The 1,079,753-nt window shown below is 39.2% G+C and overlaps 61 protein-coding genes, 6 long non-coding RNA genes and 3 pseudogenes across 86 annotated transcripts; 28 read left to right on the plus strand and 42 right to left on the minus strand.

Annotated features, from left to right (window-relative positions):
- The first annotated feature begins 416 nt into the window (after positions 1-416).
- On the plus strand, positions 417-7,355 carry tmed1b (transmembrane p24 trafficking protein 1b). The gene is made up of 5 exons (XM_085410412.1): positions 417-706; positions 2,044-2,141; positions 2,237-2,426; positions 6,033-6,200; positions 6,306-7,355. The coding sequence occupies exons 1-5, from the start codon at positions 509-511 to the stop codon at positions 6,354-6,356; spliced, it is 705 nt and encodes a 234-aa protein (XP_085266538.1). The 5' UTR covers positions 417-508; the 3' UTR covers positions 6,357-7,355.
- On the minus strand, positions 6,962-26,062 carry dnm2b (dynamin 2b). 5 transcript variants are annotated; one of them, XM_085410409.1, is made up of 20 exons: positions 25,627-26,062; positions 23,029-23,102; positions 22,614-22,763; positions 22,318-22,521; positions 22,001-22,099; positions 20,011-20,171; positions 19,761-19,903; positions 19,535-19,670; positions 19,271-19,338; positions 18,822-18,960; positions 16,912-16,998; positions 16,752-16,822; positions 14,209-14,263; positions 12,326-12,436; positions 12,002-12,111; positions 11,791-11,902; positions 10,824-10,991; positions 10,278-10,504; positions 9,396-9,611; positions 6,962-7,903 (listed from the first exon to the last, which is right to left on the minus strand). In XM_085410409.1, the coding sequence occupies exons 1-20, from the start codon at positions 25,785-25,787 to the stop codon at positions 7,864-7,866; spliced, it is 2,532 nt and encodes an 843-aa protein (XP_085266535.1). In that variant the 5' UTR covers positions 25,788-26,062; the 3' UTR covers positions 6,962-7,863. The 5 variants fall into 5 exon arrangements, with proteins under 5 accessions (XP_085266535.1, XP_085266537.1, XP_085266536.1 ...); XM_085410411.1 differs by lacking the exons at positions 6,962-7,903; positions 18,822-18,960 and adding exons at positions 8,270-9,164; positions 17,807-17,945; XM_085410410.1 differs by lacking the exons at positions 6,962-7,903; positions 18,822-18,960 and adding exons at positions 8,270-9,167; positions 17,807-17,945.
- A 1,329-nt stretch (positions 26,063-27,391) lies between these two features.
- On the minus strand, positions 27,392-31,814 carry LOC146668485 (uncharacterized). The gene is made up of 8 exons (XM_085408845.1): positions 31,778-31,814; positions 31,625-31,681; positions 29,826-30,143; positions 29,384-29,707; positions 28,801-28,866; positions 28,558-28,659; positions 28,154-28,215; positions 27,392-27,849 (listed from the first exon to the last, which is right to left on the minus strand). The coding sequence occupies exons 1-8, from the start codon at positions 31,812-31,814 to the stop codon at positions 27,424-27,426; spliced, it is 1,392 nt and encodes a 463-aa protein (XP_085264971.1). The 3' UTR covers positions 27,392-27,423.
- Positions 31,815-39,489: 7,675 nt separating this feature from the next.
- Positions 39,490-45,197, minus strand: LOC146668486 (uncharacterized). The gene is made up of 5 exons (XM_085408690.1): positions 45,075-45,197; positions 41,022-41,321; positions 40,798-40,839; positions 40,512-40,619; positions 39,490-40,298 (listed from the first exon to the last, which is right to left on the minus strand). Exons 1-5 carry the CDS (start codon positions 45,112-45,114, stop codon positions 39,997-39,999), a joined length of 792 nt encoding a protein of 263 aa, XP_085264816.1. The 5' UTR covers positions 45,115-45,197; the 3' UTR covers positions 39,490-39,996.
- Positions 45,198-45,761: 564 nt separating this feature from the next.
- Positions 45,762-49,889, minus strand: LOC146668487 (uncharacterized). The gene is made up of 4 exons (XM_085408691.1): positions 49,791-49,889; positions 49,372-49,692; positions 47,678-47,823; positions 45,762-46,097 (listed from the first exon to the last, which is right to left on the minus strand). The coding sequence occupies exons 1-4, from the start codon at positions 49,855-49,857 to the stop codon at positions 45,762-45,764; spliced, it is 870 nt and encodes a 289-aa protein (XP_085264817.1). The 5' UTR covers positions 49,858-49,889.
- A 457-nt stretch (positions 49,890-50,346) lies between these two features.
- Positions 50,347-58,596, minus strand: LOC146668488 (uncharacterized). Of its 2 annotated transcripts, XM_085408693.1 has the most exons (7): positions 58,080-58,596; positions 57,810-57,935; positions 57,379-57,708; positions 56,544-56,654; positions 56,403-56,441; positions 56,176-56,324; positions 50,347-51,716 (listed from the first exon to the last, which is right to left on the minus strand). In XM_085408693.1, the coding sequence occupies exons 2-7, from the start codon at positions 57,841-57,843 to the stop codon at positions 51,300-51,302; spliced, it is 1,080 nt and encodes a 359-aa protein (XP_085264819.1). In that variant the 5' UTR covers positions 57,844-57,935; positions 58,080-58,596; the 3' UTR covers positions 50,347-51,299. The 2 variants fall into 2 exon arrangements, with proteins under 2 accessions (XP_085264819.1, XP_085264818.1); XM_085408692.1 differs by having other exon boundaries at positions 57,810-58,596.
- A 48,003-nt stretch (positions 58,597-106,599) lies between these two features.
- LOC146668489 (uncharacterized) lies at positions 106,600-107,146 on the minus strand. Its single transcript, XR_014911994.1, has 3 exons — positions 107,025-107,146; positions 106,904-106,945; positions 106,600-106,811 (listed from the first exon to the last, which is right to left on the minus strand). It is a non-coding gene; the product is annotated as an uncharacterized LOC146668489 (long non-coding RNA).
- Positions 107,147-129,913: 22,767 nt separating this feature from the next.
- Positions 129,914-134,491, minus strand: LOC146668490 (uncharacterized). Its single transcript, XM_085408695.1, has 6 exons — positions 134,452-134,491; positions 132,549-132,893; positions 132,120-132,278; positions 130,317-130,412; positions 130,191-130,222; positions 129,914-130,075 (listed from the first exon to the last, which is right to left on the minus strand). The coding sequence occupies exons 1-6, from the start codon at positions 134,489-134,491 to the stop codon at positions 129,920-129,922; spliced, it is 828 nt and encodes a 275-aa protein (XP_085264821.1). The 3' UTR covers positions 129,914-129,919.
- A 9,270-nt stretch (positions 134,492-143,761) lies between these two features.
- dnajb1b (DnaJ heat shock protein family (Hsp40) member B1b) lies at positions 143,762-147,212 on the minus strand. The gene is made up of 3 exons (XM_085410413.1): positions 146,815-147,212; positions 144,758-145,359; positions 143,762-144,605 (listed from the first exon to the last, which is right to left on the minus strand). The coding sequence occupies exons 1-3, from the start codon at positions 147,023-147,025 to the stop codon at positions 144,372-144,374; spliced, it is 1,047 nt and encodes a 348-aa protein (XP_085266539.1). The 5' UTR covers positions 147,026-147,212; the 3' UTR covers positions 143,762-144,371.
- A 3,084-nt stretch (positions 147,213-150,296) lies between these two features.
- On the plus strand, positions 150,297-166,631 carry tecrb (trans-2,3-enoyl-CoA reductase b). Of its 2 annotated transcripts, XM_085410416.1 has the most exons (12): positions 150,297-150,402; positions 154,712-154,762; positions 159,923-159,974; positions 160,093-160,137; positions 160,249-160,352; positions 163,241-163,356; positions 164,006-164,111; positions 164,273-164,345; positions 164,458-164,501; positions 164,595-164,652; positions 165,092-165,180; positions 166,002-166,631. In XM_085410416.1, exons 1-12 carry the CDS (start codon positions 150,388-150,390, stop codon positions 166,173-166,175), a joined length of 927 nt encoding a protein of 308 aa, XP_085266542.1. In that variant the 5' UTR covers positions 150,297-150,387; the 3' UTR covers positions 166,176-166,631. The 2 variants fall into 2 exon arrangements, with proteins under 2 accessions (XP_085266542.1, XP_085266540.1); XM_085410414.1 differs by lacking the exon at positions 150,297-150,402 and having other exon boundaries at positions 154,424-154,762.
- A 176-nt stretch (positions 166,632-166,807) lies between these two features.
- On the minus strand, positions 166,808-169,200 carry ndufb7 (NADH:ubiquinone oxidoreductase subunit B7). The gene is made up of 3 exons (XM_085410417.1): positions 168,943-169,200; positions 167,440-167,608; positions 166,808-166,970 (listed from the first exon to the last, which is right to left on the minus strand). Exons 1-3 carry the CDS (start codon positions 169,052-169,054, stop codon positions 166,883-166,885), a joined length of 369 nt encoding a protein of 122 aa, XP_085266543.1. The 5' UTR covers positions 169,055-169,200; the 3' UTR covers positions 166,808-166,882.
- A 1,051-nt stretch (positions 169,201-170,251) lies between these two features.
- Positions 170,252-174,172, plus strand: LOC146668494 (uncharacterized). Its single transcript, XR_014912158.1, has 3 exons — positions 170,252-170,743; positions 170,822-170,996; positions 173,579-174,172. It is a non-coding gene; the product is annotated as an uncharacterized LOC146668494 (long non-coding RNA).
- LOC146668495 (transitional endoplasmic reticulum ATPase) lies at positions 173,578-184,495 on the minus strand. 3 transcript variants are annotated; one of them, XM_085410419.1, is made up of 18 exons: positions 183,131-184,495; positions 182,229-182,340; positions 181,961-182,133; positions 181,723-181,865; positions 181,462-181,592; positions 180,517-180,648; positions 180,284-180,386; positions 179,520-179,653; positions 178,777-178,912; positions 178,552-178,664; positions 177,227-177,391; positions 176,935-177,057; positions 176,630-176,842; positions 176,331-176,509; positions 176,102-176,231; positions 174,237-174,395; positions 173,795-173,946; positions 173,578-173,712 (listed from the first exon to the last, which is right to left on the minus strand). In XM_085410419.1, the coding sequence occupies exons 3-18, from the start codon at positions 182,011-182,013 to the stop codon at positions 173,613-173,615; spliced, it is 2,166 nt and encodes a 721-aa protein (XP_085266545.1). In that variant the 5' UTR covers positions 182,014-182,133; positions 182,229-182,340; positions 183,131-184,495; the 3' UTR covers positions 173,578-173,612. The 3 variants fall into 3 exon arrangements, with proteins under 3 accessions (XP_085266545.1, XP_085266544.1, XP_085266546.1); XM_085410418.1 differs by lacking the exon at positions 183,131-184,495 and adding an exon at positions 182,715-183,119; XM_085410420.1 differs by lacking the exon at positions 182,229-182,340.
- A 5,563-nt stretch (positions 184,496-190,058) lies between these two features.
- samd1b (sterile alpha motif domain containing 1b) lies at positions 190,059-204,515 on the minus strand. 2 transcript variants are annotated; one of them, XM_085410421.1, is made up of 7 exons: positions 202,837-204,515; positions 201,556-201,799; positions 200,213-200,340; positions 196,350-196,398; positions 196,156-196,267; positions 191,944-192,058; positions 190,059-191,818 (listed from the first exon to the last, which is right to left on the minus strand). In XM_085410421.1, the coding sequence occupies exons 1-7, from the start codon at positions 204,013-204,015 to the stop codon at positions 191,675-191,677; spliced, it is 1,971 nt and encodes a 656-aa protein (XP_085266547.1). In that variant the 5' UTR covers positions 204,016-204,515; the 3' UTR covers positions 190,059-191,674. The 2 variants fall into 2 exon arrangements, with proteins under 2 accessions (XP_085266547.1, XP_085266548.1); XM_085410422.1 differs by lacking the exons at positions 190,059-191,818; positions 191,944-192,058 and adding an exon at positions 192,089-195,758.
- Positions 204,516-204,622: 107 nt separating this feature from the next.
- prkacab (protein kinase, cAMP-dependent, catalytic, alpha, genome duplicate b) lies at positions 204,623-225,147 on the minus strand. Its single transcript, XM_085410424.1, has 11 exons — positions 224,471-225,147; positions 222,979-223,040; positions 221,123-221,251; positions 217,223-217,321; positions 215,875-215,957; positions 215,250-215,376; positions 214,647-214,742; positions 212,183-212,305; positions 208,431-208,490; positions 208,232-208,336; positions 204,623-208,144 (listed from the first exon to the last, which is right to left on the minus strand). The coding sequence occupies exons 1-11, from the start codon at positions 224,514-224,516 to the stop codon at positions 208,019-208,021; spliced, it is 1,056 nt and encodes a 351-aa protein (XP_085266550.1). The 5' UTR covers positions 224,517-225,147; the 3' UTR covers positions 204,623-208,018.
- A 1,330-nt stretch (positions 225,148-226,477) lies between these two features.
- LOC146668498 (histone chaperone asf1b-B-like) lies at positions 226,478-233,729 on the minus strand. The gene is made up of 4 exons (XM_085410425.1): positions 233,411-233,729; positions 231,820-231,935; positions 228,229-228,405; positions 226,478-227,627 (listed from the first exon to the last, which is right to left on the minus strand). Exons 1-4 carry the CDS (start codon positions 233,517-233,519, stop codon positions 227,430-227,432), a joined length of 600 nt encoding a protein of 199 aa, XP_085266551.1. The 5' UTR covers positions 233,520-233,729; the 3' UTR covers positions 226,478-227,429.
- Positions 233,730-234,397: 668 nt separating this feature from the next.
- Positions 234,398-264,373, minus strand: LOC146668499 (complement C3-like). Its single transcript, XM_085410426.1, has 43 exons — positions 264,107-264,373; positions 263,098-263,296; positions 261,635-261,797; positions 259,385-259,479; positions 258,805-258,893; positions 255,404-255,486; positions 254,519-254,606; positions 254,295-254,397; positions 253,966-254,086; positions 252,253-252,368; positions 248,685-248,831; positions 248,296-248,395; positions 248,117-248,211; positions 247,834-248,025; positions 247,541-247,696; positions 247,173-247,302; positions 247,020-247,088; positions 246,227-246,421; positions 246,014-246,134; positions 245,850-245,938; positions 245,589-245,728; positions 245,175-245,393; positions 243,723-243,786; positions 243,499-243,588; positions 242,199-242,402; positions 241,917-241,992; positions 241,650-241,809; positions 241,368-241,463; positions 240,967-241,117; positions 238,797-238,882; positions 238,482-238,559; positions 238,227-238,382; positions 238,076-238,138; positions 237,901-237,982; positions 237,687-237,735; positions 237,175-237,265; positions 236,982-237,068; positions 236,773-236,887; positions 236,539-236,628; positions 235,923-236,015; positions 235,754-235,837; positions 235,184-235,328; positions 234,398-235,098 (listed from the first exon to the last, which is right to left on the minus strand). Exons 1-43 carry the CDS (start codon positions 264,229-264,231, stop codon positions 234,957-234,959), a joined length of 5,037 nt encoding a protein of 1,678 aa, XP_085266552.1. The 5' UTR covers positions 264,232-264,373; the 3' UTR covers positions 234,398-234,956.
- Positions 264,374-279,820: 15,447 nt separating this feature from the next.
- Positions 279,821-316,182, minus strand: LOC146668500 (complement C3-like). Its single transcript, XM_085410427.1, has 43 exons — positions 316,064-316,182; positions 311,202-311,400; positions 310,035-310,197; positions 309,266-309,360; positions 308,873-308,961; positions 308,670-308,752; positions 308,506-308,593; positions 308,302-308,404; positions 307,837-307,957; positions 307,337-307,452; positions 304,134-304,280; positions 303,734-303,827; positions 303,523-303,611; positions 303,216-303,404; positions 302,951-303,103; positions 301,737-301,866; positions 300,887-300,955; positions 299,083-299,280; positions 298,821-298,938; positions 298,635-298,723; positions 298,085-298,224; positions 297,517-297,726; positions 296,998-297,061; positions 296,765-296,854; positions 296,130-296,336; positions 295,938-296,013; positions 295,679-295,838; positions 295,494-295,589; positions 295,094-295,244; positions 294,161-294,246; positions 293,138-293,215; positions 292,863-293,018; positions 290,080-290,142; positions 287,599-287,680; positions 287,458-287,506; positions 287,273-287,360; positions 287,089-287,178; positions 286,658-286,760; positions 286,199-286,291; positions 284,726-284,818; positions 284,567-284,650; positions 282,504-282,648; positions 279,821-280,295 (listed from the first exon to the last, which is right to left on the minus strand). Exons 1-43 carry the CDS (start codon positions 316,180-316,182, stop codon positions 280,151-280,153), a joined length of 5,001 nt encoding a protein of 1,666 aa, XP_085266553.1. The 3' UTR covers positions 279,821-280,150.
- Positions 313,172-315,029, plus strand: LOC146668501 (uncharacterized; annotated as a pseudogene).
- Positions 316,183-320,035: 3,853 nt separating the features above from the next.
- On the plus strand, positions 320,036-323,015 carry LOC146668502 (uncharacterized). 2 transcript variants are annotated; one of them, XR_014911996.1, is made up of 4 exons: positions 320,036-320,200; positions 320,308-320,420; positions 322,071-322,165; positions 322,276-323,015. It is a non-coding gene; the product is annotated as an uncharacterized LOC146668502 (long non-coding RNA). The 2 variants fall into 2 exon arrangements; XR_014911995.1 differs by having other exon boundaries at positions 320,036-320,420.
- A 6,803-nt stretch (positions 323,016-329,818) lies between these two features.
- LOC146668503 (complement C3-like) lies at positions 329,819-352,531 on the minus strand. Its single transcript, XM_085410429.1, has 43 exons — positions 352,418-352,531; positions 350,856-351,051; positions 350,483-350,645; positions 349,818-349,912; positions 349,579-349,667; positions 349,245-349,327; positions 349,046-349,133; positions 348,828-348,933; positions 348,555-348,675; positions 348,190-348,305; positions 347,901-348,047; positions 346,844-346,943; positions 346,610-346,704; positions 346,295-346,486; positions 346,017-346,172; positions 344,725-344,854; positions 344,414-344,482; positions 342,315-342,512; positions 342,104-342,221; positions 341,931-342,019; positions 341,700-341,839; positions 340,518-340,730; positions 339,199-339,262; positions 339,022-339,111; positions 338,669-338,875; positions 338,444-338,519; positions 338,144-338,303; positions 337,882-337,977; positions 337,499-337,649; positions 335,220-335,305; positions 334,718-334,795; positions 334,451-334,606; positions 334,103-334,165; positions 333,898-333,979; positions 333,731-333,779; positions 333,527-333,617; positions 333,345-333,434; positions 333,146-333,248; positions 331,986-332,075; positions 331,016-331,108; positions 330,843-330,926; positions 330,282-330,426; positions 329,819-330,086 (listed from the first exon to the last, which is right to left on the minus strand). The coding sequence occupies exons 1-43, from the start codon at positions 352,489-352,491 to the stop codon at positions 329,945-329,947; spliced, it is 4,974 nt and encodes a 1,657-aa protein (XP_085266555.1). The 5' UTR covers positions 352,492-352,531; the 3' UTR covers positions 329,819-329,944.
- Positions 352,532-358,673: 6,142 nt separating this feature from the next.
- LOC146668504 (complement C3-like) lies at positions 358,674-370,870 on the minus strand. The gene is made up of 5 exons (XM_085410435.1): positions 370,758-370,870; positions 359,989-360,184; positions 359,707-359,869; positions 359,013-359,107; positions 358,674-358,781 (listed from the first exon to the last, which is right to left on the minus strand). The coding sequence occupies exons 1-5, from the start codon at positions 370,829-370,831 to the stop codon at positions 358,689-358,691; spliced, it is 621 nt and encodes a 206-aa protein (XP_085266561.1). The 5' UTR covers positions 370,832-370,870; the 3' UTR covers positions 358,674-358,688.
- LOC146668505 (uncharacterized) lies at positions 362,435-364,271 on the plus strand. The gene is made up of 2 exons (XM_085408349.1): positions 362,435-363,181; positions 363,936-364,271. The coding sequence occupies exons 1-2, from the start codon at positions 362,435-362,437 to the stop codon at positions 364,269-364,271; spliced, it is 1,083 nt and encodes a 360-aa protein (XP_085264475.1).
- Positions 365,784-367,374, minus strand: LOC146668506 (uncharacterized). The gene has a single exon (XM_085408350.1). The coding sequence runs from the start codon at positions 367,372-367,374 to the stop codon at positions 365,887-365,889; it is 1,488 nt and encodes a 495-aa protein (XP_085264476.1). The 3' UTR covers positions 365,784-365,886.
- An 11,064-nt stretch (positions 370,871-381,934) lies between the features above and the next one.
- LOC146668507 (complement C3-like) lies at positions 381,935-415,433 on the minus strand. 2 transcript variants are annotated; one of them, XM_085410430.1, is made up of 43 exons: positions 415,317-415,433; positions 414,310-414,505; positions 414,028-414,190; positions 413,333-413,427; positions 413,097-413,185; positions 412,341-412,423; positions 410,710-410,797; positions 410,492-410,597; positions 410,231-410,351; positions 410,022-410,137; positions 409,091-409,237; positions 408,603-408,702; positions 408,369-408,463; positions 408,051-408,242; positions 407,773-407,928; positions 393,837-393,966; positions 393,547-393,615; positions 393,107-393,289; positions 392,893-393,013; positions 392,214-392,302; positions 391,979-392,118; positions 391,396-391,596; positions 390,167-390,230; positions 389,990-390,079; positions 389,637-389,843; positions 389,412-389,487; positions 389,112-389,271; positions 388,851-388,946; positions 388,255-388,405; positions 387,206-387,291; positions 386,605-386,682; positions 386,338-386,493; positions 385,988-386,050; positions 385,783-385,864; positions 385,622-385,664; positions 385,418-385,508; positions 385,233-385,322; positions 385,027-385,129; positions 384,068-384,157; positions 383,127-383,219; positions 382,954-383,037; positions 382,381-382,525; positions 381,935-382,185 (listed from the first exon to the last, which is right to left on the minus strand). In XM_085410430.1, exons 1-43 carry the CDS (start codon positions 415,388-415,390, stop codon positions 382,044-382,046), a joined length of 4,944 nt encoding a protein of 1,647 aa, XP_085266556.1. In that variant the 5' UTR covers positions 415,391-415,433; the 3' UTR covers positions 381,935-382,043. The 2 variants fall into 2 exon arrangements, with proteins under 2 accessions (XP_085266556.1, XP_085266558.1); XM_085410432.1 differs by having other exon boundaries at positions 382,381-382,521; positions 382,950-383,037.
- A 16,801-nt stretch (positions 415,434-432,234) lies between these two features.
- LOC146668508 (complement C3-like) lies at positions 432,235-455,873 on the minus strand. The gene is made up of 43 exons (XM_085410428.1): positions 455,758-455,873; positions 453,633-453,828; positions 453,351-453,513; positions 452,657-452,751; positions 452,337-452,425; positions 451,559-451,641; positions 451,360-451,447; positions 451,142-451,247; positions 450,869-450,989; positions 450,660-450,775; positions 449,729-449,875; positions 449,241-449,340; positions 449,007-449,101; positions 448,694-448,885; positions 448,416-448,571; positions 445,907-446,036; positions 445,617-445,685; positions 445,171-445,368; positions 444,957-445,077; positions 444,784-444,872; positions 444,550-444,689; positions 442,572-442,784; positions 441,338-441,401; positions 441,161-441,250; positions 440,808-441,014; positions 440,583-440,658; positions 440,283-440,442; positions 440,022-440,117; positions 439,425-439,575; positions 438,694-438,779; positions 438,074-438,151; positions 437,807-437,962; positions 437,519-437,581; positions 437,314-437,395; positions 437,147-437,195; positions 436,943-437,033; positions 436,756-436,845; positions 436,549-436,651; positions 434,342-434,431; positions 433,411-433,503; positions 433,238-433,321; positions 432,675-432,819; positions 432,235-432,479 (listed from the first exon to the last, which is right to left on the minus strand). Exons 1-43 carry the CDS (start codon positions 455,829-455,831, stop codon positions 432,338-432,340), a joined length of 4,977 nt encoding a protein of 1,658 aa, XP_085266554.1. The 5' UTR covers positions 455,832-455,873; the 3' UTR covers positions 432,235-432,337.
- Positions 455,874-461,429: 5,556 nt separating this feature from the next.
- Positions 461,430-476,978, minus strand: dennd1c (DENN domain containing 1C). Of its 2 annotated transcripts, XM_085410433.1 has the most exons (23): positions 476,812-476,978; positions 476,324-476,388; positions 475,681-475,724; positions 475,117-475,166; positions 474,904-475,023; positions 474,714-474,783; positions 474,214-474,294; positions 474,054-474,119; positions 472,338-472,391; positions 472,100-472,210; positions 470,327-470,427; positions 470,177-470,222; positions 469,961-470,062; positions 468,435-468,560; positions 468,127-468,228; positions 467,736-467,826; positions 467,607-467,647; positions 467,474-467,524; positions 467,309-467,356; positions 467,114-467,221; positions 465,949-466,031; positions 463,213-463,438; positions 461,430-463,138 (listed from the first exon to the last, which is right to left on the minus strand). In XM_085410433.1, the coding sequence occupies exons 1-23, from the start codon at positions 476,826-476,828 to the stop codon at positions 462,134-462,136; spliced, it is 2,808 nt and encodes a 935-aa protein (XP_085266559.1). In that variant the 5' UTR covers positions 476,829-476,978; the 3' UTR covers positions 461,430-462,133. The 2 variants fall into 2 exon arrangements, with proteins under 2 accessions (XP_085266559.1, XP_085266560.1); XM_085410434.1 differs by lacking the exon at positions 474,054-474,119.
- On the plus strand, positions 463,304-466,938 carry LOC146668510 (uncharacterized). The gene is made up of 3 exons (XR_014912159.1): positions 463,304-463,464; positions 465,995-466,058; positions 466,820-466,938. It is a non-coding gene; the product is annotated as an uncharacterized LOC146668510 (long non-coding RNA).
- An 848-nt stretch (positions 476,979-477,826) lies between the features above and the next one.
- On the minus strand, positions 477,827-481,129 carry LOC146668511 (tubulin beta-4B chain-like). The gene is made up of 5 exons (XM_085410436.1): positions 480,932-481,129; positions 479,820-479,928; positions 479,610-479,720; positions 479,163-479,407; positions 477,827-479,079 (listed from the first exon to the last, which is right to left on the minus strand). Exons 1-5 carry the CDS (start codon positions 480,986-480,988, stop codon positions 478,267-478,269), a joined length of 1,335 nt encoding a protein of 444 aa, XP_085266562.1. The 5' UTR covers positions 480,989-481,129; the 3' UTR covers positions 477,827-478,266.
- A 3-nt stretch (positions 481,130-481,132) lies between these two features.
- On the minus strand, positions 481,133-507,854 carry LOC146668512 (uncharacterized). The gene is made up of 3 exons (XR_014912160.1): positions 507,489-507,854; positions 507,239-507,410; positions 481,133-481,272 (listed from the first exon to the last, which is right to left on the minus strand). It is a non-coding gene; the product is annotated as an uncharacterized LOC146668512 (long non-coding RNA).
- An 11,736-nt stretch (positions 507,855-519,590) lies between these two features.
- On the minus strand, positions 519,591-571,184 carry gcgrb (glucagon receptor b). The gene is made up of 14 exons (XM_085410437.1): positions 570,911-571,184; positions 530,692-530,835; positions 530,478-530,574; positions 530,289-530,396; positions 527,781-527,869; positions 527,393-527,499; positions 527,126-527,282; positions 525,017-525,176; positions 523,155-523,215; positions 522,894-522,963; positions 521,741-521,829; positions 521,392-521,536; positions 520,291-520,332; positions 519,591-519,992 (listed from the first exon to the last, which is right to left on the minus strand). Exons 2-14 carry the CDS (start codon positions 530,743-530,745, stop codon positions 519,591-519,593), a joined length of 1,581 nt encoding a protein of 526 aa, XP_085266563.1. The 5' UTR covers positions 530,746-530,835; positions 570,911-571,184.
- Positions 571,185-586,064: 14,880 nt separating this feature from the next.
- On the minus strand, positions 586,065-599,120 carry slc25a10b (solute carrier family 25 member 10b). Its single transcript, XM_085410438.1, has 11 exons — positions 598,580-599,120; positions 594,093-594,212; positions 592,287-592,401; positions 592,005-592,053; positions 591,878-591,919; positions 591,749-591,792; positions 591,591-591,661; positions 590,294-590,386; positions 589,928-590,005; positions 589,770-589,826; positions 586,065-588,974 (listed from the first exon to the last, which is right to left on the minus strand). The coding sequence occupies exons 1-11, from the start codon at positions 598,667-598,669 to the stop codon at positions 588,873-588,875; spliced, it is 861 nt and encodes a 286-aa protein (XP_085266564.1). The 5' UTR covers positions 598,670-599,120; the 3' UTR covers positions 586,065-588,872.
- Positions 599,121-602,522: 3,402 nt separating this feature from the next.
- LOC146668515 (claudin-4-like) lies at positions 602,523-604,114 on the minus strand. The gene has a single exon (XM_085410439.1). The coding sequence runs from the start codon at positions 603,543-603,545 to the stop codon at positions 602,877-602,879; it is 669 nt and encodes a 222-aa protein (XP_085266565.1). The 5' UTR covers positions 603,546-604,114; the 3' UTR covers positions 602,523-602,876.
- Positions 604,115-609,770: 5,656 nt separating this feature from the next.
- LOC146668516 (GTPase IMAP family member 9-like) lies at positions 609,771-611,634 on the plus strand. Its single transcript, XM_085410442.1, has 2 exons — positions 609,771-609,990; positions 610,094-611,634. The coding sequence occupies exons 1-2, from the start codon at positions 609,879-609,881 to the stop codon at positions 610,945-610,947; spliced, it is 966 nt and encodes a 321-aa protein (XP_085266568.1). The 5' UTR covers positions 609,771-609,878; the 3' UTR covers positions 610,948-611,634.
- A 299-nt stretch (positions 611,635-611,933) lies between these two features.
- On the minus strand, positions 611,934-614,510 carry LOC146668517 (GTPase IMAP family member 9-like). Its single transcript, XM_085410440.1, has 3 exons — positions 614,382-614,510; positions 614,134-614,205; positions 611,934-613,739 (listed from the first exon to the last, which is right to left on the minus strand). The coding sequence occupies exons 1-3, from the start codon at positions 614,389-614,391 to the stop codon at positions 612,808-612,810; spliced, it is 1,014 nt and encodes a 337-aa protein (XP_085266566.1). The 5' UTR covers positions 614,392-614,510; the 3' UTR covers positions 611,934-612,807.
- Positions 614,511-618,142: 3,632 nt separating this feature from the next.
- Positions 618,143-620,240, minus strand: LOC146668518 (GTPase IMAP family member 9-like). Its single transcript, XM_085410443.1, has 3 exons — positions 620,186-620,240; positions 619,874-619,987; positions 618,143-619,420 (listed from the first exon to the last, which is right to left on the minus strand). The coding sequence occupies exons 2-3, from the start codon at positions 619,965-619,967 to the stop codon at positions 618,582-618,584; spliced, it is 933 nt and encodes a 310-aa protein (XP_085266569.1). The 5' UTR covers positions 619,968-619,987; positions 620,186-620,240; the 3' UTR covers positions 618,143-618,581.
- A 6,504-nt stretch (positions 620,241-626,744) lies between these two features.
- LOC146668519 (GTPase IMAP family member 9-like) lies at positions 626,745-628,846 on the minus strand. The gene is made up of 3 exons (XM_085408696.1): positions 628,792-628,846; positions 628,467-628,579; positions 626,745-628,014 (listed from the first exon to the last, which is right to left on the minus strand). The coding sequence occupies exons 2-3, from the start codon at positions 628,558-628,560 to the stop codon at positions 627,152-627,154; spliced, it is 957 nt and encodes a 318-aa protein (XP_085264822.1). The 5' UTR covers positions 628,561-628,579; positions 628,792-628,846; the 3' UTR covers positions 626,745-627,151.
- Positions 628,847-639,260: 10,414 nt separating this feature from the next.
- On the minus strand, positions 639,261-641,203 carry rasd2b (RASD family member 2b). Its single transcript, XM_085408697.1, has 2 exons — positions 640,022-641,203; positions 639,261-639,853 (listed from the first exon to the last, which is right to left on the minus strand). The coding sequence occupies exons 1-2, from the start codon at positions 640,647-640,649 to the stop codon at positions 639,309-639,311; spliced, it is 1,173 nt and encodes a 390-aa protein (XP_085264823.1). The 5' UTR covers positions 640,650-641,203; the 3' UTR covers positions 639,261-639,308.
- Positions 641,204-641,394: 191 nt separating this feature from the next.
- Positions 641,395-656,030, plus strand: mycbpap (mycbp associated protein). The gene is made up of 18 exons (XM_085410444.1): positions 641,395-641,470; positions 642,574-642,627; positions 642,759-642,882; positions 643,007-643,113; positions 643,208-643,385; positions 643,537-643,652; positions 643,797-643,947; positions 644,269-644,387; positions 646,672-646,766; positions 648,340-648,439; positions 648,927-649,119; positions 649,242-649,429; positions 649,556-649,702; positions 652,516-652,614; positions 652,772-652,911; positions 653,050-653,212; positions 655,362-655,544; positions 655,901-656,030. The coding sequence occupies exons 2-18, from the start codon at positions 642,604-642,606 to the stop codon at positions 655,988-655,990; spliced, it is 2,217 nt and encodes a 738-aa protein (XP_085266570.1). The 5' UTR covers positions 641,395-641,470; positions 642,574-642,603; the 3' UTR covers positions 655,991-656,030.
- A 272-nt stretch (positions 656,031-656,302) lies between these two features.
- epn3b (epsin 3b) lies at positions 656,303-671,051 on the plus strand. Of its 2 annotated transcripts, none has more exons than XM_085410446.1 (12): positions 656,303-656,627; positions 661,922-662,156; positions 662,328-662,486; positions 662,712-662,795; positions 662,935-663,232; positions 663,563-663,681; positions 664,948-665,034; positions 667,520-667,643; positions 667,743-667,913; positions 668,324-668,419; positions 668,842-669,135; positions 669,225-671,051. In XM_085410446.1, the coding sequence occupies exons 2-12, from the start codon at positions 662,088-662,090 to the stop codon at positions 669,515-669,517; spliced, it is 1,794 nt and encodes a 597-aa protein (XP_085266572.1). In that variant the 5' UTR covers positions 656,303-656,627; positions 661,922-662,087; the 3' UTR covers positions 669,518-671,051. The 2 variants fall into 2 exon arrangements, with proteins under 2 accessions (XP_085266572.1, XP_085266571.1); XM_085410445.1 differs by having other exon boundaries at positions 662,101-662,156.
- A 6,758-nt stretch (positions 671,052-677,809) lies between these two features.
- Positions 677,810-695,907, plus strand: qtgal (queuosine-tRNA galactosyltransferase). The gene is made up of 12 exons (XM_085410447.1): positions 677,810-678,230; positions 679,268-679,384; positions 679,479-679,578; positions 680,774-680,838; positions 681,641-681,706; positions 682,539-682,634; positions 686,002-686,097; positions 687,174-687,298; positions 689,502-689,637; positions 689,761-689,829; positions 689,928-690,002; positions 691,509-695,907. Exons 1-12 carry the CDS (start codon positions 678,096-678,098, stop codon positions 691,587-691,589), a joined length of 1,161 nt encoding a protein of 386 aa, XP_085266573.1. The 5' UTR covers positions 677,810-678,095; the 3' UTR covers positions 691,590-695,907.
- Positions 695,908-697,692: 1,785 nt separating this feature from the next.
- On the plus strand, positions 697,693-703,709 carry metrnlb (meteorin like, glial cell differentiation regulator b). 2 transcript variants are annotated; one of them, XM_085410450.1, is made up of 5 exons: positions 697,693-697,810; positions 700,184-700,367; positions 700,453-700,678; positions 701,998-702,057; positions 702,868-703,709. In XM_085410450.1, exons 1-5 carry the CDS (start codon positions 697,791-697,793, stop codon positions 703,182-703,184), a joined length of 807 nt encoding a protein of 268 aa, XP_085266576.1. In that variant the 5' UTR covers positions 697,693-697,790; the 3' UTR covers positions 703,185-703,709. The 2 variants fall into 2 exon arrangements, with proteins under 2 accessions (XP_085266576.1, XP_085266574.1); XM_085410448.1 differs by lacking the exon at positions 697,693-697,810 and adding an exon at positions 698,610-698,927.
- A 3,696-nt stretch (positions 703,710-707,405) lies between these two features.
- LOC146668525 (polymeric immunoglobulin receptor-like) lies at positions 707,406-713,095 on the plus strand. Its single transcript, XM_085410455.1, has 8 exons — positions 707,406-707,443; positions 707,651-707,977; positions 708,571-708,891; positions 709,019-709,318; positions 709,872-709,931; positions 710,187-710,288; positions 710,377-710,453; positions 712,322-713,095. Exons 1-8 carry the CDS (start codon positions 707,407-707,409, stop codon positions 712,484-712,486), a joined length of 1,389 nt encoding a protein of 462 aa, XP_085266581.1. The 5' UTR covers position 707,406; the 3' UTR covers positions 712,487-713,095.
- Positions 713,096-714,814: 1,719 nt separating this feature from the next.
- LOC146668526 (polymeric immunoglobulin receptor-like) lies at positions 714,815-719,400 on the plus strand. The gene is made up of 6 exons (XM_085410453.1): positions 714,815-714,851; positions 714,973-715,299; positions 715,589-715,909; positions 718,019-718,114; positions 718,209-718,276; positions 719,214-719,400. The coding sequence occupies exons 1-6, from the start codon at positions 714,815-714,817 to the stop codon at positions 719,364-719,366; spliced, it is 1,002 nt and encodes a 333-aa protein (XP_085266579.1). The 3' UTR covers positions 719,367-719,400.
- A 6,553-nt stretch (positions 719,401-725,953) lies between these two features.
- LOC146668527 (uncharacterized) lies at positions 725,954-742,582 on the plus strand. Its single transcript, XM_085408847.1, has 14 exons — positions 725,954-725,990; positions 726,180-726,499; positions 726,543-727,008; positions 727,130-727,660; positions 733,762-733,863; positions 733,952-734,028; positions 734,251-734,383; positions 737,528-737,854; positions 738,157-738,477; positions 738,582-738,878; positions 739,811-739,897; positions 740,156-740,257; positions 740,346-740,422; positions 742,213-742,582. The coding sequence occupies exons 1-14, from the start codon at positions 725,954-725,956 to the stop codon at positions 742,270-742,272; spliced, it is 2,937 nt and encodes a 978-aa protein (XP_085264973.1). The 3' UTR covers positions 742,273-742,582.
- Positions 742,583-745,240: 2,658 nt separating this feature from the next.
- On the plus strand, positions 745,241-753,120 carry LOC146668528 (polymeric immunoglobulin receptor-like). The gene is made up of 8 exons (XM_085408848.1): positions 745,241-745,304; positions 745,495-745,821; positions 746,969-747,289; positions 747,395-747,694; positions 748,365-748,463; positions 748,788-748,889; positions 748,966-749,042; positions 752,816-753,120. The coding sequence occupies exons 1-8, from the start codon at positions 745,268-745,270 to the stop codon at positions 752,957-752,959; spliced, it is 1,407 nt and encodes a 468-aa protein (XP_085264974.1). The 5' UTR covers positions 745,241-745,267; the 3' UTR covers positions 752,960-753,120.
- Positions 753,121-755,354: 2,234 nt separating this feature from the next.
- On the plus strand, positions 755,355-761,399 carry LOC146668529 (polymeric immunoglobulin receptor-like). The gene is made up of 6 exons (XM_085410454.1): positions 755,355-755,391; positions 755,527-755,853; positions 757,065-757,385; positions 760,258-760,353; positions 760,448-760,515; positions 761,245-761,399. The coding sequence occupies exons 1-6, from the start codon at positions 755,355-755,357 to the stop codon at positions 761,395-761,397; spliced, it is 1,002 nt and encodes a 333-aa protein (XP_085266580.1). The 3' UTR covers positions 761,398-761,399.
- A 4,674-nt stretch (positions 761,400-766,073) lies between these two features.
- Positions 766,074-782,822, plus strand: LOC146668530 (polymeric immunoglobulin receptor-like). Its single transcript, XM_085410451.1, has 16 exons — positions 766,074-766,110; positions 766,301-766,630; positions 767,038-767,358; positions 767,444-767,764; positions 767,886-768,185; positions 770,290-770,442; positions 770,742-770,843; positions 770,936-771,012; positions 775,158-775,275; positions 775,480-775,806; positions 776,088-776,408; positions 776,495-776,788; positions 779,383-779,427; positions 779,793-779,882; positions 779,978-780,054; positions 781,701-782,822. The coding sequence occupies exons 1-15, from the start codon at positions 766,074-766,076 to the stop codon at positions 780,016-780,018; spliced, it is 2,877 nt and encodes a 958-aa protein (XP_085266577.1). The 3' UTR covers positions 780,019-780,054; positions 781,701-782,822.
- Positions 782,823-785,616: 2,794 nt separating this feature from the next.
- Positions 785,617-800,707, plus strand: LOC146668531 (polymeric immunoglobulin receptor-like). The gene is made up of 7 exons (XM_085410456.1): positions 785,617-785,660; positions 785,883-786,209; positions 786,463-786,783; positions 786,870-787,163; positions 791,783-791,863; positions 791,956-792,032; positions 799,478-800,707. Exons 1-7 carry the CDS (start codon positions 785,624-785,626, stop codon positions 799,583-799,585), a joined length of 1,245 nt encoding a protein of 414 aa, XP_085266582.1. The 5' UTR covers positions 785,617-785,623; the 3' UTR covers positions 799,586-800,707.
- On the minus strand, positions 796,580-798,055 carry LOC146668532 (uncharacterized). The gene is made up of 2 exons (XR_014912161.1): positions 796,921-798,055; positions 796,580-796,880 (listed from the first exon to the last, which is right to left on the minus strand). It is a non-coding gene; the product is annotated as an uncharacterized LOC146668532 (long non-coding RNA).
- A 4,166-nt stretch (positions 800,708-804,873) lies between the features above and the next one.
- LOC146668533 (CMRF35-like molecule 3) lies at positions 804,874-806,172 on the plus strand (annotated as a pseudogene).
- Positions 806,173-813,503: 7,331 nt separating this feature from the next.
- LOC146668534 (polymeric immunoglobulin receptor-like) lies at positions 813,504-826,232 on the plus strand. The gene is made up of 10 exons (XM_085410452.1): positions 813,504-813,695; positions 813,893-814,222; positions 814,529-814,849; positions 814,945-815,265; positions 815,395-815,694; positions 817,688-817,981; positions 822,536-822,571; positions 822,665-822,745; positions 822,838-822,914; positions 825,554-826,232. The coding sequence occupies exons 1-10, from the start codon at positions 813,659-813,661 to the stop codon at positions 825,659-825,661; spliced, it is 1,905 nt and encodes a 634-aa protein (XP_085266578.1). The 5' UTR covers positions 813,504-813,658; the 3' UTR covers positions 825,662-826,232.
- A 3,290-nt stretch (positions 826,233-829,522) lies between these two features.
- Positions 829,523-852,967, plus strand: LOC146668535 (polymeric immunoglobulin receptor-like; annotated as a pseudogene).
- Positions 852,968-853,426: 459 nt separating this feature from the next.
- tekt4 (tektin 4) lies at positions 853,427-856,847 on the plus strand. The gene is made up of 7 exons (XM_085410457.1): positions 853,427-854,073; positions 854,522-854,592; positions 854,702-854,845; positions 854,926-855,012; positions 855,114-855,249; positions 855,321-855,475; positions 855,545-856,847. Exons 1-7 carry the CDS (start codon positions 853,552-853,554, stop codon positions 855,756-855,758), a joined length of 1,329 nt encoding a protein of 442 aa, XP_085266583.1. The 5' UTR covers positions 853,427-853,551; the 3' UTR covers positions 855,759-856,847.
- LOC146668537 (polymeric immunoglobulin receptor-like) lies at positions 856,224-861,264 on the minus strand. Its single transcript, XM_085408849.1, has 6 exons — positions 861,228-861,264; positions 858,159-858,485; positions 857,380-857,700; positions 856,893-856,991; positions 856,737-856,807; positions 856,224-856,373 (listed from the first exon to the last, which is right to left on the minus strand). Exons 1-6 carry the CDS (start codon positions 861,262-861,264, stop codon positions 856,224-856,226), a joined length of 1,005 nt encoding a protein of 334 aa, XP_085264975.1.
- A 2,403-nt stretch (positions 861,265-863,667) lies between these two features.
- LOC146668538 (lysyl oxidase homolog 4-like) lies at positions 863,668-882,706 on the plus strand. The gene is made up of 15 exons (XM_085408698.1): positions 863,668-863,708; positions 864,526-864,794; positions 864,886-865,559; positions 866,167-866,378; positions 872,126-872,164; positions 872,261-872,468; positions 874,099-874,279; positions 875,675-875,829; positions 875,915-876,082; positions 876,578-876,740; positions 876,857-877,100; positions 877,953-878,068; positions 878,431-878,567; positions 881,195-881,306; positions 881,399-882,706. The coding sequence occupies exons 2-15, from the start codon at positions 864,527-864,529 to the stop codon at positions 881,467-881,469; spliced, it is 2,748 nt and encodes a 915-aa protein (XP_085264824.1). The 5' UTR covers positions 863,668-863,708; position 864,526; the 3' UTR covers positions 881,470-882,706.
- Positions 882,707-887,136: 4,430 nt separating this feature from the next.
- r3hcc1l (R3H domain and coiled-coil containing 1-like) lies at positions 887,137-891,928 on the minus strand. Its single transcript, XM_085410460.1, has 7 exons — positions 891,782-891,928; positions 890,989-891,462; positions 890,265-890,470; positions 889,629-889,699; positions 889,244-889,339; positions 888,498-888,638; positions 887,137-887,887 (listed from the first exon to the last, which is right to left on the minus strand). Exons 2-7 carry the CDS (start codon positions 891,439-891,441, stop codon positions 887,835-887,837), a joined length of 1,020 nt encoding a protein of 339 aa, XP_085266586.1. The 5' UTR covers positions 891,442-891,462; positions 891,782-891,928; the 3' UTR covers positions 887,137-887,834.
- Positions 891,929-892,078: 150 nt separating this feature from the next.
- On the plus strand, positions 892,079-898,545 carry crtac1a (cartilage acidic protein 1a). Of its 2 annotated transcripts, none has more exons than XM_085410458.1 (14): positions 892,079-892,285; positions 892,788-892,993; positions 893,086-893,282; positions 893,371-893,507; positions 893,591-893,747; positions 893,855-893,989; positions 895,324-895,460; positions 895,542-895,678; positions 895,784-895,866; positions 896,309-896,409; positions 896,546-896,714; positions 897,160-897,305; positions 897,542-897,581; positions 898,287-898,545. In XM_085410458.1, the coding sequence occupies exons 1-14, from the start codon at positions 892,181-892,183 to the stop codon at positions 898,403-898,405; spliced, it is 1,869 nt and encodes a 622-aa protein (XP_085266584.1). In that variant the 5' UTR covers positions 892,079-892,180; the 3' UTR covers positions 898,406-898,545. The 2 variants fall into 2 exon arrangements, with proteins under 2 accessions (XP_085266584.1, XP_085266585.1); XM_085410459.1 differs by lacking the exon at positions 898,287-898,545 and adding an exon at positions 897,663-897,876.
- Positions 898,546-899,690: 1,145 nt separating this feature from the next.
- golga7ba (golgin A7 family, member Ba) lies at positions 899,691-904,896 on the minus strand. 2 transcript variants are annotated; one of them, XM_085410462.1, is made up of 5 exons: positions 904,526-904,886; positions 903,359-903,484; positions 901,005-901,157; positions 900,807-900,908; positions 899,699-900,681 (listed from the first exon to the last, which is right to left on the minus strand). In XM_085410462.1, exons 1-5 carry the CDS (start codon positions 904,535-904,537, stop codon positions 900,598-900,600), a joined length of 477 nt encoding a protein of 158 aa, XP_085266588.1. In that variant the 5' UTR covers positions 904,538-904,886; the 3' UTR covers positions 899,699-900,597. The 2 variants fall into 2 exon arrangements, with proteins under 2 accessions (XP_085266587.1, XP_085266588.1); XM_085410461.1 differs by having other exon boundaries at positions 899,691-900,681; positions 900,807-901,157; positions 904,526-904,896.
- A 3,006-nt stretch (positions 904,897-907,902) lies between these two features.
- On the minus strand, positions 907,903-918,033 carry zfyve27 (zinc finger, FYVE domain containing 27). 3 transcript variants are annotated; one of them, XM_085410463.1, is made up of 13 exons: positions 917,707-918,033; positions 916,069-916,306; positions 915,878-915,948; positions 915,595-915,781; positions 914,465-914,560; positions 914,045-914,157; positions 913,647-913,765; positions 913,175-913,246; positions 911,997-912,017; positions 910,464-910,605; positions 910,305-910,351; positions 910,100-910,181; positions 907,903-909,985 (listed from the first exon to the last, which is right to left on the minus strand). In XM_085410463.1, the coding sequence occupies exons 2-13, from the start codon at positions 916,302-916,304 to the stop codon at positions 909,915-909,917; spliced, it is 1,257 nt and encodes a 418-aa protein (XP_085266589.1). In that variant the 5' UTR covers positions 916,305-916,306; positions 917,707-918,033; the 3' UTR covers positions 907,903-909,914. The 3 variants fall into 3 exon arrangements, 2 of the variants coding, with proteins under 2 accessions (XP_085266589.1, XP_085266590.1); XR_014912162.1 differs by lacking the exon at positions 910,305-910,351; XM_085410464.1 differs by lacking the exon at positions 911,997-912,017.
- Positions 918,034-919,468: 1,435 nt separating this feature from the next.
- LOC146668543 (uncharacterized) lies at positions 919,469-926,168 on the minus strand. 2 transcript variants are annotated; one of them, XM_085410466.1, is made up of 3 exons: positions 925,350-926,168; positions 923,710-924,048; positions 919,469-920,902 (listed from the first exon to the last, which is right to left on the minus strand). In XM_085410466.1, exons 1-3 carry the CDS (start codon positions 925,909-925,911, stop codon positions 920,313-920,315), a joined length of 1,491 nt encoding a protein of 496 aa, XP_085266592.1. In that variant the 5' UTR covers positions 925,912-926,168; the 3' UTR covers positions 919,469-920,312. The 2 variants fall into 2 exon arrangements, with proteins under 2 accessions (XP_085266592.1, XP_085266591.1); XM_085410465.1 differs by having other exon boundaries at positions 919,469-920,905; positions 925,350-926,166.
- A 382-nt stretch (positions 926,169-926,550) lies between these two features.
- Positions 926,551-930,598, plus strand: avpi1 (arginine vasopressin induced 1). The gene is made up of 3 exons (XM_085410467.1): positions 926,551-927,909; positions 928,763-929,209; positions 930,094-930,598. The coding sequence occupies exons 2-3, from the start codon at positions 928,848-928,850 to the stop codon at positions 930,293-930,295; spliced, it is 564 nt and encodes a 187-aa protein (XP_085266593.1). The 5' UTR covers positions 926,551-927,909; positions 928,763-928,847; the 3' UTR covers positions 930,296-930,598.
- A 2,122-nt stretch (positions 930,599-932,720) lies between these two features.
- On the minus strand, positions 932,721-939,424 carry pi4k2a (phosphatidylinositol 4-kinase type 2 alpha). Its single transcript, XM_085410468.1, has 9 exons — positions 938,945-939,424; positions 936,944-937,144; positions 936,725-936,856; positions 936,186-936,339; positions 935,979-936,040; positions 934,643-934,742; positions 934,271-934,404; positions 934,095-934,154; positions 932,721-933,966 (listed from the first exon to the last, which is right to left on the minus strand). The coding sequence occupies exons 1-9, from the start codon at positions 939,281-939,283 to the stop codon at positions 933,805-933,807; spliced, it is 1,344 nt and encodes a 447-aa protein (XP_085266594.1). The 5' UTR covers positions 939,284-939,424; the 3' UTR covers positions 932,721-933,804.
- A 3,298-nt stretch (positions 939,425-942,722) lies between these two features.
- pgam1b (phosphoglycerate mutase 1b) lies at positions 942,723-945,887 on the plus strand. Its single transcript, XM_085410469.1, has 4 exons — positions 942,723-943,104; positions 943,915-944,189; positions 944,301-944,481; positions 945,230-945,887. Exons 1-4 carry the CDS (start codon positions 942,966-942,968, stop codon positions 945,397-945,399), a joined length of 765 nt encoding a protein of 254 aa, XP_085266595.1. The 5' UTR covers positions 942,723-942,965; the 3' UTR covers positions 945,400-945,887.
- Positions 945,888-946,643: 756 nt separating this feature from the next.
- exosc1 (exosome component 1) lies at positions 946,644-952,013 on the plus strand. The gene is made up of 8 exons (XM_085410471.1): positions 946,644-946,780; positions 947,961-948,076; positions 948,262-948,336; positions 948,435-948,523; positions 950,214-950,247; positions 950,365-950,415; positions 950,864-950,948; positions 951,305-952,013. The coding sequence occupies exons 1-8, from the start codon at positions 946,753-946,755 to the stop codon at positions 951,409-951,411; spliced, it is 585 nt and encodes a 194-aa protein (XP_085266597.1). The 5' UTR covers positions 946,644-946,752; the 3' UTR covers positions 951,412-952,013.
- Positions 952,014-953,544: 1,531 nt separating this feature from the next.
- knop1 (lysine-rich nucleolar protein 1) lies at positions 953,545-958,736 on the minus strand. The gene is made up of 7 exons (XM_085410470.1): positions 958,661-958,736; positions 958,199-958,273; positions 957,966-958,034; positions 956,477-957,883; positions 956,311-956,388; positions 955,173-955,241; positions 953,545-954,037 (listed from the first exon to the last, which is right to left on the minus strand). Exons 4-7 carry the CDS (start codon positions 957,839-957,841, stop codon positions 953,732-953,734), a joined length of 1,818 nt encoding a protein of 605 aa, XP_085266596.1. The 5' UTR covers positions 957,842-957,883; positions 957,966-958,034; positions 958,199-958,273; positions 958,661-958,736; the 3' UTR covers positions 953,545-953,731.
- A 4,927-nt stretch (positions 958,737-963,663) lies between these two features.
- gprc5bb (G protein-coupled receptor, class C, group 5, member Bb) lies at positions 963,664-971,454 on the minus strand. The gene is made up of 4 exons (XM_085408699.1): positions 971,398-971,454; positions 969,561-970,671; positions 963,832-963,944; positions 963,664-963,708 (listed from the first exon to the last, which is right to left on the minus strand). Exons 2-4 carry the CDS (start codon positions 970,669-970,671, stop codon positions 963,664-963,666), a joined length of 1,269 nt encoding a protein of 422 aa, XP_085264825.1. The 5' UTR covers positions 971,398-971,454.
- Positions 971,455-985,353: 13,899 nt separating this feature from the next.
- LOC146668550 (uncharacterized) lies at positions 985,354-991,066 on the minus strand. Its single transcript, XM_085410472.1, has 5 exons — positions 990,888-991,066; positions 989,203-989,269; positions 988,177-988,432; positions 987,821-987,968; positions 985,354-986,245 (listed from the first exon to the last, which is right to left on the minus strand). The coding sequence occupies exons 1-5, from the start codon at positions 990,983-990,985 to the stop codon at positions 986,140-986,142; spliced, it is 675 nt and encodes a 224-aa protein (XP_085266598.1). The 5' UTR covers positions 990,986-991,066; the 3' UTR covers positions 985,354-986,139.
- A 25,780-nt stretch (positions 991,067-1,016,846) lies between these two features.
- On the minus strand, positions 1,016,847-1,018,663 carry LOC146668551 (lipopolysaccharide-induced tumor necrosis factor-alpha factor homolog). The gene is made up of 4 exons (XM_085410473.1): positions 1,018,516-1,018,663; positions 1,018,313-1,018,366; positions 1,018,017-1,018,167; positions 1,016,847-1,017,227 (listed from the first exon to the last, which is right to left on the minus strand). Exons 1-4 carry the CDS (start codon positions 1,018,661-1,018,663, stop codon positions 1,017,122-1,017,124), a joined length of 459 nt encoding a protein of 152 aa, XP_085266599.1. The 3' UTR covers positions 1,016,847-1,017,121.
- A 31,353-nt stretch (positions 1,018,664-1,050,016) lies between these two features.
- Positions 1,050,017-1,057,525, minus strand: sstr5 (somatostatin receptor 5). Its single transcript, XM_085408700.1, has 5 exons — positions 1,056,953-1,057,525; positions 1,054,978-1,055,118; positions 1,054,580-1,054,852; positions 1,052,483-1,052,629; positions 1,050,017-1,050,245 (listed from the first exon to the last, which is right to left on the minus strand). The coding sequence occupies exons 1-5, from the start codon at positions 1,057,523-1,057,525 to the stop codon at positions 1,050,045-1,050,047; spliced, it is 1,335 nt and encodes a 444-aa protein (XP_085264826.1). The 3' UTR covers positions 1,050,017-1,050,044.
- Between the last annotated feature and the right edge of the window lie 22,228 nt (positions 1,057,526-1,079,753).

Consider the following 1,079,753-nt stretch of genomic DNA (forward strand, 5'->3'; position numbering starts at 1 on the left):
AGATATAGGCTTATAACTTTTGTTTTGTATGGTAGCATGTGTCAGTACAAATGTCTACTCAACTGAGCTGAGCTAAATGTCTCCTTGTCAAAGTTGGTTGGTTGGTTGTCCCACTTCACATGCTCTGGTGCCGACTGCATGAGCCCTAAAATCATACACAGTGTTTTTTATGGCAATGTTTAGAGTTCATTTATCTGGATTTAACATAGACTCCCATACTGCGTTGTTCTCCCCCATCTCCGGGAGCGCGCCTACTGACTAGGTCGCATTTGTCACTGCATCCGGAGTCCTGTGAGTAGAGCATGTACAAGCTGACTCAGCGAAGACCTCAGCCCTCACTGATTGGAGGAAGACTGCTACTCTTCTTTCTCTGATTGGCCCGTAGCAGTACCATCTATTGCGGGCCTCCACCCAATCCCGGCATCGTAAAGTTCTGCTGCGGAAGAGGGGATGCTAAGGAGATGGCTCAACTTAGATAGCCCTGTGTTTTTCCAATAATATTTTCGCCATGGATGCACTTTGGAGGAAATCTAGAAACAGAGGACGGCTGCTTGTGTTTGCAGCAGTCTTTGTGTGGTATGCAGGGTCTGTGAGCTGTTTCGGTCAGAGCCAAGACAGCGAGTTTACGTTTCTGTTGCCAGCAGGAAGATTCGAGTGTTTCTTTCAAAACGCAGTAAAGAACGGTACGATGGAGGTCGAATATCAGGTAACTGTGTATGGGGGGTCCGAAGAAATAACCACTCAATGTCTACACAGTTTATTTCATAATAGCAGCGATAGCGGAACATGTTGTAGATGCCTTGCGTCACTCCTTTCAGCTAACGTTAGCTGGCATGCATGCATGCATTGTGCAGGTATTTTAATAAGCCACCATTAACGTCACATTGAAGAATAATAAGTTATTACCAATGCATCTTTTGTTCCACATTTTCCTGAAACGGTAAGCAAGTCAAACCAAACCAACACGTCAAATCAAATCTAATTTATCTGCCACCGTTTTATAAATAAGGTGCTTCCCGAAAGTCAGATGCTTTCCCTGTACAGATCAATGATAAAAAAAATAGCGTACCGGAAATAACATAAAAGATTTTAATCAGTCACGTGTCTGATGGTTTCAGATCCTGCTGTTCGAGGTAAACCCGTGATGCCAACTCGCTGTAGTTCTTGACCCAGCTGGTACTAGGACTAATACTAGAACTAGTAAAACCATGGTCTAACAACCCCCATGGGAAATGTCTATGCCAGTAAGAAGTGTGTAAAACTGACAGTGACTCAGATCTCAGTTCAGACAGTCTCTTCATACTGATTCATTGTGATTCTGTGTGATGCAAAAAGAAAGAAAGAAGAAACAGTGAAGTTTTCCTTTTTTAAAAAAAAAAAAAGTTTGTGAGTTAAAGTGTTTAAGAATCATGACCAAAATAATTATGAATATGCAGTAGTCTTTGCTCTAAATGAGCAGCTCTATTTTCTTAGGATTCATTGTTTGCTGTGTAAAATCAGACTGCAAAGAATCAGCAACATCACCAATCTCATTAAACGGCAGAAATATTAAACAGTATCTCAACAATAATGCAAACAATAATGTAAAAAAAAGATTATGTAAATATAACAACAGAGACCAGTTGGAAAATCAGCTGAACACAGAAGTAGAAAAGTAACTGTTGGGCATGGTATTAAAAGTTGTATGCTGCAGAAAAATTACAAATTGCGCAATATACAAAAAACAATGTGGGACCCAATGTTGTGAAATTATATTGTTCTAATTAGATGATTTAGTCACTGATCTAACTTGTTGCTGATTCATGGAGGAAGGCATTATATTACCTTTATGACTGTCCAAACAAGGCAGCACCTTGTAAGTATCAGTTTAAACAGGCTTTAAGACAGGAAGTAATACAAGTCAACCTGTTGTTTGTTTAGTGGGAGAGTCCCTCTTGAAAGTGTTAGTATTAGTTTGGCTAGAGACTTTTCTTTTACTGCAAAATGTTTGACATTTGAATTTGAAGGTGCACAATGTGCTTATGTGAATGTCTATTTTTCCAGGTAATAGCAGGTGCTGGTATGGATGTAGACTTCACAGTAGTCTCCCCTCAGGGCATCCGGCTCATATATGAGTCACGACGCTCTGATGGAGTCCACGTGTAAGTGGCCTGAATCTGTGATCATTCTTCATATATACCCTGTGGGTTATTACAACTTAGTTTATATTTGATATTTGCATTCTCTGTTCTTTCAGGGTGGAGCCCACAGAGGAGGGAGACTATGAAATCTGTTTTGACAACAGCTTCAGTCGCTTCTCAGAAAAGATGGTGTTCTTTGAGATCATTATTGAGGGCCAAGGAGGAGATGTGGGAGGAGATGATGAGTGGGCGGGCTTAGAGGAGCCTGAGGGAAGCCTTCTTGAATACAAACTGGAAGACATCAGGGTGAGTTTTAGCTTTTTGAATTCAAGCAGAAAAAGGGCAAGTTACATCATTTGTTCCACTGATAAAAATCCTTTTACTGTCATTGATACCTTATTGCGTAATTAACGTCACCACTAGGAATTTAAAAACGCCGCAGCTTTTTTTGTCATCAGTTCCACACACCTCGTCTGGTTTTACAGAAACTTTCTTCAGAGTGTGTCGTTTGTTGTTATAAAAATAGTTCCCAAGCGAGGAAGTTTGGACATCCTCACTCAGTCCACTTGAAAATGAGTCATCATTAAAAAAATAAATTCAAGTGAATCATAAAACACACAGTGAATACTCAAAACTGTCATCATGATATTTACAGTGTGTTTACTGATTCACGGCGTAAACTCATGCATGCTGGAAAGCTGCTTTTCATTGACTCAAAAGGATACGGTTTTTGATTCGTTCACATAAATACTGTAATTTTTATAGTAATTTACTGTTATTTAATTTCTTTTTTACCTTAACTGTTTGTATCCTCTTCCCTTTACTTTAATAAGTTATTAGTAAAATTAGTAATTTAGTCCCAGTTTGTGGGTAATGTAGACACTGTGATGTCATCCATCGCAGTGTCTGGGTTTAAAGCTTCAAAGCATTTTGGACACCTGCAAATGTTGTCTGTTTGTTTTTGAGGCTTAAATTCACCATATTGGGGCAGGAGATTGTTAGTGCTCTGTTATAGGCTACCACCAGCAAGCTTGGTTAGCAACTGTGTTAATACGGAGTACGCGTGTGGCACACCAACACACATATGCCTACCAATTATAGCTAATTACAAGCCAAGTGAAATACCGTATTTCCCGGACTACAAAGCGCACCTAAATATTAGCCGCACAAGCTAAAATCAGGGGAAAATCCTGTTTTGTACATACATTAGCCGCACCTGACCAAAAGCCGCAGGTGTTTCAATGTTGACTTATCATATGTAAGAGAATATGCACAAAGGGAATTGTCAGGAAAGAGATGGCTGTTTGGAGACATCACTTTTATTAATATTTTGAAAAACAAGTTATGGGTACATATTTGCACATGTAGTACATGACAGTAGCCTACAGCACACCAGAAAAATAGATTCGGACTACCTTTTAGGCTCAGGTGCAGTGACACAGCTTTAACAAGAAGAAAAGTCAGTCATTCACCACCATCTTTCTCTTCTTCCTGCGCACTAAAACCACCAAAGTCCTCTTCTCCAGTGTCGGATACAAACAGGCTCAGGATGGCTTCGTCATCCACTCTTCTTCTCTCCTTCGTTGTCACTTTCAAAACCAAAGAAATCCTCATTGTCAGTGTCAGAGTCGAACACCCTCAGAAGGGCCGTGGCGGTGTCCTCCTCTCCATCATGCAGCAGTCCAGCCCTTCAAAATCCGTTGGTGATCGTGGATGTTTTCACACTTTTCCACGCTGTCAGAATCCACCGGTGGAGTTGGGCATAACTTGCTTTTTGGGCATAACTTGCAAGTTTATCGCCGCTCATCATCCACGCCTCCCGCTGAACGCGTAGCGCTACTTTGAAGTTTGTTTTTCGCGCTACTTCGTACGGCACTACGTTGCCTGGCGGACGGACATGTGACTAACATACCACTCTTGAACCCCGATCCTTGCGCCAGGCAACGTAGTGCCGTACAACAGCGGAACACACAAAACAAATCGTCTTACGATATGACAAAAATCACGGACAATCCATAGAAAAGCCGCACCTGACTAAAAGCCGCAGGGTTCAAAGCTTGTGCAAAAAGTAGCGGCTTATAGCCCGACATTTACGGTACTTGAAATTCACTCATAAAAACTGGAGAACCAACTTCTTGGATGGTCTCACAGGCAGACATAGTATTTGCCATACAGTCTATTAAAAATTTGCCAAAAATGGCGAAAAAAGCACAAACACAGCGTAGCGGACCAAGTGAAGCACTGGAGCTACAGATTAGCCTGTGTCGGCGTGCCTCTTAGTTCACATGGACACAATCATGAAAGAATATTAAAAAAAAAAAAAAAATCCATGTTAGTTTAGTTGTGACAAATGGGGCAAACTGTTCATAGAGACCAAAGTCACTGTAAACATGCTTTTTAATGGTGTAAACTTGGACATTTTAACATGCGAGTTTTTGTGTTGACTCTCTTTTGGAGCTTCAAGTGGCTTAAAGAGGAATTTGACTATTTTTGGCACTATTTTGCCTTGGCTTCGTTACTTAGCCCTGGTGTTTGCCACTTGGTGTTAGTGTTCTTTGACCGGCGTCCTCTTTTAAAATTACATTACACTGTTTAGGAAAAAAATCATTTCATTAGAAATACTACACTTTGCTTTTAGTGTGTAACATCTGCTTCACACTAAGCATGTTGTAAGAAACTCAAAATGGTATAAATTACATAAATATTTCACAGGCTCCAAAATTATATATGCAAGGGAAATGCACACTATGACAAATGGTTATTTATTTACGTTATTTTATCTCACCGGATATTAAGGGAGGAGAAAATAAAAAGCAACCATCATACAGAGAAACAGTGGGTGAGAAGAGGACGGGAAGATGCGACACTGAGAGATGAATGACTTGATCACATCTTAATAAAGCCTTTCTAACATGTGATCATGTGGTCATTTACAGTTGATTTACAGTTGACTTACGACGCAACTTTCCATGGTGGTTATACAGACTTAGAAATTAGCCACAACTTAACCATGTGTCTGAAGCAGCGTATACTCTGACACTCATCTGTGAAGTGATCAGATCATTAAAGTATTTGAGTAAAAGGGAACTGAATTTCGTTTGGGTTTTGAACACATTTCAAACTATTTTATTTAACCCCACTAGAGATGATGGAGAGTCCCATATATGCAAGTACAGCTTATGAAACTGAAAAGGCCTTTTAGTTGAAAGGTGATTTTTCAAAAACCTGAAAGATGTCCAGCTGCTTTCGACCAACACTTACTACACATACTAGTATGCTTCTGCTACTAGCCTCTACTTGGATAGTGTTTTTAGAAAAGGAAATCATATGTCTTTTACCTGTCATTCTTTGATATTCAGTTCGAACAAATTATGCTTGAGCTGTGAGACACAGACAGGCAGGGGAAGTGGGAAAGTTTTAAAAGACAAACTAATACACTCTTGGTTTTGTTTTGTTTTTGTGGGATTTTGCCGACGATATAGAAAATGTCAAATAACATCTGCTTCAATCTTTACACAGTGTTTGCCAGTTTTGAAGACTTAAATACTGATGCACCTGCTGGAAAATCATTGCCTACTTGGCAAGTCAAACTAGTTAAACTAAACCACACGATTGCTGCATGACGTATTATGGGTTTTCTAGCTGACAAACTTACATTTGACATGAACTGAAACGGCACAGAAAACGCATCTCTAAGTTCTGTTTTGACACCAAAATGGAAGTTTAGAAAAGTCATTAAGCCATTTGCAACTTCTATTTCTTCCACTTTACCAACTACACAATTGAAAGCTCGGTACTTTTGAGACCAAGCATAGCCTGTCATTTTTTCCCCTCTCGTTTCTTTTTCAAATCCCTTAAATCTTTGCTCCCTGTTGCTATCCATGTTTTCATGCCGGGCTTCATTCCCCTCAGGAATCCATGGAATCTCTTTACAAACGCTTGGAGCGCAGCCGACAGATGCAGACGGTGCTGCGCGCTTTCGAGGCACGGGACCGAAACCTTTTGGAAGATAACCTGTGGAGAGTCTCGTTCTGGTCGTGTGCCAGCGTGGTGGTGATGTTGTGCGTGGCTCTTACACAGGTAAATAAACATCTCAGCTTCACAACCTCAATAAGGGAAAATGATTTGTTTTGTACTTTAGGCAGACACTTTTCAAACCTGATATCCTGCCATCTTTGTTCACAGGTCTACACAGTCCGCAAACTGTTTGATGATAAGCGGAGGGTCCGCACATAGAGGGATTGTTTTGAAGTAATACATGACAGACCGGGAAGAAAATCAGCTGAGAACAAGGCATTTGGTTACCCATTCAAATTATTACTATTGTGTATTATTGCTCTTATAATCCACATGGACACAAACAGTCACAATAAATTCTGCTGGAGTTGTATTTAATTTCTGAGACCTTGTTCCACATTTCTTTGTGAGCAATAAGTAACATTGTTACACCCTTAAGGGTAACCAGATGAGTAAAGGGTTTAGGAAGTTTAGGTTAGTTAGTCATTTCTGTCATTTAGTGCCTTTAACGTCAGATCTTACCACAAGCCATCGAGGAAATGTTGTCCTGTTGTACTGTCCCATACTTCTGAAACTGTGTAAAGGTTTTGGGAAATTTTCACCAAAGGTGTCATTACCTTTGAAGGTCAATAGTGTGACAACACTTAACAATTGATCTGTGTAACTTCTTTGACTGCTGGTTTACAGGGGATAACATTGTGCAATAGTGTTGCTGGCTTATTTGTCCTCAACAGATCCTGCCATCGTAACAGCGATTTTAATTGTCATCACTCCAAGTGTTTCCTCGGTTATAGCCTTAGGGATGTTTTTCTTTTTCTTTGAGAGGTTACTGATTTATTGTTATGTGCCATTAAAGGACAGCTGACATACTTACAAATAAAAATGCAGAACAAGAATGAGGGATTATTTTTAGTGATTAATGATGACAAACGCGTGTCAGTTCTCTTTTAGACTTGTATACATGCAGGATGTATGTGAATGTAAGTTCATGTGTATATATCAGGATTGTTACATGCATGTTTGGTTTCTGACATTTTGGCTTCTGGGGAATCAGATCGGCCTTTTTTTTTTCTTCTTCTGATGTTTGTGTGTGAAAAGAATGTAATTTTGATTCTACTCAGCTTTTTATTTTTTACCAGATGCATTGTGTGTGAGATACTTAAAAATCAAGTTTTCATGGGAGTCACTGATCAGAATAAATGCATTTTTACACAGAAATACTTTGATGTGAGGATTTTTTTTCGGGATAAAAAGCAGCTGCAAACAGAACTGATTAAAGAATTGTCTTTATAAATAAGTCACATGATGAATTCCACATCAGTCTTGAATGAATAACATGCAGTAGATCAGCATGCCAAGGTAAACACACCTAGTAGGACAGTTAAGCTAAATGTTATCACAAAGCTTTGCCTTCAATTTACTTTTATTTCCTCAGGTTTGATAAACATTTCTGATAAAGAACAAAACAAATAATTTTTTCATGATTGCTACACAGTAAATTAAATAATAGAAATACTAAGTAAACTTAATAGTCTACTTGAATATACAGAGGATGCCAGCATTTCTCATTCTAGAAGCCAACGCATACAGAGTGTCAACTTTTGTCCAGCCACGACTTCTCTTGTAATGTATAACCATTATTTCTGCATGCACTTGTTATTTAAGTGTCTAGCTTAACAATTATACGTAGGACAATCTTCCTCCTGCTGTAGAGTCTGAGTTTCCCTCACCAGTGGTTGGGACGAGCAGGGACTTGCGGTGGCCGCCTGTATTAAAAGGTCACGAGAAGAAAAAAAGATTTTGGGTAACGGTATCAGTAAAACACAGCGGACAGAAGAAAAGGTGAGGAAGAACAGGATTGCATACCTTTAGTAATTCCTTCCCAGCTACATGAACGGCAAAACACCAAAAGCAACTAGCTTTCATCATGCTTTGCAGAAGATCTTATCATGCCGCATACAGAAAGTGAAATTTTTCTCTTGGTCTCCTAATCTTACAAATCAAAAGTTCTTAACCTCAATTCTGTGTAAATGCTGTCACAAGAAGCATGTTCTGCATGTTTCACTCTTTGTGCAAAAAAAAAAAAAAAACTTGAGAAAAGTGAAGAAGAAGAAGCTGCAGCCACCAAACACTTGTCTTTTTCTATTCATTTATTCACTCCATCACTTCATGAAGAAGAAGAACGTCTTCCTTACATTTTTTTCCATTATGGCTTAGATTTTTTTTTTAAGTAATTATAATTTCTTTCTTTACTGTAGGCACTAATGAGGATGAACAGTTGTGGGAGGTAATTGTCAGACTGGGTGTTTGACTGGGTAAGTTCACTCTTACCTCAACTACTGTATATTTATTGTTGTTAAACCAGAAAAAACCCCACTGCTCCAGCAGCAGTGGGTTTTTCCCCTCTTCTGTCTCTTGTTTACTTGGTCTTTAAAACAGAAATGGTAAAACCTTACCCATAAAAACTTAATTAGTCAAAATTATCAAGCATATAAAATACTGGTCACTCTAATTTGTATAAGCCTGTTTGAAGCTGAGAAAAATTGAGAGAAAAGTGCGGTTTTACTTATTGAGGTGAATAGTGTGTAAAATTGCTGACAAAATATTAGCAAGTACACATAATACAAAAAGTTATAAATTGTATTGTTGTAAGACACATTTCAATTTAAATGCACAATGAAAAATTCAGCCTGACTTGCTGGTTCCACACTTTTGAGCCATTAAAGTCATCAAATTTATCCCCTTTCATAATACTAAATGCAGGAAATGTCATTATGTACTTGTTAAAAAAAATCTCACAATTACATACAATATGCTTCTGAAATGCACAGACTGAAACAGCATCAGATTACTACTTAACAGTAGTCTAAAGTTACAGGAAAAAAATTAGTGACTATTTCTGCTTAAAAGAAATATATAAGTGTAAACAAAGTCTTTAAGACCAGATAAAAAAAAGGTTTCTAATCAAGAAGCGAGGGCTCTGAAGGACGTATGATAGTAGGTCGGTTGGGAGCAGCCGGTGGTCTTCTGCTGCAGGAAAAGAGAGGAGAAGAGGTATTGGGGGAAGGGAAGGGGAGGGAACATGCAAGGAAAAATATTATCAGAAGGTCATGCATCAGTTTTTCCCAAACCACCAACAAAAGCCTGAGTAACACATAGTGCAGCCCTTCACCAAATGTTTCAGTGCAACTTTCCCCAATACCAAAGCCACACAAAAAAAGCTTCAAGGTCTGTATGTGTGTGTGTGTGTAGTTTTACCTAGGAACGCCCGGTGGCAGCGCTGGAGGCACACGGGCCGGCCTTGATGGGACTAGAGGAACAGAGTTGGGATCGCCTGGAGGCCGGGAAGGCACGGGAGGTCCAAATGCTGGTGATGGGTTGACAGCAGATGGAGGACCTGGAGTGGCCCCCCTCACCCCTGGGGGTCGGCTGGGAGGGGCCCCTGATGCGGTGCCAGGACGGGATGCTGGAGGACTGAAAGAAAGATACGGAAAGATATTTAATATCATGTCAAAAACAAATGTCATATATTTAATTTTAGCATAGCATATATTTAAATAGGGTAAACGATACTGTCTTTTTTGATGTTCCAGCCGACAGAACTCATATTATGTGACTTTTATACTTCAATCTGTTTCATTACTGCAAAAAACATGAACATAGTTGGATGCTGGTATAACTGAAAATGCTCTTTTGCATTGGTGGAAAAAACAGTCTTTAGCTGACCTCTGCTGGACATCTGGAGTAATAAAATGAGTCAAGCCTAGTTTGTCTGTTTTGCAGAGAACTAACATTACTTTGGGATATTCAGTGGTTTGGAAACATTGAAACAAATCAACAGTGACTATATGTCTATTAATAGTAACACTGGGTCTCTACCTGGTGACCACAGATGTCAGTAAATTTAGAGTGAACTTGTCTTTGTGTTGCCCAAAACACAGATGTTGTGGGTACTTCCCAAATCACATGAGTTCATTGTTAATACAAGTGTGAAAAGGGTTTTAATTATTATTAATATTGTTTTTTTTATTTCCCTTTATTATTTCCATAGTCTCAGCAGCTTTGTTTTATCTTGTATTTAAGTTTTAATGTAATATTTTATGTAAGTGTTGTGTGAATTTGTCCAAAATTATGTTGTACCTTGGCTCTTTGGCAATCCAGGTATCGTCGACGGGTGGCGGGACTGGAGTAGAAATCGTGGTGGTGCTGATGTCTCCGATGATGACCAGAGCTTCTTTCAGAGCGTGGTACATCCTCAGCATCTCATCTCTTCTCTGAGCCTGCTCTGCTGACTCCTCCATCAAGCTGCCCTGGTCCCCTGCAGAGTACAGGTAGGCAAGCAGCTCTGAGTGGATGAAGTCCTTGGCCTGGAAGTGCGAGTGGGAAAAGGGCAGCAGTTTAGAAAACGAATTCTAATAAGATTTGGTATTCCACATTTGAAAAGCTATAAATAATTTTGAGCAGGACTCTATAAAGTTGCTTTTTAGATAAAGTGCAATGTTTAAATTATTATATAATTATTCCCAGCCCCCCTTTTTAACACTGTTTTAGTCTTTGCCAACTCCTGAGGGGAAATGTATGACTCTTTTATCTGTACCACTACACTCAGCAGCTGTCTGCTTCCTGCCTGCTTTGAGTAAAGTCTCCGACTAATGTTGAGTCACAGCAATAAAGCAGTAGACATACGCTGTTGATCATGAGATGCATGATGGTCTTGGGCATGAGATCTCTGATGGACTTGTTGACAATGCTGATGTATGAGTCCACAAGGTTGCGGATAGTCTCCACCTGTCGCTCCAGCTGCGGGTCCATGGACACGGTGTCGCTAGAATTAATCGCATCTTCATTCTCAGTCTGCAGGACACCAGACAGATGGACAGAGACAGACGAAGCAAAAATGACCATGAATAGCAGGTGTCTTTAGATAAAAAGTTAACACATTTAGAAACACCAATTCTGGACTGTACCAGCAGAAGGGTACGATGCAAAGGTATTTCAACACAGCCAGGCTTTCTTTTGTGAGCTAGCTTTAAATAAATATATGAATAAAACCTCCGTCAGAGATAAACGATAATACAATTCCTTTGTGAATCGAGAGTTTCTTCTTCAGCCTCTGTGTGTGCTCACATAAAATGAGACTTGGTGAAAAAGGCACAATAGTGCTAGGAATAAGTGAAGTCCTTGCAGATGGTGGTTAATTATCATGAATTTATAACATTATATTAATTTTAACGCTGCTGCTTTTCACTTCTAATGTGACAGCTGCACATTAAAGGTGTGAAACTTTATACTTATACGTAAAAGATTAAAAGATGTAGGTCTGACACTTCCCCATAGTCCAATTAAGGAGACATGTAAATGACTTTTGGGCAGATCAAAGCAAAACTGATTTTGCTGCTCAAATATTCCATTTTTAAAATCTGTCTTCTATAGTTGAAGCTGTGTAAAATGGAATTAGCAGCAATTTGTCAAAGATAAAGATATTTGCATGTTGTTCCTGTGACAATGCAACAGTTTGCAATGCACTGTTGTGATTGTTATTGCAGTTTCCTTCAGTGTACTCTGAACATAATGCTTTGTAATACTCACCTCTGAAAGCACTAGAATAAACGGTTCCCCAGTTTTCTAGATTGTAAGTGTAACAATGAAATACCTGGTCCTTTTCTGGGTAAACACCAGCTCTCAGGAAGGAAGCCTTCCAGCTGTCAACATCCTCCTGAGTGTCACATGCCAGTTCAATCTGACGCAGGTCTTTGTACACATTCCTGTAAAAAAGACATGCACAAACTTTGACCAAAGATCATATCTAAAAAAACCAATCCCAGCATCACTGTAATGATTATAGTTGATTAAAGCATCCACACCTCTGTTCAGTATTGAAGATGGCAAAGACGTGCTTGCTGGACATGAAGCCCTTTTCCACATCTCTCAGCTTCAGGTTGTCAAGAGGCAGCATATACTTCTTTTCCTTTTCCTGATAAAAGAAACAGTTATGTATTGACAAGTTGAAAAGTAGACAGACTGAAATGCATAAAGTTATTTCAAAACAAACTCATTCACTGCTCGGAATAACTTTAAGACATTTCTTTAAACGCACACGTAAGATATTGCCATTGTTGGTATGCTGTAACTTCCGCTTTACTCCAGTAAATTATTACTTAACCTTTTGTCTTTGAAAGCAGGCTTACCTCTTCGTCTTTGTACCAGGACAGAGACTCGGCAGTCAGGACAAACCAGTATTCCTTGGATCCCCCTTTCATAATGCTGATGTTGATGGTGAGCCAACCTCTGCGGATGACCTGTACACAGTTAAGTCCAACAGTTGATTAAGCTGTACAGACAGGTGATCAACAGCAAGCGACCAGAATGGTAAAAACAAATGAAACCTAAACATACTCCGAATATATGCCCCAAAAAATGCCACAGCAACATTAAAAACAGCAACATAGCAGCCATGCTGGTGTAACAATGTTCTTAATAAAAAAAAGGAGATCACTAAGCAATCAGATCAGTCCGTACAGCATCAATAAATGCACCACAAAGAGTACAAACAAGTGATAATAGGTTCAAATGGAAAGTCACCTTCTTTGCATCCTTTTTACTGCCAGACTGATGAACAGGAAGACAAATGAACACACAGGGATAATGAGCAGACGTATGCAATACTTGAAATCTGGTTGGCGTAACCATAGATGGATTGCACAGTTGGTGCGTCAGCCTTGCAGACAATTTGTTACAGTGGATAGCTGTGACAAATTGGTTCAAAATGTAACTTTTATAGACCACTAGTGCACGAATTTCCCAGTATAATTAGTCATAATTGCAGATATGTGTCACTGTTAATTACTTAAAGTCTTAATACTGCAATTAAAATGTGATTTTTAAAAGAGCCTGTAGTTCAGCTTGGAAGGGATTACTGATGGCTAAATTTCATTAATCAAATGTGCTGGAGTGGAGCTACAAATTTCTTGTTTGTTTCTGTGGAATGGTCACTGACACAGCAAAAGAACTGAGCATCTGACCTGTGAGCTACAAAATAACAAAGCCACAGCTGTTTATGCTATGGCAGCAGTTTGTATCAGTCTATTCTGTTAAAACACATCCACACGGGCATCCTTTATGATTTGGCCAGTGGTTTTCAATTTCTTTGTGCCTGACACACACGGAGGGAGCTTAGGTACATTTGAGGCACATTAGTGGACCCTGGACCTAGCAGGAAACCTACAATCTCACTCCGTTGGCATTTTCTTCTGGTTTCAATCTTTCTAAGATTTTTAAGATGTCATGATTGATTTCCAAGCGCCTCTTTAGCTAATTTGGCACCATATCAGTAATCAGCTTCTCCTGACAAATGATGCACTGTTGGGCTTCTAACGCCGGTAAATCCTGCTGAAACTGCAAGTTTACAGACAGTTTTTCTACTTTCTTTAGGTAGTGGGTTGTCTTTACTGGTTTGCTGCAATTTACTCCAAACAACAAAGTTTTTCCAGAATTTTTTTTTTAGTACATGTGACTGTGAACTTATCGTAAGTTTAATAAAAATTGTCCCAAATTCCCACACATCAACTTGCCTTGTGTATACAGAACATTACAGTGAATTTTAAAAAAGGAAGCTGTAAGTTTTTTTGTTTGTTTGCTTTTTTTTAATGACAGCTACTCCAGTTCTCATAACACATCCTTGTTAGTGTAACTCTCACTTCCCAATTCCTCTCATCACGGAGTACAAATCTTGCTTCTCGGCATGGTCCGAATGACCATTCACTCTGCACCCAGTGAAGAAGGAAGTGACAAATGGAGACGTGGGGGCTTCATACTTACAAGAATCTCTCCCTGGGCTATTTAAAGGAGAACCACAAGAAGAGGCAGAGGAAAGGGAAATTAAGGGAGAGTACTAGAGGGCCACAGACAAGAGTATGAACGTGTGACGAAACAAGGTAGTAATGGCAGGAGAGATAGGCTGAGACAACATCAAGAAATGAAAACAGAATAACAGCAGATGGAAGCAGGGTCTATGATGACATCACAGAGGCATGTGCACTTTAGATGAGGTGTAGACTGTATCTTTGATCACCTGATTGGGCATGGCTCGCTTCTTGGTGGCATTAGCTGCAGTCCTTTGCTGGGCGCTGTAGGAGGCAGATTTCATAACATCAGATACAGAACTGTTTTCAAACGGGGAACAGATAACGGAGAAAGTCAATAACTGTCACTACTCTTGGAATCTTTCATGCAACATAAAAGAATCTAAGACATCAGTTTCCTTTTGATCAGTTTGCTTTTGATATATTTTTTTTATCTTTAACCTCCTAAGACCCGAACTCTTCCACGGCATGCATTTTTAATTTCTCTTTGATATTTGGGCTGATTGGGGCCGGATGAATGTAAAAACAAAGAATTACCAGATTTTTTTTTACCTTATTTTTGTTTTTATGAAAAATAAGAGCCACATATGAGGATATTAGTTTAAAATTTGGATAGAAGAGTAGCAGTATAATGTCCTCGTAAGTGGATATCAGGCCTTTGTAGAGCAGAATTGAGTATTTTGGTCTAAATAACCCAAAATGTGATGTCCACATATGTGGACACCAGGTCCTAGGAGGTTAAGGCAGAGCAGGATGAACTGTTGAGTAGCCTTTAAATGCATTTGGGTTTAGTAGAATTTCATTTTAAACTAAAAGGCAGAAAGATTAAACGTTAACCAAACCAAAATATATTTACACAAAATGCCCACTTTATTAGCCGTTCAACTGCCCATTAATGCAAATATTTAATCAGTCAGTCACTTTGCAGACAGTCAGTGCATTTAGGCATGTTCGAGCTGACCTGCTAAAGTTCAAACTGAGCATCAAAATTGAGAACAAGGTGGTTTAAGTGGCTTTGAATGTGGCACTATTACAGGTGTGAGGCGAGCTTGTCTGAGTGTTTCAGAAAGTGCTGATCTACACAACCATCTCTAGGGTTTACAACAGATGGTCCTGAAAAAAGATAATATGCAGCTGACGACAGTTCTCTGTGAGAAAATGACTTGTAGATGTCAGAGGTCAGAGTAGAATAGCCAGACTGCTTAAAGCTGATAAAAATAACCACTCGTCACAACCAAGCTATGAAGAAGAGCATCACTGAGCACACAACAGGCAGAAGAACAGAAAACTGAGGCTACACAAAAGGACAGTAAAAGACTGGAGAAATGTTGCCTGGTCCAGTGAGAGTCCGATTTCCACTGCTGCATTTGCATCAGAATTTTGCATAAACAACTTTCTGATGCAAATGCAGCAGTGGAAATCGGACTCTCACTGGACCAGGATGAGTAGGATGAATCCCTCCTTTTATTTTGCATAAACAACTTAAAAGGAGGGATTCATCCTACCATGTGTCAAACATTTAGGCTGGTGATGGTGTAATGGTGTGAGACAGGTTTTCTTGGCACACTTTAGGCCCCTTAATACCAAGTGAGCATACACAGTGAGCATACAGAGGCTCCCTGAGTACCTTTTTATGATTACAATGTACCTGCTTTCTGTTGGATGTTCAACAGGATAGAGTGTCATGTCACAAAGCTCAGATTATCTCGAGCTGGTTTCTTGAAAATGAAAATGAGTTGAATGTTCTTAAAAGGCCTCCACATTTACTATATCTGAATCCAGTGGAGGACCTTTGGGGAGGTGGTGAATAGATGGACGTGCAACTGACAAATCCAACTGTGGTGCTATCACTTCAATATGGACCAAAATCTTTGAAAAATATATTTTCCAGTGCTTTGTTGATTCTCTGCTATGAAAAAAGGCATAAGGTGGAGCTCCCAAGGCAAAAGGAGCTCCACCCTAGGTACTAGGTGTACCTAATACAGTGCCCAGTGACTAATCACCTACAGTCATGGCTAATGATTATGTTTGTTCATTGTTAGAACTGAAATTGATGATTAAACATGTGGTTTACAACAGTGTGACGAAATATCTATCACTAAAACAGCACAAAAAGAAAAACAACTGCAAATTCTCACTTCTACAAATTCTGACACGTTAACTGACAAGTTACAAGAAACTGCTCTAGGGTAATTCCACTGACAGGTGTGAGGTAATCGGTGCCGCCCTTAGGTTGTATTTTAACTGTAAAGGTAAAATAATCCCAATAAATTTAAGTGAATGCTTTTTGTGTTGAGAAAGAATCTTAGCCTGTGTATGCATCAAATTTAGGCTTACTTTTTCCTGATACTACAGAACAGTTTGAAAGTTCCACACGATAAAGCTCAAGATTTGATTGATAAACTCTACACACTGAATTGATCTTAAAGAGAATAAAGCTGTTTACGCAGATGCCCTTTCTCACATGTGGCATATGAGTCTGCTTCAGATGAGTTTTCAGTTATGGGTTCGTGTTTGGAGCACACAGGAGGCAGGTCACATGACAGCCACTTGCTTGCTAAATGATTTAAGACTTAGATGTTTTCTGGCAGCAACTAGTGGTGGAAAAAGGCAGATAATGTTTTAGCCACTACGATTTATCATGGAAATGGAAAGATTTTACTATCATGTATATAATTAAAAAGTGAATATGAACCCCCACATTTACTTATCCTAATTAAACTGAATAATCTATATTTTAAGTTGGTCTTACTTGGCAAATCCAATAAAGTCCTCATGGTTAGTGTTTATGTAGGACAGCTCAATGTCAATCAACAGCAGCACCTGCCAAAGAGGGCAAAACATGACGTGTTGTGTACACAAACAAGGCAAGCTTTATAATTGTTCAGGCAAGCTCCATCTCTAGCACGCACCTGGTCTTTGGTTTTGCTGTCTCTCTCTCTGATATAAGTGGTGACAATCCGCTCGGTCTCCTCTCTCAGTCGGGGGTACGAGGTCAGCTGTAGAAAGCACACATACAGAGACACATGCACTGCTGCAGATTGATGCAGATTACACACGGATACACTGTTACTGCATGCAGGCTCAACACTGTAAAACAATCTGTGTCTCCTTGTCAGCAGCTACACTCAACCAGTGACAGTTAAGTTACACCATGAACACATGTTTGAGGTCAGACAACTAACACACAACACCTTAGGAGGCATGCGTTAACAAGTCCTCTATCAGCTTGAGATTTTTTCTTATCTATGAAAATGTAACCATATTATAAAACAGCACCGGGTTAATTAACCCCTTCCACTGTACTATAATCTCAAGCTCATAGAGAAACCAGGAAATCAGTGAGGTTAAAAGATAGGAAAGAGGGAAAAAACAGTCTGGAAGAGCATTGTGAGTGTCTCATTGTGGATGTGAATAGTGTAGAAAAGGTACACCACTTGAAATATACACAACACCAGCCACAGCTGTGCCGTTTTAAGCAGCCACATGTCTTGTGAGAGGGGAATGGATTTGATATTGGTGAGGTAGTGTTAAATCACTAATCCCAGTGATGATGGGCTGAGTGGATTTCAGGATCAGAGTGGGAAGGGGCTCTTGGATTTGTCATTGGGGGTCCAGGGGAGCAGCAGGATGGATGTTCAGCAAAGCCTTCAAGCAGCGGGACACTGACAGGACGAGTTAGTTTATTGAATTTATCTGCTCTTTATCACTATTTAGTCTTAGCCTGTCTGTTTTTTCTCCTTCACTCTTTTGTCCTTTAGCTCTCTCTCCATAACCTCAACATGCCTCTCTGCTATTCATGTTTACCTTTTCAGTGCACTTCCTGATCAGGGTGACAAGCTCGACGACGACCAGGTCAACACATTTCAGACAGGGATCTTTCAGCTTAATGATCTGCTTTTTCACTATAGCTTCAAACGCCAAGTCTGGGGTGAACAGGCCTGTCCTGTAGTGATGCATCGTGGGAGTTGGAGGTTTAATATCAGGAGAAAGAGGAGGAAGTGTTGTATGTGCCATGGTGGGAGAAAAAAGGGAATGGTGATAAAAAAACCCAAAAAGCCCATGTTGGATGGAATAGTTTGGGAAAACAAAGCATTTAAAGAGGGGATGTAAAGATGAAGGTTGAGGAATATGACAAAAGGGAAAAACAGGTGGTTAGTTAGTTCTACTTCATGTTCAGAACAGAAACAAGCTGCAGGTTGATGGAGGTTTCAGCTTCCTGTACATGTGCAAGTTAGCTGGTCGGCTTATATCTTCTTTGTCGCTGTAGAAACACGACATCAAACTGTGTACAGGCAATCACAATAAAGCCTAACAACTTTGGTTAGTCCCACCTTCATAACACAATTTCAACTTGCCCAAAAAGAGTTCCCCCCAGTGTCAGCTATATGTTGGAGTTTCGCGATTGAACAGAAACAATAGCATGCTGAAATTTAGTTCAAAGCAGGGCTTTGATTAAGTATAATCTCAGGAAGCAGCTGTGGCTGTAGACGCTGTCTCGAGCTATTTCTTCAAACCAGGCCTGCAGCTTGTTTTTTGCAAAGAACCTGTACAGGAATGTGTCACAGCCCGTCTATCTCTTACTACAAACTCCAATGCACTGCAGTACAGCCAGAACACGTAGCTTTATATTGTTTTCTTCATATCAGAAAACCTCAAAGCAGGATTATAAAATAGTTCTTTAAATTCCTGTTTCAGTTGTGCAATCCAAGAAAAAAATGTCCAGATGCACACAAAAATGGCTACTGTTGGGTGAAAAATTACATCTGGCAGTACAAGCTATGCATGAGTAGCAGTCGGGCAGGCGACCATGCAGTGATACCTTATTGGTGCACTGTCTGACTGTGTTGATGAGCTCCTGGATGACCAGGTCGATGCATTTCAGACAGGGCTCTTTCAGCTTAATGATCTGCTTTTTCACTATGGCCTCAAACGCCAAGTCTGGGGTGAACAGGCCTGTCCTGAAGGACATACAGACAAGACAAACATGGAGACATGGAGTAGGAGACACATGGGAACAGTGTGAAACAGGTACATACACACAGGGAAGGCATGAACGGAGAGTGGAGAAAAACAAACGAGGAAGAGCAGAGGAAAGAAAATATACATAAGGCTGACAAGCAGCCGAGAGATTACAGAAAATGGTTACAGAAAAAAAAACACATTATAGCCAGGACACAAAAGAGGGACACATAAAGCGCGGACAGAAAAGAGGTAAGACAGGTGAGCAGACAAATGTGTGGGGTTTTTTCACAGCCTGGCTCAACTTGCCTGACTCCATGGATGTTCTTGATGGCATAGCTGATCTCTTTCCTCAGCTCCTTCTCATCAAACTCCATCTAAGACACAGTGGATTTGATTCATTATGTGTATCATCGGTGATACTTGCAGCCAAATTAACAGTAGCAACAGTCTAAGAGGCGCTTGTGTTCTTTGGGTAATTCAGGGGCAAATAAAAAATATATGACCTAAAAGAACTCAAAAAAACAAAGAAAAATAATTGTTTTTGAGAAAAGGGATGATAACACTTGTCACCTTCACTAGTTCAAAGGGAAACCGCTCATGAAAGATACGGTTAATCTTCGCTCCACCAGACAAGTTGGAAGTATCCACTTGATCTCCAGACCCTTCTATACACTTCTCAAAGTCCACACCAAACTGCTGCACCATCCTGCAGGTTTTACAAAATGAATATTAAATGTAATATCCTGTAGAGTTTTCATGCATCTGTGGATCTGGGTCTGTGGAAGTGGGTACTGACTGAAGTAACGCCTTTGTCTTGCGTGCCGGGTCGTCAGGACGGAAGTTTTTGTATTCCTCCACCTCCTTCTCCAGTGATAGCAGCTGGCTTTGGAGTTTACTGCGTAACCCTGGCAACGTGTCGCGGATGTGGTTGGTGAGTTGCTGTAAAGAAGTTACAAAAAAATTGTACGTTTTTATGAACACTTCTGTGCTATAAGTGACTGTCGTTGCCTGATATATGTGTTTGTATAATCAGGTGTGTGTCTCACTTGATTGAGGGACTTCTGGAGGTGTGGTGTACCCATGCGTTCTGCAATGTGCCTGTATGCAGGATGAGACAGGAAGAACTTCCTTTCAGCGGCTAAAGCGGCACGGATGTCTTTCTTCCCATCAATGTCCTTTTGACTGCGGTTCACCACACCAATATAGCCTAAAAAAAAGTACAAACAAGGCACCCAGGGAGTTTAGAAGACCAGAACCACATCATTTTTTGATTTGTAGTCACACAAGAAATTTAATGGATTTACTAAAGACCAGACAGAATTCACAAAGTGGAACATCCCCCCACACTTTACTAAAACAACAGCACATGTGACTAAAAAGTTCTTTTGGTTGCTAGGCCAAATATGTTAAAAATTACAAAACTAAATATTATACAAAAAGCTACATGCAGTTCCTACAAAGTTAATTTCTTAAACTCTGATTAAAACAGTGTTTGTTTTACATCAATTTAAAAAAGAAAACTCATAAAAATACTCTCAAAGGCTCAACACACACCCAGTAAACCTCTGTTTGAGCTCTTGCCCTTGGGGAGGAAATTCAGAGCTATTAAATCAAGGACAAACCAATTAAAGATCAGTTTCTTTCCTAAAGTAATTATTCCACCTAATGCTGAATAAATGCCCTTTGACTGCTGTTTTCGAAAGCAGTGGGAAGGCAATGTGTAATATGTGAAAAAACAAGAACACGTGACTGTGTTTTATTATGTTGTTTTTCCTTAGTTATTATGAATTTGCTTTCTTTTTATTGCTCTATTCTTCTACTGGATGCATTTCATTTTGTTGCTGTGGAAATGATAATGACAATAAAGTGTCAGAATCTGAAATAACAGGTAAAAATTGAAGCAAACCTTAAGTCAAAAGAGCCTCTTTGAAACATGAGCTGCAATTCCACCAATCCCCACTAGAGGCTATGCAGTAGCTTTTTTTACCCCTGTATTAAAATGTTCAACTTCTTGTTTATCCTCCTGACAACCAGGCTATTCATTTATGACCTCTGTAATGGACATTTGCTTTTTTGACTCATTTGAGCTACCCTACTAAGTCCTGATGTACTAAATAGAGGACATCCTGGACTTTCCATTGATATCTCATGTGTTTGGGTGGCCTCTTTTAGCTCCAAAGAGGCAGGAAATCACAAAAAAGTTCAGTGGGAAGATTCTTTTGTCCTTGGGTCTCAGGAGGTTGGAGTCAGGAACAAAATAGATTTGGTCTTTACAGTTAATCCCCCTGTTTTTATGGCAACCACATTATGCTTTATTATGTTTGTGGCTGTCTGAGTAATAGGTAGGTGTCGTGTTGTCTAGCATTTTACCCGAATGCACTCTAAAGAGCTGATGTTCAGTTATTCCAGTAAGTAAGTATTAAATAGGATGCTAACTAAAATGATGCTAACTGTGGCTGTTAATTGGCAACACAAAACTGTGTAAAACAACATCCTTTTACAAAGGAAAGTAATCAGCCATCTTTAAATGCACACTTAATCGGGCAATTATTTTGTATCATTATTAATATTAACTTCTATTTCATTGGTTAATGCAGCATAAAAACTGTGTATGGAATCATCAGTCAAATCTGACAAATAAAATAAGATAAAATAAAATTTTAAAAAAGCTTAAACATGTGGCTGACTTGCATGCTGCTACCGTGCATCTTATGCACAGGCTAATCCATATTCCAAAGGCCACTGCAGCAACCTAGGTTCAAGTTTATCACAGATTTTTTGCTCCATGTTTGCTAATTTTGCCTAATTCTTTCCCTCCTGGTAGTTCTTTTTCCGCCTCATTCAATTCATCAATTAATTTGGGATTATTTGAGAGACATGCCTCTATCTTAAAATATCTCTGGCTGTTGTCCCAATATAGTCATGCGAGGTTTAAAGAAAACAACAATATAGCAAAACCTGTTGTCCACAAAACAACAGGTGATACTGCTGTGGGTATGGCGTGGGAGTTTTAATGCTTTGGTTTTGTGTCCGTACCTCTGCGGAGCGGCAGAAGTTTGTTTTCCAGGATGTCTCGTGCATCTGTCCCCTCGTCCATCAAGTCCAACTTTGTGATCACACCAATGGTCCGTAGCCCTGAAGAAAAGTCATAATTATGTTTTAGCATTCAGATAGATAATCTCAGAATGATTTCAAATAAAAACTTATTGTCATCAGCATTAATAACTGTTGAGTAACAAATAATTTGCAGTTGCTGTACAATCCCTGAAGTTGCTGCAAAAATTATACCGAAAAAGTTACAAAAAGAAATATGTAGATGTGTGTAGGTCCACATATTCTGAACATTGGCTTACCCTGAGGGTCCACCTCCTTTGCTATCTTGAGGGCATCTGAGTTGGCCAGGTCTGTGTTTGCAGGGGTAACAGCCAGGATCAGACAACTCTCCTTAGTGATGAACTGTAGCAACATGTCTCTGATCTGATGCTCAATGTCCTGGGGTTGGTCACCGACAGGCACTTTAGTCATCCCCGGTAGGTCAATCAGGGTCAGGTTCAGCACTGACAGAGAAAAGAGGGAACGGTGAAAGTGATCAGACGGATGTTGAGCACTGGCACTAAGAAGGCTGAGTTTGTAAACGTGTGTGTGGTACCATTAGGGGAGTAGACACGGAGGTTGATGGGGATAGGGGAGATGCCTTTGTTGGATCCAGTGAGACGGTCTGTTTCCGCTTCGATCTCCTGGCGGACCTCATCAAAGTCCACAAACTTCCTTCCTTTACAGTGCAAGAACTCTGCATACTCTACATGGAGATAAACAAGTTTTAGACGGCAAGGAGAAAACCGAATGGACTGGAAAGAAACGGCACAAAGTAACACAGCTGTAAGATGTAGTGAGTGAAGCTCAATTAGTGGCATAAATGATGCAATTATTAAACCTGTATTGATATGGATTTAGAGTGCAGGATTGTAAACGCAAAACAATCCTGTGTGGTACATTTCTCCAGCTTTCTTCAAGAAAGACCAGATTTTCAAGAACTACTTCCTAACAACTGAGAAACAACTTGCCTGCTTTACTGTTAACCAGCTGGAGGATGAGAGGGCGACGGGTGACGATGCCAGATCCTCTGGGCAAAAAGTCCCTGAAGGAGAGAAGCAGGTAAAGTTTAACACAACAAGTAATGTTTAATGGACAGGCTTTTCTTTTTTCTTTTTTCTTTTTTAGTTTCATACAGCGTTTACAGCACTTATGTTTTTTGCATTTCTTATTCTATTATACTTTATAATTCCTTGTGTTTAGTAATATATTTTACATAGCACTAAATCTACTTTTTTATTTGTTTTGTAACATTTTTCTGTCTTATTATCAGCTTGTACGGCATCTGTGAAATGATCTTAAAACCGGCAAATAAAAGGTGCTTTACAAAAAGGGCTTGACTTATAAGTAAATACAACAACAAAAAACATCAATTTCATTTTTAAACTATATCAAAATCCTACATATTTAGCATCCCCTACCAAAATAAGAGTTCATGGTGTAAAACAGCTTTCATATACCATTAACTGGAAATGCAGGCCTCCATCTGAGGTTTTGCATTATTAATGCAAACCCAAGATTGACTTGCATCCCTGTTCAATATAAATAGATCAAAGACAAATAGATGTCTCCCACTGTTTGCCCTTCTCATTACATACACATTCATCACAATGGAAACTCCTGTCCGATAGAATCGTGATCATTTCCAGGTCACCGACTACACATCTCTCTGGGCCATGAAAATATGTCCTTATCTGTTTTTCTGTTTGCATGCCCAGCCAGCAGCAAGGTCCAAGTTTTATTGTAAGGTAAATAAGCCCCACGCACTAACATATAATGATTTGAAGCTATACACATGTATACAGCCTCTGCTTGTAGTCATTGCTGACAGCGCAGGGAGGAAATTGCACAACTGTGGACCCATCCTGTTTTTTTCTCTCTCTTCCTGTCACTTATGAAACCACAACATGAATCGGTTGAAGCAGCGGGTCATCTAAACTGGAATTGCAAAGGACACTGCTAACTGTTTTTTGTCCTCTAAACCAAGTACAATTTAAAAAAACAACAACTGATGATTTAGTCCACCAACACAAAATTAATCATGAACATTTTGCATTATGATAATCTTTTCTTTCTTTTTTTTTAAACAAACAAAAATTTAATTTTGGGGGATAATTTTACATTATAGCAAAATGTAAAAGGAACTTTTTTTCCCATTTAGTGGAGAACTAAAATAAGGGAAACTTGTCAACATTTTATAAACAATAAAATAAAACAATAAAATAGAAAAAAAAAACCTACATCAATAATCGAAACTGTTAGCCGGATGTGTCTGACAAAAACTAACTTCCACCTTCGTAAAACAAGTAAACCCCCCAATCTCAAAACGCAGTGCTTCATCTCTGAATGTCAGTGGAGCAACTAACAAACATGAAAACAGCTCTGTGCTCTTCTGTGGGTATCTGGTGGTACCCAGTGTGTCATATACACATGACAGTGCAGCTGGTGACATCACTGATGACCCCAGCACAAACACATCAATGCCTCTACTGTCTCCCTCGGCCACTGCTTGGGACTTGGAGACAAAAGGAAACGGGGAAAAAGGAGACATGGCAGCCTAATCCACATTCCCGATCTCTTGAACAACAAATGAAATCATTTGGACATGTAGTCGATTAAAGTGGTCCTGTTACTTTGTTACTAAACTCAAACTGTGGATTAGGCCCCTATAACTGCATTACGGCCATGTCACATTCCCCTTCCGGATTTTGTTTCAAGCTATGTCAATGTGTTTTTAATGTAAAATACTGATTATTTTACACAACGTAATAAAGTGAGCAGAGTGCCTCAAACATATGGCAATAATGTAACAGCTGTTTTACTGCTATTTATCATCAAGAAGAATCATACACTGCTTACTGGAATTCCTTCTAGCTCATTCATCAGCCTCACAAAGAAATTCAACAGTGCTTAGCATGCTGAGAGGGCAGAGTCAAGGCATTTTCATATATATACGATGGGTGTAACTGTCTCATAATAAATGATCAATCCACGATGACTTCATCATAACTGCTAACAACCTTTACATACCTCACCCTTGAAAGTAAAACATTTACCTGACCTGTGTAATTTGACGACTATGAAGCTATCTTTCTTTTCAGAATGAGCAGTCTCAAGGAAAACAGCCTTTGTAAATGTTTGACAGAATGGGCCTAATAGGAAGCAATGACTGGAAAGAACAGTGGACACAGATCTAATGAGAAAGTCACATTCTTGACTGTATAGTTCAAGAACATGGACGCTAAGACGAAAGCTTTTATTTTTTTTATTGCACTTTACTTTAACACTCGTTTTGTACCAGTTCTGCCAGTCACTAAACAAACAGCTGTGTTCTTGCGTAAAATGCGTAATTATCGATCGTGAATAGCACAGCTCCATAATGGAAATAATCTGTTGGAAAACTGGGAGGCTCCGACACACAGACGCGTAACCAAGTGTTTAGCTGGCGACTTTTACGCAAAAGCTCTGTGTTGTTTTTATTAAAAGAACAACGAGAGACTCCTGCCAAAAAAAGAAAGTTAAGCTTCACAGTGTCAGTTTTAGCCAATTCTACATATTAATGGTACAACCTCCCAACGAAATTCTCCAACACGGAGCTCTTCCCTGCACTCTGACCGCCGACGACCGCTATCTGAGGCAGGTCCAAGTTGCAGGTCTGGCCGATAGAGCTGAAGGCGTCTTGGAGCTTGTTGATGAGGGGAATCAAGTCTTCCATTCCCCGGTTTCCCATAGCTGCAGCTCGGTCAGCTCAGTGGGCTTTATTCTGCTCTCCTCCACGGTCAAACAGGAGCCAAGGGGGTCTCTTGTCCAGCAAACCAAAAGTTCCCGAATGGCAGTGCAGTCTGTCACAGGCTCGGGGAGTTTATTTCAGTACGACACGAGAGAGCTAAGAGTCAGAAGTCCCACCAGCCTTTAGTAAACTCGCAAGAGTCTTAAATGTGTGATCGCATGATAAAAGTCGCCACATTAGACTGAAAACTTCTGTCATCATCCGGTCAGGCGACACCCAGCCTCCGCCGGAGATTGTAGCTCCGCCTGGAGCGTCATTTTGGTCAGTTATTGGTCGTTTGGGATGTCTGTCAGTGTACACATACATATGTCATCATTTTTATGACAGAGCACAGTAGTTTTTGAACTTTGACAAATTAGAAAAGAGACTTATCTTATTCATAAAAACACTCGTTTCACCACTGGTACTAAGAAACAACGATTTTGAATTTCAAGTTTAATTCCTAAACAGTATTTTTCTTTGTTTTGTCTGTAATGTTTTTGCTTTATTTAATTTTTTTTACAAGGTTGACTGTACTTTTTGTCTCTTTAATGAAATTATTTTAGGAGCATCTGCAGTGAGGCTCATAACTTTCTTATGTAAACAATAAATTTACTTACATCCCCAGAAGGAATAAACATTTTATTAACAACAACCCTTTTCTTTATATTTCGTTATTTCAAAGAATCTTACACAAACTGCTTTGTTTTATGAAGCACTTTCTCTACTGTATTACCACATTAATTTCCTTTGTCTTTACTTTTCAGCGAATACAAAAGAATAAAACAAAACACTTACTTACTATGACAGACTGTTACAGAGAGGTATTTACAGGCAATGTGATAGTGAATTATGATATGGTTCATACAATGAAGCACACGATAACAAATACAGTTATCTACTTATAAGCAGCTGATCACCAAAGAGTCCACAAGAGGGAGTTGCAGAGCAAAATAAGATACAAACACTGAAATGCTCGGTGGTCAAACGTAAAACAGGAAATCATAACTGCATGCTTGAATTATAAAAACAAATAGGATAAAAATCATAACAAGACACAAGGAAAAGCTCATAGTAGTTTAAATATTAATTTATCTTAAAGAAATGGAAACTAAACATGTTTTACTCCATGTCAAATTGTGTGTGGTTTATTCATCAGCTGCACCTTCAGGTACTGCCAACCTCTGAACTGTATTAAACTGTTTCATTAACTACGACTGAAAAAGAAACAAACCGGGAACTATTTCTTAGGAATATTCATTTTCTTAATCAGTGATCAGATATTTAAGTGACGATACACTTTCTAAATATTGTAAACTACTTTTTGACCAATTACTTGTTTAAAAAACCCAATAATTTATGTTCTCATTTTTGTGACACTGAAGCGTCGACCATAGCAAATCAAATTTTTACTAAAAACCACTAACTGAAATCAGACGTGTATGCGACCTAAATATTTGTAATTGTAATAACTGTAATATTTAAACCACATTTCTATAGTTACACCTGAAGTGCTTCAACCTTTTTCCTATTATTTTAAGATTACAGATAGTATCTATGCATAGAGAATATTCAGCTCCTTCACAGCATCACTATATTATTGCTCCCCTTGTCTTATAACAGTTGAATAGAGAGTTGTCTCAGGTGCTTGATTACTGGTAGCACTATGTCCCCTGCCAGCGGAGCTATTTTTCTTAGTGTCAGGAAGTGTTTTTCCACCAGTGTGGAAACCCACAGTGGTATACTGAAGCATGTCTGCAGAAGGACTGATGACGTCTTGTCCCATGGGGGTAGAGCCATTTTCACTAGTGACAGGAAGCATTCTTTCATCTTTTTGGAAATCCACAGTGGCATAGTGGACTATGTCTGCAGGAAGATTGACATTGGTATCCTTCTGAAAGTCAACATTAGCATGGTAGACCAGGTCTGGAGGAGGGCTGGTAACAGCACAAACAGAGGGCAGTGAGCTCTCTTGCTGCCTCCGTATGTTAATCTCTTCATATTGATGATCTCCAGTATTTCCCTGGGGGAGCAATGAAGAGCAATGGTGGGACAGATGCAAAACTGTGCCCTCAATCAAACTAAACAGCCCCCCCCCCCCCCCCCCCCCCCCCCCCCCCCCCACACACACACACACACACACATTGTGAGCCTCAAAAATGCCTTCAAACTCGTGGGGGCCAGCATTTTATACCCAGATGTGACTGTTATTCCCCACATGCTAATTTTCTGTCCTCACAAAGATGTCTAAACATGTACAAATGCGCACACACACACACACACACACACACACACACACACACACACACACACACACACACACACACACACCTCTGTGTTATATGTCCAGACTTTGTCCTCAGCTCTGATGACCCCTCAGCAGCAGTTTCTAAGATGAGAAGAATTTGAACATAAACAACAAGAGTTTTTTTTGTGTGTTTGTTCTCACTGATGTCTTATCTATCTATCTATCTATCTATCTATCTATCTATCTATCTATCTATCTATCTATCTATCTATCTATCTATCTATCTATCTATCTATCTATCTATCTATCTATCTATCTATCTATCTATCTATCTATCTATCTATCTATATTTAAATGAATTAAATATTTTTGCTTTTGTAGTTAAGGTCAGAAAAACCTTTCATTGAATGTTTTACACCAATCTTGATCTGATAAATTAAACAATTATATGTATTTGTTTATTGTATTTATGTATTTTCCTACCTGACATCCTGAGGACTTTACATCTGTATAGTATTAGCACAACCACAGCAATCACCACTAATGATCCCACACCCACACCCACTCCAATACCAATACGCAGGCCTGCAAAAAGGAGACAGCCATAGAGATATGGCTTAAAAGTTTATAGAATAGAGACTGTGGCTTAGTGTGTTTCTGCAGTAGACATTTGTGTGTATTCGTATACTGAGATATTAACTGCAACTGCTTGGCAGAGACACATACCTTCGATGTTGTCATCTCTCTTCAAACGTAAACTGACTGATTTTTTGGTTTGAGTGTGTCTTTCAGCTGTGTGAGAAAAAAAAGAAAGAAGGTTACACAATTTTTGTTGATGTTGTTAATACTCAGAAAATAATCATTATACAGTACCAAAGGGTGTTTTTTTTCTATTAATTAATTAATTTGATGTAGTATGAATGTAGGAAAAGCTTTAAAATGTATGAAAATACATTTAACAGTCTGAAGTTTATTCCCTTTTCCAAAGCCATCCAGTAGGCTGGAGTCAGCTTAGCCAATTCGAACCCCTGAGCCTTATCTTTGACACCCCTGCTATACATTTTTTTTGTATTTCCTATAAAGTAACTCAATTTATGGCTTCAGTGGTAAAATATGTTTATTGATTGTCAACAAATAAACCAGGACTAAAGTCAGAATAATTATAACCATGTGTCGAACAATAAAATGATACCTTCTACCTCAACCAATTTTATTGCAGATGGTTTTTCTTCTAATAAAAAGGTGTTGTTGTGAAACACCACAGCTATGTATATATATATATATATATATATACAAATTGGGTACTTACTGATAGAAAGGTATATTTTGGTGTATTCAGCATTTGTCATTGTTTTACCAGATCCGCACCAATACGTTCCAGAGTCGGTTCTCCTCAGGTCACTGATGTAGACATAGAAGTAGTTCCTTCTTTTATTATCCCTCATGTAAAATCTGTCTTTAACTACAACTCTGTCTTCTTCTGTTGTCCGTATTAACTCATCACAGCTCAAGGGATTCTTTCCTTTGCAAAGGTATTTTTCAGTGTCCTCTTCACTCTTAGAATAGTTACATGTAATTGTTGCAGTCTCTGAAGTAACACCAATTATTTCATGTGGTTTAACCTCGTCCCAGTCTTAAAAAAGGAAATGCATGTCAGTGCAGCTATTTTCTTTACAAACTGCAACTTATAAATGTGTTTTCATTTACTAAAATTATTATTACGTTAAATCAAAAATCAGATCAATACTCACTCAAAATATAGAGGTGGATCTCAGTTAAACAAGAAGTGGATGTACCAGATTTTATACTACACTGGTATTTTCCAGCATCTTGTTGGGTCAGTGCAGAAATGATCACAGTGTAGACTCTTTGCTGTTTATCATCTCTGAGAGAAAATCTGTCTAGTCTGGTGTAATTTGAGTCATAAGATGATATCAGATTATTGCAATAAGAGCTTGCATCTTCTCTACAAAAGGATTTGATTCCACTTTCTTTTACTCTTGTATAGTTGCAGTTGATGGTAGCCGAGGCGCCAAGAAATGTGGTCTGGTTCACTGGTTTGTTGTAGCCTGTCAGAGAGTTGAAGCGTATGAAGCAAAGATTAATTTCTCACTCAAAGTCAGCAGATGTGTGTATAGTGCAATCAGTGCAACACTTAAAATTACTAATCTGTTTATTAGTAGAGTGTAGATGCTGTTTGACATTTTTTTTAGGCAGCAAGAAGACAACCTGTATTATTAATACATTAATATACAATAAAAAGCATCACTCATGCTGTTCATTCATAAGTTCATTTTAGCACCTATGCAGGTGTATTAGGGCTGCCACGGTTAGTTCACCAGTCACGATTATGTCACCTATCAAAATCGTCGATGACTAATTTAATAGTCAACGCTCATTTGAAGCTTTGTAAGATCCTGAAAGACGCAGGAATGAGCTGTAGGATTTAATAGTGTAATAACGGACTGAAACAGAAGATGGTAGCAATGCTGCTGTTAAACGCCAACGAAGAAAAAGTAGTATGAGTTATTTGTGCCTGAGCGCCCTTAGAAAAATTTTTGCAAGCGAAATGTTGCATTTTGAGGAGAAAATAATTTTGAGTGAAGAAAATTTTAATTTGAGCAAACATTGCTGTGTGCAAGAAATGTATTTCAGTGTTTGCTCTTATCCATATACACACACAATAACAGCCCCTCTCGCTCAGCTGTTGGCATTTGCTCTTGCTCAGTTCTCTGCTCTGTGTGCTGACATCTGCGGATCTGCTCTCTATGGCAAGCCATCAGGGCCAAAAATTACCACTTTTCTAACCCGTCTCTCAGTGTGTCGTTAGCACTCACAACATCTCTGCTCCGTGCACACTTAACTCTTTACAGCATTATAAGTGTGCCATAAAACCAGCCAATCACAGACTTGAATGTAAAAATTCTGATTGGCTGTTTCGGTCTCCAAGCAGCTCGCTAGCTACTGCATTCCGGAAACAGGGTCCAAAATGTAGCTAAATCCATTTTCGGTTAGTATGTTTAATTAATTATTTTAAAATATCTATATATTTTTAAGGTCATTGTTAGTTTAAATCTAGTTTAAACCAAACCACTCCACTGGATTTACTTGTGACTATAGATGTCTGTTAAATCTATGTACAACATTTTCATCAGAACGGAAGACTAAAGGTATAAAAACAGCAATAAAATAAAAAAGAAAGTACTCAAAGAAACTCAGATGCACAGTAATGAGTATCACTCGCGCTGTTTGTTAAAATAAGCTAATTTTAGCTGCTATACAGCGTTATGATTTAACCAATGGCTATCTTTCATGTTTTAAAACTTAATCACAGCAACGTTTGTAACTATAGCTGTCTGATAAATGTCGTAAAAACATTTTTCTCACAACTGAACAGTAGAGGTATAAAAACAATCATAAAATCCAAACACCTGTAACTACCTAATTACCTGAAATTTGTATTCAAGTATAGCAGTAAATAACTCAAATTACTAGCATGCCTCTGTGCAGAAGTATTTTGCTGGTTGGTTTACATCTTTGTTGTACTTACAGTTAATGTTGACACGTCTGTCCTTGTTTCCCATTACAGACAAAAAGCTCACAGCAGCTGTTATAGAAAATTAAATGAATAAAACTATAATTTAATCATAACACTTAAAATGAGTTTCAGCCCCAAGAAAATCAAATAGAAGAATAATCTTACCTGTTATTAAGTGGATGATTTGTAATGATGCTGCCATTGTTTTGGTCAGAAACGTTTTATAGTTTTCCACAGTTTTAAGCTAAAATTATAATATTATGATCCAAAATTTTAAAAAAAGCTAAATAAGCTGCATGCCCCTATGATCAGTCATGACACCTGTACTCTGCTCTCATCAAATTGTTATATTCTCACTTGCTTGTGATGTCTCTGCACAAAAGAGAGAGTGCCAGCTTTGTTTTTCCACCACAGAAGTTCAAATATTTGCATGATGAAGAAACAGGATTTGAATCTCTTTATGCAGAGTGATAGAAACAGAGATAGAAAAGGAGAAGAGAAAGAAACAGATGGAGAGCGAGAGTGTTGACTCATAGTAGCTAATCATCAGCTGCATGTTATGACGTCTTTCGCTGCTTCAAGCAAAATATTCATCATAAAACAATGTCCACAATGTCTCTCTTATCTTTGGATCAAAATAATTATAATACCAGATATTAGTTAGCAGGTGTTCTACGTATCTACCCATTGCATGAAAAAGTATTAATGTAGTCTATCCAGAGGCATGGAATTATGAAAATGTAGTAGAGTTTTATTATAATTAAATTTCCGGATAAAGTAGCTGTGTGCCTGCACTTTGATTCCAAAATAGTAGAGGCTGTCTTTGTCATGGTCCCTTTGTCATCGTCTAACTGACTGTTTTCTGTCTGTCTTATCCCACTCGTGCTTTCTGCCTCTCCTCTCTACTGTCCTCGTTTGTGTGTCTACATGTGTGTTGTGGTGTTCTGGATTTTATGCAGTGGCCTTACTTAAGGGAATGGCTGCGCTTAAGTCTTTGCTGAATTGTTGCGCTACTATGTCAGTGTAAATCCCAGCTCTGGTACTAGTTGGTTTGCTACTTTTGTTTTGTAAAGAAACTTACCTGTGTCCTCTTGTATACAGTAAACCTGCAGAGTTACCTGTTAGAGACCAGTGGTGTACAAACTGTGGAGAGCTGACTTGGAGAGAATCCTTGAGATTTGGGAATCAGGACTAGCATTGTTATGGGATTCATGTTTGGGATTGTTATTGCACATCCTCTTTGTAAATAAATTCACTGGTCTTTTAAGAGTCCTGCATTTGAGATCTGCTCTACCTGGTGGCAAACGTGACACTCTGATTTGCACAACTAACAAATTATGTTTTACTTAATAAAATACAGTGTGTGAATGTCAGATTTGGCACAATTTAATTGATGGGGATGTAGATGAGGAGAGAGAGAGGCAAATAAAGGTTGTGTTGGGAAAAATAAGAAGGCAGAATATGTTAGACAACTCAGATCTTAACTCTTAAGATTTTCATGACATGGTAATATGTAAATTACAGTGAAGAAAATACTACTACTACTACTACTAATGATAATAATACTAATAATACGACTCACAAAATGCATCCAACCAGAAAATAACTGTAGACTGTAGTATGCTCAGAAATGACACTTAGAATATGATGAGACTTATAGATTTTTTTATTACATTTGGCATGTGACCAGTTCATTACTGGCAACCCCAATGACCACTACAGAGTGGCCAATACAGTTATTGACTCAATTATTAATCATTAAAAAAATCCAAAAATGCACATGAGATATTGATTGTAAAAGTAAGGGGAGGCACAGAGACTGCTTATGTATAGGGCAAAGAGTTTTGTGCTGTGCCTCTGGTTGTGTATTCAGAGTTACAGTAAAACTATGCCTCATTTTACATGGTAGTTTGACAATACCTAGTTACAAATTTTGGGTCCAATCCTATTGTGTATTTATTACAGGTAATAACACACAAGACTTCACTATTGTATTTATTTTTGGCTGCTGGCATGACTACATAGTTGCATGTTACGCCATTCACTTATATGCAAATAATGCAGTTTGCGTCTGTGTATATATATATATATATATATATATATATATATATATATATATATATATATATATATATATATATATATATATATATATATAATAACAATAAATTAATAGGTGTTTAATTGTTTTTGTGCATTAGCAGCTTTTTCAATCTTTATTTATCTTACAGCTTCAGTATCATCTTTGCATCAGCTGTGTGCATTTACAGTTTTCATTCCCTTTATCAGGTTTTAGTTCTACAGTTAAGTGGCCTCCAGTTAAGGGTGTGGTGGGTGTTCAGGGAGTTCACTCATTTTTTACGGTGATATGGTTTATTGGCATAGTTTATCAGCGCTGTTAAACAGTGATGGGAATAACGGCGTTACAAATAATGGAGTTACTAACAGCGTTACTTTTTTCAGTAATGAGTAATCTAACGAATTACTATTCCTATCGTTACAACGCCGTTACAGTTACTAACAAGAAAATGCGGTCCCTTACTATTTTTCAACAAACAGACGGTTGAAGCTGTGTTCAGTAGCTGACTACGTAAGTATCAAACAAGCCTTAACTAAAGTATTTGATAAAATTATATGCTAAATTGAAATCCATTCAACATTTCTCCATCTATTTTAGATGTATGAATAATATTTATGCATGGAAAACACATCCCAGCTTGATGATGTTGTTGTTGTTAACCCTATTTTGTGACAGTTGCATAGAGAGTTGGCTCTGCTGCTGGAGGATTGGTGGCACCGCCCTGCACAGGAGAGGAGCTATTTCTGAATATTGACAGATTCATAGTGGACCAACTTTGCATGAGGACTCACAGTAGCATAAACAGTGTGCAATGAGCTCTTTTGCTGTTTCTGTTCATTTATCTTATCATAATGATTAGGATCTCCAGTATTTCCCTAGAAAGAAAATAATAGGATGATAGATACAGGTGTAGTGCTCATATGCAAACTACACAAATACACAAATACACAAATACACACACACACACACACACACACACACACACACACACACACACACACACACACACACACACACACACACACACACACACACGTACCTCTTTGTTATATCCAGACTGTATCCTCTGCTTTGACGATCTCTCGACAACACAACGTGCTAAGATGGAGGAGGGGGAGGATTTGAATAAATGTAAAGGACATCATATTTGTTTTTGTGTCTGTTTATCCTGAGCAAGTAAATCATGTCATTTTAACTGTTAACACTCTGTTATAAAAATTTGAACAGAGCGTTTGTTCAGACGGGCCACAAAGTGAAGCTTTACTGTAATCCTGGCAGATCTGGCTGATCTAATGGCATTTTTGTCAAATTTCTAGTCCTCACCTGACATCCTGAGTAGTTTCTGTCTGTACCGTATTAGTGCAATCACAAAAATCATCAGCAATATTCCCAGACACACCCCAATAACGATAGGCCAACCTGCAAAAAGGTATAAACAACAATGCATACAATTTATTGCCCTCTGGAGTCATGTATAGACTAGAGCAGGAGTCCCCAACTCCAGTCCCCGAGAGCTACTGTCGTGCAGCTTTTAGATGCATTCTTGTTCCAACACACCGGATTCAAATGGATAGCTTGTTACCACGCCTTTGCCAAACTTGATGGCATGCTGAAGAGGTAATTCAACCATTTGATTCAGTTGTGTTGGTAGAGGGATGCATTTAAAAGCTGCAGGAGAGTAGCTCTCGAGAACTGGAGTTGGAAACACCTGGACAAGAGGATCTGTCTCTGTGTCATACCTATGACATCTGGTGCAAGTGTTGCAAAACTGGGACTGGAGGATGCAGAAGTGGAGGGTGCAAGATTGAGTGCTGGATTGGAGGTTTTCACCCTGGAGTTTCAGTGTGTGGAACTGGATTATGTGGAACTGGAGTGTGTGGAACTGGAGTGTGTGGAACTGGAGTGTGTGGAACTGGATTGTGTGGAACTGGAGTGTGCGGAACTGGAGTGTGTAGTACCAGACCTGAGACATTCTTCACAGAGTGACTATATTATTAGTGTTGCCCCTTTGTGACGTCTGAATAGAGAGTTGGTTCTGCTGCTGGAGGACTGGTGGCTTCCTGCTCTTTTTCAGTGAATCAATTTTTATTACTGTCAGGAAGTGTGTTCCCGTTTTTCTGAAACTTGGCAGATTCATAGTGGACCAGGTCTGCAAGAGGACTGACAGTAGCATAAACAGATGGCAGTGAGGTCTTTTGCTGTTACTGTTCCTTTATCTCATCATAACGATGATCTGTTATACTTTCCTGTTAAGAAAAAGGAGACCAGGATGATAGGATGATGATGCAACTGAACACACACATGCATTCACACATACCTCTTTGTTAGCTTGTATCCTCTCCTTTGATGATTTCTCAACAACGACATGCTGAGATGGAGTAGGAGGATTTGAATAAATACAAACGAAAAAATATAAACCATAAATTGTGTGTCTGTTTATCCTGAGCGAGTAAATGTTCTCTTTTCAACTGTTAAATCACACACTCTGTTTCAAAAGTTGAGCTGAATGTTTGTTCAGAGAGGCCACAAATTGAAACTCCAATGTAAATCAAGATGATCTGGCTGATTTGATGGCTCAGCTAAACACCTTTCTATGCAACCAATGAACATCTGCAAGCTGCTTTTCAGTATAGCTTCACCCTAGATCCTCCATTCATGCTATATCAGATTTAATGAGTGTGATATTTATAATCCCCGATGCCCTCTCTGTTCTACAATGCTGCACTCTCTTTTAGCTTTTCATATATGGACATTGAGGGAGGGACAGGTCTCCAAAATGGACTAGTGATCTTCCATTGACAATGGTTGAAATATTTAGGCGTAACTCACATTTAAGAAAGTCTCTGATCTGACAGCTGATACTGTTAAATATAGATGAAACAGAATGTGTATGTATATTTCATGATATTTCCAGCCCTCACTTGGAATGAGTGGATGTGGATGAGTCACTGTCACTGGAGAGAGGGGTGCCGACAAAGCCATCGCCAGAGGCAGCACTGCCACTGGTGCTGGCGTCAGAGAAAGTGCCACCACCAGGTCTACCAACTGAGTCTCAGTGAGTGTAAAAATCAAAGCACAAATTTTTTTTTTTTTCAGGATAAATGTAAAGACTTGAGGATCTTTATTTCTGTGTTTCTTAGTGAGACATACCTGTGAAATGTGGTCTAGTGCTGGAGGCAGAGCTGGCACCAGAGGCAGAGCCAGAGCCGCTGCTGGAGACAGCACCAGGACCACCAACTGCTTCACTGTGGCTACAGTAAAGGCCTTGTATGTCAAAGAAAGAAAACTTAGCATTTGGTGATGTTCATAGGCTCAAGACTTCAGGGAGTCACTGACCTAAACAAATTTTCATCTAAGTGTTAAAATCATTCCTTGAATGTGTAATTATTTTAGTTTGTCCAACAGCTTTAGGCCCGTTAAAAATTGGGGCCTGTGGACAAAAGTGGTTGTAATTCCTAAATGTTAATCCAAGACATTTTTTTAAATAACTTGAATTAAAGGCCTTTGCACCAAGCATGTTGTGACAAAACCATAAAAAATTCAGAATCTTTTGGAAGAAAAACTTATTGTGTAACAGTGAAAGCATCTTTTGCAAAAATATGTCCTCAAAAAATGCATTACAGAAAAGTGGAGTAAATGCTAAGCAATGATGGGCTGTTTGTGACGTTTCTAAACAAGAAAAGATAGAAATACCTAGATCATTGCACATTCAGTGCATTTTGAGACACAGGGGCACTTGTTAACAAATGCAGTGGGCCGATTGGTCAGGTGTATTTAGTCACATGCACAAAGTTGGACAAATTGGGCTTGAGCTGCAAATCTGTCATGTGCAATTAAGCATTTGGTGTGAACGGCTGCATTAAGAATAGGTGAGTCCAAAAACATATTTTTAAGCCAAATATTTCTATGTGTCCAGTATGTGAAGTCCTTTAAGGTGTAAGTCTGTTCTTCAATCTCATCTATTTTTTTTATAAATGTATAGTGGTGGTGTACAGCGGAGAAATTCCAAAATGTTCCACTTTCCAAAATCTGTTTGACCACTTTATTTTATTTTACTGTGCACATGTGATAAGTTTTATTGAGTAAAAAGCACAGCTACAAAATCAGCAAGAAAATTAATACAAGTACCCAAGTAAGTAGAACTACCTGAGAAATTTATTTGTGTTCAAGGATTGTATTTAATTAGTTAACTTACTTATATATCATGCAAAGGCATTTTTTTTATTGTGCTTTCCATTGTTACTGTGCTTACAGTTTATGTTGAAAAGAATGATAATATTAAAAATGATAATGATATTACCAGTCAATATGCAGAGAGTGAATTTTAATAATATCCTCATTTTTTCAGTCAGGATCCTTTTATATATTTAGCTAAATTTTCCCAAGATCAGTCACAAAAAGGAATTATGTAAAAATCTACTGCAGCTACTACTGCTGTAGCTTGAAACCTGTGTGAAACTGTGCATATCTGCAATGCAGTTAGAGCAAATAAAATTCAATTTACTCTCTTAAAAAAAACAAAAGGGTTTCATGATGCAAGATCATCCTGCCAAACAAGAAACATGAGAGACACAGAAGAATGTTGAGCGCACTTTCTTGAAGGAATTTGAGTTAAATTGTGTCATATTAATATAGATTGGTAACATTAATTGATGTAGAGAATAGTGATGGTAAATTTGATTCTTTTTACTGAATCGAGTTTTAATGAGTCACTCACCAAAGTGAATCGGATTTTTTGAGTCATTTGTTTCACTGAGTCAGTCGACCAGAGAGTGAAAAAAATTTACATTTTCACTCAAACTTAATTTGTTTCTCTTTTCATGTATATCCTACTGCTAAGATGAATGATTCTAAAAGAAAACAACTATTTTATAGAGCAAAAAAGAGCAAAACATTTCTAAAAGTAAGCAATTCCCTATCAAAATTGCTTAATAAACATTTATTTTGTTTATTTTATTTTATTAGTATTTTCCTTAAATGTGTTAAATATAAAGAAGAAGCTGTGAGCCGGGAGGGAGGGGGTGAGTGAGTGATTCGTTCGCTCTATGATTCAGCACAGGAAGGGAGGGGGTCAGTAGGTCAAATGTGCTGCTAGCATGTTAGCAGAGCGATGCTACTGTGAACCGAGGAGCTATTTTCTTGATGTGAGCTTCTACTCAGGGTTTTTTCTTCCAGTTCAGAGCAGAATTTTTTTTGTTAAGATACTGGATGTTGTGTTTTTCTCCACAATTTTAATTATAAGCTAGATAAATTGCTGCTAACAGCAACAGGGATGAGTCAGTGAGTCAGTTGGGCTTGTGAATCATGATTCATGAGTCAGTAAAGTGATCCTCGAGTATTGAACAATTCGTTCATGATTCACACATCACTAGTAGAGAACAAGCTTAAATGTTCTAAAATGGTTTGCAGCCTGGAGCCCCTTCCAGCTCTCACAGGGCAAGAGGCAAACTGACAAGGTTCTCAGCAAACTGCAGTCCATTTGTATTTACATACAGAACAACACTAAACACTAAAGAAACAATTGACAAGTAGGTTCTGGGGGCACACATATCATCTGTGTGTTTTGTATTCAGACTCAAAGTATAACTCTGCTTTCCTTCAAACAGTTTCTTACTTACAAAAGACCTTCTGGTGACTGATGGGTCTAGTTGTCTTACCCAATCACAGCTCTGTCAAAAAGGCATGCAAAATTGTTGCTACTGCTCAGTCATCTTCAAAGAGGAAACAAATGTGCAGAATTTGAGTTGTTTATGAAATACTTGAACTGTTTATTTTCAGAGATTTTATTTAAACAAGATTTTAGACACAATAAACCTGTTTTAAATCATTGGAAAAAGAGATGTGTTGTGCTCAGTGCTCAACACTCACTGCACAGTCAAATGGTAAATGGTCTGAGTCTGAATGGTCTTTTTTTTAAACTTTGGTTTCAATCCATCAGGTTTCAGGTCACCAAGTCAAAATTCAAATTAGGGCTTTGATCCTATTCTAGGGACCTTAATCAAAACAAAGCTACGTTAGACACATGCGAATGAACCCACAACCTCTTTCTTTGCTCATATCACTTTCTCAGTTTCAGTCTCATATAAATAAGCATGTATACAAAACACATATACAATAGAAAAACAGAGTCTGAAAAAATCTATGTATTGTTTGCTATGTATATAATTTTCACATTACACATTATGCCTGATATGAAGTTAAATAACAACTTGGAGCTGGATTTTTAAAATATTTAAATCACAAGAAGAAAATACATGTTATAATCAAGAAGTGAAATGTTCCAGTAGAAATACTTTGTCTAACATCAGCATTGAGTTGAGATGTTGCTATAGATTGTAGATTCTTCTGATGATTTTGGCTTAGAGGATGATTTTATAGACGCTACACAGTCGGGTGCAGCCATGCTGGACTCTGTTTGATTTGTGAAGGTAACAGTCGTGTAGATGAGATTGCCTGAGTCCTTCTGAGGCTCTGATGTATCTTGATGCTGATTGGCGCTCTTAGTTCCACCATCTGTTTCTTGATCCTCCTTGGATGGAGAGGCATTCTTGTCATTGCAGGCATCTTGTTTTTGACAGGACCTGAACACCAGGTCATAGTACTGTCCTGTAAAGAGGTAAAGACGAACCAGCAATCAGTCATTCCTCTGATATCAAAACTACCCTCATCCTTACTCGACTTTGACTTCCTGAGAATAGTTAGTTATGTAGTTCCACATTATTGAATTAATCAGCCAGTGACAACAACTGTGGTGTTTGAAACGGCTGTTAAATTAGTATTTTGAAGCTACGCAAATAAAAGTTTGTTAATTTTTTATACCAGATGATGCATTGATGTTGCTGTTTCGATGTCTGAAGAAAATCAGAAGTCCCACGCCCAGCACTAGCACCACCACACCGAGAGTTACTCCAGTATACACCACCGTCTCTGAAAACGTTATAGGTCTTATAAATCAGCAACAATATATCACACTGGACTTTATCAGATATATGTACACACACACACACACACACACACACACACACACACACACACACACACACACACACACACACACACACACACACACACACACACACACACACACACACAGCCATTTCCTTACCAGAAAGAGAAGCATGTGTATCGGCTGCCTTATCTTGGTTAGCTGTGCACAAATAACAGGAAGTGAAGTAAGTTAATTTTGCCTCAGCTCTGCTGAGCTAGTGTTTCAGTTTTTTTTCACAATCTGAGACCCTGTTGTGAAATACTATTGTCAATGACAAGAAATTTGAAAGTCAGAACAGATAACATAATGAAAGCTTTACGTACAGAATATAATCAACTCACCTAAAACTGTAAGGATTACTTGATTATATGTGTCCAAACCAACTCGTTCAATTCCACACCAGTAAGTTCCAGAGTCATCTTCTTTCAGGTCAGAGATAGTGACACTGAATGTATTTCCTTTATCTTCAATTTTGTATTTTTTATTTGAAATGGTAGTGCTGCTTATGAGGATGTCTTGATATGTGCATTGTCCTTTGCAGAAATATTTGACGGTGGAGTAGGCGTTGGAGTGAGAGCAGGTTACTGTGATAGAGCTGCCCTTGTTTCCTGTTACTGACATAGCTGTAGTCTCCCATAATCCTAGAAAAAACACACGCGCACACACACAGAGCACCAACAGTCAGATCATGTTGTGGTTTATAATCAGAAGTATATATTTGAACTATACTCTGTATTATCTGTAGTTCATCCACTATCTGAAGCCATTTTTGCTGTCTTCTCTTTAGGACTACCGCCTTTCAGCCAGCATACGTTGAATTGGCTGTTGCAGAAAAACAAAATAAGAATAGTTGGTAGGCAGCTCTTCTTAGCTAAAAGACAGAGCTTTCTGTTTCTGAGATAACCATATTATGAATATGCCCTCTCTTACGCATCATACAGAACCAAGTGTGGAAAAAAATGATTCATTACATTTGATATAATATATAATCCTTTTTACTTCCCAGCAGCACAGAGTCCATGTCTATAATACCAAATACAGTTAAAAGAAAACTTTCATATTTCATTGCATTAATCATTAGCCTTTTTTAGTATTATGTGCAAATATAGTTTAATATTCAGTATTTTGCTTACGTACAAAAATAAGCAAGGAGCTTATTTTTGGTTTTGGGGTTTGTTTGTTTTTTCAAACATCAACATAGTTTTATTCCAGATGCTATGCTTACATTTTTTTGGTCTTTGCACTCATTAAACAACTTATTTAATCAAACCAAAAACTAACAGTTTTTAATCAAAACTATTAGCCACTATGATGTGAATAGTTGGTGGGAGGATACTCCGGCTTCCTCCCACCGTCCAAAGACATGCAGTTTGTGGGGATAGGTTAATTGGATAATCCAAATTGCCACTAGGTGTGAATGTGCGAGTGAATGTGAGTATGAATGGTTGTCTGTCTTTGTGTGTTAGCCCTGCGACAGACTGGCAACCTGTCCAGGGTGTACCCCGCCTCTCGCCCTATGACAGCTGGGATTGGCTCCAGCACCCCCCGCGACCCTGAAAAGGAGAAGCGGTAGCGAATTGATGGATGGATGGATGTGAATAGTCAGTTGTTTATTTGCTGGATAAAGGCCTGCAGTCTTTTTTTTGTAGTTTTCAATAAGTCTTATGTTGAGCAATTCCAGCTATTTTTCTTTGGGAAATCTCTCAAATTCCTCCAGATTTAACCTCCAGATTTAATATTTCTTATGGACGTTGGTCACCCCCCAGCCTTTCAATGTGATTCAAATCAGGGCTTTGTGCAGGCTAGTCAACAACCTTCAATTTAATCTTCTGGAGGAAGTTCTTCAGCAGAAGTGACATATGATTATTTTTGGTTGTTGATGTGTTTGAACACAAATCAACAGCCAATACCCAGTTTTAATGCTGACTGCTTGAGGTTTTATTTAACAATCTTCAAATCTTCCTTCTTTCCTCATGATTTATTCCACCTTGATGAAATTCCCAATTTAAGAGACACTGAAGCATCCCCACAGCATAATACTCACTGTGAGGATGGCTTTGGATTGTATGCCTCTCCCATTTTCTGCCAAACATAAGCAGCGCGTCTGTGGCCAAAGAACTCCAGTTTTGTCTCATCTGACCAAAGGACACACTTACAGTATGCATAATGGTTTTCCAGGTTATCCGTGGCATACTCCAGTCTTGAAGATGTGTCTTTTGCAGAATTTTAGTATTTCTTTTTCTCCCAAAAAGTTGATTCATCTGGATGTAACATTTTCAGTGGGCGAAAAGTTTCATCTCTAAAAAAAGTAACTTCTTCAGTCTGACTGCAGGTTTCCCCAATCTTTTAAACAGTACATTTGCATAATGACTGAAACTAGTCCACTGAATGAACAAAGGGCTGGGAGGTCAGTTCCTTGATCATTAATATGCAAATTCTCATGACCATTGATCAAAGCCCACTGATCAAAGGCCATGAGGACCATTCACAGAGAGTTGGGGAATGGCTGCAATCACAGCATTGTAAGATGGTGAAAGATGCACCCTTAGGCCACCTCCTCGATTCAGAGATGGTCTTTCCCTTTTCACGTAAATGGCCTCCTTGACTCTGCACTCAAACCAGCGTTCCTCCCTGTCCAGGATGTGTACATCCTCATCCTTGAAAGAGTGTCCACTGGCCTGTAGGTGTAAATAGACTGCAGAGTCCTGGCCTGACAAGGTAGCTATTCTGTGTTGTGCCATCCGCTTCACCAGAGGTTGTTTGGTTTCCCCAATGTATAAATCCTGGGAATACTCCTGGCACTTGACAGCGTACACTATTTTACTCTGTTTCTCCAATTTTTGGTGAAGCGTGTTTTGGGTTTAAAAGGTTTAAAAGCCACAGAGACACGGTGTTTAGAAAAAATGCATCTCAGCTGTTGTCCTTCTCTCTTGGATCGACTTTCTTTAGGTGCCTTCTCAGCTTTTACAAATGTCCAGCTGGGATAACCACATTTACTCAGGGCCTTCTTGATGTGATTCTGCTTCCCTGGCCGCTGTGGTATTCGCTCTATGTTGTAGCGTCCTAATGACACCCAGTTTATGCTCCAGTGGATGATGAGAGTCAAATCTTAAATACTAATCCTTGTGCGTAGGTTTACGGTACACATCAGCTTTTAGATATCCCCCGTTAATGATGGAAATCTCACAGTCTAAGAAGGCTAACCTGCTACTTTTCATGTCCTCCCTGGTCAATTTGATGTGTTGGTCCACCAAGTTAATGTGATCCGTGAATTGTGGAACATCCTGAGATTTGATTTTCACCCAGGTGTCATCCACATACGTGAACCAATGACTTCATGGTATTCCAGGGTAGGATAGCAAAGGGTACATCTTTCGCCATCTTACAATGCTGTGATTGTAGCCATTCCCCAACTCTCTCTGAATGGTACTCATTCAGAGAGAGGGTCTTTGATTAGTGGCCTTTGACCAATGTGCTTTGATCAGTCATCTTTGATCAATGGTCATGAGAATTTCCATATTAAATGGTAAAATGATAAATGGTCTGTATTTGTATAGCACTTTACTTAATCCCTAAGGGCCACAAAGCACTTTACACTACATTCAGTCATTCACACTGGTGATGGCAAGCTACATTGTAGCCACAGCTGCCCTGGGGCGCACTGACAGAGGCGAGGCTGCCGGACACTGGCGCCACCGGGCCCTCTGACCACCACCAGTAGGCAACGGGTGAAGTGTCTTGCCCAAGGACACAACAACTGAGACTGTTGGAGCCAGGGCTCGAACCGGCGACCTTCCGATTAGAAGACAAACTGCCAACTCTAGAGCCAGATCATCCCGAGATCATCAAGGAACTGACCTCCCAGCTCATTGTTCCTTCAGTGGTGTTAGTTTCAGTCATAATGCAAATGTACTGTTTATAAGATTGGGGAAACCTGCAGTCAACTGAGACTGAAGAAGTCAAATGTTTCTCCCATTGAAAACACTACGTCCAGAGGAACAGAATCAACTCTTGGGGATTTACTTACCTGGATGATTGAGCATGCATCAAGATATTTCTTGTTCTGCAACCTTGCAGTGATTGTCTTCTTTGAAACTACAGTTCCCAACTTAGTTATTCACTAATTTCTTGGCAGTTGTTTTCAGGTCTTTAGCCACATCTCTTTTCGTTTTGAAGTCTTTGAAAGATTTCTTTTCTTGTGTCTGCCAGGATTATTCTGTACTGCTTGACTCTCTTTGAATTTCTTGATGATGTTTCTCACTATCGCTCAATCCTACTTTGATAATTATTTTTGTTACGCAAAATTTGTGTTTAAATACGCAAATGAGGCATTTCCCATGAAATGTGCAAAGGTTTTTGTAAAAGGATCAGTTAAAAGAGGACAGTAAACTTACCTTCCAAAAGAAATATCACAAAGATCACAGTCATCTCCATGCTTCACGTAAGGTTTCTTTTTGTTACCGTCCTTGGGCTTTACTTTAACCACCCTGATTCTTTGCCCTTGTGAGTCTTTCTAAATGAATACCAAGTCTGCTTTTCTTCACGGGTTCCTCTTTTTCCTTTCACTTCCTGTCTTTCATCAGTTTCCGCTGTCTGATTCTCTCCCCAAAAACCATGACCATCAGCATGTCCCTCCCATGCGCTTTTCTCACAATGAGTAATCAAGAGGTAACAGGTCAGTAAATAATAACTACAAGAAAAACTTCAGATATAAACCTGTTTGTTTATTTTGGTAAATATTATAAAAATTGTAGAGCACAGTGACACTGCTTAAACCATCCACTCAGATTTTTTTGTTTTTCTTTTTTCTTTTTGCCATTTAAACAAAACAAAAATATACACTTAAAGAAATTGCATAAAGATCCAAAAGTTTTGAGTTACTCAGCTCTTTCTGTCATTCAAACACTGTAAAAGGATAAAACTAATATATTAAATCAGGATCTGGATCAGGATTGGTCATTTGATTTCATTAGTTGAATTATTAATTACAGATTTACCAAGCTACTCTATATCACTAGTACTTTTTGTGAGAGGCTGATTGAAACCACACTACTAAGACTTAAGGTATGATTAGCCCAGAATTATCTTTTGACATTTAAACAGTTCATCTCCTCTTTAATAGGTTCATGTTTAGGACAACTATGTACATGAAGACTGTGATAGACATGCTCTTCTAACTGGCTGAGATCCAGATGTTGGTACTGGCAGATATTTCCTAGTACATCCACATCAACATATTCACCAACGCCGAATGAGAGAGCAGACTCCCGATGCTTTGGTAGGAAGCTGGAGCAGAGGTCAGGTGGTGGTGGTAATGGTAAAGATGAAGGATCACCGCAGTTTGGGGCTGAACAGCTGCAGCAACATTGAGGCTCAGCTTTTAGACCTGGCATCATAGTCTCATAGTCAGACGTTATCTGCAAGATACCAGAAGAACACTTAGAGTGAGATCATGTTTTCTTTGTGCTGAGTAAACAATGTGGCATTTTCTGCAGTCAAATTACACATTACAACACTATTGTGTATCTATAGGCATACATGGAGTATATAGATTTTGATTCATCACCTGTAACTATTTATGATTGTATTTTTGTTAGCTTAGAATGAGCCTTTTCTACAGAGCCTTCTTTAAAAAAAGATTCAGTAGGCCAGAGCAGACAAACCACACATTACATTCAAGTGACAGCTGCCAAAGATTCTCCCACATGTTTTGTAAGGGAAAAGTGAGGACGATAGTCAGTTTGTTGGTCATCAACCTCATCCTCAACTCTGGCCCTTTTCAATTAATTAATTTATTTTAAATACATTATTGAAAAATAAAATAGATAAGTGGTAAAAAAAAAGGTTTTTAATGAACAAGCATCAAAATGGTTTTATACTCTATGGAAAGTCACCACTTCTGTTTATGCCCCAGTGGGGGCACAGCCCACAGTTTGAGAACCTCTGCCTTAGAGGAAGGGTTCATTGGAAATAAATACATCTTCAAAAACTACCAGTTTTTAATCAAAGCAGAGACTTGGAAAATTAAAGAAGTCATCACACGAGTAATTACACACAGATTTCAACTACACTACAGGGCTAACAAGCATATCATTCTCCAGTGTATTTTGTGAACATACCTCCATGTCAATTCCTTCGGCTACCACTAATCTGAAAACATGTCCAAAGAAGTAGTGGAGATGGTGGGACATATTGTAACAAAAAACGAAACTTTTAAAGCTTCCAAACTAAAAATCCAGACCTTTTATCAGGCCAGAGAAGTGGGCATGAGCATTAAGACACAATGCATGTGTGATCGTGACACTCACTCACACTGTTTGTGGGAATCATTTTGCTACTCATAAGATAAACATGATAAGACTTTAAAGCCTGAACCATGAAATAATTCAATCCAATGTAAAACAAATGCATATATGAGTTTTAATTTGTCTTATATTGCAGTTTATTGCTAAAATGTATTTATTCATCTTCAAATCAGACTGATGCTGTATAAGTCTCAACTGTATGTATCAAACTAGATGTTAAGGGGATAAGTGAACTTTAGATTACTGTATACTTTTTGCTATGTTGGTCAAAGTGTTTTTATTTGTGTTATTACAGCAGAGAACTTGTCAGCAATGTTATTGTTTTTGTAGGTATCTCTGCTAACACACAGCTTACATTAGCTTTAGGAAAATAGTTATCAGAAAACATTTGCCAGGTAAAGGTATTTTGTGAGCCTGTCAACTCCATGCAGTGATTTTACTATTATTTCCTTTCTGAAGGTGTGTTTTTCCAGAGTAAGCTTATGACATGTTATGTTCTACCTTTATGACTCATCACTGACATCCTCTTCACATTTTGACCTGTTATTGCGATATAACCTTAGGTTTCATGAATGTTTCACATTTCATAAATGTTACTGACTAATAATGAGAAACTTCAAATGTACAGTGTTGAACCACTTTGCTGTTGCTTATACTGCTAGCATATCTAAAAGTGTCTGTGGTGGACAAACCTCTTTATTCTGCGGTGGGATTGATCTTCTGTGTTTCAGAACCAGTAGAAGACATAATGTGAACAGACACACAAACATGAGTGCTGCCACGCACATAACAGCAGTCAGGACCAGCGGCAGGTGGAACAACAGCTGAGGTTCATATGCTGGAACATTTACACAAATACAAATCTCAGTGCTAATAAAACAGATGAAAATACACGCGCACACAAACACATCAAACACATCACTTACTCTCTATTGTGTCTTCACTATTGGCTGGTATTACTTTTACAGGAAAATGAAAATACAAAAAGAGGAATTTATAAATGAGCAAATAAAATGAAAGTATGCACAGAGGTACCCCGACTTCCTCCCACAGTCCAAAGACATGCAACTAATGAGGTTTGGTTAATTTGTGATTTTAAATTGCCCCATAGTGTGAGTGGTTGTCTCTCTCTATGTGTTAGCCCTGCATACGATTGGCAGCCTGTTCAGGGTGTGCTTAAGGCCACCCTATAGTGGCTGGGATTTAGTCTCTGGCCCTCCAACCCTTGGAAAATGCATTGAAAATTCTAATTGAATTCTTATTCAATTTTTAAAAATGCTTTTCTTTTTCAAATTGCTAAATATGTTACTGCAGCATGACTTTTTCTTTGCAAGCATGTAAACTACTGGGTGGAAAAGTTTTCATGAGACTGAAGTACCACTTCTCCTTGCTAAGAGTGAAATTGATTCTGTGCACGTGTTCAAGCCCAAAATAGCCTCTAACCACCCTGTTTCGCTGTTGGTCTGATATGCTGCTGCATCGCTCTTTTCCTTTTTTATCTTCATAAACGCTTCCATTTATTTTGGCTGTTCAGGCCAGAAGTCTCAAACTTTCAGCAGCAGACATGGCTTCCTTTCCGATCATGTCTGTGAAATACTGGTATGTTACCCAAATGATTTAGTCTTGTTTACTTCCTCAGAAGAAACCTCCAGTCAATTGACGAGAAAGTCCCTTATGTTCTGAGTTTCACTTATGAAACTATGAACATTAAACTACACTAATGCTTAAACGGGGGAAAAAATGTCCTTAAATACACTTGAATATTGCTTGAATGTTGTTTACATGAAAAGGAGATAACTGAATCTGACCTTTTGTAACAAAGCAATAACACAATCAATAACACAAATTTGCTTTTGGTCAGTTAATTATACAAAATTAATTTATAAGTGTGTACTTTAAAGCTTTTCAAGATATTTTCACATTTACATAGAAATATTTTAAAAGATAAAGTTAAAATAAAAAGTAAGTCCAACTTTTCGACTCCACTGTACATCTTTACAGAAACAGAAACCTCATGAAAGCAGAACATGGAATTAGTACGACTGATTTCTCATGAATGTCATTTATGGCCTATTATTTTTGGGGTCACAAACAGAATTCATAAGAGCTATAATATTTTATTCCTGTGAATTCATCACCTTGCTGAACAGCACATATACCTTCTATTTTTTAGCCTTAGTTAACTTATCTAACTTACTTATATCATCTCAGTTGATGTGATGTGACAATAAAAGTGATTTGATTTGATTTGATCAGTTGTGGTTGTCCTATGGGACAATTCCCACTAACCAGAAACCAGTCTGCTCTGAGTAGTTGAAATATGCATAACTGGAGACCATATTTAGCCAGCCAACTGAGAACTGTGGTGTAAATATTTATACTATACCTTGGGAAACATTCAGTTTTATGGCGCTGTGATAATCAGGTTGGAGGCTGATATCCACTCCACACTGATACGTCCCACTGTCATTTAACCTCAGTTTATCCACCTTGACAATGAAGAAGCTTCCAGTGGTGTTGTCGTACATGGAGAAGCGTCCTTTGGTCTCCCACCGGTTATGTTTGTCTGTCATTATCAAGTAACTGGAGCATTCATCAATACGGCACAGGTACTTCAAATTCTCCGTCAGGCCATTTGGATATTCACATCTGAAGACAAAACTCTCACCTTCCACACCAGAAAAAACTGTGGTTTTGGTGCTGATTACTGCTGTCATAAAACATTGGTGTTAGTTACACATTTTAATTATTTTTGTAATAAGCAGTCTAGTACTAGGTTTTAAATCTAAATACTATAAAACTCACCTTGGATGTGTAGTATAGTAATAATGACAGCTGTAGTTATTCTCCATGAGTCTAAGATGGTTCCCATTACTTCTAATTTACCTTCAGGCCAGAGTCAGGTTCTCCCCTCAGCCACTGAAGAAGGTAACAACCTGGACTAATGATTGTCTCCCTGTGTTCAGTCAGGTGCTTTCATGGTTATGGCTTTGAAACTCTTCCTCTTTCATGTAAAAAACTGTACACCCATAACATTCAACCACTGCAGGAAGCGGTTTCATTTTTTATAATAAACCAACTGTGCACCAGTTATTCAGCACGTTTAGTGACTGTCGAACTTTCTTCAGCATTAAGCAGGTAGAGAGATTTTATATTTTTCATAGAGATGGTAAAAGAAACTAATGTTGGACTAAAATTTGGTAGGTTCTTGGAAAAATTTTCCATATAGCCTGTTACTCCCAAGTCAACCCCCCCCCCCAAAAAAAACAAACAAAACAAAACAAACAAACAAACAAACAAACAAACAAAGAAACAACAAACACTCTTGAGGTCTAATATAGCATTTATTAAGTATTCGTATTAATTAGGGGTATTTGCATGTTAACAGGCATGATTAACAAGACTTGGTTGGCCAACTAGGTTTGCCAAGCAGACTTTTAAGTAGAAGATTTAGTTTTTTAATATTAGACAAAATACATGAAACTATTATTTATAGAAAGCATTAAACAAAAAGCTTAGAGGGTTCAACATTTTTGTTTGTTTCTCTCTGCTGCATCTTTTTGAAACTGCTTCATGGCTTATTTCCAGTTGGAAATTATTAATTTTGTCTTTGTTTTTATGTTAGATGTACTGTCAACAAGTCACTGTCTTTTTGACAAATAAATTACGCCATCTTGAAAGAGCTTTTTTTTTTTTGCTGCATTGAAAGCTAGGCATCAGTGTGACATTATATTACAAAAATATGATTTTTTTGTAGTAAGGTACAGGAAGTTCATATTTGGTTATTTATATCAGCCCTCACTGCCAATGTGTCTTTATTCACATGACCACTAGGAGTCATCGGAATACATGCGTTTCCTGTGGTGACCTCTATTTTTTTTTTTTTTTTAAAGGGAGCTACTGAAACTACCCTCCCACAAAATACTTCCAGATAAGCATCAACCTCAAAATACACTACATGTATCACAAATGCAGAACTACATCATTACTACAACTAACTAAGTGAAAAAGTGCAAATCACTTTTACTACAAACTCACACCAAAGGCAAATACGCAGTCTAGCTGCTAAATGTATTCATTCACTAGGGATGTAGTCCAGCACTTCCCCTGAACTTACCTAGAAATATTAACAGTGTCAAATGGTAGTTCACACACATTTTTTTCTCCAGTGTAAGGTAAATTTGATTAAGACACATATTAAACCACATGTGTAATCAAAACACTTAACAGCACCATTTAGTGTAAAAGCTTATAATGATGGAAATAGGTTTTGCTTATAACTGTCAGAAAAATATATACATTCTATCTTTGAGATCAACTCTGATTTACTCCTGATAAATCTAAACCAAACCAAAGTGTTCTGGGCTTCTCTTCGGTGGATTCACAGGGAGCTCTGGAGACACAAGGAGATGCACTATTAGTACCGCTCGTTGTATTTTTGGATGTCAAAGGTTTATCTCTGTGTTTCCTACACTTGCTAACACCTGTTCTTTCAGATATTACATCTGGCAAAGGATTTATGTAGATCCCAGAGTTATTATCGTGGTCATTTTGATGCTCTGCGGGTGGATGTTCTGAAGCTGCAGCAAGTTTGGACACGGATATGTTCTCATAGATATGAAGGTGTAGGCTAGATGTCGTTTCTGTTGGTTCAGTTGCTGGTGGATCCAGTCTTTGATGGTGTGTATGAATAGAGGAACGCCCAGGTAACTTCTGAAGATGCTCTGCTCCCTTGAAAACAGACAAAAATAAAAAAAACAAACATAAATAAATAAATCAGAATTTTCTTATATGTTCAAAATATTTATTTTATTTTATTTTTACTCACATGGCATTGAATAGCATTACTTATTAGCTGAGTAATTACTATGTGAATTAGACAAAAATGTATAAATCTAAATCTTTCTACAGTAAGGATAGAGGCATGCACGGTGCCATCAAAATGTATTTCCCCTATTCCTGATTTCTCAGTTTTTTGCATATTTCTTACACTTAAATGTTTCAGAGCATCAAATACATTTTTGTTTATTATTTAAAGAGAACTGGAGTAAATACAAAATGCATTAAAAATGTTTATTAAGGAAAAATAAGTAATCCAAATCTTTCTGGCCCTTTGTGAAAAAGTAAATGCATCCTCTTGTTAAATCATCAAGTAATTAATTAACCTGTTTTTGAAAAGCTGAGTTCAATTTCACTACACACCTAGAATTGCTAACGTCCAGACCTGTTTGATAAAGAAAACACTTAAATAGAGCCTGTCTGCCAAGGAAAAGTAGGCTAATGGGAAATTCACAGAGAAACTCGTGGATTCTTCAACTGACCGCTGCGGCACACCTGCACCAGGGCAAACCTCCGCCTACCCCACTCCTGCTTTACAGGTGAAAATAGAACAACAGGACCGCTAGTCTTTGATTTTATTTATTTTCTGCTGTGTTTCACTTGCATCTATTTGAAAGAGTGAGTGTAAACACACAATAAAATATTTTATGTGCTGGAATGTGCAGAAAATAGGTTTAAATGTTAAACAAATTTCTTCCAGTCAGAGAATGTTGCATATAATTAAATTTTTGCTTGATGCATAAAGTTAAAAGATTAAAACTAATAAAACAAGTTTTAAAAAGAGACTTTTCCATTTGATTACATTTTGTATGATGGATTATGCAGAAAAATGGCAATATTGTTCTGTTTGTCCTGATTCTCCCTAGTTGGTGTCTGACCTTTTTTCCTGTGCATCTTTGCTGATTTGATGAAAGCCCAGTCTGGTTAACCACATGTTTTGAGAGTTTGTGTTCCAGAGGGTGTTGGGAGTCAAAGACTAGGTCCAATCAAAGACCAGACTTAAAGATGCTTTTGTATGACCTTAAATAGGCGATCAGGCTTAAAAATAGGGCTGAACGATTATGGAAAATAATCTAATTGCGATTTTTTTGCCCCAATATTGCGATTGCGATGCGATTATTTTTAAGGTCTTTGTCTTCTGTATTATTAAACAAAGACAAGCAATACATCATATAGTATGGCCAATACTATATTACATTAATTTTAAACTGTTCTTTCCTGGAAGACAGACCTCTGTTATGATGACATGAGGTGATGCATGAATTGATGACTGACATTTTTATTTAACTTCTTCAATCACAACAGTATATTTGAACATACACAATAGTTTATTTTTAGCTTACAAACATCTGAGCATAAAGTGCTGACAAGGAACCCTGGTGTAAACATTAAAATGAAAGTCAGTACAATGTGCAGATTGCAGAAATATACATAAACAAAATCAGTGGCTTTACCACACTCAGTTTTTCGACATCTGTGAACTACTAGACAGTCATTCAATTAAAAAATAATATTAAATAAATAAAACTAATAAATAAAAAATACACACATCTTACTGATCTCTGCAGTCAGTAACATTACACATAAAGTGCAAACATAATAGCAATTGTATAAACACACACACAAACACGCCTTTAAAATTTAAAGGCGTGAAATTGGACGGTCTAGTTCTGATTAGCGTCACCGCTGTCTCGGTGGAGTTTAATAAACTCGGCCGTCTGCTTCTTGCTATCTAAAATATAACCAGACACTGGTGTAAATTCTCGACTGTCTCATACTTCTGTTTAATAAGTTTTCTGTTTGACGTTTAGTCAGCTGTGTGAAAACCAAGGAGGAACCCACCCGGGGGATTAATAAAGTTTTATTTTATCTAATCTAATAACTTTAATCTCAGCCAAACCGATTTACTCACGAACAAACAAAACACTGAAAAAAGCCCAACAATAACATTTTTAGGTTGTCTAAGTGACTTATATATTACGTTTAACCCGAGCAGCGAAACTCCGCGGTGATCTGAAAATGATGTGCCGGGAGTTGTGCCGTTCTCGGCCGCATCAGTAACCCTCGAGCTCCCGGCTAGCTGTCGAGCTGGTGGGTAGCAGACGCCTCTGAAAACGTCGAAGCACTTTTGCAAATATGGGATATCTTGATAAACCGAGCAGATATTTGATGTTTACACAACTACTTTCTCGCCTGAAAATATGTTAAAAGTTTATTTTGTGACCCAGAAAGATTAGTATGAGTAATTTTAAAACTTAGTAGCGGCCGCCATTGTTGGAAACTGGAGTTTGGCTGGGCCGCGCTATGAATTCTGGGATATGGTAGTAATTTGGACAGCCTTCGGCGCGTCGCTGTGACGTAATCGGTCTACAAATGCGGCCTCAGGAGGATGCAGCCCATGAATTTGGACATGTCCAGAGTATAATCGCAGCCTTTGCGGTTAGAAAATTGCACTTGATCATGTCGCGATATTATCGCAAATGCGATATATCGTTCAGCCCTACTTAAAAAGCTTTCCTAAAGTGACTGAATTTCCTCCACAGTGATGTGAAAGACTCGTTGTTAGTTGTCACAATACTTCTTGGTCAAATAGCCCTTCACAGCCTGGAGGCGTGTTTGGCGTCATTGTCCTGTTGAATTACACATGACAGTCCAACTAAACGCAAACCAGATGGGATAGCATGTTGCTGCACGATGTTGTGGTACTCATATTGGTTCAGTGTGTCTTCAATTTTGAATAAATCCCCAACAGTGTCACCAGCAAAGCACCAGCACACCATCATGCCACCTCCTCTGTGCTTCACGGTGGGAACCATGCATGTAGAGACCATCAGTTCACCTTTTCTGCATGGTGGGTGGAAGCAAAGATCTCACATTTGGACTCATAAGACCAAAATACAGATTTCAACTGGTCCAATGTTTATTCCTTGTGTTTCTTGGCCCAAGCAAGTCTCTTCTGCTTGTTGCTTTTCCTTAGTAGTGGTTTCTTAGAAGCTATTTGACCATAAAGGTCGGATTCGCACAGTCTCCTCTGAACAGTTGATGTAGAGGAATATCTGCTACTGGAACATTGATCTGGGCTCCAATCTGAGGTGTGGTTAAATTGCAATTTTTGAGGCTGGTGACTCAGATCAATTTATCCTAAGCAGCAGATGTGATTCTTTGTCTTTCTTTCCTGGGGCAGTCCTCATTTGAGCCAGTTAGCCCTTTTTTCTTTTTTTTTTTGCAATTTTCTGGACTGACTGACCTTCAGTTCTTAAAATAATGATGGGTTAGGGACTGTCATTTCTCTTTACTTAGCTGATTGATTCTTGCCATAATATGAATTCTAACAGTTTTTAAATAGGGCTGTCAGCTGTGCACCAACCTGACTTCTGCACAACACAATGGTCCCAATGCCATTAAGAAGGAAAAGGTGACTACATCATGAAGCTCACTGAGAGAAAGGTGTGCAGAGCTGTTACAAAGCAAAGGCTGGCTACTTTCAGGAATCTAAAATATAAGACATTTTTTGAGTTATTTATATTTTTTCTTTGCTGCAAATATCCATAAATTCATACATTTGATGTCTTCAGTATGTATCTACAATGTAGAAAGTAGTAAAAATACAGAAAAATCATTAAATGAGAAGGTGTGTCCAAACTTTTGACTGGTAGTGTATGAGTTTTCTACTCAAAAAGGCCTCTGTGTTCTTCTTTAAATGTAATTCACTACAAATTAAACAGAAATGTAAAATGTTAGTCAGTGTACTTCTGAGACACTTGAATGCAGAATTCAGTTTCTCTGTGTACCAGATCACCAGACATAGCCAGACTATCTCTCCCCCTTCTCACTTTCTTAATTGTGCTTAGTTAACCATCATGTTGCTTGAAGGTTAGTATTTTTATCTTGCTACTTTTAACAGGAAGACAGTAGAACTTATCTTTGCATCTAATGGTGTCAGTGAGTGTGTGCTTCTGAAACAGGAGTGACTTCCAGTGCCAGTATCTGTTACTTTGCAAGAATACCTTTTTAGTTGACCCAGATTTATCACCAGAGCTATACACAATATGACTTTTGACTTTTCAATTGTAAGGGGAAGAAGCATTTTACTTAAAATGTCAAACCATTCCTTTAGCACAACACTAATGTAACACTGTGGTTTTAACACATCCCCATTGAAAAATTCCACAATATAAAAAAATGAGAAATGACTTTTGGAAAACCCCTCGTCACATACTTACATTTGATGTATAAAAAAAAAAAACCCAATCATATTCTACTTTATTTAATTTGCTGTCTAAGGCAATCACTGATCTCTAGGAGGGAATGAACCTCCTGATAGTGTGATCTCCAATTTTCCATCTCATACCTCTTGTTGATGCGCACTGCTGACATCTGTGTTGTTGAAGCAAACTTGTAGTTGAGGTTTTGAGGTTTTTCTGTACTTCCTGAAGCATACTGTCAGCATCAGGAGACATGCCATAGCAATGCCCCCGACTGCAGCATACACAATGGTGCCTGATGAAAACAAGATTATAGAATCATCTTATTCATCAGTAACTTATACACCAATCACATCCTCAAGTGGAAACTCACCTGTGCTGATTTTAGGTTGTTCTTTAGTGGAGAATGATTCTGCAAAACAGGACTCAATATTACTTCTTTATGTAAAATGTATCCAGAATTTATATTTGTAAGGACTGTAAATCAATAATTTGTAATACATTGTTTTTATACCCATTGAAGGTTTTGTAGGCTTAATGGTGTCTGTTCCAGTTGTTAACTGTGTTGTGTTGGTATTCTGATATGTCCATGTGGTAGGAACATCAGGTGTCTCAGTTTCAACAGCTGTATAAGAGAAAGGGGCAAATTATGGTACTATTATTAACTAATCAATATACAATATATATATTCTAAAAGTAAAAGTTTTTCATTCAAAATTTAATTCCGCAATAAGATTACTGTTTTTAGATACCTTTATTTTTTATATATATCTAGGGATGTTTTCTGCAAAATAAGTTTTATGTCATGGATATATAAGTGGAATTTTTAATATACTGATGCAAAAAGGAATTGATGCATTTTACAGATGTATTCACTTCAGGTGTCCAGAAGCTAGTTTTAACAACTTTGTATTAATATAGCTTATCGAGAGATGACTTAGAACAAGAAAAACAAAAAGTTCAAATAAACCTATTTGATTGTTTTAATGCTCTGATGTTTCTAATATGTTATGAACTGGATGTTTTTCTTCACTGAGCCTCCAAAAATACAATAAAACCACGTGAGAAGAAAAAAAGGGGAAATAAATCTTTTGAATCTTTTAACAAGAAGATCCAGTCAAGCCACGAGGGGAAATTACTTGGAACCACCAGATTATAAACCGGATTATAAAATGCATTTTAATTCACAAGCTATGCTTTTATATGCAGTAATTTTTTTCTGAAATAAAGAACTATAAGAAACGTGGAGTATTTTTTTTTCCTTATCTTTTGAAGTAAGAATGCAGATGCATAATTCAAATTAAGCGTACTGATAAAATAAACTCAGAAGAAATAAAATGATGACATACCTTTCTTTACTGTGAGCTGTATCTGAGTGTATGTGTCCAAACCAGGCCTGTCCACTCCACACCAATATTTCTGATGTGAGTCTGACAGCTGGAGATGACTCAAGGTCACAGTGAAGGATCCATCTCCAGAATCCACCAGAGTTATCCTCCCGGACTCTGCTCTTCCACCAGATTTTACAGTAGCCAGCCTGTCTTTCTCGCTCCCACATGGATCTTTGCAAAAGTATTTATTATACGTCCATGCAAGTCTGTGTGAGCACTGGAAGGAGACATTTCTGCCCTGAAATCCTTCTATCTTCATCAACTTGTTTCCATCTGCCAACGTAGCTGCTAAAATTGGCAAGATATAGTGCATCCCGGAGTTAAACAAATGTTAGAAAACATTAATACGTTAATTAATTACATTAATATAATTTTTCTAAGCCACTTACTGCAAAAAAGACAGATGATATAGATGGTCTTCATTTTGGCTGATAAACTGCCAGCTCAGTGGTTCTTATCTTGGTGGTCCTTTCAGGTATTTACGACTGGTCAAACTCTTTCAGTTTGCTCCACCACTGTACGAGGTTGTGCACATGAATTGAATTATATTGTAAGTCACGATCGCGATAAAACTGTAAACTAGTCGAAAATATTTACCAAGTAAATGAAATCACTGTCACATACAAATGATTGCGAAAGAATACAAGGTGCGAGCTTACTATAAGCGCACAGAGCAGTCACGGTGTGCAGAGAAGCGTTTGTTTGTGACGAGTGGGGGGCAAACACGCCTCCGCAGATGTGTCACAGCTGCACTCCTCTCGCGTGAATTGACCTGACTTGTGAAAGCAAAGAAAGGAAGGAACTGCTTCAAAGAACTGACACCTACACAAACTTGATGACGGCCTCAGTTAACTGACAGTTACTCGTTGACAGCAGCACAGTTTTATGCCATAGTTGTCTATATTTTTTTCTTTTAGCACGTAGCGTTAGATTTGTGATCAAGTCATCTACATCTGTAGATGAGTTTGATAGTGAATACATTTTAAAGTTCTGAAACCTCCCTGTTTAAAAGCTTAGCTACAGTGTTTTCCTTCTCCAAACAGGATTTTACTCATTTTAATCAAAGACCGTACTTTAATTTTGAAAACTGGTTTACTTCCCGTCGACATCTGTGCAAGTAACAATAGGAATTACACCCGTTCAGTCCAGCTGGTTTTAAAAAGAGGCAGAGGAATCACACAGTGCCAGCCAGTGAGGGGCACAGACACAGCAGGGCGAGGAGGAAGCAGCAAAATGGTCATCAAGGAAATCTGATTTGAAACTAGATCCAGACACAGAGGAGGAGCCGGACTCAGCAGTAACAGCATTTACAATAACATGCAACTGATTAAAGACTGGTTATACTCCCACTACATTGCTGTCTTAACCTCTTGGGTATTTGTGCTATGGTTGTTTTGACCAGAAGAAAATCCAACACTGTTTCAGACTTTGCTTTAATTGGTCTTTAAAAAAAAAATCAAAAGTTTTTCAGTTGAAAACACCTGATTCTATTTCTGCTTTCAAATTAACTGGTAATCCCAGAGGGTCATTTAATTTTGCCACTCATCTTTGTAATATTGGGAGGGAAGAACTTGATTTAAATTTGAATTTTCAGTACAAATGTGGTAACGGCCCTCATATATTTAATAATATTTAATTTCCCCAAACATATTTACTATTGATTTCATTTTCAATAAACTTCTCACATTGTTGCCTGACACCTACAACGTCTCCTTTACAAAAAGCAAAAACAGGAAGACGTGAAATAATGATGACTCCAGTATTTGCCTACATTTAGTTTCAGTTGCATGAGCATCATTCTGGTGACTTGACAAACCAAACAAAAGTAGGAACAGAAATTTAGATTCACCACAAACCTACAACAACATACTGAATACATCTTACTTTATACTTCTTATATCTGCATCTGTTGATGTCGATCAACAACTGTGCAGTAAGCTGCACATGTAAAAAAAATATATAAAATTCACTTTTCATAAGGTATGATTTAAATTTTTTAAATTTTAAAATATAAAATAAAACATAGAAAAGAATTAACAGTTTGCAGACTGTAGAACTAAAATTAAAAGATCTGCTAGAGGTAGATATCTGGAGTTTTTTGTGCATTATTTTTTTTTTCAGCTCTGCAGCTGCCCCACAAGGTGGTGAGGATGTGCGTGGTTTATTTTTTATTTTTTTGTGTGTCTGTATAAACAGACTGCAAATCAATTTCCCACTGGGGACAATAAAGTTACCATTGTTACCCCTGTTCTGTATACAAAAAAAAAAAGAAAAAAGAAAATGTAAAATATGTTTTAATAAGGGTCATTGTGAATATCCAGCCCCCCACAAGATATTCAGGTGTCTTTCTCACAGATACTTTATTCAGCACACCAAAAATGTTTTTTCTTGGTTCAGCACCAACGTTTCTCGAGCTGACTCCCCTCTCACACACACACACACACACACACACACACACACACACACACACACACACACACACACACACACACACACACACACACACACACACACACAAATCACAACAACAGTCACCTGAAGGTACTTTACTTTACATTGTAAGGTAGACTCTACAATAATAAATACAGAGGAAAACCCAACAATCATGATCCCCTATGAGCTAGCACTTTAAGGACAGTAGAAGGAAAAACTCAATTTTAACAGGAAGAAACCTCCGGCAGAACCAGGCTCAGGGATGAGCAGCTATCTGCTGTGACCAGTTGGAGTGAGAGAAGCAAGACAGGATAAAAGACATGCTGTGGAAGAGAGCCAGAGATGAATAACAAGTATGATTCAGTGCAGAGAAGTCACACAGTGAGTGAGAAAGGTGACTGAAAAAGAGATACTCAATGCATCATGGGAATCCCCCGGCAGCCTACAACTTTTGCAGCACAACTAAAGGAGGATTTAGGGTCACCTGATCCAGCCCTAACGATATGCTTTAGCAAAAAGTAAAGTTTTTGGAACTGCCAAACCACCTTTTTTGCATGGTATTCAAGTTGTGCCTGTTTATCTTTTGTATGTTGTTATGAATTGTACTGGCCAAATAAGTAAAAGTGCTTTTAATCTGAATGCACCCAGGCAAAGAAGCTTTGGTACCTTCATCGTCCAAAGGCATCAAGGCAGATTTGTCCAGTTTATTTTGTAGCCCGAGAGAGAACCAAAATTGTAAATTATCTAATCAATGGATGGATGGATGTCTCAAAGTTGTCTAAAAACAAAATAATGTCATCTGCCTAAAGAGATATGATATGATTTTGAGCACCAATTCTAATGTGAGAGACTGTGGACTGTCTAATGACTTGTGCTAAGGGTTCTCGAGAGAGAGAGAGAGAGAGAGAGAGAGAGAGAGAGAGAGAGAGAGAGAGAGGCAGAACAAGAGAGGGGAAAGTGGGCAACCCTGCCTTGTCCCATGGTTGTTACATCTTGTGAGGCTGTGGGAGTGTGTGGGTGTGCTGTTCCTCTCTCTCCGCCTCCTCCTCTCTTGCTCCTCCCCTCTGTCTTTCTTTTACTCTGCCCTAGCTGATGCCCTTTCCCTCGTTTGGCACCTGAACTCAGTCAGCAATTACCTCTCAGAGGTTACTTGGGAAGAATTGTGTGGTGCAGGGTGGTTGTCCTGTGTCTCTACATTGCTTTCTAGGTGATTGAAAGGTCTTATTGTGTGATTGTGCTGCCTGTGGTGTGGAGCGTTGGGAGAAGTGGAGACAGTAACTGCGCCAAGTGAGTAGTGTGGGCCTCAACAGCAGTAGAGCTTGCTGCTGCTAGCGAAGGGTGGGCCTGTGGGCCCTCGGAAGTGCACTTTACTTTGTTGTTTATTAGTTGTTTTCTTGCTGTTGTTATCTTTTTCTTATTTAGTCTTATTGATAAAGTGGTGTTGCTGTCTCTTTGTGTTAAGAGTATTTGTAATAAAACCTTAATATATGCTAAACACCTTTGTTTGGTTTCGTTTTCATTCTTTTCCGGTCCTGTTTGTTACCGCTCCCCACACTTTCCCCTAGATCTCATTTGTGGGGATGTAACAACACTGAATGTAAACAAGGGAGAAATAAGGTCCCCTGTTAGTACACTTGCAAAGGGTGAGTGGTCTGTCTTAATCATTGCAACAAACTTCTGCTTAAACCCAAAGTGTTTTAATACTGTCCATGTATATTCCCACTCTAGCCTGTCAAAGGCTTTCTCCGCATCATGTAAGAATACTGCACATGGATTATGATAGCCATCTGTGGCATCTATGATATGCAACAGCCTTCTTATGTTATCAGATGCGAGCCTCCCTCAGATAAATCCTGTCTGGTCTGCATTAACTAAAACGTGAATAACTCTTTCCAAGCGCAATGCGAGAGACTTGGCACATACTTTGTAGTGATGGGATCTTTTTAGAGAACCGGCTCTTCAGGTTGTTTTGTTGCTTTAATTAATTTATTATTAACAACAATATGAAATTATGCACAAAAGGAATTACTAATGCAAAAAAAGTGGTTTTATTCATATATGTTTATATATAAATATATACGGTGGCCCCTAGAGACAAAACACGTACAAATTCCAAAACACATTTCTAGCATTAACTGAACTTCCCAAACAGAGCTTCCTAGATCACTTAAATTACACAATTGAAAGCATATTGTTTGTATATTTATACACAATCACTCATATATATTCAAATAATAAAAAAAAAAAAGTTCATTTACCTGTTACTACCACACACCAAATCCGGTGGTTGGTACTTCTGTCAGTGCGCCCCAGGGCAGCTGTGGCTACAATGTAGCTTGCTATTGCTAGTGTGTGAATGTGTGTGTGAATGGGTGAATGACTGAATGTAGTGTAAAGCACTCTGGGGTCCTTAAGGACTAGAAAAGCGCTATACAAATGCAGGCCATTTTACTTGCTGGCTTGTGTAGCCACTAGGTAACAAAAGCTCAACACTGCCCCTAGCATCCTGTAGCACTTCTGCTGTGTTTTGTACGTGTTTTGAGTTTTTATGTGCTTCGGAGTTTGTACGTGCTTTGTCTCTAGTGGCCACCGTAAATATACTTTTATTTATTCACTCCACATAAAATGTAATAAATAAATCATATAATACAAAAACCAACTATTCACATTTCAACTTTTAACTATTTCCAGCTTTTTCCTGCAAACTACAACACAATTAAATATAAATTAAAATATGAAAACAAAAAGAAGATGCACATTCTCTGTCATATGGACCTGCATGAATAAACTTTCTGAATCCTTTATCATCTGCAACTGAAAATAGTTGTGGATGACTACTATACCTTTCTAATGTGACGTTGTTGTCCCTGGCTCTCTTTCTCTCTCTCTCTCTGTTCCTGTACTACTGCGAGTGTAACTACTGCCCCTCCCCCTTCTTCCCAGCACAAAGCACAAGGCTGGCGTGCGGAGTGAAGCGGAAAAAAGTGCAAGAGAGAAGGTGAGAGAAAGAAAAAATACCCCACGGCCCGCATTGTTCACGTCAAAGATCCGGCTCTAAGAGCCATTTCGTTCGAGACCGACACATCACTAATACTTTGAGATCAGTTGTGAGTAGGGATATTGGTCTGAAACTAGATCACTCAGAGGATCCTTTACCTTTTTTAAGAGAAGAGTAATAAGTGCTATTCTCTCATCTCTCTGGAAAGAGACATTCTGGATTGCAAAATTAAGAGTCAAGCATAAGTGAGCCGATCATATCCCAAAGCCATCTATTCCAAGATTTAGCCTTTTATTTAGACCTTTCAGCGCTCTATGCAGCTCATCCAGAGTTAATGGGGCATCCAACCCGTCCTGAGCTGCTTGTGAGATTTGGGGTAGTTCCAAACTGTCAAAACTCTTACAAATAGACTCCTTGAAATTGATCTCTGATTTATACAGATTTTCAAAAAGCAATATAAAAAGGCAGTGGTATTGCTTGGGGGTTTGTTGCAATTTTACCATCTGCAGCTTTTATTACTGGGATGGGTGTCCTTGTTTAAGCATAAGTACCAACAGATGACAAGGACACTCTGATTCAAAATAGTACTTCTGTCTGGTTCTATGGAAGATGAACTCTGCTTTAGATAAGGTTACTGCATTGTATTCATCTGTCTGTGATGCTAGGAGTGTAGACTGGTAATCTAACTTTTTTTTTGTAAATTCTGTAATAATTCTATTTGATTTTCTAAAATAGAGACCTGAGCAACTTTTGATTTTGCCTGCACAGAGGAGAATGAGATGCAAACTGGGGTCAGCGGGGGAGCTGGCCCCAGGGAGGGGTCACTTGCCCCTCCCTTCCTTCCCTCCCCATCTCCAGCTGCCTCCCTCTTCCCGCTCCACCACAACCACCCACACATGCAGGGCCTTGGAGTAGGGGTATGTCACCAGGGTGCAGAGGAGGCTACCCCCCCCCCCCCCCCCCGTCCCCTTCGGGCTGCCTCTGCCTCAATTTTATCCCACAACTTAGACATTCACATTACTCACACTCTCATTACACATACATATAGGATCTTGGGGGTGGGCACGATACACGGAGTCCAAAGTACCATCAGGGTGTACACCCCACCCCTGGCATCGTTGCCCACCTCTCAATTTTAAATACACGTAGACATTGAGGGCTAGCAGGAGGGACCATGCGCTTACCTGCTGCTCTCTGGCAGGTAGCTCCAAGCCCTCCTGGGTTTTAAATGCACCTTAGAACACACATGCATCAACACTACAATGAGCGGGTGGAGGGAGGTTTGGAGTCTTCTCTCACCCCCATTCTCTGCGACCTGCTGGAGCAGGGGGGCTAGGACTAGGAGGAGGAGTTGGCCGTCCGACTGCGGTCTGGAGTGTGGAGCCTTCCTGCTGCTGCGGAGTCGGGGCGGTCTGCCTCCCCCCACCGCAGGGAAAAGGGAAACACCACCTGGGTCTGGGTGCAGACCCGGTTTGTAGAGTATGCTTGGGGAGTGTGATCGTGTGTACAACGTCTCTTTATGTCTGTCTCCACGTTGGTTGAGTGTGGAGTAAGTGCATATGAGAGCATGAGGGTGGGAATGGATGTTTGTATCTGTGTGTGCCTGTATGTCTGTGTCTATATGTCAGGTTGGGTGTCAGGCGCCACCTCTCTGGGGACATCTCAGGCCCTCCAAGGTTTGGAGGCCTATCTCCCCCTACCACCACTTCCCCTGCCAGTGGTGGACCCCCTCAGACATCGGTGCGTTGGTGGTTCTTTGTCTGGGGGTGGGCGTCCAGGTACACACCGGCTCACTCCTTGGCGGCCGCTTATCGGGGCCTGGAGCCTGGGGCTCGCTCGGGCCACTTCGGAGGTGGGGTGCCCCCGGCCTCTCGGCCTGGGGCTCGGTCACTCAGGCGCAGCTGGCTGCCGGCGGAGCTCACGGGCGCGTCACTGCAACTCCCCCTGGCTTCTGCTCCGCGGCTGCTGAGTGAGCCCTCATCTGGGACTCTCCTCAGCTCTTTCCGGGACAGTGGCGCAGCTGCCCCTCTGTTGGTCTTCCTTGGTCTCTTGTGTTCTGGGGGCCTCTGGATGTCTGGAGTTTTGATCTCCTCTACACCTGCTTCACGCCCTGGAGGACGGGGCTGTGGCCCCCCCACACCCTCTAGCAGATTATTACATGAAGGAACCTTTTAAAAAACAAAAAACAAGCGCGTCCATGCTCACAGGTGTACACACGGGTGATCACACCCACAAACTTCACCCTTTTTGGCTCCTACCTCAAAGCACACTGTGTTCTGTTGATCTTATGTGCTGCACAATAATGTTTAACATTTAGTATTTACTGTCATATTCCCATATATCATTGTGATGTTGTTTATTCTATTACTCTTGTTCTCTTCTGCTTGCTTTCTTTTTTCTTTCTCAGCAGGTGATCCAGGTGATTGATATATGCATTTTTTTTTCTGCCCGTTCTGTTGGTTTTTGTCTTTTGCCCTTCTCCCCCGTCCCTCTTCTCAGCTGTTTCTCTTTCCCTCTTTCTTTCTCCCCTTCTTTCCCCCAGTCAAGTCTGTCCCGTATTCAGTAAGTGAAAATAAAATAAACAATAAAAGGTGAATCAAATGGACCATTACGGCAAGGCTGGGATGGTCAGTTTGGTAAAGTAAATCCGTTGGGCATCTTTCTTTGCCTTTAGACAACAATTCTGATGGCAAAAGAGCCAAACGGGACAGGCCAAAATAAATAAATAAATAAATAAATAAATAAATTTTTGAGTTACAGAAACACAGGCAGCTACAGTGGTGAATTAGAAATAACCACAGTGAAATTTAGCATACACCCTCAGTGTGACGAAGATTTCAGATGAAGCTTTTAATACCCGGAGTATCCACTTGTCGAGGAATTTCCATAAAATTTACACAAATCTCATATATCTTTGCGATTAGCTCTGATTTATTCCAGACAAATCTAAACCAAGCCATCAAACAGCTGGTTGTCTGACACAACAAAAAATCCATAACATCAACACAGCTGGTACAACTTCTAATGACTTACTCTCACTTTGCTCCAGCAAATTCAACCCCGAATATATTTTATGCTTTATTTTATTCACAGTGATTAGAGATCACCTTGATCACTGCCTTTGATAGCAGTATCTGATTCATACCTCTCTTGTTTGCATTGCTCAGATCTGCCCTGTTGTTGATTATGGCTCACTCAGTCAATGCAGCTGCTAAAGCCATTCATGTTATTAGAAGAAGGCATCTACTTCAACATTTAAATGAATTCATGTATAAATTTAGGATTTCGCTTACCACATAAAAGACAGGAGATGAAAGAAATGCTGGAAAAAGTGCCAGCTCTGTTGTTGCTACAGACTCTGCATTTGGAGTTACAAAGTTAAAGGCTTATAGCACCACTGTACGCATTTGCAAATGAAATATATTTATTAATAAACAAGAGCCGGTCATGAGCCGATCCAATGACCTCTTTCAATACATACACAGCATGCTTCATGACCCTCAGCCTCATTGAACTGCCACACACAGTGTTACTCTGTGGAGGAAGCATGAATGTTACTTTCCTCCACATTTGTTTACACTGAGAAACAGTTTTTCAAAATTAACTATTGAAGTTAATCTTTGCTGCGTGTCACTAGATGCACTGACATTTATCAGTGAATTACTTTGTGACTGGAAACAGTTTTTAAAATGAAAAACGAATGGATGTGAATGTTCTCTATTGGATTGAAATCTGATGACTGCGCAGTCCATTTATCTACAGAGAATTTATTGCCACTTTCAGGAAAACAGTTGAGATGATACGAGCTTCGTGACATCATGCTAGAAGCAGCCATGAGAAAATAAAACATGGTCATTAAAGGATAACCATTCATACAAGGCATGATGGATCCATGCTTTCCCATACTTCCCATACAGAGCACAGCAGACATGGAGTGGAAACAATAACTTTTAATTCAGTGTATAGGCATATTATAATGAAAACAAGTGTTGCTCATAATTGGAAAATGTATTTGTCTCCAAATGTCCATAAAAAGTACAGATTATAACTTAACTTCCTGAGGTTCCTGCAATCACAGGTTCTTTCATATATTAAAGATGGCAAGACATTAATGTAGATGCCAGTTATTATTATTCATTTGAGCCCTCCATGGGCGAATACCCTGAACCTGCCAGAGGGCTGGAGAAATAAATGGCTTTATAGACAGCAGTGAGTGTGCTGCATTTGGTTTATGTGGGTTTAAATGTTTGTAGATCTGATCTTTGTTGATGAGTAGAGACAGAAGAACTTGCAGACAGCTTGCTACAGTTGTTTGTTCTCGTGTCAGTGTCATTGTACCCACAACTGACCTATTAAAAAGTGACAAAAAAGTGTTGAGATATATAGATATATATAAAAATCCAAAGTTTTTAATGATACATATGAAATATGAAAGTTTATGCGCAGCCAGTTGGCTTTGCTCTGCTTAGTTTAACTGAAAGACAGAAAGCATGGGGTATAGGCTATCAAACAAATTTAGTCAAATTTAATCCATTAAAGACAAAAAACAAACAAACAAACACACAAAAACCAGGTGCATTTTTAAGGGAGCCGTCAGCCAGACGATTTCTTTGACATGATTTGTAATTTTGTTTTTAGTTTTGTCGACTGGCCATTTAATGAATACTTGAGGAGTCAAGGAGGCTCTAATAGAAGTAAACTGAGATATAAAAATGTTAGCAAGTGCCCTCCGGGTATGCTTATCTGGTAATAGAGCCAGACAAACCATTTCTCCCATGTCCCAGTGTCTGAAAATCTCAGACAACCACCTCCTGTTTTGCCATTATATTTAAGAGAAGGACATGAAAGTGGTTTTGGTACAGAGTTGGGGTTGTATAACTCTCATGATTTACTTTTCAATATAATTCTGTAATTCCACCCAGAAAGTTTTTTTTATATATAACTTCTTTTATATTCCTTCTTCCTAACAGGTGTCTTCCATTTTCTAACTCATACCTCGCTTTCATTTGAATTTCTGGTGTCTGCTCTGTTGGTGTAAACCTGTAGTTTATTGTTTGATGTTCTTCTGGATTTCTTGAAGCGTACTGCCATCATCAAGACAGAGATCAGAATAACACCCCCAACGGTAGCACAAATGATGTTGCCTGATGTATTAAAAAGAAATCTTGAATCATGTAGCCTTTATACAACTTTTTCTTCTTATAATGCATAATATCAGACAGAACTTATACCTGTTGTGGACTGCTTCAAGGTGGGATTCGGATATGGCAATGTAGAAGAAATATCAGTCTCATTTTCAACAGCTGTGTAAGAAGAAGTGGTAGAAGAGTTATTTAGAGAGATGATAAGTTCTGTAAAAATAATACAAATGAAATCATTAAAATGCTAAAGTTTGTCAAATGTATTATCTGCTTACTATACTTTGATATCGAAGTACGCAAGGAAAAAAATGTGCACAAAAATGTTTTCTCAGTTATTTTTTTTTCTATTTTGATTAGAGTATTGTTGGATACTTTTGTTTGGGGTTTTTTTCTGGTACAACTTGTGATATTTGCTCGCTTCAACATGAAATTCAAAAATAAAGTTCTCTTCTTTTTTCACTAAATTACATTTAAAAAACACTTTACATTTTCATGTCAGTAGTTCTTTTTTTGCAATATAATGTTTTTCTGATTGTTGTCATAGTACTGGGTCATTTTGACCCAGTGTTTTTGAGTTACTGTGTTTTGGTGTTATTTTGTATTGTATGTGGTTTATGTTTTAGGTACCTCCGGTTTTTTAAATATTTTAATTATCCTTTCATATATTAAATACTTGAAAGTATTTAACATGCGGAAAAAAATCACAGCATTTATGTTCAGAGTTTGTAACAATGTTGTTTGTAATATATTTTTGCTAGTAAGAAATGAATATGTAAAACTTTACCAACCTTTAGATACAGCTATAGAATTCACTGCAGTGATGCATTTTTAATCAAGCTAAAAGAAATAGGATTATACACGTACATTTCATTACTGTGAGCTGTACATCAATGTATGAGTCCAAACCAGGCCTGTCTACTCCACACCGGTATTTCTGTGAGTCTGACAGCTGGAGATGACTGAAGGTCACAGAGAAAGATCCATTCCCAGAGTCCACCAGAGTTATCCTCCCGGACTCTGCTCTTCTGCCAGATTCTACAGTAACCAGTATGTCTTCCATGCGTGTGCATGGATCTTTGCAAAAATACTTATGGTTTTTCCATGCAAGTGTGTGCGAGCATTGGAAGGAGACATTTCTCCCCTCGAATCCCTCTACTTTAATTATGACTCCTTCTGTTAGTTCAGCTGCTAAAACAAATTACATTACATTTGACATTATAAGGCATCAAATTGAGCATTTAAATTAATTAATGTATTAATTTTAGGTAGTCACTTACCATATAAAAAACAGGAGAAGAAAAAAATGCACTTCATTATGGCTGATAAAGTGCCAGCTCTGTAGATCCTTCTCATTCTAAGTGGTTGTTACGGGCTCTGCATTTACAGCCTAAAAGTTAAACACTTGTACCACAAATGGAGAACAGACCCAATCCTGCAGGCTAAAATATCAGCTGCATTCTGTTTACGCAAACTGATCTCACTCTTGAAGGTTTGGGGGCAGACATCAAGGGAGGAGCAGGTCCTATAGTCTCTTTCAATCTGACATGTACACAACATCCTTCATGACCCTCCGCCTCCTTTAACTGTTACACAGTTTCTTTGTGGTAGTAGCATGAATGCCATTTCCCTTCACATTTGTTTATACATTAGAAAAAAATAAGGTTTGCGAAAATAACTATCAAAGTTAATTTTTACTCTATGTCATTAGATGTGCTGACAGCTATCAATGGAGGGAATTTTGGCAGATTCTGTGTAATTGCTGGACTGCACGTCTTTCCCTTCTCCAGACTAACATTTCCAAGTAAAGATCAAACTTTGATTCTATAGATCTCTAATTTCACAAATTGGAAAGCACCTGATTTTATAGAGTATAATTTTTGTTATCATTTGTCGATATTTGACCTATTATATAGAAGAATTATAGCTGTACCTCCACATCCCCAATGCGTTCTGTTGAACTGATATCTGGTGACTGTAGTGACCATTCAATAAAGAGAATTTATATTCAAGAAATATTTCTGGTTGACTTCATGTGACCAGAGATGTTATGTCACAAATGTGTTTATACTGCTTTTCTCTGACTTTATCACTGTCCTCAACACATCATGTGTACAGTATACAAATACTATAGATGTAGTCAAAGAGCATAGTGTACTAAAATATTTTTGTTAAAGTCTCAAAGCAGAGCCACTTCAAAAACTGAAAATGTTTTATTGTCACCATGTCAAGTATTCTTACATACTTATATTTGCTTATTATCTGCTTAGGAATAATGCAACAAAACTGACCTAATATCATAGCAATAGCAGTTATATGCAGTTATTGCTATGTCTATGCAAATAAAATACAACTCTATAAAGGTAATTCCACTCTTCTATTTGCTTCCTGTATAATAACCAGAGACAAAGGTGATGCCCAGTTTCTTCCACAGAGCAGGCTGTTACATTCAGTCTTTGACTTTTATACACGCCTGCTGTATGTATAACAACAAGCAACACACAAGTGTGAATTAAATGGGTGAGAAGTCTTTAAAATGGTTCAAATGTGACCTAAAGCCATATTTTTTAAAAGGGATCAGAATAAAGAGTGCAAAGGTGGAACCATAGTACATGTGTGCAGTGCTTACTGGAACACTACTTTGAACTTTGTAATGGCAAAAGTTGTGGCAAATGTTCTCCTTTGCAGGTTTAAAATCAATACTCTGTGTGTGTGTGTGTGTGTGTGTGTGTGTGTGTGTGTGTGTGTGTGTGTGTGTGTGTGTGTGTGTGTGTGTGTGTGTGTGTGTGTGAACACCTTACAAAAAGTAACAGTAACAAGTCCTGTAGTTGCGAAACTAGCCCAAATCATTACCCTCCACCCCTCCCATCACCCATAAGCATGCTATTTTGGTTGTGACAAAGAGACGCTCTAAGCATCACACCTCAGCTTAAGACCAGTAATACAAAGGTGGCTTTAATGTTTGCCCGCGCAACACTAAATTTTATGGGCATGATACAGTTTCTGCATCTGCCTAAGTCCACTTGTGTCAGAGTAATGGGAATTTCATCACCAGACAGTGAACTAAGGCTTTGCACAAACATCTGTGTACCTGTCATTGTTTTGTGACCACGTGGCGTCATCAGTGAAGACACTACTACAATGTGACAACTAGACATGGTTACTTTGCGACTTCAAAGCACTATGACAGGAGTGACACCTCATTTGTCATGTCTGCAGCTGCCTGTGCAGTGTAATCCACACTTAAGTACATCAGTAAACTTTTGTTTATTCTCCAAACCAAAATCATATTTACTGGATTTTGTTTCACTCCAAAATTTTGTTTCACTCCCCACCTGCAGTAGTACCATGTCTCACTAATGGAGTCCTGCCCACAGTTTGAGAACCACTAGCTTACAGGGTGGTCTTGATTGATTGATTGATTGATTGAATCTTTATTTTGAACATGTTGAAAAAGTATAAAAAAAAAAAATAGAATTAAAAGAGACAAATGAACAAAGCAAACAAAAGGAAAATGAGCAACCACAACTCCAAATAACGTCCATGTTCAAAAAGGAGCAGGAAGAAGCATAAGCTTATTTAATCCCACCCCTTTTCCACTATCTAGTATCAATAGACTACAGAAATACCTCCTTGTAATTACATTATATGTTATGTGTAATTTTTTTTTTTTTTTTTTTTTAATATATACACATATATGTTTCTATCTATCCATACCTACGTATATACACACATACACATTTTCAATAACCCCATTAACACCTGAAGGATACACAACCTACAATTTTATATATATTTAATATATATATATATATATATACATACATATATATATATATATATATATACATACATACACACATACACATATATATACATATACATATATATATATATATATATATATATATATATATATATATATATATATATATATATATATATATATATACATACATATACATATACACATATATATATATACATACATACATACATACATATACACATACATATATACCCATACCAACAAACCCGTGCATGCGCACACACATGAAAATATTAGACAAGAACACCCTATCAAATCTCTACCTTTTCCCTGTACCCTGTAAAAACCATATCCTTAAACCGCTTTTTAAACTGCGCCATGCTTGGACATTGCTTCATATCTTTACTTAGTCTGTTCCACAGCTTCACTCCACACACAGAGATGCAAAAACTTTTTAATGTTGTACGGATACGAGGATGTTTTAAATTTAATTCCCCCCTCAAATTGTATCCCCGTTCCCTTTTAGAAAACATTTTTAGAATATTGTCAGGAAGCAGGTTATTTATTGCTTTATATATAATTTGTGCTGTGAGAAAATGAACCAGATCTGTGAATTTTAGAATTTTTGATTTTAAGAATAGTGGATTTGTATGATCTCTGTAACCAGTTTTATGGATTATCCTTATGGCCCTTTTTTGTAATATAAAGATTGATGATAGCGAACATTTGTAAGTATTGCCCCAAACCTCTGCACAGTAATTCAAATACGGTGCAATCAGGGAACAATAGAGAATGTGGAGTGATTTGTGGTCCAGAATGTGTTTTACTTTACTCAAGATTGAGATACTTCTTGAAATTTTGTTATGTATATGATTTATATGAGACTTCCAGTTTAATTTATCATCTATAATCACACCAAGAAACTTATGTTCAAGTACTCTTTCAATTTCCACACCATCTACATGAATCTGCACTTGTGCATTTCTAAGGGAATTCCCAAATAAGATAATTTTAGTTTTACTTAGATTTAGCGATAGTTTGTTCCTGTTAAACCATTTTTTAATTTTGCACATTTCTGAAGTAATTGTATCCAGCAGCTCCTTTAGATTCCCCCCAGAACAAAAAATATTTGTGTCATCTGCAAATAATACTAATTTTAATATATCAGATGCCTTACAAATATCATTTATATAAATAATAAATAATTTTGGACCCAGTACAGAGCCTTGTGGAACACCACAAGCAATGTCCAAGCATGATGAGGAATGGACACCCAGCTTCACAAATTGTTTCCGGTCACTTAAATAATTTTTCACCCATTGCAGTACAACCCCCCTAATCCCATACCGTTCCAGTTTATTAATTAATATGTCATGATTGATTGTGTCGAATGCTTTCTTGAGATCCAGAAATACTCCAGCTGCATACTGTTTCTGATCTATAGCATTCGTAATCTCCTCAATTGATTCGATTAATGCCAGAGATGTTGATCTTTTTGATCTGAATCCATATTGACTGTCAGAGAGTAATTTATATTTATCTAAGAATTTGTCTAATCGTTTATTAAATTGGTTTTCTAGGATTTTGGAGAATTGTGGTAGTAAAGAAACAGGCCTGTAATTTGTGAAGTGGCGTCTATCCCCGGTTTTATACAGCGGCACAACTTTAGCTATTTTCATTTTGTTTGGCACTTTTCCCGTCTGAAATGATAAGTTGCAAATATATGTTAGAGGTCCTACAATTCCTTCAATGACCTTCTTGACGATTTTCATGTCAATATCATTACAATCAGTGGATGTTTTATATTTACACATGTGTACAATGTCAATTATTTCTTTTTCCTCCACTGATGTGAGGAACATTGAGTTAGGGTTCCTATCAATCAGGTTTTCACTACATTCTACTGATGGCAGTGACTCAGGAATTTGTTCTGCCAGTTTTGGTCCAATATTTACAAAATAATGATTAAAGCTGTTGACCTTATCAGCAGTGTTTTCCATAATATTGCCATTATCGATAAAGTATTGTGGATAACTTTGTTGTCCAGAATTATTTTTAATGATACCGTTTAAAACATCCCATATTCCTTTCATATTATGTTTATTGTTGTTCAATATTTTACTATAATACTCCTTTCTACATACACGTATAATATTGGTCAACTTATTTTTGTATTTTTTATATTTATTTTCAGCTTCTTTTGTTCTTTGTTTTAGGTATTCCCTATAGAGTGTATTTTTCTTTTTACATGCATTTTGTAAACCCTTAGTGAGCCATGGTCTATCTGAATATTTGTGCTTTCTGTTGTATTTTATTGTTGGACAGTTTTTATCGTACAACTCCATGAATATTCTTAAAAATATGCCATATGCAATATCAATATCAGCTTCTTTGTACACCTTGTCCCAGTCCTGATTTAATAGATCGTTCTTAAATGCAGTCATAGTTTCTTCTGTCCTTACACGTCTGTATCTCAGTTGTCCTTCATGCTGATTTTTCTTATAATTAGTGTCATAAACTGCAAAAACTGGTAGGTGATCACTGATGTCATTAATTAATATTCCGCTCACAATGTTGTTTTCCATATTGTTAGTGAAAATATTGTCAAGTAAGGTGGCACAATGTGGTGTAATTCTGCTAGGCCTGGTTATTTTAGGATGTAAACTCAAACTGTACATAGTGTTTAGGAAGTCTTAAAGAGAGAAGTGATGTTTCAGATGAACTGGGGGACTGCTCCAAGATCCAGCGGATGCTGTGGGCATCAGATATCAATTCAGGAAAAGTGAGAGGACACTGACATCAGTGTGTATACACACTTAATTTCAGTCAAAGGATGCTATCATTGGGATGAATAAAAAAAAAAAAAACCCAGTATATATATGATATGTATAAGCTACATATCATTTGTTTATTACATGAACACTTGAATAGCATAGAATAGAATAGAATAGAATAGAATAGAATAGAATAGATCTTCAGTGTGAACTACACATCACTGTGATATTATATTATTTAAGAGGTTGATAGTAATTAGTCTAATTTGGGTTACTCATATCAGTGTGCAGTGGTGTCAGCTATGGCGTCAAGGAAGAAGCAAAATCCAAGTCTTTAGCATAATGAATTGTATACACACTTTATAGTAAAGATATAATTCACTCTCATTTTCACAAGTTCTCATTAACTGTGAAGACACAGACTGTTCGGTATTTACATGCTGACATGCAACCACAACAGCACATGCTCATGAACATAGGCACAAAGTGACACAATGCTTACTAACGCTTCCCCTGAACTTAAGCAGAAGTATTAACCTCATGAAGTAACATTTTACACTTTTAACTCTGAGCAGAGAAGCTTTAAAACGTGTACTTAAATGCAACAGAAGTTTAATTTACACAAACACATATAGCCACAGACATGAAATGGAAACATTAACAGTACGACTTACTGTACAAGTTAAATAATGATGACAATGAGGGTTGCTCATTTATTATTTATGGACTTGTCCATGAATGTCCATAAAAACTCATATCTTTAAGGTGAACTCTCCTTTATTTCTGATAAATCTAAACCAAACCAAAGTGATATGGGCTTCTTTTCAGTGGATCCACAAGGGACTCTGGAGACCAGTGTTGGGCAAGTTACTTTGAAAAAGTAATTAATTATAGTTACTAGTTACTTCAAAAAAGTAACTGAGTTAGTTACTGAGTTACCAGATTCTAAAAGTAATTAATTACTTCAAAAGTAACTATTGCGTTACTTTCCTTCGGGATTAATAAAGTATTCTGATTCTGATTCTGATACTTTAAAAAAAATGTTTAACCCTCTGGGGTCCAGGGTATAATTGGCCATTTTAACCACTTTTGATTTTTCCTCGACAGTTCACCTTTAAAAACTATTTACTTTGCCTTGTTTGGTATCATTCTTTTCAGCACAACCTCACGTGTCTGAATTTACAGTTATGTTTTCATTTTGAAATACTGTATTAACACAATTCATCTAAAATAAGACAAAAAACAACAAATCCGAGTAGAAAAAGTGATTTTTTTTCACTGTAACAACCACAAACATGTTCATTGAATCATATTTCATAACCTTAAATGCAAATATAAATTGTGAATTTTTAAATCATATGCACAAGTTTTGCAAATAACAAGTTATTTGCAGCCATTGCGGGGCGATCGTGGCTCAAGAGTTGGGAGTCCGCCTTGTAATCGGAAGGTTGCCGGTTCGAGCCCCGGCTCGGACAGTCTCGGTCGTTGTGTCCTTGGGCAAGACACTTCACCCGTTGCCTACTGGTGGTGGTCAGAGGGCCCGGTGGCGCCAGTGTCTGGCAGCCTCGCCTCTGTCAGTGCGCCCCAGGGTGGCTGTGGCTACAATGTAGCTTGCCATCACCAGTGTGTGGATGACTGGATATGTAAAACGCTTTGGGGTCCTTAGGGACTAGTAAAGCACTATATAAATACAGGCCATTTACCTTTTACTCTTTTTTTTTTTATAACCATTTCAAACTATTTACATAACAATCAGCTGTTCTGCATTCAATAAGATGCCACACAAATTATTTGTGCCACTCCAAAAAAATAATTTCCGTCCACTATAAAGGAGAACATCACAGCCTGATACCTGCAGATCTGACAGCAGCAGGTGTATCACTCCTTTTTCTACCTGGAGACAGCAGTCGCCTCATTGTTTTGACACACAACACAAAACTATCCACAACACTACACACTAACTACACGAGACAACACATTAACTACACCCTCCAAACATGCTAAACATCACAAATCTCTCACATCTCAAAACTTGCTCTCTCTCTCTCTTACTCTGTGTTAGCGGCGCTAACGGCTGCAGACAGGAAGATACTGCCAGCACCGGAAACGTGCTCGTCATCTCCGAGCATGAAGTAAGGAGAGCCTTCAAGAGAGTGAACACCAGGAAAGCAGCAGGACCAGACGGCATCCCAGGTCGTATCCTAAGAGACTGCGCATACCAGCTAGCTCCTGTGTTCACTGAGATATTCAACATCTCTTTATCTCAGTCGGTGATCCCCACATGCTTCAAAGAGTCCATCATTGTTCCTGTCCCGAAGAAACCCCACCCTGCTTCTCTCAATGACTATCGCCCTGTAGCCCTCACCTCAGTAGTGATGAAGTGCTTTGAACGCCTGGTCAGAGACTTCATCATTTCTTCACTACCAGACACACTGGACCCACTACAGTTTGCTTACCGTCCAAATCGTTCCACAGACGATGCAATCTCTCATCTCCTCCACACATCACTCACTCACTTGGACACTAGAAGGGGAATTATGTTAAAATGCTCTTCATAGACTACAGCTCTGCATTTAACACCATAATTCCCTCCACACTCACCACCAAGCTGGAGCATCTGGGACTCAGCTCATCTATGTGTCAGTGGATCTCCAACTTCCTAACTGGCAGACCACAGGCAGTAAGGATGGGCGGACATGTCTCAGCCTCCACCACTCTCAGCACTGGAGACCCCAGGGGTGTGTTCTGAGCCCCCTGCTGTACTCTTTGTACACATATGACTGTGTGGCCACTACCAGCTCCACCACCATCATCAAGTTTGCTGACGACACCGTCGTGGTGGGCCTGATCTCTGATAACAACGAGACGGCCTACCTGAAGGAGATTAGGAATCTGGAGAACTGGTGCCAGAGGAACAACCTTGTTCTAAACGTCAGTAAGACAAAGGAGCTGATAGTGGACTTCAGCACTAAGCAGGAGAGGAACTACCAGACCCCTGTCATCAACGAGTGCCCAGTGGAGAGAGTGGACAGCTTCAAATACCTCGGAGTTCACATCACGCAGGACCTGTCATGGTCCTGTCACATCAACACCGTGGTGAAAAAGGCCCGACAGCGTCTCTACCACCTCAGACGCTTGAGAGACTTCCAACTGCCCTCCAAGGTGCTCAGGAACTTTTACTCGTGCACCATAGAGAGCATCCTGGCGGGAAACATCTTAACCTGGTTCGGGAACAGCACCATGCAGGACAGACGAGCTCTACAGAGGGTTGTGCGGTCAGCTGAGCGCACCATCCGCTCCGAGCTCCCTGACCTGCACTCAATCTACAGCAGGCGGTGCTGGACCAAGGCCAGGAAGATCGTGAAGGACCTCAGCCATCCCAACAACAGACTGTTCTCTCTGTTGAGGTCAGGAAAGCGATTCCGCTCCCTGAAGACCAACACAGAGAGACTGAGGAGGAGCTTCTTCCCGCAGGCGATACGGTCTCTCAATCACACCACCACACAGTACTGACCCACACATATAGTTCTTACACACACACTGGACTTTCTGGACTTTGTTTCACTTCATTACTTAAATCACGCTGCTGTTATTGTGTATATGCTGCTGTTATTGTGTATATATTTATTTATATTTCTTCATACATTCTTATATAGTTCTATATTGTGTATTTTGTTGTACAGTTATTTTATTTTCAACTTTAATTTATATATTTTATCTTATTCTCCCAGTTAAATTTACCCTTCATTCTAATTTGTGTTGTACAGTTATTTCATTTTTAACCTTAATTTATATTTTATTCCTTCCTAGTTAAATTTACCCTTTTTAATTTTTCATATTTATTTCCTATCTTATTCATAGCCTTTTCCTTTTTTGTTTTCTTTAGGTCACGAGCAGTTGTCCAAGCATTTCACTACATATCGTACTGTGTATGACTGTGTACGTGACAAATAAAATTTGAATTTGAATTTTTCTCTCTCTCTCTCTCTCGCCATCACTCCTAAAACTTCCTTTTTGTTCATAAGCAGAGTGCTTGCTCGCGCTGTCCTTAGACAGCATGATGAAAATATTGAGGAAAAAACACGCCGTATATATTGTTTATCATGATTCTGGTTTTACGTGGCCTATCAACACAATTTAAAAACTGGTATATATCACATTGTTGCTTTGTCATCTTGAAGTGGTCGTGTGATTGGCTTACCAAGACTACTTTATTCTTCCTCAGTCAAACAGCAGCACTCATGCGATTGTTTTCCCCCTAGCTCAAGGGGGGCAAAAGTGATTTGTCTACCAGAAAGTGATTGCCGTCCGCGGGAGCGTGTACAGCTTCTTAAAGCTGTAGCGCCCAAATTACTTACAAATACTTCCGTGCAACTGATATAAGGTGCGGTAAGCTGAATACAGCTTCAACTGTCTGTTTGTTGAAAAATAGTAATGCGATTCTTGTCAGTAACAGTAACGGTGTTGTAACGATAGGAATAGTAATTAGTTAGATTACTCTTTATTGAAAAAAGTAACGCCGTTACTTCTAACGCCGTTATTCCCATCACTTCTGGAGACACTGTTTGTGCAACTCTCTATATTTTTGCATGTCTTACGTTTAACTTTGTGTTTTCTTTGAGTACCATGATCTGTTCTTTCATGCATTATGTTTGGCAAAGTATTAATGTGGATTGCAGAGTTATTATCATAGTCCTTTTTGTTCCCCTGTGGGTGAATATTCTGAACATTCAGAAAGATTGGGGGGAAGAGATGTTTTCATAGATGTGAAGGCGTACACTTGCTGGGGAATCAGATGTTGGTATATCCTGTCTTTGTTGGTGAGTAGGTACATAAGAACTCTTAGGTGACTTTTTCCTACACTTTGTCCTCTTCTTATTGTGATCATAACCACAGCTGACCTGTTGGTAAGTGAAAAAGAGACAACAAATTAGCACATTCTTATGGGACTTGCATTTATTGGATGTTTGTACTGCCATTATTGGAAAATCGGGAGAAAATCTGGAGAATGGTGGCTCTGGGAGATTTTCGGGAGGGGCACTGACATTTGGGATTCTCCTAAAAAAATCGGGAGGGTTGGCATGTATGAGTGCATGTACCAGGGCATCCAGGACATCAACTACAGGAAGGCAACACCTGCCTGCGACGGTGACGCCTCTGTACCAGATGCGCTGAACTACTTGTATGCATGGTTTGATGCTCAGAATGAATTGCTTGTGCTGCCTTCTGGCAAGAGGTATGGGAGCATTTGGGCCTCACTGTCAGACTGCAAAACAGTTTCTTCCCAGAAGCCATCAAACTCCTGAACACTCAGTGACTGGGCTGATACACACAGATACGCACACACGCATGCCTTCATACATGTCACTACCAACCACTTATCTGCACGATCTCATACACACACACACGCACACCTTCATATATCAGTTACATTTTGCACATCGCTCAGTCTTTTGCACATTCTATTGCACTGTTGGGTCTGCACCGTCTTGTGTCGGTATCATTCTGTTTTTTTCTGGTGTTGCACTGTTTTTGTTTTGTTTTATTGCAATTTTGCGCATTGCGCTTTATGCAGTCTGGTGATTGACAATAAACCCACTGGATCATGACCTTGAGTAAACTTAGTTCAGCTTAACTCAGTTGCGCCGCGATAGGCTATCAAACAAGCTCTGAATTTGATCCATCCAAAAGACATGTTTTTTGACGAGGGTTTTCAGGCAGAGGAATACTTGAGGAGTTAACAAGATTCTACTACAAATAAAACTGAGATGTAAAATTGTTAAACAATGCCTATCAATGATGCTATTAGACATACTTGGTTTTGCTGCAGGTAGAGCAAGACTTCTACCAGTGAATGCCATGAGAGTGGTAGTGGTAACTTTTTATCTAATGGTATATTAATCATTCTGAATCCAGACAGTGTAATGTCTGTTGATACACACTCACTACATTCCTGTAAATTCAGCTTTTTAGTTATGTACTACAAGCACAGCTTTCAGATTGACGTACATTTTTTGAGTTCATACCTTTCTTTTGTTTGCACTGTTGCAGTACTCATGTTGTTTAAGTTTTGAGGTTTTTCTGGACTTCCTGCAGCATACTGCCAGAAGCAGGATAACGATCAGACCAACACCACCAACAGTAGCACACACGATGGTGCCTGATGAAAACAAGAACATTTCAGGTCTTGTTCATGCAAACACTTTAAATGATATTATCAAAGTAAGCATTACCTGTTTTGATGTTAGGTCCTTCTTCTGCTGTGAAGTTTAGGGCTGTAGGACAGATTGGAATATTGTGTCATATAAAGTTATCTATTATTCATATGAATAAGGATTGATAAATATATTTATACCTGTTGAAAGTTTAGTGGGCTCTGTGGTGTCTATTCCTGTTGTTAAATGTGTTGTGTTGGTATTCTGATATATCCTTGTGGAAGACACATCAGGTATGACCGTTGTCACAATTTTAACAGCTGTATAAAAAGAAATGGTGTAAGAGGCATTTAGACTATTGGTATTTTTATTTTTGTAAGCAATACAGGAAATGTATGGTATGTAATATTTAAATAAATGTAATAATTGTAAACGTAAATAATTGTAAAACGCAAAAAAAAAAATGAATCCAATGATTTTCAAATCTTATGCTTTGCAGATATTTAAGTTAGTTAGCAACGCAGCTGCACCATGACAGTGTATAAAAAGAGTATTTTAGAGAGGCCAGGTAATGGAAGCAGAGGTTAGCCAATCTAAAAAAAATAATGTCCACAAATTGTGGAACACTTTCAAACTAGTTCCTCAAGAATCTAAAAAAGTCTGTGTGGGCAAGAGAGCCTGAAAATCAATGACTGATGTCCCTGATGGCTGGGTGCTCAAATGGCACTGAATTTAAAGTAGAGATGGACCGATCCGATATTACGTATCGGTATCGGTCTGATACTGACGTAAATTACTGGATCGGATATCGGAGAGAAATAAAAAAATGTAATTGATCCATTAAATATCAAAAAAGCATGACATGGCGTAACTCGGCTCATAACCATAGCCATAGCTGGACTGGCCATCGGGCATACCGGGCATTTGCCCGGTGGGCCGCTGGCGATTTTTTGTTTTTATGGGCCGATGGATTTTTATTTTTATTTTTTTTTAAGGAAGGGTATCTATAATGAAAGGTGTTGGATTGGCCAATTGGTCATGATCGACTCTGGGCTGGACCAATTACAGCCGAGGAGGCCGGATGCACCCTCCCCCTTGTTTAGCAATCACGTGATTTTCGCGCATTGCATGCCGGGAACTAGTGGCAAAACAATCCAAGTACCGCATCAAATGCAAGCATTTGCAGCAACGCAAAACGTTCATTCTCCGGTTCCAACACCTTCTTGTTTTTTTCTTTGCCGCACAAAAAAGGAATGTACAAAACAAAAGGAGAACAATGCCGGTCTGTACAAAGACAGACTCGACGAAAAGACAAAGAAAAGATACGAGGAAAAATCAAAGGAGTGAAAGGGTCAGACCCTTACGAGCACACAGAGTGGACAAAAGACGTCAGCGTGCTGCCCAACTTTCACCACGCTCAGATTTATAATTATACGGTTCTTGGAGTGAGTGCATGCACTCATGAAGTTTAGTAACTTCAGGTCACTGCAACAAGCCCAGGTACAGTTTACCGACGGATGGGTACAGGGACCATGAAATGCACCGTGTAGAACGAAAGACCACGGTAGGAACAAAGGTAAGTTTACCAGTCTCACAAATCGTCGTCATAAATACACATTCGTTAACAGTTTATTAATATAACCTTCGAGCTCAACGGTAATTAATTAGTAGTGGAAATAATTTCTGGTAGCATTACAGAAATGTAGCAGTGACAATAATATTGTATGTTGTAATCGCACTGGGCAATTAGTGATACAAAACAACTGTTTTATCCTGTGAATAAAAGTATATGTTTTTGTCAATGTACCATGGTAATAACAGAAGCGAAACGCAATATTGTGTCAGGACAATTCACTATTTATGCACAATAAACAAAGGAGCATAGCGCGACCATTTCTGTTCAGCGCCAGACTTGCTTGTAACCTATATCACCAATTATGTTAAGAAAAATTACGTATTAACTACTACAAAACTCTGACCTTTGTGGGAATGCTTGGAGCAGACTAATATGTGAGCTGGAGTGTTCTGAGACGTTATATTTGGTATATCCAGACCATCCGTCGGCTCTTACTTCGGAAACATGGCTTAAAAAATTTCTCTTCAACGACATAATCCGATAAAAAAAAAAAAACGATCTCTTTACCCGTCAGCTTCCCGTGGCTGTCATGCGACCGGCTATTGCAGTTAATAATACAACAGCTTGTTGCCATTTTCTGTGTTTCTTTTTATCGCTGTGTAACTGAGTTCAATTGAAAGCCTGCGTGCACTAGTACCTCTTGCCACAAGTTCCCAGAATCCTTTGCGGTTTTACCCCTGAATGACGTCACATTTTCAATCTTTATCCTGGTGGGCCGGTCTCTAGTCAAAATGCCCGGGCCGATTTTTTGTCCCAGTCCAGCCTTGACCATAGCACCTCGGAGCAGTGTGCTCACGTGATAGAGTGGCTGTGTGTATTTGTAGCCTCGCTACCAAACCAGCATTTCATCTCGGAGGAAGTTATCCCACAGAGAAGTAAAGCAAGTGTGTAAGTTCATCTCTGAATGTTTGTAAAGCATTCCCACATTAAGCTTAACAACCAATATATGGAGCGACTGCCTCTTCTCCCTCCCTCTCCTGTTGCTACTTCAATCATGAAACTGCTTAATAATCAGCTGATCGGCTTTTCTGTCATGAGTCCGTCTCTCTTCTTTGTTTTTGGCCCACTTCGCGCCAGAAAGAGGAAACCAGCAGCTGAACAACAGCAGCATGTTTAAGCTTGATAATCTGTTGTTAGAATTTATTTAATATTATTTTCTACACCAGGATCGTTTTCTACGTAGCTGACGGCTGGTAACTGTGCAGGGGCGGATTTAGCAAAGTTTAGCCAGGGGGGCCGATAGGGCATTAACAGGGAAAAGGGGGCACAAAGACATACTTTTAGTTCTTATTCTCATTTAAAATGTCTAGCTTTTAATCAATAATTGTCTGAATCTTGCACCCAAAGTTTTAATCTTATGTATAATATATAGAAGTCCATTACTGTATATAGTAACTGTTAAGTCTAATATACCCTAGTAAGCTATACTACTTTTTCCTTTGGGAGGATACCATCTGTGCAGTCTGCAATTCTGTAGAACAGGGGTGTCAAACTCAAATACACGGTGGGCCAAATTTCAAAACTGGAACAAAGTCGCGGGCTAACATTAATATTTATTGAAAAAAAAATCTTCCTCCAGATATAAGAATGAATCTTTTCTTATGGACTCAAACAAGTTTTGCTGAAAAACTGAATATGGAACAAGCAAAGCTTAATACTAAACAATATATATATTAGCTGTATAATACCAGTAGGCCAGCTCTAATAGTAATTTGGTATGGCTTCGCGGGCCAAATTTGGCCCGCGGGCCAGAGTTTGACACCTATGCTGTAGAAGAAACATGTTGCATCTATTTAATTATTCTTGAAAAATAATTTACTTCTGTGCATTTTTTTTTCACACTGTATCAAATTAAAGTTGATTACATCGATTAAGCATCATGAGGTGGAGGGTGGGGGGTGGTTCCCTATTTTTTTTTTCATCAGAGTTTGCAACCCTATTAGTTAGGTTGCTTACTCTTTAAAATACCAGAATAGGAAGGATGGAGTAGGTTTAAGTTTATTAGATTGATCAGTGTTGCTGAACTATGAAATATTTTGGGTGCAGTGTATTTTTTACATACAGGTATAACGGAATAGCCCAACAATGTTCAGAATTTAGTCTTTTTGTCCAGAAAGCCCCACCAAAGTGTGTAATGCCTTTTTCAAGAGATGATTTATGGATTTAAAAAATTATTTTAAATCCACTATAATAAGTTAGAAAAGCTGCATTTTTCAAAATACTCTAATATGTTTTATCTAAAAAGATTTGAGAGAATAATAGAATAAAGAGGAAAATACAAAATAATAGAAATTTCAGAGCTAAAAGAAGTTGTGGGCTCCAGTCAAACCAAAAGACAAAAAAAGTGAACCAAAGGATTATGAAAATTTTAAAATTAATTATTAGTATATTATTTTATACCGTCTATCTGTAACATAACTTCAGCAGTGGTAAGATACTTGTACGGTAAATTTAAATTTAAATTTAAATGTATTCCTCTTCTAGTGAAATATGAATGTGTAAACTTTACAGAACTTAAGGGTATTAATGCATTTTATTTAAAACTGATTGTATAATACACATACCTTTCTTTACTGTTAGTTGTACCTCAACATATGTGTCAAAACCAGTCCGCTCCACAGCACACCGGTATTTCTGTGAGTCTGACAGCTGGAGATTGCTGAAGGTCACAGTGAAGGATCCATCCCCAGAGTCCATCAGAGCAATCCTCCCTGACTCTGCTCTTCTGCCAGGTTCTACAGTAAGTAGTATGTCTCCTGTGCTTATACATGGATCTTTGCAGAAATACTTGTTGTTGCTCCCTGCGAGTCTGTGTGAGCACTGGAAGGAGACACTTCTCCCATCGAATTCCTCTAAATTGATTATGGTTCCATCAGTAAGTGTACCTGCTAAAATTGAAAGCATTGAGTGCAGAATTAAATGCACTGAAATTACCATTTAAATATAGCTTAAAGTGGTAACATTGTAAAGTCACTTACCATATAAAAGGCAACAGAGGAATGAATTGATCTTCATTGTGGCTGAAAAGTAACATCTATGTAGGGTTTTTTCTTATTCTAAGTGGTTTCTTCTTGTCAAATATATCTACATGATCCACTGTTGTCCGAATTTGCCACAATCATGATAAAAGTAAACGTGTTGACAGGTATTTTCACAGTTTGCTATATAATTACATAACAGGGAAACCCCAGTGCAGACGGATGTGATTGGTGAATGGTGGAAGACAGACTTGCTTCTGCAGTCAAATCAGGTTTGCTCTCATTCTAACTTTCAAAGGTGTGTGGGCCTAAAAAGGAGGAAACAGCACCAACACAGCCTCCTTTGTAACAGCCTCTTTTAACTGTGTCACCAACACTGGCTCACAACATAAGTGCTGTTTTATGTCACATCTGTTTATATTTAGACTTAGACTTTATACTTAGATTGCTCTAAAGCAGTCTGCAGTAAAAGAAAGGACAGAAGCTCCACCTACGTGCTACTTAAACGTTGGCAACAGACAAACAAACAAACACATACGATATGATTTAAAAGCTGAACAATTACTAATCATAAAAAAGAACAAAGCTGACTTTTACCATATCAAAGCACCAAATCACAACAACAGTCACATCAAGGCACTTTATATTGTAAGGCAAAGACTCTACAATAATACAGCTCCAACAATCAGATGATCCCCATCAGGAAGTACTTTGGCGATAGGGGGAAGGAAAAGGAAGAAACCTCAGCAGAGCCAGGCTCAGGAGAGGGTGTCTGTGTCTCTACCATTCTTCCCTATTAAAACAGATTTTTTTTTTTTCTTTAATTGCACTGCTCTCACAAACAGCAAATACTGACGTTTTCATTAGTACAGCTGAAGTTTTCAGTAGCACAGCTATATTTTTAATATTTTTAGTTTTTATCTCAAATCGCTGAGACAAAAACTGACTGGTCGAGAGTTGGCAGGTATAGAGAAATCTATGTAGGACATCTTTTTCATGAGAAAGTCATTGTGTTTTAGAGTTGTGGTTTTGAGGCTTAAAAACTGCCTCTGACTTCTATCACTAGGAACATCCTTCCTGTAAAGTAAGTGGCAATGAGTAACTAAGACTTTCCAGCAGACATATATGTGTACATGTATACAAACACATGTCTGACAGATGATGCAGTCATAGAGCATAATAAAATAATTTCCTATATAAAAAAAACAAAAGAAGTCAAAACAAAATTTATTTTAGAAACTGAAAAAATGTTTTCATATCATCATAGCAATTTTCTGTCTCCTTATCAATAATCCAGTTACAAAATGACGTACAACATTCACACATTAGCGCTGTTATTTTTTTTTCTATGCACATAAGTTTGAACACAACTGTGTAAAAATCACTTTAGTCTTCTATTCACTTTCTATTTAATTATATGTTGCTATACTATACAAAATATAACTATACGTTACACAGACATAGCTTGCAACAAATGTCGCACAAGTATAATTTTTGGTGACGGCACTGGCATCTTGCAAAGGTTATGTCATAGGCTCTGTGTAGATTCATTGCGGAAGGATAAATTAAGCTTTATTATAACACTGCTTTGAAATTTATGAAAATAAATGGTGGTGGTCAGAGGGCCCGGTGGCGCCAGTGTCTGGCAGCCTTGCCTCTGTCAGTGCGCCCCAGGGCAGCTGCGGCTACAATGTAGCTTGCCATCACCAGTGTGTGAGTGTGTGTGTGAATGGGTGAATGTCTGAATGTAGTGTAAAGCGCTTTGGGTTCCTTAGGGACTAAGTAAAGTGCTATACAAATACAGGCCATTTACCAATAATCTTAGTAACAAATGTTATTATTTTCATTTTTACAAATAAATCCTGTAAACTGTTTTTTATGCAGTTCTTTCTAATGCCTGTGTCTTTTTTATAATATAAAAAATTATCAAATACAAAAATGTGGAAAAGTATGAATTATATGGAGAATTATATTCAAATAGTTTCATAAAACACAAAGAAGAAAAGAAATTCTCAGGACACGAAGAAACTAAAGTGGGGTTTTTTGTCAAGAATTTGAAGATCCAGTACATGGTAATGGCACCATATTCAGAGATGTTGTTAGCTCCAGAGCAACCTCTGCTTCAAAAGCCTGCAGCCCCACTGCAGCCAGAGCAGATGCAACATCTGCTTTTTGTTCATCCTAGGATAAATAATAAATAATACTAGTTTGACCTCAACCTTAACTCTCAAAACAGACATTGGCAAAACAGACATTAATCATTTTAAATGATTAAACATAAGAATGGGACACTCACATAACCCTTGCTATTTTGAGCTCTTTTTGGACCTTCAGAAACTAGTGATATGATTCGATTGAGTGGTAAAACACTGTGGTGTTAGTGTACATTAATGTCTTTATGTCTATAATAACCAACCTGCATATCTCTGCCAGTTTCCATTGAACGCATTGGAATAAAGTCACAGATTTTTTTCTTTTTTTTCTTTCTTTATTATTAAAAAAACAATGACCCAGACTTCACAGTTTTTATTAATCATTACCCACAAAAAGGGAATAAAGTTTATGGTCATGTTACAGTTTCTCCATCTGCTTGGGTCCGCTTCTGTCTGAGTGTGGTCAATCTTATCATCAGACAGTGTTAGGATGCCTGGGTCGTTGACCCAGAGGTTTGAGTTTATTATATTATTTATCATTTCTAGTCTTTGGTTTCTTTGTCTGTGTTCTGTCTTATGGTTTACGTCTCTGTTCCCTCTGTTGCAGTGCCTGCGTGTGAGTCTGTGTCTTTAGTTCAGTCTGTGTTGTTTCCTGTTTTATTTTGAAGGTCCATGTCTGATGTTAATGTATCTGGTTTTGCTTCCCCTGTTTCGTTAGGCCTGATTTGCCCCAGCTGTGTTTCCCTCCTGTTACCCATTCCCTGATTGCTCCCTCTGTGTATTTAAGCCCTGTGTTTCTCTGTGTCTGTGTTGTGATCTACCCTTATGCTATGCTGTGTGTTTTGTCAGTCTTCCTGCGTAAGTTTATTTTGATATATCTAGTTGTGTTACATTTGAGTTCAAGTTTTACCTCAGAGTGTCTGCACCTTGGGTCCTCCTACTACTAGTGATGGGCAGATGAAGCTTCATGAAGCACTGAAGCTTTTCATCCACTTGGTTCATCCCAGCGCAAACCTTCTTGAAGCTTCATTTGCTCTAGTAGGACACCTACTGGACGTAAAAAATATTAGTTGGCATGAATTTGAAGAGTGTGGCCTTTTGCACACAGCCTGTAAATGTCAACAACAAAAGGAGTGTGTAAAACATGTATATTGTAGTGATGGCAGTATACTGTGTATATTTATACTGGCAGTATGGAAAATGATTATTTGGAAATGCTTAAAATGGAAATGATCATTTACTGTGAGGTGAGGTGTGGTTGGGGTGTAGACAGTGGTTGTGCTTTTGTAACGTTGAGGTATGGACAGTCCTGCCTGTTCACATTTTATTCTGTAAAAACTAAATTTTCACTGCTTTTATGACCTTTTTAGTGGGGAGAACATAGCTAGGATTGAATGATTTAACAAATCTTTTGAATCCTTTGTCCTCCACAATGCTAAATGGCTGGGAGTCCTCAATCACCATGCTAACCAGATCTTCATCTATTTGAGATTGTTCTCCTGAGGAAAGACAATAAAGACAAAGCACAAATATAAATATCACACACGTAACTTATAACGGTTGTATAATATTGTTATATCATTTAGTAACATTACTGCATGCTATATTATCATTGCATTTGATGGCTCACCTGGTCTTGCTCCACAATCGATGTTCCCCTTATTCTCATGCAAAGCTCTGTAGTGCCTAAGCATGGATGAGGTGTCGTTATATCCCAGCTCCCTGGCACATAGCAAACACTTCACCTTGTACAAAAGTCAAGACAGCTTAACATAACTTGTATTGCACCATCAGTATTATGAAAATACATCTTCTGTAGAAATTTACATACCTTGTTGGGAGGAATAAGATCAAAATGTTCCCACACAGGGGAGGACATCCTCCTCTTCTTAGCTGGCTCCATTCTCTCCTGACTTTCTCTCCTCACTCTCATAAACCTCCAACCTGTCTCCAAACTGTCTCCAAACTCTCACTAATTGCAATTCTCCATCAAACACCCACATTTTTGAATGAAGTCTGAGGGGTTTATATCGCTGTCATATCTCGCGGAAAAGTTCGAACCACTTCATGAACCAGTCACGTGGTACAGCCGGGCAACGAGGCTTCGGACGTCATCATTTTCAGCTCCTCCCATAAATGAAGCAAGCCTCAATACGCGCATCGCGGAAACGCTCCCTCAATTACTCGACACAAGCTTCGAAGCCTCGATACAGAACGTCACATCACTATCTGCACCTTGGGTCCTCCTACTACCACTCTTGTCTGCACACAGCCTTCACATAACAGACAGTGAGTTAAAACTGTCTATGTCCAAGTATGCAACAAATACAAAATTATTTTCATTGAACTTTGTTTCACTCTAAATTGTTCTGTAGTCATCCTGGCCACACCGGCAGTAACATCATGTCCCACCAATGCAGCCCTACCCCAAATGAACACTTCTTTCATTTTAACATGTTTAAAAACGACGTATGTAGAATTTAGCTACAGGTGAATTTGTTGTGTAACACAGGCAGGCTCAGTCGTGTCTACGCCCATCTGGACCAGCCAACGAACACTATGAGGGTTATGTTTTTTTGATTTTTTTTCCAGTGCATTCAATAGCATCAGGCCAACCCTTCTGGGTGATAAGCTGACATCGATGCAGGTGGATGCCTCTCTTGTGTCCCTGATTGTTGATTACCTAACAGGAAGACCACTACTGGACTGGGTTATAAACACCACTGCACAATACAGGAAGTGCCAGAGTGGTCTCTATTTTCGGAGGCAGCCGAGGTCTTTCAACATCTGTTGGACAAGAGGATTTTTTTACGAGTCTGTTATAGCCAGTGCTATCCTCGATGCTGTTACATGCTGGGGCAGCAGGTTGAGGGTCGCAGACGCCCACAGACTCAATAAACTGATCCACAATGCCAGTAATGTTGTGGAGCTGGACTGCCTTAGGGTGGTATCTGAGAGGCAAATGTTGCCCAAAATAAGGACAATGCTGGATTATATCTCCTACCCACTCCATGATGTGCTGGCTAGTCACAGGAGCACGTTCAATAAGAGACTGAGATTACCAAAAAGCACCACTGAACAACACAGGAAATCATTCTTGTCTGTAACCATCTCTCTGCCAGTGGCGTGTCCAGTGGGGTGGCCTGGGGGGGCACAGGCCACCCCCCCAACCAGACTGGCCACCCCAGGTGCCACCCCAAAGGTAAAACAATAAAATTCAATCAAATATCAAATGTACGATTATGTTTTCACGGTGAAGCTCAGATATCCGAGTGTAAGTGAATGCAGCATCGGCTTCTGCACTATGTGCATCACGTTAGCAAAGGTAGGAGAGCCAAGCACGAAAGACGGCACTGCAGGAAACAATTTTTCGGTGAAAGAAAATGAGGACAGAATAAATGTCCCGGTAAGTAATATTAAGTTTGTTGAGTTTAGTAAACTTCGGTGAAATTAGAATACCAAGGAAAAAATAACACTTAAAGAATTATTGCAGCCATCGAATATTTCAGACAGTAGGCTACTGAGGGGAGCTAAGATAAGAGTTATGAGTTATAAGCAGTGTTGGGAAGGTTACTTTTAAAATGTATTCCATTACAGAATACAGAATACATGCCCCAAAATTTATTCTGTAACGTATTCCGTTACGTTACTCAATGACAGTAACGTATCCTGAATACTTTGGATTACTTAATATATTATCATGCTTTTTACAACAACGTGAATGTACTATTGCTGTGTGATTTATTACTATTACTGAAGGTCCGCGACTCCGAACTGTAGTAAAGGGACCTCAGACTAATACGGCGGGGTCCCTGTCGGCTCGTAGCCGAAAAATAGCTTTACTTTGTTGTGTGGGTCAACTTTTCTTGCGAGAGACAGAGAGAGGTGTCGAAAGGCTGCTCCAACGGAACTTATTGTTTTCGGAGGAAAACACGAATACGGTGTACAGTCGAGTCTTAATAGCTTACTTACAACTGGGCTCGTCAGGCACTCTTCTTGGCTGAAGTGGTTATTATCATATTTACATGCTTCCAGCTCCCGTTTTTCCTCGATGACAACTCGTACCTTTCCACTCCCCTTTTTCTCCCTCCTCGCGCTCACAGACCCATGACGTGTATGGCAGTCCATTCTTCCTGCAGCACAGACTACACTGCCCATGATGCTATATTCTTTAGAGCTTGTAGCATTCTGCCTGTTAGCTTAGCACAACAACAACAACGAAAAGGTGCTCTCTCACCCAGGAAACACACAGTCGCAGAGAGAGAGAGAGAGAGCGTCACACTGTAACCATGGCAACCGTAGTGCTGCCGCCTGGAACAACAGAACGTAGCTGTCAAACAAAACCCAAACAGTCCTGACCCGCGACAAAATGAAATGGGAAAGTACCGCAGTGTAATCCATTTATTTCAACAAAGTAACTGTGTTCTGAATACCACCTTTTTAAACGGTAACTGTAACGGAATACAGTTACTCATATTTTGTATTTTAAATACGTAACGGCGGTACATGTATTCCGTTACTCCCCAACACTGGTTATAAGATATAATTAAGTCGTAACATTGCTGTATGGAGCTGCAGATTTCGTTGCAGGTTAACATAGCTGGACTGGCCATCGGGCATATGCCTGGTGACTTATTTTTTATTTTTTTTAGTAAAGGCATGAACAATGAGAGGTGGTGGATTGGCCAGATGCAGGTCGACTCAGTTGTTTGGTGGTGGCTATGGCCGGGCTTCCACAGAGGCCAGCAGGTGGATGAGGGAAGGGGAGGCAGGAGGAGAGCCGCCAGTCCGAGTGTCAGGTGAACTGAACTTCAGGTAAGAAGTTATGACCTGCAGTCTATCTGGGTCAGATATAAACCAAGTTTAAGTGGAGTTTATTTTCGTTGTGCTGACTTTTTACAGTCAGTTACAATAACTCGTACTGCTACTAGCTAGCACAACGGAGTTTCTATACAGCTGGGTGGGTGCTATGATGTTACTGATAGTAAGCTTTATTTTATTCATAAGTTTAATTAGTAGAGTTGCCAACGGCTCCTTAAAAAAATGGAATGGTCCCTCATTCAGAGAAAATATTACACGTTTCGTATTGAGCTGAGAAGAGACGCAGTTTGTCCCGTACTTTCACTATAATGAAAAAAAGACACAAAGCTGGAGTTATTCTGTGTCTTTGCTGCACAGCTGCCTCTTCTTCTCTCATTCTCTCCCCCTCCCTCTCCTGTTTCTACTTCAATCATGAAACTGATCAATGATCAGCTGATCGGCTTTTCTCTCTTGTTTGTTTATCGCCCACTTTGCGCCAGAAAGAGGAAACCAGCAGATGTCGCGCTAAACAACAGCAGCACGTTTAAGCTTGATCAGCTGTTGTTAGAATTTATTTAATATTAATTTCTAGTATCAGCTGATGTTTGCTGGAGCCACAGCTGTAAAGCTGCTGGTCATGATATCGGTTTGGATATGTGGTGAGAGGGAAACATGAAGATGAAACCAGGAGATGTCCTTACTGAATCATCAGAGCTGACCCGATGATGGAGAAACAGGTTTACCTTTTAGGTCACATGAATGAGTTGAAGTTATGAACTGTTTCTGAGAGACAAATAACACCAGGATCCTTTTTTTATGTAGCTGACAGCTGGTAACTGTGCAGGGGCGGGTCTAGCAAAGTTTGTTTCCCCACTTTTTTCCTGTTTCAAAATCAAACACCAGTTTGTGAGAAGATGATCTTCTTTTTTTAATCTGCCTTTTTTAAATAGGCAGATAAAGTTAACATAATAATAAACACTGACAGAGCACTGATTGTATCTCTTGTACTTTATCAACGCAGTATCTAAAAACTTTGCACCGTAGTGGTTAAAATCTCATTCTAATAAGAGTTAAAAGCGCATTCAGTTATTAGGTTTACAGGATTATTGAATTATGGTTAACGGTTGGTAGATTTTTTTTTTAACATTATCTGCCAATTACATCTGCCACCCTTCTCCAAATCTGTGCCCCTACCTGGCCCCCCCAACAAAGATTTTCTAGACACGCCACTGCTCTCTGCACAACTCCTCCATCTAATACACTGCACACAGTACACATTGCATTAGTTACACTCGTTGCACATGCTGTACAGTAAAATGACAAAGTTTCACAGGTTAGAGTTAAATATCAATCGTATATATTACACCTTTGTAATATTCTTGACATTTATAATTGAGTGATTTGTATATATTAGTCCTATTTCTTACATGTGTAAACTTTGTAATATATCATATTATTTAATTAGTTTAGTCTGTTACTGTCTTGGAGCAACTGTAAACCACATAATTTCCTAAGTGATTATTAAAGTATTCTGATTGAGATTTCCTTCTCATTTTAAACTATCTCTTGGGTGTCCAAACTTTTTCACTTTCTTTTTCCTTTTCCTACATGGTTGTCTTTTTTTTTTTAACACTTTACATGTAAATAAAAGTCTAAACTGACCTTCTTTCTTTGTTCTTCATCGCATAGTTCACATCAGTGTAATGTTATACAGGGAGTGCAGAATTATTAGGCAAGTTGTGTTTTTGAGGAATAATTTTATTATTGAACAACAACCATGTTCTCAGTGAATCCAAAAAATCATTAATATCAAAGCTATTTAGTTAGTTTTAGCTGTTTTAGGGGGATATCTGTGTGTGCAGGTGACTATTACTGTGCATAATTATTAGGCAACTTAACAAAAAACAAATATATACCCATTTCAATTATTTATTTTTACCAGTGACACCAATATAACACCTCCACATTCACAAATATACATTTCTGACATTCAAAAACAAAACAAAACCAAATCAGCGACCAATATAGCCACCTTTCTTTGCAAGGACACTCAAAAGCCTGCCATCCATGGATTCTGTCAGTGTTTTGATCTGTTCACCATCAACATTGCATGCAGCAGCAACCACAGCCTCCCAGACACTGTTCAGAGAGGTGTACTGTTTTCCCTCCTTGTAAATCTCACATTTGATGATGGACCACAGGTTCTCAATGGGGTTCAGATCAGGTGAACAAGGAGGCCATGTCATTAGTTTTTCTTCTTTTATACCCTTTCTTGCCAGCCATGCTGTGGAGTACTTGGACGCGTGTGATGGAGCATTGTCCTGCATGAAAATCATGTTTTTCTTGAAGGATGCAGACTTCTTCCTGTACCACTGCTTGAAGAAGGTGTCTTCCAGAAACTGGCAGTAGGACTGGGAGTTGAGCTTGACTCCATCCTCAACCCGAAAAGGCCCCACAAGCTCATCTTTGATGATACCAGCCCAAACCAGTACTCCACCTCCACCTTGCTGGCGTCTGAGTCGGACTGGAGCTCTCTGCCCTTTACCAATCCAGCCACAGGCCCATCCATCTGGCCCATCAAGACTCACTCTCATTTCATCAGTCCATAAAACCTTAGAAAAATCAGTCTTGAGATATTTCTTGGCCCAGTCTTGAGATATTTCTTGGCCCAGTCTTGAGATATTTCTTGGCCCAGTCTTGAGATATTTCTTGGCCCAGTCTTGACGTTTCAGCTTGTGTGTCTTGTTCAGTGGTGGTCGTCTTTCAGCCTTTCTTACCTTGGCCATGTCTCTGAGTATTGCACACCTTGTGCTTTTGGGCACTCCAGTGATGTTGCAGCTCTGAAATATGGCCAAACTGGTGGCAAGTGGCATCTTGGCAGCTGCACGCTTGACTTTTCTCAGTTCATGGGCAGTTATTTTGCAACTTGGTTTTTCCACACGCTTCTTGCGACCCTGTTGACTATTTTGAATGAAACGCTTGATTGTTCGATGATCACGCTTCAGAAGCTTTGCAATTTTGAGACTACTGCATCCCTCTGCAAGATATCTCACTATTTTTGACTTTTCTGAGCCTGTCAAGTCCTTCTTTTGACCCATTTTGCCAAAGGAAAGGAAGTTGCCTAATAATTATGCACACCTGATATAGGGTGTTGATGTCATTAGACCACACCCCTTCTCATTACAGAGATGCACATCACCTAATATGCTTAATTGGTAGTAGGCTTTCGAGCCTATACAGCTTGGAGTAAGACAACATGCATGAAGAGGATGATGTGGACAAAATACTCATTTGCCTAATAATTCTGCACTCCCTGTATTGCAATACAGGGCTCTAGAGTGCGACCAACTGTTCGGGTAGCAAAAAAAAAAAAAAAAAAATCTGCAACCTTCCCTGTGGTCAACAACAGACACACATTATGCCCCCATCGTGGACTAAACCAATCAGAGATAGTAAGGGGCGGACCTCTTTGATTGGCCGTGGTCCAGTTGAAAGTGCAGGTGGAAGTGGGAGGTGAGTAGCTTGAATAAAGCGATATCAATTCATTAAATCCTGAATCGACTTTTAAATATACAGTGGGGCAAAAAAGTATTTAGTCAGCCACCGATTGTGCAAGTTCCCCCACTTAAAATGATGACAGAGGTCAGTAATTTGCACCAGAGGTACACTTCAACTGTGAGAGACAGAATGTGAAAAAAAAAATCCATGAATCCACATGGTAGGATTTGTAAAGAATTTATTCGTAAATCAGGGTGGAAAATAAGTATTTGGTCACCTCAAACAAGGAAAATCTCTGGCTCTCACAGACCTGTAACGTCTTCTGTAAGAAGCTTTTCTGTCCCCCACTCGTTACCTGTATGAATGGCACCTGTTTGAACTCATCATCTCTATAAAAGACACCTGTCCACAGCCTCAAACAGTCAGACTCCAAACGCCGCCATGGCCAAGACCAAAGAGCTTTCGAAGGACACCAGGAAAAGTATTGTAGACCTGCACCAGACTGGGAAGAGTGAATCTACAATAGGCAAGCAGCTTGGTGTGAAAAAATCAACTGTGGGAGCAATCATCAGAAAATGGAAGACATACAAGACCACTGATGATCTCCCTCGATCTGGGGCTCCACGCAAGATCTCATCCCGTGGGGTCAAAATGATCATGAGAACGGTGAGCAAAGATCCCAGAACCACACGGGGGGACCTGGTGAATGACCTGCAGAGAGCTGGGACCAAAGTAACAAAGGTCACCATCAGTAACACACTACAACGGCAGGGAATCAAATCCCGCAGTGCCAGACGTGTTCCGCTGCTGAAGCCAGTGCATGTCCAGGCCCGTCTGAAGTTTGCCAGAGAGCACATGGATGATACAGCAGAGGATTGGGAGAATGTCATGTGGTCAGATGAAACCAAAGTAGAACTTTTTGGTATAAACTCAACTCGTCGTGTTTGGAGGAAGAAGAATACTGAGTTGCATCCCAAGAACACCATACCTACTGTGAAGCATGGGGGTGGAAACATCATGCTATGGGGCTGTTTTTCTGCCAAGGGGACAGGACGACTGATCCATGTTAAGGACAGAATGAATGGGGCCGTGTATCGTGAGATTTTGAGCCAAAACCTCCTTCCATCAGTGAGAACTTTGAAGATGAAACGAGGCTGGGTCTTCCAACATGACAATGATCCAAAACACACCGCCCGGGCAACAAAGGAGTGGCTCCGTAAGAAGCATTTGAAAGTCCTGGAGTGGCCTAGCCAGTCTCCAGACCTCAACCCCATAGAAAATCTGTGGCGGGAGTTGAAAGTCCGTGTTGCTCGGCGACAGCCCCAAAACATCACTGCTCTCGAGAAGATCTGCATGGAGGAATGGGCCAAAATACCAGCTACTGTGTGTGCAAACCTGGTAAAGACCTATAGTAAACGTTTGACCTCTGTTATTGCCAACAAAGGTTATGTTACAAAGTATTGAGTTGTATTTTTGTTATTGACCAAATACTTATTTTCCACCCTGATTTACGAATAAACTCTTTACAAATCCTACCATGTGGATTCATGGATTTTATTTATTTATTTATTTATTTATTTTTCACATTCTGTCTCTCACAGTTGAAGTGTACCTCTGGTGCAAATTACTGACCTCTGTCATTGTAGGTGGGGGAACTTGCACAATCGGTGGCTGACTAAATACTTTTTTGCCCCACTGTAACTCTGTTTTGCCAGAAACGCCAGATTCTCAGATTAAAGCTCACAAAACCATTTCAACAACAACCAAACAGCAAATGAGAGCAGGTACACGGATTCCACACAAAGATGTAAACACAGAACGGACCCGACGCATCAGAATCAACTTTGTCTTTCTCGGCTTTCTCACCCGACGGCCCGTAGACGGACACACTGTCGGAGCTTAGCGATTCTGATGCGTCCGGTCCGCGCTGTGATTACGTCTTTTTGCGCTGATTCTGAGCTGCAGGTTTTGTCTCTCTCCAACCAAAATTCATCGAGCCAGCAGCAAAAGAAGCAGCAAACTGCGCTTCACATTTGATCAATGTCGTCATGAATTTTGCTGTTTTGCTTCCACGACTATTAAAATCACACTTCATGCACAGCTAGCTCTCTCTCTATCTCTCTCTGTACTTCAAGAACAGTTTCCCATCTCCAATCTCTGTTTTCTGTATTATTCATTCACTTATTACCCACCAGTCTACCGTTGTTTACAGTGCTGCTGTCTTTTTCTTTTTCTTTTTTTCACTTAAATGACCTCGGACAAGAAAGCCTATTTTTTCTGTTGTTCAATACTGAAGAAATTTAAACTTTATATGCAGAACATTGTAGAATATTTTTAAGGTTATCTGCTATAAAAAGCCAGACCAGGAAAATCTCCTTCATGTTTTTCTGTGTTTTATTCTCAGTTACTTTCACACAAAGGCATCTGCTGTGATGTTCACTATTCTGATGAAGTCAGTACTGATAAATGATCAGAATTATAATATTTCTGACTGTCTGAGGCTAAGTTGAATCGAATCGGGACTTTGAAAACCGGAATCGAATGGATTATAGAAATTAGTGATGATACCCAGCCCTAGTGAGCAGCCTAGGCACGACAGAAGGGGATGTAGCTGTAATAGAAAAAGAACTATTGCTAACTTTTCTGTTAAGTTAAGGCCTGATCCTTCTGAAATTCATAGCCAGTGCTCTGACATGGTGTCATCAATCTTTGAATGCTGAAAAAGCACAGTGTATCCAGAAAAACACATTATATTATATAAATTATTATAAAATTTGTGTGCACCTAACTTTTGTGCCGGTACGCCCATGGCAAAAAGTTAGTCTAGAGCCCTGCAATATGTATGCTTGCAATAGATCTGTGTGCAGTGCTGTCTGTTTGGTGTGTTTATCGAAAACACCACTAGTGGGCATCAAAATTCAAATCTATGTCATAATGAATTGAGACAAGCAAACATTAGCAATTAAATAAAGATCTTAGCCACAATATTCATGCATATGCTCATAAACACAGTCACAAATGTAAAGAATATAACAATGACTAATGTTCACACACTAGAGATGTTGCAAAATCCTTCCCCTTATGTCATCACCCTGCAAAGGAGTATTTCACAATTTGTTAACCAGGTGTTGCACATATTGGAGACATTTAGTTGTCCTTGAATGTCAGTAAAACATTTACAAATGTCCTGATAGCTCTGAATAATTCCTGATGAATACAAACCAAACTAAACTAAACGAGAGACCAGTGACCAGCATCGCGGAGCATGACGTCCGAGCGGCTTTGAGGAGAGTGAACACAAGGAAAGCGGCGGGGCCAGACGACATCACCGGCTGTCTGCTGCGCTGCTGTGCTGACCAGCTAGCAGGTGTGCTCACTTACATCTTCAACGAGTCCCTGGCGAAGTCTGTGGTCCCCACATGCTTCAAAAGATCCACCATCATCCCTGTGCCCAAGAACAGCAAACCCTCATCCCTGAACGATTACCGGCCAGTTGCACTGACCTCGGTAGTAATGAAGGTGTTTGAGAGGCTGCTGAAGAACATCACTCCTCCTCCATCCCAGACACCACAGATCCGCTGCAGTTCGCCTACCGACCCAACAGATCCACAGAGGATGCCATCGCCCACGTCCTACACACCACTCTCAGCCACGTGGACAAGAAACAGGGTAACTATGTGCGAATGCTGTTTGTTGATTACAGTTCAGCGTTTAACACCATAGTGCCCTGCAGACTGTTCACAAAGCTGAGGGATCTGGGACTCAACAGCCGTCTGTGTGCATGGGTGTTGGACTTCCTCACTGGCAGAACTCAGGTGGTGAGGGTGGGCAGGTGCTTCTCCAACAGCATCACCATCAACACAGGAGCACCTCAGGGATGTGTCCTCTCGCCACTGCTCTACTCCCTCTACACTTCAGACTGTGTGGCCACCCATGGCTCCAACACCATTGTGAAGTTTGCTGACGACACAGTGGTGTTGGGTGCCATCTCCAACAGCGATGAGGCGGCCTACATGGACGAAGTGAAGAATCTGGCATCATGGTGCCAGGACAACCACCTCCAGCTGAATGTCGGCAAGACCAAGGAGCTGGTGGTGGACTTCAGCAGGAGTCAGCACAGAGACTACAAGCCCATCATCATCAATGGAGCTCCAGTGGAGAGGGTGCAGTCCTTCAAGTATCTTGGTGTCCACATCTCCTCAGACCTGACATGGTCTGCCCACATTCAGGTCCAGACCAAAAAGGCTAGGCAGCGCCTGTATCACCTACGACAACTGAGATAGTTCAGGGTCTCTCCAAAGATCCTCAGGATTTTCTATACAGGCGCTGTGGAGAGCATCCTCACACAGAACATCACATCGTGGTTTGGGAACAGCTGTGTGAAGGACCAAAAAGCTCTCCAGAGAGTGATCCGTACAGCAGAACGCTGCTGCAGGATTGTTCTCCCCCCGCTTCAGGACACCTACACCAGGAGATGCCGGACTAGAGCAGTGCAGATACTGAAGGACCCGTCCCATCCTGGCAACAAACTGTTCCAACTTCTGCAATCTGGTAGAAGGTTCCGCATCATCTGGGCAAGGACAGAGAGACTCAAGAGGAGCTTCTATCCCCAAGCCATCCGGGCCCTAAACACACACACCCGCCCTCTCACATCATCTATAATTGACTGAGACAGGACTCTTCCAGACACTAAACCATGGCACAATGTACATTTCAATTCCTTTAATTTTAAATATGTTTATATTGTGTTATGGCCAATGATGTGTGTGTTGTGTTATGCCTCCCACTGGGGGATGGCTGTGGGTATCTTTCCCCTTTTCTCTCCTAGGAGGTGGACACCTGGGTGTGGCTGCTAGGTATCTGGGTGGAGTCTCTGCCTATCCTTGGATGTGGATAATTGATGGACCACCTCCAGTACTTAAGGATCGAATGACAGCCACCTGGGAGCTCTCTCCGAACCTCCACCACTCGACCAAGAACCTGTGTGTTGTTTTATTGTAGTGCAGTGAAGAGTTTTCGCGTGTATATTTGGCGTTGGTATGTCCGTTTTGTTGTAAATAGTTGTAAATAGATTGTCAAGTAGTGATCACGTGTTGGTTCACCTGATGTATATCTGTCACTGCCGCAGCCTTGTAGGCGTGAGAAGCCGTTTTTGTTGAACAAGTTTTCTCCTGTTTTTTCATTAGAAAGATAGGTAAGTGACTTGTCTTTTTGTTTGGCTTCTTTTTATTGTGGTGTAGGGACCACTAGGGAGTTTTTGTTTGTTGTTTTGGCATTGCTCACTGCCGACGAAAATAAACGGCTGCTTAAACACTTTGAAAGGTATCGTTGTTGGTGTTCTTACTTGGGTGGGGAGTGGGGGGGGGGGGGGCAAACTTCTTGTTGCGTTTATTTACTCGCCTGGACTAAAAACGTAACAATTGTCTATTCTGTAAAATAGTCAGATGTCTATTCATATTAATGTACAGAATTCACCTGCTTGCTGCTACTACTGCACATTCACCTAATGTATATACTATATATATAATGTTCTTCCTCCACCCCCCCCCCCCCCACCCCCCACCCCCCACCCCCATTTTTGCACATGTCGAGGAGCGTATCAGGTTACATTTCACTGTGTGTTATACTTGTATAACTATGCATGTGACATGACACCACAGACTGGGATGTGCTCCTGAGCCCACATGGTGAGGACATAGAGGGGGCGACACACTGTCTTACAGACTACCTCAACTTTTGTGTGGACACGGTCGCCCCTGCTAAGACGGTACGGTGTTATCCTAATAACAAACCGTGGGTAACACAGGAAGTCAAAGCTGTCCTCAACATGAAGAAGAAGGCTTTCAGGAGCAAAGTGAAGGAGGAGATGAAAGCAGCACAGCGGGAGGTGAAACGCTGCCTGAGGGAAGCAAAGGACACCTACAGGAGGAAGGTGGAGCAGAAGTTGGAGAGGAACAATATGAGGGAGGTCTGGAATGGTGTGAAAACCATCACAGGCCACAACACCAAGAAAAGCACAGTGGGGGGGACTGTGGAGAAGGCAAACGAACTCAACAACTTCTTCAACAGGTTTGACCAGCCCACAACCCCCCCACCCTCACCCTCACCTTTACTACAGAGTCCTCTCCCCACTCTCCTACCTCCCTCGCTTCCCCCCCTTCCTGACACCATGACACCCCCCTCCTCCAATCCCTCTCTCAGCAGCAAGACATCTCCCCCCCTCCCCTCCTCCCAAACATCTCCCAGTGTCACAGTGGATCAGGTCAGGAGACAACTGAGGAAGCTTCGCCCCAGAAAGGCAGCAGGCCCAGACAAGGTGTGTCCTAGGATGCTAAAGGCGTGTGCTGCTGAACTTGGGGAGCCGCTACAACGAGTCTTCAACCTCAGTCTGCGACTGGGGAGAGTGCCCGCCCTATGGAAGACATCCTGCATCGTCCCGGTCCCCAAAAAGAACCGGCCCAATGAGCTGAATGACTTCCGACCGGTGGCACTGACGTCACATCTTATGAAGACTCTAGAGCGGCTCTTCCTCAACCTCCTCCGACCACAGGTACAACATGCCCAGGACCCACTACAGTTTGCATACAAGGCGGGTGTCGGAGTGGAGGATGCCATCCTGTACCTCCTACACAGAGCCCACTCACACCTGGATGGGGGAAAAGGCACGGTCAGGATCCTGTTTCTTGACTTTTCCAGTGCCTTTAATACCATCCGGCCCTGTATGCTTCAGGAAAAACTGAACAGGATGGAGGTGGACCCCTGCCTGGTCGCTTGGATCTCCGACTACCTCACCGACAGACCACAGTACGTCAGGCTGAAGGACATTACGTCTGACACTGTGGTCAGCAGCACAGGAGCACCACAGGGAACTGTGCTGTCCCCTCTTCTCTTCACCCTGTACACCTCTGACTTCTGCTACAACTCTGAATTATGCCATATTCAGAAGTTTGCAGATGACACGGCCATCATGGGGTGTATCTGGGATGATCAGGAAGAGGAGTACAGAAGTCTGGTGAGGAACTTTGTCGCATGGAGTCACACAAACCACCTGCAACTCAACACCTCAAAGACTAAGGAACTGGTTGTGGACTTCGGGAGGTCCAGAGAAGGTCCACTGCCAGTTCAGATAGAGGGGGAGGAGGTGGAGGTGGTCAACAAGTACAAGTACCTCGGGCTGTGGGTGGACAATAAACTGGACTGGTCATGCAACACAGAGCACCTGTATAAAAAAGCACAAAGCCGACTGTACTTCCTCAGGAGGCTGAGGTCTTTTAACATCTGCAGGAAGCTCCTGAGGATGTTTTACCAGTCGGTGGTTGCTGGAGTACTTTTCTATGCTGTGGTGTGCTGGGGGAGCAGCACAGCAAAGAAGGACTCATCCAGGCTGGAGAAACTGATCAGGAAGGCTGGCTCTGTGGTCGGCATGAAGCTGGACACTCTGGTGACAGTGGCAGAGAAAAGGACATTAAAGAAACTGATGGACATTATGGACAATGCCAGGCATCCTCTGCACACGGCCATTAACAACCAGAAGAGTCTGTTCAGTGACAGGTTGCTTCTCCCCAAGACAAGAACTAACAGACTTAAAAACTCCTTTGTCCCACACGCCATCAGACTGTTTAACTCCTCTCTGGAGGGGAGAGGGAGGGGAAACAGGAGGACAAAGGAGGAGGGAACAACTAAGCTGCAGTGCCTCTTCACCTCACTGTGCAATACCTTTTGTGCAATACTTTTGTAAATAGTCAACAGTGCAATAGACTCAATACTTGAAATGTGCAATTCACTTGTATTTTTATTTTTATTTTTTATTCCTATTTATTCTATTTATCCCCTTTGTATATTTTATTTATATTGTCTCTGTATTTATATATATGTGTGTGTGTGTGTGTGTGTGTGTGTGTGTGTGTGTGTGTGTGTGTGTGTGTGTGTGTGTGTGTGTGTGTGTGTGTATATATATATATATATATAATATTCTGTAACTCTGTAACTTCTGTCGGTGCTGTGCTTTTTTGGAAATCGAATTTCCCAGAGGAACCCACCCGAGGGATTAATAAAGTTCTATCTAATCTAATCTAATCTAAAATAAAGAACCTTGAACCCTTGAACCTTGAACCTTGAACTGATCTGAACTCCTTCAGATCAGTTTAGGATTTTTGGATTCACAGGAGGCACAGGGGCTGCACAGCTCTGTTTTTTCTCTGTTTTAGTTTTACTGCTTTCCTCATTTTATGTATTAAAGCAGGAAAAATACTGATATAGATCCCAGAGTTAGAGTGTTTTATAGCTATAGCTAGTGTATGCTACATTTGATTGCTCTGGGTTCAGATGTTTGTGATTTCTGTCGATGAGTATTGGCAAAAGAATTCTAGATAACGTTTTACGGTGGTTTTTTCTCTTGTCAGTGTCACTGTACAAAATCAGCATTACAGTAGTTATCTACTGGTACTGTGCTGATGAGCAGCTCAAATGGAAAAAATAATGATGCAATTCATTTGGCAGCCTTTTACAAGGATTTTGTTTAAACAAAAATTCTATACTGGCTATAAAGTATTTTAAATGATATTGTCTGTGTGAGAATATGCAAATATGCAAAATTTGCTAACACATTTAAATCTAGTCCTTCTACCATCAAGAGGACAAAAAACAAAACAAAAGCTATATTTAAATTGTCATCAGCCACCTGCATCCTAATGAGGGCGTACAACATTTTTCTTTTAGTATTTAGTATAAACACAAAGCCAACAATGCAGTACTTCAACATGATCTTCAAAGTACTTCCACTGAATGTGCCCGCTGAAAGACTGCATAGGCTAAAATGTTGTACAAGCCTGACTGCTCATCAATACTTTTGTTACCTGTTGAAGTTCAGAATCTAGCTGTTACATTTAGCAGTGATGCAATAACGCAATGTGTTTACGGTAATGCGTTTAACCCAGCACTTATCGTCATATATACTGGTACTCAAATTATTCAAACTGGTACCGGCTACCCAAATTAGTCATTTGTAGGCCTACATGTGGAAAAATAATGATATAATACAGTTTGGAAGCCGAATATGATGGATTTTTGAGTTTATTTTCAATTTATCACTGTGTGCAAACAAACAGCCTATAAGGTAACATTAACCACAACAGCAGATGCCAACACACACAAAATACTACACTAACTACCTTTCACCCACTAGAAATGTAGCACATTTCCCCTGACGTGTTAAAAATGTCAGTGTCAATTCACACTTTAGATTTGAGTCAACAAGCTATTAGAGTTGTTCTTAACCCTATAATGCCCTTTGTATCATATTTGCTGCATGAGTTTCTGAGACCTCTATCTCATCTACATGATCAATACTTGCAATAATTTCAAAATGTTATGTACTAAACTCTCTTTTTTTTGTCTAAAATTAACATTGTTGTCAACAAAAAGTTGCCAAAACACCCAATGTATCAAATGTGATACAAAAAAAATATAATAAATATATAATGAAAATATATAATTAACAACATGATGTAGAAAAAAATTTAGATTTTGTTAGTGTTAATACACATATCAGTTCCCAAAAAAATCTGCATTTTTTCACTATTTTGTGATGGGTTGGGTCTTACAGGGTTAAATGAAACCAAAGTATAAACGACAAAAACACAGACAGAGACAGCCATGAAATGGAAACACTGACAGTACAATTAGTGTACATCTTTAATATTGGTGAAGACTGTTGTTTATGATTAGTGAAGAAGTTCACTTTTCCATAAATGTCACAAAATGTTACAAAATCACAAATCAGATGAAACTAATTCTGATTTATTTCTGATAAATCTAAACCGAACCAAAGCGATCTGGGCTTTTCACATGGGACTCTGGAGACACAACGGTTTGCAAAGCTCAGTGTATTTTTGCTTGTATTAGGTTTAGTTATTTCCTTTTTTCTACAAGCACCATCATCTGTTCTTTCAAATATGAAAGCTGGCAAAGTATTGATATAGATTCCAGAGTTATTTTCATAGTCATTTTGGTCGTCTTTGGGTGAATCTCCTGAACCTGCAGGAAGCTTGAATAAAGTGATATTTTCATAGGTATCAGCGAGTACACTACGTTTGGTCGCTGTGGCATCAGATGTTAAAGGATCTGCTCTTTGTTGGTGAGCAGAGACAAATGAACTCTTAGGAGACTTGTTACTACCCTTTTTCGTCTTGTCAGTGTCATCATAACCACAGCTGCCCTGTTGACAAGTGAAAAAGAAAAAAAATCAGCATGCTCTTATATGATCCGCATTTATTGGGTTTGTGTAGAAAATCAATTTTTAAATGATTATTAATTTAAGTACAAAAAAAAGGATTTCTGTGAGTATCCATACATTTACAATTATCTGGATCTGTGTTACAGAGTAACCAGTCTAAGCAAAGCTGATCTACGTACCTCACCCTAATGAGGTACCCAGAGCTGTAACTCTGTCAAACAAGCTCAGTCCCAAAGAAAACAGATTGAAGTGTGTTCAAAGAGTGTTTTAAGCTCGTTTTTAACAATTCATTGGACAGGGTCAGTCATTTCCTAACACTGATTTTTGGCTAATCGGTGCATACTGCAGAAGCTAAAGAAACTCTACCAAAAATAAAACATGAGATCTAAAATATTGAATGATACCCTTCAGTGATGTTGTTGCACAGGTTTATCTGTGGATAGAGGCAGTATAAAGAATATTTTTCTACCATTACATGTAAAAGAAATGCATGAGGGTGGTAAGAGTATTTTTTCATCTAACAGCATGTTAGTTGTGTTTTGATATAACACAGAAGGATTTACTCACATTATACTCCTTTAACTACAAACATGAACATGGTTTTGTGCTTCAGTTTATATTGCCTCTTTATATTTGTGTACTACTTTCATAGTGATCCCCGTTTTCTGATTCATACCTCTCTTTTGTTTGCACTGGTGAGGTCTACACCTTTGGAGCAAATTAATTGTTTATGTTTTGAGGTTTTTCTGGACTTCCGGAAACATACTGCCAGCAGCAAGACGGAGATCAGACCAACACCACCAACGGTAGCAAACACGATGGTACCTGATGAAAACAAGACAATTATCAGATCTTGTTCATGTAAACACTTTAAGCCAATAAGCTATTAGCTAAGCTAATATCAAACAAAACTTTACCTTTGTTGATTTTAGGTTCTTCTTCAGCTGTGAAGTTTAGGGCTGTAGGAAGAATTAAGTATTACTTCATGTAAGTTTATCTGTGAGTCACATTCATAAGGACTGATATGTGTATTTATACCTGTTGAAAGTTCTATAGGCTTCATGGTTCCTGTTCCGGTTGTGAAGTTTGTTGTGTTGGTATTTTGATTTGTCCATGTGGCAACTCCCGGTATGACAGTTGTCTCGGTTGCAACAGCTGTTTAAGAGAGTGGTTATTTACAAGGTATTTATACTATTTGTACTTACCTTTGTCAGAACATATACAACCCCACTTCCAAAAAAGCTGGGATGTTGGGCACTGGTTCACCAATATGGGTGAACCTGTGCCAGTTTCCTCAGTGTGACAATAATCAAGAGATTCAGAGAATATGTAAAACTCTTTATAAGAGATAAGCCTGATACTCAGTACTGGATGTCCATGACGTTTGGGTCCTCAGTTGGCACTAAATTAAAAGCAGCATTGGTTCTGTTGTGGAATTAACTGCATGAGCCTCAAAATCATTGTCTGTGAACAAAGTTAACAATGCAATCCACAAGTGCAGGTTAAAGCTCTGTCCTGTAAAGAAGAAGTCATATGTGAACAAGATCCAGAAATACCACTGTCTTCTGTGAGTAAAAGTTGATTTTAAATGCACTGAGGCAAAGTTTAATGTGTTCAGACAAATCAAATCTGAAATTCTTTTTCACAAAAATAGGTGGTGACCATCATTGTTGAGATCGGGTTGAGAAGCGTTATATAAGAAGTGGTCCATTTACCACAATTATTGTGTACCACAGGATTATAAACATTTATAAATGCAATTCTAAGTATCATATATAATAAAACCTTAGCTGTAATAAATTTATGTTTATTTCTCTGAAATCAAAAAGCCATTTTTTCATAACTGTTGTGTAGAAGAAGTAGTAATAAAAGCAAAACATTGAAATATGATACTGCAGTATGAGTGGGTAAAATTGTACAAAACTTTGTTGTTAAAATTATTTTGTTGCATTAACCCACAAACTGGGAATTGTACCTGCATGAATGTAAATACAAATATAAAATTAAGCGTATTCATGTATACCTACCTTTCTTTACTGTTAGGTGTACCTCAGCATATGTATCGAAACCAGTCCGCTCCACTGCACACCAGTATTTCTGTGAGTCTGACAACTGAAGATTGCTGAAGGTCACAGTGAAGAATCCATCCCCAGAGTCCACCAGAGCAATCCTCCCTGACTCTGCTCTTCGTCCAGATTCTACAGTAACCAGTATGTCTCCTGTGCTTTTACATGGATCTATGCAGAAATACTTGTTGTTGCTCCATGCATATGTGTGTGAGCACTGGAAGGACACACTTCTCCCTTCAAATTCCTCTACATTGATTATGACTCCATCAATCAATGTAACTGTTGAAATTGAAGCAATAATGTAATAAGTCATGTAGTAATAATAATAAGTGATGTGATAAGATACAAGACATCAAAATAAACATTTAAATGACATAAACTACTACACTTGTGTAGTCACTTACCATATAAAAGGCAGTAGAGGAAAGAAGTCTTCTTCATTGTAGCTGAAAAACTGACACTTGTACGTAGTTCTTTAATTTAAGTGATCTCTTAGACTCTACATTTACACATTACAACCCAGACCTGCTTCTGGAGGTCTGCTGTTAATCTGACTTTTGAAGGTTTGTGGGCATAAAGGGAGGAAATGACACCTACACAACCCACAACCTCGTTTATGACAGTTTCTTTTTACCGTTTCACGAACATTGTCAGTAGCTATATATATATATATATATATTTATACTCTATTATACTCTATTCCTTATGCAAATAAAAGCAGTGAAAAATCACTGGCTGAGCAGGAGAGGAGATGAAAATAGTTTTTGATTTCGTTTTTTCCGTTGTTTTTTTTTTTATTACAGACATGTTGGATAATTTCACACAATATCATAAATTTAATTGTAGCAATTGTTTAACATTTTGGAAACTTAATTGAATGCTTTCTTTGAGACAGCAATTTCACAGATATATATTAAACTGTTAACAATCGTCCTGGTTTGAAATTTGAAATGTTTGTCAAAATGTTTTTTTCTTCTTCTGTAATTACACTCCTTTTACAAACAGCCAAATACTGAGGTTTTCATTAGTACAGATATATTTTGAATATTTTTAGGTGCTATCTCAAACCTTTCAGTCAAAGGCTGACAGGTCAACAGTTGGCAGTTTACTCATAAGAGTCATTGTGTTTTAGAGTTATGGTTTTGTGGTTTATAAGCTGTCAGTGTCTACCCCTGACTTCTATCACCAAGAACATCCTTCCTGTAAAACGAGTAATCAAGACTTTCTAGCAGACATACATGTGTGCATGTATATGCAAACACATGTCATACAGACAACACTATACTAAAATCATGTCTCGTATAAAACAAAACAGTTATATTAAAACATTAAAGCAAAGCCACTTTACAAAATGAACATGTGTTTTAATGCCACCAAAGAAAATATTTTTTTGACTCCTTATGAATAATCCAATAACAAAATGATCAACTGGTTAAATGCTGTATGATCTTGCATGCATGTTACACTGAAGCTGGGTTTTTTTTTTTTTATCTCAGTGCAAATAAATCTGCCTACAAAAGTCACTTCACTCTTCTGTGTAGTTTCTTTAGGGTCTAGTAAGTACAATGAGTGACATGAACTGACAGACAAGCAGAAATTAAATGGTTGTTTTAAGGCTACATTTTACAAAGGCTGTCAGAAGAAAGTGGAACGCTTCAATCATAGCAAAGATGTTTAGCACCCTCTTTAGATTATATACAGGGTTCTTCTGCGTCTTTAAATCTGAGACATAGATGCACTGTAATTGGAACCCCTTCTGAAATCCTATGCCATAACGTAACAGCATGTGCACCTAGAAATATAACTCTATGTTACACAGGGTATGGCCTCCAAGAAATAATGTGTAACGCATATGAAACACAGGGCTACTAAACCCATTTACGTCATTTAAAGCTATTGCTTTTTATTGTCACACGGGGGCGCCGTGAGACTGTTTTGCATTACAACAACCTTAGGTCTGTGAGACTGTCATATCTTAGGTCTTGTCCACAGGAAGTTTTTTCTGTCTCTGTCTTTGAGCTTTTTCCCTCTATTGTTTAAAGTGTGTGTTGGAGGAAGATGAAAAATATACTGGGCCCAAACTCTGAGCACAAAGACGCTAACATCTGAGTTATTTGTGTTATAAAATCGTAATTGGTTTTTTTTTTAACTACTAGAAAGGACTCTGGAGAACCCTTTATGACGGGCCCAGCACAAATGGGATTCTGGATGAAATTTCTGAAGAACTGAGTCAAGCCATTTCTTGAATTTTAGCCTTATGCACTATTAGTCCTAACTGGGTAGTAGACAATAGGGTCTGCACACTGACACTTCCTTGCAGTACTGATGTTTGGGTCTCAGTGAGCATTAAAGGACAATTCAGACTGGATTTTTTTCATTTCAAGATAGAAAGAGTTTATTTTGTTTAATTCATTTTGTTCAATAACTGAAGACCAGACACGTCTGATCCCCCAGGTTTTTCCCCAAAGAAACTACAGGGGGCCGAGAAGATAAAGGCTGTGCAGAAGATAATTAACACCATGCAAAAAATCATTGCCAGCCCTGGAGACCATCGCCAGATCCTCCTGTCTCAGGAAAACCAGGGCCATCACAGGGGACTCCTTGCACCCCGCCCACCCCTCAGGTCAGTCAGGTCTCACACCTCCAGACTCACACTGGGCCAATTAGATAGTCAACAAATGTTTTATTTTCTATGCACTAGCTCCAAGCACTTTGCAAATATTCTGATCTCCAGTGTGTGCCTTTCTCTTATATTATATATATTTCTCCTGTTTGCTATGTATTTCTTCTGTCTACTATTTATATTTATTCCGGCACAGTTGGTGTGGAGCACCTACAATTTCGTTGTACATGTACAATGACAACAAAGAGCTAATCTATTCTATTTTATTCTATCCCCAGAAAGGACCAGTCCAATTTAACTATGACTGATAATCTGCCTGAGAGGGCAAATCTGCAGACACTGAGGATAGCTGCAAAAGTTAATAATCATAACTGGAGATTATGGTGCACATAATTGGAGAAATTAACTTGTCCATGAATGTTTATGAATAACATACAAATTTAGATTAAGTCTGATTAATTTCTGATAAATCTAAACCAAACCAAAGAGATTTTGGCTCCTTTGCGGTTGATCCACAGGAGACAGAAGGAGATGCCTTGTAGGTACAGCTCTCTATATTTTTGCACGACTTAGGTTTAGTTGTCTTTTTGACAAGTACCTGTTTGGGTTTTTTTGGCACTAGAGCTGGCAAAGTATTGACATGTATCCCAGAGTTATTATCATAGACATTTTGGTGCTGTGTTGTTGAACATTCTGAATCTGCAGGAAGGCTGGGGAAACAGATGGTTTCATAGATACGGGAGGGTACACTGCATTTGGCTGCTGCAGGTTCAGATTCAGATGGTGGATCTGAATGGCATCTTTGTTGGTGAGTAGAGACAGAAGAACTCTGAGATGACTTTTTACATTGGTTTGTCCTGTCGTCAGTGTCACTGTACTCACAGCTGACCTGTTGAAAAGTGACAAAGAAAAACAAAATAATCACATTCGTGAGTGCTCTATCTATGTATACTCTATGTATGCTCTACATCAACTGAGAAGTTCATCTATATTTCTTTATGGAATCTTTATTTATATATTATGAAACAAATTACTAAATAAATTAAGTATGTTGCATGAATTAGCCAAAAAAAATGGGCTTATATAATTTATTCACACATACGTACATCTTCTAACATTATCTGGTTTTGTGTCCCAGAGCCACGAGTCTAGGCAGAGCAGAGAGAGAACATTTTCAATACAATACAAAAAAATCAAACTAAAATAAGAAAACTCTGGAAACTAACAGAAACTTAACTAATTTAAAACCAAAAGTCAAAATGAAATAAAAAAATAAAAAGTAGTTAGAAAATTCAAAACTATAATTACTCAAACTCGGAAATGAATCCAGCCAAAGATGAGTTTGAAGTGGGTTTATGCTAGACAGTTACTTGGACAGGATGTGGGACTTTTCCTCAATCTGCCTAATGATGGTTAAGGATCTCAGTTTGCAGATCAGTGTCTATTTGCTCTACTGATTTGCAGCACAGCAAATTAAACTGAGATCTAACGTGCTAAACAGTGTTTCAGTGATGCACTTATATTTAGTTTTATCTGTGGAGAGAGCCAGACTGACAGTTTCCTTCAGTTCTAATGCATGCCTTTTAAATGCATGCAATGCTAAAGACAGGAAATGATTACCTGGGCTTGCCAAATAAACTATTTCCATCTAACATCAGTTATTTGCGCTCTCACAAAATACAGACTCTAGGTGCCATAATGTGTCATGATTTACTCTCGTTGTAATTCTATAAATTCAACCCAGAACATTTTTATTATGCATTTGATTTATATCGATTGGCTTCAGAGACTGTTTTCAGGGCTTATCTCCAGTTTCTAACTCATACCTCTCTTTGTTTTTCATTGCTGAAGTCTGTGCTGTTGCAGTAATCTTGTAGTTTATGTTTTGAGGTTTTTCTGGACTTCCTGATGCATACTGCCAGTAGCAAGAGAGCAATCAAAGCTAAACCCACAGCAGTAGTAAACATGATGGTGCCTGAGGAAAACAGGTTGAATTTCAAAATCTTATTCATGCAAAGTCTTTAAGTCATCATGTCAATCAGAACTTTACCTGTGTTGGTTTTAAGTTCTTCTTCAGCTGTGAAGTTTAAGACTGTAGGGCAAAATATAATATTAATTAATGTAAGTTTGTCTTTGATTTATTTTTATGTGGACTGAAATTTAATTATGTCAAATGTTTATTATACCTGTTGAAAGGTTTGTAGGTTTCATGGTTCCTGTTCCAGTTGTAAAATGTGTTATGTTGGTGTTTTGATATGTCCATGTAGAAGAAACATCAGATATGATAGTTGCTGTAACTGTATAAGGAGGAGAATTGAAAGAGTTACTTAGATTGTTGGTTTTTCACTCTTTTCAACATAATATGAATCAAAACAAAACCATAAATGTATTTCATTAAAAATCCCATCATGAGTATCATCAGCATACTGTACTTAAATCTTGTTTTTCATGTTGATACACTGCTCAACAAAATGGCTTTGTAGTAAAACAACTGAACTCAACTGCGTGCAGTCCGGAATTTTCACCAATTGAAAGTATTGTACACATTATCGCGTAACAAATATGACAAACACGACCAAAGACTGTGAAAAGGCTAAAGTCCTGTCTCAGACAAGAATGGGTCAACGGTCTTCTTCTAAACATCCAGCAACTGGTCCTCTCACTTCACAAACATTTGCAGACTGTTGTTCAAAGAGAACTGGCTGCTACACAGTGGTTCTGTGCCAACCTTTTTGAGATGTGTTGGCACCATCAATGTCAAAATAAGCAAAGTTTTTCTTAAGTCACAATTTCTCAGATTAAACGTTTGACATTTTTTCTCTGTCCTATATGACACAAATTTGACTTAATGAGATTTGCAAATAATTCCCCTCAGAGAATGAATGCATAGATGCACTTTATACTACCAACTAGGAGCTGTCCCTCCATTAATTTACAGGTGTAAAATTAAGAGTATTGGTGCATTTTATTTAAAAGTGATAGAACAATATACGTACTTTTCTTTACTGCAAGCTGCACTTCAGTATATGTGTCCAAACCAGGCCTATCCACTGCACACCAGTATTTCTGTGAGTCTGACAGCTGGAGATGACTGAAGGTCACGGTGAAGGATCCATCCCCAGAGTCCATCAGAGCAATCCTCCCTGACTCTGCTCTTCTGCCAGGTTCTACAGTAACCAGTTTTTCTCCTTCGTCTTTACATGGATCTTTGCAAAAATACTTGTTGCTGTTCGATGCAATTTTGTGTTTGCACTGGAAGGAGACATTTCTCCCCTCGAATCCCTCTACATTGATTATGGCTCCATCAGTAAGGGGAACTGCCAAAATTGATCATGTAACAAGATATGAAAGATGAAATTAAATCATTCAATGAAAAAATTTAAGTACTAAATTTGTGAATTCACTTACCAAACAAAAGGAAGTTGAGAAAAGAAATGGTCTTCATTGTTGCTGAAAAAGTAACAGCTATGTACCAGTAGTTCTTTCTTGCTCCCTTCAGGCTCAACATTTACAGCCTTAATTAAACTTATACAGTATACTAATAAATAAGACAACAAGGTGCATGTAGAATTAACTAGCCATAAGTGCACAAAGCACAGTTAGAATTGGTGAGCGGTGGAGGACAGAGTTGCTTCTGCAGGTAACTCAGATCTGCTTGCTTTGGTTTGTGGGCACAAAAGGGCGGAAATGACACCTACACAGCCTCCCTGACGAGAGCCTCTTTTAACTGGGTAGCGAACTGGGGCAGTAATTTAAGTGGCGTTTTATACCACATCTGCTTAAAATTAAAATTTGCTGCATCAACTATAAATTTAATTTTTTTTAATATGTGCCTTTAGATTTACTGACAGTTGAGCACTTCATTCTCGGACTGCAGGCTTACTTGTTGTTCATAGAGTGTTTAAAAGTAGAATGGGAGGGAGAGCCTTCAGCTTTCAGGCCCCTCTCCTGTGGAACCAGCTTCCAGTTTGGATTCGGGAGACAGACACTATCTCTACTTTTAACATTAACCTTAAAACTTTTCTTCTTCTTTAAGCATATAGTTAGGGCTGGATCAGGTGACCCTGAAACATCCCTTAGTTATGTTGCAATAGGCATAGGCTGCCGGGGGATTCCTATGATACATTGAGTATTTCTTCTTCAGTCACCCTCTCACTTATTATGTGTTAATAGACCTCTCTGCATTGAATTGTACTTGTTATTAATGTCTGGCTCTCTTCTGTAGCATGTCTTTTATCCTGTCTTCCCTCTCTCTAGTCCCAGCCAGTCCCAGCAGATGGCTGCTCCTTCCTGAGCCTGGTTCTGCCGGAGGTTTTTTCCTGTTAAAAGGGAGTTTTTTCTTCCACTGTCACCAAAGTGCTTGTTCATAAAGGGTCATAAGATTGTTGGGTTTTTGTCGGTATGTATTATTGTAGGATTTACCTTACAATATAAAGCACCTTGAGGCAACTGTTGTTGTGATTTCAAATCAAATCAAATCACTTTTATTGTCACATCACATGTGCAGGTACATTGGTACAGCACATTTGTACTGTATAAATAAAACTGAATTGAATAAAATCTAATTGAGTTGAATTTTAAAGTCCAAGAGATTCTGGGGTAAGTGCTGAAGCATCCAGGCCTAAATGCCTAATTCTAAAAGACTTGCCAGCATTGCCACCCAGCCTCCCCTGGCATTGCTTCCTGAACTCACTTGCCAGCAGCTGAGTCAAAAACTACACCCAGCCACCACAGTGTGCTACCAGCAAGTTAACTGGTAATAATTTTTGAATAATTTTGCCACTAACAGATATGTAATATATATTAATACTTAACACAGTTCTTCAGAAACTACAGTATTCCGGACGTGCCCACTTCAGAGATTGAAGACAATTCATGGCCCACGCTGCATCATTTTTATTAACTATTACCCACAAAAAGGAACCAAGTTGAGTTTTATGGGCGTGATGCTGTTTCTGCTTGGATCCGCTTGGATCGGTAAATAATATCATGAAATTCGCAAAAGGGCACCAGAAAAAATATGTATTTATTTTAAAAAGAGAATGCAGTCATATTCAGTGAACCTTGTTTGACTTCATTTTTTTCCCCCCAGGTTATCCTCGTCCCACCTTTTGCAACACCCTGCCCCACCAGTGGAGCCCTGTCCCACAGTTTGAGAAGCACTGTCTTACAAAGTGGCCTTAAAGAGAATCGAGATGTTTCAGATGGCCTCAGGGCCTGCGCCAAAATCCCAGCAAATGCCATGGGTGTTAGTTATCAACTCGAGAGAAATGAGAGGACATTGACTTTGTGTGTGTGTGTGTGTATACACTTAGTTTCAGTCAAATGATTCAATCTTCAGCATGAATTAACAAACTAAAACAAAGCAGGAACTGAAATCAAGAAAAGCTACAAATTGACAACAACAAAGCCAATTACACTTCGCTATATACTGCTACATTTTCATCTTCACAGCTTCGCTCATTCATATAGCCAGCTTTTTGCAAAGGATAAAATTTTATTATTTTAAACAATAGCGAGATAAATAATTCACAATATAATCTGTTCTATTGTCAAGAGGACAAAACAAAAAGTAAACACTTTTTAACCATTTTTATTAAAAAGTTGATTTGTTAACACACAATAAAAATAACTGGTGAAGCCATGAACACATATTCAATTTGAAAATGGTTGAAATACATAAAATAAAATATAGGTACATAAGATAATATAATTTCATGGTAATCTTTTGTATTATTTGGATGCAGCTTGTTTTGTTTGACCTCTCAGTCACTGCTTTGTCTTTCTTTTTTCATTTAACTAATCATTTGCTTGTATATAATCCCTAATTTCTCACTTCTTCCTGCTTTGTTTTTAGAAAGTCTTTAGCATACTGAATTGTAGATGCACTGTATTAGTGCAGACACAAGCTCACTCACATTTTTCACAAGCTCTCACTCACTGCAAACACACAGATTGTTATATACACACTAATGTTCACCACAATATTCATGCATATACTCAGAAACACAGGGACAAATGCACAGGATACTACACTATCTAACATTTACCCACCAGAGATATAGCACAACACTTACCCTGACCTTAACCAGAAGTGTTTACCCTATTTCAGATCTGGTTAACCTTGTGTGGACAACTTTGGTGCAACAGAAGTTTGATTTATGTAAATACAGGGAGCCACAAACATGAAGTGGTAACAATGACAGCACAATTTAATGTACATGATTAGTAAGATAAAGACTCATTATTGAAGAGGTTCACTGGTCTTTGAATATCCATAACATTAATAAAAATTGTATCTCTAATATTAACTGATTTATTCCCATAAATCTAAACCGAATCAAAGTTCGCTGGGCTTTTTGAGGGATTCACAGGGGGCTCTGCAGACACAAGGACATTCACTGTTTGTAGAGCTTTCTGTATTTTTTTATTTTTTATTTTTTGCACATTTTCAATTTAAATGTGTAGTTTCTGAGGATACTATCACCTGTTCTTTCACATATACAAAGCTGGCAAAGGACTCACGTAGATCCCAGAGTTATTATCATTGTGATTTTGGTCCTCTGTGAGTGAATATCCTGAACCTGCAGGAAATTTGGAGAAAGAGATGTTTTCATAGATATCGAGGGGTACCCCCACATTTGGTTGGTGTTGGTGGATCTTGTCTGTATTGGTGAGCAGACAAAGAGAACCTCTCGTGTGACTTTTTACTACACTTTGTCTTCTTCTGTGTCATTGTAGCTGGTGATCTGTTGAAATGGACAAAGACAAAAGAAACGAGCATTTTATGTCCCACATTTATCCCATAATGTTTACTTATGTTAGAAAATCCAAATTCTTCCGCTTATCTTGGGCTGGGTTGCGGGGGCAGCAGCCCAAGTAGAGAAGCCCAGACCTCCCTCTCCCCAGCCACCTCCTCCAGCTTATCCAGCCAGCCGAGAGATGTAATCTCTCCAGCGTGTCCTGGGTCTGCCCTGCACCCTCCTCCCGGTGGGACATGCCCGGAACACCTCACCCAGAAGGTGCCCAGGAGGCATCCTTGTCAGATGCCCGAACCACCTCAACTGGCTCCTTTTGATGTGAAGGAGCAGCGACTCTACTCTGAGGGTTAGGGTTAGGGTTACTCCGCGAAAAGCAGAGATGAGATTCTGAGACCACCCAAGTGAAAGCCTTCCATCACTTGGCTACGCCTAGAAATTCTGTCCATAGAAATTACAAACAGAATCGGTGACAAAGGGCAGCCCTGGCGGAGCCCATCACCCACGAGGAAAGAGTCCGATTTATTGCCAGCTATGCGGACCAAGCTCTTGCAGCGGTTGTACAGTATAAGGATTGAATGGCCCGTAGGAATGGGCCAGACAACCCATACTCCCCGAGCACCCGCCACAGGACACCCCGAGGGAAACGGTTGAATGTCTGCAAAACACATGTAGACTGGTTGGGCAAACTCCCATGCACCCTCAAGAATCCTTGAGAGAATAAAGAGCTGATCCAGTGTTCTATGACCAGGACGAAAACCGCATTGTTCCTCCTGTATCCGAGGTTCGACTAGCAGACTAACTCTCCCTTCCAGCACTCTGGCATAGACCTTACCAGGGAGGCTGAGGAGTGTGATTCCCCTATAGTTGGAACACCTACCCGGTCTGCCAATCCAGGGGTACTGCCCCTGGTCTCCATGCAACATTGTAGAGGCATGTCAACCAAGACAGCCCTACAACATCCAGAGCCTTCAGGAACTCGGGGCGGACCTCATCCACCCCAGGGGCTATGCCACCAAGAAGTTGTTTAACTCCCTCAGTGACCTTGCTCCGGGGATTGGCGGGCCATCCCCTTTGTCCCCAGAATCTGCTTTCTCTGCGGAAGACATGCCAGTACGATTAAGGAGGTCCTCAAAGTATTTCTTCCTTTTTTTTTTTTTAGAACACCTTAGAACACACATGCATCAACACTACAATGAGCGGGTGGAGGGAGGTTTGGAGTCTTCTCCCACCCCCATTCTCTGCGGCCTGCTGGAGCGGGAGGGCTAGGTGGAGTTGGCCGTCCGACTGCGGTCTGGAGTGTGGGGCCTCCCTGCTGCTACGGAGTCGGGGTGGTCTGCCTCTCCCCACCGCAGGGAAAAGGGTAACACCACCTGGGTCTGGGTGCAGTTCCCCCCTCCAGGGGCAAGGGTACCTAGACCCGGTTTGTAGAGTACGCTTGGGGAGTGTGATCGTGTGTACAGCGTCTCTTTATGTCTGTCTCCACGTTGGTTGAGTGTGGAGTGAGTGCATATGAGAGCATGAGGGGGGAATGGATGTTTGTGTCTGTGTGTGCCTGTATGTCTGTGTCTATATGTCAGGTTGGGTATGAGGCGCCACCTCTCTGGGGACACCTCAGGCCCTCCAAGGTTTGGAGGCCTATCTCCACCCACCACCACTTCCCCTGCCGGTGGCGGACTCCCTCAGGTGTCGGTGCGTTGGTGGTTCTTTGTGTCTGGGGGTGGGCGTCCAGGTACACACCGGCTCACTCCTTGGCGGCCGCTTATCGGGGCCTGGAGCCTGGGGCTCGGTCACTCAGGCACAGCTGGCGGCCGGCGGAGCTCACGGGCGCGTCACTGCAACTCCCCCTGGCTTCTGCTCCGCGGCTGCTGAGTGAACCCTCATCTGGGACTCTCCTCAGCTCTTACTGGAACAGTGGCGCGGCTGCCCCTCTGTTGGTCTTCCATGGTTTCTTGTGTTCTGGGGGCCTCTGGATGTCTGGAGTTTTGATCTCCTCCATACCTGCTTCACACCCTGGAGGACGGGGCTGTGGCCCCCCCACACTCCCTAGCAGATCGTTACATGGAGAAACCTTTGGAATACAAGCGCGCTGATCCACACAGGTATGCACACGGGTGTTCACTGCTCGTAGACCCAAATTACACCTTTCTTGGCTGCTACCTCGAAGCACATCTGTCCTGCGTGCTGCACAACAACATTGAATATTTAGTATTTACTGCTGTTTACACTTAGCTAGATTAATGCGATGGTGTTGTGTTTAGTATGTTGCTTTGTTTCCTTTTTTTTTGTCTTTTTTTGCTTGTTTTCTATTCTTCTCTCAACAGGTGATCCAGGAGATTTTTATTTTTTTTCTCCCCCCCTTTCTCACTGTCCCTCTCCCCTTCTGTTTTTCCTTTCCTTCCTCTTTCTTTCTCCCTTTCCTATCTCTCACTCATGTCTGTCCCGTCTGTAACATCTGAAAAATAAAATATAATAAATAATAAAAACAAAGATCGACCAAATGGACCAATACGGCAATGCCACGATGATCCATTTGGCAAAGTAAATCCATTGGGTATCCTTGTTGGTCTTCAGACAACAATTCTGATGGCTAAAGAACCAAATGGGACAGGCGAAAAAACAAAAACAAAAAAAAAAACCAAAGTATTTCTTCCACCGCCCGACAACTTTCTTAGTCGAAGTCAGCAGTGGTCCGCCCGCACTATACACAGTGTAGGTAGAACACTGTTTTCCCATCCTGAGTCACCTGACGGTTTGCCAGAATCTTTTCGAGGCAGTCCGAAAGTCTTTTTCCATGGCTTCTCCGAACTCCTCCTACTCCCAAGTTTTTGCTTCAGCCACTACCCCCGCAGCGTTCCGCTTGGTCTGTCAGTACCTATCAGCTGCTCCGAAGTCCCACAGGCTAACTATGCCTGATAGGACTCCTTCTTCAGCGTGGTGGCTCCCCTTGGTGACCCTGAACATGGTCCATTCGGACTCAATGTCCCCAGTCTCCCTCGGGGAGCTAGAAAATCCAATATTTTATTTTTTTTAGACTGCTAAAGTATATTGTGTGAATTAGGAAAAAAAAAAATCAGGACCTTTGTATCCATACATATATCTACTACAATTATCTGCAAGGATGCCCAGATCTGCCTCAGCCTAGTGGAATCCAGCTCTCCTGTCAAAATACCAACATTCTAAAAAGACGATCTAACCACCAAAAGGCTACTTGAAGGAATTTAAGTCACTTCCAACTTGTGATTAAAAAACTGAGGTCAGCCCCTTGAGCTAAAAAAAAATACAGTGCAAAGAAAAAAGAACAGGACATCAGAACCAGTTACCTCACATGAGTGAAAAACTGGGTGGCTTTCTCCTGGCTTTTAGAAACAATTGTCAGGGTGATCTCCAGTTTCTGATTCATACCTCTCTTTTGTTTGCATTGCTGAGGTCTGTTATGTTGCAATAAACTTGTAGGTCATGTTTTGAGGTTTTTTTGTACTTCCTGAAGCATACTGCCAGTAGCAAAATAGAGATCAAAGCAAAACCCCAATGGTGGCGCCTGATAAAAGCAAAAGAATTGTCAAATTTTATTCATTTAGGTTCTTCAGTAATGAAATTCAAGGCTGTATAGGACAGAAAGGAATTTCACTTTGTTTTAATTTATATGTGACTCATATTTATATGGACTGAAATTTGATTATGTTATATATTTATTGTACCTGTTGAAAGGTATGTAGGCTTCATGGTTCCTGTCCAGTAAGTGGGTTCTGTTGGTGCTTTGATATGTCCTTTTGGTACTTTGATATGTCCTGTTGGTTACTCTGAAAGGGTGAATGAGGCAACTTGTATAAAGTTGACTAAAGTTGTATAAAGTGCTTTGATTGGTCAGGTAGAGTACAAAACTGCTATATAAGAACCAATCCATTTACCATTTTACCATTTACGATCTAAAAAGAGCATCTATAGAGAGTTTTTTAGAAGATGGGCGGAGGTACACCAATGTGCAAAAAACTCCTCTCCATAAATAGTAGAACAATTTCACAATTATCCTGAAAGTTTGATGCCCAGATGTACCCTACATTTCATGGTGGTGGGCTGCTCGCTGTAGGCCTTTGGGTCTATCCATATTGGCCCCACATCTGTCCCAAGGGGGCATGTATGGTAGAAAAATGGATTGGTGGATGTTACCTTCTCTTAGTTGAAACACATTTGATATGCTCTCTATGTTCTATTCTCAATAAACTGAGATTTGAATATCACTGTATTCTGTTTTTATTTACTCATCTGTCACAAGGAGTTACAGTCAAATCTTAATGCAAAAATACTGAGAACCACAAAATTATTAACATTTATAAATACACTTTATTTTATAAGCTCTGCCTGTAACATAACTTCAACTGCTGTAAGGTTCTTATGGGGTAAATATATATTTACTTTTCTGTAATCAAAAAGCATGTTTTTCTGTTGATTAGTTGCAGAAACTTAAATTTCCTGACTTACACTACACCATTAATGGGGAACAATACCTTTGTTAATCCAGAAATAGCAATTAAATTAAGCGTAACTATACATTTTATTTAAATCAAATACAAGCACCTTTCTTTACTGTAAGATGAACTTCAGTATATGTGCCGAAACCACACCTGTCCACTCCACACCATTATTTCTGTGAGTCTGACAGCTGGAGATGACTGAAGGTCCCAGTGAAGGATCTATTCCCAGAGTCCACCAGAGTTATCCTCCCTAACCAGTATGTCTCCTGTGCTTGTACATGGATCTTTGCAGAAATACTTGTTGCTGTTCCATGAAAATTTGTGCGAGGACTGGAAAGAGACACTTCTCCCCTCAAATCCCTTCTACATTGATTATGGCTCCATCTGTAAGTGAAGCTGCTATAAAATTTGAGAGATATTAGGCATCAAAACGAATGTTTAATTAACTAAAGTATAAATTTTTGGAAATCACAAGGCAGGATATGAAAGAAATAGTCTTCATTCTCACTGATAAAGTATCATCTTTCTTATTCTAAGTGGTCCCTGCAGGCTCTACATTTACAACCTGAATAGTGAAAAACATAAAAAGGGGTAACATGCATCAACATAATCCACAACCGTGTGAGCTTGCCACAATCACGATAAAATATGTAAATGAATATTTAGCAAGTAAATATATTCACTGACAATTTCAAAGGCTGGACAATCCGGCCCTAAGCTCACACTGCAGTCACTGCACACAGACTTGCCTATTGAGTCGTGGAGGACATATATCTGTAAATGGGTCAGGTCTGCTATTAATCTGACTTTTGAAGGTTTGTCAGTACAAAAGCGAGTAAATGAGAGCTACATTTCCACCATGGTGACAGTGTTTAAACTGTTTTGACATACGTGCTGTTTTATGCCATATTTATTTATATTTTGAAAAGTAAAGTTTTCCACATCAACTATAAAAACTCGGTTTTAGCCATATGCTATTACATGTGCTGACAACTGTCAATAAAAAACATTCTTGCTGTTTGTTCTTTTTTATTCTGATATCAACATCAGAGGTCATTCCACCAATTATGAGAAACACAAGATCTAAGCAAAGGCTTATATTCAGACCACATGAGGGCAAATAAAAAAAATAACCAAGCATGATTTTTTATGTCAGCCCTGCGACAGACTGGTGACCTGTCCAGGGTGTACCCTGCCTCTCGCCCTATGACAGCTGGGATAGGCTCCAGAGCCCCCCGCGACCCTGAAAAGGATAAGCGGAAGCGAATGGATGGATGGGTGGATTTTTTATGTCATTTGTTGTGGGTAATGTAATAAGTTATTATCATACAGCATGTATACTAAGTGCTAAGCTTCACTTACTTTCAAACATCCTGGAAATCTGTTTCAACTGCCTGGTTTTGGGAATTATCTCCTTGCCTCACCTGCCTGCCCTCCTGCCGTCACACTACCACAGAACCTTCAACGCTCAGGACAGCCGACACACACCACCAAACCCACCCGGACCGCACCACCTCTCCTTCAACGCTTCCGTCTCCCACCTGCACAGTAAGACAAAGAAATTCATAGCCTCCAGTCTCTCCAGAACTCCTCACTGGCTACCATTTGTTTTGTGACACACAGAGCTTATTCAAATTATTTTATTTAAAAAAAAAACTAAAGCAGAACTTCTTTTTAGACTAAAAACATATTTTCATATCAAAATTACAAACATTCTACTTTTTATGTTTGCATTTACCTCCCAACCCAGTGTCAGGGAAAAACGTGAAATACAGTGGCTTGCAAAAGTATTCGGCCCCCTTGAACTTTTCCAGCCCTCCTCATCACCCGTGTCCAGAACATACAGCCACAGAGTTGATGATACAATTAAAAAAAACTGAAAGTCAACCTGAGGCCTAGGGTGTGAAACCCTAGGGGGCCATTACACATTACAGCCACAAACATGAATCAATTTTATTGGAATTCCACATGAAAGACCAATACAAAGTGGTGTACACGTGAGAAGTGGAACAAAAATCATACATGATTCCGAACATTTTTTACATATAAATAATTGAAAAGTGGGGTGTGCGAGCAAAGGGTCTTGGTCTGAGTGCAGTCAGTTGCCCATAGACATTGCCTGATGAGTGCTAATGACTAAATAGAGTGCACCTGTGTGTGTAATCTAATGTCAGTACAAATACAGCTGCTCTGTGATGGCGTCAGAGGTTGTCTAAGAGAATATTGGGAGCAACAACACCATGAAGTCCAAAGAACACACCAGACAGGTCAGGGATAAAGTTGTTGAGAAATTTAAAGCAGGATTAGGCTACAAAAAGATTTCCCAAGCCTTGAACATCCCACAGAGCACTGTTCAAGCGATCATTCAGAAATGGAAGGAGTCTGGCACAACTGTAAACCTACCAAGACAAGGCCGTCCACCTAAACTCACAGGCCGAACAAGGAGAGCGCTGATCAGAAATGCAGCCAAGAGGCCCATGGTGACTCTGGACGAGCTGCAGAGATCTACAGCTCAGGTGGGGGAATCTGTCCATAGGACAACTATCAGTCGTGCACTGCACAAAGTTGGCCTTTATGGAAGAGAGGCAAGAAGAAAGCCATTGTTAACAGAAAACCACAAGAAGTCCTGTTTGCAGTTTGCCACAAGCCATGTGGGGGACACAGCAAACATGTGGAAGAAGGTGCTCTGGTCAGATGAGACCAAAATTGAACTTTTTGGCCAATATGCAAAATGCTATGTGTGGCGGAAAACTAACACTGTACATCACTCTGAACACACCATCCCCGCTGTCAGATATGGTGGTGGCAGCATCATGCTCGGGGGGTGCTTCTCTTCAGCAGGGACACGGAAGCTGGTCAGAGTTGATGGGACGATGGATGGAGCCAAATACAGGGCAATCTTGGAAGAAAACCTCTTTTAGTCTGCAAAAGACTTGAGACTGGGGCGGAGGTTCACCTTCCAGCAGGACAACGACCCTAAACATAAAGCCAGGGCAACAATGGAATGGTTTAAAATCAAACATATCCATGTGTTAGAATGGCCCAGTCAAAGTCCTAAATCCAATCAAGAATCTGTGGCAAGATCTGAAAACTGCTGTCCATCTAATCTGACTGAGCTGGAGCTGTTTTGCAAAGAAGAATGGGCAAGGATTTCAGTCTCTAGATGTGCAAAGCTGGTAGAGACATACCCTAAAAGACTGGCAGCTGTAATTGCAGCAAAAGGTGGTTCTACAAAGTATTGACTCAGGGGGCTGAATAATTACACACACCCCACTTTGCTGTTATTTATTTGTAAAAAATGTTTGGAATCATGTATGATTTTCGTTCCACTTCTCACATGTACACCACTTTGTGTTGGTCTTTCACGTGGAATTCCAATAAAATTGATTCATGTTTGTGGCTGTAATGTGACAAAATGTGGAAAAGTTCAAGGGGGCTGAATACTTTTGGATACACAATGCCCTAGGGATCCTTCTCTGCCTGAGGCTCTCAACTGGTTCTATACCCACTTTGAGGACCCTAACCTAACCCCCTCCCCAACAAACAGACTCTCACCACCATCAGATGAAGAAACCCTCAGTGTGACCACAGCTGAAGTGAAGAGGACCCTCAAGAGGATTAAACCCCGCAAAGCTGCCGCCCCAGATAACATCCCCAGGCGGGTTTTGAGGAACTGGGCTGATCAGCTCACTGAGGTCCTGACAGACATCTTTAACTCCTCCCTCATCCAGGCAGCTGTCCCCACCTGTATGAAGACTGCCACCATCATCCCAGTCCCCAAGAGCTCTGCTGTGACAGGTCGAAATGACTATCACCCAGTAACCCTCACGCCGATTGTCACAAAATGCTTTGAGAGGCTGATTATGGCCCATATCAAAGCCACCATCAGTGTCACTTCAGACCCAGACCAGTACGCCTACCGGAAGAATCGATCCACAGAAGATGCCATCTCTTCTGTGGTTCAAACCACCCTCATCCACCTGGAGCAGAAGAATTCATACGTTCGAAAATGAGATTTTTATTCTCAATGAGATTTTTTTACCTGGATGAATAAAGGACTGATAGTATGCTCTTTATGGACTTCTCATCTGCGTTCAACACAATGATCCCGCAGACACTTGTTGATAAGTTACTGACTCTTGGACTGAGTTCCTCTCTTTGTAACTGGGTTCTGGACTTGCTGGCCAACAGACCGCCGTCTGTGAGGATCCACAATGTCTCCTTATCTTCCATAGTCCTCAGCACTGGCTCCCCTCAGGGCTGTGTGCCAAGTCCCCTCCTGTTCATGCTGCTTACATATGACTGCTTACCCAACCATCCAGGCTGTCATATTGTGAAGTTTGCGGACGACACAGCTGTGGTTGGTTGCATCACAAACAATGATGAGACAGGTTGCAGGAAGGAGGTGGAACACTTGGAGGACCGGTGCAGGAAAAACAGTCTCTGAGGAGCATTAAATGCAAAACCACCAGACTGAGAAGCAGCTTCATTTTGAAGCTGTGAGACTTCTCAATGCATAAATGGACAAGAGCTGATATTGTAGCACCTTAATCACTAATGACACTTACTGACACTGTCACTTTATCAATGCTGGTCATCATGCCCTTTTGCTGCTAAAATATTTATACCTATATTTATACCTACATTTTATATCCATGCTCCATACTGGTACTCAGGTTGTTGCACTCTATGTCTATGTGAATGACAATAAAGCTCCTTGAATCCTTAAAAAGTGCTGAGCTGTCAGAGGAAGACTGGGGACATTTAGCCTAAGCAGACCATGTTCAGCACCTCCATTGGTGAAGCGGCTGCACTGAGCTGCAGCTGCAAGGTGGTTGGTGCCTGTCATGGTGCTAAACCTCAAACCAGATGGTGGACACTGGATCTGAAGTAAACCATCATGCTGAAGGAGCCGCATTACCAAAAACCAGGGGATGAAAGAAATGGTCTTCATTGTGGCTGAAAAACTGTTAGTTAAGTAGTTCTTTCTTTTCTAAATAGTCGCCTCAGGCTGTGCCTTTACAAGGCTAATTGTTAAAAACTTAAAACATATTTAAATATGTGCATATGATCCACAACTCTCCATCTTGTCCTATAAACAATTAGTACTTGGTAAATTATATTCAGACATTTTCAGTCTATTAAAAATAATACAACAAGGTGAGTGTAGACCTAACCAGCCATGAGCACACATAAGAAGCCACAATGAAGGACAGACTGGCTTCTGCAGGTTCTGCTTTTGAAAAATCATCTTTATAAAATAATCTGTCGATTTCTGTTGGCTCAGTTTCCTCCTGTTTATCACTTATAAGCTTAGGTAAGCAAGTTGTCTTTTGGTTGGGCTTAGGGCCCTTTAGAGTTTTGTTATTTTGGCATTGCTCACTGCTGACTTAAATAAATGGCTGCATAGTATTTTGAAAAGTATTCTGTTTTTGCTCTTTCTTGGGTGGTGTGTGACTGGGGGGTCACTTTTCTTGTTGCGTTCAGTTCCCTCTTTAGACCAAGAATGTAACAGCATTAAATGACAGAAAAGCTTTTTTTTTAAGAACAAATTAAATGGCCCACACAAAGTAATCTTTACCTTGAGAAAGCTCAGTAATATGAGTCATTGTTTTTTAGAGTAGTCGTTTAATGGTTTAAGAAATGACTGTGCCCCCCAATGACTTTGTCACCAAACACATCCTTCCTAGCAAGTAAGCCACAAAGAAGTCAACATTTTGTAGCAGACGTGCATGTCTGTACCAGTAGATGTCTGACTCATCGTGTGGTCACAGTGCTTGCGAACATTATGTTCTTTAAAGAATACTGAAGCAGAACCACTTTATAAACTAAAAGAATATTTTCATATCAACAAACGTTTTAATAATTTTTGTTTCCTTTTGTCTCCTTATGAATAATCTAACCAAAATAATCTACAGGGAGTGCAGAATTATTAGGCAAGTTGTATTTCTGAGGAATAATTTTATTATTGAACAACAACCATGTTCTCAGTGAATCCAAAAAACTCATTAATATCAAAGCTGAATGTTTTTGGAAGTAGTTTTTAGTTTGTTGTTAGTTTTAGCTATTTTAGGGGGATATCTGTGTGTGCAGGTGACTATTACTGTGCATGATTATTAGGCAACTTAACAAAAAACAAATATATACCCATTTCAATTATTTATTTTTACCAGTGACACCAATATAACATCTCCACATTCACAAATATACATTTCTGATATTCAAAAACAAAACAAAAACAAATCAGTGACCAATATAGCCACCTTTCTTTGCAAGGACACTCAAAAGCCTGCCATCCATGGATTCCGTCAGTGTTTTGATCTGTTCACCATCAACATTGCGTGCAGCAGCAACCACAGCCTCCCAGACACTGTTCAGAGAGGTGTACTGTTTTCCCTCCTTGTAAATCTCACATTTGATGATGGACCACAGGTTCTCAATGGGGTTCAGATCAGGTGAACAAGGTGGCCATGTCATTAGTTTTTCTTCTTTTATACCCTTTCTTGCCAGCCACGCTGTGGAGTACTTGGACGCGTGTGATGGAGCATTGTCCTGCATGAAAATCATGTTTTTCTTGAAGGATGCAGACTTCTTCCTGTACCACCGCTTGAAGAAGGTGTCTTCCAGAAACTGGCAGTAGGACTGGGAGTTGAGCTTGACTCCATCCTCAACCCAAAAAGGCCCCACAAGCTCATCTTTGATGATACCAGCCCAAACCAGTACTCCACCTCCACCTTGCTGGCGTCTGAGTCGGACTGGAGCTCTCTGCCCTTTACCAATCCAGCCACGGGCCCATCCATCTGGCCCATCAAGACTCACTCTCATTTCATCAGTCCATAAAACCTTAGAAAAATCAGTCTTGAGATATTTCTTGGCCCAGTCTTGAGATATTTCTTGGCCCAGTCTTGAGATATTTCTTGGCCCAGTCTTGACGTTTCAGCTTGTGTGTCTTGTTCAGTGGTGGTCGTCTTTCAGCCTTTCTTACCTTGGCCATGTCTCTGAGTATTGCACACCTTGTGCTTTTGGGCACTCCAGTGATGTTGCAGCTCTGAAATATGGCCAAACTGGTGGCAAGTGGCATCTTGGCAGCTGCACGCTTGACTTTTCTCAGTTCATGGGCAGTTATTTTGCGCCTTGGTTTTTCCACACGCTTCTTGCGACCCTGTTGACTATTTTAAATGAAACGCTTGATTGTTCGATGATCACGCTCCAGAAGCTTTGCAATTTTGAGACTGCCGCATCCCTCTGCAAGACATCTCACTATTTTTGACTTTTCTGAGCCCGTCAAGTCCTTCTTTTGACCCATTTTGCCAAAGGAAAGGACGTTGCCTAATAATTATGCACACCTGATATAGGGTGTTGATGTCATTAGACCACACCCCTTCTCATTACAGAGATGCACATCACCTAATATGCTTAATTGGTAGTAGGCTTTAGAGCCTATACAACTTGGAGTAAGACAACATGCATGAAGAGGATGATGTGGACAAAATACTCATTTGCCTAATAATTCTGCACTCCCTGTACACCTATGCTGCATTATACTGCATGTATGATGTCCATCTAAATAATCTGTATACAAACATCCAAAGTCACTCTTCTATTTCCTTTCTGTAGGTTTAAGTAAGCCGTGTGATGTGACAGCAAGTAACAGACAAGCTAAATGAAATAAATGTGACCTAAGGCCACATTCTGTAAAGGCTGCTAGAAAAAAGTGTAAAGGTTGAATATACCGCTTGTGTGTCGGACCATGATTTGGTATGACTATGATACCACTTTGAATTTATGTTTAGAAATACAACCTTTAGTTGTTAATCATAGTTCTTTATGCTGTTGTTCATGTTTCTAATGTCTCAGCTTATTGTTTATGATATAAAACCAACTAAAGGCTCCAAATTCAAATATAGAAATATGAAAAATCTCTCAAAGAATTAGAGTCAAATAGTTTACTTTATTTTTTATGTACAATTCAAAGAAGAAAATAAGCTGTCAGGACAAAAAAGACTTCTCAGTCCATGGTTTGAGGTTCTCGTGCCTCGTAGATGGCAGCATATTCGGAGGTGTAATTATCATCGGTCTCTGGAGCAACATCTGACTCAAAGGCCTGCAGCTCCACTGCAACCTGACCAGATCCAACATCTGTATTTTCCTCCCGATGATCACCCTGTGAATAAATCACCATTGTAGCTATTTTCTGAGCAGTGAACATTAGTGTTTGAAACAGCCTTTAGATATGGAAACTCAGTTTTAAAATAGTTGAATAACAAATGGTCACTCACCTCACCCTTGTTGTCTTCAGCTCTGTTTGGACCTTTTGAGATAAACAAAAAAATTTGTAATGTACCTGAACAATACCCTGCCATGGAATTATTATACTTTACTGTCTCTAAACCTGTGCTACTAGCCTGTGTGACTCCGCCAGTGTCCATAGAAAATAACAGGGATGATGGCACAGACCAGAAGAGCTAAGCTCCCTGAGACAATGATGACCATTGTAGTGTCTGCACAAAACAAAAGACTTTCCTTTAGTTTGGAGAACAGCAGGTTCAAAAAACAAATCAAGACAGTTGTCCTAAACACATTTTAAATCTTCTTATTTTTATGGAAAAAAAGCCCTGATCAATATCTTGTGTCATGTTAAAGTTTAATTCTGTTGATAATATTCCCTGTATTCTAGGAGTAAAGTTACTTTTATGGTGTACCACTTTGCCAAAATTTGTGTGACAAATGTGACAGTATAGTTAAAACTTTAAATTTTCATTTATTACATTTTTTTAATCTATGACAACATTTAAAAATTATCTCAGGTGAACTACAAAACATGACATTGTACACTGTGTCGTTATCTATTTAACAAAACCTAAACCAAAATGGAGAAGCACTGTGTGGAAAAACTAAGCAAACGTTTGATGCTTGCATGGGAATTAAGAAGGAAAGTGAAAGGTTTGTAGCTTGAACCTATTCGCTGGAACGTTGAAGGCAATATAATTACACAGCAAGCAAGACACGAAGTAGGCAAAGTTCTTCTTGTTACTCATGCATGAGGGAGACCTGCCTGGAGCCAAGTGTCGTTCCACCACTTGACCCCCATCAGGCTCTCAGCCAGGTTCCCCATAGCACTCCTTTTATTGTGGTTACATGAATATGCATAGGGTCATTAACATATAGCATCTTACATAGGTATACATGTGAACAAAGAATACTGTGTGTGTGTGTGGGGGGGGGGGGGGGGGGGGGGTCCTCTTGGTCAGGAAGAGGGTAGTCTCCCCCTCACCCTAGATGGTTCACCCTAGATAACACGGTGAGGAAGTCCAGCAGTTCATCTAAACAAAAAGCACTTAGACTAGAACAGACGTAGCTACGTTAATCCTACCGTAAAACAATAAAACAAGGTACGACCTCTCTCATGCTCCTAGAGTGCTCTCTAATGCACACAAAGTTTGCAGACTATTAAGGATCAAACCTCTACCAATCTACAACTAATTATAAAACTCTAAGCATACATAAGTAAATATTTCTAAGCATAAATGACAATCAACAATCCAAATCTAACAGAAAGCAGTAGCCAGGTGCTGCTAGTGTAAGTGGGACTACCTCTTGCACTAGTTGTAGCAGTTTGCAGGTCTGCAGTATTCAGGTATTCACCTGAATGTTCTTAAGACTTCTGGAACTATGTCCCTTAGACAGATGAGACCAAAGTGGAGATGTTTGGCATTTTAACAGTGCCACATTTGGTGAAAGCCAAAAACCCAAACCACTAAAACAATTATTATATTACAAGTAAAAATTTAAGTCCATTTTATCCATTCTCTTCCGCTTATCCTTATCAAGGTCGCAGGGGGCTGGAGCCTATTGCAGCTATCATAGGGCAAAAGTCAGGGTAGAGACCCTGGACAGGTATCCAGCTGTAGCTAGATTGTGAGTACCACAAATACAACTATGACATCTGCACCATGAATACATCAAAACAACGAAATGGAGAATGTGTAAGCAAGACTGTGGAATGTCATTATTTTGTTATTACTGAGCAAGTATCTTCATGCCATCAGTTGGAAGCAATGCTATGCTGTAGCACCCAAAAAATCAACTTTGGTGTAATGTATAAATCTGAGTCTGATTAAACCATTCTTATCCAGAGTTTTTCTATACATACATGCTGTATTTGTTGTTGTTAAGCTTGCTATCAGATCCATTCAGCCTTGAAATACCTGTGAGTCGGGATGCTTCATGTCTGTTTCTCTTTCCATCTGAGGGTGAAGATGGTGCTGGTGATTGCTCGGTGCTGGATGTAAAGCTGTCATGTGACAGAAGTGCTGTTTTGTTCGGAATGATAGTAGTGGAGGAAGGAGATCTGGGAACAGTGGAAGCTTTGAGAGAAGAGGACGCAGGAAGACTGGTGAGAGATAATGCTTGTGTGCTCATGTGACACTGTTATTAACTTTGTTAATAACGAAGTTAATATACATTTCAGTCTTAATTTAGTTAAGTATTGCAAATGCCAGCCACATACTGGTGGGCTCAACATTAGTGCACAAAAATGGTCAAATGATTGCATTATGCTAACCTACAGTTAAAACTTTAACCTTAAAATGGGTCACCTGCACCAATGGAGGAAACCTGCAGGAAACTTAACCTACCTTCTACAACTATGAGATTAATTTCCCGATACAACACATTCAAGGTTTTCTCCACTCCACAGCGATATCTCCCTGTGTCCACTTTCTCCAGCTTCTTTATGGCCACATTGAAGACTCCATCTTCTCTGCCATTGTTAATGCTGTATCTCCCTTGACTTGCGACGGTGGATCGCCTCCTCTCGCTCTGAATGAGAATGCTTTCGCTGGAGCAGACTCCTTTGCAGAAATACATGCTGTTGTGTTTGGCACCGCTGTCTCTGTTCCAGCTACCGGAGCAGAGGATGGAGACCTCACCACCAACACGGCCGCTCACCTCTAGCACTTCTGAGGCCACCATACTCACAGCTGCAGTTTGACACAAAAAGGCCTGGTTACAGCTTAACACTGGCTCTAACCAGCATACAAATGTGGTGAACACAAATTATATTTCTTGCTGTACTGACTTCTTTATCTTCTCATGCATTTGGAAAAAACATTTCATTTCATTCAAATTGAAACTTGATGTCCACATGACATCATGGATCATGCCCTACTAACCTGCTCAGGGTTGATCTTTATGTTTGTTTTCTCTGAATGCTTGTCTTCTATCTTTCCATTTTCTCCTCACCCCAAATGGTTCATGCTTTTTTCCCCCTGAGTCTAACACCGGTGAGTTTCTTTCTTTCCAAGGGAACCATTCTCTTTAGCTTTACCTTATGATATAAAATGCACTGAGGAGAGTGCTGCTCTGCTATAAAAATAAGATCAACTGATATACCATAGTTAACTGTTGGTTTGAGTCAAGGAAATTATAAAATACAGTTTAATGGCATTAAAAGAAAGCACTGTAGACTTCTAATCCTTCAAACATTCTCTGCAAATTAGGAAAAAAATGCATATCCATGCAGAGAAGAGGCTAAACAAAGAAACCTTTTATTTCACAGCCAGAGTTAAGTATCCTCAAGCATTATAAAAACATTGATGAAAAGATAAACAGTTTAACTGATTTCTGCCAGACAAGCTCTCTGATATTTGTTTACTATTTTTGAAAGGGACTATTTTAACCCAAACCATGGTTCTTTCATAAACTTAACCAAAATGTGACTGAAGACTAAATTTAAAATATATATAAAATACAGACTACTTCATAATTTATTATACTTGCAATTCATTGCATTGAAATAACAACATTTCCCCACTCAATTCTATTCTATCATAATATTATGTTGCCATTTCATTATAAATATGTAAGTAATAAAGTTAAAAAAGCAAAAATATTAAGAATTGTATGACTGTAACTTATAATTAATATAACACAAAAATGATCACACCAAACATCTTAACTTACTCTCTTGTTGTACATATCAATTTAAGATGATATTAATGATATTTATATCATTAATTATATTAATGATAATATAATAAGAGTAGTACATTCAACTATACTGAATAAGATCGCTTTTGATGGCTTAACATTATGATTATATTGCATGCATTGCAAACAATTGCAAAAATTAGTTTTTATCTTTTTTTAGAGTTTAATCAAGATTCAAAGTCACTGCACTGCATTACAAATAAAAACCAGTTAAAGTCTATACATCATATTAGAGCAATCTTTGATTGTATTCAGAATAGCCTCATAATTCACATAAATTTAATTAATCAGACATTCATTAAAAGTAAAATATTCTATTTATTTTTGAAATTACTGGAGATGACCTGACAATTTCAAAACTGCTCTAACAGATCAAAAAGATCCATTTTCATTTAAGAAAATGCCATGAAGATAACTCCAAAAAATGATTCACCTACACATATTGCATTTATTTCTTCACTTCAATTCATGTATAAGTACACATTAAAATAGAATATAGCTTTTACTGATTAAAACAAATGCCTCTGGATAGAACTGATCAAAACTCACCTGAGAAGCAAAAAGACACGAGGACATGAAGGGGCTTCATTTTTTTATCCGAGTAGAAAATAAGGTAAGTAAAAAAAATAAATAGCGCAGCAGAAATGTCTAGCAGTCCGCCTCAAATTAGTCATCTGATTCACTGCTCAAAGATTGAGTAAAGCTACAAAGCTGTGATTGTACCAAGAAATGATTGCATCTTGTTTGCCTTCAGCTACTGTCATTATTAAATGGGCATGATGTTGTTTGACCGTCCCTCTTTAGCTAAAAAAAAGAGGGAGAAAGAAACAGGGAACATGCCATATGGAAGCCTTCATCAGTCTTCTAAGAAGAATTAGTTCATGACTCTTTCAGGGTATGAACTCTTCACCACTGGCTCTTCCATTTGTTTTAGTACATACAGTCCATTAAGCTCAAGGGCATCAAACTCAACAAGCAGACTCTGCTGACCATGTCACGGGTATCAGAGGACAGTCTGAGGATTCTTTCATATTGCAAAGTAGCCATTCAAACCACAGCTATATAAGAAAATCATACTTATGTTCATTAAATACTCCCAATGAACTCTAACTAACTGGGATGAGAAGGGGCCAATCCAAGGCATCTTCTTGGCATTGCTATCTCTATTATTAACTAAGAAACTGAAATGCCTTGTCTTCTCAATATCTTAATATTATAACTTTATTAAGAAATTTACTTATTATATTTATGTTTTACAGACATTACCTTGAGTGAACCAGGGCTGCACGGCCCTTTTGATTTAGTCCAAATTAGTCCTGCATGCAGGGTTCATACGCCTTTTTCAGGGCCAAATTCAAGCACTTTTTAAGCACTTTCAACGTCCCTTTTCAAGCTTTTCCACTAGTAGAACTGACACACAAAACAAAACAACGACTACACTACACACTAACTACACAAGACCAGTGTTGGTCAAGTTACTTGAAAAAAGTAATCAGTAACTAATTACTGATTACTTCCCCAAAAAAGTAATCCCGTTACTTTACTGATTACTTATTTTCAAAAGTAATTAATTACTTAGTTACTTAGTTACTTTTTAAAAACACGATTTACAACCTGAAGAGGTGATAAAGCGATAGATCTTTCAGCCCAATTCTACTTTTTCTGCATAATCCATCATACAAAATGTAATCAAATGGAAAAGTCTCTTTTTTTAACTTGTTTTATTAGTTTTAATCTTTTAACTTTATGCATCAAGCAAAAATTTAATTGTATGCAACATTCTCTGACTTGAATAAATTAGTTTAACATTTAAACCTATTTTCTGCACATTCCAGCACATAAAATAAAATATTTTTTGTGTTTACACTCACTCTTTCAAATAGATGCAAGTGAAACACAGCAGAAAATAAATAAAGTCAAAGACTCAGCGGCCCTGTTGCTCTATTTTCACCTGTAAAGCAGGACCGCGGTAGGCGGAGGTTTACCCTGGTGCAGGTGTGCCGCGGTCAGTTGAAGAATCCGCGAGTTTCTCTGTGAATTTCCCATTACGTCGTTGCGCACTCGGTGCTTGCTTGGAAGTTTAGGGTTTTTCGCTGTAAAAAGTTTTCTTCCCACGCACAACGGACACTAATGTTTTTGTCACTTTTTATGGAATCAAACTCAAAATAAGGTCAGTACTTCCACGCTTTAAACACTGCACGCTCATACTCTCTCCCACAATTGATATGTGATCCATTGTTGATCTGCACACAGCTGTTGTCACCAGCGGCTCACTCGCTTATGTCACTGTCATGAGACATTCTCGCAAAAAAATCACGGTTTTAGTAACGCAGCATTCCTACGGGAAAGTAACGGTAATCTAATTACCAATTTTGCAATAGTAATCCCTTACTTTACTCGTTACTTGAAAAAGTAATCAGATTACAGTAACATGTTACTGCCCATCTCTGCACAAGACAACACACTAACTTGAGACTCCAAACATGGTAAACGTCACAAATCTCTCACGTATCAAAACACTCTGGCTGTATCCCAATTCAGGGTCAGCAGCCTTTAAGTACTGAATATTATGTCACTCATTTATGTGAAAATGTTTAATAATGAGGAACATTAAAACATTACTGTTGGCCACATGTCAGCAAAGTTATTTGCCATTAGCGGTGTTTGTACTTTCAGTGTTTACTTGGTTTTAAAGCCTTTAAAATATAATAATACAATAGCTGACCTTAATCTTACAGAGAATGTGATGATTTTATGGATAATTAAAGTCAGTCATATATCCACAAACACAACAAGCTGAAAGTCAGTGATGCTGCTCGGTTTGCAGTCCTGAATATCACGGCACCAGCAGGATTCACTGCACTGTTAATGTTAGCTATGTTATATTGCTGGTGGTGTCGAACTATGAAAGACAGCAACAAGTTTAATATTCAGAAAAAATAAATTATGTATCAGCAGCAGAATGGACCTAAAAATAGATGTCTGTTTCAGTTCTATGAAGCTTTGAGTATTTTGGATTAGTAGTACTGCTGTGTTTGTTGCATCATATTGCTGTAATTGTTTATATGCTTTATATATTCTGAGGTAAGTTGATCTATAGTGTTACATCATATTCTATAAGGATGTTATGTGTTTGTATACTTTCTGCCCAGTTTGACCCATTTAGCAGAAGTCAGCCTGTTTAAGGCTCTGATATCTATTCTGTATGACGTAAAGCAGTTATGACATGGTATGATTTTCTCACCCAATGAAGGAATGTTTTATATATCAGTCTACTCTTCATTCTATCAGAAACAGTTATCACAGCTCGTACATTTGCTTTTTACACATATATGTAAGCATTGAACCACATTTAGTAATGCCAACATATAAAACGAACAATATTTGTCTCTTATGTACAATACACCTATATATACAGTGTCAAAGATACTCGTCTTTGAGTGAAGATTTAAGGTGATAGGAACAATGAATAAATGCAACTTGAATCTTTATTGAAGCTCAGTATTTGACACGGAGTTCAAACTCCCTGCTGTAATGACTAATAATGATTAATATAATAACTATAATATTGGCCATATTATATTTACATTACCATGACTTTAGTCTCATGAACAACATTAGCTAATTGTTATTCACTAGCTAATCTTAAAATGACTGTTCAGTGTCACGGCCCAGCGGCACGAGGGAACAGAGATGGACACAGGTGCAGAAACCAACCCGGAAGCGAGACGATAGGGAATAAATGATTTATTTCCGCCCACAGGCAAACAAAAGCAAAAAACAAAGCGACGCCACCACACTAGTGGCGCGTAGGATTATCTAAGATAATGGAGGGCGACCTAGACACCTCTAGGGAACGGCTGAACAGCAGAGGCAGCGGGGAGGTAGAAACAGGACTAGGTAGGGGCCGGGGCACTGGAATAAGAGGAGATCACGGTCAGTGGGATCCAGCAGACAATCAACGATCCTCCACAGTTGAATTGAGTTGTCTTACTTGGTTTCAGGTGGAGGGGACAGGTGGGGCTGAAGGCCCGGAAACGGTCGAGACGTGGCGAGGCAAGTAAGTGAGTGGTGGGCCGGCAGGCCACGTCGTGTCAGCAGCAGGCGGCCCAGGTCCAGGAAGGCGGGAGTGAGGGAGACAAGATCTCCACTCCAGGTGCTACCTCTGAGAACAAGAAGAACAAGTAAGTCATCACACGGCTTCAGGACAGAGTTATGATGCTCCACTTGACTAACATGGGGATAGCAGATACTCAGGCGATGAATGGTTGAGAGCGCAGGTCTGATATACTGCTGGCATAATTGCTCACAGGTGGACAGCCAGGGAGGAGCAACCGAACTCCGCCTAAAGGAGGAGGGGCCGCTGTCGGAGACCTGCAGGTGCCCACCCAGACCATGACAGTTCAGTACAGAAATGAAACCCAACAATCATGTTTTTACAGTCCCGTGGTCTAAGCCTCAGATACTTATTAAATCACACAGAGCTCATGTAGAAACAAATGAACTAAATGTGTTCTCCTTCATTTCTGTCAAACAAAGCTGTATGACACGTTTCCAGCTGTTAGTATCATGGTTGCTAGGCAACTTGGGTAGCTCGACGGAGGCTAGACCGTCCCATGCAAGCCTCGCACTTCCGGCCTTAGCGGTCTTTGAGTACGCGGCCCTTTAGGACCGTTGAGGCTGTGTACTTTGAGGCTGCAGACTCTGAGTTGGGATACAGCCAGAGGCGCAAGACAGCCCAGGCAGGGAAATTTTGCTTTTACATTTTGCGACTCATTTTATTTTTCCATCTGATAAGAAAACTATTCAATCAGATAGTTATTTGTGGTGAATGAAATACAGTTACACTTTCAAGCACCACATGTGAAATTCAAGCACTTTTCAAACCTTAAAAAATGCAACATTAAATTCAAGCATTTTCAAGATTTCAAGCACCCGTACAAACCCTGTGCATGTTGTGAGCAAAATCTGTGATGTGCAATGTATAAAACTGAAATAAAGATATGACTTTTAGGAAGTTTTTTTTTACCATATGTCTATGCTTTAGCATGTAGTCGGGTAAAAACGACCCACAACACAAAATAAAAAAATTAAATAACCTTCTACTAATACTTTTATTGAATTAGGACAAATGTTAACATCCTGTGCAGAAATACATGGGTTCAATAAATAAAATTAAAATTTCTTTTGTGAAATGGTTATCATGTGCATATATTTTGATAATAAAGAAAGCATTATTCAGAGATGTCAGAACTAGTCCGGATTCTGAATAAAGGCCATAAATGAACAACATTGGGATGAACATCAAATTCGAAATGTAAATGAAAAAGAAGCAAATCTAAGTAATAACCACTGCAGGTGCAGTCAAGCCTGCCTGGTGATGTTGGCTGGTGGTTTGTGTAGAGTGTGCCCTACCCAGCACCATCTTTTCTTCCTGATTTCTTCCTCTATTGGGAGTCGACAGGTTCTTTCCCATAGGTTGATGTTGCTGATGGTGTCTGGCCAACAAATGTGGGGGTTCCTTTTGAGACAGCTATTGAGGAATGTTTATTTTTTTGAGGTCTTTTTTTTCCCAGGTGTCATCCCCGTACAGCAGTACTGACTTCACGTTGGATGCCCAGATGTTCTTGATGTGGATGAAGGTGACTATTGTTTTGCCAATCCTTGCCTTGACATCTGCATCGGTTCCACCTTGTTGGTTGATGATGCTGCCCAAGTAGGGGAAACAGTGTACTTCCTCTAGAGCAGCGGTCCCCAACCCTCGGGCCTCGGACCGGTACCGGTCCGTGAGTCGTTTGGTACCGGGTCGCGAGAGTTGAAGCTCAGGTGTGAAATGTATGGTTTTCAGGGTTTTTATCGGTTTTCAGCGTTATTTTGTTATCGTTTTTATCGTTAACTCGGTTTCCCTGGGTCTTTTCACGTGTGTTATGAATAAATCTTCTTTTTTTTCGGTACCGGTAATAGTTTTATTTTGTTGTATTTATCCACGACACCTTAAAGGCAGGTCCGTGAAAATATTGTGGGCATAAACCGGTCCATGGCGCAAAAAAGGTTGGGGACCGCTGCTCTAGAGGACTTCCATTAAGGATGCTTGGGTTGTTGCTATTGGAGTTGATCTTGAGAATTTGGGTTTTCTTCTTGTTGATGATGAGTCCACCATGTGCTGATATAGCTGCCAGTGCATTGGTCTTTTTTTTGCATCTGCTGCTGGCTGTGAGAAAGAAGTGGCACGTCGTCAGGAATGTCTAAGTCATCAAGCTGACTCCAAAGGGTCCACTAAATTCCATTCCTGCATTCACTGGTGGAAGTCTTCATGATCCAGTTGATGACGACAAACAGACAAGCAGGCATCCTTGTCGGTCTCCGGTCTTCACCTGGAAGCTGTTGGTGAGTTGCCCTTCGTGGATTACTCTTCAGGTCATGACCTAATATGAGCCCTTGATCATGTTGACCATCTTGGCTGGGATGCTGTAGTATGCTGGAGGAAGTTCCAATGGCCCTCTCAGTCCACACCAGGTGCGATTTTAGCCCATTTTTGGGGGCACCCCCAAAGATTTCTTACTTTTTTTGACAATATTTGCTGTTTGTGTGACACACTACTAAAAATATAAAAAGCATACAGTACTGTACTTGTTTGCGACATAACATTGTAACAACAAAAGTATAGATAACCCCCCCTCCCAAAATGGTTTGTTCCAGCTCGCCTCTCCCCTACTCTGGCTTTAGCACTCTTGCTGCCAGAGCGATGGTGGCTGAGACACAGCGGAGCAGAGGTGTAAGTGCCTGTATACATTGTATACATTGTATACATTCTACCACAGGCAAAGTTGCCTCCATTTTTATAGTTTTTATTAATATTTTGTAATAATTTATTTGAAATAATTCTGTTTTGGGAGTGTTTTTTATGTATCTGTATTATATTATACAAACACATTAAAAGTGAATCTCTGTCCAAAAAATGCACTGTTTACTTTTTACTCACTATGAGCATCATTCATAATTCTCCCCCAGTAATTAAGGAACTATATGTATTTTTTTTTTTATTACAATCCATTCTTCTTTTGCAGCATTTAAATAACCTTGATCAGATTTGATGGTTTTGTTACAGACTTTTTAAAAAAGTGTTTTGCTTTTCTTTCACAAATGTGGGGATTAAATTGTGTTAAAATGTACAAAACAGTGATGTCATGTTTTGTGACGAGGACCCAGGCACAGAGAGACTTGATGAATTTAGGAATCTTATATTAATAAAGAAATTTGCAGACTTGCACAGAGATGGTAAAATTATGATGACTGATAACGGAGACGAAGACAACAGGCGATGAGGACAGGGAGGAACAGGGGTTTAAATGCACCAAAGTGACAGTCAGACAGAACTCGGGACAACATTTAAGGATGCAGGGACTGACAGAGACAGGTTTATCTTGCCTGGCTGGGCAGCTCTCCGGGTGCTCAGCACCCCCAAAGCTCTGATCCTAGAATCGTCCCTGGTCCACACTGTCAAATGCCTTCTCCAAAGACTGTTCAATTATGATGCATAATGTTGTGATCTGATCTGTGCATGATCGGTTCTGTTAGAAGCCTGCTTGTTCATCTCGTAGTTGTGAATCAACAATTCCCTTCATCCTCTCTAGGGCTACATCCACATGTACACGGATATTTTTGAAAACACAGCTTTTTCTATGCATTTGGTCCTTTCGTCCACACGTAAACTGCATTTAGTATCACTGAAAACTGATATTTATAAAACCTCCTGCCAGGGTAAAGATTTTCGAAAACTCAGTTTTTGCGTTTATGCGTGGATGAGGAAAATAGAGTCACGAAACGTCAAAGGTGTGCACCTTTTTGACGTCATGCTGTGCGCCACGTTATTGTTTACGAGACAAAATTGCTACAATGGCGGATATAGACAAAATACTGTTGCTGTTAATCTTACTATAATTTTTTACACACTTACATATACACATGCAGTTACTGTCCCTCCATTTAGAAAGACAGAGGCGTCAGTGTGAACTTCATGCCTCTGATTCACCTACAGCAGTGTTACTGTATTATGTGTTTAACCTGCTTACATTTTTATCATGGTGTAGTCTTGTCTTATGAATCCAGATAACAGAATGATATCCTTGTTTAACTTATGTTGGCCTCTGGTAAAGGTAATCTAATGGGATGTATGACTGCCAGTGGAACTAGGTCACTAGTGTTTACTGATGATGTGACTACTGATAGAGGCAGCAGGATGAATCTTGATGTGTACAGAGCTATACTCTACTCAGATTCAGCCAAATGCTGCAAAACTGATCAGGTCGTGAGTCACATTGCAAACTGATAAAAAACATACTGTAAAAGAAACCCAAAAATTTCTTAAAGCAAAGAAATTGTCATGGTCCTGAGTCTGAGGACTCAGTGTTTTGTGTTTCCTTATGCTTTTGTTCATTCCGAGTGTGTATTCTGTTGTGATTTTGCCATTTGTTAGGTTTCTGTTCTTTGCCTGCCTGCTCCCACTTCTCTGTGTTCCCTCTGTCTGTCCATGGTGTTATTGTGTCTGCTCATGAGTCTGCCTGTCATGTTCAGTGTCCTGTCTGATTCTCTGTGTCTGTTAGTTTCCTGTTTTATTCTGAAAGTTCATGTCTCATGTCAGTGTGTTCAGTTTTACCTCTCCCCTGTCTCATTAGCCTTATTGCTCCCAGCTGTGTCTCCCTCCTGTGGCCCATTCCCTGATTACTCCCCGTGTATTTTAGCCCTGTGTTTTCCTGTGCTCTCTGTCGCGTCGTCTGTTTAACGCCGTGTCCGTCTGCATCATTCTGTGTAACCTGGTGTTTAGTCTGCGTCTCTCCGCCATCTTTCATTGTGTATTTTGTTCCTCCCCCTGTGCGTGTTTGGTTTAAGTTGAGTTCTTTAGTTTTCCCCAGTTTAGGTTGGTTTACTCCCCGCTCTGCTCCTCCTGTTTTTGTCCCCTTATCACCTCTGCAAATAAATATTCACTCGCACCCCAGTCAGTGCCTGCATCTTGGATCCTTTACTCAATTCACCACACGACTGCTGTGCAGCCGTGACAGAAATGGTATTCTTCAAAAGCAAGTCAATCACATGAGCCTATCCCAGTTGAGTTGGGAACCACAATGGTGTAAACAAACCTTTGGGTTCTTGACATTGTTTGTGGACTTGATTTCCATCCTAGTATTACAAAAAAAAAAATCATCTTAAAATGATTAAAATGGAAAATGTGCTAGGTTTTCTCTGGATTCAGATTAATAGTGGCTTTCAAAGCTTTTATCAATATTTTTTAGACCTCATATTTAGAGTTCAAGTGAAAGTTATCATATACAAGCTCAAAACCTAGAATTAATTCCAGATCTTTAATCTGCTTAATTTGTCATAAAAGTAACAAGAGAACAGGACTCAGACCATGGAACCTATCAGCCAACAATCCAGTTACTTTTGAACCTCTAAAACTGGGGAAATATTTATTAAAAAAAAAAAAAAGAAAAAAAAAAGTTGCACGCCCATTAATACAATGTTAATACAATGGTTAAACCCCTTGAGATGTATCTTATAGTCGGCACTTTAGTTATATGCTGTTTGATTTAAACTTAACTGTGGTGGTTTACAAAGGCAAAATTTCAAAGAGATTAAATTATAGAATTAAGTACCGGTATGCATATTTATAGCGGCAGCAGACAAGACTTTGAATTTAAACCTTGTTAGTCAAAAGTGACATCGCACTTAGTGAATGTAGGAGACTCGGACAGTTCCCCTCATAGTGTTCCTTTCATCTCTGTAGAATAGCAGACATTATTTTGAAATACTCACAGAGCAATAAAAAAACCAAACAAACAAAAACAGTAAGACTACTCTCTTTAACATTAAACAATTTTAATGTCTTTATTGTCCAAAGATAGCACAAAACTTGTGATTTAAATGTCACTTCTTACAGCATCAACTGCAACACCACTCATTCAAACACACATAAAATCTCTTGATGTCAAGAAGCAAGTCTCTCAGAAAAGGAAACTTTTTATCTATCATTAGAAATGTTATAAGACCTCTATACTAACTATGTAAACATTGCAATGGAAACGTTCCTGTTGCAATTTCTTACAAAAAAATAAAAACTTCTTAATGAGACTTTTAGAATGAACAAGAGCTCCCGCAGAATAGTGCACATGAATTTTATATACACTCAGTGTCATCAAAATATAATATTCAGTAAATCAAACACCACACAGTATCGGTCATATATTTACATTCTAGTATGTGAATTGCTTCACCCATTCAGGTAAGCGTGTTCCAAAAGGTGGTTCTGACACTACAGATGATCAAGTAGACCGAGGATGATCTGACTCATCAGTTTGTCCTATATTGGCTGGAGTGAGTTTAACCGCCACGAGTAACCACGTGATGTTTGAAAACATTTATATTGTTATATTGGCAGCTTTGTTTTCGTTTTGTTGGTATGATTGTCTTTTTTAAGATCGAGGAAGGACCTGAGCAATTGTGTCCCGCGCGCTCTGAGTGAGCCGCTCTGGGAACCTGACCTCATACTCTACTATTAGGTCTCCCCGACGATCAGGTCGTTTGGGATAAGGTAGCCCTTCTCCACTAATTCGTCGCTTCATCCCCGGATGCACAATATCTGTTGATGACACAGTGACTGTTCTGCCATCTACTGTGGGTGCATTGACTGTACAGCCACACAAAGCCTGGAGAATCAGAAGATAAGATAAAGAAGAAAAACATTAGGAATTCCAGTTAACTTCATATGTCATTTAGTTAACATTTAAATTGATTAAAAAAAAAAAAAAAAAAAAAACATTGAAAATGTATTTTTAAAGTTATATGTACTCTTACTTACATCTCTGAGTGAGATCTTAGCGGTGTAAATGATGTCAGAGCCGTCACGTTTGAACACTGGATGTGGCTTGTCTTTCAACACAAATGCAATGTCAGCTGGAATGTTTGTAGGAGTCTCGTCTCCCTCTTTAGGAAACGTAATTTTAGTGCCCTCTTTCCAGCCTTTCTTTATTTGCACCTCTAGGATTTTCTCTTCTTTCCTTAATGTTCGGCCATCAGGGTTCAGCCTTTTCCGTGAGATTTTCATTTTTTTGGTGCAACCTGACAACACTTCCTCCAAGGTCACCCGGAGATCGTGAACTACAGGAGGATCCTGCTGCTTCTTTACCACACTAGTGTGACCGCCCATACCAGAGCTGAAGGAGCGAGGGAACCCACCCATTCCCCCCATTCCGCCGCCACCCATCCCAAAGCGGGCAAATGGCTCATCAGTGTCCATTTCCTCATCCATGCCTCCATTCCGCCCGCCAAAGAACTGTTCAAATGGGTTACGTCCACCGAAGAACTCTGCAAAGATGGCATGGGGGTCACCCTGGAAGGTGTAGCTGAAGGTGCCAGGACCACCACCACCACCACCACCAGTAGGGCCTCCGCCTTTCAGTCCTGGAAGCATAGTAGAAACAATCAGATTAAAAGGATTCAGTTTGGGTTTGGCACACTGCAGTAAGTTTGTTTGTTTGTTTGTTTTATTCTTGTAAGAAACAGTTGTTAGTCATCATTATCTTACTTTTGTGCAACTTATTTAATGCAAATTACTAATTTTAGATTTTTATTAGTAATGATTTTAAAATATCCCATACACTAATGAGGTTCACGTGAATGCTGGTATAAAGAGAATTTTATCATGTTTTTTCATTTAAACAATAGTATGAACAAAGTTATTTTGTGCTTTGATTTTGCAAACACCCTTTAAAGTACAAAAGCAGATGTGAAACTAGCATAACACTAAAATCAGTCAGGAAACAGGGCTAAAAACACATTTGTCATGTTAGAATTAATAGCACCCCCCCCCCCCCCCCAAAAAAAAAGTGGCACAAACCGCTGCTGTATAACCAAAGTTATACAGCAGCTGCTGTTTAACTGTGTGCCAAAATATTACTTGTCAGCATCCTTATTTGGAAATGCTCTCAGTTCAGGAGGTACCAAGAAGAATGTGAAGAAATACAACACGAATGCTTGTGTAATGCTGTGATCACTGGGGATAACTGAGGTTTCCACTGCATGAGTGCACTGGGTAGGTGATTTTTCACAATTTTACCAGGCTTTACTAGGAGTAACTTAAGTATTCCATGAGAGTAGCTGGGATATGTCCAGTTGGGTGCATGGAGTGGCACTGCCCCCCTCTACCAATACCCTTGCGCTAGAGTACTGTTAATCTCACAATGTCCATCATTGTCTAACAGCATGAATAGGAGCAATGGTGGACTGCAGCTTAGTACAACGAGGACAACGCTGAAGCACTTGAAGGTTATGCTTCCACTTCACTATACTTTAGATGTACATTTTTTACATTGATATCCATTTATTTTAAATCTTTACTTTGTTGTTGACTTTGAAGACTTTAAACTATAAGCATTTTATGCTTTATACTTTGGCTTGTTGTAATGTTAAAACCTCTGTGCTAATACTTAAGTAGAAGTTTCCACCATTTCAGGTTTTTGTGAACTAAAAATATCAACACCGAGGTTAGCTAGTCATCGTTAGGGCCTAAAAGCCGAGCCCCCCGCCCCTTTCCTGTCCCGTCAGATGCAGAACCCTCCAGCTTCTCTACGTACTTCATCAAGTTCTTGCAGAAACATGCAATGCGAGTATTGCCGTCAGCAGACCAGCTCTCCTGTCCTGGCTCAGAGACAAGCCACTGACTGAAGGTCGGAGGACAGGAGAGCCAGGACAGCGCCATGACACACAGGATTATCCCAGTTTAGTCTACACATGTTCAGAACTGTTGTTTCCACCCAGCCTTGTTGACAGCTCGTAGCTCCAACTGTGTTAAACGTTATTTTGACGGCGCCTTGACGATTATTGGCCCCGCAATATTGCATGATTTAGAAAACTTACCTTCTTCGCCAAAACGGTCGTATATATCTTTTTTCTTAGGGTCGCTCAAAACGTCGTAAGCTTCAGCAATCTCCTTGAATTTCTCCTCGGCTCCCGGTGACTTGTTTTTGTCAGGATGATAACGAAGAGCCTGCTTACGATAAGCTTTCTTGATGTCGTCCTCCGATGCTCCTTTCTTAATCCCCAAAATCTCATAGTAGTCTTTACCCATTTTGACCAACCAGTGGTCTAACCTGTTGTAGCTGTTGGTAAATTGCTGGTGATGAACTTCTGCCGCACGTCCTCAATCCTGACTCAACTCGATCCGCTCAGCCCCGCATATTTTCTTTATAAACAGTGTGGAAACTTCCAGAGTTTTCCATAACCAGCCTGAACAATCTCCTCGGTGACGCTGCGCCAGGGACACGCCCAGCGGGACGTCACGCCATGATGCCTTCATGTGGTGTCGGACATATTTCTCAACCTACGTTTCATGCCTGATCCAAGAGTGTCAAACATATTTTAGTTTACGGACCACACACAGCCCAATTTGCTTTCAAAAGGGCCAGATCAGTACTCCAGTAAGTACTCCAGAACAACCTACTGAAAACATTTTCTGCTAATTAAGCAGAATTTGTTTTTATTTAAAATTATATTAATGACATATAAAGCCCCATATGGTCAGACTCGTGTATGTATATGTATGTATGTATGTATGCTTTATAACACCAAATGGCCTCTCAGATCATCTGATCAGGGTCTCCTTCAACAATCTTATTTTAAAACCAGAGGTGATCACTCATTTGAGGTTGGAGTGCCTAAACTTTGGAGAAGCCTTTCTCACCCTGTCAGGGCAACTGAATCAGTGGTCTGTTTCAAGGCACTGCTGAAAACCCTTTTTTATAGGTCAGCCTTTTCTGAATCCTTCTCCTATTATTTTTGGCCATAGTTTACATCTGATGTGTGCATTCAAGTGTGTATGTTAGAATTAGAACATAAGAACATCTATTTGACTTTGTGTCTGTATGCTTGAACATACTTACCTTTAATATGGAGTTTTGTTTTTTACAAACTGTGTGTTTCAGAAAGCACCGTACAAATAAATAAATGACGTAAAAGCATAAAATTTTTATATGTAGAGTATTTGTAAGTAAAGAGCATAGTACTTTATGTCCATACATTTTTGTTCTTGTGTAGCAATGCTGGCAATACGTAACTTTACAGAGAATACCATTTCGTTGAAAAACTTTATTTCAGGGCTTTTCTCCAATTTTCACACCCCAGATTCTGCAAAGCCATGACTAAGTTGTTTCTGGTATGTTTGACGGCCCTCGCTGTCTTGATAAACATAACTTTAGGTTTATTTTGATGCAAAACAAGATCACAAGACCACTCTTGATTACTCTAAAATATTTCAAACATTAGAAAAAATCCATTCCTACATGTCCCGTGGGATTATTGGCTTGGCACACCAAATGCAATCTGAAGCTGAGTGAACTGCTGGCAGGAACTTTCACGCTTGGGTGCGGCCCAGATTTAAGATAAATAAATCCACTGCTTACTGACTGGTGGTGAACAGGAAGATGTAACAATAACACTGTGCCATCAGGAGGGATCAGCCTTTTTTAGACCTGTTACCTCAATCAGAGGAAAGCAGACAAGAAACATGTGAAAGAGATACAGTAACTGCCATGTTACTGTGACTTGGCTGTATTCTACCATGTAGCCACATCTGGAAGCCCACTTTTTTATCTCTTTAAACTGCATTTTTTTAAATCTCTGTTTTACACAAACTGATTTAAATGTTGAAGCTAGATAATACATAAATGTAATGATTTGCTGCCACTGCTAAGACCACCTTTTCATTATTATTATTATTATTATTATTATTATTATTATTATTATTAATCACTTATTTTAAAAAAGGATCCAAGCTAAATCTGACTTAAGTACAGAACCCACAATAGCATCAACAAACTCAAGTTTTCTTATTTACTCAATAGAAATCTACCATATTGAGTGAACATTTTTGTCTATCAGTGGGTAACCAACCCACAGTTTGAGAACCTCTGCCTGAGGAAAGGTTCACTACAAATTAATACAGACACCATCATCAAAACACCAAATGCTGTGATATTCTTTGGTAAAACGGGCCTCCATCTCTCTTGAGTTTCAGAGACTTTAATAAGTTAAAATAACGATGCACTGGAGCAACAGCGGAGTTTATGGTAACATAGCTCCTCATTACCATACTATATATATAATTCACTATGTTTTATCAAAACGTGACTAAATCTTTTTTTTTTTAATTACAAGTATCACTAGACTCCTGTCTGCACTCTGTGGGTTTCCTCAGTTTCATTTGCTGTTGTGCAAGACAGCACTGGGTTGTATAAAAGTAATATATTCCAATTTGTAAGATAAACTTCTTCGTCATGTGAAGGAAAACCTGTTTTCCAGGCGAGTGCTGCTGCCAGTACAAACTGAAAGGGTGGTAACAGAAAGACTCACCCAAATCACTGTAGCAGTCTCCATTTTTTTTTCTCATAGGACGAGAGGCAGGGTACACCCTGAACAGGTTGCCAGCCTATTGTAAGATTAACAACACACCACACTGAGTAGAGAGAGACAACCATTCACACTCATAGATTTGGCTAGTTTAGAATCACCAGTTAACCTAATCCTAAACCTTTTTGGGGGGGGTTTGCTGTCATTCCCTTTGCTTATTACCAACCCTCAGTATCATCCATGTTGAGCAGCATGCAGAAGAATTTTGGAGGCTTGCACAGAAGCACTTTTACACCTATTGAAAACTAGGTGAATAGGTATAGGTAAACATAAGTTACATAGGTAAATAATGTGTATTTACCTATGCACAGTGGCAAACTGACACAATTGCACTACCATGCGTTAAGCACAAATCCCAACTGCATGTTGCTCGACTTGGAGGATGCTGTCCATTGGTCAAATGTTGAGTGGTTGAAAAGTGATTCTGAAAGAAGAAATGGAGTGACAAAAGAGTCCCCCAGTAATGTGACAAACAAAAACATACAAATGCACTAATGCATTAAATTTGAGACATTGAAGTGACACATGACATGTAATTTAAAAAAATCAAACTTTATTAATACAACACTTAATTTACAGGGATAAGATGACCCATTAGCTAGATTAGATGACCCAAAGACTAAGCAAACGTTTAAAGTTTAAATGATGTAGTTCCAGTCAAAAAATATCCAAAGTAAAAGCAATTAAACATAAAAAGTACTAGATAATTGAAAACGGGTGACTGCAGGGAAAAACCGTTTTCTACAATCTCTTGTTCACTTGAGAGAGCTGCCCTTTAGACTACAAAAAAATCCAACAATATCGGCGTAGACGCGACCGCTCCCAATGCTCAAGTCCCATTGGCTACATCCTTGATAAGCCGGGCGTGTACGCGCAATTGATGCGGGAGCTGATTGGCTGCGGCGCGATCGCAGTGCTGACCTATGGTACACGGCTCTGTGCCTCAGCAGTTGTGTATTACTACGCTGATTGGACGGTCTCCTGTCACTCATCTGGGATACTAAGGAAGGGGTGCAAACTGCCAAGATGAAGCACTACGAGGTAAGTAGTATCTATGAAACTTTACCCGTCAGTGTGGCTACAAATGAATTAATTAAATAATCCCACAAGTTCTCAGACAATTCTCCAAATCAGCGAAAAGAGGTTCAAATTAAAAGCTTTAAACGTGAGCAGTGAAAATAGCACGCTGCTGCATCGCCGCCTCTCATATACTGTGCCCTATATGAACGAGGTGCTGTGGCCTGTTGTCGTTAAAGTCGCGGTTTAATTGGCAAATCCTGTATCCGAAACACAAACAACACCCGCTGATATGATTAATTATACTTACGCTGAGCGTTTGATAAGTTCTCATTGTAAAGTGTAGGCTACTTCTCTGTTAGCTGAAGACTGATAACTGGGTGTAGGTAGGATAATGCTCGGCATCATCGCCATCTCTGGCCGGAGTGACTCATGGCGCTTCTTATCTTATTCTTACCCAATGCAGGTGAACGGTCAAGTGCGCAATCTCAGCACTTCTAAATTAACCCCTGTAGTATAACTGTGGGTTTAAAAAATAATAATAAAAATACATTTTAAATGAGGTGGAATGAGTGAAATTAATTAGATATTTGTATATTAAGAAGGAAAAATGTGCATAAGGGCCTCTTTACTGCTTTATCGCAAACGTGAAAAGCTTCCTGTTTCAAACAGCCGTTTTACTTGTGCAAGCACCTTACGTTTCTCCAGATGTTAACCGTTTCATGAGCACAAAAAAAACCCATCAGACAGGATCTGAAGCAGTCTGACAGAAACCAATCCACCCAGTAACTGCTCTGGCTGCCCCTTTCTCCGTTGACAGGTGTCGCTTTTGAGACCTGTTGGCAGGATTAGAATTTAAATGAGGAAAAAAAAGACCGAAAAAGATTTTTAAAAATATCTAAGAACAAACTCCATTAGATTATGTCTGAAGTAAAATGCATACTTGTATGCTTTTAAATTGTATAAAACTAAATCATTTATTAAACATTGGTTTAATTGAACAATTTCGTCTTCTTCACACTGCATCAACTTTATTTGCACTGTAAGGGCTTTTTTCCATGCTTACAATCTGTCTACACCACACTAGGGCATGCAGCCCTTATGTTGAGTTAATTTAAAGAAATATATACATTTCATTGATTTATGACTACTTATTGTACTTCATTACATTTCTGGTGATTTCTTCTAACTCTGGCTAAAACCAGTATGGGACGGTGCCAAACATTCCTCAGTACAGGATAAAAACTTGACTGGGCAATGGGGCATAACTGTCTCTTAGGTCTCTGATCAAGCTGCCTGACTCAGCTTATCTCGTCAGTTATCACCTCCTGAACTTGTGTACAAGCCCTTTAGTTGGATTTGAAAATTCTAAACATTTTAGATGTGTACATGGAGTTACTGTGTAATAACCAGATGTATGACGGCGCCACATGGAATCAAATACACCAGGTGTTTATACTACCATTTACGACTCAGATTTTTTGGCAAAAATACCTATTAAATTGTTCAGTATTCATAAATATTAAGCATGGTTGTTCACTGACATTTGAAGCAAAATGCATATGTTAAACTTTAATTAACATCATATCTGTGGTTCTTTCTCTTTTGGAAACCAAACAGCTAAACTGGATTCAGAGCGCTCTGTCATCTTGACTAACTTGACTTGAGCTAAAATCAGTCCACCACATCCTGGGTTCTGTACGATGAAGTGAATTCAACATACCCAGGCTATCTTTCTGTTATCTAGATTCACTTAGTCAGGATAAGCAGTCACATGAAGCAGATTATTAACTAGCTAATACTCAGGTTCCCCCTGCGCGTTCACACAAAAGTGGTAGCATTGGCAGATAAATTACAAACATTCACAAGTGTACGGCCATCAGAAAGGCTGCTTTTTACAGATAGAACTGTAATATAAAAATATGACTCAGAATACTTTATTAATCCTTAAGGAAATTATGTGGTTCCAGTTGCTCCAAGACAATAAGAACAGTGACAGACTGAACTAAATGAAATAATACAATATATTACAAAATATAAGACATGAGTCTAACATATATATGAATAGCTCAATTACAAATATCCAGAATATTACAGAGATTAAATATATATGATTGACATTTTACTCTAGAGATCAACCAGTATAAAATAAAATATTCTGGCACATGGCCTTCTCTGTAGCAGGTTAGATTCATAGCATAAGTTACTATGGCGATGTAGCCCAGTAAGAAATGAACCACCTTTGTAGTCCTAAAAATCAGGTTTAGTCTGAAGTTAACTGGATAACACGAAATCCTAAATTCAGTCTGTTCTGATGTTATTGTCCTACTTTTATATATATGTATATATTTTAGTTAACTGCCTCCTCAGAGAGTTACCTATGAAGATAAAAATAAATTAGGCTGCAGGTGTTATAGCTCATGATTCTTCCAAAACATTAGTGTGACTTTTTGGTTTTAACTGTTTAATCTCTGTTTTAATGCATTTACACAAGATAGCACCAGAGAGCAACTTCACAGTCATCAACATGTAATGAGTATCTAGAAATGCATACAAAGCCAAAATGTTTCTACTTTGATTGGTGAAAAATATTTCAAAATGATCTCTTACCTTGAATAAATAGGTTCTGTGTAGTCATTATGAAAGTCCACTTAAGCTTGGTGCTCCCTGTTTCCCACTCTCACCCCAGAGTGTATTAGCAGCACAGTCACTGCCAGAGCTTTTATATAGATAGATGAGACAGGGGGAGGTGCTCAGGCGGAGGGTATGCCTGACACAGAAACTGAGATAGGATTATTTTTCCCAAAGTCTCGGCAGCATTGTCATGTGTCTGCCTCGTTTTTTTTCCCCTTCCCAATCTATGTGACTACCTTTTTCAGGACAATAATAAACTAATTAAATCACTTCATTTAATCAGACAGGCTGCCTTGCAAAAATGACAAACAATGGTCAATGCGTCATCTGAGTCTTGTACATTTAATCAAAGCAGTGTGAAGGTGAACAAGTGTTCACAATTCTGACATTTAAAACTTGAATAGTAAATTATGAGCGACACGAAGTTATTTTTTATTTATTCCCCCCCCCCCCCCCTTTTTTTTTTTTTTTTTTTTTTTTAACCAGAATAACATTCAAATTTAGCCCCTGTTTAAATCTGATGTTTGGATACATGTAGTGGACATACGGGTAATTAGCTACATAAGATGGTCTGCATTTACACATCCAAATCCAAGTTCGGATCTGATCCTGCTGCCACTTGTGACTGCATGTCTTTCATTCATTTTTTGAAATTGTATCCCAAGTCTTCGTTCTTAGGTAGTGGAATGGCGAAGTTTGCCAAGGGGAATACCCTGACTAAGCCCTCAGACTTTGGGGGGGGGGAATTATCACCCTGAGGTGGCAGAAATAGGCGACTGTAGTCGTATGTGACTGAGACGTTTGGCTGTTCAGTTTGGTTTCATACTGTAAAACTCCTGTAGGCTGTGATAGTGAAACCTTAAACTGGTGTCACAGTGATGGACATGGGGGTTGAAGTTAGGAGCTGATTGAATGTCAGCATAGTATGGTTAACAGTAAGAGCGTGACATCACAAAATAGACACAGATGGCTGTGGGGTCTGTAGGGAGAGGTCAGGTTATGTGGACTTAGCAGGAGGTGTTTTATATTTAGCTGGGTAGATGAAGACTGGGGGGTCTAACTAGAAAGGGGTGTTGTCACTCTACCTCTTCTTCATCATCCTACTTAGCTGGGAGTTGAGAAGTGTCAGTGGTCATCAGGCGTCTGTTTTTAGAAACGAGTTATATTTCAAATGCAAGTCACTGCAGCTCTGAAAGGAAGCTGTTGCTCTCAGCTCCTGAAGTTTCTTTAATGATAAACACAGGTGACAGCTGGGGAATACTGGGCATTCCTACATATGCGCACACACACACAGGCGGCATATGTTTGTGCTGCAGGGGTCGCCTGGGAGTTAAAGTGGCACAACAGAAGTGAAGGAATGAGTGGGGTGCAGACAGGGAGGGAGGGAGAGTAAAAGAATGGCAGAGGTAGAGGGAGAGACAGATTTATTTCCACAGCTGAGAGCCTCCTCTCTCTTCTCCAGCTTAGCCCGCATCTGAGATAAACATTTGAGAGGTGGAGAGTGACGAGAGAACTGAGGGGAAGACGGGAATAAACCGAGAGCAGGAGAAGAACTGTGGACATGGATGCCCTAGCATTAGAGGCCACAGGCAACAAAAGGGTGGCTAACGGGGCAGTAGTGCCGGCCCCGCTGCCGGTCCAAGCCCAGAGTAAACGCAAACCTGCCAAAAAAACTAAAAAGGCTGTTGTTTTCTTTGAGGTGGAGATTCTGGACGCCAAGACCAAGGACAAGCTCTGCTTCCTGGACAAGGTAAGACGTCAGTCCTCTTTTTTTACACATTTGTGGAACCTTTTTTTTCTTAAATATTTATGCAACTTTAATTTTACTTTCACACCTAACTTACTTTGATACCTGATCTTTTTAAAAACTGCTTGTGCACATGTAATCATTGCTTCTCTGCTCAGTCCAACAGACCCAATATTTCTCTCCTTATACTTCAGTAGAATGGTCTTTTTATGTAAGTCAGGTGTTTTCTAGAACATGGAAAAGCTGCTATAGCTGTAGTCCCCACTGTCTGTCAGTGGGTGTGCACAGCCTTTGAGTGCTGCTGTCTGTAAATGGTGCACACACAGAAGTGCCTTTCATACATACAGCACAGCACTACTGGTTTTATTTATCTGGATATGGTAGAGGTTATTGACGCACATACAAGAAGACATGTACAAAATAAGAGTAACAACTGCAGCCTAATGCAGTCTTGTGTTACATCTGTAGCCTGTATTTATCCCACACTTATTATTTTGGAGTGGTCGGACAGATGGTTCACTTAAAGCACTGGGCATTACAATATAAATGCAATCACAGTTGTGCATGGCCTCAGACATGCATGCGCTTATGTGCAGTGAAATATGTTGATAATGTATGATTAAATATTGCTAGACACTTTCAAGGCATTCCCATGTTGCACTATGACACTTTATAAAATATGACCAGAACCACACTTGAGTGGTTGCCTGGTGATTGTGAACAATCACAAGTAGGTGTGACGAACAGCTGGTTGCTCAGAAGTTCAACATGCAACACCCTCAACATTTGGGCACTTTTGAGGTTACAGGACACCTGGTAGGAGGCATCCTGTCTCCAAACAGTCACAGCCCAACTCAGACTAACAGCTGTTTGTTTTGCATATTGGCAATGGTTTGCAAGTAGCCGTGTAATTTCTAGACACAGAGAGTCTTTCAGCATGTTACAATCATTCGGAATCAGTCTGAGCCGATGACCGTAACTCAACTGCAACTCACCACTTTGCAGTGAGAGACTTGATTCAACTGGTTGCCAACTGGTTGTATTCTGGTTATTCTGGGTCCTGCAGCAACAATTTCACTATCTGTTGAGGAATTTCTGTTTCAAATCTATGTGCTTCTGGCTGAAGGTAGCTAATATGATTATCAATGTATGCAGACAGCAACACATTGCAATCTTTGCTACTTTATAACGAACAGATTGTGTATAATTGACAACACAAGTCCTTTCAATAGCAAACTAAATCGATCTTATTGCTATTTTTTTGCTGTCTTTGCACACCAAAGAAACTTTAAAGAATGCTACAAACTGTGGGTGTTCACAGACCTGGAGTCAGTTTTGCACACGTTGCAGTAATTTTGGTGGAGCTGTTGTCTCTAACCACTGTTTTCCACAGTGTGACTGCAGCATAAGAGCAAAAGAATGATTTCTACTATAGAAATGCACCTTAAATTGAGCAGCTACTACAGTATTGCAGCACATATGTAGTTTTTCAGATTTACTTCTTGTTTGTCACTGTCTGGTCAGTGGTATTAATCATGACAATTATATTGATCATATATATAAAGTGTGCGTATATGTATGAGATTCAGGTTTGGCCCTATTTAACCACTCCTACAGTCTTTGAAAAATGCAAATATTTCTGCGTTTGTGCTGTTTATTCCAAAATGTGATTGAACCTGTTTGAAGATACATAAGATATTAAGACAAAAAATATGAACAATAGTCTGTTGATTGCATCAGTTTAACTCTAACAGCTTTAGTAGCTATAAAATCTATCACAACAGAAGCAGAATTAGTACAAGATTGCTTTAGACTTTACATTCATTGACATTTAACATCAGTTTTAAATTTCTTTTTAATTTTGAAATGTGTGCCCTTTTTCTGCAATACAACAAACCATTTGCACCGCTGTTACATTTGACCAATGTGTTGACTGATGGACTTCAGTTGTGTTTACAGTTGGGACTAAGTGGGTATCAGCACTGCATTAGCCATATTTACTTTGAAAGGATGTTTAAGCCAACTTTATCAGGCATATTTACAGTTATTTCTACTCCCCCTGTGCTTATGTTATTGTAATGTTTGACAGATTTAAATTGTTAGTGCTCAGCCTGCAGGTTATTGCTCTTGCATTAGAACTGTTTAGTGTATTGCTGTTGTGAGTCCGGTGAGTGTAGAGTTGCATTAGTCAAATTCACGGTGTGATCAGCCACGGCAGACTCTGCTTATTGAAGGCTACTCCTCAGGACCGCAGAGTATAAGGTTGTATCCTTATGGGATTATACTCTGTTGTCAGCTTAGCAGAGTTTCTATGGTGATAACATCATCAATCTTATCACCTCTTTGGAGGCAGCTTGACAGATGTGACAGATATAGATTTGGAATCTGGACAGAAGGCCCTTTGGGAGAGAGGCTTGGTCCTCCAAAGTAGGCTAACGGAGCTAAACTGACAAGCTGTGTGACACATTTAAAAAAATAAATAAATAAAAATCAAGTTCTGTATTATGTCTGGCTCAGTGTGTGTATATGACTGACTGACTTCATACTAAATGAGGCCTGCAGAAAGAGTGGGAGTCCAGAGAGGTGGTTGGTCCATCTAATTCAACCATAGTGATGTCATCCTGCTGAAAATGGCATGTAGTCTTCGGGGGGACATGAACAGAAGCCAAGTCAATTACAGCAGCAGACCTGCTCAGTCTACTACTGATTTGTCACACGATCTTTGAAAGCCAAGACGAGGGAGCGACACTTCAACAGGCAGATGATGACAGAATGTAAAGCAGTATCTCCTTACACTCCTTGTGAGCACTGAAATAAGCAATCAGCAAGACAATGCAAGTTTGATTTAAAGCTTAAAAAATAGTTCCCATCCTTTTTTAAAGACAATTGCAGAGATGGCTTACCATTGCTAAACTGTCTACACTGAAAAGTGCTGGCCTGGCTAAGAAACTGTAATGGCATTTTAGTCTTAACTTAGTGTAGTGGTTCTCACAATCACCCAATGTGCAAAAAAGGTCCCTGGTTCCCAGATGGAAAGAAACGCAGGTTCATCGAGGGTTGTGTTATTGATACTCACAGCTTGCAAACAGCAGCATTTTAGCAAGTTAAAGTAAATGAAAGACATTTTCCTTTTTTTATGAGCTACTGCTGTTTATGAGACCGTACCTAATTCAAAGAGCGACTACTGAAAAAGGTGCCCGCAGCAGCGTTATAGTACAATAGTAGTGACCCAGCAGTATATCCAGTGACATATTATAAACCAAATGTAAGCACAAATTTAGCTTAGGTAGTGTTTTCCCTGGAAATTTTAAGTTGAAGTATAAAACAACTGTCTTTAAATTAACCTTATTGTGGTTAAAATATTGTCAAATAGTAAAACACAAAAAAATATTTTGTACCAAGAAGTTGAAGCTTGGGTTGAGTTTTTTAACAAGATGCTTAAAACCTTCATTTTCAATCTGCTTGCTCTTCCTGTCATATTCAGCGCAGTTAGCGAGTGCTCCAGCAATTCTTTGGGTCATTTGTTTACATTAAGATCACTGACCACCAGTTGCTGCCATCTCCTCCTCCATAGCCTGGTTGTACTTGATGGTGTTTTCACCTTAACTGGTGAGAGAAGTTTGTTGTTTCCATTTTCAGCAGAAACAGTTTTCTTGTATGTTTTGTTTGTTAGAGGAGGTTGAAGTACCTCCCTTTTAAGGTAAATAAATCAGGCTGACGCACAGCTCTCGCGGTCAGACTTGCCCCGGCTTGTCTCAGTTTTATGGGCACTAGTAAGTGGAACAGGATCAGAATCAAATACTTAATTCCCAAGGAAAATATGTTGTTACAGTTGCTCTAAGACCATAAGAACAGTAACAGACTGAACTAAATTAAATAAGACAATATATTATAAAGTTAAAAAATGTCAAAATAGCTCTAATATTTACAAATGGCTCAATTATAGATATCCAGAATATCAAATGTATGGCGTTGTTGGAATAACAATATGACACTTTTGTCATGTAGAAATGTATACAGTGGCCCCTCGTTTATCACGGGAGATAAGTGAAATCCGCGAAGTAGCCAACTTTATTTATTACAGTTATTATAGATGTTTTAAGGCTGTAAAACCCCTCAGTATACACTTTTCTCAGACAGGCATGAATATTGTCACACTTTTCTCTCTTGTTTAAACACTCTCAAAGTTCAAACCTTTGTATTATAGAACGAAACCAAAGGCACCTGACGGTGCAAAACGTTTCGTGGACATTGTTGTTTGTTAGGGAGAAAACTTACATACAGTACAGCACAGCAGAGTCACACTGCTCGCGATTGAAGATTTATGTAAATTTGACAAGCTGAATGCAATCTATACTGTGCAGGAGACACAGCACGAGATTGATTGACAATGGTTTACAGCCAATCAGGGCGGAGAACACAATGCACAAAAAAAGAAAGAAAGAAAAACAGGCATAATTGCACCAAAAAAGTCCACGAGGCCGCAAAAGGTGAACCGCGAGGGACCACTGTATCTGTGCCAGATTTTATAATGGCAGTATGCTTGGAGTCAGATGACACAAAGATGTTAAATTCATTTCTGCCTAATTGTACATTGCTCCAAATAAATCATATCACAGATAACATTAGAAGTTAGTATGTGCCCTAAGATTAGCAGAACTCACCACACTGTCAACCTGCTAAAAGCAGACTGTAGTTTTGTTTTGGTTGTTCGTTTTGTTTGAATGCATGCCTCCTTAGCTTAAACAGATAAAACCCCTTGTTCAAATAATTGTGACAGTGATTATTACTTTAAACAACAAGATTCAAGCTAATTCCCCAGGGTTTCACTGTTTGTTGTCCTGTAACAACTGTTCATGTCCATATTTACCTTTGTGCGCTCTTCGTGTTTCTGTTTCGTCGTCATTCCTTTTTTATATTGGGGGGTTGTTGAGCCATTGCTGGCAGCCTGGCATGAGGTTGTGTACTTTGGCTGTGTGTCTCTGTGCCAAGTTTCTTTGAAACCCTAATACCAGCTGTTAAATAGCTCACATCCATGGGGTGTGCGCACACAGTCAAAGCTAAATTTACCCCTAATCACCATCATGAATGGAAAACAGGGTTATTATCTGTTCCTTTGTATGTACACGTCCCTGCACTTATTTATTGTGATGTTATTTGTAGGTTGAGCCAAATGCCACCATCGGGGAGATCAAGTCTATGTTCCACAAAAGCCGTGAGTGCCATCTGTCTGCAGCCTCATAAATCTAAGTCAAGATCAAGGAAATCTTCTAACGTAGCCTAGATAAATACATCAAAACAGTCTTAAGAAGATCTGGTTTTGTTTGTTTCAGATCCTCAGTGGTACCCAGCCCGACAGTCCATTCGCCTTGACCCAAGTAGGTCCACTTAAATCAATGTTTTCCTTCTGACTTTAAATCATTTATTTTTGTAATTTATTTATTTTAAATACATTTTAAATCTCATATTAAGTAACGTGTGTTTTTCAGAGGGGAAGTCTCTGAAGGACGAGGACGTTCTGCAGCATCTTCCTGTAGGGACTACAGCCACCTTCTATTTCAGAGACCTGGGAGCTCAGATCAGCTGGGTCACAGTGAGTACAACACAAAGACAGCTCCAAAGACAGGAACATATTGTGCTGCCATGAATGGGTCCAACAGCCCTGTCAAGCCCAGATACATCAGTGCAAGTGGGATCAAGCAGAGCTATATAGAGTTTTCCCTGTGTGTAGAAATTGAGTGTGTGTTTGTGGGTCAGACGTTTAGACCTAACTTTGAGGTTAATTTGCTACACAGAAGTCGACTTTGACAGTGAAGGTTGTTTTGACTCTGCAGGGAGATGCAGGACAAGCAGATGGAAAATAATTTACAGTGGGGCAAAAAAGTATTTAGTCAGCCACCGATTGTGCAAGTTCCCCCACCTAAAATGATGACAGAGGTCAGTAATTTGCACCAGAGGTACACTTCAACTGTGAGAGACAGAATGTGGAAAAAAAAATCCATGAATCCACATGGTAGGATTTGTAAAGAATTTATTCGTAAATTAGGGTGGAAAATAAGTATTTGGTCACCTCAAACAAGGAAAATCTCTGGCTCTCACAGACCTGTAACGTCTTCTGTAAGAAGCTTTTCTGTCCCCCACTCGTTACCTGTATGAATGGCACCTGTTTGAACCCATCATCTGTATAAAAGACACCTGTCCACAGCCTCAAACAGTCAGACTCCAAACTCCGCCATGGCCAAGACCAAAGAGCTTTCGAAGGACACCAGGAAAAGTATTGTAGACCTGCACCAGACTGGGAAGAGTGAATCTACAATAGGCAAGCAGCTTGGTGTGAAAAAATCAACTGTGGGAGCAATCATCAGAAAATGGAAGACATACAAGACCACTGATAATCTCCCTCGATCTGGGGCTCCACGCAAGATCTCATCCCGTGGGGTCAAAATCAGAATCAGAATCAGAATCAGAATACTTTATTGATCCCTGGGGGAAATTATTTTTTGTTACAGTGCTCCATTTTAAACCAACATTAAGACAAGACAGACAATACGCTAACTAAGAATAGTACAATATATACATATATATACATACATACATACATAAGTCACTTATAAATAAATATTTGGAAAAGAAACATGTGTAGTTGTAGCAGCAAACAGTGTGTTAAGTGGATGCGTTGTACAGGGAGATGGCCACAGGCAGGAATGATTTCCTGTGTCGTTCAGTGGTGCTTTTCGGTAATCTCAGTCTCTCACTGAACGAGCTCCTGTGACTGACCAACATGTCATGGAGTGGGTGGGAGGTGTTATCCAACATTGTCTTTATCTTGGACAGCATCCGCCTCTCCGACACCACCTTGAGGGAGTCCAGCTCCATCCCCACAACATTGCTGGCCTTACGGATCAGTTTATTAAGTCTGTTGGCATCTGCGACCCTCAGCCTGCTCCCCCAGCATGCAACAGCATAGAGGATCGCACTGGCCACCACAGACTCATAGAAAATCCTCAGCATTTTCTGGCAGATGTTGAAGGACCTCAGTCGCCTCAAAAAATAGAGACGACTCTGGCCCTTCCTGTAAAGTGCTGTGGTGTTTTTAGCCCAGTCCAGTTTATTGTCAATGTGTACTCCAAGGTATTTATAGTCCTCCACAATGTCAACACTGACCCCCTGGATTGAAACAGGGGTCAAGTGTTTCCTGGTCTTCCTGAAGTCCACGATCAGTTCCTTGGTCTTTGCCACGTTGAGCTGCAGATGATTCTGCTCACACCACGTGACAAAGGAGTCGACCACAGCCCGGTACTCTGTCTCATCATCCCTGCTGATGCATCCAACCACCAACCAACCAAAATGATCATGAGAACGGTGAGCAAAGATCCCAGAACCACACGGGGGGACCTGGTGAATGACCTGCAGAGAGCTGGGACCAAAGTAACAAAGGTCACCATCAGTAACACACTACAACGGCAGGGAATCAAATCCCGCAGTGCCAGACGTGTTCCGCTGCTGAAGCCAGTGCATGTCCAGGCCCGTCTGAAGTTTGCCAGAGAGCACATGGATGATACAGCAGAGGATTGGGAGAATGTCATGTGGTCAGATGAAACCAAAGTAGAACTTTTTGGTATAAACTCAACTCGTCGTGTTTGGAGGAAGAAGAATACTGAGTTGCATCCCAAGAACACCATACCTACTGTGAAGCATGGGGGTGGAAACATCATGCTATGGGGCTGTTTTTCTGCCAAGGGGACAGGACGACTGATCCGTGTTAAGGACAGAATGAATGGGGCCATGTATCGTGAGATTTTGAGCCAAAACCTCCTTCCATCAGTGAGAACTTTGAAGATGAAACGAGGCTGGGTCTTCCAACATGACAATGATCCAAAACACACCGCCCGGGCAACAAAGGAGTGGCTCCGTAAGAAGCATTTGAAAGTCCTGGAGTGGCCTAGCCAGTCTCCAGACCTCAACCCCATAGAAAATCTGTGGCGGGAGTTGAAAGTCCGTGTTGCTCGGCGACAGCCCCAAAACATCACTGCTCTCGAGAAGATCTGCATGGAGGAATGGGCCAAAATACCAGCTACTGTGTGTGCAAACCTGGTAGAGACCTATAGTAAACGTTTGACCTCTGTTATTGCCAACAAAGGTTATGTTACAAAGTATTGAGTTGTATTTTTGTTATTGACCAAATACTTATTTTCCACCCTGGTTTACAAATAAATTCTTTACAAATCCTACCATGTGGATTCATGGATTTTTTTTTTTCACATTCTGTCTCTCACAGTTGAAGTGTACCTCTGGTGCAAATTACTGACCTCTGTCATCATTTTAGGTGGGGGAACTTGCACAATCGGTGGCTGACTAAATACTTTTTTGCCCCACTGTATGACCAAGGTTAAAATAACTGAGAGTGTATGTTCATTGTTTGAGTCTCCAAAGTTCTGACTAATCTTTCTTGTTCCTTTGTTTTTTTTTTTTTTTTTCCAGGTTTTCCTAACAGAGTACACCGGTCCACTGGTCATCTATCTGTTGTTCTACTTCAGGGTTCCCTTCATCTACCCACCCAAATATGACTTTACCACCAGTAAACACTGGGTTGTACAGTGAGTGTCTCAAACACACTTTCAGAACACTTAGGTAGTCAAACAGAGCCTGCTTGTCCTCTTTTGTGACCATCTCAACAGCTCAAATAGAAGATAACACTCTTGTGCCTGTCACCTAAATATAAAGCTTTAGCTGTAGTAAACAACATTGTAAGCTTAGTGTTGATGAGTTTTATCCCTAATTGTATATCAAATACTTTAATGTCTGCTTATCAGTGTTTGTATTTGCCTTATTTTAGCTCAGTGGTGTCAAATGTGGTCGTATAGTGTGAACATTGCACATTTAGGATCAAACTAATGACCTGCCAGAATTTTAGATGTAGACTACAAACTGTGTTCATCGGTTTATAAATGGATTTTATTAAATGTGAACTAGTCTGTAGTCTGACAGAACCCCAGAAACTTGCTGTAAGCAGTCAAAAGAAAGTTGCATTAAATAATCTAAACTAAAAGAAGCATTGCTTTGTTTGCAACTTAATGAAGGACACCTATTTTATTTTTTTATTTATTTTAAAAAGGCTGATGGGTTATTGTTGTCACCCTGCCGGGGAGGCAGCAAGGCTTAAAAAATACTAGCAGCCGCCAATATTTTTTAAGTTATTTAAAAAAAAAATTTAATAAGGCTAATCAAGTGCCTATATTTTTCCAGTCTTGCCTGTATGTGTCACTCTTTCCACTACGTTAAGAGACTCCTGGAGACGCTGTTTGTCCATCGCTTCTCTCATGGAACAATGCCGTTACGCAACATCTTCAAGGTGATTTAGAAATTCATATCATTTACATTCATCCATGTTACCTTACCGCATACAAATATGTGTTTTGAAGATCTGGTTTAAGTACGGTACAAGATGAAAAGTGTTTCATTTTCTGACTGAAAATGTTGGGCTGACAATGCTTCTGTCACATTCTGTTTTAGAACTGTACCTACTACTGGGGCTTTGCAGCATGGATGGCTTATTACATCAACCACCCGCTATATACGCCACCCAGTGAGTATGCATGCAGCTACAATTTCTTACAATCAACGCTCACACGTGCCAGTGTGTCATTGTAACTCTTTTTTTCCCCCTTTGCTGATTACATTGATTGCCTCTCTTGCAGTTTATGGGGAGCAACAGATAAGAATTGCCCTCATCATATTCTTGGTAAGAACATTTCTACGATTAGATTTTTTTAAAACACTTTTTTTGTTTTGTTTTGATTTAACACGTTAGGAGTGACATGGTTTCTTTTTCCAGTTCTGTCAGATCGGCAACTTCTCCATCCACATTGCTCTTCGGAACCTTCGTCCACCAGGTAAACACACCTGTCAAATCTGTACATCAATATCTCCATACCTTTTCTTCTCTTTCTAGAAATAATATTTGAAGAGTATTATGATTTTAATATTTCCTAATAGAAAATGACAAAAACTCAAACTACACCTATGACTATGAACAAAAAGTGACTTCCTCAAGATGTTGATAAGTTATAATGAAGTATAATATGTGACATTAGACATTTTCAATGTAAAATAAAAACTTCATATAGAAACTTCATATAGAACCCTGGTTTCGTGTGTGTGTGCGCGCGTGCTATTTTCATAGTCCAAATCTGACTGAAAAATAAAATTGTGGTCTCTCTGCAGTCTCAGTAGTTTTAAACAAAACATTATTCTGTCAGCAAATAATAAAACTAAAGATGACTGCATGGATTGAAAATATTTTGAATTTTCATTCACCCACCCTAAATCCAGGCTCTAAGACCAGGAAGATTCCCTATCCAACCAAGAACCCCTTCACCTGGATCTTTCTGCTGGTCTCCTGTCCCAACTACACCTATGAGGTAACAGGTTTAATGACTTTGGTGGCTAAAAGTTTTCTGTCCACTGTAGTAACAAATCAGTTTTAAGAGGGTCATTGATGCTTTAACCATGCAGCTGAATGTTCTCTCACTTGAATATATAAATTGTAGTGTCTCACTTGTATTGAAGTATGTTCAGTTTGTTAAACTATGGGGTGAGCCAGTATAGGTCTGGGGGAAAATATGGATTGAAACTGCAGATTTAATCTTTCCCCCCCTTTGCTTTCCTTGTGCTTTAATTCAACTCCGGACCCTTTTGTTGTTAACAGCCTTTTTTCCTTCTTCTCAAGGGGGGGAGCAAGTCTGAAGGGTTCAGAACTGCTGCATTAATCAAAGAGTTTGCTGCCCTCTGGTGGCATTAGTACATCTTTATCGCATAACTGGCTTTTCTCCTTGAGAGAACTATACGTTGTTCATCGGTCAGGTTATGGACCCAGGACCTTTGATGTCTTACAGCAGAATTTTTGGACTTGTAGTTGGATTGTTGGAGCTCTGTTTGACAATCTAGTGATTGGATTCTGAAGTCTGGAAGTTAGGTCAATGATTGGTGGTGGGGGGGAAAAAATCTGTTCATCCCACCAGATTTTAATCTGACTGTAAAGTAAATCCATTGTGTAGTTACCTCATTAATCTTTAGTGGAAAAAAAGTCATTTCCATCACATGTATATGGATTCATAAAAATCTGAAAACTCAGTGTACAGCTCACTGTTGACAACCGTCTCTGTAGGAGTGTAGTGACAAAGGAACCAGATAAGGGGAAAAGGAAAGTTTATGTCTCACATCCTTCTCCTTCCTCCTGCAGTTGGGCTCCTGGCTTGGTTTCACCCTCATGACCCAGTGTCTGCCAGTGGCCTTCTTTACTTTGGTGGGCTTCATCCAGATGACCGTTTGGGCAAAGGGGAAGCACCGCAGCTACCTGAAGGAGTTCCGAGACTACCCTCCTCTCCGCTCGCCCATCCTGCCTTTCATCCTGTAGAGGACTAGTCAGCACTGCCTGTTTGTAGGAATCAAACCCTCCCCTTTTCCTTGCTTTAAAACCTACACTGGGAAAAAGGAGCCTGTTTTTTTCCCCCCCATGATGTTCAACCTTTGTTTTCCCTTCCTGTAATCTGTCCCCTTTTGTTTTGTGTGAGAATGTAAAACACTAGTATTGCTCTAAAAAATTTTATTGAAGACAGACAAACCCTGATTGGTAAATTGAGTTTTGATGTATGTTTGCTTTCCCAGAGCAGTTTTCACCCTTAAACTAACCAGTGTATATATGACACCAGTTCCTTTTTTTTCATCCAGTACTGTTGTTTAGGGGTTGAATTTGCACCTGGTGATATTCAGCATAGAGTTCTCAGTTTTTATTTCCATAAATCTAAATCTGAAACCGTGACAGAACTTAATTTGTTAATGTCTGATGTAATTTATTAAAAAAGTAAACCAACATGTGGTTGTGTCATTTCAGGTTAATTCATGACATCTACACTACTTGAAAATTACCTTTTAAAACAGTAATGATCAAATAAATCAAAATCATTTTATGGTGAAATGGTTCATCTGAATAGGCTGAGTTGTCTTTTATAACATCAGTTTGTATTTTCGGTAATAAGATGCTGGATGTAGAGCTTAAACAATATTGTTTAATGTGAACAGTAGCAGGTATATACAAAGAAGTAGAATCAGAGGATGAACTGATTATGCCGCCTGAGCCTGAGCCTCAATTCTCTTCTTCCTCAGCTGGAGCCTCCTCTCCCTCTCGTACTCTTTCATACGCATCACATAGCTGCAGGCAGAAACACACAAGCATCAGGGTGAAGTTTATTGATGAAATCTGGGGTTTTGTGTTGCTTTGATACTCGAAGAAGAAAACTAGTTGCTCTACTCAGCCCAAATAGTAAAAAGAGAAATTAAAAATGCATGCCATGAAAGAGTTCGGCTCTTAGGAGGTTAAAGGAAAGCTAAATGGACCTTGTTTTTTAGACTCCGCATGACCAGATTGTTTTCATAGACTTCATAAGTATTTTAGATATGAATCATGTGTGGCTAAGATTTATTTACATCTGACAGTAATACATGCTTCCTCAATATCAATAGTTTTAAAAAAGTGAATCTACCATATATAAAGATCTACTCATAGGAGCAGACCTCAGTTTTCACTTTATATATATATGGTTTTTTTTTAAGTTTTATTATTATTTATCGTTTTAAATTGCAGCACTAACAACAATGTCTATACAACTGTAAGCACTTACTCCTGGTGCTCGCAGTAGTCCCAGTCGTGTCTCTCATGCTTGCAGGCTAAGAAGTTGGGCCAGTTGTCCCTCTTGCACTTCATGAGTTTCAGGAGGTAATGGGCACAGTAGTCCCTCTGCTCCACAGGCAACTGGGCCAAGTTCATCTGCTCCTGTGTCGCAATCATCTCTGACAAAGGGACACAAATTTTGAATTATTACCAAGTAAAACACCCTGATGTGCTAAATAGAATATGATATAGAAGCTTGCAATAAAAAGTAATTGGTCTGACCTTATTCTTAGTCACAATTATGGATAAACACAATATGGCTAAACTAATATCACCAAACATTTTCATGTCTTGATTGAAGATATTGAGAAAGCAGTAAAAGTTAATCACAAAAGTAGTTGCTTCTGACACTTTTCAAACCATTGCTTGCACAAAATGGTTTGATTTTATCAAAGTTTCTGGGGTGATTTAACTTTACAGCCCTTTCAATATCACACAAAAACGTGCCAGCTGGGTCGAGGTCAGAACTGTTTTTCAAACAGGAAATTCATTCTTATTCTCTACCCTTTCCCCTCACCCCCCATGTGGCGATTGGAGACAGAAGTTCTTCCAAGGACCTGGTTCTACTGGAAGTCTCTTCCTAGTAAAAATGAGTTATTTTTCCCACCGTCGCTAAGTGTTTGCCAAAAGTGGCCTGCTGGATAATTGGGGTTCTCTGTACAGATTCTTTACACTGCATTAAAACGTTCTTTAAAATGATTGTTGTTGCTATATGAATATGTACCTCTGCTAAATATAGTATCCTGGGAAAAAAATCATTTTTTGCGACCAAGGATCTCTCTGTGTATTTTAGATAGCTTTGCCTCATCTCCCCAAAGTAGTATTGAGGAGCTTCCTAGAGGACTTCTGCCACTTTTATTACAGTGGATACATAAATATAGGTTAAGCAAGTCAGAGGTAGGCATTTTGAAGTTGCTTTTGTGACGCCCATTCATCATGAGAATCGAGAATTTCCTCCATTTCTAGACAGGATGTCTAATTGTAGTTTGATGAACACTCAGGTCTTATGTAAACTGTTGCGAAAGAGAATGCTCAAACTAAACTCTTGAGAAGAGTAAACTTTGTCAGTATAGACTTTGTTTGTATACTTTTGTACATCTGACTCCAAGTATCTTGGCACAGAGGTCCATAGAAAGTTTCTAGCCTAATCTGAACTGTGAGTGATTAAACCAGTTGTGCAATGCAACCATGAAAATACAACTTTCTTGTGACAGAAACGGAGATAAGAATCCCCTTCATGAGTAATCTGTGCCGAAATCCTGGTACAGCTCATGACAAACTAACAAAACCAGTTAGCTGGTAAGCTAACCAACACATTACCGCAAAGCTAACGTAAGCTAACACTTGACAGGCCAAACTAGCTGCTAATAAATCAATTCCAGTCTCAATTAATAAAAAAAATAAATAAATAATGCAGCTGTAAAAGACGCCGAGCTGCTAGCTGCAGACCAACCTCTCTCCTTCCTTTCTGCAAAGCCGAACTGCGGGTCGAACTCGAATTTCTTCGCCGGGTCGGGTTCGGTGTCCGTCTCGGTGACATATCTTCTGACCAGGTGGGCTCCCATGACACCGAGTAAACGTACACTGTTGAAATCAACAAATTCTGGTCGCTTTTGTTTGGCGCTAACGAAATCTTTACAGAATTATTCTGCTATCAGCCATTCGGTCACCTCCACAAGCCTCCTGCTACCACTTCCGGCTGTCACCGGAAAAAAACAGCCGAGCCAGTCGGGAAACAAGACAAATGAGAAAGGTTCCGCTTGTTACCCCGTCACTGCACTCCAATTCACCTTTCTCGTTGTATTTTTGTAAACTGTTGTTTCTACATATAATTCACTACTACTGATGAGTTTCTCATTTGAATCTCACAACTCATCAAAACAGTTTGTGCTTTTGTCAATCAGAACTGCAGAGTTGTCACTTACCTAAATGCTGTCCAGCATTGCACTGGTGCCTTCAATGAAATCTTTTTGTTTTGTTTTTTAGATATGGATTTCTCTTCGCTTTGGAGACGGTGGCAATGACAATAAGATAAGACGCAGAGCTAAAGATGTTAGATTGTCACTGGGAGTGACCAGGAGGGATAGCTCAGCTTTAGAGACAAAGCTGAAATTGTTTGGACATGTGGAGTTCAGGGTTAGTCTACATTGAACAAAGGATGTTGAAGATGGAGCTGGCAGGCAGAAAAGAAAAGGGGAAGACGCCAGAATTTTTTTCATAGATGTAGTCAAGGAGGAAAACGTTGCATCGAGAAAAACAGAGTCAACTTTTTGGGACTTCCTTTCATGGATAGCTGAGCATACATTAAGACAAAGTTAATTTTTCCAGAGCTGAAACCTCATCAACTAGCTTATATTTTCATTATTATTAATGATTAATATAAGTAATATTATTAATGTTTAAACTCTAATTAATTCATTATTATTTTTATGGTCATGTTAGTTAACTAAATAGCTTTGAGTGATGGTGTATGAAACAAAGACCCTGAAAATGTATCTAAATTGGGGCTTTTCCTGGCTAAGAATGGGGCTCTGGAAGTGACTATGTACTACAGTCACTCTGTATGCAGTAAAGATTTGTTTTTGCAGATCATTTTCCCGGGCTTTCTGATCATTTGATAAATAAATTAACAACAACTGTACAAATGAACCAGTGTTGATGTGAAGCAACAGTGCTTGTGTGTTTGCACACATGTTTTGTTTTTACTTAAGAGCACAAGAAAATTCCTTCGGGCAAGTAAAATTTATGTAAACTGTTAAGGTTCAAAATATTGGGGATGGACACCAGAGGAAAAACCCACAATAACAACACTGGTCCGGTCGGGTTGAGTCAAACGATGATTTAATGATCACACACGTGTAGGGATGGGTATCGAAAACCGGTTCTTGTTGAGAACCGGTTCCCACTGTTTCAATTCCTTGGAATCGTTTGCCATTTTTGCAAACGATTCCCTTATCGATTCCAGTCGCCCCGAATGACGTCACCACGTTGCGGAGCGTCATTTACCTGGCAGGAAACATGGCGCCTAAGCGGCTCAAACGCTCAAAAGTTTGATTATACTTTATGAGAACCGATGACAACAGGGCAACTTGCAAAGTAGATATTTCATTTAAGGGAGGAAACACTACGAATATGCAAAAGCATTTGCTCACAAAACACGCGACGACACGCGTTTTTAATTCCGCTCCGGACTCGTGACTCTCAACCCAGCAGCAGCGGTAACGTTTGCACGTGCTCTCCCGTTAATGCGGCAGGTAAATAATCAACTAACAGTGCATATTATGTTAGCGCAATCTGCCTTATTACAAGACCTGCCATTACTGTACATGTAGGTGACCATGATGAGAGAGACAGACAGAGTCTGGCTGGCGCTCGCTGGCAGTTCTCGCTGCAGTCTACCGGTAGCGTCTCCTTTCAGGCCAGGATAGACTAATGTCACCGAGCAGTGTCTAAGTTTGTGGTCAAAGGCTTGCACCCATTTGCCACAGCAGATGCCCCCGATTTTTGGTAAGTGAATGTGTTTAATTGTAGGCAGGGACATTACTGGATATTCTTGTGTAATTGCCACAGAACAATTTATGTTATACTTTGTTATTGCTACAGAAGAATGTTGCAGCTTTAAGGCAGGGATGACTCCTGGAGTTGCTTTCTCACTGCATATGCTTTATTTCACAATCAGATCGATTCGATAACAAAAACATACAGCAGCTCCTCTCCTACTCCTAGCCCTTCGCTGCGGTGGAAAAAAGAACGACTTCAATCCCCTTCAAGGAACATACGTACAAAATAGTTTTCCTGATACACCAATGGGGCGTTCAATGCCATCTTGTAAATATGATTACTCTGGCAGAGTAACAGTTCAAATGAAAAATACACCAGAACAAACAAGCAAACAAAAAAAGAAGTGTGGGGTACCTTTGAACCAATGAACAAAGTATAACAATTTATACTTTTTAACATAACCCGACCCCGTCAATATGTGATATGTCTCACAAGAATATTTATTTTATTATTTTACATTTACAATTTTTTTTTCCTGGGGACCCTGTGACACCCCATTGAAGAGCCGTAGGCTGGATCTCTCAAGATCTCACTGTTGGGTTTGTAAGGCCATGTTACTCCTAAATTTCTATCTTGTTCAAAGAGAAGATATAAAACAAAGCTCTGAGCTAATGACCTTAGTGTTCTCCTTTTTTAAAAAAAAAAAAAGAATCGATAAGAGAATCGATAAAGAATCGAATCGTTAAACAGAATCGAAAATGGAATCGGAATCGTTAAAATCTTATCAATACCCATCCCTACACGTGGGAGATGGACACTGTATGCAGACAGTCTCAGATCTCATCTCAAAAAACACATCACCATAGTTTTATGAAATCAGGGTATTAGAACGCCCCCTCCTGCGTAGTGACAGGTGTAATACAATCAATGTTGACAATTTTATTTAACACAAAGAATAACATTGTCTCCTTCCCGAGGGCAGACGCTGACTGCCCCCGTCTCCTGGAACCGTCTGTACCCTGCTAAGACACAACATGGCAGCTACAAGGACTCTTTCATTTGTTAAGACCATCAGTGTGTATTGCTCTAAATCAAGTATATAATATTAAATGAATATTGCTGGATCAGCTACTTCTACTTAAAACATATTAAAACATGACTAAGCACAAAATCACCAAGAATAACATCTTATAAGTGCTGTGTAAGCGCGTGCGGCCTTCCAAGCTCAAAGCCTTTGCCCTCCATAGATCAGTCAGACTCGCGCTGGCTGTAGCTTTTAACCTTTAATTAACTTGAGCACAACTCTAAAATAAGCAACAAACTGCAAGGTGTATGGAATGATCAGGGTTACATCTGCAATGGAAAATCATGTTATTATTCTGGTACCTGCAAGGAAAGATCAAACTAAAGTTATCACCATCACTGTAATGCAAAGAATAATGTAAGGTCAAAAACTTCAATTTATGCTTAATGCAAAGCTGGTTATATACTTCTGATGAACTAATAATGCCATATTAAAATATTAAATGATAATGAGAAAAACATCCCCTCCTTATTTTACAAAACCCACATTTCAACTTATTCATTTTATTATTTAAAGAAAAATGCAAGTCATTTAAATTGTAACATGGCAAAATCACTTGTGCGAAAAAGCTCTTGTATGATAGTATTTGGTACACAGTACAAATCACGTTCCCAGTGAGCGTGAAAGGAATTTAAAATAAGCCTGTATTTAGCTTGTAGCTTGATCCAAGACCTTCTGCTGGCTGAGTCAAGCTTTGTTATATAGAGACTCACTGCTGCTAACGCTACTCATAAAATACAAATTTTCAAGAAGAAGAAGTTTTTATTCATTTCTTAACTGTTAAACAGAAAAGTGCAAACTGATCACAGTGACAACCAAAGCATGTTGTTAGGGTAACAAGATTTTAGACTTGTTTTATAAATTGACTGCGTGGGGACAGTAAAACAAATATTATTCTGCTGATCTGGAGCATTCAGGTGACACCAGTCACCCAAAAAAATTCACCCCAAGGTCAGACCGTGCAATGCTCAGACAAACTATAAAATCCTAAGAGCTACATCTCTGACTCTACAGTGACCTCAGCTATTATGTTAAATGTTAATGTTTATGAGTTGCATCCAAACAATCAATAAGACTTCTAGAACAATATCCTTAGACAGATTTTACAGGAGATATTTAGCCATACTGCACAAACACAGTAAATCAAATACAAATACATCATATCAACTGACAGACACAGTGGTGGAGGGGTCATGATTTGGGTTTGTTTTATAGACACAGGACCTGGACACCTAATTTAGTCACCCATCAAGTTTGCTGTGTATCAAAGTATTCAAAAGTAAGGCCCTCTGTGCACAGCTGAAACAATGTTGTAAAGAGGAGTGGGCCAAAATTCCCAGTGATGTGAGAGACTGATAAAGTCATATAGAAAATGATTTATTATTCACCCTCTTGTTTTATGATTTTATTAAAATTTAGAAAAAGTTTTTCTTTCTTTTTTTCTTTTCTTTTTTTTTTGTTTAAAATTTTTTACTTCCTTTAATCATCTGTCTCATTCCTCCAGAGAAGCAGTACACAGTAGCTGACTGCAGTTTTTGTCACTGGTAGAGATCATCGTCGCCTTCATCTCTGTACAGACTCGGCCTCCCAGATCCAGAACCTTGACTTCCAGACTGGGAACCAGTAGCAGAAGGAAACCTGGGTGGGGAGAAAAGAGTTTCAAGTACAACTAAAACAAGACTGGCTTGTCCACAACTACACGTTTGATAAGCATGTGCACCTGAAGTTTCCAAAACCTCGGCTCTGTTGCAGAGTTTGAGCAAACATCTCATATTTGCGTATGTCATTGTCACTAACAGAGCGACGGGCAAATCGCATCGCCTCTTCAAAGTGGTCCTTCCTGATCTCTGGGACTGGATCAAAGTCCTCATCCTGCAGTCAGAAAAAAAGAAAACAGATAAGGATTTCATGCAAAAATAATACACTGTGTGTGTGCGTGTGTGTGTGTGTTCCCAGTCCAAAGGCTGAAAGTTACAAAACACACAGCCGCCCTTTAGGGAACGTTTTATCTCCCACAGTCTCTGTCTGTACCATGCACACACAGCCTGGTACAACTTTGAGATGTGATTTGTAGAGATAATAAAAGAAAGCCAGAGAAGCCCAATTAGCATTTTCTTCTATAATACATTATATTTTGGTGTAAACAAGCTTGAGCAGCTGACCATAGGGACGCCTGGTCTGTTCTGCCTCTGACGCTCAGCCTTGATCTCGGCCTCTATTGCCTCACGGATGGCCAGCTTACAGGCCCGCTGACAGATCTCTGTCAGATCAGCTCCAGAAAATCCATCTGTGATGCCAGAAAGGTATTCAAGATCCACATCCTGAAGACAAGAGGAAGAGTAAACGACAGAAACTAAGACACTGTAAAAAATAACTTCTGTTTCTGTACACTCCCACAGTGGGTTTTAAATCAAACAGTGAAGATGTGATTGAAGTCAAGGGATTCAACAAAAGTTGAAGCTGTTTAGGAATTTCAGTCATTTTTATCCACAGTCTGCTCATTTTCAGAGGCTCAAATTCATTTGACAAACTAACATAATTGTAAATACAGGGATTTTTCAGAATAATGAGGAAAAATTCCAAACGCTTGCACCAATGGGAATCAAATGCTGTGTTTCCTCTCTAGAGAGGCTGTGACAGGCCTTTACTGAAGCCACATTCAGTTGCTATTTTTGTGCCTTTAGTTTTGTCTTCAGTAACTGAAAAGCGTGTTTTCAGGTTCACAGCATTTAGTTGAATCTGAGGAGACACTTGAGATTTCATCCTGGTTTGATCAGCAGTCACATCATCTATAAACACTACAGTCGCAGTTGTGCTGGCAGCCGTACATGCCGATGCCATGATGGTGTCTCCACCATGTTTTACAGATGACGTGTTACGCTTTGGATTAGGAGCTGTTTCTTTCCTTCTCTACACATCATTTTGGTACAACTCAAGCTTGGCTTTACCTGTCACAAGATATTTTTTTCCAGAAGTGGATTTTATATGTCTTGTGGCAAAATCTAATCTGACCTTATTCTGGATTGTAATACGTGGTTTGTACCTGGTTGTAAACTCACTTGATTTCCATTCATGAAGGCATCTCTTGATTGCAGACTTGCAATAATATGCTTACCTCTTCTAAAGTATTCTTGATTTGGCTAGATGTTGTGAAATTGTTTTTCCTCTCTCCAAAAGTTGATTCTGTTCGTCTGGACGTAGCGTTTTGTGGGAGACTCACACAAAAATTTACTTTCCTGGATGATTGAGAATGCATCAAGATGTTTTTCCTCTCAAACAAGGAAATCATTCTGATCATCCACTTTATTTGTCTTCTCTGGTTTTTCAGGGAATTTGTTGTTGACCAGCACATTCAATTTTTTGAAAAATGCTTCAGATGGTTGGTTTAGCTGCTCCTAATCTTTGGTTTATTTTGTTTTTCAGTCTGATTATAGCTGCCCTCACTTGCCTCAATGTCTCATTTTGTATCTCATATTGATGGCTCTAGTGAACAAATTGCAGCGTCACCACTTGGAATCACCTACAGGTCTTTTATCTGGTTAATTTGTCATGGAATACTCAGGGAGCAGGACTCATCTGGCCACATAACTGCTTCTGAATTAATTGTCCAATTACTTTTTAGCCTGCAGTAAAGGCCTGGCAAAGCGTATCAGGGGAAAAAACACATCATTAGGCGAGGTCCGTGGACTTTAGACTTAAGGCAGTCATTGAAAGCAACGCATTTTCATCCAAGTATTAATAGCAGTTCCTATATTTAAAATTATTTTAGTTTGTCTGATTACTTTTGAGCCTCTGAAAATGGGGGTCTATGCATAAAAACCACTGCAGTTTTGAAACTGTTAATGCAATCTGTTGGTTAAACACCCTAAATTAAAGCTGAAAGTCTGCGCTTCAATCACACCTCGATTGAGTTTAATATCCACTGTGGTGGTGTACATGGGTAAAATTAAAAAAAATGTGTAATTTTACAAAACTTATGAATCTAACTGTATAGAGCAATTGGTTTTTGTATGTGTGTATCACCAACTCTTGCAACAGGAGATTTGCGTAGATTGGCTTTAAGAATTGCTGTGCGAGATGGCTTATCAGGCAACGGGATGTAGATGAGCTGATCCAGACGACCTGGCCGCAGAATGGCTGGGTCTATGATGTCTGGCCTGGGATGATGAGAGGAAGGATGAAAGTGAGAAGAAAAGTCCGTAAAGAGTTTCATTTATTAACATCTGTACGATACAGACACGCAAAAATGTGTGCACCTGTTTGTGGCACCGATGATGAAGACGTTCTTTTTGTCCGACATGCCGTCCATCTCTGTGAGTATCTGGTTGATGACTCTGTCAGCTGCACCACCTGCATCACCTGCACCGCCTCCTCTAGATTTGGCGATGGAGTCCAGCTCATCAAAAAACAAGATGCAGGGGGCTGCCTGTCTGGCCTGGAGGCAGAAGGAAAAGGTCAAGAGGTCAAGAAAGGTTAAAGTGTAAAGCCAGAACTACAGATTTGATAGAGTACTTTAGTCTGTATTGAGCTCACACTTTCCTCTCTCCACTCTTACCTTATCAAACACATCCCTAACATTTGCCTCTGATTCTCCAAACCACATGGTGAGCATCTCAGGTCCTTTGATTGAGACAAAGTTAGCTTGGCATTCATTGGCGATGGCCTTAGCCAGTAGGGTTTTCCCGCAGCCTGGAGGGCCGTAAAACAAAACTCCACGAGATGGGGTCATTCCAAACTTCAGGAATTTGTCAGGATACTCAACAGGGTACTATGGTGAAGCAAGATGAAGATTCACAGATTATGGATTGAGCTTGTGTTTGTAGTATTGTGGCAAAATTAATGCATGAGTGTTTCTTCCACCTGAACAAGCTCTTGGAGTTCTCGCTTGACCTCGTCCAGTCCGCCGATGTCCTCCCAGTTGACCTGAGGCACCTCTGCAACCGTCTCTCTCAGAGCTGATGGGTTGCTCTGACTTAAAGCCCACTAAAGTGAGGCGATGTTTGGTAAAGAGATGCATATCTATTCATTTATTAATTCCTCAAGAAATATTGATATGCATCTCACATTCATGTTATATGTTGTTCTTTCACTCAATTCTTATAGTTCTACCAACACAAAGAGCTAAATTCATGTGCATTCATGTCTTTTGTACCTGGAAGTCATCCATAGTGACAGCCATTGAGTTGAGCAGGTCAGCGTCGATGGTCTCATCCTCCAGATCTATGAGGGTCATTTTCTTCCGGATGGCTTGCAGAGCAGCTTCTGAGCACAAAGCAGCCAGGTCAGCACCCACATGGCCATGGGTCTCTGTGGCAATCTGGAGTATTTTAAATAAATCACATTAATATTAACATACTAAGTATCAATCAAGCAAATAATATTTATTCATATAATTTTTTTACTGACAAGAATCAAAAAGGGATTTATAGAAGAAGAAAATAGCACATAAAAGTATTAAATCAGTTAAAAGGAAAACAAAATTTAAGGTTCAGAAGTTTAAGTATTTGGTGAGTTTGCTTATATCACCCTAACGTTCAACTATATTAAATTTAACTGACCCTATATTGATAAAAAAAATAATAATAATAATGATAATTTAAAAGAAATAATTTGAATAAATATCATTAGTTTGTTGCATAGATTCCTATATCGCCCCTTCTCAGAGAAGGTTATGTTTACAATTGATATTATAATGCATACGGTCTAATAAAAATTGCAACACTTACAGCAACAAAAGGAGGCATTGTCAAAATGTTTGATTTCATATTTAATTACAAATTCCATTTAAAATTTCAGTTTTATTTCAGTAAAAACTGTTATAAGGAATCATCAGAGTCTTTACATTTATGGGGAATACTCTAATTAAATGATACTCTCTTGCCATAAGTTCAAGCTGTATTACAAGAATATCAAAAAGACCTACAACACCTAAGGATCCTTAATCATCTGCCAGGGCAGGAGGGCCAAGGTGGATCCTTGGTAGAGAAATGCATGTTTTCATCCTGATTAGTTTATTTATAATTGCAAAATAGGACACTGGCCTTGGTACAGGATGTGCTTCTTGTTGCTCTACTTGCAAAAAATGCTCACCTTAACATTCTAGTGGTAATTTTTAGACTTGTTACCAGTACAGTGCTATAAGATATAAATTTTGTTATCAGATCAGCTACTTTCAGCTGTTCCCTTAGTCAGGAGGCTTCATCACGGCAGAGAGCTCCACATATGTAATTTAGCAGATTTTTACACCCTTCAGGGATATTTCATCTGATTGGTAACTGTGTGTAAACTACTACACTATGAAGCCACTAGCTTTGGTATAATGTTCACAAACTCCACAATTTAAAAAGTTGTTGGCTTTTTTTGCTTGAGCCTTTAAGGTGATTGATGAAAAAATAGCAGATTTATTTATTATTATTTAACTCACCATTTCAGTTTTAATTTTATATTAAAGCATTCATTCATTTTCCACTGGCTCACCCTCTCCAGATCGACATCTTGAGCCAGTTTCATGTTTTTGGTGTGGATCTGCAGGATCTCCAATCTACCAGTCGAATCTGGGATTCCAATATCAATCTCACGGTCAAACCTGCCTGGAAAGAAATTGCAATATTTGTAAATGTGTGTGTGTGTGTGTGTGTGTGTGTGTGTGTGTGTGTGTGTGTGTGTGTGTGTGTGTGTGTGTGTGCGTGCGTTTCTCCTAACCAAAGCGTCTCAGAGCCGGGTCCACACTGTTCGGTCGGTTTGTTGCAGCCATGACAATCACATGAGCTCTTTGCTTCAAGCCATCCATCAGGGTCAGGAGCTGGGACACTATACGCCTCTCCACCTCGCCATGAGTCTGTACATACACACAGACTCACACGTGGTCAAAAACATTTAACTGTTATTTACATGGACACAGGAGAACAACGGGGGGTTAGGTCACTCCCGTCTTAAATCAGCACATTTTTAGAACATTTTCTGCTTGACCAACTCGGATTTGCCTAAAATTGTAATGGTCCAAAAAAGGTCCACTGACCCACCTTCAGGCCCTTTCCACGCCCATTGAAACTAACTAATTTTTCTTTGCAATGTGAAGAGTTTTTATTAGTTTGTGCTGAAACATGAGACTAGACTTTTTTCATATTTTAACTAGCCAGTATTCAGAAATCCAAACAGTGCTTTAGATTTCAATGTGCAAAAAAATGCCTGAAAGTTGGTCAACAGACCATTTATACACACACACACACACACACACACACACACACACACACACACACACACACACACACACACACACACACACACACACACACACACACACACATATATATATATAAACACACATACAGGTCCATGCTGATTTGTGATGGAATGATAGTAAAGACTTGCTGAAAGCCAGTTTTCTGCAGACACTGATCTGACCAAGCAGAAACAGGTTTCTTGAATTGTCCCCTCATGTTTACCTTCTCTCTCTTGGGAGCAATGGCATCCAGCTCATCGATGAAGATGATGGCAGGGGCGTTATTCTCTGCCTCCTCAAATGCTTTTCTTAGGTTGCTTTCTGACTCTCCGGCCAGCTTACTCATGATCTCGGGACCTGGTCACAGAATGATACTTTACAAACATCTCCTGCACAGGACTAAGAATAAGAGAACCACTATTTACCACTATAACCTCCATCAGGTTCTTGTTATTCAGCTGACTACATTTTAAAAGTTTTTCTTGAAAGGTCACTAGTATTCTTTGTTGCAGTTATTGGTGTGTTGTTAGTTTGTTGCAGATCTTGCACTTTATGTTGTATTTAATGGATTTTCAATATATGACCGCTACCTTGGCAAGAGATGTGATCTCAGTGGAACTTCCAGGTTGAATAAAGGTAAATAAATAAATAAATTCCCCTCTTAATTTTTCTCTCTGTTTATTTTTTTAAAACGTTTGTTGTTTTTCCTTTTTCTATTTACTGTGCATTTCTGTTTTACCTTTCAAAGAGGGTTCAATCCATCTCTTGGTTAACTGACACAAGACACTCAACAGAAAACGAACTGGAGCACAGTTTTTACAAAAGTAAAGAATTGCAAAACCATATTAACTCAAAGTTTTAATTAATTTATTACTAGTATTTTTTGTTTGTTTGCTGCATTTATTTGCATAATATTCTGCTTTGCAGAGAGTCATTTATTTCCTTCTGTGCTTTAGATTTTCAGGCCTCAGTAGACAAAAGTCTCACCATTGATGAGGAAAAAGAAGGCACCAGTTTCATTTGCTACAGCTCGGGCCACCAGGGTCTTTCCTGTTCCTGCAGGGCCGTACAGCAGGATACCTCTGGGGGGCTGAGAGAGAAGGGAAGAACATACCAAGTAATGCAAAAAGATGCCATGTTAAAATGGAAACAATCACTATTATTGGTGGCTGGGATGATAATTTGTTTTTGAACTGCATGTGTGTGTGTGTGCATGATACCTTAACTCCGATAGCCTTAAACAGTCCTGGGTGTCTAAGAGGAAGCTCCACCATTTCTTTGATCTGGGCCAGCTGCTTCCGACAACCTCCAATGTCATCGTAGCCAATGTCATTGAGACTCTCCTCTTCATCCTGTCATGCACCAGAAAGCCAGACAGTTTATTACTGTATGTACTGATTAAAAGATGAGGCGATGAGATTTCTTTGTGTATATCTTTGAATCGTCAAAGGTCCCTTTTACCCATTTTTATAAATTTGATAGTATCCTGAAACAAGAAAGTCATTTGTCCTGAGTCAGACATTCGGTTCTACAAAAGAGATTTCTTTTTACTGGAACAGGAAGAAATCGGATGGGATGAAAGAAGAATGAATGTCACACTAAAAAAAAAACTGCAGAAACCTAAATAAACCCCATGTAGTCACAATCTTCATCTAATGTTTAATCTAAAAAGTATTTGGAGATTGTTAGTTCAAAATACCTAAAACTGGGGTCAATACAAGCAAACAGAGAGATTCATGGAGTTGCTCTGTAATATAATTTAATATAGATGTGAGAGAAGTGAGTCGTAGCTGGAAATAAGTGAAAGTATATGTCTATTTTTGATGCAACAAATGAAGCAACAGTTTATACAATGAACTAACAAAAAATTAACAAATCTGTGAGAAGAATATTTACTAGTTTAATTTTAAATGAGCCAAAATGCAGTCTGATTAATGTTATTTATTTATTGTACAACAACACATTGCCAATATGATACATGCAATTTGCAGTTTCATAAAGGACTTTACAGTATAAGCGCTACAATCTGGAACAAACTGGTGCAATACTTCTTGCAGTAATTCTCCAGATAGGAGAATTTTGATATAAAAGGGTTTTCTTACAGTTCTTTAAATGTTAACACACACTAACATCACACAAAGCAGACTCTTTAATCTCTCACAGACCTCTCTCTTAATTGGCTCTCCCTCACAGTAGATGACTGTGTCAGGGGCAACGATGCAGTGAGGGCTGGGGTCCGTCTCCACCACCTTGAACTCCACAGCTCGCATGCTTCCCCTCACCAAGAAGATGTCACCTAACAATGAAAAGGAGAAGCCACTACATTCACAGCAGCTTCTTGTGCTCTTTGAGTTTCTGTTTTATGTTATAATGTGACCTCAGCTGATTTTATTGCGCTATAACTAGCAGCTGAGGTGTTGCTGTACCTTTGTGCACAGGCCGGTAAGCCTCCAGAAAGTACGGTTTGAGGAAAACATCAAAGAGGTTCCCTGATAGGCCTTCAATGGTGTCATCTATGGGGAGCACGTGGATCTTTTTCCCATACTTGATATCAGGACAGGCATGGATACTGTAATGACATGCACATCAGCAGACACCTGTGGATTATGGTAAATTCATAGCTCCACACTACACTCAAAGCCACAGGCATGAGGTCCACTGCACCTGATGACGTCACCAAGCCGGACACGCAGGTTGTTGCGCGTCACACGGTTCATCCGAATTCGTTCATCTCCACAGGTGTCATCCGTCAGGACGATGCACACTGTTTGCCGTCGTTTCCGCCCTCTCAGCACCACGGTGTCTCCTCGGAAAAGCTGGAGCTCCTCTGTCTTTCGCTAATGCAAACACACACACTCACACACATAAGCCTAACAGTCTAACAAGAAGACAAACAGGACTCTGTGTGGCTATATTTACACCTTACACACACCTGTGATAGGCTGACAATGCTGCTGTCTTCACTGACAGCCTCATCTACAATGAGCCTGTTTGGTCTATGCTTCTGCTTCAGGATGGCAGTGGAGTAATCTTCTCCCTTTGGGCTTCCAAACAAGAGACGCATTATGGCACTCTCACATGTACGTGAAGCTCTAATTTCCTCATGTGACTCTGTGCTGTATTTAGAATCTGTGTGGCTCTGCACATAGCAACTATTTGATTTCATAAACATGAAAATATTATTTGATTATCAATAATTAACTGTACAGGAGTTTTAACATTTTTATGATCTTGAACAGCTGCACTGTGATTTCTCATTATTCAAAGTTTCATGACACAAAAATCCATATTGGATAAAATGTCTTTACTCCTTAAAATATTTTACTGCATATTGAAACATGCATGACTAAGCACACACACACACACACACGCATGCATACACAAAGTTACTGTGTGCATACGCAGCTGTTTCACTCACTCTGCTCCTCCTGAGCCTGGCATGACTGCTCCTCTTTGTCCTGTCACACTTTAGATTTCCTTCAATTTTTCACCCTCAGAGTTCACTCCCTCACTGTCTTCTGTAGGTGTTTGCCCTCGTAGATTCAAAAGTTGATCTTGTGTAGTTCTAATCAGCACCGAAGAGCTCAGATTTCCCTCTGATCTGACCAGCGCTGTTCAGGTTTTAGTCTTTCTGAAGCTCTGATATTTTCCCAGCAGTCAGAGTCCTTTTTCTTTTCCTCTGTTTTCTTAAAGCAGCATGTTTACAGGAGGTGCTGCCTGCCTGTTTATCAGCGGAGGTATAAATATGTCCATCTACTTCTCTGTCTTATTATAACCCCAACATGGGTGGACCCATACACACACTTTCACACACACACTCCCTTGCACACTTACCTTGGAGAGTGTCCCAGAACAGATACAGTGTGATATTTCCTCCTCCTCCTGCTACTAACCAACAAATGCAAGAAGAGCTGAGCGAGCCTCAAATGCTGTGAAATATTTATGGGTCACAATAAGTTCTGCTTTCAAAAGAACTGACATATCGTTCGTTTTATCTCCTGGACGAGTCCTCTCTTTTCTAAAACCATTGTCCTTCGACTCCTTGTCACCGTGACCGAAGTGAACTGCTGTTGTGCTCCGGCTGCTCTCGGCCGTTGGTGTATTTATGTTTAGTACACACATACATAGACACACCCTCTCAAGGACACTCACAAAAACACCACCACAGCTTGCAAACAACTGAGCATTCACTCACTGTGGATTCTTTTTATTTTTTATGTTTTATTACTAAATTGTTTAAACAAATGAAAGGAAACAAGCTACAAGGGCTTAAACATACTGTACATTCCCCCTGTGAGAATCAGGACTCGAGCTGTTCCCTCCAACAGATTTAACGAACAAGAAGGAAATGATGTTAACAACACATCGAACACTTTCTTCTTTCTAATGGTAATAATCTTTCAAACACAGTTATTGGAAAGACAGTGAGAGGTAGAGGAGGTTTAAATGCACAAAGAAACATTGAATCTGATTTACGCATCAGTGTACGTTGAAATGCATTGGATATGCTGAAAAAAAAAAAAAAAAAAGACAAAGAAACAAAATTACAGTTTTTTGTATCATAAACATGGAATGCATGCTGTTACAATACAGATGGAAATAAATTATGTGACAACTGGACACATTTGGTCGCCTTTTGTCGTTATCAGTCAATAAAAGCCATTAAAAAATGCTGGTGGCATGAGATCACTTGATTGATCGACTCAACTTTACCCACAACATCTCTCAGTAAATAATGTAATCTTAGTAATTAACAATCAGCCAAATGGGTTTTAATATATATGTGTGTGTGTGTGTGTGTGTGTGTGTGTGTTAGTTCAGAGGTGATTTATCGGCTGATTTCAGTTCAATTAGCCAAACTTTACTCTGCAGCTGGTTTCACAGAGATATTTAGATGCTTCATAGGTGTTTTCTACATTAAATAGGCCACAGAAGCAGTATTTTCTTCTTTAATGTTGACTATCAGTAATATCTATAGGAACAAAAGAAGTAAGCATGTCTATAAGACTTGAGCCTTTGTTATGTAAGTAAAGCGCTTTTTGTGTTTCTTGCTCAAATTTGGGATTTTTTATCATATGTTTTTTTACATTGTCCATCAAAATGCACTGTCCCTGTTAAAAGTAACAGTCAGGTGTTTTCATAGACCCAGGAAGGCAAAAGATTGAACCAGCTGCCTGTCCCTTCAAGCTTTTCCTAGTTATGTATGACAGTCAGGTGTTTTCATAGACCCAGGAAGGCAAAAGATTGAACCAGCTGCCTGTCCCTTCAAGCTTTTCCTAGTTATGTATGACAAAATTAAAATCTATTTACTAAATATTAAAAAGTAACTGCCAAGTGTAACTAGCTAACAGAAGCAACTAACAAAGTTAATATTACCTTAAGTATGTGTCTGGAACTGACATATAATACACAAATAAATAACCTACATTAAATAAAGACATATTTAGGACCAATAAAGTGTGTGTGTGTGTGTGTGTGTGTAAGGCATGCTACCTTTTGCTGCTACATCCTGTTTTACTTTTATCTTACATTGGTGTTGATTGAACAGCACTAAAGTGTTTTCAAGACATCGAGCGAAATCATTCTCAACGATTAAGCTAGTACGCTAAAAATACCATACAAAAGACTTGATGATCTGACATATGCTGTCATATTAAAGAGGAAGTTCATACAGAAATCGAATTGAAATATTTTTTTCTCTGGTGTCTAAAGCCATAAATATTTGGATGAATATTGGGAACAGTTAGAGAGCTGCACACCACCACAGAAGATTTTAAATCAAGCATTGAAGATGTGACTCAAGTGCAGACTTCCATTTGAGGGGTTTTAACAAAAGTATTGTATTAACTGTTTCGCACACATTGTTATACAAAGCCCCTGATTTTAGAGGCTCAAAAGTAACTGAATAAGAAAAATTTAAAAATAAGGATTAATTAAACTACTTTTGCTGGAAACCTTGAAGTCTAGAACCATTGGACATTACCAAATGCCTACTGCAGGCTAAAAAGTATGATTGTGATCAGATGAGGTCTGTTCCCTTATTATTCCATGATAAATACAGCTGATAAAAGCCCCTGAAAGGATTGCATTTAATTCTCAATGAGGTCCAAAGCGGTGTTGATGCAAGTGAAGGAAGCTATCATTAGCCCGAAAAAGCAAAATAAATCGAAGAGTGTTTTAATATTTGGATGAAAACTGACATCATCAAATGCTGCATTTACTTTACTGTTGCTCCTTCAGTTGCTCTTTGTGGGTCTTTCTGCCACCATTTTTATATTTAATAACTAAAAACATGTCAGGTGACTGTCTTAGCCATTGAGGAATCTCACATTTCTTTACCTTGAGAAACTCTTGGGCAGCTTTTGCCCTGCACTTTGACTCACTATCCACTATCCATCAAATTGAATGGTTCTTGGATCAGTTTCGAACTTTTGGCTGAACCTGAACCTCAATGCCTCGCACACTTTAGAACTAATTCTGCCACTTCTATCAGCAATCACAATATTAATAAACACTAGAGGTCCAGTTGTGTTGGCAGCCACACATGTCCGTACCATTACATGCCTTCACCATGTTTGACGGATGATATGGTATGGTATGTTTCTGTCTCCATCATTCTGGTTTTTCTTTGCAATATTTCTTCAGAACTGTGCAGGCTCCTTTAGATACTTTCTGTCTTTTACAAGATACTTTTACTCTGTCATGAAATAACGAAGATAACAGCATCACCATAGAGGTGCCTGTCAGTCAGTTGTCCAATTACTTTTTAGCCTCTGGAAACTGAGGACTATGTACAAAAATAGCTGTTATTCCAATTTGTTTGTTAAAGCTGAAGGCCTGCACTTCAATCATGTCTTGATTTCTTGATCTAAAATCAGTGAGGAGGCGTCCAGAGTCCAAATTTCATTCATTTGGAATAATTCAGCAGTGACTCAGTGAAAATAACAAAAAAAAAAAAATCCAATCACTTTGCTTTTGGGTGAGCAGTTTCTGTTAGGAACAAGTTTCTTTCTACTGAGCTACATCCATCAATCTTTTCAATGTGACTACAAAAAGAGCAACTATTATCCCCCTCAGCTGAGCTGCAATATCTCTTTTAGTAATAAAGTACTAAATAGTTCCCTTAAATTGGATTTGAGGATGAACTGTCTTCAAGAAATCACAACATCTTAACTCTGGTCCAAGATGTCATGATAACTAAAGATACACTTAAACACTTTTAAATACACTTAAAAATTACACTCTTTGTGTAAATCATCACTGATGAGCGGATCGATCCATTTAGTTTGTTTAGGAAAAAAGCTCTCAGCTTACTCATAATTTCTATAAAACTGGACCTACATAAGACAGTTAAACAGTTCTGTGTGACATGTGATTTTAGGTGTCTATTAAAGAAGTAAAGTCTGATGTAAAGCAAATATCAAAGTGTATCTCTGTAAAACCAGCATATAAGGTGGTGATGCATAGCCCTAAGCAGATTTAAAAAATACTTTTTCCATATGAGATATTAAGTTACACAAAATCAACCAGCTGATAAGCTGACATGGTCCAAAAGCCTCTCAAACATCTTAGTCAGTTTATTGCTTTGACCAGCAACCATTTCCAAAATTTCCATAACCCTGCACAGGTTTTGTTTTAAACATAGAGAACAATATACAGTGGGGCAAAAAAGTATTTAGTCAGCCACCGATTGTGCAAGTTCCCCCACCTAAAATGATGACAGAGGTCAGTAATTTGCACCAGAGGTACACTTCAACTGTGAGAGACAGAATGTGAAAAAAAAAAATCCATGAATCCACATGGTAGGATTTGTAAAGAATTTATTCGTAAATCAGGGTGGAAAATAAGTATTTGGTCAATAACAAAAATACAACTCAATACTTTGTAACATAACCTTTGTTGGCAATAACAGAGGTCAAACGTTTACTATAGGTCTTTACCAGGTTTGCACACACAGTAGCTGGTATTTTGGCCCATTCCTCCATGCAGATCTTCTCGAGAGCAGTGATGTTTTGGGGCTGTCGCCGAGCAACACAGACTTTCAACTCCCGCCACAGATTTTCTATGGGGTTGAGGTCTGGAGACTGGCTAGGCCACTCCAGGACTTTCAAATGCTTCTTACGGAGCCACTCCTTTGTTGCCCGGGCGGTGTGTTTTGGATCATTGTCATGTTGGAAGACCCAGCCTCGTTTCATCTTCAAAGTTCTCACTGATGGAAGGAGGTTTTGGCTCAAAATCTCACGATACATGGCCCCATTCATTCTGTCCTTAACACGGATCAGTCGTCCTGTCCCCTTGGCAGAAAAACAGCCCCATAGCATGATGTTTCCACCCCCATGCTTCACAGTAGGTATGGTGTTCTTGGGATGCAACTCAGTATTCTTCTTCCTCCAAATACGACGAGTTGAGTTTATACCAAAAAGTTCTACTTTGGTTTCATCTGACCACATGACATTCTCCCAATCCTCTGCTGTATCATCCATGTGCTCTCTGGCAAACTTCAGACGGGCCTGGACATGCACTGGCTTCAGCAGCGGAACACGTCTGGCACTGCGGGATTTGATTCCCTGCCGTTGTAGTGTGTTACTGATGTTGACCTTTGTTACTTTGGTCCCAGCTCTCTGCAGGTCATTCACCAGGTCCCCCCGTGTGGTTCTGGGATCTTTGCTCACCGTTCTCATGATCATTTGACCCCACGGGATGAGATCTTGCGTGGAGCCCCAGATCGAGGGAGATTATCAGTGGTCTTGTATGTCTTCCATTCAGTGGCGTGTCTAGAAAATTTTTGTTGGGGGGGCCAGGTAGGGGCACAGATTTGGAGAAGGGTGGCAGATGTAATTGGCAGATAATGTTTAAAAAAAAAAATTCTACCAACCCTTAACCATAATTCAATAACCCTGTAAACCTAATAACCAAATGCGTTTAACTCTTATTAGAATGAGATTTTAACCACTACGGTGCAAAGTTTTTAGATACTGCGTTGATAAAGTACAAGAGATACAATCAGTGCTTTGTCAGTGTTTACTCAGCATTCAAGGACATCAATATTTACATAGTATTTTTACTGACATATAGTGCACATATGTTTTGGGCAAAAACATTTTTGAATATTAAAATACGAACATTTGTAACAAACAATTGACAAATTAGCCAGTTCCAATGTAAAACTTTATCTGCCTGTTAAAAAAAAGAAGATAATCTTCTCACAAACTGGTGTTTGATTTTGAAACAGGAAAAAAGTGGAGAAACAACTGAAAAGACTAACATTTGAATAAAACCTGAAAGCAAGTAAATACTTTCTATGCTGCCTTATGGTAAACTTTGGTAATATTGATAAAGAACAGCACTGGCTGATGATAAAATACAGTCAGCTGGCATGGTGACACTGCCAGTATTAACCTGCAGGGCTGGACTGGGACAAAAAAATTGGGCATTTTCACTACAGGCCGACCCACCAGGTAGTAAAGCCATAAAGACTTTGACTGAAAACAAACCCTGTTGTGACAGTGATGTACAGTCTTGTTGGTATATGTATGATTTCTATACATTTTACGTCAGATAAAAACTTTGGTTGTAAGATTTAGATAATTATTTAATAAAAGCTAGGTATTTTAAATGAGAATAAGAAAGAAAAGTATTTCTTTGTGCCTTTCCCTGTTAATGCCCTACCTGGCCCCCTGGCAAAACTTTGCTAGACCCGCCCCTGCACAGTTACCAGCTGTCAGCTACATAAAAAAGGATCCTGGGGTTATCTGTCTCTCAGAAACAGTTCAAAACTTCCCTTCAACTCATTCATGTCACCTAAAAGGTAAACCTGTTTCTCCATCACCTGTTCAGCTCTGATGATTCAGTAAGGACATCTCCTGGTTTCATGTTTCCCTCTCACCACATATCCAAACCGACATCATGACCAGCAGCTTTACAGCTGTGGCTCCAGCAAACATCAGCTGATACTAGAAATTAATATTAAATACATTCTAACAACAGCTGATCAAGCTTAAACGTGCTGCTGTTGTTTAGCGCAACATCTGCTGGTTTCCTGTTTCTGGTGCAAAGTGGGTGATAAATAAACAAGAGAGACGATCAGCTGATCATTGATCAGTTTCATGACTGAAGTAGCAACAGGAGAGGCAGGGGAGAGAATGAGAGAAGAGGCAGCTGTGCAGCGTAAACACAGAATAACTCCAGCTTTGTGTCTTTTTCCATTCTAGCTAAAGTTCGGGACAAACTGCGTCTCTTCTCAGCTCAATACGAAACGTGTAATATTTTCTCTGAATGAGGGACCATTCCATTTTTAAGGAGCCGTTGGCAACTCTACTAACTAACCTTATGAATAAAATAAAGTTCACTATCAGTAACATCATAGCACCACCCAGCTGTATAAAAACTCCGTCAAGCTGGCTAGAACGCAGTATGAGTTATTGCAACTGACAGTAAAAAGTCAGCACAATGAAAATAAACTCCACCTAAACTTAGTTTATATCTGACCCAGATAGACTGCAGGTCATAACTTCTTACCTGAAGTTCAGTTCACCTGACTATCGGACTGGCGGCTGCCTCGGGGCTCTCCTCCTGCCTCCCCTTCCCTCATCCACCTGCTGGCCTCTGTGGAAGCCCCGCCATAGCCACCACCAAACAACGGAGTTATTTCTACACATCGACCTGCATCTGGCCAATCCACCACCTCTCATTGTTCATGCCATTACAAACAAAAATAAAAAAATAAGTCACTGGGGATATGCCCGGTATGCCCGATGGCCAGTCCAGCTATGTTAACCTGCAACCAAATCTGCAGCTCCATACAGCAATGTTACGACTTAGATTATATCTTATAACTCATAACTCTTATGTTAGCTGCCCTCAGTAGCATACTGTCTGAAATATTCCACGGCTGCAATAATTCTTTAAGTGTTATTTTTTCCTTGGTATTCTAATTTTACCGAAGTTTACTAAACTCAACAAACTTAATATTACTTACCGGGACATTTATTCTGTCCTCATTTTCTTTCACCGAAAAATTGTTTCCTGCGGTGCCATCTTTCGTGCTTGGCTCTCCTACCTTTGCTAACATGATGCACATAGCGCAGAAGCCGATGCTGCATTCACTTACACTCGGATATCTGAGCATCACCGTGAAAACATAATCGGACATTTGATATTTGATTGAATTTTATTGTTTTGCCTTTGGGGTGGCACCTGGGGTGGCCAGTCTGGTTGGGGGGGTGGCCTGTGCCCCCCCAGGCCACCCCGCTGGACACGCCATTGCTTCCATTTTCTGATGATTGCTCCCACAGTTGATTTTTTTCACACCAAGCTGCTTGCCTATTGTAGATTCACTCTTCCCAGTCTGGTGCAGGTCTACAATACTTTTCCTGGTGTCCTTCGAAAGCTCTTTGGTCTTGGCCATGGCGGAGTTTGAAGTCTGACTGTTTGAGGCTGTGGACAGGTGTCTTTTATACAGATGATGAGTTCAAACAGGTGCCATTCATACAGGTAACGAGTGGGGGACAGAAAAGCTTCTTACAGAAGACGTTACAGGTCTGTGAGAGCCAGAGATTTTCCTTGTTTGAGGTGACCAAATACTTATTTTCCACCCTAATTTACGAATAAATTCTTTACAAATCCTACCATGTGAATTCATGGATTTTTTTTTCACATTCTGTCTCTCACAGTTGAAGTGTACCTCTGGTGCAAATTACTGACCTCTGTCATCATTTTAAGTGGGGGAACTTGCACAATCGGTGGCTGACTAAATACTTTTTTGCCCCACTGTAAAGGTTCATCATGCCAGCCATCATCGGCCTACTTCAGCTTTGGGAATGTCTCAAATCCGGTCAACCTCTAAATTCTTTGCTGTCCTTTTCAACATGTTCTGTCTATTTGTAGAAGGAAAGGTACACACCAACAAGAACATTCTCAGATCATAGCCCAAAAATGCAAATGACCCCTTCCCCAAGTCCCAGAAAAAAAACATACCGCTTTCAAAATGTGCATAAAAAGCAGCATGAAGTGACAGCTTAAACCAAAACATTTTGCACAGTTTAATCAGTACAATTGCAAAGTGCTTAATTGTTGTTTGTCTTAAAGGAGAAATTGCATGGTTGTTTGAAAATCTCTGCTCTACTTTCTCCCTCCGACACTTGTGCTCTGATAGAAAATCCTTGTTGTCTAGAAAATCCAGTCTCATTTCTGATGTCAAGAGGCAGGAGGATAAGAAACAACAGTGTGTGTGTACCTGTGTTTTTGTGTTTGCATGTGTTGTGTGACATGAGATGAAAAGTGAAGTGTATTGTACTGTATATCATGCATGCATTTTTATACTACGTTAGCTATATGTAGATACAAACACAACAGTCTGCTTGTATTTGATTCATGCTGTTAGCAGTCGTCATCCTCAAAGTGTGTTTTCTGCAGAACCTTTACATGACGTTCATAGATCTTGAGGGCGGGGCCAAGTCTGATTGACAGGCCAGTCAAAACATCATTACGCTGCATGAGGAGAAGTGACTTTCCATCGATTTCCTAATGAAGAGAGCAAAACAGCGCATGCAGGTGCATGTTGATTACAAGTGTTTAAAGTGAAGCGCAAGCCATTGAGCTTCTGTATGGTGCACTCTAGTGGCAACTAAGGAAGATCACAGCCTTACCTGGGTCCTGAACGCAGCAGCCTGCTCAGGGAAACCCGCTGCTGTGAAATAACTGACAACATCTGACACTGTCCAGTTTACTGGGCTCCCATTGACGCCCTCAGACTTCATGAGCCTGCAAAAATAACACAGTTGGTCAAACAGAAAACATGCAGGACGCGACGTTGAAACAGTCAATTTTAACAGTTATAGTGCTGCCAGATTTATTTTTCCTCTCTTTTGTAAATTCTATAGTGCATAGCATGACTGCAGAAAAACTATCAATGCTTTTTCATTTCATAAAACTGGTAGAGAGCTGGGGCCAGAGATCTGGATCACTTTGTCTAACCTCGCAGAAGTCATTCACCTCTAGTATGCTATGCATTGACTTCCTGTGTTTCAGTGATTACTTTTGTGTCACAGTTGGTATAATCATATGTCTCACTTTATTTTAAGTGTATAATGTAATCAGGGAAGTGCTTATATTGCACTACACAATATCCTGTGATTAAGTGCTTGGTGGTGATTAGTTGGATATTAAGGTTGAAATTAAACTCACACAACTGTTAAAATATTATAACTTTTTTGTGTCCTGTCTGCAGATTGAAGCTAAGATCTCACAGGTTAAGTACAATTGTTTAGTTTTAATTTATGGGTGGTCACATCCATATTGGCTGAAAAGAGTCCATCAAATATGGGCAAATATCAAATATGACACTAAACAAATGTAGGATGTTCTTCACATGAAAAATAATGTGAAAATGAAAGTACACCATCCTTGAGTTTCAGGGTTTTTATATATTATAATAAATGTCACCTTGTAGAACCACCTCTGCCACATCACTGTCAAACAATTTTAGCCAGCTCTTCTTTACAACGTTGCTTCAGTTCAATGAGGGGAGTTGTTTATGCACAGCTCTCTTAAGGTCCCACCACAGCATTTCAATCAGGTTGAGGTCTAAACTTTCAGTGGGCAATTGGAGCACCTTCCTTTTCTGTTTTTAGCCATTTTTTGTAGATTTGCTGCTGTTCTCATTGATCATTGTCCTGTTGCAAGATCCAATTTGGGACAAGCTTTGTCTGTCAAACAGAAAGTCTCCTTTTAGGAGAGCATCCTAACGTACGGGATAACATCATGGTATGCAGGGTGCTCAGCTGCAGACAGGAAAGTACTGCAGAGGGTCATCAACACAGCCCAGAAGATCACTGGCTGCTCTCTGCCCAGCCTGGAGGTCACAGCAAACTCTCGGTACCTCAGCAGAGCTGGCAATATCATCAAGGACCACTCTCACCCCAGCAATCAACTGTTTGAACTATTACCGTCAGGCCGACGGTACAGGTCACATAAAACCAGGACAAACAGATTCAGGGATAGCTTCTTTCCCAGAGCTATCACTGTAGTCAATAAGCACAAAAACAATTGAACCTATTCCATACCGTCACTGTCATTATATTATGCTGCTATTCATACTGTCATTATATTAATGCTGCTATCCTGTATATATTGTACATACTATTGTTTGAGTACTTACGATTGTTTTTTTTGTACTTTTTATATTTTACATTTATATTTATTATTGAAACTTGCACCAAGGGAGTGGCACTCCAATTTTGTTGTACTCTGTACAATGACAATAAAGGCTATTCTATTCTATTCTATTCTATTCTATTCTATTCTCATGTTTCACTCAAGAATACTTTGGTATACAGAGGAGTTCGTGCTCAACTCAATGACTGACAGATATCCAGGTCCTGTGGCTGCAAACCAAGCCCAATTCATCACCCCTCTACCACCGTACTGACAGCTGGTCTGAGGTGTCTGTGTTCATACGCTGTTTGGTTTTTTCTAAATGTGACACTGAACATTACGGCAAAACATCTCCAGTTTAGATTCGTCATTTTTCCAGATGCAACTTTGCAAACCTAAGCTGCGCTGCCATGTTCTCTTTTAGCAAGAAGAGGCTTTCTCCTGACAACCCTTCCAAACAATCCACGCATGTCAGTCTTGTTCTAATTGACTTGTAATGAATTTAACATTAAACATGCTGACTGAGGCTGTAAAATGTGAGACGGAGTTCTTGGGTTTTTTGCAATTTCTCTAAGCATTGAAGGGTCTAAGCATGGAAGGAATTTACTGGTACATCTACACAGACAGACAAATAGATATTTTATGATCCTGCAAAGGAAACTGCTGTGTTACAGCAGCAAGAAAAAGAAAAAAAACATAGTATATTATACAATAAAAACAACATTTTCAAAGGAAAAGTACCAGAGGCCCATAGTGAAGGTCTTATAATGAGAGGTAGTGCAAAAAAAGCAAAAAAAAAAAAAATCCTAAAAATATAAAACTAAGATTGTACTAAAGTTGACTGCAAATAGCATTAATAAATAATATGTACACAACAAGAAAAAGCAGAAACAAGCTGGGAAGATGGACGGCTGTCTTGAATGTTTTCCACTTGTGAATAATCCTTCTCAGTGCAGAATGATGGACTTTAAAATGTTTGGAAATGGTCTTATAACCCTTTCTGTATTGATGGGCAGGAGCAATTGCTTCACCAAGATCATTGCTGCTGTGTTTCTTCTTTTGCACTGTGTTAACACACACCTGAATGCTCCAGACCAGCAAACTGCTAAAAATCTGCTTTTATAGAGGAAGTCACGCCTTCTGATGATTAGTTAATCGAGTGCATTTGGCTGCCTCTTACCCTGTTAATTCCTATCAAGGTTTACTTAGTTTTTTTTTTTTTTTTTTTTTTTCTTAAATGACATCAGAAACAGCAGTATGCGACATTGCGTGATGGCAGAGCTTCAGTTCATCCTTTGTCATTTTTTTTTTTTTTTTTTTTTTTTTAATAAATAGGACAGGGGGAATGAATGAGAGAAAGAGGGGGAGAGAAAGAAAGAAAACCAAAGGGGAGAAGAGACGGTGAGAAGGGGGGGGAAGAGAGAGAAAAAAAAAAAAAAAAAAAAAAGAACTCCTGGGTCACCTGTATGGAGAAAAAAAAAAAACAAACAAAAAAAACAAACAGAGGAGACAGCAAACAACAAAGAGCAACATAATAATAGAGAAAACAAAGCACCATCACAATAAACTAGCTAGCCATAGATATCAATATTTACTAAATAATAAACAATATTGTGCAGCACGCAAGATAGACAGCGCACAGTGTGCTTTGAGGTAGCAGCCAAGAAAGCTTTAGTCCGCGTCTGTGAATACCCATGTGTGCATACCTAAGGTTTACTTAGTTTTCTACACACTGCTTCTGTATTTAGTTATAAATTGTATAAATAACAACACAGTATAATATGTCATGTTTTGTAGCTCATCTGACGTTCTAATTTTAGAACCTGCTAAAGACCAGGTGTCTTTTTAAAGTATCCTGATATTTTAAACCTTGCAATAGAATCAGGGCATACTTTCTTCATCACATGACCTTATCTGAAAAAAAAAAAAAAGCCTTCAAAACAAACAAGAAGTAAATCATCCGGCAGAATTGGCTCAGCAGAGCATCACCAAGAAAACAATATGTGTTAATGTCTATCTAAAATTGATCAAAATATGAAATAAACTCAATTTTATTTATTTAATTTTAATCAGTCAAATGTTACAATGCAAACTGGTCTGTGCAGGACTGCAGTGAGAAATCTGTTGCAGAGTTATTAAAGTTTTGTAATTCATCTTTTTTATTTTATCTAAACAGTTTTTAGTTTTAGGAATAGTTTTCTTGTTTGAGTTTGATTGTTTTTTATTGTTTTGAAGAAAATGACAGCATACAGAGAAGGACAACACATCACTCCAAAGTATTTCAAGAAACTGCAAGACAAGACAGAGCCTGTAAAGAGAATAATGGGAGGTGTAAATGTGAGTGTGTGGGTTTTAGTTTCAGTCTGTTTTCTTTCTTTTTTTTTACTTGGCAGGACAGTGAGGAGAGTGGGCAGGAAAACTCAGAAAAGAGAGAAAATGTTTGCATTGAAAGACAGTTTGATGAACATTTGAATTCTGAATTCTTTGTTTTGCTAGCATAAAAGCAATTTTTTTAAAAGGGAGCAAATGCCCAAAAAGCAAAGCAGAAATAAAATCTGTATCAGCACCAAATTGATATTTTTAACATATATATTGCTATGTATCGTCAGAATTTCACACAAAGAAGCTGTTGACTTTTGTTCATAGTTTTCTAACGCTTGTGTGCATGCATGCATCAGCATCTGCAACATCTCTACTGTACTCACACTCCACTGCTAATGGTTATCCCTCGTTCTTCAGATCGGCTGGAGTCTCTCGGGGAGGCTGTGGGTGTTAGCAGGCAGGACGACACACCGACCTCTGTCTTGCACTCCAAATCTACGAAGGAGGCAAGTATGATTCCTTGTCGTGAAACCCGAACATGCACTCAGTTTGAGATTATCAATGAAACGAAACTCACTGTTAAAGTCTGAGGAGCTGTGGTTTATTTCATCATGCTGTGTCTGATTCTGTGCATGGACAGGAAAGAAAGACAGGGGTTAAATTAAATGCAAAGAGGGAGTGTCAGAGCAATACAGAGAGAGTCATATGACCTCCGCCTAAAATGAAGGACAAGAGGAGCTAGCAGCATGAAGATGCATCATGACAAAACCACAGTGGGACATTGAGACCATCTGCTGTGGGAGTAAAAATGATGATGTGCAAAGGTATGAAGTGGACTGGGGGGGGGGGGGGGGGGGGGGGGGTTTGACAAAGCTGATGAGTCACCCTGGTGGAGAACTGAAGTCTGCCTTAGACACCTTTTGTAATAGGATTTTTCTGCCCGACTTTTGAAAGCATAGAAAAGCCTCCTGGAGATAAATGGATGCTTCCACATACTGAATCTCTCATTACTTTAACCAACAAAACTCTGTAATTGCATTTGAAATCACTCCTCTGTTGACATTGTCATTACACAATACATATACACAATACATAAGAAGTGCTTGGATAATAAGTGCTATGTTGAGCATTGCATGGTATATGTTCAAAAAAAGGTATATGCACACATTATGCAAACCACATTTGTGCTGCCATGCTGGAATTGATTAAAAAAAATTTGTTCAGGAATGCAAGTGAATAGCTGTATTTTGGCATCTTTAATTTAAAAAATTATAATTTAATTTAGTGTTTTTTCTGCTTTTTGTAAAACAGTCAATTTTAAAATTTGTGGATAACAACAATAATTAAAAATTCAGTTAAAGAGCATGCACGCAGTGGTGATTAACCAGTTATAGAAACATAAAAAAACATTTTGATAGTTACAAATACCTTTAATAAACCTTACACTGGGTGGTGGTCTAACACATTTTGAAGCAGTGTATATCAACATTCATATACCATATATACCACTGATACCTAATAAAGTCCTTGTCGGGTACTAATTATTTATTTTAATCATTTTCATATAAAATGCCCAGCATGCACACGGCTTCAGTGTTTGGGTATGCTGTTGGAGAGATGTTAAGAGTGTGTGATAAACTGCTGTTTACTCTGATTACATTTTCTAGATCAGTGTGGATCATAGTTAACAAATAATTACGAAACAAGAGTAATCTGTCTGCTACATTTTCTTATAATTATAATAATATTTGCTTTTCCAATGAAAGGGAGAACTCGCACTTTTGAGATTTTACTGTTGCAGAGAGCAAAACACTGACTTCTGTGTCAAAAATTGACACAGCCTTCATTTCAAGGATAATCACTCCCATTCAGAGCTGGTTCTCTGATTGTAACCCAGTGACCAAACAGCCTCTTTAGTTAAAGAGGCCACAGTTTGCAACCATAAAGTGACTCATCAGATCAGGAACCCAACTAGAAGCAGGTTTGTTGCTTTTTCAACACTAAGAGCAACAATTTGTCCTCTAGGTTCAGTTAACACAGACTATAATGCGCTGACATGTTTGATGGAGAACAGTAATGGAAAACAAGATGATTCTTGGAATATGCCATTGTGTACCTGAGATTTATTTTTAAAACAACTCATCAGATTTGGCTCAGTGGAATTTTGTTTTTGGAAATCCAGCATGTGTCGCTGACACAAGTATTAAAGGTAGGGCTGTGCGATATGACCAAAATCTCATATCCCGATATAAGAATTCTATCGTCCGATAATGATATAAATCACAAAAATGTAACATTTTCTGTAAATTCTGTGAATCTCGGGCAGCTTGACTTGCGGGAAGTGTTTCCAGCTGCGCGTCGTGTAGCTGGAGTCGAGTGTTTTAACCGATGCATGAAACTATACATTTTTAAACATAAGTTGTAACAGCCGCCGTTTTCTTTGTGAGTATTTATTACACGGCGTGCTGCGGGGAAAGCCTGTTCTAACGTTTGAGTCTAAGGTTGATTTTTTTTAGCACCTGGGGGCTCTTTTTTACTTCTCATCCGTAAATAATCTGCTCTTTCACGTGATTCAGTTTATTTTGAAAAGTCTCAACAGGATCTTGAGCTTTATTGTGAAAGGTTTATGTGGAACATAAACAAGCGGACACGCGATGCTGTTACCGTCGTTGTTGCTAACCACAATGCATAAAAACAGGTAAACAGTTTATTTTGCGACACCACGAAACAAAGGATAGCGTAAAATGAAACATAGACATTTTTATATCGTCATCCGATATATATCGTTATATCGAACAGCCCTAATTAAAGGTAACAAAACTTTCTTGGAATGATCTACAAGAATGTTGGAAGTGGTGCAGGACTGCCCAAGGAGGTTATCTTAAAATCAGGTTTAATTTTTTACATTTTTATATACTTTTATATACAAGTTTTGTAACTTCACAATCATGAGTTGTAGTTACATTGTGACAGTTAGACCAATAATACCTAGAAAACCATTTAAATAATAACTTCTACATGCAGTGCAGAAAAAATATAATGTGAAATCTTTAATATTTTTAATTATTATTTTTTATAGTTATTAGTGTCCTTGAATTAAATAAGCAGATGGATGGATGGATGGATGGATGGATATTTATTTGAGAAAGTTCTTTGATGAGTTAAGATAAATTAAATGAAAACAATTAGTGCATATTATTGAGTTTTCTTAAAGTTTGCTCTCAGATTTGTTGCTTGAACTGATCTAACTGTGTGCTAAACTTGGTTTAATAGGTTAAACTGGGGAAAAGCATGAGATGGATTTTCTGTAATTGGTTGCAGGATTTTGAGTTTTGGGGTTTAAATGTTTGTTTCCATTCTCGTACTCTAAGATTTTGATTATTTGTTAAGCTGACTTTGGGATTTCCTGTTTTGATTTATTTATTATTAAAAGTATATTGTGAGTGTTTTTTATTTCAAGGTTTCTACTGATATTTGTAGTAGGAGTAGTAGTAGTTTTCCTTACTCTGATAAAAAATAATTGGCTTGTATATTTAAACAGACTAATAACATACAGAAATTTCCTTAACAACCTAAGATCAGCCACGTAAGTACAGAACTCTGATTCCGCCTTCAGATGATTCCTCCTTCCTTCTTATGAGATGCTAAAAAAACGCTTTTAAGGGAATTGAGAAAAAATCAAATATACGAAAGATGTCGATGAATTAAGGTATTCAAATTGAGTGAAGTCATTGTCATGTTGAAAATACCCCCCAGTTTTGGATGATTTGAGCTTTGTGATATGGCACGTAATCCTCAGAAGGTGGGTATGCCCTTATCATAAAGGGATAGCATTTTCTATGGTTATGTAGGAAAGTTGCAGCAGATCAGCAGTTTCTGAAATACTCAGACCTGTCTGGTACCAACAACCAGGTTCAAAGTCACTTAAATCAACTTTCTTCCTCATTCTGAAGCTCAGCTTGAACTTCAGCTGGTTGTCTTGATTATGTCCACAGGCCGATATGCACTGAGCTGCTGCCATGTGATTGGCTGATTAGATATTTATGTTAGTTGGCAGTTAGACACTTCTAAAATAATAATCGGAAAAATGAGTTCCTGACTAGGAAAACTGAAAAGTCTGAGAAAGTTTTGGCAGATACAAACACTGAGTTGTTGACATCATATAGGCAGCATCATGGAGGATAAAAGTTGATGTCAATTCATGGTTAAAATAGTCCAAATTCACATTTTTTGTTTTTTTGCAAACATTTAGCTTGTAATTTAGGATTTTCACTAATGACCACTCCTCTAGGAAAAGAGCATTACTACACAAAGAATACTTTCACATTTAATGCTCCAGTATATTTGACTTATAATACTTGTGTACTATCAGTCAAACCATTTTGAATGATTGAAAAAACAGAACAAAACAAAAACAAAGTGGACGACACATGTACTTACGCTCACTTGCACCTCCATTGGTATCTGATCAGGGGAACCAGCTCTCTCTTCCATGACTGGACCATTACTCTGTGACTGCGAGGCTCCCTGAACTGGTGTGTCGGGGATGAAATCAAGCACCGGCAAACCTGAAAAAAAAAGTCAAAGCAAGGTAAAAAGACTGAAGAAAGGAAATTCTATATCTGAAAATAGTTTAATGGTAGCATAGGAGCAACTATTTATGTAATTTACTGTGTACAGTACTGTTAAAAAGTCTTGAGCTACTCCTCATTTCTATATTTTTTACTTCCAAGGAGCCAGACTTCCTTCTGATTTATTAAAGTGCTCTTGAGTCCAGGAAGGTATTTTGAAGGTTCTTTTGGACATTGGTTGCTTTTTCATTCATTTTCTGTCCAGTCCTGGTAACTGGCTATTCACAGCGGACTAGTGTTTTGTTTTTTACGTTCCCTAACACTGACCTAAGTGTAAAAAAAAAGTATAAATTGTATGTGTAGGCACTTTATTACCAGCACCCAGTTGCAAAAATGCATAATGCGTTCCCAATCCTTTAGCTGAATTCGCAAAATATGTCAAAGATAACACAATTTCTTTGTGTTATTAAAGAAAATGTGTATGGAGTGACCCAGTGAAACCTCATAAGAAATGGTCTCAGTGGAAGGGTGGTTATCAAGAAGCTATTCTTAAGAAAGAAAAACAGGGAAAGGGCTGATGCATGGCAAATTACATAAGAACTGAACTGAAAATTAGTAGCAACAGGTTCAAATACAGACATCAACATTACTGAGGCACTGTGAGATCATCTTGCCAGAGACCTGAGCAAAAGGGAGCCAACATCCAAAGAAGAGCTTTGAAATGTCCTTCAGGAAGCCTGGAGAACAATTCCTGAAGACTACTTAAAAAAATAACAGGAATGCTTACCTAAGCAAGTGCAGTCTGTGCTGCAGAACAAAGGTGGTCAAGCCAAATATTTACTTTGAAACGCCTCAGAATTGTACAAACTCTATTTCTATATATGTCTGCAAAGTTCAATAAGTTGCTGCCCACATTCCCATTTTCATAGCAAAACATAAAGAAAGAAAAAATTATTCAAGTATTAAATAATTACTAGTATTAGTTATTAGTATTAGTCTGTTTGAAATTGTTGTTGAAGAAAAATTAAAAACTTAAAAAAGTCCAATTTAAAGTTGGAAATCAGTTTGAAAAGAAAAAAACAAATAACCACTTGAAGGTTTTAAGAAGCAGCAGCCGTGGTCAGTAAAGAGCTATTTAATATAACCGTGAGAATATTACTAGTTCTTTAATGAGGCTGCCTCTGAGTACACACAGCCATTCAGTGCACACACCTTTGCCTCCCTCCTGCTGCTCCTGCTGGGGGCTCTCCTGCTTTGATGCTTTCTGGATCTCAGCATCTTCTCTGATTTTCTCAATGAGCACTGGTTCGGTTGTCATGGCTACCGGGGATAGTCCTCCCTCCTCCTCAGAACTCCGAGTATCCTCCTCCTCCTCTTCTTCCTCGTTGTCTTCCCGTTCCTCTTCTTCACTGGCTGTTTCCATCGGCTCATTCTCCTGGAGAGAGGGTGACGGCGGCTGCAAGCACACATAAAGTTGTATCAGAAGAAACGCAATTAAAAAAAAGGGGTGGGGGTGCACTGCTTTTCGAGATGAGTTTAAAGCTAAGTTAATCGCTCCCTAAGTTTTGAGGGGTTTAAGAGCATATCAGGTCTGCTGAGCTTCTCCGGGGCAGACAGTGCTGCTCATAAACACCCCCCACTTGGAGAAAGACATCAGAAATAACGATAGCCGCCTACTATAGCTAAGTTTGCACGCACACACAGGGTGGAGAGGGAGAGCGCGAGGGAGGAGAGTGCGCTGTCAGAAATGACACAAAGGACTTAATGAAGCAAGAAACGGGAGGGGTAGTGGGACATAAACGGGAAGGCTATAATAAAAACGTTAGAATGGCGCTTTTATTATATGAGTAAACACGATGTCCGGCTGATGGGGCTGAGTCCTCCGTCGGCCTGCGCGACAGAGCAGCGCTCACAGGAGCGCGGCAGCGGCACGTCTCAAGTTTAGACAGACACCGCCTACTGCGCGGCAGGCCCAGACACTCTGCGCTCCGGTGTGCACGGCTAAAGTTTATAGGAACGAAATCAGATGTTATTGACCCGAAAACAGCGAAGTGGAAACGAAATCTGTAGGTGCTCGTGCTCGCGCCGCGCACAGACGCTCTTTGGTGCGCGCTCTCGCCCTGGGAGCCGGGGAAAGCCGCTCCGGAGCTGTCTGCTCCTCTCTGTAACCCGCACCTTTTGTGCAGGAATCCGAGCTATACATACACACACAGACAGAGACACGCATTTGGCGAGGCTACAGAGGACAAACGCAACACGGGCACGGTCGCATCCCACTGACAAGCATTCGAGACAATAACGCATTTCCTCAAATGCCCTCAAACACTTTTTGAAACATTGAGGTTTGACGAGAAGAAGAAAAAACGAAGCACACGCTGTGCGTGCGGTTTCAACCCGCGATCATTAATTTATCGGCAATCCATCGAGCCAAAGCTGCTCGCTGAGCCCCGCACAGTCCAGACGTGTCGAAAATATTAAGTTAGCGTTGCCCACCTTTTTCACAGCGTGTTTGTCCTGCAGTGCGCTCTTTGCAAGTCTGTCAGCGGACGCATTCTTCGGCATCGGTTCCTCTACCACCACCCCCCTCAGAGGGAGAGTAATGTTCCCGCAGCGGGTCCTGCGCAGCCTGCCCCTCGCCACCTCTCTCTCCATGACCACTTTGACTTTGCCTCGGGTCAGCTTTTCCTCCGACAGCCGTTCCTGGCTGCTCAGATAGCCCAGGATCTCCTTCAGCCCAAGCGGCTTCATGTGGCCTCTGGTCACAGTGGCTGAGCCCCCTCGGAGGCTCTTCTCGGACAGGCTGCGAACAGAAGCGACTAATCTGTCGCCCAGGTCCGAGTTAGCGTGGTTCCCCGTTGTTTTGGTGCTCCCTCCTCCGACTCGAAGTTTGGGCTTGAGGGGAACAGACTGCTTCTGCCTTTGATTCTGATGAACACTGCTGACACTCCCAGGGCAAGTTTTGCTCTGCGTGTCAGCCCGGGACACAGCACACTCCTTTTCTGCGCTAACTGCACCGGCTTTGCTCTGAGCCGTCCTGCCGCCGTCAGCCCCGCTGTGTGCGCCTGTCCTGTGGCCGAAACCGGGCGACGGGCAGTCCCCCGCCGCCTGCTGTCCTAATCCCTTGTCTCTCGGTGCACTCGCTTTCTCCTCTTTACAGCCGCTCCCGACAGCACAGCCCGTTGTTGCGCCACAACTGAGGCACCCGTTTCCGCTACTCGGGCTGGAGGCAGGCTTGAGCTTTTTGCCGGTGGTGCTGCCTGATGTTTGAGTGTGTGGATCTGGGCTGGGCTCCGAGTCCTCCTCTGCCTCCTCCTGGTCCGTGAAGCTGTGCGCACTGTCGCCGTTGTTGTTCAGATGATCGTGTTTGGTCCGCTCCCTCGCTGCCTCCGCGCTGCTGCTGCTGCTGCCAGCGGCCGTAAACTCACTCTTCTTTCTGCTTTTCCTCTGCACCTTCGCCGCGTTTCGGTATGATATGGACCCCTTGTAGCTAACTTTGAGCACCGTCTGCTCTTGAATCAGTTTTTCCAGTTCTGTCCTGGTTCGGTCCGGGTCTGACCCGTGTCGTCTCCGGACCATTCGACAGATCCTCTCCAGATCCGGACGGGCTTTTCTCGAGCGGAGAGAGTCGATTGTTTCCAGGATCCACTCTCGGTACTTGTTTGGCTCGGACATCTTCTCCTGCTGGTGCGGATGGGGTTTGGCCCGAGTGCGTCTCTTTTTCCTTCTCTGTTGTTTCACAAGTGACGCTGTGTCAAAGCTGGGAAGCCAAAGTGCGATCCCCGGCTGGAGAATGAGGACGGAAGCCTGGCTGGTACGCTTGCGTTCGTTTGCCACATTGTGCGCTTAAGGTGGACCGAAGATGGCGCCTATGGTCTCTGCCGCCAGAGACGCAAATTGCATTTAAGGTGGAATTGACTCGCATTCGCGTGGCTCAGAGCCACGTTCTTTGTTCGCAGTCTTATTCTGATCAGCCTGCGGTTTACAGCAGCACAGTGGATTTCAGCACAAAGAAACACGCACGCAGCCTCCGTCGAGGACACCCCGGGTATTTGCGTGTTATATTTTTGAGCGTTATGGCGAATGAGTGAGCCGCGCGGTCAACAGATGGGTGGATGACGGCTTCACCCCGCATCAGGCGGGAGTGATGGATGTCACCTCAAGACTACGCCAACCTCCCACCGAGAACACTTTAAATACCTCAGCATCCGCTCACTTTTCGGCAAACGTGGAACTTTCACGTTTCAGCTCCACACCCAAATGAGGACGCGGGAGTTCAGGAGAATTTTACAAGTAAAACTTTATTGGAATGATACTCATGTTGCAAAATATTACACTTCGTATTTTTATGTCACCGTTTCCGTGACTTTAGACGCTTCTCTTTGCAGTGTGTGTATGTGTGTGTGTATAGTATGTCTGTGGCGGGGGTTAATATGGTTTATATTGGGGTCTCATTTCCCTAAAAAGTGCGACAGTATGTACCAGCATTGTGCCTGCATGGAGAGGAAGTTGTATCACTGCAAAAACATCGAGGAGACACATAATAATATTGTATTATAACTTCAAACATTTTGTCCATGATGATATATTCAACATTAAACCTGACATGGAGGAAATACAGCGAATGTGAAACCTCAACAAGTGATGTAAACAGTTTATTAATAATAATAATAATAATGGTTTTTAAATTAACCAGTAAGCCAGCTGATGACTACAACTAGGCTTACAGCTTGCAGCTCTTTCCACCATTTATCTGCCACTATGATTTTGGCGTCAGATTCATTGATAAAATCTGGAGTTTTTCAGCTGGTTAATCTGCCTCAGTGAAAAAGAAGGGGAAACATTAATACAGGAGAGACATGTCGGATCCATGTTAGTTGCCTTGTAAGTGACTCATTTCTCTGTGAAGCCCCAGGTTTACTGTGGCAGTTGGTTTGTGGTCATTTAACTTTACTTTTGGGACTATGCCACACACAAGCACAATATCCAGTAGCCTTAAAAGTGACCCAGCATTATTGTCCTAGTCCATTTATTCTTGAAATGCTGTCTCCTGTTTCAGTTGATATCTCTTTCTCTCTGTTAAATAAACTAATAAAAGGAAATTAAATACACCACATCACCCGTGTAATTCTGACAGGCCTTGCAGAGTCCCAAACAGCCTGCGTTACAAACTGTACATTTATGCAGAATTTAAAGGATGTGGGAGATGTAGGACTTTGTTTTTTGGAGCTTGACCCATGCAAGGCACTAATAAGATAACGCAGCCTCTGATGCAAGTTTACTAAACAGTAAAGCTGAATCACCGGAGTGGTCCTTTAAGACCTTCAGCTGACACTGTGCTTCTGTGATGCACATTCTCAAATTGATCTTTTTTTTAAACAAATTACCACACTGTAAATCTGGGGTCACGCACAGAGTGGGAAAAGAGTGTTGATCGAATAAATAAGTAAATATGGCAAGTGGACAATTAGCTATTGTTCCATATTACAAATGATAGACACAAACCATTACACATAACAAATGTGTATCCTGGAGAAAATGCTTGAGATATATATATATATATATATATATATATATATATATATATATATATATATATATATATATATATATATATATATATATATATATATATATATATATATATATATATATTTGCTATCTGAACTGTTTCAGACTCGAGGGAAGTATGTGAATTTATATTATCCAGTTTATAACGATGGGAGAAAAACCAAAGCGCCTGTATAAATCAAATTAGGAAACCATCATTATTGTGGCACATTAAATTACAGCAATAAAGAAGGCATTTTGATGTCTGAAACGAACATCAGTGTCACTTTGTTTTATCTCATAAATTGTGAATGAACAAATCCTACAGTAACGACCCTCTCTGGCCATTGCTGAAATATTCTGTGACCATAGCTCAGGAGCCAAGGAGACACTGAATACCAAAAGTGCTATTTGTTGTATTCTTCAAATCAGCAGGTTGTATACCATGCGCTATGATTATTTTTCTCTCTTCTCGGTATTAGCTCGATTCACCGCCAGAAGCTCTAGCTTTCACTAACTTGTTAAATGGAGTGCCAGTCATCTTTACATCATCACCAACACACAAAAAACAAAACGAAACAAAAACTGTGCATGTTTAAAACACATAAACAGTAACAGAGCTGCTGTCACATATAAGACTGTCACATAGAGTGTGGTCCTACTTTACAAGTGATAAGAAGAAAGGGATGGGTAATAAGATGAGGTGAACATGAATACATATTTCCATTGAAGACCATAAAAGCGCACTATCCAAACTGCCATCAGTGACTGGTCAAAATGCTCTGAAGGCCACCAGCCGGAAGCAGTTCAAGGTAGTTTGCCTCAAGCGGTCTCTTTCAGTTGGAGTAATCAAGGGCCAAAGGCTTGATTCAGTAAGCAGAATCACTGTGGCCATTACGTAAACTCTGAGCCGAGACAGGAAGTGCTTTCATGAAAACAAAGTTGTCGAGTCAGTTAGCAAAATCAAATCTTCTGGAAGGGCAAACTGTGGAAGACGCTAACCAAAAGTCTGAATATTCCCTTTTGTTTCTCTTAATTTGAACCAGAACTTTAAATTCCCAAATCCATATCACAGATTTACCTGCTGATCCTAACACTGTATGTTAATAAAATGTCTATTAAGTGATATGTTCAAACCTGAGATACCATTACGTTACAGTGTTTCTTTAAAACACCCTTAAAAACCGAGTTAATTCCATCCCCTTACTCGTATTTCCTTGTTTGTTAGCGTGACATGATATCATTGGAGCCACTAGTATCTAATAACATTTAGAATGGAGTACCGTAGATATGCACTAATTCTAACAATGATAAGAACGGTAGATGGATAGTTACACAGTAAACGTAACTGACTTTTTTTCCCCTTAAAACATCATCTGTCTCTCGATGAAATTTATTTTGCACACACAATGCATTCATTTTTTTTGTTTTTTTTTGTTGGCCCATCAAGCCTTAAGTTATGTCGTGTGTCTATGATATGAAAGGGTAAAAGTTTAAATTCTGAAGGAAAAATTGAGATAAAACTGCAAAATGTAAAGTCATCCAAGCTGAAAGTACGTGTGCAAGACCTATTAAACCTGCTACTTACATGCCCTTCCTGCTTAAAAAAAAACAAAGAGCATGTTAGCCAGTTGTCGGTTAAAATTTAAGAAACTTTTGTCCAGACTGAGACCTAAACTTGCACAAAACTCATTAGTCTTCATGTAATGACTAAGAGGCTGGACTAGATCAGCACAGACAGGCTGATTTCTCTTTGCTGCGGTGTGAATATGACTAAAAGATGGATTTAAAAAAAGGAAAAGGAAAAGGGAAGATCTCGGGTGAAAATGTGTAGAGGCAACTCCAAATTAGTTGGATTCTCAACACCCATGAAGCACACCTTCATTATAAAGGGATCCATAAATAAGACAGAATAATAAATAAAACACAACAAAAACACAACAGAAAAGGCAACACTGCTGGTTATCAGTCTCCTTGCTCTTTTTTCCTTCTCTATCCGATTTTTCCTCTTTGTAGCTGGTGCTTGTGATTGGACAGGAGACAGTACTTTCTCCTTATGTCTCCCACTTGACCAGCCTACCTTTGACTCTCCCTATTTCCTTCTTTCTTCCTCTCTTGCTCTCTAACTCTAGAACTCAGCAAACTCCTTGGCACATTTCTCAGTGAAGGAGACGCGAATCTCCTCCTCCTCGTAGTCGTCGAAGTTGCTGGTGTCGCCTGGTCCTTTGAACTTGGGGATGAAGGGAGCTTCCACCTAAAGTCACATAAAGGAAACTATTATAAAACAAACTGAAGGGAAGAAAAGTCTCACATGCCACACAGTACACTCACCAAAACATACCTTTTTCTGGTAAATGGCAATCCAGTCAGTTGTTGCAAACCACTTGTGTCCCTTGATATCATTGACCCCATTTTTGAGGTTTCCATAACGTTTTGTGAGATCCACCTTAAAATAACACAAACATATTTTTCTCACGGTCACGTTAAAGAAAAAATAAATGTAACCTAAACGTCTGAATGCCTGCGGTATTTGCTCTCACCTGTAACAGGTTCCTTAGGAGGTCTTTCAGGTCTGAACTGAAGTGAGACGGGAAACGAACCTAAGGGCAGAGCACAAAATGAGGATTGAACCAGTGATAACTTCATGTAGTGATGAGATTCAGGCTCTCGGGTTCGTTATCTTCTGTAGTGAAGCACTGGTAGATTCTTATAATACAATGACATGGCTCTATGTAGTTCTGGGAAAAACTAAGTACATCATATGAATCAGTAGCTTGTAGAAGAACCTTTTCCAGCAATAACTTCCAGTAATTGTCTTGAGAGACTTCCCAGACTTCTCACATTGTTGTGGAGGATTTTTAGCCCACTCTTCTTTACAATGGTTGCTTCGGTTCATTGAAGCTTGCTGGCGTGCATTTGTGCACAGCTCTCGAGTTCCAGCTACAGTAATTCAATCAGGTTTAAGTATGGACTTTGACTAGGCCGTTGAACCTTCTGTTTTAGATTTGCTCGTGTGTGTGAGATGACTTTCTCGTTGGTCAACCAAGCTTCCTTTGTCGGAAAAATGGTGTCACATTTGACTCTACAGGGAGTGCAAAATTATTAGGCAAATGAGTTTTTTGTCCACATCATCCTCTTCATGCATGTTGTCCTACTCCAAGCTGTATAGGCTCGAAAGCCTACTACCAATTAAGCATATTAGGTGATGTGCATCTCTGTAATGAGAAGGGGTGTGGTCTAATGACATCAACACCCTATATCAGGTGTGCATAATTATTAGGCAACGTCCTTTCCTTTGGCAAAATGGGTCAAAAGAAGGACTTGACAGGCTCAGAAAAGTCAAAAATAGTGAGATATCTTGCAGAGGGATGCAGCAGTCTCAAAATTGCAAAGCTTCTGAAGCGTGATCATCGAACAATCAAGTGTTTCATTCAAAATAGTCAACAGGGTCGCAAGAAGCGTGTGGAAAAACCAAGGCGCAAAATAACTGCCCATGAACTGAGAAAAGTCAAGCGTGCAGCTGCCAAGATGCCACTTGCCACCAGTTTGGCCATATTTCAGAGCTGCAACATCACTGGAGTGCCCAAAAGCACAAGGTGTGCAATACTCAGAGACATGGCCAAGGTAAGAAAGGCTGAAAGACGACCACCACTGAACAAGACACACAAGCTGAAACGTCAAGACTGGGCCAACAAATATCTCAAGACTGATTTTTCTAAGGTTTTATGGACTGATGAAATGAGAGTGAGTCTTGATGGGCCAGATGGATGGGCCCGTGGCTGGATTGGTAAAGGGCAGAGAGCTCCAGTCCGACTCAGACGCCAGCAAGGTGGAGGTGGAGTACTGGTTTGGGCTGGTATCATCAAAGATGAGCTTGTGGGGCCTTTTCGGGTTGAGGATGGAGTCAAGCTCAACTCCCAGTCCTACTGCCAGTTCCTGGAAGACACCTTCTTCAAGCAGTGGTACAGGAAGAAGTCTGCATCCTTCAAGAAAAACATGATTTTCATGCAGGACAATGCTCCATCACACGCGTCCAAGTACTTCACAGCGTGGCTGGCAAGAAAGGGTATAAAAGAAGAAAAACTAATGACATGGCCTCCTTGTTCACCTGATCTGAACCCCATTGAGAACCTGTGGTCCATCATCAAATGTGAGATTTACAAGGAGGGAAAACAGTACACCTCTCTGAACAGTGTCTGGGAGGCTGTGGTTGCTGCTGCACGCAATGTTGATGGTGAACAGATCAAAACACTGACAGAATCCATGGATGGCAGGCTTTTGAGTGTCCTTGCAAAGAAAGGAGGCTATATTGGTCGCTGATTTGTTTTTGTTTTGTTTTTGAATGTCAGAAATGTATATTTGTGAATGTGGAGATGTTATATTGGTTTCACTGGTAAAAATAAATAATTGAAATGGGTATATATTTGTTTTTTGTTAAGTTGCCTAAAATAGCTAAAACTAAAAACAAACTAAAAACTACTTCCAAAAACATTCAGCTTTGATATTAATGAGTTTTTTGGGTTCATTGAGAACATGGATGTTGTTCAATAATAAAATTATTCCTCAAAAATACAACTTGCCTAATAATTCTGCACTCCCTGTAGAATAAGCACACAATAACAGAAAAATAAAACACATCACCCCTCCACAGAGTTGATTAATGGTTTGAGGTGTACGTGCTATTATGCTGTGTCTGGTTTTCTCCAAACGTGTAGCTGTGCATGTATGGCCAAACTTGTCCGCTTTGTTCTTATGTGTCTAAAAGTCTGTACTCACAACAACATTTCACGCACAGATTTATCAATGTTTTCGTAGGTTTGTATTTTACATAATTAGAAGTCCTTCAGACTGTGTGCATGAACAAATGAGGGCATGACATAGGTCTTTAAAATGAGTATTACTACTTCTACTATACCACTGCTACTTATTATTATTTTTATTTTTTTTTCAGTCATCATTTACAGTTGACCGTAAGGCCCCATATACTCAGAATTACAATTAAATAAATAAATAAAAACCCCTCAAAATAAAACATGTGTAAACATAACTTCAATCATTGTCTGATGTCATAACTTATCTTCTAATATTCTCTTTTTTGACACTATAACACAGATGATGGAGAATTTTGAGGCGTATTTTTGTTTTCTTTGTTTTTATTGCCATGCGTTTCTTATCTGGGTTTGACAGATCATGTGGTCCATGTCCTCCACCTAATTTCTTCTTTTTCCTGTAGTTTGTCTTTTTCATATCAACTGATCCACAGTGACTAGCTCAGGGGAGATAAAGGTGGACAGCTTTCATGTTGCGAGAGAAAAACCTAAATGTTCCTTGTCCACACATAAATGCAGATATATAGATTTAAAAAATTTTCACCCTCAAAGGTATTTTTCAAAAGCTGTTTTCAGTGGTTCAAACTACCACACAGTTAAGTTAAGTTAAGTTAAGTTTACTAAAATACTCATATACAAGCGAACATAACTTTGGATCTGCATGATGTCAAAAGATAGCAGATAGTCTCAGTATGGTTACCTCAGGTACAGTGAACATGATGCTATTCAAATTCTTTGTGTGAGGTGGACAGCCAGTCAGAGGAAAGATGAATTAAAGAGAGGGTGGCTTCAAAGGAGGCAGAGCCAAAATAGCTTAGTTCAGACAGTGGATGAACTGAGGTGCTGTATCAATGGTTGTTATAAAATACATAAGGATTATTTTGGAATCTGAATCATGCAACACAACTCTATTAAAGTCCAAATATAAAATTATGGAACTGGAAACGATCACAATACTCCCCTTATAAATATACAAGAAATAAATAAAGGAAATATGCTCCTCTTACATCCTCCCTGATCAGATTTATTATGCTGGATCAAGGCTCTAACTGCCAGGTTCTCTAATATGATGGCGTAAAAAATTGCTGCTTTTTACACATCTGGAAACAACAATGTGGGTGGAACAAATACAATGCAAACCACAGAGTATTTTCAGAGACCAACAAAGGAAAAACATGGCTGAACAGATCAAAACAGATGCTTCTACTTGGTCCGTGTTTCTATGGTAAAAACACATTTTTTGAAACTACACCATACCCACTCTACCACAAAAAAAAAGAAAAAAGAAAAAAACATTGCCCAAAACTCTTTCAGGATTAACCTAAAACTGAAATTTAAATACAAAGTAAACTAAAATACATTTTTACAACAAAAAAACAACCTAATATCACATCATGAGTCATGTTCTCTTGTGTAAAGCATTAAATATTAGCACAAAATGCTAATCAGACAGTCAAACTCACCTTCCCTGAAACAATCTTTTCATAGATCTGAATGGGCTGATCAGCAAAGAAAGGCGGGTACCCTGCTGCCATCTCGTAGACGAGTACACCCAATGCCCACCAGTCTACTGCTTTGTTATACCCCTGGTGGATGTAGCGGGGGGCATGACAAGGATGGAGTAACGGAAGAAGAAAGAAAAAACATTAAGTTAATTTAAGATAAAATATAAAATGATGCAGTAAATGTATATTTCATCATATGTCTGTAATGAATTGTGTACACGGGTAATATCAACAAATGCACCAATTCCCCAGACAAAAAAAAAAAACCCACAGAAAATAAATGATGAACTATCTCGATAGTCTGTTATTTACAGTAAAATTACAAATCAATAAAGTGGCTTGTTTTATTCCACATAATTAATTGTCAACTCAGTATCTCCAGATTATAAAGTGTTATATAAAGCTGCACACAGTAAGGATGCATTCACAGCCTGTTAGCCTTAGTTACTGTCAGTTACTGGACAGCTTGTGTCTACACGTGTCTGTATCATAGTTAGTACACATGGTTGGAGTACTTGGACCAAACCTTTAAAAGGTCCACTCACACTACACTCGAGGTCCCAAATGAATTCCTATATACATGGTCTCAGAGACTCAATTTTATTCAATCCTTATTCCAATCTAACTACATATTAGCTTTCCAAGATATCTTACACTCAATATGTTTTCCTAATGCAAAGTGCAGATATGTACTGCTACAATGTTCGACGTTCACATTAAGCATAGCCAAACTTTTAAAATAATAAGGCTTCAGACAGCTTTCAACACCCAGTTTCTGGCACTCTGTTTAAGCTTGTGGATCTGCATGATGACAAAGACACCAAGAGTGGTCATCTCAGATACTCAGCTTTTGCCTGAGCACATAAGCCCCACCCACCTGCTATTCAAATCATTCATTTGTGAGTTGACTTAAAGCGAGGGTGGCCTCAAAGGGAGAGGAGTGAAAACTTGTTTCAGTCACAGTGGAGGAACTGAGGGGCTGCACCAAGTCCCAGAATAAGACAAATGATTACCTCGAACTGTGAATCATGCAAAACTACAATAATAAAATCCCCAAAAAATAAAAATACAGAGCATGAAATAAAGAGAATAGCTCCATTTTAATAATGATATGTCAGTTTTCGATAATGATATGTTCACTTCTTGTTGTGAGGAGTATCTTGGGATGCCTTTGAGACAAAAAGCTTGTCTGTTAAGACTAAATTTGGTGACTTGTGGTACATTTTATTATATACACTGGATTTAATAATTGCTTTAATGACTTTTCCTGTCTGATTGTAAACATTTATTTGTAAGTCATTCAGTCATTTAGCGGAAACCTCACTTACATTATAGTTTGGATTTATTGGAATTAAAAGTTTAGCCACATTATTTAGTATTGTTTATAATATTGGGCACTACCATTCAACACCATTTGGATGAACTACTTTATATAATTATTTGTGTAACATTTAAAAGTTGCTTATTTAAAGCCTCCACCCATCTCTGACAGCAATTTTTGATCCTACCTTCAACTGTTGGGAAAAAAAATGAGGAATGTGAATGTGGCAGTCTTCCAGTGACCTGAGCTACAGAGAGCACAGTGAAAATACTCTCCCATCATTTTGGTGTTTAAGAAAGAGAAACTTGAACCTGCTTGTCACTCACAGAGTCTATAGATCACAACCCACCAGGGTTACAAAGCCCATAAATGTCTATATATATACAAACTGCAGCACTTCAAATGTTCTTTTAATACTTATTGCACAATTTTAAAGTTGCTGGCACGTAAGCTTCCCAAAGCCTGGCACCTAATGAGGATGCTGCCAGTCTGTGCAAACAACAATATTCTTAATGAGTTTTGTCATCAGTGTTTTGCTAACATATGTCAAACACTGAAGAGACCTGTGTGTTCTCTACTCAGGTGTACACAACTTCTCATCTGTGTGCACACACATTCATAGAGCATCTGGGGTGGGACTGATACAGACAGATGGGCATGTTTTTGTGTCACAATGCTCCCAGTATCTTAAAGCGTATATGCACATGTAGAGTGAACCGCAATTTGCTTGTCAAAAGTACTGCTAAAACATGTCCTGCTAGGATTATTTATATGACTGTATATTACTGCAGATTATTCGTGTGATCAGCTTTAAATTCACAGGGGTTTAACGTTGGTATTATAGTTTGCAAGTAAGCAAAGTAAGCTATTGGACCTTCACATATTATCACATGATTTTTAGGACTTGTCCTGAAAGAAAAACCAACAGTTATGCATTTGTCTTCCAGTTGGACTCCAAGCAAACTGTAAAAATGTATAATAGAAACAATCTTTCCTATGAGGTACCTACAGCTATCCACAAGTGAATATAATCCTAGCCTTAAAAAACGAAGAAGCCTCTACCCCAAGCTTAAAGTTAGTTCAGCTGGCTGCCAAGCGCACCTTGCTGAGAATGATCTCTGGAGCCAGATATTCTGGGGTGCCACACAGTGTCCAGGTCCGGCCCTTCACACGTTTGGCAAAGCCAAAATCTGTAACCTAAGAGGGGACAAAGAACAATGACAACGACAGTGAGTAAAAAAAAAAGAATAAAAAAAAAAAAGAAAAAAAAAATTCAAATAGGCTAAGTAACACCACATGAAAGGCAGCAAGAAAGAGAGGCACTAAAAACAGCCGCATCAAGGGAAATTGTCACCAGCTGTTATGCAACAGTTCGCCACTAGAGGGTGGTACACCAGCACACAGAGACGATTCCAGAGTGAAGAACACCTTTGTAAGGTTAACGAATCTCACACTGAAAATAAATGTCCTCATATCTGTTGAGCTGTACGTGGCATAAAATATTCTAATTTTGAGCTCTAGAAAACTCTTACTGTGATGATAGTTTTAAAATATTTAAGTAAAAAGATGTTAGATAAATGGAATAAAACAGATGGATTAATGTGTGCTAAAAAAATTACTGTCAGTTGCAGACATAATAAATATGGAACACAAATTCATCAGCACGGTCTGTGAAGGATAAATAATTAACAGTAAGTTTGTTACCTGTATGTAGCCCTGTTGGTCTATGAGCAGGTTTTCAGGTTTCAGGTCTCTGTAGATCAGGTCCAAAGCATGGAGATACTCAAAGGTCAGAACGATTTGAGCAGCGTAAAACCGAGCGTGAGGCTCACTGCACATAAACACAACGAGACAAAAGGGGATCTGTTTGGTGATCGAATAGCAGAGATGACTTGAGTCTAGCATAGAGATGAGAAGAGCTGAAAATACTGCCGTAGGTTAGGAGACATGATGGAAGAAAGAATACTGAATGGGAATTAATACATGGAAAAGATGTAGGCAAGCAATACTCTACATTATACTATAATCTGAAATAGCATGACATTTGTTTGCTGCTTTGGGATAAGCCAGATCATCTTGCAACTTTGGATTAAGCTGTTAATTAAGTTATAATGTCATGTAACTCTAGACATGGATAGTATAATAATTCTTCTGGGGAAAAAAGGTTTTTAAATCTTATATTGCGACACAGTATCCAAACTTTTCTAGAGTTGTTGTGCTTTGTGCCTATGTAGAATACAAGATAACAGAAATGCTTTCAAAGTCCACTGTTTACTCTTGTAGCAATCCACAAAATGCTTCTGGATATAAACTTTATTCAAACACTGACCTAAATCTGCCAATTCTCCGTAGATGGGAAAACATCTCGCCACCTGGCACATACTCCATCACCATGTAGAGGTTAGTGTTGTCCTGCAGAAAGGAGGACGAAGGTTAGTGGCACTCACACAAACACACAAAAGCATGCCCATGTATGGATGCACTTCAGGTACACACATATACAGGAGTTAAAACTCAATTACGTGAGCTAAAAAAGAGAAGAGCAATTTCACCAGTTACCAAATTGTTTAATCTAGCTGGTATTTTGCTAGTTAGCATTAACTGACTATTATTTATAGTATTGCCATATAAATAATAAAGTACTTTAACCCAGGAACATTACTGAAGGCCTGGTTTGTATATTGTGTGTTGTTTATATCACAGTTTTGCAAGATATAAGTAGTGTAACCGACTAACACAAATCACACTGCGTATGTTTTGTTCTTGTTGACTCTTCCTCCTGTGTGTAGGACAACACACGTGGACTGGAATATTCTGTTAATAGGTTTATTTAAGGTGTCTAGGATAGTCAATCCCTGGCTTTCCAGGTGCATCTAAACAGCTTAACCTGAATAAGGCATTAATTGGAGTATAGCCATCAGCAGGATTAGTCTGTGCACGTCCATGTCACACGCTCATGTGACATCTAAAGCCAACTTCACCATGTACTTACATACAACTCAACAGGACTGACAGTGGTGATGGAAGGGGTAGTAGACTGAAAGATTAATGCACTATAAATTATTTAATTTTAATCATTAAAACAATCAGAGTTGGTGCTCAATTTTCAAAAATATTACAAATAGGCTTCTCATCTGCTGGCCAAAGATACTTGTAAACACTTCCAAGAGGTCTTTAAAAACATGCAGACTTAATGTGACCACTTAGTTCATAGTTTGAATAAATAAAGCAAATTATTTTTTGAATTAACTAATTTGTGTGTGAGTAACCAAACCATCATCGGATCTGTAACAAATTTTAGCCATTTTCTGCTTATTATTGTTTCAGAATCATTTTAAGTACAGGTATGCATAACACATGTTAAATAAAGCACTGACCATTGCCAGCAGTGACCAAAGTAACAACTAGCAGTTGAAAATAGTATTTAGTGGCAAGTTAGTAACTTCAGGAGTTGGTTGAGACCAGCACAAAGATGGATATATATTAATCAGGCAGCTAAGAAACAGCTTCGAATGGATCATAACATTTGTCTGTGGCTTTTTAATGAATTAATATGCGAAACTTTGCTAAAGAGTTCTTTTATTGTTATTTTAATTGTGTGAGAAATTAAGCAGTCACTCGCTGTCATCAAACAACCACAGGCATGTGTGCTCTCACACACCTAAAATAATCCATACCTTGAATGAGTACTCTAACCGCACCAGAAAAGGGAAGCTGACAGCCTGAAGAATCCTCTTCTCATTTAGAGTGTGCTCTATCTGCTTGAGCTTGACCACCTGAAAGGCAGAGAGAGACAGAAAGAAGAAGGAGAGAGAGAGTGAGAGAGAGACATTTTACCCAGTAAGACAAGAGTGTGAAATTTAAGGCAAATATGAAACTAGCAATTTTCATTTAAATACATATCTGTTAAGACATCTCTCACAGGTTGAAGTAATATGCTGCCTATGGCCCAATCATCACAATATTTGAGTGTTTTTGCAATTGGAGGATTATAACATGGGTGTCTGTGGCACCATTACTGGAAAAAATGCTGTATTAAGTTACTGATAATGAAAACCGAACATTTCCTACTGCTGCATCTTCCCATTAAAACCATTTAACTTTTGAAAAATGAGCTTGCTTTTATTATGAAGTATCAGCTGGAAATGCATTGTGTTTGTTACTGTTATCATTCATTAAAAATGGATCAACAAAACAATATAACTGACATATTTCTTTGACAGCAGATCAGTTTGAGATACTGCAGAAAGTAATGGAACAAGAAGCAACAGCCAGAGTGAGCTGTAAGATGAAGCGCTGCAGGCAAAAGACTGCACACCTCCAACAAACTTCTTTCACTGTACCCTTCTGCTGACATTCAAAATCATATCTCAGCTGCTCACCAAATGATAAAAAGACTCTTACTTATTACATTACTTCTTTATGAAAAGACAGTAGTATTACTGTCTCCAAAATTGTGTAACTTTAACAAACAGACACTCCAGGTACAGCAAGACATCTGTGGCATTTACGAAAACAACCTGAAGTCCGTATTCTCAAGATTTTCCTCCATAATTAAGACTATAGGCCAGTGTGCTATTGTGCCATGTCTTTGAACTTTAAAATAACTATGAAACGTGTTGGGGTTTCATGGGAAATCAGCTTAGAGTTAGAAGTAGTTTAGATGAAAGGAGGTTGCAAGGCGGATAGTGCAAAATTTAACAGGAAACAAGAGTTTGTGGCAGATTTTTGGCTGGGAAGACTTATGAACATATTCTACATCACCAGTTACAACAAGGCTGCATCGGTAGGGTGGCAGCACCTGGTTAAAATAGTATTCTCTTTTAAACCTCACTTGGTATGCCACTTGGGCCTCTCTGGCGAGACCAATCACAGATACTCCACTTCCACCACTTCCATCTGTAACAGACCAATCACTTCAAGGACACAGGCTCGCCCGACCCCCTTTATAATAGGTCCTGGCCCCACACCAGGCATTCTTGCCTTCTTCCCTGTGAAGATCATTAGAGCTTAACCAGTGATCCTGGACCAAGGTTATCCACTTAACAGTTTACAGATCCAGTTGTGAAAGGTATTCCCTGAACGTTTCTGGTTTCAGGATTACTAACATAAATATTTTATTTAATTATATTTTAATTATGTCAGTATATTTTTCTAGTAAGCAGTCGTCGTGTTGTTGCAATTCTGCACCTTATCAAGTCAGCACATCAAGTGAGCTTGTGCTTGTATAGCTATTTGCTAGCTGTCCAAGCTGAAAATTGGTGCCTATGGGTGCCACTGCATTCTCTGGTAGTGGTAAATGGTAGTGGTAGCAAGGTTAGGGACGTTGCTTTTGCTGGTTGAATATCTGAGGGAACCCCCCCCAACCCCTCTGAATCACTTATGTGGGTGTCAAACATGCAAAGGCGTCACATGGGCAGACAGAATCCTGGAGTCGCATTTGCAAGTGCCCAGGGCCGCAAAAGCCGATCCCTGTCTTTCTGACACTGCAGCAAAGCTGAGCAACATACCCAGCTCAGGTTGCACTTGCTGGGGGGATATGATCAAAGACCCCAAGGCTGAACTTACTCCTTTTTTAATCAGCTCCTCAACTCCAAGGAGGAAGAAGATGAGGATGAGTTAAAAAGTATCTTCTGATGATAATGATGACGATGAGGAGGATGTCATTTTCCCTCCTATCCAGGCATTGTGGCCATTTTCCATCTTCCCCATAAGGTCACGCTTATATATATATATGATATGCAAGCATGTAATAGCCAGTGTCCCAGGAGGTGTCCTCTCTGCAGATGGATATGAGATGTCATCTGAGTCCCAGTCACAATTTCTCTAAATATCTGGTAGCTATGTCTCACTGGAGTGACCCAAAATTGTTCATAACCAGTGTCCTCTTATGTATGGTGGTTATGAGGAAACAGATGCTTGATTGAAAGGTTAGAAGGCTGTTTTTGAGGGGAGGGCTGTCAGAGGTACCTGGCCCCAGAGACTCATATAAATTAGCAAGAGCTGATGGCAATTTTCTAAACTGAGGCACAAAGGCAAGTTTAGGCCTTCAGGGATTTTTTGGTATCTTGCCATAGTTCCTGTTTGCAGTCCCTTCCCTTGCCTTTGTGCCGAGGTTTAGGGAATCTAGCTTAGCTTTTCATTAGGGCTGTGACACTACATGGTGGAGGCTATAGTGATGGCATGATTACCAGTGCAACCAGCATTCACCAGCATCCACATTCTACCAGAGAAATGGCTTCCTTGTGGGGCCTTGTTAAGGGTGTTTCTGTGGATTACATCTTTGTTATTGCTAGTTGGGCTTCCACACATTTTTTAATTTGTACTGTTCTGATGTAACTGCGTCCTCACTTGCATGCTCAGGCCTTAATGAGGCCTGCTAGCTGAACGTTGGGGTTGGTGTGAGGTGTCGGCCTTCGAGGTGCTATTGGCAGGAGAGCATGCAATTTGGGAGTGAGCTACATTTCCAATAGTGCGATACCAAGTAAAGCTTAAAAGGCAATGTTTGTTTACCAGGGTAACCCCAGTTCTCTGAAAACTGAGGGAGTTATTTCATCGCATTGCCCTATTTGCATGTGCAAAAATGGCTTGTGTGGGGCCAGAGGCTATTTTTAAAATGGTTTGGGGACCCTATGTCCTTGAAGTGATTTGGTCTGTCTTAGATAGATGCGATGGTAGTTTAGCTTCTGTGAAAGTATTGGGTTTACCCTGGGAGATGACCCTGTGGACCAAAAACTCCATCTAAATTGTTTACTAAAGTTAATTTTCAGTACAACAATATGGTGCTATGTATGCAGAGGCAATAAATAAATAAAAGTATAATGCCCACCTCCCTGAAACAAGTGCAACATAGACTTTTTTGTGAAAACAGCCATAGCAAAACAACACCATCGTGTTCATGTACATTCATTCTCTCACTCTCTCAGGCATGTGTTCTGTCAGTAGTACTTGCAGAAGACTGTAAATTCATGGATTACCTTCATGTCCCTACTGATGTAAAAATTATTTTGCCAGTACTTTAGTACAGCATGACAGATAGATAGATATAGATATTCATTCTGATTTTGATCTTGCTAAAATCCCAATCTCAGTGTTTTATCAATAAGATGATAATTAAATGGTAAATGGTCTGTATTTGTATAGCACTTTACTTGGTCCTAAGGACCCCAAAGCGCTTTACACTATACACAATCATCCACCCATTCACACACACATTCACACACTTTAAGCCATAATATAATTATATTGTGGAGTAATTATCATCTTATTCACAGATTAAGTCAAAGATTTATTTTAACTGAATATTAAAATTACTCTGGTGTTATCCACGTAAAGACAACCTCTGCTCTGTGACTGTAACTAATCCCTGCTTTCAGCACAAGTGGGTTCAGATAATAATTTCACCTGTATTTGAAGGGCCTTTAACAAAATGCATAAAAGAATAAAATCTTCCGAGTGCAGTATTCACATCAATTACATTTCTGTTTTCTGTGGGAAGACTAACTAAAAAATGGATGGGAGCGCATTTAAACACCCCAATCCCTCTGTGATTCTGGTGACCCCTGACCCAGACTGACCTTCTGCTTGTTGAGGATCTTCATCGCATAATGTTGTCCCGTTTCTCTGTGCTTCACCAGCATAACACGACCAAATGAGCCCGTGCCCAGGGTTTTCAACCTCTCAAACTGCTCCAGGCAAGCAGTGTTCTGAACAGACAAAACAAAAACGGTTAGCTGATTTTTGTGAAAATGGGATATTTAGGGTCATGTTGCTGGTAGCGAGTTTTTATTTTCAGCTACTCGTGTGCTCACATTTATCACTAATTCTTGTATTTTCATGGTATATATTCTTTGCACATGTCATAAACAAATATGCAATAGATAATATATATAAATTAATATATTTGGTATGTATGGTTTATAATTTCTTAATAGAAAGTAATACACATGTGCATACAGGATACAGTGTAAATTTGAAGAACAATAAAGAAAAAACTTTTACTCATGTTTGTGGTACCTGAACTGTTTCTCAGGCTCAGATGGTCCCAGAAACTTATTTATCATAAATAATTGATGTTTTCCTACATAGAATCAAATCATGCTTAACACTCATATATTTTTAGATACTGTCATAGACGGTTTTGCATACATATGTGATAAATATTGGTTTAGGCTTAGATATTCAGCTTTATCTCAAAAGTCAAAACAAAAATATTGCCTTCACTGCAATTTTTATACCCAGTGCCATAGTTTGAGCTGCTCAAGTGTAATTGGATCATTGCTACATAACCCGTTTCACTGACAGCTGTGGGTTGTTTCTTCATTACTTCTTCCGAAGTAGAATAAAAAATAAAAACGTTTTGAAGATGATTTCAAGTGTGGTACATGCATTTGGGAGCTGTGAACCCACAACATGTGTTTGAAAGAGCTCTCATTTCAAGTGAAACAAGCTATCCTTGAGATCCATTTAAAAAAAATGCAGTACTGGTGAGCTTTGCTCAGTATTACAGTATTGCAATGGGCCCTTTTATCATTGTGTTAATTTGTTCATTTGACAATCTGAAAATAATAAATAAAACTGAATAAAAATTCAGTATATTTTTTAACCCCAAATTCATCATTTAGCTTCAATAAGCTTAAATAAATACAAAAAAAAAATAAGCCAGTGTCCCAAAACATACGGAGAAAATTATATACAGTATAAATTAAAACAATGTTGATACAGATTTATGTATATTTAATGGTTTAATTAATGTCTATGAAGAATATTAGGTGATCTAAAACAAGTGAATTAAAAAAAACAACAACACACACACACACACACACACACACACACACACACACACACACACACACACACACACACACACACACACAGCTTTAGGGTTGATACAGTTGACATTGCCCTGGGGATATTTTCTAACTTTCTTACTCATACTGCATACAATATGAAATATGTATACTGAATATAAATTTGCAGCATTAAATATTACAAAACATATGGAGTTGTTTTATGTCACAGTTTACTTGAAACAGTAACTTGCATTTTAAAAACAGTCAGACAGTAGCATCATCACTAACCAATAGCCAATAAATAATAAAACTGATGCTATTTACAAACAAATGTATTTATACCGCCATCTGTATATATTAAAATTATAATTTTCAGTGATTTGCATAAAGTGATAGCTGGTAATACTGAACAAATAAACAATAAAGACATGAAACAAGTGAAATTTCAGTAGCTATGATTGGCATTTTCAAAAACAGCAGCCCACACAGAAGTAATGTATATATTTCTTTGGCCATACAGAATTGGGAGTGAAAATTCTGTTTTTCTAACATGCAAACAAAGTTAGGATTAAAGTACAAACAATAAATCCTGTGTATCATACTTCTGAAGCTTAGTGGGCAGACTTAGTACACACACTAACCTGTGCAGGATTCTCCCACTTTTTGAGGAAGTCCTCTTTGGCTTTAGCAAGGAATTCCTTGACTGTGGAAAAAATACACACCAGTGTTTACATAAGAAAGGCTTTAGTGGGGCATCTGTGTGTATACAGAAAGTGAAAAAACATCAAAATAAAGAAACAGAACACCTACTTTATTGTCTGAAGTCAACAGCACAGAGTCTGACTAAAAATTGTTAATTAAATCAAATTTTATTCATATCCATCGTAAAACCACCTGCTCATAACTATTACTCACAAAGACCCAGTGGCTACATGGATGATTTGTCAGTGTGTAGAAAGTTTTGAGACGTAAACTGATCGTCTTATCTGTCTGTAAGGTAATTCAGGCTGTTGGGATTTTTCTAAATGTACAGCAATTAGTCCAGATGGCTGATAGTCTGAAAACTACATGCAGAATATTCTCAAGTGCAAAAAAAATACCTGAACTTGAAATCTCATGAACAAGTATACTCATTTAAAAGCTTAAATCCCAGGACACATTTCAAAACACTTGTTGACCTACCGGTATTAACTATCAACACTTTCCCTTCTCACCTTCACTAAAAGTGTCAGCTGCTCAGTGACCGGTATGCATTTATACCAAGTAGCTATGTCATATACTTAGATGTCTTGATTTAAATGTCAAGCATTTAAGCCTTTTGGAATAACTGTTTCTTTGATTTTCTTAAAAAGAAATCCATCACAGTATTCAGATTTACTCCAGTTTGTGACACATACATAACTAAATAAACCTTTACATATCATTTCCTAGTAAATTGCTATTTCAAAAATGATGAATTTAAAAACAAACACAAAAGTATAACCCCAGACATGAGCACACTCATCCTTCTATATTTGGACTTAAAGTACAGCAGACAATCAGACTAACTCAGTGTCAATCTGCAAACCTTAAGGGGGTTCACCAAACAAAATAGCCCCCACACTTTCAGCAGCATCTCTTTCCAGAGACAACAGGCACTGTGCGTTTGGGAAATATCTGACACATAGCTTGTTGTGATCTCGCCAAGATTTGAGTACAAGAGGATGTGAAGTTGCCAAGATTCTTGCAGCTTACAATAGCTGTTGGTTGTTTTGCACCTCGTGAAGTGATTTGGCTATGGAAACGGCACTACCACCTGCTTTATTATAAAGCAGCATCAACTGAATCCAAAGAAAAAGCTCTGTTCAAAGCGGAATACTACTACCGAGCACCTATTCATCTGTCTCTATATTATGAGGTTAGTTAATTGAAATGTAGCTGCCTAATTTGGGTTCTTGAAAGCTATCCTGACACAGGCTTATTTAAGGACTGAGCAGGATGAGTGGATCTTTTTAAATCAGACAGCAGAAATAGGCCGCTGCATGGAATGTTAACTGAAGCTAACATAGCCGCTGTGTCACACCGTCTCTGGTGATTTCGTGAGTCTGGAACAGAGCAATGTGTTATGTGTAGCGTACAGGCGACGGTACCCACCGCTTTCCATCTCGCTGCCCTTCCTGGCCGTGGGCGCGTTGCCCATGATGACAACCTGTCAACGGGCGATCCGTGGCTTTTTGGCCGCCCTGCAGCCTTCTCAAGCCGATCTAATCTCGATTAGGTCTGTTCGGTATTTTCTAAATCCAAAAGCACCAAGCGTTAACTCCGAGGTCTTGGTCTTTAATAGCCTGGCAGCTGCTGATGCGGTGCCAGGGCGAGACGAGATGGTAAAGCGGGCTCACTCACTCCTCAGTCATCAGCAACCGGCAATTGATATATAGTTCAAATCCACGGGGAGGATACCTTTGAGGTATCTCGGTCGTTGGGGCTTCACTGGACCGTAAGGCCGAGCTCGGCGCAGATGGCCTGAACACGGAGGATCCAGTCTTCGCCTGTCCCTCCTTGCAGCCCCCGCCGAACGAGCCCCCCCGGCTCCCCACCTCTCCCCAGCCTAAAGAAAAACGACACCAGAGGCGGGGACGCGATATTCTCAGCCCAAGAGCCGCCACTTTTTGTTACCAAACCCAGCTTTTAAAAATTAAACCTCGGCGGGGTCCGACGACGACGGGAATTCACCCAAATCAACATTGGCCCCCCGTAGCCTCGGAGACGAGCGAGATGACGGAACTACAGTCGACTGAACGTCCCGCCTACTAGCCAGAACCGGTTTTTGATTGACAGCTGCAACCAGCCCGCGGATTGGCAACCTATGTATGCCGGTATCCCACGGAAGGCACTGATTGGCTCTTCGCAATCCATCAAGAGCAGCACCATCCTACCGCCCTACACAAAGCGAGTGAGGGGAACGTCACCGATTATTTTCCTCCCGACGACATACCCGCCCACTTTTCCTGGTTTCCGTCCTCCATTGGCTAGATGAGGGCGAACCGTGGGAATCTCGGCGAATGTGAAGATGTCCATTGGCTCTGAGTAACGATTGGCAGGTAGAAAAAAAAACCCTCTTCAGCCCCCCACTCCCACCGCCACCAAGCGACTGATACACGTTTGGCCAAGTGACGTCAACCGCGAGCTATTTTTAGAAATGTTGGTCAGAATTTAACGCACGCGCGGCGCGGTCGGGCTGGCAGGACTTCTAAACATTTCGCAGACCGTCGTGCGTTAAATGATGTGTATTTAGTGAGAAATAATATTAGGAAACAAGACGGTCTTTCTAAACACTCAGAGAGATACCGTCTCTCTGAATATTTTACAGTCACCGAAACCCTCCAACAGCCTCCTTCAACACAGCACATCCACCCCAGCACCTAGAACACCTGCAGGCTTAGCTTAGCATATGACCGAGAGTCCTTTTATGAACGGGACCTTCAAAAGGCTCGGTTTCACATGGATTTGCATCTGAATATCTAATTTCAATAACAAATTTCACCTTATGCTGGTAATTTAAAAAAAAAAAACAAAAAAACTTATGGTATGAAAAAAAAACATCCATTCTATGAATACGAGATCTCTCAGCTGTTGCAGGGTTTGACACCATTTGGTCTCACAGGACACCACCACGGTTATGTAAAACGGACTCAAAAACCAAATCACTAATTCTGCTAATACTTGGTTGTAACTTACATATCACAGTCCCCCCACACCGTACAGAGTGCTGTTAAAGGACAATTGAAGCTGCATATGGGTTTTACTGCTAAATATGAATATATGAAAAGAAAAACCGGTCAACTGTGCAGACATGTGAGAAGTAGACAGATGGATGGATGGGGGAGTTGGTCCCTTCAACTAAGATAAAATGTGCAAGAGAGCACAGACAGGCCCCCCTTCCTTTTGTGCAGCAGTTGCCTAGCAACATGAGGCTGGAGTGAAAATGGTGGTGCTGCATTTTATGAATGAAATCGGAAAACAGAAAGGAGCCAGAGATGGGAGGGCGAGGAGCGAGCCAACGTGCTGAGTCTCTCTACTGTTGCAGTGCTTCCTTCCACACAAGTCAAGGTGGAAAGCAGCCGTATGGAACATGTTCTGATTAACAGGAAACACAACAAGGTCAACAAAAAAAAAAACTTTATTAACCCCATCACTGTTGTTACAAATACTGAAGCTGAGAATATATAGTAAGTACAAAATGAAAACCTGCCTTCTTGTTTTGAAGACAAAATAAGAACAAGGAAAACATTATTTACAGTAAGCCTAAATCATCCACACACACACACACACACACACACACACACACACACACACACACACACAAAATGCAATTTGGCATCCATCATTACCTACATGTTTTGCTCATATAGGCGTTTTATGTAACAGTAGGTGAACTGTTGCCTATTCACAGAAGCAGGTTTACCGAGTGATCTAGATAACCCTGGGGCAAAACATGTTAATGCGAATAAAGCCACTTGATGCCACAATATCATAAACATGGCCCATAATTCAAACCCAATTCCCTCCCCCCAGTAGGTGTCACAAGAGACAAATCTTACAAAGAATGAAGTGCTCTACTACAAGCAGCTAGGTGCTATATCCTTCCCATCGCATAGCACTAGTTGATCTGTGCAGAAAAGGACAAAATGAACAGCATGGGTATCAGAATCTCGAGTTTTTCCCACACGTTTCAGGTCTGTTGAAGTGACCTGGCCCAGCACTGATGATCTGCACTTCTTTCAGCCAGGCATAAAATATAATCTTATACAGAAATACAATAAATTAAGGCAAATCTGACTGTGCACACCTGTGTGTGTGTGTGTGTGTGTGTGTGTGTGTTGAAAGGAAGTGCGTAAAGAGGAGGAACCAGAGGTGGTAACCATGCCAGACCAATCCCATTTTTGAGTGCTTCATAAAAAGATAATGTCTATGCTGTGGTGTCCTGTGCTTTCTGTTAAAGTCCACATGTTATACAGAAACATCCATGGCCTCCTTGTATAAATGTGTGTTTGCAATGTGGGTGTGTATAGATAAGAAGGGCTCCTTATCCATTGCATTAATCTGATGCCTCTTACATGCAGTCCATGGAGTTATCTGGCATCACTCCTAGATGTGGCATCTTTCCTGGTATACAGGATGGAGGGAGCATGCCACTGATGTTGGGGGACGGGTCAACATTCTCACTGTCTTCCATCTTGTCTGCCAAACCCTCCCAGTTGATATGAAAACGGGTGACACGAGGATTTGAGGCCAAAATATTCCTCTGGAGCTGCAATGATGAGAACTTGTTAGAAATAGGGGTGGACTGCTAATGTTTTTACATGAGGACATAATTAGATTACTAATTAGGAGCCCAAAAGTTAGTTATGACAGCCATCCTTAGGAGTGCACATTTCCCCTCAGAACTTGGGATAGCTTTGAATTAAATACAATGAATAGTTGGTTTTATGTTGGATTTGTAGAAGGAAAAGACCAGTGTAAAGAGAATGAAGCACAAGATAATAATTTTAATGCTAATGTTAAAGTAGATACTGGTACAAGAAAGCATAAAATTCCACCTGAACTAATGCATTCTTTTAAAACAATGCAAGACCAAATAAAACAAAAACACAGTGCTAAACAATCTCCAGATAATTCTACACACACATACACGTACATAATGCTACAGTTATCTGTAATTGTACATTTCTGGGCACAAGAGGGCAGCAGAGAGACATTTATAGTACCTTTCCACAAATATGGCCCATATTCTACACTTAATATCACCCAATGCTGATGTAATCTGGTCACATTACAGTAAATGCAGACAGCTGGAAACAGCTTTCCTCAGTATTATTCATGATGGTCATTTGTGTACTTGTGTATGTTACCTGAGAGTAATCTGGTTTGAGAGGTGGGTTTTCTCGCAGTTCAGGGTCCGTGTATTCATTGTTGACATAGTAACCGATGCGGATGAACTCCTGTCCACGGTAGGTGCAGGTTATAAGGACTACGGTCACTCCTACAGCATCGCTTTCTGGAATCAGCCCTGTGTTAGGAGCGTCAGCCTGATAGGGTAAATGAGCACAGAGAAGAAATCAGATGAAATCTAATTATGCTATAAATGAAACAGTAACTGGTTAACCAAACCAGGGATATCAAATACATATATGATATTGTGCAAAAGGAGTATGTGAAAAATCCCGTTTATAACAATTTTCAAGACATGGAACACTCAAAGAGCTTTATAGAGGTTAAAAAGACAAAATTGATACAAATGAACTGAGAAAAAACACAAACATAACCCAAATGCCTGTCTGAACAGATGCATTTTAAGCTGCTGTTTAAAGGATGTCACTGAGTGGGAAGTGCAAAGAATGAGTGGGAAGCTGTTCCAAAGTTTTGGAGCTAAGGTTTGGAAGCCACAGTCCCCTCTTAGTTTTCAAAAGGATATACAGTGGGGCAAAAAAGTATTTAGTCAGCCACCGATTGTGCAAGTTCCCCCACCTAAAATGATGACAGAGGTCAGTAATTTGCACCAGAGGTACACTTCAACTGTGAGAGACAGAATGTGAAAAAAAAAAAAATCCATGAATCCACATGGTAGGATTTGTAAAGAATTTATTCGTAAATCAGGGTGGAAAATAAGTATTTGGTCAATAACAAAAATACAACTCAATACTTTGTAACATAACCTTTGTTGGCAATAACAGAGGTCAAACGTTTACTATAGGTCTTTACCAGGTTTGCACACACAGTAGCTGGTATTTTGGCCCATTCCTCCATGCAGATCTTCTCGAGAGCAGTGATGTTTTGGGGCTGTCGCCGAGCAACACGGACTTTCAACTCCCGCCACAGATTTTCTATGGGGTTGAGGTCTGGAGACTGGCTAGGCCACTCCAGAACTTTCAAATGCTTCTTACGGAGCCACTCCTTTGTTGCCCGGGCGGTGTGTTTTGGATCATTGTCATGTTGGAAGACCCAGCCTCGTTTCATCTTCAAAGTTCTCACTGATGGAAGGAGGTTTTGGCTCAAAATCTCACGATACATGGCCCCATTCATTCTGTCCTTAACACGGATCAGTCGTCCTGTCCCCTTGGCAGAAAAACAGCCCCATAGCATGATGTTTCCACCCCCATGCTTCACAGTAGGTATGGTGTTCTTGGGATGCAACTCAGTATTCTTCTTCCTCCAAACACGACGAGTTGAGTTTATACCAAAAAGTTCTACTTTGGTTTCATCTGACCACATGACATTCTCCCAATCCTCTGCTGTATCATCCATGTGCTCTCTGGCAAACTTCAGACGGGCCTGGACATGCACTGGCTTCAGCAGCGGAACACGTCTGGCACTGCGGGATTTGATTCCCTGCCGTTGTAGTGTGTTACTGATGGTGACCTTTGTTACTTTGGTCCCAGCTCTCTGCAGGTCATTCACCAGGTCCCCCCGTGTGGTTCTGGGATCTTTGCTCACCGTTCTCATGATCATTTTGACCCCACGGGATGAGATCTTGCGTGGAGCCCCAGATCGAGGGAGATTATCAGTGGTCTTGTATGTCTTCCATTTTCTGATGATTGCTCCCACAGTTGATTTTTTCACACCAAGCTGCTTGCCTATTGTAGATTCACTCTTCCCAGTCTGGTGCAGGTCTACAATACTTTTCCTGGTGTCCTTCGAAAGCTCTTTGGTCTTGGCCATGGCGGAGTTTGGAGTCTGACTGTTTGAGGCTGTGGACAGGTGTCTTTTATACAGATGATGAGTTCAAACAGGTGCCATTCATACAGGTAACGAGTGGGGGACAGGAAAGCTTCTTACAGAAGACGTTACAGGTCTGTGAGAGCCAGAGATTTTCCTTGTTTGAGGTGACCAAATACTTATTTTCCACCCTGATTTACGAATAAATTCTTTACAAATCCTACCATGTGAATTCATGGATTTTTTTTTCACATTCTGTCTCTCACAGTTGAAGTGTACCTCTGGTGCAAATTACTGACTTCTGTCATCATTTTAAGTGGGGGAACTTGCACAATCGGTGGCTGACTAAATACTTTTTTGCCCCACTATATGAAATCACAAGAAGGCCTCTGAGGACCTACGAACCCAGCCTAGAGAATAGGGGTGGAGCACTTTGATAATGTAGATGAAAAACCAAAATTTTAAACTACTCTAAACCTGACAGAAAGCCAGTGCAAAAATGTTAAAAGTGGACTGATGTATGAAGACTTTTGAGAGTCAGTTAAGAGTCTCACAGGAGCATTTTGGACAGACTGAAGGGAATTAATAGATGCTTCAGTCAGAACAGAAAACTCCATTCAATAACCTAAGCAAGAGGAGAAGGAGGCTTGGACAAGAACCTCCAATTCACTTCTTGAGAAAACAAGCTGAGGTGCTTGTCCATGCCTTCTTGTCCTCTTAAAAGCAGTCATACATCAGATGAAAAATCTGACGGTACTTTTCTGCACTTAAAGTTCACACCACTTTCTGAAATTTCTCACCATTAGGTGCCTTTTTTCTTTTACACTTGAATGGTTCATAGGTCATTGTTAAGTGACTGTAAGAAAAAAAAAATCCTTTGAAAATATCCAGGTACAAGGACTACATTGAAAATTTGTGAGGAAAAAAGTAGTCAATGTCCAAAGAAATACTGAAAGGTCAGAAGACTTTGGAAAACTATTGTTCAAGACCACAAAAATGATAAGTCTTGACTCCTTGATAGCAAAATATAATAAGAAATTAGGCTTGACTTAGTATAGGCTTGCACTGTACTGTATAACTCATTGAGAAGTTGAGTGCAGAGAGACTTTGTTGACAATTAGCATCACAAAGTTCAAGCTTAGTCAGAAAAGGGGATACGATGCTGCCTCACATGGAGAAGCTCATCTGTCTTGGGATCTTGTTTAGAGACAAGGGTAAAGTGGAGCAGGAGAATGACAGATCTATATGATCTATTGCGTTCAATTGACATTTCTACCTTCACCTTTTTTTTTTTTTTGCATATACTATTATATATTGTACATATATTTATTAGTTTCAGATTTAGCCATTTTTATATTTTGCCTGTTTATGTTATTGTATTTTGCACAACTCCTTGTGAAGCTCGCACACAAGAATTTCACTCGCATGTGCTGTACCAATGTACCTGCACATGTGATGTGACAATAAAAAGTGATTTGATTTGACCTACGGACAAAAATACAAGGTAGAGACTGACAGAAGTAGACCACAAATACTAGCGGAGACAATCCTCCACTACATCTCTGCATCAGGTGTGGTAGCAACATGTACTGATCCCAGTGAGAACCCAGCCATGATGTCTCTTGGCCGGTCTGGGAACCTCTCAGTTTCCTCTCAGAAAAGCTGGGAAAAAGATGCTGGGACAGTGCGATCTGGTATGTCTGCTTTGAATACTACTCAACAGGGTTTGTTTTAAATAAAACTGGATGTTAAGTATTACATGATAAAAGCTCACTGAGAGGACTCACCTGAAACACAAACATGTGTCTGCCAGCTGGTACAGGGCCCACTAAAACAGAGTCCAAAACCTGGTCGTACTCCTCGCTCTCAGCTGAACCCACATAAATGATCTTCCATTCCAGGTCTGCCAGTACACAGAGGACAAATAGGGAGGTTTGTTTTTAAATTATTATTATGATCACCATCATCATTATTACTACTACTACTACAAGGTAGGCTTAATTTTACTTTTTTAAATGAATAATTATAGTTAAACATGCACAAACTACTTTTTTTCCTTTCTCTCTCACACACACACACACACACACACACACACACACACACACACACACACACCTGTAAAACAGGGTATTGTGAATGATACCTTCACCAGAAGGGTCACTTTATCCAATTTACATAGAAAATGTTTCATGGTTGTCCCTTTTTGTTATAGTTCACCTTGTATTAATTAGTATTAGTAATGCAAATAAAATTTACCTGTAGCACTGGCCAGATATAACCGAAACGGCATCAGTCTCCATAAAAACCTCAAGTTTCCACAATTTATTGATTTGAATATAAGGGAGAAAAACGATGTTTAATGGTGCAAATGTTGTTTTGGGATATTAATAACTGGATTTGGTAATGAAAGAAAAAACAAAAAACAAAACAAGATTTGTGACTCAGTCCAACTAGCACCACAATACGAAAGAGACAAAAAGCAATTCAGTTTGTTTGAGGTGCTGACAAAATTTGAAACTCTACTTGCTCCTAATGTGTATTTGGTAATATTATTTGGGCTCACTTTTAAATGAACGGCAGAAAACAGGAGACTAAACTTGGAAGTTGTAGCATGATGCTATTGGTAGGCTTGATTTTAAGACAGTTCAGTACATTCTATATTTAATATCTGCTTATCCATTAATTTTAAAATCAAATAAATGTTAAGGGTGCTGTGTCGAGAACTAGTAAAAAATGGGCCAAGATAGAATACGTACAAATAAATTCAGACTGAAGCTTATACTTAAATTTTGTTGACAGGAAAATAGTTTTTTTTTTTAAATCGGAAAGGTAATGAAACTTAAGTTTCGGTATTATAGATACCAAATGTTCACAGCAAAGCAGCAAATAATATAATGCCACTTAGGGCTCACAAGTCCATTGTGCTATAATTAGTAGAAGAAAATGCGGGCTACTTTTATATCCTTAAAGAAAAATATATTTCCCCGCTATCCCGTCGCGCGGTTCGCGGCAAATTACGAGCTTGTTTATTGCTACAGTAACATGTGACCGACCAATCAGCTTCTTGAGAAATACTTACGAGGAAGGTCCTTTAACCAATAGCGGTGGGCAGGAGGCGGGGCGCTCTGCACAAACGCGCCAGCGCCAATTTTCAACAACTTTACAAATGAAATATAACTTTACAGCCCAAACGACAGCTAATACTGAATAACCATCGAGCAAAATAACGTGCTTATCGTTCACTTATGATGCAACAAATACATCCAGCGGTGAAATTAACACTTAAAGCAGACTGCGCCCACACGACGCTGCTATTCTACAGCTAACATATAACAAAAGAGTAATTCAACTAGAATGACACGCTAGCTAAATACCCACCTTCCGGCAAGTCCTCCATGCATTCAAACGTTATTTCGAACTGAAACGGGTTTCCAAACGGGCTGGGGTTATCCAACACAGCAACATTTAACACTTGTACCTTGGCCATATCTTCAGACGCACCTTAACCTGAGAAACTCTTACGCCTTTTTTTCTCTTGAACCAGATTTAGTGAGTCACTTCGCACTTTACTATCGCCGAGCTCACACGCTGTCAAAGTTGCCTGGCTTCAAAGACGCAAGTTACAGTTAGCCTCTTTTATTCTCCAAGTACACCAACAGAAGGAGCCGCTGCTTGGCTGAAGGAAGTACGTCACTTTCGTCTTCTTCGACGTCTTTATTTTACATTGTCCATAGAAGGGTGGTGCTGCCCTCCAATGGTAATTTGTTGTATTGCAGCTAGATTAAACTAAATACATAAATATCCTCGAGAAATATCAAGAAAAATATTTTAAAAATAGTGTGTATATATGCATATAGTAGAGAAATGCCAAGAGCTGACATATAAATGCCTTTCTGTTGTTTACTTGTTCAAAAGAAACAAAAAAATAATTACAATGCCACAGTTATTTAGACCTGTATATGTCTCTTCACTGACTGATCAAGTTTTCTACACAGAGGAAAAGTTTCAGACCATGAAATAAATACTTTATTGCAAAGAAATCCAAGGCGCCTCCAAAAATGACCTTTACTTCGTTTTTGTTCTAACTTTCATTTGACTTGTGTGAGAAAACCAGTAGCTGCATTGGGAGTATTTCTACAGAGCATTAATCAGTGCTGAAAACCAGTGCGTTACAGTGTGATTCTCAACATTTTCCACTGTGACTATGTTAGCTTATCAAACACAATTGCAGCCACTAAGATCAAATATGACGGCAATCTGTTCTCGCACAGTTCACAGTGCATACATTGCCATTGTAACCTAAGTTTTGAGGAAGGAAAAAAAGCTCGATATAAAATAATTTTTTTTTAAAAGGACAAGTAGTGCAGATATAACTCAGGTTATATAATTTTATTTGTTGTTACATGGGTAAACATGCTGACATTTTATTTTTGTTATTATTAACTATCTATTAACCACCTTCGTACACATGATGTTACATGATGTTTTACAAACGATTCTTACATGTTTGTCCAAATATAGGTACCATTTACACTGTATTTTTTCAAAATGTAATGTAAATGTGGAGTAACTGATTATTTTTCTGTATACTACTTGAAAAATTCACCTATTATCTCCTTGCAGTCGACCAGTTCTATTCTTGCCTGTCTTCCTCTTCCTGTCTCTGTCTCAGTCCATCAGGGGACATTTGGGATGTGGTGGAAGAATGCACGTTTAAGACACTTCCTCACTGGCCTCACTACAGACCTGGAAGTCTGTCTTTAATATACAGTTTATGATTTTTTTCTTTATTTTCTCCTTCGGAAAGCTAGTCTAATTCTCTGTGTTGCTAAGGCAGGTTTTTGTTTGCCTTTTTTTAAGAAGTGTCTTACTCAACCTTTAAAAAATATTTATAGATTATTATTTTTTATTCTCTTCAGTTTCACTAATTTCGACATCCTCGGATCATGTATTCATTGACCATCTCGTTAATGGCTAAACAGGTAGAATTATGTTCCTCACTTGTACATTCTGTTACTGTAGGCCAGTACTCAATCCAGGTTCTCTCACCAAGGACATACTGATACCTAATTTGAAAGTGAAAAACAGAAAAAAATCTTACAAATCTATGAATACTCCCAATATCACAAGAAGAAAAAAACAACAACTTACGATTGACTCTTTTCATCTTTGAAAATATCTCCAGATGTTCCCATCATAAGGAAGGTTTTGCCCACTCCCAGATCTAAAGCCATTCTGCAGTGTGGATAACCTAGGAACGTGCGCTGTCTACCCTGAGCACCCACATCATAACTTCCTGTAATCAATACATAGAAGAACAAATGCAAATAACACATAAAGGAATTTTTTACATTTTCTTTGTATTATTTGTAGCTCTAATCATCACTTCTGAAAGATTGCAAACTACCTGAAAACAAACAAACACATAAGTAGGCAGTTTGGGAAGAATTATTGGTCAGAGCCCAGAAAATGAATCTAAATCATACTTAATTGTGATTCCTTTAAAATTCACATATTAAGAAGAAGCTCAGCTATGAAAAATTAGGTGGCATTTTAATTCTGAGAAATTCTCAGCCAAATATTTGAAAATAATGATGGCTGAAAATGTCTTAAATTCAGACAAAGAAGATATCTGGTATCACCATAGGGGATCAGATAGGGAAACAATACAAATCGCAAACACTTTTGGTTCTGTCACAGGTTTAAATAAAATCAACCTACCTTCTTTGATGACTTCCAGCACCTGCACTGTGTAAATGTCTGTGGACAAACCATCTTTAAACTGTTCCACGCTCACTTTGTATGCTGAGGACAGACAGTTTGTAGACTGTTAGCTCAACTGCTCTGTTCCTTAGAGTATTTATTCCATATTTATTAAAAACAAACTTACCAAAATCTATTTTGCTCCTCACTGTAGTCTCACAAATCTTATCTTTGCGTTCATCATTGTTGATTTTTCCCTTCTTCTGCATACTACAATTCTCTGGAAATATACAACAGGCACAAAGGGATAAAGGAACTAAATGAGATTATGTGGAATTTTGTGGACTGGTGATGGCTGCATGGATCTAAGCCACATTTTAAATATGTTAGAGCTGTGTTTGTGTTATCTGCATTTGACTGACAGATGAGCTCCTATTAAACAATAGAATCATACATCTCATGGGTCAAATACATTACCAAAAACTAACTAGCAACTGCAATATACACCCAGCAGCCGAGTCATTACATCTTGGTAGTATCAGGTTGCCTCCGCAACTCGTCACAAAACATATTCAAAGAGTTGCTGGAAACATTCCTCAAAGATTTTGGCCACATTGATGCGATTGAATCACACGGGTGTATTTGTCACGGAGTGTCTAAAGTACTTTTATAGTAAAAAAAAAGAAAAAAAAACTTCCAAGTATTGTGTACAATCTACCTGTTCTAACCTTTGTATACCAAAAATGTTTAATAAAGAATTTCAGAGGTTAAAAAAAATGTATGTAGCGTCATCTCCTGCTTACCTTCAGCACATATGCATTCATCATTTCTACAGAGGCGCAGCAGCTCTCCAGTTTTCCTTTCTGGATGATAGAATCTCACACATTTTGTGTCTGCATTGACAAATAAAGATGTTTTTGCACCATTGTAGTACATTTAAAAATGTAATATTGCACCCAACCACATGAAGTGAAATCTACTGGAAGCAAAGATGAATCCTTTACGCTCAAAAAACGATTCAAAGATGCCAAACTCACGATCACTTTGTAGCTGGTCGCTGAATTCGTAGACATATACAGAAGCTGGTTGTAAGATGCCCACTCTCAGTTTCTGATGGATCCTAAAGGCAATCTCCAGCTCCGTGTAAGGAACCTAGAGGAGAGAAGTTATGAAAAGGAATTAAAAAATGATGTGAGCACAGGTCAAAAGAGAAAAAGTAGAGAGAGGGGGAACACTGATCGCTTACTTTGTTCAGGTAAATGGTGAGCAATCTTCTCTCTGACTCAGTGCTCAGCCTGTATTTTGAAATAGTGCGGGCATGCCCTTTGGCTTGCTACAATGAAACACACACATCCACGGTTCAAAATTTAAAGATGCCTCCTTAATTAAAAATACTGAATTCTGAACAATTTGAGCCCATTTGTGTTTATTTTTCTTACTAAATCCAGATCTTTTGTGCTAACAGTGAAGCCAGTTAGCAAGCCTATATCCAAGACTGGTGTGGTTGCATTACGCTCCTTGTTCTTATAGCTGTAAACAGAACAGGGAGAATAAGTAATCAAAGAATGAAAAGGCAAGAACAATTTCTTTATCAGCAGTAAAAGACACAAAAGTTACAAATCTGTATAGCTCTAAACAAGAGCTGTGAGAAAAATGTTTTAAATAAAATTGTTAGTGCTGTCAGCGCTAATCTTGTTAAAATGACGTTAACGGCATAACCGCATCAACAGGGCAAATCTCCATTAGCGGGTTAGTGCAGATCGCCCCGTGCGCGGTCGCAACAGGTGTTTTTCTGCCTGGTGACTTAATTTCACAAATTTTCCAAGTGTGAGCTCAAGGTTGTTCATTTGTTGGTGGGAATAATATATAATATTGTTAAAACCTTTAACGGAAATCAAATCATTTGAAAAGTTCAATGAAATATACATATATTTATTTTTTGTCTACTTACAAAACCTTAATTTTTAGGTTGTAGATGTTTTCATCATCACCCAGCGACTCTGCAGAGGCAAAGCAATGGAAGACTTTAAATCTGATTTACAGTATTTATTTTTAAAAAGCTCGGAAAAAATCAAATTAAAATAAGAAAATTACCTCACATAGATAGTCAAAAAATGTGTACAGTTATCTTAAGATGGATAAACCGACAGAGGGCAGCAAATTACCTGGAAGGAGCTGCACTGACAGGTTAAATTTCTGACAGTTGTCTTCTTTTTCTTTCGGCAGTTCATAATACAGCGACGTTATCTGTGATACAGACAACAGGAGCTTACAGCAAATTCAAACACAAGGAAACAAATAAACAACAAATAAACAACCAAAACATTGCATTTTACTTACCGTCAGTGTTGCTTCTCCTGGTCCTGTGGCTGACACTTTCACGTCTTGGTTTATGACGTTGATCTGTTAAGGATGCAGAAATCAACACATAGCAAGCAGAAGGAACAGAGATGCTGTGTATTTACTTATGTGAAAAAGAACACTTTCTCACTTTAGATGTTCTTGTAGCAAAGTGGTTTTCCCAGTTAAAGTTGTATTTATCAGGCTTTGACCTCCCCGGCAACAAGATGTCCACATTCAGATCGTAATCTGGCTCTTTTTCACTGGTCCAGTACTCTGCTATTGCCTGGTACACTGTCATTGTGGCCTGGGGAGAAAAATGATCAGTGATCAATAATTTGTGGCCAGAGCAAGATTAACTTCATCAGTGGATCAGTACATGAGGATATTAAGATGTCTTCTTTACCTGAGCTGACCCATAGCCTCCATTCTCTCTGATCTGTTTGTTGAACCATCGGACAATTGGTCTTGCTTCATCAAAGGCCTTTAATGGAAGAAAAGGGTTGAAATACAGTGTATTTGTCTTATTTTAGTTAAATATAGAAAATCTTATCAAAGCTGTTATATAATAAGCACGATTTCCACAGACCTCTGCATATCCTCCTACACTACATCTATTATCTTCTCTGTGGTCTTCCTCATTTCCTCCTGCCTGGCAGCTCAATCTTCTATTACATGTACACTTTAGCTACATGTACTGCTCTGTGACACAGATACTTACCTTGGCCCTAACAAGAGCCAATAGAGCGTAAGCCGTGGCCTCCACTGTGAAAACTCGTCCTGCAGGTGAAGGCCAATAGGACGAATCTAAGCAAAACACAGAGACAGTTTTGCATCAAGTAATGTGGTGCTCTGTCTAATCTTTAATTTAAATAATTTTTATAATAAACTTGATAATAGGTGGGTAAGGTTATATAAATATATACACAAGTTCATACACAAGAAAAATGCATTCCATTTTTTCAAAAAGAAAGCTGCTATTTGATAGGTGCTGGCTGGGTGGAGGATTGAAGAAAAAAGGAGGAGTGAAATGCAGAAATGCAATGCTTGTTGTTACTTCAGTAATAGTTACCAGATACAACTCAGTAGATAATTGTTGGTCCTATGGAAAGAGAAGGAACCCAAAGAAGATTGCTAGGAATAAATGCACACTGGATAAGCAGAAGAAGATGGATGGATGGATGGAGGGAAAAACACAGAGGCGCAAACATCAGTGTCTTACTTTCTTTTTCTTACGATGTGGCAGGTGAACGTGCATATAAAGATGGAATCACAAACACTCATGTCATATATTTTAGAATCACGCTTAAAGAAATATACCCCCCAAAAAAGGTTACACATTCATCCAGCAGGATGTTGATCCAAAATGTTCGAGTCACTCATTTAGTAAAACCTCCTACACTACATAAATGATCCAAACTAAACTTCTCCACTTACCGTGGCTGCTAAAAAATAGATTAAAAAAATGTCATGGAGAACAAAAATCTGTTAATAGCTGTCGCCAAAACTGTCACAGAGACTGGTTGGGTCCACACTCAAATGTTGTCAAGCTGCTCTACAAGCTAACCGACAGAAAGCAATAAAACCAATCTCTGATCTTTAGTAAAGTCATTATTGGGTGTCAGAATACGCATCTATTTGTACTGATTTTGAGTTGTATATAACTTCAAAACTAACAAACTCATTTGTGTGGAACTTTCTGCTTGTCAGAATCAGAATCAGAAACTTTATTGTCATTGTCATGAGAACAACGAAATTAAGAATGGTCCCCGATCATTGCATCATCCCTAGCAATATCAAAATATAAATAAAACAATAAAATTCAATAAATAAAATAGATAGAATACTTAAAATACTAACAATTGTGCTTTCCAGTTGACAGATGTGTATTAAAAAAAAATCATTTTCTTTCACATTTTTTCTCCTTCATTTATGTCAAACAAAGCTGTATGTAACGTTTCTCGCGGTTAGTATCATGGTTGCTAGGCAACCTGAACAGCGCGACGAAGGCTAGACCGTCCCATTTCACAAGCCTCTCACTTCCGCACTTCTCGTACTTATAGTACGCACAGTGCGCGTACTTCAAGCGTGCAGACCCTGAATTGGGACACAGCCATCGTGAACGCTTCCTGGCCATCCAGCGAAACTCTTGGGAAGACAACGTGAACATTTTATTTGTACTGTATAATCTGCAGATTCTGACAGAAATCTGCAACTATCCTTTGAAGCACCGCTCCTCTAAAACAGCAATAAGGATAATTATTAGGTTATCTACATTATTATGTAAATAACAAAATAACTTAAAGCAAAAATTGGGAAACATAAAGTCCGAACTCTTTATATTAAGGGCCATCAGTCAAACAATACTGTTTGCTCTGGGTCTAAACAGAGCGCGTTGTGTGTGACGTCTTCTTTTGCGCATGCGGGCCGCTTTGAGCGTTCACACTAGAGCACGTTTGCTGTCGCATTTTAGTTGTAGTGTGAACAAGCAGACAAAAAAATCGGATTTGATCAAAAAATCGGAATTGAGCATTAAGACCTGCAGTGTGAACGTAGCCATAATGTCAAAATACATTTTTAGGCCACTTTATCTTGCGTTTATAGAAAGCTAGGATATGCACTGAACTACAGAACAATTCCTGGAATGCTAAATAGCACGCATATATTTATAGCATTTTTGAGCTTTTCTTTCTTGCAGGTAACTACACAACCACACTGATGCTTTACATGAATCTCTAATAAGCTAACATGTACGTGAATGTTAGACATGAGAGTCAATCCGTTTGACCCAAGTTTTTGTGATGCGGTTGTTGATGTAGTTTTGCACAAGCTATTTATTATTCCACTTTAGTACTACTATCTTTATATTTTGGATTGTTGTGTTACAGCACCTGGGGAAGAAAACTTAAAGAAGATCTCTCGGTTTAGTTTGTTTTCATTGGCCATGGCGTATGATGTTATGGCAACAGCATAAGGGTTGACTAAGCTTGGCAGACGCCTCTCCAGGTAGCCCACTGCTTTGTCTATGCTCGCTTGCAGATTCTGGATAGAAAGAAACAATGAAGGAAAGAAAAGTAGAAGAAATGTAAGATCACGTCGACGGGTAAGATTTAAGTTGCAGCTGCACAGATGTTTAAAGATCTGCAATATGGGAACAAAATGTACAGACTGCCAGTCTTTCGATAGATCAGTAAACACACTATCCTTCATTTTTTATATTTGACTACTGGGTTTCACATTCTGTGCGTAAAAGTTTTAAAAAAAGAGAGATAACGAACAAAAAGGCACTCACTTGAACAGTTGGAGCACATATTGTGTGTGACTCTTGCATAGAAATGACGCAGAAAGCTGTAAAGGAGGCATCTGAGTCTGTGTCAAGCACATCACCCTGTACACGCAAATACACACAAGCATGTCAAAACTACTGATATATATACTACTTCTTAATATATTTAATAATAAAAGTTTGCTGATTCATCCAAAATGACATTTGGTATACTATTCTGCAGGTTTGTATTTTATGCAGGCTTTTGTTAAAATGAAGAGTTAATGTTAATGAAATCAGTGCACGCACAAGAATCTCTTTGAGGGACACACTTCCAACTTCCATAAACATGCCGTTACGTTGCTGTGTGTTCACGATCAGAAACCTGACAGCGTTACAGATCACTTCACTTTGCACTGCTATCAGATTGTTGGCCAGGGCGAACACCTTGACAACATATGCTGTCAACCTAGTAGAAGAAAGAAGGTGTATATGTAAAATCAACACATAGTCATAATCCGAGTGAGAAAATATGCAAACATTTACATATTAAAAACCAACAACTGTAGGCCTCACCAGGTGCTGCTGGGTTCATCCTGAGTCCTAGCAAAAGATCCATCTTTTTTACTGTATTCAAGTTGGTTGTGGTATCCTAAACAAACCAAAGAAAGTAAACTCAAGTTATTCACTATTGTTCAAACTCTGTACTAAAAGTTACTGAAAACCTATTTGAATAGTATTTTTAAATTAGGTGGTTTTGTATTGCTGGTTACTGCCAAGTGTGACCTTTGGTTTTTACACACAGGGCTTTAAAAAAGAAATCTCTCATACCTGTGCTAACAGTTTGTGTTAACTTACCAGTTGTGATGTGCTGGAGGGCCTGATGACGCTGGTCAATGTTCGCAATCTCCCAGAGATCGGCTCTGTCTAAATATGTGATTGCGATAACTGGTAGGGTCATGTGAATCATGTTCTCCTCTCCACATCCTGAAGGCTGATAGATCAGACCACCCATTGACTCCCCACTAATTGTGTTCTTGAGCACGTTTCTCTGTTGTTTCCCTGAAATTAATACACAACCAGTCTCATCATTTGCTACTGAGAAAAAGGTGGAACACAGGGGCGTAATTTCCAGGGGGGTAAGGGGGGTTATGACCCCTCCAATAATCAGACCCAACCAATATAACCCCTACAATAAAATTATGAATTAGAATAGAATAATCCTTTAATTGTCCCACAAGGGGAAATTTGGTTGTATCAGCAGCAAAGAAAAGCACATATACAAAAAGAACAGGACACAGAACAGAAAACAAAATTATTATTATTTTTTTTACATATTTACATCAAAGACAATAGTTACCAGAGCAGAGTACAGTACAGCTGTTGAAATTAGCGTACAGATAGTGTGCAAACAGAGCAGGATACTGAAAGATGTTTAAATAGTTAAGAATATTTAGAATAATTAGATAAGTGCAGATTGTGTATTGTACCTGTGCATTAAAAAGTAGACATGTAACTTCCAATAAGTTCGTGTATATATAAGCTGAGAAAAGTAATGTGCAGTTATAACAGTACAAGTTGTTACAGCACTGATGTAAACATCTGTGTTTCTTGGGAGCAGTTCTGCATAAATAGGCTGTTGATTTTATTTACTCATTTCAGTTAATACCAGCAAAATAGTTGTACATTTAATCATCTGGGAATTTACCCAGATTTATTTATTTATTTAGACAGAGATCTTGACCCCCCCAATGTTCAGCACAAAGTTACACCGATGGTGGAACACGTAGCTCTTACCAAATAAATACAGTAATCCCATATGCATTTTACATATAATTTTAATAATATGAATGATTTTAATTAATTAATATGCTTGAAATGTTTGGGGTTTTTTTTGGCAGATATGATGTAAGCATTTGAAGGCTGATCATTAGTGTGATCATCACTGACGATATGTCACTGCATGTTGAATATTGCTAATGCTTTTCCCAAGCAGACAAGACTGTGCTGAAAATCTGCAGAAACTATTACTGTGAGTAATCTGACATGACACTGGAACTGCCATGTGAATGAAATTTAGTCCTGTTGGCACCACTGCCTCTTATCTCTCCAGTAATACCGAGGTGACACTGCAGGCACTCTGATGTGTATATCTTACCTGTTAGTGAGATTTGTGTGCTGGTAGGTGAGTTGGGAACAAAATCTATCACAGGAATCTTGCTATTGAGGATTTCCACTTGTCTGCCATCTATAAAGTTGAAAAAGTTTCATTAATACTTACAAAAAATAACCAGAGATGATAGCTGTTCATTATCAGGCTATAAGCAAATGAATAAGTTACTAAGTTTTCTTTAACTGGAGCTACTTAACATTGATACTCACCTGTACCTCTTTGTTTAGGGTCCAAAGTTAGAGTATGAGTAGATTTGATCAATATGCCTTCAGGCTGAAAAAACAAGCAACTTTTTAACTTGCTGTACAACAAATTTAGATGAGAATTGTTTGTCCTAGGTGGATTTGATTATAAGAAGTATCTCAGTTTAGTTCAGCCAGATCCACTAATAAAAAGAACAACTTTAAGTCAGCAGTAATTTATATTTCCTACACTTACAAGCACACATCGAGGAAGGATGGTATGGGAAGAGCAGCGAGTGTGCCAACCTGGCTCGAAAAGCCATGGCAAAAAGGATGGATACTGTGTTTTGGCAGTCTAACAAAGTAATATAAACTCAAACAAGCAAACAAAAAATGAAATCTTAAACCTCCCCAGAAAACTACTATATGCTGAGGGAGAGTTGAGTGTAAAACGTGTGGATTGTCGCATCAGACACAGGACACTTGCTTGGTCTCTTGTGTTCTGGGGGCCTCTGGATGTCTGGAGTTTTGATCTCCTCCATATCTGCTTCATACCCTGGAGGACGGGGCTGTGGCCCCCCCACACTCCCTAGCAGATCGTTACATGGAGAAACCTTTGGAATGCAAGCATGCTGATCCGCACAGGTATGCACACAGGTGTACACACGGGTATTCACAGACGCGGACTACAGCTTTCTTGGCTGCTGCCTCAAAGCACATTGTGCGCTGTCTATCTTGCGTGCTGCACAATATCGTTTATTATTTAGTATCTACTGATATCTACTGCTAGCTAGTTTATTGTGATGGTGCCGTTTTTTTTATTATGTTGCTCTTTGTTGTTTGCTTTCTCTTCTGTTTTTCTCCATACAGATGACCCAGGTGTTTTTTTTTCTTTCTTCCCCCCCTTCTCACCGTCTCTTCTCCCCTTTGGTTTTCTTTCTCTCCCTCTCTTTCTTTCATTCTTTCTCCCTGTCCTATCCCCCAGTCATGTCTGTCCCGTTTGTAGCAACTGAAAATAAAATAAATTCATAATTATAATAAAGGTCAATCAAATGGACCAATATGGCAAGGCCATGATGATCCACTTAGTAAAATAAATCCGCTTGGCATCTTTCTTGGCCTTAAGACAACAATTCTGATGGCTAAAGATCCAAACGGGACACAAAAAAAAAAAAAAAGACACAGGATAAAAAGGAGGATGGAGGTAGGTTCCAAAGCATTTTTTAGATTAACCGAAGGTTTGGCAGGCTTCAGGGACTAAAAGGGGCACTCTATATGTGACCCTTAGAATGATCATAGGTGATAGCTCAACTGGAATGTGTGCTGAGCTTGACTTTGGTGCCTGCCTGTACCAATGCTATGCTTGATTTCTAAATGTATTTAATTGTACCCTGCATATCTGGCTGCATTCAATGACTTCATGTGTTTCTTAAAGGTAGGGAGCTATGTGAGTTGGTAGAATATGTCTTTCTTTCTTACCACTACTTGTAGCATTTTCACAATTCCATCACTGATACCCAATTCTGAGTCTTTGACAGCTGCTTTGATCTCAATGCGGTGCTGTCCCTCTTTTGTAGGAATGATGGTGAATGGTACAGATCGTATACTTTTGGCCCCGACTTTAATCTCCTGACGAAATTGCCCACGTTTAGATGCTGCACTGCACACATGTTCCGCCTCAGTCAGATCAATGCGCACCTTGAAAATAAATTCATTCAAGGATTTCAAACACTTTTTGTGATAATCTACAGAATATAAAAAATCGCTACAGTCTCTGATCAAGTTCCACTGAAGAACAGTTAACTGAATAATAATAATATTAATGATGATGATAAAATGTCATTGAATGGAACATTATGGTGGTGTTGACGTGCTTGGGTGAACCAGGCTTACTGTGTAAAGATTGGGACCATAGTTGTGGATGACTGCCTTAATTTCTAGCTGCTCCCCACGAACAGCAGAGTCCGGTAGCTTCAGATCAACAAAGAAATCTTTACGGACAACTATCTCTAATGGATCACCCACACAGATACCTTCAAAAAAGAGAAAAAAAGAAAAACGGACAAAGACACAAACACAGCAAAAGAAAGACCAGTTGATGAGCTATAGGTTGGCTCCTTGATCTAGAGACAAATTATATCAGTTCATCCTCACCGTGAGTTTTTGATAGACTAATACCAGTGAGCTGCCAGGTTGTAATTGAGTCTTGCAAAGGAACATTTTTCAAAACTGATGTTGTTTCACTGAAAAACGAAATATTAACACTTTGAGAAGTGAAGGTACTAATATATTTCAATTCTGTATTTCAGCTCACTAACCATTTAGCTCTGTTCGCAGGGCAAGCAGGCAATTTGATATCAGACCACAGCCAACTTTCAGGGAAATTGGTGCGGGAAACAATTTCATTGCTGTCCATGAAACTGCTGTCATCATCCTCACCTGAAGTTTTAAAACGTTCACATTTTTATTCCTTTATAGTGACCAGTAGGACCATTTATAACCACCTTCCATCCATTGTTCGTGATTCTTACTGCGAGCCAGTTTGAGGCCATCCTCCTTCCTCTCAGCTCTCTCTTTTTCTATTTCCTTGCAGCAGTGCAGGAAAGCCTCAAAACAGGCTGTATCAGCGATAAACTCACTGCGCTTCTCACAGTTAGATGAAGTTGGGGTTTCCCGGATTCCATCTAAGCAACAGTCACGTTCCAGTTTGTCTTTATATTGACTCACTGTAGAGAAAATAGCATTTAACAGAAAGATAAAAGGTGAGACTCCTTCTGACCCTTTTTTTTTTTTTTTTTACACAGAGGTATAAAAGACTAATAATTAGTTTATTTATTAGAAATAAAAAAAAGTTTCTAAATCTAATTGAATTTGACAATCATTGTCACATTTTTTTTACTGGTCATTTATGTTACTTTAGCTCAAAATAGAAAAAAAAAACTTAAAAATGTTTACTTTGGTACAACAACAGAGCAAAGTGGAAAGTCTCAAATAGTGATAAAACTAGTACTTTAAATCAAAACAACCTATAAATGTTCTCCATATAATTAAACTATAATTTGAATAAGAAAACACAAACGCAGAATGTGGAAAATGAATTGGAGTATAAAAATTGTTGTAGCTGTAGATGAGACAGACTGAACTATTGTACATAATAAATAAATCTTGTAGTATTGTAGGAAAAAAAAGACATTTTACTTATTTTTTCTTGTACAATCATATAGCATGGAAAAGTTAAGCTTTAGAAATGTTAGCAACAAAAGGAGTTGTTTGTAAAGCCTGAAGTGTATGACAGAAGATCATGTAAGTGTTTGTTGATCTTACATAAGGTAGTTGTGACATTCATCATATCAACGGCCCTTTTTCTTCTGTTGGGGTTCAGACATTTCAGCTCTGGAAATAAACACAGACTAGACTTTACTATTTTGGTTTTAGAAGAAAGAAGTAATACAAGTGTGAGAGTAAAAAAGAGGTTACCTTGTCTGTAAGGAGTTCCAGAAGCTGTATTTGACTCAAACAGCAGCCCAGCATCATAAAATACACTCATGCTATCCTTCCCTCCACCTGGTGTGCACCCTGTGTCATAGTTCTCCACAGTGTCCCAAATCTACAGTATGGATGTTATACACACAGAGAAGCAGATAGTTTAAGTTTGGGGTTCAGCTATGAGTGTGCTGGCAGTTATTTCTATAGTTTTTGGTTTAGTCTTCCTCCATACCTTTACATATTAAAATGTTCTTGAGCAAAAAATGCAACAACTTGTATCTTTAGTCCACTGCCGTTAAAGTGTGAGCCTTAAACTCCTTAAAGTCATTTTGAAGGGGAATAAATGAAAAATAAATTACCTTTTTTTGGGTTAGACGGTGCTTACTGTTTAGGACGTATACACCTTTGTCAACTGCGACCAGTCCAACTGTGGCTTCTGGATCACCTGTGATTTTCAGGCTAAATATTTTGCGAGGCTCATAGAATTTAGAACCAGCTTCTGATTGAAGCTGCAGCTGGAGAAGGAAGGAAAAGTAGATTTGTATTCGTTAAAGCAACCAGACTGTAAATGGGAAATATACTAACTTTAACTGTGGTGCGCAGGTGTGTAATTTTCCCACTTAAATTGCTACATCATTATTATGCGTCTCACCGAACCCATGCAGGAGTCTTCTACATCCACCCAGACAGAGTCTGACACAACTTCGTTATCATTTGGATGATAATAGGCGATGATGCGGAAAGATGGCAGCAAGTCTTTGGTAACAGTGATGATTAAGGATATCATTATTTGACCACTTGTTCTGTAACGGCCATATTTCACGAGCTGACCTCTGCTAAGTATCTAGAGATAAGAAACTGAACATCAACACTTATCTCGTATGTATGTACAGTCTACTATGTACGTTTGTTGTGTAAGTAAATATGTATCTCACCAAGTACGTTATGTCATTTTGAACATTTTGCTGCCCACTGAGGTGAATGTTGATCTTCATGTTTTGCCTGTTTTTTACTTCAGCTGTATCCACCCCTTTAAAAACATTAAAAAAATTTGACTTAAGAATTTATTTATTTTTGGATGTCACTACCTCTCTAATGTTATTTCAGTACATACCTATGTGAATGTAACAGTTGCTCTGAGAGGCATATGGGAGAGCAGTCATGGTGGCTGACGCTTGCCTTTCAGGTGAAATTTTAACATCGTTGGTCTTTGCCTACAATAAAGCACACATAAGCTAATAAAGTAATTGACTTCGCTCTCACTTTCATTCAGCCTGCATATAGAGGTGACCCATGTACAGTACAACATTGCTTTATGTGCAAAGTTGAATTTAATTATATCAAAGCCAGTATTCAGTAACAACTAAATATATACAGAATAATAATTATGAGACAATTAACCTAATAGTATCTTTAAAAATTTCTCCCACTGGGGATTTGAAGATTCTTGCATATCAGATAAGCTTATCTAACAACTGAAAACTATTAGGTTTTATGACTTACTATGATTTTCATTGGTTGAGGATTATTGACTGTATTGATAGTAAGCCTCGCCATGCCATTAGCTGCGGTAAAGCCTTGGACATCACCTGGGTCAATCATCACTGCAACACCTTGTGCAGGAGAGCCATCAGGATTCAAAACCTCAATCTGCAAAACAAAGCAAAACAACAATGATTTTTATCATTTTATCTACTCCTTTTGACCATCTTTATACTTCTCCGTCAACGCTGTCAAAGCAAATATTCACATTTTTCACAATGCCTGTCACAATCTTGGTAGTGGCGATTTTACGATTTTCTTTCATGTTTATTTTCTTGTTCTTTCTCTTTTCAGTAGTTGTCAAACAGCTAACAGATCATCTGCAGAGGAATGGTTTATTTGAAGAGTTTCAGTCAGGTTTCAGAGCTCAGCACAGCACAGAAACAGCTTTAGTGAAGGTTACAAATGATCTTCTTATGGCCTCTGACAGTGGACTCATCTCTGTGCTTGTCCTGCTAGACCTCAGTGCAGCGTTCGATACTGTTGATCATAATATCCTATTAGAGCGATTAGAACATGCTGTAGGTATTACAAGTACTGCGCTGCAGTGGTTTGTATCATATCTATCCAATAGACTCCAATTCGTGCATGTAAATGGAGAGTCCTCTTCACACACTGAGGTTAATTATGGAGTTCCACAGGGTTCAGTGCTAGGACCAATTCTGTTTACATTATACATGCTTCCCTTAGGCAGTATCATTAGAAGACATAGCATACATTTTCACTGCTATGCAGATGACACCCAGCTCTATCTGTCCATGAAGCCAGATAACACACACCAATTAGTTAAACTGCAGGAATGTCTTAAAGACATAAAGACCTGGATGGCCGCTAACTTTCTGCTTCTTAATTCAGATAAAACTGAGGTTATTGTACTCGGCCCTGAAAATCTTAGAAATATGGTATCTAATCAGATTCTTACTCTGGATGGCATTACCTTGGCCTCCAGTAACGTGGTGAGGAACCTTGGAGTCATTTTTGACCAGGACATGTCCTTCAACGCACATATTAAACAAATATGTAAGACTGCTTTCTTCCATTTGCGCAACATCTCTAAAATTAGAAATATCCTGTCTCAGAGTGACGCTGAAAAACTAGTTCATGCATTTATTACTTCCAGGCTGGACTACTGTAATTCATTATTATCAGGATGTCCAAAAAACTCACTGAAAAGCCTTCAACTAATCCAAAATGCTGCAGCAAGAGTCCTGACAGGGACTAGAAAGAGAGAGCATATTTCTCCTGTTTTGGCTTCCCTTCATTGGCTTCCTGTTAAATCCAGAATTGAATTCAAAATCCTGCTCCTCACATACAAGGTCTTAAATAATCAGGCCCCATCTTATCTTAATGACCTTGTAGTACCATATCACCCTATTAGAGCGCTCCGCTCTCGCTCTGCAGGCCTACTTGTTGTTCCTAGAGTATTTAAAAGTAGAATGGGAGGGAGAGCCTTCAGTTTTCAGGCCCCTCTTCTGTGGAACCAGCTTCCAGTTTGGATTCGGGAGACAGACACTATCTCTACTTTTAAGATTAGGCTTAAAACTTTCCTTTTTTCTAAAGCATATAGTTAGGGCTGGACCAGGTGACCCTGAATCCTCCCTTAGTTATGCTGCAATAGATGTAGGCTGCCGGGGGATTCCCATGATGCATTGAGTTTTTCCTTTCCAGTCACCTTTCTCACTCACTATGTATTAATAGACCTCTCTGCATTGAATCATATCTGTTATTAACCTCTGTCTCTCTTCCACAGCATGTCTTTATCCTGTCTTCCTTCTCTCACCCCAACCGGTCGCAGCAGATGGCCGCCCCTCCCTGAGCCTGGTTCTGCCGGAGGTTTCTTCCTGTTAAAAGGGAGTTTTTCCTTCCCACTGTCGCCAAAGTGCTTGCTCATAGGGGGTCATATGATTGTTGGGTTTTTCTCTGTATCTATGAAGCGCCTTGAGGCGACTTTTGTTGTGATTTGGCGCTATATAAATAAAATTGAATTGAATTGAATTTTCATGGTTTAGGGTAGGGATGCACCGATACCGATACCGGTATCGGGTATCGGCCTCGATACCACATTTTCTAAAGTACTCGTTAAAAGTCCCCCAATACCACGGTCTGAGAGCTGTCTATGTTTGAGCGGCATGTAAGGGGTTAATCACAGGCGCCGAGTGCCCGCCCCCAGGCCCCGAGTGCCCGCCCCCAGGCCCCGGCTGCAGCTCAGAGCGGGGAGAAAGCGAGGCGAGACATATCAGCTGTGTGGAACTATTTCAAAGTGAACGAAGACGCGAAAACAAAGGCGGACTGCAAATTGTGCTCAGCGAAATTGTCCAGAGGAGGCTCTAAAGGTAGCGCATTTAACACAAGCAATTTAATCAAGCACCTAAAATCCCAACACAACAACGAGTACAAAGAGTTTACCCACGCTTATTAGCACAGAGGAGCATAGCTGATGCTATAGCAGTGGGACGGAAAATAGTTGGGCATTTTAAACATTCCGCCTTAGCCTACTCCCGCCTCGAGGACATTCAGGCTCAACCAGCCAATAAAGAGACTGCAGCAGGACGTACAGACGCGCTGGAACAGCACGTATTACATGCTCCAGTCCCTCATTGAGCAAAAGCGAGTGCACGAACTCCCTGACTATCTCACCGCTCACCAATGGGCTCTTATGGAGACGACTGTTGCCATCCTCGCCCCCTTTGAGGAACTTTTCATTTTAAATAAATGTTCTTAATTCCAAACTAGTCCCTTGTTTGTTTGTTTTTTGTTAAATTATAGGACTAAAGCTGTTACCTGCAAATTTAAATCATGTTTTTATTAAGTACTCGGTATCTGTATCGGCGAGTACTGAAATGCAAGTACTTGTACTCATTTCCAAAAAAGTGGTATCGGTGCATCCCTAGTTTAGGGTGTCTGGAATCCGCCCTTGAAGGGGGGGCTCTGTCACGATCCTGGTAGTGGCAATTTTACGATGTTGTTTCATGTTTATTTTTTGTTGTTTTCTTTTCATGGGGAGAACAACAAAAAAATAAAATAAAAATTATTTTGAAGGTCCATGTCCTACGTCAGTGTAGTCAGCTTTTTCCCCATGAGTTTCCACTTCCCCTAATCACCCTTGTGTGTATTTAGCCTGTGTGTTTCTGCTCATTCTTTGTCAGGTTGTCTGTTGTTCACGTCATGTTTCCATGTTTCATGTATTGTTCCATCCAGGCCAAGTTTCATGTTGAGGGTTTTTTCATGTTTGTTTTTAGTTCACCCAGTTTACGTTAATGTTAGTTTTGCTTCAGTTTTCTTTGCCCTTTGTTTGTACCTTTTTTGCCTGCCCCATTAAACGGCTCGCTTTTTGTTAATATTTAAGTTTTGTTCCCTGTTCCGTGGAGTCTGCGTTATGGGTCCTTTTCGTCAATCCATACCGTCTCCCTCTGCCAGACTGTGACAATGCCATCCAGTGGTCATTTCTAAAGTGACTATTTATGTATCTCAGATCATCTAACCATAGTTTTATTTTTACAAACATGCAAATAAAGGTAATTCACATTACCGCAACATCGAAGGACATTCCTGGTTTGAAATATCTGGACGTTTTCTTGAAGTGGATGGTGTAAGGTGATGTAACAATCTGAATACCTGTCAGCTCTGCCTCTGCCATTTCACTTCCTGTACAAACAATTACATTAAATATATGAATTAAAAAGGATTATTAGCACTTTAAAACACAATAAAAACAGACAAGCAAAGATTTCAGGGAAACGGTAATATAGAAAGTTAAATGTACATGTTTTTGGTGCAGTATTTCAAAAGCAACTTAGATGCATTTTAAGTTGTTGGCTCTCAGTATATTAATAGCACAACATAAATACAATATAAGGACTACATTTAATATTGCGCCATGAATGCTATGATCCCAATTAATCCCAATAAAATGGAAGCGAAATTTCACACACAGGACAAGTCTCCGTCTGTCCTCTGTTGTGTTTTCCACATGGTTGTCTCTCTCCCTGTTCTGTGTTTTTCTATGTGTGTGTGTGTGTGTGTGTGTGTGTGTGTGTGTGTGTGTGTGTGTGTGTGTGTGTGTGAGAGAGAGAGAGAGTGGAGAACTGAGAACTGATTGTACAGGCATTATTAAATATTTACCAAAACCGTGTTTAAATTTATAAAGATAATAATATCAAGAGTTAATTTGGCTGAACAGGGGACTTTAATAATCTAACAATGTAATTACTTAATATAATTAATAATTAGTAACTTTTTAAAATTTACATGTAGGATTTGTTTTACAATACACAGATCAAAAATGTTAAGGGAACATAAGACAAGGCCAGTTAAACTTCAGGCATATAAGTCTATCAAGTTAGAAAGCATAAATCATTGTATATGAATCTTATCTTTTTTGATCCAAATGAAAGCAACAACAGGAACACTGAAAAGGCAACAAGAAGACACTGCCCAAAAGACAATATCGGACTATAGACATATAGACACAGACACAGATGGTTGCTTTTTGCTAGTGTGCTTGTCACTACTGGCATTAGACTGTTACTGAAATGTATTCAGGTTGCACAGGAAGTTAGGTAAGGTTTGCGGTGTCTCCCAACATAGTCTTAATATTACAGAGGATATATCAAGAAATGAGGTGGAAAAGAAGACACAACGAGAGCTGGACAGGACTAGGAAGGGCATTAACTGAACAGCCGGGCTGATATCTGCTCCTCTGTGCAGAGAGAAACACTGCCAGAGCCCTTCAAAAAGACCTTGAGATGGCTCACATACATTATTCTGAGATAATTGCCAGAGAACACCAGAACTCCAAACACAGTTACATAGTTATATAGTTTACTGTGTAGCTTTTTGCACAGAGAATGACTGCTCACGGGATATTTCCTATTTTTTGGTTATGTGTGAAAATATCAGCAGTTTATGCAATCCTCAGACCAGTTTGTCAATCAAAACATCCATCTCTCTCATTCTGATGCTTGGTTTGAATTTCAGAAGGTCATCTTGATCATGTCTATAGACCAATATTGAGTAACTGGCATGTTGTTGGCTGATTGGGGATTGACATTAACAAGCAGTCAAACAGTTGTACCCAACAAGGTGGCTGGTGGGTGTATTTCATCTTATTGAGAGTATTTCAGTAACACAGCTATTTACACACCCATTAATGCTTGTGTTAGCTATAGGTGTACTACTATAATTAACATTCACCTTTGATATTTTTAATTACACTCACATGCTCTCTTTTACCATTTCTTACCGCTGTCTGTCAGCACATTGACAGCTGCAAATATGGAGCTCCCCACCAGGCTGGAGATGTTTTCAAAGGTCTGTTTGATGTGCTCTTTCTTCAGCGTGACTGTTCCTACACCATTCTCAATCTACAACACATAACACACATAATGTTAGTGCTTTATTTCATCTGGATGAAAATATTGCAGCTTAGACCCAAACAGAAAACATTTGTTCCATTCTTTGCATGTGTTTTAATACATGTGCGTAAAAGAAAAATGTGTGCGACAGAAAGACACAATAATAAAGATGAAGTGATGGCACACAAAAGTGATGAACAAATGTGTGAGCATGTACCGACACTTTCTGAAGCGAGGCCTGAAAATTTGTCTTTTGGTCCTGATGCAAAACTCCAAATACCCCAAAAGCTGACCCATCCACCTCTTCACCAAACAGATAGCTAAAGCCACAAGAAAGTAATTAATAAGCTCACGAGGCCAACAAATGGGTATGATTAAAATAAAAACATAAAAAAAACATAAAAAAACAACAATCTAAAATCTAAAAAACATTTTACATACGTAGCTTTGATGTTGATGGTGAGCTCATCACTGTCCACATAGAAGAAAGGATTTTCACGCGTCAGCTTGACCTCGAAATTGGGCAGCACTGAAATGACATTTTACTGTATGGTGAAGATAAAGTAAAGAGGGTAAAAGTATTGTTGTACAGGTTATATCTAAAGTGGATTTAACCCCTGGGCCTGAAAAGTGAGTCCAGAAAATGGGGAGAAGCCTTAAACCTGCATTCTTTGTAGCAAGTAAGAAAAAAAAAATCTGTTTTGTTTGTTTATGTTTCGGTGGGTATGGTATTATTTTCTTGTGCTTCTAATTTTTTTTGTTTGTTAGGTGAGTTAATTCCCTTTTCTGATCCATTCTGTCCTAGTTTCATTTATGTGTTTTGGTCCTTCAGCCTAGTCTCTGTATTTCTGTATTTTTTGTTCCACTGTTTAGTTGTGTCAAGTTGATGTTCTCTAATTTTAGTTAACCTCACTTGTGTTCCCACTGGTTTCCTCTCCCATCCTCATCTCCCATTGTCCTTTGTTGTGTCCTTCCTCATGTCTTCCAGCTCTGTTTCCACATTTTTAGTTTCTTTGCTCCCACTACTGCTACTGTGTTGGACTTTTTCATTCCGTTTAAAGTAAAGCATTAAAGGTAATTTTGAATTTGTTTCCTGCCTTTTTGGGTCCCAAATCCTGCTTGGCACACAGCGATTTCATGACAACGTAATCGTTACATTGCAAATGATGCTCCATATTAGTTAATAAGCAAGAGTGTGCTACTAATATGGTGACAGCCAAAAATGCTTAGAGACTTCAGAAACAGAGCTTCACAAGGCGGTGGCACGATACCTACATCCATCTTTTAAATGCAGTCTATGATGAAAATGCCCATGAGATAGCTCACCATAGTCCTTGACCTCAAATTCTGCAGAATAGCTCAACTGTGGTTTACTCTGGAAACTCGCCATCACTTTCCACAGTCCAGTGCTTTCAAAAGACAAACACATGTACATAGAGTCAGACTGACATGTGAAGGATGTCTTTCAGGACAATGGCATGTTTCAGTGGCTAATTCTGTTGCTGTTTTGGTTTTCTCAATTCCCTAAAGACTCATCCAATTTAAATGTGCAGAGCTGAATCCCCAATTTTATACACTCATAGTGCTTAAATATCCAGAATGATGTGTGTGTAGTTTGGCATATTTTTGTTTTTAACTGAGACATGGTGATGCTTTTAGATGAGTAACATAAATGCTAACATGCATATGTTGAAATGTCTGTGAAGGTTCTCAGTCATCGTAGTCAAAGGAGCTTGCAAAGAAAAGCGTCTGGACTTCTTTAAGTTGCTTGAAGACTTTTCACCTCTCATCCGAGAAGCTTCTTCAGTTCTAAGGTCAAATGGTGGAGAGTCCCAGATATAAACCTAGTGGGAGTAACCCCCCACAGAGGGACAAAAGGACCCCCTGATGATCCTCTAATCGCCTGAGCCAAGGTGTGAAACTGGGCGTGGGTCCCAATCAGCCAGAGTTTCGGGTGTGTTCATTGTGAAACCTGGCCCCACCTTATCATGCGAATTCCTGAGGTCAGATGGCCCAGGATGTGAGTGGGCATTAAGGCGTCTGGGAAGGGATCTCAAAACTGGATTATAGATGGCAGAGAGTTGGTGTCGTAAACCCCCGCCTCTGTTCAAAGATGGTCGCTCACAGTGGACATAGATGGCTTCTTTCACTCCTCTTTCGAACCATCTGTCCTCTCTGTCCAAAATGTGAACATTGGCATCCTCGAAAGAGTGTCCTTTATCCTTAAGATGCAGATGGACTGCTGAGTCTTGTCCTGTGGAGGTGGCTCTTCTGTGTTGTGCCATGCGCTTGTGGAGTGGCTGTTTGGTCTCTCCAATGTAGAGGTCTGAGCATTCAATGTAGAGGTCTGAGCATTCAATGTAGAGGTCTGAGCATTCCTCGCTGCACTGTACAGCATACACCACATTGTTAAGTTTGTGTTTTGGCGTTTTGTCTTTCGGGTGAACCAGTTTCTGTCTGAGCGTGTTGCTGGGTCTGAAATACACTGGGATGTCATGCTTGGAGAAAACTCTCCTGAGTTTCTCTGATACACCGGCTACATAGGGGATAACAATGTTGTTGCGTCTGTCCTTCTTATCCTCCCTCGCTGGTGTCTGGTCTTCTTTTCTGTGCCTCTTTGCTGACTTTAAGAACGCCCATTTAGGATAGCCGCACGTTTTGAGTGCTTCCTTTACATGTGTGTGTTACTTCTTTTTTCCTTCAGGCTTAGAGGGAACATGTTCTGCCCGGTGGTGTAGGGTCCTAATTACTCCAAGTTTGTGTTCCAAAGGGTGATGGGAGTCAAAGAGGAGGTACTGGTCCGTGTGTGTGGGCTTCCGGTAAACTTCGATGTTGAGTTTGCCGTTCTCTTCAATGTGCACGGCGCAGTCCAGGAAAGGCAAACAGTTGTCCTTTGTGTCTTCCCTGGTGAACTTGATGTTTTTATCCACAGCGTTAATGTGCGCAGTGAAGGATTCCACTTCATGTGTCTTGATTTTGACCCAGGTGTCGTCCACATATCTGTACCAGTGGCTGGGTACTCTTCCTTTGAAAGAGCCAAGAGCCTTCCTTTCCACTTCCTCCATGTAAAGGTTGGCTACAATAGGTGACACGGGGGAGCCCATGGCACAGCCATGTTTTTGTCTGTAAAAGCCTTCGTTGTACTTGAAATATGTAGTGGTGAGGCAGAGGTCTAACAGTGTGCAGATCTGATCGGGTGTGAAGTTGGTCCTGTCCTCCAAGGAGCTGTCTTCTTGTAGTCGTTTTCTGACAGTCTCCACGGCCTCCGTGGTGGGTATGCAAGTGAAAAGAGAGACTACATCAAAGGACACCATGGTTTCATCTGGATCCAGGGTAAGTTTCTGGACCTTCTGGACCTGGTCAAAACACAAACTTAACAATGTGGTGTATGCTGTACAGTGCAGCGAGGAATGCTCAGACCTCTACATTGGAGAGACCAAACAGCCACTTCACAAGCGCATGGCACAACACAGAAGAGCCACCTCCACAGGACAAGACTCAGCAGTCCATCTGCATCTTAAGGATAAAGGACACTCTTTCGAGGATGCCAATGTTCACATTTTGGACAGAGAGGACAGATGGTTTGAAAGAGGAGTGAAAGAAGCCATCTATGTCCACTGTGAGCGACCATCTTTGAACAGAGGTGGGGGTTTACGACACCAACTCTCTGCCATCTATAATCCAGTTTTGAGATCCCATCCCAGACGCCTTAATGCCCACTCACATCCTGGGCCATCTGACCTCAGGAATTCGCATGATAAGGTGGGGCCAGGTTTCACAATGAACACACCCGAAACTCTGGCTGATTGGGACCCACGCCCAGTTTCACACCTTGGCTCAGGCGATTAGAGGATCATCAGGGGGTCCTTTTGTCCCTCTGTGGGGGGTTACTCCCACTAGGTTTATATCTGGGACTCTCCACCATTTGACCTTAGAACTGAAGAAGCTTCTCGGATGAGAGGTGAAACGTCTTCAAGCAACTTAAAGAAGTCCAGACGCTTTTCTTTGCAAGCTCCTTTGACCCATATGTTGAAATGCTGATGTTTATGAATAATTGTAAGTGTGTTTGCCAGGTTTTGTGTGTTAAGCAGATTCCACATTTACTGTATTTGCTGAAAGTTTCCTTTGTTTATCTTTTAATGTCTACTTTAATGTCTGCTTTAGTGACATCACAACAAGCTTGGATAAAATCCTATGCACACCTTTTTCAGCAAAATAGGGCACATCTTACTGCCAGACACGAACACCTTTTTGTGATGAAAACGCAAGACAAAAATGTTTTAAGGGGCATTAAATGCATGGCATACTGCCAATAAAATTACTCTGTGATGTTTAGTTAATTCTTTATAAAATCATTCACATATAATGTGAAACTACTACTGCTCTGTCCACTTCTTTGATGCAGAATACCCCTTTCTCACATCAAGTATCTAGGAAATGTAAATGGATCAGCTGCCTGCAAAACCGCGCACATTCTCAATAATAAATTCCGTTGTAATAAACACAGAGACGATGGTACAGGTGCTTAACATGTGCAACTTGCAAATATTAGCATTCTAATAAGTACTAAATATAAGCATGTTAAAACTCTACTTATCACTGTGTCTCAGTTATTCCATATATGTAAAAGTAACATACAAGAAACCCAACCCCCCCCACCCCCCACCCCCACCCCTCCAAAAAAAACAAAAACAAAACAACAAAGCATGGAATTAAAAAATATATACCTGACAATTTCATTAAGTTGAAAATGTCCAGAGTGGATTCCTGATTTCACAGAAACTGTATCGAGTGGGGAAATGATGCCTTCAGGGTTCTAAAAAAGAAAACAAAATAAAAACCAAAAAAAAAAAAAGTTTTATACTTTGATTTACAAAAAAAAAAAATCTAGCTCCTTCATCTCTTCTGTCATACTGTTGTTGTATTATTTATTCTATACACTTAATGTTTTCATGGCATATTAAGTTATATTAAGAGTCTATTAAGACTCCATAAGCTCAAGCCATCAATCTCAGTCATACTGCCTTCATACTACCTAAATATGAAAAGCAACAGAACATGTAATATGACAATGAATTCTTCAACCAAATGACCTCAAAATTCAATCAAATAACACATTTTAATACCCATCCCAAATTAATCCATATAGTCAAATTCTAGTCTGTCTGCTAGTTAGTTTATTGCTTGGTGCAGACTGATGGTAGTGGTTTATCCTCTATAAAACAATGACAACTTGCCTTCATCTAAAAATAAAGTTCTACAATATCACATTCATTATTAAATAAAAGAATAAAACAAAAGCAATACCACAAACTGAATGGCAACAGAGGTATCACTTATGGTGGAATTGTCCCGCTCCACTGGTTCCATGTTAGGGGTCAGTGCAAATAACCTGTAATGAACTGAGAGAAAGGTTATTCATGTTATTCTACATTTAGCTCTGTGACTGTTTGGCTTTTTCAGCTGCTTGTAACAGTAGTGTATGTAACGTGTTACAAAGTAACAAAGAATTGTATGTTTACGTCCTCATCAGGATAGAGCTTTGTGTCAGTGTGTGCATATGTGACAATGCATCTATAACCATGTTATGTAGTATTGTAAAGTGAAGTAAAAATTAAAGGTGGGCAGATCATTTTAAATATCAATTGAATATCACTGGTATTGGCATTGGATTGATACTAGCATGATAGGATCAACACTTTGTTTCTATCTTCTAAGTTCTATATGTAGCTCACTGAATCTTGTTAGATTAAATATTTTTTGAAAATGAAAAAATATGCCTCAAATATGTGTGTTCTGACTCTTCAATGTCTTTTATTTATAGCCTATAGCACATTTCAGCACCTGAAGTTGACCTAAAAAGTCCTTTAGAGACAAGCGCAGTTACAATAGAGGTCTCCAAAAAAACATGACAAGTGGAAGTGTGTGTGTGTGTGTGTGTGTGTGTGTGTGTGTGTGTGTGTGTACTGCTGATCAAATGGTCATAAAAGCACACAAGCAAACATCCTTGGTCAGGAAGAGGGTAGACCCCCCCTCATCCTAGATAACACCGTGAGGAAGTCCAGCAGTTCATTTATACACAAAAAGCACTTAGACTAGAACAGACGTAACTACGTTAATCCTACCATAAAACAATTAAACAAGGTACGAACTTTCCCATGCTCCCAGGATGTAGGTGTGCATTCTAGTGTGGAATACACACCAAGCCTCTGTAGCCTGTTAAAGATCACCCAACTTATCACTACACAATTAATTATACACCTCTAAGCATCCATGGTTAAATATTTGTAAGCATAAATGACAATCAACAATACAAACTCTAACATAATCTCTCTGTGTGTGTGTGTGTGTGTGTGTGTGTGTGTGTGTTAAAAATCACAGTGATTTAGTGGTCATTAAAATGTGTTAAGAATTTGTAAACTGACGATGATTCATCTCATGCAAAATGACACACTGCCCTTCCCTACATAAATTGCCTTTATATTAAAAGTATTGGTTATCAGTATTGGCAATACAGGCCCTGTATTTATTTTATCAGACCACTAACAAAATCTGCAGTATTACACAGCACTAGTAACAAGTAGAGCAAGTAATTTAATATTGCAATAAAGTAAAAAAAAAATGCTTTTAGAAATCCCCAACACTACAAAGGGGGTTGATTGTACACATTGTAGTTTGCCATGTGAGCCACAGGGAGGCGCCAGATTTTCAGGTTTAGTTGTAACTCTAAGTAAAACATAAAGGTGAGCTCTTTCATTCCGCATTTAAACAGAGTAATGCTGTGCTTCCAAGGGTATCAGTAACCCTGCATTTAACTTCACTTCCAGCGGAACGTCTTTTTTTCACCACTAGAACTATAAGTCAAAGCAACAGCGCAGCATTGGCAGGAACAACAGCTATATCAACATAACATATACATATATTTTAAAACACAATTTCCTTAAACTCAAAATGAAACACAAAGCTTCAGAGACATGATATGAGGTTTTTTTCCTACACTAGAATGATTGTATGATGCTCTTTGGTCTGATTTTAAACTTTGCTGTAGGTTTTGTGTTAATACTTAAGAATGAAAGAAAGACTTTGTTTATGTCCTCATTAGGATAGAGATTTGTGTTGTTGTGTGCCTCATATGTGACAACGCATGTTGGGCCATGTTATGTAGCATTGTAATATGCCACATTTCCCAACATGCCACAGTGTTTTTCAGCACAGTTACATTAAAACCATCGGTATCTGTAGACTTCCGCTATTTTCAACAGACCTTCATTTATCTATTGAGCTCTACTTAGACCTCTTTATATACTTTTCTTGTTTCTGTATCCAGGATACAAGCATGCAGAGCAGGATTTAAGATTTCCTTTTTTAAGATATAAAGGAGAAGCTGAACAATGACCTCTTTCTTTTATCATAAATTACTGTTTGAACAAAACAATAACAAGACAATCCAACATAAAGAGCTAAGACTAAACAACTTTCTTTCTATTATGAAATTCCTCTTTAAATTCAGAATGTCTAAAAATACAGAAGCATTTTATCATTGTGTATTGAACTTACCTTTGCTGTTGGGTGTGTAGAGAGTCTTGTCCGTCTGGATGAAGATGTATCCAGAGTGGAAGGACACTAGGACAATTTTCTCCAGTTTCACATCAGGGAACTGAGCTTGCAGGTAAACATACTGCTTCCTTTGTGGATCCCTACTGAAGCCTTGATTGGGGATCTTGGACCAGTGTGAAGAAACAGTACAATGCAGGGTACATGAGATAATTAAGTTAAGGTGGTAGTGCAGTGCCACTTCAGAAACTATTCGGACACTTCTACTTTTTGCACACTTTACAGTTTTGCAAATGTAATTTTTCAATGAAAAATTAAAAGTTTCCCAACAATGTATAAACTTATAATAAAAAATATTAAAAAGTGTTTTTCTATTTATTCTCTTTCCTAATTTGTAACAATCTGATATGTCATTTTTAAAAGTATTCAGGCTCTTAAGTCTTTAAGTCTTTTGAAGCCTGGATAAGAAGATTTGTCTGTAAAGTGCTGTCTTCAGGCTCCTTCACAGATTGTATGTGCTTTAAATGGAGGCTTTAGCTGGACCACTCATTAACAGTTAGTATTTTTTTGGCTGTATGGTTATCATCAGACCAATTTCAGTTGGCATGTACTTTTAATAAGGTTTTCTTCAAGTATCTGCATTTGGCAGTGTTTATCCTTCCTTTACTATTTCAGATCTCCACCAAAACAAATTGCAAATACCATCATGCTTCACTGTCTGGACTGTATTGGCCACATGATAATCATTGCCGGGTGTAAATGGATCATAGCTCTTGATGTTTTGCTCAAATAGTTCTGTTTTTGAGTCATTACATCTTTGTTCGTGTGTGCTGTGACCTGAAAATGTATCTGGAAAACTTGGATTTTCTTCTCTAAAAGTTGCTTCCTGAAAACTGAAAGGGTTTTCCATTGGGCACATTCTCCCATTTTTGCAGAGGAATTTCTAAACCTCTTTGTGTGATCACTGGGTCCATGTTTACCTCCCTGACCAACTTTCCTTTCTAATCTGTCTGGCTAAAACACTATAAAAAGTATGTGTAGTTTTATACATGTTACTTTCAATTATAGAGCCAACTGCTCCTGGACAATGGAAGATTTGCTAATGGTTATATAAACTTGCTTTAATCTTTTCTTCACCACTGGCTTTGTTTTTTTAATACAATTTTTAACATTTCTAAAAACATTTTTTTTGTTTTATCAATGATTATTGAATGTAGACTAATATGAAAAAGTCAGTTTGATTAATTCAAAACAAATTTATAACAAATCTTACAACACAAGAAACATTTAAAAAACGTAAGGTGTCTAACTTAATGGTGTACATATGCTAACCTTTAACTTAAACTCTTGTTCTGTATCACTTTGCTTATTATTATGCAAAAACTGAGGGCTGACAAATCCAAACAAGACTTACCTACCAACGAAACCAGTTAACAGTAACATAGATTTTCATATTTCTGCATTACCTTAATTTGTCCAAAGGCCTGAAATTTATTTGCACTGTTGAGGTTCACAGATGTTGATATCAGCGTTTTGGATTTGGTCGGATAGCTCATTACACTAATTTCAACCATTAAATCGCTTTCATCAGTGCAGTCTTGACACTCCACAAAGATGTTTTGTGCTGTTCCTACCCCCAACAAGTTGGGGGCAGACATCACCTTCCTATGGAGCAGTGGTGAGACAGAGAGGAAAAAATTAAACATTGCTTCTAAGAACAGGCAAACACACTGTTGTTTACCACTGACAAATACAAAGATTTACTTTTATTTGTTTTTTCCCAAAAGCTGACGGGAAGTTCTGGTTTAAACAATATGTTTGACTCTCTTCTGCTTCGAACTGGACTTTACACATAATAAGTGATCCATTGATTATCTTGACCAAGGTACTAAGTACTAAGTCAATATAATATTTCATCACTGTTGTTATTGTTTATTATGGTTGGGACGGGAAAAATAAAAAACATCTAAAAAGTAATAAAAAGTCTAGTTACTTGCAACAGAATGTTAATTTATACAACAGAAACTGCTAAAAGACTAATCATTATGGAAGTAACAGATGAAATGCAATTATTGAAAATCTTTGCTCGTATAGGTTCAATTGGAAAACCAGTAAATCAGTAAGAGTAGGGACAGAGTTCCCAGACAAAGACAGCTTTTATTTGAGCTTTAAAAATAGACTGGAACTGAAGCAGCATATTAAAATGAATTAAATAATACATTATTTCATCACTACCAAATTTAAATTTAATTTTCTCATCAAAGATTTAGTGTATGATATAACACTCTGACATGTCTGAGGGGTGCAGAGCCTACATTTGATATTGTGTTGTACATATAAACATTACAGAAAATATTTAATAGCACCAGTAATATAAAAAAAAACCCAATAAATTCATGCTGTTATTTTACAGACAAACATTTTCAAATCACAAACTCTTGTAAACTTAGAGTTTGGATCTTGAGCTCTACTTACATGGGTGATCCATCAGTCAGAAAAATTAAGGACAAAAAGGCCAGTGAGGCTAATAGCCAAAGCCAAGTCCTGTATGTCCCCCTGCCTGATCTCATATCTGCCCTTACCATACAACTCTGGAGCATTTTTATCCACGTAATGCCCTCCTTCTGCACTTTGACTTTGACCCAGTGCAGTTTTGCCCAATTAATCTACTAGATCAGGTAAAAAATCATTGAAAATGTTAAAAGTATGCACATTTGCATACTAGAGCAGAGTTCTCTATGGTTTGATTTTAAAAAATCAGGACACACACTATCAGACTTAAACAGCAACCACCATCTTTTTTTCCAAAGCTAACACTGTTTGATAAGCTGCTGTATCTCCAGAAATTGGTGAACAGTATTTTTTAAAAAAGTAATATCTAATGCAGCATCATTCATATAAAAGATATGATTCTATTGCAACAGCAAGTATCATTTGTTCATGTTAAACTAAGAAAGGTAAAATTAAAATGCAAAATCTTTCTCAGCAATGGAAATAAAATCAAATGAGATAATGTGTAACTGGAATAACACTTTAAGATTGACACTTGGCCCAGAGGTTACTTGAAATTAGATTACTTGTGTGTGTGTGTGAGAATAATCTTCTAACAGGTGTACTTAAAATTACTTATGTAGTACTTAAAGTATAATCTGTATCTCCTTTCCTGTAAGATATCCATAATTTCCAAATAAAGTACCTTACATTTACTTGCAGAGTAATTAAATGTGGGGTACCTGCAGAAAGCTGATTCTGTTCTGGACCTAGACATTCCCAAAGTCTTGAGTTAGTGAATGGCTACGTCCAGATGAACAGAATCAACTTTCTGGGCTTTTCTTACCTGGATGATTGTAAATGAAGCGATATATTTCTATAGTCTATATAATGCATCATCAAATTGCTGTATTAAAACAACATAAAATGCTGTCTACATGATAAATGTTGTCATGTCATTTTTTTGTTTTTGTTTTTTAAATCTTCCTTCCTATGGGTTTTACCTATATTCAGTTAAACAATTTTTTCTAGGTGGTTTATACTGTAAGACAAAGAAAGGTAAAGAAAAGCTCAACAAATCAGATTATCCTTTATGAGAAAGCACTGGGGGATGCTGGAAAAGAAAAAAAGAAAAAGAAAAAAAAACAACTTTTCTAACATGGAGAAACCTCTGGCAGAAACAGGACCTGGAAGTGGCAACCATCTGTTGCAACCAGGTCCTTTTGGGGGTGAGGCCATGCTTCTCAGCTGGAAAAGGGTGGCATACCCAACCCTCCCATGGTTGTTGACCATGTGGGCATTAACGTCCCTGAGCAGAGGTTGGATCATTCTTCAGCACTCCTCCCAATGACTACAAAAAGCTGGGAACAGCTGGCCACAAATGACAGTCAGGACCTAATTCCTGACACAATTCTTTCATTCACCTGGGAAAATGCCAATGTACAAGCAACTCACATGGTTCATTTTTAAATTGCATTTTAAATCTTATCATTTGCATAATGGAATTTCAGGAAAATAGGGATTGCTAACAATAGCACACTTCACTGGAGCAATTTGTTTCCTTTTTATTGTTTTTTGAATAATGCAACTGAAAGGTTCCACATAATCCCAAACAAATTGACAAGTTACATGGAATCATAAATAGTGATAAATAGGGTAGCTTTTTGCTAATGTTAGCTGTAATGATATATTCTGATTTGTTTTGGCACCAGAGGATGGGTGTAAGAATGACTCATGCAGAAGACTGGTCACTCATGTCCCCTGTGTTTTACGGGCAAGACATTTCCTGTTTTCCTGCCCTTCAGTTATGTGATGAGTAATAATGAGCTAATACTAATGAATTAGTAATGAGCTTAGCTGTTTGCAAGCTTGTCTTCTCTAGCTACTACTGCAGTGGATTGTATTCAGTCGTGCTGGATTGTTGAACTGACAACAGTTAGTGAGGCTGGCTCCTTTGTTTGTTTTGATTCTGCCTTCATCCTGTGACTTAGTTACCTGTTGTGCAGAAAAAGCCTGGAGACTGGAGAGAGAGAGAGAGACAGAGATCATGCTTTCTGTGAAAGACTCAATGAAGGTGAGAAACTGTGGAATTTCCTGTCTGTTCAGAGTCTGGACTTCACTGATGGGAAACCTTTGTCTTAGCCCTTGTGAACTTTGTTCTGTAAATTAACTTGCCAGAGTCCTGTGTTTGAGTCCTACCCGTTATGATGGCCGTAACAGTTCACCTGTTTCTTCAGGGAAGAGATCATTATCAGGGCCAAACTGTTTCTCAACTGCCCCTGGGAAATCCTGTTTGCGTGTATGTTTGAGAAGATGATGGATAAAAGTGTGTAAAAGTGCAGGAGGACGGATGTTAGTGGATTAGAGGAGACTGCTGCAGGGCCACAGTTTACTTTAGTAGCAGAAAAGGATCAGGATAATGAGGAGGACTCTGCTGCTACTGGCCTTTGCTTCTCTGACTTCTGTGGCTGATGGAGCTCCGTTGTAAGTAGACTTGCTGTACTTTTACACATTTCCAGTGATGTTGAATTAATTCACGAAAAATAAAGCTGTTTTAGTCAGTGTGATTATTGTGGATCCATGCAAAATGTTGGATTATATTTTCTTTTTGCATTTATATATTATTGCATGTATAGATTCACATTATTTAAGGGCTCATAGTTGGTATTTGAAGGTTTGTGAATGAAGAAAAAATTGGACATATTAATGAAACCTTGGTCAATCTACCTTTATTGCTAACTATATTTTATTTTTATCTTGTGTAATGAGAAGCTGCAGCCAATGTAACATAAGTCAATGTAATCTGGTATTTAAAATGATGCCAAGAAGTTTACTAAACTTTGTTCAGTTTGCACAACTGCACATTACCTCAGAGAAGACAAACAAACTCCAGAGGCATAGTGAAAAGATTAACAGACCCAGTTCTGGGTCTTAATCAAGACAATCAATTCATCACTCATTGTGTTTGAAGTACAGCACAAAGCTCGCAACCAGTCTGAATTCACCAGTAAAATGACAGGACAGATTTTTAATTTAAATACACAGCAAAATCTCCAGTGTTAATTTAACACTGGAGAGTGTCTATATGGGTCCACACCTCTGAGTGTTAAATACAACACTGTTGAGTGTTAAATTAACACTTTTGACAGTGTTATATGTTTAAAAGTAACCTAGTCAGTTTTGAAGATTAACAATGGCTAACACTGAGCAGTGCTGATTTTCTAACACTGGAAAATAACTCAAAATGTTAGAAATATTCCAGTGTTAGAAAATCAGCACTGCTCAGTGTTAGCCATTGTTAATCTTCAAGTTGAGGAGTAAAGTAACTGAACCCATGAAATGAAGTTAGGTCCAAATCCAAATTTATTTAGAGAATAAAACAGGTAATCCCACTCCACCCGGTCAAATGCCTTCTCAGCATCGAGTAATAAGGCAATTACAGGACCTGTAGTTGACTCTATGTGTAATGTGTTTTAAAACCTGCGCAGGTTGAAAAAACCATGCCTGCCCTTCATGAAACCTGTCTGATCTGGAGAGATTAACAACGGTAGATATTGCTCTAACCTGACAGCAAGTGTTTTTGACAGTATTTTTAAATCTACATTTAAAAGTGATATAGGACAATATGATGAACACTCTAGTGGATCCTTATGTGACTTCAGTAAGAGTGAAATGGTCGCTTGTCAAAGCATTAGGGGAAGACATTTTGAAATGACTCAATGAACATGTCTCGTAATAATGGTGATAAACTGTCCTTAAAGGTCTTGAAGTATTCAACCGGATAACCATCCAGACCCGGGGATTTGCCACTCTGCATTGAACTAATTGCCAATTTAATTTCTTTCACTGTAATTTTCTCCTCCAATTGGTCTCTGTATGCTGAGTTCAAAGTTGGGACTGCCATCCATCAAAAAAAGCCTCAAACAGTTCAGGTGTGTTTAAAGATTCTGTCATGAAATGGCTGTGGCAGGCAGGATGTAGGACCCAAAATGCAGGACACTCAGATGGAGGAGTAAAAACAAAGAGGTTGCTTTATTGCTGTTATAGGACAAAACGGACTTTTCTGTAAATGATAAAATGGAAAATTCTGTAGATTTACAGTATACTCTCTGTACTATTTACGGACATTTGCTTCAGCTATAAAACCGAAAATCCAGTTTATTCACAGTATATTTTCTGTATCGTTAACTGATATTTTCCGTTAATAGAAAAATTTAAATTTCTGTTTATATTACTATTTCCAAGCACTTCTTTTCACTGTAACTCATTAAATATAGTTCTTTATATCCTTAAACGTACATTTGTATGCAATCACAACCTAGTACACCATGTATTCAAAAATTCATAAATTAAAACTTAAATTAATTTGTGCTTCCTACACAACAACATTGGTACAATTAATGTTAAATATTCTTTTATTCTCCTTAACTCAAACACTATACTAAAATATAATGACAGCATCCATCTTGTCATAAAACGACTAAACAGCTGATACATGAACAAAATAACTCACAAGCTTTCAAATTTGAGCATTTTTATTTCCTTGAAATCAGGTTGCCCTCATGTAAATGTGTTTATTTACATTCATTCAAGTGGCTACCAAGTGTTTTCTTCAAACAGGACACTTGACAAACAAAAAATGTCATATTTAATGATATGTTAGCAATTAATGGCAGTTTTGAGATTGGCCTGCAACTGCTAGTAAGAGAAGGGTCCAACTTGGTTTTTTTTTTTTTTAAAGGGGGTGTTAACTATTAATTATTAATTTATTTGTTAATTATGGTGAGCACACAGGGCCCAATAGACTGGAAGACATTTTTGAGTAATGATGCAGATAAAATGTCAGTTTTCCCATGTTGCTTGTCTGTGTTTTATTGTGTAATGGTGTGTTGATATCTGTGCATTCCTGGATTATCCTTTTGTGTTACACATTTAGATGTTTTTTTCCCCCCTTGCTACCTAGCCTGTCTCCCCAATGTGATGTTTTTGTATTGTATGTACGGTCAGCAAGGTCTGTCATCTCGGTTGTGGGCAACTGCAACTGACAAATAAAGGCTATCTCATCTCATCATGCTGTGGCACAATTTTTAACTGGCAGAAGGAAATTTGACCACATCACTCCGATTTTGGCCTCTCTACATTGGCTTCCAATTGAATTTAGGATCCGTTTTAAAGTCCTTTTATTGGTTTTTAAATCTCTAAATGGTCTGGCACCTGTTTATTTGTCTGACTTGTTGAAGCCCCATGTCCCCATTCGTTCCCTTCGGTCAGCTGAGCAGTTGTTGATTTTGGTCCCAAAGTTACGGCTGAAACTTAGAGGAGACCAAGTGTTCTCTGTTTCAGCGCCGATGCTTTGGAATAAACTTCCTCTCCATATTAGACAGGCTACATCAGTGCCAGTTTTTAAGTCCTTATTAAAAACCTATTTTTATTCCCTGGCTTTTAACTCTATGGGTAACTGACATTTTTATTAATTTTATTGCTATGTCTGGTTTCTGCTATCTTATTACTATATTTATATTTGTATTGTACAGCACTTTGGTTTACCAGGTGTGTTTTCAATGTGCTTTATAAATAAATGATGATGAGGATGATGATCTCATCTCATCATCAATTGAACAGAAGGATGCTTTCATTGAATTAACAAATTTTACCAGCTCGGGTAGTGAAACGGGTAAAAAAAAAAAAACTATTTAAAATAATAGGCTGAGCTGGAGTAGGAACTGACAATGCAGATGCTGATGGGGAGATTTTTTTTCTTACATTATTAATTTTTTCACGAAACAAAGAACATTTTCACAGTCTTCATTGAAGAAATAGAGGCAGCAGGTGGAGCAGGAGTAAATTAAAAGCATCGGAGAAATTCTCAGCTGTGGAGGAATTTAAAATATGACAACTAACCCTGAGGGGAACGGGAGACAGAGGCTCGTGAAAAGACAAGTTAAAAGAATACAGTGATGATAAGTACGGTGGCCCCTAGAGACAAAGCACGTACAAACTCCAAAACACGTACAAACTCCAAAACACGTGCAAACTCCAAAACACTTACAAACTCCAAAACACTTACAAACTCCAAAACACATGCAAATTCCAAAACACAACGGAAGTGCTCCAGGACGCTAGGGGCAGTGTTGAGCTTTTGTTACCTAGTAACTACACAAGCCAGGAATTACCAATGACCGGATTTGGGCTGTATCCACTGACTCAGGTGACTCAGCTGTGCTTCTGCTTTTAGATCTGACCGCTGCCTTCGATACTGTTGACCACAGCATTTTAATTTCACGGTTGGAGCATTGTGGCGTAAAGGGCACCCCATTAGAGTGGTTCAGGTCATACCTGTCTGACAGGACCTTCTCTGTGAGCTTTGGCGATTTTATCTCTTCCTCAGCTCGCCTTATTTGTGGTGTTCCCCAGGGATCTATACTGGGGCCAATATTGTTCTCCATTTATATGCTGCCTTAGGTCAAATTTTTAGAAAATACAACATTTGTTTTCATTCATATGCCGATGATACTCAGATCTATCTTCAATTGAAGGGAAACAGTCCTGCCTCACTAGAACCCTTACTTCAGTGTCTCGGTGAAGTTAAATCCTGGATGGCCTCTAATTTCCTTAACTTTAATGAGAACAAAACCGAAGTGATAATTTTTGGACCAAGCGGTAATCCCAACACTTCTAATTTTAACCTGCACAGTTTTGAGCCTTTTGTCAAATCACATGCCAAAAATTTGGGGGTTATACTTGACAGCAATTTCACCTTTGAAAAACAAATTAGCTCAGTTGTACAGCGGTCTTTCTTCAAACTGAGGCTTTTATCTAAGGTGAGATCATTTTTATCTTTTAAAAACTTTGAACGAGCGATTCATGCTTTTATTATATCCCAGCTGGACTATTGTAACTCCTTATATGCTGGAGTCAGCCAGACCTGCCTGGCAAGGCTGCAGTTGGTCCAGAATGCTGCAGCTCGTCTTCTGACACGTACTAAAAGATGTGAACACATTTCCCCGGTACTTGCCTCCCTTCATTGGCTCCCTGTCCGCTTCAGAATTAATTTTAAAATTTTATTGTTGACTTACAAAGCCCTGAATGGACAGGCTCCCGGGTATTTGTCTGACCTCTTGCAGACTTATACCCCCCTTAGATCTCTTAGATCAAGTGATCTTTTGCTTTTAGCTGTACCAAGGTCGAGGCTGGTTCATAGAGGTGATTGAGAATTTGCAGTCGTAGCGCCTAAGCTGTGGAATAATTTACCCCTACACATCAGACAGGCTCCTACTGTCAATCTTTTTAAATCTTATCTTAAAACGCATTTTTATTTACTGGCTTTTAATACAGCATGAGAGTTATTTGTTATTTGTTAATTCATATTTGGTGTTTGCTTTTAATACTCTAAGTTGTTTTATTATGTATGTTGTATTCTTGTACAGCACTTTGGTCAACGCTCCTGTTGTAATTAAATGTGCTATATAAATAATTAAACTAAACTATTAACTATCCCAATTCAGGGTCTGCAGCCTTAAAGGCCACATTTTAAGGCCGATTACGTCACAGCGACACGACGAATGCTGTCCCAATTTAAAGGCTGCTCGAAATGCGGCCCTCAAATGCATCCTTAATTTCCCTGAATTTTAAGGATGGGTCGGTGTAGCCTTCATGGCCCAACATATCCCAGACTTCATACCGCGGCGGTGGTGTGGATAATTTTGCGGAAAAAAATTGCGGAAGCGGAGCGGCCGAAGAGTAAACTTTCAGAAGTAAGTTTACTCTAATATGTCATAAATAAGTGACATATTATGTCACTTATTTATGCGCGAATGTTTTTATAATGAAGAACATTAAAACATTACTGTTGGCCACATGTTGGTAAAGTTACGTGACATTAGCGATGTTTGTACTTACTTGGTTTTAAAGCCTTTACTTCAAAATATACGCCGTTCAATAGTTGACTTTAATCTTACAGAGAATGTGATGATTTTATGGATAATTAAAGTCAGTCATATATCCACAAACACAACAAGCTGAAAGTCAGTGATGCTGCTCGGTTTGCAGTCTTGAATATCACAGCACAAGCAGGATCCACTGCACTGTTAATGTTAGCTATGTTATATTACTGCCTCTGTTCGGTGGTGTTGAGCCAAACGGACTTTAACGTGTGTTTGAACGAGCTGACGGTTCACTTGTTAAGCTGAAAGAAAGATGCTTTAATCACAGGAGTCACACATGTGTCCACTGTACCATCTGGAAACTCTTCTTGTTTAGCACTCGTAATAACACAAACACTAAATCCTCCTTCTCTTGTGCTGTTTTGTAGCAGTGTATACACCTGAGACTGTCACCTGTCTGTCTGTCCTGCACTCTCTCTCTTTTTCTTTCTCTCTGATTGTGGAATAAAAGTATGAACATGTATTTATAAGTTACACTTGTGTTTGAATCCTGCAGCTTATCACACATTTGATTTCCATGTGTGACAACTGCAAGTATCCAGAGTGAGGACAGACTGAGGGACCCACTGCTGCACATCATCTGTGAGGCTTTGCACCCCTGATGATCCACCAGGACAAACTCAGCAGTGTGTGAGGAAGAGGAGGAGGTAGAGCCAGCAGCAGCTGACAGATGGAGAGAATAGACAGACTGTTCCCTGTTTGTGAAGGACTGCTAGAGAAGCTTAACATAACTAATTGTCTGTCCTGAATCAGTCTTATTGGGTAATGTTCAAATAATTGTATCATTCCAGTGTTTTCAGTGTGGGAGAAAGTACTCAGGGCCTTCAAGTTACACACTATGAAAGGCAGCAACAAGTTTAATATTCAGAAACCTAAAGTATGTATCAGCAGCAGAATGGACCTAAAAATAAATGTTTGTTCCAGTTCTATGAAGCTTTGAGTATTTTGGATCAGTAGCACTGCTGTGTTTGTTGCATCATATTGCTGTAATTGTTTATATGCTTTATATATTCTGAGGTAAGTTGATCTATAGTGTTACATCATATTCTATAAGGATGTTATGTGTTTGTATACTTTCTACCCAGTTTGACCCATTTAGCAGAAGTCAGCCTGTTTAAGGCTCTGATATCTATTCTGTATGACGTAAAGCAGTTATGACATGGTAGGATTTTCTCACCCAATAAAGGAATATTCAATATATCAGTCTACTCTTCATTTTATCAGAAGCAGTAATCACAGCTTGTACATTTTCTTTTTATAAATATATGTAAGCAATGAGCCAAATTTAGTAATGCCAACATACTGAAGGAACAACATTTGTTTCTTATATATGATACACCTATATATACACTGTCAAACCACCCCATTTGATTTCTTCGCCACCCTCATGCCACCCTAAGAAAGTTTCTCTAGATCCGCCCCTGCTTGAAAGACTATTTTTATGGTTATTTTAAAAACCTAGTTACTCATCATCAGGTAATAAATCCAACAGTTTCTCATTTATCTGCTATAACTGACATCATAAATTTCTTATTGGTTGAGGCTAAGTTAGGCTAGGCTGCATTACCCAGAACCCTTACTTCCCTACTTGCCTGGAATAGTATGGAGCAGGAATGATTTTGGCATTGGAAAAAATGACACTGAAAGATAAAAACTGAAACTGAAAAATGAAACTTGGATACAGGAAGTAACAAACGTTTTTGGATACTATCCCCCACCCCCCACAAGATAACATACAGAAATTAAAAATTATAGCTTCAAGCAAAGATGTTTGTTTTTTCTAACACAATCTTCTTTTTTTTTTTTACACACCGTTTTTGTGTGTGTGTGTTTTTTGGTGGGTGTAATAGAAGGACAGCAAATCCTATGTAATTTTCCATATAATTTGAATTCAGCATGATTTGTCAGCTCCATCTCAAGCTTCTGTTAGCTAAATCTATGCAATACTGTCTCGAATTCAGGTGGAACTGTTAAATTGCACGTACGTCTTTTCCAGTGACTCTGCATGACTCTTGCATGCCAGTTTTAAAAAGGACTGTAAGTTATTGTAGGCCAGTTTGTATGAGCCAGCCCTCTCTCTTGTGATGCTTCCCCCTCCCTAACACCACCACCTCTCAAAACTTTGTGTGATCAGTGTGAAGGCTACTGCTCAAGATCTGATAAATGTCCTAAAACAAAGTATTCAACAGTCAAACAAGTCTAACAAACGTCAGTTCCCATTAATGAACACAGAAATGTACAAGCACAGATATTAAATCATCAGTTCAAGATTAGGCGTTACAGCTTGGTATTTATTGTTACATATTAATTACCTGTTTTATGGAATAGTATGCTATAATGTCCATACATGATGTTTACCTATCACATGCAGGTCATTTTCAGGTTTCTTTGCCAAACAAAAAGGAAAAACAAAGCTTTTACCCCCTTACAACTGTAACCAGGAAAGGCTAGAACCTGTAAGCCCATTTATTGTGTATGTATATTTAGTGAACAACCAGCACTCTCTGTACTACTGAAGAGCTTGAGCTGAGTCATGCAGGTTTGAGAAAGAGGTCCCTCACCTTGACAGATATGAATCATATAATGGTAAGAAAGTAATAATTTATCAGATAATTATAGTATAAATGCATTAAATTATGGTCATTAATATTAAAATAATGTAGTACTTTAATGTGATTTAAATACTCTGTTTAAACACTGTTTTCCCTTACATTTGATTATTTTAGGTAAATAAAATTATCATTGTAGAATATCCAAAAGTGGAAGGGGTGGACGTGGCTTTTCTCCAAGCTACAGGTCCATATCATACCATTTTAAATACATAACTTCTGTTTTGATGGTGCTGAAACATGAAAAATAACTCTTGTCTATTGCTCTCTCTATATAGTAGGTAGTCAATATAAAAGAAAAGTGGTTGTGATTTTACCTGTTGATGGTTATACAGGCAGATTCATTTGTAGTGTCTGATGTGCTGGGAAGACCCTCTTTTACATTGTTCCACTGCATCATGGCACTCCACTGCCATTTGATACAACTGATTAAAAAATGACAAAGGCAGCATGACAGCTGTGCAAAAATGCACACTTCGGTCAGACAGCGGCTAAATCTACACCTAACAATGATAAGGTAACTTTCTCCATGAGTGAATATATTGTTAAACAAAACAGTACAAATCATTACACAGTTGGAAAGTTAGTGTAAAAGTCTGCTAAACTGCTTTGTAGGTGTTAACACATAGTCTATTAAATTATGTTAAGACTAACATATACTTTAGAGACAAAAATCTACCTTTAAAGCTACTATTTAATTGAAATTTGTTCAATTTATTAGTGTATTATTGAACTGCAGCACAGCGGCATAGCACTTAGCACTGTTGCCTTGCAACAAGAAAGTTCAGAGTTTGACTCCACCATCTGGCCTGGCCCTTTCCCTGGGGAATTTTCATGTTGGCCCCTTGTTTGCGTGCCCTAGCACGGAACCCTGTGGAACCCCATATTTAACCTTAGTGTGTGAAGAGGACTCTCCATTTGTCTAAACAAATTAGAGTCGATTAGATAGGGATGATTCAAACCACTGCAGTGCTTTACCTTTAATACAGCATGTTCTAATCACTGTAATAAAATGGAATGGTCAGCAGTACCAAACAGTTACAGTATCAAACAGTTACAGTTGCTCGAACACAATAAGAACATTAAGCTAAATTAAATACTACAATATATTACAAAGTTGTTTTTTTTTTTAAAGAAATAGCCCTAACCTATAATAGCTCAATTATAAATATCTAGAATATTACAGAGATTAAATATAGATGACTGACATTTTACTCTAAACTGTAAAATGTTTGCCAGCAACCAACCTGCTCTCAGCATCAAAAGACTCCGACCTAAACAAACATCTGGAAGTAAGTTCTTTTTTAAAAACTAATGTTAGCCTACTGCAACTACCTCGTTTCAGTTGTGGTAGCTACCTGGGCTATGTGCCACTTCAGTATCTGCATGGACCACACTTCTGGGTACTGTAATGTAGAAGTACATGATGAAGACAAGTACACAGCTTTCACATCCCCATTCAGATTATATAAACATAATCGGATGCCTCGACGATTGTGCAATAGCCCTGCCACATTCATGAGAATGATGCTCAGGTATGCTATCTGGATTATGTCCTGGTGTTTGCCCCGACAGAAGATCTGGCATTACAAAGGTTGGAGATGGTCTTTCAGTGACTTAACCCTCCTGCCATCCTTTAAAAAACTCACACCCATTACCCTAGGGACCATTCTCAGCCACGCCCAAAAACGCCATAAAAAGACCATATATCCATATTTTATTCCACTTTAAATTAGCCAACCTTGTAAAACTACTTCTCCCTGAAATATTCATGTAAAGTTTTAATTATATTGTCGTTGTTTTAACCCTTCAAATCCCAGTGTTATTACATGAGCGCCCTGTGTTATAAGCCCCAAAAAACAAAAAACAAAACTAAATATTTCCACAAAAAACCAGTTGAAGTAATATGTGATTGTCATTATAAGTAGGCCTTTAGATGGACCAAAGATTGGCACCAACATACATTTTGACCTGCCATTATTTTTTTGCATTTTTTTTGCAATTTAAAAATTAAAACTTCAAGGCCCTGAGTCTTCATTGACATCCAAGAAAAGAAGAAAAAATAAAATCATATAATGATAATTTGGGGATGAAAAATAGCGTTTATAATGGAAGTCAATGGGCAGAAAATGGTCCCCAGGGTGATGGGTGTGGGGATTTCTGCTGCTCAGCCATTTTAGGCTGATTTAAGGAATTCACACTGGAATATTAACATTGACAGGTAAAAACTATCCTGTGGCAAGTTTGGTTATATTCCACTGAACACAGTGGAAATGGCAGCCATTTAACACATAGCAGTGGCACAAAAAGGTCCCAAGAAGGCAGGAAGGTTAAGCCCACAACCGCAAGCTTTCTCCAAAGAAACATGATTTCCTGCAAAGATCAGTGAGGTTTCTGGGATGTGTCATGAGTGCTGGGGATATAAGGTCAGGCCCTGACAAGGTTAAAGCCATTGCATCTGACCTTATGGAACAAGACACTAGTATTCCCTTTAATGAAAATTCCTTTTTCATTTATGCATTGATCACGTGTTCTGACAATACTATGTATGAGGTATTAGTTATATATAAAGGATAGCACAATATATGTGTTTTATACTTTATTCCACACAGTTAAGTATTGTAGAGTAGTTAGGGGTAGACTGGCACACCCAGACACCATTAGACGGTAGAGACGTTAGACGGATAGTGAGATCCCTCTCTAACCCTTAAGCAGGAGGGGGCCCCCTCGGAGAAGGATTCAGGAGATACATCTTCATGTGACTGTTAAGAGAGGTTTTAACTCTCTCTCTCTGGGGGAAAGGTGCTGAGCTGTAAGAGTGGGGAAATGTTCTTTGTTTCGTACTTTGTATATAAGGAGCGAATGCCACTTCTATTTTCAGCATCTGACCTGACTGTTTTCTCTCCTGCTGCAGTGTGATATAAATTTCACTTCAAAGATGCTCATAAAGTGTTTGCATTTTATTTAAAAAGTTCCACGACATCCCTCACAGAGAAAAATCTGCTCTTCGCTTGCTATGGACTGTGTTGTACCAACAGTTCAATGAGAACTGTTTAGACTGACAGTGGGTGACAAGAGCCCCCATGGGGAGGGGCACAAACACCATCAGGTTCACAGGAAGCTGAACACTGATGATTAGACAGATGAATGCAGGCAGACCTTCTTTTTGCTGAAGCAAGCCTTGCTGGAACAGGTCATTTTTGCCCATCCAAACTTCAGCGAGTCCTTTCTACTCTCAGTAGATGGATCAAGTAATGGTCTTGGTGCTGTGCTATCACAAGTCCACGTTGGTTGATCTAATGTAAGACCAATTGGATTTGTGAGCAAGTACCTCACCAATGTAGAGTTCAAGTACCCAGCACACCGGTTGGAATTTTCTACTTTGAAGTGGGCTGTTTGATAAGTTTCACTACTGGCTAAGAGGCCACCAGTTCACTTTTGTGGACACACAAAAATCCTTTGGATCCACATGTTCAGATTGATTCTAGGATGTGTCCCCATGGCTCATTTGCTGCCCCAGTTTTCTCACACTGTGCTGGTACCTGGGTGCAATGGTTTCGAGGTGCTTCCTCATGATTTGCTGGTGGAGAGTGAGAAAAACTGTAGTGCAGTGGTGTCAAACTCAAATACACAGTGGGCCAAAATTCAAAACTGGAACAAAGTCGCGGGCTAACATTAATATTTATTGAAAAAAAATCTTCCTCTAGATATAAGAATTAATCTTTTGTTATGGACTCAAACAAGTTTTGCTGAAAAACTGAATATGGAACAAGCAAAGCTTAATACTAAACAATATTAGCTGTATAATACCAGTAGGCCAGCTCTAATAGTAATTTGGTATGGCTTCGCGGGCCAAATGTAATTAGGCTGCGGGCCAAATTTGGCCCACGGGCCAGAGTTTGACACCTATGCTGTAGTGTTTTTAGTCGGGTGATCTTTTTTTTGCATAGAAACTGTCAACCATCAAGGAGATAACATCTTAAGGACCCAGTTGAAATACTCAAGCTGCTTAGGTGTTCAATTAAGTTTCAAACAAGTTCCTGATTGCTGAGTTGTTGATCATGGCAGGTGTCCATAAATCCTTTACCATTTTATAGGCAATAGCTCTTGTGAAAGAATGAACTGGACATTAGGGAACATAATTCGTGCTCTGCCTCCTAGGGTGAAGCACTAATGACCTGAGGCAACCTGATCATGCCAGTGATTTTTTTCAACTTTGCTTTACACTGCCACCCAGAGGGAGTCTAGTGTATCCTTGCTGTTCAGCTCGATCGGACCTGACGGGAGAGACTTTGTTGCCAATGTCTCTGTTGCGTCTGTGGAGTACAGGAATAAAGTTTGGGTGTCTGCCCTGCTGTCCACAACCTCGACACCCTCAAGTCATACTAGCTTTCAGAATCCTCTAAGCTCTGGCTGAAAAGGAGGTGTTGCAGCAGTCTTCGACTCTGGCTTATTAATTAACCAAAGACCCAAACAGAGTTTGAATTAATTTGAAAGCCTGTACCTTAGCCTTGTACACCCTAACTGGAAAATTCAAAAACCAGCTTTATTTGTTGTTACATATTGTCCACCTGGTCCTTACTCAGATTTTCTATCTGATTTCTTAGAAAGTTTATTGCTGAACTCAGATAAAATAATTATTGTTGATGATTTTCACATCCATGTAGATACTGAGAATGACAGCCTTAGCACAGCATTTAATTTGCTCTTGGACTCAACTGACTTTTATCAAAATGTTTAAAATCAAGTTTGAAAAGCTCAAATATCTTGCTTTTCACCACTCATTGAACAAAATAGGAACAACCCTAATTTTCTCTTAGTCAAATTGCTGTTGAGCAAAGTATTCCTTTAACCTTAAGTATTAATGACTTCACAAATGTCTTCAAAAATAAAATTTCAATCATTACAGAAAAAAATATTAATAACCATTTCAAAGACATATCATTATAATGTGATGATCCTATTCCTGATGTAATAAAAACAGACAATGTTTTGAATGTGTTATTTTGTAAGGGTAGGTGCACAACTCATTGCAAGAATGCAAGATCTGCATGAATATGGACTGTGTAAAATCAATAGGTAGCACATTGTTAACTCAAACAACGAACATCATTTCATATCAAGCTTATGTTTATTAACTGCTTGAGAGAAAATAAAGAAGCAAAATTCAGTATTGTTAACAAAGGTAGCATGTGCTAGTAGAACTACTTATTACGCTAGCATCTAAAGAGCTGAAGATGATATTATTAGGTAAGGTTTGTCTTTTCAGTTTATCGTGTTTATTGCATTGCTTTATCCCATGAAAGACTTTAATCCATACTGACCTGTATTTAACTTGAATTCTACTTTCAATTAGCACACATATGGATATTTTAATTAACAGTTCTGTTGCAATATTACGACTTTTGCATCCCATATCAGAATTGTAAATTTTGTAAATTCAAAACAAAAAGTAGAATTCTATGTAGTTCTCAGGTTCACTTCCTTGGACATCCATGGAGTTTGTATACCTGGACCAGGTCCTGTATTCCCACACAGGTAGAATGATATTCCCTAGTCTGGCACTCGGCAGTTGTGGGCCAGTACTCAATCCAGGTTCTCTCACCAAGCACATACTGGTATCTGAGCAAAGAAAAGTGAGAGGAAAAAACCAAAAACATTGGGTCTTCACACAGGCAAGTTTAAAAAGTCAGAAATATCATATGTATTGTAACACTATGAGCAGCAACATGATAACATTTGATTGAACCTTAAATCTACCTTGCTTGTTTGTTTGGGATTTATTTCATAAAATTGGTGCAAATTGGCTTTAGTTTAATTCAGTTTGGTGGGCAAAGAACCAGGGAGCGGCGTGGCGAACAAGAAGCGGGACCCTGGTTACAAAGAAAAACTCAGAGCCTTCAGGAGGAGAGCGCCTTCATCCTCAGGAAATTGAGGTCTACCCACTCTGTTTTCAATACTTGAGACTATTATATTCGGTTTATGGTGCAAAATAAATAAATAAGTAGGTTTTCTCAGAGGTAGTTTCTATGGTGAGACCTTAGCCATCAAGGACCTCCTTCACAGACTGATGAAGATGCTGCCTTTGGAGGTGAAGCAGGGTCCATCTCAGAGACCTTTACCTTGGAAGTTAGGACCTCAGTTTGATTTTTGGTCCTCTTTGATGTTATCTTTTTTATGTGTTCTATGCTCAGTGTTTACAAGGGTGAGCGGGGAGCCCATCAAAATGTGTATAATAACTACAGGGGCTGCAACTTAAATGAGTAGCAGGTTAACGAAACTGGTGTCAATCAACATCAGTGGTGATGTGAAATAGGTCCCTGTACCATTTCAGATCATAATTCTATTTATGATGACATCTGCCTGAACAGGAAAAATAGATCTACCTTATGGAGGTTGAACACAAACATTCTAAATTACCCATATGCTAAAGAGAGTTTGAAAAAAGAAATAGAGATTTAATTAGATTATAACGAGAATGAGGAGGTGTCACAGGGAATATTATGTTGCACACTGAAGGCACTGATTAGAGGCGAAATAAACAGTATATCCTCCTACCTGAAAAAATCAAGTAGGGAAAATTTTCACTTGGAAGAGAAATTGTTAGATCTGCAACATCTACATTCTGTGATGCTGAATGCTGATATTAAACCTGATATAATAAGATTTAAAAATGAAACAGATGACATATATGCAATGGACATAAGAAAAAAAATCTTTCTATAATACCCTTTTGTATCATATTTGATACAAGAGTTTTGGAGACCTCGATCTCATAAACATGATTAATACTTGCCATAATTTCAAAATGTTACGGACCAAACTCTCTCTCTCTCTCTCTTTTTTTTAATCTAAAATTAACATTGTTGTTAACAAAAAGTTGCCCCAAACACCCAAATGTATCAAATGCAATACATAAAAATATAATAATAAAAATAATATATACTTTATTGATCCACATGGGGAAATTCCCCTCTGCATTTAACCCATTCACTCAGTGAAGGAGTGGGCAGCCATTTGGCACCCAGGGACCAGTGTGTAGGGATGGTACCGGGCTCAGGGGTACCTCAAGGTAGCCGTTCAGTTTTCCTTTAACCTTTGAAACCATATTTCTGGGCAACATACCAGTGAATAAACTGAATTCTAATGATAGAAACCTTTGTATATGCATAAGTATAAAAGAGACCTATACAACTGTCTTTCTTTCTCATAGTGCAGAGGGATACCTTCTACAGAATATGGTCTAAGTCAGGGGTGTCTAACTCCAGCCCTCAATGGCTGGTGTCCTGCAGGTTTTAGATATAACCCTGGGTCAACACACCTGAATAAAGTGAAAAGTTCATTGCCAGGCATCCGAAGAATTTCAAGACATGTTGAGGAGATAATTTAGCCATTTAAGTCAGCTGTGTTGGATCAAGGACACATTTAAAACCTGCAGGACACCAGCCCTTGAGGCCTGGAGTTGGACACCCCTGGTCTAAGTGGACAGAATATGTTGAGCCTGTGAGGTGTGATTTTCTATGAACCGTGCCACTTTTAATGCTCCTGGGCTGATTCAAATACTCATGCTAATATTGTGATGGTAACTTGGCTACCTGCTACCCCTCACCCAAGCTCCAACAGGTTTTTGTTTGTTTTGTTTTTTATTTGTTTTTTTTCTCTGTTCTTAAAACTAAAAGTTAAAAAATGTGAAAGCAAAAGCAATATAGAAAGTCATACTACTGCTATTGTCTAATGTGCTTTCTCAATAAAAGAGTTTTCTTTTTTTTTTTTTTAAAAAAAAGAAGAAATGCACAAGATCCACACACATGCACATATATAAAAACTCACATTCTTTTTTCATCATCTTTGTAAATGTCTTTGGATGTGCCCATGATAAGGTAGGTTTTACTTGCTGTTAGACCCTGAGCCTCTCTGCAGTGCTGAGAGCTAATGAATATGCGTGGTTGACCTTCTGGACCAACATCGGTATTTCCTGCAGTTAGAAGACAAAGTAGAAGAAATTTCTTTTACTGAATATATATATACACATATACACACACATACATATATATATATATACACATATACACACACATACATATATATATATATATATATATATATTAGGGGTGCAACGATATTCGTATCGATATTGAACCGTTCGATACAGTGCTTTCGGTTCGGTACGCATATGTATCGAACAATACAACATTTGTAATTTCTTTTATCAATTTTCCTTCTGACGATGCTGTCTGTGTTGAGCGCTCAGTGAATCTGTGTTCGACTACTCCGCCTAGGCTGCACTGTCGCAGATCCACTGAGCGCTCAACACAGACAGCATAGTCAGAAGGAAGAGCGCAGGGCAAGCTAGCGAGACAGAAGTTAAGCTCTACTTGCAACAGGCAAATTGAACCTCATTCAGATCTGGCGTTTGGAATTATTTTGGTTTTCATGTGACGTATGACCCTGAAGGTAAGCGAGTCATGGACTAAAGTAAAACAGTATGTTGGATGTGCCATGCAATGCTCAATTACATTGGTGTGAACTAGTGTGTTAGCGCAGTTAGCTCGTTAACGTGTTGGCCGTCTAGCCCCATGCACGGAGCGATCGGCGGTAGCTCGTTAACGGAGATTTGCCGTGTTGTGGCGTTAAGGTCATTTCAACGAGATTAACCTGAAAGCACTAGTGGGAACACAACGAATATGACTGCACATTTACGCCGACATCATCCTAGTGCAAAGACAAGTGGAAGCAGACAAAAAAAAGCAAGCATGCTACTAACTTTAGCCGAGTCATTTAGACAGCTGTTAGCACATGATTCTCCTTATGCTGCTGAGAATATAGCCCAGAAGAAGCGGATAGTATAGCTTTTATTTTGGAAAGAGCCATTTCTCTGTAATAAACTCTCTTTTCCAAAGATGAGTGATTCCTCAATCAGATACAGGGCTCGCAATATCGCTAGCCCGACGTCCTGGAGCTAGCGATTTTTTTCAGTCGGGCTACCAAAATCTTTCTCTTCCCTGCCCGTCGGGCTATTGTAGGAAAAATATATGTCAATGCTTTTGCATTCTTTCAGAAATGTAGCTGGGTAATTATGTCATTGGCATCGGTGAGCCACTGTCAATATGTGACATATTGAAGTCGTGTTTGAATTTGCGCTTGTTTTTTTGCTTTCACTTTGCAATCGTGCGAACTGTGTATAGAGAGCGACAGCACTGATCTGTGAGTGATGATAATTTGTGCACCAATTCCTCTGACATCGTCTTATTAATCGTTAGCTTACTATGCAAACATGACAAGTGAAATCTCCCGCAGCTTACACATGTGAGAGGTTGATCGCGCAGAGAATCGCTGAGCTTATGTGAGTGAGCGTGTAAAAGCATTTCAGTTCTGCTGAGCCAAATAAGACAGGTCAGGGTGAAGAAGTGACAGCCAAAGAAAAGCTTACCACAAAACGGAGAAGTTATGACAAATCAGACTATAAGGCAAAAAGAAAGTGCAGCTTTATGGTTTCATGGACAAAAGAATTTCTGTGGCTGCGATATGATGAGCTAAATAACCAGGGCTGCACATAAGTGGTCCGCAGGTGCGCATTCGCTGTCAAAATAAAAAACACGCACAAGGGTTAGGGTTAAATTTAAAAACTGTACTTTTGAGTTAAAATATATATTTATAATTTTAATAAATGACAAATTAAAAATGCATGAACATTTTTTTGTATCGAAAAAATATCGAACCGTGACACCAAAGTATCGAACCGAACCGAACCGTGAATTTTGTGTATCGTTGCACCCCTAATATATATATATATATATATATATACATACATATGTATAAATAAACTTTATGTCTACCTATGAACCGCAGAGCTTAATAGAAAGTCATTAAAGAAAAAGGAAATTAACACCCACCTTCCTTGATGACTTCAAGAATTTGTACTCTGTAAAAGTCAGTGGACCAATAGGGTTCCAACTCTTCCACTCTCACTTTGTAAACTGAGAAGAAGCAAGTTGTAGATCGTTAAACCATTTGCTTGTTTTCTCACTTTTTCATTAACAAATATCTCTTACCAAAATCTATACTGCCATCCTTTGCAACTTCACAGGCCTTTTCAATGCGATCTTCATTGCCGACTTCATTCTTTCTCTGAAAACTGCAATTCTCTGGAAATACAGCATTGGTCCAAAGTAAATTCACAAGCGATGACTCGAATGACTGAGCAGATGTGAATGCGTTCAGCTGTTCATATTATTCCTAGATGTTGATTTTCTTTCAACACTGTGTAAGATGAGTGTTGTAAAAGGCACCAACAAATTGTATCATTAATATTATCATTATCATTAATATCATTATTGTTGTTATTAATATCATTATTATTGTTTTTGTTGTCGTTAAAAGTTATAAAATATAAAAGTTATATTTTCAAGACATGTTATCCGCTATAAAAAGCCAGGCCAGGCAAAACGCCTTTCATGTGTTTCTGTGCTTTATCCTCAGTTACTTTGACATAAAGGCATCTGCTGTGATGCTTACACCTCTGTTGAAGTCCCACAAGTGTCAACTTTGTTTTTATACATTGATATAAAAATATGGATATGTACTGATAAATGATTAGAAGTATAATATTTCTGACTGAAAGAGTCACAATGGAATGGAATCAAATCGAATCAGGGATCAAACCAAATTGGGACCTAGTGAATCTGAATCGAATCAGTTATAAAAATTAGTGAGGATACCCAGCCCCACTGAAAGAATTTTGCTGAATTAGAACAGATAGTGCAGCCTCGCACAATTCGGAATTCATCCTAATAGTTATATAATCACGTATCAATAAATATTAGTGACCATAATCCACTGCCAGCCATACATGCTAATGCCATAACATTGGGTTAATGATTGAGAGATGATCTGGAATGCTTCTAATTATGAGCTTGGTTTCATCTTTCCAATGTTTTTTTTTTTTCAGAACTGTCCAGGCTGTTTTAGAGCTTTTCTGTCAAAGTCTAATTTGAGTGTAACCAGAGGTTTTCATACGTTTTTACTCAGAGGGATCTCTTGATAGTAGACTAGACAATGATATGAGTGCCATAATGTGAAGAAGTTTTTCTTAACCGTGGAAAGAATCCACTTGTCTAATTACTTTTGAGCCTCTTAAAATGGGGATAAGATATACAAATGTCTTTAATTCTTAAACACTGCAAAAGTTGTTATGCAAGCATGCTACTTTCTAAATATATGAGTATTCAAAGCTCTGATTACGATAAAATATTGTATAGTTTATAAGCAAAGGAGGATGTGAGACTGTATGGTTGTCCACATGCCCTCCAATTTGTTGTGATTGACAAAAGATTAAAAGAAATTAGTAGCTACTATTCTGTTGTCTGCAGCATGTGATGCTCTGCTACACACAAACCATCAATAAAGGTCGCATCTTTCAAGGTAAGTGTTAATGTCTTTTGTCACTGACTGTTTCTTTAAGTTCCAAATAGAATAAATTCAAACGGAATAAATATATAAGTAGATAGTGTGGTAATGTTCTTTACCTTCTGCACATACACATTCCTTTCTTCCACTACACAGACTTAATAGTTCTGCATTTTTCCTTTCAGGGTGATAGAATTTCACACAAGGTTTCTCTGCAAGAAAAGAAGATGTTGAAAAATACTTTGTTTTCACTCATGGGATGTCACACCAGCCAATATATATATCTATATATCTATATATATGTGTGTGTGTGTGTGTACATATATATAACCATATAATATAACCATATATATGTACACACACACACACACACACACACACACACACACACACACACACACACACACACACACACACACACACATATATATATATATATATATATATATATATATATATATATATATATATATATATATATATATTACAGTCTTTGTTGACCAAGAAAACCATAAAATTCTCATCATGTTTTTGGAAACTGACATTTGTTATATTGATATCTGATTTTAGAGACTCACTGTTGTTGTATTCATAGACGGACACTGCAGTTGGTTGCAAGAAGCTTGCTTCCATAGTTGAATGGATCCTGAAAGTGATTATCTCTGGCTGTACGCTACTAATCTGCGGAGAGGTGTCCCACAAAGGTAAAATATGTGTAGGTAGTGCAAAACACAACTGAAACACACATGCTGAACAGCAGACTTTGTAATTAGGCAGGGATGACCCTTTAACACTGGCATACTTGAGAAAATGGGATTAAAATTACCTAAATTTGAGGAGAAATCAACACAATAGCTCTTTGAAGTATATCAAGTAGCTATTATATTGAACATATTTAGTAGTGAAGTATGTCTATGATTATATAAATAAAAGGCAACTTATCAGTCACAAAAGAAACACAAACATAAGTCGTCTGAATTTCAGAAAGAAGCCATACAGACGATCTTACCTTATTCAGGTAAATGATGAGTGAGCCCCTTTCTGAAAGATCCGTATTGCTTTCATATCTTGAAATGATCCTGGAGTGGCTTTTAGACAACTGCACACACAGAATTTAAAAGTAACTGGTTAGTACAAATAATAAGTTATTGTGCATTCTTGCTTTGGATACTTGTGTCCTTTTAAGCTCTTACAGCATCCAAGTCATTTTTGTTAAATGTGAATCCAGTTGGCAAACCAACATCTATAATTGACATGGATGCATTGCGCTCCTCTTTAAACCTGCATAGGCAAAAAATAGATTGGTTAAAACAAAAACACAAGCACAGAAATTTATTTGAATGTGCTGTTCAGAACAGTCCAATTTGGAAGTACTTACAAAACCTCTATTGTCAGCTTGTATATCTTCTCATCTTCATCTAGTTTCTCTGCAAAAGCAATGCATTTGATGAGCAAAATACAAAAAAGACAGACACCCATATATACCAAAAACAACAGGGAGATGGACATTGAAATTTACCTGGGACAATCTGCACAGACAAGTTGAACAACTCACAGTCCTTCTCTAATACCTTAGGCAGAGCGTAATACAGCGACATGATCTGAAAATGGCAGAAAGATCTTACTTGTATTGGACTGAGGTGGTAATGTGCTTTGAGGAACAAGTTATTAAACTGAGCTCACTTGAGTGTAGAAATAGATTTCGAATGAAAGCTTCATCCTTTAACACTTTAAGGAGCAAGTGTTTCGCTGATCTTCATCTCTTTTGATGGCAAATGAACTGAATCATTTCTTCAACAGATTTGATTCATCCATGAGGCAGTCTTCAACATCGGCTGCAGACTCACCCACCCCCACTGCTGCTGTTCCACCTCTGACACCTCAGACACTTCACACCTCCTCTATTCACCCTGCTCACTCCTCCCCACCCCCAACAACAGCATCCAATACACACTCAACACAAGGATCCAGCCTGTCTTTCTCAACCACCCAGGTTAGGAGGGAACTGAGGAGGATTAAAGCCAAGAAGGCAGTGGGCCCAGATGGCATCAGCTCAAGGGTCGTCAGGTCCTGCGCAGACCAACTGTGTGGGGTGATGGAGCACCTCTTCAACCTGAGCCTGAGGCTGGGGAGAGTCCCACAGCTCTGGAAAACCTCCTGTGTTGTACCAGTGCCAAAGACTTCACGCCCCAAGGACCTCAACAGCTACAGGCCGGTGGCTCTGACATCCCACCTGATGAAGACCCTGGAGTGGCTGGTCCTGGCTCAGCTTCGGCACTTGGTGAGCTAATCATTGGACCCACTTCAGTTTGCCTACCAGCCTGGCACTGGAGCGGATGATGCCGTCATTCACCTCCTACATCGTTCCCTTGCTCACCTGGAGACCGCTGGGAGCACTGTGAGAATCGTGTTCTTTGATTTCTCCAGTGCCTTCAACACCATTCTTCCCACGGTCCTGAAGGACAAGCTGGAGAACTAAGGAGTGGACCATCACCTCACTACCTGGATTTTGGACTACCTCACCGACTGACCACAGTATGTGAGGACTCAGAGCTGTGTGTCGGACAGGGTCGTCTGCAGTACAGGGGGCCGCACAGGGAACGGTTCTGGCTCCGTTCCTCTTCACCATCTACAATGCAGACTTCTCCCACAACTCCACCCAGTGCTTCCGCAGAAGTTCTCTGATGACTCTGCAATAGTCGGCCTCATCACTGATGGGGACGGCAAGGAGTACAGAGGACTGACCCAGGACTTTGTGGACTGGTGCCAGCTGAACTACCTCCAGATCAACACTAGTAAAACCAAGGAACTGGTGGTAGACTTCCGCAGGCACAAGCATTCTCCACTGCAACCACTGAACATCCAAGGTATGGACATTGAGGCTGTGGACAGCTACAGGTACCTTGGTGTTCATCTGAACAACAAACTGGACTGGACTCATAATTCAGACGCCCTCTACAGGAAAGGGCAGAGCAGGCTGTACCTGCTGCGGAGACTCAGGTTGTTTGGAGTGAAGGGCCCACTCCTGAAGACCTATGACTCTGTGGTGGCCTCAGCCATCTTTTACGGTGTGGTCTGCTGGGGTGGCAGCATGTCTACCGGGGACAGAAAGAGACTGAACAGGCTGATCAGAAGGGCCAGCTCTGTTCTAGGATGCCCTCTGGACCCAGTGGAGGTGGTGAGTGACAGGAGAATGTCGACCAAGCTGTCATTCCTGTTGGACAACATCTCCCACCCCATGCAGGAGACTTTGACAGCACTGAGCAGCTCCTTCAGTGGCTGCGGCACCCACAGTGTGGGATGGAGAGATTTCGCAGGTCTTTCCTCCCCACTGCTGTCAGACTTCACAACAAAGACTTTAACTGATCAAACACACACATCGACACATGTGCAATAACACTAAGTGCAATACTCTTTTCTGGCATCGTTGTATTTTTACTCAGTTGTATATAGCATTTGTATTCTATTTTTATCCTATTGTATGTTTTATTCTATTTTATTCTACTGTATATAGTATTTTATTTAATTTTATTCTATTCTGCACAGTTGTGTACTGTATTTATTCTTATTGTATTCTAATTTTTGCTTCATAACTTTTGCACTGTCCACTTCCTGCTGTGACAAAACAAATTTCCCACGTGTGGGACTAATAAAGGTTATCTTATCTTATCTTATAATATTTCAAGTGTTCAGCATTTTTCTCATTCAAAGATACATTTTTAGCAAACTGTAGTTGGTAATAAGTAGAGTCAATAAAGAGCAAGAGCTAATGTTTACTAATGAACCTTACCTACCCAACAACCCTGAATTCTTAATTTTAAACTAAAAATGAGTTTACCTTTCTTTAGATGTGCATTTATTAAAAAACAAACAAACTAAACATTTCTTTTAACAAGGACCCCTTTTTAAATTGTAAATCGTAATACTAAAGCTAAACGTCTACAAAGCTGTTACAAATGTATGCAGCACATGTAATTACATGACTGAGTGCCATATTTACCTTTAAAACTGCTTCTCCATTTCCTGTGGCATTCACTTGTATATCCTTGTTTATAGCAGGGAACTATTGAGATTCAAAATATAAAAAATGATTAGAAATATTGAGAAAAAAATTTATATATATATATATATATATATATATATATATATATATATATATATGCAGCACATATATATATATATATATATATATATATATATATATATATTAGGGGTGCAACGATATTCGTATCGATATTGAACCGTTCGATACAGTGCTTTCGGTTCGGTACGCATATGTATCGAACAATACAACATTTGTAATTTCTTTTATCAATTTTCCTTCTGACAATGCTGTCTGTGTTGAGCGCTCAGTGAATCTGTGTTTGACTACTCCGCCTAGGCTGCACTGTCGAGCGCAGATCCACTGAGCGCTCAACACAGACAGCATAGTCAGAAGGAAGAGCGCAGGGCAAGCTAGCGAGACAGAAGTTAAGCTCTACTTGCAACAGGCAAATTGAACCTCATTCAGATCTGGCGTTTGGAATTATTTTGGTTTTCATGTGACGTATGACCCTGAAGGTAAGCGAGTCATGGACTAAAGTAAAACAGTATGTTGGATGTGCCATGCAATGCTCAATTACATTGGTGTGAACTAGTGTGTTAGCGCAGTTAGCTCGTTAACGTGTTGGCCGTCTAGCCCCATGCACTGAGTGATCAGCGGTAGCTCGTTAACGGAGATTTGCCGTGTTGTGGCGTTAAGGTCATTTCAACGAGATTAACCTGAAAGCACTAGTGGGAACACAACGAATATGACTGCACATTTACACCGACATCATCCTAGTGCAAAGACAAGTGGAAGCAGACAAAAAAAAGCAAGCATGCTACTAACTTTAGCCGAGTCATTTAGACAGCTGTTAGCACATGATTCTCCTTATGCTGCTGAGAATATAGCCCAGAAGAAGCGGATAGTATAGCTTTTATTTTGGAAAGAGCCATTTCTCTGTAATAAACTCTCTTTTCCAAAGATGAGTGATTCCTCAATCAGATACAGGGCTCGCAATATTGCTAGCCCGACGTCCTGGAGCTAGCGATTTTTTTCAGTCGGGCTACCAAAATCTTCCTCTTCCCTGCCCGTCGGGCTATTGTAGGAAAAATATATGTCAATGCTTTTGCATTCTTTCAGAAATGTAGCTGGGTAATTATGTCATTGGCATCGGTGAGCCACTGTCAATATGTGACATATTGAAGTCGCGTTTGAATTTGCGCTTGTTTTGTTGCTTTCACTTTGCAATCGTGCGAACTGTGTATAGAGAGCGACAGCACTGATCTGTGAGTGATGATAATTTGTGCACCAATTCCTCTGACATCGTCTTATTAATCGTTAGCTTACTATGCAAACATGACAAGTGAAATCTCCCGCAGCTTACACATGTGAGAGGTTGATCGCGCAGAGAATCGCTGAGCTTATGTGAGTGAGCGTGTAAAAGCATTTCAGTTCTGCTGAGCCAAATAAGACAGGTCAGGGTGAAGAAGTGACAGCCAAAGAAAAGCTTACCACAAAACGGAGAAGTTATGACAAATCAGACTATAAGGCAAAAAGAAAGTGCAGCTTTATGGTTTCATGGACAAAAGAATTTCTGTGGCTGCGATATGATGAGCTAAATAACCAGGGCTGCACATAAGTGGTCCGCAGGTGCGCATTCGCTGTCACAATAAAAAACACGCACAAGGGTTAGGGTTAAATTTAAAAACTGTACTTTTGAGTTAAAATATATATTTATAATTTTAATAAATGACAAATTAAAAATGCATGAACATTTTTTTATATCGAAAAAATATCGAACCGTGACACCAAAGTATCGAACCGAACCGTGAATTTTGTGTATCGTTGCACCCCTAATATATATATAAACATAATCATGTTATGCCACGTTATCCTTTCTTCTTTTTAATCTTTTTTAAATTAATTTTTCAATGAAAATCACAATTTTATAAATGTTTGTATTTTATTTGTATTTTATTTTATTTATGAAAATTCTTGTTCCCAACGATCCTCCTAGCAGGTTGATTTGATAAACATTGCACACTAAAAGCTAACTGCCCACTAAAAACTTTGGCTTTCCACTGGCAGAGGGACTTCAGTGTGTGGGATACAGAGTGGGATGGGTTGTGGAAAAACACCAATAACATCTAAAACTTACAGCTAAACACTCAGGTTGATAGGTCTGTAAAAGTAAATAAATAAATGTATAAGTAAATGATTATGAATTAAAGATAAGCCTGAAGTTTAGCTATACATTTGGTTTCATTGATGCAAAAACGGCTCAACATGAGTGATAGGGACACTAAGCTCAGCTCCAACTAACAGATATTAAACTAACTGAAGTTACTGCAGCAAACTGGCTAAGATTAGTAACATTGTCTTTGTAGGCTGTACTGTCATGATCTGTGCAGTCTGGATTTTCCTTCTTTCTCTGTTTTCTAAGCTGGAAATATGAGTCAAGTGTTCTTACTGGACCCACCTTCCAGTGGCACTTTGGATTTTTCTGGGCTTCAGCTCTCAACCCTGGTTCCAGTATCAACATGCAGGGCTTGTACCTTCACTCGCTGCCAAATTGTTGTTACCTCTAACTGGCTCATGCAAGTTCAGGACTAGTTTTTGCTTCATGTCCCATTTAACCTCAATTTCATTTTTCTCCAATAATTCTTTTGGTGAAACGAGAGCTGAAGTTTTCTCTTCCCCATTCCCAAATCCCAAACTCACCACCACACTTACTTGTTTGAACAAGATGCTCGGCTCACCTTTGATGTTCTTGTGGTAAAACGATTTGCCTTGCTGAAGCTGTACTTGTCAGTCATTGTTCTGCCGGGTAGCAGGATGTCTACATCCACATTATACTCTGGTTCTTTAGCATTGATCCAGTACTCTGAACTTGCCTGGTACACCATTATGGTAGCCTGAAGAAGAATATACGCATTAGACTGAGTCTTTCTATACTGACAAAAAAAAAAAAAAAAATCGGTAAGGTTTTGCTACACAGACACATAATAAACTGTCAGAGGGACTTTTGTTTTACCTGAGTTGACCCATAACCTCCATCTCCCTGTTGGTACTTGCCAAGCCATCTCACAATAGGTGTGGCTTCCTCATAGGCCTTTAATAAAGGAACATAAGCAACTAAGTCAGAAGACATATCCCGCAGTCATGGAAAAAATGTTTGTCTGAATCATTAAATAAACAAACAGTAGAATTCATGGCCATGTTTAATAATAGAAGAGCAGTTGTACATGCAGAATGCAAGGAGAACTGAAGGCATTGGGACTAAAACCACATATACATGAGGCTGATGTCATCAACACACTATGATAGAAGAGGCTTCAATTTTCTGGGAACATAAATAAATCGATAGCACATAAATAGATAGACCTGGTGACCAGTGATGGACATTAAGAACAACTGTGAAATTGGTGCAGTTGTCCGCACTAACCCAAACAATCATCCCTCACTCATGCGGCTCCGGAACAACAAATTCTAGTCCCTGATAAAAGGACTATATTTAGTCTCTCTGCTGACTTTTCATCTTGTGCCATTGTTAGTCAGAAAATTTAACCCCCCCCCCCCCAATAAAAACTCAATCAATGAAGAAATCCCAAATATTGAAGAAATTTCAGTTTGCATCAGATGGGCCCCACTTTTGTAGCCAACAGTAACAGCCAATTTTATCTTTATTTATTTATTTTTTATCATTTTATTATTTATTTATTTATTTTTAGCTAACGCATGTAGCATTGTTACTATGAGTCTATTACATGCTGATTATTAACCTAGGTGAATAAAAAAGCTAAACTAAATTTAAAAAAAACAATTTTGATAGACCTTCAGAAAAACTAAGCCAACTATTGTTTAAGACAACGTAAAAAAACAAATAAATCACAAAGTCATTTAAGCCTTTCAAGACTGAAAAGTGTTACATGTTAGCTAAAATTAGTATTGGCTTTTATCAACTTTACTTGTTTATGTAATTTTCCCAGTTTGTTTTGAGGGGTTTGAGTTGAATTACACCTCTGTTGTATTTTCAGTGTAAGTGGGATTTGCTCACCTCAGCCTTGATAAGTGCGAGCAGAGCATAAGCTGTGGCCTCCAGTGTGTAATAACGTTCACCACGTACGTTCCAGTGGGTTCTGTCTGTGGAGGATCCATACATACAATTACAAAAAAGTTTTACAAATACATATATTTCGTTTTATTATTACTATTATTATTGTTAGTTGTTGTTGTGTTAACAAAATCTTTAAGCACACAAAGGCACTAAGTAGAAGGATTCCACATTTCTCTCATTTTTGAGAGCTGTATCTGCTGTATCTATTTTTCTGTCTCCCAAGAGCGTCTGTTTTCAGTTGTTTGATTTTAACTAGTAGATGGAATTGACCACGAGGCATTTTCATTTAACAAATAGGCAAGTGAGAGCTGAGAATTCCCTTTGATATGAGTATGAATCAACTGTTCTGTCGCTACATAATGCCATATATATATATATATATATAATAAGAATAAATAAAATAAAAATTGATAATCTTTGTAAACCAAAGATTGCTTGCACTTGCAATTTTTACACAGACCTCAAACTTAAACAGAGAGTAAATATCAGCTCTATCTCAAACTTATTCAAGAGTCATACTCATCCCTCATCTGAGGGATGATCTCATAGTTGACACCTCAGATGAGCTCAGTCATAATTAGCATTTTTTGCCCACATTCACAGGTTTTTATACTGTGAATATGGTCACTATCTGTTAAAATAGAGCCATGTTCAGGGCAGTGCAGAAGTACCCGTGTACTTCTAAATATCTTTGGTAAGGATATTTTTTTTAATTAAAATCAAGGTTTTTGATTTTTATCTGCGGAATTTGGAACTTTTTGATCAAAGTGGTATACCTTGTTTGGGATGAAAGTCGTCCTCAAACATATCTGGATCACTAAAACATAAATACACTAATTTAATCTTATGTTTAGGACAACTGTGTGAAACCACCTGAACTGATGAACTTGAAGAGGATCTCCTTGTTCAGTTTGTTTTCATTAGCCAGGGCATATGATGTCATTGCAACAGAATAAGGGTTAATGAGGCTGGGTAGACGCTTCTCCAGGTAGGCCACTGCTTTATTAATACTGTTTTGTAAACTCTGCACATGAAGCACAGACACCAAATGAAATATATAAGATAAATGCAGAAGATAAGATAAATCAATGAGACATAGATGCAAATATAACATCCAGATATAGTATATGGTCTTTGATGTAACTTTCCTAATGCCAGTGGGCTGCTGTTCTCCAATTTATTTGTAAATTATATAGAACAGTCAAATTTTTTATCTACACTATGTATTTCTTTTTATCTAGTGGATGTACAGTGCATGTAGGTATATACTCACATTAACAGAGGACCTGCAAATTTCTCGAGACTCCTGCATAGCAATCAGGCAGAAGGCTGTCATGGAGGCATCTGAATCTGTTCCTAACAGATCGCTCTACACATACACATATACAAAGGTAAACATTTCATTTTTGTATACAACCTAATTTAATAAATTATTTTTATTAAAATTAGGAAACTCACACGCATCGATTGACTGTACACATATCCAACTTCTTTAAACATGCCATCAGGTTGCTGCGTGTTCAGGATGAGAAACTTGATGGCATCACAGATCACATCTTTATCCACTCTGATCAGGTAATAAGCCATTGCAAAAACCTTGGCAACGTAGGCAGTCAACCTTACAGAAGAGAGAACATGAGCACCTCTGGATTATTTATTTTTCCCTAAAACAATACATCCATTATCTAACAATCATTTTGGAGTTTTGCTGACTCACCAGGTGCTGCCATCTTCGTTGGGGAAGACTGCAAAAGAGCCATCTTGCTTTCGATAAGTAAGTTCAGTTGTATAACCTGGACAAAACCAAAGGCAAAACATTTCATTAATTACCAGTCAACACTTGACTGAAATTTGCTGATTTGATACCATTTTGGAGAGCTTGTCTGCATGCCTCTGTGTGTTAAGCTACCTGTTGTTATGTGTTGAAGAGCTTCGTTACGCTTTTCAAAGCCCACAAACTCCCACTGATTTGTTTTGTCCAAATACATGGTTGCAATAACAGGCAAGGTCATGCGAGCCATGTTCTGTTCTCCGCAGCCACCGGGCTGTTTGATTAGAGTTCCCATAGATTTACCACTAATGGCGTTCTCCAATAGTGTGCTCATTTGCTCTCTTCCTGTATAGACATAAGAAAACCCACAGTTACTGAGTTGGAAATGGGGCTAATCTATTGATTACAAAGGTCAACAAAAAAAAATCTTTTTGTAATCATCAGAAACCACAACACACTTTTCTAAACCAGTTTTTGAGGATGATTCCAAATCTGCTTTCAGGTTTTTTGGTTTTTTTTACAGTCACAACAACTTTTTGAATTATGAGTAATATTAGTTTGCAATGGACTTGCATGTGTTTTTTAATAAACCAATCTTTAACTGTTTCAATATTTTCAGTGCGAACTCAGATAGGCGCACACTGTGGCATAGATGTAATGGTCATTGTCGGGTAGCTAGCACTGTTTATTCAAAATCTTTTGGCATATGATTTTCTTGTGTATACTTTATGGAAGAAGTGTTAGCTTTGGGAAAATAAGGTTCTTGGTCTTACCACTTAGAAAGATTTGTGTTCTTGCAGCTGTATCTGGAACCATATCTGTTTCAGGAATGGCACTCTTGATGATTTCCACTTGTTTGCCATCTAATCGAAGAGACAGATAAGAAGTTAGTGGATTCTGAAATGATTGTATATAAAATAAACAAATAAATAATGAATAAATATATTTTGTTAAATATAAGTTATATATATTTCGCACATTGCAACTATTTAAACAGTAAAGTTACCTCTTCCTTTCCTAGCAGGGTCTAATAGTAGAGTTTTTGTATTATACGTCAGTACACCTGGAGGCTGAAAAAACAGTAGTTTTAAGATAAGGAGTAAACACTGTCTGAGTAAATTGCTAATACAGATAATTGCCTGTTAAAATCACAAAGAATTGATTCTGTTCATCTTGATCTTGCGTTTTCAGTGGGAGAAATGTTTCGTCACTCTTCCAAGTAATTTCTTCAGTCTCAGCTGATTGCAGGTTTCCCCAACCTTATAAACAGTATATATTTACGTCCAGATAAAAAGAATCAATTTGGGTGGCTTTCCTTACCTGGATGTTTGAGCAGGCATCAATGCATGTTGAAATGTTTTTAAATATTTTCTTGGTTATGTTACTCATACTAATTTAATTTGTTGTAACTGCCCTTGAGTGTCAACAGAAGGTGTATTGGAGACAATTAGTGGTCTGAGACAGAAATGAGAGGTTCAAACCATTCTCATATGATATATCGAGTGCTGCAACAAATCTTTCTTACCACTACCCGCAGCATCTTCCTGATACCATCACTGCCACCATCTCTAACAGCTGCTTTAATCTCAATAGGAAAAAGTCCTTCCTTCATGGGGATAATGGTAAATGCTACAGCCCGTGTTGTTCCACTCCCAACAGTGACCTCCTGACGATACTTCCCGCGCTTATGAGCTGCACTGCACAAGTTGGTTTCTTCTTTCAGATCCACACGCACCTTGAAATGGGTAAAGATGGACAGTAGATTTTTTTTAAAAGCCACGACAATGCAGATACTTTGCATTGAATATGGGATCACTGAATAATTCCATGACTGCGAAAGTCCCATATGATAACATATAGTTGGCCCACCACCATCATTCAAATTTTAAGTGTAGAGATTAAAAGATGCTGGTTGACATGTTTTAATAATCTTCATTCCATTAGGAGAGATTTTGCAGAAACCTACCTGTTACCCTTGACACTAAATCATATTTTTTAAACATCAGTTTCATCAGTCCTCTTGGCATCTTGGCATGGTATTTCCAGCAGTTCTAACTAATTCTGCACATTGGGGTTTAATAGCACAGACTCACTCTGATAAGCTCTTCTTCATAGTTGTGGAGAATTGCTTTAATTTCCAGCTGCTCTCCACGGACTGCAGAGTATGGCAGTCTGAGATCAATGAAGAATGTCTTCTGTACTAAGATCTCTAAATCATCATTCACACAGATACCTTCAAATGAGAGACAAATAAACATAAAACAAAAGCAAAAGAAAGCGCGAGACATTTGTGAGTGGAAATATAAAATACAATTTATGCTAAATCTAAAAAAAATAACACGAGTTGTACTTCTTCACTTTAGGCAGCAACTGTAACAACTTCAGCCAACTGAATACTTTAACTCTTCAGTTTTATGTTGTGAGTTGTGAGCTGTGCGTGATACGCTTGACACCAAACCAAATTTTTTCATCTTTCTTTGGCCAAATGTACATATTGTATAAAAATGTTTACATATAGTTTCAGCTTTCTGTTGAACTGATAGATCAATATTTTTTTTTTAAAAGCTAAGGTTGGTGTAACAATTTCGAAACAGGAATTGTACATATAAAAAAGAAAAATTTGTGCACAGAAACAATTCTCACCATGAGTCCTTGACATACTAATGCCAGTAAAGTGCCAGGCTGTAATTGAGTCAGGTAAAGGTATATCATTTTTCTCATATGTTGTACGGCTGAAATAGAAAAGTCCCATCAGTTTCAGTGGCAAAAAAATTCCTTAGAGAAGTGGAACGAGTTTTTGTGCATTGCTTTTTTATTGGCTGTACTTACCAGTTTTTGATGTTTTGAGTGCAATTTGGTAGTGTGAAGTTAATCCAAAGCCAGCTTTCGGGGAAGCTCGTCCGAACAGAGATGTCATAGCTGTCTATGTAATCATCATCAAGCTCATCTAAAAGATGTGATCAAAAAGTACTCTTATACTTTTTATATGATGAGAATGAGTTTTTAAAAACTAGCATACAACTAAATATATAAACTAATATACGTGATCTACCCAAAAAGAGTTTTCCCATCCCCAGTCCCCATCTCTTACTGCGAGCCAGTTTGAGGGCTTCCACTTTCCTGTCAACATGCACTTTTTCCATCTCCTTGCAGCAGTGAAGGAAAGCCTCTGCACAGCCTGGACCACCCACAATATAGTCGCGTCGCCTCTCACAAATGTATGGAACAGGAACATCCTTCATGCCATCTAAACAGCACTCAATTTGTTCTTTGTCCTGATATTTAGATACTGAAAAAAAGGAAACCACAGAGAAAAACCTTTAGATTACAGAGTTTAAAGTTCATTAAGAATGATCATGTACAAAGGGACGCTGACATTTATGTCTGTAAATATTTTAACATGACAATTTAACAAATAAAGTGACTGTAACAGTGGTCTGTGGTTTTATTTTCCAGTTCACAAAAGGAGACTTTGAGTAATGGTGAAAAGCTTGAATGTGCTTTGCTTGATGGAAAAGTGTGGTGGAGTGCACAGTGCTAAGTTTATGTAGAGTGTGTGCAAATGGGTGAATATAGTCTGATTATTTATTTTCTGTCTGATATTTCATTTTTGTTATAATCACTGGTCACAGTTATCATGAGACTCTTACTGGAAATGAGTTAAACCAGTATAAACTTGTTTAAAGAATTTTTTTCACAAGACAAATATTTGATGTAGATATGCAGGAGTGAACCAGAGCAAAGTCAAGAAACAATAGCTCTCATAGATAGATGATGCCACAAATGCATGAAGTCTAGTCAAGTCAAGTCAAGTCAAATTTATTTATAAAGCACATTTAAGAAAACAACTGTTGACCAAGATAAAAACATAGGAAGACATGACAAAAGTTAAGAAAATAAGAAGATTTGAGTAGGAAGTAAGATAAATAAAAGTCATACAAACTCATTCTGATATAAAAGCTTAGGAATAAAATTGGGTTTTCAGACAGGCTTTGAAAGTGTCCAATGTTGGGGGGGGGGGGGGGTCCTGATGTGAAGGGGCAGTTTGTTCCACAATTTAGGAGCAGTTACAGCAAAGGCCCCATCTTCTGTGTGCTTTAATCTGGACCTCGTGACAGCTAGGAGCATTTGACCCACAGACCTCAGTGATCTTGCAGGAGTGTACCAATTTGAAAGATCAGAAAGCTATGAGGGTGCTAACCCATGCAACGCCTTAAATACAAATAATAAAATCTTAAAATCAATGTGAACTGGCAGGCAGGGCTGGCTTACATGTGCCAGTTAATAACCGTGCTGCAGCATTTTGGACCAGCTGCAGTAGGCTAACTGATGACACACTGACCAGAGTAATGACTATTACAAAAGTCAAGGCGAGATGAAATGAAGGCAATAGCCCTCTCAAAGTCTCTAAAACAGAGACATGGCTTCACTTTTGCAAGTAGCCGAAGATGAAAGAAACTGGTCCTGATTGTAGCATTAATCTGTTTATCAAACATTAGATTACTGTCAAAAATCACTCCTAGGTTCCCCGCAAATAGTTTTTTTATACATTTCTAAGGGGCCAAAGTAGTAATCGTCACAGGAACAAAACACAATGACCTCTGTTTTCTGAAACTGTGCAACTTTTTCCTTGTTTTTCTTCTAATAACTGTGCACTTTGTTTTTACCTGCCAACTGTCTGTGAACTTTGCATTCAAATATAAACCACCATGACACTTTCCTGCATGCGGTCAATCAGCACAAAGGTTCTCATCACAACAACATGCTTCTAGGAAGTGGTTTCAGCAAAGCAGCAAGCTTAAAGAAACTAGTAAAGTAAGTGGGATAGACAGTTCATTCTGTCAAAGACAGAATAGAAATAGCAATGTCTATCTTTGGCAGTTTAGGATACTCACTCAAGCTGGTTCTGAGGTCAATCAAAGTGGTAGATCGTTTCCTTCTGCTGGTGGCAGGACACTTCAAATCTGAGTTTTGAAAACAGAAAAAAGCACTCCCTTTTGCAATCCTAAGACATCAGTTACAGTTTAAAACACATTCAAAACATAGTCGCTCGAAATAGCTTATTTTCACTTTCATATAACACTACTTGCAGCTGATTATGGGATATCTATTAAGGAAGAAATTTAACAAACTGACTTGTTACAGCAGTGGCAAATTCAGTGAGCTCTTTAGATGCACCTGTTCTTTCATAAATGTTTGATAAGGCAGACTGCATGGCTAGAGACTGAAAACACCCAAATTCCAAAAATAAGAGATTATATCATATTCTTTATTTTCTCCTAATAGTTTATGTTAGAAGCCACTAAAACACAGAAATAGGAACTTAAAGGTTATAGTTAACGCTTTAAGGCAATCAAATTATTCTTTCTAAGTCGATTTTGAAAGTAAGCCTTCACTTTTTGGGAGATGCTTCTTCTAATGCTTTGAGAAGAAGGTATATTTCTACAGTAGTAAATGAACAAATTTTGACAAGGCAGGGAGCACCAACAGAAGCTAACTATGTCCCTTCATTGTACTGTTTCTATATAGTCATTTTTTTTAGTATGAGCTACAAGCAAGAGAAAATAAAGAGGTAGTGGACTAGCATGGCCAGCAGCAACCTAAAAAGGACCATTATTGGTTTCCTTGTTTTATACAAGGACATTTACCATTTGTAGGAGAAAATGAAATCAGTTTGTGTGGCTCTCAGTTAGTCACTGTTACACTACTTTGACAAAGTCAGTGTGATGAGTAAAGTAGGGTAACCTGTTCTATGTGGTGTTCCAGAAGTAGTGCTGGCCACAAACAACAGTCCAGCATCATAGAAAACATTCATGCTGTCCTTTCCTCCACCTGGTGTGCAGCCTGTGTCATACGCCGCTATTATTTCCCAAATCTGCGCAGAGTGGAAGCAAATCAAATGAACCATGCGAGTCTTTTAGATAGTAAAAGTAGACGTTATAAGTTAGGGTTAGGAATTTATTTTATGAGACTACCATTTCCATAGACAACATCGGTAACATAAAAAAATGCATGTCTCTAAACTTTGAACCAATAAAACATTTCATAAAAAACTCAGAAAAGTTGATTCTGTTTATCTCGACCTCGCATTTTCAGTAGGAGAAATGTTTTGTCACTCATCCAAGTGACTTTTCCAGTATCAGCTGACTGCAGCTTTCCCCAACCTTATACAGAGTACATTTGTATAATGACTGAAACTAGCACCATGGGTTGTGAGGTCAGGTTTGTGTTATTATTTGATATGCAAATTGTTGCGACCATTATCAACAACCACTGATCAAAGACCATTGATCAATGACCATGAGTACCATTCACAGAGAGTTGGAGAATGTCTGGAATCACAACAAAGATTAACCCTTAGGCCCCCTCCTCGATTCAGAGATGGCCTTCTCTTTTTCACGTACTATGGCCTCCTTGATTTCCTGTTCAAGCCAGTGTTCCTCCCTGTCCAGGATGTGTACATCCTCATCACTGAAAGACTGGTCACGGGCCCGTAGGTGTGAACACAGAAGTACTTACTCGGCTACGCACTCTATTTACATCTGCTGTAAAGTGGCCACTCTTTCAGTGATTAAGATGTACACATCCTGGATTAAGCAGGGACTCAAGGTGGCTATTTACATGAAAAGGGAAAGACCATCTCTGAATTGAAGAAGGGTACATCTTTCACCATCTTACAATGCTGTGATTGCAGCTATTCCCCAACTCTCTGTGAATGGCACTTGAATGGCCATTGATCAGTGGTTTTTGACCAATGGCTGTGAGAATTTTCTTATTAATAATCAAGAAATTGACCTCAAAACCCATTGTTCGCCAGTGGTGCTAGTTTCAGTCATTATGCAAATATGCTCTTTATAAGGTTGGGGAAACCTGGAGTCAGCTAAGACTGGAAAAGTCACTTGGATAAACGCAATGTTCAGATGAACAGTCAGCTTTTTGGAGTTGTTAAAAGACATTGCCTTTTTCTGGGTGAGGCGGTGTTTGTTGTTTATGACGTAGACGCCTTTGTCAACTGCCACTAATCCCACTGTGGCTCCTGGATCTCCTGTGACCTTCAGTTCAAACTTCCCGCGAGGCTTATAGTTATTATGTTTCTTTTCTTCCAGCTTCAGCTAAAGGAAAAGAAAATAGGAAGAGTAGATGTTTTGCCTGGGTGTCTTTTTTAACTTAGTTATTGTTATAATACAATGAATAGCTTAACTGTGTGTCAGTGTTGTGTCTCACATCTCCTACGCAGGAGTGCTGTATATCCACCTGAACGGAGTCTGATACCACTTCAGTATTTACATGGTAGTACGCTATGATGCGGAATGATGGCAACATCTCTTTGGTAATTAGAACATTGTGAGAAATCAGAATTTGACGTTCTGCCCGGAATCTGTCATGTTTTACCAGCTGACCTCTGCTCAGGATCTGAAGACAAATTTATACAATTTACTTATCCATCCTGTTACATAAGCTGCTGTAAGTAATTACAACCCAGTCATTCATATTTTCAAACACATACAGACAGGTATAAAAGGTCTCTTACCAGATATGTGATATCATATTCTTCGTTTCTGTTAAGGTTTAGGCTGAATTTGAGGTTTTGTCCTAATTTCACCTCAGCTGTTTCCAGTCCTGCAACAACAACTTTTTACAATCAGTACTAGACACTTTGTTGGCTCTCAGAGCTATAGAGAGGATTATCAGCACGATTTCTGCTGTCTTATCTTCTGATGTCATTTTACGAAATTCCTCACCAATATGAATGTAATTTCTGCTTGTGTGAGGGGTAACTATCGTGGTAGCAGATCTTTGCCTTGCTGGTAAAATGTTCTCAACAGCAGTCGTTGCCTGTAATTAAAGGCATACAATAGATTATACACAACTAATATAAAAATAATACAATGATAAACAAACAATACAATGACACTAATTTTGTACTAGATTAAAAGTATTTAGCCTATTTTTAGCTAACCTACAGTTGAGCTGACATACAAACTACTGGCTATTTCCAACCACGTAAGAAAAGTTATATAACATTTTTAAAGCTGTGTTCTTTCTGACATACAGTGAAATAAAAAGACTGATGAGTGCATAGTTGGCAATAACTTGGCAATAAACAACATTGCAAAACATCAAATTGACAATTAAACATACAGTAATAATGATGTTTTCGCTGTTTCCCACTGTATTGATGCTTAGCTTTGCCATGCCGTTGTCTGCAGTGTGCCCTTTCACTTCACCAGGATTCACCACAACAGGAATATCTTTTGCTGGAGTGTTATCAGGGTTCAAAACTTGAATCTGCCATTACAACAAAGAAAAACAAAGATCAGCATAGTTTATTTGATATTAAGCACATTAGTTTCTGAAAACAATATAACAAAAGCATAAAAAATAACAAAAAACCCCCAACAATAACAGAAAAAAATTATTTTCATCTCAACTAAACATGTTCAGTAAAATATTATACATCACATACACATTATGTGTATATTAAATTTTATAAAGTTGTTTTGCTCATGAAACATTGAAATTAACACATTGAACTCATTGAAGCCCAATTGCCAACCCCCCCCCCCCCCCCCCCCCCCCCCCAACCATATTTTGTAAATTGTAAATAAAAACTGTCAAGGACAGTTGTGGCTGAAGAAGGAACCAGTTTCTATGACTATCAAGACAGGGAGTAAATTCAAAAACAATGTCAATGTGGTGTAAAAAAATACAAAACAATCCAGATCAGAAACAAATAATCCAACTCTTCTAGGAAAACACACAACAAGGAGGGACACAGCCATAAGGGAAAATGTAACGCAGGACAACGGGAGACTGATACAATAAATACCCACCAGAAAACAAGGTGAGACAAAACAGGTGTGAGGTGTGAGAAACTAATCCTAGATGAGATAAGGTATCTAGAAATAGCAACTATTGTTTATTTTTCGAGTTTGATGTTTCCGATGTTTCAGATGTGTTATAATAATAATAATGGATACTTTATTGATCCCCATGGGGAAATTACTTGTTTTTCTCTGCATTTGACCCATTCACTCAGTGAAGCAGTGGGCAGCCCACTAAGCAGGCGCCCGGGGAGCAGTGTGTAGGGACGGTACCTTGCTCAGGGGTACCTCAGGGTAGCCGTTAAGTGGATTCGAACCACCGACCTTCCGATCATGGGGTGACCACTTTACCTACTGAGCTATCCCTGCTTATAGCTATGTGCTTATAGCTATCCCTGAGCTATAAGCACATCTGCCTAGTCACAGCTAGTGGTGACAAACTCAAAGCCTTCATTACACATTTGATTGTTGTTGTGTCACAGAACAGTCTCGGTTTCTTTTTTGGTTTAGTAAAATCAGGACCAGCTCATCATCACTTGATGTCAGCTTTTTTTCACAGTGTGCACAGATTGCATATTTTCACTGTACGTATTTGTGGCATTTATTTTTTGGAACCAACCCTAATTTTTCGTATCCAATTAAATAGATCTGACTAATGAGATCACTGCATTTGGCAACAAGCATGCTCATAGCTTAAATCGCAGTACTTAATATACAGTGAAATTGGGGATTGTTTTGTTTTTTTGCAATTTATTATTAAAGTTATTAGAATTTCAAATTAATATGGCACCACGGACCTCGTTCTCTCTTGCTCAGAGACAGGCCACTCCTAGGTAGTATACACTTTTATTGCATGTGGTAAAAACAGAATGTTAATGTGATTGGTCAAGAAGTTGGAGGAAAGCCTTTAGACCCCATGGCCACCTCACATTTCATCTCCCGGACATCTCCCTATAAGGAGATTACCCTTTTGCAGGTAAGGAGATTACCCTTTTGCAGGCAACACTCCCATTACTGTGGCAACTATCTCTTGTCCTCTGGTCAGGCCTGCAGAGTTAGAGAAGGGGGAGGAGTGCATTCCATTTCCTAACACCCGATTTATGTTAGGATTTATGTTTTCAGTTGGTGCAAAGTCTAGACTGCAGATAGGCACCTGAGCACTTGGACTTTTCTACCTCAAAGCCATAATGTTGTAGTAGTTGTAATATATAGTTTACTATTTGTTTGCTTAAATATCGAAGGCCTTCACTGAAAAAGACATCACCTGGAGGGGAACATATTGCTCTAAAACCTTTCTAGACCTTCCCACACTGATGATGCTTTTCCAGTTGTGCTAACTGCAAATTCCAAAAGCAGTAATGCACCCACATACCATCAGAAATGCAGATGCTTCTGAATGAATAATAAGGCAAAAGGTCACTCTTCTCTTTAGTCTGGAGATCTTAAAATTAGATTAGATTAATTTAGATTAATTAAAAACTTGAAACAAATGTTTTTCACTTTGCATCAATCCAGTTTAACTGAGCTTCGGCCTGGAGAAGACAAGGTTGTTTCTGGATCATTTTCAAATGTCTTCTTCTTTACATGATAGAGCTTTAACTTGCATTTGAGGAATTTTACATTGAAAAATTATTCTGACACAGTCCCACAATTTTGAACCTCTGCCCATCTTCTGAGGAAATGTTTCTTTTTAATACCACTTACTCTTCCAGCCTTTTTTGTCCCTGTCCTAACTTTTTTGAGACATTATCAAGAATCGCTGTGTGGCAGGCAGGAGATTGGACCCAAAATGCAGGACTCACAACACACGGAATGAACTCAAAATGCAGCTTTATTTGCTGACTCAAGGAAATGATACAAAACTAAACTAGATTGGGAAAATCTAAACTAATCTTCACAGAAAGGGACACAAGGGAACACACAGCATGAGGGAGGATGTGACACAAGACTGAGGTAGATGCTGACCTAAATACACAGAGGGATAACAAGGAAGTGAGAACACACGAGGAACACAGCTGACACGAATAACCATAATGACACAGCGGAGGCTGGACTGAACAGAATGAACATGCGAATGCGGGACCTTCACAATAAAACAGGAAACATGATGTGGGACTGAAGGAGAGGCAGACGAGGGCAGACATGATGCGCTGGGGAAACATGGAAAACATAACAGAATAAAACATGAAGGGAAACATGGCACAAGAACTCACACCACAATATAAACACAGACACATAGGGAAACACAGAGGGCAGAAACACAAAGGGGAATCCAATAAACTAAACTGAACAACCTAGGAACCTAGGAATATATATTGAACTAACAAAATACAAAAACACAAGAAAACTAAGAACGCTTGGTCAAGATGACTCAGGACCATGACAGACATATTGCTGTCATCAAATTCAAGTCATTGAGCTATGTTCAATTTTATTGAGCAGTAATATATTTAAAGATATTGACATTTGTTGTTTTTCAAAATCAATGACTTAAAGAGTAATTATAAATTAGCAGCTTACTGTGACGTCAAACGACATTCCTGGTTTGAAATATTTGGGTGTTTTCTTGAAGTTGATGGTGTAGGGTGATTTGACAATTTGGATGCCTCTCAGCTCTGCTTCCACCATCTCACTACCTGTTTGTGAATATACACATTCATAGATTTTAAATATGAGTTCAAATTTACCATCCTTCTAACCCTTCTGCCACAAAGGACTTTAACTCACTTTGGCCCATTTGGCCCTACGTAAGTCTGGTTAAAGAGCCAGTTGCAATACATGGTTCATGGATATTCAATACAAACAATATTGTTTTTATTCCCCCCCCCACGCCGCCCCCCAAAAAACAAACAAACCAAAAAACAAAACATAAATTAGGCTAATAATAGGCTAATTAGGCTAATTTATCTATACTAGTGAATGCGTCTTGGGGAACACAAAGTTCAAATGATGTGTAAACAAACAAACTAATTCATATTTTAGGCCCCCGACTTATAAGTTAAATAGTGTCTTTTTCTTACCACTCTCTGTCAACACACTGACCGCAGCAAATATAAAGTTTCCTTCCAAATCATTGATGTTTGGAAAAGTCTGTGCAATGTGTTCCCTTTTCAGTTTAACGGTTCCTTCTCCTTCATTGATCTGCCATGGCATAACACAAAAATGGGTCATTCAGTAGGAACCTTTTTTTTATTCTTATTTCACAAAGAGAAAAGCCTTTTATGGAATTATTTTTAAGGATTTCAAAGTTAGGGTCAAATAACAACTGGACAATAATACAATGTGTCAAAATTGTTGGTTTTTTTTGGGGGGGGGGCACTAAATATTTCTCATGCAATTTCTAGTGCAAGTCTTTGTCTTATTTTAGGAAACTGGGCATTGATTGAAATCACAAAAGATAAAAATAAAACACACAGAGACTTGTCAAATAGGCAGTTATTCATTATTGTTATTATTTATTATTAAAAGAATAAATGTTTACTCACCTCCACTCTTTGAAGAGAACTTGGAATGCCGTTTTTTGTATTACCAACTAGAACTCCAAACACCACAAAGGCTGTGCCATCCACCTTTTTACCAAATAGATATCTAAAATCACAAATAAACCATTAACTTGCAATCAAGAAACAACAACTCAAACATGATTTTATAAATTAAACTGTGTCCACAAATCAAAAGCCTTCATATACGTCGCTTTGATGTTGATGGTGAGCTCATCACTGTCCACATAGAAAAAGGGGACCTGGGATGTCAGTTTAACCTCAAAACTGGGAAGCACTGCAAAATAATACTCATTAAGTGTCCAGTGAGGCGAAAGGGGAAATTTTTGTTGGCTATTTTTAAACAAACTCACCATATTCTTTCACTTCAAATTCTGCCTCAAAGGTTTGCTTTAAGTTGGTGTTAAATTTTGACACCACCTTCCACGTTCCTGTACTACATATACAAACAGACACACATAGATGTACATAAAGAACACATAGTTCAGTGTTGATGTGTTTATAAGATACATAAATTTGAGATCCCTCTCAGTGTGGAGCATTAGGGAAAAAGTACCTTACAATTTCAGGGAGGAAATAACTTCCATAGTAGATTCCTGACACTACAAGGACAAGCTTTGATTCTAAAATAATTCCATCAGGGTTCTAGAAATAAGAAAATTAAACCTAAAATTAGGAGAGAGCATCAATAAAACATTCAATATATTGTATAATTTTTAACATTTCTACAGCTTCCTAAAAACAGGTAATTTGTAATTATTAACTATATGGTTTATCTAAAAGTTTCAGTTTCAGTTTTCATGGCAACTTGTATTACAGCATACGTGTTGGAGAAATATTTATGTTTTATATGTTTTAGTGACATTATTGGAGATCATTATTTTGTAAATGTTTTATACTCTCAGTGATAGATTTTGTAATGATGTAGTTAAATGAAAGATAACAATACCACAATATCAACAACAACAGAAGTATCAGTTCCCGGTTGATAGTTCTTGTCTACGGGCTCCATATTTGGCCTCATTGCAAAAATCCTGTAAAAGACTGTGACAGAGAGACAAATAGAGAAACACTTTGTTTAATTACTGTGTTTATTTCAGATTCCCCTGTCAACTAGTTAGCACATGACATCTAACAAGAAGAAACACTAATTCTACAACCATGGAACCATCAATAAATGGATGATAGACATTAAACCGAGAAACTGACAACTCTGCTGCTGCCTGCTGTGATTTTAAAAAATATATAATTATACAATAGCTATTAATGATCTACTTCCAACCCAAGAAATAGAAATGTAAACAACGAATGTCGGACCCGACCACATTTCAACACTCGTTAAGTTTATTTCGGTTGCTGTTCACAACAATACTCAGCTGCAGTTTTGCAGTTGCCAGCCACACACACCAACAACAACAACTCAGTCAGGACCCAGTACATTCTTTAATGCAGGGGAGGCGTGATGAGCCGATCCAGCGATGGTGTGTCAGCCTCCCTGCAGTGGCGCCACATATCACGCCCTGCCACAAGGAAAAGATGTATTCTTGATGTATCTAATGAAAATTAAATCAACTCTCTGACAAGCTTCATCTCCCATGATCTGAACTACATAAACTGCTAAAAGGTTAATGACCAAGTTCTGTCCAGTGATGATGACCATATCATTTTGTGTTGGTGTTGGTTTGTGTATCTCATCAGTAATGGAGTAAATGACTCACCGGTGGTACTGGGAGTATAGATAGTCTTGTCAGTCTGGATGAAGATGTACCCATATTGAAGGGAGATTAACACAATCTTCTCCAGTGTTTGGGTACCAAACTCTCCTTGTAGGTGAACATACTGTTTTATATTGGGATCATTGCTGAAGCGCTCAGCAGGGATCTGGGGAAAGAGAGACAGTGTGAAGGGAAAAGCTAGAGATATAATATTCATTTAAAAAAAGTTATGAATCAAGATATCTGTGTCATACAAAGAGAGAGTGAGAGAGAGAGAGAGAGAGAGAGCGATAGAGAAAGAAAGAAAGAACAAAAAACATCTGTCAGGAAAAATCCAGGTTGAAAAGCACAAAAATTGGAAAAGCTGGGATACAATTTCTGGAAGAGTGAAAACTGTTGCGAAAAAGGTGACAGATGTACACAAAAAAACTGGGGCTGGGCTGAAAATCAAGATATTTGGTGAGCAGAAGAGCTAATGCACAGCTGACAAACATTTCCCAGAGATCTTTCAATGTAATATTTTTGATGCCATAATTATTGCTAAATTGTCAATACTAATAATAATAGATCTAGTGCAGCAGGAATTCGATATCTTAATTTGGGAAACTTCTCTTTTCGTTAAATTTAAATAACACTGTAACAGATTTCACTGTAATATAAACGAGTTCACATTATGCGACTTTATGGGATCCTCTAATAAGTTACTGATTAGTTAGAAATCTCACGTTTTAACTTTCTTGATCATCTTTACATACGCTTATAACTTATAACAAATGAACCAAGGCTCATGGGTCTAAGATTGGCACCAGTGATTAAGACCACAAGCTCATAAGTAAAACATTTACAGAAGTCATGAACCAAGTAACATGTGGAACTAATTTTTTTCATATTGTTTTCTAATTCTATTTACAATAATTTTGTAACCCCAGGAGTTGATCATTGCTGTTCATTAGAAAGAATACAGGTTTTCTCTCTCTTATTTTTTATTTTAGTATTTTAGGCTCCCTGGTTAGTTAAGTACAATATAAAATTATTTTAGAAAACATATTGTATTACATTGTTGTTACACACTAACGCACTTGGGAATTTGGATGTCCCAACTGATAATGTTTATGAAAACCTGCATGGTAATAAGGATGTTTCTGAGATGCGAGACTTAGTAATACTTACCATAATTTTTCCAATACCCTGGAATTTGTTTTCCTTAGTAAGGGTCACAGTTGTTGATGCCAGCATAATGTCTTTTCTTGGAAAGTTCCTCACAATGATATTGACATTAACATTTTCTTCACCAGCATTATCTTGAATTTCAACAAAGATGTTTTCTTCAGTTCCTACTCGCAGGAGATTGGGGGCAGACATCACCTCCCTGAAGACAGAAGACAGCGTTGGATAATGTAGCCCAGCTGATTCTGTATGTAACAAACTTCATGATTTATTCAATTAGTCATTCATTTGGTAAAATAAATCATCAATTTTTATAGAGAAGATAAATTCTACCAAAACTAAGAGTTTTCAGTCATATTGTAGCCCTGTGCAAGAGTACATAAAAACAATGGCTGTTGATGCTAATGTCTAACACCAGCATGCCAACTCTTCTGCTTACTTTTGGAGCTTGACTAAAGGGGTGCGTTTAAAAAATCAATTTGCTTATTCATATCAATTTTACCTTGAATAACGTGATGTCAATTCATTAAATCCTGTTTTTTCCTTTTTAAAATATAAATGTATTTTGCCAGAAACACCAGAATCTCATTTTAAAGCTCACAAAACCCCGCACGGCTATCTCTCAATGTATTTTTAAAGGGGCTACATGCTAAAAAGCCAGGCCAGGAAAGTCTCCTTCGTGTTCTGTATTTTCTTCTCAGTTACTTTGACACAAAGGCATCTGTTGTGATGCGTACAACTCTGATGAAGTCTCACAAATGTCAGATATGTTTTTAATCATAGATATAAAAATACTGATATGTACTGATAAATAAGTACAATATTTCTGATTGTCTGAGTCAAAATTAAATTGAATTGAATCAAATCGAAACGAAACCCTGTGAATCAGAATTGAATCAGTTATAGAAATAACCAAAAAGTGTCAAAATTGTAGAGAAAACATACCACAAAGCAAATTATTATAAATTCAACATCTACTTGGTTGCTTTTCAATTCAATTCAATTCAATTTTATGTGTCCAGTACCGCATTTATAGGTCCTAAGGGCTTCACAGTCACATTTGTTTTTAAATGAAGTCACCATATTTACATATGTGACATCATATAAAAATATATATGTCAAAACTATATGTAAAAAATTACATATATTTACACACAAAAATAACTGCTATACTTTGTTTAGTTCTTTCCAGTTTGTTTGTAAAATGTCCTTGCACTGGATAAACAAAACATTTCATCCTTGTTCTGGGCAGAGATGGGCAGTAATCGGATTACTTTTTTCAAGTAACGAGTAATGTAAGGGATTACTATTGCAAAAACGGTAATTAGATTACCGTTACTTTCCCGTAGGAACGCTGCATTACTGCGTTACTAAAACCGTGATTTTTTTGCGAGAATGTCTCATGACAATGACGTAAGCGAGTGCGACGGCTGTGGTAGCACGTGTGTCAACAATAGAAAACATGGAGCGAGGGATAGAGTACGATCGTGCAGCATTTAATACTTGGAAATACCGACGTTACTTTGAATTTGACTCTTTAAAAAGCGACAAAAACATAAGCGTACGTTGTACACTCTGCATCAGAAGAAAACTTCTTTCTACGTCGAAAAATTCCACTTCCAACCTGAGCAAGCACCTAGCACGCTGCCACAAGAATGTTAAATTGACAGAAAACCCCCAGGATCCCCTCACTGACGTGACCGCTGTGGCTACCACATCTACTTCCACCGGGCAAACCTCAGATGGACCCACTCCTGCTAAACAGGTTAAACTAGACGTAAGAGCGACAGGACTTAGTGCCGCTGAACTGAAGAAGCTCGTCGCTGCCTATATCGTCGAGGACATGTTGCCGATTTCCACTGTTGACTCTGAATCATTCCGACGCATCGTAGAAAAAAATACCAACTAAAAGTGGTGTCAAGCTGCCCCAGAGAAAGTCATTTGTAGGATACCTTGAGAGAGAATATGACAAAATGAACTCTAACTTGAAGGCTACACTCGAAGAGGCAGAGTTTGTTTCCACCACTGCTGACATCTGGACGGTAAATAATAAAAGTTTTATGGGTGTAACAGTTCACTGGATTAATTCCACATTACAACACAACAAGGCCGCTCTAGCATGCAAGAGAATTAGAGGCAGCCATACCTATGATGTAATTGGAGCAGAGATTGAAGAAATCCATTCATCATATGGACTACAAGGCAAAGTTATTGCCACTGTAACGGATAATGCATCCAATTTTGCCAAAGCATTCAGAGTATGTCAGCCCTGTCATTTGGAGTCTGAATCTGAAAATGAAGAAGGTGATGACGAGGAACCGACCTTTACTGATGTCATAGAAGCTCTTTCAACTGCATCTGGTGATGCACAGTTTAGCCTCCCTCCACACTACAGATGTGCATCGCACACAATTAACTTGATTTCAACAAGCGATGTTGACAAACATCTAAATTCCTGTGCAGACACCAAGGCTTTATATAGGAGTAGCATTGCAAAATGTTCTGCTCTTTGGACTAAAGCAAGTCGATCAACATTAGCCTCTGAACAGGTGGAGGAAGTCAATCGGAGGAAACTGATGGTACCGACATCCACAAGGTGGAATTCCCTGTATGAGGCCATTTCTAGAATTCATCACAATTCCCTTGAATGAACTTAATCCCCTGTGTGTAAAACTGGGAATCAAGTGCCTTAATGAAAGGGAGTACCAGTTCTTGAAAGAGTACTGTACTGTGATGAAGCCCCTGACAGTGGCTCTGGACATCTTACAAGGGGATGAGTGCACCTACGGGGCTTTACTGCCAACACTCACAAGCCTGATGTCAAAGACGCTTGCCCTGAAAGATGACCTCTCTAGAATGACAGCCAGCCTTCCAGATGTCATTGTAAAGGTAAGATAATTATTAATTGCTTTGGGTGGATTTGTTAAATTTATTATACCATTCACAGTGGGTGGATGTTATACTTTGTTTTAAGCAGCGGGTACAATTATTAAAATGATAGAATAAAAGACCAAGTATTCACCCCTTGTTAAATATCAGGGACATTGATCATCATTAATCATGAATATTAATCATAATATCAACAAAAGCCTCAGCCAAAATTAAATCTCATACAGTATTGATAATAGAAAATATAGATGGTTTAGAGCTGTAAAGCCCACAAAATAATGACAATAGGTAATTATATAGTAAAATAATTTTATTCTTAGATGCATCATATTGTATGTTACAGGCCATCAAGACTTGTTTTGATGCTGTTCTGGACAGCCAAGAAGGACTTCTCGCAGCGGCTGCTTGTTCCAAGTTTAAACTTCGTTGGCTGAGAGATGAGCGTAGGAGAGAGTATGTGAAGGAGCTCCCGATAACAGAGTGTCGTAAAGCTGCTCCTGCAACTGAGAACACTAATGTGTCCCAAATCCCAGCCAGCCCAGCCGAAATGGACTTTTTTGAATTTCAGAATCAGCCAACAGAAAGCTTCTCAGCAGAAAAAGAAGTAACTGACTTTTTAAGGTCAGGCTATGAGATTGAGATTCTGAATCAGTTCGCAAATCTCAAAAAGATGTACATGAAATACAACAGTCCAACTCCATCCAGTGCACCAGTGGAACGGCTGTTCAGTTTCGGTGGATTGGTGCTTTCCCCAAAAAGGAACAGAATGTCTGATAGAAGGTTTGAGAAGCTTCTGCTGATGCGATATAACCACTGTTTCAGTCCAAAAGAAAACAATAAAACATAGGTCTTTTTCAGGGTTGCCACAAACTGAGACTGGATTAACAGCCTAAATGTAGCATGCAATAGCATTTTCTGTTTTTGTAATCTCAATATTATGCCTCTCTGCACTTTACAAACTGTTAAAAGATGTTATTGTTAATTTTATTTATTTTATTTATTTATTTTTTGCTTTATTTATATGAAAAGATGTGTGTGTGTGTGTGTGTGTGTGTGTGTGTGTGTGTGTGTGTGTGTGTGTGTGTGTGTGTGTGTGTGTGTGTATACACAAAAATAATTTATGCTATATGCTGGAGTATGCAGAAATACAGTTTAAGCCTTTATTTTCTTAAAATATGGTGTAATGTGCAGAAATATGTTCAAATGTTAAACAAATTTATTAAAGTCAAAGACTGTTGAATTTAATTTAATTTTTGTTTGATGCACTGTTTATAAAGTTAAGATTAAAAGTAATAAACAATTTTTTAAAAAGACACTTTTCCATTTGATTCACTTTTATATGATGGATTATGCAGAAAAAATAGAATTGGCCCAAAAGGTCTATTGCTTTATCACGCATTCAGGTAGTGTATCATGTTTTTTAAAAGTAACTAAGTAATTAATTACTTTTGACAATAAGTAATCAGTAAAGTAATGGGATTACTTTTTTGAGAAGTAATCATTAATCAGTAACTAATTACTTTTTTCAAGTAACTTGCCCAACACTGGTTCTGAGCAATGTTTGCTGTGTGTTTTGTAATTCACCTCTGTGCAAACTTAGTGTGTGGTAATTTACCAGCATTTGAAAGACTGTTGTACCTTGACTTGCTTTACACAAATAAACTGGACAAAGCTGGATAAATATTCATTAATCATTATGTATCCTATCCACCACAGAAAATTGCTAGTAGCGAACATTTTAATTTGGTTTCAGAATACAGTTAAAACTGGACATTTGAGACAGTCATCATATGATTTTATTCTATGCTTTAAAATCATTCAGTTTATAACAATAAGGATTTGTAGTTTACACGCAGAATATTAAACTTAAAGCACTGAGAATTATTAACCGAACGTAAAAAGGTGCTAGTGTCATTTTAACAGTGTAGTCAGACTCATAATAATTAATTTTAAACAGGCGTTAAGACACAACTTACATTGGAGATCCACTAGCCAGAGAAATGAAACAGAAAAACCCCACAAAGTCCAGGAGCAACAGCTGGCTCCGATACATCCTCCTGCCTGATCCCATATCTGCTGAGTGCAGCCTCTCCATCTGAGACAAGCTTTTATGGAGTAGCTTGATCCTCCTACACCTTCCGTCTCTTCCAGTGATAGGAGAGCTTAGCAGTGACTTGTGACTGTCTTAAAACTATGCCCATATACACAACTGAAACTGTATTTGAACGTAATTGTTTGACTTATTCATAAATACTAAAAAAAAACCCCAAAAAAACAATTATGAAGAAATATATAATAGTGTATATATTCTCATGGTATCCTTTAACAATTTTAAATAGTTTTTTTATTGATAACATTTTTTAAATATATTAAGATGGGAATATACTAAAGTTCTCAAAAGAATGTAGTCAAGTAAGAATTATAACATTTTATGGTGATTTTCAGTTGAGTAGAGTACTTATTCTATTAAACGTACTCATTATCATCTTTAATATCATCAACAACAGTGGTGATTAACATTTCTTTCCAAAATATTTCAGTAGTATAGTATAGTAAGAATATTTCAGCCATCATGCACACATCAAATTAGTATCTTTCCAAATGTGTAATGAAAAATGACATTATAAATCGTAAATGGACTTGTTCTTATATAGCGCTTTTCTACTCTTCTGAGCACTCAAAACGCTTTACACAACTTGCTCATTCACCTATTCACACCCATTCGCACAAGCACATTTTTCTAGGTGCTTTCTAATTAACATTCACACACACTCATACTCCGATGGATGCATCGGAGAGCAATTTGGGGTTAGTATCTTGCCCAAGGATATTTGACATGCAGACTAGGGGAAGCCAGGAAGCGAACCACCAACCTTCTGATCAGTAGATGACCTGCTCTACCGCCTGAGCTACAGCTAATGAAAAGATGGCTCTCGGAGATGTATTTGACTTACCCTGTTGCATCTTCATATTATATTTATGTTAGATTTTTCTTTTCTTTTTTTTTAAAAAATTGTTTTTCCACAGAATAAATGATGCAGATTTCAATTCTGTTATATTTTTTAATATTTTGGGGATTGTTAAATTCATTACCTGATGACAGTTTGACAGGTCTTTTGGATTGTCCAATAAATATTGCAATTCCTTTTTTAAAGATCTCCTATCTGTTATTGTAACAGACCATTTAAATTATGTCTAAATTATTTACTGCATTTAATAGAAATATTAAACAAAAAATATAATTGAAAAACAAATATCATTATAGCATCATGAAGAAATTTAAAAACAGCAGTAGCCTACCATTTAATTGTTGTAAAACTTGTTCAATTCCTTTAAAAAAAAGGCTTTACTGATAATAGTAGAACAGAATAGCAAACTATTACTGTTGTAAAGCCAGAGAAAAAACAACAACAACAGTTATTTAGAAATAGTATGTCTATTAAAATGAATGTTCAATCCATTCCTTTGTGGTTTTGAATGGGGGATTAAGTCCACTTCCAAAAAAATCAAATCTTTTTAACAGATTACATTGTAAAAAAACAAACAAAAAACCCATGACAATGTTCAAAAGATTATTTCAGGTTTTATATTATAGGTAAATGGCCTGTATTTGTATTGTGCATTACTAGTCCCTAAGGACCCCAAAGTGCTTTACACATTCAGTCATCCACCCATTCACACACGGCAAGCTACATTGTAGCCACAGCCACCCTGGGGCGCACTGACAGAGGCGAGGCTGCCGGACACTGGTACCACCAGACCCTCTGACCACCACCAGTAGGCAACGGGTGAAGTGTCTTGCCCAAGGACACAACGACCGAGACTGTCCAAGCCGGGGCTTGAACTGGCAACCTTCCGATTACAAGGCGAACTCCCAACTCTTGAGCCACGATCGCCCCCGATAGGTGGTATAGTGTGCAATCCAGCAAGAGAAGGAGTGAGGCCCCAGGTGGGGCACAGATGTCCAAAGGGTGAGGGTCCTAGAGTACCAGAGGCAATGTGCAATTCACTTTTGATTACAGACTCTTGGACTTTGAAATGTTTCAGGACTTACTATAGACTCCATCCATCCATTCGCTTCCGCTTATCCTTTTCAGGGTCGCGGGGGGCGCTGGGGCCTTTCCTAGTTGTCATAGGGCGAAAGGCGGGGTACACCCTGGACAGGTCGCCAGTCTGTCGCAGGGCTAACACATAGGGACAGACAACCATTCACACTCACATCTAGTGGCAATTTGGATTATCCAATTAACCTATCCCCACAAGCTGCATGTCTTTGGACGGTAGGAGGAAGTCGGAGTACCCAGAGAGAACCCACGCAAACACGGGGAGAACATGCAAACTCCACATAGAAAGATCCCGGCCTGATGGTGGAATTGAACTCAGGACCTTCTTGCTGTGCGGCAACAGCGCTAACCACCGTGCCGCCCCTACTATAGACTCAATGAGGAGAATTTTAGGTCCCAGTCCGCTCTTGGCTTTGTTTTACTGTGGAAGACAGTACTGGAAAAAACTTGCAATTTTTTAAAGTCTATATCCCTCTGGAGATTGTAATCACTGGCACTAAATCTTTAATTCCCTGTATACAAACAAAAACGTATTTTTTGTTTTACAATTATTAATTATTGTTTTAATTAATAAATTATAAATCACAAGGTTTTTTTCTAAGAGTGCAAAGATTGAAAAGGAATAAAAAAGCATAAAAAAGGAGTGAACTACTGTAACTACTATTCAACAAAATCAACAATTTAGACTTCAATTCCATGAAATTTTATTAAAGAAATTTAGCAGCAGCAAAGCACAGAATCAAGTAATAATATTAATCACGAGGAAATTTCTCGTGTTTCTCTTGCGTTAGGAATAAGGAAGAATTGGCTGGATTTGTACAAAATGAAACTGCTGGCAATAGACACAAGAATACTGATGGTTACACCCTTGTGCAATAAAGAGGATGTATGTTCTATCACAAGACACAATAACACAGCTGTTTGATTTCTTTCACTAGCTCATCCACACACTCAGTAGCGGTTTTTGATACGGACGACACGGGCGGTTGCCCGGGGCAGCGTCGTGGTGGGGGGCGGCATCACGGGCATTGGCAAAAAAAAAATTAAAAAAAAATGCTCGTACTCATGCTGCCCCGACGTCATGCCAGCGCATATGGCATGGCATAGGCGCCGATCGGTTTTCTATCGCCCATTTGGTGGGAGTAAGGGCCCCCTCCGTTTGCGAGGTGCGCCTGCTGCTTGCGGCACAGGGAGGAGAGGGCGGGGCGGCGGGGGATTCTCTGGCTGGCTGCAGCAGTATCTAATAACCAACTCGCCAAATAAAACAAAATACCAACAAACACTAAAACACCAGACATTATGATACAGACTTGTGATTTGCACCCAAGTTTTTTCGATGTATTTTTAAAGGGGCTACATGCTAAAAAGCCAGGCCAGGAAAGTCTCCTTCGTGTTCTGTATTTTCTTCTCAGTTACTTTGACACAAAGACATCTGTTGTGATGCGTACAGCTCTGATGAAGTCTCACAAGTGTCATATATGTTTTTAATCATAGATTAGGGCTGCACGATTTTGCACAAAATGAGAATCACGATTTTTTGCTTAGAATTGAGATCACGATTCTCTCACGATTTTCTTTTCCAGTATAAATATTTATTGCACTTATTAACTGCACATCAACTTCGTAACAGTTGAGACTGAACATAAAAACAATAAATAAACATAAAAACAACAAATGTCTCACGTTTTGTTGTACTGCTTGAAATTCCGTCTCCACCTTTGCTCGACACTGCGTGTATAGAGCAGGTAGTGCAACAATAGAAAAAAATTCACCTGCAAAAAATTCACCTGCAAAAAATTCACCTGCAAAAATTCACCTGAAAAAAATTCACCTGAAAAAAATTCACCTGCAAAAATTCACCTGAAAAAAACTCACCTGCAAAAATTCACCTGCAAAAATTCAACTGCAAAAGTGATGAACTTTAATGACCCAAGCCAGAGCAATCAGCACCAGATCGAGTCGAGTGGCTCTCAGCCAATTAAATTACGCTGTTTGATCACATGACACCGTTAGCCAGCAGTGTGTCTCCTAAAAGAGAGCTGTTTAAAGGTGAGTGATTAAGTTTTTCTCCTAAATAGAGATCATTACAGAACGCCTAGTCCTACTTAAAATCCCATTTATTATTATTATTTTTTTTATCATCTACTCGAACTAAGGAAAACGTTTGACTAACTCAAAGACAATTTCCACGCCTCCCCTGCCTGACTGCAGAGGCAGTTTTGAATTTAGGAGCGCCAAGATGGCAGCGGCAAACCCTGGCGGCTCTCCGGTGAGTATATATATTTTTTTATCTTCAAGTTTGTCTTTTGAAACCTTAATTTTATTTAAATCCGTTGCTCACGTATAAAGTACACAGACGGGGTCTTTGCTCAACTCGTCTGAGGCGTGTCTCACTAAGCGCTACATGCTAGCATCCTGCTAACCGAGCTACCCTTTACATGCTGTGCTTTAGAAAATAGGATACTCGTTAAAAAAATACTCTGCAGATATTGATAGATAGACGAACACTGCAAATATAATGTTGGAAACGAGAACGGCCTTTGGTGAAGGGGTAAAATACACCATGAATAGAGCCATAGAGTGAATGGCTGCCATGGTTGCAGAACAGCCTGATTTAATGACAAGAATGGGGAAGAGTGAGGTGAAGTGAACCACAGCCACAAAACACGGTCAGACAAGGCGGCAAAAGGGCAGTGATCTGTCCGTCAGTATGAAGTTGGTGTGTGCTTTGGTGAACAAAAACTCCAGACTGGTAGCAGGAAGATGGGAGACTCGTGTTTCACTGGAATAGTGGTGAATTAAAACATCCTTTGTTGGGGACATTTCGGTGTAAATGCATCCATACAGGCAAGACAGAGGCAGACTAGACAGTGAAGAAAACAAGGCAAACATTAGAAATATAAAAACGGAAATATAGGATGAGTCGGGGATGAGTTCCTGCCCCAAGTGGAGGAGTTCAAGTATCTCGGGGTCTTGTTCGCGAGTGATGGGAGAAGGGAGCCGGAGATTGACAGACGGATTGGGGCTGCAGCTGCAGTAATGCGGACGCTGCACCGGTCCGTCGTGGTGAAGAGGGAGCTGAGTGTAAAAGCGAAGCTCTCAATTTACCGGTCGATCTACGTCCCTACCCTCACCTATGGCCACGAGCTGTGGGTAGTGACCGAAAGAACGAGATCGCGGATACAAGCGGCAGAAATGAGCTTCCTCCGAAGGGTGGCTGGCCTCTCCCTTAGAGATAGGGTGAGAAGGTCGGCCATCCGGGAGGGGCTCAGAGTAGAGCAGCTGCTGCTCCACATCGAAAGGAGCCAGCTGAGGTGGTTCGGGCATCTGACAAGGATGCCCGCTGGGCGCCTCCTGGGTGAGGTGTTCCAGGCATGTCCCACCGGGAGGAGGCCCCGGGGCAGACCCAGGACACGCTGGAGAGATTATATCTCTCGGCTGGCCTGGGAACGCCTTGGCATTCCCCCGGATAAGCTGGAGGAGGTGGCTGGGGAGAGGGAGGTCTGGGCCTCTTTGCTTAGGCTGCTGCCCCCGCGACCCGGCCTCGGATAAAGCGGATGAAGATGGATGGATGGAAATATAGGATTAATATAACATACAATTAGGGAAAATGTAAGGAACACAATGTAAATGATATTGTAAAGTCATTAAAACAGCATACTCTGATTAAAAGAAACACATAATTGGGTAGGATAATAACAATAATAATGTTAAAAAACATGTACAAGATGGGTATGTATACTTGTAGCCAGAATACTATAAAGTTGTAGCATGCCAGACCATCTTGATTGAATGTAACTTCGCTCCACACAAGTTTTATGGTAGACATATTCATATTGGTATCTAATAAAGACAGAAACAATTTATAAATTAACGTTCGATAAAATCTAAGAATTAATCATTTATGTGTTTGTTTCAGATTATGCAAGATGAAATTATTCAGTCAGCAAGACACTTGCCGCAGTTGCTGACATCATCCAACTGAACTGCTGCTGTGATGAATCAGAATACAAGGTTTACTTTAGCAAGACTTATGAGTTAATGCTACATTTAACTAAATTGTTATATATTTTTTGTGTCCAATATTGTCTCCATATGATTTTGTTTTTTGCAACATCTTGCAGAGAACAGAGTCAAGGTACCAGCTTGGTCAACCCTAAAAGACCATCTGTTCATCAAGAAATGACCAGGTGAAAAAGTCATAAACTAAACACTCTGCATGAGCATGGAATTTAGGATGCAACTTTATATCTTACCTGCTCTACACTCAGGGCTTGAATTACAACAACAGTCAATCACATAAAAAAATATACTTTTGGTAGTTCTGTGTCTCTGTCTCTCTCCTCCAAACCCAGATGGCTGCTGGTACTGAACCGGGTTCTGGTTCTGCTGGAGGTTTCTTCTTGTTAAAGGGGAGTTTTTCCTCTGCACTGTCACTTCATGCTGCTCAGTGTGAGGGATTGTTGAGGTTGAGTCCATATGTCCTGCGAACAACTGCTGGGCAATGACACCATGCAATCTTCTGGGATTCCTTGGATAGAAAACCTGTGAACTGCACTTGTCCTTGGTCTTCGCAGCTCACCTTTTTACTGTTTATTGAATCAAAATGCTCCAGTGACATGGATTCTACATTGTAACTGATGTGATGTTCTATAAAGTGGTTTTAATAAAAAAAAAAGGCAAAAATTAGTTTGTTTCTTTATTCAATTTTTGAACAGTGATACTCATTCAGTAAATGCAAATTATTTACATGGCAGTGCACTATAGGCATAAATCTAGACCCCTAGATAAAACATGATGGCATTATAGCAGTGACAACTCCTCCACAGTAGCAGGTGGGATTTCTTTTTTGAGGACGGCTCCTTTTACCTGTCACTACAGATGGTCTGTTTATGTTTTGATCAAGAGCCTTTTTTGGGCAGCTGAAGAGGAGAAGTCTATCTTATGGCCAACCTCTGACTGTATCTTGGTCACATTACCCAGCAAAACCCAGTATGCAGGTTCACCTGTAACAGTCCTTGTGCCACAGATCAACACTGTTGCTTCTACATTAAACAGAAGAGCAGTGACGTGGGTGCAGGTCTCCGTGACTCCGGCCTTACAGCTGGAGTGGGTGGCTTCAACCTTCCCTGTGATGCTCACAATGACCCATGGCTGCAATGCTGGTTCATTCAGTCTTTGAGAGTGCAGTACCTGAAACACACACACAAAGTTCTTGTCTTTAAATGAACTATGAGCCAAGGCTGACATAAATGTTTTATCTACTTAATCATTAATGTAACAGTGTTTAGAAAGTTAGCACATACATGTAATTTTTCATTTCTTTATGTGTCCATCTATAGAACGCTGCATGTTATATTCTAAATCTGCCTGTTCTGTCAGAAACCTGCCTGCAGAAAATGAACCTAAAGGATGTAATCACTTTCAAGATGGAGAAAGCATAAAGTGACAATTATGAATCACTTAATATGATAAGGAGATTCTGCAGGTCATTAATGTATAAAATTAAAATAAAATGCATTTTTAGTGACACAAGATACAAATATGGAAGCAAGATGTATAATCGCTCAGTTTGGGGAAATTGTGGGTAGCCTGCAAGAGCCTCAACTTCTCCATACCCACAATGTGCAACAAATGGGCACAGCTGATCTTCAACAGTGGAACATCGGCCAGTTACTTCCAACTTTAACGCAGCTTGTAGTCTTGGAGAGCAGCACACCAAAACTGCATGCACAACTACTGCTAACAGTGGAAACGGATTAAGAAATCCATGCAAACAGATTCATAAACCGAAAGAATATTATTTTACAGGATTAATGATCATATCAGCCGCTGGCTGATCACAAACCCTGAGGGTATATACGAGAAGCAGAAGAAGCAGAGGGAATATCCCGTTTAAGTTTAGATAGTATTTGTAAAGATATTGACCATATCCTTTTCTGAAAGTGTGGATATAATGGATGGGGTAAGGTACTGACATGCTACAACTTTATAGTTGTTAAATTCTGGCTACAAGTATACATACCCATCTTGTACATGTTTTTTTTTTGTTTTTTTTAATTATTAATTATTATCCTACCCAATTATGTGTTTCTTTTAATCAGAGTATGCTGTTTTAATGACTTTACAATATCATTTACATTGTGTTCCTTACATTTTCCCTAATTGTATGTTATATTAATCCTATATTTCCATCCATCCATCTTCATCCGCTTTATCCGAGGCCGGGTCGCGGGGGCAGCAGCCTAAGCAAAGAGGCCCAGACCTCCCTCTCCCCAGCCACCTCCTCCAGCTTATCCGGGGGAATGCCAAGGCGTTCCCAGGCCAGCCGAGAGATATAATCTCTCCAGCGTGTCCTGGGTCTGCCCCGGGGCCTCCTCCCGGTGGGACATGCCTGGAACACCTCACCCAGGAGGCGCCCAGGGGGCATCCTTGTCAGATGCCCGAACCACCTCAGCTGGCTCCTTTCGATGTGGAGCAGCAGCTGCTCTACTCTGAGCCCCTCCCGGATGGCCGACCTTCTCACCCTATCTCTAAGGGAGAGGCCAGCCACCCTTCGGAGGAAGCTCATTTCTGCCGCTTGTATCCGCGATCTCGTTCTTTCGGTCACTACCCACAGCTCGTGGCCATAGGTGAGGGTAGGGACGTCGATCGACCGGTAAATTGAGAGCTTCGCTTTTACACTCAGCTCCCTCTTCACCACGACGGACCGGTGCAGCGTCCGCATTACTGGAGGAGGAAATGATGCAAATGAGACTGTTAACTCAAGAGAGTACAGAGAAATAGTGGGCAGTTTGATATATGCCATGACGTGTACGAGACCAGATATAAGCTGGGTTGTTAGCAGACTATCTCAAACACTTGCTCAACCCACGAGAGAGGACTTAGTAACGGCAAAACAAGTCCTCAGATACCTAAAAGGCACAAACGACTTCGAACTGATCTTTAAGAAAAGCAGTGAGGATCTAGATCTAATTGCTTACAGTGACTCTGACTGGGCATCCTCTGTAAAAGACAGACGCAGTACAACAGGCTACTGTTTTGCACTTACTAAAGAGGGACCAGTAATATCTTGGAAAACAAAGAAACAGCCTACAGTGGCACTCTCAACATGTGAAGCTGAATACATTGGTCTTGCAACCACTACTCAGGAAAGCATGTACTTAACCCAACTGTTAAACGGCATGGACAGAAAAAGGTACACATGTACTAAACTGTTTGGGGACAACCAAGGGGCCATTGTGTTGAGTAAAAACCCAGTGAACAGACAGAGGTCAAAGCATATTGATGTGAAATATCACTTCATTCGTGAAGCGGTAAATGAAAGGAAAATCTGCATTGAACACTGTCCATCAGAAGAAATGGCTGCAGACATACAACAAAACCAGTTACAAGAGTGAGACTCAGAAAGTTTCAAAAATGGTTCTTTGGAAATGCATAAGATGCTATGGGTTAACAGCATGAGAACAAGGGGGGGTGTTAGATTTGTGTTCTCAAGAGTAAATATATTTATTTATTTTATGTTGTGAAAGACGTTTTCTGATTGTCATTTTATTTTGAAAAGGATTTTATTTTGGTGATTATAGATTACTTCACTTCCTGTTCCTGTTGTTCCGAAGCGCGAACTGCTGAAGCAATGATGTATTTCATTCCCTTCCTGTGTTGCTAACAATAAAAGAAACGGGCAAAGTAATCAACCAAGTGAGTGTATTATTAAGAGAACATGGCCGAAGAAGAAGAAAACTCTTCAAGCTCAACACCAGCTCACCTCCTGCAACTACTTTTCCGAGAATACGCTTCTTTTGTGGTTCGGACTCCTTCTGACATTTCTTTGGAGGTGGAGAAACATCACAGTAATTGCTTAAAGGAGCTTGCTTCTTCGACATCTTTAAGAGTTCTAAACAAATGTCTGTCCTCCCACTGTCGTTCTCTAAAACCTAAAAGAGAACTATGGATTTGATCAACTGGTCTCTGAATGCTATTGACACCCTTTTCTCAACGAGAAATCTGGGCTCGGGAGAGCCTGAGTGCCCTGGAGGGACTTTCCCTGCCGGATACACGATGGACGGGTGGCAGAACTGGAGGATCATGTGCCTGACGGGACTGTCGATCGAGGACGCTGAAGATATCTATCTATTCGGAACCATGATAACAGGGTTCATGCTGATCGGAGTTGGCTTAGCCCTGGTTTATCGGAGAAATAAGAGAGTGGAACCGGCTGTTCAAACCCCCCCAAGGCTGCCCGCTGGAATCGAAATGGAACGAGGCGCAACCTCTCACAACGAACGTAATATGGTCAACACCTTGGAGACGCTTGCAGCTGCTGTGAAGGCTCAAAACAACACCATTGAGCGTATGAGGGGAAACATCAGAGAGAGGCCTGCTCAAAATGAGACCCTTGAGCGACAGTTGGAAAACATCGCGGAACGGATCACTGCAGTTGTGAGGTCTCAGAATCAAAAGAACGATAACACCATGGAACAGAAGTTTGATACCATCATGGGGAGGCTCGCGACTCTCCAACGGGAGATCGAGAGGCCAGTGTCGGAGTGTTAAAGAGCAGCCTGAAAATTCTCCTGGGCTGCTCGCATGGAAATTAACAAAATCAACATGAACATTGCGGACCCCCATAACGCGCCAGCTGCAGGCCCAAGGCTGGAGCCGAACAATCACTCCCTGATAACGACTGTGTTACGGCTATTCTTCCCATCCCATGCAAGGACACCTGGATTGGCTGGAGGACTGTTTACTTAGCCTGATAGGCCGAAGGACACTGTCTCAGCTGAACTATGGACACGCACACATACACTTACACTGATAGGCACTCACTCATCCCCCTCCCTTTCCAACGCCTTCGATGCTTGTTTCCTGCGAGGGAACACGGCGGGTCTGTGTGCCGCGCTGGAATGGTAGCGCTGTGCAGGGTGGCTGCTGTGTTCGCTTCGGATTACTCCTCACCCCCCACCCACCCCTGTGGCTTGTCATGTCTTCACAATGTTGTGCTGTGGACATTTATGTGCTATTTTGTGCAAAGGAGTTTTTTTTGTTTCCTGTTCTCATGCTGTCCTACCATGGAAGCACAGCATGAGTAGGGGTCTCTTTTTTTCCTCTTGTACTTTCCCCACTGTAGTGTACATTTCAATGTTTTTTTCTCTGATTCTACCAATCTCCGACCTGTATCCCCATGTAATGTTTGTGCTATACAGTGGGGCAAAAAAGTATTTAGTCAGCCACCGATTGTGCAAGTTCCCCCACTTAAAATGATGACAGAGGTCAGTAATTTGCACCAGAGGTACACTTCAACTGTGAGAGACAGAATGTGAAAAAAAAATCCATGAATCCACATGGTAGGATTTGTAAAGAATTTATTCGTAAATCAGGGTGGAAAATAAGTATTTGGTCAATAACAAAAATACAACTCAATACTTTGTAACATAACCTTTGTTGGCAATAACAGAGGTCAAACGTTTACTATAGGTCTTTACCAGGTTTGCACACACAGTAGCTGGTATTTTGGCCCATTCCTCCATGCAGATCTTCTCGAGAGCAGTGATGTTTTGGGGCTGTCGCCGAGCAACACGGACTTTCAACTCCCGCCACAGATTTTCTATGGGGTTGAGGTCTGGAGACTGGCTAGGCCACTCCAGGACTTTCAAATGCTTCTTACAGAGCCACTCCTTTGTTGCCCGGGCGGTGTGTTTTGGATCATTGTCATGTTGGAAGACCCAGCCTCGTTTCATCTTCAAAGTTCTCACTGATGGAAGGAGGTTTTGTCTCAAAATCTCACGATACATGGCCCCATTCATTCTGTCCTTAACACGGATCAGTCGTCCTGTCCCCTTGGCAGAAAAACAGCCCCATAGCATGATGTTTCCACCCCCATGCTTCACAGTAGGTATGGTGTTCTTGGGATGCAACTCAGTATTCTTCTTCCTCCAAACACGACAAGTTGAGTTTATACCAAAAAGTTCTACTTTGGTTTCATCTGACCACATGACATTCTCCCAATCCTCTGCTGTATCATCCATGTGCTCTCTGGCAAACTTCAGACGGGCCTGGACATGCACTGGCTTCAGCAGCGGAACACGTCTGGCACTGCAGGATTTGATTCCCTGCCGTTGTAGTGTGTTACTGATGGTGACCTTTGTTACTTTGGTCCCAGCTCTCTGCAGGTCATTCACCAGGTCCCCCCGTGTGGTTCTGGGATCTTTGCTCACCGTTCTCATGATCATTTTGACCCCACGGGATGAGATCTTGCGTGGAGCCCCAGATCGAGGGAGATTATCAGTGGTCTTGTATGTCTTCCATTTTCTGATGATTGCTCCCACAGTTGATTTTTTTCACACCAAGCTGCTTGCCTATTGTAGATTCACTCTTCCCAGTCTGGTGCAGGTCTACAATACTTTTCCTGGTGTCCTTCGAAAGCTCTTTGGTCTTGGCCATGGCGGAGTTTGGAGTCTGACTGTTTGAGGCTGTGGACAGGTGTCTTTTATACAGATGATGGGTTCAAACAGGTGCCATTCATACAGGTAACGAGTGGGGGACAGAAAAGCTTCTTACAGAAGACGTTACAGGTCTGTGAGAGCCAGAGATTTTCCTTGTTTGAGGTGACCAAATACTTATTTTCCACCCTAATTTACGAATAAATTCTTTACAAATCCTACCATGTGGATTCATGGATTTTTTTTTCACATTCTGTCTCTCACAGTTGAAGTGTACCTCTGGTGCAAATTACTGACCTCTGTCATCATTTTAAGTGGGGGAACTTGCACAATCGGTGGCTGACTAAATACTTTTTTGCCCCACTGTATGTGTAAGGTCGGGGGGGTCCCATTTCACTGCAGGGCAACCTGCATGTGACGAATAAAGCTTTGATTGATTGATTGTGTGTGTGTGTGTGTGTGTGTGTGTGTGTGTGTTGAGGGGGGGGGGGGGGGGGGGGGGGGCGCCAGAGGGAGTGTTTGCCCAGGGCGCCAAACAGGCTAGGACCACCACTGCACACTTTGTAGAGGGCATATGATGTTTTTGTTTGTGGCTATAATTTCTGCTTGCCTTATCACAGTGGGGTGTCGACCACTAATATGGCCCAAAAAAGTAAATTTACTGAAAATGAATCTGAATACTGCCAGTGCTTCAAACAGCATGACTCATTCAGTCATTCACACCCATTCTATTAAACATCCACACATATTCATACTCTGATGGATGCATTGGAGACAACCAACAAACCTCCACTTAGTGGATGTCCTGCTCAACATCCTGAGTTACAGCCACCCTAAATACAGTGTTCTTAAAATGTAATATGGATAAATACTGTTTGTTTTTCCACAAAATTACCAAAAGAATTATGCTTACAGCCTAAAATTACAAAATTACATCCAGCATAATTTGTGTCCCCTTTTTGTTAAAAATATTCAGAATTTAGGTACTACTTAGAATTACTTATTCACTCTTTAACTGTAACTACAGTGTAATTATTTCTATTTCTAAAATATAAGGTGTTAAAAAGTGATACACAATTTACAATTACTTACGCAGCATTTAAAATTACTATTATTATTTCAAAAGTTTTATTCTTCGTTGTGCTTGTTACATTTCAAATGTATTAGAAATGCGAGAAATTTTTCAACCACCATAAACTTAACAAAAGACACTAAGAGCCAGTACCCCATTTGAATACATTTTAATCACTGCAGTGAAATGGTGAAACCCTTATGTTATATTGGTTTCTGTTTTACAGAAAATTGTAAAAACAGCAGAATAACAAAATTAGATTTTTTTTGTTTTGTTTTACTAGCCGATGCAGCTAAAGAGTGAGTACTGATTGACCATCTCCTCCAAGCCCAAGCAGGTATCCCGGTATTTGTCAGTCTGACACTCTTCTGCTGTAGGCCAATACTCAACCCAGGTTCTCTCACCAATTACGTACTCGAATCTGAAAAGAACAATTGAAAGAAAAATGGTGTTTGTGTGACCAATCAGCAAAATACAGAATAAAACAACTGTGATAAATATACACAGTTCAAGAAAATTACATTTATTCACTGAAGGTATGATTAATGAATAGAACTCTGAGATTAGTTTAAATATACACCACACACAAGCACAGCCAGACAAACAATATACTTACGTATCTTTTTTGTCATCTCTGTGAATATCTTTATCTGAGCCCATGAGAAGGTAGGTTTTTCCTTGTTCCAGACTTAAAGCTTCTCTGCAGTGTTGATAACTGAGAAATATGCGCTGTTTATTCAGTGGACCAACATCAAGACTCCCTGTAATTAAGATATGACAGTTGAGAGCAGTGATTTATGAATGACTGAATGTGTTGCTCAAACACAGTGCTGCTGTGTCCATATACATTCCTAGTTGTATCGTCATAATAGTGTCTTATGTGTAATATAAGTGTTTTGGCAATATGCTTGTGCTGAGTATTAAATGTTAAATTAGAAAATGGGTATCAGCAAGACAAGCCACACTGACTTACTGATAGTAAATGGTGTCAACCACTAAATGTACCTCTTAGTACAAAAGCAAGCAGCAGTTTTATAAAATGCTCGATTTGTCCTTCAAATTGCCTATTTTTTTGTGGCTATAATAGAAAATAACCATCACTGCTATCTTAATGCCACAAAAAACAACAACTAGTAATTTCTCTTAAAATAGACGTTTAAAGGACGTAGCTACTTGCCTTCTTTGATGGGGTCCAGCACTTTGACTTTGTGACTGTCTGTGGATAACTCTTCTACAATCTCTTCAACCAGTACTTTGTAAGCTGTGGGCAGCCAAAGTATAGTTTTTAGCTTTTTGCATTACTATATCCTATTAAATAAAACTAAATGTAACCCATTTATGTTTGTTTACCAAAGTCTACTTTGCTGGTCTCTGTACTTTCACAAATCTTAGCTTGGCGGTCATCATTGGGGATTTTTTCCTTCTTCTGCATACTGCAGTTCTCTGTAAGTACACAATACGGACAGGGTAAAAATGCAAAGCTGATGTATACATGTGTGTTGATAGGTGACTGCAGGTATATGAAGGTCAACTACACAACAAATATATCAGTAAGCATTTAATTCCTGCTCTGAGTGTTGTGACTAGTCTCTAACATAAACCTTTGATTATTTACTGCAAAACAAATTTTAAATCACATTTGCCAAAATAGGCGTCTTTCAGATTTTATAATTGTAGATTTGTGCATACATCTAAAGTTACTAATAGCACCCTAGCTAGTTATGAAAAACAAATGTGCTTTCACAGGCCAGAATACTGCAGTGTGAAAGTATACCCAATGATTCAAAAGCTTGCAGAATCACCTTTAGCAGTAATAAGTAATTGTTTTCTCTAAAATCCGTGTCTCACTTTGTTTCAAGAATTTTAAGTTTGCCCATGTGTAAGTCTATCATATTCTTGCTACAGCATTTCAAATGGGTTGGGGTCTGGACATTAGTCCAAACTATCCTGTTGTAGATTTGCTGTGTGCTTGTGCTCTTTGTCTAGTTGCATGAATCAGTTTTTCTCACGCTTGCATCACGCTTGATCTGATTAGTCAAGTAATCGCAAAAATAATCAGTGACTAGTTGACTATCAAAATAATCATTTGTGGCAGCCCTTATGTATATGTGCATATAAATGGCCGATAAACGCAATTCTGATTCTGATTTTTGCTCAAAATTTGACTTTTAAAATAAAACCTTTACTTTAATAACACTTCTACTGGTGTTTTCTGTACCATTTAAAGTTAATATAAAAATACATGAAAACCTTTTAATTACAGTTTTAAAATAAGCTTATTTAATCAGATTTATATGATTATATATATAATTGTGTTTACCTTCAGCACATGTGCATATGTTATCTCTACAGAGCTGCAGTAGTTTTCCAGCTTCCCTCTCTGGATGGTAGAATTTCACGCAGCGTGTTTCTGCATTGAGGGAAAAAAACAAGTATTTGACTGTTATTTTGTGACAGTTATGGTAGATATAACAATGTATATGAAAATGATCGAATAAAATGGCATAGTGTGCCTATTTACATTACACTGCCAAAAGTATTTTGCTCTTCTCCCTTCACACAGAAATTAACTTGACTGACATCCCATTCTTAATCCATAGGGTTTAATATGATGTCAGCACAACCTTTGCAGCAATAACAGCTTCAACTCTTCTGGGATGCTTTCCACAAGGTTCAGGAGTGTGTTTATAGGATTTTTTGATCATTCTTCCCAAAGTGCATTTGTGAGGTCAGACACCAATATTAAGCAAAAAGGCCTAGTTTACACTCTCCAATTTTAATTCATCCCAAACCTGTTCTATTGGGGTGAAGACTGTTGCAAGATAGGAAAGTTCTTCCTAACCAAATTTGCTCATCTATATCTTTATGGACCATACTTTGTGCATTGGTGCACAATCATGTTGGAACAGGAAGAGACCATCCCCAAACTGTTTCCACGAAGTTGGGATGGTGAAATTGTCCAAATATCTTGGTATGCTGAAGCATTAAGATTTTCTTTAACTGGAAATAAGGGGCCAAGCCGAGCTCCTGACATTCCATGAAACTCTCTATGCTCTGTGCTTGCTAATCTGAGGGCCACATGAAGTTAGGAGATCTGTAGCTATTGATTCTGCAGAAAGTTAGCAACCTCTGTGTGCTTCAGCATCTGCTGACCACACTCTGTGATTTTATATGACCTACCACTTAATGGCTGAGTTGCAGTTGTTCCTCATCACTGTCACTTTGTTATAATAGCATTAACAGTGGATTGTGGAATATTTAGTAATATTTGAGGAAATCTCATGACTGGACTTGTTGCACAGGTGTTATCCGATCACAGTAAGAGGCTGGAAATCACTGAGCTTCTGAGAGCGACCCATTCTTTCACAAATCTTTGCAGAAGCAGTTTGCATGTCTAGGCGCTTTTTTTATACACCTGTAGCCATGGAAGTGATTGGAACACCTGAAGAATAACAAAGGTAACATGTTTATGAGACTTACGTTCATAGTATTCATAGACAGATACAGATGCGGGTTGTAAGACGCCCACTGGCATTTCCTGTTTGATTCTAAAAGCAATTTCCTCTGGTCGTGTGTGAGAAACCTGGGAATTGAAATATAGACAGGGAAAAGCATAAATAAAAACCCAGGCAAAGTGGAAAAAAGGGGGATAAGAAGAACGATTGGAGTGATTTCCAACCTTGTCCAAGTAAATGATGAGTGAGCCTCTTTCTGACAGGGCTTTGTTCATCTCATATTTTGATATGGTGCGGCCACGTCCTCTAGACAACTAGAGACACACAAAAAGGCCAAATTTTAAACATTAAGAGGTCTTATTATTTTGGTTAACTGTAACCACATAACATTACCATAACTTCTTACCAAATCCAGGTCTTTTGTTTCAACAGCAAAACCAGTTAGTAAGCCAATATCCAAGATTGACATGCCTGCATCACGATCCCTGTTCTTATACCTGTAGAGAGAATGATAAGAATGATTCAAATGACAGCAGAGTTAAATGGACGGGAACAAAAAAATCCTATTAAGCCAAAACTATTTCTAAAGTGTAGTTTATATTGTACTTACATGACCTCTATCCTAAGTTTGTATATCTTTTCATCTGCATTTGATTTTTCTGAAAGAATAAGGAAAAAGAAAAAATGAGCACAAACAAATAAAATGCCATAAACTGAAGCAAACAGATTTAATGAGATAAGTAAAATAAAAAGAGGAGATAAAGGACATCAAAGTACCTTCTACGAGATCCACTTTGAGGGTAAAATTCTGGCAGTCACTCTCCCGTTCTTTGGGCTTAGCGTAATACAGTGATACCAACTGTTGCATCAGAAAAAGTGTGTTTTTATATTGTGTGATAAATAAGTCTTTGTTATGCTGTTCTTTTAAGGTTTAAAAAGCCTTGTCTAGGATTCTGAAATGATCAACTAACAGATAACTTACTGTCACTGTTGCTTCTCCTGTTCCCCTAGCAGTCACTGTGATGTCCTGGTTTATATCGTTAATCTGTTGGGATTAATATGTACAAACACACAAAGATGTGTTTGTACATATTATGAGAAAAAAAACAGAGATAAGCTCACTTTGCTCCCACCGACTGAATTTAAATTGCATTGAATGTCTGTTAGACAGGGAAAAGGAAATAGACCAAAAAGCTTGCAGAGTGGTGAGATGGATTGCCAAAAAGACAGAAACACTAGCAGTACTGAGATTTATTTACTGCTAGAGGACATGTTTTCAGACTGACAAATTGTGCTACATGGTGACTGTGTTTGTGTTGCTTCTTCTCACCTTAGACGTTCTTGTGGCATAGTGGTTGTTCTGATTGAAATTGTACTTTTCAGGTGCCGACCTTCCTGGCAACTTGATGTCCACATTCAGATCATACTGTGGTTCGTTAGCGTTGATCCAGTACTCTGCTACAGCTTGATAGACCATTATAGTAGCCTGGAGAGAAGAAAAGTGGGGGAGATAAAGAAAGGCAAAGGTTATAAGGTGGGATAATATGTATAAAATATCTGCCTATGATATCTTGATTGACAGGAAGTTTTGTGTTACCTGAGTTGATCCATAGCCTCCGCCCACCTTCTGTTGTGCGTTGAACCATCTCACAACAGGTCTGGCATCTTCAAAGTTCTTTATTAAAACAGCAAAGGACAGGAGTAGAGTGTTAAAATAAATTATGGAAAAACATTTTTCAAAGGTACTTTGAAGGCTTTCTAATCTGCTTTTTATTTGGGTATAATTCAAATCCAGTCCAGAAACTTGCCTAATGAAAGAAAATGCAATGTTTTTCATAGTTCATAACGACTCTGTACAAAGCAATGTCTTATTTGTTTTAATTTGTATTTGCACACAATAATAACACAACATAAAAATAAATGTAGAAATTATCTTCATTGAGCTGGAATTTCACAGTTAAATAAATGGTAACTCTGGAATGGTCAGCAATGGTATTTAAATACTGTAAAGTAAATTTTCAATGATTTTGTGTCCAAAACCTATAATATTTTAGAGACACATGAATGACAGATGGATGATATAATTTGGACATGCTCACCTGAGACTTGACAAGAGCAAGAAGAGCATAAGCTGTGGTTTCCAAAGTGTAAATACGGCCTCTAGGTACAGGCCAGTGAGATAGCTCTGACAGACACAGTCACACAAGTACATTTTTATTACTATAATATAAAACAGAAATATTTTAGAAAAAATGTAAAAACTTTTTTCAAGTTAAAAAAAATACTGGTATTCATTAGATAAAAGTAAATTGATAAATATATACCCAAATTCGAGTAGGCACACTGGATTTTACTGAGAAGTCAGAAATGAATCAATAATATTCAATAAGTAAAATTTTCAGGAACACAAGAAAATTGATGAGATTTTTTCAGATATTTTATAAAATAGTAAATTTTAAAATTCATGAATAACAAAAGTCATGGTCTTCCAGTCTTCAGTGCTTTTCACCCACTTCTGTCTGTCTCTCCTCAACTCTCTCTCGCTCATCTCCCTCTGTCAGTGTGTGTGTGTGTTCACTGTGTGTCCCTCTAACCACGCCTTCTGTTCCAAGGGAAGGTCCTTCCTCCATTTCCCGCATCTCATGTCCGAACACCAAGAGTTAAAACAATCACCTCGTGGTAGTCTTCAGATGATCGGCTTTCTATTCAAGCTAGAGGAATTCCCTCATTTGTGGCAGAACAATGGCTATCACCTCTGTCTAAAATCAGCCACATCTCCCAGAAAACCAGTTAACATCTCTGTATCCTCCGAACCACTTGAATTATCCTCTATTCTGCAGGTTTATCACAAAATTTCAGAAATTTTCCATAAAGATATACTTTTACTTTCACCACATTGACCATTGAACATTAACTTTTCTCCAGTGTTTCTTTTGGTGGCCAAGTCTGAATAAGGGTTTTGGAGCATGTGTCTGCCCTCTCCACTTGTGCTCAAAGGAAAACCTCTCACACCCCTCAAGTTAGTCTGCTGCATTCACTAACAATACCAGGATGCCCTTGGTCCCACATTGCATTTGACTTTGCATTGGACTCTTTTCAACTGCAGGTAACACTGTCATTCTCACCATCCTTGACCGTTTTTCAAGGTCTGTACATTTTGCTGCTCTCTCAAAATTGCCCTTTTAGTTAGAGACATCACAGATTTGGTGAATCATGCGTTTCGTCTGCATGGGATCTCTCAAGACATAATAAGGGGCCCAATTAAATATCCTATGCCTGGAGAGAGTTTTGTGCCTGGGTTAGTCTTCCCTCTGACTTCCTTCTTTCTGCAGACTAGTGTGCTGACCAAATAAGGCAACCAGGATTTGGAAGCGGCTCTCCACTACACAAATTAGTCCAGGTGGAGCACGCAGCTAACCTGAATCAAGTAAGCCCACAACACTATGACGTCATTGGCTACTAGGCTCCCACTTGGCTGACATTTGAGGCGTTGCTGGGCTAACAACCTCCCCTGTTTCTGGCAACTAAAGGTAAGTGTTCTGTCCACGTGCAGCAGCATCTGCACCACCTTTAGTGCATCTGGAAGGCCAGAGGGTTTGGCAGGGTATCTACGAAACATGTTCGACTTAGAAATGAATCCAAAAAGTTCCCCACCTCTGGTGTCAGCAAATCTGGAGTTTCCAAACTCTTCTGTTGGTAATCAGCTGTTCTGTCTGCGATTTAAGCTAGAGGAATACCCATATTTCAGGCCTGATTGTTGAACAGCAAAGAGTTAGTGTTGTCGGCACATATATGAAGTTTTTATGTTCTGTCTATTGTTGTCACCTCACATTTTTCTCATCTCTGCGCAGGAATCCTGGCTGTGTCTCAGTGAGTTTTTAAGACAGAGAGTTTTCCCTGTAGAGTTTCTGTGGATCTGTAAATATTGCAAACCTGGACACAATAGCTCACAATTCCTTCTGTTGTCATTTTTTGTAACTTTACTGTAAATAAAAGCACTATTGCTGGACCTGTTCTGAGTTCCACATCTTGAGTCCATTTGCACCATTACCAACCATTAATGACAAATTTTTTTTTTGTATTTTAGCCTATGGTTATGTCCTGTATGTATGAGAGAAGAACAGGGTAGCAACTGAAAAGCACTGAAAAAATCCTCAAGAATATATTTTTGCAGTACAGTTTTCTTTTTCACTGGTTTTTGGAATTCACTGAGACTGTAATAATCATAGTTACATTTAACTGATTGTGCAAACATGTGCGGTGTGTGTGTGTGTGTGTGTGTGTGTGTGTGTGTGTGTGTGTGTGTGTGTGTGTGTGTGTGTGTGATTGTGCATGCGTGTGTGTGTGTGTGTGTGTGTGTGTGTGTGTGAGAACATACCTGGGGAAACAAACTTGAATAGGATCTCTTTGTTCAATTTGTTTTCATTAGCCAGTGCATATGATGTCATAGCCACAGCATAAGGGTTGGTGAGGCTGGGCAGGCGCCTCTCCAGGTAGGCCACTGCTTTGTCTATACTGCCTGGGAGACTCTGGGCAGATGAAAAAAGGAAAAAGAAAGGAAGATAATGAGTGACAGGAAAACGGAACATAATGTTCTTCATCCTTTTGTGAGCCTACAGAACATGTTGGTGAAATTAATTAAATTCTGTCTGTTTTTGCTGGTCTGTGGTTTAAATCTTCAATGCAAGTGCAATAGAAAGTATCACCGTTTGATTATTTTAGATACTTTGTAACAACAATGTTTGCAGGTGAAATACTCACATTGACAGTGTCGGAACATATTGAGCGTGACTCTTGCATTGCAATGAGGCAGAAAGCTGTCATGGAGGCGTCTGAATCTAAGCCGGCCACATCACCCTACAGATGAAGCACAAACATATTATTATTATTTCTAACAGAACTTTTTTTTAATATTTATAAAAGCTGATTGGCAGTTGTATAACTGGTTTCTCATTTAGTTATAAGTTATTTTGTATTTTAAGTATAGATGAAGAACTGGTATTAATGAAATCAGTGCACTCACATTCATCTCTCCGTGGATTACAGCTGTAAATTCTTTGAAAACACCATCAGGTTGTTGTCCTTTGAGAATAAGGTACTTGACAGCATCACAGATCACATTATCTTGTATTGCAACCAGATGATGGGCCATTGCAAACACCTTGGCAACATAGGCAGTCAGCCTTATAGACAGGAAGAGGGGATACAATAGCTTAATATAATTTATTTGCCCTTACTATAAATTGGCTTTGCAAAATCAGAAATTAAAGCAGCATGTGCAAAATATTATGTATGAATTCATGGATGTTTGTGGGTGCCTCACCAGGTGCTAGCTGGGCGAGAAACAAATGCAGCAAACGATCCATCATTTTTACGGAAGGCCAACTCGTTTGTGTAACCTTGATGAAACAATTAAAGAAATAAAACAATCTTTTTACTTCACTGCTATTCAACTTGCATCTGACTCTTATCAATTAGAAACAATTTTGAGGCGCTCTGTGTGTTTATTGTGTTACCAAAGAATTCATGTACATCTGTGAGAGCCTACCAGTTTTTATATGTTGGAGAGCTTCATTACGTTTCTCAAAGCCCACAGTTTCCCATTGGTTGGTTTTATCCAAATACAAGGTTGCAATAAGAGGCAGGGTCATTGAGATCATGTTCTGCTCTCCACAGCCCGAGGGTTGTCTGATTAGAGTACCCATTGAGTTGCCGCCAATGGCATTCTCCACCAGCTGAGATACTTGTTCTCTCCCTGCATGCATACACATACAAAAAAGGTTCACAACACCCATTAAGGTAGTCAGTCCCGAATGTCAACAATAACAATATATAATAGAAGCTTCAGGGTGATATAGCCACTGAATCACATAAACTGCATAAATATTAAATATTTCTCACCTGTCACAGAGATCTGTGTGCTAGTAGGTGTGTTTGGAACCAAATCTTTCCTTTTAATTCCACTGTTAAGAACTTCGTTCTGTACACCATCTAAACAGAGAAAAAAAGGTTTTATTAAGGTGAAAATCAGTGTGTGACTGAATAATTAGAATCTAGCTTTTTAATAGATAAACTCACTTTCTCCTTTCTTAACAGGATCTAAAGTCACAATCTTTGGATGTTTAACCAGTACGCCCTCAGGCTGGAAAACAGACAAACATTGGAAGTCATCATTATTTTAGCAAAGAAAAGTGCAGTAGCTACAAAACAGGAAATAAATCCATAATTAAATTAAGTCCTCCACAGTTTGTCCTTCTAAGCCTAACTGCAGCCTTTATGACTAAACTCAGTTTAACTTTGTATTCTTGTTGTGTGAAGTGAACCTCTCTCGATGTGTGAGAGAAGTAGCCACAGCAGCAAAAATGCGAATGATGTTAGTAGTCAACTTACTATTGCAGCTATAAAATGCGTACTTTGTAGTTGCAATAGATACTGAAAGTGTGCTGCTGAGAGGCAGATAATAATTAAGTGACTGTGGTGGTTTACAATGTTATGTTATGCACAGAGTATTTTTCCTTACAATATATAAAATATAACATAATATAAAATATAACATCATCAATATTGGTATGAAGCTGAAACTATTTTCAAGATGACAATATTTTTGACGTGTCGTTTTATGAACATTACAAAAATTCTCAAGACAATTCTGTGATATCTGGCATGATGTGGTTAAGTGGCAGGATCCTCAACACTGTTAACTAAGTGTTGATGTTTTGAAAATCCTTCACTTAACTGTCTGGTTGCAACATTTTGGCCATCTGTAAAGCTTTAGATGTCTGACTTAGCTTGAACTGTCAGGTCTATTTAAATTTCAACAACATCATTATCTATTTTTAACTATACGTAATTATTAAATATTGTTCCCGTGTAACTTTAACCAAGGTGACAGACTTCCTGCAACATTAACCATATTAACCTGTTATTTTAATTCAAATCACATAGTTTTTCTAACTTGACCTAAGTCACATTTTAAATAAAATCCCTTTTACAAAATAGACACAAAACAAGCAATGAACTAAAAATGCATTTGACCAGTATGATTATTGATAATATTTTTGATGATTTCTGAGATTGTTAAGGGAAATTTTTTGGCAGTAATAATCATGTAGTGATTAGAACAAAAGATCAACACATATTATTAGTGTACAAAATTATCAGTCTGACGTTTGGTCTGGGATTGAGCCAGACTCCAGTTGTTGTTTCTGTCTGTTCCTTTTTGTGCCTAAACCTCAACAAACAATAACTTTCAAATTATTTTATTACTACCTTTACTACAATTTTGAAAGGCCTGTTCACATTCAGATAAGACATTTTTTGGTTTTTGTTTTATTTAATAAGAAAGTGATATTGAACACATTTTTGGGCATCCAAATAGCAAACATTGGTTTTCTTACCACCACCCGCAACATCTTCATGATGCCATCATTGAGATATGAGTCCTTAACAGCTGCTTTAACCTCAATGCGCCGTTCTCCCTCCTTCATGGGAATAATGACGAAGGGGACAGATCGTGTGGTCTCGGGCCCAACAGTGACCTCCTGGCGATACCTACCACGTTTGGAAGCTGAACTGCACACGTGCTCCTCCTCAGTCAAATCAATGCGTACCTTTATAAAAGAAAAACAGCAATGACAAAGTTGGAGAAGAGACTGATCATGTGGTGTTTCAAACTGGAACAATACAAAGATCCTGATGAAATACGGAGATTTTTTTGAGCATTCCTTTAACTTTCGGCAATTTCAGTTACTCCTTATTTACAGAAAACGAAGGTAATAAACTCAACATGAAAAATGGTAAATGGTAAATGGCCTGCATTTGTATAGCGCTTTACTCAGTCCCTAAGGACCCCAAAGCGCTTTACACTACATTCAGTCATTCACCCATTCACACACACATTCACACACTGGTGACGGCAAGCTACATTGTAGCCACAGCTGCCCTGGGGCGCACTGACAGAGGCGAGGCTGCCGGACACTGGGGCCACCGGGCCCTCTGACCACCACCAGAAAAAGGGATCATACTCTTCAATTTTAGTAATATATGATAAGCCTAGATAGATAGATAGAATCGTTTTACTTTGAACATGTAATTATGACTAAAATAACAAGAGAAAAGAAAAACTTAATGACATTAACTTTTTGTGAATATCTATCAATATATATATCTTGTCTACACAATGTTTATGCTCGAAAAGGAGTAGGATGAAACTTACACTTTTTCTGTTCCTACCCCCTTGATTGAAATTCTATTATTTATAAATCAATATTCAAAATTCAGCATTATATAATGTTTAACTATATACAAGTCTACACTTATATATAACACACAAATTAAAAAAATTCAAGCTCATGAACCAAAACAACAACAAACTACATTTTTACATAAAATGAGCAGACTATGGTTAACACGCACTAAATTTCTAAGCTTTGTTAAAATAATTTCTTTAATAATCAGTTCTCTTTTTTTCAAAGGATTTTGAGAACACAACATGAAAATGCACATAATAAACTGCACAAGACGACACTTTTGAACACCACTGTGTTTCAGTCCAGTAATTACTGTGGTTCTGTACTTACAGTGATTCGATCAGGGCTGTAGTTGTGGAGGATTGCTTTAATTTCTATCTGCTCTCCACGGACAGCAGAATAAGGCAGCCTGAGATCAATGAAGAAATCCTTCTTGACAATGACCTCAAATGGATCACCCACACAGATTCCTTAAAGAAAATATGCAGAAAATAATGACATTTTTAAAAAAAAGTAAAGGGAAGGCCAAAAAAAGCCATATTTTAGTCACCGAGTCCTCACCGTGAGTTCTTGACAGACTGATGCCGGTGAACTGCCAGGTTGTGATTGAATCTTGCAAAGGAACACTTTTCACAAATGATGTGGTGTCACTGAAACAGAGAAAAATGTTTACAGTCTGAGAGATGTTAAGATGTAACTTCATTTGTATGTGTTTGTGATTTACTGTGACTCACCAAGGTGTGTTTCTAGGGCAAGGAGGCAATTTGATATCAGACCAGAGCCAACTTTCTGGGAACTTGGTGCGAGTAACAATTTCATTGCTGTCCATGAAACTGTTGTCTTCTCCTTCACCTGGATTTTGATTAAAAATGATATAATTTTGTGAATTTTATGACAGGTAGTATGAATGAGATAACCCCTTCCCATTTTGTTTCCATCTCTTACTGCGAGCCAGTTTGAGGTCTTCCTCCCTCTTCTCTGCTCGAAGAGTTTCCACTGCCTTGCAGCAGCGCAGGAAAGCATCACGGCAGCCTTGACCATCAACAATGTACTCGCTGCGGACCTCACAGGTGTATGAAAGGGGGGTTTCCTTCATGCCATCCAGACAACACTCAGTTTCTACTGGGTCTGTATAATTTTTTACTGAAAACAGAGACGGTTGTGGAAGAAAGCATGAGAACTGTGATTCACTGTAAAGTTCCAAACATATATTTTTAAATATGTCTTTTTGTAAAAAGAAAATATTTTAATGAAGTCAAAAGCATAAAATAAATGTTTTATTTTTCTTTTTGTCTGTTGTATATATATATATATATATATATATATATATATACTTATTAGGGGTGCAACGATATTCGTATCGATATTGAACCGTTCGATACAGTGCTTTCGGTTCGGTATGCATATGTATCGAACAATACAACATTTGTAATTTATTTTATCAACTTTCCTTCTGACAATGCTGTCTGTGTTGAGCGCTCAGTGAATCTGCGTTCGACTACTCCGCCTAGGCTGCACTGTCGAGCGCAGATCCACTGAGCGCTCAACACAGACAGCATAGTCAGAAGGAAGAGCGCAGGGCACCTCCCCCACCCTCATTCAGATCTGGCGTTTGGAATTATTTTGGTTTTCATGTGACGTATGACCCTGAAGGTAAGCGAGTCATGGACTAAAGTAAAACAGTATGTTGGATGTGCCATGCAATGCTCAATTACATGGGTGGGAACTAGTGTGTTAGCGCAGTTAGCTCGTTAACGTGTTGGCCGTCTAGCCCCATGCACGGGGCGATCGGCGGTAGCTCGTTAACGGAGATTTGCCGTGTTGTGGTGTTAAGGTCATTTCAACGAGATTAACCTGAAAGCACTAGTGGGAACACAACGAATATGACTGCACATTTACGCCGACATCATCCTAGTGCAAAGACAAAAACAACAAGCATGTTACTAACTTTAGCCGAGTCATTTAGACAGCTGTTAGCACATGATTCTCCTTATGCTGCTGAGAATATAGCCCAGAAGAAGCGGATAGTATAGCTTTTATTTTGGAAAGAGACATTTCTCTGTAATAAACTCTCTTTTCCAAAGATGCATGATTCCTCAATCAGATACAGGGCTCGCAATATCACTAGCCCGACGTCCTGGTGCTAGCGATTTTTTCAGTCGGGCTACCAAAATCTATCTCTGCCCTGCCCGTCGGGCTATTGTAGGAAGGAAAAATATATGTCAATGCTTTTGCATTCTTTCAGAAATGTAGCTGGGTAATTATGTCATTGGCATCGGTGAGCCACTGTCAATATGTGACATATTGAAGTCGCGTTTGAATTTGCGCTTGTTTTTTTGCTTTCACTTTGCAATCGTGCGAACTGTGTATAGAGAGCGACAGCACTGATCTGTGAGTGATGATAATTTGTGCACCAATTCCTCTGACATCGTCTTATTAATCGTTAGCTTACTATGCAAACATGACAAGTGAAATCTCCCGCAGCAAGCTTAAACATGTGAGAGGTTGATCGCGCAGAGAATCGCTGAGCTTATGTGAGTGCGTGTGTAAAAGCAGCAGGATTTATATTTGACTACGATGACCTGGATGACTGAGAACCTTCACAGACAGATATATATTTCAGTTCTGCTGAGCCAAATAAGACAGGTCAGGGTGAAGAAGTGACAGCCAAAGAAAAGCTTACCACAAAACGGAGAAGTTATGACAAATCAGACTATAAGGCAAAAAGAAAGTGCAGCTTTATGGTTTCATGGACAAAATAATTTCTGTGGCTGCAATATGACGAGCTAAAAAACCAGGGCTGCACATAAGTGGTCCGCAGGTGCGCATTCGCTGTCAAAATAAAAAACACGCACAAGGGTTAGGGTTAAATTTAAAAACTGTACTTTTGAGTTAAAATATATATTTATAATTTTAATAAATGACAAATTAAAAAGGCATGAACATTTTTTTTGTATCGAAAAAATATCGAACCGTGACACCAAAGTATCGAACCGAACCGTGAATTTTGTGTATCGTTGCACCCCTAATATTTATATACTTACATAAGCTGCTTCTGACATCCATTACAGCAGCGTTGCGTTTCTTTCTGTTTGCAGGCTGGCATTTAATTTCTGTAAAATGAGACACAGACAAAATATACCATATCAAACAAGCCTGAATCTGAATTTGGTTTTTATGTTACTAAAATAGAAAGAATATAACACAACCTTTGTTGTTGGACTGTTCAAACATGATAGAAATAATCCTTTTTTTAAGTATAATATTTCAACTTTATTAATATGTTTGTGATGAAGCAGAAAACCCAACATTCTTCAAGGGTTTAGCAATGAAGCCGAAAGAAAAGTATTGTCACCTTGTCTATATGTGGTCTTTGCATCAGTGTTGGACTCAAACAATAGCCCAGCATCAAAGAAGACACCCATACTGTCCTTTCCTCCACCAGGTGTGCAGCCTGTGTCATACTGCTCTACTATGTCCCACACCTACAGGTTAAAGTACAAACACATACAAGAATGTAAATTGAACAGTAAACGTACAATAAGAGGACTCGAATATGGCTCACAAATCTATAAAAACAAATGGGCTAAAAAATAAAAAATGTCTTATTGACATCTTAAAGATTATATTATGACATTGAATTCACTGTCACATTTTAATTTTTTTTCAAATTTTAGACTCACAATAATCAATAATCTCACAATAATCTCATATGAACACACACTCAGAGCAACAAATAAAACTGGGGACCTACGGGCCACCTGTCATGTGCCCCAGCTAATGCATAGTTGTTCTGAGGCACAGGTTAGCATGCTTTAACAGCATAACAAGTTTCAGGTTTTTGGTATGTATTGTAGAATATTTAGCTGATTTAGAGTTTAGAAATGTGTTATCATAGAACGTAGAACTGTTGTAGAGACACTGACACTGCCCTCAATATAATAAAGGCTGATTGTGTTGTGAACTTAGGAGTAGATTGTAGGGTACCCCTCCCCCACTTGAGCTGTGAAAGTAAAACAGAGAAGAGTTAATGCTGAGTGGAAATTCCCCAGAGGATGTATGGGTGGGGGTCTCAACATTGTAACTGGATACCTGTGGTCTGTAAGGGAGAGGGGTTTTATGACCTCTAGGGAGTTACCTACACCCACAGTGTTTTAACTGTCACGCACACACATCCACACGCACACTCACTCATGTGCACACACATACACACAGGTATGCGCACACAGTCACACACGAGCACTCACATAGACACGAGGGAACGCACATGTAGGCATTCATGTGCTCGTGCACATAGACACAGACAGAGTTTGCAGCACACCGTAGGGGGTTTTATGATGGGGTCACTTCTATAAAGCTGGCTGTAACTAACAAAGGGGTGAAGATTTGGAGAGGGAAACCGGCCTCGTCTTCCCTTCTAGAAGTGCATGCTTAAATGAAGATGAATAAAGATGAATAAAGGTTTTGTGAAATGACTACTGAGTTCCGGTGCCGTCTCTGGAAGTTTCGACGAATAAAAGAACCGGGGTAAAACTGATTTCTCAACAGTATGCAATATGTAAATTAATACAAAATCCAATATGTGCAATTTGTTTACTGAAGCTAAACAATTTATAAAATATAAAAAGCAAAAAATCGAGAAATGACCTTTTTCTGTGTCAGGCGGTGCTTGTTGTTTAGGACGTAGACACCTTTGTCAACTGCAACTAGTCCCACTGTGGCCTCTGGATTTCCTGTGACTTTCAGACCAAACATCTTGCGAGGCTCATAGGTTGGAGCAGGTCGTGAGGATTCCAGTTTCAGCTAAGTGAGGGTGACATGCAAATTTGTATATGTTAAAAAAATAAGTACTACTGTAGAAATGAGTAACATTTGTGCATTTTGGCTGTAAAGATTCACTCTTTCACAGCTCTTGAGTCTCTTACAGTGCCCATGCAGGTGTCTTTTACATCCACCCAAACAGAGTCTGATACCACTTCATTTGAACTTGTATGATAGTATGCTATGATGCGGAACGATGGCAGCATTTCTTTGGTGATTGGTTGTATCAGGGAAATCAGTACTTGGCCTCTTGTCTTATAACGGCCGTATTTCACTAGCTGACCTCTGCTCTGGATCTGGGGAAACACATTTACACATTAATACCTAACACCTTAAGCTCACATGTATGTACTATGACCAGTTGTTGCATCACAGAAAAAATAGCTATATATACAAAAACAAATGAATACGTCTCTCACCAGATATGTGATATCATGATTTTGATTTGGCTGCTGGTTGAGATTGAGGTTGATTTTTAGATTGTCTGATATTTTCAGCTCAGCTGCGTCCACACCTGCAAATATGTTTCAATAAATGTTATAGTTTGAACACATCTTTTAGTGCCTGTTTCACACAGTATACTTCCACTTCTACCTACAGTAACAATCTTTATTCTTTTACTTGATGCAATGCTTCTTCAAGATTTTTCTCACCTATGTGGATAAAAGTCCTGGTCTTGCTCTGGTACGGTCTTGCTGTCATCTCTGCTCTTGCTTGTTTATCAGGTGTAAGAATGTTGTCATCGGTCACTGCCTGTAATTAAAGACACACACACATAAGCCATACTAAGCATAAGACAAACATTCATGTGCTTTCATGTGTAACTGTGCAAGGATCAGTCAGGACCTGTAATTAAAGCCCAGCATACATAACCAATGAGCAACAAGTTAAATTAAGTGATAAGCAAGTGATAATCTCTTTCTATGTTATTGTAAAAAGGGGTTGAAAATGATCTTTATTGCTTGAGGGCAGCATTTGTGTGAGCAAGCGTTAAAGTGGGCCAGAACAATCCAAAATAGCATTCTGGCAGCCACTGTGCTGCTCTATTATTATTATTACATTATTTTTATTATTACATTATTATTATTATATTAAGTCATTTTTAATGTTGTCATTATTGTAATTATTATTATTATTAGTAGTAGTAGTAGTAGTTTGAGTTGAAGTAATAGTACTAGTAGTAAAAGTAATAGTAGTGGAAGTAGCAAAATGGGTCGTTTTTGTGACAGTTAGGTTATGCACATGCAATGTACACTGAATGTGACATGTAAAGCAATCCATCCGCAGAGGGATGATGAACATATAATAAATATAACAAATGGATATATAACAAATGTTTGTTTAGTTTTTTTTAAACATACAGATGGTAATAATTGGTGTTGGATGATATTTCTTGCAGCAAGACACTGAGACAAATTCCTTGTTTGTGAACAAACTTGGCAATAAACGTAATTTTGATTCTAATTCTGATGTTTATGCAAAGTTTTGTTTATATTGGCCCACCTGTTAGGGAGCAAATATTAAAAACAGACATAAGGTTATATCTATATATAGATATATATCTATATATATACATATATATATTTGTGCTGTAAGATTATTGGTGGTGCTGTTGTTGTTTGTTTGTTTGTTGTCTTTTTTGGAATACTCTGTTATTTTTTTTTTGGGGGGGGGGGGTTATAAGCTTTTTGAAAACTTAAAAAAACTTACATTGATTCTCAGCTCGGCTGCATTTCCTTCTGTATTGATGGTGAGCCGAGCCATGCCGTTAGCTGCAGTGAATCCCCTGACTGCCCCAGGATTAATCACTACTGGAACGTTTTCTGCTGGTGTTTCATCAGGATTTAAAACTTCAATCTGACATCAGAAAAAAGAAACTGAATCATAACACTTTTTAAAGCAATTATAATTTCTTCAAATACCACAACTGACATATCAAAATTATGATTTCAAAGTGTAATATTATATCAGACTATGCAAATGTAAATTAGTACTTTACCGAAACATCGAAGGACATTCCTGGCTTGAAATATTTTGGAGTTCTTTTAAAGTGGATCGTATAGGGTGATGTAACAATCTGGATACCTCTCAGCTCGGCCTCCACCATTTCACTACCTGTGACAGGGTACAAGAAAATAATTATACACACAAAAACTTGTCAGAATTCATTTGTTTTTCTATTACTCACTTTGTTTTCACCGAAAATAAAAACAAAAAACAGTAATTTCTCATTTCTGACACAGATGTTTTTTTTATTTAATTTTTTTTGTTTTGTTGATACTCATATACTATCTCTAAAGCTGATGGACCATTGAAATTAACATATAGGAAAATCTGACCAAAAAGATGGGCTTTCTTTCTTACCACTTTCTGTCAGCACACTGACAGATACAAATATGGCACTCCCTACAAGGCTGTTGATGTCCCTCTCAACTTTTGTTATGTCTTCCCTCCTCAGTGTCACCTCTCCTTCACCATTTTCAATCTAATTCAGAAACATAAAGATGTTCATGTAAAGATATGTTCCGCAGTTATAGCACAATAATACAGTTTCTGAATAGTAGGAGGTATTTAAATTCTTATGTCAGCATTGCTTTATATGGAAAGGCTAAATCTTAAGTATAAATATGGGCTCACCGGCACTCTCTGAAGAGAGTCTGGAAAACTCTGCTTACTTTGGTCCTTTTTGATAACCCCAAATACCACATAGGCTGTTCCATCCACCTCCTGACCAAACAGATACCTTAAACCATGAAATAAAGATGTGCTTGTGAACAACCAGTTCGAACCCAGGTCAAAATGTAACAATAAATGATCACATATATACTACTTAAATCCACAAAACAATTACATACGTAGCTTTGATTCTGACGGTGAAATCTCTGCTGTTCACGTGGAAGAACTGTGTTAATGGTGTCAGTTTCACCTCAAAACTGGGAAGAACTGCAAGATTAAAATATTTTCTTTGTCAAGTTCAAATTGCTATTTGTATGGCACATTTAAAAACAGTAAAGAAATGTTGTGCAGGTACTGTACAGATAATGGGATGCTCACCATACTCTTTGACCTCAAATTCTGCAGAATAGATTTGCTGTGGGTTGCTCTGGAATTTTGCCACCACTTTCCACAATCCAGTACTAAACACACACACACACACACACACACACACACACACAGAGAGAGACAGATATTAATCAAACAAATAATTCAAGAATTTGTAAAACTGAAGGTAACACATTAATTAGACTGCAGAGTATATTCTACACACAGGATTCACATTGTTATTATTATTATTATTATTATTATTATTATTATTATCATTAGCAATAATAATAATAATAATAATAATAATAATAATAATAATAATAATAATAATAATAGTACTCACCTAACAATTTCACCAAGCTGGAAATCTCCAGAATGAATACCTGATTTTAGAGAGACTGGGTCAAGTGGTAAAACAATGCCTTCAGGTGTCTGTGGAAAAACATAAATTTTCAAAACTAAGATATAAATGAAAATATTAAAAAAATCTAATAAAAAAAGTTTGTGTTTTCGTTGTTTTGCTACGGCTGATTGCAAAATGTCACTTTCAATTCTGAGCCCATGAAGAATAAAACACAATACCACAAACTCAATGGCAATGGAAGCATCAGATTGGGCTGCTTCATCCCTCTCTACAGGCTCCATCTGGGGTGTCAGTGCAAACATCCTGAAATGAACTGAAGGGAAGAGAAGATGTTATTTTTGCTGCTCGGGCAGTGATGTATACATGTTGGGAGGAATATTTAATAAAGAAGTTTGATTTTCTAATTTAAATTTAAAATATTTCTTAATCAAACTGAGGGAAATATATGACTTTTTTCCTTTCAAATCTTCACTGAAAAAATTATCAGATGTTCTAACCTTTTTCAATGGGACTGCATGGACTACACAAAACAGCTTTCTAATTTGTGAAAAGTGATGCCATAGTCACATAATTACTGTAACAAACTCTAAATTATTGTAGCAGCACCATGTTTCCTTAAGTTTATTGAATGGCCCTGAAAAAATATTGAATCTGTATTAAATAAAATAAAGGTAGAACTATGGAAGCATGGAACACACAACACGGGAGCTCTAGTTTTCCATTCCAGCTTTATTCACCTCCATACATCAACTGAGCACATCGCACCCAAACACAACAAAAACCCCTCCTCTAAGCTTGGGTTTGAGTGGAGCCCTCTAGTGGGTCACCACAGACCTACCCTTGTGTGTGCTGTTTCTCAGTCATGAGGTAGCGGTAGACTCACCTTTGCTGTTTGGTGTATAAAGGGTCTTGTCTGTCTGAATGAAGATGTAACCAGACTGGAAGGAAACCATGACGACTTTCTCCAGGAGGCGGTCGGGGAACTGAGCCTGTAGGTACACGTACTGCTTCGCGTTGGGATCTTTACTGAAGTCTCCTGCAGGGATCTGAAACCAGTATGAAAAGTCTATAAAGACTTGGATGGCATATTCAATGATAATTGAATTTCAATGTAATAGAAATAACAATGATAGTCACATAAGCACTTCTGGATGGATGCAAACTGCATTTCGTTGCCCTGTACCTGTGCATGTGCAATGACAATAAAGTTGAATTCTATTCTATTCTATATGCAGTAAACAAATAATTCAACTTACCGTTACTTTCCCAAGCTGCTGAAAGTTATTTGCATTGTTGAGGGTCACAGATGTTGTTGCCAGCCTTTTAGTTTTGGTTGGATGGTTCATCACATTGATTTCAACCCTAACGTCTCCTCCAGTGCAGTCTTGACACTCCACAAAGATGTTTTCTGCAGTTCCCACCCGCAACAAGTTTGGGGCAGACATCACTTGCCTGCAGAGTGGTGGTAACATAGAAAGATGTTAATGATTTTAGTCTCTGTGTAGATAAACACATGCTGTTATTGACTAAAGAATAAATTATTTATTTATTATGTTATATGTTCATTTTAGACACTAAGAAAAACATGTTAATAATTGCTGAAATAATTATTTTTAATTAAAAATTAAAAATGAATTATTATTTTTATCTATTTATTTATTGTATAAAGGTTTTATGAACAAATACTTTCAAAAAAAAGTATTTACCGGCTGTTTTCCCATGTGACCCTTAATTATTATTTTTTAATTTGTGGGTTTTTAAAAAATATTTTTCAAGGTTTTGAGGAAGTGGAAATAGCCAGTATTCAGTAAGAGTGTTACATAGGAATTCTTAATTCCCAGGTTGACAAATGCTATCTTTGTGCTTCTTTGCTAAAGTCTGAGCTCACATTTTTGAATACTCTCTATATATTGCAGTGCAGCCTGATGCCAGTTTGTTGATTCATCATTATTATTCATAGACAATATAAACCATTTTATATCATAAAGTTATTGTAGATTTTGTAATCCTCTTTAAGGTCTGTTTAACATGAGAAGATCATGTCTTGAGTTAGAATATACCCTTTCACAATGTTTAAAACACTTTAGATGCTGTTCTTTGATGTTGTTCTTTCTTTATCATAATGACAGTTCTTTTCCCTATAATATATGACTGGTTGCTTGAAAAGGAGCCACAGTGACAACATAAAGAGATTGTCATTATAAACATCAGATGTTTTAACCCATGGAAAGGTTCGTTTTTTGGGTAAATTCCGATTGGTTATGAGCTATGTGCTGGACTTTAAACACAATCAGTGATCTATTGATTATCTTGAATAAAGTCCAAAACTAAATCAATACATCTTTTCATCATGCTTCTGGATTCTATTTGCTTTGTCTGGCGTAATGCACCACTGTGCAAACTCTGGACAAAGTTTAGGACAACTTCTTGGCATCACTTTAAATACCAGATTACCTTGACTTATGTTACATAAGCTGCAGACCTGGCTGCAGCTTCTCATTACACAAAATAACAAATAAAATAAAGTTAGCAATAAAGTTAGTTGGACTGTGGTTTCATTAATATTTTTTTCCATAAGTTTTTCCTCATTCCTTTTCCTTCAAATACCACCCATGCCTTCTTGCTTAAAAAAGAATGTGAAACTATGCAAAATAAAATAATATATTCATGCAAAAATTCAATTCAATTCAATTCAATTCAATTCAATTCAATGCAATTAAACCTTCTGCACACATCCAAGATAATGACATTGGCTTTGTTTTGCATGAATTAATTCAACCTCACTGGGAATGTGTAAAAGTACAGCAGGTCTACTTACAATGGAGCTCCATCAGCCACAGAAGTGAGAGAAGCAAAGGCCAGAGAGGCCAGCAGCAGCAGAGTCCTCCTCATTATCCCGACCCTTTTCTGCTGCTAAAGTAAACCGTGGCCGTGCAGCATCCTTCTTTTATTCACTAACCTCCCGCCTAGTGCACTCCCACAAAATGTCTATTCATCCTCTTTCCAAACACATGTACACACAATTTCCCAGCAGCAGGTTGGGAAACAGTTTAGTCCTGATACATATTATCTCTTCTCTAAAGAAACAAGTAAACACTGGAAAATCAATAAAGGTTTACATGTTTAAATAATGTCTTACCATGCAGTTTAGTAATTAGTTCACGGGATCTAGTAAATATTCTTTTGTGTTTTATAAAATGTCATGTTATTGCTCATATTATTGTACTGCCTGTTTTGAATCCACATATCCACCAGTATGTAAAAATTATCAGACAAGTGGTCTGATCAAAACATATTGAGTAACTTTACATGACGTATTTGGCTGGGATTTTTGAAGTTTCAGCAGCAGGGATTTTTTTTTACAGTAAAATCCTGACGCCAATGTATGAGATCTTGTATTTTAGGATTTCAATGACAGGGAAAGAAAAGAAAGCAAAAGGGATCCTGCCTTTACCCTCAGAACAAACTTATTCTTCTCTGTGCCACATTAACCAAGGGCATAGAGCACTGCTAACAATCCTCCAAAATGCTTATCATTTAAAGGTGGTGGCATTTATATAATGGTCAGTTGATACTACGCTGTAAAATCTAATCTAATCTAATCTGTAAAAACTATGCAAACTCGTTGCCTCAAAAAAATTGAGTGAAGTTTCCTTAAGATGACTAAGTTAGGGCAACTTATTCACTGTGAGTACAGAGTAAAAACCTGTTTCCAGAACTCAAAAAAACTATGCAAATTCGTTGCCTCAAAAAAACTAAGTAAAGCTTACTTATGTCTGTGAAGGTTCTCAGTCATCCAGGTCATCGTAGTCAAAGGAGCTTGCAAAGAAAAGCGTCTGGACTTCTTAAAGAAGTCCAGACGCTTTTCTTAAAGCTCACTTAAGATGACTGTTAGGACAACTTATTCATTGCAAGTATGCAGTATTAAGAATAACTTGATATTCTTGGGAGAGTCATAGGAGAGACGGAGAATAAACTTAACCTGGGTGTCTACTGTCTTGTGCAGTCTGGGAGATGATTGAATGTTAGGGTGGGTACAGCTTCTTCTGCGGTGGGGTCGGGTGGGCTGCCCCGGGTCCTGTGGGGCTGGGCGGTCCTGGTGTTGTGTTTAGTATGTTGCTCTGCTTCTTTTGCTTGTTTTCTCTTCTTTTTCTCTCAACAGGTGATCCAGGAGATTTTTTCTCGTCTTTCTCTTTTTAAGTGCCCTTTCTCACTGTCCCCCTTCCCTTCTGTTTTTCTTTTCCTTCATCTTTCTTTCTCCCTTTCCTATCCCTCAGTCATGTCTGTCCCATCTGTAACAACTGAAAATAAAATCAAATAAATAATAACAACAAAGGTTGATCAAATGGACCAATGCGGCAAGGCCGTGATGATCCATTTGGCAAAGTAAATCCATTGGGTATCCTTGCTGGTCTTCAGACAACAATTCTGACGGCTAAAGAACCAAATGGGACAGGCAAAAAAAAAAAAAAGAATAACTTGATATTTCTGACAGTACAATACTAATTATTTACCTACTGACAAACATTTCAAGTTCAACTAAATGAAAAAACAATTTGTGGTAACCTGAATATGATTAACAATAATTAACAACACTTTTTGTAATGATGTTAAAATAAGCCCAACTTTAATTTTCAAATGCAAAAAAGCTTAACAGCCAACATACTGGACACTGTTCTCTTGAACAACAAACAATTACATTGCCATCACTGTTATAATCTTACAATGAAACAAAGTCTCAGATTTAATTATTCTGAAAATAAGTTTAGGCCTACCACAAGTGTGTTTTGTACTTACTTATATAATGAAAATAAAACATATTTATTGTTCTGTCACAAATGCAGTCTCTAATTTAAACACCGCATTTGTTTTTCATTCCAACACAGGAGCTGGAATGTTGTATTATTTTAAGGATGCCTTGTTTCCAGTCCAGGCATTACTGCCTGAATGACTGTCATGGATCGAGGTGATGCAAATGTAAGTGCAGAAGAAAGTCTTTAACTTCCCTTAGGTACAGTGGCAGTGGATGTGGGTTGGAGATGCAATGAGCTTGAACCTGCAGGCGGCCATCTTTACAAGTACGAATTTTGCAAAAAAGTGCCCCTCTGTCAGCCAAACACATCTGTTCTCTGATTGGATTGTTACATTTGTGATTGACATGACATTGACCAATCAGATAAAAGGAAGAAAAATAGGGTCAAAATTCGTACTTGTGACTTGCAGGTTTTTTTTTTTGGCTAAGTCCACAAACAAATCTTTTTTACACACACACAAATTCTTTTTACACATACAAATCCTGATTTACAAATACAAAATTTTGAGCCCATACACAGGTAACTCCTGGCATATCGTTTTCAACCCCCCTGTGGTCTTTTGCCATTCAGGTTAAACATGATATATATAGTTAGTTAGTCGTGGCTATGGATTGAAAATACCCCCCAAACCCCACCCCTAACAGCTGCACCTCCTGAAAAATTTTGCCTGGCTCTTATCTCACTTTTTTTTATTTCAAACAATCAACAGAAAATTTCACAGACATATTTTTATATAAGGTTTTTAAGGCTGTGGTGTTCATTTTCAAGTAACATGAGCCCAGCGGCAGAGGGAGTGTTCGCCCAGGGCGCCAAACAGGCTAGGACCACCACTGGACTCACCTTCACTGCATCTACAATCATGCCTCACTGGCTTAAAACCTGTGCGCTGCTTGTGCTGTTGTTGTTTTTGGTGTTGATGTGTACAGCTGGCAGCAGGAGGGCTTTGAATGTAGGCTACTGTTACAGCAACCGGGTGATCACTGTAAGGGTGGACAGCACGCAGCTTGGTCGAGGTTGAGGTGCGCGGGGGTCCTGCCTGAGGGCAGCATGCTGTCCGCTTCGGCACGCAGGCTGCATGGTCCTGCGATCTTTTTTTCTTTGGTAATCTGAAGTGCACGCAAACCAGTAAACAAATTAAAACAAATACCGTTGATAAACTATAATATAAAAATTACAATAAAAATTCTCAACAACAAAAACAATTGGTAAAAATATAATTAATATGTAAACAACTTAATAACCCCCAAAGTGTCTAAGCCACGTGACGTGTCAGTGCAACACCGAAACATAAGGGGGGGGGGGAGCAAAGCGTGCCTGCTCTCCGCTGACGCAGGAGCGGCGAGTCCAGCGACCTGGCTGTTTCGTTTTTGCCGAAAGCACAGCATAGCAAACAAGCAGAACTAGAAAGTAAAGAATTGATCTAACCAGGCTAGTATCGATCCGATACCGATCCCGACTTGGGATCCATACTATCGATATTTGGATCGATCCGCCCACCACTACCTCCCGCACTGAGAAGCAAAATTTCCAGCTTACTTAGTTTTTCTAAGTTAAGACAACACAAATAAATTGAGTTGATCAGCGGTTTTGCATAAAAAGTACCGGTAACTTACTTAAATTTACTTCTAATAATAAATTGATTAAAAAATGAGTTCAGCCTACTTAATATTTTTAATTAAACACAATATTAGGTTTTACAGTGTATGGAGTATATACTGTCGAATATTCTTTTCTTTTCTGTTTTTTAACAACTCATGTTATTGTTCTGTCTCATTTGAATCAAAATATACACCAGTATGTAAAGGTAATCAGACAAGATTAAATTGTCTGTATGTAATCAATTATTGTAAATGTAAATGCTATCAGGAAATGATCAGACAAGAGAGGGTTTTCAGGAAACACTGTTAAATGTTCAGTTTCTATGCCATATTTTAAAACAAGATCTAGAGTGCGATTAAAGTGGTGGGTGGGTTCTTTTACATTTCAAGAGAAGCCAATTGAGTCTAACAACTATGGAAGACCATTTCCGCCACAAAAAAAAAATCCATAGCTTGAAATTTCGAGTTATCTTTCTCAAAAATCCAACTTATTAACTGGACATTTTGAGAAAAGTAACCCGAATTTTTAAGTTAGCTCTGCCAATCAGTAATCTACGTGAATGATGCAATTTTCTTGTTACCCGGAAGGATATGCCACAGAGGAATGCACACTCAAAACCGGATTGCAACAAACTGGAGCTTTCGAGAGTACATTTGCTGTAACGGCATGTGATTCAGCTAATAACACAAGGAATTCATCATTGGTGAAGCCACGCTGAAAATACTCAGCAATTTGTGGATTCATGACTGGCTGTAATACTGATAGCTTAGCATTTGTAGCTGAGGGCTTCAGCTTCCGGGTAGCAAGGAAATTACATCATTAACGTAGATTACTGATTGGCAGCGCTAACTCAAAATTTCGAGTTACTTTTCTCAAAATTCTGAATTAATTTCAAGTTAACAAAATTTATTAATTTAAAAATTTTTGAATTAATAAGTCGAAACTCAAAATTACGAGATATGGATACTTTTTTTTTTAGTGGCAGAAACGGGCGTTCATAAATAACAGATTAAATGCTGTGTTGAGGCTGTCATTTTTAGCATCTACATGGATGTTAAAATCACCCACAATAATTATTTTATCTGAGCTGAGCACTAAATCAGATAAAAGTCTGAGAAATCCGACAGAGACTCTGTGTAAGGCCCAGGTGGATGATAGATGATCACAAATAATCAGAATCAGAAATACTTTATTAATCCCGAAGGAAATTATAGGTTACAGCAGGCAGCACGCTAATGGCGCATGCGCACTTACAAAGGAACCCTCCGACCAAACTTTATACAAACATCACATTGGGAAGACATGTCAGACAGGTAGGCTGATAGGAAAAAACAATGAAAATACATAACATGAGGTGAGAGGAGGAGAAAAAAACTCCACTCAGACTGAGCTCCTAATGGGAGAACAGTTTGAGAACAGAAAAAAAACACCCCAGCACAAAAAGCACATGTCTGTCAATACACCATAGACCGCATGAAATGATGGTGGTTTTTCCTTTAGTGCGAACAACTGCATGTGAATTTCACAGCCTCTCTAGCAGTCCGACACTGGTCTCTCAATCTCCCATTGGAGAGCCGTGAGCTTCTCCAGGATGTTATCAATCTTGCTCTCAAAGAGCAAATTCTGAGAACTCACAACCGCTGTGAGCTTCTCCAAGATGTTATCCAATTTTCGCTCAGAGGTCTTAGTCTGCGTGTTCACAGCAGCCTCAAGCTTCTCCAAGATCTTATCCGTGCTGCGTTCAATGAGCCCATTTTGAGAAGTCACGACTGTTAGAGTGAATTGTTAAATGTTTGTCATTTTTATGTTTACCATTTGTACATTGTTTTAACTCTGATGAAAGAAATTCCACTGTCCTTCCCCCCAGATTCTCGAGGTTCTAGGTGGGGGGCTGTAGTCTTTTTTCACAGACACATCCTTGTGCTTTTGATGTAAGCTTCCTGCGTTTACGACCCTTTGGTCAGCAGGAGGTCTGACACACACACACACACACACACACACACACACACACACACACACACACACACACACACACACACACACACACACACACACACTGCGAGAGAGAGATATATTGATCAATCAAATAGTCCAAGCATTTGTAAAACTGAAGGCAGCACATTAATCAGACTGCAGACTATATTCTACACACAGGATCTAATTAGACTACAATTGCCAAATTATGGAAGTGTATAAGTTATGCATGTTTGATTATATAGTAAAATTAATCAATGTAGCACATACTAAACTTCATAATATACACTAATAATAATAATAATAATAATAATAATAATAATAATGTGGCCAGCTGAGTATTCTTAACAGCAAAGCACCCATGCAAAAGTTAAACTTGCTGTTCTACAAAAAAATTAGATAGGGGGAGATCTTTATTGGACACTTCAGCTATACTACACTGTGCTTCAGATGGTCAATGACTACATGCCTGAACTGAGTCATGGTTCTAAATTCTTTCCATCAACAATAACTGTCAGTGAATTTATACTGCAGCATCAACAAGAACAGTTAAGCGAACAGATAAGAGTCACATAAACTTAAACAAAAAACAATGAGCATCTTAAACAGAAACACATATTCGAAAAGCATGATGGGAGATAACTAGCCACTCCCCACATGCCACAATAATGATAATAATAATCACAGTAATAATAATAATACTCACCTAACAATTTCACCAAGCTGGAAATCTCCAGAATGAATACCTGATTTTAGAGCGACTATATCAAGTGGTAAAACAATGCCTTCAGGTGTCTGGAAAAAAAATAAACCACTATTAACAGTGCAATGCTAGTGCACTAGTATTGCTAGTGGTGGTTTTGGACAGTGTATTAGTTTCCAAACTAATATGTAAATGACAATATAAAAAAATTCAAGACAAAGTTGATGTATTTTGTTTGTTTTGTTTCTTTGCAAATAAAATATTTGTTTTCCTTGCATAATGTCACTTTCAATTCTGAGCCCATGAAGAATAAAACACAATACCACAAACTCAATGGCAATGGAAGGATCAGATTGGGCTGCTTCATCCCTCTCTACAGGCTCCATCTGGGGTGTCAGTGCAAACATCCTGAAATGAACTGAAGGGAAGAGAAGATGTTATTTTTGCTGCTCGAGCAGTGATGTATACATGTTGGGAGGAATATTTAATCAAGAAGTTCAGTTTAGTAATTTCATTTAAGGTCATTCATTTAAAATGTGTCTTAGTCAAACTGAGGGAAATATGTGATTTTTTTCCTTTCAAATCTTCACTGAAAATAATTATCAAACCTTTTTCAAAGGGACTGCATGGACTACACAAAGCAGCTTTCTAATTTGTGAAAAGTGATGCCATAGTCACATAATTACTGTAACAAGCAGTTTTTTGTCTCAAACTCAAAACTAAATTATTGGAGCAGCACCATGTTTCATGAAGTTTATTGAATGGTCCTGAAAAAAATATTGAATCTGTATTAAATAAAATAAAGGTAGAACTATGGAAGCATGGAACACACGACACGGGAGCTCTAGTTTTCCATTCCAGCTTTATTCACCTCCATACATCAACTGAGCACATCGCACCCAAACACAACAAAAACCCCTCCTCTAAGCTTGGGTTTGAGTGGAGCCCTCTAGTGGGTCACCACAGAACTACCCTTGTGTGTGCTGTTTCTCAGTCATGAGGTAGCGGTAGACTCACCTTTGCTGTTTGGTGTATAAAGGGTCTTGTCTGTCTGAATGAAGATGTAACCAGACTGGAAGGAAACCATGACGACTTTCTCCAGGAGGCGGTCGGGGAACTGAGCCTGTAGGTACACGTACTGCTTCGCGTTGGGATCTTTACTGAAGTCTCCTGCAGGGATCTGAAACCAGTATGAAAAGTCTATAAAGACTTGGATGGCATATTCAATGATAATTGAATATTTAATGAAATAGAAATAACAACAATATTATCATACAGTAAACAAATAATTCAACTTACCGTTACTTTCCCAAGCTGCTGAAAGTCATTTGCATTGTTGAGGGTCACGGATGTTGTTGCCAGCCTTTTAGTTTTGGTTGGATGGTTCATCACATTGATTTCAACCCTAACGTCTCCTCCAGTGCAGTCTTGACACTCCACAAAGATGTTTTCTGCAGTTCCCACCCGCAACAAGTTTGGGGCAGACATCACTTGCCTGCAGAGTGGTGGTAACATAGAAAGATGTTAATGATTTTAGTCTCTGTGTAGATAAACACATGCTGTTACTGACTAAAGAATAAATTATTTATTTATTATGTTATATGTTCATTTTAGACACTACACAGCAAATTCAAAAGTGTTAAATGTTTTGGTATTAATAGTCTTCTTGCAAAAGTAGAGTTAATTTTACTCTAAGCAGAGTCACATTCTTTTAATGTAACTCTGAGGTGTAAAATGATAGTAGTTAAAATCGAGTGTTAAAAATGAGTGTTTCTCTGTCAAATCTGGAGGTGTTACAATGGAAACATTAACTCTTGACCTCTTAACTCTGAACTCCTAGAGGGGCTATGACACCATCATCATCATCATCATTGTTTATTTGTATAGCACTTTAAGAACACACCAGGCAGACCAAAGTGCTGAACAACACAGATCAAAACAACAACCAAATTAAAAATACCATAAAATCATTACAAACAATAAAATAAATAAGAAGGTGTCAGTTTCCTACAGAGTTAAAAGCCAGGGAATAAAAATAGGTTTTCAATCTGGACTTAAAGACCTGCACTGATGACGCTTGTCTAATTTGGAGGGGAAGGTTATTCCAGAGCATCGGAGCCGCAATTGAAAAGGCACGGTCTCCTCTGCATTTCAGCCGCGACTTAGGGACCGACAGCAGCAGCTGCTCAGCTGAACGGAGCGAGCGAGGAGGAACATGTGGCTTCAGCAAGTCAGATAAGTACACAGGCGCCAGACCATTTAAAGATTTAAAAACCAATAAAAGGACCTTAAAACGAACCCTAAAATCAATGGGAAGCCAATGCAAGGAAGCCAGAACCGGAGTGATGTGATCGAATTTCCTACTACCGGTTAAAAATCGCGCCGCCGCGTTTTGCACTAACTGCAGGCGTGACAAGGTGCCCGACCCGACCCCTATTAAAAGGGAATTACAATAGTCCAGACGTGAGGTGATAAAAGCATGAATAAGAGTTTCCAAATTGGGTTTGGAAAGGAAAGGCTTAACCTTCGACAGGCGTCTGAGGTGATAAAAAGCTGATTTTACCACCCCACTTACATGACCTTCAAAAGTAAGCGCAGAATCAAGTTTAACACCAAGATTAGTGACTGAACTTTTCAGATGAGAGGTCAAATCACCAAAATCACCAATAGAGTGAATTCACAGACTCCGCCCCCAGCACGGCTCCAATCGAAGCTGAAGTGAAGCCGTTTCAGAACATTTTGCTCTACATATTTGAGTTGTTTGCCATGCTTGGTAAGTCATTTTTTCAAAGATTGTTTCAATTATTATTATGAGCTTTTACTTCTGTGGCTCTTTGGAGTTGAGACAAAGCTGTGTGAAAGGCATTAGCCATGTTGCTCGGTGATAGCATAATATTCTGTTTTAGCTAGCTGAAAGGTATTGTTTGCAGGCAAATACCACAGCCTTGAAAAAAGCTTGCATGTGAATTTTCAGTCAAACTTTTGGTCAAATACACCTAAAACAATGTGTAGAATGTGAAATGTTGGTATAATGGTGCTACTTGAAGCCTGAAACCGATCGCCCATAAAAAAATAAAAAAAATAAAAATAAAAATAAAAAAAATAAAAAAAACACGAGCAAACAGCAGTAGCTGACGTCCTGACTGGATTCTACGTTAGCATAGATCCCTCCAGAGTTTTGTGCACACGGTTTAGGTAAAAATGAAAAAGGTTGAGGTTTTACATTTAGTTCAGTATTACCTGTTGCCCGTGTCCTTGTCTTTTGGGAAAATACTTTACACAAGTAATGGCTCAAAGATACGGAGCCCCTCTGATGACATGGTACAAAAAATAAATAAATTGTGGCCACGAAATATCATTTCGAGGCCACGAAATAGGTATAACGTGCCCACGAAATACTTATTTGTGGCCACGAAATACTATTTCGAGGGCACGAAACAGGTATAACGTGCCCACGAAATACTTATTTGTGGCCACGAAATACTATTTCGAGGGCACGAAATAGGTATAACGTGCGCACGAAATGCTAATTTGTGGGCACGAATTGGGTATAACGTGGCAACGAATTACGCATTTGTGGCCACGAAATAGATAACGTGCGCACATCTTATTGATAGAATTCCTGGACAGCTGCGTAGAGACACAAGCATAAAAGTAGGCTAAATACACCATGGACAGAGACAGTCTGATTGAGTTTTATTTCAGGCTGGGAATGAGCTACAAATGCATTTTGAAAAGCCTGGCAATGCAAGGAACCATCATTACGGAGAGACATTTAAACCGGATATTGAGAGCCAAGTCGCTTTACAGACGTAAGTACGACCTGGACGCCGGGATAGATTTTATTGTGAACCAACTGCAAGGGCCTGGGAAGGATCACGGTTATCGGTGGATGTTTACAAAGTGCAAACAACACGGCATTGCGATCAGGAAAGAAGACGTCAGGATCCTCATCTCTTTACTGGACCCAGTAGGTTCCCAGGTTCGCCAGACCAGACGTCTCAGAAGGAGGCAATATTTTGCTCAGGGGCCTAACTTTGTGTGGCACATAGACTCTTATGACAAACTAAAGCCATATGGGATATGTATTAATGGATGCATCGACGGTTTCTCACGCAACATCATTTGGCTGCGGGCCGCACACACTAACAGTGACCCAAAGGTTATCGGAGGTTACTTTGTGGAAGCAGTGGAGAGTCGTGGGGGTTTCCCCAGGCTCGTACGAACTGACATGGGCACTGAGAACGTGTTGGTCAGAGACCTCCAGCGTTATTTACGGAGAAATGACGGGGATGATAGAGCAGGAGACAGAAGCTACGTCACAGGAGCAAGTACCGCAAACCAGAGAATTGTGAGCTGGTGGGGAGTGATGAGAAAAGAAGGAGTCGAGTCATGGATCAAGCTTCTAGGAGAACTGAAGGACGAAGGATTCTTCTTTGGGGATTTCATTGACAAAGCTCTGTCACAGTTCTGCTTCATGCCAATCATTCAGGTAAATGACCCATATTATGATAACCAGTGGTGGTAATTAATTACATTAAATTAAGCTGTTTTAGCAGTAAGGGTAACAAAATAATTGTTTACATAGTTAAAACGACGTTACCTTTACCGTACGGTAAATGCAATGTATTCCTAACGTTGTTGAAGGTCAACTGCGCTCTGTATGTGCGTAATGGAGGCTGAAGCATCAACCCAGCCAAAGTTTTTAAATCAGGGAACACTTTGCCAATTGAACTGATCAGAAGTCAGCACGACTTAAATGTTGTTTTTTTCTGATCGGAGGACATTATCCTTGTCTGCACTCATTCTGCATCAGCAGTTATGCTGCAGCTAACGATCTGTCACTGCCAGTCTGTCAAAAGCAGTCAGGCTTCACGCATCAGTAACTCTTCAGCGCTCTATCATTGGTACGTTCAGGTCTGAGATGATATTGGATCCCCTCATGGGATTGAAAAATATTGATTTTGTCACCTGTATTATGCGCATAAAGTTGAAAAGCTTTGCGCATCCGCACCAAGATTAGTATTAGTATTAGTATAAAGCCCAGATCCCACAACTCAGTGGTTTGCCTGGTGTGGTTCTTTCTTTTCTTTTTTTGCCATCACTCCCTCTTCCTTTGGTTTTCATTAAACTGCATCCAAACATTGCTGCTTTTCAATTCATTTAAGGATGCACCACACTTATTTTCGACCATTTTAAAAATGCCTTGTATTACAGCTCTGACCTAATTCTTGTTTCTTCATCAGGAGGTATTGAATGACATCCGGAGTGTTTGGAATGCTCACCGTATAAGGCCCTCAAAGAATAACAACGTGCCCTGTGGGATACCTGATGTCATGTACATGGCCCCTCACCTTTGGGGTGCAGAAGACTGTCTCGTTCCACTGACAGAAGATTTGACCTTGTGTAAAAATAGCTGCACTTTTGTTAGTTCAGTCCCATGTGATGTGCAAGTATTTGATTTGTGCACAATAATAATGGAGGAATCAAGCTTGGAATTCCCATCTACCATGTCCCAGGCCCTTGATTTATATTTTCATCTCAGGGATACAGTTCGTTCACAGTTATTTGAGGCTACTTAAATGGACACAAACATACAAATGTAGTACATTTTGTACTTCAGTACGTATTCCTACAGCTTAATGTACTTATTAAGTAATTATTTTTCTCCAGTGTGTAGTTATCTTGTCTTTGTATCAAAATTATCAGAAAAGACTGTATAACATAATTTTCATTTTGTCCATGTCAGTAAATTAACTCATCATGAAGTGTTGCTTGCTCTTGGTAGCTACAAAGCGTGGAGTATTAAACTAAAATATGATACAGGTTAGAAAAAAAAATCCTTTTGGGATTGAGTTAAACTTATCACACTGTTAAAGCATCAAAAGTTGTTCATAATAGTTTTTGGTACCAAAAATGTGTTAATTTCTAACAAAAAAAGAGCACCTTGGATAACAACCACATAGACTGGCAATATATCTAATATTGTGATCAATTAGACAAGAAGACCAAGTAGGCTAAAGTGTAGAATCATAGTTGTGTCACCAATGCTCCAAATGTTTCTTGAGCCTATAATTTTGTTATTGTGGAATAGATTAAAGCAATCCCATGTTTGATAAAGAACAGCTTTTTTTTCTTAAAAATCACAGCACGTGTATGACATTATAGAATGAGTAGTTAAATAACTTTCAGCTGTGTCATTAGACATGTTCATGTTTAAAGATGTATAGAATGTAACAGAGAGGACAAAGTTTTGTACCAATGAGAATGGTTTACTGGTGTCTTTCAAAATACACCATACTCAAAAACAGGTTGTATTTTGCATATAATAACAGGATAAAATAACAGTTATTTCTAAAATGTTATACAAACCTCTTTACAATGTAACCAATCTCTGTAATTGACAACTTTTCTTCTAAACCCATTAGGAACATAAAGGTTCACATTCTTGTTTCTATTAAGATTTCTGCAAACATCTGAAATACTTTAATATAGAACATGCTTAATCAGTTGGAATATGGTATTTGTAATGGTGTTGTACTTATGTATGTATATACAGTAGAAAGCACTCAGCAATCTTCCAGTTTGTAGAACTGTTACTGTATGCTATATTGGAAATATTTGTTACTCTTCCTGTAGTAAAAAAGTATTAGAATGTTAAAATTAGTAATTTATTTTGGCACTAGCCAAAAACACAGTAACAATGTGTGCAGCAGGAACAGATGCACTTCTATGTTTAGTGTACGGATTCCTACCAGGTGAAGCACTGAAAATGTTATTTAAATATGTATATGTATTTTCAACTGGTGTTGTTTTGTGGTCTCATTCCCCAACCAATTTGTTGCCTTATTTTGTCCCCAACACTCACTGCTGCTTCTGCAAAATCAGAGTGCTAAGTGCTGTCTACTACAGGTAACTCCACTTTAAAAAACCTGAACATTCCCTTTAGCTTACTATTTTAATTGGGGGGAGAAACTAAGAAAGCACTTACTGACCAGATGAAAAAAAAGGCTGCACATGAAAAAGGCACAACGGGCTACACCGTTAAGAGAACTTAACCACCCAGTCTATTGAACATTCACATTCATTCCTTCATGTTACTGTTAACTACACCCGTGTTTCTATGAACTGTTAGGGTGGAAAACCTAAAACGTGTAGGGCAGAGTGCCTTGAGGACCAAGGTTGGGTAACACTGACCTACACCACATCCATCACCCACATAGAGCTTGCGAGAATGCTGTTAAATTCACTGCGAAAGTCTGGATAGCTGTGATAACCAAGGGGCAGCTTTAGTACACATCCACATGTGTGGGATTGTGGTCTGCGGAGGAAATCTGTAGTTTCTATGAACTCAATTAGTATGGCTTTATCCAACAGATTGGATCCTGTACAGAACCGCAGGAAAAGCTGAAGATAATTGAAATCAATTTCTCCAATGTACCTTTTCAGGTAACGAGAAACTGTTGATTGGGCAGCTGTCATCTCCTCTGGAAAGATTAGAAGCTCCTTCACTGTTTTTACAGTCGGTTTTTTTTCTGCTATGAAATGATGCAGTCCTTCTGGTGGGAGTAAACCAGCTACAGAACCCACAACGGGACGCCAGCACTTGATTACAAACATTGGGGCCTGAATAAGTACTTTGTGTCCTATCTGTGCCAAAACAGGGAGCAGTGTGTCCTTGGTAGGAACCTGCTTGCACTCATGTGCATCAAGTACTTCCAGCAATTCATCTGTATCCACTGAATTGAAGTCATCCAAAGCCTTCAGGAGAACAGATCGCTCTTCTTGTGAGACGTACAAAAGAAAGGAATCTTTTAAACTACTGGTTGTTGAGCCGTACAATATCTCCTCCAGAAAGGGTATTGCAAGCTTCACTGGGAAGTAACCAGCTTGCTTCCACCCTACAACAAACACTCTAGCTATAGCCTGCCATTCTTCACACTGAAAGTCATGCCGAATGAATGGGACTTTCACCTCAACTCCCAATGTGCAGCTGTCATAGAAATCCATCCAAAATTCTGTCAGGCAGTCCCGCAAAACACCACTTCCTTCCCCCTGTTCAAGCTCTCCATTTGGTAACAACATTTTGATATTGACCTCAGATGAAATAATGTTTGAGTCCTTAAAGGCACTGATCAAATCAGTAAGACAATGACCTCTTCTAACAGTTAGTATTACGGGACAAGATCGTGGTTCAGGGGGTGCTTGGTCAGGAATATTGGCCTCTCCTGTCAGCCCCGGTGAGAGAGACAATGTGTGATGAGGTGGATCAGACTCTTTTTCTGTAAACAGTGTTTCAGGGTTTAGTTCAACCACACTAATATCCACCCTGTTATCCCCACTAATAATAACAACTGCATCAGAATCTTCACTTTCACCTACATTTGGCAGACCATCCCATGGTAATGTGTCATTCAGTTCAAAATATCCACTTGTGGAAGCTCCATCATTAATTACAAAGTTTGATGGTTCTGAATTTATGTTTTCCGCCAACAGATCATCAGCGGCCTGATTAGGTTCATTGCCAGTGAGATCTACCACAGAGGGCTGGGTTATTGCATGATTGGCCTCTACGTCTTGGGGCTGCTGTTGTGTTTTCTTTCTGGTACACAGATAAAGTCGCAGAATTTTGACTTTACTTTGCTTATACAACTCATCAACTGTACTGGAAGCATCCACATGCATCTGTGAGCTCTCAATATGAGTTGAATAGTGTGAAAGACTTTTGTTTTTTTTTGAGGTGCCATTGGGGAAAAACAGATTTTCAGCCATAAGTTTGATATTTGACACTGTTTCATTTTTATCTACAGATAAATGCCTTGTTCCACCACCACTTACAGACTTCACCTGTTTGAACCCACCCTTCGACTCATCAAAATCCATCCAGCCAACCTCAATTCGTCTAACTGTTCGTTTTGCATTTGTATTTTCTGCCCACTGAGACAATTTCTTTTTAGGAGGCATTCCCTCAGCTCCTGTCAGTCTTTGTCGTAGCCTTGAGAGTATAGATTCTTTCCTGGATGGTGACGTCCGTGACAGTGTTGCTTGTCTGCAGAAGGCCACAGTGGAGACTCTATCGCCAACTTTGGGGATGTACTTTGCCAGGTCACTGTCTGTCATTAAGGGAATGACAGTTTCATCAATCTGAAAAATATAAATAACAAATTAATAAAATTGTCAATATTAAAAAAACAATGAATACATACAACTGCATATTTTAGAGTTGTTTTTTGCTATCTACTTTTGATAACAGATACTTTTGGTAATGTGGTACACATTTGTCCAACATAAGATGAACAAAAATTGCTTTTAAAATTACTCTTTAAACATATCACGTCATTAATTAATGTCACTGATTAAACACAAATATGAAATTCAATAAATTCTTTTAGAATGTGCATAGTAAATTGTGGATTGCGGCTTTCCGTTCAAAAACAAACACACAGACACACACGCACGCACACAGCAAAAGCTGCAGTGGCTTACATTCTCATCTTCAAGTTTCTTGATCACATCTTCTTCAACTTTGCGCTCTGTTAAGAATTCTCGCAGCCGAGTATCCATAGCTGACCTCTAAACCACATGAAAATAAAATTAGTATTTTTACACTCAGTTATAAATTTTATGTAGCAGATTTTTACATGATAGCCTACCTATAAAATCACTTTATCTATGGCAAATCAGAATTTGATAATGATTGTTTTATTACTTAGATATTATCTATGGTAATGAGGAATGGAGCGATTGTCTACTTGGAGTTTAAGTAGTTCAGCATGAGCAATGACAACCTGCATCAATACAAAATCATTCCGATCACTGTATGCTTTATTAGTTCCCTTGGCAACGTGATAACCGCAGTGAGCTACTGTAACTGCAAGGCTTCATCCGATAATGCGTTGAAAGCTACGGCTCATTTAGCATGTATTACCTTAACAAGTGTGACTCACATGATGCTACTTTCAAAGGAGATGTTCAGCAAAAAAAAGGCAATTTTAAGATGCTTTCCATCTAAAACTGTTATTATTGTCCAGACCAGATTAGTTGCACCAGCTAGTATGGTGATGTGGCCAGGGTAAAAGAGAGACACCTTCGTGACACAGAGAACTAAGGTTTTATGTTGAACATACCTCATTTATTAGTAGCCTTCAGCCTTGCTCTACTTTGAAAGTGTGCTGTGGGGCCGCCGCACGTCCTACAGTTAAAAATGAGTTTACGGCTACATATTAGCACAACAAAACAACGTGTACTAACAACATGAGGATACAACATTTGAAACGTCAGCAGATACCATTTAGAACATAGTAACAATATAGGTCTGAATAAATAACTGCCGAATTGCGGGATAACAATATGAAATAAATATAAAATATAATACACTCACCTTAAGGACATCACCAACAGCAAGGACTCCGTACTATGGCTGACGCAGGTTCTAGTGAATGTGCCCTGGGATAATATATATATATATCATCAAGTGTTTCGTGGCCACAAATAAGTATTTCGTGGGCACGTTATACCTGTTTCGTGCCCTCGAAATAGTATTTCGTGGCCACAAATAAGTATTTCGTGGGCACGTTATACCTATTTCGTGGCCACAAATAAGTATTTCGTGGGCACGTTATACCTATTTCGTGGCCTCGAAATGATATTTCGTGGCCACAATTTATTTATTTTTTGTACCATGTCATCAGAGGGGCTCCGTACAAAGAGGATTCCTTTTTTTTTTTTTTTTTTTTTTACTGTGCTGCAATTGTTTACTGGATTATTTGTGCCATTAATTAGTGTCAACTAATTTTTATTTGATCTCCGCACAGGATATGCTTGTGAAGATGGAATATGGGGGAGAGCAGAAGTGCGCTGAAGTTCCACAAAGGGATGAATGAAGGACATGCATATTGTATTGAAGAAATAAGTGATGAGAATGCAGTTATTTGCATTTACCATGTCAGACCTTTTGAGAAACAAAATTCTAATGAAAGTGAGAACATGTATACGGTTACATCTTTCAGAAAATGTTTTGAAATTGTGGTGCACAGTTCAGAATAAATGTTTTTCAAAAACCATTGCATCTTTTTAGTAAATGTTTATTTCCAAAAGAAATTTCTAGAAGTTCAGAACAGTAAAATTCCTGCTTTTTAGAATGAATTAGAAGATAACTCTTACGTAGTTAAACTAAAATACTCTTTGAGAGTTAATATATAAACTCTTAACACCAAGTGTTAAATTATCAACTCCAGACAGATTTGGTGTTTAACACTAAATCAGAGTTAACGTACCAACTCTCCAAAAAGAGTTAAATTAACACTCTCTGGTGTGGACCCATATAGACACTTTAATAGTGTTGAAATCAAATCCGACAGTGTTAATTTGGACATGCTGGATTTGCTGTGTATGAAAAACATATTAATAATTGCTGAAATAATTATTTTTAATTAAAAATTAAAGATGAATTATTATTTTTATCTATTTATTTATTGTATAAAAGGTTTTATGGACAAATACTTTCAAAAAAAGTATTTACCGGCTGTTTTCCCATGTGACTCTTCTTGATTATGTGATCTATTGATTATCTTGAATAAAGTCCAAAACTAAATCAATACATCTTTTCATCATGCTTCTGGATTCTATTTGCTTTGTCTGGCGTAATGCACCACTGTGCAAACTCTGGACAAAGTTTAGGACAACTTCTTGTCATCACTTTAAATACCAGATTACCTTGACTTATGTTACATAAGCTGCAGACCTGGCTGCAGCTTCTCATTACACAAAATAACAAATAAAATTAAGTTAGCAATAAAGTTAGTTGGACTGTGGTTTCATTAATAATATTTTTTTTCCATAAGTTTTTCCTCATTCCTTTTCCTTCAAATACCACCCATGCCTTCTTGCTTAAAAAAGAATGTGAAACTATGCAAAATAAAATAATATATTCATGCAAAAATTCAATTCGATTCAATTCAATGCAATTAAACCTTCTGCACACATCCAAGATAATAACATTGGCTTTGTTTTGCATGAATTAATTCAACCTCACTGGGAATGTGTAAAAGTACAGCAGGTCTACTTACAATGGAGCTCCATCAGCCACAGAAGTGAGAGAAGCAAAGGCCAGAGAGGCCAGCAGCAGCAGAGTCCTCCTCATTATCCCGACCCTTTTCTGCTGCTAAAGTAAACCGTGGCCGTGCAGCATCCTTCACTGTAAAAAGAATAACCCTATTCAAATAAAAAAAAATGATGTCCAGTTGTCACATCCAAAATATTTGGCTTTATAGAATCCAAATTGAGTCACTTGATATGACCTGATACTTTTATGTTGATATAAACAATATTACTAGACTTGACTGAAACGTTAAATTTTGCATTGATCCAAATTGATTTTTTTACATAGAACCATATTTTAATTATTGAACCAAGCTAATATATTGAAATTTAACCAACCTAATGTATTCACATCGAACCAAATTAACATGAACTAATATGTTTGTGTTGAAGCCAGGTAATTGATTTACATATATTCAAACTATATTTTTTACATTTCATTTTATTTCAGTTCAAAAATGCTCTGCATTTCCTATAAAAAACAAGACAGTTGGCCAACCAATTATTTCAAAATTATTTATTGTTCCAAACCATTTTAACTATAATCAATAGAGAGGATTAGTAATATACAGATTTAGTGCTACGGCAGAAATGATTAGAGAAATGTTTGTTTTATAAAACCTGCAATCTTTTGAAAACCAGTATAAAACCTGCAACCTGTCTAAAACTGGCATAAAACCATTATAAAAACTCTTTTTAAACCAATTTGCAAGTACTCAAAAATGTTTATATGTGCACTGTGCCTGTACAATGTAAAAAAAAAAAAAATCTACACATGTATCAATGAAATCAACTTAAATCTCCCTTTCAAATGGGTGTTCTTATAAATTTTGAATGTAGAATACCACTGCAGGCCAACCAAGCAAAATAACCAAGCACACATGCACATGCATGTGCACATACACATGCACACATGCATGCAAACACACTACTGTGCAGTGTTAAGTTCACAATTAAGTTTGCGAATCTTAGAGGTCATCTTGTTAAAGTCAAGCTCCATCATAATCTTTTGAAGAGCCTCAAAGGTGAACCTGAATCCTCGTGGATATTCCATATTAAGAGCATAACAGAGTCCAAAGACCATTGCCACTCCAGCTGCCACAGAAGGCAACTCATTCAGGACTTCCACACCATCAATGATTATCCCGATGTCTCGAGGCTGATGTAGGAGGCTTGAGTTGTCCCTGAAGACGAAGAGTGCCATGGTGGTTACTCTGCAGCTCTTCCTCAGCTTCATCTTTCTGGGATATCTTGAGGTAAAATATGGAACAAAATGTACAAGTGAAGAACTGAAGTCTGGCACACCTGATAAATCTTTGACCATAATAAACTACTATTTTGATAGTTGTTTGGTCACAGACTATTAGAACAATTATTTGACTAATCAGATTGTGAATTGCATAATCATTAAATTAAATCAATGGTGGAACATTTTCATAAATGTTCCACAAAGCCCAAGAAAAAAAAAAGAAAACAATACAGAACCCTAAGATATTAACTTGATGAGTTGATTAATCGTTGCTGTCCTACATTAATCACTGCATTTAATAGCAGAGTTGTCAAATTTACATCAAGAGACTGCATCTCATGTAGAGACAGAACAGATATGGACATACCATGTATTCTTTTATCAAGTCCTCAACACATCAGCAAGGTGAATGAGAGGATAATGAGGGAGAGTCTAGATTATTATGAAATGTTTAAAAAGGATGTGCAGTGTAAATGCAAAATGATACCTGTTCAGATTAAATGAAAATGTATGCTTCAGCCATGGAATGGATGGAGCGATCTGTGGTTCTGAAAGCATACAGAAAAAAAAGAATAATGTTACTTCTCTATAAAACACATTACATAGAAAAACCAAGAAATACGTAACATGACATACCAAACAGTCTACAGACCAGCCATTAGCGACTAAGTTTGGCATAGGGTCAATTTTTTGCTGTTAAAATTACAATTTCTTCAGAAAATGCACATTTTTCCGAGCCGCGCCTGAAAGTCAATTGAAGGAATTAGTCTTATGTCATTGATCTTATATGCTGGCATGTTATTTCTGTCTCTAAATCATGCACATTAATAATTATCTTTTGCGCTCGGTGTACACACACATAACACAGAGATATTTATATGAAGAGAGACAAACGTGCGCGCACAAACACAAGCTTGTGTCTAGAAACCGCGAGCTCACCAGAAAAATTCAAACGAAGCGGAGCACGGAGTTATACTATGAATGTTATGAACTATGAACTTATGCTAGCTAGCTTTATCCACCACCGATGCATCGTGGTAACGCTAGCTAGTTAACAAAAAGCCGTTTTTTACCAGTATACTAACTTGTATTCCCGACTGTGATGGTCGGTTTCTGGTAACCAGTTCTAACGTTGCGCAGGATAGCTAGCTAGCTTATAGCTAGCAGCTACAATCATGCAAAAATTAGGGGTGGCTGTCGACCCAGCTTAAATGGGGTTATTTTCTGCAATTTTGGCAATACAAATTATAAAAGCTTTTGTAACACACTTGGCTTTACTTACGTTTATTTTCAGATGAAATTAATCAAAGATGTGACATGATGTTTCCAGCAGCCATGCAGAATAAAAATGGGTCCCGGTCTATTTCTGGTGGGCGTGTTCAAGTGCAAATCACTTTGACTCAAATTAAAGATATTATCTGTTCAACATGAAAAGAAATATATGTTTTGAGAGAAATCAAAGACTTTGCGTTGTGTCCTTTGTACAGATATTTAGTTTCATCCAAATCAAAAGTGGTATTTTAAAATGCAAAAAGAAAGGGTTTCACAATCAAATCAATGATTTTATTCTGTTTTGAATGGCACTTATTAGATTGAATGAATGACTGCATGTTAGACTTTTTTCAGTGTTCTTTTATTCACTAACCTCCCTCCTAGTGCACTCCCACAAAATGTCTATTCATCCTCTTTCCAATCACACGTACACACAATTTCCCAGCAGCAGGTTGGGAAACAGTTTAGTCCTGATAAATATTATCTCTTCTCTAAAGAAACAAGTAAACACTGGAAAATCAATAAAGGTTTTTTTTGGGGTTTTTTTGTGTATGTAAAAATTGTAAAAAATTATGTAAAAATGATCAGACAAGTGGTCTGATCAAAACATATTGAGTAACTTTACATGACGTATTTGGCTGGGATTTTTGAAGTTTAAGCAGCAGGGATTTTTTTTTTACAGTAAAATCCTGATGCCAATATCTTGTATTTTAGGATTTCAATGACAGGGAAAGAAAAGAAAGCAAAAGGGATCCTGCCTTTACCCTCAGAACAAACTTATTCTTCTCTGTGCCACATTAACCAAGGGCATAGAGCACTGTTAATGATCCTCCAAAATGCTTATCAATTAAAGGTGGTGGCATTTATATAATGGTCAGTTGATACTACGCTGTAAAATCTAATTAGTTCACAGAACTCAAAAAACTATGCAAACTAATGATGGTAAATTTGATTCTTTTTACTGAATCGAGTTTTAATGAGTCACTCACCAAAGTGAATCGAGTTTTTTGAGTCATTTGATTCACTGAGTCAGTCGACCAGAGAGTGCAAAAAATGTACATTTTCACTCGAACTTAATTTGTTTCTCTTTTCATGTAAATCCTACTGCTAAGATGAATGATTCTAAAAGAAAACAACTATTTTATAGAGCAAAAAAGAGCAAAAACATTTCTAAAATTAAGCAATTTCCTATCAAAATTGCTTAATAAACATTTATTTATTTTTATTTTATTTTAATATATTTAAATTTTTTATTTTATTAGTATTTTCCTTAAATGTGTTAAATATATATTTTCTCATCTAAATGTCCACTGAGCTGTGAGCCAGGGGGCGGTAATGCGCCTTAACATTGGTTGCCAACCAAGAAGAAGAAGAAGCTGTGAGCCAGGAGGGAGGGGATGAGTGAGTGAGTGATTCGTTCGCTCTATGATTCAGCACAGGAGGGAGGGGGTGAGCGAGTCCTGAGTGATTCGCTTACGATTCAGCACAGGAAGTGAGGGGGTGAGTAGCTCAAATGTGCTGTTATCATGTTAGCAGAGCGATGCTACTGTGAACCGAGGAGCTATTTTCTTGATGTGAGCTTCTACTCAGGGTTTTTTCTTCCAGTTCAGAGCAGAAATTTTTTTGTTACGATACTGGATGTTGTGTTTTTCTCACCAATTTTAATTATTGCTATTTAATTATAGTTATTTAATTATTTAATTATATTTAATAATTGGGGCGACTGTGGCTCAGGGGGGTAGGGAAGCGTATCTGTAACCGGAAGGTCGGCGGTTCGATCCCCGGGCTCTCTGTCCTGGTCGTTGTCTCCTTGGGCAAGACACTTTACCCTGCCGCCTACTGGTGTTGGCCAGAGGGGCCGATGGTGCAATATGGCAGCCTCGCTTCTGTCAGTCTGCCCCAGGGCAGCTGTGGCTACAACTGTAGCTTGCCTCCACCAGTGTGTGAATGTGAGAGTGAATGAATAGTGGCATTGTAAAGCGCTTTGGGTGCCTTGAAAAGCGCTATATAAATCCAATCCATTATTATTATTATTATTATTATAGCATTGCTGCTAACAGCAACAGGGATGAGTCAGTGAGTCAGTTGGGCTTGTGAATCATGATTCATGAGTCAGTAAAGTGATTCTCGAGTATTGAACGATTCGTTCATGATTCGCGCATGACTAAGGCAAACTTGGTGCCTCAAAAAAATTGAGTAAAGTTTTACTTAAGATGATTAAGCTAGGGCAACTTACCCAATTTGAGTACACTGTACAGTCTCATTAGTTCCCAGAACTCAAAAAAAATATGCAAACTCGTTGCCTCAAAAAAATTGAGTAAAGTTTCCTTAAGATGACTAAGTTAGGGCAACTTATTCATTGCAAGTATGCAGTATTAAGAATAACTTGATATTCTTGGGAGAGTCATAGGAGAGGTGGAGAATAAACTTAACCTGGGTGTCTACTGTCTTGTGCAGTCTGGGAGATGATTGAATGTTAGGGTGGGTACAGTTTCTTCTGCGGTGGGGTCGGGTGGGCTGCCCCGGGTCCTGTGGGGCTGGGCGGTCCTGGTGTTGTGTTTAGTATGTTGCTCTGCTTCTTTTGCTTGTTTTCTCTTTTTTCTCTCTCAACAGGTGATCCAGGAGATTTTTTCTCGTCTTTCTCTTTTTAAGTGCCCTTTCTCACTGTCCCCCTTCCCTTCTGTTTTTCTTTTCCTTCATCTTTCTTTCTCCCTTTCCTATCCCTCACTCATGTCTGTCCCGTCTGTAACAACTGAAAATAAAATCAAATAAATAATAACAACAAAGGTTGATCAAATGGACCAATACGGCAAGGCCGTGATGATCCATTTGGCAAAGTAAATCCATTGGGTATCCTTGCTGGTCTTCAGACAACAATTCTGACGGCTAAAGAACCAAATGGGACAGGCAAAAAAAAAAAAAAAGAATAACTTGATATTTCTGACAGTACAATACTAATTATTTACCTACTGACAAACATTTCAAGTTCAACTAAATGAAAAAACAATTTGTGGTAACCTGAATATGATTAACAATAATTAACAACACTTTTTGTAATGATGTTAAAATAAGCCCAACTTTAATTTTCAAATGCAAAAAAGCTTAACAGCCAACATACTGGACACTGTTCTCTTGAACAACAAACAATTACATTGCCATCACTGTTATAATCTTACAATGAAACAAAGTCTCAGATTTAATTATTCTGAAAATAAGTTTAGGCCTACCACAAGTGTGTTTTGTACTTACTTATATAATGAAAATAAAACATATTTATTGTTCTGTCACAAATGCAGTCTAATTTAAACACCGCATTTGTTTTTCATTCCAACACAGGAGCTGGAATGTTGTATTATTTTAAGGATGCCTTGTTTCCAGTCCAGGCATTACTGCCTGAATGACTGTCATGGATCGAGGTGATGCAAATGTAAGTGCAGAAGAAAGTCTTTAACTTCCCTTAGGTACAGTGGCAGTGGATGTGGGTTGGAGATGCAATGAGCTTGAACCTGCAGGCGGCCATCTTTACAAGTACGAATTTTGCAAAAAAGTGCCCCTCTGTCAGCCAAACACATCTGTTCTCTGATTGGATTGTTACATTTGTGATTGACATGACATTGACCAATCAGATAAAAGGAAGAAAAATAGGGTCAAAATTCGTACTTGTGACTTGCAGGTTTTTTTTTTTGGCTAAGTCCACAAACAAATCTTTTTTACACACACACAAATTCTTTTTACACATACAAATCCTGATTTACAAATACAAAATTTTGAGCCCATACACAGGTAACTCCTGGCATATCGTTTTCAACCCCCCTGTGGTCTTTTGCCATTCAGGTTAAACATGATATATATAGTTAGTTAGTCGTGGCTATGGATTGAAAATACCCCCCAAACCCCACCCCTAACAGCTGCACCTCCTGAAAAATTTTGCCTGGCTCTTATCTCACTTTTTTTTATTTCAAACAATCAACAGAAAATTTCGCAGACATATTTTTATATAAGGTTTTTAAGGCTGTGGTGTTCATTTTCAAGTAACATGAGCCCAGCGGCAGAGGGAGTATTCGCCCAGGGCGCCAAACAGGCTAGGACCACCACTGGACTCACCTTCACTGCATCTACAATCATGCCTCACTGGCTTAAAACCTGTGCGCTGCTTGTGCTGTTGTTGTTTTTGGTGTTGATGTGTACAGCTGGCAGCAGGAGGGCTTTGAATGTAGGCTACTGTTACAGCAACCGGGTGATCACTGTAAGGGTGGACAGCACGCAGCTTGGTCGAGGTTGAGGTGCGCGGGGGTCCTGCCTGAGGGCAGCATGCTGTCCGCTTCGGCACGCAGGCTGCATGGTCCTGCGATCTTTTTTTCTTTGGTAATCTGAAGTGCACGCAAACCAGTAAACAAATTAAAACAAATACCGTTGATAAACTATAATATAAAAATTACAATAAAAATTCTCAACAACAAAAACAATTGGTAAAAATATAATTAATATGTAAACAACTTAATAACCCCCAAAGTGTCTAAGCCACGTGACGTGTCAGTGCAACACCGAAACATAAGGGGGGGGGGGGGAGCAAAGCGTGCCTGCTCTCCGCTGACGCAGGAGCGGCGAGTCCAGCGACCTGGCTGTTTCGTTTTTGCCGAAAGCACAGCATAGCAAACAAGCAGAACTAGAAAGTAAAGAATTGATCTAACCAGGCTAGTATCGATCCGATACCGATCCCGACTTGGGATCCATACTATCGATATTTGGATCGATCCGCCCACCACTACCTCCCGCACTGAGAAGCAAAATTTCCAGCTTACTTAGTTTTTCTAAGTTAAGACAACACAAATAAATTGAGTTGATCAGCGGTTTTGCATAAAAAGTACCGGTAACTTACTTAAATTTACTTCTAATAATAAATTGATTAAAAAATGAGTTCAGCCTACTTAATATTTTTAATTAAACACAATATTAGGTTTTACAGTGTATGGAGTATATACTGTCGAATATTCTTTTCTTTTCTGTTTTTTAACAACTCATGTTATTGTTCTGTCTCATTTGAATCAAAATATACACCAGTATGTAAAGGTAATCAGACAAGATTAAATTGTCTGTATGTAATCAATTATTGTAAATGTAAATGCTATCAGGAAATGATCAGACAAGAGAGGGTTTTCAGGAAACACTGTTAAATGTTCAGTTTCTATGCCATATTTTAAAACAAGATCTAGAGTGCGATTAAAGTGGTGGGTGGGTTCTTTTACATTTCAAGAGAAGCCAATTGAGTCTAACAACTATGGAAGACCATTTCCGCCACAAAAAAAAAAATCCATAGCTTGAAATTTCGAGTTATCTTTCTCAAAAATCCAACTTATTAACTGGACATTTTGAGAAAAGTAACCCGAATTTTTAAGTTAGCTCTGCCAATCAGTAATCTACGTGAATGATGCAATTTTCTTGTTACCCGGAAGGATATGCCGCAGAGGAATGCACACTCAAAACCGGATTGCAACAAACTGGAGCTTTCGAGAGTACATTTGCTGTAACGGCATGTGATTCAGCTAATAACACAAGGATTTCATCATTGGTGAAGCCACGCTGAAAATACTCAGCAATTTGTGGATTCATGACTGGCTGTAATACTGATAGCTTAGCATTTGTAGCTGAGGGCTTCAGCTTCCGGGTAGCAAGGAAATTACATCATTAACGTAGATTACTGATTGGCAGCGCTAACTCAAAATTTCGAGTTACTTTTCTCAAAATTCTGAATTAATTTCAAGTTAACAAAATTTATTAATTTAAAATTTTTTGAATTAACAAGTCGAAACTCAAAATTACGAGATATGGATACTTTTTTTTTTTAGTGGCAGAAACGGGCGTTCATAAATAACAGATTAAATGCTGTGTTGAGGCTGTCATTTTTAGCATCTACATGGATGTTAAAATCACCCACAATAATTATTTTATCTGAGCTGAGCACTAAATCAGATAAAAGTCTGAGAAATCCGACAGAGACTCTGTGTAAGGCCCAGGTGGATGATAGATGATCACAAATAATCAGAATCAGAAATACTTTATTAATCCCGAAGGAAATTATAGGTTACAGCAGGCAGCACGCTAATGGCGCATGCGCACTTACAAAGGAACCCTCCGACCAAACTTTATACAAACATCACATTGGGAAGACATGTCAGAGAGGTAGGCTGATAGGAAAAAACAATGAAAATACATAACATGAGGTGAGAGGAGGAGAAAAAAACTCCACTCAGACTGAGCTCCTAATGGGAGAACAGTTTGAGAACAGAAAAAAAACACCCCAGCACAAAAAGCACATGTCTGTCAATACACCATAGACCGCATGAAATGATGGTGGTTTTTCCTTTAGTGCGAACAACTGCATGTGAATTTCACAGCCTCTCTAGCAGTCCGACACTGGTCTCTCAATCTCCCATTGGAGAGCCGTGAGCTTCTCCAGGATGTTATCAATCTTGCTCTCAAAGAGCAAATTCTGAGAACTCACAACCACCGTGAGCTTCCCCAAGATGTTATCCAATTTTCGCTCAGAGGTCTTAGTCTGCGTGTTCACAGCAGCCTCAAGCTTCTCCAAGATCTTATCCATGCTGCATTCAATGAGCCCATTTTGAGAAGTCACGACTGTTAGAGTGAATTGTTAAATGTTTGTCATTTTTATGTTTACCATTTGTACATTGTTTTAACTCTGATGAAAGAAATTCCAATGTCCTTCCCCCCAGATTCTCGAGGTTTTAGGTGGGGGGCTGTAGTCTTTTATCAGACACATCCTTGTGCTTTTGATGTAAGCTTCCTGCGTTTACGACCCTTTGGTCAGCAGGAGGTCTGACACACACACACACACACACACACACACACACACACACACACACACACATTCTTGCTTAGATACAGAAGTTCACACATATACATACAATGCCTTGTCTTAGAACCAAGGGGACGTGGCTTTGTTAAGACGTGTTTTGTGTGAACTGTCTCTCAATAAAAGGCAGCAGGAGGAGGTCAGATCTGGAGGTCATTTTCATGGTGGACACAGACGAGGCCTCCCTTGCGCAAATAATCGATCGATCGACTGTCTTGTTTTCTTCATGATGAATATGTCTCTAGAATTAGCGGGGCTTGTGGAAACACAGACCCTACAACGACTCGTCCCATCGCTTCAATCACAGCAGGCAGCCGTGTGGGGTTTTGAACAGCCAATTCCGCTTTCTTTAATCTTTGATAAGCCAGGGCCAAGCCAGCTCCGATCAGCAAGAACCCTGATATCATTGTTCCGAAAAGGTAGATGTCTTCAATGTCCTCGATCGACAGTCCCGCGAGACACACTGCCCTCCAGTTATGCCACCCGTCCATCATGTATCCGGCAGGGAACGCCCTCCAGGACACTCAGGCTCACCCGAGCCCAGGTTCCTCGTTGAGAGGAGGGTGTCAATTGCATTCAGGGACCAGTTGATCAAATCCATAATTCCTATTTTAGGTTTTAGAGAACAGACTGTGAGAGTGTTCCAGGGCAAGAGTAGAAAAGTAGACGAGACTAGACAAAGACACAAGAAGCCAAGCAGGGAAGATAAGGGTAGGGGAGAGGAGAAAAGTGCGACCGCCTTCCTCAAGAGCCAAAGAAGAATGTTTTTTGAGTTTTGCAACTGGGATGGACAAGGCTAAGCATCAGGCTTTCAAATGAATTAAAAGTCTGTCTTGGTCTTTGGTTGATTAACAGGCTGGTGAAAATTTGTCTGAAAATTAAAATAAATGTCATGAACCGAAGTTCAGTACACAAGCTGGACCCAGAAGCAGAGACAACACGGACAGGAGTACGAAAAATAAACTTTATTTCAACTAAAGGTGTCCCGGAAGGGTCAAAGGAAAACACGCGAGAAACTAGAAAAACCAAGGGACCAGGGGATGAGTTACGCAGGAACGCCGTAATCGGGACTGTGGGAGGCTGCAACAGAAAGAGGGAGAGAGTTACTGGGGAGCGGGGATAGCAGCATACGTGGGGGAGAGTATGAGTCTTACAGTCAAAGCGGGGCCGTGGGAGCGGGGGAGCTCCAGGAAAGTAGAGGTGATTGGTACCGGAGGCGATCCAAACTCCAGACGGGCAGGTGGCTCAAAAACACGCCGAGCTGTTACCTGAGCGCAAAGGAAAAGATTAGCGTTTGTTCAGGTAAATGAGGGTTTTCACAACCGCCTTCCCGTGGTTGTACGTTACCGCTGTGAGACGACTAACGGACTGGCGTGGAGCAGCTGGCTGGGCTGGATCAAATAGTCCTCCTGATAATCGCCTGAGATGGGATGCAGGTGTGGAGTTAACAGCCACACCCGTGGGCGTGGGCATCCCATCAGCTCCTTGGACACTGGGCCGCGGACCATGACAATAAATGCCAACATATTTTCTTATTTCTGCAGTTATACTAACTCAGTAATATTTCTATACATCCAACCTTTTTTCTTGTACTTATCAGGTTTATATGGAGGGCTGGGTGTTTTATCTCAAATGTTTTATTTTTTTGTTGTGCTTGTCATGGATTAGTAAAGTTTCAAATGCATTAAAAATTCGAGAAATTTATTAACCACCATAAACTTGAATAAACACAGAGCCAGTACCAAATTTTAATACATTTTAATCATTGCAGTAAAATGGTGAAACCCTTATAACAGTTGCTGTTTTACAGAAAATTGTAAAAACAGCAGAATAACAAGATTTGAAATGTTTTTTGTTTTACTAGTCGATGCAGCTCAAGACTGAGTATTGAATGACCATCTCCTCCAAGCCCAAGCAGGTATCCCGGTATTTGTCAGTCTGACACTCTTCTGCTGTAGGCCAATACTCAACCCAGGTTCTCTCACCAATTACGTACTCGAATCTGAAAAGAACAATTGAAAGAAAAATAGTGTTTGTGTGACCAATCAGCAAAATACAGAATAAAACAACTGTGATAAATATACACAGTTCAAGTTAATTACATTTATTCACTGAAGGTATGATTAATGAATAGAACTCTGAGATTAGTTTAAATATACACCACACACAAGCACAGCCAGACAAACAATATACTTACGTATTCTTTTTGTCATCTCGGTGAATATCTTTATCTGAGCCCATGATGAGGTAGGTTTTTCCTTGTTCCAGGCTTAAAGCTTCTCTGCAGTGTTGATAACTGAGAAATATGCGCTGTTTATTCAGTGGACCAACATCAAGACTCCCTGTAATTAAGATATGACAGTTGAGAGCAGTGATTTATGAATGACTGAATGTGTTGCTCAAGTTATAGTTAAACACAGTGCTGCTGTGTCCATATACATTCCTAGTTGTATCATCATAATACAGTATTATACAGATAATACTAGTATTTTGGCAATATGCTTGTGCTGAGTATTAAATGTTAAATGAGAAAATGGGTATCAGCAAGACAAGCCACACTGACTTACTGATAGTAAATGGTGTCAACCACTAAATGTACCGCTTAGTACAAAAGCAAGCAGCAGTTTTATAAAATGCTCGATTTGTCCTTCAAATTGCCTATTTTTTGTGGCTATAATAGAAAATAACCATCACTGCTATCTTAATGCCACAAAAAACAACAACTAGTAATTTCTCTTAAAATAGACGTTTAAAGGACGTAGGTACTTGCCTTCTTTGATGGGGTCCAGCACTTTGACTTTGTGACTGTCTGTGGATAACTCTTCTACAACCTCTTCCACCAGCACTTTGTAAGCTGTGGGCAGCCAAAGTATAGTTTTTAGCTTTTTGCATTACTATATCCTATTAAATAAAACTAAATGTAACCCATTTATGTTTGTTTACCAAAGTCTACTTTGCTGGTCTCTGTACTTTCACAAAGCTTAGCTTGGCGGTCATCATTGGGGATTTTTTCCTTCTTCTGCATACTGCAGTTCTCTGTAAGTACACAATAGGGACAGGGTAAAAATGCAAAGCTAATGTATTCATGTGTGTTGATAGGTGACTGCAGGTATATGAAGGTCGAATATACTATTTAAATCTCATTTGCTAAAATAGGCGTCTTTTATAATTGTAGATTAGTGCATAGATCTAAAGTTACTAACAGCACAATAGCTAGTTATGAAAAACAAATGTACTTTCACAGGCCAGAATACTGCAGTGTGAAAGTATACCCAATGATTCAAAAGCTTGCAGAATCACCTTTAGCAGTAATAAGTATTTTTTTTTCTCTGAAATCAGTGTCTCACATCATTTGAGGAGTTTTAGGTTTGTGGGGATTTGCCCCTGTATAAGTCTATCATATTCCTGCCACAGCATTTCAAAGGGGTTAGGGTCTGGACATCGGTCCCAGCTATCCTGTTATAGATTTGCTGTGTGCTTGTGTTTTTGTTAAGAACCAGTTTTCACCATGCTTTAGCTGTTGGTCAGACAGCCTCCTATGCGACTCAGGAATACTTGGGGATACACAGGAGTCCATGATTGATTTTTCATAACTGTATGCCAAAAAGGCACTGTGACACAGGATCAGCATATCCACAGCTTCAGGTGGCTTCCACCCACCCTCAGGTTTAACCAGTTCATTGTCAGGAAGAACTTGCACCCAAACAAAACTACATAAAAAACACATTTGCTCAAAATTTGACTATAACAATGAAAGCTTTACTTTAATCACACTTCTAATGCTGTGTTCTGTACCATTTAAAGTTATAGAAAAATGCATGAAAACATTTTAATTACTGTTGTAAAATAAGGTTTTTTAATCACATGTATATGATTGTGTTTACCTTCAGCACATGTGCATATGTTATCTCTACAGAGCTGCAGTAGTTTTCCAGCTTCCCTCTCTGGATGGTAGAATTTCACACAGCGTGTTTCTGCAATAAAAAAGAAGGTATTTCTCTATTATTTTGTGACCGCTATGGTAGATATAACAATGTATATGGCAATGACAAATCACGCACACAAATGAACTTAAGTGACATCCCATTCTTAATCCATACGGTTTAATATGATGTCAACCCAACCTTTGCAGCTGTAACAGCTTCAACTCTTCTGGGATGCTTTCCACAAGGTTCAGGAGTGTGTTTATAGGAATTTTTGATCATTCTTCCCAAAGTGTATTTGTGAGGTCAGACGATGTTAGATGAAAAGGCCTAGTTTACATTCTCCATTTTAATTCATCCCAAACCTGTTCTATCAAGTTGAGGTCAAGACTCTGTGCAGGCCAGTACATGCTGCCCGTGTGTCTGTTCCAAGAAAGACCTCACCATTGTAACGGGCTGGCATTGTCTACCCATCCCCGCACATGTATGTACGGACAGAGTAAAGCAGTGGAGACCTGGCTTGTGTGGGCTTATGTTGCTAACGTCAAATAAAGGTCTGTTGTTTGATTTAACTGACTGGCTTTGAGTTATCTGGCTAACCTCCACACAGTATGCCCGCTGGACCTGCTAGCTGCTCCTTCCTCGCCAGACTGCTGTTACACCATGTCTTGATGGACCTTGCATTGTGCACTATAGTGCAAAACCGGTGTGTTGAAACATTCTCATCCCCAAACTGTTGCCACAAAGTTAGGAGTGCGAAATTGTCTTTTTTTAACTGGAACTCCTGACAAACAACCGAACTTTAGACTTGGCACAATGTAGTCAGAAAAGTACAGCTGCTTGGCAGACAGCAGTTTGCATGTCTAGGTGCTTATTGGAACACCTGAAGGTAACAAAGGTAAGATGTTTATAAAACTCACGTTCATAGTATTCATAGACAGATACGGCTGCGGGTTTTAAGACGCCCACCGGCATTTCCTGTTTGATCCTAAAAGCAATTTCCTCTGGTCGTGTGTGAGAAACCTGGGAATTGAAATACAGACACACACAAAAGTGAAAAACATAAATAAACACCAGGGTAAAGGGGAAAGGGGGGATAAGGAGAAAGATTGGTGTGATTTCCAACCTTGTCCAAGTAAATGATGAGTGAGCCTCTTTCTGACAGGACTTTGTTCATCTCATATTTTGATATGGTGCGGCCACGTCCTCTAGACAACTAGAGACACACAAAAAGACAAATTTTAAACATTAAGAGGTCTTATTTTTTCTTTAACTGTAACCACATAACTTAATGTGGGTGTCTCATCTTACCAAATCCAGGTCTTTTGTTTCAACAGCAAAACCAGTTAGTAAGCCAATATCCAAGATTGACATGCCTGCATCACGATCCCTGTTCTTATACCTGTAGAGAGAATGATAAGAATGATTCAAATGACAGCAGAGTTAAATGGACGGGAACAAAAAAATCCTATTAAGCCAAAACTATTTCTAAAGTGTAGTTTATATTGTACTTACATGACCTCTATCCTAAGTTTGTATATCTTTTCAGTTGCATTCTCTGAAAGAATAAGGAAAAAGAAAAAATGAGCACAAACAAATAAAATGCCATAAACTGAAGCAAACAGATTTAATGAGATAAGTAAAATAAAAAGAGGAGATAAAGGACATCAAAGTACCTTCTACGAGATCCACTTTGAGGGTAAAATTCTGGCAGTCACTCTCCCGTTCTTTGGGCTTAGCGTAATACAGTGATACCAACTGTTGCATCAGAAAATGTATGTTTTTATATTGTGTGATAAATAAGTCTTTGTAATACTGTTCTTTTAAGGTTTAAAAAGCCTTGTCTAGGATTCTGAAATGATCAACTAACAGATAACTTACTGTCACTGTTGCTTCTCCTGTTCCCCTAGCAGTCACTGTGATGTCCTGGTTTATATCGTTAATCTGTTGGGATTAATATGTACAAACACACAAAGATGTGTTTGTACATATTATGAGAAAAAAAAACAGAGATAAGCTCACTTTGCTCCCACTGACTGAATTTAAATTGCATTGAATGTCTGTTAGACAGGAAAAAAGGAAATAGACCAAAAAGCTTGCAGAGTGGTGAGATGGATTGCCAAAAAGACAGAAACACTAGCAGTACTGAGATTTATTTACTGCTAGAGGACATGTTTTCAGACTGACAAATTGTGCTACATGGTGACTGTGTTTGTGTTGCTTCTTCTCACCTTAGACGTTCTTGTGACATAGTGGTTGTTCTGATTGAAATTGTACTTTTCAGGTATCGACCTTCCTGGCAACTTGATGTCCACATTCAGATCGTACTGTGGTTCGTTAGCGTTGATCCAGTACTCTGCTACAGCTTGATAGACCATTATAGTAGCCTGGAGAGAAGAAAAGTGGGGGAGATAAAGAAAGGCAAAGGTTATAAGGTGGGATAATATATATAAAATATCTGCCTATGATATCTTGATTGACAGGAAGTTTTGTGTTACCTGAGTTGATCCATAGCCTCCTCCCACCTTCTGTTGTGTGTTGAACCATCTCACAACAGGTCTGGCATCTTCCAAGTTCTTTATTAAAACAGCAAAGGACAGGAGTAGAGTTCAAAAAAATATGGAAAACGTTTTTCAAAGGTACTTCGGAGTTTTAGGCTTTCTGTAATTAAAATCCAGTCCAGAAACTTGCCTAATGGAAGAAAACAGCAATGTTTTTCATAGTTCATAACAAAGCAATGTCTTATTTGTTTTCATTTGTGTTTGCACACAATAATAACACAACATAAAACTAAATGGAGAAATTTACATTAAATAAATGGTAATTCGAGTACTCTGGAATGGTATAAAAATGGTATTTTAATACTGTAGAATGAATTTTCAATGACCACATGTCGTTAGTGGGGTTAGGTTAATTGGAAATACTAAATTGAACATAGGTGTGAATGTGTGATTGAATGTGAGTGCGACTGGTTGTCCCATGTCTATGACCTGCCCAGGGTGAACCCTGCCTCTCACCCTAAGCTGGGTTAGGCTCCAGCGACCCTGAAAAGGATAAGCGGAAGCAAATGGATGGATGATATAATTTAGACATGCTCACCTGAGTCTTGACAAGAGCAAGAAGAGCATAAGCTGTGGTTTCCAAAGTGTAAATGCCCCCTCTAGGTACAGGCCAGTGAGATAGCTCTGACAGACACAATCACACAAGCACATTTTTATTACTATAATATATCTTGAACACATCTACCTCAGTAGTAAATTTGTGAATATAGTAAAAATGTGAAGATATATATCATCTCTGCCCCTGGTTGCACCTTAGTGAGTTTTTAAGAGAGAGAGTTTCCCCTGTAAAGAGAGTTCCTGTGGATCTGTAAATATTGCAACCATGGGCACACTAACTGACAATTCCTTTTGTTGTCATCTTTGTTTGTAACTTTACTGTAAATAAACTCACTGTCGCTATCACTGAACCTGTTCTGATGTGACCCAAGATGAACTCACATCTTGAGTCCATTTTCACTATTAACAGTGTGGCGGAGGTGTGGTCCCGGGCGCGGCTGCAGGGGAGGAGTGGTGCAGTGGGCTCAACGGGGCGGTGCTGGAGATGCAGGGGAATACAGCTGATGGCGATTTGGACTGATGATGGTTTTCCTTCCCTTTTTATAGTGAGACGGAGAGGAGTGGAGGGAGAGGGAAATCAGCTGGGACCGACAGCTGTCAGACTATGTTCAGTCATAACCGGGGAAAACTATAAATAAATGTGGAATTTGGTTATAAAGACCTGTGTGTGTGTGTGTGTACCTGTGTGTAGTGCATTTCACAAACAACAATTAACGCCAAAAAAATTATTGTATTTTAGCCTATGGTTATGTGACCTGTATTAGAGAATGACAGGACAGCAATTTAAAAGCACTGAAAATACCAGACCATTCATTTAACTAAGACTTAGAAAAAAATCCTCATGAACATAGTACAGTTTTTACAACTGTTTTTTTTTTTTTTGCAATTAACTGAAACAGTAAGGATCATAGTTTACATTTACTGATCTTGTAAACATTTATATAGTCTCAACTCTGTGTGTGTGTGTGTGTGTGTGTGTGTGTGTGTGTGTGTGTGTGTGTGTCTGTCTGCCTGTCTGTCTGTACAGACCTGGCGAAACAAACTTGTATAGGGTCTCTTTGTTCAATTTGTTTTCATTAGCCAGTGCATATGATGTCATAGCCACAGCATAAGGGTTGGTGACACTGGGCAGGCGCCTCTCCAGGTAGGCCACTGCTTTGTCTATACTGCCTGGGAGACTCTGGGCAGATGAAAAAAGGGAAAAAAAGGTAGATAATGAGTGACAGGAAAACAAAACATAAAGAAATATAACATTACTATACTATCTTGGAATGTGGAGCATTTGTTCTTCGTCCTTTTGTGAGCCTCTCAAGTCTCATTAATTGAGAAAGTTAAAATTAGAAATTGGACCACTCAGTATAACATGAGCAATGCACCAGAATTAAGGCTTTTGTATATCCAAGTCATGAAGAGGTGTAGTCTGAATATTTTATGTTTTTATCAATCTATAATTTACAAGATCTTCATACAGACATGACCAGAGAACATATTTGTGAGATTAATTGAATTCTGTCTGTTTTTGCTGGTCTGTGGTTTAAATCTTCAATGCAAGTGCAATAGAAAGTATCACCGTTTGATCCTTTTAGATACTTTGTAACAACAATGTTTGCAGGTGAAATACTCACATTGACAGTGTCGGAACATATTGAGCGTGACTCTTGCATTGCAATGAGGCAGAAAGCTGTCATGGAGGCGTCTGAATCTAAGCCGGCCACATCACCCTACAGATGAAGCACAAACATATTATTATTATTTCTAACAGAACTTTTTTTAATATTTATAAAAGCTGATTGGCAGTTGTATAACTGGTTTCTCATTTAGTTATAAGCCATTTTGTATTTTAAGTATAGATGAAGAACTGGTGTTGATAAAATCAGTGCACTCACATTCATTGTTGACTGCAATACAGGTGCAAATTCTTTGAAAACACCATCAGGTTGTTGTCCTCTGAGAATAAGGTACTTGACAGCATCACAGATCACATTATCTTGTATTGCAACCAGATGATGGGCCATTGCAAACACCTTGGCAACATAGGCAGTCAGCCTTATAGACAGGAAGAGGGGATACAATAGCTTAATATAATTTATTTGCCCTTACAATAAATTGGCTTTGCAAAATCAGAAATTAAAGCAGCATGTGCAAAATATTATGTATGAATTCATGGATGTTTGTGGGTGCCTCACCAGGTGCTAGCTGGGCGAGAAACAAATGCAGCAAACGATCCATCCTTTTTACGGAAGACCAACTCGTTTGTGTAACCTTGATGAAACAATTAAAGAAATAAAACAATCTTTTTACTTCACTGCTATTCAACTTGCATCTGACTCTTATCAATTAGAAACAATTTTGTGGAGCTTTGTGTGTTTATTGTGTTACCAAAGAATTTATGTACATCTGTGAGAGCCTACCAGTTTTTATATGTTGGAGAGCTTCATTACGTTTCTGAAAGCCCACAGTTTCCCATTGGTTGGTTTTGTCCAAATACAAGGTTGCAATAAGAGGCAGGGTCATTGAGATCATGTTCTGCTCACCACAGCCCGAGGGTTGTCTGATTAGAGTACCCATTGAGTTGCCGCCAATGGCATTCTCCACCAGCTGAGATACTTGTTCTCTCCCTGCATGCATACACATACAAAAAAGGTTCACAACACCCATTAAGGTAGTCAGTCCCGAATGTCAACAATAACAATATATAATAGAAGCTTCAGGGTGATATAGCCACTGAATCACATAAACTGCATAAATATTAAATATTTCTCACCTGTCACAGAGATCTGTGTGCTAGTAGGTGTGTTTGGAACCAAATCTTTCCTTTTAATTCCACTGTTAAGAACTTCGTTCTGTACACCATCTAAACAGAGAAAAAAAGGTTTTATTAAGGTGAAAATCAGTGTGTGACTGAATAATTAGAATCTAGCTTTTTAATAGATAAACTCACTTTCTCCTTTCTTAACAGGATCTAAAGTCACAATCTTTGGATGTTTAACCAGTACGCCCTCAGGCTGGAAAACAGACAAACATTGGAAGTCATCATTATTTTAGCAAAGAAAAGTGCAGTAGCTACAAAACAGGAAATAAATCCATAATTAAATTAAGTCCTCCACAGTTTGTCCTTCTAAGCCTAACTGCAGCCTTTATGACTAAACTCAGTTTAACTTTGTATTCTTGTTGCTACTTCTCTCGATGTGTGAGAGAAGTAGCCACAGCAGCAAAAATGCAAATGATGTTAGTAGTTAACTTACTATTGCAGCTATAAAATATGTACTTTGTAGTTGCAATAGATACTGAAAGTGTGCTGCTGAGAATAATTAAGTGACTGTAGTGGTTTACAATGTTATCATATGCACAGAGTATTTTTCCTTTAAATTCATAAAATATAACATTATCAATATTAATATGAAGCCAAAACCCTTTACAAAATCACAATATATAAACCACAAATACTGACTTAGCTTGAACTGTCAGCTCTATTTAAATTTCAACTAAACTGTTATCCATTTTTATGCATAATTACTAAACAACATTTACATGTGACTGTAAATGTAACATTTCTCCCAAATGAATACAGTGAACGCATTTCAGTAATATATGTCAATATTGATGATGACCATGATTTTTAGAAGTAAAATATAAAAAATAAAACTGACCTACATTATCATAAGTAGTTTTTCTTTTGGCTAGGTTTTGTCAGTTTGCTGTTCAGTACTGATTGGAGTACTGTACTGGTTCTTCATCTTCCTATAGTCACACTTTAACTAAAATCCTTTTTTTACAAAATAGACACAAAAACAAGCAATGAACTAAAAATGCATTTGATGAGTATGATTATTGTTAATATTTTGATCATTTCTAAGATTATTAAGGGACATTCTTTTGGCAGTGATAATCATGTAGTATTAGAAGAAAAGTTCAGCACATATTGTTAGTCTACAAAATTATCAGTCTGATGTTTGGTCTGGGATTGAGCCAGACTCCAGTTATTGTTTCTGTCTGTTCCTTTTTGTGCCTAAACCTCAACAAACAATAACTTTCAAATTATTTTATTACTACCAATTTTAAATGGCCTTTTCACATTCAGATAAGAAAAAACATTTTTGTTTTATTTAATAGGGAATTGATAACGAACATATTTTTGGGCATCCAAATAGCAAACATTGGTTTTCTTACCACCACCCGCAACATCTTCATGACTCCATCATTGAGATATGAGTCCTTAACAGCTGCTTTAACCTCAATGTGCCGTTCTCCCTCCTTCATGGGAATAATGACAAAAGGTACAGATCGTGTGGTCTCGGGCCCAACAGTGACCTCCTGGCGTTTGGAAGCTGAACTGCACACATGCTCCTCCTCAGTCAAATCGACACGTACCTTTATAAAAGAAAAAGAGCAATGACAAAGTTGGAGAAGAGATTAAAACGTTGTATTTCAAACTGGAAGAATACAAAGATCATGAATAAATACAGAGATTTTTAAGCATTCCTTTAACTTTCTGCAATTTCATTTCTCCTTATTTATATAAAACTAAGTTAATAAACTCAACATGAAAAAGGGATTGTACTCTTCAATTTTAGTTGATGATAAACGAAATATGATAAGCCAACCTTAACTAAGGAAATGTATTCACCCTGGCAAGTGAAAATGAAAATGATTTTGAGAACACAACATGAAAATGCACATGATAAACTCACAAGATGACACTTTTGGACACCACTGTGTTTCAGTTCAGTAATTACTGTGGTTCTGTACTTACAGTGATTTGATCAGGGCTGTAGTTGTGGAGAATTGCTTTAATTTCTATCTGCTCTCCACGGACAGCAGAATAAGGCAGCCTGAGATCAATGAAGAAATCCTTCTTGACAATGACTTCAAATGGATCACCCACACAGATTCCTTAAAGAAAATATGCAGAAAAGAATGACATTTAAAAAAAAAAAAAAGTAAAGGGAAGGCGAAAAAAAAACATATTTTAGTCACTGAATCCTCACCGTGAGTTCTTGACAGACTGATGCCGGTGAACTGCCAGGTTGTGATTGAATCTGGCAAAGTAACATTTTTCACAAATGATGTGGTGTCGCTGAAACAGAGAAAAATGTTTACAGTCTGAGAGATAGCTTAAGATGTAGCTTCTACCTGCAGGCGATACGGTCTCTCAATCACACCACCACACAGTACTGACCCACACATACAGTTCTTACACACACACTGGACATTCTGGACATTGTTTTCACTTCATCACTTAAATCACTTTAAGCATATTTGCACTGCACAAGACATAATGTGGATTGCACAACACTGGTCACTACATTCTTCATTTCCAGTTAATACTTGTACAGCTGCTGTTATTGTGTATATATTTATTTATATTTCTTCATACATTCTTATATAGTTCTATATTGTGTATTTTCTTGTACAGTTATTTTATTTTCAACTTTAATTTATATATTTTATCTTATTCTTTCCTAGTTAAATTTACCCTTTTTAATTTTTCATATTTATTTCCTATCTTATTCATAGCCTTTTCCTTTTTTGTTTTCTTTAGGTCACGAGCAGTTGTCCAAGCATTTCACTACATATCGTACTGTGTATGACTGTGTACGTGACAAATAAAATTTGAATTTGAATTTGAATTTCATTTGTATGTGTTTGTGATTTACAGTGACTCACCAGTTAGGTGTGTTTCTAGGGCAAGGAGGCAATTTGATATCAGACCAGAGCCAACTTTCTGAGAAATTGGTGCGAGTAACAATATCATTGCTGTCCATAAAACTGTTGTCTTCTCCTTCACCTGGATTTTGATTAAAAATGATATAATTTTGTGAATTTTATGACAGGTAGTATGAATGAGATAACCCCTTCCCATTTTGTTTCCATCTCTTACTGCGAGCCAGTTTGAGGTCTTCCTCCCTCTTCTCTGCTCGAAGAGTTTCCACTGCCTTGCAGCAGCGCAGGAAAGCATCACGGCAGCCTTGACCATCAACAATGTACTTGCTGCGGACCTCACAGGTGGATGAAAGGAGGGTTTCCTTCATGCCATCCAGACAACACTCAGATTCTACTGGGTCTGTATAATTTTTTTAATGAAAACAGAGACGGTTTTAGAAGAAAGTATAGGAACTCTGTTTTACTGTAAAATTAAAAACATATATTTTTAAATATGTCTTTTTGTGAACAGAAAATCTTGTAATGAAGTCAAAAGCGTAAAAAAAATACGTATGACTAATACATAGCCTGTCAAAATTAAAAACAGTGATATGTGTGAAATTATGAATTAATATGTAGTTATTTATGTAAAATATATATTTATATGTATATACTTACATAAGCTGCTTCTGACATCCATTACAGCAGCGTTGTGTTTCTTTCTGTTCACAGGCTGGCATTTAATTTCTGTAAAATGCAACACAGACAAAATATACCATATCAAACAAGCCTGAAACTGAATTTGGTTTTTGTGTTACTAAAATAGGAAGAATATAACACAACCTTTTTTGTTGGACTGTTCAAAAACATGACAGAAATATTCATCATTCTTCAAGGGTTTAACAGTGAAGCCGAGAGAAAAGTATTAGACAATGGTAAAAGAGTGGGATGCTCTGTTGCTTTGTCACCTTGTCTATATGGGGTCTTTGCATCAGTGTTGGACTCAAACAATAGCCCAGCATCAAAGAAGACACCCATACTGTCCTTTCCTCCACCAGGTGTGCAGCCTGTGTCATACTGCTCTACTATGTCCCACACCTACAGGTTAAAGTACAAACACATACAAGAATGTAAATTGAACAGTAAACTTACAATAAGAGGACTCGAATATGGCTCACAAATAAAAAAAAAAAAAGGGCTAAAAAATAAAAAATGGCTTGTTGACATTGTAAATTATTACGTTAAATTCACCGTCATATTTTTAGGGGTTTTTTTTTAATTTTAGATTCACAATAATCTGTCCTCCTCTCCACACACACTCAGAGCAACAAATAAAACTGGGGACCTACGGGCCGTCTGGCGTATGTCCCAGCTAGGCATAGTTGTTCTGAGGCACAGGTTAACATGCTGTAACAACATAATAAGTTTCAGGTTTTTTGTATCCATCCGTCCATTTTCTTCCGCTCTTCCGGGGCTGAGTCGTGGGAGCAGAAGCCCAAGCAGAGAAGCCCAGACCTCCCTCTCCCCAGCCACCTCCTCCAGCTTATCCGGGGGAACACCAAGGTGTTCAGCAGTGTCCTGGGTCTGCCCCGGGGCCTCCTCCCGGTGGGACATGCCTGGAAAACGACGCCCAGGAGGCATCCTTGTCAGATGCCCGAACCACCTCAACTGGCTCCTTTCGATGTGAATGAGCAGTGGCTCTGCTCTGAGCCCATACTCCCGGAGCAACTCCCACAGGACCCCTCAAGGGACACGGTCGAATGCCTTCTCCAAGTCCACAAAACACATGTAGAGTGGCTGGGCAAACTCCCATGCGCCCTCGAGTGTCCCATGCAAGAGGATAAAGAGCTGATCCAGTGTTCCACGACCAGGACGAAAACCGCATTGTTCCTCCTGTATCTGAGGTTCGACTAACAGACGGACTCTCCTTTCCAGCACGGACTCAATGTCCCCAGTCTCCCTCGGAATGCTGTTGAAGCTCTGCTGGAGGTGTGTGTTGAAGATCTCGTGGACCGGGGCCTCTGCTAGACGTTCCCAGGACACCCTCACTGTACGTTTGGGTGCGCTGGGTCTGTCCAGCGTCCTCCCTCGCCACCTGATCCAACTCACCAGCAGGTGGTGATCAGTTGACAGCTCAGCCCCTCTCTTTACCCGAGTGTCAAATTCAAATCAAATTCAAATTTTATTTGTCACGTACACAGTCATACACAGTACGATATGTAGTGAAATGCTTGGACAACTGCTCGTGACCTAAAGAAAACAAAAAAGGAAAAGGCTATGAATAAGATAGGAAATAAATATGAAAAATTAAAAAGGGTAAATTTAACTAGGAAGGAATAAAATATAAATTAAGGTTAAAAATGAAATAACTGTACAACACAAATTAGAATGAAGGGTAAATTTAACTGGGAAAGAATAAGATAAAATATATAAATTAAAGTTGAAAATAAAATAACTGTACAACAAAATACACAATATAGAACTATATAAGAATGTATGAAGAAATATAAATAAATATATACACAATAGCAGCAGCTGTACAAGTATTAACTGGAAATGAAGAATATAATGTCCAGTGTTGTGCAATCCACATTATGTCTTGTGCAGTACAAATATGCTTAAAGTGATGAAGTGAAAACAATGTCCAGAAAGTCCAGTGTGTGTGTAAGAACCATGTGTGTGGGTCAGTACTGTGTGGTGGTGTGATTGAGAGACCGTATCGCCTGCGGGAAGAAGCTCCTCCTCAGTCTCTCTGTGTTGGTCTTCAGGGAGCGGAATCACTTTCCTGACCTCAACAGAGAGAACAGTCTGTTGTTGGGATGGCTGAGGTCCTTCACGATCTTCCTGGCCTTGGTCCAGCACCGCCTGCTGTAGATTGAGTGCAGGTCAGGGAGCTCGGAGAGGATGGTGCGCTCAGCTGACCGCACAACCCTCTGTAGAGCTCGTCTGTCCTGCATGGTGCTGTTCCCGAACCAGGTTAAGATGTTTCCCGTCAGGATGCTCTCTATGGTGCACGAGTAAAAGTTCCTGAGCACCTTGGAGGGCAGTTGGAAGTCTCTCAAGCGTCTGAGGTGGTAGAGACGCTGTCGGGCCTTTTTCACCACGGTGTTGATGTGACAGGACCATGACAGGTCCTGCGTGATGTGAACTCCGAGGTATTTGAAGCTGTCCACTCTCTCCACTGGGCACTCGTTGATGACGGGGGTCTGGTAGTTCCTCTCCTGCTTAGTGCTGAAGTCCACTATCAGCTCCTTTGTCTTACTGACGTTTAGAACGAGGTTGTTCCTCTGGCACCAGTTCTCCAGATTCCTAATCTCCTTCAGGTAGGCCGTCTCGTTGTTATCAGAGATCAGGCCCACCACGGCGGTGTCGTCAGCAAACTTGATGATGGTGGTGGAGCTGGTAGGGGCCACACAGTCATATGTGTACAGTGAGTACAGCAGGGGGCTCAGAACACACCCCTGGGGGGCTCCAGTGCTGAGAGTGGTAGAGGCTGAGACATGTCCGCCCATCCTTACTGCCTGTGGTCTGCCAGTTAGGAAGCTGGAGATCCACTGACACATAGATGAGCTGAGTCCCAGATGCTCCAGCTTGGTGGTGAGTGTGAAGGGAATTATGGTGTTAAATGCAGAGCTGTAGTCTATGAAGAGCATTTTAACATAATTCCCCCTTCTAGTGTCCAAGTGAGTAAGTGATGTGTGGAGGAGATGAGAGATGGCATCGTCTGTGGAACGATTTGGACGGTAAGCAAACACACTGGACTGTTAGTGAAGAAATGATGAAGTCTCTGACCAGGCGTTCAAAGCACTTCATCACTACTGAGGTGAGGGCTACAGGGCGATAGTCATTGAGAGAAGCAGGGTGGGGTTTCTTCGGGACAGGAACAATGATGGACTCTTTGAAGCATGTGGGGATCACCGACTGAGATAAAGAGATGTTGAATATCTCAGTGAACACAGGAGCTAGCTGGTATGCGCAGTCTCTTAGGATACGACCTGGGATGCCGTCTGGAGACTGCGCATACCAGCTAGCTCCAGTGTCCAGAACATATGGTCGCCAGTCTGGTGATACGATTACAAAATTGATCATCGACCTGTGACCTAGAGTGTCCTGGTGCCACGTGCACTTCAAACACTCTTATGTTTGAACATGGTGTTCGTTATGGCCAAACTGTGGTTTGCACAGAAGTCCAATAACAAAACACCACTCGGGTTCAGATCTGGGAGGCCGTTCCTCCCAACCACGCCCTTCCAGGTCTCACTGTCGTTGCCCACGTGAGCATTGAAGTCTGTTAGAGTTGAATTGTTAGATGTTTGTCATTTTTATGTTTACCATGTGTACAGTGTTTAACTGATGAAACTCCACTGTCCTTCCCCCCAGATTCTCGAGGTTCTGGTGGGGGGCTGTAATGTTTTATTGCAGACACACCCTATCTGGAAGATCTGCTTCTTTTGATGTAGGCTTCCTGGGTTTACGACCCTTTGGTCAGCAGGAGGTCACACACACACACACACACACACACACACACACACACACACACACACACACACACACACACACACACACACACACACACTCTTACAGAAGTTCACACATATACATAAATGCTTTATCTTAGAACCAAGGGGGCGTGGCTTTATTCTGACGTGTTTTGTGTGAACTGTCTTTCAATAAAAGGTAGCAGGAGGAGATCAGATCTGGGGGTCATTTTCGTGGTGGACACAGACGAGGCCTCCCTTGCGCAAATAACTGATCGATCGACTGTTTTCTTCATGATGAATAAGTCTCTAGAATTAGCGGGGCTTGTGGAAACACAGACCCAACATTTATTTGGTCCTTCGAGCCGGATCCTAACATATTGCATCCACCGAGGAGAGGGAGAGGACGCCACCGCAACGTCTGGGGTGATTGACGTAAAGCCCTGGTGTTTCACTTTGCTTTGTTACCAGGCCGGGAAGTTTGCGCCTGACCTCCCCTCAGGATGGATGACGATTGACGGGATCCAGAGACTCTTGCCATGAACGTAAACAAACAGTGAGTACAGAAGGCCTTAGAGAGCGGCTATGTGCCCGTGCATTAAAGCAGGTACGTGAGCGCGCAAGCTGTGCATGTAGACGCAAGCTGCCTGGTTTCTCCGCCAGTGTTTTTGTTTTTGTTTTAGTCTTGTTGATTTATTTAAGGAGGGTAAGGACAGTTTCTCCACCGAAAGGAGGATAGAGCTCTATAAAATAAAAAGGGACTCCGCAGTTAAGGGCGTTGAGTGAATGGTTTCTCCACCAATGTTAAGCAGGAAAGAGCTCGCCGCGGTAAGGGGGATTATAGGCCTTAAAAAGAGTGTGAATGAGCGTATGCGTGTGTGAGTGCCAGTAAGTGAACGCAGCAGCACAGAAGGAAACCTAAAGCGGTGTTAACAGAATTCTGTGACCTGTCGTGTACACGTAGCCTGGGTTTTGGTGTAAGTCACGTTACCTGCCGTAAACTTAAAAGAATTGTCATAATGGGGAATAAAATGTGTAAGTCTGCCTTAGAAGGGGATGTAAAATTTATGGAGAAATTTTTACCGGGCAGCACGCAGTATGTAGGTTGTTGGCGTAAAAAATATGGATTTGAAGGGACATTAGTGGAAGTTAAAGGTAAAATGCTTGTAGAAAGAATAGCTGTAAGTGTAGCAGGTAAAACAGGGAAAGCGAAGCAGAGGAAGGAATTGCAGTTAGCAATTGCTAAGTTGTGGCTGGAGCAGGCTCAAAAGAGAAGAGAAGCACAGAATGTTAAAAGAACAATATTGCAAACAGTAGTTGTGAAACCTGAGGATGAAACAGCTCAATCCACTGCAACTACTTTAGAACAACACCGTAGAAAGCATTAGGAAGAGTAAGAATGTTAGCAGAAAGAAGAGCCAGAGAAGAGCGTGAGAGAGCAGAGGCAGAGGTGGAGGAGAAATTAAAGGCTGAGTATGGAGAGGCATTAGGAGCAGCATTGAGTCCAAGACAGATTAGGCAGGGTAGGAAACAGAAAGTAAAGTTAATGAACACAAACGTTACAACTACATATTCATCCCTGACACAACACAAAAAAAACAGATGGTGTTTCTGTCCCAGAGTGTGAAGATGAAGAAAGTTTTTCTCCTGATCCATTCCGTGAGTGTGAGTGTGTCTGATGTCATGGTGTGTGTGAAAAGGTATCCAGCTGGGGAAGACATGATTCTGCAGATCACCTGCCCAGTGGACAAAAATAAATAAAATAGTTGTGTTGATGAATGATAGCATGAAGAGTGTTTGGTGTTTCTCAGTCTGAAACAGCTGTAATGCTACTTTCTGTTTTGGAGAAAAGTACAGTTAAAAAAAAAACACAGAGAGAGAGATGTGTGTTGTTTTAAGCAGTGATGAGAATAATGAAAGTGTGATGAGAGAGGAACACAAAAACATACAGAAAATGCATTAACTATACTAACCCTACATGCATATACACATACAATGATACTCATGAAGACCAGACAGCATCTTAAGCATGAGATTCTGTTTGTCATCTTGTCCAAGTCACTAGTAAGATGAAAGTGATACATAGACTAGTGGACTGAATATTATAGGAGGACAGATGGTTGCATCATAGAGGAGAAAACAGAATATTGATGAGAGGTCTTAAATGAGTGAGCTGAGTGAGCTGATTTTGAGTTTCTGGTGTGTGAAGAAGTTTTACCATGGCACACATTTAGTTACATGAGAAGAAACTTATTATGTGATGAGACAACAGGGTTATGCTATATGTTGTGTGTATGGCTGATTTGGATGAATGTTTGAGATTAAACTGGCTGTTGATTTGTCTTTTGTTACTAAGTTGAGCCTGCCAATTGGGTTGTTACGATTTATCCCCCTGGCATGAAGAACACGTGTCATGACTTAAACAAGGCCTTTCTTTCCTTTGCTTTCCTTTATTTTCTTTCTTTTATTTTGTTACTTTCACGGTGCACTGAAAGTTTTGTTTGATGATCCATGTTTGAGCAGATCTGCACGATTAGAACCGAAGCGTTGTCGAAAAAACTGTTGAAAGGTGAGCTTCTCCAAAATTAAAATGGGCTCAGGAGAAAGTCACTTATTGAGACAATTAGGAAACAAGTTCCTGTCCAAAAAGGATTCAACGAGGAAATCCAGTCTAAATTATTTTTCTTTTTGAAATGACGTCGTTTTGCTGAGCGTGGAAACGAATGCGACGATAATTTCCACAATTAGCAAAAGAAGAAATCACTGAGTGAATGAGTAAGAATTTTAAAATAAATGGGGAACTGACTGACTAACAAAAGCTGACAAGACTGACTGACTTAACACCATTGTGTGAAGTTAACCCCCACCTGACAAAGGTGTGGATGTATATCTGTGTGTGTCTCTGTTGCAGGAGCAGAAGGAGACCACAGGAGGAAACTTGGGTCACATGACTATGTGAACTCTGAAAATTTAAAATTTAAAATTTTCTGTGTCTGTGAATTTACCAGGTACCATTCACTACCTTGTGTTGCTCACAGAGATTACTGTGACAAAGAGTGTATACACCTGCGCAGCACTAACATTTACATTTCTTTTTACAGCAGATGGTTAATCATGTGCTTTGATCATGTGATTTACAGCAGGACACAACTTAATGATGTTTTTCTACCACAGGATTACTGAGATTTTGTATGAAGAGAACTGTAGTTACAGGCTATATGTTGATGATGAAATTACACTGTGTTGTTGAGAGAATGTTGGAGAAAATGTGAATGCTACAGGGGAGAAATTAATACAGTTTGAGACATACTGTGATGAGACCATTGTTACTTTTTCCACAGCGAATGTTAACTTTATGACTTTTCACAGCTCCTCTGGAATCTGGTTGGCCGACACCTGACAACCAGGATGAACCGTGTGTTTGGCTAATGTTTGTTTTTCTTTAAGAGTGCTTGTAAAGGATTCAGCACAGACAGACAAGTGACGATTGAACAGATGTGCAGTGGTTACAGAATAGTTACATGGGGCTCATTATCTGACCACACTGTTGGGCTCATGGTGAGTGACAAACTTAAGGGAAGTCACTGATTACAATGTGGAATAACATTGAGATGTTAAATAATTTGGAACAAATTATGGGAAAAAGTAGGAGTTTAATGAGTTTAGAATAAACCTGCAATGATACTTGTCTCTGTGACGCTGAATACTTTATTACTCTTATGATCTATAGTTGGTTGCAAATGTGAAGTTGTTTTAACTTTAAGACTTTGTCTTCTAGGATACAGGAGCTGGGAGTTAAACAAGCAAAACATTTAAGTGCTGACTAATGTTTTTACACAGGGTTACAGCTTGGAGTGAAGCTGCTCCAAGGGACAAACCCTGGAGATTGTTTTAGGGAGACTGTGCAACATTCTTGTACATGTCTCATTGGGGAGTTGACACATGGCGAAAGCCGTGTGGCGAGAGGAGTGTTATTTTTTTCAATTTGTAGATGTCGTGAGGTGCCATGACGAGAAGGAGTGACTCAGAGGATCGTCCACAAGATGGAAGCTGAGGCCTGGAGAGAGTCTTCAGGAGGATCGGAGATCACCTTCAGCACAGAGAGCTGTGTTACTGGGCTTCCAAAGGATTGTCACGAGGAGACTTTGCACAGCAAATCTTAAATAAGATGAAAGAGTTTCGACGTTGGCGTTAAGGAAGACAACTAAGGTGTACGACGTGGTCTGCCTTAAATCTTCAGCAGTGTTGGAAAATGGAACCTGAGGGAGCGTGCCAAGCTCCATAAGTGACAGCGCAGAGGAGGTCCAGCGATGGACTTGTGGTTCTGTGAACAGCACAAATGCCAGGTGACTGTAAAATAACTAACAGCACTCTTTCCACAAGTGAAGTCAGTAACTTACTATCCTAAAAGAATAGCTCTAGTTGCTTGTGCTTTACCTCCATGCGTGAGATCAGTATGTACAGCAGCGTAAGCTGTACAATGTTTCAGGAAATAGTTTATTTCACCTTTTGACATTGTTAGTTCCACACGAGGTGGATGTCTACTACTGCAGACTAAACTTACATTTCTGTCACCTACAAGACACTTGCCTTTAATGTTACTGTTACTCTCACAACCACACATATTACCATAAAGTGGTGCACAATTCTGAATTCGTCAAACCCTTTTTGCCAACGGAGGAGGAGGGCACCTTTCATGAGTGTAGAGAACACGTGGAGAAGAAGTGTAAGCCGAGGGATGACTTAATAGATGTGCCACTCGTTGAGGGAAAGGTTTGGTTTGTTGATGATTCGAGTTTTACAACAGCAGAGGGACAGACTGAAACAGGTTTTACTGTAGCAGACAGTGAGAGAGAGTTATATATGCATGACAACTATCATGTTTCATATTTGCTTGAGCAGCAGAGATTCTAGCTTTAACGGAAGCGTGTAAAGCTGTAGAGAGACAATATACCCTGATAGGCAATATGCATTTGCTACATTACATTTCTTTGTAGTGCAGTGAGTGAGACGAGGTGTGACAACTTCGACAGGGAAACCTGTAGAACACACCAAACTCTTGCAAAATCTGCTGGAGGCAGCGTTATTAACCAGCGGAATTGCCGTTTGTAGATGTGCAGCACACATGTGAGGGAAAGATCCAGTTGCATTAGGGAAAGTTTTTGCAGATAAGATCACAAAAGAGGCAGCTTTAGTTAAACATGGTGTTAACATTTTAGCAGTACAACATCAGCAGACATATAGGGCCACTCACCTACTGCAGGAAAACAGTTGTGACTTACAGGAGGAGCGAGCTTGCAGGTTGGTGTTTATTATCTGTGTGATAAACCACTATTGCCTAATAATTTATATAAGACTGCTGCTATTTTGAGCCATGGGCTATACCATGTCTCAACAGGAGGGAGATGAGCAGTAGTTTATACTCACTCTAGGATACTCACTCTAGGATTATTAAATACTTTTTTAAAAAAAATAAAATTGCAGGCAGAGAGAACTAATGGAACAGTAAAGTTAAGACTTAGGAAGACAGGCAGGACATGGTTAGACTGTATAGAATTAGTTAAGATGTACATGAGGATTACTCCAACAGAGAATGGTCTGACTCTTTGAGATTACACATGTTAGAGCATTTAGAGTTCTAGTCTTCTGTAGTGATGATAGAAAAGCAGAAGAGAGAGCATATTAGCAGATTAGATGCTTAAAATGTTTAAAAGTAAAGTAGTCATGAGAACAAATGATCTGCCAGATGATTCTGTTTCTCTGCAGGAGCAGAATCTGAAGTCTGGAGATTGGATGTTGATAAGGCCATGGAGAGGAAGTGCTGGTCCAGTCCACGATGGAAAGGTCCCTATCGGGTGCTGCTGACGACGACCACAGCAGTGAAGATTGCTGAAAGAAACACTCGGATATATCAAGAGCACTGCAAGAAGGTGACACACATCCAGGCCAGCTCGGAGTAAGTGGCAGGAAGACCGGGAACACAGGGGGGGGAAAGCCTCCAGGGCCCTTCGTCTCAATCCGGTGAAGAAACCAACTGAGCCACAGGTACTCATCAGAATGGCTGGGAATGTGCTGTGCATCTTCTTGAGCCTGTGGACCCAGAGTGGGATGACAGGGAGCGCACTGGAACAGAGCAAACCACACCCAGTACCCGCATGGGTTTTCAACAACTTCTGGTGGCAGTTTAAGAACACAACCGCTCACATAAAGAACGAGACCAATGGTTATGCTTGTGATGCCACTGGCTACACATTCTTCTGGACTGTGGCCATATAGCATCACTGAGAGCGAGACAGTTTGGTTGCTTTAGCAACACATCCAGGAACGCTGCTAACTTTTCAACTGCTCTGAACCTGAATGGAAGGTTGATTCACCAGTAGCCGGGAAGGTGAACTGCTCTGGTACGACAGACCTGCTCGTCTGACTTAAAGAATATGACTTGTTGCAGGACATTATTTAGTTAAACGAACTGGAAACAGGCCAATTGCCTATGTGTATGAAGGACAATGGATTAGTCCAAGTTGGAGATTTACCATGGAATTTGTCCAACATCACTTATTCTTTTATCTTCTGCAAGAAGGATGTAAACAGAGAAGCCTTTTGTCTACATTTACATCATGAACACTTGAGGTTTTGAGCCAAGAAGATCAAAACACCTTGATCCAATTTCCTTTACAAAGCCTTTTCTGTGGTGACAACAGGACAGGAAAAGAGTTGTAAATGCAGATAATTCACCAGTTGACTCTAACCCCCACAGGATGCCTACAGTGAGAAGATTTGGGGGGTTGATAGGAGTCATAAAGAAGGGTGTTGACCAGGCTGCAGCTTTGAAGTTAGCTGAGAGCCACATGGACAAACAATAAAGTCAACTGATGCGTTTAAATGCCTATGTCTGTATAAAGTTGGATTGTAGTGACATGATTTTTGAGAATGATGATTCTTCTTGTTCGACTTTTGATATTCAGTTGTTTATTTGTCGAAATACAAATTCAAATAATTCAAATTCAAATTTTATTTGTCACGTACACAGTCATACACAGTACGATATGTAGTGAAATGCTTGGACAACTGCTCGTGACCTAAAGAAAACAAAAAAGGAAAAGGCTATGAATAAGATAGGAAATAAATATAAAAAATTAAAAAGGGTAAATTTAACTAGGAAGGAATAAAATATAAATTAAGGTTTAAAAATGAAATAACTGTACAACACAAATTAGAATGAAGGGTAAATTTAACTGGGAAAGAATAAGATAAAATATATAAATTAAAGTTGAAAATAAAATAACTGTACAACAAAATACACAATATAGAACTATATAAGAATGTATGAAGAAATATAAATCTAAATAAATATATACACAATAGCAGCAGCTGTACAAGTATTAACCGGAAATGAAGAATATAGTGACCAGTGTTGTGCAAAAACAATGTCCAGAAAGTCCAGTGTGTGTGTAAGAACCATATGTGTGGGTCAGTACTGTGTGGTGGTGTGATTGAGAGACCGTATCGCTTGCGGGAAGAAGCTCCTCCTCAGTCTCTCTGTGTTGGTCTTCAGGGAGCGGAATCACTTTCCTGACCTCAGCAGAGAGAACAGTCCATTGTTGGGATGGCTGAGGTCCTTCATGATCTTCCTGGCCTTGGTCCAGCACCGCCTGCTGTAGATTGAGTGCAGGTCAGGGAGCTCGGAGCGGATGGTGCGCTCAGCTGACCGCACAACCCTCTGTAGAGCTCGTCTGTCCTGCATGGTGCTGTTCCCGAACCAGGTTAAGATGTTTCCCGTCAGGATGCTCTCTATGGTGCACGAGTAAAAGTTCCTGAGCACCTTGGAGGGCAGTTGGAAGTCTCTCAAGTGTCTGAGGTGGTAGAGACGCTGTCGGGCCTTTTTCACCACGGTGTTGATGTGACAGGACCATGACAGGTCCTGCGTGATGTGAACTCTGAGGTATTTGAAGCTGTCCACTCTCTCCACTGGGCACTCGTTGATGACGGGGGTCTGGTAGTTCCTCTCCTGCTTAGTGCTGAAGTCCACTATCAGCTCCTTTGTCTTACTGACGTTTAGAACGAGGTTGTTCCTCTGGCACCAGTTCTCCAGATTCCTAATCTCCTTCAGGTAGGCCGTCTCGTTGTTATCAGAGATCAGGCCCACCACGACGGTGTCGTCAGCAAACTTGATGATGGTGGTGGAGCTGGTAGTGGCCACACAGTCATATGTGTACAAAGAGTACAGCAGGGGGCTCAGAACACACCCCTGGGGGGCTCCAGTGCTGAGAGTGGTAGAGGCTGAGACATGTCCGCCCATCCTTACTGCCTGTGGTCTGCCAGTTAGGAAGTTGGAGATCCACTGACACATAGATGAGCTGAGTCCCAGATGCTCCAGCTTGGTGGTAAATGTGGAGGGAATTATGGTGTTAAATGCAGAGCTGTAGTCTATGAAGAGCATTTTAACATAATTCCCCCTTTTAGTGTCCAAGTGAGTGAGTGATGTGTGGAGGAGATGAGAGATGGCATCGTCTGTGGAACGATTTGGACGGTAAGCGAACTGTAGTGGGTCCAGTGTGTCTGGTAGTGAAGAAATGATGAAGTCTCTGACCAGGCGTTCAAAGCACTTCATCACTACTGAGGTGAGGGCTACAGGGCGATAGTCATTGAGAGAAGCAGGGTGGGGTTTCTTCGGGACAGGAACAATGATGGACTCTTTGAAGCATGTGGGGATCACCGACTGAGATAAAGAGATGTTGAATATCTCAGTGAACACAGGAGCTAGCTGGTATGCGCAGTCTCTTAGGATGCGACCTGGGATGCCGTCTGGTCCTGCTGCTTTCCTGGTGTTCACTCTTTTGAAGGCTCTCCTTACTTCATGCTCGGAGATGACGAGCACGTTTCCGGTGCTGGCAGTATCTTCCTGTCTGCAGCCGTTAGCGCTGCTAGCACTAGCATTGTTGGAGTCCTTAGCTGCAGCCTCGAAGCGAGCATAGAAAGTGTTCAGCCCGTCTGCCAGAGTCACGGCCGCATACAAACACATAATGAATTACATGACAGGAGTAGATGCACCATAAGGCTGGATAGGTTGGTTACTGTCTGGTCCTTGGTGGCATCTTCTTTTGAAAATATTAATTCCTGTTTTTGGACTGTTGACATTGATTTGCTTATGTATAGGATGTATTTTTACGTTGTATAAGACCAATGCTGACTAAGATGATTTCCAATACATTTGTTAATTATGTACTTTTATAACAACATGATATGACTGAAATTACTGACATGACAGAAGCCTGTATATAAATGCCTGCTCTGAAAATGTTAAGCAAGAGGTGTATGGCTAGAATGTACTACATAGAAATAATTGGAGCATAAAACCAACATAACAGGAGGGAATGTTAGAGTTGAATTGTTAGATGTTTGTCATTTTTATGTTTACCATTTGTACAGTGTTTTAACTGATGAAACTCCACTGTCCTTCCCCCCAGGTTCTCGAGGTTCTGGTGGGGGGCTGTAATGTTTTATTGCAGATACATCCTATCTGGAGGATCTGCTTCTTTTGATGTAGGCTTCCTGGGTTTACGACCCTTTGGTCAGCAGGAGGTCACACACACACACACACACACACACACACACACACACACACACACACACACACACACACACACACACACACACACACTCTTACAGAAGTTCACACATATACATAAATGCTTTGTCTTAGAACCAAGGGGGCGTGGCTTTGTTCTGACGTGTTTTGTGTGAACTGTCTCTCAATAAAAGGTAGCAGGAGGAGGTCAGATCTGGGGGTCATTTTTGTGGTGGACACAGACGAGGCCTCCCTTGCGCAAATAATTGATCGATCGACTGTCTTGTTTTCTTCATGATGAATAAGTCTCTAGAATTAGCAGGGCTTGTGGAAACACAGACCCAACAAAGTCTCTCAGTAGGACAACAGAGTCTCCAGGTGGAGCATCCTTCAGTGCCCCACACAGGGACTCCAAGAAGGTTGGATACTCTGAACTGCCGCTCGGCGCACAAGCACGGACGACCGTCAGGACCCGTTCCCTGACCCGAAGGCGAAGGGAACAAACCCTCTCGTCCACTGGGAGAAACCCCAACATACCAGCAGCAAGCCAAGGGGATACCAAGATACCCACCCCAGCCGGACGCCTCTCACCCGAGGCAACTCTAGACTGAGACAGAGTCCAGCCCCTCTCCAGGAGAATGGTTCCAGAGCCAGGCCATGTGTTGCGGTGACCCCGACTATATCTAGCCGGCACGTCTCAACCTCACGCACTAACTCAGCCTCCTTCCCCACCAGAGAGGTGACATTTTTGGTATGTATGCAATACGTAAATTAATATGAAATCCAATATGTGCAATTTGTTTACTGTAGCTAAACAATTTACAAAATATAAAAAGCAAAAAATAATTGAGAAATGACCTTTTTCTGTGTCAGGCGGTGCTTGTTGTTTAGGACGTAGACACCTTTGTCAACTGCAACCAGTCCCACTGTGGCCTCTGGATTTCCTGTGACTTTCAGACTAAACATCTTGCGAGGCTCATAGGTTGGAGCAGGTCGTGAGGATTCCAGTTTCAGCTAAGTGAGGGTGACATGCAAATTTGTATATGTTAAAAAAATAAGTACTACTGTAGAAATGAGTAACATTTGTGCATTTTGGCTGTAAAGATTCACTCTTTCACAGCTCTTGAGTCTCTTACAGTGCCCATGCAGATGTCTTTTACATCCACCCAAACAGAGTCTGATACCACTTCATTTGAACTTGTATGATAGTATGCTATGATGCGGAACGATGGCAGCATTTCTTTGGTGATTGGTTGTATCAGGGAAATCAGTACTTGGCCTCTTGTCGTATAACGGCCATATTTCACTAGCTGACCTCTGCTCTGGATCTGGGGAAATGAAAGATTTGCATATTAATACCTAACACCTTAAGCTCACATGTATGTACTATGACCAGTTGTTGCATCACAGAAAAAATAGCTATATATACAAAAACAAATGAATACATCTCTCACCAGATATGTGATATCATGATTTTGATTTGGCTGCTGGTTGAGATTGAGGTTGATTTTTAGATTGTCTGATATTTTCAGCTCAGCTGCGTCCACACCTGCAAATATGTTTCAATAAATGTTATAGTTTGAACACATCTTTTAGTGCCTGTTTCACACAGTATACTTCCACTTCTACCTACAGTAACAATCTTTATTCTTTTACTTGATGCAATGCTTCTTCAAGATTTTTCTCACCTATGTGGATAAAAGTCCTGGTCTTGCTCTGGTACGGTCTTGCTGTCATCTCTGCTCTTGCTTGTTTATCAGGTGTAAGAATGTTGTCATTGGTCACTGCCTGTAATTAAAGACACACAAACATAAGCCATACTAAGCATAAGACAAACATTCATGTGCTTTCATTTGCAAGTATACAAGGATCAGTCAGGACCTGTAATTAAAGCCCACCATACATAACCAATGAGCAACAAGTTAAATTAAGTGATAAGTAAGTGATAATCTTTATTGCTTGAGGCCAGCATTTGTGTGAGCAAGCGTTAAAGTGAGCCAGAACAATCCAAAATAGCATTCTGGCAGCCACTGTGCTGCTCTATTATTATTATTAAAAGTTATTTTTAATGCTGTCATTCTTGTTTTTATTCTAAGTAGTTGCAGTAGTAGTGGAAGTAGTGTTGTTTTTGTTGCTGGGGGTTCTTTTTATAGCTTTTTCAGAACTTAAAACTTACAGTTATTCTCAGCTCAGCTGCATTTCCTTCTGTATTGATGGGGAGCCGAGCCATGCCGTTAGCTGCAGTGAATCCCCTGACTGCCCCAGGATTAATCACTACTGGAACGTTTTCTGCTGGTGTTTCATCAGGATTTAAAACTTCAACCTAACATCAGACAAGAGAAACTGAATCATGACCAGTGATGGGCAGTAGCGCGCTACTTGTAACAAACAGCATTGTTACAGTAACGTGTTACTTGTAACGCATTACTGTTTTCCGATTACTTTTTTCAAGTAACGCGTAAAGTAAGGGATTACTATTGCAAAAACGGTAATTAGATTACCGTTACTTTCCCGTAGGAACGCTGCTGCTTTACAGGTGAAAATAGAGCAACAGGACCGCTAGTCTTTCATTTTATTTATTTTCTGCTGTGTTTCACTTGCATCTATTTGAAAGACTGAGTGTAAACACAAAAAACTATTTTTTTTAATGTGCTGGAATGTGCAGAAAATAGGTTTAAATGTTAAACAAATTTCTTCCAGTCAGAGAATGTTACATATACTTAAATTTTTGCTTGATGCATAAAGTTAAAAGATTAAAACTAATAAAACAAGTTTTAAAAAGAGACTTTTCCATTTGATTACATTTTGTATGATGGATTATGTAGAAAAAGTAGAATTGAGCTGAAAGATCTATTGCTTTATCACCTGTTCAGGTTGTAAATAGTTTTTTAAAAAAGTAACTAAGAAACTAAGTAATTAATTACTTTTGAAAATAAGTAATCAGTAATTAGTTACTGATTACTTTTTTCAAGTAACTTGACCAACACTGATCATGACACTTTGTAAAGCAATTATAATTTCTTCAAATGACACAACTGACATATCAAATTTATGACTTCACCGTGTAACATTATATCAGACTATGCAAATGTAAATTAGTGCTTTACCACAACATCGAAGGACATTCCTGGCTTGAAATATTTTGGAGTTCTTTTAAAGTGGATCGTATAGGGTGATGTAACAATCTGGATACCTCTCAGCTCGGCCTCCACCATTTCACTACCTGTGACAGGGTACAAGAAAATAATTATACATATCACCAAAAATTGTCAGGATTCATAAAAAATAAAACAAAAAACAGTAATTTTTTTCTTACCACTTTCTGTCAGCACACTGACAGATACAAATATGGCGCCCCCTACAAGGCTGTTGATGTCCCTCTCAACTTTTGTTATGTGTTCCCTCCTCAGTGTCACCTCTCCTTCACCATTTTCAATCTAATTCAGCAACATGACAATGTTTATGTAAAAATATGTTCCGCAGTTATAGCACAATAATACAGTTTCTGAATAGTAGGAGGTATTTAAATTCTTATGTCAGCATTGCTTTATATGGAAAGGTATAAATATGGGCTCACCGGCACTCTCTGAAGAGAGTCTGGAAAACTCTGCTTACTTTGGTCCTTTTTGATGACCCCAAATACCACATAGGCTGTTCCATCCACCTCCTGACCAAACAGATACCTTAAACCATGAAATAAAATTGTGCTTGTGAACAACCAGTTCGAACCCAGGTCAAAATGTAACAACAAACGATCACATATATACTACTTAAATCCACAAAACAATTACATACGTAGCTTTGATTCTGACGGTGAAATCTCTGCTGTTCACGTGGAAGAACTGTGTTAATGGTATCAGTTTCACCTCAAAACTGGGAAGAACTGCAAGATTAAAATATTTTCTTTGTCAAGTTCAAATTGCTATTTGTATGGTGTGGCGGGGCGTGGCCTGCGGTGCCGTGCAGAGGAGGCGGACGTGCCTGCACGGCATCTGCAATCACGCCCCGCCGAATTAAATATTTTACTGGGTCCTGTGGTTGTGTTGTTGTGATAGTGTTGAGCGGGCAGCGGGAGAGCTGCAGCTCTGTGAGTATTGTGGACAGCAACCGTCAAAGCTTTAATAAAAAGCATCAAAATGCCACTGGGTCTGCCGTGTATGTTTACAGTGGTGCCGAAACCCAGGACGGGAGGCACGGCAGATCCAGGGGTGGGCCAGCAGAGGGAAGAGCTGGCGAGAATGGTGGCCGAGCTGGCGGCCACGCAGCAGGAGCAGGCGGCGGTGTGTCGCCGCAGGCGGGAAGAGCTACAGGATCAGACTGAACACCATCTGCAGAGGATGGAGAATCTGGCGGCGCTGATCCGGTCCTGCCCGACACCACCACCACCCCCACCGGCGCTCCCCAATGGCGCTGCAGTGGAGGAGATCCAGTCCGTGCAGGCGCCCGTGCCGGCCCCCAGGTTGCGACCAGGTAGCACGCAGCCTGCCACAGTGCCTTTCCCCACACCTCGCGTAGGAGCCGCTGGGGCTCTGCAGGGCCCGGTGCCCGTTCCTGCGCCCCGGAAGAAGGCGGCGGAGCCAGCAGCGGTGGAGGCGGCGCCCGAGGAGCCGCTGCAGCCGGGAGAGACAGCGGCGATGGCGGCGCCCGAGGAGCCGCTCCAGCCGGTAGGGGCAGCGGCGATGGTGGCGCCCGAGGAGCCGCTCCAGCGCCAGAGGCGCAGCGAGGGGAACGTGAGCTGCTCCCACCGGGAGGGGCTGAGAAGCCGCGGGATAAGTCGGTGGTGCCCGTGCTAAGAGAGTCCGCGCCACCGAAGCCCGAGGTTAGCGGGGTGAGCAGAGCGGCCTCACCTCCACCAGAGGCCGGTGCCTGCCGGACATCTGCCCAGCCGCCTGCGAGCCGGGGCACACGACCGTACCGACCGCGCCGCGTCCACCTGCCACGTGGCTGACCTCTGGACCAGCTTCGCCGAAGCTGCTGGGTTTGCGGGCAGCCACTTGAACTCACAACTCCCCGTCACTTGGCCAGGGCCCGGGGGCGCCGGCGGTCCGGGCTGATCCCCTCTCCCGCTCGCGGTGGGGGGAGTACGTTCAGCCGGATGGTTCCCCGGCCTCAGTCGGGCGATGGGGGTATGTGGCGGGGCGTGGCCTGCGGTGCCGTGCAGAGGAGGCGGACGCACCTGCACGGCATCCGCAATCACGCCCCGCCAAATTAAATATTGTACTGGGTCCTGTGGTTGTGTTGTTGTGATAGTGTTGAGCGGGCAGCGGGAGAGCTGCAGCTCTGTGAGTATTGTGGACAGCAACCGTCAAAGCTTTAATAAAAAGCATCAAAATGCCACTGGGTCTGCCGTGTATGTTTACATATGGCACATTTAAAAACGGTAAAGAAATGTAGTTCAGGTACTGTACAGATAATGGGATACTCACCATACTCTTTGACCTCAAATTCTGCAGAATAGATTTGCTGTGGGTTGCTCTGGAATTTTGCCACCACTTTCCACAGTCCAGTACTACACACACACACACACACACACACACACACACACACACACACACAGATTGTGAGAGAGAGATATATTGATCAATCAAATAGTCCAAGCATTTGTAAAACTGAAGGCAGCACATTAATCAGACTGCAGACTATATTCTACACACAGGATCTAATTAGACTACAATTACCAAATTGTGGAAGTGTATAAGTTATGCATGATTGATTATATAGTAAAATTAATCAATGTAGCACATACTAAACTTCATAATATACACTAATAATAATAACAATAATAATAATAATAATAATAATGTGGCCAGCTGAGTATTCTTAACAGCAAAGCACCCATGCAAAAGTTAAACTTGCTGTTCTACAAAAAAATTAGATAGGGGGAGATCTTTATTGGACACTTCAGCTATACTACACTGTGCTTCAGATGGTCAATGACTACATGCCTGAACTGAGTCATGGTTCTAAATTCTTTCCATCAACAATAACTGTCAGTGAATTTATACTGCAGCATCAACAAGAACAGTTAAGCGAACAGATAAGAGTCACATAAACTTAAACAAAAAACAATGAGCATCTTAAACAGAAACACATATTCGAAAAGCATGATGGGAGATAACTAGCCACTCCCCACATGCCACAATAATGATAATAATAATCACAGTAATAATAATAATACTCACCTAACAATTTCACCAAGCTGGAAATCTCCAGAATGAATACCTGATTTTAGAGCGACTATATCAAGTGGTAAAACAATGCCTTCAGGTGTCTGGAAAAAAAATCCAATGACAATATAAAAAAATTCAAGACAAAGTTGATGTATTTTGGTTGTTTTGTTTCTTTGCAAATAAAATATTTGTTTTCCTTGCATAATGTCAATTTCACTTCTGAACCCATGAAGAATAAACCACAATACCACAAACTCAATGGCAATGGAAGGATCAGATTGGGCTGCTTCATCCCTCTCTACAGGCTCCATCTGGGGTGTCAGTGCAAACATCCTGAAATGAACTGAAGGGAAGAGAAGATGTTATTTTTGCTGCTCGAGCAGTGATGTATACATGTTGGGAGGAATATTTAATCAAGAAGTTCAGTTTAGTAATTTCATTTAAGGTCATTCATTTAAAATGTGTCTTAGTCAAACTGAGGGAAATATGTGATTTTTTTTCCTTTCAAATCTTCACTGAAAATAATTATCAAACCTTTTTCCAAGGGACTGCATGGACTACACAAAGCAGCTTTCTAATTTGTGTAAGGTGATGCCATAGCCACATAATTACTGTAACAAGCAGTTTTTTGTCTCAAACTCAAAACTAAATTATTGGAGCAGCACCATGTTTCATTAAGTTTATTGAATGGTCCTGAAAAAAATATTGAATCTGTATTAAATAAAATAAAGGTAGAACTATGGAAGCATGGAACACACGACACGAGAGCTCTAGTTTTCCATTCCAGCTTTATTCACCTCCATACATCAACTGAGCACATCGCACCCAAACACAACAAAAACCCCTCCTCTAAGCTTGGGTTTGAGTGGAGCCCTCTAGTGGGTCACCACAGAACTACCCTTGTGTGTGCTGTTTCTCAGTCATGAGGTAGCGGTAGACTCACCTTTGCTGTTTGGTGTATAAAGGGTCTTGTCTGTCTGAATGAAGATGTAACCAGACTGGAAGGAAACCATGACGACTTTCTCCAGGAGGCGGTCGGGGAACTGAGCCTGTAGGTACACGTACTGCTTCACGTTGGGATCTTTACTGAAGTCTCCTGCAGGGATCTGAAACCAGTATGAAAAGTCTATAAAGACTTGGATGGCATATTCAATGATAATTGAATATTTAATGAAATAGAAATAACAACAATATTATCATACAGTAAACAAATAATTCAACTTACCGTTACTTTCCCAAGCTGCTGAAAGTCATTTGCATTGTTGAGGGTCACGGATGTTGTTGCCAGCCTTTTAGTTTTGGTTGGATGGTTCATCACATTGATTTCAACCCTAACGTCTCCTCCAGTGCAGTCTTGACACTCCACAAAGATGTTTTCTGCAGTTCCCACCCGCAACAAGTTTGGGGCAGACATCACTTGCCTGCAGAGTGGTGGTAACATAGAAAGATGTTAATGATTTTAGTCTCTGTGTAGATAAACACATGCTGTTACTGACTAAAGAATAAATTATTTATTTATTACGTGAAAAACATATTAATAATTGCTGAAATAATTATTTTTAATTAAAAATTAAAGATGAATTATTATTTTTATCTATTTATTTATTGTATAAAGGTTTTATGGACAAATACTTTCAAAAAAAGTATTTACCGGCTGTTTTCCCATGTGACTCTTCTTGATTATGTGATCTATTGATTATCTTGAATAAAGTCCAAAACTAAATCAATACATCTTTTCATCATGCTTCTGGAGTCTATTTGCTTTGTCTGGCGTAATGCACCACTGTGCAAACTCTGGACAAAGTTTAGGACAACTTCTTGTCATCACTTTAAATACCAGATTACCTTGACTTATGTTACATAAGCTGCAGACCTGGCTGCAGCTTCTCATTACACAAAATAACAAATAAAATAAAGTTAGCAATAAAGTTAGTTGGACTGTGGTTTCATTAATAATATTTTTTTTCCATAAGTTTTTCCTCATTCCTTTTCCTTCAAATACCACCCATGCCTTCTTGCTTAAAAAAGAATGTGAAACTATATATGCAAAATAAAATAATATATTCATGCAAAAATTCAATTCGATTCAATTCAATTCAGTTCAATTCAATTCAATTCAATTCAATGCAATTAAACCTTCTGTACACATCCAAGATAATAACATTGGCTTTGTTTTGCATGAATTAATTCAACCTCACTGGGAATGTGTAAAAGTACAGCAGGTCTACTTACAATGGAGCTCCATCAGCCACAGAAGTGAGAGAAACAAAGGCCAGAGAGGCCAGCAGCAGCAGAGTCCTCCTCATTATCCCGACCCTTTTCTGCTGCTAAAGTAAACCGTGGCCGTGCAGCATCCTTCTTTTATTCACTAACCTCCCTCCTAGTGCACTCCCACAAAATGTCTATTCATCCTCTTTCCAATCACACGTACACACAATTTCCCAGCAGCAGGTTGGGAAACAGTTTAGTCCTGATAAATATTATCTCTTCTCTAAAGAAACAAGTAAACACTGGAAAATCAATAAAGGTTTTTTTTTGTTTTTTTTTTGTGTAATGTAAAAATTTTAAAAATTATGTAAAAATTATCAGACAAGTGGTCTGATCAAAACATATTGAGTAACTTTACATGACGTATTTGGCTGGGATTTTTGAAGTTTAAGCAGCAGGGATTTTTTTTTACAGTAAAATCCTGATGCCAATATCTTGTATTTTAGGATTTCAATGACAGGGAAAGAAAAGAAAGCAAAAGGGATCCTGCCTTTACCCTCAGAACAAACTTATACTTCTCTGTGCCACATTAACCAAGGGCATAGAGCACTGTTAATGATCCTCCAAAATGCTTATCAATTAAAGGTGGTGGCATTTATATAATGGTCAGTTGATACTACGCTGTAAAATCTAATTAGTTCACAGAACTCAAAAAACTATGCAAACTAATGATGGTAAATTTGATTCTTTTTACTGAATCGAGTTTTAATGAGTCACTCACCAAAGTGAATCGAGTTTTTTTAGTCATTTGATTCACTGAGTCAGTCGACCAGAGAGTGCAAAAAATGTACATTTTCACTCAAACTTAATTTGTTTCTCTTTTCATGTAAATCCTACTGCTAAGATGAATGATTCTAAAAGAAAACAACTATTTTATAGAGCAAAAAAGAGCAAAAACATTTCTAAAATTAAGCAATTTCCTATCAAAATTGCTTAATAAACATTTATTTATTTTTATTTTATTTTAATATATTAAAATTTTTTATTTTATTAGTATTTTCCTTAAATGTGTTAAATATATATTTTCTCATCTAAATGTCCACTGAGCTGTGAGCCAGGGGGCGGTAATGCGCCTTAACATTGGTTGCCAACCAAGAAGAAGAAGAAGCTGTGAGCCAGGAGGGAGGGGATGAGTGAGTGAGTGATTCGTTCGCTCTATGATTCAGCACAGGAGGGAGGGGGTGAGCGAGTCCTGAGTGATTCGCTTACGATTCAGCACAGGAAGTGAGGGGGTGAGTAGCTCAAATGTGCTGTTATCATGTTAGCAGAGCGATGCTACTGTGAACCGAGGAGCTATTTTCTTGATGTGAGCTTCTACTCAGGGTTTTTTCTTCCAGTTCAGAGCAGAAATTTTTTTGTTACGATACTGGATGTTGTGTTTTTCTCACCAATTTTAATTATTGCTATTTAATTATAGTTATTTAATTATTTAATTATATTTAATAATTGGGGCGACCGTGGCTCAGGGGGGTAGGGAAGCGTATCTGTAACCGGAAGGTCGGCGGTTCGATCCCCGGGCTCTCTGTCCTGGTCGTTGTCTCTGTAGCTGACGCTGAAATGTTTGTGTGGGTTGCCATGACAACACCAAAGTGAATCTGAGATCGTTATTGTTTTCTATTTGTTTTCTTTATTTGCTTCTTATGCTTGTGTACATTTGCAGTAGGAAAGGTAATCTATGAATCCAGTGATATATCCTGCTTATAAGAAATGTTTCTGTTAAAATATTATTGTGAAGTAGTCACTTCCTGTGAGTTGCGGGAACCGGAAGTTGTGCGCGGGAGAGACAAGACAGAACGGTAACACGGCGGACTTTTCGGAATATACAACTTTTCTACTGCTGGTTTTACAAGGCGTACACGGTAAAAAATCATTATGCTGTTATTTGTTTAACACTTGTGCACCTTGTGAAAGGAAATAAGTGGCTGAGATGAATATCATATGTGCTATCGATATTATTTTACTTGTTTCTAGTTTTCACGGTGCTCCATGATTGTGAGAGGAATAAAAGAATTGTGGACATCAGTACGAAGCGTGGATTCTTTCGACCAGAGTAGAAACAGTGAAAACGTGTCCCAATCCATCTGGAGGCTTCGGTGTGCAAAGCTCTTGTCATCCTGCAGCAAGCTACAGGTCTCGGTTTGCAAACGCGCTTCCCCTCCTGCAGCAAGCTACAGGCTTCGGTGTGCAAAGCTCTTCTCATCCTGCAGCAAGCTACAGGTCTCGGTTGCTTCTCATCCTGCAGCGAGCTACAGGCTTCAGTGGACACGTTGCTTTGCATTTTGTGACAACCAATCGGGAGCTGCAGATTCAGCGGACACTCCAAGAAGCGGTTTCAGGCTAAAGCGTGAGTCCTCAGGCTATATTGCGCAGTTATTATGCCTCATGAGTTGATGGATAGAACATGAGCTACAAATTTGCTGTAATGGACAAGGAATTAATAGTGTTCAAATTTCGGATTGTGTAAAAAAAAAACAAAAAAAAACAAACAAACAAGCAAACAAACAAACGAAAAAAGAAAAAAAAAAAAAGGACAATCTGTTGAAGTTCTGGAAATTATTGTTGTTTTCTTACCTGTTGCTTGCAAGCTTCATGAAGGCTGAAACTGAAAATTTATTTGCTGTCATACGTAAGAATCTAAGCTAAGGTTCCTTTGTGTTAATTTTAATAATTCTCCGCCTATTACATCCATTCTTGTAATTACCTTAGTTATCTTGTCCTCTTCATAAGATACCCCCTTTAAAGTCTGAAAATGTCTAAAGATGGTCATAGTCACCCTGATGTTATGTCAGAAGTACAAGATGCAGGGGATTTGGAAGAGGAAAAAAGTGTAGTGTCTGAGAAATCTGAGACAAAAACAAGAAAATCCTCTCGTGAAAGGCGATTAACGCCAAAAATGCAGGAACTGAAAGATCAAGAGTTAACTCAAAAGGAGAAGAGGTTCAAAGCAACATACGAGAAATGGAAAAGCAACGTAAGAGACATTCGCACAAAGTTAAAGCAAGTATGCTCTGAGAGTGACATGTATGATATGATGGATGAGGCTGAGAAGCTTGAGTCTGAATTAAAGGAACAGTATGACAGAATTCGACTCCAAACCTCACCAAGTCAAGAATTTCGAAGAAAGATCGATGCATGCTCAGCCGTGACGGCCGACTTGCTGCAGCTGATGAGAGTACGTCTGACTGAAGATGAAGGTGAGTTTGACACGGTGGCGGAAAGATCAAGGTTACGCATGCTACTTGATAATGAATATGCTAGGTCCATATATGGATCCACAGCCTCCAGAGTTACTGCACCCAGCTGTCACAATTCTAACCATCTCTCAGAGTCACCTAGCATTCCAGCTATGAGAGCGGAAGTGGCTGCTCAGCTGGCTGCAAAGAAAGCCGAAATTGATATGGAAGCTGCCATCGAAGCTCAACGTCAGCAGTTGAGAAAACTTGAAAATCAGAGGGACATTGATGTAATTCAGGCAAAGCTAAATGTCTACACTGAAGAAGAGGGAAGGGATGGGACACGCAGTCCTCCATTCAGCAAAGTGAGTGATGCACACCCCTTCGCTCACCACATCCCAGATCAAGAACGGCAGGTTGTGCAAAACGAGACATCATTGGTCCAATCGCTACAAGAGTCATTAGCTCTTACTCGCTTGCCAACTCCAGAACCTTCTGTATTCTCGGGCGATCCTCTGAAGTTTACAGAATGGAGCATAAGCTTCAAAGCCCTCATAGAGAGACGATGCTCTGACCCTGCAGACAGGCTATTCTACCTGCAAAAGTACATAGCAGGTGAGGCAAAATCCTCTCTTGAAGGCAGCTTCTACAGAAAAGATGAAGAAGCCTATCAACAAGCATGGGATAGGTTAAATGCTAGATATGGCCATTCCTTTGTAGTGCAGCGGGCTTTCAGAGATAAGCGAAATGGGTGGCCGAAGATTGGTGGAAAGGAATATCTCAAGTTAAGAGATTTCAGTGATTTCCTCCAAACATGTAGTAATGCCATGCCTCACGTAAAGGGCTTACAGGTTCTTAACGACTGTGAGGAGAATCAGAAAATACTAGTCAAGCTTCCTGATTGGGTGACATCTAGATGGAACCGTTATGTCACAGAGCAGCTAGATCGGGGCAACGACTATCCAAGCTTTCATGAGTTTGCTTCCTTTATCTCTAAGGAGTCACGCATCGCATGCAATCCAGTGTCATCCTTACATGCCTTAAGGCACTCTGCAGAGGCACCAGCAAGAGAGATGAAGCGTTCAAAAGCAAACACGTTTGCCACAAATGTGAAACCCCCGATTCCATCAAGCTCCACCGCCAAATCTGACCCTGGTGAAATCAAGTTGGGAGATGCAGGGAAACCAAAGAAATGGACCACACCAACACAAAATTCCAATAATGGCCAGTGTATTTGCTGTAGTGAGAACCATTCCATACATAAATGCAAGAGGCTTATGGACATGTCTGTAGAGGATAAGAAAAAATGCATACTTGAAAATAAGTTGTGTTTTGCATGTCTAAGAAAGGGTCACAATTCTAAAGACTGTAGGAACAGGGCCATGTGTGGCATATGCAGAAAGAGTCACCCAACGCCATTGCATGAAGATCGTTCTACAGCAGCATCAACACAAGGCGCAGTTGAAGAAAGTACGTTGTCATTATCATGTTGTGTGAGTGGAGGTGAAGGTGGGAGTACATCAATGATAGTCCCAGTGTGGATCTCAACACTTAGTGCTCCGGACACTGAAACCCTAGTGTATGCACTATTGGACACTCAAAGCAGTCACACATTTGTTGATCAGGAGGTGTGCGAAAAGCTACAAGCAACAATGGAACCAGTGAAACTTAAACTTTCCACCATGATGGGGAGAGACTCAGTCGTGAAGAGTCAAAGAGTATGCAAGCTCAAAGTTAGAGGATTTTCCTCTAATGTTTCCATCAGTTTGCCTCCAGCCTACACAAGGGACTTCATTCCCCTTGACCGCACACATATTCCCACTTGCCAGACAGCCAACAAATGGAAACACCTTGTAAGCATGGCCCAGGAGATACCCCCGTTGATGGACTGTGGTGTTGGATTGTTGATTGGATACGACTGCTCCAGAGCGTTAATTCCAAGAAGGGTCGTCACTGGGGGTGACTATGAGCCTTATGCTATTGAGACGGATCTTGGTTGGAGCATTGTGGGAAGCGCACCACAGCGTGTGCAGGCTAAAGATGTGACTGGTTTTTGTCATCGAGTGTCTGTCAGAGAGGTGCCACCCATAACACCATTTGCTGTCATCAAGGCCCTGGAGTCTGATTTTGCAGACACAAAACCTGGTGACAGAAGCATATCTCAAGAAGATATTTGCTTCCTGCAGATCTTGAAAGACAGAATCCAACAAAATAAGGATGGTCACCTGGAGATGCCTCTCCCTTTCAAAGCACGTCCGCATCTCCCAGACAACAAAGGGCTGGCGTTAGTACGGCTGAAGCATCTAAAGAGGAAGCTGGACAGAGATCCCAAATTCAAAATAGACTACGTGAGATTTATGGAAGGTGTCTTCAAGGATGGAGATGCAGAGAAAGTGGAAAACCAAGCAGAGCTGGGGAAAGTCTGGTATATCCCACACCAAGGAGTTTACCACCCCAGAAAACCAGGAAAAATCAGAGTGGTTTTCGACTGCTCTGCAAGGTATGAAGGCACCTCCTTAAACGACCATCTGCTAACAGGACCTGACCTCACAAATAGCCTAACAGCCGTGCTGTGCCGCTTCCGTAAACATCCCATCGCAGTCATGTGTGATGTGGAGAAAATGTTCCACAGGTTTCATGTGAGCGAGGATGATAGAGACTACCTGCGGTTTCTCTGGTGGGAAAATGGAGACACAAACTCTGAACCCAGAGAGTACCGCATGAAGGTTCACCTGTTTGGAGCATCATCATCCCCTGGCTGCGCCAATTATGGCATGAAGCACCTTGCCAGCCAATGTGAGAAAGAGTACCCCTCCGCAGCTAACTTCATCCAGAAACATTTCTATGTCGACGATGGTCTCATAAGTGTAGAGTCGGTGGGTAAGGCAATTGAACTGGTCAAAGAAGCCCAAGCCGTGTGTGCCAAAGGAAAGCTGCACCTTCACAAATTTCTCTCCAACAGCCGAGAGGTCCTTGACTCTGTCGATGTTGCAGAGCGTGCTACGGAGGTAAAGAATGTTGATCTTAATCACGAGGATTTACCAGTTCAAAGAGTGCTAGGTATAAGGTGGAATGTTGAAAATGATAGCTTCTCCTTCAAGGTGTCACTTGAGGAGAAACCAGCAACGCGCCGAGGGATTCTTTCAATTGTGGCCTCCTTGTATGACCCTTTGGGGTTTCTAGCCCCAGTCATTCTTGAAGGGAAAAGAGTGCTGCAGGAGATGTGTCAGAGAGGCACAGGGTGGGATGAGCCACTACCCAAAGGCTTGAAGTTAAGGTGGGAGACTTGGATGAAGGATCTGGAGAACCTGGAAAGAATTGAAATTCAAAGATGCTTCATACCTGACAGCCTTGGCGAGATTCAAAGAGTCGAGCTTCATCATTTCTCTGATGCAAGCAGTCAAGGGTATGGCCAGTGCTCTTACATCAGAGTGGTAAGCAGAGAAAGGGTATGCTGCTCCTTGGTCATGGGCAAGGCGAGGGTTGCACCAACCAAAATAGTTACCATACCGAGACTTGAGTTAACTGCAGCAGTAACCTCGGCATCTGTGAGCAGCATGTTAAGAGAGGAGCTAGAACTCAAGGTTGATGACGAATATTTTTGGACAGACTCAAAGGTCGTGCTTGGTTACATCAATAATGAAGCAAGAAGGTTCCATGTGTTCGTGGCAAACCGCGTGCAGAGAATTCGAGAAACCACCGATGCACGGAAATGGTACTATGTTGACACAGGAGAAAACCCTGCTGATCATGCCTCGAGAGGCCTCAAAGTAGCTGACCTCATCAAGTCAAATTGGTTCTCTGGTCCCAGCTTTCTATGGGAAAGAGAGATAGCCACAAAACAGGCTACTTCAGATTTGCTGGTGGGAGACCCAGAGGTGAGGACTACTCAGGTGTTGAAGGTTGATGTAGCAAGGCAGTTTGACATCCAGAAGCATCTGCTGCGGTTCTCAAGATGGACTACAGCTGTCAACGTCATTGCTCGTATCCAGCGGCTGGCAAAGAGGATCAGGACCGCTGAGCCTTTAAGCGTGGAAGAGAGAAAGCAAGCTGCACAGACTCTCGTCAAGCTTGCACAACAAGATGCCTTTCAAGAGGAGTTAAACACACTCAGCCAGAAACTAGGAAGGCTGCCTTGCAACCACCAACTCTTTCAGCTTGACCCATTTCTCCAAGATGGCATAATGAGAGTAGGAGGAAGACTGAGGAAGGCATCTGTGCCTCTTGAGTTAAGACACCCAGTGATCCTTCCTAAAGATGGTGCTGTTACAAACCTCATCATTGCACACCATCATACCAAGATACAACACCAAGGCAGAGGACAAACCCTCAATGCCCTGAGAGCCAATGGTTACTGGATCACTGGTGGAAGTAAGGCTGTAGCCCAATACATCAGGCAGTGCGTACAGTGCAGGAGAGCCCGCGCGCCACCAGAGGAGCAACGGATGGCAGATCTACCTAGTGACCGTGTTGATCCCACACCACCATTCACTTATTGTGGTATGGACTGCTTTGGTCCTTTTCACACCAAACAAGGTCGCAAAGATCAAAAACGGTACGGCCTCTTCTTCACATGTTTTTGCTCAAGGGCAGTGCATATAGAGATGTTGGAGGATTTGACGACTGACGCATTCATCAATGCCTTGCGCTGCTTCATTGCCCTTCGTGGAGCTGTTAGGCACATTAGGTCCGATCAGGGAACTAACTTTATGGGGGCAAGAAACGAGATGGCAAAGGCTCTGAAAGAACTTGATAAGGAAAGAGTGACTGCATACCTAGCAGAAAATCAGTGCGACTTCCAGATGAATACGCCCCACTCTAGTCATGCTGGAGGCGCATGGGAGCGTCAAATCCGGACAGTGAGAAGCATACTGAGCACAGTCCTTGCCTGCAGTGTGGGAAGGTTGGATGATGCTTCATTGAGGACATTCCTTTATGAAGCTATGTGCATCGTGAATAACCGCCCACTCACTGTTGATAACATCAATGACCCCAAAAGCTTGGAGCCACTCACACCGAACCACTTGATCACCATGAAATCCTCAGTCCCACTTCCACCTCCAGGTAAATTCGTCAAGGAGGACCTGTATGCTAAGAAACGGTGGAGAAGGGTACAGTATTTGACTGAGCAATTTTGGCACAGATGGAGAAAGGAATACCTGGCCAATATTGCTCTGAGACAGCGATGGCATACACCAAGACGTAATGTGGAGGTGGGTGACATTGTGATTCTCAAAGAGGAAGATGTTCCTCGCAATGAATGGAAACTTGCTAGGGTTGTGGAAGCACATGAGGATGATGATGGACTTGTACGGAAGGTGACAATCCAGACTGGTGATCGGAAGTTAGGAAAGGGAGGCGAACGCCTCGTCCAACCCTCAATCATTCAGAGACCCATTCAGAAATTAGTGGTCCTGGTGAAAAACAGCTAAATGGGAAAAATGTCATTCATTGATTAGATTTCCCTTCTAAAATAGAAGTTGTCATTATGCTGTACTTCATGCACATGTTATGGAGATGTAAAATCTACTGTTCATATTGTTGAATTCATTTGTTGAGAAAAGAATATTGTTTATGTCAATGCAAGAATGTTTAAAACAACAACATGGTGCTTGGGAATTACCATTGATATAATGAGAAATGCAAGTGTATTTACGTTCTCAATTGTAATAATCAAAGGTAATTGGTGGGAGTGTAGCTGACGCTGAAATGTTTGTGTGGGTTGCCATGACAACACCAAAGTGAATCTGAGATCGTTATTGTTTTCTATTTGTTTTCTTTATTTGCTTCTCATGCTTGTGTACATTTGCAGTAGGAAAGGTAATCTATGAATCCAGTGATATATCCTGCTTATAAGAAATGTTTCTGTTAAAATATTATTGTGAAGTAGTCACTTCCTGTGAGTTGCGGGAATCGGAAGTTGTGCGCGGGAGAGACAAGACAGAACGGTAACACGGCGGACTTTTCGGAATATACAACTTTTCTACTGCTGGTTTTACAAGGCGTACACGGTAAAAAATCATTATGCTGTTATTTGTTTAACACTTGTGCACCTTGTGAAAGGAAATAAGTGGCTGAGATGAATATCATATGTGCTATCGATATTATTTTACTTGTTTCTAGTTTTCACGGTGCTCCATGATTGTGAGAGGAATAAAAGAATTGTGGACATCAGTACGAAGTGTGGATTCTTTCGACCAGAGTAGAAACAGTCTCCTTGGGCAAGACACTTTACCCTGCCGCCTACTGGTGTTGGCCAGAGGGGCCGATGGTGCGATATGGCAGCCTCGCTTCTGTCAGTCTGCCCCAGGGCAGCTGTGGCTACAACTGTAGCTTGCCTCCACCAGTGTGTGAATGTGAGAGTGAATGAATAGTGGCATTGTAAAGCGCTTTGGGTGCCTTGAAAAGCGCTATATAAATCCAATCCATTATTATTATTATTATTATTATTATTATTATTATTATTATTATTATAGCATTGCTGCTAACAGCAACAGGGATGAGTCAGTGAGTCAGTTGGGCTTGTGAATCATGATTCATGAGTCAGTAAAGTGATTCTCAAGTATTGAACGATTCGTTCATGATTCGCGCATGACTAAGGCAAACTTGGTGCCTCAAAAAAATTGAGTAAAGTTTTACTTAAGATGATTAAGCTAGGGCAACTTACCCAATTTGAGTACACTGTACAGTCTCATTAGTTCCCAGAACTCAAAAAAAATATGCAAACTCGTTGCCTCAAAAAAATTGAGTAAAGTTTCCTTAAGATGACTAAGTTAGGGCAACTTATTCACTGTGAGTACAGAGGAAAAACCTGTTTCCAGAACTCAAAAAAACTATGCAAATTCGTTGCCTCAAAAAAACTAAGTAAAGCTTACTTATGTCTGTGAAGGTTCTCAGTCATCCAGGTCATCGTAGTCAAAGGAGCTTGCAAAGAAAAGCATCTGGACTTCTTAAAGAAGTCCAGACGCTTTTCTTAAAGATTACTTAAGATGACTGTTAGGACAACTTATTCATTGCAAGTATGCAGTATTAAGAATAACTTGATATTCTTGAGAGAGTCATAGGAGAGGTGGAGAATAAACTTAACCTGGGTGTCTACTGTCTTGTGCAGTCTGGGAGATGATTGAATGTTAGGGTGGGTACAGTTTCTTCTGCGGTGGGGTCGGGTGGGCTGCCCCGGGTCCTGTGGGGCTGGGCGGTCCTGGTGTTCTGTTTAGTATGGTGCTCTGCTTCTTTTGCTTGTTTTCTCTTTTTTCTCTCTCAACAGGTGATCCAGGAGATTTTTTCTCGTCTTTCTCTTTTTAAGTGCCCTTTCTCACTGTCCCCCTTCCCTTCTGTTTTTCTTTTCCTTCATCTTTCTTTCTCCCTTTTCTATCCCTCAGTCATGTCTGTCCCGTCTGTAACAACTGAAAATAAAATCAAATAAATAATAACAACAAAGGTTGATCAAATGGACCAATACGGCAAGGCCGTGATGATCCATTTGGCAAAGTAAATCCATTGGGTATCCTTGTTGGTCTTCAGACAACAATTCTGACGGCTAAAGAACCAAATGGGACAGGCAAAAAAAAAAAAAAAAAGAATAACTTGATATTTCTGACAGTACAATACTAATTATTTACCTACTGACAAACATTTCAAGTTCGACTAAATGAAAAAACAATTTGTGGTAACCTGAATATGATTAACAATAATTAACAACACTTTTTGTAATGACAACTTTTTTTTTCAAATGCAAAAACGTTTAACAGCCAACATACTGGACACTGTTCTCTTGAACAACAAACAATTACATTGCCATCACTGTTATAATCTTACAATGAAACAAAGTCTCAGATTTAATTATTCTGAAAATAAGTTTAGGCTTACCACAAGTGTGTTTTGTACTTACTTATATAATGAAAATAAAACATATTTATTGTTCTGTCACAAATGCAGTCTCTAATTTAAACACCGCATTTGTTTTTCATTCCAACACAGGAGCTGGAATGTTGTATTATTTTAAGGATGCCTTGTTTCCAGTCCAGGCATTACTGCCTGAATGACTGTCATGGATCGAGGTGATCGAGTGCCCCTCCGTCAGCCAAACCCATCTGTTCTCTGATTGGATTGTTACATTTGTGATTGACATGACATTGACCAATCAGATGAAAGGAAGAAAAATAGGGTCAAAATTCGTACTTGTAACTTGCTGGGGTTTTTTTGGCTAAGTCCACACACAAATCTTTTTTACACACACACAAATTCTTTTTACACATACAAATCCTGATTTACAAGTACAAAACTGATTTACAAGTACAAAATATTTATGACCACATTTTCAATAAATAAGGTGGATGCCTCATTGAATTGCTAAATCGCAATTCATTTTCATGACCTTAAGTGTTTTTTGTGATTTTTCCTTTTGTATTATTAATTACTTAAAACCCAGGACATAATTAGGAGAACTAATTTATTTATAATTAAATAAAAAAATGCTTTATTATTGTGGCGGGCCGTGGTCTGCGATGCTGCTGTAGATGAGATGGACTCACCCAGTAGCGGTTTTAGATACGGGCGACACGGGCTGTTGCCCAGGGCAGCATCGTGGTGGGGGGCGGTATCACGGGCATCGGCAAAAAAAAAAAATGCACGTACTCATGCTGCCCCGACATCAGTTAGCGCATATTGGGAATGGCATAGGCACCGATCGGTTTTCTATTGCCCATTTCCTGGGAGTAAGGGCACCCCCTCGTTTGCAAGGTGCGCCTGCTGCTTGCGGCGCAGAGAGGGGAGGGCGGGGCGGCGGGGGATTCTCTGACCGGCTGGAGCAGCATCTAATAACCAACTCGCAAAATAAAACAAAATAAAAACAAACCAACAAACACAAAAACACCAGACATTATGATACAGACTTATAATTTGCACCAATGCTTTTTCGAAATTCTATACATGAAAAATGAGCGCGAGAGCCCTCGGTGCACCTGCTTGCTGCTGAAGTCAAAGTAAACTTTATTGTCATCTCCGCTACAGTCCAGTATATAGAGAGACGAGACGACGAGGCTCCAGTTACAGCAGTGCAAGTAAACAAACAATATATATAAGAAGAGTAAGAAAATAAATCTACACTTTAGGACTAGGGGTAAAGGGATCAATAACAATTATAAAATGTAAAGAGGGAGTGTTCGCCCAGGGCGCCTGTTAAGTCTAATTGTTGAATGTTGCCATTGTGTTTCTTAAATTTGTACAGTCTTAGTTCAAGCAGTAGGATCAAAGCCATTCCTTTGATCCTGACCACCTCTCCAACCACTCTGTGCTGGGGGAGGTTTTATTGTAGATACATCCTATCTGGATGATCTGCTTCTTTTGATGTAGGCTTCCTGCGTTTACGACCAGAGATGGGCAGTAACGCGTTACTTGTAACGCGTTACTGTAATCTGATTACTTTTTTCAAGTAACGAGTAAAATAAGGGATTGCTATTGCAAAAACGGTAATTAGATTACCGTTACTTTCCCGTAGGAACGCTGCGTTACTGCGTTACTAAAACCGCGATTTTTTGCGAGAATCTCTCACGACAGTGACGTAAGCGAGTGCGCCGTTAGTGACAACAGCTGTGTGCAGATCAACAATGGATCACATATCGATTGTGGGAGAGAGTATGAGCGTGCAGCGTTTAAAGCGTGGAAGTACTGACCTTACTTTGAGTTTGATTCCATAAAAAGTGACAAAAACATTAGCGTCCATCGTGCGTGGGAAGAAAACTTTTTACAGCGAAAAAAACCCCTAAACTTCCAAGCAAGCACCAAGTGCACTATGACGTAATGGGAAATTCACAGAGAAACTCGCGGATTCTTCAACTGACCGCGGCACACCTGCACCAGGGTAAACCTCCACCTACCGCAGTCCTGCTTTACAGGTGAAAATAGAGCAACAGGACCGTTGAGTCTTTGACTTTATTTATTTTCTGTTGTGTTTTACTTGCATCTATTTGAAAGAGTGAGTGTAAACACAAAAAATATTTTATTTTATGTGCTGGAATGTGTAGAAAATAGGTTTAAATGTTAAACTAATTTATTCAAGTCAGAGAATGTTGCATATAATTACATTTTTGCTTGATGCATAAAGTTAAAAGATTAAAACTAATAAAACAAGTTTTAAAAAGAGACTTTTCCATTTGATTACATTTTGTATGATGGATTATGTAGAAAAAGTAGAATTGGGCTGAAAGATCTATCGCTTTATCACCTCTTCAGGTTGTAAATCGTGTTTTTAAAAAGTAACTAAGTAACTAAGTAATTAATTATTTTTGAAAATAAGTAATCAGTAAAGTAACGGGATTACTTTTTTGGGGAAGTAATTAGTAATTAGTTACTGATTACTTTTTTCAAGTAACTTGACCAACACTGTTTACGACCCTTTGATCAGCAGGAGGTCTAACACACACACACACACACACACACATTCTTTTTTTTTTTTTTTTTTTTTTTTCACCTTTTATTGTTTATTTTATTTTCACTTACTGAATACGGGACAGACTTGACTGGGGGAAAGAAGGGGAGAAAGAAAGAGGGAAAGAGAAACAGCTGAGAAGAGGGACGGGGGAGAAGGGCACTCTCTGCCCTTCTCCCCCGTCACACACACACATTCTTACAGAAGTTCACACATATACATGAAATGCTTTGTCTTAGAACCAAGGGGGCGTGGCTTTGTTCTGACGTGGTTTGTGTGAACTGTCTCTCAATAAAAGGTAGCAGGAGGAGGTCAGATCTGGGGGTCATTTTCGTGGTGGACACAGACGAAATTTCGAGTTACTTTTCTCAAAATTCTGAATTAATTTCAAGTTAACAAAATTTATTAATTTAAAAATTTTTGAATTAATAAGTCGAAACTCAAAATTACGAGATATGGATACTTTTTTTTTTAGTGGCGGAAACGGGCGTTCATAAATAACAGATTAAATGCTGTGTTGAGGCTGTCATTTTTAGCATCTACATGGATGTTAAAATCACCCACAATAATTATTTTATCTGAGCTGAGCACTAAATCAGATAAAAGTCTGAGAAATCCGACAGAGACTCTGTGTAAGGCCCAGGTGGATGATAGATGATCACAAATAATCAGAATCAGAAATACTTTATTAATCCCGAAGGAAATTATAGGTTACAGCAGGCAGCACGCTAATGGCGCATGCGCACTTACAAAGGAACCCTCCGACCAAACTTTATACAAACATCACATTGGGAAGACATGTCAGAGAGGTAGGCTGATAGGAAAAAACAATGAAAATACATAACATGAGGTGAGAGGAGGAGAAAAAAACTCCACTCAGACTGAGCTCCTAATGGGAGAACAGTTTGAGAACAGAAAAAAAACACCCCAGCACAAAAAGCACATGTCTGTCAATACACCATAGACCGCATGAAATGATGGTGGTTTTTCCTTTAGTGCGAACAACTGCATGTGAATTTCACAGCCTCTCTAGCAGTCCGACACTGGTCTCTCAATCTCCTATTGGAGAGCCGTGAGCTTCTCCAGGATGTTATCAATCTTGCTCTCAAAGAGCAAATTCTGAGAACTCACAACCACCGTGAGCTTCTCCAAGATGTTATCCAATTTTCGCTCAGTCTTAGTCTGAGTGTTCACAGCATCCTCAAGCTTCTCCAAGATCTTATCCGTGCTGCGTTCAATGAGCCCATTTTGAGAAGTCATGACTCGTCCCATCGCTTCAATCACAGCAGGCAGCCTTGTGGGGTTTTGAACAGCCAATTCCACTTTCTTTAACCCTTTAAGACCTACCATAGAACCAAGTTCGCCAGAGCTTATATTATATTTTTACATGCTGTGGAGCCATTTTTGGGAGCATTTCAAGTTGCTATACATCAATACAACCATTATAGCCCAAACTTTAATAATATGTCTGCATTAGGTGCATAGTAATTACATAAATTGCAAAAAAGTGCAATAAACTACAAAAATATTGAAAATCGTTTTTGTTTTTTTAACATATATTTCTAGTTAGAGAAATTTAAGAGGCTTATCCCTCAAAACTGTAAATACAAAAAAGTTACACAAACTAGTTTCCCACCACAGGAAATTTATTTTGAGTGTCTTCATAGTTTTATTTTTGAAATACACCAATTTTTATATACTGCAGGAAAAACGAAAATAATTATTATAGTGCAAATTTGCAAAATAACAGCATATGCATCAAAATAAACTATTTCCAGCAGTGCAATATGAGTCTTAAGCATCCCAGAAACGACACAGAAAGTCATAAAGTCAAACATAACTTTTTAAAACACATAACAAGTAAAACACAAGCTCATAAGGCCCCGATCGTAAAAAAACTACATTTCCGCAAAATGATGTCACTTCCGGTTTCGGGCAGGTCATGCGGTCATGTGATAGTTCGCGCTGATGGACGTAGGAAGTGTTACAAACAGCTGATGGATCGGCGAAGCGTGTTTCTGGAATATCATGTTTTTGTTGCTGCAAGTGATTTTTATGCAGTTTTTGCAAAGCTATATGTGGAAGGAAACTGTGACCTAGGACAAGCTGATGGCATAAGATGTAAGTACAACTCCTCCAGTTTCATATGCAAAAAAAATTATTGCGCTAGCTTACTTGGTTGCAGAGCTACCGGGATTTAAAAATAGTTACGCAAAACAGAGCGTGCCCGCTCCGATCGGCTGTAAAGGGTTAATCTTTGATAAGCCTGGGCCAAGCCAGCTCCGATCAGCAAGAACCCTGTTATCATGGTTCTGAAAAGGTAGATGTCTTCAATGTCCTCGATCGACAGTCCCGCCAGGCACACGGCCCTCCAGTTATGCCACCCGTCCATCATGTATCCGGCAGGGAACGTCCCTCCAGGACACTCAGGCTCACCCGAGCCCAGGTTCCTCGTTGAGAAAAGGGTGTCAATTGCATTCAGGGACCAGTTGATCAAATCCATAATTCCTATTTTAGGTTTTAGAGAACAGACTGTGAGAGTGTTCCAGGGCAAGAGTAGAAAAGTAGACGAGACTAGACAAAGACACAAGAAGCCAAGCAGGGAAGATAAGGGTAAGGGAGAGGAGAAAAGTGCGACCGCCTTCCTCAAAAGCCAAAGAAGAATGTTTTTTGAGTTTTGCAGCTGGGATGGACAAGGCTAAGCATCAGGCTTTCAAATGAATTAAAAGTCTGTCTTGGTCTTTGGTTGATTAACAGGCTGGTGAAAATAGCCCAATTTCTAGAAATGAGAGCAGCTGGGTACTGTCTCTCCTAACAAGACCAGGTTTCCTCCAGAAAGTTTCCCAGTTATCTAAAAAGCCCACACCGTCTTTTGGACATCATTCAGAAAGACAGCAATTTAAGGAGAACATAAAACTTTGGACATGGCAAACGTCAAGGAACACGGGTTCGAGTCTGACCCGTGGCCTTTTGCCGCATGTCTTCCTCGCTCTCCCTCTGCTTTCCTGTCGTTTCTTCACTGTATTTGTCTGAAAATTAAAATAAATGCCAACATATTTTCTTATTTCTGCAGTTATACTAACTCAGTAATATTTCTATACATCCAACCTTTTTTCTTGTACTTATCAGGTTTATATGGAGGGCTGGGTGTTTTATCTCAAATGTTTTATTTTTTTGTTGTGCTTGTCATGGATTAGTAAAGTTTCAAATGCATTAAAAATTCGACAAATTTATTAACCACCATAAACTTGAATAAACACAGAGCCAGTACCAAATTTTAATACATTTTAATCACTGCAGTGAAATGGTGAAACCCTTATGTCTGTTTTACAGAAAATTGTAAAAACAGCAGAATAACAAGACTTGAAATGTTTTTTGTTTTACTAGCCGATGCATCTAAAGAGTGAGTACTGATTGACCATCTCCTCCAAGCCCAAGCAGGTATCCCGGTATTTGTCAGTCTGACACTCTTCTGCTGTAGGCCAATACTCAACCCAGGTTCTCTCACCAATTACGTACTCGAATCTGAAAAGAACAATTGAAAGAAAAATAGTGTTTGTGTGACCAATCAGCAAAATACAGAATAAAACAACTGTGATAAATATACACAGTTCAAGTTAATTACATTTATTCACTGAAGGTATGATTAATGAATAGAACTCTGAGATTAGTTTAAATATACACCACACACAAGCACAGCCAGACAAACAATATACTTACGTATTCTTTTTGTCATCTCTGTGAATATCTTTATCTGAGCCCATGAGAAGGTAGGTTTTTCCTTGTTCCAGACTTAAAGCTTCTCTGCAGTGTTGATAACTGAGAAATATGCGCTGTTTATTCAGTGGACCAACATCAAGACTCCCTGTAATTAAGATATGACAGTTGAGAGCAGTGATTTATGAATGACTGAATGTGTTGCTCAAACACAGTGCTGCTGTGTCCATATACATTCCTAGTTGTATCATCATAATACAGTATTATACAGATAATACTAGTATTTTGGCAATATGCCTATGCTGAGTATTAAATGTTAAATGAGAAAATGGGTATCAGCAAGACAAGCCACACTGACTTACTGATAGTAAATGGTGTCAACCACTAAATGTACCTCTTAGTACAAAAGCAAGCAGCAGTTTTATAAAATGCTCGATTTGTCCTTCAAATTGCCTATTTTTTTGTGGCTATAATAGAAAATAACCATCACTGCTATCTTAATGCCACAAAAAACAACAACTAGTAATTTCTCTTAAAATAGACGTTTAAAGGACGTAGCTACTTGCCTTCTTTGATGGGGTCCAGCACTTTGACTTTGTGACTGTCTGTGGATAACTCTTCTACAACCTCTTCCACCAACACTTTGTAAGCTGTGGGCAGCCAAAGTATAGTTTTTAGCTTTTTGCATTACTATATCCTATTAAATAAAACTAAATGTAACCCATTTATGTTTGTTTACCAAAGTCTACTTTGCTGGTCTCTGTACTTTCACAAATCTTAGCTTGGCGGTCATCATTGGGGATTTTTTCCTTCTTCTGCATACTGCAGTTCTCTGTAAGTACACAATAGGGACAGGGTAAAAATGCAAAGCTAATGTATTCATGTGTGTTGATAGGTGACTGCAGGTATATGAAGGTCGAATATACTATTTAAATCTCATTTGCTAAAATAGGCATCTTTTATAATTGTAGATTAGTGCATAGATCTAAAGTTACTAACAGCACAATAGCTAGTTATGAAAAACAAATGTACTTTCACAGGCCAGAATACTGCAGTGTGAAAGTATACCCAATGATTCAAAAGCTTGCAGAATCACCTTTAGCAGTAATAAGTATTTTTTTTTTCTCTGAAATCAGTGTCTCACATCATTTGAGGAGTTTTAGGTTTGTGGGGATTTGCCCCTGTATAAGTCTATCATATTCCTGCCACAGCATTTCAAAGGGGTTAGGGTCTGGACATCGGCCCAGCTATCCTGTTATAGATTTGCTGTGTGCTTGTGTTTTTGTTAAGAACCAGTTTTCACCATGCTTTAGCTGTTGGTCAGACAGCCTCCTATGCGACTCAGGAATACTTGGGGATACACAGGAGTCCATGATTGATTTTTCATAACTGTATGCCAAAAAGGCACTGTGACACAGGATCAGCATATCCACAGCTTCAGGTGCCTTCCACCCACCCTCAGGTTTAACCAGTTCATTGTCAGGAAGAACTTGCACCCAAACAAAAAACACATTTGCTCAAAATTTGACTATAACAATGAAAGCTTTACTTTAATCACACTTCTAATGCTGTGTTCTGTACCATTTAAAGTTATAGAAAAATGCATGAAAACATTTTAATTACTGTTGTAAAATAAGGTGTTTTAATCACATGTATATGATTGTGTTTACCTTCAGCACATGTGCATATGTTATCTCTACAGAGCTGCAGTAGTTTTCCAGCTTCCCTCTCTGGATGGTAGAATTTCACACAGCGTGTTTCTGCAATAAAAAAGAAGGTATTTCTCTATTATTTTGTGACCGCTATGGTAGATATAACAATGTATATGGCAATGACAAATCACGCACACAAATGAACTTAAGTGACATCCCATTCTTAATCCATACGGTTTAATATGATGTCAACCCAACCTTTGCAGCTGTAACAGCTTCAACTCTTCTGGGATGCTTTCCACAAGGTTCAGGAGTGTGTTTATAGGAATTTTTGATCATTCTTCCCAAAGTGTATTTGTGAGGTCAGACGATGTTAGATGAAAAGGCCTAGTTTACAATCTCCATTTTAATTCATCCCAAACCTGTTCTATCAAGTTGAGGTCAAGACTGTGTTCAGGCCAGTACATGCTGCCCGTGTGTCTGTTCCAAGAAAGACCTCACCATTGTAACGGGCTGGTGTGATCCACACAGAAATGTGGTCACAATTGTGAGTTAAGTGTTGTGATATATGGAGATTATTATGCATGTTTTATTTTGCTGGTTTATTGGTGTAATTTAAATCCACAATGTCATGTAAGTTCCCTGTTGCCAGGAGAGTGTATAACACTTTGGACAGTAGGGGGCAGCAGCGTGCTTTGGGAACCGAGTCGGGTGCATAGCTGCCGTAAGCAGTGTTGCCAACTTAGCGACTTTGTCGCTATATTTAGCAAGTTTTCAGACCCCTTAGCGACTTTTTCTCTAAAAAAAGTCGCTAAAAAAAGACGTGAAAGCGAGTATCGCTTTTACTCTCAACAAGTAGCGGGTGCTGTAACGCAGTCAGTTCTTCTTTTACTCTTTTACTCTTATGCTGTTTTGTATGGAAGCATAGAGCTGCCACCCAGGCAAAAGAAAAATACAAGTGTATCACGTTATAACGTGAAAAATGTATTGTTCTAACAATATACTATCATGTTTGTACAATATACCATCATGTTTGTACAATATACTTTTCACGTTTGAACAACATAATATCACGTTATTACAATATACATAATTATCACGTTTGTACAATATAAATATTATATTGTACGAACGTGATCATATATTGTACAAACGTGATCCTATATTGTACAAACAGGAAAAGTATCTTGTTAGAACAATAAACTTTTCACGTTATAACGTGATACACTTGTATTTTTCTTTTGCCTGGGTGGCAGCTCTACGCTTCCGTAGTTTTGTGGATCACAAGGTTTAAAACTACTTATAAACACGCACACAAACACAAAGTAACTCCACCAGAGTGCCTATTTCGGGTCCAAGCCCGGGTAAAGGAGCAGGGTTGGAATTGTGACATTAAAAAAACAATAATTGCTAAAATAAATTTAATTTGTAGTTCTAAATAAACTCTAAATGCATTTAGGACGTTTTTTACTCACTTTATTTCTCTTCCACGATGTTATTTCTCTCTCCAACAAAATAGGTTACAATTAGATCAGCATGACCAATTATGCAAATTAGGCGATGACATCATTTAGCGACTTTTAGGACACCCAATAGTGATTTTCCTTACTGAGGAGTTGGCAACACTGGCCGTAAGTTTTCCATTCTGGCAAGACTGACCAGGCGAACGGCAGCGTGTCTCCTGTGTTCACTTTCTCTCCTGTTTTACAGGAGAGAAAGTAATCTGGCTACGCGCCCATCATAGTGGGGCCTGTAACACTGGCATTGGTATCTACCCATCCCCGCACATGTATGTACGGACAGAGTAAAGCAGTGGAGACCTGGCTTGTGTGGGCTTATGTTGCTAACGTCAAATAAAGGTCTGTTGTTTGATTTAACTGACTGGCTTTGAGTTATCTGGCTAACCTCCACACAGTATGCCCGCTGGACCTGCTAGCTGCTCCTTCCTCGCCAGACTGCTGTTACACCATGTCTTGATGGACCTTGCATTGTGCACTATAGTGCAAAACCGGTGTGTTGAAACATTCTCATCCCCAAACTGTTGCCACAAAGTTAGGAGTGCGAAATTGTCTTTTTTTATCTGGAACTCCTGACAAACAACCAAACTTTAGACTTGGCACAATGTAGTCAGAAAAGTACAGCTGCTTGGCAGACAGCAGTTTGCATGTCTAGGTGCTTATTGGAACACCTGAAGGTAACAAAGGTAAGATGTTTATAAAACTCACGTTCATAGTATTCATAGACAGATACGGCTGCGGGTTGTAAGACGCCCACCGGCATTTCCTGTTTGATCCTAAAAGCAATTTCCTCTGGTCGTGTGTGAGAAACCTGGGAATTGAAATACAGACACACACAAAAGTGAAAAACATAAATAAACACCAGGGTAAAGGGGAAAAGGGGGGATAAGGAGAAAGATTGGTGTGATTTCCAACCTTGTCCAAGTAAATGATGAGTGAGCCTCTTTCTGACAGGACTTTGTTCATCTCATATTTTGATATGGTGCGGCCACGTCCTCTAGACAACTAGAGACACACAAAAAGGCCAATTTTTAAACATTAAGAGGTCTTATTTTTTTCTTTAACTGTAACCACATAACTTAATGTGGGTGTCTCTTCTTACCAAATCCAGGTCTTTTGTTTCAACAGCAAAACCAGTTAGTAAGCCAATATCCAAGATTGACATGCCTGCATCACGATCCCTGTTCTTATACCTGTAGAGAGAATGATAAGAATGATTCAAATGACAGCAGAGTTAAATGGACGGGAACAAAAAAATCCAATTAAGCCAAAACTATTTCTAAAGTGTAGTTTACATTGTACTTACATGACCTCTATCCTAAGTTTGTATATCTTTTCATCTGCATTTAATTTTTCTGAAAGAATAAGGAAAAAGAAAAAATGAGCACAAACAAATAAAATGCCATAAACTGAAGCAAACAGATTTAATGAGATAAGTAAAATAAAAAGAGGAGATAAAGGACATCAAAGTACCTTCTACGAGATCCACTTTGAGGGTAAAATTCTGGCAGTCACTCTCCCGTTCTTTGGGCTTAGCGTAATACAGTGATACCAACTGTTGCATCAGAAAAAGTGTGTTTTTATATTGTGTGATAAATAAGTCTTTGTTATGCTGTTCTTTTAAGGTTTAAAAAGCCTTGTCTAGGATTCTGAAATGATCAACTAACAGATAACTTACTGTCACTGTTGCTTCTCCTGTTCCCCTAGCAGTCACTGTGATGTCCTGGTTTATATCGTTAATCTGTTGGGATTAATATGTACAAACACACAAAGATGTGTTTGTACATATTATGAGAAAAAAACAGAGATAAGCTCACTTCGCTCCCACTGACTGAATTTAAATTGCATTGAATGTCTGTTAGACAGGAAAAAAGGAAATAGACCAAAAAGCTTGCAGAGTGGTGAGATGGATTGCCAAAAAGACAGAAACACTAGCAGTGACTGTGTTTGTGTTGCTTCTTCTCACCTTAGACGTTCTTGTGGCATAGTGGTTGTTCTGATTGAAATTGTACTTTTCAGGTGCCGACCTTCCTGGCAACTTGATGTCCACATTCAGATCATACTGTGGTTCGTTAGCGTTGATCCAGTACTCTGCTACAGCTTGATAGACCATTATAGTAGCCTGGAGAGAAGAAAAGTGGGGGAGATAAAGAAAGGCAAAGGTTATAAGGTGGGATAATATGTATAAAATATCTGCCTATGATATCTTGATTGACAGGAAGTTTTGTGTTACCTGAGTTGATCCATAGCCTCCGCCCACCTTCTGTTGTGTGTTGAACCATCTCACAACAGGTCTGGCATCTTCCAAGTTCTTTATTAAAACAGCAAAGGACAAGAGTAGAGTTCAAAAAAATATGGAAAACGTTTTTCAAAGGTACTTCGGAGTTTTAGGCTTTCTGTAATTAAAATCCAGTCCAGAAACTTGCCTAATGGAAGAAAACAGCAATGTTTTTCATAGTTCATAACAAAGCAATGTCTTATTTGTTTTCATTTGTGTTTGCACACAATAATAACACAACATAAAACTAAATGGAGAAATTTACATTAAATAAATGGTAATTCGAGTACTCTGGAATGGTCCGATGGTATTTTAATACTGTAGAATGAATTTTCAATGACCACATGTCGTTGGGGTGGTGGGGTTAGGTTAATTGGAAATGCTAAATTGAACATAGGTGTGAATGTGTGATTGAATGTGAGTGCGACTGGTTGTCCCATGTCTATGTGTTAGCCCTGCAACGGACCTGCCCAGGGTGAACCCTGCCTCTCACCCTAAGCTGGGTTAGGCTCCAGCGACCCTGAAAAGGATAAGCGGAAGCAAATGGATGGATGATATAATTTAGACATGCTCACCTGAGTCTTGACAAGAGCAAGAAGAGCATAAGCTGTGGTTTCCAAAGTGTAAATGCCCCCTCTAGGTACAGGCCAGTGAGATAGCTCTGACAGACACAATCACACAAGCACATTTTTATTACTATAATATATCTTGAACACATCTACCTCAGTAGTAAATTTGTGAATATAGTAAAAATGTGAAGATACATATCATCTCTGCGCTTGGTTGCGCCTTAGTGAGTTTCTAAGAGAGAGAGTTTCCCCTGTAAAGAGAGTTCCTGTGGATCTGTAAATATTGCAACCCTGGACACACTAACTGACAATTCCTTTTGTTGTCATCTTTGTTTGTAACTTTACTGTAAATAAACTCACTGTCGCTATCACTGAACCTGTTCTGATGTGACCCAAGAGGAACTCACATCTTGAGTCCATTTGCACCAACAATTAACGCCAAAAAATTATTGTATTTTAGCCTATGGTTATGTGACCTGTATTAGAGAAGGACAGGGCAGCAATTTAAAAGCACTGAAAATACCAGACTATTCATTTAACTAAGACTTAGAAAAAAATCCTCATGAACATAGTACAGTTTTTCCACTTGTTTTTTTTTTTTTTTGCAATGAACTGAAACAGTAAGGATCATAGTTTACATTTACTGATCTTGTAAACATTTATATAGTCTCAACTCTGTGTGTGTGTGTGTGTGTGTGTGTGTGTGTGTGTGTGTGTGTCTGTCTGTCTGTACAAACCTGGCGAAACAAACTTGTATAGGGTCTCTTTGTTGAATTTGTTTTCATTAGCCAGTGCATATGATGTCATAGCCACAGCATAAGGGTTGGTGACACTGGGCAGGCGCCTCTCCAGGTAGGCCACTGCTTTGTCTATACTGCCTGGGAGACTCTGGGCAGATGAAAAAAGGGAAAAAAAAGGCAGATAATGAGTGACAGGAAAACAAAACATAAGGAAATATAACATTACTATACTATCTTGGAATGTGGAGCATTTGTTCTTCGTCCTTTTGTGAGCCTCTCGAGTCTCATTAATTGAGAAAGTTAAAATTAAGAGTTGGACCACTCAGTATAACATGAGCAATGCAACAGAATTAAGGCTTTTGTATATCCAAGTCATGAAGAGGTGTAGTCTGAATATTTTATGTTTTTATCAATCTATAATTTACAAGATCTTCATACAGACATGACCAGAGAACATATTTGTGAGATTAATTTAATTCTGTCTGTTTTTGCTGGTCTGTGGTTTAAATCTTCAATGCAAGTGCAATAGAAAGTATCACGGTTTGATCATTTTAGATACTTTGTAACAACAATGTTTGCAGGTGAAATACTCACATTGACAGTGTCGGAACATATTGAGCGTGACTCTTGCATTGCAATGAGGCAGAAAGCTGTCATGGAGGCGTCTGAATCTAAGCCGGCCACATCACCCTACAGATGAAGCACAAACATATTATTATTATTTCTAACAGAACAGTTTTTAATATTTATAAAAGCTGATTGGCAGTTGTATAACTGGTTTCTCATTTAGTTATAAGCCATTTTGTATTTTAAGTATAGATGAAGAACTGGTGTTGATAAAATCAGTGCACTCACATTCATTGTTGACTGCAATACAGGTGCAAATTCTTTGAAAACACCATCAGGTTGTTGTCCTTTGAGAATAAGGTACTTGACAGCATCACAGATCACATTATCTTGTATTGCAACCAGATGATGGGCCATTGCAAACACCTTGGCAACATAGGCAGTCAGCCTTATAGACAGGAAGAGGGGATACAATAGCTTAATATAATTTATTTGCCCTTACAATAAATTGGCTTTGCAAAATCAGAAATTAAAGCAGCATGTGCAAAATATTATGTATGAATTCATGGATGTTTGTGGGTGCCTCACCAGGTGCTAGCTGGGCGAGAAGGAAATGCAGCAAACGATCCATCCTTTTTACGGAAGACCAACTCGTTTGTGTAACCTTGATGAAACAATTAAAGAAATAAAACAATCTTTTTACTTCACTGCTATTCAACTTGCATCTGACTCTTATCAATTAGAAACAATTTTGAGGAGCTTTGTGTGTTTATTGTGTTACCAAAGAATTTAAGTACATCTGTGAGAGCCTACCAGTTCTTATATGTTGGAGAGCTTCATTACGTTTCTGAAAGCCCACAGTTTCCCATTGGTTGGTTTTGTCCAAATACAAGGTTGCAATAAGAGGCAGGGTCATTGACATCATGTTCTGCTCTCCACAGCCCGAGGGTTGTCTGATTAGAGTGCCCATTGAGTTTCCGCTAATGGCATTCTCCACCAGCTGAGATACTTGTTCTCTCCCTGCATGCATACACATACAAAAAAGGTTCACAACACCCATTAAGGTAGTCAGTCCCGAATGTCAACAATAACAATATATAATAGAAGCTTCAGGGTGATATAGCCACTGAATCACATAAACTGCATAAATATTAAATATTTCTCACCTGTCACAGAGATCTGTGTGCTAGTAGGTGTGTTTGGAACCAAATCTTTCCTTTTAATTCCACTGTTAAGAACTTCGTTCTGTACACCATCTAAACAGAGAAAAAAAGGTTTTATTAAGGTGAAAATCAGGGTTTGACTGAATAATTAGAATCTAGCTTTTTAATAGATAAACTCACTTTCTCCTTTCTTAACAGGATCTAAAGTCACGATCTTTGGATGTTTAACCAGTACGCCCTCAGGCTGGAAAACAGACAAACATTGGAAGTCATTATTATTTTAGCAAAGAAAAGTGCAGTAGCTACAAAACAGGAAATAAATCCATAATTAAATTAAGTCCTCAACAGTTTGTCTTTCTCAGCCTAACTGCAGCCTTTATGACTAAACTCAGTTTAACTTTGCAGGCTTGATGTGTGAAGTGAACCTCTCTCGATGTGTGAGAGAAGTAGCCACAGCAGCAAAAATGCAAATGATGTTAGTAGTTAACTTACTATTGCAGCTATAAAATATGTACTTTGTAGTTGCAATAGATACTGAAAGTGTGCTGCTGAGAATAATTAAGTGACTGTAGTGGTTTACAATGTTATCATATGCACAGAGTATTTTTCCTTTAAATTCATAAAATATAACATTATCAATATTAATATGAAGCCAAAACCCTTTACAAAATCACAATATATAAACCACAAATACTGACTTAGCTTGAACTGTCAGCTCTATTTAAATTTCAACTAAACTGTTATCCATTTTTATGCATAATTACTAAACAACATTTACATGTGACTGTAAATGTAACATTTCTCCCAAATGAATACAGTGAACGCATTTCAGTAATATATGTCAATATTGATGATGACCATGATTTTTAGAAGTAAAATATGGATAAAACTGACCTACATTATCATAAGTAGTTTTTCTTTTGGCTAGGTTTTGTCAGTTTGCTGTTCAGTACTGATTGGAGTACTGTACTGGTTCTTCATCTTCCTATAGTCACACTTTAACTAAAATCCTTTTTTTACAAAATAGACACAAAAACAAGCAATGAACTAAAAATGCATTTGATGAGTATGATTATTGTTAATATTTTGATCATTTCTAAGATTATTAAGGGACATTCTTTTGGCAGTGATAATCATGTAGTATTAGAAGAAAAGTTCAGCACATATTGTTAGTCTACAAAATTATCAGTCTGATGTTTGGTCTGGGATTGAGCCAGACTCCAGTTATTGTTTCTGTCTGTTCCTTTTTGTGCCTAAACCTCAACAAACAATAACTTTCAAATTATTTTATTACTACCAATTTTAAATGGCCTGTTCACATTCAGATAAGAAAAAACATTTTTGTTTTATTTAATAGGGAATTGATAACGAACATATTTTTGGGCATCCAAATAGCAAACATTGGTTTTCTTACCACCACCCGCAACATCTTCATGACTCCATCATTGAGATATGAGTCCTTAACAGCTGCTTTAACCTCAATGCGCCGTTCTCCCTCCTTCATGGGAATAATGACAAAAGGTACAGATCGTGTGGTCTCGGGCCCAACAGTGACCTCCTGGCGATACCTACCACGTTTGGAAGCTGAACTACACACATGCTCCTCCTCAGTCAAATCAATGCGTACCTTTATAAAAGAAAAACAGCAATGACAAAGTTGGAGAAGAGATTGAAACGTGGTATTTCGAACTGGAAGAATACAAAGATCATGAATAAATACAGAGATTTTTAAGCATTCCTTTAACTTTCTGCAATTTCATTTCTCCTTATTTATATAAAACTAAGTTAATAAACTCAACATGAAAAAGGGATTGTACTCTTCAATTTTAGTTGATGATAAATAGAGATGGCACGATACCACTTTTTTATGTCCGATACCGATACCGATATCATAAATTTGGATATCTGCCGATACCGATATGAATCCGATATAGTGTTTTTTAATCAACAAAACTGTTTTTTAAAATATCTTGCTGCATTTTGCAAGTCTGCAAGTTCATACTCAAGTTTAAAACAACAACTACACTAAAGCTATTCTGTTATACCTGTATACAAAAAAAATATTTCATAGTTCAGCAATACTGATCAATCTAATAAACTTAAACCTACACCATCCTCCCTATTCTGGTATTTTAAAGAGTACTTAGCGTAAATATTAAGCAACCTAACTAATAGGGTTCCAACTCCCAGCAACAACAAAAATAAATAAATAAAAAATAGGGAACCACCCCTCACGCTCCACCTCATGATGCTTAATCGACGTAATCAACCTTAATTTGATGCAGTGTGAAAAAAAATGAACAGAAATCAATTATTTTTCAAGAAATATTAAATAGATTCAACATCTTTCTTCAACAAAATTGCAGACTGCACAGATGGTACCTTCCCAAAGGAAAAAGTACTATAGCTTACTAGGGTATATATATTAGACTTAATAGTCACTATATACAGTAATTGACTTCTATTCATTTTACATCAAATTAAAACTTTGTGTGTCAGATAATTATTTATTAAAAGCTAGACATTTTAAATGAGAATAAGAAAGAAAAGTATGTCTTTGTGCCCCCTTTTCCCTGTTAATGCCCTATCGGCCCCCCTGGCTAAACTTTGCTAGATCCGCCCCTGCACAGTTACCAGCGTCAGCTACGTAGAAAAAGATCCTCGAGTAGAAAGTAATATTAAATACATTCTAACAACAGCTGATCAAGCTTAAACGTGCTGCTGTTGTTCAGCCGCTGGTTTTCTCTTTCTGGTGCAAAGTGGGCCAAAAACAAAGACGGACTCGCGACAGAAAAGCCGATCAGCTGATCATTAAGCAGTTTCACGATTGAAGTAGCAGCCGGAGAGCGAGAGGCAGTCGCTCGTTAAGCTTAACGCAGGAATGCTTTACAAACATTCAGAGATGGACTTACACACTTGCTTTACTTCTCTCGGGGATAACTTTGTCGGAGATGAAATGCCAGGTTGCTAGCGAAGCTCCAAATGCTATCCAGACCACAGGTCCCGCATGCCACAGCCGCTCTATCACGTGATGCATACTGCTCCGACATGCTAACGTTCTGAGGTGAGTTACGGTGTGTTGCAAGTTTTGTGAGGTGCTTTCGTGATATTTAATGGATCGGATTACATTTTTTATTTTTCTCCGATATCCGATCCAGTCATTTAGGTCAGTATCGGACCGATACCGATACGTAATATCGGATCGGTCCATCTCTAATGATAAACGAAATATGATAAGCCAACCTTAACTAAGGAAATGTAATCATCCTGGCAAATGAAAATGAAAATGATTTTAAGAACACAACACGAAAATGCACATGATAAACTCACAAGACGACACTTTTGGACACCACTGTGTTTCAGTTCAGTAATTACTGTGGTTCTGTACTTACAGTGATTCGATCAGGGCTGTAGTTGTGGAGGATTGCTTTAATTTCTATCTGCTCTCCACGGACAGCAGAATAAGGCAGCCTGAGATCAATGAAGAAATCCTTCTTGACAATGACTTCAAATGGATCACCCACACAGATTCCTTAAAGAAAATATGCAGAAAAGAATGACATTTTTTTTAAAAAAAAGTAAAGGGAAGGCCAAAAAAAGCCATATTTTAGTCACCGAGTCCTCACCATGAGTTCTTGACAGACTGATGCCGGTGAACTGCCAGGTTGTGATTGAATCTTGCAAAGGAACATTTCTCACAAATGATGTGGTGTCACTGAAATATAGAAAAATGTTTACAGTCTGAGAGATGTTAAGATGTAACTTCATTTGTATGTGTTTGTGATTTACAGTCACTCACCAGTTAGGTGTGTTTCTAGGGCAAGGAGGCAATTTGATATCAGACCAGAGCCAACTTTCTGGGAAATTGGTGCGAGTAACAATTTCATTGCTGTCCATGAAACTGTTGTCTTCTCCTTCACCTGGATTTTGTTTAAAAATGATATAATTTTGTGAATTTTATGACACATAGTATGAATGAGATAACCCCTTCCCATTTTGTTTCCATCTCTTACTGCGAGCCAGTTTGAGGTCTTCCTCCCTCTTCTCTGCTCGAAGAGTTTCCACTGCCTTGCAACAGCGCAGGAAAGCATCACGGCAGCCTTGACCATCAACAATGTACTCGCTGCGGACCTCACAGGTGTATGAAAGGGGGGTTTCCTTCATGCCATCCAGACAACACTCAGATTCTACTGGGTCTGTATAATTTTTTACTGAAAAGTAAAGAAGAAAGTATAAGAACTGTGATTTACTGTAAAGTTAAAAACATATATTTTTAAATATGTCTTTTTGTAAACAGAAAATCTTGTAATGAAGTCAAAACCGTAAAATAAAAAAAATTCTTTTTGTCTGTTGACTAATACATAGACTGTCAAAAGTAAAAACTGGGATATGTGTGAAATTATGAATTAATATGTGGTTATTCATGTGTATATACATATATTTATATTTATATACTTACATAAGCTGCTTCTGACATCCATTACAGCAGCGTTGCGTTTCTTTCTGTTCGCAGGCTGGCATTTAATTTCTGTAAAATGCAACACAGACAAAATATATCATATGAAACAAGCCTGAAACTGAATTTGGTTTTTGTGTTACTAAAATAGGAAGAATATAACACAACCTTTTTTGTTGGACTGTTCAAAAACATGACAGAAATAATCATCATTCTTCAAGGGTTTAACAGTGAAGCCGAAAGAAAAGTATTAGACAATGGTAAAAGAGTGGGATGCTCTGTTGCTTTGTCACCTTGTCTATATGGGGTCTTTGCATCAGTGTTGGACTCAAACAATAGCCCAGCATCAAAGAAGACACCCATACTGTCCTTTCCTCCACCAGGTGTGCAGCCTGTGTCATACTGCTCTACTATGTCCCACACCTACAGGTTAAAGTACAAAAACATACAAGAATGTAAATTGAACAGTAAACTTACAATAAGAGGACTCGAATATGGCTCACAAATAAAAAAAAAAAAGGGCTAAAAAATAAAAAAATGTCTTGTTGACATTGTAAATTATTACATTAAACTCAACTCACCGTCATATTTTTAGGTTTTTTTTTATTTTAGAGTCACAATAATCTGTCCTCCTCTCTATACACCCTCAGAGCAACAAATAAAACTGGGGACCTACGGGCCGTCTGGCGTATGTCCCAGCTAGGCATAGTTGTTCTGAGGCACAGGTTAACATGCTGTAACAACATAATAAGTTTCAGGTTTTTCGTATCCATCCATCCATTTTCTTCCGCCCAAGCCCAAGCAGAGAAGCCCAGACCTCCCTCTCCCCAGCCACCTCCTCCAGCTTATCCGGGGGAACACCAAGGTGTTCGGCAGGCCAGACGAGAGATATCATCGCTCCAGCATGTCCTGGGTCTGCCCCGGGGCCCCCTCCCGGTGGGACATGCCCGGAAAACCTCGCCCAGGAGGTGCCCAGGAGGCATCCTTGTCATCCTTCCGGTCACTACCCACAGCTCGTGACCATAGGTGAGGGTAGTGGCGTAGATCAACTGGTAAATGGGTAAGTAGTTTGTTCACCACAACAGACCGGTACAGAGGCCGCATCACTGCGATGGCAGCACCAATCCGTCTGTCGATGTCCGGCTCCCTTCTCCCATCACTCGTAAACAAGACCCCAAGATACTTAAACTCCTCCACTTGGGGCAGGGTCTCGTCCCTGACCCGGAGTGGGCACTCCACCGTTTTCCGGCCGAGGACCATGGCCTCAGATTAGGAGGTGCTGATTCTCATTCCCACCGCTTCACACTCGGCTGCGAGCCGTTCCAAGGCAAGCTGGAAGCCATCACCTGATGAAGCCCACCGGACAACATTATCTGAGAAAAGCAGATCCTGAGACCACCAAAGTGAAAGCCTTCCGCCACTTGGCTACACCTAGAAATTCTGTCCATAAAAATTATGAACAGAATCGGTGACAAAGGGCAGCCCCGGCGGAGCCCATCACCCACCAGGAACGAATCCAACTTATTGCCGGCTATGCGGACCAAGCTCTTGCAATGGTCGTATAAGGACTGAATGGTCCGTAGCAATGGGCCAGACACCCCATACTCCCGGAGCAACTCCCACAGGACCCCTCGAGGGACACGGTCGAATGCCTTCTCCAAGTCCACAAAACACATGTAGAGTGGTTGGGCAAACTCCCATGCGCCCTCGAGTATCCCATGCTAGAGGATAAAGAGCTGATCCAGTGTTCCACGACCAGGACGAAAACCGCATTGTTCCTCCTGTATCTGAGGTTCGACTAACAGATGGACTCTCCTTTCCAGCACGGACTCAATGTCCCCAGTCTCCCTCGGAATGCTGTTGAAGCTCTGCCGGAGGTGTGCGTTGAAGATCTCGTGGACCGGGGCCTCTGCTAGACGTTCCCAGGACACCCTCACTGTACGTTTGGGTGCGCTGGGTCTGTCCAGCGTCCTCCCTCGCCACCTGATCCAACTCACCAGCAGGTGGTGATCAGTTGACAGCTAAGCCCCTCTCTTTACCCGAGTGTCCAGAACATATGGTCACAGGTCTGGTGATACGATTACAAAATTGATCATCGACCTGTGACCTAGAGTGTCCTGGTGCCACGTGCACTTCAAACACTCTTATGTTTGAACATGGTGTTCATTATGGCCAAACTGTGGTTTCCACAGAAGTCCAATAACAAAACACCACTCGGGTTCAGATCTGGGAGGCCGTTCCTCCCAATCACGCCCTTCCAGGTCTCACTGTTGTTGCCCACGTGAGCATTAAAGTTTCCCAGTAGGACAACAGAGTCTCCAGGTGGAGCATCCTCCAGTGCCCCACTCAGGGACTCCAAGAAGGTTGGGTACTCTGAACTGCCGCTCGGCGCACAAGCACGGACGACCGTCAGGACCCGTTCCCTGACCCGAAGGCGAAGGGAACAAACCCTCTCGTCCACTGAAAGAAACCCCAACATACCAGCAGCAAGCCGAGTGGATACCAAGATACCCACCCCAGCCGGACGCCTCTCACCCGAGGCAACTCCAGACTGAGACAGAGTCCAGCCCCTCTCCAGGAGAATGGTTCCAGAGCCAGGCCATGTGTTGCGGTGACCCCGACTATACCTAGCTGGCACCTCTCAACCTCACGCACTAACTCAGCCTCCTTCCCCATCAGAGAGGTGACATTTTTGGAATGTATGCAATACGTAAATTAATATGAAATCCAATATGTGCAATTTGTTTACTGTAGCTAAACAATTTACAAAATATAAAAAGCAAAAAATAATTGAGAAATGACCTTTTTCTGTGTCAGGCGGTGCTTGTTGTTTAGGACGTAGACACCTTTGTCAACTGCAACCAGTCCCACTGTGGCCTCTGGATTTCCTGTGACTTTCAGACTAAACATCTTGCGAGGCTCATAGGCTGGAGCAGGTCGTGAGGATTCCAGTTTCAGCTAAGTGAGGGTGACATGCAAATTTGTATATGTTAAAAAAATAAGTACTACTGTAGAAATGAGTAACATTTGTGCATTTTGGCTGTAAAGATTCACTCTTTCACAGCTCTTGAGTCTCTTACAGTGCCCATGCAGGTGTCTTTTACATCCACCCAAACAGAGTCTGATACCACTTCATTTGAACTTGTATGATAGTATGCTATGATGCGGAACGATGGCAGCATTTCTTTGGTGATTGGTTGTATCAGGGAAATCAGTACTTGGCCTCTTGTCTTATAACGGCCGTATTTCACTAGCTGACCTCTGCTCTGGATCTGGGGAAATGAAAGATTTGCATATTAATACCTAACACCTTAAGCACACATGTATGTACTATGACCAGTTGTTGCAGAAAAAATAGCTATATATACAAAAACAAATAAATACGTCTCTCACCAGATATGTGATATCATGATTTTGATTTGGCTGCTGGTTGAGATTGAGGTTGATTTTTAGATTGTCTGATATTTTCAGCTCAGCTGAATCCACACCTGCAAATATGTTTCAATAAATGTTATAGTTTGAACACATCTTTTAGTGCCTGTTTCACACAGTATACTTCCACTTCTACCTACAGTAACAATCTTTATTCTTTTACTTGATGCAATGCTTCTTCAAGATTTTTCTCACCTATGTGGATAAAAGTCCTGGTCTTGCTCTGGTACGGTCTTGCTGTCATCTCTGCTCTTGCTTGTTTATCAGGTGTAAGAATGTTGTCATTGGTCACTGCCTGTAATTAAAGACACACACACATAAGCCATACTAAGCATAAGACAAACATTCATGTGCTTTCATTTGCAAGTATACAAGGATCAGTCAGGACCTGTAATTAAAGCCCAGCATGCATAACCAATGAGCAACAAGTTAAATTAAGTGATAAGTAAGTGATAATCTTTATTGCTTGAGGGCAGCATTTGCGTGAGCAAGCGTTAAAGTGAGCCAGAACAATCCAAAATAGCATTCTGGCAGCCACTGTGCTGCTCTATTATTATTATTAAAAGTTATTTTTAATGCTGTCATTCTTGTTTTTATTCTAAGTAGTTGCAGTAGTAGTGGAAGTAGTGTTGTTTTTGTTGCTGGGGGTTCTTTTTGTAGCTTTTTCAGAACTTTAAACTTACAGTTATTCTCAGCTCAGCTGCATTTCCTTCTGTATTGATGGTGAGCCGAGCCATGCCGTTAGCTGCAGTGAATCCCCTGACTGCCCCAGGATTAATCACTACTGGAACGTTTTCTGCTGGTGTTTCATCAGGATTTAAAACTTCAACCTAACATCAGACAAGAGAAACTGAATCATGACCAGTGATGGGCAGTAGCGCGCTACTTGTAACAAACAGCATTGTTACAGTAACGTGTTACTTGTAACGCATTACTGTATTCCGATTACTTTTTTCAAGTAACGCGTAAAGTAAGGGATTACTATTGCAAAAACGGTAATTAGATTACCGTTACTTTCCCGTAGGAACGCTGCTGCTTTACAGGTGAAAATAGAGCAACAGGACCGCTAGTCTTTCATTTTATTTATTTTCTGCTGTGTTTCACTTGCATCTATTTGAAAGACTGAGTGTAAACACAAAAAACTATTTTTTTTAATGTGCTGGAATGTGCAGAAAATAGGTTTAAATGTTAAACAAATTTCTTCCAGTCAGAGAATGTTACATATACTTTAATTTTTGCTTGATGCATAAAGTTAAAAGATTAAAACTAATAAAACAAGTTTTAAAAAGAGACTTTTCCATTTGATTACATTTTGTATGATGGATTATGTAGAAAAAGTAGAATTGAGCTGAAAGATCTATTGCTTTATCACCTGTTCAGGTTGTAAATAGTTTTTTAAAAAAGTAACTAAGTAACTAAGTAATTAATTACTTTTGAAAATAAGTAATCAGTAATTAGTTACTGATTACTTTTTTCAAGTAACTTGACCAACACTGATCATGACACTTTGTAAAGCAATTATAATTTCTTCAAATGACACAACTGACATATCAAATTTATGACTTCACCGTGTAACATTATATCAGACTATGTAAATGTAAATTAGTGCTTTACCACAACATCGAAGGACATTCCTGGCTTGAAATATTTTGGAGTTCTTTTAAAGTGGATCGTATAGGGTGATGTAACAATCTGGATACCTCTCAGCTCGGCCTCCACCATTTCACTACCTGTGACAGGGTACAAGAAAATAATTATACATATCACCAAAAATTGTCAGGATTCATAAAAAATAAAACAAAAAACAGTAATTTTTTTCTTACCACTTTCTGTCAGCACACTGACAGATACAAATATGGCGCCCCCTACAAGGCTGTTGATGTCCCTCTCAACTTTTGTTATGTGTTCCCTCCTCAGTGTCACCTCTCCTTCACCATTTTCAATCTAATTCAGCAACATGACAATGTTTATGTAAAAATATGTTCTACACTTATAGCACAATAATACAGTTTCTGAATAGTAGGAGGTATTTAAACTCTTATGTCAGCATTGCTTTATATGGAAAGGCTAAATCTTAAGTATAAATATGGGCTCACCGGCACTCTCTGAAGAGAGTCTGGAAAACTCTGCTTACTTTGGTCCTTTTTGATGACCCCAAATACCACATAGGCTGTTCCATCCACCTCCTGACCAAACAGATACCTTAAACCATGAAATAAAATTGTGCTTGTGAACAACCAGTTCGAACCCAGGTCAAAATGTAACAACAAACGATCACATATATACTACTTAAATCCACAAAACAATTACATACGTAGCTTTGATTCTGACGGTGAAATCTCTGCTGTTCACGTGGAAGAACTGTGTTAATGGTGTCAGTTTCACCTCAAAACTGGGAAGAACTGCAAGATTAAAATATTTTCTTTGTCAAGTTCAAATTGCTATTTGTATGGCACATTTAAAAACAGTAAAGAAATGTTGTGCAGGTACTGTACAGATAATGGGATGCTCACCATACTCTTTGACCTCAAATTCTGCAGAATAGATTTGCTGTGGGTTGCTCTGGAATTTTGCCACCACTTTCCACAGTCCAGGACTACACACACACACACACACACACACACACACACACACACACACACACACACACACACACACATAGATTGCGAGAGAGATATATATTAATCAATCAAATAGTCCAACCATTTATAAAACTGAAGGCAGCACATTAATCATACTGCAGACTATATTCTACACACAGGATCTAATTAGACTACAATTGCCAAATTATGGAAGTGTATAAGTTATGCATGATTGATTATATAGTAAAAATAATCAATGTAGCACATACTACCCTTCATAATATACACTAATAATAATAATAATAATAATAATAATAATAATAATAATAATGTGGCCAGCTGAGTATTCTTAACAGCAAAGCACCCATGCAAAAGTTAAACTTACTGTTCTACAGAAATTAGATAGGGGGAGATCTTTATTGGACACTTCAGCTATACTACACTGTGCTTCAGATGGTCAATGACTACATGCCTGAACTGAGTCATGGTTCTAAATTCTTTCCATCAACAATAACTGTCAGTGAATTTATACTGCAGCATCAACAAGAACAGTTAAGCGAACAGATAAGAGTCACATAAACTTAAACAAAAAACAACGAGCATCTTAAACAGAAACACATATTCGAAAGGCATGATGGGAGATAACTAGCCACTCCCCACATGCCACAATAATGATAATAATAATCACAGTAATAATAATAATACTCACCTAACAATTTCACCAAGCTGGAAATCTCCAGAATGAATACCTGATTTTAGAGCGACTATATCAAGTGGTAAAATAATGCCTTCAGGTGTCTGGAAAAAAAATAAACCACTATTAACAGTGCAATGCTAGTGCACTAGTATTGCTAGTGGTGGTTTTGGACAGTGTATTAGTTTCCAAACTAATATGTAAATGACAATATAAAAAAATTCAAGACAAAGTTGATGTATTTTGTTTGTTTTGTTTCTTTGCAAATAAAATATTTGTTTTCCTTGCATAATGTCACTTTCAATTCTGAGCCCATGAAGAATAAAACACAATACCACAAACTCAATGGCAATGGAAGGATCAGATTGGGCTGCTTCATCCCTCTCTACAGGCTCCATCTGGGGTGTCAGTGCAAACATCCTGAAATGAACTGAAGGGAAGAGAAGATGTTATTTTTGCTGCTCGGGCAGTGATGTATACATGTTGGGAGGAATAGTTAATCAAGAAATTCAGTTTAGTAATTTCATTTAAGGTCATTCATTTAAAATATGTCTTAGTCAAACTGAGGGAAATATGTGATTTTTTTTCCTTTCAAATCTTCACTGAAAATAATTATCAAACCTTTTTCAAAGGGACTGCATGGACTACACAAAGCAGCTTTCTAATTTGTGTAAGGTGATGCCATAGCCACATAATTACTGTAACAAGCAGTTTTTTGTCTCAAACTCAAAACTAAATTATTGTAGCAGCACCATGTTTCATTAAGTTTATTGAATGGCCCTGAAAAAATATTGAATCTGTATTAAATAAAATAAAGGTAGAACTATGGAAGCATGGAACACACGACACGGGAGCTCTAGTTTTCCATTCCAGCTTTATTCACCTCCATACATCAACTGAGCACATCGCACCCAAACACAACAAAAACCCCTCCTCTAAGCTTGGGTTTGAGTGGAGCCCTCTAGTGGGTCACCACAGAACTACCCTTGTGTGTGCTATTTCTCAGTCATGAGGTAGCGGTAGACTCACCTTTGCTGTTTGGTGTATAAAGGGTCTTGTCTGTCTGAATGAAGATGTAACCAGACTGGAAGGAAACCATGACGACTTTCTCCAGGAGGCGGTCGGGGAACTGAGCCTGTAGGTACACGTACTGCTTCGCGTTGGGATCTTTACTGAAGTCTCCTGCAGGGATCTGAAACCAGTATGAAAAGTCTATAAAGACTTGGATGGCATATTCAATGATAATTGAATATTTAATGAAATAGAAATAACAACAATATTATCATACAGTAAACAAATAATTCAACTTACCGTTACTTTCCCAAGCTGCTGAAAGTTATTTGCATTGTTGAGGGTCACAGATGTTGTTGCCAGCCTTTTAGTTTTGGTTGGATGGTTCATCACATTGATTTCAACCCTAACGTCTCCTCCAGTGCAGTCTTGACACTCCACAAAGATGTTTTCTGCAGTTCCCACCCGCAACAAGTTTGGGGCAGACATCACTTGCCTGCAGAGTGGTGGTAACATAGAAAGATGTTAATGATTTTAGTCTCTGTGTAGATAAACACATGCTGTTACTGACTAAAGAATAAATTATTTATTTATTATGTTATATGTTCATTTTAGACACTATGAAAAACATGTTAATAATTGCTGAAATAATTATTTTTAATTATTTAAAACAATTATGTTTTCAATTTTTATTCACGTATTTATTGTATAATAATAAATGACCGCGACCGTGGCTCAGGGGGTTGGGAATCGCATCTGTAACCGGAAGGTCGCCGGTTCGATCACTGGTCTCTCTGTCCTGGTCGTTGTGTCCTTGGGCAAGACACTTTATCCTACCGCCTGCTGGTGTTGGCCAGAGGGGCCGATGGCGCGATATGGCAGCCTCGCTTCTGTCAGTCTGCCCCAGGGCAGCTGTGGCTACAACTGTAGCTGCCTCCACCAGTGTGTGAGAGTGAATGAATAGTGGTATTGTAAAGCGCTTTGGGTGCCTTGAAAAGCGCTATATAAATCCAATCCATTATTATTATTATAAAGGTTTTATGACTGAAGACTATAACAAAAAAGTATTTACCAGCTGTTTTCCTATGGGACCCTTAAAATTATTTTAAAAATAGCTCACATTTTTAAATGCTTTATATGTAAATGTTGCATTGCAGCCTGATGTCTGACAATGTTGTTGCGTCTGTCTTTCTTATCCTCCCTAGCTGGTGTCTGATCTTCTTTTCTGTGCCTCTTTGCTGACTTTATGAACGCCCAATTAGGATAACTGCATGTTTTGAGTGCTTCCTTTACACTGGTCACTGTGAGCGACCATCTTTGAACAGAGGCGGTGGTTTACGACACCAACTGCCTGCCATCTATAATCCAATTTTGAATACCCTCCCAGACGCCTTAACGCCCACTCACATCCTGGGCCATCTGACCTCAGGAAATCGCATGATAGGGTGGGGCCAGGTTTCACAATGAGCTCACCCGAAACCCTGGCTGATTGTGACCCACACCCTGTTTTCACACCTTGGCTCATGTGATTAGGTAGAGGATCATCAGGGGTCTTTTTGTCCCTCTTTGGGGGGGAAACTCCAACTGGCTTTAAATGTGGGACTCTCCGCCATTTGACCTTAGAACTGAAGAAGCTTCTCGGATGAGAGGCGAAACATCTTCAAGCAACTTAAAGAAGTCCAGACGCTTTTCTTTCCAAGCTCCTTAGACTATGATGACCTGGATGACTGGTCTGTGATGACCTTCACAGACAATTTAAAATAATTTAATTTAATTTAATTTAATTTAATTTAATTTAATTTAATGCATGAATTAACCCTTTCACTCATAGTGGTCACTACAGTGGACAGCTATTCAAAGGCTGTTTTCTTGTATTTCTGTCAGTGTTGATGGTATACTTCCATATAAACCAGTACATTGGATACTGATGTGTCAGTCCATACCGTGTCACCCACTGGTTGTTTAAAGTTACTGTATGGCTGTATGGCGTGTTTCATTGTAATTATTGTTATTTAACTTTGTCTTGCATGAATTATGACAACCTCAATCAGGATTTTTTTCTTAAGATGAATTATTCTAATTCATCTTTAGGCATGAAAAGATGAATAAAAATAATTAAGAAAAAGTCCTGATTGAGGTTGTCATAATTCATGCATGAAATGATTAATCATAATATTGGATTGCACCCAAAACACTTTACAATGCCACTATTTATTCACAAACTGGTAGAAGCAAGCTACAGTTGTAGCCACAGCTGCCCTGAGGGTGCCATATCACTCCATCGGCCCCTCTAGCCAACAGGAACACAAAGACCAGGACAGAGAAAGCAGGGGGATCAAACCGGAGCTTCCCAATCCCCTGAACCACGGTCGCCCCTTAATTCAACCTTACTGGGAATGTGTAAAAGTACAGCAGGTCTACTTACAATGAGGCTCCATCAGCCACAGAAGTGAGAGAAGCAAAGGCCAGAGAGGCCAGCAGCAGCAGAGTCCTCCTCATTATCCCGACCCTTTTCTGCTGCTAAAGTAAACCGTGGCCGTGCGGCATCCTTCTTTTATTCACTAACCTCCCTCCTAGTGCACTCCCACAAAATGTCTATTCATCCTCTTTCCAATCACACGTACACACAATTTCCCAGCAGCAGGTTGGGAAACAGTTTAGACCTGATTATCTCTTCTCTAAAGAAACAAGTAAACACTGGAAAATCAATAAAGGTTTATATGTTTAAATTATGTCTTACCATGCAGTTTAGTAATTAGTTCACGGGATCCAATAAATATTCTTTTCTTTTCTTTTTTCTAAAATCTCATATTATTGCTCATATTATTGTTTTGCCTCTTTTGAACCCAAATATTCACCAGTATGTAAAAATAATCACACAAGTGGTCTGATCAAAACGTGTTGAGTAACTTTACAGGACATATTTGGCTGGGCTTCATGGATTTATTTTTTTTTACAGTAACAATCTGACATATTTAATATAGTGGATATGATATCCTCTATTTTAGGATTTCACTGACAGGGAAAGAAAAGAAAGCAAAATATATCCTGCCTTTACCCTCAGAACAAATGTAATTCTCTGTGCCACATTAACCATTAAAAGAAGGGCAGAGCATCGTTAATGATCCTCCACAGTGGTTATCATTTAAAGGCGGTGGCATTTATATAATGGTCAGTTTTTTTGGTTTTCATTCTCTTAAATTCATGTGTAAATTCTGACCATAAGCACATTTTTCCATATTTTTTATTTTTTGCATTTCTATTCATCCATCCATTATTTTTCCCTTATCCAGTTATATGTGTCCTCCAGTCTGAAGTATGCCGTTTACACTAATAGTTCAAGTTCAAGTTCAAAGTTTATTCGCCACATGCAGTGGAATGAACCCGCATATTGTGATATGCAATTGAACATAATGAAATAGAGCACATTTTACATACAAACATGTTGGACTCCTTACAGTTTGCCTGAAGGGCAAAGAGGGGAGTGAAGTATACTCCTGCTGCTCTATTAAATCTGTTATGTATTGCACACAGACTCCTACCTAATTTTAATGTGTGTTTTTTTTTTTTTTTTAGCAAAGTGTGTTGGCTCACTGCATTTTTTTTTAAACAGAAACAAAAGAGTCTTGGCTAATGAAACTAAGGGCTGTGTGTGGTCACCACTTTTGTTTGATTTATGGTCTAACAGCAGCCGGATCAATCAGATATCAATATTTTCAATAATCAATAATTTTCATTTTACTTTTTCATAAGATTTAATTCAGGCTATTTATCTGGCATAATGTGTCTTTGTTTTGCACACCAGGACTTCTGGTAATCAGAGTTTCGTTTGTTCAGTAATAACGAAAGTAGGCCACAGGGTAGATTGTGCACAGACAAACAGCAGCTTTGTAAACTCACACAAGGACTTTTCTATTTAATTATTAAGCCTAACCCTCTATACATCAACTGAGTGATTATTTGTATTTGTCAAAGCAAATAAACCAAATATTACCTACTTTTGGTTGTAAGCTTAGTGACTTGTGCTAAAAAAAAAAAACAAAGCAAAAAATATAGGATAGGAATATATAGGAGATAGGAAAATATAGAGGCAAGGCAAGGCAAGTTTATTTATATAGCACAATTCAACAACAAGGTGATTCAAAGTGCTTTACAGAGACATTAAAAAACAAAAACAATAAAAAGAATGATTTAAAATTGATTAAAAAAACAGTAGATAAAATCAGTAGTTAAAATATAAGTTTTGAAATTTAAGCTTAAAAGTGTGGATTTGGAGCTTTATTCAAATGCAGCTGAGAATAGGTGAGTCTTCAACCTGGATTCAAATAAACTGAGTGTTTCAGCTGATCTGAGGCTTTCTGGGAGTTTGTTCCAGATATAAGGAGCATAAAAGCTGAATGCAGCTTCTCCGTGTCTGGTTAAAAAACTGGATCAGATGACCTGAGGGATCTGGAAGGTTCATACTGGGTCAGGAGGTCACTGATGTATTTTGGTCCTAAACCATTCAGAGCTTTATAGACCAGCATCAGAACTTTAAAGTCTATCCTCTGACGGACAGGCAGCCAGTGTAAAGACCTCAGAGCTGGACTGATGTGGTCCACTTTTTTGGTCTTAGTGAGGACTCGAGCAGCAGAGTTCTGAATGAGCTGTAGATGTCTGACTGATTTTTTAGGTAGACCTGTAAAGATGCTGTTACAGTAGCCAAGCCTACTAAAGATGAATGCATGGACTAGTTTTTCCAGGTTCTGTTGAGGTCCTGAGGGGAAAAAAGCAAAAAAAAGGGGGAGTGTGTTTCTGATTGGTGCAGAGAGGACATGTGACCAGGCTCATTTGAATACGACAGGTGAGTGGGGCAGAATACTTTCAGTATGCTTCGAACACGTCGACATCTGTCTCTCAGACTATGAGCATTCTCGGTTTCCGGGAGCGTGTTACTTTGAACAGGGTGCCACTACAACGTTGATCGTCTCACCTGGATACCCATTAACCGGCAGGTAAATACCAAATTTCATCCTTGGCCTATGAACGCAGCTGTAACCCCAACGGTCTGAGCTTCCTCGTGAGGCTGCACGCGCTCCTTCATTCCTTTGGCTGTAAGCGGTTTCACCTGTCACAGTTCAGAGAAACAGCGGGCTCACCTGAGCCGGAAGGACACCGGTTAAACAGGTGTTTCGGGATCTGTGACATCCCGCCCTGGGCAGAGACATACGTCAGCCCGTGGCAATGTTAAACTTTGGTGGGTGTGTCAGTGTCTGTTGGTCTAAGTGGTTTATGGGGAGCAGACTTTTTACACTTTGCAGACTGAGGTTTAAGATTGGGAGTTGTTCGGCATCTCCTGTCTATACATATATGGACATTTATGGTGAGTTCGGGACATTTTCTTAACTACCTTTTCAGTGTGTAATGCTTAATCTTCCACGGATTTTTTTTTAGAATAGTTTTTTGTAGCCTAGTGTCCCAGTCTGGTATGATTAAGGATTTTCTATGAGGGCCATAGATCCAATTACAGCAAAGTCCATACACTGGATTTGCTCATTGATGCTTTAAAAGTGCGAGTGAGAACTAGGTTAGGCCCAATTTGACCTATTTTTATATTCCGAATAATAGGTTTATTATCACGTAACAAAACCAAAGAAGGCAAACATTCCTCACATTTGAGAACCTGGAAACAATGAAAGCGCAATAAAAAATTCAGTTCCTGTTGTTAATATTGGCCACTACTAACACAGTATTGTTAGTAGAATAGCACTCTAAATTAATAAGCTGGTTGCACAGTATTCTGGGAAGAAAAAGCAAATCTAAATTGCTTCCCTTTCTGCTAACTTTCAGTGGCTGAGGTCCTTGTTTGCATAGTGGTAATAATACACTCCCAAGGAATGTAGTGGAAGTCAGTACAATGGCATTCCTGTAACATGAAGTTTGCGGGGGGTTTTGGCTTGTAAACCACACATTTTGGTGTGTGTCTGTATGTCATAATTATACCTCAAGTTGATCAAGTAGTTTTGTATTAGACTAAATTGGTTAAACAGCAATGCTTTAGTGTATGTTTTTTTTTCTTGATTAGTTTATTAGTATTTCAAAATCATGCGATTCTTGCCATGAAAATATAATCGCAAACATGAGCTCATCCAACACTTTGTGATAAGCTCTTTCTTTTGGTATTCCAAGTGGTTATGGAATGAAAGAGGAAGATTTCCTTGAAAGGTATGTGCCTGTCATGTCACACAGGTTTTCTGGCTGCGGTGTTTTAAATTGAAGTAAATTTGAGACTAAGTATCTCTCTCTTTCCTCCCACAATCTAAAGACATGCAGTTAGGTTCACTGATGATTTTACATTGCCTGTAAGTGTGAATGTGAGTGTGGATGATTTTGTCTTCTTGTGTTAGCCCTGCGACAGATTAGTGACCTGTCCAGGGTGTACTCTGCCTCTCACCCTATGGTAGCTGGGATAGGCTCCAGCACTCCAGCTACCTTGAATTGGATTCAGGCATTCAGCAGGTTGGATGGATGTGCTGCAGCTTGGGATTTTTTTGTAAACAGTTTAAACCCTTCTTACAATTTGTTTTTCAGGCAAATAATGACTTGTGATCACAAACTCGTAAATACAAAGTGTTAAACATGACAGTCTCTTCTATTTTACATATATGTTTTAAATGTATCTGATCTGCCACAACAGTAAAAGTCCTGATGTGTAAAGTGGAACAATAATGTCTTTGCAGTGTGGGGCACAGCTGGGAAGGCCTTGGGTCCTGGCACTTATGTAAATGTTATGTTTACTTATAGCATCCACCAAAGCATTGGCACAGATCAAGCACTCTCCAATGTCCTGGTGCACAGGACACATGACCCAAAAGACACAGTATTAAGGAGGTGTCTTTAATGTTACGGCTGAATGATATATATATATAATTTTTTAATGCTCCACAGTTACATGGTGCAAATGTAAGAACAGATCCTGCAGACCTGAATGATCCTTTCTACTCTACTGGGAGGTGAGCTCATTTTAAACACTCTCAACTTATTTTTCAACTGACCCAATATGCGGTTTTCCTCTCAGCTGATCATTAATCATACAGTCTAAATTAACATTTTCACTTTTGTTTGTTTCTGGTTAAAGAAACAAAAAACAAACAAAAAAAAACTGTTGTGCATCCCCACTAGGGTGCCTGAATTCAGTAACTGAGGTAACTGCCCTCCAGTGCGCAAATGTGAAACACTTGTTGGAACAACTGACCCTTAGAGGTTGTAACAACTTCTTTCATGTTGATGTTATAAATTACGTATTGATGACTTTAAAAGTTTGTGATTTCTCTCCTCAGCATGGCCACGGAGGTGTTGATCTCACCCATGGTGCCAGTGTTTGTCTCCACCGTGCTGTCCCTGCTCAGCTTGACTACGCTGTTGCTACTTTGCGTCATTAGGAAAAAAAGAAGCATGGAGGGAACATACAAGCCCAGTGCGGTGGAGAAGAAACAGTCAAGGTCAGCGGGTTGTGAAAAACCTGGCTTGCCCCTACCATTGCCCAAAGAAGAACGTCTGATATGAGTCCTCACATACTTTGTCACTTTGTAAGGCTATGAACTTATAACTGATAGCTTCCTGTGATCCTGTGCTTAGAGATCATCATGTTTTGCAGCAGCAGTTTGTAAGTAAACTAAACACTATTTGTGCTGCAGCTTCTAATAGCCAGTGACAACAAAAGACTGATCAGACCTCTAAATTTATTCTATCATTTGTTTCACTGCACGAAGAGAAGAGAGAGGTTTGTGCATTGCAATGTAAACAAGTCACTCCCTTTTATTCCGCCACATGAGCAAGGAACATGAGTTAAATAACACTTTGTATTTGTACGCAGGTTAGTATTTTTTCTGTGCGGCCTGTTCTGTGTATTTATATATAAAAATGTATATTTTTACACGTTTTTTGCATTTATAAGAAATATTGATTTAAAAGATTGACTGTGATGCACTTTCATATAACTTAGGAAAAGCTCAACTTAATCTAAAACAAATCAAAATGCATGTTTCACAAGGTGTTATGTAAATAAACTGCAATGTGCACACCAAGTATTCCTGCTTGTTGCCCATCGTCTTGGAGCGTTGAAGCAGTTTTTAAAGTATTTATTTTATTCAAGTTCAGGTTATTCAGATCGTAAGTGAAATGGTCGCAAAATGTAAATACCCAGAATGCGTCAGTTTTTATTAAAGAATCTGATGGATAGCATGCCTTTTCCACACAAATCCCAGCAGGCAACAGGAAAAACATTTTTCATGCATTTTTCTTACTTTCTTCTTATTTATTTCAGCCATGCTGTCTTAATTCTAAGTAATTAACCATTTCACCAAGTATAAAATATACAAGCAATAAAATGTGTTTACATACTAAGAAAACAGCCAGTTTGTAAGAGTGTGGCAGTATTGTTTTTGTTATTGTAGAGAGACGGCCTTTAAAAAGTCCAAAACTACTTAAAATGGGAACATTGTTCTTTTTTTCATTACTTTGTGTTTGTATACACTGCAGCTTGTTATATTCATAAATACTAATGCACAAAATGTTCATCTGAAACTTATCCCCAAGTGCAACATTCACCCTCATTTGAGTAACATTTGCTACAATTTACAGAGGTCAGCCTTTAAATAACACTACATTGTTGACTTTTATTTCATAATTTATATTTTCAGTAAAACCAAATGGGCTTGGGATTAAGAGTAACGGAGAGGCAGGGGAAATGCAGAGAGAAACCAAATGTATCAATTTAATTGGATTTTAAGTAACAAAAACTAGAATGTAACCAGCATTGTTTAAGCTTCAAATCTCTTCTTCAGTTCTGACACTTTGACTGGAGGTCGTTCTTCCTCTTCAGCTTCCTCCGTGCGGTTGTTTGTTTCTGATGTATTTGAGTCACATGGCATTTGTGCATTCTCCCTGTTTCTGAACACAGTGCAAGGTTTCCCAGGTTCAGTGAAGGCCTTAACCCTGGACTTTACCTGGAAGCTTTGGGTGGATCCTTGAGACTGAAAGCGTGCTGCAGCAGATAGCACTTTAGGAGGAGAGGGGGTCTGCTTCACCTCTTGCTCCAGTTTTTCTGTAGCTACTTCAATCTTTTTTTCTTGAACTGATGTAGGGTTAGGGTCAACAGCAGGAATCTGAGGCCCAGGAGAGACTGTAGTATCTGGAACGGCCTCCTTCCCTTGATTTTGCTCTTCTTCAACAGAGTTGGGATGTTTAGGATTTGGGTTTATAAGTTTGCTTAAAGATCCTCTTACCACCTCATTTTTCTCCAGTTGGCTCTCTTTTTCTTCTTCTCTTGCTTTTGGACTTTCATGTGTTTCTCTTTCCATCTCAGGTTCTGCAATTACCTCCTCTGTCTGATTTTGCTCATCCTCTTTGTTTTCTTTTAAGCCTTCATCGCTCTTGGCACATATTTCATTAACCGGGTCCTCCCATAAACTTACACCCTCTCCCGGATCTTGTTTCTCTATATTTTCCTCTAACTTTACTTCCTTAAACTTATTTTGATCATCAGTTTCCTCTGCTTGATTCCCATTTATTGCTCCTGTCACTTCTTCCTGTTTTTCTCCGTCCTGCCTCTGTCCATTTTTTGGCTCTTCTGTTTTGTTTTCTGACTGCATATTCATATTCTCCAACCCTTCCTCCTCTGGTACACTAGTGTCCATGCATGGCCAGTCAGTGTCTGCTGTCAGGTCTGATAACTCCTCTGTTGTTTCCAGATTCCAGCTGTGCAAGCTGCCACTGCCACTGATGGACAGAGACAAGCTCTCTTGGCTTGGATTGGTTGGAACACGCTGGAAAACACAGACAGATCAGAAATTGCATTCACTTGTGTGTGTGTTAGGGACACGTGTACCCGTTTTCTTACCCGTGTGATAAAGTCATGGCTGTCTGGCCCAAACAGATCCAGGCTGCGGGTGCCGTACAGCAGGCCACGGTCATGGGAGCTACGAGAGCTCAGTGTATCAAAGATCTCCCCAAGAAGATCCATCTCTTCTTCATCACACAGCAGTGCATCTTCCTCCTCCTCATCTTCTTCTTCTTCATCCTTCTGGAGCTCAGAGTCAGGCTCAGTCCTGGACCCAGACATAGCTCTGAAATGATAGCAACAAACAAAACGGTATGAACAAAAATTCTCCACTGTAAAGATACAGTATATTATCCAAATGATAATTAGTGCCCGATGCTCTTCTAACATATTCTTGGAGTTCTACACAGTTTTCTTTCCACATGCTGTTTGATAAACTCTTCTCCGCAGTTTATTATTTAGGTCTTCAGAGAGTTGCTTAGATATGAAGGCTTGGTTTTGACTATGTGAATTGATGGATTGTCCATAAACCACGTCTTTCTAAACCCTTCCTAACCTGTAAAATTGAATGTTAAACTTAGAGTTTTACAAACATCTAAAATGTAATTAAAACATACAATTCACATCAAAACACATGTGTGGATTGTAAAAGTCTGAATGTTAATGTAATAATATTTAGTTATTTATACACTTGTTTTTACTTGCAGAGTACAGCTTTAAGGACTTGATATTTCCATTTAGGGCTGGGCGATATGGCCTAAAATCCATATCACGGTATAATTTGAAGCATGTGTGGTAACGATATATATCGCGATATATTCTTTTCTTCTGTATAACGTATTTTACACACTATAAGGTTCACTTAAAATCCTTTAATTTTCTCAAAAATCGACAGTGTGCCTTATGTCAGAATTCTGGTTGTGCTTACTGACCGTGAACTGATTTTATGTAGTACACGGCGCGCAGAAATCTGTCAAAAACGTTTTAGTACGACTTTGGTAAGCTATGAAGGTGCACCGCTTGATGGATTGTTGGAGTATTACGGCTACCGTAGTCAGGAGCCTCGCGGAGTAATCTGGGCCCTACACTGCGGCATCACTGAGAGTTAAAAACTGTCTATATTCTTTCATCTTAAATCAAATGATCAGCTGCTGCTTTACCAGGTGTAACAATTAAGTTTAACATCCAGGCATCCATGAAAACAGAATGTATTAAATTTAACGGAGTTAGAAGTTAGCAGGACATTAGCTCGCTAGCTCCGACCTAAACATGATATGACATGTTCTGACTGAGAGATTTCTGGAGAAATTCAAACGTACAGCTCTGCTATCACTTCCAACATAAATGAAGACAGAAAACTAAACAGCAGTGATGTTTGTAGGTTTACTGAAGTCGGACTAGCTGGTATGTATGGTGGTATGGATGTGCTACGTGATCGCTAGCAAAACAGCTATGTTAGCATAACATTAGCACAGTGAAGCTGACGGATGGCCGCTAATGTTTTTCCACTCGATAAAAGTTAACGTGAGGGTTTCTGATGGTTAGGGACAAATGCAATTGCATGGCAGGATGATATAAACGGACCAAACTTCAGTCAGGAGAACAATTGAGATAATCCATGCACAATACGAGGTTAGTCATTAATATACTGCAACAACATTGGAATAGAGCAGCTGCGAGAGAATTCAGCAGTAATGAATCAATGGTAGGGAAGTGGAGGAAGCACAGTTTTTGGCTTTCCCCATATTCCAAAAGTGCTTTGTCTCTTTGCTATTACTGCCGCCAGGCATAATTTGCAGATGATGTTGTTTGCAGCGGCTGCAATGCTTTTGACCAAAACAGGCGCAGCTTGATGACACCATCAACATGCGCTATCGCGGTAGAGCGATATAGTCAAAATCTCTATCGTTGGCCAAATTTATATCATTTCTACCATATACCATTTATACCGCCCACCCCTATTTCCATTTTATTTATTTAAAGTCAAAAAATTGGCAAAAGGGAAGGAGTCTGAATCCTGTTTGATCTGGTTTTATCTGTTTTTGTTTTAAACCCTAATCTGAAAAGCAGTTGGTGAATGGTACATTCACTCTATTACTTTGTGTTCCTGTCATGTTCTCCTTAAACCTCTCACTGTCTCAGTGGTGTCCAAAAATGGTGTGTGTTTCATAAATAACTGGGAAACATTCTGGAGAAATCCTGGTCTTGTGTGGAGAACTCCATCCCATCCGTCTCTCCTAGACTTTTCAAAAGTAGACTGGGAGGCAGAGCTTTCAGCTATCCCTCTTCTACAGAACCAGCTCCCAGTTTGGAGACAGCACACAGATTATTTATTAGGCTGCTGGGGGACATCCTGTGATACACTGAGCGTTTCTTTTTTACTCACTTTTTTTTTTTTAAATTACTCCTTTATAAACAGGACTACTGTATTTAATCATTGGTAATTATTGCACTCTGTCTTTTTCTCTCATAGTGTTTCTTTTATGCTGCCCCTACCTGACTTCCTGGGAGGTTTCTTCCTGTTAAAAGGGAGTTTTTCTTTCCCACTATTGCCATTTGGCAAGGAGCTGTGTGGTTGCTGGGGTTTCTTATTAATATTGTAGATTCTTTACCTTACAATATAAAGTGCCAAGAGACAACTGTTGTTGTGAATTTGCACTACATAAATTGAACTGAACAAGTACAGCTACATTTAGTACAGCTAGGCAGTTAATACAATGCTGGCTTAAGCTGTAACAGCCTCAGTGTATTCTAAAACACTCTGTAGATGAGTGAATATATTTCATCACAGCTTACCCATCCCATGTATCTTCACTGTCTTTCATGATGTCCTTGTCTCTAGGAGTCTTAGATTTATGAGCAGGTCGACGGGGACGTGACTGACATGATGGAACAACAAAGCAAAGGTTTGGTAATACAATTTTTCCACAAGAAAACCATTCAGATGTTATAAGAATAATATAAAACAATACAGAAGCAAATGAGGTCACAGGGTTATATTTATATTATATCTTGACTGGCCACTTTATTAGGTTCACCTTGCTAGTACTGGGTTAGACTCCTTTTTGCTTTCATAACTTCAACAAGGTGCTGTAAACATTCCTCAGAGAATTTGGTCTGTATTGACATGATAATATCCTGCAGTTACTGCAGATCTGTTGGCTGCACACAAGTGCTGGAAATCCATCTCACTACATCCCTGAGATCCTCTATTGGATTGAGATCTGGTGACTGTGCAGGCAATTTTAGCCTGAACTGTTGAAAAAAGGCAGGATGGATCCATGCTTCATGGTGTTTATGCGCAATTCTGACCTTACCATCCAAATGTTGCAGTAGAAATGAAGACTCATCAGATTAGTCAAGGCCTTTCCAATCATCTCTTTCCCAATTTTGGTGAGTCTCTAAATTGTAGCCTCAGTTTCCTGTTCTTAACTGACAGGAATAATACCGTGTGGTCATGTTCTGCTGTAAGATTTTTTTTTTAATCTGCTTTAATGTTTAATGTATTGTTATTTCAGACATGCTTTTCTGCATACCTTGGGTGTAATAAAAGGTTATTTGAATAATGGCTGCCCTCCTCTCAGCTTTAAGCAATGTGGCGATGTGACAACAACAAGCAATTTTTACGTGGAGCATTGTGACTCTCTAAATATTTTCTCTTTGTCAGACCATTAAAACTGGACAGACAGCTGTGTGGTTTCTGAAACACTGGGGTGCCCATCTGACACCAATCTACGCCATCTATAAAGCCACTTAAACCATCTTCCTCTTCTATTCTCATCCTGGGTTTAAACTTCAGCTGGTCATCTTGATCACTTTTACATGCCTAAATGCAATGAGGTGTACCTAATAAAGCCAGTGAGTGTAGATATCTAGATTTTAAAAGAGTGATTTTTTTTTTTTTTTTTTTTTTTTTTTCAGATGTGGGTTTGGTGCATGAGATTAAATTGTGGTATCTCACCCTCCCGAAGTGCTGTGTGATTGGTAGGCGGTTCTGCAGGCAGTCAGATTGGGCACGGCGGTGTGATACTGATCCACCTCTCTGAAGGGTGTGCTCTTCATCATTAACCTACATCAAACACAAAACAAAAGTTTATTAAAAACACAGTATAATTTTTATCCATCAAAGCATTTGCCCACATGAACATGTGCTCACCTTATGTATCAGCAGGTTTTTCAGACCTGACTTGGCAAGAACTTTGGCCTAGAAGAGATAAGCAGATAAACAGATTAGTAGCAGACCTACAGCAGCGCAACATAATCATAGTATTAGTTCAGAATAATAATTTAAAAAAAAAAAACACCTCAACACTGTACTCACTCTCATGTTTGCTTTGGACTTCATGTTGAGGATGAGAGCACCTCCTCCTTTCTGTCAAAAGTACAAATGCAAGAATTTTTGCCAAGATGATGCCAAATGCATTAGTGTTTCTTTGAAGATTAAGTGAACTTACCTTTAAATTACCAACTAACTGTTGATAGGATTTACCTCTTCCTACATAAAGAAATAATTTCATAAGCAAGCAATGAAAAAAATGGACATACACATGCACAACCACACAGGTAAAGATACAGATACACACCTGCTGTGGATTCACACTTTATAATCTCCTCCTCAAAGAGATCATCTGGTTCATTTTTATTATTCAGAATATCCAGACGAGCATCGATGAACTGAAAAAACGAACAAATATACAGCATCAATAAAACAGCTCACTCATTTATAGTGACATGAAGATGCTTGGCCTGACTTCACGCCAAATTCAAAATCTTTTTTGTTAATTATGTAAAAAATAATGATTATTATTATTTTTAAAAAATAGTAATCTGTTTAGCATAACACAATCTATCAAATTACACATCTCTATCAATGGCTGTTATACAATCACCTCGAACATTTTCTAAATCTCTGTCCAACCACTGCTCAGCTACTATTACAATTGCATTAAGTGTACAGCAGAGGGCAGTGTTTACCTGTTTGAAGCACTGCAAATGAACAGCACTCTGAAGAAACTGCTTCATACTCGGAGATTTGTGATCTGAAAACAGGTTTTCGCAGAAACATATTTCTCCTTCCTGCAATAAGCAACACATAGAGACGGCCATGAACAACAAAAGAAGAATTACTCCTAAAAATAAATACTGATATAACAGATGTGCAGAGCTGCAGAATACTTAGAGAATTTAAATTAAACATGTTGGGAAATGTGGAAATAAAAGTGCCTAAATTGATTTTCTAAATACATATATAAATACCGATATGTATTTCATGTATGACAGACCTCATTAGGCTGCAGTGCATCCCTGTAGCCTCCAAAGAGCAGAGCCTGAGCCTTCAGGAAGGCCTGAGAAACACCACATCCAGGTGACACCGCTTGGCGCTTCAAACACATCTTCAATCCGGACATCTGGACACATACAGCATCTGTATTTATATCTGTAATATGTTTATTAATATATATGCGCTCAGGGGCTTAAAAACTATTTGAGCAACTCGACAATCTTGCATGGTGTAAATTTTGTTCTTTTAGCACAGTTTCTGGGCCCAGTATGTCCCTGCTCAGAGATAAAACTTTGTGATTTTCCAGTACCCAAGGCAGTCTAAAAAGCACTGATTGGTCCAACTGTAATGTATACTGTGAATTAAATGTATTTAAACCATAACTAGTAAACTATGTTTATTAGTGGTCTTATTTGTCTCATGTTCTTCACATGTAAACACTATTTCAAATGTGTTAAGAGGACTCTTGTTTCCTTTTTATAGGTTTTGAGCCTAGTTTTCATCATAACACCTGTCCCCTAAGTAGCATCATTATATTCTATTGTCATTTTTACCACTAAAAGGGAGGTGAAATCAAGAGAATATGCTGGGGAATTGTCCAAACCTGCCCGTCCTTACTTTAGTACATAACGTGAGTTAGTTCGCTTCAGAAATGTTTAAAATAGTTGGATGGGATATCAAACGTGTGCAATTATATCTATCTCTCGCTGTGCTTTGATACCAGTTTCCCATAAAAAAATTGACAGTGATGTTTCCTGCTTTATTCGCTTGCTTATTACAGTTCACCATTGTGAACAGTGTTGTCGGCCACTGAGTCCCCCCCAAAAAATATAACCGCTGACATGAAAGCCTAATTTCTGCTATTCAGTACTGAAGAAATTTCAACTTACAAAATTATGCTAAATTGTAAAATGCTTAGCTATGTCCCTAATGAAACCTCGGTAACTTTGTGAAAAACATAAAAGTTTCTGTTTTTCACTTTTTCAGATTTTAGTATAGAAATTTCAGTTTTTAAGATTACAGCTTAAAACAAAAATGTCTGGGCAATAAGCTACCAGAACTTTTAATGTGATTTTATTTCTTTCACTTTAAGTCTGAAGAGTCGTGCTGACAGATTTCCTTTTTTTTCTTCATCGTGGAAAAACAAAGTTAAATATGTAATTGACACTGACAGAAAGGGGAGTTTCATTGATCTAGCTCGCTTAAGATCAAAGTAGGCTATATGCGGTCCACCATGTAAAATGAGTTTGACACCCCTGAAATAGTCCAGTGTTTGATTTCAGCCAGGATGCTGCCTGATTGTCAGATTTTGTAGCAGGCAAATCAAGTTTACCAGACAGTCATCTAAGCTATTCTCACATGGGTCCAGTTGAAGATTATGAATGTTGAAGATCAAAGTAGCGTGTAGGGCTGCAGTGAATGGGCGAAAATAGTTAGTGAAATCACACTTTCCTGCTTAAAATAAAAAAGTGTGGAAACAAAAGAAGCAGCTTATGCATCATCACACAAACTAAGACTATTTATTACCACATCTGAAGGTATCCTTTTATGGTCATCAAAAGGGGTTTCCAGGGTGTTAGTATCCACATTCAGAATAACAACTTCCTCCAACCCACGACTCCTCACCCTCTGTCAGACAGACAGTAACAGATTAGGCTTCAATATCTCAAGACAAATCTGACAGATTTGGAGGATTTGAGTTTAGCAGTGGCTTTATATTGAAGTATAAGGTCAGCAGTTTACCTCAGATAGACTGCTGTGGACTCCTATCAGGTAAGGCATGGGTGCACTGTGACCATTAAAAAACAAATATCAATTAAACAGCTGTGGGCAGGAAGGCAGATTTGTAGATAGATAGGTAGGCAGTTAAACACGTAAACAGACAAATCTCACCAGCAGTAGTCCAGTAAGTGCGGTGGCAGGACAGGTATGAAGATGTGTTGCCAGTACATGGGGTATAGCACAGCACTGAGTGCATGCACACAGGATGTCAGCTAAACGCACAAAATGGAGAAAAGCTTTAGCACACAAATCTTCCTGTGTGGTTTGACACATGCCAAAAATAGTGGTCAAGGTATGACTACAAAACTATAGATTCAAACATGTTCTAGCTGCTCTACGTCTGACTTCCAGTTACATGGATTCAGCAGATACTAGTGTTGCTACTGACTTTAATGGCAGCTGACCAAACATAGTTGTACAATCATAAAGGGAAAGCACAGCCCCTCTCCATCCTAAGCTTTAACATATCAGAACATTAAACATAACCTGATGAACATCAACAAGCAACATGACCTGCCATTATTTATTTACAACAAACTAAGCTTAAACGTAGAAGCATTGTGTGAAAAACTACGTATGTTGTTAAATTAAGGGTTAAGTAGCCTGCAGATGTTGCTTCATCATCAACAAAATCAGAAGTTTGGGCAGTTTGTTGGAGTGGAGTATTTAAGTGTGTATTAATACAATGCCAAAAAACATAAGACATCATCAATGATCATAGTGAGGCAGCTATTACTGCCCATGAGCTTGGGGAGACTTATGTGGCCATTTCCAAACAATTTGACATCCATTACTCAACAATGAGACACGAGAAATGAAAAATATTATTCACAAGTGGAAAACACTTAAGACAACTCCCAGTCTTCCCGTGAGTTAAAGAAAATTTACTCCATGATAAGACGATGCTACAATCCCAACAACTGGTCTAAGACTTTACACGCCTCAGGTAACATGTTATGTTAAGTTCATGGCAGAACAATTTGAAGTATGGCTTGTTTGGAAGGGTTGCCAGGACAATGCCTCGCCTCTGTAAAAAGAACATGACGGCATGAGTGCAAAACTGCACCTAAACAAACCACAAGACTTCTGAAACAATGTCCTTTGGACAGAGTAGACATAACTGGAGATGTTTGGCCACAACACTGCATACCAACCCAAACACAAACACATTATAGCAACTATCAAGCACAGAGATAAAATTGATGATTAGAGCTTTTTTGCAGCTGCAGGGCATGGGAACTTTGCGGTCACTGAGAGGACAAAATTAGCCAAAACTGGGTTATGGAACCGAACAACAGTACATGCGCAGTAGAATGGATAAAAAATAAAAGAGTGAAGGTGTTGTCATGGCCCAATCAAACTCCAGCACAAATTTTAATTAACTGAAGCAATGTTGTATAGAAGTCTGGGCCAAAACTCCTCCACAATCATGTGAGAGACTGACAAAGTCATACATAAAATAATTCCTTCAAGTTATTGCTGACAAAAGTGGTTAAACAATCTCTTGAATCACTGAGTATAGTTCGTTTTTCACACACGCTGCTTCTGCATTTTGGCATTTAATATCCTCTTGAGATCCGACCTACTCATCATGTCCTCTGTAGTGGACAAAAACAGTTCAACTGAAAGATACTTTTGTTTCCTCGGTTCTCTGGAGGATATGGCATGTGTTTTTGTTCGTCTGAGCTGGTAATTATATCATTTTAAGACCTGATAAGGCCTAGTTACTTTTCATTATGCTTGATGTGTGAAAATTAATTCATGTTAGTCATGTACCAAATGTGATGGATGGGTTAGGGGGATGGGAGTTCTCTTTTATACCACAAAGTTGATGTAAATACATTTAAAGTAAAGCAATGGATAAAAGAGAATTGTGTAATTTACAGTGCTGAGTTTGCTGGCAAAGATGAGGATGCGTCTCTCAAACAGCATACTGGCATACAGCTGAAGCAGGTTCCCCACGTCTACTGCCACAATCAACTCGGTCAAGTTCCTCTGGTGTATAAAACAAGAAACAGATAGAAATATTAGCTTGAAGTGGGGAAAGGCGTGTTCACATAATCCATCACTGCTTGTTGAAATTTAAAATTTAGCCTTAAATTTTTAACCTAACCATGCTTACGTTTTCAGGTATGGAAGGGAGACTTCTGGGGTCTGGAGCGATGAAGTATGGAACCTGCCAAAACATATGAAATAAAACATTGCTCATACTTTATCAACACTATCAGTAATCCTTGAGATAATATCTCTGAAATTTTTGGGAAGTGTTTTTGCATTTAGCAACGCGGTTTAGTATGCTGATTAGTGTCTTCCACAACATATATGCACACATCAAAGGTTATAGACATATAATTTAGTATTTCATTCCAAAATTCCCTCTACAGCAATCAATTACACATGCACACACAGTTATGTGAGCTAAAAAATAATCACTGACTGTATATAAAAGATGGATGTAGCTTCATGGTCTTAAAAATGAAGCCAGTGGGGGGAGGGTGGGGGCAGCGGACAATGGCACATCTGGCTGCAAAATGAAATCATTTATGTAGGATTCTTTTTGAAAGTCATTCTGTTACTTACTCAATGCATGACCTCAGAGAACATGTTTCTAATAGGTTTGTGGCCACAATCACCAGTTTCACATCATCTTTAATAGTTTTAGGTTTAGTTGCATTTTGTATTTGTCAGGAACTTTGCACAAACTTACTGACCTCACATGCCATTACCATATTTAGTTACTACCTATGTTCCACTTGCAGTCCCTAGGCAAGTAAACAATATTTAACAGGCTATAAGATACAAGTATATGTCTGAGATGCACGATACAAGCAATATAATCAAGTATACACAGCAAGCCTTAAAACTCTCCTCCCCCAACCCAACCACCCATAAAGCAGGCACATACAGCACTGATTAAGCATATAAATGCAAATACATATCTGAGGCTGATACAAAGCATCATAATCAAATATAAATCCTAAAGTCACCTAGGAATCCAATATAATAATAAAAATAATCAGCATATGGTTTGACATTTGGCTAGTATTTGACAAGACACTATTTTACAAGCGTGGAGATTCTCATAGGGTGTTGTTGAAAAACTAGGACACTGATGAAAAATGATTAGCCTGAAGTTTCACAACAGAAGTCAACAAACCAATGGTTTGTTGGTTTGCGACAGCACGGTGTTTTTGTCCATCCTTTATATACAGCCTCTGACTCAACTCAAATCTCAACTCTTGAAATCCTTCATGAGATTTAAACTTAATTTTGTTGCTCTTTAAGATTAGCATTTTTCTGCAAAAGCAATGTATTTAAATTGACTTAACTCAACTAACATTTAGAACTACATAAAAAAATGCTACTAATGTAACACCTGCTTTTTCCATTGTAATCATAAGAGTTTCCCCATCAACCAGGACTGAAACTTTCTAAATATATTCTCCATTGCAAATGCAAAGGAATTGCACAAGGTGAGTAAATGTGTTTTTCAGGTAACCAATTTATTTTGGAATGAAACTCAAAAAAGCACAAACATTCATAAAATAAAACCTGTTACAGCTTTCGGCCACACAGAGGCATTTCTTATAAGACAAAACAGTTGTTGGGGTCAGTAACATAATGGCATGTTTATGGCTTTTGGATTAATAAACAAATTGTTCCAAAGGCTATAAGGAATGCCAGATATTAGTGCATGTTGTGCATGCTTTGGTTTAAACACAAGGTTTTAGTCTGCAGCTGTAGCCACCAAGCACAGACAACTGTAGTTTTCCAGCAGGAGTTAGTCTGTATCTACAAAGCTGTGATTCCAGACCACATGAACTCCTGTGGGACTCACCCCCTTTTGTCTCTCTGAGTGTCCAACAGGATGGGACACTTCTGTGCTGACCAAAACCTGCTCTCCCTCAGAAAAAAACAACAACACACTAACCACTGACAGAAAACAGCAGTATAGTTTTGTGTGACTCCAAGTTCTTGTTGGCTAATTAGAGACTTACCATCTGCAGGGTGACGGATCCAGCAGCCAGTGGAAGGGGCTGGTTGTAGAGTGATGCCAAAAGAACTTTCATTTCACTGGTCTGTTGAAGAGATGAAGTGGTCATGTTAAGCATACTGAAATAGATGCTACATGGACACAGATGGACGAAGCCTCTTGCTTGGAAATGTGAAGCTAATGTAGAACTGCTTTAAACCTGCATTCTTTTATTTGATACAGAATTATTCAAGAATCCTGTGAGAGTCGAATACAATACAGCAAGTATATTTGCTACGTGTAACTATGTTGTAGTTGACAAGTTACTACCATAAGAGTATTCACTGTCCTTGGTTTCTCAGTCAAATCCTTGTGTAGGAAAATGGAAATGGACAAAACGCTCAGCTATTAGTCTCAATATACGATCTTACAAACCAACAAATGCTTTGTCCATCTTTTATTAACAGTTTAACTGCGGTTAAGAGACAAGTGGGAGAAGATAAATATTACACATGAGAATCTTACCTGCCCTTTTGAGAGATAGTCAGCCAAGTTGTTGAGTAGTTTGTAAAACACTTCAAACCATGGAAGATAGCTGTAATAACATTGATAAAAATAACACAACCACAACACTTTTTAACAACGGTATCCTGAAAATGAAAGTAATGCAAATAGAATTGGTGTTAAAATATTTTTAACACATGTTGAAATGTACCTTAGAATGCAAAGGCAGGTATGTGTGCTGTTGGTGAGACGGCAAAAGCCAAAGCGTTGACATCCCTCAAGGTCAGTTAGAACAAAAGTAAAGTGCTGCACAGCCACCCCATCTCTCACTCTGAGTAGACAAATGTAGAGAGAAGACAACATATGAAACACAAATGATACAGAAATGCAGTCTGAAGTAAACCAACAAGTTTATTCTACTCACCTTTGTATATCATACGGGAAGCAGAACCTGGGCAATGTTTGACAGGACTCCTAGAAAGTGGGAAACAATTTTGAAACAGGACAAATAATCTAGATGCATACTGTGATCTCTGTCAGGGTGCATAGCAGAAAGTAATCTAACTACAGCTTGGCCACACAAGTGGAGCACTTTAATTCATTAAATTTCAATTTGGAAGTGCTTTTGTTGTTGTAAAGATTTAAAAAAAATTGTGGGGCATGAACCTTTTTTGTGCTTGTTTTCAGGCCTGAGTGGGGGAGGGGGGCATGCCATCGAAGTTTAGAGGACCAGTAAGTTAACAAGCACATACAATGTTATGTTATGATATGATTTTAAGGTGTTCCCCTATTGTAGATGAGAATGTCAGTAAGCTGATGTTTCAGGAATTTAACTGAAACAAGAAGTAAAGCTTCATATTGAACAACTTAAAACACTGGTTCTCACTTTGTGTAAAAAAAACCCCACAAACAAAACAAAGGCTATTTTTTTTATTTAAAGCATAAATATTATTACGTTTGTTCACAAGGGCAGGAAAACACAAGCTACCTCATCATTGAAGTCTTCTGGAAACTGAAACAGCAGTCCAGGATCTGTAACATTAAAATAAGTGAGTGGACAAATACTAATGCTAATTCTACATTTAAAATGTATTTAGAAGTTATTTTGTAGCAGCCTTTTAAAAGTTTAGAAAATAACTATGATGAAAATAAAGAAAATAATGAGGTAAAAGTAGTGGCAAATGATTCCAAATGTATAAATATAATGCTTTTTAAACATTATTTAGCATTTAAGGTCTTCTGCACATGCTCAGCTGCTCAGTCAGAGGGATCACTACACCATCTTTCTATGTAGTTCATGTTTGACTACACAGGCTGTGTGGGTTTTTTTGATCACATGACAGGAAGCATGAACAATTCTCAGTGCAAGCAGAAACACCTTTATAAAGACTAGCGGTGACGTTTTAATGATTTTATAATACATAAATAAAAAACATCATCTTTTATTTTTGAAGCCAAGTGCTTGAAATTCAAATCGGTGCTGTGTGTCATGTAGGAAAATGACAAAAGGTAGGTTTATACAGTTACAGAAAATAATGGAAGAGCAATTTTAATCAACTTGTCCAGTGCTGACAAATCACTCTGCGTAGCTAAGTTGCTCTGCAACAGATGATAAACCACAGAGGCCTCACCTTTGTCTCTGGCTACAGGGCAAGTTGCTTCAAAGAACCAGTAGAAGGTTCGCTCAGGGTTTTGTCTGACAGGAAAGAGATTTAAGAGCAATGACACAAATTTATTCTTAAAACCCATTAACCACCAAATATAGTCATATACATGTTGAGACAGTGCTTCGAATTGACACCACGTCTAGCATAAATTTTCTCAAAACGAAGAAGATTCTGAGCATAAACAAAAATAAACCAGGTGTAATGTTGAGAACAAATCAACAGCCAAGTAATACAAACGAGTCATATGTGTGAACGAAAGAGGAACTTTTCTCTTTGCTGTGAACAAGAACAAATGTACCGTGAAGCATATGGCAACAGATAGAAGGCGACAGAACTGCTACAGGAAACTTCCTGTGCAGTTGCGAGAGGAAGTAATAGAAACCGCAAGAACAGACTGACGGGCATACTGATGGTGATGGAAGTCGACACACAAAAATGACATAATTACTTACTTCAGTCTGGAGCCCATACTGTCCAAATGCGACTGTGTCCATGTGTGGCATCCAAGAGGAGAGAGGTCTTCAGCAGGTGTACTAGTTGACAACCATACCTCTGATGTAACAGTGACAGAGACTGCAACAGTAACAGCAGCCTGCTCAATCAGCACTGGAATGACAGAACACTTCCTGATCTATGTCAGTATGTGTGGTTTTCGTGTGTGAATGACGTCTGCTATAAGACCACCTATCAAAATTCAGGCCATTTATAGACACTTGGCTTAAAATTCCTTTATCTTTTAATGTTTTTTGTTCTTCATGCATTTTAAATGCAAATTTGACTTTTAACAAAAACCACATATTCACATTAGCAGCTGCAAAAGTAAAGAACTTACAAAAAACTTTGGGAAATTTGCATATTTAAGTTTTTAAAATGGATAAGTCTTTACTTTAACATTAGAACAGTTGCCAGGAACCTGTTGATAAATCACTCTGTATTAAACCTTTCCCCGAGTGCCAACGTAATGGCAGCCTTTACTGAGGAACTGAAAGGTGCTGGTTTCACTTTAGTATAAATCATATAGCTGACATAGAAAGCTAAATATGTTTCTTGATACTGCTCACATAAGCAGGAATTAGAACTGAACACCATAACAAAATACTGAAGTAGTGAGGCGACAATAACACATGCACATCCTGCTCAGACAAGAACCACACTCACAAATGTCATACTGCCTCCTTGTGTTGCTGCAGCCACACTGCCTAAATCTGTTGTAGGGCTCCATTTTGATTTACTTCCTGTGACATCGAGGCTGAAAGTTAAAATCAAGTTCTTTCTCTTCCAGACTGAAGTATTATTTTAATAATAGTGTATCAGAGTGAACTTGTGTGAATGTGTGTGTGTGTGAATGGGTGGATGACTGGGTGTGTAAAGCGCTTTGGGGTCCTTAGGGACTATGTAAAGCGCTATACAAATACAGGCCATTTACCAACTTCAAATGTGAGAGAAAAAAGTAAATACACAAATGGATATTTTTCCCACAAATGTATTTTAATCAATGTCAAATTACACAAGTCATAATATTTGAATGAAGTGAATGTGTTCCAGGTATGCAATTGTTTAACCGATGATAATTAACAAACACTAAGCAAAACAAACCCTCCAAAATAAAAACAATTTAACAAATAACCCACAAGCACACATCTGTGTTAGCTACCTCTAAAAGAGCACTGTGTTTACATGTTTAAAGTGTGAGTCCTACTCTGGCAGGAAAGGGGGACAGGGGTCAAGAGATATGAGGAGAAGAGGCAGACAGAAACGGGAAGAACTAAGAAAATACAGGAACAAGAAAACTGGGAAAGGACAGTGCTCTAGGAAAAGAAAAAGAGAGCAGAGTAGGACCGGAATGAGCGGATGGATGGTTGGATGGAGTCATGAGTGCAGATGAGAAACAATGAGTGACTTCAGCCTTAGGCCACCTCCTCCTCTCCCTCCTCCTCAAACTCTCCCTCCTCGGCTGTAGCATCCTGGTACTGCTGGTACTCGGACACCAAGTCGTTCATGTTGCTCTCCGCTTCAGTGAACTCCATCTCATCCATACCCTCGCCAGTGTACCAGTGGAGGAAGGCCTTGCGGCGGAACATGGCCGTGAACTGCTCAGAGATGCGTTTGAACAGCTCCTGGATAGCAGTGCTGTTGCCGATAAAGGTCGCGGCCATCTTGAGGCCACGGGGCGGGATGTCGCACACGGCTGTCTTGACGTTGTTGGGGATCCACTCCACGAAGTAGCTGCTGTTTTTATTCTGCACATTCAGCATCTGCTCATCCACCTCCTTCATGGACATGCGCCCTCGGAACACAGCGGCCACGGTGAGGTAGCGGCCGTGGCGTGGGTCGCAGGCGGCCATCATGTTCTTGGCATCGAACATCTGCTGAGTGAGTTCGGGCACAGAGAGGGCTCTGTACTGCTGGCTACCCCTGCTGGTGAGGGGAGCAAAGCCGGGCATGAAGAAGTGCAGACGAGGGAAGGGAACCATGTTGACAGCCAGCTTGCGGAGGTCAGCGTTGAGCTGACCGGGGAAACGAAGGCAAGTCGTGACCCCACTCATGGTGGCGGAGACCAGGTGGTTAAGGTCTCCGTAAGTGGGAGTGGTGAGCTTGAGGGTGCGGAAGCAGATGTCATACAGGGCCTCGTTGTCAATGCAGTAAGTCTCGTCTGTGTTTTCAACCAGCTGGTGGACAGACAGTGTGGCGTTGTAGGGCTCCACCACTGTGTCTGACACCTGGAGACAGAAAAGGCAAAGATCAGGAAAACCAAAGGGAGACAAACGGATGCCAGCAAAGATGGTTTGCATAATCACTCTACCTTAGGAGAGGGCACCACACTGAAGGTGTTCATGATACGATCTGGATACTCCTCACGGATCTTGCTGATTAGCAGAGTTCCCATACCAGAGCCAGTACCGCCACCCAGAGAGTGTGTGAGCTGGAAGCCCTGAAGGCAGTCGCAGCTCTCAGCCTCCTTCCTCACCACATCCAGAACAGAGTCCACCAGCTCGGCTCCCTCCGTGTAGTGGCCCTTCGCCCAGTTATTACCCGCTCCACTCTGACCTGGAAGGAACAAGTTCATTGTGATCGGCTGAGCTAGGGTTTGTTTGTCTAGAAGTATATTTAGCTATCAAAATGTCAAAGTTTGTTATTTAAACTGTTTACTTGTCAAAGCCAGTACTTCAGCTATCATTATATTCTGTATAATCAATAAGGCATGTAATTATGTGTGTTTTTGTGTGTGTCTGTGTGGTTTATCCCATACCAAAGACAAAGTTGTCTGGCCTGAAGATCTGTCCGAAAGGCCCAGAGCGGACAGAGTCCATAGTGCCTGGTTCCAGATCTACTAAGATGGCCCTCGGCACATATTTTCCACCTGCAATACAAAGTCACGTGTTAAAAATGGTCAAATATAGACCATTCGAAAGCAAAGATCGACACATACAGTGAATAGCTGCCTTTCAAAAGTCCCAACCTGAAGCTTCATTGTAGTAGACGTTGATTCTATCCAGCTGCAGGTCACTGTCTCCGTGGTAGGTTCCTGTTGGGTCGATGCCATGCTCATCACTGATCACCTCCCAGAACTGCAGACAGGTCGATTAGAGACAGACAAGCCAGAGAGCAGTTAAATGCGTGCTGTGGCAGTGTCGAGACATTCAAATGCCGACAGCTAAATTCAACGCTATTTATATCCTGCTGTACTTGTTAAACCATAGAAGCTCAACCACGTGATTAATTGCTTAGAAGATTGACAACAAATTTAATCAAAGGGCAAATATTAAAGAGTAAATATTTCCTAAGGTGTGACGTGTGCTGCTTTTGCTCTGTTCTGATGGTATTTGGGAATAATGAATTGAAAAATTAGAAAAAAAAATCAGAATTAAAATCATTATCCTTGTTAGTATTTTTATCAATCCAACCTCAGAATCTTGTGTAATACATTTCTCAAGCCATCTTACATCTTTGGTTCACAGACACCTTTAAAGGACAGGTTTAAAAGATGGGTAATACAATATCAGCCTAAAGCGCTACTTATTATTATAATTAAATATGATTGCATATGTGGAAAAAAAAAATTGCACGGCAGCACGTCTGCCGGTGTTCCTGTCAATTCGCTGTCTGAGCCACACCCCTCTCAGTGTGTCCCCCCCCCCAAACACACACACACACACACACACACACACACACGATTGCTGTCAGTTCATTCATTAAATTCCCGAATAATGATTTGTCAGCCTAAATCAATATATTCTCACACACAGATAAGCTTCATCCAGCATGCTGTGTTACACCGATAACACCCCGTGGTCCCCGTTTATGTGCTGTCGTTCATTTAAAAGTGCATCAAGTGACAATAATGGGGACGTCTCGACTTGCCACCGCCCATCCTGAGGGATGCTTTTGTACGCTTATTCAAGACTTTCCACCCCACTATGTTGACCTATTTAGTATTTCCTGTGAGCAGCATGACCTCTTGCTTGGATACACGTCAGCAGCAGCAAGGATAAACTTGTGTTTCGTTACATAAAACCGACTACAGTTAACAGGTAGACGACATGCCAACAAGGATCCGTTTGTTTTTCTCACCTTGGCTCCAATCTGGTTCCCGCACTGCCCGGCCTGCAGGTGCACAATCTCACGCATTTTGTCGCTGCGGTGTGGGGTGTCTCACAGAGAGCTGCTGCTGGAGAAACAGGGGGAAGCTTGCGGTGGGCTCCGGATTTGCAATTGAACAGTCCTGGCCCTCCAGGATCAGTCGGCAGTCTGGCTGAATGGCGGAGGAGCTGTGGCTGCGGTTTAAGCTCCTCGTCCCCTCCCTCCGTCCGCGGCTGCGCCGTTCCTCCCGGTGCTGCAGCATGACGTCATCTCCATGACAACGGGAACCGGGCACAGCCGGAAAATTTGGCTTGCCTGTGCTGGCTGGTTAGCTGGAAGTTGAAAAACGAGGATAATACACCGTTTGTTGTTTCGGTGGCATGCCTGTGAGAGATAACACTGCACAGAATAAACTACAGAGATTGAGTCCTAAAGATCGAGTCAAATGTTAAAGGCCGACACCAAGGGTAAAGTCTAGGTTAGCTTGCATCATGTAAAAGGAATAATGAATTAAATGTAGCCTGAGAGTGATCAAAACGTAGATGAAAATGGGTAAGATGGGTGACAAATACAGTTTTGCATGTTGCACTGCTTGTTTAGCACAACTGAGCAACAGTGTGTGTTTGTCTGTGTGTTAGCATTCAGTACCAATTTCCTGGGTAATAAAGAATAACGGTGCTCAGAGATCTACTTGCTGGGACTTGCAGAAAGAGTTCAGCTGCACTGAGCCAAGATCAAGTCATAAGCTCTTTTGTGGCTCACAATCCATAATCCAGTAAACTCTCCCTCTGACCCCCAACCTTTTGCTCTCTTTAAAAACTTCAGGGGCTTTAACTAGTTAAATGGTCTCTGATTTTGCTCTTATAGGTCACTAGTTAACTTGTCAATAACTTGAAAATGTCAGTGTGTCAGCATTAGCAGCACATCCTGAGGGTCAGCTACTTTTCAATATAATATATTACTGTAGTCACATTGGATTATGATTTAATTTACAGGGTGTATTGTGTCATAGTAAATTAAGTGAATAAATTATAACATAAAGGTTGAAAAAAATCTCGATAATTGTGCACAGGGTTTTAAGTCAGACATGAAGAAACTGAGCACTTAACCTATGTTGGATAACAGGCCACCAATCACAAAACACAAGTTTGCCAGCATTTTCAGATATGGCCTTATGCATAGCCCCATTCACCATCCATTCAACGTTGATTTATTCAATGGGATGATCCTGGCTCTTGGTTAAGCTAATCGAGGTTTGGTTCTTCAAAGGCACAAGAGAATTAGGTTACCAAAACAGAACTCAGTCACCTGAGATAATTGCATGCTGTTGTGATCACTGAGTGAAGTACACCAAAAATGCAACCATAAAAGTACAGACCGTTGCTGCAGTAATTCACGTTTCATTGTTTTTAACGCTTTTTTTTCACTTCAGCTATTTGTAAATCCATTCCTCTCCATGGTTGGCCGATTGACCACTAACGGCACAACCAGGAGTAGTCCACAGACTGGCTGTACCACATACTTTTATTTCTGCCTCCACTGATAGCAAACACTATACGTAGACAAGCAGCTTGCGACTCCCTGTGGACTTCCTTTCCGCTCCCCCACTCAAGCACAAAATCGAACATAAGCCTTTTGCAGCATAACTAAGGTATGTTTCCGGCTCATCTGATCCTAACAAAATGTCAAGCTTCATTGAGGCCTTTATGAAGCCACAGTATCCAGAGTCATACACCATGAGGATCAATATGTTGGCACCTAGCACTGTACAGTAAATACCACCATCACCACCACCATCACCACCATCTACAGTAAATACTGTCTTCAGTCCCTGGATAGGAAAAAATCTGTTAAGTTTAAATGTAATTAAGAAATGGTAAGATAAAAGATGTTTTTCGGGAACTATTGTTAAATGTTCAGTTTCTATGCCATACGTCAGGACAAGATCAAGAATGCGATTAAAACTTAGTACATATATATGATATAATCTTATCCTATATATTCAGAGATGGTACCAGTGCATCGCATTTATCCTGTTTGTGTCATATCAAAAGTCTGTGATTGCATTTCTTTTGTTCGTACTGCAGCTATGTTATCGAAGTGCACCAATCAAAATACATTCTTTGTGCAAGAATGAAACAGTTTTTATATTAGATGCTTAACTTCTTCCTTTAATCTTGTGTAAATAAACTTTCTCCAGAGTAGGTTAGACCATATGAATATGCAGTTGTCACAACCAATCTGTAATAGCCAAACCCATGGCCACACTTTAAAGTCGGTAACTTCTATGTATTTTTATTTTTTTATTTGAACACAATAACACACTTAAGTTTCAATAAGTTTATTGTTTGGTTTGGATACATTTCTTCTTCAAAATGAGCCAGCTGAAGTGGTTCAGGCATCTGACAAGGATGCCTCCTGGGTGAGGTGTTCCGGGCATGTCCCACCGGGAGGAGGCCCCGGGGCAGACCCAGGAAACACTGGAGAAATTATATCTCTCGGCTGGCCTGGGAATGCCTTGGTGTTCCCCCGGATAAGCTGGAGGAGGTGGCTGGGGAGATCGAGGTCTGGGCTTCTCTGCTTAGACTGCTGACCCCACGACCAAGAAGATGGATGGATGGACATTTCTTCTATTTGTAAGCGTGCACATTTAGTTTACTTATGTATTCATAATAGTTCATTACTTTGTTTGTTTGTTTTTATTTCTTACCTGCCATGATCCCTGGGAGTTGTCAGACAAAAGGCAGTGGCTTGGGTTTGAAGCTGTTAAATACAAGAGGGCTAGTTGGACCGTACCACCACTTCCTGCTGAGGGGGAGAATGTGTGCTTTCTTTAATTAAAAACAAAGTATTTGTACTTAATTAAATATTTGAGATTAGGGTTCAGTAGTTTTGATTGTCTTCTTTAGTGTTTAGTTTATTAACAAACCAGACTGTACTGCATCTTTTGTTGTTTGCGATTGTGTTTTGTGTAGTTACCCCTCGTGTGTCATAGTGGTCTGATCAGACATTATATATATATATCCCTGTGTGTCATTTCTTGTATAGGTCAGTTGTGTTTGTTTGGGCAGTCATTTGGTTTGTTAAGTTCAGTTTTTGCCTGAGTTTAGTTTCGTTTCTTTGACCTCTTATATGAGTTCAACATTTATTACTTTTGTAAATATAATTTTTGGGGTTAAATAAATGAAAACCCTAATTTTCTAATAATTCCTGACTCCTCCTGCTTTTTCAGCTCGGTCCATCACACAATCCAACAACTACTGTGAAGAATCAAATAATTCAGGATCATGCTACATCACATCTGTTCGATCTTATTAAAATGTACAATGAACAGGCATCAGATTTGGAAATCCAAAATATGTTTTCACTTCCAAGAAATAAATGAATAAATAAAAATGAAAAAAGTTGATTTATGGTTATTTCATGCACACGAAAATAATCCCTCAGAGATGAAGGAAGTAAAGCTCCAATAAAAATTTTTTGAACTTCTTACACAATGTCTCAGCAAACACTATATTGTGAATGTCATACTAACACTGGGCTGAACTTTAAATGATGTTGCCACTGAAGTTCAATAAAAGCACTATCATTTTGAAACTTCTGTGGATGCTTTTGGCATGCCACATTGTCATTGCTAGAAGTAGCTGTAAGAAGATGGCCGTAAGGAGATACTGCACACATGGCTGGCTTCATTATTCACACGCATTCAGTCCATGACTGATGGTCTTAAGGGCTCATGGTTTGCCAAGAAAACATTTTCCACACCATTACACCACTACCAAGCAGCCTGACTGTTGACACAAGGACACATGAGGTCATGTTGTTGATGCCAAATTTGAGTCATACCCATCTGTAGCCTGAGCAGAAGGAAAACGTCATCAGACCATAGTATATTTTTTTCATCTGCCTTGTTTGGATGGACATGTGCCACTACAGCCTTAGAGCCTTGGTTCCTGGAACACAGGACTTAAACCTGAAATCTTAAGACTTCTGGTGTTGTTTGCTTATTTGAGGTTGAATATGTTAGATGTGCATTTTTTCTGTAGTTGCTGTAGTCATTATACGGGTTGTGAGCATCTCTGTCAACACAAATGTTTAACAATCATACCATAGTCAAAGCTCACATGAGATGGCATGATGAGACCATTAACCCCTGTTCTCATCACTAAGGCTACAAAGCTTTTATTTTCCTTCCCTCCTCTCTGTACATCTTAGCTTCTCCAATAAGAGATGGAAGCGGAAGTGTTGATGAAGAGATCCAGACAGAAGCCAACAACATCAACAACATGATAAATCTTTTCTCCTTAATTTAAACATGATGTTTGGCACAGCGCCATCACCTGTGGATTTTCTTTGTTTTTGTTATAGCCTAATGCTGAATGCAGGACTGTCCATGACAACTAGGCCACAATATGAGGAGAATGTGCAGATATATGTACATCTTTTTATTTTACAATGTAGGGGAGAAGTTTGATCATGCAGCTGATAAACTTAACTAAAAATAAGTTACACATACAAAATACATTTAGTCCTGTTTGCATAATGATCAGTGATGTGCAACACTGCAAATTTTAGTAATGATCCAATACCAAGTAAATACAGTATTGCTGAGACTGATACAGATACTGTTAAACTGTAAAGGCAACTTAAGGAAAGCAGTGTCATGACTTATGAGAAGAAAGAGGCTGAGACATTTTTTCATAGTGCACGTTTGAGGTATATTCATTTATTAATATTGTTAGATATGCTAGAATCTACTTTTCATCTGTAATCCATGGCAGCTCAAAATCAGAGACAGCAGGTTAGAAAACTACAGTTTAAAAAAACAAAATCAAAATGAACAACAGATTGACTCAGTTGTCAAACTCAAAGAGTCAGAGGACGGTATCCATGTAGTGGAAGACATTGTGCATCTGTAGGCTGCCAACCCAGTCAACATTTAGAAATGGTACCTGTGTTTTTTAATTAATAAACAAATACATCATACATTTCTAATATGCCCATTTAGGTGGGCTGAGCCAAAACCTGTTCATAGTTAGAGCTGGTCAGGCTCATTATAGGAACTTAGGTATTCATTAATGTAACACACAGAGATTGGTTTCCTAGTCACGGGCAGGAGGACAGATGAGATGAAAGGGTAATTAAAAAAAGCTCTAACTAAAACTCTTGACTTATATTTGCATGATGTCATGCATTGTATTGTTGCCAAGAGTGATGAGATACTAGGCCTTCTTCATAGCAGACTTGTAACACTAGACACAGTTCAGGTGTATTAATGTTTCTGCATTCCAAGCAGTGCAGGTTCTTGTGTTTGCATGTGCTGTTATGAACTGGAATATCTAGTGGAACTGAGCCATCATTAATTCCATTTGGTTATGTCGTGTTGTGGCATTTGAAACTGTGAAAATGGTATACTGAACGAAGACGAAGGTTTACATGTGCCTAGAATATGGTGAGTGCACATAGCTTTCACAGTACATTGCACTGTCCTGTTCTGATGGATTTCCTCTTTTCTTCTAAAAGTTTTCTGGTTTGAATGTCATTTGTACAAAAAGTATGGAATCATTTTATAAAATTACTCCTAAGTGTATTGTATTCATTGTTTGATGTTTCTCCCTGCAGTAGAATTCCTAAGAAACATTACATGACGTCAGTGTCTTCAGTGGCAGCTTTGGGGCTGAACATTTGTCCATCATTAGGAAGCAGCTTGTTTTGTTTGTGCTGTTGCCCATAGAGACAGGAAGTTAGAAAACAGAGACTGGAAGGAAATAGAAGCTGTATGAGATACTCTGCAAAAGGAATGCATTCCTCAACCTTTTGTTTTTCCAACAGTCATAGTTTTCTAAAGAAAATGCTGAATGTGAATGAGGTGGTGAAATCTGGTGAGAAATGGCACTTAGAATCAATTGTGATAAGCTGCATGAAGACTGGGTTCAAGATACTATTGGGAAACGCATGAGAATATAAATATTATGGCTAGTTTGGTTGTTGTAGGTCCTTTTGTGCTTCACATTGTCTGTCTTTCCCTCAGATGACCTTCAGCTACATGATTCTCACTGGTCAATAACATTTCAGTTACCCGTCAGTGAGGCAACCAAAGCCAGGAACACACTGAAACAAAGCCAACAGACTAACAAATAACATCAGCCTGGATCATTGGTTAGCTTTGATTACATGGTTTAATCTAACCTTTGGTCTAACCTTGTTTGTCTGGGTTTATTAGAGTTTGTGAAAACAGCTGCTTGCAGTTTCTAGAAAAAGGGTTGTATACTATAACTGCAGAGATAGTGCTCATTCATTGAGTTTCATATGTGAGCCTGTCCAGATTGTTACTGGATCAGATGTTAATATAAAATTAATGATTACTATATATCATGTTACCTTTTGCATGTTTTTTGTAACACACCTGAAAGTAGTCAGGCGATTAGAGGATCATCAGGGGGTCCTTTTGTCCCTCTGTAGGGGTTACTCCCACTAGGTTTATATCTGGGACTCTCCACCATTTGACCTTAGAACTGAAGAAGCTTCTCGGATGAGAGGTGAAACGTCTTCAAGCAGCTTAAAGAAGTCCAGACGCTTTTCTGTGCAAGCTCCTTTGACTACGATGACCTGGATGACTGAGAACCTTCACAGACACCTGAAAGTACTGTTATCCTCTTTTTCTTTTTTTGCCAACCTACAATGCACTCCATTCAATGTTTCTGATGTCCTTTTATTGCCATTATTATTATTGCCCAAAGGTGATGCTAGATTATTAATTAAATTGTTAACAGTTAGGTTTACTGCAGTCTTAACGGTCTAGGTTGGTTTTCAACTTAGCTAAGAAAGGCAGCTACTCCAGTCTTACAGTGTTCCCTGTTTTACAAACTACAGAAAAGGTTTTAGGATGCAACAATACCAATTTTCCAAAATATAATATTTTTAGAAACTGCACACAGTATACTTCATATACAGTAGGCAATCTAAAGAAATTGAAAAATATGTTGAGGATTTCTTTTAATGCTCATCTTGACCTTCATTTTGCGCTCAACTACTGCAAATCTGTAAAGTTTCGTGAGTATTTCTATAGTTTCTCTTTCAGTTTGAAAAGATCTGTCCAGAGATATACAGCTACACACCTTTGTAGCAATTCCTGCTGTGAGTTTTCAGGACCAGGTTTTGCTGTGATGATACACACCCACGGAGGCAGGCATACAGAGTGTTGACTGTTTGTATTGTTCGTAGCTTAAGATGGCAAAATACAAAGTGTGTTTATAATGGTTGTACAGTGGGGCAAAAAAGTATTTAGTCAGCCACCGATTGTGCAAGTTCCCCCACTTAAAATGATGACAGAGGTCAGTAATTTGCACCAGAGGTACACTTCAACTGTGAGAGACAGAATGTGAAAAAAATATCCATGAATGCACATGGTAGGATTTGTAAAGAATTTATTCGTAAATTAGGGTGGAAAATAAGTATTTGGTCACCTCAAACAAGGAAAATCTCTGGCTCTCACAGACCTGTAACGTCTTCTGTAAGAAGCTTTTCTGTCCCCCACTCGTTACCTGTATGAATGGCACCTGTTTGAACTCATCATCTGTATAAAAGACACCTGTCCACAGCCTCAAACAGTCAGACTCCAAACTCCGCCATGGCCAAGACCAAAGAGCTTTCGAAGGACACCAGGAAAAGTATTGTAGACCTGCACCAGACTGGGAAGAGTGAATCTACAATAGGCAAGCAGCTTGGTGTGAAAAAATCAACTGTGGGAGCAATCATCAGAAAATGGAAGACATACAAGACCACTGATAATCTCCCTCGATCTGAGGCTCCACGCAGGATCTCATCCCGTGGGGTCAAAATGATCATGAGAACGGTGAGCAAAGATCCCAGAACCACACGGGGGGACCTGGTGAATGACCTGCAGAGAGCTGGGACCAAAGTAACAAAGGTCACCATCAGTAACACACTACAACGGCAGGGAATCAAATCCCGCAGTGCCAGACGTGTTCCGCTGCTGAAGCCAGTGCATGTCCAGGCCCGTCTGAAGTTTGCCAGAGAGCACATGGATGATACAGCAGAGGATTGGGAGAATGTCATGTGGTCAGATGAAACCAAAGTAGAACTTTTTGGTATAAACTCAACTCGTCGTGTTTGGAGGAAGAAGAATACTGAGTTGCATCCCAAGAACACCATACCTACTGTGAAGCATGGGGGTGGAAACATCATGCTATGGGGCTGTTTTTCTGCCAAGGGGACAGGACGACTGATCCGTGTTAAGGACAGAATGAATGGGGCCATGTATCGTGAGATTTTGAGCCAAAACCTCCTTCCATCAGTGAGAACTTTGAAGATGAAACGAGGCTGGGTCTTCCAACATGACAATGATCCAAAACACACCGCCCGGGCAACAAAGGAGTGGCTCCGTAAGAAGCATTTGAAAGTCCTGGAGTGGCCTAGCCAGTCTCCAGACCTCAACCCCATAGAAAATCTGTGGCGGGAGTTGAAAGTCCGTGTTGCTCGGCGACAGCCCCAAAACATCACTGCTCTCGAGAAGATCTGCATGGAGGAATGGGCCAAAATACCAGCTACTGTGTGTGCAAACCTGGTAAAGACCTATAGTAAACGTTTGACCTCTGTTATTGCCAACAAAGGTTATGTTACAAAGTATTGAGTTGTATTTTTGTTATTGACCAAATACTTATTTTCCACCCTGATTTACGAATAAATTCTTTACAAATCCTACCATGTGGATTCATGGATTTTTTTTTTCCACATTCTGTCTCTCACAGTTGAAGTGTACCTCTGGTGCAAATTACTGACCTCTGTCATCATTTTAAGTGGGGGAACTTGCACAATCGGTGGCTGACTAAATACTTTTTTGCCCCACTGTATCTGGCTGTAGTATTAACAGTCATCCACAAAGGGGCGGTAGATATCTTATAATGGTCAGCTAAAAGCTTTTTTTTTTTTTTTTTTTTCCCTACATTATGAGATCCTAAACTCTTGGGCTGATTAAATTATGGTGAAAAATGTAGCCTCTGGTTAACTGAGTCTTATCTCTTCTTACATTGTTTCTTTTTTAAATATACCATTATTTTTGTAGCATTGGCTGCCTAAGGAGAGAAGTAGCACATTAAGAGACTAACACTAAACACATACGCTCACTCTCTCTCTCTCTCTCACACACACACACACACACACACACACACACACACACACACACACACACACACACACACACACACACACAGAGTTAGAGGGAGAGATCATCCTGCCTCTGTAAATGCCTCCTCGTATACTGAAAGCATTCCAACACACATACATCACCTCAGGTCACAATTGTCTTTCTCTCTTAGTCTCACCGTTCACTTCGCAGCTGTTGCCATCATCAACAGCATCTCCTCCACATCTATCTGGCCTACCAGCCATTCTCTCCCACAGCGCACTGGTCAAATCCCACATTTGAAACTAAATCCCAGACCTTTTAATCCTTCTAATGGCTCATGAATTTAATTGTTTAAATATGGTACACTGAAATGAACACTTGACCAGCCACTCCTTTTTTGATGCATGAGCTGGTGGATATATTACCTCTCGTTAATGAGAGTCATAAAAGCTAGTCTGTCGGAAACACCTAGATAACTGAAGAGGGCATTCAGCTCTAAGGACACACACTCACACATATATACGCACACAAAATGTGCGCATACATACACACTAAGACAAAATAGAGAAGATCACCTGATTTCTTGGTATAAATTGGATTGGGTAAAAAAAAATCTGCTATTTATCTAAATAAGATAAAATAGATAAGAATATGGTAACTGGTTTTGGCTTTTTGTTTCTCACCACTTACTCTAGCTATTTCGTAGTATTCCTTCAGATTACATCCACAAAAATACAAACAAAAGAAAATAGAAAAAACTCTGAAGGTGACCCAGTGTGCTTTTGCTTTTTTCTGTTACCCTATTACAGTGATTGGATGTTGGTACTGTATTGAACATGGACAAATTTTCAAATAATGGGTAATCATATCAGCAAGTAATCTATATGAGGCTAACGTTTAGGTTTTGGATTGGTCTGAACTCTCAGTTGGAGCCATACGATAACAGGGAGAGCAGCTACCTTTAATATGGTGATCTCAGGGACAGCTCTGGCTATGAGTACATTAGCTTCATCTATCTGCTCTTCCAGCCTTCTGTTTGGGAGTGGCAGTCAATGAGAAGACTCTTAAAAGAAAAGGAGCTAATACAGGTAGAAAATGTTTGTTCTAAAGCCATTTTGAGTCACTACCATTGACTACTTCAGTTGGACTTTTATGACCTAACATTTTAGAAAACAAATTAGAGTTATTTTTTTGAAACTAATAAAGCCTGACTGACTTTGGTGAGAGACAGCTAATACTGAGGCAGGCAATCATTCACACTTAGATTAACTTCTATGGTAAACTTCCGAATTATGGATTAAATAGAGAGATCCCACAAACAGAGAAATTGCCCCAGCTGGCGAGTAGATTCTTACCCAGAAACTTCTTGCTAACAGTGCTAACCAATGAAAATATGTGAAATTTGACAAAATATGTGAAATGTAACAATATGACCTAAATCCTAAATTAAAAAGGCATATTGCTTTGGAATATACATTGTCGGAATATTTCATAAAATAACATTTTATTACATAAACTATAACAAAACATCTCAGCAACATTCTCAGGATGTTACAGTCAAAACATTACGTTTTAGTTTTATGTGGAAACATTCCCTTCTATTTTTTTTTTTTTTTTCTAAATTTTCTTCTCTCTCTCCTCCGGGGAACCCCCCGACGCCCTAAGCCTGTCCCTACCCCCACACCAATCACAACAGTGAAGGCGGGACCAAACTATGAACCCCCACCCCCACTAGGCGATGGAGCTGATCAAAGGAGCCCAGAGCAATTGATCTGATGTGGTGGCAGAGGCTGTATCAAGACTAATGTAATCTAATAGATAATTTCTATATTGGTTAGAATTAAGATTGTTTTTATTTTTCCAGTTCATGAGGACTGTTTTCTTGGCTATGCATAGGGCAGTGAAAACCATATGGGCTATATTCTTTTCTGAAGTGACATTATCTAAGCTGCCCAACAAACACACTAAGGAGGAAGTTGGAATGTTACATTTCAGACACTTTGATAAGTCTTCACATATCTCGCGCCAAAACTTCTGCACTGGTGGACAGAACCAAAGAGCGTGAATGTAATTGTCTGGTGTATTGCCTTGACAGTGTGAGCAGTTGTTGGAAGATGTAAAGCCCATCTTGAACATCCGATGACCTGTATAGTGCACTCTATGTAGTATTTTGTATTGTATTAATTGCAGACTGGGATTTTTAATCAATTTAAAGGTTTTTAAGCATACCTGAGACCAGAAGTTTTGGTCTAAACTGACTAATAAATCTGCTTCCCACTTTGCAATAGGAAGGAATATTGATTCATCTAATTTAGAAAGTGTTCTGTATATTTTAGATAATAATTTGGGGGATTTAAGAGTAAGGAAATGTGCCGCACAAATGTGCCGCACTTGGTGGTGTTTGTAATTCAACTTGACTGAGGTTAAATTTCTTTTTTACTACGGATTTAATTTGTTGATATTCTAAAAATCTTTTCTTGTTGATCCCATATTGTGCAACTAGTCTGTGAAATGGAATAAATTCTGTTCCCTTTAATATATGTTCTAAGTATTTAATTCCTTTACAACTCCATTCTGGGAAATTAATCATATTATTGTTTTGTAATATGTCAGGGTTATTCCAGATAGGTGTACATTTGCATGGGATTAATGAAGACTCCGTTATTTTTAGAAACTCCCACCATGCTCTCAGAGAGAAGCTGATGTTGATACTTTTAAAGCATTCATGTCTTTTGATGTTTGAGCTAATAAATGGTAGGTCTGAAATCTCTAGATCCTTGCATAGTGCCTGTTCAACATTCCCTTCTAGCTGGAAACCATTTGGTGCTCTACCAAGATAAATACGGATTTTTTCAATTTGACTTATTTATTCTATTTCAAGGGTTCAACTGAAAATTGGAATAATAAGACCCTTTAAAAAAGGAAATAAAAAGTGCATGGCATGAACAATATCTTCATAATATTTGTCAGCTAATGATTTTTTTTCCCCTTTTTTTCTTCTCTTTTGGCTTGGATTCTGACTCATAGACCACATTAGGTAATATGATGATATGCAATACACATGGACTATCACAGAGATTACTGTTTTAATATTCCCAGGTTTTGTAGGCAATGATGGAAAAATCAATGACTCCTTCAGAGCAAGTATTTTACATCAATGCTATGATGCCATTTGTTTCTTCAGCATTGAGGTCAATGTATGAGTCAGAAACAAACTCTTCAGTCTATTTTATCTTAAAATATCAGAAACCAATACTGCATTATCTGGTCATTTTGTACTAGTCATCTAAATAATCAAGTCATATGTTTTGGCTACAGTGGATCTGTTTAAAATACAATTATCTGATTTCTGATGTATTTGCTCTCAATTTTTAAATTTCAAGTCCTAACAGATGAGAAAACGACACGCTGGAAACTCTTATTTTTTCATTAGTGGATTATGGGTTCAGTCCAAGTCTTATGTCTTACAGTACTTGACTTTTCATAAACCATCATTATGTAAATAAAAAGTATCCTTGAGTGTGTTTAAAGCCCAACGTGTGTTTCAAATATAGCTCACTTTAAATGGTGATATTGTGTGGCACTATACAAACCAAGGAAAAAAAGGAAGAGAGGAGATCTATGAAACTGTCAATCATGTGACAAAAGTGACAAAGCTGCTCGTTAGCACACACATGCATCAAGATGTTAACTGGTTCCCTACCAAATTCATCCTCTGTTACTCGCAATAACCATAACAACAAAGAAAAAGACAGGTAGTAATTCAAACAGCTTGACGTAAAATTTTCACCTGATGAGACTGCCTTTTTTCCTGTTCTACTCCAGAAGGCTTTTTTAACTGTTAAAATAACTTCCATATGTTCTTGTAATTGGTATTTGTTATAAATAATTGCTTTTGTTGTGTTGTTGTTTTTTTAAGGCGGGGTAGCTGGTGTGATTCCTTCACATTTTTAAATTCAGTCAGTTCAGTCAAAATAGTCATTTTAAATTCTCCATTTAATTGGATTAGTGGACAAGTGCAGCACATGAAAGATCCACCTAGGGGGTTATACACAGTTTACACAGTTATTTATAGGTTTTTAACATAAATTGATTAGACACTTTTCTGACTGTAGTATTTTTTTTTCAATCAGACTCAAGCCACTTTTCACATTCACACATGAACTACAGCTCTGAAGCCAAAAGAGGAGCAGAAGACAAATGTAGGATTGATGTCAATCCTTTATATTTTACATCCAAAGAGCTAAAGGTCTTTCTCTGTTATTAAACCAATGTTTTTAGAAACATTTTCAAAACAAAAGGAGTGCACAATAAGTCCACCATATATCAGAATCTGGATGGCGTCTTGAGTGGGAACAGATTCTTTTTTCAACAATACAATGCTTCCAAACAAACTTCCGATGCAGTAAAAGTCTACCCAGATTAAAAAAACACAAGGAAACACTATCAGTCATGAATTGGTCTCCCCGGAGACTGGATATCAATGTTATTCAAAAGTGTGGGATCATATTGACAGAGAATGAAACAAAAGGCATTCAACATCGAAAGAAGAGTCTAGTAACGTACTTAGAGAAGCCTGGAGACCTATTCCTGAAAACTACTTGAATACAGATTGCTTATCAGAGGTCAGTTTGTGCTTCAGCATAAATGTGCTCATTAAAATTGTAAAAAACTTTTGCATAAATACTACATATCCATGTTTCAGTATTTCAATAACTTAAATGAAGAGGGGACGCTCAAGACTTAAGCACAACAATCTGTGTCCTGACTTGATTCTCCCACCATGTTTTGTACTTCATGCAGTAGGGCTGGCTCATTTGTCCTTGAACCATGGCTTATTTATTGGTGCTATATCATCAGACTGCTGGGGGAGATCCTATGATGCACTGGACAGCTCATCTCTACATCCTTTTTTTCACTCTTTATTCATTTATATGCCCCTATTTCATGCCATTAACCTTCTGTGCTTTTTCTTTTCGCTTCACCTTATTATCTTTTCCCTCATCCTCCAACCACTTGTGGCAGATGATTGACAAATGGTTTGACTCCCTGAGCCTAGTTCTGCCAGAGGTGTCTCCTTGTTAAAAGAGACTTTGTTTTCTTTTTTCAAAGAGTGGCCAAGTGGTAGGCCATAGTGGTTGGAGGATTAAGCTTGGGTGGGCTTTGATTGTGTATTGAGATGTAATGTTTTATGTTTGTAGAGTTACATAGTGTACAGCTGCTGAAAGTAGTGAATAAGATGCTATTGAGGTGGGGGCCTCCAGGCACATGTGAAGCACATTGGTATATTATCATAATTGCAGCCATTAGGAAGTCAAAACCTACAAAATTAACATCCAACTAAACAACCCAAAAGCAAATAGATGGAATTAATTGTATGATGAAGAATGTTTTAAGGGAAAGTTTATGTCTATACGGAATACAAACACTTTCTCTTGTTTACTGGTTTTTTCCCCCCGTCTCTTTTGTCTTAAAGAGAAGAAACAAATGAATTTTACTCAGGGTATATCACTGAGAAAAATGTGTTGTGCCCATGAGCGAGTGTGCAGCCAGATCTGTGCTCACGTAATTCATTTTTCCAAAGCTCAGATTTCAAAATGGCATGTTTCTCTTATTTATGCACAAGCACATAAATTATTCAGTGGGTTTTCGATAGCCTGCAGCATTAAACCTGATGGCTAATAGAAACACCAAACTAAAAACAAACAAACAACAACAACAAAAACAAACTAAAAAAATATCTTCATAGCGGTCTGTTGCTTTAAATAAAAAAGAATAAAAAAAAACAAAACGTACATTTGTAATCTGCTTTAGATCGCTCAATGTCTGCTGTTGAAATGCCAAATTCGTCTGCAGTCTCTGTGTACTTGTTTGATGTGTATTCATTCTCTTCTCTTTCAGGTGTTTCACTGAAAGTGAAAAAGTACACGAAAGAGCAAAAAACAAATGCATAGTGTTTCTTCCTCAACCTTCTCCTCCTCTCATATTTGTGTTTTAATGATTTCTGTAGACACAGCTTTTATTATGAACAGTCAGACAGACAAAAGAATAGACAGAGAGGACAAAACACTGAAAATATGAAGATGGCATGCTGTGAATACCAAGGGAATCATTTTACACAGCTAATCCCAGCCACCTCAAATGCATCATGACTGACTTGACTGGCATGAATATTATATGTTTCAGTAACATAATGTGTGATACATTATGTTTCTTTAACACATGAAAAATTTGGTCATGCTCCTAAGTGTATATGTGTGTTTGGGAGGGGCCGCTACAGCAGCATGAGCTGTATAAGGTCACTGGTACCAAACGGAGAGAGCATATAACCCCAGTTTTAGCTTCTTTACACTCGCTTCCTGTCTCCTACAGGATCCAATTTAAACTTTTACTTTTTGTTTTTAAGTCACTTAATGCCCGAGCCCCTCCTTACCTGTCTGAGCTCCTCTCTGCCTATGCTCCAGTAAAAAACACGAGGTCTAGCTCAAAACTAATGCTGTCCATCCCACGGACTAATCTCAAATGCCGTGGTGATATTTCCTTCTCTGTGGCAGGTCCCAGACTTTGGAATAGTCTGGGATCTGCACAAACACTTGAGCAATTTAAATCATTACTAAAGACACATTTCTATGCCCTGGCTTTTAACACACTATGACCCAAGCATTTTGGTCTAATTTGAACTAGTTTAGTTATTGTTTTAATTCTTTTATTGTCCTATTATTGTTTTTTATTGTTATTATTATATTACATTGTTGCTTTTTAATACCATTTTTATATTGTTAAGCACTTTGTGCAGCATCGGCTGTTTGAAATGTGCTATATAAATAAATTTGACCTTGACCTTGACCATGTATGCGTTCTGAAATTGAATAAATGTGTTTTTCCAAATGTCAAGTTTCTCATGTCCTTCCTGAATAAACATAAGTAAAAGCATAAAAGCATAAGCAAAAATTATCAGCAAGTATGCTTTTTATTACAAAAGTGTATCATTATCAGTGTTGGTTAAGTTACTTGAAAAAAGTAATCAGTAACTAATTACTGATTACTTCCCCAAAAAGTAATCCCGTTACTTTACTGATTACTTATTTTCAAAAATAATTAATTACTTAGTTACTTTTTAAAAACACAATTTACAACCTGAAGAGGTGATAAAGCGATAGATCTTTCAGCCCAATTCTACTTTTTCTGCATAACCCATCATACAAAATGTAATCAAATGGAAAAGTCTCTTTTTTTAACTTGTTTTATCAGTTTTAATCTTTTAACTTTATGCATCAAGCAAAAATTTAATTATATGCAACATTCTCTGACTTGAATAAATTAGTTTAACATTTAAACCTATTTTCTGCACATTCCAGCACATAAAATAAAGTATTTTTTGTGTTTACACTCACTCTTTCAAATAGATGCAAGTAAAACACAGCAGAAAATAAATAAAGTCAAAGACTCAGCGGTCCTGTTGCTCTATTTTACCTGTAAAGCAGGACTGCGGTAGGCGGAGGTTTACCCTGGTGCAGGTGTGCCGCGGTCAGTGGAAGAATCCGCGAGTTTCTCTGTGAGTTTCCCATTACGTCGTTGCGCACTCGGTGCTTGCTTGGAAGTTTAGGGGTTTTTTTCGCTGTAAAAAGAAGTTTTCTTCCCACGCACAGCGGACACTAATGTTTTTGTCACTTTTTATGGAATCAAACTCAAAGGTCAGTACTTCCACGCTTTAAACGCTGCACGCTCATACTCTCTCCCACAATCGATATATGATCAATTGTTGATCTGCACACAGCTGTTGTCTCTAACGGCGTACTCGCTTACATCACTGTCGTGAGACGTTCTCGCAAAAAATCACGGTTTTAGTAACGCAGTAACGCAGCGTTACTACGGGAAAGTAACGGTAATCTAATTACCGTTTTTGCAATAGTAATCCCTTACTTTACTCGTTACTTGAAAAAGTAATCAGATTACAGTAACGCTGCTGCCCATCTCTGATCATTATACTTACATTGGGCAACATGGATTTTATCTGTTGGTGTTTTCAGCCTGCAGAAATAGATTTTGCTGAAGGGAAGGACCTTGTCACTCCCCCAGAATACATTTGCAATGATTTATTGGGAAATAAAGAGTAAATATCTGCAGGTGGACGTTGGGATGGTTGTGGTGCAGAGCAAGAGCAACACTGTCAAAACACAAGGAAAGACAGAAACTATTGCAGAGTGAACTGTGTCGCCTCTATAAACAAATCAAGCTGACTGGCTGAACTTTTTTACAAGTTACTTTTGTATCAATTAAAAAAAAATCTTTCAAACGGATGCTTTTTTCTTTTTGAGCACAATGTCTTCAAGTAAATCATCTGTCGTCTTCATTATCAGATACTTTCAACATCTCTCTATTTAACTTCTGCTTATCAAAGATACAGTCACTTTGATTTTCAGTTGTTATGTGGCCACAATTACAGATACTGCTGAAAGAACGCTGTTGACATTAAATCAGATTTTTATCAGGACTACTTGGGAGCTTTACATTTCATGGATTTAGCTGAATAATATCAGCATTTAGGTTTGATGAGGATACAAATTCAAAAGGAAAATTGAAAGAACAAATGTGACTGAGCCATGGAAATTGTTTTGCCCCAAAAAGTCAAGTCTATGTCAAGTCCAGCCTCTAAAGTTGTGTTCACAGATACCCTGTGATATTCTGGAATATAATGTAATAATATGTATAATATAAGTTTATATTACAATAAGTAATATACAGTATGGGTGGTAGTTTATCTCGATGGTTGAGCAGGTATGTAAATACCTCAGGTTCAAGTCTAACTAATTTCTCCCCTACACTCTCCCCTGTTTCCTTTTTTTTTTCTTTACTGCCAATCTGTCAATAAAGAGGGAAAAAAGACCATAGATAAAGAAACAATAAAGTACTAATATACAATATAAGGTACTGTTGGGTAGTACTGATTCTTGTTAGTACTGTTGCATCCAGTATTTCAGCATGGACTGATGATGAACTGAACATGACTCTACTTTCTATTACTTGTCTATTAATACCACCAATTTCTGTTTTTGTTTTTTTTTTTAACTTATTGCATGTTTTCCATTTTATCCTTATTTTCCTTTTAGCTATCATTTTTATTTAGGGATTACTGCCAGAAAACCTTTCTAGGGAATGGCTGACACTGTTAATTATCCATTTTAAAGAAAGATTTCTTCCAGAAACTGGTTCATTCAGATTTAGCTCACTGGCTGAGCTTTATTTTTCATATTCTGGTTTTTGTTTAGCTAGTTTTTTAATAGTTTCTTCTTTTAGTCTAATGCCTTGCTAACTTTAGATGTAGTTTTGATAAAATATAATTTTGATTGCATGCAATTAGGTTGCAATTTTAGACTTTAGACAGCATCCTCCAAACACCCACACCCACACTGGGTTTAGCATCAGTATGAAATAAAACTTGGAAAAAGAGAATAAGTTAATGAAACAAAAATGTTTTATTAAGATTTATGTGGCTATTTCACAGTGGTTCTTTCTCATATGTAGGACAGCAGGAAATCGTACCCTTGAGACACATTTTCACTGCTGGGAGCTTTGTGTGGTTTAGGCAAGCGAGCTGTCTGGATATACTAAACAAAACAGCAGATATTAGCATCATCGATGATATCAATCATCAGACTAATTTTAATTTAGTTTTGTAATCTAATATTTGGCTAGTTTTGTTATTTATTAAAATAATATAATGTGGTAATAATGTGATATATTTCAAATGAAAAGTAACAAGTGGTGTGGTGAAATGGTCCAATTAGCATCACTAAAAAGGTCAGTGTCATAGACAACAGATAAAAATCAGTGAATCAGTATTACAAACAGTTCAAAATTTAGATAACAGAACATACTGCACACATAATGCATTAGTGTAATTAAAGAAATGAAGGTGTTATTTAAATAATCTGAGTATTAGCTATCTCTGCTGAAGATGACTAACAGCAGGTTGTGTACCTCTAAAGTTTACAAATTTACAACCCCAGCTCTTTATTTGTATTCAGTGACAATGCAGCAGATAAACATTCAAAGCGTGTAAGACTGTTGTCAAAGCCTGCTGCTAAATTTTCCATTTTCTCTGAAAGATATTTTTCAACAGAAGAACAAACAAAAGAGATGAGGAGTGAGTGCGTCGGCGGATGCGTTCATGGGTCACACTGGGCGAGAGAGAAATTAAGACAAAGACCCAGGATCAGAGGTGTGACACAAAATTCCAGCAGATATTCAAGCCTCCACTGTGGTCTTGTTTTAATACGCCAACGTATTCAAACACGCAATATTGCACACAAGAGCATACCAATGCAGAGGTCCTAATTACACAAGATCTAAAATTAAAGCTGCCCTTTAATCAAAACCCTGCTTTCTGTTTGTAATGAGCATGATTTCACCTTTCATGCAGAGAGGAGGTGGAGTGAGATCAGAGGAAAGAAAAAGAATAGATTAGAATATATGATCACTAATCTATAGATAAAGTAGAACTAAAACATTCAAGTGAGGTTGGCTAGCACAGTGAAGGAACGAGAGGCACAATAGAGATGATGAAGAGGAGGATACAGGTGTGAACACATAGTCCAGCTGAACTTTTCATCTGCCTCTCGATGAGGGGGTGCAAACAGAAAGAGCTGCAGGCTTCCTCTTTTCTCCTCAGTGCGCTCAGTTCCCTTTGGACACTGGGTACTGAGAAACCGAGGCGAGAAAAAATAGACATTAAGGGAGAGAGTAGCAGAAGTAATCAAGTGAAACAGAGAGGGGATGATGGAATGAAGAGGAGGAAGAGGGATGGCTTCTATCCCACAGGAGCTTTGGGTAATAAAACTCGCCTGCACGCTCTGTTTATCTCTTAATTAATTCATGTTGGTTTGGCTCATTGGTGTTTTTTATTTCTCTACAGATTTTTGTTCTCTTTATTAGTCGCTGCTAACCTTGGAGCTGTACACTTACAGAAATCTTAATTTTCACACTTACATCTTTCTAAAGGGCTACACAAACACAGACAAAGCATGTACAACAAATAATCAGAATAAATGATAATAAACCACTGATTTTTGGTTTGGTTTTATTCAGCTGTGAAGCGCTTTGTAACTGTGTGTTTTAAAAAAGTGGCATACAAATAAAGCTAAAAGAAAATACTAATAATTAAAGTCCAGTCAGTCTCACTGTACGGAAGTGCGGAAGAGTCCTGTGGACACTGAAGACCCCTAAAAGATTGTTTACTGCAGTAACACTGCTTAATTAGTGTTTACACATGATGAGGACCCTCATTTTTCTCTGCACATACACATGGTGAGAAGCTCCCACTCCTACACTACTGTGATTAACAACACTAAGTCCTTCTTATTGCATAGTTACAGTAATGAACTTTAAATCTTTGCCGTCTCAGGTGCAGGTGTTATACTCGGGTGGATGGGTATATATTAATTATTCATGCTTTCTCATATACCTGAGATTCGAATGGAAACTGCATTAACATTAGCATTTTGTGCAGGTGTTCAAATGCATGCCATCCACAGGCAAAGACCAAAGCACACAAATACACTATGGATCTCACTTGAATGAACAGCAAAACGTTTTGGTAAAATTCTTTTTATTTCGATGCCGAACACAGGAATACTCATATTTCAGTTGTCCAAGGTATATAGAAAATCAAGGAAAATCTGAATAGATGGATTCCAAGCATTCATTGTTGTGTCAGGATTGAGATTAACTTGTGTTATGTGTCATGCTCTGGCTCATGTTATACTAGGAACAGTGACTAAAGTTAAAATTCCATTTAGAATTATGAAAAATGCATCAACAAATACAGTCAAAGAATGTATATCACATGTATAGTAATTCAATATATGACTCAAACAGAAAGAGTAACTCTTCCTCTCTTAAATTGAGCTTTTTGGAGTCAGCAAGAACAATCCATTAACAGTTATAAAAAACAATATTAGTGTAGACCTGCAGTGCATTCACTCCCCACTACAAAGATAAATGCACATTTGAGAGCTTACTGGTGTGAAACCATAGAAACTAGTCTAAAGAGAAATAAAGAGATATGGTCAAATGAGTCATCTCCTACTTTTGGCAACTGGCCATGTGCATTTGTAGTGTACACTAGAAGAAGAGTACAGGTCTGAATGCACTGAGAGGTTCCACTGGCTCTGGATAGTTAGATACCCTTGTTTACATTGCTGCCGATCAATACAAAATGTATTGCCCTCATCCATAGGGCACAAGGGGTCACTAAGTAGTTTAATAATAATGGGAGTGATATCCTAGCAAACATTTCGGCATAGATTTACTGTTGGCTCACGGTCCATTTTAGATTTCAATATTGGATGGATAAAAAGTCCTAAAATGCAACTTGTGCTTACATCCTTGGCTTCATCTTACCCTCTCAACATTTTTATGTTTTACTTCCAAAAAGCAGTACACAGAGATGTCAGGCATAGAGCAAATGTTGCAGGTTGCAAGCAAGGGAGTATGCAAGCACAAGGCAAGTGTTGAACAATAAGCGTGCTAGTCAAAGACCCGGTGGCTGCACCTCTGGAAGGGGTCACATCCACAGACTCAGATTTAGAACGCTGACAGAAGAAGAAAGGAAGGTGGCGGGCCAATATCAAAGGCATGCAACAAACCACTTTCTCAGTTTAGTAAGTTTATGTATCACCAAATATTAACTGCACTAATTAACACATTATGCATATCTTCCAATAACAGTGTGTGTTTAAATAAAAGTCTGGTTGCAATCTAATGTTTGAGCAGGAGAAAATCTTTTGTTTATAGGCCTGTGTCACGACGAGTTGCACCGGTGTGTTTTTTGAAACAGGACCCAAAAGCAGTTGTGGACAAAGAGTTGCAGGTTTAAACAAAAGCAATCCTTTACTTGGATGATGGCAGGAGTTAAACATGTAACCCTAAGCAAACTAAAAAACACTAAACAAACGCTATGAAGCTCTATGACTGTGAGTATAACAATGACTAAGACAATGGTGAGGATAACAGACTAGACTTGTAGTCAAGACCGCCTAATCCGAGACCAAGACAAGACCGAGACCAGAGGGTATCGAGACCAAGACAAGACCAAGTTGAGACGAGACCGAGACCGAGACCGAGTCGAGACGAGACCAAGACCAAGACCGAGACAAAAAAAGTCTTTAAACTGCAGCCAGATGCTGCTTCGTTTACGGGTGTCAGGCATATTTATGTGTTTTTGCTTTCGCACAGCCCTCCTCACCGCTGTCTACTGTCTCACTCACTTACTGAGAGTACAGACGGATGCTCCACTTGACTGTCGCGTCTCTCACCCTCTCTGTTTTTCACATAATGATATTATCCTATATCCTCGCATGTGATTGGCCACAATATAGAGTGATTGGAGCATAACTGAGCCACTTTGTGAGAGCTGAGCAGCGAAAGGAAATTAAGTGAGGGTAGAAATGACTGAAAGATTATTATGGTCTGTTTTGAGTTTTGTTCAAAAAAGAATGACTTCATATATTCATATATATATATATATATATATATATATATATATATATATATATATATATTAGGGGTGCAACGATACACAAAATTCACGGTTCGGTTCGGTTCGATACTTTGGTGTCACGGTTCGATATTTTTTCGATACAAAAAAATGTTCATGCATTTTTAATTTGTCATTTATTAAAATTATAAATATATATTTTAACTCAAAAGTACAGTTTTTAAATTTAACCCTAACCCTAACCCTTGTGCGCGTTTTTTATTTTGACAGCGAATGCGCACCTGCGGACCACTTATGTGCAGCCCTGGTTATTTAGCTCATCATATCGCAGCCACAGAAATTCTTTTGTCCATGAAACCATAAAGTTGCACTTTCTTTTTGCCTTATAGTCTGATTTGTCATAACTTCTCCGTTTTGTGGTAAGCTTTTCTTTGGCTGTCACTTCTTCACCCTGACCTGTCTTATTTGGCTCAGCAGAACTGAAATGCTTTTACACGCTCACTCACATAAGCTCAGCGATTCTCTGCACGATCAACCTCTCACATGTTTAAGCTTGCTGCGCGAGATTTCACTTGTCATGTTTGCATAGTAAGCTAACGATTAATAAGACGATGTCAGAGGAATTGGTGCACAAATTATCATCACTCACAGATCAGTGCTGTCGCTCTCTATACACAGTTCGCACGATTGCAAAGTGAAAGCAAAAAAACAAGCGCAAATTCAAACGCGACTTCAATATGTCACATATTGACAGTGGCTCACCGATGCCAATGACATAATTACCCAGCTACATTTCTGAAAGAATGCAAAAGCATTGACATATATTTTTCCTACAATAGCCCGACGGGCAGGGAAGAGAAAGATTTTGGTAGCCCGACTGAAAAAAATCGCTAGCTCCAGGACGTCGGGCTAGCGATATTGCAAGCCCTGTATCTGATTGAGGAATCACTCATCTTTTGAAAAGAGAGTTTATTACAGAGAAATGGCTCTTTCCAAAATAAAAGCTATACTATCCGCTTCTTCTGGGCTATATTCTCAGCAGCATAAGGAGAATCATGTGCTAACAGCTGTCTAAATGACTCGGCTAAAGTTAGTAGCATGCTTGCTTTTTTTTGTCTGCTTCCACTTGTCTTTGCACTAGGATGATGTCGGCGTAAATGTGCAGTCATATTCGTTGTGTTCCCACTAGTGCTTTCAGGTTAATCTCGTTGAAATGACCTTAACGCCACAACACGGCAAATCTCCGTTAACGAGCTACTGCCGATCACTCCGTGCATGGGGCTAGACGGCCAACACGTTAACGAGCTAACTGCGCTAACACACTAGTTCACACCAATGTAATTGAGCATTGCATGGCACATCCAACATACTGTTTTACTTTAGTCCATGACTCGCTTACCTTCAGGGTCATACGTCACATGAAAACCAAAATAATTCCAAACGCCAGATCTGAATGAGGTTCAATTTGCCTGTTGCAAGTAGAGCTTAACTTCTGTCTCGCTAGCTTGCCCTGCGCTCTTCCTTCTGACTATGCTGTCTGTGTTGAGCGCTCAGTGGATCTGCGCTCGACAGTGCAGCCTAGGCGGAGTAGTCGAACACAGATTCACTGAGCGCTCAACACAGACAGCATCGTCAGAAGGAAAATTGATAAAATAAATTACAAATTTTGTATTGTTCGATACATATGCGTACCGAACCGAAAGCACTGTATCGAACGGTTCAATATCGATACGAATATCGTTGCACCCCTAATTTTTTTTTTATATATATATATATATATATATATATATATATGTAGTTTTTTAATTAAGCAGCAAGGCAGAACAAAGTCGGGCCTGTATCAAGACACAGGGACTGAACCCCAATTCAACCAGACCCAGAACTGATCCGGAATTAAAACAGGACTACAACAGTAACCAAGAGAGAACCAGAATCAGAACTAGATGATAGTAGCACTAAAAAATCATCATAGACCTGCACTACACTTATTTAATTCTACCAAAGTACAATATTTAGATTGAGAAAAGTTTATATAATTATTTAGCCTTGTTGTGCAAACAAGCCTGCACAACTTAATAAATATGAATTTGAAAAGTAACAAATGGTATCTAAAAAGAAACACTAGGTACGAGATACATGTTCTGATGAGTTTTGGCAAACAACCATTTACATATTTACATTATTAGTTCAGTACGAATGATTTGCTTTGGTACCTGGTCAAACTTAAGCTCTCCTCTGTCTGCAGCAAACTCGCAGGCAGCAGCTTCTCCCCCCTCGCTCACATGGGTGCTGTGCTCAGTCGCCTAGTGCCTGAGCTCGGATCATACCAAAATTAGGGGGAATTTACGACGGTGCGCTCTGTGCTTCGTGTGTTGTTTTTGTTTTATACAGTTGTCAGTCAGGCATCTAACTAACAAATTACACTCCAAAAGACCCCATGCTTCTGAAAAAATGACCCGGGCTTAAGCCCAGTAAGCCACCCCCCTGCTCCGCTGATGGTTGACTCCAAATCTCCCGAACACTATGTCGATTTGAGAACGCAAGACCGAAACAGCGAGACCAAGACCGAGACCAAGACAAGACAAAAGTCTGTCGAGACCAAGACCACTTAAAAGTGGTCTCGAGACATCCAACTCTATAACAGATGACCTGACAATGACATTCAGAAAACTGAGGACTTAAATACACACATGAGTAGGGATGGGTATTGATAAGATTTTAACGATTCCGATTCTATTTTCGATTCTGTTTAACGATTCGATTCTTTATCGATTCTCTTATCGATTCTTTTTTTTTTTTTTAAAAAGGAGAACACTAAGGTCGATTAGCTCAGAGCTTTGTTTTATATCTTCTCTTTGAACAAGATAGAAATTTAGGAGTAACATGGCCTTACAAACCCAACAGTGAGATCTTGAGAGATCCAGCCTACGGCTCTTCAATGGGGTGTCACAGGGTCCCCAGGAAAAAAAATTGTAAATGTAAAATAATAAAATAAATATTCTTGTGAGACATATCACATATTGACGGGGTCGGGTTATGTTAAAAAGTATAAATTGTTATACTTTGTTCATTGGTTCAAAGGTACCCCACACTTCTTTTTTTGTTTGCTTGTTTGTTCTGGTGTATTTTTCATTTGAACTGTTACTCTGCCAGAGTACTCATATTTACAAGATGGCATTGAACGCCCCATTGGTGTATCAGGAAAACTATTTTGTACGTATGTTCCTTGAAGGGGATTGAAGTCGTTCTTTTTTCCACCGCAGCGAAGGGCTAGGAGTAGGAGAGGAGCTGCTGTATGTTTTTGTTATCGAATCGATCTGATTGTGAAATAAAGCATATGCAGTGAGAAAGCAACTCCTTTTTTAAAAAGGAGAACACTAAGGTCGATTAGCTTAGAACTTGTTTTATATCTTCTCTTTGAACAAGGTAGACATTTAGGAGTAACATGGCCTTACAAACCCAACAGTGAGATCTTAAGAGATCCAGCCTACGGCTCTTCAATGGGGTTACATTTACAAAAAAATTGTAAATGTAAAATAATAAAATAAATATTCGTCTGTAGCAATAACAAAGTATAACATAAATTGTTCTGTGGCAATTACACAAGAATCTCCAGTAATGTCCCTGCCTACAATTAAACACATTCACTTACCGAAAATCGGGGGCAACTGCTGTGGCAAATGGGTTCAAGCCTTTGACCACAAACTCAGTCACTGCTCGGTGACATTCGTCTATCCTGGCCTGAAAGGATAGACGAATGTAGACTGCAGCGAGAACTGGCAGCATCTGAGCCATACTCTGTCTGTCTCTCTCATCACGGTCACCTAAATGCACAGTAATGGCAGGTTTTGTAATAAGGCAGATCGCACTAACATAATATGCACTGTTAGTTGATTATTTACCTGCCGCATTAACGGGAGAGGACGTGCAAACGTTACCGCTGCTGCTGGGTTGAGATTCACGAGTCCGGAGCAGAATTAAAAACACGACATTCATTTAAGTTCATCGCGTGTTTTGTGAGGAAATGCTTTTGCATATTCGTAGTGTTTCCTCCCTTAAACGAAGTAACTACTTTGCAAGTATTGCAAGTTGCCCTGTTGTCATCCGTTCTCGTAAAGTATAATCAAACTTTTGAGCGTTTGAGCCGCTTAGGTGCTGTGTTTCCTGCCAGGTAAATGACGCTCCGCAACGTGGTGACGTCATTCGGGGCGACTGGAATCGATAAGGGAATCGTTTGCAAAAATGGCAAACAATTCCAAGGAATTGAAACAGTGGGAACCGGTTCTCAACAAGAACCAGTTTTCGATACCCATCCCTACTCAGCTGGAGGCACAAAGTCAAGGGGCAGCACAAAAGCAGTTAATGCTAGAAGAAAATATAGGATATAAATAACACACACACACACACACACACACACACACACACACACACACACACACACACACACACACACACACACGCATTATTTTACTTATCAAATATGTTGATAACTTGTCTTAGAAAAGCACAGGGATTTGTGCTACTTCTAAAGCTAATTTTGTACCCTCAAGGCAGAGCCAAGCTAGCTCTTTTTCCATATTTTAAACATCATACTAAGTATAGTAATTTCTGAGTACAGCATTTTGCATGTTGTTCTGCATATTGTTGAAATAATTATTAGATTTTTATATTTATTTGATCCAGCAGAATCCAGATATTTCTTCAAACTCAGTTCTGTTCATGGACTGTGATTCTGTTTCTTGCTGTTACTCTTCAAAATTCAAATCATAATTGTGCAGAATTTGACTTTGCATCACAAATTATAGAATTTGCTTAATCCACAAAATATGCTGCGATGATAAACCATGAAACAGGAAGCAAAAATTCTGAACAAACATATAAAGTTTACTAGACTTGTTGGGAGTTTCCACTGTTTACAATAAGCCCCCAAACTGAACTTTAACTACATCATGTCTTAGCTTAACCCTGACCCTTGACATGCACAGATGCACACATAAACAGACTAATGGGGTAATTGATAATAGGGCTAAACTGCTTGTCATTAATAAGACATTGAACAAACACTGCACAGTCTCTGTGGACAGATTGTTCCTAAAATGTGCCACTGTTTATACAGACCACAGCATGAGAGAGGAGATAAGCACAGTGATTTAACACAGCAGAGGCCTGCATGGGTCCTAGCCCCATCTGAGATCTACTGTAGTTTAATTTATAACTCATCATCAAAACAGGCGCACCATGGTTATTAAAATAAACAAAAACTAGATTAAAACTAACTAAATGATGCATCGAGTTACAAAACCAAAATCAAAATGTTCTCTGGATGAAAATGAATTGTTGAAACCAGAGGCTCGAGGACAATGGCTTGACTGCTTTGAGCGGATAGGAAGACGACAGAAACACGCAAAAGAGCATCTCTGAATGCACAACACGTCAAACCTTCAAGCTGCTTCTGATGGTTGCTCGCAGCATGATTTGAGCATCATGTCACGAAGCCCAGATCATGTGACGCAAGGTTTCTTGAACATGACATTGAGTTCACTGTACTCCTCATAATTCACAGATATGAATCCAATAAAGTGTCTTTGGAATGTGGTGGAATAGGAGAGTCACATCACTGATGTGCAAACTTAATGCACATATTTTTTGTAATACTATCATATAAATATGAACAAAATTCTCTGAGGAATGTTTCCAGCATTTTGTTAAATCTTAGAATTAAGCAAATTTGTCCCGAGGGCAGAAGTGTGAACAGTCCGTGTTGGGGGGTGTGTGGGGTCTTTGGGGATGGACTCTGCAATGGTAGATGCTCTGCAGAGAGGGCAGCAGGGTCCTGATGATCTTCTCCACAGGTGTTATCACTCTCTGCAGGTGTTTGGTCCATAGCAGTAGTGCTGCTGTACCATGCAGTGATGCAGCTGGTCAGTGTGCTCTCCACAATGCAGCTGAAGAACTTGCTGAGGATCTTGGCCGACATACCGAATTTCCTCAGCCTCCTCAGGAAATACAGCTGCTGCTGAGCCTTCTTGACCAGCTGTGTGGTGTTCAGTGTCCAGATGAGGTCCTCAGTGATGTAGACGCCCAGGTGTCCAAAGCTGCTCACCCTTTCCACTTCAAGCCCCGGATAAACAGCGGCTGGTGAGGCTTCCTCTTCTTCCTTGTGTCCATCATCTCTTTTGTCTTATCAGTGTTGAGGGTGAGGTTGTTGTCCTCCCACCATGACACCAGACCGGCCACCTCTGCTGTAAGCCACTTCATCCCCTCCAGTGATGCGACCAATCACTGCAGTGTCATCCGTGAACTTTAGTATGGTGTTTTCCCTACTGGAGGCAACACAGTCGTGGGTATCTACTTAGATACTTAAATTCAGAGTCTATTCAAGTACACAGTTAACAGGAAGATGTTCAGCTCTTTTACTCAGACAGTGTAACACATGAAAACAAGAGTTAGTTTGACAGAAGAGTACAGCATCAGGATGAGGAAAATTCATTTTACTGGTGAAAAGTGAAGCAATGGCTCTTTTTTGGCAGATGAGCCGACAAGTTATGAGTGGTTATCAAAGTCTGAGCCAAGAGTGGAACGAATCAGCATCTACCCTTGTCTTCTCCATTTGCTATTATATATATTAAGAGCTGTGAGGCGGCACGGTGGTTAGCACTGTTGCCACACAGCAAGAAGGTCCTGAGTTCAATTCCACCATTAGGCCGGGGTCTTTCTGTGTGGAGTTTGCATGTTCTCCCCGTGTTTGCGTGAGTTCCCTCCGGGTACTCCGGCTTCCTCCCACCGTCCAAAGACATGCAACTTGTGGGGATAGGTTAATTGGATAATCCAAATTGCCACTAGGTGTGAATGTGCGAGTGAGTGTGAATGGTTGTCTGTCCCTGTGTGTTAGCCCTGCGACAGACTGGCGACCTGTCCAGGGTGTACCCTGCCTCTCGCCCTATGACAGCTGGGATAGGCTCCAGCGCCCCCCGCGACCCTGAAAAGGATAAGCGGAAGCGAATGGATGGATGGATGGAAGAGCTGTGAGGCATCGACAGAGCAGTTTATTCAAGGTCAGTCTCACTTCTTATTTAAGGGCCCTGGAAGAGGGGTAATAACCACATAGAAAACTCTCCATTTCAAAATTCAAGCTGCAAAATACTCTCTGAAATGATAAAACTGGATATATTTTCAGGAAAAAGTGTTGAGAGGGTAAAACCTCTATGAGATAAAACTATTTTTCTGCAAAAGAAACACATTTATTTGGTGTTCATGGTTGGACTGTCACATTTCTTAAACCTTTACTGCATGACTCAGTTGAAACCTATCAAACTTAAGAAATGTTCTATGAGTTGGACGTATTCAAAAAGAAAACAGCACAACATTAATTTAGAAGAGATCACAGGTTTTCTGTATTAGATACACCCACATACAATATAATACAATACAGTTTTATTTATATAGCACGTTTAAAAATCCGGAGGCACACCAAAGTGCTTCACAGTAATAAGGAGAAACAACATAAGTCAATAACAGGGTACAGATCAGCACTAGCACAGACAGAATGGAGGCACTAATAGACCAAAAGAGTTAAATAAAACAGGTATCAAACCTCAATACAGAAGGAAGGTCAGGTCATGAATACAAAACATCTAGTAAGAAGATAAAAACAGCAGTAAGATTAATAATAAAATAATACATTTAATAAAATGTTTTTATTGCACTTCTTTACATCCTCACACATCTATGCGTGGCATCTGTTTTTGAAAACTATTTGTAAGCTAAAGCTGTTTGGGTCCTTGACAAAAAGAGAAAACGATCAGATCATTTGTTTCCTATAAAACGAAAATGTCCTATCTTTAATTACACCTACATACTATATATCTGCATTTTGTATTACTGTAAAAAGTGAGAAAAGGAAGAGTGAGGTCCAATTGAGAGCAGGATAAAAAACAGAAAGGGATGCCAAGGAATACTACAACTCTGTAGTAGTTAAGAACACATTTACAATAACAACAAGCCCAGGGCCTCAAAAAATAACAAAAACTAGCAGTCCAACTGCATGGGTGTAACATTATTAAGGCAAACACTACACAAGCAGCCAGTACAGCAATCAGTCTTTTTATTGGTTGTCTCTCACTGGTAAAAGTCTTTTACTGGGTCCAAGTCCTACACATCCAATTGTCTACCAACAATTCCAATCTCAGGTCTCTTTGGCATCAACCTGTACTGCCCATGTTGTTGCTCTGCTGTTACCTGCTCTCTGACCCCCCACAATCCTTTTGTGTAGTGAGCAGGTGTTCATAATTTCTTGGATTAGAAAAACATGGGTAGGAAGTAAAAACATTTCAAAATAAAAGCATGCAAACTTCTAAAAACATGCAACTACAAAACCAAGCTAATAAAATACATGATAAAACATTAACACTGCCATTATCCTATTATTGTAATAGAGCACCATGCCAGACTACAGGTTTATGTGCGGTTCCAAGAGTGTCTAAAAATAGAGTTGGCAGGGTCTTCAGCTGTAAGGTCCCTCGCCTGTGGAACCAACTCCCAGTTTGAATTTGACCCATAGACACCCTCCATACCTTGATTAGGCTTCAAACTTGCCTTTTTGGTAAAGCTTATAGTTTAGGTTGGACAATCAACCATCCCTTAGCTACCTTGCTGCTATAGGCTCAGACTGCTGCAGGACTTCACTGTGATCCACTTAGCACTTCTTTGCCTTTCACCTCTTTCCACTGCTCACATGCAGCATGTCATTAAATATTTTCCCCTCGCTCCCTTATTCTCTGTTTCACCTTGTCTCCCCAGGCTCTTTTTTTCTTTTTTTTGTGTCATCTTTGCTTTTTCCTCTCACCCCACATCCATTCTCAGCAGATGGCTCCCCCTCCCTCATCCTGGCTCTGCTGGAGCTTTCTTCAAAATTCTGTATAGTCCTTACAGTAAATGAGTGCCCTGAGTTGACTGTTATAATTTGACACAATAGAAATAAACCTGAATTGAACCTGAATTGAATTGTACTGGTGAGTAAGCCTGCAGTACCAACACTGTCAAACCACTTCATGCAATGACATTTCAGGATCTCAGTACTCAGGAGAACAGAAAAAATGGTGGATAAAGTAAATAAAGTTCACCTACACCAGCCAAACCTCTGTACAAACGATATAAATAAAGCCATTAAAACACAATTTTGAGCCCACAGTTTAAAACTGCTTTATGCAGCACACAACAATTACAAAAACACATTAATCTCTCTTTATCTCTGAAAGGCTTTAGCTTTGTTCAACATCTGTTGAGTCACAGGTTAACTGTAAAAATATCAGATCTTTTGTACAATAGCAGGAACAAGGATAACTCTATGGCAGTGGTTTCATTTTGCTATCATACTGTAACTGATTACAGCTACAGTATGACGTTTCCTTTAAAAACAAGGATAGCTCTCAGAAAGACCAAATCTGGCTGCGTAGCTATTAAACACAAGAAGAATGATGACAGTAATTACAGTGGGAAAACAGTTTGATCCACATGAGACCTAAATGCTTTGTGCTCAAGAGGCAGATAATTATTTTTCTGCAATATCTACACCCCTCCCATTATAGTACACACAAACATATGGTCTTTTATTCTGTACACATGTGAGCAGTGTTTTTTCCTCTTACTGCACTTTTGTGGGACTGTAACCCAGCCTGTGCCTGTTTTTGGACTCAAGTACTTTTCACAATAGATCTGTCACGGCTGATTGATTCCCGCGCCACGTAGCTCCTCAAGCTGTTTTTGTCCTGATCTCAAAATAACGTCTCATAACTTTGTGTACTGCATGTACACTACTTCTTGTCCAGTGTAAACTCGGAGACTTCAACAGCACAAAAAACAGATAAAAATTAGATTATAAAAACCAGTTTCGCAGATTCTAACACCCCCCCCCTCCCCCCCCACACACACACACACAACGCAGACACACAGCACAGATATAACGAAGACTGTGATTTCAAATCTAATACCAACCACAAAAGGTCAGTGAACCCAGAGGAAAACTGATTTTAGCCTTTGGATATTTATTCCTTCAGTATTAGATATAACTTTATTTCCTATTTTATTAAATAATTACTGCAGCCTTGTCTGAGATTCTTTCTGCTTTAAGGATTTTCATAAGATTTTTATTTTGAGGGTTGAAAAATGATACTGAACTAGAACGCAGACTAACTGTAGTTAAAAAAAAAAGGTAGATAACAGTTACTGCGCTTATTTGAATTATATCCTTTTTGAGTTGCAGCAATTTTATTAGTTCCAGAAATTGTTTTGTACCATCTACAATCCATTTGCTATCATGGGTTTGTGGTTTGGGAGTGAAATTCAGATTATTGCTGTAAGATTTTTTCACAGTCAGCTGAAATTACACACAGATGGTTTCAGCATCCTGTGGGGAAGCTTTGGGGAGGATGTATGGAAGAAGTTTGACCACAGTAATATGTTTTCAGTGACCCCAAAGATATAATGTGTTTTCAGACATCCTCCCTGTAGACTCGCAACATCACAAATGCCCATCTGGGATATTATTGGGTCCCACTAGTTAAAATATTATAGGAGTTCTTAAAACAGACATTTTAAGAACTGTGGGCCGATCCGAGAAAGCGTGAGTATTTGTTCTGTTTTTGTAATACATTTGGTCTCGCTTTATTTTTGCATCAATTAACGAGATTATGGTTGCAATTTAAACACCAATTAGAGACAAAAGCTTCTTTATCAGAATTTGAAAGCAAATTTTGGGCTTCAAAATCCAATTAATGAAATCAATTTTGTGATCAGTCCCTGTTTGCCCCTATTTCCTCTGTTTTTCTTATCTTTTCCCTTCACCTCCACCCAGTCATGACAGATGGGTGCCTCTCTCTGAGCCTGCTTCTGCAGAGTGTTGCTTCCTGTTAAAAGGGATTTTGTCCTTCCTTTGCCAGGTGCATGCTCTCAGGGAATTGTCTGATCATTGGGGAACATTCTCTACATTCTTCACCTTGGATTATAAAGCTCCCTGATGATGAGGGTTGTGAATCGGTGCTGCTTAGATAAAACTAATTCTATTCTATTCTACAAACTGTTTGCCAAATCCAGGCCTCAAGTGCCGGTGTCCTGCGGGTTGCAGATGTGTTGTTTATCAAGCACAGTTGATTTAAATGGCTAAATTACCTCCTCAACATGTCTCGAAGGTCTCCAGAGGCCTGGTAATGAACTAATCATTTGATTCAGGTGTGTTGACCCAGGGTGATATCTAAAACCTGCAGGACACCGGCCCTTGAGGCCTGGATTTGAACACCCCTGCTCTAAGTAGCTCTTCATTTGAGTGTGTTATGCTCCCTCCACTTCCTTTATACTTTGCAGGGTTTTCTCTTTCTGAGGCCGTATGTTGGAGAAGATGGTTAAACTGACTGGGGTTTACCTGTGTAAGGCTCACAACAGGTACAGCCTAGTAGTATATGCAAAAAAAGGGAAATAACTGTGTTATTCCCCAACAAACACATAAATAACAGTAAAACTGTGTTTTGCTTATAGATTTTGTTTGATCAGGTTCCAAGGCTGGTAGTAGCTGTGACAGCTTTTTACTAGTTGCTGCTGGTGCTACTGTTGAGAATGCAGCAGCAGCCCTGACAGCTGATATGTTGGTCATTTTCTACACTTATTTCTAGTTTCTTTTCCTCTTTTAGCTTTTCAGCTCCAACTTTTCACTTGTTTGTCCATCTTTATAGATCACTTTTTCCACACTAACCTGTTGATTGGGCAATCCAGTGTCAGCTATGAAAAAGGGCTGCTGGAAATGCTTGTAGGGCTGGTGTGCAACTGCCATTCAAGCCACCCAGTAGCCTGTATAATTATATTGACAAAGAAAAAAAAATCATATTGACCATCAGCCCACAAGTGTTTTGGCCCACTGGGCAAATGCCAAGGAATGAAACCACTGGGTTTTAGATTTTTTTTCTTGTTTTGCCGACACACTGCACTAATATGTCAGTTGTCCGTTCATGCATACCATGACTGATTCTTCATACCTCATGTTTATTATTTTGACATCGCAGTCTGTCTTGTCTCCCCTCTTTCTCAGTGGCTATGAGCTGGCTTGGGACAAATTCTGACATTCAGTTTTCAAGTAAAACTGCACAAGAAAAACAATTAAATTAAATAGACGGATTGAAATTGGATTTGTAAGCTAGCTCTAATGGCAGGGTCTCAGTGCATCCTTGTGTCTCTCACGGTGTTGACGTCACACCAGATTTTCTGCTTTAAACAAAAAGAAAAAACTGTGTTTTTTATTGGACATGTTGTAATCAGTAATTATACCTTTCCTACTAAGTGAGGTAAGAAAGTCAGTAGCCAATGTCAGATGGCTTGCACATGAACCAAAGGGTAAATTTTCCTATTATACTTGATGTAGTACAGTTTGCTTGCCAACAGTACACAATTAAATAATTCATGGTAAACTCTGCTCCAGAGTTGTGGACAAACCTTCAGTCACACACTCACTTCCTGAAGCTGATAATCCAAGTGGGACAAAATCCAGATTTTTTTCCTGGAAATGAAATGTTAGGTTGTTGTGAGCCTGTCCAACCCTGTAATTTCCCCTGTATCCCTTTTTTCTATAATCAGAATTGCACTTACAATATTCGATGCTGGAATGCAGCGTTCTGCCTTTGGTGGTTTATGTTCTCTCTTATATGTAAATGCACACACAGGCACGGCAATATTTTCAGAGAGACTTCGAGATCAATTACACACATGAGCACACATTCCCAGACATGTATGACTAACTAATACATAATTCATCAACTCATTACCTTCTGCACAACAATACACAGATATATGAGTAACCATTTCACATTGCAGTAATCTCCATTGGAAACATGGTTAACAATAAGGCCGCTAATCTGCTATGTCACATGTAATTAGCAATAACTGAGAGTGTTATTCCTGCATGTGTGCACATAGACCATTTCAGTAGCTTATTGTGTGCTTTTTTAAACTAAGGTTAGAACTTGGATATTGAACAGGAGCAGTTCTACAGAAAGTCACTGCAAAATATCAGCTAAATCCAAGTATTTCTTTTTAAATGTCACAAAACCGAGACAGGTGTATTACTTACCTTTCAGTCAGAGTTGCATCAATGACTCTGTTTGACACAACATACACTGAGACTCTTTTTGCTGACAGAATCAAATTTAATTGGATCCACAGAGGCATATGAAACACAATGATGTGGCTTTTATACAAAACCTCTTCCTTTTCTTAATGACAATGTTTGCTTTAGGGCTGTTTTGACAACTACAATACTTTAAGCAAAGAGACACAATCTGATACTTACAAACATGCTTTGTGAAAGAAAAGTCTTTTCTCATAATAATTCTTACTGCTTTCATTTTTGAGTCACCTGCACTGTAACCATTAGCATAACAATACACCCAATCACCCACCTGCTTTTGTCTATTTAGCTTTATTGATATGTATAGTTAACTCTTTAAAGAGTGTCTATTTTCTGTTCTGAATTTAAAGAGAAAAAAAAGGTCATTTAGGTATATATGCTGCTCAATAAAACAAAGGAACCTTCATCACAGTATAACACATAATCAGGTAAACTGTCAATTTGACCAGCTGACACACATAAACCGCTATGATCGCATTTCACCTGCTCTGGTGCAAATGAGAGTGACAAAACATCTGGAGATGCCAGAGTATCCAGAAGCTTTCACGCCTGTCACAGATAGATCAAGAAATTGGAGATCCATTGTTTGACCTGCCATCGTTGGTGTTCTCAGGTGAATTCCTACACAGCTGCACAATGCTGGGCTGTAAGCACAGGTCCTGCTAAAGACTGACTTCACGCCTTCCTCAGTCTCGTTCTAACATTTTAGTCAGAGACATGTACATGAGTAGCCTGCTGGAGGTAATTTTGTAGGGCTCCTATAGCTCTTTGCGTAATAGAAAACATGCTGGTTTTGCTGCTGGGTTGTTGCTCCTATATAGCCCCCTCCAGTTCTCCTTATGTAGCATCCTGCCTCCTGGTATGTCCTTCACTCTCTTATGACAGGATATGGATGTACCATCCTAGAGAAGCTGCTTTTTCAACCAGAATGGGCTGCAGTTACCATCTAATGCCAATGGTCCACGGACATCAGCTATTACTACTTCCTTTTTGAGAGGTGTCTTGGTGTTACCACTCCAGTGCAAGTGTTAGCACTGATGCACTGGAGAGAAATCAGCTGAAAATGATTCACAATGGTTTCTTCAATTCAAGTCAATTTTATTTACACCAAAACAGTCACTTCAAGGTGCTATTTCTTGTTTATATGGTTTCCTATATATCTACATATAATATATAAACATATTAATAAAAATATCTGTAATAAATGTCCACATTTATTCTAAAAAAAAACACAGTGTCAGGTTCTGCTTTCTTTGCACGAACTACAATGAAACAAGAATTAATTTTGGAAATACCTTTGCTACAATAGAGGTACTGATAGCTTTCAAATTCATGTGTACATCATGCCTGTTAGCAATAGTTCACACTTAGTGAACACACATTTTAGAGGAGTTTAATATTGTTTTTATTTAATAATTTTGGATAAATTAGGATGACCATCATTGCTACAGCCCTATAAAACGTATGCTTCCCAACTAGACAAATTGATATTGCACAAGTTTCACTGGTTTTGTATTATACTGTGAAGATTGTATCTTCTCTTAATTTTTTTAAGCAGTGTTTCATTGCTGGCTTCATTTATTTACGGTATCAAAAAAACCCAGCAACAAATAAATATGGTGGGTGGGGCACAATTTTTGTTCTGCGTTACTAAGTTTGACATAGAAAGCATAACAACAATCTAACTTTCATTGTCAATGTGGTGCATTAACAAAAAATCTTAGTCATACATTGTGTTTTTAAATGCAAAACCTTTTTCTTTAAAAACCGTCCTGGAATATAAAACAATCTTTGGACATCTGTACAAGCTGTAGATTTTGTGCAAAAATTATATTTCTAAAAATTAAAGTACGCCTGAAAAATTGTGCAGCTGACGGTGACTGTAACCGTGTAAGCATGAATCTTACAATGAGGCAATGAAGGCAAATGAGGAATTTGAGTTAGGTGTCAGACAAATCCAAGAGGCTCTGGATAGAGCGTGTACATCTAATTATATATATACAGTTAAATATTCAATTAAAATTCAGTTCAACCAAATTACTCCTCTGTCCATATACATTCAATCAAAATTTGTTTAAAAATGGAGTAGATGAATAAAAATATGGATTTCGTGCTTTATGCAGTCAATAACAAACCTGTGATATATTATTATTTTCTTGTTTGGCTTTGGCTTGTTAAAACCAGAATAAGTTAAACTTTGTATCATGTTCCTTCTAAAGGTGAAAGAGTCCATATTCTGTGTGCCTGCCTCAGCATAGCAAACACTGACTCCTATCACAGCATGATAAGATAGAGAGGTCTCCAGTAAATTGCAATTCCTGACCACTCAGACATTAAGAGTCTCTCATGGTGCAATTCACATTCATTTCCATCGAACCAAAAGTTTAAATAAAATCATACTTTGACACCAAGAGGTTCTTCTGTACCACAGATTAGTGCACACTGCTGCAAACACACACGACACAAGCATGTCCCACAATGGTTACACCGGATAAGATGTGAGAAGGGTTGAAATAGCTGTCCTCCATATGTGCACAGGCAGACACACGTACGCACACTGAACGCCAGTAAAGTTTTGATTTATTTGATCATTCCTAATGTCTGAAGTCAATAAGTGTTTTTTCCTCCATCTCCCAGAAGCAATAAATACTCATATGCAGCTGGGCAGGACTCAGTGGCATTTCCTGCAATGTTCTGAATCGGTGAACATCATGATCCCTGTTTGTTACTTCCTCATCCTCTTCCTGCTCAAGCTATACAACTGCCACATGATAAGCACGGATCCAAAGCAAGAAGCGCAATCAGTGAGAGTTTTTGCGATGAGGTCCCAGGGAAGTCAGACATTAGTTTCCTCTCCTTCCAGAGTATATGAGCGGTACTTCACGCGCTCTTCCAGACACACATCCTCTGTGGCAGTGCTGCTGGTGGCGCCTCTGTGCGATTGCAAAGAGAAGTGCAGGGTGTGCCTGCTTTTGGCAGGTCTGCATTTCCCTGTCCCGTTGCTAAAGGAGACAACGAGTTTGCGGTTCTCCTCAGCTGCAGTGGAGCAAACCGGGCCGCTGTTGGCTTTGTTGAAGTGAGGCCAGTCAACATTTGGGTCACCGGTGTTGGGCACATTGCCAGTGGCGATACTGCCGCTTTTAACGTGTGGCGTTTGGCTGTGTGTGTGGCGGTACTCCTCATCAATGTCCTTACCCAGTTTCCACCTCTTCCACTTTTTCAGCATCTCCGACTGCACCTGAGAGAGGAAGTGATGGGAGAGAGATAGTGGTGATGAAGATTGAACAAGACACAGAGGACATCAATAGATGGATGTTCTTTGCCAAAAACTGCATTTAAAAGACTGCATATTAGCAGATGGATCCTGTCGTGTCTGCTGGTCTTTGCAGACAAAAGAAACAAAAGTGGAACTTGAAGATGTTTTTAGAGATACAAAAGAACAAATAAAGGAAGAGACAGAGACAATAAAAAATGTATCCTCACAAAGAAGATACATTTAAAATTAAAGTGGCTTTTGACAAATGAATCAGTCTCACCTCTTTATTGACAAAGCAGTACAGGATGGCAACCAGCAGGCCCTGAAATGGAAGAACATTTAATATGCTTATTGTACTTAAAATACATTTTTTCATTATTAGAAACAAATACCCAGAAAATCACTATTTTTGCCTCATTACTCTCATCTAGTTCCCACAATAAAAGAGTAAAAACACTTTTTTTCAACAAGAGGAAAACAAACAAACAAAAAAAAGAGTCATTTTATTGCACTGGACAGCTAAAACACTTGATCACTGAACTGCCAAAGGCAGAGGCATAGTATGAATGATGGAGAATATAATTAATGCAGCCCAATCTCATTCCTAGGGTGTCAAAATCTCTATTACTATTTTGTCAGAGCCGCTGGGATCTCACAGGTGCACCGAAACCTGTCTTATAGAAATAGAGAGACGCTCTCTCACTCCCAGCTTGTCACATATGGATGCTTGCAAACAAGCACGTGAAGCCACATTTAAATGCACCGCCATTTTTTAATGTGTAGAGTTATTGTTATGAGGGGGCGCATTGTACCACAAAGTAATTTTTCACTAAAACTAATCAGGTAAGTTTATGGTGCAAAGACCTAAATTACAAGCAACAGCACAAGAGCATTCAAAATTAATGTGCCTTCTTGTGACTTACTCCACCTTTCATCTCCACCGTAATAAATGCACTTCCTAGTCTTTCCAAAAAAAGAATTTTATCTCTCAGCCATGAATGCTGCCACATCTGGTTCATCAAGTCACGGTGCCAGGACAGCTTGTTCACATTTCCTGCAACACCAGCAGTATCTGACAGAAGGGTAGGATTTGTGTGCTGCCTGAGTAAGAAATAGTCTAAAAAAATAAAATTTGAGGATTAAGAAGGAGTTTGCTGGGCAAAAGAAATGTCGAACCCAAGCTCTTCACCTATGTTTGCCTTTATATGCAAATGTACAACATATAAAAGTGCCAATTTCTTTGTTCTCTGTGACATCTTTGAGTTATACAGATAATTTATTACTTTAGCGTGCAGTTTATGTCTTCCTGGGTATTAATCCTCTGAGGTCCCTCTGTTATATTTATGGGCACATGTGGAACAAGTGAAAGTTGAACTTATACCTGGAAGGAGTTGAACAGGAGATCACAGAAGAGGCGAACGAGGCGCAGAACAGAGCCTTTAGGAACAGATTCATCAATGACAAAGGTGAAGAGGATGGCATGAATCCCAAGCAAGGGAATGAGAGTCAGGGTAGATTTTGCCAGTCTGGAAGAACGGAGAAAGGGGAAGCAAATGGTATTAGAGATTACAAGAAAACTCTGAAAACAGGGGACTATATATAAAAATGGCTATAATACCAAAAAAGTTAATTCCCAAGCGAAAAAGCTACTAAGACTAAGTAAATGCTTCCTGTCTGCATTTTCTTTAAAAAAACAAAAAAGAAAAGAAATAAAGGAACACATTTCTCACCTGAACTTGTAGTCAGTGTATCTCATCTGGTGAGCTCTAAGTTTAGACATTAAGATTTTAATAATACGGATAAATATGAAGAAGTTAATCTGAAAGAAAGAGGATAAAGAAAGTCACTTTGAAGCAAACACAATGCAATATTTTAGCATATGGTGCTAGAGAGAAGATTACTGCCGCTTTGGAACGCGTTAGTAGTTAACACAAAGTCTGACTTTAAACGAAGTCCTCACAGTGGGACTGGGCAGACGGATTAACGTCCCCACAACACGAGCAATTCAAGTGCTTGCGCACAGAACAAGCATGTGCACGTGCGCACACACTGTGATCTAGTGCAGGACACTTACTGATGGCAGGTCATTTATTATCACAGCACTCAAGATTTTGGCGCTCCAAGTTTGGTAAAGTGCGTGTGCTGTCTCAACACAAGTATTTGTGTAAATATGTATAGTGGAGTGTACACAAACGCAGTTTATTTAGGTGTGAATCAGGTTGTTTGCGCAATAGTAGAACTGCAGAACAGCTCTGGGGTTGTTGCACAATGATGAAAGACTTTACAACAACTTTACATTTTTACCAACTTTTTCTGCAACTGCATTAAAAAGTAATGCTCCCACACAGTGCAGCACTGCGCATGTTTAAGTGCACTGGTCATAAGTGTGTCCATCCATAATGCTATTTGGGAACAAGAATCAGGAAACACACAAAAGGAAAGCGTCAGCTGGTTTTGGTATGTGATGTTGTTAAGAGGGAGTGTAAACACAATGATGTTGTCCTATATGAAATTTTAAATACTGATATTTTGTGAATATTGCACATGTGGTTGTATAAAGTTATATTTTGTCATCAGACTGAGCAAAGTGAAATAGCACAGCACTGAATGTAGGAACTGATAAAATATCAACTGCAGAAAATAAAAGTCACTATTTTTACACGACTTACATTTTTCCTGCAGTCCTATTTTCAACAGCTGCCTCATCTACACACATTCAAATACAAGCAGGCAGACAAAAGCATTTGGTATCTTTATGAGCACTCCTAAGCATCTGCCAAGACATAGATTGTTTTGAATTGTCTTTAAAACATTATCCAAATGTAAACTGACAAAGTTAAACACAAAGGTGAGAGAGAGAGAAAGAGATACAGAGAGTCTTACCAGATAAGCAAAAAGTATAGGAGATCGGATAATCCACCAATATCCCATGTTAATATTCCTCTCCCAGCACCTAGATACAGAAACAAACTTATGGGCATAACACATTTTATCAACATTTCCTCTGCAATATAAATTCTTTAAAGGAAACCAGGAGAAAAAAGACCCGCACTGATCTGTCTCCTCAGGGGTCACGGATAAAAGCGGCAATAATTAAACTGTCTTCCATTTGATGTGAGAATTCCATGAATTGATTAAACTTACTCTTCATTCTCATACAGGTATTTCACTGTGATCCATGGCAACACAAATATGAGCGGAGCACCTGAGAATGACAGAAAGCAAAGAATAAGGATCCCAAATCATTTCCTCCAAAGCACACGCAGTAGTCCTAGCTAATATTTATACTTTAGTCCAGTAATCAGTATCAAGTTATATTATTATATCACTGCCCATGATACAACATTTTTTATATTTTTTTCTGTCCTTGTGAATTTAATATCTCATTACCATTTCAAATATTTCCGCTCTCGTCTTATCCTAAGCAGACTTTAAAGGTCTCTAAATATTAAAATCATCTCTGTCATGTCTGCCTTTATCTAAGCTTCAATGAGCTCAATCCCTATGTGTTTATGAATGTGGTCTCAGAATTGTATCAGGCCTGTCAGGCTATAACACATCAAGGTGAGCTGGACAGTTGTTATTTTAGACATGGATGAGTAGTTTTCTTCAGTGAGTATTTTTAAAAGCTATACAAGAACTTAACTATGGACAGCTGTATAATTAAGTTCTTATTACAGAACAGGAGGCTGAAAATCATACATTCAATATTCATTTGAAAATGTAAAAATGGTGGAATCTAGGAAGTCTGAACTGGAGAAGCACATCTGCTCTTGAATGCTTGTTGTTACGGAATCTGAGGACTTGTTAAGTAGTAGTAGCAGCTGGACTCATTACATTTTTGTGTGTTTCAAAACAATACTTGACAGAGTTCCACGCCGTTAGGTGTTTACAGTGATATGAAAAAACAAAAGCAAAACATATTTTCTTTCAGTGTCTCGTGGGTATGAATTAGATATCTCACAGTCTTAAAGACTACTGGGTGTTATACATCAAAGTCAATTTGCAGGTCTTGCAGAGTGCTACTGTCTAAGGAAATGTAAAAACAAAACCTGTATAAATCTTTCTTTGTCTCCAGAGAGAGACACACTAATGCAGGCTTTAGGTTTTAAAAAAGAATGAAGAATACATTATTTGGTTAGTCAGAGAAGTTTGAATTCAGGGCTTTTTTGAAAACCTTCTATTTTCAGTCACAGCTTAGTTTTAAGGTCTAAAAAACATTTGTAACCGTCAGTGGTATCTCTCAGCCTCCTAGCAGAAACACCTGTGGTGTCAATTTGAAAATCCTATGTCACCTTGTTTTCAAGTTATTGCATTCACAAGATTTTTAGAAAACACTTTGAAGTCGAGGTCACTGAGATTCAAAGCCGCCTAAGACTCTTCGAAGGCGCACCTATTGTATCAATTTGAAAACTCTATAGTGCCTTGTTCTCAGGTTATTGCATTCACAGGATTTTCAGACTACCTGGCTTCTGACCTTTGACCTTTAGGTTAAGGTCACTGAGATTCAAACTTATCCGCCCGCCTGGTGGGGAGACGTGAACTCCCCATCAGCCTTTAACAGTTATGGTCTGGGGTAAAATACACCCTTCTGATAAGTTAGTTCTGCTGTGTGCTACACAATATTTATATATACAAGAACGTTGTTACACCTAGCAGCTGGGAGACAGACAGACAAAACATATTGGTAGCAAGAGAAAACCTCTAAGGATACATTCCCACTTCAAACATGAAAAGAAGGTAAGGTGTAGTGTTTTTAGTAGTCTCGAGTGTTTATGGGATACAATAGCTAGAGACCGCAGATTTTCTTGTACCTCCTCCTTGCTCTCAGAGCTATTAACATAACTGTTGGCTGACTTGTTGTTGCTAATTTCTGTCGTCTGACTAAATCACCCATCAAAAGACTGGCTGAAAGTCAGAGCGCTGTTCACTGTTGGACCTTTTGCATTACGTTGATAAGCACAAAGCCAAGTGTTCAGCTGCTGTTTAGCAGATTATGCTCTTACCCCAACCAATGGCCAGGTAAATGTAGAAGTACTTCCTCTCGCTGAATACAGTGATGACTAAGAGGCTATGAAGATAGATGCCTTCCACCAGAAGCCAATAGTTGTTGGCCATTACACTGTACTGCATCATCACCATGGCACCACGACACCACATCACAGCCTGACACGAGACAGATACCATGGGAACACAAACAATAAGCCAAGTTGTCCGTGCTTGCACAAATGTAGCAAATGCAGCTTTTAAACAAAGCTTCACAGGGTAAAAGCTGACAAATGTTTCAGTTCAGATGAATTAGTTTAACATTGTTCCAGTTCAGGGACAACAGCTACAGTACAGCACAGTGGGAGTTTTATTGTGGAATACACGGGTAGTTCCCCCTTTGCTAGACACCACAAAAATGAAAGTAAAAAAAAATGTAATATTTTTAAGTGATTTTTACTTCTTAATGATTGAGCTAAATGTGGATTATCTGACATCTTCCTCGACAAATGTGGAGTGTTTCATGTAAAAAGAAGCAAGGGGAACTTGAATATATCCATAGCTGAGTTTGCACTGTCCACTCTATACATTGAGTCACTATCTTTTTGTACTAATGTTAAATTTCTTAACTGTAGTTTTTATTCCACTTATAACGTAGTAGAAAATCATCCCAAACTGTAGTGTGTAAAAGGTATATGCTACTTTGCTCTTCAGCTGTAAAGTTAATGTTATTTTATTACCCATTAAGAGTGGCTACAGAACATCCAAACAGTGGTTCATTTAATTTATTGCCAGTGATGCAAATAAAGCTAATTCATGTTACATATATTTTACTTCTATGTTGTAGAGAGATGTATAAAATGAAATGTAAAGTATTTATCCAGAAATACAAGCAATGTTGATCTGCCCATAGCCTCTAATATGGTGCAAGTATTCTGCTGTGTGTTTTAGCAACAGAGATAATTAGATGGGCAATAGCAGTATACATTTGAGTGGTATCAGATATCAACAGGTGTCTGCCCTCGCTCATCTTCTGTGTAATAAATCCTAGATAGTGATCAGTCCTTTATGTTTCTTGATATTCTCTTGCAACCGCATTTCAGAACTTTAAATTAAATTCTTATGGACCTTTATGAACTCATGACAGGTTAGAATAGCATGTGAATTTCAAACATATATAAACTATATACTATATGGACAAAAGTACTGGGCCACCCACACATTACACCTACTGGAACTGCTCGGCTATGGAAACACATGATGTTAATGCCAGAGGATGTTTGGAACTCTGCAGTTACTGAGTCAGCACTGCGTTGGCGACTTTTACGCACTATACGCCTCAGCACTTGGCGACCCCGCTGTTCAACTTTACGTGGTGTGTCACTTTGTGGCTGACATGCTGTAGTTTCTTTTCCCTTCTTTTGCAGTAACACTACTTATAAAGGTTGTTGGAAGAAAGTCTATAATCTATACATCCTATAGAGTGCCATGTTAGGGCTGGTGTGCTCTTTAGAAGAACAGGTCGCATGGTCAGGTGTTTGATTTTATGCACCTTTTGCAATGCGACTGAAAACACCTCATTTTGAATATTAAGAGGTGTGACCCATTACTTTTGTCAACATGGGGTATATTCGTTTACTGAAGCTTTATTTACAGGAAATGACATGAAAAACAACACCAACAACATCAATAATGTTTTGTAGAATATGTCTTTCTTATCACAGATTTGTTGGTCTAGACATACCCAATCAATATCTAGTCAGCAGTTTATTGAAATATATGTGTGGTGGTTGTTAAAACCTACATGGAATTTATGTTCAGGACGAGCTATGCAAGTCACACTGTTGAATATAAAAATTATATCGTGGTAGAATATTCTCTGTATGTGTTTGTGGCACATACTGCACTACATTACATTTGCGATCGACCTTTAATAGCAACATCCAGTGAACACTGATGTTTAAAGTGAGGGATTAAAAGTAAGTTATCTATATGTTTGTCTCCTCCAATCACTAATCACCTTAATATTATTATTTAACAGCCTCTACACTCTATATCTACTGTAATATGGTGGCTATGGCTAAGGTTTTACAACTGCAGGTGAACTGGATGTGTGTTTGTTCGCTGACCGGTATGTTGACCCAGCTTCGTGCCTGTGAGTCACTGTTGCTTCTGGGATCCAGTGTGAGGGTCAGTAAAGCATCTTTAACCAGAATGGACACAGCTCTCAGGATGAATGAGGCAAACAGGTTCATGTGGATGTTGTTTCTCATACAGTGGAGCTTCCTAAGAGGTAAGAAGTGAGAGTAAGAAGGTAGAAGATGTAAACAAGATCCCGTAATTCAAACCAGGTCTGCTCCTTAACCCCCTTAACACGTCCTCTTTACATGATGTACCTGAAGAAGATGAGAATTCCCAGTGCCAGCAGCAAAGCCCCCAGTGAGAGAGAGTAACCCACTGTGTACATGATCCGCAACTGAGTGAGGATGCGGCCATACTGCTGCTGAAAGAGATAAAGTCATTTACAGACATGGACTACATTCAAACATAGATACAAACACACAATTTATATTCAGCTTTATTTAAACAATACAAAAAGATCCTAATAATTTACTGAACAGATGGAGGATTTTCACATGCGGCAGTAAGTTCAGATCATAATGAGTTAATGTTTTAAGTACCAGTACCGTGTAACAATCTGCCACTGCAGGCAGCTTCAAAAATGGCCACTAATTAACAAGAAAGCCACACACAAAAACAAAGTACTGCACTGTGTACACACACCTCACCAGGGTCGTCCTCACATTCACTGGTATTCTTCTGTGCCCATTTGCCATCTTCACTGCAGAATCTGTAAACCAGACCATCCTGAACTATACACACAAAGAAACAACGATTGTAAGATTTTATTTTAGAGTGGCATATGTAAACTATGCAAATAGTGCTGTCGCCTAAACACAGTGACACTTTTGGATTTAAATGGTAAATGGCCTGCATTTGTATAGCGCTTTACTAGTTCCTAAGGACCCCAAAGCACTTTACACATTCAGTCATCCACACACAGGTGATGGCAAGCTACATTGTAGCCACAGCCACCCTGGGGCGCACTGACAGAGGCGAGGCTGCCGGACACTGGCGCCACCGGGCCCTCTGACCACCACCAGTAGGCAACAGGTGAAGTGTCTTGCCCAAGGACACAATGACCGAGACTGTCCAAGCCGGGGCTCGAACCAGCAACCTTCCGATTACAAGGCGAACTCCCAAATCTTGAGCCACATTCGCCCCATTAAATTAAATTAAAGCTTTATTTCAGTTTTACTTTAATTTTAGAGTTTTACCAATTCACAACACTGACTATTTTATATTGTGAGGCAACTCTTAGCAGATTCGCTTATGGTATCAATTTCAAAATCCTACGTTACCCCATGAAGCTTTTCCAGCTGAGGGTAAAAAGATCAATTTCATCCCAAGGTTTAACTGATAGCTACGATAAACATAGCCATTCTTTCAGAAATGCAGATGACTGTGTCTTTCTTTTTTATTTATTATGATATTTGATTGACACTTTTTACCACTCAGCTGTAAAAAGCTGATGGGGTATTGTCATCACCCTGCTGGGCAAGCGGATGGGGAGTTTGTGAATGTGATAAATCAAGAAGGACCAATTCATTACATAGGTGCAGCTACTAACAATCTCGGCTGTGTTCAAAGCTCAGTAACCTTGACCTCAAGGTATAGGGCAGAGGTCATTTTTTGGGGGGACTGTGCTCACACAGCCACACAACCTCCACTTCAGATACACTGACTAGTATTTAAAAAATGTATTGAAAAGCATGTTATTACCTTTCAGATATGCAAATTATGTTTTCCATGGGGTTTTATCTCAGAGTATTCCCTGAACATATATGTACGGCCCTCTTAAAAATGAGAAGGAATTCATTAAGCATTGTGGTGGGATAGTGGTGTAGTGGTTTGCATTGCTTCGTCATAACATGAAGCTTCCAGGTTTGAATCCACTGCTTATTTTAGGACTTGGCAGAGAAGGAAAATGTGCAGTTTTTAACCAAATCTAAACATAAACAGACATCATTTTCTATGAGTCTTTTCAACAAGTCGAAAAGATGAATTTTCACATTTTTAACATACTCTCACTTTGTAGCTTTCTTGCAGCAGAATAATATATTTTCAAACAAAAGTTAGTGAAACACAGGTTGGGTCTAAAGTAGTGCTGCACATCAGATGTTTACACACACCCCTGCAAGGCTACGAGTCCTCCGGAGATAGCAAAGATAAACCCCCCTTCACACCTATTCAGAGGCCCAAAACAACCTGGAGGAAGCCTGTGCATGGAAACAAAGATAGTAGACAGACAGCTGCAGTCAAAATCCAGGCTTTTCATGCTATGAACCAAAACTGTTAAGTGTTTGAAGCAAAAGCCCGCACACCACAGGTAAATGACTGAGAAAGCTCCACAGGACAGGTGTGCTGCCACCGGTGACACAGTGTGAAGTCTTTACACCACTCATAGGTTGAGAGTAAAGTCAGGGCTGAGTAATATTTGGCCTTCACACTCATTTAAGCACTCCCTGAAACCTCAGTGCACCTCAGTACATTGTATTCAGTACATCATTCTGCCAACCGATTACCTGCTGTACATGAAGACCAGAAACCAATCTGTCAAGTGTTTGTATACATTATATGTTTTGTTAGAAAACTGGTCGTGTTACCCTGAAATGCATGAGTAATTTTTGAAACATGTTTTCTTACAGTGGGTCATTCACACATGTAACGCAGATTGACCGCTTAATTATTAAAAACCTTGAAAACCTAGAAATATAATAGAAAATGCAGCACTAAACCCTGACACACAGATGCAGCGTCAGGCTGCTGTGGTCATAAGCTTTTATTAACTCCCTTTTTTTTCCACTGTTTCACTGTTTGTACTTATTCACATTAATAGTTAAAAAAAGCAACACAGTGAGCACATGGATGTCTTTGTTTTGGTGAGCAAGCTATCAAACACAATAATTACATATTATCACCTTATATCCTTGTTAAGTAAACCTTTCAATTAGCAGTCAAACTGTGCAGTGAGTTAGGTATAAGCATTTTATCCATGTAAATGAGAAAAAAAAACAGGTTAAAATTATGGCATATAATGAAATGCTACAGATAAGAGTGATAAGACTAGATTTAAATCGTACATTTGCAAACTGTAGCAACAGTACATTGTGACGCAGCAGTTGCTCTTTTGTTATTTTTTGTCTACCTCACACATATATTCACACTGACCTTTATGGTACCATGGCAGGAACCATGGGCAGGAGACATTTACAGTGGTTCCTGGAAGTCCATCGGGCCAGCACGCATACAAATCAAAGGTTCTGTTACACACCAGCCCTACAAGGGAAAGCAAATCTTTAGTCTGTGCTGGTGCAGATGCATTTTATGGACTTGCGTGCTGGGAGGAAAACAAATCACCTGTTGAAGGGGGCGTGGCACCGAGGTGGTCAAGGCACTGGTTCTTGTAGCTGCTCCACTGCTCCTTCACAAGCTCAAGAGAGTTAGCAGAGGAGACCTGAAGGGAGAGAGGAAATTTCTTTTGATGACTCTCAGAAGTAGACGGTGTGAATCAAGAAAAAGGAAACATATTTGAAAATTGGCATGTGAAAGTGAATAATGCTGGGAGTCATACCTTTTTGCAGCTGCAGAGCATGAGCAAGGCCAAGAGGAGACACACCTGGGACATCCCACTGATGCTGGGAGGATGGGGGTGGGGACCAAAACACAGAAGAGGCCCAACTCATGAGGCAGTCTCAGCCCTGTTTCACCACTTGGCCTGCAAACAACACGGAGAAGCTTGTTATAGGCGTGTGTTTGTGTAGATAACTTGAAATAACGAAGGGACTGTGAAACAGGTAACAGAAAAAACAGGCAATAATCAGTGACGCGCTTCTCCGTCACAATCACAACATAAATAATTTATATGCACCTGCGAGATACCTGGTTAAAAACAAACACCTAAAAGTCTTTGTTTTATTTTATTTTTTACACATCCTTTGCCATTAATGTGCTTTATTGACCTCAATATTAGGATATAAAATCTGTAACACAATCAGTAAGATGGGCTAATGAGTTGCTGACTATCACTTTGTTAGCACAATAATAATATTAATAATAAGAGGAAGAAGAAGAAGATTTGTTATTAATAAAGCAGTTTTCTGAATCTGATTCTGATTCACACTCCTGGTACGTTTGTGTATTTGTTCATGCCAACCCTCACATCTAGAATTCCACACTACAACTATATATACTTCTGAATGAAACCCATCCTTTGTCTATGTCTTAAATTCGACGAGCAGTGGCTTTCCTGTGGCATCAGTTGACGAGCTTCACCAACGCAGTTGGAGAACAAAACGAAATCTGAAACGTTTCTGCAAAAAACACCTTGAGCATGGAAACATTTTTAGCTAAAACGTTTCAAATTCCATTCTATTCCAGTCTCTTTGCTTCTGCTGAAGTGCTTCGTCGGGCTGTGGGTGTGTGTTTCTGTGTGTGGTTACCCCATGGCGCTAAAATGCTGTGACAGTGATCTAAAGTGAACTAAACTCGGCATAAATAGCCTTTCATTATCAGCGCACAAAGATTATCACCTTCATTTTAAGAGCTAAGAGCTGAGGAAAAAACAACAATACAGCAAAATACTGCTGTGCTTTGTTGCTGCAACAGATCTTTTATCTTCTGGCGCTGGAACAATATTTTTCCTTAGAACCACATGCAGTTTTTATTGACTGAGCAACAAAGTCAAGCAGACAGACAGAAGAAGGGCAGACAGTTCATAAGCTCTTATACAGGACACAATCTGAGAGATTAGACTATACTACTGCTTACGGTGAAATATCGGAATGAATCTATGAATATTAAAAATATGAGTGAGCCACTGATTTGCACTGTCACCTCACAACATGAAGGATCAGGGTTTTAACTTCCTTGTTAGAGGAGGCCTCTCTGGGTTGAAAGAAAAAAAATGGAACAGCAGCCAAGTGCCTGAGATGACCATACTGTGGATATTTACTCTAACAAACTCGGTAAAGAGCCAAGAGTATATAAAACAAGTGAAACAAAGTGTTAAGAACCAGCAATAATTGGATCCTGTGTTCAAAGCCTGATATATCTTCCTTCCATGTGCTTCACAACACAGCTGTTGTCCAAAAAGTGTACATTACCTTGAACTACACAATTGCATAAGTTTGCATTTCACTTGGAATTATCATGCGACTCATTTGAATTCACCTAATTTAAACATGTTCCTTAAATACTCCATAGAGATCTAATATCAATAACAGTGTTTTTAAGTTCTTGTTTTATTTTTTAAAGTTTGGTGGGATTATTACTAAAGATGGGTTTCAAAATAAGAAAATATTGACACAAGCTACAACATTACTGGATTTATCGATTTAATGTTCACTTGTTTTCCACTACTGAGTGAAACTAGAAAATTTTGTTAATGTTTCCAGTTCTCTAATCACATAGTATTAAATCTGAAATGCAGTTTTATGACACTTTTGGGAACCTTGGGCACAAAACAGTAACTAAACCTTCTGTTGCAAATGCACAATGAGTCGTTCATATGCACAGTTAGATTCAATTTTTAAAGTACTCAGCACAAATTGCAAACATTGTTTTACCTTTACAGCAAATGATTTTTTTAGACTTTTTTGCTCACACAGAATGTTTATGCTCTACAGACCTCTGAGAGCCACAACGAGTGGTCTGTTTGGATCACTCTTAATTGTAGGAGAAGCTTATTTTCAGATTCTTGGCTGAATGGAGGATATTGTGCCCAGTATTTGCTGGCAATCGCTCTATTCTGTTTTCCCTGCTTAAGTTGGTGTGTGTCAAGTGTGCATATAAGCGTATGTCTGTGCATGCAAACCCCACTGGGCTACTTGCATCTGTGTATCTCTTTTTAGATATTAGCAGTGAGGAGAGGACAATGCAAATTACAAGACTGCTTCAAACTGATAGCCTTGTCGACCACACAGGGAGATTTTACATTACACATACATAAAACACATGTGCATAAAACACTTGCACATGCATACGCCTACACAAACACATTAACATGCTGTGGACTGCTGATATTTGAATGTATTTCAGCATTTATAAAACATAGTTTCAGGCAGCACTGTAGGTATACCCTAATTTCCAACCCTGCAAACACTTTACCTGCCTTTCACTGGGTGTAGATAGAATATTTAGTGGCAGTTAAATTTAATGTTGGTATCCACAGGCTACAGGATGTATTTAAAGCAGTGAGCACCACACTGTGTAATGCTGTCTAATGCTGCTTTTACTTGATTTCCTTTTATTTATATGATACATTTACTCGAAAAAACAAAACAAAAAACTTTCTATGTACTTCTATTGTATGTGAACCAATGCTTGCATTCTTTTAAGTATCCAGCTTGGGCCCATTTTACACGGTAGTTAAATGGAAAGGGCTCAGCGCTCTTGTCCAATGATGATATGATGAATACAGGAGTCTGTGTGTGTTATTAAGCAGAGAGAAAAAGCCAGAGATGGAAAGTGAAAAAGATATTTGCCCAGCTTCTAATCTGTATTACAAAAGCCTGTATGACTCAACATTTCCCATTAAATTATTCCTGAAAAATATCCTTTTCATATGAATGCGCATGTAAATCAAAACAAATGACAGACCACAAACAATGTGAATGTGCATGTGTATGGTGAGTACTACTGTTACTCCCTAGGGTTATATACTTGAAGAAACTGAGTGTCAGCTTTCACCTGCATTATGCATTTGTCTTTATCGCTCTTACACACTCTCTGCCTCTGCTTTCTAGGGAAGAAAGAGGTGTAAGTGTAACATCTCTCTAATGACTGTGTTGTTAGCTCATAACAGAAATTATTGACAGTTGACTACAGGAACCTCCCACGTACTTCGTATGGACTTATGCCTTGCAGCAATTCTTTATAATTTTGTTTAATCTGTTAACTATAAAATGAATGAAGAAAGTCAAATGGTCAATCTGATTCTTCCATTAAAAAATGTCATCTTTCATTTTCCTCTTCTGTCAGTATCAGTGTACCAGATACAGGCTAAGGCCGTGCCTGTCACTCTCTTCCTCCCACACATCTCTATTTAACTGCACAATGTGTAAAACGCACAACAGACAAACAAAAACAACAACGACAACAAAAACATACAGAAACTGCAGGATGAGAAAGTGAGGGAAAGAAATATAGCCTTGTGATTACTGCTTCTCGGGCATCATGGACTTTAAGTTTAATTGATCAAAGTAATGACCAGTGATGAAAATTAGCTGTTAAACACATGGTTCCCCATCACCATTAATTCAAACTGTACATTTGTATTCAGGCCATAGTTTCTATGGATAAGTGCATTATCTGCTGTGAGTGCCAACCAATTATATTGTTTAAATCAATAATCATTCCCTATGTGAGGAGGAGCAGGCAATTAGTATGGAGAGTATGTAGGTGGTAGCAGAGACAGGAGTGCAGTGGCTGTAACGCAGAGCTGTAATTATGTTGTTTCTGCCTTGGTGAACCCTCCAGCCCCATATGGTGACTGACAGCCAAATGGTCTTTAACTCCAATAACATTCTTTGCAGGACTTTAAGTAGTTCTCATTTTAGTTTGTTTTGTGTTTGCTTGGTGTTTTTAATGCTTTCTATCAGTACCTCCCAAGAATGCAAAAAAACATTGCAGTCAGGATGAAACTATTAAAAAAAGATTTCTTCTGTCTGCACTGATTTATCTTTGAAGGTATGACTCTGTTCTGGGCTCTCCCCGCTTTTCCATGCGCATTTGCAAAGCCTGTGGCAGGCAGAATAAGAATCCTGCACTGAACAGGCGCCGGTGACACCGCATATGACACTGATTCATTCAGACACAGCATGAAAAGGAGGCACTGGAGTGGTTTTGGTTTGCTAAGCTGCTTGCATTTAAATACGTGAGCCTACATAAGATTAATAAACTAGATGCATAAAAGGTTATCACTTGAGTTAAAGAAGTTGGCTTTTTAAATTAATAGTGGTCATTTCTTTTCAGTGTTTTTCAAATGTTAAGTTCTTCATTAGAATTTAATTTAACCTGCAATCAAAGAGCTACAGCACCATTTTCTGTGCTATAAAAACCTTTGAAATAAATTTAGACCATTATGCATACAGTAATTCTACATCTAGCCTTATAGTAGTTAGACTTATAGTAGGATCTGTTTATGTTTTTATAATATTTGGAGCACTTCTGTCTGCACCTCAGTATATTGGAAGTGATTGGGATTTGGGTTTGAGCTGCACAAAACGTTGTGCAATAACAGTGTTTTTCCATACAAAACGTTCCTGCTCCTCTCACAGACCTCACTATGAACATTTGGAAGTATTTTCTGGCAAATAAATAGTCCGAGTGAAAACCACTGTGCAGATTAACTTATTTAAAAGGGTGTTTATGGAAATAAGTACTAATCTTAAGTTTTCAATCAATTTTAAGCCAAAACGAGACTTTTATCTAATGTGTTGGGTTGGCATCTCAAAACCTGAGCTAATACGATTCCAGTGTCTGCATGCTGTCCATTCGACTCTTATACAGAGAAGGTGAAGTCACATAGAAGAGCTTGAATTATGGTCTTGAGGGGATCACTGTTATCTTCATCAGATTAGGTGCACTTGGCATAAGATTGTGTTTGAGTGTGTTTTGTGTGTGTGCATGTAAGGGCGTGAGCCTGTATTTTATGAGTACCTGAAGTGTGTGATGGAAGTGATCCAGAATCTGCTCCTTCAGCAGATGTTACGCTTCACAAACAGAACAAGTGCCATATTTCTTTTCATCTCTCACCTTCTCTCATATGTTCACCTTTTGCTTCCTCCATCCTTCTACTTTATGATCCTTGAACCACTTAGAGGCAAAATGGCTTGTCAGATGCAAGGAGACAAATGCCTGTGGACAAGTTTTCAGAAAATCTCCCTCTGTTCCCTGCCTTATCGTTCCTTCTGCCTCCTCGGGGGAGAATTCTTGCCCATCTTGTTTTCTGTCTGATTTGGCTTATGTGGAAAATCTTTGCAGCAGGAAACACAGAGGTGACCAACAGGCACAGGCTTGTATCTTTTGCATGGACCTCAGACATATAGTTGGCATACTATTAAAAGTAGTTAGTCATTTGCATTTTCATAACCTGCTTACCCAAGAGGACTTAGTTTCCTATTATAACTCTAGTCTCAATAGTATTCTAAACTGTTGCCCCACTCAAAACCAAATCTGTATCATTCTCTCAGTCAGCACCCTGGTTTACAGCTGAACTCAGGCTCCTGAAAGCAAAAGGACGACGACTTGAACGCCTTTATAAGAAAACTGGTCTGAATATCCACAAGGAAATGTTTAATAATCATATTATGTATTATAAGGAGTGTATTAATCAAACAAAATCTGCTTACTACTCCACCATTATCTGTTCAAAAGATGACTCAAGCAAGATACTGTTTTCACTGTTCAACTCTTCTTTCAGGCCACCAGATTCTTAACCTGCTCATCTTTACTCGTCCTCCTTTTGTGATTCTTTAATATTATTTTTCATTGAGAAAATTCACAAAATACACCAAGAACTGGTTTCCGAGGTTCCATTTAGCTCTTCCTGTGTAATTCATCTCTCATCACACTTTTTTTTTTGCTTTCCAGCGCCCCTCGGTTACTGATATTTCAGATTTCATCTGTAAGTCAAAACCTTCTACTTGTCAGCTAGACCCCATTCCTACAGTTTTGGTTAAGGCATGTCTACCTTCTTTGCTTCCCGTCATATCTGCTATCATCTGCTCTTCACTTACCACTGGAACTGTTCCTGCTTCCCTCAAAATTGCCGGCATCACCCCAATATTGAAAAAAAACTGGTCTTCTCAAACTCAATATTAATAAATCCGAGCTCCTCTTGGTAGGCACTAAATCAACATTATCCAGAACCAAGAGTTTCTCTATTACTATCGATAACTCACCGGTCTTCATTTCTTCCTCTGTGAAAAGTTTGGGTGTCATCCTCGACAGTACTTTATCTTTCAATTCACACATTAATAATGTTACTCGGTCTGCATATTTTCAATTGCGCAACATTAATCATCTCCGTCCTTTTCTCACCCCACTGCCATTCTTGTCCATAGCCTTGTTACTTCCTGGATTGATTATTGTAATTCACTTCTTTTTGGTCTTACTCCAAAATCCATCCACAAGCTCCAACGCGTCCAGAACTCTGCTGCCCGTATCATCACCAGGACCCCTTCTGTCCACCACATCACTCCTGCCTTGCAGCAGCTTCATTGGCTCCCGGTCAAATATCGCATCAATTTTCAAAATACTCTTGTACACATTTAAGGCTATTCATCATCTCTCTTCGCCCCATAAGATCACCGCCCCATCTCGTTGTCTCAGATCTTCTTCCTCCCTTTCACTCTCCGTCCCACGACTCTGGAATTCCCTACCTCCTAATTTAAGAAATATCTCTTCCTTCTCCCTCTTTAAGTCCAAACTCAAAATCTACTTGTACAAAATAGCTTATCCCACATAACCTCTCCACTCTGCTATTTTATTTGTTTATGTCTTATGATTTTATGATTCTGTAAACTGCTTGCTTTTATTCTACTGTGTACAGTGACCTTGAGTGTTTTGAAAGGCGCTTTCAAATAAAATGTATTATTATTATTATTATTATTATTATTATGTAATTGTGAGGCTTACAGTTCTTTGCTATCCAGATTCATCAGCTACTTTCACACCGTGTGTTTACAATTTTCAGTATTGGCTTAAGAAAACTAGACAGTCAACTTTCTTTTTCCATTATTCATATATTAAAATAGTCCTGTTTTGGGATTCATGTGAAATATCAGGACTTCAACTTTGGGTTGGAAAGAAATCTGGGTACCACTGAGCCAATGGCAGATGGGCTGAGCAGCTTTTAGCTGATTGCTACATTCACAATAAGGTAGCATTTCTGTCTTATGTCATCAAATCATGGCAATACTGCGCCACAGGGCAGGTGTCCAACTAGGGGATGACGCATAACGCAGTGTCCAGATGAGCATCATAAAAGTTGTGTGAAGGAAAAGACAGAGAGAGGGAGAGAGCACATGGGGGAAAGGCTTGGCCAGTACATACCATTCTTAGTGTCCAGTGGAGCATGCCAGAACTATGCTCTCTGGGCTTCATAAAATTATTCTTTACAATACAATGCACATGTCTTCCACACTAGGACTGCTTATATAATAAAATGGAAGAATGAAATAATAAAAACATAAAAATAATAAAGTGGAAATGAAACAGCCAAAGTGACCTGGTTGAATTGTCAAATAAATCTGCTCCCAATTGCTCAATACAGTTGCTCCGTATCTTATGTCTCGTTTAGTAGATTTCTATGTCAAAGAAGGACCCACACGCTCCCCTACATCCAAAAGTATAAAGTACTAGATATAGAACTGAAGAGCTGACCTTATTGCAAAAAATAAACTGCAAAAATGACAGTTTGTGATTTTATGAGGGTTTTGTGATGAACCACTTCTTGGCTCTGAAGTCTCTGCAGACAGCCAGAAAATAATCCAGCACATAACTTAGAAGTTACCGTTAGAAACATATTTTCTTACTTTTGCACAGAGGTTGGCAAGCTACTACATATTTATCATATATTTTCCTCATTACATTAGTTTCATTGCCAGGTGTACGAAGAGTGACTTCTTATCAAAGCTGTCTTGATTTAGTGTTTGGGTTTTTACGTGAGGGTCACAGTGTTGTTTTTTGGGAGTGAAGCCAGAATGGGAGTGAAGCAACAGTCCAATAACGTGTCTTGGCTCTTATTCAGTTACACAAGCTGGTGCATTCTTTTGCTCACATATCTCTCTGGGCATATGGTCTGTTGTGTGGGTTTTCTCTAGTATTAATTTCCTTTGCACGTTACACTTCCCTGTCTAATCATTCACGCGATGAAGACATAGTAATATTAGCGATCTTTGTCTTTACTCTTTTGAACAGGGTATAACAAACTGGAGGAGTATAAGTCATGTGAATCCAACAGCTTACGTGTATTATTTGGCTTCATTTTTTTTTATGTGGCTAAAGATGGAGATGTTTTAAACTGTTCAAGAATGTTGCACAGCGCTTTAAACTCTTTAACAATCGCTGCAAAACCCGGAAGCAATTTAAATAGTTTAAATTATTATTCCTTACCCCATTAAACAATTACTGCGATTATGTTCCAGTAATGGATCCAATAATGAATTCTAGTTATTGATTACAGCTCAACTTTGTGGGCTGATACATACACATTCGAGTACAAACAGCAGGTTCATGTGCAAAAGGACAAAAACCCTGATGAAGGCCACAAGCCGAAACGCGTTGGTCAGTCAATAAAGTTGTTCATCTTCCCTTAAGTGTTGCTGGAGTTCCTGCATTGTGTATTCTTTCATCCTCTCCATGCACCTTGGAAGTAGGTGAAGTTGTGCCAGATATTTTTGCTGTGATTTATCTTCAAAAGGACAGAAAGCCAGACAAAGTGGCTTTGACTTATTGTGTTTCCCACAACATGAGGGTAACGTAAAGTGATGACATAGGATGATACACCACAGTGACCAGCAGTGACAAAGCCTTTTGTCCTGTCTTCCTCCCCCTCACCCCCAATTAGCTGCAGCAGAGCCTGGTTCTCCTGTAGATTTCTTCCTGTTAATAGGGAGTTTTTTCCTTTCCACTGTCACCAAATGCTTACCTGTTGTCTCGCTGTCTGTGCCTTGATGCGACTGTTGTTGTGACATTTTACTGTATAAGCACAACTGAACTGAACTGAATTGAAATTAAACATATTATGTTATACCAGAAATGTAGTAATTGGAACCAATATCAGTAGTATTACATGATTCTGGCTAACTAATTCAATACCAAAACAATATGCTTATCTCATGTACTTTAACGTAGACCCCTTTATTAGAAGGTTTTCAATTGACTGGTATGATTTGAATATAACTGTATATTTTTGATGACAGGACACTCTATCAAAGTAAAACATTAGTTGGGTTACATTAGCTTAGCACTTATATGATATTAGCCACTGTAAACATTTTAGTTTGTGGAACTAATGAGGTAACATGTCACGAGATCTGGACATTTCTATTTTTTTTCCAAAACAACACTGTAAAAGTGCTACTGATTGGGTTGTGTTTAAGGTGTTAGTCTGACACATGACATAATTGGTTAGTTTGGGCACAATAATTAATCAGAGACACAGCAGAGCCATTGCCAATGAGTTATTCTTCTCATTGAAAAGCAATGAATAATTATGTATTTTTGATTGCTATTTTGTTCTATTTAATTGTTTTGTACATACAACACTCATCTTCAATATCTTTTTATACACAGTTGTTCCTCAGAAGAGGAAAGATGTATAAAATGAAAGCCCTTTCCAGTGTTTCAGATTTTCAGGTTTTGATTGCATTGTAACTCTGCATTGTAGACCCGGTCTCTTCAGAAGTGTAGAAGATACATAAAATATGCAATAAAGATATATGATTTTAAAAAAATCATAGCAATATTAAACCTCTTAAGCCCCAAAGAGGTTTCTGAGCTTCCTGCTCGAAAATGAAATGCCCCAAACTAACTGATTATTTCTCTGCAATTACAAACTCCGTGCTTACAATTGTGGTATCAAAATAAAGCTAACACTTGTGAAATTTCATCAGAGGTATACATATTGAAGCAGATATTACTGTGTCAAAATTACTGAGACTGGAACACAGAAAAAGTAAGTAGATTTTATCCTCGCCTAATTTTTTAATTTGTTTTTAGCATATAACCCTTTTAAAAATATCCCTCAGTTCACATTTCATTCCAGAAATTCAGTAACCAACATATAAACATCATCTGTGCAAAGATTTATGTTTCTAAAGTGAAACAGTGGAAAATTACAGTTTCACTCTTAAGCCCCGGTACCGGGAGCGTGGGGCTTAAGAGGTCAAGGACTGTCAATTTAATATTTTATGTTTGCTCATTGTGCATGACTCTGCATTTGTGCACCTGCACAGATACTGTCAGTGCATTAATGTGTATTAAAATAAAGGCATATAGGACTATCATGGCACCCGCACTGTCTCCAAGGTACACTGAAACACAAAAGACGTGAGTGAAGGGTAAAAACACAGGTGTCTGATTCTTGTGACCAACACAAAAAAAGACATAGAAGCGCTGAGGAAGCACAATTGAACCAGTGTCACAACAGATAAGACTCAAGGAAAGAAAGAAAATTTTAAATTACACAATGTCATTAGACCTCTACATTACACATGTAGCACAGGACAACAATTAGAAAAAAAACCTGTCTATTGTGAACTTAACTCTCCAAATTAGCCTTAAACTAGAACTGTTTGACACTGATGTGAATTTCTTCATTATAGTTACCATGGCAGCAGTGAATCAGATCCCCTGACATAAGTGAATATCTATAAAGGATTACAACAATCAAAAACCAAACAATTACCCCCCAAAAATCTCAATGTTTCAAGATATGAGACACTTAAACATGGTATTTTGAGCTAGCTGTTAACATCAAGTTCTTTATCGAGTTATGGCTCTGATTTCTCTTATCATTTTATATCACATACTGTCATGGTCCCCGTGTCTGCCCGGCCAGCTCCAAAAGGCCACATGTGTTTGGTGTACATTCTCCTCTCTCCTCCCCGCCAGGGCGGAGCTCACTGCAGGCTTCCGCCCTTGGCACACACCTGCATCTCGTCAGGCTCTGATTACGGGTTGGACTCACTGCTGGATGATTATGCTAGACACGTTAGTGAACCTCTTCCTCGAATCCTTAAGCTTTGTAAACTTGCTGCGATCTCTGTGTAACCTTATTTTCTCCTGTGCACAGTTTTCCCCGGACCCGTGACTAACCTGTTGTTTCAACCACTGTAAAGAAGAAGAGCTAGTATGTGTGTGACTCCAATCCCGGACTTCCCTTTCGGACCTAGGACCCCCGTTCCCCTCACTGTATATATCTGCACCTGGTGATTGTGTAAATAAACGTTGTTTTCTCCTGAACTCTGCTCTGCGCCTGAGTCCTACTACACCGCATGACACATACTAATTTTGTACAGAACTTTGTTTTCCTGGCTTCATGTTTCCTTTTTTAAATTATTTTTCTTTAAACTTGAATAGATTCCTACCTTTTTTGAAGTACAAAATAAAGAAAAGAGAGCAACAGTTTTGTGTATTGGTGGAACGAATACATAAATTATATATTTTATATATTTTTCTTTAATCTTCTTTCTTTAATTTAACTGACAATGATGCTGAGAGGGTGGGGGTCCTGTACATTATTGGACTCCGCCCTGTTGCTTCATTGCAGTCTAATTACCAAATAGTTTATAACTCAAATGCTATATTGATAAATCATGTTCAGTATCAATGATCTCTCCCTTTTAAACTGACTGTGGAAAAATGTTCAGGTTCTCTCTCCTCTGAAGCAGAGGCATCCTCCGAATAGCTCTTGATTAGGAGAAGAGATCCACTATCAGGCATAAAGACTATCTGCACACAGACTGCGACCTGGTCAATCAGAACTTGGCAGCATGCTCTTTTTCTACTTCCACTCAGTCTCATTAAGCTTTACTGTACAGACTCTTTTCAAGGCAAAGTCAAAATGTGCCCCACAGTTTTGAAGTACAGGCTGCCAGTATGCTTTCTGTGTCCTCCTGGTGAGGTTGTCTTCTGCAGAAGCTCACACCATCACCTGCTAGATGACCCCATTGGATAAATGCCTGATGATGTGTTTAAGTATTTGAGAATTTCTTTCACAGATCTGTGTTTTGTTTCTTGGTACTTCAAAACGTGCAGTATTAAAAATGTTTTCCCTAAAAGTTTCTGTTGTCGATCCCTTTTTTCGTATCAGTAGGAAACAGTCAGTATATCACTGGTTTTGAGTTGAGTTGTTGTTTCTGAGCCTAAACTCAATGAATTTTTACTTCTTCACACAAACAAGCTGTTCTACTCGCATCCAGACACAAACAAAGAGATGAGTGTCTTTCATGTTTCACTTTCCCACAAGCGTATCCCACTGAGTCTGACATCTTTAAAATTTAAATGATCACATTTTTGGTTAGGTTCAGGCAAGAACAACTTGGTCAGATTCCAAGTTTAAATTGCCACCCGACTGATGGTAAGCAACTTTGTTACCACATGGTTGTTGTTTTTTTTTAAAGTAAATGGAAAAATAGAGTCTGCCCATCTTAAAATCCTTGATTTTGTTCATGGCTCCTTAAGAATGTATCCCAAATTCATCTTTTTCTTGAATACAGGTTATAATTTTGACAGATGCTCTTCAGTTTACACCAGAAAAAGGACAGAAGAGTTGTTGAAATGCTTCAGTCTCTGTTTTTCTATATTTATACAACCAAATCACAAAAATCAAAGATTTTATATTATAAAATATGTCATCCTACTTAGGAGGAATGCTCTGGTTTACACAGTGTTAGATACTGATTGTGGCAGTTTAGTAGTAAAAGTAATATAACAAAGCAGGAAAATCACCACATCTGATACACAGGAGGTCCTGAAACAGTTTTCTTTTCCCCCCTCAATTAATTCAGCTGACATTTCTTTATTATATTTGTTAGTAGAAAAATAGCTTAGTCTGGTCTGGTTATCTTTAAATCCTTCAATCTTTGCTGCCAGATCCAGGGACAGGGGACTGTTTACTGTCAGTGTTGGATGTTGCATTTTGTTGTACTGCTTCAATTATTCATTCCTCCTTCAAAGTCTATAAAATGCACTCTGCTAAGTCTAAGCTTTTACGAGTCTCATTAAATATCAAAGAGAGTTCTTTTCAATAAAATACTCACATTCACATATTGTAATATTTCTAACCGAGTTAGCATAAGACCAAGTTTTCAGTTGCTACAGAAAAAAAAACATCTTTAGATTGAGTGATTTCATGGTATAAATTCTGCTCTATAGCTGCATCAGCGACTTCAGCTGTTGAGATACAAATTACAAAGTAGCGAAGAATGATGCATACATAATGTCTTAATCCGCTCTTAGGGAAAAAAAATACTGATTTACATGCTGCATGTTGGTCCTTGAAAGTATTCATTCAGCATGCCCGTTTCTGATCACAGTAAATAAGACTGTCCTTCAATTAAATATGTTTAAAGTATTACTATAATTAATGGTAAACCCACGAAAAAAACATCACTAAATGTTCTCAGTGCTCTCTGATGGGCTCAACCAGTAACTGTGAAAAGTAAGCGAAGTAAGTGGCTCCATTCATCTCTGTCAGATTAGATACATTTTGGATTTAACGAGGAAACATAATTATGTTAAAATTAAACAGACCCATAAGCGCCCCAGGCATCACAAGACACAAAATGCAGTTTAACTGTTGACGTGCAAGCCAGAAAGATACAAAGAGTGTGTTTATACTGTATGTGCATGAATTTGCATCCTGAGGGGCCAGCCCATAACTCAACCTAGTTTGTTTGGAGCAGTCCCATTCCTCTTAAATTACATTACAGGGAATCTGATTCAATGAACTGGCTTGAGAAAAGCTCAAAGGGGTAAAAATAATAATAAAGTGCATTAAAAACTCAGCGACAAATTCTGTTAAATTAAAGATAATAAAGGCACAAATCAGTTTTCTGCAAAGGAATTTTATTTGAGAAAAGAGATCAATCTGTGTCAGCCATGTAATTTTTACCGCTGCACATTTATCTAAATGAATGAACTATGCCATCAAATTCTAATGATAAATACATCTTCTCCTGGCAACTCTACATGAATATAGTAATCTTTTCTTCATCCATCCATCCATTCATTCGCTTCCGCTTATCCTTTTCAGGGTCGCGCTGGAGCCTATCCCAGCTGTCATAGGGCGAGAGGCGGGGTACACCCTGGACAGGTCGCCAGTCTGTCGCAGGGCCAACACACAGAGACAGACAACCATTCGCACTCACATTCACACCTAGTGGCAATTTTGGATTTATCAATTAACCTATCCCCACAAGCTGCATGTCTTTGGACGGTGGGAGGAAGCCAGAGTACCCGGAGGGAACCCACGCAAACACGGGGAGAACATGCAAACTCCACACAGAAAGACCCCGGCCTGATGTTGGAATTGAACTCAGGACCTTCTTGCTGTGCGGCAACAGTGCTAACCACCGTGCCACCGTGGGGTACTTACAGAAGCAACACCTTAACCAGACTCCCTTCAAAAATGAGTATTAATGTGACAAAAAAACACCAGCTTTGACTTTTTCTTTTACAAGTAGCAGCAAAAAGCGGCAATACTGATAACACAAGGTGAAACAGTTGAAACATGTTGGCTGTAAGAAAGCAACAAGTGTACCTGACTTAAAGTTTGTTACCTATAGCTTTAAAGCAGTTGCCTTATCCAGAGCTCCTCCCAAACTTGGAATGCTACTTAGTAGTCCCATTGTCTCAGTGCTTGAAGCACCACGTGCATCACATGATGCTTCACTGGAAGCTTCACGGTGTCAAATGTATTTTTACAAAGAGTGCAAAATGAATAATGATGATTTTGTTAGTGCAGCCAAAAACAAGCATGTTTTCAACGTGTGATAAAGGGGTGCATTGACACAACAAAATCTCAACAGGTCATTTGTTAATGCTCTCCCTCAAACGCCCTACGTTACAACAAAAACTTGGTGCAAAACTTGGTGAACATTGAAGAAATCTCCGAGCCTTCCTGTAATGACACAAGTGACTTGCACCCTTCTTTGGGCTATTCTACTGCCAAGGACTGTGTGACGTCCTAACTCTTGTCACCAAGGATGATAGCCAAATGAGTCAGCGCTGTGTCAGTGCTGACACAATGAGATATTTTGTGGTGCTGTTTTGTGATGCAAATCACAAATAAAAATCTGCAGAAAATCACAAAAACAAGTTTAACAGGTCCTGATTTTGTTCAAACAAGAACATCCTGGCTCAGAAAATTACCTCTAGCACGTGTTTGACAACCATGACTGTGCTATCCTCAAATCTGAATGCAGTAGGAACAGTCTCTGATCTAGCTGATCATCCTCATCCTTTAAGGCATTTAAATAATTTAGATTTGTGTATGATAACACATAATGCAATAGAAAAGTACTATTATTTCAAATGCAGTTAAATGTTCCATTGAAGGCCATTATGCTATGCATAATCATGCAGAATCTAGGGAAGGCATAAAAAAAAGTTTCCGTCAACCAGATAGCTCTTCTGAATCTGATAATTGCCTTTCAAATATAGAAATTAAATCTAAAAACAATTAAAGACAGCACATGGTGATATCAAAGCTGACACATACTGGCTATAAGAAAGCAACAAGTGTATCTATACAGTTGTTGGTCTGATTAGAGCTAAGGATAGGGATGGGTATTGATAAGATTTTCACGATTCCGATTCCATTTTCGATTCTGTTTAACGATTCGATTCTTTATCGATTCTCTTATCGATTCTCTTTAAAAAAGGAGAACACTAAGGTCGATTAGCTTAGAACTTTGTTTTATATCTTCTCTTTGAACAAGATAGAAATTTAGGAGTAACATGGCCTTACAAACCCAACAGTGAGATCTTAAGAGATCCACAGCCTACGGCTCTTCAATGGGGTGTCACAGGGTCCCCAGGAAAAAAAATTGTAAATGTAAAATAATAAAATAAATATTCTTCTGTAGCAATAACAAAGTATAACATAAATTGTTCTGTGGCAATTACACAAGAATATCCAGTAATGTCCCTGCCTACAATTAAACACATTCACTTACCGAAAATCATCTGCTGTGGCAAATGGGTGCAAGCCTTTTACCACAAACTTAGTCACTGCTTGGTGTCATTCATCTATCCTGCCTGAAAGGAGACGCTACCGGTAGACTGCAGCGAGAGCTGGCAGCACGTGCAAACGTTACCGCTGCTGCTGGGTTGAGATTCACGAGTCCGGAGCGGAATTAAAAACACGACATTCATTTAAGGTCATTGCGTGTTTTGTGAGCAAATGCTTTTGCATATTCGTAGTGTTTCCTCCCTTAAATTAAATATCTACTTTGCAAGTATTGCAAGTTGCCCTGTTGTCATCCGTTCTCGTAAAGTATAACCAAACTTTTGAGCGTTTGAGCCGCTTACGCGCCGTGTTTCCTGCCAGGTAAATGACGCTCCACAACGTGATGACGTCATTCGGGGCGACTGGAATCGATAAGGGAATCGTTTGCAAAAATGGCAAACAATTCCAAGGAATTGAAACAGTGGGAACTGGTTCTCAACAAGAACCAGTTTTCGATACCCATCCCTAGCTAAGGATGAAGCTGGCTCATTTTTTCACAGTTTACATGTCAGGTGATCGCATTTCAAGAGCTCAGGTGTCCTAGTCCACACCATTAGCAATACCAGGACCTTGCCGCTGGCACAACTAAATGGAATGCAGTTATAATTAATGTCATCATCTACAGTTAAAATGCCTTCAGCGAAGACAAGGTCTGTAAGGTATTAAGTTATTATCACATTTCACCCGCACCCTGGAAGTATTTGCTTCATCTGCAGTTCACTTAACATGAAGCTTCTAACTGACTGCAGTTACAAAGCACAAGCTAAAAATCTTTGTCAGACTCTCACATGAATGTTTGGATTTACAAATATGAGAAGTATACGAGACAGATATGAGCACAGACTGACAGTAAAATGAAAGCTAAAAATAATGTTGTACATATCCAGGTTTATTGCTTAAAATCTGTTCTGTGTTTGGAGCACACTGTAAAAAAAATTGTAATATAAAAGTATTTTTACTGTGTATTTTACAGTTTTTTTTTCTGCTTTTTTAGAATATCATAAAATTTACATAAATAGACTGATTTTACATGTCAAATGTAAAATAACATAAAATCCCTGTAAATGTTTGCTTTGAAGCAGTAAAGCAGCAGAACCCACAAAGAAACGGGCATATTTTCAATGTCAAGAAAGCTGTAATTAATATGTAAAATAAGGTATTTTATAATGTCATTCTAAGAGCTTAACTAACCAATTCTTTGTGGTACTTGAGAGCACATCACAGCACATAACATACACAATTGTGTATTTTAGAGTAATGGGTGGTTTTCAGCTGCATGCCACACAACACTGTTTAATAATGACACAGTAAAAAGAAAACGATCCTGTACAACCTGAGAATGACAGCTGTTATTATGGCCAAAACAAGGAAACAGGAGTGGAACTCCAGCCATGATTAGTAGGTATTTTCACGCACCAGAGCGGACGTCACGTTACAAAGTGAGTTGACATGCTGCAAAGTCATAAAAAATGCCAAATAATAACCAAATACTGAAATTTTGTGACTGCAGTTGGAATTAGAGGACACTGAACTTGGCTCTTGGAGAAAAGTATTAAAAAGCAGTATATAAATTGCATCTAAAACTTTAAAACTGTATGTACTTCTATTTTAACCTTTGATCCATGTCTCTACATTGCCATTTTTTCATTTATCAACAGTGTTTCAACCGCTGTTGGTTTTCTATTTGCATTTAAATAGTGACCTTAAGTAAATATGATCTGCTTTCTTCTGCTAATATTCTCATTTTCATTTTGAACATGGCAGCTCATCAGACTAACACGCACAGTAACAGATGCACACATGCCTTCTGCAGTATTACCAACTGTTATTTCTTTCTGAGTTCTATAAAAGTGAAAACAACTGAATAAATTAGAAAATCAAACTAGCAGCTTTCCAAACACTGGCCACATTAGCCAACGTATGTTGGGCTCTCGAAGCTGGTAACATGAGGTGTTTGGTGATACAGTGTCAAAGAGAGGAGGTTCAGCTGTTGTAGATAACTGTTCACATTTGCTCATGTAATATTCAGTTTTACTCCTCGTCAACTTTAATAAAGTGTAAACCCACAGAGTTTGGCCACATACATGAAAAACCCTTATATTTACTATTGATATAATTTTTATATTATTAATATTTATTGTTGTAGGGTCTTTACCTTACAATAGAAAGCATCTTGTGGCGACTGTTCTTGTGATTTGGTGCTATATAAATAAAACTGATTTGAAATTAACTGAATTGAATATTTGGCACACACCAGTCTTTTCTGCCCATTTCCCTTCCTTAAGAATGTGTTCTTAACAGCTACTTTTCTGCTGTGACCTGATGAAGCTTTAGGGAACCGTAGATTAACCAGCTGAAGGGCCAGATGTGACTTTCAGTTCCTGTGTCAGGTCTTTATTAGATTTTTTCTTATTTCTTAAGGTCATAACTTTCAGGTACTGTTTATCTGCCTTGTAGGCCTGCCCCTACCTTCTTTGGTCCATCTTTTGTCCTGAGATATGGCAAGTTTTCTTGTGGAATTAACTTGTTGTCGCAAAATGCTACTGCTAATGTACCCATATATTTTGTGGCAAGCTGCTAGTAACAGGAGATAAAATTTTAAATTGGGTGTTAAGCTGTCTGTTATGTGCCGACACAACACAGGTTCATACCTTGAGTTGGCTGCCTTTATATGCAGGTCAGTGTTAAGTGACTCCACGAGATGAGGGATTATCAAGATAAATAAAACAACGACAAGAATAAAAAACAGGAAGTAACTACGACAAAGACCAGGACTACAATGCACACGTCTGACCCAGACAAAAAGGTAAACAAGCATGAAGACATGACTAACTGGCACAAAGAGAAAAGACAGTTATCTGAACAGTGAATGGAGGTAATTCAGCATAGAGGAGAACAAGATGACTAGACAGGGGAACATGGGAAGATAAAAGGACAAGAGCAGATGAGACTGGGACACGAAGGAACACAGAATGAAACAAATTAAGAATGATAAGACAACAGGCTTTAAATTATATACAAACACAGCAGAAAATAACCACTAACATGAAGTAACTAAACCTGGAATCACATGCAGACAATTACAAGTTAAAGACAAAACACAGGGGAAACATGATAATGAAAACTATGAATGGAGCACAACCTAACAACCCAGAATAGAACCCAAATGAGTGAAACTAGAAACACTAAACACTGAGAAATTACCAATAAACTGACACAAAATGGTAAATGGCCTGCATTTGTATAGCGCTTTACACTACATTCAGTCATTCACACACACTGGTGATACAAGCTACATTGTAGCCACAGCTGCCCTGGGGCACACTGACAGAGGCGGGCCCTCTGACCACCACCAGTAGGCAAACATGGGGTTAGTATCTTGCCCAAGGATATTTGGCATGCAGCCAGGAGGCAGCCTGGGATCGAACCACCGACCTCCTGATTAGTGGCTGACCTGCTCTGCCACCTGAACTACAGCCACCCCAAAAGGACAAGAGACAAAATTCAGAGATGGGACTAAACCCGACACAGGAACACAAAGGAGGCAGAAATACATAAAAGACTCAAGGGATACAATATAAACATAAAACCCAGAACAAAACTTCATGAGAAACAAAAGTTTTGAATATCAAAATGCAGTAAAGCCAGCAAATATACAAGGTAGATAAAAACTCAAAACACTGGGATCCTAAAAAGAGCGAAAAAGCAGCCAATGTTCAAAGGACATTTTTTGAAAGACATTCAGAAAGCCTGGAGAACTACTGCTCAAAACTCCAGGCGGGGGTTTAAGTGAACACTTAAACCCCCGCGGAGCCATCATTTTGCGTTTCTACCTTTAAAAGCCGGAGAGCAGTCAAATGCTGGAAGTGGAAGCTAAATTGGCTAGTCATTCATATGTATATTAGGTTGTTACCTAGGAATTCTGGAGGGAGGGGAGTGGGGGTGTGTGAGCTAAAAGCTGTGAACTTCCCTTTTGTGTTTCATCTTGATGCATTCTCAATCATCCAGGGAAATAAATCTCCAAAAGTCACCAACTTGGAGTGTTACAGTTTGCCATCTTAGGGAGAAATCAACACACATGGGTGTATGTCCTTTGTTGCTGAGATTTATTGATAAAAACAGTACAAAAAACCAACCATTTGTACACATATTTACAAATAATAATAAAAAGCACAGCGTGGTTCAGACTGATAACACTACCAAAAGGAAGCCAAACACTGTCACCCTTTACAACAAAACAAAGTGTGGCGTGGATGTGATGGATGCCAGGATTGTGAGTGATTGCTGAAAATGTTGTAATGTACTCACTCGCTTTTTATTATTTAAATTACAAGTCTGACTCTTTGGAAACGAAACATAGAGAAATGAGGGGTGAATCAAAACCTTTGTCCAATACAAAAGTCCCATTAAATATACAACTTGGCTCCCTGTGTTTTTATATTGCATATATTCTACTATCTGATTTAATGCAGGGAAAACTATAGGGGAAAATAAATAAACCTCAACCCAGCTCTTACAGAGCTGTTGGTGTTCTCCATCATTGGGATTTTATAAATTACTGTTGCCCTATTAACTAACAAAATGGCCCAAAATCCAGTATCCACTATTTTTGCAATATGTGAGAAACAGTCTTGTACATGATTACCATCACACTAGTGTAAAAATAGGATGGCAACCTCCAACTGGTCACCTAGAGGTTGAGCATGCAGCACTCTCACCCTCTTGGAAACCACTTTTGGTCACAAGACAATTGCACAGGTCACTTGGTGGGAGGAATCCTACCTCAGACTGACTGCACTCGCCCTCCAACAGATTGCTAACACGTTATAATCAGTCAGAATTTGTGCTGCTGTGCAACTCATCTGCTCCTTCATTTATTTCTCCAAGTAAGGATACAATGTAATGAATCACACAAACCTGAGTAACTAAGATTTGTGGCAAGCAGTTTATTGTAAATTGCACTCTAAATTTAACACAGAAAAGCGTGTCTTATTTTGCATCTGATATGTGTGTGATTGTTGCCACTAGGAGTGTTTAATTATTTGGAACAAGAAGGGAAAATGTTATCAGAATCAGTGTATTCTGATAAAATCTCTCCCTGGATGCCTCAAAGCTGTGAGCACAATGACAAAACCTTGGCTCTGTCCTATTGCTCTCTACTAAGTTCTCAGTGTTTTGATGCGAGTCCCACAGTTTCCTGCACTGCAAAAACACTGAGATTGATTCAAATAGAACTGAACTGAACTTCATGCAATGTCAAAGTGACAGAAAAGGAAATCCTGATGCAAGATGCATACAAGGATACACTTTATGCTTAATCTGTTGTCATCCTCCATAATCACTCTGCATGGATTACTTTCTCTTATCCAGGGTTCATCATACTGTCCATTATCAAAAGGCACTAAAAGTGCTCTGCAGAGAATTAACGACACACGAATATTTACACACAACAGCCTTAAGGATGTACCTGCTGGAGTTCATAGTGTGTTCTGTGTATCAGAGTAAAGAAAGCTGTGTGAATTACCAACACAGACCTGCCTCAAACACATGAGGTGAAAACAGCAAGACTTTGTGAGAGTGTTGTTCGTGTATATGTTTGTGTGTGCAGGGCACTGATACCTGTAGACTAACTCAGCAGGAGTTTTGCTTTGACAACAAAACCAATCATCTGATGTCTTTCTGCTTCAGATGAAAAATAACAGATAAGAAAGTAAGTAAAAAAAACAAAGTGGAGAGCTCCTGTGACTGCGATGGTTGTCATTCATAACATTAGACCATCAGTGTCAAAACAGAGGAGCTTAGATGAGTGGCTTCATTAAGATATCAACATGATGCCTCACCCATTTTTTTCAACCAGCCTCTTGGTCTTTTCATTGCCAGATTAAGAAGAAAGAATAAGAAGGAAATCCGCACAGACACAAAAAGAAATATAAAACAGGAGATGGTAAAGTTCTGTGCTTACATGCTTTTTTGCTCTTTTTACCTTAAAAAAATATTTAATTTTGGTTTAAAACCACTGCTGTTTTTTTTAAAAAAAAGGTAGATTATGACATCTGAAAATTAATTCTTAAATTAAATTAAATATTTTTTCTAAATCAGCGGCCTTCTAAGTTAAGGACTTTTTGAGCTGTGGCTGACAACCAATTTTCAGACGTAAGGTCGTTAATTCTCTGACATAAATATATATATATATAAAAAAAAATATATATATATATATATATTTTTTATATATATATATATATATTTTATATATATATATATATATATATATATATATATATATATATATATATATATATATATATATATATATATATATATATATATATATTTTTTTTTTTTTTAAACAAAAAAAAAACCTTTTACCACTGAATTGAACAATGGTCATCAATTTAATAGACACTGTTAGATCGTAAAAAGCAGAAGCATCACTGAAAGTAAGTCCTTCATCATTTCTATGGGCTCAACAGACAACCTTGTGCATACTACAAACAAGCATACTTGGCTTCAAGGAAACTTCAAATAAGAAGTCAATGCAGACAACCGATCCGAAGTCATATTTTTCACCCATCCACATACTGGTAAGAAGTTTCCGGTCCAACATTTCATAAATTGAAGTACAACATCAGCACTCTAGGTATGTTGCACAGCCAAACACTTTCATGAAGCTAAACATGGCTCTCTTGCCAATCTGGATTTCTTTGAACTTGAACATGAAGCTCACCCAACCAGAGGCAGCAGTCTATCAAAGTTCCTGTCCCAGAGATCAGTTAGATGCTTCAAATATCTTTACTGAACAAGTTCTATAATGGAGATATATGCTCCAATGAAGCCCAAAAGACAGAAATTAATAAACAAGTGAAACTGAAATTTCTTGACTTTTTCCTTAAGTTTTTCCTTCAAGTGTTACCTGTTTACCTTTGGGTACTCAGCACAGAAAAAACATGAATATCAGAGTTTCATTGTAGTAAATGAAGGATAACGTCCTTCAAAAAAATGCAGACGGCAAGCGTGTGTTTGTTCATCAAATGTATTTTTAAGAGTTAAAGACTCACATGATTGTATGAGTAAATATCACACTGACATCATGTTTCCATTGTAGTAAAAACTCTGTTCTTGTGATACAGTAACCATGTCCACAATTCATTCAGACAACCCAAAATTATTTATTACAGGAGCAAAATACAGAAATGCAAAGAAAGCCTACTTCTATTTGTCTAGGGCCAGAGCTCATCAGCTTCCCCAAAAGCTAACCCAAATATGTTCAATTGAGAAATTGGGACATGATGAGTAAATAGCTCACCAGGGGCTGAAGCGGCTGAAATGACATCCAGTCATGCATGTTAGAAGGAGAGATGGGAAACTCTGAGCTCAAATAGAGTGCCAAAATGTGAGAGTGAGCTTCCTATAGCTTGAAAGTGTATATGAAGCAGTACAAGTTGGATTTCCAATATTAATTCTGCTTTCTTATGACACAAAAGATGTACAGAAGTAGGAATTGCTTTTCCTGCAAACTGTGGCAAATACCAGAATTAATGCCATCACTGCTGGAATTGAGTAAACTTTGGTACTGTTTAGGCTGACAATGCACCCTGCAATGTAATTTTTGCGACCTGGCGTCTAACACGGCTACAGAAAATCAGTCTCTTTATTTTCTTCTTTCACCTGCTCCCTTTAGGGGTGACCACAGTGGATCATCTTGCTCAAAACATTACAACATCAGTCTCTCTGATGGATAAAATGAAAGTATGGGCAAGACAGCATAGTGGGTGGTGGCTACAGACGTCTGGGAGAAAACCATGGAAAAACCTTTGTGACTTTATGAATTTGTTTTCTGTTTTAACATCTTCTATTCCTATTCCGACTGTAAAGTAATTTTTCATTTATTTATCTTGTGCAGCAACATCTGTAGTTTAGAACAGCTCGGTGAGTCAAGTGTGCCTCAGGAGTGGGCACAAATGGTTATGGCACTCTCCTGACGTCATAGTTTGTGAAAGCACCGTGACAGCCGCTTTAAAAGAAGCATCAGTCAAATGACATGCTTCTTACAGACAACTCACACTATCTTTTGGGTGCATTCAATATTGCTTTCTCGTTTTGTTTGAGGCTCGTCAGAAACTATTGCATGTTTCTTGGACAGTGATATCCTGAAAGTATTTGGTTAAAAGCTCGGTTCAGACGGCAGAACAGCTTGTTTTTGACATTTTTCTAGTTTATTTTCTCAATCGTTTTCTTAATTGGGTGATTTTAGCAGTAATCTGGACTGAATGTCATGGAACATTGTGTACTCATTTTACTGAGTGTCTCTTTGTTCGCTGTGGTTGCAGTGACAGGAGGTGGCTGTACACCAGTGTGAATCAGCCTCTTAAACTGGCATGCTTCAGCTCCGCAGCATAATGACATGAGCTGGACAGGTGTTCCACACAGTGATTGAGAAGATAGTCAGTTGTGAACGTGTCGGCTGATTACATGTTTGGAATTGGGAGAAATTGTGTTTTAAGAGCGCAATAAAGTGAAATATCAGTGATTCACAAAAGACCTCAAGTGTGATTCAAGGTTGGAATTAGAGGACTTGTTGTTATTCAAGATCAATGCAGTTGCTGCTCTGTGTGTTGCTGTCCTTGAATACTTATTCAAGCATCTGTGAGTTTAGTCATACATAAAGACAGCCAAACCTGCGCACACAGCAGCTATTGTGGGAATGAAAGCTTAATCTTACCATTTCTGTCAGACTTTTTGTAGAAAGGACATTAAATTGAAATTTTAAATATTCACTTTAACACTAGCACTTCTAAAATGGGTACTTAATGTTTAAGAGCCTCTTTGGTTTAATTCAGAAAGATTTAGATAAATCTTTTCAATTTTTGTCAGATAGTGTTCCACTCCATCATTCACGCCTCAATGCGCTGCTCTAATCCCCAGATACAACAGATGCTAAATATAATCCAGTTCCTTTAACTATTATTGTAACTTCCTTTTTCCATTTTACAGTTCTGGTGTGGATACAGTTTAATCAGGAAAGCCATAAGCATCCTGTTAGATAACTTGAAGCTAGGGATTGTGTGTACAGTGTCTCTCTATGTCTGTCTCCACGTTGGTTGAGTGTTGAGTAATTGCGTATGAGAGCATGAGGGTGGGAATGGATGTTTGTATCTGTGTGTGCCTGTTTGTCTGTGTCTATATGTCAGGTTGGGTATTAGACGCCACCTCTCTGGGGACATCTCGGGCCCTCCAAGGTATGGAGGCCTATCTCCCTGCCCTTTTAAAAACAAGCGCGTTCATGCTGACAGGTGTACACACGGGTGCTCACACACACAAACGACACCCTTTTTGGCTCCTACCTCAAAGTACACTGTGCGCTGTCGATCTTACGTGCTGCACAATAATGTTTAATATTTAGTATTTACTGTTATATTCAGTCAAACAGATGTTCAAACCTCTCAAGTCTGATACTGAGATATCATTCATAAATTTCTATTGACCTGACAGCGTTCTCCCTGCCACTACTCTGTCTTCCCTCCTTGTCACCATCTGCTAGATGAATCACAAACAGGCTGCGTGAAATAACGCCCATTTTGTTTAACCGAATTATCAGAAAAAATTTTTGTTGAAATGATTCCGCTTATCTGACAGTATGATTGCATCTGATCAAGTACCCACATCAGCCAAAATGACACAGAATACAAAAAGCTGTAATTATTTCATCAAAAGATTTGAGCTTGGTGAAAATTGTCATGACAAATGATCATTTGTATAACAAAACTGTAATATTTTCTCTTACTTTCATAAATTTTACCAAAAGAAAAAGATTTTTCTGAACTACTGCGAAAAAAGTTACATCTCTAAGTTAAGCTCTCAAACTATACAACAAGAGGGATTGTGGGAATTCAATCAAAGGGAATGCAGAAACACACTGTGCAGTCCTTCAACAAGGCAACAAAATACGTGGGCAATTATGGCTTGTTGACTGACTGTGAATACATACACTTTATTAGCCAAAGTATTCACTCGTCTTCTTCACATGCATGTGAACTTGATTGATATCCCATTTTTGATCCAAAGGTTTAATATGATGTTGGCCCAACTTTTGCAGTTATAACAGCTTCAACTGTTCTGGGAAGACTTTCCAAGAGGCTTTTTAATTCCTTTTCACAGTCTCTGCTCTTATTCATCCCAAAGGTGATGCCACATTGAGCTCAGGACTCTCTGCAGGGCAGTCAAGTTCTTCTGCCTAAACTTGCTCATTCAGGATTTTAGGCCCTTGCTTTGTGCACTGGTGGGCAGCCATGTTGGAACACGAAGGGACCTTCCACCACTGTTCCATCAAAGGTGGGAGTATGAAATTGTCCAAAATGTCTTGGTATGCTGAGAACACCAGACCAAGCCAACTCTTGAAAAATAGCTCCAGACCATAATCCACCAAACTTTACACTTGGCACAATGCAGTCAAACATGTACCGTTTGCCTCACAACCACCAAATCCAGATTTGACCTTTGATTACCACATGGTGAAGAGTGATTTGTCACTTTAGAGAACGCTGCTGTAGAGTCCAGTGGTGTATTTTACACCACTGCATCCAATGCCTTGCATTGTGCTTGGATATGACTGATTGATCATGGAAACCCATTGCATGAAACTCTCTACACACTCTTTTTGAGCTAATCTGAAGGCCACACAAACTTTTCCACTCTGCAAACTGACGTCAAAGTGACGTCTTTGACATGTCAGTTATGTATGTTCAATTTTGGTACACTGGCGACGTCTTTTTGTTTAACATCTACCGAACGTTTAGTGTTGTCGTACAGCCTCCGTGTACACGCTAAAATGTGCTTATTGTGGACATCTTTTCAATGTCAAACTCATTATAGACACTGTTTTTATATTGCTTCTGCAGTGCCATGTTTATAGAGGGTAGAGGGCATGTTTTCTGTACAGAAACAGTTATGTGTAAAGGAATGCAGGGTCAGAGGACATTTCCAAGATGGTGCGGACTCTTTAGCTAAAACAGAAAGCTAACTTTCATGTTACAGAGTAACATGAAAGTTCTGTAACAAGTTGGATAACAAATTACTTTCCTCTGGAAGTAACTGGGTAATCCACTAAAATGTGCAATAATATAGTACATATTCATTACATTCATGCATGTAATGTCTTTGATATGCTGCTCCTCCTATTAGACATGAATGTAGTTTTAGAGATGGGAATTTAGGTCATATTATTGTTGTGGTTTCTATATGTATCTATAATTATCAGTTTATTCTTACAAAAAAGAACTTGCAACTTAATATTGTTGGCTGTTCATCAGCATTAAAGTAATTTAGCAATTTATTTAACCTAACATCACTTTCCATGTACCAGAGTAGATGGCTTAAACTTTAGCTGCCCTGTGTGTCCTGTAGAGAGCTGGAATATTGGTTGTCCCAACAACAGGAGTCATGACGACAGACATGGAGCATGACTAAAACATTAGGTGTCTGTGAAAGACGCGGAAGGGTAAGTGATATCCTGGAGGGTAAATGGTCGCCCATCTGAGTCTAAATACTGTTTCCACGAGCACTACTATCTTTTACATAACCGCGCAGAGACAATGCAGAGAATGCACGGGTGAATGCACGAGCCAAATAAAACCTCATTCAGTAAAGCTCAGAGGGACAGAACCAGAACACCTGCGCGATCTCAGCACCGATAAACCTGGACGCATCACAGTTCATTTTTTGACTTGCAGGCATGTGTGCATATCTTAGAGATAGAGTTACATAAAAATGTTTATGTGCCCACACTGGTTTGGAAAAGCATCTGGCAGTGAATTAATTCATCAGCCTTTGTTTACTGCCTATTTATATACAGTAATTAATGAGTAAGTGGCACTGGGGGATTGTCTATTGGGATTCATTCCTGACAGGAAACAGCAGTGACAGCAGATCTGTGTTGATTGTGTCAAAATGTCCGACTTGACTCAGCCAAGTGCCGGAGAGCACAGGCAAACCTCATCGATTTTTCTCTACAATTTCCTGTCTATCTTTCTCTTCCCCATCTTCTTCTGTCTTTCCCCCTTAGCTATGTATGATAGATCACATTATGATGTATATTAGCGCTTCATGTAAAATGGATAAGTTCTGAAGCGATGAATTCTCTATATCTTTATTCCACTTTTTCTCCAGCATATTTCTGGTCCAGTTGCTGCACAACTAAAAAACTATAGAGTGATACATCGCTGCAGGAAAAACTGTCTGCACTGAGGATTTAGTTAACACAGACTTAGAATAAGAAACTCTTTCCTCTATATTTCTGCTCAAAGGATATCTTAATGGTTTCTTGACAAAGATAAGTAAACAGACTCTGCTACACTGAAACGTTTGACAATGAGTATCAATGAAAACATACAGTAAACAATACAGTAAACATACAATAAACATTAAAATATGCCAATCTTTTGATAATGTTTGGCTGTAGCTTTGACTCTCTCTCAGTTTAAACATGGTTTCCTATTTATATCTCAGATATAAGATAAAACAAGTCATAAAATAGCCTTTTTCAAACTAGAAGACTAAATTCAGTTACGGCAGGATGTGGTACATTTGTTCCAATACAGCAGTGTAACTCCATTCTATCCTTCCTTCCAATTACTTCCATTTCATCCTGTCCCTAGCATGCCCCTTGGTCACACCAAACCTCTGCATGTCCTCCTTCACTACATCCATGAATTTTCTCTGTGGTTTTCCTCTTTTCCTCCTGCCTAGAAACTCCATCGTCACCATCCTATCACTATACTACATTAGTAAGTGAATCATATACACCAGCGGTCTCCAACCTTTTTTGCGCCATGGACCGTTTTATGCCCGACAATATTTTCACAGACCGGCCTTTAAAGTGTCATGGATAAATACAACAAAATAAAACTAGTACCGGTACCGAAAAAAAGAATATTTATTCATAACACACTTGAAAAGACCCAGGAAAACCGAGTTAACAATAAAAACGATAACAAAATAACGCTAAAAACCGATAAAAACCCTGAAAACCATACATTTCACACCCGAGCCTCAACTCTCGCGGCCTGGTACCATGGCCCGGGGGTTGGGGACCGCTGATATACACAGTGTACCTGATAAAAGTGTACTAACAAGTATCTAACAGAGACATAATGGAAGAGGAACTTGTGTATTATATTATATTATCCACCAGCTGATAGGCTTCCTGTGTGGCTTCTGGATTTGAAGCAATATTAAAAACAATATTGTAACAAATAATTGCAACCAAATAAATGTAGCATTAAAATCTGCAGTGAAATCCAAAAATGCATCTTTTTTGAACACTAACATGAGTTATTACTACATAAAAAACAAATACAATGTAGTTTTTAGAAACAAACACATTTACATTTTAAGTTTTAAAAGCTGATTTTCTTGCTCATTTCTCTTTATGAAGTTGTTGTTGATAATTACTTCTGTCAATCAGCTTAGACACGAGAGAGAGAACGCTATATATAATTTTTACAGTCATGTAGAAAAGAAGATTTCCACAGAATGCTATGCAATCCTGTGAAAGATTAAGTGCACATTTACAAATCCACTTGATTAAGAGATCATCAACAAACTCTGGTATAGTTTGGCTGTTTGCTGGTCTGGTTTACTCAGGTCTGTGTTAATGCAGTCTCACAATCCTGGAGTGGATGTTCCAGCAAATTCACTGCATGCAAAGCTCAGAAAAAAACAAGACTAGAACTCACACTCAGTTTGTTAAACATTAAAGTTCATGACAGTTCATTTAAATAGACTGAACAACAATGGTTTGTTTGGAAGGATTGTCAGAAGAAAGCTTCATCTCTCTACAAAGTTTTACAAGCTATTAAATCATGAGGCATACTGAGTTTTTCACAAGGCTGAATAGAGTCTTGTGAAAATGTTCTTGTGCTCTGTATGATTGTATACACATTCTCCCACTGCAAAACTTCCAGTTGTGGGGTCAAATGAAAGTCAAGGGCAAGGATTTAGGTACCACCCACTCACATACAATTCCGTTTGTGGGATGGCTAGAGACAGAAGAAGTTCAATTTTACGCACCAAGAAAGTGAATGAAAAAAAATATTGGAAGAATACTAGTGGTGTAATTTGAAAGCAAGACTTGCGGGAGGTGTGGGAGAGCATAATGGAGGCTACAGAGATGGTTATTGTAGAGTGTGAAGAGATAACGGAAATAGGGGGAAACTGAAAAAGGAAGAAATCCAGCCGAACAACAACGGGAGTGTGTTTAACCCAATCCTTTAGATTTAAAAAGGGAGGGTTATTACCACCGATGGGTGAACAGGGTAATAGATGCAGTCCAGAAACAGTAAGAGTAAGATTGACACAATAGAGCAGGGGATGACGCAGGTAGTGATAAATGTGAAGGTCCTATTCTTTTCAATTTTGCTGCCAGTTAGAAAAACTTCCAGAATGGTCAGAGAGTCATTAATGAATGCAGCCACAGTGGCATCACAGGCACATGCATGAATGTCACAGTTAGCTGCACAGAATAAAATAAATAAAGAAATAAAACTAAATATAGCTAATAGCCGCCATCAAAAATTACTGTTGTTAATTGCTGTGAGTTAACAAGCTGTTAGCTATATTTATAATGAGTGTAACAAGCATGAAATGATGACCCTGTCTTAATTTTATCATGTATGTGCTATATTAAGCACCACATTTCTAAAAATGACATTCATAGAGAAAAGGGAGTGTAATGTACTGTTGATGACAATACTGTATATACACATCTCTCTTTTTTGACATGTGTTTATAACATTGTACAGTGGTGGAAACATGAGGTTTTACAGAGTTTTTAACGTTTCCACTTTTGTCATTATGAATTCACTGCAAAGATAAAACCTTTATGAATGAATGAATGAATCAAGGCTTTATTGGCCACATGCAGGTTGCCCCGCAGTGGAATAGAACCCCCCGACTTACACGCACAACATAGACATCACATGGGAATACAGGTCGGAGATCGGCAGCGTTACAGAAAAACACTGAAAAAGTACACAACAATGGGAAAGTAGAAGAGGAAAAAGAGACCTCCACTCATACTGGGCTCCTAGGAGGACAGCATGAGAACAGGAAACAAAAAAACTCCTCTGCATGGAGAGCTCATAAATGTCCACAGTACAACATTATGGAGCACGTGACAAGCCACAGGGTTGGGTAGGGGGTGAGGAGTAATCCGAAGGAAACACAGCAGTCATCCTGCCCTGCGCTATTATTCTAGCGTGGGCCCAGACCCGCCGTGGTCTCCAGGAGGGGATATAATGAGGATATGCAAATAGGTTGGAAATGGAAAATCCTTTACTGTTCTTTGTTGTGTTTAAGCTATAGTAATGTTAAAGTCTGGGTCTGTGCCCACATATTAGACTAGTCAGATAATTGTTTGTTCAGCATGTGCAGCACAGTGGCGCAGTAGTTAGTACTGTTGCCTCACAGCAGACTAAATAGGTGAAACAGCTAAGAAAATGCAGAAAGGAATTTCTTTAGTGTACATTTTCAATTCAGTGCTTTTCAATTTGGAAAAAATACTGTTGCAACAACTTTACATTTTCAGCCTATTCACATAACATTACTTCTTCAGAGATATTCTGCTGTTTCTGACTTGTTATCGCAGGGATCATTTTAGATGTAGTCCAAATCACAGCACATCCATTATCTTTAACTCATATGTGGCAATTTTCTTAGAAAATGACACAATTTCAAAATTAGATATGAGGCCATCTGCCAAGTTTGATGTAATTACAGGCTGAGCGTTTATTATTATTGTCATTTCAGCTTGTCTGCCTGACATCCCTCTCACTCACAGAAATGATAGCCATGCTTCATTACACATAACACAAACTTTGTAGCAAGAGTTAGTAACTTTTCATAATTCTTTAATGGCTTTTTTTTTTTAAATAAAAAAAATGCACTAAACACTCCCAAACATCCCATGGGTACTCTTGCACACTTCCCTCTGTACCATTCAGCAATTAGCAACTCAGAGACAGCGTTCACACACCGTGTGTTACTTAGAATAGAGTAGAATAGCCTTTTATTGTCATTGCATATGTTCAACAAAATTGTATCAATTCCATTTTTTTTCTTTTATACCCCCATTCCCAACACATTCCCATTAATTTATTTTTGACAGTCACAAGGACGTATATCCCTGTAAGCAAACTGTGTTTGTGAAACACACTAAAAGTTCAGCAATTTAAGACATCTGTAAGGCCTCATGCCACATTGCCCTGCAGCCAGTTAAATAGCCACAAGGGTGTCTCATGATGATGACATCAGATTGAGGAGTTAAATTATTGTGATTTTAGCTGACGTACACCAACTTTGTTTCAGCAAGCTGGGGCAATCTGCGCTTATAGTGTGTGTGTGTGTGTGCGTGCATGTGTGTGTGTGTACAGAATGCGTCACGAGCCACTCTAGGTCAGTGTTGATGAATTAAACAACTGTGTTTATATAGCAGGCCTTCTTTCAACACGCATGCATAAAAAGAATACCCGCAGATCAACAAAGTTTCACCCTTCAGCATGTTCTGCTATCCTGTCTTTATTTCATAACTAATGAAAACAAAGCAAATGTTCCCTCTTAAAACAGAATAAATGTTAATGGGTATCAGCTTAGTACAATTTTCCACTCAGAAATAAATGGAAATTCACAAGAATCTCAGATTAGTACATTTCTTTCAAGCTCATTGCTGAAATTGACATTTTGCACGGTTCATACTGAGTTCTACCATAACAGAGGGAAGAAAACAAAAAGGCAGGACCCTTGATGTAATGAGAAAACTCAAGGAGGGAAAGCAATGCCTGTAGCACCATTGTCACCCTGTAAACTGTGCCAGAGTCTTGCTGGTGTTTTTGTTTTTTGTGCACCTCTCACTTTTTTGTAACCTGCCATGTGCAGTGCTGAGAGCAGCGGGGAGGCTGGCGTGGGCAACTTAAAGACATAATTGTACTTCTGTGTCCGTCATTGTCACCAGTTTAATGGAGCCCAGAGATTTTTAGATTTCACAGAGGGAGATGCTGGAACAGTCTGAAAAGATGAAAGGTTCTGGAGAAAACTGTGAAAAAAGTTGTTTGCTTTTTGAATTGATTTCTTCTACTGAGTGGTGACACCTTTCATTCAGCCGAGTACTGCATCAGGTTTGGAGCTCCAGTATTAACGGTGACAGGATTGTGGTGACACAGCTGGCACACAAAGTATCAGTATTAGTTCAGGCAAGTCACAAAGTCCAAGTCAGCCAGCAACCCCAGTACATTAGCTGACACAACCCATCTCAGTGCCAGCCTGTATCTCCTGATGGCTCAACTAACTACCCTTCACAAATCCAATTGGCAAATATTATAGTGGGCACACCATTTAAGTTTGTTGAACAATGTACCACCAGGTTCGGTAATCCAACTTCACCTTAGCGTATCCATTTCATGCTGTCTAACGTAATCGATGTCCTGGATGAGGGTTCTGTGCTCTTATTTCCAAGAACAGAGTCATGCCGCCAAATATAAATTACTGCAGAAGGAACTGGAACAGTCTTCTCTTGACCAAACTGCTCCTGACTGAAATGTACATGTGCACATTTGTATGCAGGAGAGAATGACTAATAAGAGATTCTGAATCACTCTCTCTGTTCTTTAACTCATTGTAATGAAATAATAACAAATGCAGGATCAAATACAGGACTCTACAAAAGAAAAGAAAAATGAAATACGCAAGGCTGGCTTTAACATAAACCTTCTCTTTCTCAGCATGTTAACAACAGTCAGGGACTTTGAAGTTCGACACAAGAAAAACAAACCATCCAATCAGCATTAAGCAGTTGGTTATTTTGTTTTGAACGTGTAATGTAATGCAGAAAATAATGCACTCCTGTGCATGTGTGTATTTATGCTTTCTGATGTGAGGTAACCTATGATGTTTGATTTAATCTTGGTAATTAGGTCTCGTGGAGTTCAGAAAAGAGTGCAAGTCTAGCCTGTGGTTTAATTGCATCATTGAATATGTTGTAATTTGGGCTTCCATTCACTTCTTATAATGCTATCGTGAGCCTCTGTTTTTCTTGCGTGATGCCACAGATAAAAAAGACAGTGAGAATAATAACTGGCTGTTCAACTAAGCGGCAAATGTCAGTGTGTGTTTATATCATCCTTTCTGCTTAAACCAGAAGTCAAACACAGCTCCTTGTAGTTTACCTGCTAGACTTTACAGTTGCTGAAAAGACTGGAGTTCATCCTTGCACAAGCAAACAGGAGAACATCTTATCGCCTTCAGTGGAGCTACTATTTATTTATTTATAGCTGTTTCTAGAGTGGAGTAATTTAAGTATTAATTAAGCCTTCCAGTTCATCAACAGCCATAACACATCTCAGCTGTTCCTCGTGGACTTTGGTGTTTTATGCATTTAATAAATATTCTCTGTGCATAATGTCAGCAATCCCATAACAGATATTTTTTTAAATCTATACATTAAAAAAAAACCTTAAATGCAGTTTGTTTGTTTTGCCTCAGCTGTAAATTCATGGAAAACCAAGTGGCAGGTTTTGAACTTTACGGCCCCCATGCTTTTGTGTGCACCAAGTAATGCAAGTATTGCATTACTTTCATCAAATTACATTTTTCAGTAACAGAGTAATGTAATGTCCTACTGTGTTAAATTCAGTAATCACAACACAACTGCAATTATGTCGTTACTTGCATTACAGAGGTTCTGAATTTACTGTATCTGCATGGCAAGTGGATAGAAAAAAAAACTTCAAACATGGCCTTTATCTTGCGCTACAGTAATCTTATTTTAGTTCAAGAGCAGGAGAAGGAAAATAATGGAGCAGTCTACACCTTTTGAGGAGTGAAAAACTTGTAGACTGCTCCCCCTACATGTTTTGAGGAGTGGAGTGAACAGTCGAATGAACAGGAGCACAATGGTAAAGTGAAAACTGGATCCAGGACAGAAATAAGTGGATTTTACTGCAAAAACAACTCCGGCTTTTTGCAAGAATCTGCACAGAAAGCTAGTAAAGAACCCAGAGTAAACATTTCAGATCACCATATGAAGTAATGTGAAAGCAATGTAAAGAGTAGTGTAATATTATGTCTCCAGGTCCATATTCAATTCAAAATCTTAGTATAATGGCAAATAAAGCATGGTCATAAAAAGCAATTGCTATTAGTACGGCTGGGCCATATCATACCGTTCACGGTAATACTGGTATAATGTTAGGCAATGAAAATGAGAAAAAATTAGAAAATGAGATATCGCGATAGAATATGGGTAAAACGCACGCGCAGTGCCTTTGTGTTCATACGCACATGGCGGAAAAAGCACGGCAGCGACAGAGAATGAGAAGGGCGAAAGCGTATCGTTGAATGAAACAGATGAACCATGTTTACAATTGGTTTGTAAACATGATGTAACTTCAGTGGTGTGGAACTGGTTTGGCTTTTGTCTGGCAGATGCACACCAAAGCACATTTTTGGTAGAGCATGCAAGCGGGCCGTCGTTATTACGAACCAATTTTATGTGGTACGCGGCGCTAAAAAATCGCTGAAAAATGTTTTAGTACGACTTTGCTAAGCTACGAAGCCGTACCGCACGATGGATTGTCGGAGCATTACTGCTACTGTAGTCAGGAGCCTCGCAGAGTGATACGTACTGTGCTTTAACATAATATTACCGCATTGTGTGTATATAACCAACTTTTAAGTTTTGTGGGTATTATGCATGGTTACGCTCAGAATATGTCGGCCAATTTCCACTGGAAATGCCTTTTTGTTAAACTGTCAGCAAGGAATTTGCATTTGCGCTGTTACATTTTTATATAGCTTTAATGCACATAAAAAACAGCTGCTTGTTTAAGTGAAAATACATTGATGGGTTTTTTTCCACAAATAAAGTTAATGAGTTATTAAGTATTTTGTCTCGCATCAATTATATTGTCAGTAATATCGTTATCGCAAATTTTCAAATATATATCATGATAAATATTTCTGGCCATATTGCCCTGCCCTAGCTATTATTTTCAGCTGCATTTTATATTTAGCCAACAAAAGCTAACTAATATCTTGTGAACGCTTTCATGACAGCATGAAAATGTTAGCATTCAGCTTAAGTACAACTATAATAGCATACAGTGTCATAGAGGACAGTAACATTCAGGGTCCTTCCACAGTCTTTTGCTTTACTCTAATATAGCAGTTTAAAACCTTTTTACACCTGACATGCCTCATTTTCAAAAGTCCAACAAGAAAAGTTCAAGCTTCACACTCCATCATTTTTTATCAAATTTTAACAATAAAACACTGCATCCCACAACCGCACAAAGTAAACCGATGCATGTCTAAATCTGTTAAGAAGACGCAGACTGTCCCACCTGTATGCATATGGATCACACCTCCCAAACCAATAAGATTTGAAAAGAAAGCAAAATCACACAAGTAGGAGCTGAATGTATGTCTGGGCAGGTAACATGGCCAGTATGTGCAGGTGGTGGTGTGATTATACTGAAAGTGAACGAACCTTAAGTCTTATTTAGCTCCATTGATACTGACTCAGAGTTGCATGTTTAGAATGGCTAAAAACCTTAATCGGCTTTGTATGTAGCCCTAGCTTCATTCTTGGAGTACTTCCCGGGAAAATATCAAGTATCATATCAGCCATCACTCACTGGATGCAGTCCCTAAGCATGAAATCACTTGAGTTGCAACACTGACACCCACACACTGTTCCTGCCACGCAGACAGAAAAAGCAATCAAGGTATGACGGTTAGGATATGACATTCCAGGGAGTAAGCGCTGATTTTCTACACAATTGGCATGCTGTGACATGGGGTGATAGTGGCAAATCCTAACAAGTCACTCTGTCAAACCACAACTGCACAATTTACATCTGTGGTTTACAATCTTCACAGCCTTTATATCTTGGGGTAGTTAGTTGGGTTTGGGAGTAAAGTGGTCTCTGTCACTTAGTATGGATATCATACTAAAGAGAAACAGAGCACAGGGTTGCATAGCTTAAGAAGAAGGAAGAAGAATAGAGGAACAAATGTTAAGCCTGTTAAAAGTCCAGGAATCCATAGAAATCTCCAAGCATGGAAAAAAACATAAATATAATTGACTTGTAGATACAAGTAAATGCCTAACATATGTCATTATCTGAAAGAATTGTGAGACTACTTGAGTATCATAGGTGTAGTTTGTGAAGAGTTTTTATAACAATCATTTCACAGCCTCACAGTCACATTCACTGTTTTCATAGTAAAAATGTCCTTGAGATGTGTTGTTTTGTACAAGAGAGTGTGTTTGTACAACTTCAGGGCTAGACCTCTAAATATCACACACCGAAAATATGTTTAACTTGACTTCCACTGAGAAAGATGAAGAGGTCCATACACTGACAAGATTTGGACAACTGTGCAGTGGATTTTAAACTAAGCATTTAAGATGTGACTGTAGGGCAGCCTTTCAGAGTTTAGCAAACATAATGTATTAACAAACGCCAATGCTGCCAGTGGAAACAATGAACTAGTGTTTTTTGATGATGTACAGAGCTGCTGTCTCTGGTCTGATTCCGACAAATGCTGTGAAAATGAATAATGAACCAAAGCATACTGTGGAAGCAAACCACACCCAGACTTGCTCAAGGCAAAGAAAAGGAATGGGATAGATGATCAGGTGACCATCTATAGCTAAACTAGTCACCTGATCGCAACCCAAAAAAACATACTTTTCAGATATTGAAGAGAAAACTGAAGGTAGATACCCACAAACATAAATTATTAATGCAATGCTTTTTAAAAAAAACAACAACTTTGATCTGAAGCTGAAAGACTGCACTTCGATCACATCTTGATTGTCTGAATTAAAATCCACTGCTGTGTTGTACAGAGGCATAATTACACAAAGTTTGCCATGCTTATGGACCTAACTGTACCTTCTAGCAGTACAGAAGGGTTTATTAAATAAAATAAAATCAGTCTTATATCATAAATGACTCGAAAGGTTCCATGTAAAATCCAACTGATGAGATTTCCCCGGTCTTGGGTTGCAAACCCTTTCTGTCTTTGACTATTGATTGAAAACGTTCTGCCAGTGAAGCCCTAAGACTTTAACATCGATGATTGCCGCAGGTGGAAATGGTTAATGGATAAATATCCTTAGCTTACTTCACCTGCTTTCATGTTTGTAGATCAGTGTCTGTGAATCAATATCTGTCCTTTATAAATCTTCCCTGCATACAGTTGGCCCATCCTGACCAGGCAAATCAAATCTCTGGCCATCATACCATTACAAAAGAGTGGTCTGATGTCTGGGTGAAAGCACCGAGCCCTCAGCCAAGACATTTCTTTTTTATTGAAAAGAGAAAAAAACATATAAGAGGGCAAGAAGACACAAGAGGAGAGAAAAGGTTCCATTTTTAAGAAATTGGATGCAAGCATCAGAACAAACATGGGGTATTTTGTGTTCAGAAGACTACAATTCAGAGCAGGTCTATCTGTGCATAGTATATATGGTGTTAAGGATGGATGAAATGAATACAGTGTTCTTGTGACTGAAAGTAGCCAGTCATAACCTAATCTAAAATGCCCCCGGGACAAGAGTCCAAGTTGGCTTCTCTAAGGGCAAACCAATCGGTGTGCAGAGCGTTCAGGCGCAAACACAAATAAAAAATACATCAAATACAATAACCATGAAAAGCATCTATGTAACTATTTTCTTTTCTTTCTTTCTTTCTTCCTATTTTCTTTCTAAATAGGATCAGACAATTACAATACATAACCATACTAAAATGTATCCTATTACAGCTATAAAAAGCTTTGACTGTTTTGTGAGGTCATTATATAATTTAAATTGCAGTCACAGTTTTCTATTTAGTTGTAATGCTCTTCTTTTTTTAATATCACAGTCAAGGAAATGATCACAAAAAGCTCAACATTAGACCCTTACAGAACTACAACACTGACTGGTTTATCTGTATAGGGGCACTCTTAGCCTCCACTGACATATTGCACTATGAGCTCTGTCTGAAGCTGCATTAGACAGCTGCGATGAAAGCTGTAAATTACCTGGCAGATATTGGCTAAGGTCTGACGATTTTTACTGTCACTTTTTTCTTTTTTAATCAAGTGATTACATAAGAACAATAAATTTACAGTTAAAGAGAAGACACCTTACTTGTTGATGTTACATGGTCCTTAGCTGCAGATGAAAAATGTTAGGAAACTGGAACTTTTTAGGCACATACAGCAATAACATTGCCGTAAAGCAAAAGGAAATATAAATACGTCTCATATACAACTTACATCTTTGCAGTTTTGTGTTAATGCAAAACACTAAAACTTGCTTTGCTGGAAGAGCTTGTCTACTTCATGGCTTTGCTAGAGATATTTATCACAACTCAACTTTTCCACAATCCGATTTAAGTGATCACGGACCTTTCGTTCCACATTAACAAACCACACGAGATAAACTAACACTGGCATTTCATATTATTTAGTTATCTGATGTCCCATCCCTTTAGAACAGCCCAAATTAACTGGTCCGAATTTATATTAAAGGCTATCTGTGCTTCCGATGATAACTGACGGAAGAAGAGGCACATTTAACAAGGTTTGCCAGTCCCTTCATGTGCCCGGCGCACTCACATATCCTTGAGAATCAGTCATACAAGAGCACAGAGGCGTGGAAGACAAGAAGGACTTTGTGAATGACAAGAAGGATTGCAACTGTGTAAATGCATTCAATAAGAACAGTCCTAACACTTTAAAAGCAAAAAGGAAACAATCACCTAAAGCCTCAGCTTGTAGAACACTTCTAAAAGCTGAGCTTCACATTTCAGTCAATGATGCCGGAGAAAAATTATGCCGGCTCCAAAAAAATAAATGAATAACACTTAAACAATGTCCCTCAACAGAGAAACTCGCATGTGACAACCAGAATTTTCAGTCATCACTTTTTGTGATGACAGAAACCAGAAAATCAGATAAACAGTGCGAACTCCAACCAGTTTGTTTTCTTTTCTTCTTTTTTTTTTACCTATGCTTCCAGACCTCCTCTTGCGCTCTTGGCACCCCCACACTGCCCGCTGTTCATCCGGCCCATCACAGCAGGTAGGTCCACAGCAGACAGACTATGTACAGTGTCCAGAGGCAGATTTATAAAGTAAGAACGAAAAAACAACCTGTGAGTTCTCAAATTAGCTCTAGTCCAGTTAAGCAGCACTGGGTCTTTTTGTTTGTTTCACTCTTGATGTCTGTAAATCACTTTTTAAAGTAAATGTCGCTCTCTTTGCAGTGCGGTCCGCTGTGCGCTGTACTCAACGCTGCGCTCTTAATGGCACTCCGCGCTCCTGTATTTCACAGAAAGCGATGTAGAACAAGGACTCCAACTTCCGGTGTCAAGTTTCAAAATACAACTCCACATGATGAACGGCAGGAACAATGTATGTGTGTTTCTATACCTGAGTCAGTCTGTATAAGCACAAGCACTATCAGAATTGTAATAATTTCGGTGGTGACATTTATTTACCCATATAAATAAAAATGATTAGACTTTAACAAATGAATGTGGCAATAGAAGGTGATTTAACATTAGGTGCACGAATAAAATGAGCAGGAAAAAAGATGCTGGAGAAAAAAAGGCCTGCGGGGAAACTATAATGAATCAAAGTTATTAAGTAACAGGTCAAAATGCTACACTAATATATCACAACTCCAAAAAGTTAAATATGCTCCTGCCTTATGTGAGAGGTTTACTTGAGTTATCATGTAGGACTGTGTATGTTGTGTCTAAGCAGACTTCACAAAATCAGCGCACATCTATTGTATATTAAGTTTGATTTCAGCTTTAATAGATAGATAGATAGATAGATAGATAGATAGATAGATAGATAGATAGATAGATAGATAGATAGATAGATAGATAGATATGATATGATAAAATGAATAAAAATGCAAAATATATTATATATATTATAAAATATTATAAAATATTGTTCAAGTAAAGTTAGAAAAAACAATTAGGAAAAAAATAACAGGTATAACAAATAAAATGACTGGACAAAACCAGGAAATAACTGTCCATCAATCCATTTCTTACCAGTTATTCAGTTCATGGTCGGTGGGAACGTAGCCTATCCCAGCTACTATAGGCCAGTCTGTGCAGGGCTAACACAGAGAGACACAAAATATTCACAACTATGGATAATTCAGAATCACCAGTTGCTGGAGAACCCAGAGAAAGTCACGCAGATAAATGGAGAACATGCAAAATGCGTACAGAAAGCCTTCACCGAACAGTGGATTTGAACCCACTGCTTGTTATGAGGCAGCATTGCTAACTACACCGTGCCATCGTGCTGTTCTCAAAAAAAAAAGAAAAAGAAAAAAAGGTCAGAAATATAAAACCCAGTGACACCCAGGGTCTAGGTAAAGCCGACGATATAACGTGTCATACATTTATTTCAAAGGTGTTTAATTTTCCTCATTTTTCTTTTTCCAAATGTCGCAACATGTTGTGATACCTGTAAAACTGGTATTCGCTTCGATTGCAGATACTTTCTTAGTACAACTGTATGATGGATATTTTATTTAGGCTATAAATTTTACACCTTTCCCTCGTAAATCCATATACAAAAGTTAATTTGGCATGATTTGATTTATTATGAAACGAAATTCGCTTAACTTCCGGGAGGCTTATTCCTAAACATGGTTAGCTTTATGTAGGTCCGTTCCCACCGGTACTTTTAACTGAATGTGATTGAATGTTTTTCCTTTCTAACTCAAGTGTTGGCCCTGAAGAGGCGATCACAGCAGAGTTTTCCATCTGGAATATATATAATAAAAATAAAATACTAAATAAGTAATCACTTGATGGTTACCAGTGACACACAGTGATTGGAGTGGGGAGTGGGTGGGAAGAAGTGAAAATAGACATCATTAAATAAATGCAATGCATAAATAAATAAATAAATAAATAAATAAATAAAATAAAATAAAACTATCCAGCAGACTCAAGAGGTAACACGAATAAATGACTCCAAAGTCAGCACATCTTAAGAGATTCGTTGTGTGCACTTTTTAATGTTTGGTAACATTGAAGCTCCAGTGGTTTGCTGGCAGTAAGGAATCCATCACGATTCCGCCCCCAGTATCCTAAAAGGGAAACAAAAAACAGAAAACGTCAGTAAGAGGCGGCATTTAGCTGATAAATAAATAAATAAATAATTAAGTAAGTAAATCTTGTCCACTCTTAGCCATGGATGCAATTAAAAACATGATTACATGCAACATTGCAATAAAAAATCCACTGCAAAATGAGGAAGTCATTTTCATAGTCATACTGGTCAGAAAATAACCGAGTTTTATTGTTTTAAAGTGTGTTTGTGTGAGGTATACTACCTCCCTCTAATCCTAGATGTTTGTAGGCAACTCAACTCAGAAATACCTGCACAGAAATACTTTGAATGGGACAAAGCATAATTTACCCATCAACACGGATCAAAGAGAACAAAAAAGAAAAGAAAAAGAAAATAGCAAGTATATGGTATATAGAATACCACAGGAAGCCCTTTCCAATGGGTGCCAGCAGGAATAGGATATTAAGAAATTAGGGGTGTGAATTCAAAAGATTTCTGATAGCTCATCTGATTTCTCTATTAAGAACAATGCATTCATAAGAGCAGCTGAGAAACTGCTCAGACTTTTCTACTCCCAGGAGTTGATCACAGCTTGAGGAAGTAAAAAAGAGTGGAAAAAAGTCAAATATCAAAAGCAACCAAAATGACATTTGATTTGTGTTTTGTTGCATGATATATGAAAGAGTAAATGAACTTAGACAACAACCTAAACATCTGCACTACATTAGAATTCTGACAGAAGTTTATATGTAAGAAATATTAAATGTCAGTTTGCATTTTGAATTAAGCATTTACTTTTACGTGGCATTTACCAATCAAAGGACAGCGCTGTCCTGCTTGGTTCTGTGGCAAACAATGGCACGTGTGATATGAGCAAGGTTTTCGTTTCTCTTTTTGACCTTTGTTTCTTTACACAGAAGACGTTACATGGGGGGTTTTTTTTGTGTACAATAAAACAAGACTTCAAAGACTTTGTTCATGATATTGAGCTCATCATTGATAACTATAGCAAACAAAAGTAATCTATTTAGGTATTCCAGAGCCTAATATAATAATGAACATGTTTTCTTATTATTTTATTACAGACAGTATGTCTGCAGCTATTCCTTTGACTTCCCTGCCTTCCTGAATGTCCATGAGGCAGTTTTGGTTTGGCAGTGTAGAGAATAGGTAATGACACAATATCAGTTTTCATATTTTATATCATACAGAAGTTTTTTAAATAAGCTGTTTCAAAAAACAATTTCACCATGTGGTAATACAGAAACAAGTTAGATAACATGCTTGTAGGCGACTGAGACCGCTGAAGCATGAAAGTGGGGGTCATGTAGAAAACCCACATGCTGATAAAGCAACAAGATTCATGAGGGAAATGATACTGGAAACCATGTTTATTATCCCGTCTCTTCAATTTCAGCTCTGTAAACTGGCTATACGCCTGCAGTAACACAGGGTCCTCAACCATCAGGAAAATGAAAATATGGTTAAATGGAAGTTCAGTTCATTTTAAAAGAAAATTTGCCTCTTCTGTGTCAAAAAGGACATACAGTTTCAACTGCTGACATTTTTGTCACAGATGATGCTCATAAAAATGACAAATTAGCATTAAATTTTGCTCATTTCTCTTGCACATTTGCAGCCTTTATTTTTTTTACAGACAGTGATAAACAGAAAGTAAAGAGAGGAGGTGAGTGCTGTACGTTGGCATCGGTGATGCTGGTCAGGAGAGAGCCGCCATGTGAATTTTAAACTGATAACACGATGATTCAGGGGGAAAATGAATGGGTCATGAGGCACGGATAGACTGGAGTAATGAATGAATCAATATGGTACAGAGAATGAAGCAGTAAGAAGTAAAATGTGCCAAAACTTAGCTGACCAGCGAGGGGTCTGCTGTAGAAGGCTTGAGCGCTACCAATCAATTTTCAAGAGAAACAGACAAACAGCAGCGAAAACATTGCTTGGCAGAGTAATAAGTACGTCAGAAGGAAGACATATCGAACCGAAATGTTGTTGTGCATACAAAAGCATTTACAGTGCACTGAAGCGCATTTATTCTTCCAAATGAGTGGTTTAAACACAGAGATTTTAAAAATGTCTGACTATCTGCCAGTTTAATTTACTCCCTGAATTTTCTTTTCCACATTATGCCATTAAAATCGTTTGTTTTCTGATGATTGTCACTTTAATTCCTCGTGGTAATTAATTAACCATGATAAGAGTTGAGGAATGAAATCCAGCCCAGTCACATCACGATTCATCATTCTGGAATGGATTTGAGCGATGAGGCTTATTTTTTAAATCACATGGCAGGACCTTGAGCTGAGAAGCCTGCCGTCAGCTGCCACAGCCTTTGCATGAAAGTCACAAAAAAGCTTCATAAATCTGTCAGATATGTCTGAATATTTTTTTTTCTGAGTTAGCCTCTTATTTCATGTTAGACATTATTGTCTTTCTCCTCTTCCTCAGTCTGCCTCCTCTTTCCTCGTATTGTAGGTGGTGCAAATCAGTAAGTGTTGCCTCTGACCTTGAGCTGCTAAAGCTTCATCTTAAAGCACGATTCTCAAACGTATGCTGGGCAAGGACGAATACTAGCAGCAGTGTTTTACGTTTTATTTTTTGCAATACGAATGATAAAAAAAACTGTTATTCAAGCTGTGAAATTGAATTGAATGTTTAGGTTCACAGAGAGTTGGAAGCTGAATGATTAACGTTTCCAGTCAGCTGAGAGCAGTTTAATCAATGAACAAAGAATCATTTATTTATGACATCGGTCCCTCTCTGCCCCCCCCCCCCCCCCCCCCCCTTCCAGACATGCTCTGTTTTGAATCAAAATTTGTCTCATACATTTTTTCCACAAAAAAAGGTGTTATGTATTTAGTAAAATCAGTTTATAGTTTTGTGGTACTACTTTCTGTGTAAAGTAGAGAACACCAAGTGTGGTGCATGTGCGCATTGATATGCCTGTGCGTTCCCACAACATGGTTATTAAAGTAAGTTACTAACAACCAAAACGGTGTTGTTACTTTACCAGTTAAGTTATAAGAGAGAACATAACAAAAGGATAACTCCCCCCCCCTCCCCCTTCCTTATTCAGTTACTAGACAAATATTGTGACTTTCAAAAGTTTAACCAATTCGTAGAAACCACTATTTGAGGTCACTTAGATGATCCATTCTCCATGTATGTGGTGCGGAAAAGTCAAATTTCCACTTGACTATTAGTAACTAATTGGCTTCCAAACCAGTGTTAGGACCACAAGGCGCTGAAAAACTCTGAAAGCGCTTGGATTAAGGATGACAGAAAATTTAATTGCAATTTAATTGCAATACTTAAAAAGTGTGAAAATATATTTTTTATTGGAGAGACCTTAAAAGTTTGGGCCTTTGCAGAAAATGAAGACCACTTTACTCCAAACTCACTTGTAACTATTATCCTGCTCACATCAGGCTATACTGCATCAGTATATGACCTGTGGGCTGTTATGGAATAGTGATGGAGCATGAGACTGCTGTTTGACTGGGCATTGGTTTTCAAATAAAAGCCACAAAGCGGTGTGATGGACCGAGCAGTGAAGGAAACTTAGGCACAGGTTAAAGTCCAAAAAATGATTTTTTATTTAACCCAAAAAACATAATTGGTTAACTCATGCAAAAAGAATCAAAATCTTGGGCCCATAAAAGAGGTCAAACTAACAAAACTCTACTCAAAGTTAACAACACAACTGATAACTCAGACAAACTGACCCAACTGAACGAGACAAAGGGGAAACTTAAATAGTGGCTGATCAGCCCACAAAAACAGGAAAAGGGGTAAAACACACAAAACCTAACTAAACCAAACATAATGAACTCCAATTCCCCACCCAGCTGCCTTAGGTAAGAGGCAGGGTACACCCTGAAGAGGTCTCCAGGCTGTCACAGGGCTCAACACAGAGAAACTGACAATCATTCATACTTAATTTCACACCTATGGTCAATTTAAAATCACAGATTAACCACACTAACTGCTTGTCTTTGGACTGTGGGAGGAAGCCAGAGCACCCCGAGAGAACCCACACAAACACTAACTCCACACAGAAAAGCCAAGGAAGATGGTGGAGTTGAACCCAGGTTCGTCTTACTGTAAGGCAGTTACACTACCTACCAGACCATCATGCTGCCCCTTAAGTCTATGTGTTTGTAGCAATGAAAACATTTTCTTCTGAAAAGATAAAGAAGATATAAATTAATAATGTCTGTGATATATTACAGCTTATCTAATAGCATCCTACTAAAACACATCCTCAGTATGGGATTGCTGTTATGGATTATGGATTATGGGTTTGTGCTTTTTATGAGCACCTAATGTCAAATTTAAAAAAGAAAAGAAAAGAAAGACTTTGGGTCTTCATGACTTTAATGTCATACAGTACTACATCAATTAACATAAACTGGGACAGCCAGAGGTGTCGAGTCAGCTGGTTTTCTTTTTTGCTGTATTTTGAGGTGTTGATAAAACTTTCCTTCAGTCGTAGGCAGTGAGGATCTTGTGACTGGCACAGTTATTTTCTTGTGTTTGGCACATGACTTTAAGTTGTATTCTGCCCTTCTACGCTTTGCCCCATTTGTAATGTCTGTAGCTACTGCAGTTGATGCAGTGACTCTCTAGCATCTTTGTGTTAACACTTTATCATGCTCTATTTTCACCTCTGCAAGTAATCAATACTTACTTGCAGATGAAAAGATGTATGTGGTAAAACCTGCATTAAATCATTTTAAGGCACTTTGAGGTTATAGCACATTTTCCTTTTGTATTTGGTGTGTAAGTGTAAGTGGTTTATCAAAGAAATTATACTGATGAAATATATCAAAGTGTTAAAGCCAATATAAGCATATAAAATGCTCCATATATCTTTTGCATTTTCATTTTAAGTGATTCTATTCAATTTTGTTTCAAACTTCCAAGGCATCAATGAACCATATTTCCCACCAAGATGGCTGCTTGATTTCATGTTTTTAAAGTCCTGCAACTAATTTTTTTTGGGCTTCAACCCTCCTGAAAGTTGAGCCCAACTTCCAGCTCTCCTGGAAGTTTCTTGAAATACATTAAAAACTAATTGAGTTGCTAAAGGTATTATTATTACTATGGAGTTCCAATTAAATTTGCTTGTGATGAATATAACCCAAACAAACTCATCATATCCATATATGGAAATTGTCTGTGCTCTCTTTTCTTGCCTGTGCATATTTTTCTGCATGAATGAGGAATCCGGTTTATTGAATTAATGCCCTAGAATGTTATGATATTCCGCAAGCCCACATTTCCTTTACCACAGCTCACTTTACAGCCACACTGACTACATGAAAGTAAAATCCTGAACTCTGAGTAGGAAATGTAGAGATAAAGGAAATGTGCTGTGGAAGAAGCAAAGCACAGATCCAAAATCAAAAAGTTAACGATTGACTTTTGACAGATACAAATTGTTTCAGCTACCTTTAATTCTAATAGCATAGTCAGAAATATGCATCGATGAATCCTCAGTATTCTTTTAAACAACCAGCAGACATGCACATATATAGCACACCCACAAGAGATGGATTCCCTTTTTGTCTTTTCTCACAATCCCTCTAATCCTTCCTGAGGCTCTCACTCACCCCCACCACCACCAATATGATTCACCACCAGTTCCTCCTTATGCACACACACAGTCAGAGTTAAATGTGTCACGTAAGAGAAGACGAATAGTAACACCAAACTCAGACAATTTGTCTTGAAACCCTTGACGCTGTTTTTGATCTGTGGCAGGAATGCAGAGTGAGTCTGGGTCAACATTACAGAGGAGGTGTGGTGGAGAGCGACTCTGTGCAGCATGATCATGTTTTTTCAATTCAGGCAGAACCATGAAAGATGTCATTTTCCAAATGAACCCGTGGAGCTGGATAGCTAGGTAAAAAAAATCATCTGGATCCAAACAAATGAATAGCTGCATAGATATACCTGATGATTATACACTAAGTTGTGTTACTGAATGTTATTTCTCTTTTAGCTCAGTTGATGTCTAATAAGACCTGGGGAAGTATCTGTTCAGTGCTTAAATTCTGTTTAGCAGTGCAGATATTGCATACTGGGTTTTTTGAGCTTTTCATTTAAAAGCAGGTGTCTGCTACAACTGCTGAAAACCAAGTTATAGGACAGAGAGAGAAAATAAACCTAGTAAACTGCTAAAAGCCAGGAGAAGGTCACATTCATCATTCAAAAAAACTGTCAACCTGCATGATCAACTATGTACATTTAACATCATGTGATACATAACATACTAAATGAACCTTAAAGAATGAGTGTTTGGCCATCTGCCTTCACCAAGGTCAGTAGCATCATTTTCAATCACAGAGAGGTTTTAAGTACGTGTCATCCAAGATTTGTGTTCTTCACAGGAATATTCTGTATTTCTAATGATTTAATATTATTTCTTTTTACTATATGATGAAGTACTTTACACGTCCTAAGGCATTAAAATAGAGCTGAAGTAATGTAAGACCTTTTACTTACTGATGTTACAGTTAATACATGCTATCTCCTTGACTGGAGAGCATGAGTTTTAGCGTGCAGTTTAAAGTGTAGGAAGCTCTTGGGGTAGTGCTGTTTCCTTCTCTAAAAATATTACTAACGCAATAGCGTGTGCTATCTATTTTAATTGGTGTGTGATCTTAGCTGCTGCTGAGCTGCAAGGACCTCATTGTATCCAACGGCCAGTGGCAGAAGTCTTGAGATGAATGTTGTTAGAGCCTGACGGCTCGTATGTGCAAAGCACCTCATTCCATCTTGCTAATGTAAAAGGAAATATGACCAAAGAACTGAAACATCTGTCATCCAATCTATTGATCAGGTCCTACAGAGTGTTTGTGGTGAAGATGTTATGGCCTTGCAACTTAAATAATGTGAACTGAGTGGATATATTTTCAAATGGCAAACGGCCATTAAAAATGGTAGACATTTGGAGCTGTGCTAAACCACTGAACTTCAGAAATAAAGCAATAAAGTTATGCTTTGCGTAATTCATTATAATTTCAAACCTGAAATGGAAGAATAAATAAAACAGAGTAAGAAAAAAATTAACAAGAAAAATAAAATGAACACAATTCTTACTGTAAGCAGAACAGCACTGTGCTTTGAAGACAACTTTAATCTGCTTTTCACCATTGGTTTTTGGCTTGCCTTTCTCTTTAGTAACAAAATCTAAAAAGCCTTTTGTGGATGTGCTCACAAAAAGACAAATCCACTGTATCTACAGCTAAACAGACTGGACTTACTGAACGCTAATCCTGATGTTGGTATGTCTAATCAGAACATCTTAAAGCAACACATCACTGACTGTGACTGAGGGAAAAAAAAGGTTCATTATTATCTCAGAGTTATTATACAGTCGGCATCACTGGTTTATGGATTTCTTGTTCATACGAGTAGTCTTAAATGACTTAAATGAACTTTCTTGATTGCGATGGGAATTAAAGTTATTACATAACTATGGGGAGGGTCACAGTGTGTTAGTGAAAGGACTTGTGAGGATGAAAGTTATCAGGAGGGACATATCCCTTACTGCCATTTATTTAGCTGTGACCTGTAATTATTAATCTATAGTTACTGCCTCTTGTTTCTGCTTATTTATTTAATTATTTGTTTTGTTATCTTTCAATAAAGCAAAAACTTGGGCATTAAAGACCTATTGGGTATCTGTACCTGATGCTGAATGTAAGCATTCATGTTTCCTTGTGAATGACACTGAGGGAAAAAGAAAAAAAAATCATTAATGCAATGCAGATGAATGAAAGGTTACATGAAGGCCAAGGTGTTGAAAATAACAAAAACCAGAGAGAAAGCAGTAGAGTTGTGGAACAAAGTCCTGTGGATTGAACCAAAATTGTAAATCTCTATCAAAATGACAGAAAGAAGAAAGAGTAAGAAAAAAGGATCAACTCATGACCCGAAGCAACACCTCATCTGTCAAATATGGTGGTACTTCTGTTACTGAGTGTGTATGGTTTGCTGGTGGAACCTGACATTTATTGATGATTTCAGTACCGGTGGAAGAAACACGAATGCAGTGGTGCAGGAGACTTCTGTGTGCTCAGACTGAACCAAATGCAACAAAACTCAGTGCATGATATCATCAGTAATGGCTGCAAATATAAGCCCAGTGTAACCAAAGAGGTTTTTTTAGGATGAAGACAAGCAATATCATCAAGTGATCTAGTCAGAAAACATGATTAAATTTATAACAATCAGTAGATAACCATCATTTTACAATCTACTTTTACTGAACCGCTAACCCTGTAGAGCCACAAAGGTTGAGGGATGAATATTTGTGGTGTGGACTGTGTTACCAGATGAGTTACCGAGTGCCAAGTAACATGGAAGAAAAACTTTCATTCTTAGATCGCTTTCATTGTCGCCAGAGTTTCACCGTGACCTTTGAGTTAATATCATTTCCTGCTGTTCCTCCATCTAGACTCAGCCCAGAACCCGCAATCACTTTTCACTGAGCTCTTGACCATGCTGAGATCAAACTGAACCGCAGCTGGCCTTTAAAGCAACATAGTGGTCAGCAAAGTGGGTAATTGTTGTCTCATCCATCCTCAGAGTTCTAAAACTATCATAACGGTCTATAAGCCAAATCACTGCTGAATGAAATCAGGTGATGCATGTGATAAACAGAGGCGAGTAAATAAAAGCAGCACTGGATTTTTATTCCTTTGACAGTTGCATTTAACTTTGTATTAGCTAAAGTTAAAATTTTGCTATGTGTGTTGCCCTCGTTTGTTAGTGAAGTCTCGTTAAGACTCAAGCTTTGCTTTTTAATCTCATGGAGAAAACCAGCGGGTGCTTCATAATGATATGGAGGAAACTTCTCAGTCACAAGGTAGGCCTGCTCAAAAACATCCCCTATTTTATCCTCTTTTGTTTACTCTAATGTTGGACACAACAAAATTAAAATGACTTCTACGGCGTATTCAATAAAATTTCAAATTATGAAATCATATCAGGAAAGTATTTACTGAGGTCATACAGCAAAAGATTCTATATAGACTGACCTCTATTTGAACCAGAGGAGTCAACCTCTCCAGGCCATTAGAAAGAATGCAAGTTTAAGGCAGTCCTGCATTGGCTTCATTTTTCAGTCCCAGAAGCTATGTCCATCTTTTTTCATACTGCCTATGGTTGAATGGAATGTATTTAATGTGTTTGTTGAAAACTGCTGTTCACTAAGTTTCTGCAGCTCTTAAATTAGTGACAATCCTCTGTAGCTTTGTCACCTCTTTCAAAGTCTTTTGCATATGAATGATTTTACTTACTGGTCCAAAGTGAATTGAAATCTTATGAAAACAAAATTCAAAACTGTTCTTCAAATTTTCATTTTTAAAAAAGTGATGCATTTACTGTCACAGAATCTAAATCAGTCCTTTATCCTTAGCTTATTTTCTTTTATGGAAATGAAAGGGAATAGTTACTTTATTCAAGAGCTTTCAGAGCATTTATCTTGGATGATTTCTCACTCAGTCTTTTTAATTTTAGTGGATTTTAATATTTGCTAATACTGTGGTTCACAGTATGTTTAGTAGATCTGTCCCATCTATCAGCAGAGCCACACAGCAGATCTTGTTTTATTGGCATTTCTGTTAACTTTGAAACTGTTGATATCTGTATCTCAGGCTATTGCATGTGAGTCTACGCTTCGTGCCACATTCCAGCCACAATCCCTTTCTTGTTTCATTATTCCAGCTGCTTTTACTCTTAAGTTTCTGTGCCTTCAAAAATCTAGCATAGATGCCTCTTACACAATCAGGCAGTATCTCATGACTCTCTTTAACATGTCTTGCTCCATTATAATCAACAACATAGCTCCACTTAAATTCCAGAAAACCAACCCTCCTAGCTGAATGAATCTATCTGTGCACTGTTGATTCTGACTCTTGTACTGTTGATGGATACGCTCGACACCAATTTCCAACTTAGCTTAAAGATAGAACCTTTATTGTCCAAATAGGAAACTGCTCATCATCCTCAGCTTCCAATAACTGTGGCGACCCTCAAGGATCCATTTTAGATGCTTTTTTAATTTTCATTTTATATGCTCCATCTATGTACTCCAGCTTCCTCTTCCTCCCACAGTGCAAAGACATGTAGTTACTGAGATTTGGGTTAATTGGTGGTTCTAAAATGCCCGTAGTTGTGAACGTGAGTGTAAATGTCAGCCTGTTTCTCTGTTAATTCAATTCAATTTTATTTATATAGCGCCAAATCACAACAAAAGTCGCCTCAAGGCGCTTCATAGATACAGAGAAAAACCCAACAATCATATGACCCCCTATGAGCAAGCACTTTGGCGACAGTGGGAAGGAAAAACTCCCTTTTAACAGGAAGAAACCTCCGGCAGAACCAGGCTCAGGGAGGGGCGGCCATCTGCTGCGACCGGTTGGGGTGAGAGAAGGAAGACAGGATAAAGACATGCTGTGGAAGAGAGACAGAGGTTAATAACAGATATGATTCAATGCAGAGAGGTCTATAGTGAGTGAGAAAGGTGACTGGAAAGGAAAAACTCAATGCATCATGGGAATCCCCCAGCAGCCTACATCTATTGCAGCATAACTAAGGGAGGATTCAGGGTCACCTGGTCCAGCCCTAACTATATGCTTTAGCAAAAAGGAAAGTTTTAAGCCTAATCTTAAAAGTAGAGATAGTGTCTGTCTCCCGAATCCAAACTGGAAGCTGGTTCCACAGAAGAGGGGCCTGAAAACTGAAGGCTCTCCCTCCCATTCTACTTTTAAATACTCTAGGAACAACAAGTAGGCCTGCAGAGCGAGAGCGAAGCGCTCTAATAGGGTGATATGGTACTACAAGGTCATTAAGATAAGATGGGGCCTGATTATTTAAGACCTTGTATGTGAGGAGCAGGATTTTGAATTCAATTCTGGATTTAACAGGAAGCCAATGAAGGGAAGCCAAAACAGGAGAAATAGGCTCTCTCTTTCTAGTCCCTGTCAGGACTCTTGCTGCAGCATTTTGGATTAGTTGAAGGCTTTTCAGCGAGTTTTTTGGACATCCTGATAATAATGAATTACAGTAGTCCAGCCTGGAAGTAATAAATGCATGAACTAGTTTTTCAGCGTCACTCTGAGACAGGATATTTCTAATTTTAGAGATGTTGCGCAAATGGAAGAAAGCAGTCTTACATATTTGTTTAATATGTGCGTTGAAGGACATATCCTGGTCAAAAATGACTCCAAGGTTCCTCACCGCGTTACTGGAGGCCAAGGTAATGCCATCCAGAGTAAGAATCTGGTTAGATACCATATTTCTAAGATTTTCAGGGCCGAGTACAATAACCTCAGTTTTATCTGAATTAAGAAGCAGAAAGTTAGCGGCCATCCAGGTCTTTATGTCTTTAAGACATTCCTGCAGTTTAACTAATTGGTGTGTGTCATCTGGCTTCATGGACAGATAGAGCTGGGTGTCATCAGCATAGCAGTGAAAATGTATGCTATGTCTTCTAATGATACTGCCTAAGGGAAGCATGTATAATGTAAACAGAATTGGTCCTAGCACTGAACCCTGTGGAACTCCATAATTAACCTCAGTGTGTGAAGAGGACTCTCCATTTACATGCACAAACTGGAGTCTATTAGATAGATATGATACAAACCACTGCAGCGCAGTACCTGTAATACCTACAGCATGCTCTAATTGCTCTAATAGGATATTATGGTCGACAGTATCGAATGCTGCACTAAGGTCTAGCAGGACAAGCACAGAGATGAGTCCACTGTCAGAGGCCATAAGAAGATCATTTGTAACCTTCACTAAAGCTGTTTCTGTGCTGTGCTGAGCTCTGAAACCTGACTGAAACTCTTCAAATAAACCATTCCTCTGCAGATGATCTGTTAGCTGTTTGACAACTACTCTTTCAAGGATTTTTGATATGAAAGGAAGGTTGGAGATTGGCCTATAATTAGCTAAGACTGCTGGGTCTAGAGATGGCTTTTTGAGTAAAGGTTTAACTACAGCCAGCTTGTTAGTCCCGTGTCAGGTTGACAACCTGTTCACGGTGTACCCTGCCTCTCGCCCTGTGTAGCTTCCATCAAGTTTCATTGTTGCTAGAAAAATAGATGCTGTACTTTATGTCCTCCAATTGGGGAAATGTTCCTAGAAGGTACATAACACAACAGTATAATAAATTGGACACGAATGAAAAGCCAGAAATACAGAATACAAATGAGTGAATTGCTAAAAAAATATAAATTGACTGTTTAGAAAGACTCATTTATCATAAGTACCTGCTGTTCCCCAAAGAGAAAAATAAATAATATGACAACAGTTGGACACAGAACAAACCTCGAATCCCTGGATGATGCTGGAAGTACTGAATGCCCTGTACAAAATGTACTTTAGTCAAAATGTTGAATCTTTTTTTTGAACAAATACATTTGTGAGGAACAGTGTTTATTGACTGAGAGCTAATGAAGTGATGGGCCTCCTGAAAATAAATAAGGATTTTTGTCACCACTGTACACACAGATGGCTTACATAGCTGTGGAAAAGTAACACTCTTGAATATGTACGTGAGCAGGTTAAAGATCATAATCACTACTGTGAAGGATGGTATTATTAATGTAAAGGGCACCTAGATTAATTCGTTCGTTAATGATTATGTCCGAATATAATAACTTAACCACATAATTGTGCAAAGGAAGTAGTGATCTAAAGCCTCGGGGTGGGGGTGTTGAGAGGCATTAAACTATGTCCTTGTTCTATTGAGGCCAAATCCCTGAAGATGAAGTTATTTCACAATCACAGCCACTGTTATTTCACAGTGTGAGCCTATGGCACAAGAAAAAGCATCAACACAAAGACTACCCTGTTTGTTTTATGACATAGACTTAATATAGCCCAGTGGGTCTGCAGCTAATTTATTAAATGTCAAAAATAATCATCACAAAAAATACGGCATGACTAACAGCACCTTAATTTTGTTCCAAAATAAAGCTTTACTATAATGTAATAAATACAAAACACCAATTTTAAATTAGTACTTTAATTCCAAAAAACATTTGTTAAAATCTAAATCAGAACTCATCACACTGATCCTCCAGTTTCATTTTTTCACAGTTCATCCTAGGATGAAGATGCAGGGTTACTTGGATGCACACTTGGATGACGCTTCACACGTTTCTATGCTGCCCTCTGCAGGACAGACACTTTAAGGCAACATGACTTTACAAGTTCTGTTAACAGAGCAGGCAAAGCACTTCAGATGCATCATTTCTCTGAACCGAAGTGAAAGTTGTCACAGAACAGTAACTGGGATAAGACATTAACGTTGCTAACCAGAACTTTACTTTTAGAACATGCTTTAACATACAGCATGTGTTTCTAAGCAGCAGGTCAATCATAATGATTTCAAGGGTCATCTCATAAAACAGAGAAGCATCCTGAGACAAACTCTGACATGCATCTAATTAGAGAAAACACTAGGATTAAAGAATGCTACAGCAGTTCTTCACAGGCATCTTTATAGATTTAAAAAGAATTGTAAGATATCAAGTGGTTATTGAAAATTTTACTACAGAAGCTCTGAGAAGCCAGTCAGACAGAAATAAAGAAAAAATCCAGTGATTTTTAAAAGGGTGGTCTATTTCTTTTTTGTCACTCCTGTGTTAAAGCAACTCATTCTCCTTCCCAAGGCTTCAAATGCAGTCATTTTACACAATACGCACAAAGTGTCCGTTGGCATTGATGTACTGACACACTGATTATGGCATTAGTTGGTGGCTGTCGTTCCCAGCTTGTCACATAAGGATGAACAAACTACTCCTTTCACATCTGAATGTACGTGGTAAGTTTTATTCTTGAATGTAGAGTGTTAATGATGTGAAGGGTCATCTTGTAAAAAGTGTGATCATTCCATAGCAAGTAGTTTTTGATGGTTAGATGTAACCAGTGGGTGATAGCATTTAGAAAAAAAGCAAAAGCTTAGAAATGTATTTTCTTTTGAAATGTGAAGAAGGAAGTGGAAGACACCGAGCTCTGAAATGTGGCGCGAACTGCAGTCTCCTGGGTGACAAACTCGTGACTTCTTTCACATCCCCTTTAACCTCAGAAAGCGTATTTTGTCGCCCTTTAAAAGAGGACCCATTATGTCTCAGCACCTAATATTGCCTCAGCCAGTGCATAAAGGGACAGATGCCAAAAGGACACTTTATGGGTATCTCTGCAGCACTAGCAGTAGTGCTTTATCTGACACCTGTGAATGAGAATGTATTGATTTATGACTTAAGAACAGGCAGGAAAAAGAAAAAAAAAGTGATATTCTATATTTAATATTATTCATATGGGAGAAGAGATGAAAGAAAACAGACTGTGTTAGAAGGTAAAACTGTTTTGGGGTTTTTGGGTTGTTTTTTTTGTTTTTTTTTTTAATCTGCCCCAAATTCACATGTGTTTGTACAGTACGATTTTTGGTCAAGAGGTTGTCCCTGTGTTTTGAATGGAATATAAACTCTTATGTGAGAATGAGTGCAAAGAACAGTAACACTGATGACTGTATCAGATAAGAAAAGGTGGTGATTTAGACCCATTTTACTTCAAGTTAAACCCAACAAAGCCCTAACGAGCTATGATGCATTTCTATCCAAAGGAAATTCATAAAAGTAATGTTAGAAATGTGCCAACACACAATGTAAGTGCCTCGTGTTTATACTAAATGCTGAAATTAACATGAGGACCTTTAGTTTTATTTATAACATGGAATAGAGATACCTCTAGTGGCCAAAATTAGTACTGCAAAACACTTTTCCCCCAGTAAAATAACAAATTAAGAAAGATTACTCTGGCAAAAGAAATTCCAATTAGTCAAATACAGGAGAGTTAAGACTTTAGATAATGTGCAAAGCCCTCAATTTGCCACGAGGGCTTCTGCACAAAACAGCCTCTATCTTCATTAGGATTTTAACAGCCTCCTCCTCTGGTTCACACTTTCTCCACTAATTTCCTTCTCACTTAGAAAATGCAGCATTAGCAAGACTGGTCCTTATCTTCTCTTGATCTGAGAGTGAAATGCTAACAGAGGAACCAAGTAAAATACAAAATATCTGGTAAACGATAATGTAACTTTAACCTGCGAAAAGTCGATTTCCAGTTCTAAAATATAAATTAATCAACAAGGAAGATAACAAATAAATCAGTACCAAGAGTACAGCCCACATGGTTAACGTTGGTTGGAATGGTTATCATGGAATTACGTAACAGCTTGTTTAGTCATGCTTCAGTAATGGCTTTGGTATTTACTGTTACTGTCTATCAGAGTCACACTGAGGACAAGGCCGTGCTGGGTTTGTTTTTAAGCTTCATAAGTAGATTTTACAATTCTATAAATCCTAAACATGTCTTGGTATAATATGATAACAATCAATGGTTAGAAAAGGACTTATTTAAGCAACAATTCTTAATTCAATTATTACAATCACGTACCCATCTGTAGCTAAAATGATCATGGATATCCATTAATTTTATTATCTGTCATTCTAATAACCCATTACAGACCTTTTTGATTAAATCATTTCTAACTAATATCATATCATTAGTATTTATGGATAATCAGAAGAGGATTAGCTCCTTACTGGAAGTTGGTGCTCCAAATAAAAAAAACAATTTAACTACTAGCTGTAATGTAGAGGTAGAGCTAAAGGAGAGGGAAAGCATACACAAGCCATAACAAACTGTGTGTGTCTTCCTTCCTTCCCTTCTTTCCTTTGATGAACAGCAGAGTGACTGTGGGTGTAGTGATAGGCAGTAAGGGTGGCTTAAGAGCGGCTGGTCAGAGGGCAATCAGGAGATGATACGAATGCCAAAGTGTTTCTTGAGCTGCTCAAGGAAGATGAAGGTGAGCACTGTGTGGGGAATCAAGCGGATTCCTGCAGGAACAAGTCCCTGTAAACAAAAGTTACCAAGAGATTACTATTTGCAAGTTTCCTCTAACAAATCTATTCAATTAGAGCTCCTACATGAGATTAGGCAATAAACTAAACAATGCTTTTAATATTTTATTTATTATTTTTGTAAGGGTATTTCTTTTTTCTTATTTTAATTTCATGGAGGTCACAGGTACAGATGAGGCTGTAGATGAAAAATAGCTTCTTGGTGATCTCAGTCATTTGCAGCAATCTTTATTCATCTTTGCTGCCCTGTTGAATAAACTAATACATAAAAATGTTGCAGTTTGTGTTTATGCACAATGCCAACGTCATCAACAATTATCCCCAGCAACAACAAGAATAAGCAGTACTGTAAAAGATTATCTGCCCCCGCATCCACCAGATCTCAGCAACATAATCAATACAAGGCCCTGAAATGATGAAATCCATGGAAGTACAGCAAGTAGAAACCTGAAAGTCTGTCATGTCTCTATATCCTCTGGTAGCAGCCATTGTTAACCTCAGCTGCTGTAGGTCAGTGGTTCCCAAACTGTGGCATGCGTACCACCGGTTGTACATGGGCTCCCTCTAGTGGTACGCGGGAAGTATCCCCCCAAAAAATAAGATTAAATAATATGCCATGTTCTGGCTGAGGGATTTCTGAAAAATTTAAAACGTAGACATTTCTGAGGTTGATAAAGTTTATTTCAGGTCATACAACCACCTCTAAAATGTTTGTTTTAAAAGAGAGTAAAATAACTGAAGTGATACATTTAGGTTTTAAATGTATTTTGTTTTGTGTGTCTTTTACCTTGTAAAATGCGAGTGGACCCAGTTTGGCTGTTTCTCGTAAGCAATGCATCACCCCCTGAAGACAGAGACATTAATTAAAACTGAACACCAGCAAATACCAGGATTAAGGGATGAAAGTATGAGAAATGAAAAAGTGATAATGAATGATCCACTCACTGTATACTCTCCTTTTGAATTCATCAGCCTCGTCTTCAGTACGTCTAGAGGCTGACACAGGAATGTAGCACAGCCTCCCTGCAAATGATGTAGATGCAGTTCATATGAGTGAAGATCAATCAACAAAAATGTGAGTGCAAAATGTCTGTGTGATCAGTTATCAAGATCGTGGTAGTCTTGAGAGCTTGGAAAAGGAAGCCACTGAACTCTAACTTGGTGAAGACACTTCACTTCTTGGATGAAGACATTTTGCATCTTAAGATAAAGGTTCGTTCAGTTTTAAAAACTGACAAAGTCCACTTACTTATTAAAGCTCTCAAGACTTTATACCAACTGAATTAGACTAAAATAAAACCAGATACTTACCGCAATGAAGCTGGAAAGAAAGTGTGTGAATATGTTATCTCCCATCATGCCTGTTCCTAACACCAGCTGCTTGGCTTGGTCATAACATGCCAACTACAGAAGAAGAAAATAAGAGGAAGAAAATGAGTGTTAGTGTAAAAAGAAATAATGTGCCCTTTCTGAATTTCCTACCACTTTCGAATTAAATAGTTGGCTGCAATTTGGATTATTTAAAACACTGTTTGCCCAAAAGATAGTGACATCCTAGAATTTAGTTTTACAAAAAACAAACAAACAAGTCCAAAATACAGTCAAAAATGTACATTTTGAGTTTGGCTCCTCCTAGTGGTAGTACAAGAAAAAAAGACGATGTCAACAGGTGGGAGTGTTGAGTAAAAATATTAAGACAGCTGGCTGTAACAGTTACACAGCGATCAGTCATGCTTGGAGAATGCAATGTAACAAGCACTGCATGTTGTCAAAATATTCTTGCTTTCTTCTTACACTCTATACAACAGAAATGCTGCTTGATGTTTTGCTGCTGCAGACCTTCAATGATCTGTCTCGAACATAAAATGTACTTTATACTCATTTTCTGACTTACAGTTTACATTTTTCTGATTACACTTTTAGAATAATTAGACGTGAGCAGTTAGAACAGCGCTACATTGCTTTTTGAATGTTATTCAAGTGAGAGTTACAAACCTTTTCAAAGAACAAATGGGGTCCACTGTATGACGAAATATCTTTTTTACCTTGTTACTTTTAATTAAAATCATTCAGAAATGTTTATGGTTGTGCTACTCTGACATTAGAATGCATGCAAATTGCTGGACAAAATTATTTCAAGTATCTAAACAACTATCAAACTTTTCATAGTTACCGATTTTGATTATTCCAACAATTTAAGTCATGTCTGAATAATTCATTTAAAATTTTTGATCAATTAAGCACCAATCTTAACAGTTTTTTTAGTCCCTTGACTGTGAAAGAATATTAATTAAATGCAGTGAAAATACATTTAAACTGAATTTCACATAACAGACTCTTCAGATCACAAATCGACTGAATGATTTTAAATACAAATAATGTCGTCTATCAGGAAATAAGAATATCACATCAATAACCCACCAATATTAAAATAAAAATTAAAATAGATGCAAATCGCCCATCATTGACCCGAGAACTATTAAGGTCTCTAACATTTTCAGACATTGTGATAATTGTTTAAAATTGGTATTGTTAAAAAAAAAATACAGACAATGTTTCCTGATAGGAAATTGTAGCCTGCGAGCACATTTGTACTACCGTAACTTGCCTGTCCCACAGTAACCATTGCTCCTCTGCTGGAGGCCATGGAGGCTCCTGAAAAGAGTTTCCTGATGCCCTCTGCATGACAGGATAGAAATCAGAAGTCACACGTGATACCCGTGAGAGCTAAACATGAAGCTATAGTATATCCTATTTGGTATTTACCTTCTCTGAAGACTCTAAAAAGTCCATCAATGGCGTGTTTGTAGCTGGAGGAAAAAAAAAAAAAAAGCATTAAATTAATAAAAAAAACATTCAAGCCGAACTTTTTAGACTATGAATTACAACACTCACTTTCTCCTCAGTTCTGGTGGTAGTTTCATGTCATTCTGCATCCTAGGGACAAGCACATTTCATATATTCTGATTTCAATAACTAGTGATTGCAGTAATTTGGATACAGAACTGTAACTGTATGTTACCTGACATTCACCATGTCTGCAGGGGTCCCAACAAACCCACCAGTGAAACCTGTTGGCAGAGAAACCTTGTTGGAATGCGTGTTTGTGAAAGCCCGAGTTATAGAAAAAAGTAACAAAATATTTATGTGTGTGTGTGTGTGTGTGTGTGTTTTAACTCCATTAAACTTATAAACAGTTGGGTCCTTAGGTAACTGACCACTGACCCAAACTGTAAAAGCAGTTTTCTTCTGTTTCTCAGCGATTTCAAACAATAAAAGCTTTTCTCCTAATACATGTTCCAACCTCCAAAGGCTCCCAGCAGGACCTTCTGGTAAAAAGGCATGGGGCCCTGGTTCGTGCTGCCCATCATGTCCCTCACTGTTTCATAGATGGCAAATCTGGTGAGGGAATATGACATCTGACAAGAGAAAGAAAACAAAGAAAAAGACAAGAAGAGAAAGAATTCTTTATTTAATTATTGAAAATTTTGTATTCTGGTTCTTTCCCCCCTTTTTCTTTTCTGTTTTCTTTTGTAAATCGACTAGTACGTACGTACGGACGGACAGACCTACCTACCTAAAGCAAAGCAGTTTTAAAAGCAGCCTTTACATTAGTGAACTTTCATAAATTCTTCATTTATTATGTCCCAAGTAAAATAGTTCAAACCTTTAGTTTGTTTTGTTTTTTTCATTTTCAGGATTCACATAGGACTGATATCAGGCGAGTCAATCAGTAATCACATGGTCAGACCACCATTTAAGAGTTTTGACAGTACAGAGAGGTGCTAAGACCTGTGGGAAAATGATACTGACATCTCCATGAAGTTTGGCAACAGAAGGAAGCATGAAGTCCTCTAAAGTCCTTCTGCTGATAAAACCACGAGCAACACCAGCAGATGACATGGCACCCCAAACCACCACAGACTGCAGAAACTACACACTGGACTTCAAACACTTTAGATTCTGTCCCTCTGCACTTTCTCCAGACTGTATGACCTTGACATAAAACAAGGAAATAAAATGAAAATCACTTTCATCTGTAAAGAGTATTTTGGACCGTTAAACCAAAGTCCAGCTCTTTTTTCTTTATCCCAAGTAAGTTGTTTTTGACACTGTCTCTGGTTCAGGATGAACTGTAGCTCCATTCCTGAAGATGTTTGTTCGTGGTGGCCCTTGATGCATTGACACCAGACTCAGTCCACTCCTTCTGAAGCTTTTCCAAGTTCCTGAAATTACTTTTCCTGGCAATCCTCTCACGGTTGTGGTCATTCAGGCTGCTTGTTGACGTTTTGATACCACACTTTCCCCTTCTAGTCAACTTTCTATTGATCAATGCATCGACACAGCATTCTGCAGCCAGGCTTTGTCACCTTTGTCAACTGGACAACTGTCAAGTCAGCAGGTTTCCCATGACTGTGGCTGAATGTGATAGAGTGCACAGTACTACTACTGTTTAAATTTACACAAACTCTAAATAAAATACGCTAATAATTTGAGATAATTTGGATTTCTGATTTTTATGAGCCTCTATCCATAATAATTAAAGTTAAAACAAAAATATTTGAAATATTTCTCTTTATTTGTAATGGATACAGATATTATAGTTTATTTTACTTACATAAAACATTTTCAAAATTGTCTTGAACTTCATAATTACTAATTCATTTAAACATTTGGGTGTATTTGGTATGGCTTAGGTGCGTGCGCCTTTAATTACAGGGTGGTTGAGAGGAGAGTTTAGTTCACTTACGGTCTGACAGGATTAAACTTGAACAACCCTTTATTGACAACTCTTCGTTCTCACCGCGGTCACACCTCTGCAACATTTATAGACTTGCAATTCACCAGTGACGTATTTGATCATATCCTGCTGCAATAAACCAGTTATTTTATTCATCAACCACAGTTAACTTCACATAATAGTCAGCACTACAGTGTAGTAAGTTCAAATAGTAACATTTTTAATCTCAGTACTATGCATGTGCTACAGGTACCAAATTACATGCTTAAAGTAAATGTCTCACTCTGTTTTAGTGAGAGAAACAACCAATGAAGAAAACAACACACACAAACACACAGAATCCTATGGTATGCACACAGGCACCCATACCTGTCTACATAGTGAAGCAGATAGACCACTGTATAGAGCCAGGACTCCGTCGTTCTTCACCACATGAACAGCCATTCCAATCATCCTCTTCTTTACCTCCTGCTGCGTCTGTAAGTGTACCTGGACAGACAGTCATGAAGATCACACAGTAAATACACAGCAAATAATGAAGAAACTGATATAATGTGTGTCTATTGTGGCTGATACAGCAACCTCACGAACTTTTAGTTTTACAGAACAACTTGTACCACAAGGGGTGACTCTGTATAATCTGAATTCTCTGGTATTAGTAAAGCTCTAAAACACTCACCAAGCTCTGATGAGACAGTCGTAAGAGGAGGATAAGTCATGATAATACGTGCAATTTAGGCAATTATAAAGAAGTTTTCCAAATGTGTTACCAAGATATACTTGTTTTATTTTTCTTATCAGAGAAGGTCAATGGTCCAAAATGTGGCTTTAATCCTATGTTATTACCAAGATTACACCATGAAGGTCACTGAGCCTTCAAATGAAACTGTTGTCAGTGTCTACTGCAGTAAAATAGATGTATAAATAGTTATGATTCCTTGAGTCGCTTTTTTGTTTATCACCATCCTGCTGGTTTACACTGACAGACTGTTTTTAAGCACAGTTCAATTCAAATGGGAAATTTAATATTCATTTCCTAGTTTTACTTTGGAGCTCTCAGTATCTCGTTTATCACAGCTTTTCAAAGTATCAGCAGTGACATGGAGAACTACTGACAGTCTGTACTGAATTCTGTTGGGTTGGGCTTAGGACTCTCTGTAAGACAGCCAAGTTCTTCCACCCCAAACTCTCTAATCCATGTCTTTGTGGACCTTGCTTTGTGCACTGGTGCGCAGTCATGTCTTGCTGTTCTAAACTCTCCCACAAAGTTGGGAGCATGAAATTCTCAAAATTGTCTCTTTATGGTGAAGCATTAACAATTTCTTTCACTGGAACTAAAGGGCCGAGCTCCACTCCTGAAAGGCAACCTCACACAATAATCCCCCTTCCGCCAAACTTTATACTTGACACAATGCAGTCAGACAAATACCGTTCTCCTAGCAGTAGCCAAACCCAGAGTTGTCCATCAGATTGCCAGATGGAGAAGAACGATTAGTCTCTCTCGAGAAAATATCTCCATTGCTCTAGAGTCCATTGGCAGCATGCTTTACATCACTCCATTCCATGCTGCTCGGCCAGGGAAACCCATTCCACAAAGCTCTCTACGCACTGTTCTTGAGCTAATCTGAGGGCCACATGAAGTTTGGAGGTCTGTAGCTATCGACTCTACAGAAAATGACAAACCTCTGTATACTATGCATCTCAGTATCCATTGATCTGGCTCTGTGATTTTATGTGACCTACCACTTTGTGGCCTGAGTTGGTGCAATTCCAAATAGCTTCCACTTTCTTACAATACCACTAAAAGTTGAACATGAAATATTTATTTTTTGACTGGACTTGTTCCACAGGTGGCAGCTTATCACTGTATCACCCTGGAAGTCTCTGAGCTCCTGAGAGCAACCCATTCTTTCACAACCGTTTGTAGAAGCAGTTTGCCTGACTAGGTGCTTGATTTTATACACCTGTGACCATGGAAGTGATTGGAACACCTGAATTCAATGACTTGTAAGTGAAAACTTTTGGTGTAGTATTGGGGTGTTAACTGCACAAGCACTACCCCGGCTTAAGCTGAGTTAAACTGGACTCGACAACATTTTGCATGTTTCTGGAATCTTATTTTTATTATTTTAAGCATGGCTGCACTTGAGGAACTTTTCCATTCTGTTCCTTGTTTATGCCAACACTGCTGTATGTGCTTTGTCCTCAGTGGTTACTATACTTAAGCTATCAGTGAACCAACACGCATTCACAAGCCAAGAAACACTTGTGCACACTCATCGTGTTGAAATATTACACCAGGATGAGGTGATAAGAGTCTGGCTAAATTATTGTCTTTTTAGGTGAGGTCAGAAAAATCTTGTTTAGCAACTCTCCAGTACAGGTTCAGAAAACAAAAAACAGTTTATCTGATGGTGTAATAGATCTCCTGATTAACACACATACAAAAAAAGTATGCTGATAGGGCATGACCAGGCAGTTTTCTTATTTGACGTGGGTTTGGTGATACACGTCATTCCTAAATGCAGATGTCCTGCTGTTAACGTTTATGGAAATGTGGTTTGTTGGTATGCGTTGGCTTTGTAAGTTGCAAAGTCGCAAACTGCCTTAATGTTGGGTTACAAACTACAGAATAAACCCCCAGTTCTTTTGTGTATGATATGCACTAATTATAAGCGTATCCTTTCTTTTCTTTATCCAATGACAGCTCCCTACAAAACCTATAAAGTTGTTATTATGGTATTTAACTCGTGGGGGAATGAAGGTTATTACAGAGGAGTAAAGATGACATATTTAGGCTGCAGTGGAACACCGCTCAATGCTCTGAACAACAGACTGAATACTTTAAATCTGTTTTTATGCTAAAAGATAGCAAGACAAGCAGTGACAAGCAAACATGGAATGCGACTCACTTCAACCGTATATCAAAAGTAAACAGATTCAGTGAAATTCACTTTTGTTAAGTAAACAAACAATTCTCCCACATGGGATCCAATTCACTCTGACACAAAGAATAACAATGGAGCAAAACAGCATCACCATTAGCTTTCAGAACACACCCTTTCATTTCCACAACAAGGAAATAAGCTGCAATTACTTGCCCTCAGTTTATGGAAATAACCACAGTACTGTATACAACACAATAAAAACTTGCACAGTCACTCTATTGTCTCACAGTGAAATCACTTTGTTGTTCACTAATGTAGACTATCATGTTAGACAAGAATAGCTTGTCAGTAATAAATCTCAAAATCACCTTAAACTAACTAAAATCAGGTTACTAACAAAAACCCCACGGGGGACAAATGTTGACTACTTTTTTATCATTTCCCGAAAACTAGTCCTTGAGGCAACTTTTGTTTTGGTTTAGCACTATATAAATACAATTGAACTGAACTGAACAGAAGCATCTATAATTTATGTTTTAAATAATACTTTTAGAGGTCAAAGGTTCATCACTGTCATGAAAGGTGCCTTGATTTTTCCTCTGCCATAAACTTGTATTTTAATCTTTCCCATAATTTGTGTGCCAACTACGAAGATGAAGCTACACTTCAAAAACATCTCCAACCAGTTCACAAGCTAACACACATAGAGCACTTCATGGCATTTTTTGCAGTGGGGTAATTGCAAGCCTTAACTACATAATTACACACCACAGGACTTCCTGAGGACCAGTTGGCCTTATTAGGCTCACATGCTGCTTTTTTCTGTGCAATCAAAAGGGAGTAACATAAGAAAGAATTTGAGTAATCTGTTAGAGATGTACAAATTTACTTCTCCATGCAGCAATGTGACGAAATCAACAAGAGTGAACAAGCATGTCCCTGCAAACACTCACAGATCTGCATTCTCCACCAAGGAGAGTATGTGGCAAAATTTTTTTTTTTTTTTTATTTCTCAGTGTGATTTAAATTGCACTTAATCTATTGATATCCGAACATACATTCTCTTCCATTTATCCATTTCACACTTGGGGCAGCTGGAGCCTAACTCAGCTACCATAAAGCGAGAGGCGGGAGTATCCCCTGGACTTAATGCCACCCTGTCGTAACACCACTTTTTTTTATAATTTTACTCAAGTAATCAACATGTTTTGCTAATTAGACCTGTATATCCTAGACTGGAAGTCTAGTCCCAACTTATCTTAATTCATAAGTCATATATGTGTCATGAGTGGGCCTGAACAATAACGCCACTCTTCTAAAATTTGTCATAAAAATAAAAAGTATAATTTATCCATTTACAAAACAATTAGCAGCCTGAGATAAATACAATTTCCAAAATATATTTCAGTTTTCCACATTTAATGAGACTACTGTCACTGCACAATGCTTACAGTTTACAGATGACAGGAACAAAAATCTTCACATGTAGTTTTTGTAGCTAATCAATAGTACGTTTTTATTTTATTTTAATCAAGCTTTTTAAATATTGTAATACTTTAATTTTCATCCCATTTTTACTCCTGTAATTAAGCCCAACATCTCCGCCGAAGGGTTAGCAGTACATTTAAATGAAACATTGGGGTAATCGATGCCTTCACTGCAGGTTTCACACTTTAAAGACTCGTTCGATGGGGCAAGCAATCCGACGGCCCAGTTCGGGCTCCCAGACCGGATGTTTAACACATCTGTCTTCGACCATGGTACCTCGAAGTCTGTCTGTCTTTAATAAAGGCTGAAGGTGTGCAGCTTTTGAAAGCACAGAATGATATCTGAAAACCACTCTGTGATGAGCTATTCGCGAATAACTAATATGTCATGTTCCCCAGTACTGCCTCTGGGAACAGCTGTACCCATGTGTCAAGGCCTGCACACGCGGCGGAAGGTTACTGTGCCCCTTACGCCGCTCACCTTAAGGAGATCCAGAGGATGCGTGCAGCAGGCGGCTCCACATGATGCCAGCCCACCGAAATACCACCGCGACATTCGTTTTTCAGTCATGCTACCAGGCTCTGCTTGTCCCGTGCAGATACAGCGGTTACTTCCTTCCTGTCAGTCCGACTCGACACGCTGTCCGGCTGCTAGGGTGGCTTCGTGGCCTGCTGGGAACAGCTGCTGTATCTCTGGTGGTCTAGAGGACACGGATAACCTCGTTAATCTTCAAACATTGCGATAAGGGCCTGCGCTAAGGACCGGGGACTTTGGCAGCATCGCGCACACTCGCGCCACATCTCTTCTGTGTTTTGGTCTCGAGCTGAAGCGTAATAGGAATCAGTAGTTCTCAAGAGAAGAGGAGCACAGCCAATTGTCAGTGAGGACGGCGGATCTGCCTACTGTCCCCGAGGGTCGAGATCCAAAGGTCGACAGCGGTATGAGAACGCTACAGCCCCCGACACAGCAAAAACTCACATAGCCCACTTTTGCATCTATGAACTGTCACGCTTTTTAAAGCGACAGGCGTCCTCTGCGCAGCTGCAAACAAGACGAAGTGTCGCACTGTCCCTTTAAGAAGACAACTGTCGACGTTCTCACTCAAGCGGTAACGAGCCATGAAAAAAAAAAAGAGTTTGGTGATGGATACTGTTCATATAAGACAACGTTTTATCACGCGAGACCACTTCAGGTGATTAAAAAGTGTAATTTAGTCATGCAGGAGGGGGTAGCATGTCCAAACACGTGTCTCTGAATGGTTGTTTGGTGTTTGTTTGTTTTTCAGACAATTAAATATTAATATTTAGAGAAAGAATACGCTTAAAGGACTGTAAAATAAACGAAATATAAGTGAGGCGTAGTGTGGGTAATAGCAGGCCTTAACATAAATATTTAATCCCTAGACAGATAAATATTACCTTTGGTTACTTCACCCGTTGCCTACTGATGGTGGTCAGAGGGCTCGGTGGCGCCAGTGTCCGGCAGCCTCACCTCTGTCAGTGCGCCCCAGGGTGGCTGTGGCTACAATGTAGCTGCCATCACCAGTGTGTGAATGTGTGTGTGAATGGGTGGATGACTGGATATGTAAAGCGCTTTGGGGTCCTTAGGGACTAGTAAAGCGCTATATAAATACAGGCCATTTGGTTTTGTTAATTATTCCCATATATTCATATATTGAACATGAACATGATTTTTTAAAACATAATCTCCATTTCAGAATATATTTGTTTGTACAGGCACAGGAAAGAGCTTTGACAGTATGACAGTGACAGGGGATTTCTTTAAATCACCCTGTAATTCTTCAGCTAAGACACCTGAGTTAGAAAACACAGAGACTGCAGTCATTTTTACACGCGTGGGCAGCAGCAAACGCACCCTGCAACTGCACACTGCTGCCTGCGTTCCTTTATTTTATACATGTCTGTGTGTGTGTGTGTGTGTGTGTGTGTGTGTGTGTGTGTGTGTGTGTGTGTGTGTGTGTGTGTACAAAAATAACAACGTCACTCAGAATCAGCACACACTTAAGATTATAGTTTCACTTCTATAAAAAACATGCTCTGCAGACCTGTAGTTTCCTGTCTACACTTACCTACACTGTACAGAGTGTACTAAAAGCAACGGGTTATTTCCCTTTTCTACATCTGTTCTCAAAAAGAGGAAATGGTTCAGTAGCTGAAAGAGTTCATCAAAAATTATTAGGTGAAAAAGTCACATAGACATTTAGATTGCTTAAACAACAGAAAAACACATTTCATGAAGCTGATCAAATTATATAAAAACAAAAATCTCTTGACAGACAGGGTTGTACATGCTTTGAGTCCATAATAGTCCATAACATAGAAAGACAACCACACATGCTACATGCTATTTAATGACTAATTGTAAAGATTTCCTTGCATTTAGCGTGTTGTTGTCAAATTCACTGGTGAGAACACTCTTAATGAATTACCTGTGGAGAGGTAATCATGACTGAGGCCACTCTAGCTTTGCAGCTTGATGTTTAACTTTTTATGCTGAGGCTCCAGAGCTGACCCCGAGTTCAGCAGAGAACTTATTCTTCTAGTCTCAAGAGAAAAGACGCTTAAGAAAGGTGTGAAAAAAGTTGACTAGAATTCAGGTAGTTTTCAGTTTTAAAATGACATTTTTTATGTTTACATTTCACCTTAACTGAATTTGACATGTAGATTGCTTAGTGATCAATAAAAAGAGCACATCTCATGAAGCTGATCACATTATATACAATTTTTCCTCTGACAAATTGTACCATATTGCAGCTGAGGGTGCTTGGAAATAATTAGACTGTGAATTATGTTGTGTCAAAACAAAAGCGATAAGGGTGACTGAAAATAAACTCACTGTTTGTTCCATTCCAAAAAGAAGAACTCCTCATCAATATATTGCCCAATTGCACAAAAGAGGCCTACCTTTAAAAAAAACTTTTTAACAAAAGTTCAATATGTTGCTGTGAGGGCAGCATAAAGGAAACACTACATAGAGACACATCTTCTCAGGTGATGTGTGCTTTGTTTCTTTCTGATGTAAAACTAAACAATGATCACATAACACATAATGACACCTAAACCGGTCCCAAAAGTAATATATAAAGGTTGTTGTTGGAATAGTGCATTGTTTCCTTACAGTTTACTTGTGCCCCCTTGTGTTTTTTGGGTGCTATTACTACTCAAAGTGCTTTAAGATCCAGCAGCATTTCATTCTTCTCTTACTCATACTCTGTATGGTTAAAACACACACACACACACACACACACACACACACACACACACACACACACACACACACACACACACACACACACACATATATACACACACACACACACACACACACGGTAGAACAAACATGCAGTAAATGGGAAATGGTTAACAAGAACAATGTGAGCCGAATGCTTAAATGATAATCTAGATTCTGCATAACGTTCAAGTTCAGACTGAAAAGACCTCAAAGGACAAATTTTGTTCTGTGTTCATAATCGGTGACATGTGAGGTAATCATTAACATATCATTGCAGCTGTCCTTCAGCGAGAATGTGTGTTGCTCTTGAGGCCATTTTTTTAAAGCAAACCCAGCTTGGATTTTTTTTTATTAGATTAGGAAATGTTCAATGTGTGGTAAAGTCTTGACAATAAAGAGCACTGGGAATAGAATTTTGTGAACATCTTTTTCTGGGATGGTTACATTCAATACATGTTTACTCAGTTTCATTAGACATTAAATATGAACAGGACAACCAGCTGTTGTGATGGCAAACACATTTATTGTTGTGCATAGGTCATTACAATCCAAATAAAATAATTAATTAAAAACAATAGGAATAAAACAATTCTTAGTAAAGTATATTGTATTATATTCATTGCATTTGCTGACTTGACAGAAAAAAAATGCAGTATTAAAACACAATCAGAAAAAACACAAGTAAAAATGTATTTGTTTTATTACACTAAAATAGAAAAACTGTGTTTACTGGAAATAACATTTAGATCAATAATTATTACTAGTGGAAAAAGTCCCAACTGTCATCAAGCTATAAAATGTATATCTAATAATAGCAGACTAAAATGAAATTTAACAATTTCTTTGTGTGTGTTAAAAGTAAATGGCATTGCTCCAACTGCCCACACATATTTTCAGTGCAAACACCAGCTCACACAGCTACAATATGCACACTGGTCTTCTGTACACAGACAGCCCCCACACACACGCACAAACACAAGCAGAGGCTGATTGGAATCTGACAAATGTAAGTCACATGCATTAGTAAACATCTGCAATCCACCCACAACTCATTTCACTTTCTACTCTTTTAAAAAGCCCTTCTATCCATTTCCTTAGCAGCTTGTTCAAATTAGGATTAATTAGTTCTTTAAAACCTGAATCATGAAATAACTGCCAGAAATCTTTTTTTTTTTTTTGATAATGGAGTGTTTGTTGAACTTTTAGACAAAATATATATAACATTATTTCAAATTTTAATCTGCATATATGAGTTTTAATTTGTATCACATTTGTTACATAAGCCATATTTTTGCAATTTAGTCATTAAATATTTGTCATGCAATTTATATCATTTTTGAGAGTAAAAAAGTCATAAGCCTTCCACCTTATTAAATAAACTTAATTTAACAAACCAAACTTAACTTTATAATACTATGAAACCTATTATGTTCTGAATATCCCCTTGTAGATAATGACCTTGCAGTTTCCAGAAACTTAAATAATGAAGTTGTGACCTCTGTATCTGTTCAAATACCCACTGGTTTCATACAAAGGATTTCTCTTGTTGCTTTACCTCTCCTGTTGCTACTGTTTGTTGGTCGTCTTTTGCTGGTCTTCCGATAATGGGCAGAGCTCTTGCTCCTGGTGGAGGAGAGCCGATGTGCAGCAGAGCTCCCCCCACCAGGAGCAGTATGCTGGCCCCCCAACCCAGGTACAATGCCGGCCCCAGTTCTCTTTTCAAAGGCGCAGCAACATTTGGATCATAGAAGTCCCTGATGATTGCATAGGCAGTTCCACAGATGGGTATCAAGTAGGCAAGCCCAGCCACAATGAAGAGCACCCCTGCTATCCTTTCCAGTCTTGCCTTGGAGTCCTGGTTATTGTCTCCCATGCAGTGAGTACACTTGGCTCCTGACACCCCGAGGATGATGGCCAGAAGACAGAGAAGTAAAGACAGAACTGCGAGGCTCCGGGCTGCTTGGGTAAACATAGGCAGTGCCAGGGTGGAGTCATAGGTCTTGCACTGGATCTGTCCTGTGGTCTGAGACAGACAGTTCATCCACAGTCCTTCCCACAACACCTGGGCAATGACTATCTCTCCACCTACGAATGCAGATACACGCCACAGAGGAGCAGCACACACCAGCGCCCCACAAACCCAACCCAGCAGAGCCAGCACCAAACCCATCAGCTGAAGACCTGTTGATGCCATTGTTGCTTATGAAACTTTAAAAAAAAATACCCAAAAGTGATCTTTTCTTTGAAATACCCTGGTTCAGTTTTTTTCTTTTCTTCTCCACTATATTCCAGTCATTTAAAGGGATTTTAAGCTGTTTGTATGGGTCCCTTCAATTCAGTTCAGTTCAACTGAATTTTATTTATATAGCTCCAAATCACAACAGCAGTTGCCTCAAAGGCACTTCTTCTCCTCAGTGTGCTTTCTTTTTCTTCCAATAGGTATGCTGCAAAGATGAAATCAACTTCAGGAAATTAATTTCATAGAGACACATTTCAAATTTGCTAAGACATAAAGTAGTATCAGAAAATTTACACAGCAGTCAAAATGTAGTCCTTTCAATAACATATCTTACACAAATTTCAACACTTACTTTAATCTGTTATCCACAGACGATGTGATGGTTTGTTAATCATTTGTGTGTTTCTAGTGATGGAGAGTAGCCATATGATGCAAGTAGTTGATGTCTTTCTTCTGTTGTGACTGACCAGTTTGTCTCACACACAGAGATGTAGGAGGGCAGCAGTGTAATAGTGCATACTAAATACACACCACATACACAGAGCTGGTTATGCAAAAAATGAAATAACAGCACAAGGACACTAGGACACTTTGTTACAGACATTGTTGCTTGCTACTATGTTCTCATCTCTTTGAGCTTGAGTGGGCAGAATGAGGCGGAGGATGAAGTCAGGGAGTAGTTTGAAGCTCATTAGCATATGCCAAACTGACTATAGTGGGATACTACAGAATTGGAAAAACTCTAATAAGAACTAAAAGTAACATATTAAATTATATATAATATATAATAAATTATATAATATATTGCTTTATATATTATATAATGTTTTAAGTTTTAAGCTGACAAAAAATTTGTTTGGTTTTTGTAAGTTGTTCTGTGATCAGACAGCCACTAGATGACATTAGAGACACTGCTAACACTACCACACTGGCATAAGGTCCATTTGAGGCCTATGTTTTCATTATTTCCGTGCTACACAGGCTTTCCTGATGGTGATATCCTGTTAACAGTTTTGAATAGCATCCACTTATACTCCTTCTGACACAGCTGGTTTCATTGTTTCAACATGAGGTCCCTTGTTTGTTGTCACTGCTTCTCCAGCTCAAAATAAACCTACTAAATAACGCCAGACTTTCTGAGAGTAAAAACACTGTCTCTGAATAAATTACCTAAAAGTCGAGTCGGCTTCTAAACCTTTGGTCCATTTATAACTCTACATAAATTAGTGTGAAAGTGACAAAATGAACGATAATGAAGGCAATTTAATAATCCATATAACAGGTAATTTAATGGAGTTGTATTTGTTTAATTTTAATTTTAGTATGCACTTTTAAGAGTAATGCTGTGTCTGGTAATGTGTTGTTTGTTTATGAGCTGACGATGTGCAGTGGGAGTTATGAGGGTAAAAACTAAGCAAAATCCATATTTGACATGTCTCACAGCATTAAAGAAACATACAAATAAAACGTGTTAACAGAGAAATGTTTGCTAACACTGTTGAAAAAGACCATTTAAGATGTGAAAATCTGACTCCATATTCAGAATGGATTTCCACCTTACAATATACAGAAATTACTTATAAGAATTACCCATTCCCGCAGTTAATAATCACTGTTGGTGTAAAGGTTTTACAGGACACAATTATCTTTTTTTATTATTTGAGCTATTATTTACTTATGAAAGTGGCCCTTTTGCATTTGGTTGGTTCATACTTAATTCCCACAATATCAGAAAAATGGTAAAAGGGGCCACATTTAAGAGCAAATTGTTGACACCTAGACATAAAAGTCCGAGTTTTTATAGCATTTACTTTGTTATGCTTCTTGTGTTTAGTACAGAACTGAAAGCCTTTGTGATCACTGTATTCAGAATACAATGGGATTAGGTGTGTTCCTCCTGCTTGTTGCAGTTGTAAAGATATAACATTAAATTATAATTCAAATATACTAAGAACACCATAAAACCACTTGCACACATTAAAAAAGAAGTAGCTTTACCATGATGTGAAATGTAATGAAATAGCATAAAATTTAATATGTAAAGTCTATTTTTAAGCAAATTAAAATGCTATTTTGAGCCTACTTATCAACATCTTACCTAAAGTGTGTTTGCCAATTCAGGGTGAGACCCTGTTCTATGGGGGGGAAGTGTGACGGCCAGTGGGCTGGCCTTGTGTTTTGCTTTTTCTTTTACCTGTTTCTTGCAGGTAGGTGGAGCTGACCCAATTACTGATGCAGCACACCTGAGGGGCCAGTCCCAGTGTATATAAAGACACCTTGACTGAACCAGGGTGGCTGGCTTTTGGCTTCCTCTGACGTGTTATGTTTATTTGGAAGTTTCAGTTATGGCTGTTATGTCCTTTAACTTGTGTTTAAGTTGCTTTACCTTATTTTCATTAAATATGTCTTACAGTCTTTAAAAGCCTGTGTGTGGTCTCCCATTTGTTTGTCACTTCCTATGAGCCGGGTTGTGACAGTGTTGCCTTGCAAGATGGCACCGGTGTACGTGGCTTGCCGTCCTCGGCTACATCTGCTTCGCTGCTTCTTACCCTCTCTACGCTCTTTATGGACCTTGGCATTGTATTTTTTTATCCTTTTAGTTGTATGCGCATCTAATGGCTGTGCACTGATTACATACGACAGGCAAACACTTTTAAATCTAAGACTCTCTCATTCCTCTCGGCCTGATCCTTGCTGGAACCTGAGTGACGCCACCGCGCCCCGACCGGACCCTCCGACCGGCTTCCTCCACCTACCTATTCCGAATCTACACAAGAAACGCTATAGGAAACGCGGTAGAAGGAGCGGCCATCGCGTTCGCTTCAGGCTCTACTTTAAAGCCAGAGCCACAGGCTACCCACATGCCAGCCTGGATATTTTATCTTCTTTCCCTCCTTCCCAGGAGCGCTCTGATGCTAAGTTGCTCACCCACCGTTGGATCTGCTTGGCTGACCACGAAGTCTACCCTGCGATTCCAGTGGCATGTTCTCCTGCTCGGGTTTGGATAACATCGCTCCGACGCGGCGTTTGCCGAAGCAACCTAAGTGTCCTACGACGCACCACCCGTGGCGACTTAGCCCCTAGGATACGGATGGCATTGCTTAATGTCAGGTCGCTGGTCAATAAGACCTTTCTTTTAAATGACTTCATCTCCACTAATGGGATTGATGCCTTATTCCTGACTGAAACCTGGATTCGTCCTGGTGAGTTCATCCCTTTTACTGAACTTCTTCCGTCGGACTGTGTTGCTTTTAGCTCACCAAGGCTTACTGGTAGGGGTGGCGGCGTAGCCTCGGTTTTTAAGAATTTGTATGCAGTTCGGCAGCTACCCTCACCTACCTACTCTAGCTTTGAAGTCCAATTATTGGAGATGACTGCATCCACGACCACACTCTGCGTGGTGGTTTATCGACCGCCTAAATATAGCAAATATTTTATCACGGACTTTGCTGATCTCCTAGGCTCCGTTCTTTTTAAGTATGGTTGTGTTTTCATTGTCGGTGATTTTAACATACACACTTGCTGTAAGGATGACTCATTTGCTAAAGACTTCCTTGCCTTAACGGACTCTTTTAACCTGGCTCAGTGGGTTAATGACCCAACGCATGTTAAAGGACATACTTTGGACTTGGTTTTCTCATATGGTCTGGACATTTGTATCAAGGATATAAGTGACGCTGGGATCTCGGATCATTTCCCAGTTATATTTGATACTGGCTTATGCACTAATGAACTACATCCTGCGGCTCCCCTTCGCCCGCTACGTGTAATTAATGCTGAAGCGATGTCAAACTTCTCTATGTCTTTCTTGGATTCTGCATCTGTCACTCTCGACTGTTGTTCTTTTCACTCGGTTGATGACTGTGCTAATTCCTTCCTATCGCTGATTTCTTCAATCCTTGATACTGTTGCCCCCATTAAGATGAAGCGCCCTAGAACCTACTCTCAGTGTTGGCTTAATGACACTACGCGCGCCTTACGTCGCGAGTGTCGGCACGCTGAGAGAAGGTGGAAAAAAGATAAACTTCAGGTTTCCCATGACATGCTACGGACTAGCCGCTTAAAATTCCAAAGTGCTGCTAAAACGGCCAAAGCGTCCTTCTTGTCCAAAATCATCCTGGCCAATGACCATAACCCCCATACCTTATTTAAAATTTTTAAACTCTGTGGTTAACCCTTCCCCGGACATGCCTTTAATTCATTCTCAGGGTCTTTGTGAGCGATTTCAAACTCACTTTTTAAAAAAGGTCTCATCTCTTTAGTCCTCCCTTCCCCCTGCTTTATATCCTCTCCCCATTCCTGAGTGCATTTCAACTTTCCACCAGTTTGAGCCTGTGTCACTTTTGACTCTTAAGCGGCTAGTTGCTCAAATGAATAACACCAATACTGTGCTTGACATTCTTCCATCTCGTTTAGCTAAGGACTGTTTTGATGTAATCGGACCTAGTATCCTATTTCTTATGAACTTTTCCTTGCTCTCAGGCTGTGTTCCTTTGTCCTTTAAGCATGCTGTAGTCCACCCGATTCTTAAAAAAAGAAATTCTGACTGTTATGACCTTTCAAACTATAGACCGATCTCTAAGCTTTCGTTCTTGTCCAAGATCCTGGAGAGACTAGTTCTCTCCCAGCTCCAGGCGTACTTGGACACGAACAATATTGCTGAGAAATTTCAATCTGCCTTTAAGCCATTGCATAGCACTGAAACAGCGTTGGTTAGAGTTCTTAATGATATTCTTGTAATCACTGATACTGGACGCTCTATGGTCCTAGTTTTACTGGACCTCTCTTCGGCCTTTGATATGGTAGACCATAACATTTTATTACTAAGACTTGAGCACACTGTGGGTATTAGAGGCACTGCCCTCGACTGGTTTAAATCATACCTCGCTGATAGATCCTTATCAGTTCACTTAGGCACCTTCTCCTCTTCCTCCGCTCCGGTCTGTTGTGGTGTCCCTCAAGGATCAGTTTTAGGCCCTATTCTCTTCTCATTGTATTTGCTCCCTCTAGGCGCAATCTTTGAAAAATACAATATCGCCTTCCACTGTTATGCCGATGACATACAAATCTATTTTGAACTTACTGACGACCTTGCTGTGTCCCTGCACTACTTTCAAGAATGCATGCGGGAGGTCAAAGAATGGTTCCTGAGTAATTCCCTCGTTTTAAATGATAAGAAGACTGAGATTGTGGTGTTCAACAGTAAAATCCCTCGTGCCCAACTCTGTGCTGCCCTGGGTTCCTTTGCTAGTTTTTCTTGTGACTATGTCAGTAACTTGGGTGTACTGCTGGACAGCTCGCTCAAACTCGATAAGCAAGTGTCTGCTGTAGTGAGATCTAGCTTCCACCAACTGAGCCTTATCTCTAAGGCTAGGCATTATATTCCGCATGAGGACCTGGAGAAGCTTATTCACGCTTTTGTGACCTCCAGGTTGGATTATTGTAACTCCTTGTATTACGGTCTTCCCTCTTCTCTTCTTCTTAGACTGCAAACAGTCCAAAATGCAGCAGCCCGCCTTTTGACTGGTACCAGGAAATTTTGCCATATTACCCCTGTCCTAGCTAGCCTGCATTGGCTGCCCATAAAGTACCGTATTCAATTTAAAATATTACTCCTTACTTTCAAAACTATTAATAAATTAGCGCCAAGTTATCTTAGTGAACTTCTCAAACCACATACTCCTGCTAGAACACTCAGATCTGCCACTCAACTACTTCTGACCCAACCCAGATCTCGACTGAAGTCCTGGGGTGACCGTGCGTTTGCTCTGGCTGCCCCGGTACTGTGGAATACCCTTCCTCTCGACCCCAGCGCATCTGATTCCATTGCACTGTTCAAATCACGATTAAAAACCCACTTATTCAATCTTGCCTTTCCCTCTAGTTAATATTTCTTTTATGATTTTATATCATGCACTTTTATGCTCATTTAAATTCTTGTTTGCTCTGTACCTGTTGCTTTCCTATGTATTAGTGACAGTTATCTGCTTGCATATTTAGTACTTGCTTTGGTCCTATTTCTATTATCCTCCTCCTATACTCTATTTTACTTGTTAAGCACCTTGGCATACCCTTGGTTTTTAAGTGTGCTTTATAAATAAAGTTTATTATTATTATTATTATTATTATTATTAAAGTTTTAGTTTCATTTTTGAAACCTCTGTGTTGTGAATAGTTTCATTTCACTGAAACCCACTGTGGTGAGCAAGAGTTTCATTTCACTGGAAAACACTGTGTTGGAGAGAGCCAGAGACAAAGAACGATAGAGGGTGACTGGCACGCCTCAGTATGAACATACCTGCTGTAGAAGAAAACATTACACGGAATAACAGACAGGTTTTGTGGGTTTTTTCTGTTCCTTTTTTTCCCTACAGCAAGATGGGTTTAACCACGACTGAAGGTTGGTATTTTTACTTTTGTGCATGCACGCATTTTCTAACATGCTTATGTAATCTGATACAGAACCCATGAGTTGTTTTGATTTTTAAAATCGATCCCCACAGACTCCTTTTCCCCAGTGATCGGTGACTTAAGGATTGTTCTGCTGGGGAAAACTGGCTCAGGAAAGAGTGCAACAGGGAATACTATCCTGGGTTACAAAGCTTTTGACGAAGAAATATCTCCATCTTCTGTAACAAAGATGTGTAAGAAAGTGACTGGACATTTTGATGAAAGAACTGTGAGTGTTGTTGACACCCCTGGAATCTTTGACACATCAATTAAAGAAGAGGAACTGAAAAAGGAAATAGAAAAATGCATAATGCTGTCTGTCCCAGGACCCCATATGTTTCTGCTAGTGATCAGATTGGATGTGCGCTTCACAAAAGAAGAGAAGAGTTCTGTTAAATGGATCAAAGAAAACTTTGGGGATGAAGCCTCAAAGTATACAGCAGTGCTTTTCACAAGGGGTGATCAGTTCAAAGAAACATCCATTGAAAACTACTTAGAGCAAAGTCCTGATCTGAAGGAGCTCATCGCTGAGTGTAAAGCTGGGTATGTTGTATTTGACAACACATGCAAGAAAAATCGCACTCAGGTAGCTGATCTGTTTGAAAAGATAGACCAGACAGTGCAATTAAACGGGAACCATTACACCGGCAGCAAATACGAAGAGGCCCAGAAACAGATGAATTGGAACAAATGGTGGCGCAAATGTGGAGACACATTGAACTCTGCAGGTAATTATTTGCTTGTGGCAGGAGCGGCAGGAGCAGCAGCTGCTGCACCTGCAGTTGGTGCTGCTGTAATGGCAGAGGAAGCAGCAGTCGCATCCGTTCGGCCTCTATTAATGTTTGTAGGAGCAGGGATTGTTAAAGGCATTGGGGGCTGGATCAGACCTAAAACAGAGAACAGCTAAGTATTACCAAGCCACAACCTTTATGAAGTCTCTTTATGAAGAAGAGGCTTTTTGTATACAAGGACAAATTCACGCTTGATATTATACCTGCTGTTTTAAACTTTATGAAGATCATCAGGTTTGGTGTACGGTTTATTTCATAATGCTTTTTTTTATTTTTATCATGCAATAGTTTGTTTCCATAGATAATAAAAAAAAGAGAATATTTATTGAAAACATATAGTTATGTAGAGGTGAAGCAAAAAGAAAATGATTCAACATCTCTTAATCATATTTTAATCTGCATTGTCACTACTCTCTCATCTTTGTATTGTATTACAACATTTACAGCACTTTTTAAGTAGTATTTCTTTTTTTTAAATTTGTTTTTCTTGTACAATGGTGCGACTTATTCAAATCATCTGTTGTGTAATGATAAACAAGCTGGACTATGTACCTGAAGTTATCTGATACTTACGGTTCATTATAGATATTTACTGTAAATTCTTGTCAGGATTGGGTTTTTTGTTTTTAAATTTAATGTATAATCTGATTTACAGTTTTATATTTAATTTTACTATAAAAGGGCATTTGAAAGTACATTTTCCACTAAAATCAATGCCATTTCTTGTGCTAATGCCTTCTTTCATTGTTTTAAATAAAGTCATCCACTCTGTACCAGAATGTCATTAGTTCTTTTTTTGCTCATGCCCCACCGCCAAGATTGTGCAAAACCCCCATGCTGAAATTCATCAGTCTTGCTGATATACAACACTAATCATACACTGGCTGACAGCTAAATTACCATGTTATGATATCACATTCAAACTGCATTAAAATAATTAGATTTTACACTTGGTCTGGTTTAGGCTATATGAAAGGTCATAAGGTTTTCTTGGCATAAATGGATGGAAATAAACACAAAACGCATAATAAATAAACAAACCGCACTTATGACAAATGAAACTGAAACAAGAAATGATTCTTGGTACACGTTTTCTTGTAAGATTCATTAGCAAATAATACATAACACTCATTCCATTGCAGGTATTAGTCAAACAGATGAAAATAGACCAATCTAACCTGTAATACAGGTTGTAGGTGTAGTTGGCATTTAAAATATAACTTGTACATTTGAAGCACCACAACTCAGTTTACAACCTTTTCACATCTGAACACACCCGTTATTTGATACTGAGCCTCCTTTCATTTGTAATTTTAAATAAATAATGTTCAGCTTCAGTGTGTTTTGTTCTTAATTGCAGAACAAGTAGCAGTGTCCTTACTTTGATCCTTTTGTGGCTGACAGAAACTAACTACCATTCATTTTAACATCTGTGCTGGTCATGTTTGTACTGATGGTATGCACTGACATTGTTGTAGTGGCAGGACAATGAGGACTTGCTCTGTTTCCGCAGACGTGATGGGTCAATGGACGTCTACCATTGTTTCTCATTTCCTTTGGGGAAATGAGCTCAGAATGCTACTAATAAAAAGTAAAGGAAGCAGTGTGTCAGTTTCTGCGCATTTTAACAGTTATAAGTTACCAAGGTATAATCTATAGGTGAAAAATCTTTTTACATTTGGGTTTTAATATTAATTATTTTGAATCCTACTAAAGAGCCAAAAGAAGTGATACTCACATTCATATATAAAAGATGTAAACGATAAAAAAGACAAACAAGTACATTTCATACCATTTGTTTACTATTAGCTTTAAATTCACATACTCGTTTTGAAACAGAACCTAAACAAGTCACTTACGTATAGTTCCAAACCATAATGTGTGGGATACTAATACTGTATATGGAATATTTCTGTTTTTTATTCAGTGACACAAACTGTAGCCGAACAATATCCTTGCCACTACCCTCCATCTTGTTATACAGGCACGTTTGCTTTAGCCTTGCATTTTATGCCTTTCCAAATGAAAATGGCAGATAAACCGCATAAGATTCCCAGGACAAGTGCAGGGGCGCCTAGAGCCAGGGCCACTGTGGTGTTAGCTCCCACTGCAATGACCACCCCAGCAAACACCAAGACAACAGCAGAAGCTGCGGCCACGCGTATATTCTTTCTTTGAACCTTTTTCTTCCTGATTTTCTTTTCCTCCTGCTTCTGTCTCTCTGCATCCCATATTTTCCTTTCCTCCTCTTTCTTCTGTTCCTCCTCTTGCTTCCTCCGCTCCTCCTCCTCTCTCAGCTTCCTCTGGGCTTTCTCATACATTTCATTTGTGTAGTGCTTACCGCCGTTATCCTGTACCATTTCCTTGATCATGTTGATCAGCTCTTTTACCTGTATGCGGTCATCCACGTCAGTGTTGTTGAAAGCATGATATCTGCGTCCAAATGTGATCGAGAGTCTCCGCAGCTCCTTGCACTCCTTCAGAGCATTGTCAGCTTTAGCTTGATCTTTACACGTAAACAGCATGATTGTGTACATGGAAGCATCGTCTCCAAAGTTATCTTGGATCCACTTAACAGCATTTCTTTCCTCTTCCGTGAACCTTACTCCAAGCCGGATTACCAGTAGGAAAGCATGAGGGCCAGGAACTGACATTTTGACACACTCCTCTATTCTGACTTTTAATTCTTCCTCTGAGATGCCTGTATCAAACAGACCCGGAGTGTCAATAACCTGCACCAAGGTCCCATCCACTTCCCCACTATGCATCTCACAGTGTTTGGTCACAGACACAGGGCTGGGATCCTCTTTGAAGGCAATTCTTCCAAGGATAGTGTTTCCTGTTGCACTCTTCCCTGATCCAGTCTTTCCCACTAAGACTATCCTCAAACCTCCAGACAAATCCAGACCTGTGGTAAAAACAACAGACACAGAATTACTGGCATTTACAAAAAAAAAAATGAATCCTTTCTTTTCTGCCTTGTTAGTCTTAAGTTAGTGTGTTTTTTTTGTTGTTGTTTTTTAATTTAATCTCTGGACTGTCTGGAGAAAAAAAAGCCTTTAGCATATTTTCCTTGAAATATACTATTCATTCATTTGTTGTTATTTAAAAAAAAATAGTAAATAAAACAACATTTATATATTGTTGTTAGTTACTGTTCTTACTGTCTTGGAGCTCCTGTGATCTGTGACCAAATAATTTCCCCTGGGATTAGTAAAGTATTCTGATACATAATTACTGAAATTAGAGTAGAACAGCTACTAGTAGAGTCGAGTGACCAGAGAGAAAATGAAGGAGCATACCATCAAAGTTTTTCAGACCACACCCATCAGACCGAGGTAGAGTTTTCTGCTTCTTTTCTCTGAGTTGTATTTCTGACACAAGTTACACCATTGAGAGAAAAAAAGGTAAGATTAGTCACTGACATCTTTAAGAAGGTCTGTATCTTTTTGACTTTGCCTCTTTTGCCCTTTTCAGTGTATCAATATCACATCCTAGAGTAATTAAATAATTAGTGCATTTTTAAACTAGTTCAGAGAGATGATCTTACCTTCAGCCATTACTTCAGATCTTGCTTTATATGTCCCAGGTGGCCAAGTCAGTTTTTTCAGACCTGAGTTCTGAACTTAGACAAGACAAACGTAGACTGTGTCTCGACACATTTCACATTAAGTTTGTGGGAAACTTCTGGAAGCCTAGGCACCGGGGGCTTCCCATTTCCTTGTATTGTCTTCAGTTTGAAATGTGAAAACTGTCTGTGTAGGCTGTCCGCAGCCCTCTAAATATGGTTAACAGGTTTGTGTTTGGACATTGCTGAGAAGTTTTCATAGCAAACCAACAAAAATATTAAGGTTTCTCATTTAATCGCATAAGAATATTTTATTATTTACATAAAATGTATATATTTTACAATAACTCTATAATGACTTTGCTCTCTTTTTAAAGGAGAGATATTCTTGACCCCCTCATGCTCAAGTTCATCTTATTCTTTTTTTAAAAAATGTAAAGAAATTTAAAATAAAAGAAAAGGATCTGTCTGAGCCTAGAGTTGTAGGTCAGTACAGATGAAAATGGTTTTACTTTGGTAGATGTTTGGTATTTGAAGTAATAATAATGACAGATTGCATTTATATAGCGCTTTTTGAGACCCTCAAAGCACTTTACAATTCCACTATTCATTCACACATTGGTGGAGGCAGCTACAGTTGTAGCCACAGCTACCTGGGGTAGACTGACAGAAGCGAGGCTGCCATATCGTGCCATCGGCCCCTCTGGCCATCACCAGTAGGCAGTAGGTGAAGTGTCTTGCCCAAGGACACAACGACCGACACTGTGCGAGCCAGGGCTCGAACCGGCAACCTTCCGATTATAAGATGAACTGCCAACTCTTGAGCCACGATCACCCATAAGCAAAGTCTCTTGTTTGTTTCCCATTTTAATTGACAAAAAAAGTGAAACTATAAACAAACAGTCAATAGGTAAATAAGAATGGAAGACAAGTGTATTCAAAAATTCATTTCATGCGGATGAATGGAATGCACAAACATTTTAAAAGTACATGTTATTGAAAGTTATTGTTCGCCACATTCTTAGCCATTATTTTCACTTTTTCCATCATAGAACTCACACCTATAGAAAAAGGTCCATTGTGCCATTTAATTGAATGTGTCCAAGTGCTCCAACTAATGTCACCAGAACATATGAGGGGCAACATGCTTCTACACCAAAAGGTCCCTGGCAAGTCTTCGCTCTAGTCTTTGCTTCCCCCCGCACATTTACTCTAGGTTTCCTTTCTTATTGATGTAGTAATACCATCCATTGAATATTACTATGTTCTCTGTTTAACCTAGAATTTCCCTGACTTGGAATCGATTCTAACTCGGGTCATTAAAGAGAGAATATCTTCTCTGAGTCACATATTAGTTTCTTTAAATTTTTTGTTCTCTTTCACATAACCATCAAAGGATTTACCCTCAAGCAAAACAGCATCTGTAAGCAGGACTATGGTTTATGTGGAAGCATCTGCAACAACAGTATCCTGAATCCGCTTCACAGTGTCCTGCTACTCTTGTCTGAACCTCAGTTCAGACTGATCACTAAAAGGAAAGTGTGATGTCCAAGAACTGATTGCTCAATACACTCCTCAGTGTTTACGGTCACTTCATCTTTGCCACTGAATGGTGTGCTACAGAATAATTCAGAAAGTCTGCAACTCTACTGTTGAACTGATACACTTAAAAAAACCAACCAAATATAATCTAGAATTAAATAGATATCATCACTTACAAGGAGTGTAAGCTTATGAATCATCTTAATAAAAAGTAGCTCAGTGTGCCCTAACTAGTACAAATGAGTGGCGGAGACATTAGAGGTCTTTCTGAAAGTGCTATAATTAAGTTCAAGGATATAATTCCTCCACTGTTATCCTCTTTACTCCAACTCCCAACCACCACTGTTTGTTTCACACAGCAAAAATGTACAGTAAAGCTAAAGACATTTTGTAGCATTATGTTTCAGATTTAATGTAAGATAATATACAATAATATTATTTAATATCTATTCCTATTTCAAAATATACAAATAAAAGCTTATTTTTTCAAATCAAGCCAATTTCACTATGCCTGATGTGCAGAGAAAAATTACATATTTGTTTGGTGGTGTGCCGTGTGATTTTTCTAATGTGAAATATGTGCAGTGGCTCCAAATGGTTGGGAAACACTGTCTTAGAATATACACCACCTGGAGGAAAATGTGGTTTTGAATTTGCACTATATACATAAATTTGAACTGAACTAAATGAGGATGGTTCTACTGTGGTACATTGTTACAGTGCGATGAATTTAAAATATTAATATATCTACAAATCTGTTTCACAGTTGTTTCACATATTCTTGAATTGTGATTTGACAAAAAATACTCTATTAAAAAACAGTCACATTAGATTAGAAATGAATGCAACATAAAGTAAATATAAAGTGAATTGAAACGCAATTTAAAACCACCTAATTCCAAATGACAAAGATTTGATGCCCAGTGTGTTAGCCATTATATATTGGCCTTTTTGTTTTGTAAAGGTGTAAGGCCCAAGTAAGCATACTTATTATGCAATTAAAGCCAAGTCCTGAAGCTACTGCCATGAGAAAAGGTGAGGTATAAAACAGCCCTGCACCCAAAAGTGCTGCAGATGTATATAATATCATTTTACACCACTCGTTTAATTTGATCCTCTCCTCTTCTTCCCTTTTTCTTTGCTCTTCCTCCCTCCTCCTCGTTTCCCTTTCTTCTTCAAGCCTCTTCTGGGCTGTCTCATACATCTCATTGGTGTAGTGACTTCCTCCATTCAATTCCACCATTTTCCTCTATTTTATCTACATACACAAATATGAAGCAATTTCACAATACGTAAAATTATTCAACAAATGCTTCCCTCCGAACCTAAATTAATAGTGACTATTTACGCAAAATTTATTAAGGTGAGCTTCACGGATCGGATAAATGTTTGAAAAAAACAAGTAACGCCCCCTTCGCTCACTTACAGAACTTTAAATGCGCGTGCACCAATCGCCCAATGTACAAAGCTGGCAGTCTGAACTGTTGTTCAATTGATATTCTACAAATACTATTACTGCTATCAGTTGACAAAACATTAAACACCTTGTTCCTCCCCTAATGGAGATAGTTCATCAGCTTGTGTGCCCTGTGCACAAAGTAGAGCTAAGTGATCCGGACTAAATGCTACGCCAAGGTTAACGGTGTTACCACTAAAGACGACGTACATCTATTTCTAAGAGCTGTGCAACACAGCCAGGAGCCTTACGAACATAACACCAGGCACTTTTAACTCACTAATGGTGAAGAGACGTTATAAAACAAGTGTTTCGGCAGGTTGCCACATACCTCTGTTAATTTGCACCACGTTTGCAAAAGTTCCTAACGAGTTCTGTCCGCACTTCACAAAAAAGCCTCCAGCTTGTTTGGCGCTGTGAAGCTTTTAATATGAAGCAGCAGCAGCAGGAAGGTGATAGGTTTGTATCAGCGGTAGCTTCACCAGTTTTGAATCAACTGTTGAATTCCGTTGCAGTGCAGGAATCGTTCATCTATCAAAATATTTAAATGTTTTATTTTGAAAGTACCCGTCCAAGTGCTTCCTCTGGTGTGCAGTAGCTGTTAGGTCAGCAGCTTCTTTCACGAAACACATTAATGTCACTGAAAAACACTACTTAAACCAAGAGGAATGACTGACTGAGGAGGCTAAGTATGAAAATGAAAATCAGCCATTATAATTTAAACATTTATTTTATTGTTGCAAAATTATACACTGAGAAACCTTTGAATAAACAAACCCCTGCCCCTAACAGAGAAAGCATGCACATTTTCATTTTATTTTAAAATTAACAAAGTAGTAGTTCAAGTAGTGATTACTGAAAACTATTTCTAAACTCACTCCTGGATCTTTTTTTTTTATTTCCAAGTTCCTCTGTCTATATGACAGAGGATGATAGAAGTTGAGTCATACTGAGGATCATATAAATGACTCAGTAGAGTAAAATAAATATGCTATATGAACAGACTACAAAGTATTTGTTTTTTTAAGTAGTCAGTGTTATGTAACAGAAAACCCTGTCAAGTGATTGGTCAGAAATCGCACCACAGTATTATATAATAAAAAGTACAACCATCACTGGATGCCTGACTTATTTTTTTCTTTGCTGGAGGAGTGGTGTAGGTTTAGTGGTCCTATCTCCCACACTTAAGTAAACATTCCCATTGTGCAATTTAACTGAGAATATCCAAGTGCTCCCCCTATTGCCATGAGAGCATATGATGAAAGGTATGCTCCTGCACCAAAAAATCCCACGGAAGCGATAACAAGCATTTTACACCGCTCGTCTAATTTGATCCTCTCCTCTTCTTCCCTTTTTCTTTGCTCTTCCTCTCTCCTACTCTTTTCCCTTTTTTCTTCAAGCCTCTTCTGGGCTGTCTCGTACATCTCATTGGTGTAGTGACTTCCTCCATTCAATTCCACCATTTGCTCTATTTTATCTAGAAGATTTTTGACCTGTTTTCTGCTTTCTTTCTGATTATTGATGAGTGAATGGTACCTTCCTCCACACTGGTTTATCAGTCTTTGTAGATGTTTACTTTCTTTTACATAGTCTTTCACTGATTTATCCTGCAGCAGGTCACCATGTGTAAACAGAACTATGGTGTATATGGAAGCATCTGAACCAAAGTTATCTTCAATCCACTTCACAGCATCCTGTTCCTCTTGTGTGAACCTTGACTTCAGGCTGATGACTAAAAGGAAAGCATGCGGTCCAGGAACTGACTGTTCAATGCACTCCTCAATTTTTGCTTTCACTTCATCTTGTGTTTTGCTTGTGTCAAACAGCCCTGGAGTGTCAATCACAACAAATTTTCTTCCACTTTTGTCTACCTCTTTTCTGAGACAGCCGTCAGTAACAGACTCAGGTGAAATGTCCTCTTTGAAAGCAGTTGAATCCCCCAGAATGGTGTTTCCAGACGCACTCTTTCCTGATCCTGTTTTACCAACCAGGATGAGTCTCAGTTCTTCATGATTTGCAGAGCCTGTGGAAAATTAATGATAACATTTGAATTATTTGAAGGAGTGTGCATGACTAACATGACTTTTTAAAACCATGTTTTAGGGTAAAGTGAGAAAAGGTTCCGATACAGCTGAAGCAGGTGAATTTTCAGGTAGTTTCACTGACACTAGTGATTCTGTAGTCTCATACTTGCAGCTTTTATATGCTGGTGACCACTTAAATTGAAGTTGTTGTAGATGTTCACTGGAAAAAAAACCAGACTCCAAAAACAGATATGTTGGATGAACAAGGCAAAGTCCAACACTAGGTTAGTTGTTCATATGTGTTGATTAAAAATATATTTAAATAGACACGATGAAATATATTAGAAACAAATCTTCTTCAAATTAAGTCATTTATACTACAGCATAGGTGAACACTTGTTATGTTTATGTATTCATGACAAACCGGCTGTACAAGTTCTTATTCTGCTTACCTCTGTATTGACTTTGGCAGTCAGCAGTTTGTCCACATAATGTCAGTAACATCAGCAGGATGCATCCTTGGATCCAAGCTTTTGCTGCCAACATTTTAGTAAACTAGCATAAAACTTTACATAGAAACGAAAAAAGGAAAAGCATTAAAGGAAAGTCTTTCTAATCAGATCGCAAGTAAATATTGAACTACACTGAGAATATATGTTGAATAAATCATGCCCCAAATTGGGGGCATGTAGACTTTTTATAGAAACTCTATCAATAAAATTCGTCTTCTATCGAAAGATTTAAAGGTTCTATTTTGAACGTACCTGTGCAAGGACTTTCTCTTGTGTACAGTAAACTGCTGGGTCACTAGAATCTTTCAAAGCAGACAGGACACGCCCACTTTGCATTTCCAAGGAAAACAATACTTAAACCAATGTCGGCTGAGCAGCACCAGCCAGTGATGACAAGATGAACAGCATCATGTTCAAGTGAAAAATGTGTGACGGTAGGTCTGCTTTCTCCAGAAAATGAATGCATTGAAACAAAAATAGTTTTGCATATGAAATAAAAAAATTATACAGTCATTTAAAGAAAAAAATACGTTGACCTCTATAACTTGATTAATACAGATGTGAAGAGCAGGTTTGTGGGTAATTACATTTTTTTTTTTTCACAAATACCCTTTCATAACCTAGTTTGTCTCACATAATTGATAGTGACTATAGAACACCAACAAAATAGGCAAGCATTCAGTAGGTAAGTAAATATATAACAGATTTGCTGGATGAACGAGGAAAAGTACAACACTAAGCTATTTTTAATGTCTTTTCATGTTCAAGTATTCATGACAAACCAGTTGCACAAGTTTCTGTGCCACTTACCTTTGTATTTATTTTGACAGTGAGCAGTGTGTCCACAGAGTGTGAGTAGGACAAGTAAAATGCATGCTTGGATAAATGTTTGTGCTGCTGTCATTTCAGCCAACTCTCAAAGACAAGACAAGATACGAAAAGTATCAATAAAATACATTTTCAGGTAAAATATTGAACCTGTGCAAGTACTTTCTCGGGCATGCAATAAGTTGTTAGGTCAACAGATTCTTTTCTAAAAGGCAGAACACATCCACTGTTACACTGAAAACAATAACCAATGAGGAATCACCAGCTGAGCAGCCTAAGTAATGAAGAAGCCAGCCAGTGATGAGAATAATAATAATGTTTAAGTGAACACTGTTTTAGTGTGTTTGTATGTGTGATTTATCCAGAAAACATCAGAAATTCATTAAAACAAAATCATTTTGCTTAGTAAATTTAATAAAACAAAAATTTAAAGAAAAAATAGGTTGACCTTTTTTAACCTGACTCCTATGGATGTGACAAGCAGGTTGGTGAGTATCTACAAGTTGCTTTTAAACATAACAGCTGGTCTTATTTTCTTTCTGCAGGATTTACAAAAAGATAATAGGGAAATGACAACTTTTAGACACAATAATTCACATATATTCTTATATATAATATAATGTACAAGAAAATCTGAGAAAGCAAAACTCTCTTTCCCAGAATGCCCTGGGCTCTTCTTTTTTTTCCCAAGGCGGCAAACTGGGAAAGTGGAATGTAGGAGGACAGAACTCAGCCCATGCAGATCAGATGCACCTGTGTCTCCCTCATCAAACAAAGAAAGAGGTTGGCTGTGGGTGAGTACTTGTACTGTGCCCCTGGGCCATTTTATTAACACTTGCCCCATGTGGCCAAAAGAGACTGCTCGTCAGTAACGGTGGGGATACTGACAGGAAATGAAAAAGATCCTCTCTAAACTGATCCCCTCTAAACGTGATTCCCTTCACCCTCCAACTACTTATTGATTATAGTTCTGAGTAAAACTTCTTTTATTAAACCCCGGCACAATCGCGGATATCACACACAAAGCTCAAACCAGTCTCACGCGCACTCTCACGAAACACACTGAAAAAATATGATTTGTGTTTAAGCCCCAATTACTCCAGTTATACTCCGTCACCCCCGGCTACAAACTCACACCCTATACCTCGATTGGTAAAAGAATTGTGTGCCAGGGTGAAGTTGGTTTTGTCATGAAAACTGTTTACGATCCGCCGCCCCCAACTTACCTTCCTGTACCTTCACTGTACAAGCCCCACCCACCTAATGTCTCATCCACGCCCCCTGTGTACCAGGATTTAGCAGAAGTTTTTCATAAGGATCTTGTCTTGTCTTTCCTTCCACACCGACCCTATGACTGTGCTATTGACCTGTTACCCAGCGCACCACTTCCCACATGTAAGCTGTAGAGTTTGTCAAAGCCCAAACGTGAGATGATGAAAAAATACATAACAGACTCTCTGGCCGAAGGTTTCTTTTAGCCGTCTTCCTCTCATCTCTGTGATGTTTTTTTCTTTGTGGAAAAGAAAGATAAGTCCCTTCAGCACTGCATAGATTTTTGAGGATTAAACATGATTACTCTGAAAAATAAGTACCCTTTTTCCACGTCTTTCCTATGCTTGAGAGTCGTTACAGGGTGCAACCATTTTCAGCAAATTGGATCTCTGCAATGCCTACCACCTGGTAAGGATTAGAGAGGGGGACGAGTGAAAGATAGCCTTCAACCCTCACCTTGGACACTTTGAGTATCTGGTAATGCCCTTTGGACTAACTAATGCACCTGCTGTTTTTCAGCTCCTGGTAACAAAGTCCTGCGAGATTTCAGAAATCATTTTGTGGTCGTGTATCTGGATGACATCCTGATCCTCTCCCAGTTCCTTAGTCATCATGAAGATCATGTAAGGTTGGTTTTGCAAAGATTACTAGAGAACAAGCTGCTCGTGAAGGTTGATGAATGTGAGCTTCATGCAGAGAAGGTCTCCTTTCTTGGTGAAAAGGGACATTTCCGTTCCAACTAGTCTTAAGTACAAGCAGTAATGAACTGGCCTATTCCAGAAAACTGCAAACACTTGTAATGGTTCCTTGGCTTTGTTATCTTTTAACACAGATTTATCTGTGACTTCAGTAGAATTGCTTGCCCCTAACCCAACTTATCTCACCTGGTTTCAGTTCCAGTGCACCACCATGGCACAAGATGCCTATGATAATCTCAAACACCGCTTCTCTCAGCTCCCATTTTGTCTTTACCGGAACTCTCCAAACAATTCTTCATGGAGATGGATGCAACGAAGGTTAAATGCACCCTTGGACTTTCTTTTCTCATCGCCTCTCATCCACAGAACAGAACAATGATGTTGGGTATCGACCAAGTCCATGCACAAAAATCTTATGAGCTTAAACTATCTAAAAATTGCATGGATTACAGTGAGACACTTCAGGTTTAAGCAGATGTCACATTAAACTCACTACATGTCACATGTTTTTTTTTTTTTTTTTTTTTTACACCAAGTACATCTCTTCTTCTTCTGATCATCATCAGCCTTTGTGATCTCATCTTCAATTTTCTTCTGATCTCTTGTAGTCTATTGTCATGCAGCACTTTTCTTTGCAGTCTTCTTTCATTACTTTCTCTCTGGACCATTGGAAATGTATTTTGGCCTCTTGTTATAAAACATAACAAAAGGTAGCTCATCTGTGTGTTCTTGGCTGGTTAAAAAGCTAGGTATTTCTCCTGATTTTGATTCCATTAAAAATTGACCTTTAAAAAAGAATGCAACTATGTGCACAGCCCTCCCTCTAGTGAGCATTAGAAAGCATTGCAACATATATAGTACCAGGGGTCTAGGTGTCCTTTGAAAACTGAATTGGAGACAAAGCATGGGGGTGGAGATCCCCATCCAGATTTTTTTTTATTGTTCTAGATATTACGTGTGTGTGTGTGTGTGTGTGTGTGTGTGTGTGTGTGTGTCCGTCCTGAAAGACCAAGAGAGTGAGGGAGAGAGATTTTGTTGGCAACAGCTGCTGAATAACTTTCAGAGCACAAAAATCTGAGAAGCTAAACCAGAAGAACTGAACAGAGAAGAGAGGCAATGAGTGTCTGTGTGAATGTTTTCGCTTGTTTCAGTGTTAACATTATGTTTCTCTTCCATGTAATTGTGTGACAAGCTGCCAGGCTGTCTCCATCCTTATCTCTATGACATGATCTTGCTTTAGCTGCTGTGAATTAACAGCTGATTAGACTGTTGACAAACACAGTCCCCCATGCATAAGGTGTAGACAGCCTTACATTTCCACCTCATGTCTGATAATAGTGGTTCTTAAGGTCCGAACCTATATAGCTCGTTGTAAATATAAAATACAATAAAGGACTATTTTATTCTATTTTATTCTATTCTTTTCTAAGGAGAGCAGAAATCATACTATAAGAGAAAGTACCTTTAACAACTAAATTACACAAATATATATGTAAGCTACAAAAGCATAGATGGGCTTTGCAGCCTGCATGTTTTCTATTCCTATTCAGGGTTTAGGTGTTGAAGCGCTCAGCTCAGTGTTACAAGACGACGTACATCTATTTCTAAGAGCTGTGCAACACAGCCAGGAGCCTTACGAACATAACACCAGGCACTTTTAACTCACTAATGGTGAAGAGACGTTATAAACAGTGTTGGGGAAGGTTACTTTTAAAATGTATTCCATTACAGAATACAGAATACATGCCCCAAAATGTATTCTGTAACGTATTCCGTTATGTTACTCAATGACAGTAACGTATTCTGAATACTTTGGATTACTTAATATATTATCATGCTTTTTACAACAACGTGAATGTACTATTGCTGTGTGATTTATTACTGTTACTGAAGGTCCGCGACTCCGAACTGTAGTAAAGGGACCTCTGGCTAATACGGCGGGGTCCCTGTCGGCTCGTAGCCGAAAAATAGCTTTACTTTGTTGTGTGGGTCAACTTTTCTTGCGAGAGACAGAGAGAGGCGTTGAAAGGCTGCTCCAACAGAACTTATTGTTTTCGGAGGAAAACACGAACAAAGTGTACAGTCGAGTCTTAATAGCTTACTTACAACTGGGCTCGTCAGGCTCTCTTCTTGGCTGCAGTGGTTATTATTATATTTACATGCATCCAGCTCCCGTTTTTGCTCGATGACAACTCGTACCTTTCCACTCCCCTTTTTTCTCACAGACCCATAACGTGTATGGCAGTCCATTCACCCTGCAACACGGACTACACTGCCCATGATGCTACATTCTTTAGAGCTATGCTTGTAGCATTCTGCCTGTTAGCTTAGCACAACAACGGCTGCATTCTCCTGAGGACCCGGCCTTCGCGGTCTACGTGGGCCGGGTCCTCAGAAGATCGGGTAGGCCGGAAGTAAACGGCCGTGAAATTGGACGGTCTAGCCTTCTGATTAGCGTCACCGCTGTCTCGGTGGAGTTTAATAAACTCAGCCGTCTGCTCCTTGCTGTCTAAAATATAACAGGACACTGGAGTAAACTCTCGGCCATCTCACACTTCTGTTTAATCAGTTTTCTGTTTGACATTTAGTCAGCTGTGTAAAAACCAAGGAGGAACCCACCCGGGGGATTAATAAAGTTTTATTTTATCTAATCTAATAACTTTAATCTCAGCCAAACCGATTTACTCACGAACAAACAAAACACTGAAAAAAGCCCAACAATAACATTTTTAGGTTGTCTAAGTGACTTATATATTACGTTTGTCACGGCCGGGCGGGTTACACACAGTAATTCGGCGTGCCCGTGTGGCGTGCTGGCTAGACCCAAGCGCGGCGAAGGCTAGCGGTGGGTTTGGAGCAGGCACGCAGTTATTCTAGTAACGATCAGTGCACGATGCGTGGCTTCGGAACGGTCGTTACCGACAGAGAGCGAGCGGAGCCGGGAAGAGAAAAAGGATTGAAGGGATAATCACTCACGGTTGCTGAATCAGGCGGAGACTGACGTCGGCAGAGTTTCGGAGCTCCTGACACGAAGAGAATGATGTCTGAGCGGCGAACAGGTGGGTGGCGTCTCTCTTTTAACCCTGGCCCCGTGATCAGCTGATCACAGCTGATCACCGGCTGACAACGTTTAACCCGAGCAGCGAAAGTCCGCGGTGATCTGAAAATGATGTGCCGGGAGTTGTGCCATTCTCGGCCGCATCAGTAACCCTCGAGCTCCCGGCTAGCTATCGAGCTGGTGGGTAGCAGACGTCTCCGAAAACGTCGAAGCACTTTAGCAAAGATGCGATATCTTGATAAACCGAGCAGATATTTGATGTTTACACAGCTACTTTCTCGCATGAAAATATGTTAAAAGTTTATTTCGTGACCCAGAAAGATTAATAAGAGTAATTTTTAAAACTTAGTAGCGGCCGCCATTAGCCGGAAACTGGAGCTTGGCTGGGCCGCGCTATGAATTCTGGGATATGGTGGGCCACGAAGGACACACCCGACCCATCCTTCAAATTCGGAAAAAGGAGCACGCATTTGTCGGCTGCATTCGGAGGGGTCTACGAATTTGGACAGCCTTCGGCGCGTCGCTGTGACGTAATCGGTCTACAAATGCGGCCTCAGGAGAATGCAGCCCATGAATTTGGACACAAACAACAACAACAACAACAACGAAAAGTGAAGCTTTTAATATGAAGCAGCAGCAGCAGGAAGGTGATAGGTTTGTATCAACGCTAGCTTCAACAGTTTTGAATCAACTGTTGAATTCCGTTTCAGTGCAAGAATCGTTCATCTATCAAAATATTTAAATGTTTTATTTTGAAAGTACCCGTCCAAGTGCTTCCTCAGGTGTGCAGTAGCTGTTAGGTCAGCAGCTTCTTTCACGACACACATTAATTTCACTGAAGAACACTACTTAAACCAATGAGGAATGAATTACTGAGGAGGCTAAATATGAAAATGAAAACCAGCCATTATAATTTAAAAATTTATTTTATTGTTGCAAAATTATACACTGAGAAACCTTTGAATAAACAAACCCCTGCCCCTAACAGAGAAAGCATGCACATTTTCATTTTATTTTAAAATTAAAAAGGTAGTAGTTCAACTATTTCTAAACTCACTTCTGGATCTTTTTTTTAATTTCCAAGTTCCTCTGTCTATATGACAGAAGATGATAGAAGTTGAGTCATACTGAGGATCATATAAATGACTCAGTAGAGTAAAATAAATATGCTATATGAACAGACTACAAAGTATTTGTTTTTTTAAGTAGTCAGTTTTATGTAACAGAAAACCCTGTCAAGTGATTGGTCAGAAATCGCACCACAGTATTATATAATAAAAAGTACAACCATCACTGGATGCCTGACTTATTTTTTTCTTTGCTGGAGGAGTGGTGTAGGTTTAGTGGTCCTACCTCATACACTTAAGTAAACATTCCCATTGTGCAATTTAACTGAGAATATCCAAGTGCTCCCCCTATTGCCATGAGAGCATATGATGAAAAGTATGCTCCTGCACCAAAAAATCCCACGGAAGCGATACCAAGCAATTTACACCACTTGTTTAATTTGATCCTCTCCTCTTCTTCCCTTTTTCTTTCCTTTTCCTCTTTCCTTTTTCTTTGCTCTTCCTCCCTCCTCCTCGTTTCCCTTTCTTCTTCAAGTCTCTTCTGGGCTGCCTCATACATCTCATTGGTGTAGTGACTTCCTCCATTCAATTCCACCATTTCCTCTATTTTATCTAGAAGATTTTTGACCTGTTTTCTGCTTTCTTTCTGATTATTGATGAGTGAATGGTACCTTCCTCCACACTTGTTTATCAGTCTTTGTAGATGTTTACTTTCTTTTACATAGTCTTTCACTGATTTATCCTGCAGCAGGTCACCATGTGTAAACAGAACTATGATGTATAGGGAAGCATCTGAACTAAAGTTATCTTCAATCCACTTCACAGCATCCTGTTCCTCTTGTGTGAACCTTGACTTCAGGCTGATGACTAAAAGGAAAGCATGGGGTCCAGGAACTGACTGTTTAATGCACTCCTCAATTTTTGCTTTCACTTCATCTTGTGTTTTGCTTGTGTCAAACAGCCCTGGAGTGTCAATCACAACAATTTTTCTTCCACTTTTGTCTACCTCTTTTCTGAGACAGCCATCAGTAACAGACTCAGGTGAAATGTCCTCTTTGAAAGCAGTTGTATCCCCCAGAATGGTGTTTCCAGACGCACTCTTTCCTGATCCTGTTTTACCAACCAGGATGAGTCTCAGTTCTTCATGATTTGCAGAGCCTGTGGAAAATAATGGTAACATCTGAAATATTTGAAGAAGTGTGCATGACTGACGTGACTTTTTAAAAACTTGTCTTAAGGTAAAGTGAGAAAAGGTTCCGATACAGCTGAAGCAGGTGAATTTTCAGGTAGTTTCACTGACACTAGTGATTCTGTAGTCTCATACTTGCAGCTTTTATATGCTGGTGACCACTTAAATTAAAGTTGTTGTAGATGTTCACTGAAAAAAAAACCAGACTCCAAAAACAGATATGTTGTCTGAACAAGGCAAAGTCCAACACTAGGTTAGTTATTCATATGCGTTGATTAAAAATATATTTAAATGAACACAATGAAATATATTAGAAAGAAATCTTCTTTAAATTAAGTCATTTATACTACAGCATAGGTGAACACTTGTTATGTTTATGTATTCATGACAAACCGGCTGTACAAGTTCTTATTCAGCTTACCTCTGTATTGACTTTGGCAGTCAGCAGTTTGTCCACATAATGTCAGTAACACCAGCAGGATGCATCCTTGGATCCAAGCTTTTGCTGCCAACATTTTAGGAAACTCTCAAAAACTTTACATGGAAAAGAAAAAAGGGAAATCATTAAAGGAAAGTCTTTCTAATCAGATCACAAGTAAATATTGAACTACACTGAAAATATATGTTGAATAAATCATGCCCCAACTTGGTTGTTTATACAATTAGCACTGTAGACTTTTTACAGAAACTCTATCAATAAAATCTGTCTTCTATTGAAATATTTAAAGGTTCTATTTTGAACATACCTGTGCAAGGACTTTCTCTTGTGTACAGTAAACTGCTGGGTCACTAGAATCTTTCAAAGCAGACAGGACACGCCCACTTTGCATTTCCAAGGAAAACAATACTTAAACCAATGTCGGCTGAGCAGCACCAGCCAGTGATGACAAGATGAACAGCATCATGTTCAAGTGAAAAATGTGTGACGGTAGGTCTGCTTTCTCCAGAAAATGAATGCATTGAAACAAAAATAGTTTTGCATATGAAATAAAAAAATTATACAGTCATTTAAAGAAAAAAATACGTTGACCTCTAACTTGATTAATACAGATGTGAAGAGCAGGTTTGTGGGAAATTACTTTTTTTTTTTCACAAATACCCTTTCATAACCTAGTTTGTCTCACATAATTGATAGTGACTATAGAACACCAGCAAAATAGGCAAGCATTCAGTAGGTAAGTAAATATATAAATTATATTAGAACAAGAAGTCATTAGAAGTAAAATGAAAATCAGCCTTTTTTATTAGAACAATGATTTTATTTTTTGCACAATTATACACAGAGAAACTGTTGAATCAAATAAACCCCTGCACCAATAGAGAAAACACCCGCATTTTTATTTTATTTGAATATTAACACACTAGTAATTCAAGTAGTGATTACTGAAAACTTTTTCTTAATTTATTCTTAGATCTTTTTTGAACGTTTAAACTTGTTTCAACCTTAAGAAACAACGTTTCATTTCATTTATTTCATTTATTTATTTATTTCACACTTGGTCAACAGTTTCCACAGTTAGTTCTTTCAAACAAACCAACTACACTTTCTGTCAGTAAAGCACTGCAACCACGTGTGAAGAATACGAAAGAAAAGAAAACGTTCAACTTTTTTTTTTTGTGAAAACTAGGTCACATTAAAATCCAACATCAGTTCCTCGAATTCAGTGAAGTCATGCTACAAACATGGTTCTATAACTAGAGGAAAAAAGTTTAAAATTACATACAAGTATGATTTCAAATTCAGAACCATTAGCCTGACTCCGGAAAACAGATTTGCTGGATGAACGAGAAAAGTACAACACTAAGCTATTTTTAATGTCTTTTCATGTTCAAGTATTCATGACAAACCAGTTGCACAAGTTTCTGTGCCACTTACCTTTGTATTTATTTTGACAGTGAGCAGTGTGTCCACAGAGTGTGAGTAGGACAAGTAAAATGCATGCTTGGATAAATGTTTGTGCTGCTGTCATTTCAGCCAACTCTCAAAGACAAGACAAGATACGAAAAGTATCAATAAAATACATTTTCAGGTAAAATATTGAACCTGTGCAAGTACTTTCTCGGGCATGCAATAAGTTGTTAGGTCAACAGATTCTTTTCTAAAAGGCAGAACACATCCACTGTTACACTGAAAACAACCAATGAGGAATCACCAGCTGAGCAGCCTAAGTAATGAAGAAGCCAGCCAGTGATGAGAATAATAATAATGTTTAAGTGAACACTGTTTTAGTGTGTTTGTATGTGTGATTTATCCAGAAAACATCAGAAATTCATTAAAACAAAATCATTTTGCTTAGTAAATTTAATAAAACAAAAATTTAAAGAAAAAATAGGTTGACCTTTTTTAACCTGACTCCTATGGATGTGACAAGCAGGTTGGTGAGTATCTACAAGTTGCTTTTAAACATAACAGCTGGTCTTATTTTCTTTCTGCAGGATTTACAAAAAGATAATAGGGAAATGACAACTTTTAGACACAATAATTCACATATATTCTTATATATAATATAATGTACAAGAAAATCTGAGAAAGCAAAACTCTCTTTCCCAGAATGCCCTGGGCTCTTCTTGTTTTCCAAGGCGGCAAACTGGGAAAGTGGAATGTAGGAGGACAGAACTCAGCCCATGCAGATCAGATGCACCTGTGTCTCCCTCATCAAACAAAGAAAGAGGTTGGCTGTGGGTGAGTACTTGTACTGTGCCCCTGGGCCATTTTATTAACACTTGCCCCATGTGGCCAAAAGAGACTGCTCGTCAGTAACGGTGGGGATACTGACAGGAAATGAAAAAGATCCTCTCTAAACTGATCCCCTCTAAACGTGATTCCCTTCACCCTCCAACTACTTATTGATTATAGTTCTGAGTAAAACTTCTTTTATTAAACCCCGGCACAATCGCGGATATCACACACAAAGCTCAAACCAGTCTCACTCGCACTCTCACGAAACACACTGAAAAAATATGATTTGTGTTTAAGCCCCAATTACTCCAGTTATACTCCGTCACCCCGGCTACAAACTCACACCCTATACCTCGATTGGTAAAAGAATTGTGTGCCAGGGTGAAGTTGGTTTTGTCATGAAAACTGTTTACGATCCGCGGCCCCCAACTTACCTTCCTGTACCTTCACTGTACAAGCCCCACCCACCTAATGTCTCATCCACGCCCCCTGTGTACCAGGATTTAGCAGAAGTTTTTCATAAGGATCTTGTCTTGTCTTTCCTTCCACACCGACCCTATGACTGTGCTATTGACCTGTTACCCAGCGCACCACTTCCCACATGTAAGCTGTAGAGTTTGTCAAAGCCCAAACGTGAGATGATGAAAAAATACATAACAGACTCTCTGGCTGAAGGTTTCTTTTAGCCGTCTTCCTCTCATCTCTGTGCTGTTTTTTTCTTTGTGGAAAAGAAAGATAAGTCCCTTCAGCACTGCATAGATTTTTGAGGATTAAACATGATTACTCTGAAAAATAAGTACCCTTTTTCCACGTCTTTCCTATGCTTGAGAGTCGTTACAGGGCGCAACCATTTTCAGCAAATTGGGTCTCTGCAATGCCTACCACCTGGTAAGGATTAGAGAGGGGGACGAGTGAAAGATAGCCTTCAACCCTCACCTTGGACACTTTGAGTATCTGGTAATGCCCTTTGGACTAACTAATGCACCCGCTGTTTTTCAGGTCCTGGTAACAAAGTCCTGCGAGATTTCAGAAATCATTTTGTGGTCGTGTATCTGGATGACATCCTGATCCTCCCCCAGTTCCTTAGTCATCATGAAGATCATGTAAGGTTGGTTTTGCAAAGATTACTAGAGAACAAGCTGCTCGTGAAGGTTGATGGATGTGAGTTTCATGCAGAGAAGGTCTCCTTTCTTGGCGAAAAGGGACATTTCCGTTCCAACTAGTCTTAAGTACAAGCAGTAATGAACTGGCCTATTCCAGAAAACTGCAAACACTTGTAATGGTTCCTTGGCTTTGTTATCTTTTAACACAGATTTATCTGTGACTTCAGTAGAATTGCTTGCTCCTAACCCAACTTATCTCACCTGGTTTCAGTTCCAGTTCACCACCATGGCACAAGATGCCTATGATAATCTCAAACACTGCTTCTCTCAGCTCCCATTTTGTCTTTACCGGAACTCTCCAAACAATTCTTCATGGAGATGGATGCAACGAAGGTTAAATGCACCCTTGGACTTTCTTTTCTCATCGTCTCTCATCCACAGAACAGAACAATGATGTTGGGTATCGACCAAGTCCATGCACAAAAATCTTATGAGCTTAAACTATCTAAAAATTGCATGGATTACAGTGAGACACTTCAGGTTTAAGCAGATGTCACATTAAACTCACTACATGTCACATGTTTTTTTTACACCAAGTACATCTCTTCTTCTTCTGATCATCATCAGCCTTTGTGATCTCATCTTCAATTTTCTTCTGATCTCTTGTAGTCTATTGTCATGCAGCACTTTTCTTTGCAGTCTTCTTTCATTACTTTCTCTCTGGACCATTGGAAATGTATTTTGGCCTCTTGTTATAAAACATAACAAAAGGTAGCTCATCTGTGTGTTCTTGGCTGGTTAAAAAGCTAGGTATTTCTCCTGATTTTGATTCCATTAAAAATTGACCTTTAAAAAAGAATGCAACTATGTGCACAGCCCTCCCTCTAGTGAGCATTAGAAAGCATTGCAACATATATAGTACCAGGGGTCTAGGTGTCATTTGAAAACTGAATTGGAGACAAAGCATGGGGGTGGAGATCCCCCATCCAGATTTTTTTTTATTGTTCTACATTATTACATCTGTGTGTGTGTGTGTGTGTGTGTGTGTGTGTGTGTGTGTGTGTGTGTGTGTGTGTCCTGAAAGACCAAGAGAGTGAGGGAGAGAGATTTTGTTGGCAACAGCTGCTGAATAACTTTCAGAGCACAAAAATCTGAGAAGCTAAACCAGAAGAACTGAACAGAGAAGAGAGGCAATGAGTGTCTGTGTGAATGTTTTCGCTTGTTTCAGTGTTAACATTATGTTTCTCTTCCATGTAATTGTGTGACAAGCTGCCAGGCTGTCTCCATCCTTATCTCCATGACATGATGTTGCTTTACCTGCTGTGAATTAACAGCTGATTAGACTGTTGACAAACACAGTCCCCCATGCATAAGGTGTAGACAGCCTTACATTTCCACCTCATGTCTGATAATAGTGGTTCTTAAGGTCCGAACCTATATAGCTCGTTGTAAATATAAAATACAATAAAGGACTATTCTATTCTATTCTATTCTATTCTATTCTATTCTATTCTATTCTATTCTAAGGAGAGCAGAAATCATACATTACACCAATATATATGTAAGCTACAAAAGCAGCCTGCATGTTTTCTATTCCTATTCAGGGTTTAGGTGTTGAAGCGCTCAGCAAAACATCTTAAAACATCAGTGAAAGAAAAAGATGATTAAAAATACATTTATAAGTTGTGCTGCGAAGCTGAACAAAAAGGAGTATCAGCCCATTTTCCCCATGAGCTACTAACTCAAAGCTTCTCACTTCCAGTTTTAAATTAACCTTAAATTGGCTCTATGCTAATAAAACAACACCTCTCCTTTACTGAGTTACATTCAGTTCTTTTTTTCAATTTCAATTCAATTCAATTTTATTTATACAGCACCAAATCAACACAACGGTCACATCAAGGCAGTTTATATTGCAAGGTAGACCCTAAAATAATTCACGCAATCATAATACATTTCCTGTAAAGCTTTTTGGGGGGAATGTAAAAATGTGAGAATAACAAAATGGATCCACATTGTAGAAATGGGGACTTGTGATTGTGAACTGCCCTGAGTAGAATAAGAAATGTGGAGGACAAGGCTGAGTAGAAAAACAGCATCACGTTTCAGCAGTCCATGCACTTAAGCAAGCAGTTAACTTATGTGTGTGTGTGCCCATTTGTATGTCTATGTGTGTGTCAGAGAACAGAGAGAACAACAGGAACATATGTCAATGCTCCTCACGTGTAGGGACAGGAGCATCTGTTCAGATAAGTGTTTGTGTGTGTGCATGTCTTTATGTGTGTAATGATGGCTATACAACAACAAAAAAGTATCACTCCACGTGCAGTAAAGTCACTGGGACCCAAGCAGGAGTGAAAATTGCCAGAGTTTCTTGCAATATGAAGTTCACAGCACGTGACTGCTTCACTGCAAAAACACAACCTGACATTAGAAGCAATCAATCAATGTTAATGAAAGATTATTTTAAACATTTCTATATAATGCATTTCTTTTCACAAAATGTTTATTTCACCGATTCACTGGTGTTACATGCTCTCAAAGATATTCTTGCAAAAGTAAAAGATAAGATTTTTATTATCAGTATATCAGTCTATCTTTGAAATGCCCATGTGGTTTAGCATATGCAGAGAAACTGAGATTTAAAATTTCTGAACATAAAAGTAATTTCATTTGAGTTGATCATGATGTTGGTTGTCTTTCAAGGCACATACATTTTACCAACTCCTAACAACAGACAAGAGTTTTTCCCCTATTATACAGTGGGGCAAAAAAGTATTTAGTCAGCCACCGATTGTGCAAGTTCCCCCACTTAAAATGATGACAGAGGTCAGTAATTTGCATCAGAGGTACACTTCAACTGTGAGAGACAGAATGTGAAAAAAAAATCCATGAATCCACATGGTAGGATTTGTAAAGAATTTATTCGTAAATCAGGGTGGAAAATAAGTATTTGGTCAATAACAAAAATACAACTCAGTACTTTGTAACATAACCTTTGTTGGCAATAACAGAGGTCAAATGTTTACTATAGGTCTTTACCAGGTTTGCACACACAGTAGCTGGTATTTTGGCCCATTCCTCCATGCAGATCTTCTCGAGAGCAGTGATGTTTTGGGGCTGTCGCCGAGCAACACGGACTTTCAACTCCCGCCACAGATTTTCTATGGGGTTGAGGTCTGGAGACTGGCTAGGCCACTCCAGGACTTTCAAATGCTTCTTACAGAGCCACTCCTTTGTTGCCCGGGCGGTGTGTTTTGGATCATTGTCATGTTGGAAGACCCAGCCTCGTTTCATCTTCAAAGTTCTCACTGATGGAAGGAGGTTTTGGCTCAAAATCTCACGATACATGGCCCCATTCATTCTGTCCTTAACACGGATCAGTCGTCCTGTCCCCTTTGCAGAAAAACAGCCCCATAGCATGATGTTTCCACCCCCATGCTTCACAGTAGGTATGGTGTTCTTGGGATGCAACTCAGTATTCTTCTTCCTCCAAACACGACGAGTTGAGTTTATACCAAAAAGTTCTACTTTGGTTTCATCTGACCACATGACATTCTCCCAATCCTCTGCTGTATCATCCATGTGCTCTCTGGCAAACTTCAGACGGGCCTGGACATGCACTGGCTTCAGCAGCGGAGCACGTCTGGCACTGCGGGATTTGATTCCCTGCCGTTGTAGTGTGTTACTGATGGTGACCTTTGTTACGTTGGTCCCAGCTCTCTGCAGGTCATTCACCAGGTCCCCCCGTGTGGTTCTGGGATCTTTGCTCACCGTTCTCATGATCATTTTGACCCCACGGGATGAGATCTTGTGTGGAGCCCCAGATCGAAGGAGATTATCAGTGGTCGTGTATGTCTTCCATTTTCTGATGATTGCTCCCACAGTTGATTTTTTCACACCAAGCTGCTTGCCTATTGTAGATTCACTCTTCCCAGTCTGGTGCAGGTCTACAATACTTTTCCTGGTGTCCTTCGAAAGCTCTTTGGTCTTGGCCATGGCGGAGTTTGGAGTCTGACTGTTTGAGGCTGTGGACAGGTGTCTTTTATACAGATGATGAGTTCAAACAGGTGCCATTCATACAGGTAACGAGTGGGGGACAGAAAAGCTTCTTAGAGAAGACGTTACAGGTCTGTGAGAGCCAGAGACTTTCCTTGTTTGAGGTGACCAAATACTTATTTTCCACCCTGATTTACGAATAAATTCTTTACAAATCCTACCATGTGCATTCATGGATTTTTTTTTCACATTCTGTCTCTCACAGTTGAAGTGTACCTCTGGTGCAAATTACTGACCTCTGTCATCATTTTAAGTGGGGGAACTTGCACAATCGGTGGCTGACTAAATACTTTTTTGCCCCACTGTATATATGATGTAATTTTATGTAAACATTAGGCTTACGGTATTTTCTGTCATATACCTTGTGCAGAAATACTAGTGATATTTTGAATTGTGTGTTGAATAGTGTAATGTTGAGTTTGTGATCAATGTACTTTTTTCACTGATGATTCACTTTTTTGTTAACTTCTTGATGTTGATGTTGTCATCTCCTGTAGTGTAGTATATTGTGTGTGTGTGTGTGTGTGTGTGTGTGTGTGTGTGTGTGTGTGTGTGTGTGTGTGTGTGTGTGTGTGTGTGTGTGTGTGTGTGTGTGTGGATAGATAACCATGGCCTACTCCAGGTGAATTAACATGTGGAGCTATTGGATTATCTTGTCCTGCAGTCATAATACATAATCTACATTGACTACTTATCAGTTTAGCAGTAAAGCAGTGTAGGGGCAATGATGGCCACTTAGATCAGAAGTCAGAGAAACGTCATTAAAAAATATAATGAGAATTTCAGGTAGTAAATGGTTACCTCTGTACAAAATAAATAAAATGAAAGGTGGACTGCAGGTTTAGACTACAACCTGCATCCACCCAGTCACACAGCGCTTTATCCTACGCTTTTTACCTGTCATCTTGCCCAAGGACACTTTGACACGTGGGTTGGAAAAGCAGGGGCTCCAACCGTTCAGTGCAATACAACCAGCTTTATCTCCTGAGCCACAGCCTCACAACTGCAAAATAAAAGAACAAACAAAAATAAATAAAAACAGGAGTCAGGTCTTAAGCAAACAGTCATTTGTAAATATACTTTTTTTTTTTTAAATATAGGTGATGAAAATGATACACTATTCTCTGGTGGTAGTACCTTTCAACAAGCAGTTAAAGAATTTAACTTGCAGCTTCATAAGCTGTGAAAATGATGACATGCATGTCTCATAAACCTACATTTTACTCACAGTAAAACATATTAAATGATTAAACTGAGACATTTTATTATTGCCTGGAAATATTCGCTCATTTTGGACATTTTAGACAAAATATTGGGAGGGTCAAGAAAAGGTTGGAGACTGAAGAGGCAGTTTTACAGAAGTAAAGATGAGTAGTGGTTCATCAATTTGTGTTTATAAATTGTGAAACAATTTCCTTAATGTAACATTGTGAAGTCTTTTAATATCTTTCTTTCAGTATTTAATCATCTACAATACATGATGTCATCAAATTCTCAGATATAGATTCTCAGAATCTGGAGAAATCTCTGTGCGCTAAGGACAAGACCATAAATCACTGTTGGATACCTGTGATCTTCACTCCCTCGGTTAAAACTGTAGTAAAAACAGGCATGATTCTGTCATGGTAATCGCTGCATGGTCTCAGCAGCACTTTCATCATCTGTGAAGACAGTTTGACGTGCCATCCACAAATACAGGGTAAAGCTTTAATTGTGAAAAGAAGAAGCAACATGTGAATCTGATTCAGAATGCCGCAGTCTCTCATGGCCAAAACTAATTTTAAATGGACTGAGGCAAAGTGGAAGATGAGGCAAACTGGTCATATGCATCAAAATTTGAAATCCATCTCTAAATTTATGGGGGGGGCATTAATGTCTATAAGATTGGTCATTCATACATCTAGAATGAAAGGTGCTGAAAGGTATTTGCAGGTTTTAGAGCAACATATGCTCACATCTAGATGACATCTTTTTCAGGAAAAGCCGTTTATATTTTAGCAAGACCGCTAAACCACATACTGCCTCTGTTACAACAGTATGGGTTTGTATTAGAAGAGTCCGGGTTCTGAATTGGCCTACCTGCAGACCATAACATTCACCAGCTGGAAACATCTGATCTGTTTTCTATGCACTGTTGTGAATAAAATGTGGATGGGGGAACGCAATATGCTTGAATACATTGCAATAAAACTTTTTGTCACTTGATTATGCATTTCATTAACCCACTGAATCAACATTTTAGCCCATAATAACCTGATTCTCTTTATCTGTTCTGTATGTGTTTCTCCCAGATGTGTCTAACTGTCTGTCTCTCTTTGGTTCAGACATTGTTCTGAGGCTTTCAGGCATCATGACTCACACACTCACACACTCACAACACGAATTTTAGAATGGAGCCCAATTTTCTTTTTCTTTTTTTCTTTTTTTTGTTGTTGAGAAAACCGCATACAGAACATTAGTGTGATTATCAAGATTAAAAGAAGTTTGAGAGTTCACATTTCAATCACTATTTTTACATGATGTTGTTGGAAGGGTGTTATTAATGCTTTTATCAATGGACATGAAAAGCAGTATTTTATTTTTCTTGTTACAAATGAGCACACAGGAAAATAAACCCCTGCAAGGTTAGGATCACCTGAATGTAAAACCTGAGTCATCTGTTAGTTGCAGCTCAATAAACTCAAAAGCAGTGCCCATGGAAACACATATTTCCGGCATGAGAAGTGAAAAGCCTTCTCCGAGTGCACACATAAAGCACCCAGAGATAAATCTTTGCAAGGTTGCTTTCTTATTGGCATCAAGCTAGCAAAATGTGTCATGTATTGCTTCTTTAAAACAACACTTGGAATCTGTGACTCAAAGCCTGTTGTTTGAAGGGAGACTTCTTCAGCTTCAAAATATAAAAAATGAAGAACAACCATGCAAGTGAAAGCTAAATAGTTGAGTTCATAGAAGCCCTTGAGTGGTAGGCTTATATTAGGAATAATTTATAGGGTATGATGTAGGATGAGGAAAGTGTATGCCAACTGGAAACCTTTAAGCTGGTTGTTTGGGATGTGTGGGATTCAGATTGTGGACTGCTGGCAATCACGAATCCAGTATTACACACAGAGAGACTCACAGGAAGCGAAAACAAGCGTGGGTGAGGAAAAAGAGTTGCCATCTAATAGATTTCTGAATATAGGTTATGCAATAGTCATACAATAATCAAATAGTCAAAGTACTGACTCAACCTCCTCCTACTTTGTCCATACTCAGAAAGAAAAAAAGAACACACTATAATATTAAAAAATATTTTATTTCAAAAACATTTCAAGTACATGTAAACGCACAATAAGGCATTATTATTATTTTTAAATAAATATCGGTGCTTTATGAACTGTGTTATTCGCTCTGTGTTTCTTCTCATAGTTTGTGTCTCTCACTGAATATAACATTTCTCCAGTCCTTTGCCGGGCTTCCTTGTCGTATGTGGTCCAATAACCTGACGAAGGTCAGTGGTAAAACTCGGTCGCCGGGCCAGTGGGTACAGTGTGCCGCAGGGAACATCTCTATCAGAGACCTGCTTCCCCCTCCCCGCTACACGGCCGCTCCGCATTGCCTGATATGAGCGGAGAGAGACTTTGCGGTGTTGCGACGGGCCAGTTTCGGTCGGAAGCCCACCTCGCTTTGCCAAAGTCTCGAATACTTGTTCGAGATTAGTGCTCTCCTTAGCGGACGTTTCAAAATAGGCGCAGTCATCCCCGAGGGCTTGGAGAACCTCTGCCTTAGTTATTTCTCTCTCGGATTCCTGGAGATCCACCTTGTTGGCGCAGACCACCAGAGGAACCTGTGGCTGTGCGCAATGATCTGGCACAGTGGATCTGATGAGCTTGGATTTAGCAGCCAGAATTTCCTTTCGCAGTGCGCACACCTCTTCGAAAGAGCTCCGATCATCTAAACTGAATACTAGAAGAAAAATGTCCCCTATAGAAGAAAAAACAAAACACAAGTTTTTTTTAAGACAGAGTTTTACACATTGCGCATACAGTTTCACATCCAAAATCTTTATTCTTATTCAACAAACACATACAGGCATTTTTTTTAATTGTTTATTTTTAGCAGAACAGAGATTATAACCGAGAAAATACATACCAGTGAGGATAGACAGCCGCCGCTTGGCTGGGAAGTCCCGTTCCCGGGATGCATCCAGGATGTCAATTTGGTAGGTCTCCCCACGGATACGAAACAGTTTCCTTAGGAAATCCTCGGAAGTGGGCTTGTACTCCTCCACAAACCCGTCTATCATGTATCTTCTTAGGATTGAGGTCTTTCCGACCCGTGGAGCACCAAGAACTACGATGCGCTTAGAGTTCTGTGGCTTGGTGAAGTAAAGAGGATCTTGTGGGTGCCCCTGACTAATCTGGCGATGCCGGGTTTGACCATGGAGAACCAGAGCTGCCAGCTGATCAAGTGGGGATCTCTTGCAAGGGTGGCTGTTGTTGGCAGCGGACATTTGCCTTACTGCTGCTCCTGAAAGCGTCTTTTTTTCCTGTTTCCATTGGGAGGTAGCGACTTTAAGTATGCCCAAGCCCGCTTTGATTCCAGACGAATTCAAGTGCTGCGATGCGTTTTTGTAAGCCAGTAAAACTTTTGATGAACCAGCGCACTGCCCTTCCATATTACCACGAAACGGAGGGTTTTCTCTTGTAGAGCGTTTGATCTGGTGGGAAACTGTGACGGGGGTGGGTGATGTGCCGGTAGAGATGCTACCCATTTCCATCTTTTTAGGATGGTTCCGGACGCTGACTCCGCGCTGTTGCAGCTAGATAGAATCAACGATCCGCCGTTTTATGGAGCTGCTCAAGCGTGTGTTTGGTTGGGCGGCTGATGTCACTTGTCTTTATATAGATATCACAGCCCCGTGGTTTGATGACGTCATGCTGATTGACAGGAACGCTCGTTGTGTTCTCCAAGAGAACACCTTGTTTAGAAAGAAGAAGATGAAATAGGATGTGCAACCAAGCAGAGAAAACTCGACCTACTTAATGCATTAGTCTTTTCTACATGATATGGGAGACTACCAAAGAGAAAGAAAAGAAAAGAAAAGAAAAGAAAAGAAAAGAAAAGAAAAAAAAGTGCAGCAACAATATGACAGAGTTAATTAGCAGTTAATTTGTGTTGTTTGCTGCTAATAGAGCAGTGCAGTGATTTGATTTTAATTAATTACATTTTCAATTAAATCAATTAATATTTTAATTAATTAAAACACAAAATATAGTTAAATAAAAATAAGGAATGGGAATACAATAAAAGGTGTAGAGGAAATTAAAATCAATACGTAGGTTAAACATTTTTTTTTTTAAAATCTGAATAGATCAGTAAATAATATAGTAAGATAAAGGGAAAAAAACTTTTATTCCCTCCACTAATATTAAATATAACTCTAATAGTTTGCTTTCTCGTGTCTGTGTAGCGACTCGTTGCGCAACGTAAGTTAGGGCGTCTGTTGCCATGGTTACTGTACAGCAAACTGGAGCTTTAGCTTTGTTAATGCTACATTGCCTCTCTAGCGCTACTGTATAAAAGGGGAAATGAGCTGCGGTAAGTTACCGAAGAAAGAGTTAAGAACTTGAAGTTATTCGGGTGACCTACAACACCTCTGTATCAGTCATTCACCTCTGTCTGCTTCTTCCTCTTTTCTATTATGTCAAGCTAAATTTGTGTCGCTGTTTGACTTCTCCACCTGTCAGTGGTTTCACTGGTGATTGTGGATAGTTTATCATATGTATGTAGCTACATGTACCTTTCTGTACTGTGGCGGAGGAAATACGTAGACGTTTTACTTTTGTAAAAATAATACAGATAAACAAAGTCAATGAAATAGTTTACTGTTGTTCTCGCACACGTCTCCCCTGCATTCCTGTGCAGTTCTGTAAAATCAAAAAAACCTAGCTTCGACACATAGAGAGCAGATCCAAACTAAACTAGGATTACAATTAAATACACATAAATAATTCTCAACTTCGGTCTGTTAACTTTTTTCGACCTGTTTTTTCCCCTTTTGTTGGTAAAGTTGTGATTTACCAGTGAGATTTAAGCCAGGATAAACATAAACCATAGTATTTCTTTATTATGTCTTATATTTGTGTACTTGATTTTAATCGGATCTAGACTAATACAAAGGAGCAATATAAAGACATGTAAAGCTTTAAATTAGAGAGATAAAAACACAAAATCTCAGTCAGAATATGTGTCAGCATCAGTAACTTTTGGTTTCCAAACATGTGTAAAAGCACTGCAGCAGATTCTTTCCTCAAAGGACAAGGCCATCTTTTGGTTCTCATCAAAACCAGTTTGAAAACTGTATTGAACCTGTGATCAGAAGAATTGAAAAAAAGGAAGAAAACGCTTAGAAAAGCCAGAAACTAATTATTGTTGTGGCCATGGAAACTATAACAAGGAACTGTTGGATAAGGACAAATTAGCAGTATTGCATAACCATGTCAGTGTTCCAAGGCACTCTTTGTATCAGCATGTGTACATGTGAGCATTGGACTTTATGTACGGTGAAGTACAATCTGTTTTTACATTTTAAAGCCTTCAGTTGTGGAATCACAACAAAACATGGCACATTTTAATTTGCCTGTTAAATTAGCCAGAAAACACAGTGTCATAACACCTCGTTTCTAATTTCCTCTTCTCAGGGACCAAGAAACTGCAACGGGACTCTTACCATGTATCCACAGAAGCTCAATAAAGTAAATTTACTTCATCAATATAGACAGTATTAACAGTTCATTAGCAAAACTTTTGTTTTAATCTAAATTCTCCTTGATGCCACTTAAATGTTTAACTTGGTATATTATGACTACTGCTTTGTATGCTGAAGATACCAAAGAGCCATCAGAAACAAGAGCTTATGGCACGTGTAAGTAAAACATCAGCAGATGATGAAATGAGAGCTAGGAAGCAAGAGAATTTGGATTCTGACTGCCAGCTTCTCGACTTCAGAGGTCAGTTGTTTTCTTTTGCTCTCATGGACAAATGGATTATTATGTTGGATATTAGATTAAGTTAAATATATCCTGTTTGTGATATGCAACTTTTCTTTTTTTTGTCCCTGTCCTTTCCACTCAGGATCAATGGGGGTTCGGTTTGATGAGCACGGGATGATTCTTCCACACACCATCCTGGGTAGCTTAGAGGATTACAGAAGTTATCTAGAGGCTAAAGGGGAGGCAGAGGTATTTTTTAAATGTTCCAGTTTCTGTAGATGAACAAATACAACTGTAATTCTTTGACTTCACTGTGTTACTAACCTTTCCCATTGCCAACCAGCTGGTGAAGCGAATACCAAATTCCCTAGGAGATCCTCTATGTGAGGCCAAAGAAAGGAGTCCCTCGGATGCTGTAGAAACAGAAACTCTTTCAAGCCAAAGAAACATCCAGGGTAATGCCTTACAGAATTGGGACAAACATGTGAGACATCGAAGACAACAGCAGGACTTCTTATCTGGTGAGCTGATTAGAGACTACAACAGCCTGCACCGAAAAGAGATAAACTGTGCATCATTATTAGAGCCTTTACCCACAAATCTCTCATTAGAAGCAAATGCAAATTTCCTAAGTCTGCGTTAATGTCTTGTCTCTCTTTCAATGGTGTCAAGATTTGCTCCATAGGCCAGTCGAAAAACTTCTGATGAATCAAGCCAACCATTATAGAGAAACTCAGGAGCAGAGGGAATTTCTAAACCGAGTCATGCCACTCATCCACTCAGGATATGTATGACACATATTTGCTTTTGCCGGTCTACTCTGTCTTTAGTCATCCATCAGACTGTTGGGTTTGTTTGGGTTTTTTTTGTTGGTTTTTTTTGGTAGTTCTCCAGTGACTAAAATCTCTAAAGCTGTTCTTTAACTTCTCTAGGGTTATCGTGTGGGCAGTGAGTTTTGGAGTCTCCCACAGCGTTATGGAGACGAAATGAGCGGTATTACAGCCACTCTGACTCAGACCGAGTGGGGCAGACAAAAAACTATCACACAGATGGGACAACCACGGAGGATATGCCAGGAATCAGGTGATCACAGACACCTATGCTATATTCCAATTTTTACCCCTTAGCCCCTGTTTTGATGCAGTTTTTCTCATTGTTTATTCGCATGAAATTGCATTTTCCCAAGTCAAAAAAAGATTTATGAAAGGACAGTTTTCTTGTAATAATTACGATTGGGATAAGAGAAAGAAAGCCCTCACGTCATAAAATGTATGTTAAGTGGTTGCATACAAACAAACAAAACAAGCATATAAATGCAGAATGATCGTTCAGTTGGGAGAGCAGGAAACTCCTACACATGAGCAAATTCAGTCTGTAAAACTGAAATTCATTTTTTTGTTCCAGGAATCATTTGTGCTGAGACTCTACGGCCAGCTTCACGAACTTGGAGCCAGAGCACGTACTTGCAGCATCAGCGCCAGCTAATTAAGGAGGTTTTACAGGACATGGACATAAACAAGCCAGTAATGAAAAATATCGATTAAATCTTTTAACCAATAAGACAAAACACTCCATAGGATGGGGTGGAAGAGGACTTCCCCAACTATGGGGAAAAAGCTATTTCTCTCTCATTTAGTGTATGTTCTGATGATCCTGTATCTTTTACCTGATGGGAGGAGGACGATCTGTGTCCAGGGTGCACTGAGTCTTTGATAATGTTGCTAACAGTGCAGCAGTGCTGTCTCTGCAGTGCAGCTGCTGTACCACACTGCGACACGGTAGTGCAGAGTGCTCTCTGTTGTGTACCTGTAGAAATTCACTAATATATGAGATGGGAGTTCAGTTTTTTAAGCTTTAAGCTTTCTTGATAAGAAAAGCCTATGCTTAGCTTTCTTTGCTAGAAGGGAGGTGTTAATGGTCCCTGCCAAATCCTTAGTGATGTTGTGACCCAGGTATTTGATGTCACTGAAACTTTCTACCCCCTCACCATTTATATAGTGTGGAGAGAAGTCACTTTCCTAGTTCTCCTGAAGGCAGCAACTATCTCATTCACTTTAGGTGGATTTAGGACTAGTTACTCTACAAACACAACCCAACTGGTTGTTGAACTCTTTTCTCTATAAATATTTCCTCAAAATTCCAGTAGTCTTAATTAGATATACCACATTTCCACATTAAAATGTTTTATGACAAATCACTCTGTCATCATCTTATAGCTTTCTTTATCAAATCAAACAGTTCCTCATGATAGTAGTATAGTGTATAGTATATGTAGTATATAGGATCTTGTGCAGCACCCTTATTTGCCTCCAACATATTTTCCAGTATAATATTGTGCACCAATACTGATGTTGTAGAACCCACTCCTGAAAACCTCTGATTATATCTCAAATCTAAACCACAATCCAAGTCACAGTAAACACTGTGCAAGAAAAAGCTGAAAAGTTGGACTTGGACAGTAATATCACTATGCGCTGTGTAGGAAACTAATTTGATATGCATAGTACAGTTTATCATTGCATTTAGTTTTTTGGTTTTTTTTGTAAGAAAGCTTCATTATTGAACAACTCTATCCTCAGAAAAGCTGCTCACTCCCTCAGGACACTCTGTCTCAAGCAGGTGCTGCTAGCTCATCATAATCAGTCTCTATCTTCACAAACAGCTTGTGATCATCCAGCATTGGGCACACTGTCCTTGGTTTTCTGAACAAGGAACAAACTGCAGTATGTGGACGAGGCTCACAAGCACATGTACTCATACATCCACTCAAATCCACATAAGCCTGCAGCTTCGAGGGCATAAGCACACCTACACGCAAAAACTGTTCTCATATTGCAAATATACAGTGAAACGTTTTATTGAAGTATATATTCAGTGCACTCGTGTAATAAGATTAATTAAGCTGGGTGGCCCTTCCATAAACCCTAACAGTTGTTCACATATATGCAAACACAGAAATGGTACGATTATGAAATCTGAAGCGTGTCCTGTCATAGGGTAGAACTATTGAGACCTGTGAACTAACAGAACCCAAGAAAAGGGACTGAACATGCCTTACCTCTCTCTCTGCATTATAATTACTTCATCAGTGCAGGCTGGAGGTTCTGGGGTAAACACCTAAATAAAAATGTGCTTCTCTTCACAGCCAGTTCCCATTTAATCTTATTAGCTTAAAGTAGCAGGTGCTCAATATTGGAAGGTTTATTCAAATGACATCTTTTTAATTATTTATTTATTTATTGATGGTCTCAGCTGGTACATTCCCCCTATGTTTTATTGTCCTCCCCCATCTTTCGCACGCACACCAATTGTGCAACGATACAATTAGAGAAAATGGTTGCACTGTGTTCTGTCAGGCTGGTGGCTAATGTGATGCTCAGGTGATTTAGGGTCTGGAGTACCTTGTGGCAAACAGAAACGGCTTGTTCTGATAGCATGAAAAAAATCGAGATGTGGGTAAGAGAGTGAAAGAAATGCCAAGCCTATGGAAAAAAATTAACCAGGATGAAATTTTTGTTTGTCCTCTGCCCTTTCTGTGTGGGTCAGAAAGACCAATAGCAAAATAATTATATATCCTCTAGTATGGTCAATGACAACATACATTGTGCTCCACAAAACCTGATATTCTAAAGCTGAAGGGTTTGTCACCACCTGACTGTCACCTCTCTGCCTGACATGACATAATTGGCCATATCTGTTGGAGTGAAACGAACTTAGGGTGTCAGTAACAAGAACCAGAACGTTAGTTATCGTACATAATTAACCCCTACCTTCCAAACCACTCTGTTGTCTATCTGTCCATTACAGGACATCAGTGAACTGGTAGTGATTGGCTCTGGCAAACCATCCTACAGTCCTTCAATAGAGAACAAAGAAGAAGAGATGGAGAGCAAGCAGAACCTGTAAGAAATAACTGCTTTTTGCTGCTTGATGATTAATTAAATGTTTTCCATACTTAGAAAAAGGCCAGATTTTTCTACTGTTAATATCAAAATTAGGCAAAATGCTATCCCTATTTGCAGAGTGCTAAGAGTTCATTGTGTCTAAAATGTAATTGAGTCACTGTTAAATGAAGTGTTAACCCTTGATGTAAATAATGGAACCACTTCATTATTAGAACCTTCATTACAACCATGGTTGGTTCTTGGATAGTTGATATCAGCCTGGGTATTGTTATTGTCACAGTGTTGCAGAAAAGCAATAATACAGTATTGTAACATGACTCATTTGTCCAGAGTGTATTGAAGTTACATAACATGTATTACAAACACACATTGTGTAATTGGCTTTTCAATACTGTATGTTGTCAGATTTGTTTTGCTGCAAAGCATTTCATGATTGAGAAGAAGAGTATGAATGTGGCTTCTTAGGGAATGACCCCTATAGTTTACACGGGGAACGACTCAAGCACTGAGAGTATATCCTTTCATAAGCTGCCCACTGAAGGTCAGGGCTGTGTTGGTGAAGGTGCATCACATTATTTGAAGTTATTAAGAAACCCAACTCAGTTGGTGTCAGCCACACTACATTTACACAGAACAGTTGTCAGAAATATGTAATTATGTTGTATATTGTTTTCAGTTTTTGGTTGTGATGCAATTTCCTGTTTGCTAGCTGGACAAAAAAGAAAAGGTCATGTTCTTTAGATCCTTGGCTGTTGATCCACAGCTCTCCACTCACTAGAACCTAGGACCAGGTGACATATCGTGCACAGATATGCACAAAAATGAAGTAAAGTGTTTATGAAATGAGAATCTGTTGTGAGAGTATGCATAGCTAATTCATACATCAGACTATGTATCCACACAGTTTTTAGTCAGTCTTCATAATGTGAAGTGAGGTGACTATTAAGGCAAGACAGAACTGAACATAAAACAGTATTTCACAAAGGTTGTATTTTGTATCATCTCTATTTTATATTCTCTATTTTATATTTACGAGTTCACAAATATTAAGAAGTAAATTGTATAATTTAAAAAAACTGCCCTCTAAATAATTTAGTGTACTAAATTTTATGAGGCCTTTATGATTGATTATAATTATGTAATTATTGCTGGATTAAATAGCTCCCCCATGCCTCCTTTCATTATGTGAACAGAAGAGCCTTTTTTGCATCTCGCTTCTGATCCAACCATTCTTTTCTTTTCTTTTCTTTTCTTTTTTTAATCTCTGCCAGCGTCTTTTACAAAATTACAGTGTTTATAACATCTGCTACAGTTCCCATTTTGTCAAAGTGTAATTCTTTTTTGCTCTGTCTAAAAATAATTCAAACAGAGATTTTACAGTATAGCCAAACAATGTAAGGAGGAAATATCTTCACCTTTTAATGGCTAATGGTGGGACTGAATATCAAGTGTATATGCACATACATGCTGGTCTGGAATTAAGTTGTCGTCAAACAAAATATTTTTTAGCAATAACTGACTTACATTAAATGTAGTCTTAGTTATTCTGCTTTGTGATTGTCTCCTACAGTGATCCACTGGCACAGCATGAAGATGTTCACTTAGATGTGCCTACCTTGAGATTCTGTGGTCAGGTTGCTACCTGGACTGGAAACTCTCTCTCAAAGCAGGTACAGAATGAATTCCTTACCTTAGAGAGAGCAAGAGAGAGGAACAGGTGCTTATTCAGTTTTTTCTGAAAAGTCTGTATATTGTATTGATAAATTCACCAGAATAGGCCACTTTTCTTGCTTTTCCAAATACTGATAGGATGGAAACAGTTTATGTAGAGTACTTGCGTTAAGGGTCTTGTAGTCCTCCCTATACAGTTAGACTTTAATGAGAAAAACAGCAGTTTTGTTGACAATTGTCCCTTAATAACCACTTTTTTATATAGGTTGTTACATGAGTTTTGACTTTTAAAAACCATGTTTAATTAATAATGCAGTTTGTATGATAATGCATGGGCTGCAGGCGACTTTGGTCTGATTGTATCTTCAGCACACAAATAACACATGCACAGGTATATAAAAACACGCAATGTAATGACATATTCTGTTTGGTACCTTTGACAATTAACACTTAATTGCTTTTCTTTCTCCAATGCTCACTTATCAGGGAGAAGTAGGAATTAGTGCTACAATATTCTTTGAAGCCCTGACTGGAGAAATAGTCACATCCCACCTGGACCTACATAATGAGGGCAGCACCGTCATCTTCTACAGCTGGCAGCAGCTTCCCAAGCCATACAATTTTCCTAATCTCCGTTTGCAAACACAGAAAGTGCACTTCTACTTTAATGCCTCCTCTGGTAACCACACAAACATGATCCGAACACCTGCCGCCAACATTTGTACGTCATACACCGCTTGTCTATTGACCCATCACTCAACCGAGCTTTCTGTTTTCCCTGTTGCTTTCTGTTCCCTGTAGGTGTCATTCTTCCAGGTGAGACCCAGCGAGTGGAGTTTCTATTTAAGTCAGAGAAGCCAGTCATCAAAACAGAAATTTGGCAGCTCAGCACCCATCCTGTGCTGCTGCAAGGAGCCTCCATGCAAGTTGTCTTAAGGGGAATATCTCTGTACCAAGACAGAACTGCAGATGAGAGGCTTTTCATAGAGGTAGTTTTACTATTCAGCTGAGTCCACGAGAGTGAGATAAAAACACAAATAAAGAGATAGCACTGGTATTTCTCTTAACACAAATAATCTTTCCTCTTTTTTCTGTTTTTGTTTGTGGACAAGCAGACAAAACTGGAAAAGGTAGTTCGGGAAAAGATCTGCCGATCGATTGTCTATGAGGTGCTCTACCAGGTCCACAGTCCAGAAAGACCAAGCTCACCCGCAGAGCTCTACATCACCACAGAGCAACTATTTCTGAGCAGAAACCCAAAGGTGGAACATATGCACAGAAAGAAGCTATATTTTTAGTGTATCTCAGTTAAACTTTTTTTAATTACCGGTATATATATTTTTTTAGTTCAAATCAATATTAGGACCGCAGCATAGGCCATAGAGAGTAGATGACTTTGACATTTTTAACTCTTTCCTTTTTTTGATAAGTAGTGTGAAACACATTGCTCATTGTGCAGCAGGGTGTAGCACTAATGCATGACACATTTTTCTTTTAGAGTGTTTTTGTTCATATTGATTTCAGTCTCAATCTTAGTCACGCCACCTGATTCAGTGTGAGCTGACCCGCTAATGTGTTCTTCTATTTGAAAATTCACTGTGTGTGCAACAGTATGATTAGCTTGTTATGACTTCCCCTCCTCATCCTATATTCTGTCTTTGTCCCTATTCATTCAGCACCAAGTAATTGCATTATTTATGGAAGGTCATTAACTAATAATATATCATAACCACTAATATATAGAACCAGCCACTGTTGCCTCTGTACTATGCAATATGGTTTGTCTTCCCCGAGCACTACAATAGAAACCAAGCTTTAACTGGGCTAATTAGGAGGCTGATTAGACTACTTTCCAGCAAATATAGAGCATGATGGCCTCCTAAAATAATTATCAATGGACATGGGACATTATGTTTAATAACAGACAGTAAGTTGTAAGCAGTCATTTGGATAAAAATGTTTACTTTTAAAGATTATTCTAATTTGAAATATTAGAAGACTTTTCTCATTAAGTTATGTCAGTTATTACCAGATGGTGATTGTTCTTCTTAGGGCCTTTCACATGGCCATGTTTTATATTGATCTCTTTCCTTTGCCATAAGAATAAATAAAAATGATGACATCCATCATTTTTAAGGGTGACTGTTGATGGTGATAACCTTCAGGTTTTGTGGCAGTAATTTCTTTTGTGTGCACAGGCGCATACACCTCACATTTGATTTGATTTGATTTTATTGATTAGCATTCAAATATCTCAGTGAAGACAGAACAAAGATCTACCACAAAGCAAGAAAGCATGAGACAAGGCTAATCAAAAGGTATTGGCTGAAGCATTTGCTTATTACGCCAACCCTTTTAACAAAAGATCTTTTTGCATGCAGCTCCTGTACACAGGGCTCGAAGCAAATAATAAAACAAAGCAAAAACAAAACAAACAAACAAAAAACAAAAAAAAACTTTCCACCTTAGATAAGTAACTACATCAAAGCAAAAGAATCAAGAGTTTTTTGGGGTTTTTTTTTTTTTTTTGCTCTTTTCATTCTTGATTTATATATTTTTCTAATACTCTATTTTTAAACATATTTTTAAACAAGGAAAATGAACTACACCTTTTTAAATCACTGTCATAACTATTCCACAGGTTAACTCCTCTAAAAGAAACACATCTCTGCTTTATATTTGTCCTTATCTTGTTTTTTTAAAGAAATCTGTTCCCCTTAAGTCATATTGACTCTCTCTGACTTTGAACAGCTTCTGAGTACTGGGGCAAAGCAAGTTATTTTGTGCTTTATACATTATCTGTGCCATTTTATATTCAACTAAATCATAAAATTTCAGGGTATTCAGATTAATAAACAAAATGTTAGTTGGTTCTATATAGTTTGATTGGTTTATAATTCTTATAGCTCTTTTTTGTAACTTGAAAATAGGAAGAGTGTTCGTTTTATATGCATTACCCCATATCTCCAGACAGTAAGTCATATGGAACAGAGTACAATAAAGTGTGTATGATGATTTTTTGTTCAGGACATGCTTTGTTTTATAGAGAATAGCAATGGTTTTTGACATTTTTGTTTTCACATGGTTTATATGAGACTTCCAACTCAGCTTATCATCAATTATCACTCCAAGAAATTTATTTTCGTACACTCTTTCAATTTCAATTCCATTAACCCTTATTTTAGATACATTTTTAATTTGTCTAGTGCCAAAAATAATCAATTTTGTTTTCTTTATATTTAATGATAACTTATTTACATCAAACCAGTTTTCTAATATATTTAACTCCTTTTCCGCTGTAGTCAGAAGCTGTTCTAGGTTTTTACCTGAGCAGTACAGAGTCGTATCATCAGCAAACAATACACATTTTAACAGTTTGGAAATGCTACATATGTCATTTATATATAATATAAATAATTTAGGGCCCAGCACAGAGCCCTGAGGAACACCACAAGTTACCTTCAACTGCTTAGATTTTACATTATTGAATTCGACATATTGATATCTTTCATCCAGGTAACTTTTCATCCACTTGTATGCTAACCCTCTTATGCCATATCTCTCTAGTTTATTCATTAATATAGAATGATCAATTGTATCAAACGCCTTTTTTAAGTCTATAAAAACACCAACAGTATATTCCTTATTATCTATTGCATTAGATATCCCTTCAACAAGTTCCATCACTGCCATCGAAGTGGACCTTTTCACTCTAAAGCCATATCGGTTATCACTTAGGAGATTATGCTTCTCAATATATTTATCAAGTCTATTAACAAATAACTTTTCTAAAATTTTTGAGAACTGTGGGAGTAGTGATATTGGCCTATAATTGGTAAACTGACATCTCTCTCCGTTTTTATGGATTGGAATAACTTTTGCTATTTTCATTTGTGAGGGAAACACACCAGTTTGAAAGGACAGATTACAAATGTATGCAAAAGGTTGCACTATATATTCTATAATACTTTTAACTAATATCATGTCAATACCAAAACAGTCAGTGGACTTTTTATTTTTAAATGTCTTCACACATAAACTGCTTCAGACTGGTGAACACGTTCTATGGTTTTAGTTGCAGTACCGGGATGAGCCAGTGGAGGGCCTGAAGGCACTGTGGCAAAAATTGGATCAAGGAAGCACCTGGGACTACTCTGTTGATACTCTCCGACAGGTATACACATTTATCTAGTAATGACATGAAACCTGACACTACAATGAAAAGCAGCAAATTTAGTCTTTTTTATAATATATATAGGTGAGATTTCATATGGTGTTGATGATAAAGGACATCATATTAGTGTGTTTGTTTTTCTTACCACATATTTAAGGCTGTGTTGTCTCTACCTGATGAAGAGTCATCCCAGGACTCCCTCACAAGAGAAGAGGGCCTGGCCCAACTCAACTCTCTGTATTTGCAGCTTTCTGAACCTTCTGGACTGAAACATCCCCTAACAGCTGGCACCTTAGGGTGAATTCCTTAACTTCTGAGTAGTAATGTAGGACTAGTTTCTTAATGTGTTTCTCTGTTGTACACATACCAATGTTCTGTACTCTGCCTCTGTGCAACAACCCTTCAGCTTATATTGGTGTGTGGTGCCACCTGCAGGCGGCAGCTGTGGAGAAAACTGCTGGACAGAATGACTGCTGAGGCCATGTGGCTGCAGAACCTGCTGGGCCTTCCAGAGAAAGAAGCATGGACTGATAAAGAGGATAAACTTATAATCACTGATGCTGGGGAAATACAAGCACTTTGGCAGGACCACAGACATGTATATATTTCTTTTGGTTTTGCATACTAGTGTGCCATTAAGCATAGATTTCACTAACTTTTATATCAAGAGTGATATAAAGGTCAGTGAAGCTGCTATTGAGGAAACTAATGGAGCGAGATCCAAATTTTAAAAAGACAAGATACCAACAACTAACAAAAAAGTAGAGGTGAGAAAAAATTGTATTTCAGCAGGAGAATGCAAAAGTTAGAGGTATCGTGCAGGAGTGTGTGTGTGTGTGTGTGTGTGTGTGTGTGTGTGTGTGTGTGTGTGGCTGAATGACCTTCATTCAAAGGTTTTTGTTTGGGATCATGAATAAAGTGTCATTTTGTAAGATATGACACATTACTTGAGCTGATACAAACATGAGTCACCTTCACCACTTCAGGCGAGCTGTCAGCTCTTCATTCATTCATCAGTCATTCAACAGATGCCTGTTTTGTTGTTACTACTGACTGCTTGTTGTCAGTAATACAGACACCTGCAGTTTTCTGTTCTATAGGGTAATTTCCTAAAATACTTTTTTATATGTGTCATAGTATGTGTGTTTGGTTTACAGTGCTTAATTTTAAGTAAGGAAAACATTTTAACCATTTCTATAGTTGCCTGCTGGAAGCATCTTTATGGTACATTCATTTGGTCTCCATCCACATTCTGTCTTACCACTAAAAAACTAGTAATACAGAATGTGAAATGGCTCTATTTAGTGTTTTGCTCCCTAGAGAGATTATTATAATGGATAAGCAAAACATGGTACTGGCCATTCGTGCTTTGGCAGATCGGTTAAGATATTCAGCAAAACTTTTATTCAGTACTAATTCTAATGCATTTGATAGTTTTTGTTGTTGTTGTTGTTATTTTTGCATCTATCCACAATGCATCCTACCTCATTATAATCAGTCTTATTCACAAATTATGAGCTTGAGTGATTGAGAAACTTGAATTGACTGTGTTGTTCAAGGATGATGAACTGCTGTGTCAGTTCTGGACTTGAACCTGTCACAGCTCTCCTCTAATGGTTCACCCCTCCATTTTCCTGCTTCAAAGATTTTCAAGTATTAGATTAGAAGCACGGCTTTGTCTGTGTGACTACATATTTTGCTGAGTGATTTTCTGCTCTGTATGACGGTTGAGTCATAGGTAAGGTGCAGCCTATTACTCGCAGGGTACCATGGTAACAGAACACTGTGTGAAAATGTGCACCTGCTCACCAACTGTGTGCCCAGGGTGTGAGTCCAAGCCATCTGTGGCAGCTATACATTAACTCAAAAAGCACAGGGCATCCAGTGTACAACATGACATGAAATAGGTGGTCGTTCTGAACTGGACAAGCCGTTTCAACTCATTGCATGGCCTCATTTCCACAGGTCTGCAAAACAGAACACAGTGACTCTCGAGCCGTTTAAATCCTCTGTTAAAAGTACTTCAAAGACAACATGTCAGATTCTGCAATTCAGCAATTTGACTTAAATATATATATGAAAATGTACTGTCTTTTATTATGTCACTTTTTAATATATATGTACAATTCATAAAAGTAGGGCGTGGCTGTTTTTACTGCAGCATTCAGAAACAAAATAGATAAGTCACTGTGTTTGTCAAGTGTTTTCCCATTGTTGCTTCTTGTTTCATGTTGTCCTAGCATCCAGAATCTTCTACTGTCTGGTTTTGCCTTGCAGCACTTTCCATGACAAAGACTCCTGAATAAAATATGCATTTTCAGTTCAGCATAAGTGGAGCCTGCACGAACATCCCAATATATAGTGGATTGTATTTTTTAATTGTGTGCCACATGTATGTTTGTGGATGTAGAAACAGGATGAAGAGTATTCACTGACAATAGTTTGATGTCCCCAAACCCATCCAGAGATTTTCACGATAGAATTGTATTTGCTTTTAATACAGTGCTTCCTTGAAGAACATGCCCATGCAGTGCTGGTTTTAAGCCTTGTGCCTTGCGTGTAAAGAATTATTTTGATAGCTGCCTAGAGATATTATGATGCTTAGATAGGAAAATTCCTCGTAAGTTTATGTCCAGAAACATTACAGAAACAATTTTTAAATTCTTAAATTATTTGCTAACAATATTATTTCTCTGTAAGCAATACTGATATCTTTCACTCATTAATTTTAACTCTATCTTCCACAGGACACACAAAAGAAGGGGGAAAGAGAAAAGGAAACAGGAAAAGGGCATCAGGGAAAAACAACAAAGATAAAGGGAACTTTGGAAAACCAAGAAAATGAGTCAGGGAGCATCCTTCAACCGCCTCCTAAACAAACAAATGTAGTGAAGATGATGCCTGTTTACACGAGGCTTCTGCACAGCAAGGCACGTAATTTAATTGACTTCAAATACTCCACACTGATGTTTAAATTCAGTACTTGACAAGAGTTTCCATAGTTTGAGAAAATTACCATGATGACATCATCATATATCTGAGGCCAGGCTGGAACACTTTGGGAGTTTTAGACGGCATTACAAACTGCCTGTGTTTCTGAATAGTGGGGATTTCGATAGGTAGAGTCTGCTGAAAAGACTAAACTGTTGTGTGATTAAAAATTGTGTGAGTCTGCATTTTTAAGCACTCTTGAGTCATACCCAGGAAATGTAGTTAGAATTTATGCCATTGCTTTAATCTGTATGGTCTTCCTCATACCAAATATGTGTCTCTACCTATCTGACAGGTTTATGCTCTGATGGAGGATCTAGTGGACAACCTGTGTGACCTGATGGATGAGCTTAATATGGAAGATGTGAAAGACACGCATTATTAATAAGAAGTGAGAGGGGAGTCACAGCATTTTGGAGAATATTTGCAAGCATATATAATAAAACCTGTTACAGGATGTATGCTATATTTTGTTGTGGAATTAATAAACTTTATTCCTCTGACACAGTGGATTTGGAGCATTTTTATGTATGTATTGTATGTATTTACCTGCCTCATTCACTCTTTGTAACTCCCATCAGTGGATGATAGTAAGGTAACCTACCACTGAGTATGCAAACGAGGCGCCCCCGTCCCCGCCTCTTTTTTTACGCTCACCCACGTGACCGCTGTGTGTGCTATGCGTCCCTGGCCTTGCCGGTGCTGTATGAGTGTGTGGACGGGGCTGCCTGAAGTGAGAGAGACTGTGAGAGAGCCGTGTGCTGTGGCTTATCCTTGTCCTATGCGGATTTTACCACTGACTGTCAGGCCGAGCGGCTCGCATCATCTAGGGCAGGCCCCCCGTTCAGACACCCCCTTTCAAAGATTCCTCAAAACGCGCACCGCTGAAGGATAATTGTGGTTGCCCTGCTTAGTCAGTTTTATTTCGGGGGAATATTATCGACGCTGAGGACTTGGGAGAGGAGAAAAGCGGAGAGGCGAGGATGCTCAGTGGGCAAGGCGAGAGATGAGCAGTGGGCATGGTAAGCTGCATGCTGTAGGGTTGATGATGGAGAGGGATATAGTTTCCCGAGGTTCTTGGAAAATTACTTTCCTCTTAAGTGAGTCCAAAAATTAATGCTATATGTAGTGCTATATATAATGTTGCGTTTCTGATGGAAGACAACTCCAGCAGCAGTTGGCTTTCCTCAGGAAGCTGCCTCACATGGCAGCCCGCACAGGGTTTCCACCGCAAGAGGGGGTGTGTTTGAGAGAGTGTGTGTGTGTGTGTTTGAGAGTGTGTGGGGGGCATCATGCAGACCAACCACGGGCCCCTTGTCCCCTCTCCTTTGCCCCCTGAAAAAAAATGTTGATTGCAGTGCTCGGGACTTTTCTGGGGGAAATGATGCCCGTTTCCGCTTACATTAATCTGAAACTGTCTTTATCCCTAATCCACGCGATCATGCTTAATCTGACCTCCAATCTCAGCCTTGCTTTAAGGAGTTTTCGCCGTTTATTCCCAAACCTTGGACTCTAATATTCAGCTAGAAAAACACAGACGTTTTCACCTGTTTCAACAGCACGCATGCGCATCTACAGACGTGGCCGACGGAGTGACGTTCGTGTCTGAGCAATTTGACGCGTCAGATGGTCAAAGTTAATCACCCTAACTTGATTTTCTTTCTCCACGGGATAATTGTTCATTTTAATTAACATTTTAAAAATCGCTGATACATGCAGCTCTCACCTCCAGGAGCTGAACATCACAAATTCACTTTATGATGTAATCAAGTGAATACTCTGGGTACTGGTTCCAATTAAATGACTGAGAGGCTCAGGGAACTTTTGTTTGAGTTGTACCTGCAGATGAGCCATTTGGATATCGTGTATACTCTATGGATATGGATCTAATAATGGACCAATAGCCAAACCTCCAAAGTGCTCTTATTCATAGATTGCCCCTGTGCTGAGACTTAATCAGATATGTGCATTAGAAGTGAGCTGTACAGACTTATCTGGGAAATACTAAACTATACAAACCCCCTGCTCTTTGAAAATTGGGATTCATATATAAATCAAATGGTGTATGTTATAGCAGAGTTAGAAATGGGTAAATGTATTTGTTAGACTCATGAAACCTCCTCTCACCCGGCTCATCCTTTTGTCCAGGATTCCTTCCACTTACATGCTCTGAGAATACACACAGAGATATAATATTACTTCCACAATGTGAAGTTTCTGCTCTCAAATCTCCAGATAAGTTGATTTAAAGAACTGTGGTCTAAAACATCTCATGTAAGTAGAAAGCACCAGACTGCAATAACCTGTGCTTGTTGGTGCATATGTGTGTTTGTGGATCTGAGCTGAAGATGATTGTGCAGAAAGATGATACTGGTAAAGTTGCTGAGCATCACTTTCTTCTTTGTGCCCTTCGTTCTCACTCACTCCCTCTCTTCCTCTTGCACGTCCCTCTCAGACTCATCATCCTCTCAGAGTTTTGCTCTCTGTGTCCCTGCTGTGTGCATCTCATGTCCTCTGTGCTTCTGCTGATGTTGGCGTTTCAGCAGGAAAAGGCGTCCTGTGACTTGTTTCAGTCTTTGTGTACTGCTGTGCTACAGCAAAAGTTCAAATTAAACACAGCAGATTTGTGGATGGATTACTGAATGGTACTTACAGGTGCATGTCCAGCTGCCCAGTAGGTCAGTGTCCACATCAGAGTCCTTGTACTGGGAGTTCCAACTTACTATGTAATTTTATTTTTTTTATTTAATACAATTATTAAATATAAGAATATGTTGGATCGAAGTACATTTCTACTTAGGGAAAACATCATTTGAATGATATAATCTTGTTTTATTTTCAAATTATGTGTCACCATATTTTTGAAATATTTTTAAGCAGCAAAATGATACAGAAAGAGATACTAGAAATATTTTACTAAAAATATTTAATACCACCCAACTATTATTAAAAAATGTTTCAATATCTATATATGTTGTTTGGTGTTCATTTTAATACCCTAACATACCAAATATTTATATGTAAAGGATATAGGAAATTATATTATATATTGGTATTAAAATAGAAGTCCCTAAAAGTCTAATTGCAAGCAGGGCGACGGCTTTATGGCTTTAAGGAAACTCTTTTGTTTCATAACATAACTATAGCATAAATTAATTAATAACTAACCTATCTCAGAAGATATAAAAGCTTTGATTTGGCAGAGTTATACAGTTTTGCTCTGGATACCCTTACTGTCGCAACCCCAAAGGGGATTTGTGTCTTCACTTGGAAGCAATCCAAATATCTTTGGCGTGCCAAGCAAATGTGTTAACCACTACATCATTATCCTCGTGTGCTATTGCTCACTATCATTACCTCGGAATCAAATAATAAAACGTCCAGCTGTGTATATATTTATTTAAACAGTGTTTTACTTATATAACACCTTGTTATTGCATTGCTCAGCAATCTGTTATAAAAAATAGTTTTCCATCATAGTATTAGAAGAAAATTTGTGTGCTTTGTCTAGTATATATTACATTATAGTCACCCAAGGACACTGTACAGAGCAAATAAGACAGGCATAAAAACAGGAAATAAACACAATAATAAAAGAAAGTTTAAGAGCATGGAGAAGTTATATAGAGTATGCTATCTTGAACAGGTGGGTTTTGAGGGTGGACTTAAAAAGAGGAATTGAAGTGATGTTTCAGAGGTCAGAGGGTAGGGAATTCCAAAGTCGAGGGGCAAAGCGACTAAAAGCCCTGCCCCCCGTGGTAATAAGACGAGAGTAAGGAACAGAAAGGAAAAGAGAAGAGAAGGATCTGAGGCACCGGGATGGGATGGAGATCTGTACCAAATCAGAAAGGTATGTAGGGAAAGAGAATTGATAGCCTTAAATGTATAAAGGAGTATTTTAAAATTAATGTGAATTGTTTTTCTGAATTGCTTATTACCAGTGTTTATGGTAATATGGTTCTGGTAAGTTTTTATGTAACTTTTATGTCAGAAGATGCATTTCGGTTAAATCTATAACCTCTTTTATGAGAGTGACCAGGCCAAAATATAGATAGCAGCACAATTAACAGGGTTGATGACATTGCAGTCATAGATAGAATAATTTATATAATATTCTAAATAAATTACAAAATTATGAAGCCTGAATATTAGTTATTAAATATTTGCCACAAGGGGGATAATAAACTTGGAGGCACGCACATCTGGCTATGTGTTCTGTGTTTTTTTGGCTGCTTTTATAAGACATTGTAAGGTGAAGACCCCGCTGTATTCAGGAGAAAACCCCAACAATCAGATGACCTCCTATGAGCAAGCAGTTTGCAACAGTGGGAAGGAAAAAGTCCCTTTTCAGCAGAACCAGGCTCAGACAGGGGCAGTCCTCTGCTGTGACTGGTAGGAGGATGACGGCAAAGAAAAAAGTAAAAGTGAGCATAGTGAGACAGAACAAAATACAGAAAATACAGTAGAGACAAACATTTAATGACATGCCTCAGTAGTATGTAAACATAATAAAAGTGGTGAGTGTAGAAAAAGAGCTCAGTGCATCCACTGAAGTCCTACGGTAGTCAAAACCCATGGTTCCTGGTCACCTGATCAAGCCCTAGCTATAATCTTGGTCCAAAATGGTAAATGGCCTGTATTTGTATAGCGCTTTATAGTCCCTAAAGCGCTTTACACAACTAGTCATCCACCCATTCACACACTGGTGATGGCAAGCTACATTGTAGCCACAGCCACCATGGGGCGCACTGACAGAGGCGAGGCTGCCAGACACTGGCGCCACCAGGCCCTCTGACCACCACCAGTAGGCAACAGGTGAAGTGTCTTGCCCAAGGACACAACGACTGAGACTGTCCGAGCCGGGGCTCGAACCGCCAACCTTCTGATTACAAGGCGACCTCCCAACTCTTGAGCCACAAGCACCACTAATCAAAGTTTTAATTCTACTCTTAAAAACAGAGAGAGGCCTGAAACCTGAAGGTTCTGCCTCCTATCCTACTTTTAGAAACTGTAGGAACTACAAGTAGCCTACAGTCTGAAAGCATTGAGATAACATGATACTATGAGGTCTTTAAAATATGATGGGCTCTGATTTTTCAAGACTATAAAGGTTTCAAACCTTTAAAGTCTTGAATTTAAAAGAAGAAAATTATTGTGATGTATTTCAGACGTGCACTATTGTAGTTTAGTCATCTGGCCTCATAGATACATATAGTTGGGTATCAACTACATAGGAATAAAAATGTATGTAGTGTTTGTCATTAGAGGGATTTTTTTAAAAGTATATTTTCTGTCATCTGACAATTTAGTGAGTTGAAGACAGATGAAAAGAGATTTAATTTAGGGGGGTCACCCTAGCTCAGCTTTGGTTTAGTAGGTTAATTACGTTCTGTGTCAGTGGAAGCTTATAGTCGCTGGCAGAGGGAAATGTATCACAGGAACCCTTAATGATCAATTCCCCCATGTCCTTTGTGAAATACGAATTTGGAAGAGCAAATTGGGTTGCAAGTGTGTGTCTACGCGCACACAGACTGTGCACGGTGGCCTGAATAATATAAGCTACCAAGTAGCTTCATCAAACACCTGAGTGCCAGAGTTTTAGTATGACCTACTTCTCCATAACGGGGCACAAACTAGAAACCGCTCTGTCAGTCATTGTTTACATTGTCATTTCACTGTTCTCTAATTGACACAGACAACAAAGAAATTGCTTTTAAGTTAGCTTGTTGATTTAGTGGTGATGGTCAAGTTAGAGGGCAGCGTCAGTCTGTTGATGGTTTTCTTGATACATTATTGGTGATTTCTGATTGAGTCAGCACATATGAAACGGTGAAATCAATGACTATGGAAGTACACAAATGCAACAATAGCAGCAACTGCTCCACTAGCTTTACAAATGTCCAGCCACTGTGTACAACATATAAAACTGGATCTGGTCTGGAAATCACTCAAAGTCCTCATCTATCATCATGAAAGGTCCACTGAAGGTGTGGAGAGAAGCACACCACCAGGAGAGTGGGTAGCGCCACTATACACACAATACAGCAGGCATCAGTGACAACAAACAGAGCATTACGTAAATTAGAGACAGCATCAAGGGAGGAGCTTGGCGGGTTGCAAAGCAGCTTGCATATGTGGAAAGGCAGCTAAAATAACAACATATTTGAGATTTGATGATTGGATGTGTACAAGCCCAAGACGAGGGCTGCATTATGTTTCTGCATCAACCAGGGCAGATCGAGAAAGACGTAAAAGTACTTCATAAAAGTCATACTGTTCATACTTTTTATATATCATCTTCATTTCTTTCTTACAGGGGCATCTTACAATTCCCGACAGAAAAGAGGAGCCTTCACTGGCATAGCTACCTCCCCACTCTTCCCCTCCTCCCATCCACATTTCCCTCTTCTCCCCCATTCTTAAACCGTTGACCGTTTGTTTATCGCCTTCTCTCCCTCCATATTTCCCCATCATCTGTCACCATGACAACCTCAGCCCTGCGCAGGCAGGTGAAGAATATTGTACACAACTATTCAGAAGCAGAGATCAAGGTATTGTATTAAATGTGCTATCTTCTTCGAGTGTCACTGTTTATTAGTCATATTAGATTAAAAACAAAAAGTCTGTGCTTCTTTCACTGCTGACCATCATACAGATAAGCACTTGAGATCTCTCAGACGTAAAACATAAATGGATGTTATTCCTGTGCTGCCAACGTGCAGGTTCGTGAGGCCACCTCAAACGATCCATGGGGGCCATCCTCGTCTCTCATGTCAGAGATTGCTGACTTAACCTTCAATGTGGTGGCGTTTGCTGAGGTCATGGGTATGGTGTGGAAGCGCCTCAATGACAGCGGCAAGAACTGGAGACATGTCTACAAGGTGATTTCATGAAAAGACATGAGTGTTGTTGTTTAATCTGACTTTGTAAACTGTAGCTTCTCTGTACTTGTTGGCCATCCACCGACACTCACTAGCTCCACTGAATAACAGTCATGCATCTTTAAATTTTGTTCTTCTGGATGAAAATGTCAGTTGTAATGTGCACAATATGTTGACTACAAAAAGTATTTGGGAATAAATGTGCTAATCGTGATTTGACTCCAGGCCCTGACACTGTTGGATTACTTGCTGAAGACAGGATCAGAAAGGGTGGCCCAGCAGTGCCGTGAGAATGCGTTCACTATTCAGGTATTGGAGTGCAACAAAAAGAGCTGATTGATCATTGTTTATTGATCACATCATGTTAACCACAACCCTGCGTCTGTTCAGCTAGCTAAATTTTATACTTAAAAAAAACTCACTGTGATGTCTTTTGTGTGTGGTTCAGACCCTGCGCGACTTTCAGTATGTGGATCGTGATGGCAGAGACCAGGGGGCCAACGTAAGGGAAAAAGCACGCCAACTGGTCTGCCTCCTTCGGGACGAGGAGCGGCTGCGCCAGGAGAGGAGTCAAGCCCTTAAGACCAAGGAGCGAATGGCTGGTGGAGGCAGTGGAGGGGGTGGAGGTGTTTATGGAGGTATACCCCCAGCGTATCACCCAGGCAGACGCACAAGTCAGCCCAGCATGGCTGTGCTATACGGGGAGGAATTCAGTCGCTCCAGAGGCTCTCCGTCTTCCTTTAACTGTGAGTATTGTGAGTAAACTGTGAGTAAACTTATCTGGAACACTAACCGCCTTCTATTGTATGATAGCAAGTTGCGAATAAATAGATCAAGAGTTAAAAATACACATTTAAATTCAGGATCATTGCCGCATCCCTAATTAAATGTTTTTTGCGCTGTCACCCAGCACTTTGGACAACCACATGGATTATCAATACTGCAGCGTAGGCCTGAAAATATTCAAATGAGCCCCATACTTTGTGTGCTTCTTGTCTTTCTGGAACATCATCATCCCCACATCAATCGTTTCTCCTAACTCGGTCTTATTCCATTCTCCCAAAATCCCTCTGCAGCCTCGTCCTCGTCTCCTCGAGCCGCTTCAGACCTGGAGCAGGCTCGACCTCAGACCAGTGGGGAAGAGGAGTTACAGCTCCAGCTGGCTTTAGCCATGAGCAGGGAGGAGAGTCAGAAGGTAAAACAACACACAACAATACACATACACACGCACGGTATGATAATGTGGATGTCCTCAGGTGTAGCTCCTGTCCACATATACACACAAATAAGTCCTCTGTATTCAGTGCCTCTTGATGATTCCAGTAATGAAAATGAAAATGTTGCAAACATTTTGAACATTCGCCCACCTTCAGCTAGCCCTTCCTTCCCCTGTTACCATAGAGACAGATGGAGACACAGAACTACAGACTGCTCAAAGCCTTAGCCTAACGGAGCATGTGCAGGTACACACAGAAACACACCTCAGAGCTTAAAGTAAGCAATTATTAAATATTGTGTGTCTTTTTGTGTATTTGACGACATGGCTCATATGCTTTTACTGAGATTTTCCTGGTATTTTTAAAATGTAACATTAATTTGATATTTCTTTTGTCATTTGCATTTTTTTAGTTATTCGTCTTTGTTCTAATGTATACATTTTCTTGGCCATTAAAGGTACAAACTGAGAGCATGATTTTCAGCTACATTAGCTAAGCACCTCCAGTCTCTTTGACTAGAGGCTGTCATTTGTGCTGTGCACCTGGTGCCAGTGAACCAACAGGCACAAACTTTACATTTTACATGACAGCTCCCTCATTTGGAGAATAAAGAAGAAGCACATTATCCAAAAATAAAACACTGAAAATTAAGTGGAACGTAATTGACTTGACAAGATGCGGGGAATGAAATTAATAAATGGCAAATTTAAAGGGAAAATAGAGTTAGGACGCATTACTGTGATGTAAATAAATATGGAAGCAAATTTAAACAGAAATACAATTAAGTTGCATTTTATAAATTGATTAACGCTTACATTTATTTTTTAACACTGTTTTTGCACATTTAGTGTATTTTGAGTCATTCATTCGTGCGTTTCTTTATTTTGAATTTTTGGCAGTTACAGTCCTGAATAATGGCGATCTCACTAACCCTCTTCTTCCTTTTCTCCAGCTTTTACCACCTGTCTCCTTATCAGGAGATATCATCTCATATGATTTTTCATACAAGTACTGCTTCAACTCTCATGTGTAATTTTGGAAGATTTTCTCTCTGCTTTGCGCTTACCCAGCTTCTGCTCTTTGTAAACTAAATATTTCAACAGTACAAAACAGCCACCAGTGCCGCGTTCGGTCTGCTGGGCCAAGCAGCAGAAAAGTGTTTAACCAATGCCAGTTTTTGTGTGCGGGTCTGCACTCATTGCCACGATGGTAATGCTGATGATGTCACAATACCGCCCCTGCAGGAGCAGCGCTGTCGCCAAGGAGACGAGTCACTGTTACAGAAGGCCCTGGATGAGAGCCGGAGAGAGAGCCAGTCAGAGACGCATGAGGTGAGTTCAAAAATGTGTCTGTATACAATGGATGCCATGTGTGTGGGTACATGCATGGAACATGAGTGTGAATTTGTATGAAAAGGTGGGCGGATGCATTTGTAGGTGGTTGCTGGCAGGCATTTGGAGAAAGAAGTTGAATATAGGCTGCAGACTACGAGGCAGGGATGGACAACAAGCCTAAAAATAAAATAAAATAAACAACAAAACAGCCTTATGATCGAGTGTTGAGAGAGAGACAATAGAAAGCTGAGAGAAGAGAAAGAGGTGCTTGCTGAATGATAATGACTCTGTCGTGTCTAACCTTGAGCTCAGCATGACATTTCCCTGAAAGCATACTTCTTATCTTGTAGCACATCAGCTCCTTTACTCATTGGCCTGTCAACAAGCCAATCAGAGTCAGCTGCAGTCTTATGTAAAGGTTCCCAAGCCTTGTAACTGGTCTAAAAGTAGGATAGGAGGCAGAACCTTCAGGTTTCAGGCCTCTCTCTGTTTTTAAGATTAGAATTAAAACTTTGATTAGGGGCGATCGTGGCTCAAGAGTTGGGAGTTCGCCTTGTAATCAGAAGGTTGGCGGTTCGAGCCCCGGCTTGGACAGTCTCAGTCGTTGTGTCCTTGGGCAAGACACTTCACCCGTTACCTACTGGTGGTGGTCAGAGGGCCCGGTGGCACCAGTGTCCGGCAGCCTCACCTCTGTCAGTGCGCCCCAGGGTGGCTGTGGCTACAATGTAGCTTGCCATCACCAGTGTGTGTGTGTGAATGGGTGGATGACTAGTTGTGTAAAGCGCTTTAGGGACTAGTAAATGATCGAAATCACTGTTATGCCATCACATGAAAAATAGAGGGAAAAGGGGAAAAGTTAACCTCTAAATGGCTCTTTCACTGACAAAATCTTAAGATTTTGTGTTTAGCATAAAAGATACTAAATATAAGTATACTTTATTAGAAAAGTCAGTTTGTTTTAACTACCTCCTTAAAAAAATTAAAACTTACATAAGTTTTCTCTTAAGCCTGTTTTCAGTGTGATTGCACTGGGGCCCTGTCTGCACTTTGTGACCGATTATGTTGAACATTGAACTCTATTGAACAGATTCTCGTGAAAGCGGCCCTCTAGTGTCAAATTGGAATTTACAAAAAGCAAAACCCTTCTTTGTGTGGAGCAGAAATGTAAACACATAAACCTGACATTTCTTTCTGCTACCTTTCAATTTTCACATGCAACAATCTGATATGAACATATTTGAAATAATTAAAACTGAAAACTGGTAAAGCAAAACTAAGAGCAGTGAGAAAATAAGCTTGACTGACTTACAAAGTCAGGAATCATAGTTCAAGCAGTAGATCATATGTCGCCATATTTGTGTGAAATGGCAGTGATGACTTGTGTTTTTTATGCCATTTCAGTTTTTTAAATTAAAAACAAAGTAGGTGTTTGTTTCCATGTTCTAACTCACATTTCCTCTTAACATGGCATTACAATGCAGGTTCAGCCCAGTATGATATAGTTTTACCACATGGGCAGGGTCTGAAAGATAACATAGAAGCTTCATTTGATGCTTTTCTGTGAGCAGAAATAGAAATTTCTCTGTAGGTAGATATCTTCCTGTTTACTGTCCTGTAGGATTCTCTTCTGCAACTGCTGTGCTGCAGAGTGGTCTCTAAACAGTACAACCTGAGAAATTTATGAAACGATGACACCGTTTCTGAATGACCTCAAGCAATTTTCATTTCATTATATAATGTACGCTCATTACAACATACATAAAGCACAAACACCAGATGCAAGATGCAGATGCTGTGGTGGATCTTATTAATAAATTATACTCTACAGTAATAGAGCAATGGACTGTGTAACGCAGAAGGGCGTCAGAAATTATCATAGCAATTGTAAATGTGTGTTTTCAGCAGCAGCAGCAGTGAAACATAACTGCAAAGAAACATTTTCAAGTGAGCTACAGTAAGCTCTTTATTGGTAAGGGAATAAACAGAGCAGCAGATTCAGTCTGACTTTAGGAAGTTGCCATTGTTCTGTGAATACCATGGATCTTTTCTTTTCATGAGTTAATACCAAAAAGCAGATCTGTGTTTGTCTTTTTTTGGAACACTGAATAGATTTCTCTTCCCAGAAAAAAACATTATATTTCAGTAGAGCTGAAAATTGCAACAGATCAATAACTCTTAACTGGAACACCAGCAAGTGCACATTTCTGTACTTTCAGTGTACAATAGTTTCTTACTCAGTTTGACTCTCAGATATTTACATAACACATTTTTACTCAGACAATTCATTTAACTTCATTTGAATACAAAGTGAAATCATTAGTGTTAATACAGTTGTCAGTGGATTTTACAGTCACACTGACTCTGTGAGTTCTCCGGCTGTCCTCAGTAGGATTGGGTGCTTTGAATGTTTCTCATTAACTTACACAAACCTGGAAACAAATAAGACAATGTTTGATCCTGAGATGTTTTCCTTTGCTTGTAGTCTGCCATGTTGGATCTAGTGGACATATTTGGATCCTCATCTGAGCCCCCTCTGCCACCTAGTGACCCTTGGAACTCTGCTAAGCCCACCAGTAACGTCTCTTCTGACCCGTGGGACTCTGTAGGTAGGTGGATCATCACAGACAAATCACATGAACATCAGTGTGATGCAAGAGTGCATTCAAAACAGCAGCTTCAAAGTGAATCTTTTCTCTCCCTAACAGCAGTCCACTCAAGCACTCCTGTGATTGGTAGCCCCTGGACAGCCCCTCCCTCCTCCAACAACACATCCAATCCTTGGGCTCCTTGTACCAACTCATGCACAGACCCATGGGAAGCAGCACCTGCTTCCTGCAGTCCTGTCAATCATGCGTGGGACAGCCCAACAGATGGAGGTGCTTTCATTAGGACACACACACACACAGTCGTGTTTTCATATCTTTGTGGGGACATCTAATTGACATAATGCTTTCCCTAGCCGCTTACCCTAACCATCAAAAATGAACCCTAACCATAACCTAATTGTAACCCTGACACTAAAACCACATTTTCACTCTCACAAATGCCTTCAAACTCGTGGGGACGGGTTTTTGTCCCCATAAGGGCTGTTGGTCCCCACAAGTATAGTAACGTTCCAAGTTTTGGTCCCCACAAAGATATGTAAACCTAGTACACACACACACACACACACACACACACACACACACACACACACACACACACACATATATATATATATTGATTGTTTTAATCCAAAAACATAAGCACTTCTGCTGTTTTCATTGATTCTCATTTTTCCGTGCAGATGCTGATGGGACGGATCCATTCGCTGCACATGAAGAAGAGAAACCTAAACAGGAGATTCCCGCAGTGTCCTCACCTCAACCTGCAAGTCCCACAGGTACTATTGTACATAAAAGAGAGAACTGTGGGCTTTACTGTAAGATGAAATCATGACAGAAGCGACTTATATGGTGTACCACGGGTGGTTGTAGTAAGAATAACATCATGCAATATGATCTTTGTTATACCTGTGATACCTGTGATATTTTGTACTTTTAGAGGTACTATGGCTTGTCACTGGGGTGGTACCGTTCAAAGTAATGCCATGGCACTTTTTTCTGCTCTTGTAGTTTATTACCTACAAGAGATGGGTTTTGAACTTTTCGTGACAATTTTGTAGCTCTGAAAGTTTAAATCTCACAGAAACTCTTTGTTTTGTTTTTTTTGTTGTTTTTTTTTCATTTGTACAACATTTAACATTATGTAATATTATCGTTCATCAAAATCTAATTTTAAAATCCTTTTTTCTGCCTTGTGAAGATGCAGAGTTGTTTGGGACAAAACCAGAGTCTGACCCATTTTCTGGTCTAGACTCCAAGCAGGACCCATTTGGAACGGAGCCACCAGTGAAACCCCAGGTAAACGGACGAGATTCAGCCAGCCCGGAGATGTTTGACCTGTCACGGCTAGCACCCCCGCTCAGTGCCCCGGCTACACGTGTGTGTCGGACTCCAGAGGCTTTTCTGGGACCTACGGGGGCCTCGCTGGTGAATTTAGACACTCTGATACCCCCCAACCCCCCTACAAAGACGCACAATAACCCTTTCCTCTCAGGTAAAACAGCATTTTAAATTTACATACAGAAATATTACTGTGATATTGTTAGTTTTAAGTTTTTCAGTGGCACAATTTTGTCTTCACAGGTCTGAGCGCACCATCTCCTAACAACCCATTTCACTGCGACCAGCCTCGCCTCACCCTCAACCAAATGCGACCGTCCTCCACGTCCCCACTGCCCCCCCACATGCTGTCCTACAGCCCGTCGCTGCCCCTTCCACTGCTCCACCAGCCTCCCATCCTCCCCTCTTCTTTCACACAACCTCCTGCTGGACTCCTGGACCTTCCCTCTAACCTCCCACAGCCCCTGCTTCCCCTTTCTCCACGACCAGCACCCCGCACTCAGTCACAAACACACAGTCACAACCCTTTCCTCTGAGACTCTAACATCTTGCAAGCTCTGGTCTGCAGAGAGAGACAGAACTGACTCTTTTTGGGTTAATCTATGCTAACTGCAATGAGACTAGTTTAAGCGAGCCTGAACTGGGTCCTGGTCTGATGTCATTGTGCACACTTGAAGTAGACTCGGATGGGATGTATTTGTGTCTGTGTAAGGACACAACAGCTGCTACTTAACCTGAACTCTTGAAGAAAAGCTCGCTCACGCACACACACACCTATACATGCACTCAGGCGCACTTTAGGGTGCACAGACACAACAAACATGTACACTGCACCAAACTAACAGGGTGTATCTCAACAGTCCCTCTAATGCCTTTTCCCCATCAAAAGAGACAACTCCAAGTATCTTTTCAATCCTGAACTTTTCCTTTAAAAGCCTGGGATGAAGCCACACTCTTTGATTGTCTACGAAGCTTCACCAGGATCCTTACCGCTGCTGCTTCACCGACAAAAGCATGAATGCCTTCCCCACCCAGGATTCCAAACTACGCTACTCTCTTGAGCACCTGAGATGAGCTCTTCAAATAGATCCTATTTTTTCAACAAGTTGACATCTAGAGCTTTCTGTCACTTGAGAAAGTCCAAAAGTGTGGTACTGTAAGATTTAAGAAAGCATAGACAAGAACTAATCAATTCCCTCCCACCTTTACATTATAATATATATTTTGCATTGCCTTGCTGCCTTGCAATCTCAATAGCATCTGATCCTAAGTTAGCTTGGTTATTTATCTTTCAAGATAAGAAGCCTCAACATGATCCTGATGGATTCAAAACTGGACTAGCCTAGCCTAAGTTCAATTGTACAATCTGGCACTAAAGTGATCACTTCTTTAACCCCCCCCCCCCGTGCCTGTCTCTACATCTTACCCACCATGCATTCTTAACCAGTGCATGCTAGCACTAGTTAGGGGAGGGGTGTACAACTAATTTCCCCCACAGGCAACATGAGAAACTGAGACTGTTTGGAGGAATGTACCGATAAGCCAAACTCAGTTCTGCTGGGAAATAATGTCAACTCTGTATATGCTTATGGGGCGCAGCCCTTCACAACAGTCCCGATTACTCATGTGGCCCTTTGGGAAAATGAATTGGCCACCCTGAATTAGGAGGACCTCAGGGAGACTGCCCCTCTTTCAATGCGATTCAACCTCACTAAATAGAAAAGTATTTGACTTTAAAAATAAACAGGAGAATAGGTGATTTTATTTTTTTCTGATTAAAAAACGATGGGAGGATGAGAATATATACAAGGAAGCAAGGAGATGTGGCGGAACAGATCTAAATGAAGTTATTACAGATTATAGAACAATTCATTGAGCTGTAGCTCCTCTTCTCCTCTGCTCCTTGTTCATGTCAGTGTTAGGAACAAGAGAATCTGAGATGAATAAGAGATGTTTGGTCATTACTGCACTGAACCTGGACTTGAATGTGAAATGCCTGCCTATAAATACACACAGGCTTAGTACATATGTATTTAACAGAATGATAATGCTGTATTATTAACTATTATACCAATAAATTGATGGTGTTTGCATTATAATTTCTGAAGTATTGTCTTTTTTTTTGTATAACCCCTTTTTTGAACTATGACCACTAGATGGCAGTGCTGTGTAAGACGGTTTTAATGCCCTGCATGTTTTGCAGCAATGCAGTCTGGGCAACATCACCCCTGGGATATAAGACAGATAGGGTTACTTGTCTGGTAGTCAGCACACTTGAAGTTCCAAGAAGCAGTTCAAACATTTCACGGTAATCACCGTGTTGATTGTTGCACCATAGCAGCTGATCTCTAGCCATGTGCAAACAAGCTTTTAATCCAACCAAACATCTTACTTGTTGCACATAAATTTATGTAAGGAACTGATTAACTCTATTAATCATCTAGCTTTCAGAAGATGTTTGCAAAGATCTTTTCATATGTACAATTTAATCTACACATGCATCAAGAAGAAACTGTAAAGAAATCGATTCCTCACACTGTAGTTTGTTAACATTTTTAAAACAAGACATCAGAACCCTGAAAATTAGACTTTTAGTGTCACAGGCAGGTCTTTGGACTGCCTTTGCTCGGAGAAAAATCTGAGGGGTGTTATGAAATGAGAGGGAAAGTTATATTTCCATATTAAGGTTCTGCTATCATTAGATATTTTCCATTTATTACCCATTCATAATGGTATTTGTCAGCTTCCTATCTGCATGGCTCCAAGATCAATTAAAACAACTAAAAGGGCTTTCTTGCAAACTCTCAATAGGTCAAATATCTGGGTTTCCAAAAGTGAAACTAAATGAATCGAGAAAATCCAATCATGCCTGTACACCCAGAAACACTCGCACACTTCCCTTTCTCTTTAATGTCTGGCATTTCTGTCCAAACAAAATCAAGTGCAGTCTGATCACAGATCTAAACAGCTGCAGTCTCAACCTTCTGATACAGTAAATCAACTGGTGTGCACATTTGATATACAACATTGCCATGTGGTGTTGATTTGGTGAAGGCAGGGGTGGGGGGTAAACAGGCAGCAGTGAGTGATTGTGGGAACAGTTGCAAGTGTGAGTGAAGACTGTGCTCTAATGCAAAAGTACCGATTAGGTTCTTAGAGACCTTGTGGGCCTGCATTGCAAGGAAATAGATAAACTTCACTTCCAGCCAGTACATAACCTCTGCTTGAACCTCTAATTGTGTTTTAGTTAATCTTGCATGACTCACTACGACTATCTATCTCTATCAGTCAGAAATTAATATCTGCCTTGCTTCATAACCTCCAGCGCAACAGTCTAGTGAAGATAAATAAGACTGCCGTTTGCAGAGAGAAATAAGAGACTGATTACACATACAGGCACGCATCCATAAGAGCAAACGGTCATTGTCGCAGGTGTGGGCCTACTGGTGTTGGCCAGAGGGGCGGATGGCGCGATATGGCAGCCTCGCTTCTGTCAGTCTGCTCCAGGGCAGCTGTGGCTACAACCATAGCTGCCTCCACCAATGTGTGAATGCGAGAGTGAATGAATAGTGGCATTGTAAAGCGCTTTGGGTGCCTTGAAAAGCGCTATATAAATCCAATCCATTATTATTATTATTATTATTATTATTATTATTATCTGTGCATTGAGTCTAAATGTTATCTAAATTCCACTTATCATACATTAAAAAAATAATTCCTGGTTTGGACCTCATCTGATGACACTAGCTGTTGTTCCTGGCCTGCAGTGAAGCAGCTGTCCAATTTAAAGGATCATTCAGAGTTATAGATTAAGCTAAGCCTGACTGAGATGTTACAGTAACATGGGAACAATTAGTCTCAGCACGTGCACATAAACACAGTGTGTATTCACTTAAAACAGTTTTTTAAACGACATCCTGTCCATGCAATGCCCTGATTAAGGAGGACCGTGTGTGTGCAATAAAATTCAGAACTTCATTAAAAATTATCTCAGGACATTAACCAGAAGAGGAAGGCAGTTTATGTCTTCATAAAGTGGATAATATACAAGTTAAGCAGCTTGGTTCCTCTAGGCTTTTCTCTTTTTATTGCTCATGAATGGTTTTATCAGTGCACAAAAAGAACAAATGAGGATTATTTTGAGAATAACAAGGGGGTTTAGCAATCTATACAGTGGAAGTGAAGCTAATGTGTAACAGAGTTTAGATATCATGACTTCAGCATCACTAATTCCTATACACACAGACAATCTTCCCTCGTGATTCTGTTACTTTTGAAAATAAAAACTATGATATAAAACAATGGCCCATCCTGTTTTTCTGTCTGCTCACCAAGACAAACATCCCATGCTATGGCTGCCAACATTAACATGAAAAACACACTGATCTGGTCCCTATTCAACATGAGAGCTAAGAGCTGCACAGTTGTATGTCATCAGTGCTGAGTCTGACCAAACAGAACAAAGAAGCCAGAACGACACACCCAGCTGTTTACTTTAGTGAGTTATAGGGATAAATCTTCTTCCATTTACTTGAAAATAAAATTTTAAGATACTAAGATACTACAAACAACGCATCGGTGACATTAGCAGAGTGTATGACTTAGTCTTTTATTGTGCCAAGAACAAATCAAGCATGAGGCACGGTTGTGCTTTAAATTAAAACGATGATGAAATTTGTTTTATAAACATTTAAAGTCATTTTAATTACCTGATAATGTATGTATTATTAGTTGATTTAAAGGATTGGGTGCTGATAGATAGATAGAATTTTTTTTAATTTATTACTTTACTACTTTTTCACATCACTGTAGATAGATAGGTCGATCGATTAAAATAAGTAAATAAGACAATAACCATAGATAACTATAATAACTATAAATAAACTTATTGTACGAGTCACTTATTTATTTATCCATTGTGATATATTTTACTGTAGAATTTTAAGTAAGAGATTAGGCTTCTGTTTTGTAATTTTGCGCAATGGATTAATAACAATAATAAATATTAATGAAAAGGGGAAATATATATATATTTTATATATATATTTATATATATACATATATATATATTTTTTTAAATTTATATATATATATATATATATATATAGATATATATAGCAGCTGGATAGCGTAGTGGTTAAACTACACGCCTTTGGAACAGAGGATCGCAAGTTCGATTCCTGCCTGGGGCGTCTGTATCCAGTAAGGGTCCTAAGGCTAGACCCCCTATGCTAAGCAAGCCTACCGCAGACATGAGCGAGACAGATAAATATGAAGGCATGCCGGCTCGGACGTCGCCCGGATCAACAAGGTCCGCGTCAGGTGTTGAGGAACCAGGGCACCCTGACGAAAAGTGGGCTACTGGAACAAGAAGGCATCGGTGGGCAAGGGACGAAAACAGGGCGTTGTTGGAATGCTACTACGCAAGTAACCCCGGCGGAAGGGGCTACATGAATAGGATGAGGGACCTATGGATTCTTCGATACCCAACATCCACAATGACAGCGAAACAACTAGTAGCTCAGTGTTCCAACATTCGAAAGAAGGGACTGCTCTCACAGCTAGAGATTGACGAGGTACAACACAAATGCTACGGCAAGGAGGAGTCAGGACGCCAGGTCAGGGGGGAGATATCATCACCCCCACCCGAGATTGGGTACATAGCCCCAAGTGCGATAGGAGAAGGATCGTTGAGTGCGAGAGGAACTGACCTGAAAAATAGGATCATGGCCAAGCTTGAAACCTGGATCCCCCGTAGCCGGTTACCAAGATTACGTGAAGTACCCTCAGAAGGTCTGCTAGATGATGTTAATGCAGCACTACGGGCAATACCTACAACCACGATTACCGACACTAACAAGCTGATCTACAATACGGCAGCAGTGATCAGTGAGATGCTTGGCTACAAGTTGAACAGCCACAAGGGGCAGTACCCTCCATGGAGAAGGAGGCTAGAGGGCAAGATCAAAGTAGCACGGAGGGAGGTTAGCCAACTAACAGAGTTGCAGAAAGGTGCGACAAATAAGGTGCCTAAGAAATACAGCAAGCTGTCCATACCTGAGGCCTTGGAAACTGCCAAGCAAAGACTCACAGCCTTGGCCAGCCGCTTGAGGAGGTACACCAGAGAGATAGAAGGCAGGAGAATAAACCAGCTGTTCTCCACAGAACCAGCAAAGGTGTACTCTCAGTGGCAAGGGAACAATAAGAGAACAGCACCACCAAGGCTGGAGACGGAGCAATACTGGAAGAGCATATGGGAGAAGGATGCAACCCATAACGGCAATGCTCAGTGGCTAGTGGATCTGAGGGCAGACCACAGCGACCTCCCTGAACAGGGTCCAGTAACCATCACAGTGGCAGATATCCAAGAAAGGGTCTCCAGTATGAAGAGTTGGACAGCACCAGGGCCCGACATGGTTCACGCCTACTGGCTGAAGAAGCTGACTGCACTCCACGAGCGTCTGGCAGCACAAATGAACCAGCTGCTAGTTAACGAGAGACACCCGGAATGGCTAACCGAAGGTCGGACGGTCCTGATCCCCAAGGACCCCAAGAAGGGAGCGGTCCCCTCCAACTACCGACCAATAACCTGCCTCAGTACTACATGGAAGCTCCTGTCAGGCATCATATCGGCTAAGATGAACAGGCACATGGGTCAACACATGAGCGGGACACAGAAAGGAATTGGCAAGAATACCAGAGGTGCAAAACACCAGCTACTGGTAGACAGAACAATCAGCCGAGACTGCAAGACCAGACTGACCAACCTGTGCACTGCCTGGATTGATTACAAGAAGGCCTATGACTCAATGCCCCACAGCTGGATACTGGAATGCCTAGAATTGTACAAGATCAATGGGACCCTAAGAGCCTTCATCAGGAACTCAATGGGGATGTGGCGTACAACACTAGAGGCCAACTCCAAGCCCATAGCACAAGTTACCATCAAGTGCGGGATCTACCAAGGAGATGCTCTGTCCCCACTGCTGTTCTGCATAGGCCTGAACCCCCTCAGTGAGATCATTAACAAGACTGGCTACGGATACCGACTACGGAACGGAGCAGTTGTCAGCCACCTCCTGTACATGGATGACATCAAGCTGTATGCCAAGAGTGAACGAGACATCGATTCACTGATCCACACTACCAGGCTATACAGCAATGACATTGGAATGTCGTTCGGACTGGAGAAGTGTAGTCGGATGGTAACAAAGAGAGGGAAGGTAGTCAGAACTGAGGGGATTGAACTACCAGAAGGCAACATTGCAGACATAGAGGACAGTTACAAGTACCTGGGGATCCCGCAGGCAAATGGGAACCATGAAGAGGCCGCTAGAAAGGCTGCAACCACCAAGTACCTGCAGAGGGTCAGGCAAGTCCTGAGGAGTCAGCTGAATGGTAAGAACAAGATCCGGGCCATCAACACATACGCCCTGCCCGTGATCAGGTACCCTGCTGGGGTAATAGGCTGGCCAAAGGAGGAGATAGAAGCCACTGACATAAAGACAAGAAAGCTCCTGACCATGCATGGAGGGTTTCACCCCAAGTCCAGCACCCTGAGGCTGTACGCTAAGCGGAAGGAAGGGGGCCGGGGACTGGTGAGTGTCAGCACCACAGTCCAGGATGAGACAAGGAACATCCAAGAATACATTGGGAAGATGGCCCCAACTGACCAAGTGCTCAGTGAATACCTCAGGCAGCAGAAACCCAAGAAAGAGGAGGGAGACGAGGAACCATCATGGAAGGACAGGCCCCTGCACGGTATGTACCACCGGCAGATAGAGGAGGTGGCTGATATCCAGAAATCCTACCAGTGGCTGGACAAAGCTGGACTGAAAGACAGCACAGAGGCACTAATCATGGCAGCACAAGAACAAGCTCTGAGTACAAGATCCATAGAGGCTGGGGTCTATCACACCAGGCAAGACCCCAGGTGCAGGCTGTGTAAAGATGCCCCAGAGACAATCCAGCACATAACAGCAGGGTGCAAGATGCTAGCAGGCAAGGCATACATGGAACGCCATAACCAAGTGGCCGGCATAGTGTACAGGAACATCTGTGCCGAGTATAACCTAGAAGTCCCGAGGTCAAAATGGGAGATGCCCCCAAGGGTGGTGGAGAATGACCGAGCTAAGATCCTGTGGGACTTCCAGATACAGACGGACAAAATGGTGGTGGCTAACCAACCGGACATAGTGGTGGTAGACAAACAGAAGAAGACGGCCGTAGTGATCGATGTAGCGGTTCCGAATGACAGCAATATCAGGAAGAAGGAACACGAGAAGCTGGAGAAATACCAAGGGCTCAGAGAAGAGCTCGAGAGGATGTGGAGGGTGAAGGTAACGGTGGTCCCCGTGGTAATCGGAGCACTAGGTGCGGTGACTCCCAAGCTAGGCGAGTGGCTCCAGCAGATCCCGGGAATAACATCGGAGATCTCTGTCCAGAAGAGCGCAGTCCTGGGAACAGCTAAGATACTGCGCAGGACCCTCAAGCTCCCAGGCCTCTGGTAGAGGACCCGAGCTTGAAGGATAAACCGCCCGCAGGGGCGTGCTGGGTGTTTTTTTTATATATATATATAACAAGCACAGCAAAATATATCCCAATAATATCCCAATAGCTTGAATTAGACAGTTTGTTTAATAATTAAGCCTCATCCTACACTTTACCGGTGCCATGTTTTCAGAAACGCGGTATCTTCAAACAAACAGCAATACATACGCTTCGTCTACGTCACCGCTTTAGATGATTGACAGTGAACCGCAGCGAATCCGGTGTCTGTCCGTGTTTTGCATGAGCCAATGAGCGTCCGGGAGTCATTATTTGCGGAAGTTATTAAACTGCTAGCAACACTGTGGGTTTGAGCTACATCTTTAGGATAAATTGTCACGATGTCCGCTGTTAAAATTCACAGGAGACCTTTTAGGTGATGTTTGTAGTAGAAATGGGTCCACTTCATGTTGAGAAGTGTCCTAAAATGGCTTTGCTTTAATCCACGTGGATTTCGCGTGTCTGCCTGCCTTTCTGTACATGTACACACATTTGTAACCATTTCTTATAGCTTATATTCTATACCCTCGAGTTAGCGGTCGCTTGGCTACTTTTTATATTGGCCCCATGAGACGTAGCGAGGACACGGAGCAGCAGGTCAGGGAGTCAGAGGTCGACATGAACCCGCCGAAGCGGCTACGCACCACGGAAACACTGACAGGAGGCAAAGAGCGGGAGGTGGAGAAGAGCACTGTGGATGTGGTGGGTGATGATGACTCAATTTAATGTCGATATCGACATTAAGGAGAGTAAAAGTTATAAAAAGTGATATGGCCAGTATTACCACCCTAAATAGTTTGTTTACTGAGCATACAGGCTTTATCCTCGTCTCTATTTCGGTGGTGTGGCATTTACTTGCGGTTTTAATTTGTTAAGAGCAAACTAATAGAGCAACAGGCTTGTCTTCTAGAGATACAGGGCTTGAAACGTAAATATTTGCTATAGTTATTTTAGGGAAACCATTACAGATCCTAATAATGAAAGTGGCATCTGTTGGGCTACACCAGTCAGCCACAGTATTTAAACAGTAGATGGACAGATGAATAAAATAACCACATATTACAGTGTAATGCACTCGGAAACATTGAGTGCTGGTATTTATGTGACTCTCACTTTGACACCCACACAAATGTTGTTGCAAACCAAGCACTCCCCAACATCAACGGCCTCCAATTCAGCACAGGGCACCTAATGACAAGATGGAAAAAGCAAAACAAAACTGTTCCATTAAAAATGAAAAAGTCCCTAAATTATTTGCCCAGTTTCTTACCCCATGAAAGATTGACATGAAGTCTGTAAAACAAGCCAGATTGATGGAGATCCCACCCCAGAAATCCAGGACCCACTGCCAAATTATCAGCACCAAGTACCACTGAATACCCCCACATGTCTCAAGTCTATACCTTAGTTGTGTCAGTTATTTTGGCAGCTGTAACAGGTTCAGTATAATATTAGAAAGCTGCTTGATTGGTCTGAACCAAGTTGTGCCTAATATACTGGAAACGTTGTACATATAGACACTGGCAATTTCAACTTACTTACTATATAGGAGTTTGACTTTTGTTATTTCCATGCCCTTTTGATTAAAGAAGTGCTACAGTTGCAATTTTACTCATTTTCAAGATCACTTCCCTCCTGCACTTCCAGTTTATACCATCCTGCTTGATTGTTGTTTTTGTGGTTGCCAAAGCAGCAGTTGAACTGAGTGTAAACTTTCTATTTGTGTCTTCTTTACTCAGAGTATTGTCATGCCAGTGTATAATGCATCATGCTGGCTGGATGAATGTCTGCAGGCCATATTGGTCCAAGATTTCTCTGGATCCATGGAGCTGTCGGTGTTTGATGACGCAAGCACCGTAGGTTTTGTAGGCATATTTACACAAGTGAAAGAATACATTGTCTCATAGTTTGAGACATCACTTAACTCTTATGCATGTGCGTGTCTTTTAGGATGACTCGAAAAAAGTGGTGGAAGGTTGGAGGGAGAGGCTAGAGGCAAAGGGCATCTCAGTGGTGATCTCTGGTCACAACTCTGAACAACCTAAAGGAGGTCAGTAACTTTTGGGATATGATCAGCAGTCAGTCCACGCTCCCAATCAAATTATGTGACCTTTATTTTGTAGTTGAACATGAAGGCCTTAATGCTAGTAGATGCTCATAATTCCCGTAACATCTTCCCAGTTGTTCCTATCACCATTTGTGGCAGCTAATGATATCAAATGAAAGCCATTGTTACATTCCCCAGAATAAACCACGTCTGAGGTGAGTACTGACAAGTTTCTGGGGAGAAATGGAAAGTATGTGAAAGAAGGGGGATTTATTTACATGTAAAATCAGTTTATATGAACATGGTTGACATAAAGACCAGCCATGCAGCAGCCCTTATGCTGAAACAACCAAAAACAAAGGCAAAAGTTCAACCAAACACAATCTCCAAAGAACGGTGAAAGCTACTGAGCTCATTAACAAGAAGGCAGCTTGAATGCTGCCAAATTGGCCTACTGGCAGTAAATGAGCCATTTCTAACAGTCTTTATACTCTGGGCCCTGCTGATCAGTAGTGGGATCAGCTGCACTGAATCTGCACGTTCAGCATTTCACGAGGGTTACTGGGTTGAACAAAATGTTTCATTGAAATTGTGTCCAACAGGCTTTGAAGTACTTTTACTTTGTTTGGTGACTGTCAGAAGCGTTACACAGTTGGTAGCGAGGTCTGTATACAGCCCACTGTATTAAAATAAGCAGTTCAGACAATAAGTCAGTTTCCATTGGTGCAACAGCTTATCAGGGGCCGTTTAAGATCTGGTCCTTAAAATCTTCCACTCTGTGATGAGTGTTGGACTTACTCTTGTGAATGCTTAATTAAGGAGAAGTGCAGAAATACAGTGCAACCTTTAAGAGACTTTTTTTTCCGTGACTGAAACAGGAACTGGTACTCTGCAGCAATTTATACTGATTTCAGATGGATGTGTTAAGTTCATGTCTCTTACTTATTTGTAGAATGTGCATTGTAACGTAGTGCAACACATTTCAATGCGCTACAATTTGCAGTACATTTGAAAGCCCTCAAGCTAGCAGAAATGTAATAAATGAGCCTTTACTTAAGCGCTTACACACCGGCAGCGCTTTTTCATGTTGTCTGGTTTGACAGTTCATTAAGAATCCAAGCACACATTTAACTGTCTCACAAAGACATATTTAAAACCGTAAGAACAAATAAGCATGAAATGTTCTTTTGTCTTTCAGTGGGATATGCAAAGAATAAGGCCATATGTCAGAGTCGTGGGCAATACTTGTGCTTTCAGGATGCGGTGGGTGTGACCAAGTGTGCTTCATATCTTTCATAACACATACAATAGTATGTCCAAAATAATGAAATCATACCGGGGTGTTCAGTTATCCAGAAAATACATGCAAACACAGATCTCAGCAGTCAAGTTACCGACTGATGGGCTAAACATGAACATGAAAGAGAAGTTTAAGTTAGATTAGGATAGCTCTGTTTTTGACACAGTGCTTTGTAGCTGCTTATCTGAAACACTCACCTGACACACTCATCTGACACAGCCAAAAATGAAAGCTCCAAACATCTGACAATCTTCCAACCTCTGATCGCCTCTGGCTATATTTGTTCTTATCTTTCGGAGTCGCATCATATCAACTTGGCTGTTTTCTGCTAACTTTTCACAGAAAACACTCAGTGCCTATGAGATTGGTTTATCTGAAAGCAGTCAACTAGTTCTGTTTATTCTTGTGACTCTTTTTCTGGTAATGCTGATATACTGATATATTTTACCCTCTTAAACTTTAAATACAGCCTTTATCTCAACCACGCTATGAAGATAAACTCTTGTTCTGTGTACATCAAGTTTTTTGCCTATTTTCTATCTATCATTGCAGTTAGACAGACCCTCCGAGATTATTAAAAAATTGTTTTTTATGTTAAAATGCTAAAATTGTCAAAACTAACAATAGAAAATTCAACCTAAACCATTTTGACCAAGCTCTAATATAGTTCATTAAGTGCAAATGAAAAAGAATTGTGTGTATTGTCCATTTGTTGTCACATGTTATTGGCATAGACATTTAAAATAATTATTTTCTTAACTTTAGGATGACATTATGTTGCCCCAAAGAATTCGTCTGCAGTATGAGGCGTCCGTCTTGCACAAAAACACTGTAAGTTCTCTCTTAAGCGTTTGCTTAATCACTTCCTTCCCTGTCTTTTCTTCTCACTTCTCTTCCTCCTCCTCTCTACCTTTCCCTCTGACTATCAGTGTTAAAATGAAAACAACAACAACAAAAAAGATATTGTTTGTAAGAGTGAGCATGTGCATGCGTGCGCGTGCTGCTGTACAGTTGGCATGTAGAACAGAGTGAGTATCCGGTGTTGATGCTTTCTTTGACCTGGCAGGTCAGGGGTTATAGGTCATGTGTGTGTGGAAAATAAGGGCGACAGCATAGAGACAGCAGGCTTGCTGTCCTCCATAAACAGCCTGCCTGGTTCTGTTCCAACTGTAATTTTTTTATAGTTGTAGGTGAAAAAATGGGACCCGTATTTTGTTTTTCAGTTTTCTATAATCTCTCTTTATGTATCCTCTGATTCTGATGTAATTCTTTCTTTCCTTTTTTTGCTTGAATATGTCTCATAGGAAACACGATATGAAGCAGTAGTTTGCATTATTTGGGTGAAATGTATTAGAACTTTTAGATGACTTATTAGTTATTCTGCCAATAATATCTTAGTTTTTTTATTATCTGAAATAAAAAAATATGTTAAACAATTCTATTAAACTTCAAAATCAAGTTAATATTTCAAACTCAGCCTTCAATCTGAAGCATAATTACTCAAATCGTTGGAAATTTGTGCAGCTCGATTTACAAAAAAAACAAACACAGAAGCTCTCTGATACAGAATTTTGTCTAAAATGATTGAAAATGTTTTGGGTGGTTCTTGGAGTGAAATTTTTTATTTTACTCACAAAGTTGTGTATGTGTGTTTCCATGATAGCTGATTGGCTGCAGAGTCCAGCGAGTACCGGAAGGATCTACAGAGCGTTACACTCGCTGGATCAACACACTCAGTCAGGACCAGCTCATCACACAGGTAAATGAATGCAGCTTAGCGGAGCATGTTTTGATTGCCGACTAATGTGTTTTCGCATGCATATGTGAATGCGTGAGGTCACGTGACAGGCAGCTACTAGGTCAGTTTGAAACAGGATACATACCTGCTGTACGCAGTTTCCACGGAAATGTGTTTGTGGAGTGGAGAGAGGATGCTGCATCACTCCTGACCTCTCTGTCTATCACAATCCCAGCAGAGGAAACAGACCCCAGTGTCAGCTGTCTGCTGAGGGCAGCCTGTAGTGGAAGCTGGTAAAAGTTTTGAGCTTTGTGTAGAAAGCCTTGTGCAGCTACCAAATCATCATACACAAGCACTTTAGTTTTATTATACTGTAAAGCTGTCTGAAAAATTGAGTACATCATTTAAAAAAAATAAGAAAAAATAAGAAAACAGGTAGCTCACTACTCAATAAACCTACAAGCTTCAAACTGTTTCTGTGCTCCTTGTTATATTTCATACATTGACGGCATCTGCAGTCATGCCAAAGGACTCGTTATATATATGAACCCTGTGATTCAGTAGCTTGTAGAGCCACCTTTTTAAGCAATATCTTGAAGTAATTGGTTTCTGTATGACTTCATCGTTTTCTCACATCATTCTGGAGGAGTTTTGGTCCACTTGTCATTACAGCGTTGCTTCAGTTCATTGAGGTTTGTGGGCATTTGCTTATGCACGGCTCTCTTGAGGTCTTGCCACAGCCTTTCAATCAAGCTGAGGTTGGGACTTTGACTGCGCCATTGCAGCACGTTGCTTCTTCTTGGCTGCTGTGTTTGGGATCATTGTCCTGTTGCGTGACCCAATTTGGGCCAAGCTTTAGCTGTTGGATGGATAGTCTTACATTTAGCTCTAGAATACTTTGGTATACAAAGACTTTATGGTCTACTCAAGGTGCCCGCGCCCTGTGGTTGCAAAACAAGCCCAGGTCATCATCCCTCCACCAGGGTGCATGTCAGTAGGTATGAGATGTTTGTGCAGATATACTATATTAGGTTTTCATCAAATCTGACACTGTGCATTATGAATAAAATCTCCATTATTCTATTAGTATTGTGGACTCTTCTACCGTGCTCTTTTTAGAGGGATATAAGCCAAATAAGCCATGTTTGTTCAGTCTTTTTCTAATTGTCCTATGATGACAGTAACATGTAAGTTCCAAATTCATTGGTAAAGGGCTCCATAAAGACATAAAAGGTAATGGTGTTAAACATTCTTGACCTAAGTGCTGACTACATTAATGAAATTATGATTTCTGTCATAGATGGGAAGCCATAAGGTAACCAGTGAATACACCCTGATAGATGCATAACAGATGCACAAGCTGTTGGCCCTGGCAAGAGGAACTATGAACTAATCATGAGCCATACTAATCACTCAAAGCCATGAAAGCATTTGGTCACTTGACCAGCTTGGCTACGTTTTTGCTGTAATTTATGACTTTATGCTTGTACTCATAATCAAATATAGTGGGCAAGATTTGAGAGTTGTGTCCACTTGTGTTTGCCATACAAGCGCTCTAAATAGGCAAATTCCAATACTTATTCACACTATAAGTATTGGAACATTTTTTTAGAATTTCTTTGACGATGTGATCAAGTGAAAATATTTACCCAGTGCGTTTTTAAAAAGTTACATTATTCACGAAGTAATAAAAAAAAACAGTGATATAAAAGTAAAACCCCTGGAAGTATGTCTGTTTTTGAAGAGATGGAAGTCTGCTGTTTCTGACTTAACAAAACACGCTGTCACTAAGGATACAAGACAACCTGGACTGGCTCACTCTCCCTAACACACACACACACACACACACACACACACACACACACACACACACACACACACACACACACACACACACACACACACACACACACACACAAGGTCTGCATAACTCCTTAGCAGACATTCCAGGATATTTATATGATATTAAGTTTCATGGAGCATGAGAATGAGATCATACATTGATTCTGCAGTCTTAAAAGCCGCTCCTTTTCCTTTTCCTTCCCCTTCTCTTTCTTGACTCTATCTGCCTTTGCTTTTACTTTCTTGACAAAGAAACTGGACTTAACCGAGTTAAACTTTAAAATTTACATTGAGCACTGCTTCTTTTACTCTAACATTCATCTGTAGGGCATTAGATATGGTTGTCTAAAATGTTCTCTACCCCTCTGATTACTCACGTTCACCCTAATGCTCTCAGTCTTTCCCAGAACTTGGTCTCTTATTCATGCTTTTGGCCACAGCTTACATCTGCAAAATGTTGCAATATTACTACAGAAAGGCAAAGAGATGCACGTAGGCGGACACACACACATGCACACACACTCATACACTCCAGATTCTGTCCAGCTGTTCAACTGCCTGGATCCAGATGTTTTGCACAATTATTTTCATCTGTGATGCATTTCTGTTACGCAGTAGTATTTCCACTTCAACCATGAACAATCACACAAATACAAATGCATATGCACACAGTGTGTAAGACAGAGTGATGTAGTGGGAGAGGGAAGTAGGACCACCTGAAATGACCTTTAGATTCAATATGCAAAAATATTACTGTTACAAAATGCACACAGAGATGAGGAACAAGCAGGGGTGGGGAACTGAGAGGGGGCTGGGTGCTGGTGTAACAAATGAGATGGGGGCCTGCATCTGTAAAAAGAGAAAGAAATATAGTGGACATAATCCGATCCTGATGTATTAAAAGAGTTTTGCGGTCAGAGAAACGAGGAGAAGCCAAAACAAACTCATTAGTCAAAGAATCATATGCGAGAGGATGGAAATGTGTATCCTTCCCCTGCACACTTCAGGAAGCACACACACTGCTTTAAGAAAGCACATGTGGCTGCACTCTAACCTATTTTGTTTTCAGGAATAGAACTAAACTTCTCCTGAGTGCAGCTTGTTGCTTAAATACTATTGCGAAATTTTTCAGAGCCAGTAGCTTCAAAATCCATCCAGTAAAGTTCGCACAATGTGAAATAACAGAAATAGTATAAGAAAATAAAAACATAGTAATTAATAACCTTTATTTACTGAAAGTGGCACAAGAAAAAACTTTTTTAAAAATGTGTTGACGTTGCCTGTGCTCCTCCTGGCACCCTGTGAGCTAAAGGTAAGAACGTGTAAAACCAGATGCATTAGATACATTCTTGAATAAAAATGTGCATGAAAACTTTTTCAAATGAATCTCAAGCACAGCAACACAAACAATTAATTTAAGTTGGACGGTGTGTAGCTAATATGACACTGTATATTGTCTCTTTATTAGGTTATTGACCAGAATATACTCCTACAGATCTGCCACAAACTGAAAATTTATGAAATTCTAACAGTTTGTCGGTTTCAGGTGTACACCTCCCATGGGCCCAGTGTTGTCATGCCAACATGGTTCTGCTCACGGGAATGGTATCAGAAAGTTGGGCCGTTTGATGAGGGAGGCAAGGTAAGCATTCCTATTACTCAAACTGACTCTCTGAGGTGTTCACAAACCCACTTTGTTGCTCTTGTCGACTCACCAAATGTCAGAAATAATAGTGATCGGTCACCTCTATACACCTGACCTGTCACTTCTTGAATGTATGAATTGGTTGTGGATGTCAGAAAGAATTACCCAGATGGAAAGGTGTGGAAACGGAGGAGTTTTCAGACACTGTTCGAGCAGCTGATAAGAACATCCTTTAAAGCATTCGACTTCTCACCCCTACTCATATCAGCTGTTTTCACACATGAAAACTAGGAAATTCTGTGAAAATCCAACTGAAACCTTGCCTGACGTTTTCCTTTCTCACATCTAGCACACTGCTAAAAACACAATTGTTAAATGTTCTCACTATCAAAAATACATTTGATATCTGATATATAAGCCCAAATCCAAGAAAGCTGGGACGCTGTGGAAAATGCTAATAAAAACAGAAGGGAATGATTTGCAAATCCCGTAAATCCATATTTTATTCATTATAGAACACTGAAAATATATCATGTCATTTTACTGTTCCATGAAAAAGTGAGCATAACAACACAAAAGGTTAGGACAGGGTTTACGAAAGGCTTGAAAAGTAAGTGTTGCTAAAAATCATGAAACTACAAACAGGACAGACAACACCCAGGACTGTTAACCAGCTGGAGTCTTATATCAGATAAGAGTGCAACACGTTAATCTCCCAAACATCCAGCAACTGGTCTACTCCTTATTTGTGGACTGTTGTTAAAAGAAGAAAGGAACCCTTAATGTTAGCATTTAAATGTTGCTATATTGGATTTTTGGAATCAGAATTTACAAGATTCAGACTAGAAGGTAGTGTGGCAAGTTATCAGCTAGCACTTCCAACATGGACTAGATGGTCTTTATTTAGCCGCATACCAAGTCATCTTATTTGTCAGACAATTCAGTTTAAAAAGCACCAAATATTCAGGAGGTTCAGTTTAGTGACTCGGATTAGTGGAGGTAAGGCCTAGCTGCAGCTCTCTGTGTTTGGGCATATGTCATATCATACCATAATTCTTCTTCTCTGTCTCCAGGGAGTCCCAGAGGATCTTCTCTTTTTTTACCAGAGTCTTCGTCATGGTGGGGGTCTGTTCCGGGTTGACCAGTGCCTGCTGATATATCGTTATCATGAGAAAGCAGCCACTCACTCCGTAACTGAGTCAGTCCAACCATCATTCCTCTTCAGCTGCATTCACACACACATACTTGGACATGGTGTTGATCCTCCACCTACTCACAGCTGCCCACTGGCATCCCAGATTTTCTCAGAGCTCACACACAGATATACTCACACACATACACAGACACGTGTTTTAGTAAGCTTGAGTTTGTGGAATTTCAGTCACTTTCCCAGCGTATGAATCAGGAATTTCTATGCGTTTTCTTCTCTCTGTGGAATGCTCAGTATCTGTCCAGTGGTGCTGGGAGGGAATCGGATTGCGTTGTGAACAGAAATGTTTGACATATTGCGTAGCGTTGTGTGTGCGCGCGTGCACGCGTGTGTGTGAGCACGTGTGCATTCCTGCTGTTGCCTGTGCATCAGCATGCAGTCTCTGCAGGTGTGTGGGTCTGTCTCTAAATCTAAAACACACCAAAGAAAAAGATCTTTCCTGCCTTCTCTCCACTCACACTGCCTAACCTTTCATCCCTTCTTTCCTGTTATCCCACCTTCCTTCCCTCTTTCCTTCCTTTCTCCCTTGCGTCTAACCAGTGCTCGTATATCTGCCCGTGTTGACGCACTCCTTCACCAATCATCCTCCTCTGTCTTCATCTATCATCTATTTTTGGAGATCTATTTCAAGCTAGCTGCCTTCCACTGTCCCCTACTTCTTATAACCCCTTCCCATGTACTGCCTACTTACTTCCTCTCTTTAGTGAAATGAAACCATTATCTTATTTTTGTCTATTTACGTCGATCTTGCTCATGCATGTAATTGTAGATGTGCTAAATGTGAGGTGTCAAGTCTTTTAAAAGATACTGCCAAAAAGTAACTGAGTTGGGAGGCTTACTTACACAGAAATGCACTGTTTGTAAAAGAGATGAAAAGGTTTGTGTGTAGTTAATCTCTACCATATTGCTGCCCTGCCTTAGAATCAAAGCCTGTATAGAGAATGCATAATAACCAAGGAATCTGGAGACCACCCGAGCTCCACGATGATGGTGGAATCGGGTTTGCTTGCCATATGAGGCCCAGTGCTTAAAAAAGTAAGAAGTTCGCATCAAGAGATGAGAGTGAAGCACTTTCTGAGAATGTCTGCTTGATTTCTCATTATTAGTGCCTTTGTTTTAAAATGTGAGTAGAAGGGGGTTAAGCTTGTAAACATAGACAGATTTAATCTTGAGGGTGTGTGTGTGAGAGAGAGAGAGAACCCTGTACACAGTTGTGCAGAGGTTACAGGAAGTCAAACTAATTTACATGCATACAATTTTCCATCTACTTAAAGCAACAGATCACAACTTAATAAATGTAGTACTTGCCGCTTTGTAAAGGTATGACACCGAAAGGATGGTTTAAATTTGTAGCTTTAGCTTTCATTTGTATTCACTGATCATTTACAATAGAGCACAACTAAGTTAGGCTGTCTCAATCAGACCGGTTGTAAACAAACTGACCAACATTTCATCAGCTGCTTTTTTTTCGATCGGTCATTGGAAGCTCTGTTTTGTACCCTTACACTTGCTCCTCCTCTAATCCCAGAGCTTTTGCAGTCAGTGTAAATGACGACTGCTCAACTTAAATCTAATTTTTGGGGAAGTGGATGAAGGGATTCAGATCTGGCGAGAAGGGTAGGTAATAAGAGAAGGGGGAAACAAGTGGTTTTGATGTATTTTGACTACAGCACATGTTACAGTTCACCAATGGTAAATATTCTTCCTCAGCCACTTTAAGGAGTTACAGTAGAAGTCTTTGTTTTTTTTTGTGGGAGATTAATTGAATCTAGGAAAGTCAAATACACAACAAACATACTCGTAGAGTCTTTTACTGAAAGCTGTTGTTTAGTCCTTAGCTCATAGCCTAAGAGCCAGCTCATGTCACTAGTAGTGACTTATAATGTGAAAGTTTGCTCATTTTGACTCAGTAGGTGATACTTGCTCTTTGAGCCTCAGTGTGAAATCGCAAGTACAAGTGGTCAGAGTGGGACTTCCAGAGAGAAATCTCTAAAAAACAAACAAAAAAACCCCAGAAACTGTTAAACGGGTTCAGAGGGGAGCTTCTCCCAAGACCTTCAGCTTCCTTGAAAGTGTTCAACCTGCTGCTTAGATTCAACTGCTTCTTTCCCCACACTAAATAAAAAGAATCTCGGAGTTGTACCAGTGACAGTCTGATTAATTTAGACTTCTCTGGCCACTCTGTTCACAGAGAGACTATTTGGAAGCTGCGAGTAGACTTCCTGCAGGAGAGAGTTCTCAGCCAATGGGAGAGCTTCACCATATGGAACGCTGGTAAACAAGGCCGAAAGCTGTACCGATCGCTTAGCCCAGCCAATCAGAAGAAAGTATGTTGCCTTCAGATGGAAATAACCAGCCAAATCAACCTGCTTCCTGTGTCTCAGTAGATACAGATAATGAAAAAAGTTGTGAAATGCGTGTTTGAAATTAGTGTCATTCTGTTATTTTAGGTCAAGGCTTTCTGTGATGTGGATGAGAACAAGATCCAGAAAGGCTTCTATACATACGAGGAGTCCAAGGTGAGATCATATTTGTTACATTAAACAGGTCTCCAAGATGGCTTTATTCCAGTGATTTATTTTTTATTAACCTCTCTCGTGTTCCCGTATCTTTCTAGGAAAGGCCTAAGCCAAAGATTCAAGTTCTGCATTACAAAAACGCCTCCGCTCCTTTCATCATCTGTGTCAAACTGGTGAGCAAAAAGCATGTTTGTGTGTTGTATGTTTGCTGTTTCTGACCATCTGTTCCTCAGGTCTGTAATCTATGTTAACAACATAATGATGAAGGGCGTGTGCCCACTGCACGACATAACACACACAAACACAGGAGAGGCTGTCAGGAAATGGGTAGAGACAGCAGCCTGATCTTTGATCACACGATGCTTGTACAAACATTACATGTTTTTGCCACTATTGTGTTTGCATATAACACATCATGGTTTGCATTTTATGCTCCAGATCGTGGCAGTACACATAGGCTTTACCTAGAACAATGGCAGTTTCTTTTTATTCATTGGTTTTCAGTATGTAATGACACACACATCCATTGTGGCAGTTAAATCACGTAATATCTATTTATCACACAGCCAAATTCAGATTCAAATCTATGGTGACCCCCACCCCACCCCACCTCAGGGGTCTACTAATTGCTCAATTATGGGAATTGGGAGAAGTAATCAGAGTCGGAGGAGATGGAGACCTGGACCCAATCATTCTCTCTCTTGTTCTCTATGACATCCACATAAACAAACACCTGGACTCAATCACACTGGGTTTACACCCAGGTGTCAAATATTTATTATCAGCAAATATATTGATTTCAACTTTTCTCAAAGACTCTGGTTCAACCTAAATTCCTTTAGTTTAGTCAAACATTTATTGTTGTATTTCTTTTGGCTTAAAGCCGAGGGAGTCTATCATGTTTTTCTATCATTGGTCAAATTCCATAAGGACCTTTTAGCATTTTGTAATTCAAGTAGCCTCAAAAACAAGACTTCTGCAACTCCTCTTGGATCTGTTCAGGATTTTGAAAATTTGGCCCTTGATAGGAGAGTTTGGTATTCACAAGAGACGGGATGTTCCAAAAAACTGTTGTTCAAATCAGGCATTCCTTCATATAAAGGAATGCCTGATTGAGTGGCAGAAAATCCTGCAGGAAAATTTGATATTCCAACATTAGCAACAGCTGCCTGCACTGGAAAACAAAAGAAAAAAAAGGAGTAAATCTATCAAAACAAGAGTGTCAAAGATGGTCTGATAAGTGCAATAAATGTGCTAATATCAGCATTTCAGAAACATTTCTACTGTATCAGCTTCAAAATGCACATCGAGCATGTCATTCTTTTCTTGCATAGTTAGTCTGTTAACCTTACTTTCACATGCAATCAAAGGTAACAGCTAGCTATGTAAAAAGCTCAATGACACAGTGACACTCCCCCCTCCCCCCAGTTTAAAGACAAAGCTGCAGGAAAAGGTTGTTTTCTCACTATTTATTTCCTTTTCCTTCTTGCTTGCTGCTGCTTTAAGTAAGAAATACCAAGTCAAAAGAATTCTGAAGTCCACAAACCCTGATGGCTGATTAGTCCACACTTGAAAGAAAATGATGATGTTTGTGAATGAAAGTTGTGTTGTAGAAACTGTGGCCTGCCATGATGTTTTCTGTTAATGTTCTTTCTCTCGTGGCATCTTTTCATTCGTAGGACATGACTGGAGGCAACCTGGAGGAAAATCTAAATTCTTTGCAGCTGAAGGAAGGAATAGATTATTACCACTTCAACTGACTGTTCAGGGAGATGGGGAAGACTGGAGGAGGCTTGCAGGTTAACAGGCAGTGGAATGCAGAGGAATACGTCACTTTCACATATATGCAAACTGAGAAGTAGGCAGGTAATAACAGGAAAAGAGTGAACACTGGAAATAAGTGCACATTTACAAAGATGAGGGTAGGAGATGGCTGTCGTGTATTTTAAGTCTTAAAATGGGTTAAATGCCATTTTTTGTAGTTTCACTTTGATATATCGGCTAATAAAGTCACAACAGGATATCCCAGCTCTGACTTTTTCTGACCCTCTCCTTAAGCATAGCACAAAGGTTTGTAAGGCTAATTCCACATTTCTTGCTGAGTGATGAGTAATGGTTGATACCAGACTCATATATTACAAAAAAGAAAATATAAAACCAAGTGAAATTTAACATAGCTTAATTTAACAACAATTACAGCCTAACACCTTTGAGTCTCCTCATCTTTAATACATACAAAAATGTACATAACAGGTCAAATGGAAACAAAACAATTTAGTGTCTTACAAAGGTGGGGACAGATTTACTAAACAGGCCAAGGTGTGGTTATTTTATTGATTTACAAAAAAGGCACTAAGTTCATTTCAATATCAAGCGCAAAAAATAAGACCTGATTTTTTTCAGAATTAAATAGCTGCGCAAGCAGTTACTGACATGTCGTAAACATTACTAAAATAGTTTGGATGCTTGATTTAAATATTCTCCTCCCTTTATTTTGTGCCTTGAGAAAGGAACTCCCTGAAATACGCATGCAACAGGTTTAGCTGTGATAATACACTAAGCTAAGCTGACTGACTGCTGACACGTTTATTATTATTTTAAATTAAAAAGCGTGTATATTTCCCAAAATGTTAAACTGACACTTTTAAAAGCAAAAAGTAACGATGAACTGAACCACAGCTGAAAGAGGCAGCACAAGGGAAGATATGAAATGATAGAAACAAATGTGAAGATCTGAAACCCTTGTACTTTACAGATGACTGTTCTATATCATGCAAGAGGACATTGCCAGTGTTCATTACTGAAGGAATAAAATATCACACAGTCTGTGTGAAGCCAGTTCGATAATTGCCAACCTGTATTCTTGAACTTGTAACTGAAGTTAAAGGGAAGTGCAGTCATGACAGAAAGTACAATTTATAAAGGGTGGGATGTTTTATGACTACATTTCTTAACAATTGTTCCCTGATGCAACTGTGTAAAATCAGATGCACGCACACATCTGCAAAGAATGTGCAAACACAGATTCAACTCACATTTGTTTTTCTTTCCCTGGGTCTCTTATGAAATCTAAAGAACAATAACCTCTTTAAGAAGGCACAATTTTGATACGTAAACACATAAAAAAAACATTTATGTTACCTCACAGAGTGAGGAGTTTTTCTGCCCAAAGGTAAACAGACCTATCCACACAAAATATCCCCCAATGTTTGCTGGTTTGGCGTCGTGGTTTGCATTACTGTAAATTTGGCCACAACAGTTTAAAGGGCAGCGATGGTTAAAAAAAACGGTCGTCATCCCTACCAAAGTTTTATTTTCGCTACCTTTGTTATCATAGGCACAAAGTGACACATAATCACTGCACCACATTAGTAGGTAGGATTGGATTTAGTGTTGGATAAATAGCAGGAGTGAGTCAGGTTTGAGGTGAAAGCCCCTTGCCTCTGCCACCCACACCGCACAGTGCTTTGTTTGGGCAGAGAAAAAAAGATTCACATCCACTTAGCCACTAGCTTCTATCTACACCCCCTCTTCCCTCTCTCCTTTAAACTCAAAAACTTAAAGGAACAGTACAACCAAAATCAGATTTACCCATTTTCCACCTCCACCCTGGAGTGCGTTTTATCCATCCAGATTGTTGTTTTCATGTCAGTTGCCCCGGCTGTAAAAATGTCTGTCTTTGATATAATAGAGCTAAATTAATGGAGTTAAATGGCACATTTTAGTGTGCTGGGCAGATTGTTGTGTCCACACCAATGACCTAGGTGATTAAAAAAATCCCGTAACACAGAATGATTTTTTGTAGGAATTATTTTCTTTCTACTGTCCATGTCCACCGAAAAAGGAGAGTGCAGCTAGCTGATATTACATCTCAGCTGAGTGTGGGACACCATTAATGCTTATGTCCTGCCGAGCTGTCGCCTACTTTTTGTAACAGGTGGATGTATGCTTTGTTCTGCAGATCGATAAACACAGCTGGTATAGTTTTTACAGTTTTGATCTCCATAAAAAAAAGTGCCATTTAGTTCTTTTATATTCAAGAGAGGGGTTAATGCGTCTGTAGCTGATTTCTCCAAACAGAGTGACTCACACCAAAGTAATGTAAAAAACCCAAAACAACAACAACAATGATTTGGAGGTGAATTTTCCCTTTAATCAACAAGGCTTTTCCAGAGAGAGACTTTGCATGTGATTTGGGGTTTTTTACATAAATGATTTGCCGTTTTGTTTAAGGTGGGGCATATTTGAAACGTAACATTTATCTGCTTCCGAATGCAACCCGTCATTCAAAGTATGTGCAGTCATAAAACTGTAATATTCTTTGGATGAATGAACACAAAATATTTGAGAACAAGCTGTTTAAGTAAGACCGCATCCTGTCTAAATAACGCACTTTTTAGCCAGTCTGCCCTCATGATGAAGCACTTGGTGGATGATCAGAGTGAGCTCTAATGGAGGATCTATGAAAGAGAGTAAACAGAGCTTTACTCAGTGTATACACTCTGGTGCTCTGCAGACATCAGACCTCATAATGCACACACACAAGCGGACCGAATGACCCCGACCCTGGAGCCTGCTTGCCCTCACTGGTCAAATAAATCTACGCGTGTGTAGAAGAAATACACACACGCATTCTTACACAGCTGCATGAGCTCTGGCAGTGCAGCTGATAAGAAAAAGAGATAAGAGAGTGGAGTGTTTGAATGAAGGGGGGTCACGGGTCAGAGACTGAGGGCTTTTTCATTCACCTGGAATGATACAGCATTCCTTTGTTTCGACATCTCCCTCCAGAAGAGGTTTTTGTGTCTGAAAAGGAGATGCACATGCATGCTGTGTAAAATGCTGCACTATAAAGAGAAAGCACACTGACTATTTGCAATAATTACCATCTGTTTTACCTTTGGAAGTGTTATGCAATAGCAGCGTATAATCAAATTAAAAGCAACTAACTGGGCGGTTCGATTTTTAATCGAATCTCTACGGAGCCACAAAAGGTCTTTGAACCTTATGATGAAGGCAAAGCAGCCTGTTTAACTATAAATACTTTGGCTCTTCATTTTCATTATTACAATGTCATGTTTTATGGCAATTATAGGCCTAAAATAACAAAAACTGATAGCTTTGTTAATTTTATCACCAAATAGGTCCTTTTCTACGATTCTTAAGCACCTACAGCACTTTATACAACATGCTTCATTCACCAGTGCACCTTTTTTTCTATGTCTAAATTCTCTCTAACTCAAATGAAGACTTCGGAGAGCAGCGTGGGGTTCAGTATCTTGCCCACGGATAGTTTGGCATGCAGACTGGAGCAGTCACAGATAAAACCACCATCCATCTGATCACTAAAAAACATGCTGTAACTCCTGAGCTACAACCACCAGCAAAACAGAACTACTGTGAAGTGGAAGGAAAAATATCTATTTGCATGTACATTCCTACTTTGAAATAGTAACTACAAAGCTGGTTGGGCTGGTCTGATTGGCCACACAGAAGCCCTTCCTTATGAGGTTTGCATGTTCTCGCTGTAGGTGTGTGGTGTTACATCAGGTACTCCAGCTTCCTCCCAGAGTTAAAAGACATGTTAGGTTAACTGGTTATTCTAATTTGGCCACTGATGTGAGGTATATGAAATGTTTCAAGTGTACAGAGTAAACCCCTTAACAAATGTATGGTCAAATGATCACCAAGGCCAGAAAATTGCTAGACATTTACAAGTCCTTAAAGCTAATACCCTTCCTCTCGACCTCCACACATCTGATTCCATTGCACTGTTCAAATCACGATTAAAAACCCACTTATTCAATCTTGCCTTTCCCTCTAGTTAATATTTATTTTATGATTTTATATCATGCACTTTTATGCTCATTTAAATTCTTGTTTGCTCTGTACCCGTTGCTTTCCTATGTATCAGTGACAGTTATCTGCTTGCATACTTAGTACTTGCTTTGGTCCTATTTCTATTATCCTCCTCCTATTCTCTATCTTACTTGTTAAGCACCTTGGCATACCCTTGGTTTTTAAGTGTGCTTTATAAATAAAGTTTATTATTATTATAATAGCTGAAATTTAATTTTTACTCTGACATGTACCATTAAGACCTCAGCATCATTAGCAGTGAAAGAAATCAGGCCACAAAATGTCAAATACTGATTTCCTCCATGATGTCTTTGGGATATGAAATCTATAGTCATGCAGTCTTGGACATGACTATCCAGAAATGGATAATCTTGTGCAAGACTATGCTGGCATTTCTGTGTATACATCCACAGTAGCTACTGCCATTAAGACACTGCAAAATTAATTGGATCGGGCACCAGGTGATAGGTGTAAACCAAGACAATTATGAAACATTTAAAAAATTTCAGAGTACCTCAGGTTACTGGCTGGTAATTAAACATTTACACTGCATTGAATGACTCGAGAAAGAAGAAAATTGTGTTTGTAGAAATTGTGTTTATTTATTTTTGATCAGTTGTAGTGATGACAATTCTGCTCAGCATATATGGTAAATGGCCTGCATTTGTATAGCGCTTTTCTAGTCCATAGGACCCCAAAGCGCTTTACACTACATTCAGTCATTCACCCATTCACACACACATTCACACACTGGCGATAGCAAGCTACATTGTAGCCACAGCTGCCCTGGGGCGCACTGACAGAGGCGAGGCTGCCGGACACAGGCGCCACCGGGCCCTCTGACCACCACCAGTAGGCAAACACGGGGTATAAACAGTATAAGAAAACAAATCATTACAGTCTACAGCGAAGTAGATGCTCAGCCCTAAAATCATATTCCTCACTTTCACTGTCTCACTGTCTTCCTTTGTAGGGAAGCATGAAGTGGTGTTTCATTGGCGTGGGCTCAGTGTTCCTTCCTTTTATTCAACAGCTACTGTCAAGCTGCCATGCGTAAATTAGTATTTCTTAATAACAAAAACAAACCAAAAAAGACTGAGAGAAAGGAAGTAAAGGCCACAAAGGTTGTAATGGGAGATAGAGCAATTGTGTGTTTGGCTCAGTGAGGAAGAAAAGTGTAGACAGACGTGGCGTTCCTCCTGTCAGTCTGCTTGAGAAGAGCCAGGTGACTGCAGGGGAGAAGGTCAGAGGTTCTGCTGCTCTGTAAATACTTCACATGGTGCAGGAGCATCTGAGGTCAAACAGCACATCAGAAAGAGTCCTCTGTGGTGGTGACAGGATTAAACTCGAGAGTCCCTGTGTAGGCAGTGTCTACCCCTATTTCAAACCTAAGGAGAGATGCATTTTAAGGATAAGCACTTGTTTACTGATTCATTAACAACGATAATTATATTGTAATACTTTGTATAAGCCCTTTCTGAGAGCGTTTATTCACAAAGTTGTTCACAAATCAATTCAAATACGAGTGCAAACATAATATGTGAGAGAAATATTTGTAAAGGCTTATAAGCAAACATCATACATATATAAATCCGCAAATACATTACCACGGTTACCTAAATCATTAAAGATCCCAACATTACCCTGGGAATCCCAACATAGAAATAACAGTAAACACTGCATCTAGACAGTGGCGCATGGAAATGATATGAACCTCTTGTGTATATAAGCTTATTCTAAATTTGTGGTTTAGAATTGTCCAAATAATTTTTTTTCACAGCCTTGTATTCCAAAATATTCATATTACAAAGGAGGGTTATTCTTTACTGTATTTTTTTTTTTAAATTTAATTTAATGTCAGAAATCCAAGGAAAAGGGCATTTTTATTTATCAGTTTCACAGGGAGGCATTATGGAATGTGTGTGTAGGGTGGGAGGGGGAGGGGGGGTAGAGGAGTTTGTTACAGCATTTCTCGAAATGCGTCAGATTGCTCTGGCTGTCCGGGGGAATGTGACGAGTCAGTAACATGCTTGCCTTCTGACTGTTTTCTCACGGGAAAAACACCAAAGAGACAAACAGACGCTTATGTGACCGTTTTTTTCATGTCATTTTTTTTCTACAGGTTTGTATTTAGAGGAAACCAAGCAGCAGGACTGTAATAGCAGCGGCGCAGGGACATTAGCCGCAGCTACTGCAAAAAGGGTTACAAAGAATAAAGTAACTCACGTGCGTCCTTGAATCGGGTTAAACGTCCTAAAACATGACAATAGAGGAAAAGCGCTAAAAGGCAAAGCATTGACTATTTCACATGTTTTAAGGGGGACGTTTGAGGGAGCTGCAAAAATCAGGCTGCTGCTCCAGACCTGCATGCTGATCTAATTTTCACGCTGATAATATGATCCATGTGTTTATAAAGCCGGCATGCACATAACCACTCACATAAGCAGTTTGAAGAAGAATAAGGGACCTGTTGGACTTCAAGGAAGCGCAAAGGTGCTTACCATGGTAGAAATGACACATTAAACTTGTGTTTGCATATATATGAAAACACATGCAAACACCGGTTTAATGTGCCTCGTATTCAACTTTTAATTCTGCCGCTCCACTGTCAGTGTCTGCTGTATTTTATCTATCAATTCTTCCGTGTCATACAAACTAACACGAGCGTTTATTCCCAGTTAGTGGGTTCAGTTTTATCTGTGCATAGCTGGCCAGTACGTTCGGTGTTCAGCTTGGAGCTCTGTCTCATACACATATCTTTCCGGTGTATCTGTGGGAGTGGTTTGGAGTCAGCGCTCGCGTGTCACTCAAGCGGAGTCAGCTGCTGGCACGCGCCCCCGCTGCAGTGAAGCGGTGCTCGCAGAGCGAAAGTTTTTTTTTTTTTTTTGAATAGGCTCTGTTGTCTTGCTGTGGGCGCACTACTCCTTTTACAGACTTCTTGTCCTGATGCTTTCCAACCTCAGTCGCAACTTTTACCTCGGTTGATCCAGCAATGTAGCCCGCAGGCGTGCAGAAGAGTATTTTTGTGTGATATTTTAACTGGATACTTTTGTTTCGGGGGCTACAGAGCGCGCAGCTAGTTGGGCTGGTCTGGTGTTGTGTGGTTGTGCGGGATCCGGTGACCGCTGGGGCAGACAGGCCACCATGCTCCGGCCCTGGGCTGCGCACTGGGTCGCAGCTGTGCTGCTGTGTCGGGCGGTGGCACAGTACTCCAGCGATCAGTGTAGCTGGCGAGGAAGGTGAGGATGGAGACGAACAAAGGATTTGTGGTCATATCAGTTCAGGAGCAGATATCTTTTCATTTGTGAATGTCAGGCTGATAATCTTGAAGCATTGCGCCGTTTTAAGTGATGGCACGGACAACACATGGTTCATTCATATAGGCGTAGATTATTAAGGTTTGGTTAAAACAATCTTGTGACTTAATGTGCTGTTTACTTACCCCGTGTTTTTCACAAGTGATGAAAGAAAGAAAATTCAACCGTGTGTTAAAAGGATAAGTGTTTCTTTGAGCCAGTTCTGTTGTTACGCATGGTTTTGGCGTTAGATGAGTAGTTTTAGTGAGATTTAACTTTATGTTCAAGAGGAGCCCTCATGGCTCAGAGTAAAATAAGTGGAAGAAATGTCAGTGAAAACAGGAGATGTTTTGGAAGTGCTTGTGGTTATTGCTGAGAAATGTAATGACGTCACATTTCATTATTAATCCTTAATTCGTTTACTGGATTTTCTTTTTTTTTCTTTTTCTTTTTTTAGCTCAGTCAATACTCTCGAAAAGGAAAGTGTCAATATGACAAACAGATCACAAGAGTGATTTTCGTTGGTTTATTTTGACAGTGTTCCTCTCTATAGTTTCTCTAAAAATGCTTCCTTTAAGATTTTATGTATGCATGATCACAGGAATGTCTCTAATCTAGCTCCTATCTTAAGTAAATACAGCCACATGGCGCCTTTGATCACTCCTCCAAGTCCCCAAGTCATAAAAAATGAAAGCCTGTTCTTTACACTCTGTGTTGTAAACTTCATCAGCCTTAAACTTCTAACAACTTAATTAGTCCCTGATGCTGAGGTGGCTTATCAGCACAAGAGACAAATGAGAGATTTGCTGGCAGACAGCTGCAGGAGTTCTCCTCATTGGTCTTAATCCCTTCTATATGTTTCTTTAACTTTGTTTGTCCAGCACGTTCCCACTCCCTTTCAACATGTAAATGAATCAGAACGGTAGCAATATTGAAATGTATTGAATTTGGTATAGTATTTTTTTCTCTCTCTTATTTTCTTTATTAAATGTACCTGTATATTGTTTACTTGTTTGAAATACATTAACAAACAAACATGTTACAGAAATTTCTACATCCACAAAACTGTTGTCTGGATTCTGTAGCCTAGGAGTACAATCTCTGTAGTACTGGTTAAAGATTGATTTGATGATATTATATTATAGTCCTTTTATATAGCCATATGTGATAAAAAAAAATCATCGTCTTTTTCTCTACAGCGGTTTGAGCCATGAGTCCCATCGCAGAGATGTGGAGCAGGTCTACCTTCGCTGCTCTCAGGGATCTCTAGAGTGGCTTTACCCCACAGGGGCCATAATTGTCAACCTGAGATCAAACATAGAGTCTTCACCAGGTCATATGTCAGGTCTCCATGTGTGCATTAAACCTCAAGTTTACTCCCAGGTAGAGTATGAGACCAATGTTGAGAAACAAGCCTTAGTGTATAATCAGGAGTTCTGAATGTGTTTGCTTGGCCCACCTTGTTCAGGGTTCTCATGTGTACCTGGAGCATGCAGGGGATCTGAGGCTGCTGCTGGCAGAAAAGGACCAGGCTCAGGGAACAGTGCATTGTTTCAGCCTGGCAGAGGGGGTGCTATTTGTGGAGGCTATCCCACAGGCAGACATCAGCCGGAGGATCACAGCTTTCCAGTATGAGCTGGTGCCCAGTCAGGGGCCAGCGATGCACATGTTCCCATACCTGCAACCTGGTTTAGGTAACAGCCTGCATTTTTTTCTTTTTCATTATTTTGTGTTTTGCTCTTGTGTGACTGGTGAAATTCATTTTCTGGTAACTTTATGTAATGCTGAGTCATTTCCTCTTGATGCATGCTACTTTTCTTAGCTCTCGGTATTCAGTACTCAGTCCCAGTATTCAGTGTTACTGTTCATAACACTCATTAAAGATTAAATAATGAAACCTATTTCTCTATTTGCACAAATATCAAGCCATAAAATCCAGAATATTTTAGATTGATTTCACATAACATTAAAAATTAATTGACTTTGTTGTAAGCAGGGACTATATAAAGAACAGTTCATTAATGATGCAATAATAACCTGATATGTCAACATGGATTCTGGTAAGCTCAGAATCCATGTTGAGCATTCTTGTGAGAAATGATATCTAAAATTTAAATAATGAGCAGAAAGCGGTGACAATTTCCTAATTTTAAATGATAGTTAAACACTGAAAAAGGACAAATATTCATTGTATTATGTAAACTCAAATAAATTCCCAGTGATTGCAGCTCAATTTTCACATGGTTTTGCAAATTGTCCACAATCTTTTGGTAACTTGGTAAAATGTTACTTATAGCTGGCAGTTTAGTAACGTGAAATGAGGCTGACAGACCAGAGCTGGAAAAGCAAAAAGGTTTGGTAAGCATGAGGCCTCATTACTGTTTCACCCTTGTTTCTTCATCCCACCTTGAAGTAGCCCCTTTTCTGACACCCCACCCCCCTCACACACTTCCTCACTCCCACTCTTCCCTGTATCAGCCAGACATATAAAAACAAGCAAGCCAATCGAAAGGTCTCACTAGGGTCAAGCACAAGGGTCAGCCAATCGTCTCCCAGCTGTCAATCAAGAGCAGATCTTCGCCACCCCCATTAGAACAGGAAAATTTGAGTAGCCCACCCATATGAGGGAAGTGGTGTTGAGAGGAACTGTGGTGGGTGGAGAGTCGCACTGGACTATCTTTATGAGAGCGAAGAAAGCCTTCCCAGTGAAACTTCCTGTCTGAGTGTGTCAGTGTGCCTTGGTGTTTTATAGCTGTTTTTATAGCTGGCAGGGTCAAGGGGTAATTCTCCAGCTATATCTCTTCCCTCACCTGCTGTCTTCATTCACATGCTCTCTATACCTCTTTTGATGTCTGATATCTAAGAAAAACCCACCAAGACTTTGAGAGTGAAATAGATTAATGGGAAACTAGATTAGATAAAAATACACAAACTAAGGAAAAATGTTTGTCTTTTTTATAGTAGCTCTTTATTAAAGTGTTGTTGTTGTTTTTTGTCATATTTTCAATTTCAGTCGCCTGCAAGCCTTGTTCAGATGAAGAGGTCCTCATGGCTGTGTGTACTAGTGACTTTGGTAAATAAATATCCACATGCATACAGATTAAATAATTGATTTCACATTTTGCAAAATATACTTTGCTTATTACCTTTGAAAGGTTTGGAATTTAAGCCTTGGATTAGATTATTGCCATTCAAGAAACTAGAAAGAAAATGTCACACCAAAACTAAATTGGAATTATGTAGTGCAGTGTTCTTATGTTAAATTTATAGTACTGTGTTAAAATGACTCCATAGCTATAGCATAAACTACACACACACATATATATATATATATATATATATATATATATATATGCATAAAACCAACACGGCAAGCTGATCCGTACTTTCCCAGAAATGTAGGCACATGCAGCCCAGACTGCGACAGCTTTGATCAGTTTCCTAATCACATTGATTTGCTGCGTAAACAAATCATATCAATTAGCACAAATGTACTCAGACATTAAACAAAATGTAATGGGATATAATTGTATCTCGCTTGCTCACAGTGTTCATTAATGCATTAGCCTGTGTTCTGCTAAGTAGTCTTGAGGCATTTTCTTGCTTTTATGAATCTGACAATCATGTAGATTTAGTCTAAATGTTCTCTTCATTCTTCATCTTTTCATTTGAACATTTATAGTTAACAGTCAACAGAAAGACTCAGACTTGCACAGTAATATAACTCTGATATTAGCAGTACACCAGGGTAGGGAGGTTATGACAGCAGTTTTTTTGGGGTTTTTTAAAAAAAAAAAAAAAAGCTTTCATTGCTTTCTGAAGTTTATTTAATTTTAACCTGTTGATTTAATTTTCTTTTATTAAAACTGTTCCTTCTCTGTAGCTGGCAGTGGTGTCTTCCAAGGCGTTGCACCAGGTACTAACAAGCACTCCATGGCGACAGTGACTCTGAGACGACTGTTTCACCAAAAGAGCAGGGTGTTTGCTTGGGGTGGAGCCAGAGGACGGAGTTGGAGTGGTCGTATCAATGTTCCTGCACAGTGCAGTGTGCATCCTGGAGGGGACGAGTATCTTTTGACTGGCTCTGTCCATTTTGGAGAAGCCTGGCTTGGCTGTGCACCACGCTACAAAGACTTTCTAAAGCTGTACATCCAAGTACAAAATGCAGGAACAAACCCATGTCAAGTAGACACAAACTGAGAGATCTGTTCTCGGCTCTGATTTTAAACAAGGAGTGCTTCAGTCAGCGAAGAAAACGTGCAAAGGTTACAATTTGGAAGATGGGTCAATAAGGGACTGGAAGGAATCTTACAGATTTATTGTTTTCGTTACAGGCTACGTCTTCAGAATCGTATCAGTTTTATGACATTTTAATAGCCAACGTGCTACTTAAACCGAAATGTCCCTTTGGCTTTATTTTGCTACTGCATATGTAAATATGTTTGTAAATCTGTGCATGAGTGACTGTGAGTGAAAGAAGGAACGAGAGGCTTAAATTTAAACTCGTGCCTACCTGGTTAACATTTTTATTCTCTTGACGATACTGCTCATTCTTGAAATGAAAGTTTGCTTTGTAAAAAGCTTTCTGTAAAATTTAGGAGTCTTCTGACAGAAGTGTATAGTACGCAGCTCTGTGAGTCTTTGTGTGTGTGTGCTGCTAATGAGTTCAAAGGGACTGTACATATTTACAGAAATTAAAGATATGTGTTGTTATCTCACCAAAAAGGTACACACTTGGCGTGTTTTTCAGGTTGTGAATGTGTTAGTATGACCTCTATGTCCTGATAGAGGGGCCCTGTTTATAATTTATTAACAAATCTGCCACTATTTGTCAGATACTGCACGGCACAAAGGGGCTTAGTGTGGCTGGCATGCGGATAATTGAAAACAACTGACAAGTGAAGTTTGTAGTAGGAACAGAAAGTGAAGGACCAAAAGTTACCAGGCTTTCTGTCCACCCACATGGATGCAAACAAAGACTTATTATCCACCTAACTAACCAAAAGAAAAAACTATTATGAGTGCTCAGTGACCATTAGCTGGCAGGAGAGCAGCAGTGCGTCAGTGCTGGCGTTGCTGCCCCTGTGGAGCGTTGCTGCCCCTGTGGAGCTTTGATGAGCCACTGTTCTGTTTGGCATCTGCTTTCCCTGCACATGTATATGTGTGTGTGTTCACTACTGAGTGAGAGAAGTGGAAGCAATTATATTTTCCACCATAATAATCCGGGTAGCTCAGATACTAATATGCTAATGTTTTTCTCTCAAATTTTCAAGTTTATACTAAACAAAACCTTTACAGTGTACAGCCCTAAAGGTACAGGATATTCATTGTATACTTAATGTAGGAGTAGTTTTGAATTGTAGCCTAATGGCAGGAGAAGCATGTCTGCCAAAATAAAAAGGGACTGCCAGATGGATTGATGGCTGAAACTACTAAGGCTTGATGGGCGGAGAGCTGAAAGACGAGGCGGATGTGTGAATGACCTTAGAGGCGTGTATGTGCACCTTTCCTGCTGCCTGCTGTCAACAGTCTGTGTGTGTGTGTCAGTTTGTGTGTGTGATGTTTTTGCTCTTTCCTCAGGAAGACCAAGAATGGATGGAATGTTCCCCTTTCACACACACACGTTTGGTTAACTATTGTTGTGAGGACACTTGTTAAGATAATGATTCCCCAGGCCCTTACCTCAGCTCATCACAACAGACTGCCTAAACATATTTATTACCTTTATTATTAAACTGCGTCTGCACCTTCAAACATCTCTTTGAAGATGTGTCTTAAAGTGATTACAGTCCAAAATGTCCTCAGTCTGAAATTTTCACTCAGCTCATAAAAATGGTTAGCCAAGCAAACAAATACCTCAGTCAATCCAAACATAAGGTTGGATTATTCTACTTTATTTTTTTTTAAATTGCGATGGTGCCTGGCTCGGGTTTCTTTTTCTTTATTGGTGTCTTGTGAGCCTACATGCTGGGCATATTGCTTAATGCATGACACAGTAATAGAAGTAATTCATCCTCATTATCTTGGCCATTATACTGAAATACTATATACTGAAATCAACAAAGCTTTTAAGCCTGTTGCTGAGCACTTCCACAAACACTTCAGCAACTTTATACTGCAGTTTTAGAAAGTTGGATGATTCACAAGAGCTACATGAAACAAAGAATGTTCAACACTGAAGGCTGAGATAATCTGACCTTTGATGGTGTGTACAGATAGTAAATTTTAAAGACTGGATTATTCAGGTTTAATGGAAACAATTGTGGGTTAAAATTTGTACAGCGTGACCTTTAAATATTCCAGTCTTTATGCATCTGTTCAACAACTGCTGAGAAACTAGAAGAAAAACACGACCAGAACTGGACTTCTTAACTGATCAAAAACTAAGTACAAGGACACAGAGTTGAAGTTGTCATCGATGGCTAGCTTAACATGCAGCTAATATACGATGTGTGCTGTAAGTGCTATTTGTCATAAGTGAGGATGGATCTGAGTGAAAAACTATGAGGAACTGAATACTAATATCATTTTTAAAATAATGGGATTATTTCATAAGATGTACATTCCATCTGCAAAGTACTCACAGCGTTTCACTTGTTCCACATTCTGTCATGTTACAGCAAAATCATTTTACCTCAGAAATTGTAACAACAGTTAACTTAAGGCACTTTATATTGTAAGGTAAAGACAAGTTATTTCATTATTATTTATTACTGGGCAAGGTTTCCGAACTTTTTCCTCTGTACGAATGCTAATTTTTCTCATCTTTTTGTTTAATCTATAAAACAAGGTTAATTTCTGTTATTTACTTTCAGTTAACATGTAGAGACATATAGAGAGGCATCAACACATACCATTAAAGCTAAAGATAGAGACCTGAGAGGGTCAGCTCTATATAACAGTGCAGAACATCTTAACATACTAAGGTTCTGTGTGTGTTGCATAGGTGTGCTTGTCTTGGGTTGTAGTTTGAGAAGACCACAACACACGCGCCCTGCGCACTGCCAACATGCACACAGGCTACACTGCAGAAACCCAACCCACAATAGCAAACACTCAATACCCCCTGGCAACCCATCTTGGCAATGGTCCAGCTTGCCTTGGCATCCTCGCTAATTCGGGACACACTTATCCTTCTGCATGGGGGTCTTAATGCTAACCTTTAACTGTGAGAGTGTGTGAGATATGGAAACAGTTTGTGCTACAGTATGCAAGGGGCACAGCTGAGCGGTCAGCTGGAGTCCAGGGAATGGCTGAGCTCAGGGAAAATACACATGTATGCTTCCACCCACATACTGTATACTACCAGTGGCATTTTATAATGCACTGGTCAGGGTGGGGTCAGTGCTTTTTACATGGTGGCGCAATATTTTAGGTTGTAAGTATGTCTGGTTTCTGAAGGAGAAGGCTGTGTGTGTGTGTGTGTGTGTGTGTGTGTGTGTGTGTGTGTGTGTGTGTGTGTGTGTGTGTGTGTGTGTGTGTGTGTGTGTCTTTAGAGACTGATGCACTTAATCTTTAAATATAGAATGGGAAAAAAACATCTTTAGTAGTAAACAAAAGTAGATGCAGCGTGACATTTACTGAAATTCTTTTTTTGTGTTTCTGCGACTGTGTTCCGCAGTGATCTTGACAAAATTTTTGAGAAAAGGATGATCTAATTATTAACTTCTAACTATTACTATTATTAACTATTAACATTTTGGATGATATTTGTTAAAAGAAAGACAAAAACGAAATGAAAAAGGAAAGAAGGAATACTTCTGGAAAAAGAAGTAAATGTTTTTGATGCATATCAGTTAAAAATGACCTTTTATCATCAAATTATCAAGATGTTTGAGAATGATAATAAATAATAAATAAATATTCTAATACCATATGGTTAGAGTGTTAATGATGATGACCCAAATTGATTTGCACTGGAAATCACAAAAATGAAAAACTATTCAAAGTCTTGTAAACAAATCCTACAAACAATATAAATCCGGAGCTATTTTAACACAATGTAAAATTATTAATCAGTATTAATCAGGGAATATTAATCAGTCATGGTCCTGTTGTACATGAACCTTCTTATTATGATATTAGGTTGTACTGCCCCTCAGTGGCAGGAAAATAAAATTCTATTCTAAGTGTTAAATTTGTCAGCTGAACTGTTTTAGTTCAAAGGCACAATGTTCCCGCAATTCATCAGACAGAAGTCATTTTCTAGTACCAGTCTAATCACTTTGAATTACATTAAAGAATGTCGAAAAATTTCTACATTAAAAAAAAAGGCAAATGAGCACGAGTTGAAAAACATTTGTATCTCAATGCAGAAGTGAAAGCTTCAGTACTGCCAATGACATGTAGTAGCTCAAACTGTGGGTGTCCCATTTTCAGTACGTTTCCTGTCAGCTTTCTGTTTCTACGAAACAAAGCAAAGATGTGGATCCTTCGTAACCTGCTGTTCACCATCTGCAGTAAGTTGTCTAAATAGCTACAAAAGTAAACAGATGAAGAGTACAAATTTAAGATTTAGATTTATATGCATTAAATCTTTTTTCTTTTGTAGTTAAGGTCAGAAAAACAGCTTTCATTAGGCTCGGGAATGTTATACATGACTCTTGCTCTGACAAAATAAATAATTATATGTATTTTTTTTTAACTATATTTTCATGATTTTACAGTTGCTCTGAGGTGTGTGACCAGTGCAGTAGGGGTGATCCATGTGACTGGATATGTGGGGAGTATAGTTAAAGTTTCCTGTTCCTATGATGAGGGTTACGAGTCTTATGAGAAGTATCTGTGTAAGAACAACTGTGGTGACAGTGATGTTCTTGTTACAACATCGGAATCAAGGAAAAACAAATACAGGATCCATGATGACAAAACAGCACGAATCTTCACAACGACCATCTCTGATCTTCATTCTGCTGATGCTGGGAAATACTGGTGTGGAGTGACCAGAACTGGAAAAGATATCTACACTGAAGTCAAGCTTAAATTAGTACGAGGTAAATAATCCCTCAGCTAATTTTAATCTGTCTGTCCGTCCTTGTCTGTCTGATCTTGTCTAATCTAATGTATCAGGACCTAATCCTTTTAATCAACAAATAATACATTAACATGTATTACCACATGTTAAAACATATTAACATAATACATTAATGATACATTAACATTAAAATGATTTTAAATGTTATTAAATATATATATATATATATATATATATATATATATATATATATATATATATATATATATATATATATATATATATATATATATATATATATATATATATATATTATATTTATATATATATATTTATTATATTTATATTATATATTATTTATAATAATTTTATATGTCACCTAACCACATGATGGTGAAAAAAAAGAGCAGCCTTGATCATTTATTTCCGCTGAAAATTATTGTGGTAATCTCGAGCTTGTGGGCGGTAAACTCTCAATAGACATCAATGCCTATCTGAAAGCACAAATGCATGTGAAGCAAGAAAAAACCCACAAGAACCTGAATATAAAAATGTCATGCTGCTCTTCTGCGACTCTAACATGTCATTTGACACTGTTTATATTTTTGACAGACAGCTGCTGTGACACTGTGACCAAAGTTCAAAGTTATGAGGGATACTCTGAGTCTGTCAGTTGTCCGTATGAGTCTCAGTATCAGAACAGCCTGAAGTACATCTGCAGAGGAAACCTGCCCTCCACATGTCTGCAGCAGGCACTGATCACCTCTGACACCAAATCAAATGGACGATTCACACTTGATGATGACAAAGTGTCAGGAACATTCACAGTAAACATTAACAGCTTGGTCAAAAGTGATTCAGGGTCATACCTCTGTGGTGTCCAAAGAAACTCGGACCTGGATGTTTTCTCTGCTGTTGAGCTGGAAGTCAAAGGTGAGAGGTCATAGTAATATCACTTTACACCAACTGAAAGACAGCCTACAGTACAGTTTTCTGCAAAACACTTTTTAGGAAAGCTGAATAGTTTGTGATTTCACAATTTTGTCTTTCCATCTGACAGAGTGGTGCTGTGTCAAGTCAAGTCAAATAAATGGTACTGTAGGACATCCACTAATTTTTCAGTGTCCCTATCCTCCACAACATCGGGATAACAGGAAGTTCTTCTGTAAGGGAGACCATCGCAACAAATGCACAGACATGGTGACGAGTCAAAGTAGATTTGCAATAGAAGATAATGGTTCTTCCAGCTCTTTCTCAGTGACGATCACAAAGATACAAGCAGATGATACTGGGACATACTGGTGTGGGTCAGACTCTCAGTGGAGCCATGGAAACTACACCAAGATTCAGCTTTCAGTCGGTGAGACGAATACTTGTGCATGAAATAACATGGTTAGAGCTGTAAGTTACACCCTATTCTCAGACCATTGTGTCAGTGTGTCATGTCATTGTGTCATTTGTAGCGTGATGACTGATGACACTCGTGTAAAACTAGGACTACGGAAAACCTCATTTACTGCTGCTTACTTACACTTTTTTGGTGGCTTAAATATAGACACAGCCTCTTCCAGCCTCGCAGAAGTACCTCTGATTGTGTACTTAGTTCTCCAAGCTAAAAGCTAAAACATTATTATTATACATAAACATAATATTATTCTAACTAATTATTCTATTTTCTAATGAAATATTACCGAAAATGAAAATATATATATGATGATTCAATGATGATTCAATTCATTCAATTCTCGAATGAGAAAAACATGCACCTATAACAGGGTGTTTTACTGTTTAAATTAGTTAAAGTCTAACTTTAGCTCAGTGAATACTTTCAGAAAGACTTAACTGACTGCTAGAGTTCTACTCCTTCCTTTATTTTTTAAAAAAAGTTGCTAAGAGCCTTGTTTCTCCAACAGTCTTTCAGCAGCACACTGGCAATGGAGCTTCCACAGTGGAAACACCAGCACAAATTTCAGGTAAACTTATGAAGGGTACGGTATATACAGTATGCATCTTTTAGTCTATAGTGCTGTTGATCAGTGTTGTGAGATCAAATATTTTACCTCTCCATAAGCTATGGATACTTTTTGGAACTAGTTATAGTTTCATGGCAAAACAGAGTGTGTGCACCCGTGGCCAACAGCAAATATCAATAAAAAGAAACATTATCACAAAGGATAATGTTTGAGGATGTTTTTTTTACTGTTTCTGTTTTGGTTTCTGTTTTTCAGATGCAGGACAATATGTGGTTTACGCTGTGCCCGCCCTGCTGCTGGTACTTATATGTGTCCTTGTGCTTATAGTTTATAAGTGCAAACGTCAGAAAATAAAAGGTATATTCTGGATTCATAGACATGCACAAATTTCATGAAATGCACATGCGAAAAGAGCATAACCACGTTTTATGCTGTGTGTGTTCAGGTAATGAAGCTGTCGTGAACAGAAATACATCAAAGACAGGAGGTTTAGAGGAAGTAATGGGTGCAGCAGAAAATGGCGTAAGACAACAGCAGACAACAAGTCTCACTATACCACAACTAACTGATTTTATTCTTAGCTGTGTTCAATACAGTACTTTGCAAAAGACTTTCATGTAATTTTTTAAAAAGTTCTCAAGGCTTTCTGAAGGTCATTCAAAGTTTTTCTTTGGACATTGGTTCACACTCTCGTTTTTGTTTGTTTTTTTCCAATAAAAATAAAAGTAATGTTCGAATGTCCACTTCTCCAAAGCTGTACAGCCCTACTATGTCCTCCTCCTCCTGCATATGAACTGAAATCAGCTGATTGTAGCACGAGTGAGCAGGAAGAGCATATAACTGAAGAACCTTTGTAATGCAAGTAACAACATAACTGTAACTGTAAGGGAATTACAAGGCGACCGTGGCTCAGGGGGTTGGGAAGCGTATCTGTAACCGGAAGGTCGCCGGTTCGATCCCCGGGCTCTCTGTCCTGGTCGTTGTGTCCTTGGGCAAGACACTTTACCCTACCGCCTACTGGTGTTGGCCAGAGGGGCCGATGGCGCGATATGGCAGCCTCTCCTCTGTCAGTCTGCCCCAGGGCAGCTGTGGCTACAACCGTAGCTTGCCTCCACCAGTGTGTGAATGTGAGAGAGAATGAATAGTGGCATTGTAAAGCGCTTTGGGTGCCTTGAAAAGCGCTATATAAATCCAATCCATTATTATCATAAACATTTCATTGTTTATGAGTTTTTATAATTTAACAGAGCAGAATTATGTCAAACATCAGTTTGACACTAGATGAAAGCACTGCTACTGCTATGCACAGCTTCATGGAGCCTATAGCACGGCTTCAGTCTTGTCATGTGACAGTGTTGGCGTTTAGTAAAGGTCACAGATCACCAAAATTGCAATTCAAATTCTTTTAAGCAATTTCACTTGGAGAGCAAGAGGTTTGCAGGCATTGATAACTATGCCTTATAACCCTTACTGTTCTGAGCATGATATCACTGAGATCCCTGGAGAAAGATTCTACAAAACAGGAGTTTGAACTTAAGGATGAACATAAGCAATAATTTAGGATTTGATCAAAATATTAAACTTAAATGTCTGTGTGACCACAAAAAACATGTTTACATTTAACTCAAGAATTCAAACACTAATAATGTTCAACACTAATATAGGATCAAATAATTAAGTAATCACATTTAAAATCACCATAATTGCAACAGGTGTGACAGTGATTTGATGACAAAACTTGATGCTCATCTTGAAATTGTGGGGATTACAACTGATTTGAATTAGTTATCACAACAACAAGCACGGTTTAAGGAAGAAATAATCAGTTAAGATTTGAAAACATAAGAGAAAAAAGAGAAGTAGTCCCTTTGCTGGTTCTGCAGTTCGACAGTGTGAAATTAACCGCCGACTAAAAAAATTTATAGTAGTGGATTGTCTCATTGAGGTATTTGGGGGTAGCATGAAATGTTTTTGATGCAGACTCTGGTCCACAGGCTACACTTAAGAGAGCTGCAGCTTTATACTTTCTATGATGTTGAGCTGAGAACATGTGGGAAGCATCCAGTTTTAGACTTTTTAACTTCTTTTCACCCTAAAACTTCAGTAAACTATGGAATTTATCTGCAGCAATATTTGAAACATTATTTGCCTTTAGTGTTCTATCAGATTGTAATTGTTGGTCAAACATAATGTATTTTATACACATCTCTTACTATAATTCTTCATATTGTGAGTCTGGATAGATGTGGTTTTACTCATTAGTGGTGAAATCAGATCATAAGACAATCTTAGTTTGAAAGTGGTGCCAGAAAAAAATGTTGTTTTTTAATGTTTGCTTTATAAAATGTTTCCATAACACCATCATGTGTTTTCCATTGGTTTCTGAATAGATTTATGGAAACGATGAAGTTGTGAGGTATTCAGAGAAGCAGACCTCCAAGAGTGCCTGTAACGACTATCATGATGCAGGTGAAGATGAACCAGACTATGAAAACTGCACACAATCTGAAGAAATCTACTGTAATGAAGATTTCCATAAAGCCAATAGAAGATGAGACTAATTACATCTGTGCGTACATTCAAAAACAGATTCAAAGTGATTTGTTCACCAGGGCTTGCACTTAATAAATGTTCCTTTGTTTTTCATTCTTTTGCTGTTTTCACTGCCTTAGCACACTAAACCTGTTCAGGTTAAGGTATTGCTTGCTGTTGACAGCATGATGTGGACTGTGCTTCTGAAACTGTGAGAAACCAACCAAAAATTAAATGTAATCATTGCTTTTTTCATTTTATGATACTCCCCCCCCCCCCCCCCCCCCCCCCCCCATTGGTTTCAATTGAAGATTTCTGACACAAGCAGTTACTGGATTCAATTTTGCAGACAAAAGTAAACATTATTCATCAACATGTGTCACGTAACCATCTAATAGCAGCACAAATGTGGCAGGTTTCCCCCGTGGAGTGCTTCTATTAACCGACGTATATTTTTGGTAATGCTTGGTTTAAATTTGGTAGTACAACCACAGTACTAAGTGAGATAACTGCAGTATTGTATTGCTTAAATTTATGATGATGTATTTATATATTTTTTGTTTTTCTTATTCTTCTATGTAGGAAACTTTTTTTCTCACTTCTAGAGAGTTTGGTGCCACTTGAATGAAACCTTCAACTTTAATTTTCTTCTGAGGAGATTAAAAAAAACTCAACTTCCATCAAAAAGTCTCACTTTCATTGTCACTGGTTAGTGTGTCACAGTGACCCTGTGGTTACAGCACCAGTAATTTTACTGCAGTATTTTACAAGAGTGCAGTTTGCATCACTTGTTAATAGCTATAAAGATTGGATACAGGTATGTTTCTTGCAAAACTTTAATTCTTGCCTTTCATTTTATTGTAATTTTTAAAAATAAGTGCTATATTTAATATTATAACTTCTTTTTACTTTTCACTAATGATGTGGCACCAAATAATTGGTTATGGGCATAAAGTGAACAATTATGACGGTATTTGAAATGATTAGATTTGCTTTTCCAGGGGACCATTTTGGACTTTCCAGACAGACAGAAATAAAGACGACAGAAAAACATGACTGTTGTTCCTCTTTTGTGATGAATCTTTCTGTGAAAATTGGAAGTGACTGTAGTGGTAAGCATATTGCAAAGGAAACTTTTAAATATAAAAATAACAACACACTTCTCACGCTGGATCTGGATATGTCACCCAGTTGCTTAAAGAGAAAATCAGCTAAAGGTTTTCTATGAACAAATCTGTTTTAATTTGTGCTCATTGCATCACAATAGAAGGAAAATACAATTCCAAAGCACAATATGACAAGAGAACAGGGAACATTTAAGAAAATGTTGGCATACATGGGTGTTATCAGCTGCACTACCAAGCTTAAACCAAGAAGGATGATAGTTGCTCCATTAGCATTATCTGACAGAACTAGTTAGCTGCTTTACCAAATATATGGGGAGTTTTTAGAACTGTGACTGTAGAAATTCTTGGTTTACTGACCAAATTTAACTAAAAAACTTTTTTTGATAATTGTTCTAATAATTGACATTTCTTGTGAAATTAGACCAACTTTTCAAGGACCCAGCTTTTTAACCTCCTGAGACCCAAACTCTTTCATGCCATGCATTTTTAATTTTTCTTTGCTATTTGGGCTGATTGGGACCTGATGAAAGTAAAAACAAAGAATTACCTGATTTTTGGGGGGGGATTTTTGTTTCTGAGAAAAATGAGATCCACATATGAGGACATTCGTTTTAAATTTCAATAGAACAGTGGTAGTATACTCTCCTCGTAAGTGGATATCATGCCCTTGTAGAGGTTAATTTGTATTTTGGTCTAGATAATCCAAAACGTGATGTCCGCATATGTGGACACCAGGTCCCAGGAGGCCCTTGGGCAAATTCAGCAGTTTTAGTTTTCTGGTTTGGCTACTGGTTGGATAAAGTAGCATTGTGGTGGTGTTAGTTTAAGTTCTAAGACTGTTGCTTCTGAACCATTAACATAATTAACAGAGAATAAAATGCATGTTTGCTGTGCTTCTTTTATGTGAATGCAACATTGATAGTAAGATATAAAACTCAAGGGGCCTGTTTATCGAGTGATTTTAGTTTCAGTTCTTTAAGCACAGTTTCCTAAATACACTTACAGTTAACAATTTCAGTGCAAAACCTAACTTTTACAGTGTTCTTTGTGTGAAGTCTGTGAATATTTCTTTCAACACTAGGAGGCATGCGTCAGTTACAAATCTTAAAATGCCTCTAGAAGATGTCCAGTCACCTCTGTACTGATAGTCTGGCTCCACCCTGGCTTCCTTGTTGTGTGCGAGTCATTCCTGTCAAGTTTCTGTTTTGATTAACCAAAGCAAAGATGTGGATCCTTCAAAACTTGCTGTTCACCCTTTGTAGTAAGTCGTTTAAATAGCTACAGAAGAATAACAAATCTGTTATTGGGAATGTTATTATACATGATTTTCGACATGACAAAACAAATAATTATTACATTTTTATACTGTCTTTACTTTACAGTTGCTCTGAGGTGTGTGATCAGTGCAGTAGGGGTGATCCATGTGACTGGATATATGGGGAGTGAGGTTAAAGTTTCCTGCTTCTATGGCCAGGGTTATGAGTCTTATGAGAAGTATCTGTGTAAGAGCAACTGTGGTAACGGTGATGTTCTTATTAAAACATCAGAATCAAGGAAAAACAAATATGTTATCCATGATGACAAAACAGCACGAATCTTCACAACGACCATCTTTGATCTTCGTTCTGTGGATGCTGGCAAATACTGGTGTGGGGTGAGCAAATTTGGAAAAGATATCTACACTGAAGTCGAGCTGAAATTAATGCCAGGTAAATACATTCTTCTCAAAATGTATTTTATAATGAAGTAAAATAATTAAGATGATGTTAAAGACAATCAAGTTTGTGTTTCCAGTGATTACAAGGTGACATAAAATGTAAATATAAGGTGTAAAGGATTATTTCCTTTATCTTTTTGACAGACAGCTGCTGTGACACTGATTAAATCACACAAACTCTGGGTCTCAGGCAATCTTGTTGCAGCAAGCTAAATATAAAACATCCTCTCTCTATTCTGTGGCTGTACAACATTTTCTGATTCTATTTATAATTTTGACAGACAGCTGCTGTGACAATATGACCAAGCTTGAAAGCTATGAGGGATATTCTGAGTCTATCAGTTGTCCGTACGAGTCTCAGTACCAGAACAATTTGAAGTACATGTGCAGAGGAAATCAGCGCTCCACATGTCGTCGGCAGGCACTAATCACCTCTCATAGCAGACAACATGGACGATTCAGACTCGATGATGACAAAATCTCAGGAAAATTCACAGTGACCATTAACAGTTTGACCAAAAGTGATTCAGGATCATACCTCTGTGGTGTCCAAAGAAACTCGGACCTGGATGTTTTCTCTGCTGTTGAGCTGGAAGTCAAAGGTGAGAGGTCATAGTTATATGTCATTAATTCAGCCAAAATGAAACACTGTTTTCTGTAAAAGTCTCTTTAATAAAGTTGAATGTGATTCTTAAATACTTGGAGGAAAGTACACAAAGATTCAGCTGTCAGTAGTTAAGTTGAACAGTTGTGTATATGACAGCAAAATTAATGTCTTTGTTTGCACCCAACTTGTTAACCATGGACTGCAGTTTTTAATTCAATTGTCTGACGTGATGAAATAGTACAGCAGCCAACTGGTTTCACACTAAATGCAAGAAATCTGCCAAAAATGGAACTGCTGAGAACACTGCGTACTAAGGCAGACACATCACTTCCCACAGTATGCATCCATGTTGATAGGGCCTCTTCTAGACTCTCAGTGATTGCATTTTTTTCACAGATTATAAAGTAGTTTTCGACTTTCTTTCATATAAAACTGATGATCAAAGTACTATTGACCTGCAAGTTCTTTAACAGCTTTTATATCTGTCTATCCACCCACCCATCTATAAATCGATCTTTATATAAGCATAACTAAGCATATCTTGCTTTATCCAACACAGCCCCTAACACATTTTTTAATAGTGTATTTAGTGCTAAAAGCTAACCCCAGGTGTTTATATAGGGGGTTATCATTTATACAATAGAAGACAAAAAGATATGCACTACCTTTTTTATACTTTCTATGTTATATATGTCATTTTTTCTCTTTATGCCAGTGAAATACTTTGAAATTTACATAGGCTATATGAGGCTTTATGAGTAACAGAAAGAGTGAGTGTCGGAGCCACAATCCACAATGAAACACAGAGCATCCGGGAAATCTTGAGACAAGCTGCTCCAAGAATGCCTCAGGAAGCCGAATACAGATGATGATGAGCCACAGAAAGAGGAACTGTCATGGATAACCAAACCACATGGGATGCACCATCAACAGATAGAGGAAGTGGCTGATATCAGGACATCCTACCAAAAAGGCTGGCTTAAAGGAAAACACAAGAGACTCTGAACAAGGAGCAGAAGACCACAACTAAGATAAATCAGAATCCCACCAGAGCACGACATCAAGAAGAAGGAGGACAAGATAACTGTGAAGTACCAGGGGCAGAAGGAACAAGTAGACCAGTGAAAGGAGGTAAAATCCAAAGTGATCCAGTGGTAATTGTACAACAGCTTCAAGCACAGCTTAATAAAGGTCGCAGCAAGTCTCAGTTTCCTCTGTGAAAGGAAGACTTTGAGCTACAGGTTTGACAGGATGAGTTGCAACAAGAAAGCCATTGCTAAGAGTAAGACAAAGAGGCTTGTCTGGGCCATGAAACACCGCCATTGGACTACTGAATACTGGAAGGAGGTATTATGGACTGAGGAATCTAAATTAGAAATCTTCAGTTCATCGCGCAGGATTTTTGTATGCCGTCAAGAAGGCGAAAGGATGGTTCCACAATGTGAGAGGCACCCTGAACCAAAACTGCTAGCACAGCATTCTGCAGCACCATGCAATACCCTCTGGTATGCATCTATTTCAGAGTGCAATCAGACATTAAAGTGCATAATTATTTTATAAAAAACTGGAAAAATTGGGGTGTTCTAAAACTTCTAAAACTGAGCCGTAGTGTATATATAACATTTGTAATTTTTTTTCAGATGTTTTGGATGGGTTTGGAGCAGAGATAAGTGTCTGGTTTGAACAAATATGTGAATGAATTCGTCCCAACTTAAAGTTTTCTGTGATTATCTCTTTTTCAGACCATTCTCTATAAACTCTAGAGGTAGTGTTTTCCAACTGACCCGTCAGGCTCCAACAGTCATAAAATGTTCAACTGAGCACTGAGTTTCTGACATGTGATTGGCTTATTAGACTTATATCTTCATGAGCAGTTGAACAAGTGTGCCTTACAGAGAGGCTGACAAGTGCATATTGGTCTGTTGATGTGGTTCATGGTTACAATGTGGGTAATTCCCCTGGGATTAAACACAAGTAAAGTCAATGTGCTCGTAAGTGTCAAAACAGCTGTGTAAGCGTGCACCTGTGATCAACAGTTGTGCTGAAATGCCAGTAACTGAAAATGAACTTTCTATTCTGTTTTTAATTGGTTTCTATTTTTCAGAAGCGGTGCTCTACGCAGCCTACGCTGTTGTCCCTGTGGTTTTACTAATATGTGTCCTGGTTATTATTTATAAGTACAAATGTTACAATGTGAGAGGTATGCTATAGTTTATATTTACACACATATTCAGACTCTACACTCAAATGTGCATGCAGAAAGAGCTGAAAAATTTCTTAAACTGTATTTTCAGCAACTAAAGCTGTCATGAGCAGAAATACACCCAAAGCAGATGATGTGATAGAAGCAGAAGAAGGTGGAGTAAGTCCAAAGCCTATATGTGTATAATACACACACACACACACACACACACACACACACACACACACACACACACACACACACACACACACACACACACACACACACACACACACACGATTATTGATTAAACTGAGACATTGACCAGCTAACTGGTTATCAGTCTGCTTTGGTTTGGATTTAAACTTGTTATCTCAGGGACGCTTGTGGACAGAAGGAGTTTTTAAAACTAAAAATGATTTAGTGATGAAAAGAAATGTTATAGAGTGGTGTCGACTACTGTGATGTTTAGAACAGAAAAGTGAAAAATTTAAGAGAAGAGCTCACTCAGCTGGTTTTATGCTTCTTTAGTATAATGTGACATTAATTGGAAATTAATGGATTTTATAGTCATGCTATGATGTGTGGAAGTCATCCAGTTTTAGAACTTGTAGCTACTTTAACCTCTTAAGACCCAAACTCTTCCACGACATGCATTTTTAATTTCTCCTTGATATTTGGGCATGTTGAGGCCCAATTAATGTAAAAACAAAGAATTACTACATTTTTTTAACCTTTTTTTTTTTTAAGAAAAATAAGAGCCATATATGAGGATTTTTTTTTTTTAAATTTTGATAGAACAGTAGCAGTATAATGTCCTCGTAAGTAGAAATCAGGCCCATGTTGAGCAAAATTGAGTATTCTGGTCTAAATAACCCAAAATGTGATGTCCACATATGTGGACGCCAGGTCCTAGGAGGTTAAATCAGCTTCTGTGGTTCGGTCAGTATCTGTCATATGTAAAACATCTGCATTTAAAACATTTTTATTATATTTCTTGTAATAAAAGTTGTCACTACATATATTATATGAGCCTATGTATACTCATATACTGCAACCAGGGTCTCTGCAGCATATGTGGTTCCCTAGCCTCTAACTATCTTTGTTGATTCTTTAGATTTATGGAAATCAAGAATTTGTGGTGACCTTCAAACAGCAAAGCGCCTTGAACCACTTTGATGATCCAGGCGGAGATGAACCAGATTACGAAAACGTTACAACTGAAGAACGCTACTGCAATGAAAATTACCATAAAGCTCACAGAAGATAAATATGTACATATGTGCTTAAACTGTGGGTCTCAATTGTATGCAGATCCTGTTTGATTCATCCTTAACACGAGGTGCTCACCAAAGTACCGCTGTTGTTCAACATTGTCACTGTCTTACAAAGTCAAAGTCAAAGTCAAAGTCAACTTTATTTGTCAATTCTGCCACATGTACAGGACATACGGAGAATAGAAATTTCGTTACTCTCAAACCCTAGATGAAATAGCAAATGAACATTTAAATAAGAGAGTGATTAAAAAATGCAAATAAAATAATTAAAAAGTAAAAATTTAAATAAATAAATACAATACAAATTAACAAGAAAGCTATGCAATATACAATATACAATATTCAGGTAAGGGTAAATGACATTGAGTGTAAACCAGGCAGAGTAGTGCAAATAGGCAAATAGTGCAAATGGAGATTTAGTAATGTACGGTAAGAGATAGTATAACAACAAAGTCTTATGAGGTAATGGCAGTCCAATGCTCCACAAAGTGACTGGTAACTGGTGCAGGCCAGTGAGTGAGTCAGAGTGTGTGTGTGTGTGTGTGTGTGTGTGTGTGTGTGTGTGTGTGTGTGTGTGTGTGTGTGTGTGACAGAGTTCAGTGAGACCATAGAGGAGAAGAGGCAGAATCGGGAGGAAGTTAAGCTTCCTGACAGCCTGATGGATGAAGCTGTCCTTCAGTCTGCTGGTCCTGGCCTGGAGACTCCGCAGTCTCCTCCCTGACGGCAGCAGCTTGAAGAAGCTTTGCATTGGGTGCGTGGGATCAGCCGCTATGCAAAGGGCTTTTTTAGTGAGACGGGTGCTGTAAATGTCCTGGAGGGAGGGGAGAGAGACACCAATGATCCTCTCTGCAGCTCTCACTATGCGTTGGAGGGTTCTATGACAGGACGCATTGCAGGCTCCAAACCACACAGTGATGCAGCTCGACAGGATGCTCTCGATGGTGCCTCTGTAGAAAGTGTACATGATGGGGGCTGGTGCTCCTGCTCTTCTTAGTTTGCGGAGAAAAAAGAGACGCTGCTGTGATTTCTTGGCCAGTGCTGTGGTGTTGTACGTCCAGGAGAGATCCTCTGTGATGTGCACACCCAAGAACTTGGTGCTGCTCACTCTCTCCACAGACGCTCCGTCAATGGTCAGAGGAGCATGTTGGGTGTGCATTCTCCTGAAGTCCACAACAATCTCCTTCGTCTTCTCCACATTCAGAGAGAGATTGTTGTCAGCACACCACGTGGCCAGGCGTCTCACCTCACTTCTGTAGTCGGTCTCATCCCTGTTGCTAATGAGACCCACCACCGTTGTGTCGTCCGCAAACTTGATGAAGAGCAAAGAAAGTATTCAGCTCGTTCAGCAGGGGGATAGTGCTATCACAGGTCTGTGGTGGGGGCTTGTAATCTGTGATGGTCTGAATGCCCCGCCACAGGCTCCGTGAGTCTCTGCTGTCTTTGAAGTGATGAGATATTTTCCTGGAGTACTGTCTCTTAGCCTCTCTGATGCCACGGGAAAGGTTGGCCCTAGCTGTCCTCAGGCTCGCCTCGTCTCCATCTCTGAAGGCAACATCCGATCCCTACTTCATTAATATCATGAAAAACATCCTGTGAATATTTATAGATTAAATTACAGATAAAAGCAAACGGGCTGTGTCAGTCAGAGGGAACATGTTTTGCAGGTGGGTTTTACTGCTTCTCCTTAAAGTATAATGTACTGATAAGACTTCTGTATTTTAACTAAAATAGTGAATGAATACTTTTTTTTCAACCAAGCAAGTGTGAATACTTTTTTCACTGATGGACATCATGTCACGGTCCATGGTCCGCCTTTTTTATTTTGGGCTTCCTCATGGTTTTTACACTGTAGTGTGTTTTTCTCACTGTGTATAGCTCCCTAGCCCTTTTGTATTTTCTGAGTCCAGTTTTAGGTTTTGTAATGTGGCTTCCCTGTGTTCTGTATTTCCTGTTTTACTTTGATAGTCCCTGTTCTGTGTGTAGTGTGTCTGGTTTTGCTCTCCCTTGTCTTGTCAGCCCTGATTTGACCCAGCTGTGTTTCCCTCCTGTCTCTTATCCCCTGATTGCTCCCTCTGTGTATTTTAGGACGGTGTTTCTCTGTGTCAGTGTTGCATCGTTAATGTCTGCTCACCCTCATTCCCCACTCTGTTTTCCGTCTGCCAATTTAGTTTAGTCACTTTACCAGTTTTGCTAGTTTTCAAAATTTGTTGAAGAAAACCGTCCATTGAGCAGTTTAAGAGTTTTCACTAAACCCATTTTCTGAAACTGGTCTCTGGGCAGGCATTTAAGCCGTACAACCATTTATGACTTTTAGTAAACTGAAAGTGAAATAAAAAAAAAGGAAAAAGCAAAACTCTTTCAGTATTGCTGCTTAGTGTGTCACACTGAGCCCTCTGCTGGCACTGTTTCAGTGTAACACTGAATACAGTAATTATGCTGCAGTATTCGAAATAAGCATCACTCATTCATATTGAATGCGTAAAAAATATAAATGACTGTAGTGGTAAGTATTTCAGGGTATCCAGATATTAAAATTGAAATAAAATTATATCACAGTGTCTTTGCATAAATTCTGGATGGTTCAACATGCTGTTTAAAGGCTACAGGAACAGTTTCCTAAGAACAAACCTACTGTGGTCTGTCTTTGTGATTGTTATTTTGATAGACAGGGTCATGCAATCACTCATGAAATGATCTCATCCAATTTTTTTTCTTCTTTTTTAAAGTTTTTTTTTTTAACATATGCAATATTTGATATCTAACTCCTCACAGCATCCTCCATAATAATCAGCTAGCTCACGCCCTTCACAATGAATCCAACTCCTATTCTTCAGCTCCACACTCTGAGAGAAAAGCTCTCACTCCTTGCAGTTGCACAACTCCATGTTTTTCTTTAGCTGCTGAGTATCTTGTTCTTGTGTCTGAGTCATAATTTTCTGAGGCTGAGTCAATGCTGGTTCCTCAGACACAGGGTGGTTAAACACAGAAGTTCATGTAATGTTTTGACAGCAAAGCCTAGCAATACTTCTTTCACCACTAGATGGCATATATCAACAATTTTATAAATTTTTAAATTATTTTATGAGAAGGGCCACCCAAGAATGCTCCATCCCTGCTGTTCTGACAGTCTGTCTTTGCATTTGGCTTTAACGTTTGCATGACATAAAATACCTCTAATGTGAGTGGGCGTTAAGGTGTCTGGGAAGGGATCTCAAAACTGGATGGCAGACAGTTGGTGTCGTAAACCACCGCCTCTGTTCAAAGATGGTCGCTCACAGTGGACATAAATTGCTTCTTTTACTCCTCTTTCAAACCATCTGTCTTCTCTGTCCAAAATGTGAACACTGGCATCCTCAAAAGAGTGACCTTTGTCCTTTAGATGCAGATGGACCTTGTCTTGTCCCGTGGAGGTGGCTCTTCTATGTTGTGCCATATGTTTATGAAGTGGCTGTTTGGTCTCTTCAATGTAGAGGTCTGGGCATTCCTCGCTATATTATACAGCATACACCACATTATTAAGTTTGTGTTTAGGAGTTTTGTCTTTGGGCTGAACCAGTTTCTGTCTGAGTGTGTTGCTGGGTCTGAAGTAAACTGGGATGTCGTGCTTGGAGAAAACTCTCGTGAGTTTTTCTGATACACAGGCCACATAGGGGATGACAATGTTGTTGTGTTTGTCTTTCTTATCCTCTCTAGATGGTGTCTGATCTTCTTTCCCGTGCATCTTTGCTGACTTGATGAAAGCCAATTAGCATAACTGCATGTTTTGAGAGCTTCTTTTACATGTGTGTGTTCTTTCTCTTTCTCTTCAGGCTTTCCAAGCTCCTTAGACTGTTGTTTATAATACAACAACAGTATACAGGGAGTGCAGAATTATTAGGCAAGTTGTATTTTTGAGGAATAAATTTATTATTGAACAACAACCATGTTCTCAATGAACCCAAAAAAACTCATTAATATCAAAGCTGAATGTTTTTGGAAGTAGTTTTTAGTTTGTTTTTAGTTTTAGCTATTTTAGGGGGATATCTGTGTGTGCAGGTGACTATTACTGTGGATAATTATTAGGCAACTTAACAAAAATCAAATATATACCCATTTCAATTATTTATTTTTACCAGTGACACCAATATAACATCTCCACATTCACAAATATACATTTCTGACATTCAAAAACAAAACAAAAACAAATCAGCGACCAATATAGCCACCTTTCTTTGCAAGGACACTCAAAAGCCTGCCATCCATGGATTCTGTCAGTGTTTTGATCTGTTCACCATCAACATTGCGTGCAGCAGCAACCACAGCCTCCCAGACACTGTTCAGAGAGGTGTACTGTTTTCCCTCCTTGTAAATCTCACATTTGATGATGGACCACAGGTTCTCAATGGGGTTCAGATCAGGTGAACAAGGAGGCCATGTCATTAGTTTTTCTTCTTTTATACCCTTTCTTGCCAGCCACGCTGTGGAGTACTTGGACGCGTGTGATGGAGCATTGTCCTGCATGAAAATCATGTTTTTCTTGAAGGATGCAGACTTCTTCCTGTACCACTGCTTGAAGAAGGTGTCTTCCAGAAACTGGCAGTAGGACTGGGAGTTGAGCTTGACTCCATCCTCAACCCGAAAAGGCCCCACAAGCTCATCTTTGATGATACCAGCCCAAACCAGTACTCCACCTCCACCTTGCTGGCGTCTGAGTCGGACTGGAGCTCTCTGCCCTTTACCAATCCAGCCACGGGCCCATCCATCTGGCCCATCAAGACTCACTCTCATTTCATCAGTCCATAAAACCTTAGAAAAATCAGTCTTGAGATATTTCTTGGCCCAGTCTTGAGATATTTCTTGGCCCAGTCTTGAGATATTTCTTGGCCCAGTCTTGACGTTTCAGCTTGTGTGTCTTGTTCAGTGGTGGTCGTCTTTCAGCCTTTCTTACCTTGGCCATGTCTCTGAGTATTGCACACCTTGTGCTTTTGGGCACTCCAGTGATGTTGCAGCTCTGAAATATGGCCAAACTGGTGGCAAGTGGCATCTTGGCAGCTGCACGCTTGACTTTTCTCAGTTCATGGGCAGTTATTTTGCACCTTGGTTTTTCCACACGCTTCTTGCGACCCTGTTGACTATTTTGAATGAAACGCTTGATTGTTCGATGATCACGCTTCAGAAGCTTTGCAATTTTGAGACTGCTGCATCCCTCTGCAAGATATCTCACTATTTTTGACTTTTCTGAGCCTGTCAAGTCCTTCTTTTGACCCATTTTGCCAAAGGAAAGGACGTTGCCTAATAATTATGCACACCTGATATAGGGTGTTGATGTCATTAGACCACACCCCTTCTCATTACAGAGATGCACATCACCTAATATGCTTAATTGGTAGTAGGCTTTCGAGCCTATACAGCTTGGAGTAAGACAACATGCATGAAGAGGATGATGTGGACAAAATACTCATTTGCCTAATAATTCTGCACTCCCTGTAATCTTACATGTCAGTAGACAGAGCTGGCTGTCATCCCAGAAGTTAAAGTCTAAGTGTCGAAGCAAACTCTCGCACTGTCATGTTTTGGCAAAAAGCAGACCCAAAGAGCAGATTCAAATAATGTCTGGCAGGTTTAAAGTGTTTCTGTTTGACTTGTTTGTGGTTTGAAAGCAGTTTGTGGTAGAATTCACCATCATTACAAACTGGCATATGGGAACTCTGTTAGAGAGGAGACAAAGGATTAATTGGAGTTCATGACGAAGACAGTGATTAATAGTCTTACTTTTGTTAGGAGTGAGAGGAGCCTCGGAGGTAGTTATTGCACATGTAAGTCCTTCCTATGAGAGATTACAGAAAGCTGGTGTTAGAGCTGGTAAGTAGAACTGAAGGTTTCCACAGGCAACAGGTTTCCAGATATTCAAGGGTTCTGTGATGGTGTGGAGCAGGTAACTAGGAGAAGTAAGACAAGACTGGGTTAGAACAAGCAGGTACTTGCAAGTAACAGGTAACAGAGATGGCCTAATAGTCACCACATACTAACAACAATCTAGAAGAGAACTGTTGCAACTTCCAGCTTGATATACTCCACGACTAGGCAAGTGTAGGAAGGATTGTTTCATTTGAGAAACTCCACCCAGGAGCGGAGCAGCAGAGAGAAGCCAGCCCAGAAACTCCACCTGAGTTTTAAAGGCAAGGAGAAGTTAACATAAGAACATATTTCCAGCCAGCTGCCCTACAACACTCTCAAATCAAATGGAAAAAATGGCACTGCAGCACATCCGCGGACTTTGGAGTGTCCTCAACCATACATATTGTATGTATGTGTGTGCGTCTCTTGTTTACTTAAGAGCTGTGAGAACTAGTATGTTTGTGCACTATGAAATTATTTTAATATTTGTCAATCATTTGACAATAAAACAAAAAGAAGCAAAATGTTGCATATGTACTGTATGTGCAATACAAATGATCTAAATGTAAGAGTTTAAAAATGTTGTCTAAATGCAGAAGTTAAAGGCTTCAACACTGCCATGACATGCAGGAACTCAAACTGATGTGGTCATACTTTTAGTACATTTCCGTTTAGGTTTCTATTTTTATGGAGCAAAGCAGAGATGTGGAGCTTTCAAAACCTGCTGTTCACCATCTGTGGTAAGTTGTTTAGATGAGTAAATACATAAACAGACCAAAGGTAGATTTAGATTAAATATAAAGATCTGTTTTTGCAGTAACGGGCAGAATACCACACCTTGTCCATCGTGTATACAGCACTAACATTGCTACTGTGAATGCTAACATAACAAATTAAACAGTGAAATATGTGTAATACTTTCTTTGCAGTTGCTCTGAGGTGTTTGATCAATGCAGTCGGGGTGATCCATGTGACTGGATACCTGGAGAGTGAGGTTAATGTCTCCTGCTCCTATGGCCAGGGTTACGAGTCTTATGAGAAGTATCTGTGTAAGAACGACTGTGGCAACAGTGATGTTCTTATTACAACTTCAAAACCAGTGAAAAACAAATACAGGATCCATGAAGACAAAACAGCACGAATCTTCACAATGACCATCTCTGATCTTCATTCTGTGGATGCTGGGAAATACTGGTGTGGAGTGACCAGAACTGGAAAAGATATCTACACTGAAGTCAAGCTTAAATTAGTAAAAGGTAAATAAAGTCTTCTCCAAACAGCAACACACACAGTCACACACACACAAACATACACTTTATAATTGGTTCAGCTGTATTCGTTTTTTTCTTAAGATCTCAATCAGCAAGCTAAATATAAATGATCATATCTGTTCTGTGGCTTTAACACATTTACTGATGCCGTCTGCATTTTCAACAGACAGCTGCTGTAACACTGTGACCAAAGTTGAAAGTTATGAGGGATACTCTAAGTCTGTCAGTTGTCCGTATGAGTCACAGCATCAGAACAGTCTAAAGTACATCTGCAGAGGAAACCGGCCCTCCACATGTCTGCAGCAGGCACTGATCACCTCTGACACCAAACAAAATGGGCGATTCAGACTTGATGATGACAAAATGTCAGGAACATTTACAGTGAACATTAGCAGTTTAACCAAAAATGATTCAGGGTCATACCTCTGTGGTGTCCAAAGAAACTCTGACGTGGATGTTTTCTCTGCTGTTGAGCTGGAAGTCAAAGGTGAGAGGTCATTATAATAGCTCATTACACCAATCAAAAGAAAACCGCTTCTTCTAAAAAATGTCTTTAAGAAAGTTTAATATTTTTTGAAACGCAAATAGTTTTTCTTTCCATCTGACAGAGTGGTGCTGTGTCAAGTCAACTAAAATAAATGGTACTGTAGGACATCCACTAACTTTGCAGTGTCCTTATCCTCCACAACATCGGGATAACAGGAAGTTCCTCTGTAAGGGAGACCACCGCAACAGCTGCAAAGACATAACCAGTCAAAGCAGGGTTAAACTTGAAGGTAATGGTTCTTCCAGCTCTTTCTCTGTGGTGATCACAAAGTTGGAAGAAGCAGATGCTGGGACATACTGGTGTGGGTCAGACTCAGAGAGGAGGCCTGGAAACTACACCAAGATTCAGCTGTCAGTTGGTGAGATGAATGTGTCTTGTGTACATGAAAATAAAATGTTTAGAGATGTAAGTTACACCCTTTTCTCAGCCTATCGCATCAATGTTTCATGTCATCGTGTCATCTGCAGTGTGATGACTGAGTACACAGGCGTAAAAATAGGACTGTTGAAAACCACATTTACCACTGCATACTTACATTTTTGGTGGCTTCAATATAGACACAGTCTCCTCCAGCCTCGCAGAGCTAATAGATGTTAAAGGAAATAATCATACGATGAACTAATTATTATTATTATTCTAACAAAATATTATTTTTTCTCATGAAATATTACCATTTGCATATGTGCATATGTACATATGTACATATATATATATGTATATATATATATATATATATATATATATATATATATATATATATATATATATATATATATGAGAAAGACAGGCACTGCAACAGCTGACATGACCAGTCAAAGCGGATTCACACTACAAGATAATGTTTCTTCCTGCTCTTTCTCTGTGATGTTCACAAATAGTCACTAATGAACAGTGTTGGGTAAGTTACTTTAAAATAGTAACTTAGTTACATTACTAGTTACTTCTCTCAAAAGTAACTCAGTTACTTCAAGTTACTCGTTACTTTCAAAGTAACTAGTTACTAGGGAAAGTAACTTTGGTTTTACTCAGAATTCTCTTGTTAATGTGTTGCTTCCATAACTTTGCCAGTCTTCTAGCTTGCTTACTTGCCACAGTGCACTGTGCCACCTACCAATAGAAAGGAAAAGATAATGTGCATATTTCCACGAGAGAAATCCCACACCTGGACCGTCGTTGACTACTGCCATGATTCTAGCCTACGTCACAGCGTCATGTGCGCCTTTTACATCCAACACAAAAACTGCAGTCGTGGTGCTTTGATTGTACTCAGAACTCAGAAATTCTGCCTTCTGAATAGGAAGATGACACCAGACTGCAGATGAGCTGCATACAGAGCTGGACTGGGACAGAAAATTGGCCCGGACATTTTGACTAGAGACTGGCCCACCATTATAGGAAAAATCTTAAAGCCTTTGAATGAAAACAAACGCTGTTGTGACAGTGATGTTCACTGTTTTGATGGTATATATGCATCAATCTATCAATCGTTTGTTGTAAGATTCAGATAATTATTTTTTTAAAAGCTAGACATTTTAAATGAGAATAAGAAAGAAAAGTATTTCTTTGTGCCCCCCTTTCCCCGTTAATGTCCTATGTGATGGACCGAGCAGTGAAGGAAACTTAGGCACAGGTTAAAGTCCAAAAAAGACCACTAACATGGTGATATTACCACTGTGTGGCTGTAAGTGCAGCCATCACACCCTACATGCCCCCCTGGCCACACTTTGCTAGATCCGCACCTGCACAGTTACCAGCTGTCAGCTACCTAAAAAAGGACCCTGGTGTTATTTATCTCTCAGAAATAGTTCATAACTTCCCTTCAACTCATTCATGTCACCTAAAAGGTAAACCTGTTTCTCCATCACCTGTTCAACTCTGATGATCCAGTAAGGACATCTCCTGGTTTCATCTTCATGTTTCCCTCTCACCAGATAACCAAGCCATATCATGACCAGCAGCTTTTACAGCTGTGGCTCCAGCAAACATCAGCTGATACTAGAAATTAATATTAAATTCTAACAACAGCTGATCAAGCTTAAACATGCTGCTGTTGTTTAGCGCGACATCCGCTGGTTTCCTCTTTCGGCGCAAAGTGGGCGATAAACAAACAAGAGAGCCGATCAGCTGATCATTGATCAGTTTTCATGACTGAAGTAGAAACGGGAGAGGGAGGGGGGTGAATGAAAGAAGAATAGGCAGCTGTGCAGCAAAGACACAGAGTAACTCCAGCTTTGTGCCTTTTTCATTGTAGCTGAATTACGGGACAAACTGTTCCTTTTCACCTCAATAAGAAACGCGTAATATTTTCTCTGAATACCAGACGGGACGGTTGGCAACTCTAATAACTTATGAACAAAATAAAGTTCAACATCATTAACATCATAGCACCACCCAGCTGTATAGAAACCCCGTCATGCTAGCTAGCACGCAGTACGGAAAAAGTCAGAATAACGAAAATAAACTCCACCTAAACTTGGTTCATATCTGACCCAGAGACAATGGCGTGTCCAGCGGGGTGGCCTGGGGGGGCACAGGCCACCCCCCAAACCAGACTGGCCACCCCAGGTGCCACCCCAAAGGCAAAACAATACAATTCAATCAAATATCAAATGTCCGATTATGTTTTCACGGTGACGCTCAGATATCCGAGTGTAAGTGAATGCAGCATCGCTTCTGCGCTATGTGCATCACGTTAGCAAAGGTAGGAGAGCCAAGCGCGAAAGACGGCACTGCAGGAAACAATTTTTCGGTGAAAGAAAATGAGGACAGAATAAATGTCCCGGTAAGTAATATTAAGTTTGTTGAGTTTAGTAAACTTCGGTGAAATTAGAATCCCAAGGAAAAAATAACACTTAAAGAATTATTGCAGCCGTCGAATATTTCTGACAGTATGCTACTGAGGGCAGCTAACATAAGAGTTATGAGTTATAAGATATAATCTAAGTCGTAACATTGCTGTATGGAGCTGCAGATTTGGTTGCAGGTTAACATAGCTGGACTGGCCATCGGGCATACCGGGCATATGCCCGGTGACTTATTTTTTATTTATTTTTTGTAAGGGCATGAACAATGAGAGGTGGTGGATTGGCCAGATGCAGGTCGATGTGTAGAAATAACTCCGTTGTTTGGTGGTGGCTATGGCGGGGCTTCCACAGAGGCAACAGGTGGATGAGGGAAGGGGAGGCAGGAGGAGAGACCCGAAGCAGCCGCCAGTCCGAGTGTCAGGTGAACTGAACTTCAGGTAAGAAGTTATGACCTGCAGTCTATCTGGGTCAGATATAAACCAAGTTTAGGTGGAGTTTATTTTTGTTGTGCTGACTTTTTACTGTCAGTTGCAATAACTCATACTGCGTTCTAGCCAGTTTGACGGAGTTTTTATACAGCTGGGTGGGTGCTATGATGTTACTGATAGTGAACTTTATTTTATTCATAAGGTTAGTAGAGTTGCCAACGGCTCCTTAAAAATGGAATGGTCCCTCATTCAGAGAAAATATTACGCGTTTCGTATTGAGCTGAGAAGAGACGCAGTTTGTCCCGGACTTTAGCTAGAATGGAAAAAAGACACAAAGCTGGATTTATTCTGTCTTTATGCTGCACAGCTGCCTCTTCTTCTCTCATTCTCTCCCCCTCCCTCTCCTGTTGCTACTTCAATCATGAAACTGATCAATGATCAGCTGATCAGCTTTTCTCTCTTGTTTGTTTATCGCCCACTTTGCGCCAGAAAGAGGAAACCAGCAGATGTCGCGCTAAACAACAGCAGCACGTTTAAGCTTGATCAGCTGTTGTTAGAATTTATTTAATATTAATTTCTAGTATCAGCTGATGTTTGCTGGAGCCACAGCTGTAAAGCTGCTGGTCATGATGTCTGTTTGGATATGTGGTGAGAGGGAAACATGAAACCAGGAGATGTCCTTACTGAATCATCAGAGCTGAACAGGTGATGGAGAAACAGGTTTACCTTTTAGGTGACATGAATGAGTTGAAGTTATGAACTGTTTCTGAGAGATAAATAACACCAGGATCCTTTTTTATGTAGCTGACAGCTGGTAACTGTGCAGGGGCGGGTCTAGCAAAGTGTTGCCAGGGGGCAGGTAGGGAATTAACAGGGAAAGGGGGGCACAAAGAAATACTTTTCTTTGTTATGTCATTTAAAATATCTAGCTTTTATTAAATAATTATCTAAATCTTACAACCAAAGTTTTTATCTGACGTAAAATGTATAGAAATCATACATATACCAACAAGACTGTACATCACTGTCACAACAGCATTTGTTTTCAGTCAAAGGCTTTATGGTTTTAATACCTGGTGGGCCGGTCTGTAGTCAAAATGCCCAATTTTTTTGTCCCAGTCCAGCCCTGCAGGTTAATACTGGCAGTGTCACCATGCCAGCTGACTGGATTTCATCGTCAGCCAGTGTTGTTCTTTATCAATATTACCAAAGTTTACCATAAGGCAGCATAGAAAGTATTTACTTGCTTTCAGGTTTTATTCAAATGTTAGTCTTTTCATTTGTTTCCCCACTTTTTTCCTGTTTCACAATCAAACACCAGTTTGTGAGAAGATTATCTTCTTTTTTTAACAGGCAGATAAAGTTTTGCATTGGCTAATTTGTCAGTTGTTTGTTACAAATGTTCGTATTTTAATTTTCAAAAATGTTTTTGCCCAAAACATATGTGTACTATATGTCAGTAAAAATACTATGCAAATATTGCTGTCCTTGAATGCTGAGTAAACACTGACAAAACACTGATTGTATCTCTTGTACTTTATCAACGCAGTATCTAAAAACTTTGCACCGTAGTGGTTAAAATCTCATTCTAATAAGAGTTAAAAGTGCATTTGGTTATTAGGATTATTGAATTATGGTTAAGGGTTGGTAGAATTTTTTTTTTTAAACATTATCTGCCAATTAAATCTGCCACCCTTCTCCAAATCGGTGCCCCTACCTGGCCCCCCCAACAAAAATTTTCTAGACACGCCACTGCCCAGAGAGACTGCAGGTCATAACTTCTTACCTGAAGTTCAGTTCACACTTGGACCGGTGGCCGCCTCGGGTCTCTTTTCCTTCTGCCTCCCTTTTCCTTCATCCACCTGCTGCCTCCACCACTTGCTAATGTTACTGAATCTGTGGAAGCTCCGCGATAGCCACCACACGAAGTAACGAGTAACGACCCTATCTAAATCCCAGTAACGACTAACGCGTTCCTGATTTTGGCATAATAACTAGTTACCGTGCTCGTTACCACAATAATAACGTAGTTACTGTAACGCGTTACTTAATAACGCGTTAGTCCCAACACTGCTAATGAACACATTTAGATGAAAATAAAAATAAATAGTTGTAAGTTATGTCCTTTTTTCAGTCCACATAGACTGTGGATGGTGGTTTAGTTATTTGTGGTGAAGCAATACAGAAAACTGCATACCCAATTATTCACACAAAGCACTGAAGAAAGCAGAACTAAAGGGTTGTGCAGTGTTGCTGACTTATAGGTCTTACAACCTCCCAGAAGTCATATTTAGCCATAATACTGAAATACCATTTGAAGTTTTTGATCTTTATTTGTAAATTATCTAATCCTATCTGCTGAAACAAGACTTCTGTACAGCCACTTTAGTGCAATTTCTGATTGTGTACTTTGTGCTGTGAGCTAAATGCTAATGCTGAATATTAAAAGAAATTTTTAGAGTGCATACAATGCAGAAGAAAAAGAAAAAATAAATATTTCTAATCTGTGTATATAATTAGCTATTTTTTAAATGAAAGTGAAACTTTTAAAAAATTTGTCTCATAAGACAAATATTAGATTTACATATGAACAAGTAAACATGTTAAAATGAGAAAAATCAAAATAGAACCACTTTTTATATGTAAAACAGATTACGAGACATACACTGTAATTTTGATAAGACTTCAATTTAAATTTAAAATTTAAATCATTGTCAGTGTCACCATATGTTTCTCGAATAAGCCATAGATGGTGAATATTCCACATGACTCATGGCATTCAGTGGACACTGACACTGAGGGGCACCTCAATGACAACTACATACACATTTAATTTTGTGTAATATACTAGGATATTTCTAATTAGTGCTATTTAGAATAGAATAGACTAGAATAGCCCTTGTCATTGTACATGTGTAGCGATCTTTTTGCATTTATTAGAGCTATTTTGTTATATTTTGTAACTTTGTATTATTTTGTTTAATATAGTTACAGTTAAAGTTCTTACTGTCTTGAAACAATTGTGACCACATAATTTCCTCTAAGATTAATACAATATTGTGATTCTGCTTCTTGTATTAAAATAAAGTTGCTAATGGCAGTAAGAGTATTGTTCTCCAACAGTCTTTCTCCAGCACACCAGCACTGTACCTTCCACAGTCGAAATGCCTGGAAAAACTTCAACACAAATTACCGGTAAACCTGTTAAAGATGTCTTTCAGTATGAACTGCTGTTGATTAATATGTACCTACTCCAAAAGTAATGTTTAATTTTTGGAATGGAGTGAATGTAAGTCATTCAAAATGATCCTGAGAGTCAAAAACAGCTGTAGGTGAGCACACCAGAAATAAAATAATTATGATAAAATGTAAAAATATTGATAAAAAGAAAATATGAGCCCACAGTTCTGCATTTATGTAGTTGAAAGTGTAATGTTTCTGTTTTGTTTCCTGCTTTTCAGATGCAGGACACTATGTGGGTTACACTGTTCCTCCCCTGCTGCTGCTACTGATATGCGTCTTTGCAGTTATAGTTTATAAGTGCAAACATCAGAAAGCAAAAGGTACATTTTGGATTCACTGGCATTCAAAAATGTACTCAAATGTGCATCTGTAAAGAGCATAACCATGTTTTACGCTTTGTGTTTTCAGAAGATGAAACTGTCATGAACAGAAATGCACAGAACGAAGATGCTTTAGAGGAAGTGATGCGTGTGGCAGAAAATAAAGTAAGAAAACTAAAGTTCAAAGACTTAATAGTGTGCTGTAGCTATAACAAGCCTTATTATACCAAACTGGGCAACACAACTAACTGTACATATTATTTATTAATACAATTTGCACTTTTCTCTTACATTTTACTGTTTTTAATTTTTACTTTCTTTATTTTTATCACTGTTATTCCAAGCAACGTCCATAACATCATCATGTGTTGTTCATTGTTTGAATAGATTTATGAAAGTCAAGACGTTGTGATATACTCAAATAAGGAGACGTCCGAACTGCAGAGTGCCGGTAATGACTGTGAAGATTTAGGTGAAGATGAACCAGACTTAGAGAATGTCACAACTGAAGAAATCTACTGTAATGGAAATTTCCATAATGCCAATTGAAGATAAACATTGTGTGCATTTGAGGTCAGTCTTTGGCTCTCACCTGTATGGAGATCATCCTGTTTAATTTGTCTTTAACATTAACAGTTACACAGCTAATCTTTTCTGAAACTGTGGGAAACCTCAAATGCAAATGACTAACATCAATGTAACGTAAATTAATCTGCAAATTAAACTAAAATTTTAGTCATTCTTGTCTGTTTTTGCCCCATTTAAACATAAACAGTCACAAGTCAAGTTATTTTTATGATACGTTTATATTTGTTGCAATTAAACATTTCTGACAAAGGCAGTTAATTGATATGATTTTACAGATAAAAGGAAATACAGTGTTTATTCTAATTCCATACATTGGATGGAACCATCCGATGTATGTAACAGTGTAGCAGTTGTCACCCATGACGTACTTACATCGATATAAATAAATAAGCATATCTATGAAAATATTTCAACAGTGGAACTTTAGTGTAATCACAGTACTGTCATGCAAATCTTGGATTTATAATTAGTTTTAGTCTTTTTTTATATTATTGGTTTAAATTTTTGCACTTTTATAGAGTAATGCTGTGCGCCTGTGCCTTTAACTTTGTTGTTAACTCTGTACTATTTATATTCTTTATCCTGCGGCTGTAATATAATAATTTTCCTTGTTAAATCAATCAAGGGTATTAACGTTAAAAGCCCTGCTTATGCGAAGGCTGTGCAAACTTCTTTCACCACTTGGTGGCATATGTCAGCTACTTTTTGGGGAAAATGTATCTGAATATCAGGAACAGGACCACACCTCCACACATGCTCCATCCGAGTCTCTGTCTATAAATGACCCCTTCCCAGCACTACAAGCTGTTTATTCTTTTTTAATTCATTCAGTTATCATTAGTACATGGGAGTCACTACTGCAGCCTCAACTCTGCTCAAGCCATCTGCTACTAAAAATGAGGGTCTGGTCCCTGCTAGTGAAACAAATGTTAAAATGCCTTTGAAGGAAGGGCCAGAGGTGGCATAAATACAGACATTCTGCACTTAAGTAGAAATGCAGGTACTAGTCTTTAGAATACTCCAGTAAAGGTTGAAGCACTGATTCAACTTCTTTACTCGAGTATAAGTGAAAAGTACAGGCTCCGAAATGTACTCAAAGTAAAAAAAGTAAAACGTTCTTTAGAGGATGTTTCTACCAACTATGTTTGTACAAACCTTGATGAACTTTGTGCTATATTAAAATAATAAAGACAGTAAAATGTTATTACATGAATAAAATTCAAAGTTTTAAGGGAATTTGGGGTAAAGGAAGTGAAACTGTAAATGTTCCATTGGTGACCCTTCCAGTAAATCTGCCCAGCATTAAGGCAATGAACCTTTAACTAAGGCTGACAAACAAGAAATGGTGAAAGAGAAAACTGAGAAACAACAATAACAACAGTGAGAAGGAGCCACCCTACTTGTGACCAGCCAAAAATTGCACAGTCAGAACAATGGTTCCTCCATTCACTTCTTTAATTTTTTAGCAAAGATGTTTACCAGACTTAAGTTATTGACTTTGTTCTAACACCTGTTTTTGAGGCCGCAAAGCTACATTCTGTAGAGTCAAGGTGGAAAACTGAGGAGCAGGGAAAGAGAAAACCGGCAAAGCAGCGTGCCACCGGCAGTCTGTCCAGGTTCTGCCACAAGCCATTAAAACAAATGCCCCATGTTCATACAGGGTTAAGTGGTGTAACAGGGAACTCTAGTTCTTGTCCGGTCAAAGTTTTTTCCCTGCGTCAGGAGGATGGGATGGCTCGTCAGATGATTTGACTTTTCATAAAACTGAGAAGAAGAGTTTGGTAGCTGAAAAGTGATGCGTCTTTTGAATGTCACAATTGTTGGTATTTTTATTATCATGATCAATATTGTAGTTTTATTTATTGATTAGTGTTATGTATTCAGTTTGGTACATTTTGAAAGTGTTAAGGTTTATATGGCAGCATGGACAAAGCAACTCTCGGGGCCAGCTAGGACACAAGTGGCACGGGACCTGCTAGCACGGTCTCTCGCGGCTGGGACACGTAGGCTCAGGTGGTGTTGCGTCCTCACGCCCAGGTGCTGACGCGGCACTGGAGGTGGTGGTGAACCCATGCAGGGATGTTAACTGGTGATAGTCACAGTTTAACATGGGCAGCTTCCTCAAGCTTCCTAGAACAAAACATTCTCACATTATTTTGTGCAAAATAAGCAAACTTGTCATTGTAGAGCACGTGGAGCTGATTAGTGATCAAGAGAAATGCAGAAAAAGGAGTTTCACATTTGCAGTTTATGCAGATACATAGGTGTCAATAACATCTGATAGCAATGCGAAATATGCTGATACAAAAAATTGTTAATAAAGTTTATTTTTAAAGAAGGCCTGTACCACAATGCAGGATTATGGCTCATACAGGTAACTTTGGTGTTACATGGGTTTTGTATTGCCATGGTAACTGCTCAAAGCCTTTTAAGCAAATCCTGTATAGTATACAAATCTGGGCCAATTTTAATGCAATGAAAAATTTTTGAATATTGATCAATCATTGTCCTGCTTTCTCATATTAGATTGTAGTGCCTCTATGTGACAGGATAACAAAACCCTGCGTTAAATTTAACAACTGAATTAAAAATACATTTTCAGATTAAACCTCAGACATGATGCGTACACTCAGTTAATCAGAGAAAAGCCTTTTCTTCCTTACCGGCTTAACAATTTTCACATAAAAAAAGAGTAAAGAGTATAAAAGAACGTGACCTAAATGCAGAAGTTAAAGGTTTTGGCATTGCCATGACATTCAGGAAATCAAACTGTGGGTGTGACATTTTCAGAATATTTCTTGTCAGGTTTCTATTTCTACAAAGCAAAGCAAAGATGGGGATCCTTCAAAACCTGCTATTCACCATCTGCAGTAAGTCATTTAAATGAGTAGATAGTAAACAGATGAAGACCAAACGTAGATGTAGATTAATCTGTAAATACGTTTCGGTAGTGCAGAGCAGAACACAATGCCTTCTGTTGATCTCAGCCCTTTGTTTATGCAGCAGTAACAATGCTATTATAAATGTTGATGTGACAAAATAAACAATATTTTTTTATACTGTCTTTTCTTTACAGTCGCTCTGAGATGTGTGACCAGTGCAGTAGGGGTGATCCATGTGACTGGATATGTGGGGAGAGAGGTTAACGTTTCCTGTTCCTATGATGAGGGTTATGAGTCTTATGAGAAGTATCTGTGTAAGAACGACTGTGGTGACAGTGATGTTCTTGTTACAACATCGGAATCAAGGAAAAATAAATACAGGATCAATGATGACAAAACAGCACGAATCTTCACAACAACCATCTCTGATCTTCATTCTGAGGATGCTGGGAAATACTGGTGTGGGGTGACCAGAAATGGAAAAGATATCTACACTGAAGTCGAGCTGAAGTTAGCGCAAGGTGAATAAAATAATTCTTCTCAAAATGTAGTTATTTGAATTCAAGTCAAAATCATATATAAGAGACATTTGTGACTGTAAAGGGTAAAAGGTGACAACAGATAAAAACGTAACTGGCAAAAGATTATTTATTTTTTCTGTTGTAAATATGACCTGATAATACTGATGCGATAGATGGTTCAGTTTGGTTGATTTTTTCTTAACATCCCATACAGAAAATCTCGTTGCAGCAACCTAAATATAATCATCATATCTGTTCTGTGGCTGTAACACATTTTCTGATGCCGTCTGCATTTTCAACAGACAGCTGCTGTGACACTGTGACCAAAATTGAAAGTTATGAGGGATTCTCTGAGTCCATCGTTTGTCCATACGAGTCTCGGTACCAGAACAACCCGAAGTACATCTGCAGAGGAAATCGGCCCTCCACATGTCTGCAGCAGGCACTGATCACCTCTGACAACAAACAAAATGGACGATTCAGACTTGACGATGACAAACTGTTAGGAACATTCACAGTAAACATTAGCAGTTTGACCAAAAATGATTCAGGATCATACCTCTGTGGTGTTAAAAGAAACTCTGAGCTGGATGTTTTCTCTGCTGTTGAGCTGAAGGTCAAAGGTGAGAGGTTATAATAATATTTAATTAAATCAGCTGAAAGGAAACACTTTCCTCTAAAAGAGTCTTTAATAGATTTGAATATTTTTCTCTTTCACTCTCCACAGAGTGGTGCTGTGTCAAGTCAATTAAAATAAAAGGTACTGTAGGACAGCCTCTATCTTTGCAGTGCCCTTATCCTCCACAACATCAGGACAAAGGGAAGTTCCTCTGCAAGGGAGAGCAACTCAACAGCTGCAAAGACATAACCAATCAAAGCCGGTTCCAACTTGAAGGTAATGGTTCTTTCAGCTCTTTCTCTGTGGTGATCACAAAGTTGGAAGAAGCAGATGCTGGGACATACTGGTGTGGGTCAGACTCAGAGAGGAGGCCTGGAAACTACACCAAGATTCAGCTTTCAGTTGGTGAGATGAAAACATTTAAATGAAAATAAAATTAACAGAATTACATCTTTTTTTCAGTCCACATTAACTGTTTAAACATAGTCTGTGCATGCTGGTTCTATTGTTTGTGGTGTGAATTATTAGAAAACTGCCAACTAAACTGGAGGACTTTGATCAGATTTGGAGGCCACTCATTGAGTACCTGGAAACTATGAACAAATGAGAGCTAGTCTGTGGACTTCACCATTGGTTAAAATAAGCTGATAGCACTCTGGGATAAGGGAAGGGTGTGGGGAGGAAGGTTTTTTTCTTCTTTACTTTTTGTTTTGTTTTTTCTGTTTGTTCGTTCGTTCGTTCGTTCGTTTGTTTTGACCACCCTTTTTGTTACTTTCCACTGTCTTGGTTGTGTGTTTTGTTTTTGTTGTTCTGGTTTGTTTTGGGGTTTTTTGTTTGCTTGTTTGCTTTGCCCCTTTCTTGATGACAAAACTGTAAAAAGGAAGCAACGTCAGCCAATGGGGCGATTTGTAATTGTTATTCGTGCTTCACAATAAAAATATTTGAAGAGAATTTAAAAAAACAAACAAAACATGTGAAGCTGTCTTCTTGCTGGCTTCAGTAGAGACACAGCCTCCCAGAAGTCCTATTTAGCCATATTATTAAAATACCAATACCTAATGTGACAGTAACAAGCAATGTGACAACCAACCCCGGTCTACTGTAGATAAAAAAAAAAATAAACATGTAAAAATGATTAAAAATAAAAACAGGATCACTTTTATATGTATACATTATGAAACACGGGGGTAATTTGTGAAAAGTGTCAGAGTGAGCCAAAATAACTGCAGCTCTACGGTTCTGATGGGGATGGCTGTCAGGACACTGAAACTATTCACACAACTGAAATAAGATTGATGTATTAAAATAAAGTTGCTAAGAGTATTTTTCTCCAACAGTCTTTCTCCAGCACACCAGCACTCTACCTTCTGCAGTGGAAACGCTTGGAAAAATGTCAACACAAATTCCCAGTAATCCTATTAAAAGTACAGTATATACAATAAGTATCTTTCAGTGTGTACTTCTGACGATCAGTGTTGTGAGTTATGGTTATTTTTTGGAAAGTAGTGAATGTAAGTCATACCAAAATGATCCCGAGTGTCACAACTGCTGTGGGTGTGCGCACTAGTAAATCCCAAAAAGTATCCCCTGAGCTCACAGTTCTGTTGTGTGTCCCTGAAAGTGTGAATGTTTCAGGATGTTTATATTTTTATTCCGTTCTGTTTTTTCTTTCTGCTTTTCAGATGCAAGACACTATGTGGTTTACACTGTTCCTCCCCTGCTGCTGCTACTGATGTGTGTTTTTGCATTTATAGTTCATAAGTGCAAACATCAGAAAGTAAAAGGTATATTTTGCATTCACATGCATGCAAAAATGTACTTAAATGTCCATGGAAAAAGAGGATAACCATGTTTTATGCTTTGTGTTTTCAGAAGATGAAGTTGTCATGAACAAAAATGCACAAAATGAAGACGCTTTAGAGGAAGTGACAGATGCAGCAAAAAATAACGTAAGAAAACTAAAGTCCAAAACCTTAAGAGTGTCCTCTATATATAACAAGCCTTATTATAAACAAATGGAATAATGCAACAAATTTATTTTATTGTTAGCTGCGATCAGTGCAGTACTGTGCAAAAGTCTTGAGCCACCCCGCAACTTCTGTGTATTTTGCTTCCCAACCAGTGTTGGTCAAGTTACTTGAAAAAAGTAATCAGTAACTAATTACTGGTTACTTCCCCAAAAACGTAATCCCGTTACTTTACTGATTACTTATTTTCAAAAGTAATTAATTAATTAATTACTTAGTTACTTTTTAAAAACACGACAACCTGAACAGGTGATAAATCTTTCAGCCCAATTCTACTTTTTCTGCATAATCCATCATACAAAATGTAATCAAATGGAAAGGTCCCTTTTTAAAACTTGTTTTATTAGTTTTAACCTTTTAACTTTATGCATCAAGCAAAAAATTTAATTATATGCAACATTCTCTGACTGGAAGAAATTCGTTTAACATTTAAACCTATTTTCTGCACATTCCAGCACATAAAATAAAATATTTTTTTGTGTTTACACTCACTCTTTCAAATAGATGCAAGTAAAACACAGCAGAAAATAAATAAAATAAATATAAAGTCAAAGACTCAGCGGTCCTGTTGCTCTATTTTCCCCTGTAAAGCAGGAGTAGGGCAGGCGAAGTTTTGCCCTGGTGTAGGTGTACCGCAGCGGTCAGTGGAAGAATCCGCGAGTTTCTCTGTGAATTTCACATTACGTCGTTGCGCACTCGGTGCTTGCTTTGAAGTTTAGGGTTTTTTTTTTTCGCTGTTAAAAGAAGTTTTCTTCCCACTCACAAGGACACTAATGTTTTTGTCACTTTTTATGGAATCAAACTCAAAGTAAGGTCAGTACTTCCACGCTTTAAACGCTGCACGCTCATACTCTGTTGTCACGAACGTCGCACTCGCTTACGTCACTGTCATGAGACATGGCAAAAAATCACGGTTTTAGTAACGCAGTAACGCAGCGTGCTTCTGGGAAAGTAACGGTAATCTAATTACCATTTTTGCAATAGTAATCCCTTACTGTACTCGTTACTTGAAAAAAGTAAATGGATTACAGTAACACGTTACTGCCCATCTCTGTTCCCAAGTATCCAGACTTTTGTCATTTTTTAAAGTTCTCCAGAATTTTTTTTGAACACTGGCTGCTTACTTCTTTTCAGTTCGGTTTTTGTGCCTGAGTATTTCAAGAAAAAGAATCTGTTTGTTGAGCCCCCTTGGCCCATTTGCTGCTTAAAAGGCCTCACAAAACATTTTTTTATGTTTAAGCCAAGAACTCACAATGAATTTCAATGTTCAACACAAACGTAGTATAAAATGATGAAGTAATAAAATTTCAAATCGTCATCATTACTATCACATCATAGTATTATGTAATGTATTTGTAACCATTATTGAATACAATGAATCAGAAGCAGGCAATAACTGTTAACATTTATCACGGATAGTGATTGGATTATAATAAACTTTGGTGCTCACCTTGAAATTGGAGGAACTGTATGAGTGAGAGGTGTTCAAAATGTTGGATTACTGTGTGTCAGTTAATGCACACACAGATACACCACACAGACTTTTATTATAATTCCGCTGAAGTCTTCATATTGAGTGTGCATAGATGTGGTTTTACTGTTGTATTCACTGCTGTAGATGACAAGACAATAATCTTAATTTGACAGTGGTGCTAACGTAGGAAAGATATTAACAACACATGATGATGTGTTGTTCATTGGTCTCTGAATAGATTCATGGAAATCAAGAAGTTGTGATGTGTAAGGAGGAGACGTCCAGACAACAGAGATGAACCAAACTATGAAAATAGAAGAAATCTACCTGAATAAAAATGTCCATGAAGCCAATAACAGATAAACAGAACATGCATTTGGGGTCAAACAGTGGATCTCACCTGTATAGAGATTATCCTGTTGAATTTTTCTTTAATGCCAAGAAATCTTAGAATAATCAGCTTTCTCACGGACTCTGTGTTACCATGTGAAATAACTGCTTTTTATGCATATATAGCTTCACTTCTTACTCCTTTGCTGTTGTCTCTATTCTCATGTTTATTGCTTAGTGTTAACAACATAATCTGCACTGATTTTCTCATTCTGTGAAAAGCCTCAAATGTCAAATGTAAACATGAGTGTCAAGTGAATAAATCAGCAAAGAAAAATGAAACTTGGTTGTTTTGCCCTATTTTACCATAAACTGCCACATTTTCAGGGTCTGTGATTTCCAGGTAATTGACTTGAAACAGAGCAAGTAAAAATTACTTCCTTGTGACTGTCAGCAAAACAAAAGAGATGGTTGTTGACTTCAGGATGGAAAAAAACAGCGACTAAAGCCACCACAGGTACTTGCACGGTTACCTGAACAGTAATACCGTGTAAAACAAGGGGATAAGCCCAACTCTGCTTTCTAATGAAACTCTACTTCTCCGTCTTACAGTTATATTATCAACCTATTACCCGGGGCAACTGTGCTCACTAGCCGACTGTACAGGTTGTCAAGACCTGAAAGAGAAGTAATGGAAAAGTACATTAGTGATTCCCTTGCTGCTGAAATCATCTTTGTCCATCTTTGATTAAACTTGTCTCTGCCCAGTAAAAGTTACCCTAGAACATGAACATGCTGGAAAACACTGTGAATGTTTTCCATGTCTCCCAGCTAAAACCTGTCCTGACCACTCCATTGGCTCCTGACCTTTTATTACATGTATAAGAGGCCCTGACCTGCCTTTTCCTTATGCTCAGATTTTGGCTGGAAAATTCCCTCACACAGAATGGTGAGCTGGCCTTGTGCGGAATGAGCCAGAGGATTGGAATTTTTTTGGAGTGTGTGGAAAGCCTTTGGTGAGATTGTGCTCTTGCTACTGTTTTGACCCTTTTGGAGTTCTGTCTATTTCCCTGTAAATAGATGCATTGCTTTGACTTGGAGTCCTGTGTTTGAATCCTGCTTGCACCTTGGTCCCTTGACATTTGGATAATGTAACTTTTTTCACTTTCTCACGATAATATCCCCAATATGTGCCTGTAGTACATGAACTTTTTTTCTTTATTTTGGTGCTGTATCACAAAAATGTTTTATTTCCTTGTGGGATCAATAAAGTATCACAAGATATCACCACTTTAAAAGTACTGATTATGTGAAGTGTGTGAGTACTTCTTTCACCACTAAGTGGCACAAGTCATCCATTTAAAATTTTTTAAATCGCTTTCATCGGAAGACCAACTAATAATGTCCACTGCCCTCTGTGACGATAGTCTAGGCTTTCCTACTGTGTGTGTAATATTCTAACAATAGTTCATTTTAAGTTTCTGTTTTGATGAACAGAAACCAAGATGTGGAGACTTCCTGCTGATCACACTCTGCAAGAAGTTGTTTAAATGGCTTAAGAAGTAGAGAAGAAGAGAGATGAAAATGAAAAATAAATATAGATTACGTACATAAATCTATGTGTTTTAGAAGAAAAGAGTAGAAAAAAGCTCCTTCGCCTATGATCACGGTTATGAGTCTTGCATAGAGAAGTATCTATGCAAATGATTGTGATGACAAGTATGCTTGTAATGCAGTATCGTAATCAAGGGGATGGACACAAGCCTTCACAGTATTTTTTATTGCTTAGAATTAATTATCTGCACTGAAATTGTGCAAAACCACAAATTAAATTAAATTAAATTAAAGTAGCAACATAAGTATAAAGTGAGCAAAGTAGCAAAACCACATTCTGAGCACACCTGTTTGACAAAGAGAAGAATAATTGTGACTCTAAACACTGCGACCTCACTCCTATGTAGTAATTTTTTAAGTTTCTGGGATATTCAGTCCCTGTGCCAGCTAGCTTATCCACCACTAAAACATCCACTCAGTCCATCATGCCAACACAGCAACCAGCACCTTAGCAGTCTGAGCTTGAGCCAGTGGGTCCGGTTCCACCAGGATGTGTTGGACCCAGAGGAGCCAGCACCTGGTTTTCCTAGGCACCTAGAACCAGCACTCAAGGCTTCCATGTTGCAGGAGGCCAAGTCTCTTTGATGGCAGGCTTTGAAGGCTTTCTCTTTTGCCAGCCATCTCTGTCACTGGCCTCCAGATCTACTTTGTCTCTCCCACTGGCCTCGTGGCTGACCTCCAGACTTCCTTTGTCTGCAGCTACTGGTCTCACCCCTGAGTTTTGCACTGCGGCCTGGGCAGCCTCTTCTAGTTGCCGCGCTGGCCGCCTGAACATTTTGTATTGAAGGACTGAGTATTTCTTGCTGTTTTATTGTGTTTCAAACCTGTGTCTTGTTTTATGGCCAAGGAGAGCTCCAGGACAATTTTTGTTTTGTTTTGTTTCTGGACTCTGGCTTTTCCTTCAGTCCTGCCACTGCACCATGGTAACTTGTGCTCTTAACCTTCAAAGTGGATCTTGCACATAAATCCAAAATGATTTTAACACAATCTAACATTAGCGAATATTTGTTCAGTTATTGTCCTGTTTTATGATATTAGGCTGTAGTGCCCCTCAGTCGAAGGAAAATAAAATGCTATGTTACATTTACCAACTTCATAGGAACTGTTTTTAGTGTAAACCTCAGAATAATACTCACACAAATAATTCACAAGAAAAAAGTCAGTTTATTTACTACCAGTCTAATCAGTCTAAATGACAAGAGTTTCCACATTAAAAATGCAATTGTGCAAGGACTAAAAAAATTGCTCAAAATGCAGAAGTGAAAGTCTTCTGCATCTATAACTTCTATGGGCGTCATTTATTCACAGGCTTTCCTCTTAAGTTTTTATTTCTATGAAGCAAAGCAAAGATGTGGAGCTTTCAAAACCTGCTGTTGACCATCTGCAGTGAGTTATTTTAATGAGTACATTAGTAAAAAAGATGAAGACTAAAGATAAATCTAGACTAATTGTGTACTTAAATACTACTCCTGATTTTTTCTTTTCTTTACAGAGCAGTAACAATACTAGCTTGAATGCCTAAATGGAAAAAACAAAAAAAAAAAACAATGATCTTTATATTTTCTTTACGTTACAGTTGTTCTGAGGTGTGTGACCAGTGCAGTAGGGGTGATCCATGTGACTGGATATGTGGGGAGTATAGTTAAAGTTTCCTGTTCCTATGATGAAGGTTATGAGTCTTATGAGAAGTACTTGTGTAAGAACGACTGTGGTGGCAGTGATGTTCTTATTACAACATCGGAATCATGGAAAAATAAATACAGGATCAATGATGACAAAACAGCACGAATCTTCACAACAACCATCTCTGATCTTCATTCTGAGGATGCTGGGAAATACTGGTGTGGAGTGACCATAACTGGAAAAGATATCTACACTGAAGTTGAGCTGAAATTAGTGCCAGGTAAACAGGGACTTCCAAAAAATGAATTATAGTTGAGTAAAATTCATATATAGAAGATGTTCATGATTGTAGAGCTTAAAGGTGAGAACAGATAAAATGTAACTGGTAAACAATTACTTGACTTTACTTAATTTTATTTATATAGTGCTAGGTCACAAAAACCAGTCTCCTCAAGGTACTTTACATTGTATAGTAAAGACTAGGGATGGGTATCGTAACCCGGTTCTTGTTGAGAACCGGTTCCCACTGTTTCAATTCCTTGGAATCGTTTGCCATTTTTGCAAACGATTCCCTTATCGATTCCAGTCGCCCCGAATGACGTCACCACGTTGCAGAACGCCATTTACCTGGCAGGAAACACGGCGCCTAAATGGCTCAAACGCTCAAAAGTTTGGTTATATTTCATGAGAACGGATGGTCTGGCTGGCTCAGATGCTGGCAGTTGTCGCTGCAGTCTACTGGTAGCGTCTCCTTTCAGGCCAGGATAGACGAATGTCACCGAGCAGTGACTAAGTTTGTGGTAAAAGGCTTGCACCCATTTGCCACAGCAGATGATTTTCGGTAAGTGAATGTGTTTAATTGTAGGCAGGGACATTACTGGATATTCTTGTGTAATTGCTACTGAATAATTTATGTTATACTTTATTATTGCTACAGAAGAATATTTATTTTATTATTTTACATTTACAATTTTTTTTCCTGGGGACCCTGTGACACCACATTGAAGAGCCGTAGGCTGTGGATCTCTTAAGATCTCACTGTCGGGTTTGTAAGGCCATGTTACTCCTATCTTGTTCAAAGAGAAGATATAAAACAAAGTTCTAAGCTATTCGACCTTAGTGTTCTCCTTTTTTAAAGAGAATCGATAAGAGAATCGATAAAGAATCGAATCGTTAAACAGAATCGAAAATGGAATCGGAATCGTGAAAATCTTATCAATACCCATCCCTAGTAAAGACATTATGTCTTTATGACATTCCTACAGTTTAACTAATTATTAAGATCTATCATTGATAGAGCTGGGTATCAGATATAGCAATTATGTTTGGTTTGTTTAAAATGTACTTGTTGCAGCATGTTGAATATAAAATATCATATCTCTATTCTCTATTCTTTTCTTTTCTGATACTCTTTACCTTCTTGACAGACAGATGCTGTGACACTGTGACTACAGTCCAAAGTTATGAGGGATACTCTGAGTCCATCAGTTGTCCATATGACTCTCAGTATCAGAACAACTTCAAGTACATCTGCAGAGGAAACCTGCCCTCCACATGTCTGCAGCAGGCACTAATCACCTCTAACAACAGAGAAAATCGACGATTCAGACTTGATGATGAAAAAATGTTAAGAAAGTTTACAGTGGCCATTAGCAATTTGACTCAAAGTGATTCAGGGTCATACCTCTGTGGTGTCCAAAGAAACTCTGACCTGGATGTTTTCTCTGCTGTTGAGCTGAAGGTCAAAGGTGTGAGGTTATAATTACATAATTACACTAACAAAAAGGAAATAATTTCTTCTAAAAGGCTCTCTAAGAAACTCTTTAAATTATTTGTCTCTTTCAATCTGGCAGAGTGGTGCTGCGTCAAGTCAACTAAAGTAACAGGTACTGCAGGGCATCCATTAACTCTGCAGTGCCCTTATCCTTCACAAAATCAAAATAACAGGAAGTTCCTCTGTAAAGGAGACCACCGCAACAGCTGCAGAGACATGGCGATGATTGAAAGCAGACTCACACTACGAGATGATATTTATTCCAACTCTTTCTCAGTGACGATCACAAAGATACAAGCGGATGATGCTGGGACATACTGGTGTGGGTCAGACTCACAATGGAGAGTTGGAAACCATGTTAAGATTCAGCTGTCAGTTGGTGAGATGAATACTTGTGTACACAAAAATAAAATGGCCAGAGCTGTAAGTAACATCCTTTTTTGCAGCCCAGTGTGTAAATATAGACTGTGCATGGTGGTTCAGTTTTTTTGTAGTGCCAAACATAGAACAAGAGGTTGGTGCAGTCCAGCAACTTAACACAACCAGAGTGAACTACTTTTTAGAAGTCATATTTTTACCCTAACACCAAACTATCATTTGAAGTTTTTAATCTTTATGTAGCTTATTTGTTAAAAAATTTTCTAAGATTATCTGGTTAATAAAAGTTTACAAACACTCCAATGCCATTTCTGATTCTGTACTTAGTTATATGAGCTAAAAGTGAATGCTGGAGGTTAAAGGTAATTATTAAAGTTCATAGAGCAGAGAGGGAAAAAAACAGGAAAACCAAATATTTATATTCTGTATTTAAATCATTTTAATCAGTGTTCCACTAAACTATATATCTAAATATAAAACCATAGATGTTAAGTGGTCTACTGACTATTTTAATGTATAAATTGACAAACAAAGAATCTGATTTCAGGTAAGTGAATAGTTTAAGAGTGAAAGCCAATCTGGATCTCTCTGAAACTGTTCACTCAATTTAAAATAGATTATTGTATTATGATGAAGTTTCTAAGAACATTGAAAGTCTTTTTCTTCAACAGTGTCTCCACAGCACACCAGCACTGTACCTTCCACAATGGAAATTCCAGGAAAAACTACAACACACAATAAAACTACAACTCAAAATAGACCTAATAAAGGTACAGTGTATACAATGTGTCTTTTAGTGTGTGCTGTACTGTTGATCAGTTATGTGAGATAGCTTATGGAGAGATAACGTACTTTATGGTTACAATTGGAAATAGTTATAGTTTTTTGAGTACAGTTTCAGCAAGTCCCCTGGGAGTGAATGTAGACCATGGTAAAATGAGTGTCAAAACAGCAGAGGGTCTATGTTTTATTAATAGATTAAAAAAAATAGATATAAAAAGAAAACTACCATCTGAGCCCACAGTTCAACTTGTCTTAGTGTAAAAAGGAAGTCTGTACTTTTACTGGGTTCTGTTTTGGTTTCTGCTTTTCAGATGCAGGGCAGTATGTGGTTTATGCTGTGCCCGCTGTGCTGCTGCTACTGATATGTGCCCTCGTGGTTACAGTTTATCAATGCAAACATCAGAAAGTAAAAGGTATATTTTATGGGCAAATGTACTCAAATGTGCATGCAAAAAGAACACAACCATGTTTTATGCTGTGTGTTTTCAGACGGTAAAGCTGTCATGAACAGAAATGCAGAGAACGAAGAAGGTTTAGAGGAAGTGACGGCTGGTGCAGAAAATAACGTAAGGAAACTAAAGTCCAAAGCCTTAACAGTGTGCTCTATCTATGACAAGTCTCACTATGTACAAACAAGCAATGTTTTATTTTTCTTAAATGAGCTTTCTGAATCTTAAAAGTCTTTATGAAATCTTCCTCAGACACTGGCTGCTTTTTCCCTCCTTCTCAGTCCAATCCCTTTATCTGACTATTTTCACAGTAAATGTTTTTAATATTATCGTTAAGCCACCTAACATTGACCCGTGAATCACAGACAGTGTTGGGAAGGTTACTTTTAAAATGTATTCCATTACAGAATACAGATTACATGCCCCAAAATGTATTCTGTAACGTATTCCGTTACGTTACTCAATGACAGTAACGTATCCTGAATACTTTGGATTACTTAATATATTATCATGCTTTTTACAACAACGTGAATGTACTATTGCTGTGTGATTTATTACTATTACTGAAGGTCCGCGACTCCGAACTGTAGTAAAGGGACCTCTGACTAATACAGCGGGGTCCCTGTTGGCTCGTAGCCGAAAAATAGCTTTACTTTGTTGTGTGGGTCAACTCTGCTTGCCAGAGACAGAGAGAGGCGTTGAAAGGCTGCTCCAACGGAACTTATTGTTTTCGGAGGAAAACACGAACACGGTGTACAGTCGAGTCTTAATAGCTTACTTACAACTGGGCTCGTCAGGCACTCTTCTCGGCTGAAGTGGTTATTATTATATTTACATGCTTCCAGCTCCCGTTTTTGCTCGATGACAACTCGTACCTTTCCACTCCCCTTTTTCTCCCTCCTCGCGCTCACAGACACATAACGTGTATGGCAGTCCATTCTCCCTGCAACACGGACTACACTGCCCATGATGCTACATTCTTTAGAGCTATGCTTGTAGCATTCTGCCTGTTAGCTTAGCACAACAACAACGAAAAGGCGCTCTCTCACCCAGGAAACACACAGTCGCAGAGAGAGAGAGAGAGCGTCGCCCTGTAACCATGGCAACCGTAACGCTGCCGCCTGGAACAACAGAACGTAGCTGTCAAACAAAACCCAAACAGTCCTGACCCGCGACAAAATGAAACAGGAAAGTACCGCAGTGTAATCCATTTATTTCAACAAAGTAACTGTATTCTGAATACCACCTTTTTAAACGGTAACTGTAACGGAATACAGTTACTCATATTTTGTATTTTAAATACGTAACGGTGGTACATGTATTCCGTTACTCCCCAACACTGATCACAGAAGCATAAAAAATGCATCAAACTCATGGGGTGAGCCTGTCAAGAAGTCATTCTCAATCGAAGGAAACAGAAAAGGCAGAGGTATGCCAAATTATCCAAGAACTGGACTGACAATTAGTGACTATAAGTCTTATGGGATGATAAATTTTATAAGAAAATTATGAATGTGTTTCAAACTGTCATCAGTAGGTGCAGGGGAGGTACGGAGAGAACAGTACAACAGTACTCTCTGTTGTTGTTTGGGGCTGAATTCAAACAAGTGGTCTTTGGGATCTTATTAACATTGATGGAATTATGAACACAGAAAATCACCATCAGATTTTGATCTATCGTTCAATACCATCTGGAAATAATTCTAACAAAAGGTCATTTGTCAGCATGATAATGATCCCAATCCCAACAATGATCAGGTAGAGTTTCACGATATACCAAATCAGCTTTTATTATTCATGGTTTTTGTTATTTTACTGATAGCAAACTGATGTTTGAATCTTTCATTCAGATTCATCCACAATGTTACTATCCATCCATCCATCTTCATCCGCTTTGTCCAGGGCCGGGTCGCGGGGGCAGCAGCCTAAGCAAAGAGGCCCAGACCTCCCTCTCCCCAGCCACCTCCTCCAGCTTATCCGGGGGAATACCAAGGCGTTCCCAGGCCAGCCGAGAGATATAATCTCTCCAGCGTGTCCTGGGTCTGCCCCGGGGCCTCCTCCCGGTGGGACATGCCTGGAACACTTCACCCAGGAGGCGCCCAGCGGGCATCCTTGTCAGATGCCCGAACCACCTCAGCTGGCTCCTTTCGATGTGGAGCAGCAGCTGCTCTACTCTGAGCCCCTCCCGGATGGCCGAACTTCTCACCCTATCTCTAAGGGAGAGGCCAGCCACCCTTCGGAGGAAGCTCATTTCTGCCGCTTGTATCCGCGATCTCGTTCTTTCGGTCACTACCCACAGCTCGTGGCCATAGGTCAGGGTAGGGACGTAGATCGACCGGTAAATTGAGAGCTTCGCTTTTACACTCAGCTCCCTCTTCACCACGACGGACCGGTGCAGCGTCCGCATTACTGCAGCTGCAGCCCCAATCCGTCTGTCGATCTCCGGCTTCCTTCTCCCATCACTCGCGAACAAGACCCCGAGATACTTGAACTCCTCCACTTGGGGCAGGAACTCATCCCCGACCCGGAGTGGGCACTCCACCCTTTTCCGGCTGAGAACCATGGCCTCAGATTTGGAGGTGCTGATCCTCATTCCCGCTGCTTCACACTCGGCTGCGAACCGTTCCAGTGCGAGCTGGAGGCCCTCACCCGATGAAGCCAACAGAACCACATCATCTGCAAAAATCAGAGATGAGATTCTGAGGCCACCAAAGCGAAAGCCCTCCGCCACTTGGCTGCGCCTAGAAATCCTGTCCATAAAAATTATGAACAGAACCGGAGACAAAGGGCAGCCCTGGCGGAGCCCATCACCCACCGGGAACGAGTCCGACTTATTGCCAGCAATGCGAACCAAGCTCTTGCAACGGTTGTATAGGGATCGAATGGCCCGTAGCAATGGGCCAGACACCCCATATTCCCGCAACACCTCCCACAGGACACCCCGAGGGACACGGTCGAATGCCTTCTCCAAGTCCACAAAACACATGTAGACTGGTTGGGCAAACTCCCATGCACCCTCAAGTATCCTGGAGAGGATAAAGAGCTGGTCCAGTGTTCCGCGACCTGGACGAAAACCGCATTGTTCCTCCTGTATCCGAGGTTCGACTAACGGACGAACTCTCCTTTCCAGCACCCTGGCATAGACTTTCCCAGGGAGGCTGAGGAGTGTGATCCCCCCTGTAGTTGGAACACACCCTCCGGTCCCACAATGTTACTATTCAGTACTAATATATGATAAAATGAGGAAGTTATCACATTCAAAATCACCATCATCACTTAAACGCTTTTCGATCTGTTCTTCATTACCATAAAGAAACCGCATGATAGTGATTAGATGACACAAATTGTGGCAGGAATTCTCAAAATGTACGATGGCTGAGTGCCAATTAACCCACATAGACAGATTGGACAAACTTAGTGAGTGAGTAAGCGAACAACCAGTGATCAGCAATACTTAACAGTTTTAGGGAGATATAATTAGCTAAGATGTTAAAACAGAAGAGGGAAAAAAAGAGAAGTTCTCCCTTGGTTGGTTTTGCACTTCTGTAGTGTGAAATTAACCACTGACTAAAGAAATATAGCGCATTTGCTCATTGAAGTATTTGGGGGTAGCATGAAATGTTATTGAGGACAGCCACTGGCCCACAGGCTACACTTAGAGAGCCGAACTTTACACTGTCTATGTGGTTTAGCTTACAATGTGTGAAAAGCATCTAATTTGAGATTTTTAAAATTCTTTTGACCTTAAAACTAAACTATGTAATTTATTTGCAGCAATATTTGAAGCATCATCTGTTTTTGTCATTTTTCTATCAGAATTCAAATTGTTAAAAAATGTTTGCTTTAAAAAATGACATAACATCATGTGTTGTTCATTGGTCTCTGAATAGATCTACGGAAATGAAGAAGTTGTGAGGTACAAACAACAGAGTGCCTGTAACAACTATGACGATGCAGGTGAAGATGAACCAGACTATGAAAACTTCACAACATCTGAAGAAGTTTACTGTAATGAAAATTTCCACAGAAGATAAACAGAGTATGCATTTCATGTCAAAATGTGGGTTTCACCTATATAGATTTTAACTTGTTTGATTTCTCTTTAACTGTTGAACAACAAATTTTAATGAACAGCCTTGTCTTTGTCACACTGAAAAGCTCTTTATGCGTGTGTAGCTTGACTTGTTTTTATAGCTTAATTTTTATTGTTTAGTGTTCTTTCTGACGTTGTGGAAAAACTCAAACTAAATTACTAAGATGAGAGCAAAGTAAATAAATAGCAAGCAAAATGAAATCTAATGTTGTTTCATATAGTAATAAGTTCAACAATATGTTTAACTGTTTCTGCCTTATTTGAGCTGCAACATTGTTACATTCTGGTCATTCAAAGTATTTGGATTTAAATAGAGCAGTAAAACATAAAAGGTTACAGTCTGGAGTTTTCATTTAATGATGCTTTTTTCTGTTTGTTGCAAATGGAGCTGGATAATGGATACGATTTTACAGAAAAAAAAAGCAAACAATCAGGGTGCAATTCTTCATAAGATGTCATATAACTGTCCAATGAGGGCAAAAGAGTAGTAGGTTTTTTTTCCTTCAGACAAGCCAGAAACCACTTCAAAAAAACAGTTTTAGTGTCACTGCTTAGTGTGTCACACTGAGCACTCTGCTGGTGCTGTTTTAGCTTAACACCAAATACAGTAATTGTGTTGCAGAAATTGAGACAAGATTTCAGATTGCATAACTTGTTAACAGGTATTAAGATTCGTGCATATTTATTGAAAAACTTTAATTTTTATGTTTTGATATTCTTAGAAATGCCATACTTAATGTTATAACCTTTTTTAATCACTAATTACAGTTAAACACACTAAACATAGGATTTGATGGATCACATCAAATAATAGGTTATGGACCTTTTAGTAAGAGCAAAAATAACTTTATTCTATATTCTTGCGTGAACATTTTGGACTTTCCAGACAGAAACAAACATGACAAAAATAAACATGTTCCTCTTTTTCGATAAATCTTTCCATGAAATTTGGAAATGGCAGTCGTGGTAAGCACATCACAAGGGAGACTGAAGACTTTAAAATGGAAAAATAAAAGCACAGTTTTCACGCTACATTCAGATGTGTCAAGTTGCTAAAGGGGAAAGTCACCTAAAATTTATCAATGAACAAATCTGTTGTGGTTTGTGCTCACTGCATAAAAACAGAAAGCTAAATATAATTCCAAATGGATGCAGTATGACAGGCAGACACTGATAATAACCTATCTGAGAGGGACTGAATAATCTCTGTATTCATGAAAATGTTGATCACATGTGTAATATTAAGTCATACACACTGACTTAAGCTATCAGCCAATGCTATCACCCATGCAGATCAAACTCACACCTGTTGCTACACAACAGACGAATAAAATAGTAGAATTTTACTCACCAAAACTTAAACACAGACTTCCTGAGCAACTGTGCTCCAACACCAAAAACACAGTCAAGACATCTGTTTTGGTGTCACCACACCTGTCACACCCATCAACTCCAACTGGTATTTAGTGTGTGTTTGTGTGTGCGTGAGAGGGAGCGAGAGAGAAAATGGATTGATGTATTTTTCAACTACTTATACTTAAGAAGTTACTTTATCAATAATAGAAAAAAAAAAGAATAGTCTGTCAATCTCTACTTAGTAATTTTGAAACATGAAAACTGTTAACAGCCAGTTTTATTTTTTCTTTCCAAGCTATTGCGACAAAATGGCTTAAGTGGCTTCATTGTATGGGTTTGCTTGACTCAGTAATTGACAGTTTGTGTTTACGGGTATGTTAAGAAAGTTTGCGACACTGGTGCATTGTAAAGTGCTGCAGCGAAGTTCATAGTTGCAGCATTTATTTTCGTATTTTCATAACTTTAAACTTAAAACTGATCAATTTTACTACATTAGTATCATCTGATAGGACTAGTTAGCTGCTTTACCAAATACAGGGACAGTTGTATTTGTACAAATTCCTGGCTTATTGACCAAACAGTAACTAAGAAATTAATTAAAAGAGAACAAAAATCAGCAGATAAGTTTTTAATTACAAAAGAAAAATGCTGGTTTTATATTAATGAATAAGTTATAATAATACGATATAACACTCAGAGCTTTTAGCCAGTGATGTTAGTTTTGATTATATAAGCAAAGTTTTATAAATACATTTAAATATTTTTATTTAGCACAAGACTTTAAACTGAACAGTGCTGTTTATGAGACGTGTTCACCATAAGGTGGCACATGTCAGCCATTTTACACGTTTTAAAATACGCAGCCACCTAATAATTTGTAGTCCCCTCTGTGCTGATAGGCTTCCCCACTGCATGCAAAATATTTCTTAGTATTAAGAGTACTTCCTGTCAAGTTTCTGTTTTGATGAGCCAAAGCGAAGATGTGGAGACTTCGAAACCTGCTCTTCACCCTCTGCAGTAAGTTGTTTAAAGAGCTAAAAAAAAAACATAACACACCCTTTATTGGACTTAGGAATTGTATTATTATTCATGAATGTTGACATGAAAAAATAAACAATTATATAATTTTTTTATAATTTCTTTACTTTACAGTTGCTCTGGGATGTGTGACCAGTGCAGGAGGGGTGATACTTGTGACTGGATATGTGGGGGGGAAGGTAAATGTTTCCTGCACTTATGGTCACGGTTATGAGTCTTATGAGAAGTACCTGTGTAAGGATGTCTGTGGTGACAATGATGTTCTTATTACAACATCACAACAAAACAACCCCAAATACTCAGCCTGTGATGACAAAAAGGCACGAACCTTCACAGTGACCGTCTCTGATCTTACATCTGAGGACGCTGGGAAATACTGGTGTGGAGTGACCAGAACAGGACAAGATATCTACACTGAAGTGAAGCTGAAATTAGCACCAGGTAAATAAAGCATTCCAAATTTGTAGTCAAGAAAAAAATCACATATAAAAGACATATATACATACATATAAATGTACAGTAAATCAAAACATAACTGGTAAAGGATTACAGTGGTCTCTCGCTATAATGCGGTTCACCTTTCACGGCCTCTCTGTTTCACTGATTTTTTTTTGTGCAATTTTGCATGCTTGTTTTTTGGGGGGGACTTTTTTACAGCGCATTGTGTTCTGCGCCCTGATCGGCTGTAGACCATTGTCAATCAGTCTCTTCCACGCCGTGTCTTCTGCACAGTGCAGAATGTGTCCAGCTTGTCAAATTTACATAAATCTTCGATCCCTAGCAGTGTGACTCTGAAGTGCTGTACTGTATATTTGTAAGTTTTCTCCCCCACAAACACAATAATGTCGATGAAACGTTTTGCACAGTCAAAGGCACCTACGGTAGCACCTAAGAGGCAGAGGAAGATGCTAACCATTGCACAAAAAGTTGGACTTCTGGACATGCTAAAGAAGTTAGAAGTTACCGTATTTTTCGGACCAGAAGGTGCATTAAGTGAAACAAAACAGTCAGATAAGGCAAACTTTACTCAACTCACTCTTCTTGCTTCCTCTACTTCCGTACCATTGATTCATTAATGTTGCATTCTCTGGCAGCTGCTCTATACTCATGGTCTGGACCTGAAAACAGGGTTTGATCTTTGGTTTCATTCTATAATACTGGACTTATTTTTCTATGAAAATTTGAAGTTTGAGAGTGTTTAAACAAGAGAGAAAAGTGTGAAAATGTTCATGCCTGTCTTAGAAAACTGTCTAAAGTGTGGTTTTACAGCCTTAAAACATCTATGATAATTGTAAAAAAATAAAGCTGGCTACTTTGCGGATTTAACCTATTGCGGGTTATTTTTAGAACGCAACTCCCGTGATAAACGAGGGACCACTGGACTTGCTTTTATAACATGGCTGCACATGACATATGACAGCCTGGATCGATCTTTATTAAGATCCCATAAAGGGAATGAACTGCACATATAAATAGGAAACAGTAATAACCACACATAAAACTAATGGATAGGGCAATGGCTGAGTGCACAAATGTCTGTGAAGGAAAGTTATTACTTTAAACATACAATAAACAATAGGCTCAATATGAAATATTATACCTCTCCTCTGTGGTTATAACACATTTTCTACTGCAATTTATGTTTTTGACAGACAGCTGCTGTAACACTGTGACCATAATCCAAAGTTATGAGGGATATTCAGGGGACATCATTTGTTCGTATGAGCCTCGGTACCAGAACTACTTCAAGTACATCTGCAGAGGAAAGCGGTCCTCCACGTGTCTGCAACAGGCACTAATCACCTCTGACAACAAACAAAATGGTAGAATCAAATTTAATGATGATAAGAGGTCAGGAAAATTCACAATGACCATCACCAGTTTGGCCCAAAGTGATTCAGGAACATACCTCTGTGGTGTCCAAAAAAACTCTGTCCTGGATGTTTTTTCTGCTGTTGAACTGAACGTCAAAGGTGAGAGGTCATAGTCATATCTCATATGTCATTGTTTTGTTTTTGTTTTTTTAAAGGACTCTTTTATATGGTTTGATACTTGATCATCCTTTAATATTTTTTTGTTTTCCAATCTGACAGAGTGGTGCTGTGTCAAGTCAAAAACAACAAGTGGGACTGCAGGATATCCACTAACATTTCAGTGCCCTTATCCTTCACAACATCATGATAATAGCAAGTTTCTCTGCAAAGGAGACCACCGCAACAATTGTACAAATGTGACGAGTCAAAGCAGGTTCACAGTGCAAGATGATGGTTTTTCCCACTTTTTCTTGGTGATGATCGCAGAGCTGGAAACAGCTGATGCTGGGACATACTGGTGTGGGTCAGACTCACAGTGGAGAGTTGAAAACTACACTAAGGTTGAGCTGTCAGTGGGTAAGGTGAACAACCATTTACATGACAGCAAAATTAATAGAGCTGAAAGTTCCATCTTTGTTTGGACCCCACTAAACATGGGACTGTGGTTTATGGTTTAGTTATCTGACATGATCAAATAATTGCAAAACCAGCAGCACCATGCATCACACAATTTGCAAGCAATCTGCCAAAATTAGGACTACTGAGAACACCACTTACTTATACTTAGACATATCACTTCCCAAATCTTTTGCTGGCTTCAGTGTGTGTGTGTGTGTGTGTGTGTGTGTGTGTGTGTGTGTGTGTGTGTGTGTGTGTGTGTGTGTGTGTGTGTGTGTGTGTGTGTGTGTGTGTGTGTTAAATTTTCTCTTTTTTCAGACGATTCTCTATTTCCCCTAAAAATGGTTATGCCTCTCCAAAAACCATGACATTGGTCACTTAAATCACACCTTTGCACTTCAGCTGGTTGTCTTACCTATACTCACGTATCTAAAAGCACTGAGTTGCTGTTATGTGACTACAACAAAAATTTAGTTATTTTTAGGGGATGTGTGTAGTTTCATGTTTACAATGTAGATAATTCCCCCTGGGATTAAACCAAGTCAATCCGGTCTTTAAGTGATGACATAATGAACCCTGCTTCCAGGACCAAACTACTCTGCATTTATTAAGGCTGTTTTTTTAAACATGTTTTAATGCTTTATATCTTGTTATAGTTAATCTGAACAAGCCCCTAAAAAAAGGTAGTGATCACTGTTGGCCTCTCTCATTTTTTATTACTACTATTCATTTTAGAGCTTTTAGCTTTAAAAGCTCTAAAGCTCTCTCTGAAAAGCCTTTAGTTAATCCAAAATGCTGCAGCAAGAGTACTGACAGGGACTAGAAAGAGAGAGCATATTTCTCCTATATAGGCTTCCCTTCATTGTCTCCCTGTTAAATCCAGAACTGAATTCAAAATCCTGCCCCTGTAATACAAGGTTTTAAATAATCAGGCCCCATCTTATCGTAATGACCTTATAGTACCATATCACCCTATTAGAGCACTTCGCTCTCGCACTGCAGGCTTACTTGTTGTTCCTAGAGTATTTAAAAGTAGAATGGGAGGGAGACCCTTCAGTTTTCAGGCCCCTCTTCTGTGGAACCAGCTTCCAGTTTGGATTTGGGAGACAGACACTATTTCTACTTCTAAGATTAGGCTTAAAACTTTTCTTTTTTGCTAAAGCATATAGTTAGGGCTTGATCAGGTGACCCTGAATCCTCCTTTAATTATGCTACAATAGACGTAGGCTGCTGGGGGATTTCCATGATACATTAAGCGTTTCCTTTTCAGTCACCTTTCTCACTCAACATGTGTTAATAGACCTCTCTGCTGATTCACACTTGTTATTAATCTCTGTCTCTCTTCCACAGCATGTCTTTATCCTGTCTTCCTCCTCTCACCCCAACCGGTGGCAGCAGATGCCCCCCCCTAGCCTGGTTCTGCTGGAGGTTTCTTCCTGTTAAAAGGGAGTTTTTCCTTCCCACTGTCGCCAAAGTGCTCATAGGGTGTCATATGATTGTTGGTTTTTTTTCTTTGTATCTATTATTGTAGGGTCTAACTTACAATATAAAGCGCCTTGAGGCGACTGTTGTTGTGATTTGGCGCTATATAAATAAAATTGAATTGAATTAAGCTCTTATACCTTACCTTACGTAACTACAGCCCAGCCCATGCAGCAGTATATTAATGACTAACCTCATATTGTGGATGGATTATCTCAGTTGTTCTCCTGACTGAAGTTTGGTCCGTTTACAGCATCCTGCCATGTGATTGCATTTGTCCCTAACCATCGGGAACCCTCATGCTAACGGTTACCGAATGGAAAAAAGTTAGCGTTAATCCTCCAGCTTCACTGTGCTACTGTGTTTATATTATGCTAACCATAGCTGCGTAGCTAGCCACCACGTAGCACATCATTATATACCAGGTAACCTAACTTCAGTAACCCTACAAACGTCAGTACGGTTTAATGTTTTTTTCTTCATTTATAATGGAAGTGATAGCAGAGCTGTACGTTTTAAATCCCTCGGTCAGAGCATTATATATTATGCTTGGGTGGAAACTAGCGAGCTAAATCCCTGCTAACTTCAAACTCCATATAACTTCATAAATTGTGTTTTTATGAATGCCTGGACGTTAAACTGAATTGTTACACCTGGTAGAGCAGCCACACTGATCATTTTATTAAAGATGGAAGAATTTAGACAGTTATTAACTCTCAGTGATGTCCCAGTGTTCCTTAAACCTTGTGACCTGAAGCAGAGTTTGGACCCAGAAACCACTAATAGAATCAGACTTAAAGACCGGATATGCTCTTAAGTGTCAAAACAGCTGTGGAAGTGTGCACCTGTGATCAACAGTTATGTTAAAATACATATTACTTTAATTTAAAAAAGGAACTTTCTATTCTGTTCTGCTGTTTCTGTTTTTCAGAAGCGGTGCACTACGCAGTTTACGCTGTTGTCCCTGTGGTTTTACTAATATGTGTCCTAGTTATTATTTATAAGTACAAATGTTACAACGTGAGAGGTATGCTATAGTTTATATTTACACACATATTCAGACAAAATACTCAAATGTGCATGCAAAAAGAGCTTAAAAAATTCTTACACTGAGTTTTCAGAAACTGAAGCTGTCATGAACAGAAATACACCGAAAGCAGAAGACGTGATAGATGCAGAAGAAGGCGAAGTAAGTCCAAAGCATGAATATATATACACACACACACACACACACACGTGTTTTATAGAGTGGCACAACTTAAATTTTTTAAATGTTATATTTTATATTCTTGTCACAGTGAACACAGTAGCAAGCTGATGTTTGAATAGCTAAAACTGGAATTGGAAATTGTGTTCATTTCTTTGGAAATATGTCTGAAATCTTTAAGCAGTCTGAACTTTAGAACAAGATTATTGGTATTAAACTGAGACATTGACCAGCTAACTGGTTATTAGTCTAATTTGGTTTGGACTAATAAACTTGTTATCTCAGGGACGCCTGAGGAGAGCTTGCACAGAAGGAGTCTTTTAAACTGAAAATGACTTAGTGATCAAAATAAATGTTATAGAGTGGTGTCGACGACTGTGATGTTTAGAACAGAAAAGTGAAAATTTAACAGAAAAGCTCACTCAGCCTGTTTTATGCTTCTTTAGCATAATGTGGCAATAACTGCAAATTAATGGATTTTATAGTCGTGCTATGATGTGTGGGAGTCATCCAGTTTTACAATTTGTAACTTCTGTGGTTCAGTCAATATTTGTCATCTGTAAAACGTCTGCATTTAAAATATTTTTATTATAATTGTTGTAATAAGAGTAGACATTATTATACGAGCCTGTGTATAACCATATACAGCAACCAGATTCTCTGCAGCGTGTGTGGTTCCTTAGCCTCTGATTATTTTCGTTGATTCTTTAGATTTATGGAAATCAAGAATTTGTGGTGACCTTCAAACAGCAAAGTGCCTTGAACCACTTTGATGATCCAGTGGGAGATGAACCAGATTACAAAAACTTCACAACTGAAGAACTATACAGCAATGAAAATTACCATAAAGCTAACAAAAGATAAATATGCACATGTACTTAAACTGTGGGTCTTAAGTGAATACAGATTATCCTGCTTAAATCATCTTTAGCACCAAATTCACAGCAATGTACCGCTGTTGCTCAACATTTTCACTGTCTTGTGATCCAGACTTCTTTATTATTGTTTACACAAAAAATACTCTGAGCATATTTATTGATTAAAAAATAGAATTACATGTTTGTGTCTTATATTTTTTTTTTATATATATATATATATATATATATATATATATATATATATATATATATATATATATATATATATATATATATATATATATATAAAGGTTGATTTAAATAAGCAATAGTGTCGTTGTTTTTTGTCTCCCCCCCCCCCCCCCCCCCCCCCCCCAACACACACACACATGCACACACACAAGCTCCTTTGCCTTATGAAACAATAAAATACAGAGTGTGAACATATTTCAACATGACATGTAGTGTAATGTGACATGTATATTTAGTGATTTTGGTCAGTTATAGACTTTCAGGTGTGCTTTTAGTTAGTCCCCTTTTTGTGTTGGATTATGTGCCAGGCTGATAAGCTGATAATAAATCGTTAAGGTGATCGCGCTATGTGACTGCATGAATGAGGAAATACAGACAGCTGCTTCAGGTGAAGCAGGAGGGCAGGAGTCATAGAGAGTCAAGAGTCTGTTACCCCAATAACTGAATCAGAGTTATTGAAATAACGGATTCTTTCTGTAATTGAAAACCCTCATCTCTGGGTTAACAAACTCAGAATTTGCACTACATTGTCTTTCTAAAACAGCTCTCTGGTCAGCGATTCAAACCAGACTACCTGTTTCTAATTTCCAGTAAACTGAAAGTTAGTTTACTGAAACTAAGAGTTGAAAAAAGGAAAACACTCCTTTCAGTGTCACTCATTATCTCACACTGAGCCCTCTGCTGGAGATGTTTCAGTGTAACACTGAATTCTGCTGGAGTTTTTCAAATAAATATGTTGGACAAACGATGAGAATGCATCCACTACTAATGGGTATTAATACATTTATAAATGCAGGGTTGTAAATCTTTAGTTTATTTGTTACTTGATTTTTTATTTGTGTGTCATCAAATGTTTGACTTTAACAAGCTTTTCATAATAACTAATGATCTGACAGGATTGTGTGTGTGTGTGTGTGTGTGTGTGTGTGTGTGTGTGTGTGTGTGTGTGTGTGTGTGTGTGTGTGTGTGTGTGTGTGTGTGTGTGTGTGTGCTTTCCCCTTGGTCTTTGTTAGTTTGTCTGCGTGTCATCATTCTTATTTGTCCAGCTTTTTTTTGCATATTTGTTTTTCCCTTCTGTTCTGTTTGTTCCAGATTTTTGTTTTTCTTGCACTTTAGTTGAACATTATCTTGATCTGCACAGAGGGAACAATGATTTAAAAATGCATTCTTATGATTCTGTAGGGAGTGTCTTCAGGATAAGGTCATCTGATTGTTGGAGTTTTCTCTTTATTATAGTATTTATTGAAAATTTAAATGTAATTAAGAAATTATCAAACAAAAAGGGATCTCAGGTTTCTGTACTACATGTCAGAACAAAATCCAAAGTGTAATTAAAGGATTAAAGTGGTGGGTATGTTGTAACAGTGGTAGTAATAAATTAAAAGCAATTTTGAGTCTGTTTTTTTCAGCATCTACATCAATGTTCAAATAATCCACTATGATAATTTCATCTCAACTAAACGCTAAAGCACATTAAAGTCTGCAGATATAAATTCTCTCTGTCATGGCTCTCACCATGGTTTTCTAAAACCTTAAAAATTTCTTTCTAATCCTTTCCAGACTTATGGATGTCAGTTACTGTGTTTCTAACTGTTTCATTAGAATGAAAATTAAAATTCCAATAAAGTCAACAGAATTAAACGGACTTCACATCTGCGGTGATCTATACATTTACTCTCATTTTTATTACTTACTGTTCATAAAAATATCTGCTCTGCTTTTAAAACATTGTGAAAAAACTAAATTATATTTTTAAATATTGCACAAAAATGTAGCAGCTGATTTTATTTTTTATTTTTTTTATTTACTTTTATATTAATGAATGAGTAATAATAATAACATATAAAACTCCCATGGGTCATGTTTCTGTTCTGAAAGATTGAACTTACAATTCTTTAAGTACAGTTTCCTAAATATACTTAAATACTTTTACTCACCCTTTTACAACAAAACTTTTAATTATATGCTGTGCTGTTTGTGCAAAGCTTCTAAAAACGTCTTTCACCACTAGATGGCATGTCTCAGCTATTTTATAAATATAAAAAAGACAATGTTTTTATTGGAAGGGCCATCTAAGAATGGGCCATCCCCTCTGTGGTTATAGTTAAGCTATGACTTGGGTTTCACATTGCTATGACATGAAATAGCCTGTAATTCTTGCATAACTTTTTTCATTACTGAAAATATTTTCCCTCTGATCTCCATATCTTCATTCTATGGATGCTGGAAATTAGTTTTTTCTTTATTCAGTTTAAATAAATCGGCAAAATTCAATTTTACATAGAAAGTGAGCAATTCATGAAGACTAAAGTTGAAATTAAAAAATTCACTTTCACTAAAAATGTATATAAATTCCCCTCTTCACAGCAGAATCTCCAGTGTTAAATTAACACTAGAGAGTGTCTATATGGGTCCACACCTCTGAGTGTTAAATACAACACTGTTGAGTGTTAAATTAACACTTTTGACAGTGTTATATGTTTAAAAGTAGTCAGTTTTGAAGACTAACAATGACTAACACTGAGCAGTGCTGGTTTTCTAACACTGGAATATTTCTAACATTTTGAGTTATTTTCCAGTGTTAGAAAACCAGCACTGCTCAGTGTTAGTCATTGTTAGTCTTCAAAACTGACTAGGTTACTTTTAAACATATAACACTGTCAAAAGTGTTAATTTAACACTGGAGATTTTGCTGTGCCTCTGCAGATGGTCTATCCTTCAAACTTGAATCCTCTACTAAGGCCTGGGAGCTTGAGTGTCCTGCGCAATGTCTTTGTCCTGGAACTGCACTCTTCTGGACAAAGATCTCTTATGTTGTTTCTGGGATCTGCTGGAGCCACTCACCTCGCTTGGGGGTAACTGCACCGAGTGCTTTGATTACCACTGTGAACACTGTTGACTTCACCCACCACATGTTCTCGAGCACAGGATCTTAGCTTGGCCATTCTCCACCACCCTAGGTGGTGTCCGAGCTAAGATCCTGTGGGACTTCCAGATACAGTTGGACAATATGGTGGCGGCTAACCAACCGAATATAGTGGTGGTAGACAAGCAGAAGAAGACGTCCGTAGTGATAGATGTAGAGATACTGAATGATAGCAACATCAGGTAGAAGGAACACGAAAAGCTTGAGAAGTACCAAGGGCTCAGAGAAGAGCTGGAAATGATGTGGAGGGTGAAGGTAACAATGGTCCCAGTTGTAATCGGAGCACTAGGTGCAGTGACTCCCAAGCTAGGCAAGTGGCTCCAGCAGATCCCAGGAACAACATCCGAGATCTCTGTCCACAAGACCACAGTTCTTGGAACAGCTAAGATACTGCGCAGGACCCTCCAGCTCCCAGGCCTCTGGTAGAGGACCCGAGCTTAAAAGATAGACTGCCCGCAGGTGTGAAATCAGCTGGATAGCATAGTGGTGACACTACACGCTTTCAGGTCGGTTCGATTCCCGACCACTGCATCTGTATTCATTAGGGGGTATAGGCTATAATAGGGTGCTAACAGAGAAACTGTGGTACTGCATGAGGAAATCAGGAGTGGCAGAGAAGTATGTGCACATGGTTGAAGACGTGTGAGGACAGTGAAACAGTGGTGGGGTTTGCAGTAGCAGTGACATTGGGAGTGGGATCACATTAGCGGTTGGCTCTGAGCCCCGTCTTGTTTGCAATGGTGATGAACAGGATGACAGATGAGGTCAGGCAGGAATATCTGTGGACTAAGATGTTTGCAGATGACTTTGTGATCTGTAATGAAAGCAGGGAGCCAACGGAAGACAGTCTGCAAAAGTCAAGGCAGGCTCCCGAAAAAAGACAAATGAAAGACAGTCGAAGCAAAACAGGATGTGTGTGAAAACAAGAGTGAGAGAGTTGTAACAGTGAAGCTGCAAGGACCAGAGGTAGTGTGGGTAGATGAATTTAAATACCTGCAATCAACCATCCAAAGCAAAGGACAGTCCACAGGAGAGGTGACGGGGAGAGTTCAGACAGGGTCGAGTTGGGGGACATGAATGTTAGTGATATGATACATGCAAACAACTATAGACAACATGTAAATGCCAGTGCAGTTTCTCACTTTTCACAGCATTACAATATCATTAAAGCAACAACACATTTACCACTATATGAGATTCACAGCAATGTACCGCTGTTGCTCAACATTTTCACTGTCTTGTGATCCAGACTTCTTTATTATTGTTTACACAAAAAATACTCTGTGCATATTTATTGATTAAAAAATAGAATTACGAGGGGTTTTTTTTGTTATTTTCTTATTTATTTTTTTCATTTGTGTTTAGTATTGAAACACACACCATCATAAAAAAATCTTCAAGGCAAAACCCTTTAAACATTACCTAGATGTGAATATACAAACTGTGGGCGTCACATTTTCAGTTTATTTCCTGTCAAATTGCTACTTCTACGAAGCAAAGCAAAGATGTGGAGCCTTCAAAACCTGCTGTTTACCATCTGTAGTAAGTTGTTTTAATGACTAAATAAGTAAATAGATGAAGATTAAAGGTAAATCTAGATTAAACGTATAAATATTTATTTGCAGTGCCACACCTTTTGTTGATTTTGGTATTTTCATTAGTAGCAATGCTAGTATGAGTGCTGAAATGAAAAAATAAATGAAATATTTTTTATACTGTCTTTTCTTTACAGTTGCCCTGAGATGTGTGCCCAGTGCAGTAGGGGTAAACCATGTGACTGGGTATATGGGGAGTAAGGTTGAAATTTCCTGCTCCTATGATAAAGGTTACGAGTCTTATGAGAAGTATCTGTGTAAGAACGATTGTGGCAGCGATGATGATGTTCTTATTAAAACATCTGAATCACGGAAAAACAAATACAGGATCAATGATGACAAAACGGCACGAATCGTCATAGCAACCATCTCTGATCTTCATTCCACGGATGCTGGGAAATACTGGTGTGGAGTGAGCAGAAATTGGAAAGAAATCTACACTGAAGTTGAGCTGGAATTGGTACCAGGTAAATAAACACATGGACAAACTGAATTTAAAAAAGAAAGTTAAATCTACTGCTTTTACCTGCTATTTCTGCTATAGAATCAACATACTATTAAAGGAAAATGAAGACTTACCAAAAAGTAATTATTTGTTGAATTCAAGTGAAATTTGTGTATATAAACCATGTGTTACTGTAAAGGTTACAAGGTAACAACACATAAAAACATGACTGATAAAACATTACTTGCGTTTACTGCTAAAAATATCACCTACTGATGCATCTCAGTTTTAGTCATTATAAATGTTTCAGTTGGTTAAGATTTACTTAAGATCATTACAATCTTGTTGCAGCAAGCTAAATAAATAAAACATCATATCTCTATTCTATGGTTGTAGCATGTCTTGTGATGCTATTTATCTTTTTGACAGACAGCTGCTGTAACAGTGTGACAAAAATTGAAAGTTATGCAGGATATTCAGTGTCCTTCAGTTGTCCGTATGAGTCAAGGTACCAGAACAACCTGAAGTACATCTGCAGAGGAACACGGCCCTCCATGTGTCTGCAACAGGAACTAATCACCTCTTACAACAAAGAAAATGGACGATTCAGACTTGATGATGACAACATGTCAACACAATTCACAACAAAGATTAGCAGTTTGACCCAAAGTGATTCAGGGCGTTACCTTTGTGGCATCCAAAGAAACTCTGACCTGCATCTTTTCTATGCTTTTGAGCTGAAAGTTAAAGGTGAGAGGTCATAGTAACATCTCATTATATCAGCTGACAGAAAACACTGCTTTCTGTAAAATTAATACATTTGTCTTTTTGACAGACCACTGCTGTGATACTGTGACCAATATTGAAAGTTATGAGGGATACTCTGAGTCCATCAATTGTCCTTATGAGAATCAGTACCAGAACAGCCTGAAGTACATCTGCAGAGGAAACCAGACCTCCACATGTCTGCAGCGGGCGCTAATCACCTCTAACAACAGAGAAAATGGTCGCTTCAGACTTAATGATGTAAAAATGTCAAGAATATTCACAGTGACAATTAGCAGCTTGACTCAAAGTGATTCAGGGCATTACCTTTGTGGTGTTCAAACAAACTCTGACCATGATGTTTTCTCTGCTGTTGAGCTGGAAGTCAAAGGTGAGAGGTCATAGTAATATCTCATTATACCAACCAGAACAAAGCAGTTTCTTCTAAAAGACTTTTAAAAAAGTTGAATATTTTATGAGTCTTTAATAGTTTTTCTTTTTCATTCTGACAGAGTGGTGCTGTGTCACATCAACTGAAATAACAGGTACTGTGGGACAGCCACTAACTCTGCAGTGCCCTTATCCTTCACAACATCGGGATAACAGGAAGTTCCTCTGTAAGGGAGACCACCGCAACAGCTGCAGAGACATGGTGATGAGTGAAAGAAGATTCGCACTACAAGCCGATATTTATTCCAACTCTTTCTCAGTGAGGATCACAAAGCTAGAAGAAGCAGATGCTGGGACATACTGGTGTGGGTCAGACTCACAGTGGAGAGTTGGAAACTACACCAAGATTCAGCTGTCAGTCGGTGAGATGAACACATTTAAATGAAGGAAAAATGGACAGAGCTATGAGTTACTACTATTTAAGCATAACTACAGCTGGTGATTCAGTTATTTCTAGTGTGATAGAATTATAACAACTCTGCCTTCATAGTGTTTCACACAAAGCACAGAATATATGCCAAACAGAACTAGAGGCCAGTTTTTTGTGGGGGTTTTTTTTGTTTTGTTTTTTTTACATCTTCTTTACTGGCTGGTTTGCTACATTAATTAAGTAATTAATTAATTAACAGTCTAATTTCAGTTGTATGAATAGTTTAAGATTCTTGGGGTATGTTAGGAAATAAAATATATAATCTGAATGCTGATTAGTGTGTTTTATGAGAGGCCCAGACTTCAGTGTAAAACTAGGTTGCAGGCTGACAGGAAACTGCATGCTTTTGCAGCTAGAAAGTGAAACCAACTAGGCTGTTTGATCGAAACTTAAAGTGTGGTTTGACGTAGTAGCAAGTATATAAATAACTAGGCTTCCGTTTGTGTGTTGTGGAAGTTTTCCATTTAAATAAAGCCTGCAGATGAGCGGTGAGCGGTAGCTAACATTCTTTAATCCAAACGCACAAAGACAACAGACAACCAAGCTTGATGGAGCCCCTGCATGTCCGCGGGACATACGGTCAGCAGAGTTCTCACTGAGCCTAGCATGGCTCTCAGTTAAATAGCTTCTTCAGGAACAAAAGGCAGTACATAGCTGTTTCACACCTTAAGGTTCACACTCCCTTGCTACCTCCCAGAGTCCTCAAAGAGACAAAAGACTCTTCCTCTGGTCTGCTTCCCCCAACTTCCTTACTAGACCTCCACCATTTGTCTTACAGTATGGGTGTCAGACATGTTAAAATCCAGTGGCACCAAGGCATTATACAATAAAATAATGTGATTAATACATAAGTAAAAGAAATTCCTATACATGTGCTTCAGACCTGGGGTTGTGTGTTGTGTGCTAAGGTCTCCATATCCAGATACAGTGGCGGTGCTAGCTTGTTTGGCGCCCCAGGCGAACACTCCCTCTGCCGACAGTCTCGGTCGTTGTGTCCTTGGGCAAGACACTTCACCCGTTGCCTACTGGTGGTGGTCAGAGGGTGGCGCCAGTGTCCGGCAGCCTCGCCTCTGTCAGTGCACCTCAGGGTGGCTGTAGCTACAACATAGCTTGCCATCACACAGTGTGTGAATGGGTGTGTGAATGGGTGGATGACTGGTTGTGTAAAGCGCTTTGGGGTCCTTAGGGACTAGAAAACCGCTATACAAATACAGGCCATTTACCATTTATTGATCCCTTTATCCCTAGTCCTAAAGTGTATATTTATTTTCTTACTCTTCTTATATTTACTGTTTGGTTACTTGCACTGTTGTAACTGGAGCCTCGTCGTCTCGTCTCTCTATATACTGGACTGTATGTAGCGGAGATGACAATAAAGTTTACTTTGACTTCAGCAGCAAGCAGGCGCACTGAGGGCTCTCGCGCTCACTTTTCGCATACAGAATTTCGAAAAAACATCGGTGCAAATTATAAATCTGTATCACAATATCTGGTGTTTTCGTGTTTGTTGTTTTGTTTTTATTTTGTTTTATTTTGCGAGTTGGTTATTAGATGCTGCTCCAGCCAGCCAGAGAATCCCCCGATGCCCTGCCCTCTCCTCCCTGTGCCGCAAGCAGCAGGCGCACCTCGCAAACGGAGGGCGCCCTTACTCCCAGCAAATGGACGATAGAAAACTGATCGGTGCCTATGTCATTCCCAATATGCGCTGGCTGACGTCGGGGCAGCATGAGTACGAGCAATTTTTTTTTTTGCTGATGCCCATGATGTCGCCCCCACCACGATGCCGCCCCGGGCAATCGCCCGTGTCGCCCGTATCAAAAACCGCTACTGTCCGGATATGTAAAATAAAGATCATTTTTTAAAGTAAAAAGACCACTTTTGAGCCGTGTCTTTCTTGGCCCTAAAGAATCCAAAAGAACCGGATTTAATAGGTATCAGTCAGAACCCTCTACACTAGTCATTCTACTAAAATGTGATTCTTGTGTTAAAATAAAGTTTCTAAGAGAAACTAAGAGGGTTTTTTTTTTCTCCAACAGTCTTTCTGCAGCATACCAGCACTGTACCTTCTACAGTAAAAACTCCTGGAAAAACTGTACCTCCTACAGTAGAAAATCTTGTAAAAACTCAAACTTCTACAATGAAAACTCTTGGAAAAGCTCAAACACAAACTCTTGGTCAACCTGTTAAAGGTACAGTATATACAATATGTGTTTTTCAGTTCATTAATGTTGTGAGGTCAAGTATGTTATCACTCCATAAGCTTTGGTTACTTTTGTTTTTTCATGGCTACAGTTACAGTAAGTCCCTTGGGGGTGAATGTACGTCACACCAAAATGACCCTAAGTGCAAAAACAGCTATGGTTGTGTGCACCAGTAGTCAACAGCTGCAACTATTAATAAAATATAATCTAAACCCACAGTTCTGCTAAGTGTCTTTAAGAAAACCATAAAAAGGAAGTTTGTATTTTTACTGCATTCTGCTTTTCAGATTCAGCACTTTATGTTCCTTTCACCGTTCCCCTTGTGCTGCTGCTATTGATAGGCATCCTTGTGGTTGTAGTTTACAAGTGGAAACATTACAAAGTAAAAGGTATATTTTACATTCATACACATGCAGAAAGTCATCCACTCAAATGTGCATGCGAAAAGAGCATAACCGTGTTTTCTGCTGTGTGTTTTCAGAAGATGAAGCCACTGTGGACACAAATGCACCCAAGGCAGAAGGTTTAGAGGAAGTGATTGATGCGATGGAAAATGATGTAAGAAAACTAAAGTACAAATTGTGTCATATCTATAACATGTCTCACCATAAACTTACAGGATAACGCAAAAAACAAATTGATTCTTAGTTGTGTTTAATACAATACCGTGCAAAAGTCTCGAGTCATTAATAATTTATGTTTTGTTTAAAAAGGCCCAGACTTGTAATTTTTTTAAATTGCCCTTACGCCACAGTTCTCCAGGAATTCTGAAGGTCTTTCAGAGTTATTCATTGGGTGTGTTTTTTTTCTCCATTCAGTTTCAGTCCGGTCCTCGTATCTGACCTACTCTAACTCAAGATGTTTGGTTCTGAAGCAAAGTATTGAACAGAGACATTGATAACTGTCAGTCCATTTTGTTTATGGGTTTTCTCTCTAACTTCATTATTCTTGAGAGCATTATATCTCAGAGATCTCTGGAGGAAATTACCTACAAAAACGTCAGAATCTTAGCTAAATGCTCCCAAAACCATTCAACAACCACCAAACACAGTCAAGACAGCAAAAGATGTAAACACAAAGCACGGATTGTTCAACGTACATGGATATGCTGTTAAGTGCTGAAAGCAGACATCTCACAGATTCCGAAACTGTAACTGTCTAACCAAAATTCACTGAAGCAGCAGCAAAAGACCAAAACTACACTTCACATTTGGAAAAACATTGTAACGAATTCCCTGTAACTTTTGGTATGTTTCTTCAACCACGATAGAATTGCACTTGCTGCAGAGCTCTCTGTGTACTCCGAGAACAGTTTCCCATCAAAAGTCTCTATTTTCTGCCTTTTCCCTTGCTTATTACACACCAATCTACTGTTATGTACAATGTTGTCGGTTGCGGATTTTTAATTATTTTAATTAAATGACCTCTGACAAAGCCTTATTTCTGCTATTCAATGCTGAAGAAATTAAAACTTTCACAGATTAGGCCAAATTCTGCCAAACTACAAAACCTTCAGCTATGTCCCTCATAAAACCTCTGTAACTCTGATATTGCTGAGGTGAAGCAATATCAGAGTTATCTACCTGGGCGAAGATTGCTCAGCCAACCAGTATATTCATATACAATGAAAAATGTCTGGCACCATGCAACTTATTTGCACTAATTTCAATTCTGTTTATTGTAAAACAAAATCACAAAAGTAGTCACACCTCAAGGCACTTGAGTAAATGTAAGTTGAGATATATAAGCTTGCCTGTGTGTGTGTAATCATGAGCATATAGCCATTGTTATACTCATTGGTGGAAACTTGCATTAAAAAAGGCAACTTTAGTTTGAATGCAGGAAAATACTTTTTAAAATCTTTGCTTCATAATAGATTCCAAAATACATAACTAACATTGTGTGTGTTAACTGGTGTCTGAATAGATTTATGGAAACCAAGAAGTAGACCTCCAAACAACAGAGTGCCTGTGCCCAATATGAAGATGAAGAACAAGACTATGAAAACTTCACAATATTTGAAGACATCTACTGTAATGAAAATTTCCACAAAGCCAATAGAAAATAAACAGTCTAAGGAGTTTGGAAAGAAACATGTCTGGACTTTAGAGAATTCCACCAATTGCTCTTAGAACTGAAGACGCTTCTCGGATGAGAGATAAAACATGTTCAAGAAACTTCCAGATGCTTTTCTTTCCAGCTCCTTAGACTGCAATGACCTGGATGAACCTTCACAGACATAAAATAAACAGAGTGTTAATATGAGGTCAAACCGTTGGTCTTACCTGTATAGAGATTAATCTACTTGATTGATCATTAACAGTTACACAACAAATCTTAACATACAGTGATCCAGCCGTCTTATTTTCTCAGTGAAACTTTGTTGTGTTTTCTGTTTTATCATCACTTCTTACTCTTTTGCTATTAGCTTTAACTTTTATTGCTTAGTGTTAACAGCAATCTGCAGTCTTTTCATGAAATTGAACTCAAATGCAAACAACTAACACAAGTGCAAAGTAAATAAATAAGCAAAGCAAAATGAATTCCAATGTTGGACCATTTAGTAAAAAGTTTTATAGAACAGTCATTTTTAAATCTTTTGTTTATTTTTGCCCTATTTTAATGTAAATTGCCACATTGTAAGAGTCCTTCAGTTCCAGATATTTGGGCAGAAATCGAGCAGTGAAATGTTAAAAAGTTATGTTTACTAATTGCAATTTTCATGTAATTTTTCTTTCTGTTTGTTGCAACTGAAAATTACCAGGTGCAGTGCTTTTATTTTATTAACATGGTAATGCTGTATTTAGCTTACATTTATAATAACATTATTATATTTTTATTATTATTGTACATTTATTATTACTTCATATCATTAGTTGACATAAATTAGCCTTTTGCCTTAGTAAACAAGAGCATAGCACTATATTCCCGGGATATGTAAAGTAAAAATAAAATACACCGAAAGAAAAGGAACAGAAAAATCCACAAAACTCTTGACCTGATCAGTTACTCAAACTAATCCAACCTTTTCAGATTTGTAGAGAATTTGTTGCTGCTTGACTAACATCATGAACTTTATTTTTTTCCACCTCCTCTGAAGAAAATTAAATATTTTTTTTCAAAAGTTACACTTTCAGTGTCACTTGTTAATGTGTCACTGTGAGCACTGTGCTGGTGCTGTTTTATCACTTCAAATACCCTCTTCTCTTGGATATTAGCATATATCACTGGTGAGACTGCTTAAATCTATTTGTGAGTGAAGAAGTAATCTCTGAATTTGTGGAAATGTTGACACAAGTTGTTGTAGCATTCAGTCCTTCACTCTGACAAGTTATCAGCCAACATTAACGAGTTTGCTCAGCATACTACATCCCAAAACTGCAAGGTTGCAGCTCACAGTCACACCTACCTGCTAATCACAGAGTAAAAAATGTTTAATTTTACTCAACAGACCTTGAGTACAGACGTCTTGTACTAGTTGTGCTACATAGCAAAATGTGCCGAAGAGGTCTGTTTTGAAAGAAACAGCTGATGAATTGTCAAAAAAAAGTCTGAAAAAATATGTAGAAAAGTTACCAAAAGTTACTTTCTGTGTGGAGTTTGAATGCTGTTTCCAACCTTGTATGGGTTCTCTCTGGATTCTTCCCACAGTTCAAAGACACGCTATGGTTTACCCTGCCCTTTGGCCTATGACATCTAGGATACATTCCAGACCCTGAACTGGATAAGAAAATGGATGGATGGATTTTTTCCCCCTAGTTATTTAAAGACTATGGCACTACATGGTGAGGAGCTAATGAGCTTTAAACTATGTAAACTGGCAAACTCTGATAACACTAACAATAATGAACCTGATCCTGGCTAGATATAGTTCAGCTCATTTCAACACACAGCTTGAGCTCTTGAACCAGTCTCTAGGAGAGGGCCTGAATTCTGTTCAAATCTGGAGTTGCCCTTTGTGAGAGGCGGCAGGCAACAGCTGACAGTTCAGAATACCCAGACCTCTTGAATTTACTTTGTGTGGGGACTCTGTCATCTTACAAGGAGACATTAACTCTCACATGAACAATTAAGAAAACCTGGAGGGGCATGAAAGAGACAGACTCCCTGATCTAAACCTGAGCAGTGTGCTGTTATTGGACTTCTGTGCAATAAATAAAAGTTAGCTGAAACCATATTTTTCCTATAACTAATTTCATGCTGAAAACATAAGAGTGTCCACAAGTGCATGTGGAACGAGTAAAACCTAGGCTGCAAGTCGACCTGAATTTACAAAACTTTGGAATACAAGGTATGTTTTTTGTTTTTTCACAGAGAGTTTTACAGACAAGAAGCTTGCCTTAAAAAATAAATGCACTGAAAAGGAGACAAATGGAAGTGAGTAGAGGCAAGAGAGAACGCGTGAATGATAATGAGACAGGTGTAATGGTCACTTTTAAGACTGTTTTCTGAATATTAACAAACCAGGAAATTAATGAACTGAGAACACAGCACAATAATCTTCAAACACAAATGTTTCTCAGATATACAAAATTAATTTCATGCAATGTAGCTGTTTCACTTTTTTTAACAGTGATGTTTATGTAAAACGTTTGAATACTTCCTCTACCATAAGAGGATATGTGTCAGCTGTTTCAAAAATGACTGCTACTTACTTTTAGGGAAAGCCCAAGTAAGAATGCTCTACCTCCTCTGTGTTAAAGGTCGAACTCCACCCCTCCTTTCAAACTCCTGTGGCAAGAAGGGACTCCTATTGTGTGCATAATATTGTGTGCAACGCGAAGATGTGGAGCCTTCAAAACCTGCTTTTCATCCTCTGCAGTAAGTCCTTTAAATGAGTAAATATATAAAGATTAACAACAGATGTAGTTTGAATGGTACATTTTACTTTTTTAGTATTGAGGAGCTGTATGACACAACCGGTATTGTTCTTGGTAATGTCTTTATACAACAATATCATTGCTATCACGACAGCTGACATGACAAAATTTAAATTATTTTGTTGTTTTCACATTATCTTTCTAGTTTCTCTGAGATGTGCGACCAGTGCAGTAGGGGTGCTCAATGTCACTGGATATCTGAGAAGAGAGGTTAACATTTCCTGCTCTTATGATCCGGGTTATGAATCATATGAGAAGTACCTCTGTAAGAACAGTTGTGGCAGGGGTGATGTTCTTATTACAACAACAAACCCAGTGAAATATAAATACATGATACATGATGACAAAATAGCACGAATCTTCTCAACGACCATCTCTGATCTTCGTTCCATGGATGCCGGGAAATACTGGTGTGGAGTGAAAAAATTTTTGAAAGATGTCTACACTGAAGTCGAGCTGAAACTAGTAAAAGGTAAACAAAAACTTGGTCAAATTCTGTTGCACACTGAAAGCGAGTTACAGGGATTCAGGAGTTACAGTTAAAGATAAGGAATTCATAGATAGTTTCTGTTTGTTCAGCATTATCTGTTTCTCTGCTGTAAAATTTAAACCACTATATGAGCATCAAATGATGGAAAGCAGTCACAAGTTTAGAAATATAAACTTCCTCATTGAGTTGAATATAAAATCCTTAAGTTTTATATACAGCTGTTTGTGTAACATGTCTTCTGATGCTTTTACCCCTGTTGACAGACCGCTGCTGTGATACTGTGACCAAAATTCTAAATTATCAGGGATATTCAGAATCCATTAGTTGTCCGTATGAGCGTCAGTACCAGAACAGCCTGAAGTACATCTGCAGAGGAAACCGGCCCTCCACATGTCTTCAGCAGGCACTAATCACCTCTTACAACAAGGAAAATGGACGATTCAGACTTGATGATGATAAAATGTTAAAAGAATTTACAGTGAACATCACCAGTTTGAGCCAAGAGGATTCAGGGTATTACCTTTGTGGTGTCCAAAGAAACTCTGACTTGGATGTTTTCTCTGCAGTTCTGTTGGAAGTTGAAGGTGAGCAGTCAAAGCTTCTGTGCATTTAATTACATCAGTTGAATATTTGATAATTCTGAAATAATCTTTTTCTTTCATTTATACAGAGTTCTGCTGTGTCAAATCAACTAAAATAAATGGTACTGTGGGGCAGCCACTAACTTTGCAGTGTCCTTATTCTCCACAACACCGGGATAACAGGAAGTTCCTCTGTAAGGGAGACCAGCACAACAGCTGCATGGACATGACCAATCAAAGCAGGTTCACTGTCCATGATAATGTTTCTTCCAGCTCTTTCTTGGTGATGATTGTAGAGCTGGAAGCAGCTGACGCTGGGACATACTGGTGTGGGTCAGATTCACAGTGGAAAATTGGAAACTACACCAAGATGGAGCTATCGGGTGAGTTGGACACTTTTATATGGGATAATGTAATGAATAGATTTGTATGCTATGTTCTTACTTGAGATCAGTTCAGTTGTCGAACCACAAACTTACCGCTGCTGGTAAATCACTCTGAAATAATAATTGTTGGAACAGGTATTCACTGCCACTTGTGAATTAAATTCTTTGCATGTAAATTCAAAATCAGTGCTAAGAACTCAGCAACCACGCATGCAAGAAGTCATCTGTTTGCAGATTCACACAGGTAACTCTGCTTTTGAAGCTGAATCCTGGCTTCTCCAATCAGCTAGCTTTATATAGTTTGAAGAGTGGAGGCCAAAGTATGAGGGATCCTAGTGTGAATGGTCACTTTCAAAGTAGTGATGCCACAGACTCTGTGATGTACTGATTAAGGTTACTGTTCTAAACCCTATGGCAACAACATAAGCGCTGTTTTAAACCATATTTGTTTACAATTACAGAAAATTAGTTTTGCTGAATTAACTATTAACACTTATATTGTTTGCTCTTTAGCAGTCAATTCCTATTCCATATGTTCAAAATTGTAAGTCATTTTTGCTAGTCGTTCATGTCTTTATACAATGAAAAGGCTATCATTGCACTTTTTTTGCCTTTTAATAGCCTTATTTCTTCGTCATTTATAAACTCTCATAACATCTTGAGTACAATCGACAGCTACATTAAATTCACAAGATCACACAAGATTTCAAACTGCAGGAAAATCACTGGAGTTATGAAAGACAGAAAACTACACACACACCACGTGTATGCTATCGCTATGTATTATGGTTTAACCTGTCAAGGACAATAGTGTACAGAAAATTCTGCATCAAGCCTTGTAATTCATAGCTTTCCTACTTTTGTTAAGCCTCAATTGACAGCTTGTGGCATGATGGTTAGTGCTGTTGCCTCAAGCAAGAAGGTTCTGGGTTCAAATCCACAATCTTGCTAGTGTGCAGTTGGTTCCCACTGGGTATTCTGGTTTCCTCCCACAGTTAAAAGTCATGCAGTTATTAGAGATAGATTAATTGGTGATTCTAAATAATCCATAAGCGTGAATGTGAGTGCAAATGATTGTTTGTCTCCATGTGATAGACTAGCAAACTCTCCAGAGTTTACCCTGCCTCTTACCCTATCACTTCCAGGTTATGGCCCAGCCCCCCTGCAATCCAGATAAAGGAAGATAGAAGTTGTTGTAAACCCATTAAATTTTTATGTTAACCAGACTCTAGACTTTGTTGAACATTATGTAATATGAAGACAACATGTAGTATTTAACCCTCCTGCCATCCTTTAAAAAACTCACACCCATCACCCTAGGGACCATTCTCAGCCACGCCATAAAAAGACCATATATCCATATTTTATTCCACTTTAAATTAGCCAACCTTGTAAAACTACTTCTCCCTGAAATATTCATGTAAAGTTTTAATTATATTTTCGTTGTTTTAACCCTTCAAATCCCAGTGTTATTACATGAGCGCCCTGTGTTATAAGCCCCAAAAACCAAAAAACGAAACTAAATATTTCCACAAAAAACCAGTTGAAGTAATATGTGATTGTCATTATAAGTAGGCCTTTAGATGGACCAAAGATTGGCACCAACATACATTTTGACCTGCCATTATTTTTTTTGCATTTTTTTTGCAATTTAAAAATTAAAACTTCAAGGCCCTGAGTCTTCATTGACATCCAAGAAAAGAAGAAAAAATAAAATCATATGATGATAATTTGGGGTTGAAAAATAGCGTTTATAATGGAAGTCAATGGGCAGAAAATGGTCCCCAGGGTGATGGGTGTGGGGATTTCTGCTGCTCAGCCATTTTAGGCTGATTTAAGGAATTCACACTGGAATATTAACATTGACAGGTAAAAACTATCCTGTGGCAAGTTTGGTTATATTCCACTGAACACAGTGGAAATGGCAGCCATTTAACACATAGCAGTGGCACAAAAAGGTCCCAAGAAGGCAGGAAGGTTAAGTGACCAAGTGAAAATTAATGAATGGGGTGAAAGTTATTGAATAGTGTTGGAATAAAGTGACAAAATTGTGAAGGATCAAAAAATTCCAAGAGCTCAACTTACTTCATCTAAACATGTGTCAGTCATGTTTTATCAACACAATATGCACAGGTTTATTGAATATGAATAAGTTGTGTTGAAAACTGTGTCAACTTTGAGGGTCATATCACTGTGTACTGTACACTTCCTGTACACTTCTCTTTGCTACAGTATCAGGAAAACAATTGTGAAGGACTTTTTGGCACCATGAAATCTAGAACAAAACCTTTGCTCTCAGCATCTAGGAGTATAGCAAGGAACCAAAGACGGTATTTCTGGTTGCGTTGCAACAGTAGTGCTGATCTAGACAGTGGTTGTGCCTTTTTCCTATATTTTAATTTTTAGTTCGATTCAGTTGACTGGAACAACAGTTTGGGATTCTTGTGGGATTCAAAATATCCCTTCAGTCGTGCCATGTTGGCATCAACATCATAGGCTGAAACATAGAACAGAGCAATCCCACAGATGTGTGAGTTGCCGTGGTCATTTTTTTAATGTCATTGTTGAAATAAAGTTGCTTTCTCCTACAGTTTTTCTGCAGCACACTCTGGGAACTCTGGAAACAAATAACCCAGGTAAAGCTAAAGATACAGTATATGTGTCTGTTAGTTAGCTGCTAAATGCTATGACAACAGTAATAGCAAAATAAGTACATTTCCACAATATAATTAGGGTTAACATGTGGTTTTGAGTGCATGCTGGGCCTTTAATTCAAGCTAATGTAAAAAAAAATCTAATTCAAATTAAAAATCAAATAGGTATGGATGTGTGCATCAATGCAACAGTTAAGTTAAAATACACATAACTTTTAATAAAAAGATAATGAAACCATTATGTAAACTAAGCCCACAGTTCTGCTGTTATGCCTGTGAAAATTGAATGCTTTGGAAAATGCTTGCTTTAAAAATGCTTTTACAGTGTTCTGTTTTGTTTTCTCCAGCACTCTATGTGGTTTACGTTGTAACCCCTGTGCTCCTACTGATGTGTGTCCTGTTTATTCTTTATAAGTACAGATGTTCCACAGTTAAAGGTATCATTTACATTCATATACACAGAGAGATCCTTACATTCAAATATGGAAAAGCATGCAAAAAAGTGTAACCAAATCTAATGCTCTGTTTTTAGGTGATGAAGCCACAAGCAGAAATACCCAAAATAAGCTATAGAGCTCAGAGGAAGTGATGCGGGCAGCAGAAAGTGGAGTAAGAGAAGTTTAAAGCCTTAATAGAGTTTTGTTTCTTTAATACACTTAATTATAAATATAGGGCATAAAATAAATGACTGATTTTTATTTTTAGTTGCATTTAATATGTAAAATTTATTTGTGATGTAGCACAACTGGAATTTCATGAAGTCTCCCATTTGGAGTCATTGCCCATACATTTTTATTTTTGATGCTGAGAAAATAGCAAAGTGATGTATGAATGTTGATGAAGTCCACACTATAGCATGGGTTCAGTCTCGTTCTGTGACAGTGGGCAAACAGCTGAAAGTCACAAAGGTCAATATAATTGCAATTGGAAACTTGAATTATGTATTCAAGAAAATAACTTATGTACAAGAGAAGTGCTCCCCTGGCCTTGTTTAAGTTCTATGTGGGTTTCTGACATTAATTGTTGATGAATGAGTATATCATAGTGCAGTCTTTTATTGTGACACATAGGGGAGGCTATCGGCCAGCAGCCTGCACTTACACTAGAGAACCATGGATACATAATTTATGTGCTGCTGTTTTGATAATTTCAGTCTTTGTGTTTTAGATTCTGTATTTAAAGAAGTATCAACTGTTTGTACTTTCTTCAGTTTTCTTTAAATATATTACAAGTCTGGAGAGACATACGTGTATCTTCCCTCAGTAGTGGAGGTATACACTTGTATGCAATGACATACAATGACAAACATTCTACACTGGCTGTAGTGCTACAATAGAACATTCAAAAATGTTTCCATGAAATCCCAAGTGTCTGTAATACATGTCACTCATAGTTCTGTTTATTGTGTTGTTGTTGTTTTTAATGGAACTCAAGAAGCTGAGATGACTGGTAGCCACTATGAGGATATCGGTGGAGATGAAGTATCTATCAAAACTTTACCAGAAAAAAAAAAATCTACCGTGATACAAAATTTCAGCAGAAGACTGTTTTGTTTTTTGCTTGATTTTCATAACAAAATCTGCTGTTTTTATAAAATTGTAGAAAAACCAGAATATAAATTATCAACATGAGTGTAAAGAGAATTAATAAGCAAAGCAAAAAAAAGTGCATGGAATTAATTTTAAGTTTAACAGTAGAATTATTTTTGTTTAGCTTAGTATTATATTTTACTGATGCATTCAAAGAAAAAAGAAAGAAAATAAAACACATGTCCACAAAACTGTTTAACTGGTCAGTTTTTCAAAGCACCTCCAGCCCGTTGCAGACGGACATCCTTCAGAGGAGCCAGGAAATTAAACTTCCTTCCTTAGCTTTCAATGTCACTGCTATTGTGTAGCAGTGAATACAGTTATTGTGGTGGAGTATTTAAATAAGTGTATTGGAAAAGAATCCTGTTACTCATGAACTGTTATCAGATTCTCTTCATGTGTGTTAATTTTAAAAGCTAACTTTATAAAATTAATAATAATAACTCCCATTTTAGAGATAGAACATAAATTGCTATTTAGAGAGTAAGTTGTTTAAAATAGTAGGTTTGATTTTCCTGACTAACTATCATGGACTTTCCAGATGACAGAAATATATGTATGTATGTATGTGTGTGTGTGTGTGTGTGTGTGTGTGTGTGTGTGTGTGTGTGTGTGTGTGTGTGTGTGTGTGTGTGTGTGTGTGTGTGTGTGTGTGTGTGTGTGCAGTCTCCTGGAGAAGCGGGGTAAAGGTAGCTGAGGTAGTGTGTCAGAGAGGAGGATGCTGGAAAAAAAACTCCTCAGCTTCGGGGACAGTCCATCTCACCGTCTCACCTCATGCATTAGTTTTATTCACTGTGTCACTTTCTGCCTATTTGCACTGTGATAGCTTAGTTGGTGTAAAGTGAATCCTGTGACTTTATTTTTAATTGCACTGACTATATAAAAGGCACACCAATTTCCTTTTGGATTAAAAAAGTTCTAATCAAATATTTGATTTACTCTGCTTCTTCAGTGTGTGAATTCAATAGTTTTACAATACATTTGATAAGGATTATGAGAAGTACCTTGAGAGAAATACCTGTGTAAGAATCACTGTGGCAGTGATTATGATTTTATTATAACAGCAAATCTAGTGAAAAACAAATATGCAATTCATCATAACATAACAGTGTCTTCAAAACTCCCACCCCTGATCTTCATTCTACCGATGCTTAGAAATACTGGTGTGGGGTGACCAGAGCTTTGAAAACTATCTACACTGAAATAAAGCTGAAATTGGTACCAGGTAAATAAAAGCAAACTAAAATTCAATTGTACATTGAAAGTGAGTAAAATGAGAAAATACATATGTTGGTTCAGTTGGCTGGAGTGTGATCAGAAGAAAATGACATATTCATTGTTTAACACTAAGAACAGAACAGAATAGGAGCTAAAATGTACTAGAGAAGCGAAATCAGTTGTTGGTCTCTGTTGACCTTCTTGCATAAGGTTATTTGTGTTGTTGCTTATGTTACACACACTGTTCTATGTGATGTCTTCAAATGTCCACTGTGTTTATGAATTAGGAAGAAACAGAACTTGATGCATTGAACTACAATTATCATCATATTCATGTTATTCTTTGAATACACAGATACGCATGTCTTTGAATAACAAAACAGCTTGTAAATGGGGGAAATTCTTTGCACATTTGGGTAATGTGCAAAGATCATTGGGATTATTAATGGGAATCATGAGAGTTGCATCACGACAAAGAATGTCTCTCTGTAAACATGTTTACTAACTGAATAGGAGAGCGACCATGCTGCTGTTGACCTGTGACATTACTCTGAACAGAATGCAAGATTTCATGTTTATACAGTAAAGTTAATAACTTCATTAAAACTGTGAAATTATTTTTCAGTTTCGCAAGAAAACCGATGTGTGAGACAGAGTGAGAGGTGTGTGAATCTCTGACTCTGGGTGTGATGGCAGCCCTAACTTCAAACAACACACATGTTAGACAGATGGAGACCCTCAGTTTCAAGAAGTGTGAACCTAAATTTCTATGTGAGGCTGTATCTTGTATGTGCTTATATTTCCCTATTTAGTTAGGGTTATTGTTAAATAGTGTATAATTTGATAGTTTCTTATTTGTAATGCCTCATGTTTAGTTTACTTCCCCTCCTGATTCACCGTCTAAAATTACTGTTATCTTCTTGTGTCCACTTTCCCTAGTGACCTTGACCTGCTTGTCCTTTGTCTTTGTTTTCCCAGTGTTATTAATGTCCTCTCTGTGTTTCCAGCCAGTTTTAGATCCTGTTTACTCTTCTGTTTATGGATTTTTTTACCACCCAAAATGAAGGCTCATTTGCATTAGATTTCCATGTGTCTGTATTTGGGTTCTAAACTCTGCAGTGTACATTAGCATTTTATGTAATCAATATCACTCTAGAAACAGAACTGACTGATTCCAGAGACATATGAGTTTGACCATTTAAAGAGTAGCAGTGGGTTTAGCATGTGATAGCTGTTGGTTTGTCGCAAACTGCCTCAGGCTGAAGGTGTTTAAGTATTCCATAGATTTAGTCACATAGGCAAGAGGCAATTTTCCACAGCCTTTAACTCTAAACCATAATGGTATCCAAATAGAAGAAATGTGGGATGAATTACAAAAAAAGGACAACTGTTACTGTATGAGAAAAATGATATAGGCAAAATGACAAATCACTCAAAAACATCCTCTGAAAAATAACAGGGTTTGTCATATAAACAACATAACATCTCAACAAACAGAACAGCAAGTCAACACAAAGCAAAGGGACCCTGGGGTGTAGAGCCTTACGCATATGTATATGTGGAAGACAAAGTGCCAGAGAGGAAAAAAAGAGGAAAAAAGAGAAAAGAAGACAAAAAGAAAACAGAGGGGGAAAAAAAAGCTGAAAAAAGATTGACAGAGTAAGAAAGAGCGAGAGCCCTCCTGAACCCTCACTTATGTTGACTGAGGTTCCTTGTACCTTTCCTCCTCCATGAAGTACAACCCATGAATCACATAACTTTCTGGGCATTCTACACAGACCTTATCATCCACCTTAGTTACAGTCATCTTTGACAGGTTTATGACCAAGGTTATGCCAGCCTTACATACGTGTGTAGGATGTAATTAATTCTACTTGACAAGTTTTTATTAAAAATGGCTTACAATGCCAAAATAAACCATAAATCTAACTAGTTAGGCATTTTTACAACTTTGAACATTTTGTGGTGTCAATTTTATTATTATAAATTATGGCTCTTTTGAGACATAATTTATAACAGTGCCAGTGCTATTAACAGTGCCATTTATTGTGTGTCTTGTGCATTTGTCTTGTCTTCCTCCTCTCACCCCAACCAGTCGCAGTAGGTGGCTGCCTGAATCTGGTTCTACAGAAGGTTTGTTCCTGTTAAAAGGAAGGTTTTCCTTCCTACTATCTGCAAGTGCTTACTCATAGTCTCAGTCTGTCTGCTCTTCCTGGACTACAGCTTGACATTCAACACCATAATGCAGGGGTGTCAAACTCAAATACACAGTGGGCCAAAATTCAAAACTGGAACAAAGTCGCGGGCTAACATTAATATTTATTGAAATATATTTATTCCTCCAGATATAAGAATGAATCTTTTCTTATGAACTCAAACACGTTTTGCTGAAAAACTGAATATGGAACAAGCAAAGCTTAATACTAAACAATATATATATTAGCTGTATAATACCAGTAGGCCAGCTCTAATAGTAATTTGGTATGGCTTCACGGGCCAAATGTAATTAGGCTGCGGGCCAAATTTGGCCCACGGGCCAGAGTTTGACACCTATGCCATAATGCCAAACTGGACCACCCTCAGATTCTCCCTGTGAAATTCTCCTGGATCAAAGACTTGCTCACCAACTGGCATCAATCAGTCCGATTCAGTGTGCTCTCCTACTCCCTGTGTGTTTGGCACGCAGGGGCCACAACTGAGAACAGGAAGGCACCAGGGGTGGCTGCCCTCTGCCACCCCTGGAGGCCATCACCAACTCCTCCTGTCTCAGGAAAACCAGGACCATCACAGGTGACCCCTTGCAACCTGCATACCACCTGTTTGACCCTCTGCCCTCTGGTTGGAGCTTCAGGTAAATCAGGTCCTACACCTCCAGCTTCTTTGTGCAGCACGCATATGTCAACCAGCATGCAGCCTTTTCAGTTGCTCCTGCTTTTTTCTTCATACTTTAACTTTTATTAATTTTTGTCTCTGTCTTTTACTTAGCAATAGAGTGGTAGTTTGTTTTAATAGCTTTCTCTTTAAAAAGGGATTCCTGCTGTCTACTATTTATTTTTTATTCCGGCAGGTGTGGAACACACACACAATTTCATTGTACATGTGCAATGACAATACAGGGCTATTCTATTCTATTCTATTCTATTCTATTCTATGCTATTATGGAAAGCTTGTGAAAACTTCTTTAACCACTAGATGGCATATGTCAGCTATTTCAGAAACCCATCTAAGAATGCTCCATCTGTGTTGATGGTCCAGCTCTACCCCTCCCTTCACATTATTATGGCATTAAATAACGCCTATTGTTCCCATCATTTTTTTTAAACCTGAGAAAATTTCCTGTCAAGACTCTATTTGGACAAACTAAAGCAAAGATGAGGAGACTTCAAAACCTGCTGTTCACCTTTTGCAGTAAGTTGTTTAAACTGGTAAATAACTAAAATATAAAGATCAAAGGCTGATGTAGACCAAGTAGTACATCTATCTCTTCTAGTAATTTAGAAGAACGGTAGGCCAAATGCTTTTTCAGTCTTGGTAATTTCGTTATACAGCATTAACATTGTTAGTATGAAATCTTGCATGATGACCACAAAGAAAATACACACACAAAAACGTTTCACATTCTTTTTCCAGTTGCTCTGAGGTGTGTGACCAGTGCAGTAGGGGTGATCCATGTAACTGGAAATGTGGGGAGTGCGGTTAACGTTTCCTGTTCCTATGATGAGGGTTACGAGTCTTATGAGAAGTACCTTTGTAAGAATGACTGTGGTGACAGTGATGTTCTTATTACAACATCGGAATCAAGGAAAAATAAATACAGGATCCATGATGACAAAACAGCACGAATCTTCACAACGACCATCTCTGATCTTCATTCTGCGGATGCTGGAAAATACTGGTGTGGAGTGACCAGAACTGGAAAAGATATTTACACTGAAGTCGAGCTGAAATTAGTAAAAGGTAAATAAAGACTTCTTTTGCACACTGAAAGTGAGTTACAGTTAAAGATAAGGAATTCATAGATAGTATCTGTTTGTTCAGCATTATCTGTTTCTCTGCTGTAAAATTTAAACTACTATATGAGCATCAAATGATGGAAAGCAGTCACAAGTTTAGAAATATAAACTTGAGTTCAATATGAAATCCTTAAGTTATATATACAGCTGTTTAATGGGTGTAACATGTCTTCTGATGCTTTTACCCCTGTTGACAGACCACTGCTGTGATACTATGACCAAAATTCTGAATTATCAGGGATATTCAGAATCCATTAGTTGTCCGTATGAGCGTCAGTACCAGAACAGCCTGAAGTACATCTGCAGAGGAAACCGGCCCTCCACATGTCTTCAGCAGGCATTAATCACCTCTGACAACAAGGAAAATGGACGATTCAGACTTGATGATGATAAAATGTTAAAAAAATTTACAGTGAACATCACCAGTTTGAGCCAAGAGGATTCAGGGTATTACCTTTGTGGTGTCCGAAGAAACTTTGCCCATAATGTTTTCTCTGCAGTTCTGTTGGAAGTTGAGGGTGAGCAGTCAAAGCTACAGTGTATTTAATTACATCCGTTGAATATCTGATGATTCTGAAATAACCTTTTTCTTTCATTCATACAGAGTTCTGCTGTGTCAAATCAACTAAAATAAATGGTACTGTGGGGCAGCCACTAACTTTGCAGTGTCCTTATCCTTCACAACACCGGGATAACAGGAAGTTCCTCTGCAAAGGAGACCAGCACAACAGCTGCACAGATATGCTGAAGAATCAAAGCAGATTCACACTACAAGATGCTTCTTCCAGCACTTTCATTGTGATAATCTCAAAGCTGGAGGCAGCTGATGCTGGGACATACTGGTGTGGATCAGACTCACAGTGGAGAGTTGGAAACTACACCAAGATTCAGTTGTCAGGTATGTTATACACTTTTGTACACACTATGATAATACAATAAATATATTTGTAGGATATGTGTTTGTTTGAGCTCCATTATGGAAATAGAGAGTAGGTGATCATTCAATTGTCTGAGGTTTGATCTAATAAAAACGGTTAGTCCAGTGCTCCCCACCCAAAGAATAAAATAAATAAATAAACAAAAACAAAAAAACAACAACAACTGAGCCTTACTACTGCTGGTAAATCACTACCAAAACTTTTTGCTGCCTCAGGACTGCGCTCTTCTGGACAGAGATCTCCGATGTTATTCCCGGGATCTGCTGGAGCCACTCGCCTAGCTTGGGAGTTACCACACCTAGTGCTCCGATTACCACGGGGACCACCGTTACCTTCACCCTCCACATCCTCTCGAGCTCTTCTCTGAGCCCTTTGTATTTCTCCAGCTTCTCGTGTTCCTTCTTCCTGATATTGCTGTCATTCAGGACCGCTACATCAATCACTACGGCCGTCTTCTTCTGTTTGTCTACCACCACTATGTCCGGTTGGTTAGCCACCACCATTTTGTCCATCTGTATCTGGAAGTCCCACAGGATCTTAGCTCGGTCATTCTCCACCACCCTTGGGGGCATCATTCGTTGTCTCATCCTGGACTGTGCTGCTGACACTCACCAGTCCCCGGCCCCCTTCCTTCCGCTTAGCGTACAGCCTCAGGGTGCTGGACTTGAGGTGAAACCCTCCATGCATGGTAAGGAGCTTTTTTGTCTTTATGTCAGTGGCTTCTATCTCCTCCTTTGGCCAGCCTATTACCCCAGCAGGGTACCTGATCACAGGCAGGGCGTACGTGTTGATGGCCCGGATCTTGTTCTTACCATTCAGCTGACTCCTCAGGACTTGCCTGACCCTCTGCAGGTACTTGGTGGTTGCAGCTTTTCTAGCGGCCTCTTCATGGTTCCCATTCGCCTGCGGGATCCCCAGGTACTTGTAACTGTCCTCTATGTCTGCAATGTTGCCTTCTGGTAGTTCAATCTCCTCAGTTCTGACTACCTTCCCTCTCTTTGTTACCATCCGACTACACTTCTCAAGTCCGAACGACATTCCAATCTCATTGCTGTATAGCCTGGTAGTGTGGATCAGTGAATCGATGTCTCGTTCACTCTTGACATACAGCTTGATGTCATCCATGTACAGGAGGTGGCTGACAACTGCTCCGTTCCGTAGTCGGTATCCGTAGCCAGTCTTGTTAATGATCTCACTGAGGGGGTTCAGGCCTATGCAGAACAGCAGTGGGGACAGAGCATCTCCTTGGTAGATCCCGCACTTGATGGTGACTTGTGCTATGGGCTTGGAGTTGGCCTCTAGTGTTGTGCGCCACATCCCCATTGAGTTCCTGATGAAGGCTCTTAGGGTCCCATTGATCTTGTACAATTCTAGGCATTCCAGTATCCAGCTGTGGGGCATTGAGTCATAGGCCTTCTTGTAATCAATCCAGGCAGTGCACAGGTTGGTCAGTCTGGTCTTGCAGTCTCGGCTGACTGTTCTGTCTACCAGTAGCTGGTGTTTTGCGCCTCTGGTATTCTTGCCAATTCCTTTCTGTGTCCCGCCCATGTATTGACCCATGTGCCTGTTCATCTTAGCCGATATGATGCCTGACAGGAGCTTCCATGTGGTACTGAGGCAGGTTATTGGTCGGTAGTTGGAGGGGACCGGTCCCTTCTTGGGGTCCTTGGGGATCAGGACCGTCCGACCTTCGGTTAGCCATTCCGGGTGTCTCTCGTTAACTAGCAGCTGGTTCATTTGTGCTGCCAGACGCTCGTGGAGTGCAGTCAGCTTCTTTAGCCAGTAGGTGTGAACCATGTCAGGCCCTGGTGCTGTCCAACTCTTCATACTGGAGACCCTTTCTTGGATATCTGCCACTGTGATGGTTACTGGACCCTGTTCAGGGAGGTCGCTATGGTCTGCCCTCAGATCCACTAGCCACTGGGTTGCGTCCTTCTCCCATATGCTCTTCCAGTATTGCTCCGTCTCCAGCCTTGGTGGTGCTGTTCTCTTATTATTATTGTTCCCTTGCCACTGAGAGTACACCTTTGCTGGTTCTGTGGAGAACAGCTGGTTTATTCTCCTGCCTTCTATCTCTCTGGTGTACCTCCTCAAGCGGCTGGCCAAGGCTGTGAGTCTTATGCACCTTCTTTGTCGCACCTTTCTGCAACTCCATTAGTTGGCTAACCTCCCTCCGTGCTACTTTGATCTTGCTTTCTAGCCTCCTTCTCCATGGAGGGTACGGCCCCTTGTGGCTGTTCAACTTGTAGCCAAGCATCTCACTGATCACTGCTGCCGTATTGTAGATCAGCTTGTTAGTGTCGGTAATCATGGTTGTAGGTATTGTCCGTAGTGCTGCATTAACATCATCTAGCAGACCTTCTGAGGGTACTTCACGTAATCTTGGTAACCGGCTGTGGGGGATCCAGGTTTTAAGCTTGGCCATGATCCTATTTTTCAGGTCAGGTCCTCTGGCACTCAACGATCCTTCTCCTATCGCACTTGGGGCTATGTACCCACTCTCGGGTGGGGGTGATGATATCTCCCCCCCTGACCTGGCGTCCTGACTCCTCCTGTCGCAAAACAGTTGTCAAGCTCTAAAAAGTACTGAAATACTTCAGCTGATGCCATTTTGTAAAGGCAGAGAATTCAGAAACACATCATCTCTAAAAATGAGGTTCATACATTCTATATATTCAAGTTTCATTCTATATATTCAAGTTTCACTCTATATATTCAAGTTTCATTCTATATATACAAGTTTCATTCTATATATTCAACAGATCATTCTATATATTCAAGTTTCATTCTATATATTCAAGTTTCATTGTATATATTCAAGTTTCATTCTATATATTCAACAGATCATTCTATATATTCAACAGATCATTCTATATATTCAAGTTTCACTCTATATATTCAAGTTTCATTCTATATATTCAAAAGATCATTCTATATATTCAAGTTTCATTCTATATATTCAAGTTTCATTCTATATATTCAAAAGATCATTCTATATATTCAAGTTTCATTCTATATATTCAAGTTTCATTCTATATATTCAAGTTTCATTCTATATATTCAACAGATCATTCTATATATTCAAGTTTCATTCTATATATTCAAGTTTCATTGTATATATTCAAGTTTCATTCTATATATTCAAAAGATCATTGTATATATTCAAGTTTCATTGTATATATTCAAGTTTCATTGTATATATTCAAGTTTCATTCTATATATGCAGAAGATCATTCTATATATTCAGACTTTGGTTGGAATATATATATATAATATTTTCCTAAAGGGCATTCCATTATATATATATATATATATATATATATATATATATATATATATATATATATATATACTTTGTTAGAGTGTCAGTTTAGGACATTTGGATTGAAAAATAGAGCAGTGAAAAGTAACAGGGCCATAATACACAGATATGTGTAATGTGTAAACAGCCCAGCACTCGCCTTTGACGGATATCCTTCAGAGAAGCCAAGAAAATCAATTTCCTTCCCTTACCTGCAGTATTGCTGGATAGTCTGTCACAGTGAGCCCCCTGCTGGTGATGTATTAGTGTAACATTGATTATAAGAGTAGGACTAGAAGGTTATCCACATTGTGGTTATTTCCTAACAAACTGTCAGTCACAGGTTGTAAATAAATGAGTGCTCAGAGTCCTTGTTTGCATAAGTAGTTCCTTTGTGTATCTGGTTTAAAAACACCTACATGGCAAAAAACCCTGTGTGATTGGACTTTTTATAGTTTTGTACTACTCTCGCTAAAAAAAATCATGGTAATGACACCATTCACCTCTATGTAGCTGTGTTTTTAAGCAGTTATGCTGAACTGTTAATCAACTAATTAGTGCAGAGGTTGTTCTGTACAATAAGTTTCTTTGACAAACTGCTTTCATTGTATGGGCTTGGTTGGCTCAATAATTGATAGTTTCTGTTTAATGATGAGTAAAGAAAGGTGGCATCAAAAGTAATGAAAACTAGAGTATTTACACCAACAGGATTTGCAAGGTTTTGGGTTATTTATTTATTTACTTTAAACTGTGAGCGAAAAATGTTGCAGACTTCTTTTGCAGTCATTGCTTTTATCCTCACAAGGGCATGTATCTAGTAAGGGTCCCCAGGCTAGATCCCCACATGCTACCTAAGCTTACCTCGGAATATGACACAATTGAATCCATATCCCAAAAAGTTGATTCTGTTCATTTGGATATTGCAGAGGATCAAATAATTATTTTCCCCACTCTATATTTCACATGTTATAAGTAGATTTGACCTGCTACATACTAAAGATAATAATGAAATTCTTTCTACATAATGAGACAGGAAGGAAAGAGTGAGCGGCACGTGATACATTTTTAGTTTATCATCTCCTGCCATTGTATTAAAGTCTGTGTTAAAACAAAGTTGCTAAGAGCACTTATAGTTATTTTCTCTTGCAGTCTTTCCACAGAGCACTCTGGGGAAAAAAAACACAGGTAAATAACTTAAAGATATATTATATATGTATGACTGTCAATGTGTACTTCTGTGTTATGAGAACAATAGTTTTTTGTTTGTTTGTTTTTCAGCACTCTATGTGATACCCCCTGTACTGCTTTTGATATGTATCCTCGTTCTTGTTTATAAGTACAGACGTTCCAGGATTGAAGGTATCTTTTATATTCATATGCACAGAGAGACCCTTACACTCAAATGTGCATGCAAATACAGCATAACCATATTTAATGCTGTGTGTTTTCAGAAGCTGTTCTCTCCCTGCGGAGAAATGCATCTAGGAAAAAGAGTTCAAAGAAGGTGATTGGTGCAGCACAAAGTGAAGTAAGAAAACTAAAGTCTAAAGTCTTAATAGAGAAGTATGAATGAATGAATTATGAATATTTAGGATTAAAAAAATAACTGATTTTTTACTGTTTGGTAGGTTTAATATGCAAGATTAGTTTGGAATGTGGGACAATTGGAATTTAATTGGATCTCCCATTTGGATTTGTTATGTCTACATTCATTTACAGATGAGGACACAATTATTAGCCCCACCCTATGAAAATGAATGTTTTTGTAAAATATTTTCACAGGTGTTTTTTTTTTTTTTTTTAAACAGAACAAGTGATTTTCAACACAGCATTTCTAAACAAACTAATTTGCACACTTTCACAGAAACATTTGGGGGAAATAATACCAGAATCAATGCAGTGTTTCTGATGTTTATAAGACAACTATAGTGGCAGCCTAACAGAAACTTTCCTGACTTCAGCCAATGTGACCATTGAATTGCTTCTCTGTTCATTATTTATTGTCCCTCTAGTGTCCACTGGGTGGCGACATTTTTCCACACAAGACAGCACCTGTGACTATCACAGTCAGTATAATAAGCCCTATTAAAAACTGACCTTTTTCATTCAGCCACAGCACTGCTGCTATGCAAGGATGTGGTTAAAACTCTGGGTTATGTTCCAGTTTACAAACAGTTCAAAAACTTCAGCAAATCTGTTTAAACTTGAGAAAAATACTTTTAGATGTAGAAAGTTATTACAGGATTTTAAAATGTCAAGAACTGGAGTGAAATCAGTAAATTCAATGAAAGTGACACATTATGGAACAAGCCTGGGAGAGGTAGGAAAGAAACAATCTCAAGGACAGACGTGTACATAGGGCTGGGTATCGTCACTGATTTCTAGAATCGATTCGATTCCAATTCCTAAGGTCCTTATTTGATTTGATCCAAGATTCGATTTGAACCACGACTCGATTCGATGGGAAATTTTGCCTCAGACAGTCAGACATATACATATACAATATACAATATACAATAGACATATACAAATTTTATTTTTATAGATATAAAAATATGGATAAGTGATCACACTTATCCATATTTTTATATCTATAAAAATAAAATTGACACTTGTGAAACTTTATCAAAGGTGTAAGCATCACAGCAGATGCCTTTGTGTCAAAGTAACTGTGGATAAAACACAGAAAACCTTGAAGGAGATTTTCCTGGCCTGGCTTTTTATAGCAGATAACCTTAAAAATATTCTGCAGTAGAACAAAAACTGAAGAAAACCATGACTCAACATATGAACATTACCTGATGCTGCTGAAGTGAAGCAGAGCAAAGTTACAGAGGCTCTATTAGAGACACAATTTTGCATAATTTGAAAAAGTTTACATTTCTTCAGTATTGAACACCAGAAATAAGGTTTTTTTGTCAGAAGTCATTTAAGTTAAAAATAAATAAATTAATTAAAAAAACAGTGGCCGAGAGCACATTACGGTAGACTGGTGGGTAATAAGCAGTGTTGGGACTAACGCGTTATTAAGTAACGCGTTACAGTAACTGCGTTATTATTGTGGTAACGAGCACGGTAACTAGTTATTATGCCAAAATCAGGAACGCGTTAGTCGTTACTGGGATTTAGATAGGGTCGTTACTCGTTACTTCGTGTGGTGGCATCGCGGAGCTTCCACAGATTCAGTAACATTAGCAAGTGGTGGAGGCCAGCAGGTGGATGAGAGAAAGCAACACGTTCTCGGGCTGGAGAAAGGGGACGCAGAAGCAAAAGAGACCCGAGGCGGCCGCCGGTCCAAGTGTGAACTGAACTTCAGGTAAGAAGTTATGACCTGCAGTCTCTCTGGGTCAGATATAAACCAAGTTTAGGTGGAGTTTATTTTCGTTATGCTGATTTTTTCCGTACTGCGTGCTAGCTAGCATGACGGAGTTTCTATACAGCTGGGTGGGTGCTCTGAAGTTAATGATGTTGAACTTTATTTTGTTCATAAGTTATTAGAGTTGCCAACCGTCCCGTCTGGTATTCAGAGAAAATATTATGCGTTTCTTATTGAGGTGAAAAGGAACAGTTTGTCCCGTAATTCAGCTACAATGAAAAAGGCACAAAGCTGGAGTTATTCTGTGTCTTTGCTGCACAGCTGCCTCTTCTTTCATTCTCCCCCCTCCCTCTCCCATTTCTACTTCAATCATAAAACTGATCAATGATCAGCTGATCGGCTCTCTTGTTTGTTTATCGCCCACTTTGCGCCGAAAGAGGAAACCAGCACATGTCGTGCTAACCAACAGCAGCACGTTTAAGCTTGATCAGCTGTTGTTAGAATTTATTTAATATTAATTTCTAGTATCAGCTGATGTTTGCTGGAGCCACAGCTGCAAAAAAGCTGCTGGTCATGATATCGGTTTGGTTATCTGGTGAGAGGGAAACATGAAGATGAAACCAGGAGATGTTCTTACTGAATCATCAGAGCTGAACAGGTGATGGAGAAACAGGTTTACCTTTTAGGTGACATGAATGAGTTGAAGGGAAGTTATGAACTGTTTCTGAGAGACAAATAACACCAGGATCCTTTTTTAGGTAGCTGACAGCTGGTAACTGTGCAGGTGCGGATCTAGCAAAGTGTTGCCAGGGGGGCCAGGTAGGGCATTAACAGGGAGAGGTGGGCACAAAGAAATACTTTTCTATCTTATTCTCATTTAAAATGTCTAGCTTTTAACAAATAATTATCTGAATCTTACAACAAACGATTGATAGATTGATGCATATATACCATCAAAACAGTGTACATCACTGTCACAACAGCGTTTGTTTTCATTCAAAGGCTTTATGATTTTTCCTATAATGGTGGGCCGGTCTCTAGTCAAAATGTCCGGGCCAATTTTCTGTTCCAGTCCAGCCCTGTATGCAGCTCATCTGCTATGGAACGCCAGGACTGCCATAATGAATTAATTAAATACACCATTAAATAATTAATTAAATGTGTCAATAATTAATTAAAATTGGAATTAATTAATTAAATAAATAGTTATGACACATGTAATTAATTAATTATTGACACATTTAATTAATTATTTATGTATTTCACATTTTAATTAATTATTGACACATTTAATTAATTATTTATGTATTTCACATTTTAATTAATTATTGACACATTTAATTAATTATTTATGTATTTCACATTTTAATTAATTATTGACACATTTAATTAATTATTGACACATTTAATTAATTATTTAATGATATATTTATTTATTTCATTTTGGCAGTCCTGGCGCCTGGCTCTTGTCATGAAATAATTTTATCTGTCAGCCTCACCCATCAAACTCAGGGGGCGGGGTTAACGCTGCCCATGCAGCTTCTCTAACATTTGATTGGTTGCCGTGCAAAGTAAGTCAAAACAGGTCGATCCTAGATAATCGATTGCTTGTGTAGACTTGGGGCAGCCAGTTATCCCAGAATGCAGATCAAATCACAGGCAGCAATGGTGGTGGTGTAGTTTTAAAATACCCCGTTTTTCTGTCACCAGCTACACTTTTAACAGTGTTTTAGCCGCGAATGTCGCGCCGTATGTCTGGTCAGGTTGTCAACATAGAACATGCTTGCAAAAGTGCTCAGATGTTTTCAGAGATTTCACTAGCTCTGCTAACAGTTAGCATGCAGAGCGCACCGAGGGGGTACATTAACCGGTTTGTTTACATATTCCACTCTCCGTGTTCCACATGTTGCATTCGCAGATTCTCATTTTCACCGAACGATCGTCTCTTTCCGCCTGGTCTTGTGTCTCTGTGCTTCTGTAACATAAAGAACGAGCTGACATTTTTCTCACGAAACCAGCGATCAGCTCAGCAGACCCTCAGTTTACCTGCATGCATCCTCCTCCTCATCTGTCAGCTGTTTAACACCTGCTGCTAATTCAAGAAACACGCCTAGTTACCTGGTGATAGTCACAGTTTAACTGGGCAGCCGGTGCTCGATATAACGCAATGTCAGCGCATTTTTCTGCACAAGATAAGTAAATATAGTGTTTTCCCCGAGCGCAGAGCTGCTGGAGCTCGTTTCCTTACAGAGCACTTTATAGGCGAGCCAGCTTTATCAGCGGCTGATGTCCAATCACCGGCACACAGCTTTCAAACCTCAGCTGAGTTTTAGCTCTCAGTGGTTAAACGCTGGACTTCATTCACTCAGGTTCTGTCTGTCGGGTCACGTTTACTTCGCTGTTTTATTTACAACTGAGCAAATCGGTTTGGCTGAGGTTAAAGTTACGTTTCATAACTGCATAGTTTCACAGACGTTTAATGGTTCACTGGCACATGTGTTAGACTGAACTATCATCTAAATATCATCTGTTTTTTAATAGTTATTCAACTGTATTCTAAGCACCAGCTGTCTGTTAGAATGTGATTTTTTCTCTCTCTCTGTTGGCAGAGGTATAAAAATGCGCAGGAAAATCTGACATGCATGGCGAACTTCACCGACGATATTTAGGGAGGAATAAACACACATCAAACATAAATGAACCATTTGCCTGTCTCCATAATTGAGAGCATTTTCTCTTCTTATGTCAACACTCTCTCTCTCTCTCTCTCTCTCTCTCTCTCTTTTTTTTTTTTTTTTTTTTTTTTTTTTTTTTTTTTTTTTTTTTGCTTTTTCGGTCATGTTATGTTTACCTGTCAAAGGCTTGTTACAAACTATGAAACACATTGTGCAGACTTCTGGATGTTAGAAGAAAACTAATACTGCTCATGAATGAGACTAAAGGCAGGAAGGTGTCCTTTAAAACTAAACATGTTAATAGGACCTCCCTGTTTATATCATAGTTTATGATATAGCACGTGTATTTCAGTAATAGCCTGCTGAGGCCACTATACGTGCTGGCCTCATATCAAATGTGAAGGCAGACTGAGTCTATGTTTGACGTTTGTTTATATCTAATCTTCCTTTTCAAACATTTAAACAGCAGCGAGTCTGCAGCTGAGGGAATACAAACTCAAATTGTCGGAACAGGTTTGCTCGTTTCTTGGATTCATTTGGTGATTTATTAAATGTATAACTGTTATTCTAATCTGCTGCTGAGTCTCTTACACTTTTCTTTATGCTGTATATTTTCACGTCTCTGGAATAGTTGGAAGTTAGATAGTCAGCTGGGAAACTCTGTGTTAACTCATGGAGCTGAGGATATCGTGGATATGCTGACCTCGCTGCGTGGTGTACAGAGCGAGGTCAGCATGATTAATATTCACAATAAAAATATTAGCCGAACATCATGAAGTCTGTATGTGTTTCATAGTGTCGAACAACCTTTGTACAGTTAAAGCCAGCAGTTACTACATGACGGAAACACCAACGTTATCTCTTTTATGTGTTTATACACAGGTCACGCTGATTACTGAACAAAAACCCAAAGATCAGATGTTAAACAGATATATTTGCTCTCTCTCCTCCTTAAACATGTTTTTAATGTTAGTTAGAATTCAGAATTGGCGACTGAAACACGTAGGACACATAAGAACATCAGGAAATAAAACACCGATAAATATAACCTCAGTAAAAGAAGTCAGCGGGGGTTACTACAGCTGTGTACCGGGGCCTGCGCTTTGTCGGTGGGATTGCTTGCGAGGCGAGCGGGTCTATCCCACGCTTTGCCGTGAGACTGGGACAACATCTCCGAAATCATCGAAACACTTTTGCAAAGAGGCTGTATCTTGACAAACTGACCAGACACATGAAGATTAAACCACTACATTCTCGGCTAAAAAAATATTAAAACGGTATTTGGTAACACACAAACAGGGTTTTTCAAAGCTCAGTTCTGTTAGCTTCCACATGCCGGTTGTTGTGTGCTAGAAACAATGGCCACCAGGCCAAAGCAATGGTTTTGACTCGATCAGCGTTAACCCCGCCCCCTGAGTTTGATGGGTGAGGCTGACAGATAAAATTATTTCATGATGAGAGCCAGGCGCCAAGACTGCCAAAATGAAATAAATAAATATATCATTAAATAATTAATTAAATGTGTCAATAATTAATTAAATGTGTCAATAATTAATTAAAATGTGAAATACATAAATAATTAATTAAATATGTCAATAATTAATTAATTAAATGTGTCAATAATTAATTAATTACATATATCATAACTATTTATTTAATTAATTAATTCCAATTTTAATTAATTATTGCCACATTTAATTAATTATTTAATGGTGTATTTAATTAATTCATTATGGCAGTCCTGGCGTTCCATAATCTGCAGTCTGGTGTTACCAACATCTTCCTATTCAGAAGGCAGAATTTCCGAGTTCTGAGTACAATCGAAAGCACCACGACTGCAGTTTTTGTGTTGGATGTAAAAGGCGCACATGACGCTGTGACGTAGGCTAGAATCATGGCAGCAGTCAATGACGGTCCAGGCGTGGGATTTCTCTCGTGGAAATATGCACATTATCTTTTCCTGTCTATTGGTAGGTGGCACAGTGCACCTGTGGCAAGTAAACAAGCTAGAAGACTGGCAAAGTTATGGAAGCAACACATTAACAAGAGAATTCTGAGTAAAACCAAAGTTACTTTCCCTAGTAACTAGTTACTTTGAAAGTAACGAGTAACTTGAAGTAACTGAGTTACTTTTGAGAGAAGTAACTAGTAATGTAACTAAGTTACTATTTTAAAGTAACTTACCCAACACTGGTAATAAGCAAGCACATAATGCAAAAAAAAAAAAAGATTTGAGATGGGAAACTTTTCTTGAAGTACACTGAGAGAGAGAGAGAGAGAGAGAGAGAGAGAGAGAGCTGTGCATGAAGTGTGATTTTTATCGTGGTGGAGACAAAGTAAGAGGGAATTCATGACGTTCATGTGAAGCAAAAATCTGAAGCCAGTTTGCATCTTGTTTTGCTCCTGGTTCCGTCAATTTTGGTTGGAGAGAGACAAAAACCTGCAGCTTCAGAATGTAGCACAAAAAAAGACATAAACACAAAGCACAGACCCGACGCATCAGAATCAGTGAGCTGTCGGCTTTCAGCCCCGGCAGCATGTACGTGCCATCGGGTGAGAAAGTCGACATCTCACTGATTCTGATGCGTCGGCGGGTCCTTAACGTCTTTGTGCAGAATCTGTGTACCTGCTCTCATTTACTGTTTTAGCTGTTTGGTGGTTGTCGAAATTTTTCTGAGGTTCAACCTGAGATTCTGGCGTTTCGGGCAAAATAAATTTATACTTAAAAATCGATTCAGGATTTTAATGAATCAATATCGCGTTATTCAAGCTAGAATCGACTTTAATTGGAAAAATTATAATCAAAACCCACCCCTACGTCTACACTACAACTTGACTCACTGTTAAGGTGTACAACCATAAGGAAATACTTCTACTGGCTTTAGTGTAATTGTAGAACATTTCTAAATGTGTCCACAACTCAATTCTCTGCAACACGTGTCATTCATTTGTTCTGTTTAATGTGTCTTGATTGTTTTTTAGATTTATAAAAATCAAGGTGTGGTGACCTCCAATGACCAAAGCACCAGTAACGTCTATGAAGAAGTAGATGTAGAAGTACACTACGAAAACTTGACCGCAAGTGAATAAATCTACTGCAATGAAAATTTCCATAAACCCAACAGAAGATACAGTTCAGTCCATAAATATTTGGACAGAGACAACTATTTTCTCATTTTGGTTCTTTAAATGAAACAACTCAGATGCAGCTGAAGGGACTCAAAAGTAATTGGACAAATTAAATAGGTGAAAATAAAATGTTAATTTCTAATACATGATTGAAACCCTTTGCTGGCAATTACACCCCCAAGTCTTGAACTCATGGACATCACCAGGTGCTGGGTTTCCTTCTTTTAGTCTTTAACAAATAAAATGCACGCCCACTTGGGTTAACATCAGGTCACCCACTTGGCCATTCAAAAATATTCCACATCTTTGGTTTAATAAACTCCTGGGTTGCTTTGTCTGTATGTTTTGGGTCATTGTCCATCTGTACAAGTCCATCTGCCCAATCAATTTGAAGAGTGCTGTCACTTGGTTGGCTGTTGTAAACGGGTTTCTCTTCACCATGAAATGATTCTGCGATCATCTACCAAAGTTGTCTTCCATGGACATCCAGGTCTTTTTGCATTACTGAGTTTACCAGTGCTTTCTTTCTTTCTCAGGATGTACCAAACTAGATTTTATCACTCCAAATATTGAAGCAATTTCTCAGATGGGTTTTTCTGTTTTCTCAGCTTAAGGATGGCTTTTTTCACCTGCATGGAGAACTCCTTTGGATGCATGTTGTCTGTTCACAGCAAAATATTCCAAATGCAAGCATGACACATCAAATCAACTCCAAGCCCTTTATCTGCTTAATTAATAATGACATAATACAGGAAGTGCCCACACCTGCCCATGAAACAGCCTTTGAGTTGTCCAGTTACTTCTGGTCCCTTTATAAAGCGGTTGGCACATGTTAAGAAGCTGAAACTCCAAAACTCTTTATTCAATTTGACTGTGGATACCCTCAAATAAGCTGAGAGTCTACGCATTATGTCCATGTCCACTGTATAACTATAATTAGAATATGTTCTGGCAAAGAGGTATAAAAACAATTATAAACTGGAAGTAGCGCTCGCATCTGTAGTTACTAGCTTTGATTTTAATTGCTTAGTGTTCATAAAAATATCTGCTGTTTTTTTTAATGTGAAAATCTAATAATAGGGTAGGGACAAATAAGTAAATACTTCAGCCTACTCCTTTTCAAACAAATAATGGAATGATATTTTGTAATGATTGTGAAGGCACATGTTTGAAATGTTTGAAATAAAAATGAACTGAACTGAACTGAACTAATAATGCAAAATCTCACATGATTTTTAAGTGAACAAATACAAAAGTGGAACACAATCAAATTTGTTTGCATACAGTAATAAAACATTACCTTTTATTCTATTTTATATATTAGTTTTTGGTTTGGTTTATTGTTTTGAACTATTTAAAGAAGTCACCACTTTGTTAGAGTGTCAGTTTTAGACATTTGGAGTCAAAAATACAGCAGTGAAAGTAAAATATACACACATATATATATATTGGACCTGGTCATCACCCATGGGCTGTCCACCAGCGTGTCCTCTGTTGTTGACTTGGCTGTCTCTGACCACTACTGTGTGTTTTTTTTTTTTAACATCACCGGTTTTATTCAGCGGAAGACCTCAGTGCGAACTGTGAGGAGGCGCTATCTAACCTCTGAAGTGGCTGCAAATTTTACCAGGGTTTTAGTCAAATGCCCCCCTGTGATTTTACCTGCACCCTGCGATTTGATTTTTAGTTATTTTAACAGCAAACTGAAGAAAAGCCTTGACTCCGTTGCTCCACTCACCACCAAAAAGATTAACGTAAAACATGCATCACCCTGGAGAAACGAAGAAGTCAAAAAACTCAAAAGAAATTGCAGGGCAGCAGAAAGGAGATGGAGGAAAAATAAAAATAATATCAACCATCAAATATTTTCCGAGCAACTTAAAATGTACAATAATACATTAAGGAAGTCAAGAAATTCATACTTCACCAAAATAATCAGTATTAACAAAAATAATCCCAAGGTCCTCTTTTCCACCATAGATCATTTATTTAACCCTGATTTTAAAAGCTCCAAAAGAACCCCCACAGACTCGCTCTGTGAGCAGTTTGCAGACCACTTCAGGGGAAAGATCAGCGCCATCAGATCTGATATTTTATCTAATCGCGATATGATTGTAAACACATCTGAGGGCTCGATTGTACCTGAGGAGACACTGGACAGCTTTGTCCTGGTTAATGCTGAGAACTTTCAGAAGGTTTTCTCCACAGTGAGACCCACCACATGTCTTTTAGATCCAATCCCTTCTTCACTCTTTAAAACACTTTATGGATTTTTTGAGGCTGAGCTTTTATACATGATGAATTGCTCTCTTCAGTTGGGTGTCTTCCCTGCTGCCTTTAAAACGGTGGTGGTGAGGCCCCTTCTGAAGAAGAGCAATTTGGATTGTAATGATTTTAATAACTACAGACCTGTATCCAACTTACCATTTTTAAGTAAAGTCTTAGAAAAACTTGTTTTTACTCAGATTACTGATTTTCTCAATGATAGACAGATCCTGGAGATATTCCAGTCTGGATTTAGGGTGAACCACAGCACAGAGACTGCTCTCCTAAAGGTTTTAAATGATCTTAGATGTAACTGGGACGCCCAAAAGCTCTCAGTCCTGGTGCTACTGGATCTAAGCGCAGCCTTTGATACAGTAGACCACGCTATTCAAGTGAAAAACCTGGGTGTTATTTTTGACTCTGAGCTTGGTTTTATCCCACATGTTAAACATGTAACCAAAATTGGATTTTATCATCTAAAAAATATAGCCAGAGTCCGCCCTATTCTCTCTCGGGCCAACACGGAGATGCTGATGCATGCTTTTATTACCAGTCGCATTGATTACTGTAATGCCCTGCTCTCTGGTCTTCCTAAGAATATTTCAACTTTACAACTTTTGCAAAACTCGGCAGCTCGTGTGCTGACGAAGACCAGAGGGCGGGCCCACATTACACCGGTTTTAGAATCGCTGCACTGGCTCCCCGTGTGTTTCAGGATCGATTTTAAAGTTCTTTTATTGGTTTTTAAATGTCTTAATGGTCTTGGGCCTTCTTATCTCTCAGATCTGCTTTTACCATACGAACCCTCGCGGACCCTGAGGTCCTCTGGTACTGGCCTTTTGATTGTCCCTAAAGTCAGGACACATACTCACGGAGAGGCAGCTTTTCAGTGGTATGGTCCTCGTCTGTGGAACAGCCTGCCGGAGGAGCTCAGGGCCGCAGAGAACGTACATGTTTTTAAGAACAGGCTCAAGACCCACCTTTTTAATTTAGCTTTTACTTAGCGTTTATTTATTTTTTATGCTTATTTATTCTATCCTGTTATTCTATTATTAATTTAGGATTTACCTAATATTTTTTGATTTTATTCTTATTCATTTTTTAATCTTCTTACTCTATTTATATTTATATTTATATTGTATCCTGTTCTTATTTATTTTATCATTTTACCCTGTATATATCGTATTGCGTCATATCTCCAGTGTTTCCTCGGAGGGCGCTCTCTGCACCGGGGCTGTTATTGACCGTGGCTGCTGGTCTCTGGGGTCCTCTCAGCCTGGTTGGGGGGCTCCTTGGCCTCCCTCCTGCTGTGTGCCCAGCCCGGAGGCTGCGGTCTGTGATAGCAGACGGTTCTCTGTTATAATGTTTCCTCACTTGGCTCATGCGAGCCCAGCCCAATTTTTACTCTTTAAGTGTGCGCGTGTGTGTATGTGTGTGTGGGTGGGGGTGGGGGTGGGGGGATATATGTGTATTGAGAGTGTGGGGAGTGAGTTGGAGGGTGGGGTGGGCTGCTTTTAACTATGTAAAGCACTTTGTGCTACATTTTTTCTGTATGAAAAGTGCTTTATAAATAAAGATTGATTGATACACACACACATATATATATATATATATATATATATACACATACGTGTGTGTGTGTGTGTGTGTGTGTGTGTGTGTGTGTGTGTGTGTGTGTGTGTGTGTGTGTGTGTATATATAGCATTTTTCAAATCTACTAAATGCATTTTATATGTGTAATAAAGATTGCCTCATGATTTCTCAGGATAACAATCTGAGAAAATGTATTATCTGTGTTTGTTATTAATTAAAAATGTACAAAAATAAATAGCTTACTGTAAAGAACTGTGTGACATTAAAAACCACCAGGTTCCTGCTTCCTTCCTTGTCATCATCAGGGGAACAGATTTTGAGGTGGTTGAGTACTACAGACACCCAAGATAATAACGATGAAGGTGTTTTTAAAAAGGGCCAGAGCTGCCTTTGCCTATATCTAATGAGAATTATCATTGTTACGGCCTTTGCAGGTTATCCTGTGAAACAACAACAACACAATAACAACAAACCTCTCTGCTAGAAGCTAGTTAGGAATTAAATCTTTTGCTAGCGAACTGCCATTTATGCATAACCTCATTTTAACAGAAGCAGAAAAAACTGCTGATAAGTCATCAAATACACTCATGGCTAAACACAGACATAACTGAGTGAAATACAACATCAAATTTACGGTCTTATAATCGCACTGTCAGTTGTTCGGCGGCTGTTTTACTCTGAGCTGAAGCTGCGGACATGCACACCTACGGTGCATTCAGTGGTGCATGGGAAATCCCATACACACCCTACCCTTTTGGACATTAAAGAGAGATTGGGCAAAATTCCATTGTATATTGAAAGTTAGTAAAATTAAAAAATATATTTAGTTAAACACAAAGACTTCAGTTTGCATGTCTTTAAACAGTGGTATAAGATTATCTGTTTTTTCTGCTGCAGAATCAAATAACCGTTTAACTCTAATTTTGAGCTAATTAATAATGGAATAACTGGTTCGTCTTAGTTCAGTCTTTATTAAAGTATCTGTGCAGGCCCCAAGTTGAAGACGATTTTTTTTTTAACTTGTCGTCATTAGATTCAAGCTTTGGGACTAGAACAAAATCAGACGATTAATGATGCTTTTATATTAATGCATGCTTAATGTCAACAGGATGAAACACAAAACCTCTGAGTTGTTTTTCTGCAGTGAAAGCTTTATAGGTACAATTTCCTAAATCTCCTAACTCTTTTATTGGCAGTGCTGTTCTTAACACTTCTAACTTCTAAATACTTCTTTCACCACTAGATGGCCTATGTCAGCTATTTTACAAATTACTAAAATACACTTAGAGGAAGAGACATCGAAGAAAGCGCCATCCCCTCTGTACTTATAGTTCAGCTCTGCACGTCCCTTCTCATTGCTGTAAAAGACCACAGTGTCTGCTTAACATTTTCAAATCTTAAATTTCAATCAGCCAAAGCAAAGATGTGGAGCCTCCAAAACCTGCTTTTCATCATCTGCAGTAAGTATTTTAAATGAATAAATAATTAAACATGTAAAGTTCAAAGGCAGATGTAGATTAAACAGTAGATTTATCTCTTTTAGTATTAAGGAGCAGTATGCAGGACCAGTTATGAAAAGTTAGATGGCTGTCCTGGTCATCTGATTTCTTTTTACAGCTCTAACGTTGCTTCAAATAAAACACATTTTCACATTATCTTTACAGTTGCTCTGAAATGTGTGACCAGCGCAGTAGGGGTGATCCATGTGACTGGATATGTGGGGAGTGCGGTTAACGTTTCCTGCTCTTATGATGAGGGTTAGGAATCTTATGAAAAGTACCTGTGTAATAATGACTGTGGTAGTGGCGATGTTCTTATTACAACATCAAACTCCTCAAAAAATAAATACAGTATCCATGATGACAAAACAGCACGAATCTTCACAACGACCATCTCTGATCTTCATTCTGTGGATGTTGGGAAATACTGGTGTGGAGTGACCATATTTGGAATAGATATCTACACTGAAATCGAGCTGAAATTAGTACCAGATAAATAAAGACATGGACAAGTTGAGTTGTCCATTTAAAGTGATTAAAAATTATATAAAGAAAGTTAAACGTACTGCCATTACCAGCTATATCTGCTGTAAAATCAACATACTGTTTAACTGTAGTTTAACTCAATACTCATTGGTTCAGTTTAGTACAATCAATCTTAAGCTCCTATGCTGACATCTCAGTGCTTAAGCCCGATGGATAAACATGTACAGACCAGTAACAATAAGACATAAAACACTCCCGAGTAGATAAAATAATAAATGCAAACAGTAAACGCTCATATAAGTACTGCATGATGCAAAAGACATTAAATCAGTGACTAATGAGGAGATAAAATAATAAATGCAAAAAGTAAATATATTTAAACCCTCATATAAGCATGTATGTGAAGCAAGCGAAAGACCTTAAAACAATGAGTTGAATATAAAACTCTTGTTCTTTATATATAACCATTTTTTGGCTGTAACGCTTCTGGTGCTGTTTACCTTCTTGACAGACAGATGCTGTGACACTGTGACCAAAGTTCAAAGTTATGAGGGATACTCTGAGTCTGTCAGTTGTCCGTATGAGTCTCAGTACCACAACAGCCTGAAGTACATCTGCAGAGGAAACCGGCCCTCCACATGTCTGCAGCAGGCACTGATCACCTCTGACACCAAACAAAATGGACGAATTTACGACTGTGCGTAAATCCCCCCTAATATTGGTATGATCCGAGCTCAGACACTTAGGCTACGTTCACACTGCAGGTCTTAATGCTCAATTCCGATTTTTTGATCAAATCCGATTTTTTTGTCTGCGTGTTCACACTACAAATAAAATGCAACAGCAAACGCGCTCTAGTGTGAACGCTCAAAGCGGCCCGCATGCGCAAAAGAAGACTTCACACACAACGCGCTCTGTTTAGACCCAGAGCAAACAGTATTGTTTGATAGATGGCCCTTAATATAAAGAGTTCGGACTTTACATTTCCCAATTTTTGCTTTAAGTTATTTTGTCATTTACATAATAATGTAAATAACCTAATAATGATCCTTATTGCTGTTTTAGAGGAGCGGTGCTTCAAAGGATAGTTGCAGATTTCTGTCAGAATCTGCAGATTATACAGTACAAATAAAATGTTCACGTTTCTCCAACATTGTCTTCCCAACAGTTTCACTGATATCTACACGGGATGGCCAGAGAAGCGTTCGCGATGTCTTCTCTGGCGCTGATAATTGGCGTCTGTCTTGTGTCAGTGACGTAAAAGACGGATTTAATGCGACCTGACCGTTCAAACAGCAGTCACTTTCTAAAACATCGGATATGTATCGGATTCAGTACCACATACGAAAGATCGGATTTGAAAATATCGGATTTGTGCCGTTCACACTGTCATGATCGGATATGGGTCGCATAGGGTCAAAAAAATCGGATTTGATGCGCTTTCGCTTGCAGTGTGAACGTAGCCTAAGCGACTGAGCGAGGGGGCAGGGGGAGCTGCTACCTGCGAGTGCGCTGTTGGAGAAGCGCAGCGAGGCAGACAGAGGAGAACTGAAGTTTGACCAGGTACCAAAGCAAATCATTCGTACTGTAAAAATAATGTAAATATGACGGTGTATCACGAAAGATTGATATCAAACTGATCACTTGACCCATATTACATTAGTTGTTCTTCAAGTGAATCAACAAATGGCGAAATGAAAAGCCGAACAACAATGCTGTTTTTTTAGAGTCTTAGCTTATATGTATGTTTATTTCATATTTTCAGTTGTTACCCTCCACGGCTAAATAAATCGGTTTCAGTAATGATATACAAGAATGGACATAATGGGCTTCTTTCAAAGAAAAAACTCTGGTAGATGTTATTTTATATATTATGCTTTGTATGTTGTTCAGTATAGTTCTATGAAAAACAAGAGGAATTTCAATACACAGCAGTATATTCACAGTTTAAACCAGATATTTACACACACTTTATGCAAAACACTATAAAAAAATTTTTTTACTGTACAACATCAATTTAGAGGAAACTTGTTCTGTCTTGGATAAATAAATATTGAAATATCTTTTGAATTAGTTAAATGTCAGAATAAAGAGAGACAGAGCGGTCTATTTTTTATCGCTTTCATCAAATTTAGGAGTACATATCTACTAAGTTTATTGTTAATTAATAAGAAAACTCCAGACGATTTCATTCTGAGCTGAAGAAGCTTCTGATAGGTTAGTAGAGTCCATGTGAGTAAATTGGTGGCACAGCTGTGGATGCATATAAGGCAAAACACAAAGCCTGTTTCTTTGAAATGGGAAAATCAAGAATTGTCAACCAAAACACCAGGAAAAGAATTGTGGAGCTCCATAAGTGTGGCTCAATTTTGAATACAATTTGGTGCCATTTACAGTTAAGAAATACAGAGTTTCTCTCTTTACTCTTAAAGTTAACGAATGTTTTTTATATTTATCAACCTAAAAAATTTAGTCTGATTTGATGTTACAATTAAAAAAGTGTTTGTGTTTTTATTAAAAATATATATATAAGTGTAGTGCAGGTCTATGATGATTTTTAGTGCTGCTATCATCTAGTTCTGATTCTGGTTCTGGCTTGGTTAAATCCTAAGTAGTCCTGATTTTGAACTGTTGTAGTCCTGTTTTAATTCCGGATCAGATCTGTGTCATGAATCGCTGTGTGGCAGGCATGAGTTGGACCCAAGATGCAGGCACTCAGACTCGAGGGATGAACTCAAAAAACTCAGCTTTATTTGCTGACAGGGGAAAAGCATACTAAACTAAACTAAACTAAACTAAACTAAACTAAACTAAATATAAACTCACACTTTGCAGAGAGGCACACGAGGAAACACACAGCTTGAGGGACAACACTGACTCAGAGAAACACAGGGTTTAAATACACTGGGAAGTAATGAGGGGAATGAGACACAGAAGGAGGGCACAGCTGGGAGAAATCAGGACTGACGAGACAAGGAAGCAAAGCAGGACACATTCACATAAGACACGGACCTTCAAAGTAAAACAGGAAGTATGACACAGACTTACACAGAACCGAGGAGACACAGAAACATGAAGGGCAAGGGATCAAAACTAGAAACCATAGAATAACTCACACAAAAATCACAAAGAACTAAACACGCTGGGTCAGGAGACCCAGGACCCTGACAATCTGGGTCTGGTTGAATTGGGGTTTAGTCCTCGTGTCTTGATACAGACCTGATTTTGTTCTGCCTTGCTGCTTAATTAAAAAACTAGTTTAAGGTGTCCTGCATATGTGATATATATTTTTCCCTATATGAAGTCATTCTTTTTTGAACAAAACTCAAAACAGAGCCAATTAATCTTTCAGTCATTTCCATAAATAAATAAATAAATTTCATACCATGAATTATGGTTAACATTTGGTTTTGGTTATGGCTTCATGGTTACATGAAGTAAATGTAAGTCAAGCCAATATGTTAAAACATCTGTGGGTGTGTGCACCAGTAACCACAGTTAAGTTATAAACGTAACTTATAAACCGAAAATTATGAAACCATTACGCAAGTCCACGGGTCTTCTGTTAGGTGCATGAAAGATTGTTATTGAAAGTGTGCAATTTTACTGTGTTCTGTTTTGGTTTCTATTTTTCAGATGCAGCACTCTATGTGGTTTACACCAGCGGTCCCCAACCCCCGGGCCTCGGACCGGTACCGGTCCGTGAGTCGTTTGGTATCGGGCCGCGAGAGTTGAGGCTCAGGTGTGAAATGTATGGTTTTGAGGGGTTTTATCGGTTTTCAGCATTATTTTGTTTTCGTTTTTATCGTTAACTTGGTTTTCCTGGGTCTTTTCACGTGTGTTATGAATAAATCTTCTTTTTTTCGGTACCGGTACTAGTTTTATTTTGTTGTATTTATCTGCGACACCTTAAAGGCCGGTCCGTGAAAATATTGTCGAGCATAAACCGGTCCATGGCGCAAAAGAGGTTGGAGACCGCTGGTTTACACAGTACCCATTGCGCTGCTGATAATGTGCGTTCTAGTAATTGTTTATAAGTACAGATGTCTCAAAGGTATTGTTACATTCATATACACACAGAGACCCTTAAACTCAGATGTGCATGAAAAACTAGCATAACCACATCTAATGCTGTGTATTTTCTGAAGCTGGGGACACCACGAGCAAACATACACCAAAGGCAAAGAGCTCAAAGGAAGTGATGGGTGCAACAGGAAGCAGAGTAAGTCTTAGAGAAAGAGTATTAATAGAGTTGTGCGTCTATAACACACTCCACTATAAATAATTACAATAAAAGAAATGACTGATTTTACTCATAGTCCAAACAACCTTTAATATGTAAAATTTATTTGGCGATTTAATTAAATAGGAAGATGTAGTCTAACTGTTTTGAACACAAGAGTTAAAAGAGAAGTGCTCCCTTGACCTGTTTTTACTTCTATATCATAGTGTGACATTAACTGTACACCTTTAGGAAGTGTATCATGGTGCATTGTTACATTGTGGCATGAAAGAGTGGCTATTGACCAACAGGCTGCACTTCCAGAACACTGATTAAAGAATTTGTGTGCTGTTACATTTATTACCCTTAACTATAATTCCTTAAAAAAAAATGTTTACTGAATTTTGGTTATTATAACCCTGGATGGACATAAATTAATACTGCAACCTGACTTGCTGGAGGAAGCATAAGGCTACTTTGGCTGAAATGCCAGTGTATAGACATTTTTTTCCAACAGCCCAGGTCTCTGCAACGTGTGTCGTTCATTGTTCTGCTTACTGTGTGCTGATTCTTTTTTAGATTTATGAAAATCAAGAAAGTGTCTTGACCTACAAAAAGCAACGCACCTGTAGCCACCATGAAGATCCAGGTAGAGATGAAGAGGTCTACGCAAACATGCCCACAACAGAAGAAATCCACTGTAATGAAAGTTTCCATAATAGAAAAACATGAATTGAGTTCACAACTGTGGTTCCATATATTTCATTTCATTAGTATTCCTTAGAGTGTTCATAAAACTTTCTACTCTTTTTAAAATAAAAATGTAGAATTCTCCAAATGTAAATTATCAACATGAGTGTGAACTAACTAAATAAGCAAAGTAAAATAAAGTACAGTCTGGCGAAACATAATAATACATTTAATAGTACACTGATTTATATTCATCTTCATTTATTTTACCTAATTAAACTTTTATTACCACAACTGCTTTTCCAGTTAACAGAGTTTTGTACCCCCCAAAAAAGACAGACATACTTCAGAAGAGCAGGACAATCAACTTCTTTCCTTCCCTTTCAGTGTCTGGATATAACATATATATTCACTGGACTGTAATGGAAAGTATATCACAGAGGTGCAAAGTGTAAAATATAGAAAAACACACAACACAGTTTCACACTACGCCTTGTGAGTCCATATGTTACTTAAAGGAAAAATCATCAGAAGGTTCTCCAAGAACAAATACTTTCTTGTCTTGGTCATGAAAATAATGGAACGCTGAATTTGCCAGGATCTACTAAAGAAAACATGAAGTTCTTTTGTAAATTATGGCCATATGGTAACACGGTGGCGTGGTGGTTAGCACTATTGCCTCACAGCAAGAAGGTCCTGGGTTTGACTCAGCTGACCAGGGCCTTTCTGTGTGGCGTTTGCATGTTCTCCCCATGTTTGCAGGTTCTCTCCAGGTACTCCAGCTTCCTATCACAGTCCAAAGACATGCAGTTATGGGTGTTAGGTTAACTGATGATTCTGGGGATGGAGACAATGGTTGTCTGTCTCTCTGTGTTAGCCCTACGATAGACTGGTGACCTGTCCAGGGTCTACCCTGCCTCGAGCCCTATTAGGCTCCAGCAGGCAAACCCTGACGAGGATAAGCGGAACACAATGGATGGATGACCATTATTAGAGTAACAATAGAAGATTCACTGCAATATGTTTATTTTCTCATGACGTGTAAATCACTGGTTGTTTTCTGTGTAAGAAAAACATGGTAATTATGCCATGAACATGTACAGTTTACATCTGAAAGAGAAGGTACAACCTCTCTAATGACCTAAGGATGTGTGTGTATGCCAGAGCACTCTGGAACACACACAGTCTTTGCAGACTACTTGTAGAGGGAGGGCCCAGTGAACCATGTGTCTCAGAATGAAAGCATAATGGTGAAACAGTAAATATGGAACCCCCAGGCCGCCCGACTTGACTGGTTGATGTAGCCTTTTAAGCTTTATACTAGGACATTACTTGTCAAATTGATGGAAATATTTTGATGGGATTTTTAGCAGGAGTGTTTGTAGTGTTTGTAGTAAGTAATTACATTCTCACCCTTTTGGGCACAGTTCATTTTAATGAACTGTGCCCAAAAGGGTGAGAAACAAAGGGGACCATCTAATTATGTTGGTTCTGAACTTGTCCAATAGAGGTTCAAAATTAGCCTGAAACATGTTAGATATCAAAGGGGGGAATGTAATGCCCAAGTATTTAATACCAGTCTGAAGCCAGCTGAAATCATCTGGCTGGAACAGGGTTTGGGGGCAGTAGGCAGTCAGAGGGAGCGCTTCGGACTTTGACCAATTTCATACTTGAACTTTTATTAATTTTTTCTGTGTGTCTTTTACTTAGCAGTAAAGTGGTAGTTTGTTTTAATAGCTCTCTCTTTAAAAAGGGATTCCTGCTGTCTACTATTTATATTTTATGCCGGCATGGTTGGTGTGGCACACACACAATTTTACAATTTCATTGTACATGCACTGTTAAAAAAAACCATCCTGAAACAACGGTAATATTCCGGCAGCTGGGGCGCCAAAATACGACCGTGAAATAACAGAAAATAACTCCCCATAAAAATACAGTTATTTCCAGTAATGAAAATACAATTAGTTGCGCTAATTTGACATGGGATCTCGCCTTTTTCAAGTGCCGCTAAACATTAAATCAGGAACATGTTAATGTGATTAAACAATGAAATCATCTATAAATAGGGGGAAAAAAAACATCTTAAAAAAACGGTAATATTCCGGCAGCTGGGGCGCCAAAATACGACCGTAAAATAACAGAAAATAACTGTCCCATAAAAATACAGTTATTTTCAGTAATGAAAATAGAGTTTGTTGCGCTAATTTGACATGGGATTTGACATTCAAAATGTGAAGTCAAAGTCTATTTACGTAACTTTAATGATATTCTAGAAGAACAGAACATTACTGTAAAATGCACAGTAAAATACCTTCATATTAGGGTTTTTTCCTATGGTCGCAGCCATACCCGCAACCTTGTTGTTGTTAGTTCACATTCATTGGCCAATGCTTAGCGTCATGTTATTTATAATAATTACAATTCCTACCTCTACATTTCTTTTTCAAAATATATCATTAGCATAGCGTGTCTGTGCAATGTTTTACATTGTGGCATGCAGAGAAATCTTAACAAAGAAGCTCACAGAAAGAGATTGAGCTTGTTATTTAACCCCTAGCTGGTAGGGGGAGCTCTTTATTAAAACGCTTGCCGGTGCTACAATATGCCTCAAGGTTCAGCAACAGCACAACAGAAGTCACTCATGGTACAGCACTCTCTCTACAAAACAACAACTGTCAGTGACGCTGCACCACGGCGTAAACATAACATTCAAGATAACAGTTAAAAGTAACGTAACCATAAACAATAAAACAAGAACATCTGAACAGCAGCACATGTCCCAAGGCCTGATGGGAGACATTTCTGGATGTATTTTTACAATCTAAATATGCATATGTACAACAAAATATATTTAACAAACAAGTAAATTGTGTTTTATTACATTTACAGTGATGTTATGTTATTTTACATCTGACGTGTCAGATCACAGTCTACTTATGTAAATGTCATGATATTCTAGAAAAACAGTACACAACTGTAAAATACACAGTAAAATAATTTGACATTACTATTTTTTGGAACAGTGTGTACAATGACAATAAAGGGCTATTCTATTCAATCCTATGCTATTATGGAAAGCTTGTGAAATCTTCTTTAACCACTAGCTGGAATGTGTAAGCCCAACTAAGAATGCTCCACCTCATCTGTGTTGATGGTCCAGCTCTACCCCTCCCTTCACATTACTATGGCGTTAAATGACACCTATTGTTGGCATGATTTTTTTTAAACCTGAGAGAATTTCCTGTCAAGGCTCTATATGGACAAACTGAAGCAAAGATGAGGAGACTTCAAAACCTGCTGTTCACCTTTTGCAGTAAGTTGTTTAAACTGGTAAATAACTAAAATATGAAGACCATATAAAGGCTGATGTAGACTAAGTAGTACACATATCTCTTCTAGTAATTTAGGAGCAGTAGGCCAAACGCTTTTTCAGTCTTGGTAATTTCGTTATACAGCACTAACATTGTTAGTATGAAACCTACCATGTTGACTTTTACATTCTTTTTCCAGTTGCTCTGAGGTGTGTGACCAGTGCAGTAGGGGTGATCCATGTAACTGGATATGTGGGGAGTGCGGTTAAAGTTTCCTGCTCCTATGATCAGGGTTACGAGTCTTATGAGAAGTACTTGTGTAAGAATGACTGTGGCAGCAATGATGATGTTCTTATTACAACATCAAATCCAGTGACAAGCAAATACAGGATCCATGATGACAAAACAGCACGAATCTTCACAACGAGCATCTCTGACCTTCGTTCTGTGGATACTGGGAAATACTGGTGTGGAGTGACCATATTTGGAATAGATATCTACACCGAAGTCGAGCTGAAATTAGTCCAAGGTAAATAAACATTTCCCAAAATCGAATTTTATGTTGAATTGAGGTAAAATCATATGTACAAACCCGTTGTTATTGTATAGGTTCCAATGTAACGACAGACAAAAATATAACTGATAGAACATTACTTGCATTAAATGCTATAAATATGACCTGCACCTCAGTTTTAGCCATTATCAATGTTTCAGTTTAGTTCAGGTTTTTTTAAGATCCATTACATACAATTTTGTTGCAGCAAGCTAATTAAATAAAACATCATATCTGTATTGGCTGTAGCGTGTTTTCTAATGCTGTTGATCTTTTTGACAGACAGCTGCTGTAACAGTGTGAAAGAAGTTGAAAGTTATGCAGGATATTCAGTGTCCTTCAGTTGTCTGTATGAGTCCCAGTACCAGAACAGCCTGAAGTACATCTGCAGAGGAACACGGCCCTCCATGTGTCTGCAACAGGCACTAATCACCTCTTACAACAAACAAAATGGGCGATTCAGATTTGACGAAGAAAATATGTCAACACAACTCACAACAAAGATTAGCAGTTTGACCCAAAGTGATTCAGGGCGTTACCTCTGTGGCATCCAAAGAAACTCTGACCTGCATCTTTTCTGTGCTTTTGAGCTGAAAGTTAAAGGTGAGAGGTCATAGTAACATCTCATTATATCAGCTGACAGAAAACTAATACATTTTACAAACTCTGTAAAATTAATACATTTGTCTTTTTGACAGACCGCTGCTGTGATACTGTGACCAATATTGAAAGTTATGAGGGATACTCTGAGTCCATCAATTGTCCTTATGAGAATCAGTACCAGAACAGCCTGAAGTACATCTGCAGAGGAAACCAGCCCTCCACATGTCTGCAGGATGCACTAATCACCTCTAACAACAGAGAAAATGGTCGCTTCAGACTTAATGATGTAAAAATGTCAAGAATATTCACAGTGACAATTAGCAGCTTGACCCAAAGTGATTCAGGGCATTACCTTTGTGGTGTTCAAACAAACTCTGACCATGATGTTTTCTCTGCTGTTGAGCTAAGAGTCAAAGGTGAGAGGTCATAGTAATATCTCATTATACCAACCAAAAGAAAACAGCTTCTTCGAGAAAAAAAAAAAAGTCTTTCTGAAAGTTTAATATTTTTGAATCGTAAATAGTTTTTCTCTTTCCATCTGACAGAGTGGTGCTGTGTCAGGTCAACTAAAATAACAGGTACTGTTGGACAGCCACTAACTCTGCAGTGCCCTTATCCTCAACAACATCAGGATAACAGGAAGTTCCTCTGTAAGGGAGACCACCGCAACAGTTGCAGAGACATGGTGACGAGTCAAAACAGATTTGCACTACAAGATGATATTTATTCCAACTCTTTCTCAGTGACGATCACAAAGATACAAGAGGATGATGCTGGGACATACTGGTGTGGGTCAGACTCACAGTGGAGAGTTGGAAACTACACCAAGATTCAGCTGTCAGTCGGTGAGATGAACACATTTTAATAAAGGAAAAATAGACAGAGCTATGAGTTACATGCTTTTTTTACACTGCTTTTAAAGCATACACTGCGGCTGGTGATTCAGTTGTTTGTAGTGTGATAGAATTATGACAACTCTGCCCTCATAGTGTTTCACACAAAGCACAGAATATATGCCAAACAGAACTAGAGGCCAGTTTTTTTTTTTTATCTTCTTTACTGGATGGTTTGCTACATAAATGACTAAATTAATTAATTATGTCATTAATTAATAATCTAATTTCAGTTGTGTGAATAGTTTAAGATTTTTAGGGTAGGACCCTCTGCACTAGTCATTCTACTAAAACGTGATTCTTGTGTTAAAATAAAGTTTCTAAGAGAACTAAGAGGGTTTTTTCTCCAACAGTCTTTCTGCAGCATACCAGCACTGTACCTTCTACAATAAAAACTCCTGGAAAAACTGTACCTTCTACAGTAGAAAATCTTGTAAAAACTATAACTTCTACATTGCTTTTATCCCCACAAGGGCATGTATCTAGTAAGGGTCCCCAGGCTACCTAAGCCTACCTCGGAATATGACACACAATTGTATCCAGATCCCAAAAAGTTGATTCTGTTCATTTGGATATTGCAGAGGATCAAATAATTATTTTCCACACTCTATATTTCATATTGTTTTCCAGGGGCCAGAGCAGGCAACATTGAGGGAAATGTAAACCTGCTGGCTAAGGGTAAACATAAATACAGTAAAATCATAATATACGTCGGCAGTAATGGCACCCAGTTACGCCAATCGGAGGTCACTAAAGTCAATATTGAATCGGTGTGTAACTTTGCCAAAACAATGTTGGACTCTGTAGTTTTCTCTGGTCCCCTCCCCAATCAGACCAGGAGTGACATGTTTAGCCGCATGTTCTCCTTAAATTGCTGGCTGTCTGAGTGGTGTCCAAGAAATGATGTGGGCTTCATAGATAATTGGCAAACCTTCTGGAGGAAACCTGGTCTTGTTAGGAGAGACGGCATCCATCCCACTTCAGATGGCGCAGCTCTCATTTCTAGAAATATGGACAAATTTATTAAACCCCCCAAAATATGACTATCCAGAGTTGGGACCAGGAAGCAGAGTTGCAGTCTTACACGCCTCTCTGCAGCGTCTCTCCTCCTGCTACCCCCCCAAAAACCCATCTCCATTGAGACTGTGTCAGCTCCCAAACAGACAAAAAAGAAACTAAAAACCAGCAATAAACAACCTTAACGTAAAAAATCACAAAGAAAGAACAATACAGTATCCACATCTGAACCAAAGAGTAAAACAGTGGAATGTGGATTATTAAATATTAGGTCTCTCTCCTCCAAGTCTCTGTTCAGAAGATATCTACACTGATGTCAAGCTGAAATTAGTAAAAGGTAAACAAAGACTTAGTAAAATTCAGTTTGACACTGAGTTACAGTTAATGGGAATTCATAGAAAGTTTCTGCTTGTTCAGGATTATCTGTTTCTGTGCTGTAAAATTTAAAGCACTATATGAGCATCAAATGATGGAAAACTGTCACAAGTTTACAAATATGAAGTTGTTCAATGAGTTAAATATGAAATCCTTAAGTTTTATATACAACTGTTTAATGGGTGTAATATGTCTTCTGATGCTTTTACCCCTGTTGACAGACCACTGCTGTGACACTGTGACTAAAATTCTGAATTATCAGGGATATTCAGTATCCATTAGTTGTCTGTATGAGCCTCAGTACCAGAACAGCCATCTGCAGAGGAAACAGGCACTAATCACCTCTTATAACAAGAAAAATGGACGATTCAGACTTTATGATGATAAAAAGTTAAAAAAAAAAAAATTACATACATAAACATCACCAGCTTGAGCTAAGAGGATTCAGGGTATTACCTTTGTGGTGTTCAAAGAAACTCTGATCTGAATGTTTTCATTACATCAGTTGAATATTTGATGATTCTGAAATAACCTTTTTCTTTCATTTATACAGAGTTCTGCTGTGTCAAATCGACTAAAATAAATGGTACTGTGGGGCATCCACTAACTTTGCAGTGTCCTTATCCTTCACAATACCGGGATAACAGGAAGTTTCTCTGTAAGGGAGACCACCGAAACAACTGCACAGATATGCTAAAGAATCAAAGCAGATTCACACTACAAGATGCTTCTTCCAGCACTTTGATTGTGATAATCTCAAAGCTGGAAGCAGCTGATGCTGGGACATACTGGTGTGGGTCAGACTCACAGTGGAGAGTTGGAAACTACACCAAGATTCAGTTGTCAGGTATGTTATACACTTTTGTACACACTATGATAATACAATAAATGTGTTTGTAGGATATGTGTTTGTTAGAGCTCCATTATGGAAACAGAGTGTAGGTGATCATACAGTTGTCCGAGGTGTGATCAAATAAAAACTGTTAGCCCAGTGCTCCCCACCCAAAAAATAAAATAATAAAATACACAAAACAATAACTGAGCCCTACTTACAGTTTTTCTCAGTCGCTTTGGTGCGTTTCTCAGATCAGAATTGAAATTCTCATAACTATTAGTTCAACCTCCACAACACTCAGTCATTTGTGCACATCATAGTAGCAATTTCTCCTCTCTCTGAACAAACTGCAAATGATTTTGGACATGAATCAGTTGCTTCCATACATTTCCCTGCTGCTTTCTGACATTTCCATTTGCTTATGTCATGTCAGTCAAAAGTAATCATACCTATGGATGCTGAATAGTCGTTCCCAATAAAACTAATAGTCATACATCCATTGCTTGAGTCATCACACACAAAATTGTTGAACTAGTTATCACATGCCAAATATTGGCCATCTGTCAAGCAAATCCTATACCTTTCTGTATCATTGTTCCTGGAAATGTCTCCGAAATTGAACAATTGATCTCGGGTGAATTACAGCTGTCACTCATGAGGAGGCGTGTGAAAGTTTAGTTGTAACCAATGACAAACAACTTGTTCACTGTCAATTATGGATGAATCCTGTGAATCCCCAATTGGCAAGCATATATAAACTGCGCAGGAGCTAGTGTGTACCATTTCTACACTTCTGTGACACAAAATGGAAGGTCAGCACCGTGGAAGAGGGGTGAGGATGCGGGGAGGAAGGGGAAGGGGAAGAGGGAGAAGAGGCAGATATAGGCGGATTCCTAATGAAATAAGGGCTACAATTGTGGACCATGTTGTCAATCACGGCCTCACCATGGAGGAGGCTGGTCGAAGGGTGCAACCCAATATTGGAAGAACTACTGTCAGTTCAATCATTCAAACATTCCGTAGGGAAAACAGGTATGCAAACAGTAATACACTGTACTGTACTGTGCCATCTCAGACACATCACATGTTACTGTACTGTATTTGCAATTTCACAAGAAGTTCACTCTGCACCACATAGGATTGTAAGACAACCTCGCGGAGGCGGAAGAGGGCCCCTTTTTACCCCACAGCAAGAAGAAGCCATTTGTGCAATGGTCATTGCAAACAATGCAATAAAGCTGAGAGAAATACAAAGCGCTGTCATAGAGAATTACACGGTATTTGGCAATATTGAATCTGTTTCAATTTCAACAATTGACAGAGTACTCAAGAAAAATGAAATCCACATGAGCAAATGGCCCTGCTAGCAGCCATGGATGCAGCATGTGACGACATCACAGCAGGGTCCTGCAGAGGATGGATTCGCCACTCCAGGAGATACTTTCCTCGCTGCATTGCGAGGGATAACATCTGTTGTGATGTAGATGAAAATATGTGGCCAGACAGACAGGAACGTCTGGATGTGCCAGAATGATTTACTGTACTGTTACATGTGCTGTTTATTGTTCACATTAGTGCACAGCTCTACCAAATGGGTGATTTTATGTTTACATGTATTCTACAGTGCACAAGTGACTGTAGCATATTTTTCTTTTGCACAATTCTGTAGGATTACAAACACTTCTACACAATGGAAATGTGAAACGTACGTATTCAGTGTCTCAGTTACTCCCAAGACTCCCATAACATCTACAGTGACTTTACTGCACATTTCAGATGGCTGTACAGGTAGGCCATAGTGCTGTCGTCAGCATTTTCAGGTGCCACCAATTGTTTTTGCAATGGGAAACACTGAAATTATAAACTGTCATAGTGGAAACATGACAATGCCATTTGACTATCTTGTTCATAAAGATGGTGTCAAGACTTTTCATTTTGATGGCACTGACAGTTTCATTGACATGGATACTTGCTTTTGAGGTATGGATAATCAATTCTGTGCATGTGACGTGCTTTTGCAGGCTATCCACTAGGTTTTGCAGTTTGCACTAATTGTTTTGGGAAATGCACTAACTGCTGTGCAAATGTTAATGGTGTTCTGAGAAACGCACCAAAGCGACTGAGAAAAACTGTAGTACTGCTGGTAAATCACGACTATATATATATATACATGTATGTATGTATGTATACAGACAGACAGACAGACAGACAGACAGACAGACAGACAGACAGATAGACAGACAGACAGACAGACAGACAGATAGATAGATAGATAGATAGATAGATAGATAGATAGATAGATAGATAGATAGATAGATAGATAGATAGATAGATAGATAGATAGATAAAATTTAAGATTTTGTATTATGTTTATTCAGATCTTTAGTTAAATTTCCAAACCTTTGACTTAGTCTTTTTAGAATTTTTGGTTAATACTCTGTCTCTGTCCATTAAAATGAATCTACAATTAAACAACTGGAGAGGAACAAATAATTATTTCCCACTTTGTTAGGGTGTCAGTTTAAGACATTTGGATTGAAAAATAGAGCAGTGAAAAGTAAAATGTCCATGATACACAGAAATCTTTTGAAAACAGCCCAGCACTCGCCTTTGGCGGATATCCTTCAGATAAGCCAAGAAAATCAATTTCCTTCCCTTGCCTGCAGTATTACTACACTACACACTACGCAGTATTAGTACACAGTGAGCCCCCTGCTGGTGATGTATTAGTGTAACACTGATTATAAGAGTAGGAATAGAGAATTATCCACAGTGTGTTTATTTCCTAACAAACTGTCAGTCACATGTTGTTAATAAATGAGTGCTCAGAGTCCTTGTTTGCATAATTAGTTCCTTTGTGTATCTGGTTTAAAAACACCTACATGGCAAAAAAAAAAAACAAAACAACCCTGTGTGATTGGACTTTTTATAGTTTTGGACTACTCCCTTTAAGAAAATCATGGCGATGACACCATTCACCTGTGTGCAGCTGTGTTTTTAAGCAGTTATGCTGAACTGTTAGTCAACTAATTAGTGCAGAGGTCTTATTTTGTTGTTCTGTACAATAAGTTTCTTTGACAAACTGCTTTCATTTTATGGGCTTGGTTGGCTCAATAATTGATAGTTTCTGTTTAATGATGAGTAAAGAAAGGTAGGATCAAAAGTAATGAAAACTAGAGTATTTACAGCAACAGGATTTGCAAGGTTTGGGGTTTTGTTTTAAATGTGAGATAAAAATGTTGCAGACTTCTTTTGCAGTCATTGCTTTTATCCCAACAAGGGCATGTATCAATAAGGGTCCCCAGGCTACCTAAGCCTACCTCAGAATATGACACAATTGTATCCAGATCCCAAAAGGTTGATTCTGTTCATTTGGATATTTGAGAGGATCAAATAATTATTTTCTCCACTCTACACTGTAAAAAAAACAAAATCCTAAAAAAAAACCAGGAATATTTCGGCAGCTGGGGCGCCAAAATAATACCAGAAAATAACAGAAAATAACTTTGAGTAATGACAATACAGTTTGTTGCCCTAATTTTACATGGGATTTTGCCTTTATCAAGTGCTTTTAAACATTAAATTAGGAACATTTTAATGTGATTAAACAATGAAATTACCTATAAACAAGGTCAATGAATGCGGCAATATGAATAATAATACTTAAATGTACAGAAATATACAGTTAACAGTTGGTTTAAATAATAATGGATTGCAGTTATATAGCACTTTTCGAGACCCTCAAAGCGCTTTACAATTCCACTATTCATTCACTCTCACATTCACACACTGGTGGAGGCAAGCTACAGTTGTAGCCACAGCTGCCCTGGGACAGACTGACAGAGGCGAGGCTGCCATATCGCGCCATCAGCCCCTCTGGCCATCACCAGTAGGTGAAGTGTCTTGCCCAAGGATGAAACGAGAGAGACTGTTGAACCGGCAACCTTCTAATTACAAGGCAAACTGCCAACTCTTGAGCCAACTCTTGAGCTACGATCGCCCTAAATAACAATGATAATAATAATCATTTGATGTAAAAAAAAGTTTATAAGAATCATTTTATATATTTTTCCATAGCATTACATTTGAATTAAACAGTTCAATCTTTCAAATAAAGGACAAATATTTGTGAAATTATGATACATTTGTGAATGTATTTTAACAATCTAAATATGCATATGTACAGACAAATACATTTACAAAACAAGAAAATTATGTTTTATTACATTTACAGTGATTTTACGTTAATTTACATTTGAAATGTAAAATCACAGTCTATTTATGTAAATTTAATCATATTCTAGAAAAACAGTACAAAACTGTAAAATACACAGTAAAATACTTTTATATTACAATTTTTTTTTACAGTGTATATTTCATATGTTACAAGTAGATTTGACCTGCTACATACTAAAGATAAGAATGAAATTCTTTCTACATAATGAGACAGGAAGGAAAGAGTGAGCGGCATGCGATAAATTTTTAGTTTATCATCTCCTGTCATTGTATTACAGTCTGTGTTAATATAACGTTGCTAAGAGCACTTATAGTTATTTTCTCTTGCAGTCTTTCCACAGAGCACTCTGGGAAAAAAGAACCCAGGTAAATAAATTAAAGATATATTATATATGTATGACTGTCAATGTGTACTTCTGTGTTATGAGAACAATAGTTTTTTGTTTGTTTGTTTTTCAGCACTCTATGTGATACCCCCTGTACTGCTTTTGATATGTATCCTCGTTCTTGTTTATAAGTACAGACATTCCAGGATTGAAGGTATCTTTTATATTCATATGCACAGAGAGACCCTTACACTCAAATGTGCATGCAAATACAGCATAACCATATTTAATGCTGTGTGTTTTCAGAAGCTGTTCTCTCCCTGCGGAGAAATGCATCTAGGAAAAAGAGTTCAAAGAAGGTGATTGGTGCAGCACAAAGTGAAGTAAGAAAACTAAAGTGTAAAGTCTTAATAGAGAAGTATGTTTGTCTCACACTCAATTATGAATATTTAGGATTAAAAAAAACTGACTTTTTACTGTTTGTTGGGTTTAATATGCAAGATTAGTTTGGAATGTGGGACAACTGGAATTTAATTGGATCTCCCATTTGGATTTGTTATGTCTACATTCATTTACAGATGAGGACACAATTATTAGCCCCACCCTGTGAAACCCATAGGGTGGGGCTGTTTTTTTTTTTTTTTAACAGAACAAGTGAATTTAACACAGCATTTCTAAACAAACTAATTTGCACACTTTCACAGAAACATTTGGGGGAAATAATACCAGAATCAATGCAGTGTTTCTGGTGTTTATAAGACGACTATAGTGGCAGCCTAACAGAAACTTTCCTGACTTCAGCCCACAGATACATGTGACCATTGAATTGCTTCTCTGTTCATTATTTTCTGTCCCTCTAGTGTCCACTGGGTGGCGTGTTTTTCCACACAAGACAACAATTGTGACTATCATAGTCAGTATAATAAGCCCTATTAAAAACTGACCTTTTTCATTCAGCCATAGAACTGCTGCTATGCAAGGATGTGGTTAAAACTCTGGGTTATGTTCCAGTTTACAAACAGTTCAAAAACTTCAGCAAATCTGTTTAGATTTGAGAAATATACTTTTAGATGTAGAAAGTTATTACAGGATTTCAAAATGTCAAGAACTGGAGTGAAATCAGTAAATTCAATGAAAGTGACACGTTTTGGAACAAGCCTGGGAGAGGTAGGAAAGAAACGATCTCAAAGACTCTGGAAAGAAAACTTTGTGATTATGCTGTAGGGATGCTCCAGTGCATCTGGAACTGGGAAACTTGTGAAAGTGGAAGGAATCGTAAAGATATAAAGATATGTGAATATTATGAAAGACAACCTCAAGCAGTTAGTAGCACATCTAGGTCTGGGTCACTACAGTGACTCAAAAGATACCTCACTCTTGGTGAAGAATGACCTCCAGAAGACCAAAGTGAACATCTCTGACTGACTTGCTGAAAGCCCTGACTTTAATTCTATTTCAAATGTGTGGGGTGAACGAAAGACCAAGGTCCATGCCAGAAGACCATCAAACCTGGAGGAACTTAAAAGATGCAACAAAGACAAATGGGCCAGGATTGCCCAGGAGATATGTGTGGGATTTGTTGAAAACTATAAAAAAAAATGACTGCAGTCTGTTGTCTAGCAAAAAGGATACACAATGGACCTAAATCAAGAAGGCTAATCGTTTTTGATGCTTATAGTTTTTGGTTTTTGTGAAATAATTTTAAATCTGTGTGCAAAGTAAATAAATTAAGCATCCAAATTAAAACTAGGCCGTTTGGAAAAGCTGTGTTAAAAGTTCCTTTTTTCATGTGTTAGAATCTGTATCTAGAATCAGTATTTTGATGGCAGTGCAGTGTATGCATATTTTTATATTTATAAAAAGAAAGTTGACTTGTGAGACTTTATCAAAGGTGTAAGCATAACAGCAGATGCCTTTGTGTCAAAGTAACTGAGGATAAAGCACAAAAAAACATGAAGGAGATTTTCCTGGCCTGGCTTTTTATAGCAGATAACCTTATAAATAATTAGCAGTAGAAAAAAAACGAACAAAAACATGAATCAACATATGAATATTATCTGATGCTGCTAAAGTGGAGCAGAGCAAAGTTATAGAGGCTTTATTAGAGCCAAGCATTTTTTAATTTTGCAGAATTTTTAAAAAGTTTACATGTCTTCAGTATTGAACACCAGGAATAAGGTTTTTTGTCAGAAGTCATTTAAGTTAAAACTAAATAAATAAATTAAAAAAACAGTGGCCGAGAGCACATTACGGTAGACTGGTGGGTAATAAGCAAGCAAATAATGCAAAAAAAAAAAAAGATTTGAGATGGGAAACTTTTCTTGAAGTACACTGAGAGAGAGAGAGAGAGAGAGAGAGAGAGAGAGAGAGAGAGAGAGAGAGAGCTGTGCATGAAGTGTGATTTTATCGTGGTGGAGACAAAGTAAGAGGGAATTCATGACGATGTTTATGTGAAGCAAAATGTGAAGCCTAGTTTGCATCTTCTTTTGCTGCTGGTTCACTCAATTTTGGTTGGAGAGAGACAAAAACCTGCAGCTTCTGAATGTAGCACAAAAAAAAAATAAAGCGCGGACCCAACGCATCGGAAACAGTGAGATGTCGGCTTTCAGCGTGTACGTGTACATGCCGTCAGGTGAGAAAGCCGACATCTCACTGACTCTGATGCGTCGGCGGGTCCTTGTGTCTTTGTGCAGAATCGGTTTACCTGCTGTTTAACCTGAGATTCTGGTGTTCAGGGCAAAATAAATTTATACTTAAAAATTGTTAAAAAAAACTCAGGATTTTAATGAATCAATATCGCGTTATTCAAGCTAGAATCGATTCTAATCGGAAAAATTATAATCAAAACCCACCCCTACGTCCACACTACAACTTGACTCACTGCTAAGGTGTACAACCATAAGGAAATACTTCTACTGGCTTTAGTGTAATTGTAGAACATTTCTAAATGTGTCCACAACTCATTTCTCTGCAACACGTGTCATTCATTTGTTCTGTTTAATGTGTCTTGATTCTTTTTTAGATTTATAAAAATCAAGGTGTGGTGACCTCCAATGACCAAAGCACCAGTAACGTCTATGAAGAAGTAGATGTAGAAGTACACTACGAAAACTTGACCGCAAGTGAATAAATCTACTGCAATGAAAATTTCCATAAACCCAACAGAAGATACAGTTCAGTCCACAAATATTTGGACAGAGACAACTATTTTCTCATTTTGGTTCTTCAAATGAAACAACTCAGATGCAGCTGAAGGGACTCAAAAGTAATTGGACAAATTAAATAGGTGAAAATAAAATGTTAATTTCTAATACATGATTGAAACCCTTTGCTGGCAATTACACCCCCAAGTCTTGAACTCATGGACATCACCGGTTACTATGTTTCCTTCTTTTAAATCTTCAACAAATAAAATGCACGCCCACTTGGGTTAACATCAGGTCACCCACTTGGCCATTCAAAAATATTCCACATCTTTGGTTTAATAAACTCCTGGGTTGCTTTGTCTGTATGTTTTGGGTCATTGTCCATCTGTACAAGTCCATCTGCCCAATCAATTTGACTGCATTTGGCCTGATTTGAGCAGACAGTATGTCTGAACACCTCAGAATTCCATTGGCTGCTTCTGTCCTGTGTCACATCATTAATAAACACTAGTGTCCCAGTGCCACTGGCAGTCATGCACGCCCAAGCACACTGCCTCTGCCGTGTTTTACAGAAGATGTGGAATGCTTTGGATCATAAGCCATTCCACGCCAGCGTAGACTTGGATATCGATACACCTACGTCCTGGAGAGTGCTGTCACTTGGTTGGCTGTTGTAAACGGGTTTCTCTTCACCATGAAATGATTCTGCGATCATCTACCAAAGTTGTCTTCCATGAACATCCAAGTCTTCTTGCGTTGCTGAGTTTACCAGTGCTTGCTTTCTTTCTTTCTTTCTTTCTTTCTTTCTTTCTTTCTTTCTTTCTTTCTTTCTTTCTTTCTTTCTTTCTCAGGATGTACCAAACTGTAGATATTATCATTTCAAATATTGAAGCAATTTCTCAGATGGGTTTTTCTGTTTTCTCAGCTTAAGGATGGCTTTTTTCACCTGCATGGAGAACTCCTTTGGATGCATGTTGTTTGTTCACAGCAAAATATTCCAAATGCAAGCATGACGCATCAAATCAACTCCAGGCCCTTTATCTGCTTAATTAATAATGACATAATACAGGAAGTGCCCACACGTGCCCATGAAACAGCCTTTGAGTTGTCCAGTTACTTCTGGTCCCTTTATAAAGCGGTTGGCACATGTTAAGAAGCTGAAACTCCAAAACTCTTTATTCAATTTGACTGTGGATACCCTCAAATGAAAGCTGAGAGTCTACGCATTATGTCCATGTCCACTGTATAACTATAATTAGAATATGTTCTGGCAAAGAGGTATAAAAACAATTATAAATGGACCTAACTGGAAGTAGCACTTGCATCTGTAGTTACTAGCTTTGATTTTAATTGCTTAGTGTTCATAAAAATATCTGCTGTTTTTTTAATGTGAAAATCTAATAATGCAAAATTTCACATGATTTTTAAGTGAACAAATACAAAAGTGGAACACAATCAAATGTGTTTACATACAGTAATAAAACATTACATTTATTCAATTTTATATATTCGTTTTTGTTTGGTTTATTGTTTTGAACTATTTAAAGAAGTCACCACTTTGCTGAAAATGTCAGTTTTAGACATTTGGAGTCAAAAATACAGCAGTGAAAGGTAAAATGTTCATGATACACAGAAACATCTACAAAACTTTCAACTTGAACATTTGACAAAACTTTCATATTGTATAAATTATCTTCCTTTACGTGCAATATTACTGGTTAGTGTTTCACAGTGAGCCCCCTGCTGGTGATGTATTTGTTTAACACTGATTATTAGAGTAGGAATAGAAGATTACCTACGATATGCATATATCCTAATGACCTGTTAGTCACAGGTTGTTAACAAATGAGTGCTTGTTTGCATAACTAGTCCCTTTGTCTATCTGCTTTCTAAACACCAAGATGGCAAAAAAAACTCCGTGTTATTGGGCTGTTTACTAATTTGTACCACTGTGTCTTTTTCATGTTAACATCAGTCCTACATAAGAAAATCATGGTAATGACACAATGCACCTGTTCTGTTTGAGCAATGATGCTGAACTGTTTATTAATTAATATAAAGCTCTCCAGGCTTTTGGCTGTCTTATTTTGTTGTTCTGTAAAATAAGCTTCTCTGTGTAAGCTTATTGGCTCAATTAGCTCTTTCAAAACTTTTTGATATACCACATTTTTCAAATCTACTAAATGCATTTTATTTGCAAGCAGCTTAGTGTATGTTTAATAAAAATTGCAGTATATTATATAAAATTGCCTCATGATTTCTCAGGATAAGAGTCTGAGAAAATGTATTATCTGTGTTTGTTATTAATTAAAAATGTACAAAAACAACTAGCGTACTGTAAAGAAATGTGTAACATAAAAATAAAAAAGCAGCAGGTTCCTGCTTCCTTCCTTGTCATCATCAAGGGAACAGATTTTGAGGTGGATGAGTACTACAGACACCCAAGATAATAACGATGAAGGTGTTTTTAAAAAGGGCCAGAGCTGCCTTTGCCTATATCTAATGACAATTATCATTGTTACGGCCTTTGCAGGTTATCCTGTGAAACTGACCTTGTGTGGGTTTGTCCTGCTGTCTTCCTGCCTTAGTTGCCACCCTTTTGTACAGCTGACTCTAATCAGCAATTAGGAGTACTTAAGGCCAGGGAAAGGTGTGCTCTAATGCCAGAGAGCCTTGTTGGTTTTGTAGCTAGTGAGCTGTGAATGCATATGTGGTGAAGGTGACAGCTGAAACTAACAGCTGACAGTAAATATGGCCGAAAGCACAGCACCCAACCGAGTAAGGCGAGGAAACAACTTACCTGGCAGAAAATATAAGTTCTGGGACTAGCACAAACCTGTGTAACTATACTAAGCAATAAGTATCGAAAGAGAGCAGTGGCAGCAAAAACACGCCAGCGTTCAGTCCCTCAAAAGACCTGCTCCCTTAACTATGATCTCCAATCTATGGATGTTGGGAAATACTGGTGTCCAGTGACCAGAACATTTGATGATATGTAGACTGAAGTCGAGCTGAAAGTAGTACAAAGTAAATGTTTTTTAAGGTTTCATGAAATCTGAGTTGACAGCAATCGCTTCAATGTGTCAGGTCAGAACACTTATACATGTTCAGATGAGAGTGGCAGACTCCAAGAATTAGGTTGTTATACGTGTGTGTGTGTTTTCTGTAGACAATGCAAAGCAAACAAATATCAGAAACCGAATTACATTGCATTACCTTAATTACATAGTTAAAGGCAAGGACTTCAGTTTGCATGTCTATAAACAGTGGTACAAGATTATCTGCTTTTTCTGCTGCAGAATCAAGTAACTGTTTAACTCTAATTCTGAGCTAATTAATAATGGAATAACTGGTCCGTTAGTCTTTATTAGAAGTATCTGTGCAAGCCCCAAAATGAAGATGATTTTTTTTAACTTGTCATCATAAGACTATAAATTCTCCCCATTTTGAATTAGGTTCAAGCTTTGGGACTGACACAAAATCAGGGGATTAATGATGCTTTTATATTAATGAATGCTTAATGTTAACAGGATGAAACACAAAACCTCCGAGTTGGTTTTCTACAATGCAAGCTTTATAAGTAAAATTTCCTAAATCTCTTAACTCTTGTATTGGCAGTGCTGTTCTTAACACTTCTAACTTCTGAATACTTCTTTCACCACTAGATGGCCTATGTCAGCTATTTTACAAATTACTAAAATACACTTAGAGGAAGAGACATCGAAGAAAGCGCCATCCCCTCTGTACTTATAGTTCAGCTCTGCACGTCCCTTCTCATTGCTGTAAAAGACCACAGTGTCTGCATAACATTTTCAAATCTTAAATTTCAATCAGCCAAAGCAAAGATGTGGAGCCTCCAAAACCTGCTTTTCATCATCTGCAGTAAGTATTTTAAAAGAATAAATAAATAAACATATAAAGGTCAAAGGCAGATGTAGATTAAACAGTAGATTTATCTGTTTTACTGTTAAGGAGCAGTATGCAGGACCAGTTATGAAAACTTAGATGGCTGTCCTGGTCATCTGATTTTTTTTTTTTTACAGCTCTAACGTTGCTTCAAATAAAACATAATATTTTCAAAATGTCTTTACAGTGACTCTGAGATGTGTGACCTGTGAAGCAGGGGTGATCCATGTGACTGGATATGTGGGTAGAGAGGTTAACGTTTCCTGCTCTTATGATGAGGGTTATGAATCTTATGAAAAGTACCTGTGTAACAACGACTGTGGTGACAGTGATCTTCTTATTACCACATCCCACTCCTCGAAAAATAAATACAGGATCCATGATGACAAAACATCACGAATCTTCACAACGACCATCTCTGATCTTCATTCTGTGGATGCTGGGAAATACTGGTGTGGAGTGACCATATTTGGAATAGATATTTACACTGAAGTTGAGCTGAAATTAGTACCAGGTAAATAAAGACATGGACAAGTTGAGTTGTACATTTAAAGTGATTAAAAATTATATAAAGAAAGTTAAACGTACTGCCATTACCAGCTATATCTGCTGTAAAATCAACATACTGTTAAACTGTAGCTTAACTCAATACTCATTGGTTCAGTTTAGTACAATCAATCTTAAGCTCCTATGCTGACATCTCAGTGCTTAAGCCCGATGGATAAACATGTACAGACCAGTAACAAAAAGACATAAAACACTCCCGAGTAGATAAAATAATAAATGCAAACAGTAAACGCTCATATAAGCACTGCATGGTGGAAAAAAGTCACAACTTTATAAATGTATGTGAAACAAGCAAAAGACATTAAATCAGTGACTAATGAGGAGATAAAATAATAAATGCAAACAGTAAATATATTTAAACCCTCATATAAGCATGTATGTGAAGCAAGTGAAAGACCTTAAAACAATGAGTTGAATATAAAACTCTTGTTCTTTATATATAACCATTTTTTGGCTGTAACGCTTCTGGTGTTGTTTACCTTCTTGACAGACAGCTGCTGTGACACTGTGACCAAAGTTCAAAGTTATGAGGGATACTCTGAGTCTGTCAGTTGTCCGTATGAGTCTCAGTACCACAACAGCCTGAAGTACATCTGCAGAGGAAACCGGCCCTCCACATGTCTGCAGCAGGCACTGATCACCTCTGACACCAAACAAAATGGGCGATTCAGACTTGATGATGACAAAATGTCAGGAACATTCACAGTGACCATTAACAGCTTGACTCAAAATGATTCAGGATCGTACCTCTGTGGTGTCCAAAGAAACTCTGACGTGGATGTTTTCTCTGCTGTTGAGCTGGAAGTTGAAGGTGAGAGTTCATAGTTATACTTAATTACAGCAGCCTGAATATATCAATGATTTCTCTTCAATAAGCTCCAACAAGCTGAATATCTGGTGATTCTAAAATACCTTTTCTCTTTCAATCTGACAGAGTGGTGCTGTGTCAAATCAACTACAATAAATGGTACTGCAGGATATCCACTAACTTTGCAGTGTCCTTATCCTCGACAATATCGGCATAACAGCAAGTTCCTCTGTAAGGGAGACCACCGCAACAATTGCACAAAGATGGCGGTGAGTCAAAGGAGGTTCACACTGCAAGATAATGCTACTTCCAGTTCTTTCATGATGAAGATCACAGCACTGGAAGCAGATGATGCTGGGACATACTGGTGTGGGACAGACTCACAGTGGGGAGTTGGAAACTACACCAAGATTGAGCTGTCAGGTATGCTGGACACTTTTGTATAAGATAATACAATTTAAGCCACGCGTTTGTTTTATGTCAGTTCATGTTTTAGGTCAGTTCCGCTATCTGAAGAGTGCAGTAAAACTAAAACTGTCAATATGATGTTTACACTCACCACAAAAAATAGCGGCACAAAAAATAGAACTACTGGGAGGCTCACTTACCACAGGTGGTCTGAGTCTACAAAAATATTTTTGTCCTTCTAAGCAGTCATATTCTAACTTCCACTATACAATCAATCCTCGCATTTGTAATAAAACTTAGTTGTAACAACCCCATAAATGGCTTATTTCATGTAAATTTCGTTCAAATCTGAACAATTTGCATATTTAAGTGAAAACGCTACATCCAGATGAACAGAATCAACTTTTGGAGATTTACTTTCCTGGATGATTGAGAATGCATCAAGACGATCTAACTGTATTCTATTACAGTTACCATTTAAATGGATGGTAATCAGAATACAGTTACTTTGTTGAAATAAATAGAATACACGGCAGTCATTTCCTGTGTCATATGTTAGGCTAGCCCCTCTCTATGCCTTCTCCAAATTTGGTGACTAAATGCAGTCGGGGGTAGGTTTAACTCAGTTGGCTAAGCATGTAGTCATACATTGCATGGCTGAGAACAGGTGGCCTGGGTTTGAGTACGACCCACGCCTCTTTTCTTTTTAAAAATTTAAGCTCAATTTCCATCGGGGATTAATACAGTTTCTCTGATTCGGATTGCTGGAAACCCAAACAAAACACCCAATAAGAGGCTCTAAATTAAGCATCCTGTTAATGTTGGTGGTGTAAGTTACACAATGGACCCAGAGCCAGCAGTGCATGGGCAGGAATGCACTTCCAACACCACTACATAAGAAGAATGGGATGGGCAAAACTTCAGTACCGTCGATGTGCTATGCTGTGTGATTTTTATTACTATTAATGAAGGGTACTCGCCACCAAGCTAACATTGTTAGCTGAGGTTAGTTCATAGACTGCAGACTGTTAGGAAGCTTCTCAAAGTTAAGCACTTTGGCAAAATTCGCTGTTTCTGTCACGGTTTGTGGGGCAAGCTGTGTTGAGGTATGAATGAAGGACCCAAAGTGCAGGCACTGGCTGAGATGTGAGTGAGCTTTATTTAAGGAGACTGACATACAACCAAAAGAAAGGGCGCGAGAAAGAGAACTAAGAAATAATCTAAACTGGGAAAGCTAAGAACTAAACAACAAACCTCAATACGAGGGTATGGAGAGCAGAGGTAACACGAAGAACGACAAGGAGGGAGAACAGCATGGAGGGATACAGAGTGACTCAGGGAAACAACACAGATGGACCAGAAACAAGCACAAGAGGACACACACTATAAATAACAAGGAAACTGCACAAAGGAGGGAGACACAGCTGAACCTAATTGACATGACGAGACAGGAAGGACGCAAACTAAATACACTGACACCAAATAAAACAGGAAACATACACTGACAGAACTCAGAGACATGAAACTGACAGAGCAGAGGGAACACTGACTGGACACTAAACCAAGGAAGAACAGAAACCAAAACCAAAAAAGGAAAGTCTCAAACAGAATACCTAATAATAATAAGAAGAAACACAAAACGCTGCCTCAAAAGACCCAGGACCATGACCGTTTCATAATGTCTAATAAGCTTCATACAGTTAAGCGCAATCACTACATGACAGAAACACAATCTAATCTCTCTTAAATCAGGTTCGATCCTTGGCTGCATGCCAAATATCCTTGGGCAAGATACTGAACTCCAAATTGCTCTCCGATGCATGCATTGGAGTGTGAATGTGTGCTGGTATTAAATAGAAAGCATTTAATCATAGAAAATAGTGCTGGTGTGAATGGGTGAGTAGAAAAGGCCAACGCTTCCTTACCCAGACAATATGGAACAGACTGCACACAGCCAGTATCTTGTCTCATAGTGTTGTTTGCACTGGTGGCAGCAAAATGTGCACTTGAGCCTTAACATGTGGAGGAACATCATGTTCATCAATCAGTGCAGATTCTGCTTTCGGGACTCGGGTCATATGGTTAAGCTATGGAGAAGATATAGAGAACATTATAGTAATTGCTGCACACTTAGGGTAAAAGGTTTTGGTGGAGGCAGTGTGATGGTGTGTGCAGACTTCTGTCATCATTGGAGGAGAATATAATCCACATGCTATAACTTGTTTTGACTAGCCACATATTAAAGACAGTAAAGCATTCTTTTTATATAAAAGAATGTATAACATTTGTTTTGTTGAAATTATTTTAATCAGTAAGTCATATCTGATGAAATGTCATCTTTTACTAGCCATTCTGTAAAAAAAAATAGAAAAAACAAAGTCTGTCTTGAAATGAATGTGGTAACAACACTAAGAGTGTTTTTCTCTTACAGTCTTTTTGCAGCACACCAGAAAAATCCCAGGTAAAGCTATTATAGAAAATATAAACTGCATATGTGTTTCTGTTAGTGTGCATGCCAGCTGAGAAATGTTGTGAGAACAAGTACCTTTTCACATTTGGGTCATGGACAAAGTCTATGTCACACCGATATGTTGAAACATCTGTGGGTTTGTGTTATGTTAAAATACACATAACTATTAACGAAAAGAAAAGTGAACATGAAAGCATAATGAAGGGCCACATTTCTGCTCTTAAGTTATTATCGTATTTTTCGGACCATAAGGCGCACCAGATTATAACAGTCAGATAAGTCAAACTTTACTCAACTCATTTTTTGTACTTTCTCGGTAAAGCAGCAACACTGCTTTACTTCTTCTTTATTACAGAAGAAAGAATTTAGACAGATTTTGACTCTCAGTGATGCCGCAGTGTTCGTTTGACTTTTGGACCTGAAGTGGAGTTTAGTCCCGGATTACTCCGCGAAGCTCCTAACTACGGTGTCCGTAAAGTTCAGACAATCCATCAAGTGGTGCGGCTTCGTAGCTTACGAAAGTCATACTACAACATTTTTTGACAGATTTTTGAGCGCTGTGTACCACATAAAATTGGTTCAAGGTCAGTAAGCACAACCAAAATTCATACATAAAGCGCACCAGATTATTAAGCGATTTTTGAGAAAATTAAAGGATTTTAAGTGCGCCTTACAGCCTGAAAAATATGGTAAGTGTTTTGGAAAGTGTTTCTTTTTATTGTCTTCTCTTTTGGTTTCTGTTTTTCAGATGCAGCACTCTATGTAGTTTACACTGTACCTCCTGTCCTGCTACTGATGTGTCTCCTAGTTACAGTTTATAAGAACAGATGCTCAAGAGTTAATGGTATCTTTTACAGTCATGTACACATGGACATGCTTACACTCAAATATAGATGCAAATATAGATGCAAATGAAGTACAACCACTATGTATACTATGTATTTTCAGAAGCCGATGACACCATGAGCAGAAATACACCCAAGGAAAAAAACATAGAGGAAGTGATGGGGGCTGCAGAAAGTGGAGTAAGAAAACTAAAGTGTAAAGCATTATCAGAGTTTTATGCATAAAATATAAAAATATAAAAGAATTTGGCACAATTGGAATTTGTAATTATGTGTACATTTTTATTTTTGATGCTGAGACAATGATAGCAATTTGACATCGGAATGCAGATAAAGGTCCTGCTACAGCTATGAACAGCCTCACACAGGTTGTAGTGTGGCTACAATGGTGGAATAACTCAAGGGCAGTGAGATGACTAAGATTGCAATTGGAAATTGAATCATTTCTTTGAATGGAGTTTCTTCATTTTTCTCAATTTTTTTTATTTGCTTTACGACTTTTATATTATGCACATATTATGCCACCATCTAACACAAATGACTAACAGAAAAAAATATGTTATATGCTGTAACTCAGCAGCAGAATAAACTGTTGCAATCTGTCACAGCTTAGGTGATTGTATAGATCAAGGTTTCTCTGAGCTTTCATGGCTGGGTGCTAATTAACCAAGTGATTGAGAACCATGCAGCTAATTCACACAACAAAAGAGAAGTGCTCCCTTTGCCTGTTTTTAATGTGGCTTTGACTGGTGATAAATAAGTGTATTACACTGGGGCACTTAAGAGTGGCTCTTAAAAAACGTACTATATTATGTGCCGTTACATTCATTATCCTTAATTGTAATTCCTTCAGAATGGTTTCTATATTATGGTTATTATAAATCTGGACATGAATGCATACTGCAATGAGTCTCACTGTCAGAGATACACAACAGAAAGGAGCTACTCTGCCTATAGTGTTAGAGTAGAAAAAACACTTTTCCAACATATGTCCATCATAACCCAGATCTGTGCAGCTTGTGGGATGACTAAACTCATGTATTGGCTGGACTTAAACAACCAAAGATATAGAATTCATGTGGTGCTGATAATGTAAGTATTCATGTTTTAGAATCTGTTTCTTTGCAACATCTCTATTTTTAATATTGTTGTTTTGTTCTCCCAGTCTTCTAAACAAATGACATTTATAACTTGTAGTTGTATTTTCTTCAGTTTTCATATGTCTGGAGTCTGGACAGGCACATATGTACACTGCAACTTGTCTCACTGGTGGAAGCATGAGGCTATTTTGGCTACAGAGCCAGTGTAAACAACATTTTTTCAAAATGTTTCCATAACAACACAGATTTCTGCAACATGTGTCATTAATTGTTCTGTTTATTGTGTGTTGATTCATCTTTAGATTTATAAAAATCAAGAAGTTGTGATGACATACGTACAGCAAAAAGTCTGCAAAGATGGAGGTGGAGAGGAAGGCGTCTATGAAATCATGACCGCAAACGCAACAGAAGACATCTACTGTAATGAAAATTTCCATAAAGCCAACAGAAGATAAAAGAGTTTGTATCTGTGATCCATATCTTTTCTTTCATTAATATTGCTTAAAGTGTTCATAAAAACATTTGCTCTTTTTCTATAAACTGTGGAAACCCCTAAATTTAAATGATCAACATGAGTGTAACGTGAAAAAAATCTATTTCTGGTCACAATATGTCAGTTTTTGGTTGGTTGGTTTGTTTGTTCGTTCGTATGGTAATGCTGTTTACTTAAGATGTGCAAAAAAACGTACTGATCAAATGTGTTTTTCATTAGAACATACGTTTTTGCCGTAATCAGCAAACTCATGGCAATATACAGTGGGGCAAAAAAGTATTTAGTCAGCCACCGATTGTGCAAGTTCCCCCACTTAAAATGATGACAGAGTTCAGTAATTTGCACCAGAGGTACACTTCAACTGTGAGAGACAGAATGTGAAAAAAAAATCCATGAATTCACATGGTAGGATTTGTAAAGAATTTATTCGTAAATCAGGGTGGAAAATAAGTATTTGGTCAATAACAAAAATACAACTCAATACTTTGTAACATAACCTTTGTTGGCAATAACAGAGGTCAAACGTTTACTATAGGTCTTTACCAGGTTTGCACACACAGTAGCTGGTATTTTGGCCCATTCCTCCATGCAGATCTTCTCGAGAGCAGTGATGTTTTGGGGCTGTCGCCGAGCAACACAGACTTTCAACTCCCGCCACAGATTTTCTATGGGGTTGAGGTCTGGAGACTGGCTAGGCCACTCCAGGACTTTCAAATGCTTCTTACGGAGCCACTCCTTTGTTGCCCGGGCGGTGTGTTTTGGATCATTGTCATGTTGGAAGACCCAGCCTCGTTTCATCTTCAAAGTTCTCACTGATGGAAGGAGGTTTTGGCTCAAAATCTCACGATACATGGCCCCATTCATTCTGTCCTTAACACGGATCAGTCGTCCTGTCCCCTTGGCAGAAAAACAGCCCCATAGCATGATGTTTCCACCCCCATGCTTCACAGTAGGTATGGTGTTCTTGGGATGCAACTCAGTATTCTTCTTCCTCCAAACACGACGAGTTGAGTTTATACCAAAAAGTTCTACTTTGGTTTCATCTGACCACATGACATTCTCCCAATCCTCTGCTGTATCATCCATGTGCTCTCTGGCAAACTTCAGACGGGCCTGGACATGCACTGGCTTCAGCAGCGGAACACGTCTGGCACTGCGGGATTTGATTCCCTGCCGTTGTAGTGTGTTACTGATGGTGACCTTTGTTACTTCGGTCCCAGCTCTCTGCAGGTCATTCACCAGGTCCCCCCGTGTGGTTCTGGGATCTTTGCTCACCGTTCTCATGATCATTTTGACCCCACGGGATGAGATCTTGCGTGGAGCCCCAGATCGAGGGAGATTATCAGTGGTCTTGTATGTCTTCCATTTTCTGATGATTGCTCCCACAGTTGATTTTTTCACACCAAGCTGCTTGCCTATTGTAGATTCACTCTTCCCAGTCTGGTGCAGGTCTACAATACTTTTCCTGGTGTCCTTCCAAAGCTCTTTGGTCTTGGCCATGGCGGAGTTTGGAGTCTGACTGTTTGAGGCTGTGGACAGGTGTCTTTTATACAGATGATGAGTTCAAACAGGTGCCATTCATACAGGTAACGAGTGGGGGACAGAAAAGCTTCTTACAGAAGACGTTACAGGTCTGTGAGAGCCAGAGATTTTCCTTGTTTGAGGTGACCAAATACTTATTTTCCACCCTAATTTACGAATAAATTCTTTACAAATCCTACCATGTGGATTCATGGATTTTTTTTTTCACATTCTGTCTCTCACAGTTGAAGTGTACCTCTGGTGCAAATTACTGACCTCTGTCATCATTTTAAGTGGGGGAACTTGCACAATCGGTGGCTGACTAAATACTTTTTTGCCCCACTGTATTCTTGAGATATTCAAAAAGAAAATAAAACATTTCAAAAGAAAAAAACACAGAAACATCCGCAAAACTGCCGACTCGGTCGGTTATTCAAACCAGCCCAGTCTTTTCTATTGAAGCATGATGACAGGAGCTTTGATCTTCTTCTGAGGAGACCAGATTTTTGTCCTCCTTCAAAAGTTATACAGTTCTTAGAGTGTGGCACTGACCCCTGCAGGTGATGTGTTAGTGTAACTCTGAATACAGTAGTTATGGTGCATAAATATACTGGACAAGACATCAGATTGTATCACTCATTAATTTGAAATGGACTGGTCTTCATGTATGTTAATTGCAAAACTTTTTTAATTTACTATTTTATACTGTTTTTCATACTGTCAATGTTTTGTATACCTATGATATGACAGAGGATGGAGTGTGGGAGAGAAGTTATAAATATTTTAATAAGAACATGTACAACATAAATTGTTGTTTAGAAAGAAAATTGTTTAAAGTTTCTATTTTTCAGGATAACCATTTTTGACTTTCCAGATGTATGCTTATTTTCTTAACGACCTGTCACGGGTTGTTAACAAAAGAAAAAACAGTCACTGTCCACACTTAGTGCCTTTGTTTCTCTTATTAAATGAACAAAACTGTGAACAAGTTTTGGGATGTTTAAAAATTAAAGGAACGCTTTGAAAATTCATCAGATTGACTTATTTTATTTAAAAGAAAATCCATTTTAAAATAAAATACTGTGTAGTCTGTAGCTCAGAAAGTGGATCAGGTCATCTAGTAATCGAATGTTTGGTGTGCCTCAATCCCTGGTTGCCCTAGTCTGCATGCCAAATATTCTTAGGCAAGATATTAACCCTAAGTTGCTCTCTGGTGCACTTACCTAAAAAACAAACATAGAAAAAAGTGCTTGTATGAATGCACTCGAGCGCAAAGCACAAGGCTCGAGTGTAGCGAAAAAAAGTGCGAGAGAGAGGGTGAGAGAAAGAAAAAAAAAACACGGCTCCCAATCCAGTCGTTAAGTGATGACATGACGAATCCTACTTCCGGGCCTAAAGTAGTCTGCGTTTAATATGGCTTTTGTGTTGTTAACATGTCTAATGTTTTGTATTTTCTTCTATTTAATCTCAAAAAGCAACAACAGTCAGTGATCACTGTTGACCTCCCTCGGCTTTTATTACCGCTAATCATTTATTTAAGCTCAGTTTTTAAAACCTTAGGATGTAACTACAGCCCAACCCATGCAGCAGTATATGAATAACTAACCTCGTATCGTGGATGGATTATCTCAGTTGTTCTCCTGGCTGAAGTTTGGTCCTTTTACAGCATCCTGCCATGTGATTACATTTGTTCCTGACCACCGAGAACACTCACGTTAACTTTTATCCAGTGGAAAAAAAGTTAGCTTGTTTACATTATGCTAACATAGCTGTGTCGCTAGCGGTCACGTAGCACATCATTATATACCAGCTAGCCAAACTTCAGTAACCCTACAAACGTCACTGCTGTTTAGTTTTCTGTCTTCATTTATGTTGGAGGTGATAACAGAGGTGTACGTTTTAATTTGTTTCCAAAACCCCGCAGTCAGGACATGCTATATTGTATTTAGATAGAAGCTAGCGAGCTAACTTCCTGCTAACTTCTAACTGTCATAAATTCCGTTTTCATGGATGCCTGGATGTTAAACTCAATTGTTACACCTGGTAGAGCAGAACACTGATCATTTTATTAAAGATGAAAGACCTTAGACAGTTTTTCAACTCTCAGTAATGCCATAGTGATCGTTTGATATATGGACCTGCAGTGGAGTTTAGGCCCAGACACAGCTAGTGACGTCAGACTTAACGACCGGATATATTAGGGGTGGGACTCAATTAAAGAAATTAATGAGGCTTTGTAAGTAATTCATCTTGATTAATTGCAGTCATTAAATCGCACAAGAAAATTTGCCCCAAAGCACAAATGTCTTTTTTTAATTTAAAAGGGTTTTAGTGGGTGACAGAATCAAATAATGGACATGAATATTGTAAACTCAAGAACTTTCAATTTATGGGGAAAAAGGATTTAAACTGCATTTCAATGCAAAACAGAGAAGAAAAAAAATAATATCCCTGGCCAAAATTGGGCAGACTTAAAAATAAAGTGTTATCTTAAGTAGTTTAAGTACATTTTCAAAATGGTATTATCTTTAAATAATAATAATAAATATTTCAACGTAAATTGCAGTTTTTCCTTTTTAAAAAAATAAGGCAGAAACAGAAAAGATTATTTGGCCAGCTTCACCTTTAAACTGTGAGTAACCTTAGTCAAAATTATTTTGCACAGTACATCGAAGATTTTAGTGCAAAACGTAAAAACCCCATTGGAGTGACAATACCTCCATGCTTTTTTACTGTCTGTCTCTTTCAGCTACTCAGTTACTTAGGCAAACTAGCCTGTTCACATTTTCAGAGCTCAAGGCAGCTCTCTTTTTTGTTACTATGTGACGTGCAAGTGAGAACAGTCTCTCACATGGGACAGAAGTGGAAGGACGCATCAAATACTTGCAGGCCAGAACAGGACCACCACTGCAGCGGGCAGTCTGTCTCGCTGATTCATAACCGTCCGATTGGGTGGCTGCCGGTGGCTGCTTGTCAGGGCCTGGCGCCTGTGGATCGGTCAGGCCCCTTCGGGTGGTGGGGTGCCCTTGGCCTCTGGGCCTGGGGCTCAGTCCACTCTGGCACACCAGGCTGCCATTGGAGCTCATGTGCACGACACTGCAACCCCCTCTGGCTTCTGCTCCACGGCTGCTGGGTGACCCCTCATCTGGGGCTCTCCTCAGCTCTTTCCGGGAGAGTGGCACGGTTGCCCCTCCATTGGTCTTTCTTGGTCTCTTGTGCTCTGAGGGTCTCTGGATGTCTGGATCGCCTCCATACCTGCTTCATGCTCTGGAGGACGGGGCTATGGCTCCCCACACCCTCTAGCGGATCGTTACATGAAGGAACCTTTTGAATACAAGCGCACTCATGCTCACAGGTGTACACACGGGTGCTCACAGATACAAATTACACCCTTTTTGGCTCCTACCTCAAAGCACACTGTGCGCTGTCAATCGCACACTGTGCGCTGTCAATCGTACAGGCTGCACAATAATATTCAATATTATGGCCTGGCCTGTATTTATATAGCGCTTTACTAGTCCCTAAGGACCCCAAAGCGCTTTACATATCCAGTCATCCATCCATACACACACACACATATTCACACACTGGTGATGGCAAGCTACATTGTAGCCACAGCCACCCTGGGGCGCACTGACAGAGGCGAGGCTGCCGGACACTGGCGCCACCGGGCCCTCTGACCACCACCAGTAGGCAACGGGTGAAGTGTCTTGCCCAAGGACACAACGACTGAGACTGTCCGAGCCGGGGCTCGATCGGCAACCTTCCGATTACAAGGCGAACTCCCAACTCTTGAGCCACGATCGCCCAAATATTAAGTATTTACTGTTATATTCAAATAGATTGTCATGATGATGTTGTTTATTATATTGCTCTCTGTTTTTTGCTTGTCTTCTCTTCTTTTTTTTTCTCTCTCAGCAGGTGATATATATATATATATATATATATATATATATATATATATATATATATATATATATATATATATATATATATATATATATATATATTAGGGGTGCAACGATACACAAAATTCACGGTTCGGTTCGGTTCGATACTTTGGTGTCACGGTTCGATATTTTTTCGATACAAAAAAAATGTTCATGCCTTTTTAATTTGTCATTTATTAAAATTATAAATATATATTTTAACTCAAAAGTACAGTTTTTAAATTTAACCCTAACCCTAACCCTTGTGCGTGTTTTTTATTTTGACAGCGAATGCGCACCTGCGGACCACTTATGTGCAGCCCTGGTTATTTAGCTCATCATATTGCAGCCACAGAAATTCTTTTGTCCATGAAACCATAAAGCTGCACTTTCTTTTTGCCTTATAGTCTGATTTGTCATAACTTCTCCGTTTTGTGGTAAGCTTTTCTTTGGCTGTCACTTCTTCACCCTGACCTGTCTTATTTGGCTCAGCAGTACTGAAATATATATCCTGCTGCTTTTACACACGCACTCACATAAGCTCAGCGATTCTCTGCGCGATCAACCTCTCACATGTTTAAGCTTGCTGCGGGAGATTTCACTTGTCATGTTTGCATAGTAAGCTAACGAGAGGAATTGGTGCGCAAATTATCATCACTCACAGATCAGTGCTGTCGCTCTCTATACACAGTTCGCACGATTGCAAAGTGAAAGCAAAGAAAAAAGCGCAAATTCAAACGCGATTTCAATATGTCACATATTGACAGTGGCTCACCAATGCCAATGACATAATTACCCAGTTACATTTCTGAAAGAATGCAAAAGCATTGACATATATTTTTCCTTCCTACAATAGCCCAACGGGCAGGAAAGAGATAGATTTTGGTAGCCCGACTGAAAAAATCGCTAGCCCCGGGACGTCGGGCTAGCGATATTGCAAGCCCTGTATCTGATTGAGGAATCACTCATCTTTGGAAAAGAGAGTTTATTACAGAGAAATGGCTCTTTCCAAAATAAAAGCTATACTATCCGCTTCTTCTGGGCTATATTCTCAGCAGCATATTAAACATATCAGCTCCCCATGAGGAGAATCCTGTGCTAACAGCTGTCTAAATGACTCGGCTAAAGTTAGGAGCATGCTTGCTTGTTTTTGTCTGCTTCCACTTGTCTTTGCACTAGGATGATGTCGGCGTAAATGTGCAGTCATATTCGTTGTGTTCCCACTAGTGCTTTCAGGTTAATCTCGTTGAAATGACCTTAACCCTCCTGCCATCCTTTAAAAAACTCACACCCATCACCCTAGGGACCATTCTCAGCCACGCCATAAAAAGACCATATATCCATATTTTATTCCACTTTAAATTAGCCAACCTTGTAAAACTACTTCTCCCTGAAATATTCATGTAAAGTTTTAATTATATTTTCGTTGTTTTAACCCTTCAAATCCCAGTGTTATTACATGAGCGCCCTGTGTTATAAGCCCCAAAAACCAAAAAACGAAACTAAATATTTCCACAAAAAACCAGTTGAAGTAATATGTGATTGTCATTATAAGTAGGCCTTTAGATGGACCAAAGATTGGCACCAACATACATTTTGACCTGCCATTATTTTTTTTGCATTTTTTTTGCAATTTAAAAATTAAAACTTCAAGGCCCTGAGTCTTCATTGACATCCAAGAAAAGAAGAAAAAATAAAATCATATGATGATAATTTGGGGTTGAAAAATAGCGTTTATAATAGAAGTCAATGGGCAGAAAATGGTCCCCAGGGTGATGGGTGTGGGGATTTCTGCTGCTCAGCCATTTTAGGCTGATTTAAGGAATTCACACTGGAATATTAACATTGACAGGTAAAAACTATCCTGTGGCAAGTTTGGTTATATTCCACTGAACACAGTGGAAATGGCAGCCATTTAACACATAGCAGTGGCACAAAAAGGTCCCAAGAAGGCAGGAAGGTTAACGCCACAACACGGCAAATCTCTGTTAACGAGCCACCGCCGATCGCCCGTGCATGGGGCTAGACGGCCAACACGTTAACGTGCTAACTGCGCTAACACACTAGTTCCCACCAATGTAATTGAGCATTGCATGGCACATCGAATATACTGTTTTACTTTAGTCCATGACGCGCTTACCTTCAGGGTCATACGTCACATGAAAACCAAAATAATTCCAAACGCCAGATCTGAATGAGGGCGGGGGAGGTCCATGTTGCAAGGAGAGCTTAACTTCTGTCTCGCTAGCTTGCCCTGCACTCTTCCTTCTGACGATGCTGTCTGTGTTGAGCGCTCAGTGGATCTGCGCTCGACAGTGCAGCCTAGGCGGAATAGTCGAACGCAGATTCACTGAGCGCTCAACACAGACAGCATCGTCAGAAGGAAAGTTGATAAAATAAATTACAAATTTTGTATTGTTCGATACATATGCGTACCGAACCGAAAGCACTGTATCGAACGGTTCAATATCGATACGAATATCGTTGCACCCCTAATACATATATATATATATATATATATATATATATATATATATATATATATATATATATATACACACATATTTTTTGTCCCCCCACCTCTTTTTTGTTTTGTGCTCTTTATCACCGTTCCTCTTCCCCGCTGTTTTTCTTTCCCTCCCTCTCTTTCTTTCTCCCTTCCCTTTCCCCCAGTCATGTCTGTCCCCTATGTCAGTGGTCCCCAACCCCCGGGCCTCAGACCGGTACCGGTCCGTGAGTCGTTTGGTACCGGACCGCGAGAGTTGAGGCTCAGGTGTGTATGGTTTTGAGGGTTTTTATCGGTTTTCAGGGTTATTTTGTTATCGTTTTTATCGTTAACTCGGTTTTCCTGGGTCTTTTCACGTGTGTTATGAATAAATCTTCTTTTTTTCGGTACCGGTACTAGTTTTATTTTGTTGTATTTATCCACGACACCTTAAAGGCCGGTCCGTGAAAATATTGTCGAGCATAAACTGGTCCGTGGCGCAAAAAAGGTTGGGGACCTCTGCCCTATGTAACAACTGAAAATAAAATAAAATAAACAATAAAAACAAAGGTCAATCAAATGGGCCAATATAGCAAGGCCGGGATGGTCCACTTGGGACTGGGACCTGCCACAGAGAAGGAAATATCACCACGGGATTTGAGATTAGTCCGTGGGATGGACAGCATTAGTTTTGAGCTAGACCTCGTGGTTTTTCCTGGAGCATAGGCAGAGAGGAGCTCCAAACGGGACAGGCGGGGGGAAAAAAGAAAAGAAAGAAAATTAAACTTTTCATTTTGACAAAAGATGATTTAGAATCTTTCTGTGAAATTGTGAAATGACTGTAGCAGAAAGCATGTCACAGCATGTAACTATAAAATATAAAAAATTACGTAGCAGATATTTCGTATCTGCATGTGAGATAATGTGATGGCAACATGTAAGAGTTGTGGAATATCTTTTTCTGTGTGTTGTACATAAGAGATCAGTGTGGCATCCATTTTCAGAGACCACTTTGGCATTTGACCAGAGTGCAATCTCCATGTTGCAACGTGTGATTAAACCCATTCAAAAAATACCCTCACCAGGTGTTTGTAGTTTATTTTAAAATTGTCACACCACCTCCCCAGCCCTGTGCTTCAACGATTCTGAAAATTAGTGCGACTCATGGCTGTTCTTTCAATCTAATATAGTCCTCCTGCTTTAACCTTCCTGCCTTCTTGGGACCTTTTTGTGCCACTGCTATGTGTTAAATGGCTGCCATTTCCACTGTGTTCAGTGGAATATAACCAAACTTGCCACAGGATAGTTTTTACCTGTCAATGTTAATATTCCAGTGTGAATTCCTTAAATCAGCCTAAAATGGCTGAGCAGCAGAAATCCCCACACCCATCACCCTGGGGACCATTTTCTGCCCATTGACTTCCATTATAAACGCTATTTTTCAACCCCAAATTATCATCATATGATTTTATTTTTTCTTCTTTTCTTGGATGTCAATGAAGACTCAGGGCCTTGAAGTTTTAATTTTTAAATTGCAAAAAAAATGCAAAAAAAATAATGGCAGGTCAAAATGTATGTTGGTGCCAATCTTTGGTCCATCTAAAGGCCTACTTATAATGACAATCACATATTACTTCAACTGGTTTTTTGTGGAAATATTTAGTTTCGTTTTTTGGTTTTTGGGGCTTATAACACAGGGCGCTCATGTAATAACACTGGGATTTGAAGGGTTAAAACAACGAAAATATAATTAAAACTTTACATGAATATTTCAGGGAGAAGTAGTTTTACAAGGTTGGCTAATTTAAAGTGGAATAAAATATGGATATATGGTCTTTTTATGGCGTGGCTGAGAATGGTCCCTAGGGTGATGGGTGTGAGTTTTTTAAAGGATGGCAGGAGGGTTAAACAGGCTTCTGTAAGGGAGAATAAACCAATATGGTGATCAATTATTAAAACATTTCCAAAGCACAATTAGCAGATTAATATTGCTTTCGTATTAATACATGATAAGATAAGATAAAACTTTATTAATTCCTCAGGTGGGTTCCTCTAGGAAATTCGGTATGAGTAATAATAAAAAGAAATTATAAACCTCAAATGGGTCATTTTTCTGTACTGAAGGTGTTGGATTTTCAATTCTTTAAGTATAGTTTCCAAAATATACTTAAATAATTTTTGTGAATTTTTCATTGTGGTGTTTATGTAATACTTCTAAATACTTTCACCACTAGATGGCATATGTCAGCTATTAGACAAATAATTGAAACGCCTTTAAAGGAAGGGCCATCTAAAATGTTCCATCCCCTATGTGCTGACAGTCTAGTTCTGCCTGAAATGACCACTGTGTGCGCATAATTCTATTTAGATGAGCCAAAGGAAAGATGTGGAGCCTTCATAACCTGCTGTTTACCCTCTGCAGTAAGTTGTTTAAATGACTAGATAAGTGAACATACAAAGATTAAAGGCAGGTGTAGATTAAATAGTACATTTATCTGTTTTAGAATTATGGAGCACACTCCGCCACACACTCTGTTGGGTTTGTTTATTTCTTATAAAAAAGCACTTACTTTACTCGTATGAAAGCTGACAAAGCATAATGTTTTCACATTATTTCTACAGTTGCTCTGAGATGTGTGACCACCGCAGTGGAGGTGATCCATGTGACTGGATATTTGGGCAGTATGGTTAAAGTTTTCTGCTCCTATGATGAGGGTTATGAATCATATGAAAAGTACCTGTGCAAGAATGACTGTGGCAGTTATGATGTTCTTATTACAACATCAAATCCAGTGATAAACAAATACAGGATCCATGATGACAAAACCACACGAATCTTCACAGCAACCATCTCTGATCTTCATTCTGTGGATGCTGGGCAATACTGGTGTGGGGTGACCAGAACTGGAAGCGATATCTACACTGAAGTCAAGCTGGAATTAGTCCGAGGTAAATAAAGGCTTGACAAAATTTAATTGTACATTGAATGTGAATACAATTCATAATGAATGAAGTTGAAAGTAATGACAACAGTTTCAGGATAATAGTATTAGTAGATAAAGAAGTCTTAAATAGAAATGTGACCGTTGACATCATTGGGAGGGGGGGTCAAATGTCAATGTCAGAACAGCAGAGGTGGGAAGTAGCTGTACTTAAGTACAATAAGGTGCACTTAAATAAGTTGAATCTGCACTTCAACTTTTACTGGAGTATTTTTCAACACTAGTTGACACTCTTTACTTTTACCACCTCTGAAGAACAGTAACAACACTGTAAATACGCCTACACGACATATACATACAAATACATTTACAAATACAAATAAATTTAAACTGTCATAGAAGCATAGTAACTGTTGGGGGAAAAAATGCAACTTTATAAAACATCTTACAAAGTTTTATAATGTGATTGCACTGAAAATGATTTAAGAATTTAAAGTCTGAAAACTGTAAATTCAGGATAGAAAGGGTGATGGCTCAGAGCATACCTATATGTAAAAAGAGTCTGAATGACGTGAAAATACAAACCTGTCTCTTCTAGCTATTCTGTAGCAGTAGCACATCTTCTGATATTCTTTACTTTCTCGACAGACAACTGCTGTGACACTGTGACCAAAATCCAAAGTTATGAGGGTCATGAGTCCATCAGTTGTCCGTATGAGTCTCAGTACCAGAACAGCCTGAAGTACATCTGCAGAGGAACACGGCCCTCCACATGTCTGCAGCAGGCACTGATCACCTCTGACACCAAATCAAATGGACGATTCACACTTGATGATGACAAAGTGTTAGGAACATTCACAGTGACCATTAACAATTTGACTCAAAATGATTCAGGGTCATACCTCTGTGGTATCCACAGAAACTCTGAGCTGGACATTTTCACTTAGGTTGAGCTGGAAGTCCAAGGTGAGAGGTCTTAGTTATACCTCATTACATCAGCCCTAAGATGGCACTGGTTTCTGTCAAACATTCTCCAAGAAAGTTTAATATTTTTTGAGTATTGAATATCTTTTGTTTTTCAATCTGACAGAGTGGTGCTGTCTCAACTCAATTAAAATAAATGGCACAGTAGGACATCCACTAACTCTGCGGTGTCCTTATCCTGCACAAAACTGGGATTACAAGAAGCTTTTCTGTAAGGGAGACCATCGCAACAATTGCACAAACGTAACCAGTCAAAGGAGGTTCACATTGCAAGATGATGCTTATTCCAACTCTTTCTTGGTGAGGATTACAGAGCTGGAAGCAGCCGATGCTGGGACATACTGGTGTGGATCAGACTCACAGTGGAGAGTTGGAAACTACACAAAGATTCAACTGTCAGTGGGTAAGATGAACATGTGTAGATGTGGACAAAGTGAATTGAGCTGTAAATTCCTCCTTTTGGTCCCCTCTGTACAAACACGGGCTGTTGTTGGCAGTTCTAATGTCATTAGAAAATAAAAAAAAACTATTATAATGGGTTTCACGCTACGAATAGAATAGGTGCACAGAATAGTGACAAAACAATACTACACAGAGCAAGAAATGTTGGGCCCTGTTGGTTTCCTGACTAGTTATTGATCTCTTTCTTTGATTAGTTAAACTAATCAAACTTCTATAGAACTGTAATCTGTGGCTATTTTGCCTTTGTTAAAATATCTATCTGCTAGATAAGCAGGCATAACAGGCATAAGATGTAAAAAATGAATAAAACAACATATTTACAGCTATACTAGCACCATTTCTATGTTCTCTTATCTGACATGTGAAAAATAGTTGCATAGCATTCACACGAAACAAACCTCTGCTAAAATAGAAGTGCCGAAAACAAAAGCGTTGGCAGCGTTGGGGGGAGATATTCTTACACCTTGTTTTAGCTCATCTTATCAAATCATTATCCATACCACTACTGTACACGGTATGCAAAAACTAAATAGAGAAAAGTTGTTTAAACAAAACAGTTTTAAAAATCATGAAATTATCATTTCACCACTTGCAGCACATTAAAGCCAGTAATTGCAACAGATAGTCTAATCCTTAATCCAATTGAAATGTCTGAGAGCTGTGCATAAATAAATCCCTGCAAACCTGAATGAACTGAAGCAAAAGAAGAGTGGGCCAATATTGCTCCACAATCATCAGTCATACAGAAAACATTTACTTCCAAGTTCTTGCTGCTCAGGTTTGTTCTACAAGCTATATAATCAAGCCATATACTTAGCTTTTCACAGCATTGCTTAGAGTCTTGTTTGCAACTGAGCATGAAGTCTTTGAACTGGTGCTGGTGATCATAAGGGCTGCTTATTCTAGTCACTAATACCTGTCCTTCTACATCAACCTTTACATCAGCAGTTCCTCTCCTCTATTCTCTTCTTCGGTTCTATTTAACTCCAGTCAAACAGCATATCTCAGTGACTTAATATACCATGTTATTGTACAATGTTGTACAATATGTTGGATATTTTGTTATAAGAAGTAAGTAGCTATAAATCTGAAGTAAACTGAATGAATAGCGTCAGTGTGATTCAAAACTGTTTCCACATTATGGTAAACATTTGGTATTGGTCCTGAAATTGATGTATTTTTTTACTCTGTTCTGTTTTGGTTTCTGTTTTTCAGATGCCACAGTCTATGTGGTTTTTGCTGCACGCTCTGTGCTGCTACTGCTACTGCTGTGTGCCCTGGTTATAGTTCATAAGTACAAATATTACAAATTGAAAGGTATTTTTTAATCATAACATACCCATAGCATTCACAACAGACCAATGCACTGAAATTTTCATGCAAAAAAGGCATAAAACTTTCTTATGACGTGTGTATTCAGAAGCTGAAGTCCCCATAACCAGACATCCACCCAAGGCAGCAGAGGAAGAGGAACTGAGTGCAGCAGATGTACAAAAGCTAAAGTCCATCGTCTGTCATAAACCCTATTACAAATGCCCTCCACTATTCTTTGCTTAACAGTGTTTTCTTTCTTCTTTTTTCTTTTCCCTCACTAACCAACTAGTCCCATCAAATGACCACTCATGTCTGAGCTTGCCTCATCAGTGCTGGAGCCAACCCAGCCAACACTGGGCAAGAGGTAGTATCTGGTTAGACACCATGTTTCTATTATTTTCAGGCCTTAGAGTACAATAAACTCGGTTTTATCTGAATTTAGAAGCAGGAAATAAGAGGTCATCCAGGCCTGTATGCCATTAAGAAATTCCTGCAGTTTAACTAATAGATGTGTATCATACAGCTTCAAGGACAGATAAGCTGGGTATCAAATATATTTGTGCATTAAAAGCGTCCAAACAAGGGATACAAATGTATTGCACAGAAAACAATTTACGTTATACTTGAAATTAGTGCTGTCAGCGTTAATCTCATTAAAATGAGGTTAACACCATAACAGCATTAACATGATAAATCTCTGTTAGCTGCACGGCGCTAACGCGTTAATGAGCTAACTGCTCTACCACGTTAACACCCTGCAGTCCTTGCACGGGGCGATCCGCTGTTTGCTCTTTGTTGGTTCTTCTTTAAATTTCTGGAAATCATGAATTTTTGGTGTGCACGAAAAGGCAGACCTTAAAACAGCATTGTGCCTTTTAGCACAGTGAGGAAGAGATGGGTCAAACTGGAAAAAATCACAACAACAGAAGATACTGTTGAAATAAAAATTTCTAATAAGAAAAACAGTTAAACAGTGCCAGTACTAGATTATTCTGTTTGACAGTAGCAGCACAATTTAATATACAATTACTGAAATCGTTTGTAATCCCCACTAGTTTTATTGTTGTGAAATGGTTGCTCTTGATTTATTTAATGTTTACCGTAAATGTCGGGCTATAAGCCGCTACTTTTTGCACAAGCTTTGAACCCTGCGGCTTTTAGTCAGGTGCGGCTTTTCTGTGGATTGTCCGTGATTTTTGTCATCTCGTAAGACGATTTGTTTTGTGTGTTCCGCTGTTGTACGGCACTACGTTGCCTGGCGGAAGGATCGGGGTTCAAGAGTGGTATGTTAGTCACATGTCCGTCCGCCAGGCAACGTAGTGCCGTACGAAGTAGCGCGAAAAACAAACTTCAAAGTAGCGCTACGCGTTCAGCGGGAGTCGTGGATGATGAGCGGCGATAAACTTGCAAGTTATGCCCAAAAAGCAAGTTATGCCCAACTCCACCGGTGGATTCTGACAGCGTGGAAAAGTGTGAAAACATCCACGATCACCAACGGATTTTGAAGGGCTGGACTGCTGCATGATGGAGAGGAGGACACCGCCACGGCCCTTCTGAGGGTGTTCGACTCTGACACTGACAATGAGGATTTCTTTGGTTTTGAAAGTGACAACGAAGGAGAGAAGAAGAGTGGATGACGAAGCCATCATGAGCCTGTTTGTATCCGACACTGGAGAAGAGGACTTTGGTGGTTTTAGTGCGTAGGAAGAAGAGAAAGATGGTGGTGAATGACTGACTTTTCTTCTTGTTAAAGCTGTGTCACTGCACCTGAGCCTAAAAGGTAGGCCGAATCTATTGTTCTGGTGTGCTGTAGGTTATTGTTATGTACTACATGTGCAAATATGTACCCATAACTTGTTTTTCAAAATATTAATAAAAGTGATGTCTCCAAACAGCCATCTCTTTCCTGACAATTCCCTTTGTGCATATTCTCTTACATATGATAAGTCAACATTGAAACACCTGCGGCTTTTGGTCAGGTGCGGCTAATGTATGTACAAAACAGGATTTTCCCCTGATTTTAGCTTGTGCGGCTAATATTTAGGTGCGCTTTGTAGTCCGGGAAATACGGTAATGTTCTCCTATTTTTTCTGATACGTTTGTCTTCATTTGTATTATTTGATATAACTTAAATGATGTGCCCTACATGTGACATTTTCACATACCTGTGACACTTTAGAAAACCCAAATTGTAAATTATCTACAAAAGTCAATAATTTCATCTGTATCTGTGCTATTCTTGCTGTCCTGGGACTGTTTCATTAGGCCAATAGCTTTTGGATGAGGAGTATATCCAAATACTGCCTCCACTAGAATTTCATCCTGATATGTCTCATATTGTACATGCCGGGGACATGCTGGGTCCGCGTTTTCATCAAAGGCAGATGCAGCCAGAAGCTACTGCTGAACTGCAGGTGGCTCTCATCCAGGAGACAAGGCAACAACAGATCCAGATACATGTGCAGTCCATGAGCAGATAAATTACACCTCCACAGGAGGCAATACGTCATATTACACACCTTGCGTATACAAGGGGCCTTATTTCAGCAGTGGTGTTGGAGATTTTGTCAAAATTGCCACTGAAATTTTTTTTTGTTTGTTTGTTTGTTGTGTATTTAGATTTAGAATTTCTAAAGATGTGCTGCATATAACCTGCCTAAAACTTTGGAGTTGTTGTTTTAAAATAAAGTGCCAAAAGTCTCCCTCTACCAAGAAAATGATTTAATTATCATTTGCCCCCTTTTTTTTCCAAAAAATATTTAGAACTACTATGTACCAAGAGGGATAAAGTTCCCTCTTTTGCATTTTATTGTTTCTCCAAATTAACCATCTGTTTTAATGTAATAATTTCACGAATAATCATCATCTTGAGAACAGGAAGAGCCAAGGATGCTCTTCGTGGACCACAGCTCAAGCTCAACACCATAACCCCAGACATCCTCGACACCAAACTGGACCACCTGCTCCTGGATCAAAGGCTTCCTCACCACCGTCCTGAATCAGAAAGTCCCCCCACATACCACCCCTTCCCACTCACCACCGCAGCAATGGTCTGAATAATCCTCATCACTCGGGCCACTCACATGACTGTATACTCAGATCAAATCCTTTGCACTACTTCCAAGCACTCCTCTTGATTGCATATATTGCATATATTTCTCCTGTTTGTTATTTATTCCTGTTGTCTTACTATTTATACTTTATTCCTGCACCCAGCCTGGAGCACCCATAATTTCGTTGTAAATGTACAATGACAATAAAAGGTTATTATATTATATTATATTATATTATATTATATTATATTATATTTAGCAACTAAACAACAAATTCTGTATACTATACTACAGAGATTTAAAATGGTTCTCTTCTGGTATACGCTGAATTGGTCCCAGAGTTTTATTATTATTTATCGTATTATTATATACTTAGGTTTGTTGTTTGACTGATACTAGCATTTGATGATTAGCCGTGTCATCTGAGCCAACATGTGTAACTAGGCAACACCAAACAAACAAACCTACAGCTTGGTCCGGACTGTTAATGTTAGTGCTGCTACTTTTTATTTGGGACTAAATCTGCTTTAATCAGTCCAAATAAATCGCGTCTTTTTTCTTGCAGGCCATTTGAATTGTTAAAAAAAATGTGCTCGGATGTTGTAGTATCACGACCTCACTATGACAGCAGAGCTGTAGCTCAGGGGGTCCCGGAGAAAGATCACCTTGTAGCGGCCCCACAGCCGTCCTCGGGCTTAGCCACAGCAGGGTACCGCTCGGCTAAATACACCCCGACTGAATGGTTCTCCAACTACCAAAACTTACTTCAGCAAGCCGGTACCGACTGCCACGAAGCTACGAGCCTTCAGCGAGAGTCCAGAACTTTGTACCAAGACACCGATGCATCCACTTTTAAGACACAGGCCGAGGGAACACGTCGTCTGGGAGAGAGACTACAAGAGATCCACTACTGGAAGTCTGAGCTGCAGCGGCACATCGAGCAGCTGCTGGCCGACACGGAGTCACTGGTGGCGCTGAAGATGCGGCTGGAGAAGGCGCTGGATGCCACCGAGATTCCCTATGCTATCGCCACAGACAACCTGAACTGCAGGGCGAGAAGGCTGGGAGCTGACCTGGTCAGAGACACTGTGGAGGAAGAGTTGTTCAAGGTGATAGACAATATTTCATGATCCAAAATAATATCGCCTAAGTGTGGGCTTGCAAAAATCTGAACGTATAATTATAATTAAAGTGAAATTTGTATTTGGATACATTTTCTCAAAAGTGTATTTAATTTGATATTTGACCAATTACTGCTTATGGGATATTTTAGACACATTGATATTTTATTTTGGAATAATGCTTTTCAAATTAAAGGGAAAGAATCGCACCTAAGTTAATGGCAAATGTGAACTAGTGTGATCTGATCAACTGGCAGTGGCAGATTTCACCTCAACAAACTAAGAATGTCTGCTTTTTCTTGTCTTCAGTGATATTTAAACATATTTGAACTGATCTTAGCTCTTACTGTAATATTTTCAGAGTAAAACGTTTAATAATGAGATCCAGCAGATGGCAGTAACACATTAACCAGTAAGATGACTCCGTCTTTTGCAGGAAGTGGACTTGATCAGGAGTGTCCAGGCTCTTCTGAAGAGAACTACAGCTCAGGTTGTCAGTCAAATCAAGTAAGTTTGAAACTCTGTTTAAAACTGCATAACATGTAGAATTTCATAACATGAAATATTTATATAACTATAAACAGAAACTTTTATTTCATGTGTGTCTATGCATCAGGTTGAACAGAGAAGCCAAGCACACTTTAGAGATGGACTGGTCTGATAAGTACCAGGCCTACCATTTTGATGACCACAGCGGAAGACACAGTAACATGAGTTCAGATACGCAGCACCATCCCAGCTCAGCTGCCATGCAAGAACAGTGAGTTTGAGCAGCTGGAGATATTACATAAACCTAAAAAAACGAGAAACAGTCCTGATAACTTTTTTCACTTGCTGCAGGGTGTCCAGCCACCCATCATGGACGAAGTTTACACAAGACAACCTGTTCAAGGCCGTGCAGGAGGAACAGGCTACCAACAGTCTCAGGTTAGAGCACATACTAGTTCATATACTGCAGCAGAATCTGAAACTGATCCTGGTTCATTATTTATTATTTGCTTTAAACAAATGGAATCCTTGTGTGTTAGATTGCTGGTAGAGCAGGTGCTGCAGGACACGGCTGAGGATCTGAGAGTCCAGTGCTCCAGTGTTGACCGAGCCTTTAGCGAACGCTGTGTGGAGCTGAATGAGGCCAAGACACAGCTCAATATGCAGCTCAAACAGGTGGATGAAATGACAGACAGAGTAAATGACTGGTTATTAGTTGATGATTGATTGTATTATCTCATGTGTAGATCTTGGAGCAAATTGGTGCCCAGGAGAAAAACATTGTGGCTCTGCAGCAGGCCATTCACAACAAAGAAGCTCCACTGCGAGTAGCTCAGTCCAGACTTTACCTTCGCTCCCTCAGACCCAACATGGAACTGTGCAGAGATGAACCCCAACTCAGGTATGCATGCACAAAACAATAAACTGCTTTGTCTTTCTCGCTGCTCTGATTTTTTGCTTCTGTCTGTAGTTTGGAAGGGGAGGTGAAGCAGATTGATGCCACTCTGGCATCTCTACAGCAGAAGCTGAGCAAAGCCAGAGAGTCCCTGTCTCGCCTGGAGGAGTCACGCATGGCGTTGGAGAAAGACATCAACTGCAAAACCCACTCACTGTTCATCGAGAGGGAAAAGTGCATGACTCACCGTAAACGATACCCGACCACTTCAGCACTGTCAGGATACTGAAAGGTTCAACACGTCTTTGTTTGGCTCTTTTTTGTGTTGCTGTAATTAGTAATAAACAAATAAATAAATCATGTGTACAAGAGAGCCTGAAACCCTATATTGAAAAAAAATTACATTTCAGTTCCTTTTCATGGCCACAATATTCTTTATTCATTCACGTATTCTAAAAAGATTGACAATATGTGGCTCGAACAGAACTACTTTGAAGTATAAGTGTTAAAAACTGCTACATCAGAGGAAAACCCATAACTACAGGCAATGTACATAACAGGTGTACAGCTGGGAGAAGACAGGCTAAACAACAAATATAAGATTAGGTCATAGTTTAATGTAAATATGCACTTCTGAGACATGGTTATGACCGATATAAAGATGACTTTTTACATTTAGTACTAAAGGCATTAATATGACCACATATTTGATCACAGTTTTGTATACTGTTCGGTTTGTTTTGGTTCTGTCCTTTTAGCGTTCATAAGTAAAACACATATCTTCTGTCTCAGGGATATCTTCATACACATGATCACCATCATCATTATCATAGATGTGCCAGTTGTTCCGCTCCTCAGAAGAACCCAAATTGAAACACGCCTCAACAGCTTGGTTTTCATAAGTCTAAAAAACAAATAGAAGGAAAGATTACAATGACGAAGGAAACTCACAGTGAAATTCAGAGGTCACAATAAGATGGACACATGGCATAACAATTTCTTGATGATAACATATTTCTTTGGCCCACTAGCACCAGGTGCATCTATTTCTCTGATTTTTTTAGCCTAAACTGAGTAAATAGGAGTCTACAGAAATGTAATATTGAAATAATGTACACATTTTAGAGGACATGGTGGGAAGATGTTCCTGAGAATAAACGTAACATTTACAGGACCACTGTCAAAGCAAGCTAAATCGCCAGTACGGTGCAGCAAACATTGCACTTTCGAAATGCTTCTGATACTGTCTCATGTATTTTCCTCTCACATGATCCTTAAGCTTTACTTCTCCTGCTTCTTCAGTGTTTATCGTGATTCTGTTCATGGCGATGTCAGCTGCTGGAGCAACACAGAAAACAATAAATTAAAGTGCTTGTGTGTGGACAAATCTATATATGTGTTTGTGTGCATATGTGTGTATTACCTCTCACTTTGGTGCATTTATAAACCTTGATCCAAGCCACTGTCGGTATCAGCATTATAACCAGAGGTGCGGGCAGAAAGTAAACCAGAATGTGAATTGCTGCAGGAAAAGAAATATTTAAGAGAATAAAATCTGCACAGAGGTATCATAATATCCACATATCATATGTTCCAGTCTGTCTAAACAGCAGAAATAGCACCAAATCTCTAGACTGATCAGCATTTGGTACCTTGTGTTCCTTATTTCATTAATAGCTAAATGAGCACTCCTATTTTAGAATCACAAATCATTGAAATTTTGAATGCATGAGGATTTACATCACATTTAAGTCCCTTTAACCCAAAAGAAAAAGAGCTATCTAGGAGAACATAAATCTTACTGTACAGCAATATTTTTTGCTTCCTGTTTCTGAAATAATAAAATACATTATATATAATAAATACTTTCTGTATTAGCTTTCATAAGAGACATAACTATAAACTCTCACCTTTGACTTGAAGCTCAACAGCAGAGAAAACATCTCGTCCACTGTTTCTTTGGACACCACAAAGGTATAAACCAGAATCCCTTCGGGTCAGTCTGGTAATGCTCACTGTAAATTTTCCTAACACTTTGTCATCATCAAGTCTGAATCGTCCATTTTCTTTGTTGTCAGAGGTGATCAGTGCCTGCTGCAGACATGTGGAGGGCCGTGTTCCTCTGCAGATGTACTTCAGGCTGTTCTGGTACTCAGACTCATAAGGACAACTGATGGTCACGGAATCTTCTTTATAGCTTTTTATTTTGGTCACACTGTTACAGCAGCTGTCTGTCAGAAAGATAAACATCAAAAATTGTCACAAGCTAAAATAGAGACTAAGTAAATGCAAAGAAAAAGATGTCAAAAAACTAAAATAAGTTTCACATTTAATTTTATCCTGTCATCCAAAAATGTGTGCTGACTCTTATCTAAGCAACATGCTTATATCTGTACTGTATTACTTTTTATTTTTGTGTGTATCCTTTGCTTCCTTCCATGTTTCACGATGAAAGAGAAACCTCTGTTTCATCGTGACACATGGAGTGCAGAAAGGTCAAATGTTGCTCAAATGTTGTTCATGCTGACGAGTGTCACTAATGTAAGTGCAAAAAAAATTGTCAATGCTTTGTTTTGAAAACCTTCTCCAGTGTGCTCTAGCTACTTTTGACAAATCCATCTGTTGTCAGAGAACCCCGCGCCCCAAAACTACAACATACTAAATAACTATATAAGGTCATTTTATTTACCTTGCCCAACATCCACTGTGACTTCAGCGTAGATGTCATTTCCAAATAAGGAGATGCCACACCAGTATTTCCCTGTATCCCTTTTCTGCAAGTTGAAGATCGTCACAGTGAAGATTTGAGCCTTTGTGTCATCGTAGATGGAGTATTTTTTGTTTTTCGGTTGTGTCGTCATGATAAGAACATCACTCTTGCCACAGTTTGACTTGCACAGGTACTTCTCGGAAGATTGAAATCCCGTCTTATAGGAACAAGAAACATTAACATCTGCCCCCTCATATCCAGACACACGGATCACCCCTGCTGTGCTGGTGACACAGCTCAGAGAAACTGTAAACAGAAGAAAACAGTGTTAGGTACAGACAGGGACAGCTGGTATGAATGGGCTGACAGGGCTAGGCCCTCCCTTGGCTTTTCAAGAAAAAATTATAAGAAATTATATAAAATTCCCCTCTCACCCCTGCGGGCAATCTATCCTTCAAGCTCGGATCCTCAACCAGAGCCCTGGGGTTGAGGGTCCTGCGCAGTGTCTTACCTGTTCCTAGGACTGCGCTCTTCTAGACAGAGATCTCCGATGTTGTTCCCGGGATCTGCTGGAGCCACTCGCCTAGCTTGGGAGTCACCCTACCCAGTGCTCCGATTACAACTGGGACTACTGTTACCGTCACTCTCCGCATCTTCTCAAGCTCCTCTCTGAGCCCTTGGTACTTCTCCAGCTTCTTGTGCTCCTTCTTCCTGGTGTTGCTGTCATTCAGTATCGCTACATCTATCACTACAGCCATCTTCCTCTGCTTGTCTACGACCATGATGTCCAGCTGGTTAGCCACCACCATTTGGTCTGTCTGTACCTGGAAGTACCACAGGATCTTAGCTCGGTCATTCTCCACCACCCTACAGAGCGTTTCTCATTTGGACCTCGGGACTTCCAGGCCATACTGGGCACAGATGTTTCTGTATACTATGCCAGCCACTTGGTTATGGTGTTCCAGTTATGCCCTGCCTGCTAGCATCTTGCACCCTGCTGTTATGTGCTGGATTGTCTCAGGGGCATCTTTACACAGCCTGCACCTGGGGTCTTGCCTGGTGTGATAGACCCCAGCCTCTATGGATCTTGTGCTCAGAGCTTGTTCCTGTGCTGCCATGATTACAGCCTCTATGCTGTCTTTCAGTCCACCTTTGTCCAGCCACTGGTAAGACTTCTGGATGTCAGCCACTTCCTCTATCTGCCGGTGGTACATACTGTGCAGGGGCTTGTTCTTCCATGACGGTTCCTCCTCCTATATCTTGGGTTCTGCTGCCTGAGGTATTTGCCTCATCCTGGACTGTGGGGCTGACACTCACCAGTCCCCGGCCTCCTTCCTTCTGCTCAGCACACAGCCTCAGGTTGCTGGATGGGGTGAAACCCTCCATGCATGGAAAGGAGCTTCCTGGTCTTTATGTCAGTGGCTTCTATCCCCTCCTTTGGCCGACTGATTATCCCAGCAAGTTACCTGATCATGGGCAGGGCGTAGGTGTTGATAGGCCAGATCTTGTTCTTACCATTCATTTGACTCCTCAGGACTTGCCTGACCCTCTGCAGGTACTTGGTGGTTACAGCTTTCCTAGCAGCCTCGTCATGGTTCCCATTTGCCTGTGGGATCCCCAGGTGCTCGTAGCTGTCCTCTAGGTCTGCAATATTGCCTTCTGGTAGTTCATTCCCCTCTGTTCTGACTACCTTCCCTCTCTTTGTTATCATCCAAATACAATTCTCCAGTCCGAGCGACATTCCAATGTCCTTGCTGTATATCCCACCAGGATATGCTGTATATCCTAGTGAGATATACAGCAGGGAAATTAATGGTTCCTTAAAATCTTAAAAATGGGTTTTAAGGAAGCAGGGCAATTCCCATTTTTTTTAAATAAACACAAAAAACTTTCTAAAATTCAGCAGCAGTGTTACACGTCACCAACAACTCCACATTCTCTCTCTGTACCTGGATAGTGTCTGCCCACAGCGCCAAAGGACTCTGCGAGCGATCTTCTCTCACCCTGGGAGCAGCTGTCCCTCACCTCTTTTTCTGTCTGCCTCATCTCTGTGCTATGTGCTATTCTGTGATCTCAGGGGCACAAGCTAAACACAAAATACAATTATTGTGTGTCTTTTGGCTAAGAAAATGGATGGAATTTCTTCTTTTTGAGCAAATTATATTTGATGAATGATTGTGATTGGTTTGGACATATTTGTAAGTGGTGACCAAAAACTGGAATCAAGTATTTGCATAATGAATCTTTCACATCGCTGCAGATGAATTTTGGTTCTCTATTCCCTGCAGAAGCATGCTATAATGACTGTACTGTATATATGTTCCCTATCTCCTCCTAGACAAGTGAAACAATCTTAATGAGATGTTATGAAACTTGATTAGGACAGTGTAATGCCAACATCTGTAGAGTGTATACAAATCCCAAAATTGTATACATATGTACATCTGACAGTTCAGATGTGCACTGAATGGAATTTATGCATAGCATAGAATGAAACACCATCACAGCATCATACTATAAAGATCGCGGTATATGTATGATTGTGTGTTTGTATGTTCCCTGTTTGCTAATGTCTATAATGGCCAAATAACATCACACAGGCTTTACATCCCTGACTGAAATTATCCCATTGCTTAGACTTTGTGATATCTAAAGAAAATTCTCAGTGCAAAATGAAACATGAGGCACTCCTCATGTTGTATTTATAATGAGAAGTGAACAACAGTCATTCAGTGCCTCATTTTTAGTAGTGCTAAGGAGATACATTCTGAGTACACCCACAGCACTGAGTGAGCAAATATTTATGAAAATAAAACATAAGGTGTGTGGATGTGGTTTAAAGTGAGTTTAATCCAGCATCTCTTCATTCAAAACAGAAGACTTGTTTAGATTAGTTTGCACATAGCGACAGGCAAGCCTGTAGACAATTATATCCATAAAACCAGACAAATCTATTCTTAGGTGTTACATTTTTCAGCAATAGTCTCAATATAAGAAAGTTGTTTACATAAATTAAATGGACTGCTGTTAATAAATAAATGTACTTACTGCAGTGGATGAATAACAGGTACTGAGTGCGCCACATCTTCATGTACTAATGTGGTTGTAAATCTAATCATAGGTGCCAGCAAATATTAAAATCTCTCAGTTCCCCATTCAAATCCCCTTTCTGGTGCCATTTACTGCCTTGTGAACTTTCCAGTTAAAAGTTCAACCATTGAAAAAGAGAAGTCAGTATAAAAAAGCATAGTTCATATGCATTAAAGTTTCTATAACACCTTAAATTTGATTACTTTGTCAAAGCACATATCAACCCATGAGCAATCTGGATTGACTAATCACTACAGTTTGCTCCTGTGACATAAGTGTTTCACTCTGTCTTTCACTCATAAACATGGTACTTTTCTTTAATTTCTTTTAACATTGTTTGCCTTGGTTTGTTATGTTATGAGCCAGCTGCTCCCGAACCTTTATTTTCTCACTAATTTCTGCATTTGTCCTATGTGAGGGAGTTCTGCCTATACCATCTGTTCATGATGGCCTTACAAATATGCCTTCAATTATGCCAATACCAAAATATTTGATATGACCTAGGTATATTGTGACCCAGGATTTTGACAATAACCAAATGAACACAAAAAACCCCCGAAGAATGTGCATAACCAGGACAAAAAAGAATGAATATTGTTTCACACAATAGCTTGAAAGCATAATCACATTTTCATTGCGGTCTTACTTTATTTGAACACTTATTGTTGGAACTTTTTGCCATATTCATCAGTTTCCAGCCGCAGAAACAGTCTGAGTTACAGCAAAATCTTCCTATCAATCATTGCCTCCACTAGAGAGAGCTCTTGAGCTTCATTGTCTCCCCTCTCCTCACGTTGCTTCACAGCGACCTGGTTTCTGCCTCAAGGACAACATCAAGGCCTGGGGCGACTTCTAAAAATAAAAATGACTCACACATTAAAACGTTTCGGTAAGTCTTATATTTGTGATTTATGGAGAAACAGAGTCAAATGGTGGTCAGGGAGGCCATGCTAACCACAGATTAAACTGTGGCCTCCCCGCACAAACCGATGGTGAATCGGCAGGAAAAGATGTTGGGGGGGGGGGGGGGGGGGGGGATTATATCTGCAGTCACAGAGGCTTCACACATAGTCTTAGATGTGGAGTTACACAAAGTTTAGTTTTTATTCTTTATTTTCAGGGACAACAAACATTGATCTCATAAGAGCAGATTTAGCTACTAACTAAATTCCATCAACAGTTGTTGGGCAGGAACTCAATGTTAAATAAACTACATGCTAAATACAGATACAAGTAGCTGCTGTTTTTTTCTAGTCTTCCATTTACATTTATCAACAATTAAAAATAATGAACTTCAGCAAGCATTCCAGATTATATAGAAATGTCTGATGCTGTTGATATTTATATGAAATGTGTTATAAAGACTAGCCGTTCATTGTTATTTCAACAAAGAGGGGGATTAAAACACAGCCCTTAATAAACCAGAAAAGAATTAATCCATACTTAATAACATTTGCCATTTCCATAAAAGGAAAAGGTTTCTATGGATTGTTACGTAGTTAATGCAAAGATTTGAAGTTGCTGCTTCATAAGTGTTTAAGCACTAAAGCCTCTTTGGGATTATCTGCTCTTTTTTTATATAAAATCACAGGGCTGCCATTTGACTCTATTCTTAGAGATAACTTTCTTCACGTAATGAGGTGCCACGACTGAGGATGTTATGAAACTTCAAGTTCATGCAAAGAGTTCAGACATGCAGTTTCACTCGCACTGCAGAGCACATAGTATTTGTTTTATGACACCACCAACTGTGGGCAGGGCAGGGTGCCAGGCTTGTGTGTGAGAGAGAGAGAGCATGTGATTTTATCATTGCATGGAATAAAAGACTTCACAAAGCAAACAAGTAAGAGTAAAAGTAATGAGATTGAAACTTAGAATTGTGTAAGATTGGACACACAATAAAACAAGCGTCCATTGACTGGAATATATGTTTGCCGGGGGGGGGGGGAAGATTAGAGATTCTTATAAAAATTACAGGCTTTTATAATTCAAGCTCACGTGTCAAGTGAGCCAAACATGTGACCAGACCAGGGAGTTTACCCACCTGCTGCAATATATAGCATATATTCAATTTGGAGCAACTGTGACCACATAATTTTCTCTGAGATTAATAAAGTATTCTGATTCATATGTATGCACTGGGAGATAGGAGAGAATAAAAGTCATTGATTTGTTTATGTTTTCATTGATTTCCATGGTCAGTTTCCCTTTTCCAGATTTCCTTTGACGGGCAGTATGTGTTGGAAAGGAGAAACGTGACCAGAGGAAGGAAAAACTCCTTAAATGAATAAAATGGGAGGGATGGAGAGCCAACCTGAGGGAGTGACAGAAGAAGAAAGAGGGAGGGAAAGAGGAGAATAGAGACAGCAGGACCAAGCTCACTGCCCCAGTGCTCTCCTTTCTTTCCTCCAGAAGCTCAAGGCTGAGATCAACAGATAGGTAAGTTTTCTCCAGCATTTTTATTTTGTTCTCCTCTCCTTCTGTTTATTTTTTATTTCATTTTTTCTTGTTGTGTTTTTCCTCAATAACTAAAAATTTCATCTCTGTAACTAATTGAAGTCATCCTCAGTCAACATTTGTATGAGGGCCCATGATCCATACACAAAGCAGAATTTGTCTGACTCCTAAATCCATAAAGTGTTTCTATCATCCTCTAGACCTTCTCCTCACAGCTTGCTCCTCACCACTAGTTAGCTACTCTGCTAGAAGACAAACATTTTAGAGGTTGTAATTATTGCTCATTAACTACAGCATCTCGCACAGATGGAGACCTGCTGCTCTATTTATGTGTGAGAGCATTTTTATGACAATGTTTATTTGCTTATGTGTCTGTTGGCCTAATACGTGCAACTAAACTTGAGGGTTTGCGGAAAGCCAGAATTTCCGTTGGCTGGATGCAGAAGCTACTTTTAGCTCCAGTTATTACTCCCTGTGCCTTGACTGGTTCAGGCTGTTTCTCAAACCTCCCGCTGTACTTTAAATGACTCTGATTATTTTAAAGGATAAAAACATCTATCAATCTTTCATTTTACTGTGGAATGTCCCATTAGGGTTGAAGAAAAGGTTTCTAATTATACGTTCTGTTAGACTATGGAATGTGACTTCCATGGCTTTGTGTTTTTTTGAAGATTTTTGTGGTAACATACACATTTATTTTGGGAGCTGCAAGCATCTTGTCTGCTTTGCTCTTTTGAGCTGATGTCAGGCTGATGTTTCTATCAGCCTGTGTTTCACTCTTTGTTCTCCCCCCTACCAGGATGCGGTGGCTCAGCTCCTTGTCTACGCTCCTTGTCCTGCTTCTCCTCTGCCCCCCCTCGTTTTATGCACAGGAGGTCCATGTACGCCTTGCAGGCTTAAACCGGCGCAGTACAAACGAAGGACGTGTGGAGGTGCTCTACAATGGCGCATGGGGCACTGTGTGTGATGATGAGGTAGATCTTAACCTGGCCAATGTGATATGCCGGCAGTTGGGCTTCCAGCGCAGCTTGACCTGGGCACACAGTGCCAGGTTTGGCCAAGGACAAGGTAGGTCCAGCCAAAAATGTGAAGCTTTAAAATACAAGTCTCTTGATTGATTTCCCTTTATTTGATGACTTGCCACTCTTTCTTGTGTTAGGTGTGATCTGGTTAGACAATGTGCGCTGCAGGGGCACAGAGGCCTCTATTGCAGAATGTCGTTCCAATGGTTGGGGGGTCAATGACTGTAGCCATGCTGAGGATCTAGGAGTTGTTTGCAGCCCAGAAAGGAGACCCGGTTTCCCTGCTGTGACTGTAGAAGAGAGTCCTTCATCTTCCAACCAGCAAAGACAGAGAAACCAGTCACCAAGACAGTCTCTGTCGCCCCCAGCTCCACCTCCAGGCCCAGCACACATCTCATCTGCCTCTCAAAGAGGCCATGAGATTGCTCTCCATCGCAACCCAGTCTCTTCCCGCCGTAGCAACATCTCCCCGCAAGAAAATGGTCATGAGATCCAGATCTTGCGACGAAATCGAGGTGGTTCAAGAGATAACAACCAAGTCAGCCCAGCTGCTCCACAAGGGCACCAGCTACTTTCACGTCTGGCAAATGGTGAAACTTACAGGCAAAGACAGGAAACGGCACGGAGCAGTCCACAGGCAGGGAGACAACAGGAAGAGGAGAGGGTGAACAGGCAGTCCCAATATCAACCTGAATCCCAGATCCCCTCTGGGAGGAGGAGTGACAGGAATCAGCAGCTCAGTGGGAACCATGTTGAACCAGAAACTCTTTATCCAGACATAGGAGCGGAGAATGGTGCATACTACACACAGGTAAACACACACACACACAATACACACAGCCTCTAGTGCACACCAAAGAAGCAACCCAGTCTAGTTTTAGCCAGACTTCTGCAGAAATGTCATTTGTGGAACCACAGGCCAGTGGACATGTATAATTAGAGACAAACCTAAAACCAGACCTTCCCCAGAACCAGTTCTTATGAATTACCATGGCCTGAAGTTTAGTTTAACCACCAATAGCTCTTCCTCTGAAGGAAAAACTTTAGATCAGAGGAAACTCTGCTATTTATCCCTGCTGTTTGACTTTATTTTTTCTTCTTTTCAACTTGCCGAGTTTACACTTCTTGACCATTTTGTAATCACGATGACACATATCCCAACACGTTAAACAAACTCTGTCGACCTCTGTTAGTTTCTTTCCTGCTGCCAACAGTATTTAATGTGGATGATTAGAGACAACGCATAGGAATCTCCTCGTGTTATTCTTGTCTTGATTGTGTGCTATCTGCTTATGCTTATTTAAACAGTAGGACAATGTGTCAACCTTTAAATGAATTGTTGATGCGAAGCTAAAAAGACAACAATGATTATTTATTTGGGATAAATCAGTGCCCGTTCTGTTTTTTCCTGTCAACAGGGATCTGAGAGAGTTCACTTAGAGGAGGCTCGTCTGCGGCCAGTGTTGTCCAGCAGCCACGGCGGTCTGGTCACAGAGGGAGTGCTGGAAGTGAAGCATGCTGGGAAGTGGCGTCATGTATGTAATCGTGGATGGGACCTGAGCAGCAGCCGTGTTGTCTGTGGCATGTTAGGATTCCCTGCAGCAGAAGCGTTTGAGCAAAACGCCTACCGGTAAGTATGTTACCGTGGGCCAGGCAGAGTACCAGAGGTGGAAAGAGACATAGAAATGGATGTGTGTGTGTGTGTGTGTGTGTGTGTGTGTGTGTGTGTGTGTGTGTGTGTGTGTGTGTGTGTGTGTGTGTGAGAAAGGGATGGAAAAGTATAATGGACTAACATCCCTCCACAGATTAGGCAGCCCCATGCCTGGATTGCTGTTCCAACCCCCCTGTAGTAGAGGTTAACCACAACTGCTGTCATTAGTATAACCACACTTGGCATGACAGGTCCATAGTGGTATTAGCCAAGCCTGGCTGTCCACCAGGGCTGTCTTCCCCACTGGCTGAGTTGGTCTCAGCACAGACTTTTAAAATAGTCCTAGAAAGTATGTTATTAATGTCAGATCCAGACAACAAGATTACCGTCATCCTCATCTTGTGTGTCTCTCTACTTAAAACCTTCCCTTACATGGTTTCTAATCTCATACAATTAAGAATCATCCAGTGAAAACTGTGTGCAGCAGCATCTGCGAATGCCAGGTGACATGTTTACAAGAACTAAGAGCTCACACTTACTGAATTCATTAGTAATTATGACTTTTTTCAGCCATACACTTACTTAACAGCTTCTGTAACTATGAGAGCAGAGGTTTTAGAGGTTTTGGAGGCTCTCCCAGGTGGTTAATATACTTTGACCCCCTCCTCCTTTTTTATTTGGTTCATTCTAGTCAGGGCAAACATGCAGGCCAATTTAGAATTACCAGTTAACCTAACATGCATATTATTTGAATGTGGGAGGAAAACAGCACACCTGGTGGGGATCCCAGGCTCAGGGAACACATGTCACCTCTCCACAATTGCGCATTTAAATAAACATACAGAGAAACACAACTAAAACATGTCTCGGGTTTTTGGAACGCCGGAATAATGATCCAGTACGTATACAATAATGACTAAGAAAAGTGAAAGATCTCACTTTTTTTTCAAACTGCGTGTTTTTATAACTATTTAATTGTTCCCTAAACATAAACCCTTTGCTCTACAAATAATACCAGGCTGAATTGTTGATTTTATACCCATAAATCCAAGTGTCTCGTCTAACTTTGGCTGTAAATACCCACTAAAACACCTACAGCAGCCTTCAAAGCCTTTACACACACTTGCGCATGCTTAAACATTCTGCCCTCCGCGCACACAGACCTTGCATAAACTTTGTCCGAAATCCACGTGCTCACACAAATAAACATGCAAACAGAGTACACACACGCGCGCACATACACTTGCGCACATGCAAACACAACTCTCCATATGTCCCTCTGGCTGCCCACAGAGGTCTTTTTACGTCTTGGCTAACAGGACGACTGTACTGACCGCTGGCCTGTTCTACACCATCTGTCTCTTCTCTCCATTTCACCAATAATTACTCCATGTGTCTTGCTACTCTCTGCTCAGCAGCAGGACACAGGCTTATTCACCTCATCTGCCCCATTCACTGCAGCTCCAGCAGCCTAACACTGGCGCTCTGTCTTCTTTCTGACTTATCTCCAGTGCTTCAGAAGTTTGTCTTCACTTTTACGTAATTAGATACATTTGGTCACATTTGGAACCCAAACGTGACCAAATGTCAAAAAGCATAAACAAGTCTGGTTGTCCAACTTTTGGAATCTAATGTTGAATCTAATCTGGACAACACTGAAAAAAAAACACATCTCAAAGTTGTCTGGAGAAGAATCTTGTGTCTGTGCCAAGAGCCTGAGCAGCAGCTTGTGTAAAGATTGTTTGTTTTTGTCAACCTCCACCCCGCTACGTGGGAGATGAATAGAGCAGACATTTTTGTCCAACAGTAAACAGTTGGAGGTGGCATCAGGTTGAGCATTAGCGTCTGTTTTAACAGATATTTTGTAGATGAATGTTTTTTAAGTGAGGTAGAAGTAGATGTGTTATGTCTCTCCTTAATGGCAGGAGCCTATTTTAGCCATGTTAGCAGAGAAGATCTATGGGGATGGCAGCGCTGCTCGGTACCTTTGGTCCAGACTAATATATTGTTTTAGTGACTATAAATTGATTCCTGTCACTTTTTATAAAGACCCAAAGGGTTTTGGGGTTTACGTGGCTTTAATTTTAAGTCATTATTTTATGTTTTAGTGATATGTGTTGACCGCCACTGAGTGGATTATCATGAAATTTGCATTGAACAAATACAAATATATTATAAATATAATTCCTTGAGTTTCTGTGCGCACCACCAAGCTTTTCTTATTGCTTATCCAGACATGACAGCAGTCACATCGCCTCTTTCTGGTGCTACACACTACACTGGCAGTTTTCCACGACTAGTCTTTTTTGGGGATTGGTGTCCACTTGAGCAGCTGTAATTATGGTCTGCGCGATCCTCTAATCTAGAATATTCTCTCAGCAGAACCTGCTGCACACCCTTTGCTGTGTCAGCACATCCCCCTCTTACCATGCGGTTGTTTTTTTGGTGTGACTGCCTTTGTCTCTGCCTGTTAAGTTGCTCAGCACATTTTTACAGATGTTTAAAGACTCCCCCACTTTGCTGTGCTTACAAAAGGCAAGTGTTAAATCCATTTTCCAGCTCCCTTCTTTTCTAACATCCACACTCTCTTTGAGGCTGACACTAACTTCTTCAGTTCTTCTAATTTACTTTCACCCCCTGCTCCTTTTTCTCCCATCCTCAGCTTCAGTTTATTAAAAGACCATGTTTAATGCCTTGGAGGCAATTATGCTAAACCCCGCTTTTCATGGAAAGTACATCATTATGACCCCTTTGAGTTTTTTTTTCCATGGAGGTTGACGGGACTCATTAGGGGCTGTTGTGGAGTCAGTGTGGCAACCTGCTGCCTCTTCAGTGAGCCAATTGTTCCAGTCAGGCAGCTTTGCATTCATGCAGTATAATAACATGTTATCTCAGTTTTCCTGAGAGTCAGCTCCTCTCTCCGCTGTGGCTTATGGTATTGTGTGGTCAGAGTTTCATTTAAAAAATAGCATTAAGCTGAGGATCCGGAGGAGAATATTTTCTCCTGAGTAAAAGACTTCAGCAGTACTACAGCAATCAGAATTGGTATGCTGCGTTGAGGCACGTTGCTGTGGTTCACTTATCCGCCACTAAAGCCTTAACTCAGTTCCAACCTGTTTTCAATCCAACAAAGAGCATCACACATTGCATTTTTAGCTCTCAGCTGAGACCTATCGAAGAGAACATGCATTTCCTCTTCCTGTTAAGTGAAGAGATGCCCCTAAAAGTTGCCCGGCTCATGGATACTTTACTCTTACATCACTCGTTCCATGTTTCCCAGCATGCAGTCGTAACTGCAGTTTTACAGAATATTAAAGATCTTTGCTTTTACAGAGGCTGGGAAAGTCTATATGTACGTGCATATTTCCATGTCTGCTGTGTGTGAACCAACATGCTACTGCTCACCACAAAGCAGACACTGCCAAGCAGAGCAGGCAATTATATGGGAAGTACTCTCACCCCCGCCTCCTCCAGACCATGAACCAACACCCCCATGCAGTCTGTCTCTCCCATTTTGATTTACCACGGAGTTGTGACACATTTTATAAGGTGCAAACACAGACAGATAGGCTTACACAAGCACACAGGGAGATAAAGCCAAGGAAATAAAATAGAAGCCTCTATAAAGTCACAAAATACATTTTCATACCGTATATAATAATATTTCCTCACAGTGATGGGCAGCAGGTGGTTTTCTACCTGATCAGAGAAATTACAAGCATGGTCATTTTTTGAAAGCATTCAGCAGCCACTGTTTATAGGGGGGGGGGGGGGGGGGGGGGACCTCTTGGTTGTGTGACTAAGTGCATGTAAAATGTTCAGGCTTGTCACAGAAGTGGTCACTACTTCTGTCATTAAAATCTGGGGCAACGAGTTTGTTTTCTAAGATGTGGTTATTTAATTGTTATTGTTTACTAGACCATTTAATTCTAGTTAACCCAACCAAGTAGTTTAGGGGCCTAAACTTGACCAAATAGTGCCTGCAAACAAATAAACGGTAAACACAGTGTTAGATCTCAGGTCCCCTGATTAAATGTCTTGTGTCTGAGTCAAACCACAGTCCTATCCTCCATCTCCAGATATAGATTTTATTGGTCTTTATACTTCCTCGCAGGTGCTGCTGCTGTGGGAAATGTGAAAGCACTCATATATTTTATTTCTGTAGACACTTGACAATCAACCTATTCTGCTGTTTCAGTCTGAGGATGTGTTGGTTTTTGCCATTTTTACCTCCCACTATGCTTTCACTGCTTTTATTGTATCCGTTTTCAGCTTCAGTCTGCAGCTATTTGAACAAAAACGACCCCTGATAAAGCTATATACCTGCTCAGTGCAGAAAGGAAACAGACACAATTAGCAGCCAACCAAGTGAATACTGTACATTCTTCAGTTCGACAGAAACAGAGCTCTAAGTCGAAAACAGTTTTCTTAACTGCTGAATGACGCCAAAAATGCTACATCAATTTTTTGTTTCCATTGCAGATAAAACTCATAACAACTTAGGATTTGTGTCTCATTTCTGTTGTTTGTAGGGATTTATTACCAGAGAAGGCCAGCATTAGTGACCAAACTTGCAGACTAAATTACATTTCATAACCACTGGACTGCAGCGGAAATCAGAAAAAAAATATGCAACAGTTTATGCTTATCTGAGCATGGAAAATGTCTTTTATTGTAAAAGAGCTTAAATATACACCATTTTCCCTCCACAGACTGCCTTTTGTTAGACTGTAAATGACTTGTGGTGCAAATGTTCCACACAGTAGTTTTCTGGCTCAGGATTTCTATTAGTTTTCATTATAAGTGCTTCCAGCATCAAAGACATTTCTCTTCTAATATTGGGACTGTGCATGAAAGCACTCAGAAAAGCAGGATACCGAGGTTCTCCCGGAGAGGAAACATCTCCCTTTTCCAGTATGCCAAATATTTAATTGCATCACAAATCTGGTTTTAGTGTAAACTCCTCCTGGTTATACTTGGTTTTGAGTCATTTAATTCAGGCACATTCATGAAGGGCGTCAGTCGCGCTGCACCTGTCTGTGGTCACACTGTCTAATACAAGTGGTCAGCGCTAATGTGTCTGTTTCCAGATTTAAGGGAGCCCATTTTGTGCATAGACAATATTTCCTCTTTGGATTCTAGTTTAAGGTAATACCCATAAAACTAGACAGAGTTTGGAAAGCCTGTTGAAGTTGGCAGACCTCAATAAGGATTCCCGCTGGGATTAATATATAGTGGACTATTCATATGTTTAGTTTCTTTTCCACGTGGACTCCTCAAACCAGACGTCCACACTAGACATATAGGCAAACACTGAAACTGAAATACCCATGAACGTAGGAATAGAAGCTCTAAAAAAGACACAAGAAGGAGGGGATGATTTTAGAGGAAAAATGAAAGAAAGAGGAAACTTTGTTATCCGTTATTCTAAATCTCCTCCTCTCTGTCTTTCTGACATATGTTTAACTAGGGAACAAATGCCCTGTCAAGGATGTTGTGTCTCCTTCATATTTATAGTTTCAGCTGGTTTACTTAACCTTTGATGAACAGAATGGAAGAAGCGGGGATTTCAGGGAAGAAACAAGAAGGTGACTGAAAAGGAGACTGTACAGGAGAAGCACAGGGGTAGACTGTGGGAGTATGTAGGACAGCAGATTGTTTAGTCTACTCGATGTAAAGATGCACATGACTGAACATTCATGACTATAATGTTCTCTGTGTTTTAGGAAACTGTGGGACTCCAAGCTGGCTGATCCTTCCTCCAGGTAAAATCAGCATCTGCTTTTTAAAGGATACAACTCGAGCACAAAATCATAGTTATAATGTGTCGTCTCATTCCATTTCTTCTTTGAATCACTCAGGCTGAGGACACAGATCAGTAAGAAGGGTTACTGGGTGGAGAAGGTGCAGTGTCAGGGTGTGGAAACATCTTTGTCACAGTGTCAGGCCCTGCTGTCCCTGGCCAGGAGCGATGTCCCATGCAGAGGGGGCATGCACGCCGTGGTCCGTTGTGTACCCGGATCCCAGTTCGCGCGTAACGGCAGAGCACCTGCACCGCCTGCAGTGCCGGTTAGTGTCGGGGTGGAATATGACAAATACAGACTGGAAGTGTTCAAATTAAAACCTTAAGCTGTGTCTACAGTGGAACCACTTTTCAGTGACTTGGTGACCAGAGACCACAGAAGGCGAATTACTGTAAAAAACTACGAGTGATCTACTTTTCTCAGTGTCACAAGATGCTGCAGACTGATATATGAAATACACCCAGGCCAGATTTACCTAGGCACCCAGCACTTCAAACATTAGCTTCAAAGTAACACGTCCCAAGTGAGTCACTTCCAGTGTGGACGCAGCTTAAGTCTTTTGGGAAAAATGCTCAGTGGTTTTCTTTTTAAGTGGTAAATGAGAAGATTTTTATCACATTACATACAGTATGGTCTCCATGTAGTGGTAACAAGGAAGTTCTATATAAAGGGCCTATAGTATACTCTATGGTATACTCTGTGTGTATGAATCAGCTTTTGGCCTCAGAGGCCCCCCCACTGCCCCGTCTTCCTTGGTGGCAAGAGACACTTTTGTATACAATTACTGGGTTACTATGACTAATATTGTCCTGCTTAATTTTCCCTGCCAGTTGACCTTGTACATATTGTAGGTATTTCTTTATCTGTACAAAATCACAGGGGTCACAGTCTGATACTTTGAGCACATACCTTTACGCAAAAGTCTTCTTATAGGTGTGAAAAGTATTTGCCCTCTTGCTGATTTCTTAGTTGGTTTTTTCTTGTTATTTTTTTATATATTTGTCACACTTAACACTAAACAAATTTTAATATTAGACAAACATGAGTGAATACAAATGCAGTATTTCAACGATGAAGGGGAAAAACTATCCAAACCCAGCTCACCCTATGTGAATAATGTTGTTGCGAGTTCTTTTGTGACCTCCTGAATAAGTCATTGATGCAAAGACTCATTTCTTTGAGGCCGGCCAGTCCTGGGAAGGTTTCTGTTTCACGTTTTCTCCATTTGTGGATAATGACTCTCTCTATGGTTGACTGGAGTCCCAAAGCCTTAGAAATGACTTTGTGACCCTTGCAGACTAAGAGACTAACTGAATATGTTTCTCTGCTGTTTTTAAGTTTCTTTAGCTCCTGGCACGATGCGTTGTCAGACAGGTTATATTTAAGACAATTCATGATTCAACTCGGCTTTAAAAAAATATGGTTAATCACAGTTAGTTTATGATTTAATAAGAGGGAGCAGTCACTTTTTCATAGAAGTCTAGGTAGGTTTAAAGAGCTTTTTTTCCCTTAATAAATGAAAGCATCGTTTTAAAAAAGCATTTTGTTTTTACTCGAGTTAACTTTGTCTAAAATAACGTGTTCATGATTTGAACATTTATTTGACCAGTTTTTTAAAATCTAAGAAACCAGGAAGGGAGCAAAGATTTTGTTCAAAGCACTGTATGCCTTTGAGTCCAAAAAACATATTTTGCTTCTTTTTTTTAAAGTTTTTTTAGTTTGTAGTTTACTCCTGTTTCCTGTTTTTATGCTAACTTTCCCTTTGCTTTTCAGCAAGAAACTGAGTTTAATGAGAAATGAGAAAATGTAGCATCCAAATGTGAACATGCTTTAAGTGTAAAATTTCCAAATTGATTCAGAAACACCTCACTAAAACTTGCACTTTTTTCTTCCAGCCTGTTGTGCGTCTGAAGGCCGGGCCCCGTTTCGGGGAGGGCCGCGTTGAGGTGCTGAAAGAAGGCAAGTGGGGCACCATATGTGACCATCTGTGGGACTTACCTGCAGCCAGCGTGGTCTGCAGAGAGCTGGGTTTTGGGACTGCCAAAGAGGCACTGACCCAGGCTCAGCTGGGACAGGGTAAGATACATAGCCACACACATAGTTTGCATACAGTCAAGCAGTACTTTGATGTCTTTCTAGTGCAGTGAACTTTATTCACCATGACCTGGAAGGTCACTGTGGGAGATGTTTGTGTGTTTGAACAAAACCAAAAGCAGGTTTTATTTGTCTTTATTAGTAAAAAGATAACCTCATTTATGAAATCACAGAGAGGATTAAAAAAAGGCCACGAGCTGCTGATATGATAACCATAAAAGATGTGGTGCAGACTTTGAATCAGTGCATCCTAAGTATGATTAGTTTATTTCAGCGATTCCTTTAGACTAAACACTTTTCTATCTAAATGTCTGTTGCTGCACTCCAAGAATCGTGGACCTGAGCAGACAAATAAACCCAGAGAAAATATTTACTGCCTCACTTCCACTTCTATCAGAGAAGCTGATTGTTGAAGAACTTTACCCATGACCACTTAGACAAGTGTAAACAATGCTATGAAGTTCCACTGATGAAAAAAACTGCATGTGTTGTTGTCAAAATAAACATATATGTATGTGAAAAGTTAGCGCAGCTTTGAAACTGGGATGTCAGGCAATCAGTGCCTGACCAAACACTCAGTTGTAATTATAATAGTAATGCTTTTGTTGTGGGCGTAAAAATATAGCCACCAAAGTGTCTGGCAGTAATGCTTTTTTCAGCCAGGGAACAAAATAGGCCCTTTCTCACACTTTGTTATTGACACTTTTTCTTGCCATACCTCTGCAGTAACTCTGTAATCACATTTATTTCCTCCCATTATCTTTCTGCCCAAATAAGCACATAGCATGTCCTATAATGGTGGGAGCATTTCCTTCTCTCTACTTTACTTAATTAAGTAATTCATGGAAAGCATGTGAGTGTTACTTTAAAGGCTCTATTAAACTAGGTGCTATGGTTACATTTCAGCATGGGGCATTGTGCCTTTTAGCGTCTTATGCTAGTTTATGAGTTGTGTAAACATATAAGGCATGAGTCCATGTGAGGTCCCATGGTTCTGCAGTCAGAAGAGAACAGCAACTCAAAACTAGGTTTGATGACATCATTAGCTATTTAAGACTAAATTATAGGGCTTTAATGGGCTTTACCCTGGGCCCCATACACCTACGCAAACATAGATGTGTTCAAAGATTTTGCTCCATTTTGCTATTTTGACATCTATTTTTGAGTTATAAAGAGCAGCCCTGGTGTGCGACGTGCATGACGGAGTGTACAGTAATTTGGCTTTCAGAGCCACATCACAGGTCCCATTCATGTCTGGGCTTTTAATCCTTCTCTTTGCTCATCTGCTGCACTTGAGCCATCAGGTTTCAGGGATTTTTATGTCTGTATCGCTCTTTTAATTTGCAATCAGTCAACTGCTACTCCGTTATGCTGTAGGTACTGGTCTCATCCACATGAACAGTGTCCAGTGCACAGGCAGGGAGAAGTCAATTACCGAGTGCCACTCCAGACCAGTGCCTCTTTACACCTGCAAACACAGCCAGGATGTGGCAGTCCGCTGCAACGTCCCAAAAACTGGAATGGACGCCACGGTGAGAAACCCACACAAACAAAGTACACACATATCAACATTTAAGCATACAACAGGAAACATTTTCTTGCTCCTTTCACTTTTAGGTGCGTCTGGCAGGAGGCAGAGAACCATCACAGGGCCGTGTGGAGGTGCTGATGGAAATCGGAGGAGTGAAACGCTGGGGCTCTGTCTGCAGTGAAAACTGGGGCCTGAATGAGGCCATGGTGGTCTGTCGTCAGCTTGGCTTGGGCTTTGCCTCAAGTGCTCATCAGGTGGAAAAAAACAGAATTCCCTTTGTTGATGTTTTCCTCTGATTCCGTCCTTTTTGTCTCTAAGCTTTTGTTATGTGTGCTCCCATTTCCCCGCTTTCTCTCCATCCTACTGTTTGTGTGCCTGTGCTGTGTTATTACTGAGGCCTGAGGTAATTACAGGCTTCTCAGACGTCCACTTCCAGCGCACTGAAAATAAAAGAGGGAAAGTAAGCCGAAGAGAGATTGGGAGAAAGTCACAGAGCAAACAAACTGAAAATAGACTTTGCATGGAAAAGGCCACCGAGAACATTTAACAGGCAGTTTCAACATTGTGAAAAAGAGTGGAAAATGTGATAATATGTACTGATAGATCCTATAAAAAATGGTGCTTCTCTGTTTGCAGCAGAAGCTCCTATTTGCCTTCCGCTGTGCCATTTTTCACAATTCTTGTTATAATATTTCAAAGCACAAATGACTTCTGGGGATTTTTCTTTGAATATTTTTTCTTCTGTGCAGGAGACTTGGTACTGGCCTGGATCCGCAGATGCTGGTGAGGTGTTGCTCAGTGGGACACATTGCATTGGCACTGAGATGTCTATTCAGCAGTGCCGCAGAAATGCACACGTCTACTGTCCAAGAGGGGGAGATGGCAGGGCAGCAGGAGTCACATGTGTAGAAAGTAAGTCTAGAACTGGCAAACACGTGGACACAACTGCACTTTTAGTGATGTTTCCAGTGCAGTACAGTGCCAAATTGGAAGGGAAACTTAACAATAAAACTCTTTGATTCATGCAGCTGCTCCTGACCTTGTACTGGATGCACAGCTCGTCCAAGAGACTGCTTACATCGAGGATCGGCCTCTTCACCTTCTGACTTGTGCTAACGAGGAAAACTGCCTGTCCTCCTCTGCCGCCAGAATGAACTGGCCCTACGGACACCGCCGCCTGCTACGCTTCTCCTCCCGCATTATGAACATGGGTCGTGCCGACTTCCGACCACGAGCCCCAAGAGAAAGTTGGGTATGGCACCAGTGCCACAGGTAAGAAGTAAAGCAGGCATTTAGAAGCCAATGTGCCATTTAACTGAGCTTCAAGGTTTTAATTTAAAACTGTAGCTGCTTATTTTATGCCTCCAAGCAGATAGGGAGTAACTATGTGCTGCAGTCTTTGGCTGGAAAAGAAAAGTACCATAACCTCCTCTATGGTGCAGCACAGGGTATTATGAGGTGATGCAAAACAAAAGCATTTTATAGTAAACACAGCTAGCAGAGGTCAAAAAATTAAATGTCAGCAGGGAAAGATAAATGGGACATTAAGATTTAGTAAGTGAAACTGGATCACTGGGTTTTGCACTATAAATAGCGAAACATGTATAAAAGTCTGTTATTTAGCACAATGAACATAATGTTTTATCCTCCAAAATACTGTTTACAATAAACATCCTTCTCACTGGTCACCCAATTGTTAGAGTCAGAGCCATGACTGCACTCAGAGCAGCCTGGCTTCTTATCTTGGCGGTTGTGGTTGTGTGTCCCAAAACGAGAGGCACAGCTCGTTGTGTCTCCCAGCCACAACCCAATCACTACCTCCCCGACCAGAGAACACATGGTTTGACTTTGAGTTTTGATAGGATTTGCTCTGGGAATGGTTCTGTAATGAGAGGACACCAAACTGATATTTGTCTGTTCTCTTTTGCTTTTTTACAACTTTTTCCTGTGTTCGTCTGACACCTTAAGAACAACATAACAGGATTTATAGCTGCTGAATTTCAAGTTGACGCTAGGATTCTTGTCCATAGATTGTGTAGTTGGAAAATAAAACAGCAGCAAGTCTTTCTTAGTTTTGTTCTCTCTCTTTTTTATGTATTTCATTGTTTATTTGCCTTCTTTCAGACACTACCACAGCATTGAGGTGTTTACCCACTATGATCTGCTCACACTCAATGGGACAAAGGTAGCTGAAGGTCACAAAGCCAGCTTCTGTCTGGAGGACACCTACTGTCCTGATGGTAAGATATTAATAGAGATTACTAATACATTCATTTGTTCTTTGTGTGGAAATGTGAAAACAAAAAAGAGCAGAATCGTGACAGACAAGAAAGAATCAAGAATACATAAAAATGCAAAGCTGAAATCCTATAATGAGTGCTCAAAGTCAGGCTGTAAGATCAGAAGCCAAGCCTAAATAGATCTTGGTTTCAGAGAGGCCAGACAGCTTTATGCAGATCCTTTCTATTCATTTAGAGGAAACGCCAGAAAAGACTTGTTTTATAAATCATGTTATTTTAACTTCAGACCTCAAATCCACAGCGACTGACAGCAAAGAAAATTTACGTTTAAAGTCTCTCCAACTATTTTTTTGTCCCTCTAGGTCTCCATAAGCGATATTCCTGTTATAACATGGGACAACAGGGAATCTCAGTTGGCTGCTGGGACACCTACCGGCATGACATTGACTGTCAGTGGGTGGACATCACAGACATACGACCTGGTGAATACATCTTTCAGGTCAGTTTGTTTTAAGACACAAAAATATATTAAATATATTATCGCTTTACTAATTTGTTTACTTCGTGCTGAGCTCATGGTGAAACTGTTAGTCCAGTGAAAGTGCAGAACAAAAAGTAATCCACACTTAATCTTCATGCTGAAATAGCATCAGTGATCTCAGTAGCTTACACAACTTCTCAGATCAGGCATGAAAGCAAAATAGAGAGCAGAGCAAACACAGACGTTTGTGTTTCAACATCTGAAGGCACACATGAGATAAAAGCACAGATAAAACACTATAATTTTAGCTAAGTGGCTCTTGGCTGTGTTTCCAGCCATTCAGGTGTACAGTATATATGTAGTTTCAAGGGTGTGTGTGTATTTAGAGAAAGTGAATTTAGTCTGGATTTATATAGAAAGTAGACCTGCTATTAGTCCACCCTCTTAGAAAGTACGGACTTATTGGCAGTAGAAAAGCTCTGTCAGCACTTTGCATTTGTACAAGTTTTAGTGCTCTATCACGTCTGTTTCTAGACATGCCGTGTGCCGCTGTGTGGCGACCTTCTCATCTGTCCTCTTGTTCTCTCTGTCATTTGTTCTATTTTTTTCTGGACATTTTAGTGGCAGAAAAGCAACGATGTTTACAGTTTCTAATCATTTTCGGAGTGTTTACATGAAATCAAGATGCCAGAGTTAGACTTGCATGTGCCTACGTGGACTTTATGTAAACTACACGCAGGAGTGGTCCTTCTGTGTCCACATGAGCCTGCGCACATGTGACGAGCCACTTCTTGAGAGATAAACCCACATAAAGCACAGATGCAGTGCTGCCACGATGCAGCACTTTGTGGTCGAGATTGTGGCGTAACAGTAGTTGAGCTGCTCATAAATTTGTGTAAGAAGTGAGAGATTAAGGAAGGGCGTAGAGCCTTGCTTTTTCTTGTGCAGCCTTCACCGTGATTCACAGCGTGGCAGCCATTTTTAAGACCATACATTAAGCTGATGAGTCACGTCCACCTCAGCCTGATTACTCCTTATTGGGTTGTTATTTAAAAATCAGCGACACAACCTCATAGTCTTTTACATGACTGTGACAGCCTTTCATTGTTCTGTAAAACAGGCTAAGAGTCCTTTGTTTCACATTATTACAAGAGCATTTAATGGGATATCAGCTGCCACTAAGTTAACGTGGTGTTTTACAAAATATGTGCTGACATCATTGGCTGGTCCCAATGTGCTTTTAGGACCAGTTGTAATATATATATATATATACATGTAATACTGCACATTATAAATTCATAATTATGAAAATTCTGCATCTTAAATCTTTGTCTGTGAATATAATTGTAACCACAACATTTATACAGTATGTAAAAAATGAAAGTGGGTTACTTTATTGAATATGTGGTCACGTTATCTGTTTGATGTGTGCACCAGGAAAATTCATTTGTGTGCTTTCCTTATATATGGCAGACAGACAGGGTGGAAAACAACAAACCATGGCAACCAACCATGGTTACGGTCTAATGGTAGGCTGCGACTTGAATCCAAACCCAACACTATCATCTGCCTTTCTGGGTCTTTTGTCCTCTACAGAGATAGCAGTGGAAAGTGATGCCATGCATCGCTTGAACCCAAAATATATAAGATCACTGGTCATATAGAAAAGGTGAAAACAATAATCCTGTGGCTTCTCAGTCGGGCCCCATGAAAACCTGTTGTTTCAAAATTATCTGAGGAGAACTGCTACTTTCACACTCACTCCCTTACTTTATTAATTAAAAGACACACTTTGCAGCATTTCAAGTCTAGACAGAATGTTGCTTTTACTATCAATCCCATGCAAACACCCACCCGTATTTCCAGTATAAACTGAACTAACAGCTGCCCAACTCTAGCTACATGATTAATATACATGCATTAAATAATAACAATACAAAGAAGAAGAAAAAGATGGCCTGAGTAAATTGTGCACATGAAGTATACAGTCTTACCAATACATAAAGTAGTTGTTTAAAATGTTAACATAGCAGAGCATTATCAGAAATGTGTAAGACAGCTCGATGCATGAAATTCTTTGATTTAAATTTAATTGGTGCTACTTAAATAAGTTTAGTCAATGTTACTGCAATAATAAATATTAAATGAAAACGTGGTAAAACATCCTCGTTATCATATGTGTAACTAAACCCCTCCTAACTGTGTGTTTAATGCAGATTTCGAGCTTTGATGGTGGATATATAATGTTCCGTGTATCGCAGTGATAACCTGGGATACTCTAAATGCTTGCAGTGGTTCAAAAACTGTCCAGACACTATGTACAATGCAGCCACAAATTGCAGTACAATCTTTGAAAAAGACATAGGGAAGGTTGTAGTTATGTACAAGCCATCACAGTATACAGAAGTGGGTTATTTGTTGTTGTTGTTTGTGGTGGTGGTGGTGGTGGTAATCAAATCTAGAGCATCTAAAGCAAGAACAGGGGTTGCTGGTGAATTATAGCGATGCCGTTTTCTCCATCTAGCAAAAGGATTACATTGTGCTTTTTATCTTTTTTTAATAATTCTTCTGTTTCAAAATGAAACTCTATTTGTTATGAAGATGACTGACCTTCAGTCTAATCATCTGTCCTGTTTCTTACTCAGGTGGATGTCAACCCGTCTTTAGACATGGCTGAGTCTGATTTCCAGAACAATGTGATGCGCTGCCGCTGCAAGTACGATGGAGCTCGGGTTTACATGTTCGGATGCCATGCAGGTAACATGTCTTTTACTAAATTCTCTCTGTTTCAATACTTTCCTGACTGATTCTGTGTAAGACTCTTATCTTCTTTGTTGTGTTTTTATCAGGCGACGCTTACAGCGCTGAGGCGGAGGACTTGTTCGACCACCAGCGTCAGATCTCCAACAACTTCCTGTGAATTATGGGAGACCCAAATTTGTTAACAGAACAACTGTAGAACTCCTCATCACACCTCAACATATATGGGGAGGGAGGGTGAATGATAATTACTTGCCAGTAAACAAAGAGGTGGGGATCAGAGAGAGGAGGGTCTGTACACAGGAATGATTTGGGAGGGATGGAGTGACTTGATTAAAAATGAAAAACAGTATCCTGTGACTGATTATGATCAGCAATGAGTTTTGTTGTTAGAAAGTCAAAGAGATTAAAGGAAAAAAATGTTTAAACAAGAAAAAAAAAACACATTAAAGTCAGATATCATAAGCATCATGACACCATAATAGACATACAATAGTTTACAATTTTCAGAACTTGATGTTTTAACACTTACCTTGACTAAAAAGTAACATGAAGGCATATGAGAACAACTTTGCAGTACATCACCAGACTGTAGTCCATAAATCTCTGTACCTGCTTACTGTGCTTTCCATCATCACACTGCAAAATGTAGCATTTATTGTTACAGCTGTGTGGTTTTTGGTTTTAAATGAGATTTATTTTTCATGGTGCTATTTTGCCTGTTTTGAATAAATATTGTAATGTATTGCAAATGTATTGTCATGTACAGTTTTATATTACCTCTCTGGAATAATGTTCTTAAGGTCTCTAATTTATGCAGAATTTTAATGTACTTTTGAGTTGAAAGCTGTTTGTATTGTTAATTTTATTATGATAACTATCTCCACTTTGTTTGTTCTTTACCTGTTTAACATTGGGAACAACAGACGAGATCTGGTTGTACCACAGTATTGCGTCAGTACTTGGTAATGGTAGTGAAAGAATAAATGTCAGATTGAAAACTGTCATTTGAGGCATTATTATTTGACCGCAGACATTTATAATGCAGAAAGCAGAGAATAATTAGGCCGTGTTTAAGGATATAATAATAATTAAGCAGAGTTGATGTTACAGTTTCTGTAGAAGGTTTGGAGAATTGCCTAATAGGCTAAAAGAGATTCTTGAAGTTCATGCAGTGCCTTATGCGAGTCTAACCAAGTTGCTTCAGCTTCTTCAGCAGATTTTAAAAAGATCTAAGATGATTAAAGTTGCTGGGTTTCCCATCCTTTTCCTGGGAGCGTGAGCTAAGCGGCGTTTTATTGTTGTTTCCACCATATTTCCACTGAGGAATACATAGAAACACTGGAAATTCTCACAGTTACCCTCTGTCACATTACATAGGCTATGCTTTAAATAAATGACTCACTTTGGCCTTTTTTCTTTCCATTTTATGAGCTGGTGCCATATAAAACTATATAAATAAAGTGGTAAATTAAAATCAAATACAAAGTCGGTAAAGGTGACATAAACATGATGCAAATCTGCATTGCAGATTGTGACTGCATCTGGGGTGGTAGTGCATCAGCAGGCTGTAGACACTCCTTCCATTTATTCATTTTCTTCAACTTATCCGATTCAGGGTCACGGGGGGCTGGAGCATATCCCAGCCGTCATAGGGGGCCAAGTAGGGCAAACCCAATGTGTTGCAGGGATCACAGAGAGACAGACAACCATTTGCACTTATGTCTAATTTAGAATTTGTTATTATGAAATAAGGTTATTAGAAAATAACATAACGTCTTTAAACTGTGGGAGGAAGCCAGGAGACCAAGAGAGAACCTACACAGGCACAGGGAGAACATACAAACTCCACACATAAGGACCCCAGCCAGCCAGTAGATTCAAACCTAGAGCCTTAACACAGCGGTCCCCAACCTTTTTTGCGCCACGGACCAGTTTGTGTCCGACAACATTTTCACAGACTGGGCTTTAAGGTGTTGCGAATAAATACAACAAAATACAACCGGTATCAAAAAAAGAAGATTTATTCATAACACACGGAAAGAGACCCAGGAAACCAAGTTAATGAAAAAAATAACGCTAAAGATAAGATAATAAGATAACCTTTATTAATCCCACACGTGGGAAATTTGTTTCCCCACGTGTAAAAACCGATAAAAAAAAACCCTGTTAAAACCGATAAAAACCCTGAAAACCATTTATTTCACACCCAAGCTCAACTCTCGCGGCCCGGTACCAAACAACTCACGACCCAGTACCGGTCCATGGCCTGGGGGTTGAGGACCGCTTCCTTAACACACTGAAGCAATAGTGCTAACACGACTGTGTTGCCGGCATTTGTCATTTTCAATCAATTCAGTGAGTCAGCACAGTGGAGTGGGGGGATTGGTAAAGGTCTGATAAAGGTCTGAATCCAGGTAAATTAGATCTGTAAGTTTTAGAAAATTTGAAAACAAAAAATAACTCCCTGAACAAGTCATTTCAGTGTCTGTGGCTCCAATGTCTGGACCTGTTATTAAGACCTTCACGTGTTTATTATCATACAACCCATTTGTTCCATGAAACCAAGACACTACTTTGACTTTTTCAATGTATGTGGTTCTTGACATCAAAGCAAATTACCATTCTGTTATCATTGTATTATTTTATTTAATGCCTGCTTATTTCTACTGCCTTCATATGGCTATAGCTCATGAGGTAGAGCAGGTCATCTACTAATCAAAAGGTTGGTAGTTTGAGCCCTGTCTGCTCCAGTCTGTAACCAACTATCCCTGGGTAAGATATTAACTGCAAGTTGCTCTCTGATGCATCCAGATCAGTGTAGTTGTTCAATAGAAACAATGGTAGCACTTTCTATTACAGCTCGGTAATAAAGCAGTAATAGTAGGATAACAAGGGGGAAACAAGAGGGTAATAATGTGGTAATTATCACCACAGAAATTACCCGAGATATTTCCAGGTAATAATCACACTTCCTTAAGTTAGCTTTAATAGGTTATTCATATGTTATTATAGAGAAATAGGCATTTTTGCTTTTTGCAATGCTATTTCCTCCTTATTACACATAAGACACCTCAGGTAAAAAGCCCCTAAGCTGCCTGTTGTTTCAAAATGGCACCTTAAAAACATTACTGAAATAAATCAAAAACAATGATTTTTCAGGTGTTAATGAAAACGTGTCATTGCTAAGCCAAATTTTAACAAAGGGAAGCGAGTGATGTAAGGTATGTTTGCTGACAGTGTTTGGTGCTAGGAAACCCTTCACCACCAGGGTCCTTTGCTGTGGTGGGAGATTAGATTACTTCTTAATTTGGACCATGTCTCACACTTCACTTGCTCCATGACATAACATGTAGCATTTCTGTGTAGAGTTGGCACTTGAAACCACTTCTTTCTCAGTTGTGGCTTGTGTTTGTGTAGTTAATCTAATGATTGTGTGTGAGGTATCCAGTTGGCTGCTCTGTGGTACATCACCCCCTCGTGAAGCCACAGTAAAACATGAGATTATGGGCAGGGTTCAGATCTCACACGATGATGGTAAAGAGCAGCTACAGACTCTATATGTAGTCCAGCTGCAAGAACAACAGCACACACGGAGGTCTGTTATGAAAATGTGTCCACATTTGCACTTGGCATCAAGAAGAGCTATCTGTGCACTACGATCAAGAAACACCTGTCTATAACCAACAATGAGTGCATAAAGTCTAACAATTAATAGATGACATATCAACATAAAATAATATTTGCTATTCTTTCTTTTTTTTACATTTCACATCAGTTATAGTGCCAAAAACTGCAGTCCCATTGATGGCCACTTGAGGCTGGTTGCAGAAGCTAATCGATCCCTGTAGACTGCCCTGTTAGATTTACCAAGTTAAGTCATAAAAACAACTTTTTCAAAGCCTAAATCAAAAAATTGTTTCAATCATTGTACCTTATTGCTCCCCGAATTTTCTAAAACTTTTTCTGGTTTTCACTCATTTTCACTATATTTTTTTAAATTCGAGAAATGTATGCTTTGATTGACCTCGCCGCTCACTGTATAGACTTTACATCTTTAATGTGTTTGTGTTGTCGGTTCCTCTTGGAGCATTTTTACTACAATTATATGACATATGATACAGTCTGCTGTGAAGTAGCACCCATCTATGTTCATCTTTTATATGCAGTCTATGGTTGTCTCACTACCAGCAGCTCAAAAATCACCAACCACTACAAAAGAACAAGTTCCTGCAGAAGAGATTCTTAGCTAGCGAAGAGAGTGACTGAAATAACTGATTTAATGAGCAGTTTCACCGTACCAGCTGCATATACTTAGACTGGCATGGCTCATGCATTTATTTGAACATTTCAGTACTTTAAAAGTTAAGCCAAGCCACTTATAACTCTTCAAATTAGCATTTCCATAATTTTGTGCTTATGTTCATATAATGGACAAATAGCTTTTAATACATAATATGTGTACCCAGTGCTGGGCTTGGCAAAACACCTCGAGCACATGTTTCACAAAGTGGCAGCAGTTACACAGTCTATGGTTTGAACGCTGATACCTAGAAAAGGGAACCATTAAAGTACTTCTAAGGCTGCAAGGTTATCAAATTGTGTATTATAGAGAATGGAATCACTTATCATATAACCACTTTTACACTAATGAGTCACCCATTAAATAAAAGCTTTTTTTTTTTAATCCTTTTTCATCCTGCCTTGGTATTCATGATTATATAGAAAAAACTATTACATGCTTTCAGATATTTTTTATCACCTTCTAAAAGAGCACATCGTAAACACCAAATGATACACTGTAAAAGGAAATTCTTCCTAATACTGAATCCTCAAACCTGCTTTACAAAAACGTCTTTCACATTATCTGCATGGATATAAATGTGTCAATACACATTCAGAAGAACTGATGTGAAAGGAAACAAATATGTAATGAGACTTTTTCTCATGCTGCAGCGCTTTAATTAGCCCACTGTGAGCCACGTGGCAGTGCCTCATTCATCCACAGCCAGTGAGCTAAACAGTTACAAAACTAACTCTCTTAGAGCAATACAGGGTCGATTTGGATGTTTAAAAGGAGGGGAACTATAAATCACAGTCATCTGCAGGACTACTTAAATTTAAGGAATAATCATTTTAAACATTTAAGTACACAGCAATCTGCTCTGTTAGTGCATGAACATTTCGACTGGCTGAAAGGGCTAAAAAAAAAAATGTAAAAAATAATTAAAAATAAAAAAAAAACTTAATTTAGCAGCAAATTTGATTTTTGTTACAAATCTCTTGAAGAACAAATTTAAAACGCCTTCTCCACATTGGCTGAAAGTGGTGTAATTATTCACTGAGGAACTGAATGAGCTGCAGTGCCACATGGTCTGTGGTCTGCTGGGTAAAGCCTCAGAAGAGGCGTCTGCCTGCAGCTGTCAAAAAAGGGCTCTGGAGCCTGAGATATGTGTCTGAGGAAGCTGAATTATGAAAGCTGACTCTTGGGAAACCCTGTTTGATGACAGTTAGAATAAATACTGTCTTCTCTTTAGTGATTACCTTTGTAAAGTTAAAAAAAAAAAAGAAGCTTGTCAGGAATAAAGAGACACGTTTTTCTTCGTACTGTCATTACATTTTGTCAACAAACAGAGCAAGAATGGATGGAGCTAAAAACAGGAGCTGAACTGAAAATCTTGGTAGATTTGTTTAAGTGATGCACAAAAATAGTGAGGTGCTTCAATGTCAAGGAAAATCTTTGATGACAGTTTTGCTTGTCATCGTGAAATGTCTAGACTCGTGTCTTTAAGCACACGCTCAGATTTTAACAGACGAAGTCGAGCAGTTTTTTTGTTTTTTGTTTTTTTACTGGACATACATAACAGCAGCTGCATTGAGCAAAACATTATACATAATATCGGGTATCAGTTCAAACACCGGAAACCACCTGACACGATGGCTTAAAAGTAAGTTAATACTTTGATAAAACTTAAACTGCAAACAATGCAGCATTAATTTTTAATGACACCACCTTCAATTTAATCACTCAAACTGGATAAAATCAACAATGTTGTGACACATAAAAATTTAACGAATCAACATGACTGAACTTCAGTGACATGTAACTGAAAGCGTCACGTCACTTTTATATCTTAAAACATTTAAAAACCCAAACACGAGGATGTGTACAGATAAGTATTTCAGTTAACGCGTTCGTTACTTGTTAACTGAACCATTAGCTTCAGTGCTTGACTACAGACTGTGCTTACAATACATAGAGTCCAGGTGAGTCGGTGAGTTCACAGATAATTGAAGGTGATCTGATCATGTAGCATTTTATGATGTCAGACACTGAATGACAAAGGAAACGGTAAAAGCCTCTCAGGAAACAGTTTGAAAAAAAAAAAATCATTTCTCGGAAATATGCCTGTACGAAGGAGTGGCCAGCTAAAAAACCAGAGCATTACATGAAACAGAAATGATTTAAGCCTCTGCTGACTCAAGGAATTTAAAGGGAAAAAAAAAAAATAGAGGTTTGTCCAGTTACTTTCCCTCCCAAGCGTCTTCCCTCTGCTTGGCTGCCAGGCGCTTTTGTTCTGAAAGATAAATCACACGACAAACAAAAGTCTTATATTTATATCACTGTCTTTGCCGCATGAAGAGCAGTAAAGAGCTGAAGATGATTGCATATTAATCTTCACATAGAACCATACATGGCATCTGTTCCAACACCAAGTTTAGTATTTGTTCACTGATGGTAGTGCAGCAGTGAGCCTAAACTGAGAACAAAGGAGCTTTTTTTTTAGTGTGCTTTACTTCCTGACTTCCTGGACTGACTGTCATTGGATGGCCAGCGGTTGTTTTCTGGCCCTATATACTTATTTTCCATCTGTGAAAGGAAATGGTTGCTTTACTGATTATAGATTTACTGTAACCTACACAGCAATGGACGGACTTCTTTTGGCACTACATTTGAAACTTTCCACTTTCTTCAGTTAAGTATGAAAACAGCTCCCACTTGTGGTGGTAACTTTGTGATACAACTATTGGGACAGTAATTATTTGTACTTACGTCTCAGTTTAACTGAGCACCCTGTATGACCCTCACACATTAGCTACCGAATCCATAATTAGTTTAGCAACCGCCCACCCAAGATGAGACTTCAGCCCAAAAAGTAAGTGGAGACCTAAAGAAGTACAACGTACCTCTTGCTTCCTGGAGTTTCTTCCTCTCTGCCTCACGCTGCTCCTTTGTGAGGTTGCTCTTTACACCGAGGGCACCGATCACAAGCTTCCGAGCCAGTGCTGCACTCGTCTGAGGTCTCTCTTTAGCAGGCAGGAGGTAGTCTGGGGGCAAGAGGAAAGGAGGATACATATAAATGTGGGAGATACAGAACAGTTTTTAAGCGCTTTAAATGTTTAATTTGTGGTGTAATACAACCTGGATGGCACCAAAATACACTTTACAAACATCACAATAACCCCAAAACCACATCATCTTAATTAAGCCTGTAACATATGTAACTGGCTCATTCTACATATTTCCATTCATTTCTTCTTCTGCTGTCATTTTCTTTAGCTGACTGGAAGAGTACGGATCATCTCAAAGAGAGAAACTGGACCACCAATTGGTATTTCAGTGGAGAAACTGAGGAGTAAAGCAGGCAAACCAGGCATAAGTATAAACGCTGGCAACAACATCAGCTATTTGTGTAGGCTGCACCATAGGTGAGATTCAATTCAAAGTAGAAATTCAGTTTCAGTTTGAGGAAGCAACAGACACAAACCAAACCCACAGTCAAGAATGCAGAGGATCTTGAAAGACTAAATGGTAGTGTACTGGAGAATTGGATATGAAGCTAAAGGGTTTTCTCAACAAATATGGATTTGCTTTATTATTATACAAACACAAAATTATGAAAAATGACAAACACAGATATGTGCAATCGCACCTGAGCAGCTACGGGCTTTGGCCTTTGTTGCAGAGGAAGATTTGGAAAGTGGTCGCAACTTCATCAGTGGATTCTTGGATCTCAGAGCTTCACGAGCTTAAAAGGGAAAATGAACAAAATGTAATAGTCGGTGAGTTTAATATCTCCTTACAACTGAAAAATGTGTTTTTCTAACCTGAAGTCAGAAAAACGATGGCCCAAGTAACAGAGACACAATCTCAAAAAGCTCAGGAGCAAACAGCATTAAGATTGTTGGACAGGATTTTCTTTACTAAAACAATTCTACTTACAACATCGTAGCAAGATGATGAGTCATAGCAATGACACTTAATGAACAGCATAATGAACTGTAATTGCCTTAAATGTGAGGCAGAGCTTTACTTACCTGCTATGGGGCTTGAGAAAAGGCCGAGGGCATGTGTGTCATCAATCCATTTAATGTCAAATCCTCTCTTTCTGAAAAGACAGTCAGAAATCACACAAGGTAGTAAGAATATTTCACAACATGGCTTCAGAGCATTAGCTCTAAAAGGAAGACAGTGCTCCCTAAAGATGTAAAAATCATATACTTGTGCTCTTTCATAGATTTCACAACTTTTTTTGTCTTAAAGTAAACCTATTATCCTTTCCTTATTTTCTAACATATACTGTTACAATGGTACTCATCCAAATGCTCTATTAAAAAAGTTTCTTCTACTTCATCTGCATGATGTCAAGAACAGCCTGGTGGAACAGTGATCTTGGAGTGAGCACAGAAGCCCCTCTCACCTGCAGTCCCACCCAATTAGAAGAACACAGCTAGCACCAAGACAAAAAAAAGAGCTGCAGCAGCTGGTTTCAGACAATGCTGAACTCAGGGCTGCACCAAGGCTCAGTATACGATAAAAAAAAGGATTATTTCAAACTGTGAATCATGCAAATAGATGCAGAGGTTTACTGACATCTCTGCAAATATAAAAGGACATACAGTATATAAGGCAAAAACAAAGTTTGTACAATTCTAACATGGTTAGAGACTTACTGGTAGCACTGAAACAGCTTAAGAAGGTCTTCTGTTTTGAACTCTGTAGGGAAATCGTAGATCTCTACAATATGAGATAGTTCATCCTCTGTGAGGTCAATGTCATCATCATCATCATCATCATCATAACTGGCTCTGTCCATGTTGTAGTAATCAAACCTAGGCTCTTGGATTGACTCCTTCTTTTTTCCTTCCTTCAAAGCCAGCTGTGCATTCAAGGCAGGCAGGAGAGAAGACAATGATGAGAAGAGAAAAAGATCTGTTTTGCATCATATTAAATAGGATTTTTTAGGTTAATTATCAGCAATGTGTATGTGAATCTGGGTGGACATTATTCTGCTTGTCACTTTTAAAAACACACTTTTTTTCGAAGGCTTTTTAGGAGTAGTACCAGAGTCTGCTTGTAGTCAGTTTTAGTCAGCTGTTGGTCACTCTTAATCTTTTATATTTTGTTAATTTTATTCATTGTATATTTTATTGTCTATTTTACTCATGTTTTAATATTTAATATACTGATTTTTTTTATCTTCTTTTTCCATTTATTTATTTTATTGGTATTTATATTTATTTCTTTGTCTGCTTAATGTATGGTTTTTAACTGTTATCTCTGTTTTATTATTGGAAAGCACTTTGGTCAACTTTGTTGTTTTTAAAGTGCTGTATAAATAAAGTTGGATTGGACTGTCTTGGGTTTTGATTATCAAAACCTAAATCAAGCTCTCACCTCTTCAAGCAGATGTGGATCCAGACAGTCTCCATCATCGTTGAACAAGGTGTCCCAGCTCTCCTCTTCCTGCTCTGCAGTATCGCCTGCCTCCACTTTGGCAGAAGACTCCCCATTAGCCTCAGCATCTAAACCCTGTAATCGGTCCTCCTTCACATCTGGCTTAACGTCGTTGTTTTGCGCTTCACCTCCATCTCCTTCTCCCCCAGCGGGCGATGGTTTATTCGCTCCTCCAGCTTTGTCCTTCTTGTTCTTGGCGTTCTTTCGTGCTTTGTCTGTGTAGCGAGGCCTGGTTTTTGGTTTAACTTCTCCCTGAGTCTGAGCTTTCTCTTTCGAGGCATGAAGTCGTTGTTTGGGGACGTACAGAGGCTGACTTGGCCTCTTTGATTGAGAGGGAGGTGTAGGTGTTGGTTGAGTTGGACCACAGTCTTCTTTAAGCTGCACATCCTCCATGGTTAAATGATGTTAAAGTATCTGGATCACGGAGGAACGAGAACATGAACATTGTCAGACCTTCGCAGATTTTCAAAACACTCTAAATTTACTTTAAAGACTTTATTAAGGAATGAAGCAGCCAGGTACGCGGCAAACTGTTCTAAATAAACAGGATTTGAATAACTAGCTTCAGTTAGCTAACTAAACTTCCTCCCGTGTAGCTTGTAAAGATATTTTTAAATGAAGAAATAAATATAAAATAAATAGCGGTTAATGTTACATTCATTCATGTTCATTTATTTTCACTCAGAATATTTAATCTGTAATTAAATCAAATAAATTTACTCTGTCGGCTTACCCGTTTATGATTTGTTTAACAACAGACTTTCGTCGCACACTTGACGCAAGCAAATCCTAGCGCAAAGCGTAGTGGGAAATTGTGTTCTTCTACAGCACTGCCGCTCCGAAATCCGGAATAACTGCCAGGTTATTAGTTCCTTTTTCCAACGAATTTTCTTTTCCTTTGTAGTTCAACGAGTTTCCCCAAAAGAAATGGTAAATATACTATCTACCGAATCCATCTTTTCTGTGCCATCGTTTAACATAAACTACAAACAAACCAAACCCTTGGGTGCAAGAGACACGTGCACAGAAATTCAGCTCAGCCATTGGTCACCATCTTCATCGGTCAGATAGTTCTTCGCTGATTGGACAGTATTCTCCGCGTTACACAAGGTGTTTCGTAAATTTGTAATTTATGAAACTTATTTGTGTAATAGAGGCGTTGACAAGCTCGCTTCACAACTATAAACACATCATCTTCACTGCAGGAGACGCATTTTCTCCTCCACACCTTGATACGGTAAGACGGTATTGCCATAATGAAGGGAATGAATTCTTGCTCACGCCTCTGCTTTGCACAAAATGGGGAAAAGGCTTCATCCATGTTTTTATTAAAATCAGTGAATTGCATGTCATTACGCTGGAGGAAAAACAAGTCAGAAATACAGAAAATGTATTTGCTGGAGAGCATTAATAACATATTAGTAGTTTTTGCGTTTTGTGTTTTTTAACGTCTTGAAATTTTATAGCTTTCTTAAAGGATTTAAAGGCTTTTGGTTGGTAGATTTAGACAGAAACACTCCACGTTTAAAACAATGTCTGGTGGTTATGTTTTTGTTTTTCTTCTTTCTTTTAACGTACTTATTTGATCGCTTTCGATCAATTCGGATAATTCTATTTTCATATTTAGTTTCAATTGTTAAGAAATGTTGTTTTGTTTTGTATTATAATTCTCAGTTTCAGATGTTTCTTGCAAGTTTTGTTCAAAACAAGATATCTTCCTGACTTCCGTGTCTCGCCAGGTTGGAATAATGTGGGGTTCGGGTCTGCTGCTCCTACTAGTGACACTCTGGCATCACTCCCATGCCCAAAACCTGAATCCCATGCTTCAGGTTGTTACACAGACCATGCTTCCCCCTGACAATCTGCACAATCCCACACAACTCAACTATGGGATGGCTGTGACAGATGTGGATGGTGATGGTGACCTGGAAGTGGTGGTGGCAGGGTAAGTGTGAGTGTTAGTGTATTACCATGTGTGAGGATTTTTATGCAGAAATTTGTGATAAAAAAATAAATCAAAATCACGTTTTCTCTCAGGTACAACGGGCCCAACCTGGTGCTGAAGTATGACAGGACTCAGAAAAAGCTGGTAAACATTGCTGTTGATGACAGTAACTCTCCATACTATGCTCTGAGAGACCAGGCAGGAAATGCTATTGGAGTTGCTGCCTGCGATGTGGATGGAGATGGACGAGAAGAAATCTATTTTCTTAATACAAACAATGCCTACTCTGGTAAATATGATATTGCAAAGTCATCCTGAAATTAAAGTGTCATCAAAGTAATTTGAGGGAACCAAATAATTTTTCTTTCTCTGTCAAGGACGAGCAACATACACTGACAAGCTCTTCAAGTTTCGTAATGGCCGCTTTGAAGATCTGCTCAACGATGAGCTGAATGTACGTCGTGGTGTTGCTAATCGGATGGCGGGACGTTCAGTCGCATGTGTTGATAGAAAGGTGAGTGAACCCACCTATTTCTTCTATCTCATTGCATTTGAGTACATTATACGTTATTCTAAGTTACCGATGTTTCTGTGCAGGGAACAGGCCGTTACTCAGTCTACGTGGCGAACTACGCCAGTGGAAATGTTGGCCCCCACGCTCTCTTAGAAATGGACGAGGCTGCCAGTGATGTGAGCAAGGGCATCATCGCGCTGTCTGACGTAGCTGCTGAGGCCGGAGTCAACAGGTACACAGGTGAGATGTCACAGTGTTTACCTGAAACATGGGATTTTTTTTTTTGATTTTTTTTTTTTGAAGTTGTCAAAAACAACTGAAAGCTTCACTGTTGGCTCGTTGGTCAGGTGGTCGCGGTGTGGTCGTTGGACCAATCCTGAGCGAGTCGAGGTCTGATGTGTTCTGTGACAATGAAAATGGACCTAACTTCCTGTTCAAGAATAATGGAAATGGGGCTTTTGTTGACATGGCAACACAGGCAGGTGAGAATGAAGTGGTAAGGGAACATGAAGCCTAACTCAGTAGTACTTTCTGCAGTCTGTCCTTCAACTTATGGTTTCATATCAGGTATTCTTTGTCTCATCTCACTCTTCCATTATTTGGTTTCTAATTTTACATTTATTTACTTTTTTATTATTATATTATTATTATTATATATTATATTATTCATTTACCCTGTGAATGCCAGCTAGGAGGAACCTTTGTTTCGCTTTTCTGAACTGAATGGCTTGTGTCATATTTCAGGCCAGCTTATAGAACAAAATGCCTGAGTGTGCATCAGAAGTTAGTGGGGGTGGTCTCTGTTTATGCAGCAACCTTTGGAAAAAACCAGAAATTATTATAATAATAATAATAATAATAATAATAATGGATTGCATTTATTTAGCGCTTTTCGGGGCCCTCAAAGCGCTTTACAATTCCACTATTCATTCACTCTCACATTCACACACTGGTGGAGGCAGCTACAGTTGTAGCCACAGCTGCCCTGGGGCAGACTGACAGAAGCGAGGCTGCCATATTGCGCCATCGGCCCCTCTGACCATTACCAGTAGGCAGCAGGTGAAGTGTCTTGCCCAAGGACACAACGACCGAGACTGTCCAAGCCGGGGCTCGAACCGGCAACCTTCCGGTTACAAGACGAACTGCCAACCACAATCGATATAGTCATCAAACTACATCTTTATTGATATGATGTGATTTATATATGATTTGTAGAGTTACCAAGAGATTAGAAATATTTGGAGGCTTTTATGTTTGACTGTTTATTTATCCATCAATCCTCTACTGCTTATCTGGGTTTGGGTCATAGGGGTAGCAGTCTAAGTAGAGAAGCCCAGATTTCCACCTGGCCACTTCTACCAGGTATGTAGAAATTTAGATTGACTGGTAAATTGACAGCTTCGCTTTTACACTCAGCTCTCTCCTTACCACAACAGGTTGTAGCAGGTGATGCCCTGTTTGATTTTAATCAGTCTATTTGCTTAGCTTACTATAACATTTGCTGGCTGTCTGGTAGGCTCATAAGGATAACACCTCATGAAGTAACACAGCCTGTCATGTGAATATTAATCAAACACAAGTGAAAATGCTAACTGGTGAGTTTAAGACATTCAGGTATGTGGAGCGTCTTACTGTTATTGAGCCAGGCTGATTTATCCCCCCAGAATCCAGTCCTTATGCTAAACTAATCTAGCAGTCTCCTGGATGTAGCACTAAATATAAGAGACATATGAAGGTCCTCTGATCACTTTTACTTAGTTTTTTTTATTGTACAAAATTGGATTAGTTGCTTTTAACACTGTGCCCATGCAAACAGGTGTGGAGGACCAATACCAGCATGGCAGAGGAGTAGCACTGGCTGACTTCAATGGAGATGGAAAGACAGACATTGTTTATGGCAACTGGAACGGCCCACACAGACTTTTCCTGCAGCGCAGCGATTCCAGTTTCCAGGTAAGAGAGGAGTGACAAACTTGGCAAAAACAAAAGGTTTTAATAAAGTGTATCTTGAGAGAAGTACAATTTTCTTTGCAGAATATTGCTACTGGAAGATTTGCTGAAGCCTCACCTATTCGCACAGTCATTGCTGCTGACTTTGATAATGACAAGGAGTTGGAGGTGTTCTTTAACAATATTGCCTACAGAGGAAATGCTCCCAATAGGCTGTTCAGGTTAGATTTCATGTATTTGTTAAATTTCCAATGAAATGTCTTTGTTAATTAAAAAATAACTGTTACTAGATTTATTTATTTTTTTGGCTGTTTCCTTTTTTGCAGGGTCTCAAGGAGGACTAATGCAGACCCTTTGATCCAGGAACTTAATGTGGGAGATGCTGAAGAGCCACAAGGGAGAGGAACAGGTCTGTAAACTCTTAATATCAGAGCACATTTTGTGCTGTTTTTCCTATGCATTTAACCGGCACGGTACATCTTAATGGATATCCGTTTAAAAATCTAACATATATTAAGTTGCCAATTCTTTTAGATGTGTAGTCCCAGGCAATACAGACACAAAATAGTGATATACAGATGTTTTTTTTCTAAAATATTACAATCAATTGAGAATGATTTTTATGGCTTTCTTGAAAAGTGACTCTATTGAAGTGTTGTTTCACCTGGTAACAAAACAATAATCAATATGTGAAAATATTAGAGAACATCCTAGCCGGTTAAAATATATTGAGGTTGCCTGAACTGCCTCTGTGTTTGGATGAGCCTCAGAAATATAACTGTCAGGGAGACTCCCCATTGACATTGATGTGTAGGTCAGTTCAGTGAAAGCACTCTGTGTGTTCTGGACAGGTGGTACTGTGACTGACTTGGATGGGGATGGACAGCTGGACCTGCTGTTGGCACACGGGGAGAGCGCCCAGCAGCCAATCTCTGTCTTTAAGGTCACGCAGGTGGGTGTGCGTGTGTGTATTTGTCGGGTGGAGTTTGTTTGTTTTTCTTTTTACTAACAGCCTAATGATATACCTACTAACTGGTCTTCTTATTATTAGTTAGCGAATAATAATCCATGAACATCCTTGTTGCTAGGGATCATCCAATAACTGGCTGCGGGTCATTCCTCGCACCCAGTTTGGTTCTTTCGCCCGGGGTGCCAAGGTGACAGTCTTCACCAGTCAGAGTGGAGCTCACACGCGCATCATTGATGGAGGCTCTGGATATCTATGTGAGATGGAGCCAGTCGCCCACTTTGGTTTAGGTGATTTCCTTTTAAATGTTGTAGACACTGAAAAAACAGCAGACACCTCACAAGTAAACACTAGAGCAGATTGTTGGCCAAACAGCTTTTTTTTTGTGATCGTGCATCTATCCTGTCAAACACTAGAACTCAGTATGTGTGCCTTTGTCATTGGTGTTTTTAGACATCTCAGCTAAACAATAGTATCCCTGATATTTTTTTACTTTAAACCAGATACTGGTGTTATAACTAATGGCTGGTAAAAGTTTACAAATTTTGGGATACAAGCTAATGTCCTTTCTTGCTAAAATTAAGATGAGATGCTCTCACATCAGTCTGTAAAACATAGTTTGATAGTCAGGAGGCAGGTAGCATCCCAGCAGATATTTTTAAATCTAATCCCAAAATACAAATTTGTACTTGTAAAATGTAACGTAGTATTGTGTCTTGTACTCATGACTCCCAGGAAATGATGAGGTGAAGGTGCTCGAGGTCTCCTGGCCAGACAGCACTAGTTTTACTCGAGCTCTTCAGGCTGGTGAAATGAACTCTGTGTTGGAAGTCACCTATCCCAAAGAAGGGGAAACCACTGAGCTTGCCAATGACACGCAGGTACACAGCCCGAATTCCCAGCATGAATTATGAACACGCCTTTTTTTCTGTTAGTGGAGCAGTGAATTGAACAACACCAAAGCCTTAATCTCTCTCTCTCTCTGGTTAGTTTAATTATAAGATATTTTACTCCTACCTTTCAAAAAATAAAAGTAAATTGTTTTTAAAACGTCTCAGAATCAGCTTATTTGGTTTGGATAAAAACCTTTTCCTCTATTTTTTTCTTTTCTTTTTAGTGTGGTAACGGCTTTACTGTCAGGAATGGACGCTGTGCAGGTGAGCAAGTCTTAAAGATTCATAAAATAATCCAAAACCAGATATTATTTTATTTTTAATTGAATGTTTATTTTTCTACAGGTCTTTAAAGAGAATCACATGAAATGCAATAAAGGATTTTTGTGGTTTACAATAATGTTACAGAAAAAAAATGTATTTTGCTTTGGTTTTTAAAAGGGAGAGCTGGTTGTTTTTCTTTACTCTGTGAGCAGATTTATTTCATTTTCCTTTTTTTAAGATTTCTTTTCTCTTTTATGGCTTTAAATGAAGTGAATAAACTTGTTCCTATCAATACACCGGCTCTTTCAAATTATTTCATAGCTCAAAAGTCAGTCTTAACTGTTCTAGTACTCACATTTTAATCCTCCAGTCTCAGCATTACCCCTGCTACCCTGAGAGTAACAAATGCAAGGAAGTGTTTCCTGCGTGACTTAAGAGATGCTGAATTTGCACTAAAAACGTGCTGAAACAGAACAAGACACACGAACTGTGGCTGACACAGAGTAACTGAAAGTATTTAGTGCAAACCACAAAGGTTACCCTGAGTTCCCCAATTTTCCCCACTTGTACCTGTCCTCGTCTTCACACGTGGATGACCAAGTCTTCATTTTTAGTCATTCTGTTTGTTTAGTATTAATCTGATGTCTGCTTGTCTGTCTCGTCCTCCCTCACTGTTACTCTCCTCTGTTCTCTCCACCCATGCAGCATTGGCTCCATTTTATGATGGTGTTCGATCTTCGGTCTCCATGTTTGAAGCCTCCTGGTTTAAGACAGTTTTATTACAGTGTGTTTTATTCCTGTCTGCAGTATCAGAAATGAAGTGAGACTAGTCTTCAGGGAAAAGACAACCTCTATCCAGCGCTGGTCACCTGGATCTAACACCTGCTAGAACAAATTACTGTGACATGCATGGAGCATGTCCATCCTGAACTTTGCTTGTTTGTTTTGATGAGCTGGCTGCATGTGGAAGCTGTAGTGCCAAATAACCAGTTAGTGCATGCAGGCATGAGGAATTTGTAACAAAATAAGCAATACGCTTAAATTGTTAAGTAATTTTTTTAAGGCAGGTTTTTTTTGTTACCTCTGTGCTACTTAGGTATCGGTGACTGTTAGCAGTGTCCACAATACCACGGCCCTGAGTGGACATTATCAATTTGTTAATTTCTTTACCACTTTGTCAGCTTTGTCTGCTGTGAAGACAAAATGCCTTTAGAAAAAAAGGGCTGCATAAAATTATACATCTTTGGTTTTTTTGGAAATGGTGTCCATCTCCAGTAAATTTAAGATTTAATGATGTTTAATATTGTTGTCTTTTACACTGATTTACGGATCATGTTACTGTCAAGCTAAAGAATTAAACCAAATATTTTGGTAATAAACTCTAAGCTTACTGACATGTCAAACAAAGTGTACACAACATTGCCTTTGAGTTTAAGTGACAAATCCAGCAGCTACATTATCACTGATTTGGGCTGTTTGCTTACTGTATCTTTAATGCATTATTGATAACTCAGTGAGAGCTTTGACACTGAAACAAAGCACTTGGATTTTAGACTAACAATTTGATCAAGTACTGAAAACTGTGGAGCTCAGAGGAACTACACGACCAGTATGTCATCCGTAGGCGTTGCTATGAGCAATCCTCTTCACCTTCCATGCTGAGAGTATTAATGCAGAAATGTTAACCAGTGCTGCTTTTGATATTTGCAAACTTCCATTTAGCAGCTGCTCTTCTATATTCCTGCTTAGATAATCTGTGTCCTTCCTTCCATCACATTTGATTTGATGCCGAGGATGGTAGTGTTGTCTGAATGGGGCAGGTTCAACTAGAAAGATTTTTATACCCAATCTAAATGATGACACTCTAAGGCAGAGAGAAAAATTGGCAACAACAGATAAAGGGAGGGAAATATGGATGCCTGGGAGGTATTTATAGCGTTGCACTTGCTTGTTTACATGAAACTTGGTTTCTGGTTTATGTCCAACAAGCAGCTCAGATTGAGTACTGAGCCTTTTCTTATGTTTGTAATCATTTAAAATGCTTAATATGAGTAACACTGATTTCATATATTTGTATAATACAAGAACAATGAGCTCGATGGGGCTGTGATGAAACTGTTTATTTGACGCCAGTCATTTCTACCATGTGTATTAAAACAATAAGCAGTATGAAAACTTGTTCTTGCACAAAATGTCACCAAAATAAAAGAAACATTCACATTTGTGAGCCAGTTTGTTTTTTGGCAGTTATTTTTCTTTGGAAGTCTGTTCATAAAGCAGGGAAGGGTTGGTGTATTTTCATAAACACTTACAGGTATAATTTAGGAAGACATTTCTGACCCATCCCTTCTTTACTTACTGCTGCGCTTCACGCACAACGAGTCTTTGCATAATCTAAATTTAGGAAGAGTTGCTCTCGCTCAATGAAACCAAGAGGTTAGTACTTGGATTTGTGGCTATGACTTTAAAAAAGGAAATACAAGCTTCATCATAAATATGGAGGATCTGCTACATTATGGATGACTTAAATGGCATTCATCTGCTGCCAGACAGCATGATTTAGAGCCGATTTGGAAGAGGTGCTGAATTTGGGGTCTAGTCTTGTGTTTGGTCCAGTGTTTGGGGTGCAGCCCAGGTTGATCTGGCCTACGTGGTACAATGACAGCAGATGAGGCACTTCGTCCCTTTTATCTTGAAATCAGACAGGAAGGAGAGAAATGGTGGGATCACACAAAGCATCACTAGCTGCATCTTTTCATCCTTTTCATTGAGACATTACATCTTAGCAAAAGTGCATCAGCACCTGCACATTTCTTTCGTAATAAACCACTAAAGTGCGTGTTTCAAGTGTCTACTCTGAACAAGTTAGGGACATGATGGGGAAAAAAACTGGTGAATACTTTGTGTGAGCGTAGCTGAGGGGGTGGTTGGTGTTGGAAGAGGAGTCGTATTACATCCTAGGTTTTCCTTCATGGTTGTGAGTGATCAGGTGGACGCAGGTTTAGGAAGCATCCAGTCATCGAGCAGTGCTGCCGGACACAGAGCTGCTCCCTGAGCTGGAGCCACTGGAGCCCCGATCTTCATAGATGGAGATCTCTATCTGTTAAAAGTTGTTAAGGAACAAAAATGATCTGTGGTTTATAATAAATTGCACAAATATTTTACAGAAATGTGGTTTTGTTTTGCTTTTTTTTGCAATACACCCAAAATTCAGAATAAGGATACAACACGCATTCCCCTTTCTATGGGATCTGTGATAAGGAGACCTCTGGGAGCATAAATCTTCTCATTCTGCTCCTGAATGTACTTGGAAATCTTCTTCAGCACCTGACACACAGACGGAAGAGGAAAAATGAGAAGCAATATAAAATCCAAACTACATGTTAATTTGTCCCAGAACATCAAAATGTATTGGATTCTGACCTTCTCATAACGTGTCTCCATGCAGAGGAAAATGAGATATGCTGTGGCGCAGGCCAGACACCCTTCCAAGTAGGACTGTCCTCCAATCTTTTCCGCCTCTGCATAATAGTTATTCAGCGTCTTCACAGTGTCCTCAAACAGTGTTCGCTCGATCTGGAGACAGACAAAAGAGCAGAAATGGGGTCAGTGAGTAGCAACAGCAAATACTATGTTTAATAAAGTAACTTACTGAGCTGGAGAAGGGAAAAAATATTGCATGATTTTAATTTCCCCTTTGAAGTCACTTCCATGGAAGACGCTGTGAGTGTTTTATTGCCCATGCACTTGCGAGATTTCAGCACAAACCTCAAACATCAGCTAACGTGTGAAACTGACCTTCATTTCAAGAATCGTCAGTGCTGATGAGACCTGGGACTCCAGCTATGACCCAGTGACCAGCTGTGTTTATTCCTCCACATTTACAACAATACCTATGAAGCTTTAAGACGAGACCCCACAAGCAACTATGAAAAGAAAGTCATCAGTTGCCTACAACAACTTGAAATGGATGAAGCCACTGACTACACTTCCTGTACCCAGGAAATGCTATACCCTGTATATATGGACTTCCAAAGATCCACAAAGGAGTCCCAAGCAGTATCAACTCAGCCACCTACAAAATTTCCAAGCACCTTGCAACCATCCTAGCTCCCTTGTGGGGAACACACATCATCACATCTAAACTCTGAAATCAAAACCCAAGAAGTAGAAGCCTTCACTGTTCACATCGACTCAGTGGATAGAATGATAGTTTACCAGGAAAGATACAAAGTATAACAGTTTGTCATTTCTGGAAGCCTACACACACAGACCAGTACCTACTCTTTGACTCCCACCACCCTCTGGAACACAAACTTGGAGTAATCAGGACCCTACAACACAGAAACTGTTCCCTTTAAGCCAGAAGGAAAAGAAAGGGAACACACACATGTAAATAAAGCTCTTAAAACATGTGGATTTCCCAATTGAGCTTTCATCAAATCAGCAAGGATGCACAGAAAATAAGGTCAGACACCAACTAGGGAGAATCAGAAGGACAAACGTCATATCTTATGTAGCCAGTTTATCAAAGAAACTCAGGAGAGTCTTCTCCAAGCAGGACATCCCAGTGTAGTCCAGACACAGCCACACACATTTAGACAAAAGCTGGTTGATCCCAAGGAAAAAACCTCCAAACACAAACTAAACAATGTAGTGTATGCAGTACAGTGCAGCGAGGAGGGCTCCATTGGAGAAACCAAGCAGCCACTCCGTAAACACTTGGCACAACATAAAAGAGCCACCTTGACAGGACAAGACTCAGCTGTACATCTGCATCTAAAGGACAAAGGTCACTCGTCTTGAAAGACGAGTCTAAGAGGCCATCTATGTCCACTCTGAACAGAGGGTGTGGCTTACAACACCAACTGTCTGCCACCTACAGTGCAGTTTTGAAATCCCTGCACAGATGCCTTAACGCCCACTCACATCATGCGTCAGTTGATCTCAATAGGTCATATAATAGGGTGAGGCAAGGTCTCACAATGGTTTCACCCACACCTCTGGTTATAATGACCCACACCCTTTTTCCCCACCTTGGCTCATGTGATGAGGCACATAATCAATAGTGGGTCAGCAACCCTCTTAATGGACGACTTACACCTCATACTTTTTACTCCACAGTGATAAAAGCTAGCGAGGTAATGACTGACCAAATCACAGAGCTTTGTGCGTATATCATTCTACACAGCATAACAATTTTATCTAGCAATCAGGAATTTTGTTTGCTTTATCTACATGTGAAAGAACCGATCTGAGTCATGAAACCCTTATATTGCTACATTAAAAATCAATAAAATAAAGGGAATTAAGTGTCTGATGCTGAAAGATTCACTTTTTGTCCACCCCAAATGAACTCTACACACATATGATATGATGACATAAGGCTTTATTCTATACGTGTTAAAATGATGCCAAAAATAGGGAACATGATCCTCAATAAATAACATGTTTAAAAAGAAGTGGGAAGAAGCATTCAAATACGCTGAAACCAGTGAACAACAGAGAATGTGGAGTGATTTGTGTGTTTTGCTTTACTCGGTACTGAAATGAAACTTTGTTACTGTATATGCGTTTATATTTATTATATTATTTATATTATTTTGCATCTATTATCAAGCATATGAATGTCATGATAATGCCTTTTAACAGACTTTTTCTTTTCAGACCATGATGCTAACAAAGATCTAAATGCTTGTATGATCTGCACCTATTAAAACACAATATAAAACCTAGAATTAAATCACATTACACTGTAACTCCTCCAGTTTCCTTACCCTGCTCTCCAACTCAGAGGGGAACTTGGTCTGAAACTTGCAGGTGGTTCCTTCACTGTAGTCTCTCTGAATGAATACTTTGTTGGCCAGAGATGCACTGTGCCTCAACTCCTGCAGGTTATGAAACTGTGGGAATCAAATAACACAGAGAGAGAGAGTAATACAGTAAGGGTTAATATAGTATCTCTTTAATGAGTCCCAAAAGAGAGCTATGTATCCCTCTATGTGCATCCCTGAGCACCTGTTCACCTGTAATGTGTACAGACAGCAGCTGATTTAGAGGAACAGGGTGATTGAGTAGATGTGATCGATCACTCGTTGGCTCAGTGTCTGCACGCTTTTCTGCCTTGTTGACTGCTGGAGCAAAGCCCAGCATCAGACATACGATCTTTTACACACACACACACACACACACACACACTTTCTCTTGGTCTTTCAGGAAAGCAGGGAGACGGGACAACATTTCACTACGGCTAAACACGGATCGATTACACGGAACAAGCTGAAGCAGACTTTTAGAGGCCAAACAAGTATTACATACAAGCTTGTTTATGCTTGATATAATCAGTTTTGTGCGTCACCATTATTTTTGGTTACATGAAAGCACAGATGGAGGAAAAGGGAGTCAGGCAAAGCACGGAGGAAGGTCGGGGTGGAGTGGCTTCTGTCCATGGTGCTGAACGGCTGTCCTCCGTGTGTGTGTGAGTGGGTATGTGTGTGTAGTCAAACACAGTTGCTTGTCACCGGATTAACGTGGCTTCTCAATACACAAAAACAGATCTGCTTTCACCAAAACAGCTTAACATGGCAGGGACGGAGGGGGCTGCACTGATCCTTTTTTCTTATAGCTCAGCTGACTTTCAAAAATGCCTCCCTCCCTTTTTTTTTCTCTTTAAACAAAATACTAGAACGCGTTTATGTGGTAAAAAAAAAAAAAAAAAAAACAGAAATGAAAACGACCAAATCCTCTGGCGAAACTGGCGTGATAATGTAGGACACAGTGGTCACTCCAGATACAAGTGATCCGCACAGGTTAACCGTGTGCAGCCTCCATGCCCTCAACGTCCGTGTTAACTGGAGCCGCGCCTGTTTCGTTTAAACCTTCATGTCACTGTTCGTGCCGGTAACCGGACCCGAGCTGGAAATTAAACCGAGCGAGTGTCTTACCTCTGTCGCCATGTTGCACCGTGCATCCGTGGCTGTAGGGACGAGTCCCTTCACGCTCTGAAACCGCTTAGTGGGACACGGAAGGGGGGAGGGTGGGGAGAGGAGGAGAGGCTTGTAATCCTGAGGGGGCGGGGCTTAATGTAGTAGAGTGTTCGGCTTTTTCTTCAGTCTCAACTTGACTTTGCAGGACGTCGGGGTGGGGGAGACGACCTCCAAACCTGAAAAATGCAGCCAGAGCGGAGAATGTGGAAGTGTCAAAAACTGCAGTTCCTCTGCTGGCCACTTGAGGCGGTCTCTGAAAGGGAGTCAGCTAGTTATCTGCCATGCTGCACATTTTGGTATCGATCAGATATGAACTAAATATTGCCGATACTAATACCGATACTGATATGTTTAACCTATAAAGGCAACTTATAAAGGGTTTAAGGGGTTAGGTTTCTTTTTTGGAGACCTGGAATGTCAATGTGCCTGTCTTTAATACACTTTGGGTCAGCTTGTACATGTACATTTAACACAAAAAGGTTCAGACATTTTTCACAGTGTATGTTTGAGGTCTAAATACTGAAGTTGGAGGATAGAATTAGAAATATCAATACTATTGCGCTAGTATTGCGATACTTATACCAGCATTGGGATCGACCCCCCCCAAATAGAGGCAATAGTGTCCCTCCTCACAGCAGTTCAAAGTTTTTATAACTCATTCACCTGATAATTGAATCAGGGGCGTGGCTGCTTGATTGACAGGTGTTCTGACATAGGATGCTGCAGGTCCTCATCCACTATTTGGAGTGAAATTGAGGTTTTGAAGCCATGTGACTGTTAACCAAGTGACATTAACTTGTCTGCCATTTTGGACATATGATAATATAGAGTCAAATCAATAAGACAGCAATCATACAAGTTTAGAGGACATCTGGCAACCATCTCCACATCCAGAACCCTTAGAGTTAGAATTGTGGCCACCACCATATTTCTGGAAGGTCGAAACTACTTTAAAGCATAACACAATCCAAAAAGGTGAATTAAAAAAAACTCAAACAAACTGTAAACATGTTGTTTTGATTGCTGGGTTTGGTCTTTTCTAGCCTGCTTTTGCCTTTGGAAGCAACCTCAAGAGGCTATTAGAGGAACTGCATTTATTGATAATTAGGTGTTTGCTTTTATTTTATTTGTTTTACAAAATCTCCATGTAAATTTCATAATATGTGTTAAAAAGGCTTCATGAAATAAGTTTTTCCTTACAAAACTATATCTAAAATATAAATTTCTGTGACAAGAGCTTTTTGGTTTTATGTTCAGGAAATGAGAGCTTGTTTGAAACAGATTGCAGTCTTGATTATTAGTAGTAGCCTATACTATAAGCTATATGTTAAAGAAAGCAGCATCATTCATCCTAAATTTTCAAATAAAATTTATTACAGCTCCATTTTGTGATTTAACAACTAATTTTTCTCTCATTTAAAAACAATCGAAATGAGTCTAAATGGCAATTAGTTTTTAAAACTTCAAATGTCACTTCAAGGTCTTACTTGAAGTGTCGTTATTTGTATTTTCTTTCCCATATCTGCACCCTTTACAGTAGAGCTTTCTTGTTTAACCTTCCTCTGGCATAAACATTATGAGTTTATCAGTGGGAGTGACCCATTTCACTTTACACATCATAATTTAATCCACTAGTTCAGACAAATATTTGTAAAACCAACTTTGAGGATCTATCACCAGCATATCACTGAAAATGTTGATACTTGAATAAATTAGTTAAAAGTTAAACACCAAATTTTAAATGAAGGAATTCAAACTTTTATTTCTAAATGGAATAAATCAATCAAATGAAGCTGTTTTGAAAAAAAAAAAAAAATTCTGATGCTTTTTTTAAAGTGTGGTACAACTGTGCTTTGAAATGACAATGCCTTTTAGTTGCTAATAAAATGATTCCCATGCCAAAAGGAACATACTTACCACCTGTCACTTTAATTGCTGCTGTGGTTACGCTCATCATGGCCACGAGTGCCATGCTCATTTTGAGCTTTTAATTGATTTCAATGACCGAACTATTCTTTTTTCCAGAGTGGAATGATCATACAGCATACATCTTCAACAACTTGTAAAAACAAGTCCTAATTTATTTTTGATTTTCTCTCATCTGCACAGGGTCAAAGTGATACATGTAGCCACATATATACACATAGACCCACATTTTTATTTGGCTAAATGTCTCTTAGCAAGTTGCACCTCGAGAAGGTGCTTTTATTCTTCTGGCATAATCTTGGCTGGATAGTTCTTGGCAGAATTGGTAGAGATCATTTAAATTGGTTGATTTTCTGGCACCAACTCGGCTTTTAAGCATAGTCTACATATTTTCAGTAAGGTTGAGTTCAGGGCTTTGATTGGGATCATTGTCCTGTTGGAATATTTGACTGTGTACAATTTTCAACCCTTTAGCTGTTGATGTGAAGTCAAGTTGAAGAATTTGGAGGTAGTCCTTCTCTTTCATTACTCCATCAATCTTGTGCAATGCATCAATGCCATTAGCATCAAAACAGACAATGATGCTTCCACAAGCGTGCTTGAGAGGTGGCATTGTGTTCTTTGGGATGAAAGCCTCACCTTTCTGCTCCTTTAAACATGCCCCTTATAAATAAGCAAATACCTCAATCTTTGTCTCATCTGATCATATTACTTTTCTCCAGAAGGCATCTGGCTTGTCACTGTGGGCAGGTGAAAATTCCAGTCGAGCTTAAAAGTTATAATTTTAGACCAGGGCTTTTGGTACATTCTCAGTCCATTGTAGAAGTTGCTTCACTGTGGACAGTGGCTCTGGTGTTCCACCAGTTTCCAGTTAACAGCAATTCTAACCAATTTTCTCTCACCTGAGGGTGACTATTTTGGTCTCTTGTAGACCTTGGAAAAGTAGTGATACGTCCAATTGTTAAGTTTGTTTGAACTGATTATCTTTGAATACAGCTGTTTAGAAACGGCTCCAAGAGGCCTTTCCAGTTTGTGTAAATCTCCAGTTCTAATTTAAGGCTTCACTGAGTTTCTTGCACTTTCCAATTGCAGTATTGGTCACTCCACCATGGCAGCAAAGAGAAGCTAGCAGCTGTAGTCATTCACAATCACTCTTGAGAAATTAAGAGACCTTGGCCTCGCCACCACACTGTAGAACCTTCAGCACCATTTATTGAAACATTTAACGGAGCGTGTGCATATATTTGAGCCCTTGCATAAAATTTTGACCCTGTGTGGATTAGAGAAAATTCAAAATAAAATTAAACGTGTCAGAAAAGGGATAAGAACAGTTCAAAGAAATTGTGAAAATTCAAAAGTTACTATGACATGCAAGCTCACAATGAGTGTATGTAAACTGACCACAGCTGTAAATCTTTACATTGTTTATTTTAATAACGGCATAATTTAATCTTTAAAATCCTGGGCAGTATATACATAATTAATCATTCGGTCAAATAATAACTCGCACTTTCAGGAGTTTTAAATTAAATATATCATACATAGAACAATTAGAACTATTTACAGTAAGCTTATATATGATTACAGTAAAAGCAAAGCAAACAGTTACAATCATCTGTGTCTGAAACATGATTAAAACAATGTTGCCACCAGGATCCACATATTGGGTTTCAGTGCCTCACATGAGTTCTTCAAGTCAAGTCCTGCTTGCAAGAGTGTGAAGTTCTGGTAACAGTTTTAGTGGGTTCTTCGGTCCACTCAAATTATTTTTATCCAGTTGGGTCGACTCGATCCAGTCAGACGAAAAACATGGACTCAAAGGACCTTTGGACGTGCTGCTGTAATACAATAAAGCTTGTTTGACACGCCCACGTAGGAAACCATGACAACTGAAATGCAGCAGCAATTAGATTATTACAAGAGTGAACTGGTCTGCTCAACTTCGAAAACGGCTCAGACCCTGCCTTCAACAAAACCACGCTGTGTGAGACTTTGCTTTGCATTTTCAGTTTTTTATGCTTTTCTGCATCTGCTTCCTCTGGTAGGAAAATCAACTGAAAAAGACAAATCTAATCACAGTGAGTTTTCCAGACCAGGATTACCAGGATAGCATTTGCTCAAAAATGATCTTATGTGAGCAAACTATCTGTCGTGCATGTGCCAATCAGTTAGTAAGCAGGTGCTGGCAGACACTCTGATATTGACTGCTAAAGCCCTATTCACTCAGACATGATGAACAGTCAAAGCTCTGTGAGATGACTGGTTGATAGGAGACTGGAGTGAAAACAATCGCAAACTACTCGCCAACAGCAGCAAAACTGTAAAGGTGTGACAGAAACCGGAGATGGAGAACATTCGGCTTCAAAGTGAAAGGTGACCCTTTTAAAATGTGTTTGTTCCAGTAAGGCACAACTTGTACTATGAAGGCAAATGTTCTCTTTTTCCAGTTTGCACTGTTCTTTTTCAACTTTTACTACAGCTCAGAGACTAAAATGATAAATGTCTCCAAACAAGTTGGCATCTTCCTCGCACACTACTAGTGCCCGCAGCAATCTGCCCGCAACAGAAGCAATCACAAGTTTTTTTTGCAATGCTCTCTTTGCAACTTTACTTAACAAGAGCCAGAAACCTCCAGCAACTCTTCACAAACAGTCGGGGAACGCACATTCTCTTGGGGCCAGAGGTGGCTTACTGTGGCTGTGGCCTGGTGTGACTCAGAACTCAAACTTCCCTTCAGAATCTCGGACAAACCCACAATTCATCATATCATATTGGTGACAGATGGATGTCAAGGTCCTTCAGCATTATCTTGTACTTTTGAACAAGCTTAAGCACAACTTAAGCATTTTCCCACATCATATTCATCAGTCTGAACGGCAGATTTGATGCCTTATGTTCTTACAGAAAGGTCCTTCAGCATTACATTGTCATTAATCTGCCAAACAGTCCTTAAGATATCAAAATTCACGAGCCATCACCGTTATTGTGAGGCAAAGATTGTAAAGCAAAACCGCTGTAACCCTGTTCACTTATTTTAACCACCAATCACTACTAGCTGAGTCGTGGTTATCACTGTGCATATATTGGTCCTTCTCAGAAAGACTGTAAATAGGTCCTTTGATTTTAGAGCCACTGTGTACTGTGCTGAGTCTCATTGAGTGATAAGATCCAGTCCTTCACTGATAGCACAAAAAAAGAAAAATCCAACAACAGGAATAGTAGAAATCCCATAAGCAACAAGAGAAGCTAACGAGGAACTGATAAAGGCAAAGGAGTGTAGGAGCTCCACATGGGATGTTTCTTGACAGAAGAGCCTTAACATGAACACAAAGGCATGTACGTCAGGGTCCAATATAGGGCTCAGGGCCAAACAGTGAGAGAACACTTGCTGACCGTTGGGAGATATAACCAACATGCCATCTCACTGTGGTTTGATGAGAGTGGAATTACAGGCAGCACAAACAAACACTGTCTCTCTCTGTGCTTCTGGAGCTGAGGATGAAATAATAAAAGACAGCGGCTTTAACTCAAAGAACAGATGAATAAAACTAACAGAAACAGAATTGTGTGATATGATGCAAATATTTTAACGATACTGCTTCTCACCTGTTGCCCCCATAACAGATTTCAGCACCTTAAAGGAACAGCATCGAGAGCAGAAGCTGTTGCCACAGTTACTGCAGTTTCTCTGCAATAAAAACAGACAGTGGGTTAGAGCTCATCCCAACAGAAAAATAGGATAAAATTAACCATGATGACGACGTGATGCCTAAATATATCCCAAATTCTTGCCACAAGGTTTCAGTCTCACCCTTTTCTTCAGAACTGAGAAGACGGCATTGCAGCTCGAACAGTTGCCTTTGGAGACAGAAAGAAACAGCCAAGAATAGAGCTGTAAGTCTTAGAAAATCTACCGTGTCATCACCGAGCTATAAATAAGAGGGTTGAAACCAGTGGAGGATTCGCTGACCTGTGACGGTTGCGGGATAGCGTTTACGCAGTTTCTCTGTCAGTTTAGACACTTTGCTGCGTATTGGTTCATTTCGGCTTAGAAGACCATTTTCAGAGATAGTGTCATACTCGGGAGCTCCAAGGGATCCATCATCATCCTCCTTAGGGAGACGAAGAGGAGTGAGATACATAGAAAAAACAAATAGTTTTTTTTTAATATAACGTCTAAGCTTTTGAAGTGTAAAGAAGCCAGGAAACAAATTAAACATTAACAGAGGAGAAACTAGAATTAAAAATAAATCAGGTAGTCTGACTAATAGCTGTTTGATGAATAAGCTAAGCATGATGATCACAACAACTACGACTACTAGGATGATTATGAAGGTGGAGAATACATTTCAAAGAACATGCATTCACGCACTTGCTGTACTTAATTTATCTGCCAAACATGAGGACCGCAACCTCCATAAGAGCAAAAGCAGAAATATTAAAGAAATTAAATGTTGTTAATCTCTCTTAACTCTTAATATTCAATATAACTAGGATGTGATAAAGGTACCAACTATCTGTGAACCAAGGGCTACCAAGTAAGGTTAGCACAACCTACTCCACTACAAATGTGATCCACTACACTGAGTGACAGCAATGACACAGAACCAAATGAACAGAGTGTAGGAGGACAAACAGAATGAAGATATTAGTTGTCATGTGTTAAAAGCTTTTCTTGTTAAAGAATATAAAACTATTCTTTAATAAGAATAACACGTATCCAACTTCAGCAAAAAATAAAGACTTGGACAGAGGAGGATAACTTCTTTCTTCCCTGCAGTTAATGGAACAGTTTAGGATTTTAGCAAATAAGTGTATCCATTTATTTGATGAACAAATTCATGTACAGATAAGTCAGGTGTAATGGACCTTGTTGACTAATATTGGCCACTAAATTTGACAACATATTTTTTTTTATTTAAAGTTTTATGTCACAAGAGCTAATAGATTTTAAACGCACTTTTGGTGTTTAACTAAATCCCTCACCACAAGGGGGCAGCATTTTACCAGTCCTGAAACGTTTTTGGGTCTTTGTTTCTGTTCTTTAAACGTTTTAAAAGACATTTCTTTTTAGCTCTAACCCCATTTCCCCTATTATGAATAACAATGTGTGTTTTTAAAATAAAAGGTTCATCGCTACTCATTCTTGACTGAGTCTTGTCGTGCAGACTGGTGTTACACAAAAGAACACCCTGGAGCTAGTGTTCAGCTGATTTCTCTTAAAATATTTTGGACAGAAAGTCACAGGCAATTATTCACATTCTGTTGATAGAATTCGTTCAGTCTGGGGATTTAATATAGTAAAGATTTGTTTGTTGCGTAAAGCATGATGGTGATCATGCTGAATAATAATGATACAAATATTCTGTGTAATGGAACCACTGGAGGCAACAATTATGGGCATGTTATTTATAGCATTATTGCTGCCACACAACTCCTGCCAAGGTGAATGGATGGATGGATGGATGGACTGGCAGTAGGGATGAACAGTGAAATCACTTACCACCAAAACCAATGGGGTTTCCTTGTCAGGCAACAAAACAAGAGATGAGAAAAACGTTACCTAAAAGTACTAATATTCAGTGTTACTATCCGTGACCACACCTAAAACTGCGCTTCAAAAAGCAAAGCAAGAACTAAAGAAAAAGCCATGACGAACTAGCCTCCTCTCAACAAAGGAGAGAACACTTACCTGTGTTGAAACTGAATTTTCCTGAGTTAGGAGGATAGCAGAGGGAAAAAAAACTAATAAAGACAGGAGGTATGTCAGCAACAAAGGCTTCCTCCTCCCTAACAGTTACCGGCAAGCTCAAACTGAACTTCTTAATTTTTTTTATTATTTTGCAAGACAAAAATTTATAGAATTCACCATCCAAATTTGTTTCCCCCTACATCTATATATTACATGAAAAGTTAAGCTAATGAATGACTCCAGTTTACTGAAGATTTCAGTAGAAATTACTTATCTCAGCAAAAGAAGAAAGGAATGGAAGATAAAACTTCTCCCATTCTTTACACCATTTCTGTTGCTGTCAGGGTGAACCAAGTGGAACACACTTGGCCTTTTTGCTCCACCTATGAGTGTAAATCTGGGTCAAATCAGCTACAAGAGTTGGGAGTTCACCTTGTAATCGGAAGGTTGCCGGTTCGAGCCCCGGCTTGGACAGTCTTGGTCGTTGTGTCCTTGGGCAAGACACTTCACCCGTTACCTACTGGTGGTGGTCAGAGGGCCCGGTGGCGCCAGTGTCCGGCAGCCTCGCCTCTGTCAGTGCGCCCCAGGGTGGCTGTGGCTACAATGTAGCTTGCCATCACCAGTGTGTGAATGTGTGCGTGAATGGGTGGATGACTGGATATGTAAAGCGCTTTGGGGTCCTTAGGGACTAGTAAAGCGCTATATAAATACAGGCCATTTACCATAAATTCACTGCTTCCAACTTGGCCAGACAATAAATGGCAGTAACCATTTTTTCTAGTATAACTTTGGCAAGAAAACAAATTAAAATACTACAGAAACATATTTTATGATTACTTAAACTAGAAAGATTTATGAAATTGGACATCACATTAGACATTATAAGGAAGAAGTTATAATACTGCAGACATCTGAGAATTACAACTGCATAGAAGTAACATACAAATGTAATTTAAAAGAACATCCTAAAGTGTAAGTGTTCCATTTACCTCAATGGCATCTTTAAATTCATCATCAGGCTCAGCTTCCTCAGCTTCTTCTACACTGCCAGGGGACAGATCCTGTTGTGACAAAACACAAAACAACATCTGAGCACTTGTTTACTTAACTCCTGAAACACAGCTGATCCCAGAGTGAGCACCCAGGACAGCTGTTAAACTGTGGTATGGTCAAGAGATCTGAAATCGGGATCACACATGAATGTAACGGGTGAAGTTTTCACTCTGGAATTCCACAGATCAATGTGATCCCCAGTCCGTGACTTTGCTGGAGTAAAAATCCTAACACAGAAAGACACAGAGGGCATGAAAGGAAAATGATGGATGGACTGTTTATCCCATGCTCTCAGTGTAAGAAGCTTTCAGCTGTATTTGGTTTTAATATAAATCACAGCAAATAATCCTTCAGTGTAAGTCGTATCAGACCGTATAAACTTTTGTCCTCCGTGCTTCTGTCTCTCACCTCTAGACTGGTTGGTGTGGGGGTCCTCTCCAATAAATTGCCTTGTTCTTGTTCTTCACACGCCCCTTCTGAAGTCTGTGTCTTGCTCATGTGGAACAGTTTCTTAAGCTCCAATAAAACTGAAACAGATTAACAGACCATCGACTGCATTTATAAAGATGGATGTAGCCACCTAAAGGTCGTTCACTGGATTGTGGACTACCCTTTTTAAAGTCTCAAATTCAGTCACCATCTTACTTTTTAACCATAATTAAATGAGAATGTATTGTATGGAATGACCATGTACTACTATTGTATTTTATTACTGTTTTTAGAGCCAGGCTCTAGAGGCCGTTTGAAGATCTGCAGTTTTTAACGCTTCAGTGTTAGTTTTATTTTTCAGCCTTTTCCAAACTAACCTCTGCAGAAGTCTCTGTTCCACAGAAACATGACACTGTTGAGTCCAGCTAGCACCCAGGCCACCGGAGCAACATAGAGTAGACACACCACGATTAATATCCCTCCATAGAACCTGGAGGTGGAACATTTTGAGAAGTCACATTAAAACTATGTGAGCGATTGATCAGCAACAGAATTCTTTGTTAAGTTCACATTTGACATTTTAAACCGTGACTACTGACACACATCTGAATATCTTGTTACTATCGGCAACAACAGAAGAGATCAGTACAGTAGAGCTTGTTAAAACATATACATTTCATTCACATGCATGAGCTGAACTGATGTTATCATGAGCGCCGGCTGTTGAGCAATAATGACTCAGCTATAAGCAAAAAGAATGTGCGTGTGTGTAAAAGAGAGAGACCACAGATGCAGACCTTGATGACTTGGTGTGATTATCCCAGTACAAGACTTTATAAGCAGCTTCTGCTGACTGACAGGCAGAGGACAGCATGTCATCCAGCTGCTTCAACCTGGTGAAGGCAAATGAGACCCACAAATAAAGGGTGAACAAATACATTTCAATCGATTTGCAAATACATACCATGAACAAATACTCAGAAATGCACCGATAGCTACAGTTTATAAACTGCTTAAAAAATAAAAATAAAAAAGGAAGAAGAAACTGACTTCCTCCATCTTCTTTATCAGTGTTTGCCTGAAACTTAATCTTTAAATTGGATATTTTAAAATCGTATGAAACAATGAATATGCCGGTAGCAGGTAGGACTCTAAGTCAATATTGTGTGATGAGAGACACATTCAAGTTTATAATAGTTTGGAAATAATGACAGTTTCACTCCGATCAACAATTGTGGGATGCATTACATTTTATAAATGTAAAGTTAACAACTCTACAGGACAACTAAGCATTTCCTCAAAGGTTTTTCCTCCAAACACGAGCCAAGTGTTTGCTGACATCTTCCATGTCAACTACAGGCAACCATGGCAACCTGCTAATAACCAAAGCAATTGAAAAGAGGTTTTTGATGCATCGCTGTAAACCTCTCTACAACCAATTTCACCTAGTGACTGCCAGCAACCTCAAGCAATTGCTCACAAATCAGCAAGGGAATATACTTTTTTTCCCCCCTAGCGACCAGTGGTTGCCAGGGGGTCACCTAAAGGTCTCTAAACCTTCCAATTGGGACCTTAGCTTTTTGAAACCAGAGTTTATAAGTATAGAGTGCATCAAACATTGAAAGCATACTCTGCTTAACTTCTTTCTGCACATTACGGGGGACCATAATTTACAAAATGAACATAATGTTGGATTCAGTAAAACCTGAAAGAAGTGTCTCAGACTCTAAACATACTAGTAACAAGTATACTATGGGCATGGATCAAGTGAGCTGAGGGCTCTGGACTTTGTTTTTGACAACCACAGGTTGTCTCTGCTGGCCTTTTAAACGAAAGCAGGTTTAAAGCAGCTCCACACTGACTTCATTTTTTAGATTGGACGCTACATGCTAATAGTTTAAGACATTAAATGCATAATTTGCCTTACAGGTCTTTGACTTCCAACATGGCCTCCTGTTTGGTGAGATGAATGATCTGCAAGTCTCTGCGATACACAGCATGAAAGCGACGCTTCTGAAGCTCATCGTCTGAGGCTCTGCCCCTACACCTGTCCTGCAGGTAACCCAGGGCAGCCGGCAAAGATACTGCTGCTAAACTCACAGTGAACCAACCAACTGATGTCAGAAGAGGGAGACAGAAAAAAACAACATAGTAAATTATTCAAAGGGCAACAATAAGGCTGAATAAGGCTGTGTAATGGTTCCTCCTACCTTCATTAACTGTGCAGAAGAAGACATTGAGGAAAATACAAACAAGCAGAGAACACAGTGGCATCTTCCACCTGAGAGATTTAAAAAAAAGATCATAATGAATACTGCAATATAAATATGTAGCTCTGTGATTACTATGAAAAAGCAGTTATGTGATATTCATACAGGGTACAGAAAGCACAAATACACACCCGAGCAGGAAGCGAATGAGCTCCACTGTATCTGTAACCGGTTCTAGATATAGAGCCATCCTCTTATAGGACAAAACCATGTTGAGGAGGTCAAAGTTTGGTGTACTGCGAGGGCTTCCCAACTCAGAGGCATCTGAAGACCCAGGGGCTTCTTTAGACAATGTGTGCACCAGCTCCCCCCGATCCCCTGTGCCCTGTGAGGGGTCTTGGAATGATCCAGTACTGTGCAAAGCCATCCCTGGACAGAATGAGGGACAGACGACAAGCAGGATTCAGGTGTTGAGTAACTTCGAAAGCAAAAATGCATCTGCTGTGATAATATTACCAACTGTCTAGAGCTTCAGCAACAGAAAGTTTGTAAACCCTTTTGAATTACTGAAATTTCATCTTCTTACAAATAAAGACAAACATAAACTGATAACACAAAAAAAAAAGTCTTACAAAAAGTCCAAGCTGAGAAAAGTAACAGGCCTCGAGTTTCCTATATCTTAGAATCTCTTTTAGCAAAAACGTACATCAGATCTTTTTAGGCTTTATAGAGGATTTTCAACATTTTCCATCATGCATCAACCTTAAGCAGTTGTGTTAAGGTTAGGACTCTGACATGACTATTCCAAAAACATGAATTTTTTTTCTTTTTAAACTATCGTGTTGTCGATTTACTTGTGCACTTTGGTCACTTTGTAGTTGTGGCACTCTACTCCTGAGATAGCAAAGCAGCCCCAAACCACAATCCGTCCACCACTCTTTCAGTTTTAGAGCTGGTAGACAGTACTGTTCTAAAATTCACAAATACAGAGTTGTGTGTTTTAAATAGAAAAATGGACTTCTTTGTCATCTGTCCACAAAACATAATCTCAGAAGTCATTGCAAACCTGAAACACACTAAAATGCTTCCTTCCATTAATACTACTCTTATTTGGTGTTTTGAATGAACAAAAATTCTGATACTTGGAGAGATTTTTACTCTTTGTTGAGTTCATCAAGCTGAACTCAGTTTTGCTCAATATTAATTGTATCTCTCAATAAGCGTATTAGTGTAACCCTCCACAGCAGTCCCTGTTTCTTCTGTGACCCCCTTGAGAAAATTAACTGCTTTAGTGAGATTAACACCAGTGCTTGATTTGTTCAATTTGTAGATAGTCTGCCTCGTTATGACCAACCACGTTTTCAGAGACGCTTTTGTTGGCTTTTCCGGGGTCTATTCCTGAGACCTGTGAGAGAAACCCATCATCCAAGCGTTATTGGAAAGAGCGAATTTCTCCACTAACCTATTCTTGTGCGCTTTAGTTATATGGAGGATCTCCCATAACCCACGCTTACAGTCTCAACTCCTTTATGCGAGTTGATGAATGAACAAACCTAGCGTTCAGGTGGATTCCTTCCAAGGGTTACGATATGTTGGTAGCTTTCATGAGGACTACTTATTTCTGATTAATCTATTAAAATCGATTTCTTTATCGTGACCATAAGGAGGGAAATCCGGGCTAACTGCTGTGGCCTGCGAGATGCGGTCAAACCGGAAAGTTAACTCAAGTCCTGTGCCGGTGGGAGAGCGCTGTGCTGTACAATAGCAGCACGACACCGGCATGTCAGCCTTGCTAACACTAGCTACTAAATACGAAGGAGATCATTTACCTCGAGCTCGGTTTCCAACAACAACCAACTTATGAGGCGGCGGCGGTGCTGAAAGGAGCTCAGGCGAAACTAGCGAGTCCCACCGATACCATCATCTTCAGCCTGGAGGAAGAAAGAGCCTCCAAATTCAAGCAGCTCAGTCAACATGGCTCCGGTTGTCCTCCTGCATGAGCACAAACCTGGAACAACGAGGCGATTTCTGAAACTGTCAGCGTGTCGGCATAGAGAGTCAACCCGCTATTTTGCTTTTTTGGACCTGCTACCTTTGCCTTGCTAGCTCTGTTCAGCTGCGAGAGCGTCTGCTTCCTCGTTTAATCCAGGCCTGATAATTGATAACAGAAAATGGTCAATGGCAGGTGTCCAAACCAGTCGATCGCAGAGAGACTGATCAGTCAAGTCCCCCCCCCCCACTTTTTTTTTTTTTAAATTAAGAATACTCCTTTGTAAAACAAGAACATAATAAACATTCTTTTATTAGGGTTTTTTTTTAAAAAAACAAAACAATTATATTTGTTAATTTTACCACCATCTGCGCTCTTGGACAATCTTTCCATACATTTCAATTTTATATTGAAAGTAATTTTGTGAGTAATGATGATAATAATAATAATGTCTCTTTGTGACCTTTAAAGCAGAAATTATTCAGACTGTCAGAGTTTTGACTGTTATGATTTATCAGAATAGTTTTCATACCAAAACATCTAATTAAAGGATGATTTTGCTTTTTTGTTTTTGGAAGGGGGGGGGGGGGGGGGGGCTCCAGTAGATGTGGAAATAGGTTTTTGTTGATTATTAGTGAAAGTAAAACAGTTAAACAAAATACACTGATGGAACTACACAAGTTGAAGTCATGTTGAAGTTGAAGTCATGACAAAGTAAAACTCACCTGGTTTAAAGAGCTTCAGTCAGTCCTTGACCACACATTTACTGTACAGCAGTTGATGAAGATTAAATAGCAGCTGTGGAATTTAGACTGTTGCTTTAAATCCCAACACACAGGCAGAATGTAATAGAAATAACAGAGGAAGCTTAAGTTAAGGTTTTGCAATTTTGCAAAGCTATTCAGCAAAAATGAAGGAGGAGTATCCTTCTGCAAATGAGCAAAGAAAGAAGAAAAAAGAGGAAGATGATATAAAAGTGTCAGCAAGACAAGTGGAGCAGTTAATAACAATCAAATGAAACACTAAATAATAATAATAATAATAATGGATTGGATTTATATAGCGCTTTTCGAGACCCTCAAAGCGCTTTACAATACCACTATTCATTCACTCTCACATTCATACACTGGTGGAGGCAGCTACAGTTGTAGCCACAGCTGCCCTGGGGCAGACTGACAGAAGTGAGGCTGCCATATCGCGCCATCGGCCCCTCTGGCCAACACCAGTAGGCAAGTAGGGTAAAGTGTCTTGCCCAGGGACACAACGACCAGGACAGAGAGCCCAGGGATCGAACCGGCGACCTAACCGGTGAATAACTGAATGCTGCTAGTTTAGTCTGGGAGAGACTTGAATGACACATTATTTCTTTTGTTAACCTTAAACATTAGTTACCTTAGCTTTTAAAAAAAAAAAAAAAAAAAAGATGATAAATAAATAACAAGTTTCAACTTTAATTCATTCATTGTTTAGGAAATTGTTTTCGTACAGTTCCCCGTTGTTAACTGAAAAACTCCTCTACTGGGTTAAGATCAGGTGACTGATTTAAAAAAAAAAAAAAAAAAAAAAAAAAAAAAAAAGGATCCACTTTGTGACTTTCTACTTTTAAATACTACTTTTATTAGTCCATATACATTATTTTACATAGTGTAGTCGAAATAAGAGACATACAGTAGTACATATGTGAGTCACAGACAATTATAAAAACGGGATTGGCATAAACACATACTGGCTCAACCAGTAGTTTCTTCAATACCACGAACATAATTAAAATGGCACTTGGAATTACACTGAAAGGCTCCACACACATTTAGTTTTCAGCACTTACTACTGACCTGACATATACCGTATGCATTTAAATGTTGACCTCAGTGATCACTGAGCTACAGTTCCTGGAGCTTATTTTCTTTTCACCATGTAATCATAAAAGTATTTAAATTTGTCTGAGAGTTAGATAGTTTTAGTTTTTGACAGGTGACCTAAGATGCTCGTTGCAGTATCTATAACTTGAGATACTGCTTTGTAAGATTTCTTTTGAAACAACACAGTCTCAAAGGGAAGACCTGGTCTTAAAAAAAAAAAAAAAAAAAAAAAAAAAAAAGTGGATTGCACAGAGAGACCTCATACTGGTGAGTCATTTCGGGTTATATCAATATACAGTAGGGACTGATTATGGCCACTGAGCATGGCGCACCTCAGAAACGTAAATATTTGCGTCCTGTATTGTGAATGTTGCTTGTTTTTAGACATGACTCTTCTGAGCGTGCTGTGCCTGTATATCACGTGTGCATGGGAAAATATTAAACGTCTTTCTTTGACATTTTACTCAGCAGAGGCAGGACTGATAGGTGGCTGCTAACATAAAAATAAAATTTAAACATATTAAGCCTTGCATAAAATCAACTTTTATGCATATTGCATAACAAAATTCCAATCTCAAGAACCACACTACTGTAGCTGCTTGCTATGAGAGCGCTGGTGGAATTTGAGCCCACCACAGTTTCTAAAAGACTTTCCACACTGTCCACAGATGTAAGGCTTCTCTCCAGTGTGGATGCGGAAGTGCCTGGTTAAAGCACCAGAATGACGGAAACACTTTGAGCAGACTGAGCAGGTATATGGCCTCTCTCCTGTGTGGATTCGAAGGTGGGTCTTGAGATTCTCCATGCGATTGAACTCTCGGTTGCACACTGTGCAGCGGAAGGGGCTGCAACCCGGTGGGTAAAGCTGCAATCTGGCCCTCTTGCTTCCTGCCACAGGTTGCTGACAGCGTTGCTGGAACCTTAGCTGGCACTGGCCAGTGTGTCGGCGCAACAAGCTGGGCAGATGGAAAGTCTGACCACAGGACTTACAGGCATAGAGGGTAGCTACGGGGTGGTTGAGTTTATGACTGGTTCGAACATTGACTGGGTAAACCTGTGGAGCGGCCTCTGACACAGGAGCTGGTTCGGACAGCTGGAAGATACTGGAGAACTCTGCAGGGAGGGATGGAAGATCTGTGGGCGGTTGAAGGGTGGAGGCTGGGTTTGAAGGATGAGCTGCTGAAAGACATAACATGCAGAGTTAATTACACTGTAGAATAATTATTTAAAAAATATATTTTTCAATTACACAAACTTCATTAGCCTTAAAGATCAGAATTCATGTAGTACATACATAATACATGTAAACAAATAAGTGTTTTAAGTCAGTAGATTGACCATTGTTTTTATATAGAGCAAACATTTTTTGAATCCTTTAGAATAATCTGAGGAATAATCTGACATTTAGCCGCCTGACTGGAAGTCCAGATGTTAAAATTTTGCATCACTAGACAGTAGGAAAGCATAAATGTTGTGCTGTTTGACTGGCACATGGGTATGAGGCAAATTTTCTATTGCATACTGGGTGTACAACCAATCAATATTATTGATAATGAGAAATTGTCTGTTACTTATATAGAACTTTTGTCCCACTAGCAACTTAGATCATTTTACATTGCAAGCCAATAAACCCATTCATTTCCCTGCACCGCCAACTTTTTGTTTATCTCACATGCACAGATAAACTCAATCCAGCATCGCTAGTTAACTGAACATGTATGTATTTGAACCACGTGAAGAAACTGCTGTATCGGTGCCAGAACACTAAAAACATCCCAAAAATTTCAAACCCAGAATCTTTGTAATGTAAAGTAACAATGCCAACCGAAAAACAAAAACTACTCTGGGTCATGAATGAAAGTATTTCTATCTACCTGAACACAAACAGGAAACTGCTGTTGTTCTTGTATGACTATGATGTCTAATTTAATTATACAAACTCAGGAGATAAAATTATAAAAAAAATAATCTTTCACTAAGCCCGTATTTCTGTCATCGTGTTGGCTGTGCTCAGTCCCAGAAGGGCAGAACTGGCCAAACATTTGTTCTCACTTTCACAATTCCCTATACAGCTTCCTTGGAGCTTGTCCAGCTTCCACTATAGTGGCAGTCAGAATGGACTGTGGGCTGGTGAAGTTAACTGCTGGCACAGAAAGTACTGCTTGTCCTGCTGGTGCGATGATCTGAGGTGTCAGAAAGAATGCTGGTAGGTCTTTCTCTTCACTGATTGCTTTGACATGATGGGATGTGGGAGGTGACTAGAAGTCATCTCCCTCTGTTGCGTCTGATCTGCTGTCATCTCTAGCAGCTGCCAGTGATGCTCCTGTTGTGCTGGCATGGCTTGAGCACTGCTTACTCCTGTAGATGCTTGTCAGACTCGGGGCAAGCTGCAAGCAGCACAGGACTCTGAAGCAGCACTAAGAGTTCCTGCCTCTTCTACATGTTATACCATTAGACAAGCATGTTCTGTTTATTTCCATCAGCTGAATGTCTGCTCCCTTCATCACCTAAGAGTTCCAAATGCTAAATCTCACAACAATCCCTCAGAATTTAGGACCAACTTGGTTCAATCCCCTTAGCATTCCTTTTTGTGGCGGTGGGAAGAAAAGAGTCTTATATGTTTTCCACTATCTGGAAGTAGCCAGGACACTACAGGTCCCAAACTCACACTACAAGTCATGCTCTCTGCACCTGCCATTTGTTTAGAGCTTAAACCAACTTTTCCTTGTCACCTTGATCCAGTCTCTTGCACAGAGATATAGTTGTGTTTGTCTGCTGGATACTAACATAGAGAGGTGTGATCACACAGCTCTACCAAATCCTCAGCAAGTCTGTCTGTATTTTAGTTATTCACAGCCTATTCAAATGAATAAACAGAAAAGACAATAGCAATGTAAGATATTTACTGTCAAAGACCTTTAACAACATTTTTCTATGCTGTGGATTTAACAAAATATGTGTACACAAGTACTCAGAAATACTATAGATTGGCTCAGTGATGGCATAATTGCATCTATGGCTCAAACATACCACATTAATTAACCTTAGGGGCGATCGTGGCTCAAGAGTTGGGAGTTCGCCTTGTAATCGGAAGGTTGCCGGTTCGAGCCCCGGCTTGGACAGTCTTGGTCGTTGTGTCCTTGGGCAAGACACTTCACCCGTTACCTACTGGTGGTGGTCAGAGGGCCCGGTGGCGCCAGTGTCCGGCAGCCTCGCCTCTGTCAGTGCGCCCCAGGGTGGCTGTGGCTACAATGTAGCTTGCCATCACCTGTGTGTGAATGGGTGGATGACTGGATATGTAAAGCGCTTTAGGGACTAGTAAAGCGCTATATAAATACAGGCCATTTACCATTTACCATCTAATTTGCATTACAATTGCTTCATTTGAGATTAAACTATTTTAATTACATCGTAAGTGGACTTACACATATAATTTAAGCACAACTTTAATGCTTGTTAATGCTAAGTAAAATGAACAGCTAATCATTTTGCACCCAGTGAAATAGCACATGGTGAGTTGGCATATAGTCCATCTACCAGTTTTAATAGTAATTTCGGAAACAGACAATAATTTCCCATAATGATCAAATCTAGCTGCAAATGTGACTGGCCTGCAGCTCCAAAAATGACAAAAATTTCCCTGGATGATCTTTCAGCAACTTGATCACAAGGAAAAATGTCTATTTACTCTTGTTGATTCCACATTTCTAAATCTGAATATTGGAAATGTCAGTGCAGTACATTTGTAAAACTAAACAATTCATGAGAGAAGGCTCTGCAATGTGTTAACTGTGTTTACAGGCCTGGGTTTTTTTAAGCCCTCTTGAATCTCAAACATTTTACCCTCCCATGAGGTAAATGCAGTTTCAAAGACTTTTCCACTTTAGGTGAGTATGTCATTGTTAGATATTGCAAATCTGATCTTAATTTCAACCTTATTTGTTGTAACAGAGGGAATACTTTGTGGCAGTTTTCGCTCTTACCCTGATCGAGCCCATCGCTGGACAGCTGAGAGTTTGAATCTTGGCTCTGAATATCCTGCACTTCTGGTTTCCACTCCAACATTTTGGACTGGACTCCAGATATACTCTCCAGGCTAAAATCCTCCACTTTAAAGGAATCCAAACAGCAAGAGGAACCATGCGTTTCCTCTTCTGGCTTCTCCTGCTTTACAGTAACCTGAGTAACCAGCTCTCGAGTGGATTTGCCAAGAACGCTGGGAAGTGGTGGTGAGATGCCATCTTGAGCTGCTTTGTTTGGACAGACTGGGTTCATACGTTCGATCTTCACCATACAAACGCGAGAAATCTCTTCAGTTACCTCTGCAAATAAAGAGATGCAAGCATTTAATGATTTCTTTTAAATTAGAAAACTAAGACAATTTTTCCATACATTATAAAATAAATTTAAAGTCAGCCTTCTATGGAGCTTGAGCACAGTACCTTTGCAACTGTTTCCAAAAACAGTTACTTTAAAAACAGAACTCAAAACAGATGTGAGGATCCAGAACTTTATGTTTGGAAATCATTACAGCGTTAGCCTCTTTTCTCTCTAGTCTGAAACCATCAGGCATGTAATCAGGGCACAGGTCAAAAGCCAGAATCAGAATACTTTAATCCCAGAGGAAATTATGTGGTCACAGTTGCTCCAAGATAGTTTATTTTGTTACTGTTCTTACTAAATGAAATAATACCATATGTTACAAATATAACAACATAGCTCTTATTATAATTATCCCAGTATATTACACAAAATTAAATATATATATGGTTCACACCGAGGTGCCCTTCGTATCATAATCCCACACAGCAAAATCTCCAGTGTTAAATTAACGCTAGAGAGTGTCTATATGGGTCCACACCTCTGAGTGTTAAATACAACACTGTTGAGTGTTAAATTAACACTTTTGACAGTGTTATATGTTTAAAAGTAACCTAGTCAGTTTTGAAGCTTAACAATGGCTAACACTGAGCAGTGCTGATTTTCTAACACTGGAAAATATCCCAGTGTTAGAAAATCAGCACTGGAGATTTTGCTGTGCACAAACATCTGGTGTGGCAACAAATTGGTGCACAAAGCATGGGTAACCTGCAAATCTGTGAAGACACCATTAATGCTGAATATACACTTTTTGGAACAAGATATTGCAACCCCATCAATGCATAACCTGGGTGGCATACGTCACCATTTTTATTTTTGAAACACTTGTAAGTTATATGAGCGCATCAAGACAAGCTAAAGACCTTTTAATGATTCTTGGATGATGTGTTGTGTATTTTTGATCTTTGCACTTGGTGGATTCACACACAAACCAACAGGTATATTGTTTAAGTCTTTGCATTGGCCGCAATCTTAACTGTGTTAAAATAAATAAATAAAAATTAAAATAGCAAAAAGGTGACTGTTTGCACTTCAGCAATCCTGCTAGTAAAACATTGTTGTTAAAACTGGCAACTGTGCATCACTGGTTTCACACTTGTCTACAAAACGTGTGAAAAATGTTCATCCCCATGCATTAACAGTTTAGCTGTTAGTTTCTGTGCACACATCGTGATCTAAATATAACTAGGATGCTGAGGCAATTACTGGGGCAGTAATGAAAGAGAACAAGTCTCACAAGTACCTCTAGTGCATCCATCGTTCGCCTCATTTTCTGGATCTGAAGCTGCGTCATTTATTCTCTCTTCCTCGCGCGATCTGCGCTCGTCGGGTCTTCTCAAATGTAGATCGTGGGTGTCACGAGGCTGATGCGCTCCGCTGTGACCCGCAGGGGTAGTGTCACCTCTGACCTCTGTGCGGCTGAGCACACTGCCCACAGCACTTGTGCTTATTTGACTGCAGTTGGGGTGTGGCGGTTGATCGGTGTATTTTATGGCACCGAAGAGCTGATTTGTAGTAAGAGGGCTTCCACAGTTCTCCTCTCTGCGCGCAGAGTCCAGCTTAGCTTCGGCTCTCTGCAGCCTTTGTTTGAGGGACTCGTTTTCTCGTCGTAGCTCTTCATAGATGTCGCTCGTCACCTGACCTGCCACAAGCTTTTTCACCTCGCGAACCGCGATCTCCACGGCCACTTCAAATGCTCCGTGTATGGCAGCTACAAGCTCCTCTTGAAAGGACAGCGCAGCGTCCGCGCTGGTTTTGTTTGTTACGCACGGTCGCTCTTTGGTCCCAAACAGCTGCGGCTTCATGGTGCGTTTAACGACCCACTAACGCTGTGCAATGACTTAATATTAAAACCCCTGATGAGCACGTGATTTCCCCAATAATGGACCCCTTGTACTGATGGAGCTCGTTTATAAGCAAAGTGAGAGGTTTTACTTCCGCCAACAATTGCTTATGTGCCAACTAGTGGTCCAAACGGCGAAGTGCATCACTTTGTTGGTAAAAAAGAAAAAAAGGACAAAGTACAACTGAGAAACCTAAATTTATTATCTCAGCAACGACTGAAATATCTGAAATTATGCTCTTTTAAGGGCAAGCACAGGTGTAACGACTGCTCCTGGGACGTCTTCCATCAGTCACGGGTTTTGTAATGGTCTAGGCGGGAAAGAATCCAACCAGAAGGCCCTAGGATGGCCAGAGACATCACCATCAAGACAAAGGCAGACTGCTGCAGAACAACAACATGTTACTTCTGTTACCACCAGTCAAAATTTGTAACATATTCAACAGACATGGAATTAGCGTCTACTTACGACAGCGCCTATTTTATCTTTGGGCGGTTTGCCATGGATGTAAGTTGCTCTTTGTTGAATACCTGACCCGGGTATAAGAACCCGGCCAGCTTTTAATCCAGCAAAAAGCCCACGCATGTTTGGTCTTGAAAGGAAACGCTGGTCACACGCAAGAGAAATAACTACCAGGCGTTTTATGAGTTTTTAAAGAGATCTCCTCACACACCTGCTAATTGGTCTTAATTAGGTGCTCTACACCTGCTGTAGAAAACGAGCTTTGTTTTTTAACGTCAGCGACATCCTGAAAGTAAATAGTTAAGGTATTTCGAGCAAGTTAAGCTAGAATCTTGGATCTACTAAATGCTCGTTATCTTAAGTAAATGGTTAACTTTTAAAATCTGTCCTTTTCCTGTTGACAATCACATTAAACTCTAAATTCAGGGTTTGGGTCTTCCACAGTCACAGTGCTTCCTTTTATCAGTGTTTATAAGCATATACAGTTTGATGTACTTCTGTTTTATTTAAATTACAATCAACCTCCTACACGGTAAAAAAATAAATAAATAAATAAATAAAAAGATGGAGCGTTATGAGTTTATATAAGTCAGGGCCGTATGAGAGTATATGAATAAAAAACTTTACATTATCTCTAAACCAGCCATTGCTAATTGCTACCTTTCCACCAGGCTTCTTGCCGAATGGTAGGAACAATGGGTCACGTGGTATGTGCTATTAAATGATGTTGAACGTCTGAACAGAGACTGGATAACGGCAGTAATTTCAGTGGCTTTAATCGTAGGAGGTATTAGCTTTAGTTCAGCTTGTCTAAAATAAGTTAATAATGGCGCACTCACTTTTTTTACAGGTAAAATTGCTTTGCGTGGGTTTTATTAACGACTTCACTTTATTAATCTCATTAATAACAGGAAGGTATAGATAGAAGTACCACTGAAATTTCGTTGACGGAAGAAATGGGAGAAATGCATAAAAGAGGCTTGAAATAAACTTATCAAATAAGACAGTTATGATGCCTCAGACCATTTTGATCTATTCAATATTCTTCAGGAGATCCTGAAGCTCATGCTCAAGCAATGCACTCATGTTCAGCTCTCATGCATAGATACCTGTAAGGTTAATTAGACGGCTATTTAGAATTTTAAGACAAAATAACCCCGCTTTTAATCTCGCCACATGGATTTGTGCGAGATTAAAAGCACAAATCCATGTGGTGGGGTTAATGTTTGCTCTGTTGGTTATTGTTTTTCTTTTTGAATGCTACAGGCTGACTCTTGCTGTGAGGTGAGCGCACAAACACTAACGTCACTAATGGATTAGCCTACTCTTTGATTATTCCTTTACGTTCCTCGTGACACCGCGTGCCACTGACGCGCCCCTGTGAAGTGGGTCGGCTGGGCATTAGCCGGTGTGAAGGTTACACTTTGGATGCCGGTTCATTAATCAGGTTGTCTGTCTACTGGCCTAGTGCATACAGTTGTCTCACTCAGACTGAAGGTAAGCACCCTTATTATTGCATTTGTAGTTTACAGTTATATTTGGGATACACTGTCAAGATGATAATGGAGAATTATTTGATGTAGATTTGGGGCTTTTGATGCTTTAGATATGACATGGAGACTGGCTGTCACAACAATGTGACGCATAGAACTATTAGGCTGTGAATAGCCTATGAAACTTCCAATTTCCTTATCAGTTCTCATCAGCCAAAACAAAAGCAAAAAAGCAAAAAGCTAGCCTAATCTTAAAAATACCAGTTTCTCCTGAAACAGCAAAAAGACCTGAAGTCACCCACTTCAAACATGAGGTGGTGTTTTGTTAATGTTTTTTTTTTAAAGATACACATGCATGTTTTTTGAAAGCCTACAGGGGGCTTGAACACATGTTGTCATGATTTAGCAAAAAATACAAAATTCTGTCGTTTTCGTCTTCTCAGATTTATTCTTTTTCAGGTTTTACTTAATACAATTAAACAATTAGAAAATCTGACTTTTTATGGCCCAGTTAAGTCACTGAAAAAATATATTGGTAAGAGAAATTTGCTATTTGCAGTCCCACATAAGTGTTTTCACATGGATGTGTGCAAGTACATGAGTTTGTACAATGTGTAAGTTGTAATGTGCCCAACAAACTCCCTACATACTGTACTTAACCCAATACCCATGAGTAATGAGATAAGAGTTTGTCAGACAAGGATGGTGTTGGTAAATAGTTTTTTTGGCTCCAGTCATGGAAATTGTCTGCTGGATAAAAGCTTGTGGTCGTGATCTCTTTATCCTTATCCTTATCCTTAGTTTGACCAGGTTAGTCTCTCTCCTTTTAATTCTCTCTCTTTTACGTTATCTTCCAGACTCTCAGCAGTGCCCGTACATTGGGTTCACATCATCATCCTCGTGCCCTTATATAACAACCCAGAAATTCTCCAACCGTGTGACATGGCAGATTCCCTGGAATCCAGCTCCAGTGAGGAAAGTCTCCTTATGCAGTGGAACATTTCCAGTCGACGCAGCCGAAAGTCTGGATGCTCTAACATTTTTACAGGCTTGAACATGCATCAGCTACACAGGCTGTTCAGAATGTCAGGGGAGAGAAATGCTGAGCATCGGGCGAAGCTGGTGTGGCAGGGGATAGATGACGATATGCCAGGAGCAAATGAAGAAAAGGATGAGAAAGAAGGGGAAGAAACAGGGCTGGCCGAGGCCTTGGTAGGACTGAGAGTCCGAGCAAGGAATAAAGCAGGAATCAGAGTCGAGGGACGGAAAGATCACAAGTGGAACAGAGCACTGGGATATCTCAGGTTTGTGTCTGTTTTGTCTTTTCCTACACAAAATAAGAAAAGACAGGATGTGTGAAGATAATGATTTTAGATTTTATTTGTAGAAAATTGTTTCCCCCTCGTATCAGTAATACTGTCACCAGTTAAACTTTGGGTTACACAAGCTCCTGCCTAAATGCAGCAAACAATTGTCATGTGTCTAACAAACTCATTTTAACCTCACATGACTGTGTGTTCCCCTGCATTCTGTCACACACACACACACACACAGTCATACATCTGTTTCTACATTCCTCACTGAGATGAAATAAGAGTTCTTAGAGTAATAATAAAGTCTCACAGCGTGGTGAAGGTCGGCGACAGAGTGGTGCAGTATTAACAGAATTACTCAGTGTTACTTCTTTGACAACGCTGTGAGCTAAAGTTGTGAAACTCTGTTTGACTGTATAGTTCAGCTTGTTTTCTCATGCTAAATGTCTAATGTGACAATTTATTTTTGACACTTTTTTGTATGCCACAAATGACATATTCATTTCACTTGCTGAAAGGCTTTTTTTCTATTTCTGGAGAAATAAAGAGACATTGTAACTTTATTCTGTTCTACAACCATAAAGTAAAAGTAATTGTCAATAACGTTTTTACTTGTTACGTTGTAATTTAACTTCTTTTCCATGTGGCAACCTACAAATTTTCTTTATGGCTGTTCTCTCATTGTAGCTCGTCTGTGGCTATATTTCTGCTTTAGAGTACCATACACATTAGTATCAAACCATCAGGCCAACTGCAAAGGAATTAGAATTTTAGAATATAAACAGCAAATGAAATGTTCAGATCCTCAAATTATAATGTGTCTTTGTGACAGTGTATTTAACTGCCTAACCAAGAGTTATTTATCTTTGTTCCAGGATTAAGGAGCCATTATCTGACTTTAGTGCTGATGATGAAGAAACCACTAAAGCTCCAAGTGCAGGAGAATTTCTGTTGCCAACTGAGGAAGACATCTCAGATAGTCAAAATCCCTTCAAACCTTCATCATGGAGGTTGGGGGTGACAAGGCTTGAGGACGCCAGAGACTCTGAACGTTACCTTCATCGCATCCTCTATTAAAAACTAGATTTTGGATGAAGATGCAACAAAACTGAAGGCTGATTTTGTTTAGAAGTACGCGCTTCTGCTATCATGCACTATACGTGTTAGACACTAGCACAACTTTATGAACTGTGGTAAATCTGCATGCAAATTAAAGGACAATCTATTATAGGAAATTCAAATGTGTGTCTACTCACAAAGAGAGTTGTTGGAAAGAGGCTAGAATGAACAGTTTTATTGTTGTTGTTGTGGTTTTTTAATGAGCTGTTCTGTACACTACAATTCTTATACACAGAGTGAAATATTTTTGAATAAACAGAGGGAAATACTTTTATATGGATATTTCAATGTGTCACAGAATATCAAAGCAATCATAAATTTAAAATAAATAGTTAGCGGTGAAATGTACATCCATCCATCCATCCATTCGCTTCCGCGTATCCTTTTCAGGGTCGTGGGGGGCGCTGGGGCCTATCCCAGCTGTCATAGGGTGAGAGGTGGGGTACACCCTGGACAGGTCGCCAGTCTGTCACAGGGCCAACACACAGGGACAGACAACCATTCGCACTCACATTCACTCCTGCATTCACACCTATGGGCAATTTAGATTGATCAATTAACCTACCCCCACAAACTGCATGTCTGAAATGTACATATAAATAATAAAACAATTCACTCACATTCATTTCAAACCCTGGATTAGCTTTTCAGCAACAGAAAAAAGGTACCATATTGTAAAGTTGCCTATTTACAACACACTAGCATGAATTTACAGTTAGTTCTAGCCATCTGGTAAATTTAAATACAACATTCTCTATCTGGTTGCTAAATCTTAGTTGCTAAATTCCCCAATATATTTACCAGCTGGGTGCTAATTGTGTTTGTCGATGGGTGGTGGAGAGAGTGTACTGTGGGTTGATCAGTGCTCTTTTCTGCAAACAAGTGCGATGCTAACCCAGAGAATAAGGGGACAAAGGAGAATGAACCAAATCATTAAAACTGGCAGTGAAAACAATGAATAAATCAACAAGCTGAAGAAAGTTGGGTGGTTACTGTGGGTTTGTCACTACGTGTGACAAACCCACGATGCACACCAGGGTTGGAACCTGATTACAGAACTGCTTTAATTCTTCGTGAAATAGATTCAACAAGGTGCTGGAAATATTCCTCAGAGATTTTGGTCAGTATTGACATGATAGCATCACACAGTTGCTGTGGCTTTGCATGCACATTCATAATGTGAATTTTCCATTCTACTGCAATGCAGAGGTTGCTTGTTGGAGAACTGGTGACCGTGGAGGATATTAGAGTAAAGTGAATTCATTGGCATGTTCAATAAACCTGTTTGAGATTATCTTAACTTCATTACATGGGATGTTGTCTTGCTGGAAGCAGCCAACAGAAGATGGGTACACTACTCAGGTAGGCTGATTCCCCAAAAGATCCCCCACTCCATTACACCACCAAGTTTGAGTCGCCAAATTCTGACCCCACTATCCAAATGTTGCATCAGAAAAAGCAACTCATCAAACCAGGCAATACTTTTCCAATCTTCTCCTGTCTCTCTCAGTTTCCTCTTCTTTAAAGCAGTGGCATGTGGTTCGGTCTTCTGCTGCTCTAGCCCATCGGCTTCAAGATTCAGCAGTCAGCAGTCTGGCCATTCTCCTCTGACCTCTGGCACCAGCAAGGCATTTTCGCCCAGAGAAATGCCGCTCACTGCCATGCTCTGTAAACCCAGATGATTGTGTGGAAAAAAAAATCTGGCACCAACAACCATGCTACGTTCAAAATTACTTAAAATAACCTTTATCCCCCATTCTGATGCTCAGTTTGGACTTCAGCAGGTCGTCTGTTCTATGTTTACATGCACGATGAGTTGCTTGCCTGCGATTGGATAATTAGTTATTTGCATTAAAAAACAGTTCAACAGTGAAGTGGTCCTGATTTTATATCAACTGTCAACAGAAAAGGATACTGAGCATAGCACTGAGTCTTAATTAAGAGTGGAACAATTTTAAAGACAAGGCCAAAATGCAAAATAGACTTCAAAAGTGCTGCCTGTGGTTCCCTCTCCATGCAACTCGATACGCATGAATAACTGTTGTCAGATTAAAGTGTGCTAGTCCGGTGTTAAAGGTTGTTCAGTTAAAAAATTCAGTGCAAATCCAACAGAATAATAAAGTTTATTATTTGTTCATGACTCAGTCATGATTAAAAAAATTTTTCTATCCATTAAAAAAAAAGAAAGAAAAAAAGCCATAAACTGAAAGTATAGTTTTGAAAAACTAACAAACTTTAGTTCTGCTTGAACATGAGCAAATTATTCTTGCACTTCTTATTTTTTGATTGTACATGTACAATGACAATAAAGGGCTGTTCTATTCTTTTGTATTGTAATAAAATCAATTATAATCAACAGTCACAAACGCACAAATCGCCTGTATTAATGGAATATGTTTTAATTATAATCTGTCATTAAATATTACATACAAATTATACAGTGCATTACATTTCATGTCAGTTCAATACAGCAGAAAGTTACTTCTTTGTTTACTTAGGTCCACCTTGGAGACAGAAAATCAACTCAAACCAAGAGTCCAAAACAAAAGGAGCTGATGGACGAGCAACCACCACTCCCCTTTGTTTAGTTGCAGATGCAGTAATTTTGTTTTCTTCACCAAAGACTCAATTCCTCAGAGGGAGTAGACACATTAGACGAGCCACTCAAACTCACACTTACCTTAACTTAACAAACAGTTAAGTTCTTAAACCAAAAGTACCTCAGCTTTTCTACATCAACCAAGATGACTTGCAGATCCTGATCTTAGGAGGAACCATGTGAAACCAGTTCACATGGTCGATGTTCATTGTGTAAAGGCATGCACACCACTGAGTGCCTGTTTCCTGAATCTGTCATACTTGGTCACAATGAACACTTCTCTTATTTGTTAAAAAATAAAGTAAAATAAAATAACGATTTAGTGGCACAACTGCTTTCACCAACCCGGGGTTTTGAACTTTGTGGGAGGGAATATGCATGTGGATATTGAAGGATGAGAGATATGGAAAAAAGCAAACAAAACAAAACATGGACTTCAACACTTCCCATAAAAAAACAACAACATGAGAGGCTTCTGACGAGTGTGCGTGAACAAACATTGTGTGCACCCAGGATTCCAACAGAACAGTCACCTCACTGAAATCTTTCACAAGAAGGTACAAAATCTTCATCACATCATCAGTTTTTAAGCTGACCTCCACAAAAGGCACATAAGTAAAACAGGGAAGATACGTTATGAAATTCTTCCTCTTTTGGCCTCTTCTTAACATTCACCAACTCACACTCTGCTACTGAATTATCCATAAGGAAAGGATGGGAGATGTGAGGACTAACTCCATTTCAAGGAAAAAAAAAAAAATTAAAACCTGTGCCCTCAGGTTCTGTAGTGTCCTTCATCCAAACACTAATGTTCTCAATTGCTTTTCTCGCTCCAGCTCCTTGTTGTTTCTCTTCTTCTGCTTCTTTTCTACCACCAGGTGAAGAAGGGTCTCCTGCTCTGGAAACTCTGCGTGTAAGACTCACTGTTTGCTCTCTGAGGAGCTCTGGCTGTTTCAACAATTACTGGAGGCATCTGGACCAACTGGAGGGGTGTTTTACCATCTTTCAGGGCTTGGCACAGGTTCAAGATCTTGGGATGCAAATTGAGAGGTTTGTCACATCTTAAACTCATACATATATTAAGAATCATTTCCCACTTTTTGTCCTCACCATTAGGTTTTGCTGTCTAGACAGACAATTTCAGAAACGACAACTCACCTGTCCCCTCATAACAGCTACTTGTCTGTGAAACTGTCCTCTGTCAAAACCAGGATCTTTCTGTGAGACACAGTAGATAACATGTATATACCATAGCCATCCTCTCCATCCTTGTTTTCACTTCAAACTTCTCTCACTTACATCAGTCTATGCCACAAAAATTAATGATGACTTGCCTTAAAGAGTTCATAGAGGTCCTCTTCTAGGTCTTTGATGAAATTTGGGTCACTGAGTTTAGGAAGCACTATCTCTCTGATTTCCTGAGAGAAAGGAACTTTGGCCTGGGGAAGCCACGCCCAGTAAAAGGGGTCTGTGATTGGACAAGGAAACATTCTAATTGAATATATTGCTTGTAAAGAGCTCAGCAATTATTTGTGAAATCAAAACGAAGAGAAAATTAATTAAAACCTAATGAAACAAGCAAAGATACAGTCAATGTATATAAAATGTACGTACTTATAAAAAGGAAAAATAAAAAGCTCTTTCTTTTTCTCAAGGGAAGAATAATGTTCTTAAGTTGAACAATGAGTGGTTTAAACGGTGCTTACAAGCTCTCCAGGAGTCAGGGTGTTTCAGGGGGAATGCTAGGCCGTTGTCTATGGCTGCCAACTTGATGATAGGATCCTTTACTACCACCCAGTCTGTGTCCTGGACAGATAAAAACATAAATATAACAAATACATATTTAACTACTGACCTTTTCGGGAGAAAGCATTTGGCCTTCACAATGCAGAATGAGCAAAAACAATAACAAAAAAAAAATTAACAATATTAAAATTGCAATGTTTAGCATTTTTCACGTATCCATCCATCCATTTTCATCCACTTATCTAATTCACTGTTGAGACATGGGTTGTAACTCTTCCAGCTGTCACTGGGCACAAGGCAAAGTACAGCCCGAATGCATCGCCAGTCTATTGCAGGGCTAAAAGAGAGGGGCAACCACTGACTGTTGCATTAACACCTACGGCTGATTTAGGATAACCACTTAACCTGACATAAACATCTTTGGACCGTAGCCAGAGAACCCAAGAAGATTAAAGCAGGCACGGGGACAATAAACAGGCTGGTCCACAGCTGGTTAATGGTTTGGAACCCAGGACCTTATTACTGTGAGGCAACAGCATGCCACTCTCATTCTTCATATGTTAACGATTCATTTATTTATTGCAAATATATGAACAGATTCTCATTTAATTCTAACAGGGTTGATTCACTGAGGGACCTTCACTTGATTTTGTTGCTCAAAAGCGAGACGTCTTTTTTCTTGCTAATGTAAGCTAATGCTAGCTCATCTGCTAATACTGATACTGATTTTTGGTGATTTAAAAATGGGATATATCGGTAATCTATATCAACATCGATAATTTTTATTTCCTTTCAGATACATGAAACATAGACAGATTTCCATAAAATCTGTTATGTTTAGTTATTTATGTGTCCTTACTAAGATAATGAAACTGCAGTTAAAAAATAATATTGTTTTTAGGTTAGCAGCAAGTCTGCCTGACTACAACAATGTTGTAGCATCCAACTGCAATAATCAAACAGCACTTTAAGAGACATCTGCCTTTCTCCATCTGCATGCTACAACATGAAACAATACTAAGACCACATCCTGTACTACTACATTCATGTTCTCAGCCTCACTGTAGTTTAGACTGAGCAGTAGGTTATTGTCTTTTATTTTATAAAAAGAATAAAAAGATGCTCAGATCAGCTGGTTGGTTGATGTTTGTGTGGGAAACATGTTTTGCCTACAGGAAAAATGTAAATCGCTACCTGTGCTTTTCCTGACAGTTATATTTTAATTAGCATTTCTGAAAATTAATATTACAACTCTAAATGTATTTGCACTTAAGCTTTCGTGTGTGTGTTTCTCACCCGGTTTCCAACAGTGTCCATGGGACAGTCGTACTTCAGCAACCAGTTGTCATTTCCCCGGTCTGGGATGCAAAAAATATTCAAATTCAGATAAACCCAATCCTAACCAAAGCAGCACTACACGCTCTGCAATGAGCACAATAAATGTTTTCAACAGTGATAAATGAGTTCACTCTGCTTCGTTTACTTACGGTTGTGAGTACGTACCTGTATTCCTGATAATATAATCGAGGACTACGAGCCGCTCAAACTGCAGCTGGAGCTGCCGGTTGGTGTTTTCGGGCAAAGGCTCTGCTTCAAACCTTCGCAGCCAGAAATCTGCATCCTTGTATCCCTCAACAAAGAGCTGAAAAGAACCGACCTGTTGAAGCAGAAAAAGTACTGCAAATTAGAGATTTTCTGATAGATTTCGAAATCATTTTCCCAAGAAAGTTAAAAAGCCTACAACTCTTCATCTGAAATGACCTAAAATGGTATTTTATCCCTGGGAGTTTTTTTTAATATTTATGTGGGTTGATGACCAAACATAGATATTGTGTCCACTACAGCTAAAACGGCATTTGATTTTATAAGCTAATCAATAATGATGAACATGATTATTTCATGAGAAACAAGCTTAAATCTCTTGATGAGAGAAACTGAATATTTCATAGAAATGTAAGAATACATTTAAGAATATTTGTAGAATAATAAACAAATTAATAACTGAATAAAATGACTTGCATAAAACCAATGTACCAGATTACCTTGGGTGGCAGTCCAATCCTGTGAAAGCGCTGGCCCACTTTAGGCACCTTCTCCAAAGCTAGCCTTTTTCCTCGAGACTTGACCCTGTCTATGGCACTATAGTTGAATGTTTCACTTGCCAAATACACCACCTAAAAGTAGAAATTCTGATTAAAAAGAGGGAAATTTTTTCTTTACTGACCTTTGTAATGTGAAGACACTGCCCTGATAGTTTATACCTTGGTCCTGGGAACAATATTGAGCTCCAGTTTCTGATCAACCAGACTGGCCCCAGCTTCTGAGAGGTAGCCCTGGTTCAGGACCAAACAGTCACGGCCAAAACAGCACGGACAACACAGTTTCTGGAGCCACTTGGTCCACTTGGGATTCAGCTGCCCATAGGGCTCTTCATTTTTAGGTTTGAACACACCAATTATCTTCTGCAAAGGGAGACAGAATGGAAGAAAAATAAAATAAATTGCAGATAAAGTGGCCCATGCAGAGAAGATAGAGTAAGAAGGGCAGGTTTACATATATGTATGAGACAAACAGTAAAATTCAAAGACAATGTGTTTCTTTTTTGTTTTGTTTTTTAAATCTGACACCAACACAGAATAGAGAATAACAGAAAGCAGAATTATCCTGTAGTTTAAATAATAAAAGCCATTAACAACATGAACTGAAATTGTATACTGAAACCATATTATGGCTGAAATGAAACTAGAACCTTTAAACTTATTTTAAAAGCTACACAGGATGACAGTTTCACAGGATAGGCAAAAGGCAGATTTTTGGTATGGTGGTTATAATTCTTTATAGAAGTCACATGTTACATTACATGGTGCGTATAGTGTATCTCATGCAGCAATTACAACATAAACCTTGGTCACTGAAGAGTTATATCCTCACAGGGAGCAAGCACATGACTACTAATCACGGTAGTGACTAAGGAAACTGGAGAGGTGGAGAATGGGAGGTGAATGGGAGCAGCAGGTCACTGGATAAAAACCTCACACATTCAGCCTTAACAAGCAGCACAATAAAGCTGGTGTGATTAGACGGAAAATGCATTTGTGTGGATCCATCTCAGATGCCTTGAGGCACACTTCTCTTTTCTTAAACAACTTAACACACTGGGAGAAACTGGGAGGAAGGTGTCAGTGAGCTGCTCAAGCTGGCTCCAATCATGAAACTTTAGAGTATCATCTGAAAAAAAAAAGAAGCCTAAAAATCATGTATGTTATTTGAATATGTGTTGCTGTCACCGGGACAGCTGGTCAGATACAGAGTCGCTAACAGATTACTTACACTAGCTGGGATGTAGATAATGAACATGTGTCAACACACTTACAGTAACAATGGTGATGAAAGCATTTTAGAAGAAAGCAAGTAATTTGTTATAGGAGTTTTGCAATTGGTATATAACATTCATAATTTTGGTTGAAGACAGATATATTTGTTGGAAGCGGCCTGCAGTGTGTGTCTTATTTAGGGTGCGCTGATGTGCAATGCATAAGCTAAAAAACAGCATCAGTGTGGCCAGTAAAATAAAAAGAATACCCCAGGTCCATTTGGGTTGTGTCTGTGTGTGTTTTTTAATTAACCTATTTTTCACTGATTTGGTGCATAAAGAGTCCTGGCATTACTGGACCTAGTGTTGGAACCACTGACATCTGTGATTATGAGTAATTAAGTCAGAACTAAGTCTACACTGGCACGGACAGTGGTGCACTGGTTACCAATTCAAAGTTCCAACTTCAGCTGGGGTTGCATGTTCGCATGTTGTCACTGTGCCTGGGTTTCCTGTGGACACCTCACCCTTCTGTCACAGCACATTAGGTGATTACAAATTGGTAGTGGAGGTGAAATAGAGGTAAAGTACTTAGAGAAAATAAATATCTGAGAAGAAAACCTGAGCTGAGAAGGAAGGAAAAAACCCTAAAGCCCCTCTTATGGAATCTCGGGCTATGTTTTATTTAAACTTTCTCTGTTGCATTGTATTATTCATATACCAACCTCCAATTCTCTTCAGTATCTGGCTATTCGATTGGATGATAATTAGTTTATCTAGACTTACAGTGTATCTGCAAAGTCATCACGAGGCCTTTCCTGGGACCAAGTAACACTTCTCAAAACACCCTTAAGTGTTTTCAGACAACACCAACAACCTCTCGGGTTTCACAAATCCCTCAAATGACCGGTCAGTTAAGAGGCAGATTTAAGTTAGCAAGTCTTCTTACCCCCTGTGAATCTTTGACAAAATAGCTCCCACTGGAACCCTGATAGATCCTCTCGGGGTAGATCCCCTCCTCTATAGCTCGTTCGGCCTTTCGGATGATCTCCCTGAACTCGGGATCTTCTGGGAATTCATTCCTGTGCGCCTCCCGTGGCGTGTTTCCACGGTCTCGATCCAGAAGCGGCTGTCTCTCTCGATTGCGCCCCGGACTGCCGGCCGTGATGCGCACCACGGAGCCCGGCGTGCTTCCAAACGCGCCCCGGGGGCTGGTGGGCTCCGTGGGGCAGTAGGTGAAATCACCCGAGTCCCGGAGCGGAGAGACAAGCGGACTCGTCTCGTCCATGACTTGGGAGGTAGACGAGAAGTTCCTTTAACTCCTAATAATGGATGCAGAGAGGAAATAGAAGACCGAAAAGAAAGTGGAATCGATGTTTTGTTAGCTAGCACTGACGCTTGCTAACAAGGAACAAGAAAAAAAAAATCAGATGACCGTCAGCTTCCGGGAAGAGGCGGGACCCGTGAAGTGTTTTGATCTGTAACCAATCAGCGTGCAAATAGCCACTTCAGCAAGCTAATCTGTTGCAGTGATTGGACAGAATAGTTCCGCCCACGGAAAGCACGTGAGAGAAAAGTTAACCCAATCAATTAACCCCACAAAAAAGCCTTTGATAAACACGTCCTGTGTTTTTATCACGGGGCCTTTTTAGGATGTTATCAGACTGGGTTATAACAGTTTTACTTGTAGATGTCGGTAAATTCTGCCAGGCTGATAAAAAAGGACTTATATTTAGATTCAAGTACTGCATGAAAGCGCTTTCAATTTAATTAGGAGAATTAGATAAATTAGTGTCATAATATAATTATGGAAACTGAAGTTGAGTCATGGAAAGTTGGAATTGGACGTGTCATTTCTAATGATTTCTGGTGATATTTTTAAATGTAAAAAAAAAAAACATTTAACAATCAGGCAATGGGTCACAGTTCAAGATACTGAAACATAACAAAACTAGACTCTATGGAATTTTTAAAACTATTTTAAAACAATTTATTCTTAATTCTTTTTATTTTATACTATCATGCACATGTATGATTTACTGTCTTGTTTGTCTAGAGTTCGTTAACATCTTCACCTAACACACAGAAGACCCGATGGCAGGGCATCCGGAGGAAAAATCTGTTTCAAATGAGAATATACAGTTCCATATCCTGTGCAACCTCTTGCAATTAAGGATTCAGCTATACAAAGCATCATTATCATTATTTTGTATTTTTTTCTGGTTTACACTTAGAGACATTTCTGGGTGACATCGGGCTGACGTACCTAGCTTTTACATGTAGACATGTTTCCCGTTCCCATCAATGATAAAATAAATTATTTTCATACTTGTGGTATATTAAAAAAAACTAAAAAGAATGCCCTGTCCCCAGTCAATTATACATGCATGCACAAACACAGATTCCCCATTCACCCTGCAGGTGGTCTTTGAGGGTCCCGTGCAGTATCTTTGCTTTTCCTAGGACTGCACCTTCCTGGACTAAGATCTGGGATTCCTTTGGTATAGCTACATTTATCACTGTGCCACCGCTACTCTGTCTGGTTGGTTAGCCATCATATCTATACTGAGAACATGTGTGTAGGAGTGTTCTCAGTCCTTGTTGAGTCATATAACATCAGAATGCCTTAGGCAGCGGATGATAAATGGTGATGAGGAACTATCATGGATGACCAACCTCTTTGTGGGATGTACCATGGACAGATAGAGGAAGTTGGTAACATCATGAAATCCTACCAGTGGCTTAAAGGCTGACTTAAAGGACAGCACAGAGGGTCTGATCATGCCATCATCAGAACCAAGATCCATGGAAGCAGGAGTCTACCACAGCCAAGAAGACCCAAGTTTTAGCCTGTGCAAAGGTGCCCTGGAGACTATCCAACAGCATATAGCACGATGTAATGTGCAAGCTGAGATGGTATACACTGAGACGGATAGTGTACAGGAAAATGTGTGAAACATGTGAATTAGAAGTCTTCAACTCCTGATGGGAGATGACACTGAAGGTGGTTGGGGACACCAGCGCTAAGGTACTGTAGGACTTCAAGTTCCAGACAAATAAACAGCTGCTGGTCAACCAAACACACATAATGATGGTTGACAAGGAACAGAAGACTGCAGCTGTGACAGATGTGGCAATCTCGGTTGAAAGTAACATCAAGAAAAAGGAGCACAAGAAAAGAAAGAAGCACCATGGGCTAAAGGAAAACTGGAACAGACGTGGAAGTCCAAAGTGGTTCGAGTGATAGAATAGAATAAAGGCATTTGGAGCAAACTCCAAGCTGGAAGAGCATCTCTAACAGATTCTATCAGAGGTCTCTGTCCTGTCTCAGAACTGCTGAGATACAACAGTCTTCAAACGCTCAGGCGAAGAGGCTTGAGAAAGAGACACATAGCACCCCCTACAGGGGTGACAGGGAGATGCCTTCTCCGTGCTTTATTGGAAAAGACAAATGTATATGCTCTAAATTTTTAGTGGGGGATGTCTTTTACCTGTAGATGGTATAGTTTCCATTAAAAGTGATGTGAATCTGCTGGTATATGTGCACTCATTTGCCACTTCTCACCCTTTGCTCCTGTTGTTAGAATGGATGCTATCCATTATAAGAAGAAGGCTTAATATCTTGAGTAGGGGGTGTTAAAATCTGAACCTTTCTGAATTTAGAGTCACACTGAACATTTGAAGACAAAGTGTGGTTTAAATGCGGGTACGCTAAGTGCATACTCATCACACGACTACCACGTCTCAGTGTGATGAATGTCTGAAAATTCCAATGAGTAACAGGAAAACCCAACTCACATCTCAGGGTTTCTAACCATAAAGGATTCCTTATTTAAATATACTCAGTTTAAAACGATTTTATATTAATTTTAAAATATTAATGATAAATAATAAATCATGTAATCACATATAAATAATTTATTTGTCAAATGGGAGTCTGGGAGTTAAAAGAGAAAAAAAAAGTGACAAAACTGACTCACCTTTTGTATCAGTGATTGATTTTTATAACCCAACAGGTGTTTTAGATTTTACACAATAGTTCTGCTGTCATTTTTTACTTTTACTGGTAATCTATATGTGTCTAAATATGTGATGAGGCTATAGTGTTTATTATTAATATGATACTAGTGGTGCTTTAGTGGTGTTTCTAAAATTGTCTCCTTCATGTTAATAAAGTGCACAAATATCTATAACATCTTTGAATATAATGCATTTAAGTAAATTGTCTACAGTGACCTAAAGAATTATGAAAGTAACCGATTATCGCATTTTTGACAGTGGCAACAGAAACTATGTAGACTAGCTTTGAGATTATGGCACAGTCTTATGTTTGGATCATGTTTCACAGATGCTACCATTGACTAATGGTTCTATCTTAAATATGATCAATCTTTCGCTCTCCGTGTATTTATACACCACAGAGTAGTGTATAAATTCAATAACCAGTAACTGGATTTAATCAACAGTAACAAATTTGAAACTTCGTCTCTCTCCCATGTGTCTCCCTCTGCTCTCTTCTCTTGCCACTCATTAAACTGAATTGAATATATGTTTCTAACTTAGTGAGGATATGCGATATATGACTTTTTTTTTCAACGATTAAAATGATCATTCGTGATTTTTTTACAGGCACGTGCTAACATGATGCACAAACACCGGTGTGGACGTGCCGCTGTGCGCATCTTCCTGCCTCCCCTCCTCCATTGAACGCAGCACGCCTTCTGATTGGTGGAAACTAGCAGGAAGAGAGGAAGAGGACTCAAATCTTGAGAGCTGTCAAACTGGGCTACTCGCTAACCTTCCATCACACGAGCTCACATTTAGCAATCACCCGCCTGTTGCTTTGTAGGAACGTTTGGGGTTTCGGTGAAGCCCGGCTAAATCTGAGACCGTTGCTTCTGCTGCCTTTTAGGAGGAGTCACTTTCCCCGAAGTTCCCGGAAATACAGCGTAGAGGACATTGGTGTGAGGATGGCTGCGTACAAGATTGTCCTGATCCGCCATGGAGAGAGCTGCTGGAACCAGGAGAACCGCTTCTGCGGCTGGTTCGACGCGGACCTGAGCGAGACCGGGGAGCAGGAGGCAAAGAGGGGAGGACAGGCCTTGAAAGGTACGGTATCAGAAAATGTCAAGGCCTAATCGGGCTTTCTCTCGGTCACTGGATTAAGCCACAGCAAGCCGGTGCTTACGCAACTTTGTTGAATGGGGAAACCGGTGGTAGGCCCAGTGCGGCAGAAGGGATGGAGTCATTTCACGGGTTGTCCCGCAGTCTGCTGGGCCACACGGTCACTGCTTCAAATTAAATGCTACTGGAGTTTTTTTCCATTAGCTTCTCTCCCACCGGGGCAGACGGTTTGGCGCCTCCTGGTGCAGCAACATAGCCTCTAATTTTCATTCAAAGAAAGCAATTCTTATTTGTGGTGTTCTTTAACCACAGAAGTATTTTGGAGAGTCATAATATAATTAATTTAGTCTTTGACGATCTTAAGTGTATTTGTATTTATCAAAAATAATAATAAAAATCCATAGCTTTTAGAAATGAGCATATGAATTAAAACTGGAGCATATAACCAGGCCAAAGATGCTTTTGTTTCCAGAGGGCAGAATATTACTGTTTGCTGAGTCATCATGCTGGATACACACACACACACACACACACACACACACACACACACTCCTGCTGTTTTTTTTATGACCTAAAAATCCCAAACAGGCACATCTTGCAGTGTTAAGTCTGCCAGTGCCTTGCGGCCCCTGACCAAGAAAAATCACATGCAACTGATAAAAGAAGGGCAATAAAACATGAAGGTATCTATTATTTGATCCTGTGAATGGTAGCTGCAGTAGTATTCCTTCATGAAAAATATGACAAACTGTTTTGAAATACACGTCTCAAAATGTCATCTCTATTTCCCCTCAGATGCTGGCTATGAGTTTGACATTTGCTACACATCTGTCCTAAAGAGGGCCATCCGCACTCTGTGGTTTGTCCTGGATAGCATCGACCAGATGTGGCTGCCCGTCCACCGGACCTGGCGCCTCAACGAGCGTCACTATGGTGGTCTGACTGGGCTGAACAAGGCTGAAACGGCAGCCAAACACGGGGAAGCCCAGGTCAAGATCTGGAGGCGTTCTTTTGACATTCCTCCCCCACCTATGGATGAGGGACATGACTATTATCAGACCATAAGCAAGGTAACCGCTCGGGGAAATTATGACAAGTTGACTCTTTTCGTTATTGCTTCAATGTAACCCTGCGTTGCTGAAACTATTTTGACAACACCGACTTCTTCTTTTTCCCTGTAGGACCGACGTTATGCTGACCTGACAGAGGACCAGCTCCCTAGCTGTGAGAGTCTTAAGGACACCATTGCTCGGGCACTTCCTTTCTGGAACGAGGAGATCGTGCCACAGATCAAAGAAGGAAAGAGGGTGCTGATTGCTGCCCATGGCAACAGTCTCCGTGGCATTGTCAAGCACCTGGAGGGTAAGGAGTAGAGGAGAAACTTGTGAAACATTTCTCAGCACTAAAAACACCTTTCAGTGTTATTTCACTTACTATGAGTCAACAATGAATTGAGTTACCTGCTAAACCTTCATAAAGGCCAATATTTGATCCATCCATTTGGGTTTTAGGGAAGTCAGAAATTAACTTATAGACAAGAGTGTAGAGTTATTAGCTGTTGCAGTGGGTTAACTAGCAGATTGTTATTGGTCTAGGTGGCCACATTCCTAATAGTGCAGACACCCAAGTTTATGACTGTGATAACTTGAGAGTTACACAGTGTTGTTTTTTGAAATTATACCATAGAGGCATCTACTAAAAATCTCAGGCAAGTTCGAGTCCTGGTGACCTTGACCTCAAGGTCAGAGGTCACCAGGAGCAGCACCATAGGAGCAGCTATTAAATTTTTTTGAGTTTGAATCTGTGACCTTGAATTCAAAGTCAAGGTCATAGGTCACATTTTCTGAAAATCTTGTAAATGCAATAACTCAAGAAGGAAGTCACCTAAGATTTTCAAATTGATCTAGTTGCAGGCTGAGGGATAGGCGGTATTTTGTGTTCCAAGCAGGTTTATTTTAGTTCTTAAGTTGTGAATTTTAATGTAACAGTTTAACAATCATGTGTTTATCTAACAAAGCTATCATCCGCTGTTACGCATTTTAACGCGGTCTAAAGCAGCAGCAGCTACATTGAAATGAGTTACAGCTTTGTGTCTGTCATTGTTTCATAGGTATGTCAGAGGAGGCCATCATGGAGCTGAACCTGCCAACAGGCATCCCCATCGTGTATGAGCTGGACAAGAACCTGAAGCCTATTGGACCCATGCAGTTCCTGGGAGATGAGGAGACTGTAAAGAAAGCCATGGAAGCTGTAGCTGCTCAGGGCAAAGCCAAGAAATAGACTTGTCCTTCCTTTGGGAGTAAAGATCAATCATCTGCTTTTTTTTTTCTTTTTCTTTCCCCATCCAGTTTTGAAAGGGTCATTTACTGTTTATGTCATCGCAGACTTGAGCACAGGTAGACACACAATGTGCACTTTATCTTAATACCACCCATTTTTCACAAAAATGTACAATCTGATGTTTAATTTGACTGCTCTTTACTTTGTTACATACTGAAACACACATTTCATTATTAGACTGTGGATATAAGTTGTAATGTGGTTTAAGCACTGACCAAATATAAATTAGGGACCAGCAAATGCACTACCCCAGCAGAGTTCCAAGTATTCTTTCCAATTTACAATCCATGTAGATGAAGCGCAGCGGAAAAACCTACAGTTACACTGGCTATGTTAAAGTGTGAGCAGACTTGCTCTAGACTGCTGAATATTGTTTGCTGTGGCATTGTGCTTAAAAATTAATAAATGTTGTGAGTCATTATGCAGTGTACTGTGTGTGATGTCATTTTTTTTTTTTTCCAGGACAACTGCACTTTTTTTTTTTTTTTATATGGTAACTGAGAAATTTGTCTCAGTAAAAGGCAAATATTGAAATGCACTTTATCCAGTTCCCTCACTAAGTAAATGCAATTAGCAGAAATGAAAAGTTTGTTTTAATTGCCTTATGTGATAGTCCTTGTATTCACACTTTTCTGTCACAGTAACTGCTACTTCAGCAGCTGTTCTGTTGGTTAAACACATTTGTATTTCTTGTATGCATCCATAGATCAACACGTTTCACACGAGACTCTGATAACGAGTTTTGTAAACTGCAACCAATCGAAAATGTGAGAGATTGTTTTAGTTTGTGGGATTGGGGGGGCAAGTTTTTTTTCTCTCGAAGGTTTGAGATGCACCGTAACAGAGGACTATCATAAACATGATTATTTTGAAGAAATGGCTCCTTGGTGGCAATTTTCCGATTATATGATGTTTTTAAAACCATGCTCAGATAAAGAGATTTTCAATAAAATAATCTACAATTAAATTTACATTGTAGGGAAGTAATAAACCTAGTACATCCCAATACTGTAAGTAGCTAACTTTCATAATAGAGGTGGGTAGATTGATACCAATATCGATCGTATCAATAAGAATGCTGGTACTGGTGTCAGATACTTTAGCATCAGATTGCTACCAAAATCTGCAGTATCTCACTGACGTATTTCAATCATGTACCCGCCCATGTGTGGCTCAACAATCATGGCGGATCAACGCATTTTGTTCCGCTGACGCTAGTGACTCTGACCAATCAAAATCTTCCCAAGCCCTTCGTCCTAACCAATAGGCTGCCTACGTTCACCTCTCGAAAACATGTCGCCGATGAAGCTGTGCGTTCCCGGTAAGTCCCGTAATTTTGTCTCTAAAAGCGCTTAAAAACTAAATATACCGGTGTGTAGATTGTATTTTGGGATATGTAAACAGATTTAACAGCTTTAGCGTCATTTTCTGTTAGAAAAGGAAGTTAAACGGCATTCCGAGCGTGTGAAACCCTGGTCATTATTTCCAGCTGCCATGCGTGGAGTAGGCTTTGGCTTCCCGTACTTGTAACGCTGTAGTAACTTATTTTATAATCAATCACCTGTTGGATCAGCTGACTGTCAGATGGAGTCGGGGTTTTCAGCTCTACCGTATCATGGTCTTTTACCGTATTTGCAGGGCTGTGAGTTATTGACTTTGGCTTTCCACTGCTGATGAGACCCGATCCGCAGCCCTGCCCATCTCCTCGGGCAAGATAACGCATTCCTAAGCTTTGTTTTGTCACACCCGTGGGAAAGCTGCATGTCTATCCGGCGCATGGCAGTAGTGAACCTTAAATGAGTTGTCAGCAGGAGTAGCATTTAATTTCATTCTAATTACGGTTGAAAAAGCGCAAAGTAGCAAGATAATTAATTGTAGTGCAAGAAAAATGAAGGGTAGTAATGTGTCACATGACATAAATTATGTTTTGTGTTTTAATCTTATTGTCCATGATGTGTTTTGTGCTTAAGGGTTGCAGATACATTGTTAGTCCCACAATGCTGTTACATCAAAGCATCCTCAGTTAGCCTCTCAGTTTCAGTTAGCAGATGATAACCAAAATAAGGGAAACTATTATTATTGTTATTATTCTTTAGTTATATATTGTATAGTCTATGTTGACAATTGTAACAAAATATTCTGTTACAATGCTGGATGCTTATATTAAACATGGACAAAGTTTTAAATAATGATATGTACAGATCATCCCTGTAAGCCAGTAGCTCATTTTCAGTTTTTATTCTACGGTACTTCTGGATCTTTGTTTTGTCCTCAAGAGAGGGAGGATGTTCAATCTGTCTGATAAAGATGTCAGATAAAGATGGTTGATGGAGATGTGAAAAGGCTGGGTTCAGATATGGAGCCAAGCATAAGATAAAGATTATTTTTGGTGATGACTCATGCAACAATGTTTTTATTTTAATTCATTTTTTTAGAAGGAACAGTGCATCTCCAGAACCCAAACACTAACACAACATCTATGTCTTTTTGTTTGTACTTAGGTGACAAACTATGCAGCGCGGAAGACTGTATTCCTGGCACAGGAGTATACCTGCGACATGGCTACATATACTCGTCACTAGCAGGCTATGTGCTCAGGAAGAATGAGGGAGAGGAGGTAAGGGGTGTGGGTAAGACAGGGGAGGGGAAAGTTTGTTCAGCAGTGAGACAAGTACAAATGCCAGACTAAAGGTATTTTTGCAATGTCTGTTGACGTGAGTGAGCTGAACTAGTTTTGTTAATGTCTTAAGTGATTTGTACATCATATGGATAACTTCTACTGGGATTATTTTGTCTCCTTAGTTACCAGTGATTTCAGTCGTGAGGGAAACAGAAACACAACTGCTGCCAGATGTAGGCGCAATAGTCACCTGTAAGGTATGCAATAGAATAAGAAACTGTTACTACCGCTGGATGTTCTGAGTAAATATTCGTGCACAGTTTACAATCTGTTTTATTTATTTTTCATTTAACAGGTAACCAGCATCAATCCCAGATTTGCCAAAGTCCACATCCTTTATGTAGGTTCCACACCGCTGAAGGACCGCTTTAGAGGCACTATCAGGTAACCACAAAAACTGAGCCAGTTTTTGTCTAATATTATACTGGAGACTGTTCAGTACAATTCAGTTTTATTTATACAGAGTCAAATCACAATAACAGTTGCCTCAAGGTACTTTATATTGTAAGGTAAAGACCCTACAATAACACAAAGAAAACAGAGAAAACCCAACAATCATATGATTCCCTATGAGCAAGCACGTTAGCGATAGTGGGGAAAGAAAAACTCCCCTTTAACAGGAAGAAACCTCCAGCAAAACTAGGCTCAGGAAGGGTGGCCAATAGGATAAGATGGGGACTGATTATTCCAGACCTTGTATGTGAGGAGCAGGATTTTGAATTCAATTCTGGATTTAACAAGGAGCCAATGAAGAGAAGCCAATATACGAGAAATCTGATCTCTCTTTCTAGTCCGTGCCAGTACTCTTGCTGCAGCATTTTGTATTAACTGAAGGCTTTTCAGTAAGTTTTTAGGAAATCCTGATAATCATGAATTACAGTCGTCCAGCCTAGAAGTAATAAATGCATGAACTAGTTTTTCAGCATCAGTCTGAGACAGGATCTTTCTCATTTTGGAAATGGAAGAAAGACATCTTACATTTTTGTTTAATATGTTCATTGAAGGACATATCCTGGTCAAAAATGACGTCTTTAAGACATTCTCATAGTTTAACAAATTGGTGTGCGCTATCTGGCTTAATAGATAAATGAATGAATAGATAAAGTCTAGTGTCATCTGTATAACAGCGGAAATGTATGCTATGTCTTCTAATGATACTGCCTACGGGAAGCATGTATAATGTGAACAGAATTCTAGAATGGAACCCTGTGGAACGCCATAGTTATTCTTCCTATCTGAAGAGGACTCTCATTTACATGAACAAATTGCAGTCTTTTAGATACGATTCAAACCGCTGCAGCGCAGGACCTTTAATACCTACAGCATGCTCTAACTGCTGTAAAAAATGTTATGGTCACAGAGATGTGTCCACTGTCAGAGGCCATAAGAAGCTCAATTGTAACCTTCACTAAAGCTAATTCTGTAAAGAAACTGTTAGAAATACCAGGTAGGTAAGAATGAAGAAGCCTTTTTAAAGTTGCTGCTATCCTATGATTGGACTTAAACATACATAAAAATAGTAATTACTGCCTCCAGATTTTAAGATGAATTCAAAAACACATTTTTTTTCTACTGTTTTTTTTTTTTTTCCAAAATAAAAATTCATCTCATTGTAATTCTCACCAGTACTTGCCCAGCTAGTCTTATTCAAATTCAAACCGATGAGTTGATTTAAAAACAACGAAATAAACTCTTTAAAGTCTCTACTTAAACTCCAATATATGTATGCCAAACTTTCAGACTGCTAATCATGTGAGATGGGCCTGAGGCGGCCAAAAGCAGGACCTGTTTTAACCCTCTCAGGCTCAAATTAAACTTTTTGTTGCTAATGCACAACCAAGTCCTGCAGTGGTACTTCTGAGTAAAAAAAACTCATAAAATATGTATGTGGGGTAATCAGGTTGTTAGTTTTTAACTGTTGCAAATCGGCAACGCCTGCCTCGAGAGGGTTAAGGAGGTGGTTGTAGAAAATGCTCATAGCCGCTACCGTACAGATCTAACTCCAGCGTGAGGCAGGGTTTTATGGACATAATATTCTGGCCTAAACACAAACTCACTCTCTGTTTCTCTACAGAAAAGAAGATGTGCGTGCAACAGAAAAAGACAAGGTCTGTTTGAATTCCTGTTTTCCACTCACATCTTTCATTAGTTTCTTCTGCATATAATAATTTTTATTAAAATAAGGTGACATGTTTATTTGTAACCGTTTTTCTTCCTTGTTACAGGTAGAGACATACAAAAGCTTCAGACCCGGTGACATCGTCTTGGCAAAAGTTGTATCCTTCACATTATTATGCCGTCACTGGTGGTTTTGAACCAGCGCATGCTTGTCATTTCTTTTTCTTTTTTTCAACATTTACATAATTGTGGACTCTGAATTCATTCCCCAGGCTGAGACTGTCAACAACAAGTTTTCCTTTTTTCATTTCAAAATGTGCTTGAGGGAGAATATTTGTCACAGTCAAAATAACCCCTGTGCCAAAAATGTTAATAAGAGTGAACGATGAATGACTGGAAAGTATGCAGGTCATATGTAACTTTTATTTCTTCCTGGAAACACATCAGGTCACCAAGACACGGCTTAAAAAACAAAAACAAAACGTGATGTGTAACATGTAAACGTTTCATCATCTGCCTTTACAAATTCACCTTTCCATTTCTGGAATAAGAATTTTTTAAATCCTGATTTGTATCCATTGATAAACCTTGACGTGACTGTGTCAGATTTCTCTTGGTGATGTTCAGTCTAACTACCTGTTGACAACAGCAGAAAATGAACTGGGAGTGGTCGTTGCACACAGTGAAGCAGGTAAATATCAAATGCATAATATGGCCATTGGCCTTGAAGCGCTGGAGAATTCCAGCACCGTGCTGCACAGAATACTAGCACCCTGTTGGACCACAAGGTGGTGCTATCTGATGGATTATCTTTCTACAGAAAAGCATTTGTTAGGTTTGTTATTGCCACTTGAAGACTGTGACAACACATGTGAGAAACATGTATCAGTCTTCTTTTAAACTACCACTGCTTTTTGCAGAATTATAATTGTGCCTAAGTATCAAAATGTCTGATTCACTAATCTGTTAGCTGTGAAGTAATTTATTGTTGGTTAATAATGTAATCTTGATGTATTTTTTTTTTCACTCTGTTTTTCTGTATCCCAGGTGCTCAGATGGTTCCCATCAGCTGGTGTGAGATGCAGTGCCCACTTACGCACGCCAAAGAGTTCCGTAAAGTAGCGCGAGTGCAACCCGAGTACCTACAAGCATGAGTCTGGAAATTCCTTCCTATCACAAGGAACGCACAACCCCGCCCGTCTGTCCTTCAGTCACTCCTGTCAAGTAGCTTCCCAGCTCTGTTTTTCGATGCTATCTGAGTAATGATTCACAGATTACTTCTGGTTTCGCGTGTCTTAAGTGTTTTGCAGAAAGCTGTCTTTCATCTGTCCATGCTGTTTATTTAGTCATCTTTTCATTGTGTTGGATTAAAACCACTGAACAGAACAATTTAGAAAAAAGTGGTTAAATTCCAAACAATAGCAGGTGTTGTTAAATCCACATGCCAGAAATGTGGGTGTGAAAAATTGCCTTTAAATTTTCTGACAGCAATCATATTAGAACTGTATCAGTTCACTCAACGTGTTGCATTGCAGCTGCCAAACTGTCACAAACCTGAAAACTGAAAATTGAGCAACTAGCCAAATGCAGGAGTCACTTAGTTTTACTGTTAAGTATTACAGTTAGAAATGTGGCAGGTCATCGGGTTGGTTAGTCGATAAATGGATGGATCTTTGACATAAAGACAAAACTGGACTCTTTTATATCCATTTTATATCTGGAGAGGTGAGAAAAGTGACCCTGATCCAACCAGAAATACTACATAGGTAGCAATGTAGTTTTTCTGCTGAGATATCCATGCAACTAACCTGATTGGCCACGTTCATAAAAGTGAAAGACTTTGAGCTGAAAAGACTGAGCTCTTTTTTTTTTTTTTTTTTTTGTTCCTTTAAAACTTTTCAGTTTCTAGTAAAATAAATGTGATTAAAAGAATGGAATACTGAAGTACTGCATACGATAGTCAGATATTTTTGATTTCCAGCATATTAACTCAAAGATTATAAGCGAAATACAAGAAAGCAGTAATACTAACATTTTCTTTGATATATACTGGACTTCTCTTATTCTTTCTTTACTGTACAGAAGATGTGCAAGAATGAAATAAAACGACTATCCAAACCATCTGTGCAAGGTTTCCTCTTTACACACATTCATAAGATCACAATGAGAATTTTGATTACTTCCACATTGCTTTGCAAATTAAAATCATTTGACAATTATTATATTCTGTGTTTTACAATTTTGTGGCCCATGCTTTTGTAAACAGACCGTTAACACATTTAACTCAATATATTCTAACCGAACTCTTTCTCAGGTGCACCATGCTGGCACTGGGTTCATCAACCCTTTTGGCTTCTCAAGTGCTTTAATTCCTTTTCACATAGAATCTACAAGGTGTTCAAACCGTTCCTCAGAGTTTGGTTAATGTTAACATGACATCATCACGAAATTTCTTCAGATTTCTCTGCTGCACATCCATGATGGTGAATCCCGTATTCCGTGTCATCCCAAAGGTGCTCTTTTGGATTGAGTTCTGGAAATGGTGTGTTAGCCTGATGTTATCTTTGTACACTCTGATCATAAAGGGTTGGACATGTTCAACAATACTCAGTTGGTACTAAGAGGCCCAAAATGTGCCAAGAAATTATTTCCCCACACTGTTTCACCGTCACATTCAACCTGAGCCACTGATACAAGAGGATGGATCTCTGCTTTCATGTGGTTTACTCCAGATTCTGACCTGGAAGTGACTGACTGCCTGGGTAGGATTCAACATCTTGTGGATTTAAATGCTCTTATATATACCTCAGTTGTAACAATTGGTTATTTGAGTTACTGCTGCCTGCAGCAAGAACCAACAAAACATTTTCACCTAGATCTGCCACTCACTGAATACTTCTGTTTTTCTGCACCATTCTCTGTAAATCTGAAGAGATGCAGGAAATGTTATGCAGGAAAATTCCCATAAACAATCACGTCACTCAACATCACTTGAATCACCCTCCTTCCTCATTCTGATGCGCTGTTTGAACTTCAGCAGGTGCCTTGACCATGTTTACATGCATAAATGCGTTGAGTCGTTTCCATGTGATCTGCTGATTAGATATAGTTGCATTAACAGTCAAGTGTATCTAACAAAGTAATCAGTAAGTGTAGATGTCTCATTGTGATCTTTCCCCAAACGTATATGTTTCACTATTTTACAAAGTAAACAGTAATCCTTAATCTATATAAAATCCCACAAACTGTTATAAAATAACGAGCTGCCCACACATTAAACCAGCCGCTTGTTTTCCAGCTGTTGGAGAAATGTTTAATATACAGTATATACAACTAACGATGTGTTTTTCTTTTTTTCACCAGTGTACATTTGACTTTCTGCAGGATCAATTCTACAGTAAAGCTGATTAAACAAAAAAGTGTGCCAATTAAAACACTATGTACAAAAGCTTTGTAAAACCAAATCTTCACTCGTCAATCATCAAAGCGAACTGATCGACATGTATTGATATCAATTGAAAATTTCTTATTGGACGGTGCAGTAAACCCAAGTCCCGCCCCCCTGTTATTAAAGTCCATTCTGCGCGAGTGGGCTCGTTCAAACTCCCCCAGAAGGCCTTGCTGCAACTGCTGCTGCGCGTCCTTCCCTAGTGCCATATTTGCTCCACCAGTGCTCGTCGCCGCCGGCTGGAAACCCTTTTTAAAGCCCCCCATCAACCGGAGGAACTTCTGCTGTTGTTCAGAGCTGTTGAACTGCGCCGTGCTCCACTGGCCCAAACCCTGCAGAACAGAAACAAAAGTTCATAAACATTAGAAATGCATTCAGGAGTAAAGTTTCCACATTTAAGAACCTTCTTCTGCTTGAAGACTATAATTCTGTAGCTACAGCCACACTAAACGCATCGTTTTCTCTCCCGTCCACACCGAGACGGCGTTTTCGCTGATGGAAAACGCAACATTTTAAAAACGCATGCATTTGATAAAGGTGCTTTCGCGTCGCAGTGTGGACAGCAAAAGCGGAGACTTTCTAAAACGATGACGCATGTTAGTCATGTGATGCAGTCATGTGACCAATTAAACAAAGACAGCGGAGGGCATTATACAGCAGTTGTTTTGTTTGCTCTCAGTTTTGACAGCCCTATTAAAGATTAATATCAGTCTGTGCATGCTCCAGATAGCTTTTCTTCAAATTCTTTAACTCTCTCTCGCTTTTGCAACTTTGTACTTTTGTGTTACTCGCAGCAACAACTCCACCTCATTGTTAGTCCATTTAAAAAACTCAGTGCTTTTCCTCAACATTTTGCCGCCACGTTTCAAAGAGCTGGAAAGTAAATAAGCGGCAGACAGAAATGAGGCAGGTCGAATCGTCTTGCGTTTCACGCATGCGCAGTACCGGAACATAACCGTTTTCAGCCGTTTCAATGTGGATGCACAACTCTGTGAAAACGGCTAAAAACGCCAGTGTGGACGCGCAGGGTTTTCAGACGAAAACGCCGTTTTCAAATCTATCCGGGCTAGTGTGGACGTAGCCTTAGAAACTTGGGATTATTTGTTTTAAAAGATGGGGGCATTTGGCAGGTAGAACTGATCTTAAAGACGTATGTGAGCATTGTGAGAAGTTTTTTGTTTTATTTTTATCTTCACCCACAACAGAGTCTTCCTTAGATAACCCCGTATGTCTCATCTCTGTTTACCATTCCCTTTTTTTGAGTCTATCTGCCATGTTAATTCATTAAAATGCATTGGTGTTGCACAAGGAAGGGCATCTGACATAAAAACTCTGCCAGATCAAACATGCTGAGCTACGTGCTGTGACAAACAAGTGCTCCTTCATTTAAAGGCATTTAAGACACGGGGAGTTTGCATAGTGGTATTCTTTGTAAAAACAAAACAAACAAACAACACTAATACCGACCGTAGGTTTGACTGTTTTGTCAGGTTGAGAGGCCTTGTCGATCTCCATTTGTAAAGCCTGTCTTCTTTCCTTTAAGACAAAAACAAACAAAACAAAACAATCATCAAACTACACTGCATAAAACACAAAAAGCATTCTGATTTGCTTAGCTCTGGTAAACTCATTTTACATCGTGGGCCACATACAACCCACTTTGAGCTTAAGTTAAAATACCCTTTCTGACAGTGTAAAGGTATTTAACTGCACATTTAATCTCTGAGATATCTCAATATATGAGGAAGAAGAGTAATTTAAACATTGTCTCCGCTTTTCAAGATGATAAAAAAAATGCTGCTCCTGTAATTATGAAGTGGATTTTTTTTTTGTTGATTCCCAGAAAACTTCCTATTTTTGTAATTTATTTTTACTGTGGACACGCTTAAAAACAGACACCTATAGCTGTACATTGGAACTAAATAATAAAAATACATAAGATTTAAATAAAAAACACATTTAAAAAAGCTCAAATAACTAAAACAAAAGCTAAAAAAAGAAAAGAAAAAAAAGGAAAAAGTGTTTTAAAACGAGTTTTAAAAGTAGACAGTGAAGGGGCCTCTCCACCTGCAGAGGCGACTGGGCACGATAGAAAAAGCCTAGTCGCTTCTGCGCTTCCTACTGGATCTTGGTCAGCTGACCTGAGACACTGACAGGGTGTGCAGGGATCAGGAAGTGCAGAGAGGGAAGGTGGGGCAAGATTGTGAAAGGATTTAAAAACAAACGTAAGAATTTTAAAATGAACTCTAAAAGACACAGGCAGCCTGTGCAGCGAGGCCAGGACAGGGGTGCAGCTGACGCGAAAGTAATGACCCACTGACTCAGTGGTCAGTGACGTCAGACAGAAACTACAGTTTAACAACTTGAATGAATGTGTTTCCTTGGACCTTACGTGATATATGTCACATCTTGCTCATAGTACATAATAATGTCCCTCAGGGAATGGTTGATGTGACAAGGGCTGCTAATATAAAAGTGGCCTGTAGAAGAACAGTGTTTCCTAAATTTCTGAAGGACTACGTGCATTTTGAAACATGCCAATTCCTGATTATGGCAATAAGTTTCACACATCAATCTACGGAGAGATAACGAGAGCTCTGTTGACCTGATTGATGGTGATCTCATCAGTGTTTCCACTCCTCTCTGACAGGAAAACCACGTCGACTTGGGGAGACTCCTGAAACTACAGTTCATAAAAAGCTCATACACTGTTCATACCAAATAAAAAGCATCCAGGCACACGGCTAACAACCTGAGAGAAGCGCACTCACCTCTGGGTCTTCCCGTTCTTGTTTGATGTTTTTCTTCTTTTTAGCAACAGGTTCAACTCCAGAGTTGCTCGTGCGTTGCACCTTAGCAGAGCTCTTTTTCTTTTTGCTCTTCTTCTTGTCACCAGCTTCGCCACTCTGCTCATCCCCCTGAACCTCCTGTTTGTCTTCTTCCTCTTCCTCTTCACATTTTACCTTTTTTCTTTTCTTCTTCTTTGGCTCTTCTTCCTCTGCATTGGTAGACTCCACAGTAGCTATTTTACATTTACCCTTTTTTACCTTTTTCTTAAATTCTGTCGTTACTTCATCATCAGTAGTAACAATAACACTGTTTGTTGATTTCTCTTGCTTTTCACTTTTTCTAACTTTGTCTGATGCTGCGTTGCTCTTTTTGTTTTTGCCTTTAACCTCTGTTGTTTCTACTCCATTTTCTTCTTTAGTCTCAGTTTCTTTCTTTTTCTTCTTTTTTATTTTTACGTCCTCGTGTTCGATTTTTTCTAACTTTATGCCATTTTCAGCTGCTTTAGCTTTCTTTATTGTTGCTCCTTCCACAGTTAAAGGGCATTTTTGTTTTTTCTTCTTTTCTTTTCTTTGCCCTTCGGTCGCCTCTGTGCTCATATCTAAAGCATGTTGCTTATCTTTCACTTTCTTGGGCAGACTGTCTTGTTCCACTTGCTTTTCTTCCTCCTCTTCTTTTACCATATTTTCTCGTTTTATTTGTGTAGACTTATTCTTTACGTTCTTCTTCTGTTTCTTATCCACTTCCTGCTCTTTTACTAAAGTATCTGCAGTTTCTACATAAGCCTCGCCATCAGCCAACACCTTATTTTTCTTCTTCTTTTCTTTGCTTTTCACCTCAGTCTCCTCTGTGCTCATATCTAAAACCTGTTTTTTCCCTTTCTTGACTTTTTTGGGCAGATTATCTTTTCCCACTTGCTCCTCTTCCTCTTTCACCATGTTTTCTTGTTTAATTTGTGTAGACTTATTTTTTCCTTTTGTCTTCTTCTCTTTCTTTTCCACTTCCTTCTCTTTTACTAAACTCTGTGTAATTTCTCCTAGACTCTCACCATCTGCCAGCAGCCTCTTCTTCTTCTTCTTTTTGGTGACATCTTGTCCATCAGTGACCTCAGAGTCATTGACATCATCCAGAGAATCTGTTTTCCTCTCCTTCTTTTTCTTATTTTTTTCCTTCTCACCATTTCCGTCCCAAGACCCGTCTTCGATCCCCACAGCATCAGCCATTTTGCCTTTCTTCTGTTCTTTTCTCACCTCTTTTATGCTGGAATCATCAGCTTTTCCTTTTTTGTGTTTCTTCTCTTTCTTTATATTATTTTCCTCACTCTTCTCTTCCTCCATCTTCATTTTCATGATTTCTGAGTGCCTCTCCTCAGCTACAGGTCTCTTGCTTGACTGGTGAGAGAAAGTTCACTGTTACTTCAAGTTTCTATTCTGTGTTTGTGGAACAGTGAATGACAGAGCAGTAAACACTAACCAAAGGTTTGGCTGGCTCTTTGGGTCGGGACTGCTGATCAATTTCTCTTTGGAGGGCCAGTCGCTTTGCCTGAAGAGAACCAATCAGAACTGGACATAAATATTTGTAATAAAAATGGACAACCCCACCGCAACACTGTTTTGTGTATTGGTTAGCAAGTCTGGATTACTTTGTCGCCTTGTAGCGTTAAGAAGTCAGAATAAGATATTCCGATTAGGTTGGATAATCAGTACCTGATCAATTGTGATTTCAATGGGCTTGTGACAGGACCTTTCAGAAACAAAAACTACGTCCTCATCGGAATCCGTCTGAAACATAAAAGGGAAATATCAGCATCCATTCAGACACATCTCTAAGCTAACCGGTCCATGGTCTCAAATATTTAGAAAAAAAATGAAGTTAAAGCTTTACTAAAACACCAGGTGTTGTGTTTGAATATGCACGTTAAAGGCAAAATAATATATATAATATATAACAAAACTAAGCGATTTGATTCAAGATAAGAAGACCAGGTTTATGCACAAAACGCTACAGGTAACTGGCCACGCTAGCTTATTAGCCAACGGGAGCTTACAGTAAAAAAAAAAGTTAATCCGATCCAGAACTGAACAGTTTAATTAGTCAGACAATTACACTATTTTGGCACAAGCGCATCGGATATTGTAAAATACAAACTTCAAAAGCGATTTACTTACTTTGCACACTTTTACAATTCACGTGGGTAGCGTTTTACGTTCGCGACCCGGAAGTAGATTTTTCTCTTCCTGCTAGAGACGAGAAAGGAGTCCGTAGCAACGGAGGCGAGCTGCTAAACAGTTTGACAGTTGTTTAATTTTTAATTTTCACTGTTTTTGTTTGTGTTAACCATCAACATTAAAACGATTAAAAAATATTAACTAAAATATGCACAATTTTCAATTGTAACCCAAGTAGGACCAAATTCAGAACTCATAATTACTTTGTCTTTATTTAAACAGACGTATGTAGTTAGATGTATGATTTGCTTATGATAATGTTAAATACCCTCAAGTTATTACTGTCAGTGTCATTGAGGAAAAGTGACGATGCAAGTCAGCAACGCCTAACAGACGTCTCTTTGAAACATGTCTTGTGATTTGAGGCTGACTTTAAAGCATGATCTCACTTGAAACTTGCAAAATAAATAACAATGCTGTGTATTTAAGGTTATTATGCATACTTTTTATAGTGGGATTTTAGATATGGTTGTGTGTGCTGAATTTCTTGTGCAGGTGGCAGAATTTCTTATGAAATGGCAAGGGGAGTGAGATGAGCCTAATGTGCCCCTGTCAAAGTTGTACTTCCCCCTTTTTGGGTGACATTCCAGTATTGACAATACACTTGTGACAGCAGATAATATCATTGAGCTTCAAATGCACTTTGTTCATGACACAAATAACAGCTCAATTATTCCAAGCCACTTACTTACCACAGGGGAAGGATGCATTTTACACCAGATGTCCTTCCTAATGTAACCCTCCCATTTATTCAGGCTTGTGATCCCTGAGGCTGGGTTTGTGTCGAAAAAACAGGTATCTTTCAAAGCAGGATCCACAACTTAAACACATAGTTTGAGGAGAAATTTTGGGAGTTTGGCAGCGAAATCCCTGTTATTTTAACAGTGAATTCACCCTGCTGACTTCTGTTACAACCAGGGATTAAAATGGTCTGAAATGATGTGGCACCTTAAGTAAATTAGTAATTTACATCTCTTTAATGCATGATAAAATCAAGCCACTTAATTATTCATGTTTTGTGTCCAGCATTCTTACAAGCCTTTCTAAACATAGGCTCACCCCCCCCCCCCCCGACATCCCCTTTAGTCTAAACAAAGCCAGAAGCCAGCGACAGGTCTCCGATGCCTTTATTAACATGTAACCCTCCCCCTGAAACCTCTTGTAGCCAGCCATTGCAGATCCAGCCATTAGCTTTATACTCTTCCATGTGCATGACAGTCATTTTGACCAAGCATACAGTTTTCTGTCACCCAGCTTTCATTTTGGAAATGGACGTTTAAGAAGCCGCATCCGAATCCAGCTCTGCTCCTAGTAGCTAGCTGCAATCCTCCTCCATCTCCATCATCCAGCAGGCCATGCTTTTGCAGGTCCCTGACGTTCTTACTACTGAAAGCTTACTTATTTTTAGAAGACTCCCACATGCAGTGAGGATTTTTGGCTATTTATGTGATATGACTTGGCTCGTGATTTAACATAACACAGAGAAGGGGGATGTGTGTGCCTTCATATCAGTAGTTTCAGTCCTACTAAATAACACTCAAAGCTAATGATATAGCTTAAGTATCATAAGCAGATTTGCATATATATTAAGTTTTAAAATACACTCTAGATCAGGATTGTTAAGGAGAATGTGTGGACTAATATGTGGACCAATTTTAAGGATAATCTTTTCAGGAAACATACATTTATATGCTTGAAGTGTTGCTTGGAAACCAGTTTGGTGTTAAAACAGTTGCACCATTTCTTTCTTTATTTGTGATTCAGTTACAGTGCACTGAACACTTGACGACGATACATCTGAACTAGATGTAGTAATACCTGACTTTATAGTTATCCCAACAATAAAAACAACAACACCAGGGTATATTTAACAGAATAGGTGCACTGATGTATTAGTCACTTTGTGCAAATCACATTACAGACATTCATGTTATGCTGCCATAAAACAGTGACAGAGCTATCATTATAAGAGGATCTCAAAAAAGAAATACCAGTGCTTTTTCACATTTGGAACAACTACAGTACATGTTTAAAAATCAGTTATATAGGCTTAATACATTAAAAAAAATCCTACAATGATCATATTTTCATTGTACTATATTAGAACACAAGGCTTTACACAAAAGTAAAATCACTCACAGTTTAGTTGTTTAGTGTTATAGTAAGAAGAAATGGTCTCAAGATTAGAGAAGAACATTGTGAGACCTGCTTTTCAACCTCATTTTACTAACTTGTTCAGGATTGGATTCAGAATTCAGTCTCAAAGTTAACTGAGTCTTAATAGGTTAAATTCAACACAAACTTTTCAGCATTGTAATTAAATGGGCTTGATTTACTAAACAGGACAAAATAGTGCGTGAGCACGATCCCCAAATAGCACTTACAGGTGTGGTTAGTTATCTAAACACACCCACTTTCAGTTCATTATAATATCAATTGCAAAAAATGTGATATGCTGTTTTTCAGTGTAAAATATCACGACTGGATCGGTCACAAAAATCTCTGAAATCCCACCTCTGACATGCAATCTTGTTACTGCAATGTCTTTGTTAATACTGATGTTACTTTTTTTTCACACCAAAACCCAATTTCTGCTTGTGCAATACGTCAGCAAATCTGGCCCAAAATATCAAAGGTTTCCAGTTAAATTTACAGTTATGCCAAATCTTTTCATTTTGTTTCATGGAATTTAAAGTTTAACTGTAAAGTGGGAAGAAAATGCAAGAAAACCCTTTGGAATTATCAAAATAACCCTACATGTAAACTTACATGTGATATCCCACATAGTGTTATCATTTTGGGCCACTTTTGTTTCTGTTGCGCCTGGGACTCCACCAAGTGATCACCACCATTAAGCTTCAGTATAATGTAAGGATGGGTGGTATCAAGCTGAAGTCTAGTAGAGGTTAGGTAAGAAGGTAATAATGAGAACAATAAGCCTAACCTGAAGTAAAATCATCATCTCTGTCTTGCCAACATACCATAAAGCCTGCTTTGTTGTCATTTTGACTGAGGTGGGACCATAATACACAAAATTAATGTTTTGTTGTAGTCAAAAAATGTGAAACAACCGATTAAGACCTTAAACTCATAGGGGAAGTTCTTACAAAGGTGGGAATCAAGGGAGCCCAGACTTTTATAAATTTTGACTTCTTTTTGCAACATCAAGGGCCCCTGCTGACCGTTAGAAAGAACCCATGTTTAAGGCACTTTGGCACTAGCTTTACTTATCAGACTCAGAAGCTACAGCCATCTTTTATATACATTTTATGGCTTTCTGGAATGAATTTATTAACCAGTGTACTACAGAATGATTTCAGTGAAATATAATCCTAAAATGAACCCAGGAGCATCGTTATATGACAGTTTAGGGAGGTATAAGATCCAAGGTTCATCATTTTTCCTTTGTCAATATATATATTCACTATGTTTAATGAAGACTAATGACAGCTGTTTATTTCTCACCACCAGTTAATGGATAAAAACCCAATAAAAAAATTTAGATTTTTAATTCCAAAGGGTTTACTTTTTCTGCCATTTTTAAGATTTTATCATACATCTAAAAAATGTTGATAATGCACAATAAACTCTGCAAGACAAAACAGTCTGACCACAGAAACGGTTACCTGTTTCTTTTAGGTTTACACATACCTGGCCTTCCTCAGCAACGGGATTTGCTTGATTGTCCAGAAATTGTTTTATTTTTAAATGTAAATTTTCTGACTTATTGGCTTAGAGGGGTGAGACTGTTTTGTCAATGATCTCTCCAATGCCAATTTATTAGAAACACAAACAACTGGTCATTTTCTTTAGCATACAGTTATTAAAATTCTAGAAAACAAAACACTTATGTTTTGACAAAATACATTACCTTTAAACTGTGCTTTTACATGCATGTCCAGTAATGTCCAATATCACAATTCCCAGATGTAATCAGTGCTGATAAAGTGCAAAATTACAGCCACTAACAGTAAACCCTATTTACTAATACTGCAGGATTAGTGCTGCAGTATTAAATGGCTTTTTATCATAGGCTTATTAAAAATTAACCTTGTTTAAAAAAAACAATCCACAAGCTGTAGAGTTTTTATTCACCTTTTAAAATAAAAGTCCTCCACAGCCCTGCACGAGATCTGCTGAATACAAAGCCTTTATGAGTAAACACTGTGAATGTGGCAAACTGCCCAACAGTACTTATATTGGAAAGGCGAGGGATAGAGAGAAAATCACTATGCGAATCCTTTGGGACTTTCCAGGATGAAAAACAGAGGCTGTGCAAGCATTGTGGGTGTAAGCAGGTATTTTACATACCTATCCTAACAGCTTATTTGTAGTTGTAGCTTGAATGCAAACAAAAAAAAAAAATAATAATATTAAATGACATACAAAGTGCATTTTTATGAAGTAAGCATGGTTGATAAACAAAAGTTAGAATGTTGCAGCACTGGTTTGGTGCTGCTCAGGCAAAAGAGTTTACCTCAACACATTCAAGTCTTCCTCTAAGCTCAACTCTGTCATGGTTTAACAACAGGTCATTCAATATGTCTCTTTTAATATAATATAATAAAAAAAACCCACTTTAAATATAACATTTAGTTGTGCTAATAGACTTCTTGTTCTTGTGTGTATGTATTATAATTCAGATTACACGTGTTCATCGAAAAATGCATCATTGAAAAATATCACTTTACTGAGAGATGTCGCTTTCTCTTCCCTCTCTTGTTCCTTTACATCCATCAAAAAAGCCTTCGGGAAAATGTAGGCAAAAATACCACTAGTTTCTTTTTAAAATGCCAAATCTGCACATGTGTGGCAAAAAACACAAACACAGTAAACATAGCTATCTCTTATGAAGTCGCTTCTTTGTGATATGTACCGTCTTTAATACTTCTTCCCTCAAAAATGTGACTGAAGTGTGTCCTCTTCAACATTTGCCCCGTATATTACCATAACCGTCGTCCAGTGTAGTTAACTGGGGCTGTGGGCATCTATAAGACACGAACAAGTAGTGAGAAAGTACAGCATTCTACTGTATCTAATCTACTGTACAGTCATGTTATTCCAGAGTGATTTAGAGGCAAAAACGCAGTTTGTGTTTATGGCATACTTACTGTACCACCGTTCATCACTAGAGCCATCTCGGTAGGTTGGTAGACATGCCCTCTGAAGGCGATACCAGGACGCATACTTCCATGGCTACCGTGGTATGTTCCGCTTCGGAGAGCTGGCACGCACACACACAAAAGATGCATTTGGTACTAAGAATAACCAATGTGTCATCTGATTATAATTATTACATAACCTTGAAAGTCCAAGCAGCTGACTTTAAGTATAACTTTCATACTGATCATATACCTTTTTGTGATCTTTATTTGGATGAATAAACTACAGCCATGTGAAAGAGAAACTTGTCAGAGGGCTCTGCATTGTGTCAGCCACTAAGTACACCCTTACTGCTTCCATAAGAATTAAAAGGGTAAGTGGCATCCAGTTGCTGCTAATCAAATGCACTTGATTTGTTGATCACTGGTTCGTGTGGCACCAACCACATGGGTTGGTGGTTTGTTGATCTGAAGCATTTAGGTGCCACAATCTTCCCAGCAAACATCCCAGTAAATTCACCCCAAGGTAAGGCCGTGTAGTGCTTAGAGGAAAAAATAACAAACAGCTGCATCTCAGACTCTACAACACTCAGTTAACTTGCAAAATATTTAAATTCTTGACAGCACAGTTAAAAAAGACAAGAAGTATGGCTTGTTTAGAAGGGCTGTCAGAATAATATCGTTCGGACAGACAAAATTAAAGTGAAGATGTTTGGCCAAAATGCCTTTCGCCCAGTTGAAATGCTTTGGTGTGACCTTGTGAGAGGTGTGTGAGTTATTGTTGCCAAAAGTGGTTCAACCAGTAATTGAATCATGGGCTGTACTTAGTTTGTCACAGGACTGCATAGAGTCCATTGAAGATTTATTATTTATTTATTTATTTATTTATTTATTTATTTATTTATTTATTCTTAATGCAGTGAGATGTAGGTGGGTGCCTTTCCATAACAAAATTGCTTACTGCTCATAGCAGTAAGCAATTTAAATGAATTCAGTTCTACATTTTGACTCATTTGAATTAATTGAACACTTGTTTTGTTGCCTTCTTTGTTCTGTTCTCTTTTCATGTCATGCATTTATTTCCCACACTTGTTTTCTCAGTTCCTTCATGCCTACTGATTCTGTCTTTGTCCTTTCTGCCTCTGTTCTTTTCTACAGGCATCTCTGTTTCCTGCATGTTTCTGATTTGCAGTAACTTACAAACCTGCTCAGTACATACTGTTGCTGTTGCTCAGTGCCCTTTGTTTCACTCTGCTTTTATAGACAGATTGAGGCAGATGACTGCTCATACTCAGTCTAGTGACGTCCAAGGTTTCTTCTTGTTAGCGTTCATATTAAGTCTCCTGCAAAGACTGAACACTTTAAATTTGCTGGCGTTCTGATTTGTATAAGTTCATTTCATGCCGCACTATGTGACATGGATTTAATATACCTGGGCTGGAAATCAAGTTTGGTTCATGTAGACTCTGTGCTTAATGAAAACTGCTCTGTCACGAGCTATGACGCTTTGCTATTTGTTTCCACTACATTCCCTTAGTTGCTTTCACAAAGGCAGCTGTTGACATGCTGTATTTTAAAAAAAAGGAACTGCTGGTGTTGAGTTGATTAGTGCGTCATTTCAGCTGCATTCCTGGTTGGCTGGTTATTTAATTGAAGTAGGTCACAGCTACCGTGAAATTGTGAGATAGTTATCCTTGATTTCTAACACTGTCAGAATTTTGTCCCAGGCTATCTTTGGTTGCGAGACCATTACAACAGCCAACTTTAACATCTCTCACTGTGCAATGCAGGATCTCATGTTTTGAATTTTTTTAGTAAGTCAGACATGTTAGCAGCCCAACCTCAGTCTCTTAGCAACTTTCTGAAGTCACTACAAGTACAGTGTTGTGTCTTGATGCATGCTCAGTCATCCAGGTAAGTAAATCTCCAAAAGTTGGTTCTGTTCATCTGGACGTAGCGTTTTGTGGGAGAAACGCTTCGTCACTCATCCAAGTGACTTCTTAATTTAATTAATTTAAATTAATTTAATTTAATCTTAATTGTGGAAATTCTCATGACCATTGATCAACAGCCACTGATCAAAGCCCACTGATCAATGGCCATGAGGACCATTCACACAGAGTTGGGGAATGGCTGCAATCACAGCATTGTAAGGTGGTGACAGATGTACCCTTAGGCCCCTCCTCGATTCAGAGATGGTCTTTCCCTTTTCACGTAAATGGCCTCCTTGACTCCGCGCTCAAACCAGCGTTCCTCCCTGTCCAGGATGTGTACATCCTCATCCTTGAAAGAGTGTCCACTGGCCTGTAGGTGTAAATAGACTGCAGAGTCCTGGCCTGATGAGGTAGAGCCACCTCGTCAGGCCAGGACTCCGCAGTCTATTTACTGGCCTGTAGGTGTAAATAGACTGCAGAGTCCTGGCCTGACGAGGTGGCTCTACCTCATCAGGCCAGGACTCTGCAGTCTATTTACACCTACAGGCCAGTAAATAGACTGCGGAGTCCTGGCCTGACGAGGTGGCTCTACCTCATCAGGCCAGGACTCTGCAGTCTATTTACACCTACAGGCCAGTGGACACTCTTTCAAGGATGAGGATGTACACATCCTGGACAGGGAGGAACGCTGGTTTGAGCGCGGAGTCAAGGAGGCCATTTACGTGAAAAGGGAAAGACCATCTCTGAATCGAGGAGGGGACCAAGGGTACATCTGTCACCACCTTACAATGTTGTGATTGCAGCCATTCCCCAACTCTGTGTGAATGGTACTCATGGCCATTGATCAGTGGGCTTTGGTCAGTGGGCTTTGGTCAGTGGGCTTTGGTCAGTGGCTGTTGATCAATGGTCATGAGAATTTGCACAATTAAGATTAAGGAACTGACCTCCCAGCCCATTGTTCCTTCACTGGGCTGGTTTCAGTCATTATGCAAATGTACTGGTTATAAGATTGGGGAAACCTGCAGTCAGCTGAGACTGAAGAAGTCATTTGGATGAGTGACGAAGCGTTTCTCCCACAAAACGCTACGTCCAGATGAACAGAATCAACTTTTGGAGATACAGTGTTGTGTCTGCACTGTCTTGTGTCTGTATCGTGTATCGACTTAAAAGACATGTGCTTGATGAAGAACGGTTTGATAAACAAGCCCCTTTCCAGTGTTTTTGAAAGGCGTAGCTAATATCAAATCAAAAATGAGCATGTACTTTTTTTAAATTCTCAGTTTCAGTATGTTTTGCAAACATTGCATTCTTTCTTTATTTCCATTGTTTAGACTGTCTGCATTCATTTTTACAGTTTCACCTGAGCAGTGGTCTGATTGGAGTATATAAAAACACCTGTATGGTTATGACTGAATCACTTCCTACTTAGCTTTTCCTCATGGAATGTGACCTCATTAGTTTAGTCCTTATGTATTATTTATAAGCCATAAAATGTGCAGATCTGGATTTTGGTTGGGTTTGTAGAGAGTAAGTGGAATCCCATGTTTTTCTCTCTTCATGAATACATTCCACATTACAGACACTGAAACAAAAAGATGACAAAACATTTCCCATTTCCCAGCAATGTAAGATCTGTGTTATCATTTTTATGGCACAATAAGATAATGCACAACTTGTTTGTGTTAAATATCTGTGCTATGTTGTATTTACTGTTTATTTAAGTGCAACAATTCAAGAAGAATCTAAGTTTTTCTTAGTCTACAGTATGTTCCATTTTTACACGTTTGAATTGTCTTTTGTTTTTTATTTGTTTCATTTATGTTAGGGGAAATAAATTAAACTCAAAACCAATAGTTTAACCTAGAGATTTAGTAATACTACTTTGAAAAGTCATTTGGTTACATGTGTAGGTGCACAGAGTTTGTCTATGGAGACCTGGATGGAGAGTGAAGACCTGCTAAACTGTGAATCATTTTTTAATAAATGTTATGACTGTGTCAGAAATTCCAGAATGATTCACTACATATAATAACCTTAATAGTGAATGATAAAACATGTAACAATAGAATGAGACTCAAACTTCTCATTTGACTGAGATTTTTTTTTAGCAAAATTCTTCTGAACTGTATTTCCCATGTGCCCCAGTGCAAAGGTACACGTATCCCACAGTGCCTCACAAGAAACTGTACAACGGAAGGTCACCATCCAGCCCTCGCATACTATCAAATACTGCATCAAAAGAAAAATGAGAGCAGTGCTGTAACTTAAACTGTCTTGAAAGGATTTGTTAGTATTGCTCAGTATATTATGTCTTAATCACAAAAATGCTTAGCAGTATTTATTTATTTTGCTGATTTTGATCTTTCATTTAAATGATGCATTAGCAATTATGCAATAAATTGGCACTTAGAAAGTCACACCATTAGTGTCCAAGAGTGTTTGCTGTTGGTGGTGTTTTTCTTTTTTCCATTTTGCGACTGAGCTCAGTTCACACTCGTCTACATAACATGACTTAATATGGAGCAGCGAATGGGAATGAGACACAAGCAGTATTTTTATTGTTGTTTGGTTCTTTTGTTTGTATGGGGTTTCTGTCGTTTTTTTTTTTCATAAACTGAGAAGTGGATCATTTTTAGGTATTACACACACTCACCAGCTGCCCTACAAACTCACGGTTTTTAAAACATAGCTTAGACTACATTATCAGTTATATAACTAAGAGAAACCTTTACCTTTTACTTTCAACCACAAATTAAATTCTCTTTTAAATTTCTCTTTCTTCTAGATCTGACTGCCTATTAAGAAGTCTAAAAGGATCACCAAATATCATCATCATGCTGGAGACTGCATGTGCCTTTCTATTCCCTTCACTCTTTGTTTATCCTGGCTTATCGAGGCTTAGCTCTTCATCTGTGCATCTCGCTTCAAATAAATATAGCGAGCAATCAAAGTGAGATGACTCATAACTGTACTGCAGTAAAAGCCTGTTGAAAAATCAGACATTTTCTGAGGTTTAATTGGATTCTTCCCATACAGTACCTAGAAATGAGCTTCCCTGTCTGTAAATAAGACTACTTGCCATTCATGGTTGGATGGTGATGTAGTTTTTTTCATGTATGATGAATGGAAAACTGGCCTGCAATTCAAAGTAGGATTAGTTCAGTTATTACTGTAAAAAAAAAGAAGGTGATTAAAAGCAGAGGATTGACAAGCAGCAAAGAAGGCAGTAGTGTGTCATGCACCATAACCATGTACCCATCAGATTTTTCATTTTCAGTCTCCGCTTGACTTGAAATATTTTGGTTAACCTTGTGTTTTCATGAACTCGTGAGAGGCTCAAAGAGTTTTAATGGGAAAAATGTAAATGTGGTTGTAAGATACCAATTTTTATATCTAATTGATATTCAGATTGATCTAACATAATTTTATTTTAATTAATATTCTTTTATAAATTATTAATAAAAGTAATTTGGAACTGTAACATTAAATGTATTCAATCAATTAAAACGATTTATTTCAATTTTATGTAACATGTCTGAGATTTTAAAAAGACAAACCACATGAATTACTTTTGTTGTTTTCTCCTTTTTCATTTCTCTTCATAAGGTTGTCACGGTCCCCATTTTTGTTGCCAGTTGCCTAGCAACAGTGGTCTCATAATTTACTGTAAAACACTCAAATGCTAAACGTATTTTGCTCTCAACCTAACATATTGAAACTATGACCTAATAAGTTCCCTTTTTTGTTAGATTAGTTATCTCTGTCACTCAGGTATAGACATGCACACACGTCACATAGGCTTACTTGCACTGTGTTCCTCCATTGAAAAGGCCTGGTTCTCTTGGAAGGATCGGTGCGAATGTGCAGGGAGCTCATCTCCGTAATGTGAAGGAGGAGACGTGTGACTGGTGTCAAAGAAGTCTTGCGTGTCGGATTGTGAAGTTTTCAGGAGACACAGGTGAGTCTCTGGGACAGCGTGGAACAGGAGCAGAAGCCATCCCTGAATAACCAGGGCGACAGCCAGTGCAGGCTCATCGAACACTTTTGCATCCTTATTCCCCCCTCCCTTCTCTCTGTTCCCCCTTCCCCTTAACGTCTGGCTGCCGTAAAGGTAAAACCCCAGCCAGGCCACCCATAGTAATGCTGATGCGAGACTGGACAGGACGAGCCAGATTGCGTTACACTTCCATTTCCGTCTTTCACTATCTCCTTCTCTGTCTTCGTCATTGCCACTTCCTCCATCTACTGCCAGCTCTCCACCACACAGCACCACCCCAAGAGAGAGACCCATGGCTATGAGAAGAAGCCCCAAAGTGTAACTGCAGGTAAGGGCAAAGTCTAAAGGTGGATATTCACAGGCTGGGTGACCCTCCCTAACTACAGTCAGCAGCACCCATTCGGCAGAGATTATCCCCTGAACCAAGGCCAAGGCCAGACCGAGTGCTGCAAGGGAGCTGCCAGATGGGCTTGCCTTTCCAGCTACCAGCCTCCTGAGCCTCACACCCTGCACCAGTAAGCTGGAAAAGCAGAGGGCAAAAAGGGGTCCCCAAAAGGCCCTTCGAACCACACAGAGCGCCTGGTTCTTCCCCACCAGGAAAGCCAGAGAGATGGTAAAAAGCCCAAGAAGTGTGCCCAGAAGCAGGAGTAGAGGCCCCAGGCTGGAGCGCTTGGCAGGATCAGAAATGGAGCGCATCTTGACTAGCAGGAGCACAGCGAGGACCACTGATGTGAGACCACCGCTGCAGGCCACAGTTTCCAGAACAACACCCCAGACTGATTCCAGGTCGCAGAGCACCCTGTATGGAGGATCCACATCCACACTACATCCCCGGGGAGGAGGTGGCGGAGGAGAGGGGTGGGATGACCCATAGCAAATGAGTGGCAGGAGGCAGATGATAATGTGGCTGAGAGCCATCTTAGAGACAGAGACAGAAAACAGTGTACTGGTGAGAAGAGACAGAGAAAGGGTTAAAAGAAAGAGACAAAGATACAAGTACAGGAAGGTTACACTGGGGTGAAAGCTCCAGAGAAGAGGGAGGCAGGGATGTGAGTGTGAAGGTAAATTTCTGCATATTAGTTCCTACTGCATCCTCACAACACCGTAGAAACAGCAGTCAATATCTGTTAACATCCAATATACCTGTTGTGTGAGATGTTTCAAACACACACAGACACATACTCGCGCATTCAATCCACACGACAGACCTGCTTTTAGCACTGGGCAATAGTTTCCATGGAAACGGGAAACAGCGTGGGCTGGCTACATTGCACACTGGGCTTTTGAGAAGTCGAGTTCAGTACCCCAAATCACAGAAAAACATAGGAGTATGCACACACACACACACACACACACACAGACTCAGTGTTTGTACTGATTACTGAGAATCACATTGGTTAAAAGGTTTCCTTAGAATGACTCCAATCACAGTATAAACCCAATCAATTCAACATTGTACAAAAAAGTTTTAACCCTCAAACTGTAAACAAGCAAAGGCAGAAATGTCCTTTTAAGGTCTGAAACTGAAATACAAGAATAAGTTAATACACATAATGAACACAAGCACAAACCAAATAAAAAAAATAAACAAAACATCATCAAAATTTCAACACAGTTTGATTTTTCTAAGAATCTCCAACTCACCTCAGATAAAGTCTTCACTTGATTTCCTATTATTGAGGGTGCAGAGGTATCATAATTTTCCACAAATCATTTTTGGCATCACTTCACTTAGTTGAAGTAATTTTGTATTCCCTGTTAATGAAATCCTTGAGGCAGCAGAAACAAGTCGGTTTCCATTTTGTCTTTCAAAATGTCGCTGTCTGTGCTCACAGCTTCCACTGTTTTAAAGTACAAAATAACACAATTTGAAAGACCAGTAAATGTCCTGCTGATGCACTGACTTGTCCAGCTGCTCCAAGAAGAATCCACAATTATGATGCATGCCTTGATACTTCACACACCCACACAGTCAAATATATCTTCTGTCTCTTTCACTCGTCTCTCTCACTCTCTGCCTCACTCTCTCGCTCCCTCTGTCGTCTTTCTATCCATTCTGTCTGCATGTCTGCGCCGCTCTCTCTCCCTGCTTCACGCTGAATCTGTGGAGGTGTCAGAGATGCAATCCCAGCTTACTTTCGTTCACCCACACACTGGGAGTATGTTGAGTATGATTTGCAGATGCACCTGTATAACTAGGAAGAAGATAGGAAATAAGTGCAGTACACAAACATCTCACAGTCAGCCCAGGATTAGTCACTAATTTGCACATTCAAGCTCCCACGTCTTCCTCTTACCACTTGTAAAAGTCTTCTGCACACCCATAGTTGTGGGAGGTATAGATTCATCTTTCATCAATAAATTATACCAAAGCTATTTTTTCAGGTGGCAAGATGTCTATTGATGGTTTGCATGTGTCAACATGATATAAAATGATGGGTGTCATGTGGTCAGTCTACACAGGTGAGCCTTGTGGCCATGTATCTATTCTAGTAGAGTGTTGCATAATCTTCTGGAAGACATGATTCAGCCAAGTCTGCTTAGACAGGATTAATCCTTTACCCTGCATGTGATGTTAGAAAGGGACACGGCATTGGGAAAGTCATAATGAGCAGCTACCATTGTCACTGAGCCAGTTTGGATTAGTGTGTGAGAAACTGGTTCTGACAGATGTATGAGCTCAGTGATAGTGAGCAGGCAGGAAAAAACAAAGCTGGTTTGTGGTACACAAATAAGTAAAGCATAGACTGTATAAAAAAGGACATAGCCATGATTTGTAAAGTTGTGAAGTCTTAATTCGAGGATTTCTGTCACGACCTTGTTGATTACATGGAAGTGAGCATAATGTGGAGTGCTAGGTCGTCTGCTAATGCTAGCAAGCTGCATCCATAGACTCAATAAACAGACCCACATACCTCCTTATTACTATTAACAAAATACTGCTCACCAGAAATGTTGCACAGACCTCCTGAGCAGACTGGTAATATAGAAAGCCATTGTCTTTGGTCAGCAGGGAGCATTAAAAATGTTCCAAGAGGCACCAAGATTCTGTGCTTGAATGAGCTGAGGGGAAGCGCCAGTTAAAGGTAATATCTCCATAACTATAATAACTTTATGCAGCTATTAAGATTTGGTAAGTTATCTGCCGAGATCAAAACTTTATTTATTTTGATACATTTCTTTATTATGCTCTAATTTAATATGGCAGTCTACGAGGATCAACTGTTTTGGAGACAGCTTCAAGTGGCCATTAGACGAGCTTAATTTTCAGTGCTGGACAACAAGTATGCACACTAGTGTCATGCTGAGTCGATCATGTCAGTGTAATCCAGATAATGAGCCCTCACATGCAGGCAAGCAGCAGCTTAAGTTTATAATTATAGATGAATAGAGTGATGATGAATTGTTTCTTCTGTGCAGCTCATTGTCATTTAATCCTGCTACTAAAATGATTAAAAGTTACTAGAATAAAATAGTAATAATGCCTGATTACCTAGGTTGGCATTACCCTAAACATTATAAATAAACGAGTTGTCCTTGAGGTACCATTAAAAAAGGTCACGTCTGTGCAGTAAACACAAAGTAACAACTTGCAGTCATTTAGTGTAGTTTAGAATGGCATTTTGATTGATGTGACAATGCAAACAATCATCTGAATTTCAGACACATTACAGCATAACATATACAAAGCCTTTAAAGCTCAATAATTACCACAATATGCTGTATAAAGCTTGTTTAATTTTCTTTTTCTACATTTAACAGAGTGTCAAATATGAATCCAATTTTCAGGCAGTTGCTTCCTTGTATGTGCAGTCTAGTGCATGATGCCACTGGGGACGTAGATGCTTGCTACGGAGCTCCGCAAGGGACATTGGAGAAAAAAAAACAGTAAAGCTAAATTTATGCGAGATCTCGCAAAATAGGCTGCATCCTTCACAGGTCGCAGTTGAAGGACGAGACGGTGTATCCATCGTGGCCCAACGTATTCCAGAATTCATAGCGTGGCCCAGCCGGCTCCAGTATCCAACAATGCAGGCAGCTACGTAGTTTTAATATTAGTCTTTATGGGTCACAAAATAAACTTTTCAGATAATTTCATGCATGAATGTAGCTGTGTATATTTTAAGTTTGATTCTGTAAAAAGTGACAAAAACATTAGCGTTTACTGTACACTCTGTGTGGGAAGAAAACTTTCTACAGCAAAAAATTAAACTTCAAATCTGTGCAAGCACCTAGCAAGCCACCACGGGAATGTGAAATTCACAGAGAAACGCCCACTGACATGACTGTTGCAGCACCGGGCACCCACCCCACTCCTGCTAAACAGGTGAAAATAGCTTGAATAGCAACAGGACCTAGTGCCACTGAATCTTTGATTTTATTTATTTTTTGCTGTGTTTTACTTGCAGCTATTTGAAAGAGCGAGTGTAAACACAAAACATTATTTTATTTTATATGCTGGAATATGCAGAAAATAGGTTTAAATGTTAAACAAATTTCATTAAGCCAAAGACTGTTGCATATAATTAAATTTTTGCTTAATGTAATGTGCATAAAATTAAAAAAAATTAAAACTAATAAAAAAAATTTTAAAAAGAGGCTTTCCATTTGATTCAATTTTATATGATGGATTATGCATAAAAAATACACTGAACAAAAATATAAACGCAACACTTTTGTTTTTGCTCCCATTCCCCATGGGATGGACGTATTCATTCCAGATACACAATATAACCATCCCTCCCAAACAGTGGTCACAAATCAGTCCAAATGTGTGGTAGTGGGCACATCTGCTATATTGAGATAATCCGTCCCACCTCACAGGTGTGCCACATCAGGATGCTGATCTGACATCATGAATAGTGCACAAGTGTACCTCAGACTGCCCACAACAAAAGGCCACCCTGGAATGTGCAGTTTTTTGCACTATTGGGGGTCTGGGGACCCAGAACCGGTCAGTATCTGGTGTGACCACCATTTGCCTCATGCAGTGCAACACATCGTCGCATGGAGTCTATCAGATTGTCAATTGTGGCCTGTGGAATGTTGGTCCACTCCACTTCAATGGCTGTGCGAGGTTGTTGGATATTCGTGGGAACTGGTACACGCTGTCGTATACGCCGGTCAAGCACATCCCGAACATGCTCAATGGGTGACATGTCCGGTGAGTATGCTGGCCATGCAAGAACTGGGACATTCTCAGCTGCCATCTGCCCTGAACAATGTGAACCATGATTCATCCGTGAAGCGCACACCTCTCCAACGTGCCAGACGCCATCGAATGTGAGCATTTGCCCACACAAGTCTGTTACGGCGACGAGCTGGAGTCAGGTCAAGATCCCGATGAGGACGACGGGCATGCAGTTGAGCGTCCCTGAGACGGTTTCTGACAGTCTGTGCAGAAATTGTTTGGTTGTGCAAACCAATTGTTCCAGCAGCTGTCTGGGTGGCTGGTCTCAGACGATCTTGGAGGTGAACCTGCTGGATGTGGAGGTCCTGGGCTGGTGTGGTTACACGAGGTCTGCGGTTGTGAGGCCGGTTGGATGTGCTGCCATGTTCTCTGAAACGCCTGTGGAGACGGCTTATGGTTGAGAAATGAACATTCAATGCACGGGCGACAGATCTGGTTGACATTCCTGCTGTCAGCATGCCAATTGCACGCTCCCTCATTGCTTGTGGCATCTGTGGCATTTTGCTGTGAGTCAAAACTGCACATTCCAGGGTGGCCTTTTGTTGTGGGCAGTCTGAGGTACACCTGTGCACTACTCATGATGTCAGATCAGCATCCTGATGTGGCACACCTGTGAGGTGGGATGGATTATCTCAATATAGCAGATGTGCCCACTACCACACATTTGGACTGATTTGTGACCACTGTTTGGGAGGGATGGTTATATTGTGTATCTGGAATGAATTTTAGGTCTCTACGTCCATCCCATGGGGAATGGGAGCAAAAACAAAAGTGTTGCGTTTATATTTTTGTTCAGTGTAGAACTGTGCTAAAAGGTCTATCGCTTTATTACGTATTCAGGTTGTTTATCGTGTTTTTTGAAAGGTAACTAAGTAACTAAGTACTTTTGAAAATAAGTAATGATTAAAGCAATGGGATTACTTTTTTTTTAGAGTTAATCAGTAATTAGTAACTAATTATCCTTTTCAAGTAACTTGACCAACACTGGTCCTGACCTCATGATAATTAAGATGACATCATGCAGTTTGAATGCAGTTTAATAAATAGATCTTTTGCCACAGACTTAAAATGTTTGACAAACCTTCACAATTTGATGTTTAGTGTTTGCATGTGTTTCCTGTTTTGTCCCTGTGAGCATTTAAGACAGAAATGGAGAAGCGCTAACAGAATTCATCAGTCCTAATCTTGTTAATCTAGGAGTGACTATTGTCACATTCCAAAAAAGAGGCATATTCCAGCTTTATACCACCTCAGGTCTCTTCTCAGTCCAGAGCCACACTGAAACCTAGTTATTATGTTTCATATAGGGGCTCCCATGGGAATGACATAATGTGTTATCTTCAGCATCCTTACAATATACGCTGTAAAATGCACTTTGATTAGGCAAAATATGTTTGTCTTTAAAAATATAGTCATCTAAGAAAGTTTGTTTTTTTGTGCTGCGTCTCTCTCTCCCCTCCCGCGCACTGCGCTCTCGCCAGCCTGAGGACCGCCGTTTGGTGAGCTAAAAGCCGGAGTCCGAGCTACCTGAGCTGCAGTGAAGGATTGTGTACATAGCCCGTCCCCTTCCCGTGCCTGTGTTCCCCGGAGACCCTCTTCCTGTGCCTCCTCACCTGTATATATCCGCACCTGGTGTCTGTGTGTAAATAAATTGTGAACTTAAGTGACGGTCTGCCTCCGAGTCTCTCCTGAGCCTGACACATGGCTGGAAACCCAGATTTACATTGTAATTATTAACAATAAAACCATGGCCATCAATAGTGTAATTTGCTATCAAAACATACATGAAAAGACAGCATTGAACCTGCAAGGACTCAGTTTTTATTATACTATAATAAGGACAGAGAACTATAATATACTAATATACTATACTATATTATCACTGATGCTGTTATTATTTAGAAAACATAGAAATGATCTTTTTTTTTTTTAATATTTTTATTGAGAGACAAGTGTACAGTAGTTTACAATGACAACACAATCTGTTCCCCTCACATATTTTTTAGTTTTTCTTACATGAACAGACACAATAACACACACACAGGCACATCTACACACACGCTTAAGTAAACAAACAAAACAAAACCTAATAAGAAACCCAAAACAAACACAAACCCCAAAAGGGGGAAAAAAAAAAAAAAGGGGGGGGGGGGGGGGGGAAGAGACATGATATTAATCAGCTGGTAGAGCGTTTAATGACTTGCAATAGTCCACGAAGGGGCCCCAGATAGAATAAAATTCTCTGTATTTGCCCTTCGCCACAAGGCCTATCTTTTGCAATTTAAGAGATGACATCACATCTCTAAACCAAAAAGAAACTGAAGGTGGCTTTGAAGATTTCCAAAGGAGTAAGATGCAACGTCTAGCCAAAAGTGATGTAAAGGCTAATATTTTGAAGTGTGTAGGGTCGGTTAGACCAGTGTTGACTGGAAGCCCAAAAACAGCTAGAAAAGGGTCCATGCAGATTTGGGTCCCAAGAGCTTTGGAAAGAATAACTGAATACTGACTCCAGAAGCCATGGAGTCTTGGGCACAGAAAGAACATATGGCCTAGGTCACATGGGGTGGCATGACATCTCTCACACTGATCCATCACTTGTGGGTAAATCTCAGACAGACGAGACTTTGAATAGTAAACCCTGTACAACACCTTGAACTGGATGAGTTGTAACCTGGCACAGGACGTACTATAACGGACATTGGATACTGCTTTCTCCCATTGCTGATCCGAAAAAATTATTCCTAACTCCTGCTCCCAAGCCCCCCTAATTTTAGCAACGGAATGGACATTTAAATCCATAAGTTGTTTATATATTAAAGATATAATTGACTTCTTATTGGGTTTAAGGGATAAGAATTCCTCCCACGGTTGGACATTTGGGAGAAGAGGGTAGGAGGGGAAGAGAGCAGAAGTGCAATGCCGTGCCTGAAAATAACGGAATAGATTGGTAGCCGGAAGATTTGTTTCTGAACACAGGTCTAAAAAAGTTAAGAAAGTGCCATCTTTATAGAGATCCTTAAATGTATTAATACCATGACGCTTCCACTGTACATAGGTACCATCAATGAGGCCAGGAGTAAACAGATGGTTCTGCGTGATGGGCATGTGTACTGACGCAGAGATGTACTTAAAATGACTCCTGAATTGTGACCAGACCCTTAGACTAGACTGTACCACGGGATTTTGGGTGAAATGAGAAGGCTTAAGTGGTAGTGGAGAGAATAATAAAGCTTCTAAGGATGAGGAAGTGCACGACAGGCGTTCCAGTTTGCACCACAGCAGGTCTTGAGATTCAAGCCAATGGGTCAATTTGTGAACATGAGAGGACCAATAGTAAAATAAAAAGTTAGGCAAGGCAAGACCACCATCAAATGTCAGTCTCTGTAATAATGATTTCCTCACCCTGGGGTGTTTCCCTCCCCACAAAAACGATGTAACTAGCTGGTCTAACTTTTTGAAAAAAGCTTTAGGTAAAAATATAGGAATACTCTGAAACAGAAATAACAATCGAGGCAAAATGTTCATCTTTACAGCATTGATCCGACCAATTAGGGACAAAGGTAGCGATTTCCATCTCTGAAAATCTGATTGAATTTGAGTCATTAAAGGGGAGAAATTGGAAGAGTATAGAGAAGACAAAGTACGAGTCATGTTAACTCCCAAATATTTAAAGCCAGCAGGGCTAAGTCTAAAAGGAATGTCAGATTGTTTAAGTGTAAGACTTAAAGAATTTATGGGGAAACATTCACTTTTAAGAAGATTTATTTTGTAACCTGACAGAGAGCCGAACTTGTTTAGTAGAGACACAATCGATGGTATGCTAGATAAGGGATCAGAAACATATAGAAGCAGGTCATCTGCATATAAAGACAATTTTACGTCAAGGCCTGACCGGGAAATACCACGAAAATGAGGAAGGGCCTTCAAAGCTACAGATAGGGGTTCAATTACAATAGCAAAAAGTAGGGGGGACAGGGGGCAACCCTGTCTCGTCCCGCGTGACAATGAGAAGTAGCCAGAGGAAACACCATTTGTATAGACACTGGCTTGGGGTGCCCTGTACAACAGTCGAATCCATGAAATGAATCTGTCCTTGAAACCAAATCTTTGCAAGACCGCAAAGAGAAAGCTCCACTCTACACGATCGAAAGCTTTCTCAGCATCAAGTGAGATAACTACTTCTGGATTAGTGGTTGAGTGTTGGGAAAGAATGACATTCAAAAGCGTGCGGACATTAAAGAACAGCTGGCGGCCTTTAATAAAGCCATTCTGTTCATCTGAAATAATAGTAGGAAGAACCTTTTCAAGGCGAATTGCTAAAATTTTAGCCAAGACTTTAACATCAACATTCAGCAGTGAAATAGGCCTATACGAGGTGCAAGACGTAGGATCCTTACCCTTCTTTAAGAGAACAGTAATTAGTGCTTGAGACAATGTAGGGGGCAATAGACCACGTTCAAAAGATTCATTATACACTGAAAGAAGTAGTGGGGCTAACTTGTCTATAAAGGTTTTTAAAAATTCAACTGAAAACCCGTCAGGTCCTGGTGCCTTACCATTGTGCATGGTCTTGATTGCATGCACAATTTCATCCAGCCTAAGAGGGGCATCTAATTGTTCAGCTATAACAGGATCGACAGTGGGCATTGTAAGACCGTTAAAAAAAGAATCCATCTCTGAGGCGTCAGCAGCAGATTCAGATTCATATAGGGAGGAATAGTACGTCTTAAACACCTCGTTTACTTCAGAGACCGAGTTGCCTGCCGCATCTTTAATTTGGGAAATTAATCGAGACGAGGCCTGACGTTTTAACTGATGGGCCAAAAGCCTTCTGGGCTTATCACCATATTCATAATAAGTCGCACGCGCACGAAGTAAAAGACGTTCAGCATCTGCCGTAGAAAGTAAATCAAATTCAGTCTGCAAGTCAAGTCGTCTTTTATGCAAATCGGGAGTGGGACTGTCAACAACCTGTCTATCTATGTCACAAATTTGTGTAGTCAAAGTTTGAAGTTTGGCTTTGTGGCTTTTAGTGGAATGGGCAGAGAAAGAAATTATTTGCCCACGCACATATGCCTTAAGAGATTCCCAAAGCAATGACCTCGTAACAGTATTGCTGTCGTTAAACACCATAAATTCATCAATTGCGGATTTGATAAAGGTAACAAACCCCTCATCCGAAAGCAACAAAGAGTTAAATCTCCAGGGTGAGGAAAAAGAGGACTGGGCTATGAGCTTGATGTCAACGCTAAGTGGTGCGTGATCGGAAATGACAATAGGATGATATGTAGATGACAGTACTTTTGGAATAAGGGAACCGTCCACAAAAAAATAATCAATCCGCGAAAAGGACTGATGTACCTGAGAAAAGAAAGAGTACGCTCTGGCAGTAGGGTTAGAAAACCTCCAGGGATCTACAAAACCATTCTGAAACATAAACTCAGAAATAGACTTGGACATAGAGGATTGGGTCAGGGTCCGAGGATTCGAACGATCTAAGGCAGGATCAATAACACAGTTTAGGTCACCACCCAATATCAAAAGATGAGTATCAAGGGAAGGGAGACTACTCAAAAGTGCATCTGTAAAACCTGGATTATCAAAATTTGGCGCATACACATTGACTAAGAGGACGGGTACATTGTACATGGTGCCTACAACAACCAAATACCTCCCGTTTTTGTCAGCTTTAATCTCAGAGGCTGTAAACTGTACCCTTCTGTTTATTAAGATCGCCACCCCCCTGGCTTTTGAATTAAACATTGAATGGAAAGTATGACCCACCCATGGGCACCTGAGCCTAAGATGATCCCGATCTCGCAAATGGGTCTCTTGCAAAAACATTACATCACTCTTTAAACGTTTAAGATGCGTAAATATTTTAGATTGTTTAATTGGGCTATTCATACCTTTGACATTCCAAGTTAAAAATCTAATACCACTATTACCTAAGGACTGACCTGAAGTGCTGATCATTGCAGAAAGACAAAAGAGAAAATACTTATTTCTTCACCCCCAAAGAAAGAACAAGTGGGAAAAACACACTCACACAAACACACAACGCAAACCCACAACAACAAAAGTACAGCTTCAGAATAAAAATAATAATAACACGTCAAACACACCCACCCGCCTCCCCCCTGCACAGCAAAAGCCCCCATCCCCAAACGACGGAGACGGCAGTGCACGCTCCCACCCGGAGCAATCTGAACAAAAACGCTCCCGACTACGAAACGAACCGTGTCAAACCAAAGCTCCAACAGAGTCTTTTCTCAATAGATTAAAAGGCACAAATAAAATAAAAATAACCCAATTATATTTTACTATTAGACAGGTAAAACAAAACAAGTGTTTGGCAGAGTAACAAACTTAGCTTACCACAATGATGTTTGGATTAGGATCATACGCTATTTCAAACAGACAAACATTGTCCTGCTATATCTTTTATCTTGTGGTTATTGTCTTAATATATTCCTTGGCCTCATCTGGCGAGACGAAGTCGCGCTGCATTCCTTGATAAGTGATCCGTAGTCTTGCCGGATAGAGGATCCCAAATCGGACTCCCTGGATGTCGCGAAGCTGGCGACGGACCTCATTGAAAGCCGCACGGGCCCGCGCTGTCTTAGCGGTGTGGTCGGGGAACACAGAAATGGTCATATTATTTATCTGCACTCTCTGCAGCTCCCTGGCCTTCTGGAGAATCCTAGCACAGTCCGCGTAATAGTGCAGCCTCACAACCACAGCACGGGGACGTTCACCGGTGTTAGGTTTGGGGGCCAAAGTTCGGTGGGCTCTGTCTACAAGCGGCTCCTTCCCAAGCTGAAATGCCTCCATCAACAGCACGGACACATCTGTAGCGGACAGGACGTTCTCCTCTGGCACACCAACAATGCGTATATTATTGCGGCGAGACCTGGACTCCAAATCCTCGCATTTATTCTCCAATTTGGCCAACTCCTTTGACATCGCATCAACTTTGGCTTGGAGGTGGACAATATCATCTGTACATGTGGAGAGAGACTGCTCCATCCCCGTAACCGTGCTCCTGAGGCCAGCGAATTCCTGCCGCATGGTAGTTATATCTGAGGAAAGGTCCGTTTTTAGTTGCTGTATGTCGGACCTGATAGACGTGAGATTCTCCGCAAACGCTGCCGTCAGTTCCTTTTTAAACAGTGATGAAATTTCTTCACGAAGTTCAGAGAGGAGTTCAGCCTTCGTGAATTTTTCCGTATCGACGAACGGCGTGTCGGGTGACCCAGGCCGTGGCGAAGTTTTACCACGAGGCGGGGATGCAGTGTTAGCAGCAGGCCGCAAGTTCGGCTGAGAGGTGCTTGCGCTCTTATTAACCTTACGCGACATTGTAAACACAAAAGGCAAAAACAGTCTTGTCTCGGAACTATACAAAAAGAAAAAACCCGTCAAAATGTGCCTGGAAATGCTAGATAATAACTAGACTCTGCAGGAGCTACGCTCGGTGCGACCTACGCCATAGTCACATAAACCGGAAGTCAGAAATGATCTTTTAAGCATACTCAAAATGCACTAATGTTATACAACAGCAGCTCTGCACTGGCAGCTATAATCAAATCATCCTGCTTATCAAATGTTAACTACCTGCTTGTTAACAAGTCGATTGAAGAATTTTAAATATGTGAAGTGGAGTTAAAGTCAGGAGACTAGGAGTGTACCTGACATGGGTGGATGGTTAGTATGCAGGAGTTTAAATGGTGATACTAAAAGCTCCTCCTGAAAATACTCTTTTGTCAACACCCACTGTGTCAAATACTGGCATTACGTTAGATGTCACTGACTGTTTTAAGTGCAAACAGATACAAAGTCCTGGTGTTTTTACCTCATTTGAGTCCCAACTCCTGACTTTAAGCTGTCCCGTGGTTCTAATTATAGTCATCTATCATCCACCTAAATATAACGACTTTTTTCCTTCGGAATTTTCAGACTTCTTGACATGTTTTATCGCTCACTATGAAAGGATTCTTATACGGGGGGACTTTAATATTCATCTGTGTTGTGAGGATAAACCCCTGGTCAAAGATTTCTTAAATGTAATTGATTCCTCAAATTTCACACAATCTGTGTCTGGGCCAACATGTAAAGGCCACACCCTAGACGACGCCCCGCCACACACATTAACCTGGTAAAATACATATTTAGGCAGAATTTTGCAAATATCTATTTTTCATTTTTTAGCAGCATAGTGGTTTTTTTTTCAAATTATTTTTAAAAGTCAAGTCAAGGCTCCAAAAGCCCAAAGGCGATATAAGGGAGGTGGCTCACAACAGTTTTTGTTTGCTACATGGATCATTTTAGTTCAGGTTGGTGTCTTTCCTTTTGTTATATTTCTTTAAGAGTTCAAAATGTAATTTTCTCTGTAGCACTTCATGGATTTCATAAGCAACACACCATAGTTGTTCACACAAAGCATAAAGGTATAAAACAATATATACGGTGTTATCTTCATGTCAAAAAGTATTTGCGGCTCCCAGTGTTTTCTTTTGCATGGAAACCAGGTCCAAATGGCTCTTTGGGTCTTAAAGGCTGCTGACCCCTGCCCTAGACCTTGTCTTGGGTTATGGACTGAATGTATCGGTGACTGAAAACTGTGTTTTACCTATTTCAGACCACTCAGTAATTTTAGTTGATATTTTAATCCCTAAATCTTCAGCTTCTGACAAGGGAAAATTACTCCTGAGATCATCTCGTCATATTAGCCCCGAAGCATTGCTTGGAGTTAAATTACATTTACCTGATGTGTTGGACCCCATTTTTACCCAGGAGTTATGTGTGGACACCTTGACTGCGAACGTTAATATTACACTTCTTCTACTGGACTCTGTTGCACCTGTAAAGAAGTTAAAATGTCAACAAAGGAACCCTATGCCCTGGTTAAATGAGGAGCTCTTGAATTTGAGAAGAAATTGTAGAAAAGCAGAGCGTCGCTGGCAATCTTCCAGACTAGAAATATTTCTCCAGGCTTGGAAGGACTCAATGTCTTTTTTTCAATCAGCGATGTCTGCAGCGAAAGCAAATTTCTTTCTTTCAAATTTCTCAAATCTCATCATGAGTCATAAACATAACTCAAAACTCTTATTCAACACAGTGTCGCAACTTACAGAGAGTAAGTCATCTCTCTGCTGTTCTAATTTGACAGCTCATGACTTTCTTATGTTTTTCAGAGACAGGGCTGAAACACTTAGGAATCAGATTACTCCCTCCTCGAGCTGTACATTAGACTACTCAGCTGCTTTACCTGTTGGTGCTGATGAACTGTTCTCTGTCTTCAAGGTTATTTCTCTGTCTGGATTAACTAAGGTTGTAAAAGCAGCTCGATGTAAAACCTGTTCTTTGGATCCTCTACCTGCTAAATGCTTTATCATGGCTGAGATCTTACCTGTCTGGGAGCTCTCAGACTGCTGGTTTTAAAAATGATCTCTCTCCCGAGACCTGTGCAGTGAGGCATGGGGTCCCTCAGGGCTCTGTACTTGGACCATTGCTGTTTTCTATGTATCTGCTGCCTCTTGGTGTTCTTTTATGTTCTTTTAATGTAACTTTTTATTGTTACGCTGATGACCTGCAGCTTTATGTTCCTCTAACCATTGAAAATTGTGCTGAAGTCTCTAAACTAGAATCTTGTCTATCTGCAGTTAAGGGCTGGTTATCAGATCATTTCTTGCTCCTAAATACTGATAAGACAGAGTTGATGGTCATCGGACCACAAACATTTCAGCACTTGTCCCAAAATTTCATCTTGAAAATTGATGACAGTGTCATAAATTGCAGGGACAAGGTAAAAAACTTGGGCATGTGGTTCGACATGGTGCTCTTCTTCGAGTCTCACGTAAAAGAGATAACAAAGACTGCCTTTTATCATTTCAGCAACATAGCCAAAATCAGACAAGTTTTGTCAAGCGACACCGCAGAGGTTCTTGTCCATGCATTTGTGTCTTCACGGATTGATCATTGTAATGTTCTTCTTTCTGGGCTACCAAAGAAAAGTTTAAGAGGTCTACAGATGTAAACAAGCAAGGATATAAACTTATACAAAAATAACAATTTTGAATGTAGCAGATGGAAGGCACTATATCCCATACCATGAATTTATTTTGACACTTCTCACTCTGTGATAGGTGTCAATGTGAAAATATACCCCTATTAATTTAATTTTAATGAAAAAATGTATGCCTCACTCAAATGATTATGCTCTTCTAATTATTTTTCTCTATTTTGCTCATTTAACAAACAATATTTTGCATTGTTTGCATATTCAAAAACTTACATTTTGATCTAGACATATCCTTGCTTGTTTACTTCAGTAACAATTTTATTGACTTAAAACCCATTGCAAATGTCAGTGGTAGAGTCAAGAAATTTTGCACTTCAGTGATAAATGCCTTTATGTTTATTTTATATTAATATTTGAATTTTATTTCTAGATCATCATTACATCTAACAAGCAGCAAGTCAGTTACTTCGGTAAAGGTTTTTAATATAAACAGATAAATCAAGACATATCACATGATTGTTGTAGGTAAAAACTATAAAAAAGGTAAAAATGTGAATTTATTTATTAATGTAAATGTGAAAATATAGTTCCAGTGTTTGTAAAAAAAAATGGAACAATGTCGCAAACAATGACTAATGTTAATTAGTCAGCACTGACATTTTAATCTTGTCATCAGTGTTATATTAATATTTAAAATATCAGAAATTTAAATGAAAACATTCAATATGTCATCTAAATGAAAAATCAAAGAATAACTTTAAACGCTAAAACATCTAAATTTGATTTTACTTGTGGGTATGTTATTTTAAAAAACCCACACGCCTTCATTTAAGGCTTTTTTCCTTCACTTTAACGTTGAGGTATTTGATACAGAGACAACACCACTGTCACCAAAACAAAAAAGAAAAAAAAACAGTCCTGATAACTAACTCATATTTTCACAGTAAATTTATATAAAGTGATTTCTTAAAGGGTGATTTCTTAAGTTAAAAGGAAAGGAAGGAAGTTTCTTTGTTGCTCTTCTACATAGCTACATATTCAGCATGTTCAGTTTATATACAGTTAAAACATGGAAACAGGTATACAGGATGAGCACAGGGTTACAGAGGATGTCTGTTTGCACAGAGATGCCCTGCTGCTGTTGCTTCAGTAGAACATACACTGCAGTTCTGCTTCACATGCGCCTGTGGACGTGGATAATGCCGCTGCAGGAGGGGCAGGAATGCTCCACATCCTTGCAATCATTGACGCAGAAAGGTATGAAACAGCAAGGCCAGCACCTGTTGTGAACAAGAATAGCATCAAAACGGTTATCATATGCCCATCAACTCATTCATTCTACAGACTGAATATTAATAATAATTTGGGGAGTGAAGAGAGGAGAGTGAATAAGAAATACTCAGTGCCTCACAAACTCCAGTGTGTCATTGTCCTGCAGCAATCTGAGCATGTTGCAGTATAAATAAGGTATGGTTTAGGATCACCTGATTCAGTCTTAACTATAAACTTTATCCTAAAAAAAAGAAAAAGGTTTTGAGTCTAATCTTAAAAGCAGAGAGAGTGTCGGTCTTCCAAATTGACTCTGGGACTGGTTTTGTGGAAACAGCCTGATAGCTGCCAATTAAATCTTTAAAAACTCTGGGACCCACAAGTAAGCCTGGAGTGTGAAAGCAAGGTGCTACATAGGGATAATATGGTACTATAAGGTCTTAAGAAGGAGAAGACGGAGTCTGAATATTTAAGAATTTGTATTCGAGGAGAAGAATATTAATTTCAATTTAACAGGGATTCTTCAAAGAGAAGCTAATATGGGACAAATATGCTCTCTCTTTCTGGTCCCTGTCTCACAGCAGCATTCTGGATTAACTGTAGACTATATGTCATATGTCACAACATGACCCAGAGTGTGAGTAAAGCAGTGAGTGCGATCATTTACATTTTGAGAAAATTATTAACTTTCTGTCATGGTCCTGGGTCTTCGAGCCAGCGTTTTGAGTTAGTTTTGAGTGTGGTGGACTTGCGGTTTTATCTTTTGGATTTCAGAGATGATTTAAGCTCATTCTCTGTATTATTTTGTTCTGAGTTCAGCATTTCCTGGTGCTTTTGAGTTTTGTTTTCTATATTTCTGGTTACTGGGTTCTTGCTTATGAAACTTCTTTTTTATGTCCTAGTCTTGTCTTTGTGCTTTTTCCTGAGCAGCCGTTGTGTTTATTGTGTCTATTTTGTCTATTTTGTCTCTGTTTTTTGCCTTTTGTCTTTCAAATCCACAAGTCTTTGTCCAGGTCAGTGTTAGTTGATTCCTGTTTCATTTGACAACATCTTGTCCCTAGCTTTTTGTATTTAGTTCTACTTCCTGTGTCTAATTATTTGTGAGCGGTTTCAGCTCCTCCCACCTTTTGCCTGTTCCCTCATTATACTCTGTTTATTTAATAGTTATATAGTTTCCCCCTTACCCTTTGCTGTGTTTTACCTCGCATTTTGTTTTACTTTAAGATTAGTTGAATTTTGATTTCCTAGTGTTTTTGACCTGGATTACTTTGTTTAGATTCTGACAGTTATCACTTGAGGGTGTTGATTAATTTAAACTACCATTAAACTACCTTCATTCTGTGAGGCAGACTAAATCAATATTTTGATCAAATTTTGTTGAAATGTTTGATAAACTACAGATTTTCTGTCCTACCTTCATCAGGCCATCTGGTATAATGATGACTTGATGAAACAGGTCACACACAAATACCAAAAAACTTTGATATTTACTTAAATGTTGCTGAGAAAATAATCTTATATGACATTTTGCAGTGTGTTCAAATTTCTTCATGTGTATGTGTGAGTATAGTGGGGTTTTGACTCACAAGAAGACTCCTAATAGGCCACAAACCAACCAGGTGTATGGTCCGATTTTGTACTCAATTTTAGTCACAACATTGGTGTGGCAGTAAGGGCACAACATCTGTCCAGGAACGCATTTTGGCAGATTCTCCACCACCACCACTTGGCTAACTGCGAGAAACAACACAACACAGCCAAAAATGACTTTAATAATTATACATCCTTACTAAAACTCCACTAAACCTGGAATTTTGTGACACCAAATTCAGATTTAACCTTCAACCACATAGACTAAAGTAACATTAATGAATCATAAATTAAGAGCACTGTATTTAAGTATTTAAATATACTATATGACTAGTAACCTCTAATTTCTCACCTGTCTGGACAACAGGCTGGACAACAGGCTGGACAACAGGCTGGACAACAGGCTGGATAACAGGCTGGATAACAGGCTGGACAACAGGCTGGACAACAGGCTGGATAACAGGCTGGACAACAGGCTGGACAACAGGCTGGACAACAGGCTGGACACTTTGCTGGTAACCTTGTTGGAAGACTCCTGCATTGTAGTCCAGAGGGGGGCCAGGGTATGGTGGTGCTGGGATTTGGAATCCCTTTTCCATTGTGTCTTTCTATAGAAACAGAAATGAAGAAAATAGAAAATAGAAATTACAGTAAAGCTCTGAAATCCAATTTTTTTTCTCTGAATAAAACAAAGTGAAAAAAAGTTAAACCACCAAAGTCAAGAGGAATGGGCTTAAGTCGAGACTGAAACCTGGAATCCCTTCTCACCAATGTTTGAAAACTTGCTTATCAGGTTGAAGCAATGAATCACATCACACTCTTTCAACATATGCAAGTGAGCAGGTTTGGTAGCACTGTAAATTTTTACAGGAAATTGTAGAACCTACTCTCACATGACTAAAAGTCCTGTTTCTCTGCATCAAATCACTAAATGCCTTTGAGTTTTATATGTTTGGTTAAATCTGTCCAGAGACAATCCATGCAAACACAAAGAGAGCATGCAAACTCCACACAGGAAACACCCCAAAGACCTCAATGGTAACCACTTCATCACCGTGCCACCTGCCTTTTGATTTTATTTTTAAAAAACAACAACAACAAAAAAAACTTCACCTATTGTTGTGTTTCATAAACCTGGCCCAAAGATGTACCACTGACTAAAAAAAAAGACTGTTATAACTGACCTGAATTAAATTTTATAACCTTGTTTCATAAAATAGAAGAAAAAAAAAGGTTTGTTAGGGACATTTTACCAACAAAAAACACACTGCTCATAGCTTTAACATTATAGCTTCTTAATTTTTTCTTACTCTTTTTTTTCTCCACTTATATGATTGAATGTTTTTCTTAACCTGAGAAAAGATCACATGCTTCTTACCTTGATAAGTCGGTCAGAGGTGTATGGGTGGCAGTGTGGTCCTGCTTCTTTCTCAATGTGACAGTGACTGTATTAAATACACAAATGCAACTGCATTGCGTCGAAAAGAAGGTGGAGCAGCAACACTATGAATAGGCAGGTGATTAGGTGGGTGTGTCAGTGTTTTTGTAAAATTCTAAATGTCATTGTCTTGCTTTAGTGCGCACATGCACATACTGAGATGTACTTCAACACTATGATCTTAGGATCCTGAGAAAAGAAGGCAAAAGGAGTTCTTTAAGTTTGCGAAGACATTTCATCTGTCATTCATAGAGAGAAGTGAAACTTTTAAAGATACCAATTACTAATCATGAGCGTCATCACATGAGCAAAGGGGTGAAAAATGGTGTGGGTCATTATCATCGGTGGAAGATAAGGATGAAACCACTGTGAGACGGCCCGTTCTATCATGTGACCTAATGAGGTCATCTAATGCAAGGTGCGAGCGGAGGTTCAAGCACCTGGGACAGTATGTCAGGACTGCATTAGAGGTGGTTGATAGCTGATGTTATAAGTCACTACCCCTGTTCAACAACGGTCATTCACAGTGGAGATAGATGGACTCGTCTTTCAAACCATCTGTCTTCTCGGTCCAAAATGTGAACATTGGCATCCTCAAAAGAGTGTCTTGTCCTGTGTCTCAGTTTTGTCCTGTTGAGTCTTGTCCTGTTGATGTGGCTCTTCTATGTTTTGCCATGTGTTTGTGGATCTGACTGCATCCCATTTTTTAATAAACATATTCAACAAAGCACCTATATGCTTGTTATGTTGACAAATTTAACTAAATGTTCAAATACCAAAACTCAAATCACCACGTTTGGTTTTAATTTTATGAGTTGAAATTTCATTTTAGTTACTCAAAAGAAATTTAAACCAAATTTAGTGAACTACAATAACCATGAAACTTCTACTGAAAGTAATCTAAAATCTGTGTTTATCTATGAGCAGGAATTAGAAAGGCATTTGCCGTAGATCATTCAGTCAGTACTTTTACTCCTTTAATTTATGGCAGTCATACAGAAGCCCAAAATCAGTAAGCTTGTAAGGAATTTTTTTGTCATATCTTTTTTACTAAAGTAATTTTTGACCACTGAATGTTTACTTAATCAAAGTAAAGAAGAAAGAAATTAAAAGTAACATAAATCCTGAATGGGCATGGAATGCAAAGGTTAAAAATGTAATTGAAAGACAGTGAAGTCCTTAAATAAGGATAAATCAGTGACCCACAACCCAGACTCACTTATCTGAGTCTGGGTCGTGGGGGCAACAGCCTAAGCAGAGAACCCAGCCCTCCCTTTCCCTTTCCAGTTCCACGGAGTGTTCCACAGACCATTCCAGGACCAATCTCCTTGGGATTGTGTCTGGCTTATCCATCTTGTTGCTCTGATGAATTGCTAGGTTCTTCATACTCGTGGTACTTCTGTACATGCTTTGTGACTCCTCTGACTGCCCTCCCCTCCCATTTTTTATGCAGTGTAAGCAGTGTGCTGCTTTGAATAACGTGTAGGTAGGAAGTAAAAAAAAAAAACTTAAAATAAATGTATGCAAATTATATACAAACATTCATATAATAAAACCAAACCTATGAAAGACAGAATAAAGCATTAACTTTATTAACTACGTCTACCCCGTAACACCCGAACCACCTCAACTGGCTGCTTTCTATGTGGAAGAGTAGCGGTACTCTGAGCCCCTCCCAGGTGGTTGAAGTCCTCATCTTTTCCAGCTGAGGACCATGGACCATCTCATTCCTGCCACTTCACACTCGGCTGCGAACCATTCCAGTGCGAGCTAGAGTCCACCGCCTGATGAAACCAACAGAACCAGATCATCTGTGAAAAGCAGAGACGAGTCTGAGACTGCCCAAGTGGAAGCCTTGCGCCACTTGGCTACGCCTAGAAATTCTGTCCATAAAAATTATGAACAGAATCAGTGACAAAGGGCAGCCCTAGCAGAGTCCAACGCCCACCGGGAACGAGTTCGACTTATTACCAGCTATGTGGACCAAGCTTTTGCAATGGTTATATAAGGATCAAATGGTTTGTAGCAATGGGACAGACTTCCAAAGCACATCCCACAGAACACTCTGAGGGACATGGGTCTTGCAGACCAGGGTCTCTGCCAGGCTTTCCAAGTGTATCCTGACCTTACTTTCATGCGAGCCTGGTCTGTCCAGCATCCTCCCCCGCCACCTGATCCAGCTCACCACCAGGTGGTGATTAGTTGACAGCTCAGCATCTCTGTTCACCTGAGTGTCAAAATCAATCATTAATGTATGACCTAGTATGTTATGGACACCCCAACACCCTCATGTTTGAACATGGTGTTTGTTATGGACAAACTGTGGTTTACACAGAAGTCCAGATCTGGCAGGCTGTTACTCCCAGTCATGCCCCTCCACGTCTCACTGTCATTGCCCACATGAGCATCAAAGTCTCCAAGTAGAATGATAGAGTCCCCACCCGGTGATTCCAAGAAGGCCAGGTACTCTAAATGGTAAGCACAGACAACAGTGAGGACCCGTTTTCTGCAGGGAAAAAACCCTCTCGTCCACCGGAAAACCCCCAACGTACAGGCAGCAAGTTGAGGGATACCAAGATACCCACTCCAGCCTGCTGCTTCTCACCAAAGGCCAGTGAGTGGGGCACAGGTTTGATCTGTTTGGCCTGGCAGCAGGTTGGCAGATAAGTAATCCAGTATGCATAAGTATAAAGGGTCTGCTGGCACCAATTACATGTCAGAGGGATACCCTCTCTCAAGTGAAATTATCTTGTTATTATCAGTGGTATAAACTTTATCCGCTCTTATCATATTTATTTGCTAACAGTCTCTGCTGCTTGGGTCCAGATTGCATTTAACTATGATGTGGGTAGCAACACTTCAGTGACCTGTGTTTCATTGTCGCCATTGCCTTATTTAAATCTTGTATGTGTTTAAATGCTTTTTGGTGTAGTGACCTCCTGGGTGTTAACTGTCACAGTCTGTTAGGCAGAGGACTCACTTGCAGGACTCTGAAGTTTAGAGAGATGGAGAAGGATTTATTTACAATGTCACCAAGTGAAGATATATACATATATACAGTGGAACTGGTAAACAGGCAACATGGGGCTCCGGGGGGGAGGTGTCTGAAGGTGAGGGAAGGTCCAGGGCAGGCACACACACGCTCCTCTTTTACACAGTCCGCGACTCACTCAGGCAGTCCGATCTAGAATGCTTATGCTCACTCACACACGTCCACAGGAATTCATGCAGCAGGAGAGACGGGCAGGGAATCCAGTAGGCCTGTACACAAAGGAAAACCACGCTAGGAGGAAACTCTAGACTAGGCTACACCAACGCTAGGTAGTGCGACAATCCAGCGAGGAAGCAACATCTCCTGCCATCTTAAGTAGTCTGCAAGGAATAATACTCGTGATGAGAAGCCAGAGCAGAATCAGCATGAGTGAGCCACAGGTGTGTGTTGAGGGTGGGTTCAGAGGCAGGGAAGCAAAGTCCAGTTACGCCCTGGTGGGAGAGGCGAAGGCACACCACACTCTCTCCAGAGGGAGATTTTTGTCTTGAAATTTGAGGGGGCTCTGACTATGAGGGAAAGTCTTCTTCACGTTGTTCTTCTTTTACATTGTCTTTCCTCCTTCCATTTCAAATACAACACTGATTATTCTATTGATTATTCAATGATTAATCAAGTAATTAGATGAAAAAAATAATACTTTTAAGTTATTAATGAGCACTAATACATCTTCAAAAGAGAAAAAAAATGTTTAGTCTTTTAAAATAAAATGCTCATTGGTTTCTCTTTTAGATATTGCAATGTTTTTAATGGTTCGACTGATTACAGCTACATGTATCGAAAAAAAAAGTCATAATAAAATAACATATTTTGAAGAAAATATTTTCTTAAATGTTGTATCATTGTAACTCCTGGATAAGATACATTTGGTGTGCGTTCATGGGTATGCGTGTGTGTGTCTACATGGTCCTGGTGAATGAGTAAGTATGTGTGTTTAAAGGGGAATGCGGTGGCTGCAATGAGGAAAAGCAAGAATATCAACATTCTCAGAAGTGAGGTTTGGCCTGTGTGTTAATGCAACTTGCAGATAACAAACGTTCTGATTAGGTTGATGTTAATCAATCATGTTTATAATTAATGTTAATAATAATTAAATGTCCAGCCTAACAGTATCGGCTCAGTGGCCAAAGTTTTACTGACTGCTGTATACTTTTAATTGCCTGCAAATATATATCTATATATATATATATTAATCATTTTAACTATAAAAATGATTTATCTATATTATATAGATATCTCAATTTGAAAAATAAGGTTACTAAAGCTTTGAATTACATATGGTCTTGTAAATCTCCTGGCTCCTTTAGACTAAGGTGATCAGCCGCTCTCTTTTCCTCGGACGTCTCCACTTTTCACGTTCTGTCCGGGGGGATTTTCAAGATTGATGAAAATGTCCGGGTTTTTCTGTAGGCCTATGGAGAACCCATATGTTCTGCACTCACAGACGGGACAGACAGCGCGCAGCAGTGTGCCTGGTGATGTTTCAAAGATGTCAAAGAGCAAGTGCATCTTTTCAGACGAACTGCAAAAGAAATTTCCCTCGTACCGTCCCGGTCGAAATAAATTGGAGGCTGAGTGCACCGTGTTCAGAGCTGGCACATACATTTGTGTGTCTAACAAAGGTGCCGGAGATCTTGTTGCTCACGTGGACACAGAAAAACATAAAAAGGCTGTATGAAAATAAATCTATAAGTTGACTGAGTTCTTTGTTACACCTGGGAAAACGAGGATGCTGTGGTATCTGCAGCAGATTGCACTGGCAATTCATACTGTGAAGCATCACAATATCTACAGATCCATGAATTGCACTAGTGCATTGCTTAAAAAAGCATTTACAGACTCTAACACAGCTAAAAAGTTCAGCAGTGCGCGCACCAAGACTGAAGCTCTTGTCAATGGTGTGATAGCGCCACATTCAGTAAAGTCACTCGTAATGAAATCCAGTACTGTCGCATTTCTACAGACGGAAGTAACCATGGAGCAGAGAAAATATTCCCAATCATAATTCAGTACTTTGACTGGAAGAATAGTGGCGTGCAAACAGTAGCGGTTTTTGATATATTGGTGGGGTGGCAAAAAAAAAAAAAGTCGCTCGCACCCACGCTGCCCCGACATCACGCCAGCGCATTACGGGGATTGCATGGGCACCGATCGGTTTTCTATTGCCCATTTGCGGGAAGCAAAGGCGCCCTCCGTTTGCGAGGTGCGCCTGCTGCTTGCCACACACAGGGAGGAGAGGGGCGGGACGGCGGGGGATTCTCTGGCTGGCTGGAGGGGCTTCGAATAACCAGCTTGAAAAAAACCAAAATAAAAACAAACCAACAAACTAGGACTGTCAACGTTAACGCCGTCGTTACGATTATACGATTAAAGTTTTTAACCCAAAGTCCAAGGGCGTAGATTTGGCATGGACGGAAGGGACGTGTCCCCACCAATAATTTGATCTCTTCGAGTAAAGAACAACAATCCCGATAGAAAGAAAAACCGACCTGTCAGCGTCTCATTCACCCAGCGGAGCAGAAAGAGTTCAATTACGTCCTCTACTGGAGTCCTACGTCATGTGACAAATATGGCCAGTGTGATTGGCTGAGCCTTTCAGGGAGCTCTGTTTAGTTTTAGCAGCGGCAAACCTGCGCTGCGAGGAGGACGGCAGCAAAGAGGAAGAACCTGGATATAAGAAAGTATTTTTCAAAGAAACCTGTAAGTCACTTAAAGTCAAGTTCACTCATAAAATGTGTCCGTCATAATAATGTTACAGGCTATGCTGGGCTTTGGCCCACATCAGTCTAAAATTGTATGTAACCATGAATAACGTGTTTTGGAAACTAAATGCACAACAGGCAGCACTATCAGTTCTCTCAGTCTCAGAGCAGCATTTCTAATTTTGATTGAAACTGTCAGAGAAAACGGAGCCTCGAGCAGCCAGGATATTAGTTTACAGAGGCTGTTAAAATTATATGTCTAACGTTAAATGTTGGTGACACAATAATTTCATCCTAATGGCACTGACATATTCATAGGGTTAATTTTTGAGACAAAATATCATGTAGTCATGATTTTGCAAATATTCCACCTTGTAGTGCAGTTTGCACAAATTGTTTAAAAAATGCACTCACCCTGCAAACATTACTGATGAGTCGAGATCTGCACAAAGTGACAGAAACACTGAAGCAGCTCCACATTTTATTCTTATTGTCATGTATGTCCTATTTGTCAGGTGACAGAAGAACCAACACAAAGCTCAGAGAGTAATGGTGACACAAGGTCACAGGTGAAATTGGATGATGACTTGGTGGTTCATGACTGTATTTGAAGATCATGTGTGACTGCATGTATGTGGAATGTCTCACTGTTATTCATCAGGTGACAGAGGCAGCTCTGCCATGTTGTAGCTCGGACAGAGGTGAAGAGGCGAGGTCACAGGTGACTGGCTGATGATTTGGTGCTATAGATTAACTAGTATTTATTATCATGACAATTGTTAGGCTGCTGATGTAAATTGTCAAACATACACTAATGAATCAAAGAATCTGAATTGACATGTCTCACTTTCTATATGGCATGAATCAATTTTATCAGGTGGAAATATGTCCTAGTGCAGTCAGAGGGGAAGAGCCAGGGCCAAAGGTGAGACACATCAAGCACAGAATAATAATTTTAATCTCAGGATAAAACGCAGGTACTGAGGCTGAAAGAAGCTTCAGTGCTCTCAGAAGACTAAAAACATGGCTAAGGTCAACAATGACTCAAATGAGATTAAACAATGCTGCTGTATGTCCACCAGGAGAGACTGGACAGTATAGATGTAAAACCAATATGCCAGCAGTTTATCTCAGTTAACGAGAGGAGCAGGCATGTGTTTGGCTGCTTCACATAGAGGACGTTGAGTTGCTGTGTGGGACATGTAGTCCATGTCTGTTGCTGTAACAGTAGTTCATGTTTAGAATAAAACATCCCAGCTCACTGATTTGATCGGGGCAATAGTGCCTAAAATGTTGCATAATTTTGCTGAGAGATCTGTTACTTTGTGGTAATCTTAGACGAGTAGTTTTATGGACATAAACCACCAGGTCAATCAGTGTTCCCTTTGTGCTAATGTATAAGAGATGTTGGTGTAACTGAAGTAATGTTGTTAAGTCCTTAAGGTCATATTCTTTTATTGTCATGACTGTATTTGAAGCTATTTTTATTTTAGCATGATACCTGATTTATATGGAATGTGGAAGTAAACTAAAGCCTAAAATACTTAGTCAGTCATTTGTTTAATAGTAATTTAACATTATATAACTCACATATAAAACTATGAATTGTAATTTTAAATGGTTTAAAAGCATGCAGAATAGCATATGTAGGCCAGTATATTTCTCCTTTTTTATCAAGAAGCAAAGACAAAAAGGACAAAAATAAGAAACAGGGCAGGGTTCAGTGGTTGAATCATCCGTCCCCACCAATGCCTAAACCAAATCTACGCCCTTGCCAAAGTCAGCGCGATGGCCCTCGGTGTGCCTGCTTGCTGCTTCTGCTGTGCTGAGGTCTCACAAACAACCGAAAGGGGAGGGGGCGGGCTGCTTCCAAATAGTGCACATTTTATTCATAATGCTGTCAACCCAAGCCCATTATGTATTAATTATTTTTCCTGGGCTGTGTGAAAGCCCGGAAAAAAACCCAATGTGTAGGTCTATTAGTCTGTTAGTTTATGTTGTGGTGATTCTCTAGTTGGGGGATGGGGTTGATACTAGAGTGCAATTACTGATGGAAGATGGACAAGAAAAGGTCAAAGCCATCAGGTCCTCAGTTTAGAAAAAAACAGAAATGAAGAGGAGAACGGACTATAAAGCACCAACAACCGGTATGACGAACGCGGCCGTGACTCTGGCAGACGAGCTGAACACTTTCTATGCTCGCTTCGAGGCTGCAGCTAAGGTCTCCAACAATGCTAGTGTTAGCGGCGCTAACGGCTGCAGACAGGAAGATACTGCCAGCACCGGAAACGTGCTCGTCATCTCCGAGCATGAAGTAAGGAGAGCCTTCAAGAGAGTGAACACCAGGAAAGCAGCAGGACCAGACGGCATCCCAGGTCGTATCCTAAGAGACTGCGCATACCAGCTAGCTCCTGTGTTCACTGAGATATTCAACATCTCTTTATCTCAGTCGGTGATCCCCACATGCTTCAAAGAGTCCATCATTGTTCCTGTCCCGAAGAAACCCCACCCTGCTTCTCTCAATGACTATCGCCCTGTAGCCCTCACCTCAGTAGTGATGAAGTGCTTTGAACGCCTGGTCAGAGACTTCATCATTTCTTCACTACCAGACACACTGGACCCACTACAGTTCGCTTACCGTCCAAATCGTTCCACAGACGATGCCATCTCTCATCTCCTCCACACATCACTCACTCACTTGGACACTAGAAGGGGGAATTATGTTAAAATGCTCTTCATAGACTACAGCTCTGCATTTAACACCATAATTCCCTCCACACTCACCACCAAGCTGGAGCATCTGGGACTCAGCTCATCTATGTGTCAGTGGATCTCCAACTTCCTAACTGGCAGACCACAGGCAGTAAGGATGGGCGGACATGTCTCAGCCTCCACCACTCTCAGCACTGGAGCCCCCCAGGGGTGTGTTCTGAGCCCCCTGCTGTACTCTTTGTACACATATGACTGTGTGGCCACTACCAGCTCCACCACCATCATCAAGTTTGCTGACGACACCGTCGTGGTGGGCCTGATCTCTGATAACAACGAGACGGCCTACCTGAAGGAGATTAGGAATCTGGAGAACTGGTGCCAGAGGAACAACCTCGTTCTAAACGTCAGTAAGACAACGGAGCTGATAGTGGACTTCAGCACTAAGCAGGAGAGGAACTACCAGACCCCTGTCATCAACGAGTGCCCAGTGGAGAGAGTGGACAGCTTCAAATACCTCGGAGTTCACATCACGCAGGACCTGTCATGGTCCTGTCACATCAACACCGTGGTGAAAAAGGCCCGACAGCGTCTCTACCACCTCAGACACTTGAGAGACTTCCAACTGCCCTCCAAGGTGCTCAGGAACTTTTACTCGTGCACCATAGAGAGCATCCTGGCGGGAAACATCTTAACCTGGTTCGGGAACAGCACCATGCAGGACAGACGAGCTCTACAGAGGGTTGTGCGGTCAGCTGAGCGCACCATCCGCTCCGAGCTCCCTGACCTGCACTCAATCTACAGCAGGCGGTGCTGGACCAAGGCCAGGAAGATCGTGAAGGACCTCAGCCATCCCAACAACAGACTGTTCTCTCTGTTGAGGTCAGGAAAGCGATTCCGCTCCCTGAAGACCAACACAGAGAGACTGAGGAAGAGCTTCTTCCCGCAGGCGATACGGTCTCTCAATCACACCACCACACAGTACTGACCCACACATATGGTTCTTACACACACACTGGACTTTCTGGACTTTGGTTTTGCACAACACTGGTCACTATATTCTTCATTTCCGGTTAATACTTGTACAGCTGCTGTTATTGTGTATATATTTATTTATATTTAGATTCCTTCATACATTCTTATATAGTTCTATATTGTGTATTTTGTTGTACAGTTATTTTATTTTCAACTTTAATTTATATATTTTATCTTATTCTTCCCAGTTAAATTTACCCTTCATTCTAATTTGTGTTGTACAGTTATTTCATTTTTAACCTTAATTTATATTTTATTCCTTCCTAGTTAAATTTACCCTTTTTAATTTTTCATATTTATTTCCTATCTTATTCATAGCCTTTTCCTTTTTTGTTCTCTTTAGGTCACGAGCAGTTGTCCAAGCATTTCACTACATATCGTACTGTGTATGACTGTGTACGTGACAAATAAAATTTGAATTTGAATTTGAATTTGAAACAAGCAAAAGATACCGGTAAGCAGATGTGTCCTGAAAAAAGATAACATTCATTAGTAGGGATTGGGAAAACTTCTGTTTACCTTTGTGAGCCACTTGGCCATGATAGTAAACAGCAGATAGACAGTAGACACTGATGTTGTCAGAGTCCTCCTGGGGTCCGTTCTTCGTACCTCGCTAACAGGCACGTGCAGAGGGGGGGGCTAGAGGGGCTTGAGCACCCGCCACTTTCCTGATGGGTGCCCAAAGTGCCCTTTTGTTGAGGCAACTTTTTTAAAAAAAATTATTATTTTTTTTATGTGTGTGTGCGTGCGGAGTCCTGTCTGTGCCCCTCAACAATAATATTTAACTATTAATCACAGTTTTGCTAAATAAAAGGATCTGGCTTGCATCAGTCACATGATCACATTTAACCAATGATCGCCCTTGACGGCAGAACGCGCTGGTTACGAGCCGGGAACGAGCTCACAAAGAGCACGCGCATTTTTAGCGGTCCGGAGCTGTAGGAGAGACACAAGTTAACTCAGAGACACAGACTGATGCGACAAAACCAGTAAGTAGGTGTACAGCGTACACTGTAGTGTATAGCACCCAGGAGTATTAGCTTATTACGTACACATTGGTAAGCTGTCTTGTGGCAGCTGACGAACTGAAACAAACGAGCGTGCGTGTGTGCAACAGCGCGACAAACATTACCTGTCCTTTTATTAACTGCACAAGTAGTGCTGGTCATAGCTGCTGGCTACCTGTGTAAGGCTGTCATGGGTCTGTAGCTCTGTCACCGTTTTAGGGAACATATTTAGTTTTAAAGTATTTAGAAACATATTTAGTTTTAAAGTAAGTTTCCGGGCTTTTCCTGCCTTTCTGGGGGGATTATATTTCACTAAAAACGATCTAATATGCATGTCCACATAATTATGCATTATTATAATTATAATATATTAAAAACACAAGCTGTATTTTAAAGAACATACATTAAGAAGCAGATTATATCAGATTTATATTTTAAATAAGACAAAATTTGGATTTTACAGCAGTAAAATTATTGTATCTCTACAGTTTAAAGATGTAATAAGCTTTGCCCCTGCACAGAGTGGATAGTGAAACAAATGGAATCATCATAAATACATTATTTCATATTTATTACTTCCCCCTCCTCATTGCTTTATTATTGTAGCTCTAGTAATAAATATGTAAGGATTCTGGATCAGCACCATGATGCCCATAGTATATACAGTATTCTGAAGAAGGTCTAAAATGTCACTGTGTGTGCGTGCATGTGTGTGTTTTATTTCGATGGATTTTTAAAAAAAATATTACTCATGATATAACATTGTCCAGACATAGCTGGTAAGGACATGAGGAGGAAACAGTAGGAGCTGTGTGAGGCTACTAAAGGCAGTGCTATAACATTTTTCTGTCATCATTTTATTATAGATTAAGTGGAAGAGTTGTTAGGTGTGGATAATTAGATTATAGTTTATTGCAATAGCAAGTTGTGCCTTGTTCCCACATAGCAAGTGGAGAGTGATATATGAAATGATGGGATGGAAGGAAGAAGAGAAGCAAAGAGTGATTCACAGGCAGAGCCTAAATTATTTCTCACAGTTTTTTGTTGCCTTATGGTTCCAAGCGCTGTCACCAATCTTTGCATTTTGTTATTATCTCATGACACTTGTTTAATCTGCTACCATCTCTCCTATGGACTTTTTAATGTCTACAGTCTCAGATCAACACAGCCCTGCCCTTCCCATATTAGATTCTTGATGAATGTGTGTTGTTGTTATTCAGCCTGGTTCAATGTGCCCCTTTTTAACTTTGAGCACCCGCCCCTTTAAACCTCTCTGCACGGCCCTGCTCGCTAAGTAAGTTAGCTGGATTTGATTGATGACGATTTCGCGTGATCTTGGATCGTTCAGTTCTCCGAAGCTCATCCGGGACTTGCTGTCATAGCAACAGATCCGTAAGCGTAAACCTGCTCGGGAGCAGGCTTACTTTATGTAAACAGGATTAGATCGCGGCCACTCAGGTATGTCCGCTTCATTTATACGAAAGCAACAGCGATATTTTACCACTGTTTTACCATAAATAAATATTATCAATGTAACTAAAGATAATGCAGTACTTGATACTTTTATTAATTTCATACAGATACATACAGTTCATTTCCTAAAAAAAGGGAAATGTACTATTAATCATTCCATTCCATGTATTTGATTATTTCAGATGTAATTCATATTTTAGAGTAGTAATAGTAAATTACTTCATGTAATCAAGATGAGAGACCACGGCTATAAAAGCGAAGGTGGATTTGGGAAGTCTGTCGCAGCCATGTCCTGTCCGTATACGCGAGCCACCCATTGCGGAAGGTGCAAGATTGACAAGGAGAGTTTTCAGAATTCAGCGTATATTGCAGGATAGACAGGATCCTTTAGCTCAGCGCGACAGTGTGCTCATAGAGAGATATCGATTTTCCCGTGAGGGTATTATTTACTTAACCAACTTGTTGACGAGGGGGTGCAGGACCACCACCTGTCTTTTTTTGCTCTGCCCTTTTCTTGGTTGCTGTTATAAACAAACAGATTATTTCAGGGTCTCTTTTCAAGAGACTAAAAGCAATATAAGTAGGGATGGGTATCGTTTAGGTTTTATCCGATACCGGTGCCAAATCGGTACTTTTGAAACGGTACCGGTGCTCAAACGGTGCTCAAACCGGTGCTTAAAGAATGGAGAACACAAAATTGGTCCAAAAACCTTTCATGTTCAGCTGTTTTTTGTAAAAATATAACAATGTTAGCCTTTTCTGCAGCTATGGGGCATATATGGTATCACTCTTGGCTGGAAGCAGTGCTTAAACAATGGAAAAAACACAAACTTTGTCCAAAAACCTCTCATGTTTAACTGTTTTCCACTTTTTCTTTGGTCATTTTAGCCTTTTTAGCCAGGGTGAAGGGAGTATCTGCCATCAAACAAGAAGACAGCAGCATGTAGCTATGATGATGTTTGCTAGTTCACCTTACATGCATTAATGTAATAACGTGGTTAGCCTACTCAACGTAAATTAGCTACTCACGCAGAGAAGAACGGCTGCTGCCACCATCATCCGTCATCATTTCTGCTACACTGGCAGGACTAGGGGCCAGGACTCTCCTCTTCGTATTTTTGGGGGATGTTGCATAACAGGCAACCCACCGGCAGTAGATGTGCTCGGTGTGAGGTCTCGCAGCAAGCTATCAAATACGGCGCATTTCTGGGCTTTTAAAAAAAACGCTATGCGTCGCCAGGTGTTTCATCGGATTTGAGGTGTTACCTCCTTTGACAGTATCACAGTATCAGCTTAAAGCACTTGTTGCAGGCTGCTGAGTTTGCATATTTTGCTGTGAAGTACAGCCAGACTTTTGACCGCTTCGCCTTGGACATTTTTAATCTGTAGCTCTGCTCTAACAGAATGTACGTACCTGGCCCCGCCTACTATCCTCGGAAACGTAAAATGATTGGCTAGAATCTAAAGTGTATCACAGCTCAGGAAAAAAAAGCACCGAAATAAAGCACCGAAATGTGCGCTGCTTTTCGGTCTGGTTACTACCGTTTATGTCAGAACCGGTGCCATCATGGCACCGGACACCGGTACCCATCCCTAAATATAAGTGATAAATATTACCATTCTGTAGAATATTCTTATATTTCACTTTTACTTGTTCCCATGTTCTAGTGGGTCCTGTCGTCGCTCTAATGTGAAAGAGGATATAATGTAATATAATATGATATAATGTAATATAATTTTGGCAGCACGGTGGCACGGTGGTTAGCACTGTTGCCGCACAGCAAGAAGGTCCTGAGTTCAATTCCAACATCAGGCCGGGGTCTTTCTGTGTGGAGTTTGCATGTTCTCCCCGTGTCTGCGTGGGTTCCCTCCGGGTACTCCGGCTTCCTCCCACCGTCCAAAGACATGCAGCTTGTGGGGATAGGTTAATTGGATAACCCAAATTGTCACTAGGTGTGAATGTGCAAATGAATGTGAGTGCGAATGGTTGTTTGTCGCAAGGCTAACACACAGGGACAGACTGGCGACCTGTCCAGGGTGTACCCCGCCTCTCGCCCTATGACAGCTGGGATAGGCTCCAGCGCCCCCCGCGACCCTGAAAAGGATAAGCGGAAGTGAATGGATGGATGGATGGTGAATGGTAATATAATATAATAAATCTACCCTACCGCCTACTGGTGTTGGCCAGAGGGGCCGATGGTGCGATATGGCAGCCTCGCTTCTGTCAGTCTGCCCCAGGGCAGCTGTGGCTACAACCGTAGCTGCTTCCACCAGTGTGTGAATGTGAGAGTGAATGAATAGTGGCATTGTAAAGCGCTTTGGGTGCCTTGAAAAGCGCTATATAAATCCAATCCATTATTATTATTATTAAATTACTTACGAGTTTAATTTGTCAGCAACTTTCTGCCAGCCCTCTCTCCTTGCTTTTGCAGCCTTTGCAGTGTTCCCTTGCGTTTTAATTAAACTCTGAAACTCCTGAAATCCCTCAATCAAGAGTTCTTGCTCTGCTGCCGAAAAATACTGAGCGCGCTCCTTCGACATTTTCGCCGACCAATCAAAGGGTTGCCGATCAATGTTTCTACTATCGATGCGTAGCCCCTGTTAAGCCACCCAGTGATCTCACATTACTTCATCCAGCTATACTAATCGTCAACAACAGGTGTGTTCGGAGAACCGGAATAGCGAGCTCAAAGTTGGCGTGATGATTTGATCTTGGATGTGTCATTTGATCTTGGATGTAGTAAGCGAGGTACGAAGAACGGACCCCTGGGTCTTTAGACCCAGTGTTTTGAGTTTCTTGTGCCTCAGTGTTTTAGTATTATAAATTTATGTTCTAAGTTTTCTTTGTTACCCTAGTTTATTCAGAGCCTAGTGTCCTAGTTTGAGTTTCTTGTATTCTGTTTGGTTCCCTGTGTATTTAATAGGGTTCCCTCGTATAGCTTCCCTCTGTGTCTCCCTTTGTGTAACTGTGTTTATATTGGGATGTTAGTTCCGGTGCCTTGTGTTCCTTGTGCTGCTCCTTGTTCTCTCTCTCCCTCCAGGTTGCCTCTGTGTACCTCCTGTTTTGCATTTAAGGTTTGTGTCTGGTGTTAGCATTTTCAGTTTCCGTGTCTTTCCTGTCCTGTCACGTGTAATTATCCCCAGCTGTGCTCCCCATGTGCTTCCACTTTCCTCGTTACCTTCTGGGTATTTATGACCGAGTCTCCCCCATTCTGTGTCGCGTCGTCCCTCATAGCTGTGTGTGATTCTCTCTGTGTCTCCTTGTGCATATTATAATTAGTTTTCCCCAGTTTAGTTTCCTGTTGTTGTATTGCCTGTTTCCCAGCAATAAAGCTGTGCTTTTGAGTTTAAGTTCTGTTCCCATGAGTTTGTGTTTGAATCCAATTCCCGCTTGCCACACAGCCTGTGTGTTTCCTGTCATGGAAACATGACAGTTGTTTCCATGACAGATGTGGCTTATTGAATCTTTTGGACTGTATTCAGCATTGATATTAATTAGCCATTATTTGGAAGAGGTGTATTGCTAATTCGTCTGCTATTCTCAATGTCTGATGAAATATAATGGCTGTTTGTTAGCCATTTGCATCATTTGTATATTCTCTCTATATAAAATATTTATCCGCTTAAATTCAGTATAGGTGGGGGGGGGGGGCGAGGCAGTGTTCACCCAGGGCACCAAACAGGCTAGGACCGCCCCTGCGTGCAAACAAAATGAACTGGGGTTAGAAACACCCCAAATAAGAATGCAGAAACTATTGCACAATACCTCACTGCTCACTGGTCATTTTTCTTATACAGATGAGGCATTATTTCCATACCATAATTTAATTACAGAAGTTTTTAAGTTTTTTTTCCCACTTGTTGACTTGTAAAAGTCTATATGACATTTTTAATTTTCCCATTCATTAACCACACAGAGATGACATCATTTAAATATGTTAAAAATGTCTTTAAACAAACAGTATTATTAAAGTTTTTCATGACTGAACCAAGTGTCCTCTTTTTTTGGAAATCAAAATATGGTCACCCTACTTTAGACACTCCCTCTTGCTGCAGGCATCACTGAGATAGAAAGTAGGACGGTTGCTATACAAAAAAAAATTCCCAGTTTGTTTTACTCTAAATAAGTCACTAGAGGACAGCAAATGACAATAAAAAACTCTATAGCTCTACTATAAATGCATATGAACCTAAATGTAAAGTTTTAACTTCATACCTACAACAATATACTCTGTTATTTAACAGAACATTCACATGTAAACTGTATTTATAGAGTATGAACATATTTACATATCTCTTGGTGTATACAATGGATGCACAAACCATGTGGTGGTTAGCTTACTAATGTGAGTAGCCGCTCTGCACATTAGCAATTTAGGAGACAATAAGTATAACAAGTATAAATCTTAACACAAAAAAAATGTGTGTGCCTCCCCGAGATGTCATCCAATTTGCGCCCAGAGATGTTATTCCGAGCTAGCCCTTATGAGATGTATCCAGTCTGCAGTCAGAGATCTTATTCTGAGTATTCACAGCAGCCGTAGCCTCTCCAAGATCTTGTCCGTGCTGCACTCAGTGAGCCCATTTTGAGAAACTCACGCCATCCCATCATTCCAATCCCAGCGGGCAGCCTTGTGGGGTTTGAACAGCCGGTTCCGCTTTCTTAATTCTTCGATAAGTCAGGGCCAAGCCAGCTCCGATCAGCCAGAACCCTGTTACCATGGTTCCGAATAGGTCGATATCTTCAGCACTCAGGCTCACCCAAGCCCAGACTTCTTGTTGAGAAAGGGGTGCCAATTGCATTTAGGGACCAGTTGATCCAATCCATAATTCCTCTTTTAGGTTTTAGAGAACAGACTATGAGAGAATGTTCCAGGGAAAAGTAATACAAAAAACACAAGACTAGACAAGGACATAAGAGGCTAAGCAGGGAAGCTAAGGGAGAGGAGGAGAGGAGAAAAGTGCGACCGCCTTCGTCAAGAGCAAGAGCAGAAGATCTATTGGTCAATACATCCAATAATGGCCTATCAGAGAGCTCGAAAATGAGCAAATCAAAGCTTAAAGAAGCCATTTTCCACATCTCTGATGACTTAGATGAAAATATGAATTTAACTTTGTGGCTCACAGGATAAATTGTCTCACTTTGGAAGTTAATTCATTTATTACCTCTTGCTATTTCAAAGCTTACATGCTAGCTTGTTTTATGCAACACCTTTCCTTCAAATCCCTTCATGGTTCAATATAAACCCTTTCCTCTTATCATTATTATTATTATTATTAATATAACTTCGGCTGCTCTCTTTAGCAATCAGTAGAGCAGGTCATCTGCATCTACCTTGTCCGTTGCATCCTCTGCTGTCACTGTCCTCTCACTGCATCCACAAATATTCTCTAAGGTCTTATTCTTTGCTTCTGCATGGCAACACCATCTTTATTATTGTTTGCCCAATTTATCCACTATTCCTCCTCTGCACACATCTAAACCTTGCTTTTCTTTGTCTCCAAGCTGCTCACTTGTCCTTCTGATACACAAATTTCTAATCCTGTTCCACCAGGAAATCTCAGAATCTTAAATTCTGCCATCTCCACCTCCTGTCTTTTTGTTAATGCCGCCATTTCCAAACATTCATATCATGTCTTGATATCATCTTTTAAACATTCCTTCTCATGCTTGTTGTCACAAATCCCCCTTGCCATTATAGCGCCAATATCACATAGTTTGAATTTAACTTAATAGAGAACATAAATTATTTGCCCATGACCTGAAAATGTTTGACAAACCAGCACTTAACCATGTTGTCTTTTGTATGTGTGCATCCTATTCTGTCCCAGTGAGCGTTTACAATGCTCAACAAATTTAAGCATTATTATATAATGCTTATAATCAAGCATTATATTAAACCCCTGAAACTATTGGGGTTTTTTTTTTATCAGGAATGGAAGTAAATAACTAACTTGGCATCTTGCAGTGCGCAGCTGTGGCATAACCCTTACACTGGGTGGTAGTCTAATAATTTTGTTAAGCATTGCAAGTGTTCTAACAAAAGACAAAAGAAGACAGAGATGGAAGATAACAGGGTAGAGACATGCTGAAGGAACTCATTGATCCTAATCTGTGTCAATAGTGACTACGGGCACATTCAAAAAGGAGTGGGGAATCTCGTAAGACTAGCTTTATACCTCTTCCGATCTCTTCCAACAACTGTTAGCTTACAGTGAACAGTTTCGAGTGAGTGAAAACATTGAAGGATTTTAAAGCAGTGAAGCTCAGCATGGTTCTACGATGGTTAGCGCTGTTGCCTCATAGCATGAAGGTCCTGGGTTTGAATTAAGGGTGGAAATTTAATGTGTTAATTGTGATTAATTAATTTGAAAAAATAACACATTTAATTGCACTTTGCATTCCAAGCAAAGGGGAACTTCTGTCAATGCACAATTTACTGGTATACCGATTAAACTGATGCACACATCTGAGCTACAAAGAAGCCTTGTTAGGACTGATCGGAGGTAAATTTCATTTCAAAAGACTACTCAACGGAAGCCTTGATAAAAGCGTGGTTTTGTGCAAACTGTACAAAAGGGAGTATGCATACCACCGAAGCACTTCAACCTTACGGTAGCATTTAAATGCAAAACATGTTGCAGCGAACAGAGAAACTGTGGGAGCTGTTAGCGGTAGCAGTCCAAGTACCAACAAAAGGTGTCAGCAGCCCAAACTTGATGAAATGACTGGCTTCAGGACCAAAATCAGTAAGTCAGCATCGGACAAACTTACAAATTATCTCGCAAAATGGATTGCTCTGGACTGTAGACCACTATCAGTGGTAGAAGATAGGGGCGTCAAAAAATGTGTTACAGTTAGCGTCAGGTGATCCAACATTCCAAATGCCGTGTCGAAGCACTATTCCGAGTAAAATTCAGCAGCTTTATTACACTGAAAAGCAAGCAAAGTTAGATGCATTAAAGACAGCCCTGCTAATATGGAGGAACTACACCGCGCAAGATGGCACCAGTGTGTACGGCAAGCCGTCTTTGGGTCCGTCTTCCTGAGTGTTGTTTTCTCTTTGTTTTATTACTTTCTATATGCTTTCCGGATGTTACTGCCCTGATTGCCTATGATCGACAAACTCTTTTAAATCTTCGACCCTTGAATCACCAAAAGCCGGATCTATATTGGAACTTAGGGAATTTTTCCCAGTCTCGACCACATACTTCCGCCTGCACGGATTACCTGCCTCTTTTTACACCGCACAAGAAACGATATAGGAAACGGGGTAAGCGGAGTGGTTTTCGCGTTCGTATTAAAGCTTACCTAAAAGCACATGGAGTGATTGGTTACTGCTCCATTATTGACAACCTGCGGCCCTCCCAGCATACCTTCAGACTGTGTCGTCATCGATGGATTCGCTATGCTGGCCAGCAAGCCCATTCGGTTCTACCAGCTGAGTGTCCACCTGTATGGAGCTGGAAGCGGGCCTCTGGAGGAGGTGTGGATTACAGTAATCTTCGTCGGCTGGGACGTGCTCCCAGTAGCGTCAACGAGGCTACGCTCCGTATGGCACTGCTAAACACTAGGTCACTGGTGAACAAGTCCTTCGTTGTAAACGACTTTTTTCTTGCATCAAGGCTGGATGTCCTGTTTCTAACAGAGACCTGGATTCGCCCTGGTGAGTCCTCTTCCTTTTCGGAACTTCTTCCACTGGACTGTGCTTTCTTTAATTCTCCTAGGACTGCGGGCAGGGGTGGAGGGCTAGCCTCGGTTTTTAGAAGTAAATTCCGAGTGCGGCAACTGCCTCCCACCTTGCACTCCAGCTTCGAAGTACAACTACTGGAGTTGTCCGGTTCCCCCCGGACCCTCTGTGCGGTGGTGTATCGACCTCCGAAGCGCAACAAGGACTTTATCCGTGAATTTGCTGATCTTCTAGGAATTATTTTCTTAAGTTATGATCGTGTACTTATTTGTGGTGATTTTAATATTCATTTATGCTGCGAGGAGGACCTATTGGCTAAGGACTTTCTTGCCCTTATTGACTCTTTTAATATTACTCAGTGGGTGAGGAAATCAACCCACATTAAAGGGCATATGCTGGACTTGGTATTGTCGTATGGACTGGACATTTGCATCACAGACATCAATGATGCTGGGATTTCGGATCATTTCCCAGTTATGTTTGATGTTCAGTCATGCAATATGGAACTGAACTCTGAGGGTCCACCGAGCCTATCACGTCCGATTAATTCTGAGGCTGTTGCTCTTTTTTCTGCGGCCTTTGCCAATTCTTTTTGTTATGAAGACATCAGTAATGCACCTCTCTCGGTTGATGGCGTAGTCAACTCTTTCATCTCTATATGTACTTCTATTTTGGATACTGTGGCTCCAGTAAAGATTCGACGCCGTAAAACCTCACGCCAACCTTGGCTAAATGAATCCATCCTCGCTCTTAGACGTGAATGTCGTCGAGCTGAGAGAAGATGGAAAAAAGATCATCTTCAGGTGTCCCTTGACATCCTGCATATGAGCCGGTCTAAATTCCAGAAGGCTGCCAAAATGGCAAAAACTTCTTTTTTATCAAACATTATTGCGAATAACAGCCATAATCCTCGAGTCCTGTTTAAAATCTTTAATTCAGTGGTTAATCCCTGTTCGGATGTTTCAATGGGTGCCTCCCCGGCCCTCTGCGAAAAATTTCTAAATTATTTTATAGATAAAATCTCATTGTTAAGGGCCACACATTCTTTGGTAGTAAATCAAGCCCCAGCTTCTGAATGTTCAACGGTTTTCCAACAGTTCGAACCTGTGTCATTTTTGACTTTAAAGGAAATAATTAATAATCTGAGAAGCTCAAATTCTTTGCACGACATTATTCCCTCTCGTATCATTAAGGATGCATTGAATACAATCGGGTCTTGTATTTTATTTCTAATGAACTTCTCACTGTCATCTGGCTATGTTCCGACTGTCTTTAAACATGCAGTCGTGCAACCTGTTATCAAGAAAAGTACCCCTTGATCGTAACATGGGGCGATCGTGGCTCAAGAGTTAGGAGTTTGCCTTGTAATCGGAAGGTTGCCGGTTCGAGCCCCGGCTCGGACAGTCTCGGTCGTTGTGTCCTTGGGCAAGACACTTCACCTGTTGCCTACTGGTGGTGGTCAGAGGGCCCGGTGGCGCCAGTGTCCGGCAGCCTCGCCTCTGTCAGTGCGCCCCAGGGTGGCTGTGGTTACAATGTAGCTTGCCATCACCAGTGTGCGAATGTGTGTGTGAATGGGTGGATGACTGGATATGTAAAGCGCTTTGGGGTCCTTAGGGACTAGTAAAGCGCTATATAAATACAGGCCATTTACCATTTACCATAACATTCTAGCTAATTACAGGCGGATTTCTAAACTTCCTTTTATGTCAAAAGTCTTAGAGAAAATAGTGCTTCGGCAACTACAGACCTATTTAGAGAGAAACGGTATAAGTGATAAATTTCAGTCTGGATTTAGACCGCGTCACAGCACCGAAACTGCCCTACTAAGAGTCTTTAATGACATTCTCTTAATTGCTGACTCTGGGCGCTCTGCGGTCTTAGTACTATTGGATTTGACCTCAGCCTTTGATACGGTTGATCATGATATCCTTTTGGCAAGATTGGAACATGTAGTAGGCCTCAAAGGAAATGTTTTATCTTGGTTTAAATCATATTTTTCTGAGAGGTCGTTCTCCGTCACGATGGGAAAATATTCCTCTTCTTCTGCCCGTTTCCGCTGTGGTGTGCCCCAGGGCTCGGTACTGGGTCCTGTGTTGTTTTCTCTGTATATGTTGCCCTTGAGCTCCATTTTTGAAAAACACAATGTCTCTTTTCACTGTTATGCTGATGATATTCAAATCTACCTTCACCTGACTGGGGATGCTTTATCCTCACCACATCCTCTGTTTGACTGTCTGAGTGATGTCAAGGACTGGTTATCACGTAACTTTCTTACTTTAAATGGAAAGAAGACAGAAATTATTGTTTTTGACTGAAATATGCCTCTGGGACAATTGACTGGCACATTTGGGCCTGTTGCTAACTACCTTACTGATACTGCCAGGAATCTTGGAGTTTTCATGGATAGTTCCTTCAAACTTGACAAACAGGTCTCTACTGTGGTAAAAACTAGCTTTCATCAACTACGCCTAATCTCTAAGGCTAAACCCTACATAGCACACAAAGATATGGAGAAACTCATTCATGCTTTCATTACGTCAAGACTGGACTATTGTAACTCACTCTACTTGGGTCTACAATCTTCTCTTCTGCAGCGTCTGCAGCTGGTCCAGAATGCCGCAGCACGTCTCTTGACCGGCACTAGAAAGTTTGACTCTATCACCCCTGTTCTGAAAAATTTACACTGGCTTCCTATCAAATATCGAATTGATTTTAAAATTCTATTGTTTACTTATAAAATTTTAAACAATATGGCACCTGACTACTTAGCTGATCTCCTCTGTCTGTACAGCCCTCAGAGAGCACTAAGATCATCGGGCCAACTGCTCTTGGTGCAACCTAGGTCTCGGCTGAAGACCAGAGGAGACCGTGCCTTTGCCGTTGCTGCACCCAGGCTATGGAATACTCTCCCTCTTCATATTCGCGCGTCAGATTCCATTCAGTCTTTTAAATCACGTTTAAAAACGTATTTGTTTGATGTGGCATTTAAGGCGAATTAGGGTAATTTACATCTGGCTCTGTATTTAGATTATGTAATTATCTTATATTTTATATATTTGTAATTTATATTTTAGTGTGATTTTATTTGTACTGCGATTTTACTGGAAAGCACTTTGGTGTACTTCGGTCTTAAAAATGTGCTATATAAATAAATTTTGATTGATTGATTGATTGAGAAAGAGCCACTCATACAGGATGTTTCCATACGGTAGAATTGAACGTTGGTTATGGTTTCTCGTCTACTAAAGAATCAAGAGGCTGTTTTAGCTGCTTTAGACAAACAAAATCAAAAGCTAGTCATTTTAAATCCATCAGAGCTGATAAAACTCCAAAAACTGGCAATTGTCCTTGATCCATGCAGGTACTCAAAACTCAAAACTTACCTTTTTAAAACTGCTTTTGGTTAATTTTTTGCCTGTTTTATTTTCTCTTTTTAAATCTTTTTATGACTTAGAATCACAAAGTGCTGCATACGTCTTGAAAGGTGCTATATAAATAAACAATTATTTATTTATTTATTTAAATAAAAATATTTTTTACAACTTATTGTTACCATTTCTTCAAAAAGTTCTACAGTTGATAAGTTTTCGTGTAGATTAATAATTACTTTCTTGAACTGTCTACTACAGGTTTGTGACTGAACTTCTTAGAGGTGAGACATATGTCTCATGTTCAGTGATTTTACCTGCTTTCTGCCACCTGCATTACACCATGGATGTCTCAGATGATGACTCAAACTACATGATGAAATTTAAGACTGCCTTCACAAAGGACGTATCCCAACATGTAGCTACACTCAACCATCAGTGGCTCCAGATAGCTACTGTGCTTGACCCGAGGATTTAAAGTGTCTTGCAAGGGGAGAGCTAGAAGAGGTTTGCACCAGCTTTTAGGCCCTGCTGCAGGAACAGTGTAAAGATGCCACCACAAAGGAGCCAGCAAAGACAAAGAGCCTCCTCCTCTCTTCATTGTCTTCAGACTCTGATTCAGATTAGGAAGCCCTGTGTAACAGGGCCCTGACTTTGTACAAAGCAGAATCCACCATCAGTGATGTGATTTCCTGAGGCGTTTTCCTGAGGTCAGATGGCCCAGGATGTGAGTAAGCCACATCCTGGGCCGGTCAGTTCAGTTCACACCCGCCGGTGTGAACTGAACTTCAGGTAAGAAGTTATGACCTGCAGTCTATCTGTGTCAGATATAAACCAAGTTTAGGTGCAGTTTATTTTCGTTATGCTGACTTTTTCCTACTGCGTACTAGCTAGCATGACGGAGTTACTATACAGCTGGGTGGGTGCTATGATGTTAGTGATGTTGAACTTTATTTTGTTCATAAGGTTAGTTAGTAAAGTTGCCAACCGTCCCCTAAAAAACAGAATCGTCTCGTATTCAGAGAAAATATTATGCGTTTCGTATTGAGGTGAAAGGGAGCACAGTTTGTCCCGTACTTCAGCTAGAATGAAAAAGACACAAAGCTGGATTTATTCTGTGTTTACGCTGCACAGCTGCTTCTTCTTCTCTCATTCTCTCCCCTGGTTCTCCTGTTTCTACTTCAGTCATGAAACTGATCAATGATCAGCTGATCGGCTTTTCTCTCTTGTTTATTTATCGCCCACTTTGCGCCAGAAAGAAGAAACCAGCAGATATCGCGCTAAACAACAGCAGCACGTTTAAGCTTGATCAGCTGTTGTTAAAATTTATTTAATATTAATTTCTAGTATCAGCTGATGTTTGCTGGAGCCACAGCTGTAAAAGCTGCTGGTCATGATATGTGGTGAGAGGAAAACGTGAAAATGAAACCAGGAGATGTCCTTACTGAATCATCAGGGCTGAGCAGGTGATGGAGAAACAGGTTTACCCTATAGGTGACATAAATGAGTTGAAGGGAAGTTATGAACTGTTTCTGAGAGACAAATAACACCAGGATCCGTTTTCTACGTAGCTGACAGCTGGTAACTGTGCAGGGGCAGGTCTAGCAAAGTGTTGCCAAGGGGGCAGGTAGGGCATTAACAGGGAGAGGGGGGCACAAAGAAATACTTTTCTTTCTTATTCTCATTTAAAATATCTGGCTTTTAAAAAATAATTATCTGAATCTTACAACAAACGATTGATAGATTGATGCATATATACCATCAAAACAGTGTTCATCACTGTCACAACAGTGTTTGTTTTCATTCAAAGTCTTTATGATTTTTCCTATATATGGTGGGCCAGTCTCTAGTCAAAACACCCGGGACGATTTTTTGTCCCAGTCCAGCCCTGTAAGCAGCTCATCTGCAGTCTGGTGTAACCTACATCTTCCCATTAGGAAGGCAGAATTTCCGAGTTCTGAGTACAATTGAAAGCACCACGACTGCAGTTTTTGTGTTGGATGTAAAAAGCGCACATGACGCTGTGACGTAGGCTGGAATCATGGCAGCGGTCAATGATGGTCCAGGCGTGGGATTTCTCTCGTGGAAATATGCACATTATTTTTTCCTTTCTGTTGGTAGGTGGCACAGTGCACTTGTGGCAAGAAAGTAAGCTAGAAGACTGGCAAAGTTATGGAAGCAACACATTAACAAGAGAATTCTGAGTAAAACCAAAGTTACTTTCCCTAGTAACTAGTTACTTTGAAAGTAACGAGTAACTTGAAGTAACTGAGTTACTTTTGATAGAAGTAACTAGTAATGTAACTAAGTTACTAATTTAAAGTAACTTACCCAACACTGTAGACTACGATGACCTGCATGACTGAGAACCTTCACAGACGACGACGACAACAACAACAACAACATAAAACGCTGGGTCCACAACCCAACAACATGACAAACAGGCTAGTTTGTCTAAGTAACTAAAACAGACGGACAGTAAATAAGCATGGAAATATTGTGAGTCCAGTGGGTTTGTTATTTTTGCACTAAAATGTTTGATGATCAAACTATTTTAGCCTAATGTACAAAATAATTTTGGCTAAGGTTACTCAGAGTTTAAAGGTGAAGCTCAAATAACCTTTTATTATCAAGTCCCACCTGTCCTCACACAAGGCTCACAATTTTAAAAATCAAAAATGTTATCAAATTTGCTCAAATATTTCAGATTTGAATTTTAGTATTACTTAATGGTTTAAGAGTAAATTTTGGTCAAACTCGTCTATAACGAATGTTACAGGAAACCAAGCATGTTGTCTCCTGTACTGTGTTCAGACCCAAAACTATGAGTGAGAAAAGTCAAAACAACAACTGGTTGTAAGCAAGATCGATAAGGTGAAACATGAGTCACCTATCTTGCAGAAATCCCTTTTCATTCAAATGCATGTGCATAACAAAATACTTATACCTGCATCACCTGCATGGAATGAAGTAGTTTTTACTCACTGGAAAAACAAAAGTCAGCCATGCTTATCCAGGCAAGATGTCAGGAACAATGTCTTTACAGTAATATATGGCTCTAATACCTGCCATCAATTCAATTTTTTTTATATAGCGCCAATTCACAACAACAGTCGCCTCAAGGTGCTTTATATTGCACAGTAGATCGTACAATAATAGATACAGAGAAAAACCCAACAATCATATGACCCCCTATGAGCAAGCACTTTGGCGACAGTGGGAAGGAAAAACTTCCTTTTAACAGGAAGAAACCTCCGGCAGAACCAGGCTCAGGGAGGGGCGGGGCCATCTGCTGCGACCGGTTGGGGTGAGAGAAGGAAGACAGGATAAAATACATGCTGTGGAAGAGAGACAGAGGTTAATAACAGATACGATTCAATGCAGAGAGGTCTATTAATACCTCCTTTTCCTCAGCTTATTTCCGGCTGTATTCCTACAATATATATATATATAGACATTTATGACCACTTCCAGGCAGCCTACAGTGTTTCACAATAACAAAAAAACACAAACAAAAATAATGCAGTTCACATGACCTTTCCAAGCGCACGCGAACCCACTATTTGAACCCTGGAACACCATCGGCTTGCATAACCACTCGCATAAACGGCGAGGTGTCTACGCAACCGGCCTTATTAAAGGTAAGCAAAAAAAATATGTTGGCCACCGTCTGTGCGGCTCAAAATATACCTCTCACCCCTTTTTCTGTTTAACTGCCCGGTTAACTAAAAGACGTGCAGCCACGGTAACCCAGCGCAACAATAGTAGACTAATGGTGGTGGTGCATGTATGCGCTCAGATCAGCTGTTTGTGGCCCGGGACATTGTAACTCCATCAATCAATGTAACCAGACCCGCATATAAATTATATTTTAATATTGCACCAATCAGTTCACACACAAAAACACACACATCCCTCTATTGAATAAAAAAACTTTTACATTTATGCCTTACTTTACCAATATTACCCATCAAATTATTTATCTGTTTTCTCATTTATGAAAGAGCAAATAAAGTAGTAAAGAGTAAATGTTTGGGTTAAAACTTAAATTTACCTGTTTTCTTATATAAGGAATATTTATTGACTTTATTGCAGTCTTCAGTTATACAGTCAAGAAATGTTGCACTTCACTGATAATTAAACATTTATTTATTTGTAAATCATGATTCCATCTTACAAACAGTGAATTATTATTGTAATTAAAAAGACTTAAATGTAAACAGAATTAAGCCAAGAGAAACTGTATGAGTGATTTAGGTAATACCTATTGGGTGACAATACATTTATTTTTTTTAAAAAGTTAATGTTGCATGAAAAGTGTCCAGTGTTTTTAAAAGACTAAAATATGATCACTGGTCAATATTGACATGTTATCTTCTGTTGTATTGTTATCAGTTTTGCTGTCTTTTTATATTAAATTATTATGAATTTGATTAAAAACATTCAATATGTCATCAAAAAGAAAATCAAGATAATAACTTTAGGTGGAAAAATATACAAATTTCACTCGTAGGAATATTTAAAAAAAAAAAAAAAAAGTCCCCTAGAGTTCATTTAATACATATTATCCTTCATTTCACTTCATCACTGAGGTATTTCATACCAAGACCACACCACTCACTACAAGTTTTAAAAAAACAAATAAAAACAATCCTGATAATTAACTTATATTTTTTAACATGATTCAAGTAATCACCTGGAAAACAAGAAAGCTCTTTTATTGCTGATATGTATAGCTTTTATCAGTATGTTCAGTACATATACAGGTAAAACACATATTGCCTTGCTGCTGTTGGTCCAGTAGAAGGTAAACTGTAGTTCTGCTTCATAGGACCTTATGGATGTGGATTACGCTGTTACAGGCGGGGCAGGAATGCTCCACATCCTTGCATTCTTTGACGAAGAAGGGGATCACATAGCAAGGCCAGCAGCTGGTTTGAACCAACAAAATGGCATCAAAATAATGATCACATCACATATTACACAGGTTTAACATAAAGCTTAAGTTCCTCGTGTGAATGATCAGTTATGCTGAATGTTTGTTAAAGATTAGGCAGAGTCGATAAACAAGTCTACATCTTGAACTCACAGAACTCACACATCTGTTATTTTAGTTGCTTACCAGAACTAATGGGCATGCAGTGAGAAGAAGACTGACTTCAATAACGATCCTCACGTTGTCTTGCATTGTCACCATATTGCCAACGATTTGTTGTTTTGTTTGTAACTATGATGTATGTAGTGATAATATTAAGTAATTTTCGTCGGTGTTTTCAGCAACAGTAACACGTATATTATGGTAATCCCTTTGCTTTTTGCTTTTCAAATATATATTACACCATTTATATTTATATAACAAGAACAACAGGAATTGACAAACTGCTCTTGAGTTATCTAATATACAATGGAATATTTTCTTTGTACACATATTCCATTCTGGGTCCTAAATTTAATTAGTTTACTAAAAAAGGAAACTTCAGCGTAGACCAAATTCTGTTTTGTTTTGTTTAATTTTAAAAGCTTTCTGTAGACCTGAATGGATTTGAGGTGCATCACACTCTGTAAAACATCTGAATGTGAACTGTTTGCTTTTCATTGTCTCGGTTTTTACTAGAATATTTATAATATATTTATGTGTTGTTGAGTAACCACTCCTGTATGACGTTTTGGAGCGTGTATGAGGGTTTTTTTGGTCATGTGTGCTGGGGTTTTTAACTCACCCTACAAGTAGTAATACGCCAAAAATTATCCAGGTGAGGATCCCAATTTTGTACTCGGTTTTAGTCACAACATCGGTTTGGCAATGAGGACACTTCATCTGTCCAGGAACATCTTTTGGGAGATGACTTTGCATCACCACCACCTGACTCACTGCAAAAACAACAAAGCACACTCTTCTGATTACTTTAATAACAATAATACTTCCTCACTAAAACACCATGAAGACTGGATTTGGAACTATCTCAGTTTTTGCTTAATTTTGCAAATTCATATTGAACTGAAGAAAGACGCTCACCTGGCTGCACAACCTGAGGTTGTAGTGCATTGTATTGGTATGCAGGCTGTTGAACTGGACATAAAGAAAAGATATTTAACTTTAAACAATCTTAACAAAAGCTGAAGAAAACCTTCAACCACACCGACTAAAGTGGCAAATCATAAAAGAGCAATACAGGCGAACTATTTAAATAAAATGACTGGTAGCTTCTGATCTCTCACCAATCTGAACAGCTGGCTGAACAACAGGCTGGACAACTGGCTGAACCGCAGGCTGGACAACAGGCTGAACAACAGGCTGAACAGCGTTGTAGTCCAAAGGGGGACCGGGGTACGGTGGTGCTGGGAAACCTGTTTTGGGTACCTCCATAGTGTCTGTTTATAGGAGGAGGGGGAAAATTAAATAGAAAGTACAGTTAAGCTTTGTAATCTGAAAATGAAATAGAGTGAAGAGTGAAAACTTGGCAACAAGGCTGAAATATTGTAAAGCAGTGAATTATATCACAGCAAAAAGCTCCTGGGTTCATATTCAGCTTTGGGCCTTTCTGTGTGGAATGTGTATCTTCCCTCCGTGTCTTTGTGGGTTCTCTCCAGAGAACTCTCTCCAGACAAAGGACATCATGATTCTAAACAGGCCATAGGTATGAATATGAGCATAAATGGTTTTCTGTCTCTATGCACCGATCCTGCTTTAGATTGGCAGCCTGTCCAGGAAGTGCCCGCCCTCTTGCCCAATGACCGCTGAGATAGACTCACTGACCTGAATTCTTCTGGTTGTAATCAAAAGTAAAGGGTGAAACACAATGCACCTGTCTTACAACAATCCTTTTCATTCAGATGTGTATGCATAACTAATACACCACCTGCATGGAATGCAGTAGTTTTTTATCACTGAAAAAACAAAAGTCAATCATGCTTTGGCAGGCAAGATGACGAAAACCGTCATCATGGTAGCATGAAATGGTGATAATGTGTAATTCATCTCCTACTCTCTGTTTTTTACATTGCATGTAAATTATTGACATATTACGTTTACTTTTTCTTTGTCAAACTATTGTTTCCAAAGATACAAATTACCTTTTATGCTAATTACATTTAAAATTCAAAAACTTTTTCAACATCCCCAAAGAATTATTTCTTATGAGTATGTATTTATATTAAATATATTTATGAAATCACCAAACATAATTGTTTGACTTGTATTTATTCTTACCATGTGTTTTCCTAAATATAATCCTAAATCTTTTAGGTCACAGAGATCAGGGTGTTATTTGCATATGTTTTCATAACTGCACCTATTGTGCCATTTCGGCATCTGCAATCCAGAAAATGCACTTGCTAAAATGGGTCACCTACAAAGAACTAAATGTAAAAGTGTACACCACTGAAACAGATCTTATTTAACCTGTCAGTGAGTTGATAAGAAGATAAAAGTTAAAACTTTCCTATGCGAGGAGCCAGTGCCTCTTTAAAAGTGGTATAAACACACATTCCATCACCAGATGTTAAATGGTTTTATAAATCACAGCAAAGTATAAAACGGCACTTGTGTAATTGTGTTTACTTTTTACATTTTATTCATTTTCATTCTTCCATTTTCTCTATTTTTTTTTTTCAAAAACAAAGAAAGCCACCATTCATTGGATCAGTTGTTTTCATATATAACAAACAAAATGATCTTTTACTTGTTATATTTATATTAAACTTATTTAATTTTGTTCTGTTTGTTATTTATATTATACCAACAAGAAACCTTTTGTTTCATATTGTATTAGCACCGTTTTTTATTGTTTGTTTCTTTTTTTTTCTTTCTGTATTTTCATAATTTCAGAAGAGATCAGACGGTCCTTACCTTGATGAATTAGTGAGACGTTTATGTGAGCCAACGGGATCCTGCTGCTTTCTCTGATGAGAGTTACTGGGATGAACAAATAAATGTTACAAAAAGAAGGTGGAGCAACAATGTGAGTAGACAGGTATTTCTGTTTACATATTCAAGAATGCACACACACACACACATAAAGCATGAAACATTCGCACATTGTTTCCAGCTTTTTGAAGATATGAAGTTTGGTTTTCCGGCATTTTTTATACAGGGAGCATATTCATTTACAGGTGAACAGGGAGAATTCATCTTAAATAATAAATAATAACAGCTTCTGTTTAAATATTAATGGTGGTTAACAACAAGTATTCTTAGCATTACAGGAGATTTGGACATCTTCTAGGTTTCCAGGAAGATATTAAAAAAAAGAATGAAAATGACCAAAAAAAAAAAAGGAAAATAGTGGGACTGCTGTTATCTCTTAAATGTGTTATAATCTCTTTCCAAAGTCATGGATGTTCAAAGTTTGGAACCAGAAGGAATCATTATAGATTTAGAAATGTTCTACAAAGAGGTCACTGAGATGTTGTTCGGACAGGATAAGTGTGGTCAAATGAAACGGGGAAGGTGATCAGGACTGCAGGGGTGGAACTGTCAGAAGGCAGAATAGCAGACACGCAGGGCAACCTGTGTGCCTGTGTATCCCACAGATCAGAAGGCAGAACAGGCGTTGAAGAATACACTGAACATCAGGAATAAGATCCAAGCAATCAGTACATACTCCCTATCAGTAAGAAATGGAAAGAGGAAGTGCAAGAATTAGTAAGTGTCGAGGGCACAATCCAGAATGAAACACATGGAGATGGGCTGCTCCTCAGGCAGCTGAGGACAGACGCTGAAGAGGAACAGGAGGAGGAACTGTCATGAATCAATGTCCCATCCCTTTATGGGCTGTACCATTGACAGATAGAGGAAATGGCTGGTATCAAGATATCCTACCAGTGGCTAAAAAAGGCCTGCTTAAAGAACAGCACAAAAGCTCTGATCATGGCAGCACAAAAATAGGGCCTAAGCACCAGATCCATAGAGGTATGAGTGTACTACAGCTAACAGGACCAAAGTTGTCTGGTACCAAGCACAGAGGATTAAGAGGGTTAAGAGGAAGATTCATTATCATTATTATTAGTATCATTATTAGTATTATTAGTAGTAGTAGTAGTGGTAGTAAAAATGTATAAATTCTTTGGACAGACGTAACCAAGGTACTTGTACCAGAAGGATGGAATATAAAGTATCCTGTAAAAGCAGCCCAAGAGGTTCTGTAGGCAAAGAACTTTGATATTCTTCAATGATCAGTCGCCTGATTTGAGTTATTAAATACAAAACTGAATGCTAAAGATACACAAATATGACACAACTGAAAGTGGCTGCAGTGAAGGCCTAACAATAGAGAAAACATAGCACTTGGTGATATTTATGGATTCTAGTCTTCAGGAAGTCATTGACTTCAAAGGATTTTCATCCATCCATCCGCTTATCCTTTTCAGGGTCACGGGGGGCGCAGGAGCCTATCCCAGCTGTCATAGGGCGAGAGGCAGGGTACACCCTGGACAGGTTGCCAGTCTGTCACAGGGCCAACACACAGAGACAGACAACCATTTGCACTCACATTCACTCCCGCATTCACACCTATGGGCAATTTACACAAACACAAACATTTTTGTAATGCTCTCTGAACTAAAGTTGACAGATTGCACTTCTTTTATATATTGATTGGTTGTATTTTTAATTGTAGTGTACAGAGGCAAAACTACGTACAAAAAAGTGTGTCTTTGTCCAACAAATTACATATAACAAGCATCCTCATGATTGTTATGTTGACAAATTTGACCAAATTCTCAAAGTTTTGGTGTGGTAGTTATCAAACAGCCATCACTGTAAAAGACGTCCTTAGAGATCAAATACTTTATAATGATGAATGAAGTTGTTAGTTTAACTAACACAGCAGGATGAGAAATGAAAAGTGACATAAAATCCAGAAAGGCTACCACATGCAAAAGTGAAACAGGTGTGTGAAAGAGACTGAAGTTGTCAGGAAAATTAAGTGAAATGAAATAGAAATGAAAGTAATCATTATTAAATCCACATTGCTGATCTTTATTAGAAATTATTTTCGTCATTTACTTTTATGTTTGCTTAGGCTGCTGCCCCCGCGACCCGGCCCCGGACAAAGCGGATGAGGATGGATGGATGGATTACTTTTATGTTATATTCTAATTGAAGCAAGTTTTGCATCGTAGCTCCCATAAAAATGTTGCGAACAGCCTGCAGCTGAGAGAAATAACTGAAAGCTACTCCATGCAATATTACTTACTGTCCACTTGGTAGAAGCAGTGGACAAAGAGATATGCTGCTGGAACATGGCCAGTACCCCAGGTGTGAAACAATTAAGTACATTCAGTGTCGTCAGTTTGTATTGACAATCTTCACTTGTTGTGCACGACTCCTACGCCACTGCATCTAAGAGAAATTACTTTATAGATCAATAACTTACATTAGAACATGATTGCCTAAAGCTGGGCACTATATGAGCTCGTTGTAAACACTAATTAAGGGCACTGCTACAAGACAGGACCACAAAGATTGGGCAATAATCCAAATATTATCTTACGATGCATCTACCCTCCTCTTGACTAACTACACTAAAATCCTGTTTACACATTACTCACCACTTAACCACTTATTCAACTCAGAATCTTGGGGGAGGATGGAGACATAGGGTGAAAGCCAGGGTACACTAGGACTTGTGTCTAGTCTTTTGGGTAAAGTGAGCATGGTTACAGTTTCACCTGCACCCGTATTTCTATAAAAGTTTCTCTGAGTGAGCGGTGAAATTCTTTCTCTCTTGTCCTCATGACAAAATTTAATGTGAGTTTGCAGAGCCATCTATTTGAGCTATTTTCTGCAGTCATGATGTGTCAGTTACATCAGAGGTTGGAACAATGGATTAGGCATTAGGACTGTCACAAAGAGGCTTTCCTTCTATTGTACAAAGACATACAGGACAGGTCACAAATGTAGGTTTCTAAAAACTGTGGCTGACACACATTAAGCTTGCTTTGTGTTATTTAAAAATGACACTGTGAGAAAAAATCCTTTTTTTCTCTCAGTATAGAGAGTACAGATATAGAGGTCATAGCTGAGATATTGCAGAATAAAGCTACCTTCAGCTGCTCCCTTATTCGGGGGGTCAACACAGTGGGTAGCTCCACAAGTTTGATTTGGCAGAACCCAAAGGGATTTGTGTCTCAAGAAGAAATGTAAGTAATAAAAGATGTTACAACCAATGTTGTATCAATAAACCTTGAATATTATGGACACAAAATGATATTTTAGTCATCACCTTTTAACCAGTAAGGTTTTGTTTGTATTTTGTTGAAGGGTTAACAGTGTGTTTGTGAAATAAAAACAGTCTTCTTTCAGCATATAAAGATGATAGCTTTGAGGAGACAGCACCATTGCTTCTGTCTTTGGTATAAAAGAGAATAGAAATAAAATAATATCTGCTGTACTCCAGGGCATCTTTTTCTATTTTGTGTGTGCTCCTCTTGGTTCGTTCTAATTATGAAAAATGAAGACCTAATACCAACACAGGCCAAAAAGCTAATTACCTTTGGAGTGAGATCCAGTTAGGAAAATAGAATTTACAAAAATATATTCTTCTTTGTTGAGAATGGAGGTGACACAAAATGTCAGGAAAGAGATGGAATCGACAATTCATTATATGGGTATATGAACGTGAGCTGAAGTTGCTTATTAACTTGACATTACTTTCAATTTGGTTGCTCTGCCACACAGTTTGGAGATCCACATCTCCATGTTGCAGCTGCATACTGTCACGTAGTAGAGGATTTGTCAAAAATATGTGGATCAGCTGGTAATGTAGGCTATGCCTTACCTTTAAAAAACAGATTCGTTATAGAACTTCTTTTTAATTAAGTATGAGAGTGTTAAAAATTATCAAAGCATTTCACTGAAGGCACTGTTTCATTTCACCCCACCCACTCCATAAACCCGGTGTTGGCTGTATCCCAATAATCTGCCTCTTTTCCTTGTCTAGACAATAACGTTCACATTGAGCCAAGCCATGAACACAAATGTGGATGATCTGGTTTGAACTTGAACTTCAAACCTTTAAACTGTTGTGACTGCACACACACACACACACACACACACACACACACACACACACACACACACACACACACACACACACACACACACACACACACACACACACAGCAAATCTGCATTTATTTGTCCCACAAGTGCAAAATCTACATTGTCATTGCAAAAAAGTGGACAGTGCAAGACAAAAGCAGGTAGATAAAAACTGTACAAAGAGCACGGTATAGAAAGTGCACTATACAAACAATCTGGAAACATAAATATGGACACGTGTATTCAAAAATATTGGTGTGTGTGTGTGTGTGTGTGTATATATATATATATATATATATATATATATATATATATATATATATATATATATATATATATATATATATATATATATATATATTAGGGGTGCAACGATATTCGTATCGATATTGAACCGTTCGATACAGTGCTTTCGGTTCGGTACGCATATGTATCGAACAATACAACATTTGTAATTTATTTTATCAACTTTCCTTCTGACGATGCTGTCTGTGTGGAGCGCTCAGTGAATCTGCGTTCGACTACTCCGCCTAGGCTGCACTGTCGACCCTAGGCGGAGCAGTCGAACGCAGATTCACTGAGCGCTCAACACAGACAGCATAGTCAGAAGGAAGAGCGCAGGGCAAGCTAGCAAGACAGAAGTTAAGCTCTCCTTGCAACATGGACGTTCCCCACTTTCATTCAGATCTGGCGTTTGGAATTATTTTGGTTTTCATGTGACGTATGACCCTGAAGGTAAGCGAGTCATGGACTAAAGTAAAACAGTATGTTGGATGCGCCATGCAATGCTCAATTACATTGGTGGGAACTAGTGTGTTAGCGCAGTTAGCTCGTTAACGTGTTGGCCGTCTAGCCCCATGCACGGGGCGATCGGCGGTAGCTCGTTAACGGAGATTTGCCGTGTTGTGGCGTTAAGGTCATTTCAACGAGATTAACCTGAAAGCACTAGTGGGAACACAACGAATATGACTGCACATTTACATCATCTTAGTGCAAAGACAAAAACAACAAGCATGCTACTAACTTTAGCCGAGTCATTTAGACAGCTGTTAGCACATGATTCTCCTTATGCTGCTGAGAATATAGCCCAGAAGAAGCGGATAGTATAGCTTTTATTTTGGAAAGAGGCATTTCTCTGTAATAAACTCTCTTTTCCAAAGATGAGTGATTCCTCAATCAGATACAGGGCTCGCAAATCGCTAGCCCGACGTCCTGGGGCTAGCGATTTTTTTCAGACGGGCTACCCTGCCCGTCGGGCTATTGTAGGAAGGAAAAATATATGTCAATGCTTTTGCATTCTTTCAGAAATGTAGCTGGGTAATTATGTCATTGGCATCGGTGAGCCACTGTCAATATGTGACATATTGAAATCGCGTTTGAATTTGCGCTTGTTTTTTTGCTTTCACTTTGCAATCGTGCGAACTGTGTATAGAGAGCGACAGCACTGATCTGTGAGTGATGATAATTTGTGCACCAATTCCTCTGACATCGTCTTATTAATCGTTAGCTTACTATGCAAACATGACAAGTGAAATCTCCCGCAGCTTACACATGTGAGAGGTTGATCGCGCAGAGAATCGCTGAGCTTATGTGAGTGCGTGTGTAAAAGCAGCAGGATTTATATTTGACTACGATGACCTGGATGACTGAGAACCTTCACAGACAGATATATATTTTAGTTCTGCTGAGCCAAATAAGACAGGTCAGGGTGAAGAAGTGACAGCCAAAGAAAAGCTTACCACAAAACGGAGAAGTTATGACAAATCAGACTATAAGGCAAAAAGAAAGTGCAGCTTTATGGTTTCATGGACAAAAGAATTTCTGTGGCTGCAATATGACGAGCTAAATAACCAGGGCTGCACATAAGTGGTCCGCAGGTGCGCATTCGCTGTCAAAATAAAAAACGCGCACAAGGGTTAGGGTTAAATTTAAAAACTGTACTTTTGAGTTAAAATATATATTTATAATTTTAATAAATGACAAATTAAAAAGGCATGAACATTTTATTTTGTATCGAAAAAATATCGAACCGTGACACCAAAGTATCGAACCGAACCGAACCGTGAATTTTGTGTATCGTTGCACCCCTAATATATATATACACACACACACATCTATATATATGTACAGTACTGTACAGTAATGCCACTGTTTTGCACATGTCTCACTCTGTATATTTTATTTTATATATTTTATTTATTGTTTACTCTATTTAATTTGTAAAATATGTGTACACACACACACACACACACACACACACACACACACACACACACACACACACGTAGAAAAATATTTAGTATACACATCCGGAAATGCATATACTATTATATATTGTACATATATTTATTAGTTTCAGATGTAGCCATTCTTGTATTTTGCTTGTTTACATTATTGTATTTTGCACAACTCTGTTGCTTGTGAAGCTCGCACACAAGAATTTCACTCACATGTGCTGTACCAATGTACCTGCACATGTGATGTGACAATAAAAGTGATTTGATTTGATTTGATTTGATATGTAGATATAGATGTGTGTGTGTGTGTGTGTGTGTGTGTATAACTAGACTTTATGCATATTATGTAAGGTGTGGCTATATAAATGTATGTACAACTCTGTGTATAGATGTTTATGGACAGGTATGCAATGTAGTGACAAGGATTGACAACTAATATTGCATATGAGAAATATTGCACATAGAAACTAACATGGTGTATTGTACGCTGCAGGTAAAGTAGCCTTGCAGGGAAGGAAAGACCTGAATCTCTCATGGTTGGGGGTTGGGGGAGGGTGTGTTTGCACAACAAAAGCAGGAGAACAATGGAGCTGAAGACCTGTGAAAATCTCAGCGGGGTGCCAAGAGGTGTTAGGGTCGGGGGAATTTACGCAAATTTGCGCAGGACTAGTAAATCTAGTAGTAGGGACTTGTACCAGGGAAAAAAGGCTCAGTAATTCTAGTGTTAAACTGAAGATTAATGAAGTAATTGAGTTAAGTCTTCTTGACTTACTAGGTCTAGTAAATGTTTTTCCTTCAGGGATGGCATCCACTATATAGATTCTTACACCCTTGCAACACTTGACAGCTTTCCTCCAGGCTTAATCCTGTGTGGGTAACTGATGGTCCATTAGCAGTGTTCCAATTCTTCTTTGAGCTTTTTTTCATTTGTCATTTGTAGTTTCAGGATGTCTTTCTTATGAAGGTCCAAGACTGATCAGCCAATACCTGACTTTGCTTCTACCTTCAGTGTGATGGTAGGTTCAGAAGGGTGGTTTCCACAACTTTAATGTAGAAGGAGGTAAGTCTCCCATTTTACATAGGGCATTATTTGACTCAATGACCTATCTAAAACTGAATTTCATGAACTCTGGGACAACACTGAAGTTTGCTACATTGATACAGGCCACTACTAATTGGTTAGATGCAATTATGCCACTCTTTGTATAGGGAAACCACTCGTTGTATCGGCTGATCTCTTTCTGTTACACCTGAGCAGCATCAATTTGCAGGTTATTAGCTTGTGTTACAACTGTCTGACATTCTACACTCTCCTTCAAGCCAGAGCACAAAGTCCACCAGGTTATAGTTGCCATCTGTAGAGGCTGAGCAGGCAATGCCGCTCTGCAGGAAGTTTAATTAACAAGCCTGTACTTATGAAGCACAGCCTAGCTCTAATTCACAACATGGACACAATGTGACCAGATGTTGTACCTTTTTTAAACCACACACAACAGTTAAGGGTAGAAAGTTTGATTAGATATCTTAAAAGAAGCCACTTCCTAGTTTGAAAGGTCCTCTGTTTGTCATTTTGTCTATTCCTGCTGAGTCCCATGAACCTTTTACAAGTTCAAAGCGAAAATACTTGCACAAAGGATACATCAGTGCATCCTCAATTATAGTCCCTCCAGACAGCCTTCTCTCTCATCTCTCCTGCACCACTTTAGGAATGGAGACATCCTTCAGTGTGGTATATTGAGACTGAAAAAAGTACCTCATCTTCCTGTTGGTGTGTGTTAGTCTGTTTTCCAGTTTACTTCCTGCTTTATTTAATATAATTTCATTTCATGTTTTTATTCCCACCCTTCAGATGTGCTCTATTATTGCTCTGCCCACTATAAATATGTTTGTAAGTTCTCCTGTAGTGTTTCTCACCTTGTAGCTTTCCCTGTTTTCTTCCCCTCTTGAGTACCTATGTTTGGTTTGTTTAGTTAGTTTATTGGATTTTTCTGTCCATCCATCTATCAACTTTTCCTCTACTTATCCAGTTCAGGGTCTCAGCAGGCAGGAAGGATATACTCTGGAAGGGTTTTAAGGCTAACACAGAGAGACTGACAGCAGTTCATGCTCTCATTCCTTTAATGTCAATAATTTAAACCTTTAAAATCCAATGGAAAAGAACTGTTGAATGTGTTCTTTATTTAGAAAAATACCCTAAATAAAACAGCATAACAGCTACTAAACAAACATTGTCCTTGCGGTAATACTGCCTTTTTTTAAAAATGTTACAGCAGATACTTGACCCAGCAGCAAAATGCTAAGACTCTAAGAAAACTGGACTAATGATTTACACATGTTACTGATAGAAAAGATGGTGAGAAATACATTCTACGGTTTCTCAGTCAACTGGAGACTAATTAAGTAACAGGAAAGGATGCTATGTTGCAGGAGGTGGAGATGTAACGGAGACTGGCAGGCAGTTTGAGGAGTGAAATGTGGACAAGGATCTGGAAAAGCTTAAAATATAAGAAATGCACATAAATGGAAAAACAAATAAACAGCAAAGGCAAATAGACAAACATCCTGCAAAATCAAATACAGAAATGTGATGCAAATAGTAGAACTAATATGGGAAATGTTTGCCTGGTGAATCTTCACATTTTAACCATTTCCAGAATCACTAATGAGTGGATGACTTCAGTGATGTCAAAACTAACAAAAAAAAAACACTTTTAGATTCGTCCGGTATATCTGAGAATAACATATGTTAAGTATTGGGACACAATAAATACTTTTTAGGTTTAATATATAGCATTGTATTATGAATTTCACTCACAAATAAACAGGAAGAGAGCAGGAATCGCTCAAAAAAGGTAACACCTATAATTTGTGAAACAGCTTCTGCTGATGTTTTTAGAAGCTGCAGAAAAGCTACCGAACAACTGAACTTTCAAAATCTGTAAATCACGGACAGTCTGTTACCAAAAATCACTTTCTCTCATGTCGGCAGAATTGGAAAAAACAACTGGACAAAAAGCAGGAATGATGAAGGCTTTTTAACATACAGCGTTTTGTACATAATTAGCATCACAGTAAGAACAGATGGTGAAAATGTCATAAATTAGTGAAAGTGCTGCAAGAAATCAAAGCAATTTAAAAACCATTCATAACAAAATGGGTTTCATAGTTCTCTTATATTGGCTCCAGTCTCACATTACATTACATTACCATAATGGCATACCTCTTGGTGGAAATGATAAAACTGAACACCAGCCACCTGAAGAGAAGTTAATGAATGATAGCAAAACCTTAACTCACCCATAGCCATAGTTTCTCTCATCTCCTACCTTTTGTTTAGTCATTCTAAGCCTTATGCCTCCATGTTTACACAGTGGCCCGTGTAACCAGACAAATACTCTCACAATGAGCCACGACGCAGCTTGAAAATTATTTCCTTCTAAGTAGCATCAAAATGAAAATAACACAATAGAAGCTCCTTGCCCTGCTGGCACTGTTAGCACAAGAGGGCCGAGTTGTTCTGTACGCTTGATTTGCTTGACCTTTTAGCTCTGCTTTTCTAATAACAAACAAGCTTAGACACCCACACCAGCAAACACACAAAGCAGGAAAGGCAAATGACACACCGAACATCTCAGTATGTAACTGATAGTTTTGCAGCCAGTATTGTGCTCCATTAGGTTTCTGATAGGCTTTTTGACTGAAGAAACATCTCAGAGAGAGATATGAATAATATAATATAAGACGGCGTGTTTAATATTAAACAAAGTGTGTTTGTATGTAAGACATGTTGCGTATGGGTTTAACAACAGATTGAGATAAAGGAGTGATGAAATGACACTCCTTTGGTCTTTAATGTCTGACAAACTGACTAAAAAATTATGAAAAGGTAAATACAAGTGCACACAAAAACAAATGTGCACAGTTGTTCCTGATTTTACCTTTCTATCTAAGCTCCCTTTTAGACTTCACCTTTCATTTTTATCTAAAAAAGTGGCACTCTGTCATCTTCCTAATACTCCCATCTGTTTCATCCCTCTCAGTATCCCTTCCTTACCTCTCTTTGATTTCTCAATTCAAAGAATTGTCATCTTGTCTTTTGCTATGAGCTTCTTCCTCCCCACACTTTCTGTGGCATTCACTTCTATACTTGGCAGCATGGAAGTTCCAGCTCCTGCCACAGAAAAAAACCCTTCCAAACATCAATAAGTGAACAGATGTTGTATGAAGTGACGGACACAAAGGGACTAAGAGAGTGTGCAGTTGTCAGAGATGTGACAAAGAGAGCATATGAGTCATCTTCTGTGTGGTCTCATTTTTCTGCACGTCATGTAGGCTGATAGGTGAACTATAGACGATGTTACCTGTCTATCTGTCAATTAGTAGTTGTGCTGCTGTATGTTACTCACTGAAGCACCAGCATAATTTATTTTTAATGTGTTTGCCATAATAAACTTTGAAACAGAATAGTGCATGTGATGGACAGACTGCACTGCAATTCCTGTTTTGGTTTTTTTGGGGGGTTTTTTATGTCAGGCTGCATTTAAACAGCTTTAAAATGTCAAAATCAGCTTGTTTCACTTTGAGCAGGGGATTTCCTGATTACATATGTGACATGCAATTATCTCATTTAAATATATTATATATGATTAGGGTGGGTCTTCGGTGTAAACCACAGGAGAGGGGTAAACTGGTAGTCCTTCCAGATTTTGCAATAATTTTCCAAAAACCTCCAGATGACATTTTTTGAAGACTGATCTTTCTGTTAAATGATTAATTATGTTTGACATACAAGTCTTGCGGAGACAATGGGCGTTTTTTCTGGGTTCAAATTCAAATTGAAGCAAAGCATAATGATTGCAAGCACTAGCAGTGAGTAAAAAAAACAACACGTGTACATTAAAGTCAAACACAAAAAAGAACTAATGTCCTGTTCCTCATTACAGCTAGGATATTTTGTGGTCTGCGATCTATAAATTACTAGATGACAAATATGGTTTTACAGATTATTCAATGACTGATGGTAAACTCCTTCCAAGAAAAAAAAAACTACAAATGTTTTGCTCTATGTAACATTTGTGTCGCCATTGAAATGGCTGCACTCACAGGACCTCTGGGCTTTGAATCCGGAATAAATTTCTGTCCTAGAATTGATTAATGATGGTCCAGGGAACTGGGTGCACCATTACCCTTGATCAGAATCAGAATCAGAATCAGAATACTTTATTGATCCCTGGGGGAAATTATTTTTTGTTACAGTGCTCCATTTTAAACCAACATTAAGACAAGACAGACAATACACTAACTAAGAATAGTACAATATATACATATACATACATACATACATACATACATACATACATACATAAGTCACTTATAAATAAATATTTGGAAAAGAAACATGTGTAGCTGTAGCAGCAAACAGTGTGTTAAGTGGATGCGTTGTACAGGGAGATGGCCACAGGCAGGAATGATTTCCTGTGTCGTTCAGTGGTGCTTTTCAGTAATCTCAGTCTCTCACTGAACGAGCTCCTGTGACTGACCAACATGTCATGGAGTGGGTGGGAGGTGTTATCCAACATTGTCTTTATCTTGGACAGCATCCGCCTCTCCGACACCACCTTGAGGGAGTCCAGCTCCATCCCCACAACATTGCTGGCCTTACGGATCAGTTTATTAAGTCTGTTGGCATCTGCGACCCTCAGCCTGCTCCCCCAGCACGCAACAGCATAGAGGATCGCACTGGCCACCACAGACTCATAGAAAATCCTCAGCATTTTCTGGCAGATGTTGAAGGACCTCAGTCGCCTCAAAAAATAGAGACGACTCTGGCCCTTCCTGTAAAGTGCTGTGGTGTTTTTAGCCCAGTCCAGTTTATTGTCAATGTGTACTCCAAGGTATTTATAGTCCTCCACAATGTCAACACTGACCCCCTGGATTGAAACAGGGGTCAAGTGTTTCCTGGTCTTCCTGAAGTCCACGATCAGTTCCTTGGTCTTTGCCACGTTGAGCTGCAGATGATTCTGCTCACACCACGTGACAAAGGAGTCGACCACAGCCCGGTACTCTGTCTCATCATCCCTGCTGATGCATCCAACCACCGCAGAGTCATCAGAAAACTTCTGAAGATGGCAGGTCTCTGTGCAGTGGCTGAAGTCTGTGGTGTAGAGGGTGAAGAGGAAGGGGGAGAGGACAGTCCCCTGTGGTGCCCCTGTGTTGCTAATCACCTTGTCAGACACACACTGTGGGAGACGTACATATTGTGGTCTTCCTGTCAGGTAATCAACAATCCAGGACACCAGAGAAGCATCCACCTGCATCGCTGCTAACTTATCACCCAGGAGGGTCGGCCTGATGGTGTTGAAAGCACTGGAAAAGTCAAAAAACATGACCCTCACAGTGCTCGCCGGCTGGTCCAGATGGGTGTAGACACGATTGAGCAGGTAGATGATGGCGTCCTCTGTTCCGAGACGAGGCTGATAAGCGAACTGAAGGGGATCCAGATGTGGTCTTACTATGGGTCGCAGCTGGTCCAGGATGAGCCTTTCCAGGGTCCTCATGATGTGGGAGGTCAGTGCCACGGGCCTGTAATCCTGGGGGCCACTGGGACGAGGCGTCTTTGGTACAGGGACGAGGCATGATGTCTTCCACATCACCGGGACCCTCTGCAGACTCAGACTCAGCATAAACAGTTTATGAAAGACTCCACACAGCTGGGGGGCACAGGCCTTGAGGACAAGGGGACTCACTCCGTCTGGTCCAGCAGACTTGCCTGAGTGAAGTCTCCTCATTTGCATCTCAACCTGGTATTGAGTGAAGGTGATGGGTGGGGGAGGGGTGTCAGGAATCTCACAGGAGGCAACATGTGAAGAGAGAGGCTGGCACAGTGGTGTGGCTCTGGATTCCAGGCTGACTGCAGGTGAGGTTGTGGGGGTGGGAGCAGACACTGTGGTGTCGAATCTATTGAAAAACAGATTCAACTCGTCGGCTCTATTCTCACCTCCCTCAGCTCCCCTGCTGTTGGTTGGCCTGAATCCAGTGATGGTCTTCATGCCCCTCCACACCTCTCTCATGCTGTTCTGCTGGAGTTTCCACTCCAGCTTCCTCCTGTAATTGTCCTTAGCCTCTCTGATCTTGTCCTTTAGTAACACCTGGACCTTCCTCACCTCCTCTTTGTTGCCCCCTCTGAAAGCCCTCTTCTTGTTGTTGAGGAGGGCTTTGATGTCCTTAGTCACCCACGGCTTGTTGATGGGTGTATTGCTGAGCACCAGAGTAAGTGCAGTGTTGGCACTGAGGTTTTCTGGATAAGAGGTGGTCTAATGTTTGACCCCAAACATGACAGACATACTTTATAAGTTCACAGATGTTTTCTTTCTGTTTTATTATACAGCAGAGACGTTTACCCAAACGATCACATCAGTTTTATTTTTTTTTTAAATCACGAAGGCTTTGGATACCTATCCTTCACGGATGTAGTGAAGGAAGGAATGTAGAGGGTTAGTGTGACAGAAGAGTTTGTTAGGGATGGGAAGAGATGGAGACAGATTATCTACTGTGGTTATGGTGACCTCTAAAATGACCAACTAAGAAGAGGAGAAGCGGGGGAGGTGGAAGCTTCTTCATCTAAGAGCATATGGGGAACAATGTTGAATTTAAAACCACTGAAAACATTTCAAAGTGGAGATAGAGAGAGAAAACAAGGTAGTACAGCAACTTAATTTAGTGATCCTGGCTTCATAACAGCAGTTTATTGTCCCCATTGTGTTCCTATGTCCCCAGGCTTCTGGCAAAACCACTTTTCAGTTGGCATCCTTATAACAAAAACATTAGATGAATGGGATAAATCTGTCACTTTTTGGTGTGATCAGACCTTTCAAAGTGATGAAACGTCTCACCGAGTGTCATGTGTCTCAAAAAATAGAAAAGAGGAACTGAAGCTGAAACTTTAGTGAAGAATTTCTTGTGCCTGTGAGAGTAACGGATGGATATACATATAAACATATAACCTTGGACATTAAATCAGAAAGTAACTTTTTTGTGTGCAACTATTAATAGAAGTTGTTAGCATCACTGTGGTGTTTGCACTCTTTTGCAAGTTGTGAGATTATGCTGTGAGAAGGAGAGTGGGGAAGAGAAAGTCAGCCTGAAGCCTTTGCAGACATTCTGTTTATATTTGTGTAACGATGTATTCGTGCAGAATCATGCCCTTGTTTGTTTAAAAGCCGAAGACCTCCTGTTGAGATTATGAGTTTTTTTGTTCCAGACAGCGAGGTCTGCCAGGGAACAAAATGAGGAGCAGGTGTGTTGTGATATCAAAGGCCACGCTGTCGGTGGTCTGCACTTATCACAGCTTCACAGCATCAGCTTTTCTCCCTTCCCCCGGAACCTCATAGCAATCTCTACTGGTCCTTCTACGTCTTTTCGCTGCTCTTCTCAGTCCTCTCCACTTTACCCGGCATCACGCTGATCCTCCTTTCCTCTTTTCCTCATCTCATTCTCTGACAAGAATTGAATTGTGCATTTCCAGTAATGATAGCCTCCAAAAGGGTAATACAAAGTCTAAACGTGCCAGCAAACACAGGCTCCTAATATATGATTCATAAACATTTCAAAAACATGTTTTCTCTCTACTTAAACTTAAGTAAAAACATGATTCAAAAATTAAATTAAATTAAATTAAATTTTTTACTACAGTTTTCTACAGGTGCTTTACACTGTATGGTAAATGACCTCCAATGCTAACAATCCTTTGATCCCCTATGAACAAGCACTTGGGGGTGGTGAGAAGGAAGAACTCGCTTTAAACAGGATGAGATCTCAAGCAGAACCAGGACCAGAACCAGGATTAAGTATGGGTAAGGCTGAGGGTGAGGGGGGAAAAAAGAGAAAAAAGGACAGCACAGAGAATAAACAGGAAAAAGACAAATTTTGGTAAAAATGCTCAGTGCATTATGGAAAGTCCCCTAGGAACCTGAAAATAGCTAGATAAGTAAGGACTGGTTCAAGAAACCACAGACTACGCAGAATTAATACACTTTTTACTTTTTCCATACCATAAAAAAGTAGTGAATGAAAACAAGTTATATTTCATGTTTCCTTTCCTTGTGTACTGCAAAAACAATGATCAATAAGTAGTTTATGTTTTCCACAGTTGGTTTCTAAACACAAAGTGCATTTTTGTTTCAACTGTATCCAAGCCAGGTATAGCTGAATCACACATCTATAATCCTGTAAAGCTGTTTAACCTATTTCATGTGAATTCATGCACATTAATAAGTCAGCAAAAATAATACATTTCAATTACTTAGGTTAATTTACCGAGCAACAGAAAAATGCAGATTATTTGTAAAATACTGAAACATTGCAAATGGCTTGAAATATTTCAATATATTTTATTTAATGATTTTTTTAAATTAAGTGTTTAAGTTAACAGCAATTATAACATGGAAGGCTACAACTACACAACAATAGACCATTAAACCATTAGTAATTAATTCACCTGCTCAGTCAGTCACTCCAGTCGTTCACAGCACAATATCTTTGCATCTTTGCATCAGAAAATATATAAGTGATTAGTAGATAGTACAAATACAACAAACATAATTATGTTTTTGTTTGCTTTACACATTGTCTAAACACAACAACAACCTCTTAACCATTCGACTAAACATCATGCAATGCAATTAGAGTCTAAGACAGACAATTTAATCTAATTTGGCATATTGCCCAATTTTTCATACACCCCTGAAGCATGTTTTGTGTAATCACTCGATATCACTGTTCCTTTTCACTATGTTGAAGGCAACATTATGAAAATGAATGATTTATTTAAAAAATAATCCAGAAAAATATCAGGATTCAATCTGAAATGAAAATATCTTTTACTGAGACGTATGTTGTTTGTTTGTTTTTATGGCTAAAGATTAATATTTTTGCTTGAAGTTAAAATTTTCGCTTTGAGCAAAAAACAGATTAAATGAAAAAAGATCATTTATTTATGTTCGGAAGAAACTCAGTCCTGCTTTTCTCTCTCTTGCACATTCCTAGACAATTACTGGCCTGTTATTGCAGTTAATGTAATTTCACACTATTTTGTAAGCCGTAATGAGCCTCATATAATCTCTGCATTGAATTATTCCTCTCTATCACAGCCATCTCTTGTTGACAAACATTGTTGTCAATAACAGGATTTTCCCTGCTTGGCATCTAACCGTGTTCACGCTGCAGAGCTGGAATAAGTACCTGATTAGATGGAATATGAAATCAGCCTGGTGTATGACCGCTAGACTGTGAAGCATGGCCTCATTGGAATGCACTGGATTACTTTCTCAGGATCAGCTGACTTAATTTGGTTTCTGTCTTCTGTCTCATTCAAAGAGCAATATTTATGTAATGATGATTAAAGTGCGGTTCACTCAGGGTGTGAGAAGGTTGGTCTCGAGCCATGTTAATTGCCTCCCAGAGCTCCTCTGCCTTTTTAAGATTAAGGCTATGTCCACACGTATTTACAATTTACATGCTCTTTACCTTTTTCATTGTAGCATTCAGAAATGTAATGTCTTCTTTCACTGTTACTGCTGGTAATCATTTCTAAAATATAACCTCATGTCACTATATAAATCACTGAATTGTTACTAATGCAGCAGCCTTGCAGTAAATTGTCTTCATCATTTCGAATGCAAATGTTTTTTGATATATTTAACCTTGATATGCTTTAACATTTTGAAAAGAAGGTAAACATATTTGCATTTACTATCAGCATAACAAGAAAATGTTTTAATGTTTTTGTACACATGTTCATATTCACTAATACTGTATCACTACACTACTTACTTTTACTATGTTCAGTCATTGGGTGAGTACAAGAAAAAAGTTTTTACTTGACTGTAGATATTTGGTTTTGTGCTAGCATAAGGGAACAAACTAATATTTTCTATGGGTGCTGTTCTGCAGTTTAATACAGTGGTATGTACTGCCTCAGAGCAAAACCTCAACTTTTATGTGATATCCAAGTATGTACCAGCCAAAGTACTTAATTTATCACTGCAGGAGGTAACTAACTATGATTTTTCCACAGGCCTTACCGATGTAGCTGTGACTGAAGCATATCTTGGATGGGGTGTACCTCATAGCAGGGTACTGTATTTTTCAGATCATAAGGTGCACTGGATTATAAGGCGCACTGTCTATGAACGGGTCTGTTTTCATACATAAAGCGCACCGGATTATAAATGAAAGAGTCAGATAAATAAAATTTTACTCAACTCATTCTTCTTCTTGGTCCTCCACTTCCGTACCATTTATTCATTAATATTGAATTCTCTTGCAGCTGCCCTATTGCCATGTTGTTGCAGTATATTAATGACCAACCTCATATTGTGGATGGATTATCGCAGTTGTTCTTCTGACTGAAGTTTGGTCCGTTTACAGCATCCTGCCATGCGACTGCCTCTGTCCTTAACCATCGGGAACCCTCTCATTAACGAGTGGGGGGAAAAATTAGGGTTCGTCCTCTAGCTTCACTGTGTTTGTTATGCTAACATAGCTGTGTCGCTAGTGATCACGTAGCACATCATTATATACCAGCTAGCCCAACTTCAGTAACCCTACAAACATCACTGCTGTTTAGTTTCCTGTCTTCATTTATGTTGGAAGTGATAGCAGAGCTGTATGTTTTAATTTTTTCAGAAATCTCTCAGTCATGAACATGCTATATCATGTTTAGGTGGAAACTAACAAGCTAACTTCCTGCTAACTTCTAACTCCGTTAAATTTAATAAATTCTGTTTTCATGGATGCCTGGATGTTAAACTTAATTGTTACACCTGGTAAAGCAGCAACGCTGATCATTTTATTAAAGATGAAAGAATATAGACAATTTTTACCTCTCAGTGATGCTGCAGTGTTTGATTGAATTTGAGACCTGAAGCTGACTGAGTTTTGAACCCAGATTACTCCGCCAGACTCCTGACTACAGTACAATGCTCCGACAATCCATCAAGCGGTGTGGCTTCGTAGCTTACCAAAGTCGTACTAAAACATTTTCTGACAGATTTTGAGCGCCGTGTACCACATAAAATCGGTTCGAGGTCAGTAAGCACAACCAGAATTCATACATAAGGTGCACTGTTGATTTTTGAGAAAATTAAAGGATTCTAAGTGCGTCTTATAGAGCGGAAAATGCAGTATATAAAAAAATCCTCCAAAAGGCACATTCGTGGTCCAGAGGTCCAGTTCAGTGACCGAAAAGCCTAGCCCACAGTGATCAGGTACAACCAGGTGCTCAAATACTATTCATCAAAGCACACTCTAATTTTTAGCCATAACATAATCCATAAGAAGAGCAAAAAAGAACAGAAAAAAAACCCCAAAACATAAAAAAATCCACATACAGTTTACCTTACAGTAAAAACTGTAAGGTAAATTAACTTTAGCTTTGGAACTAGACTCTAACATGTTATTTTCATGGCTGAAGATGAACATTTTAAAATGGGAGTCTATCGAGATTGGCTTACTTTTAGAGCCAGTCCCAAGAAATTGCAGTTTCTGGCTCTTCTGTAGTGGTTTAATTATTCAGCCCCCAGAGCATTTGACTTGACTCCCACTTATTTCCAACTGATTCTTACTCTCCTCTCTTCCTATACATCCCAAACTGCTGCATGCATGCCAAAGGAGTACGCCTGGGTGCCAGATATGTTTGACATGTACCAGAATCAGATTAGACTTTGCGCTTGTTAGCCTAAGGCAATATTCATGGCTGCCTGCAGACTTTTTAAGAATTGCTGTAGCAGTTTTATTGATTAAAAGTTGAGGACAAAGAAGAATATTGTTTTTCTGCACATTTGATAGAAGAATGTTAACTTAAGGTGTGCAAAAAAGTGCACCACACACCAAAACTCTAAATAGATATTTTATATTTCAGAGATTTTATATTGAGAAAATTAATCCCTGACCCTTACAGGATACTTTGACTGACACTTCCTACAGAACCCTGGAGGGAGATTATATCAAGTTGAGGGTTTTTTAAAAAAAATTTTTTAGTTGAATGAACATAGATCCTATATCGGTAGCATCAGTCCAGTTCCACATGGCTGTATGTACAACCCAACACAGCAGAAAATTTCTAAACCATAATTTTTTTTCACAGACCTTTCCATCTATCCATCTGCTATTAATCATATTCTGAGCACAAGCCTATTTTTTTTATTGTTATAATTATATTTCTATCATCTTGTTGTTGTATTTTGTATTCTTTATAACCTTCACTTTATCTACAACAGTAATTTGAGTGATTATTTAGCAGGTTCCAAGAAAAAAGTGCAGATTTGTTTGTATAGTAATTAAACTTGCTCTATGAAGTATGACTTATGGCTGAGTTTGTGCTAAACTAGGACGTGTTTCCATATGTAGGATATAGTGAAAGATACTCAAGACTAAAGTGAAAGAATCTGTAAACCAAAATGAATCTGGATGCTAGTTTGAACATGATGGACTGCTGAGATGAAAACTTACATATAGTCATGTTCATTGCCTCTCAACAGTATTCAAAAGGAGGAATTTAATCATGTTCTGTAATTGTGTTTCTTTAAAAGTCATATATAGTCATAGTCATTGTAACGCTAATCACTGACTACTGTCGTCAGCTGTGCAGATAAAGATGGTTGTAAAAGTCACAGCCATGAATGGCTCGAATGATTCGAGAAGTTGTGAGCTTCCTGTTCAGTGTAGATAAGAAAGAAGGCTGCAACCTTGAAGCTCGAAAGAAAAAGTGAGTTTGTTATTTGAGGTAATACGTTTTCTGAAATTAAAAAAGAAAACAGATGCTGAACTAATTCAAATAAGGTTATGTAACCACAACGAAATGAGGCAAAATAACAATTCAGTGCCATCTAAAGCTTTAAGAGGAGAATATGTATTCATTGAGAACAAATAGTATGCAACATGAAAGGGGTCACTCATAGTGATGAACCCACACAGAATTACTATCACACTAAACAAGAGGCATTTCAGCTTTTTTCAGCTCATACACAACATGCAGTTTTACTGTTTTGGTTCTGCTGTCGTCTGTGTTGTTTGTATTGCAGATCAAGGAGTATGAACAAGTATCAACTGCAAAAGCTGCACCTTATTTCCGTAATGCAGCGCTCTACAAATATACAGCTCTGCCACTTCTGCAATGCCAGACCACTTCAGTCTAACCTTCAGGCTTTCTTCTTTTGCAGATGGCTGTTCTTCTTCAAACAATCATGTATTGCCTATATCTTGATTATTCTTGCATTTCCCCTCTCTGTCTGACTCCATCCTCTGACTTCCTTCAGTTTACTTGGGTTTTTTTTTCTCTCAGCCATCACCAAAGCCTCCCTCACTGCTCTGCAGCCTCATCCGCACTCCATCATCCTTTGACACACAACTTTTCTTGTCTTTTCTGTGTCTACTCCTGCAATAAATAATTTAGACCCATTTCATACAAATGAACATTCATTTGTTCTCAGATGTTCTCCTTAGGAACTGAAAACAGTGACTTCATTGTATAAATGAAACAGTTTCCATGTTTTAAATATAGGAACAAAACTTCTGAAGTGAAAGGTAGAGTTCACAGCAAGAGTTTCCTCATATATCTCATGTATTTCTGTATATATCTGTTCTTTCTGTGCTACCTGTGCTGCAATTATGTTATTATTATAGTGACTTCATATTTATTTTTGCTTCTGTCCTGTCAGCCTGATATTTTCTGTCTGCAACCTAAGCAGTATCATGTGACTGTGGATGTACAGTAGAGAAATCTTGAGCAACCTGCATTTATGTGCACACTAACACACAGTTTTTGTTCCATTTGTTTTGCTTTGTGTGTTACATATGTATGGAACTACATCTGTACACCAGTGTCAAAAATTATGATTAGACCTGCGTGCTCACAGATCAACCGCTTATTATTTGTGAAATCATCCATTTTGAGAATTTGATAAAGACTTGTACCAGCCTGTGCAAACTCCAAAACTAACCCAAAACAAAACCTTTTGAGATTATAAATTCATTTTTGAGGCATAACAACAAAATTAATGAAATCTTATCATCTTCTGTGACTCTGTGTAAACCTTGTGAATTGTATGTGTGTGTGTGTGTCTACTAGGTTTACATATTTTTGCGGGGATCAAAAACTGGAAGTTTACTTTTTTTTGTGGGGACCAGCAGGCCTTATGGGTACAAAATCTGCATCCCTGAGAGTTTAAAGGTATTTTTGAGACTCAAAATGTATTAGTGTAATAATTAGGTTATGATTAGGGTTCATTCATTTTTTTAATGAATTAGTGTAAGCAGCTTGTGTGTGTGTGTGTGTGTGTGTGTGTGTGTGTGTGTGTGTGTGTGTGTGTGTGTGTGTGTGTGTGTGTGTGTGTGTGTGTGTGTGTGTGTGTGTGTTTGTGCAACATTGGCATTTGTTTACTCAGATCCAAGGCAGGCCAAACCTCTGTGTTACAACCTCTGTGGTACTGTGGAGAGCAGGGAAATTATTTTGCTGATATTGTTAATAATCATCATCATTACCATTGCATTAATAATATAATCTACAGCATTGATATTGTAGTTAGATGTTTAAACATATTGGCACCCAATTAGCCTTTATTACAGGTGCAGTTATAACCACTTTAAACTGTTGAGTTGAATCAATAATCTTAAATGCTTTTGAATATAATCTTAAGTGTGTATGTGCTGATTCTGTTGATTCTGAGTACACTCTGTGCAAAGTAGACAGAAAGCGCAGGCTTTTGCTTTTGGTGTGTGTGACAGGAACTTGCCCATAAAAGGAGACTCACTGTGACAAGTGAGCACCCAGAGAGAGAAAACAGACGAGTTAAACTCTAGGCAGATGAAGCAAATTGAAGTTTTAAGAAAAGAAATGAAAAGGATATTAATTGTATGCTTTAGTGTGTCAATACAGGTGGACTCCTCTCAACCTGGAACCTTGAGTACAGTGGCAAAACCATAGATTAACAGAATTGGGAGGAAAGCAGGCCAGGTTTTGGCTTAAAATTTTACAGCTTGACCTCTCACTTTGTCCCCATCCTGAGAAGAAGCTCAAAGGACAGTTAATCTCCTGCTGAAGACCGACAGAACGTCGTGGACTTGAAGAATTAACAGCAGGCAAAAGACAGTGCAACTGAACCATTAACACTGAAACCACACTGACGACACCAGCAGCAGCATGGAAGAAACCACGTGATGAAAACATGCACGGTGAACTGCAGGCTGGTAAGGACAGTGTGACTTGACTGTTTGAAGGCACTGAATGTGATATTTTGCCAGGCTGGGACTTAATCTAAAAGGAAAATACTGAAAAGAAACAGAGAAGAAACAGATTGTGTTTGCTGGAGATTTAAGGCCACAAAGGACACTGTGAAGAGAAGAGCACAGGGGCCAGTGAGAGGTGAAGCCCAGAGGAGTACGACTGCGAGAATACAGGGTATAATTGGGTTTAAATTGAAGCCTGAACTCATGATGGTTTAGAGATGTCCACCAGATCACAACAAAGAGGTAAACAAAAAATAGAAAACACACATACACAAATTGTTACATGTGAAATTATTTTTGGAAAGAATCAGAAGTGAGATAGTTTGAATTCAGAACTCAGTGAAAAGATGCATGAATTAAACCTGATTATAACATACAGAGGCAATGAAGAAACAGCTTACACTCACTGAGCATTAATATGAATACATAAAACGCAATGAAGACATGCTTACACTTATACACATGACATAAGTTGGTATTTCGGACCAGAGAGAGAGAAACGGGTAGTTTAAGGACAATAAACACTCTTAACATGGCCTGTTCACACTTCTGGCCTTGAGTAGAAGCTAAAAGACTCTCAAATAGCTTTTCCCCACAGGCCATGAGTAAGACACTGAGCAGTGCTCCTATCCCACCACATCACTACTGTTCATTGTTAGTGCACTATTATTATCGGCTATTTGTTGATTATCTGTTTGCAAAATTGCACACAGGCATAAGTAATCAGGCTCAGGTCTTTCAAGCTCAGGTCTTTTAATGAATTTCATTATTATTATTATTATTACTTCCACTTCCTTTTGTATTTTTCTCTCTTTATTTCTATTTTTATTAGAATTTGTATTAATTTTTTGTATTAAGAGAAACTGGCAAAATAAGAATTTATTTGTACTTTGTAAATTGTAGTGTTTATTTCCACTTACAATAAAACCTGGACTTAATATAAGCATTAATATAAGCACTTCTTCAGTAGAAGCATTGCTATCGCTATATAAAGAAAAATTTAATTGTATTGAATTGAATTGAATTAAAACTAAATTTAATACAAAACTGAATCCATGGCTGAATTGAAAGGATAAGACAGTGTCATCTAACACAGAAGGCCACTAAGATACAGTATGTGATGAATCTTTATGCTACAGGGAAACTGAAACCAGCATATCCAAGCATTGCAAAGATTCATACGTGTAAATAAAACTGTTATTGCAGCACTGACAAAAGTGGAAGCAGCAAGTCTCTATAATGGCACAAAACAAAGACAAGACTTGACTCTTAAGACTTATTTATTCCCCTGTTGCTGAATGTGAGGTGGAGAAAAAAAGAGAGCCAGTCATCAATTAAAATTCCTAAGTGTTCCTAATTCAATCTCAGAGCCCTGGGCCATAGCCATTCGTGAAAGGTTTGGTGGCTTTTTGCCTTTATATGTTTTATTTGACCATTTTTCATTAAATCTAAGATTTAAATCATTTCCGATTTCACAAGTGAATTCGGTTTATATTTAAATTTTACACATCTCTCCTTGGAAACAGTTTTCTTTTTACTTCATGTTCCTGTCTCCCACTGGAATCAGCTCTCACCAAAATCGTATTAATTATTTTATAGCCAGCAGCAGGTCTGCCCATTAAATCTGATGTAAATTAGTGAATTTTGAATGAAACTCTGCTCACAGCTGAACTAATAAATCAAAAAACCACTAGAATGGGAAGCTGCAAAAAACAAGATATTGTCTAGATTTCAGTTCAATTCAATTTTATTTATACAGCGCTAAATCACAACATTAGTCACTTCAATGCGCTTTATATTGTAAGGTAGACCCTACAATTATACATACAGACCCTATAAGTATTATTGTGCTTGCTATTTACTTGATATTGCTTAGTAAATAGGTCTGTGAATAACAAGCGATGCCCACTGTTCATCTATTCTTCTTTCGTCTCAGAGCTGTGTATTTGAGATAATGAAGCAGATTAGAAAAACAACAAAACAACAGCAAAACAAACAGCTATCGCCTGCCATCAAAATGCACACAAACAGTCATGCCTGTGATGTCCTTGGGGACTAGAATAATGTTTAATTAAAAAAAATTATGCCATAAAGAGATTGTACATTTGGCTGTGGTACTGAGTCAGAAGCATTACTGTAAGTAGTGAAGGAGATTTAACCTGACATTCAGTCTGTGGTCATTAGGTGGGCTGTCTCTACAGACCTTTCAGGGAAAGAAGACACATACAGTGGGGCAAAAAAGTATTTAGTCAGCCACCGATTGTGCAAGTTCCCCCACCTAAAATGATGACAGAGGTCAGTAATTTGCACCAGAGGTACACTTCAACTGTGAGAGACAGAATGTGAAAAAAAAATCCATGAATTCACATGGTAGGATTTGTAAAGGATGTATTCGTAAATTAGGGTGGAAAATAAGTATTTGGTCACCTCAAACAAGGAAAATCTCTGGCTCTCACAGACCTGTAACGTCTTCTGTAAGAAGCTTTTCTGTCCCCCACTCGTTACCTGTATGAATGGCACCTGTTTGAACTCATCATCTGTATAAAAGACACCTGTCCACAGCCTCAAACAGTCAGACTCCAAACTCCGCCATGGCCAAGACCAAAGAGCTTTCGAAGGACACCAGGAAAAGTATTGTAGACCTGCACCAGACTGGGAAGAGTGAATCTACGATAGGCAACCAGCTTGGTGTGAAAAAATCAACTGTGGGAGCAATCATCAGAAAATGGAAGACATACAAGACCACTGATAATCTCCCTCGATCTGGGACTCCACGCAAGATCTCATCCCGTGGGGTCAAAATGATCATGAGAACGGTGAGCAAAGATCCCAGAACCACACGGGGGGACCTGGTGAATGACCTGCAGAGAGCTGGGACCAAAGTAACAAAGGTCACCATCAGTAACACACTACAACAGCAGGGAATCAAATCCCGCAGTGCCAGACGTGTTCCGCTGCTGAAGCCAGTGCATGTCCAGGCCCGTCTGAAGTTTGCCAGAGAGCACATGGATGATACAGCAGAGGATTGGGAGAATGTCATGTGGTCAGATGAAACCAAAGTAGAACTTTTTGGTATAAACTCAACTCGTCGTGTTTGGAGGAAGAAGAATACTGAGTCGCATCCCAAGAACACCATACCTACTGTGAAGCATGGGGGTGGAAACATCATGCTATGGGGCTGTTTTTCTGCCAAGGGGACAGGAGAACTGATCCGTGTTAAGGACAGAATGAATGGGGCCATGTATCGTGAGATTTTAAGCCAAAACCTCCTTCCATCAGTGAGAACTTTGAAGATGAAACGAGGCTGGGTCTTCCAACATGACAATGATCCAAAACACACCGCCCGGGCAACAAAGGAGTGGCTCCGTAAGAAGCATTTGAAAGTCCTGGAGTGGCCTAGCCAGTCTCCAGACCTCAACCCCATAGAAAATCTGTGGCGGGAGTTGAAAGTCCGTGTTGCTCGGCGACAGCCCCAAAACATCACTGCTCTCGAGAAGATCTGCATGGAGGAATGGGCCAAAATACCAGCTACTGTGTGTGCAAACCTGGTAAAGACCTATAGTAAACGTTTGACCTCTGTTATTGCCAACAAAGGTTATGTTACAAAGTATTGAGTTGTATTTTTGTTATTGACCAAATACTTATTTTCCACCCTGATTTACGAATAAATTCTTTACAAATCCTACCATGTGGATTCATGGATTTTTTTTCACATTCTGTCTCTCACAGTTGAAGTGTACCTCTGGTGCAAATTACTGACCTCTGTCATCATTTTAGGTGGGGGAACTTGCACAATCGGTGGCTGACTAAATACTTTTTTGCCCCACTGTACCTGCACATACGAGCTGAGCTTGTTCAGTGCAAGGATATCATTTGTACCATTTCTTCATTATTTAAACATGAGGTTATATTATCATCATACTTATGCAATGTATCATGATGGGGCGATCGTGGCTCAAGAGTTGGCAGGTTGTCTTGTAATCGGAAGGTTGCCAGTTCGAGCCCTGGCTTGGACAGTCTCGGTCGTTGTGTCCTTGGGCAGGACACTTCACACGTTGCCTACTGGTGGTGGTCAGAGGTGGTGGCGCCAGTGTCCGGCAGCCTCGCCTCTGTCAGTGCGCCCCAGGGTGGCTGTGGCTACAATGTAGCTTGCCATCACCTGTGTGTGAATGGGTGGATGACTGGATGTGTAAAGCGTTATACAAATACAGGCCATTTACCTGTGCAGAGTATGGAAATACAGATCTTGTGGCAGTTTTTCAGGTGTGGCATGAAGGGTGTAAAAATCTGACCAAGCTTTAGATAAATGTTAATCTACAAGATTGTAAAGACTCTAGTTGATGGGGTTCTCATAGCCTGCTTAAAAGTACAGATTTTTCTCCATAATGTCCATAAACTAATAGGTTTACGGTTGTCAGAGTCTCTCTATGCTCCTCTTTTCTGTCTTCTTGTTACCCTCATGGCAAATGGCAGACCTACAAGCCTGGTTCTTTTAGACCTCTCGTCCTGCTTTAAGGAAGTTTTTCTTCCCAACTGTCACCATGTCTTTGCTTGCAAAGGATCATCTGCTCATTAAGGTTGTTACGTCCCTCTGCAGCCTCTAATCTGCTCAGTGTGTTCAGCTGGTGCTGGCCACACCTAGTCAGGTGTGGATAAAAGCATACCTGAGGCAAGCGTCCAGAGAGCTCACTAGTCTTTGCCTTGGTGGTACCAGCCATTTGAGCCAACCTGCTATGCCATTTTAAGATAAAGCTTCTTCACACTAACACTCTGTTATTCATCTCCGTTTTTATGTTGCGGCTTTGAGCCGGGTCGTAACAAAGGTAATATTGTGGAGTCTTGTCCTTATAAGTGGCTTGAAACAACTGGTGTTGTGAACTATCCATCCATACATTCTGCAACTTATCCAATTCAGGGTCACAGGGGGACTTGAGCCTATACCAGGTAACATAGGACAGGAGGTAGGGTATACCCTGGACAGGTTCCCAGTCTGTAGCAGGGCTAATACGGAGAGACAAACAACCATACACACTCACATTCACACCTATGGGCAATTTAAAATTACCAGTTAATTTAAACCCAATACCTGCATGACAGGGTACCCAGGGGGAACCCACGCAAACACAGGGAGAACATGCAAACTCCGCACAGATGGTGGATTCTAACCCAGGACCGTCTTGCTGTGAGGCAGCAGTACTAATCACCGCACTACTGTGCTGCCTCCTGTTGTGAACAAGTGCTTTATAAATATAACTGAGTGTAATTAGTGTGTCTGAGTATCAACAACAGACTCTCTTTCTCTGTTTTTAATCACAATCTTTTATTCAAAAGAAGCCCAAAAACACATAGCAATGACACATCTGAACAGCTATAAATATCAGTTGAAATATACATCACATTTGCTGTATTTGCATGTAAAAGCCTTTTTCATCAGCCTTGGTTTTTTTTGTTATTCCATTGCTTCTATTAGTTTACATTATTCACTGCCTCCACTCCATTACACTCACACTCTTTGTGCCACTAATATGAATTTTCTTTCGTTGTACATAATGAAAAAGTGACTGGAAAACACCCACAATCCATCAGCGAGATTGTCTACTGCAGTAAACGAATCCCATTACTGTGAGTTATTTTATTGTATTACAGTATTCAATTGCATTAATGAATATTCTCAACAATATACTGGTTTTCAGTCACTGGTTGTTGGCTTTACAGACATGGCAGCCAGAAAATGTATAAACAATACATACATAATAATACATCAATACTTTAGACATACTACCACTAAAGGAGAAGCTGTGCTCAAACTTGTTCTTTAAAGTTTGCTTTAAGCGTTTAAATTGTACCTAAGATGATCTAGATGCAATTGCAAAGGCCAAAGACACAGTGTCTCCTGTCTCATCTGATTTACTCTAGCATTTATTTTACACCCAACAGCGCTGATAACAACATATGCTGCTACATCGCAACTCTTGCAAAGACAAAAAATAAATACATACACTGGGTAGAGCAAAGTAAAACAGGCACAAATAACCAGACTGTTACCTGGAATGGCTCTGTTTACATGCTAACCTATTATTCTGTGCCCAGATTCCTGACATCAGAGAATCAGTTCCTATTAAAAGGGCTTAAAACAAATGTGGAACAGACTTTTATACCTTCTCCTTCAGATCAGCTGTGTCAAATCCAGAAGCTTTTAAAAACCCACTTGTACAGACTCATATTTGCATAATGTGTTGAAAGGTCTTTTTTAATGTTTAAATGTGTCCCTTTCTTGTGAATAATATTGCTATTGTTCTCTTTTTCTCTTGTGTATTTTCTATTTTTCTTTTTGGTAATTTTTGCAAAACACCTTGTATCGCCAGTTCATCAAATAAAGTTTATCTTTACTGTGCACACACATCACATGAACACAAAAACAAAATGCAAGAAGCATATATCCAAAAATGTCAGGCGTTTTAGCTTTAAGGGGGGCTACATATTTACAGAGAAGCATAGAGCTGCCAAAGCATCACATTTACTTTGAGAAAAGACAAGCGAGCCGTTTTTCATTTTGTTTCCTTTTTCTTTTAAACTTCTCAACGGTACGCAAATGAGATCACAAAAGACTTTTACGCAAAGCAAATACAGACGTCGGATTCAATCATCACAATTTATCCACTTAAGTAAGAAAGCAGAAATAAGCAGCAGTTGGAAACGAGAAAATATGATGAATTACTGCGCTGTTTGATTAAAGCTGTTGTAGAGAGGACCCTATAATGCTCAAATAAACCCCTCATATTTGCTACCTGCAGGAAATTACATCCACCAAATGAAATAAGTCCTAAGAGGCTTTTTGGTACTGATAGGTAAATACATTCTTCAGTGTTACATGACCAACATAAAATGAAAGGAGTAAGGTGTAAATGTTTATTTTAGGAGCTGTGTTGATTATAGCTGGAAAGGCACTTATGTCAGGCTGCTGAAAGGAACAAAATTGGTCTTGATAAACAAAAATGTTGTGATTTTTTTTTCCACCAATGTGCTATAATGGATGTAGAATGAGTGTGTGTGGTAGTAATAAAATAGTTGACAAAAAGGCAGAAAAGCATCAATTTTGCCACTTCGATCACTTAATCCTTAAAATATGTTTTTCTTTCTCAGTTCATCTGTGAGTTTCTCTGCTACTGTTCATGTGGCCCTAATTAACCAGAGGAGGAGCTAGTGTTCAGGGCAGTGACTGTGGGAGGTTCAGCTGCAGTTACAACAGAGTTTAGCATCGAGGCTGCTGTGGTAGTGGCCGGTCCGGTTCCTGGGTAAGTGGACTGAAACTTACATGCAGGGGTGGAGCGGTGCAGGTCTGCTGCAGTGTGAGTCGTTGGTGAGCCCGGCGGGTGAGGTGAGATCTTCAGAGAGAAGAAGAACAAAAGAAAGAGCAAGATGGGAACATGAAAAAGGGGAAGACAATAGAGAAATTACAAAAAAAAAAGAGGCATGACATGAATGCACGCAGTGGATGTTTGATCTTTTGTTTTTGTAAGTGGGGTTTTATTTACTCAACCAAATGAAATATCTCCAAGACTGCAATAAAAAAAAAATCAGTGGGTTCTTACTTATTGAAACTAAATATATTTTTTATTCGTAAAATGGTCAAAATCTTAAAAATATATAGATATGTCAAGCAACACAGACCGATTGTGCTTATGTGTGCAGAGGCCCATTATGAGCCACGAGAAACGTTTAAAGACTAAAACTGTAAGCGATTTCTTTTTTCACAATTGTCATCATTGATTTATATGACACACTAGATCTGCTGTTTTCATCATCATCATCATCTGTATGAGGCATAAAAATCTATAAACACCGCCTTTCAGTCAGAGGCACTCTGTTATGTATTTGGTCCCTGGTGTGATTTAAATAACATTTTTTCTTTTGTTTTCCAGTTTTAACCGTTTACTTTTGTTTCTTATGTTTTCTTTTCCACGTCTCCCTTTATTTTGCCTGCGTGTATTTTCCTGTCATACCTATTAGTCTCATGTTTTCTCCTCTTTTGGATCAAAGGGACCTACACAAAGCGCATCCATAATTTCTGTGACTTTTGGAGAAAGTTGGCATTATATAACCTTGAAAAGCTGATTAAGCACTGGAAGAGCCTCATCAGAGCCACTCTGTCATCTAATGCACCTCACTGCTCTTGTACTAGTTATCTAAATGGACACCATGAAGCGCCACACTGCACAGACTGAGTCAGAGCTTTTTCTTCCCTCTTTCCCTCCTCTAAACCTAATCACTTTCGCTGGCACTTTCAGAATTTTTTCTAATCATTGCCTCTGCAGCAGCATTAATTCACAAACCTTCAATTAGCTGCTCTCACACACAAATGCACACACCTGCCTGTTGATTAATACAGAAGTGACGCACTTATGATGCAGAGAGTCTCCACTGTTCTTCTAATATTAGTGAAACAAAAATAACACATGCCTTTTGTTAAGGTTCAAAATTGAGGAAGGAGAATACAAACCACCCATGGTCCAGAAGCTCTTGGTCAAACAATGATTTTAATGAATACACACGTGTGGGAAGAACACTCTGTACGCCGACAGCAAGTGATCTCCGACTTCCTCAAAGCATACACAGATTTTATACCGTCAGGGCTTGTTTACTGACGCCCCTTCATGCGTCACAGATACATTTTATACATAGATCAGATCAACACCACAATGACTTTTAACCCAGAAGATCATCTTCTATTTTCATGGCTGGTACTTTCCGTTCTTGTCTTAAAGTGAATTGTTCCTCTTTCTTGCCGAGACACGACTAATCTCTCCTCTAAATAAATCTAACTCATGTGTGTGTGTGTGTTGACCCCACATGCTCTTTGTGTCACCTCTTCACCTACTAACTGTCTGTGTCTCGTCCTCAAATGCTCTTTCTCAATTCACCTGTTGCACTTCTGACCTTTCACCAGGACAGAGGCTCACTGAGACTATGTGTATGTCTTCTACTAAATAAATGTTTTAACCAAGAACCTCTACTTAAACCTTAATATGAAATGACCTGATATATAAGTGTTTTGTAAGCATGTATTGCAATTCCTTCTATGGCTCCAAGTCACTTGCACAATAGATTGTCCGGACATCGCGCCGAACAAAGCTTCCAACCCCCAATTAATTGACCGAGCTCCAACTCTTTAATAAGCACAGATATGCATTGTGTATAAAATAGTCATAACTGCACCTGAAATACAAAATTAACATCATCATAAACATCTTAAGGCCATCTTAAAGCTATCTGTTACATTGTTAAAGCCTCGTCTTAGCCTGCTGCTCAAAATAACTTTCACTTCTGCAAAACTCTCCAAGCCTGTTTCCTGTCCTGTTACTTTTAGCCTTTCTGAAAGACACACTGTTCAACCCCTGAATGCAATATAAACTCCAGATTATATTATTAATGCAATGGTAATAATGATGATTATTTAACAATAGCAGTAAAATAATTTCCCTGCTCCACACTTTCTTTTGATCTAGTGCTGCACTAAATTGATTTAAATCTCTGTTCTTTTTTATTTTTCCAAATCCCTTTAATTCCCATTATGCAATACATACCATCACCTCAGCTCCACATGAGCACACACACTGGTTACCTGGCTGCTCTGGGGATCGTGATAGACCTGGTTACGCGGGGACAGCAGGATGCAGTCTTGTGCTGTGGTTTTCTCAGTGCGCGGGACACTGGGGTCACCATCATCTACATCATTGGCAACGCACCTCATGGTCCTCACACACAGCACCTGAAGGGTCATGACAATATTAGTGCTGTTATTATCTTTAGAGGGTTGCTACACATCAGCCTTCTCTGCAACATAACATACTGTTGAAGGTGTACAGACTAGAAAATAACAGTATTCTGGATCCAGGTTTGTTTTTTCAGAAAAAAAGGATTGTAATACACTTGAAATAAAAATGTTGCACTCTATAACCAGAATAATAATACTGCTAAAGATGAGTCTCAACCATAGGGGTAAAACAATCCTAGATAGCAGCACTGGAACCAAAAAGTGAAACCATATCACTGATTTTTTTTCTACTTACACATATTTCACTAAAACATATTTTTTCATGTTTTCTGTATTCGAAAAATATTAATACTGAGTTTAGCTTCATGGCTTCACTGTTTAATAACTGTGGGAGACAGAGTTTAACTAATCCTGCAACAAAACATTTTAACAACATGGTCACATAATTTGTAGTCTAGGCTTCCGAGGCAGTGAGAAAGAGAATTGCAATAAGCAAGGTAATAGTGAAAAACAACAACATTTCCTCAGTGGCAGCAACTGTTAGGAAACAGAGAGACAAAAAGCAGAACAGTAAACCTCTTCTTGTACATACAGGTGTCCATACCAACTGCAGACACAGACACTCAGTAGGGAGTGTCAAACTAAGCCTTTATCCTTTTCCAAGCCCAAAGGAAGGAGAACAAAGTGAAAACACTGATATTAAACCAAATTTTTTCTTATTTTTGTTTCTAAATTAAAGCAATACTTTTATTAATAACGTTGTTATTTTGTGCTGATAGTCTGAACCATCAAACTCATTCTAGTTATGTGAAATTAGTCATGTATATTCTTTCATTTCTTTAAGGTTTTAGAGGAGGGGTGTATAATAATCATAGCTGACAGGCATGTGTCTGTCAAGTTGCTCGTTTTCCGCTTTTTCTTTTGTGTTTCTGTGTTCACCCAGCTGTGTGAGTTTATTCTTCACTGCTTTGTTTTCTTGACATTTTCTGATTACCTTCCTTTTTAAATTTGAAGGTTAGCTCTTTTATTCCTTTTCACACGCTCAGTATTGTTTTGATCTTAATACGGTTCACCTCTGTCTTATCGCCACTTTCTCCAGCATGTATAAATTCAGCCTATTTTGCTTCACACTTTTTCAAGTTGTTGTTTTTTCTCCCTTAGTTCCCAGGGATTTCTATGTGTTGCTTTTTAGCGTTTTTGGAGTTGGTCTTTTAATTTAGCGAGTGATTTTGTTTCTCTTGTTATCAGTCTGGCATGTTCTCTCTGCACTTGGATCAGCTTTGGGAAATTTATTGACAATATGACAGCATCCAAAAAATGACAAAAAATCATATTGTAGATTTATTCTTTATTATTGCTGAACTCTAATTTATTGGATATTTTGACTTTAACTTTGATATATATATTTTTCTGATGATAGACATTTATCAGGACATCTAAACTGGATACCACAATACATGCCAGCTTTGCTCCAGACTGATGGTTGCTGAAAAAACTATTTTAATAAAAAATTAATAATTTTTAAGTGATTGTTTTTCACAAAATGTGGGAGAAACATTTCTTATGAATTTAATGACATTTAAATTAAAGGCAAACATCTCTTTTCTTTAAAAAAAAAATGTGGACATGTTTTAGTAACCACAGTTTTGAGCAGTGTTGAATCACCTGCTGTGATTGGTAGATGAAAAATGATATGAAAACATAATTTAAAGTAAAATGAAGCTGCAATAGATAGAGCCCTAAACTATGATTATATTCCTATTCTTATACAGCACTGTCAAACTGATGCAGTTTGTAGAAATTGATGTTACCTTCTAAAAAATCACTGCTCACAACAGTTCAACAGTTAACAAACACAATGAGTTGAGATCAGATAAACAAGATGTAAGATGCTAATTAGCGGGCTTTAACAGCACTGCTATGGTGAGAAGAAATTCAACGTACTTTTCTGAAGCTCTGTTTAAAGTTGTCTGATAGGAAACCATAGAGAAACGGATTGGCACATGAGTTGGCATAAGACAAGATGACAGCAAAGAAGTAGATGCCAGCAGTGGCACTGGACTCCGGGATGATGACCACCAGATTGACCATATTGATGATGAAGAACGGCAGCCAGCAGAGCACAAACACCACCACAATCACCACCACCATTCGGGTCACTTTGCGCTCTGAGCGTCGGCGTTTAGAGAAACCAACCCGTGCCCCAGAGGACTTCACCTGCAAAATAACAATAAAAAGATTTGAATTATAATGACGAGGATGGAAATCGTGCCTTTCTGTTGACTGAGAAAAGAATATCAACTTAAAAATGTGCTTTTTAATGAGCTTCATGAAATATCTACCTTGATGACAATAAGAAGGTAACAGAGGCAAATGATGAGCAGTGGTCCAAAGAAACCCACTGTGGCAGTGTAGAGAATGAAGGCTGTTGACCACACATCCTTCGGCTCTGGCCAGATCATGTTGCAGGAGTTAAATGTATCCTAAAGAAAAATGAATATTGAACAAATAAAGTAAATTCAGAATTGAATCGGAATCTGACAGACAGTCAACAACAAAATCTGGAAGTTAATCCACTGCTTTCCATCACATCCATTAATTTTAAATGTCAATCATCATCTTCATCTTCTACTTCTTCTTGTTCATCCTCCTCCTCCTTTAGGGGTCACTACAGCAAATCACCTGCCCACATTTCACCCTATTCCTCTGCTACACCAACCCTCTGCACGTTCTCCTTCACTATATCCATGAATCTTATCTTTTAGTCTTCCTCTTTTCTTCCTGCATGACTGCTGCCTGTTTAACATCCTTTGTCCGATATATCCACTATCCCTCCTTTGCACATACCAAGCCATTTCAGCTTTGTCTGTCTTTGAGCTTAACAATGTCTGCTCGTTTAAATTGTTGTTGCAGAAACACTTTTCTTTTTCATAAACTTTACACAAGTGCATCTTTGCAAATACACTTGTATTCATGTCTGTGGAATAAACAGCTTCCATGTCAGCTGGCATTTTGATAGTGTTTTATTTCACATTGAATCATCAAATAAAGGCACTTTTGACTGCCAATTTCCAGCACTTAGACCTAGCATCACACTTTCGGTGTGGTGGTACCACTTGACTAGCATTTGACTTAGCTGTCTTGACTCACTGGATACTTTACCAGACCATAAACAAATGTTCTTTGTGCCTTCAGTTAATATTGATTGAAGTAGGAAAAGATTTTCTCGGAAAGGAGGTTAAGTTGGCACGTAGCTCTTTATCTTGCATGGAACCAAATGTGCATTAGCCAGATTCTCATGACAGATAACACATGTAGACTGTTGACACCATTGTTTCAGCAGAAGCAGTAAGACATCTTACATTTGAGATATTATGTGGTGGTTTGGACCATACTGGAAAGGAATTAGTTTTCTTATTTGTTGACCTCCGTGCTTTCAGGGCATATTTAGACTGTAATGCTTCTCATTATCTGGTAATTCATCCAAGGTGCACCGACAGACACGTTCGTTCAAAGAATTTTTAGGATATTATATTTACCTCTCAGTGAGTGTACAGAAAAGATTGACATGATAATATAACAACTCATTCAACTTGAAGTGCAGTTGTATATTGCATAATCATAACATATGGTTTTGAAAAAATATGATGGTGCCTCATGGTGCACTGGTTGCACTATTTGGGAACCACTTGATTTGAGTACCTCCATCAAATTCCTGCTTTTTTTGTTTGTTTTGTTATACTGCAATTAGAATCATTGCTAAAGCGAAATGCATTGCACTGCATTATGTGAATGAATATTTCAAAGAATGGGGAATTATGTTTAGCTTAGCTTAACACAAATACAGAAATACCAGGGAGTGAGCTAGAACTCCAAGTAGTCTCCAAAAGAACAGTCGAACATATTATTGTCAAATGTTTTTTTTTACTTTAGCAAACAGTCGTGAAGGTCAAACACACTTTATAAAAAAAAAAAAATAGTACCATTAACAGTGCTGAAAATTCAGTGTTTTTAACATGTTTCACAAAAACCCTCTTGTGACATTTAGCTTGGATTTTTGTAACTATTATTATTTCTTTTTCTTCTTATTATTATTTACAGTTTTTGTTTTACTGGTAACATTTGTCGTTTATAGTTGTTCCTTCTTTAAAAAAAATACCTTTGTTCAAAGATTGTAGAGGAACGTAGTTATTAATCTGTAACAACTACCAATATGGCCATTAAACCAGTGCTTAATTCTCGCTTTAGGAGCGGTCATATTACCATGCTTCGGTGTCCTATCTGAAGTTTTCACTGGCACACGACTGAATTATATACCTGCACATCAGAGAAGATGACCACTGGCAGGACCACCACAAAGGAAACGGCCCACACAGCTGCGCTCACTACCTTCGCTATGCGGGGGTGTCTCCACTTGGTGCTGCGGATTGGATGAACCACAGCCAGGTAACGGTCAATCGACATTACTGTGAGACAGAAGATAGACGTAAACTGGTTCATGGAGTCTGCAGTCATGACCACGCGGCACAGGAAAGAGCCAAAGGGCCAATAGGAGAGTACATTCTGTGTGGTAAGAAAGGGGAGCCCGACGATGTACAGCTCATCAGCCATAGCCAGGTTCAGGATGTAGATATTGGTGACTGTTTTCATTTTGGCATAGCGCAGCACCACATAGATCGCCAAAGTGTTGCCGGTCAGACCCACCACGAAGACTGTGAGGGATATGACTGCGGTCATCAGAGTGCTGCTGCCCTGAAAGGGGACACTCTGAGTGGAAATGTTGGAGGAGATGTTGAAAAGGCGAGGATAAGAGAAGAGGATAGGTGAGGATGTAGAGGAGTTGAGCTCGGATGAAAAGGGATGCCAGAGGTTTTGGTCTTGTTGCTCCATTGTTCACAGTCCATGTGGTGGCTTGATTCCAGTGATTTAGAAGAAACTCTTTCCTCCTTCTTCTTTTCCCATGCTTTCGAGACAGAAGCCGGAGCAGCCCCCACGCTTTAAAATGTGAAGTAAAACGATGAAAAGGTGATTTTGAACTATAAAAAGGAACAATCCAGTTTGTCTCAATCAACAGTCCGTGCACAAGAAAGACCAATAATCACTACATTAAACTCCTCCGATAATTCTAAAGCTTTGTGTGCGCCCCGTGCGCCCTGAGCGAACTCCAGTGAGGCAGGTGTTCCACATCCTAGCGTATCATACACGTAGCTTCACAGTAGTGTAGTCGTATGAGGAATTAGACCGTAAGCAGTTGAGTCACAGATGATGATGTGCTGTATTTGTCAGCTCTATCTTTGCTTCTTCTTCTTTCTTTTTTTTTAAATAGATCTGACTGTTTACGTCTCTTTTGATCTGACTTTGGAACCACTCACAAGTCATCCGGCGTGTTGTGCGTCAAGCTGTGAATGGTGCCACCGCTTTTACACACGACACATCTTTTTGACTACACGCTCTATAATTATGAATGTGTCATTAATGAATGTGTGTGCTAAGGTTGAATATCTTGAGCCTTTGTTTAAAGGCTCGATGCGTTTAAAGGAGAACATTTTTAAATCGCGCAGAGTAAAGATTTATGCAGAGATCAAGACAAGAACGGGCTTACTATGTCTAGAAGAGGAAAAGTCAGAGTCTCTCTGTAATCAGATTCAGTCCCCGAACAAAGTCACGTCTGTTTTCCGATTCCTGAGTATTTGTCCAGTATTGATTGAAAGTTGTTTTCTAGCTCTCTTCGCTGTTCGCTGTCTGGGGTGCTGAGCAGAATGTACTGGCAAGCAGCTCTGCTGCTTTTTCTTCAACTTTCTGCCCACACAGCTCTGCTGCTTGCTTGATAGGATTTATAAAGAAGAGAGAGAGAGAGAGAGAGAGAGAGAGAGAGAGAGAGAGAGAGAGAGAGAGAGAGAGAGAGAGTGTGTGTGTGTGTGAGAGAGTGTGTGTGTGTGTGTGTGTGTGTGTGTGTGTGTGTGTGTGTGTGTGTGTGTGTGTGCGTGCGTGCATGTGTGTGTGTGTGTGTGTGTGTGTGTGTGATATAATATAATATAATATAATATAATATAAGTTTAAAAATCTCTAAACCTGAGAAAAGAAACATGCTCTGATGTTTCCCCTCAGATTCACCTTTGGAGCAACAGCAGATACTTGTCTCCAGATGACAGCAGGGTTCACAGACCACAGTGGGTATTTTCTAATAGTCCCCAGTGTTATTGATGCTCTGTAAATGGGTAACGGTGCTGTTCTGGGTGGTTTCAGTCAGTGCTGCAGAATCTTCCAGCTATCCAAACCTCACACCAAATATGATGCTTCCAATTAACACACACCTCTTAAGTTTCTTGTAAAAATAAATAAATGAAATTTGTTGTACTAATCACATGTCAAATATAAAGAGTCTCTGCTTTCTGTAGTCCTATTAAGGATGATTGCACCACAAAGAGACCAAAAACTTATCCACTGACTGCTTTTGTTTTTGCCTTCTCTTCTTCTAACACACAGAGAGGTCAAAGGGTACACATTTTATGCAAGATTTTAAGTAACATGTCTTTTTCTTTTCTTTTCTTTTTTGCCTGTCACATTTGGTTCTTTAGCCGTCAGAATTGTTGTCTGAACGCCAACAAAGATATCCAACGGATTTACTTTAACAAGTGGATCATCACGACCTTGCGGTATTGGTCTATTTGATTGACCATTGTTGTTATTATTTATTTTATTTTATTTTCAGTTGTTGCAAAAGGGACAGACATGGCTAGGAGATAGGAAAGGGAAAAGAGAGGAAGGAAAAGAAAAACAGGGAAGAGGGACAGTGAGAAAAGACACTTAAAAAGCAAAAAGATCTCCCGGATCACCTGTTGAGAGAAAAAAAAGAGAAAACAAGGAAAAAAAGAGAGCAGCATAATAAGCACAACACCATCGCATTAATCTAGCTAAGTGTAAATAACAGTAAATACTAAATATTGAGTGTTGTTGTGCAGCACAATGTGCTTTGAGGTAGCAGCCAAGAAAGGTGTGGTTTGTGTCTATGAACAGTGAACACCAGTGAACACCTGGGTGGATGAGCGCGCTTGTATTAAAGGTTTCTCCATGTAACGATCTGCTAGAAGGTGTAGGGAGCCATAGCCCCATCCCCCAGGGCATGAAGCAGGCATGGAGGAGATGTCTGAGTAACATGTTTGATGATAAGCTTTTGACTTCAAAACGTTGGGTTGAATATTAATTATTATTATAATTAATTATTATTAATCTTTTAGATGTCAGCACGGCATAGTGCTGAGTGCAATTTAAAAACACACTGAAAGTGAAGCACAAGGAAAATCTTGGTATCCCTCAGAAAGCTTCTAGGGTATAAGTGTGGTTTAAAAAAAATAATGAATAAAATCAGAATTTAGAGATTTCAGAAAATGTTCACTTTCTCATGACTCCCTGAGCATTTCACACTCAGCATGAACCTAGAAGTACCTGAAAGCTCTATAAGCATACAAGTAAATGCACATTAGAGACTGCTTTAAACTTTTGTTACACAGTGAAAACGAAATGAAAAATGAAAACTACTCAGTGGTACATCAGACAGTATTAAAGGTTATTAACAGACACAGGTCACACCTGTACAAAATAGATTTTCCTCAGATTAGAAAGGATGAGATTTAAGATTTTCTGGAGCAGGCTGACTGACCATAATAGTTTGAAAGCTCCACTAATGAATCTAGCTGCATGTAGAAGGTTAAGAATTATTTGCTGTCACTTCTGACAGCTAACAAAGCACAGATTTGTAGCGCTAAAATGAAATGATTTCCTTTCATTTCTAATACACAGACATTAAAATAGACAGTACTGTGCAGTCCTCTACAGTTTTTTGCTATTTTGTTAGGACAATGGGAAATAGGTGAACTACAATATATAAGGCAAGAACAGAGTTTGTACAGTTTTAACGAACTTGAAAATAGTGCGACCACCTTTATTCTGCAGCACAGTCTAAACTCTCTTAGACAAACTTTCTTGTAATTTCTTTGAGTAGCCTTCGGGAATAGTTCTCCAGACTTCTCGCAGGACATTCCAGAACTGATCGTGGTCCATTGTGAGTTTTTATATCCAGGTATGCTTCTGCTACATTGGTATTGTGTTTGGGATCATTGTCATGCTGAAAAATTAAGCTGTTTCCAATCAGATGCCTTCCAGATGGTACTGTATGGCTAAATGAGATTTGATGGTACTTTTCTGAGCTCCTCTGAACATACTGTTGACAGTCGTCTTGATGCATGCTCAATCATCCAGCTAAGTAAATCTCCAAAAGTTGATTCAGTTCATCTGGACGTAGCGTTTTGTGGGAGAAACGTTTTGTCACTCATCCAAGTGACTTCTTCAGTCTCAGCTGACTGCAGGTTTCCCCAATCTTATAAACAGTACATTTGCATAATGACTGAAACCAGCCCACTGAATGAACAATGGGCTGGGAGGTCAGTTCCTTAATCCTAATTATTCAAATTCTCACTTGGATTAGTGACGAAACGTTTCTCCCACAAAACGCTACGTCCAGATGAACGGAATCAACTTTTGGAGAGATACTGATGACAATCTGGAACAAAAATGTCATGTTTGGACCTGTTGTCACTGATTTTCAGTGCAGTTCTTGTATAATTTGGTCATCCACAGCTTTTTCTCCCTGTTCCTCTCCTTAGAAATGACTTATTGACAGTCACATTCCCACTGAGACCATTTCTGATGATGCTTTGGTGAACAGCAGTTGGATTAACTGAAGGGTCAGATGCATCTCTCGGGTCCATTGTTAAGTTGGATTTTTTTTTTCTTTTCAGATTTTAATGACATTACATACCTGTCATCTGCAACAGATAGTTTTAGGTTTGTCACCTCTTCGTTTGTCATCAATTGACCAGTTTCCTCAGAATTTTTAGGTACACACTGTTCATCATGTGAAGCTTTCAGCATTTTGAAGCATTTTCAGAAATAGGAACAGTTTTTCTATTTTGGGGACAAGCTGCTGGCAACAAAGTCCCGAAAGATGCAATTTAAAATTATTATTTTGCTAAGTTGTCTGCTATGTGTAGATACAACACTGGTTCATCCCTTGCGTTTGGTGCCTTTATTTATATTTAGATGGCTGATCAGTCACTGCGATGTGACTTCAACAAAAAACAAAAAACAAAGCATTCTTCTGAAAATGGTTGGGTATAAAAACTGGACTGAAAATGAGTAAAAAAGCAGGTAATGTCCAACAAAAAACTTTAGAAGACCTCCAGAAACCACTTTAAGAAAATTACAAGAAAGTCTGGCTCATTGGAAACGAAATATAAGAACTGAGGAGCAGCTCAAGACTTTGCACAGTACTGTATTTTAAACATGAAGTTACAGTCAGCTGTCAAGTTCATCTTAATTAAACATAAATAATGGAAACCTAGCCTCTGTCTAAAGCACATGCAGTCCAGCTATCAAAACATTAGCTCATTGATTAATATATATGATGTATATTATTCAGCACAAAGGTAAGAGTAAAAGTGACAAGTTGTGATTTGATGGATTAGATCTTGCTAGTCCTTTCAGCGAGCTGAAAAAGTTCTTACCCTTCAATGAGATTTTTAAAACATTTCAAGGTTTTGTGTAGGAAAAAAATGGGACTCACAGCTAATATGAATTATTTCCTGCCCGCAGACCTGTTCATAAATCTCTTCAGCTCAAATATGCCACCACAGCCAAAAAAAAAAAAAAAAAATTCAAAGTACAATTTTACATCAGAATTTTCATAAATCTGTTTGGAGGTATTTTAAATTTATTATGAAAAAGAAGCTGGATTCACATCATCAACATGTTTGAACTCTGGCATCTTTTATAGGTCAGTATAAAGCTGCTTGCTTTGTTGGCATTGTCTTTTTCTCTGTGCAGATTCTCAGTTTTATTTTATCCCTCTCACATGCATGTTGCCCATAAGACCTTAATGTCCTTTGACAGGCTGGTAAGGTCAGCCCTCGGGCTGTGTGAAAGCTTCACTCCGGGGGATTGTTGTGGAGATGGACAGATATTCTCCCCTCTTTCCCTAGATACATTTATTAACTAAAAACTGTTACAAAATCTTTATGAGGTAGTCGGGGATAAGAAGCTCCTTATGTTCCCTGCAGAGAAGGAAAGAATACATAGAAAAAGAGGTAACAGAGTTAGAGAGTACCGGAAGCCACAGACAAACATTATCAGTCAGTCAGACATATAAAGCTTGTGGTATGTATGGCTGGCCTTGTTTGGGTTTGTTCAGGGAGAAAGAGAGTAACAGCTTGTGTGTTAAATCATTTTCAGGTGACTGACATTTACAGATACACAGACAAAACAGAATGACAAAGCTTTTTCAGTTTATTTATACAGAGGCAGCTCTAACATCTTCTACATTACAGTTCTTTATAATGTTACACAATTAATGAAGTGATAATAATTCACTGACTCATACAAATTACTATGAACTTTAGAGTTACGATCTGTGACAATATAGCAGTTACAATGTATCTAGATGCTATAATTTCTACTGTCATTTGAAGAAGTGTCCAGGAAACGGTTGCATGGCTCCTTTGGAAATCTTTCTGGTGAGCCATCTTACAAAGCTCACACCACACTCATCTTCAAAAAGGGCTTTGAAGTGCCTTGGGTGCAACCAGACAGCAACAGTGTTGCTGTTGCAGTGTTCTTTTTGCACATTTTTCTTGTAACATGTTAAAGGCATCTTTTGAAACTGCAACTCATTTCTACCCAATGGATACTCGGAAGACTTGCAGCCATGTTTCAGAAGCTGAAGGAGTCTAAATATAGAAAAAGAAATAAATAATTGTTTGTGTGCTTTATTTCTTTGGCCATGAACCACAAAGCATTCTCAAAGGACTCCACAGTCTCATGCAGCCACACAGAAAAACTCTCAAGGTCTCAAACAGGGACATTCAGAGTTTTATTGTGTAGTAGGACAGACTGCAGCACATTATTATATCAACAAAAATACAGAGAGCATGTTCAAGCTATAGTCCGAGCACTTATTGCTGCAATATTTTTGTGTTTACTTTCAGTAGAAATGCTGTAAAGGTGCCAGTTTGTCCATGAGCCTTACAATGGACACTGTAGAACAGACTCAAAAAACTAGCAGTTGTAAGAAATATTTTTGAGTCCTTGAAACATCTGTGTAGGTCTCAGTCATCCAGGTCATATTACTCCAAGGAGCTTGGAAAGAAAAGCAACTGGAGTCCCTGAAACCAAAATATTGTGTAATCCACAGGCTTATTTTATTTATTTATTTCTCATGTATTTTTAAGCAGCCATATTGTTCACTGTGACACAGACCAGTAGCCTCTTTTTCTCTTGATTTTAACTAACTTCTCTCACACTCATGAATGGTTCATCCAACTCTCGCCTGTCTGCCATATCACGCTTGCTTTTTTCCAGGAGCAGGTGTAATGTGATAAAAGGGCCAGAACACATTAGACTGGGTGTTTTGATATGCAATATCCCTGGTTTGATGACAGCCCACTTTTTGATATGTAATTACCTGTATGTCTCCACTGTGCTGGTTAATGAGAATAATTTATTCTTGATGGCAAAATGTCACAAATAAATTATTCTTAAAATGACTGAAAAAAACTACAAAATAGTTTCTAGTTTGCAAATAAACTTGTAGTCAGCCAGACATGTAATAAAAATCCTTTACCGTTTAGATAAGCCTGAATACACAAAAATGTCATGCAGCCCTTCTTCCATCTGATAACACCTCACTTAAAGATTTGTCTTCACACATGAAGCGGTTTGGTCGTCATGTTTACCATCAGTGATAAGGCTCATCAGGAAAATTAATCCTTTTCAGTGTGATGATCATGTGCTATATTTTTAACTTATCGTTCAGTAACACACTACAAGGTCTCCTTGGTTTTTCAGGTTTCCCTACACACAGTACTGTGCAAAAGCATTGAGCCACACCTTACGACCATATTTTGCTTCTAAGCCAGGCTCTCTTGCAAAATGTGGTCTTAAGCAAACATTTTTCAGGCTGTCAAAGTTTTTCTTTACATATTGGCTGCTTTTTCACTCATTTTCAGTCCAGTTGTTCAGAGGAATGCTTCATTATTTGTTAAACCACTTAACACTAACCAGTGAATCATTCAAGCATAAAAGAGGTACACAAGGGATGAACCAGTGTTATTACTACACAAAACCGAAAACAATGGGCCAATTTTAAGTGGTATCTTTAGGCACTTTGTTACCAGCAACCTGTCACAAAAACATAAAATTTGTTCCCATTTCTTTTGTTGAATTGAAACAGAAGTGCCAAACATAACACAGCTTGACAGGCATAAAACTGTATTTTTGGATGGACAAGGTTATTCTTAAAGAGCTTTTATCCTAAAACTTGGCATATCTCAGCACAGTGGCCAGTGAAGCTTTCTTTCCAAGCTCCTGAATTTATGGCAGATCTGAAAGTTATATCGTTAACAAACAGACATGCACAGACATGCATCTGACCCTTCAGTTAATCCAACTGCTGTTCACCAAAGTATCATCAGAATTGGTCTCAGTGGGAGTGTGACTGTCAATAAGTCATTTCTAAGGAGAGGAACAGGGAGAAAAAGCTGTGGATGACCAAATTACACAAGAACTGCACTGAAAATCAGTGAAAACAGCTCCAAACATGAAATGCTTGTTCCAGATTGTCAACAGTATGTTCAGAGGAGCTCAGAAAAGTACCATCAAATCTCATTTAGCCATACAGTACCATCTGGAAAGCATCTGATTGGAAACAGCTTAATTTGTCAGCATGACAATGATCCCAAACACAATACCAATGTAGCAGAAGCATACCTGGATATAAAAAACTCACAATGGACCACGATCAGTCCTGGAATGTCCTGCGAGAAGTCTGGAGAACTATTCCCGAAGGCTACTCAAAGAAATTACAAGAAAGTTTGTCTAAGAGAGTTCAGACTGTGCTGCAGAATAAAGGTGGTCGCACTATTTTCAAGTTCGTTAAAACTGTACAAACTCTGTTCTTGCCTTATACAGCATATTGTAGTTCACCTATTTCCCATTGTCCTAACAAAATCGCAAAAAACTGTAGAGGACTGCACAGTACTGTCTATTTTAATGTCTGTGTATTAGAAATGAAAGGAAATCATTTCATTTTAGCGCTACAAATCTGTGCTTTGTTAGCTGTCAGAAGTGACAGCAAATAATTCTTAACCTTCTACATGCAGCTAGATTCATTAGTGAAGCTTTCAAACTATTATGGTCAGTCAGCCTGCTCCAGAAAATCTTAAATCTCATCTTTTCTAATCCGAGGAAAATCTATTTTGTACAGGTGTGACCTGTGTCTGTTAATAACCTTTAATACTGTCTGATGTACCACTGAGTAGTTTTAATTTTCCAGTTCGTCTTGATGCATGCTCAATCATCCAGGTAAGTAAATCCCCAAAAGTTTGATTCTGTTCATCTGGACGTAGCGTTTTCAGTGGGAGAAACTCACTCATCCAAATGACTTCTTCAGTCTCAGCTGACTGCAGGTTTCCCCAGTCTTAGGCTACGTCCACACTAATGCATTTTCAAACAAAAACGCATCGTTTTCTCTCCATTTTGGCCTCCCGTCCACACTGAGACGGCGTTTTCCTCGAAGAAAAACGCAGCGTTTCGAAAACGCTCTCGAAAACGAATACATTTGAAGATGGTGCTTTCGCGTCGCAGTGTTGACAGCGAAAATGGAGACTTTCGAAAACAATGATGCATTTTAGTCATGTGATGCAGCAGTTGTTTTGTTTGCTCTCAATTTTGACAGCCCTATTAAATATTAATATCAGTCTGTACATGCTCCAGATAGCTTTTCTTCAAATTCTTTAACTCTCACTCGCTTTTGCAACTTTGTACTTTTGTGTTACTCGCAGCAACAACTCCACCTCATTGTTAGTCCATTTAAAAGACTCAGTGCTTTTCCTCAACATTTTGCAGCAACATTTCAAAGAGCCGGAAAGTAAATAAGCGGCAGATGGAAATGAGGCAGGTCGGATCTTCTTGCGTTTCACGCATGCGCAGTACTGGAACGTAAGTGTTTTCGGCCGTTTCAATGTGGATGCACAATTCTGTGAAAACGACTGAAAACGCCAGTGTGGACGCGGAGGGTTTTCAGACGAAAACGCCGTTTTCAAATCTATCCGGGCTAGTGTGGACGTAGCCTTAGAAACACTACATTTGCATAATGATGGCACAACACAGAAGAGCCACCTCGTCAGGCCAGGACTCTGCAGTCTATTTACACCTACAGGCCAGTGGACACTCTTTTAGTGATGAGGATGTACACATCCTGGACAGGGAGGAACGCTGGTTTGAGCGCGGAGTCAAGGAGTCCATTTGCGTGAAAAGGGAAAGACCATCTCTGAATCGAGGAGGGGCCTAAGGGTACATCTTTCGTCATCTTAAAATGCTGTGATTGCAGCCATTCCCCAACTCTCTGTGAATGGTACTCATGGCCATTGATCAGTGGTCTTTGATAAATGAGCTTTGATCAGTGGTTGTTGATCAATGGTCATGAAAATTTGCATAATTATGATGAAGGAACTGACCTCCCAGCCAATGTTCCCTGTAATTTTTCATGTCGAACACACAAACTCCCTGAGCGGTCCCTTGGACCACTGTGAGCAACATCAGACGTGTGCACTGTGGTCACGCCAGCATCGAATCCATCCAAGTTACATGGTTTATTAAAATAATCAAATTACAGCATTTACATTTATGTTAGACTACTTTTAATTAACTGCTTTAGCCCACTTATGATGAAATTTAAAAAAAAAATCTTGTTCATGACCTGTGTAGTATGTTAACACTATTGGAAGTAAAAAATAACTTGAATTCCAATTTTGAAAACACAACTTTCTTTCTTTTTTTTCTCTTTTTTTTCATAAAGCTCTGACTTGTATTATGAGTATGAGTCTGTGGTCTGGGAGAGAGTCCTGTAACTCCCTGTCTGCAAATTACAGTATATAATGACCAATGTTGGGCAATTAATTATATAGTTACTACTTCAAAAAAGTAACTGAGTTATGCGAACAACAAAGTTTTTTGCAGCTGTTTACCTAAAAATACAGCCAAGGCGTTTTTTTAAATAAACATTTTAAACTATTTACAGAACAATCAGGTGTTCTGCATCAAATTTGATGCCACACAAATTATTTGTGCCACTCCAAAAAATAATTTGTGTCCACTATGAGATAAAGGAGAACAACAGCCTGATACCTGCAGGCCTGACAACAGGAGATGTATCACTCCTGTAACACCTGTAACATTCAGTAGTCGCCTCATTGTTCTGACACACACAACAAACCTATTGACTACACTACACACTAACTACACAAGATTTGCGCTAAACATCGCAAATCTCTCACATCTCAAAACACCGCAGTCACTCCTAAAACTTCCCCCTACCTAAACAACTAAATGCCATGTTGCCATATCATTTTTTGATTGGTCGACATGGTACATTTTTCCACCAATAGGAAAGGGTGAGGTTTTTTTGGCTTTGGTTTTGCTCACAGGCGTAGAGTGCTAAAACGCCGTTTTTATCGTTTCTTCCCACAGTGATTATAAACAACAATAGTATTCAGGAAGAAAACCAAACATTGCATATATTTTTATCATAACTCTGGTTTTACGTGGCCTATCAACACAATTTAAAAACTGGTATAAAGTCCACACTCTTTCCGTCAATTGTTCCGTCTGTCCTGCTCACATCTCCAATGGTTGTACACATTAACGTGGCTTCACTCCACATCAGCCACGCAGCTTTGCTAGCTAAAACACCGGTGTCAGCACATAAGGACGCTCTCATAGCCTGTCAATGACGTTGATTAGCTGCGTATATGTGAATCGCATTACTGGCTGGACTATGGGATAAGGTGGCATCGTTGTAATCCCATATGGGATCAGCCAGGCACTTACTGACTAACACTGCAAAACAGAATTGTTAAAGTATTAATTTTAATTTCAATTCAGGTTAGAGTTTGGGGTTTTTTTGTGTGTGCGCAACGCAGATTTTCTGTGTGCAGAGACCATGCCAGCAGTGCGGAATTGCGCACGCGCACAACCCATTGTTCCTTCAGGGGTGATAGTTTCAGTCATTATGCAAATGTGATGTTTATGAGATTGGGGAAACCTGCAGTCAGCTGAGACTGAAGAAGTCACTTGGATGAGTGACGAAACGATTCTCCCACTGAAAACGCTACGTCCAGGTGAACAGAATCAACTTTTGGGCATTTTTAATTTCGTTTTCACTGTGTAACAATGGTCTAAAGCAGTCTCTAATGTGCATTTATTTGTATGCTTATAGAGCTTTCAGGTACTTCTAGGTTCATGCTGAGTGTGAAATGCTCAGGAAATTATGAGAAAGAGATTTTCTGAAATCTCTAAATTCTGATTTCATTCATTATTTTTTAAAATCACACTTATACCCTAGAAGCTTTCTGAGGGATACCAAGATTTTCCTTGTGGGCAATCTACAGATTCACTTTCAGTGTGTTTTTAAATTGCGCTCAGCACTATGTCTTGCTGACATCTAAAAGATTAATAATAATTAATATTCAACCCAACGTTTTGAAGTCAAAAGCTTATCATCAAACATGTTACTTAAAATCTTGCATAAAACGTGTACCCTTTGACCTCTCTGTGTGTTAGAAGAAGAGAAGGCAAAAACAAATGTAGTCAGTGGATAGGTTTTTGGTCTCTTTGTGGTGCAATCATCCTTATAAGGACTACAGAGAGCAGAGGCTCCTTATATTTGACATGTGATTACAACAGACTTAAAATCAAGATCAAGCTCAAACATTATTTATTTTTTACAAGAATCTTAAGAGATTTGTGTTAATTGGAAGCATCATATATGTTGTGAGGTGTGCATAGCTGGAAGATTCTGCAGCAGCTGACTGAAACCACCCAGAAAGAAAGAAGAAGCCATGTAAAGAAGTCATTCCTAGTGAAGGCAAACGGAGGGAAGTTTGATGGAATTATAAACACAGAAAAGCACCATCAGATTTTGATCCAACATACAGAACCATCTGGAAAGGATCTTTTTGCCAAGACTTCATTTTTTTTACTAAGACAATAATCCCAAATACACTGCCAATGAAGTAAATGCATACCTGGATAGAAAAACACAGAACAGATTACTATTAGTCATGGATTGGCCTCCTCAGAGCCTGGACCTCAAAATTATCTATATTTGAGGTCCAGTCTATATTTCCATATGTGTTATATTATATATATTTCTCATATTCAATTCAATTTATTTATATTACTGTAAGTATTTCCCAAAATGCTTCTTGAACTCAGTCTTTTTCTGACCACTTGGGGGCAGTGGAAATTAGTTGTCAGCTTAAAGTTACTGTATAACATATTTAGCAACATTATCTTTTATTTAGAGTCTGGTTAATCGGCAGCTAATCGAAGTGTAGATGGTACAGGAAAAACTATACTTACATGGTTTAAATCAGGATTGGGTGACCAAGTAGTTGGACCCAAACACTGCCAGCAAAAAGTCTTTCACAACATGTCAGATCCATACAGATCGCCTCATTATAAGCACGTGGGTTCAGATGGTTATAATAAACCAGTTCTACCTATAAAGCCTTGAAATGCAAGAAAGATGAAATATGAACCACTGAGTCTTTTTAATTTGCTTGTTTTATATATGCTTCATCTAAAGTTGCATTATATATCAAATTATAGACATTTTGAAATCATGTGACCCATTAAGCTGGGTATGTTTGTGCAAAACAAGAATAAAAATACATAATCAGCTGGTACTATTACCATTTAATTTCACATCTTTACATTCCTGGAGTTCAATGGGCTTTAAATGCACCCTTGAAACAGGAGAATTTCAGCATTGAACCAGCAACCATATAATTCAAGTCAAACATATTCAGCCACCTGAGCTACAGCTGCTCACTGGCACACGTGCTGACATTTAAGTATTGGCAGCCCACCACCAAGTTTCCTTAGCCCTTAGGCAAAGAGAACTGACAATTAGTTCATTGGATAGCAAAACCAGGGACGCGAGGAGGAAGCAGCTGATTCCTTGACAGAACAAAGAAGTGTGTCCTCATTAAAGCACACCACACTGTGGAGAACTGTACAGGGAGAGTCAGAGCTGGGTGATAATTACTGTGGTGAAGGAGACAGTGTCTCTTGCTTCTTTCTGTTCTCTCACTTTCCTTGTCCTTCAGGTTCAATGATTCTTGAAATAAATAAATAAATAAGAAAAAAGTAAGACCAAAGAAATTGTGATATAATGGACTTTTCTTTTCCCTTGATCAGACTGAACAGATTTCCTTTTTGACCTTGGGCATCTATCATTTTGTGTCCTTTAAATACAGGAGCAGTGAAATTCATTCAACAATTTCCCACAATTAAACTATATATTCAGTATGACATTAAAACATGCTCCTTTAGATTATTGGATGCCCTGTGTTTCACTACAACCTCTCTGAGTTCTTGCCAAGTGAGTATTTATTTAAGTCTTGTTTGTCAATGCTGGACTGGAGTGGTGCGTGTTCACTGTTTTGATTGGGTCCAAAGTGGCCTTGTAGTTTAAGATTGAAGGTAAGGCACTTTCCTGTGGCAATAAAGTCTATCAGAGAGCACTACTGCCTGTTATTTGACCTTGGTACACAATAATACCTATAATAATAATACCATTATTACAAGCTGAATGAATTCATTTTTCTATGTGTTCATTATTTTTGCTTTGTGAAAACAAAACAAAAATGTCCTGGAAGAATGTTTGAGGGTATAAAAGTCCTGGAAGATTGTTTTTTCCATCAGTTCATTGCTCAAAGAACATTTTTTGTTAATATGTACTGAAATTGCTGACTATTTCCGCCCACATGGTTTGGCGACTTACAATTCTGACTGGCACCTCAGATAAATGTCTTTTACGAACCCCTGGGCTGTAACTCAGCTTTTCCTCTGCACGTGCTCCAAGTTGCTGGTTGGTGGGGTGGAGCTCATCAATGTCAAGTGGGAACGCCTCAGCCCTGCATACGCAGACTTTAAAGCTTTTGCTGCCACTTTATTCTGCCTCTCTGCCATCTAATAGTCTGCTAACATGCTGTCGACTTAGTTTCTCTACTACTGTTTCCTCACTCATAGAAGTCATGCACACTCTGCACCACAGATCGTAATGATTTCCACATCACAGCAGAAATCTCTAAGACAATTACATCCTTGCATAAAGCTAAGGAACTTGTAAATCGGGATTCTCTTTATATACAGTACTGCTCACTCATAGTGATGCTGAAGTATGGGGAAATGTGTATTAAACAAATACTAAAACAGTAATTTTGTTACAACAAAAAACTATTAATATAGTATGCCGAGCAAATTATTATGATGCAACAAACATATTCTGTATTCTGCTGAATATATTAAAATTTCCCAAATAAAAAGATTTCAAAATTATGGATCAAGTAAAAAGCTATTAATTACCTCCAGGTGTCCAGGATTTGTTCCAGCTGAGAAAACTGATTTATTAATTAAGATGACTATTGTAGGAGCCATATGAGTTGCTCCTTTTTTGACTATGTGGGTTGATTTAAATGGACTCACTGTATTGGTGCACGGGTGTGGGGCGTGTCTCATGGGTGTGGTAGATGACAAATGTGGTTGCACTCACCTGTTCACGGCACCTGATGTTGATGAGCAGAAAGGTTGGGTGAGCATGAGGCAAAACCTTCTGTTGAGCGCAGCTTGAATGAGTTTGATGTATTTTGACTGTAACTTGTTGGTTTTTGTATATTTATGCACTAATTGATGCCTTAGGCTAAGTTGTAATTTGGCATAGTAATTAGTACAGTTCTTTTTGAGTTGCAGTTATTTGTTTGTGCAGTCTGTGCATTTGTTTAATAGTTAATCCCAGGCGCTGATTTGTATATTGGACAGTTGCATGTGGAATAAAAGGAGCAAATGGTGCAGAAGTGTATTTTATGCGTTTATTGTTGCGCGTCATCTGTGTCCTCATGTTTAGCCTGCCGCGGCCGTTGGTTGGAGGAGCCGCAATACATTGTCAGCAGAAGAGTTTGTAGGTTTTATTGGATTATTTATATATAGATGAGTTTTATTGGTGAGAGTTTTATAGTTTGCTGTTTCCACACAGCTTTTAGATTAAACCTTTGGCTACACAAAACAGATTTCTTTCAGGAGTCATATTCCCCTGTTAGGTTTCAGCAGTACAGCTGCACTAGGCGTTGTACTGATTTGCTTTCTAGTTATTGTGCATCAGGTGGTGGGACAATGTAAAATTCCTGTTGCTGATGCAAAGCAGCAGTTGGCTCTTGGTCAATCCTAAATTTGATTGGCTTGGATTTTTATCAGATGTATTTATTAAAGGTCATGTCTATCCAGACCTGACCTTTGAACCTATAAAGTGTAAAATAAAATATTATGATTTATTCTGCATTTTTCACAAAGTTAGTTTTAACATGAGTTCCTAAATTACAGCTGAATTGTGCGGTCGCGCTCACCTTTGACCACTAGACCCTATTTAGTTCATCATTAAGTCCAAGTGGATTGTCATTAACTTACACAAAAATTGGAAAGATATAAGATCAAAGTATCTTTCACCACAATATATTTTTTTTTATTCTTGAGTGAATGTTTCTTTCCCTCAAAACATTAAAGAGATATTGCCTTGTAATTACAGTAATCCAAAGAGTTTTAGGGGTTTGACCTAAAATATTGTTTACTTTCTATTACATGTGCCTGCTATATATATAAAAAAGTAGAATAGATAATGGTGTCGTGTTGCTCATTTGAAAAAATAATTTATTGATACAGCAGGATTGGATAAAAACTGAAAAACTTTTAAGCAACTTTTGTTTTTTGCCTTTTTCTGTCAGGTGTATCATCATGTCTCCATTAATTATTGACTAATTATTAGTTTTCAGGTGGAATTTTGGTAACTTTGTTAGGAATAAAAGTAAATAAACCATTTAATATGTAGAATGAAATACATATTAAAAGTCACTCCTTCTCAAATCAAGTCATACATGTATTTATATTACATGTAATGAACATGCTATTTTCCATCTATATCGCTTAGAAGACAAAGAAGACAAGCAACTTTTACTTGTTTTTAGGGGGGGGTTTCACGTCTTATATGAAATTTTGTCTTCATACTGCCTGTACTTTTCTATCACTTTCTTCTATCTTTTTTGTCAGCTTCCTCTACTTTGGGCTCTTCTGTTTTTCACTGTTATGTGCTTCCATCTCCATCACCATCTCCAGACCTCTCTCACTCTCTCCTTCTGTAACTCCCTACTTCCCCTCTCTTCCTGCAGACCTACAAAAACACAGACAGAGGCCTCAGTAAGTGCTGTTTTCCTGGCCAGGCTGGAGGACCCTCCCCATAACTAAACAGGAGCCAAGCTTATTTTACCTTCACACAGCCCAGACTGGACCAGTCTGGGCCAGACAAACACAAAATACTTCATTTGATACATTTGGACCATCTGCTTCTGCGGGCTGTCTCCTTGAGCCAATATAGTCAACAGAGAGGGCAGATCAAGACCAACTATGTGGGTCCAAGGATTAAAATAGACAATGAATATTGGCATTATATTTTGTACAGAGTTTCTTGATGGCTAATTAGGAATTTGGCAGCCACTGAGGATTTTCTGTTTTCCTTTAGCTTCAGCATGGCATCACTTTTGTGGAAATGTTTGAAAAACTAATTGGCTTTTTGCAGTGTGTTATTTATTCATTTTTTTAAATGCCACATATATCTATGTCTCACTCATTAGAAACTGTAATAATTTATTGCATTCATTTTCTGTCTTGACATCAGATCAAGCTGGCAACACTAGATAACACTAGTTCTAGTTTTCTAGAAAATAACTGAAATCTCTATTTGTAGATGTGTACAAGTTTACAGGAAAACAATGCTTAATTTTCTATTGTATAAAAGGGAGAAACTAAGAAACTGCCAGATAATTTGGAGATATTCATATCTAATAAATACAGGAAAACACTGTCTTTGTTTTGTCTGCTGCCAAGGATAAAATCCAGAAAAACTATTAGCTACAAAAAGATATTTGGAGAGAGATAATAATATGAAATAGAGTAGATCCTAAATTTTTCAGGGATATCAAAAGTCAACAAGCACACCAGCCAATGATGTTCAATACACTCTTCTATAATTAACTCACATTAAATCAATAAAAAAGAAACTCAGATGTTCTAAAGTAATGGCAACAAACTACAGTAAGAAACCGAATCTTCATTACATATACATCAAAACCATTACATTACTGTTGAGTTCCTATGAGCTTAAAGCAGTCTGGCTTTTCTCCTCTGACCTCTGGCATCAACAAGACCTGGATATTTTGTGTTTATCAGACCTTTCTCTGTAAATCCCTCAAGTTGGTTGTGCTGGAAAATCCCAGTAGATCAGCAGTTTCTGAAATGCTCAGACCAGTCCGTCTGGCACCGGCAACCATGCCACGTTAAACCTCACTTAAATCCCTTTTTTCCCCATTCTGATGCTTACTTTGAACCTCAGCAGGTCATGCATAAATGCACTGGGCTGCTGTGAGATGACTGGGTGATTAGATACTGTGGTTAACAAGTTAAACACATGTACCTAACAAAGTGGCTGGTAAATGTGTAATAAGATATGCAGAACCGCTTAACTTATTACATTTAACCAAGGTTTATCAGCTTCAACATAATACCAATCTCTGGGTTTTATTCTTTTTGTATTTTTATTTTGTGTTTGTTTCTTATGTTCATTAACTAAAACATTATAAAAAATCTTTATTTTGTTTGTTTTATTTTTTCCCAGGAAGTGCCTTGGTGGATCAGAAATTTCAGGTGGGGGGTTTCCTTGTTGCTTTGAAATACTATTTTCAAGAAAGCCGTGAATCCCTCTGAGACTTTAACTGCAAACATATTTCATCAAGTTGAATTTGACATTGAAAGACTTGTTCTTTGTGTTCTAGCCCTGTACTCTTGTTTCTCTTTGTTTCAAAATTGTCTGAAAAGCTTTTTTTTTTTTTTATATTGCTCTCGTTCCAGCAAAGCCTAGCTTGAGCTATGCCTGGGGATCAACAGCCTATAGCCATGGCCTCAAGATAAAAATGATTCTCTGACGAGGAGGTATCTAAAGCACTTTTAAACATCTGTCAGCAAAAAATAAGAAATAACAGTTCTTCTAAGGTTAAATGTTCAACTCCACAGGACACAAACTGGTTTAAAATTCTGATCTAAAATTTTTGGATATTGTGAAAATATTTGTTTTAAATGCAAGCTTTTATTACCAACTTCTTTGTAATGTTTTTAGAATAGAATAGCTCTTTATTTTCAATGCACATGTACAACATGTGCACTGTGAGGATATGAGTCAGACATTTTACTATTTCATGAAAAACAACTCATTTTGAATTTGATGGCAGAAAGACGTCTCAAAAGTTGGGATGCGTGCAACCAAAGACTGGAAATGTAAGTGGTGCCAGAAAGAAACAGCTCAAGGAACGTTTCGCATCTAATTTGGTTAATAAGCAACAGGTCAGTATCATGGTTCGATATAAAAAGACCATCTTAGAGAGGCAGAGTTTATCAGAGGTAAAGATGGGCAGAGGTTTGTCAACCTGCAAATTAATTGTGTCTATACACATCATTGTGGAATGACTTCAGAAGAATGTTCTCTGCCTTACAAGGGAAGACACGGGCACGATTCTGTCATACAAATCAATCCACGGGCTCGGGGACACTCCCAAAAATAACTGTCTGTAAACTCAGTTCACTGTGCCATCCTCAAATATAAAAAGAAGCCATATGTGAACATGACCCAGGAAGTCTGCCATCTTCTCTTGGCCAAAGATTATTGGACTGAGACAATGTGGAAAACTGTTCTGTGGGCAGTCAAATCAAAATTTGAAATTCTTTCTGGATGTTGCTTTTCCTAAACAGGAGAGGGATCCTCTGCCTTGTTCAACGGACCGAATTCAAAGGCCTACATCTCAGATGGTATGAGGGTGCATTAGTCCCTATAGAAATGGATCATTAATGATCAAAAGTATATACAGGATCAAAGCAGCATATGCTCATAAGCAGATTATGTCCTTTTTCAGAGAAGGCCTTTCATATTTCAGATAAAAAATGCTACACCTGGTTTAGTAGCAGAGAAGTCTGGATGCTGAACTGGTCTGCATATAGATCACAAATTTCATCAACTGGATAAAATATGAGTTTAGAAAATCTGCACATCATTTTACACTGAGTCCCAACTTTTTGCACCTTTTTGGGTCGTACATACTCTGAAAAGTCACTACTCAGGTTTAGAAGTCAGCATCACATCACCCCATTCCTGATCTCTTTCCACCAGCTCCATGTCTTTGATTTTGAGATTCTGCTAATCACCTTCAAGGAATGCTTGGATCTGGCTTCAAGGTAAATAGCAAAAACTGTTGACCACCACCCTTAAATCCTCAGGCTTGACTCCAGAGGAGATAAGGCTCTCAGAATCAGTGAATTCCTTCCAAAATCACTTCTGAAATCTTTTTTTTTTTATGTGATGCAGAGCATTTATTGCTTTTGTCCTCTTGTTTATTCTTACTGTACTGTTATTATCGCTTCTATTCTTTTCAGTATTTCTTATTTACCAATTTGTGCTTTGTTTTGTACATTCCTTTTTCTTTTTTAAAAACGCTGTCTCAACTTTCCCTTATCTTGTGTTCTTTGGCTTTAATATTTGGCTTTTTGTTTGAATTTACCTTCTGATTGTTCTCCTTCGTACTTATCTGCCAAAGTGCATTGCAAACTATGTTTTGAAAGGTGTATGTATAGATTTGTACACAACTCTTTATTTTTTAACTTCCCCTAAAATATTGAGTGCAGACTGTCTTTCAGTCACACATATTTTTGTCTCTCAAATATAAGCTCTACAGTGAAGAACTGCCAAAGACTCATGAGAATAAGAAAGTATGCAAGTTATTGTGGGGCTCTTCTTTGTACAGAGCACCAGATGCCTGCAGGAAGGATGTGTGCGCTCTGGCCAAATCAAATACCCGAGAAACACTTCTAACACGTGCCATGCACTGCTTCAGGAAATACTGCAGGGACGAGAAATATGAAAAATAGAAAGTGATACATTTGTCATTTGACAATGGAATACCAGCAGAGCAGATTCATTCTTAAACTTCAGCAAGATGATAAATTTCAATCTCTGTGAGTGAAGAAGGCTTTGCAACAGTCATATCTCTACCTCAAGGTGAAAGAATACTCAGTGACTGCTTCATAGTTAACACTTTTCATCTGAACAAAATTGCTTATTTCATCATGTAATTTTTCCTTTTATCTTTTCAGCAACTGTTTGTATGCCCGCCTTCATCACAAGAACCATGAATATGTCTTCATTTCGCTCCTTCTTGACTCATAATAACAAAAAAGTCACGCTGTTTTAAGCTGTTTATTATTTATGATTTCAGCTTACGGGTTTTTTATGGCTCAAGTTCAATTACTGGCTGTTATCTCGACTTTGTTTTCAAAAAAGTACAATGTCATAAAGACAGAATTTAAATTGGAAATTGTTTAAATTGCTTACGTGTAATGAAATAACAGTACAAATGCAACAGATGTTTAAACTGAATGATTTGAATATTTGTATTTAAAAAATGTCAACCTCACTTTGAAGCTGATACCAGCAACGTGTTTCCTGGGAGATGGGCACGTTTACCAGTGTTTTACATCATCTGTTCTTTTAATAAGATGAGGTTGTGGTGTAGTGTAAGCAAGTGTTTTCCCATTTTTGTTCTATATAGGACTAATCTTCTTTTCAAAAAGCAACAAATTTTCTCAATGTGCCCTGAACCTAGCCCTCAATGCTACTGTAGATCGACTGTAATTTTGCACAGTGTTTCTGAAATAAATAAGGCTGTCATTGAAAAAAATGCCATCTGCATATCATGTTATGTTGCTTCTGAGCCTGCCTTATTTGGCAATAATCAGGCCTCCACATGCCAGGTGCATGGGGTGAACTTACAGCAATTAAATAAATAATAGGACAATTTCTCAGTCCTTCACATATATATCGCAGGCCCACAGCAGCTTTCAGAAACATTTCTGAGCTGATATATTGATTGTGCCTGTTTATGAGTGTAAGGTGATTCAGCATTTCTTTAGGGCCTTGTCCTTTGCATGCACTTTTGTTCTGATACTTTTGATCTGTCAATGATATCATCTACTACAGGTGATGAAAACCGTTTTCAGCTTGTCCATGTCTTTCACAGAGTGTAAACTGCGTCCGTGTTTACTTCTGACGGACTCTCTAGAACAGGACTGGACTGGGACAAAAAAATTGGCCCAGGTATTTGAAGTAGAGACCGGCCCACCAGGTATTATAGGAAAAACCATAAAGCCTTTGAATGAAAACAAACGCTGTTCTGACAGTGATGTACACTGTCTTGTTGGTATATATGTATGATTTCTATACAGTTTGCATCAGATGACCACTTAAGGACATCTCATGGTTTCATCTTCACGTTTCCCCCTCACCAGATATCCAAAACGATAACATGACCAGCAGCTTTACGGCTGTGGCTCCAGCAAACATCAGCTGATACTACAAAAGTAATATCAAATTAATTCTAACAACAGCTTATCAAGCTTAAACGTGCTGCTGTTGTTTAGCGCGACATCCGCTGGTTTCCTCTTTCTGGGCGATAAACAAACAAGAGAGACGGGGCGAGACAGAAATCCCGATCAGCTGATCATTGATCAGTTTCATGATTGAAGTAGCAACAGGGGAGAGAAGAAGAGGCAGCTGTGCAGCGTAAAGACGCAGAATAAGTCCAGCTTTGTGTCTTTTTTCATTCTAGCTGAAGTAGGGGACAAATCGTTTCCTTTTCACCTACGAGTGTTTTGTAAGCCCAGAGTCGATCACGACCAATTGGCCAATCCACCACCTTTCATTGTTTATACCGTTACAAAAACAAACATCAAAACGAAAAATCACTATGGCCGATGGCCAGTCCAGCTCTGCTCTAGAAGGTTCTTTTTTAAATGCCCACAAAGAAGGTGGTACTGACTTTTCATTTCTTTCTTTCTTTATTCATTAATTTACCTCTGT

Source organism: Rhamphochromis longiceps, linkage group LG6 (assembly GCF_057381845.1).
Source record: "Rhamphochromis longiceps isolate RC_006_pf linkage group LG6, R_longiceps_female_GT1.1, whole genome shotgun sequence".
Classification (NCBI taxonomy): Eukaryota; Metazoa; Chordata; class Actinopteri; order Cichliformes; family Cichlidae; genus Rhamphochromis; species Rhamphochromis longiceps.

Bases quoted from the DNA above. Each gene is read 5' to 3' on its own strand.
- LOC146668538 (XM_085408698.1), top strand. From the start codon at position 864,527: ATGCGGTGGCTCAGCTCCTTGTCTACGCTCCTTGTCCTGCTTCTCCTC. The intron at 866,379-872,125 runs GTAAGTATGTTA...TCTGTGTTTTAG, and splicing joins TTTGAGCAAAACGCCTACCG to GAAACTGTGGGACTCCAAGC. The intron at 878,069-878,430 runs GTAAGATATTAA...TTGTCCCTCTAG, and splicing joins GGACACCTACTGTCCTGATG to GTCTCCATAAGCGATATTCC.
- tecrb (XM_085410414.1), top strand. From the start codon at position 154,574: ATGGATGCCCTAGCATTAGAGGCCACAGGCAACAAAAGGGTGGCTAAC. The intron at 164,502-164,594 runs GTAAGAACATTT...TTCTTTTTCCAG, and splicing joins TTGCCCTCATCATATTCTTG to TTCTGTCAGATCGGCAACTT. The intron at 165,181-166,001 runs GTAACAGGTTTA...TTCCTCCTGCAG, and splicing joins GTCCCAACTACACCTATGAG to TTGGGCTCCTGGCTTGGTTT.
- LOC146668500 (XM_085410427.1), bottom strand. From the start codon at position 316,182: ATGGAGAGGCTGCACTCAGCAGATATGGGATCAGGCAGGAGGATGTAT. The intron at 307,453-307,836 runs GTAAGAAAAAGA...ATTCACAAACAG, and splicing joins CAGTGTGTTGACAGAGAGTG to GTAGTGAGATGGTGGAAGCA. The intron at 290,143-292,862 runs GTGAGCCGAGCA...GAATCTCAATAG, and splicing joins TTACCACAAGAACATCAAAG to TTCCCTGCTATAAACAAGGA.
- LOC146668504 (XM_085410435.1), bottom strand. From the start codon at position 370,831: ATGAGGAGGACTCTGCTGCTGCTGGCCTCTCTGGCCTTTGCTTCTCTC. The intron at 359,870-359,988 runs GTAAGTTGAATT...TACTGGTTTCAG, and splicing joins AGCAGCTTGGGAAAGTAACG to ATCCCTGCAGGAGACTTCAG. The intron at 359,108-359,706 runs GTGAGTCTACCG...TCTTCCCTTCAG, and splicing joins TTATACACCAAACAGCAAAG to TTCATTTCAGGATGTTTGCA.
- LOC146668550 (XM_085410472.1), bottom strand. From the start codon at position 990,985: ATGGTCCATGGTCCTCAGCTGGAAAAGATGAGGACTTCAACCACCTGG. The intron at 988,433-989,202 runs GTAAGAAGCATG...CTGTTTCTATAG, and splicing joins CCTCTGACCGACTTATCAAG to AAAGACACAATGGAAAAGGG. The intron at 986,246-987,820 runs GTGAGTCAAAAC...TGTTCACAACAG, and splicing joins GGCCTATTAGGAGTCTTCTT to GTGCTGGCCTTGCTGTTTCA.
- LOC146668537 (XM_085408849.1), bottom strand. From the start codon at position 861,264: ATGTGGCGCACTCAGTACCTGTTATTCATCCACTGCA. The intron at 857,701-858,158 runs GTAAATAAAATG...TCTTTCTGACAG, and splicing joins CACAGTGGATGTTGGGCAAG to ACAGCTGCTGTAACAGTGTG. The intron at 856,374-856,736 runs GTGAGAGGAAAA...TTTGTTTTTTAG, and splicing joins AAGTAAAGCTTAAGGATCAT to ACTTATGAAAACCAAGCTGT.
- LOC146668487 (XM_085408691.1), bottom strand. From the start codon at position 49,857: ATGGGAACCATCTTAGACTCATGGAGAATAACTACAGCTGTCATTATT. The intron at 49,693-49,790 runs GTGAGTTTTATA...TTATGACAGCAG, and splicing joins TACTATACTACACATCCAAG to TAATCAGCACCAAAACCACA. The intron at 47,824-49,371 runs GTATAGTATAAA...TAAATGTTCCAG, and splicing joins AAAACTGAATGTTTCCCAAG to CATATGAACCTCAGCTGTTG.
- pi4k2a (XM_085410468.1), bottom strand. From the start codon at position 939,283: ATGGACGAGACGAGTCCGCTTGTCTCTCCGCTCCGGGACTCGGGTGAT. The intron at 936,857-936,943 runs GTATAAACTATC...TTCTACTTTTAG, and splicing joins ATATTGTTCCCAGGACCAAG to GTGGTGTATTTGGCAAGTGA. The intron at 936,041-936,185 runs GTACGTACTCAC...TTTGCATCCCAG, and splicing joins TTATATTATCAGGAATACAG to ACCGGGGAAATGACAACTGG.
- samd1b (XM_085410421.1), bottom strand. From the start codon at position 204,015: ATGTCCGAGCCAAACAAGTACCGAGAGTGGATCCTGGAAACAATCGAC. The intron at 201,800-202,836 runs GTGGGCAACGCT...GTGTGCTTGCAG, and splicing joins ACAAACACGCTGTGAAAAAG to CCGCCGTCACCCTCTCTCCA. The intron at 196,268-196,349 runs GTGAGTTTCGTT...CCTCCTTCGTAG, and splicing joins CAGCTCCTCAGACTTTAACA to ATTTGGAGTGCAAGACAGAG.
- tmed1b (XM_085410412.1), top strand. From the start codon at position 509: ATGGATGCACTTTGGAGGAAATCTAGAAACAGAGGACGGCTGCTTGTG. The intron at 2,142-2,236 runs GTAAGTGGCCTG...CTGTTCTTTCAG, and splicing joins CGCTCTGATGGAGTCCACGT to GGTGGAGCCCACAGAGGAGG. The intron at 2,427-6,032 runs GTGAGTTTTAGC...CATTCCCCTCAG, and splicing joins ACAAACTGGAAGACATCAGG to GAATCCATGGAATCTCTTTA.
- LOC146668529 (XM_085410454.1), top strand. From the start codon at position 755,355: ATGTGGAGACTTCGAAACCTGCTCTTCACCCTCTGCA. The intron at 755,392-755,526 runs GTAAGTTGTTTA...TTTACTTTACAG, and splicing joins CCTGCTCTTCACCCTCTGCA to TTGCTCTGGGATGTGTGACC. The intron at 760,354-760,447 runs GTATGCTATAGT...CTGAGTTTTCAG, and splicing joins CAAATGTTACAACGTGAGAG to AAACTGAAGCTGTCATGAAC.
- LOC146668531 (XM_085410456.1), top strand. From the start codon at position 785,624: ATGAGGAGACTTCAAAACCTGCTGTTCACCTTTTGCA. The intron at 785,661-785,882 runs GTAAGTTGTTTA...TTCTTTTTCCAG, and splicing joins CCTGCTGTTCACCTTTTGCA to TTGCTCTGAGGTGTGTGACC. The intron at 791,864-791,955 runs GTATCTTTTATA...GTGTGTTTTCAG, and splicing joins CAGACGTTCCAGGATTGAAG to AAGCTGTTCTCTCCCTGCGG.
- crtac1a (XM_085410458.1), top strand. From the start codon at position 892,181: ATGAAACTTATTTGTGTAATAGAGGCGTTGACAAGCTCGCTTCACAAC. The intron at 897,306-897,541 runs GTACACAGCCCG...TTTTCTTTTTAG, and splicing joins AGCTTGCCAATGACACGCAG to TGTGGTAACGGCTTTACTGT. The intron at 897,582-898,286 runs GTGAGCAAGTCT...CCACCCATGCAG, and splicing joins CAGGAATGGACGCTGTGCAG to CATTGGCTCCATTTTATGAT.
- LOC146668508 (XM_085410428.1), bottom strand. From the start codon at position 455,831: ATGAGGAGGACTCTGCTGCTGCTGGCCTCTCTGGCCTTTGCTTCTCTC. The intron at 449,876-450,659 runs GTAAAGCACTAA...GTCTGATGTTAG, and splicing joins GAATGTCCTTCGATGTTGTG to GTTGAAGTTTTAAATCCTGA. The intron at 438,152-438,693 runs GTGAGCATGTCT...GTTTTAATAAAG, and splicing joins TTGCTCTTGTCAAGACTCAG to AACTTGGAAGATGCCAGACC.
- mycbpap (XM_085410444.1), top strand. From the start codon at position 642,604: ATGTATCCACAGAAGCTCAATAAA. The intron at 643,948-644,268 runs GTGATCACAGAC...TTTTTGTTCCAG, and splicing joins GAGGATATGCCAGGAATCAG to GAATCATTTGTGCTGAGACT. The intron at 653,213-655,361 runs GTATATATTTCT...TATCTTCCACAG, and splicing joins TTTGGCAGGACCACAGACAT to GACACACAAAAGAAGGGGGA.
- zfyve27 (XM_085410463.1), bottom strand. From the start codon at position 916,304: ATGGCTTTGCACAGTACTGGATCATTCCAAGACCCCTCACAGGGCACA. The intron at 910,352-910,463 runs GTCAGCGAATCC...CTGTCTCCAAAG, and splicing joins CTATCCCGCAACCGTCACAG to GCAACTGTTCGAGCTGCAAT. The intron at 909,986-910,099 runs GTGAGAAGCAGT...TTTCATCCTCAG, and splicing joins ATCTGTTATGGGGGCAACAG to CTCCAGAAGCACAGAGAGAG.
- metrnlb (XM_085410448.1), top strand. From the start codon at position 698,833: ATGCTCCGGCCCTGGGCTGCGCACTGGGTCGCAGCTGTGCTGCTGTGT. The intron at 700,368-700,452 runs GTAGAGTATGAG...CACCTTGTTCAG, and splicing joins AACCTCAAGTTTACTCCCAG to GGTTCTCATGTGTACCTGGA. The intron at 702,058-702,867 runs GTAAATAAATAT...CCTTCTCTGTAG, and splicing joins TGTGTGTACTAGTGACTTTG to CTGGCAGTGGTGTCTTCCAA.
- slc25a10b (XM_085410438.1), bottom strand. From the start codon at position 598,669: ATGACTGAAAAACGAATGTCGCGGTGGTATTTCGGTGGGCTGGCATCA. The intron at 594,213-598,579 runs GTGAGCGGCGTA...CTGTCTGTCCAG, and splicing joins ATCCTCTGGATCTCCTTAAG to GTACACTTACAGACGCAGCA. The intron at 591,920-592,004 runs GTAACATACAGT...GCTTGTCCCTAG, and splicing joins GCAGACATGGTGAATGTCAG to GATGCAGAATGACATGAAAC.
- LOC146668515 (XM_085410439.1), bottom strand. From the start codon at position 603,545: ATGGCATCAACAGGTCTTCAGCTGATGGGTTTGGTGCTGGCTCTGCTG.
- tekt4 (XM_085410457.1), top strand. From the start codon at position 853,552: ATGTGCTCGGATGTTGTAGTATCACGACCTCACTATGACAGCAGAGCT. The intron at 854,074-854,521 runs GTGATAGACAAT...CGTCTTTTGCAG, and splicing joins TGGAGGAAGAGTTGTTCAAG to GAAGTGGACTTGATCAGGAG. The intron at 854,846-854,925 runs GTGAGTTTGAGC...CACTTGCTGCAG, and splicing joins TCAGCTGCCATGCAAGAACA to GGTGTCCAGCCACCCATCAT.
- exosc1 (XM_085410471.1), top strand. From the start codon at position 946,753: ATGTCGCCGATGAAGCTGTGCGTTCCCG. The intron at 946,781-947,960 runs GTAAGTCCCGTA...GTTTGTACTTAG, and splicing joins GATGAAGCTGTGCGTTCCCG to GTGACAAACTATGCAGCGCG. The intron at 948,077-948,261 runs GTAAGGGGTGTG...TTGTCTCCTTAG, and splicing joins GGAAGAATGAGGGAGAGGAG to TTACCAGTGATTTCAGTCGT.
- LOC146668506 (XM_085408350.1), bottom strand. From the start codon at position 367,374: ATGCATGTGGATGCTTCCAGTACAGTTGATGAGTTGTATAAGCAAAGT.
- epn3b (XM_085410445.1), top strand. The intron at 662,157-662,327 runs GTATTGTATTAA...GCCAACGTGCAG, and splicing joins ATTCAGAAGCAGAGATCAAG to GTTCGTGAGGCCACCTCAAA. The intron at 662,796-662,934 runs GTATTGGAGTGC...TGTGTGGTTCAG, and splicing joins AGAATGCGTTCACTATTCAG to ACCCTGCGCGACTTTCAGTA.
- dnajb1b (XM_085410413.1), bottom strand. From the start codon at position 147,025: ATGGGTAAAGACTACTATGAGATTTTGGGGATTAAGAAAGGAGCATCG. The intron at 145,360-146,814 runs GTAAGTTTTCTA...CTATGCTTCCAG, and splicing joins CGACCGTTTTGGCGAAGAAG to GACTGAAAGGCGGAGGCCCT. The intron at 144,606-144,757 runs GTAAGTAAGAGT...CTGATTCTCCAG, and splicing joins CTAAGATCTCACTCAGAGAT to GCTTTGTGTGGCTGTACAGT.
- LOC146668525 (XM_085410455.1), top strand. From the start codon at position 707,407: ATGTGGATCCTTCGTAACCTGCTGTTCACCATCTGCA. The intron at 707,444-707,650 runs GTAAGTTGTCTA...ATGATTTTACAG, and splicing joins CCTGCTGTTCACCATCTGCA to TTGCTCTGAGGTGTGTGACC. The intron at 710,454-712,321 runs GTAAGACAACAG...GTTTCTGAATAG, and splicing joins TGGGTGCAGCAGAAAATGGC to ATTTATGGAAACGATGAAGT.
- LOC146668495 (XM_085410418.1), bottom strand. From the start codon at position 182,737: ATGCCAGGCTCAGGAGGAGCAGA. The intron at 180,649-181,461 runs GTCTGTGAGAGA...GGTGCATGACAG, and splicing joins GAGAGCCAATTAAGAGAGAG to GATGAAGAGGAGAGTCTCAA. The intron at 176,843-176,934 runs GTGGAAGAAACA...GCTTCACCATAG, and splicing joins AACTCCAAGAGCTTGTTCAG to TACCCTGTTGAGTATCCTGA.
- LOC146668528 (XM_085408848.1), top strand. From the start codon at position 745,268: ATGTGGAGCTTTCAAAACCTGCTGTTGACCATCTGCA. The intron at 745,822-746,968 runs GTAAACAGGGAC...CCTTCTTGACAG, and splicing joins TGAGCTGAAATTAGTGCCAG to ACAGATGCTGTGACACTGTG. The intron at 748,890-748,965 runs GTATATTTTATG...GTGTGTTTTCAG, and splicing joins CAAACATCAGAAAGTAAAAG to ACGGTAAAGCTGTCATGAAC.
- LOC146668505 (XM_085408349.1), top strand. From the start codon at position 362,435: ATGCAAGGAACCATCATTACGGAGAGACATTTAAACCGGATATTGAGA. The intron at 363,182-363,935 runs GTAAATGACCCA...TTTCTTCATCAG, and splicing joins GCTTCATGCCAATCATTCAG to GAGGTATTGAATGACATCCG.
- LOC146668511 (XM_085410436.1), bottom strand. From the start codon at position 480,988: ATGCGTGAGATTGTGCACCTGCAGGCCGGGCAGTGCGGGAACCAGATT. The intron at 479,721-479,819 runs GTTGGGACTTTT...TTTGTATTGCAG, and splicing joins CTACTACAATGAAGCTTCAG to GTGGAAAATATGTGCCGAGG. The intron at 479,080-479,162 runs GTAGAGTGATTA...TTCTGTCTCCAG, and splicing joins GTGTGGTGCCCTCTCCTAAG to GTGTCAGACACAGTGGTGGA.
- prkacab (XM_085410424.1), bottom strand. From the start codon at position 224,516: ATGGGCAACGCGCCCACGGCCAGGAAGGGCAGCGAGATGGAAAGCG. The intron at 217,322-221,122 runs GTCAGTCTGGGT...TCTGCCTTTCAG, and splicing joins AGATCCTCAACAAGCAGAAG to GTGGTCAAGCTCAAGCAGAT. The intron at 215,377-215,874 runs GTCAGTGTTTGA...GTTTATGTGCAG, and splicing joins CGGAGAATTGGCAGATTTAG to TGAGCCTCACGCTCGGTTTT.
- LOC146668519 (XM_085408696.1), bottom strand. From the start codon at position 628,560: ATGTTGGCAGCAAAAGCTTGGATCCAAGGATGCATCCTGCTGGTGTTA. The intron at 628,015-628,466 runs GTAAGCTGAATA...TATTTTCCACAG, and splicing joins CTGCCAAAGTCAATACAGAG to GCTCTGCAAATCATGAAGAA.
- golga7ba (XM_085410461.1), bottom strand. The intron at 901,158-903,358 runs GTAAGGAAACTG...GTCTGTCTCCAG, and splicing joins CCTCTGAGTTGGAGAGCAGG to ATCGAGCGAACACTGTTTGA. The intron at 900,682-900,806 runs GTATCCTTATTC...AACTTTTAACAG, and splicing joins TAGAAAGGGGAATGCGTGTT to ATAGAGATCTCCATCTATGA.
- LOC146668485 (XM_085408845.1), bottom strand. From the start codon at position 31,814: ATGGCAGCATCATTACAAATCATCCACTTAATAACAG. The intron at 28,867-29,383 runs GTAAGTACCCAA...TTTCTCACACAG, and splicing joins CAAAATATACCTTTCTATCA to CTGAAAGACACACTCAAACC. The intron at 27,850-28,153 runs GTGTGTGTGTGT...TTGCTCCCCCAG, and splicing joins GACATATAACACAGAGGTGT to GGAAATACTGGAGATCATCA.
- knop1 (XM_085410470.1), bottom strand. From the start codon at position 957,841: ATGAAAATGAAGATGGAGGAAGAGAAGAGTGAGGAAAATAATATAAAG. The intron at 956,389-956,476 runs GTGAGTGCGCTT...TATGAACTGTAG, and splicing joins AAGAACGGGAAGACCCAGAG to TTTCAGGAGTCTCCCCAAGT. The intron at 955,242-956,310 runs GTCAACAGAGCT...TTTGTCTTAAAG, and splicing joins ATGAGATCACCATCAATCAG to GAAAGAAGACAGGCTTTACA.
- gcgrb (XM_085410437.1), bottom strand. From the start codon at position 530,745: ATGTCCCAGGTGTGTCTCCTCTTGGCCTTGCTCATGCTCTGCAGCTGC. The intron at 525,177-527,125 runs GTCAGCGAACAA...GTCTCGTGTCAG, and splicing joins GAAGCTGGGTCAACATACCG to GCTGTGATGTGGTGTCGTGG. The intron at 520,333-521,391 runs GTATAAGTTCAA...CTTCCATTTCAG, and splicing joins TCCTGTTCAACTCCTTCCAG to GGCCTGCTGGTTGCCATCCT.
- sstr5 (XM_085408700.1), bottom strand. From the start codon at position 1,057,525: ATGGAGCAACAAGACCAAAACCTCTGGCATCCCTTTTCATCCGAGCTC. The intron at 1,055,119-1,056,952 runs GTATATAATTCA...ATTTTTCTTTAG, and splicing joins TCATCTTCTCTGATGTGCAG to GATACATTTAACTCCTGCAA. The intron at 1,052,630-1,054,579 runs GTACGTTGAATT...ATGACCCTTCAG, and splicing joins TTAAACAGAGCTTCAGAAAA to GTGCTGTGTGTGAGGACCAT.
- rasd2b (XM_085408697.1), bottom strand. From the start codon at position 640,649: ATGGAAATGGGTAGCATCTCTACCGGCACATCACCCACCCCCGTCACA. The intron at 639,854-640,021 runs GTATGTATTTTC...TTTCTTCTATAG, and splicing joins GCGGCTGTCTATCCTCACTG to GGGACATTTTTCTTCTAGTA.
- LOC146668516 (XM_085410442.1), top strand. From the start codon at position 609,879: ATGAACATACCTGCTGTAGAAGAAAACATTACACGGAATAACAGACAG. The intron at 609,991-610,093 runs GTTGGTATTTTT...CGATCCCCACAG, and splicing joins GGGTTTAACCACGACTGAAG to ACTCCTTTTCCCCAGTGATC.
- pgam1b (XM_085410469.1), top strand. From the start codon at position 942,966: ATGGCTGCGTACAAGATTGTCCTGATCCGCCATGGAGAGAGCTGCTGG. The intron at 943,105-943,914 runs GTACGGTATCAG...ATTTCCCCTCAG, and splicing joins GGGAGGACAGGCCTTGAAAG to ATGCTGGCTATGAGTTTGAC. The intron at 944,482-945,229 runs GTAAGGAGTAGA...ATTGTTTCATAG, and splicing joins CATTGTCAAGCACCTGGAGG to GTATGTCAGAGGAGGCCATC.
- LOC146668517 (XM_085410440.1), bottom strand. The intron at 613,740-614,133 runs GTATGCTCCTTC...TTTTTACCACAG, and splicing joins TGGTCTGAAAAACTTTGATG to GTCTGGATTTGTCTGGAGGT.
- LOC146668526 (XM_085410453.1), top strand. From the start codon at position 714,815: ATGTGGATCCTTCAAAACTTGCTGTTCACCCTTTGTA. The intron at 714,852-714,972 runs GTAAGTCGTTTA...TTTACTTTACAG, and splicing joins CTTGCTGTTCACCCTTTGTA to TTGCTCTGAGGTGTGTGATC. The intron at 715,300-715,588 runs GTAAATACATTC...TAATTTTGACAG, and splicing joins CGAGCTGAAATTAATGCCAG to ACAGCTGCTGTGACAATATG.
- LOC146668518 (XM_085410443.1), bottom strand. From the start codon at position 619,967: ATGTTGGCAGCAAAAGCTTGGATCCAAGGATGCATCCTGCTGATGTTA. The intron at 619,421-619,873 runs GTAAGCAGAATA...AATTTTCCACAG, and splicing joins CTGCCAAAGTCAATACAGAG to GCTCTGCAAATCATGAAGAA.
- LOC146668488 (XM_085408693.1), bottom strand. From the start codon at position 57,843: ATGAAGACCATCTATATCATCTGTCTTTTTTGCA. The intron at 56,655-57,378 runs GTATGTCATCAT...TCTCTTATACAG, and splicing joins ACAGCTCACAGTAAAGAAAG to CTGTTGAAACTGAGACACCT. The intron at 51,717-56,175 runs GTATGAGATGGA...TCTGTTTTCAAG, and splicing joins GCAGTGCGCATCAACAAGAG to GGAGCAGAGCATCTTCAGAA.
- LOC146668551 (XM_085410473.1), bottom strand. From the start codon at position 1,018,663: ATGGAGGTACCCAAAACAGGTTTCCCAGCACCACCGTACCCCGGTCCC. The intron at 1,018,168-1,018,312 runs GTGAGCGTCTTT...TTGTTTTTGCAG, and splicing joins ACCTCAGGTTGTGCAGCCAG to TGAGTCAGGTGGTGGTGATG. The intron at 1,017,228-1,018,016 runs GTGAGTTAAAAA...GGTTCAAACCAG, and splicing joins GGCGTATTACTACTTGTAGG to CTGCTGGCCTTGCTATGTGA.
- avpi1 (XM_085410467.1), top strand. From the start codon at position 928,848: ATGGCAGATTCCCTGGAATCCAGCTCCAGTGAGGAAAGTCTCCTTATG. The intron at 929,210-930,093 runs GTTTGTGTCTGT...TCTTTGTTCCAG, and splicing joins AGAGCACTGGGATATCTCAG to GATTAAGGAGCCATTATCTG.
- r3hcc1l (XM_085410460.1), bottom strand. From the start codon at position 891,441: ATGGAGGATGTGCAGCTTAAAGAAGACTGTGGTCCAACTCAACCAACA. The intron at 890,471-890,988 runs GTGAGAGCTTGA...TTGAATGCACAG, and splicing joins ATCCACATCTGCTTGAAGAG to CTGGCTTTGAAGGAAGGAAA. The intron at 887,888-888,497 runs GTACGTTGTACT...TTTATCTTTCAG, and splicing joins GAAACTCCAGGAAGCAAGAG to AACAAAAGCGCCTGGCAGCC.
- qtgal (XM_085410447.1), top strand. From the start codon at position 678,096: ATGAGACGTAGCGAGGACACGGAGCAGCAGGTCAGGGAGTCAGAGGTC. The intron at 678,231-679,267 runs GTGGGTGATGAT...TTCTTTACTCAG, and splicing joins AGAAGAGCACTGTGGATGTG to AGTATTGTCATGCCAGTGTA. The intron at 679,579-680,773 runs GTCAGTAACTTT...TTTGTCTTTCAG, and splicing joins CTCTGAACAACCTAAAGGAG to TGGGATATGCAAAGAATAAG.
- LOC146668507 (XM_085410430.1), bottom strand. From the start codon at position 415,390: ATGAGGAGGACTCTGCTGCTGCTGGCCTCTCTGGCCTTTGTTTCTCTC. The intron at 390,080-390,166 runs GTGAGTTTATCT...TTCTCTGTTTAG, and splicing joins TCCTGTTAAGAAAGGAGAAA to ATGGTGTACAGAACGAAGTT. The intron at 385,130-385,232 runs GTTGGAAATCAC...TTCAATTCCCAG, and splicing joins TCATCATTTACTTGGACAAG to GTTTCTCACACACGACCAGA.
- ndufb7 (XM_085410417.1), bottom strand. From the start codon at position 169,054: ATGGGAGCCCACCTGGTCAGAAGATATGTCACCGAGACGGACACCGAA. The intron at 167,609-168,942 runs GTTGGTCTGCAG...TCCCTTTGTCAG, and splicing joins TGCAGAAAGGAAGGAGAGAG to AGATGATTGCGACACAGGAG. The intron at 166,971-167,439 runs GTAAGTGCTTAC...TTCTGCCTGCAG, and splicing joins GACTACTGCGAGCACCAGGA to CTATGTGATGCGTATGAAAG.
- LOC146668527 (XM_085408847.1), top strand. From the start codon at position 725,954: ATGTGGAGCTTTCAAAACCTGCTGTTCACCATCTGTG. The intron at 734,384-737,527 runs GTAATGGAAATT...TTTTCTTTACAG, and splicing joins CACAACTGAAGAAATCTACT to TCGCTCTGAGATGTGTGACC. The intron at 738,478-738,581 runs GTGAGAGGTTAT...CACTCTCCACAG, and splicing joins TGTTGAGCTGAAGGTCAAAG to AGTGGTGCTGTGTCAAGTCA.
- dennd1c (XM_085410433.1), bottom strand. The intron at 475,167-475,680 runs GTAGCTTGTGTT...CCCACTTTCTAG, and splicing joins CAGAAGACTTCAATGATGAG to GAGTCCTGTCAAACATTGCC. The intron at 472,392-474,053 runs GTGAGTCCCACA...ATGTTTTGGCAG, and splicing joins ACTCAGAGAGACAAAAGGGG to GTTCCATACTTCATCGCTCC.
- LOC146668534 (XM_085410452.1), top strand. From the start codon at position 813,659: ATGAGGAGACTTCAAAACCTGCTGTTCACCTTTTGCA. The intron at 814,223-814,528 runs GTAAATAAACAT...TCTTTTTGACAG, and splicing joins CGAGCTGAAATTAGTCCAAG to ACAGCTGCTGTAACAGTGTG. The intron at 815,695-817,687 runs GTGAGATGAACA...TCATTTATACAG, and splicing joins CAAGATTCAGCTGTCAGTCG to AGTTCTGCTGTGTCAAATCG.
- gprc5bb (XM_085408699.1), bottom strand. From the start codon at position 970,671: ATGGCTCTCAGCCACATTATCATCTGCCTCCTGCCACTCATTTGCTAT. The intron at 963,945-969,560 runs GTAAGCCTATGT...TGTGCGTGCCAG, and splicing joins AATGGAGGAACACAGTGCAA to CTCTCCGAAGCGGAACATAC. The intron at 963,709-963,831 runs GTAAGTATGCCA...CGTGTCTTATAG, and splicing joins TAGTGATGAACGGTGGTACA to ATGCCCACAGCCCCAGTTAA.
- LOC146668499 (XM_085410426.1), bottom strand. From the start codon at position 264,231: ATGCTCCAGAGTTGTATGGTAAGGGCAGATATGAGATCAGGCAGGGGG. The intron at 246,135-246,226 runs GTAAGAATCACG...TTAAAACTTCAG, and splicing joins TGGCCTCAAACTGGCTCGCA to GTGAGGATGATGACAGCAGT. The intron at 237,983-238,075 runs GTAAGTAAAATG...TCTGTATCACAG, and splicing joins CAGGAGAAGCAACACTGACG to ATAACGTCGCTGTATTATGA.
- LOC146668498 (XM_085410425.1), bottom strand. From the start codon at position 233,519: ATGGCCAAGGTACAAGTGTTAAATGTTGCTGTGTTGGATAACCCCAGC. The intron at 228,406-231,819 runs GTGAGTCCTCTC...TTACCCTATCAG, and splicing joins GACACATGTTTGTGTTTCAG to GCTGACGCTCCTAACACAGG. The intron at 227,628-228,228 runs GTAACATACACA...TCATCATTGCAG, and splicing joins TCAAACCAGATTACTCTCAG to CTCCAGAGGAATATTTTGGC.
- LOC146668486 (XM_085408690.1), bottom strand. From the start codon at position 45,114: ATGGAGATGACTGTGATCTTTGTGATATTTCTTTTGGAAG. The intron at 41,322-45,074 runs GTAAGTTTACTG...TGTTTTTTCTAG, and splicing joins TGTGATATTTCTTTTGGAAG to GATTATGGGAGACTACAGCT. The intron at 40,299-40,511 runs GTATAAAAAATT...ACCTCTTTACAG, and splicing joins CAACATCAATGCATCATCTG to GACAGTACTATGACCTGGTG.
- dnm2b (XM_085410410.1), bottom strand. From the start codon at position 25,787: ATGGGAAACCGGGGAATGGAAGACTTGATTCCCCTCATCAACAAGCTC. The intron at 11,903-12,001 runs GTGTGGATGCTT...TCTTTTTTACAG, and splicing joins ATCTTCAATACTGAACAGAG to GAATGTGTACAAAGACCTGC. The intron at 10,505-10,823 runs GTATGTCTACTG...TCGCACTTCCAG, and splicing joins TGCATCTCATGATCAACAGC to GCCAAGGACTTCATCCACTC.
- LOC146668530 (XM_085410451.1), top strand. From the start codon at position 766,074: ATGTGGAGCCTTCAAAACCTGCTGTTTACCATCTGTA. The intron at 767,765-767,885 runs GTGAGAGGTCAT...TCATTCTGACAG, and splicing joins TGTTGAGCTGGAAGTCAAAG to AGTGGTGCTGTGTCACATCA. The intron at 776,789-779,382 runs GTGAGTTGGACA...TTTCTCCTACAG, and splicing joins CACCAAGATGGAGCTATCGG to TTTTTCTGCAGCACACTCTG.
- LOC146668503 (XM_085410429.1), bottom strand. From the start codon at position 352,491: ATGAGGAGGACTCTGCTGCTGCTGGCCTCTCTGGCCTTTGCTTCTCTC. The intron at 337,978-338,143 runs GTGAGTGCACTG...CTTCATCTGTAG, and splicing joins TAATCCACGGAGAGATGAAT to GGTGATGTGGCCGGCTTAGA. The intron at 335,306-337,498 runs GTATGTTCTCAC...TGTGTCTGTCAG, and splicing joins ATTCAAGTTTGTTTCCCCAG to AGCTATCTCACTGGCCTGTA.
- LOC146668490 (XM_085408695.1), bottom strand. From the start codon at position 134,491: ATGAAGCCCCTTCATGTCCTCGTGTCTTTTTGCTTCTCAG. The intron at 130,413-132,119 runs GTATTTCAAGGC...TGTTTTGTGCAG, and splicing joins TGAAGCATCCCGACTCACAG to ACACTACAATGGTCATCATT. The intron at 130,076-130,190 runs GTGAGTGACCAT...ATTTATTCACAG, and splicing joins CTGAAGACAACAAGGGTGAG to GGTGATCATCGGGAGGAAAA.
- LOC146668543 (XM_085410465.1), bottom strand. From the start codon at position 925,911: ATGAAGCCGCAGCTGTTTGGGACCAAAGAGCGACCGTGCGTAACAAAC. The intron at 924,049-925,349 runs GTACTTGTGAGA...CTTTATTTGCAG, and splicing joins GAACGATGGATGCACTAGAG to AGGTAACTGAAGAGATTTCT. The intron at 920,906-923,709 runs GTAAGAGCGAAA...TATGTCTTTCAG, and splicing joins CAGCGATGGGCTCGATCAGG to CAGCTCATCCTTCAAACCCA.